The sequence below is a fragment of the Dromiciops gliroides genome, chromosome 1 (genome assembly GCF_019393635.1).
Source record: "Dromiciops gliroides isolate mDroGli1 chromosome 1, mDroGli1.pri, whole genome shotgun sequence".
NCBI lineage: Eukaryota > Metazoa > Chordata > Mammalia > Microbiotheria > Microbiotheriidae > Dromiciops > Dromiciops gliroides.
In genome coordinates, this window is record NC_057861.1 from 259125244 (window position 1) to 260278676 (window position 1153433).

The window sequence follows — 1153433 nt, forward strand, 5'->3', positions numbered from 1 at the left end:
TCTCTTCTCTAGACTTTCCTATCTTTCAGAGCCATGTGCACTCTCTTTACTAATATTTAATATACTTTAATAAATCCTTAATGCCCCAAATTGGTTCAGTAGCCTCTAATTTCTAAGTAACAAATATATGATAAACCCTAGCTAATTTTCCCTACACTTGGGACAGTAATAGGCTACCATACATTTAATTTTAAAATATCACAGCTTGGAAAAAGAATACAGTTGCTTAAAAAGTAGAATTGGTCAAATAAAAAAGTAGTTACAAAAATCCACTGATGAAAACAACTTCTTAAAAAGTATTATTAGCTAAAATGAAAAGGAAGTACAAAAGTTAACCGAAGAAAGTAACTCCTTAAAAATTAGAATTGGACAAGTGGAAGATAATAAATATAAAACATAAAGAATCAATCAAACAAATTCAAAATAATGAAAAAAATAGAAGAATATGTAAAATACCTCATTGGAAAAACAGCTGACCAGGAAAGTAGATGAAGGAAATACAATGTGAGAATCACTGGACTACCTGAAAGCCATAATCAAAGGGAGGACCTAGACAACATCTTTCAAGAAATTATCAAGGAAAACTACCCTGATATTCTGGAACCAGAGGGCAAAATAAGCATTGAAAGAACCCACCAATCACCTCCGGAAAGGTATCCCGAAATAAAAACTCCAAGGAACATCATAGCCAAATTACAAAATTTACAGATCAGGACAAGGAAAAAATACTGAAAGTAGTCAGAAATAAACAATTCACAGGGAGCCACAATCAGAGTTACAGATGACTTAGCAATAATAAAGGAAAGGCGGTCATGAAACATGATATTACATAAGGCAAAGGAGCTAGGACTACAAACAAGAATCACCTGCCTGGTAAAATGAAACATTATTTCAAGGGTTGAAAATGGTGATTCAATGAAATACAAGCATTTCAAGTTTTCATAAGAAGACCAGAATTGAACAAAATATTTTTATCTCAAATATCAAGAGCCAAGAGAAATTTTAAAATGGAAAAAGGGGAAAGAAGACATAAGGGATTTAATGGAGCTGAACTCTTCACATATGAAGATGATACTTGTAATTCTTAAAAATTGTACCACTATTAGTACAGCTAGAAGGAATATACATAGGCACAGCATATAGGTATAAGGTGGATTTGAGGGAATGTAATAAAAATAATTAAGGGATGAGAAAGAGGAGAACTGTGGTTGTAGAAGGGAGAGGTAGAATAAGTTGTTATTTCACATGGAATTGAAAAAAACAGTGGAGAGAAAGATGAGAAAGTCGTCAACAGGTATCACTTGACACTCTCATTAATATTGGTGCAAAGAAGGAATAATATATATATACTCAGTTGAATATAGAAAATGATCTTACCTGATAGGAAAGTAGGAGGGTAGGAAATTAAGTAAATCTTATGGGGGGGGGGGAGTCTGACTGAAGAAAGGATGAACCAGGGGAAGCAGTACATGGATGGAAGATGGAAAGGTTAAAGGAAGAAGAGGACAAATTGGAGGAAAAATAAGATGGAGGGAGATACATAGTAATCATAACTGTAAATGGGAATGTGATGAACTCTCCCATAAAACAAAAGTTTATAGCAGAATGGATAAAAAATAACCAGAATCCAGCAATATTGTGTTTACAAGAAACACACTTGAATCAGAGAGACATAAAGACAGTAAAGGTAAGGTGCTGGAGCAGAATCTCTTATGCTTCAGCTGAAGTCAAAAAAGCAAGGGTAGCAATCCTGATCTCAGACAAAGTAAAAGCAAAAATAGAACTAATTTAAAAATGTAAGGAAGGAAACTACATCTTGCTAAAAGTTACCATAGACAATGAAATAAAATTAATATTAAACACATATACACCAAGTGGTATAGCAGGTATCAGATTGGCAAATAAGACAAAAAAAGGAAAATGATAAATGCACTATTGGCAGTTTTGTGAGCAGAACCAATCATTCTGGAGAGCAATTTGGTACTATTCCCAAAGGGAAACCAAATTCTGCATATTCTTTGATCCAGCAATACCACTATTAGGTCTGTAGCCCACAGAGAACATAAAAAAGGGGAAAGGAACTACATGTGCAAATATATTTATGGCAAAATATTGGAAACTGAGGGGATGCCCATCAATTGGGGAATGGCTGAATAAACTGGGGTATATGAATGTAATGGAATACTATTGTGCAATAAGAAATGATGTGCATATAGATTTTAGAAAAACCTAGAAAGACTTGTAGAAACTGATGCAAAGTGAAATGAGAAGAACCAGGAAAACATTGTATATGCTATCAACGACATTGTGTGATGATTAACTATGAATGACTCAGCTTTTCTCAGCAACACAATGATCCAAGACAAGTAAAAAAGACTCACAAAGGAAAATGCTAGTCACATCCAGATAAAGAACTAATGAACCCTGAATGCAGATTGAAGTATACTTTTTTCACTTATTTATTCTTTTTTTGTTTTTTCTCCTTTTGCTCTATTTCTTCTTTCACAAATGTGACTAGTATGGACATATGTTTTACATGATAGTACATGTATAACTTATGTCAAATTGCCTACCATTTTAGGAAGAGGGAAGGAGGGAAAGGAGGGAGAAAAAATTGGAACTAAAATCTTGTAAAAATGAGTGCTAAAGGGGCAGCTAGGTGGCACAATGGATAGAACACTGGCCCTGGAGTCAGGAGTACCTGGGTTTGGGTCCGGCGTCAGACACTTAATGCTTACTGGCTGTGTGACCCTGGGCAAGTCACTTAACCCCAATTGCCTCATATACACACACAAAAAAAGAATGCTAAAAATTATCTTGATATATAATTGGGGAAAAATCAAATAATAATTTTTAAAAATGATATTGCTAGAGCCAAGGAGAATATTAGAATCAATCACTCAATAAGCATTTATTAAGCACTGACTATATGCCTGGCACTGTGCTAAGCATTGGGGAAACAAAGAAAGGCAAAAAAGACTATCTGCTCTCAAAGAGCTCACAATCTAATGGAGGAGACAATATGTAAACAATTATGTACAAACAGGCTGTTGTTCATTTTTCATTTTTGAAGAGTACCAATGATATCACAGTATGATTTCTTGCCTTGAACATTAACTGGATTTAAGTGAGGCAGAGTTGAACAAAATTGTTGGTCTTTGTCTAATCAAGCTCTAAGTGCTCCACAGCAACTGGTTCTGCCTCCTGCATGGCAGTTGGACAAATGGTTCTCATCTGCCCATTCTTCTAAGGGAAGTCTTCATCTACTTGGAAAATCTACCTAACTCAATGATGGGTTTAAAGTCTATTGTTCCACTCAACTTGGTTTAGCCTGGGGTATATGGGGTGTTCAGGGAAGGCTAGCACCTCTGGTGTGAGAACTTGCCAAGCCCTTTTTCTTTTTCTTTCTTTCTTTCTTTTTTTGTGGGGCAATGAGGGTTAAGTGACTTGCCCAGGGTCACACAGCTAGTAAGTGTGAAATGTCTGAGACAAGATTTTAACTTAGATCCTCCTAAATCCAGGGCCGTTGCTTTATTTACTGTACCACCTAGCTGCCCCCATTGACAAGCCCTTTTTCAAAGCTGCTTATCACCATTGGTGTCCACCTGTCACCCAACTCTCATCTGTAGCACCAAGATGCTGAATTATGTGTAGAGCCACAATGTGGTAAAATGTCTCATCAGACAAACAGGTTATGCACAAGACAAATAGAAAATAATTACCAGAAGGAAGGCACTAGTATTAAGAATACTTAGGAAAGTCTTCTTATAGAATAGAGATGTTGAAAAGAAAGAAAATACAGCTAGAAAATCAAATTAAGTCCTTTGGAGGGAAAGGCTTCATATCTCCAAAGTCCCTATTGGGAAAGATGTGGACCCAGAGATGGCAGTGGGCAAATAAAATGGTATGGCAAAGGAGTTATTTAACAAGGGAATGAAGTCTTGGAAATGAACATACTAGGCATGGAGGAGGAGTTGCTGGACAATATTCCTCAGCGAAAAACATACTTCTTCTTACAAGTATAATATATTGAACAAGCTAAAAAGAATTATTTCTTAAATGTTCTAAAATGGAACCCAGTCCATATAACATCAGAGCTTCTGTTCTAGGCAAATAATTCTAATAGAGTTTAAAAAACAACTGATCATACATTGTTTAAGAAACAACTCTCTATGCAGAGTATTTTGACATCCAGGAAATAAACACTGGCTAATTTCACTAGGTTCTAAAACAAATTAACCCATCTTTAACTAAAATAATGCATTAGGTCTAAAAGAAATGTAGTCATCATTTAAATGGGCATTCTATTCAAGGTAAACCCAGATCAAAGACTGTGCCTTGATTTATAGCCAATGGTATTATCTCCCCAAATATGAGAAATTGAGAATTCAAAGAATAAATAAATATTCCAGTATTCTAATTTCCAACAATACAATGTTTTAAAATGCATGGTAATAGCCCTTCATCATGATTCTATTTGAAATTACATTTCTTTGTTCATACTTTCCCCCTGGCTGCTAGTGCCATTAGTATAATCATTTAAAAAGTAAAATCTTTAGTCAACATGTATATATTTATCTCCATAAAGTCTAAAAACAGTTTGATTTCCCTACTGCAATGGGTTTGATATCATCCAAACATAGTCTGCCTGTACCACACCTCCTCTCTGTCTTCTTGTACTTCACACAATTCTATGTTCTGGCATGATTTTTATATTGTTATAAAAATACCCTTTTTGGGAACAATTTCCCTTTTGTTTTATTGATGGTAAAGCAGGAAATCTGTAATATTTTAAATAGTCTCCTAATAAAGTAACATATTGAAGTAGTATTTTTTTTTAATTTTAGGGATGGAAATACTCATCAGATTTAATTATCAATCAGTTCCACAAAATGGGAAATCTACAAACCAGGTTCATTTTATAATTAGCCAGTATTGTTTTATGACTCTAATTAATATATTTTTTTTGCTTGCCTCCCTCTGCTAAACTAGTGAAATTACAAGTTGGTTGCAGAGAAGGAAAAATGTTAAAATGTTTCTCCTGCTGAGGCCAAGCAATTTTTGTGACTGAAGGGTATGTAACCTGCAGAGGAAGCATAAGTTGCTGGGCTTCTGGAAAAGCATTTGGTTCCAGTAACAATCCATATCACCAGTTTGCAGCATGTAAAAATTACTCATATTTAGCTCCAGTGAATAAGGAAGCAATTTTTAAATCTCAGAAGTTTGGTTAAAGAAGTTGAAACATCTGGATTCTCTGTGTCTATTATCAGTGACAGATATATTTATGTTTCTACTGAAAATTTTAAAACACCATATTACAATCAGCAATCATTTGTATCTTATTTGAAGAATACAGAAGGGCCAAAGCATTGAAAACACAATCTCAAGAACAAATTAAAAATACTATCCTTGTTTTTTTAGAACTTTTTCACTTAGACTTCCCAAATGTCGGTAAGATCATATGAAAGGCATTTCAAAGCCTTATATTACATATAGTTCACGAGTTATTTCATTATCACATATTCATGTACTAACTATAAAAAGTAGTGTTCATTTGTTATGCAAAACAGTTTTTATTACTGAAGATCTGCATTCTGATATTATGAATGTACCAATTGCTTTATGGACTATTTTTACTTCCATTGGCAAAATTAAAAAATGTCATTTAAATAAATTATTGTGAGTAGTACTGAGATATGACTTTTGCATTTCTCAAAAACAGTTGGCAGACTTGGTACTGACTTGTTATAGTCCATTCCAGATTGATTATGAATATGCAATCAATTACATGGCCCACCAAAAAAGAATATTCAGAAAAAAATATCATTATGAAAACACCTTCAATTTAGATATCAACACTAATTGCTAAGGGTGAAGTAAAAGAGCAATGCTATAAACAAAATAATAAGAACATACAAATTAAACCTGCATATAGTTTTAATATTTTTTTACTTCATTATAAAAATGTGAAGAAATATATGAAGAATTCAATAACAAAAATCACATTGACACTGACTATAATAACTGTATCCAGAAGTTTAACCATTGAAATTAGTTAACATAATAAGAAAACCAAAAGAACCAAGAAAATCGCTTAGTCAGCAACACCTGCCTTATTAGTTAGAGAGAGATGGCTGCCAAAGGCAACATCTGTTTAGAATATAAACTCATTTGTAAAGTCTGGTTTGTAAAAATAATTCATGGTCATGAGCAATATTGACTTATAAAATAAAGAAAAAGCATTAGATGATAAATTCCATCTAAAGAACCCTGGTATTATATTTAACTAAATGAGTACATACCTAAGGCATAAAAAGATGAAACTAGAAGAATGAAAATATTACAAAAATTAACAATATTTGCAAAATAATTAAAACCTACGTTTTTCTCCAACAAGAACATGGGAACCACTATACTTAGATGATAACATCATAGTATCAAATTTTATTTTATAGGAGGAAGAAATGGTAATTAAGAGAACAAATAGAGGAAAAACATCTATATTGGACTAAGTTATGTCTTGAATCTCATAAAATTGTGAGAGCACTGAAGGATCAATATACAAAGATCTCTGAAAGGAAAAGTTAACAAAAACATGATCAAATTATTCTGAGACCCAAAAAAGGTAAGATAAAAGAGAAAATTAGTAATTATCAACACTATATGCCTATTTTTATCTGAACACAATCTCTATGAGTCACCTCTCCACAATTCAAGGACATCTTCAATTAAATTCAACAAACATCTCTTAAGTGCCTACTATGTGTCTGGTAAACAGAAAGATGACTGAGTGGAAAAAATGCTGGGCATGGATTCAGGAAGACCTCAGTTCAAATTTGGCCTCAGACACTGACTAGCTGTGTGAACCTGGCAAGTTATTTAGCCTCTGATGTCCTTAATCCACCAGAGAATAAAATGGCAAAACTCTTCAGTACCCTTGCCAAGAAAATACTATGGACATTATGGTCCACAGGGTCATGAAGAGTTGAACATGACTCAATAACAACAAAAAAATAGGCAACAACAAGAACAAGAACAACAACTACTGGAGATACAAAAAGAGGCAAGAGATAGTTCCTCAAGGAACTTACAATATAATAGGGGAAACAACATGAAAACAAATATGTACATAGCAAGCTATGATCAGAATAAACAGGATCAGTATGAACTTATATTAATAGGAAATAAGTAATTGTTCACAAATCATATTCAATAATGTACCTTATTTCTGTCATTTCACAGTTAATTAAAAGATATAAAGAATAAGATCCCATTGTGATTATTGTTTATTATAATTTTTGAAGCTTTTCATTTGGTTCAACAAAATAGCACATTGCAATTCTTTTACATCCAGGTATCTCTTTCTATACATTAAAATAATTTTGTTTACCACTTTGATGAAGGAGATTCATCAGCATCAAGATTGGAAGTTAGATCCTTATGAAAGGCAAGGTCCTTCAGATTCTCCTATATTTAGATGACATTTTAATGGTTGCATCAAACCCTGGATGTTTACCAAGCCTCTAGGAAGTGATTTGTAATCACCTAAAGGAATTTGCCCTAATGATGCAGAAAATCCAAGAAAGAGTGAGCAAGCTTATGAATTACCTTATATATAATTTGTTTGTAATTATTTGTTAGTGGGGGAAAGCCTTCACCAAAGCTGAGGCATTTACTTCCCTTCAAATCAGTTCTTCCTCAAGACAGTGCTAGAATTTTGGGGTTTTTTTCCTCCAACTTCTGAAATGGATCCTTTCTTTGATGTATAAGTGGTCAAATTAAAAATCTTATGAAGAAGTTATTCCATTTTGAAGGCTTTATCACACTTAAATAAGATTCCTGAATGTAATGATTAATTAGGTATCTTACCACTTGTATCAATGGAGATGGTACTGATTAAGTCATACCTTTGCAAGTCTTTTGAAATGGATAGTACACTTTAGCTAGGTTTCACCTGCTAATTTTGCTCCAGCATATGAAGCAACAGAGAGCATCCTTAAAAAGTCAAATGCCATCCTGACTTCCTTCATGTAAAGTAACTAGGTGGCACAGTAAACAGTGCACTGGCCTTGAATTTGGGAGGATCTGAATTTAAATATCACCTCAGTCACTTACTAATTGTATGACCCTGGGCAAATCACTTAACCCCATTGTCTTAAACATCCAGGGACCTCTTCAATCAGCATGAAGCACATTTTGCCACTGGACCCAAATGGCTCAGGAGGAGAGAATGAGGTTGGTAGCCTTGCACAGCCCTCCCTCACTTAAATCAAATTCACTGCCAGTTAAGGCATTATCCTGATGTCATGGTCCTCTTCAAGAATGAAGGGAGGGGGGGAGCCAAGATGGTGGAGAGGAAGCAGCAAACTGCCTGAGCTCTCCTTCTGTTCCCTCAAAAAGAACATTAAATCAAGCCTCTGGATGGATTCTGAAACTACAGAACCTACAAAGGGACAGAGAGACACAGTCCTCCAACCAGAGATAATTTAGAAGACTTCAGGAAAAGGTCGGTCTGACTCAGGCAAAAGGGAGACCCAGTGCAGGGCAGCAACCCAGCGCCAAGGGGGTCGGGGCAAGTCAGCAGGAGCTGTGGGCCACAGCTGAACAACTGAGGCTCCTGGAACCTGGTTCAAAAATCTGGTGGCCAAGAAGGACAGTGGAAAAACCTACCTGCACCAGCCGGGAGGGTGACGAACAGGTCAGGCGGAACGGACACCAGGAGCGGGCTCCTGGCTGGCCGAGCGCACCCAGACAGGAAGTGCAGGGCGGGGGATCTCCACACACCATAAAGGCCCCAGAGTAAAAAGCCAGTCACACAGCACCTATACCCTTGCACAAGAAGCCCAAAAACAGGGATTCTGGTGCCCCGAGAGCAGACCTCAACTTAAAAAATAAATAAATAAGCTGCAATAATGAGTAAGAAGCAAAAAAGAGCACTCTCCATTGAGAGCTTCTGTATCAATAGGGAAGAAGCCAACGCAAACTCAGATGAGGACAATAACGTCAAATTGCCTATATGTGAAGTCTCACGAGGGAAGGAGAATTGGTCTCAGGAACAAAAAGCCTTCCTGGAAGAGTTCAAAAAGGATTTTAAAAATCAATTGAGAGAGGTAGAAGAAAAAATGGGGAGAGAAATGAAAGCAAAACAAGAAAACTATGAAAAAAGAATCAGCAGCTTGGAAAAGGAAGCACAAAGATTGACTAGCCAAATGGGAAAAAAAAGTGCATAATTTCACTGAAGAAAACAATGCCTTAAAAAATTCAGTTGGCCAAATAGAAAAAAAGGTGCATAATCTCATTGAAGAAAACAATGCCTTAAAAAATTCATCTGGCCAAATGGAAAAAAAGTGCATAATCTCATTGAAAAAAAACAGTGCCTTAAAAAATTCACTTGGCCAAATGGAAAAAAGGTACATAATCTTACTGAAGAAAACAATGCTTTAAAAATTAAAATTGGACAGTTGGAAGATAAGGAATCTATGAGACACCAGGAATCAGTCAAGCAGAATCAAAAGAATGAAAAAATAGAAGAAAATGTGAAATACCTCATTGGAAAGACAACTGATCTGGAAAACAGGTCCAGGAGGGACAATTTGAGAATCATTGGACTACCTGAAAGCCATGATCAGAAAAAGAGTCTAGACACCATATTCCAGGAAATTATTAAGGAGAACTGCCCTGATATCATAGAATCAGAGGATAAAATCATCATTGAAAGAATCCACTGATCACCTCCTGAAAGAGACCCCAAAAGGAAAACTCCAAGGAATATTGTAGCCAAATTCCAGAATTATCAGGTGAAGGAGAAAATACTCCAAGCAGCCAGAAAGAAGCAATTTAAATATCATGGAGCCACAGTCAGGATTGCTCAGGACCTGGCAGCTTCAACATTAAAGGACCACAAGTCTTGGAATATGATATTCCGGAAGGCAAAGGAGCTTGGATTGCAGCCGAGAATCTATTACCCAGCAAAAATGTGCATTTTCTTTCAGGGGAAAAGATGGACATTTAATGACATTGGGGACTTTCAATCTTTCCTGGTGAAAAGACCAGAACTGAATAGAAAATTTGATCTCAACATACAAGACTCAAGAGAAGTTTAAAAAGGTAAACAGAGGGGGAGAAGAAAAAAAAAAGGTTACCCTATTAGGTTAAACTGTTTATATCCCTACATGGGAAGATAATACTCATAACTCTTAAGAACTGTAAATGTATTTGGGCAGAGAAAAGGACTTTACATAGAGGGTATAAATATAAATTGTCTTTGATGTGATGATACAAAAAAAAATTTAAGGGGTTAAAAAGGGACTCTCTGGGAGGAGTGGAAAGGGGAGGTGGAAGGGGATGAATTATATCATATCAAGAGGTGGAAAAAAAACCTATTACAATAGAGGGAAAGAAAGTAGGGGTGAACATTGTTTCAACCCTTTTCTCATTAGATTTGATTCAAAGAGGGAATAACATATACGTTCATTGGGATAAAGAAACTTAACTCATTCTTTAGGGAAGCAAAAAGGGAAGGGAAAGGGGGGGACTGATAGAAGGGAGGACAAAAGCAAGGGAGAAAAGGGTAAAGAAAAGAGAGGGGGGTTATAAAAAGGGAAGGCAGATTGGGGGAGGCAGGGGTAAGAAGTAAAATGTTGGTGAGGAGGAATAGGGTGAAAGAAGGGGGGGAAAGTACAAAGGGGGGTAAATAGAATGGAGGCGAATAGACAGTCAGTAATAATAACTGTGAATGTGAATGGGATGAACTCTGCTATAAAACGGAAGTGAATTGCAGAGTGGATTAAAAACCAGAACCCTACAATATGCTGTTTACAAGAAATACATTTGAAGCAGAGAGATACACACAGAGTAAAGGTAAAAGGCTGGAGTAGAATATATTATGTTTCAGCTAAAGTAAAAAAAGCAGGGGTAGCAATCCTTATCTCAGACAAAGTGCAGGCAAAAATAGATCTCATTAAAAAAGATAAGGAAGGAAATTACTTCTTGCTTAAAGGTACTATAGATAATGAAGTAATATCAATATTGAATATGTATGCGCCAAGTGGTATAGCATCCAAGTTCTTAGAGGAGAAGTTAAATGAGTTACAAGAGGAATTAGACAGTAATACTATACTAGTGGGAGATCTGAATCTCCCCCTCTCAGAATTAGATAAATCTAGCCAAAAAATAAATAAGAAAGAAGTGAAAGAGGTGAATAGATTACTAGAAAAGTTAGACATGATAGATATCTGGAGAAAATTGAATGGGGATAGAAAGGAATATACCTTTTTCTCAGCAGTACATGGCACATTTTCAAAAATTGACCATGTAATAGGGCACAAAAACATCATAGTTAAATGTAGAAAGGTAGAAATAGTAAATGCATCCTTTTCAGATCATGATGTAATAAAAATTACATGTAAGAAACAGCCAGGGAAAAGTAGAATGAAAATCTATTGGAAACTAAATAATTTCATTCTAAAGAATGAATGGGCCAAACAAGAAATCATAGAAATAATCAATAACTATATCCAAGAAAATGACAATAATGAGACAACATACCAAAATCTATGGGATGCAACCAAAGCAGTGCTTAGGGGAAAATTTATAGCTCTAAATGCTTATATGAATAAAAAAGAGAAAGAGGAGATTAATGAATTGGGCATGCAACTTAAAAAGCTAGAAAAAGAACAAATTAGAAATCCCCAATTAGATACTAAATTAGAGATCCTGAAAAACAAAGGAGAAATTAATAAGATTGAAAGCAAAAAACTATAGAATTAATCAATAAAACTAAGAGCTGGTTTTATGAAAAAACCAATAAAATAGATAAAATACTGGGTTAATTTGATTAAAAAAAAGAAAGAAGAAAACAAAATTACCCGTATCAAAAAAGAAAAAGGGGAAGTTACCACCAATGAAATGGAAATTAAATCACTAATTAGGAATTATTTTGCCCAACTGTATGCCAATAAATTTGACAATCTAAGTGAAATGGATGAATATTTAGAAAAATACAAACTGCCCAGGTTAATTGAAGAAGAAATAAAATCCTTAAATAAACCCATATCAGAAAAAGAAATTGAACAAGCCATTAATGAACTCCCTAAGAAAAAATCCCCAGGGCCAGATGGGTTTAGGGGTGAATTTTACCAAAGATTTAAAGAACAATTAATTCCAATATTAAACAAATTATTTGGAAAAAAGTTGAAGAAGGAGTTCTACCAAATTCATTTTATGACACAAATATGGTGGTGATAGCAAAAACAGAGAAAGAAAATTATAGACCAATTTCCCTAATGAATATTGATGCTAAAATCTTAAATAAGATATTAGCAAGGAGATTACAGCAAATGATCACCAGGATAATACACTATGACCAGGTGGGATTTATACCAGGAATGCAGGGCTGGTTTAACATTAGGAAAACTATTAACACAACCAACCACATCAATAAGAAAACCAACCCAAATCATATGATTATCTCAATAGATGCAGAGAAAGCTTTTGACAATATACAACACCCATTCCTAATAAAAACACTGGAGAGTTTAGGAATAGGGGGAGCTTTCCTTAAAATAATAAACAGTATCTACCTAAAGCCATCAGCAAGTATTATATGCAGTGGAGATAAATTAGAGGCCTTCCCAATAAGATCAGGGGTGAAACAGGGATGTCCATTATCACCCCTATTTTTTAATATTGTACTAGAAATGTTAGCTTTAGCAATCAGAGAAGAGAAAGGAATTAAAGGAATTAGAATAGGCAAGGAGGAAACAAAACTATCACTCTTTGCAGATGATATGATGGTATACATAAGGAATCCTCGAGAATCAAGTCAAAAATTACTTGAAACAATTAACAACTTTAGCAAAGTAGCAGGATATAAAATAAATCCACATAAATCATCAGCATTTCTATACATGACCAACAAAGTCCAGCAGCAAGAGATAGAAAGAGAAATTCCATTTAAAGTAACAGTAGATAATATAAAATACTTGGGAGTCTACTTGCCAAGACAAACCCAGGAACTCTATGAACACAACTACCAAATACTCTTCACACAAATCAAATCAGATCTAAATAATTGGAAAGATATCAATTGCTCATGGATAGGCAGAACTAATATAGTAAAAATGACAGTACTGCCTAAATTAATTTACTTATTCAGTGCCATACCAATCAGACTACCTAAAAATTATTTTATAGAACTAGAAAGAATAATAACAAAATTCATCTGGTAAAACAAAAAATCAAGAATATCGAGGGAAATAATGAAAAAAAAATTCACAGGAAGGTGGGTTAGCGGTACCAAACCTGGAGCTCTACTATAAAGCGGCAGTCATCAAAACTATCTGGTACTGGCTAAAAAATAGAGTGGTAGATCAATGGAATAGGCTAGGCTCAGGAAATGCAGTAGTAAATGACACTAGTAATGTAGTGTTTGATAAACCCAGAGACTCCAGCTTCTGGGATAGGAACTCAGTATTTGACAAAAACTGCTGGGAAAACTGGAAGATAGTATGGCAGAAATTAGGCATAGACCAACATCTTACACCTTATACTAAAATAAGGTCAAAATGGATACACAATTTAGACATAAGAGGTAATACCATAGGTAAATTAGGAGAGAAAGGAATAGTCTACCTATCAGATCTTTGGAAAGGAAAACAGTTTTTGACCAAACAAGAGATAGAGTATATTATAAAATGCAAAGTGGATGATTTTGATTACATTAAATTAAAAAATTCCTGTACAAACAGAAGCAATGCATCCAAAATTAGAAGGGAGGCAGAAAGCTGGGAAACAATTTTTGAGGCCAGTACTTCTGATAAAGGCCTCATTTCTGATGAAGAAACCAAAGCTATGTATTCCCATATGAAAAAATGCTCAAAATCTCTAATGATTAGAGAGATGCAAATAAAAACAACTCTGAGGTACCACCTGACACCTATCAGATTGGCTAAAATGACAAAAAAGGAAAATAATAAATGTTGGAGAAGCTGTGGGAAAATTGGAACACTAATGCACTGTTGGTGGAGCTGTGAACTGATCCAACCATTTTGGAGAGCAATTTGGAATTATGCCCAAAGGGCGATAAAGCTGTCTATACCCTTTGACCCAGCAATACCACTTTTGGGTCTTTTTCCCAAAGAGATCATGGAAGGGGGAAAGGGACCCACATGTACAAAAATATTTATAGCTGCTCTTTAGGTGGTGGCAAAGAATTGGAAGTTGAGGGGGTGCCCATCAATTGGGGAATGGCTGGACAAGTTGTGGTATATGAATACAATGGAATACTATTGTGCTGTACTAAACGATGAGCAGGAGGAGTTCAGAGAAACCTGGAGGGTCTTGCGTGGGCTGATGATGAGTGAGATGAGCAGAACTAGAAGAACATTGTACACAGTAACATCAACATTGAGTGTTGATCTACTGTGATGTACTATATTCTTCTCACCAATGCAATAGCACAGAAGAGTTCCAGGGAACTCGCAATGGAAGAGGATCTCCAAATCCAGGAAAAAAAAAAAAAAAAAAGAACTGCAGAGTATAGATGCTAAATGAACCATACTATTTCTTTTGTTTTTGATGCTGTTGTTTTTTTTTTTCTATTTTGAGGTTTTCCATCATTGCTCTGATTTTTTTTCTTATAACATGACTAATGCAGAAATAGGATTAATGTTATTATGTGTATATATATATATGTATATATGTATATATATATATATATAAAACCTATATTAGATTACCTGCTGTCTAGGGGAGTGGGGAGGGAGGGGAGGGAGGGAGAAAAATCTGAAATTGTAAAGCTTGTATAAACAAAGGTTGAGAACTATCTTTACATGTAACGGAAAAAAAATAAAATACTTTATTAATTAAAAAAAAAAGAATGAAGGACGAACAACAATGAAATGCCATATACACAAGATCTCAAATCATAATGATTCCCTCAAACTATGCCTAGAAGCATAAAGGAATATTTCCTATAATTTTTGCTTATTGGAATATTTTTTCATCTTCATAAAATCTACATAAAGAATATGTGAAAATAATAAGCTTAATTTTAACTGGGATAATAGGAAATAAAATGTATACACAGGACTAAAGGAGAACCCGTGGGCATGCTGTTCCTTAGTTTTTTTACATGCAACCACATTACCAAAAGAGAGCATTTAGTAATTAAAGTAGTTCAGAAGCTTGCCAGGAAAGTAACTAATCTGATGAGGCTCCAGATGGTGATAGAGAAATAATCCACACCAGTACTTTGCTTCTGGGTCACAGAGCCATCAGACAGTTTCATGGCAGTCAGGTCCCAGATGAGTGGAAATCAAAGAAAAGGGTCAAGAGCAATACACAAAGCACTCCAAGTATGATTTCTTCCTAATGAGATCATTACACAAGAAGATGTGGCTTTGTCTGTAATCACATGCCCTCTCTACTTGCTTCCCATATGGTAGGATCACAGCTGTCACTAGGTGAACATTTCAAAGTTGACCTCAAAGGGTCAAAGAGTAAAGACATACTTCCCGCACTTGCTTCCCACAAATTAAAGCCCCAAATTACCTGATAATTTAGACACTAAACTACATGTTTTCTCTATTGTACTCATAATTTAGATATATGTTGATATAAAGTTACAAGTATCTATGAAGTAGAATTTAGGCAGACTAGATATTCTGGAGAGAAAAAATAGAAAGAGCTGATAAATTTTCACTAGCAGCCTAGAGTAGGAAAAAGAGTCTTTCCTCAGGAGGCCTAGGTGTGAATTTCAGCTCTTCTGCTTATTAGTCATGTGACTCTGGAACAGTCATGCCTTCTCTGAGTCTTAGTTCCCTCTTGTATAAAAAGGAAAAAAAATCATATTTATACTACCAAATTCACAAGGTTGATATCAAAACAAGACATTATAGACCATAAAGTGCTATACAAATGAGTGGCATTATTAGTAGTAGTAGTAGTAGTATCATTAAAGCAATGGTAAAGGACTGATAAAAATGAGAAATCAACTGATTAGATTCTTATCACTGAAAAAATATCTGCAGTGTTTTTGTCATTTTCATACTATTTGCTTATGCTTAGGAACACAATTAACCACATATTTGAGGGAAAGCTTCCATTGGGCCCTATGTTACCATCTGAGAAATGTGTTTTGTCACATTTTAATCACTTTTTAATGAAATCATATAAATTAGCCCATACTTCAGTTATCTAGGATAAAAAATATATTGGAGTCCTTATAAATCAATGCTACTTAGTGCCTTTGAAAAACAAATAATTTGAAAGCATTTGACAACTCAGTAAAATACAAGAAGACCCTTCCATTTTCCACTTTTTACTCAGAAATTAATTCAGACAATATTTCCTAACTCAAACTGGCAAAACTGGGAACAAATATATACCTGAACTACTATGTAATCCTTATTTGTTCTATAAGCCAAAATCTGTATAATTCAAGAAGAAAGAACAAGTTACAAGAGACTACAAACAGGCACAATTTTCTTTATTTCAAGGAAAAGCAGCATTCTGAAATATAACACAAAGGCATTAAACAATTGCTAAGTAAAATTCAGATCTAATTTAATATTTTATACTTACCTATAGATTAATTCAAGATAATCTCATCTGTCACTAAACTCTTACTTATTGGTCATTCATTCCACAAGCATTCATTAAGTGCCTACTTAGCCAGGTACTGTGCTAATTGAGCATTGGTGATATAAATAAGAAAATGAGAGTCCTTTCCCTCAAGGAGTTTACAATCTAATGGAAGAGAACAAAAAGAAAGCCAAATTGGGAGGATGGAAGGTAGGAGGTGAACCAGGGGGCAACATATTTCATATAGTCAAAACCAAGCAGAATAGAAAGTAGAGAGCTATTTGGAAAGTTCAGATCCAAGCAAAAAAGAAAGCTTCAGGAGGAGGTTAGTTCTCTACCTGCTAGCCCTTCAATCAGAGGGGAGAGGAGGTAGAAGAAATAGAGAAAGTGCTGTGTATGAAAATCTGTTCATCTGCATGATGATGAGATTTCATGGGAACAATTTGTCCTCGAAGAGCTCGATTTCTACTAGAGCATGTCTAGGCAAGCTCCACAGCTTTTGTCACAGAATCAAAAATCTAGAGCTTGAAGGAAACTTAAAGGGCAGCTCAGACAAATCCTTTCATTGTACAGATGAGAGAATTGAGGTCCAGGTAACTTTAGTGACTTGACCAGGGTCACATAGTTATAAATATCTGAGGTGGGATTAAATGCTGTTCTTCCTGATTCCAAATCCAGGATTTATTTACCCTACCACTCTCCTCATGCTGTCCTTTCCTAGGGTCTTCATTGTAAAACAGCCTAGGAAGAGAAGTCACAAATAACAGAATTCAGACTAAATCACATTAATAGTACATCTCCTGTTGCTATATTTACTACAGGGGAGGAGGGAGGGGTGGGAAGATTCTACCAGAACTGCAAACAGTTCCCATTCAGATTAGGGCTCAATGCACATCTGGGTCTCACCATCTCTGCCCTTTCCCTAGGAATCATTGTCTAGTAACATGCACTGATTCCTTGCCTTATTTGTTAACTCTCTAATCTCTCTTTCTGAGCCTCCAGGATAAGTCTTTCCTCCCTGCTAAACACCAACTCATTTTTTTTTTTGCAGGGATATGAAGCAATCTTTCTATCCCACACCAATTTCTGAATCAAGCTAACTCAAATTATGTTGTAGTTCTTTATCTGCAGGATGAAATACCATAGGAAGAGTTGTATGAAGTGAAAGAAGGAGCAGTGAAAGCAAAACCAAGAGGATATTACTCTATTATCCTCTAGTTATTAGTTCTCTCTCCATCTCCTCCTTCTCTCCTTTCATTTCTCCCTTTCTCTCCCCCTTTCCCTTCTCTCTCTTTCCTCCTGGGCTCTCTTTCTCCCCTCTATCTTGAATCCCCTCCACAAACATACAAAATGCTTACTTAACAAACATTTAGTCTTCCTGTTCTCATTACAGGGGTAGGAAACTATAGTAGTGGAATATTATATATGCTATAAGATTTACCTGGATAGGTTGTTTTACTTAACAGTTTTTCTTGGCTAAGAGAAAGGGTTCTCTCTCTGTGGTAGGCAATATTTGGATAAAAAAATTATGACGTAGAAAAAAGATGAATAAATTTCTTTAACCAAAAATAAAACATATGGAGGATAGGGTTTGACCAAAAGACAGAGTGCATTTGATAGTAGCTATTTTTTTAAGTGTCTGGTGAGAGATAATGGTGAATATCTGTAGTTCCTAATACTAGAGAGGTTGAAGATGATGGATTTCTCAAATTTAGTTTTGAACTCTACAGCCAATCAGGGATGTACACTTAATTTGGCACCATTATGGTAAGTCCCCAAAAGCAGAGGAGTCAAATGGCTACCCTTGGAGGGACAAACTGTTCTTGGTTAAGAATAGAGGTCAAAACTTCCATGACAATTAGTGGACAGATCAGGCAATGAAAGGCCAATGCACTAGCAGTTTGGTCAAAAAAGAAATGCCTTAGAGTTTTCAAAATCTAGTCAAAAGAAAAAAATGCTTTAAATTAATATTAATGGGGAAGGAATAAAGTGGCCCACATGTAACTATAAGACTAGATATAATCTGTACTGGATTTTTGTAAGGCACTAAAAGTAGTAGTTATAAAATAGCAAGTTATGTAGGAAGAGTAGTTATAATGTAGGAAGAATATCAATAGAAACACTTAGAAATTCATGAGAGAAAAAAATCAAAGAGAGGAATCATCCATATAATTCATTCCTTCAGATACCTAAACACAAATGCATGCAGTATACATAAAAAGGAAGATGCAGTAGATATCCTATAAAAGGAGTAAAATTTGAATTGAGACTCTTAAACTTGACCAATGAACATGCCAAATAAGTTACTGCCTGTGGGAGGAGGGGAAGGAGGGAAAGAGAGATAAAAATGGAACCCAAAACTATAAATAACAATGTTTATTACTGAGAGGGAGGGAGGGAGGGAGGGAGAGAGAGAGAGAGAGAGAGAGAGAGAGAGAGAGAGAGAGAGAGAGAGAGAGAGAGAGAGAGAGATTGACTGGGGCAGAGCCAAGATGGCAGAGGAAAGGCTGTAACTTTTCAGGGCTCCCCACGATCTGTCAAGATACCTTTAAATAATATCATAAGAGCATTCCTGGAGCATCAGAACACACAAAAGAACAGAGTGAGACCATTTTCCAGCCAAAGATAGCTTAAAAGGGCGGCAGGGAAGGTCTGTTGTACCAGGGTGAGAGAACAGTGGAGCCACACCACACAGATCCAGCCCCAGGCCGGCTGTGCTTCCAGAGCCTCAAAAACATCAGCATCAGCAGCTACTTCTGGAACTGAGCTCACAGACATGTGAGGGGGTTCACTGGTTGGCCAGTGGTAATTAGAAGGGGTCTGTGCTAGAGCTGAGGTGGAGCACTGTTGTGTTGCCCAGGAAGCAGACTTGGTTGGCAGCTGCAGTGGGGGAGGCAGAGGCACACCAAGCTTGCAACCACAGTGAATCAGATTTATGCTTTCAGGTTAAAGACTAAGTAGGCCTATGGTTACATACAGACCAGAGCACAGGCCAAGAAAGTTGAGAACATGCCTCTCCTTATTTCCTACCAGCTAGGACCCCCTGAAGCTTGGGATAATGTGTCCTGGAAGCAGTGCCCTACTTTAAGAAGGAGTTAAAAGCCAAGAAATATGTTAGGATAATGGAGCAGGCAGAAAAAGATCCAGATCATTGAAAGTTACTTTGGTAGCAAGGTAGATCAAAACATACCCTTATAAGAAGATAACAAAGTCAAAGCTACTATATGCAAAGGTTCCAACAAAAATATGTATTGGTCTCAGGCCGTGGAAGTGTTCAAAAAGGACTTTGAAAATAAATTAAGAGAGGTAGAGGAAAAAGTAAGAGAGGTAAAGGAAAAAATGGAAAGAGAAATGAGAGTGATGCAGGATGGTCATGAAAAAAGTAAATAGCTTGAAAAGCCAAATTGGCCAAATTCAAAAAGAGGCACAATACCTCTCTGAAGAAAATCATTGCTTAAAAATTCAGATTGAACAATTTGAAGCTAATGACTTTATGAGAAATCAAGAGAAAATAAAGCAAATCCAAATGAAAAAAATAGAGGGCAATGTGAAATATCTCCTTTGTAAAACAGCTGACCAAGAAAATAGATCCAGGAGAGATAATTTGAAATTTATTGGCCTACCTGAAATTCATGATCAAAAAGGGAGCCTAGACATTGTCTTCAAGAAATTGTCAGGGAAAATTTCCCTGATATTCTAGAACCAGAAGGTAAAATGGAAATTTAAAGAATCCACCAATCACCTCTTGAAAGGGATCCCAAAAGGAAAACTTCCAGGAATATTATAGCCAAAACCCACAGCTCCTAGGTCAAGGAGAAAATATTGTAAGCATCCAGAAAGAAACAATCTAAGTACTGTGGAAAAATGATCTTGATAACACAAGGTCTAGCAACTTCTACATTAAAGGATCAGAGTTCATGGAGTATGAGATTCTGGAGGGTAAATGAAATGGGATTGCAACCAAGAATCACATACCCAACAAAACTGAGTATAATCTTTCAGGGGGAAAAATGGACTTCAATGAAAAAAGAGGACTTTCGGGCATTTGTGATGAAAAGACCTGAAGTGAATAGAAAATTTGACTTTTCAACACAAGACACTAGAGAAGCATAAAAAGGTAAACAGGAAAAAGAAATCATGAGGAATGTTAAAAGGTTAAACTCTTTACATACCTACATGGGAAGATGATACTTCTAACTCATAAGAACATTCTCAATATTAGGGCAGCTGAAAGGAATATACTTAGAGTACACAGGTGTGAATTGAATATGAAGGGACGGTATCTGTAATGCATTTATTTTTTGTGTAGCCTTTTTGGGGGGGCAGGCATGGTGGGGTGACTTATGTCTGGTGCCATATTTGGGCTTGGAGCCTCCTGGGTCCAGGGTTGGTGCTTTGTATACTGTGTCACCAAGCTGCCCCATGATAACATCCTTAAAATAAAATTAAAGAGTGAAAGGAATGCACTGGAAGAATGGGAAAGGGAGAGGTGGAATTGGGTAAAATAGCTCACATAAAATTATAAAACAAGGAAAAGCTTATGGAGTGGAAGGGAAGATTGGGAAGGAGCAGAGGAGTGAGCCTTACTCTGATCAGAATTCGCTCAAAGAGGGAATAACACACAGTCTCCAATGGGAATAGTAATGTGTCTTGCCCTGAGGGAAATTGGCAGTAGAAGGGGATAAGGGGAAAGAGGTGAAGGAATGAAAGGTAGATTGGGAGAGGGGACAGTAAAAAGAAAAACACTTTTGAGTAAAGATAGTGTGAAAGAACATAGAAAATAGATTAAATATAAAAGGTAGAGAATAGGATGGATGGTAATATAGTTAGCAATAGTAACAGTGAAAGAAATGATGAGCAGGATGCTATCAGAAAAACTTATGAAAAATGCAATCCATCTACAGAGAAAGAACTGATGGTATCTGAATACAGATTGAAGTACAATTTTTTTGTTAGTTTCTCTTTCTAAAGATATTTTGTCTGTTTTCTTTCACAGCTTCACTAATATGGAGATGTTTTGCATGGCTGCACATGTATAACTTTTATTGAATTGCTTCATTTCTTTTTGTTGTTGTTGTTGTTGAGGCAATTGGGGTTAAGTGACTTGCCCAGGGTCACACAGCTAGTAAGTGTTAAGTGTCTGAGGCTGGATTTGAACTCAGGTCCTACTGAATCCAAGGCTGGTGGTCTATCTACTGCACCACCTTCATTTCTTAGGGAGGGGTGGGGAGGAAAGGAGGAAGGGAATTTGAAACCCCATTTTTTAAAAAATTCATGTTAAAATTTGTTTTTATATGTTACTTGGAGAAAATTCTAAATAAATAAAATTTTTATTATTAAAAAAACAAAGGGAATTCCAGCCTAGATAAGGTTCCTGAACCAGGTGTCTACCACCTGAGCCCCAAATAACTAACATAGCAACAATAAAATTTGTCCCTGCCTCAATAATGATGAAGAAATATAATGAGAAACCACAAAAAATAACTTCTTCTACTCTGGAACTGCAAGAGTTCAGCAAGAAGCCTGATAACTATAGGAAATGGGACCATCAGCAAAGAAAAGACTACCCTAGAGGAATCTTCCTATGTAACCACAGGAATTTGTAGTCTACATGTCTGTACAGGGATAGAGGGTTCACCTAAAGGTTGTCAGAGGATCCCTGAGTGGAGCTCTTCAATGCCTTAAATGGGATAGCAGAGCTAAGAAGAATTTAAACTAGCAAAAGCCAAGCTATGGAGCTCTGAGGTAACTAGCATTCTTTTGTGAGATGCCAGAGAAAGTCTTGAATATCTAATAATATCAATCTCAAAGTTTGGGGTGAAACAAGTCAAGAAGCTAGAGGGCAATGCAAGAATCCTAGTTATCAAGGGCATGAACAAGCAAGCAGGTAGAGCATAGACATGAAACATAGTCCTATTTCATGAACTAAAAGTAAAAGAGATGTGGAAACCAAAGAAACCCCCAACAAATACAAAAAAAATAAAATAAATAAAAAACCTGTTGTAGACCTAGAGATGTTCCCAATATGAAGAGAAAGTAATTCTATAATACATACAAGCAGAGACTGAAAGAAAAGTAATGTATGTTCCCTAAGGATTTTATAAGTAACTAGAAGAAAAGAAGCAATATATAGACAATGAAATAAAAGCTCTTAGGAAAAGATTTAAAAAGAGAACAAAAAGCTTAGAAGAAAAAGAAGTAAACCATGAACTAATCTAGAAAATAACAAATAAAAAAATTACTAAATGAGAATGACAAATATTAAGAAGTTCAAAAGGCTTATAAAAAACCCCAAAAGAATATATATTTGATATAAAAAACATCTGGAAAAGAGATTAATGAGAAAAATCTAAGGGTCATTGATTCCCTGAAGACTGGGATATAAAAAGAAAACTTGACACTATAAATAAAAACTGCTCAGATCTATTTGAAACAGAGGGCAAAGGGAAACTAGAAAGAAATGACTAGTCACTTGCCCAAGGAAACGTTTGTCAAAATCCAAAAAAAAATATTTCCTCTGTCAAAGAAAAAATACTCTAAATGTCCATTAAAAAGTAGTTCAAGTACTAAAAGTCCAGAGTCAGAACTCTAAACCCTCATAACTTCAACAATAAATGAGAGGAGATCTTGAATTACTCTATGCAAAAAGGCAAAAGATATAGACTGACATAGAAGAATAACTTAATCTGAAGTGATGAGTATAATACTAAAGGAAGTAAAAGATGAACATTTAATGCAATAGGAAACTTTTAACCATTTCTGATGAAATTACCATAACTGACTAAGAACCATGAAATAAAAACATGAGTCAAGAGAAACAGGTGTGTGTGTGTGTGTATCATCTGAAAAACTAAATTGATGTACTGCTAATATTCTATTAATGGAAGGGCAAACAAGAATCCCTTTAGAACTGTGAGGTCTTCAAAAGGTTAATAAGAGCACTGAATATGAAAAAAGAAGTCTTTGTAGAAGGGAATTTGAATGGAAAAAAGGAAGATTGATCACACACTTAGAGCTATATACCTAGAATTTACATTAGAAGTATATCAAACTCTATAGGAGAAAAAAAGCAGAAAGTTAAGATTAAAAGGGATGATAGTTCCAAAGAGAAAATAGCTACAAGAAAAAAACAAAATTCCTGATCCTAAAGGGGGAAGTAAAAAAAAGGAAGATAAAACCAAATTTTAAAAAATATATATAAACTTAAAGGACACTTTAGGTTTTCTCTTAAAGAATTAGGATAAATCAAGGTAAAGAAATATTATTGGCATGTAAGAAATAGTGAAAAAAGAAATTTCAGGGAATCTTGGGTAGTATGAACTGGCACAAGGTGAATGGCGAACCAGACACATGCTCTATACATGTAGACCAAGTACACCTGTAAGAAGGAGAAAAAAAAAGAAAAGAACTCTGATCAATTCAATGATTAACCATATTCCCAGGAATCACATGATGAAGCATGTTATCTTTAGGAGAGGGGATGCTTCAGAAAGAGAAATATATTTTGGGGCATGCCCACTATGTACAGTTGTTTTGTTTTTAATAATTTGTCATTTTTTTCTTGGTTAATGGGACTGGTTCAGAGGTAGAATGGTTATCAGTAATAGACACACACACACACACACACACACAAATCCACTGAAATATTTTTAAATGCATGAAAGGAACAGAAGGAAGTTTGGAAATAAGAAAGGCAAGCAGTTTTAGTATACTGTAGAATTTATTATTTGCATATGAATATATTTAAAAGCAAATGTTATAATGGAAATGCATGTTTTCTTAGAGAATCATTTTTGAGGTTCTGTTTTATGTATGGGAAGACTATTTTGTGATGTTTAAGTTTAGAAGAAAAAGCAAAAGTTTACAAAAAATTAAAGAATCACAAAAGGTAAAGTGTGGTAGTGGGGAATAGTTACATTAAGCTACTGTAATGTAAAAAAAATCTAAGGATCAATAAATAGGAAGACTGTGGTAGAGAACAGTTATATGGAGATGAATGAAGACAGCAAGTAAGCAAATTTTATTAATAGTTTAGAACAACTGGACATAAAAAGGAAATAGACAATGACCTCAAAATGTATATAATAAACCTGGCAAAAAGGCAAGATAATAATGATGTAGGAATTCAATTATTCAGACATTTATTTTAAAAGCAATATGGCAGAAACTGGGCATAAGCCAATATTTCCATCCATAAAACTAAAATGGGTACATGATTTAGATATAAGGGATGATATAAGCAAATTAGTAGAGTATGAAAAAATGCCTGTTAAATTCATAGAAAAGGGAAAATTCACAATGAAAAAATGAGGTAGAGAAGTTCAGGAGACGTAAAATGGGTTAGTGAATGGTTAAACAATTTATGGCTTATAAAAATGGTAGAATGTAATTGTGGTATAAGAAATCATGAAGAACATAGTTTCAGAAAAACCTGGACAGATGCATATGCACTGATGCAAAGTAAAGGGAGTTTAAGGAAAACATGGTATTCAGTAACAATATCATGAAGATAATTAACTGTGAAAGACTTAATAACTCTGATCAACAAAATGACCTATTGTAGTTCCAAAATAAGTCATAATGAGATATGCTATTGCCTTTCAGATAGAAAACTTAGGGTCTTAGACTTGTCATTGAAGCCTGCTTTGTTCTCTATTTATTTTCTTTTTTTCTTCCAGAACATGGCTATTGTGGGCATTTGTTTGCATTACTTTATATTTTGATGGATGTTGTATTTCTTGCCTTCATGATGACTGGGTGAAAACTTAGGCGAAGAGACAGAACCTGAAAGAGAAAATAAAATGAAAGTGAATTTTAAACATTAAAAATGATTTTTTTCAAAAGCACTAGACTGCCTCTATTTGGTCCCAGGGTTCTATGTGAAGAATAGTTTGTATGATTTTCAGAAAATTTGTGCATGAATCTATTTGTCTGTCTATGCGTCTGTGTGTGTGTGCATGTGTGTGTATTTAATATATGTGTGCATTTGCTATATATATATATATATATATATATACTAAATAGAAAGAGTAAACATAGTATATATATATATATATATATATATATATTTGCTGAAAATCATATATACATATATACACATATACACATGCTAAAACTAAAGAAAGATATTACCAACAGATCTATTCCAAAATGGAACTGGCTGCCTTTGGACATAGTGTGTTTATTGCTTAAAAGCAATTCTTGAAGCAAAAGCTGATTAACCAGGAGGTACCTAATTGTATATGGAATTTCTGTTCAGGCATTGATTATAAAAATGTCATTTGACATTTCTTCCAACTCTGAAATGTTATGTTTCCACATTATCTTGGCTTGGAGGATCTGATCTAGTTCTTCAGAGAATTTCTTTACTTTTCCATATGTATGAAAATGGGTATGATCATCTATATAGTACATAGAAGATGCAGTCATCCTCATGATAATCCTTTTTACTTATGTGTATCTTGAATTTTGCGAACCAAGTATTCCATACAATAGTGTTTCTTGTTACCTTTGAGCATCAAGGGAAGTTAATTCTACCATCATCTTTATCTTCCTCTTCAGGGAAAATCTGTGAGCTATACTTATATTACACTTAAACTGCTTTCTAGTTTTTGTCTTCACTACCAGTGATAATAATAGTATTTGTTGAAACAGTTCTTCCAGTCATGTCATTGCAAAAGTAAATATTGTAGAGTACTAATGGCTAAATTAATGCTTAATAGTAGTCTAAGCATCATGCAATTTTGAGGATAATCTGCCTCTTTTTCTGATTCTGCTGTTGTTTCCTCATAAGTGGGAGCAGAAACTAAAGGCCATTTTCTATTTTTCTTAGAATTATGGGTCATTTTGTCTAAAGCATTCATCACTAAGTGACGCAAAAACTGCCAGGGGGCATGGCACCAACTTTGTGCATTAGGCATAAATGGGGCTTTTGTAGACAGTGATGTCAGTTATCTATGGATATTTTGGTATAAATTTATAGCCTGAACACCTTTCTGAAGTGTTTTTTTCCCCTAGGATAATTTAATTATTCATTAAACAAATGAAAATCTTAGTTTTTATATGAGAATGTTCCATTTTGAGGGTACTCATAGCAATATCTATCATCTTCTCAACCTGTGTATCTAAATGTGTTTTCACAGTTATGCTACAGTATAAGAACAAGATGTGTTCCTGAAATATTACTTTGGAAATAAATGTCTTCATTTCCAATAGAACTATCCCATTATTTCCATCAGAACAGTACAAATGTATCTCTTTAGGAAAGTTGGTCCCAAGACATAAGAAAATATAATTGAAGAATATAGTAATGTTCATGATGAAATTATATTATCCAAAGTATGTCACTAAAAGTACTGGAAATAAAATTATTATAACAGAGATTGTAATGGGAAAAGGAGAAAGAGGAACAACTTATTTAGTTAAGTAGGTACTATGAACAGAGAAGCTGCCCTGTAGATGGGAGGGAGCTTTAGCTAGAACTAAGTAGTTACTGATGTCCCTATCATGTCTTCAGTTATTTAGTTGAGTCTTTAAGTCAGGTTTAATAAAGCCACTTGAAGATGAAAAAAAGAAAAAGAAAACAAAATCTGATGTTAGTTAATGGATATTTGAAAAATATCCAATATAATTCAATATCCAAAAATGCCCAATAAAACTCAAATATTTGAATATTTGAAAAGTCATGAAAAGTAATAAGCTAACATTGCCAAACCCATAATCTCCACCACTTTTATTCTAAGACATGGAAGAATCAGTAACATGAAGGCAATCAATAATTTTACCATTTCCTCCTTTCTCCTTCAATTACTACATGCATAACAGTGGAAATAGTACTTTCTTTCTTTCTTTCTTTCTTTCTTTCTTTCTTTCTTTCTTTCTTTCTGTCAGTAGTAAGCTAAAACTTGGATGCTTTGTACTGAAGTTTTCCAATCAATATATTATACAACAGAGAATATTAGAGTTAGAAGACAAACAGGGGGCAGCCAGGTGGTGCAGTGGATAAAGCACCGGCCCTGGACTCAGGATGACCTGAGTTCAAATCTGGATTCAGACACTTGACACTTACTAGCTGTGTGATCCTGAGCAAGTCACTTAACTATCTGGAAAAAAATTAATAATTCCATCAGTTTAACCTATCATGTAATGAATGAAAAAATTCTACAATATTTTTGACATGTCATTGTCAAATGTCTGCATCAACATTTTCAGATGTAGGAATCTAATTTCTTCACAAGGGAACACATACATTTTTGAGCTACTACTAAGTGGTAGAAAATTTTACTTTATATTAATCATATTTCTGTGTCTTCCAACTTTTGGTCCAAGGTCCACACTTTGAAACAACAGAATATTTTAAGTATCCTTCAAGAGATTGTTTTGAGATATTTAAAGACAATTATAATGTTTCCCAAGATGTCTCTTTTCAGACTAACGATTTCTAGTTCTTCATTTGAAATGGTTTGTTAAGAATCACATAGTTTTCAGGGGGCAGCTAGGTAGCACAGTGGATAGAGCACCAGCCCTGGAGTCAGGAGTACCTGAGTTCAAATCCGGCCTCAGACACTTAACACTTACTAGCTGTGTGACCCTGGGCAAGTCACTTAACCCCAATTGCCTCACTAAAAAAAAATCACATAGTTTTCAGTCCTTTTATAAATTTTAACTTAAGAGTTGGCATTCTAAATATGTGATCAATGTCTATGGAGTAACAATACTATAAGAGGAACTCAATTGTATCAGTCTTAATATTCTCACTATAAATTACTCCAGGAGATAAAAGGAAGTTACAGATGAATGGAGAGATGGATCATGGCTTCTTCTTGGAGTGGCAAATAAAGGAATTGGTTTTATTGTGCATCCAAAGGTAGCAAGAAATATCATTTCACAGGTCATTTCATATTGCAATGTTCATGATAAGTCTATGGAAAAGATCACCATGAAAGCAATTGTAACTTATGCACTTTTTTTTTCTTTGCAGAAGGTAAAGAGGCAGATAAATTCTATGAATAACTTGATAAGACCTTAATAATTAAAGCAGCATACACATTAATACTGTGATTTAAATGCAAAGGTTGGCAAAAAAAAAGATGTTAGATAAAATGGAAAACAAAGTTTAGAAGTATAAAGCATCCATGTTCAAAGGCTAGTAGACTACAAACACACACACACACACACACACACACACACACACACACATCTTGAGAAGAGAGTCAGGAAATACTGGACATGGCAAACACCAAACTACATTAGCAAGATGATGATGATGGTTTAACAAACAGGAAATAACAGGAAACTAGTGTAGATTTTTTTCTGAATCAACTATGTAAATCATAATATTGACTTCATAGGGTTAGTGTCTAAATAAATACCAAGCTTTAAAGAAGAGGAAAAATAAAAAGATATGGCAGGTACTTGAAGCAACTCCAATCTGACATATTTGAATATGTCAATAGTCATTAATGACTATTGAATCAACATTAAATGGATAGAACAGAGAGACAATCACTATTTCATTAGTGAGCTTAACTCCACATCCACAATAAGTAAATCAGATGAGCCTAAAATTTACCTGCTATCTGCTTTGTGGTACAGTGGACAGAGCACTGGACATAGAATCAAGAAGTCCTGAGTTCAAATTCAGCCTCAGACACTTAGTATCTGTGTAACACTGGAGAAGTCATTTAATCTATATTTGCCTCAGTTTTTCATCTGTAAAAGAGTTCAATAATAATAGCTGTCTCACAAGGTGGTTGTGAGGATTAAAGGAGATAACAAGTATAGAAGACTTAAGAGTGTCTGGCACATATGAGGCACTATGTAAATATGAATTATGATTATTATTCTTTATTTGAAATTTTTTCCCTTCTGATTTCATCTTTTACACACCTTCCAAGATAAATTCTTCTAAAGCACATATCTGTTCATGTCATGTTTTTGTTAAAAAACTTCAGTAGTTCCCCAGATATAATACAAACTCCAGCTATGCCTTTAAAGTCTATTACAATTTGGCTCCAAATGAAGATTTGTTTCACCTTACTCTCTTTAATGAACTCTTTACAGTGGTCAGACTTGGAGGGGAGGGCTCTCCCTCTTATCTCTAGCAAATAAGTTGGGAAATTTCAGATGACAAAATCTTGACAGTGGAAGCCTTTCAAGCGCTAGGGAAGTGACTTAAATAAGGTGGTAATAAAAGTCATGGAGGTGAAAGGTAAGTTGCTTGTGTCTTTATCTCCATCATTTGTTAACTATCAACATTAAGATGTGACTGTCAGTGTGGTTGTTCAGTCTTAGCCTGAAATTTGTAAAGTAACCTACTTGGTACCTTAACTGTGGACCCAAAATCCAATTTTGTAGTGACAAAATCTTAATTTATAAATTTAGTCAGTGAATAGTTGGTCAAAATATCCTTATTAGGAATTTCTGATATGCCAGACACTTGTGATAGCACTAAGGATACAAAGAAAGGGGTGGAAAAACTGTTTATACTCCCAGGAATTGCTCATTTTAACCAGTAAGACAGCATATATAACTAAATACATATAAGATGTGTACAGAGGTCATTAAAAGTAAGTCAATCAAAAACAATAATGCTGACTGACAGTTGGGGAATATGCCTTTCTATTGACCATAATCTTCCTGCATGGCATCTAATGCAAACTTTTCTTGGTTATGAAAAACTGCATTGATAATAAGTAGGTTGCTTGTATGTGGAACCACAGCACTACTAGATATGGAATAGAATAAGTATGGAATAGCCTTTGTGTCTCTCTTTCATAGGGTTGAGTCTCATGTATATGTGAAATTAGATATAATTCTTTGAAAGATGTAATAGCAGAGATAATTTTTGATAACCATATGATTATTAATATCAAATATGGCATGAAACAAGGAGATATTTGGTAGCTAAAGTTGGTTATAGTCATCAGGTCTTCACTTAGTATTTTGTGTTCACCAAACTGTTTTCACAAATACTTTCATTATGTGTTCATAGTTAGCAATCAAGGTCAGCAACCACACTGATGGTAAATCATTTAATTTGAAAAGGCTACAAGATAAAACTAAAGTGCAGGAAAAGTTGATGCATGATAGATGATTATGCGTCAATGCAGGCTCTGAAGCTTAGAGCAATAAAGTATTGGACTGATTTTCTGCTGTTTTTGACCTAGTTTTGTTAATTGTGCCCTAATAACTATTATTTATAAAAGACAGGTTCTCCATCAGCCAGCACCATGCCATCCATATATGAAACCATGGGTTAAACAAATAAAAAAATTAATATTGTGATTAGGTTCACTTACCTTGGCAATATACTTTCCAGGGATATACACATAGATTATGAGGTGGATAACACACATTACCAGAGATAGCATTTGGGAGTCTCTGAAAGAAAGTGTGGTAGAGGGGCACCTATCTGGCACAGTGAATAAAGCACTGGCCCTGGATTCAGCAGGTCCTGAATTCAAATCCAGCCTCAGACACTTGACACTTACTAGGTGTGTGACCCTGGACAAGTCGCTTAACCCCAATTGGCTCACCAAAAAAAAAAAAAGAAAGAAAGAAAGAAAGTGTGGGAGAGAAGAGGAAGTAGATTGCCAATCAAACTGAAAGTCCATGGAGCCTTTATGCTTGCCTCATTGTTGTATGATTGTGAAACCTGGAGAGTATCCAATGCTATGCCAGGCAACTAAGTCACTTTCATTTGAATTGCCTTAGGAAGATTCTGAAGATCACCTGGCAAGATTAGGTACAGGGCACTGAAGTTGTTTCTAGACCTAAATTGCAAAGCATTCAAACTCTACTACATAGAGCACAACTCTGATGGGTTGGACACTTTGTTTGAATAACAAATGTATATTTGCCTAAAAGACAGAGAACTCAAGCAAGGCATGCACTTACATGGTGGTCAGAAGAAACAATAGAACAATACTCTCAAGATCTCTCTGAAGAACTTTGGAATCAATTGGGAAACATGGGAGACACTGGCAATGGACCACCCAGCATGACATGCCATCATCAAAGAAGGCAGAGTGCTCTATGAGCAACTCAGAATTGCAGTAGCTCAAAAGAAACATGAGATGTGCAAATTTACAAATATCTCTACTTCAAATGTTCATATGGGCTATTAGTGCCCAACTTGTGGTAGAGCCTTCCAAGTTCATGTTTGTCTGATAAACCACAGTTAAACACATTAGACTTTGACCCCAGTGTAGTCATGTCATTTTGTTCCTCTTCCAGAATGAAGGATAACTACCAGCCAATCATAATTACTAAGTGATATCGACAAGGTAGGCAGTGTGATCATGATATTTTCCCTAAGGAAACTGCAGTTCAGAGAAGAAAAATGACCTTCCCAAGATCATACAGCTCATGAGTGTTATAGCCACTCTAGACATTTCTCTAAATCTACTACTTTCTATCTACATCAAGCTGCACCAGATATTAACATAAGACCTAAACCTGACAAAGTTTGTGGGCTGCATTTTCCTAAGCTTTGAAAAATTTGATAATCCCCAAAGTTTCCCTCACCACTGACCACTTTATTATGTATTTTTAAATCAAAGTTCAGTGTTTTTGGAAGGAAATTTCTAATTCATACTTTATTACTATCTAATTTTGGAATCCTCAACACTCCCTAAATATTATCCCCTTAATCAAAAATTTAAATAATATCTTCTGACTAAAATTTGACTGAATTATGTTAAACATATCTGAGATATGAGGGATTTTAATTTTTTTTAATGTCTTGAAACGCTTTTAATAGCTTTAAAAAAATTTCCAATCTAATGGACATAGAATATTTGATGGGAATAGCCAGAAGATAAGCAATTCCAATGCTATGAATGCTCAACTTCAATTTGCTTTTTTGACTTTCAAAATTATATCATTTAAAGCTGGGCTTCTAAAAGTATGCTCATTGCCTAAGGAAACTGCCTCTAGGCAAAAGCTAAAATGGTGCAATGATCCATCACAATCATGGTACAAGAGCACAAAAAGCATTTATTAAGGGTTCACTACATGAAAGCTTAGAGGAAGTGACAGAATTCCAGTTGAGCTATTTAAAATCCTAAAAGATGATGCTGTTAAAGTGCTACACTTAATATGGCAGCAAATTTGGAAAACACAAGAGTGGCTACTGGCTTGGAAAAGATCAGTTTACATCCAAATCCTTAAAAAGGAAATTACTAAAGAATGTTCAGATTACTGAGCACTGTGTTCATTTCACATGCCAGCAAGGTTATGTTTAGGATTCTGTAAGGTAGCCTTTATCAATATATGAATTGATAATTACCAGAAATGTTGTCTGACTGTTAAAGAGGCAGATGAACTAGAGACCAAATTGGCAAAATTAGCTGGGTTATAGATATAAAGGGAGTTCAATAAAAAACATCTAATTTTGCTTTATTGACTAGACTAAAACCTTTGATTATGTGGATCACAATAACATGTGGCAAGTCCTCAAAGATATGGGAATATCAGATTATATTTCTTGTCGCCTAAGGAACCTGTTTGAAAGCCAAGAAGCAAGAGTTAGAAACAAACATTGAACAACTGATCTGCTTGAAGATTGGGAAAGGAGAAAGATTTTTATTTGACTTATATCAAGAGTAGATCAAGCAAAATACCAAACTGGATGAATCAAAAACAGGAATTGATGTTACCAAGAGAAATAGCAACAATTTCAGATATGCAGATGATACCACTCTGTTGGCAGAAGGTAAAGCCTCTTGATGAGGTTGAAAAAGAAAAGTATAAAAGCTGGCTTGAAGCTTAACATAAAAAACCCAGCAAAACTAAGTTCATGGGAACTGATGACATCACTTCCTGGAAAATAGAAGCACTATCATATTTTATATTCTTGGGTTCAAAAATCACTGCGACAGTGATTGCAGACATGAAATTAAAAGATACTTGCTCTTGAAAGGAAATCTAGACAACATGCTAAAAGCCAGAGGCTTCATCTTGCCAACAAGAGTTTGCACAGTCAAAGCTTTCATTTTTCCAGTACGAATTTATGGATGTGAGAATTGGAGTATAAGGAAATTGAACTATAAGCTGAAAACTGCAGATTTGATGCTTTTCAATTGTGGTGCAGGAGAAGACTTTTCGGAGGCCCTTGAAGAGCAAGGAGATCAAGTTAGTCAATCCTTAAAGCAATCAATTTAGAATACTTACTAGAAGGACAAATACTAAAGTTATAACTTAAATAATTTTACCACATAATGAGAAGACAGTACACATTGGAAAAATACATTGATAATGGGAAAGATTGAAGGCCAAAGTAGAAGCTGACAACAGAGGAGATGCATAGATTGTGTCATGGAAGCAACAAACATGGGCTTACAGAGATTTCAGGAGATGGCCAATTTGTTTTACAAATGAGGAAACTGAGATGAGTGGTTAAATGACTTGCCTAGGGTCACATATCTAATAAGTATCTACAGATTTGCATGCAGGTCTTCCTGACTCCAGGCCCAACACTCTAACTACAATGCCACCTATTTCAGAGATATAAGCATAGATGTGCTGGAGCCATCTCTAACCTCCTTGATAAAATGATTGTTAAATTTTCAATGTGAACAATTAAACCTCAGAAATAGGAAATTGCCACAAATCAGGGCTCGGTGTATTATTTTCTTCACTATTTAGACTTAAAAAACATTAATAATGCAAATTAAACTTAAAACTATGTTTATATACTTTTTTCCCCCGGATATACCCATTGTAAAATATTTACTAGCTCATTCATGGTTTGTTCTTCATAGTTCTTAAGCTCAGAAGGCGTTCAATACAGGGCTTATGGAATGAAGTCATCATTAGAAGTAATGGGCTGCTGACTGGAGGTTAATAATAATAATAACTGACATTTATATTTCACTTGAATGTAGAGATTCTTAACCTTTTCTTTACATCATGGACCCCTTTGGCAGTCTAATGAGGCCGAAGGACTTTCCAGAATAATATTTTTAAATTCAAAAAAATACAATATGTAGGAATACAAAAATAAATAGCTATATTAAATAAATTTAGTATATAACAGCAGCAATAATAACAAATCTTCAAACCTCAGTTTAAGTAACTTCTAATCCTGCCATCCTCAGAGAAGAAGAAACTAAATATCTCTTCATCCCTGAGCTAATTTACAAACTAAAGGTGACAATGGGTTAATTATTTACTATATCCAGATAACATGGGAATTTTAACCAGAACCTTGGATGCATAAATCAAAAAGAAAATTAGTATTTCCAGTCAATGGCAATGCTACTTTTATGACTTTCAGGGGGGAGATAGTATTGTGCAAGGAGTTTTTTCAGAGCCCTTCAAATTACCTAAAAAAGAAGCTGCCCCTGCTGGTTTTAGAAAAGCATACAGATGTTGAAGAAATGTGAGTACTCATGTAATTTATTCAACAAACATCTGTTCATTGACTATCATCTTAGTGTGTGTGTGTGTGTGTGAGAGAGAGAGAGAGAAAGAGAGAGATGTAGTGCTTATTTTATTCCTAAAGCTTTATGGATTTTATGTTTTCCCTTGTTTAATGGGAAATAGTTTTGTGTTCAATAATCAAGTATTTCTATTGTACTGGACTGTGTTTGCAAGTGGAATCTTAGAAAATCCTTCTATATAAATCAAGCAAAATAATCAAAATGCCAAATGTTGCTCTTGAACCATAAGAGATATTAAAATGGACTGTGAAATAAAGATGAACTTTAATGAATTAAATAAGCCAATGAATTAATTATATTCCTCAAGTGTAAGACATTCTGAAAAAAATTAGAATTCTTGTAGCTGTGTCTTCTGGGATAATTTCATTTGTGTAGGTCAAAAGGTTCAATCATAAATTCACTAATACTTTTAATGCAAGAATTGCAAAACTCCATGGAAAGATTCCGATTAGTACCCAATGCATGCTTAATGAATAAATAATATTCCTTTAACTAATTTATTCACTATGCTAAATCTATGGGTACTGAGAATTTTTAATATTTACAAATGTTTTCTGATCTAAATAAATATAATAACATGGAGCATTAATTTTATATATAGAAGAAAACTCTTGAAGGATAATTTACTTTTGCCTGTACCTAAATCAAATCAGAATTTTACCTAGAAAGCAACCTTACTAGAGTTTCCTAGGGGCTTTGAATTGAGAAAAATCTGTTCTGAAATTAATACTCCATATGTATTTATTAAATTTTCCAGAGCTCAGAACATTGGCAAAACAATCCATATATATGAAAATTTATGTTCCAAAAGATCTGTGATAATATATGCCAAATCAAAAATAATTACTATTCATTTAGGTTTCTCACTAATAGAATCCATGATGACAATGCATTATTACAATGATTTGACTAAAACCTGAGTAAATTGACTATTCCAAAAATAGACCTTCATACAGTACAAAGTTGGATAGTTTATAATTAGCCCATAACATTGGATATAAGTCCTGTCATTCAATGTCAATGACATGAAGGGATACTAGAGTTAATTTTTTTTGCAGAATATGATACAATATATGTGTTTATTAAATCCCCTATCATTCCTCATAAATAATAGTTTTATATATGTTTTTGGACTATCTAATTAATCCAAGCTTTGCTTTTCCTGAATCTATCCATTAATAGGCCCAGGGTGCATCATCATTCAACTGAAACTGCTCTATAGTAAGTTAATTTAATGGCCTTTTCTTTGTCCTCATCCTTCTCAGCAGCATTTGATCTTGTGATCATCTTCTTCTGGAAACTCTTCTCTATAGAGTTCTGTCAGTAACCTCTCTCGGTTTTCCTCTTATTTATCTGATCTCTTCGCAATCTCCTTTGCTGGCTCTTCTTCCAGATCAGGCCCATTAAGCCTGAGAGACTCCCAAAGTTCTATTTTGGTTCATTTTCTCTTGTCTCTATATAGTCTCTCACTTGGAAAATTTATCATTGCCTATTTGGTCAAGTATTATTTTTATGCAGTTGTAGTCAGTCACACATTATTAACTTCCTGTTGAACATCTAAGACTGAAAGTACACTAGTCATCTTAAACTCAACTTGTTCAAAGCAAAGCTTTTTTTCCTCAGTCCTTCCATCTTACTAATTTTGCTATTACTCTTGAGAATACCACCACCCTCCAAGTGACCTATATTCACAATTTCTATGTCATTTTAGACTCCTAATTCCAACTTAAGCCACATGTCTAATATTCCACCAAATCTTGTCATTTAAACCTTCAAAACATTCATTCAAATATCTACCCTTCTCTCTTTTCATGCAGTTGTCAGCTGTTTCAGCAGCATCCAAGATGATGATGGTGATATTTATATAACACTTTAGAGTTTGCAAAGTATTTTACAAATACCTCATTTGATCCCTGAAGGTAGTGGCTATTAACATTCCCATTTCACAGATGAGAAAACTGTGTCAGAGAAAGGATAAGTGATTTGCTGAGGATCACATATCTAATAAGTGTCTGAGACTGAATTTGAATTCTAGTCTTTCTGGCTATTGCAATAGACTCCCTAAACGATCTCTTTGACTCTTAGAAACTCTTCTCTGGACTTTTAGCAGCACATCCTTCGTAGCATTTGAGAAAACGTTTACTGACTATGATGTATTATAAATAATGTTTGAATTGGAATCAGGAAGCTATGGGTTTTAATACTGCTTTCAATAATTACTGGTATTGTGACTGTGAACATGCTACTTAGCTGTGAGATTTGTTTTTCTCATTTAAAATGAGAAGACAATGACCTATAGTTCCCAACTTATAGGTATAAATAAGATAAGTAAATCACACTGCAAACTTCAGCGTGTTAAATATTATGTCAATACTCATTGTTATTGTTTCATATTGCAGGTATGAGAATGGGACTGTGATATATCAGTGCAGAGAACACTCAGATAATTGACGTCACTTGACCAATGCAAGTTGGCACTTTCTATTCTAAATACACTGTTTAAGAGTTTCCTAGAACACTGGAGGGATTTATTACTTGTCCAGGTTACCTATCCCTATGTTTCAGAGGTGGGCCTTAAATCCCACCATATTTTGGAGGGTTTGAGGCTAGTTTTCTTTCCACTGTGTTACACTGCTCTTGTTATCATAATTGTTGTTGTTGTTATCATCATATCTTTAAAGTATGGCACACATGACAAGTTAATAAACAACGCTATCTACATGGGGAAATTTATCATAGCAATTTATATGAACATACAAGATTAATAATGACATGAGAAATGCAATGCTTTAAAAGAAATTGTGTGAAGATGCAGTCATAATACTCTCTTGTCATATTTTCATTTTCACTTACATCTTAATAATTTTACAGTTATAACCTTTACCTGCAACTCCTCTTATTGAATAATAAAAACAAATAAGTAAATAAAAAGTAAACCCTTGTAAAAAGTATTTATAGACCAGCAAAAGAAATTGCCAAATTGGTCATGTATAAAAACATATGTCCCATTCTAACCTTAAGTTTATCATTCCTTTGGCAGAACTCAAGTATTATGCTTCATGTTTAATCCTCTGGCAATGCTATGTATCCTAGCTTTGACCTGAGTTCTAAAGGTTTTCATGGTTATTGTTGTTGTTTCTTTTCCATATTATAATTTTATTCATTGTTCTCCTGAATTTGCTCACACTCTGCATCAGTGGAGAGAAGTCTTTCTAGTTTTCACTGAAATTGCCCGTTTTACCATTACTAATGGTGCTATATCATTACAGTAATATACCATGATTTATTTAAACATTTCCTAAGAGAGCGACATACATTTAGTTTCCAATTTGGGGCTACTGTGAAAAGAGTTTCTACAAGTATTTTCGTCAACATGGGTTCTTTGCCACTTTGTGGAATGCTTTTGGAATATACACCTAAGAGTGCTATTGCTGGGTCAAATAATATGGACATTTTAGTTACATTTTTGGCATAGTACCAAATTACTTCCCCGAATGGCTTAATTATCTATTGTTTTAACAAAAGTGCTTTAGTGTGATTTATTTTCCCCAATAGACCCTCCAAAATTTGACATTTTTTTTTGTGGGGCCATGGGGGTTAAGTGACTTGCCCAGGGTCACACAGCTAGTAAGTGTCAAGTGTCTGAGGCCGGATTTGAACCTGGGTACTCCTGAATCCAAGGCTGGTGCTTTATCCACTGTGCCACCTAGCTGCCCCCCGACATTTTCCTTCTTACCAATCTGTGAGATGAGATGTAAACCCTCAAAATTGCTTTAATTTACATTTCACTACATATAGTTTATGTAAAGAACTTATTTTCTTTTCAAATGGACAGTTTGGATGTTTTTCCTTTGAAAACTGCCAGTTCACATCTTATGACCATTTATCTATTGGGGAATAGCTCAGTCTTATTCTTTTTTTTTTTTTTTTTTTTTTTTTTTTTTTGCAGGGCAATGGGGGTTAAGTGACTTGCCCAGAGTCACACAGCCAGTAAGTGTCAAGTGTTTGAGGCTGGATTTGAACTCAGGAACTTCTGAATCCAGGGCCAGTGCTTTATCCACTGCGCCACCTAGCCGCCCCCAGTCTTATTCTTTTGAAGCATATCTTGGATATGAGACATCTTTACTAGAAATTTACTATACTTTTTTCTCTTTTTGAAATTTAATTTTTAATTTATGGAATTTAATTTATGGAATAAGACAAGCAAACAAATTTTAACAATTTTTTAAAAATTGTATTCCAAATTCTCTTGCTCCCTCCCTTGCCACTCCCCCCAAGAACTCTGACAAAGAATTTTCTTCACAGTTTTGTCATCATCATCAATCAATCCTCATCTTCATCCAATCATCATCAATCTATCCTTCAATCAATGATTCAATCTATCAATGATTCAATCAATCAATCATCATCATCATTGCTCTTTCCTCTGCTTCAAAAATTTTTTCACAGTTACTATTGCTGTTTCCCCACATCCTATTCCTTCCCCATGATATTTACTCTATTTTTATCTCCTTTCACCCTTTCCCTTCTCAAAAGTGTTTTACTTCTGACTGCCCCCTTTCCCAATCTGCCCTCCTTTCTCCCCTCCACCCATCCCTTTCCTACTTTTCTGTATGGGTAGATAGATTACTCTCCCCAATTGAGTATGTATGTTATTCCCTCTTTAATCCAATTCTGATGAGAGTAAGATTCACTCACTCCCCAGCACACCCCCTATCTTCTCCTCCACTGTATATGCTTTTCTTTCTTATTTTATAATACTTTACCCCATTCAAAGGCTCCCCTTCCCTTTCTCCCAGTGCATTCTTCTCTCACCCCTTCATTTTATTTTTTAAACATATTATTCCTTCACATTCAACTCACACCTGTGCGTGCTGTCTACATATACTCCATCCACCTGCCCTAATAATGGGAAAGATCTTATGAGTTACAAGTATCATCTTCTCATGTAGGAATGTAAACAGTTTAACCTTTTAATATCCCTTATGATTTCTTTTTCCTTTTTACCTTTTACCTTTTTATTCTTCGCTAAGGTCTTACTTATATTTGAAAGTCAAATTTTCTATTTATCTCAGGTCTTTTAATCACAAGTGCCTGAAAGTCCTCTATTTCATTGAATTCCCATTTTTCCCCTGAAAGATTATATATAGTTTTGCTAGATGGGTGATTCATGGTTGTAATCCCAATTTTTTTGCCCTCTGGAATATCATATTCCATGCCCTCTAGTCCTTTATTGTAGATGTTGCTAGATCTTATTTTATCCTTCTTGTAGCTCCACAGTATTTGTATTTTTTTCTAGCTGCTTACAATATTTTCTCCTTGACCTGGGAGTTCTGGAATTTGGCTATAATATTCCTGGAGGTTTTGCTTTTGGGATATCTTTCAGGAGGTGATTGGTGTATTCTTTCAATTTCTATTTTACCTTCTGCTGCTAGAATATCAGGGCGGTTTCCCCTGATAATTTCTAGAAATATGATGTCTAGGTTCTTTTTTAAGATGGCTATCAGGTAATCCAATAATTTTCAGATTATCTCTCCTGGATCTATTTTCCAGGTTTTCTATTTTTCCAAAGAGATATTTCTCATTGTCCTCTATTTCTTTCATTTTATTGGTTTTGTTTTATTGTGTCTTGATTTCTCATAAAGTCATTAGTTTACATTTGCTCAATCTTAATTCTTAAGAAATTTTTTTTCTTCAGAGAGCTTTTGTATCTATCTCCTTTTCCATTTGGTTTTTCAAGCTGTTGACTTTTTTCATGACCCTCCTCCAGCACTCTCATTTCTCTTTCCATTTTTTCCTCTATCTCTCTTAATTTATCTTCAAAGTCCTTTTTGAGCACTTCCATGGCCTGAGACCAAATCATATATTTTTGGAAGCTTTGGATGTAGAAGCTTTGACTTTATTATCTTCTTCTGAGGGTGTTTTTTGATCTTCCTTGTCACCAAAACTCCAGTTTCTCCATTTTTTATGTCTGCTCATTTTGTCAGACTATTTCTTGACTTTTAACTCCTTCTTAAAGTGGCACACTGCTTCCAGGGCACACTGTCCCAAGCTTCAGGGGGTGCCAGGTAGTACAATTTAAGAAGAGGCAGGATCTATGCTCTGGTCTGTAAGTAACCACAGGCCTGCTTGCTCTTTAACCCAAGAACAGAATTCTGTTTCACTGTGGTTGCAAGCTCTGGCATGCCTGCACCCCTCCAACACCTGGGCTCCTACTCAAGATTGTTTCCTGGTTGTGAGCACAGGCAACACAACAGAGTTCTGCATTAGTACCAGCTGAGACCCCTGAAATCTCTCTCCAGCCAAACCCTTCATCCCTTCACTACTCCATGAACTGAATTCCAGAAGTAGTCACTGCCTCAACTTATTCCAAGGTTATGGAGGCCTGATTCTCTGAGGCTGGGACTGGGTCTGTGTGGTGCAGCCCAGATCTGCACTCCACTCTCACCCCAGTATACCAGACATTTCCTGTTGTCCTTCTAAGCTGTCTTTGGCTGGAAAATGATCTCACACCATCCTTTTTGTTTGTTCTTTTGCTCAAGGAATTGTCTTGTGGCATTATTTGAAGAAATTTTGAGGGATTTGGGGAGAGGTCCAAGGAGTCACTGCCTGTCCTCCACCATCTTGGCTCCTCTATCTCTTCTTTAGACTCAAACTCTTCCCCTACCCATAGATCTAAAAGGTAATTTTTTGCTTCTATAATTTCTTTACAATGTCACCTTTTACTTCTAAGTCAATAAACAAATATTTAATAAATTACTTCGATTTTATAGACACTGGAGCAGTTTCTGTGGATACAAATAAATGCAAATAAAATTATTCCTTATGTCAAGGAATTCTCAGGCTAAGTGATGGCCCCATTTGGAGTTTATCATGGTATATAATATGAGGTACTAGTTTATAGGTAATTTCTACAAAATTAGATTTCCAAAAGTTTTTGAAGGTGGGTAGGTAGGAAGGAAAGAAGGAAGTTAGTTCTTGCCCTTGAAGAGTTAATAACCTAGTTGAAGTGTGATAACGAAATGAAAAATATGTGATATTCAATTAAATTTAAATTGTTAGTCTAGAGTACTAGGCTTCTCAGAAAATATGATTACCAGCACTGGAGAATCTTGTATTTTTTTTTTGCAGGGCAATGAGGGTTAAGTGACTTGCCCAGGATCACTCAGCTAGTAAGTCTGATGTGTCTGAGGCTGGAATGAACTCATTTACTCCTGAATCCAGGGCCAGTGCTCTATCCACTGTGACATGTAGCTGTCCCAGAATCTTGTATTTTTATCTAAAGCAAGGACTAAAAAATTACAAAGCCATGCACCACCTGGCCAATAGATTTGGACCTAGTGAATTATTTTAGTAATGCATATCTGCTTCATGACCCTAGAAAATTGCTTTTCCCTATCAGAAAAGTAGGAATGTGGTAAGTTACTATTTTCCTTATATATTACTATGGAAATGAGTCATTTTAGCCCTAATTAAATGAATTAAGTGACTTTATCCACTCAGTTTGTGAACTCTCACAAGAGGTACTGAGCCATTATGACTGAATCAGTCAGTGAAACTTCATATAGCTCCCTGCATCTAATGAACATTTGGCTATATGGCCATGTTTCTTTCTATGCACTCTAGTCATTTTCTTACCATCTGCCATGCCATTGTACCCTCTGCACTCCCTGACCTCCAGAGTCCATAGTTGTCTCAAGTTAGGGCTCCCCACACTGGACTTGAACTGCCTAGATTGGTGAGTCAATGAGTACAAAGTCATGCAGACCACAATATTTAGTCAACTTCAGGCTATTGTGCTTCTAGCTAACCAACATAGTTGTCTTCTAGTTAACAAGCCTGCCTCCTTTTCCATAAAGAATTATAATAAATCAATATTACTATTGTTTCTGCAAAGAGGATGTCAATCAACAAATTCATCTATAGTGATAATGAAATAGTACTTTTGAGAGAATGAGAAAATAATATCCAGCATAAGATAAGCACTTAAATGATCTCTTCCTCCATGCTTCTACTCGCTATCATTGTGAATTTACAGACCAAAATACTTTTCCTTTTTTATCACTCTCTTATATCTGTTATCTCTTTCTAGTAGAAATCTCATTGAAGGCAGTGACTATCTCATTTTTTTGGTTAGCATTCCCAGGGGTTAGTGTAGAAATTGTACTTATTGTCTTATAATTAATGTTTTCCATTCATTCCATTAAAAAAAAGTCACTTAATCTCTCTAAGCCACAATTTCCTCAACTGGAAAATGAGGATTGGATTAGAAGAACTCTGAGATCCTTTTCAAATCGTAATCTGTAATCTCATGATATAATCTGATGAGTGGGAATAAGTAGGTTCTAGTGCATTAATGATGATGACTTGTACAGCAGTGTTATAAAAATAATTGCTAATAGCAGATATAGGATAAGAAATAGAAGTGGCCTGACAACAGACGTAAAGAGATTAATCTGAGTGTTCAAGTATTGTGAAAAGATCTAGAGAAGAAGGCCTGTAGCACACTGGACATATAGAGAATTTATGAAACAACATAGACAAAAGAGGAGAAATGGATAAAGAAATGGATGTCTGTTGAAATGAACAAACACATCATTGAGACTAAAGTTCTACTGAAAAGGGAAAGGGGAAAAGAACAAGCATTTTAAATTATCAAGTATGCGTCCAGCATTGCACTAATACATTACAAATACTACTTTAATTTATTTTCACAAAATAAAGCTATTATCATCCCTATTTTGCAGAAGGGGAAACTGAAACAAACTGAGATTAGGCGACTTCCACAGTATCACACAGCTAGTGTCTGGTACAGGATTTGAACTCAGGCCTTCTTGACTCCTAGTCAAGGACCTTATCCACTGTGTGAGCTAGATGCCTGTATTATACATGTGAAACAATATGTAATTGATTTAAGCACAATAATTATTCAGTATCAAATTGTGACATTATTTGGAATAATTGGATTAGGCACAATTGTACTCACATTTAGTAGTCCTCCTTTCTAAATAGATTCACATTCATTTTAAGCAAGCTATGTCACCAAGTATAAATATGTAACTGGTTATTAGACTGAAGAGCTCTCTGCGAATATGAACAAAATGATAATGCAATTACCATGGAGCTTTGTTGAAGATTTCATTCTCTGTAAGATAATTAAATGTATACACTTAAGTGTTGTAACAATTCCGATAGTATTAATAAATAATTACATTACCATATAAAATGATGGAATAATGCATATGTATTCCATATTTTTTTGCTTGTTGAAATACAAATGAAGAACTTTCATAACTTACTTAATCTTGACAGAACAGAGCATTCTGAGCAATGGATGTGTGGCATTTAAAAATGGAACAATGACCCATTTATCATACTTCCATAACATTAACTGCTAAGGTTAATATAAAGTCTAATGTAACTACAAACTAGGTATGACTTTTTTTGCTAATAGCTCATTAACTAACAGAAATGACTGTAAACTCCTGACTTCAAAGTCTATATATTTTTATTAAATGCTCAAAAACTTACTTACATAGTCCTACACAAATGATCACATCTTTAAGACAGTTCCCTTCTTAAGGGCAGCCTGGTTCTTGTGTTTTCCCAGGATACTACAGTCCTGTTTTGTAAGAAAAAGCATTTCCCTCATTTTTGTGTTTAGATTTCTTGCCACTCATTCATTCCATGCTAAAGCATCACTACAATCTCTGGTAATGGGTTACCTTTATGAGAAGCATGTTTCCTATACATTGCTTATTTTTTTCCTTTTATTTTAAAAAATATTCTAAGGGAAGTTACCATAGGTAGATTATCATTTTCTTCATATGAACAAAAAGCAGATAAAAGATAATGCCAAAAGAAGAGGTAAGAAAATGGAAGCAAAAGCTATAATAATGAGACAGTATTAGAGTCATCTAAGATGCTAATGGCATGTGACAGTTTTCACAATTCAAAGACAGGTTTACCTAAACTTCTCACTCATAAGTATATCATCACTTACTGAGCAAGCCTTGTCAGTGCTGGCAGTTTAGAATCAATCTGCAAAGGGCAGCTGCAGGCAAATGTGCCTATATTGGCAGATGCCAAATTGTGAAGAAATGAAGGGAAATTGTTTTTATCTTAACCCTGACAAGCAATTGTTTCCAATAGAACTAAATTATAAAACTATGACTTATCAATAACTCTTTGAAAAATATTTAATAACTAACACATAAGTCAGCTATAACTAGTGGTGAGCTGATAAATGTTTAATGATCAGATCCTAGTGAGAGGTAAGAGGGTAGGGAAAGGCGGGTGGGGGGTATTGGGGGGTGTGTGAGGGATGTTCATAGGACACACTTTCAAATTTAATCTAAATTATTAACATTTTCTCTGTCCCTTTTTAAAGTTTAAGTAATCAACATAATAAATCAAGGCATGATTTGTAATATTTGCCAATCTCTAAGATATAAATGTTCACATTGAAAATTTAATAATCAGCTGTCCTGAGGTAGTAGAAGTGGCTCTAGCAAACCCTGGAACAATTCTTTTTTTAAGATTTTTAATGGCAAAATTTTATAAATTATTTGCCAGAGATCATGTCTAATTTAGAATGTACAATGAGGCCACAGTTGAATTTGAACAACCATAAAATATGAATAAAATGAAACATGCTAATTCTTTTTCACGTGAATTATTAAAATGACCTTAAATTGTGACTCAAAGTGACTACATGAACTGTCTGCATTGAACTGCATTGAACCATCTTCATTGTAGCCAAGAGTTCAGGTTAGATTTTATCAATTTATCCATATGAACCTCTAATCATGTGGACATGAATTGTAATTTCTTCAAGAGGATGAAATGACATAACCTTGAACCATTTCTCACTTTGCCCTTCACAGTTTCAGTTTTTAGCTATTAGATATATTCCTCATTTCCCCCCATCTTTTTAGCTTATATTAAATATTTTCTTCCTTTATTACTTTTTTAAAGAACTGATATTTATGGAACAGACTGAAGCATGCTCTTTTTTACTTTCATTTTTTCTATTAATCAAGTTTTCTTGTACAAAATGACAAATATGGTAATGTTTTACAAAATCATATATATATATATATATATATATATATATATATATATATATATAAAACCAATATGTGATTGTTTGATGCCTCAGGGAGAGGAAAGGGGAGGGAAGGAAAGAGGGATAAATATTGGAACCCAAAACTATAAATAAAATCTTTATTATTAAAAATAATAATTTTTAAATACATGTTCCAGATGTTAAAGAGAATGTCTACTGAAAATGTATCTATTGTATCATAAATAAAAACAAAACAACATTAAAATTATATAAAGCTTAGGAGTTGTGATGGTCTACATGATACAATTATATCAACTGTGTTTTCAAATTAAAATGACTGACTTTGTTTGAATATAATTCATTACTAAATCGTTAAATAACATGACAACAATAAACCCTCATTTCTAGAAAGGATTAAGCTTGATATAGACAGTAATACTGTTTTCCCTATAGCAGTGATTAGTAAACTATACCCACTCATCAAGTTCCTTCTCCCAACTCCCAATAAATGGCATATACTTGGTCTTCCCCAAAATAGGAATTGATGCTATTGATGTTATTGTTAAAGACCACAACCTTGCTTTCATTAGCAAGTTGATGTAATCTTTTTACACCATCATCACATCCTCTCTGCCCACCCCCCCACCCCCTGCAATTTTTAAAAATACCTATCTATATTCAACCTTTCCTCGTCTACCGTAGACGAGTATATGATCATAAATTTAGGATCAGAAGATTCCTTAAATACCATTAAGTACAAAATTCTCATTTTACAAGTGAAGAAACTGAGAAGCCTAGTGGCTAAAGAGTTTGTTTATAGTCACACAAATACTGAAATATCTGGGGCTGGATTTGAACTCAGATCTTCCTGACTCTGTACCCAGCAAACCTCTTAAGAAATCAGGTAGTAGATGGCATTTTATTAAGGTAATATTTCTGTCACATACATATGGGGAACATACTAGATGGAATAGGGAAGGTAAAGGTAGGTTTCAAGCAATGAAGGAATGAATGAATGAATGATCAAATGAATGATTGATTGAATGAATGAATGAATGAATGAATGAATGAATGAATGAATGAATGAATGAATGAAAAGCATTTGTTAAGCACAGAGTGCTATATGAACTGCTTGGAACAAGTAATAATATCGAATGGGTTTCAGTTGTCATGTGTGCGTATATCTAGACACTAGGCTGACTCTAAATGACTGTGACCAGAAGAAACCAAATCACACTGATTCCCCCACATTTATTGTGTTCTCTGTCAGTCTAGTGCTGCATTTAATGCCATACACATGTGGCTCATTGCTCTTATTTGTTGTGTTTTTAATTCTGTGACTATGAAGATTGGATATTACTGTAAAGAAACATATACTAGTTATAGCTTTTAAAAAACACTAAAATGATGCTTAAGGGATGTAGCAATGACGTGGAATGGAGTAGTCAAGTGCTTCAAGGATCCTTTAAGCCCATAATGAAACAGAATCAATTATACCAAAGCACAAAGGAAAGTATGGTTAAAAAAATGCCAAGAATTGATAATTGCAACCGTGAAACAGCTTAATTAATCATCAGAATACAAGCAAAGGCATTGAGAGAGACCTACCAAGTAGAAGGTTGTTATTGATCCCTGTGCAGATTGATATAAATATCTTAGAGCTGAAACAACATGAAGATGAGTGAAAAAAATAGCTTCTAAATATTTCTATGAAGAAAAAATACTTATCATGGGCATAAAAATACAAAGACTGAAATACGAATAATTGGAAATAGATAATTTCTACTGAGGAAACTTACTTTTACATTCAACACTATACCAAAACTGTTGGTGAAAGAGGTTCAAGTGAGGGGCAAAAGGAAAGGGAATAAACATTTTTTTAATAACACCTACTATGTACCAGGCACTTTGCTAAGTGCTTTGCTCTAGTAGTATCACATTTGATCTTCACAACAACCCAAAAAGATATTATTATTATCCCCATTTTACATTTGAGGAAATTGAAGAAAATAGAGATCAAATGACTTGCATAGCATCACACAGTTATTAAGTGTCTGGGACCAGATTTGAACTCAGGCTATCTTCTATGCATGGAACATTCTCCTTCTACCTGAAAACTGATATCCGTGGCTTCAGTCCCAACTAAAATCCCATCTTCTACAGGAAGTCTTCCACAATCCTTAATTTTAGTGCTTTCCCTCTATTAATTATTTACTATTTGTCATTTATATATCTTGCTCTGCAAATATCTGTTTGCATGGGGTTTTTTTGTTTGTTTTTTGTGGGGCAATGAGGGATAAGTGACTTGCCCAAGGTCACACATCTAGTAAGTATCATTACATGTTTTCTTTAGCCCTGTATTATAAACTCCTTGAAGACAGTGTCTGTCTTTTGCCTCTTTTTGTATCCCCAGTATTTAGTGCAGTGCCTGGCACACAGTTGGGGCTTAATAAATGGTTACTGACTGATTCTTGATTCTAGGCACAGTACTCCATTACCAGTACCACAATCTGGGTATCTTCATTGAACTGTAAAACATCCACTCTAAAGAATGTTTTGGAGATTTTTTTTTTTATTTCCAGTGAGCTTAGAAGTCTTCTCCTCATTAAGGCAATGGTGAAATCTAATAAATGTGCAGGGGACAGAGTGCTGGTTTTAGAGTCAGGAAGATCTGAATTCAAATTTGACCTCAGACACTAACTGTGTAAACCTGGGCAAGTCACCTCTTGTTTCCCTTCTTTCCCTAATCTAAAAAAAATAGAGTTAATAATAACACTTACTCATCAGTCTTGTTGTGAAGATAAAAATGAAATGATTGTGAAGCATTTAGCATCCTGCTTGGCACATAATAAGTGCTATATAAATGTTAACTAGTAGTAGTAGTTATGGTGGTGATAATAGTAGTAAGTAGAAGTAGTGATAGCTATAGTAGTACGAGCAGCAGTGTTGCTGCTGCTGCTGCTGAAAGCTGAGTAGAATTGTTACAGAATAATATGGAAATGGGATATTGTAAGACTGTCTTCTAGCATGGTATATGCCATGAAAGGTTAAAAAATTTAACTAAGCAATGGAAATAAACATATTCCAGTGGTCTGGGAATTGACCTAATTTAAACTCCACTGAAAATCTAGGGGATATAATCATGGCTAGCTTTGGAATACAATTGTTCTTCAAAGGTATTCTAAAAATCTAATGTGATAAAAGTATAGTTTCATGATGAAGAATTAATGAATATGTATGAAAATCTTGTGAACTCAATGTCATGTAAAATAAGTAACTGCAGCAAAATAAATCATTAAATATTAATAGTATTTTAAGAATATAAAAAGCTATAAAGATTATTGCATGTCACTAATTTTGGTAATTTTACTTTAGCATTTCTGTTAACTTAAACATTAATTTATACACTTGGCCTGATGCTCAGCTCTGGGGATATAAATACCAGACCAAAGACTACCCCTTGCCCTCAAGAAACTTCTGTCCCAAAGAAGAAACCATATGCACAAGGTGTTAAAGGGAAGGGAAGGGTAATTTGGCCTGGAAAGTTACTAAGATGAAAAGTAGGAAGTAGATTGGGGATGGAAAAGGAGGAAATCAAAAATGAAAGAAGTAGGAAGAAACACAATGTGTGTGCGTATAGCCCTGGAATAGGAGAGAATAGATCCCAAAACACATTTTCCCGGCATTCCTACAACTATCAATTTTGTCCTCCTCACTACCCCAGGAAAAAAAAAAACAACCTACCTCTAGAACAAAGTTCATAAAATATGCCTGGGGCAACCAGTAAAACATGCCTTAAAATCATCTGTTAAATCTTCATTCAAATGAGGAGTAAAAGACATCAGGATACTTTTCTATGAGAGAACTGAGAAACAGAGAACCAGTATTTTTGTTTTCATGACTCTAAAAAAACTGCTACAGGGAGAAGAACCCTATTAGAAGAAGGCATAGAATAAGCCTGGGCCCAAACAAGAAGTAGTTCACCAAGGGTGAAATCTGGTATTCTCCCATTTTAATTAATTATTCTTGCTAACTAGATGCTAAGCTCAATGGCTTTTATCCTTTTGAAGAAGCTGAGAGTGCTATCAGCATTCCAAACATCTTAATTCTCTGAGGCAAAACCTCAATTATGATTTTGTTTCCCAAGAAACACTGTGAGGTAATGTGGCTTGCAAGTACAGGTTTATATTTTTTTCAGCTCATTCCATATCCCACCCCTTTTCTACCCTGTACTTTTACATGTTGAATACTTGTTGGGTATGTCATAAAAATAAAAATCATGTGGCCCTACTCAATTCATCTTAAAAAGCAACAAATAAATCAATTGAAATAAAATCCTGCTTTTTAAAATACTAATGTGACAGGAAGATAAAGCATGTAAAAGGAAGACAGTATTTTCTAGCAACTCAATTTTTAAATTGGTTTACTTAGGTAAGAATTAGTTGCAGGTGGTACCAATTAAGAAGAGCTATATGATAGCCATACAGATGACCCACTAATAGTATATGACATTTCGAAACAGTTATTTTGTAAATGAAAAATTAGAATAATTGTTCCAGGTAAAAGAATGATGAAGTCTAAAGAGCATCTGCTTAGCCTACCAAGTACTTGGCCAAAAACCATCATAGAAATAATATTTTATCATTCCTGAAATCATTGAGGTACTTCTTTCTATAACAAATCAAAACTCCTAGTTGTGTATATTATACCATGTTTTCCTGTTCTTATGCACTGACAGTTTATCTCAATGCTGATAGTTAATTTGTTTAAATGTAGGAGGGTTTCAGATAACATGTGATCAGGAAAAAGCAAGAAAAATCAGTAACTCACAAGTAGATGATAATAGTAAGGTCAAAAGATAAAAGAGTAAGAATTTTTTTTTATCCAGAGGACTCACAGATATATACAAATTATTTAGCAGCTAGACACATGTCGGAAACACTAGATTTTTTTCAGTTAGTTAATATTCAGTTTCTATTTAGTACATGAAAATCATTTTACATCAACCAAAATAAATTCTACTGAAAATGTAAGCTATTTGAAAGATTCAAATCACATTGGATATTTTTATTTTAAAAATTCTGCATTCCTATATTACAGATATTTTTGAACTATGAGACATTAAAGATTAACTAGCCTAATGTCACTTTAACAAACAACAAAATAATGTAAATTAGTAGTGATAGAATCAGGACTATAACACAAATCTGTTTCATTCCAATACTTTCCCCACTTCTTTAGGATGAATCCATCAACCAGCATTTATTAAGCACCTACTATATGCCAAGCACGATGCTCGGTGCTAGGTGTACAAAAACCAATGGGAGGAAAAACATCCCTATATGTAATGACCTTTCATTGTTTCCTGTAGATTAACTAGAGTCATTCTATACTGTAAGGTGATATTTGAGAGCAGGGATTATAACTCTGGAGTCCATGGATTCTCAACGTATCCTTGGGTAAATTTCATGGGATCTGTGATCTTGGACAAGAAGAAATCACATAATTATTTCTTTTCACTAATCTTAGTAAGTATTAGGCTTCACTAGACTGCCAAATGATTCTATGACACAAAAAAAAGACAAGAATTTTGTGAGTTGGCCCTTGAGCATCCATCGAGTAGAGACTTGAATAAATATCAGGTATACCAAGAACCATTAATAATATGGGAGTATATGGAGGCAGCTAGGTGGCACAGTGGTTAAAGCACCGGCCCTTGATTCAGGAGGACCTGAGCTCAAATCCAGCATCAGACACTTGACACTTACTAGCTGTGTGACCCTGGGCAAGACACTTACCCTTATTGCCCTACCCCCCCGCCAAAATAATAATATTATGGGAGTATATTTCAGGCCTAGATGATCATAAGTATTAAGGTATGCAGATGAGAGATAGCATGTAATGTATTGTATGAGGACGTTTTCACTGGAATACAGAGTACATGAAGGGATGTAATATATAATAAAGATGAAAAGAAGAAAATGGGTCTAGGTAATAAGGCAATATAAAGAAATACCATATGGAAGAATTTATATTTGATTCTAGAGATTGTACAGAACCATTAGTGTTTACTGAATACAAGGTACAATTCCACACCTATACTTCAAGAAAATAAGGTTATGTATTGAAGACACCTTCAATTGAATAGAGCTCTTATGATTGACCTGTACATTGTGGTTAACCAGCCAAGCATGAGTAACCCTGGGGAGCTCTTCGTGGCAACTTTTTTAAAAAGTTTGGAAAACCAAAAAGTAATGTCAAAAACCGGAGTCTTCAGTATCCTGAGCCATTCAAATTCTGAATATAGTTTCAATACACTTAAAGAAAAACCTAGCCTGACTTGTATTATATTACCAGACAAGAATTTTACTCCCAAAATATAGGGTGAAAGAAATGAGGTGATTATAGCAAGGTTGCAATCTAGATGACTGAAAAGTTGAGAGTACCCCTGATAGAAATAAGAACCTTATAAGAGAGGTAAGTTTGGGTAGAAATATAATGAGTTCTGTTTTGGATATATTGATTTTTCAGAAATATCAAGTTTAAAATGTCTAATAGGTGATTGGTCATGCAGAAATAAAGCTCAGGAAAAAGAGTAGGGATGGATATATAAGCTTGGGAGTTATATGTGCAGATATAATAATTGAACCCATGGGAGTGGTTAAGATTAGAAAGATAAGGTAGAAAGAAAAGAAAAAGCCCAGAAAAAGCCCACCCTAATGTCTCCTTTAACTCTAACTTCCTCATTGTTATCAAAGTTGCATCCTCCCAGTCACATCCGTGACTCCACTCTCCCTCACACACTTCCAATCTGTTGATAAGGCCTGTTGATTTTACCTCCATAACATGTCTTACATACACTCTCTTCTCTCTTCTGACACTTTCATTACCCTGATTTGGGCCTTCATCATCTCATACCTAGACAAATAAAACACTGTGCTGCTAAAACTGCCTGCCTAAAGTCTCTCTCCACTCCAATGCATCCTCCTTTCAGGAGTCAAAATTACCTTCCTAAACCTAAACCTCTTTGACATTATCACCATCTTCCTCATTAAACTCCAATAGCTTCCTATCACCTGCAGGACCAAATATAATATCTTCCATTTGTAATTCAAAGCCCTTTATTACACACAAATACAAACATATTACAGACATTTATTCCAACTTTTTTAAACCTTGTTGTTCCCACCACTGTATACTCTGTAATCCATTGACACTGGCCTACTTGCTATTCCTTAAACAAGACACTAAGTCTCCTGACTGGATATTTTCATTGACTATGGCCCAGACCTAGAAGGTTCTCGCTCTTGAATGCTGTATTCTGCCTTTCTTCAAGTTTCAAATAAAATCCCATATATTAGTAAGCTGTTCCTGATTAAGTGCCTACCATATGTCAGACACTGTGCTAAGATGCTTTACAGAAATTATATCATTTATTTCATTATTATAGGTAGACACCTGAGACACTATCCACCAATGAAAAATCAGAACCTGACATTTCTCTCAGACAAAGATTAAATGATTTGCCCATGGTCAAAATCAGAGTCAAAATGTAAATTCCATTTTAAGTTTCATAAAGAAATCATGTACAGAGTGAAAGAAGAAATTGGCTTTGTTTCTTCTGCATTATTCAGATGACATCTGGAGTTATGTGTTAAGTCTTCACATTACATTAGGAAGAATGTCGAGAAGCTAAAATGTGTCCACCAGAATGACAACAAGAATAAGCGAACTCAAGATCTTGTCATAGGAAGATAAATTATAAAGTGAAAAGGGGACTAAACTTCTAGCTAGTCTGTCTAAAATATCTAATGAGTGGTCACCAATAAATTATAAGCTTTAGCAAGAGTTTAGACTTTTAAGCATTTATTAAGGAGAATAAGAATTTGGTGAAGAGAGAGAGAAAGGCCTAAATTCATCTATCTATCAAAGGGAGAGCATATCTTTAGCTCCACTCTCAAGCAGAGTCCTGACGAAAGAGAGCGAGAGCACCAGCTTCACCCCCTCTTCCTCCCACAAGCAAATGTTACTTCCTGATGCCAAAGAAAAGCCACATGGCCTTGCCCTTAGAGGCCTTCTCCTCATGGTGGAGCTTTCCTACAGTAAGTCTCTAGCAGAGGTGGCATCATTCCAATCATTACAAAAGGAAATCTGCATTATTCACAAATCTTATTCATTAGATCTTTTTTAGTTATAGCATAATTAATAGATGAAAAAGCAAAGAAAAATTTCATCTCTATGGGAATAAAAATTTCAAACCATGGGAGCTATACAAAAGTGAAATCAGCTACTTTAGGGGTAGTATATTCTTTCTCACATGAGGTTTTCATGGAGAGATTGGATGCCCTGATGTTCTGCAGAGGGGATTTGATGACCAGAAAGGTTTGTACTAGATGTCCTCTGATAAGTTACCCAACTCTAAGATTTGTAAATTCTGTGAAAGAAGTTCACAAATGGTTCCAGGTACATATAGGGGTATTACCATTTTCCCGTTTAATTTTCCTAAAGTGATGAGTTGTGAAAAACTGAAATATCTTAATTTAAGTGACCACATCTTGGACTCTTCAAAATGGCTTTCCACAGTTAATTCTTATAAGCTCCAATATTTAAGAACATTTCTTTTATATGAATAACTCTGCATGTCTTTTGCTAAGATTTATTCCATGTATTTCTATTCCATTCAAGTGGAACTCATTAAAATATTACTATATTTATGATAATGCAGATAGTCTCCCTTGTGCCTAAGTCATTCCATGTAAGTAAATTTTATTTCTTAATCAGCATGAAAATATTGGCTATATTTCCTCCAAAAAGACATAATCCCCCTCCTTAGGAATATTTCATAGAAAAGAGAAAGATTAGCTTGATATACTTTAAAAAAAATAATTTTCCTTCTTTTTATATCTATTCCCAATAAATAAGAAACTTATAAGTAATCAGTAAATATGTCTTATAATCCCAAAGGACTCAAGTCAAAATTTTCTCTCCCAACTATATTTGAAACTTGTTATGTAATTTTCCCCCTAGAATCACTCATCACCTTAATTGTCACATTTTCATTTCTGCACCTGTATGTGTTTGGAAGAGATAAAATGCCTCCCTGCTTTAATTGTACTTTTAAGAAACATTGTACTATAATACATGGTATTCTTCAGGAAGATGGTAATTCAACATTGTTTAAATAGACAAATACTATCTCTTTCTAACAATAATAGTATATATTTGCATATGCTATAGGCCATTTCTCAAAATCCATTGAGAGAAAGCATAATTATCATGATGCCCATTTTACACTGGAGAAATCTGAGGTTTAGAGAGAGTAAGTGATTATACTCACATAGCCAATGAGCAGTAGAGTTGGATTTGAATCAACTTTCCTGATTGCAAAGTCTGTGCTCTCTACATCATGATCATCCTTCACAAGTGTCATAAACAAAATTAATGATGTATAAATCATAATAATCAATTTCCCTATGCAAAGAAATAAATCTTCAGCATGGTTTTCAGAATACAGAAATAAGAAGAATTCAAATTACAATAAAAAGTACATTACCATTAAAAATTTAGCACTGGCTTTCCATCTGTCAAAATGAGAAATGATGAATATCAATTTCTCAAGCCATACAGAACAGTTAAAAAGTGTGCTATATACGTGCTGTCACTAGTTATACCTGAAGTATCCCCTCTTTTTTGGATAACAATTCTCTCTCCACCAAACCAATGGTACCCTGGAAATTACAAAATATTCTTCCTTGGTATCTCATGCTAAGCCCCTAAAAATAATCTAGGCTTTCAAAACTGTCATTGAATAGCACTTGAAATTCTTGACTTGTTCAATTGCTGATTTCAAAAGCTCATCTTGCTGACCCTATTCTGAGAACTTTCATTTTTTTGTTGTCGTTGTTTTGTTCATTTTAAGAACTATGCCATAAATCATGTCAGTAGCTCAATTCCCTCTCTTTGCAGCTGACACTTCTAAACTTTCATGAGCTTTTATTTGTGCAGGTATGATATCAAGGATCTTTTTGGACTATATTATTTCATACCTGACATGTCCACCCACCATTCTTAAAACTGTTAAAAAATATACCTGTTTTCAGTAAAAAATAATTTTATTATTTTTTGAAATAAGTTTCTACTTAGAAAATATTATCCATTTTTTGCCTTATTGGTCTATAGCATTTCACAAAAATACCACTGTTGATCATCTATGACAGGTGAATTCTAGTAATAGATACATATATACACATATACTTATTGATCCAATAATACTGATGAGTAAAAATAATTTACTCACCACTAGGAAATGTCTTCCTTTTTTTTCAGATCAATAAACCATAGGCAATACAAATTTATACTGGTTGTTCTCATTTTTTGTCATCTCAGAGGTCTTAAAGCTCACATATCATTTCTTTATCTCAAAGTAACTTCTGTCAGGAAATCCATAGTATAGGAAAGGAAACAAACAAAAAAATAATATCTTTCATTTACATCATTCATTTTAGAAATAATTAGGCTCTTACCTGAAAAATATTCAGCTGGACACAAGAAAGGAAATGACAGTAAATAGAAGATTGAAAGGTAAATTACCTCCTTGTAGCCTCTATATAATATTGATTACTAAATGTCTAAAATCTACAGTTTGAAAGATATTCTCAAAATTTCCAGTATACAAAATGGCTCCTGACTTTCTTATGAGTAATGTTTCTACATTGTTATCTCAATTCCTTGAAACTGGATTTCTAACCAAACAAATTTAGGAAAAAAAAACACCAAAAAACAGTCCTTGTTTAGATGACCAATGACCTCCTAATTGTCAAAATCAACAAGTTTTTTTCAATCCTCTTTAGCTTTTAATACTATTTACTACCCCTCATGAAGAAAACACTCTTCTTTCTCAGCTTCAAGGACAGCACAGTCCCTTGTTCTTCTCTCCCTCTACTCCTTTATCTATTTGTTCTGATGATTCTTTGGTTCTCTGCAAAATGCATGTTTTACAAATTATTTTATTGATTTCATTAAACATGTAGCAATTATATGTAAGAAAAATTAACAGTTTTTTTTTAACTTTGATTTCTAAATTCTCTCCCTCCTGCCTCACCCCTGTCCTTGAAGGGGAAGGCAATTATATTTCAGTTATATATGGAAAATCATATAAAATATATGTCCATTTTAGGTACATAGTGAAAGAAAACACAAAATAAAACAATAAAAAAAAGAAATTTGAAAAATTATACTTTATTCTGGATTTAGAGTTCATCAGTGCTTGTTGTTTATGCTCTCTCCCTCTCCCTCTCCTTCTCCCTCTCTCTGGAGGTGGATAGCATTTCTCATCATGTGTCTTGGATCATTGCTTTGATCAGAGTAACTAAGTCTTTCAAAGTTGATAGTCAAATTTTTACTGTTATAACTGTATGATCTTCTCCTGGTTTTGCTCACTCAATTTTTTTTTTTGGTGGGGCAATGAGGGTGGTGGCTTGCTCAGTTAGTGTCAAGTGTCTGAGGCTGGATTTGAACTCAGGTCCTCCTGAATCCAGAGCCGGTGCTTTATCCACTGATCCACCTAGTTGCCCCCCTTTAATTTTTTTTTAATTAAAAATTTTTTTTAATTTAATTAAAATTTTTTTCCTTTGTTTTTTTTTTTTCTGGTGAGGCAATTGGGGTTAAGTGACTTGCTCAGGGTCACATAGCTAGTAAATATCAAGTGTCTGAGAATGAATTTGAGTTCAGGTCCTCCTGAATCCAGCCCAGTGCCTTATCCATTGTGCCAACTCGCTGCCCCTTTACTCACTTGATTTTATATCAGTTAATATGTCTTTCCAGGTTTTTCTGAAAACATTCTGCTCCTCATTTCTAATAGCACAATAGCATTCCATCAAAATCACATACCACAACTTGTTTATCCATTCCCCAATTGATAGACATCCTATCACTTTCTAATTCTTTGCTACTACAAAAATATATGCTATATTTTCATACAAACATCTCCTCTTCACATGAAAAACAAACAAAAAAAAACCAAAAGAACAAAACAAAACAAAAAACTCTTTTGGGTAGAGACCTGGTAGTGGTATTGCTGGGTCAAAATGTATGCAAGCTCTTGTGGACCTGTGGATGCAATACCAAATTGTTCTCCAGAATGGTTGAACTAGTTCACAACTCTATCAACAGCTCATTGATGTCCCTATTTTTCTACATTCCCTCCAACACCTTTTTTCCCCTTTTCTCTAATGTTAGCCAATCCAATATATATGAGGTGGTATCTCAGAGTTGTTTTCATGTTTATTTCTTTAATCAGTAGTGATTTAGAGTATTTTTATATGGGTATTGATAGCTTTGATTTGATCTGAAAATCGCCTTTTCAAATCCTTTAACCATTTGTCAACAGAGAGATGGTTCTTATTTTTTTTAGAAATTTCACTTAACTCCCTATATACTTGAAAAATACTGACTTTATCTAAGAAACTTGCTGTAAATCTCCACCCCACCCCCTGCAATTTTCTGTTTGCCTTCTAAATTTGGTTACATTAGTTTTGTTTGTGCAAAAGTCTTTTAATTTCATTTAATCAAAATGATCTATTTTACTTCCCATATTCCCCTACATCTCTTATTTGGTCATAAACTGTTCTTTTAACCATAGATTATTCCCTAGTTTACTTATCTCATCCTTTATGTTTAAGTCATTTATCTGTTTTGAATTTATCTTGGTATGGAGTATGAAATGTTGATCTATGCCAAGTTTCTGCCAAACTTCTTTCCAGTTTTCCCAGAAATTTCTTTCAAATATTGAGTCATTACCCCAAACATTTGGATCTTTGATCTTATCAAATATGAGATTGCTTAAAATTTTTTCTATAATATATGTACACCTAGGTGGCAGAGTGGATAGAGTGTCAGGCATGAAGTCAGAAAGTCTTATCTTCATGTGTCCAAATCTGGCCTCAGATACTTACTAGCTATGTGAATCTGAACATTACTTGACTTAGTTTGCATCAGTTTCCTTATCGGTAAAATGATCTGGAGAAGGAATTGGTGAAGCATTCTAGTATCTTTGCTGAGCACACTCCAAATTAAAGCAATAAAAGTTGGACACATTGGGGGCGGCTAGGTGGCGCAGTGGATAAAGCACCAGCCCTGGATTCAGGAGTATCTGAGTTCAAGTCTGGTCTCAGACACTTGACACTTACTAGCTGTGTGACCCTGGGCAAGTCACTTAACTCCCATTGCCCCGCAAAAAAAAAAAAGAAAAAAGAAAAGTTGGACAGAACTGAAAAATGACTCCTCCTCCTCCTAATCATCATCATATACTTAATTTATACCAGAGATCCATCACTGTATTTTTTAGCCAATACCATATCATTTTCATGATCAACCCTTTCAAATATAGTTTGAAATCGGGAACTGTTAGGCCATCTTCCTTAACATATTTTAATTGAGTCCCTTGACATTCTTTACCTTTTGTTCTTCCAGATGAATTTTTTTTTTTTACTATTTCAACTAGCGTCATATTCTAATTCTTGTGTATTTCAATTGCTATAGTATTGAATAAGTAAATCAAATTAGATAGACTTGTCATTTTTATTATATTGGCTTATCCTCTCCATGAGCAATTAATATTTTCCCAATTGTTTAAAGCTGTCCATGTAAACATTTTAGTTTTAATTTTTTTCTTTTTCTTACTTATTGGCCCAATTTATTGATCCATTCTCTCTCTTTTATTGATTTTATGTTTTTAAAGATACAAATTTTCTCCTAAGGTTTTACTGGATCTCACAAATTTTTGTATGATGTCTCATTGTTCTCATCCACTTTAATGAAATTATTGTTCCTATGATTTGTTTTCTGACTCCTTAATTATATAGGATTAGCCTATTTAGTTTCCAATTATCTTTTGTTGGGGGGGGGGCATAAGGGTTAAGTGACTTAACCAAGGTCACAAAGTTAGTAAGTGTCAAGGATCTGAGGCCAGATTTGAACTCAGGTCCTCCTGAATACAGGGCTAGTGCTTTATCCACTACACCACCTAGCTACCCCCATTATCTGTTTTATCTATGCTTCAATGGTCCTTTACTAAATGTAATATTTATTCCATTATTATTTTTAAATGGTGCATTTAATATTTCTACTTTTCTGCATTTTGTTGTGAGGATCTTTTGAACTAATATATCATCAGTTTTTATGAAGGTGCCATGCACAATTGAGAAAAGATATTATCCTTTCTATTTTCATTTTGTTTTCTCCAGATTTCTATCATATCTAACATTTCTAAGATTCTATTTATCTTCTTGACTTCTTTCTTATTTATTTTATGGGTAGATTTATCTAGCTCTAAAAGGAGAAAGTTGGGGTCCCCCAGTATCATAGTTTTACTGTCTATTTCATCCTATAATTTATTTAACATTTCCTTTAATAATATGGATTATATATCTTTTGGTGCATTTATATTTAGTATTAATATTACTTCATTGTCAATGCTTCCTTTAGCAAAATGTAGTTCCTCTGCTTATCCCTTTAGATTAGGTACATTTTTGCTTTTGCTTTGTCTGAGATTGTGATTGTTACCCCTGCTTTTTTTTTTTATTTTGACTAAAGCATAAGAGATTCTGCTCTAGCATCTTATTTTAACTCTGTGTGTCTCTATTTCAAATGTGTTTCTTGTGAACAACATATTGTTGTAGTTTGGTTTCTAATCCATTCTGCTATTGACTTCCATTTTATGGGTGAGTTTATTACATTCACATTCACAGTTATGATCACTGTCTGTATATTGCTGTCCATCTTTCTGTTTATTCTCTCCACCCCTCTGTCTCTGTATCCCTTGCTAATTTTTTATCTTGTCACTCCTTTAAAGTCTGCTTTGCATATAATGACTGCCTTCTTTTATCTGCCCTCTCCTTAATTATATCCTTTTCTTTTATCCCCTTCTCCTCCTCACTGTTGTGTAAGATAGATTTATATTACCAAATGACTATATAGATGTAGAAATATAGACATATATCTATGGATATGTAATCTATATAGACATAGATATAGACATTTTACCTGTTTTGAAACAATTTAGATGTGTGAGGTTGAAGCATTTACTGCCCCCTACCCACCATTTTCCCTTCTGCTCCCTATAAGAGATCCTTAGATGCTTCTTTTATGTGATATAATTTTCCCCAGACTTCCTCTTTTTTTCCCACTTCTGCTAGGGCATCCTTCTTTCTCACTTGGCCATTTTTTATATCATCAACATAATCAGTTCACTCCTGCACCCTCCTTCTATATAGAATCCTTCTACCTGCCTTAATAATAATAAATTGCTTAGAAATATATACATACATATATATATACATATATATACATATATAAACTATCTTCCCAAATAGAAAGGTAAACAAAATTAACTTTATTGAGTATTTTATGAATTATTATTCATGTTTACCTTTTAATTTTTCTTTTGAGTCTTTTTTTGTTTTGTTTTGTTTTGTTTTGTTTTTAGTGAGGCAATTGGGGTTAAGTGACTTGCCCAGGGTCACACAGCTAGTAAGTATTAAGTGTCTGAGGCCGGATTTGAACTTAGGTACTCCTGAATCCAGGGCCGGTGCTCTATCCACTGCGCCACCTAGCTGCCCCTTGAGTCTTTTTTTAAAGTTAGATTTTCTATTTAGCTTGAGTTTTCTCATCATGAATGCTTGAAAGTCCTCTATTTCATTTAATTTCCACTTTTCCCTGGAAAGATTATGCTCAATTTTGCTATATAGGTTATTCTTGGTTCTAATCCCAGTCCATTTGTTTTCTAGAATATTATATCCAAAGTCTTCTGCTCCTTTAACCTGATATCTGATCAATTTTGTGTGATCCTGATTATGGCTCCATGTTATTTAAATAGTTTCCTTCTGTCTGCTTGAAGTATTTTTCTCTTTCATCTAGAATTTCACTATAATAGTCCTGGAAGTTTTTATTTTGGGGGTCTCTTTCAGCTGGTGATTGATTGATTCTTTCAATTCTTATTTTACTCTCTGATTTAAGGATAGAGAGGCAGTTTTCCTTGACATTTTCTTGAAATATGATGCTTGGGCTTTATTTGATCATGGGTTTCAGACAATCCAATAATTCTTAAATTGTCTCCCTCCAGTCAATTTTCTAGATCAGTTGTTTTTCCAATGAGATATTTCATATTTTCTTCTATTTTCTTATTCTTTACACTTGTTCTTTTTTCTTGATGTCTTATCAAGTTATTAGCTTCAGTTTATCCAAGTCTAATTTTTAAGGAATTTTAAAAAATTAATGACCTTTTGTACCTCTTTTTTTCCATTGGGCAAATTCTGGTTTGGGTTTTTATTTTTATTTTTTTATTTTTTGTGCTTCTTTTTACTAATTTCTTAATTATCCTTTCATATTTTTCCTTTGCTTTCTTTTGTTTTGCCTAATTTTGCTTCTACTATTCTTATTTGATTTTGAAAATCATATTTTAATGCTTCCACATATTCTTGTTGAGCTTATATCTAAGTCTCATTTTTATTTGGGGCCTTGCTTATAGATGTTTTGACTTCATTGTCATCTTCTGAATTTGTATATTATTATTCCTTATCACCGAAGTAGCTTTTTATAGTGTTTTTTGTTGTTGTTGTTTGCTCATTTTTCCACCCTATTTATTGATTTGGGACTCTGTTCCCAGAATTTGATGGTATTGGGGAACACTCTCTCAAGATTCAGGTTTTTTTTTTTGCCCTGCTGCTTTCAGACTCAGTTCCAGGGGCCTGGGAATTTTTAGTGCTTCCAAGTTGGTATGTTCTGAGGATATGTGTGGCTATCACTCTCTTGGGCTGTACTGTGGTCCTTACCCAGGATGGCCCCTAATCCCTTGGGATTACAATTGATACTGCTCCTCATGGGCCCATCTCCCTTGGGACTAGAAATGATACTGCTCCTCAAGGACCCTGATCCTTTGGAACTAGAAGTGATATTGTCCCTCAAGGCTTCCATTCCCTCTTGCACTTTAACTATAACCCAGAATTGGGTATAGGTTGCCAAATATTGCATCTAGTCCTTTGTCCAGTGCTAGCACAAGCATACCATGTAATTTCTTTCTGACAAGTTGCTGGGTCCCTTTAGCATCTCTGACTTGAGAGCTCCCAATGTTGCTGCTACTTCTGTATAATTATGTGGGCTCTCGACTATCCTCCATGCCTGTGTCACAGATCTCATTCATAACCTAATAAGTTTTCTTGGACTGGAATTATGTCTCTCTCTGTTGGTTCTGCCATTCCAGAATTCAGTTTGAGGAGTTTGTTTAAAGTTGTCACCCACAGTGAATGGGCCACCAACCCTGTAGTCATGATGACCTGTGTTCAAATATGACCTCAGATACTTACTTGGTATGTGATCCTGGGCAAGTCACTTAACACTGATTGCCACAATTTTTTTTTTTAAAAAAGCACAGCCAATAACAGAATTCAAGGTTAACCCAAAGGAAATTTCCTGAGAGGTTGATATTGAACCATTAAAGACTGTTCTTTGATTTCAGCCATTCAACCAGTTTAAAAACCATCCAGATATCATTTAGTTAAACATCTCTTCATCTTCTCCAGAAGACTGTAAATAATACTTGATCAAATACTTTACTCCATATATTTGCTGTACCCCAGCTAAATCAATCCTCATGTCTACTTTAGTAACTTCAATTAAAAAGTAAATATGGTTAGTCTAGCATGACTACAGGAAGACTGATTTTTTTTTTTAGGAATAAAAAGACACTGCATTTCTGAAGCATTCTCCTATCTCTTTCTCTCAGTCTTAGCTATGAGGACTCTCATTTTCCCAATGGGTTTTTCCTATCCTCCACTACCAAGCTCTCAAAAACAAAGGACAGTCTCCACAGGTTTCCTCTCCCTCTCCATCTCCTTCTGTCCTATTTTTGGCTTAAGGGCTTGAGTCCATCTGTCAGAAACTTCATAGAAATAAATGTATTTGTTCTTGTTTTTCAGTCATGTCTGACTCTTCATGACAGCATTTGGGTTTTTGAGGGTGTGTTTTTGTTTTTTGTTTTTTGTTTTTTTGGCAAAGATAACAAAATGTTTTGCCATGTTTTTCAATTCATTTTTACAGGTGATGAAATTGAGGTAAACTGGACTAAATGATTTGCCTAGGATCACATAGCTAGTAAGTGTCTGAGGCTGAATTTGAACTCTGGTCTTTCTAACTTAAGGCACATCACTCTATCCACTGTACCACTTAGCTGTCCCCATAGGAATTTATGCTGACTATGCCTAATAACTACCAAACAATTTTGGTGTTCTGGAGTTCAACAGTTTTCAAACTAGGTTTCTTCATTTCTCACACAAAGATGTGGTATAAGAAAAAAAGGAAAAGATACTAGATAAGCCTAAGGGACAAGATCATTGTCTTTGCTAACAAAGACAATGCCTTCTTTTCATATCCTACCATCTGGAATGTACTCATTTCTTACTGCCACCTCTTAGAATACTTAGCGTCTTTCAAATGCCACATCTTTATAGGAAAGCTATCTTCCTAAAACCATTTGCTAATGCCTACCTCCAGATAACATTGTGTCAAAGGGAAATTTGTGGTGGGGGGTCCTTAGGTATTCCTCTTTTTTTTTTTCTTGTGGTGCAATGAGGGTTAAGTGACTTGCCCAGGATCCCACAGCCAGCAAAGTGTCAAGTGTCTGAGGCCAGACCTGAACTCAGGTCCTCCTTAATCCAGGGCCAGTGCCCCATCCACTGCACCACCTAGCTGCCCCTTGGTATTCCTCTTTAAAGAAATACACCCTCCCACATACAAATCCAATTAGAGTAAAATAATCTTTTATTTTGGGGATAGAGAAAGGAGACCAAGGGATAAGTTAAGGACTTCTCTCAAAGGGAGATGATTCAGAGACATGATTCTCTGAGATATCTATCTCCTCAAACAGGGGAAAGGCAAAAGCTTTTATAGATGGTAAGTGGGGTGACTGGATGGGGTCACCCCCTGACAATGGAAAGTTCCCCTTGGTGGTGTTGGGGTGGTTGTGACTCTTGGATTTATCTCTATCCCTTGGTGCCAATCAGGCAGCAGCCACACCTAAAGGGTTTATCTCCCTTACTTTTCAAGGCGTGCTAGTCCTTCAGTTTCACTGGCCAGTTTAAATATTAATAGTCTCAAATTCCTTGATATGTCCCAACCATATAACACTTTGCATTAATTTTATATTTAATTTGTGTTTGTGTGTGTGTGTGTGTGTCTATGGGAAGGGAGGGAAGTGGGGGGGTGGGGACAGAGATTCTTCCTAAAAAATTCAAAGTACTTATTGGCAGATATTCCTTAATGTTTGTTTTTGTATCCCCTAGCATAATGCCTGAGACTTGACACTTAACATCTTAACATGATTTGTGGAAGTGAATGAATGAATTGTGCCTCACAGTTATCTATAAAGGCACCTCATCTCTTTAAGTTAAGGTCAAGGGGAATATCTTCTACAAATTTTGTATCTTCCTTGACACCTACCATAATGCTAAATACAGAAAAGGTACTTAATAAATGTTTGTTTCTGAAAAATTAACATTTGAATCATTTTTTTAATGAAAATTACTTACTAGCAAACTATTACAATTGGCTACAGAAGCCTGCCAAGCTTCAGATTTATATGCCCTTAGCCTTCAACCCAAAATTCAGCATGACATTGTAGAACCTTGGTTCTCCTCTCAGAGCTCAGATCTGGAATGTGAAAATGGATGCCCTGATTTGCTTGAGTTCCCCAATTATCCAGGTAATCAGAACAACTGTATGAAGGTTGGTTGCATTGGCTAGCACACCAATAATCCTTTGGAGTAACCAGAGTAAACCTAGCTGGAAAATAAGTAACTCTGAAGCTAACTAAACTTGTACCAACATTGAAGCAGATCCTGAACTATTTGGTGATGGTGGTTTATGGACCTTCAAGAGACATCCTTATTTTCAGATTTACCTGACTGCAAGTTATGAGACTATGAATATATTCTGTTCATGGTCTATTGTCTTTAGTCTTATGGAACTCTCGAAATGATCCTGTTTTTCAGAGATTTCCTTATCAAGACATCTCCTAATCAAGCAAAGATCTGTGAACTGCTTAACACCAAGGATGCTTTCTGATTTGTATATCAAAGGCCAAATCCTTGACCCCTAGAAGGCCTCACTTTCCCCTCCCTTTGGGAATGGAATCCATGGACATTCCTTTCAAAGGCCACATTTCCCTCCAAAATTCCTTAACTGCCTTTGTTTAAAATGCATATAAACCCACACAATTTACTACCTGGTATCCTATTCAGCATAGGCTGGATAGTACCTGTGCAGCATGTTCATTTTTTCTTTTCTTTCCTGCTTAATAAAAACCTTTCTTTATTTTTACAGGCATTGTGTTCCTCTGGTTTCCTGCCCTTTTAGGAAGAAGGGGATTTAAATCTCAAGAACTGGCCTTAGTGTTCTCCATCTTCCCCTTTGGGGAAATAGATTCTAAAGTTCATCAGTAGAGTATTTGCCTTGGTTTACAGGACCAAATCAAGATCCTGTAACAATGCAGTGTTTCTAGGTTTGCTTTTTAGTCACACATGTGTATAGTATACAATTTCCTATATATGACTGGAAATTACCTTGATATTTCATGTTATTTAAAAGAATAGAAGATTCTATATACTTAGAGTTTACTTTATCTATGCTTTAGAAATAAGAGTATCTCACCAATAAAGATTCTTTTTCAATGTGTCAACCTGATATGAAAAAGATTCCAAAGGAATCCCAAGTTATGTCAGTGTTTAGACCTTTTCTAATCTTTTAACACCTCTTATTTTTCTCCACTTCTTATAGGAGTGATTTGAATGGCACCAGAAAAGAGTCTTTTGCAACTAGCAGGAAAAAATGATTTCATTTCTGGAATTCATGACACATTTCATATTTTGCAGCCAAATAAACATAAAGTATGTCAAAAGGCCAGGCCCCACTAATAGGATTGAAGGCAGAGCAGAATAAGCACCAGCAATGTGTGCCAGAAAGCAAGATATGAAAATATTAGCCACAGCCAGACTCATAGAAATATTCATTAAAACAAATAGCAAAGGATGTATAATTTCTATTGCCTGATAACTGACATATGCCTCCCTTACAGATCAAAATCAAAACTAACAGACGTTCTGTCATTGAGAAGAGTCAGCAAATAAGTCACACTTTTGTAACAATAAGGGTTAATAATCTATTACATTTTCTTTCCAACCAGTTCCAATATCCTATTCCTTTTTACTTTCCCTTTAAAACCAATTGAACTGACAAACTAAGGCCAGAATGAGCTTTCAGCATAATTTTTAAAGGAACTAACATACAGCAAAATGCAAAAATCAATGTGTTGGCAATAGAGAAAATTTAATTGAACTACTAAGAACAGAGTAGACATAGCCTAAGAAATAAGTGTAGATATTATTAAATTTGTGACTTTCAGTCTGAAAGATATCTTTTTTTGTAATTGAATTTTATGTAGTTTATTCTTTCCTCTCCTACATAGATCTAAAAACACGAAAATAAGGAATATCCCATAATGACAGAAACATCCTCTAAGCATGATATCTCTACTAGTCAGATTCAACATTTTATGATCAGAGACAAAGTCCCTGATTACTAGTTGATTTAACTATTAAATGTCACATGAAGCACATGGTATCATTTATTCATACAGAGATGGTACAAAGAGGTATGAATATTTTGATCCATGTCATAGTCATCACCTAAGTCATTTCTTTGGCTCAGGGAAATGAGGATATATGTTAGTGATCTCAGAAGGCAGAAAAGTAGGTTGGTATGGTACATAGAGAGATAGTTTTCAAGTCTGGAAGACCTAGGATTAAGCTGTATTTCTGGAAAATACTGTCTGTATAATCCTAGGCAAGTCATTTAACCTTTCGTTGCTTTAGACAATAGATGCTAAACCCATAGTCTGCAAGCTGCATGCAGCTCATAGCACTCAAGTAGAGCCCAAACCAGATTTAAAAAGTAATTGCTATCTGATTTAAATATGTTAGTGTATTTTTTAAAAAAAGAAACAAATATACATGGTTTTCTAAATTAATATGGGATCCTTATTTTAATTAAATGGCCCCTATTTTTATTTGAGTTTGACACCACTGTTTTAGGCAACTTTCTAAAGTTGTCAGTTGCCAAAAAAAAAAAAAGAGGTGAAATACATTGATAAAGGGAAGCTATTTCCCTGAGAGTTCCCTATAAAAAAAGAAAGAAAGAAATCGCATATCTAGTTATCTCTCCAAAAGTCATTTCAATCCTTATAATAAATAATAGTCCAATCAATGGGTTGTCTTCAAATCTTTGGAGCTGGAATTTATCATAAAAAAGGATTAATCTCAAGTGGATCAAATAAAGCTAGAATGGGACTTAGCAGAATTTCTTTGGAGTCAAGGGATATCCATTAATTATTTCAGTTGTTTCTAACTGTGTCACTTTCTGTTTGAAAGAAGTCCTGTTCACCTGGGCTTTATCAACATTGTATCATTCCCTTCAGTTATTGAAACATTCTTACAATTTGGAAAGCTAAAACCTCAAACCTCTACTGTAGATCCCATCTCTTATCTTACTGCCTCCTAGGAGCCTCCCTCATAGACACAGTACCCCCCCCCTTTTTCCAAGTACTATCAGTTACAATCCTCCTACTTTTGAATCTCTCTGTTATCTTTAGCAGTAAATTCAAATTTCTCAGCCTACCATTTCAGGCCTACAATATATGTCTCCAGTTTTTTTCCCCCATTACAGACATCTTTTCATTCTCTCTCTCTCTCTCTCTCTCTCTCTCTCTCTCTCTCTCTCTCTCTCTCTCTCTCTCTCTCTTTCTCTCTCTCTCTCTTCCACCTCCCTTCTCCCTCCCCCTCTCATTTTCCCTTTCTTCTTTCCACCCTCTATTTATATATAGTTATGTCATCTCTATCTTATTTTTCTCTCCATCATCTACATCAAACTATAGGTAATAATAATATCACCCAATGTCAGTACAGATACAAATAAATTGGAGAGTAAACTAGAAATCTCTTTTAACTTAAATGTTAGGTATCACTTAGACTTGGTGGGAAGTGACCCATGATGAGGATATGGCAGAAAAAAAGATATAACTTTGAAAAGGAATGAACTATTTGAAAGCAGTGATGAGAAAATTGCATATCAAAAAGTATATTCTTGAGTGTGAAGTCATGAGCAAAAATGTGTGAATATTTGGGGATTTGGGTGAATATCGATGGAGAACAAGAAGAGATATTTTGTTGGGAGTATAAAATCCAATGCTGAATGAAACAATGGGAGATCAGATTCAGAAATATCACAAAGCTGACACTGAGGCAGGATACTGTCATGTTGGAAGACTTTACCTGTCTTGATGCTTGATCAGGCTGCTAAAAGTGGAGCAAATGCAAACATTCTTGACTTGTCTTGCTGATAATTTCTTCCTTTAGAAAATGAAAAAGACATAAAGGTCAACTGACATTTAAGACCTAATTTTAAATTTAAAAAATGAAAACTCATTGCCAAGGTAGAAATGAAGTATAGAACAAAAATGCTTAATGTGGAATTTTAAAAGATGTGGTAAGAGTTTGGAGAATCTAAAAATTAAAATGGATATCAGAGAACAACTAATTCAACTGATCCCTGACTAGAGTCAGGAATGTGATTTGTGAATCCAAAAAGTTAATATGAACTTAGGCTGTGTTATGAGGATAGTCTTTAAAACAAGGGAGCTGATATTTCCATATTACTCTTCCCTTGTCTAAATACGTGGTAAGTATTTAATTTAGTTTATGTTTTAGGAATAGAAGTGAGAAATTGAAATGTATCCAGAACCTGGTTACAAGCAAAATGATGGGTTTTAAGATCAAGAAACATGCATCATTTAAAAGAACTGATCAATGGTTCAAAATTATTGTATATTTTAGTGAAATACATATATAAATAAAACAGTTTTTTGATGTGTTCTGTCAAGGAAATATTTTGTTTCTTGAGGAACAAAAGGGGGGAATGTGGTAAAAAGTTTTAATAGTCGGTTAGATAATGGAGAGATGCCAGTTTTTTTTAGGACCACCTTTTTGGGGAGGAGACCAACAGCATGAGATACGCACACCAGTCTGCCTGCGACGCAGGCCAGATTGCCTTCTGAGCACTCGACTTCTGGGGTGCGAGCTTAAAAGGCAAGGAGAGAACAGAAGTGGGGCCTTTTTTCCTGCTCCACTGGTCTCCTGGCTGCGCTGCACAGACAGACACTGACTGGAGTTCGACTCAGCCCGGCTCTCGGTTAACAGAATGCGCTTGACTCGGTCTCTCTCTCTCTCCCCAAAGGTGGCCTTGGGTTTTGGTGAGTTTTATACAGAATATAGACTAAGCCTAGACTTAAGACAATTTGTATTGTATTTCTACTTTCCTATCCTTCTAATCAACATCACCTTGTGACTACCATACAATAAAAGCTCTAACTAGAAAACGAGAAGCTTCTTCCATTTACTAGTCTGGGCGATAAATTAAGGGAAAGGTTAAGTAGGGGAGATTTATGATCTAATATCCAATTTTAAATCTCACAGATGAAAACAAAGTTCAAGTCAACATCAGCAAAGTAAGGCTAACAACAACAACAAAACCCCAAAATAGTCCCAGAAACAACAAATGAAGCTTAGCAACTATTTATTATAGTATGTACAAATACAATCAAAATTAAATAGACAGTCATCAAAGTTCCCTATGGGCATGATTGAGCTCATCAGTCAGCATAGCCTCATAGATGAGTTTTGTCATAGTATTATTCATCCTTGCATTTGAACATAGTCTGTAAATTCATAGCAAGATGATCTTTTATGAAAGTTAAATGTACTGTAATATCTGACTTATTTCCAACTATCATTGATTTTGGTAAGGTTTCCCTAGTGAAAACTATCAATTTTCAAAAGCTGTAATAATTTGCCAATGGTTCTACATAAAAATTTAACAATTTAATTTAAATTTAATTATTATTTTTATTGTATTTGTTTTATACAAATGAAATGATGGAAGAATACAATCACAAATTGAAGAGAAAAATTTGCTAAAACCCCCAAACTAATATGATCTTCCACAATTTGAATACATCAAGCTTCACAGAATATCACATTTATTAAGATTCATAAATGAAGTATGACAGAGTTTTTCAAATCAATATACAAAAATAAGTACAATTATAAAAGTAGTCTTTTAAAAGAAGGGTGGTTTATAAAATTTTGCATTGATATGAGGCATAGTATAGGGCACTTCTGTATTATTGTGAAAAGTGATGGCTTCATTATGGCAAATTCTTTTAATAGTTGTTATGGGGCAGCTAGATGGCACAGTGGATAGAGCACCAGCCCTGGACTCAGGAGGACCTGAGTTCAAATCCAGCCTCAGACACTTAATACTTAACTAGCTGTGTGACCCTGGGCAAGTCACTTAACCCCAATTGCCTCACTAAAAAAAAAAAAATTGTTGAGCTTTAGGAACTTACTTCTCTTAGTGTTAATAATAAAAATGAAAGAAATTAATTTTATTAAAACATCTCCAAAACTCATATATTTGGTGAATTAATTTTTAAGTGAACACTCAAAATAAATTAATACTAGGTATTCTAATTCATACTTTTCACAAAGTTTAACTGCATTTATAAAAGTTAAAACTTCAGATAATATATTTTGAAGTAATATTTTATATGATCTTCAACTTTAAAAATATTTTACCTGAAAGTGAAGTGGAAGGTAATAAAGGCTTGAATATTAATAATTTGATTAACTTACAGAAATGTTTTCATTTTAATAATTGAGTTATTTATATAAATAAATAAGGATATTCATTTGCTCTGGAAAAATATATATATTTTCTATTTGAATAAAAATGGCTAAATGACTTGTAATATTATGCTGAAACAACCTTTTGAAACAAAAATTATTTTATATTTTGGCTAATGGTAAATAAAGGATTCTTTGCTTTCTCAAAGAGATGCAAATTTTACTATCATATTAACTACTTTGTGTAAAATGAGGTTTTCTGCTGTACCTATTATAACAAAATATGAGTTTTGAGAAATTGTTAAAAAACAATAGAGTCAGACATAATGTTTGGTAAATTGAATTCAGTCTAATAATAGTAAGGAAAATAAAAATATGAACATTTAAATTATGTTCATATGATTATAAAATATTTAATACTTCTTTATATTCAATGACTTTACTATATGTTTAAAATTAGGTTACTATGAAATTTATACTAAATTCTTAATTTTATAAAACACAATTATCAGCTAAGAAAAGCACTTGCTTGCACTGTTTTATAAAAGAAGTGAGACAATGAGTTTTTTTGTTTAAAATAATGGATATAACTATGTAAAGTTTGGAAATCAGTAGTTGAGAGAGAACACTTTCAAGTACAAAGTTGATAATGTACTTTTTCTTTCTTTTAGAAACCTTAGAGAAAATAGAATGTATTGAATACCAATTATTTCATGATGAAAGGTCACCCACTTGAACATATTCATCCCCCTCCCATCTAAGAACCGCTGCATTATAATTAACAGATGACCCAGTTAATTTGATTTTGAAGGTAATTATATTTTCATTCTTGCTAAGATGATAAACTATTTCAAATTTAATGAAACGATCTTTATTATATAAACAAAATAATCACTAGATAAAGCATGCATGTTTTACATAAAGCTAAAATTATGACATTGCATCATGAAGAAAAAACTTTTTTCCCCAATTATCTAGAGGTAAAAGAGATTTCAGAGGTCATACAGTTCAACCCTCCTCATTTTACTAACCAGGGAAACAAAAGCTCAAATAAGTTAAGTGACTTGCCCTGTGTCCCATAGGTAGTAAGCAGTACAACCAGGATCTGAACCCAGGTCCTTTAACTTGAAATTCATGTACATCTGAGGAATAACACGCTCAAATGATTTCAGTTATGTCATCCCAGGAACTAGGCTGGGTCAGGAGCTGCAGGTTAAAGAGCAAGCCAGAAGAAGCATATACAAGGAAAATTATGATAGAGTGAGAAAATAGACCTAGCTAAGTTTGCTATCAAAAAGACTGGTACTATAGCTGAAGGAACAACAGTGGGAAGGTTATTGAAAAGGGGGGAGAGGGCATGGAAGAGAAGGCAAAATGTCCTCTAGGTTAATGTTCCCTGCCTTCCTCTTCCACTTTTGCCCTGTGATGTACACACGTACAGAGGTGCTACACCATGAATGTCAGGGATAGGTGAGAACGGCACAGCATTAGGAGACTATTCCTTCAGAGTTCTTAGTATGTTTTGGCTTTATTGCCTTCATTTATTTTATACACATACACACACATACATTTGTGTGTGTATGTGTATATTTAAGTAGATAAAGAAATAGATATCTTGTATATACATAGATTTTTGGATGTTGTCTTTCCTCATTAGATTGTGGCCTATGTATTTGCTTTTCTTTGTACTGTGACATATAGTAAGCACTTAATAAGTGCTAGTTGATGATACTGACTTGTAGTATTTTCATTAAGCATATAATTTAGACATATAGTATCTCCACTGTATGATATATGGAGCTATTAATCATTATATCATTACCAAAACTACCACCAAAATCACTATCAATATTTGCTTTTTTAGGTCACTGAGTGCTGAGTACAGCTAAAGGGTCACAAGGGGGAGGGGGGGAGAAAGGGGAGGTAGGGTTGAAGCCATTTTCTGGATAATTTATCTGTTTTTACTGGACTTGGTGAATCCTATAGCTGAGCATGAAAACTCTTGAGAGCTCACACACATTCAAATCACAGGAGCAAAGCTTTCCCATATAAAAGAAATTGCTTCAATGTGATTGGCCTCAGGATAAACTTTGCTAATATTGCTATAACCTTTGTAATAGATGTAAACCCCTAGTTTCCCCACTGCACCTCTTTCCAGCTCCCTTGATTGACCAGGTAATGGACCATCTATATGTCCCAATTGTCTACCTCCACTCTAGCTTTCTCCTATCTACTCATAACACAAATGATAGCAGTGCTGGGAGGAATGAGGAACTATAGTGGCCTTTCCCAACAACTCTTAATTCCAATGCCTTTCTTCCCTTATTTACTTTATGTTTATCCAATAGAGAACTGTTTGTGTTTATATATATGTGTGTGTATATATATATATGTGTGTATGTGTGTCTGTATGTATGTGTGTTCATGTGTTTGCTCACTTTTTGTTTCCTCCATTTTATTGTTTTGTTTTGTTTTGTTGTAGGGCAATCAGGGTTAAGTGACTTGCCCAGGGTCACACAGCTAGTAAATGTCAAGTGCCTGAGGCTGCATTTGAACTCAGGTCCTCCTGAATCCAGGGCCAGTGCTTTATCCACTGTGCCACCTAGTTGCCCCACCTCCATTTTATTGTGAGAAAAAGGGTTTTACCACTTTTTGTTTCCCCTGCACTTAGTAAAAGTTCCTGGCACATAGTAAATGCTTAATAATATTTATTACTTGAGTTCATCCCCAAATTGAATCTACATTGGAACAATTCCACCCTTTTAACTATTTCTCAATCTGGACTTCAGCTACCTGAGATACTGAAACACGGGTCTTGTAGTACAGACAACAAAAACAAGGAAAATCTAAGTTGGGTTTTTCAGTACATTTCCTAAAAAGGCAATGCAACCCTTTCATCAGTAGGTTATTTGGTTCAGGTTTTTACAGGAGTTGATCAAGATCCCAACAATATTATAATAGTCTCTAAGCCACGCTAGATACCAATACCTGTATGATTCTAGGAACATAGAACTTAGATTTTTGTTTGCTTTTGCCAGATACCTAGTGTCTAATCTGCTTGTCATGTCCGGAAAATGTATTTGGAAATGGATGAGGACTAGAAATATGCATCTGTAAAGTTCCAATACCCTCAAAAGTTTGTGATATAAAGACATTGTTTCTAATTTTATCTTACTGTTTAAAGGCACAGTGGAATTGCTGCATTATAGGATGCTTAATGTAGCATTAAGTAGTCATTATATCTGCAATTCTCCCTCTCCCTCTCTCCCTTTCCTCCCTCCTTCTCCCTCCTCTCTCTCTCCCTCTTCCTGTTTCCCCCCAAAGCTGTGTGATCTGATGCCTGATGCTACAAATGGCCTCTTTTTTCTATACGTGCCCTGGACTCTAAAATGTTAGCAAATTCACTTGGCCTTGTGTCATTTGAAAATTTATGGGGTACCCTATCTCTGTTCCAAGTTTTAGGGAAACAACTGGGGTTTCTAATATACTGCTACTTTGAAATAAGAGGCTATAGCACCAGTTTGGGGGCATTAAGCATTTATTAAAGCATATTAAATATTAGTAAAGCGAGAGCACATGATTCTGAAAGATCAGAAGGCCTATCTAGGATGGAGAGGGTGAGAATGGGCTGCATGGCTGCTCCTTCCCTGTTCCCAGGCCAAGAGAGAGACTGCAAGCATAAGCTCGCTGCAGTCAGGAGGAGAGGTGGCCCTTCCACACTTCTCAAACCTAACTGGCTAGCATCATTCAAATCTATTGGTTTACTGGACTTGAGGGTGGTCCAGAGAAGTACATGCTGATGTCAGAGTATAGAAGACAAACCCTCTGAGGGGAAGACTTTCAGGTAGGTGTGGTTTCAATCTCCAATTGTCTCTATTCATAGTGCAAGGTCCAACCACATTTCCCCGAATTCTCCTGGCTCTGGGCTAGCACCAAGAAAGATCAGGCAAAGCTCTCTGTTTATCATAGAACCCCATTATTTTCTCACAGCCTCCTTCCCTATGAATATGCTTTTCTTCTGTACAATGGGAATGATACCAGCTTCACAGAATTAACTTTTTGTTTTGTGAGGCAATTGGGGTTGTGACTTGCCTAGGGTCACACAGCTAGGAAGTGTCAAGTATCTGGGGTGCGGATTTGAACTCATGGACTCCTGATTCCAGGGCTAGTGCTCTATCCACTGTGCTACTTAGCAGCCCCGGGAATTAACTTTTTGTACTCTAAAGTTCTTTTAAAATTCCATTTACCTTTGTTATGGTAGAAATATGAGAGATGGAGTGAAGAGACATAACCAACAATGAATGGGCTTAAAAAAATTCTCAGAGATGTTCTTTTCCTTCTTTTTTTTTTTTGACTTTTTTTCTCACAGTCATATTACAGAAGGTTCCCAAAGTCCCCACAAAGACAAACAGAAATGAAACCGTGAGGACAAACTGGAAACATCACACACACTGAGGAACAAACTGAGTTGCAAATTGGTTTCCTTTTTATATTATTGTTTGGCCCTGACTTTTATTGGCATAAGGGAAAAGCCAGAAAATTGTCATCTCTGGGATACAAATTGGCGATGCTTGCACCTTGGAGGCTTTGCTGTGCTCAGTAAAGTACTTGTATTATGTGGAAATCTGACAAAATGCCATTACCCATTGTGGCACACTCCAAAGTTTCAATATAGCCTAGAATAACGATATTACAGAAATTACTTCACCAGAGTTGCATATGTAAATCCAGAACTGAAGACTTTCCTATTCCTCATAAAATGTAAATAAAAAGGTTTGATATTGCCAATCCTAATTCTAATGATTAAACAGCTACTTTTCTTTTTCTTTCTTTTTCTTTTCTTTTTTTTCAGGGTAATGAGGGTTAAGTGACTTGCCCAGGGTCACACAATTATTAAGTGTCAAGTGTCTGAAACTGGATATGAACTCAGGTCCTCCTGAATCCACTGCACCACCTAGCTGCCCCTAAACAGCCAATATTCAAAATTCAGTCACTGAAAGTAAAAGCCAACAGTGAGAGATATTTTATATGCCAGGATTTCCTAACCTTTTTTGTTCATGTACCCCTTTGGCAATCCAGTAAAGCTTTGGGACTCTTCTGAATGATGTTTTTAAATACAATAAAATATAACACACAGCATGACAAAAGAAACCAACAATATTTTGATATATGTTAAGCCTTAATTTTTGTCTTTGGCTCCTTTGGGGTATACTAGTGGGATCACTAGGTCAAACTATATGGACAGTTAAGTCATTTATTTTGATTAATCTCAAATTGAAAACCAGGGATAGAGGAATTTACAGAAAATAAATATGATTATAATTGCATTAAATTTAACAAAAATATTCTGTATGAATAAAATACATGAAATATATTTCATTGAAATCTATGAAATAAAAGATATGAGAAAGCACTTATTAAGCTTTTGTTGTATGTAAATTACTATGTTAATTGCTGGAGATTCTAATAGAAAAATAAGACCTCAGGGAGATAACATTGTAATGCTGAGCCAGGGGAGAGTAACATATCCTAATGGTTTCAGTTTCAAGTGAGCTTCAAAGGTCCCATGGTCTTAGAGTACAGAGGCAAAGCAGTTCATATTCTTTATTGTAATTTCTGTGGATAATCATAGCTATTTCTGACATGGAATGATTTGACAGCACCAAGAAATTTGGTGGAAGTTCAAGTCTTTGGTATTAAGATTTAGAATTGAAAATACTCTATTTTCCTGCTCCACCAATAGTGAACCAATGTGTTTATCTTCTGACAACTCCTTCAGTATTGACAATTTCCCCTTTCTTCCTTTCTCCATCCCCAGTGGAATAGCAGCATATGCTTTAAAAGCCCTGTTGCCAGGGCTCTGCTTGGTTTCTGAACCTCTGGTGAGACCTAGGTTTCAACCGTGACAAGCAGGCCCATAGATCAGGGACCCTTCGAAGACCTAACCTTTAGTGGGCTGAATGAGATGTGCTCCCCATAAATAATTCACCACCCTCTAGAGAGTGAGTAGGGACACTACAGCAGCAAAAGTGAAAGCAAGAAACAGCTAGAAAGAGGCAAGAGGAGATTGCAGCTTTTGGTGCTGCTGCTCTAGTGAGGATTTAAGCAACTAAACAAAAAATCTCTCTTCTTCACAACCCTGCTCTCAAGATTCATCCAAATCCACTGGCCAATGTGAAAATAAATTAAAAGGGTCATTACCACCAAGAAGCCAAGGCCTGTCTGGACATCATTCCATTTACCTTTCTATTGTCCCTTTGTTCCCATGTGAAAAGCTGCCCTATAGACTCAAGAGATAGTAAGAGCTGTCCCCTTCACCCTGACCTCCACCAAACACACACACACACACACACACACACACACACACACACACACACACACATAAACATATGAAAGAAAATGGAAATTCACTAAATGAATTTAAATAAAAATCTTTATATCATTGTTTCATGAGATTTTTTAAAAAGGAGTATCATGATATAGTAAAAGCAATCAGAGTTTTCCATTCAGATCTATAAATCTTTCTGAGGTATCTTTCTTATCTGTGACAACATTAAAACCAAATATTGAAATAAACAATGTAAAACTAGACCTTTGAATATGTCTATAAGAGTGTATTAAATATATATTGTTAAAAGTGATGAAGTATGTTCAATTTCATTACTCTCTTTAAAATAATTACATGTATTTTAATGAAAGCAAAGAAGTATTTTGCATCAACAAAATTTAAAATACTTAAAAATACTGTTTCTTCATGTTCATTTTATCTTTTTTCAATATATATTTCTGATTTTATAATATATATAACATGATCCATGTAGAGCATTTATATTTTTATAAATAAATAGGTACATGCATATTTTGGGTAAGTGTTTTTTAACCTTATGAATAATCAAAAAAGTTTGGAGAAAACTTATCTAGACATTAGGAAAGTAATGACAGTGATTTTTAGGAAGGCCAAGTCTGTACACTGGGAATTTTATTTTAGCTACTGTTTTAATAATGAAGTAGAATGGAGAGATTCCATAATTCTAATGTTTCATATGAGATTTATTCTCTGAATCTATTTTGTGGTTTTTAAATTAATGAACTAGAATTTGCATTCTTTATTCTTCAATTATCTGTTGTGCTATTTGAATCTTTTCCAATTAGGACAAAGAAAAAATTTCTAGAGAATATAATATACAACAAATTATGTTAAAGTGTTTCTGTAAGGTATGATGAAAATAATTGTCACCTCCAGCCCTATGTCTATGTCTTAATTATAGGGAGTATTATCTAAATTTGGGACATTCCCTTTCTATTTTTTTTTTGCAGGGCAATGAGGGTTAAGTGACTTGTCCAGGGTCACACAGCTAGTAATTGTCAAGGGTCTGAGGCCAGATTTGAACTCAGGTCCTCCTGAATCCAGGGCTGTTGCTTTTCCATTGCACCACCTCGCTGTTCCCCCCCTTCTATTTTTTAAGCCTCACTCTTTCTTTGAAGCTGACTTCTCACCTCCTCCATTAATCTTCCTCTGACCAACCCCTTCAGCAATCAAACTCTTAGAGTACTTATTATCCATATTGTTCCTTGGGAGCTTAGAACTAATAACTTTATAAATAACAATTGTTTTTATATGTAGACCCTCTATACCCAAATCAATTTCAATGAGGAGTTGTCTTTGTCTCTGCATGCCCATTATGTACAGATATTCAATAATGATTCTCACTTCTCTGATTTCCTTCTACATAGTTGCCAAAATAATCTGTCATTACCCTGCTCAAAAATCATCAGTAGCTTCCTATCAACTCTAGAACAAAAGATAACCTCTTCATTGGCATCTAAAAGCCTTCAACATCTGACTCTATCCTTCCAGACATTTTTCATTATATTTTATGTTTCTGACAACTGATCTACTTGAAGTTCCCCAAATTAAGCATTCCATCTCCTCGCTCCCTGTCTTTTCACGGTGTTTTACCCATACCTGGGATGTACTTTATACCATCCTCTGCCTCTTAGAATCCTTAGGTTTCATCCAGATTAGGCTCTTTGTGATACTTTTTATGGCTTATCTTACTTGATCTCCAAAATGTGAGGCCCTCTCTATTCCTCCTCAAATTATCTTGTATTTTCTTTCCATTAGAAGCTGTGCTTGACTTCCAAGGAGAAACATGACCCTGTGCCAAGTACACACTGGTGGCTCCTTTCAACCATCCTTTTTAGATTCCTTTTGTGGGTTGCCTTCTCCTTTGAGTGCAGAGATTGTCTCGTTTTCTTGTTTGTATCCCCAGTGCTTAGCATAGTGCCTGGCACATAGTAGATACTTAATAAATGTTTATTGAATTGAATTGTTTACATGTTGTATCCCAGAATATATTACACAGCTGCACAGCAGACTTGTTGCATTCCACACAGTTTTGGAAGGGGAAGAGGGACTGTGTATTATTTTTAATTGCCAAAATACCCCTATATTTAACTTAGTGTTCTGCAGAAGACAAGTGTGAATAAGTATTTGCTGATTTTTGAAAAATGCTGGAAAATAGATATTTTGATTAGTGTAATGTAAAAGAGAGAGAAACAAGAAAGATAAGAGAGCTAAGATATAGTTCTAGTTCTGCTACTAATAGCAAATTTTGATGCAATCATTAGACCCTTTTGTATTTCAGTTTCTTCACCTTTGCAATAAAGACTTGGGGGAAAATCCTTTCATATATAAAAATTATATAACTGATAGAATATATAATTGTTAGAATAAGATATGGACCTATCATCTCAACAAATTTCATTATTTATATTGTGTCCTTTTTGCCCCAGAAAATCAATCCTATCTATCAATAAATATTAAACCAATAATTTAACAAACTTAGCACCTACTATACCACGTAATTGGATTTTTGTAAGTGTATCTTCTTCAGTCTGATTTAAAGGATAACAGGAGTATGATAATTGTCCATTAAAAGGAAGTAAGGAGTTTTTGCTTGGAACTAAGTAAAGATAGTTAAAATGGTTTTAAGCTGAAAATGAATAAAATGGGGAAAGAACTATTCACAAAGAGTAGCAAGTACAACACAAGAAGATAATATAAGGAGAGCAGGTAATTTAAATGAGATGGTATATGTTTAATGTGCAATGCCTGGAACATAGTAGGAACTTTATGAATGTATTTTCCTTTCCCTTTCCATTATTCATAAAGAAGCAATTCTTTTATCATTTTATCCCTACTAGGACATTTAGAGTTGAAGTTCAGAAAGATAAGTGACTTGTCCATGGATTTGCCTTTGAGTCTCCCCTACCTCTTAAGTCCATGCTGCTTTGGATCACTTGATAAAGAATTGGAAGTAGACAAGAATTTTAGAAAACAGATCTTATCTGGCACAGATGGTTAAGGATTTAATTATGTAGATATATGTAGGAGCTTTCTCTCAGTTAATAGTACAGAGTATGATAAATTTGTAGGTTCCTTTAATGAAAATTATGTTCTTCAAAAAGTGGAAGAAGTTACTTTCTGGATGAAAATTTGACTATCTAGGAGTAAGTGATTGAAATGGTGGAAATAATGGGAATTAGCAATAAGAAATGTCCAGTTCATTACAGAGAAGAAGAGGAAATCTGGCCATAATCAGTTATAGACATTAGATTTTGAGAGATCAGATCTCTATGGGTTTAGAGAAAGTATTATAAGGATCTCATGGTCAAATAATGTGTAAGGAACGTCAGTCCAAGATGGACAGTAAGCTCTCAAGAAAGAAAAGTTCAGGAATGGAACCAAAATAGCAGAGTAGAGAAAAGGTTATAGCTGAGCTCTCCCAATATTCCCTTCCAAAAAGAAAAAGGGAATAATGGAAATTGAATTCTGTAGTGGTACAGCTAAAAAAAAGGTCATGGTAAGACATCTTTGTTACCCAAAACAACTAAAGAGAATAGAAAGACAAGTCTGTTTCACTGGAATGGGAGCAGGCCCAGAGTTCACAGGGTGGCAACACCTGTTGTGGGATTTAGCAGTGGCTACAGCAGCAGTTTCAGGAGCAATTATCCCAGAAACAGTAAGGGGTCAGACATTATAAGGCACCTCTATACTAGCACTGGGTTTAGGACCAAGTAAGAAATGACAATTCTATCTGTAAATAATTTATTTTTTTATCATTTTTTTGGTATGGGGCAGTTAGGGTTGAGTGGCATGCCTGGGTTCATGCAGTGGGTTAGTGTCTTGTATCTGAAGCTGAATTCAGGCTCAGATACTCCTGGGTCCAGGGTGAGTGCTTTGTCCATTGGGTCACCTACTAGCCCAATGATGACATCTTTAGGGTAAAATTGAGGGGTGAGAGGATTGCACTGGGGAAGGGGACAGGGAGGAGGGGAAGGATAGAATGGGATGACAAGAACTCAACATTTGACAAAAAATTTTAGGAAAACTAGAAAAGAATATGTTAAAATCTAGATTAATGTTTCATATCATGTATCAGGGTTAAAGTAAATATGGATAGATGATTTAGGCCTAACAGGTGACTTCAGTAAAGTAGCAGAGCATGTAAAAATTTGCCTGTTATGTGTATGGATAATGGAATAGTTTATGATTAGATCAGATATGAGACCATCACAAGAAGGAAAATTATAAAGCTATCACACGAACAAAACCAATGCATTGAAATTAGACAGAAAGCAGGAAACTGCCAGCGGTGGAAGGACTTTATAGCCAGTCCTTTTTTGTTTTGTTTTGTTTTTTCTAATATAGGCCTCATTTCTCAAACATATAAGTAAGTGAGGTAAATTTATAAACAAATAAGAACTATTTCCCAGTTGATAAATGATGAAGGGATATGAACAGGCAGTTTTCAGAAGAATAAACCAAAGCTACCTATAGTCGTATGAAAAAATATTTTACCTTCTTTCCTTTCAAACAACACATGAAAAAATATTTTAAATCAATATTAATTAGGGAAACACAAATTACAACAACTCTGTAATACTACCTTATACCTAACATGACAGAAAAGGAAAAGGAAAATTCTGGTGGAAATATGGAAATATATGTACACTAATCCACCATTGATGGAGTTGTGAACTGAACCAACCAATCTCTGGGAATATTCAGAACTTTGTCCAAGGGGCTAAAAAACTGTGCATATTCTTTGACTCAGCAAAACCACCATAAGGTCTAAATTACCAAAAATGTCAAAGAAAAAGGAAAAGGAACTATATGCCCAAAAATATTTATAGCAACTTTTTGTGGTGAAAAATGATTAGAAACTGAGAGGATGCCCATCAATTGGGGAATGGCTTAACAAATTGTGGTGTATGGTTGTGATGGAATACTGTTGAGCTATAAGAAATGACAAGGGGAATGATTTCAGAAAAAAACATGGGAAGACAGATTAACATGCAAAGTAAAGGGAGCAGAATAATAACATTGTGCATAGTGACAGCAATATTATTAACTATGAAAAACAGATACCTTAATCAATACAGTGATCCAACATAATTCCAAAGGACCCATGATAAAAAATGTTATCCATCTCCAGAGAGAACAGATGAACTTTGAGTCTAGATTGAAACATACTTTTTTGACTTTCTTTTTCTTGCTTGTTTGGCAACATGGCTAATATGGAAATATATTTTACATTACTTTACCTGTATAATTCATAGCATATTGTTTGTCTTCTCGATGGGTGGGGTAGGGGCTAGAGAACAGGGGATGATCTGGAATTCAAAATGTTCAAAATGTTGTAAATAAATAAATAAGTAGATAAGTATTAGAAAAAAGGGTAAATTATTGAGAAAAGGGAATTATTCAAATATAGAGGAAAAGTGAGAACTTACTATAAAGAATGAATTAGATGGACTGGGAATAGATTAAGGAATGTACCTTTTTAAAGGCTATATATAAAAGAAAGGAGGATGGAAGACCAAGTAGCTGAGGATGGATTCAAAAGCTATAGTTATTCCATAAAAATATTGTCAGTAGCATATTTCTTCATGTACATGTCATTAATTACTGTATATGTTTTCTATATTATATTGACCTATTTGAAATTGTCCTGATATTTCATTTTCTACATGATTTATCAAAACGCAGCAGATGACAAAGCCAAAGCAACTATAGAATTAAAGCCACTAAGACTTAACTTGGAATCCAGCCTCAGACACTAACCAGCTATGTGACCCTAGTTAAGTCATTTAAAATCCTTAAGCTTCAGTTTCCTCATCTATAAAATGAGGTTAATAAGAGAACTTAACTCCCAGGGTTGTTATGAGGATAAAATGATATAATACTGTGAAGTGTTTTGCAACCTATAAAGCACTATGTAAGCATGAGTTATTGTTATATTAGCATAAAGATAATAACAAAATACTATTTTTTCATAAGAGTGAAGTAACTTGGGTTTGGTAGATTCTCAAACTTCATTTACAAAATTACAGGCTTGGTTCTATCATCCTATGGTTCTAGATAGCTCTAGTTCCACCTTTACCCTCCATAGTTTTAAATATAAGTTATAGTTAGATTACTCATCACCTATTCTGCTATCCGATATAATTTATTGAAGAATGGAAAATATTAACATTGTAAATGGCCAGTTTATCACTGAAAGAAGTATAAAATCCTTATCCCATTATTTACTTACACATATACATCTATACATGTTCTAGTAATATGAACTGGTTTACAACTGTGTAGTTCTTTCCTATTGCATACAAACATTGTTCAGCCTCTGAAACCATAATTAAGCACTAAATTTACTTTTCAAAATATTGTACCTTAAAATAATATCAATCACCTACATTCAAATAGTGTTTTCTATCTTTTTAGAAGTTTGTCAGCCAAAAGAATATATAGAATGTGTCTTTGAAAAGAGCATCTCTTCACATAAAAAAACAAACAGAATTAGCTGATTTGCACTCACTATACTCACTGTAGGTAATCTAGGAAGTTGTGCTAACTGCAGCATGCACCACTCCCCAATTTCCACATGCATTTTTTTTTGCAGGGCAATGGGTGTTAAGTGACTTGCCCAGGGTCACACAGCTTTTAAGTGTCAAGTGTCTGAGGCCGGATTTGAACTCAGGTACTCCTGAATCCAGGGCCAGTGCTTTATCCACTGTGCCACCTAGCCACATCCATACACATGCATTTATTTATTTGTTCATTTATATTTAAATTGCGATTTTGTGAGTGTAGGGATCTTCTGGTGAAGAACTCCCTTGACCATTGCAGATTGGAACCTTTTCTACGACTTCATCTTAGAAAGTTGTTTAAGGCCACTAAAAGACTAGATGATTTCTTAGGACTCTATGGCTTTATGGTGTCAGCTTTCTAACTGCTACTCCAAGCTTCCTCTCTAGGTTACGTCTGGCATTTTAAAAATGGAAAACAATCATGTGCGTACAATATTTCCATAAGTTTATCACAACTCAGCTTAAATTTTCCCCCCACTTGGGACTTACTATAAGACAATATCTAAATATGAACCAAGTGTACCTCATATTTCATTTGCCACTAAATCTCATAATCTCCACTTTTAGTGACTCAAGAGAATATCACAGTCATAGTGAGGTTTAAAATACATTTACTAAATAAAGTAGAAATATAATGAAACACAATATTGAGAGTCCTCAAGCACATGCTCGTCAAGTTGATAAAAGGTATCTCCATGCCTAGTGGCAGCTCAGTCTCTGTAAATGGCTGAATTCACACATTTTCTCTTCCCAAAGGACACTATATTTTGGGTCTGGCCTCCTCCCCGACTTGCATTTCATCATTAAAGTGCCAGAGAGAAAGGAAAGGAATTTTTTTACTATGATCCATTTTAGCTCCCAGGCTTGGGAACTTATGGACAAGAATTATCTGACAGGCAAAGCAAACCCCAGCCCTGAGGTTTATATTTCTTGCTGATACCAAAAGTTAGTCTGCTATGTCTGTGGTTGGTGGAGACTCTAACAAGTAGTCTAGTATTTCTTTTAACATGTGAAAAATTGTAGTATTTCTGTCACTTCTCTGTTTCAAGTCCTTACTCTCTTCCCTCTCATTCTATTTTGTGGAATGTACAGGTCAAGAAGAAAACTTGAAGGATCCAGAGCAAAGAATATGACAGAATTAGTACAAATTTAATAATGAATACAGTTTTACTGTATGAAAAGTAAGTGACTTGGGGCTTAGGATAAAATCAGAAGAAGTTTCTCCTGTGAGAAGCAAAATCAAAGATGGCCAGATAACAGGACAGACATATCGAGGAATAAAAGGACTATTAAAGTTTATTTTGACCAATTAGATATCAGGACTAACACACCTAAGAAGTAAAGGGAGATAAAATTCTATACCAGGAAAGTCAATTAAACATGGCTACTATCTGACCCAGAGCTAGGAGACAGAAGTAATCCCAAAGGTGAGGATGATCATTTCAAAAACAATTCCCCTCCACTCTTAGGAATATGACAAGCATCCAGGCTTTCCCTGCCTCCCAAAAAGGAACTTTTTCTTTCAGGTGGATACCCCAAATATCATCTATAAAAGCTTTTGCCTTCCTTCTGTACTGTGAGCAAAATGTTTATAAGCTCTACTCCCCTTGAGGTAAAGTCTTAGACTTCCCTCTTGGTAACCTACCATATTGCCAAAGGAAAAAAAAAAAGTCTAATTGGACTGTATGTGAGAATGTAATTCTTTACTGAGGAATACCTAAGGATTCCCAATAGCCTATAGAACTAACAAAAACATAAAATAAGTATTATTCTATGAAACAGAAATGATAGAAATACGAGAATCAAATTTTCATATTCCAGACACATAAAGTTAGCATGGATTGTGGACATTTCTAACTCAATATAAGCTAGTTTCTTCAAATAGTTATTTAATCTTCTCTTTTTAAAAACCAAAAAATAGTTACTGTCTTTTAAGAAAATTGTATTAACTAATTCTTTTTTTTCACCATAAAGAACTGCTTACTAGTGTAAAATATTTTGTTAACTAGGGCTAATTTTGGGGGGCTAAACTATGGATGACTAGAGGAGGACTAATCTGGGGACTTTTGACTATTTGGCTATCTGACTGCGTTTAATTTAATACGGGCCGTTTATAAAGTTCCACCACACTGCTCCACTCCCAAATTGATAAACTAAAGATTAAAAAGCCTCTTAACCAAATAATCAAAGCAGAGTTTATTTATGAGATACTGTTGAAAATTAAGAATACAGGGAAATAAAATGTACAACCTGACTGCTTTCCCGTGGTCTCTTTCCACTGTGTCTCTTTCCTACCTGCTGCACTTCGAACTTCTTGAATACCATAAGGGCCTTAGCCACCTCCGGCCTCAGGGCACGTTACACTTTCCCTGGTTTGTATTAAGGCCTGTAACCTTGTCAGCCCAGTCTCTCCTTTTCCCAATGGAACTCTCCTCCGTCCTTGTCCATGCTCCCCTCTAGTCACGTCTATCTAGTCTGTCCTCTCCTCTAGTCAGCCCCTCCTTGCTCCTCCTCCTGCTGTCTAACTCCCAGGTCTATATATACCTTTTCTTTTCTCCACTCAAATCTCTGGGCTTCCTTTGCCCCCACAGACCAAGCTAATCCGCCAGCCAGTGCTGCAGCTGGTTGGGGGGCGGGGTACACTTCCACTTCACGTGCCTCAGCACAGGCTATCTTTCAGATAGCTCCGCTCAGGTCGGAGGGAGCTGGGGGCTTTTTCCCCCCCAGCTGTCTGACCTGGGGTCTTGTATAGTCCATGGGGCTTTTTCCGCTCAGCTGAAGCTGAGGAGGAGGGGGAGAGACCCTGAGGGCCTAAGGCTTTCTAATCTCAGTCTAAAGGTAGAGTCCCCAAATCAAAATAAATTTCCACACTAGAAATCAAGTTTAACCTCTTGAAACTGCTTTATTATTTCTTTTTTTCTTCCACAAGAATGTTGATTAATGTGGAAATTTAGATTCTTATATCTTTCAGGTTTTATAGTAGTTTTATAATGTGCAAGTACCTGATTTTTTCTATTCACTGTTTTTTTTTTCTTTAGCACCAAACTTTTCTAAGAACTTTATCACTTCTTTCTTTCTCTTCCCAAGAGTCTTGCCAACCCCCACTATCCAATTCCTCTCTCGCATTAACCCTCCCTTCCAGTAATCCTTTGGGCCATTCACATTGACAACATGACTTTATCTGACCTACTGAGGCATAACAATAACTCACCAACTTCAAAAAAAGCAAAGTAGAAAAATCGATCACTAGATAATGTATTGTTTCCTTACTCAGCATTTATAAATTTAACCATTTCATACCATGATTTCTTATAAGCATACTTTTATAAGATAAATGTATTCTTGATTCTTTTTATTAAGGATTTTACCCTTCCATTTTCCCCTCATGCTAAATACCCCTCTAAGGAATTCAGTTTACTTAAGCAGGTGATGGATGGAAAAGCGAGTAGTGTGTGTGTCTGTGTGTGTAAATATAAAAGTTTCCTCTTCCCTTAGGTATGTTTTCTAGAAAACATTTTCATTTTCCTAAATTATAGCAACTTTTTCTGAAGCATTTCTACTGAAATCATAGGGAAAGAACTGTAAGAAGTGAATTATAAAAGTGAGGCATAATGGCAGAGGTTGCTAAGAATTTAAAAACAAAATTGACCACAATTTAATTGTCGTTGCTATAAATGTAAAATCATTGTACAAGGATCTATAAACTGATATGTGGTTAGAAGTTCTGAATAGTAGTAATATTGACATTCTTATGACAAGGCTAGAAAAGGAATTTAAATAAAATGGAAAAGTCTCAGGTTCTCCTAAAAAAAGGCAAGGAAATTAATAGAGTTGTTTTCATTATTGGCTAAAATAATAATAGCTAAGTCCAATATGGTTTACAATTCAATTTACATGAGTTATCTAATTTTTTCCTCACACCAATCCTGTGAGATAGGAGCTTTTATTATCTGTATATTACAGATGCGGAAATTGAGGCTGAGAGAGGTTATATGATTTGCCCAGGCTCTCTGAGCTAGAAAGTACAATAGGTGGAATTTGAACTTACATCTTCCTGACTCCAAGTCCAACAGTCTATCTTTTTTTACTAACTAGCTGCTTCTTTTGTCATGCCTTTCTAAAAGCTAATGAAAAAAATTATTTCATGTCACTATCATTCGATATTGGACTCTAAAGCGAATGAACATATGCAAAAATATGACCATTAACATGATGTTAAATTATATACCAAGACCCATTTTAGAGCATGAAAAGTTAGAAAAGTTTTAAAGAGTATGTGAAAAGTTCCCTAAGAAGTCAATGTATTCAGTAACTCTCCTGGTTTTATAACAAGAAGACAGGGAGAAGTTGGCAAAAAATATCTTTGAGAACATGGTTTAGAATTAAGGAAAGAGGAAACATCATGGCTATATAAAGCAATGATAGGTAGATACAGATATAAAGATCAAATACTTTCTTCAAGTTGGCAGAAAGAAAGTACTGAAAAATACAATAAAACTGAAATTTACTATGTCCAAATAAACAGAAAGTCACTTGTTACTGATATGGGAATTCATGTTAAAATCAGCCATCTGTGTGTAGTTACACAGCTGAATAATTAGAACAAATTTTAAAATCATCACAAGAGAGAAGAGAAAGATGAAAACATGGAATATAAGAGCAACTTCTTCCTGACCTATTCATACAAATTACTGATGCCAAAGAAAACAGGCAACAATATGCATAATTTGATTACCTGTTTGGTTCAGAACATTAATACAATGTAAAGTTAGTATAATAGGGAGGTTTAAAGAGCCCAGAAAATGCCTTAGTCAGAAAATATATGGTATTCTTGCCACGTAGAATCATGGCAACCAAGGTCATCTCCAGATTAGAATTAAGCTCATTTGCAAAATATTATTAAAGTGTGTTATTAAATATCATTCATATCATTTTATAAAACAATGAAATGCAGAAAGAACGAAATTTTGCTTAGAAAGCATGACAGGAAATGCCACTCTACCTTCTGATCCAAAGAGCACTGATAAATAAAACTGGCACAAATACAACAAATAGAAAATGGGATGGATCTGAAAGCATTTTTGTAATGTTGTTTGCAGCAGCATTACGAACTGGAACTATACTGCAGAAGTCTATGTGTTGGGCTTTAGGAAGAATTTTTTTTTTAAATTACAATGAAAAAGAGAAAGTTTGGACTAATGGCTTAGCTAGACAAAGTATACACTAAAGAAATCTTTAGTTGAAGCTGCACAATCTTAAAAGCATCACAGGGCCATTTTATAATTTTCTTTGTTACTGTTATGAGTTTTATAGGATCTGGGATTTCTGTGGCATAGGAAACTTCTATTATTGATATAGATTAGTACCTTCACTCCATCTTATTGTATAAGGCAATGACTTGACCAACAAGAGGGTGACTTTACCAGTATTCACAAAAGCAAATAAGATCAGGGGCAGCTTGGTGGTGCAGTGAATAAAGCACTAGCCCTGGATTCAGGAGTACCTGAGTTCAAATCCGGCCTCAGACACTTGACACTTACTAGCTGTATGACCCTGGGCAAGTCACTTAACCCTCATTGTCCCACCAAAAAAAAAGCAAATGAGATCATTTTACAAGATGTCACAAAGATGAAACATACCCCAAAATAATAAGGAAAAATCACTGATTACCCCTCAAAAAGGTGGTCAGAGATATTAATAACAACTAACATACATTTTCATATCTTTATAAAAATGTACTATATGTAAAATTATGAATATATGAGAAGAGAACACACATTTTGTGGAACAAAAATTTTATAAACCACATGGATGACTCTAAATATAGTCAGACTGTACATGCAAGATCCTACAATGTATGCTGTTTGTTGATAAGAAAAAAAAATATCTTACCATGTATACCAAAAACTTTAAGAATTCTCCTCCAATAAAGGAATATTTCATGGATATTTTTAATGCATACAAGATTCCTTGATAACTTCAATTTTAGAGATAATTGTGTATGGTTTGACTGATCATCATCAAGCAAGGTACAAAAGAGAGACATATTCTGACCAAAGATTTCTATCACTATCATGAAACATATCTCATATAGAATATAAAGTAAAAGGAATTACCTATGAATTCTTCCTATGAAGAATTTTTCAACTAAGAAGAGTTGGTTAGATTCATTGGCTGGATCCCAAATTGCTCCATAACATCAAAAATATTTTTAAAATATTTTTTCTTTCAGTAAAAATATATTTATTGGGTGGCTAGATAGCACAGTGGATAAAGCACCAGCCCTGGATTCAGGAGTACCTGAGTTCAAATCTGGCCTCAGACACTTGGCACTTACTAGCTGTGTGACCCTGGGCAAGTCACTTAACCCTCATTGTCCTGCAAAACAAACAAACAAAATATATATATATATATATATATATTTATTACACTTTGAACACTACAATGTTTGGGAAGAAAACTGAAAATGGTGAGCTGGCAAATGGGAAAGGTTGCTTCAGTATACTTCCAATTATGGCCTATATTGAAGAAGTGGCATTCAAAAATTACCAATAAGTAATGTATCAAAAGAGGTATTCTGATCATTCAGTTAGTGTGAGGGATAACAGTAGCATAGTCATATTGCTGAATGAGAACCCTTGAAATATAAACCTAGAAAAAGGCCTCTATAGATCAAATTGCTCATTTATGGAGGAAATATTGGTGAACATGGGTAAGAATCAGCTGGGCATGAGGGACTTGTTATATGAACTTTTAGAAGAAAAACCTACACATATGAAATTCCAGATTTGCTGAAATATTTAAGCATAACTGAGAAATCATTTGAACATTTTCCTATAACAACCTTGATTAGAATTGAAATAATTGGCAATCTTTATTTTTTTAAATATTTTTGTGGGGCAGGTAGGTGACACAGTGGATAAAGCACTGGCCCTGGATTCAGGAAGACCTGAGTTCAAATCCAGCCTCAGACACTTGACACTTACTAGCTGTGTGACCCTGGGCAAGTCACTTAACCCTCATTGCCCCAACAAAAAATATATTTTTGTAAGGATGGAAAACAGAGGAAAACAGACAGAGTGACAGATTGGGAATCCAAGGACCAAGGTACAAATTTTAATTAGTAGATGGTCTTTTATAGTTATTGTGGCTAAAAAATTCATAAGCATATACCTGAAGTGGTCTTAATCCTATAATAACTAAGCTATTCTAAGCCCTGGACAACAGATTTATAATCCACCAGTATGTCATCAGTAGAACAGCATATATACACACATATATACATATACATGCATATGATGATAATGATTTTCATTTTACATGTCCACTATGTGCAAGGCCTTGATACAAATCTTTAAAACACACACTTTTTGACATATGCCATATCAAAATGCAAGATTGAACTTTTGAATACAGGTCTTCTGACTTCTTCCTTCTTACTATATGACACTTCTTGCCATGCTTTCCTCACAACCCTGTTCTAACTTGACACAATATTTAATAGACCAGGGATGATGGAGGTAGAGAAAATGTTACAACATGGGAGAAGGCCACCTGAACCAGAATAGGAGGAAGAAAAATAGGATCCTATGGCAACAATACAGTAACATTTCTGCTAAGCAATAAAAACACTTGGCACTAAACCTACTTAGGGAACTCAAAAGGTTTCACAGATATCGTCTATGAAGCTAGACAATATAACAGCTGAGAAGTATTATCATTTATATTTTCCAGGTGTGGGAACAGAAGCCAAGAATATGAATAAGTCACTCTGAATTATACAGCATATTTATGGCAGGTATGGAAAAGTAAGGCCAAATCCTGCCACAGTTCATTATTCTACCAGATTTCAATTTCTTAATGATCCTCTATATTAAGACAACTAGGTTAAGAGGCAGGGCAGATCCTAATGTGAGTGACAGTATTCATCCCCCAGGAGCAGGATAGTTTCAGACACAATTTGGACTTAGATACAAACTTTTTTATCTAAAGAGGAAAATATGAACAGTGATAGAGTAGATTTGGAGTAAATCTATTGGCTGTCTAAACCATAACCATAACACAGAATTTCCAGCTATATTAAAAAAAAAACCTAAAAGAAAACAACCACAAAGTATCCCTATTTTGATTCATAATCAGAAAAATATTCTGAAAATACATTTCATAAGAAGTGACATCTTTAAAGGGAATAGGATAAATAGTATGAAATAATTGGTATAAAGTTTGAGGAATATATAGAGTTATCTATCTCCATCTCTATATGTATTTTTGTTTCTATCAATAGATTTGTATCTACCTATATAGATATTTCATATATGCCTATATATTAAATAGATATATAGGTAAGAATATATCATATAGATCTATATCTATATATCAGGGTCAAGCGACTTGCCAGGGCAACACAGCTTGTATATCTCTGAGGCCAGTTTTGAACTTATGAAGATGAATCTTCCTTACTCCAGGCCTGATACTCTACCCACTTCACCACCTAGGCTGTGCAGTGGATAGAGCATTAGGCCTGGGATCAGAAAGAACTAAATCTAAATCCAGTCTTAGACACTGATTAGCTATGTGATCTTGGTCAAGTTACTTAACCCTATTTGCCTCAATTTCCTATTCTATAAAACGAGCTGGAAAAAAATTGCAAAGCATTCCAGGATCTTTGCCAAGAAAACACAAAATGGGTTCATCAAGAGTTGGACACAGGGGCAGTAAGAGGCACAGTGGAAAGAGTACAGGCCCTGGAGTCAGGAGTACCTGAGTTCAAATCTGGCCTCAGACACTTAACACTTACTAACTGTGTGACCCTGGGCAAGTCACTTAACCCCAAATGCCTCAATAAAAAAAAGAGTTGGACACAATTGAAATGACCAAAAAACAGCAAGAAATAGAATATTACTGGGTTATAAAAATTGTTAATATAGGGAACCATTGGAGACTAACATGATCTGATGAAATGTAAAGTAGAGCTAAGTAACCAATACAGAAAATTACTACAACAATGTAAATGAAAAGGACAAATACAAAAAAAAATCAGAAGTGAATACTATAAAATTAAGAAGAAAAAATATGGCCCCAAAAATTAGTAAGGCATTTAAATTCAACTTCTTTGCAGAGGTGGGAGGACAACAGATGTAAAACACCATACAGATTTTCTGACATTTTGATGTGATGATGGTTTTGGCTTATTATTTTTTCTTCCTTCTTTTCTTTCCTTTTTTTTTTTAATATAGTATGGTTTGTTTTGAAGAGAAAGGGAAAAATTATGAGGAGACATTTTGGTTACATAAAAACTAAATATATAGGGGCAGCTAGGTGGCGCAGTAGATAGAGCACCGGCCCTGGAATCAGGAAGACCTGAGTTCAAATCTAGCCTCAAACACTTGACATGTACTAGCTGTGTGACCCTGGGAAAGTCACTTAAACCCAATTCCCTCACAAAAAAAACCCTAAATATACAACAAAAATTTGTTTTAAATAGCAAAAAATTGTTTCATTGACTTCAAGTACAACAATAAATATTTCTAAATAATAACTATGTGCTAGGCATTGCGCTGAATGTTGGGGAAACAATTAAAAGCAAATTATATTCCTTGCTCTGAAGGAGCATGAAGGTTGCATCCAAACAATTATGTATATATAAAAAAGCTATATACAGGAAATACTGTAAATAATCCAAAGAAGGAAGGCACCAGAATTGATGAGGAATGTGATGGCTTCTTGTAGAAAGGAGAATTTTAACTGATACTTGAAGGAAGTCAAGGAACCCAGGAAAAAATGAGGAAGAGGAAGAAAGCTGTAGCCATGTGGTATATAGGCAGTGAAAATGCATGGAATTGGAAGAGAAAATTTCTTTAAGAAACATTTTTGTTTTGTTTCAGAAGAAAAAGATTACTGAGAGCAGAGTATTTGGAGAAGGAGACTGTGAGGTGCACAAACTTTGGAAAAGTAGAAGGGTGATAGGTTATGAAGGGCTCAGAATAACAGAGAATATTATATTTGATCCTAGAGGTGACAGGGAACCACAAGCATTTTAGTAGGGGGACTGGCATGGTGAGATTTGAGCTTTAGGAAGATCACTTTGGCAGCTGAGTAGAAGATTGACTGTAGTGGAGAGAGACCCAAGGTAAGGAGACCAATCAACATACTATCATAATACTCCATGTGTAAACTGATAAGAGCCTGTGCCAAGTTGACAGCAGTGCCATGGAAGATAAAGGTGCAAACTAAAACAACTCTGTAATACCACTTCACAGCTATTAGACTGGCCAATATGACAGAAAAAGAAAATGATAAATGTTAGGAGAGATGTGTACAAATTTCAATATTAATCCACTGTTGGTGGACTTGTGAATTGATCCAAACATTCTGGAGAGTAATTTGGAACTATGCACAATGGACTATAAAACTGGGTATATATTTTGACACAGCAACACCACTATATCCCAAAGAGATCAAAGAAGAGGGAAAAGAGCCTGTTTGTACAAAACTATTTATAGCAGCTCTTTTTGTGGTGGCAAAGCTTTGAAAACTGAGGGGATGCCCATCAATTGGTGAATGGCTATACATACTGTGGTAAGTGACTGGGATGCAATGTTTTTGTTTAGTTGTTTCTTAGTCATGTCTGACTCTTAATGACCCCTTTTGATGTGATACTGGAGCAATTTGCCATTTGCTTTTTCAGCTCATTTTATAGATGAGGAAACTGAGGCAAACAAGGTTAGGTGATATGCTCAGGGTTACACAGCTAGTAAGGGTCTGAAGCTGGATTTGAACTCAGGAAGAGGAGTCTGCCTGACTTCAAGTCCAGCATGCTATCCACTGTACCAGCTAGGCACTATAAGAAATGATGAGCAGGATGGTTTGAGAAAAACCTGGGAAGACATATGAAATCATGCAAAGTGAAATGAGCCAAATCAGGAGAACATTGTACACAGTTATTGAAATAATATAATGATGATCAACTCTTCTTGACTTAGCTATTCTCATCAATATAATGACCCAAGTCAATTCTGAAGTACTTATTATAAAAAATACTATCCACCTCCAGAAAAAGGAGTGATGGAGTCTGAGTGCATAATTTTTCACATTATTTTTCTTGCTTGTTTTGCATCATGGCTATTATTGAAATATATTCTGCATGATTTCACATGTATAATTGCTACCCTATTTTTAGGGGGGGGGACTTCTCAGTGGGTTGGGGGAGGAGGGTGGGTTGGGAGGACCAGACAGAATTTGGAATTCAAATAAAATTAATGAATGTTTAAAATAAATAAATAAAAGTTGGAAAACAAAACCTTGCCCAAGATGGTTATTGGAAGAAAAAACCCACAATTGCCGGGAGGGAAGCAATAAGAAAGGGCAACAAAGAACTCTACAGCCTTAAGGCTTACTGCTCAAATCCTAGAGCTGATTTTATACATTCCTTGCACAAAAGGACCTTCAGGTGGGTCCCAGATCAATCCATTCAAGGATAGATTAAGTTAAACTGCTCCAAAGCTTGTTTTACAGTTTTGGCTAGTATTGGGGAAGGCTCAGGGGTTAACTCAAGCCTCTCCAATTTCACCAACATCCTAGCATACAACACTATCTACCTCAAGCAACTTCCTAGGCATTATCTACTAATCATGGATGAACTACACATCTGTGTTGGTGGATGGAGATGGTAATATGTTGAAGTTGTAGATCCCACATATACCAAAAGAAAGCAAAAAAGCATTTCAGTGGGTAAAATGATTTTGAGCTATGGTTTCTATCATGCCTAATTTGTTTAGATGAAACCTATGTATGTCTTCCAGTTTCAAAAAGCAAGCTAAATTATGATGCATTCTTCAAACATTAAAAATACTTCAGTGTTACTTATGAGTTCTGTGCACAATGGGATCACTGTATCTTTTTTATTTTGTCAAATGTATAACTGCTAGTGATCTTTTCAATAATTTAAGTAAAAAGCAAAATGTAATGCCCTGTAAAATTTCTTAATGGTACATGTTTAAAACTGTCATGATAATTTCTACAATATAACTAATGAGTAAGCACTTAAAGACTAAAATAATGAAGAGAATGAGTTAAAATGGGTCATGTCTGCCTTATTGGGCCTATAGTGTTATTCTTATTTTTTCTAATGAATTCAGCCTTGTCTCTTTGTGATGGTACTTCCTGTGACTATCTTTTAGAGAACTTATCCTGCTGATGTTCACCATAAAAGACAGTAATATATCCTAGCAATGCCTATTTGTAGCAATAAGATAGAAGCAGCAAAAGATTAAACACACAATAGGAGGTCCCTCCCCCAAATTTTAAACAAACAAAAAAAAGGAAAGTTTATAAAATTTGGAATATAGACCATCTATCTTAAATATCTGTATATGTTATGTGTGTGTGTGTGTGTGTGTGTGTGTGTGTGTGTGTGTGTGTGTACCTCACAGGAATATTTGAAAAGCAGTTACTAGGGGCAGTTAGATGGTACAGTGGATAGAGCACCGGCCCTGGATTCAGGAGTACCCGAGTTCAAATTTGGCCTCAGACACTTAACACTTACTAGCTATGTGACCCTGGGCAAGTCACTTAACCCCAATTGCCTCACTAAAAAAAACAAAAACAAAAACAAAAAAGCAGTTACTAACTTATTCATTAATCAACCTCTACTGCTTCAGCTAAAACCAATAGTGGATGATGTCTAGTGACAATGGGAATTTACCTTAGATATTAGGATTTTTTAAAAGGCCAACAATAGTAGATCAGGAGAAATGTCAAAGGGAAATTATGAAACTAAATTACAGTCCTAGAAAATCCTTGTCAGCCTCTGACATTTGTATATTAAAAACATGTTACACATGACAAATCTACTTTATGATGAAAATGTACAAAATCTCCTCTGAAATGTAGCCGACTTTATTGGCTCAAACAGAACTTAAGCCCATATGATTGATTCTAACATTACACAGCTGTGTCAACCTTCTGGAAATAAATCAACTTCCACCAATATCCCCCAAAATATACACATTCTGAGGGTGTCATCCTGAAATTAAGCTTGATCATGGATCATTTTATTATTTCTACATTCAAGTATATTTAACAAAAAGTTTATGTCTCTACCTTTCTATCCTTACCCCCTACCCTACCATTTCTTCAGAGGAATTTTGATTAATTTAAAATGTCTTGCCTTTTAATGGAGGCTGCTGGCTCTTGAAAAGTGAGGAAACTCCTGTGAGGATCATCCCTGCATTTTTTCTCTCTTTGAGCTGCAAAAGGCACTAAAAATGAAGCAGGTGAAGACCCAATTTATTTAGATCCATAGGGAAGCTTTGGTCTCTGAAATCTACTGACACCCAGTAGGAAGTCTTTGCCTGGAAATACCCTTCAGGTGTAAAAAAGAAAATTCTTCAATAGTCGATTTTGACCAGAACCTGAAATCAAGAGGTGGTTTTGATTGTTAAGATACTCAAAAGCTGGAAATTTAGAACCCACAATCAAAAATTGTAGAAAATTATTTATTTTTGGCCACATAAGTAAACATTTGGCACAACAATAGTCCTTGAAACCAAAAACCATTTGGCTTATAATAGTTACCCTTTGATGATTTTCACAGTCCCCATTCAAATCAGAACCACATGAATGCTTAGCCATCTTAAGCATGAAAAACTGACTTGACCTTCTGCATATGGAGCTGTAATGAAAATTAATGTATTTGAGAAATGAACTGAGTCAGGTTAAATTTTCTAATTTTTGAGTAATCTTTACTAGTGTCTTTTCTTTGTCTCTCTCCCTCATTTGGAGGTATTCAAATTAATACATTTTTATTAAGTTCCTATACTATATAAGATGCTGTCTTACATGTTAAGAATATGAAGATAAAAAGCAAAACATCTTTGACCCTAAAGTAACTTATATTCTAATTTAATAGTCCAAAACAGGATTGATTAACTTTCTTCCCCAACCCACTGAACTTCTCAATTTCTGCTGAGAGCTCTGTAATTCATTCCAGTCTCACTGGTTTATAACCTCAATGTTATCCTCAACTCCACTGTTATTCACTACTATCCTCCCCCTGCCCTCGCTATATGAAATAAGTTTCCAAATCTTGCCACTTCTTCTTTTAATAGACCCTCTCCAAAAGCCACTACTATACATCAGGCCATCACTGCTATTACTGCTTCTTGACTTGTCTCCTTGCCTCAAGCCTCAACCCACCTCAGTCGATCCTCCACACATCTGCCCAAGAGATATTTCTCAAGTACAGATCTATGTGACTCTTTTACTAAAACTCCAGTGGCTCTCTGTTACCTCTAAAGATAAGTAAACTCCTCAGTATGGCTTTTAAAGAAAATCACAAACATTCACTAAACCATATAATCTATTCTTTTAAGTTTCATTATGCATTACTTGCCTTCCTACGTGGTAATCTAATCTTCTCTCTTTTTCTTATACATATTACTTTAGCTCTGAGTCTTTGTAGTGAATATCCCCTATGCTTTAAATATACTCTATTCCTCATTTATGCCTAATAAAAATAATAACTAGCATTTTATAGCACTTCATAGTTTGCAAATTACTTGACAAATGTTATCTTATTTTATACTAACACCCTATTGTTAGCTTCATCTTAAGGATGAGAAAACTGTGGCAGACAGAAGTTAAATGAGGTCAATTTTGCACTCAGGTCTTCTTGACTCCAGGTCCAGCATTTTATCGACTAAACTGGGATTAAATTGTGGAGGAAAATCAAGAAAATGAGTAATGTAGGATTTGTATTTTATCCTAGGGGCATTAGGGAAACTGAAAATTTTTAAGCAGGCTAATGGTAATAAACATTAGAGAGCCAATGATTAAGTAGGAACACTTAGTAGGGATGAGAAGTCTTCAGCAGACACACACACACAGACACACACAGAAAGAGAGAGACAGAGAGACAGAGACAGAGAGAGACAAGAGAGGGAGAGACAGATTGAGAACACCTCGGATTATATAACAAGAGAATGTGTTCAAACTGGAAGGCCCAGGAAAGTGATCTTAAATCACCTTTGGAGTATTCTAATATGAAAGATTCCAGTGTCAGGGAGGGTGAAAGACAACATACCACATCATCATCCCCAGGCCTAAATGGTCATAAAAACCATTAAGCTTGGGGAATTTCAGTTAAATTTAAAATTCAAAGTCTTAGGTAGCAGTTTACTGGTATAAGGTAATGTTCATTCCTCTATACTTCTAATTATCTTACCCTGGTGGATTATTTATGAATTGGTCTATTTCCTTTGTGCTTGTGAATAAACCCTAGAAATTGTATCTCTATGATCTGGAATATGTGGAAGACAAGTGCATGACTCAGGCATTCAGATAAAGTGGCTTAAACAAAAGTGACAGGTCAGGTCTCTTATTTCAGGAACCCAAGCAAGTTCATGTACCAAGAGAATCACAGAGCTTGGAATTTCAAGTAATGAGTATAAAATCAAATGAAGTTTAGAGAGTAGTAAAGGTGATTCATTCTACAGCCAATGGGTAATCATTAGCTATCACTCTTACTCCCATATTCTACAATCCATCCACATTGCCCTTTCTGCTCCTCACTCAACACTCCATCTCCTGTCTTTGTGCCTTTGAACCAGAAATTGTTAGAATGAAATTCCTTCTTCCCTCTATATCCTAGAATCCCTTTAAGATGTATTTCAAAAACCATCTTCTGAAAAAGCCTTCCCTGATGTCCCCTAACTGACCATACTCTTCCTCCCAAAATATCTTTGATTTGACTACTATATATGCATATATGTTTTTATTCACTTTATATTTATATTGAAAATCTATCAATAAACCTTTATTAAACTCCTACTATGTAACAGGCACAGAGGGAACATAAAATAATTAAGAGGGGTTGGGAAAAACATCCAGTAAAAGATGAAATTTCAGTTTGTACTTAAAGAAATCTAGGGAAGTCACAAGTGGGAGTGGAAGTAAGGGGAATTACAAACAAAGGGGCCGGTCAGAGAAAATACCTAAAGCCAAAAGATATAGTATCTTGTTTATGAAATGGCCAGGAGGCCAGTCACTGGATAGAAGATTGCATATTAGGGGAAAAAGGTGCAAACTAGAAATGGGGTAGGGTATGATAGGTTATGAAGGGCTTTAAATGACAAACAGCATTTTCTATATGGAAGTATTAAGGAGAACAGGAGTTTATTGAGTGTGTGGGGGGGTAATGTTATTGGACCCATACTTTAGGAAAATCCCTTTTTTGGCTGAATGGAATGTGGATTGAAGTTGTAAGAGATTGAGGCAGAATATATATTTTTTACATAATTGCTATCTCCCCCCCCCTTATAATGTAAACACCTTGCAATTAAGGGCAGCTGGTGATACAGTGGTTAGAACACTGGGTTTGTAGTCAGGAAGACCTAGTTTTGGAATGAGGATCAGACACTGTGCAGCTCTTGCCAAGTCACTTAACCTCTATTTGTTTCAGTTTCCTCACTCATAAAATGGGGATAATAATACCTACCTCACAAAAATTGTTTTGAGGCTCAAGAGATATTTGTAAAAAGGGCTTAGTGCAGTGCCTGGGACATAGTAATAGGTTATTCCTTTCTCTTTCTCATCCCTTTTCATTATTTGTACTTATATCCCCAACACCTACCACCTTGCCTGGCACATAGTAGGTACTTTAAAAATATGGATTGTTGTTAGGAGAATGGATTGAAGGAACTCAGAATTTTATTTTCCCTAGAGAGATTTGGATGGGACATGGTAGCTGTCTTCAAGTACTGCAAAGATCAGAACTAGGAAAGTTGCAAAGAAAAAGTTTCGAGTTAATTTAATGAAAAAATTGCAAACTACCAAAACATGCAATAGTTTACCTCAGGAAATAGGTCACTGTGCTTCAATAGAGTTCTTCAAGGATGAAGTAGACTAGATGGCCACTGGTGTCCCTTCTAGCTCAGGGATTCTGTGTTTCTGCGTGGAAAAATCATTGACACAGTCATGGATCACCCCTAGGGACTAAAGAGTTTACCAATCCCTTGTTCCCTAATGTGAGTCTCTCACATTGTGTATTTCAAAAATAATATTTTAGAAATTAATATGCTATATTCTGAGGCTGAGACCTCCAGACAGGATGAAAATCCAAACTAGAAACTTACAGCACTGCTGTTAAAGGGATTACACAATGTGACGCATGAAATTTGAAGATAACACTAGCACTTCAATGTAGGGCATGATGCAGGCTCTACTTTACTTGTATCCACATCTGAGCCCTACCATCTGTCACCTGGAAGCAGCAGGGTAATGTCACCTCAGGCTCGGTTTATCAAACTTTCACATATTGGGCCAACCATTAATACAGCATAAAACATGATTTACTTCTTCGCATCCTTTGTTGTTGTTGTTGTTGTTGTTGTCAGTTGATCATCCTTAAGCCCATCACAGTCACGCCAGACTTTCCATCTTCAATGTTCCAGAGGAAGGATGTAATACTGGCTCCAAGTCTCTGTCATCACTTCCCCAGGGCCCACACGATCGAGTGAATTTCTACCACAGGTGTCAGTGAGGTCAGTTTCCATAATATGAAGCTAAATACAGGGAGAGGACCAGCAGGATCAGTCAAAGAAAACAATCTACACCACTGAAATATAAGTGGGCCCAAGAAAGTGTTTTAGCACTTAGGCTATAGCTGAAAACAAGCTTCTAACAGATCCTGGTCTAGGGCTAGGTTGATGTGTTCTGTTAATGTGAAACCCTCATTCTGTTAACCTTACACTGTTAAATGATAGAGCTTGTCTTATTCACTGCACTGCAGCTGTTTCCCATCTGTTGTTTAATTTTACCATAATTCTTTATTTCACTTTTCCTGGCAAAAGCATGAAGGGTAGATGCAGTAGGGGCAACATTGTACATTCAAAAATGTGTTTTTGGTTTTTTTTCCATAAAAGAACTTGTGTATACTCAATTCTATGAAGGAGATTGAGGGAATCTGTTTGCAAAAGGTAAAAATATATCAGTTAGGAAACAAGGATTTGTAAAAAAAAAAAAGTATTTATTGTGCTCCAGGCACTGCGTTAAGCACAGAAGGTTCAAAGAAAGACCAAAGAACTCCCATTTTAGTTGGGGGGAGTGTGTGGTGGAGAAAATATGCAAATAACTATGTACATATAAGATATATAGAGTGTAAATGAGGTATAGTATCAAAGGAGAGAGACTAGCAACAGTTGGCAAGGGTAGGGGGAGGTAATTTGGAAAGGCATTCTTTAGATGGTAGGCTTTGACAAGAGCTTTTTTTTTTCAGGGCAATGAGGATTAAGTGACTTGCCCAGAGTCACACAGCTAGTAAGTGTCAAGTGTCTGAGGCCAGATTTAAACTCAGGTCCTTCTGAATCCAAGACCGGTGCTTTATCTATTACACCACCTAGTTGCCCCTTGACATGAACTTTAATGGAAATCTAGGAATCAGAGATAAAAAAGAGGGACAGCATTCTGGCCACAGGGGAATGTGATGTTTAAAATCTAATGGGTAGTCACCTTGTTTCCACCCCCAGGATGGGGGGAGAACTAGCTAAGGTTTACTTATAAGCTAGAAATGTCAGCACCAGTTTTTGGCATTGAGCATTTTATAAAGAGTAAAGAGAGGGGGCAGCTAGGTGGCACAGTGGATAAGCATGGGCCCTGGATTCACTTAACCCTCATTTCCCTGCCAAAAAAAAAAAAAAAAAGGAAAGGGTGAAAATGTGCAGTACAGAAAGAAAATCCTATCTCCCTTAGAGTTCAGACTGGCCTCCTTCTTCTCCTTTCCTTTCTGCCACCAACCTGAGGTTTTGGAACCAAAAAGATCAGAGCCAAGAAGCCAGCCTCACTTCCTACTTCCTGCCCCCCTCACCTCAGAAGGGGAGGTCCTTCAAGCTGATTGGTTGAGGGTGGTCTCATGTTGATGTTGTAGTCCACAGTCTCTGAGAACATCAGCCCACTCAACCTTAAGTACGTTCTCAGTCAATTTCTCAGTCATTCTCACCCAATCCAATCAATTCCTAATCAATCTTCAGGTGGGGCCCCTGGGCATCTGCCAAATCCCATTATTTTCTCACAGGGACAACCATGGAGCTGAAAGATAGAGTGTTCTATGTGAGGAAGAGTAAGAAGGCCAATCTAGCTGGATCTTACATTGTGTAGAGTCTAGTAAAGTGCAAGAATACTAAAAGTAGCAAAAGGCCAGATTTTCATTGTATTATATATAATCCTGGAAGTATTATGGAGCCACTGGTGTTTATTGAGTACACACATACATATACTTATATACATGCATGTATATATATATACACACATATATATGTATGTATGTATAGCCTACTGAGTCAGGATGGTTTCCAGCACCAATAAGCAATAACAATAAATTTAATAAAATTTCCCCTTCTCTAGTGAAAATAAGTTATGAGGAAATCTTTGAAAAATCAACCAAACATGCAATGTTGCACAAACATCACACAGAGAGAATTCAGATATCGACATCAGTATCAAATATGAAAAAGGTCATCACATTATCTATATTTCTATGGCTATTTATTACAGCTCAGATAATTACAAAATCATGGAATATCAGAGTAGGAAAGGACCTTAGAGTTCAAACATAGCAGATACAGAGCTGGAATTGGAGTAAAGTAGACATAGGTTCACATCTCACCTTCAGTTAAACTCATTTTGAGTCTCAGTTTTCTTCAGCTGAAAAATAAGGGTAATACTACCTGTGATAACTGCCTTACAAGGTTGTTTTGAGTTCTTATCAGATAATGTATATAAAGTGCTCTGCAAACCTTAAAGTGTTATATACATGCCAATTTATTATTTTTCTTGTTATTATTATACCTATGCCTGAATTCTCTCTACAAGGTCTTTCTGACCTTTCTTGAAAAACCTCATTAAGAAGAAATTTCTACTCTTCAGGGCAACTCATTCTACTTTTGCAATAGCCTTATCTTTTTAGTAGCTAAATTAAATAGAGCACTTTAAAATTTGCAAAGCATGTAAGATGTGCTGTCTCATTTGATCCTCATAAAAACTCCATGAAATAGATGTGCTAATATCCCTATTTTATAGATGAAGAAACAATCTAAAACAGATTCAGTGATTTCCCCAGGATCAGGCAACAGGTATCTGAGTCAGGAGTCAAACTCAGTGTGTTAAACTTAAGAGTCAGGAAGATCAATCTTTTACACCACCTGGAATCATTTTTTTTTTTTTGGTGATGCAATTGGGGTTAAGTGACTTGCCCAGGGTCACACAGCTAGTAAGTGTTAAGTGTCTGAGGCTGGATTTGAACTCAGGTACTCCTGACTCCAGGGCCGGTGCTCTATCCACTGCGCCATCTAGCTGCCCCTGGAATCATTTTTAAATTTAATTTTAATTTACTTTGTTAAACATTTCCATTTCCATTCTAATCCATTTGGCAACATTTAGGAGCTTCGCAGAGAAAGGTCCCAAACTTAAGCTTATGTTTGCATTATATATAATGGCCTGTAGTCTGTAGACCTCAATCTTGAGTTTGTGGATAGCTATATGTGAGTGTATGCAAGGGTGTGTCACATACACATACACACACACACATACATATATATATATATATATATATAAACATATAAAATAAACTTTGCAAATCTTACAAAAATTTTGTTATCTATCTTTGGTAATTGATTTACCCATGTTTATTAAATCAGAACTAGATATGGCCTAAATATCAATTTAAATGGTAAAAATTTTACTCATTAATATTACTTATTAATGCTACCTGAATAAGTGCTTCTGCTCCAGTTCATTACCTTTTAAATTCATCCTAAAGTATTCCAGTGTGAGAAAATTCAATGAGTCACAAGGTTACAGGTATGAACATAAACATTTTCCATTTGGAATCTGTACAAAACCTTCTCTTAATATTCTATTATCTTAATACTATTTTCTGAGTTAAAAAACATAAAAGAATTAATTCTCTCTTCTGAATCCTACTGGTAAAAATCAAGAAACACTGAGATGCAAAATATATACCTTCAATTAAGCAGCTCTTGATATTCTTTACATGGTATCTGGGGAAAGCAGAATAGCCAAATAGTAAGAGGAGTTAAGAAATTAATAATAAGTTAAAAAAGTACAAGATCCCTGTTTGTAATACAAGAGGCATTGCTAGTTAAGCCTTCCTATTATTGTTGTTACCTCAGATAATCTTTAATGACCACAAGTAAAAACAACTTGAGCTTGTCCTATAGTCTCCCTATTAAACAAGAAAACAACCCTACATGTAAGTTCCCCTTTTCTGGGTGCTTTCAACCCTCAATATTCCAATTCAATCAGAAATCAAAACATGACCTCTCAGAAAGTATCAACCAGACTACAAGGCATCTGTTTTCCCTTAGAATGTGCCAGCCATGGGAATTTCCAGAGGATGTTGGTCCAGATGTTAGGCCTCCTGTTGACTGTCTGATGTAACTTTTGGTTAGTGACCTCAGCACTAACCAACCAGAATTGAGCTACGCCTATATTGCCAAAGATTGTGTAGGGGGATCAGTTCCTCTTTACTAAGCACAAGGTGGGCCAAGATTCATGAAGGGGTTTGATGTTTTAATAACTTTTTGAAAATTATTTTTCTTTATATTTTACTTTTAATAGGATTTGATTTTTCACACATAATGTAATTTCATTTCCTATATATACTGCATATAATGCTATTGTTTTGTAAATTAAAAACAAAAAAATAAAGGAGTGTGAGAAAATAATGGGGGTTTGGGACTCCCCAGAGGCCCTGCTGAGCCTGGCATGACCTTTCTTAAGGTCAGCTCAGAGTCAGGAAGTTACCTCATTTAAAACCACACCTACCTGAAAGCTTTGTTCTTGCCAGGGGGTGTATTCTCTGAACTCTGGCCTCAGCACTTTCTACTCATGGACTACCCTCAAATCCAGTGAACTAATAGATTTGCTTGACATTAGCCAATTAGTTTTGAACAATGTTTTTGGGTGGGCTCTACTCCTGCCTTCAGCAAGCTTGGACAGACTCGTTCTTTTTGGCATGAGAACTGGATGAGAGCAGATGCAAGCTACTAGGGTCCACCATTTTCTCTCTTCTTTCTCTTCTATTTCCTAGCTAGGCTTTCCTATCTTTCAGAGCCATGTACGCTCTCTTTACGAATACTTAATATACTTTAATAAATGCTTAACGCCCCCAAACTGGTGCAGTAATCTCTAATTTCTAAGTAACAAATATATGATAAACCCCAGATAAAATTCCCTACACTTGGGACAGAAATAGGATGACCACATATAGTTTTACTCACCACAGGAGTTATTAAATATTCATGACTTTTGGCCCACTCTGTACAAAAGTGCTGTCTTGACTGTCAGATGCATCCTTGACTACTAAGAACCCTTGGATCCCTTTTTTTGGGGCATGCCTTGGTAATATATTGATTATTGCCTCAATTTCTCTCAATCACAAATCAAATTTTCAACACAACATTCCCTGAAAGATATAACAAAGATTATTTTATTCAATGACCTGCTGCTGATTAATATTAAGCTAGACTTAATACAGGAAAACATTCTCAACAAATGTTTTTGTCACTCATATAGAAGATGTCCAGTATAAAGTACAAATAAAAGAGGGGTTTTCTTTGGATGATGAGGACCATCAAAGTGTGAGAAATGACTCCCTCTTGTATTAATAACTAATTATTAAATAAGAATCAAAGTTTTCCCCCTCTTCTACTTCTTCATCCAGTAATCAACCAGTGTAGGAAATCTCTCTCAAGATTTAAAAAGGCCAACATCTAATCAGACAATAAAGAAATTATAAGTTTAGGCTAATGGGTGCATCCTGCTCATTGTGTTTAGTCAAACGTGTATAGGAAAGTATTGATTCTCCCTTTGGTCAGACAGGTGACATGGGATTGATTAAGTCTCCATGACCAAGATTTGGGTGATCTAAATCACATACCACAAGACTCTTGTAATATAGCATAGACTTATTGTAATATTAATTTTCTCATTCATTGTAACCAATCAGAGTTGATTGTCTCCCTCAGGAATACCTATTATTCCAAGAGTATAAAAATTGTGAGCCCACCACTATGAGGGGTCTTTGGTCTAGGAGAGCAATAGTCAAATGACCATGCTTTTATTAACATGTTGGCATTGTTAATAAAATGATTAAATTACCTAGAAATTGTCTTTCAAACTTTTTTAAATGCCAGAAAATATTCCTAATTGTTGATGACATTATGATATCTGTTTTAAGCCCTAGAATGTTGCAGGCTCATAAAAAGACCCTTAATCACTCAAAAAGTTTTGCCTTAACCATCCTAAAAGAAAACATTAAATGGACAAAGTATCCCTAATGTCTGGACCATAATATATTATTGGATGTACAGCCCACAGAGAAATTCCTTCAGTTTATAACTTAAACAGAATGTACAAGTGGACAATTAGGTGGAGATTGAACAGGTGGAGGAAAATAGACTGGGTTGCCTTTGAAAAACTTCAGAGATTTTGATGACCCAAGTATCTTCCTGAACCAAAGGCTTACCTTTTCTACAATTAAGTTCCTTCAAGACCCAACTCAAGGGGGCAGCTAGGTGGCATAGTAGGTAAAGCACCAGCCCTGGAGTCAGGAGGACCTGAGTTCAAATCTGCCCTCAGACACTTGATACTTACTAGCTGTATGACCCTGGGCAAGTCACGTAATGCTCATTGTGCCCCACCCCCCAAAAAAGACTAAACTCAAATCCCACCTTATATAGAAGCCTTTCCCTAGCCCCCTCAATTCTGGTGCTTTACCTCTGATCTTACCTCCAGTTTACCCTATGTGTGTGTATATTTTGTATGTTTTTCTTGTTTTCACATGGTCTCCAACATTAGAAAGTGAGCTCCCTGAGAGCATTGACTATCTTTTGTCTCTCTTTGAATACCCTACATTTACTACAATGATTTTCGTAAAGTATGTACTTAACAAATGGTTGTTGACTGACTGTATTCTTCTGGTCATTCTGTGTCTACAAAAAAAATTCCAAGTAAATGGTTGCTATAATTTGGTTGCAACTCATTACTAAGAAACTTACACAATGGAAACATTGTAAAGGAAGTGAATGAAGTGGCTGCTTGCTGCTGAAAATGATAGAGCTCAATATTCCAAGGAGGAAATAAATGCTTGTCTGCAAGAAATGATAAAGTAAATTCACATAGACTGTCAAATATCAGATCACTTTGTGGAGGACAGAGAAAGTAAAGTATTGATAGATAGTCACTCTATTGAAGGATACTAAGGCAGGTATTTACTGCCCTGGTAACAAAAATAGAGTTATGTTGTTTTCCCAGAACATGTATCCAAAGATACAACAGAGAACCTTTCAAAACTAGTAAAAATGAATGACTACTATCCAATTCTGGTGATTCATATGGACATGAATGAAGAAGAAATAGAGAGCATTGCCAAAGATTATAAAGCCTTGAGAAATGAAAGGAAATCAAAGGAGCACAAGAAGTTTTTGCTTATGACTGTGAAGAAGAAAAAGAAAGAGGAAGAGAAGGAAGAAGAGGAAGAGGAGGAAAAGGAAGAAAAAAGAGGAAGAAAAGGAAGAGAAAGAGGAAGAAATTTTGAAGGTGAACATAAGTTAAAGAAATCCATGAGAATGAAATTTATATTTCTAGACCATGGCTTAAAATAGAAGAATAAGAGACTCCTGCTATTAGATGAATGGATTGTACTTATCCTTGAGGTATTGCAAATCTTGTCAAAAGGGTTTCAAATGGCAAAGGAAGGGAGAGATACACAGTTTCCTCTGTATGACTACTAAATATTTGGCTACACCAGAGTGTGTTAGATACCATAGAATGCAGAGATAATGTAAAAAGAATAGCAGTTTGCTGAGGTTTATAGAAGAAAAAATCCAAAAAAGAGTCAACACTAGTAAAACTCAACAGCTAAAGAAGGTAACAAGCACGATGTTTTACTCCCTCTCTGTCTAAAGCAAAGCAGTTAATAATTTCAAGACCTGCCTTCCTTAACATTACAACCTCAAAAAGATGAAAGAACCAACTATAGGAAATTTTATTCTTCAGCTAATTCTCACCAAGGGGGAAGAACAAATTGCTGGGTTAGAAATGAGAGTAACCTTGGTGGGAAGTGCCAACTGCAGTTTGGTGTTTGTGATAGAGAAGTAGGGGATGGTTAGCCAGAGTATGACATGAACCCTAGCTTTTGAGCAAGAATATTTTAAAATATTCAGAGGATAGGTAGCAACTCATCCATTAAAATTTCATTGTCAAAATCATGCAGGAAGGATGGAATGCTCTCAAGAGTAAAATTTTCCAGGCAATTAATGAGTTAATTAATGCATTATATAAATGATATTAATCACTATAATTATTTGTATTTTAAATTAGGGAAGCCTGTCCCTCACAACATATTTGTGTATACATATACAAATAGAGAGAAATATACATACTTATATGTATGGGGGTGGAGAGTGGATAGGTATACAAGAATGGGCCTAGAGAGGATAAAAACAGAGCTCTCTAGGTTTACAGTTTCCTATGATTTTCTCCTTATTTGTGTAAATGGGAAGCCAAAATAATTTTCAGGTTGAAAACCTGGTTAGTCTATAATACAGTGAGCTTTTGGCAGCTTGTTGGACAGGTAGCCTTTAAATAGAAATTAATTGGAAACAATTTAGCAGTCATTAAGAGGGGAGCCTCACATAATTTCTAACCCTAAATCAGAAGCCTTGTCTTTGATGAAAAAAATTAATTTATGGTAAAAATATGATACTTATTTTTTAATCCAAGAATTATGGGAAAAGTTTGTCAAAAATCAGCCAGTAGCCAAGAAAACAATTCACACAACAACCTAATTATAATATGAAGGGAAACAACTGTGAAAGACCTCAACACACTGATGAAAGGAACAAGGAATCATGAGTTCAAAAGACTAATGATGAAAACCTTTTCTTCTACCTCTTGTCAAAGAAGTGAGTGGTTAGAAATCCCAAACAAGACACATTCTCAAACATGCCAAACCTGTTTGTTTGTTTTGCTTAACTATCTATATTTACTATAAGTTAAGTTTCAAATTAAATGAAGGTGGAAGGAAGAGGTGGGCAGGTGGGCAGTAATATAAATATTTTAAAAAATGGATTTTAAAAAGTACAAATACAAAAGAAAAGGATTATGCAGAAGGGGAAAAAAGAAAAATGAATTTAGCTAATGCATTACCATCTTCCCTGATGCCAGCCAGTTGTTCTTACAAATTAATTTGGAGGTATTGCATTTTTAAACCAATTACTTTAAAATCTATTAAAATCACCTGAAAACAATTTAAAACAGGTTAAAGAAAACATTTGCAGAGTTTTTAAATTGTGAAAATATTTGTTTTAAAAGCTGATTTATATAAGTTTCATTATATAATATAATCATATAATAATTTATGATGGGAAGCATTTTGAAATATCCTTTCTCAAAATTTGCTCTACACAGGATAAATTTCTTCCAAAAAGCAGTGACTTTTTTTTTACTCATCTTACTTAATCTTAAAGAGATATATACTGTGTGAGGTTTTTTAAGTGTATACAGGTAGAAAAGGGATCTCAAAATATCTGCTAGCATACTATGGAATTTTTGTGAAGGCTAAGGTCAGCAAGTTTAAAACACTACTTATCATTTTGCAAATGAAAAACGTGTAATTTATTTTTTGGTTTTTTTGTTTGTTTGTTTTTTGGCGGGGCAATGGGGGTTAAGTGACTTGCCCAGGGTCACACAGCTAGTAATTGTCAAGTGTCTGAGGCCAGATTTGAACTCAGGTACTCCTGAATCCAGGGCCGGTGCTTATCCACTGCGCCACCTAGCCGCCCCCCTTTTTTTATTTGTTTTGGGGTTTTTTGAGTGTAATTTATTTTTAAATTCAACAACCCCTAAGCACTTTGTCAGGAGTTAAACATTGTACCTTTATTTGAAACAGAAATATTTTCATGGTTATGCCCTATCTCATTACATGGAAAACCTATTGCTTCTACCCCTTACAAAAAACTAGAGTGAATTACTAAGTAGGATTATATTACTTCTTAAAAATATTTGTGGAAGTCCTGGGGCAAAGAGGAGACTTGGAAACAGCAATGTTTATTAGCAATTAATTATTGTTTTTTTGTTTGTTTCTTTTTCAATGCAGCAAACAGAGGTGAATTTCAATACCAAAAAATCTTCCCTCCCCCTGATAATAGAACCCAAGCTGTAGAAGAATTTACACACCTAGATGAATGCAGAGTTGACCCAAAGGTGCTAGGCACCTCAGCAAAGTATCTTGGGGCAGATTTGGATTTCTTTGACTTCTCTGGAAGCATTCATTTAGAACTTCTTTGGCTTCTCCAATATGCTCTTGATACCTTTCCATATAACCTACCTGCCCCTTTCTTTCCTTCTTTTCAGATTTCTTTTAGGTATTGTCTTTCCCAAATAAATTGTAACCTTTTAGGTGGTGCAGTAGATAAAGCCCTGGCCTTGGATTCAGGAGGACCTGAGTTCAAATCTGACCTCAGACACTTGAAATTACTAGCTGTGTGACCCTGGGCAAGTAACTTAACCCTCATTGCCCTGCCCCCCAAAAATGAAAAAAAAGAAAGAAAAATTTGATCTCATACACTTACTTGCTGTGTGGCTCTAGTCAAGTCATTTAACTCTGTTTTACCTCAATTCCTCATCTGTAAACTGAGCTCGAGAAGGAAATGGAAAACCACTCCAGTCTCTTTACAAAGAACAGGCAAAACAGGTCACAAAGAACAAGCTGAAAAACAACAACAAAGGGCACCTGGGGGTCCTTAAGAAGCTAATCAAATGGTTCAGATAAACTACATCTTCATATACTAGAACTAGCAAATGTGTCACTGGGGCTGAGAGAAACTAGAAAAGGTAAATGTTTTCCATTTTTTTTAAAGAAAACAGAATATTTCTATATACAAAGAACAAAAAAAGAGGATTCTATGTGAAAATGTGATGCACAACTTGTACATTTTTTAAAAAGTAAATCACAACTTTGGTGGTCTTATTTCCAGGTCTGCAAGATAAATTGGTTGGTATAGATGAGCTCTCAGGCTTTTAGCTCCCAGTAGTAAGTGAAAGTAGTTGTGGTCACACCCTGATCCTTAGAAGATCTACCAAGTTAGGCTGTGATACCAAGGGCTCCATAAAATGCAGTCATTATCTTCTGGATTTCCAGTACTGACACAGGTCCAGAGTGAATCTAGACAAGAAAATCAATAGCAGTCCTAACCCTCAGTTTCCAGAATGATGGATGCAGAGACCTTGCAAACTCTGAATTCTCTAAGGTTTCAAGTCCCATTGCCTGACATTCTTTGCCAGGAAATAAAAATGAGTGTAACTGGGTTGGGGTAGGGGAAATGACAAAATTTGGGAGCACACCTTTGCTTTTTCACCAATCTTGTTTCTTCTTGTGAAGGTAGTTTCATTTTCCCTCCTTCGTGGATGTATTTCTGTTGAATGTAGTCCTGTGACTTAATAGTGCAAATTGCCTGGAAATGAAAAGCACTACCATGAAATTGGTGTCATTGGAAATCTTGTGTGAATTAAAGAACTTAATCTCATCAGTTTATGATTTTTGCTTTTGGACTTCCCTGAAAAATACAAATGGGGCCTTCACCCATTGTATTATGTTATACATTTAAATTTAACAGATGGAGAAGTGGGCTCCTGGGCATTGTCTATGAAACCAGATACAACATCATTCTGAAACCAGGAACTAATTTCACTAAACAAAATGACTCCCTGCTGAGAGAGATTTTTCCCCCCATGGTTATCTGAAAATGGTACTCTCAAAACAACTGTGTAAACAACTTGTAATTATATCTGTAAGTTAAGCAAGGCTATGGAATTTAAGTACCTAATATGCTGAAATGGTAATTAGTGATAGACACTAAGTATGAAAATGTGGCTATGTTTCTAATATTCTGCTCCAGCCCCCTTTTCAATTTACCTAGGACTAATCATTTTGCAACTTATTTCTGTGAATACTTGAACACATCTTCCTTAGCCATTAAGACATTGTTATGGCACCTCATCAATGTGGATTCAATTGCATCATGAATTATGGGACTATGTGCAGTAGTTATTTCCAATTTTTTTCCAAGTCATTTTTTCATGATCTGAGAGCATAAATAACTTCAAGAGATGAATAATACATCAAATGAAGCTAAGCTCAGTAGCACTAATCCACTTTTATATAAAAATCAATCAGTGCATTTTTGGCATGCAACCTAATCTTATTGCCTGTTGACAATGATATTTGCCCATTAGACATTCCTTTTAAAAAAATCCTAAAATATGACTATTTCTTTAGTCCTGCTGAAATTTACAATTCAGGACCATAGCACAAAAATCAAACCAGAGTAAATCTGTCAAGTAATACCTTCCCCATGTATTTGAATATTTCTAATAGTCAGAATAATTATTATTTTAAATCCGATACATAATCCATCTCTGGTAGGCAATTTACAATTTCACTCAAAGTAATTTCTTCCCAACCTATTATGATCATTCAATCACACAAGGAAATGGTGTAAACCAACAATTCTGCCATCAAGTGAAATGGTTTTTCTAGAAGGGATGACTTCCTATTGATTTTTCTTCAAAATGTCTCAGATGGATTTGTCTTCCTTTTTATTTCATCTTCGGCCACTCCATCTCACCACCACCCACCACCCACAACTCTCACATTGCTTCTCGGTATGGAAGAATGTTCTGTTGCATTTGATTGATTAGGGCTACAAATGCAAGTTTGCTGACACTGGCTAGGTATTGGTTTTCCCCATATGTCCCAGGACCCAAAACACAGGCCACATGATACTGAGATTTAAATCTATGGAGCAAGATAAAAGGCAAGCAGTTAAGGATGTGATGTATAAAAAATTTGAGAGACATAATTACTAAGCAATTAATAATTTTCTTAATAATGATAGCAATAATTAATTAAAGGATCAGTGGCAATCTCAAATGCCAAAGACCTCTCATGGTACCCACTCAATACTTATATGCCCTTGGAAGTGTGTTGGTCCTAAGGTGGCAATCAACTTTGATTGGTTAATAATTAATGAAAACACGTATTATAATGAAAGGTGGGCTTATTTTAATGAGGGCTTGGGGGACATTACTCTGATCACTCGGTCTTAGTCAAAGAGACTTATATCCATATCACCCCACTTAGGGTAATCTAGACAAAAGGGAGAATCCAATTTTTCCTAGACCTGTCTAAGTAAAACACAATGGGCCAGAACCCATCAATTTACATAAACTACAATGTCTTTACATTTTGAACAGATCTGAGTTTTCCCTCTCATTATCAGCCCTCTACTTCAAAGGCTGCCTGCATAACCTACAAGGGCTTATTTCTGAAAGAGGAAGTAGAAAAGGGGAAAAACCTTAGTCCTAATTCAATAATTGGTTATTAATATGAGAGAGAAACAATCATTTTTCTCAAGGCACTTTTGCCTGAAGCTGTCATTCTGAGAAAAGATAACCTTGGACCAGTCTGATTTCTCTGCCTCAAGTCTCTTCTCTTTCTGATTATATAACCCAACTGACTTATTCCTTCTATGATTATACTCTGTACTTACCCTCTTCCCTCCACACATAGAGTGGCCTCTGCCCACTTCTCTGCCTAGAGAAAATCTCAGGGTTTTCTGTAGCCCAGTTTACATCTGACCTTCTTGATGAGATCTCTGTCACTTTGGCAGAAAATGGTTCTTCCCTCTTTCCCCAGAACAAACTTTAGTACCTGTCATGTAGGGGTGGTGGGGAAGGGGAATTGGTAGTGGAGGGTCTTTAGGTATTCCTCTTTAAAGAATTACACCCTCTTGCACACAAATCCAATTAGAATAAAATAATATTTTATTTAAGCACTAGAGAAAATGACCAAGAGAGAAGTCAGACTTCTCTCAAGGGAAGATGGTTCAGAGACATGATTCTCTGCAATATCTATCTCCTGGAACAGAAGAAAGGTAAAAGCTTTTATAGATGGTAGATGGGGTGACTGGATGGGGTGAACGCCTGACAATGGAAAGTTCCCTTTGGGGTGTGGATAGGCTTGAATGAGAAGTGGTGGTCCAGGACTCCTGGAGTTATCTCTGTTCCCTGGTGCCAATCAGACAGCAGCCATGCCTAATGGGCTTATCTCCCTTAATTCTCAAGGTGTGTCTGTCCCTTAGTTTAGCCACCCAGTTGTTGTTTTTTTGTTTTTGTTTTTGTTTTTGCTTTTGGCCGGGCAATGGGGCTTAAGTGACTTGCCCAAGGTCACATAGCTAGTAAGTGTCAAGTGTCTGAGGCAGGATTTGAATTCAGGAACTCCTGAATCCAGGGCCGGTGCTTTATCCACTGTGCCACCTAGCCGCCCCCAGTTTTAACTTTAATAATGCCAAATTCCTTGATATATCCCAACCCCATATCAATACCTATTTCCTCTACCAATCATTTTGCAAATTACTTCTGCATTGACATTTGAATATAGCTTTTCCCCCTTAAGAACAAGTTCCTTGATGGAAAGTCCAGTTTCTGAACCTCATTGTCCTTTCTTTCTATCTTCTCCACTATGTTCCTAGCGCAGGCTCATGATATATATTTATCTAAGGATGTTTTCTCCTCAGTGACTTCGCTCCTAACAATCAACTTAAAACGTACATCAGTGACTCTGTCTTGCATTGTCTGATCATAAGATCAAGGGACCACAGAGGCCAACTAGTCCAACTCCCCGTTTTATTGATCAAGGAATCTAGGTCCAGAGAGGTTGTGGCAATCCCAAGGCTACATAGTTAGGAACAGGAGATTATGACCTTTGAATCAAAACATGCATATCTAATTACATATTGTATCCCACTCAATCCCTTTGCCAGCAACAATATTAACAGTAATAACAGCTAGCATTTCTATAGCATATATTTTATGCCAGGCCCTGTACTAAAATGCTTTACAAATATTAGCTCATTTGATCTTCACCACAACCCTTGGAAGGTGATTATCCCCACTTTACAGTTCAAAATACCAATGCAAACAGAAATTAAATGACTTACCCAGAGGAATATGGTTACTAAACATCTGAGACTGAATTTGAACTCAGGCCTTCCTGACTACGAGCCCAGAACTCTATCCACTGCACTACCTAGCTGCCCTCAGTAGAATGTAAATTTCTTAAGGTTGGGCCTGTTTTTCATTTTGTCTTTGCATCCCCAGTGTCTAGCAAGGTGCCTTGAAGATCATAATAAATGTTTATTGACCTGGATGAGTGTATTTTCTTTGATGCCCTAGCTGTGTGCTAATTTATATTAGCCCAGCTGGCTTAGCCCATTATGTGCTTCATTCAATAATAAGCTCCCCTCCTTTAGCTATAACTCTGATGTAACTACTGTGTGTGCTCATTTATTCCTGTCTGTCAGCTTGACTTTCCTTTAAAAACCACATTCCAAAACTCTTGGCTGATTAGAATGGTATTTGATTTATGACAACAGTGGTTAATTTATTTTTGAAGTGTTTTATGGCTATATCATTTAGTAGGAACATATTTTGGTTTATGGTAGGAAAATAAGCATGATATTTCATTGAAAAAATATAAAAATTTCCATTTAAAATACAACTTGAACATGCAAACTGTCTGGTTATCAGAAATTCTTAGCACTAGTGATTTCCTTATCATGTTTTAAGATAAACAAGAATATTCTCATAAATACTTTCTCATAAGTATCATGACTTTTCAACATTGCTCTCACTGAGGTGTTCTTGAAGGGTGTACTGAGGTTAAATCTGACCTTTATACTTTATACTTGGTTTAATATAGAATAGACAGCCTGTAAAGAAGGCTGTCTCTACTTTATATATATGAGTTGGTAAGACTGTGTATGAAACATCTAATTCAAAACTTCTTGTTAGAATGAACACATTTCTATGACATACATCCAAATAATCCCTCCTGCCAGATATACACAACACTAAAGATTTCAAGAAACAAATAAGTAGTCAACCCTGAGGCCAATACCTGCCTTAGTTTGAGTACCACATCTAAATGCCCACAGTAATCCTCCACCACTATAAATTGTAGAGTAGGTGTTTATTTGCATTAGAAGAGTTTCCTGGATTAAAGTTCCCTGTACATAAAGTCTTCATTTTTGGGAAAAAATATTTTGTTAAATATTTCACAATTACATGTAAAATTATTTTCACAATCATTTTTTTTAAATTTTGAGTTCCAAATTGCCTTCCTCCCCATCCTTGAAAAGGCAAGCATTTTTATTATATATGTCAGTTGTACAAAATATATTTCCATAGTAGTCATACTATAAAAGAAAGCAAAAAAATAGAAACAATAAAAATTTCAATAAAAAAAAAACAGTATGCTTTGATCTGAATTCAGGGTTCATCAGTTCATTCTTTGGAGGTGAATAGCGTTTTTCATCATGGGCTCACTGGAATTGTCCTGGATCATTGTCTTGCTCAGAGTAGCTAAGTCTTTCACAGTTGATCCCCCTTACACCATTGCTGTTACTGTGTGGAGACCTTGGAAAGACCTTAACTTAAAAAGGTCTAAGTTTTCCACTGCATTCAGGACCATCTCCAGTCATCCTGATATATTTCTTGCCACTGAAACCATGTGGCTCTGGAGGAGAAAGTGAGGCTGTTGATTTTGCATAGCCCTCCCTCACTTAAATCCAATTCACTGCAAATCATAATGTCATGTCCTGATGTCTTGGTCCTCTTCAAAAACAAAAGACAAAAATAATTGCTATTACAGTGCACAATGTTCTACTGATTCTGCTTACTTCACTTTGAATCAGTTCTTATAAATCTTTTCAGGTTTTTCTGAAACCATCCTGCTCACCATTTGTTATAGCATAATAGTATTCCATCACTATCATAAATCACAATTTCTTTAGCCATTCCCAATTGATGAACATCCCCTCAATTTCTGATTCTTTGACACCAAAAAAGAGCTAATGTAAATATGAAAAATATAAATATCTTAGAAAATATTTCATATAAAATAGAAATAATTTTACAAAAATATAAATATTTTGATAAAAATATAATTTTTTGTAGAAACAAGTTATTTTCCCCTTTCTTTGATCTCATTGGGATACAGACCTAGTAGAGGCATTGTTTGGTCAAAACTTTGCACAGTTACCCTTTGGGTCTACTTTCAAATTATTCTCCAGAATGGTTGGAGTAACTCACAACTCTACCAACATCATTTCCATCATTTGCCATTTCCCTTTTCTGTGATATTATCCAATCTGATAGTTGTGTTGTAATAGCTCAAAGTTGTTTGAATTTGCATTTCTCTAATCAGTGGTGATTGAGAGAAAATTTTCATATAACTACATATAGCTTTTAATTCTTCTCCTGGAAACTTCCTATTCATATCATTTTACTGTGCATCAATTAAGGAATGATTCATATTATTTTAAATTTATCCCAATTCTTGATACATTTGAGAAATGAGTCCTTTATCAGAGAAGCCTCCAGTTAATTTTTCTTAGCTTCCTGTTTTTCTTCTAATTTTGGCTGCATTGGTTTCATTTGTACAAAAGCTTTTTAATTTCATGTCATCAAAATTATGTATTTTGTATCCCATAATCCCTTCTATGTGTTGTTTGGACATAACCTCTGACAGGTACAAGATTACTAAGGTCATTTACTACTCTGTATTGTATATAAAATCTGTTCTGCTGATCCACCAACTCTATATCTTAGCCCATACCAAATTGTTCTGAAAATTACTGATTTGTAATATAGTTTGTAATTTAGACTGCTAGGGGACTGTTTCATCCCTAGAAGTCATTCCCTCTTCATTTTTTTTTTGGTGGGGCAATGGGGGTTGTGACTTGCTCAGAGTCACACAGCTAGTAAGTGTCAAGTGTCTGAGGCTGAATTTGAACTCAGGTCCTCCTGAATCCAGGGCCGGTGCTTTATCCACTGCACCACCTAGCTTGCCCTCCTTCTTCATTTTTTAAGAATGGAAAATAAAAGACTACAAACATTGAGTTGAATACTTTTTACTTTTACTCATGATGTTATTTGGTGAACAATCATCAAATGAAACTATAAACCAGACAGTAAGGAAACAAAGCCAAACATAAAGTTGTCTTCACCTCAAGGAGCTTATATACTATTGGGAATGTAAGGTTATTGGAAGTGTTTTTCTTCTTATGGCCTCTAAATATACCATCAAGTCTTCTTTTTCAGTCTTAATCTGATTTTTGCATTAGTAGCAAGCGTCAGGCTTATTAACTGTCTTTTCTCTCTTTTTTTTCCCTTTTACATGAAGAGAAACTGGTTCATATAGCTATGATAGTTCATTGGATTATATTCCCACTAAATTGGCTATGAAATGTGATCTCTCACCACTTAACAGACTTTTATTTTCTGTAGGCCTGGATGCTAGAAGTCTCCTAATACCTTCATATCAGAGCATTATAATCTCTGAACACTAACTACTGTCTGGCTATCAGTAGGTTTAACCCATCTCTTGCTTTTAAAATTCCCATAACCTCACACATTTCTGTTTGGTAACTGTGGCCAGATTAGCATCAGTTCTCTTGAAAATAAGTACAGATCCAGTAAGGGACAAATAATTTTGGTGAGCTTTCAAACTTAAGAGTTGTTACTAAAACTACCAACGTAGTTGCTGCCTGTTGAGCTACTGCTTAGAGGTTGGAGGGTTGCCTCAGGGCCATCCTAGTGCACTGGCCAGCTGGAGTCTGGTTGAAACAGATCTGGCTCCATCTCTGATTGCATCAGGAAATACTAGGACCAACATGGGGGGGTTTGTTCACTGCTGTTACTATAATGAAAAATTGCTTCAAACTGTGTTTCTGTAAATTGTTCCTTCTCCCAATTCTTTCCCAAGCCCAGAACTTTTCTACTTATCTCACTTTCAGTTTTAAAACAATAAATCCACCTTTATAGCTTTTGAGCTTATTTGTGTAAAATTAATGTTCCCCTTTTTTATTATTTGAAGGCATCAATTTGCATCTCATCTGAATTTCTTCCATTTATATCAATCTTGATAACAGATTAGTTCATCTAAAATTGAGAAGTTTTTACAATCTAATAAACTCCTTAATGAAAGTAACATGAATATTGATAATAGATGCAAGTTCTCTTTTTGGAACATGTTATATTAATTAAACAATAATCATTAATTTATTGTTGATTGGTCATTTTACAGAAATGTCCAACTCTTTGTGACCTCATTTGAGATTTTTTGGCAAAGATATTGTAGTGGTTTGCTGTTTCCTTCTTCAGCTCATTTTACAGATGAAGTTACTGAGGCAAACAGGGTTAAGTGACTTGCCTAAGGTCATACAGATAATTAATGCGTGAAGCCAGATTTGAATACATGAAGATGAGTCTTCCTGACCTCAGGCCTAGCACTCTATTCACTGTACCACTTTGGTGCCCCTAAGCATAGAAAAAGAGACTCATAAGTAAGAGCTAGGGAAAGCCCACTTGAGGTGAGAGGTAGGGGATTGGCTCTGGGCTGTTGGAGTACCAGTTTTAGCCTGAGGATATCATAACTGCTTGAATTGTTGAATTGAGCCAACTAACTTCAAGGCTGCTGCTGGCCTAGCCTTCTAGCCCTAAACACAGAACTCATGAACCACAGCAAAATGTTTACACATCCCAACTCCAGCTTTGTTTAAGCCATGGGTATTCCCTTTAATTCCTGGTTCAGTACAGTAGGGTATATCTACACACAGGTGGTGACTGACAGATTGAATCATTCTGATTTCCTGTAATATGCTTAGTAACTTATAGCTTCCCATCATGTCATTCACAAATCAACTCTGTAGACAGGCTCCAAGTTACAGGATTGGCACCTGTTTCCACAGTGCATGACAAGGGTAGTATTTCCAAGTGACTTTATGACAAATAAGTCACCCTCAGTCTAATTGACACATGAAATACTATGACTAGAGCCCATTATGCCTCCTCTTGGATAACTTTTCACTCTCTCTACTTAGGAGAATCAATGGGAAAAGAAAAAACAATTCTCAAAAGACTTCTGATCCCTTGGTATTCCTTACTTTCACCCTACATTTCTTTCTTTCTTTCTTTCTTTCTTTCTTTCTTTCTTTCTTTCTTTCTTTCTTTCTTTCTTTCTTTCTTTCTTTCTTTCTTTCTTTCTTTCTTTCTCTCTCTCTTCCTTCCTTCCTTTCTTCATTCATTCATTCAATACCCTTCTTTTTATGACAAGGAGATAGTCTGACTAGGCAAGTTACATGATATGATTGAACTTACAGACCTACTTAGTGGTAGAGTTTGGAGTAAACACAATGCTCCACACACAGTGGACTTTATTTTGTTATTTCACCAACTTTAGCCATAGAATCAGAAAAGTTTAGAATGATTCTTAGAAAAACATGAAGCAAGGTGTGGACAGAGAAACTAGTGTATTTCATGACATGGATTCCTATTCCAGCTCAACTGCCTTTGGTATTTGGGGCAAATCATTAGCATATCTGGGTTAGAATTTCTTCATATGCAAAATGAAGGATTAAACCAACTGATCAAAGTTCTCAGATCAGGGGTCCAAACCTTGCTTTTGAGGCTTAAACCTGATCTTTAACATGCTCTCTATAAATATGTTTCTGTATTTGGAGAAGAAACTGTCTTCAAATTCTATTACATTCCTACTTTCTTTTGTATTTCTAGTGTGCTGATTAACTAATCTCTTCTTGTTTGAAGAGTTTCTGTTTCATAGAGTCTCCCTTTTTTTTTGTAAGGCAATTGGGGTTAAGTGACTTGCCCAGGGCCACACAGCTAGTAAGTGTCAAGTGTCTGAGGCAAGATTTGAACTCAAGTCCACCTGAATATAGGGATGGTGCTTTACCCACTGTGCCACTTAGCTGCCCCAAGAGTCTCACTTTCAAACTCATAATGTCTTTTACACTTTTCAAATTCCTTCAGAGATCTATTCTGCTACACTCCACTCCCACTTTCCATCAACAATGTATCTAGATGGCAGACAACTCACACCTTCCAGACATATTCAAATATGAAAACTCCATTAAAAACTAAACATGCCATCTTACTTTTCTCACTTTTCCTTAACATTCCTTAACATTAAGATTATATTTTTCATTTATTTAGAATTGTATTTCTCTAATTACATGTAAGAAAAAATTTTAATGTCCATTTTTAAAAATTTGTGTTACAATTTCTTCATCCCTACCTCTCCATGCCCCCTTAAGAATGCAAGTAATTCAAAATAAGTATTGCATGTGTAGTCATGCAAAACATTTCCATATGAGACAGCTTGTGAAAAAAAAAACAGACAAAAAAATAAGAAAAAGAAACTAAAAAAATATGCTCCAATCTCTATTCAGACACTATTAGTTCTTTCCCTTTTCCATGATCTCTTTGGGAAAAAGACACAAAAGTGGTATTGCTGGGTCAAAGGGTATGCACAACTTTATCACCTTTGGGGCATAATTCCAAATTGCTCTCCAGAATGGTTGGATCAGTTCACAGCTCCACCAACAATGCATTAGTGTTCCAATTTTTCCACAGCTTCTCCAACATTTATTATTTTCCATTTTTGTCATTTTAGCCAATCTGATAGGTGTCAGCTGGTACCTTAGAGTTGTTTTAATTTGTATCTCTCTAATCATTAAAGATTTAGAGCATTTTTTCATATGGGAATAGATAGCTTTGGTTTCTTCATCAGAAAACTGCCTGTTCATATTCTTTGACCATTTCTCAATTGGGGGATGACTTGGATTCTTATAAATTTGCTTTAGTTCCCTATATATTTTAGAAATGAGGCCTTTATCAGAAGTACTGGCTATCAAAATTTGTTTCTGAGATTTTTGCCTCCCCTCGAATTTTGGATGCATTGCTTCTGTTTGTACAAAAATTTTTTAATATAATGTAATCAAAATCATCCATTATGCATTTTATAATATTCTCTATCTCTTGTTTGGTCATAAACTATTTTCCTTTCCAAAGATCTGAAAGGTAGACTATTCCTTTCTCTCCTAATTTACCTATGGTATCACCTCTTATGTCTAAATCATGTATCCATTTAGACCTTAGTTTAGTATAAGGTGTAAGATGTTGGTCTGTGCCTAATTTCTGCCATACTATCTTCCAGTTTTCCCAGCAGTTTTTGTCAAATACTGAGTTCCTACCCCAGAAGTTGGAGTCTTTGAGTTTATCAAACACTACATTACTAGTGTCATTTACTACTGTGTTTCCTATGCCTAGCCTATTCCATTGATCCTCCACTCTATTGCTTAGCCAGTACCAGATAGTTTTGATGACTGATGCTTTATAGTAAAGCTCCAGGTTTGGTACCACTAACCCACCTTCCTGTGCATTTTTTTTTCATCCTGAATATTCTTGATTTTTTGTTTTTCTGGATGAATGTTGTTATAATTTTTTCTACCTCTATAAAATAATTTTTAGGTAGTCTGATTAGTATGGCACTGAATAAGTAAATTAATTTAGGTAGTATTGTCATTTTACTATATTAGCTCTGCCTATCCATGAGCAATTGATATCTTTCCAATTATTTAGATCTGATTTGATTTGTGTGAAGAGTGTTTGGTAATTGTGTTCATAGAGTTCCTGGGTTTGTCTTGGCAAGTAGACTCCCAAGTATTTTATATTATCTACCATTACTTTAAATGGAATTTCCTTTTCTATCTCTTGCTGCTGGACTTTGTTGGTCATGTATAGGAACCCTGATGATTTATGTGGATTTATTTTATATCCTGCTACTTTGCTAAAGTGGTTAATTGTTTCAAGTAATTTTTGAGTTGATTCTCTAGGATTCTTTAAGTATACCATCATATCATCTGCAAAGAGTGATAGTTCTGTTTCCTCCTTGCCTATTATAATTGCTTTAATTCCATTTTCTTCTCTGATTGCTAAAGCTAACATTTCTAGTACAATATTAAATAATAGGGGTGATAATGGACATCCCTGTTTCACCCCTGATCTTATTGGGAAGGCCTCTAACTTATCTCCATTGCATATAATCCTTGCTGATGGTTTTAGGTAGATACTGTTTATTATTTTAAGGAAAGCTCCACCTATTCCTAAGCTCTCTAATGTTTTTATTAGGAACGGGTGCTGTATTTTCTCAAAAGCTTTCTCTGTATCTATTGAGATAATCACATGATTTTGGTTAGTTTTCTTATTGATGTGGTTGATTATGTTAATAGTTTTCCTAATGTTGAACCAGCCCTGCATTCCTGGTATAAATCTCACCTGGTCATAGTGCATTATCCTGGTGATCACTTGCTGTAATCTCCTTGCTAATATCTTATTTAAGATTTTAGCATCAATACTCATTAGGGAAATTGGTCTATTATTTTCTTTCTCTGTTTTTGCTTTGCATGGTTTTGGTATCACCACCATATTTGTGTCATAAGACGAATTTGGTAGAACTCCTTCTTCACCTATTTTTCCAAATAATTTGTATAATGTTGGGATTAATTTTTCTTTAAATGTTTGGCAAAATTCACCTGTAAACCCATCTGGTCCTGGGGATTTTTTCTTAGGGAGTTCATTAATGGCTTGTTCAATTTCTTTTTCTAATATGGGCTTATTTAAGGATTTTATTTCCTCTTCAGTTAACCTGGGCAGTTTGTATTTTTGTAAATATTCATCCATTTCATTTAGATTGTCAAATTTATTGGCATACAATTGGGCAAAATAATTCCTAATTATTGATTTTACTTCCACTTCATTGATGGTAACATCACCCTTTTTATTTTTGATACTGGTAATTTGGTTTTCTTCTTTCTTGTTTTTATCAAATTAAACAATATTTTATCTATATTATTGTTTTTTTATAAAACCAGCTCTTAGTTTTATTGATTAATTCTATAGTTTTCTTGCTTTCAATCTTTTTAATTTTTCCTTTAATTTTTAGGATCTCTAGTTTAGTATCTAATTGGGGATTTCTAATTTGTTCTTTTTCTAGCTTTTAAAGTTGCATGCGCAATTCATTAATCTCCTCTTTCTCTTTTTTATTCATGTAAGCATTTAGAGCTATAAATTTTCCCTAAACACTGCTTTGGTTGAATCCCATAGATTTTGGTATGTTGTCTCATTTTTGTCATTCTCTTGGATATAGTTATTGATTGTTTCTATGATTTGTTGTTTGACCCATTCATTCTTTAGAATGAAATTATTTAGTTTCCAATTGATTTTCATTCTACTTTTCCATGACTCTTTCTTACATGTAGTTTTTATTGCATCATGATCTGAGAAGGATGCATTTACTATTTCTGCCTTTATACATTTAACTATGATGTTTTTGTGCCCTAATACATGGTCAGTTTTTGAAAATGTGCCATGTACAGCTGAGAAAATGGTATAATCCTTTCTATCCCCATTCAATTTTCTCCAGACATGTATCATGTCTAACTTTTCTAGTAATCTATTCACCTCTTTCACTTCTTTCTTATTTATTTTTTCACTAGATTTATCCACTTCTGAGAGGTGGAGATTCAGATCCCCCACTATTATAGTTTTAATGTCTAATTCCTCTTGTAACTCACTTAACTTCTCCTCTAAGAATCTGGATGCTATACCACTTGGCACATACATATTTAATATTAATATTACTGCATTATCTATAGTTCCTTTTAGCAAGATGTAGTCTCCTTCCTTATCTCTTTCAATGAGATCTATTTTTGACTTTGATTTGTCTGAGATAAGGATTGTTACCCTTGCTTTTTTTTTACTTTAGCTGAAGCATGATATATTCTGCTCCAGCCTTTTACCTTTACTCTGTCTGTATCTTTCTGCTTCTAATGTGTTTTTTATAAACAGCATATTTTAGCATTCTGGTTTTTAATCCACTCTACAATTTGTGGAGCCAAGATGGTAGAGAGAAATCAGCTGGCTGCCTGAGTTCTCCTTCTGTTTCCTCAAAAAGAATATTAAATCAAGCCTCTGGACAGAGTCTGAAACTACCGAACCTACAAAGAGACAGAGAGACACAGACTTCCAACCAGAGATAATTTAGAAGACTTCAGGAAAAGGTCAGTCTGACTCGGGCAAAAGGGAGGCACAGAGCAGGGCAGTAGCCCAGCTCTGAGGGGGTCAGGGCAAGTCAGCAGGAAGTTGTGGGCCACTGCTGAAAAACTGAGGGCCCTGGAACCTGGCTCAAAAATCTGGTGGCCCAGAAGGAGAGTGGAAAAACCTACCTGCACCAGCTGAGAGGGCAAGTTGCCAGCTGGAGGGCCACAAACAGGATAGGTGTGACTAGGCCCACGGAAACTCTTGGGCTCAGACAGGAAGTTCAAGGGTGGGGGCAGGGAACTGCACACACTTAAAGTCCTCAGTGTAAAAAGCTGGTGACACAGCACCTATACCCCTGCACAAGAAACCCAAAACAGGGACCCTGGTGCCCCCAAAGCAGACCTCAACTTAAAAAATAAATAAGCTGCAATAATGAGTAAGAAGCAGAAAAGAGCCCTCTCCATTGAGAGCTTCTGTATCAATAGGGAAGAAGCAAACACAAACTCAGATGAGGACAATACCCTCAAATTGCCTACATGTGAATCCTCAAGCAGGAAGATGAATTTGTCTCAAGAACAAAAAGCCTTCCTGGAAGAGCTCAAAAAGGATTTTAAAAATCAATTGAGAGAGGTAGAAGAAAAAATGGGGAGAGAAATGAAAACAAAACAAGAAAACTATGAAAAAATAATCAGCAGCTTGGAAAAGGAAGCACAAAGATTGACTGCAGAAAACAATTCCTTAAAAAATTCATCTGAACAAATGGGGAAAAAAAGGTGCATAATCTCTCTGAAGAAAACAATGCCTTAAAAAATTCACTGGGCCAAATGGAAAAAAAGGTACATAATCTCACTGAAGAAAATAATGCCTTAAAAATTAAAATTGGACAGTTGGAAGATAAGGAATACATAAGACACCAGGAATCAGTCAAGCAGAATCAAAAGAATGAAAAAATAGAAGAAAATGTGAAATACCTCATTGGAAAGACAACTGATCTGGAAAACAGATCCAGGAGAGACAATTTGAGAATCATTGGACTGCCTGAAAGCCATCATCAGAAAAAGAATCTAGACAACATATTCTAGGAAATTATTAAGGAGAACTGCCCTGATATTATAGAATCAGAGGATAAAATCATGATTGAAAGAATCCACTGAACACCTCCTGAAAGAGACCCCAAAAGGAAAACTCCAAGGAATATTGTAGCCAAATTCCAGAATTATCAGGTAAATGATGAAAATACTCCAAGCAGCCAGAAAGAAGCAATTTAAATATGATGGAGCCACAGTCAGGATTGCTCAGGACCTGGCAGCTTCAACATTAAAGGACCGCAGGGCTTGGAATATGATATACTCTGGAAGGCAAAGGAGCTTGGATTGCAACCAAGAATCCATTACCCAGCAAAACTGAACATTCTTTTTCAGGGGAAAAGATGGACATTCAATGACATTGGAGACTTTCAATGTTCCCTGATGAAAATATCAATGTCATTTTTGAGTCCTTCTATGGCCTCAGACCAATTCATATTTTTCTTGGAAGCTTCGGATGTAGGAGCTTTCACTTTGTTATCTTCTTCTGAGAATGTATTTTGATCTTCCTTGTTACCATAGAAACTTTCTATGGTCAGCATTTTTTTTTATGTTTGCTCATCTTCCCAGACTATTTCTTGAATTTAACTCTTTATTAAAGTGGGGCACTCTTTCCAGGGTGGAGGGTGCACTGTACCAAGCTTCAAGAGGTTTGTACAACTCTTTTCAGAGAAACTTCTAGGAATTTCTAAATTTTTAATTCTTCCAAATTGTTATGATTTAAGGAGAGGTGTGTTTACTACTCTACTGTCCTCTGCTCTTGCCTGCAAGCAACCAGAGGCCTGCTTTTCTGCTCTGGAACTATGAACAGAATCCTGCTCCATTGTGCCTGCAAGCTCTTTTGTGCTTGTGCTTCTCCCCTGCCTGGCACTGCCACCCCAGTCTGTGATTTGCATCCTAGTAGGGGCAAAACAAGAGTCCTGCCTCAGTGCTAGCAAAGTGATCCTTATAATATCCTTATGGCCAATTGTTCAACACTCTTACCATCTGTGGGCTGAGTAGCAGAAGAAGTTGCTGCCCCTGCTGATTCAGAGGCTCCAAAGGCCTTCTCCTGGTTTACTGGGGCTGGGGTTAGGGGTGTGCTGGCAAAGCCTGCAATAGACTGCATTCTACACTCACCCTGTTGCAACAGAAATTTCCTGCTGATGTTCTAAGTTTGGCTTGAAAATGATTTCACCCTGTATTTTTGTGGTTTCTGCTTCTACAGGAATTGTCTTATGCCATTATTTGAAGGTATTTGGAGGGGTCTTGGGGCAAGTCACTGCCTTTACTTGGCCATCTTGGCTCTGCCTTTTGCAACATTACATTCTTAACACCTAGAATTGTCTTTTATCACATCCATACTACAAGCCTGTCATTCCTGATTCATTCTTGATGACTTTGGAGGGACAGCCTCTGAATCAGACAATTCTAGACTCCCCACTGACACATACTGGCTTTGTGACCCTGGGTAAATTGCTTAATTTCTCAGTGTCCCAGATAATTCTTTCAGCTGGGAAATTGCAGAAGAGTTGCAAGAGGAAGTTCTACCAATGAAATCAAAGTTTGTTGTTCAGTAATTTTTGAGTCATATTGAACTCTGTGATTCCCATTTGGAATTTTCTTGGAAAAGATACTGAAGTGGTTTGTCATTTTGTTCCCCTGCTCATTTTACACATGAGGAATTGAGCCAAACAAGGTTAAGTGACTTGCCCAAGGTCACAGAGCTAGGAAGTATCTGAGGATGGGTTTGAACACATCAAAATGAGTCCTTCTGACTCCAGGCCAGCACTCTATCCACTGTACCTCCTAGCTGCACCATGAAATCACAAATCACCCGACAAAAAGGAGTAGGAGACTCAATATGGAAGAGAATTCTTATAAATAAAAAAATTAAAATACTTATTATCAATGTAAAATGGCCTAAAATTAGTTTTTACTATATTATACTGAATTGCTACATATTTTGCCATAAATTATTTTATTTATTTCATTGTACCATATATGCTAAAATATCAGCTAAATTCCTTTAAAATTTTGATAGACCTATACTTCAGAAAATAAAAGTAGCCAAATTTTCAAAGAATCTGACCAAAATATAATCATCCACTCATCCCTATTCCTCCCACCTTATCCTAGCCTCATTTTTAAACATAATGCATTTTGAATGAGAGATTTCTCCCCTCCTCATATCCAACTGCATACCATTGTTTAGATAAATTCTCTCAAGTGAGATGCTAAATACCTTGTCTTGTTATTTTCATTGCTTATTGGAGATTTACAGGGACCACCATTTCTTATAAGCTTTTCATTTGAATCTTTTTGGTTTGCCAATCAAATGTAGTGTGTGTGTGTGTGTGTGTGTGTGTGTTTGTGTAAACACATATATAATTCTGTTACAGCATTGCAGTCTCAGTACTTTCTATTTGTATTTGAAATGCACATTGAAACATTAATTCATGACTAACAATTGAAACAAAATTCAACAAATCATATTCCACAAAGAAAGAAACATATTACATGAAGTTGTATTTCAGGTACAACTTTTAGCACCACTTATATTTACCACATTTTCTCTAACTTTGTATAGGCAAAATATAGAAATTCCTTTGAAATTTACTGCAAAGGCTCTTTACTGAAATTGTCTTTAAGGAACCAGAACTAAATATGTTTTTTCCCACAATATCTAAGCTGATTTCTGTATAAACCAAACAAGAAATTGGTGTAATATACTAAAGAGTAAAATATATTTTTATTAAAAAAAGGTTTAATAAAACATAACATGAATCTTTAGTTATTTGTAATAACTTTAGGTCATTCAAGCATAACAGTAAACTTTTAAAATTAAAAAACTGACAACTTCACAATTGAATTTTCAAAATGGCCACATCACAAAAATAATTTCCCCTATACCCTTATCCCCAGAAACACTGGAGTAGTTAAAAAAAAAAGGGAAAATCAGTATAAAGAATGCCTTCCAGGCACAATGAAGGACCTTATGTGTATAAGCAAGTTTTTTTTTTCCAGAATAAACATTGTATGAGAATATATTATATTCTCCATGCAAATTACAAATCACATGGCACTTTAGGTTTATGTTGCACTTGAGAATCACTTGCCTGCAGTTGGCAGATTCTGCACAGCCTCAACCTCTGATTTTCCTATGTTCCTTTAAACAACATTCTATCAGTGTCCTAGTGGGTTTATAGGGGTTAAGGCCGTTCATCCCAAAAGAATTGCCAGTAGTATGCACCTCTATCCAGGCCCTTGACCTCTATGCACCTTGGAAAAGATCCCAAGAGGATATGAAGAAAACACAGAAGATTCATCATAATGGCATAAAAGGATTATTAAATTGGAGAAAAGCGGGAGCCTTACCTGCTATTAAAGAGAATTTAGTCTATGCTTAGGTTAATCCTTTTACTGGAGATCAGTAGACACCCACAGAGAAGAAGCACAAAATTCCCTTTCAAATAACCATTACTTAACACAACATGCTAATTCCATATGTTGATATCATATTAGACTAATCTGCTTTGCAGTATTTAAGGTCTTTAAACCATTAAAATATCAATTTTATAGCATTTCAATGCACAAAATCATAAAAACACAAAATAATCAATGTATTCATACTATGACTTTGTCTACATACTTCAACTAAATGAACCAAAATACAATTGATTAGGTCTTTCAAGCAGTTATGATATATAATTGCCAAACAATCAATGGATTTCACAAAGAAGCAACAAGTTGTTATTAATGTGGTCATGTTATAAGCCACTCATTTTAACAGCCTAATGCAGTTAACAAGGAGGTGATCAAATTATCATGTGGTAATGAACTTGGAGACTTAGTTAATTTTGATGGTCGTATGTGAAGTTTAGAATTCATGGAAATAACATGATTACAAAAAAAAAATAGCTGTGTGTCTAAGTGCACACAGTTTGAAATGTTGAGAAAGGCAGTCCCAGTTCCTCCATTGATCCACTGTATGATACAACAGAAAAGCACTTTTCTCTGACTCTAAGTTTTCTTGTAAGTAAAATGAATGTTTCCAAATAGATGTTCTAGAAAGTCCCTTCTAACTCATATGTTCTCTGTATTTTTAGTAATTATGAAAATTATGTTTTATAATTAGCTTGCAGAGAGCTGGTTTGGAGACTTTCTTTCAGCAACAGAACAATACCTTAACAATATAGCCAGAATATATTTAGATTATTTTTTTCTATATTTCAGTTCTATTATTTGAAAGTTACCACCAAACCTTAGCTTTTTGGTAGGCAGGATGTATCTCACTCATATGAGTGAGATAATTTTCATTTTTAAGTAAGCCAAGTTTCTATAGATAACATTTGGATGACCTTAATATATGAAGGACTTTCCAAGCAAAATGTGGATCACTTATTATTTTAGTTGGGAGCATGCTGGGAAAGGATTAAACATTTTAGGAATGAAGAGATGTTTTCCTGACACTCCACATACCATTTCATCTATTTATAATCTTACTAAATCTTTGAGAACAAGTTTTGCCTAAAATACAGTCTCATATTTATTTTTATATAGTTATGAATAATAATAATGATACAATTTTGAAGGCATGTCCTGGATTTTATTCATTTAGAAGTGAAAAGAAGTTGAGCTATTTCCCTGAGTGTTCTTTTGTGCCTGATGCAGAACTACAACATGGAAAGTTTATATATTCGATGATCTGTCCAAAATAATTTATTTTAAAGTTTTCCTTCTGCACACAAGAAATACTATTCCTCTACATTAATGGCTCTAGTCTCATGCTTCGCACTATTTACAACACACAAGGATTTGTGGTTCTTTACATATCAATGTGTTTCAGAAAAAAGTTGAGTGAAATTCAAGTTTTGTAAATCAATAAACATACTAATAGAGCTCCCTATTTAAAAGAAGGCTCTCATGACTCCCTTTGTAAAATGAAGAATTATTTTTAATGCAAATAATAACCTCTATATTAATTGCTGGAATGTCAAATTAAAAAAAAATAATATCCAGGCACATGTGTATTTGAAAACTTTGAATTCCTCAGAAATATCTATATGGCTTTGCAAATGAAATGAGGGAAGCTCTTTAAGAACTCTCATTTCTTGGATCTATTCAGTTTTACTTTTCCTGAGAAATATATAATTATCTAGCCCCCTGAGAGCTGTTAACAGAATATTCCCTTTCCTTTCTGTACCTTTGCTCAAGATTGTTCCTTCTGCCTCACTATTCTTGCCTTTTGAAATTATATCCTGCTATTAAAGGTCCAGCTTAAATGCTATGTCTCCATAAATTTTCTTTTTCTTTTTTTCATTTCCTCCGGCTGGTAGAAAACTTTCCCTTCTCTGTGTTCACATAATAATTTTTTTTTGAGAAACAGCATGGCATAGTGCATAGAAAGATGGCCTTGTATCCAGGAAGACTTTAGTTCAAGTCCAGATTTTAACACCTACTGACTATATGACCTTGGGTGAGTCACTGAGTTTCTCAATACTATAGGTAACTCTAAGACCCTTAATTACAGTGAAGGCACCAACCTTCATTTGTTGAGGATATTTCCTCAACTGGAAATTCCATATATTGGTAAAATTACACATCAGTCCTCATCCCACATAGCACTTTTGACATTCTAATTTCAACTGCATATTCACTTAGGGATAAGGAGACATGTACAGGAGAAAGGACACTGGCCTGGAGACAGAGGACCTGGGTTTATATCTTAGCTATGGTCATCACTATCATTGTAACTATGGACAAGTCACTTGACTTCCCTCAACCTCAATGACCAAATCTGTAAAATAAAGGGGTTGACTCAAGGGTCACTGTGATTATTCAGTTTTCCATCATTCATGTTTTATTCATCTTTATAGCCACACTCCATAGCATTTACAACAGTGCCTTTCACACAGTAGGCGCTCAATAAATCCTGTGTTTTCCTAGCACTCACTGTATTATTTTGAAGCAATCTAATTCTTTCATGGAGTTATCAATATCCAAAGATTTACAAACTAAAGAAGTAGTAGAATAGATCTCTCCAAAAGAGGGGTTCTTAACCATTTTTTGCAATAGAATCTTGTGGCAGTCTGGTGAAGTGAATGAACCTCTTCTCTAAATAATGGTTTATTGTTTGCATTCATAATTGAACTATTATTATATACTATTCTTATAAATGAAGGAAATGCAATATTTTAGTTAGAAGTAATTGAAAATAAAGATCTAATTTTTTCCCACCCAAATATAAAGAACCCTTGAAATATAACAACAGACTCCTTAGGATTCCATGGACCCCAAATTAAAAACCTTTCAGATTTATTTTAAAAGGCTCTTGAATTATGGGAACTGTTGTATGCTGGGGAATTCAGAACTTAGAGGAAAATCCTAATCATATTGTAGGTCATGTCCAATTGATCACAAGTCTGATCCCGAACAAGTAGGGAGCTCATCTGATTAGGCTTTCAAGCTCACCAAGACAGCAGTGTATCTGAACTTTAAAATAAAAGATATTCACCCATTCCTGTTTACATAAGTTAAATTTAAGAAAACACAATTGTTTTGACTTTATATCTGATTAGTGAAAAGTGTAAAGGGTTATCTAACTTTCTGAGAATAGTAACTTGTAGGAATATTTAATGGTATTATGAAGATTTTTAAATACGATTTTATGACCTTATTTACTTTTTCATTTTTCAGATGAGAAAATTGTAGAATATATTCAATGTGGTTTAAGGCTTAAACTAGTCTGATTTTTTAAAAAATCAGCATGCATTCATATCAAAATGTGAATGTAAGTTTTTAATCCCAATAGTGTGAACTGAATGAGAAGAGTCTTAACTTCCTATTATGAGCTCCAGTAAAAGGAAACATTTGTTAAAGTTCCTCTGGGAAATCATCCAATTTTTCATTGTCCATGCAGAGGGGACAGCATACTCCTTTCACCGTTTGTGGGTTGAGGCACTCTGCTGGTTGGCAGGTCTCCACGGTACATGTCACCTGACCACTCTGAAAGGTAATATTTAAATATTACTTCTATGCTTCGTGATATGAAAAAACCTAGAGAAATGTAGACCAATTCCTCTTTTTATATAAATAAGCATTTTATAGCATTATATCGTCTCCACATTTCCCCACTCATCCACTACAGCTACAATCAAAATAAACCAGGGCATAATATTATAGGTGAAACAGTAACTATGTTCACTGTAACTTTGTCAAGTCTTTGGAACCCTTTGAATGAACTACATATTATAAATTATTAAATGGAAAACTGGCACCTCTCATCAAAAAGCAAGACTACATTTTCCAGAAGGAAAATCAATCAACAATTAATTGGTTACATGCTTTGAAAAATTTCTAATGACCGCAAATTTTTCATATAAACATAGATGTGGATACTATTGCTTCAACTACCTCCCCATGCAATACTAAATGGGGATAATAATAATAATTATTATTATTATTATCATCATTAATTTATTTATTTATTATAGAAAACACATATAGTGCTTTAAGGTTTACAAAGTGCTTTGTGTATATTATCTCACTTGAACCTCATCTTACTTTTATTCCCATTTTATAGATGTAGAAACTGAAGGTGAAAGTTTTGACTGACTTTCCCTAGGTGACACAGATATTAAATATTTGAAGTCAGGTCTTCCTGCCTCAAAATGCAACCTGACTGCCTACGGTAGGGAGGGAACAGAACAATGGAGGTACAGAATGTAAAACATTTTTGGAACACTTTTAGCATCCTGCAATATCTTGAAGGAGGTGTATGGATGTATGGACAGGCAGGAAAATTGTTCTTCATTAAACATATGGGCAGAATGACTTTCTTTGTAGTCTCTCTGGTATGAGGTTCCTCCTCAAAATAAGTTCTGGTTATGAGGTAACTAAGTCACAGATCCAGCAGCTAGACAGTAATGCGAGGCAAGTATGTCATTTCCCTAGTGCTCATCACTAGGGGAATTACAACAGTGTTTTGCTTTATTTACTTTAAAGCAATTTAACAAAATGTCTTTGAAGACTGACAAGTAGAGATGTCATTTGAAGGCAGGGTTCTCTAATGTCAAAAAGAATCATGCAAGATATAGTCCCTGCAAGTGCATAGTTTTAAGAAAATCAAACTCATTATAAAAGCAAAATATTTGCATAGTATTGTATTTGCTTGTATCTTGATCATTTCTCTTCTTGTATTAGGGAAGCCTGTTATAACAAATTTTGCGAATGTATTTTTCTGCAGAATATTCTTTTTTTTTTCTTTGGTGAGGCAATGAGGGTTAAGTGACTTCCCCAGGATCACACAGCTAGTAAGTAAGTGTCAAGTGCCTGAGGCCAGATTTGAGCTCAGGTCTTTCTGAATCCAGGGCCGGTGCTTTATCCACTGTGCCACCTAGCTGCCCCTCTGCAGAATATTCTTGCTATCATTTTGAGTAGTTGCTTATCCCTAGATATCTTTCCCCTCAATCAGGGCCTATGACAAAATGCAATCATAAATTATTAATAATTGGATCATTTTGTAAATTGATTTAATCAAATAAATACTGTGATATAAATTCACTTTAAAAGCAATTTGTCTAGTAACCTCAAATTCATTTGAGTGGACTCCATTAATTCTGCTTTCCATATGTTTACTGAATAAGGAGATTTAAAATTTAACTGTAGGCAGTCTGTAATTTTTTTTTCAAAGTGTAAAATTAAAACTACTAGTACAACAAGAAAGCGAATTAAGGTGGTTTATGGGAACAGGAAGAAAGCGGTTCCACTAATAGATATAAGGAATACATTGATTTCTCTCACATGATGGAGCTTAAACTATCCCTCATAACACATTGCAAGTGTTCAGAATGTAGCATGAAATGGGAAACGGGAAGATGAATGGGAAGAAGGAGGCAATGGGAGACAGAGAGGGAGAAAAAGAAGGGGGAAAGGAAGAGGTATCTACAATAAGTTTGTGTCATCAGACACAATATTACAATCAAAGTTTCCAGGAACCTAACATTAATTCTCTCATCTTCCAAAACCAGAGTCTACATGCATTAAAGAGAAAAAAAAAATCACTGGACACTAGACAGAATTATGCAAAGAGTAATCTTGTCTTCAAGCAATAAGCACTTACCCTTTTGGTTCACTACAATAATAGGAAAGTCATTGATCACCACAAACTTAGGCTGACCCTCAAGAGTATCCATGAAATCTGCTTCACAAAGGAACAGAGTTTCAAGAAATTCTTCATAGTGCTTCAACAAGCAGGAAACCCAAAGGAAAATACAGGGAGGGTGATGAAAGAACTTAGAGTCCAAAGTACCTTACAAATACAGCTAATGCAGTCTTCTTTCATCCAGTGTTCATTGTCCCTCCTATGGATTCTATTATCATCCATGCATCCTTCTTGCCTCAGGCGAGCCTCCAGCTTGTTTATCTGAATAAGGAAGTGGAAGCAAAGGAGGCAAAAATTGGAATTGAGAGAAAATAAGGCAATGAATAACATGGTTTAATAAAATACTACACTCTGTAAGCACAAGCCTAGGAGGCATAAGAAATTTCAAAGCTACATCTCATTTTTCTTTAACACTTTCATTCCAAAGTTAATGAACCAGAATCTCCACATATCTATATTCCTAAACAGAAGCTCAATTTTCCCATATATCTCTGTAAGGAGAAAGAGTTACTGTAAATTCTAAAGGTGCCAGATTTACAACAAAGCAGCAATGAAAGCAAAGGTCCCATTCCTATTCTATAGTGGTGGTAGTAGCAGCAGGAGACCAACTACAACAACAAACACTAGACAAAAAAACAAAGAAATGTTACTGAAATGCATACAATAATACATTTGAGGGGTTGTTCACAAGATATTGTCCCACCATATGGGAAATACCTATTGCCCTACAGACCACTTGCTTCCTTGGAAAGTCAAAAATGTTCACAGATGTAGCTGCATTTAATAGTAAAAAACAAATTTAACTGCATCTTTTACAAATAGTTTAGACTTAAAAGCCTCACAGCATCAAGCTGGCATCTAGAACTTATGAAAAATTAATATGTCGTCCCTTGGGGAAAAGCCACCTTTCTGTCAATAAATTTTTTTCATACTTTTACAAGGCGATGAATGGATCTGATGATATTTTTAAAATATGAAAAATATTTATTTTAATGAAATGATTTAGTCTATCAACTATTAAAAATCTAAGAGTTCAGAACCTTTTTATGGAGACAGATATGCTTAGAATGGCTGCGAAATTTGCTCCAACCCCTCTCCAAGTTTCTAAAACCTCCTAGAGGTATGTTTGAGAATGAAGGTAATTTTCATATCCTGGGGCCAGTGAGGGGAAAAGATGATGGTGGAAATTGGAAAAGTGGGTAAAAGAATGAAAGGGTGGTCAGTCTTTCCCCTCTGCCCTAAGGACAAAGGGAGATGCTGGCTATGTGTGTGTGTGTGAGAGGGAGAGAGAGAGCAGACAGAAGGATTATGCACAGAGGGCATAAATATAAATTGTCTTTGATGTGATGAGAAAGAAAATTAAGGTATTGAAAAGTAGTGTATGGGGAGAAGAGGAAAGGGGAGGTGGAATGGGGTCAATTACATCATATGAAGAGGTGAAAAAACCTATTACAATAGAGGGAAATTAGGGAGGGGAGAACATTGTCTCAAACTTACTCTCACTAGATTTGATTCAAAGAGGGAAGAACATATACATTCATTTAGATAAAGAAATTTACCATGTTCTTTAGGGAAGTAAAAGGGAAAGGGGAAAAGGGAGTGCTAATAGAAGGTAGGACAGAAGCAGGAAAGAAAAGGGTAAAGAAAAGGGAGGGGGCTGATAAAAAGGAGGGCACATTGTGGGAGGCAGGCTTAAGATGCAAAACGTTTGTGAGGAGGAATAGGGTGCAAGAAGAGGGGGAAAGTACAAAGGGGGTAAATAGAAATAAGGGAAATAGATAGTAATAATAACTGTGAATGTGAATGGGATGACCTCTGCCATAAAATGGAAGCAAATTGCAGATTGGATTAAAAACTAGAATCCTATAATATGCTGTTTACAGGAAACACATTTGAAGCAGAGAGATACATACAGAGTAAAGGTAAAAGGCTGGAGCAGAATATATTATGCTTCAGCTAAAGGAAAAAAAGCAGGGGTAGAAATCCTTATCTCAGACAAAGCAAAGGCAAAAATAGATCTAATTAAAAGAGATAAGGAAGGAATCTACTTCTTGCTAAAAGGTACTATAGAAAATGAAGAAATATTAATACTAAACATGTATGCACCAAGTGGTATAGCATCCAAATTCTTTGAGGAGAAGTTCAATGAGTTAAAAGAGGAAATAGACAGCAAAACTATACTAGTGGGAGATCTGAATATTCCCCCCTCAGAATAAGATAAATCTAGCCACAAAATAAATAAGAAAGAAGTTAAAGAAGTGAATAGAATGTTAGAAGAGTTAGATATGATAGATGTCTGGAGAAAATTGGGGCAATAGAAAGGAAGAGATAGAGTATATCATGAAATGCAAAATGGATGATTTTGAATACATTAAATTTAAAAGTTTTTGTACAAATAGAAGCAATGTATCCAAAATTAGAGGGGAGGCAAAAAGCTCAGAAACAAATTTTTATAGCTAGTACTTCTGATAAAGGCCTCATTTCTAAAATATATAGGGAACTAAGTCAAATTTATAAGAACCCAAGTCATTCTCCAATTGAGAAATGGTCAAAGGATATGAACAGGCAATTTTCTGATCAAGAAATCAGGGGCAGCTAGGTGGCACAGTGGATAGAGCACCGGCCCCGGAGTCAGGAGTACCTGAGTTCAAATCCGGCCTCAGACTCTTAACACTTAACTAGCTGTGTGACCCTGGGCAAGTCACTTAACCCCAATTGCCTCACTAAAACAAAACAAACAAAAACAAAAAAAAAAAGAAATCAAAGCTATCTGTTGCCATATGAAAATTTCTCTATATCACTATTGATGAGAGAAATGCAAATTAAAACAACTCTGAGGTACCACCTGACACCTATCAGATTGGCTAAAATGAGAAAAAAGGAAAATAATAAATGTTGGAGAAGCTGTGGAAAAATTGGAACACTAATGCATTGTTGGTGGAGATGTGAACTGATCCAATCATTCTGGAGAGCAATTTGGAACTATGACCAAAGGGCTATAAAGCTGTGAATATCCTTTGACCCAGCAATACCACTATTGGGTCTTTTTCCCAAAGAGATCATAGAAAAGGGAAAATGACCCACATGTACAAAAATATTTATAGCCACTCTTTTTCTGGTGCCAAGGAATTGGAAAGTGAGTTGCTGCCCATCAACTGGGGAATGGCTAAACAATTTGTGGTATATGAATGTAATGGAATTCTATTGTGCTGTAAGATATGATGAGCAGGTGGATTTCTGAGAAACCTGAAAAGACTAGCATGAACTGATGATGAGTGAGATGAGCAGAACCAGGAGACCATTATACACAGTATCATCAACATTATGTGTTTATTGCCTGTGATAGACTTGATTCTTCCCATCAATACAAGATAGCTCCAAAGGACTCATGATGGAAAATGCTCTCCAAATCTAGAAAAAAAAAGTGAACTGTGCAATATTGGATGAAGATTGAACCATACTATTTCTTTTGTTTTTGGTGCTGTTGTTTTTCTTTTTTGAGGTTTTTCCTTTTTGCTCTGATTCTTCTCTTATAACATGACTAATGCAGAAATATGTTTAATGTTATCATACATATATAAGTTATATCAGATTAATTGATGTCTTGTGGAGGGGTGAAGGGGGAGGGAGGGGAGGGAGGGAAAATATGAAACTAGAAATCTCATAAAAACAAATTTTGAAAACTATCTCTACATGTAACTAGAAAATTATAAAATACTTTTATAATTAAAAAAATAAAATCATTGCTTAAAAATTAGGATAGAGGGGGCAGCTACGTGGTGCAGTGGATAAAGCACCATCCCTGAATTCAGGAGGACCTGAGTTCAAATCCAGCCTCAGACACTTGACAATTACTAGCTTTGTGACCCTGGGCAAGTCACTTAAGCCTCATTGCCCGGCAAAAAAAAAAAAATAATTAGGATAGAGCAAATAGATGCTAATGACTTTATGAGAACTCAAGACACAATAAAACAAATCCAAATGGATAAAAAAAGAGGGCAATATAAAATATCCCCTTGGAAAAACAGCTGACATAGAAAATAGATGCAGGAGAAATAATCCGAAAATCATTGTACTACCTGAAAATGATAATTAAAAAAATAGCTTAGACATCATATTCTAAGAAATTGTCAGGGAAATTATTTTGCCCTGATATTCTAGAAGCAGAAGGTAAAATAGAAATTTAAGGAATCCATCAATCACTTCCTGAAAGAAATCCTAAAATGAAAACTTTTAGGAATATTATAGTCAAATTCCAGAGATCCCATGTCAAGGAAAAAATATTGCAAGCTGCTAAAACAAACAATTCAAATACTGTGGATCTACAGTCAGCATAACCCAAGATCTAGCAGCTTCGACATTAAAGGATCAGTGGGTATTGAATATGATATCCCAGAAGGCAAAGGAACTGTGATTACAAGCAAGATTCACCTACCCAGAAAAACTGACAATAATCTTTCAGGTGAAAAATGGGACTTCAATGAAAAAGAGGACTTTCAGGTACTTGTGATGTAAAGACCTGAACTGAATAGAAAAAATTACTTTAAAATCAAGTCCCTAGAGAAGCATAAAAAGGTAAACAGGAAAAAGAAACCATGAGAGATATTAAAAGATTATACTGTTTACATTCCTAGATGGGAAGATGCTACTTCTCACTCATAAGAACTTTCTCAGTATTAGGGCAGCTGAAAGGAATATACATAGACAGAGGGCACAGGTGTGAATTGCATATTAAGGGATGATATCTGCAAAGCATTTTTTTTGTTTATCCTTTTTTGTGGAGTAGGCAGGGTGGAATGGCTTATGTCTATGGCTGGATTTGGGCTCAGTGTCTCCTGGGTACAGGGCTGATTCTTTGTCCACTGTATTACCTAGCTGCCCCATGATGACATTTTTAAAATAAAATTCATCAGTGAGAGGAATGCACTGGAAGAAAGAGAAAGGGAGAGATTAAAGTAGCTCGCATAAAAGAAACAAGAAAAAGCTTATAGAGTGGAGGGGAAGATGGGGAAGGAGTGGAGGAGTGAGTGAGCCTTACTCTCATCAGAATTGTCTCAAAGGGGGAATAACATACACACTTAAATTGGGTTTATTTATATATCTTGACCTGTGGGAAAATGGGAGGGGAAGGAGATAAGGTGGGAAAGGTGAAGGAAGGGAGGACAGATTGGAGGATAGGGCAGTAAAAAGCTAAACACTTTTGAGGAGGGATAGGTTGAAAGAAGATAGAAAATAGAGTAAATATCAGGGGAGGGTATAGAATAGAAGGCAATACAGTTAGCAATAGTAACTGTGAAAGAAATAATGATGGGCAGCTAGGTAGCACAGTGGATAGAGCACTGGCCCTGGATTCAAATCTGGCCTGAGACACTTGACACTTAACTACCTGTGTGACCTTGGGCAAGTCACTTAACCCCAATTGCCTCACCCCCCAAAAAGAAAAAAAATGATGAGTAGGATGCTATTAGAAGGACTTATGAAAAATGAAATCCATCTACAGAGAAAGAACTGATAGTATCTGAATAAAGATTGAAGTATAATTTTGTTTCTTAGTTCCTCTTTCTAAAGTTATTTTGTCTGTTTTCTTTCACAACCTGCCTAATGTGGACATGTTTTGCATGAGTGTTCAGGTATAACTTATATTGAATTGTTTAATTTCTTAGGGTACGTAGGAAGGAAAAAAATTTGGAACACATAGATTTAAAAAGCAATGTGAAAAAAATTTATTTTTACATGTAATGGGAAAATTCTAAATAAAAGAGATGCAGAGAAAAAAAAAAGAAATGAGGGGTGGAGCAAAGCTGGTGCCATTTTAAACATTTCTGACTCCATGGCAAAGGTTCTTTACTCTCAGGTTTTTAAACTATTTGCATGTTATAAAAAGTTGATAAACTAAATCATTCCATTACATTTTTTCAAATTTAAAAAATATTACTTGATGCATTTGTTGTTCAGTTGTTTAGTCATATCTGGCTGGGACATCTAAGTGACACAGTGGATAGGGCACTGGTCCAAAAGTTGGGAGGACCTGAGCTCAAATCTGACCTCAGACATTTACTAGCTGTGTGAGCCTGGGCAAGTCACTTAACCTCAAATGCCTTAAACATCCTGGGCAATCTCCAGTCATCCAGATATGTATCTTGCCACTGGACCCAGATGGCTGTGGAGGTAAAAGTGAAGTTGGTGATCTTGTACAGCCCTCCTTCACTTAAATTCACTGCAAGTCATGACATCATCCTGATAGCATACTAATAACTGTCCATGGGTATTTCTTGACAAAGATACTGAAGTGGTTTGTCATTTCCTTCTCCAGTGGATTAGGGCAAACAGAGGTTAAGTGACTTACTCAGAGTCACACAGCTAGTAAGTATAGGAGACCAAATATGAACTCAGTTCTTCCTGTCTTCAGGCTCAGCATTCTATCCACTCACTAAGTCACCTAGCTGCTTCTAGATCCTTTTACCACCTTGAAAGAATATGAAATAATTTTATGGAAAGGTGAGTATTTTCAGTGTCCCTTCTATTAAATTCACTGCCAAAAAATTTAGAAATGTGTCAACAAGGCCTGAGGCCTATTGATCCAGGTGGCCTAAAAACTAACACTTCTCAAAAAGGTAGCAGCAGCATGCATGATGGTGAACGGAAATGGATAGCAACTAAGGAAATGTAGGCCAGTAGCAGCTTCCACAAGTGCCTTGTGGGGCACAGAAACAGTAGAATAACAATAAGGAAACTACTTGACTAAATATGAGTTCCTGGACCATGCTCAAGAGCTGGAGTAGAAGGAGCCATAATATAGAGGAATAACGTGAACTTTGTTTTTCACTGGTGTTCTGAGTACCATGGCCTGTGGAGATCTTAAATGGAGCCTACAGAAGGGTGAGGTTGTTGTGATCCCTAGGAACCTAAGTTCTTTAACCAATTGAAATGTCTGGGGAGGGTGCTCAACCAAATAGTCTCTCTCCTCATTTCAGCCTCCTGGCTTCATTCGACTCCCAAGCAAAATCCCACTTTCTGTTAGTATGTGACAGATGCAGATTTGACCCCAGGCCCTCCAACTCCAAAGACAGCATACAAGCCATGCTTACAACATAAAGTAATTGGAGATATCAAAGTGCAGCAGCAAGATCTTTGGTATCTGAGGTCAGAGGACTTGGATTCATACTCCACCAATGTTATATACTACCGGTTTGACTTGGATCAAGCCACTTAAGCTCCAAGGTAAAATGAGGGTATTGGGATGAGATGAACTCCAAGGGACCTTCCACTTCTAATTCCATGATTCTTTGATCCTAAATCTCCCAATTTGTCTTCCACTAACATATGGCTTACAAAAGAATTACTTGTTCAATATTTCAAAAGATCCATGATTTCATTCTCTCCTTGCCCTAACACAGATTGTAATCACTCTTTTCTTTATGCTTCTGTTCAAATAACATTTTATCACCTGGCCCATCTCCTTTTTTATAATCCTTTCCAGACATAATGAGGCTGGTCCTCACAAGATCATCATCCATCCCTTGGCCTGTACTTACTAGAAGACATTCCAGCTTGGTAGGTCTTTCCAAGTTTACATAGCTTTTTTTTTTTAGTGAGGCAATTGGGGTTAAGTGACTTGCCCAGGGTCACACAGCTAGTAAGTGTTAAGGATCTGAGGCCGGCTTTGAACTCAGGTACTCCTGACTCCAGGGCCAGTGCTCTATCCACTGCACCACCTAGCCGCCCCGTTTATATAGCTTTTGATCCAGGTTTCTATGACAGGTTGAGGAATCAAAATAAGACTTTCATTGAGAAGTAATGTAATGGAAAAACTCTTAAAACAACACCAATAACAAAAAATATCCATATGTACTGCCTGGACCAGGTGTGCATAGAGATCAGTACATTTGTAAAAGATATTGGTGTTTGGTTAGACTGTAAGCTCAATATACATCAAAATCGTATCATATGATAGCCCAAAATGTTAATGCAGTCTTAGGGTATATAGAGAGATTCCTATTGTACACAACTAAAAAGCTGGGTTCCACTGTACTATGCCCTGGTCATTAAAAAAAGAAAGAAAAAGAAAAGATAGACTCAGTCCCAATTGTCACATTTTAGAAAGTGTAATGATTGGAATGATGCTACCTACTAGAGACTTACTATAGGAAAGCTCCACCATGAGGAGAATGCCTCAGAGGGCAAGGCCATGTGGCTTTTCCTTGGCGTCAGGAAGTGACATTTGCTCATGGGTTCTGTCTATCAAGGCTACCAGCCAATCAATTTGAGGAGCCTCCTATTTTCTGGGAGGGGACAGGAAGGAGGAAAGAGGGCCTACACGGAGAGCTCCGTCTCTTTTTGGTTCCTGACTTGATGGTGGTGGTGGCGGCAGAGGACTTCACAGGAAATTTGAGGAAAGATAGGAATGCCAGGCTGTTGGAATTCCGTTCTCAATCTTTCTCTTTCTATCTTTCAATAAACCCTTAAAAACCTAAACTCGTTTTATCAGTGATTTTAGTCAGTTTCCCCCCAAACTGGGGGAACAGATTAGAACCCACATTTAGAATCTTAAATTACACAAAAGGATACTGAAAACCAAGAAAGCACCTTTAGAAAACCATCCAGGACAATGAAAGACCTCGAAGAGGAAATCATATAAGGAATAGTTGAAATAAACTGGGACATATAGCCTAGAGAAGAGAAGAATGTTGGGAAGGAAGTATGGAACAGAGGTGCATGATAGATGTCTTTTTAACTATCTTAACAACTTCCATGTGGGAGAAGGATAAACTCAAGAGAAGAAAGAAATAGAAGCAATAGATAGAAGATTTAAAAAGCCTTGATGTAAGAAAAAAAAGTCTAAACAATAAGAACAACCCAAAAGAGGGATTGGTTGCCTCAGTACATTTCTCTTCACTATAAGCCTTTGGGGAGATGCAAGAAAATAATTTGTTGGGTAAATTATGGAAGGAATTTTTTTAAGGTGCAGGAGAGACTAGATATTCTCTCAGAATAATGTTTTACAGGTTACCAAGTAAATTAATTATATTAAGATATAATTATAATTTTTTTTTCAGGGCAATGAGGGTTAAGTGACTTGGTCAGGGTCACATAGCTAGTAAGTGTCAAGTGTCTGAGGTCAGATTTGAACTCAGGTTCTCCTGAATCCAGGGCCAGTGCTTTACCCACTGTGCCATCTAGCTGCCCTAAAACAAATTTTAATTAAAAAACAACTTTCTCAGACATCAAATTAAGAAACCCTATTTCCAACTTGCAGATTCTGTGATTTTGTAAATCAAAATAATATCCCCACTAACCACTTTGGCCTTCAGTACTTTGAACATCTATTTCTGTTGGTGGAGATGATAATCACTCCCCAATGCAAACTGTGACCCTGCTCCATCTTAGTGAACAGTTGTCTTGAAATATAATAGAGTTCTTAGCAAGTCCAGCAGTAGTGGGATGATATATTCATTACTCTGCAGCCAATTTAGTAATAAGTCTAAACTTAGATGTTTTGTTTTGTTTTGTTTTCCTCAGAGGAAACCTATTCTGTCTTTCACAGGTTCAAAGCATTTCCAGCCCTACAACGTATATCAGAGTCTTCATTCTAATGGTATACCATACCATTCCAGAAATTGGCATCCACTTCATGTCATGATATATCACAAGAGGAGGTTTTAGTGAGATTTTTATTCCCTCAAAAAACTTTCCCAGGACAAGGCAACTTTCTCTATAAATACGTTACCAGGAATACTCTAAACAAATGGCAGTTTAAACCTACTGTAAGCATAATTTCACGTTGAAAAGAGTAGGTACTTGTTAGAGTATCACTAATGGCATAATAAGCAAGGTCAAGACTAACACAGTGGGGTTTATTTTTTTTGGAGGGGTAGTCAGGGGTAAATGACTTATCCAGTGTCTCACAACTTTCAACGGTCTGAGGTCAAATTTGAACTCAGGTCCTCCCTGACTCTAGAGCCAGTGCTGTGTCCACTGTGCCACCTAGCTTCCTCCACAGTGAAGTTTAGAAAAAAAAATAGAAGAGTGGTCACAGAAGCAGGTGAGAATGTACAGTTAAGTAACCACACTCTAATAAAGATCCCAGATTTTTCCATGTTTCTACTAGATTACACTCAGAGAGGCATTATATTATAAACTCTTAGGGGGTAAATGCAACATTGGGAAAACTGAAATTGAGAAATATAATGAACGGAAAAATCTTGAAGGTGTTGAGCTAAGTAATTATACAGGCAACTTTGTCCGTGAATTTTGACATTCTATTTAATTGATAATCCTTCACTTATTTTTTCTTCCTAAACATCTCATTATAGATTCATCAATGTGTGTGTGTTTTTTCCAACCTGCAACTTATAATTAATCCAAACACTAAGATGGTATGATTCATTTTTTTTCCTAATTTTCCACTACTCAGTTTTTCTTACTCATTGAACATATTTTCAATGCCAGGGTTATTCATAATGGAGTCTAATAAAACCCAGTTTCAAATGGTCTAAATATTTGTGACCATCACCGTGATTCTACAATAAACATTACATCAACAAGTGTTCCGTTGTTCCCACAGCCGGTTTAAAACTTCACAGAAAATTCAATTGGTTCATCTGATTCTACAATGATGACATAGTTAGAGGCCACAGAGAACTAACATTCAAATTAGTAAGAATGCTTATTTTTCATACTCTTACTCATAAAGTATGAATAAACACAATATAAACATGAAGTGAATCATTTTAGAAAATCCAATATGAAAAGTACTGTACACCCAAATATGGATTCAGGAGTCAGCATGCAATGTTGGAATGAATAATGGACAATTGCAAGTTAACTGTGAGTCATTTAATCTTGTTGGGACTTTTTTTTTTTGCCTGATAATTGAAGACGTAAAATTAGGTGATTTCTAAGTTCCCTCACAGTGCTTACCATGGTGTCTTGAATAAAGTAAGTATTTAATAAATATTTGCCAAATTCATGGAATCATAGAAACCCAGAGTTGTAAAGGAATTCATTCATCATCTATCCTGGACAGCCAACAAATATATGAGGAAATCTATGACATCTCTTACCTCAGTCTTGTGCAGAATGAACATTCTTGATTCTTTGATCCTTATGGCATAAGGTCCATTATTATTATGTTTACCTGTCTCAATTCAGCAAATATATACTAGTTATCTACTATATTCATAAAACTACTAGGAACGTAAAGGCAAAATGAAAAGCAAACAACAAGAAACTCAGTATTTGCAATTAAAGAGCAATGTCCAGAATAATGATGTTCAGAATTTAATACAATGCTAAATATATGGTCTATCCAAGGTAGAGTCCAGGAAGTATTACTCTCTTCAAATTGAGCACTTGAAGAACAAGACCACATTAGCTTTTTAAAAATTATCATGCCATATTATTGGTGAACATCAAAATTATTTTTGTTGTTTTTAATAGAAAAGGATAGATTTAGGGATAAGGAGAGGAACTGTGACTTGATTTGTATAGGGAACTTTCAGGGGAGGAAATACTATCTAACAAAATAGATGGGACCCATCTCCACAATGTAAGATTTTGAGGGAATTGCCTAGAGCTCTGAGAGATTAAGTGACTAGCCCAGGATCATAGAGCCAGAATATGTCACCCAGTCAGAGGCAGATTTGAACCCAAGTCTACATAGCTTTAAAGACAATTCTCTATCTGTTAGGATGGGTATCAGCAAACTCTGTCTTGAGGGACAAATCCAGTATGCAGCTTGTTTTTGCACCCTTAGAAATGGTTCCTAAATTTTCAAATTAGGCATTATTGCATTTTAAAATATAAAGAAGTATTCTTAGGTCACCAACCATACAAAAATGGTTGGAGTCTGATGGAATATTTGAAACCATTCTTTAGTCTATTCTGCTTTTTTTTTTAAATAGACAAAAAGGCACTTTTGAAAAGTAAGATTCAATAGATAGAACTGATGTTAAAGCAAGACAATTTAGTTTTTATTACTATTCAAATGCTACTGAATTTGGTCTTTCAAGTAACCTTTGACTTGAATAAGTAATCTGGGAGAAAATTTTAAAAAACTCTTGCATTTTTATTCCAGAAAGAATATCTAGCCTTGGAAGACTGACAAAAATCTGACAAAACATCAGAAATCATCATTTGAAAATGTTTTTCCTATTAATTGTTGATCTCACCCTATTTCTATTTTCAAACTAATTTCATCATAGGAAGGAAAATGTCTTTAAGGGCTTGGATAATGGTTACTTGTTGGGGGGTGAGGAGAGTTCTGAAATAGTTTCCCTATTAAAATCAAACATTATGACAGTGTTACATGCAAAGCATCAATCCTGAGATGACATCACTAAATAAAGAAATCATAAAAACTATTCATCAGAACCCTTGAATTTCATATCTGCTATGCTTGACAATAAATTGCAAATGAGTTGAGTCATATTGGCTGGCTATCCCTCTTGAAGTAGAAAGCTACAATGTGCCCAAATTTCCATTCTGGTGTCATTCTTCAAATATTCAAAGATTTTATTGCCACTTTATTAAGGGCATTTTTTCCTTGTGCCAGGGAATTTTTGTCATGTTCCTCTGGATATCAACCACTGAGAAACATGTTGACTTCATGAGTTAGACTATAATTATTGAGCCTTGTAAATTCAAAATCCCTTTGGTTGCATTTGTAAACAAGGTTTCCATGAAGATTTTTGAGCCCAATAACATTTTTAAATTCAGCATAAAAAACTGTTTCTTTCTTCTTCAATGCACCAGACAAAAATTAATAATTTCTCCAATTATCACTAGACCTAAGTCATGAAGACCTGAGTTTAAATAAATACTAGTTGTCTGGGCATGGGCAAATTGCTTAATCTCTTCTTGCCTTGGTTTCCCTATCTAGAAAATGGAGATAATAATAGCACCTACCTCCCAGGGTTGTTGGAAGCATCACACTTGTAAAGAGCCCTTTGCAAAATGCAAAGTGCTACATAGATACTAGCTATCTTCCTTAGGTATAATGATTGGACAGATTTACTGATTTACCCAGAAAAAAAATAGATGGCCTGATATATATTTTGCTATCATAATTTCATTGTGTTTATTTAAATACTTAGATCCATTTAATCTACTAGGTGTGTGAACACCATATTTGGGTAGATAATAGCACAATTATGCCTTCTCTTCCCTTGGGATTCTCACCTATATTCTTTGATGAAATCTTTATATAGTCTGGAAACCTTTCTCATATAATTGTAATATCTTAGTGACATCAGTGTAGGAGAGCCAATAGAGAGCATGCATCATATCCATCTGCGAACCTGAGATAACCCATTAGCAATCATAAAGAGAACCTAAGGTAGTAGAGGATTTGAATATTGGGAGCTTTACATGCAGGCTTTCTTCTTGAGGGAGCTACCTGAGGTTTCCTGAACATAGCATTCTATATCCCATTTAAATGTTTATAGGGATTGTCCCTTATGCCTTGAACATTTTTCTTCTTTACATTGGCTTTGCATAGAATATAAGCTTCCTTCACAGCTTGATTCAAGTGCTACCTCCTATCTACAGCCTTTCTAGACCTTCCCAGTTGTTACTGATAATTCTCTGCTTAAATGATCTTATATTAATTCATCTTTATGTGCAATATTCCCTCAGGAATGTATACAACTAGCTGGTATAGTAGATAAAACATGGATTTAAGAATCTTGAGTTGAAATCAACTTCAAAAATTTACTAGCTATGTGACCCTTGGAAAGTCTTTTAACCTCTCACAGTCTGTTTCTTCATCTGTAAATGGGGATATTAAGAGCACCTACCTGCCATGATTGTTGTGAGGATAAAATGATATAGTAAAGAACTTGGCAAACCTCAAAGTACTATATAAATGTAAGATATTTTTATTATTAAGATAAGGACTATTATATTTTTGTCTTTGAATTTCTATTGCCTACTATGGTGAATTTCAGACATAATAAATTAAAATGAATAAAATCTGTGTCTTGAGTATTTTTGTTGTCATCCTTCTAGAATTGGTTTTTGGATGAATAATGATGAATCGATGATGTCATTCTAAACTCTCTTTGGGCTTCTTTTCTCCAGAAATTATTTTCTCTTATTAAGTGACACTGCTTGCAATCTTCAATAATTCTCTCCAATAAGTTTGGTAAATGCTAAAGTATTGCCATGAGGAAGAGGCCAAAAAGAACCCCCTAACTGCCTAACATCACAAAAACTGGATCCCTTTGCTAAATAGAGATGTAGGAGCCAAGGACAACATCAGTTTATAACATGAGTTCACTTGTAAAATGCAGGATGACAGCAAATTATGAGCTCTATGGCCTCAAAAAATAATGAAAAGCAATTGAGGTAAAAAAAAAAAGCCAACAGTACATTTGCTGTGAGATCCTACTAAATTATATAGTCCCAAGAACATTTGAGTATGAAAATGGAAGGGAATCAATAAATAGATATGAAATAGAATAAATTATCTGATGTTTCTATAGTACCCCATCCTCATCAGCAATGGTTGAAACTACTACATTTACATCGTTCCACCACACTATGTCAGGAAGGGGCAACAACATTTAAAAACAAAAAATTGAGAAATAATGGTTTAAAATGAGCAAGCACACACAGATGAAATAATGTTAAAGTAATTTTATAGACTTCTAGAGACTTGTTTCCATGGTATTACAGAAAGGAAGATTCTCTCAAAATAGGAAAAGCATATTTTAAACTATTTCCAATCATAGGTGAGTGAGATAACAGCATACTACTCACCTATATGACTGCTCTAACACCTAAATGGATCTAGGGCCTCATTAATGTGGATATTCCTCCAGATATTCCTCCAGATCACAATCATTCATGCCTGCCCAAGTCAAGCACTTCTAATTTATGTTCTCCCATTGGTGTACCACAGGTGTTCAATCCAATGTGTATGGTGGAGGAGGGAGAGAAAAGGGAAGGGCATAAGAAGACTTTCCCAAATTCTCTTAAGATTATAGGGGTGCTGGGGGCAGCTAAGTGGTCCAGTGGATAAAGCACTGGCCCTGGATTCAGGAGGACCTGATTTCAAATCCAGCCTCAGACAATTGACAGTTACTAAATGTGACCCTGAGCTAGTCACTTAACCCTCATTGTCCTGAAAAATAGATAGATAGATAGATAGATAGATAGATAGATAGATAGATAGACAGACAGACAGACAGACAGACAGACAGACAGACAGACAGACAGACAGATAGATAGATAGATAGATAGATAGATAGATAGATAGATAGATAGATAGATAGATAGATGCCAATGGAGAATAGCGGCTATCCTCAGTCATCATTCACTTTTATCACATGACCAGCTTATCTTCCTTTTTATCAAACATTTCTTTGATACATTCTTTGTCTTCTTTTTTCATTATTTCTTTTGTTTTTGTTTTATTGTTTCTTGATTTCTCATAAAGTCATTAGTTTGCATTGGCTTAATTCTAATTTTTATGGAATTATTTTCTTCTCTGAACTTTTGTACTTCCTTTTGCGCTTTGCCAATTCTACTTTTTAGGGAGTTTTTTTTTCAGTGAATGTTTGTGCCTCTTTGGCCATTTGGCCAATTCTACTTTTTAAGGACTTTGTTTTTCTTCAGTGAATTTCTGTCTTATTTACCAAACTATTGACTCTTTTTTCATTATTTTCTTGTATCACTCTAATTTTACCATTTTTTCTTCTACCTTTCTTACTTGATTTTCAAAATCATTTTTTGAGCTTTTCCATTGCCTGAGACCAATTTATCTTTTTCTTCAAGGCTTTGGATGTAGGAGCTTTGAATTTGTTATCTTCTTTTAAGTGAGTGTTTTGGTCTTCCTTGTCACAATAGTAGCCTTCTGTGGTCAGAATTTTTTCTGTTGCTTACTCATTTTCCTAGCCTACTTCTCGATTTTTAAGTCTTTCTTAAAGTAGACCTTTCTTCCAGGGTGAAGGGCATACTGTCCCAAGCTTCAGGTGTTTTGTGCAGCTGTTTTCAGAGATAGCGCTATGGACCTGTAAGTTTTCAGTTCTTCCAGGTTCATACAATCTAAGGAGAGATGGGTTTACTACACTTCTGGCCTGTGCTTTAGTCTGTAAAAGACCACACACCCACTCTTTTCTGCCCTGGAACTATGATGAGGGTCCCTGCTCTACTCAGGCCCCAAGCTGTGGTATGCTAGTGCTTCTCCTCTCCCTGGGACTCTCCCCACCCAGGACTGTAACCCAGATCCAAGTACAGGCAAAGCAATAGTGCTTCAGTGCTAACAAAGAGACCCCTGTAATCTGTCTGCAGGCTGAGAGTTCCAGAAGCTGCAGCAGCAGTTGCTGCTTCTGCTGATGATGATTCAGTGACTCCCAAGACCTATTTCTGGTTTGCTGGGGCCCAGTTTGTGCTAGCCCTGCTTACTCTGGACTGCACTACATTCTCATCTGGGTAGAACAGACCTTTCCTGCTGAATGTCTAAGTTGTCTTTGGCTGGAAAATTATTTTACCCTATCTTTTTGTGAATTCTGTTTCTCCAGGAATTCTCTTATGGCATTATTTAATAATCTTTGGAGGGGTTTGGGAGAGAGCTCAGGAGAGTCCTGTCCTCCACCAACTTCTCAGAACCTAAAATATTCTTTCTGCTATTTATTCATAACCACTTGTGCGTAACATGTTGCAACCTGCTTATGCCCACCATGTGCCTCTACATTGAATTTTGTTTTATTTTTAAACTTCAGTTTATTGAAAATAATTGTTGGTTCATAGCTTATTATCAATAATTTTCAAATTATCTCACCTAGACCTATTTTCCAGGTCAGCAGTTTTTCCCAGAAGATATTACACATTGCCCTCTATTTTTTTATTCATTTGGATTTGCTTTGTTGTGTCTTGGTTTCTCATGAAGTCACTGGCTTCCATTTTTTCAATCCTAATTCTTTGGCAATTATTTTCATCAGAGAACTTTTGCATTTGGCTTTTCAAGCTGTTGACATTTTTCTCATGTCTTTCCTGTATCACCCTCATTTCTCTTTCCAGTTTTTCCTCTACCTCTCTAACTTTATCTTCAAAGTCCTTTTTGAGTACCTCTATGGCCTGACACCAATTCATATTTTTCTTAGAAGCTTTAGATATAGGGCCCCTGACATTGACATCTCCTCTGAGGGTGCACCCCAGTCTTCCTTGTCACTGAAGAAACTTTCTATGGTCCTCACCTTTCTTTGCTCATCTTGCCCTTCTTTTACTTGACTTTTAGCTCCTTAACGTGGGGCACTGTTTCCAGGCTGCAATATCCCAAGATTCAGAAGTCCCAGGTGGTATGTTTAAAGAGGGATCAGGTTCTTCACTCACCTGGCCTGTTCCCTGGACTATAGATGACCCCAGACCAACTTGCTAATCAACCAGCTTTGTGTATTGTGGTTGTCAGCTTTGACAAACCTGTGCCCCTCCCCAACCTGGGCCACTGCTACTCAAGCCTACCTCCTGGTTCCCAGCAGGGGTGAAAAACCCAAGTTCTGCCTCAGCACCAGCATAGACCCCTGTAGTCTCCCCCCTGTCAAGGACTCAGCCCTCTCACCAGACTGTGAGGTTAGTTCCAGATGACACTGAAGCTTCAGCTGATTCAGAGGCTCTGGGGGTCTCCTTCTCTGGTGAGGCCTTCCTGGGACTGGATCTGTGTCAGGGAGACTGGTGGGGTTGGCTCCACTCCTGTATCAGCACAGAAGCTCCCTCCTTCTGACCTTCCAAGTCATTCTTGGTTAGAAGATGATTTCAGCACATTCTTCTGCGAGTTTTGCTGCGCCCAGCATTTTCCTATGGCATTATTTGGATGTTTTTTGGAGTGATCATGTCATGAGTTTGAGAGCTCACTGCCTTGCCTCCGCCATCTTCAATAGCTTATTATCATACAATATTCCTGGAGAAACTACATGGTTCAGGAAAAGGTAAAGCCATTTAAAGAACATTATAATCCCAGAAAGCAATTCAGGATGCTATTCCCCTATTTAATTCTGGGTCCAATGAATTATCCATTTGAAGTGTCTAACTCAAATAAATGTGTTGCTGAATGAACTCTAGAAGCTATCCATTTTATATATAATAGTTTAGACAATAAGTTGTTGGAGTTGTCAAACATGTATGGCTATCCTAAATCAGATTAAAATACAATTTTAATTCAACTTAATTATATATATATATATATATATATATACATGTGTGTATGTAGATATATATAATTGTACTTTAAGAATTTTAATTAATCTTACAAACAATAACAATTATAATCCTTAACAATATAAATAAAAATGTAATAGAACATAGTGTTAATATATGGCTTTCTATGGAAATATATGGCCCTTATGTAAGATTCAGTGACCCTCGTTTCTATTTCAATTTGACACCACTGCTCTGGGTAATATGCATTCTTCATCTACTTTCTTTTTTCCCTCTATGGATAGTTAAGTTAAACTCTTTTGAATGAATATGAATCTTAGTTAGAAAACTCTAAGGTTCTGGAGTTTGATTGTTATTACACTTAAAATAAAAAAGGTGGGGCTTCTAGGTGGCACAGTGGATAAAGCACCAGCTCTGGATTTAGGAGTATCTGAGTTCAAATCTGGCCTCAGACACTTGACACTTACTAGCTATGTGACCCTGGGTAAGTCCCTTAACTCTCAATGCTACCAGCCACCCCCCCAAAAAAAAAGAAAAAAGAAGAAAAAAGGAAAATAGAAATAGTTACTGGTTCATATTCCTCCTTTTTGATAATTACAATTTTTATTATTTCCTCATGAAAATAATCTATAGATACATTAAGGTTACTCATGATGACAGAATTAGATAGGAAGAATGAATCTTTTGCAAGCAATATCCCACAAACAACATTCTGCAACACACAAATTATTTACCATAATACAACTGACTGAAAGGTATCGAGAATGCAATATCACACTATTCTTATCATTCGGTGATTCCTGGAAAACATTTTATTTATTAAAGCAAAACATTATCCTAAAGGCAGGCTTTCCTCCAGCAAGGAATGGTTCTTATGTGTATGTCAAAAATATGTCAAGATTCTTTGAAAGTTATAATCACACAGGCAATTGTATGAGAACTCCCTGGTCATTAATATACATCAAGGCATAAAACAAGGAAATATATGCTCCTACTAACCAAAGGTGTTTGCACTTTTGTGGAGGAAACACAGAACATATAGCAAGTTTCAAAAGATTTCCCCATAGATTGTGAGGTTGTTCAGATGTTTCTGTCTACAAATGGCATAGTGTGAATTTTAGGTCCTATATCATGGAAGGACATTCTTTCTCAGATGGATAAAATATTTGAGAATGACCTATGTGTATGGAACTTTTAAAAACACAGGCCCTCAAAGACTCTTTTCTACAGCAGAAGACATCTTTAGAGTCACACAATTGTCTGAGAGGTATTCAAATTATCACATTCATTTTGTGTCTTTGGCTTGTTTATTCCACAAAATAGGGAAGCATCAATATAGGTATATGCTTACCAAAGGTGTACACCATGAAGTATGCATGTGACAAAGTTTAAAGGGAAGAAGGGATCGCCTGTTGATAAATATGGCATGACACTGGGTGTGAGAGGTAGTATGAATGGAGAGCCAGCCTTAAAGCCAAGAAGGCCAGGGTTTACGTTCTATATCTGACACTATCTGTGTGGCCCTGGGCAAACCATGTAATCTCTCAGTTCAATTTCCACAGATTAGAAATTGCAGCAAAGATGCTGTTCTGCCTTGAAAGGGGAAGTTTACTCACCTGGGAGTTCCCTCTCAATGAATTCAGTAGCCCAAGTCCCTATCCCCTATCATGCTTAGGAATTAAGACCTAGGACATTATTAGGTCTTCTCAATGAGATCCACAGTCACTCAGTAGACACCTAGCTTTCAGTCAAAATTTTAAAAAAAGTCAAGTGAATAATGAACATATGTTGCTCAGATTATGACATTCAGTTCAATGGAAAAGATGCTCTCTGGATTTATAAATCCTCTCTTCCTTTCCAAACAATTCCCCCCCACACACACACACACACCTTGTTTAAAGCTTTTTTATGTCTTCTCCAATTAAATGTAAGCTCCTTGAGGCCAGGGACTATTTTCTTTTATTGTATTTTTCCCCTGTGCTTAACACAGTACGTACTACATTGTAAGTGCTTAATAAATACTCCATCTAGCTATCTACAGATGATAATGAGCTACATCACGATGGAAAAATTGCAGAAAATTTGGCAGGATCATATTGAGAAACTGATCAGGGCTTTCATTGTTTTGAAGCTCTTTGCTGCCATGCTAAGCCATTTTTAAAGACTTGTATTTTTGTAATGATTTGATATGGCTACAAATCATGGAACACAATGAGCTGAGAATTATCAACAATGTAGGTGATTGAAAAGGCTATGAAAAGAAACACTGTGGATCATAACAGTATATTACCAATAATGACTTGCACTTAAGAAAAGATGTGAAAGACATCATCAAGGACAGGTATGAAGAGAAAGGAAAGAATAAGAGACAGCCTGTGCACTGTACTGGAGGCCTTGAAACATGAAAAGAAACAAAGGAGGCTTCTTCTAGTGTGTTAGATATTTTATGGAGAATAAATGCACAGGATGAGAAGGTGTGTATGGGTTATAATGCTCCCTGCTCTCTCATCCCACCACCTCTAGTCTTTTCTCTCTAAGACAGAAAATTTCATTCTTTTTTGTGTCATGGTCCCCTTTGGAAGTCTGGCAAATCCTGAGGACACCCTCTCAAAATAATATTTCTAAATGCATAAAATAAACTACTTAAGATTACCAAAAAACTCAATTATTTTGAAATATGGTTATCAAAATATAAGTTTTTTAAAAGTTCATGGAGCCTACATACTACTCTTTGATTCCATTCTCCATTTACACAACAGACACACAGAGAAAGATATAGATATATAGATATAATTGATATAGATGTAGATATATATAGATACATAGATATAGATATACACATATAAATGTGTGTATGTATATATGTATACATAGAGATATATATTTATGTATAAGATACTACATATTCACTATATATGTGTTTGTGTGTATATATATACACATCCATATATACATATATTCATACACACATATAATTGTTGTTCAATCATGTCTGACTCTTTGTGACCCTGTTTAAGGTTTTCTTTGGCAGAGATACTGGAGTAGTTTGCCATTTCCTTCTCCAAATCATTTTATAGATGAGGAACTGAGGCAAACAGGGTTAAGTAACTTGCCCAGGGTCACACAGCTAGTTAGTGTCTGAGGCCCAATCTGAACTTGAACTTAGATCTTCCTAACTTCAGGCCTGGCAATCTTTCCATTGTACCACCTAGCTACCTATAAATGTATACACATAAACATACATACACACATTTGCATATGGGTGTATATACATATGTATACATACACATATGGATGTGCATGCATATGTATATGCAAATATGCATGTTCATATGTGTACACACACACACACACACACATATATATATATACACATACAAACAGAGGCAGACAGTAATTCACCTATTGCCTTCCCCAAAGGAATATGAGTTCCTAAAGAACAGGGACAGTGTTACAGCCTGGCACATATTAAGTAGTTTTTGAATGGCTGACTGCATTAGCAGAAAGAGTAGCTACATCTAAGAGAGCATGGTTCCACTGAAATACCCATGGATCTGGATGTGTCAATAGCTAGACAAATAAATAGATGTATAGATGCCTATATGTTTTTGTATATATACATATTTATGTATATATGTGTATATATAGACAAATAGACAAAAAATAAAATAAAAATAAATTAACTTCATGCTCTGTATGTGAATGATTAAATATACCCATTATAAGAAATATTGTCAAGGAACGAAAGCTCGTAAAACCTTAAAATTTATGTTTCTTTTTTTACTTTTTTTTTTTTTTTGCGGGGCAATGGGGTTCAAGTGACCTGCCTAGGGTCACACAGCTAGTAATTGTCAAGTGTCTGAGGCCGGATTTGAACTCAGGTACTCCTGAATCCAGGGCCGGTGTTTCATCCACTGCACCACCTAGCTGCCCCTTATGTTTCTTTTTTATTGCTCAAATGAATGTTAAAACATGTTTTAATGCACACATACTGAACCACCCTCCCATGCAAACAGATATGTGTTCAATCCTGACCTCTTAAATAGAAGATTGTTTGTTTTATATAAATTTTCTAGTCCTGATCTTGTACTGAGTGGGTTCACATAAAAAAAAATGTTGGTTAGATGTTTCAATCTTAAATTTATAGATGCTCAAAATTATTATTTTAAAGGAAGTGTAAAATTCTGGAGGGGGAGAAGGATATTCTCTCGTACAAACATACAGAAGTACTACAAAGTGGGTTTGGGTTGTGTTACTTTTTTCCTTGATATTCTTGCCTATCTCATTTCTCTAAGCTCAAAATAAGTCTAATTATTCTGGCTATGCTACCTTAATCAGTTACCATTGTACATACATTGGCAGCCACCAGAGAGAAGGTGTAATACTGGGGAAAGACTAAAATACCTCTTCACACTTTGCCCTTATTCTTTTATTTCCTTTGAAGTTGCACAAAAGTCACACTGTGCAAGACTGACTCAAAACCTCCAGAAGTATAAATGTTTTATCCATAATTCTTCCCTGTGCCATTTGGGACAATGTCTAAGCAGCACTTCCCCAACCTAGAAACATTATCATCAGGAACGTGTCTTCCTCCATTTGGATCTTCATGCTGCCTCTCAGGTTCATAGTACTTTTCATTGCTAAGATCCTCAATTTTCCTTTAAAATTTGCCTCTCCCATGTGGCATCCCCTTATTTTTCTCTTTATCTTCTAAGGGGATAATTAGCCACTCTTGTAGATGGATTTATGATAATTGGAAAAGGCTAAAGGAGATTCCCTAGATTGTAATCTTTTTCCATAAGTAACAGGTCTCCATAAAAACTTTCAGGAGATAATATTCCCACCTATCATTTTAGGTTTATTATCAAGGCAGAGTGATAGGTACAATGGAAGGATGATGTGAGAAGAATTTGAATACAGTCCAAGCCTTGTGTTGAAACCCCATGCATTCCATCATAACACCCTAAATTTATGCTTGCATCACTCTTAGGAGATCCAGCCATTATTTATCCCCTATGACAGAGGATTAACTATTTTAAGTATAGAGTTTCTCTGATATTAAAATGGAAAAACAAGACTCACAGTGACAAAAATGTCTGTGAAAACAGACAGTCTGACACTGTGCCCTTAAGCTAGCAGACTTTTATTACAGAACAGGTATCTCCATTTTCCCTATCCTTGTAGATGAAATTCCCTTTTCATTGCCTCTTTTTTCAATTTGAGAGAAGAATGCATAAATCAGAAGCCACCAAAAACTGAGAAGATAAGCACAAAAACAGGAAAGTGCAGAATTTTAGTTTTTAATTAGAACATTTCCAGGCCAGTAAAAGACAGGAAGAAAAAATTGCGGTTTCTGTTGAGCCTTTTGAGTTTATTCAGAGAAATGTACTTTTTCCACATATGAGCTATAGAACACATTATCCCAAGTCCTTCAGAAATTTGTCAACCTATATGAGCCAGTACACAAATAAGAAATTCCGTGAGCATCATAAACCAAGCAATCTGACCTAAATATAACAAATACATTCTAGATTATGTACTATTCAATGATATAATTACTTTAAAGAGATTGACTTTTTCCAACCTTCCTCATATCTTCTCTCCCCTCATCTGATAACTGTTTACATAATCTATTTTTAGGTTTGGTATTTATCAAATTTAGTATTATTAAACTATAATAGTCTATGATTATACCTGATTGATATATGCCTCTCATTCAGGCTTTGCATTATAGCTACAGTAAATTCCCACCCATGCAAAAAAACATTTGGAGACATTAGTTGGCCTCATGGTATTCACCATAAAAACAGTGGCAGCTACTAAAGAAAACAAACCTGCTTCCTGAGAGCTATGATGGTTTCTTGAACTTCTGCAGCAAAATGGCTGAAATCCTGAGGAAAACTGGAGCTGGACAGATGGGTCATATTTTCTGTATTTCTATCCATTGATAATTTTTCATTATGTCTACAATGTAGGAAGCAAAATAAGATTCAGGTTAGAAGGGGAAAGAATCAAAGTCAAACAAAATCAACAAAATATGTGAGTGCCTACTATGTGCAGGTCAATAAGTTAGGTGCTATAAAGGAGAAAAAAATTAAAGTCAGAACTAGGGATTTAAAATTAAAATGAGAATAAAGAATAAACCATAGTATTGTTCTACTGATAGTTCCTTTCAAATGTATTGAAATTACTTTTTCTCCCCTGAAAACTATAAGGAATGGCATGTTGTATTCCAAGTACATTTTGTATACTATTTAGATCTCAGAGGTATGTCTTTTCCTAATGACATTTTTTTTCACCTTACACAGTGACAAAGCTGTGACAAATTAAATATCACACATTATGTAGCACTCAGGTGGGGAAATTTCTGACTGCATTACATATTCATGGAAATAGCAATGCTAAGACAATGATGTCTGGCTGTCAAAAATCAAACCTTCTTAAAAAGCCAATTGCAAAATAGCCCAACCCTGCTGAACATGAAGGAAAAGAAGCCCTGTCAGCTTTTGATGCTTTTGAAAAGTTTGATGAAAGTTCTTAACAGATAGAGGCAAATAGCCAGACAATTATGCAAAGTTCAGGAACTGGGAACAAAAAGTAAGGATCCATTTTGGAACAGAATATTCTGAAGAGAATAATTTCACAAAATAGAACAGAAATCAAAACCTCATCCCAGGCATACTGGACTACCAGATGTTCCCTGAACTCAATGTGCCATTTCAAAGCTCTGTGCATGTGTTCATACCATACCCTATTTTTTGAAATGCATTCTCTTCACATCACAGCCTTTCAGAATCCTTATCTTCTAGGCTCAAATCTACTACTACATCCTCAATAAATATTTCCCTAATCCCCCACCACTTAACTGAAAGCATTCCTTTCCTCCTGAAATTATCCTAGGGCATTTTGGGTTCTTATCCTACCTTTTATGTCACCTATCTGCATATATGTAGATTTTTCACCTGGTTAGATATAAGCTCTTTAAGGCAGGGGGTATAGAATTGTCCATCTCTGCATCTCTAGTGAGAGGTATCATGTAAATAGAACGCAAGCCTCAGAATCAATAGGCCTAGATTCAAATCCAACTTGTGACATACTGGCTGTGGGATACTGGTCCAGGCACTTATTTTCTCAGTGCAACGGGCAACTCTTTTAAAAATGAAGTTGTAAAGTAGCTGTCTGCCTTGGTAGGAGTTTGGTACCCAGGAGTTCTCTACCACAGATCTGGGGAAAAACAAAAAATACACACAAAAAAACATATCCCTAGTGCTTAGGAGAATGCTTTGAATTTAGCGGATGTTTAATAAATATTTGTTGATATTCTTTGTCCTTTGTTTTTGAAAAGGATCAATCACATTATAAGGGTGATGTCTTCACGTGTTAAACTTGTATTTAAGTGAGGCAGAGTTATGCAAAGTTGATAGCCTCATGCTCTCTTTCAGAGTCCCATAAGAAGAGAAAACTACAATAGTGATCTAGTGGATGATAAAGCCAAAGACCCAACTTCTAGGATAAAAACTCACTATTTGACACAAAGTGCTAGGAAAATTGAAAAACAGTGTTGCAGAAACTAGGTATAGACCAACATCTTAAACCATTTACCAAGATAAGGTCAAAATGGTTACATGGTTTAAACATAAAGGGTGATACCAGAAGAAAATTGGGAGATCAATAAATAGTTTACCTGTCAGATCAATGTAAAAGGGAAGAATTTTTGACCAAGTAAGTGTATTCTAAATGTGGCTTCTAATCTGTTCCCCCAGTTTTGGGGGAAACTGCCTAAAATCACTGATAAATTCACCAAGAGTTTAGGCTTTTAAGGTTTTATTAAAGCTTGGATCTATTCAGTGTAGTCAGAGAGACAGAAACCCTTCCTTTCCTAACAGCCCACATAAAATTCTGCCACCACGTTGATGTCTCAAACCAAATGAGGAAGATCCCCTCTGCCAGCCTTCCCTTTCTACTTCCTGCTCTCCTACCAGAAATGGGAGGTTCTTCAATTTGATTGGCTGAGAGCAGTCTCTGCAGTTCATAGCCTCTGACAGCACACTCTCCTCAAGGTTGGATAGTGGCTAAAATCTAATCACCTTTAAGTAGGTACTTAGTAGTTCCTCATCCACGCCCAACTCAAACACTGCTAAGTCAATCAAGTGGGACCCCTGGGCATCTACCACATAAGAGGTAGCATTAAAGGATAAAAATCAATAATTTTGAACATATTAAATTAAAAAGCATTTATACCAACAAAACCAATGTGTCCAAAATTAGTAGGAAAGCAGAAAGTTGGGATATATTTTTATAACAAGTGCCTCTAATAAAAGCCTTATTTCTCAAATACAGAGAACTGAGTCAAAATTATAATAATACAATCCATTCCCTAATTGATCAATGGTCAGATGAAGAAATAAAAAATAGCTATAGTCATGTAAAAATGCTCCAAATCATTTTTTTTTGGTGAGGCAATTGGGGTTAAGTGATGTGCCCAGGGTCACACAGCTAGTAAGTGTTACGTGTCTGAAGTCTGATTTGAACTCAGGTCCTCCTGAATCCAGGGCCGGTGCTCTATCCACTGTGCCACCTAGCTGCTCCTCTAAATCACTTTTGATTGCAAATTTTAAAAATAAAATGCAAATTAAAACCAGTCATACCTATCAGAAAAAGAAAACAATAAATTTTGGAGATTTGGGAAAACTGAGACACTAATGCATTGTTGGTAGAGTTGTGAACTAATCCAACCATTCTGGAGAACAATTTGGAACTGTGTCCAAAGGGCATCAAAACTGAGCATACCCTTCTATCCATCAATACCACTACTAGGTCCATATCTCAAAGACATCATTAAAAAAGTGAAAAGGACTACAGGTACAAAAACATTTATATCAACTTTTTGTGTTGGCAAAGATTGGAAATTGTGGGGATGCTCATCAATGGCAGAATCCCTGAATAGGTTGTAGTATATGAATGTAATGGAATACTATTGTGCTATGATAAATGATGAGCAGGTAGATTTCAGTAAAGCCTGGAAAGATTTATATGAACTGATGTAAAGTGAAGTAGAGCAGAACCAGGAAAACATTGTATACAGTAATAGCAACATTATGCAATGATCAATTACAAATGACTTAGCTCTTCTCTGCAATACAATCCAAGACAATTCCAAAGTATTCATGATGGAAAGTTCTATCCAAATCAAGAGAATGAAATGATGGAGTCTGAATGCAGATCAAAGCAATGTATTTTCACTTCTTTATTTTTTGTGTTTTTTTCCCTTTTGGTCTGTTTCTTCTTTCACAACATGACTAATATGGAAATATACTTTACATGTTTCCACATATATAACCTATATCAAATTGCTTGCTGTTTTGGGGGGGAAGAGAGGGAAGGAGAAAGTTTGGAACTCAAATTTTAAAAAAATTAATGTGTTTTTTTTAAAAGGAAAAGGACCTATTTATAGTAGCTCTTTTTGTGGCAGCCAAGAATTGGAAATCAAAGGGATGTCCATCAATTAGAGAATGCCTAAAGATGTTGAGGCATATGATTGTAATGGAATATATTGTGCTATAAGAAATGACAAGCAAGTTGATTTCAGAGCAACTTTGAAATACTGACATGGGCATCACAGTTGTTTTCCATCAGCGAAGTGAAATGAGCAGAACCAGGAGAACATTTTACAGTGTCAACAATATTGTTAAATGAAGAACTGTGAATGACTTAACTATTATGTGCAATACAATGAGATCCAGGATAATCTCAAAGGGCTATCCACATCCAGAGAAAGAACTGACACTGTCCGAATATAGATTGAAGCATGCTATTTTTCATTTTCTTTATTTCTCTCATTCTTTTTTTAATTCAACTCTTCTTTTACAAAATGATTAATATGGAAATGTTTCACATGAATGCACATGTGTAACTTATATCCAATTGATTACCATTTCAGGAAAGAGAGAGAAGATGGAGGGAAAGATGAAATTTGGAACTCAAATTTTTCAATGTTTTTTAATTATTTTAATGTAATTGGGGAAAAATAAAATATTATACAATGAATGTTAAAATGACAACATATAATTGGAAAAAATAAAATACTATTTTAAAAAAGGAAATTTTCTTTTCTTTTTTAAAAAAAGTAGATGGGAAAGAAAATAGATTTCTGTTAAGTTTTTAAATAGAGAGGTGGGAGGTACTACAGAAGTCAAATATTTCATGCATTTTTAGTTAATGTCACATCACTATTAGCTGCACTTCACTGTTTTACTTTGTTCCACAAGATCTTTTACAAAGTGGGAGTAACTTACAAATGGATATAATATATAAACAACCACATCCAACATAACTGAACATGATCCAGAGAGAGAGAGAGAGAGAGAGAGAGAGAGAGAGAGAAAGAGAGAGAGAGAAAGATATTATTTGGCCAAAATACACATCACTCTGCAACCAACCTGGTGATTAGCATCTCTCAACTTATTTCGGTTGACCATCAGACAACAGACACAGTCCATCTCCATCATCCAGGTTCTCTTGAACTTGCTAGAGCTTGTGCTCTTAGGGAGCAGTTTTTAGAAATCCAGGGTCATGTCAGGATGAGGTATCAGAGACTCCCTTTCTTTTCTGATCAAGAGCCTTCAGCTCCTATGTTGCAGGCACTCTTATTTTACAAGATCTGGCTTATTAGCCATTACTATTTTGTGGGGGGAGGTGCACAATGGAATACAGGAACTTTGAGATAGGGTACATACTACAACTGTTTAAGTTCTAATTTCCTACATCTGTCTGTCTCTTTCTGCATGTCTCTTACTGAGGTAACTGGTGAATCAAAACAATGTGGAACTCACTAAATTCTGTCATGAGTAAAATAGCTGTCCTAGAAAGCATATTATTTGTTCCACAAAACAATAGAAAATTCCTGAAATGGCAGAAATACTAAACCTTTAATTAATTAATGCAGCAGCATTATTTTATGAACAGTTGTGGAAAGGGCAAGTTTAGGAAAAATGAAATACAGCAAAAGCAATTATGAGTTGACTGACTTGACTGAAAGTATCTGAGGGTTCTAGTTCACAGTGTACTTCAAGTCTTGGTGACTTACTTCACCCTTAGACTTCAATATTTGTATAAATGGTAGGGTCCATAAAGTATCTTTATCTCTTTCAAATGAGCACTGTTTGATTATATAGTCAGGCTTTCTTTTTCTAATCAAAAAGTAAACATTTAGCCTTTCAATGTTTTGGTGCAAACCCTAGGGCTAGAAGCAATCACACCAACTCCCATTTTTACGGTGTCAGGTAATTGGGGAATCTGCTCACTACTCCATGTAATCAAGCTGCTTTATTGACATGAATAACTTTGATACTTCAGGTCAAAATAAGGATCAGTTTCTCCTTAAGAAGCTTTTAGCTGCTTCAACAAAGATGAAAAGTGGAAGCTTCTCTGTGGACTCATACTGAACATTTATAACATAGCTTCCTGCAGTAACAACCAGGTGATTAATGTAATAGTAAAGACTGCATGTTGGTTTCAACAGCTTTAGCAAAAATTCCGAGAAACTTATTGGGAAAAAGTTTTTGAAGAAAGCCTCAATGATTACTGATATACAACAACCAGGGGTGACTTCCACCTTTTCCTCACAGATATTTGTAAGTACCATTGTAAACATCACAATATTTTGGAGCATCTTAAACAGCCCTAGGGTTTTTGTTTTGTTTGTTTGTAAAAAAAAAATAAAAATATTCTCATTTCAAGTAATGTGAATTCCATGATTTGTTCTGGGTGCAATTTTGATAAAATTTGTATATGAACACTGTCTTCCTCTGTCTCTTTCTCTTTGTATCTTTTTTTCTGTCTCTGTCTATCTCTCTCTCATACTATTTGGAATTGAAACTCTACAGTCTTAAATTTACAAGTATAGCATTGGTATCCACCTCCTCAATCTGGGCAGGGTTTATTTGATAGTTAATTACTTATCAAACATTCAGATCAAACCAAACTGGGAGGAATAGCTAACAGGCCATATGACAGTCAGAATCTAGAAAGATCTTAATAGGATAGGTGATTAAACTGAATCTAAAAAGATGAAATTCATAAGGAACTCAGTGTAAAATGTTATACTAAGATTTTTAAAAATCAGCTTTACAAGAAATAATTAAGATAGGAGTTTATCTGAAAAATCTGGTGATTCTATGGAATACTAACATTAATATAAATGTGTGATAGCCAAAAAACTAATATAATCATGGAATACATTGAGAGAGGATTTGCTTCAAGAAAAAGGAGGTAACAGGGACTGTGTTCTATCCTTAACTGGCCACATCTGTACTGAGAAGAGTAAGAAGGATAGTGAAAAACCTTAATTACACATCATATGAGGATCTATATAAGAAACTGGGGGGTGGGGGAAGCTAGGTGGCTCAGTGGATAAAGCACCAGCCCTGGATTCAGGAGGACTTGAGTTAAAATCCAGCCTCAGACACTTTATACTTACTACCTGTGTGACCTTGGGCAAGTCACTTAACCCTCATAGCCCTACCAAAAAAAAGAAAGAAAGAAAAAAAGAAACTGGGGATGAATAGCCTTGACAATAAAGGATTCAGAGGGGAAATGATGATTGCCTTCCATGATTGAAGGGCTGTCATGTAGAGGAGGAGACTTATTATATTTATTCTCTTTGACCATAGAGGGAAGAACCAGGAGCAATGGGCAAAACCTTCAATTAGGCAAATTTAGGCTTGATGTCAGAAGGAAGGGGCTATTTTAAACAATTTTTTGGAAAAAGCTAATTGAGATAGTTATAGATTATATCAAATTGGAGTTCTTTCAGAAGAGATTGTATGACCATATGTTGGGTATATTCTAATGAGAATTCCTTTTTTATTTATATGTTGTATTGTTGTTTTGTCCTTCATTCTTGAAGAGGGCCAGAACATCAGGGTGATGTCTTGACTTGAACTGAATTGGGTTTAAGTAAGGGAAGACAGTGCAAGGTCACCAACCACACTCTCTCCTCCAGAGCCATCTGGGTCCAGTGGCAAGATATATATCAGGATAACTGGAGATGGCCCTGGATATTTAAGGCAATTGGGGTTAAGTTACTTGCCCTGACTCACACAGCTAGCAAATGTCTGAGGTAAGATTTAAACTCAGGTCCTCTTGATTCCAGGGCCAGTGCTCTATCCACTGTGTCAGCTATTTGCCCCAATGTTGGACCACAGAGCCATCAAGGTCCCTTCCAACTGTAAAATTCTAAGATTCTATGAATCTGGATTGCTGTTTCTGAGCTGATTTGAAAATGCTATAGAATACAAACTCCTGACCCTCTTGGAAAATATCTAACTTCATGTATGTTGTAGACAGCAAAGACATTAGAAGTAAATCCTTTAATTCCTATGACGTAAAGTATAATGATCTTAATGGGCTAGAGCTTTGGTTTGGGATATTAGTACCATAACTTTAGAGATGGAAGAATCCTTAAGTCTGGGGTGACTAGGTGGTGCAGTGGATAAAGCACTGGACCTGGATTCAGGAATATCTGAGTTCAAATTCGGCCTCAGACACTTGACACTTACTAGCTGTGTGACCCTGGGCAAGTCACTTAACCCCCATTGCTCTGCAAAAAAAAAAAAATCCTTAGGTCAAGTAATCTAATTCTATCATTTTCCCATTGAAGAAATTGAGGTTCAGAGAGGCTGTGACAAGTGGTAAATGGTAGAGCTTGGACTCAAACTGAGGTGTTCTTTTTTTTCTCTATTTCTGCATTAGTCATGTTATAAGAGAAAGATCAGAGCAATGATGGAAAACCTCAAAATAGAAAAAACAACAGCACCAAAAACAAAAGAAATAGTATGGTTCATTCAGCATCTATACTCCACAGTTTATTTTTTCTTGGATTTGGAGATCCTCTTCTATCATGAGTTCCCTGGAACGCTTCTGTACCATTGCATTGGTGAGAAGAATATAGTCCATCACAGTAGATCAACACTCAATGTTAATGATACTGTGTACAATGTTTTTCTGGTTCTGCTCATCTCACTCATCATCAGTCCATGCAAGACCCTCCAGGTTTCTCTGAACTCCTCCTGCTCATCGTTTCTTACAGCACAATACTATTCCATTGTATTCATATACCACAACTTGTCCAGCCATTCCCCAATTGATGGGCATCTCCTCAACTTCCAATTCCTTGCCACCACATAAAGAGCAGCTATAAATACTTTTTCACCTGTTGGTCCCTTTCCCCTTTCCATGATTTCTTTGGGAAAAAGACCCAAAATTGGTATTACTGGGTGAAAGGGTATGGACAGCTTTATCGCCCTTTGGGCATAATTCCAAATTGCTCTCCAGAATGGTTGGATCAGTTCACAGCTCCACCAACAATGCTTTAGTGTTCCAATTTTCCCACACCTTCTCCAACATTTATTATTTTCCTTTTTTGTCATTTTAGCCAATCTGATAGGTGTCAGGTGGTACCAAACTGAGGTGTTCTTATTCCAATGATCTTCTCACTACAAATATATTTTCTTTCCTACCAAAAGGTACCTTTGGGTGGCTTTGATTTGCCCTCTATATGCATTATGATTCCTGTAGTTTTCTAAGAAATCCCCAAAATTGTAGAATTGCTGTATTGTGACATAGAGCTGAATAAAAATTAGCATTGTCTTGATCTGGGTATAAAATTTAAATTTTTAAGAATGATTGATAGGCTAGGCACAGGAAACACAGTAGTAAATGACACTAGTAATGTAGTGTTTGATAAACACAAAGACTCCAGCTACTGTCATAGGAACTCAGTATTTGACAAAAACTGCTGGGAAAACTGGAAGATAGTATGGCAGAAATTAGACATAGACCAACATCTTACACCTTATACTAAAATAAGGTCAAAATGGATACATGATTTAGACATAAGAGGTGATACCATTGGAAAATTAGAAGAGAAAGGAATAATCTGCCTTTCAGATCATTAGAAAGGAAAACAGCTTATGACCAAACAAGAGATAGAGAATATTATAAAATGCAAAATGGATGATTTTTATTACATTAAATTAAAAAGGTTTTGTACAAACAGAAGCAATGCATCCAAAATTAGAAGGGAGGCAGAAAGCTAGGAAACAATTTTTATGGCTTGTACTTCTGATAAAGGCTTCGTTTCTAAAATATATAGGGAACTAAATCAAATTTGTAAGAATCCAAGTCATTCCCCAATTGAGAAATGGTCAAAGGATATGAACAGGCAGTTTTCTGATGAAGAAACCAAAGCTATCTATTCCCATATGAAAAAATGCTCTAAATCCCTAATGATTAGAGAGATGCAAATAAAAACAACTCTGAGGTACCACCTGACACCTATCAGATTCGCTAAAATGACAAAAAAGGAAAATAATAAATGTTAGAGAAGCTGTGGAAAAATTGGAACCCTAATGTTTTGTTGGTGGAGCTGTGAACTGATCCAACCATTCTGGAGAGCAATTTGGAATTTTTGCCCAAAGGGCTGTGAAGCTGTGCATACCCTTTGACCCAGCAATACCATTTTTGGGTCTTTTTCCCAAAGAGATCATGGAAAGGGGAGAAGGACCCACATGAACAAAGATATTTATAGCTCCTCTTTATGTTGTGGCAAGGAATTGGAAGTTGAGGGGATGCCCATCAATTGGGGAATGGCTGGACAAGTTGTGGTATATGAATGTAATGGAATACTATTGTGCTATAAGAAACGATGAACAGCAGGAGTTCAGAGAAACCTGGAGGGTCTTGCATGGACTGATGATGAGTGAGATGAGCAGAACCAGAAGAACATTGTACACAGTATCATCAATATTGTGTGTTGACCTACTGTGATGGACTATATTCTTCTCACCAATGCAATAGTACAGAAGGCTTCTAGGGAACTCATGATGGAGGAGGCTCTCCAAATCCAGGAAAAAAAAAAAAACTGTGGAGTATAGATGTTGAATGCACCATACTATTTCTTCTGGTTTTGGTGCTGTTGTTTTGTTTTGCTTTGTTTGTTTTTTGGTTGGGTTTTTTTTTTTTGGTGAGGCAATTGGGGTTAAGTGACTTGCCCAGGGTCACACAGCTAGTAAATGTCAAGTGTCTGAGGCCGGATTTGAACTCAGGTCCTCCTGATTCCAGAGCCAGTGCTCTATCCACTGTGTTACCTAGCTGCCCCAGGTGCTGTTGTTTTTCTATTTTGAGGCTTTTCCTCATTGCTCTGATTTTTCTCTTATAACATGACTAATGCAGAAATATGTTTAATGTTATTTTATATATACACACACACACACACACACACACATAAAACCTATATCAGATTACCTTCTGTCTAGTGGAGGCAGAGGGAGTGGAGGGAGGGAGAAAAATCTGAAATTGGAAAGCCTGTATAAACAAAAGTTGAGAACCATCTTTACATGTAATGGGGAAAAAAATAAAATGCTTTATTTAAAAAAAAAGAATGATTGATAGAATTGATTAGAAGTATGTTTTCCATAACCCACTTGTTCATCAAATGAACATCTTTGATAAATTCATCAGTTATAAATAAGGTATTTTCAGTCGAAATTATATGACACTCTTTTTAATCCCCCAGACTATGTTGTTCAATGTGTCCTTCTTTTAAAGTTATTTTATTGCATTTAATTTAAGATTGAAAAAAACATCCTTTTCCATCCATATCTCAGGGTGGTAGTTGACATCAATTTCTTCAATACCCAGAGCAGCCATTGAAGTACAAGGTTGGCTCAGTTTCCACAGCAAAGGAAGAATTCAATTGCTTTCCTGGAGTCCTTGAAAGTAGAGTTATATTTCCTGCTGTTTTCTGAGTTTAACAGGAGCCCAGCCTCACTGTCAGAATATATACTGTCTCTCTAGTATCAATAAACATACCAGATAGAGGAAAGCTATTACTACAAAATGTCCCTAACAAAAAGCCCATTTTAGATAGCACTGGAACACACAATTATATGAAGTCAAGAGGACCAAAACACAAATGAAATCAAAGTGAATACAAATACTATACTATAGAGGCCCGTGGCATAATATACAACAGACAAATGAAAGGATTTTCCAAAAGAGTCACAATAAGCCAGAATAACTGTCACTTTGTGCCAAAACCATCCCTCAAACCTCAAGTTCCTAAGAGAAGGCAAAGAGGAAATGTGCAACCAGAGATTAAGGAAAGTAGGAATGAATATCATTTTTGTGAGCCAGTGGAATGCAACGTAGTATCAAAGGAATCATGAAATGAAATGTAGCATATAGAACAAGGTAGTCAATTTCCCTACTGTACTCTGCCCAAGCTATATCTGGAGTATTGAGTTCAGCTCTTGGTGAAGAAATTGATGAAGGTAATTTGTCAGTAGAATTCCTTAGTCAGTCAGTGAATATACATTTAATAAGCACCCACTATGTTTCAGACAATATGTTAAGCACTGAAGATACAAAGAAATACAAAAAATAGTCTTTGACCCCTCACAAACTATTAGGGGAGATAATATGCAAATAACTATTTACTAACCAACCAAATGAAGGATAAATTGGAACTGAGCAACAGAGGGAAGGCACTAAAATTAAGTGGAATTGGCAAAGGCTTCCTGCAGAAAATAGGATTTTAACTGGAACTTGAAGGAAGCCTAGGTGGCAGAGATAAAGCGGTACATTTAAAGCTTGAGAAACAGCTAGAGAAAATGCTTGTAGCCAAAACATAGAGTGCCTTATTAGAGGAACAGCAAGGAAGCCAGTGTCACTCAATCACAGTCTATGGGGAAGGAGGCAAAATGTGTTCTAATGTGGCAAAGAGGGAGTAGAATATAAAGTGATTAGAACACCAAAAAGAAGAATTTATATTTGATCCTGGAGATTATAGGAACCATTGGAGCTTATTGAGTAGGAGGGTGACATGGTCTGACACGTAATTTAGGAAAATTACTTTAGCAGCTGAGTAAAGGATGGACTAAAGTGGGATAGACTAGTGACTAGCAACAGATAGGCTAAAGGAGTGAGAGATAGGGAAAAGCTGAAGATGATACCTGGATTGCTGGCCTGGAGGACTGGAAGAATCGGGAAGTTTGGAAGTTAGGAGAGTTTGCAAAGGAAATGAGATCAGCTTTGGACATATAGGGTTTAGGATTTCTATGTGACATTCATTCAAGATGTCTAGCAGTCAGTTGAGAGATGCAATAGTAGAGATTAGGAGTGAGGTTTCAGCTGTAAAAATAGATGTGAAGATCTTTAGCATAGGCATCATAATTGAATTCATGGATTGGATAAAGTTATGAAGTAAAACAGTTTAGAAGGAGAAAAGAAGCATCTTAGGGCAGGGCTTTATGGGACACTCAAAATTAGCAGTGATGATGAGTAAGAAGATCCAGAAAAGGAGACCGAGGAGTACTCAAGTACATAAGAGGAGAAACAAGAGAAAATAGTGTCATGAAAGAGAGAAAGAGAGTGTCAGGGAGAAGATGGTGATTGACAATATCAAAGACTGTAGAGAGATCAAGAAAAATGGAAATTGAAAAAACTCTATTGGATCTAGTAAGTTTGAGATCACTGGTAATTTTGGAGAGAACATTTTTGATTCAATATATGGTCAGAAGCCATATTTTAAGAGTTAAGAGGAAAATGAGAAGAAATGAAGTGGAAGCACCTGTTGTAGATAGTTTTCTCCAGCAAGTTAGCCACTAAAGCCTGGAGTTATATGGAACAATAGTTAGGAGGCATGGAAATATCAAGTGAGATTTTTTTGAGGATGGAGAAGACATATATGTTACTGTATATAATAAGGAAGCAGCCATAGACAAGAAGAAACTGAAAGTAGCAAGAGAGTGGAGAATACTAGAGAAAGCAATCTGATGGAGGAGATGGGATGGAAGATCACTTCTATAAGGAGAAGGGTTTACTTACAAAAGGAAAAGGGAGATGGGTGAGATGGGGGTGAAGGAGAAGATAGTGACAAAAGCTCTCTGAGTGATATGAGATGCAGAAGAAGGAAGAAGAAACTCTTGGCAAATGGCATTATTTGTTTTCTGTGAAATATGGGAGAAGGTTCTCAGTTGAAAGGGTGAGGAGAGGAAAAGACATGGGAGATATAAGGAGAGGTGAAAAAGTTTGGAAGAGCTGCTACAGTGAGTAGGATAATAATGTTTAGGTAAGGGTAATAGAGAGGGATTAGGAAGGTGTAAAAGAATGGCCTAAGAGCAGTGAGGGTCCAGTGGAGAGTACAAAACAGAAACTTTTAGTGGACCATGTCAGAACAGTTGCATGATATTCTGTACTTTTATTCAGCAACATATGTGTAAGAGTGAAAGCAGCAGATGATGAAAGTGATCTAAGGATAAGGATTAGCAGGGCACAATAGGTGATTTGCTAAGAGGGCAAAGGTCTCAAGAAAAAAGGAATGTTTAGAGTTGAACTGGTTCTCCAAAGGGTCAAGATGAGTAAAGGAAGGGACTGTGGCTTTTATAAGGGTGATGGTCTAGTATCGAACTAAGGAGTGAAAGGATTGAATATCATGGTATAAATGAAAATCAGGTTTTTATATTGGGCGACAAGAGAGGTAGAAAGGCAAAAGAGATAGTAGACAATGTCTCTGGAAAGAACAGACATATTCTTTTTGCTTCTAATGGGAGTATTGGGTAGCAAAGTTAGGTTTAATAGTCTACAAGAAAAGATTTCCCAGGAAATAATATCTCTCCCAAAAGAGAAAGGGCTGTTTTGGAAATGAATGTTTCCTTCTTCATTTAAGTTCTTTAAGGAGCAGCTTGACAACCATATTTCAGTCATGTAATAGAGGGATTTTTAAGAAAGATCTTTTCTGCATGAAATAGTAAATAAGAATAAAAGTCTGGCATGTGCCATGAACAATGGGTATATGTTAAAATTTCATTTGTCTTAAATTTTGATACCTAGTCCTCAAAGTGAAAGCAAATTTATAGAAATTAGATCCTTATATATACCTATTATTCACATCAGCTGAGTCTTCATTTATCTCTTCTGAATAGCTATACTGAAGAGAACGTTTTCTTCTAAATTCCTGGGAGAATGCTCTGAACTGTCCTCTTGTTCCACAGTCTGTGAAAAAGAAGAGCCTATGTTAATGCCAGGGAAGAACTAATAATTAGCACACTGACCAAATTCTCAAATGCTATCTCTTTGTCTGAAATAGAGATCTTTTAAGAAAACAGAAAGGGGGAATTTATACAATCCTTGTTCCCTGATGTCAATACCCAACAAAGCGCAGGATACCTTTTCCATGCACAGATTCAAGATGTCAAATATTTGTCCTGTACTGTGCCAACTCAAGCCTGATCCCTGACAGTTTTATTCCAAATTCAAAGTAAAAGTACCTTCATTTTCATCCATTCCTCAGGAGAGATTTTTCACTCATAACATCCACTCATGAGTTTATTTTATTTTCCCTTGGACTGAAAATTGGCTGTATATGTAACCCTTTAGTTTTTAAGATTATGACAATAGATCTTAATTGTACCGATGAGAAAAGTTTGTTTTTAGAAGAAATCTTTGTCTAAAAAAATCCATTTTCCTACCCCAAGCAGCATAATGAGGATTTAACAATTAAATGTTCAATTGTCATTTTAAAAGTTTTTTTTTATTTCTTTAGAGATGGCAGATGGACTGTAAATAATCAAATTTTGCCTCTGGGAGGATAATTCAATACTTTGGAAACTCATGTGGGAAGTATCTCCAGAGAAATATTTTATTCTATAACTAAACTCAATTGTATCAGTCTTATTTTGATGTATTGACTATATCACATTTTGAGTGCAAGTCATGGTTCATACTTTCCATTATCTTTAAAGGGTTACTTAGAGTCTTTTCTATTGGTGTTATATATTTATCTTCACCTTGATTTGCACAAGATTTCCAAGAAAGGCATTCTGTAATAGCAGTACAGAAGAGAGGAAGAGCTCCTTATGGCATGATATTAAATATAGTAACTAGATTCAAAGGCAGGACTGAAAACCGTTATGGTTTAATTGTCATGTTAAGGATTTCTTGGGGCTGTTACAATCTGAGTTTTTCAGAAATACTTTGAAGGGAATTTCTAAGTCAGAATGGAACAGCAGCAACATCATGAAATATTATGGTAATAAGATTAGTCACTTATGGAAGAAATTAAATTTTCATTAGCCTACAAACAGAAGCACAATTTACTTGAACAAAAGTCATGAGTAAACATAAATATATTTACATATGATATAAAATACACTGTATTTAAAATGACTTGAAGCTTTAAAAAGAGAAGTTAATGTGAAATATACAGCTGGAAATTACAAAACCAGATGGTTGCATAAATCCCAGAGGAAAATATACATCTGTTTGTGGTTTGTGAAACTCTTTTTATTTGAAGGAGGATTTATCTGATTAAGTGGCATGGGGGTTTAGCATGGGACTTGTTTTATTTTAGCACATGGGCTTACATTATATATGAGGAGTCATTTTTCACTTCTGATAAAAAATGAATTGGTACATGATTTGCCAAGCAGATATACCAATTGTGAGATTTTGACAGAACCAAAGGAAGAAGTGATGAGGAATAATGGCTATACTTAAGAAGAGTATTAAATTAAATGTGTTTGTATTGTCTTAGTAGTGTATGCAAAGACTCCATTGATTAGATGTTGGGGAAAATGATTTTGGAATTAAACAATAACCTGCAGGGATTGTTGCTTCTTAGCTTTCTCCTCGAGGGTGGTAATTCTATGATTAAAGGATGTCCAAATAGAACAATGGATCTGTTTATTATCAAGAAAGAGATGATCATTAGGAAGGTGTATGAAATAAAAATGGCTATGGGGAAGAAAGCAGTTACTGGTTATAAAACCAGTTGTGGAGAGAGAGAACGAAGGAAAATGCTTACAAAACAAATGTATTTTGGCCAAAATAAACCAACATTTTAGAATCTGAATCATCCATGCTAATTTTTTAAAAATGTGAAATCATTTTAATGAGAAATGAAAAATAAAAGACAAACCAGTAAATCCCAGTGAAGATGTGAGGACTACAGTTTCTTGAATAAATTCAATAATATCCTCTTATCTTACCTTCTTTGACACTAACAAATTTTGGTTCTGCTGCTCCTTTTACTAATCTTTCAGCATTCCATTTATTAGTTGCCACCATCCCATAATTCCTTTGTTCAGAAATCATACAAATGCATTTTTTGAACATTTTCTTTCTGAAAGAAACCTTTGAATCCTCAGTGTTCCATGCTAGACCTTATAGGCTTCTTATTCTACCCAATTCATTTTGTTTTCATGCAGAACCCAGACTTTCCTACTCAGTACTTTAATGTACCTGCATGTTCACCAGTGTGGCTGTTTCCTCCAATGATGGGTATTGCAATAAGTTTTTGCCTTCTCAACCAGTGTAACTCTTGTCCACATGCTCCCACACAAATCCTCAATAATATATAAATAGTATTCCCTCAGCAATTTACATCTTTATAGTCATTCCAATTGATTGGAATGGAAATCATAGTATCCTGATGCGCTATTTGTTAACTGCTTAAAAGCACAGTTGAATCAGTAGAGCAAGACTTCAGATTCTCCTCCAATAAAATGTCTTCCACAATTATGTTAAGGTCACAGAAGTTTCCTTAAAAACTGAAACAACTGAGATAACTTTGCTTATTGATCCTCCATCATCAAAGTGGACACAGAATACTTAAGACAGATGCTTGTCAAAATTGGTTGATGCTGTCAAGAAAGAAGTCTGGTGTAAAGCTCAAGTCAAAGAAAGATTCCTGATAGTGAGGACTTTCTCTTGTTCTCTTGACATTACATAAGCATATAGCTTATTCATCTGTTTTCCCTTTATTTAAATATGTGACTGACTTACTTTTTATGGCTCTACAGTACTTTTAGGCAGCTAGTTGTTGCAAAGCATAGAAAGCAGGACCAGGAATTCCTAAGACTTTTGTTCAAGTCTAGCCTCAGTCATTTATCAGCTATGTGACCATGGGCAAGTCACTTAATCTCTCTCTGCCTCAGTTTCATCATTTGATAAACTGGAATAATAAAAAGAGCACATGGATTCCAGGTTGAGAGGATAAAATGAGATGAATTTTTGCAAACCTCAAAGCATTCTATAAATGCTGTCTATTATGATCACTATTATTATCTATTTAACAACATTTTTTCTACCACTTCTGTTATTCCATTCATTGCTAATATGCCATAACCTACTTTGATATAGTAGAAATACAGGTCAATAGGTTTTAATGTATTTTGAACAAATTTTTTGTTGTGATAACGTCCATACATTTTTTTAAATGTTAGACATTTCCAGCTATTGCCCTTGCCTCACACATCCATAGAGGTAGGGAGAACCTGACTGGAATTCTCAATGGTAAAAACTTAAGAAATGAGAATATCTGTGATAATGTGTTTTCTGAGGCTAAAATTTTCCACTTTTATAATGCATACACTCACATATGTATATTAAAATAACATGAGAAATGCACATATATAGATAGATAATGATAAGAAGTACAGTACATATAATGAGAAATATATAGTATGTAATAATAAGGATTGCACTATATTCATGACAATATTTGGTAATGATATATATTTCTTGTTGTCATTTTCTTACCATACTTTCCTGTTTGTGGTGGAAATTAGAAAAACCTAGAATTTTCTGACCCCCTGCGCCATCTTGCTAGAATCTCAGTCTCACTTGTCATATTTTCAGTAATAATTTAAAACGGATGTTTATAACCTTGGGTCCATGAACTTTTTGAAAAAACAATATTTTTGGTAACTTCATTCCAATATAATTTCAATATAATCTTATGTATTTTGTTTTATATATTTAAAATCAATATCACAAGGAAGACTCCCTAGGCTTTGCTAGACTGTCAAAAGGGTCCATGACACATAAAAAAAAAATTGAGAATCACTATCCTTTGTAATATCCTTGATTTTAATGAGGGAAATCTATTGATAGAGATTATAGCCCCCTCCACACCGTAGTAGTCTTCCTGCATTGCTATGGCAAAACAAAAATGAAAACAGAGATCACTCAGTGACCACATCAATAAGGACATGTTTTTTTCTTTCTTTGTTTCCCCAATGCTTTGTACTATATCTGACAAAATAAGTACTTAAAAATGTTTACTGAGTATCTTTCTAGTCTCCTCCTATGCATGCTATAGTTCAGCTACACTGGCCTATTTGTTCCTCATACATGACAGTCAATTTTTCATCTCCATGCCTTTGCACTGGCTACACATACCCTAGGCCTGGAATGCCCTCCTTCTCTTCTTAGATTCCTTGGCTTCCTTCTAGACTCGGAGAACTCCCTCTCCTACCTGAGTGATTGCTGTCTTCAGCTTCTAAAGTTATTTTTTATGTACTCTCAGTATTTTTTCTATGCTTATCTGTGTACATAGTGCTACCTCTCCTATTCATATGCAAGTTTCCTGATGACAGGTGCTGAGGGCAACTTTACAAAATTTTGTTGATTAAATGTTAGTCATGAAGCTTTAATGAGCACTATTTCTAGACAATACTGAACTGGAAATATTATTTTAATGAAAAGACATGCTAAAGAAAATGTACCATAATGAATTGAAGTTCATCTGAATGAAATATTAATTTTTAGTCATAAAGGACACTCCTTTTTTGTGAGGCTATTGGGGTTAAGTGACTTGCCGAGGGTCACACAGCTAGTAAGTGTCAAGTGTCTGAGGCTGGATTTGAACTCAGGTCCTCCTGAATCCAGAGCCCATGCTTTATCCACTGTGCCACCTAGCTGCCCCATAAAGGACACTACTTGAAATCGATGAAGTTCAGTTTAATTTCCAGAACTCTATCTTTAGTCTTCTAGAGAAAGATGACAACTCAAATAATTAAACCCTTTAAATATTATTATCGGTTCCTATGTAAGTAAAGGCAAGATCAGAAGGGGAAAGTATAGATTTTTTCAAAATGAGTGGCAAAGTTCATAATAGTATCTCAACTACTTTAAATTATCAACTAGTAGGGCTTTCAATAACAGACCTATAATTTACGGTTTAGTAAATAGAGATAACATGGCACCATGAGTATGACCTTAGAGTAAAACCTGGGTTCAAGAGTCTCCTCTAACATACATTGACTTTGTGATCCTGGATGAGTCACTTGGCCTCTAGGTGATGAAAGGAAATGCCAAAACTGGAAGTTGCAGAATAAGCTAGCTGCTTATCTGCCTTACCAGAGAGCTTCCTGATCAAGTATTTTTTAAACCAATAAAATCACAGTTCTAATCCCATTGCCCCCATCTCTCCAAAAAAAAATTAATAATGAGTCCATTTTATCACCAAAAGAGAAAGTAACTATGTAATTTGAGGTTAAGAAGTGAACCCAATTGAGCAGAATAATTGGGAAAACAGATCTCTTTGGGAGAATATTAGGATTTTTGGGACTGTATGAGACTATTAAGATACACAAACTACTTGATTCATTAAAGCAGCAATTTACAGTAAAATATCCAAGGGACACAGCCTCAATATATTGTATTTACATGCAGAAAAATGCAATAAGATATTTTCATAATATTGAAAACATTATATTATATTATCTATTATATGATAATAATATTAATAATATAATTTGTAATATATTACCATAGCATGACAATATTATACAAAATAATATACAATGATGGTAATATTATAAGATGCTATTTAAATATTACATGATACCAATATGTAATATAATTTCATTCTAAATGACTCCCTATTGGAGAAAGCCATACTTAAACCAGTTGCTATTGTTGATCAGTAAATAATGCAAAATTAGACTCATTTTATTTCTGATTATTAGTATATAGATCAATTATTTATCATATAAATTATTTACCATAGAGATAGTTTAGGGGTCCTTAAATTAGGGTTTGGTTTATGTGTATTTTAAGGTGACTCTACAGGTAAATTGAATTTTTTGAAGATAACCATAGGGATCTCCAATGTGGGTATTCCCTCAACTGATGCTGAGCTCAACCCAACTAAAACTTTGTTTTTTGACATTCTTGTCCATGTTCTCCAACATAGCTCCAGTTTAGAGAATACCCATGTAAGAGGTCTACCTCTGGGTCTTTTCACATTTTGTGGTTTCTGTCTTGAACAGCCATAATGTTATTTATCTGTTATTCTTCACTCCTGCTAGGTGATTAGCTTTTCTCCTTTTCTAATAATAAATTTCCTCAATAATATTCCTTATATTACTTCTTGCATATTCTTCATCTTTGAAATATACTTCAGTATAACTGGTAGCTCTTCATTTCCTACATTGCTGATTCTTAATCGTGGTGTTTCATCATTTGTAACTATACAAAATCCCCAGGCAAACAGTTGTAGTAAATTTTTTTTTTTAATTTCCTCTTTCTTCCATCATCCATTGCCTTCATTTCTATTCATGTACTGCTAAACAGAGCCAAAGAATGTCACAAAAAATGCTGATTGGGTCCACTACATATTTATGTCACATAATCTTAACTGTGCCATCCCTGGTATGAGATAGATCTTTGATACCTTCCAAATTGATTCACTATACCCCTACCCCTCTCAGCTGAGAACCTTCCCTTATATTGTTGACTGCTCTCTTTTCTTGCTCCTGCTCATCTCTCACCACTCAAATGTCTTTCCCCACAATCTCCTCCTTCAGTAATCTCCAACACAATGAGGTGGCCCTTCCCATTGCCAAGGCAAACACCTTAACATTCACAATTGATCCCATTACATCTAGTATTCTCCAAAAGATAAACCCCTCTCTTTATCATCCCTACACTCACTTTAGTTCCTATCTACTGGCTGTTTCCCTGCTCTTTCTAAACATTTACATGTATCCCCTATCATAAAAAAATGAAACAACCACAGCCTGATCCAACTAACCCTGTCAGTTACTGTCCTATATCTCTCCTCTACTTTGTGGCTAAATTCCTTGAGAAAGTCATTATTATGTACCAACACTTTTTTCTTCTCTGGCTCTATTCTAAATCCTCAGAAATCTGGCTTCCAATCTCATCATTCAACTGAAATTACTCTGTTGAAAGTTACCAATGAGAGAAATTAATATTATAATATGTTAATAACTAATTATTAATTTCTTGTCCACCCTTTTACTTTTATTTCTGTTTAGGCCCAACTCCTGAAAAGATCTATCAGTCTCTGAAAGGCAACACAAAGTGATAAGATTGCTCCTTGCCCCCAAAATACATGCTTTAATTAGGTTGGGCAGGACCCCACCCAATTGGGAAATTTCTGTTTAAAGTATAAATAGAATCCAGTATAGGCAAACCTTTGCCTGGTGGAGGAACCCCCAGTCCTAGATACTCTCCATTTGAATTTAGGGCAACCCAGCTCATGGAGAAAACTAGCTAAAGAAATCTGAATGGAAATGGCCTTCTCTGCCCAGATGCCTTGAGCTTGCTCTCATGATCAAGCTTCATTTTCAGCAAAAAGAGCTGAAGACTTTTAGTCTGCCACCTCATTAAATATCCACTTGTCAAGGGAATTTCCTCTCAGAAGAGAGTTAGGATATTTCAGAACCTCCTTTTGCATTTTTGATTACTGTGAGAAACCACTGACCATGAATTTATTGATTACAGACTAGACTAATTAATAAATGATCAATTACCCAGAAATCCTTTCTCTTGGGGTTTTCATTGGTCATGCCAGTGATTTGTTAATTGCCAAATCTAATGGCCTGTTCTGAATACTCATTCTGTTTGACCTCTCTGGAGTGTTTGACACTGCTGAAACCCCTCTTGTCCTTAACCTCTTCTCTATAAATTTTGATGATACAGTTCTCTCTTGGTTTACCCACTATGGCTAACCATACCTTCCTTGCAGCATCTTATGTATGTTCACTATGACTATCCTTCAAAGATCTGGCCCTTTCCTCTGTACTAACTCTTTTAATGATATCATCTATTCCATGGGCTTTATTATCTTCTCTTTGCAGACTATCCTATGATCTATTTATCTAACCCTTATTTATCTTGATTTCTAGTCTCACATTATCAAATCCCTACTGAATATTTCTTTTTTTAATCATAAAAGTATTTTATTATTTTCTAGTTACATGTAGAGATAGTTTTCAACATTTATTCTTATAAGATTTCTAGTTTCAAATTTCCCCCCTCCCTTGCCCCTCCACAAGACAGCAAGCAATCTGATATAGGTTTTATATATATATATATATACACACACACACACACACACACACACACACATATATACATATATATGTATATATATACACACAATCACATTAAACATGATTCTGCATTAGTCTTGCTGTGAAAGAAGAATCAGAGCAAAAGGGAAAAACCTCAAAAAAGAAAAAAGTAGAAATAATATGGATCAATCTACATCTATATTCCACAGCTCTTTTTTTCTGGATTTGGAGAGCATTTTCTATTGAGTCCTTTGGAACTATCTTGGAACATTGTATAGCTGAGAAAATTCAAGTCTATCACAGTTGATCAACACACAATGTTGATGATACTGTGCACAATGTTCTCCTGGTTCTGCTCATCTCACTAAGCATCAGTTCATATAAGTCCGTCCTGGTTTCTCTGAAATCTGCCTGCTAATTGTTCCTTACAGCACAATAGTATTCCATTACATGCAAATACCACAACTATTTCAGTCATTCCCTAATTGATGGGCATCCCCTCAATTTCCAATTCCTTGCCACCACAAAAAGAACAGCTATAAATATTTTTGTACACGTGGGTCATTTTCACTTTCTTATGACCTCTTTGGGAAAAAGACCCAATAGTGGTATTTCTGGGTCAAAGGGTATCAACAGCTTTATAGCCCTTTGGTCAAAGTTCCAAATTGCTCTCCAGAATGGTTGGATGAGTTCACAGCTCCAACAACAACGCATTAGTGTTCCAATTTTTCCACAGCTTCTCCAACATTTATTATTTTCCTTTTTGTCACATTAGCCAATCTGATAGGCATCAGGTGGTACCTCGGAGTTGTTTTAATTTTCATTTCTCTAATTAATAGTGATTTAGAGAATTTTTTAATATGGCAATAGATACCTTTGATTTCTTCATCAGAAAACTGCCTGTTCATATCCTTTGACCATTTCTCAATTGGAGAATGACTTGGGTTCTTATAAATTTGATTTAGTTTCCTATATATTTTAGAAATGAGGCCTTTATCAGAAGTACTGGCTATAAAAATTGTTTCCCAGCTTTCTGCCTCCCTTCTAATTTTGGATGTATTGCTTCTGTTTGTACAAAAATGTTTTAACTTAATGTAATCAAAATCATCCATTTTGTATTTCATAATATTCTCTATCTCTTCTTTGGTCATAAACTGTTCTCCTTTCCATAAATCTAAAAGGTAAACCATTCCTTCCTCTCCTAATTTACCTATGGTATCTATCACTTTTTATGTCTAAATCATGTACCCATTTTGACCTTATTTTAGTATAAGGTGAAAGACGTTGGTCTATGCCTAGTTTCTGCCATGCTATCTTCCAGTTTTCCCAGAAGTTTTTCTCAAATACTGAGTTCCTATCCCAGAAGCTGGAATCTTTGGTTTTATCAAACAGTATATTACGAAAGTCATTTACTACTGTGTCTCCTATGCGTAGCCTATTTCATTGATCCTCCACACTATTTCTTAGCCAGTCCCAAATAGTTTTGATGACTGCTGCTTTATAGTAAAGCTTCAGATTGAGTACAGCTAGCCCACCTTTCTGTGCATTTTTATTAGTTTCATTGATATTCTTGACCTGTTGTTCTTCCAGATGAATTTTGTTATTTTTCTAGCTCTATAAAATAATTTTAGGTAGTCTGATTGGCATGGCAGTGAATAAGTAAATTAATTTAAGTAGAATTGTCATTTTTTATTATATTAACTCTGCCTACCTATGAGCAATTGATATTTTTCTAATTATTTAGATCTGAGATGATTTGTGTGAAAAGTGTTTTGTAATTGTATTGATATAGTACCTGGGTTTTTCTTGGCAAGTAAACTCCCAAGTCTACCATTACTTTAAATGGAATCTCTCTTTCTATCTCTTGCTGCTGGACTTTTTTGGTCCTGTATAGAAATGCTGATGATTTATGTGGATTTATTTTATATCCTGCTACTTTGCTAAAGTTAATTCTTTCAAGTAGTTTTTTGGTTGATTCTCTACGTTTCTTTAAGTATACCATCATATCATCTGCAAAGTGATAGTTTTGTTTAATCCTTGCCTATTCCCCTGATCTTATTGAGAATGCCTCTAATTTATCCCCATTACACATAATATTTGCTGATGATTTTAGGTAGATAATGCTTTTTTTTTTTTAGTGAGGCAATTGGGGTTAAGTGACTTGCCTAGGGTCACACAGCTAGTAAGAGTTAAGTGCCTGAGGCCAGATTTGAACTCAGGTGCTCCTGACTCCAGGGCCAGTGCTCTATTCACTGTGCCATCTATCTGCCCCAATAATGCTTATTATTTTAAGGAAAGTTCCACCTATTCCTATGCTCTCTAGTATTTTTTTATTATGAATGAGTGCTGAATTTTTTGAAAAGCTTTCTGTGCATCTATTGAAACAATTATATGATTTTGATTAGTTTTATTATTGATGTGGTTGATTATGTTGATGGTTTTCCTAATGTTGAACCAGCCTGCATTCCTGGCATAAATCCTACCTGGTCACAGTGTATTATCCTGGTGATCACTTGCTATAATCTCATTGCTTATATCTTATTTAAGATTTTTGCATCAATATTCATTAGGGAAATTGGTCTTTAATTTTCTTTCTCTGTTTTGGCTCTGCCTGGTTTTTGTATCAACACCATATTTGTGTCATAAAATGAATTTGGTAGAACTCCTTCATTTATTTTCCCAAATAATGTGTATAGCATTGGAATTAATTGTTCTTTAAATGTTTGATACAATTCACTTGTAAACCCATCTGACCCTGTAGATTTTTTCATAGGGAGTTCATTGCTTGCTCAATTTCTTTTTCTAAAATGGGCTTATTTAAGTATTTTATTTCCTCTTCAGTCAACCTGGGCATTTTGTATTTTTTTTCAATCCAATTCATTTAGATTGTCAAATTTATTGACATAGGGGTGGCTAGGTGGCGCAGTGGATAAAGTACCGGCCCTGGAGTCAGGAGTACCTGAGTTCAAATCCGGCCTCAGACACTTAACACTTACTAGCTGTGTGACCCTGGGCAAGTCACTTAACCCCAATTGCCTCACTAAAAAAAAAAAAAATATTTGCATACAGTTGGGCAAAATAGTTCATAATTATTGCTTTAGTTTCTATTTCATTGGTGGTAAAATCATCTGTTTCATTTTTTATAGTGGTAATTTAGTTTTCTTCTTTCTTTCTTTTTTTTTCAGGGCAGTGAGGGTTAAGTGAGTTGCCCAGGGTCACACAACTAGTATCAAGTGTCTGAGTCTGGATTTGAACTCAGGTCCTCCTGAATCCTAAACCAGTGCTTTATCCACTGCGCCACCTAGCTGCCCCTTTCTTTTTTTAAATTAAATTAACCAAAGGTTTATCTATTTTATTCTTTTTTCCATAAAACCAGTTCTTAGTTTTATTGATTAATTCTATAGTTTTCTTGCTTTCAATTTTATTAATTTCTCCTTTGGTTTTCAGCCTACTAAATATTTCTAATTGGCTGTTCTGTAGACAATTTAAATTCAAAATGTCTAAAACTGAATGCATTATTGTTTCTCCCAAGCTCTCCCCTTTTCTCAATTTCCCTTTTACTGTTGAGGGCACCAAGTTCCTCCAAATCACCCCTACTCATGACCTAAATGTCATACTCACCTCTTTACTCCCACTTACTATTTATTTCTGGAAACTATAGTTTAGAAGGGCATTGACAAGCTGGAGAACATCCAGAGGCAGGCACACAGATTGGAGGAAGGCCTTGAGTCCATTTCCTTTAAGGATTAGTCCCTTTGGACTCTAAAATTCTGTAATTCTCCTCAATCCCCACTAAGTTCAGATGTTCATATGACAAATACATTAAAGATTTTCCAGTACTGAAACCTTATTGGAAACTGTTGTATGTCATTGTTTTCCAAACTTTTGAACACTATATAATTATCAGGTATAAATTTTAATGTTTTTATTTGGTTGCTTTTATTCCATTCTTTTCATTTTTTCAATACCATTTAGCTATATGGGCAATCATTGTTTTGTTACTATCTGTTTATATTTAATGTTCTGCATTCTATTGGGCAGTTGGATAAAATGTCTGCTTTTTTTAAGTGACAAAAAGTATTGGAATGTAAACTCAAATTTGATAGGCCAATGAAAACTATTTTTGGGACAAGCTGAGTAAAGGATAGGACTATTAGATGTTGATCATCCAACAGTGATGGTTAATTATGATAATTTTATGGCATGTTTAAAATAATTATTGAATCCAGAGTTATTGTGATTTTATCATCATTCAGTAGATATGCTCAAGGTATCTCTACTAAGTAGCAAGAGAAATCGCACTATGAATATACAGGATATTATAATGGCCAAAACATTCTTTCTTCTCATTAAGAAAAGTCTTAATTTGAGGTAGAAACACCATGGGCATAATGTCTTGTATGGGTCCTCTCCCCACCACCTGAAATCCATAATGTGTATAAATATTATAATTCATTAGTACATAGTTAACACAAAAATTATATCAGATAACAATAAAAAGGATAGTGGTTTTCCTTTCAAATCTCCGTCATATACTGGGAGCATGCCAAGGTTCATGGACACTGACATCATGATGAATAATTTTGTCCACAGTAATTCATGCAGCCATCAACGAGGTTGTACAAGGGTTATAATCAGTAGAAGAAATTGATGTGCCAATAGGATATCACATTTTCTCAAGTACTATGCACACATACACATATGATAAGCAATAATAACTAGTACATATATAACATGATAAGTTTTGCAAAGTGATTTACATGTTATTGCATTTTATCCTCACAACCACCCTGAGAAGTAGGTGTTACTATTTTGCCCATTTTACAGATAAGGAAACTAAGGAAGACAGAGGGTAGGTGACTTGCCCAGGATCACACAGCTAGTTTCTGAGGTAAGATTTGTACTTGGAGATTTTATATATGCATATATATATATATATATATAATATATATGTGTGTGTGTGTGTGTGTGTGTGTGTGTGTGTGTGTCTGTTTTGTCTTACTTTTAAAGTCAAGGAGGCCTTGCCACTGCACATACAATGAAGGAAACAGTTAAATTCAAAACAAGCTTATCTAATTAAAGTTGCCTGATGAGTTTTCAAAGAAGGATTTGTTTTTTACTTCTTTCTATTCAACTTATTACTGACCTTCACAACAGTCTTGCCATACTCTCAAATCAATCTTTGGTATCTCATTGCAGTTCATGTATCCCTGGGGGTATTCTGCTTTTAGGAAGACATCAGCCTGGACCTGCTGTATATTGTCACCATTTTCACAAAGTACACGTGCCAGTGAAGCCTGTTTCAGCTGAGTGACCTGTGCTGGCGTGAATACTCCAGGGTTTTCATACCAAAACCTAGTTGGCAAGCAAGAAAGACATAGTATCATGGATCAGCTGCCTGAGAATTAAACTGCATGTCAAACAGTGATAATGAGGCAAAGATAAGAGCAGGAAGAGAAAGCACCATATGGAAGGGATCACATTTGTTCTCCAATTAAATGTACTTTAATTGCCTTCAGTGTTTTATATTAAGTTCTTAAATTGCATATCCTTGAACGATTACTTTCTACCAGAAACTTTTTTAGAAATAGCTTACAAATGAAATTCCTTTAACAAAATGTATTTTTCAATCCAAAGAAAATCAGTAATTTGAAGGTCATGTATATTTCTCAAAGACTATTTTGGTAACTTTGCATAGCCTTAAAGATGTATGAAGCAATATTTAAAAGGGGAAAGTCCACTTTCCTCTACTGGAACATGAATATTTATTATCAATGAATAATTTAAATAAATGGACTCACTATTAAAGAACAAGTCATGACAAGGTATCTGTTTATTGGAAAAAAAATATCCCAGCATTGCTACAAACTAAAGTTCTACTAGAAACTTTTAGAGCTTGTCATTCTAATGTTAATGTGAGGATATCACTAATTTCTAAAATCTGAAGAGAACAAATATAAAATTCTTCCAATATGTTCTATAATTTATTTTGATTAAAGGAGTCTTTATCAGTTTCAGGAGCAGTCAACAACCCCTGAAGATAAAGACAGGTGTATAATTCAGACTGCCAATTATCAATTAAACATAGAGAGTATAAGCTTTTCATCACCCTGAAACCAATGGGGTAAATGATGTATAAAACTAGACAACAGACAACTGGAAGAAATGAGGAACTCCATAGGTCATAGGATATAGATGTTCTAGAAGCATGCTATCTTATGAAAAACTACTAAGAAAGTCATTTTCCAGCATGGTAAACAATAAATGGACCATGCAACCTATGCTGAGTCTCATGGGACCATGGATGGTTGACCCAAGGACTCAAAATTTATGAGAATGAGTATATTATACTTCTATTTAAAAAGAGATGAAAAGATCTGTGGGATCACTTATTCTGGTACTTGGAGCTGGTGTTTATTATGGTAAACCTCTGAAGATCCAAATGTGAGTATCAATTTATCTTCCTTGAACCCTTTTCAATATGTAATGAAAAAAAGAACAAAATCTCTTTCCATTCTTATTCATTAAACTCCTTGATGGAAGATATAAAAAATGTCGAAAGCAAAGAAATTTCCTCAGGAGAAGTCTTCCTATCATGGGATAATTTCCTTAAAAATGAATGTGAATGAATATTATTAATGGTCAGAAAAATTGTATCCAGCTTCATTTGATATAGAGTATGATTTTAGAATACAGAATTTTAAGGGACAGAAATCATACAAATCTAATTTTATAAGCTTCCTTTCAGATTGTTAGACTAACAAATTTTATGTGGAGGTGAGTTTTGGTTAGTAAAACAAAAAGGTATGCAAACATTTTTTTTCACCTGTCTCCATCTCTTAGTCGTTGAAACTGGGTAACAAAAAGGCACATCAGGGTTGGTCCTACTCTTGTACCAGGGATTAGGTCTTCTACCATTAAGGCAGGCCAAAGGTCAATATTGACTGGAGTACCATAGAGCCTAGAAAACATCAGCAACAGAGGTTATATAAGTATAAACATTTTTAAATGTCATCAAAATTGTGCCCCATAGCAATACAAAGATATGATCTCTAGATATCAGTAAATCAAGGGGATACTATGGCTAGCATTTAATAATAGCTAACATTTATATAGTGCAAAGTTCTTTATATGTGTGTGTACATATATGCAAATACACATACCCATAAAGGTAGATATAAATATAGTTAGAGATAAAGAGAAACATAGATATATAACATCTATAATATATAATCCTGTGAGGTTGGTACTCTTATACCTATTTTTACAGATGAGGAAACTGAAGCTATGTGAAATTAAGTAAGTTGCACAAAGTCATATAGCTGGTAATTGTCTTGTTTCATACAGGATTTGAATTTATGTCTTTCAGACTCTGAGTCCTACATTCTATCCATACATTACACCACCAACGCACTACAAAAAAGAGGAAATAATATTATATTTTCAGTTAATATTTTACAAGTATAATTCTATGTTACAAAGTCCCAGAGAGTCTCAGGGAGAACATGGCTTAAAAGACCAGAAATCTTACTTTGGGATCTTATTTCCCCACAAATACTTACCTTAAAACTCAAATTCATACAACTTTTACTTTCCAACCAAAGAGTAAGATAAGACTACTTATTCAAATATATTCACTAACCAATTTCCCTGCTTGAATGTCCCAGTACCATAATACTCTCAATTAGATAAAGGTGTGTTCTTGTAAAATCATTAAAACCTCCTTTGGGGAGTGTGTGGTTGTGACAACGGCTTTATATTTAATGTATAATAAATAAAGGATTTGACAAAAAAAGAAGAAATTTTAGCAACTACCTATGTGAACAGTGGATCAATAATATAACAGGAACAAGGAATACTACATAGGCAGCTTATGCTATACTGATGTCTATGAAATGCTAGGAGATTAAATAGGTTTTTATTAATCTTCTATGAAGTATTGTGGAGCATATAGACAAATATAAGACAGAAGGAAAAAACATGCATGAGTAACTGATACAATCAATCATATGTCCAGTAAAATACTCTTAATCTCCACCACACCCACCCCAGTTTTTATTGCTTTTTCCCTCATAAAAGTACCTAGAAGTTTCTTAATTCTGTATTCCCACAGTAGAACATAAGCTCTTTGAAGGCAGGGATGGTTATTTCTTTGTCTTTTTATTAACCCAAACCTATGAAGAGACCTTGTACTTTCTGTGGCAGTAGGGGAGTGCTGGTGATGGGGAAGATTTTTAATTGAATTGATTTGAAGATCTTGGTAATATGCTATTTCAGAATCAAATAAGTTAAAAGTCAAAGGGGGCTGCAGAGCCATCCAGTCTAACCCATATACCAAAGGATTAATTGTCCAGACTATACTTAAGCTTTCTGAGGAGGAAGAAATCACCATGTCTAGACGTTAGCCCTTCCACATCAGGGCAGCCTTAATTGTTAGAAAGTTTTTCTTAATGCCCAGCCAAAATAATATTTCTTTTCAACATCCAGTAATTGTTCCTGTTCCTCTGGGGCAAAAAAGAACCCATGTAATTGCTCCTCCACATAACAGCCCTTCATTTACTTGAAGACAGCTACCATGTCTCACTGAATCTTCTTTAATTAAAGTTAACCATGCTCAATTTATTCAACTAATATCATGGACTCCAGGCCTTGGTTGCCTTCTTATGAACCCTTTTCAACTTATCAATGTCCTGTCCTTCTTTCACCATTGTACCCAGAACCAAGTCCAAATTTCAAGAGCCCTCATGAGGGCAGAATAAAGTGGAACTATCATCTCCCTGTGAAGCAATTCATACTAAACACACATGATTTTATTTTAGCTCCTTTATCATACCGTTCGCCCATGTTGATCTTGTAGTTCATTAACTCTACCATAAGATGTTTATACAAATTCCATGCAATCTTTTTCCTTATCTTATATTTGTGAAGTTGATATTTTTGTACCCAAGGTCAAGATGATAGGTAGATAGGTGATAGATAGATGAGAGAGAGAGAGAGAGAGAGAGAGAGAGAGAGAGAGAGAGAGAATCTCAGTACTAAATTTCTTATTAAATTAACTCCAGTGCTAGCCTACTGTGAGAAAATAATGGAATTTTGGCAAATACTCAAAGGCTCACCTGAAGATTCATCTAAACTGATCTAATTAAGTGATAGTGATTGACTTTGCTGATTAGCTTACTTCAAGTTAATTAGATTGTAACCACACCTGGCTTGCCCTTAAGAAGGTATTGTTCTCAGAAGCTAAGGACTTTGAACTCAACTTGAGACCACCTTCAAGTCCAGTGAACCAATGGATTTGGATGACACCTACCAATCAACTTGAAGCAGTATAAGGACCGCCTATGCTCCAGACCTATAAAAAGCATCCACACTCAGTTTGAGGGAGTTCATGGTTGAAGCAGCCTCGTTGAAGAGGACTTGAGGAAGAACCAGAACAGGCTGCAACTCTATGCTACATAGGCCTTTTCTTAACTCCACCTGTTCTCTTTTTTCTAATACCTAGTTTGCTTTAATAAATGCTTAATGCCCAAATACTGGTGTTAAAGCTTCTAATTTAAGGCAACTACACATTATATTTTTTATACAACACATTTAGATTTTAAACATCACACTATCAAAATCATTTTGGACCCCTATTCACACCTACTATTATCTATAATTCACAGCTTTGTGTTATTTGAAAATGTAATAGGCACATTATATATACTTTTCTTTTAGGTGATTGATACAATGCCTATTCTTTTTAATAGGGAGTATTAGCTGTTATTCACACTGAAAAATTGAATGGGGAACCTCACAGCTTGAAAGAACTTGAGACAATTACAGCCCAACACATAAGAGGAATCTCCAGCTGCCTGCTGCCTACCTTTCCCCTGCTCCTCCACCAATGGTTATCTTCCATGGGTACAAAATATTTTTTTTATCTGTATAAAAATGTAAATTACTTTCTGACCCACTGTCATTTAGAATAGATAATTCTCATTTTTTTCTGCTCAGGCAGATCACATATTGGAGACAGGATCCTCCCTAGATTCGAGATTTGATGCACTGTTCTCTTTTTTAATTTTTCTATGGGATTTGCCTAGTAACTTGAAATTTAAAATATAGTTTTAAATAAAGTTTGGACTTGTTTGTAAAAAAAAGAACAACAACACAGTATAAATCCCTTAAAACTTCCTGCTACAATGACTGTTATTAACAAAATTCTCTTTATATCTGGCCATCTATTCCATTCTGAAGCGATCTGATGACATCATCTAATTTATTCTTCTCTACCTCCTCTGCAAGAATAATATGAAATACTTCACCAAAGCATGCATATTATCTAGATAAGGTATACCCATAAAATTTTTCTTGTCTATTAGTTAAGTATGTCACAAAAAGAAAAAAGAAATGAATCTTTTCTTGATGAAGTCATTCTAGAACATTTTCCTTTCTAGTTCTTCACCAAGTATCTTTTTAATGATCTACTTTAGAATTGTCTAAGGAATCAAAGTCAAGCTCATTGACTCATGTTTAATTGACTCTGTTCTATTTTCATTTTAGAAAACTAGGACACCATTAGTCTTTTTTCAATATAATGCTATTTTTGCCACAGTCAACCATCATACAAAGATCACTGATAATGGCTCAGCAATCCTATCTGCTATTTCTTTCTAGACTTGATGTAGTTTATTTGGTCAAGGTGATAAACTTATCAAAGACAGCTAGATTATCTCTTACTATCTTCTTTTCTAAAGAATCAATCCTATTAGTCATAGTCCTTTAAAGAGAAAAAGAAAGAAAGAAAACAGGAATTGAATGGCCATGGATTCTTTCTATTGTCAGTTATCATTATCACATTCACATCAATGAAAGGATCTATTTTTGAACATCCATTTTTCCCAATATAATTGAAACTCCAAATCAAACAAAACAACAATAAGTCCTCCTTTTTGTTTTCCTTAGCCTCTCTCATAAAATTCAGCTTTTGCATTCCTGACACTATATTTTTTATAGTAGAATTACCTTTCTTCCATTTTCTGTACATTTTTTAAGAAATCTAAATTGGTTGGTTAATTCCCTCTTTACCTACATCAATTTCTTCAGGAAAAAACTCACTTTTGCTCCTCATTGTAAAAAGTTTTCCTTTTCAATCTTAAAATTTCATTCTTAAATATTGCCCATCATTCCTATTATTACTTTCTTGAGGCATTTTAGTCCATAAAATCTTACCTAGCTTCCCTTTGAAACATTTGAAATTTGCTGTGTCAGATATGCTTTCCTTCATGTCTGAATGTCTTTCCTATGATGCCTGGAAGATTTATTTGATATTTAAATTCATAAGTTTTACCACCAATTGTTAAAATGGATTGTAAACATTTTCTCTCTCTTTTTTCTTCTTCTGATGATTATCTCTTCATTCTCATGCTGAGTGCTTTTGTTGTCTATACACCAAACTACTAGACAGTTTTTCTCTATTATTTACTGCATTGAGGTACCTTTTTTCTTGATTTGTCATGTTATTCTGTGAGATCTATGATTCTTTGGTTATCTCTGAAATTAGTATTCAAGGTCAGTTGCTTTGGGTTGTAAGGAGATCACATGTTCTTTTATTATTTTTTTTGAGGCAATTTGGTTTAAGTGACTTGCCCAGGGTCACACAGATAGTAAGTGTCAAGGGTCTGAAGCTGGTTGTGAACTCAGGTCCTCCTGAATCCAGGGCCGGTGCTCTATCCACTGCACCACCTAGCTGCCCCTCACATGTTCTTTGCATGTTGCTACCTGTTGTTCATATTTTGCCAAACTTCACTCCAAGATGTATAACTTTTACTACTATCAAAGAATAAGTTAATTTAATTTCTAAGAAATCATCTCTATGTTTTAAGCCAAAATGTAAACATAGACATTTTATTTCTTTCTTTTATGATCATGATGCACTTTGATATACCTTAATTCTGAGCAACCTTCCTCATTGTTTGTGGGAGTTTTGTTATTTCCCCTCTTGAGTATTTGGCAGGTTCAATTTTAACTAGCGTCTTCCTTGAAATCCCAAGATTCAACAAACCTTGGTTCCAGGTATGTGCAGAAAACCAAATTGAAAAAAAAAGACTTTCACTGTGAGAACACCAAATTTAACCTTAATAATTCAATAATATAATTGATTTCTTATTGTCACTAGTACTATAACCATTAATTTATAGTACTTTAGATAAAAGGAAAATCTATGCCTTAAAAAGGATCTTTATTCAAACAATTTGAATCTCAGTGTAAATAATGGTAATTTACACCAACTAGTGAGCAGGCCTTAGTAGGAAGCATCAACCAATCAAATGAACAAATATTTATTAAGGCCTAAAAGTAAAGAGGAAACAAGAAGCCTCTTGATGAAGGTGAAAGAGGAGAATGTAAAATCTGGCTTGAAGTTTAGCATCAAAAAACTAAGACCTTGGCAACTTGTTCCATCACTTCCTGACAAATAGAGGGAGAAGAAATGGAAGCATTTCAGATTTCATATTATTGGGCTCAAAGATCACTGCAGATGACAACTGCAGTCATGGAATTAAAAGACACTTACTCCTTTGAAGGAAAGCTATGACAAAACCTGAACAATGTACTAAAAAGCAGAGACATCACCTTGCTGACAAATGTCACTTTACTCAAAGCTATAATTTTTTCAGTAGCAATATATGGCAGTGAGAACTGAACTATGAGGAAAGCTGAGCACTGCAGAATCAACATTTTTGAATTGTGGTGCTGGAAAAGACTTTTGAAAGTCCCTCGGATAAAAAAGAGGTCAAATGCATCAATACTTAAGAAAATTATTTCAGGCTATTCACTGAAAGGTCAAATACTGAAGCTGAAGCTTAAATGCTTTGTACACATAGTGAAAAGACAGGACTCATAATAAAAGACCCTGATGTTGGGAAAGAATGAAGGCAAAAGGAAAAAGGGTCAGCAGAGGATGAGATAAATAGATACTGTCATAGAAGCAAAGTACATGAGCTTGGACAGACTTGGGGGATAGTGGAGGATAGAAGGTCCTACTATGCTATAGGTTATGGTGTCATGAGTAGTTGGACATGATGGATTTACTGGACAACAACAACAAGACTAAATAATAAGTACTTTGCCAGAGATTGAAATACAAATGGATTGTTACCTTCCAACTTACATTATAATGTAGTCAGGAGAAGAGGGTATTAATTATAGAGATAATAAATTACACAAATAAATAATCATTACAGATGAATAAAAGACAATATAATTTAAGGAAACAGCTATATAGATATTTACTTTGTCTTTAGTAGCATGTCCAGCACTACAGATAAAGCGGGGCACAAAAAAAAACCCTTTATTAAAAACTACCTGATTTTAAAAAATTCCTTTGTTCATCATCATTTTACCCTAGCTGCTAACCTCATCTTCTACCTTGAAGAAAGGCTAAAAATATACATGAATAAATAAGATCAAACAAGATCTTTGCACATTACAACTTGGTATTTTTGTTGCCATTTTGATGTACAAGTGGCTGAAAGAAATGATTTGTGGACCTTGAAATGAGCTATTTCATGCTGCAAAGACTACGATGTCTTTTATTCCTAATTCCATAATGACAGTCTGACTTAAATTCTACTTCACCAGGAAAGATCATAATAAGAGCTTTCATTCAGCTGGATCCCATCAAGAGACATGAGGTCAAGAGGTTGTGCTTGAAATGTTTTCAGGGCCACACAATCAAGTCCAATGCATAAAGTGAAAGACAGATAATTCAAATATTTTATAATTTTGATGAAATAAATAAAACCCTTTTCCACAAACAATAATGAAGATTATACTGTGTTAAAGTATTTATTCTGAAATGCCTTCTGAGGCATTTTGAATTTTCAGACAGATCATAATTATTTAGTGTTTTTTAAAAACAAAAATGTACATGCAAAAATGTCCTTGAAAGATATGAAACACCCTCTGTGGTATTGTATAAAAAAATGTGTGGTAGTGTGTGTTTTTTTTGTTTTTGTTTTTCTTTTCTTTGTCTCAACATGAGATGACTTCTTCTTGGTACAAGAAAATGGTGTGGACATCAGAGAATTTTAAATCATCAAAGCATCACTGGAATGACCTGCTTATTGGAAATAAGCCATACATCCTCATAATTTATGTAAATGTATGAAAAAATGCTATTTTGCCTCAGGTGAAATATTCAACAATAGCTTCTACTACAGGCAGAGAGAATGTCATTATTCTATTTTTTTTTCTTGAAAGGTTTTAAAGCCACTATATTTCCCTTTAAAAACCCTGGTTAAACTTTTATGCAGTGTTAATAGCTGTAAAGTTCAATCTTTAAAAAGCATTAGTTCTACAACTTGCTTAAATTGTACAGAAAATTAAATAAGTAGGAGAGATGAGTCCAATTATAGTATTCTCTTTTACTAGATAATATTATTACATTTTCCTACATATTAGGAATGGGAAAACCTTTTTTCCTCCTCTTTTAGTTGACTAAAAATTTAGATTATAAGCCATGTAAGGAAGAAATGATGTATTTCAATTTTCTTTTCTGAGGAGAGAAAAAAAGAAAGGATTTTACTCATATACTAAAACTGGTGGAGGTGGGGAACTATTTAACAATTATATTAAATTCAAAATAGAGTTACATTTGCCAGAACTTCCATTACAATGTAAGCCCCTTATGAGTAGGAATTTGTTTGATTCTTTGTATTAGTATCCCCAACATCTAGAAGAACACCTGGCATGCCTACATGGGTAGGCATTTAGTAAATACTTGGTTTTTTGTTTCTCTATTTAAATACAGTGCAGGTAAAAAACTGGAAAAAATGAAGAGAGGAGAGAAAATTTGATGAAAAAAAATAATCAAAGGGAAAGTTGCAGAAAAAAGGGGGAAATGAGCCCCGCACATATACACATACCTACACATATACAGTCTTAGAGAGAAAAATAGTAGCAGAGAAAGACAGGTGTTGCATGTTGTCTCCATGCAACTTCATGTAAGACTACAAACTGCTTGAGATCAGGAGCTGGTTTTTGCCTTTCTTTGTAACCGTAGAGCTTAAGCAGATATTCATAAATGAAAGTTGACTGACTGACTGACTGATTGACTGACTGATTCTTGTGAGGTTTCAGTTTATAAGTTTTAAGGCCCTTATGAAATTTTAAAAATTGGGGATTTAAATGAAGCTTTCATCTCTAAGTTATGGGATCCAGATTAAAAATGTTCCACCTTCTAAGTAACTGGTTCATAAGGCAGTATGACAGCTGAGGCTACTTCAAAATGTCCCAATGTGATGATAGCCCTTTCTGCTATCGAAAATCTAGTTTTCCAGATGTCTAGAGCTTTAACCACCCCTGACATGTAGTATATAAAGACATCACTAGGGCCTAAATTAAGTGTTGAGGAAGGAGGAATAAGTCTTTTCCACCTGGGTTGAAAAAGACCTGAAAATATTTTACCTGTTTATCCTTCATTTGATTTATGTTTTTTAAAATGTGCCTGTGTGGCGTGGCTAGGTGGCACAGTGGATAAAGCACCAGCCCTGGATTCAGGAGGACCTGAGTTCAAATCTAGCCTCAGACACTTGACACTTACTAGCTGTGTGACCCTGGGAAAGTCACTTAACCCCAATTGCCTCACCAAAAAAAAAAATGTGCCTGTGAACATGTTATTCCATTTTTCTTTCTCCAAGAGAAAAGCTCTGTTTGGCTTTTCTAATTTCAACCATCAAGGTACATTAGTAGCAACCAAGCGTTACCCTAGGGAAAAATGCTCACCAGGGGAATATTTTCTTTAGAAACCTAGCTCACCATTCACTGGAGAGTTATTGCCTTTTATTATGTTTGTCCTAAGTGTGCCAAGAACCCAAAGCCCATACATTTCTTAATATCCCTTCCTCTCTTAATCCACGTAGACTTCTCCTTATGCAAAACTCTCCATTCCTGTGCCATGTTTTATACACCTTCTACTTTCCCATTTGGGAAATTGTCTGACAAACTAAGGTAGAGCTCATATTATTTTGTAAGATCTTGGCTGGCATTTTCATAGGTATTCAGAGTCACAGAATATCAGTTGGATAGCACCTCAGTGACCATATAGTATAACCCATACTTGAAAGAGAATGACCTTTACATCATATATCCAAGTGGTCATCGAACCCTTACTTGAAGGTATCCAATTAGGGGGAACCACTGACCTTCCAAGGCAACACCATTATTCACTTTTATACAGCTTTGTTAAAGAGGTTTTTTTTTTCTTTTTACATAAAGCCTAGGTCTGCTTCCCATTAACTTCTCTCCATTGAAACTAGAAGGATTCCGGGGCAGCTAGGTGGCGCAGTGGATAGAGCACTGGCCCTGGATTCAGAAGGACTTGAGTTCAAATCCGGCCTCAGACCCTTGACACTTACTAGCTGTGTAACCCTGGGCAAGTCACTTAACCCCAATTGCCTCACCAAACCCCCCCCCAAAAAAAAAGAAACTAGAAGGATTCCATAGACACAGACTATAACTCCTACACATTATAGTATAATACTCAGTTGTTATGAGTTGTCATGTCCATCATATGGTGGCCAACCTCCTTATAATAAGTCATTCCACACAGTGCTGGGGTATTCTGTTCTAGGAAAATATATACTCCATCTCTAAGATGATATTCAAATTATTTGCAGATAAAAAGAACTTGCAGATACTAAGACCTGGTATAGTCTTAGGGGGAAAAAAACAACAACAACAAGATAAGCTACACCAAGTTGAAGCATGAAAAGGGGAGATGCCAGTTGAGGCTGTAACTTCCAGGTCACCTAACCAGCAAGATAGCAGACTTGATATTTTCTACAGTTCTCACTAACTCTCAAAAACTGCACAAATGTGAAATTACACACTAGAGTAATTACAGCTATCTCCATAGGCTCAGAAACTAAGAAGCTTAATAAGACAACAATTGCCTTACAGATTAACAGTGAACACTGATGCTAACAGGCATAAGCAACCTCCATCTCCCAAGCCTCCCTGCTGGCAGCAAGATCCACTATCAGCAGGAAAGGATTATACTCTGGGATACATACACCCAGAACTTTTCCTGCTGCTTATTCAGTTTCTACATGTATAGTGTACCTCTGACCTCACTCCATCATTCTGTGGTAACAAATAGTGGACCTCAGTTCTGGTTGGCTACGTGCAGAGGAGCAGGAAACATAAGACAGTAGGACCATGCTTTGCTCAGACAGACTGAGCAAGAAAAAAAATGCTAAAGAACTGAAGGAACTGAGACATGGTACCAGTTATCAGCTTATGGAGCAGTACCAAGCCCAAAGGAAAGTGATTAGCATCCAGTTTGGGCCAGGCCTGGTTTCCAAACGTTACTTGGGGGCAGGGACTGGGGATGATGAAAAGCGAATTCCCAAATGTGAAAGAAGGCTGAGAATTTTGTGGTCTAACCACCAAGGGTATATTAAACATCAGAGGGATAAGAGTCAAAAAGTGAGCAAAAGGAGAATATAAGGGAAAAAGACTAAAACCCCCAAGGAAATGAGGAGAAAGAAAACTCTGCTAAAAACCTGAAGGATAAGCAAAGGGAATATAAAATAACCAAGACATCTAAACGGCTCCAAATATTTGTAAATAAATATTGAAAGAAAAAAGGAACCTAAACATTAACAAAAGAGCACTGAAGAGTGGCAGAATGAAAAGAAGTTAAAATAAAACAAATGGCAGATTATTTTTTCTACACAGCAAATATAATTAGCAGAAAAGAGAACTTAAATCTGTGGTCCTAAATCTATCCAGAGAAAAAAAAGGGAGAACAATTGATTGGGAATACAAATATACATAAGTATTCTCAAGTGAAGAACAATGTGGTAGAAGAACAAAAGCCAAAACCATTAAAAGAACACATGATCTCTATATTGTCACCTTATTTATTTAATGTATATGCAGAATACATCTTGTGAAATGCTGGATTGGATGAATCAAAAGCCAAAATTAAGCTTTCGAGAATAAATATCAAAAATTTCAGATATACAGGTCACACCATTCTAATGGCAGAAAGTGAAGAGGAATTAAGAAGTTTCTTGATGAAGGTAAAAGAGGAGAATATAAAAGTTGGCTTGAAGCTTAACATAAAAAATAAGATCTTGGCAGCAGGCCCCATTACTTCACAGCAAACAGAAAAAGAAGAAATGGAAACAATGTCAGATTTTATATTCTTGGGCTCAAAGATTGCTGCAGACAGTGACAGTGGCCATGAAATTAAAAGACACTTGTTCCTTAGAAGGAAAGCTATGACAAATCTAGGTAGCATACTAAAAAAATGCAGAGAAATCACCTTGCTCGCAAAGGTCACTTTACTCAAAGCTATGGGTTGTTTTTTTTTAATTTATTTTTTTTATTTTTTTAGTGAGACAATTGGGGTTAAGTGACTTGCCCAGGGTCACACAGCTAGTAAGTGTTCAGTGTCTGAGGCCCGATTTGAACTCAGGTACTCCTGACTCCAGGGCCGGTGCTTTATCCACTGCGCCCCCTAGTCGCCCCTATGGTTTTTCCAGTAGCAATGAAAATGGCAGTGAGAACCGAACTATAAGGAAAACTGAGCACTACAGAATCAACGCTTTTAAATTGTGGTGCTAGAGAAGACTTTTGAGAGTACCTTTTGAGAATACAGCAAGGAGATTAAGCCAGTTAGTAGTTAAATAAATTAATTCAGACTATTCACTGAAAGGTTGAATAATGAAACTTAAACATTTTGGCCACATAATGAATAGATAGGACTCTTTGGAAAAGACCCTGATGTTGAGAAAGATTAAAGCCAAAAGGAAAAGGGATGGTAGAGAATGAGATGGACAGATAGTGTCATTGAGACAACAAACATGAACTTGGACAGATTTTGAGAAATAATGGAGGATAGAAGGGCCTGCTGTGCTATGGTCCATGGTATCACAAAGAGTCAGACATGACTGAATGACTGAACAACAACAATATATTGATCACAAAGACAGAGGCAACTTAAGAATCTTAAATCTCTCAGAGGAGCATGACATGGGGGGGGGAAAACTGAATACCATAATATAAGAATTAATACAAGAAAACTGCCAGGAATTTTGAATACAGAAAACAAATCATAAGTCAAAAGGATCCTTAGATTGCCCAAGAAACAACACACACACACACAAACTACAAAAACAAAACCTCTATGCTGCTGTGCTTCTAGTCTGAGTGAATTAGGGAGACAGAATCTAATTTTTTAAAGCAACCAGATAACAACAATAAGAAACTAAAGTACACAAGGAGACAATGGTAAAAGCAGAACTTAAATAGAAGTGGTGATGTAGGAAAGGGCCTGAAACACCATGGATAAACCCCACAATCTTCCACCTAATACTGAATTAATGCATTTTGCTGGACTAAACGGCAGATTTGAAGGGTGCATAAAGGGGGAGAGGGTAGATAGAAAGTAGAGAGGAGGGTGTAATGTACCCTATTCAAGTCAATCATGAACAATGAAGGTAAAATAACTTTTATGGTCTCAGCTATAAGGGCTACAAGAGAATGGCTGAAGGAGAAAATGAAATGAGGAAAGGGGAAAGTGTCATTGCAGTGGTGGAGAAGGTTCCACTGCAAAACACTCCCAAAAGAGGATAAATAAATGCTGCCATGCAAGATAAGGACCTTAAAATATGTACCATCTAATTTTGATCACATTGATTTTTATTTAATTGCACAAACAAAACTAATTGAGCTAAGATTAGAAGGAAAGCAGAAAAATGGGGGGAAAATTTTTACAGCAAGTTTCTGATAAAGGCCTCCTTTATCACTTATGTAGGAAACTGAGTCAAATTAATGAAAATTTAAGTCATTCCCCAACTGACCAAAAGATATGAACAGTAAGTTTTCAGAAGAATTCAGAGCTATCTATAGTCACATGACAGATTACTATAAATCCCTAATGGTTAGAGAAATGCAAATTAAAAATGAAACTCTGAGCTACAACCTCACACCTAAGAGATTGGCTAATATGACAGAAAAGGAAACTGACACATGTTAGAGGAAGTGTGGAAAAATTAGGACACTAGTGCCCTGCTAATGGAATTGTGAACTGGATCAACAATACTGAGAGTAATGTGGAACTATGCACAAAGGCTATAAAAGTCTATATTCCCCTTTTTCCAGAAATACCACTACTAGGTTTGTATCCCCATGAGATCAAAGAAAAAGGAAAAGAATCTATTTGTACAAAAATATTTAGAGCAGGTTTTTGTGGTGGCAAGGAATTAGATATTGAGGCGATGTCCATCAATTGGGGAATAGATGAATAAGTTGTGGTATATTATTGTGATTGAATGCTACTATGCTATATAAAAAAATGATAAGCGTACCGATGAATTCTGATAGTATGTTGATGTATAGTTGTTGGTTTTGTTTTGTTTTGACCTTATTTTTCCTGCTTTTTTTTTTTTTTACAAAATGTTTTCCACAATTTCCATGTGTAATCAATATTACATTCCTTACTTTCTTAATGGGTGGGGGAGAGGTGAGAGAGATAATTCAGAACTGAATTAAAAAAAAAAATGAATGCTAAAATAAATAAATAAATAATTTAAAAATGTGTATAATACACAGGGATTTGTGGTAATGGTGACCACTTCATCTGAGAAAGTATTACCCATGGATAACTTTCTGCTTCAGTAAAATGGAAATCAAAACTCCTGGAGACAACCAGGCTCTATAAGGGGAGAAGGGAATTGGATAGTATAATCAGGAACAATGAACTTTGTACCATGGAACAATGTTTCTATACTAACTATTTCAAATGAAAATTCATACCTCTAAGGGTAGGGTGCAACAGAAAAAGAAACGAGAGGCAAGATCTACAAGACAATAAGAAAGACATTATTCAGAAGAGGGAAATAAAACTTAGTCAAACTTGAGACAGCTAGATGGTGCAGTGAATAGTGCAGGAATCAGGAAGATCATAGTCCAAATCTGACCTCAGATACTTACTAGCTATGTGACCTTCAGCAAGTCACTTAACCTCTGTTTACCTCAATTCCTCAACAATAAAATGGGGATAATAATAGTACTTACCTCCCTAGGTTTTTGTGAGAATCAAATGAAATATTTGTAAAGTGCCAAGCCCACTTCCATATATATATATATATGTGTGTGTGTGTGTGTATGTGTATATATATATATGTGTGTGTGTGTATATATGTATGTATGTCTATATGTATATATACATATATGTATATATGTATAGGTATGTGTGTGTATATGTATGTATATATATGTGTGTGTATGTATATATGTATATATAGTAGGTACTATGTAAATACTAGCTATAATAATAACCTTTATTTTAAATATTATTATTACTTTAGAAACTTTCATTTCATAAGGAGCCCAAAGAGGTTAAAGAAAAAATAAATAAGTTTAAACACCATCAATCTAATTTAAAAAAATGGAATAGATTAAAAGGCAAAAGAAGCTAATGAAGAGAACAGGGTTAAGGAATAATTATAGAGATAGATGTTAAAAAATGAAAAGACAAGGACATTTTGATGTAGGATATGGGTTAGAAAGCTCACATTTTTGACCCATATATTTCTACTAACATATAGATCCAAATTGAATTTTTTTGGATTTGATTTTAAAATTCCATTATTTAGAATATGGAAACACAATATTTCAATCAAAGCAATAACCCAAGCTTTGTTATTATTTTCAGCAAATGTCCTTTAAACAATCCCACTATGGAGTTTTCATATAGAATTGTTCTCTTTTCATTCTCATCAATAGCAGGAAAGACATCATTGTGTAAACCATATTAACAACAACATTATACAAAAAGTTTATGTTATGACTATTGAGCCCAACACTGAGGTGAGCACATATAAGATGAAATGAAGTTAGGGCCATATTTCTATAGTCTTTAAATCCTTATACAGAAATACAAGCCATGATTTTGGAGGCAGGATTAATCAATCACAGGGGAGGGGAAAAAGAATAATATTTGGGAAAAGAAGCTGAAAATTCAAAAAATATATACTCTTTTGCCCATTCTGGCATCCTTTTTATAAGCTAATGCATAAAATAGTGCCTCATATACTGAGTGCTTTACAATTTTGTCTTATTCCATAAATTAAAAATGAAAGAATTCAAAAATATTTATATAGCTATATATGCTTGCTGTATCCATTTCTATTTTTTGAACTTTTACCACTGACTTCTGCTATCATTATCAATAGATACTACTCTCTTACCTGTAATCTCTTAATTGTCAAATCTGATGGCCCATTTTCAGTCCTTATTATTCTCAATATATCTGCTGCCTTTGAAAATATAAGCAATAGTTTCAAGGCTCTGTGCTAGGCCCCCAACTCTTCTCTCCATATAATCTAACTCAGTGAACTGAACTTTTTCTAGCAAACTAATTCTATTCTCTCTGCCACTGACTTCAGAACTATATATGTAGTTCCAGGCTTTCCCCTGAGTTTGGGCCCCATCTACCTCCTGGGCATTTCAAACTAGATACCTCAAAGATATCTCAAACTCATTGTACTCCAAACATCACTTTCAAACCCATGTCCGTTGAAGATATCACCCAACATCTAGTTCCCATGGCTCAAAATCTCAGCATTATCCTGCACTTTGTATTCTCCCCTACCCCATATATCCAACCATTTGCCAAATCTTACCATTTCTAGCTTTAATATCTTGTATCTGATTCTTTCTACTCACATAGATACTACCACAATACAGGTCCTCCATCACCTCTTGCGTAAATTATTGCAACAGCATCCAAATTGTTTTCCTGTTTCAAGTCTCTCCTCAATTTGGTTCCCACTGCTGCCAAAGTGATTTTCTTTAGACTAAGATGTGAACATATCACTTTTAAATCAATAAACTCGAGTGATTCCTTTCCCTCTGGGATAAAAAAAATTAAAAATAATAAAAAATAAAAACTTCTTTGTTTAGCTTTTAAAGCTCTTTACAACCTAGTCACTGCTTACTTTTCAGATTCTTTGTGCACTGCTCTTCTTCCCTTACTCTGTAAGCTAGCCAGATTTCTATCCCTCATACACACTGTTCCCTCTCTATCTTCTTCTTTTAATTGTTTGGAATAAACTCCCTCTTCATCTCTGCCTCAAAGCATTCCTCTCTCCTTTCAAAACACATGTTGAGCACCACCATCTCCATGAAACCTTTCTTGATTCCCCTCTCCCAAGTGCCACCGTTTTCCCTGCCATACTGTAAACCATTTTGCTCTTATTTAACTTTATTCTTTTCCCATTAATGACTTATGAATGTCTTTATTATCTCCTTAGATTGCATGATTCTTGTGAATTTTGATTGTTTTATTCATTGTAATTTTATTTTCAGAACGTAGAATGGCATATGAGCTACATCTTTTAAGAGAAGGTAAAAATACATGAAATCACATCAGTTTAAAAGAGAAAACTGCACCACCAATGACATCATGGAGTTCTATGGCTTTTTCTTTGGTAGATAAACCCTTTTATTATTCAGTAACATCCCTGGGATGACAAGGCATTGGATATTCATAATTCACTCTCTCTCAGGGTTCTATAGTAAAGTTACATTGGAAAGTTAAAAAGCACCATCTCATAGAGCATATTTGCTTTCTAACCATAGGGTGGCAAAAAGTTCATTTATATTTTTCATATTCTTCTTCAATTACTTAAGAACATCAATTTTTAAGAAAGAGAAATAAAAATTTAATCCTGGACTTAATACGGTTTTTTAAAAATCTTTTAAGAATAATTTTTATTTTAAAAAAAAGTAAACTCACAAATAAGAAGACTGAGAAATTGTAGGCAAAATATGTAAGAACACAAAGGGTATGGAGGAGGTGAACATGAAGTTCTTCAAAAAATCCTAGAGTCCTAAAACCTGGAAGCATAGCAAAGGTTGTGAATTATTTTAGTAGAAATAAAAGCAGCAGTATTTTACACAGCTGGTAGTACACTTGAGATGCTAATTACATCAAGAGGTGGTAAAGGGTGAAGATATAAATAGATCCAAGGAGAGTTTAACTGAATTCTTGCATAATAGATACATAATTTATTAGTGAGGGAAATTAGGTACATTCAGAGGTATGCCAATCCTTTTGAAATTGACATGATAGAGAACAACTGAACCCTTCTTTATGTCATGATGCCCAAGTCAGAGTCAAAAATGTCCTACCAGATAGATGAATCCAGGAGCTAGGTCAAATCCAGTAAGACAATTATTATGCTATGTTAAATTAATCAGTATTGATGGATCCTGAAGTAGTAGGACGTTTTACATCATATTTTATATTTAGAACTCACTGTTTCATTATTTTGAGAGATGGCATCAATCTTAAAGCAAGAGTTTTATCAAACTAATTTTGTATTTACACTAAGTAGATCATAATCACTTCACAAAGAAGTTGGGATATACAAGTTTAGATCTCACTTATTTTCACTGTAGAGCCCATCAAATCATAAAGAAAAATCTTGCTTGCTGAAATAAATAAAGCCCCAAACAAAGAACTTTCTTGAGACTGAGAACAGTTATTACAGATACCTATCATTTTCTTTACAGATGAATTTATGAATTTAATGTGTCATCAGACACTCATTGAATTTCATTGTGGTGTGTACATTTAATACAAACACTAAATCTAATTATTTAATGTAAACTTTATTATTAATGATCATTTGCTTCTGTATTTAGTTTCCCTTGAAAAATAAATGAAGACTTCATAACATAGCTATTTTACAACCCTCTCATACGCCATATAAATATGCCATTTCTCATATTGAGATTTTGATAAGTTTCATGCCATTATCTATTATTTGTGGTACTCTTTGGGTCACAAGTGGTAGTTCTGAAGTGTCATCAAAGGGAAGCTTCTCTTATGTCTGACTGCCCAAGTGCCTAATAAAACCTAGACTTCTAAGACTTCTTTTTTTTTCCTGCTGAATTGCTTGAATGCCATGGATACCCAAAAAAGAACTAATGGAAATAAAAAATCTTTAAAAAGGTGTTATATTTTATTTTTAACTTAATGCTTAAATCATCTGAAATGCATAGAAAATAGGTGCATTTGTTGTGATTTGCTGAACTATAAACTCATGATAATTTTCTAAAAATGTGAACCAATCATTTCTATCCCTAATAATTTCTGTTCTAATTTAATGTAGTATATGAAATTATGACTTCAGCCAAGGAGAAAATTATAACACTTGTAAATAAGAAGCACTAAAACAATTGGTTGAGAAAGTAGACCAAAGTAGTCATACTAACTATTTGGCATCATTTTGAAAAAGATAAGCTTTTTGGAAAAAATCATTTTTTTCAGAGGAAATAAAGACTGAACTCAGTCAAGCCAATAGCCAATATATTAAATAAAGCCATACTAAGTTTATTTTATAAAATGAAGTCTCTGTATATTTTCAAAAGAAGAAAAAGTTCAAAAGTACTAAAAAGACATTACAAAATCCCCAGGAAACATGAAGGAATTTTGCTGGAAGAAACTGAGGCCTAGGAAGGTTGTTTAATCTGCTGTCAAATAACCAGTGAGGCAAAGAGCATAAGACTAGTGTGAAGATCTTTACTTCTTAGTGCATTGCTGTTCTATTATTCTCCATCATCTTAATACTGTCAGTAGATCAAGAAATAAAAATGCATTAAGAACATGAACTGTGCCAGGCCCTGTGCTAGAAAAAGAATAGCAAGCTATAGTGGACACTATTATTACCTTAATAATTGTATGTAGCATTTTATTATACATGTCTTTTATGTTTATGTGCACATATTATTTATGAACAACTTATCAACAAAGAACTTAAATTCTCTAGAATTTAGTTTTCTCATCTTTTTTTTTTTTTTTTTTTTTTTAGTGAGGCAATTGGGGTTAAGTGACTTGCCCAGGGTCACACAGCTAGTAAGTGTTAAGTGTCTAAGGCCGGATTTGAACTCAGGTACTCCTGACTCCAGGGCCGGTGCTCTATCCACTGCGCCACCTAGCCGCCCCTAGTTTTCTCATCTTTAACACAAGGCCTTTGAAGTAGATAATCTCAAAGGTCCTTTACAGCTCGAAATCCTGTGATTCATATGGGCAAATTAAAGAGAAAGACACAGAACTTCTGGTTCCAAGGCAGCAAAATAAGGAAGGAATGCACTGAAGACTTACAAGTTTCCTTTCCAAACAACTAGAAAACCACCTCTGAAATATTGCAGGAATAGGCAAACAGCCTACCAGCCCAGCAGTAAGGGTCTGTCTTACCTGGATAGGAGGGAAATAAGGTCCAAGGGAAGCAGGGGGCAGCAGCAGCAGCAGTTACCCTCACAGCAGGGGAACTGCAGCAAGATATTAAGCCTGAGGCAACCCCCTAGGCAAATGAGCAGTCTGAAATCTAGAGCAAGGTCCCACCCCAAGACTTCACCCCCCCAACACAAGCTACCAGGGAGGACTTGACTTACTGCTGACCAGTAGTGAAGTCCTGCACCCAGACTGACCAACAGAGAGATCCTGCCTCTCTGTTTCCATAACAACCCATCAGCAAAGGCCCCAAAACCTTCAGAAACTTTGCAACAAAATTACTTTTCCTGGTCCTACTCAAATGAGACCCTGTTGCCAAAGAAACTGAGCTGCAGAGCCCCACCTCTTGGGCAGATTTGCAACAAAATTGCTCCTCCAGGCCCTACTAACAGAAAGGGAAGCCCATCCTACAGAGAAAACAAGCAGACAAACCTTGAAGCCCAGTGAAAGCAACCAGTAAGATCCAGAGTTTCAACACAAAAACTTGGGACAGTGTAGGATTATAGCCATACTCTCACACAAAAATACCAAGTCATTTTTTTTAAAAAAATGAGCAAAAAGGGGGCAGCTAGGTGGCGCAGTGGATAAAGCACAGGCCCTGGGTTCAGGAGTACCTGAGTTCAAATCTGACCTCAGGCACTTGACACTTACTAGCTGTGTGACCCTGGGCAAGTCACTTAACCCCCATTGCCCCGCAAAAAAAAAAAAATGAGCAAAAAACAAACAAACAAAAAAAGCTTGACTATAGAAATTTACTATGGTGATAGGGATGATCAAGATATAAACTTAGAGGAGGACAATAGTACCAAAATGGCTACAGGTGAAGCTTCAAAAAAAAAAAAAATGTAATTTTGTCTCAAGCTGAAAAAGAGTTCCTGGAAGATCTTAAAAAGGAATTTAAAAAGCAAATTAGAGAGGGTACCTAGGTAGTGCAGTGTATAAAGCACTGGTCCTGGATTCAGGAGGACCTGAGTTCAAATATGGCCTCAGACACTTGACACTTACTGGCTGTGTGACCCTGGGCAAATCACTTAACCCCAATTACCTCACCAAAAAAAAATAATAATAATAGAATTACCCAATGGAAAAGGAAGTACAAAAGGTCAGTGAAAAAAATGATTACTTAAAATTTAGAATTGAAGAAATGGAAACCAATGACTCTATGAGACATCAAGATAGACTGTGGGGACCAATTTTTAATTGGGGAGTGTTAGCCAAGCGGCTCGCCGCAATATTTGGACAAGGAAGGAGACTGGCAGCCTCCCTCAAAACAGAACAGTATTTATTTTAACAAAAATGAACTTAAAAAAACAAACACAAAAAGGATCAGTAGGATCAAGGGAAAGGAAATAAAATGGGGAAAGGGAAATTATACAACCTGAAAAATACCACCGCCCAGGAATCAGCTGAGAATACACAGCAGAGCTCCTGTCACCTTCCAGCTTCCAGCTAGAATGGTGACTTCTCCCCGTTCCCAGAAACCCCACACAGCCCCCAACCAATTGTCTGACTACTCTGACAGTCACGTGACTGCCCTCACTAGGCTTCAATCAATATAATTTTGCCAGTCCCATTTAGGCATCTGAGAGTGGTGATGACCTGAGGTGTCAGCACCGTGGCAGTGGCTACAACTGGGGGGGGGGGGGCACCATGTGGTTTGAGGAGCCGCAGGCCAGTGCACACCAAGGCATAAAAACCTCAAATAACAATTAATTCTTTACAATACTAAAACAAAATCAAAAGAAGAAAATGTGAAATTTCTCACTGGAAAAAAAAAAGTGACCTAGAATAGAGATCAAGGAGAGAAATAATGTAGGAATTATTGGACTACTGAAATCCATGATAAAAAAAAGCCTGGGCCAGCTAGGTGGCACAATGGATAAAACACCAGCCCTGGATTCAGGAGTACCTGAGTTCAAATTCGGCCTCAGACACTTGACACTTACTAGCTGTGTGACCCTGGGCTAGTCACTTAACCTCCATTTCCCTGGGGGGGGGGGGGAAGCCTGGACAATATCTTTCAAGAAATTATCAAGGAAAACTGCCCTGATATATTAGAACCAGAGGTCAAAATAGAAATTAAAAGAATCCACCCATCACCACCTGAATGAGATTCCAAAATGAAAACTTCCAGGAACAACCTAACCACATTTCAGACCTCACAGATCAAGGAGAACATATTGCAAGCAGCCAAAAAACAAAAACAAAACAATACAAAACCCCCCAAAAAATAACAACAACAATTCTACTATCATAGAGCTACAATCATAGAGCTACAATCAGTATTACACAGAATTTGTCAGCTTCCATATTAAAGAACTGAGGGGCTTGGAATATGATATACCAAAAGTTAGGTTTACAACAAAGAATCATCTATCCAGAAAAATTGAATAAAATCTTTCAGGGGAAAAATGGATATTTAATAAAATAGAGAACTTTCAAGTATTTCTGATTAAAAGGCTATAGCTGCATAAAATTTTTGATTTACAAATGCAAGACTCAAGGAAAATATAAAAAGTTTAAAAAGTAACAAGAAAAAAATTTTAATTCAATAATATTTATATTTCTATATAATATTTGTATTAACACCATTGTTACTTATAAAAGCAATTAGAAGGAATATTTGTAGACAGAGAGTGTGATTATAAGGTGACACTGATGGTATGAGACACCAAAAAACAATCAAAAAGGTGTGAGAAAGGAATTGCACTGGAAGAAGAAGAAGGGGGAGATTGAATGGTGTAAATTATCTCACATAAAAGAGGCATGAAAGAACTATTATAATGTATGGAAGAGTGGGGGAAGGGGTGGCAAGCAAAGCTTAAAACTTACCCTCAACAAAATTGGCTCACGAGGCGGGGAGGGGGGGTAACATACACTCTCAGTTGAATACAGAAATCTATTTTGCCCTATAAGGAAGTTAAAAAGGGATGAGAAGGGGCAGCTAGGTGGCACAGTGGATAAAGCACCGGCCCTGGATTCAGGAGTTCCTGAGTTCAAATCCGGCCTCAGACACTTGACACTTACTAGCTGTGTGACCCTGGGCAAGTCACTTAACCCCCATTGCCCCGCAAAAAAAAAAAAAAAAAGGGATGAGAGTAAAAGGGGGGGGGCTGAAAAAAGGGAATGTATTTTGAGGAAGGTGGTAATCAGAAGTAAAATACTTGTGAGAAGGGAAAAGGCTGGGATTAAGGGGAGGGAAATAAAGAAGCAAAAAAATAGCATGGAGGGAAATAGAGTTATCATAACTATAAATATGAATGGGATGAACTCATCCATGAAAGAGAAATTTACAGCAAATGGATTAAAATCCATTGTTTACAAGAAACAAATATGAAGCAGAGAGATACACACAGGGTAAATGTAAAGGGCTAGAACAGAATCTATTATGCTTCAGATAAAGCAAAGAAAGCAGTAAAAACAATTATGACTTCAAAAAAAGAAAAGGAAATTATACCTTGCTGAAATATACCATAGACAATGAAGTCATATCAATACTTAACATATATGCACCAAATGGTACAGCATCTAAAGTTTTGAAGTTGAATGAGTTCTAAGAAAAAATAGACATTAAAACTATACTAATGGGACAGCTAGGTGGCGCAGTGGATAGAGCACCGGCCCTAGATTCAGGAGTACCTGAGTTCAAATGTGACCTCAGACAATTAACACTTACTAGCTGTGTGACCCTGGGCAAGTCACTTAATCCCAATTGCCTCACTAAAAAAAACAAAAACAAAAAAAAAACCAACTATACTAATGCCAGGGCAGGGGCTAAGCTTTAACCTTCCCCTCTGGATAAACTGGACTGAAAATAAATGAAAAAGAAATTAAGGAAGTGAACAAAATTTTGAAAAAGTTAGGTATGATAGATCTCTGGGGAAAAATGAATGAGAATAGAAAAATACACATTTTTCTCAGGAGTACATGGCATATATAATAAAACTAACCATGTATTAGGAAATAAAAACTTTACAACCAGATGCAGAAAAGCAAAAATAGTTAACACATCCTTTTCAGATCATAATGCAATGAAAATTATATGTAATAATGGACAATAGTGAGATTGAAAATTTACTGGAAATTAAATGATCTAATCCTAAAAAACAAGTGGGCCAAAGAACAAATCATATAAACAATTGATAATTTCATTAAAAACAATGGCAATGAGACAACATATCAAAATTTATGGGATGTAGCCAAAGCGATACTTAGGGGAAAATTATATCTTTAACTGCTTACATCAATAAAATAGAGAAAAAGCAGATCAATTAATTGGTCATGCAACTAAAAACTAGAAAGTGAACAAATTAAAAACCCACAATTAAATCCAAAACCACATTTGAAATCCTGAAAATCAAAGGAAAGGTGAATAAAATTAAAATTAAGAGAACCATTGAACTAACTGTAGAAAATTATATATATATTATTATAAAAAATTATATATATTATATATGATATAATAAAATTATATATATATATATTTTATATATATATATATCTTAAGTTGCCTGTCTCCCACAAACAGAATTAATAAAGAGATCAGAGAAATTATAATATCTTATAACTTGCCTATAATTTGTTTCCATACCTGTCATCCTACAAATATAATAGCCAGATCAGAGAACATGGCTAAGAACCAGATCAGAGAACTTAATATCTCCTAAAAGATAAACTAGATTAGAGACAGATAGAAAAAACATAATACCAATTTAATTTGTCCCAAGAAGAAATATAAACATGATCATGCTGGAGACCTCCCTCCTCAGAAGGGAGCTCAGAGCTTCCCAGGGTTTTTTAAGATGCTTGGCTCATAGTTTACAGAATAACTCCATGGGCATGATACAAATCAAGCCAAAGCAAATATTACAAATGTAAATCAGAAAACAATACAAATCAGTTTAACAGCTCAACTTAAAGTAGATGCTATGGTTAGAATATGTAGAGATGGGAAGAGTATTATCAAAGACAAGGAGGTCTAGATAGTTGATCAGGAGAACAAGATTGATTCACTATCTTGGGAAAGAAGACAGTGCATAAGAATTTCAAAGGGGCATTTAAATTTGTTTATTCTCTTGGGCAAAATAAATCGGGGCTGTCTGATTTCAGTTTGAGATCTTTGAGCAAAGGACATTTTGCTCCTATTAATCCAGGGTCTCATAAAATCTATTTGGATAATAAGGCAGCTCCATCAAATCTAGGTATACATTCATATTAACATAACAAATAAAACTAGAAGCTGGTTTTATGAAAGAAACTAACAAAATAGATAAACCATTGGTTAATTTGATTTATGAAAAGAAAAAATACCAAATTACTAGTATCAGAAATTAAATGGGTGTACTTACTACCAAGGAAGAGGAAATTAAGATAACTGTTAGGAGCTATGTTGCCAATTATATGTCAATAAAGTTGACAATCTAAATAAATGGATGAACATCTACAAAATATAAATCACCCAGAATAACAGAAGAAATAAAATACCTAAGTAACCGAATTTTAGAAAAAAGAAATTGAACAAGCCATCAATGAGCTTCCTACAAATAATCCCCAGGACAAGAATTCACAAGAGAATTCTATGAAACATTTAAAGAACAATTAGTCCCAATTCTTTTTAAACTAGTTAAGAAAATAGGTGAAGAAGGAGTTCTACCAAAAACCTTTCTGAGACAAATATGTTGTGGATACCAAAAGCAGAAGAGCCAAAACAGAAAAAAAGAAAATTACAGACCAATTTCCCTAATGAATGATGCAAAATTTTAAAATAAAACACTAGCAAAGAGATTACAGCAATAAATCATAAGGATCATACATTATGACCAGGTAGATTTTATAACAGAAATGCAGGGCTGGTTCAATATTAGGAAAACTATCAGTATAATTGACCATATCAATAACAAAACAAAAAGAAATCATTTGATTAGCTCAATATATCCAGAAAAAGCCTTTGACAAAATACAGCACCCCTTCCTATTAAAAAATACTCTAGAGTATAGGAATAAATGGAGTTTACCTTAAAATGATAATTACTGTTTATCTAAAATCATCAGCAAGCATTATCTATAATGGGGATAAGATAGAAACCTTCTAAATACAATTAGGGGACACAAAAGTAATAAAAGAAGAAAATGAAATTAAAGGAATTTGAATAGCAATGAGGAAATAAAGCTATCACACCTTGCAGATGATGTGATGTTATACATAGGAAATTCTAGAGAAGCAACTAAAAAAATACTTGAAATTATTAACAATTAGCAAAACAAACCCACATAAATCATCAGCATGTTTATGTGTTACCAACAAAGTCAAGCAACAACAGATAGAAAGAGAAATTGAATTTGAAATAATTGTATATAATATACATTGGGAGTCTACCTGCCAAGACAAACCCAAGAACTATTTGAACATGATTATAAAACACTTGTCATGTGAATAATGTAAGATCTAAACAATTAGAAAAAATCAATTGCTTGTCGATAGGCTGAGTCAATATAATAAAATGATAATCCTACATAAATTAATCTATTTATTTAGTATCATACCAATGAAAATATCAACAAATTTTCTTTTTAACCTAGAAAAATATAACAAAATTCATCTAAAAGAAAACTCAAATATATCAAAGGAATCAATGAAAAAATGTTAAAGAAGCTGGTCTAGCAGTGCCAGATCTCAAATGGCATTATAAAGCAGTAATTATCAAAACAATCTGGTAGTGATTAAGAAATAGAGTAGCGGATAGGTTGAATAGAAGAGGTATGAATTACATTATAATAAATGACTATAATAATTTAGTACAGGATAAACACAAAAATCCAAACTTTTGAAACAAAAAATCATTATTTGACAAAAACTCCCGGGAAAACTGGAAAAAAATATGGCAGAAACTTGGTATAGTCTGTCATCTCAGACTGTATACTGAAATAAGGTCAAAATGGGTACATGATTTACACATAAAATTTGATACCATAAGCAAATTAAGAGATCCTGGAATAATTTATCTGTCAGATTTGTGGAGAGGGGAAAAATTAGGACCAAAATAAATATATAGGGCATTAAAATACAAAAGAGATAATTTTCATTATATAATATTAAAAAAGCTTTTGTACCAACAAAACCAATGCAACCAAAATTATTAGGAAAGCAGAAAACTAGGAAGGAATTTTTGAAACACATATCTCTGATAAAGTACTCATTCCCGAAATATATAGAGAACTGAGTCAAATTTGTAAAAATGTAAGTCATTCTCCAATTGAAAAATGGTCAAAGGATAGGGACATACAGTTTTCAAACAAAGAAATAAAAACTATCCATAGTAATATATAAAAAATGTTCTAAATCACTATTGATCAGAGAAACGCAAATTAAAACAATTCTGAGGCAACACCTCACACCTATCAGAATGGCAAATATGACAACAAAAGGGAAAATGTTGTATTTTGGATGGTATGTGGGAAAAGTGGGGCATTAATCCATTGTTGGGGGCATTGTAAATGGATCCAACCATTCTAGAGAGCAATTTGGAACCAGACCCAAATGGCTATAAAAATGTGCAAATGCTTTGATGCAGCAATACTACTGTTTAGTTTATATCCCAAATATATCCAAAAAAGAGAAAAAGACCTATTTATACAAAAATATTTATAACAACTCCTTTTGTGGTGACTAAGAATTGGAAGTCAAAGGAATGTCCTTCAATTGGGGAATGGCTAAACAAGCTATGGTATATGACTATAATGAAATATTATTTTGCTATAAGAAATGATAAGCAAGATGATTTCAGAAAGGCCTGGAAACACTTGTATGAACTGGTGCATAGTGAAATGAACAGAACCAAGAGAACATTGTGCATAGAGACAACAACATTGTTTGATGAACAACTTTGAATAACTTAACTATTCTCAGCAATGCAATGATCCAAGACAATCCCAAAGGACTACTTATGAAGCATACTATACACCTCCAAAGAAAGAACTGATATTGATTAAACACAGATTGAAGCATGCTATTTTACACTTTTGTTCTTAAATTTTTTCTTTCATTTGAGTTTTCTTATAAAAATGATTAATATGGTAATGTTGTACATAATTGCACATGTATAACCTACATCAGATTGCCACCTCAGGGATGGTGGGAGGGATAAAATTGGGAACCCCAAACTTTAAATAACAATGCCTATTTTTTTAAAAAGAGAAAGAGAGAAAGACACCTTATTGCTGAACTTCACCTAATATATCAAAATTTGACATCACTGTCTCCTGAGATCTCTAATTATTACTTAGTAAATGATAGTAAGCAATAGCAGCACATTAGTTTGCTAAAGAACCAGACAGAAGCTGGGATTCTTTCTAGTTCTTAATCAAGAATATTTTCTTCAATCTATAACACTATGTAGACAAGTCTCTTATCTAATTGTACTGTTTACACTAAATTATTAAGCAATAGGAATAGTCTTGATAATATGTCACTAGATAAAGAAACAATTAGTTTATTATTATACCAGATGCCATAACATCTATTATGAGCATACAAAACTTGTATTTTTACTTTTTCTGTATGAAGTTTCTGTGAGAAATAACCTGTTATTAAATTGCTGCTTTTCAAAACCATCAGGTACTAGAGAAGATGCATGTCAAAAAACAATCTTTCTACTGTCACTAAAGCCCAACCAGCTATATTGAAGAGTTATGGAAACTGACCTAAATCCATCATTTCTTTAAAGACTAAGAGATAAAATATGTCTGCTACTTTAAGCAGATTTTGCTCTCTGAGGGTATTTTGAAATGTTAAGTCCTGTAATAAAGAGGTGACTAAAAGTGCTATGCCTAGGAACTGGAACAAATTAGAATAGATCATGAAAGAATGTTACATTTAGATTATATTTCAAATCTATTAAAGTTATACCAAGGAGGAGGAGGCAGTCAAAATTAGACTCCAAAGTTCCAACATTTATATCATAGTTCTAGAATATTTAAGTGAAGAGATGAACCTGTATAATCATATGACATGGTATATCTTTGAAAAATGTACTCTTTATAGACTCTGTTTAAAGACAATGTTATTTAAACCATGATCCAAGGCAATGATTATTGAATCAGTAACAATATTTTGCCATTCTTATTATTCACTCTTCCTTTTCTTCATTCAATACTGTTGATGAATGAGTTTTTTTTAGTGGGCAACATGAAAACTCAAGGATAATAACTAAAATAAAAAATGATATTTTTATCAAAAAATGAAAAACTAAAGAAAACAAATGGGAAATGATAAAATTACAATTTAAAAATCACCTAAGGTTATACTACAGTGTATTTAAATAGACATAGAGAATATGGTGATTTACATATGTTCTTCCTAACTATTCCATATACATTTTTGGTACCTATTCAGATTCAAATTCTGCCTCTACTACATATGAGCCTTGTGATCATGAGAAAGTCACATAAACTCTCAGTGACCTAGAAAACTCTCAAACTATAAATTACATATGAATTGTTGACTTGCACAAGGCAGATAATGGTAATCTCAACTAATGAAGTTGAAGGTCCTGATGCTTCCTCACATACATCAACAAATCTGGGAAAGAATAGGATAACTCTATGGCTTAAAGGGAGTGTGTGTGTGTGTGTGTGTGTGTGTGTGTGTGTGTATGTGTGTGTGTGTGTGTATGTGTGTATGTATGTATGTATCAAGTAAAGCCAACAAGCATTTATTAAGTGCTTACTGTGTGCCGAGCACTTCTCCAAAAAATGGGAATAGAAAAACAAACAGAAAGAAATATGGTTTCTGTCCTCAAGAAGCTTGCATTCTAGAGGGAGAAGATATCTCTTTCAGTGTGGTATAGAAGATAAGTGCTCCTAATGCCAAAGCATGAAAAGGAAACAATAAAAATAAAATTAGTGTGTCATATCTGCAATAAGGCAAGATTTTACCTCAAAGAAGGCTAAATATTCAAAAGCTACAATCAGTTACAAGGTAGCTTCATATTTCAATATGAAAAGAGGATGAATTCTAAGAGGTCAGGTCTATCAGAGCTATTGTTCATACATGTGAACTGTTGGAATCCAACTAAAGGAAACTGGCTGGGGAAGTAGTTGAGTTGGAGTTTGGTCCTGAGTAGGTGGGGAATATCAAACACAAATCATAACAGCAATGAGAGATTTGTCTATGAGTTTGTCCTGAAATACATCTACTGTGATATTTCCTTATTATTTAGTATACAATTACTACACCCAGTTATCCTAAAATGTCCAAAAAAGTCTGATTTTGATATTGTACTTAAGCAAAATTCTTCATTTAAAGAGAATTGATGGAGTAGATTGTGTATATAGAGGCCTCCAAAGTATAAAATGCTCATAACATGATAGAAATTAATTATAATATTGAGTAAAGGGATGAGATAAACCTTTAGGATAGATGATTCTTTCATATAACAATGAATTAAATATACCACTCCTTTTATGGAAAACGTATTTGACACTAAAATAAAACCAAAATAATTGATTATGAAGGTAATTAATAAGAAGAGATGAGTTTGTGGAAATTTATTTTGATTTGGCAACCCTACCTTTGGGCTGAGATTGGAAAGCCTTAGGCCCTCAGGGTCAGCTGAGCCAGAAAGCCCTGTGGGCTGTGCAAGACACCGGGTCAGACAGCTGGGAGGAATAAGCCCCCAGCTCCCTCTGACCTGAGCAGAGGTATCTGAGAGATGCTGGACTCTGACATAGCCTGTGCTGAGGCACATGAAGCTGCTCGAAGCATGCACCGCCACCCCCCCCCACCAGCCACAGCCCTGGCTGGCGGATTAGCTTGGTCTATGGGGGTGCAGGAAGCCCCGAGATTTGAGTGGAGAGAAGAAAAGGTATATATATAGATCTGGGAGTTAGACTCAGGAGTGGGGACTAGAGACAGGGCTACAAGGACGCAGGAGAAGATGAGAAGGACTAGGAGCAGGGGAAAAGAGAGGCCGAAGGACAGTCTGATGGAGCAGACAGACAGAAGGTCGGTGAGAGAGAAACACAGGGGTTCAGCGGTGGCAGTAAGGAGGAGAGGAAAGTTAGAAGCAGGGGGATTTACAAAGTGAAAGTGTCCCAGCAGAATTAGAAGAAAGTAGCTGAGCAGGGAAAGTGTAACATGCCCTGAGGCCAGAGGCAGCTAAGGCCCTGATTGTATTTAAAAAGTTCCAGGCACAGCAGGTGGGAAAGAGACACAGCAGAAAGAGACATACCACAATGCAGTCAGGTTGTACATTTTATTTCCCTGTATTCTTAATTTGAAATAGTATCTCATAAATAAACGCTGCTTTGATTATTTGGTAAAGAGGCTTCTTAATATTTTGCTTATCAATTTGGGAGTGGAGCAGTGTGGTGGAACTTTATAAACGGCCCACAGTAAATTAATATCAGTCAAATAGCCAGTTATTCAACAGTCCCAAAATTAGTACCCCAATCAAATTAGTCCCCCCCAAAAAAAATATTCCACAAGTTATATAGATAATATAAGATGGAGAAACCACTGTATCACAAAAGGAAATGTATGTGAGGTATCGGAATTGGGGCCATTAGAGAAAGGCTGAATTGAGAGAAGATGGGACACAATGTTGGCATATTCCATACGCTTAAGAAATGCTCATTGATTAATTGAAAATTAAAGCAAAAGATGGAAGATAGATGAATAGAAAATGAAATGTAAATGTAGGAGATGAAAATTATGAAGGAAAAAGTAGTAGTTATGCCCAAAGGGCTATAAAACTGCATGTACCCTTTGATCCAGCAATAGCACTGTTAGGTTTATATTCCAAAGACATCCCAAAAAGGGGAAAGGACCTATTTGTACAAAAATATTTATAGTAGCTCTTTTTGTGGCACCTAAGAATTGGAAATCAAAGTAATTCCCATGATTTGAGGAATGCCTAAACAAGCTATGGTATATGATTGTGATGAAATATTTTGTGCTAACCATCTACACATGAAAAAGCAAATATATGAAAAATGCCTAGACTTGCGACTGACAGGTGAGTAACCAATTGAGTTATTCCTTCAATACATATCTATGGGATAGGCATTACAACTGGACAATGAACTTAGCCCACAACTAAGTGGAAGAGAACATATACATCTAATCTGGAGCTAAACTATATGTTCTATTTTGGAGATCATTATTTCATACTATCTTGGAATCTATTTACAGAAATTTGCATTGCATTTGGGAAATTGTATAGTATTTTCAAAAGTCTTTGGTTGCTTTGTAATTCAATTCCCAATTGTTTTGACACTGATATTCTCCTGGTAATGCTATATGACTGGGTATTATGAATCACTATGATTTCTGAAGAATAAAAATGGCAAGTGACATAAAGGGTAATGGATATATACATAGTGGCTAAATATAAGCTAACATTTTATCCATGATGACTTATATGGAATAATATTAACAAAAATTTGTCTTTAGAAACAGTATGCAAAGCATTTTACATTTCAGGTTCTTTTTTGTGCCTCATAACAACTTTTTGAGGTACGTTCTAAAGGCATTCTTCTCGTTTTACATGTGAGGAAACCAAGAACAAGAAGGGCTAAGTGAATTGCCTATGGTCGTACAGCTGGTTGGAAATATGTGACTGATAAAGTAAGTGGGCTGATCATTTAGCAAGGATGCATGAAGCCTAAGTGATACACTGTATCCCAAGAGGTATTAGAATATTGAAGAAATCCTACAGCTCGTTGCATAGTCCCTCTATGGAAATTTAGGGATGGATACCAATAGATCAGAGTTACAAAGGATGAACAGGCATGTATTGGTTGCTATTTGTACAATTAGAGGAAAAGTTAGTCAGTCTTGAAGAATTTTAAAGTGCTTATTATTATCACACACACTAAGAAGTCAAATATAAATGAAACAACAACAACAACAATAACAACAACAACCAAAAACAGTCCTTGCTCTCAAGGGGAGAGAAAAATGTATATTAAGGAAGTTAAGGGAAGATGCAGCATAAGTTAGCTGAGCAGGGGCATGGTTGAAAAAGCCTAAGAATCATGAGTAGAGCCTGGAGGGAACTGAAGACATAGTTGCCTTGCTTAAATAGAGATTCTGCAAGGAACCATCCAAGCAGAGGGAGAGGCCAGTGGATCTGAGTCACTCTCAATGTGTTGAGTCTAGCATTGGAGTACTCATATTAATGAGATTATGGATCCACTAAAATATATCTTAGGCATACCTGAGCTGTCCATCTGTTAGCTCTCATTCGCACTCCACACCTGCCCCATCTCTTTACCTCATTAATATCTTTTTCATAACTTAGTGAACAATTCTAAATAAGCTTGGTCTCATTCACTTTATTTCAAAATGGACCTATCGATTTTCTATGAAACTAAAGAGTGCAGGGTTATCATGAATAGGCAATACTCATTAATATCACTAATGTTTTGATGCTACATATATATATATATATATATATATATATATATATGTACTATATCTATCTATCTATAATAGCAGAATTTCAATTCCAAAGTAGGAAGGGTGATTTCCTGCCAAGGAACAAAAGTATCCAACATTTAAATCTCCAAATAGCCCTGCCCTTTTCAGCTGCATATTCCAAAGAAGAATAATGAGAGAATTTTTAAAAAGCATCTTTATCACTTTCACACTCAGGTTCTATTCTATTTGAGGAAGGAAAGTTTTAAGGATACTTTTCTTGGTTAGGGATATGATTAAGACAAAGAACTAAAATGAATTGATGACTATAAGTCCAATGAGAGTAGAATTGAGCAACTGAGAGGAGACAGTGGTGGAGAGATATTTCAAAGGGCAGATGTGAGGTCTTGACACCATGGCTATTAGCTGAAAGACCTGTGTAGTCCTCCTATGCAAGGGAGAATCCTATTAAATGCAGCAGCTCCCAGTGGATGGGCCAGTGTCTAGCACCTCAGCTAAAGACACTATCTGAGACACAGTATGAGGGAGGAAGGAAGGAGAAATAGTTGTGTACCTGCCCCCTGCAAAGGAAAATATTTCTAATTACAGAATCTTTTAGTGGATGATGGAGGTGCCTGACAAAATTATACTCTTACCCCACTCCAGCACCTCTCCCATAGCAGAGACTAGTCATATTATCTCTGGTGAGTGTTGGACAGGGTAACAAATTTCCATGAAGATAGATGAAGATCAGCTTGTGCAGAGTAGTGGTACCTATATGAAAAAAAATTAAGTTTTCTGTGTTCTCCATCCCTAAGTAATTAACTACATGTGATCTCTATGCAGGTCCATTCTTCTACTAAGGGTAAGTAAATTTATGGGAAAGCTAGCCAAAACTTGAAGAAGGAGCTATCCTATAATTTTTATTCTTATGCTATTTAATTGAATACCTTTTCCTTGAACTGAACATATTTTGCATTGGTTGTTCCACATGACTGGAATATTCTCCCTTATCACCCTCACCTCCTGGATTTCCTGGCTTCATTCAAGACTCAGTTCATATCCCATGATCTTCATGAGGTTTTTCCCTGCCCCCCACCCCAATGCTAGTGCATTGCCTCCAAGGTTAATTTTAATTTACTCTACATAGATTTTGAAGAGCATAGTTATTTGCATGTTGTTTCCCTCTGGACTCTGAGATCCTTTTTTGGTATCCTTGATACTTAGCACAGTACCAGGCACATAACAAGTACTAATGTTTGGTGACTGACTGATGGCTTGGGTTAAAAGTAAAAATAAATTATATAGTAAATTTTCCCAAGAGCTATGGTTTACAGAGAATTCTGATCTATAAAGTATCTAAAACCTGTGACAGATTTTCAGGAACCCATGGATGAGGGCACCCCTAGGTACAACACCTGTATTATTTCTGCCTAAAAATATTCTTTGTGAGAAAAGTAAAACACAATCATCTTTCACTTATTAAAATGGGTAAATATTTATAAGCATACAAGTCATTCCTCAATTGATAAATGGCCAAAGGATGTGAACAAGCAGTTTTCAGAAGGAGAAATCAAAGCTACCTATAGTCACATAAAAAAAAATCTGTAAAGAATTAGTGATTAGAGAAATGCAAATTAAAACAACTTTGAGGTACCACCTCACCCCTATCAGATTGGCTAAAAGACAAAAAAAGGAAATGAACAAATAAAGTGTATGTGGAAAAATTGGCACAATAAGGAACTGTTGGTAAAATTGTGAACTGGTCAGACCATTCTGTAGAACAATTTGGAACTATGGACAAAGAGCTATAAAAATGTGTATATCCTTTGACCCAACAATAGCACTATTAGGTCTGTATCCCAAAGATATTTTCTTATTAAAATGGTTATAACAGCTCTTTTTATGGTGGCAAAGAATTATAAATTGAAGAGATGCCCATCAACTGAGTAATGGCCGAAGAAGTTGTGGGATATAATTGTTATGAAATACTCTTTTACTGTAAGAAATGGCAAGCAGGATAGATTCAGAAAAAAACTGGGAAGATTTACATGAACTGATGCAAAATGAAATATCTTGTAATTATCAACGGTGAATGACAGTTATTCTCTGCAATACAAAATAATCCACAATAATTCCAAAGGATTTAGGATGAAAAAAGTGCTATCCATCTGCAGAGAAGTAACTGATTAAGCCTGAATGCAGATTGAGGCATAATTTTTTACTGTATTATTTACTCTAATTTTAAAAAATAAATGTTAAAGATTTTTGTTTAAATGTAATTTATGGGGAAGTCTAAAATAATTCTATACAACTGCTCCAAGCTAATTTTGGGGAAACATTAGAAGTTACCAGTCGTAAGGTATACATATTATAAATGAGGAATGGCTAAAACAAAGTGACTTCAAAATGCTCTGTTTTTAGTGAATTTATGCATACCAATCTATGAGTAATTGGTCTCTAATCTGCTCAGTATATGTTGAAAAAGGGAAAAAAGGGGGGAAATCCCAGCAGGATATGAGAAGCAACATATCAAATCTATGGAAAATAAAGTAATTGCTTTTAAAAATTATTTTATATATATTTGATAGTAATATAATTTTACAGTTACAAGAAACTTTATACAGTGTATGTCATTTAAACCTCAAAGCAATTCTTTTAGGGAATTTGCTATGAGGATATGAGGATTTTACTCCTAAGAAGAGATGTGAAAGCAGTATTTAGTATCTGTTATTTTTTCAAAAAGGAAAGGTGAAGATTTTTTGGAACCTATAGCATCTTGTCATTGCCAGAATATCTTTTGGCGGGGATGGACTGTGACTTCTCTAGACACATGTATGCTTCTCTTTCCTGGCACTTCTTCCCTTTTCTGGAATCTTCTATGATCAGAAACATCTAGATAGCCATTAGGGAGATGTTACCTCTCTCTATAAAATCCCTAGTCATTCTCATCTCTGAACTGCTCTATGGCAATGAATGACAAGGTATCAAAGGTGTCCATCCCAACCAATGAGGAGAGTGGCAATATCTTCCTGTAATAAGCCAAAGACAAGAAATATCCTCTTAAAGAACTATGCTATGGCCTCCTTATTGAGGTTCTTATATCTGTAGATGAGTTCCATTCTTTTCCTTCTCCATCTAGTTATGGAGGTATCAACTACTGCATGAGTTTGGGGACAGGAGGAGTAATTACTCCAATATCCCTTCCTCAGTTGTTCTTCCCTTCCACTGTGTTCCCTACTTGAGATGTTGCCATTTAAACCATATAACCTTCCATTAAGCAGGCCATACAAAGTCCTCTAGTCTTGTATTAAATTCCTTTCTAATTAACTCTTCAAAATATTACATCAGACTATGATGCATTTTAAAATTAGGTATCTATTGATAGAAAAGAGAATTCTACTGCTCACATATTACACAAAATGAAAACTTCCTTCTATTACAAATTTTAGCAAGTTTTAGTTTTTTATCTCTCTTGCCTCTACCTCTTTCACTGTAAACTGAATATAAGATCATAACCTTTTGGAAATAGGCCTGAAAGATCATCTAGATTAAGAGTCTTTGACCTGGGGTATGATAACTTTTTTTTTTCTTTTGCGGTGCAATGAGAGTTAAGTGACTTGCTCAGGGTCACACAGCTAGTGTCAAGTGTCTGAGGCCAGATTTGAACTCAGGTCCTCCTGAATCCAGGGCTGGTGCTTTATCCATTGTACCACTTAGATGCCCTCCAAGAACTTTTTTATAAATATTTTGAGACCAGTATTTAATATAATTAATGCATTTTATTATATGTATATGCATGTCTATACATATAGAAACAGACAGAGAGAGAGTTATTCTGGGAAGGGGTCTATAGTCTTGACCAGACTACAAAAGGGGTCCATGACACAAAAAATAGGTAAAAACCCCCTGATGTAGATCAACACCCTTCTATTACCAATGAGGAAACTGAGGCCTGTAGTTAAATGACTCTTTTTAGGTCAAAAAGCCAGTTAATAGAAGATCTGGGATTAGGATCTAGAACTTCTGACAGTGTTTTCCTAATAAAATTAAGTCAGTAATGGAGATGTAAAAACATTTATTTTTTTAAATTCATATTTAGTTTTGAAATATATTTTATTTATATAAACTATACCTTTGGGTAATATCCCAAGAATCCACTTCAAACAATATAAGAAAGCCTTTCTTTCAAGCCTTGAGATAGGATGATATGAGAAGCTTTCCAGTTTCTACATTTTGACCCTTATAATATTTTCTCCTGTAAACTGCTCCATGCTATGTATAAACATCTCTTCTCTCAGAATGATGCAAAGCATCAGACTAAGCAGGAAAATGAATAAGTACTTGTATTTCAAAAGCATTCACTGCTGTGATGCAAAATAAATAAAAAAGTGAAATAGAAAAGCCCTAGTGTTGGTTGGGCAGTTATAAAGGAACTATAGGTACCATCCAACTTGAAAGTGAGATTTACTCTAAGTGCCAATGAGGCACTACCTGGAGGTGAGTGGGCTATACTTACAGTCCATAAAAAAAGACTGCCTTTTATAAATCAAAAGTCTGAATGGAAATTACATAAGGAAGATTAGTAGTTTAAAATGTTGATTATTCTTATATAACAAGGGAAGTTCATGGGGAACTTTTTCTGTTTTCAATGGCTTTAAATTTGGCATCAATTTTAAACTTACTTGCTAAATGAGTGACTGAATAAACTTTCAAGGAAGATTGCCGCACATGTACTACAATGAGAATAATCTGTCTGCAAAGCATCCAAAGTGGATTGCAAGCTAATCAACCCCCAGATACTTTAAATCTCAATCCAGAATGGACATGTTTTTTTCTTAAATGCATTGTACATTTCTTTAGTTTACTGTATGTAATAAACATTTTCTGACATAAGTTATTAAACCACATTAAAACAATGCCAACAAACCCATCAGAAAAAACAGAGTTGGTTAAGCCCCTAGTACAAGGCATTCTTCACTAAGCATACAAAATTTAAGATTATAGTCTCTGCCTTCAAAAAACTTACATTTTATTAAGAGAAAACATGCACAAATATATGAATATACCAAATAGATACAAAATAAATGCAGGGCAATTTCAGGAACTCATTAGAAGCTGGGAAAACAAGAAGTGGCTCAAAGAGAAGATGGCATTTCAGCTGAGCTTTGAAGGAAGCTCTATTTTCTTATTTGTCTTCATTGTATAACACAAAATAATGAGCTGATTTCTCAGTCCTCTCATTGGTATTGATAAGTTGGGTCCCCAGAGGTTGTCATATCTCACTGCAGGGGTCTAAGGGGTTGGCAGAGTCTTTCTAATGAATAGCCAACAAATCCCCATTGAAGTGCTTCCTTTTATGATTATCAAGAGACATAAATTAGTCAGCCAGACTTAATTAGCTTCTAGAAATACACTTTTACTAAAGTAGTATAATTGGTAGAGGGCAGCTAGGTGGCACAGTGGACAAAGCACTGGGCCTGGAGTCAAGAATACTCCATCCTCATTTATTCAAATCTGGCCTCAGAAAATCAATAGCTCTGAGACCTTGGACAATTCACTTTACTCATTTTGTCTCAGTTTTCTCATCTGTAAAAATGTGCTGGAGAAAGAAATGGCAAGCCACTCTTGTATCTTTACCAAGAAAATCCCCAATTGGGTCACAGAGAATCAGATACAACTGAAATGACTGAATAACAACAAAAAGTTGGTAGAAATCTCTGTCCATGAAAGTCTGACAGACTTTCCTACAAGTACATACAGAGTCCAGGGGGAAAGTGTGCTCAATTTTAGAGGCCATATATAGGAAAGGGCTAATGCAGCCTTTGGAAGTCTTGTCTGTAGCTTTCAAAGGTGTTACTCCTAGGTGTGGTATCATTTTCCCCTTGAATATGCCTTTCCTCAATACATTAGTCTATCCTTGGATCCTGAAGCAGACCCTAACACCAACGAACATTATTCTGAGTGATATTGCTAAAACAATGAAGAAAAAATATATCTTCTGGTCCTCTGAAATATATGTCTTCCTCTGGTCAACGGTAGCAGAAGAGATTAAGACCAAGGCCAAGGCCTACCTTAAGCAATTCCTTCTCAATCCTTGACTGGAATAGTTCTGTCCTAATCCACCACTTGCTCCAATGCCCAATTCCAAACGGGGACACTGGTTTTATACAAGTCTCATAGGGTGAGGCCAAGTCCTTAAACCAGTATCAATAAACTTCTAGTTGTACTTAGTGGACATGTCCAGGCCTTGATCATATCCAGCTCACACATGATTTATTAATTTGATTGAGATATATTTTCAGCTGATACAGATAACAGAACCAAATGAGATGGAATTATTTAAACTCTCACTTCTACAATCATGGATTTTCCTGCCAAATCTATTATACATTGAGAATCTAATAAAATAAGCTATTAAAACTGAGTGATGAAAATTAGGTTGTACTTTTAAAGGGTAAGTTTAGAAAGGGAAAAATAGTATTTTCTAAAGAATTACTTAATTCAACAATTATTCATTAATATTCTATTATGTCTGATGCACTGGAAGAGATGTGAAGATAAACAAGGCATAGTATTTACCCTCAAAAAGCTTAAAATCTTGTAGGGGGTGATAGGACTAGCAAACAAAATTATGGTAGTCCTTAAAACAAATAGAACAGGCTTTATAATCATATGAGACAGTGCAAAGAAGGCAACATGTACAAAGTAACATTTAAGTTGGTCCTCGAAGAATGGGTAGAATATCAGCAAGGAGAGAGAAAAATAGCTAACATTTATATGGCACATTAAGATTTACATAGGGGCAGCTAGGTGGCACAGTGGATAGAGCACCGGCCTTGGAGTCAGGAGTACCTGAGTTCAAATCCAGCCTCAGACACTTAACACTTACTAGCTGTGTGACCCTGGGCAAGTCACTTAACCCCAATTGCCTCACTAAAATAAAAAAAAAAAAAGATTTACATAGCACCTTGTATACTAATATATCTCAGCTAAATTTCATAATAGCCTTATCAGGTGGCTAATTTTATCATTATACCCATTCTACATAGGAGAAATCTAAGGCTCAGGAATATTCATTTGTCCATGGTTACAAAGCTAGTAAGAAGCAGGATTCACAACTCCATATTTTTATTAAGCACAGTTGCCACTAAATATCCCTAGGGATGAAAGGAAGATTCCAGGAATAGGGAGATGAATGAAAAAAGCTCAGAAGTAGGAAAACTGAGAGAATGTTTAGAGAATTGTTCAGGATTGATAGAACATAAAGTACATGATGATGTATAGTATAAATCACAGAAGAAGGCAGACTATGGAGGTCTTGAATACTTGCTTAAAGATTTTGGTTTTTACTTAGTGTTATATTAGGAGGCCACTGAAGGATTATTTGAGGAGTAGAGAAGGATAAGTATATCTGTGTATTACGAAGATTAATCTGGCATATGTGTATAGGAAAGATTGAAGAGGGGAGAATTTGGAGAGAGAAGCCTTTTAGGAAGTTATTGTTTCATACTTATACCATCAAAAAAAAAATAAATCTTGACCAGGGGTGGAAGGGAAATCAAACTGATATTTCTAAATAGATACCTTATGGATCTATTAATGTCATTTTTATGAACAGTATTATTTTGATTTTATAACTCAAAGAACTTTGAGTTCTTCTTGGTGGTCCTGTCTACCCTTAATATGGGACTTGATGAACTACATCATTTAAATTTTCATGGCAGAATTGGTACCCTGGTAGTCTTCTTTCAAAGAGGTCATAAATTTATTGTTATGGGGAAAGTAAAATATCCTTCCCTATTGCAGCCAAAATATTATGCCTTTGAAAGAAGATTACCATGGCACTGACTTTCCTATCAATTTTTAAATGAATTATCCCTATTGGTTAAAAATGAGCAGATATAAAGTAATGTAGTGATAGCTACACAAGTATTTATAAAGATGTTCAGAGATTTACAGCTGAAAGGAAGCTCATTGTTCATCTATAACAACCTCCCCATTTCTTAAATGCCAAAACTGAGGCCCAAGAAGATTAAGTGGTTTGCCAAATTTCACACAAGTAGTAATTCCCAGGGGTAGGATTTTCATTCAGGTCCCTGAACTATAAAGATAATACTCTTTTCACTTTACCATTAGTATTTCAATTTCTAAAGAATAGAATAATAACTAGCATTTACTTAAGTAAATTTTGAAGTTTGCAAAGTATATTACAAATATTATCTCTTTTGATCTTTAGAACCACCCTGTCATGTAGATGTTGCTATTATCACTATATTTTGCAGATGAGAAACCTGAATCAGAAAGAGGTTAAGAAACTTGCTTATGGCTGCACAACTAATAAGTGTCTGGGGTTGTTTTTGCCTCATCTTCCTAACTCCCACCACAGTTCCACCCAGATACCTCCAAGCTTAAACTGGAAGGGAACTTAAAAGGCATCAAGTTCAACTCTATCATTTTATAGATGAGGAAACTGAGGCTCAGAGAGGTTAAATGATTTCTCAAAGTCAGCCCTAGTAAGAATCTGAGGTAGAATTTGAAACTAGACCTTGCTAATTCCAAGTATAGTGCCTTATCTAATCCAACAGGCTTCTTAACACACATCTTTTCACTAAGATGAAAATATTCCTCCACCCCCCAACCTCTAGTAGTCTAATTTTTTTTAACAAAATTAGGACAGTGAAAGACATCTCCAAGAAACAGATCTCTATATAAAAATATTTCCTTCAGTCATCAACTAACATCTAAATTCTGCAGTGTATATTTACTTACTTTTTCAGTTTCTCTCGAATGTTTGGATCTTTAATTTCATTATGAAGATCCTCAAAGTTCTCAACAGAAGTTAAGTTACAGAAAACCCTGAAGTCAGTATATGGTGGGATTCCATGGTCACGCCCCCTTTGGATGTTGGTGGCAGCTAAATCCAAAGCCACAGAATGCGCCATGGAAAACAGCTTCTCTGTCAGTTCCAGATTCAGAAGCTGAGAAGGTACCCGTAATTTCCCAGCAACACCAAAGAGCCCACGGAGGAGTGGATCAATACCACCTTCCTGAAGTATCCTGAAGGGTGAGAAGAAGGCCTTGTGGAGAGGAAGATGGCCTTCAGGGATTTCACCAAAGGTGTCATTCAAACGATAAAGAATGGGATTGATCAATGTGTGGCCAAATCTCAATGCTGCAGTAGCAAAAGAATTAATAATTCCTGAATTCACATTAGGGTTATATCCCTTGTAATTACCTAGCATCTTCATCCCATGATCCCCAAGGATCTTGGGCAGCCAGTGACTGTATGTGATATGTTGCATCTGTGCACCAACAATTTTTCTGGCTTCATTATAAATTGTATCTCCATCCCAGTGTGGGTTCAGTGTAAACAATTCTGTGGCTATCCGATTGTGTTCTCGGAACCACAATGTGTGCATGGCTGTCAGAGCAAGCTGCTCATTGGCTCTGTGGTCCCCAGCAAGGAAGCATGGGATCATACTTTCATTTTCGTCCCGTGTACATTCAGTTGGTGGGCCTGTGGAAAATGGCAGTAAGTGCTTTTCAGAAGAGGGGATAAGTAGCCCTTTCTTAAGCAGACCTCTCTGACCTACATGATCCCTAAGCTCTTCTGATTCCCGGTCAGAACTTCCATAAACATTAGAAGCATCAATGTAGGCTGTTAATTGGTTAATTTGTTCTCTTGCATAAACTGAGCTCATCATCAAGGAGGTCATACCACTGCCACACACAGGGCTGGAACGGACAAAGAACATACATCGTGCATTTGCCACCCGAGCATCATTCTGGGGGACAAAGATGGGGAAACAAGGAGGGTCATTAGTACACACAGAGCTACATGACCGACCATCAGAAAAACGAGACATACTCAGTGCAGGCACTGTTTGATCTAAGTCATGGTCTAAAAATTGGCCCCATTGCATCAACATATGAGTGTATCGATCATCTGGGGTAATGGTTGCTGTTGCAACCATTTTTGTAGAGACAATCCTGGGTAGTGGTAGTGGATACTTATTGGTAAAAGAATTTGGGGTGACACCCCGGGGCAAATTGAAGCCATTTTCATATACAGGTTTTAGGATACGTTCAAAAGCAGTCATAGAAGCCCCCCACATTGGGTTCTGTAAGTTGTTACATGTGCCATCATGGGTTCTATACTTTTGATGGAAACAAATATCAGAGCAATTTGGAGAGCGTCTGTGGGCTGTGCATCCAGAGAGGTTGGCAATGAGGCTGAGGTAGTGTGGAGACACCAAGTCATTGTAACGAAATTCTGAAATATAGAACAGTGGAAAAATATTAAAGTAGCTCAAAAAACCAACTGGAAAGATAATTTATCAAATGTTGAAAACCTATCACACTGTAGGAATACTGAGAATGCAGAGTCAAGTGTGCTTTGACTGAGGATTCTACACAAAGCCACCTCATGATGTCTGTGGTTATTTTTAAATTAAAAAAAACTGTAAAGACATATCATTGTGGGGTGTGAGGGGGGAGAGGACCAGGCTTATCCCTTGCTCCTATGCCTTTAATAAAGGACTTGTATTTACTAACAGATTGTCTCACCTCTAGATTTCTGAAAACATTTCAATGAAAGTTCTAAGAGTAAAATCAAAGGATATTTCAAATTTCATAAGGGCAACAGAATAATACAAAGGAAATTAAACAGCTAAATAAAACAGGTTAGAAATTGAATGACGCACTCAAAAATCGTAAGTTAATTAATCTAGTAAAACAATTGTAAAGTGACATACAAAAAATTGTTGGTATATAAAAGTAGAACTGTCAAATAATAAAGTAATGAAAGTGAAGTTTATATAGAGAACACATATATGTGTGTGTGTGTGTGTATACATATACATGCAAACACAAAAATATGTGAAAAACCTATTTATTAGTGAGTAGATAAGTAGAATTCATCATGACTTCAATATTCAATTCAGGAGCTATTTCTTCCAAGAGGCTTTTCCTTATTAACCCAATTGTATGAATTCCTCTAAAACAGCTTCATTTATTTTGCACATAGCCTATATTTTCATATCTATATATATTCTGCTTTTAATGTTAATGACTGTCTCTTTTTTTGTTTGTTTCTGAATTGTTGGTTCCCAGCAGTCTCTGCCATCTACTAAACTTCAGGAATGTTGATTCATTTATTTGGCTGATTGATTAATTGATCTCCATAAAAATGATGAAAATACAATGTGAAAAATATATATTCATGTTTATATATATGCATGCATAGCCACATATCATTATAAGAACCCCAAAGAAACTGGCAAAATATCAGGAAGCTCTAGGGCATAATTCCAAAGAAAAGATTTATTGGAAATGACTTAAATAAGTCAAAATTAGAAGATAAATATCTAGGGATACAGGCAGGTAGGTGGTATAGTAGATAGAATCCTGTGCCTGGGGTCAGGGAAGAGTCATCTTCCTGAATATGACTCTGGCCTTAGCTTTGTGACCCTGGGAAAGTCACTTAAACCTGGTTGCATCAATTTCCTCACCTATAGAACGAGATAAAAAAGGAAATGGCAAAACACTCTAGTATATTTGCAAAGAACACCCCAAATGGGATCATGAAGAGTTGGACATGACTGAAAAATGACAGAACAATAACAATGCAGGGCTATGTAAGGAGCTAAAATACCAAGTCAAAACTAAAAGCTAAGGATATAGATAAAACAGAAGATACTCCTTTGAAATAAAAATTCAACTCATTTGTAATCACAAAGTTAAGCTATTGACTCATTTTAAGGGCTATTAAGCACCCCCCCCAAACATGTCTTTTTGAGTTGCCATATTTTCCAGAACACTAGACCCAGAACATGTATGAGGCCCTGAATATTCCAAGGATGAAGCACTCCCTGAACTGACAAAATTTAGTGTTGCACCCCAAGCTGGACTCCCTGTGTGTCCTTGGGAGACAAGACAGGTGCCAGTCACTCTGTGGAGGGCTGGGATAATGCTTGTGTAGCTGGGGTCTTTTGCAGATAAGTGAACCTTGATATATTCTTCATAGTCAAGCACTTCCCAAGGGAAAACAATGTGACTTTTGCCATCACCTTGTTCCTCCCTCTGAAGAGTGAATTTGTCTTTTTTCCCGCCTCTCTTCTGCACTGTCCCCCTCACATGTCATGGGCCTCCCTGATTTCCTCCTCCCTTTCTTCTGCTATTATAAAAAAAGCAAATGTCTGTAAGGACTATGAACTCTGATCCAGTTTTCATTTCAACTTGTTTGATCATTTCTCTTGTAATAAACCTAGTTATCATGTAAGTTTTGAGAAGATGTGATTTCCCATTGACACATAGAACAGAAAACTTGTACTTATGAATCCATGTTGTTGTTTTTACATAATTTTCAAAGAGGAGCAAAGATATAAGCCATAATGTCTTGACTTACATGTGAATTGGGTTTAAGGGAGGCAGAGTCACAAAATATTATTTGCCTCACTCTCTCTTCCAAAATCACTGAAGTCCAGTGGAACAAAAACCAAGATGAGAGTCAATAGCTTCAGGATGCAGTGGATGACCTTTTCAACGTCTGACCAAACTCTAAGCACTCCACAGAACCTGCTTCATTCCATTTCATGACTATTGGTACTAATTGTTCTCATCTGCCCATTCTGCTGGGAGAAGTCTCTACATGCTTGGGGTAGACATCACCCTAACATGCTAACTGATTTGAGGCCTGTCAGTTACCCTAAACCTGGTTTAACCTGTCTGCTAACACGGTTTTACTGGGGTATGGCCACTATGCATGGTACAGCTTCTTATAGTCACAGGTGAGAGTTGGGGTGTAGAGAGTATTCAGGGAGATTAGTGCCCCTGGGGTGCAGCTAGGTGGTGCAGTGGATAAAGCACCAGCCTTGGATTCAGGAGGACCTGGATTCAAATCTGGCCTTAGACACTTGACACTTACTAGCTGTCACTTAACCCTCACTTCCCCGCCAAAAACAAGAACAAAAACAAAAAAATCCGGCCTCAGACACTTGACACTTACTAGCTGTGTGACCCTGGGCAAGTCGCTTAACCCTCATTGCCCCAAAACACACACACACACACACACACACACACACACACACACACACACACACACACACACACGAGAATGTTGCCTCTGATTTGAGGACTTGCCAAGCCCTTTTCATGGCTGCTTTTCCACCTTTGGTGTCCAACTCTCATCTGATGTTCAACCATAGTTCCAATAAATCCATTTATCATCAATATGAGTGGTTGCTCCAGTGCTGGAGATCTGTACTTTCTTATCCCCATTTACATACATACATACACAAACACACACACACCCTATATATCTATGTCTATGTGGGTATACATATATACATATATGTAAATATATTTCCCTTTTCACATAAATATTCATATAGTCCAATATAGGCATATATACCTATATGTATGTATATATGTAAATTGGGGAAGAGTCACACAGGACAATGAGGCATGAATTTCTACCACTCAGTGAGTATATGTGTATACATATATATATATATATATATATATATATATATATATATATGCACATATCCATTTTATCCATTTGTATATGTGTATAGACATGAAATCCTTCAATGGACTCAAGGTTCTGGGTCTTCTATTCCATCTCTTGCCATTGGCTACCTCTCATTGTCACTCTATAACTAATTCACTTTTTGCCATTATACTTATCTTTAATGATTTCCTTTATGCCACTGGCTCTTAAGTAATTTGTCATCAGGAATCTGCACAGTCTACTCCTGCCTTTCATGTCTTTCTTCATTTATGTCCTGCATGACTCAAAATTTTTACTATTTTCAGAAGCCATGGTACTCAGTGACTCACAAGCACATTGAATCAAAGGAGGAATGCTGACACTATTAAGAAGGATTTTTGTTTTATGGAGAAGCACAAGGTCATTAGAAGCATAACACAATATCCTGTGACAATCCAGGATGTTCTCCTGTGGAAGTCTGAGCCCATCTCATGAAGGGTCAGCCCTTTGTTTCACTTTTGTTCTTGATTCCTAGCACCTAAAGCGTGGGAGACACTTAATATTTGTGGATTGTTATAGTTATTGATAAGCCTGCTTTGCAGGTTTCCCACTCGACTTCATATCATAAACTGGATAATCTGCATAATGGGCATTCTTCAGTTATATGACTTTTCTGAGGGGATGATGAGGCTGAATTCAGGTCAGTAAGGCGGATAAGTGTGCATCATCATCTTCTGAAGACAAATTGAAGCCACAAGGACTTTATTTCAAGAAAATTATAGGACACATAAAATATATGCAATTAGTTTAGGATAGATGTAAAGTACATGTAATCATGCTAGAAAGATATAGGTGAACAGAACATGTATACTTGTGTGTATACACATACATTTGTATGGATATACACTTATAAATTATGTGTGTATATGCACACATATACACGTACCCCTACAGAAGTAGTATGAAATAATAGAAAGAGTTGAGTATGATAAGTGAGGGAGGTGATGGAACAAGCATTAATTAGGTACCCACTAAACACTAGGCACTAGTAACTCATTTGATCCTCACAACAACCCTGGGAGGTAGGTGGAATTATTATCGCTATTTTAAAGTTGAGGAAATAGAAATACAGGTTAAGTGATTTAGCCAGGGTCAGACAGCTAAGAAGTATCTGAGGATGAACTTGAACTCGGTCTTCCTGACTCCAGGTCCAGTGCTCTATGTACTGAATAACTCAGCTGTCCCTAATGGGTGAGAATTCAGGTTTAAATATTGGTTTTCACATATATTAACTCTATGATTATAGACAGATCACTTAAGTTTTCTGAGTTTGTAAAACCTGTCCCAGGTATCTGTTCCAAACAAGGACTCTGACAATGCAGTCAGACTCTCATGGGTACATTTCATTGAGCCAAGGAAAAGGAAGCTTATACTAGTTTATAGGAGAATCATACAGTAGATGTGCATAGATTCATATTCATTGACAACTGAATTCATCATTAAAAGAAAAAGGTTGGGTTCAGGTTCAATTTAGCAAATATTTATTTTAGCCCCTACTCTGTACAAGGCTCAGGATGAAAAGATAGATCCTCATAGAGCTGACATTCTATTGACTGCTATAACATATGTACCAAGAAGTAAGGATAATGTAATTTCCTGAAGGAAGAGCAGAAACCATTAGGAATATCAGGAAATGCTATTCTTTGGAGATGTTATGTGACCTAAGCCTTTCATGAAGAAGGGTACAGTTTCTAACATACAAAACTGAGGAAGAAGTGTATCCTGGGCATAATGAGTAACCTATGCAAAGACAAAGACATAGAAGGTAGGATGCCAATGTGGTCAACTTGTTATAACAGAGGTTACAAGAAACAGGTTAGGGGATAGTAATATAAAGTGTCTTATAAGATACATAGGAGCCAGGTTGTGGAAGACTTGGAATGCCTGGTTGACCAGTTTGCATTTTACCTTAATGCAATGTTTCTCCAACTTCTTGGTCTCATAACACCCTTTACACAATTAAAAATTATTGAGGCCTCCCCAAAGATCTTTTGTTTATGTGGATTACATCTCTTGATATTTACAATATTAGAAATGAAAAGTTCTTAGTATTATTGTGACAATAATTTTGACTTCAAAGACACGGCCTTTCCCTGCCAACCCCTTTGTCATGGTCTTATTTCTGGAATACACTTTGAAAACTTCTTCCCTAGAGAAAATGAGAAGCTGCCAAAGATTTTTGAATAGGGAAGGGACATATTCAGATCTATCCTTTAGAAAGACTACCTTGATAATTGCAGAGAGGACTACTAAGAGAGGGGAAAGACATGAAACAGGGAATCCTGGTAGCAGGCTATTACAATAGCACAGGATAGAGAAGATGAGGGCCAGAGTTATGATTATGGGTATGTGGACAAAAAGACTCAACACTGCTTTACAGGGAAAGTTATTGAGATTTGACAATGGATGGGATGTGGGGTGTAGGGGAGGGAAAAATAGATGCTTTAAACATGACTGTCCATTTTAGTATCTGGGCAACCAGAAAGATAGTAAGATGCTCTGCAGAAATCAGGAATTTTGCAGAATGGCTGGTTTGGGAAAGACATATAATGAGTTCCAAAAGAACAATAAAATGAAATTAGTATATTTAGTCAGTTAATATGCATTTGAGACCATACTATGTGCCAGGCCCTTAGCTAAGCCTCAGGAATACAGTTCCTATGTTTTTTGTTCAGGGCAATGAGCGTTAAGTGACTTGCCCAGGCTCACACAGCTAGTAAGTGTCAAGTGTCTGACACTGCCAGTTGAATCCAGGGCCGGTGTTTTATCCACTGGGCCACCTAGCTGCCCCATATATTTCCTATCCTTAAAGAACATTCATTCTACAGGGGAGACAACATGTAAATAATAACTAAGTATATGCAAAGTATAGAGAAAGTAGATAGAAGGACCCAGAGGAAAAGGCACTAGCAGCTGGAGTGAATGCAGAAGTGCTGTAGTGGGTGAAATTTAAAGAAGCCAGAAAAACTAATTGGTGGGGAGAAAAAGGAAAATATTCCAGACAAGGAAGTCCCATGCAAAGACATTCTTTGGTAAAGGTAAAAGCATTCTCTGAATGTCAGTAGGTCAATAAACATTTATTAAGTACCTATTATGTGCCAAGCATTGTACTAATTACCAAAGATACACAGCAAGTCAAAGGACAGCCCCTGCTCTTGAACTCACAGCTAAATGAGGAAGACAAAGCAAAAACAAATAAACAAAACAAAAATACAAATAATCAAAAAAAACCTATGTATAAAAAAAGCTATATACAGGAGAAATAGGAAATATTCAAAGGAGGGAAGGAATAAAATTAAGATGGATTATAGAAGGCTTCTTGTAGGAGGTGAGAATTTAGCTAGAACTTGAAGGAAGCCAAGAGGCAGAAATGACAAAGAAGAGTGTTGCAGGCAAGGGGTCACCCAGTCAGGACATGAAGTGTCTTATTGGAGGAAAAGCAAGAGACCAATGTCTGTGGAGACTGTGGGGTGGAAGAGACTATAAGGTATAAAAAGACTTGGGGGGGGTGATATTGGGTCACAAAGAAATTTGAGTGTTAAGTAGAGGATTTTGTATTTGATCCTGTAATTAATACGAAGCAACTGCATGTTGTTGAGTAGAAGGGTGACATGGTACAACCTGTATTTGGGGCAATTGAATGGAGGAAGGGGCAGATGAATAGAAGATGGATTACATTGGAGAAAGACTTGAGGTAGTGAGATGAGCTAGGAAGCTACTTCAACAGCCCAGAGAAGAGGTGAAGGGTTCAGTTAGAGAGGTGGCTATGTGAGTAAAGTGAAAGGAGTGTATATCAGAGATGTTACAAAGGCAGAAACAACAAGATTTGGAGATAGATTTGATATGTGGGTAAGTGAGAGTGATGAATTAAGAATGACACAGGCTATTGTTTTTTGTTGCTGTTTTTCTTTTTTGAGGTTTTTCCTTTTTGCTCTCAATCTTCTTTCACAGTAAGACTAATGCAGAAATATGTTTAATGTGATTGTACATATATAACCTATATCAGATTACTTGCTGTCTGGGGGAGGGGGTAGGGAGGGTAGGGAGGGAGAAAAATTTGAAACTAGAAATTTTATAAAGACAAATGTTGAAAACTATCTCTAAATGTAACTGGAAATTAATAAAATATTTATATGAGAAAAAAAGAATGACACAGAAATTGCAGGCCCAAGTAATGGTCAAGATGGTAATGCCCTTGACAGTATAATAAAGTAGAAAAGTTTCCCAAAAGCTAGGGAAAGGGATCACCCTTATTAATGACACTCATGTGGTTTAGAAAATTGAAATACTATTTTCATATTACATGTATTTATCACCTAGTGATACACAACATGATTATTTGTACTTATCTACTTCTCAATTTCCACAAAAATAAACACAAAATACTCCAAAATGTTTTATTTCTCTCCCAAGAACGTAAGGACCTACTAGAGAGAAAGATGATAAGGAATTACACATGCAAAAATAAATCAAAAAAAGTTAAATGCTATTTCAGTATTCTGCTGTTGGAAGGTAATCTAATAAGCTTCATGTGTTCCATTGTAATTCATTAATAACTGTATCTCCTCTCATATTGGACTGGAGTCTTTATTGTGATTCAGGTTGTTTCTATTACACAATCATTCCTGGGGACTGGAGCTGAAAATATTTTTCTTTGTTTCTGAATCAGTGAACATTCACAGAGATGGAAATATGCACTCTGAATGTAGTACTGCAGAGTCAATAAATGCCATATTTGGGGGAGGAACGGAGCAAGTACTAAAAGTAAACAATTTGCCTATGGTTATGCCTCATAACTATAAGGCTTCTCCTTTCCAGAGCTGTTGGGCTATCATAATCAAGGAAAGAACAGATATCTGAATATAAAAAAGCAAGTTTAGAAACTAGCAGAAATAGCATCAGCTATTTTAAAAAGTAAGAGGTCATTGTCAGTCTTCCTTAATCTTTGTGCCTTCCTTTTGAGACTACCTTCAGTTTTTACTATAATAACTTATTTTAACAAAGATTAACAATGACAATAATGATAATAGTTAGCATTTATATAATGCTTTAATTTGTGAAACATGTTGAACGTTTTCCCATTTTATCCTTCCAACAAACAAACCTTTGAGCTTTATTACGAAATCTTTCACTCTTCAATTTCTCTGGCTCCTTTTATGAAAAGATTGATGATTATTATCAGGACTCAGATGTAGAGTCAAGGTTAAGGATCAACTTAGGAAAACCAAGACTTATGCTTGGTCCCACAACGAAACAAGGAGTATGAAGACAAGGGACAAGTCAAAACCTCATATAATCATTATACTTTGTTAATTATATTCTTAATATATGTCAAAACCTCAATTACTCCTATTCCTTTGTTCATGTGTCCTCCTATAATTAGGTGTTGAGGATTTCTATCCACACTGGGATTACTCAATATAAATCACTTGAAGTCAGGGATTTTTATATTTAATTTTTTTGAAGCTGGTCTTAACAAAGAATCCCATGTTCAAACACCTAAATTACTTTTCATGATGATTGTCTCACATTTTCAAATTATGCCATACCAGGATTCAAATCCATGCAACCATCCTCGGCATCTTGGAATATCTTGCCATCCACCCAAATGCCATTATGTACAATCCTCCTTGCAAAGTGCCTGAATTGCTACAATCCATTCCATTTCTAAATCACATGACCCTTATTTTCTCTGTAACTACACCTCTTCAAGGCTTTAAAAAGTTCACAATTCAATAAAGATTAGTACCCCCTCAACCAAACTACACTAAAGCTCCTCCATACCTTAGTAGATTGTTTTATCACTTGCCATATTCATCAATTATTAGCTGACTTTATGGTGAGGAACTTTGCCAAACTTAGGACAATCTACACAGTATCTATTGGTAGGCCTGCCTATACTCAAAGTTTTTCCAGTTGGATGCACTCTGCTGGCATAGCCTTCTACAATTCAGGGTCATTTCTATATTAGGAGAAGGCCTCAAAGACTTCTTAAATGTAGGTTATTGTAATTATTGTTCCTTAAAACTATTCCAAAATAACTTAAACTTAATAAATTTTAAGGAGACAACCATTCAAAAACAGAGGAGTCACTTTTAATCCTGGGGACATGTTGCATTATTTTTGTTTTGTTTTGTTTTGTTTTAAGTTCACATATTGGAACACATGAGAAAAAAATGTTTTTGTCTACCTTCCAGTATATTCCCCAAAGGAAGTAACTCAAGAAAGTGGGGGAAAGAGGGCATGGAATTGATTGTTACAGCAATATCAAAAGTGGTATTGTTGATAAAAACAAGAGGTAACCTTCACAAATACACTGTTTTCTTTCAAAGAAAAAAGGTAAAATGCCAGAGAAACTTTAGTGATGTTTTCACATAGAATTTACTAAGTAGACTTCTGAAGTTTTATAAAAAAGTATTAATGAGAAAAAAAATAAAGAAAAGAAACAGATAATGTACATGTCATATATACACATATGTGTGTATGTGTGTGTGTGTGTGTGTGTGTGTGTGTGTGTGTACAAAACAAGGGAGGGAGGGAGGAAGGGAGGGAGAGAGAGAGAGAGAGAGAGAGAAAAAGAGAGAGAGAGAGAGAGAGCGCATACGTCTCATTCAAACTTAGCCAAGACCTAGCTAATATTAGAAACAGCAGAAACCATCCTCCTTTAATTAAATATTCTGCCATGTAATCTCTCTTAACTTCCATAAATACCTGTACTTCAGCAGTTGGTTTTTAAAAAATTGTTTGAAAACATGCTGGTATTAAAGTGGGAAAATTCATACTTCATAGCAACAATCCATAATACATTTCAAAGTGAACACTTATAGATCCTAACCTTGGTCCTCTAAATCAACAGTGAGCCCTTGCTTCACATTCTCCTGGATCAGCTGAAGTGTTTGCTCAAAAATCTCCCCTGCTCTTGCAGTCTCAACAGTGAAGGGGTCCCGTGGATAACGGAACTGAGCCAGCAGGTCACTAGGAGTTCGAGGTCTTCTGCAGATGACAAAAACAATGGTATTTATGAAGTAAATTAAACAAACACCCCAGATGATGCTTCAGGGATCTGAAAAAAAAAACACATTAATAAACTCCCATCAAGTTGTGAGTTTACTTAGTGAACATAATTCCTTTTGTATTTTGTCAGTGCATTAGCTTGAGGAAACAATTATAAGGAATGGAGTTAGTAGAATAGTGAACAGTCTCCTAAGAAATCCTATACATTGTACAAAACATAAAGGAATAAATATGGTCTCTAATGCAGGGACAATTCACATTTTTTCCCTTTGTTAATACTATACCATTAATAACAGAGCATTGCATGTACCTTCAGAAAGACAATCTTTTGGAAATAATTTATTGCAATTAGTCATTGAATATCGATCTATCTATTATTATATATGTATTACCAATTAAACATATAGGGATATGTATGTATATATACATACATGTACACATACATATATGTATATGTGTGTGTCTATATGTATATATTATAAGTCACTGGAATGAGAGGCTCTGGAGATTTTCTGTTAGGAAAGAAATATTTGTTTTTAGAGAAGATGGAAAACTTCATTGAAATGCAATTCAACTCAGTAAGCCTATATGCATTCCTTACACTGATGACATTCAAAACTCATTCACACTTCACTAGATGGTTTAATGAGTTCATGTAGATGATATCTATGTGTGTGTATACATACACACATATATACACACAAACATATAAGTATATATTTGTATACATATATGTATATACACAGGTGTATTTGTACATATAGATAAATGTATATAGGAATATATGTGTGTGTGTTTACTAGGGACCTGTCGTTAATCCTATATTATTCAATCAATCAATCAACTTTTATTAAGTACTTAGTATGGGCCAGACACTGTGCTAGGGATACAAAAAGAAGCCAAAGACAATTACTGTCCTCAAGGAGCTTACAATGCAATGAGAGAAACAACATACAAATAAATATATACAAAACAAACTGTTTACAAGAGTATATAGGGATTAATTAACATAGAAAAACCACTGGTATTAAAAGAGAGTAGGGAGGCCTTCCTATAGAAGGCAGGGTTTCAGTTGATACTTAAAGGGAACTAGCAAGTTCAGTAGTTTGAGCATAGGAGAGTGTTCCAGGCATAGGGGACAGTCAGAGAGACTGCCTGAAGCTGAGAGATAACCTTGTTTATGGACCAGCCACTAGATCAGTGTCACTGGGTCAAAGAGTGTGTGTTACTAATGACTTCATGGAAGAAAAAGAACTAGGGAAATATCCCTGAAGGTGGAGCTAAGATGGCAGAGAAAAGGCAGTAACTTCCCTGAGCTCTCCCCACAACCCCTCCATATACCTTCAAATAATGCTATAAGACAAGTCCTTGAATAACAGAACCCATAGAAGGATGGAGAGAGATCATTTTCCAGCCAAAGACAACTTAGAATGTCAGCAGGAAAGGTCTATTGTACTGAGGTGGGAGTGGAATACAGCACTGTAGAGGCAACACCAGCACAGACAGAGCCCCAGGCAAGCTGCCCCAGATAAACAGGCCTTGGGAAACGTGGAATCAGCTGCAGCATAGGCTGATTCTGGGATTCAGCCCACAGACAGTGAGGGGGTCGGGGCCAATGGGAGATTACAGGGGTCTCTGCAGGTGTTGAGGTGGGACTCTGTTTTTTTGCCTGTGCTCAGATCCAGGTCACAGTCTTGGCTCGTGGTCCAGGTGGGAGAGGGGTACAGGCATATCAGAGCTTGCAGCCACAGTGAAATAGGACTCTGTTCCAGGTTAGAGGGCAGAGAAGCCAGCCTGTTGTTGCTGGAACACTAGAGCACAGGCTAAGGGAGTGGGGAAACATGCCTCTCCTTAGATCATACCACCTCAGACCTCCTGAAGCTTGGGACAGTGCAGCCTGGAAGCAGTGTAACACTTTAAGAAGGTGTTAAAAGTCAAGAAATAGGCTGGGAAAATGAGCAAACAGAAAAAAAAATGCTGAGCTAAGAAAGTTTCTTTGGTGACACAGAAGATCAAAATACACCCTCAGAAGACGAGAACAAAGTCAAAGTTCCCACATCCAAAGCTTCCAGTAAAAATATAAATTGGTCTCAGGCTATAGAATCACTCAAAAAGAACTTTGAAAATAAAGTAAGAGAGGTAGAGGAAAATATTGAAAGAGAAATGAGAGTGCTGTAGAAAAATCATGAAAAAAGTCAACATCTTGAAAAGCCAAATTGGCCAAAGGGAAAAGGAGATACAAAAGCTCTCTGAAGAAAATAATTGCTTCACAATTAGGATTGAGCTAATAGAAGCTAATGCATTTATGAGAAATAAAGTCACAATAAGGAAAAACCAAAAGAATGAAAAAATAGAAAGCAATGTGAAATATCTCATTGGAAAAACAACTGACCTGGCTAATAGATCCAGGAGAGATAATTTGAAAATTATTGGACTACCTGAAAACTATGATAAATAAAGCCTAGAAATCATCTTCCAAGAAATTATCAGAGAAAATTGCTCTGATATTCTAGAAGAAGAAAGTAAAATAGAAATTGAAAGAATCCACCAATAACCTCCTGAAAGAGATCCTAAAATAAAAACTTCCAGGAATATTATAGCCAAATTCTAGAGCTCCCAGGTCAGGAGAAAATATTGTAAGCAGCCAGAAAGAAACAATTCAAGTATTTTGGAGCCACAGTCAGGATAACCCAAGATCTAACAGCTTCTACATTAAAGGATCAGAGGGCTTGGAATATGGTATTCCAGAGGGTAAAGAACTGGGATTACAACCAAGAATCACCTAGCCAGCAAAAGTGAGTATAATCTTTCAGGGGGAAAATGGGAATTCAATGAAAGAGAGGACTTTCAGGCATTCTTGATGAAAAGACCTGATCTGAATAGAAAATTCTACTTTCAAATACAAGACCCTAGAGAAGCATAAAAAAGGTAAACAGGAAAAAGAAATAAGAAGGAATATTAAAAGTTCAAACTGTTTATATTCCTACATGAGAAGATGTTACTTGTAACTCAAAAGAACTTTCTCATTATTAGGGCAGCTGAATGGAGTATATTTAGACAGAGGGCACAGGTGTGAGTGGAATATGAAGGGATGATATATTTAAAAAAAAATTAAGGGGTGAGAGGAATGCACTGAGAGAAAGGGAAAGATAGAGGTGGAATGAGGTAAAATATCTCCCATAAAAGAAGCAAGAAAAAGCTTATACAGTGGAGGGGGAAATGGGGGAGGTACTGAAGAGTGAGTGAGCCTTACTCCTATCAGAATTGGCTCAAAGAAGGAATAACAAACACACTCAATTGGGTATACTAATCTATCTTACCCTGCAACAAAAAAGGAGGGGAAGGGAATAAGGGAGGAGGGGTAAAAGAAGGGAGGGCAGAATGGGGGAGGGGCAGTCAGAAGCAAAACACTTTTGAGGAGGTATAGGGTGCAAAAAGATAGAAAATAGAGTAAATATCAAGGGGAGGGAAAAGGATCAAGAGAAATACAGTTAGCAATAGTAACTGTGAAAAAATTTGAAGGAAATTTTCTGATAGGTTTTGATTCTCAAACACATGGAGAACTGAGTCAAATTCGTTAAAATAACAAGCATTCATTAATTGATAGATGACCAAAAGACATGAAGTTTTCAGATGAAGTAATCAAAGCCACCTACCGCCCTATGGAAAAAAATGTTCTAACTCACTATTGATTGGGGAGATTCAGTTCAAAACAATTCTGGGTACCATTCATACCTGTTCAATTGGACAATAGGACAGCAGAAGAAAATGACAAATATTGTAGGGGATATGGTTAAAATGAAACATTAATACACACTTGGTAAAGTTGTAAACTGATTCAAACATTCTGTAGAGCAATTTGGAACTATGCCCAAATGGTGATAAAATCATGCATACTCTTCAAACTTATAATACCACTACTAGGTTGGTATCCTAAAAGAGATTTCTTTTTGTTTTTTTTAATAATTTTTATTTATTTATTTTTTTGGTGGGGCAATGGGGTTTAAGTGACTTGCCCAGGGTCACACAGCTAGTAAGTGTCAAGTGTCTGAGGCCGGATTTGAACTCAGGTACTCCTGAATCCAGGGCCAGTGCTTTATCCACTTCACCACCTAGCCGCCCCCCTAAAAGAGATTTCTAAAAAGTTGAAATTAAAATTAGGGGAGATGCCCATCAATTGGGAAATGACTGAACAAATTGTGGGATGAGACTATGATGGAACACTATTGTGCTATAAGAAATGATTAGTAGGATGCTATCAGAAAAACCGGGGAAAAAGGTATATGAACTGATGCAACATGAAATGTACTATATATAAAATAACAGCAATATTGTATGATGATCTGCTGTAAATGAATCAGTCATTTTCAACAATACAATGATCCAAGCCAAGTCTGACAGACTTAACAAAAAATGCAATCCATCTACAGAAAAAGAACTGATGGTATCTGAATACAGATCTAAGAATAAGTTTTTGGTTTAGTTATTTTTCTAAAGGTTATTTGTCTGTTTTCTTTCACAACCTCACTAATATGGAAATGTTTTACATGAGTATACATGTATAACTTATATTGAATTGCTTTAGTTCTTAAGGGGAGTGTGGGGAGGGAGAGGGGAAGACAATTTGGAACACAAAGTTTTAAAATTAATGTTAAAATTTGTTTTTACAAGTAATTTTGGGAAAAATAAAATTCTAAATAAAAATATTTTTAAAAAAGAGTATGTGTTAAGGAGTAATGGATAAGAAGACCAGAAATTAGGTGGGGGCTTTTGATAATCTAAATAAGGGGATATGTGGCATGTTTATGAAATTTAAAAATGATACGAAGTTGGATATGGTAAATAAACTGATTAAAAGAACTGGGATCTGGAGCAGCTAGGTGGCACAGTGGATAGAGCACCGGTCCTGGATTCAGGAGGACCTGAGTTCAAATCCAGCCTCAGACACTTAACACTTACTAGCTGTGTGACCTCAGGCAAGTCACTTAACCTCAATTTCCTCACCAAAAAAAAAAAAAAAAAAGAACTGGGATCTAAACAAATATTGACAGGCCTGAAAAAAGGAGCAAATGTAAGGACATTGAAAAGTTAGAGCCCATTGCAAGGAATCCTAGCAAGACATGTATCTATGTCTATGTATACAAACATATGCATATTAACATATATCTATACGTCTAATTAGCTACATAAACTCATTCCAACATTTAGGCAAGTAAATGAAACTTTAGACTGAATTAATAGAAGGAAAGGTAGGAAGAATGACTGGCCCTGTGGTTTAATTAGAGTAGAGGGAATTTAAATCTAGAAGGTAGAGGTAGGGGTCATAAGAAGGATGGTTCAGAAGGGTATATTTAAGTATAATGGAAGAGGGAACTTTCCAGCATTTATATGTGTTTACAGAGCAAAGAAAACTTGTTCACAAGGCATTGAGTTCTACAACAAAGAATCAAAATCTTGTAATTGAAATAGCCAGCAGAGACAATCCAAATCAATGTTCTCTACAATGTCTTCAATACATAACCATCTAGTCTTTATTAAAGCCTTTTATTCTCTATTAAAGGCTTCTGGTCTTATTAAAGCCTTCTAGTCTTTTTTAAAGACTTCTAGTCAGAGAAGACAATTCCAATTTGGGATAACTCTAAATGTTGTGGAGTTTTCCCTTACATCAGTCCTAAAGCTACTTCTTTGCCATTTTTAACCACTGCCCCTCATTCTTTCTTGAGAGCAAACAGAAGAAATGTAATCATGTTTCCACATGATAGCCCTTCCATCATTTGTGGATAATTATCATGGCTCCTTCTCCCAAAGACATTTAATATCCCCAGCTCCTTTAAATGGTTCTCACATAGTATGATTCTGAGGCCTCTCACCATCTTGGTATTGTATTCATTCCAAAGCTCTTTAGCTTGTCAACATCCTTCTATTTGACCCATTTCAAGATCTGTTTGGATCTTGACTCTTTTAGTAAGCATATTTATCCCCCCCCCCAACTTTGTGTCATCTTCACATTTGGTAAGTATGCCATATATTATCTAAGTTATCAATAAAAATTCTGAACAGTACAAGATCAAAGACAGAACCCTAGAACATTCCATTTTATAAATTTCTCCAAGCTGACACAAATCCATTAATGAAAAATCTTAATAGAAATTTTCCCACTGCATCTGGATGAAGTTTAAATGGTACTGTAGATGTACTCTTAGGGCAGTTAGGTGGCACAGTGAATAGAGCATCAGGAATAGAGTCAAGAAGACTCATTGACATGAGTTCAAATCTGGCCTTAGATACTTACTAGCTGCATGACTCTGGGCAAGTCACTTTACCATGTTTGTCTCAGTTTCCTCATCCATAAAATGACCTGGATAAGGAAATGGCAAATCACTCCAATATCTCTAGCAAGAAAACCTCAAATGGGATCATGAAGAGCCAGATACAACTGAAAGCACTGAAAAACAAAGAATTACTCTTACTGAGACATTGGTTGGTTTAAATGACCTTTGAGGTACCTTCTAACTTTAAAACTTGGTGATTTTCTTTTGTTCAAAATATTTTTAAGTGAGTGGAGCCAGAATTTGAACACAGGTCTTCTTTTTTCTTTTTTTTCTTCTTTCTTTCTTTCTTTGCAAGGCAATGATGATTAAGTGACTTGCCCAAGGTGACACAACCAGTAAGTATCAAGTGTTGTTCAAAATACAAAATATTGTGCAAAATTTTAAGAACATACCTTGAAGAAGCCCATAATATAACTGTGGAAATAAGGTATACCACACATACATACACACACACACACACACACACACACGAACACACACATTATAGGGCAGTGATACAAAAGTGATTGAGATTAGTGCAGAAGAAAGTTACAAATGAAATGCTAAGTTCCATGGAAGGTGATATTTAAAGCTTAGGTAAGGAGAGGGGGTTATGAAAGAAGACAGTTAACCTGTTCCAAACGAAGACTGATTTAAAATTTAGCACAAAATACAACATTTAGATATTTCCAAATAGAAATGTAGAAGCTGATTTTAAACGAGGCATACACATTCTTTGTTTGGGACCAGGTATCATCACTAAATTTAGCAAAGAGATTGAGAAAAGATACTTTCTTTTTCTTTGCCCTGTTTTTTTATGCAAATAAATACTCTGTGCCTTGTGGGTTATAATAAAAAGGATATTTAGATCCTTGTAAGAAAGTGACCATTAAAAACAGTATTATTGGCTCAAACTGAAATAGCAACTATTCTCATGTATTTATCATTAGCATCCTATTTCATAACCAAAAAAATCTTTAAAGAAAATGCTTGGTTGCCAAAGAACATAGCTTGAGACAAAGCACTCAGGGTCTATTCTGTAATATTAATATTCTTGATCCTGAATTATTTCTATTACAGTGTGTTTTTCCCATTATTCACAAAAGATGACTATAAAAGTCCCTCATTTATTCTAAAATAGTGGGACAATGGGCAAGAGAAGGAAAAAATATTGGCTTAAGTAGATAATCCTTTACACTTCAATATTATCAGGTTAGCAACAAACATTGTTAGGTTCTGTGCATACTAACCCCTAACATAATTAATAATAGAGAAAAGTTTGTTCAATGGCTATAAACATGATGAAGCCCATTGCATAGGTATCTATCATTCTTCCTACTTTTACCAAGGTAGTTCTGATTCATAGAAAATTCTTTGGGAATGAACACTGGCTAGTAATGCAGTGATCAACTTAACTTTTATTTCAATAGCTGAACTGACAATGACTGCTTTTCCCAGATGATGGCCTGGCTTGCCAAGCTTAAAGAAAACATATTTTGACAATCTCATAACAGTATCCCTGTTTGTGATTTATGAAGCTCGCAATAGCTAAACAGAACTGAAATGAAAACAATTTTCATAAGCAAAATAAAATAAAGCCTTACTGTGAAAATAGATTTCTTCTTGTGGAGTTAATTGCACTGTCAACCCTCTGGATGGCATCAAGAATGGATGATTCAACAAAGTTATCACCGGCTTGTCTACCCTGTATTGCTGTAACAACAATCCCATGATTTAAAAAAAATTAAAGTTAGGAATTACATGATGTAAATGACATTTAACACCTTTTATATTTTAGAAGGGACAACTTTTAACAAAATGAAAACACCATAAAACCTCCAGGTGATATTTTCTATTATATAGCAAGAGCAATATTCCCCAACAAAGCTCCCAATGAAAAGTCTATCAGTTTAATTCAGAGATTTAAATTTCTCCAAAAACTGATAAATGCATATGGACTATTTTATTTTATAGTAATCATTCAGAGAAACCAATTGTGTAAGGATGTAGAATTCTTGTGCTATTGAGGTCTAGCTCATGTGCAGAGCTCCTCATATGATGCCTATCTTTATGGAGAGGTGAGGGAGCTTGCTTCTGGGAGAACAGTTTTGCTATGTAAGGGAAGTGCCTTTGGGACACTGTAGAGCAAGTATAGCCATAGTTTTCAGATGGCTAACCCTGTGGTTAGGAGGAATCTTTTCTGATGAGCTATGTAGCTAGAACTGTTAGTATTCAATAAGGCTTCTCAGAATCTTACCTGCTCTTTGTGGTAAGGGAAAAGACCTTTTGGCCTTTTGCCTTCAGTGCCTGTGCAGACCCAAGAAAAGGGCTTTAGCCCTTAACCTTTTGTTCCTTCCATTCTATATGAAGGAAGTAGAGTCTTTCACCTTAGGAATTTTGAATGGTCTGGAAAGGGAGTAATAGGAATCTAAAAGCCAGAGTCTAGATTGGGTCTTTGTAGCCAGTATAAAATTGATATGCTAAGAAGCAAGGAGTGACCTTTGGAAGAAATTTTGGAACTCTAGCCTAGAGAATGGCTCAAAAACAGATATTTCAAGGGAACAAGACTTTACATACTGTATCCCACCAGCAAGTTTAAAAAATAGAAGAACCCTATGCCTTTCATTCCTGGCACTTAAATTGAAGAAACTCCTAGACTTACAGACACAAGCCTCAGAATATGCTATCAGTGCCTGGGTCCTATACCAGTTAAGGGTTAGGTAGGAAAGTTTATAGTTCTGAATATCATGAGAAATACATCCCATGTAGTAGTGTAAGTTTAAGGGAAGATTTGGAATACATTAATTGAGAGGGGAAATAATCAAAGAACTTGTGGATCTAAAATCTGTGGTCCTGGATATGATTTTGGCCTTATTATATATTCCCTTTATGATCTTAGGAGAGCCACTTTAATCTCTCTAGGCCTAAGTTTCCCCATCTGTGAAATGAGAGGTTTGGCCTAGATCAGAAATCAGCAAACTTTGAGCTAAGAATGATTTTCTTTTACATTTTTTAAATACAATAAAATTTTATTTTAAAATGTTTTAAAAACCTTTCAAAAACTTTACTTAAAAATGTAAAAAATATTCTTAGCTCCAGGGACTATAGGATTTACTGCTTGGGCCTTAGTTTGCAGACCCCTCTCTAAGGTCTCTACCAACTCTAAATCTCTTATCTAATGATGGGCCTAAGAAGATTGTATCATGCTATACCTTGTAAGCTACTTGAGGGCAGGGACTTTTCCTTTTTATTTCTATGTGTATAGCCAGCTCTTAGCATAGTGCCTGGTACATAGCAGGTAATGAAAGAATCCTTCTTGACTGCCAGCTAACATGACTTGCAAGTAAGATATGGAATAAAGAATCTAATCAGGGTGCAGCTAGGTGGTGCAGTAGATAGGGCACCAGCCCTGGAGTCAGGAGAACCTGAGTTCAAATCTGGCCTCAGACACTTGACATTTCTTACCTGTGTGACCCTGAGCAAGTTACTTAACCTCAATTGCCTTACCAAAAAACAAACAAACAAACAAACAAACAAAAACAGAATCTAATCGCAGCTATTATTTGAAGATAAAGAAAAAGGAAAATGATGTGGATTAGGAGTGTACTGAAGATGTGATATCTGATAGATAATAAGAAATATTTATTATTTCCAAGAGCAAGCTTTCTAGCCCCTAAAGCAGATTATTTATGGAGGATGTATGTGAAAACATAGATAAGAATTATTCAAGTGATGAGGTGCAGAGGGACAGTGGTTTATATCAGTGAAAAATGTACTTATATGATGAAATCTATATATTTATTCATATATCCATCAGTGCATCAGAGTCAGAAACATGAAATTCTGTTAAGTCATCATTTACATATGGTATCGGGAAAGTTGTTAAAAATCATAGTGAAACAAATACTAATTCGTACAGAAATTTATTGATGCAACAGGGATTTATTGAGGACATAAGTCTTCAAATCAGATTTTGGTTTTAAAACAAAATCTCATACGTTTTCTATTTACACTGGGTTCCAAAAAGAATGAGGTAGTCAGAAACTGACAAGATACCTGAAGGTAGGGACCATATCTTTTCTATACCTGACATCTTCCATAGCTTAGGATAGTGCCCTGCAAAGTATATTTACTTAATTTCTGTTTTGATTAATTGAATGTCAACTATAAATTAAAAGAGCTATTACCTCCTTAGTTCCCCCTTTCCTGGGTTCCTCTCTCCTTCTATTTGGAGAGGGTGGAAGATAGACCCTGAATAATTTCTTCTGGATCTTCTATTTAAGGAGGATTCCCAGGGCAGTCACTTCTTCATTCCTCACCCAGTTGCATTTCTATGAACTTCATCATGTCTTCACTCCAGGTACCTTTCCCAACCTCTATTTTTGAATGTTGTCTTTTCCTCTTAGACTGCAAGCTCCTTAAAAGTAAGGATTGTCTTTTACCTATATCTTTGAATACCCAGTGTTTAGCTCAGTGCCAGGCACATAGTAAGATGTTTACTAAATGATTATTGACTATGTAGGCAAAAGTAAAGTCACAATTTCAAGTTCTATTCTCTAGAGATTAACCAATGGTATCTGTGATCTCATCAGTATAGGTATTCTCTCTTAACAGTGAAGAGTTAAACTCATTCATCCTCTGGAGATGAAGGTTTAAAAAGGTACTCATAAAAATAAAAAACAAACATCTAACCACAATGATCATTTAAAGTATCAGATGGAAAAGGCAACAAAAAGGATTGTTTTCAAACAATGAAATCAAAGGAAATAATGATAATTTACTTTTGTGTAGCTTTTCCAGTTTTGACAGTCTATATTAATTTTCTCTCTCATTATATTCTCACATCTCAGACAGTAGAATCCTTTTATGTCTATTATATAAATGTAGACACTGAGGCTCAAAGAAATAAACTAATTGGATATATTCACCCAGTTACTAAGTAACGGAACCATTTTTTACTCCAAATGTAAGGCATTTTCTAATACCTGCCTTTCATGTAACTCTCAATGTCCAGTTTGGGATGATAACTGATATTTAAAAGAAGAAGCACATCAAGCAAGAAAAATAACTATATCATAGCATTTGGCTAGGTCCTGATTAGTGTGAATAATGAATCCCGTGAAGTGAACCCATTATTCAAATTTGCACTATAATTCCCATTGGTTTGGTGCTAATTATCATAATTTTACAAAAAGTATAACTTCAAGTAGTGTGAATTCAAATACATATTACAACTTCTGAGGATTCATTATCTGCACTAATCAGGACCTACCTGAACTCAGAAATGGAAATGAATTTACTTTCAAAAATTGATCTTAGAGTTAAAGGTCATCAGATGAAATGGAACAGTTTAGAAACTCACAGCAAATAACTGTAATACAATATTCCTTCTAATTATAAGTAGAAATTAAAAAAAAAAACAAGATAATGAATGGGAACCCGTATAAAATCTGCCCTCCAGAGCATCATAAAAAATTTAAAGCATTATAAAATCCAGGCTGACACATACTTCACCACTAAAAAGTATAGGAAAAAATGTGACACAGTTGGGTGAAATATATGTATTTTAATTCATATTCAAATTTATATATTTACATTCTACTATTTTGTCTTATAAAATGGGCAACTAAATAGAATAAGATTCATAGAGAATAATGTAGGAGTTTTGTGGAGAAATAAGATGAAGAAAATTTGTGTCTGGTTTGACCTTGCCAACTGAATACTTGGGTGAGTTGATCACAATTTCTAAGACTGATATACTGTCAATTATATTTGACCTTCAAAACGACTGAAATGATAAGCTCATATAACTGTAACTGAATTGGGTAGTTCAATTGGAACAATCAAAAGATGCTGAAATCAAATTTTGGACAACTCAAGTTAGTTGGCCAGGATAGGTAACTTCCCTTAGATTGTCGCCTTTATTTTTAAGTATTACCAAAGATATCTGGGAATTGATCTTAAGGGAATCATTCAGGCTAAATTATTTTAAATAAACCCACTATACCTCTCCTACATTCCCCTCCCCTATAACACACATATCTACATGTATTTAACTGTACTCAATTTGTTCAACAGTCTTAAGAATCTCCATTTCATAAAGGACAGGCATGTGGTGTAATGGCAAATTATCTGGATTAAGACAATTGGGGTTCATGTTTCATAAACTACAAATCTCCATAGAAAGGCAAGGTGGGGTTATTAGAAAACATAAAGAAGCTCCTTAACCTGTCTCAGTGTATGGAGAAAGTGACTGCCTCCACCTCACCTGCCCCTGTGAATTTATAAAATAGAATAGTTGAGTGATATTTAGCAAAATGTGGTCAGCAGGGAAAATGAGGAACATAGTCAAAATTAATCCAAAGTTATTAGTTGTACATGCAACTTGGGTGTGGAGAAGGCATGCATAGAACTACCCTTCCTGATCATAGCCATGTGTGTTACCTTAGTGCTCAGATCATTTGGAATTAAGAAGCCTCTCTATACATGGAACTCAGTGCTAAAGCTCTTAAGCTTTGAAAGAACAAAGCATCCAAATATTGGCCACAGATTAAAAAGAACCAGGACTCCCTCCTTGCCTCGCTTCTTTTCTTTGCACAGGGCACCTGTCTAGATGAACTATATGCTTGAATCCTGAAAGAACTGGCTGATATATAATGGCTGAATGACAAACAGTAATGTGAAAGATTGGAAACCAAAGGAATATCACTAGGTGAGAGAAGGGGAAACACTATTCTAATTTTTGAGGGGGATAAAGGGAGGGAGACTTGCGGGGAAGAGAACAGATTCTCCAAACAGTGGATCAAGTAGTTTGACTTGGATTCCCAGAAAATTTCCAGAATGCATCATTAAAGCAATGATTGGTCAACATCTAGAAAAGGAACTAGGAATTACAAAGAATCAGCATGGCCTAAACAAAAACAGGTTGTGCAAAGGTCCCATTTCTTTGTGTTTTGGGGTTTTGGTTTTTGTTTGTTTTTTACAATGGTTGGTTGTTGTCCTTCATTTTGGGGTCAAGGTACAGTGTGTTTAACTATGGCTGATCAGACCAATATGAACTCAGAAGGCTCTACCACAGGTCGGGTACAAATAGTCCATATGAACATTTAGAGTAGAGATGTTTCTAAATTTGCACATCTCACATTACATTTCTTTTGAGCTAATGCAATTCTGCTTTGCTCATAGATCACAGCACTTTCTTTAACATTAGCATGCCATGTCACACTGGGTAGTATGTGTCAGTGTCGCTTATGTCACAAAATTGATTCCAAAATCTTCAGATAAAACTTGAAAGTGTCTTTATATTGCTTCCTCTGACATCCATGTGAACACTTGCCTTCTGTGAATTCTCCAAAATATATTTGTCTTTCAGGCAAATATACTTTTGGCATTCAAACAATGTGGCCAGCCCATTGGAACAGCACTCTCTGCAGTAGAGTTGGAATGCTTGGCAGTTCAGTTCAAGGAAGGACCGCAGTATCCTGTAACTTATCTTGCCGAGTGATCTTCAGAATCTTCCTAAGACGATTCAAAGAGAAGTGATTCAATTTCCTGGCATGGCACTGGTTAACTGTCCAGGTTTCACAGGCATACAACAATGAGGTCAGCACAATAGCTTTGTAGAACTTCAGTTTGGTAGTGTAACGATTAGAATGATGCCACCTGCTGCAGACTTACTGTAGAAAAGCTGCGCCATGAGGTGAAGAACTCTGAAGGCAAGATCATGCGTCTTTTCTTTGGTGTCAGGAAGTGATGTTGGCTGGTGGGAAGAAGAAGGGGGAGGCTGGCGCTCTGACTTGCTCTCTTTCCTGAGGACTCTAGTGGAGAAGGGAGCTAGAAATGTGTTTGCCCTTTAATAGATAGATGAATCTAGGCTTTTCTCTCTCTTTACCAAATTCTTATTCTCCTTAATAAATGCTTAAAAGTCTAACTCTTGCTAAAGCTTATATTTTATTGGTGACTACTCATTAGATATTTTAGACAGTATAGCTAGAATTTTAGCCCCTTACAGATGGCTGACCACAAGAGGAAAGCTGAACCTCGGTCTTCTGATCTTCCAGTTGCATAAGAAATTTCCCCCACCCTGTCCCTTTAAACTGCTAAGTACTGGCTGTTTTCCCTTTAAATTCTTTCAAATGGACCTTTTAAACTCCCTAATTACCCTATTTCTGATTTTACTCTGTTTAACCAGACAAATGGGGGATAGGATCATGTTAATGCTTTGTTTTTTGTGGATTTTCTATTTCTATTTTTATTTTTGTTAGAAGAGCCAGCAAGGTGCTCACGCAAGGGAATATAAATATCCCTCTGTCTCTCAACCATGCTTTTTCAAAGAAACCTCTGATTCTTGCAGCTTTTCCTAGTTCTAAGAATAATTGTTGCTCTAATTTTGCATGCCTGGAGGTGATGACCCAACCTCTAGAAGCTGTTAATCCCCTAGCAGTGGGGGAAGGGGAAACCAGGCCTGAGTTCAAAATCAAGTCTGATTCAAATTGCCCTGGTCCCTCCCCTCCTCTCCAGACCCCACCTTTTACCCCTCCCTTGGCCAAGGCCCTTGATTCGCCTGCCAGGGAAGTCCAGAGATCTAATGCACATGCGCAGCTTTCTCTACCTGCATTTTCAGCCCTACCCCAGCTGAAATGTAATTCTGAGGCAACCTTAGAAAACCCTTTAAATTCCAGATATGCTGCTTTGTTCATAATTTTGCTAATCTGCTTTTGTCTTTAATTAGTAACCTTCTAAAGCATTTGTATTATGAAAGGACAGACAGACAATATAGAGGGGTTAAAGAAGAAAAACTTAAGCTGAATAAAAATGACAATCATCATCATAGTTCAAGACTGCTTCTTTTTTTTTTGTTTTGTTTTGTTTTTGTTTTTTTTGTTTTTGTTTTTTTTAAGTGAGACAATTGGGGTTAAGTGATTTGCCCAGGGTCACACAGCTAGTAAGTGTTAAGTGTCTGAGGCCGGATTTGAACTCAGATCCTCCTGACTCCAGGGCTGGTGCTCTATCCACTGCGCCACCTAGCTGCCCCAAGACTCTGCTTCTTTTGCCATGGAAGGATACATATTTTACAGAAATGTAGAAGTAAGCAGCAAGGTATTGATATGAATGAGTGCTAGGGATTTTAGATATCGGAATCAAAAATGTTCTAAATTCACTCAGAGTAATAATGTCAGTTCAGAAGTTACATAGGATTTCTATGCTATTACATCTACATTTTGAAATTAATGGTATGGGTCTATTTTCATAGAGATTTTCTTGGTTTTGAGATTGTGTTTTATACTTAGTTTTTTTTTAAAAGAGAATATTTGTAAAAGCTTTTTATAGTCATGTGATCAAGTTTATATTTTATAATACTCTATTAATATTAAGTTCATATTCATTTAGATTTCCCTAGTTTGAATTTCATTGTCTTTTACTGTTCCATGTGTTTTTTCTTCTATTCATTCATCTATGTAATTTTGAAACATTGCAAGATGGTTTTGATTTCATAATACAATGTTAATTCTAGGAGTATTGTGCTCCCATATTCTGAGTTGTTTGTTTTTGGTATTTTGTTCTCTCAAATGATTATTTGATCGAACTCTTTAAAGCATTTCCCTGGCAAATTGGTTGCCATGGCAAGTGTAAATTGATTCTAGAAGTATTATTTTTGATATGCATATTCCAAAAAAAAAAAGAGAGGAACATTTGTAAAAGTTTTCTTTTTTCAAAAAGAATTTTTCTTTGAGATTGTGTTGTGCTTTAACTTTCATTTAAATATGTGCCAATTTTTCACAAATGTAATTGTATAGTTAGTAAAAAAGGGTATTATTTGAAATTATTGCATAATTATATATTATATTCTGGGTCAAGATGTATTCACATTTTTTGTGATCATTTATTTTCCTCAATTTTTAAATCCATATGAGACTTGGAATATGGGAATTTATCATTTAAGATATTAATTGCCTTCATTCTGAGTTATCAGATAATAGTTGGCCAAAATGCTATCCAATCATAAGAGGAATACATGCAAAAGCAGATACTGAACTGTCACATGAGGGGAGACATGCATGAAGTTAAGGTATGGCTGAGGGAATGGCTTTTGACAAATGTTGAGGCTGGATTCTCTTGGTTTAATTTTTTTTTCTTTTCCCCCACAATATTGTACAGATGGCTGGAAGTTTTGATCCCACCCATCTCATTTTACACCTGGCTTCTATGCCCCCTCTTATATGCCTGATGCAATGGACATCTCAATCCCATGCATCTGATTAAGTCTGACTCAGTTTCTTCCAATATGTTCGGTGGCATGGAGATATATTCCATCCACCTATTTTAAGCCTGGCATACTTCATTAGCTTGAGCAATTGCTGAAGTGTGGGAATGCTCATATCCTATCATTTCTCTGTTCTTTTATGGTAACCCCCATAATTATCTCAGGTGCCATGATAAATACAGTGTTGAATTTGGTCTTGACATCTGTTACCAATTATATTAGATTTTTAAATTTCTCATAATGGCATGAGGATAATTAGGCAGGTGATGCAAAAAGTGATGAAACAAAAATAAAAATTATTTTAAAAAATTAATATTGCACCTATTGTCTTCTCAATTAACCCTCCATATGGGGGGACTATAGTAATATTAAGTTTTAGAGAATGTTTCAATTTTTGTTTTATTATATGTTTCATGTGTAACAACTAAGATTCTGAATTCCTTTAGACATGTTTTTGAGAACTTTCATTGTTTGATTTGATTATTGACAAAGTTATTTTAAAGTTGTGTTAAGCTCAATTTTGTAGGAAAGATTCCTGGCTTATTACCCCTGAAAACACTTCCATTCCATGACTACACCTAGAGGACATCTGAGAAAAGACTTTCAGAGGCTTTAAATGAACAGTTTTGTTTTGTTGGGTTTTTTTCTTTGCTCTTTCTGTTATAATGTACACCATCTGTAACATGTACCCTCTGCAGAGGCCCTCCCTTTGCAAGACCAATGTCAAAGCACCGGTTCATGAGGACAAAAAAAACCTACCCTCTGGACAAAACTTTCTTCTCTCCCTTTTCTAGATTGTTATTAACATATTGTTAGTTAGCATAGGATATTATATTCTGTTATTTTTGACAGTTTCATCAAGGAAACACCCCATTTCTTGAAGAAACAAAGGAGGGACTGTAACAATTGTAATGATGCCACCTGCTGGAGACTTACTGTAGAAAAGCTCCACCATGAGGTGAAGGTCTCTGAGGGCAAGACCATGCGTCTTTTTTTGGCATCAGGAAATGATGTTGGCTTGTGGGAGGAAGAAGGGGGAGGTTGGCCCTCTGACTCGCTCTCTTTCATGTGGACTGGTGGAGAGTGGAGCTAGGAATGCTCCCTCCCTTTAATAGATAGATGAATCTAGGCCTTTCTCTTTCTCTTCACCAAATTCTTATTCTTCTCAATAAATACTTAAAAATCTAACTCTTGATAAACCTTATAATTTATTGGCAACCACTCATTAGATTTTAGACAGACTAGCTAGAATTTTAGCACTTACAGTAGGCAAACTAATACTTCTTCTCTCTCACACTTTTCTTTGGTTCCTTCCAAATATTGAGCTAACTCTAGCAATGCAGAGAGATGAGATGGATAGAGGGCTGGCCTTGCAGTCAGGAAGACACAGATTCAGTTTCTCTCCTTGAAACATATTAGCAAGTCACTGAGCCTATATTCATACATAGCATACTTCATTACAGTTCATACCCTAAGCATTTTATTTTACTTTAAGGAGTGAATACTGATTAAACATTATATCATAAAGGATGATATTTTTAATCAAAAAAATTACCAAAACTAAAACCAAATTCATTTTAATTAAAAACTAAACTTCAATTAAAAAACAGACTTTAAAAAGGATAAGCAAAAATACGTACTTTTTTCAGGCATTAGTTGTGCTAGACCATTCTAAGCACAAACTACATGCATACCTAGGATTAAATATTTTATTGTCACAGGCATTTGTCAAAGACTCTAAGCTAAATATGAGTTGTTGATCTGAAATTACATTTTTTAGGTGTGGGGGGAAAAGAACTCTAGTTGTTTCTTGTTCTTGCTGTTGTTGTTGATGACAATGATGATGTTACTGCTGTTTTAATCACATTTCTGGGCCCCTTTCCTGCCAAATGTGAGAACTACCCAGGAATAGGACAAAGTCAAGTCACCTATCTCACTATCAGGGTATTTGTTAGATTCAAGTAATATATTTTAAAAGCTCATCTAGAGCACATAATAACTAGATATTATTGTAGCCATAGCAAAATGACTAGATAACAATCATTCATTCATCTTCCAACTTTATATCTTTGATAACTGGTTGGCTATTAATAATCCTAATTAGATTATTATGTTTTTATAAAACTGCTATATCAAAAAGGGAATAATTCTCAGACTTTATCTAGTAGAAGACTACCTAGAATGCAAGCACTGGTGACTCATTTTTGTGTCAGTAGCTAAAGAGTTATTTGTTTTGTTTTGTGGTGTTCTCCTAGAAGAAAACTGGACAAATGATGCAACTCAAAGTATCCTATCAAATTTAAATCTCTTTAAATGAGTGACATTGAAAAGGGCTGACATTTCTGATGACTGTGCTGTGGCACCAAAGGAACTTCTTGCATACAAATTGGCATTAATGACAGTTTTTGTTACATAATTTTCTTTGAACTTCAATAAATCTTCCTTGCTCATCACTTTGCATCATTAAGCATGTAAATGGAGTTCATTTGCCTAGGAGGTCACAACTCATCTCTTTAGAGATTATATGAAGAATGGCATTATCTACCCTTCCCTCCCCCACTGCATTCCAACCATCGCATTGTGCTAACAAGTTTTATTTTGATGATACTTCTACCATTGACCAATTCTAAATGACAATTCCAAACAATGTAAATAGAATAATGCTTGCAATAGCTTAAAAGTATTCTGTTCATAGAATTTCGTCTTTAAAATGTATCAAATCATATATGTTCCCTTAGGACAGAAGAGTGCTTACTGTACCAGGCTCTTATGTGCATTTTAATGAGGACTGTGCTAAGCTTAATTGGAGGTCTGGATTTTTCAACAACAAAGCTTCATTATTAACATTGCTGCTAGCACTTGACAAAGGTGAAATTAAGTATTACTTACCTATTCTGTTTAATGTATGACCTCCCTAATTTGCGCTAACTAGAAGATCTATTGTGAATTTATAAATTTTGTAGGTAAGCAGACATGTACAATAAAATCATTGTTACTACACCACAAACTTCAATTATTTAATGTCATTATATGACTATAATTTACCATTTCTTATAACAATTCATAATATAATTCCAAAATTTTAGCATATTCTATTGCTTAGAAATACAGGTTAGAGCTATATTACATTAAATACTTGGATGAAACAGTGAAAAATTAATTTCTTTATTCAGATGTTTCTATATATCTAAATATTTGAGTCTTGGTTGGGTGATTATTTCCCCCTTTCTAAATGCTTTTTTGCATGGCATGCTAAATAGAAGTTCAATAAGTACTAGTCTGGGAATCAAGAGATCTGAGTTCAATTCATTATTCTGCCACTCACTTGTCATTTGGCTTTGGTAAAGTCACCTGCCTGTTCTTAGCTTCATTTCCCTAGTCATTAAAATGAGATGTTGAGTAAAAATATCTTAAAGACGCTAAGTATAAAAGTCTATGTTACTATAGTCTTTCTCCAAAAAAAAGACTACTAAAAAGAAACAAAAATTAGTAACAGCCATTTGAACAATAAAATATCATTCTAATAATAAAAAAATGAAAATGAAACTAATTCTGGTATTCTCTTTTGTACCCGTTAATTTGGCAAATTAAATCAATCAATCAATAAGTATGTATTAAATGGGAGACTACTACCGGAAACTATGATAATTAGTGGGGATATACATACAATTAGAAAAACACACAATTCCTATTCGTAAGGAGCTTACACTTTGATGGAGGGAAATGAGTACATAAGGAAATTTTATATATATATATATATATATGAAGAGAATGAATGCAAAGCAATTTGAGAGGGAGAGAACTAAGTGTGAGGAGATGAGTACAGGATCCATACAGAAGGTGGTACCTGAGCTGTGTCTTAGATGAAGAGAGGAATTCTATGAAACAGAGATGAGGAGAGTATATGTTCTAGACACTGAGGGCAGTTAGATCAAAGGCAGAGGTAGGAAAGACAAAATATTCTATATAAGGAACAGAAAGGTTAGTTTCACTGGATTGCAGAATACAAGAGGGAGAATAGTATCCAATGAGGTTAACAAAATAGGTTGCTGCCAGATTGTGAAGGGATTTAAAAGATAAATAGAATTTATATTTGATCCTAGAGGCAATAGGGTGCCACTGAAGTTTATTGAATAAGTGACATATATAGATGTTTCCTTAAAGAAAATCATTTTGGCAGCATAGTGGAGAATGGAATGTTATGGTAAGAGAATTGAGACAGGGAGGCTAATCAGGAGATGAGGAATGATCTAAACAAATATTGATAAGAGCCTGAACTTTTGTAAAGAGCGTGAATAAAGAGTAGGGGTCAGGTACAACAACAACAACAACAAAAACTTATGGAGATAGAAATTGCAAATTTTGTCACCTGATTAGATTTGTGAGGCAAACAATTGTGACAAATAAAAGATAATGTCAAATACAAATATGGGAGACTAGAAGAATAGTAGTCTCTTTGACAGAAATAAGGAAGCATGGAAGAGGGATAGGTTGGGAGGAAATAAAATGAATTCCATTTTGGATATGTTTAGTTTGAGTTGCCTCTGGGACATCAAATTTTAAAAGTCTAACAGTTGAAGAAGGATTGAAGCTCAGTGGAGAGATTAGTGTGGAGGATAGATACAAAGATATATATGTATATGTGTATGGCAGACACTAAACCATAGGCGCTGTCTAATCCCATGGTAATGAAGAAAAGGAATATAGAGTAAGAAGAGTGGGAATACTAGGATAGAACCTTGGAGAACACCCAAATATTGGGAATAGGGGCTAATCTGGATGATGAACCAAACTGGGGTAAGTAAAATTAAATGTGGCCACCTTATTTCTGTCCCAAGTTTGGGGAAAATTATCTGGGGTTTATTATATATTTCTTACTTAGAAATTAGAGGCTACTGTACCAGTTTGGGGCATTAAGCATTTATTAAAGTTTATTACATATTAGTAAAGAGAATATGCATGGTTCTGAAAGATAGGAAAGCCTAGTTAGGATCTATGGGAGAGAAGAGAAAAAGAGGCTGCTTCACCTATGAGTCTCAGGTCAAAAAAGAGGAAGTTCCTGTGCCTGTGAGAGCAGAAGTTATCTGCTAATTTTCCCTACACTAGGGATAGTAATAGAGCCACCACATTTAATTTTACTCATCACAAGACAAAAAGACTAAGAAGTAGTCAAATAGGTGGGAAGAGGATTAGAAGAGAGTTTTGTCATGAAAATCCAGAGAGGAAAGAATTTCTAGGAGATATTGATCAATGATGTCAAATGCAGCAATGAGTTTGAGAAAGATGAAGACTGAAAAAAAAGAAAAAGTATGCGATTTTGGATTTAGAAATCATTGGTGACTGTAGAGATAACAATTTCAGAAGAGTATTGAAGTCAGACACAAGATTGCAGTTAAGGAGGGAGAAGAGAGGAGGTAGAAGTCATTAGTGTAAAGTATATTTCTAGGAGTTTGGCTAAGAAAGGGTAGAGACATAAAGTATGACCAAGTTTGAAGTGACAGTAGGATACAGTAGTTTGATTTTTAAAGGATTGGAAGAGACAGAGATGTTTGAGGTAGAAGGGAAAGTTTGAAATAGCAGGGAAGGAATCAGAAAGAAGTTGAATATGGGGTGAGGAGACTATGATGACTGAATTTGCCCAAAAAAGAGAGGAGGGGAAGGCATTGAGGGCATACGTATGATTAAAAATATTAACATTCAATGCCAGTGTATTTTTGGATATATACTACCAGTGAAATTTTTGATAGTGGCAATTTTTTGTGCAGCAATATGACAACATAGAATAAGACCTACAAAACCATTTATACCATTTGAGACAGTGATTTCCCCAACTTGGGCTATATTCAGAGGTTGATATTTAAATGTGAAAAAACAGGGGCAGCTAGGTGGTGCAATGGATAAATCATCAGCCCTGGATTCAGAAGGACCTGAGTTCAAATTCAGCCTCAGACACTTGAGACTTACTAGCTGTGTGACCCTGGGAAAGTCACTTAACCCTTATTTCCCCGCCAAAAAATAAAAATATAAAGGAAAATATGCTTGTGTTCAAAGGTATTCATAACAGTATTGTTTATAATAGCAAAAATCTATAAACAATATATTTGTCCAGTGATTGGATAACAGCTAGACAAAGTATGATAAATAAATGTAATCAAATATTATTGCAAAATAAGAAATTACAAGTATGATGAAAATAGAAATTAGGAAATACAGATCAAAGAAAACAAAATGAAGATAATAATACATATGTTTACTATGATAATGATAACAAAATATCAAAGCAAGAAAATACATAAAAGGAAAAGAGTTTGGAATTGTATACAAAAACAAAGACTATATTATTATTATTATTTTGATAAAGTAAATAAACATATACATTTTAAATAAACTTACAATAATTTTATATATGATCATTTCAAATTTGTGGTTATATATTTAAATGATTGGCTTTGTTGGCAGTTTCTAAATTTTGAATGATGATTTTTTTAAAAGGCACCTTATGGCATATTGATAAAACCCCTGACATAACTCCACCCTGAGGCAAACTCAATGAGTCCCTGCTTGGAATCTCCATGTCATGAGAAGTCTCAGTCATACTGTTCACTATCTACTACTTCTGGTTCACCTCCACATGGCCTGCCTGGCCTCCACATGGCTCCCAACCATCCCCCTCCATGCTGATTTCCTAGCTCCACTTTATGTTTTTGTCTTCCCTTATTGGAATGTAAGGTACTGAGAGTAGGTACCATTATGTTCATTGGTTTTGTATCATCAGTGCTTAGCACAGAGCCTAGCACATTGTACTTGAGAAGTGCTCCATCTCAGTGACAGCTCTTGATTTACTTTCTAAAATGCCTTTTTGTTCCTAAACCACAAATTTTTTTTCACAATAATTTTTATATTTTTGTGTAGAGAGGAACAGAAAGTGAATTATTTCTTTCTTTATTTTTTTAGATAATCGGTTTTCAGCACCACTGTTGCAGGTTAATGGATGTTAGGCCAGAGAAAGATGGGATGCTATGGCACAAGAAAAAAAGAATAATAGAGTTTTACCACCCTGGAAAATATTGTTTGGCAAAGAATTTCAACTACAGTACCAAATTTTCTAGTTATTATAATTCTACAGATATTTTCAACTCTATCTTTAAACATTAGCATTACTTTCAAAGGGAGATGATTGAACAGACACATTACAAATGATTAAAAATATATGTACCTTGGCATAAAAGTAATGAAAATAAATGGCTTAAATAAACTTGGAAGATATATGCCTGAATCATAGGGAATTTAAACCACCTATATATCTGTTGATTTCTGGTTCATTCATGACATGTTAGGAATGTAGATTTTTTTTTTAAAGGAAGATATTTCAAATCTACTTTTTATGTAGCACAGAGTTATAATGATGAAAACACTTGATAGCCTTTCTGGTCCTATAAAAAGTATTTGGAGTACTAAAGAGGAAAAAGTAGACCATTTCAAATCTTTTATTTAAAAATCTTTCCATTTTTATGGAAACTAAAGATAGGAAAAATAAAAGAATTCTTCAACTGCTTTTTGGGGAGATGTTCATTTCAGCTGATGATTGTAAGCTAGAAGAAAAAAAAAATACTCCCCGAGCCCATTTGAAAAAATCAGCCTGTGCCAGTTAGCCCATATAGACTTTATATGCTCTTGATGAGTGCTCACTGTAAAATCTTTGATAAGAAATCAACACTCGGGGGAAGCTAGGTGGCACAGTGGAAAGAGCACCAGTCCTGGAATCAGGAGGACCTGAGTTCAAATCTGGACTCAGACACTTAATACTTACTAGCTGTGTGACCCTAGGTAAGTCACTTAACCCCAATTGCCTCACCAAAAAAAAAAAAAGAAAAGAAAAGAAAAGGAATCAACACCCCCTCTTATAATGCCTACATCCAGAATGTCACCTCTCAATATTCTCCCCAATCTGTCTACACATTGATTCTTCGGATGTGTAGCAACTCTCCACATAGTAGAAGGGTATTCAGTGTGCATAGACCAGAAGGAAGCTGACATTTAGTCCATTTAGACAAGCATGATCATTAAATGACACTTTTCCTCAAACTATCCTGGGAAATAACAAAAATAGAGTCTAAGTGTACAAAACTCCAAAGCATGTGGATAAGAGGCATCTGGTAGAGTAAAACTAATGCTATGTTTGGAATTAGAAAAGCTAGTTTTGAATATTGGTTCTGGCATTTATGATCAGTTTTACCATAGTCCAACTCACTTAACTTTCCTGAACTTCAGCTTCCTTATCCATCAAATGAAGGTAATAATTGACCTCCCTACCCCATGAGATTGTTATAAGAAAAGTAATATGCTATTGTTGTGTGAACTAATAATAATAACTAACATTTATATAGAATTTACTATACGTCAAGGCATATAGGGCAAACATTGGGCAGCAAGATGGGACAGTAGATAGATCACTGGATCTGCAGTCAGGAAGACTCATCTTCTTGAGTTCAGATCGGGCCTCAGACACTAGCTATGTGAACCTGGGCAAATTATTTAACCCTGTGTACCTCAGTTTCCTCATCTGTTGTTGTTATTATTTGTCTTTCGTTCTCAAAGAGGATTATGAAGTTGGGGATGAATTGGATTTAATTGAGGCAAAGCTGTGCAAAATCACCAGACTCACTTTCTCCCCCAGAGCCATCTGGGTCCAGTGACAAGATATATATCAGGATGACTAGAGATGGCCCTGGATGCAGTTTCCTCCTCTATAAAATGAGCTGAAGAAGGAAATGGCAAAACACTCCTATATCTTTGCCAAGAAAACCCCAAATGGGGTCACAGAGAGTAGAGCACTACTGAAAATGACTAAACTGAACATATGCCAGGCACTGTATTAAGCTTTTTTACAATTATTTTATCCTTACAACAACAATAACAACAATAATGGGGAAAAACGAAAATAAATTCTTACCCAGGAATTTGTTGCCCTGTAGGAAAATCACTTAAATCAACTGTTCATTTTTCATCTATATATCTAAGGTTGTATAGACATAGTCTTTTTTTAGCAAGAAATACTGAATATTTTGTAATAATGATAATTGTTTGGGGGGCAATTGGGGCTAAGCGACTTGTCCAGGGTCACAAAGCTGGTAAATATCTGAGGCCAGATTTGAACTCAGGTCCTCCTGATTCAGCGACCAGTGTGATCTATCCCATTGTACTACCGAGGTGCCCATAATAATGGTGGTGGTGGTGGTGATGGTTATGATGATGATAGCAGCTACTATGTTCCAGACACCATGCTTTATAAATATCATCTCATTTGATCTTCACAAAAATCCTGGGAAGTGGGTACTTTTTATCCCCATTTACAGTTGAGGAAACTAAGGCAAACAGAGGTTGTAACTTGTCCAGGATTACACAAGTAGTAAGTTTGGGGGGCTAAATTTGAACTTCAGTCTTCCTGATCCCGGGCTCAAGTTTTGTTTACTGCACCAATCAACTGCCTTCATTTTTCTTGTCTGTTGTTTCATATCAATTTCATATTATATCAACTCTTCTATTTTCTTCAGTTAGCAAGAAAAAGCAATATGGTTCAGAAAAAAGGAAAGTGGATCCAGAATATTGGCTTTGATATTTTCTACTTGTGTAACTTTAGACCAATCATAACATCTCTGAGTCTCAGTTTTGTTGTCTGTAATACAAGGTAGTTGGAGTGAATGGCCTCTAAGTGCCCTTTCAGTTTTAAGGTATGAGATGGCATGGCAAAAGGCACTGAGTGTAGACTTAGAATTTGGAAGACATCTGTTCAAATCCTGATGCTGACACATGCTGACTTCCAATCTCTCATTTCCAATTGCTTCTGACACTTCAAAGTAAATATCTGGCAGACATCTTAAACTAGACATATCCCAAACTGAATTATTACCTCTTCTCTTAAACCCTCCCCTTTGGACCTATGGACAACACCATACTCCTAGTCCTTCAAGCTTGTGAGCTGGATATCATCCTCAACCCCTCCACAAACATATTCAGACTGTTGCCAAAACCTGTTCATTTTACCTTTGCAACATCTCTAATATAAACTATCTCTCCTGACATCACCATTACTCTGGTAAAGGCACTCATCTCACACCTGAACCTCAATAGGCAACTGATGGGTCAGCCTGCCTCAAGCCCCACTCCAAACCATCCTCCATTCAGTCGCCAATGTAATTTTCATAAAATTCAGGTCTAACTATGTTACCTGTCTATTAGATAAGCTCCACCAGCCTCATTGCTGTTCCACGAACAACAAACTTCATCTCTTGACTCTGAGCGTTTTCTCTGGCTGCTTCTCATTCCTTGAATATACTCCCTTGTCTCTACCTACTGACTTTTCTGGCTTCATTTAAGTCCCAATTAGAATCCCATCTTCTATAGGAAGTCTTTCACAACCTCTCTCTTTTTTGTTAATTTTTTTTTTTTTAGTGAGACAATTGGGGCTAAGTGACTTGCCCAGGGTCACACAGCTAGTAAGTGTCAAGTGTCTGAGGCCAGATTTTTACTCAGGTCCTCCTGACTCCAGGGCCAGCGCTCTATCCACTGTGCCACCTAGCTGCCCCCACAACCTCTCTTAATTCTAATGCCTTCCCTTTGTTAATCATTTCCAATTTTCCTGTATACAGATTGTTTGTACATGTTGTTTGATGCCTGTAGTCTCCCCCATTAGATTATGAGCTCCTTGAGAGCAGGGACCGTCCTTTGCCTCATTTTGTATACCCAGTGCTTAGCAAAATGCCTAGAACATAGTAGGTACTTAAGAAATGTGTATTAACTGATGGACTGTCCTGCTAGCCAGGAGACCATGGAGACAACCTCTCTGTTGCTTCAGGCAGCTCTCCAGAATAACAGGTTAGAGATCAACTGTGCTGATCTGTCTCGGCCAGAGGAGGTCACTACACTGATCAAATGGCTCCAGATCAACAATTAAAAATACTCTCTCCCCTTAACTTGGGAAATGATTATTTCCCCCCCAAATATTTCACAATTACTAGTTTTCCAAGTTTAATACACATTAAATGAAAGACTTATAGAAGGCTGTTCAAAATATCAAATGGTAACTCTTGAATTGTGTGTGGTGGCGGACTTAGAAGGGGATCAGCAGAAGGGGTGTGTATGAATGAATTTAAGGGATTTTGACATAAATGGAAATAAGTGTTAAACAGTATGAATTAAGGGTGTGGAGGGACTATAGATAGTGAAATGAGGATAGGTAATATTAGGGTGAAATTGAACGTGTTCTTTCCATGGAAAGAAATTCAAAAACGTCTGTTCTGATGGTTCTACAGCTCACTATCCATTTTCACCCTTAAAGAAATTTATTGTAAAAATGATGAGCAGGATACTATCAGAAAAACCTTGAAAGACTTACATGAGGTGATACAAAATTAAATGTACTGTATACAAAAAAACAGTAATATTGTAAGATGATCTGTTGTGAATGACTTAGTTGTTTTCAGCAATAAAATGATACAAGACAACTCTGAAGGACTTATGAAAAATGCAGTCCCCCTACAGAGAAAGAACTGATGCTATCTGAATACAGATTGAAGTATAATTTTTGTTAAGTTTTTTTTGCCTATTTTCTTTCATAATCTGACTAATGTGGAAATGTTTTGCATGACTACTCATGTATAACATATTGAATTGCTTGACTTCATAAGGGGTTGTGGAGAGGGAGGGAGGAAGAGAATTTGGAAAACAAAGTATTAAAATCAATGTTGAATTTTGATTTTACATTTAATTTAGGAAAATAAAATTCTAAATAAATTAAAACAGAAATTTCTTGTGATATACTCCATTGAGATAAAATAAATAAGAACTTACCAATGGTTGTAAGAAGCATGCTAGCAACAGTAAATCCAAAGTGATTCCTTGCCACACACTCATATCTTCCCTGGTCTGCTTGCCCAACATCCTTGATAGTAAGAGTACCTTCACTATTTACATGGAATTTGCCACTCTCAGTAATTTGAACACCTGCCTAATTAAAAAAAAAACAACACAATATTAAAAATGAATAAAAGGAAAGTAAAGTGCTTGAAATCCATGGCTCAAAAAAACAAACTTAAGCTAAACACCTTTTTTTATCAGATATGCACAGATTGTTTTTAATAGAAAAAACAAAAACAAAAACAAAAACAAAAAAGGATCATTTATCAACTTGTCAAACTCTATTATGTGTGTAGCTTCTTTTAATGGACACACACCTGAGTGTTCCAAAAGTCTTAGTGAAGCTCTAGGCTTTCTAATAACAGAAAATGGAATTAAGACTTTTGAGACACCTGTACAAATGGACAGATATAAACACACCACACACAAACATAACAACATGGTATTATGAATACCTATGCTTACTAAACACCTTTAATAAAAAAAAATCTTCATTTTTAGTTGTGATTTTTTTTTCATATCTGTAGTAAATGTCCCCACTTTCCTATAGGAGAGTTCTAGAAATCTCACCCTTACCTAAAAAAAGCCAAGGTGTTTCATGCTCTTAGGAAAATATTTGTCATGAAGCCCACACCCTTTACTACTTCAAAAATTCAAAAAACTATGATTAAGTGGTTAGTACATTCATGGCACTTTGTTTGATGCTGGGGATAAAAAGATGGAATGAATCCTAGTCTTCACCCTCAGGGAGATTGACTGCACTCTAATAGTTAAGATAAAACATGTATTCAAAGAGTTATAATACAAAACTTTGATAAGTGCAGAAGGGAAGGCTACGGAAAAGGTGGCACTGGAGTTTAGCAAAGGAAGAAGGGAATTAATTCAGAGGTAGAGATGAGGACACTTCTATTTTGGGCATAAAAAATTATGATGGTGGCAGCTAGGTGGCATAGTGGATAAAGCACTGGCCTTGGATTCAGGAGTACCTGAGTTCAAATCCAGTCTCAGACACTTGACACTTACTAGCTGTGTGACTCTGGGCAAGTCACTTAACCCTCATTGCCCCACCAAAAGAAAAAAAAAATTATGATGAGCAAAGGCTGAGCAATAACCATGAATTTAGGTCAAATTGAGTTGATCAGAGAGGTTAGGCAGCTATAGGAAAAGTTCTCAAACTTCCTTTGGAGTCTCAGTTTGTTTTTTTCTTTTTTAGATTAGTTTTGTTTTATTTTAGTTTGTTTTGGTTTTGTTTACAAAATAAGACAGTTGGACTGAATGACAGAAAGAGATCCTGCTATATATGCAACCCTGAGGAGAGTAATCAGATCCCAGAACAGTCTTGTGGGCAAGTAGTCAGGGACAATACTGCTGGGGAAGCCACCATGCAGGGAGGGAAAAGAGGTCAGGTCACATAAAACTTGCAATGTGTGCAGAAAAACTTTGAAATCCCACATCAGCGGTCACGCACTAGTTTTAATTTTTGTTTCTATATGGGTAGCTTTTTTGAGAACCAGATGTGTCCAGGGAGAAAGTGTGACATCTATCAATGAATCCATTCCATGACTCTGAAAGACATCTATAGATACTATACCATCACATCCCCAAGAGTGACTGGGGAAGACTGGAGTGGGAACTTCTGCTCCAATGTTCCTGGGTGTTAATAGGAAGGTTAGAGAAAAGGAGTAAATATGATGGAATAGGTATGGCCCAGTCACTCAACATGGATAAAATGCCCAACTAAAATATTTATTATTCCTATAAATTTATACAAAAGAGATAGTAACCTCGAGAATGATTAGTTAAAGCTAATACAATGAAATATGAAAAGTGACATGAAAGGAAACAGGAAAATCATACAGCAGTAAGGGTCAAACAACTTCTCTTTCATATGCATAAAGAAATATGACCTAATTTAGAATATGGTGTTATGTCATCAGTTGTAAAGAAAGATAAAGAGCTAAGGATGAATTTAATTCTGTGTCCATATTTTAGAATCATGGATTGTCTCTGAAATGAATATTTGAGATAAAAATGGGATAGCTATGTGGCCTAGTGGATAGAGCTGGGTACTTGGAGTCAGAAGAGACAGGTTAGATTCATGCCCCAGATACTTACTAGGTGTGTAATTATATGCTAGTCACTTAACCTCTATGTGCCTTAGTTTACTCATCTGTAAAAGGGAGATAACAGCATCTACCTGACAGGATTGTTGTGAGGATCAAATGAATTAAAATGCATAAAGTACTGTCACAAATGATAGCCAGTATTATAAAAAGAACTTGTAACACGTTTAAGCCAATGTCTAAAAATAGGAATCTTGTTGCTTCAAATCTTTGCATTATGCAAAAAAAAAAGTTTGGTCATTGATTAATTGAACAAAGAAGTAAAAATAAGCTAAAGAGAATGGTTTTAAGCCTTTAATCCTTCCATGTCCTAGAGGTATGAAATAGAAATTCCCTAAATAGCATTTGCAAAAATAAATCTAGCCTTGAGAAACTCCCCAAGATTATAACAGAGGATCCTGTTTCCTGATACAAGATATCTAACCTCATGCATTTATTGCCTGGGAATAGAGGGGCAGCTTTTTTTTTTTGCCCTTGTACCCACAGTTCTCAGTAGTATGCACAGCTCAAGATAGGTATTTAATAAATTTTTGCTCAGCTGAATTAAGAACATTTATGGGGATTGACTCCCTTAACCTCTAAAACATCATTGGTTGTGATTTTAATATTCTCCTTTAAGAAAAATTACATGTGCAGTATAAGCAGTACTGTTCAAAAAGTGATATGTGATGATACACATACCTACTTAGCAAAGAGTCCTGGAACATTCAGTTTAGTAATCATAAATAACTAGTACCTCAAGACATGTTCTTCTGGAAATAACTACTAATCCTGCTGTTCCAATATTTTCTTGTTATTCTTGTTGCTATTTGTTTTTTCTTCTGCTTTGTTGTGTGTGTTTGTGTATGTGTGTGTCCTTAAAGACCAGATTCAAGAGATAATTGTCTGATTGTTCAAATGAAGTTAAAAGGAAATAAGCAAATGAATTGCAATCAGCATGGTCCAGTGATCCAACAAGAGTGAGTCATCCAATTTAAATATTTCTTAATTATTATTTCCATACATAATGAAATGGGGAGGATCTCATAAATGCAGGACTTCTCCAAGGATGTAGACTGCATCCTATCCATGCTTGCCCATCTTCTGACACTCTCATCCATGTACTCACAAAAGGTCACCACAAGGGATCCATCCAATGTGCTAGAGGCCTTCCTTGATTTCTTTAAGGATTTCTATAAATTTACATAAACAAGCAATGTGAAAGTGACTAGAGAATCTGTCTTGGAGTCAGGAAGACAGTTTAATATCTAGCTTTTGATAACTACTAGCTTTGTAACCATGGACTGATCAATTAACTTCTCACTGCTCAGGGTAACTTTCATACTGTGTTAACAAGAGAGAGGCTGACCTGCATAGGTGGAGGGAGATTCCACAACAGTAAGTTGTTTTGGGGGGTTTTCTGGTTTTTTGTTTGGTTTTGTTTTTACGGAGCAATGTGGGTTATGTGACTTGCCCAGGGTCACACAGCTAGTAAAAGTCAAGTGTCTGATGCCAGATTTGAACTCAGGTCCTCTCAAATCCAGGGCCAGTGCTTTATCTACTACGTCACCTAACTGTCTCCAGTAGTTCTTTATATCACTGAAATCACAAGTCCAAAAAGCGACTGCAACTAAGGTTTTGTATCTTATAGACATGCTTTCGTCACATTGATTGGATTTGGTTTTCCACGTTTCTTATTGTGGTTAGCAAGGTGACACAGAGGACAGAGTGCCAAGTCTGACATCAGGAGGATCCATCTTACTGAATTCAAATTTGGCCTCAGACACTTACTAGCTATGTTACCCTGAGAAAGTCACTTAACCCTGTTTGTTTCAGTTTCTTCATCTATAAAATGAGCTTGAGAAGAAAATGGAAAACCACTCTACTATCTTTGCCAAGAAAATTCCGAATGGGGTCAAAAAGAGTCAGAAGTGACCAAAATGACAGAACAACAATAACAAAATCTTATATGATGTTTTATTCTATGATTTATAGTGATGCATTTTTGAGGAATTGGAAACAAATGGAAACTTTAAGAAAGAGTGGGCCTGCATCACTGTGTTGTTGCATTGTAGCAAGGGTTTAATATAGTGTAAATAACTGTTTCTTAGCAAAATTGAACTATACTTATTCGACCAATTATTTCTGTCAGCTAAATAATGAAAGGACATCATTTGTGAGGAGTTGTGAAACAAAATCAGATACCAAATGAAAAATCTTTTTAAAAAAAAGGGGTAGAGGAAAACGTTTGCTTCCATATGATAAGAAGCTGCCACTTTTGTGGGAGAAAAGCATAGCTGTAATAAATCAATCTGAAAATGACTACTTCTGTAGCTTTAGCACAATTCTTACCTTTTTTAAACATTATCTTTCAAAAGTTACTTTACCTTATTCCAAGTAATTATGGGTTGAGGTTCTCCTTGAGCACTACATGAAATGTTTATATTCTTCCCAACCTCTACACTTGTATCTTGAGGTAGCTGAGTAAACACAGGAAGCACTGCCAAAATTACAAAGAAACAAATGAAAATAACCTCACATCAATCGTCTCTCTCCATAATGGATAGCCAAATCACACTACAATTTACTGGATACTGTATTGGTTAATATTGACTTTAGTGTTTGAGAAATTAATTACTTGGCAGGAAACACAGGTCTGCTTCCATTGCAAGAGGAAAATGGGCATCCTACTAAACCATAATAAATTTGCCATGTAAACAAATTTAATTTGGCTTTCTTGACTCTAGCTTATAGGACCAAAGAGAAGGGATCCTTGAAAGGAATGTGTCTTGCATACTTGCTTCTTGTAACAATTAGGGGAAATGCTGTTTGGCAGGCCGACTCAATTTGAAATTTGTAAAACGGTGAAAAATGTCCTGGAAAAAACCTATGATATTGGCAATTATGGAGGGAAATGAATGAGGCATAGAATAAAAATATCATGGAAAAGATAGAATGAGTATTGCCTAGTCCAAGAAGTGGAATAAGTAATTCTTAGGTGAATACAATAGAGAAGAAGATGAAGGATTTTTAACAAAAATAGCAAAGACTGAAAATCCAAGTGAAATAAAACTTGATGCAATCAGCACAGTATCTTTAGAAAATCAGATCATCTTGAGGACCCAACCAGTGAAACATATGGATGATTCCAAGGGCAATGGAGAAAAACATGATGGGTGTCTTATGATATAGCATAGCATCAACAATGCTTCCATGTGCACAAAATATCATAAAATATGGCATCTGGGAAACGTATGATTGAAAAAGATGTGGGCTATTCAAAGGAGATAATGTGCATGAAATACTCTACAAAGTTTAAAACACCATATAAATATAATCTAGAATAGTGATGGTAAAGATAACTGCATAGTAAGAATTAAGCATAACAGAGAGTTTAGGAAATATTATAATACCCATACAATGTTAAAAGACCTAGAGAAAGAATCTAACATGTTGGACAAATCTATGTAGAATTTAGGAAAGGACATGAATAAGATGAGAAAACATCCATCAGTTGTGATAGATACCACTGGAGGGAGCACCAACATCAGTCATATCACAAATACACTGAACTATGTTTGCATAAATATTTAATCACTAAAAAAGACCTAAAATGTAAGTCTAATCATATCACTTCACCACTCAATAAAGTACAGTGGCTCTCTATTGCCTCCAGGAGCAAATACAAAATGCTCTGTTTGTCATTTAAAGCCTCTCCAGTCTTCTTCATGTTACTCTCTGAAACATACTCTTTGATCCAGTGACACTGGATCTTTTGCCTCATTTGTAACCCCAGCACTTAGCACAGTGCCTGGAACATGGTAGGCATTTAATAAATCTTATTAAATTAAATTGAATTGTCTAATAATTAGTAAATTCAGCCAAAATGACTAAACCAGCTTTACATTTGGAAATAGCCTCAATGGACCTGCCCTTACTCATATCATTATCTCTCAATTTAATAAATACTGAAAGTGATTTCTAAATATACATTTTAGTTCTTTCTGATACGCCTTGCCTATTGGAAAGATGGCACCCATACCAAGGATTTTCAAATTTTTGAAAATCTGACAACCTTCATTTTTTTTGAGATCAAAGAACTCTGTTTTGTAGTATAGTTTAAATATAAAGGTTTATGATAAGAAAGTGGAATGTATGCTTTCTTATAGGCCATGGTGGAGGTTAACAAGAAGGTCACAATATAACCCTAATAGTAAATATCAAGTTGATAAGAGTGGAGACGATGGCTGTAAGAATTTTAATAAGATATCCTCCTATCAAATGTTACTCACCATCTAACTGACATTGAACCTCATGTAATAAATGTACTACCTAGGAGTGGAAACATCGTTCCTGTTTGCTTTTTAGTATATCATTTGTTATTTCAGGGCAAAAATGAGTGTAATTTAGAAACTGAAAAATTGATATCACCTGGATTCAAAATGAATATCATCAGAGAAACTTAAAAGATGTAAAAAAAATTCAATAATCTCACTGAAGAACTGAAAGCTGCACTACATCTATAGATGGATCTGTATAATAGCACATAACAAATAAAAGCCAAAAAAGCCTAACTCCATCTAGAGACATATCTCTGTGAAAATAGATACTAGTTCATCAGTCTTGAGTGACTGTTTCTTGCTATGCAGTATCCTGTGTAGAGATTCATCAAGCATCTATACTTTACCTGTCATATTTTAGTAGAAAAACACCCCCAGGCTGTGCTGTTCTTAGTCCTTTGTGTACTGAAAACTGATTGTATAACCTTTTTTCTCCACTGAGCCAAATGAAGTTGAGAACTTCCAATCACTTGAGTAATTTCATCCTCATAGGTAGATTTCAGGCTAATAAATTCACCACAGATTGATCCAACAGCAACAGAACTGCCTCATCACGATCCCTTTATTTTTGTTCATCTTCCTTTGCTTTCTTTTTTTTCCATAGTTTCTATTTTCTTCCTCTTTTGGTACTTCTAGACGCTTTTAAAATTCTTTTCGTCCCCTTTTATGTTGCCCCAACAAGAGACAAGAAACTCTAGGGACTAACTAATTAGTATGAAGCATTTAGCTATTTCTACACAGATTTTTGTGTGTGTGTATATGCATGTGTGTGTATATATGTATATTTACACATACACACATACACACACATATATATTATCTATACATATATTACACATATACATATATGTATAGACATACATATATTTATATATAATACTTAGATACATATAGGCATTTTTCTTAATCATATTAATATTTGTCATTTTTTTTTGTAGGGCAATGAGGGTTAAGTGACTTGCCCAGGGTCACACAGCTAGTAAGTGTCAAGTGTCTGAGGCCAGATTTTTACTCAGGTCCTCCTGAATCCAGGGCCGATGCTTTATCCACTGAGACACCTAGCCCCTATATTTGTCTTTTTTACAACACTATATCCTGTTTTTCTGTGGCTTGCAGTTTGCTCTTGACTACTTGCTTCCCTCATTTTCAAATAGAAATACACAGTACCATATTTGACCATGGAAAAGTGAAACAAATTTAAGAACATGTGAGAGGAATTAAGACATTTTGTTGACATGTTTAAAAGTTATATGAATGCAATTTATTTAATATTTATAAACATCTCTATTTCTACATAAGCCATAAAAGCACAGATTTTAGTGTTTAATGACAATTTTTATGTTTAAGATTGAAGAAGATTTAATGGATTTAGTGGAGATTTTAGTGGTTTAGTGGATACGGTGTTGGCCTTGGAGCCAGCATGACCTGGATTCAAGTCTTACCTCTGACATATACAGGATGTTTGCAAGTAGGTAAGGTACTTAACCTCTTCATATTCTAGGCAAAAATCTGAGACTCAGTTATAGAACAGGTTACTATTTTCCCTGGTAGAGAAAGTTTTCTCTCTGAGATCTACCCTATTAATGAAATCATGGGTCTAGCACCTATTCCTAAATACAAATTATCTTATATTAAAAGGGGGGCAACTAGGTGGCACAGTAGATAGAGCATGGCCCTGAAGTTGGGAGGCCTTGAATTCAGATCTCACCTCAGACATTTACTACCTGTGTGACCCTGAGTAAGTCACTTAATCCCAATCGCCTTAAAAACAAAACAAAACACATCCAGAGGCATCTTCAGTTGTCCTGCTATATATTTGGCCACTGGACCCAGATGACTCTGAAGAAGAGAGTAAGATTGGTAATTTTGCATAGCCCTCCCTCACTTAAATCCAATTCATTGCAAGTCATGACATCACCCCAATGTCAACGATTCTTTTCGAGAATGAAGGATAAACAACAACAAACATATTAAAAAAAAAAAAGATTCCTAAAGGGTTCTTTTCTCCTTCATACTTCTCATTGTACTATAAAATCTAGATAAATACTATTGCCTCATTCCTCTTGCTCTCTCCCTTGGGACACTGGCCTCTTTAAAATTTTCATCTTAGTTTGATCTAAATCAGGACAACAGGTGCAATGGATAGAGCACTGGCCTTGGAGTCAGGAGTACCTGAGTTCAAATCTGGCCTGAGACACTTAACACTTACTAGCTGTGTGACCCTGGGCAAGTCACTTAATCCCAGTTGCCTCACTAAAAAACAAAAACAAAAACAAAACTATGTTAAACCAACCACTATCTTATTCTCAACTTCCAATTCTAACTCATCTGATTGAAAGTTCCTTGAGGACAGGGACAGCTTTACTTCTGTATCAGAATATTCAGTGGCTGGCATGAGGCTTGGCACATAGTAATTGTTTAATAATTGCTTTTTAATTCATTCATTTATTTTAGTATAATGGGATAAGTTGGAATAATAGGGAGAATTACCTTTGCGCTGTACAGTCAACTGGACAATCACTCTCTTCACCCCCAAAGAACTGACAGCCTGACATTCATACTGGCCTTGATCATGCTCTGCTACATGGGCAATCCGAAGTGTGCCTGAAGACAGAAGGATGTGCTGGCCTTCCTGAGGGAGCTGGCCTCCTGCAGGTAATAAAAAAAAAAGAGATATACGTAAGCATTTCATTGCCTAGATCCTTAAACATCACAAATACGGTTTTCTTACTTGTTTTTATTTTTTGTTTTCATTTTCCTGACTCTACTTTTTTTTTTAATTAGACGGTATTTCATGACCGGTTTGGTTCCCTGCCCCTGAACTTCTCTCACCTTCATAGGCAGAACCATTAATATCAACAACAACCATCATAACCAACAACCTTCTTGTTCTGCACTGCTTGAAGCTCTGGTTCCAGTATTGGTCCCTGCACAAGTAGAGTGTAAGGAGCCCTAAGTTATTAGTTCACCACCCACATTGACATTGATTCCATTTTAGTTTGCTCCTTCCCTAATAAGTCAGTACCCAACTTGTTCTCAAGTCAGTGAGACTTTACCATGTGACAAAGTTCCTGAAAAACTGGGTTCTCTGTCCTGTATTTCCATAAGTATGATAATGCTTTTTCCCCCTGATCTGAGTCCTTTCAGTGGTTAAATTTCTTCTTGATCTTTCAAATATTATTATCCATTGTGTCTTATGACTAGATTCCCTCCCTACTGTTGAATATTCTATATTTTGAAAATCTGTCTAACTGAACAACCATCTATCTATCTGTCATGTGGACTTCTACTAATATTTTCCCCTACCCATATGTATGAAGAGCCAGATTTAGGAATAAGTATTGATTTTTTAAAATAAGTACTCCCATTTCACCTGTCCTTCCCCGCAACACAGATTGACCCATTTTCAACCCACTTTCATATTAATGTCCCTATGCTGCCTTTGCCCAATCTTGCTCTGCCTTGATTTCCAGATATAAATTCCTGTTGGGTGGACTATCCTATCCCTATCTAAGCTGTCTTATGGCACTTAGTACTGACTATATGTCTACTCTATCTAACTTGAAAGTAAGATGAAAATAATCTTTGTGTTTAAAAAGATTTTTAAAAAAAGAAGAAATAGCATTGCATATTTATAATGACTAAACTCAAAAATAAAGATTTAAGAAAATGTGGGAAGGAGGGAAACAGTGATACATTTCTAGAAAGAGTAGTCTTCAAATGCTTCATCCATTTACTTATCAATATCCTCATTGATCCCATACAATTTGGCTTTCATCCCAGTACTCTACACAAACTACTCTCTCCAAAGTAACCTAATTGACCCCTTAATTGCCAAATTCACAATAACTTTTCTCTATCTTCATCTTCTTTAAACTTTCTGCAATATTTGACAGTATTGATTGCCTTATTGATATCCTCCTTCCTCAGATTCTTCTCAGTCTCCTTGCCTAGTTCATTGCCTTCATCCTGACCTGTTAAGCAATATCCATTCTCCTGTTTTTTTACATTCTCCTTTGAAAATTCTTACATTCTCTGGCCTAAATGAGCCAATTAATTAGCAACAAAATGTAAGTGCTTACCATGCCCAAGGCAATGTTCTTAGCCCTGAGGATATAAAAGACAGTCCTTGTCCTCAAGGAGTTTAAATGTCAAAAGGGGAAAACAACATATATATACATGAGACTAGTAGTCAGTGAATGGACACACACATATGTTACATATATATGGTTCAGGGAGAATAATACTGTGGAGGGAATAGTTATAAGCAAAACAAACTTTCTGATCCTGGAGGGAAAGAGTAAAAGGAATGTTAAAAAGTAAAGAAAGAAAAGCAACTATAGTCTAATGGGGAGAAGGGGGTTAGATTGCCCCTTAGTCAAATGGAAATAAGCTGAACAAATTGCAGCACATGAATGTAATAGAATATTATTGCACTATGGAAAATGACGAAAGAGCCATTTTCAAAGATTATTGAGTGCTGTGAACTGATGAAGAGTGAACAAAAAAGGAGAACAATTCCTATAAGGGCAACATTGTAAAGGGAAAAATACTCTGAAAGAACTGATAAAAATAATGATCAACCAAGCCTCCAAAGGAACTAGGAAGAAACAAGTTGCCCAACTCCTGAGAGAAAACAAGATGGATTCAAGATGCAGAAAGATTCATTTCTGGATATGGCCATTGTGTGTTTTGTTTTTTGTTATTGTTGAGTTGCTGTTGTTGCTGTTGTTGTTGTTGTTTTGTTGTTGAGTTCTTTCAGTCCTGTCCAACTCTTCATTTGGGGTTTTCTTGTCAGAGTCTGTAGGGGTTTGCTATTTCCTTCTCCATCTTGAGGCAAACAGCATTAAATAAGTTGCCCTGGATCACACAGCCAAGTGTCCATTGTGTGCATGTGCTTTGCTTGACTGTGTTTATTTGTTACAAGGTTATTGTTGCTTTTCTTTCATTTGGTTTTTGATTGGGGAGATTTGAGGGACAGAGAGGGAGAGTTATCAATAATGAAGCCAAGAAAAGGAAAGTCATCAAAACATTATTTTTAAATACACAAAAGATAACAGAAGGAAGTTAAGCAGGTGGCTTAGAAAAGCAGGATAATTTTTAAATTAATGTGTGGAATTTATTATATCCTTTTTCTTAAATTAGTACTATAAAATAGAGATTTACAGTTTCAAATTCAATATTCTTTTGCATTTTGCTGTGAAAGACTTTTTATGTTGTTTAAGTATATAATTAAAATATAGAGTAATAATAATGAATATATTTACACATATAAATTTAAAGTTTGCAACATACTTTACAAGTTATTTCATTTTATCCTGACAACATTGGGAGTTAGGTACTATTATCCCTACTTTGTTGATGAGGAAAAGAAAAATTAATAGATTTGTCCAGTTTTACACAGTTTCTAAGGAAAGATTAGGACTTAGTTCTTCCTGATGCTAAGCCTGGCCTTCTGTTCTAGAACTTTATGAATATACTAAATGGCAGCCTAAAAATAGAAGGAAAGTAATCACTTAGCGAAGGTACTAGCAGTTGGGTGGGCCAGGAAAGGCCTCCTATAAAAATGGTATTCATTGAATCTTGAATGAACCCAGGTAATTTGATAAGTAGAGCATTCCACTCATGGGAGATAGATAGTACAAAGCCAAGGAGATGGGGAGTTGAATGTTATTTATAAGAACAGCAAGCTGGACAATGTAGTATAAAAGTACAGTGAGTGGAGGGTTATAAACTTAGAAATGTTTTAAAGATCTTTAAATAACAGAAAAGATTACATTTGATCTTAAAGGTAATAGGGAGTTTTATGGTATTAGACTGACATGGTCAGATTTACATGTTGAGGATGCCACTTTGGCAACTGAGGGGAGGATGGCTTGGAGTGGGGAAAAACATGAGGAAGTAAGATGATTTTAGGGTTATTATAATACTCTAGGCAAAAGTAAATGATGGTTTGTGCTAAGGTGGAAGTTGTATGAGTGGAGACATATACAAGAGAGGTTTTAGAGACACAGATGACCCTCAAATACGAATATTTGTACCTAAATCATCTGCTGGCCTCCACTTTCATATTTGCAGCTGCTTATTGGTCGTTTCTAGCTACAGATCATGTTACACTACTGCTGTTCTTTTGTATATAAGACATTTCACTCTGCTTCAGTTCATGTAGGTCTTTCCAGGTTTTTCTGATAGTATGCTGTTCATTATAACCTTTATATAGTACCTTAAATTTGACAAAAAAATTTTCTTCACAATAGCCCAGAGAAGTATATACCATACATTTTGCCATTATAATCGAACATCATAACTATTTTCCTCCATCCTTTTCCCTTCCCATGATATTTACTCTATTTTCTATCTTCTTTTACCCTATTCCTCCTCAAAAGTGTTTTGTTTCTGACTGCCCCCTCCCCTGATTTACCCTCCCTTCTTTTACCCCTCCCTCCTTATCCTCTTCCCCTCCTACTTTCCTATAAGGTTAGATAGATTACTCCTCCCAATTAGGTGTGTATGTTATTGCTTCCTTGAGCCAACTCTGATGAGATTAAGGTCTTTGAGCTAATTCTGTGTTCTAAATTTTCTTCCACCCTACGAAATCTAGGAATTCAATATAATTCATACATGTGCAGTTATGCATACCATCTTCACCTTCCTCAAGTGTTTTGCTTTTTACTGCTCCTTCCCCCAATCTGCCCTTCCTTCCTTCACCTCTTCTTCCCCCCCCCCATGCCCTTATCTCCTTTCCCTCCCACTTTCCCTCAGGGCAAAATATATTACTATATTACCACTTGAATATGTATGTTATTCCCTCTTTGAGCCAATTCTGATGATAGTAAGATTCACTCACTCCCCTACTTTATATATTTTATATAGTATTTGGGATTAATTGTACTTTAAAGGTTTTATAGAATTTGCTTATGAATCCATCTGGTTCTGGGGATTTTTTCATAGGAATTTCACTGATGGCTTGTTCAATTTCTTTTTCTAAGATAGGATTTTTAAATATTCTATTTCTTCAGTTAATCTGAGTAATTTATATTTATGTAAATATTCATCAATTTATTTAGATAGTCAAATTTATTTGCATATAATTGGCCAGATAGCTCCTAACAACTGTCTTAATTTCCTGTTCATTGGCTGAGTTCAACTCTTTCATTTTTGATACTAGCAATTTGGTTTTCTTCCTTCCTTTTGTGATCAAATCCACCCACCAATGGTTTATCTAATTTATTAGTATGTTTTCATAAAACCAGCTTCTATTTTTATTTGTTAGTTCAGTGGTTTTCTACTTTCAATTTCATTTATCTCCCCTTTGATTTTGAGGATTTCCAATTTGGTGTTTAATTGGGGATTTTAAATTTGATCATTTTTTTGTTTTCATAGTTCCATGCACATTTCATTAATCTGCAAATTCTGTATTTAATTGAAGTAAGCAATTAGAGGTATAAATTTCCCCCTACATATCACTTTGGTTGCATCCCATAAATTTGAATATGTTGTCTCATTGTTGTCATTTTCTTTAATGAAATTACTGATTGTTTCTATAACTTATTCTTTGACCCACTTATTTTTAGGATTAAATTATTTAATTTCCATTTAACTTTTAATCTCTTTTTCCATTTTCCACTATTGAATGTAATTTTTATAGCATTATGATCTGAAGAGAATGTGTTTACCATTTCTATATTTCTGCATTTGGTTTTAAGGATTTTAGGTCATAATACATGGTGAATTTTTGTGTAGGTGCCATGTATTACTGAGAAAAAGATATATTCCTTTCTGTCCCCATTCAGTTTTCTACAGAGATCTATCATAGCTGTCTTTCCAAGAATTTTATTCACTTTCTCAACTTCTTTCTTGTTTATTTTTGGTTAGATTTATCCAGTTCTGAGAAGGGAATATCAAAGTCCCCTACTAGTATATTTTTATTATCTATTTCCTCCTGTATTTCATTCAACTTCTCCTTCAAAAATTTAGATGCATATATGTTAAGTATGAATATGACTTCATTGTCTATGGTACCTTTCAGCAAGATATAGTTTCCTTCTTTATCTCTTTTAATTCGATCTATTTTTGTTTTTGCTTTGTTTAAAATCATGATAGCTACCCCTGCTTTCTTTTCTTCAGCTAAAGCAAAATATATTCTGTTCCAGCCCCTTACATTTAGCCTGTGTGTATCTCTCTGATTCAAATGCATTTCTTATAAATAACATATTGCAGGATTTTGGTTTTTAATCCATTCTCCTATCTGTTTCCATTTAATGGGCAAATTCATTCCATTCATGTTTATAGTCATGATAACTATTTTCCTCCATGCTATTTTTCATTTTTTTTATTCCCCTCTCTCTTTTATCCCTCCTACCCATTCCTTCTTGCTAGTATTTTACTTCTGATCAATACCTTTCCCAATATCTCCTCCTTTTTATCAGTCTCCCTTTCACCCTTCTATTATCCGTGTCCCCTTTTTTATTTCCTTATATGGTAAGACATATTTCTGTATCCAACTGAGTGTGTATGTTATTCCCTCTATGAGCCAATTTTGATGAAAGTAAGGTTTAAGCTTTACCCACCAACAACCCCCATCTTCCCCTCCATTATAATAGCTTTTTAGCAGCTCTTTTATGTGGGATAATTTACCCCAATCTATCTCACCTTTTCTTCCAGTGCAATTTCTTTCTCACCCCTTTATTTTGTTTCTTTGGGTATTAATTCATCAATGTCATGTTATATACACACCCTCTCTCTACATAAACTCTTTCCAATTACTCTTATAAGTAATAAAGTTGTTGATTTACAAATATCATCTTCCCATATAGAAATATAAACAATCTAACTTTATTAAATTTACCTTTTTATGTTTCCCTTGAGTCTTAGATTTGGAGGTCAATTTTTTTTTTTATTCAGCTCTGGTGTTTTAATAAGAAATGCTGGAAAATCTTCTATTTCATTAAATATCCATTATTCCTCTGAAAGATTATATTCAGTTTTGCTGGGTAAGTAGTTCTTGGTTGTAAACCTAACTCTTTTGCTCTAGTCCTTTAATGTAGAAGCTGCCAAATCTTGTGTAATCCTGATTGTAGCTCCAGGATATTTGAATTGCTTCTTTCTGACTGTTCCATCAATATTTTCTCCTTGATCTATGAGTTCTGGGATCTGAATTATATTCCTGGGATTTTTCATTTTCAGATATCTTTCAGGTGGTGATTGGTGGATTCTTTCCATTTCTTTTTTTTGTTTGTTTGGTTTTTTTGGGGTTTTTTTTTTTTTTTTTTGCAGGGCAATGAGGGTTAAGTGACTTGCCCAGGGTCACACAGCTAGTAAGTGTCAAGTGTCTGAGGCCGGATTTGAACTCAGGTACTCCTGAATCCAGGGCCAGTGCTCTATCCACTGCTCCATCTAGCTGCCCTGATTCTTTCCATTTCTATTTTACACTCTGGTTCTAACATATATGGGTAGTTTTCTTTGATAATTCCTTGAAAGATATTTTCCAGACTTTTTAAAGTAATGGCTTTCAGCTAGTCCAATAATTCTTATATTATCTCTCCTGGATCTATTTTCTAGGTCACTTTTTTTTTTCCAGTTCTTAGTTTGTTGATTTTCTAGCTTTTTAAAAAAGTTAGTTACAAGTGTAATTAATTGACATGTTTTACTCTCTTTTTGATGAAAGTATTTAAAGACATACATTTTCTTTTAAGGATTGCTTTAACTGTATCTGAAAAAAAAGTTGGTATGTTGTCTCATTGTAGTAGTTCTCTTTAATGAAATAATTGTTTTTATGATTTGTTCTTTAAACTATACTATTAATTACTTGGCTAATTTACAAAAATTCTGATTTTATTTTAAAGATATAAAAATGTCTAAGAAAAATTGATAAGGAACCTATATGCAATGAAAAAAATTAGCTACCTTTGTTAATATATTAATAAAAAATGTTAACAAACTCATTTCATTGTATCAAATAGAGAAAAGATTGAACCCCAAAATCCTATTAAGTTGGAGGTATGGATATATTTTTTAAAAGTATTCTCTAGTTTCACAAAATGAGATGGAACCTTATTCCTGTCATAAGATCTTATTTATTTAAACTTAGTTTTCTGCTATAGCTGATATATACATACATACATACACAAAAATAATGATTGAAATTAGTAGTTTAAAAAGCATTACAAATAGCAATAAGTTACTCTGAGGAAATTTGACCTGACTAAACAAACCAAGTAGTTTAATTAATACCATTACTATTTATGGCTTATATGCTCTATAAAAGTGATTCTCAGACTCTTTGATCTTAGGACCCTGTTATACTTTTTTTTGTTTTTTGGTGGAGAAATGAGGGTTAAGTGACTTGCCCAAGGTCACACAGCTAGTAAGTGTCAAGTGTATGAGGCAGGATTGGAATTCAGGTCCTCCTGAATATAGGGCCCATGATTTATCCACTGTGCCACCTAGCTGCTCCTCCCTGTTATACTTTTAAAAATTATTGAGAATTTCCTTCTAAGATCTTTTATTTATGTTGGTTATATCTATCAATATTTATCATATTAAAACTATAACATCAAGGGGAGTTAGGTGGCACAGTGGATAAAGCACTGGCCCCAGACTCAGGAGGACACACACAGACACTTGACACTTAATAGCTGTGTGACCTTGGGCAAGTCACTTAACCCCCATTGCTCCGGAAGAAGAAAAAAAAAGAAAGAAAAGAAAGGATACATACCTGCTTTGGTCCAGGCAATTATAGGAGATGGGTTACCATCAGCTTCACAAGGAAATTCTACAGTATGTCCTTCTAGCACTGTTTCATCTGTGGGAATTACTGTAAACTGTGGAGGAGCTGAACAAGAAAGGAGAAATAATATACAAGAGAGCTTCAATGAGCCATCTCATCTCCAGGTTATCATCTGTTATTGTTGCGTGTTTTTTTAAATTACTAAGTGGAAAAAATTTCCAGTCATGCTAGACAATAATTCAAAATAAACAGTTGAAAAAAAATGAATGCATGGCTGTGCTGATATAGATTCAAATAGAAATAACAACAACTACATACAAACATACATATGTATCTTTGCAAAGAACTTTTCTGCATGATCTAATTTGTACTTCATTACACGATTATCATCCCGAGTAATCACGTGCTATTTAGTTCAAATTGCTATGCCCACATACTCATAATTTTTGTTCATTACAACCTACTGAAAACCCTATTTAAACATGCAACATACATTTTCAAAAATTAAACAGTATGGGGGCAGCTGGGTGGCGCAGTGGTTAAAGCACTGGCCCTGGATTGAAGAGGGCCTGAGTTCAAATCTGGCCTCAGACACTTGACACTTACTAGCTTTGTGACCCTGGGCATGTCACTTAACCCCCGTTGCCCAGCAAAAAATAATAATAATAATTAAACAGTACTTTGTGTTTTTTTTTCTTCTTTAACAAAGAGCAAAAAAGGATGCAGCAATAACTAGGCCCAGGATCCATTTAAAATAAGACATTTCATACTATCAGGCAAATAATAGCCACTTCAAAAGGACACCAAAATAACTATTTGAAAGATGGATATAATAGTAGCCAATAATCTAGATGTTTCCAAATATCCAAGTATCAGGGATTCTGTTACTAAGTTAGACAACCAACAGAATTTCCATTTTTTACCTTGTTTGCTTGACAGTGTCTACATGTAGATGGTGAACTGAGGGGAATATGCTACAGAAACAATGCTAAAAACAACTGAGATAGTCATCAGTTCAATAACAATCTTTACATTTAATATTATGGGAGAAATTATAATAGCAGTTAACATGTATTTATTACAGTTTACAGAGTTGTAAATGAAATATATATGTATATGCTCACATACACATATATTTATACAAACTTGTGTTTATACAGATATTTATATACATATTTATATATGCAAAATGTATGCATGTGTGCATATGTGTGCATGTGTGTGTGTGTATATATATATGTGTATATAACAATATACATATTGTATATACAATAACCCTGTGAGGGGGTGCTTTTTATACTTGTATTTTACAGATGTGTAAACTGAGGATAAACATTATAGAGTGACTTGCCTAGAATCAAACAGCTAATATGTCTGAAATTAGATTTGAACATCAGTCTTCATTACTCCACCTCCAGTACTCTATCCACTCTGCCAAACAGTTGTGGTTCATGTCTCTATTTTAAATTGGGAATATGACTGCAGAATTGAAAACATCGAATGGGGCTGATAATGCTATCCAGGAAATTTTGTTCTCTGAATTTCTAGTTTAATAGTTTAATTGAAATGACAAGATGAATTTCCTCTCAGTCTTGTTAGATATCAGGTCTTCTTTCCCCTAAGACTAAAATCACATCATGACAGGTTATATTCTAATTGATATGTATATTCTGTGGTATAATGAAGAGTAGATTTGAAGTCAGAAGACCTGGGTTCACATTCCAGCTCTGTTACATAAGACTTCTACAACCCTGCGTATATCACTTTAAGCTTTCTAAGCCTGGGTTAGGAAGTTAGGAAGCTGGAAAAAAAATAAGTCATCCCTAAGGTCCCATCCAGTGCTAATTCCTGTGTAAAGGTTGAAGTCTTTTAATATCTTCGTTAAATCAAAATTTCATTACTCATGGTGTACACAGAACTCCTTTCCTGCAAATTCTACAAAATGACATGGATTATTAAAAGCCTTTTGGATTATTTGCCAGATATTTGTGATAATAATTAGAATATTTTACATCTGAAAGGAGCTTCTGAGAGTTTTTTTTAAAGTTCCTCATTTTGCAAATGAGGAAAAGTAAGGTCAAGAGAAGTTAAATAACTTTGTCAAAATCACATAGCTAGTTAGTAACGGTCTAGGCCATTCTTCCCCTAGTTCAATGTTATCTTTCCTCAAAAAAAAAGTTTCCCAACAATTCTTTCTTATTTGAAGGTCTATCTATAAAAAGGGTACCTTGTTGCACTAAAAAAGATTAATAAGCAGTTATAGTAAATATAGTAATACACATAGTAAATTAAAATAGTAATACAAAGACAGTTCATGTCCACAAAATATATAAATAAAATGCAATAACAGCCCATGTTATTTGTAGTTATCTAGACTTATATTACCCAGAGACTAAAACCCTTGAAAAGAACCTTGGAGTCAAAAGACCTGGGTCATTAGCTCATTAGCTGCATGGCCATGGGCTCAATCTTGATGAACTTCAGTTTTCTTTTCTGTAAAATGGGGATATCTGCCCCATCTACCTCAGAAAGTTGATTTACATATCAGAGAATAGGATCTATGTGAATATATTTTGTAAATTGCTAAGAGCTCTACAAGTGACAGCCAGGAAAAAAAAAATTAAAACCATGTGTTCAAATAAGCAAATGAAAACAAAAATTCAGGATTAAAACCATGGCATCTGAACGACCTTTAAAAATAGCACAATGCTTTTAAAAATAGAAAACAGGCTTACTGTTACACTGTTTTACTCATATTTTTATCATTTAAATTCAATTTTCTTCCATTATTTTATTATACATGACTGTAAGAAGGATGATAGCAAGGACCACGTCTTGCCTAACTTTTAATCTCAACATACAATACTCTGTAGAGAACCACTTAATAAATGGCTATTGACTGATTCAGTTAATGACTAAGTTGTAGTTCATAACCAAGTCATTAACAGCAGATCATCTTACACTATTGCTGTTATTTTGTATACAGTACATTTCACTCTGTATCAGCTCATGTAAGTCTTTCCAGGTTTTACTGATAGCTCATCATTTTTTTTTTGTTTCTGATAAAGTAACTAAAAAAAATATGTTTCAATCTGTATTCAAATAGCATCAGTTCTCTCTCTGTAGATGGATTGCATTTTTCATAAGACCTTCAGAGTTGTCTTTGGTCATTGCATCGCTGAAAATAACTGAGTCATTCACAGCAGTTCATCTCATATATATTTCATATATTTTGTATACAGTAGATTTCACTTTGTGTCAGCTCATGCAGGTCCCTCCAGATCTTTCTGATAGTCTCAAATTTTCCTTCACAATAGTCCAGCAAAATAAGTGTCATGTGTTTTGCCATCATCATCATCAATCATCATTCATTAATTCTTATTATCATTCTCAGTCAATCCTTATCATTGTCAATCAATCATCAGCTTCTTCATTCAATCTTCCTCCTCATCAATCAGTCCTCACCATCAATTAATCCTCATTGATCAATACTCATTTTCTTCCAATCATCAATCCATCAATCCATCAATCCATCATCATCACCATCAGTCACCATCACCATCTTACATTACTCTTGCCTCTGCTTCAAAATTTTTTCACAATTACTATTGTTAACCGTTTCCTTACCTCCTATTTCCTTCCCATTATATTTATTTCTATCTTCTTTTACTCTATTCCTCCTCAAAAGTGTTTTGCTTCTGGCTGCCCCTTCCCCTGCTACCTCCCTCACTAAATGTGAGTTCCTTGTCCAATAACCAAAAAATGTGCATACTCCTATAGAAATTTTATTATTTTCATCACTATGCATGTACCCAGATGACAGAAAGACATTGCAACTAAATGATGATAAATTTTTAGTTTAAGAAGCAAATAAGGAATTTGAAAGGTTAGGTTTTATTATGTATCCAAAGACAACAACAAACATTATGGCATGCCACCATTATAATGGACTGATATTTCTTACTATTAACATTTGACCAGATATTTAGAAGTAAATCAAGGTAGTTACCTCGAATATTTAAAATATGGATGAACTGCTCTAAAGGAAAATAGTAGGTATATGTTCTTATAATAAAGATGATTCCCCAAAAAAGGACAATCCAGTGAAGAATCATTTTAGATTATGTCTAACATACATACTATATTGTTAGAATGCTGGAGGATTGGTATTTTAATAATGAAAATACTGAAAAGACACAGACATAAAATTTGTTTGCTAGTAGGCCACACAAATTAGAATTTAGAAATTAGGTTAATTCATTGGACCAGATATCAAAGAACTACAGAAACTGATCACACTAGGAATGCTGAAAGCACAGTCATTATTTTATGAAGTTGCCTAAAATGAGCTATTTTCACTGGGGAGTCAAAGTTATTATGTGCTTATATCTACTGCATAAAGTGTTTTGTTATTTTACTAAAATCAATCAAGAGTGGGCCCTTCCAGCTATTCATTCCTGGGATGCCTAGTAAAAAAAAGAGTTTTGATTTACAGCATTAATTACTGTATGCCTTATAAACTAAGTGCCTGCCTTGCACGTTGATTTACGTTGCTCACTGGGGGACTTGTTTTCCATTTTTATTTATCATTTCCCTCTGCCAATTGAGAGGGGAGTCTGTGTGCCTTTAATTGTGATCTCGGAATAAATGGACATTAAAGATCTAGAACAAATTGAAATAACACTGGTTAATAGGGCAATAAAGAGTACCATCTTTAAAAATACAGTCTACCTCAATATACAAATGATAGAAATCCCCTTTTTGTAAATTGGTTGGATGGTTTAACAAGCCCATTTAAGTAGAATTAAAAAAAAAACACAATACCTCAAATACAATACAAGAATTCTACAAGAATAAGCAGATGGTGATTTCCATTGCAAATCATATAGCTCAAAGGAAAACACTTTTGTATTGTCATGTAACAATAATAATAATAACAACAACAATATATATCTAATATATGATCTCACTTGAAATTCACAACAGCTTTTTTGAAGTAGGCAGGGAGGGTAGTATTATCTCATTTACTTCTGTCTATATTATAAGATTCATATGATTTCAATTGCCTTGTCCCTTCACTCGGGATTTGTAGGAATGGATTGTATAATCCCTATAATATAATATAATCAAGGATTATTCTCTAGAACAGATACATAAACCATTTCAGAACTGATTATAACGACAGAGCACATAAGGCCAACCAAATAGAAAGGCTATGAGCCAAGCTCATATGGCTACTTGCCAAAATAAAAAAGTTGGTTGTTGTGAAATAAAGAGAATGCTAGGGAAAAAGGGGGGGAAGAGGGGTTGTAATACAGGTAATACATTTCCAATCAAACAAATTACACAGAGTCATAAATAAAGGTGTCAATAAAATGTAAATTTGTGCAACTCAGTAAAATCATTTCAAGAAAGAAGGCCCAACACAGTTTGAAAGTTCAAAAAATACCCCTGCCTCTTTACCATTATTTCTATTTAGAAGCTTTTTTGTTTGAGAGGTAGCACGGTATAGTGAAAAGTTTATCAGACTTGTAGTCAGACAACCTAAATATGCCATGTCCTCACTTTGGGGACTTGGGTAAGATACTTGGCTTCTCTGATCTTCAGTTCCTCATCTGTACAATAGAGATAAAACTTGGTGTATCTTCCTCACTGGACTCTTGTAAGGATCAAATGTGCTTTTGAAGTGTTTGTCCAGGTTGAGGGGCACGGAGGAGGAACAGAATATGCTTAGAGTTACATTCCTATTTATAGTGACCATGTGACTTGCTCCTGGCTATGTGGTGGGCTCTGAATTTGAGAATGAGGTGGTAAAACCTGAATAGTCATGCCACTCCCCCTTCCCTTTACAACTGCAGTAGGGTAGGGTACTGAACCTAAGGGTAACTGGAATTGTTAAGGATGACTCTGAATATCCTCCACAAGGGGGATGGAGAGTGAGAAGGGTAGTGTTACATAAAAATGCTATAAAAATATGTGTTATTATTATTGTCCACTTTATTTTCTTCCACAATTCAAAACAATAGTCATTATTTGGAAATGTTCATGTTTTGTGATATTTTAATTATTTTAGGTCTCAATAATTGTTTTTCCCCTAATACTGTACTTTGAGAGACTGCATGGTATAATTGATTTTAATAATATTTTATTTTGGACCAGTTACATGTAAAAACAATTGTTAAAATTATTATTTTTTTATTTTTAGCTCCAAATTTTCTACCTCTCTCCATCCCTCCCTCCCTCCCTCCCCACTCCCTTCCCTAAGATGGTAAGCAATTTGAGATGGGTTATGCATGTGTAATCATGCAGAACATATTTTTGTTTAGTCATGTTGTGAACGATAACACAAAAGAAAAGAAAAAAATATATATATGTATAACTGAGAAAAAGTACTGGGTTTGGTATTAGTATTATCTGAATTCAGATCCTGCTTCAGACACTTATTACTGAGGGCATAGCCTCTTCTATAGGCAGGAACATCTCTCTGTTTCATTTCTATCCTCTGTGAAATAGGGATAATAAATAATACCTGTGATCTTGCCTATTATAAGATTCAAATGAGATGATGAATAAAAAACACTCTGTAGACTTAATAATTATTAGTGTCTGGCACATAGTAGGTGTGCTTGATATTTATTAATAGCTTCATTATCACCCATAAAATGAAACTACATATCTCTTTACATTAAAGGATTTTTCTTCATTCAAAAGAGAAAAGAGACAGTCTGCAATAGAAGAAACAATGCTGGAATTGGAGTCAGGAAAGACCTGTACTCAAATCCCACTGGAAAGAGGTCACTTGCTTTCTTTGGTAGCGTCTTTTCATCATAAAGCACACTAAAACATCTTGTGGGGGCAGCTAGGTGGCACGTGGATAAAGCACTAACTCTGGATTCAGGAGGAACTGAGTTCAAAGCCAGCCTTAGACATTTGACACTTACTAGCTGTAAGGGCAAGTCACTTAACCCTCCATGTCCCACAAAACAAACAAACAAAAAAATATTGTGCAAATGTCAGTTATGCAAAAGTCAAAAGGCAATAATGAAAAATAAAGCAAAATTTCTAATACTTTACTTCCATCATATGTGATAGTCATTTCAAAGAAGCAAACAAACCCTAAATACAGTTCTGCAACTCCCCCACTATTCCTAGAAATCTAGAGGGGACAGGGCAGTTGAAATCATATATAGCTTATCAATGGGCATAAATAAATAAGATAAAAGTACCTTTCTGCTTACTTTAAACAACTGTGAAATTCAAATGAGATTTTATATACATATACATATACATATAAATATGCATACACATACACACACACATATATATAGTAACGATTGGAATGACGCCACCTGCTGGAGACTTACTGTAGGAAAGCTCCAACATGAGGATAGGGCCTCTGAGGGCAGGACCATGCAGTTTTTCTCAGGTGTCAGGAAGTGACCTTGGCTTGTGGGAGGAAGAAGGGGGAGGCTGGTGCTCTGACTTGCTCTCTTTCGTGTGGACTCTGGCAGAGAGCAGAGCTAGGAATGCTCTCTCCCTTTAATAGATAGATGAATCTAGGCCTTTCTCTTTCTCTTCACCAAATTCTTATTCTCCTTAATAAACGCTTGAAAGTCTAACTCTTGCTAAAGCTTATAATTTATTGGTGACCACTCATTAGATTTTAGACAGACTAGCTAGAATTTTAGCCCCTTACAATATATACACACATATGTGTGTGTGCACGTGTGTGTGTAGATATGTGAGTATATATGTGCCTGTGAGTGTGTGTATATACATATACATACATACATACATACATACATACACACACACACACACACACACACACATATATATATATGGACTAGGCAAATTGTAAAGTGCCAGATATGTGTTTATTATTATTATTATTATTGTAACAGCTGTATCAGTTATAAGCACTGATGAATGTTTTAACATGATAAAGATTATGTCAATATGCCAAGGGACTGAGATTTCATTAGAGTGAGAACTCCCAGATCATGAGCTATCTATAACTGATAATCTGAGGCTCCAAATAAAACAAGTAATTTGCTTGTAGTTATGATGAACTAATACATGCCTGAAGCAAGATTTGTGCCCAGGTCTTCCTAAATCTATTGCTCTAATCATTATGCTATGATTTCTTACATACAATATAGATTATGTATGGAAAAATCTACTGTATCAAAGTAATCTAGAAAATAAAACTATTTCCTTCAACCCCTATTCATTTTAAATTAATTCTATTTTCACTCAAACTGGATTCTGGGATTTAGTGAATAACACTTAATAGTAATAACAATATAAATGTAAATAGTAATAATAATAGTAACACATCAGAGGTAGAAGTGACCCCAGAGACTGTCTAGTGCAAATAAGGATCTGAATGTCTAAATAAAATTCTTGTCTACTTCTTACTCAAGAACTGACCATCCAGCCAATGCTTAAATACCTCTAATGATATGGAGTCTCCTATCTCCTCCAAAAGCTCTAATTGTTAGATTTTCCTTAATATTGAGTTTAGGGGCAGCTAGGTGGTGCAGTGGATAAAGCACTGGCCTTGGATTCAGGAGGACCTGAGTTCAAATCCAGCCTCAGACACTTGACACTTACTAGCTCTGTGACCTTGGCCAAGTCACTTTACCCTCATTGCCCCACAAAAATTAAAAAAAAAAAAGAACATTGAGTTCACATCTGATTGTCCAATTTCCACTCCTTCCTCTAATTCTTGCTTTCCATATGCAAGGGGAAGCAGAATAGGTAAAGCAGTATGACTTAGTATAAAGAATTCTGAATTTGGAGTCATATGGCCTGAATCTACAACTTACCACCTGTATGACCATGGAGGAATCACTTAACCTTCTTTAGGCCTGAGTTTCTTCATCTATAAAATAAGGGGATTTGACTTGTCCTTTCAACCTTTAGAGTAATGATTCTCTGTTAAACATTTTTATTTTGAGAATCACATCCAGGCTATTTTTTAAAACCTTCTGCTCTACATACCTTGCACAATAATAGCTGCTGTTGACTGAATAGATCCTTGTTGATTACTGGCATGGCAGGTAAACTGACCATGGTCTTGCAATGTGATGTTCTGAATAAACAATCCTCCAGAAGTGATGATATATCTGGATTCATCAAGAGCCTCTGCTTTGCCCCTGGTCCAAACAATATGAGGCTGGGGATGGCCTGTAGCCATGCATTCCAAAGTTGCACTGGTGCCAATGAGAACCTCTGTGTCATGAGGCTGGATTACAAAACTGGGTTTAGCTGTGGGCAAAAGAGAGAAAGAAGATAACATCAGTAAGCACATGGTAAGAAGGTAGTTTCATGCATTCATTCTGTAGTTTTGAACCATTTAAGTATATCAAATTCAAAATTCATTTAAACTCATTAGTGCTAATCAGGATAAATATCCCGAGTACCAAAATAATTGTCAATCAACAAGCATGAGTTTAAAGAAGAGATCTTCTTTTAGCTGAATGTCCCCACAATCCTTGGACAACATTTTTTTTCTTTCTGAGGAGCTCCAAACACTTCAAAAATATCTGTGATGGTAGCTACATTTTTATAATACCACCTACTCAAGATGAGATTCATGCTTTGGGTAAAGATTGGACTCAGTAACCTCTGTGTTCTCTTCCAACTCTTAAATTGTATAATTCAAAGATCTTACAACTGGATAAAGCTTATCTAGGAATGGATTCTTAAGGCAAGAATTTCCAATATAGTGAATAATTGGCATTATATCACCAGGAGCTACAAATTGTATAGAGAGATCTCTGTCTCTATGAGATAGGTATCTGGTGTAGCACCTACATAATCTTCTTCCTCCTTTACCAATCCCATGAACAAGCATAGGATTTCTCATATATAAATTATTTTTGTAATACTATTTTATTTTATGCATTTAAAATATTATTCTAAGAATGGCTTCATAGTTTTCACCAGACACTCAAAATCCCCATGATTCCAAAAAAAATGTTAACAATGCTTGTCCTAAAATGATCTTTTTTTTTAAGTATTGCACTAGAAAACTGAAGTATATTTCTACATTTAATCAAGTACCCTTCTATAAAGGACAAATTTTGACCCATCAAGCAATATTACATATATATATATATATATTTGCAGGGCAATGGGGGTTAAGTGACTTGCCTAGGGTCACACAGCTAGCAAGTGTTAAGTGTCAGAGGCCGGATTTGAACTCAGGTCCTCCTGAATAAAGGGCCAGTGCTTTATCCACTGTGCCAAACAGCTGCTCCAAGCAATATAATATTACTACAAATTATGTGGGAACAATCCATTGGTATTGTGGTAAAGCTTATCCATTAACATGCTTTACATTATTGCAGATATTTTATTACTTTCAATCAATCAAGAAGCACTTATTAATAATTGCCTACTATGAGGGGGCAGCTAGGTGGCGCAGTGGATAAAGCACTGGCTCTGGATTCAGGAGGACCTGAGTTCAAATCTGGCCTCAGACACTTGACACTTACTAGCTGTGTGACCCTGAGCAAGTCACTTAACCCCCTTTGCCCCGCAAAAAAATAAAATAAAATAATTTCCTACTATGTTCTAAGCACTGTGATAGGCATCAGAGATCTAAATACAAAGAATGAAACAGTCCCTTCTTGGAAGAAGTGAGAACATTTTAAGGGTCAAATAATATGTACATAAAATATATACAGCACAAATATAAACTTTATAAATACAAAGTAATTATATACATGGTAGTTTGGAGGAGATAGGACTAGCAGTTTGGGAGACCACAAAAAGGCTTCATGGAGAAGATGGTACCTGAGCCAGAGCAGAAAGGGAATTCTATCTGGCACCTTTTTATTTGAGAACTTTTTTTTTACTTTAATCAACACTATTACAATATATATTATATATAAATAAATTGATGCTAGTTTGTGATCAAACATAAATACTTCTTTTCCCCAGTCATAATGAAACATGATGACACCAAGGAATTGTTCTTAATATTTTAAAGATGAACTAAAAATCAATTAATAACAAAATGGCAATAATGTAAACAGCCAATTTGACAAAAGTTTAGATCTCCTACTAAAACAAGAATTGACAGATATGGCAAGCCTTCTTGTAGTTGTCTAATCAGAAGCCTTCTCCAACCAAAGTTTTTATTTCTTTTAAATTAATGAAGGAAATAAAAGACAAATGTCAAGAGGAAAAAAGAAATATTTGGCAGGACCTTTAATGCAGCAATAAAGAACATTAAAATTGTAACAAATAATAATAGTACTATAATCATACATTGCAAATTAGTAATAAATAACCCACTTCTGTTTTACGTAACAACAGAATCACTTGATATATTTATGCTAAAACACAAGCAGAAGAAAAAAAAACTTTACTTGGAGGACTTGTATATCTGAGGATGGCATTCTGTGTCTTGACTTCCCCAGCAGAATTCTTGGCCATACACTGGTATACACCTTGGTCTGACTCTCTGGTGTTCAGGATCATGAGCGTTCCATCATCAAGTAAATTCAGTCGAGCATTATCTTTCATGTCCAATGAGTGACTGGAAATACATTTTACTCAAAAATGAATTTTTAAAACACTTATCCACAGGAGAAGCCTAGAACTTCTTAGGTATATAATTATTTTAGTCAATTATTCATTCTGGATTAATATTTAGATTTATTGAAGAATGTGAAAGTCCAAGACTTAATTTCAGCTTTTCATTACCTTAGGGACACAAAATGCTTTGCTTTCAAAATCTGGTTATTTTCTCTTATATATTTATAATGAATGTAGTCTGCAAGTCAGCAAAAGCTGGAAAGGAAGGCCATTTCAGCTCTGCATTCCAGAGTAGCATCCATTTAGAAAATGAAGCAGCATCACAGCCTTTGCTCACTTAACTAGCTCACCATCTCTCATTCCAAATTCATCTAAAGGCTTCTGCTGAGTAAAAAGGAATGTTGATTGAGAGCCAGATGACTTGGGTTTGATGATACAAATAACTAAAGTGGTCTAGAAACAAGAGAGAGTTGTGATGGAGGAAAATAATCCAGACATAGATATTTGAAGAATGACATGAGCAGGTAAGAGGAGGCAGCATTATTATAACCACTGATGTAGTCTCTTTGGAGGAGTGGTGCCAATCCAAATGACCAATGGGCAGACAAGAGAAAACCAAGAAATCAAATATTTCCTTAATTGTTATATCACAAAACCACATTAGGACAAAGCACTGTATATGCTCAAGATCATTTGGCTTCTCCAAAGTGAAGGCTAATTATGCCCTTAGGGAATTCATCATTCATTGTTGCCTTTGGGCATACCCGCTTACCTCTGATGGATTTTAAAGCCACAGAAACTATTCCAGATCACAAAAGTGAACTGTTTAAGGAAATAATATATAGCATCTCACCTCAGCTGGGTCGTTCCTTATGTTTGCCAAGGCTTCTACTCAATTCTCATAGATGCTTTACAAAACTATTCCAGACCTGTTCTCAGACCACTAATTGTACCTCTGGGACTCACTTATCACAGAATGCATAGTTTAGAGTTGAACTAGCAGTTCTGGCACATGAGGCAAGCAACTAAAAATATGCTCTGAGACAAGAAGAATGAAAGGTAAATTCAAATTAAATTTTTAAAGAGAGCTTTAGTTGAGTGAGCTCCCAAACTCGTGACACAATCGCTCCAAAAAACATCCAAATAATGCCATAGGAAAATGCCCGGAGCAGCAAAACTCACAGAAGAATGTGCTGAAATCATCTTCTAACCAAGAACGGCTTGGAAGGTCAGAAGGAGGGAGCTGCTGTGCTGATGCAGGAGTGTAGCCCAATCCCACAGTCACCCTGACACAGATCCAGGCCCAGGAAGGCCTCACCAGAGAGGGAAATCCCCAGAACCTCTGAATCATCTGAAGCACCAGTGTTATCTGGAACTAAGCTCACAGTCTGGTGAGTGGGCTGAGCCCTGGGCAGGGGGGAGACTACAGGGATCTATGCTGGTGCTAAGGCAGAACTTGGATTTTACACCCCTGTTGAGAACCAAGTGGTAGACTCAAGTAGCAGTGGCCCAGGTTGGGGAAGGACACAGGCTCGTCAGAGCTAACAACCATAACACACAAAGCTGGTTGATTAGCAAGTTGGTCTGGGGTCATCTAAGGACCAGGGAACAGGCCGGGTGAGGGAAGAACCTGATTCTCTTTAAATCATACCACCTGGGACTTCTTAAGCTTCAGTTGCTACAGCCTGGAAACAGTGCCCCACTTTAAGGAGCTAAAAGTCTAGTAAAAGAAAGGCAAGATGAGCTGACTAAGAAAGGTGAGGACCATAGAAAGTTTCTTCAGTAACAAGGAAGACCAAGGGGCACCCTCAGAGGAAGATGTCAACATCAGAGCCCCTATATCTAAAGCTTCCAAGAAAAATACGAATTGGTCTCAGGCCATAGAAGTGCTCAAAAAGAACTTTGAAAATAAAGTTAGAGAGGTAGAGGAAAAAATTGAAAGAGAAATGAGGGTGATGCAGGAAAGACATGAGAAAAAAGTCAATAGTTTGAAGTCAAATTGGCCAAATGGAAATGGAGGTACAAAAGCTCTCTGATGAAAATAATTGCCTAAGAATGAGGATTGAACAAATGGAAGCCAGTGAGTAACTTTATGAGAAACCAAGACACAATAAAGCAAATCCAAATGAATAAAAATATAATAGGCAATGTGAAATATCTTCTGGAAAAAACTGCTGACCTGGAAAATAGGTCCAGGAGAGATAATTTGAAAATTATTGGTCTACCTGAAAACCATGATCAAAGAAATAGTTTAGACACCATCTTCCAAGTTATTCTCAGGGAAAATTGCCCTGAAATTCTAGAAGAAGAAACTAAAATAGAAATTGAAAGAATCCACTGATCACCTCCAAAAAGAGATTTCAAAAAGAAAACTCCTAGGAATATTATAGTCAAATTCCAGAGCTCTAAGGTCAAGGAGAAAATATAGCAAGCTGCCAAAAAGAAAGAATTCAAGTACTGTGGAGCCCCACTCAGGACAGCACAAGATCTAGCAGCTTCTACATTAAATGACCAGAGGGCATGAAATATGATATTCCAGAGGGCAAAGGAAATGGGATTACAACCAAGAATCACCTACCCAGCAAAACTCAGTGTTATCTTTCAGTGGAAAAAAATGGGACTTTAATGAAAAAGAAGACTTTCAGATATTTGTGATTAAAAGACCTGAGCTAATGGCAAATTTGACTTTCAAATACAAGACCCTAGAGAAACATAAGAAATATTGGAGCTGGGGGACATACCTGGGGTCGTACAGTGGGCAATTGTCTTATGTCTGAGGCCAGGTTTTGGCTGGGATACCCCTGGGTCCAGGGGTGATGCTTTGTCCATTGTGTCACTTAGCTAGGTCATGACATCTTTAGGGTTAAATTGAGGGATGAATGGCATGTACTGGGGGAGGGGGAAGGGCAGAGGTGAAATCCTACATGAAAGAAACAGGAAAAGGCTTATGGAATGGGGGAAGAGATGGGAGAGGAACAGAGCAGTAAATAAATTTTACACTCATCAGAAAAGGCTCAAAGACCTTAAACTCATCAGAGCTGCCTCAAGGAGGGACTAACAGACACACCCAACTGGGTGTAGTAATTTGTTTAATCTGGGCAGTAAATGAGATGAATACTCAGCAGAATTGGCTCAAAGACCTCAATCTCATTAGAATTGGCTCAGGGAGAGAATAATGTACACACTCAATTGGGTGGAGTAATCTCTCTAACCCTGCAGGAAAATAGAAGGGGAAGGGGATATAGAGAGAGGGGCAAAAGAAGGAAGGGCAGAGTGGGGGAGGGGACAGACAGAAGCAAATCCCTTTTTTTGTTTGTTTGTTTTTTTGTTTTGTTTTGTTTTGTTTTTTAGTGAGGAAATTGGGGCTAAGTGACTTATGAAAATGAATGTTGAAAACTACCCTTACATGTAACTGGAAAATAAAATAAATGTTTGTTGCTAAAATAAAAACGAAATAATAATAATATTAAATGCTTTGTTTGAATACAATAAAAAAGAGAGTTTTAGTTGACTTTGGTACTTAAGGAGTTTTAGGAGGTAAAGAACCTAGAGCCCTTTTCTGAGCAAGAGAGAAAACAGAAATCCAAGAATACCCAGGAAGACATAACTTGGAGGTAGAGGGAGGGTGTGATTAGGTCAGTGAGCAGCTTATCATGATAGGACATGGGGAAAAGGAAGGGGAAAGTGAACCATCTGGTAGCTTACTAGTTTATCTAATTATTCTTGTTAATTAGGTGCTCAACTCGATTGTTTTTACTTGCTGAAAAAGTAAAAATACTTTCAGTGTCCTTTAAATTTCTGCACACTAAAGAAAATTCCCAAGCACATTATTCTAGTTACTGTTCCGCTTAGCCTCATATTTGACTGAAAATAATTGAGGTCACTTATAGGTAAATCCCTCATCTCCCTTCTACCAGTTATCAGGACATTTTGGCATCATCAGCTCTCTCCTCCCTCCATTTTTTGCTTACACAGCAGAAGAGATTTTCATATACCTCACTAAGGCTAATCCCTCTACCATCATCTTCAATCCCACTTCCTGCTGATTCCTCCAGAACATTGTTTCTTCAGTTATTTCCTCTTTCATGCATCTTAGCTCTACCTTTCCAAACTTATAAGCAGTCTGCATTCCTAAAGAAAATAATTGCCAAATTCATATCTACTGCCCAGATCTCAATGAACTCTAGAACCACATGTCTCTGCCTTATAGGACCTCTCCTTATACTGTTTCTATTACCATCCCAAATTTAACAAGTCTAAATTCTGCTTTATATACCTTCATCTCCACTCAATCTCACACACAAACCTGGTCTTTCTCCTGACTTCATTATGCTATGTTCCATAGCAGTTTATTTTACTTATCTTTAAGACATTTATGTGTTATTAGTCAATCAACAAACATTTACTAAGTGCTTACTACATATATGCTAGGTGCTGTGCTAAACACTAGGGACTCAGAGGCTCTCAAGGAGCATACATTTTAATGTGTATAATAGCTATGGGTGTATATGTCTTCATCTGCTATTAGACTGTAAACACATGAAGAATGAGACTCTTTCTTGTCAAAACTGCAGCTCTCCCAGTGCCTAGCATAGTCCACTGTATATAGGAGGTACTTAATAGTTATCCATTGAATTAAATGAAATCTGCAGGGAGTGTCTTTCTGATAAAACTGGAACAATCCATTAATCACGTTCTTTAGATCACCTTCTGGAGGGCAGAGGAAATAGTAAGCAGAATATCAGTCCTGAATGATTCTCAGTAATGAAGAAGAAAGAGCAAGCAACATGATAAACAATAGACACTCGGGGAGAAAAATGATCCTGTGATTTTAGAGTTTGTGAAAGGTAAGAAGGTAACCCTAGTCAAGTCTAACGAGCTTTGTAAACTTTCAAGAATATTCAGTGGGAAAATAGATATAATTCTATAACATGGGATTTTATCATGGAAGAAGCTTCCTGTGATCTTGGAGGCTCTTAAGAATAAAAATTCATGATAAAAAGTTCTAGGCAAGGAAGAAGATAGAAAGACAATCAAGGTGTGCAGTTGGGAGAGCAAAGGACTTGGAATCTAGAAAATCTGAGTTCAAATGCAGCCTCAGACATATACTAGTGGAGTGAGTCTGGAAAAGCTACTAAATCTCTCTCAGCCTCAGTTTCTTTATCTGTAAAATAGAAGTCATAATATTACCTACCACACACCCACATGGTTGTTGTGAGGATCAAATGAAATAATACTTATGAAGTGTTTTAAAGTTATATAAATGCAAGCTATGGTTATTGTTGTTGCTCTCCAGTGAGCTCTAATTTTTAAAGACAGATTTAGTTGACCTCCGTACAAAAGGAGTTGTAAGGAGGAAAGAACCTAGAGCCCTTCCCTATGGAAAGGGGTAAACAGAAATCTAAAAAATACCTGGAAGGGCATAAAGTGGAAGAAGAGGGAGGGTTTTGCCCTCCAATGCATTCAAATTTTAAAAGAAAAAGTGACAAAGATGAAATCAAGGGAACTTAACCAAGGATCAGTACAAACTAGAACACTGTCAGAAAGGTAAAACACAGAAGTGTTTTCTTTAAAAGTCAATGACCGGGGTGGCTAGGTGGCGCAGTGGATAAAGCACCGGCCCTGGATTCAGGAGTTCCTGAGTTCAAATCCAGCCTCAGACACTTGATACTTACTAGCTGTGTGACCTTGGACAAGTCACTTAACCCCCATTGCCCCACCAAAAAATAAAACAAAAACAAAAACAAAAAAAGTCAATGACCACGCAAAAAATCAAGAAGCAAGAAGAAAATAAAGGAATAGGTTCATTGCTGAGGATGGCTTGGAAAATATTAGTAGATTGCAGAGGGAAAGAAAGGCTATCCAATTCCTATTTTGCTTGTTTTCTCATGGAGAATAATCTTTCAAATTAAAGGGCTATAATAAAATAGTTACATGGGAACTAAAATGCAGAATAAGAGAAATAATAAATATAAGAAGGGAAACAAGAATAACAAAGTCAGAATAAAACAGTACTACTTTCTCTAAATGAAGTAAAATTTTCTAATTTGAGAAAATCACATCAAAAGATATTGAAAATATTTTACAGGTATAGCCTTTGTGCCATTATTTGTGATTTCTGATCACTAGAAGCTAACACATTTTAACATAGAATGTCATACTCAACTAACCATATTTTGTTTCTTGAGTGGTTACTAGATCAGTAGTACACTAATGCTACAGTATGCCTAAATTTCAGCAAGACACTTAAAAAAGTCTCTCAGAATAGATGTATAGACAAGGAAGAGAAACAATAACTAGATGATGATTATTGTTCAGTCATTTTCAGTCATGTCTTATTCTTCATGACTCCATTTGGGCTTCTCTTTGCAAAGATATGAGAGCGGTTTGCCATTTCTTTCTCCATTTCATTTCACAGATGAGAAAACTGAGACAAACAGGGTTAAGTGACTTACCCAGGGACATTAATAAGTGTCTGAGGCCAGATTTGAACTCAGAGAGATGTCTTCCTGATTCTAATTTTGGCTCTCTATCCACTGAGACACCTAGCTGCCAGATGATGGTATAGTTAAGTGTATACAGAATTATTTCATTGCCTAGGTACAAAGACAGTTGACCAATGAATCAGTCACTCAAACAGAGGTTTCCAGTGAAATCCCACACATCACTGCCCACAGACCTTATCTGGTTATCAATTTTACTATTGATGTTGATGAAAATTTTATAAATATATACTGACTAAACCTACAAGTGAAAAAAATTAGAAGTAACCAATATAATCATTAGCTGACAGAGTCAAGATATAATCATGTCTAAATATTGGGAACAAGATGAAGTTTAATAGAACTTTCTAAACCTAAGAGTTCAAAAACTGTATAAGTAGAGGACAGGGAGATTGTAGGGATAATGGTCTTTATTTTTTATATCCTCAGAGGTTTATTGAAATATTAGCTCAAAATGAGCTTACATTATGACATGGATGCGGAAAAAAACCAAACATTATATTTTGCTGAATTAAAAGAGAAGTATTGATTGTATGATGGGAGAGAAGATCATCTCACTGTATACTACCATGATCAGGACTCATATAGTGAAATATTTTTTTCTGAGTATCCCATTTTCGGAGGGACAATGGCAAGCTTGAGTATGTCAGAAGGAAAGAGAAGAGAATGAAGAAGAGTCTCAAAATTATGACATGAAATGGACAATTAAAGGGATTCGAGATGTTTAGTCTACAGAAAAGAATTCTTAGGGGGCACAAGATCAGTGTCTTCATGTGACAGCTCCAGCTTGGCCTGAAAGATGGAGATAGAACTTATGGATGGAATTTATGGGAAAGATTTCACTGCAATGTGGGAAAGAACCTTGCAAACAACGAGAGCAATCTGAAACTGTAATGATCTCCTTTCTGTTATATTAAGATGCCCCTTGGTGGAAGCATTACTGTAGAAGCTAGATTAACACACTAAGGATATTATGGAAGGAGTACATGAGTCACCTGGAGTTAGACTAAATCACAGAATCACAGAGTTAGAAAAGTTGTCAATTCTTTTTTCTACAAAATAAGGAAATTGGATGAGATGACCTCCAAAGGTAAAATGCTAGAAATTGAATCATGAAGACCTGATTTCAAAACCTGTCCCAGACACTTGCTAGCTGTGTGACCTTGGGCAAGTGTCTCAGCCTCATTTTCCTCATCTATAACATAATAGAACCAATCTTATATGGCTGTTAAGAGTATCATTTGCAACAATCCAAAGCACAATTGATCTTTTTTTTGTTTTGGCGGGGCAATGGGGGTTAAGTGACTTGCCCAGGGTCACACAGCTAGTAAGTATCAAGTGTCTGAGGCCAGATTTGAACTCAGGTACTCCTGAATCCAGGGCTGGTGCTTTATCCACTGTGCCACCTAGCCGCCCCCAAGTGCTTTGCAAAATTAAAAGTGCAATATTAATGTTAGCGATTGTTTTTATATTTCTAGGTCTAAATTTATAAGCCTATGAATCAAGTGTTATCAAGTCCAATTTATACCTAAACTGTAGTCCTTCTACGGTATCCCAAACAATTAGTCATTTGCCATTGCTAAATGTTATGTCCTGAGGAAACCTAATTAACTTTTGAAAATTTCTAAGTATTGGTACATTTTTTCCTAATATCAAACTGAATTGTGCTTTTGTTGAATACTTATACCCATAGGTTCTGGTCCTAGTTCTGTCCTCTGCCATGTAACATTTAAGGACAGTTAACACAATCACCTAAATTTTCTTCATCTCATCTCCAGGCTAAATCCCCTAGCTCCTTCAACTTAGCATTATAAGCCATGATCTCTGGTACCCTAAACATCCTGGTTCTACTCTTTTGTATTCACTCCAGCAAAACATTATTAAAATATGATATCCAGAATTAAACAAAATGTTCAAGAAGTGATCTGACCAAGACATTAGAATCACCACCTCCCTTGTCCTACATAATATGCCTGTCAATGAAACCTAATGTTTCATATATTCACATATAATGTATATAGTGACATATGTGTTAAATATAGATATATTTAAATCATGACAGCACTATTTGCTCATTTTGAGCTTTCAGTTTACTTAATACTTTAGATCTAACTACAACTCTCACACTGTATTTGTCTCACAAATATTTGAAACTAAGGATAGAAATGTATATTTATCCCTATTACATTTCATTTTATTACATGTAGGTCACTGTAATAGCTTACTGAGACTTTGTTATCAGACATATATAAGTTGTCCCTCTTACTATAATTTTATATCATCTGTAAATTTGATGACCTGGCCATCTATGCATTTATCTATGCAGTTTGCAGAATTTGATAATCTGTGGCCATGGATAGATTATCGGGATACTCACCTCCTCTAAGATGAGAACAGTCTTTTAAAAACTACTCTCTGGATACAGTCATTAAACCCTATCTAATCCAAATAACTGTATGATCATTGATCCCACAGCTCTACATCTTATCTAAATAGATAATATGACAAACTCAGACAAAATCTTTGCTGGAATGAATGTATATTATGTTTATAGCATTCACCTTACCTACTAATATAGTAACCCCCTCAAAAATCAATTTTGTTTAGTCTACTTTTTCTGTCTTTGATGAAGCCATTTTCTGGCTTTTAGTGATTGTCTCATCCTTGTCTGAATGCTCACAGATCATAAGTTTAATAAAAAAAAACTTCAGAATTTTGCCAGAAATTGAAGTTATGGTCTGCTATTGTCTTTTTGTAAAAGCCAGGACATTTGTCCATCTCCATTGCTGTAGAACTTCTCTTGTCTACAACTTTTCAAATATCATTAACATCATATCAGACATTCTTTTGGTACATGGGAAAGGTGTTCTTTACGACCTGATAACTCAAACTAATTGGTAAGTGGTAGGTAGCTGCTCCCTTAGAATTATTTCATTTATCTTTTGTTATAGCTACCTGTTATTCCTTATTTTCTAATCTTTCCAAGTCTGAAAATCTTTCTCCCTTGTATAGAAGCCAGAGACAAAAATATGAGTTGGGCTTCTCTCCAACACTTAAAGAAAATGATTTCTATCATTATCTTCCCTGAAAGTGTGATTCAATGATCTACTGAACTACATCCCCCCAAAATATTTTCTATTTTCACTAAATATACCACTACAGCTATCCAGGCTTGAAATGTTGAAATCATCCTTGACCTCTCCTTCTATCTTGCCTCCATAACCCATCAGTTCCTAAGTCTTACTTACTTTATTCTCACCACATCTCTCACATTTGTCTCTTCTACATTCATATGGTCATGAGTCTAGCTTGAGCTATCATTCTTGTCTGAACTACTGTAATAACCTCCCAATTGGTCTCACAACTTCCTAGATCACCCATCTCTAATCTATCTTGCATATAGTACAGTTACCAAAATAATCTTCTTAAGGTCCACCCATAGTCATATCATCCCCTTAATCAAAAATTTTCACTGTCTATAGGACAAAAAATCAATCAATCAATCAATCAATCAATAAAAAACAAAAACCTTAGTTTAAGATTTGTCAGCCTCTCCTTCCCCTAGCCAATAATCTGGCTCCTATTTTCCTTTCTAGACTTATTTCATTTTACTCTCACTTGCAAATTCTGTATTCCAGCCACACTGGAAAATTATCTGTTCCTAAAATTCCATACCCCACCTTTGTGCAAATGCATAGTCTACCCCTCCATGACTGTGACTCATTCTTGCCTCATTCCTGCCTCTCAGAATTCCTGTCTTCCTTCAAGACTCAGTTCAGATATCATCTGTGAAGCCTTACCTGATCTCCACTCCCTTCACAGTTTTACTGCTTACTCCTTTCCCAATTCTCCTTACACTATTGTACACACACACACACACACACACACACACACACATATATATATATATATATATATATATATATATATATATATATATATATATATATGTTCTATCACTTAGTAGGATGTCAACTCACCACATCCTCCCACAGGAAGTCTAGTGACAGTGAGAACTACTTGCCAGATGAATTAAGATTAGGATGAATTATTTTACTTAATTATTTCTCCCTCTAAGGATGACACAAACATATTTTCACCAATTTCCTAATAATATATATTCATCTTTCTTGTCCCAAAATATGTCCTTATTAAAAGAGTCTATGTATAACTTAGTCCATTAAGGTAGAGGCAAAGCTAAAGACCATGCCTATTAGCAAGTCCCTCAGATTTTTTTTTTTGTATTATGCTATCTTTACTTCTCCAAGTCAAAGATGACATTAAAGATTCTCAGACCACTGACATCTGAAATCAGGTAACTGCATACACATAAGAGTATTCATATGATATTTACTTGTTATGTAGCCAAATAATCTTGGGTTTGGGGTTTCCTTCTGCTCGGCAAGTAAAGTAGACAGTGTTCCCTGAAGTGACATCCGCATCTTGGGGCTCAAAGGTAATTCGAGGTCTCTCTGTAACAAAAGAATTAAGCTGACTTAGGAGAAGTCTTAAAAGATTAATATTTTACCATATGCTACAGAGGCTGTTGAAAAGGAGTTGGAGGAAAAATTCAGAGCTCTTTTGGTAAGGCAGGCTTATGTAAAAGCAGTTTACATAAGGTTTCAACAGCTAACAAGAAATTCATGAAATATCACCCAATCCTTTCATCACCATTTTTGCATCCTTAAAGGCCTTTAGACACCTCAGTTGTATTTTCTGTTGGGTAATTAGAAACATTTTTGCTTGCAACTCACACCATGGCAAAATCTGCAGTGCAGTGTCTTAAGTCAAGCTTTCCGAGTGCTCTAATTTCTAAAAGTTCAAAGCAAAAGTATTTATGGGAAGGTTTGGATTTTATGGGTCAATTTTTCAAATCAAGGAGCTAAATTAAACTTGCAGTTTTACATGCACTATTCCTGGACAATTAGCTTTCTAACCATCCAGTTTATGGATTTTACTTGGGGTTTCATAGGCTAATCCTTAAACGTGGATGAACAAAAATGCTTACCAATGCAAGCTAATGTTCCTTTTCCATAGACTGAAGTTTGAGTGCTAGAAGCATGAAAGCATTTTAAATTTAATTGTAATAAAGCATGTTTAAGATTCTGCTGAAAAGGCTCATATCCTACTCAATTAAATTTGGAAGAACATTGTTCAGATAGGTGTTTCAATTTTCAGGGTAAATCCCATACTTTCTCTTCATACTTTACAGTGTCTCAAAATTCAAGTTACTACTAGAGCCTCCCCATCATGAAGTCATCCTCTGTCACTTGGCAACATCTAGTAAGAAGTCAAGGAGAAAAATATGGAAAAAGTATTTAGCATTCATTTGAGTTGATTATTTTGCTTAGAAAAAAAAACAGAGCAAAACAGTCAGTTACCTAGTATTTATATAGCTCCTACTATTTGTTAGGCACCATGCTAAGCAGTAAAGATACAAAGAAAGGCAAAAAACAAACCAAAAAAAAAAAAACACTCCCTACTTTCAAAGAGTTCACAGTGTAATGGGGGAAACAACATGCAACAAACTACAACATACACATAGGGTATAAAAAGAGATTGGAGATAACTTTAGAAAAAGGGCACTAAGACTAAGAAGGACTGAAGAAGATTTCTTGTAGAAGGTAGGACGTTAGCTGAGATTTGAAGGAAGCCAGGAAAACCAGAAGTGGGGAATGAGGAGAGACAGTTCCAGGCAGAGAGGACAAACAGAAAATACTAAAAGTTGAGAGAAGGAGATGTGAGAGGGACAGGAAAAAGTCCAGTGTCACTGGATCAAAGCATGCATGATGGTGGGTGAGGGTGTAAAGTATAAAAGATTGGGAAATTAGGTATAGGCTAGTTTATGGGGGACCTTCAAAGCCAAAGAGAGGATTTAATTCTGATCCCAGAGGCAATAGGGAGCCATTGGAGTTTATTGAATGGGAGTAGGGTGGTAACATGGTCAGACATTTGCTTTCAAAACATCAATCTGACAGCTGAGAGGCAGATGGGCTATAATGGAGAGAAATTTGTGGCCAAGTGAACAACCAGCCGGCAGTAAGTGATGAGCTCCTACACCAGAGTGGAGTGTTAGTGGAAAGAATAGGGCATATGAGGAATGCCATGAAGGCAGAAATGACATGTTTGGGCACCTCATAGGATTCGAGACCTAGCACTAAATGAACCATCTTTTCCCAGCCCCTTATTTCAGATCTGAGAAAACTGAGGACCAGGGAAATAAAGTGACTTGCCTAAGGTGACAAAGATAGTAAGCAACAAAAGCAAGATTTGAACTCATGTTCTCTAACTCTACTGATTGTGTTCTACTGTACTAAAAGATAAACCCTGTCTATGAGTATTATAAAATTGGCACTACGTATTTTTTTTTCTTCTGGGCAGTTGGGTGGTACAGTGGAGAGAGTTCCAGGCCTAGAGTCAGAAAGACTCATCTTCCTTATTTGAAATCTGGTCTTAGATATTCACAAGCTGTATAACCCTGGGCAAGTCACTTCATCCTATTTGCCTCAGTGCTGTAAAATGAGCTGGGAGCAGCTAAGTGGTATAGTGGATAAAGCACTGGCCCTGGAGTCATGAGGGCCTGAGTTCAAATCTCACCTTAAGCCAGCATGTGAATCCAAGTGCTCTGACTACAAAGCCACTACTTTTTTCAACTCACCACATTTAAAAGAAATACACAGTACATTCTCACAAAGTTCTAAATGTATCAAAAGTATAAATATTCTTTCATTTATACATATACATATACATATACATATACATATACATATATATATATATATTCCTTTTTATCTATTTTCACGTTTAGGTTTTCATTATCTTTAAGATTAAAGGAAAAAAGATAAAGCAAATGTCCATAACAGGAAATGAATCCCCATTCTCCTCAAGCTTCTATCATAAGGCTAATCAGTTGTAAATATAATGGCTTGATTCAAGTTGTCAAAACAAACATATTATGGTGCATTGTCTTCTTAGTGCAAATGTAGCACTTGTAAAATTAAAAGAAATAGTTAGTGAAAAGCAGTTGCATTCCTATTTACTAAATAGTAATGATAAATTTATTTATGCAAGATTAGTTTTTAAAGTAATCCACAAAAATTAGCTTTGGAAACAGAATTTTATGTTTAAGTACAATTAATGAATTTCTAAATGTTTTTTTATTAAAGTTACTACTTGATAACAAGCAGCAATAACTATATGCTTCAATACTTTAAGGAGTTGTGATTTCTCGAGAATGGCTACTTCCTTCATCAATGCAAATCATAATCCCTCTGTGACTTAGTAAATGGTCTTCAAGAGTTGTAGAAGTATTATGACCAAAAATATTTATCATTTCATGGCCAAACTGGCCTCTCTAACCTTAGCTTGCTTGGTCCTCCGACATCAGATATACAGGCTGTGCCTGGAACCAAATGTCAAACCTTTTCATTTTATTAAGTGTAACGATTGGAATGACGCCACCTGCTGGATACTTACTGTAGAAGAGTTCTGCCCATGAAGCGAAGGTCTTTGAGGGCAAGACCAGGAGTCTTTTCTTTGGCGGGAGGAAGTGACGCGGACTAGTGGGAGGAGGAAGGAAGAGACTGGCGCTGACTCTGGGGCTCTTTCCTTTGGACTCTGGTGGAGAGCGGAGCTAGAAATGTGCTCTCCCTTTAATAGATAAGAATCTAGGCCTTTCTCTCTCTCTTTACCAAATTCTTATTCTCTTTAATAAATGCTTAAAAGTCTAACTCTTGCTAAAGCTTATAATTTATTGGCGACCACTCATTAGATATTTTAGACAGACTAGCTAGAATTTTAACCCTTAACAGATGGCTGACCATGAAGAGGAAAGCTAAACCTCAGTCTTCTTCTGATCTTCTGGTTGGGTAAGAAATTTCCCCTCCCTCTCCCTTTAACTGCTAAGTACTGGTGTACTGGCTGTGTTTCCCTTTAAATTTTTTCGAATGGACCTTTTAAACTCCCTAATTACCCTATTTTTGATTTTAGTCTGTTTAACCAGACAAATGGGAGATAAGATCATGTTAATGCTTTGTTTTTGTGGATTTTCTATTTTTCTTTTTATTTTTGTTAAAAGAGCCAGCAACTTACTCACACAAGGAAATATCTCTCCCTCTCCCAACCATGCTTTTTCAGAGAAACCTGAAGAGATTCCCCGCAGCTTTTCCCAGTTCTAACAGTAATTGTTGCTTTAACTTTGCATGCCTGGAGGCAATGACCCACCCTCTAGAAGCTTTTAATCCCCTAGCACCTGGAGGCAAAGTGGGGGAAGAGGAATCCAGGCCTGAGTTCAAAATCAAGTCTGATTCAAATTGCTCTGGTCCCTCCCCTCCTCTCCAGACCCCACCCTCTACTCTTCCTATGGCCAAGTCCATAGCTTTCCCTGCCTGGGAAGTCCAGAGATCTGGTGCGCATGCTCAACTTTTTCTACCTGCATTTGCAGCTTCAGGCTCTGCCCTTCCCCGGCCTGGCTGTGCTTTTGAGACAATCTTAGAAAACTCTTTAAATTCCAGATATGCTCGTTTTGTTCATAATTTTGCTAACCTGCTTTTGTCTTTAATTAGTAATCTTATAAAGCATTTGTATGGTGAAAAGCCCGACAGACAATATAGAGGGGTTAAAGAAGAAAAACTTAAGCTGAATAAGAATGACAATCAACATAGTTCAAGACTCTGCTTCTTTTGCCATGGAAGGGTATATATTTTACAGAAATGTAGAAGTAAGCAGCAAGGTATTGATATGAGTATTGGGGATTTTAGATATCGGAATCAAGAGTGTCCTGAATTCACTCAGATTATTAATGTCAGTTCAGAGGTTACATAGGATTTCTATGCTATTATATATACATTTTGAAATTAATGGTATGGGTTTATTTTCATAGAGATTTTCATGCATTTGAGATTGTGTCTTATACTTAGTTTCTAAAACAAGGAGAATATTTGTAAAAGTTTTTTATAGTCATGTGATCAAGTTTATATTTTATAATACTCATTAATATTAAGTTCATGCTCATTTAGATTTCCTTAGTTTGAATTTCACTGTCTTTTATTGTTCCATGTGTATTTTCTTCTATACATTTATCTAATTTTAAAAAATTGCAAGATGGTTTTGATTTCATAATACAATGTTAATTCTAGGAGTATTGTGCTCCCATATTCTGAGTTATTTGTTTTTGCTATTTTTTCTCAACTGATTATTTGATCAAACTCTTTAAAGCATTTCCCTGGCAAATTGTTTGCCATGGCAAGTGTAAATTGATTCTAGAAGTATTATTTTTGATAAGCATATTCCAAAAAAAAAAAAAAGAGAGGAACATTTGTAAAAGTTGTCTTTGAGATTGTGTTGTGCTTTAACTTCTATTCAAATATGTTCTGATTTTTCACAAAAGTAATTGTATACTAAGTAAAAAAAAAAGGGGGTATTATTTGAAATTGTTGCATAATTATATATTGTGTTCTGAGTCAAGATGTATTCACATTTTTTGCAATCATTTATTATCCTCAATTTTTAAAATCCATATGAGACTTGGATTATGGGAACTTATCATTAAGACATTAATTGCCTTTATTCTGAGTTATCAGATGCCAGTTGGCCAAGATGCCATCCAATCACAAGAGGAATACATGCAAGAGCAGACACTGAACTGTCACATGAGGGGAGACATGCATGAAGTCAAGGTATAGCCGAGGGAACGGCTTTTGACTAATGTTGAGGTTGGATTCTCTTGGTTTAATATTTTATTTTATTTTTCCCCACAATATTGTACAGATGGCTGGAAGTATTCATCCCACCCATCTCACTCCTACACCTGGCTTCTATGCTCCCTCCTATATGCCTGATGCCATGGACATCTCAATCCCATGCATCTGATTAAGTCTGACTCAGTTTCCTCCAATATGTTTGGTGGCATGGACATATATTCCATCCACCTATTTTAAGCCTGGCATACTGTATGGAGAGTACATATTGCTCAAGTGTGGGAATGCTCATATCCCAGCATTTCTCTGTTCTTTTATGGTAACCCCCATAATTATCTCAGGTGTCATGATAAATACAGTGTTGAATTTGGCCTTGACACCTGTTACCAATTATATTAGATTTTTTAATTTCTCATAATGGCATGAGGATAATTAGGCAGATGATGCAAAAAGTGATGAAACAAAGATAAAAAATTATTTTTAATAATTAATATCGCAGCAATTGTCTTCTCAATTACCCTCCATAAGGGGGGACTATAGTAATATTATAATTTTAAAGAATGGTTCAATTTTTGTTTTATTATATGTTTCTTGTGTAACAACTAAGATTCTGAATTCCCTTAGACATGTTTTTGAGAACTTTCATTGTTTGATTTGATTATTGACAAAGCTATTTTAAAGTTGTGTTAAGCTCAATTTTGTAGGAAATTTTCCTGACTGATTACCAGCATCCACACATCAACCCCTGAAAAGACTTCCATTCCAGGACTACACCTAGAGGACATCTGAGAAAAGACTTTCAGAGACTTTAAATGAACAGTTTTGATTTGTTGTTTTTGTTGTTTTTTTTTTTCTCTTTCTGTTATAATATACACCATCTGTAACGTGTATTCTCTGCAGAGGCCCTCCCTTTGCAAGACTAATGTCAAAGCGTCAGTTCATGAGGACAAAAAAAAAATCGCCCCTCTGGACAAAACTTTCCTCTCTTCCTTTTCTATATTGTTGTTCACATATTATTAGTTAGCAATAGTTATTATATTGTTTTTACTGTTCCGTCAAGGAAACATTTTGTTTCTTGAGGAACAACAGGGGGGACTGTAACGATTGGAATGACGCCACCTGCTGTATACTTACTGTAGAAGAGTTCTGCCCATGAAGCGAAGGTCTTTGAGGGCAAGACCAGGAGTCTTTTCTTTGGTGGGAGGAAGTGATGCGGACTAGTGGGAGGAGGAAGGAAGAGACTGGCGCTGACTCTGGGGCTCTTTCCTTTGGACTCTGGTGGAGAGCGGAGCTAGAAATGTGCTCTCCCTTTAATAGATAAGAATCTAGGCCTTTCTCTCTCTCTTTACCAAATTCTTATTCTCCTTAATAAATGCTTAAAAGTCTAACTCTTGCTAAAGCTTATAATTTATTGGCGACCACTCATTAGATATTTTAGACAGACTAGCTAGAATTTTAACCCTTAACATAAGATATGCAAAAATCTGCTCAGTTGACCTTCAAGATCGCAGGATCACCTTATATACTACTATTAGCCACTAGAGTAGAAATTTAGTAAAAGAAATCTCTAGCGTACATGTAACTTTGCTTTCTATTGTGTGGCTGCTTTTTTTAATTGACTTATGATTCTTCATTATTATCATTCCCAAAACAAAATGTACAATGTTGATTGATCAGTGATCAATCATTTTTATGGCCCAAAAAGAGGAATGATCAGAAAATTCATTCATTCTCTGTTAATTACTTCCCTCTGTTGGTTATTTGCAATTTATCCTGCATATAGTCTGTTTGAACACAGTCATTTGCATGTTGTTGCCATTATGGACTGTGTGTTCCTTGAGAACAGGAAGTGTCATTTGAATTTCTTGTAACCCCTGAACTTAGAACAGTGCCTGGAACAATTGGTGCTTAATAAAAGTTTAGACTCATTATTAAGTCCCTACTGCACACATAGCTATATCCTAGATACTGTTAAACAAAAGAAACAACAACAAAAACCACAATTCTTGTCCTTGTAGAGCTTACAATGTAGAAAGAGTAAGAAAACAAATTTAGAAAAGCCATCTGGAGAATAAGAATATAAGATGATGATATTATAAAACGAACTATACAGAAGAGCTGACGAAATTGGAGTTAGGTGATCAAGCAATGTTGTAATTAATCAATGAATGTTTCTTGAAGGAAAGGAGCCATGAACCATGATTTGAAGGAAGTGATAGATATGGATTGGTAGAAAAGAGGTAAGAGAGTGTGTCAGGGAAGGAAAAAGACATGGAAACAGGAAAATGTAAATTAGGGAGTAAAAGAATATACTGTTAGCAGAAATAAAAGGGATATAGAAGGAGATATTCAATGAGGTTGGAAACACAGGGTGTATAGCATGGCGGGTAATGGAATGTACTGAATGCTACCTGGAGGAGTTTAGATGTGATCCAATAGGTAAAAAATATTGTAAGTTTTGAAGGAAGATGATGATATTATATAAATCATATCTGACAAAGAAAATGATCAAGCATTGTACATAAAATTTCTTCTTCATTCATATGTTGCTTCTAACAAAAAAAGAAAAACACCTTTCTCTTGACTCATGGGAAAATCTTAAATTTTTCTTGATAAATATGTTCAAAACCATCAATTCACAAGGTCAACATCCTGAGCATTTAAGGGTTTCCATCGTCACTGCAATATTTGATACTATATAATTATTTACATAATTTCATTTTTCACATTAACTGTGAACTTTCCAGACTTTAAAGCTAGTGCAATGGTAATAGAAAACAGAGTATGATGGTATAAAATGTTTGGGATTCAGATGTTTTCTTAGTGCAGTAAAGACTTAATGCAGTCTCAAATAAAATTTTATACTTTATAGTTTAAAATTCCTATTAATTTATTGATTATTCTAATTGACAACGTGGTGAGGTGGATAGAACACTGGGCTGGGAGTTACAAGACCTCAGGTCTGAGCTCACCTCTTCTGCCTTACCTACATCATATTATCTTTTTTTTTTTTGAGGGGCAACAGGGGCTAAGTGACTTGCTCAGGGTCACACAGCTAGTAAATGTCAAGTGTCTGAGGATGGATTTGGACTCAGGTCCTTCTGAATCCAGGGCTGGTTCTCTATCGACTGCACCACCTAGCTGCCCCCTTTTTTCTGGGATGTGATTTCCTTATTTGTAAAATGAGGATGTTGGAAAAGATGTCTCTAAAGCTTTTTTTTTTTTTTGCTTGAAAATTTCATGATTTTAAAGATTTCCTTCAAAGGAAAGAAAACATATGATGCAAAGAACTATAATTATTCTTTTTAAAAGAACAGTCTAATAGTATTTCTGTGAGCAGATATTCCAGTATATATCTATTAAAAGGTACATTTAAAGAAAGAGGATACAAGAAAGCTATGAGTCATCATAAAAAAGGACTTACCACAGTTGAATTCGTCAGCTGTTAAGGAGGCAACTGATCTCCCTTGAAGGCTTCTGGGATATTCACAGGTTGCAGCTGCCTGAGTATGGCCATTTTGAGCATAACCTTTTAAAAGCTGTCCCAGCCATGTTAGATCACAATCACATACCAAAGCATTGGAATCCAGGCGCCTACACATGGAGACAATTAAAACCACATTGTTGAAATTGTTCTGAATGAATATATCTTATTGCATATCATCAAGCTTCCATGTGATTCATTTTACTCCAAGGACAAATACATGCATTTAAATACCACGTGATAGGCAGCTGGGTAGTCAGGTGGATGGAATGGAGTCAGAAAGTCCTCAGTTCAAATGCTGTCTCAGAAGTTAACTAGCTGTGTGACCCTAGATAAAGTACTTAATCTCTGCCTGCCTGAGTATTGTCATCTATAAAATGGTTATGCTAATAGCACATATATCTTACAGTTGCTTTGATGATCACATAAAATGACCACATAAAAATTTCATATAAAATACTTTGCAAACATTAAAACACCCCAGTATAAATACATACACACATACACGTATTATATATTAATATTCACATATATGTTTGGTTTATGTTTATATAAATACATTGGAGAAGGAACTGGCAAATCACTCCAGTATCATTGCCCAAAAATGGGGTCACAAAGAGTCAGACATGACTGAAAAATAACTGAACAACAACATATAAATACATATGTACATATGTATTTTGATATCTTTACTTTTATTATCAGTAGTCATGATTTTTAAAGCCTTTCACAAAAATTTCATGATTAAAGTATAGCAAGCCTGGGAGTGAAACAAACAAATCCATTCTTCTTAATATTATTTGATATAGTTCTGAAAATGCTATTAATCGCAACAAGACAAAAAAAGAATTAAAGGACCAATGATAGATAAAGAGGAGCAGAACTATTCCTGTTGCTGATGATATGATGATTTATGTGGAAAACCCTGGGGAATCAACAAAGATACTGAGACAATTAACAACTTCTGCAAAGTTGAAGACTATAAAATGAATCCCCCCAAATCAACAGCATCTCTATATAATAATAACAAAACATGTGAAGCAATAATAGAAAGAAAATTTCATTCCAAATAATTACAAAGTGCATGAAATATCTGGAGATCACACTTCCAGTGTACACAAAAGATTTGTAGTGATTCAATTACAAAGTAATCCTTAAAGAAATAAGAACAAGCTAAATAACAAAAGAAATAGAGCCCATAGCTAGACCACAACAATATATTAAAAATGATAGTACTACCAAAATTAATTTACATTTTTAATGCTATGCCAATCAAATTAACGAAGGGAAATTTAAAAAGCTTAATAAATCAATAACAAAATCCATTTGGAAAAACAAAAGACATGGCATATCAAGGGAAATGATAAAAAAGAAGTAGGAATGAAGGGGTAATAACATTTCTAGACCTCAAACAATATTACAAAATAGCAGTTATCAAAACCATCTGGTATTTGTTAAATAATAGAGAGATCAATAGAACAGATTAGAAAAGGGAGATTCAGAAACAATAGAACTCAATTACCCAGTGCTTGATAAAGTGTAAAACATGTTACCTAGGGGAACACTCCCTATTTATTTATTTTTTAAAGAAAAAAATAACCTGCTAGGAAAACTGGAAAGCAATCTAGAAATTAGACTCAGACCAAAATCTTGCACTACTTTTCACAACACATTTATGTGGATATGTAACTTTAATATTTAAAAAATCATATTATAAAAATTAGTAGAAAAAACAGATTACATATCTCATAGCTATGTGTAAGAGATATATTATTCTTTTTTTTTGTAAGGCAATTGGGGTTAAGTGACTTGCGGAGGGTCACACAGCTAGTAAGTGTCATGTGTCTGAAGCCGGATTTGAACTCAGGTACTCCTGAATCCAGGGCTGGTGCTCTATCCACTGCATCACCTAGCTTCCCCAAGTGATTATTTCTCAAGGATTCAATGACTGTTAATGATTTACTTGGCTTGGGCTATTTGGGAGCCACTTCTTTTTAGCAGGTCCATAAAAGAAGCTTCATTGAAGAGGAACCTTGGGGCAGCTAGATGGCACAGTGGATAGAGCACCGGCCCTGGAGTCAGGAGTACCTGAGTTCAAATCTGGCCTCAGACACTTAATACTTACTAGCTGTGCGACCCTGGGCAAGTCACTTAACCCCAATTGCCTCACTAAAAAAAAAAAAAAAAGAGGAACCTTTTCCCTTGTTTTCTGGAAAGGTCTAGGAAAAGTTGAGATCAAAGAATAGTTCTTGGTACCTGAGAGGATGAGAGGGATCATGTTTTAGAGATTAGCATAGCCCTCCCCATAGCCAGAGCAACCTCTTGACCCATAAGTTGATGGGGACAATGTCAGAATAGCAATATTTCCTGAACCTTCAACTAGAGGGATCGACTAAGGTACATTGCTACTGCACATAAGCATCCCAGAGATGATGGAGCCATATAAATGGGTTCCTAGGGGGTGAGGGTGGGGGTGGGCATGAGGATGTTGCTGATGGTTTTTGCACAATGTTGAGTTTCTAAAAAGTTTGGGCATCAAGCCCTCAAAAAAGAAAAAGAGTTTCTAGGCAGCACTACAAATATTTGCCTACTATAGAAAGGTAGGACTGTGTAGTGCCATTTCTCTGTGATTTCTGATGTATCATGCATATGTCTTGTTTGTAAGTAGTTATGTTACTTCAGACTATGAACTCCTTGGAAGCAGGGGCAGGGGCTTTTTTGCCCTCCTTTGTATTCCTAGTGCTTACCAAAATGGCTAGCACATAGTAGGTACTTAATAAATATTTGCTGAAGGTAGAGCCAAGATAACAGAAGAAAGGCTATGACTCTCCCTGCTCCCAACAAACCTGTCCACACACTCCAAAAAATAATGCCATAAGACAACTCCTAGAGCAGCACAACCCACATAAGAACAGAGCAAGACTATTTTCCAGTAAAAAAAAAAAAATGGCTTAATTAGGCAACTGGAATCACCTGCTGTTTGGGCTGAGAGAAGTACACAGCATACAGAGCAGGACCAGCCTCAGGCAGACAGCACCTCCAGAGCCTCAGAATCTTCAGCTGCTTCTTTTGAAGACCAGCTAACAGACTGGTGAGGGGTCTAGCGGTTAGGGGGAATAGCTGTGGTTTCTGTGGGAACTGGGGTGGGGCACCCATGTTCTGAACCACCAAAGCAACCTCGAGTAGCGGCCACCCAGTGGGGGAGTGGCACAGGCATGCCAAGCTTCCAACCATAGAAAATCAGATTTCATTCAGACTTCTGTTTCCAGGTCAAAGATAAAGCAGGCTGTTGTTACTCTCAGGGCAGGCAGGCTGAGAACAAGCTTAATCACCCCCTGGGCCACACTGTAGCTTGGGACAGTCCGTCCAGAAAGCAGTGCTACACATTAAGAAGGAGTTAAAAGGCAAGAAATAAATTGTCAAGATGAGTAGGCAAAGAAAACAGCCGACCATCATAAGCTTCTTTGGGGCCAAGATAGACCAGAATACACCCTCTGAAGAAGACAAAAACAAAGTTAAAGCTCCTGCATCCAAAGCTTCCAAGAAAAATATGAATTGGTCTCAGGCCTTGGAACCACTCAAAAAGAACTTTGAAGAGAAAGTAAGAGGGATAGAGGGAAGATTTAGAGAGGTAGAAGAAAAAATGGAAAGAAAAGTGAGAGTGATGCAGGAAAGTCAGGAGAAAAAAGTCAACAGCTTGAAAACCCACATGGAAAAAAAAAGATAACAAAGCTCTCTGAAGAAAATCATTGCTTAAAAATTAGGATTGAGCAAATAGAAGCTAGTGACTTTATAAGAAACCAAGAAACAATAAAGCAAATCCAAATGAATTTTTTTAAAAAGGGAAATATGAAATATCTCCTTGGAAAAATAGCTGATCTGGAAGAGTTCTAGGAGATATAATTTGAAAATCATTGGACTACCTGAAAACCATGATAAAAATAAGAATTTAGATATCATCTTCCAAGAAATTGTCAGAGGAAATTGCCCTGATATTCTAGAAGCAGAAGGTAAAATATAAATTGAAAGAGTCTACCAATCACCTCCAGAAAGAGATCCCAAAAGGAAAACTTCCAGGAATATTATAGCCAAATTCCAGAGATCCCAGGTCAAGGAGAAAATATTTCAAACAGCTAGAAAAAAGAAATTTGAATACTGTGGAGCTACAGTTCAGGATGACACAAGATCTAGCAGTTTCTATATTAAAGGACCACAGGGCATGGAATATGATATTCCAGAGGTTAAAGGAACTGGGGCTACAATCAAAAATCATCTGCCCAGCAAAACTGATTATAATCTTTCAAAGGAAAAAATGGGATTCTAATAAAAAGAGGACTTCCAGGCATTTGTGATGAAAAGACCTGAACTGAATTAAAAATTTGACGTTCAAATACAGGACCATAGAGAAGCACAAAAAAGTAAACAGGAAAAGGAAATCATGAGGGACATTAAAAGGTTAAACTGTTTACATTCCTACATGGGAAGATAATATTTCTAACTCTTAAGAACTTTCTCAGTATTAGGGCCACTTTAAGGAATATACTTAGAGAGTACAGGTGTGAATTGAATATGAAGGGATGGTATCTATAAAACATTTATTTTTTGTTTATCCTTGTTTTTTTTATGGGGCAGGTAGGGTGGGGTGGCTTATGTGTGGGGCCGGATTTGGGCTCAGGGCATCCTAGGTCCAGGGCTGGTGCTTTGTCCACTGTGTCACCTAGCTGACCCATGATGACATATTCAAAATAAAGTTAAGGGGTAAGAGTAATGCACCGGAAGAAAGGGAAAGGGAGAGGTGGAAGGGAGTAAAGTAGCTCACATAAAAGAAACAAGAAAAAGCTTATGGAGGGCAGGGGAAGATGGGGAAGGAGAGGAAGAGTGTGTGAGCCTTACTTTCAACAGAATTGGCTCAAAAAGGGAATAACATACACATTAAAGTGGGTATAGTAATATATTTTGCCCTGAGGGAAATTGGGAGTGGATGGGGAAAAGGGAGGGAGAGTCAAAGGAAGGGAGGGCAGTTTGGGGGAGGGGGCAATAAAGAGCAAAACACTTTTGAGGATGGATAGGGTGAAATAAGAAAGAAAATAGAGTAAATATCAAGGGGAGAGAATAGGATGGAGAATAATACAGGTAGCAATAGTAACTGAAAGAAATGAGTAGGATGCTATCAGAAGGATGTATGACAAATGCAAAACATCAGAGGAAGAACTGATGGTACTTGAATACAGATTGAAGTATAATTTTATTTGTTAGTTCCTCTTTCTAAAGTTATTTTGTCTATTTTCTTTCACAACTTGACAAATGTGAAGATGCTTTGCATAACTACACATGTATGACTTATATGAATTACTTGATTACATAGGGAGGGTTGAGGAGGGAGGAAGAAAATTTAGAACACAAAGTTTTAAAAAATAAATATGGAAAAATTTTGGTTTTTTACTTAAATGTAACTTGGGGGAAATTCTAAATAAAAATTTAAATGAAAAAAGTGTAAGATAATAAATGCTTGCTGACTTGACACAGTGGCTAGAGAATCACAAAGACTTGCGTTTGAGTTCTCTTTCCAATTCATACTAGTTGTATAACCCTAGGCAAATCACTTAACCTCCTAGTGTTCTAGACAACTGTAGAAAACTAATTTGCAGTGAAAGAACCAACTAGCATTGGGCCAAATGTATTCTCTAATCTAGAAGTTAGTATACCAATAAAAGCACAGGACTGGTCCCTATTTCTAAGAATGCCTTCAATAACATATACAATAAATATCTACTAAATGAACAAGTTATTTCCTTTGTAGAACTTCTGAGAATTAAAGACAAGAAGCCAATAAAATAACAGTACCTTACAATTTTTGAAAACAGATATTTTAGGTGTTCTTATTTTCAAGTTTTTCATGGGAATTCTCTAAAATATTTTATGCTTTAAGTAAATGCTTTATTGGGCTAAAAAACCAAACAAACAAACATCAATATTCTTGGGCATGACTGATGCATCTGTAATTGAATAACAATGTATTTCCTAATACAATTCTTCAATGAATGTGCATGTATTTCTTAGGTTTTTCAAGTTGTCCTCAAGTACGATAACTTGGAAGTTTCTATCAGGCCAAAATGCTAGACCAGGCATGAATAACTAGCTTTTTAAAAGAGCCTCACCCTTTGAATAATCACTAGTCAGTAATATGAATCCCATCAGGACACAGGAGGAACTTAGCATTTGGGTGATTTATTTTTTGTCAATGTTGTAATATTTCCTTCACATTTGGCATTGTACATATTTGAATGGCAGCAAATCAGAGGAACTCATGGTAAGGAAAGCCCCTGCTCTCCCAGCAAAGTTTCAAGTAGAAAAGAATGAATAAAAGCTATTATATATTCCCCCTCTAATATTCACAAGCCTAGCCCCATAAAAGGGGCTTGGTTAAGCAAAAAAAAAAAATTATATATATATATATATATATATATATATATATATATATGTATATATACACACACACATATACATATATATGTATAGATATAGATATACACCCACACACATGTGTGTACATATACATATGAACATATGTGTGTATGTATGTATGTATTTACCAGATCATCTTACTTATCTCTTGAAGAACCTGTAAGAAGCATCAGTTAGAACTGAACATGGAACAAATTATTTGTTTAGGACTGGAAAAGAAGTATGACAAGATTGTACACTGTAGCCCCATTTATTTAACATATTTAGAGGACATCATCATGTGAAATGCCAGGGTGAATGAATCAAAAGCCAGGATTGAGGTTACCAGGAGAAATATCAACAACTTCAGATATGTAGATAACACTACTCTGATGGTAGAGAGTGAAGAAGAATTAAGAAGTCTCTTGTTGAAGGTAAAAGAGGAGAGTTTAAAACGTGGTTTGAAACTGAACATCAAACAACAACAACTAAGAGTACAGCAATTGGCCTCATCATTTTCTGGCAAACAGAGAGAGGAGAAATGGAAGCAGAGTCAGATTTTATATTTTGGGGTTGAAAGATCACTGCCAACAACTGCAGCCATTAGATTAAAAGATGCTTTTTCTTTGGAAGGAAAGTTATGGCAAATCTGACAGCACACTAAAAAGCAGAGATATCACCTTGCTAACAAAGGTCCATATAATCAAAGTTATGGTTTTTCCAATAGCACTGTACAGCTATGAGAATCCGGCTACAAGGAAACCTGAGCACTGCAGGAGCAACACTTTCAAATTGTGGTTATGAAAAATAATTTTGCGAGTCCTTTGAACAGCTAAAACATCAAATTAGTCAATATTATTTTAAAAAAATATATTCAGATTATTCATTGGAAGATCAAATACTGAAGCTGAAGCTTAAATATTTTGGCCACATATTGAGAAGACAAGACTCATTGGAAAAGCCCCTGATGTTGGGAAAGATTGAAGGTAGAAGGAAAAGAGGACAGAAAAGGATAAGGTGGATAGATAGTGTCATGGAAGCAGGGAACATGAACTTGGACAGACTTGAGAGAGTGGAGGATAGAAGGTCCAAGAGGTCAGGAAGAGTCAGACATTGCTGTGTGACCCTGGGCAAGTCACTTAACCCCTATTGCCCCACCAAAAAAAAGAAGAAGAAGAGTCAGATTTGACTGATTGATTAACAACAACAACAATGACAACAACAAATTATATGTTTGTATAGATATAGATATATCTGATATATATGTACATATATAAGTTAGTGGCCATTTGCTCTTCAAGTTTATGAGAAACAGATTGTTGTTTTGTTTTGTTTTGTTTTTTACTGTTTCTAATATCTGACCACAATATGCAGAAACATTATTTGAGTTTCACAAATTCCTACTTGGTAAAAGCAACAGAGCCTTTGAGGACTCAAATGTAGATGAAAATAAGCCAGAACCTAAAAAAGACTCACTAAAAACATTGTCTGAAAAGAATAACATAGCACTTAATGAAAAGAAAGGTAACAAATCTGAATATATAATAGAATAATATCCATCTGAACTTCCAAAAGCATTTTTCAATTTCAAATTGTTGAGAATCCAATGAGAAAGTTAAGGAAACATGAAACCATTCCAGACCCAAGAACTAGAGACAGTTACCAAGGAAAGCATGGTAAATCTCATGAGACATCATTAGCAGTTCCCACAATATCCTTATCGTGGTAGAATCTCATATAGAAAATGAGAATGGCTGACTAGTCATTTCAGAGACTCTTGGAATTTTAGAGCCTTAAAAATCATCCAATGAAAAAGTGAGTTTTCTGAGGTCATGCAGAAAATTGTAGAAATGGGACTATGACCCAGGTCTCCTGACTCTCTCATTCTGAATAGCTGATATTACATCCCACTAAGGAATAATATGTATCTGCACTACTTCCAAATAATTTAAATTTAGAAATGAAAAATTAGCATCCATCTTTTTTTTAATGGAACTTTCACTTATGAAATTAGATGTATTAGGAGAAAAATGCCCACAATGAGAAGGTTTTTAAGTGCTGTGCGCAATGGTATTTTAGTCCAGGAGACGCCCATCATTTGGGGAATAGCTAAAGAGATTGTGGTGCATGAATTTAATTGGCTATTACTGTAGTGTGACAAATAATGACTATGAAAAAGCAGGGAAGCTTAGGGAGGCTTATATGAACTGATACAGAGTAAACAAAACCAGAAAAATGCATTTGTACAATAACCATTACAATATAAATAGAAATAACATTTTTTTTTGCAGGGCAATGAGGGTTAAGTAACTTGCCCAGGGTCACACATCTAGTAAGTGTCAAGTGTTTAAGAATAGATTTGAACTCCCGTCCTCCTGAATCCAGGGCTGGTGCTTTGTCCACTGCACCACCTAGCTGCCCCCTAGAAATAACTTTTTTTTTTTTTAGTGAGGCAATTGGGGTTAAGTGACTTGCCCAGGGTCACACAGCTAGTAAGTGTTAAGTGTCCGAGCCCGGATTTGAACTCAGGTACTCCTGACTCCACGTCTGGTGCTCTATCCACTGTGCCACCTAGCTGCCCCCTGACATAATTTTTAAAGAAGAAACTGAATGCTTGTGAAATTATAATGCTCAATCTTGACCCTAGATAATAGAAGAGAAAATCTGCCAGCCCCTCTTCTTTGCAGGTGCAGGGGAATTTGTGTGTAGAACACTGTATATAAAGTAAAACTCAGTTGATACCTACTCAGTTTTTCTCAAATTATTTTTCCCTCTTTTATTCTTTTTAAAAATTTTTACTACTAAGGAACAGCTTGCTGCCTAGGTGTGAAAGGGAATCATTGAAAGTAATTGAAATATAAATACAAATGATGTCAATAAACAACAATTTTAAAGTGGAAATGAATTGTATTTTAGATATAAAATGCACAGATTGCTTGCTCATGCAGTTTATTATTGAGTTCTGATTGTCCTGGATTATTCCTTGTCATTGATCACTTTGTTGTGTCAGCAGCATGATTGAAAAATAGAGCAAATTCAGCATTACTGAGTCCAAAAGTTCATTAATCTGATTAGCACTCTTAGTTCAATGTCTGGTAGTCTCATCAAAAGGAGTTTGCAGTTGCTAAATATGAAAGAATCAGTTTTCACTTCAATGCCCATGTGAGATTCTTATCTACATGAATGGGAGCTAAATGCAAGAAGTGATGGCACTAAAGATCCCTTGGGATACATTAGAAATGGCAAGCTCTAACAGGCTGTAATGTCTCACTTTCCTTAATTACAACATCATTTACCCACTGGGTCTTCATGGGCCTTATGACACTTTCTTTTTCTCTGTGTGTTCTTTTAGTCCTAGGTTTTTTCATTTAAAAAAAATCCAGCCAAAAGGTCAGGTCTTTTATTATTATTATTAAAATGACCTGAAATTAAGGTGTCCAGAGTAACTGAAGAAAAATAGGAAGGGTGAAAATTTTTTTACCCTAAAAATGGTAAAAGGTCTGAGCCAGAGGAATCCCAGTCCTCTACTTCTATTGAAAACGCTCTCTTTTGCAATGTATGCTATGCAATAGCAGTGTGAAACTCAAAAAGAAACTGGGGCTATGAAACTGTGCATAAGGATCCCAGAAGACTGCATGTTGTTGACTCAGTTTTAAAATGTAATAATATCTATGCTTTATTGGATTTTGTTAAATATTTCCCCAAAATATTTTCATCTAGTTCAGGCAGCATTTCAGGTTTGTTGTGGGCTATGTCTGACACCTCTGCTGTACAGCGAGATTATTTACAAAATTTGCCTGACAAAGCAACAATGGAAGTTTGTTTTTTGAAATGCTGGATGACTTGGAAAGAAAGGAGAAGCTTTATTGAACATTTCTTAAGTTTATCAAAAATTAATCATAATAGCTAACATTTCTCTAGCAGTTGAAGTTTTCCAAAGTGCTTTATGTGCATTATCTCATTTGATCCTGACAATGACCCTTTCAGGTAGCAGCAGATATTATCATCCATCCTGCTCTTGCAGCTGTAGCAATTGTAGATGAGAGAGATATTAAGTGTCTTCTCCATGAGCATGCAGTTAGCTGGTATAAGCGGCAGGATTCCGAGATCAGCATTCAGCATTCTTTCTGTCACTCTAAGCTACTTCTCTTGTGCTAATTTTGAAATCACTGGCATCTCTGCGTATACTTAACCTGCAGGTGCTGTCATGCAAGGTAATATAGGAAGCGAGCAGATATAGCCTCTGCCTTCTGATAACTTCCACTCTAAGACAACAATACAGAAGCAGTTACTCATTCCCACCTATGTCACATGTTTTGCTTAAAGGATAATTTTGGAAGAAAAACTGAAACATGAAGAATATGATTTTTATGTCTGAAAAAAAGAAGTCATTTATGCTTTCATAATGCCTTTCACCCAAGGATCTGAAAGCACTTTCTAAAAATCATTTCATTAATCTTCACAATACATTGGATGTTCCCCATCCTGACAAAATCCTAGATCCTTCCAGAATTTTGATATGATGGCATGTAAGTAGGGTAAAAGAATGAACACAGGAACAACTAGGTACATTAGAGTACTCATTCTGTCACTGACTGACAACAGAGTTCAAAGCAAGCTCTTTACATTGGTTTCCCATCTGTAAAGCAGAGAACACACTTTCTATCTCACTGACATTAATGAGACTACATAAAACACTTTGAAATCTTTGGAATAATAGCAGATTTTGCTTACAACATACATGGCCAGATCTTCTATGACCCAGTTTCATGACCCCTTGGTGTCTTAGTTTATTATTCTTAGTATTTATATTTTGCAGTCTAGTGGCACACAATGAAAAACAATTTTAATCATTTGAATCAGTGAAAAAAAATTAAGATATAGAAAATTCAAGGTGTGAGGTGGGGGAACCTTTGGAAAAAAGCTTAGAAGTTACATTGTCGACAAGTTACGTTTTCAATAAGATATGTGAGAGGTTAAATCATCAGATCCAAGAGATGTCATTAAATAATAGATTCTCTCCTAGGATATAAGCCTCAAGGGTATGCAGAACTATCCCTTCCAACACCCGGTTGGCAGGATACACTGAACATAATAGCCGCCTTCATTTGTATGTGGCTGGCACATAGTAGGTGCATAATAAATGTTTATTGACTAATGAATATTTGCTGAATTTAAGTGAACTGAATTGAAAACATATCTGAAATTACTAAGACAGGTAAGTAAAGATAATATGAAACCCTAAAGAGAGGGAAAACATCCCACTAGTAATTGAAAAATCAAATCCAGTGAAGGAGAAGAAATTTAACAGATTGTATGAAAATATTACAAGTATCAGAAGATCCTATAAAAAAGGTCCTTGAGTATCAGTTGAAAAACCATCATTGACATTTCAAAAGAAATCCCATTCACATTTTTCACTGAATTCTGTAATTCTTTATCTCACAGTTTTGATGAAGCAAGCAAACAGGAAGAAAAAAAAAATTTTGACTGCTTTGTTAAGAGTAGTGGTAAATGTAGATTTAGACAAATAGATCAAAGGTAGAGGCATATGTAAAATTTATTTGTGTACAGGATATAAGCCCAACGTTCACTGCATCCCACCAAAATCAGGATAGATTACCCCAGTTGTGTTTGCCTTGAGAATTTACATGCTAAAAGAAAAAGAAAGAAATGATGAGAACTGGAATTATTAAGAAAGGTGAGAATAAAGCAGATCCTTTCACCCATAATTGGTCTCCTGTCTCCTCTCACTAATTCACCAAAACCATTAGTATTTTAGTGTTATTGGCTTTTGCTTAGCCTTCACACTCTCTTGCCCATAAGCATTCATTCGAGCAACAGACACACTCAGATAGCTGGCAAGACTTAGGTTGCAAGCTAAGGCCACCAACAGATGTTTTTTTGTCTGCTTTCTACAATATTCTCAATTACCTAGAACTATGGAATGGAAAATCCACATCTTTGCCATTCATCTAATGGCTGAAGCTTAGATTGGGGCATATTAGGAAAAAATTCAAGGACACATAGAGAAAAAAGATGGGTAAATAAAAAGAATTGAGAGGATATGGAGGAACCCCAAAGAAGAGGATCTAAAAGAAGAACATTTAATGGAGAGACAAATGGAATAATGAGGAAAGGGGGGATTGAAATAAGGGCCATAATAGAAAATTAACTGAATTTCATAGTCATACAAACCCTTTGGAACTCTAGAGCATTGTAGAACTTTTTATTTTAAGAAAAGTTTAAGGAAAGAAAGATTTGAAGTCTTTAGATTTAATAAGGAACCACTGGAGAAGTCATATGATAACAAGCATATAATTTAGCTAGATTTCTGAGAAATATCAGATTGATCATGGCTCCATCTGTGACAAACTATTTTCACACAACTAAAATAATCTGAAACACTTATCGACCCAATACTACAAAGTTGCCATCATCTTTCAAGGTACAAAACATTGAGGAAAAATCTTTTTTTTAATTCTATTTTATTCCAATTTTAATTTGGAGGAAATGTCTTAAAAACTTACAGTCTCTTGGAGCAGCTAGATGGTGCAGTGGATAGAGCACTGGCCCTGGAGTCAGGAGTACCTGAGTTCAAATGTGGCCTCAGACACTTAACACTTATTAGCTGTGTGACCCTGGGCAAGTCACTTAACCCCAACTGCCTCACTTAAAAAAAAAAACAACAACAACAAAAAAAAACTTACAGTCTCTTCAGTGAATCCAGATTAGAAAAGCTCCCAGCTGGAATTTTAGACAATTTATTGTTGTGCAAAAATCTGAAAAAAGAAAATAATATTTAATTGAAATGCAATAATCATAAGTGTTTTAAAACAGACATTATTCCCAAAAGAATTATACATTTTAAAAATATAATTATTCCCCAGAACAGTTTAAGAAATATTTATGATCAGGAAGCTAGGTGGCACAGTGGATAGAGCACCAGCCCTGGAGTCAGGAGGACCTGAGTTCAAATTCGGCCTCAGACACTTAACACTTACTAGCTTTGTGACCCTAGGCAAGTCACTTAACCCCAATTACCTCACCAAAAAAAAAAGTATTGATGATCACCAATACTATTCAATACTACATTAGAAATGCTAGTAATAAGAGAAGAAAAAGAAATTAAAAGAATCAAAATGGGCAATGAGGTAATAAAACTATCTCTTTTTGCAGATTCCATGATGACATACTTGGAAAATTCTAGAAATTCAACTAAAAAGCTGGGGGCGGCTAGGTGGTGCAGTGGATAAAGCACCGGCCCTGGACTCAGGAGTTCCTGAGTTCAAATCCGGCCTCAGACACTTGACACTTACCAGCTGTGTGACCTTGGGCAAGTCACTTAACCCCAATTGCCCTGCCCCCCCCCAAAAAAAAGCTACTTGAAAAAAATTATAATTTTAGCAAAGTAGCAGGATATGAAACAAATAAATCATCAGCATTTCTATATGTACCAACCAAATCCTGAAAGAGGAGATAGAAAGAAAGAGATACCCCTTTTAAAATAATATGTAGGCAGCACAAAATACATGCCAAGACAAAGTAGTAACTACTTGAATCGAAGTACAGAACAATTTTTATATAAAGTCATATTTAAGTAATTGGAGAAATATTAATTGTTCTTGAGTGTCCAGAGTCAATGTAATATAAATGACAATTCTACCTAATCTACTTCTTCAATGCCATCTAAATTAAATCACACACATATTATTGAGTTCGAAAAAATAGCAAAATTCATTTAGAAGAACAAACGGTCAAAAATATCAAATGAATTAATGGGAAAAAATAAAAGAAGGATTTTTAGCAGTACCAGATACTAAAATATATTATAAGGCAGTAATTATCAAAACTATCTCTTACTGGCTAAGAAATAGAAAGGTGGATCAGTAGAACCTAGTAGACATCCAATACACAGTAGTGAAGGATTATGGTAACCTTTTGTTTGACAAATATAAAGATTTAAGCTCTTGGGATAAAAATTCACTATTTCATTTTAAAAAATGATGGGAAAACTATAAACAGTTTGGCAGAAATTGAGGGTTGACCAATATCTTACACCATTTACCAAGATAATGTCAAAATGTATACATAACCTAGATATATAAAGGGAGATATCATAAGGAAATTAGAACATGGAACATATTACCTATCAGACTTATGGAAGGTAAAAAGAATTTATTAATAAACAAGATATAGAAATCATGAGATATAAAATGTATAATTTTGATTATTTAAATTAAAAAGGCTTTATACAAATAAGCACAATAGAGTGAAGATTAGAAGGAAAGCAGAAAATAAGGGAAAAAATTTATAAATATTTTCTTGAATAATGGTCTGATATCTCAGATATATAGGGAACTTTGTCAAATTTATAAAAATATGAGTCATTTCTTAATTGATAAAGGATCAAAGGATATGAAAAGGCAGTTTTTCAATGAAGAAATCAAGGCTACATATGGTCACATGAGAAAATGTCTAAATCATTAATTTAAAGAAATACAAATAAAAACAACTTAGTGATATCATTTCACACTGATCGGATTGGCTAAAATGATAGGTGGAGAATGACAAATGTTGGAAGAGTTGTGAAAAAAATGGTACATTAATAAAGCTTTGGTGGAATTGTGAACTAATCCAATCATTTTGACAAGTAATTTGGAATTATCCCCAGAGTTATAAAATTGTGTATACTCTTTGACCAAGAAATACCAGTATTGGGTCAGTTTCAAAGGTGATCAGGGGAAAAGGAAAAGAACTTATATTGCCTAAAATATTTATAGCAGCTCTGTGGTGGCAAATAACTGGACATTGAAGAGATGCACTTCAGTTGAGGAATGGCTAAACAAATTGTGGTATATGGTTGTGATGGAATACTGTTGTGTTGTAAGAAATGATGGGCGGGTTAATTTTAGAAAAATATGAAAATACCTATCTGAAATAATGAAGAGTAAAATGATCAGAACAATTGTATAATGTAACAGCAATATTGTTCAAGGAATAACTGTAAATAAGTAAGTTATTCTGAGTATTATATATACTGAAATCAACTACAAAGGACCCATGAAGGAAGATGCTATCCACCTCCAGAAAAATATGTGATAAGTAAATGTATGTATAGTATATTTTTATAATAGGTAGACAGATAGATAGAGCTATATACATATATGTGTGTATCTATAGGTATATCTGTGTTAAATGGTGACCTTCTCATGCAGGGAAGGAGGGAGGAAGACAGTTCAGAATATAAAATGTAATAATTTTTTTAAAAAAAGAATTATTTATTAAAGGCCTATTATGAATGGTATAGAAGATAAGACTGTTGCACTTGAAATCAAGAAGACCCAAGCATGAAAGCCACCAGAGACACTTAATAGCTGTGTAATCCTGGGCAAATAACTTAATCTCTCTGTGCCTCAGCTTCTCCATCTATAATACAAGGGAGTATGACGTGGTTGACCTCTAAGGTCCCTTCAAATTCTAAATCTATCATCATATGATTATGTATTGGGTTGAATCTTAGAGTTAGTTGTTAGCCTCCACAATGTTGAGCACACACTACTAAAGAGCCAAATTCAGCATACCACTTTCAGTTTCAATATCTGTCCAAATATTTGGACTATTGTCTCACCACTCTGAGTTTTATTGTCTTTTACTTGGTGAAAGATATTTCCCAGTAAGCAGTGATCCATAAAAATGAGATTTTGACCATATCCCAATAGGACATCATGGGAAATAGACAATGCTTTTGCTAAACAATATGCAACAATTGAAAACTAATGAGGTGTTAGAGGTTTACAGCTTTAGAGTCATTAGTGAATCCTGTTGGGCTAGTAGGTGATGATCTTTTAAGAAACCTCCCACTTTATTTTCAGTTGATTGAGCACTCTCAGCAGGGTTATTGAACTCACTGGCTGTGGCACAACTGATTCTGACTGTTTGTAGTTATTAAAAACCCTATGCTACTTTGCAATAGAATAAGGTTTTAAGTTCAGGGTATAATAGTTTCCGCTGGTTTAGTATTAGTAGTTGCAGAATGTTTTTTATATGTTGACTGTTTAATGTATGTTATCTTCACTATAACAAAAATATCTAAGAATTATTAGCTACCTTGTAGAATCTGAGACATGTAAATGAAATATTCAGAAATTAATGCATATGTGCATCAAAAGTATTGACTCTTTCAAAGAAAGAAACAATGAAGATAGCAAATAGCTATTTATTTTAACAGACATGTCAAAGGAATAATTTTCCTTTAGTCTACCAAAAATAATAGAAATCACATCATAAAACAACTTTACAATTTTTAGGATATGTATATATCTCACTTTCCTTCAAATCCTGGGCTTGAGTTAGCAGTCCGATATAAAGACAAATCTATGTTAATCAAATATATGTATATACATACACACATGTATATTATCATTTCTTACTATTCATGATGTCAATACCTTTTTCCTCTTTATTTATGAAGAAATTCATAAGGCTAAAAAAGGACTATTCTGGAATGTAATGGAATTACTTGACTTATACCCCAGGGTCAGTAAGGTATTTTCTAAAAATGTCAGGGGAGAAAGGTCCAGGCCCTTCCTCCTGAACTGCTATGGCAGGGAAAATAAAAATCCAGAAAGACTAATTGGAATTCTCAGGCATCCAGGTCATACCAGCAGGCTAGGTATAAATATATGGTCACTGAGACCTGAAGTGAGGTTAAAAGGTAACAACATGGGCCCAGAAAGTCCGGCCAATAGGCCAATGGCAATCCTACCTGAGCTAGGGAAAAATTATAGAGAAAGCTTCTTTATGCCTTCAGATGGTGTACAACTAAAGAGACAGGTGGAAGGAAGGTCTGAGGTGTCCATGGCTGTACAAGAGCATATCTACAGGAACAAAAATTAACACTTAAAAATACAATGAGTTGGGGCAAGCTACGTGGTACAGTGGATAGAGCATCAGCCCTGGATTCAGGAGGACCTGAGTTCAAACCCAGCCTCAGAGACTTAACACTTACTAGCTGTGTGACCCTGGGCAAGTCACTTAACCCCAATTGCCTCACCAAAAAGAAAAAATACAATGAGTCAAATCCCCAAGTGAGATTATAAAAAATCCACAATGAAGTAGATGCAGATTATACTTTTTTAGAATTAAGACATGAAAAGAAAGAGGATAATATAGTGAACTGATGGCAAGATAAAGGTAAATTTTTAAGAATAGATGATTTGATAATGGTTGCAGCAAGAAATAAACTGACATACAGGGAAATAATAAAGATAGGTGAGATTTAGGAAATGATTTTCTGGGAGAATTCCCAGAAGGAATGGGATAGAATGTGCTCAAGAACACAAGTGGAAGAATTGTTGACAAGGAGAAAGGTTACTTTATCTTCTGAGATTTGATGGAAACAAAAGCAGATGCATAATAATGTGGAGAAGTATTCTCAGGAAAGTCATAGGGAAAGTGTTACTTTGAGGAAGAGGAATGTGATGTTGTTAAACAATTAGGGAGACAGGAGTGAGAAATGTATAGAGATTCAACAGGATAAAAGGAGGAAGGAGGATATTCTAGATACAGGAAACAAACTAATCCATCTCTTTTTATGAATCTAGTCTTCATATACCTGTTCCTAGTATGCAAATCATTGTAAGAAGGTGAAACCAATTTACACCCACTCACTATTTCTCCATTGCCTTTTGGGGTCTTTCTCAGTTATGACTTTTTAGAGCCTGGTATAGAGTACTGGTCTTTCAGGCAAAACATGATGAAATTGAAGTGATAATCACAAAGATTCTGCAAAGCTTCATTAATAACAAGGTATGCAGTCTAACTTCATTTGACGTTTTGACAGGTGTGAAACTGGTAGATCAGAGGTATATTATGGATCTAGTTTATTCTAGATTTTAGGGGTATATTTGTCAAAGTTACTAATTTTATTCCTATATTAAGATGTAGAATTGCAGCCTGGATGACAGTAGAATCTAGTGGATTTAGAAATGAAAAGACACATAGCCATAGATGATTTGATGTTATCTTAAAAGAATGGCTCCAATAGAGTCCCAAGAATTTGGACTTGGCTCTGTGCTGATTAACATGTTTAATCAATAAATTAGATGAAGGCATAAATGGTCTCCTTATCAAATTTTCAGGTGACAGGTGGTAACTATAGCTAATATATCAGAAGATAAGAGTTAGGGTCCAAAAGGATATTAACTGAATGGAGCATTTGGGTACATTATAGTACTTTATAATACAATACTATACAAACATGCAATACATTACAGTGCAGTACAATGCGATGCAATGCAATGTGATGCAATACAATACACATTTATTTAGAACTTGCTATGCACCCAGAATTGTGCTAAACTCTGGGGATACAAATAATATTTTGCAAGTCTCTTCCATAAAGGAATTTATCATCTAATAGAGGAAAACAATACACAAAAGAGAGCTGAAAACTGGGGGCACTAGAGGGTACCTGAGGCTGGGGTATAATGATGGTGGAGTCAAAACTAAGCAGAGCAACTGGTGGAAAATAAAGTGTTAACTCTAACTATGAGCCCTCCATAAAAGGAGTCATTGGGAGTTTTTGTTTGTTTTTAACTCTACCCTCCTCATTATATAATATGAAAATCAATAAGGATAAATGCATATTTTCACATTTGGATACAAAACATTAATTTTGCAAGTATATGACAATGTAATTGCTAGATGGTAGTTCTGAAAATCTCTTCAGGACTTAATAGTGGAGTACAAGTTCTATGTGAGTAAAACGTATGATAGGGCAGTCCACAAAACCAATATGATCTAAGGTGCATTAAAATGAGCATAGTATACTGAACAAGAAAGGTGATGCACTACATGTAGCAGATGCTACATGACACAACAGATAGAATACTGGACCTAGAGTCAGGAAGAACTGAGTTAAAACCCAGCTTCATCTTACTTATGTGAACCTTGGCAAGTCTGTCTCAATTTCTTCACTGCAAAATGGAGATCATAATAGCACCAAACTTGGGAGAGAGGTGAGGGGGTGTTGAAAGGATAATGTTAAATATTTGTAAAGTGTTTTGCAAACTTTGAAGCACTGTACAAATGCTAGCTACTGATATTATCATTATCGTTATGTTGCTTTGAGAACTGTTTGCAGCTTTGGAAACCCATACTGAGGAATATATTTATAATACAAAGATCATCTCTCTGCAGGCAGTGTCAAAGCACCAGTTCATGAGGAACCGCCCCTCTGGACAAACTTTCCCCTTTCTCCCTTTTCTATATTGTTATTAACATATTGTTTGTTTGCATAGGGTATTATATTCTGTTATTTTTGACTGTTTCATCAAGGAAACAAAGGGGCAAATGCAGTAAAAATTATTAGAATTTGGCTGACTTATTTGGGAGTGACCACACCTAGCCCGCCCTGAAGTTACGTATGCTACTGAGGTAAAAAAGAGAAACCTCTCTCCATAGGCAGTTTTTGAAGAACCTCCCCTTTTGGGAGAGGCAAATTAGAGGGGAGTCTGAATCTCTTCCTGAGCTCGATCTCTTCCTCCTTCTTCTGCCTACCCGGTGGCGCGAGCAAGAGCAGCAGCCGAGTCATTCAAGCCTGGTTGTAAGTTGTGATTTCCATTGAAGCTACAAGCTCCAGGTGGTAAGTTACTTTGCTTTTTTGAACAGACTTAGGTTAGAGCTAGGAGAATTATCCATATTTCTTCTCTCCTATTTCCTTGTCTTTGATTTTATTAATTTCACCTTTGTTGTTTACCTTATTCTCCCTAATAAAACCTGATTCATCTGTAGAACAGAGGCTATAAGGCACCTTTCTTATTGGCCTGGGACAAATATCTAAAAAGGAAGTTTGGGAGGGGAGGGAGCTTTAAACCTAGAAGTCCCTCACTATCTCTGGGACCCCAATATTTAGGTGAGCCACCCAATTAACTCTTCATATATTAAATTTGGCCCCCACAAAGGGCAACCCAGATGGTAAAGGACATTGTGTCCATTTCACAAAAGGATTAACAAAAGCAATTAGGGATGTTGAAGCTACAATGAGAGAACACTTAGGGTAAAAATGAGAACCATCTTCAAGGATCTGAAGAGCCATCATGTGGATGAGTGATTAGTCATTCCTTTTGGCTCCAGAGAACAGAAATAAGAGAAATAGGTAGAAGCTGCAGAGAGGAAAATTTAGGCTTTATATGAAGAAAAGCTTCCTAATATTGAAAGCTATCCAACAGTAGAACTAGGTGCCTGAGTAGACATTGGACCTTATATATGTCTGTGTTACGTGAGATATCAATGGATATAGAGATAGAGATATACACATAAACATATGTATGTATAACACACAATGTGAAATACGCATTTACTATTGATAGACAAATACTCAGGAATACCATGCTTTCACAGATAGATAGGTGATAGATACATAGATAAATACATACATACATATATACATAGTTACATAGATACATGGGTACATAGATATATAAGATAGCCAGCTGCTTCAAGTTAGTGTAAACTGCATACAAAAGGGGGAGATTGATAACATGAGCCCATTTTGCATATCAATAGACTTATGGCTAAAATAACATCCATGTGTCCTTGCTGAAAGCCACTTAGGTTCTGAATGTAGAAATTAGTCCTCACATAGACACCTTCAGAAGTCAGTTGTCTGAAGTAAATGCATTGTTTTCTACCTATATAGCTCAACTACTGCTTTAAGGGTGAAAAATATTTAGCTGAGAGGTTACACATAATATGAATGTTGCAATCAGGCTGTAGTTCAGCTCAAATTTCAAAGCATCTTTTAAAAGGTGAAATTAAAATATGGGGCTTTTTCCATCCTGGGAAGAACTAGGGAAAGAAGTTTTTGGTTAATCAGAGAGAAATGAGTCTCCAAAGGCCCTCTGGTTTTTCATATACGTTGCCTGATTACAATTCTTTGTTTCCCTCACCCTAGACAATAAGTGAAATCTGTAACTCAGACTTCCTGGAGAATACTCTGCAGTGGGCCAAAAGGTCAGTCAGTGTCTCTGGATCATCAAGGCAGTTTAAATAAAGGAAAAGAAAACAAGGTGCCAGAGAAGACACTACTCACAGTCGCTCCAATTTCTGAAGGTCTCCAAAGGTGTCTGGCTGAAGTGTTTCTATTTGGTTGAAGTGAATATACCTGGAAGGAACAAAATAAAGTTAGGAGAAGTTTGTTTTGCTGGGAGCAGCAATTATCAGCTTGTGAGGAATTGACACTGAAGAGGTTTTGCTGACCCAAAGCACCAGAAATAATTGGAAATAGTTAACTATGTAGTATCCTTGGTCACTTTTTTTTTCCTCCTGCTGTCAAACTCAGTTTAGGACTCTGCTGAGAAAGGTGAGGCTGATACCTGGATGCAGAGAATAGCTTGGGACTTATCACTCCAATGGAGCTATAGTTGGCAGGAATTTGACAATTGGCTGGTAGAGTCATTATCTGATTTAATGATTCAATAGAAATAAAATCAACTTGTATGATAATTAGAATTAGGTCAGTGTAGCTAGGTTGCTGGCACTTAGGATGACTTGGCAGAAGAATCAGATGGGCCATGCACTGCTAAAAGCAACAGTCCCTTTTATTTAATATGTTTGGGGAGATGAGGGAGGATTAGGGGATGTGTTATAGGACTTAACTAGAGATACTTTAGCAAAAACAGAAAGGAAAGGAAGATAAAGGAAGCATAAAAGGACAGCCCACAGATACATGGGCATGCACGGGCACACACACACACACACACACACACACACACACACACACACACACACACACGGTGTATTATCTTGTAATCAGCTCAGTACAACAAAAGACACTTTCCAATCAGAATTAGGGGGATGTAAGTAAAGAATACAATCGGGGCATCACTAGGAAGTCTTCTGGCATGATCTTGAGACCATGTCAAAAAGGAGAAATCCACAATGGTCTCACAAGAAGCTACTCCCAGGACTTGGAGCATAGCTTAATCAGGTTCTCGATGAGATTCTTATCAGCCCATCTTTTCTATTGGTAAGGACTGCTCCAGGGGCAAGATAGCTTAGACATCTTTTGAGGAAGTGTAGGGACCCTCACAGTCAAGTCTGATTGGTTTACTACCTTTGAGTTCACAGGCCAGAGACATCATTCAGTTGGACCAATAGTCTCCCAAGTAGGGACCAGTGCACCTTTGAAGGCTGTGGCCTTACTCAGGGGAGCTAATGACTGACCAGAAGGGATGTGTAATTGGTCAATTGGAGGGAGGAAGGTAGGTCACATTCCAAACTCTGTTATATCTTGTGAGGATTGTTTCAATACAACCACACTTACCCTGATTCCTCTACCTTCCCCAGTTGATCTTCATGCTCTGCTGTATAAGCCCCTCTTCTGAATTGAGCATGGGCCCCAACCCTCTGTCCCCAATTACCTTTAGACTGTGACAGGTATCATTAAGAGGATGGCCTATGTGCCTGTAAGTGACTATAAGAAAGAGCCCCACCTCTCTTTTTTCATTTTGGCTGAGACAGAATGAGGCACACCGGATGAGCAGTTGTGCATCGTTTGATTGTTATCTGCAACCAAGATATTAATACACTAACTTTCCACGAAAAAATCCTTCTTCCAACCCCCCCCCATTACTGTCTAGAGTTACACCATTCTAGTCACTCAGACTTTCATTTACTTGGTGCCATCTTCAACTCCTGTCTTTCCCTCTTTCAACCAGTTGGCAAATCCTGTCAGTCTAGCTTCACATCTATTTGCATGTATCCTATTTTCTACACACTCACAGCTACCACCCACATTCAGGCCCTCACCACTTGTGGCTAGACTGTCACTAGGTTATTTCCCTGTCTCATGTCTCCCACTCCAATCTCTTCTCCATACTTTTGTCAAAGTGACTTTACTAATATGCAAGGTGGATCATGCCACTCCCCTACTTAATAAACCCCCTATTGCCTCCACAATTAAATCATCTTAATCTCATCTGTTTTTAATTTATCTATATGTAGAAACTATAGTATGCACCTAATTATTGGTATAGAAGTATATATTTTACAAATAAGTAAATATACACATAGGCCGGTACTCAAAAGTTTGTTTGTTGGTTTTTTTAATGATAAGGGTACATAATAAGTGGAGACCACTGAGCTAGGAAATTGAAATTTTCCAGACAGGAATAGAAGTTTATGACTATGGGAGTTAACAGATAGAGAGTAGAAACAGAAAAGAACCAGTAGGAAGAAGAGTATGAGTAGACCACAAACAACTTGTATGGGACAGATTAGACCAGAAAAATATGAAGTTTTTTCAGACATAAAATAACATTTCAATTAAAAGGCATTTTGGCTTTTTTTTCCCTTTCAGAAAAAAGCACACAATAACATTTTAAAATGCAATCTAAAAAGGAGCACAGCACATATATTTATGCAGGTTATTTTCTCCCTTTTTTTTTTTTTGGGGGGGGGGTGAAGGAAAATATACTAAAGCCTAAGTAAGGAAATGCTTTCAGAATTCAGTGTTCACTTAGTATAGGCATTTTTCTATTCACATACTTACAACATCATTTTAAGAAAGAGTTTGCTGAAGTAACCAGTAGCAATATTCAAGGTAGAAAGGTTTCCAAATGATCAATTGATTGAATGAACATGCATGCTTTCAAAGGGAGAGTAGGGAAAAGGGTATGCATAGTGAATCCCATTAATATACAATAAGATCTCTAGTGTTTGTACCAAACCCTGAGAAAATGTAAATACCCACACTTTCTAATCATTTCTTATTATAGCTACTTCAAAACATTGAAATGAAAACTGTGACACATTGCAAGTTACAATAAATTGTCTCTAAAAAGTACCCAAAACACAAAAGTCACAAATAAATGGTAAACAAATTGTTCCTCAAAAGTTATAAATTAAATCATAAGAAAGAAAAAGTGTTTATGTGTATAAGAATCACTATAAAATTTTGAAGTTTAAAAAGTTACTAATTCAAGGTAAATGTGCCAAAACCAGAAAAACTGCACATATTTTTAGGATCGAAAACCTGAAAAAAACCATCCTAAAATTCTACCAGTCACGATGAGCATTTGATCTGAAGGAAATATTTTGAAAGAGAGATGGACTGTCTAGAAATATTTTTTCCCTCATGAGCTCAGTTATTTTAGGAAAAAACCATGGAAAGACTTACACAAAATAATAAAAAGCAAAATGAGCAGAACCAAGAGAACACTGTATACAGCAACAGCAATATTGTTTTGAGAATGTGAGAATCAGAGTACCACCCCCCTGCTGAGAAAGACATTGTGAGAACCAGGACAATGACCCCACTGAGTAGAAAGCATGTGACTAGTGTCAGGAAGCTGCCTGGTTTCTAGAAGTTACATTTATTCATAGAACCGCCTATAAGTCATGTCAATCAATGCTACCAGCCAATTAGCTTGGGGTTGTGTGTGGGGACTGCCCCTCTTCCGGTCCCATAGGGAGCTTCTACTCTAGGAGACTGAGGATCTGTCTTTCATTTGGAGATCCTGGTGGAGTCACCAGGGTAGCTAGGTTTCCTTCTGGACTACGTATGTTCTTCTCTCTTTTGCTAACTTCTAAATAGTTTAATAAATGCTTAATGACCCAAAGACTGGTGCTATGAGCTTCTAATTTAAGGCAACCACACATTATATTTTTAGACATAGCAATTAGTTTTTATACATCACAAGAATGACTTTGAGCAAATAAGTTATTTTGTCTATTGTAAATACCCAAATAAACTATAAAGGACATATGAAGAAAGATGCTAGCTATCAGCACCAAGTGAAAGAATTGATAATTAGAAGTATATTATAGAATAATTTTACATTTATATGTACACGCATGTATATATATGTATACATATATGTATACCTATTTATATCTATATCTATATCATCTATCCACACATACATATCCCTATTTACCTAATGTGTCTAATGGTAGCCATCTCTAGGGCTGGGAGTGGGGTGAAGAGGGGAAGAAAAAAATAAATTATCCATGATAATGTTGCTGTATATTTGAAAGAAATGGCAAATTTTGCATAGATTTACAGTTTGGGGTACAAATATCTTTTTTTATTTACTGTTATGGAAATCCTTATTTTATTCCATAAATTAAAAATAAAATTTAGAAAGAGTGGATGCCACAAGGAAAAAATAGAGAGATAATCTGATTCATGTAAATCTTGTTTTCCCCTATGAAATTAACATTTTAAAGACACCTAATCAGCTATATTATTAATAAGAAAATGAAATGAAATTGATATAACTGGAAACAGAAAGAAACACTCTTTTGCTATGTTGTGAAAGTCATTTCCTACTTTTGCTTCCCTCTGTTCTTTAGTATCCTGCCCTTCAGTCACATGGGTTCCTCTACCAGTAATGGCATGCTTTAGCCAATGGCCAAAATATTCTTCATTGATAAATGCTTTCACTATTTTTACATCAGAAAACTGAGGTAGTTCATTGAGAGTACATGATTTACTGCATATAATGGAACAATGCAAGGGCCAATAAGGACCAGAACTCATAGACCAGAATCTACAGTTTAGCAAAGTACATTTTATTTAGTCATTTTATTTAGAAATGTGATTTAATTTATTTATATACCACCTGCTTCCAAAAAGCAGTTGACACATTACAAAAATGAATGCTAAAAATTGTTATTGCATGTAATTGGAAAAAATAAAATATAATAATTTCCACTTAAAAGATACATTACAAAATTAAGACACATAAATATAGGATAATTAGAAACAAAAACAACCAGGGCAAGGGTGGGAGGAGGTTACTGAAAGAAGAGAAATTGATGTATGAAGCACCTGGAGATAAGTTACTTACTACAGCTGAATCTATACTTAGCACTGAATTTAGCTCTGACTGTCCTAGGAGCTAATATAACACTGGGTTATATAGTTCTCACTGTCTAATAAAAGACAGTGCTTAAGGCCATATGAAGGAATAAATATTTTCCTGACACTAAATTTTAGGAGAAATTAATCACATGGGTCTTCCAGTAAGAGTTGCATGGTACCAATATGGACACTGTCTTCATCTATAATTTTAACAAAGATACAGACATTCTTCAAATGGGTATTTCTTATATCAAGACTGTATAAAAGCTGAAGGCACAACATTAAATCTGAGTGAGAGTTTTGTTTTGTTTTGTTTTCTTTATTTTCTGGAAGCTACCTTTCTGATGAACTAACTTAATGTAGGTATAGATCTTAGACAACCTGGGGCAGTAGATGGTTAAGATATAGATTTGAAGTTGTCTCTCAAATGTCAGCTATCTCAAGCAAGCTTGTAGCAAGTCCTAGATCTGAGTTAATTCATGGTTGAGTTAAGTGTTCAGATTGCGGATTATTTATGTTATGTGCTTTGGTGATTTCCAAGAGGTAGACTTAACATTCTATAGGAAAAAGTACACTCTGTTTCTCATCCAGAGAGAATAATATCTCATTTTCACATGGTATGACATGTAGTGACAGACAACATAGCATAGGGGATAGAAGACCTGTTCTGGAGTCAGACAGACCTGGGTTCAAGTCTTGCCGCTGGAAAAACTAGTACTGGGACCATAAGCAAGTTACTCCCAAAGGTGCCCAGGCAATTCTTAAAAACTGTTACAGTCACCCAACTGCACAGCAGGAAATAGTTCCCTATGGCAAAAAAAAAAAAGCATAGATCTTCTTCATCCCTCCCTACCCCACTATACATTAAAATGAAAACAAAGTAAGGATGCCAGTCTTAATGAACAAGGTCACATTTTCTCTCAAGAAATAACTTGTTTTAATCTACTAATGAATTTAAAGAAATGCTGATTCAGATCCCAGAGTTCTTTGCCATAAAGCATACAAAGGACAGTTTTAGCCTGAACAAATTGAAGGGCAGGTGTTACAAATCAGTTGCTTGGACCATAACTGTACATCATATGGTCCCTGTAGAATGTTTTATTTTGAATAAGACTGCATCATAGTGGGTCCTCCAGGATAAGGTATACCCCTAAGTAGATGAATTCTTGAAGAATGACTGCCAAATATAATAATGTTTTAATATAATAGATGTTAAGCTGTTCCCTCCTGCTATAATTAGCCCACAAGTTTAGCTGCTTAGGGCTGTGCTTGGTTTCAAATAATAAAACTATGCCACCAGTGCAAAAGAGGTCCTTTTTTGTCAGAGAGAGATCTTCTCCTGGGACCACTTTCACCTGTACCTGATTGATCAAGTGATTTAAAGTAGACAGAGCCCAACTAAGACAGCTAAAGAGAATGTGGAAAGATAGGGCTAAATGACTCATGCAGTCATCAGTAGAGAGTTTTGCTTTTTGTAAGCTCCCTGATGGCAGTGTCATCTTTCCTCTTTGTATTCTCCCAGACTAACAGAGTATCTATTACTTAATACTTAATAACTGGTTTTGGAACTGAATTGAAGCCATGCCATGGCCAGAAATATCCCTGTATTAGACTTCATTCCTGATACCGACGAAGAATCCTAAGACCTCACATTGGTTTTCCAGTTTTGAATCTTTGTGTGTTTAAAAGATAGATGAAATATTTAGAAGTAGTTTTTTTCACTTTTCAAGAGGGAGAATTTCAAGAATTTCCCGTGTGTGGATTAGTTACATACCTTAGTTTGCTTTCTCTCTCCTCTGAGATACTTTAGTCTTTCATTAGCACTTTGATCATAAAGGAAAGAAGGGAACTTAAACCAATTGATTTTTACAATGGAGACCTTGCCAGCATTAGTCATAAACAGCCCGAATTGTCTGCATATTTTTCTTAATTATCTAGAACATAAAGACAACGAAGCCATTCTGTCTGCAAATCTATAATGAGATGGCAAGCCAACTAAATTCAGGGAATAAAAAATGCATAAAGTTCAAAATAATTCCCATTACCTGATTTTTTTTTATTTTTCTAAGTTGCCATAGCTACAAGCAATGTTTAAATGTTGATCATACAATTGTTTCTACACTATGTTACAGTGAGTTCTACTTTCTTGATTTGAAAAATGTTTCTTTATATATTTTTTAAAACTATTAATATACTTTAACATTTCCATAAATAGTATGCATATGTACTTACATTGCATATTCCTTTTTTAAGAAGCAACATTACTCTTTAAGTTCACTATAGACTGAAAGTCCCTATTGCTACTTGTTTGTACAATGCTTTCCTTTGAACGCATTTTGCCAATTCCAACATCACCCAAGGAAATGCAACCACTCTCACCTTTTCTGTGGGTTCCAATTTAATACCCTGTGGGGAAAATAGTTAGTATTTGAGTGCCCTCTGATGAATGTGGAAAAAGGTACAAAAGCAGACATTGCCTCTATAAGAGGAGCAAAGTAAATCACTTGCCTTTGTGAGTGCCTGGGATCAGCAGACTCAGAGGCTGTGATTATTTTATTATTATTACACCTGTGCATTCACTGATTTAGTGACTGAGTTCCTAGTGATAAACTCCCTTTGCCAGTCCAAATCTGCATGTGTTCTTTTATCTTTGGCTTTCTTTTTTTTTGGGGGGGGGGAGCTAATGAGGGTTAAGTGACTTGCCCAAGGTCACACAGCTAGTAGGTGTCAAGTATCTGAGGAAGGATTTGAACTTATTTCCTCCTGAATCCAGGGCTGGTGTTTCATCCACTGTGCCACCTAGCTGCCCCTGCAAGTGTTCTACATTTTATAAGTCCTATTAGTGAGTTGACTCAGGCACCGAATAACTAGGCCAAAGAATCAGTGTATGTCAGAATTGGGACAAGAACCCAGGTCAAGATGACTCTGGGATGTTCCCTTTTTCCACCAAGTTAGCTGCTACTCCAGGTCTTTTTCAGACTTTAAAATAAATTCCTAAAATATTTTTTATCTTTTAATTTTCTTTGAAAAATCTTAAGAGTTTATACTTTCTTCTTTTACTTTTTCCATCTTGCCTCTACACTCCTTTTTTATTCTAAATCAGGAGCCCATAACCTGGTATCCAAATACATCCAAAAAACGAATGGACAGATTTCAAGGGATCCATGAACTTGGATGAGAAAAAAAATTTAACATTTTCAAGTATAATTTGTTTCCTTTATAATGATATCTTTTATTTTATGCATTTAAAAATATTATTCTGAGAAGGGGTTCATAGACTTTACCAGACTGCCAAAGGAATCCTATTAAATTCTGCCACTTACTACTGCATGATCTTAAGCCAGCTAATCTTCTGGTTCTCATTCCTGTCCAAGGGACCCATGATAGGAAAAAAAAGAGGGGGTAGTAAGAATTCCTGGTCTAGACATTATAGCCTTCTAACTGCTAAATGGAATCTTAATGTATGTTTTGTAAGGATAATTGATAAGTCCCAGCTGAGATTTTTCCGATTTTTTTTCTTCTTTTCCTTTCTTCTTTTGGTTGGGGTGGGGGATGGAGAATTATCTTACTTTTACATAAATTAGTAGCAAGAACTCCATATACAAACAACTGAATATTGTTATTTTCAATTTTACATGCTTCTTCCAGGTTGTTATATGAAACTAATTAGCATCTTCTTGGACTAGGTTATATATTCTGATTGCTATAGCTGAAGTATTCCACAAACCTCCAAGTCTATGAATTGTTAATCCTGTGCACATGGTCTACAGTATAAACCAGAAAATGAACCTTAATAAAAAGTTTTCTGAACTTGTCATGGCTCAATATCCAGAAAGGATATTTGATTTCCTTGGGAAAATACCTCAAACTTTGAGACATGGTTGAGTTGCATTATCTCTGCAATTGCATCCATTTAATTACATTTCTCATGACAATATCATAGAATTGTCAGCCATAAAGACACTTAGGGGTCATTTGACAAGTTCATCTTCCTCAGCCTGAATGAAAATGTCAGTTTCACTTTCACACAGAATATTTTGTGAGAGCACACCATTTTGGGAGCATTAATAATGGGATTGCTACTGTCTAGTGAGTGAATGTTCACCTACAACACTACCACCAAGGGCTAGAGACTTTCAGGAGGTATAAGCTAATGGTATTCATTTAACTTTCAGTATGCACTTGCTGAGCCAAATGAAAACAAATGCACTGTGTCTAGGAATTGCCTTGGCAACCCTGATTTAACTTAACAGTGGAATACAAAAGAAAGTGAACTGTATTTGTCTTTATCTAACAGTAAAGCTGGGTGGGGGAAATAGTTCAATAATAGTTGAAAGTCTTTAAAGGAGCTACTTTCCATTTTCCTAAAGCCCTAGTATCTCTTTTGGGGTGATAGGGGCCAACAAATGAAGACTGAACCAAGAGCTGTATGTGCATGGATAATAACTCTAAAAGGAAAGGCCACCCTGTGTGTGTGTTCATCTGTTTGACAATGAAACCCTAAGCTGAGAGAAGAATATCCTACCATGGCAGCAACCACCTTAAAAATTTGCCAGTCAATGTTTCAAGTCAGCAGTAATCTGCTAAGGAAAGTTGTCAGATTTTGAGGCAAAGGTCATGGATTTAGATCCTGACTCTGCCCCTTACCATCTATGTGATCTAGGGCAAGTTACTTCTCTGGGTCTTAGTTTGCTTGACTGTAAAAAGAAGGAGTTGGACTTAGATGACCTTAAACTTCCCTTCTACCTCTGTCTGTGATTAACCAGTAGGCTAATAACTAACAGTGACCTCTACTATTACTATGACTTGAAGATTCATTATGACTCACATGGGACTAAAACGTTCCTCTCTTTTTTTTAGCAGGTCTAGGATTAGAAAGAGATGCCATGGCTTAGACTCAGAATAGTTTTTAGGAATGCTCTATTAGAGTAACAAATAATTTGTGCAGTTGAAGAATTAAGAATCTGAATAGGAGGTATTTATTTAGGAAAATAGATATTTTGACACAAGGGGAACGAAGAAAAAATTACACAATAATTCTCTTGTATATTTGAAAGGAGTAGCAAGTAATGCATAGTAGATTTGTAATTTCAAATATGATCATATTTTTTAATTGTACTGTGTTATGGAAATTTAAAGGAAAAGAAAAGAAAAATTTGATTAAATTGCCATAATCAGTGAGTTACTAAAATTATCAGTAAGTGTCAAAGAAAAGTCTTTATTGTATTTAAATACATGTGATGCTTAGGTCAATAAATGATCTAGATTTAATTTATTTTTAATATAACAATTATTTTGTTCATTTTTTTGTTGTTATTCTTGAACAATGACCTTAGGTGTGGATAGAGTTTAGGACTTGTAATCAGGAAGACCTGAGTTTGAATCCTGCCTTAGGTACTCACTACCTGTGTGATCTTGGGCAAGTCACTTAATTGTTCTGGGCTCAGTTTCCTCACCTATCAAACGGGGATAATAATTGCCTCTACTTCACAGGTCTGTTGTGAGAAGCAAATCAGTTGACACATGAAAAGCTCTTTGGAAACCTTAAAATACTATATAAATTACACCAATGTTTACAAATCACCACATAGATACACTATGAGACAATAGGACTGGAGTTTTGATTGCTTGTTTCTATTCGACACCAAAAAATTACCTTTACTAAACAGACATGTATATATATACATGCATACGTACATAATTCTACAATTCTACTAAAGTTCTCATCTGATGCCTCCTCATAGCATTGTAGTAATCTTAGGTTCTTGAAGCCTCATCCAGCAAACTACAGTCTCTAATAGCTCTTCCTAAAGTGAAAAAAGCTTCAGATGCAATACTGGCAATCAACTATGTGCCTGTTGTTAGAGGTTCTATCCCGGATCATTTCTTCACACTCTGCTCTTTGTCTCTTGGTGTCCTCTTGTGATGTTTAAAATCTATATTGTGTGATCGCCTTAAATTAGAAGATTCAGCACCAGTTTTGGGGTGTTAAACATTTATTAAAGCATACAGATATTCACAAGGAGTTCAGAAAGTTAAGAAAAAGCCTATCTAACCTAGAGTTCCAGCCTGATTGGATTCTTCCTCAAGTCCTCCTCCATAAGCCTGCTTTAATCAGGAACTCTCTAGCCAGCTGATTGTGGAAGCTTTTTATAGGTCTGGAACAGAGGCGGTCCTTACACACTGCTTCAAGCTGATTGGTTGGCATCATCCAAATCCATTGGTTTTGAAGGTGTTCTCAAGTTGAGTTCACAGTCTAGCTTCTAAGAAGAATACCTTCTTAAGGGATAGCTAGGTGTGATTACAATCCAATTAACTTGAAGTAGGCTTAATCAGCAGTCAATCACTCTCACTTGATTCAATCAGTATAGATTACTCTCCAGGTGGGTCTTTGAGTATCTGCTAAATCCCATTATTTCATCACACTCTTCAGTTATCAAGGGTTCAATGATTGTCTCTATGCATATGATCCTAGACTTGTATTTCCAGCCCTGGTCTCTCCCCTGACAACCAGTGTCATATTACCATCTGCATATTAAAAATGGATGGCCAAATGGAAATTTCCTAAGCACCTCAAATTCAATATGTCCAAAACAACTCATTATCATTCCCCCTAAACTTACCCTTCATGTAACTTCCTTGTATCAGGCAAGAGCAGCAGCATCTTCCCAATAACCCAGATTTTCAACCTCAGTCAACACTGAAGTCCCACTTTCCCTCCACCACCATCTCCATCTCCTTTTAGTTGCCAAATCGTATTGATTCTGCCACCATATCTCTCATATTTGTCCCCTTTTTCCCTACTCACATGGCCACCATACTAATTCAGAACCTCATGACATCTTGCCTGGACTATTGCAACAAGTTAATTTCCTCCTCCTCCTCCATACAATCTTCACACAATTGCCAAAATGATATCTTTTTTTAAGAATCCAACAGTTTCTAATTAAGAAATTTTTCTCATCAAGATGAAATGGATCAGGGGGGTGGCTAGGTGGCGCAGTGGATAGAGCACCGGCCCGGGATTCAGGAGTACCTGAGTTCAAATCCAGCCTCAGACACTTAACACTTACTAGCTGTGTGACCCTGGGCAAGTCACTTAACCCCAATTGCCTCACTTTAAAAAAAAAAGATGAAATGGATCAATTATCTGGTAACACCAATAATATCAATTTCATTTGAAAGCAAAAATTTGTAAAGTTCAAATCCCTTTTAGCATTAAAGAACACAAATTCCATGCAAAATAAATTTCATACAAAATGCTTCTCTGGGTCTATCTAAAAGTCATTTGCCAAAATGAGATACCATAAATAAATTTTTTTAAATATTGTGGCAAAAACATTTTTTTAGAAAACTGATTACTAGGAATAAACAAATATGAACTCTGAGAAAGTCAGCTTGCAAATAATGTAGAGCTAACGTTTTGCACAGGGCAAAGTATGTCACTGTCCTGCTTAATAGGTTCTAGTGGCTCTCTGTTGCTTCTGGGATAAATGCAATTTTCCCTGTTTGGCATTTTATCACTTTCCCAACATTTTTTTCCTTTCCAGCTAACTTTTGAAAGCCTCTTCATCATGTTAATTGCAGTTGACAATTTTTTTTTTTTGCCACATCAACTATTTAATCCCATCTATAAAGCATAGATTGGTGTCAATCTGAATCACTGAAGGGAAGACAGTCAATGACAAAATCACAGAGCCTCATAATATTAAGACAAAAATATGTATATGGTGCTGGACAAAATCCTAAAATCACTGGTCCTCTCCTTACTCTTATTCTCTTACAAGTTAGCCTAGCTTTTATTTAAAAGGTTTTGAAAATCATCTGAGACTTGATTTTCTCAGAGAACTGAAAACTCAAGCAGTTTACATCATTTCCTGATCCCCTTAGTACAAAACAGTCCGTGAATCTCCAGATTTTCTCTCCAGGTGTGCTCAAAGACCATCCTTGTTGAAAATCTTCTTGTTATAGCTAAGTAAATCTCCTTTTGTAAGTTGTTGAATGACAAATACCTCATTCAATTTCCATATTGAAAACAAATTACCAGGGGACTGGCCTAAGACAAGGCTAGCCCAGACCATATACTAAACTCCCTCTCCCCAACTCCCATCATTAGGGAACCAAAGAGCAAATGCTGATACTCTTTATATTTCTTTTGAGGACTGAGTAGAAATTTCAGCAAGTACAAATACTCTCTGCCTGCTTCTAGCCCTGTATGGATCATTGCTGGGTTGAGTGTTCCCAGTTAGTTGCTGAGCCAGAAAAACTGATGATATGGAGTTATACACGTGTTAGAAGAGTTGACTTCTAACTTGAATGTTTCTTGGAGACAACTTTTGAGAAGAAAATATGGGGAAGCTAGGTGGTGCAGTGGATAGAGCAATGGTCCTGGAGTCAGGAGGACCTGAGTTCAAATTTGGCCCCAGACACTTGACGCTTACTAGCTATATGACCCTGGGCAAGTCATTTAACCCCAATTGCCTCACCAAAAAAAGGTCCTTCACTATCCCATCATAAGAGTAAGAGCAAGCTGGGGCATCTGCTCCCCCTGTGGAGTATAGACTCAACTAACCATGTGTATACCTGAGGTCCCTGCCTGCCTTGTCTCTCCTACTGTGTTTATTTTCCTCAACAAACAACCCTATGAACATCAAAAGGTCCTTAGAGGTTTTCAAGTTACAGCAACAAGGGCAGCATTAACCAGAGGTTTGAAGTTGCAGCTTTAGTAGAAGAAGTGGTTTTCAAAAAAGAAAAAGATCAGCACTCAAAAGCAAAGTGCCTAGGGAAATGATTCCATCTGATATCTGACTGGACTGTACTTACCAGGGGTCAAATGTAAACTGTCTAATTAGTAGCCTTCTATGAATTGTTTATGTCCCAGCTAGGTCCGAATATTAGCATTCCAACTGAATATGCTGGTAGAGATAAGTCATTGGCTTATGTTCTAATCATTCTATGATTCTCTATTATTTAGATTTTTTTCCTGTGGGGGGACAAATTACCTATTTTATACCGAATTTATATTTATATAAGTGGCAGCTAGGTGGCACAGTGGATAGAGCACCGGCCCTGGAGTCAGGAGTACCTGAGTTCAAATCCAGCCTCAGACACTTAACATTTACTAGCTGTGTGACCCTGGGCAAGTCACTTAACCGCAATTGCCTCACTAAAAATAAATAAATAAATAAATAGATAGATAGATAGATAGATAAATAAATAAATAAATAAATAAATAAATAAATAAATAAATATGTATATGTATATGTATATGTATATGTATGTATGTATGTTTATATAATATGTACCTTAAAAAAAAAACTTTTCCCTTTCTGGAGAGAGCTCTTAGACTGTGAGTCCATAAGCAGTTCTATAATTAGAACTCTTTTTAGTAACAGCTTTCTTTAGAGTAACTGGGGTGATAGTGAAGAGCCAATGAATGTGAGAACCAGGTACCTTACTTCTCCTTTGAGAAGTTAGACAATCCCAGAGCAATTAATCAGATCAAACACAGATGGCTGGTAAAGAGCAGGGGTGGCACAGGTTGCTAGCCCCTGTGGCCTCAGCTGGGTAGTGCCTAGATAGCCATTGTGCTAGATTACTAAATATACTGAGTTGTGTCTAATAGTAGCTATCTCTAGGGCAGGAGAGAAAAACAAAAGGAAAAAAAGAAATTTACATGATAATTGTATTGTATATTTGAAAGGAATAGCAAGTTGTGCATTATAGATTTGCAGTCTCATGTGCAATCATCTTTTTTGTTGTACTGTGTTATGAAAATTCTTATTTTATTCCATAAATTAAAATTTAAAATAATTTTAAATATATTTTTTAAAATATCACTTAAATAGAGTACTTATAAAGACAAATACCTAACCATTCTAGAGGATATACTCCTGAAAAAAGCAAACTGATAGAGTAATGCATGTATCTGGAAATGCTTAGATAAAAATGCTTTTTAAAAATGGGGGAGGGGGGCAGCTAGATGGTGAAGTGGATAAAGCACTGGGCTGAATTCAAATCCAGCCTCAGACACTTGACACTTACTAGATGTGTGACCATGGGCAAGTCACTTAACCCTCATTGCCAGGAAGGGAAGGAAGGGAAGGGAAGGGAAGGGAAGGGAAGGGAAGGGAAGGGAAGGGAAGGGAAGGGAAGGGAAGGGAAGGGAAGGGAAGGGAAGGGAAGGGAAGGGAAGGGAAGGGAAGGGAAGGGAAGGGAAGGGAAGGGAAGGGAAGGGAAGGGAAGGGAAGGGAAGGGAAGGGAAGGGAAGGGAAGGGAAGGGAAGGGAAGGGAAGGGAAGGGAAGGGAAGGGAAGGGAAGGGAAGGGAAGGGAAGGGAAGGGAAGGGAAGGGAAGGGAAGGGAAGGGAAGGGAAGGGAAGGGAAGGGAAGGGAAGGGAAGGGAAGGGAAGGGAAGGGAAGGGAAGGGAAGGGAAGGGAAGGGAAGGGAAGGGAAGGGAAGGGAAGGGAAGGGAAGGGAAGGGAAGGGAAGGGAAGGGAAGGGAAGGGAAGGGAAGGGAAGGGAAGGGGAAAAGAAAATGGGAAATTTCTGATTTTCTTTCTGCTTTATGATCCCATGATATATATATCTATATAAATATACATTTAAATGCAATAAAAGGTAAAGCAATATGTTCTGAGTTATATAACATATATACAATATGTATTTATATATGCATGTATATATTTGTGGGGGGTATATCTATATCTATATCTATATCTATATCTATATCTATATCTATATCTATATCTATATCTATATCTATATCTATATCTATATCTAACAGAAGACTACTTATCAGTACTACAATTTCATGTAACTAGGGAAAGGAAAATTTGAGCTTCCTTAATTTTTTTTCTAACAATGAAGAGTAAGAAAAAAAATTTCCTAAGAATTAGAATTTTCCCCAAATAGAATGGTTGAGTCCTCTACACAAGATCAATTCAAGCAGAGTCTGCAGGATATGGGAGATGATGTAGAGGGGATTCTTGTTTCAGATGTAGGGTGGAACGAAGGACTTTGGGGCATCCTTTGACCAACACTGAGATTTAATGAGTGTGTCTAGAAGAGCTATACAGTTCCAGGAGTACAGCAGAAAAGTTCAGTGAGAAGAGGAGAAAAGCAGTCAGGAGAAGGCATGCAGCTGAAGGAGGGGGGGGAGTAATGCAGAAATGTAAGAAAAGCAGAGAAATGGGGAGTGAATTCATCTTGAGACCAAGAATGAGGAGCACAGCTTTGATGATACAACCCCTACAACTTCTAAGAAGGAAGATAATGTTGGGAAAGGAGCAAGCATGAAAGGCCTCTAGTAGAGGTGTTTTCTAAAGACTACTAGGGAATTCAGTGAAGAAAAGACTAAAATAATCCAAAATGAATATGGCTATGTTTGGGACTTTGATTTTACTTACAGAGATCAAAATTAAAGGGAGAATATACAGCATTGCACCTAATGGCTAAGGGTGAGTGTGCGTGGAGTGAATAGAGATGTAATCATTATAATTCACATTTATACAGTGCTTTAAGGTTTGCAGAGTATTTTCCTCACCATACTGTGAGATGCACTGTGCACATTATGGATGAGAAAACTAAGGCTTAAGAAGGCTGTGTCTTGTCTATGGCCCCACAGTGTTGAAGCCAGGATTCAAAGTCAAGCTTTCTATGCACAACTTTTTGCACTTTCCCCACCCCTGCCCCCATACACTATGCTGCCACAATATAGGAAAGATTATATTTAAGGCAGATTAAACTGTACAAATCCATGCCCGGTATTTCTGAAATGAAATTCAAGGACATTTGGAATGGGGAGGGGAGTGTAAAAGCAAAAAAAAGTGATTCTTCTTTCTTGCCTCGGTAACAATGAGAGTGGCAGTTATGGGATAATTATGTGTACAAGAAATCTGGGTCTTCTTTAGGACAAGCTGAACCAGGCTATTTCCTTTTCCACAGCTGAGATGCCAACCTGAATCACTACCCAGTTGCCAGGAGGACAGGAGGGTTAGGGCAATTGCTTCCAGTCTCCATAGACAATGACTCACAGGATATGAGGAACTGATACAACAGTAGTACGACAAGATAAGACTATTTCCTGAAGAGAAGGGAAAGAATGAGGCATCTGTCAATGACTCTTAAATTAAGCTGTATGACTTTAGGTAAAGATACATTGTTTTGTCTTCTCCAACTGCACCCTAAAAGACTGACAAGATAACCTATTTGAAATACCCTGCATAAGAGACTGTAATGATTGGAATGACGCCACCTGCTGGAGACTTACTGTAGAAGAGTTCCGCCCATGAAGCGAAGGTCTTTGAGGGCAAGACTAGGAGTCTTTGGCATCAGGAAGTGACGTCTGCTTGTGGGAGGAAGAAGGAAGAGACTGGCACTTGGTCTCACGCTCTTTCCTTTGGACTCTGGTGGAGAGCAGAGCTAGAAATGTGCTCTCCCTTTAATAGATAGGAATCTAGGCCTTTCTCTCCCTTTACCAAATTCTTATTCTCCTTAATAAATGCTTAAAAGTCTAACTCTTGCTAAAGCTTATAATTTACTGGCGACCACTCATTAGATATTTTAGACAGACTAGCTAGAATTTTAGCCCTTAACAAGACAAAATGCTAGTTGCAATGAGGTGTAGTGGATTGCAAGCTGTCATCACATACAGGAAGACCTAAGTTCAAGATGCTTCTGGCACTGTGGCCCTGGACAAGTCAATCTCTCAGTGCCCCTTTTGTTGTCATTTTGTTGATTAGTCATATCTGACTCTTAGTGACCCCATTTGGGTTTATTTTTGGCAAAGATACTGGAATCATTTGCCATTTCCTTCTACAACTCATTTAACACATGAGAAAATGGAGGCAAACAGGGTTAAGTGACTTGTCCAGGGTCACACAGCTAGTAAATGTATCTGTAGTCAGATTGTAACTCAGGGTCTCCTGATTCCAGGGCTGCCACTCGACTGCATCACCCAGCTTCCCCCCTAAGTGTTTCTTCCTCCCTCCCCTTCCCCCAGTGATTCTCAAAAATTATAAGTTTTAAATTATAGAATAGCATCCAATTTGCATTGTACTTTTTTTGGCAAGGCAATGAGGGTTAAGTGACTTGCCCAGGGTCTCACAGCTAGTAAGTGTCAAGTGTTTGAGGCTGGATTTGAATTCAGGTCCTCCTAAATCCAGGAACAGTGCTTTATCCACTGTGCCACCTAGCCCCTACACTTACTTTTCACATCAGAAATTATCTACACCATTGAAATCACAAATTCAGAGGAGAAAGATTATAAGAGGAGAGAACAGAATAGAAAAGAGGAGGGAAGGGAGGAAGAGAAAGAAACAGTGAGAGGGAAGGAGAGAGAGATAGGGGAAAAGAATGGGAGGAAGAGGCAGAGACATCTTAAAAACTAATACAATCTCAACAATCTGGTCTAATCCATGCTTGGGTGACAAGACACTCTACTACATCCCTGCAAAGTTGTCTAGCCTTTGCTTAAACACTGATGAGAAGGAACTGTCCCAAGAAATTTCCTTCTTCCATCTTCCAAAACATCACATTCCACTTGGGGACAATTCTAAATTCCTTACATCAAGCTGAAGTCTTCCCTCTCCCAAACAGAATGTACTTTAAAGCTATCATTTCTCCACTTAATATAATTTTTCAGTTTTTTTCTAGTATGGTATGATCTCAGTTACTTCACCATACAAATTATCTCTTCATATGCTCTAAATTATTTATACCCCAAACATGGCATTCCAGATGTCGTCTGACCAAGTCAGGGAGCAATGGAATTATAATTTCTCCTTTTTCAAATCACAATAAGAACAGCCAAGCCTTTTTGTGATACCATGTCACATTTTTTGACTCATATTGAACTTGTTCTTTACTAAAATTTCTCTATCTTTATCAGATTAAAACTAAGCTAGCGATTCTCCTCCCATTTTATGCTTTTAGAGTGAATCTAAATGAAAGACTTTACACTTGCTCCTATTAAATTCCAGCTCAATGGATTCAATCTAACATTTTATCTTATCAAGAACTTTTTAAATCCTGACTGTCATTCAGTGTGTCAGTTATCCATCCTACCTGTGTGGTATCTACAAATTAGGTAAATATGCCAACTGTAGCTATAAAACATTCCTTAATAAAAATGCTGAACAATAGAGAGGGGCACACCACTAGGGACTTTCTTCCAAGTTGCCATAAAATAAAACATTCATGACTACTTTTAGGGTTTAGATCTTTACCTAATTATATTATGTTGTAGTTGGTAAAGGGGAAAAAGTAATGCTATACTTTATGAAAATATTTCAAAAATGTTAGTGAAATTAGAGGTACAATCACATAGGGACTCTACAAGGGAAAATAGCACAAGAAATGGGAGACTAAAAAAGCCATTTTATTTTATTTATTAATTTATCATTAATTTTCCAAATAAGGAAGAAAAAGTGACATATAAAGAAACACTGGGAATTCTTTGATAAGCTCAGATTTTTAAAAGATGTATACCAAAGAAAACTGGAAAGAGGGGAGACATAATCAAGAAGGAATACAAAGGGACAGCTAGGTGGTGCAGTAGATAAAGCACTGGCCCTGGATTCAGGAGGACCTGATCCAGCCTCAGACACTTGACACTTACTAGCTGTGTGACCCTGGGCAAGTCACTTAATCTTCATTGCCCCACACAAAAAAAATGAATGAATACAAAGAGATAAATTTGAATCCTATCTCACACACTAACTTGTGCATGACATTAGGCAAGATATTTAATTGCCTTCACCCTCAGTCTTTAAAATCAATATCACACCTGTAGTATATGCTTCATAGGGTTGTTCTGGGATCAAATGACATGAAATATTCAAAGTACTCACAATAGAAATGCCTGTTATTATTCCATTATTATTATTATTCAATAAGTTTCAACTGCCAAATAGGAACTTAAATAAATGCAAAAATGGAAGGTTTATCAAATTATCAGCTAGCATCAATTCATGAGGGATAATTAATATATCATTATATGATAGAGTCAGAATAAAAAAGAATGAGGCATCTTTTTAGGCTGGAACACTGGCTTGGATTTAATAAGCCTCCTCTCAGTAAGTTCTTTGAAGGAAGATATGGTTTGGGTTTTTGTCTCTGTATTCCCAGAACCTAAGCACAGCTTCTTGGAACTTAGAAGACATCTAATAAATGCCTTGTGTTATTGCTGTTAAGATGAAATTTAATAGGGATAAGTGTAAAGACTTACAATTGGGTTCAAAAAATTGATATAGCAAGTACAATATTGGAGAGGCACAGTTAGTTGGTTGTTTGTGTGAAAAAGATCTGAAGGTTTTGGTGAACTGAAGCAACTATTGTGATATTGCAACAAAATAGAAATGCCAAAAGAAACAGAATAAAAAAATCCTAGACAAGACATTTACAGGGAGATTCTAGCAAACATTAAGAAACCAAATAATACCTCGTGGGACACAAATTAATCTCAAAAACTGAAAACATTCATACAAACTTATTTTGGGGGGCAGCAAGGTGACACAGTAGATAGTGTGGCATCTGAAGTCTGGAGGACCTGAGACACATGCTAGCTGTGTGACCCTAGGCAAGTCACTTAACCTTGTTTGCCTCAGTTCCTCATCTTTAAATGAGCTGGAGAAGGAAATGGGAAACCACCCAGTATCTTTGCCATGAAAACTTGAAATAGGTTTACAAAGAGTCAGATACAACAGAAAACTATTGAAAACAATACCTAAACTAAGGAAAGCTAAAGCAATAACAACAACAAAAAAGGCAATAAGATCTGATACTTTTCACAACTATCATGAGGAGAAGAATCCTTAACCAAATAAGGGAGAGAATTTACAAAGACAAAATAGATCATTTTGACTGAGAAAAAATGAAAAGCACAAGGATAAGAAGCAAAGCTGTTGATAGGGTAAAAAAGTTTTTGCATCGAATATTTCTGATTAGGGTCTCTATTGGCCAAGATATATAAGGAATATCAGCACAGATATATATTTATTTATATCCAGAAATATATAAAACTAATGAACAAGTAGCCAAAGCATATTAACATACAGTTCACAAAAAGAATTACAAATTATTAACAACACTAAGCCAGGTAGCTTTAAATCACTACTAATTAAAGAAATAATTTTTTTTTAAAAATAAGGATTCACTCACATATTAAATTGGCAAATCATGGCCTCAGTTACCTCTTTTTATGGAAGCAAAGGACTAGAAACACAGTAGGGGCCCATCATTGGTGTATAGTTAAAAAAAACTGAGGTGTATGAATATAATGGAATCTTATTCTAAGAAATTATGAATATGAAATTCTAAGAAGTTATAAATATGAAGACTATAGAGATGCATAGGGAAATTTCTATGAACTGATATAGAACAAAAAAATCAGGAGTGACAGGAAATCAGAAAAACAATATACACACTGATTAAAATGTGAAGGAAAGAACAAAAAATGAAACTGAATACTACATAATTATATGACAAAACTTAATTCTGGAGAAGAATTGAGAAAATACACCTCTCTCTCTTGTATTGCAGAGGTGGGGAAGTGTAGAAATGGTATGTTGAATTACTATCAGATACAGCTGGTTTTAGATAGTTTTGCTGAACTATTCTTTTTCTCTTTTTAAATATTGGTCCCCAAGGATGACTTACAGGGTACAAAGTGGGAAGTAATATACATTCAGGCCTTGAATGCTTCCTCAATGGTGGTTTTCAGAGAAATTGAATGACTACTTAGGAATTCAGTATGGAGGATTCTTGTGCAAATGTGGTTAAGATTATCATCTTTGAGTTCCTTTCTAATTCTGTGAATCCAGAATTTGGGGAAGTATAAGCAAGGTATATATAATGGGAGACTTTTAAACATAAAAGAAGCAGGGGAGTGGAAGCAGTTTAGAAAATAATTCAGAAAAAAGAGTGTTTGATCCATTACAATTATATAAAATCTTCATGGCAGCAAAAAGAGTGAAAACTCAACTATATGAAATTCTATTAAAATCCATTTATACAACCTTATTTCCCTTCTTTTAAATCAGTACTTATATAAGGAAAATCTCATATTCTGATATATAAGGAAAATCTCATATTCTGATACTACCAATAGCAACCTTACTTCTTCATAAAAAGTAATTAAGTGTGAGTACTTTTATCAAGTGATTAAAGAGATCTTTGAAACCATTGGTCAAAATCCATATTTTATCATGACATATATGTATAATTTAATAATTTTTTTATTGACTAGTCATTTGAAACTGACGAAATTCAAAGTGACAAGTGTACATGATTCAGAAGCATGATTTAAATACTCTCAAGTACAATGTACTGATCATGGTATATATTAATTCAGGAGAAAGGAGGGAAGGCTTTTTACCAATAAAAGAATCTCAAGGTTTGAAGTGCCCTGAGAAGATAACTGTACCAGAATTTTGCATTTGAAAGATCACTGGGTTTGAAATCAGAATATCAGGATCTGAATTCTGTCATTTAATAATATTATGACCATGGACAAGTTGCTTTAGCTACATAGAGCTCAGGTTTCTCAAGTCTAAAGTAAGATATTCTCTAAGTCCCCTCCCTAGCCCAGGAAATCTAATGATTCTCTGATCTCTAAAACCTCAACCTAATTAGAAAATCCTTCAACAATATCTAGAAGTGGTCATTCAGTCTTTGCTTAAAAGAGTGTTGGTTGGGGGCAGCTAGGTGGCACAGTGGATAAAGCACCGGCACTGGATTCAGAAGGTCCTGAGTAATTGATCCTTGGACACTTGACACTAGGTGTGTGACCCTGGGCAAGTCACTTAACCCTCATTGCCACCCCCCCCCAAAAAAAAAGAGCTGGTGAGAGAAACTCATTGCCTCTTGACACAGACAAGCCCCTCTACTTTTGAATAGATCTAATTGTTATAAAGCTTTTCTTTATGTTGCAACTAAAATTTCCTCTATGTTTCCAATGTATATCAACTCAGGTTGATTTCTTTCAAGAGATTTCATCCTAACATAGAACTCCAAGGGAACCTTTGCCTGTATGATTTTTCCTTTACCTACATACAAGAAAGCTGACTGAGTCTCTAAGAGGAAAGGAGATCTAGATCTTGTGTGGTTATACAGAATAACTACCTTTTAAACCACAAGAATTTCTGTATTTTCCGAAATAGCCCTCCCTCCACACTCCTCTGATGTTTTTGTTTAGTTGTATCTGACTCTTCATGAACCCATTTGGAGTATTCTTGGCAAATATACTGGAGTGGTTTGCCATTTCCTTCTCCAGCTCATTTTATAAATGAGGAAACTAGGGCAAACAGGATTAAGTAACTTGCCCAGGGTCACACAATTAGTACATATCTGAGGTCAGATTTGAACTCAGGGGAATGAGTCTTCCTGTCTCCTCCAGACCTGGCACTCTCTCAACTGTACCACCTAGCTGCCTTAGTGACTTGCCACTCTCCGGGAGCCAAAATAGCCTTAAAAAATCCCCAAAACAAACAAACAAACAAACAAACAAGGGATTTGACCATGTTGTGGTGCACTCAGTTTGAGATTTATTGATCTTAAATCTTTCAAACACAATCATAAGCATGAAAAAAAACACTAATCATACAAATGATAAAAAGTTTGCTTCTAAAAATCATATGCTAGATTGCTATTACCAAAACTTAATTGTACATGCTCAGCTTCACCAGATTTCCTTCATATTATTAGGTTCTATTCCTGGAATATTTATAGTATTTAGGTAATCATATTTTTAAAAGTTACATAATAGCTTTCAAATTTCTGAAGGAGTCTTTCAATTACTTGGCTTTAAAGCTGGAATTTTAGCATTACAATTTAAGTGCTTCATTCCACCTTCATTTCTTTCAATTATAAAACAAGGGGAAAATGTGTGGCTTCAGTTTTAGATGGGATTTCTTATCTTTGTTTCTGACTGTAAAATAATGTATTCCAAGTTTTGGGAGGAGAATGAATTATGTAGCTTTTTAAAGTAAATTCTAGATTTGCGAGAATCCCCCTGAGAGGAACTTGAAATATAGAGTGCATAACCAGCTTCCCATAATCTAAGCAGAAGAGTCATGTTATATTCTTGTTTAATTCAATTTATGCAAAATATCTGATATTCAAGGTACAAAGTAGACCTGTGATTTTTTTTAAAGGCTGAAGAACTTCTTTTGATTAGAAATGTAAGTTCAAATCATTTGTTCTAATAAGGTTAATTTTTATTTGGTTATAAAGTAGATAAACTGGCATTTAACTAAGATTTTACTTTTTATATTGGCATTGACAAACATAAATTGAGTTCTTTCTAGAGTATGCTTTCATTTCTATTTCTCCTACAAAGTTAAAGTCTTGATACTCAAAAAGCCTACCTGAAAAGTAATTTTACTTTTTCCCAATACTGTTACTAATATTTTCTTTTGATAATGTATGATCCTGGGGTCATGAAGAGTCGGAAACAACTGAAAACTGAAAACTAAAAACAGTAATTACTTAATAAATGCTTGGTGACTTATTGAATAACTGAACACTAAACTGGCTTCCCAATAACCCAAAATCTTGAATCGCATAGCTTTATTTTAGGGGCATATTCTACTTATTTGGGTTTTTTTGTTTGTTTGTTTGGGTTTTCAAGGCAGTTGAAAGAGGTTGAGATCAATGAATAAATTGGTTTCATTTTGTTCTAATATGGAAACTCTCTCTACCAATACAGATTGGTGAGTAGTCCCTAAGTATAACCTTAGAGAATTCATCCTGGATGAATAGAGAGTATGTGTCAGGGGGAAGACTTGAAACCAAGCTATCCTGAACCTAAAGCTAGTCTATCCACTATTCCATGCTGCCCCTTTAATCAATAAACCAACAAGGATTCATTAGGATTCTGCTATATGCTAGGCACTGTGATAGATGTTGGGGATACAAGAACAAAAAATAAATTGAATCCAATTTAGGAAAACTGAAAATTAAGAATTTTTTAAAAAATAACCAAATAAGAGTCTATTCTCTCTATCCACTATGTTGCTCAACTAAGAAATACACACACACAAATTCATTAATTATGACACTAAAATACTAAAGGGTCTTCTTTCTCAATCATCAAAGAAAGATATACAAACTGAACTTTACTCTATTCTAATTCTTTATAAATTAGTAAGCAATATAGACTATCAAATGTGTTTTGAATAAAATAATGCTCAATTAATCAGATTATGTAATAAAACCAGGATTTTCTCATTCCTAACCATCACAGATAAATATGAGCTTAATACATATTATTTTCAAGATGTGCAGTGCCTTGAATATAGAAGGCCCTTGAAAAATGTTTGTTGAATTAAATGAGTCCAGTCAACAGGGGTATTATGTGGAAGATTCAGATCCCTTACTTCAGAAAAAAAGTAGCTTCTGAAGTTCTAGGACATAAGACGTGTTAGTCTTGAAATTCTAGATAGGAAAGCAAGCTAGACTAGGAATTAGGAGACCTAAATCCTAATTCTAGCTCTGTAATTGATTAGTTAAGTGACCTTGGGTCAAATTTCATCCCCACTTTGGGCTATAATTTCCTCAACAGAGAACTGAGGGTAATGGGTTAAATGACTTCTAAGGTCCTTTCCAGCTCTAAGATTCTACAGTAGCACTAAACAATTATTATGCAAACATGCAATGGAACAGAGATGAGGGATAACCCAATTACTTATAGAATTGCATACTATATATTTCACTGATGAGTGGTTTTGCATAGACTTGTGATTTTCCCTAAATATTCACAGGCAGTATATATCTGAGTTAGCTATAGTGAAGAGTTTAGATTAATTACAGTCTCATTTATTATAGCTCTTTTCCAGATCAGTGGAGATCAAGGGCTTGTCAATAATATAGTAATGGTTGCATTTTCAAGTCTTTTTGAATTAACAGTTAATTGGGAAGAATTGTTGTCTTTTCCTCTTTTTTTATAGTTTGGTCCAGATGGATGAAAAATCAAAGGAAATGTAATTTGGGCTTTGATTAATGTTGACTTTAACAGATTGTTTCTGGTTACTGTAATTGTATTCTTAATTTATTACCTTATAATGGCATGGCAATATCTTCAATTAAACTCTTAAAGTTACAGAAGTGTTTCTCAATGGTATCGTTCCATAATTTTGCATTTGCAACATCTTTCTGAAACTAAGCTGTCCTATATTCAAAGCTGGCTCTCTAACAACTATGTCATGCTGTCCTTTTAATCAATCAAGTGATCAATAAATCAATATGTGTTTATTAATTGCCTACTATGTGCCACTGTCTTAGGTTCTAGGGATACAAGGGCAAAAAACGAATCAATCTCCTTTTAAGTGGGATAACAATAAGAATATTTTTCTTTTTTAAAATTTATTTTATTTTCAATTCAGGGCCTACAACACAGCACAATAAAAAAGATGACTGCATATGAAACTGCAAATCTATCATGTACAATGTACTTTTCCCTCCAATCATAAAAAGTTATCATGTAAATTTATTTTTTTCCTTTTTTTAATCCCTCTCCCCCCAGAGATGGCTACCATTAGACACAAATAGGTATGTTTGTGTGTGTGTATATGTATATGTACACATATACATATATACACACAAGCATATATCTGTATATACATATATACATATGTATGTTAAATTATTCTATATATACTTCTATTTATCAGTTCTTTCTCTGAATACAGGTAGTGTCTCTTTTCATATGTCCTTTATTTTTAATTTGTGTATTTACAATAGTCAAAATGACTTAGTCACTCCAAATCATTCTTAAAAGAATACTGCAAAACTAGGATTTTAATTGGTGGAGTTGTGACCAAATCTAACCATTCTGGAGAGTAATTTGGAACTATGCACAAAGGTCTAGCAAACTGTGCATACCCCATGATCCAGCAATTCCACTGCTAAGTTTATATGCCAAAGATATCCCCCAAAAGAGAAAAAGACCTATTTGTGCAAAAATATAGCAGCTCTTTTTGTGGATCGCTAAGAACTGGAAATCAAAGGCATGCCCATGAATTGGGGAATGGCTACTGTGGCTTATGATTGTGATGGAATATTATTGTGCTATAAGAAACGACAAACAGGATGATTTCAGAAAGGCCTGGACTGACTTATATGAATTGATGTACAGTGAAGTGAGCAAAACCAGGAGAACGTTGTGCAGAGTGACAGCAATAGTGTTTGATGAAGAATTGTAAATGACTTAACTATTCTCAGCAATACAATGATCCAATACAATCCCAAAAGACTAATAATAAAGCATACTATCCATCTCCAATGAAAGAACTGATATCTGGGACAGCTAGGTGGCACAGTGGATAAAGCACTGGCCTTGGATTCAAGAGGACCTGAGTTCAAGTATGAGCGTAGACACTTGACACTTACTAGCTGTGTCACCCTGGGCAAGTCACTCAACCCTCATTGCCCTGCTCCCCTGCCCAAACAAGCAAAAACAAACCAAAAACAAAAATAAAGAAAAGAACTGATATTGATTGAACAAAGACTGAAGTATGCAATGTTTCACTATCATTTTTATTCTATTTTCTTATATAAAATGACTGTTTTTTTAATTATTGTGGCTACTGTATTTTATAAATTAATAGCTATTTATATATTAATGTCTATTGTACCCATTTTGTCAGTAAGCATTTATTATTAATGTATATATATACATATATATAATGTGTATATATATGTATATATATATATATATATATGTATGTGTGTGTGTGTGTGTGTGTGTGTGTGTGTATAAGCAAAGTATTGACCGTGAGTCTCCCTAACTTCTCATAGTCTCAGGTCTTCATACCTACACCTACATAGTCCTAAGAGGAAGAGTGAGCATTCCAAGCCACGGGAGTAGGTCAAGGGAGCCAAGAGAGAGAGCAAGTCTTGTGTGGTCAAGGGTTTTATCCTCTTTTGATAGAGGTGGGTTACTATACACTGATCAAAGCTAATTGGCTAGTATCATTCAATTCCATTGGTTGGTGTGACTTGAAGGTCATTCAAATTAAAATGAGCTCTAGGGAAGAGACCCTTGCTGAAGGGCAAAGGTACAGTTCAGTGTCTAGGTGTAGTTTAATCAGCTGACTGAGCTAGAAAAAAGAATCAATCTCCATTTCTTTTGTTCCCTTGGGCTTGTCCCAGACAAGATTTGCTGAAATTCCTGCACTTTCTGGAGTGGGGGGAGTGGAGGGAAAGGGACTGAAACTGATCTCTGGGTCCCCCCAAGAAATTCATTATTAATAATTATTTTCTCACAAGTAATATGGTAATGCTTTGCATAACTGCACAAATATAATCTATATCTGATTACTTACTCAGGGAAAGGGGAGGAGAGGGAAGGAAGAAGGGATAGAATTTGGAACTTAAAACTTTAAATAAAAATGTTTAATATTATTATTGAAAATAAATAAAATATTTTAAATGAGTAATAAAGTTTTTAAAAATCTAAAAAAAACCATATTGTTATTACGGTATACAGTGTTCTCTTGATTCTGCTCACATCACTCCATCAGTTTGTGCAAGTCTTTCTGTACATTTCTAAGACCAATGAGTTCATCATTTGTTATAGCTCAGTAGTGTTCCATCACAACCATACACCACAGCTTATTCGGCCATGCACCAATTGATGGAGATCCCTGCAATTTCCAGTTCTTTGGAACAAAGAAAGCGACTATAAACATCCACCTTATATTCAAAGTTATAATTGCTATTTAAAAAACCAATGAAACAAACAAAAAAATCTCCCACTGGCAGTTAAGATTATGACCAATCCCCTATACCCTCTCATATAATCTGATGACAATAAGAACAAAGCTCTGATATGGAATACTGCCTTACTGTGTTTAATCTAATTGTAAAATAGAAATGACCCATTACCTTTTAATGTCAGCAAAAGATAAAGAAATTTCTTTTCTTGTACCCCAGCAGGACTCTAAGACTAAGAGCTCATTAGAAAGTATCTTTTGAATGACTGTCATGTATATATTATGCTTCTGTTAGACAAAAGAAGAAAAATGTATAATCCTAGCCCTCAAAGAGATTATAATCTCTTGGGGAGAAAAAACATGTATAATACAATTGGAGGACAAGACTTTATGTGATAAATGTTAAGCACTATAGGAAATAAGACATGGGGAAGATCATGTGGACTACAGCTATCAGGAAAAGAAATGGGATTGTCAGCAAACATGAGATTTGACCTAGGTCTCAAAGGACTTGGATAAATCAAGAGGATAGGAAAGAGCACTTAAGGTAGAATAAATACAAGGAACATGATAGTTAGGAAGCAGAAATGAGCATGTTGTTTCTGCTGGAGAAATAGAGTAGCACAACCAGAATAGAACACATAAGTCAGGAAGAAGCTAAGAGGAAATAGCAAGGTTAGGAGAGAAGGAATATCCTAGGTGCCAAGTTATTGAATTTAGATTTGTTTTCAAAAATGAGATGCTATTCTTGGTGTTTAGGCACTAGAAAAAGAAGATTGTCCTGGCTATTATGTGAGGGAGAATTTGGAGTGGTAGTAACAGAATAGGAAGGTAAGTATCTAAAATATGATACATGGGATAGGTTAGAAGAAGCATAAATATGTGGAGTGATTGATAACTGTACTTGAAATGAAGTTTGTTCATCATTGGACATGCTAGATGCAAGAATACCAGAATACCAGAATTGTAATGGATCTCAGTGGTATTCTAATCCAAAGTGTATTTGAATACCTGTCTACAATGACAAGTTCAGCAGAATGAATCTGTGTTTGAGGGTGTAGGGTGGGGACTTTGTTTATATATAGTCTTCTCCCAGGAACCATTCATAGTTTATTTGGGATAGAAGCACATGCATGTGTTGACCCACAGATTTAGATCCACATGACCAAGAAGGAGTTTCCTGCCAATTGACTTTCTCCACCCAATGGATGGCAGCAGCTGTAAAGCAAATGGCAGAAACAGAAATGGTCTTACTAACTCAGCCCAAGAGGAGACTTCATGGACAATAACTTGCCCAGTATCTGAGTGATAATAAATGTCAGAGGGAACACTTAGAATAATGATCTGATTGCAAGCAGAACATGGAACTTAAGGATGAGGAGTAAGGATGAAGGATGACTTTAGTTTTGCATATGATAAATTTGAGGGAAAAGCTGAATGCTCAAATGAAAATGCCCTGTAAGAAACTGGAAATTCAGTACTGGAGAAAGATTGAACAAATCGTAAGAGGATTGGCCATGGAGAAGCAAATTTGGAAGCCATTAACCCAAAAGTGGTTCCTGAAAATATGAGAGAAAATTATTTCTTTGAGGGAATTCATATAAAAAGAATAGAAACATTTCAAGATCTGAGGTCTAGGAATAATCTAGAAGGAAAGAACTTAAATCAATACTTCTTGAGAACAAAGAAGTATTTGCCAAGTGTCATTTTATACAAAAAGACATAATTAGGCATAAAGAAAGATAGATTTAGCAAGTGTATAAGAAACTGTTAATGTTTACAAATATTAAATGTCATATAACTACCAATCCTTCTATTTTAACCATTTCTTCCTCTAAATTTCAGACCTTGATCATACCACACATTCTTGGGGTAAGAGTTTACAGATTCCCTTCTCTTTTCTAAATATACTTAATCTAAAATTAAAGTCATTAAGCCTTTGAGCTAAATAAATACATATATATGCATGCATGTGTTTGTATACACATGTATGTATGTATGTATGTATGTATGTATGTATGTATGTATGTATGTATGTATGTATGAACACACATCTATTTCCTCATGGAGATAAAATTAGCTGTGCTCCCCTATCTAAAAGCAAACTCACAGGAATTACTACAAAATGGAGGGAATAGGAATATGCCACTTTATTTGTTCATTTGTTATAAAACTATATTGATTTTCTTAAAATGGAGTTGGAAGTATATAAGATGGAAAAGGAGAGGTTTCTTCTTGTTTATGAAAACAATCCTTTGTGGCAAAAGTATTTATTCTTGTTAAGTGTATCTAATAATATCCTCAAAATATGGGGAGACTCTAGCTGAAAAGATTTGGCTTTTCATGAGAGTGCAACCTTCTGATGAGACAGAATTACCATAGGAAAAATATAAATACTACTTGAATACTCACACATGATTATGGATATTAGCAGAAAGTCAAAACATTAGCATTTAGGCTTAGGTGGAAAATGGGTAGCGAATAGTATAATTAAATATTTATGAAGTGTCGATTACAATGAATTTATAAATTCAAATAATTATGGGTAAAAGTATTCATTATTTATGAATCCCACTTTTAAAATATAGTCTGCCACAGGAAGGGAGGAAAACCTACAACACTGAAAAGATTTCTTAATTTAATTGTTTTAATATGTTTTTAAAATATTATAATTGTTATTATATTTATTATTTAAAATTAATTTAACTTTATATTCATCCTGTTCATTATTCACATTGACCTACAATTGAGAAAATTTTATATAATGAAAAGAATAATGAATTCAGATTTAAGAATTGTGTTTGCAGGACTATGCTGGAGTCAGTTTATACTGTAAGAAAGAGTTGGTTGTTAAATTTTCAGTGTGAGCATTCACACCTCAGAAATCAGCAACCATAGAGGCAACTAGGTGGCACAGTGGATAAAGCACCAGCCCTGAATTCAGGAGGACCTGAGTTTAAATCCGGCCTCAGACACTTTACACTTACTAGCTGTGTGACCCTGGGCAAGTCAACCCTCATTGCTCCAACAAAAAAAAGAAAGAAAGAAAGAAAGAAAGAAAGAAAGAAAGAAAGAAAGAAAGAAAGAAAGAAAGAAAGAAAGAAAGAAAGAAAGAAAGAAAGAAAGAAAGAAAGAAAGAAAGAAAGAAAGAAAGAAAGGAAGGAAGGAAGGAAGGAAGGAAGGAAGGAAGGAAGGAAGAAAGAAAGAAAGAAAGAAAGAAAGAAAGAAAGAAAGAAAGAAAGAAAGAAAGAAAGAAAGAAAGAAAGAAAGAAAGAAAGAAAGAAAGAAAGAAAGAAAGAAAGAAAGAAAGAAAGAAAGGAAGGAAGAAAGAAAGAAGGAAAGAAAGAAAGAAAGAAAGAAAGAAAGAAAGAAAGAAAGAAAGAAAGAAAGAAAGAAAGAAAGAAAGAAAGAAAGAAAGAAAGAAAGAAAGAAAGAAAACAAAAGAAAAAGAAAACAGCAACCACTGCTACTGTTTTGTTAATTGTCTAGACTAAAAAAAGTGATGGATAAAATGTTTAAAAGGCAGATTCAACATAATTATATCAAACATCCTTTTTTCCACAGAGAACCACTTGTTAGCCATTTATCAGCACACTATTTCATGGATGGCATACAACAAATTACTGAAGAAAGTTTCTAGGAATAAAATTCAAGAGGGTAAGCTTCTATCTACTGACAACATTGTAAGTGACCTTCCTATAGCAAGAGGAGGCAGAGGTGACACTCAGAAGCTCACTGATTACTTCCTTAGCTCTGCAAAGATAGAAACTACATAAGTACCTACCACACAAAAGTCCATATATTCTACAAGATAGTTCAATGAAAAGAGCAATGTGCTGTAGGGGAAAGTGGACTGGATTTTAATTGAGAAGACCTATATTTAAGTCCTGTTTCTGTCATCTACCAGGTGAGCAGTCTGTTCTTGGGGACTTCATCTCTGAAATAAGAAGGCTCTACCATCTAGCCTCAAAGAGCTTTTCCAGCTCTGTGATTCTATGATATGCTAAGCCAGTGAGTCTCATGTTCAAAGAGCATCAGCAGAGCTCAAATAGACTCCCTATTGCCTCTCATATAAAACCCGAATGTTTCTCTCTGGCATTTAAAGCCTTTCACATGCTGATTACAACCTTTATTTTCAGACTGATCTCACATCACCACATCTTGTACATTTCATGTTCCAGCCAAACTGGTTTATTTATGTTTTCCTACACACAAAATAATCCATCTCCTGCTTCTATAATTTTGCACAAATTTGTCCCCCATGCCTGAAATAGTCATTAAACATTTATTAAGTGCCTACTGTGTGTCAGGCACTGTATTAAGATCTGGGAATTCATGGAAAAAAGATAGTCTTTGTTCTTTAGGAGTTTAGAATCTAACACATATAGAAAGGTGAACAGTGGCAGGGAAAGGAAAGTATTATGGTGGAGAAGTCAAAGAAGTGCAAAATAAGTACAGCTGGGCAGGAAATGAGATGTTTGAGTCTACATCCTTTTTCATGTTCTAGATTCTCCAAGTTCTATGCAAGTCTTGGTTCAAGGGACACATTCTTTATGAAGTCTCTTTTATGATGAGCCCCACAGTTGTTGGCACACAAAAGCCTGCACACATTCTATTCTGTATCTATTTTGCTTATATTTTTCATTCACTTATCCCAAATAAAATGTATCAATCAAACAATCAATAAGCATTTAGGAAACACCTATTATTTGCTGGATAATGTACTTAGGCACTAAAGATACAAAGAATAGAAAGCAAAAAATGTGTCTTCCCTTAAAGAACTTACATTCTAATAAGGGAAATGATGTGCCAGTTAGGTGGTCCAGTGGATAGAATGCTGGGCCTGGAGTCTGGATAGACCTAAGTTGAAATCCATCCTCAGACACTTACTAGCTGTGTGACCCTGGGTGAGGCACTTAAGCTCTAAGTTTGTTTTCTTATCTGTAAAATAGGGATAATAATAGCATTTATCTCCCATGATTGTTGTGAGGATCAGATGAGTTAATAATTGTAAAACACATAGCAGAGTACCTTTCACACAGTAGGTACTATAAAAATGCTAGGTGTTTACTATTATTGTTATTATTATTATGTACATAAATGGGTTTATTCAAAAGTGACTGAAAGTAACTTTCAAAGAACAGAGAAGTTTGTATTTGATGCTACAGATGCAGGAGTCATTGGAGTTTATTAAATAAGAGAGTGATATGATCCAACTTTGGCATTAAGAAAATCACTTTGGCAGCTATGTGAAGACTAGATTGGATTGGAGAGAGACTTAAGGCAGAGAATTCAATTTGGGTGATAGCTAGATGAGTGGAGAGAGGCAATGTACATAAGAAGAACAGTTGGGAGAGAAATTAAAAGATTTGGCAACTGAGTAGGCACATGGGCTGGGTGACACATCATGGATGAAATGGAGGATGTAAAGGTTTAAGGTTAAGGGTTATTGGAAGGATGGTGCCCTTGACACTACTATAGAAATTCAGACAATGAGTGGATTTGGGGGATATGAGGGAAAGAAATAATGAGAGTTCTGTTTTAGATAAATTGAATTTGCTATACAAAAAATATTGAGATACATTTTGAGATAAAAGACATCTTTTTTTCAAAAGTCCAATAGGCAGCTGTTGATAGAAAACTGAAGCTCAAAAAGGAAACCAAAGTAAGAGATAGATAGATAGATAGATAGATAGATAGATAGATAGATAGATAGATAGATAGATAGATAGATAGATTATGGATGGATTATCTGAAGAGAGGTGATTTGATGAGATCAAGTGAAAAACCTCAGAAAATAAAATAGAGCCCAGGACAAAGATTTGTGGGGCATAATTAGTGAGAGCAATACAGATGCAGACAAAGTGCTAGCAAAGGAAACTGAGAAGGATCAGTGAGCCAAAACAGGTAGAAAGAGAACAAAGAGACAGCAGCATCACAAAAATCCAGAGAAGAGAGAGAGAGTATATAGAAAGAAGTGGACAGGTCAAGAAGAATGAGGAATGGAGGAAAGGCCATTAGATTTGGCAATTAAGATATCTTTGGTAATTTTGGAAGAGCAGTTTCAATTGAATGTTGAGGTCATATTCCAGGCTCAGAAATGTTCTGTACCTGATCCTGGGTCTAAGCTTATATTATGGATTTTGTGGCACAAAAAATGGCAAGAGAAATTCAGGCCAATAGAGATATATTTACTGCTTGAACTATAGATTTTCCTTGTTTTAACCTTTTCCTTCTCCCCCCATCCAAATAAGATATAAAGTTCTCAACAGCAAGAACTGTTTTATTCTCCTCTTTGTACCTTTAGAACTTAGCACAATGTCTTGCATATAGTAGGCAAGTAATATGTTTAACTGAATTCAATTGAACCGTGGGAGGTAGACTAGAATTGAGGAATAATTCAATTAGGCCTAAGGATTAATGGGGCAGTCGTGTTTGCGCTTTGGTTTCTTTGCCAAGACTTAGCTGTTTTTATGATCACAACACAACTAATTTCAAACCTGTCTTAAATCTCATACATTATATGTTATGAGAGGTCATTACATCTCTCATCTTTTAGGTTGATAGATGAATATTCTTTACACCGAATAGCTTACAATTCAGCTCATAACTCTTAGGGAGTTTGCATGACAGTGAACTGCCTTCATAAGTGATTTGGAATTTCATCATTTACTTTTATTTTAATTAATCAATTAAGCATAAAATTAGACTAAAAAACTTTCCACTTTTGTACAGTTCTCTTAAAGGAAAGTTTTTGAAAAGTGTGGATGCTTCAGTCACATGTTTCTTCTACTTGAACTTTATGGATAGTCACATTGTGGGTAATGATCAAGTTTGATATTATCTGCAGTGTTTTTCTCTGGAAATAGAAACAGAACATATTTCATAGGGCATGGGCTCCTGGGAGCTCTATGACCCAGTGTTGTAACCTTGAGATTTCTAGAATGTTTGCACAAGATTTAGGATAGAAATTCAGAAGTTGTAAGGCAACACGTGAAAAAGTGTTCAGCCTCATTATCCTACATATAGGTCAATCCAGAAGGGCTGAAACTAGGGTAAGGACAATAAAAAGGGTTGGTTTTTTTTTTTCCCTTAAAAACCTGTTTTATTCCATATTATTATAAATCAATGTTTATGTTGATAACAACCCATCTTAAGAATTTTAAAAAATCATCAATATTATCTCCTGCTGGCACTATTTGCTACCTTCTACTTGAAGCATTATGGTAATTAGATGGTTCAGCAGATAGTGTACTGGCTGGGCCTGGAGTCAGGAAGACTCATCTCTCTAAGTTCAAATCTGTTCTTAGACAGTAACTAGCTGTGTGACGCTGTGTAAACTTAACTTTCTTTGTCTTAGTTTACTCATCTGTGAAATGAACTAGAAAAGGAAATGGCAAAACATTCTGGTATCTTTACCAAGAAAACCCCAAGTGGGGTTACAAAGAGTCAGACATGAGTGAAATGACCAAACAACAACAAAATTTAAAGTCTTTCCTGATTCCTACCCACAGCTGGAAATGCCTAAATCACCCTGTATCTTTCTTATATATAATTTGTATACACGTGTTGTCTCTTCTTATAGATTATAAACTTCTTGAGGGCAGGGACTGCCTCATATTTTTGTCTTTGTACTCCTAGCACTTGGCACAATGACCAGTACACAGAAGGCACTTAAATGTTTTTTGACTAATTGATTTGTGGTAAAATATGAAAGTTTTTAACAGTCGGTTAGGATAACTGAAAGACGCCAGTTTTTCAAGGACCACCCTTTTGGGGAGGAGATGAACAGTCCGCCTGCTGCGCATGTCAGACTGCCTGCCGGGTACAGTCCGCCTGCTGCGCAGCAGGCGGACTGTACCCGGCAGGCAGTCTGACATGCGCAGCAGGCGGACTGTAAAAGCCAGCCCAGTTTAAAGGGCAAGATGCTTGAATATTCTACCATCCCTTTGATTTTTCTCATCGGAATGTATTGGGACAGCATAACATCCCGACTTAGAGGAATAGTTTACTCAATGGTCCTTCATAACATTATTGGTTTTTTCCTCATTCAGGCAGCAAAAAGTTTTTTGTATAATAGTATACGTGAGAATCTTTGGGAAAATACGTTTAATATAAGTAGAAATTTTATGCCTGCAATTGAAATACCTTTTAATACCACATCCATAGTTCATACGACTAAGGATTTTATTCTTTTTTGTTGTTTTTTTTTTGTTTTTGTTATTATCATTGTTTTTGTTATTATCATTGTTATGATGTGGGGGAAACTCTCACATATGGAGAGAGACCTCAAAATGGCTGTTTCTACTAGAGATGATCCAAGTTCAGAATCAGATCAGCAGAAACTACTCCCTCTGCAGGAAGCTATAGAACATAGTAAGAAGGGAGTGCCAATTCAAGTCAGAAAATATAGCCCCTTTAGACCAAGTGACTTGAGCGCATGGAAATCAATCATCCCTAGTTTTGAGAAAAATCCAAACACTGTAATTTCACAGTTAAGGACTATATTTAATGCATATCAACCCAGTTGGGCTGATGTTACTTGCCTTTTGGAAACTTTACTGTCCCCAACTGAGATTACAGATATTATCTCAGCAGGAAATGCCCTTGTTGCGAAAGGTAAGGCCGATGTGGAATGGCCTCTAAAGGATCCAGAGTGGAATTATAATGATGATAGGGATTTCCAAAGATTAAAAGATGCTAGAGAAACACTTCTGAAGGGAATGGAATCTTGCTCTAGAAAACCGGAAAACTGGCAGAAATTTTTAAGCCTACCTCAGGAGGCTAATGAAAGACCAAACAGATTTTATGATAGACTTTGTGAGGCCGCTAGACAGTACACCAGATTGGATCCAGTAGATTTAAGAGATTCCTGTATCATTCTCAACACATTTGTTTATAATTCACTGCCAGAAATACGCAGATACTTTCTGAAACAATGTCCAGACTGGAGAAATCTCTCAGTAGATAGAATTAAGGAACTTGCAAATTATGTCTTTGACTCACGTGAGGAAGATCCAGATCACCCTAAACAGAGCATTCTGGCACCAGCGATTCCTAGTCAGCCATGTGGACACTGGAACAAGGACACTAAGGTGTGTTGTTACTGTCGTAAGGAGGGGCATGAATTGAGAGAATGTAGGACTTGGAGAAGAAATTCTAATTCTAATTACAGGCGAAATCAAAATAGAAATAGATCCTTTTGGAGGAATACAGAAAGGCAGTACCAGAATAATGGTAACCAAGACCCCCCTCAGAAGAGGACACAGGAATGATGGTGTCTTGGGGAGGAATGGAACATAGATAATGAAAGCCATATATTCCCAGATCCGGATTTTTTGAATGCACTTGTGCCAGTCCATTCACCTCCCCAGAGTAATGAACCACATGTCACCTTAAAAGTGGGGGAGACTTATTATGATTGTCTGCTAGACACAGGAGCCTCTAAATCAGTATTAGTAAGCAAACCAGATGCTGGGTGTAGACCTGTAGGATTTTTGAATGTAGTGGGAGTCTCAGGAAAGAGCCAGAGAGTGGCAAAATTGAATCCTCGCATGGTATCTATGGGGCCCTTAACAGTGGAACATTCATTTTTACTCATGCCTGATGCCCCTGTAAATTTATTAGGTCGTGATCTCCTTTGCAAGCTTAGAGCAACCATATCTTGTGCTCCAGATGGGGCTGTCTCCTTACAATTGCCAGAGGATACTGTTCATTTATTACCAATTTTACTTACAGAAGCTCAAGGAACAGCAGGGGAGGTATCCAAAATCCCCTCTGACATTCCTGAGTCTTTATGGGCCTCATCCCCTAATGAGGTGGGGCTCCTTAAGTCTGCCATGCCTGTTACCTTTAAAGTTAAGGGGGGACCACCCCCCTCCATTCCACAGTATCCATTGTCTAGGGAAGCAATAGAAGGGATCACCCCTATAATTGAGGCTTTGAAAAGCCAGGGTATTATTATTCCATGTCATCACTCTCCATGCAATACTCCCATTTTGCCAGTTAAAAAACCCAAGCCTGGGCCAGATGGTAAACCTGTTTATCGTTTTGTGCAAGATCTTAGAGCGATTAATAATTATGTTATTCCTAGACATTCCATAGTTCCAAACCCGGCTACGATAATTTCCTCGATTCCCTATGAATCTACATGTTTCACAGTGGTAGACCTTTGCTCTGCCTTTTTCTCCATACCAGTACATGAGGACTTCCAATATTTATTTGCTTTTACCTGGAAAAATAGACAGTGGACCTGGACTAGACTCCCACAGGGATTTGTAGACAGTCCCACATTATTTTCCCAAATTTTACAGCAGGATCTGGCCTCTATTACCTTTAAGGGCTCCATACTAGTACAATATGTAGATGACTTACTTTTGGCCTCTCCTAATGCTGAAATTTGTCAGGAAGATAGCCGTCACTTACTGCTGGAGCTGCACAAGAGAGGACACAAGGTTTCCAAGACAAAGGTACAATGGTGTTTGCCCCAGGTAGAATATTTAGGATTTATTTTGGCTGCTGGAACTCGCTCTGTCTCTTCTAAGAGAGTCCAGGCCATTCAACAACTCTCTGCCCCCACTACTAAGAGGCAGTTGAGAGCCATTCTGGGAGCAGCTGGGTACTGTAGACAATGGATACCCTCTTTTGGTGAAATTACTAAACCCCTCATAGCTCTTACAAAAAGTTCTGTTCCAGACAGTTTACAGTTGGATCCCCAGCATCTCTCAGCCATAAAAGAATTAAAACGGGCCTTGTTATCAGCACCTGCCCTAGGACTGCCAGATTATAGTAAGCCTTTCACTCTCTTTGTGCATGAACAAAGGGGGGTGGCTTCTGGAGTCCTGACTCAGTCACTGGGGCCTAACCAACGTCCTATAGCCTACTATTCAATTCAGCTGGACCCTGTAGCGGCTGGAGCGCCACCTTGCCTTAGAGCAGTGGCGGCCACAGCGCTTTTGGTAGAAAAAGCCTCTGATTTGGTCCTAGGTAACCCTCTAACTGTGCAATGCCCTCACGAAGTGGAGGCTCTCTTACTACGTCACAGGACACAAGCCTTTTCAGATCAAAGGCTGGCTAAGTATGAAATAACCCTGTTAGGTAATGAGAATATCACTTTAAAACGCTGCACAGTTCTTAATCCAGCAACACTACTCCCTAACTTACCATTCTCGGGGGAACCATTGCATGACTGTGCTTCTTTAGTTGATATGGCTGAAAAACCCCGTGACGATCTTTTTGATACACCTTTAGAAAATCCTGATCTTGTCCTCTATACAGATGGTTCCTCATTTATGAGAGAGGGAACCCGTTTTACTGGAGCTGCTGTAGTTTCTGATTATGACACCCTCTGGGCAGCTTCTCTGCCTTCCCATTTTAGTGCACAGGCTGCTGAACTTGTGGCTCTTACACAGGCCTGTAATATAGCTAAAGATAAGAGTGCCACCATTTTTACTGACTCGAAATATGGCTTTGGCATATGCCACTTTATTGGTATGATTTGGCATCAACGAGGCTTTCTAACATCCTCGGGCAAGGCTATTGCCAATGGGGACCTTATCAAGGACCTCTTAGATGCCCTAAAACTGCCTTCTTCCCTAGCCGTTGTACATTGCCCTGCCCACACAGGGAATAGTGATCCTGTTTCAAAGGGAAATGCACGAGCCGATTCTGCAGCCAAGCTTGCTGCATTAGAAGCTCCTGAACATGTATTTAACCTTTCACCTTCTGAGGATATTCCTTCCAACCTAACCTATGACGATTCTGAAGTAGAAAAGTGGAAAAAGAAATTTAAGGCGAAACAGATCAATGGCATCTGGGTGTCTCCGGAAGGTAAGCCATTTCTTCCCCGGAAATTCTACCACCAGGTATGCCTCTCTGTTCACAGAAAAGGCCATTTTGGTACACAAGGCATTGTAGACTCTATTAAGAGAACCTGGATAGCACCAGGTGTGACTAATACAGCATCTCGAATCTGCTCGGGCTGCTCCACATGTCAGTCTTATAATCAGTATGCTTTTAAGGCCAAAGCTTATGGAGGGCGTCCTCTAGCATATACACCTTTTGAGCACTTACAAATTGATTATATTACTATGCCAAAAGCAGGACATTATAAATTTTGCCTTGTTATAGTTGATCAGCTCACTCGGTGGGTGGAGGCCTTTCCCAGCCCCCGAGCCACAGCTGCCTTTGTTGCCAAAATTCTTCTTAAAGAGATAGTACCTCGTTTTGGCCCACCAGCCCGCATCGATTCTGACAAAGGCACACATTTCACTGATTCGATTTTATCCCAAATCTACTCTTTCTTGGGAGTGACTCCAAAATTCCACACGCCCTACCATCCACAAAGTTCAGGCCAAGTCGAACGTATGAATAAAGAGCTTAAGAGTATGATTGGCAAATTATGTACTGAAACCCATTTGAAATGGCCTGATGTTCTACCATTGGCATTATTCTATCTACGAAGTAGACCAAGAGGAGAACTTCATATATCTCCTTATGAAATGCTTTTTGGTCACCCTCCTATCCAAGCTAAAACTTTTTCCCCAGTTTATACATCACTGGTGGGAGGTGATACTTCTGTTGCTTCCTATATACAGGAATTACAGACCAGGCTACGTGAACTCCATGAGGCAGGAGCTGTGGTCCAGGCAGGACCATTAGACTTTTCATTGCATAAGTTCAACCCAGGAGATAAAATATATGTAAAGAATTTTCAGAAAACCAGTGGAACTCAACCTGCCTGGGAAGGACCTTTTCAGGTATTATTGACAACTCCTACTGCCATTAAAATTGGTGAAAAAGACTCATGGATTCATTGCTCTCATATAAAGCCTGCACCATTCATAGGTGAAGAGATTTCAGATAGACCTGAGGTAGACGCTAAAGAGGTAAAAACCCTAAAGATAGCAACTGTTAAAGAGCAAAGAGAGTTCAGAGGAAAAAGGCAGTTCCCATTTAATAATCCCACTGATCAGTTAAATGCTTTGGGACTCAGTCTTCGTAAAGTATCAGGAGACGGAAATTGCCTTTTTAGGGCTTTAGCAGACCAGCTAGAAGGTCACTGTAGAAATCATTTCAGACACAGACAAGAAGCTGCTTCTTATATGATTAACCATAGACAAGAGTTTGAGTCTTTTATAGTAAATGACTCCCCTTTTGAAGAATATGTTGATGAATTAAAGAAATTTGGAAAGTGGGGAGGAAATGATACAATTGTAGCATTTGCTAAGCAGCATCAGCTGAATGTTGTGGTTCATCAATTAAATCAGCCTTTATTGAAAATCAGTGGCACAGACAAAACTGATGCTAGAGAACTCCACATTTTCTACCATAAAGAACATTATGACAGCATTAGAAAGATCAATGACAATTCAGAAACCCCTGCCACTTTGGCATGCAGAGAATTGGGGAACCAGTTAAAACAATGTGGCATACCCCAAACTCTAGCAGCTTAAATACCTTAAAATTTAACAAGCATTTCCTTCCACAGGCAAAAGCACTGAAGCACATGGCCTAGTTTTCTGGCCCACCTCAATTTCTCCCACCCTTTTCCCTACCCTATACCTATTTTTTTTTTTTAATCCTTTTTGCTTTTTGTTTTGTTTTGACTTTTGAAAGGCACTGAAAAGACCTGGAATTCACCACACCTTTAAATTCTTTAAGAGCACAAAAGGGTGCTTAGCGAATCTTTTGCCTTTTATTTTTGGTTTTTGGTTTTGCTTTGGTTTTTTTTTGTTTTTTTTTTTTACTTTTGTTTCTTTTGCTTTTCTTTAAAAACCCGATTTTGTGAACTAAGTGACTTTTCAAAGGCATTTTAAGTATATGCTATTGAATATTGAATCTTGCTTATTGAAGTCTTATTTCTTTTTGATGAATTAATCACCACTTTAAGTATCTGCTACTGTTATACTAGAGAATTCATGTATAAGATGATGTGGTCTACTTGCTAAAAGAAGATTATGTAATAATGTCTAAAAGAAGATTATGTAACAATGTCTAATATAATCAGCTATTTACATTCGTTTATTATTTATATGTCATTATACTCTGGGTATGGTTTGGAATTATTGTATATATCACTAATATATTCTCAGTTATGCAGCATAGCACACATTTTTACCATCATATTGTCTTTGGTGAAATTAATGAGATTTCAGAAATATGGAAACTTATCATTTCAGAGACTAACTTGCTGTGAACTCTGATGCAGGCCCTGGAGAGAATATATGTGCAACAAAAGGAGAGACAGGTATACATAAGTCCATGGTTTGCTTATGATGGTGACCATGTAGAGCACAATTACTAGGCACAGTCCAGTATTCATCCTCTCTCCCTCCTAATTTAACCTAATTTAACTGAACTTACTTATCTTTTTATCTCACTCAGTTGAATTCACCTGTGGCCTAGCACAATCACTGGCTGTCTCGGAACCATGAGATATGGTATGATAACCTTTCCATAACATTTTCAGGTGTCATGAACACATACTAAATTTGACTTTGATCCAGACACATGGTGGTAAAAAGTGTTACTGATTGCAAAATGCTATGCTAAGGTTTAGTAAAAAAAAAAAAAAAATACAGCAATTCAAACAGTTAAAGAAGAAATCCAGCTTTCCAGACCAGAGTCCAGAGTCCAGAATCCAGTTTTCCAGACCAGAATCCAGTTTCCTCCTGATGACATCTTACCACTTCAAGAAGACAAGAGAACTCAGAGACTTTATATGAACTGTTTTGCTTTATTAGCTTTTACTATCTCCTTTCTGTTATATACTATCTGTAACATGTACTCTCTGCAGAGGCTCTCCCTTTGCAAGACTAATGTCAAAGCGTTGGTTCATGAGGAAAGAAAAAAAATCGCCCCTCTGGACAAAACTTTCCTCTCTTCCTTTTCTGTATTGTTGTTCGCATATTATTAGTCAGCAGAAGTTATTATATTCTTTTTACTGTTCCATCAAGGAAACATTCCATTTCTTGAGGAAGCAAAGGGGGGAAATGTGGTAAAATATGAAAGTTTTTAACAGTCGGTTAGGATAACTGAAAGACGCCAGTTTTTCAAGGACCACCCTTTTGGGGAGGAGATGAACAGTCCGCCTGCTGCGCATGTCAGACTGCCTGCCGGGTACAGTCCGCCTGCTGCGCATGTCAGACTGCCTGCTGGGTACAGTCCGCCTGCTGCGCATGTCAGACTGCCTGCCGGGGTTTTTTTGACTTCCGGGGTGGAGAGAAGGGGAGTAGCCTTTTTTTGCCGGCTTGGCGGGACTCCTGGCGGCGCGGGACTGACGGTCTGACTCACTCCAAAGGTGGCCTAAATCGGTTTGGTGAGTTTTTATAAGGAATATAGACTAAGCCTAGATTTAAGACGATTTGTACTGTATTTCTATTTTCCTATCCTTCTAATCAACAACACCTTATATACAATAAAGGCTCTATCTAGAAAACCAGAAGCTTCTTCCATTTACTAGTCTGGGAGATAAATTAAGGGAAGGGTTAAGTAGGGGAGATTTATGATCTAATATCCAATTTTAAATCTCACAGTTTGCTGGAATGCCTCCAGGTATTATTTTCACCATATAGATAGAGAAACATATATTTATGTCTTCTGAGACCATACTCTCAGGAAGGAAGGCAGAGCTGTAGTGTAATCTACATTTGGTCCAGTATTCTTTCCAACAACCCACACTTCCTAGTAGATATGAATTAAAGTTGAGAATAGCCATATTGGCATCATTGAAAGAATGAGCATTAATTCAATCTGAAACAGTGATAAACTCAGCCCTATAGTTCACCTTGGATGATATACAAACTTGACCCTGGGGCTGGGGTCCTATTGAACAACAACAAAAAAAAAAAAACAGAAAATGATATTGAGCATTAACCAAAGAGTATATTTGCCATTATAAGATAAGCATAGTTCTAGAAGTAGTTAATTGATTAACACTGGTGAGCTATGCTATCTCTATGACTTTGAATCAATCCTATATCAGATTGGACTTTATTTTTGGAATTTTTATATACATTTGTAAACTGGTTTTGCCTCCTCCAAATCAAAAATTTTCTGTTAATTTACTTGTCACCTCAATCTTGGCTGTATCAGTGATCTGAGGCTAGTTATGGAAAGGGAATGACATACACAAGTGTTCTCAGCTTCGTGTACTAGTTTGCTTGATGTTACATCGTCTTGTGAGGTAACAATGACACCTACAGGGACTTCCAGGCATAACTGAATGGTCAGCAATACGTGATTTTATTTAAGAAAAAGCACTTGGGTAGATGACTCCATAGCTAGATCCCCATTTTTTTTTATTTCAGTATTTGGGACCCTGCCAATTTCACAATTTGATAATATGCAGAGTGGGAATTGAAAAATCTTTTTTAACCCATGGGCTTTTTTTGCAAGTTGATGTTTTCTAAAGGTCATTTTTGGAGGATGTGTATGTGTATGGATGGGTGTGTGTGTGTGTGTGTGTGTGTGTGTGTGTGTGTATTTTCCTGACAAATAAGATCCTAGATTTAAAGCTAAAATAAACCACATACAACATAGAGTCTGACTCCTTCATTTTTTAAAGGAGGAACCTGAGGCCCAAAGAAGACAAAAAACTTTTACAACATCATAATATAGGTAGTTAGCAACAGAGGCAGAATCAAACTGAGTTTATAAAAATGAGGTCCTGGATACATTCGAAAAAGGAGTCTATAAAGGAAAAAGAAAGGCTGGGAAGAAAAAAGAGTTGAAAGGGTTAGTCTGGGCTAGAAGGGACTTTAATGGGAGCTAGGCGACACAGTGAATAGAGCCATGGTCTTGGGATCAGGGAGACCTAAGATCAAATCCAGTCTCGGACACTTAGAAATTATGTGACACTGATGAGCAAGTCACTTAACCTGTTTGCTTCAGTTTCCTCATCTGTAACATGGGAATAAAAATCACGTCTACATCCAGGATTGCTGTGAGGATGAAATGAGATAATATTTGTAAAGTGCTTAGCACTATGGCCCATAGTAGGTACTCAATAAATGTTTGTTAATTGTTTTCATTCAAATAATACCTCTCATTTTATCAAAGAGGAAGCTAAGAGAGTGAGGGCATTGAAGGAGGAAGTGAGAGAGTGAGTTTGTATGACTTTTCCAAAATCACATAGCTAATCAATAGTAGAAATAAGAATGGAATCTGGATCTCCTCATTCAAAGGGCACAAAAGTACCTAATGTACCATACTTCTTCATACACTCTCAAGTCATTGTTGTTGTCATCATTGTCATCATCATCATCACTGACTCATCTTCCTCACTTCTGTATTTCTATTAAAAGTCTTACCATTCTGTCACTTAAGTTTGGATACTTGGAGATATCTTTAATGCTCCCCTGTCCCTCACTGCCCACCTAACCACCCCTGTCACTTGCATGAATACTAGGTACTTAATAGAAGCTTATTGCTACCAGTCACCAAGTCCAATAGATTATCCACTTGAAATATATTCAACAAAAAATTTTAACAAACGTGAATTACATGCAAAGTACCAAGAACATTAAAATTAAAGCCTGGGCTATAATATTTAAGTTGCATAAGGAAAAGGCTTTTCTCTAGCACTAGCCCTTAGCACAGTACCTGGCACATACTAAGCACTTGATTAAATTATTGTTGATTAAGTGATACTTCAGAGAGGGCTTACTCCATGCATGGGAACATGAAAGAGTCAAAAACCAACTTGTTAGAGAAAAAATCAAAATATATACAAAACCAGAAGAAAAAATGAGAAAAAGATACAGTATACAATTAAAATAGCTTCATTCTGACCTACTTAAAAAGTTACTGACATTAAAGAATGAGATAGATGGAGGAAAGGATATCAACACCAACAATAATTTCATATAAAATATGAGATTTCATATAAAATATGCAAATCAATTTCCATAATGAAAAGATCACAAGACCCTAAAACTCTCTTTAGTCAGAATACTTGATCATTTGCCAAAAAGAGAGATGTGGCAGCCAAGGGCAATACCAGTTTGGAATATAAACTAATTTATAAAATGTTAAAGGATAATAGAAACATATGAGCAGTACTGAAGAACAATCAATGAACAAATATTTATTGAGCCTACTATATAAAAGTCAATGTACTAGGTATTATAGGATACTTAAAGCAGATTTGGCCTCTTCCACAACTGTACTAGATGAATATGAGTCAAGTAAATACTAAAGGATAACGTATAATATGTATATTGTACATCTTAAATGAACAATACCAAAAATAAATGTTAAAATTAAAGGGAAGAAGAGATCAACACGGTCTAGAAGTAACAGGAAAGACTTCATGATATAGACAAGATTTTGGCTGGGCCCTGAATGATAAGTAGAATATTTATAGGCAGAAAGGAGTATAAAAGACATCCCAAATGAGGATATGATACATGCTGAGACAAGGAAGCAGGGATTAAAAAGGTATTTAAAGTGAATAATTGTGTAAATCAGACAAGATGACATGGAAGGCTTATGCAGGTATATACTAAACATATATGTATATGAATATATTTTGTCATAAAATATTATCTTATAAAGTATATTATACTTTAGAAATATTTAATAATTTTCATAATTTTATAGGATATTTAAGTGATAGTAATTAATATAATAAAATATATTTTATCAAAATTAATTCACATAAATATAGTCCATATTACAATTGGTTAATATATTAAAGCTTTCTAAGAAATTTGCATTCATTATTTTTTTTATTTGTTTAGTTGCATTCATTATTGTTATTAAGAGGTACTATTTCCTAACTCACAGAGTAAGTTACCCAGCTGATAGCTACCCCAGGTTGAAAGTATTCTATGTGTCCATAAAGCCATAGCTCAAGAAGCACCACCAATTTATTTACCTTTAATAAGTTACTGTACATGAGGACACAATTCAATGAATTTAATGAAGTAGGATAGTAAGAAAAAGTAACCACAACTCTCCCTCCCACCCCCCCACAAAAAAAAAAAAACACTGGACATTTTTTTCAGAATGTCTTTTACTCATAAAAACATTGCTCCTACTGATGATAGTCTCCTATTATCTCCCGGATGTGCCTATTCTCCATTACTCATGTTGTCTTCACTGGACACTGTCAGAAACTATTCTGATGCTACTGGACCTCTAGTCTCCACAGGATGCTATTCTGCTGTACTTTTAGTCTTTGTCATATATTTCTCCACTGTCATCTCTACCACCCCCAGTTTTGGCCTAAGCTGAAATGCTTGCTTATCTCTTTCTTTTTGGTGAAGTCTAGTTGCTGTGCTGATCTTTTAACTTAAAACCTAAATACAGACATTTCCCATATCTTTTAGAAAAAAGCAGAAAAACCTACATGGAATCCAGTAGAAAGCTTTCCTCATCTTATTTCCTTAAAGTCTTAGTTACAAAGGACTTCTACCTTTTTACTCAGCTCTAGATACCAAGTTCTTTAGAATATACAAGAGAGTCGTCCCCAATACCTAGTATTTTTCTAGATAGGCAAATTTTGAATGAAGAGGAAGAAAAAATCTTCCAATTAGTTTCCCTAAATTAGAATGGGTTCTGTCCTGAGCCCTCTTTTTCCTCTATACTATATCACTCTGTGATTGCATCAGCTTCCATGAATTTAATTACAATCTCTATGCTGATAATTCTTAAATCTTTCTCTTCTGCCCTAACTTCTCTGCTGACCTCTAATCACATATCTCCAACTGCCTTTCAGATATCTCAAACTGGATGTCCAATAGACATCTTTAATTCAACATGTCTAAAACAGAATTCATTATATTTCCCCATAAACCCCTGCCACTCTCTACCTTCCCTATTACTTTTGTCGCAAGTGAAATTCAATAAAGGAAAACTGAGGCACATATTTGCCAAGGAAGATAACATTTGATTAATAGGGCATGCACCTGATAAAAGAAGGAGTCAATAGTTGCCTCAGTTTGAGTCAAAGATACCCTAGATCAAGATGAAGCTACTTTTTTATAAGCACAGAATGAAGAAAAGAACAAAATAGGTGAGGAAATAATACAATTGGTTGCAGGTATGGCAGCATCATGGGGATGAGAACAACATGATTGTTCACATAGTTGAGGCATGGGGGAAAATATGAATGTTTGGAGGTTAGGAATAAGGAACTAGCAACAACCACTCCATCACTCCTGTGACTAAGAAAAGTTCACTGTTCCCACCTATAAGGTTGAAGATAGTGGGCCATACTTTTTTAGATAGCAAAACAGACATCCTTGAAGGATAAGTCATTGCTGTAAAGATAACAGACAAGATTCCCTGCTGTCCAGTGGCATCCCTCAAAGATAGTAGATTTGCTTGAGGCAAGAATAGAACAGTAATTAACGAGAGTACTAGATTTCTAAACTTGACTCATTACAGGTCAACTGAATTTCTGAACTAAGTAAGCTCAGAGACAAAGAACCATGATGTAGGCAGTCACAGGACAAAATCAATTAATGGTACATAGGATCAATACAAATGATACAGAATCAATTTCATTTTCTCACTGTAAAGGACAATATCATCCTCCCAATCCATCAGGCTCACAACCTAGGAGTTGGGTTACTCACTATCTCTCATACCCTGTATCCAAATTGTGGCCAAAGTCTGTCACCTTTCAATTTTGTGACATTATGTGAATGTTCTCCCTTCTCTCCTCTGACACTGCTCCCATCCTCATCACCACACACCTAGCGTACGGCAGTAGCCTGTTGATGGGTATGCTTTCTTCAAGTCTTTCCCTACTCCAATCCATAGTCTGTTCAGCCGCCAAAGTGATTTTCCTAAAATACATCTGATCATGTAACTCCCTTTCTCAATAAATTCCAATGGCTTCCTATTTTCTCCAGGATCAAATACAAAATCTACTTAGTGTTCACAGACCTTCATAACCTAGTCCCCTCCAACCACTGCAGTCTTTTTACACCTTATTCTCCACCACAAAACATTTGATCCAATGATACTGGTCTCCTCACTGTTCCCCCAACAACCCTCCATCTCTCTGGCTCTGGGCATTTTCTTTGACTGTCTTCCATGCTTGGGGTGATCTCATTCTTTATCTCTGCCTACTGGCTTCCTTGGCTTGAAGTTCAAACTAAAATCTCATCTTCCACAGGAAATCTTTCCCAAACTCTCTTCATTCTAGTGCCCTTGCTCTGTTAATTACTTCTAGTTTATCCTGTATGTAGCTTTTTTTGTACATAGTTGTTTGCTTATTGTCTCTACCATTGCACTGTGAGATTCTTGAGGGAAGAGATTGTCTTTTGCCTCTTTTTGTATTGCAAGTATTTAGCACAGTGCCTGACACATAGAAGGCGCTTAATAAATATTTATTGGCCACTAACTATTGGTTTACTTCAGGAGATACCAAGTGATCCATCATTTGAGATCTTCCAGGAAAGGTTAGATGACCATTGTCACATATCTTATAGAAGGAATTCTTATTTAAGCACTGGTTAGATTTCAGTCAGTCATTTTGCATTTGTGTCTGACTCTTCATGACCCATTTCAGGCTTTCCTGGCAACGATACTAGAATGGTTTGCCATTCTTTTCCTTCTATAGCTCATTTTGCAGATGAGGAAACTGAGGCAAACAGGGTTAAGTAACTTTTCTGGGGTCACACATGTAATAAGTGTCTGAGGATGAATTTGAGCTCAAAAAGATGAATCTTCATGAGTCTAGGCCTGGCCCTCTATCAACTGAAGAGATTAGATGGCATGTAAGTCTTCTTCCAACTCTGAGATTTTTTTATTATTATTTTATTTATTATTGTTTATTCTTTTGAAATACGATTCTGGTCGCTATTGACAGGATGAACTGGAACATCAAGAACCTAAGTGAGGGAAACTGATGGTGAAGTTGTCACAGTGATACAGGTGTGATTGTAAAAAAGCAAATTAAAACAAACGAGATTTTTTCTCATACTAGGGAAAATGACAAAAGCCGGGAATAATCAACACTGGAAAGTTTTGGGAAAAACAGATACTAATGTGCTATTGGTGGAACTATGAAATTGTCTATTCATTCCAGGTATCAATTTGAATGTATTCAAGACAAGTGATTAAATTGTCTAACTCTTTCACTCAGCAACGTTACTGATCTCATTCACCACCCCAATAAAATCAAAGACAGAAGGTCCAATATATACCAAAATACTCATAGCAACACTCTTTGACAGCAAAGAACAGGTATTCATTAACTGGAGAAGAGCTGAAAAATACTGATGAAGGATGAAGGTAATGGAATATTGGTTGTGCAACTAGAAATGATAATATCAGCAATTCAGAGAAACATGGAAAGATAGGCATGAACTGATATAAGATGAAATAAGCAAAAGTAAAAGAAAAATAAACATAGCTTCAATAATGAAACTGGAAAAAAACACTAAAAGGAAATCAAACTCTTGAGTTACTAAAAAAAAAAAATTAAAGGTTCCAGAGGACAAAAAAATGAAATTCTTCCCCCCTCCATGGTATAAAGGCACAGGATTGCTGTACAGAACATTTTATTGAACCAGTCACTGTATTTTTGCTTAATTATTTTTCTTTCTCACAAGGGATAGTTCAGTATATGGGGGAAGGGATCAAAATGACTGAAGTAGAGATGAAGGCATCAATCAAACATATTAAAAATAATAATATAGGCAAGAAGTAATAAAGGATTGCATGACGGTTGTAACGGACTGTCCCTAAAGAATAGCACCATCATTTTGAACTCTGACATTCGGTGTTCTGATCAAAATAAACTACTCTTCTTCTCCTACACCCTTGTTTCTCTCAAACCTGCTATTCAATCATGATCTAAATCCTTGAGGAAAGAGGCTATTTTATTTTGGCTTTGTTTCCAGAACCTAAGGTGTACCTGGTGTATAGCAGCAACTTAATAAATGATTCTTGAATTTAATTGAATCCTTACTTGCTCTGTAAGACCATTAGGTCAGTTCTAGCCTCCCCTTCCATCTTTTACCATCATGAATTTCAACAATACTGCCTCTTTTCTCCTAGAATTCTTTGATCCATTGACCTACTACTAATCTCTCTGTCTCTCTGTCTCTCTCTCTCTGTCTCTCTCTCTCTCTGTCTCTCTGTCTCTCTGTCTCTCTCTCTCTGTCTCTCTCTCTCTGTCTCTGTCTCTCTCTCTCTCTGTCTCTCTCTCTCTCTGTCTGTCTCTCTCTCTCTCTTTGCAATGAGGGTTAAGTGATTTGCCAAGGGTCACATGGGTCCTCCTGAATCCAGGGCTAGTGCTTTATCCACTGCACCCCTAGTTGCCCTTCCTAATCCCTAACTCTTGAAAATAACCACCATCTATCTGCCTACATTACTTCTGACTGGAGAACTGATAGGGAAAGCCATAAAACTATAATGACCATATCTACTATAAATTCAAGTCATTTAAACCTAATCGACCCTTCATCGATGCATGGAAATATTTTTATTCCTCTCATAATATCTTTCTGGAATATTCTCCACAATAACTATTCTAAATCTTCTGTCCTCTTTTTAGGACACCTTTAGGACCCATATGATTTTTTTTCCTAATTTACCAAAAAAAAAAAAAACACAAACAAGAAAAACATATTTTAGATGAAACCACTCATTTTAGCTTCTTTGATTCCCTTCCCTCCCCCAAATAAAAATCTCTTTATGTCTTCTCTCATAAGTCTTGCCTTTGGTTACCAAGGATAGCATGCCTCCTCTTTGATGCTGAGACTAGTTATAGCACGTATTTCATGCTCAAGACTATTGAAGCTATTGTCTCCATAGTCACCAATTATTTCCTTTATTACCATATCCAATGTTGTCTTTTCAGTTCTCCTTCTCCTTGCTCTTTATATACCATGAATCAGTCTAAGTTAAAGGAGGAAACAGTCTATTATTACTGTACGTAGGAGGACTTTTTTCCGGTTGTGAACCAGGGTTCTAGTATCTACCCAAGGAAGGAAGGCACAAGCTATGACTCAAAATCAATCAATCAATGAACAAAAATTATTTGGTACAGCTGTATTGTAAGTGTCTGGGAATACAAAGAAAATCATTTTTTTAATTCCTGAAGGTCTTATTTTTGAATAAAGGTGTGGTTGAATGTTGCAGATAGGCTGTATTCTAGGGTCTGTTGCTTCAGTTCTGCCTATAAAGTTGGAGCTAAAAGTGTTTTATTTGGAAATGCAAGGTCAGAAAAAGAAAACTTAATGAGCTATTGTGGGGATGGTTTGAGGTGGGAGTGGGAAACAATAACTAGGAGAAGGAATCATGGATGCCTAACCTCATGGTGCCTTTCCAGGGTGGAAAGGAGATATTATCCCAGTGATATACCAGTGAAAAATTCTAACTGGACAAAGATATTTCACCACAGAGAGGCAGAGCCAGATGCAATCATCTAGCTAGATAACAAATGAGTTACACAGAGGATGAGTTAAAAATAGCGTCTTTGTAGGTCCTTGATCAAGCTGTATAAGCCAAGTGAGCCAAAAATATATCTTCTGTGCTTGATTCTGAGAGGAAGGAATTTTGTGAGAAAATAAGAGACTTTTATTAAAACATCTATGGAAAAAATAAAAAATAAAAAACATCTACAGCATACTCCTGTCCTCAAGGAACTTATGTTCTATCAAGGAATATTTATCTATATCTATATAGACATATATAGATATAGATATACATACATGCATATATGTATATACATGTGTGCATGTGTATGTATATGTGTGTAAAAATATGTATGTGTATACACATATTGTATAGAGGGTATATATTATATGTATACATATTTATCAAGAGTCTATGAACTTGTTCTTTAAAATATTTTGATAACTACATTTCAATACAATGAATTTCCTCTGAATATTATTTTATTTTATAATTTAAAAACATTAATCTGAGAAGGTACCCATAGGTTTCACCAGACAGCCAAAAAGGTCCATTACACAAAGAAGTTTAAAAACTTTCATATATATTTATATATACAATATATATATATATATATAAATACAAAATAAGTTGGGGTGGAGCTTGGGGGGAACACAAGTATCTATGAAATTAGGAAAGCCTTCATGTAAAGGATTACATTTAAACTGAGTTTTAAAGGAATTAAGTGATGCTGAGAGAGTAGGGGTGCATTCCACAAATGGAAGACAGCAATTACAAAAGAGGAAAGAGAAGAATCTATGAAAAAATGAAGTCTATTTGTGGATACATTGTATATACATATAGGAATATTGGGGCAGCTAGGTTACACAGTGGATAAATCACTGGTCTTGGATTCAGGAGGACCTGAGATCAAATCCAGCCTCAGACACTTTACATTTACTAGCTGTGTGACCCTGGCCAAGTCACTCAACCCTCATTGCCCCACCCGCCAAAAAAAGAATATCGAGGAATTTGTTAAAATATACATTATTTTTGCATCATGTTATGCTTATATATTCTATTCTCCAGAGAAATCATATTCCAATATATTATCATAGCATGAAAGTGACTCTAGGTTTTCAAAGGCTATGCCAGTGGAGCACAAGCACAATCTTCATGAACTGAGTCCTACAAAGCTGGAAAGGCTTTTGTTCCTTCTCAAAGATGATCCAAACCAAACTAAGTATAGAAACTCTCATCACCAGAAGATTGGCAGTCAGTGATAGATTCTTTTAGCCATAACAACTAATTAAGATATGGACAGAATTGAGATAATCTTAGTAAACAAAGTACTGACACTTTTAAGATAAAATAAAATTTTGAAATATGGAAGTATGTTTTCCACAGGATTTAATACTAAAACCTTTTTTTTTTTTAATGTCCAAAGAAGGCATGTAGGCATGCATACTATCCTTAGGGAATAGAACAAGAAGGAAAAAGTCTATGCCCTTTCCCAAAGGCAGGGGGGGTGGGTAGGGAAGAGGCAATCATCTATGCCTAAGAAGTCAGAGAAGGGAAGGGAATAAGTATTTATATGGCACCTACCACATGCCAAGCACTGTGCTAAACACTTTTCACAAACATTGCATCAGTTTATCCTCATAACCCAGTGAAGTAGGTGCCACTATTATCATCATTTTATAGTTGAGGGAACTGAGGCAAATAGAGGTTTAGTGACTTGCCCAGGGTCACAAATCTAGTAAATGTCTGAAAGTAGATCTGAATTTGAATCTTCCTGAATCTAGCACCAGGGCTAGATCCCCTGCACTACTATGCTGAAGAAAATATCAACATAACAAGTCCTGAGGTCAAATGACAAGGCAGAGAGCCTATGACATCAGAGTGTCAGTATCTTTGATTAGAATAAAGTTAAGGTGAATGTTCTTTGCAAGTTAATTACACACAATAAAGACTGCACTGTAATTTAGAAAATTCTAAAAATGAAGACTCTGGCCAGGATTGAGGCAGTGTGATGCAGTGGAAAGAGGCTTAGATTGAAAGAGGAAATTATAGCCACTTGCTACGCATATGATATGGAGAAGGGGAGTGGAGGGTAGAAGGCTACTCCATATCTCTGAGCCACAGATCTAAAAAAAGAAGAGGTTGGATCAAATTACTTCTCTGGTCCCTGTCAGCTCTAAATCTATGATCCTATGATTTGTTGTTTATAAAACTATATTCATTATCACCATCTAATCAGTAGTGGGTTTTTTTAAAGGCAGTATGTATGTGTGTGTATATATACACACATATATATGTATATATACATATATATGTATATATACACACACATGTATATATGTGTGTATATATACATATACACATACACATGGACTTTTTAAAAAGCCATATATAGCTACATATATGCATATATATTATATATATATATTAAATATAGATATAGATAGATAGATATACAGACTCTTCCTTTTTTCCATAAGCTCTCAAAAACAATGTTATTCTTTCAATGTCTACCAATTCCAAACCATGAATTAGTATCCGAACATGATATGGCATTTCCACAGTGTCACACAATTATATTGTGAATTGAATATTTATATATTAAGTAAATTACTTTGGGAGCACAGGTGGTTGGAGATATGGGGATGTCTAGAAGATAAGGAGATAGCATTTCTATTATATCCATTCCTTTATATGCATACCAGAACCCAGATGTTTATAATGATTCACTTGATATCCTAATTTGCTTATTTGGCTTTGGCAGCTGGCATAGCTTTCATTCCAGAAGAGAATAAACCATTGATGATGAGAACTGTGCTCAAAAAATTTATGGAATGGTGGTAAATAATGAGGAAAAGGGGGAGGAGTTATTTCCAGGAAGGCATCATATTATTTTCTTATAGGATCATACATCATGGTATTAGGCAAAGCATTGAAGGCATGGGGCTGCTAGGGGGCATAGGGGACAGAATACTGGACCTAGAGTCAGGAAGATACATCTTCCTGAGTTCAAACCTGGTCTTAGACACTAGCTGTGTACCCTGAGCAAGTCACTTAACCTTGTTTACGTCAGCTTCCTCATCTGTAAGTTGGAGAAGGAAATGCCAAACCACTTTACCAAGAAAACCCCAAATAGGGTCACAAAGTCAGACATGACTGAAAAACAACTGAACAATAACAAAATTGAAGGTATGAAAGAAGACATCCTGTCAAATTGAGGGCAAATAGTAAATTTAAATCATCACAATTCTAAGTAATAATCTTTCCCCAGTGATTTTAAAATGTCGTTTGGCCTCTATGAATGTAAATTCTTAATTTCAGCTAAGGAAAAACTGAGCGAACTTGAATGTGCAGATCAAATTGAACCAAAATATGAAGGTGACAACTACAAGCAACTTGATCTCTTCCAGGCAAAATAAATGAAGAGTAAAGCTAAAAAGGAGAAAGCTTTGGCTAAATACATTAAGAAACATATTGTCGTCCTGAAATTAAAGCTGGATGGGAAAAACACTATTAAGGAAATTAATGTCTACAAAATTTCAGTCTTTAATGTATACTTTCAGAATTGGGAAAGAGAACATCTAAAAAATATCTAAAAAAGTCTTTTAAAAATCTAAAAAAAATCTAAGATCTAAAAAATATCCTCGCAAAAATCCATAAAATAATTGCATTAATATAGGACCTGTCACATTAAGTCAGTTACAGAAAGATTAACATTCTCTCACCAAAGAGAAGAAAGAGTACTGATAAACATTCTTAAAATATATGATAAACAAGTCAAACTCCTATAAAAACACTTTGTAGCTTGGTGAAAGGAAGATGTTTTTCCCAGTCAAGGCTGACAACAAGCACATGCGATTGGATTTGTTGAATGTAATTAAAAGTGGTTTACATCCAGATGTATCCCAATTCTGGAATGAGACTATTGTCACAGACTAAAATGTTGTCTACAATCACGTGGCCACTACATTTATGAATAAAATCTTATGAATGTTTTTGATAGTTGTCACTATAGCAAATACTCATAGTTTCCAAGCTACATGGAATAATCCACTTTCAAATTATAAAGATCTAACAGTTCAAAATCATGTTGGAATATAATGAGATGTTTTCCTGTCTGCTACTAGAATTATGCTAGTGATACTTTCAGTGAGCCTAGAACAAAGATTCTTGATCTGGGATCCAATCCACAGACCCCCAAAAGGGATCTATGAAGTTGGGTGGGAAAAATACATGTTTATTGTCACTAACATTGAACCTAAATTTAAGATTTCCTTCAATTAATATTTTTTAAAAAAAACATTAGGATGAGAAGACCATAGGGTTCACCAGACTGCCAGACAGAAGAGATATGGGTGACTATGTCACAGACTGGCACACTTTCTCTGCGTCCCTTATTTTAGTTTTTAAAAATTAAACATGGGCAAAACTGAATATATTATTTATCCCTTGAAGTCTACCTCATTTATGAACTTCCTTATTTCTGTGAATGGTACCAATATTCTTCTAATCTCCCAATGAGAACTTGGGATGATCCTTGTCTCTTACTCTCCATCCCACATAACCAATAATAAGTTGCCAAATATTTTCAGTTCAACCTCCAAAGTATCTATCAAACTCTTAAACTCCTTTCTATTCACATGGACACCACCTTAATTTAGACCCACCTTTCCTCTATCCTAGACTCCTGTAATAGCCTCCAACTGGTCACCTTAACTCAAGTCTCTCCCTTCTCCAATCCATCTCACTAGGATCAAGGATGTAAAGGTAACCAGGATGTATCAGGAGTCTCCCTCTAGCCAACCCAAACTCTGCTCAGATTCCACAGGGATATTTCCTTTCCAATGGCCATGGATCTGGCTTTAGGATCAATTTAGCCACTCATACTCCCTTGACAGGGAGTCACCAAGGACAGTTCTTTTAGTAAGACAATAGGTCAACTGACCTTACTATTTGCCTAGCCACTATTTCCTAAGGACCTGGGCTTTACCTTATATCTTGTCACTGTACCTTCTATACTTCTAGGCCTTGCCATCTGCCCTGCAATTAAATACTGGCTTTTCTGAACTCTCTTCCATTTGAAGTATGGGCTCTTTGAATATAGGGCCTGTCTCAAACTTTTGAATTTGAATACCCAATACTTGGTCCATTTTTAGGGACTGAATAAATTCCTTCATTCATTCACCCATTTCCATATAGCTGCCAAAATTTTCATGAAATATAAATCTGGCCATGTCACTCCCCTAATCAATAAACTCTAGTGGCTCTCAGATCAAATATAACCCAGCTTTCCAGAATCATAATAGATTTTTTCCTCCATTAGACATTTCTCCTTTTTTATACTCTACATTCCAGCCAAATTTTCCTTAAAAGAACTTAGAGATTAAATCTGTAAATCCTGCTTCTTAAAGGGAATCCTGTGAGGAGCCTTCTTCTCCCATGTCTACAATTTATCACTCCCTGTTGCCCATGTCTGGAATGTTTTTCCTTCTTTCCCTCCATCTCTTAGGCTCCCTTCTTTCCTTCAAAACAACGTTCAAATGTACTAAAGTTATAAAGGGTTTTAACTCTTAATTAAGCAGTAAACTTCATTTTGTGGAAGAAGCAGATGGCCTCAGGAACCCAAAATGTTATTTTGAGCTAAAAAGACTCGTTGTTCTAGCTCTGTAAGACCTTGCTGATAATAAGAATGCAAAATAGTTCCAGGAAGTAAAGACAGCTGTACCTACTTTGATGTTCATCTCCTTAGAAGACATCCTGTGCCTGGCTCCTCTCTAGGCTGGAAATAATTTTCACTGATAACACTTAGCCATTTTTATGAATGTATAAAAATTATACTGTCTGAAAATTACTCTTTGGGGGGATAATTTTAAATTTTGGTCTTCTAGTCTCTCTTGCAACTGCAATAAACTGGTTTGTTCCTAAGTATAATTCTCTATTACTGGATTATATTTTCATCAAGTAACAGTTTCTGTATGAAGCCTCTCCTTATCCTTCCAAATACTAGTGTTCCCTCCACTAAAATGTATATATGTATATGCATATATGTATGCACACACACATATATTTATACTTGTATATATTTGAATATACTTATTTATGTACATATTGTTTCCCCTTATTGAATGTAGGCTCCTTGTTTCATTTTTGTCTTTGTATTCCTAGACCAATCCTAGCACATAGTACCTGTTTATTGTTATCATTATCACCACCACCACCACCACAATTATTATTAATGATAGCTAGCATTTATGTAATATTTTAAAATTTGCCTAGCACTTTACAAATATTATCTCATCTGATCCTCACAACAACCATGGAAAGTAGTGTCTTATTTCCATTTTACAAGTGAGGAAACTGAGGTGTTATTTGTCCTTTGTTTTGAAGAAGACCAGTGACATCACAGAATAGGATTTAAATGAGGCAGAGCTGCAAAAAGTCATCAGCCTCACTCTCTCAGTCATCAAAGTCCAATGGCAAGACAAAAGTGAGGACAACTGGTGAGGGCCCAGGATGCTGTGGATAACCTTGGCATCTTTTATGTCTCACCAAGCTCTAAGCGCTCCACAGTGCCTGCTTCAGATGCCTCCATGGCCACTGGAGCAAATAGTTCTTGTCTGACCATTTCACCAGGCTAAGTCTTCACATGTTTGGTGTAGAAATCCCCCTAACTCACTGACAGGTTTTAGCCCATCTGCTGAGACAGTTTTACCAGAGTGTAGCCACTGTGTAAACTATAGCTTCTTGGAGTCACAGGTGAGAGCTGGGTGAAAGTGGACATCAAAGATGGATAAGCAGCCCTGAAAAGGGCACACCTTCATATCAGAGGTTCTAGTTTTCCCAGAACATCCCATATACCCCATGATTACACTGCTAGTAAGTGTCTGAGGATGGATTTGAACTCAGGTCTGACTTACTTTAGGCCCAGCATTCCATCCATTGTGCTACCTAGATGCTATAATAAATGCTTTGTTAACATCCATAAGTTATATCTCAGTAAGTTTCCTGTGAGCATGGGCTTTGGTTCTTTTTTATACATCAAAAATTGACCATTACAGTTCTCACCCGCTGATCTTCCCACTAACTCATGTGGTAGTCGGTTGTTTCAAAAATTTAATGGAGCTCTAATTTCCACACATAGTTACTCTCTGCAGCTATGTAGTTGCCAATGCTCTGAGCCTTAAAATTATAGTTTTAGTGAGCTGCTAAACCTGAACACTGCATCACCCCATGGTCAACCTGGGGATGAACTGACCTTGGTTTCTCCTTAGATGACAGTCATATGTGATCATACGGATGCTCAAAGCTTCCCCAGCTTAGTAGAATCAGCAAGAACTTGCTGACTTGCAGACACTAACATAGTCTTCTAGAACCCAGTGTCCCTTCCACAACACACTGAAGAAACAGTCAGACTTCAACAGAAGAACTAGTCCCAGCCAAAGAAATACTGGGTAATTCAAATAAAAGACCAGAAGAAAGTCCAAATTCTAATAAAAGTACTGCCTGTCACTAATTAATATGCACCTTTCAGCAGACTGAAACTATATCAACTAAATTCCAGTTTAGGGTATGACTGTTTGGGCTAAATTCATTTATTTCTTTGGCTTTTAATTTTGATTTTCAGTTAAAAAAACAACAACAATATGGGTTTTAGTTATGTTTCCTTTAAAAAAATTAATGTTTCTCCATAGTCATTTATATTTATATTTTAAAATAAAATTAATGATTTTTTACATAAAATGATTTCTAGATATTAACCCACTACAGGCAGAACCAAACCTTCTTTGAAAGAATTAAGCAAAAACAGCCTTAAGAATTGCAGTTCTTGGGGGCAGCTAGGTGGCGCAGTGGATAAAGCACTGGCCCTGGATTCAGGAGTACCTGAGTTCAAATCCGGCCTCAGACAATTGACAGTTGCTAGCTGTGTGACCCTGGGCAAGTCACTTAACCCCCATTGCCCCACCAAAAAAAAAAAAAAAAGAATTGCAGTTCTTGGGGTCAGCTAGGTGGTACAGTGGATAAAGCACTGGCCTTGGATTCAGGAGGACCTGAGTTCAAATCCAGCCTCAGACACTTGACACTAGCTGTGTGACTCTGGGCAAGTCACTTAACCCTCATTGCCCAGCAAAAAAAAAAAAAAAAAAAAAAAAAAAAAAAGAATAGCAGTTCTTAACCTTGTTTTATGAACTACTCTGGCATTCTGGTGAGGTCCATGAAAACCTCAGAAGAATGGTTTGGGTTTTTTGTTGTTTTGTTTTGTTTTAAAAGCATAGGATTATGAAGGAAATCAATTGCATTTTAAAAACAAAAGCAAGTTCACAGATCACAGGTTAAGACAAGGTATGCAACATTCTGCCCCCCACACTCTTCCACTGGCAATATAGTACATAATGTGTTCTATATGATCAACAATTTGAACTATTTAGCAATTTAAAAAGACTCAGCCTCCTCTTTTGTATAGGATAACTGAAAGCTACTGATACTTGCAGAACTATTTGAAAACATTCCTGGCTCTTGCCCTGGAAAATACTCTTATGTTGATGCTAATCCCCCTCTCAAATCACTATCACTTTCAGCACTGATTCAAATCAGATTAGCAGGTTTGTGTTCACTCAGCGTCCTTATCCTGATCCAGTGAATAGCTCTCTAAAAGCAGAAAGAGCAGCAGAGGAGATAAAACAGATCTCCTTTATTTTCTCAGAGACCTGTTTCTCATATTTGAGTGTTTGGGCATTTACACTCAAACCCTTGGGGATGATACAAAGATAAGGAAAGATCTGTGTAACTGTTTCTAATATCCAAACACTAGAAATGTAAATGGATTTCCAAAGACCAGGTTCTCCCCAATTTAATCTAGCATAGAAATTTTATCTTGAAAAGCAGCACTTGATAACCTTGCTTAGGGAGCCCATGAAGTGCCCCTAAGCAGACCAGGGTGAATAACAAATAAAGCTAGTGTACATCACTGCAGGTAAAGATTCCATTGGTGAAATGTTCCAGGGAAGCAGAAGTATTGGGAGGCCCGTGGTTCTCCAATGCCATCTCATTTGCTGCCAAAACTGCTTTCAGTATTTTGAGGCACTTACTTCTGCCAACACAATCCCTCTTTCCTGACAATGGAGATAACCAGACAGTACTTGGAATGAATATTTTTTTTCAGAATATAAGAACTGAATTAAAGCTTCTCTCCTAACACAATTAATTCTCTGAAATATGCTTTATTTCATTAAAGACAAATGAGAAAATGTGCAAAGAGAACTGACCAGAGCATTATGTAGACCTAGGCTCATGTTGTATCTCTTACATTACTGACTGAACAAACAATCTAACCCAGCAGTTCTCCAAGTGAGGATGGGCACTCTATGGGTGCCAGAAACCCTTTAAATGGGTCTGAACTATATTCATAATAATACTAAGATTTTATTTGTATATTAAAATATTCTTCCTTTTTCCAACTACATATTTTTGTGAGACCGGATTTTCTTCATGTACTTCAACTAAAGCAATATATCACAAATGATTAAATGTGGAAGCATATATAAGGGAATTCAGTTGTCTTTAAGGCAAATATTAAAGAAATTTGCAAAAATATGCAAAAGAGTGGTACTTTTAACACTAAATTTTTGCATTGAATGAAAGTTCATTCTCACAAAAGTATGACCTTTAATATTCAATGGGTTTATTATAGTTATTTTAAATAACTTCATAAATACATATTTAAATTTTATCAGTTTTAATTTCTAAAATTGTAAATATCAATAGATATACTCTACATAAACAAAAGCTCTTGGGGTGCCTAATAGTTTTTAATAGTGTAAAGAGGTCTTGAGAAGAAAAAAATTTAAGAATCACTGATTGGAAGTTAACAGAGCCTCTAGTAACTAACACTTTAGATTGCAGAAAAGGTACTGATCTTCATGGATAAAAGGAATTTCCTTATAGGGAGTTCCCTAAGCCAATGTAATAGCAGGAACTGTAAAAAAAAAAGAGGCAATTTTGTTGTGGTTCAGTCACTTTCATTTGTCATTGTGACACCATTTGAGGTTTGCTTGATACTGGATACTAGAGTGGTTTGCCATTTCCTTCTCCAACTCATTTTTACAGATGAGGAAACTGAGGCAAACAGGGTTAAGTGACTTGCCCAGGGTTACATAGCTAGTAAGTGTCTGAAGCCAGATTTGAATTCAGAGAAATGATTCTTCCTGATTCTAGGCCCAACAATCTATCCACTGTGCCACCTAGTTAGCCTAAAACTTAAAAAAGATGATATCCATAAAATGTTGAAAAGCAAGATTATATCAATTTTTAAAAATTCATCATTGTGCACAGTGACAGCAATATTGTTTAATGAAGAACTGTGAATGACTTAACTATTCTCAGCAATACAATGATCCAAGACAATCCCAAAGGACTAATGATAAAGCATACTATCTACCTCCAAAAAAAGGACTGATATTGATTGACCACAGACTGAAGCATGCTATTTTTCCTTTTATTTCTTTCATTTTGTTCTTTTATTTGAGTTTTCTTTTATAAAATTACTTATATGGTAATGTTTTACATAATTGTACATGATTGTTTACCACCTCAGCAAGGGGGCAGGAGAGGGAGGGATGGAGGAATAGAATTTGGAACTCAAAACTTTATTTATATTTTTTAGTGAGGCAATTGGGGTTAAGTGACTTGCCGAGGGTCACACAGCTAGTAAGTGTTAAGTGTCTGAGGCCGGATTTGAACTCAGGTACTCCTGACTCCAGGGCCTGAACTCAAAACTTTAAATAAAAATGTTTATTATTATTTTTAAACGGTTCACCCATTTTCTCTCTACCTTATTTGCACTGCTTCCCAATTCCTCATTCCAAAATCTGAAGTAGACTCACAAGCAATATTAGAAGATTACAAACAATAAGAAATATTTGAAATAATTTCCTCCCTCTTTTTACTTATGAGGAAACAGAACCAGAACATATAAGTAACTTACCCAGTATAAAAGAAAAAAATAAATGCCAGGGACAGGATTCAAATTCAGGTTCTCTGGTTCACCTCCATGGTTCCTATTACTCCACTGTTACATTTATCATACCTAACTTCTATGTATTTTACCTTACTAGAGGACCAATAAATGTTTGTTGAATGATTATGGAATTTCTCTAGCCAGTACCACATAATAATAATGATAGCTATAATAATTCAATAAAAGCAGGATCCCTTGTGAGAGCTCTTTTTTTGTGAGATTATTACACTAATTGATCAAAAGATATTAAGTTCCTTCAAAGGGTCAATTGACAATTGACAAGAGTCAATGAATACAATAAATAACAAAAAATTTTATTGTTTCATGTTATAATAATAATAGTTAATATTTATGGTGTATTTTAAGGTTTGAAAAGCACTTCATATATATATATATATATATATATATATATGCACACACACATACACACACACATATACATACATATAGAGGATGGGCCAAAAGTCACAATGTTTTAATAACTTTTTGAAAATTTTTTTTGCCCTTCACGAAATTTGCTTTTTCACACATAATGTAAATTCATTTCATACACACACACACACACACACACACACACACACACACACACACAGTATAATGCTATGGCATCATCAATGAAAAACAAAAAATAAAGGAATTATTAAATATTGAAACTCCTTTGTGACTTCTGGCCCACCCTGTACATACATGCATACATGCATACATACATATACGTTTGATTCACAAAACAAATATGTGATGTGGGTACTATTATTAAAACCATTTTATGGATAAATAAACTGAAGCACAGCAAGGTAAAGTGATTTGTCCAGGTTCATACAGCTAATAAGTGTCTGAAGCAGAATTTGAACTCTGATCTCCCTTATTCAAAGTAATATTCTCTATCCAATGTGCCACCAGGATACCTTAAAAGCTTTGGGGAAAGAAGATAATAGAATGAATAGAACTGCCTCTCAGGCTGAAAGGGAGGATAACAGATAAAAGTAAGAAGGATGATCTACTCCATTTTTATTTTGTCCTGACATTTTTTTTTCAAGGACAATGAACTTTATTCAGGGAAGAAGAGAATGAAAATGACTTACAAAAGGTTAAATATAGTAAGGAAGGCATAAAAATTTCTTTGCTACCTCAGTAAATTCAAGTTACCAGAGCTAGACAAGCTTCATCTCAAGCTACTGTAGTGACTAATAATTGTGATTTCTAAGCCAGTCAGTGGCCTTCCAAAGACTATGGACAATAGCTGAACTGCAAAAAATTGTGCAAGGCTAAACACTAGTTTAATTCTACAAATTAAGAGACTAGAACTTAATTTTAAGGTCTTGGAAGATGAACGAGTTCTCCTGTCTGTTTTCCAATATTTAGCAGCAAATGCCCTCTAAAAGCATAGTCAAGAGGAACTATTACTTCCGTGCCACCAAAAAGTGAGACTTAAACCTAACACATAACTCAAATATGTTCCAGCAGGATTATTAAATATGAGTTATTGTAGGAAATTACTTAGAGCCAGCTGGATGCTTGATTAATAGTGCCTAGAGAGATCAGAAAAACTACCAAGATCTCCTTGTGGATAAGTCCAGAAAAGTATCCTGATCATTTGTACCTACAACATCCTTCTTCCTCTACCATTCTGTGTTCTCATACAAAAACTTGAATTGACACGAGGGTGGGAGGACAAGATTACAGCAACAATGCATTTAGAGGCTCGATTGCTCTTGCATATATATATATATATATATATATATATATATATATATATATATATATATATATATATATATAAAGGGGAAAAGGATCCTGCTTCTGACATTACTGTTCCAAAAAAAAAAAAGCTCATTTTTCAAGTGTTTTTGAATATTAAAAATCTTCCACTGATAAGGCTGTCAGTACTTGAGATCATGGGAATTTCCCCACCCTCACCCCTGGGCTAAGGCGTCAGTACCTAGTTTTGGGATTATCTTTAGCACTGTGTTTCAAGACTATTTGAACTCAACACACATTCAAGACTTTCAGCATCCACAAATGTAAGCACCTCTTGCCAAATGGAGACTATTGATTGGCTGGTTCTCTTAAATAATTCAAGGATGATAAAGTCATTGGTGTTGAGAGGTTATAATTATCTCAATATATGGACAGTCTGTTCAGTTTGCATACTAATAAATATTCTGAAAAAAGATTTTGACAGCTTGATAAAAGCTACATAGAGTGGGGAAAAGAAGAGGGCAACAGTCTTTCTGTAAAAGAAACCAGACACCAAACTGTTTAACTTTTGACATGGAAATGTATTAGGCTACAAGTGACTCTGCTTCAAATTGCTCATTCAACATGTAAAGGAAAAGGACCATAACAAAATATATTTAATACGAATATTTCTTTTGTTTAACAAAAGAGTCCCCTGCACTTGCGGTTTTAATTTATAAGTTGCAATAAAGAGGAAAGGGAAGAGGACAGAGATACTCTCAAAATATACAGACTTAGCAAAAGAAATCAAAACCATGCTGGAACAGAATTAAGTACATATTATCATCAGTCTGTATGTTACTACAGTTTTCTTAGAGATGCTTTGCAGAAGGTTATAGAATATGAATTTTCTATTTTATTACACCTCTTCAGTTACAAAAAGCTATCATTTTATCCAGCTGTGCAAGAATACATTGAATATTAAATTAAAGTGAATGTTGTTGTTCAGTCCCCATTTGGGGTTTTCTTGGCAAAGATACTAGAGTTTTCCTTCTCCAGATCATTTTACATATGGGCAAACTGAGGCAAACAGGATTAAGTGACTTGTCCAGGGTCACACAGCTAGTAAGTGCCTGATGCTGAAGATGTCTTCCTGATTCCAAACCTGGCACTCTATCTACTGTGCCACCTATACTGTGCCCTATAAAAGTAAATAGATAGGGTATAGATTTGGCTTCCTTCCAGTCCCAGATAAAATCTCACCCTCTATAAGAAGCCTTTCCTGATCCCCTTAATACAAGTCCCTTCCCTCTGATGACCATGTCCAACTTTTATCCTGTTTATCTATTTTGTACATAGTTATTTGTATGTTGCTCCCCCATTACTGTGAGTGGCTTGCTTTTGCCTTTCTTTGTATCCTTAAGCACCTAGCACAGTTCTTGAAATACTGTAGGTGCTTGATAAATGCTTATTGACTGACTATTCTTAGATGATCATGGTCAAAAAAGGATGAAAATATAGTTAAAATAATTATGAGAATATTATGGTTATTGTGAGAATCAAAAAGTCATACAGGCTTGATGCATCACTGAGTCTCACCTCTAAATATGGAAATACATAAACTGGTCATACATTGATCCATAAGATGGGTTACAGCAATCAAAATAAGGCACTTTCTCATTGAAAAAGTTAGTTAGGACTAGACATCTCCACTCAGAGTGATACTCAAAAGAATATCTCAGAAAACAAAAGTCATTTTTCTCCCCAAACCTGGTTTCTTGTTGACTTCTCTGTTTCTTTCAATAGTAGTGCCACCCTTCCTTAAAACCTTGATATTATCTTTAAATATTGTTTTGCTCACCTTCCACATCCAATTATTTGCTAGATATTGTAAAGTCATATGAACATCTCCAAATTATCTACTCTGTGTTCTTTCTATTACATTAAAATAATCATTACCCTTTACTGGAATAAATACAAAAACATTCTGACTGATCTTCTTACTTCTAGTCTCTCTTCCATTCTAATCCATGTGTCCTGATTAATCTTTCTCATATCCAAATCTGATCATTTCATACCTCCAATCAAAATCCTTGAATGGCTACTTATTGACTATTGAATAAACTCCAAATTACTGAGTCTGGAATTCCAAGACTTCCACAATCTGGAGTCATGTTACCTTTCCAGCCATTTCTCACACAATTTCTCTTCCCATTGCTCAACTCCAAAAAAACTGAATTTGCCCCTGGTTCACATGTTATGCTTTTCTGAATCCATGTACTTTTCTCAAACCATTCTTTTACCCTTAAATGCCCCCTCAATTATAGCCACTTGGTGAAATCTTTCCCTTTCTTCTAGATCCAGGATAAATTCAACCTCCTCCATAAAGTTATTTTCCCAGAAAGAAATTATGTTTCTCTCCTTAGATCTCACATTATATTTTCCTTTGCACTTATCATATTCAATTTTATAATATGACTACTTGATTATGTGTGACTGCTTAATACTAAACTATTCTATGAAGGGAAATTTATGTTTTCTCTATCTTTGCATTTCTCATAGTATTCCACACGCAAAAAGTGCTTAACATTTTTTTAAATTTTTAAATTTTTTTCAGGGTAATGAGGGTTAAGTGGCTTGCCCAGGGTCACACAGCTAGTAAGTGTCAAGTGTCTGAGGTCGGATTTGAACTCAGGTCCTCCTGAATCCAAGGCCAGTGCTTTATCCACTGCACCACCTAGCTGCCCCCAATATTAAAAAAAAAAACTAATTGGACTTATCTTTGTGTACTTAAAACACACATTGACATACAAAGAGAGACTTTCATTAGCTCTCATATTAAAGTTCTATGGCTTTTCCCTTAACTTAAAAAGACCTAGGCAGAAAGAAAATGTAGGCATGCTTTCACAGTACTCTATGAAGTGTGAAATAATCATCAAACATGGCAGTTCATCACATTTTAGCATATAATCATTATACAATCCTTTAAGATGGGCGTTTACCATTGCTCCATAGAAACAGCACAGATGGAAAGTGGAAAGAACAGTGAACTAAAAGACAAAATTAATCAAGTCCTAATATTGGCTCTGATACCAACTAATTCTATGGCTAAATAACATTCTAATCCTTAGTTTTCTCTTCTTTAAAATGAGCAGATTAGACTAGGTATTCTCTATCTTTAACATCCTAGGAGTTTTAAGTTCTTTTAAGAAAGAACTAAAAATGTGGATAGAGAGCAATTGATGAATCCTTTCCACTTACAGCATAGGAGAATATTTTTGGAAAAGCCAGACATCAGTCAGTAAGAAATAGAATATCATTCATAGTAGAAGTGTTGATTACAAAGTAGGGCTAAGTAATGAGGCTAATAATTCCTTTCTCTATATAATCATGTAAAGATAATGATTACTGTAGAAAATCATTCATAAATAAGAATTATGGTGATTGACAAAGAGAAGAGGGGTGGCTATCTCAATGATTAAGTTAACAGATGATCAGAGGGAGGAAACATCACTTGTATATAAAGATTGGATTTATGGAAGAGTCAAAGAAATGACGAGTGTCATCTACATGGAGAAGCAATTCATTTAATTAATTTCAAGTATTTGCTAAATGCCTACTCTGTGTAGTAGTATGGTGCTAGGCAGTAGAGATGGAGCATCAGAATTAAATTCTCCAAAGGAAATTTATATTTTGCAATGCTGATCTCTCACCTTGCCTTTTCTATCTAACCCTACATGAAGTAGTACAGATAACAGTACTCATCCATACATACATATATGCATACACACATATCTATCCCTACTAATTTTCTAGTTTCTTCAATTCCATGGATGACTAAATTAGCCAATCATTTCCAGAAATATAAGTGAATAGCAAAAGTGTGCATAGCAGAAGGATTGGTATCATAAGTGATTTGCCAAGATCCCTTAAGATACCAGCCTCCTGCATGAGAACTTTATTTTCATACATGTTTCAAAGACTCAGAAATAATATTGTAATCCATGGCCATCATATGACACAGAGCACTTGACACTTAATACATGTGTGACCCTGGCCAAGTCACTTAACCCTCATTGCCCCACAAATAAAATTTAAAAATAAAAAATAAATTTTTAAAAATGTATGACTGAGAGGAAATTTATAACCAAACATAGGATAAAGACTTCAAAATAGAAAACAGATCATATTTATTATATAAAATTAAAAAGAATTTACACAAAATCAATTTAGCTAGAATAGAAGAGAAGTAGTTTAGTAGAGAAAATTATTATATTAAATATAAAAAAAATCTGATACCCAATTTATATAGAGAATTGATGCAAATATATACAACCAATAGCCATATCATAATAGATTAATAGCAAAAGGATATGAAGTTTCCAAATGAAGATTTGAAAACTATCAGCATTCATATGATACAATATTAAAAATCACTAATAACAACAGTAAAAACAAATTACAATACTTCTGCAGTTTTACCTCACACCCCCAAAGTGACAAAAAGGAGAAAAAGGCTAAATATTTAATGTCACAAGGGATGTGGGAAAACAAGTATACTAATACACTCTTGAGGGAGCTGTGAATTGCTCTAACCTTTCTCAAAAACAATACGGAATGTTACAAAAAGAGTGACTCACACCATACCTTTTTGCCTAGTGTGATTTCACTGCTTGACTTCTCACAAAATAAGGTCAAAGACAAAAGAAAAAAATTCATTATACATCAAGATATTTATACTAGATTTTGGGAAGTAGCAAAGAATGGGATAAAATGAACACCAATGGATTGGAAGATGGCCAACTAATGTGGCAAATAAACATAATAAAATATAAGCAATAATAAAAATAATTATAAATAACTTGTACATACATCAAAATGAAGGTTTCTTTGTTTGGTAGATCATTCAAAGCTTACTATACAATATTTCTCATTTTAATATGGAGCCAAGAGCTCTTTATTATTTTGTTAATTTATGAATTTTATATTTTTCTACATGATCATTCATCTCTTTTGAGTTCTCTGGTTTGCAGACATTTAATTGTGCATCATAGCTTCTGATAATGATTTGCATTTCCTTTCTATGAGGATTTCACTTTATTCTTTTTAAAATTTTGTTGATTTATCTTTTTTTCTCATCTCCCCTCTCTTCACCCCCTTAATGTTACTCTTCCTTCTTCCTCTCTCTCCTTTCACTTTCCCTCTCCTTTTTACTCCATTATCTGCTTCCTCTCTTAAATATGAAAAATTCATATATTTGGTAAGATTTATATGAACTAAACTGAACCAGGAAACAACATGTATAGGGATGATAATAATGTTAGTTAAAAACAACACTAAAAGGTAATGAACCAGATAAATTACAATGAGCAATCTTGATCCTACAAAATTTATGAGGAAACGCACCTCTTGGTTCTCAGTAAAGAAATGGAAGACTATGCTTGTAGAATTAGGTACACATTGCTAGAACTTGTTCTATGTCAATCAGTTTTGCTTTAATCTGTTTTCTTTGTTACAAAGGAAAATCCATTTCTGGATCATGGGAAAGTATGGTCTAAAAACAAAAGACAATAATGAATTTTTTAATTAATCGTAATTTCCTTTTTCATGACCAACATAAGGAAAACAGTCCTATTGAACAATATAACTAACACATGCCATTGAAACAGGCTCCAGTTATAGAACTTTTACTGTTAAAAATAAATCAAACATCTGAGACATTGAACTAAAAATGCCATCTTCAAAAGATGCCTTAAGTTATCATCAAAGGCTGATTTTGGATTAGTCAGGCAGAATCAGGGCAGTTTGACATAGCATCTTTAACAATCCTGCTAGTGACAAGAATGTTCTTTCTAGGCCTTGCCACCTGGGGCCCTGTGGAGGGTTCAAAGTAAATTGAACTATCCAAATTTTTGTGTTGCCTATATCTATTGTGTAGACATAGTTCAAAACAAACTTGACTTGCAGAGTGAGGATTAACATAACTTATTATATTCTAAATAGAAGACTAAATATGAAATTTTTAGCTAACAAGAACCCTCTTTCTTTACAGGCCAACATAAGAAAGTAGGAGTGTTAGTGTGCTTTAAAAATAGAAATTAGAACTGCATGTTTCCACAGCATCTAAAAAATGAGGATAGCATTACTCATTGACAATAAAAAAGAGCTAATTATTTTTAGAATTTAAAATATTTAATGATGGGAATTATGTGCATCTTAAATATAAATTAGGCCTTTTACTATACTAAATGTTTATAAAACATTTGTAAACACATTTAAATGATGAACATCAGCATAACTTTAGTGAAAAAGGCACTAGATAGGGAATACAAAGACCTGGCTTTCTAAACCCAACACAGGTGAAACCTTGAGTTGTCGACCTCTCTGAGCCTCAGTTTTATTTAATCTGCAAAATGGGAGAAAAAATAACTATGTTGTTACCTCCCCTGGATTTTTGTGAAAAGTCTTTCTTAACTGTAGAGTATAGAACAAAAGATATCAACAGTTTTTAGATGAAATAATCAAAGCTACCTATAGCCATATTAAAAAAATGTTCTAACTCATTGATTAGAAAGAGGCAAGTCAATACAATTCTGGAGTACTCTTTCATACCCATTGCATTGGATTGCAGAGGAAAATGACAGATGTTGTAGGGGATATGGGGAAAATGAGACATTAATGCACTGTTAGTGGAGAGGTAAACTGATTCAAACATTCTATAGAGCAAGTTGGAACTATGGCCAAAGGGCTATAAAAGTATCCATACTCTTTGACCTAGTAATACCACTCCTAGGTCAGTACCCCAAAAGAGATAAAAAAGAAAAAGTTAAAGGACCTATATGTGCAAAAAATATTTATGGCAGCTCTTTTCTGGTGCAAAGAATTAGAAATTGAGGGGATGCTTATCAATTGGGGAATGGCTGAACAAATTTTGGGATGTGATTATGATAGAATGCTATTGTGCTATAAGAAATGAGCAGCATGCTCTCAAAAAAACCTGGAAAGACTTCTATGAGCTGATGCAAAGTGAAATGTACTGTATACAAAGTAACAGCAATATTGTAAGATGATCAGTTGAGAATGAATTTTCTATTCTCAGCAATACAATGATCCAAGACAACTCTGAAGGAGTTATGATTAAACATATCATCCATCTCCAGAGAAATGATGATGTCTAAATACAAATTGAAGCATAAATTTTTTTAGTTTACTTTTTTGAGGTTCTTTTGTCTTTTTTTCACAACTTGAATAGGGAAATTCTCTGCATGACTACACATGTATAACTTACTGAATAGCTTGCCCTCTTCGGCAGGGTGGAGGTGGGGTGGAGAATTTGGAACACAATGTTTTAAAAATGAACATTAAAATTGTTTTTACATGTAATTAAGGAAAAATAAAATTCTAAATAAATTCTTAAAAAGAAAAAAAATTACTTAGGCAGCTGAGTGGAGGATGGATTAGCATGAGGAGGGACTTGCCGCAGGTAGACCCACCAGCAAGCTATAGTAGTAATCTAGGCATGAGGAGACTGGGGCCTGCATCAGGGAGATGGCAGTTATAGAGAAAAGGAGAAGTATTCAAAGGTGAAATCAATAGGCCTTAGCAACAGATTAGATGTGAGTGGGGCAGGGTTCAAGAAAATGAAGAGCCAAGGATAACAACTAAATTTCAACCCTATGGGACAGAGCAGATGGTGTTGCCTTTGACAGTGATAGAGAATTTGGAAGGGAGACATTCATCCCCTTTATTCTGCAGATGAGGAAAGTGAAGCTCTGAGGGTGTTAAGTGAATTGCCCAAAGTCAAATAGGTAGTACCAGAGATGGGGTTTGAACTTAAATCCTCTCACTCCAAAGCCAGTGTTCTTTCCACTATACAATACTTCTCATCTGAGTATTAGCACAGTCTAAAGTGGCATGAATAGTAATTATTATTAATTACTTAATAGTTAATTAATAAATAATATAAATAAATTATTGGATAATAACATTATTATGACTAACATTTATATAGTGCTTACTGTGTCCCAAGCACCATGCTAAGCACTTTGCAATTATTATCTCTTTGCTTCTCACAACAACCCTAGGAAGTAGAGGTTATTTTTATCTCCATTTTACAGATGAGAAAAAAAAGATTAGCTTTTTGCACTGCTACCACAGTGTTGACATATTAAACTTTCAGTCCACTAAAATCTCTAGGTCTTTTCTTTATCTACTGTTATTAAATCAGGTTTCCCTCAAGCCAGCAATCATAGATTTCTGCTATTAAAGTCTTATTAAGAACTGTACATAAATAACAAATGATATCTTAAAGCTTTTCTTATATAAACACCATAAACAAGGATATTTGCCACTCAACTGAAGCGCGTCTCTAAAGCTGTGGTCAGCGTGGACAATGCTTTCAAATACAAGCAGCAGGATTTGTCTCACAAAGACTCAGGCATTATGAAAAATCTGGAATATAGTATCCAATTTTAGTTGGGTGGCCTTATTCACTTAATTTGTCTTTTTCTTATAGTGAGATTTATATTTCAACCTGCAGTTCTGATAGTGATGTGCCAGTTTGCAGGGGCATCATGCATAGTTTTCACATTATCAGTTTTATGTAGCAAAAAGAAAATTGGACTGGGAATTTAGCTAGGAGGCCTTACTGGCAGTGCCACAGTGTGACTTATCTCTCCTCCTCAGCTTCCTTCTTGGTAAAATTAAGGAGACCAGCAAGCTATAGTGGGAAGAGAGGGGTGACTGGCATTGAAGAACCTGAATTAGAATTCTGGATCATAAATATACTATCTATGATGACACTGGGCAAGTGATATGACCTCTCTACCCCTATCTCCTTATGTGTAAAATAAGTAGTTTGGTATAGATGATTTCCAAGCTTCCTATCAGCTCTAAATGCTATTGGGAGTTGGACTAGAGGTTCTCTAAGGTCCATTTTAACTTTCAATATCTACAACTTTTATTTAAAAAAAAAACAAAACACTGGGGAGCAGCTAGGTGGCTCAGTGGATAAAGCACCGGCCCTGGATTCAGGAGGACCTGAGTTCAAATTTGGCCTCAGACACTTGACACTTACTAGCTGTGTGACCCTGGGCAAGTCACTTAACCCACACTGCCCTGCCAAAACAAAAACAAAAACAAAACACTGAAGCTGTTAAATGTAAAAGAATTGTTACAGTTATTTAGAATATAACATAATTTTAACATAAAGCATAAAAGGCATGTGCGTATATATGTATATGTGCATGTAAGTATATAGTATCACTTTTGAACTTTGTAGGAAAAGAAAAACATTAGGTTGTTTGGCTTCTTAAAGGATTCAATCAGTGTTTCAATATATTAGATTAGCATTACTTACAGCTGTTCCAAGGATATAAGCCCCTTAAATGCTTGGGCATCTATTGTATCAATTTCATTCTTGTACAAGTACCTGAAAAATATATAATATTCCTATTAGAATAGTATGGTAGTAAAAACACTCTAAGTAAGTATAGTATGGAATAATGCTGTTCTAGGTCTGGATTCTAGAAGGCCTGAGTTCAAATGCTTTCTCTAGCACTTGCAAATTAACAACAACAACAATACATTATATCTATCATGTATATATTACCTTTAGGTTTGCAAAGTACTTTCTATATCTTAATTCATTTTATCTTCACAACAAAGCTTTGAGTTAGGTGCTATTATTATCCCCATTTTATATATAATGAAACTGAGGCACAGAGAGGTTAAATGGCCTGTCCAAAATCACATAGCTAGAAAGTATTTTGACAGAGAAATCAAAACTCAGGTCCTCCTGAATCCAAGTCCTTAGTTTAACCTCTATATATCTCAAGAAACTTCCTGGGATTCATTTCATGGGGGTGGTTATGGTTGTTGTTGTTGTTGTTGTTGTCAATGTCATCATCGTTAAGTCATTCAGTCATGTTTGATTCTTCTTGACCCCATGGACCATAGCACTCCAGGCCCTTCTTTCTTCCACCATCTCTCAAAGTCTGTCCAAGCTCAAGTTTGCTTTTTCATGATACTACCCATCTCATTGTCTTCTTCTTTTTTTCCTTTGGCTTTCAATCTTTTCCAACATCAGGGTCTTTATGAAAGAGGCCTTCTTGTTATGCAAGTAAACGCTTTCAGCTTCATCTTCAGTATTTAGCCTTCCGGTGAATAACCTAAATTAATTTCAGTATTGACTGATTTGATCATCTACTGAGTCATAGATGGGCTGTGATCTGCATTTGTGAGGGAAATTCTCACACTAGCATAACCACACATTGGCTGAAGCTTAACTAGAGTGAAAATAACGTGAAAATTAAGATTTTGTTTCCTCCTCCAGGTTCACTGACCCCCTAAAGTATAACATGAATGTCTGAGGGGACCAAGGACCTCAGGTTCAGAACCCCTGACCTAGAAGGTTATTGAATTCTCCATTCTGTTTCATGAAAACCCAAATCTTTTTGATGCCACTCTTACATGCAGTCTATCTTAAATCAATTACATAAGTGGACCTTATTGAACCTTCTCTAATGCCATTGGGAATGTGATTTTTAAAAAAGTTTAACATGCCAACTGTAACTAATGTTTTAAAAGCTGTCAAGGAATTAATGACTTACATATACACCCTACTAATATTAAATAAAGGTGACCTTTTTTTCACAAAAAAAATATATTCATATGAGGGAAGCTGACCTTTCCCCATGTTTTGAGTGCTCTCTTTAATTAGTGCTTCACAAACTATTTTGGCTAGAGAATACTTCTGGCTTAAAACATATTAAAGAATCAATAAATGCTGTTTCCAGGCTATCTGGATGTGGAGAATACCCTTAGGATAAAGAGGGGAGGGAAGGGTAAAAATATTTTGGAGCAAAATAAAGGAAATTAAGCCTTCTTTAATTCTCTCCAAATGGTTGCATATATGTACACATGCACTTTTTGGTTTTGTTTGGTTTGGTTTTGTAGGGAGGAGATCTGGAACTGTCATTTCATTGTTATGGAGAACTTCTAACAAGGAAATACTGATCTACCAATGCAGTTCAGCAAAGGTTGTACAATTATAATGTTAAGAAAAGTATTTGGGGGCACTCAGAGGTTAAATGACTTGCCCAGGATCACACAGTGAATATAGATGAGAGGCCCAACTTTACTATACTCAGGATTACTATAGAGGACTTACTGCTCAAGTTATCATCTTTGATTGCAAACTCAGCATGTCCAAAACAGAACACAACTTAATTCCCAAAATGTAATCCTTAACCTCAATTTTTCCACTTCTATTAATGATAACATCATCTTTCTAGTGACCCAGTTTCACAAGCTTTTCCATTTTTGGGCTGCCTATTCCACTTTTAGATACCTTTAATCGTTAGGATATTATTATTTCTATCAAGCCTAAATTCTCTTGTTGGTAATTTCCATTTATTTTTCTTGGTTCTTTCTTCTGGGGTGAAAGAGGACAAACTGAATCCTTCTTGCATGTGACAACCTTTTGAATAGCTATAATGTCCCTTATGAGCTTTGTCTTCTCTAGCCTAAACATCTCCACTTCCTTCAACTGATCTTTATATGGCACTGATGAAAGGACCTGCACTAGCCTTGTTGTCTTCCTCTGGATGCCTTCCAACTTAACAATGACTTTCCTAAATTGTGGTGCCACAAATACTCCCATAATCCTTCAGATGTTCGCATCCTAGGGCAGAGCAGGACTGTTAGATAAAACATAAAATCTGCAGTCAGGCATTTTAGGTATGCAATAATATGGTTCCTACTTCACTTTCCAGTGCTATGTTGTATCATTCTGCTTAAAATACTCTTTATTTTAGTCAAACTAACATCACTAACTGTAGGCTGGACCCTCTTCTCTTCTCCCTCTATAATATCTCACTTGGTGATCATCGTCAGTTCCCATGGATTCAAATATCCCTGTACAGATGATTCCCAGATCTATATATCCAGCCCTAACCTCTCCATTCTCACTGTATCAACTGCCTTTTGGGCATCTCAAAACATATATCCTATTGGCATTTCAAACGCAATATGTCCATAACAGAACTCATTGTCTTTCTTCCCAAACTCTCCCCTCTTCTGAATTTCCCTATTGTTGAAGGCAACAATTAACTCCCAGTAAAAGAGACTTTCAAACTAGGCATCATTTTCAGCAACTCACTCACATTCACCCTCCATACACAATCTGTTGCCAATTTATCACTTCTACCTTGACAACATCTCTTGTATACCTTCTATTTTCTCTACTCACAACAACCACCCTGGTGCAGGATCTCATTTCCTCATGCATTGTCTATTGCCATATCATTTTGGTTGACCTCAATCTCTCTCCACTTCAATCCATCCTTCAAATAGTGGCCAAAGTGATTTTTCTAAAAGACAGGATTCATCATGTCATACACATGTGATCATGAATGTGTGTACACACACACACACACACACACACACACACACATACACCTTACTCAATAAGCTTCATATTATCAATAAGCTTCCATTATCTCCAAAAATCAAATATAAAATCCTCAGTTTGGCATTTAAAACACTTCACAACCTGCTCTCTTCTTATCTTAAAAAGATAAGTCTTTTTACACTTTAATTTCCTCTATGTCCTCTATGATCCAGATATACTGGACTACTTGTAATTCCCCCAACATAAAGCTCCAACTCCCACCTTGAAACTTTGCACTGACTGTAGCCCACAGCCATAATGCTCTCCCCTGTCACCTTTACCTCCTGCAAGACTCATATTAAATCTCATTATTTATAGAAGACTTTCCTTTCCTTCTTCCACCAACAATTGGTCCTTCTCTTTGAGATTTCTTTCCATTTATGGTGTGTGTGTGTGTGTGTGTGTGTGTGTGTGTGTGTGTGTGTGTGTATGCATGACTTTTTATGTTTTCTACTCCATCAGAATATGAACTCTTTGAGGGCAGGGACTCTTGGCCTTTTTTGTAACCCCAACAGTAAGTATGGTGTCTGTCACATGGTAAGTGCTTAATCAATATCTTCTTGACTGTTGAATGACAAAACTCCATCTCCCAATGTATCTTTACACAAGTACATCCTTATGCCCAGAACACATGCCTTTGTAGTCTCTACTTAATAGACTCCCTATCTTCATTTAAAGGTTAGGTACCAAATGAATAATGAGGGATTTGACAAAATGAGTTCCAAAATCCTTTCCAGTCCTAGATTTATGATCCTATAAAGATACATACAGATCCTGTTCCAAAAGACCTTAAAAGGGCAACTAGGTGGTGTAGTGGATAAAGCATTGACCCTGGATTCAGGAGGACCTGAGTTCAAATCTGACCTCAGACATTTGACACTTACTAGCCATGTGACCTTGAGCAAGTCACAACCCTCATTGCCCTGAAAAAGAAAGCAAGCAAGAAAGAAAGAAAGAAAGAAAGAAAGAAAGAAAGAAAGAAAGAAAGAAAGAAAGAAAGAAAGAAAGAAGGAAGGAAGGAAGGAAAACAGTCAATGTTAATATTTCTAGCAGGAATCAGTTTAGCCTATCTACATTTGTCCAATTTCTTTATTTATATAACAGTTTAAAAAATTAAGATAGATAGAGGCATCAAATCCCAAGCATTAATAATTTATTAGTAACATATAAACTTAACAATAAAACATCTCAGCTTTCCCAGGAAAGCAAAGACCCCAAATGAGGGGGACAGCTCTCATTCATAATTTGGGGGAGTAAAGAAAATACAAAGGCCTAGCATCATAGATGGAAGAAAATATGAGTGGAAGGAAATTGGGAATGAGGACTAGCAACCACCCCTTCCTTCTCTCCTGTGACAAAGTATTGTTCATTGTTTGAGTCCAGCTGCATCTGCAAGGACAAAAATAGAGAATCAGACTTCTTTAGATAATAAACCAAACATCCTTAAAGGATAGGTTCGGGGTAGAAAGATACTAGACCAGACTCCCTGGTGTACACCTACATCCTTCAAGGGTAACAGATTTCCTTGACAGAAGAATAGAAGAGTGATTAGCAAAATAACTAGATTTCTAAACTTAACTAATTACAGGCCAACTAAATTTCTGAATTAAGTTCAGAAACAAAGAATCATGACTTAGGCAATTATGGGACAAAATCAATTAACTGTAAATAGGATCATTTAAAAAAGACACAAAACCAATCTGATTATTCCACTTATTAGTAATCCTCAATTGTAGTCCTTGTGTTGTTGTTGTTGTTGTCGTTGTTGTTGTTTTAATGTCTGAATTCATTTTAGTTTGACCCTCATCTACTTTCAACAATTACCAAATGGGATATTCCCCTTGTTTTCTTAATTTAGAAAACTAACCTCATTTGAATTCTCTTAAATGTACATAATATAGTTATGGTGATGATGTTTCTCAACCAAATATACTTCCTCTTTTAAGTTTCTTCCATCTATTAGTATGTACTAATACGATTAATTTCTCCTCCCCCCCAAATCCATTACGTGTGGGTCCTCAGGCCACCTAATAAACAGAGGAAGCTGACTTTACCATTCTGTCAACTCAAAATTCAATTAGAACTAAGGGTATCTACACTTCAGTTAAGGAATATAAACCTTTCCAGCAGGCAAAAATGTTACAGAAGCTCATTTCTCTCTTTACAAAAAAATCAGTTGGTATCAGGCTAAACTAAAGTCCTCCTAAATCCAAGAATGTCTTTGCAAAGCAGTTCCCAGCATTAATCACCTCCCTCCACCCCTACCTTCAACAATGACTTTTAAAAGTATTCACAAAATATTGGTTAGAAGTTAGGTTTTATCAGTAGCATCTCTATTCCTATCTGGAAAAGGCTCCACATGACTTAACCCAATAGAAGTTTGATGTTACATATGAACAAATATTGAATGTTCTCTAATCTATTTTCATTAGAAATTATCTTCTAACCTTCCTACTTTATAGTTATTTCAGCTATACAGTACTAGGAGCCATGAACCTGACTCATGTTTTCCTTTCATTCTTTATTCATCTTGGACATAAGGTGAAAAGTGATTGCCAGAGATGTCAACTACAAGAATACAACAACCATGGCAGATATTTCCTCAAAACAGCCAAGAAGTATCTTTTCCATTACAAATATTTATGCAATTTTGATGAAGATTAAATTTATTTTAATTCAATCAAATCTCTTTAGTGCATTAAGTATTGAGACATCACCCAAGCTATGCTGCAGTAATGTTCCATAGAAATGCTTTTCCATTGCAGAAAGAAGGGCCAATCCTCAAAAGATTTTAAATAATCTTAAAATACAAAATCTTGGAGTTAGAAGGAAAATGAGATGTGATATTATAAGAGGGAAACAAGTACTCATATTTTCCTAGAAAGATTTATTAAATTATAGCTTCAAGATTCTTTCCCTGGTGAATTGAATTTTGAAAGTATATGTTGCTTGTGCCAAGGACAATTCTTATTTTAGTTCTTTTTGATAAGGCCTTGAGAAAAGGACTTTCAGTATGTCAAACATGCAGCATCTGTTTTCCCTCATGTGTCTTCATCATTACTCATCAACTGTGAAGATTAACAGCATAAACATTAGGAGGAACATGACCATCAATTTGTTGTCTTTCATTGGCATATGCAGGTGAGCCATCCCTTAGAGAATTTTTATAAAGCCTCTGGATTTTCCAGTCAAATGTAATATCTCACATAGTAGAAAATGGAATCGTCTTTAAAAAATCATAGAGCCACAGAAATGAAAATTTTACACAAAAGGGGAGAAAAACAAAGAAAAGTCACCCACCAAGTATTTTTATAAGATGCAGATGCACTTTGCTTTGTTTGTTTGTTGTTTTTATTTTTCTTGCAGTACTATTTTGTGGTGACCAGGACTAAAGCCAGTGTTAGGACTCACTTGCTGGCTCCTAATATCACTGGCTTAAGTACCATGCTTGTGGGCCTCCAAGGAAATAGAGGTTGAGTGGCCATTCAGGTCCAGATCATGATTTCTTCTATTGGCAACATTGGCCTATGTCTTGTTTCTATTTACATAACCTCTGATCATTCCTACTTTGACCTCTTCTGATCTCACTTGAGGACCTAAACTCTTGTTTTGTAGGCCAGTATCCTTTTCTCAAGCTCTTCAAGTACCTTTACTTAAACCAAGTACCAGTGTTATTAATGTACTTAGCTATTTCCTCTACCAGCATGTAAGCACTTGGGAGGCAGGGACATTGTCTGAAATATCCTTGTATCCCTCAAAGGGCCTACAATACTGTCATTCACACAAGATGTTTTTCAATCTGTAAAGTTAATTGGGTTTCTTTAATTCTCATATTAGCACCCTCCATCCAATCACTCTGATTATTTTTATATCTTTATATAAAACTAACTCAGACCAAGATTTGGGGCTTCTACAGCCACAATGTCCTACTGCTAGAAAAGGGATCAGGAGGTACCAAGAATAGCACAGTTTCCGGATCATCTAAAAACATTAGCTTAGCTGCCGATATTCTGAATTTGATGTTCTTGTTCAATGCTTAATGACAGGACATGTGCCTTAAAGGCTACAATGGTTATCGATCTTAACGGTATTAACACAAACAAAGCCAGAAGGAAAAAGAAATTGTGGTTCAGGGAACCATGTCTTACAGGTTCTACCAGTGATAGAGGCAAAAAAAAATAGTTATTGAGATTATTGGATCACAGATTTCAAGCTAGAAAAAACCTTAAAGGTCATTTAATTCCGTCATTTCAGCCATGTCTAATTCTCCATGAACCCATTTGGCATTTTCTTAGCAAAGATATAGAGTGCTTTGCCATTTCCTTCTCCAGTTCATTTTATAGATGAGGAAACTGAGGCAAACAGGGTGAAGTAACTTGCCCAGGGTCACACAGCTAGTAAGTGTCTGAGGTCAGATTTGAACACAGGAAGATGAGTCTTCTTGACAATAGCCCTGGTGCTCTGTCCACTGCACGACCTAGCTGCCCCTCTGTAGCTTACCACAGATGAGAAATTTGAGACACAGAGAGAGGAAGTGCCTTAACCAAAGCCACACAGGTCATATGGTAGAGCAGGGATTTGAAACTAGGTCCTATGTCCTCAAATTCAGATCATTCTCTACTACTATGTACAGCCTCTTAAAATTGGTGGAATTGGTTTTAACATTCACCAAAAGACAAAAAGAAATGTAATTTAATGGGCTATTTTGTCATCTTATGCTGCAGTGCTCACAATAAGTACTTGCAAAAAAGACCATAATAAAAGCTTATTTACCAGTATATGTTGTAGAAGATAAAGAAGTAAATAAATCTTTTAAATAACTCAATTACACTTTTCAAAATTAAACATAAATTGGACACTTGGTGATTTCAATATAAAGACGGGAATAAATGAAGATGATGAAATGTTGAAAGACATGGTTCAGGAGCCAAGAATGAGGAAGCTAGGTAGCTCAGGTCACTGGGCTTGGATTTAGGAAGATTTCACTTAAAGTCTGCCTCAGATAGAAACATACTTTTTTACCTTCTTTTATCTTGCCTTTGGTTTTTCAATATGGCTAATATGGAAATGTTTTTCATGACTTCACATGTATAATTGATGTCAAATTAGCCTTCTCAATAGGAGAGGGAAGGGCTTGAGGGAAGGAGAGAATGTGCAACTCAATATGTGAAAAAATTATTTAAAAAATGAATTGTTTTATATTAAAATAAAAATATTAGTTAATCCTGCCTCAGACACTAGTTTTATGACCCTGGGCAAAAAATTTAGCTTCTGCCTCTGTTCCCTCACCTATAAAATGGAGGAATGTGCTGAACCAGAAACTCCTGGTTGATCCTGTGGTCATATAATAGAGACCCTTCCTGGCTTAGTTGCTGATCAGTATTTATCTTTCCCTGACTTCCCTCCCATCACAAAAGCAAAAGGAACAACCAAGAGCTTCTTACCACACATTTCATTCAGTAAGTCCAAAACACATGCACCTCCCCATGGAGTCAATAAACATATGCTTAGTCCAAGTGAACTGCTTCAAACCAACCCCCAGCTACACAAATGTATATTTTAAATTGTTCACGAGAAAATCTCCTCTTGTGATTTAATCTTCCAAAGAAGCACTGGAGTGTAATGGATAGAACGTTGGATTCTGTTGGAATCAAGAGACCTGGTTTTGAGTCCCAGGCTCTGCCATTTACAGCTATGTGACCTTAAAAACATCATTTCTCCTTCTGGGCCTCTGTTTCCTTACCTATAAAATGAAAAGTTTGGATCAGATGATCTCTATGACCCCTTCCATATATAAAGTTCTATACTTTGTTGCTGCACTTTAAATACCTATCAAATTTTAAAAATTCTTTCAATATTAAATGTCTTCTCCATTTAGATCTCAAGGGATAACATATGGATACCTATGAAATAGTAAATGAAGAAGAGTCCTCTTGTCCTCCCCACCCCAACCAAGACCTAAAAAATTAAACAAAGAAAAATATCTTTCTTCATTTGGGGGGATTATTTTTCATTTGTCCTAGAAAAAGAGTCAGAAGTCTTCCCAAGGAGTAGGAACTTCACAGCTCTGAAAGCTCAAACTGAAATAGCTTCACACCACATGTTCTTCATTTTTCTAACACTGAAAGCTAAAAAAGCCAATAAAGCGAAACACAAGGAGTATTACACCTTCACTAACAACACAATTCATCTGTATCAGTGAAATAATAGCCATAAGGAAATTTTATTCCAGGAGGTACATAAGTAGAACAGTATTTAAATAAGCAAAATTTTTAAAATGAAATAAAAAAGGGAAGAAAAAGTACCCAAATGTTAACATTTGCCAACCCAAATAACATATTGTATATGTTCTACGTGCTGTTGTTTCTTGCTGGATGGTATTCACGGAATAGAATATTAGCTGCAAATGTTTCCTTCTTGTTCTCTTTGCCCTTCCCCTATTTCTGGGCTTGATGCCAAACATGTGTACCACTCATAAGTTATTTAGTATAGGTAGTGATTAGAATGAATTTTCCTTTTTTTCAAAAAAAGATCATGAAGACAGAAGGGGAAAAATACCAGTAGAATAATGATAGTCCACTCAAACTCATATAAACCAAAAAAAAAAAAAATCTGAGCGTTGTTAAGAACCTCTAAGGGTTACCTAATCCTAGCCATCCTTCCAGGCAGAACTGTGCAAAAACACTTCAGGACCACAAACTAACTGCTATCACCTTCTATTCTTAATATAAAGGCCTCTTCATAGTCCCATCATTACTGCAAGTTTTTGTCTGCCTCCCTACCTTGACTCTGCTGGAATGCCCTTATATGTCTCTTCTACCTCTCCAAAGCCTAGGATCATCATATCTGAATGGGTTCTTCTTGCACAAAGCTTTCCTCAAGTACTCCCAATCTCAAGTTTTCTCTTGACTATGAAAGCTCATGAGCACATACCCTGTATTTATTATACAATCCTGTCCTTAAATTTTCTGAGACTTACTATCTGGGTGCCCCTAGTAAAGTCAACAAGCATTTATGGTCAAGTCACTCTCAGTATGTTTTATGATCTGTCAAATTGGGTTCATAATAACACTAATCATATAGGGTTTTCATAAGTAGTAAATTAGATAATATGTAAAGCACTTTAAAAACTTTATATAAATGTTATATATAACATGATATGTAAATGTTATCTATTATTATTATTGTTGTTGTTGTTGCTATAATTAATCTTAGTAGTAATTTGCCTCATCCCCTCTGCTGCTTCATGTGTTTTTTCCCCAAACAGATTAAAATTTCTTTGAGGGCAGGGGCCATATCTTTCATTTCTGAATCCCAATGATGCTTACCTAGCACAAGCTTAGCCTTCAAAGCCAAAAGTAGGAATGTCTGCACCTAGGACAGGGTATATAAATTGTGTGCCACACAAACAGCACAAAGAATGTTCACAAATGAGTCTGGCACTCAGCAAAGATCAAGACCCTGGAACCCTGGCATAAGGTCACTGGTACTAAGGTATAGGGAACTTCCCCCCAGCCCAACATTTAGTAACTTATAATTTTAACTAATTATTCTCAAACCATGACTCAAAGGTGACATGACCTATGGCTTGTGTGAAACATATGCACCCCCTGCACAGCATTTACTGGGCACAAAGCCTAGTTGTCATCTCTATAATGCTGAAGGACTGCAAATGCCATCTATATGCTGTTAGTCCAGTGCCCCTCTGATTCAGAGCATTGGGACAAAGCCCTAAGCATTCTACCCTATATTTAGCTCCTCTAGGACTGGAACTGTTGTATGGAACTCTCAGATGAGTAAACTCTCTCTACCAATGCAGATTTCCACTTTCTCTTTAATTTATAGTCTTAGAGAATTGCCTAGAGTACAAAAAGATTAAGAGACTTACCATGGATTACATAAACCAGTATGTCAGATGTGGGCATTGAACCCTGGCCTTCCTGGATTAAAGGAATCTTGTAATAGGATCAAGATAAGACAGATAGATAGATGTTGATTTCTATCTATTTCTATATTCATCTCTATATCCAGATAGATAGATAGATAGATAGATAGATAGATAGATAGATAGATAGATAGATGATAGATAGATAGATAGATAGATAGATAGATAGATAGATAGATAGATAGATAGATAGATAGATAGACAGACAGACAGATATGAGAATCACCTCACCTCTACCATCACCTGAGTAAGGAAAAGGCTACAAAGCCAAGACCTAAATGGTGTGGGAATGGGAAAAGGCTCAAGCTGTGACACCCTTGACAGCAGCTTCTTGGTGACTTCAGGCTGTGTTGATATAGCTTCCTGGTCACCTAAGGTCATAACAGGTCTCACTTGACTACTGAAGTCACTATGTCGGGCCCTATTAACCAAATGCTTTTCCATCTGGGGATGGGAGCTAGGGATGAGAGGGGCACATCTATATAAACTAAGTACCTCTGCATCCTTGCTGCATATCCTCGTTTTATTATGACTCATTAAACTTCCTTTTATTAAATGTTCAATTTCTTGTAAGTGCTTCCTTTCATTCCTGCATCAAATCTGAACTAACCGGGCACAACATTGGGTCTGCCTCAACTGCTCTCTATTCACTATACCAGAGCTGCTCACTAAATGTGCAATAAACAATTGATTAATGCTCTCTTACTTATGTAGAACCAATTTTTTATAGTACAGAGGTACGAAAGACTATTAAATGCCTCTGAGTTTTCCATGCCTTGCACATTTTAATTATAGGATATGCATCTTCCTGAGGCTAATTTTCACTGGACCAAATACACCACTGAATTCTAGTTACATGTTGCCAAGTATACAACAAAGAACATCTTTTCTTAACACAAATGCATTTCTTCACACCCCTCCACTGCCCCCACCAAATACTTAATATCTTCTGATCCAAAACATATAATTTATTTTCCCTTAGGCAAAAACAAATGAAAAAATAATCTTACAACAAATTGTGCTTTCAGCTCTACAAGGAAAAGTACAATTGTTGGGAGGGTGCACTCTGGAATATTGGTTCACTTAAGGTTAGCTGAATTTTAGAACTGAAATAAGATTGAAGGACTAAAAGCAGAATTTTTCCTTTCGTGTGTTCAATAGGCCAGAGACTAACTATAAAAGTACTTCTGCCAGTATACATTTTGATTTCTGCCCAAGGTTTTATTGACTTTTGTCAAATGTTGTGAAATGCATTTTAATTCCACAATCAACCATGTTCTTTCAGAAACTATGTCATTTTTCCTATGATTTTTATATTGGCACTCATGAACTACTGCCATTTTTAAGAAAGTAAAGTTGAAGAGCTTCCTAGCAGATAAAATGAACAACAGTGGATAAAACTATGTAAGCTAACTTCCCAATTGATAAACAGCTCACAACAATCAAGGATGTTCTGTAATTTGAGAAATAGCACAGAAAGAGCATCTCAGTAGCCTCCCCTCCCCACCTATCTAAGAAGCAACTGCAGAAGTTCAGATCCCTTGATTCACCTCAACAGGGGAAGGACAGAAGCAACAGCTTTATGCCCCCTTTCCTGTGTTAAAAGAATGTGAATATCAGTGAGCCCCAGATCCCCAGGTGTCCCACTGGAGCCCCCAGTATGAATAAATACCAGTTCCCAAACCTTGATCTCCACCATAGGTCCAGACTCTCTATTATCTCTCTACTGATTTTGGAGCCCCTTCCACCAGGTCTCCAGTGTACTGGAGCTGTTTCCATCATCCCTGGCTCCCCTTCTTATTGTATTTCCTTCCAATAGAGAAGATATTTTACTTTGTCTCTGATGACTCCTATCTTGTACTGCTGTGTTCTCTTGTGGTGTTCTGTCCTTCTTTGGACAACACTATGGCATTCCAAACCCTACTTCAAACTGCTTTAAGACACTTGGTTAACCATCTACAGTTCAATTGCTAAGAAATCAACAGAATTTGTCACAAGGTTGATCCAATTTGCTTCTTGACAGAAATACCCAGACCTCAAAAGTCCCCATCCTATTATCTATTCCATCTTGATAATCAAATAAAACTGTTCTACTTGAGCAATTTGCCTTTATTGACAAATAAAACTTCTTTGGCTGAGTCTGATAGAATCATGGAGGCATAACCCAAATATCTCTAACCAACAAATACTTCAATTTGATAGAATGTGAACATCATAATGAGATGAATAAAACAAGAGAGGGAGAGCAAAGGGAACTGGTAAAAAAAAAAAACCACAAGGGAAAAGAAAACAAAAGGAGAAAAATCAGGGGGATAGTGGAAAGAGAAAAAAGAAAGGGAGGATGGGAAGGCAAAATGAATGGAAAATAATGAGTACCTAATAAAACTTCAGTCATTGAAATATTTGTTAAAATAATGACAAGGGTAGAAATAAGGGAAACAGAAGATCTTTGATAGGGTTAAAGTGACAAGGGATTAGAGAGAAGACAGTGCAGAGTTGAATTGGTTCACCAAGGGATCACTATGTAGAAGGGAAAAGAATTTAACCAGAACAGGGGGGATAGCCTGGGAAAAATGAAGGGTAAAGAGAATGAAAGTTATGATAATGAATAATAGGTTTGGGGAGTACAAGGCAGAGGAAAAGATTGAATGACAAATTTTGTTCAAATAAAGAATTCTCAGAATTAATGAACATGGAAATGGTGCATTTGTGTGTGATGTTGAGGTCAAGGGTATAACTATTTTTGGATGTGGCTGAGTAGGTTGAGAGGTAGGTAAGAGGAAATGAGTAACTTTAGGAATTGTGTGGTTAGGGTGTTTTGAGAGATGATCAATATGATATTGAAGTACATTCCTATGGGAGCACAATTTGGAGGGGGAGAAAAATAGTGTAAGTTACTGAACTAATTGAGGAAGAAAAAAGAATGTTTTGCAGGTAGGTAAACAACAGCCACCACAATCATAATTGGGTGATAAATATAGTTGAATGAACCTTGAAGGAAGAAAGGTTAATGAGTATTCAACCTTGGATCATGGTATTTGTATGTAAACCACATTGACTCCATCAGACTGTAAATACCTGGAGGGAAAAAACTATGTATTTTTCGTATGGTCCTAGAATTAAGCCTTGCAATCCTATACCAGTTAAATTCTCCTCCCTTCCGCACATTGACTCAGTAAACCAGTTCAACTCTGCACTGCCCTCCTCTCTAATTCCTTGACATTTTATCCCTATCAAAGATCTTATCCTAACAAGTCAATTGCTCCCACCAACTCCTGCCTTCATTCCTGCGCATGACCTACTGAATGAAGGAGGAGGAAATCATGAAATTATACTGACGGTTTTATGAATTTATGGTACATAATCTCAACTTGGTCTGCATAAAGACAAGGCAATCCTTTTACACCCCCCCCCCAATTTACTTATCATGCTACTCACCACAATGCCTCTTTTAAATCTTTTTATCCCTCCTTAAATCATCCATGGTTTCTACTCCCCTCATCTTCCAAGCTGAAAACCTTACTTCATATTTCACTGGGAAAAAAAAAAGATGAGTATATTTGCCAAGAGCTCACTCTTATTCAAGATAATACGGTGAGAAGGTGTTTCCTTCCATTTTCTTCTCCTTCACACATTTCATATGAAGAGGTAGCCCTTCTGCTTACGATGTCATATCCCTCTACATGCACAAATGATCCCATTCTATTCTGTCTTTGAAGAATGTTGTCCCCCCATGATCTCTATTTTTCACTTATCTTGATATTTTCATTGACTATTGGCTGCTTTCCTACTGCCTACAAACATATTCATGTCTTCCCAGTCCTCAAAAACCATTCCTTGATTCATCCATCCCTGTTAAACATCTTATGTCTCTCCTCCCTATTGTGACTAAACTCCTTGGGAAAGCCATCCATAAGAGGATCCTCCACTTCCTTTCTTCTCAATCTTTTCTCAACTCTCTGAAATCTGGAGTCTGGCATCATCTTCCAACCAAAACTGCTTTATCTAAAGTGACTAGTGACTTCTCAATTGCCAAATCTAATGGCCTTTTCTTACTCCTGTAACGATTGGAATGACGCCACCTGTTTTAGCACCTTACACTCCTCATCTTTCCTGAATTCTCTGTAGTCTTTGATATTGTCAATAGACTTCTTATCATTGGTACGCTCTTTTCTCTAGGTTTTCATGGCACTGACCTCTACAGGTTCTCTTTCTACCTGTCTGATCATTTCTTTTCAGTCTCCTTTATTGGATCTTCATGGAAGTCATGCCATTTACCATAGGTGTTCCAAGGCTCTCAATCTTGGGTCTTCTACTCATCTCCTTCTATGCTATTTCACTTGGCATTCTCATCAGCTACCATGGATTCAATTAGTATCTGTATGCTGATGTTTCTAAGATTTATATGTCTAAGTTCTAAGCTCTCTCCTGACCTAACATCTTAAACTGGATATCCCACAGACATCTTAAAATCCATATGTCCAAAACTGAACTCTGAGATCATCTCCCATCTATCTACCCTGTATATATCTTTTTTAAGTATATAGTTGTCTGAATGTTTTTCCCACATAACACACACACACACACATACACACACATTAGAATATGAGTCCCTTCAGGGCAAGGAGTGTGTTTATGCCTTTCTTTGTATTCCCAGCACTTACCATAGAGTCTGTCACAAAGTAAATGCTTAATAAATGCTTGTTGACTCACTCATAGAACATATACCACACTATTTATAGCTCTCCTCTTTGCCTTAGCCAAAGAATTGGAAACAAAGTAAATGTCCATTAATTGGCTAATTGCTAAATAAATGGTGGTGCATGAATGATAAATTGCTTCCCCATAAGAAATAACAAATGTGAAGAATATGAAGAAACATGGGAAGATTTACATGAACTGATTAAAAGAAGAAAGCAGAAGAAAGAAAACAACAAAATGACTAAAAAAATGTAAAGGGAAACAACAACAAAATGAAACTGAATGCTATGTAATTATAATAAGAAACTATACATTCTTCTCTTTTTTTAAGCTCAGGGAGGAGGATGATATATTTGTGTGGGATATTTAATATACTCTCAGATTCTGTTAACATCTTAATGGTTTTACTGAACTGCTTTTTAAATTTTCTGTCGATTTTATTTTTTATCACAAAGGATAGCCTTCCAAATAGGTGCAAGAAAAGTTATCTATTAAAAAAAAGAAAGTAATATAAAAACAAAAGATCAATTATTTTTAATCAAACCAATGCTTGTCTCTTTTGGAATACAGAGATCACTGGAGTGTTGGTGGTGCTCATTGTATTGTTTGTCAACAGTTGGAAATTCTTGATTTAAGAAAAATAAAAACAAGAAATTAAAGAGAAGGCAATCTATGGTGCTTTGGGCCCAGATTTTAGATCTGTATGTATGCTTTGGCTCTGTTGTTTTTGTTTGCTGGTGGTTTTTTAAATTATTTATGAAATAGATAACTGAGGCAGAAAAAAATAATGAAATACATAAAGCACTGGACCTGGAGTCAGGAAGACCTGAGTTCAAATCCAGTATCAGTTACTCACTGTGTAACACTGGACAAATCACCTAGCTTTTCTCAGTCCCAATTTCCCCATCTATAAAATGGAGGTAATAATTATGAAGATCAAATAAGACGTTTGTAAAGTGCTTTACAAACCTTAATAATCTATATAAAGAATTATTTCTATTATTGTTAAATTACTAGCACCTTTTGGTCTAGCTTATTTACTTTCCAAAGCTTTTAATACTATACCTATGTATTTTTTAAGTTAAGGAAAACATGTTTATAGAGATGCCTCTGGAGGCTGAAGAGGGGTTGTTTCAGTTTCAACCAAACTATAGTTAGGTATTTTCATTATTTTCTTTGACAAATTTTATACACAGTTATGATCAATTTTTCTCTTTCTGATCCCATGTTCTTACAATCTAATAACCCCTTAGGAAATACTATTGCTAGATGCTTACTACTTGTTTACCTCTGTTTTAGCAGTCCTCAGGCTAATTTTCCTCTTCACACTGCCATTAACTTTCCTCTTTTTAAAGCAGGGCTTTTTAAATGGGACAATAAAAGATATAAAAAATGAGACAGTCTATATTTCAGATACTATTAATACTAATGCTGAAATTAATGGCAAAGGTGTTTTATTTAATGGAAGATATAACTTAATTTCCTTAAGATCACCTGGAGAAAATGAGGTGAGATAAAAATTAAGCAAACATTACAAAAGAGGTGATGAATCTGTTTTTCTTGCAATTGACAGAAAATATCAAGAGAAACGATTAATGTGTTAGGGCCAAATTTAGTATGGGAGAGTTAATTGGGTGGCTCACCATAATATTGGGTTTAGAAAATAATGAGAGACCTCTAGATCCAAAGTTTCCTCTTCTCCAAACTGCCTCTTTTACACTTATTCCTCCCAGACTGATAAGAAAGGAGATTAACAGCCTCTTTTCCACAAACAAATCAGGTTTTATTAATGGGAACAAAATTTACAACACAAGTGGAATTAATAAAGCCAGGGACAATGAGAAAGGAGATAGAGAAAAGGAAAAATATGACCCACTTCACAGATGGTTAGAATCTAAATCTCTAGAGTAAAAAGGCCCCCAGGTACCTCCAATAAGCTCTGCTTCAGCTACTCAGAAAAGCTTGGGTCTGGCAAAAACTAACTAAAAAACCTAAACTTATTTCCAGCTCAGCTGGCCTACTAAGATAGGTTCACCTCAATAACTCAAACTCACCACCACCTAGAATCTGTAGTTCAATTAGAATCAGCTTTGCAATCTCTCCTGATTATGCCTGAAGATCAAAACACCCAACAGCTCCTCTCTCTGTCTCTCTACTTTCCTCTTTCCCCCATCCCTCTCTCAGTTATCTCTCCTCCTTCCTGACTCTCTCACGGGTGGTTCTATAGCTATGCTGAGTCTCCAATTGGTTCAACATACCCCCTGGGCTGTCCACATTATAATTTGGCCAGGGGAAGCTAGGTGGTGCGGTAGATAGAGCACCAGCCCTGGATTCAGGAGGACCTGAGTTCAAATCCAGCCTCAGACACTTGACACTTACTAGCTGTGTGACCCTGGGCAAGTCACTTAACCCCAATTGCCTCACCAAAAATAATAATAATAATAATTAATAAATAAATAAATAAATTGGCCAGACCCATGTGGGTGTGCCAGAACTCCCAGGTGGGGGTTAGGTACTTTAGTTTAATACTTTGACTCAATAAATGTTCTTTGTGTTGTTTGTTCTTTAATCTATTAAAGTACCCACCCATCTTCTGTTAGACTTTTAAAGCTTACATCTTTTCATTCTGACCATGATGAAGCAAAGATGGGTTTATGAAAACCCCAGATCACAATTAATTCCTTACAAATGGAAAAACAAGTCAGGAGATTTGGGGTCTAGTACTGGCTATATCATTAATTACTCTATTAATTAGGTGAGTACATGCCTTGAAGATCAACTTTTGGCCCTCTTCTCTTTTGTCTAGATTCTTAGCTTTGTTAATTTCATTCATTCTTTCACCAGTTCCAACAACATGGAGATGACTCCCAAACGTCTATATCTAGACTGACCTTCCCTCATGCCTTTCAATCCCCTGCTTCAGAATCTCCAGAATGAGGAAGTAGCTGAGGAGGGGTTACCAAGGCAGAGCCAGAGAAAAAATGAAGAACGGCCAGAAGGAACACCTCTCCATCATGCAGGACCTCTTCTCATATTGGCGATTCCCTCCAGGGGCTGGCATTTTGGTAAAAGGTCTAGGCCATCCTTTGTTTCCCTTCTCTTCTCTGCTTCTGACTAAATTTTAATAACAATCCCATTCCTTTCACCTTTCTTTTGTGTGTTTTCTTCCTCCTTTGGATTGTAAACTCCTTGATGGCAGGGCCTCTTTGTCTCTTTCTGTATCTTCAGTACTTAGAAGAATGCCTGGCACATAGCAAATGCTTATTTAATTCTTATTGTTTGCATCTCTTCTGAGCTCCAGACCCAGATCTCCATCTGCCTAAGGGAAACTCCACTGAGATGACCTTTGAACTCTAGATATCTTTGCCATCTCAATCAGTTCCTCTCTCTGATTTTACCATTTCAGTTTGTAGCATAGCTATTGGCTCAGTTTTCCATATTGAAATCTTGTAGTTATTTTTGGCTCTTTACTTTCTTTGATCTTTCATTTAATCAGATACCATGTGTTACAAATTCTCCTCCTAAAACCTTTCACACATTCTTTCTCTCCTCTCTGTCCCCTCTACTGCCACACTAACACAAGCTTACATCACTAGCCACTTGAACAGTTTCAACAACTTCTTGACAAGTCTCTCACTTCCATTCTCTTTCTTCCAATACATCTTTCATACTGGAATATCAGCTGGAATAATCTTTATCGTGCTTATATCTGGTCATATAGGGCCTCTCCTTAAAAATCTTCCAGGTCCCCCTGTTGCTAAATTAGTAATGCTGAAATTCCTTTGCCTGGCATCAAGGATCATGCTCCATCTGGAGTCACTCTACCACTGCAGCCTTATCTCACACAATTCCCCTCTACGCACACCACACTCCAGGATATGTTTCTCCTTCCAAACCTGTTCTTCATTCTCCCACCTGTGGGCCTTCATTCTTACTGTTTGCTATGCCACAAATGTCCTCTCTTTTGCTTTTCATCTGGTGAATTCCAGCCCCAAATGGGAAACCTACCAAAAATATCTCCACCAAGAAACCTCCTCTGATGATCCCTCAGAGACTTCACATAGAGCTTTGTTTTGTATTATGCTAAATACCTGCAGTAACAACATAAAGAAATGTCTCCCATGATATTGTTCTTATGGAACATATACTCTACTGAGAAAGATAAAACACCAATACAAATGACTACTCTCAAATAACCATAGTTTCTGGTATATTCTGAAATTAAGATGAGAAAAAATTTATTAGTTTCTCTGTGACTTCAGAGTATGAAAAAATTATTTCTAGTTTTGGGGAGAAGGAAATTAGAAAATAAGTCAAGAAAGGTTTCATGGAAACTAGGTTGTGAGTAGATAGCAAGCTGGATTTGAAGTCAGAAGGCCTGAGTTTGAATCCTGTTTCAAACACTTGTTAGCTGTATGACCCTGGGCAAGTCACTTAGCTTCTGTTTATCTCAGTTTCCTCATCTATAAAGTGGACATAACACCTAGCTCCAAGAGCTGTTGAGAAGATCAAATGAGATATTTTATGCAAAGTGCTTTGCAAATCTAAACACAATGTATATACTGTGGGGACCAATTTTTAATTGGGGAGTGTTAGCTAAGCAGCTTGCCGCAATATTGGGGCAAGGAAGGAGACTGGCAGCCTTCCTCAAAAAAGAACAGGATTTATTTTAACAAGAACGAACTTAAAAAAAAAAAAACCACAAACAGGATCAGTAGGATCAAGGGAAAGGAAATAAAATGGGGAAAGGGAAATTATACGACCTGCAAAGATACCACCGCCTAGGAATCAGCTGAGAATATGCAGCAGAACTCCTGTCCTTCCAGCGTCCAGCTAGAATGCCCAATTCTCCTCCCCCAATCCCCAAAATACCCCACACAGCCCCAGCCAATGGGATGGCCGCTCTGACAGTCACATGACTGCCCTCACTAGGCTTCCAATCATTATAATTTTGCCAGGCCCATGTAGGCGTTGGCGAGTGGTGAAGATGTGAGGTGCCAGCGCCATGGCAAGGGCTACAACCAGTGGGTAGAGCACTGTGCGTTTGCGGAGCCCCAAGCCAGTGCGCACCGAGACATAAAAACCTCAAATAACAATTAATTCTTTACAACATGTTAAATACGATGATGGTTATGTTATTGATGACATAGGAGGAGATATTTAAATTGGGCCTTGAATTCATCTCCATTCAACTGATCAAACATTTGTCAAGTACAAGCATTTATTAAGTAATATAAAACACATAGGGCTAGGCACTTGAGATAGAAAAATGAAAACAAAGTCTGTCCTTGAGCTCAAGGAGCTTACATTCTAGTGTAATTTTATTTTAGGTGTGTTCATAAGTAGGTGGAAATATACAGAAGATAGATGGAAATGCTGATTTACAGCTCAGGACACACTAGCTATAAATAGCTTGGAAAGTATGAAAATAGAAATCATAGAGTATAGATCCCATCCATCCACCCATGAAAGTGGATATTCTCACCTAGAAAAGGAAACTATAGAGAAAAATGAAAAGAGGGCTAAAAACAAAATGCTGAGGAACATCAACATTTGGGGAAAGAAGAAGAAAGAGGGTAAGTGAAAGAAATGAAAAAGCTAAACTAAAAGAGATTCATGCTCCCCCCACAAAACCCCCAAGGGGGAGTTTAATTGCAAAATCACAAAAAATAATCATGACTCAAAAAAGAATTATGAAAGAACTCTAACCCCTTTGTTGAGGTGAGAGGTTCACAGGTGTTGCACATTGCATATGTTTTTGGAAATTTTTAATGTGTGATCAGTTATATTGGGTTTTTTCACTTCTTTTTTATTTGTTGTTGTTGCTTTTATCTTTAAAAAACAGTACTTATTATATGGGGTGCCTTTCTGGGAGGAAGAATGGAAAGAATACTGGGGAAAATTATGAAGACATAATAAACAAAACACATCAATAAAAAGTTATTTTTAAAAATTAAGTGTCAAATTTTGTAGTTAGAACACAGAACATTAGTACTGAAAAGAAGCCTTTGAGTTTACAGATCACAGATTTATGAATGACCTTATTTATCTGTGTTGAAGGGCTGGAGACAGAAATAAGACCTCAGTAGACTGAGAAGCAAGTAAGCAATGAGTATTACAAGATGGCAATGCGGATTACTCTTTCTAGATGTTTGTAGGCTAAGCAAAGGAGAAACACAAATTGGTAGTTTGAGGTTGCAACAAGTTTAAGGGAAAGGTTGTTGGGTTGTTTTTGTTTGTTTGTTTTGGTTTTGTTTCTTTTTTTGCAGGAGATGGGGGAGTTGGTGAGACCTGTGCATGTTTGTAAGAAGAAAAGAAAGACCTCTCTCTTCCAGCAATGTCCAGGAATGAAAGACTAGTTCACTCACTGAATGTCATCATGCAACAATTGAGGAGAGGTCTAAAAACACCTTCCTCCCTCCTTAGGCCCTATGAACCCAAGAAATGGGCTTGGAATATTGGTCTGCTTTTGCTCATCCATTTCAGTTCTAGGTTCAGGTTATGAAGTCCAGGAATCAGGAGCTATCAAACCATGGAGCCTTCAGAATCCATGCTGGGTGTTACCAGCAGTCCATCAGGGAAGTCCTAAGAAAGCCAGGATCCCAGGAGGCAAGAGGTAAGGGGAGTAGATGGAGACCTGCTTTGGACCTGGAATTTGATGGAGCTAATTCTATAAAGTAACTTAATTAAACTGTGCACCTAATCCCCCTCCCCTGTTCAGAAACTAAAGGATATAGTCGGGGAGTATGCTACAGGTGTTGAGGAAATACATGTATGTTTGTTCTTGCTGTACTTTTTTTGTTTGTTTTGTTTTTTTGGTGGGGCAATGAGGGTTAAGTGACTTGCCCAGGGTCACACAGCAAATGTCAAGTGTCTGAGGCTAGACTTGAACTCAGGTCCTCCTGAATCCAGGGCCAGTGCTTTATCCACTGTGCCACCCAGCTGCCCCTCTTGCTGTAGTCTTGAAGAAAATATTCCTTTATATAAAAGATTTTTTTTAAAAAAAAGAAGAATGAAAAGAAGGAAGAGAAAAGGAAGCCAATGTAGTGTAAAAGATTGAAAAGACAAGAAAAGAGGATAAGTGATGGAGGAAGGCCATTAGAGGAAATGGGGAGAACATTTAAAATTATACACACATTGTTAATAGTGTCAATAGAAACAGTTTTGAATAAAAGGTAGAAAACATCATATAATCAAAATGAAAGTTTTAAACTTCCTGTGTATTTTAGAGTATCTAATAAAATTCTGTATCTTTTTACTGGGAAATGCTCATATATCTTTGTGAATATGAGAAAGAAAGAAAAAAATCGGTGAGAAGAACAAAATGCAAAGATAATGTAGTAAGTCGGGAAGTGTGGAGTCAAACCAGGGGGTTTTAGTCACATTAAAATTTGAAACTATTAAATTAACTTTGCTGTGATTCCAAACACTTAAAGGGAGAAATATGATTAAATGAATGTTGAGCTGTTGTAATGGTGCTTAGCAATAAGGATGTTTTCAGATCAGATGTTCAGTTGTAACAGAGCGACTGGTACATGCACGCGCACACACACACACACACACACACACACACACACACACAGAGAGAAAAATGCCTCAGCATGCTCAGCTGATGCTAATTCCCAGTGTAAAGAGGCTGGAGAGCCGGCTTCCAGGAGAATCATGATGATTTATAATAAGTGTCTTGGAGAGACTGAGGAGCATGCACATGCATTCTGTAATTGGTTCTTATTGGCTAACCATATGATTAAGGAAAGCCATTTATATTGACTGTGTAGCGGGAATTGGGAACATCTTCAGAAAAGGTCTTAGCCTCAAGCCATTTGCTTAGCTGCTGGTTTGCATTGATGGTATCTGAAGAGAAACAATGCATTAAGCAGAAAGACCCTGGAGCCTCCATCAAGGCCAGCATATGGCCTTACATAAAAGACCATGGCCTTTACTCTGTATTCCTTTTTTGTCAGTTAGTCACTAAAGAAGCATTTATTAAGGACCAACTATGTGGCAGGCATTGGGGATACAAAAAAAGTAAAAGACAGTTCCTACTCTCAAGGAATCCACAATGTAATGGGAGAGAAAAGATGAGAATAACTTCTTGTTTGTCCTTCATTCTTGAAGAGGACCATGACATTGGGATGATGTCATGACTTTCAGTGAATTGGATGTAAGTGAGGGAGGGCTGTTCAAAGTCACCAACCTCACTCTCTCCTCCAGAGCCATCTGGGTCCAGTGGCAAGATATAAATAAGGACAACAGCAGATGGCCCTGGATGTTCGAGACAATTGGGTTTAAGTGATTTGCCCAAAGTCAAACAGCTACTAATTGTCTGAGGTTGGATTTGGACTCAGGTCTTCTCAATTTCAGAGCCAGCGCTCCATCCACTGCACCACCTAGCTATGCCATGAGAATAACTATGTACAAACAAACTAAATACAGGATAAATTTGAAATAATCAAGAGAGGGAAGACACTAATTTGAAACAATCAACAGAAGGAGGACACTAGGGAATCATTAAAGGCTTCCTGTACAAGATGAGATTTTAGCTGGGACTTGAAGGAAGCCAGAGAAATAAGGAGGTAAACATGAGGAAAGAAAGCATTCCAGGTTTCTCAGTTGTGTATATATATATATATATATATATATATATATATATATATATATATAAAGATGACCATGCCCCCTTCATCTTGCCATTGTCCACCAATGTACCACTTCCATGTTTAAGAATTTCCAAATCCCCCATCTGACCATAATCTATTTGCTCTCTACCTCTGCCTCTGCCTTCCTTTACCAAACCCAGCTCTTCATCCATTGAACAATGGTGTAAGAAATCACACAACCATATGGGTGGGTCCACTAAAAATTTATCCTATACAATTTCAACCTATAGGTATAGCAGACAAGCCTGCTATACCTCTCTCCTTATCTCAATATTCCACCTTCCATAGTGGCTCTTCTGAACTTTTTCATCTTTCCTTAAAACTCTCATAGTTCCTCATGCCCCCTACCCTCTAAGCTGAGAACGTCACATCATATTTTCCAGGAAAAAAAAAAATTAAGCCATTTGTCATGAGACTTCTCTTCCTCATCTGGTCTTGTCAGATGTCTGGTGCCATTATCTTTTCCTTCATGCTGTCTCACATGATGAAGTGCCCTTACTCCTTACAAAGGCCATTTACTCTTTACCAAGGCCTTCTAGTGATCCCATCATATCTCATCTCCTCCAACAGATTGCCCCCTCTGCCATCTCCACCCTTTCACTATTTTCAGTCTCTCCCTATCTACTTTCTCATTACCTATTGACCACCAACACACCCACCTCCCTCATCCTCAAAAAATCTTCACTTGATCCTTCCATCCCTGCTAATTATCATCCTATACCTCTCCTTTCCTTTGTAGCTAAAATCCTTGAAAAGGTCATCTACAATAGGTGTCTCCACTTTTTCTTCTTTCTCTTTTTAAGCCCTTACAATCCTGTTTGCAACCTCATCATTTTGCCAAAACTGCTCTCTTCAAAGTCAACACTAATCTTTTAATTGTCAAATTGATTGGCCTTTTCTGAATCCTCATTCTACAAAACTTGGCTGCAGTCGTTAGCACTGTTAATCACCTTCTTCTTCTTGATGTTCCCTTCTCTCTAGATTTTTGGGACACCAATCTCTCCCAGTTACCCTACCTATCAGACTTCTTTCTCAGTTTCCTCATCCAGATTATACCCTCTAACTATAGGTGTCCAACAGTGTTCTGTCCTGGAGCCACTTCTCTTCTACCTCTATTGTACTTCGCTTTGTTTTTTTATGAGTTCCCATGGACTTAATTATCATCTCTGTGGTAATGATTCTCAAATCTCTCCTGCCCTGACTTCTTGGCTGACATTCCAACTGCTTTTCAGACATCTCAAACTAAATGTGCAGTTCAATTCATTTGTTTTGGAGTTGTGTCCAACTCTTTATGACACTTTTTGGGGCTTTCTTGGCAAGGATACTGGAGTGATTTGCCATTTCCTTTTCCAGATCATTTTACAAATAAAGAAACTGAAGCAAACAAGGTTGAGTGACTTTCCCAGGGTCACACAACTAATAAGTATCTGAGGCAGGATCTCAACTCAGGAAGATGACTCTTCTGGACTCCAAGCCCATCACTCTACCCCCTGTGCTACCTACCTGCCCAAAGTATTGTTCCCCATGTGAGGAAGTGCAGTAAACATCTTAAACTCAATATGACCAAAACAAAACTCATTCTCCTTCCCCCTGAATCCTCCTGTTCTCTTACCTTCCCTATAACTATAGGGAATAATACCATCCTTGAATCCCTCAGGCTTCCAACCTAGGTATCATTCTCAACTCTTCACTATCTCTCACCTCCTATAACCTATAAGCCTTCAAATTCTGTTTTTCACCTTTGCAATATCTCTTGAAAAACCCACTTCGTTCCTCTGACACTGCTACCACTGTAGAGCAGGCTTTCATTATTTCACATCTGAAATATAGTAATGGGCTGGTGAGTCTGCTTGATTCAAATCTCTCCTTACTCTAATCTATCTTGCATCCAGCCACCAAAGTGACAGGTCTGATCATGGCCTCCACTCCTATACCACTCCACTCAATAAACTTTAGTGGTTCCCTATCACCTCAAGGAGCTAATACAAAATGCTTTGATATTCAAAGGCCTTCATAACCTAGTCCCTGCCTACCTTTCCATTCTTCTTTATGCCATACTCCCTGCCATATACACAGTTCATCCTCCACTCAGCTGTCAATGTGATCTTCCACATACTCTGAAATCCGGTGACATTATCCTTTTGCTGTTTTAAAAGATTGCCATCTCTCAGCCCTGGGAGTATCCTCTGGCTGTACCCCATTCCTGGAAGAATCTCTCCACTCAACTCCACCCACTGGATTCCTTGAATTCCTTTAAGTCCCAACTAAAATCCAGTTGTGACAGGAAGCCTTTTCCAACACCTCTTAATTCTAGTGCCTTCCCTCCTTTAAGTATTTTCTATTTATCATGTATGAAGCTCATCTGAATATTTTTGTCTTCTTGTCTCCCCCATTAGACTTGAAGCTTCTTCAAAGTAAGAACTGCCTTTGGCCCTTTTTTGTAACCCCAGTATTCATCTCCTTGCCTGATACATAACAGGTCCTTAGTAAATGGTTACTGACTAACATATTAAGTCAAAGATGTCTACAGGATATCCAGTTCTAGATGTACAATATGCAGTTGGTGGGAGACTGACATCATGCACTGCAGTGAACTTTGTAATCCAGCAAAAGAATGGGCACTGAGACCCTGCTGTTCCAGAGTTGTTCATTGCCTTGGTCATATCATGTGCTTTATCACTACTGTACTTTAAGTTCCTGGCCACTCTCTGCCACCTCCACTCTACACTCAATATGTCCTTGTGGGAGTTGTGCTCCTTATTTGGGGGCAGAAGGGGAAGCTTTGTAACTTCTGTTCTTGATATGCCAGTTGAGTAAAAGCCTTTTCTAAAAGTTAATTGGATCTGCTGGCTGCCTGGTAAGGAAATGCATATCAGTTGAGGTTTGTAAACTATGGTGTTTTAGACCAGTCAACCATAAGGTTGTTCCCCAGAACCTCAGATAATCAACTACCCACTGTGTAATCCATAAGAGAGAGTGAATCCAGAGTGGGTATTATACCCTAGCTGGACAATTTCAACCTATTGATATCTGTCTTTTCCTGAAGGACCCATTTAAGGGACAACTTTTTCCACGAGGAACTCGCTGATAGCAACTGATTCATCCCTCCCTCAAAACTTCCAAAGCTATCTAGCTGACCACTCCTATAATAGATTATAATATAAATCTTATATCATTTTAACTTTTTATTTTATTTTCATACAGGCTCACTTCCCTTATTAGATCATAAATTCCTCAAAAGCAATAGTTGTATCTTTGTTCATCTTTTAGTCCCAAGTGCCTACCAGAGGCCCCATCCTTGGTACATGCCCCTCAAATATGTGCTGAATTGAATTGAAATGGAATATTGTACAAAGGGAATATATTTAAGTACTGAAGCATCCTAAATATGAATTGAGGAAAGAATAGAGCATTCTGGACTGCACAGTTGTGAAAGGCTTTCTGGAGATTAGTTTTGAGTTAGGTTTGTGAAAGAGATAAAGGACATGGTTTAGTAAAGAGAGGAGATACATGAAATGCAGGATAAAAAGCCTTTGGGCTGAACATGAGTAAAGATGCATGTAGGGTGCAGCAAACATCACTTCAAACTGTATCAGTGTCTGGGGGCGGGATAAGGAATAAGGTTAGTGAGGTACTTGTGTGAGGTCTTGTATTGCAGCCTGAGGAATTTGTATTTGACACAACAGGCTGGAGAATGATATAAATGCAAAATGTTTAAGGAAAATTCTAACATATGATGAAATGGAGCAAGGGGAAAATAGAGGAGGAAACACCTTTTAGTTTTTAAAAAACTAAATTGCCATTGGCATTTAAATAACATTACTATAATAATGAAAAACAATAATATTTATCCCTCCAACAAAATTACATCATTTCCATTTTCTTTTGATACTCTTCCTTTTTCACCCTAGCCCTTCCATGTAACAATATTCCATCACAACTTCCTAAGAAGCAATTAGTGATAAGAAAACAAAACTGGAATTTGACTCTACCTTATAATAAACATGATTACTATCCACTATCATAAGCATATGAGACTACACTGGTAATAATATTGAGCTCCTTTTTATTTTTTTTTTCCTTTTTCAAGAAAATCACAGATGGGCAATATGGTTGTCTACAGTCATATTCCTAAGCTAATTGATCCCAAACTTGGTTCACATCCAGGCTCATCAAAGTTGTCTCTTCTATTATGATCCCCAGCTTTAGAAGGAAAGGCTTACAAGGTTGGCTGTGTTTTTAACACAACTCTTTCTTTTTGATCTGTGTGATTTTGAAGTATGCTTGCCTAGTGAGGTATGAATGTGAAATATCTGACAATTTCTCTTCTGGTGTCTTTCCTTCAATTTACGGTTTGGGGAACCAAGATAAGGATCAACAGAAATGTGATCAAATATTTTCAGATATGGTTCTGGGGACCATAATTCTACCTAAGTAAGGGTGTTTGGGACATTTTAAAGGAAGAGGAGTGTAAGTTGACAATTTATTTTCCCAAATATATTAATCATTACTTTTCAAAGTAGGAAAAAGAAGAAGAGGAGGAGGAAGAGGAGGAGAAGGAGAAGGCAATCAATCAGCACTACATGTAGTATTATTGATTTTTCCTGTGACTTACAGATAGAGCAAGTTTTCAAGCCCTTCAAAAGCATTTCTGGAAATCTTCCTGATTTGGTTGTTGTTCAGAAGCCTGTGGAAAACAGAACATGTTTGAGTGAGAACCATATTCCATCAACATAATGGTAGCTTTATTCAACAGACCAGATGGTAATCAAACATATAAACTTAATCATGCTGCTGGGGAATGTGATCCAAAGGCATTCTCTTAGTTCCCTTTGGTATCTACAGAAAGTGTTTCATTGAAAAAGTTAATTATGCTTAGAAATTCCCTATTTCTGTGTTCTATGCAACCACACCAATATGTTAAACACAAAGGACCCAACACAAAGAGCTTTAGAAAAGCATCTTCCTCATCTAGTAATCTAGTAATAGTTCCAATTGATAAGGTACTTGATTCTTACCAAGCATTTTACATACATCGTTGAATCTGAAACTCACAATAATTTTTTGAGGTAATTAGTCCACGTATCATTGTCCCAATTTTGCAGATGAGAAAATTGTAACTGTGACTAATGAAAATCTCAGAGAGGCTAAGGGATACTCAAGTTCACGTTAATTTTCCAATCCTAAGTCTAATGTTCTTTCTTAATTATCATTCTGCCTTCTCAAAATATTAATTAAGCATCCGACTGACAAAGCATCTATGAACACAAATATGATCATTGTACTTATAGAAATTTTCAAGAGAAAATGGATATCATCTAAGCATATAGAATTGGAATAGATTACAGAGTTCAAAGGGATCTTAGAGGCCAGCTAGTGTCTAACTGAATCATTTTAACAGACGAGAAAATTAAGGCCTAGGGAGACAAAATGACTTCCACAAGGGCAAAATTGGGATTCAAAACCAAATCTAAAGCTTTTTCTATTGTGGCCAGCTAATAGAGACATAGATTGGCAAAAAAGAAAACATCTAGAATACCTATAAGCATAGGTATCTAGATAGGTGTCTAGATAGACAAATTAATACAACAGGACAGAACAGACCAAAAATGGACATTGGAAAAAACAAAGTTGGCTGACAATGGGTCTCACCAGAGATAAAGAAACATTGGTTCTTTGATTGTACCCAATAATTATAAAACAATTAGCAGTCCAGGAAGCAAAAGGAAGATTGGCAGAGATAAGTGAAATATGAACAGAACAATTCATAGTCAAATCATCCTATAGCTATGACCATGCAAACTCTGCTAATGCTTAACAAATTAAAATTATAATCATCTATCTGATAATTATTTATTTTAAAATCATGTACTGTGTTTCTGAGAAAGAAGGTACCAAGCTGAAAAATCACAGTAAGAGTTAGCTTAGTTGTAAAAATCATTTAGCAGAAGATCTTGGGGAAAAAAAAAAAGATCCCTCATCTTGTTTATATTATTCAATCATGAAGGGTATATATGAACAACTTTCAAATTCATTTGGTTGAGGTATGTGCTTGTAGACATGTAGGGTCCACTAATTGTACTGGCACACATATTTCTGATGTCCTGGACTTCTCTAATATCCAAAAGACTCTTGCCAGACTCAAATGCTTGCAGGTTTATTTTTAATTCAATGTAAAGTGTTTATTTTGTTTTTGTTGTATGACTGATTAGGAAAACAGAAGAAATGTTTTGGCTGATGAAGCATGTGATTACTTTAGTCATTATATGTAATTATATAAGACAGCCTAGAGATCTACAATAGCATCTTTTCCTAAACTACCAAGCTCATGGCTCACTGATAATGGCTAAATAGTGTATTTCCCTAAGCAGCATTCGAAACTGCTATCTAACACCTCAAGCTGTATTGCCAAGTTCATTTCTCATCATTTATGGTTTTATTTTGTGTTTTGGGTCATAACAAATCCCTCATGTATGCTATGATTAAAATTCCAACCACAGCCAATATCCATTTTAACAGATAATTATCAGCATCAGCCAATGTCTCAACAATGTTAGGTATGTGTTATACATTCAGAAAATCAAAACTCCGATGTTTAGCTGACTCATGTCAATCTCAGTCACTTGGCTAAAATGAAAAATGGTCCAGTTAATTCCAGGAATATTAATTTCCCACACATAATTTGTCACTTTATTTAGTTAGTAACTTATGAATTAGTAACCTAATCTCAACATTCAAAAATTATATGATTCTGTTAATATATTATTTGAGGGCAGCTAGATGGCGCAGTGGTTAAAGCACCGGCCCTGGATTCAGGAGTACCTGAGTTCAAATGTGGCCTCAGACACTTAACACTTACTAGCTGTGTGACCCTGGGCAAGTCACTTAACCCCCATTGCCCCCACACACACACACTATATATATATATATATATATATATATATATATATATATATATATATATATATATATACATATATATATATATTATTTGAATTGAATTATTCACCTATATTGTAAGAGAACATAATACTTAAGGAAATTTGTGATCAATTAAAATCATGTATAGTTTTATTTGTTTTTTATCACAAAAGTTAATAAGACAACTATTCTTACCATCTCCAACTTTGGAAAAGTACTTCCTGAGAATGAAGAGATTAATTTCTCTGATCATATCTTGAAAGTGAGAATGTGTTTTAAACCTTTAGGAACTCAAAAGGAAGGATTTGCTGTTGGGATTAACATTATAAATGCTGAATGTTTTGAAGAAAGTATGTGAGACAAGTTGTATCACCTTGGAGAACTGATGTTTTAAAGACTAATAGAGGCTAATAAGTTTTTAGACTTCAAGTAGAGATTTATTCAAGCACTCAGTAAACATTTTTAAAGGCCAGTTGTGTGTAGAGCCCAGTGCTGGGTACCAAGGAGAGACACTACATTGAATGAGACATAGTTCCTGCCCTCACAGAGCTTACATGAATGAGGGGAAAAAAAGATATAAATATAAAGAATTATCATACAATATATTATTATAAAGAAGTAATACAAAACACTCTGTGAGGCTCAGTGAAAAGGATTTCCAACAGGAGGAAAGCAAGAAAGTTTTTGTGTAGAACATTGGCTTTTGAGTTAGGCTTTAAAGAACTAGTAAGAATTTAGTAGAGGGAGGCAGCTAGGTGGCACAGTGGATAAAGAATTGGCCTGGAAAGAAAGAAGGAAGGAAGGAAAGAAGGAAGGAAGGAAGGAAGAGAAAGAAATAAAGAAACAAAGAAAAGCACTTAGTAGAGAAAAGGGAGAAGGTGGGGAATAAGAAGCAGCATGAATAAAGGCAGAAAAGTAGGAAAGTGTAAGGAACATTAAAGAAACAGAAAAACTGAAATTGTCCAGTGTACAGAAATATGTTGACAAGAAAAATATGTCTGAAAAAGTAGGTTAAAATCTCTACCACAATGCAAAGAACCTTGAATACCAGGCAAAGTCTAAATGTTGTTCATTGGACAATAGTGATCAACTAAAGCCTTCAGGGAAAAGGAGTAGTATGACCACATTTATTCATAACAAAGGCCAATTGAGAAAAAGTATGGAGGACTAATGGGAGGGAAGAAATGCAGATAAGTAAGAGGCAACATTTCCACAATGTTTTAAGGTTTGCAAAGCCTTCCACATTCATTTTCTTATCTGAGCCTCATAATTTCTCTGTGATGTAGGTATTAGAGAAATTATCCCCATCCTGCAAATGAGGAAATTGATGGACTAGGAAGCTTAAGTGACTTGATCATGGCAACATAACTGGCTAGTTTCAAAGGCAGGATATGAACCCAGTACTTCCTGAATTCAAGATCAGTACTTCAGCCATGTTAAGCTTCCTCTTAAAAGAAATAAGGCATTGTATATCTTCCAGGAAGATTGTAAACTTAAAGGCAGGGATCTTGACTCATTCCTCTCTGTACACTCATACTTACATTTTTAACATTGCATCTAGGTACATGATAGTCTTCAGTTAAACACTGATGAAAGAATGAATTAATGCATATCTTATAAGCATATAGGGAAGAAAATTCAGTAGAATTAAAAGTTCCTTCCCAGGTTGTTAAATGAGTGAATTGACACATATCTTATTTTTGTGTAAGGGAGAAGATTCACTAAAATTAGAAATCCCTTCCTAGGTTGAGGTTATGATAGATGATATTCCCAAAAAGAGAAAAATACCTATTTGTACAAAAATATTTATAGTAGCTCTTTTTGTGGTAGCTAAGAATTGGAAATCACAGGAATGCCCATCAATTGGGGAATGGCTAAACAAGCTGTGGTATATGATGGTAATGGAATGTTATATTACTGTAAGAAATGACAAGCAGGATGATTTCAGAAAGATCTGGAAAGACCTGTATGAACTGATTTATAGTGAAGTGAGAAGAATCAAGAGAATGATGTGCACAGAGATAGCAATATGGTTTGATGAAGAACTGCGAATGACAACTATTCTCAACTATTGAAGACAATCCCAAAGGACTATTGATTAAACATGCTATCCACTTCCAAATAAAGAACTGATATTGGTGGAACACAGATTGAAGCATGCTATTTTTCACTTTCCTTTTTTTCCCTTTTTTCAAGTTTTCTTGTACAAAATGACTAATATGATGTTTTATATAATCATACACATAGAACCCATATCTCGTTGCTTACCACCTCAGGAAGTGGAGAGGGGCGGAGGGGAAGAAGGGATAAAAAATTGGAACTCAAAACTATAAACAAAAATGTTTATTAGTTTAAAAATGATATATGATTCAATGCCAGTGCTGTTATACAGCCAGACTTATCCCCAAACCCAAGTCCTAACCCTTACTAGGGATGGAATTGAATGCCTCCTCCCCATGTGGTCCTTCCATTCATCAGTATGATCTTTGGAAACAACAACTGAAAAAGTACAGCACAAAAAAAAATAATAATTGGGTGAGCAAGAGCTTCTACTGTCACTATCCTGTTCATGACCACAGCCTAATGCCCTCATTTGGGATTGTGGTGAAGAATAATCAAATGACCTACTCCTATATAGGTTTTAATGGGCTTGACTATAGCCCTTCCCAACAATCAGCAGCAACAAGCTTCTGGTCACCAGATCCAATTTATAGAACATACTTATCCATCAACTAGTATTTATTAAGCACTTAGTATATACCCTAAGTCACTGTGCTTGGCTCTAGGGATAAAAAGTACAAAGAAAGAAATAAACCCTACTCTCAACTAGTTTATCTTCTAACAAGAGAGACATTCATATAAAAAATACTGCATACATATAGCCAAATACAAATGTATTTATGTATTCATACATTTATAAAGTAGTTAAGTGCAAGGTATCTTGGGAGCAAGGGCACCATTAGATGGGTTTAGGAGGGTGGGACCCAGAAAGGTTTCACAAAGAAGATGGTGCCTGAACTCCCTCTTAAAAGAAAAGTGAGGGGGCAGCTAGGTGGTGCAGTGGATAAAACACTGGCCCTGGATTCAGAAGGACCTGAGTTCAAATCCGGCCTCAGACACATAACACTTACTAGCTGTGTGACCCTGGGCAAGTCACTTAACCCTCATTGCCCCACTCCCCCCCCAAAAGAAAAACAACAACAAAAAAAAAAGAAAAAAGAAAAGGGGCTTTCACCTATAAGTGGAGGAAAGGAGCAAGTGAATTCCAGGCATGACGGATTGCTAGTGTAAGGTACAAAAAGAAGAAATAGTGTCATAGGTGAGGCCTGAGAGAAGGCTAATCTGACTGGACCACAAGGTGCGGGAAGGGGAGCACTGTTCAATGAAGTTACAAAGAGAAGTGAGGGCTACATTATGAAGGGCTTCAATTGCTTAACAGAGTTTATTTTATCCTAGAAGCAACAGGAAGCCACTGGAATTGGTATTTTCATGTAGAATTTTTCCTAGCCTGTGGCTAGCCACCTCTCATTCTTATTTCTTTAATCCCAGAAATTCAATCACTATCGGCTCAGGGGGGGTAAAAAGAAATCTCTTCTCTCCTGACACTTTTCCCAACCCTTTAATGTTGATCTAGCTCAATGCCACTCCTTTCCATTTCCTACCCTCCTCTGCCCTTCAAAACATCTTATTCAATTCTCTACAAATTCTACTTCATCCTAGATCTCTTCCTCTCATTTTCTCCATCTTTGGGGCACTCACAGAAACCTGACTTTCTCTAGAATACATGCCATCCTTTTTAACCCTTTCCAAACTGGCTGCTCCTTTTTTTCCAAGGTTTATGGATAGAATTGGAGGGATACCAGCATATTTCTTGCCCTCCCATATCAATGTCAGACCCTCCCTCTACTGCCATGAGTAGATTCTTTTGAAGCTCTTTCCATCAACTTATTGCACCCTCTCTAGAACTTTTTATCATTATCATGAACTGTCCTTTAAGTCATACTCTAACTCCTTCTTCATGGAGTTCAGTACCTGGGTCACAGTCTCTTTACCTCAATACCTGCATTCATCTTTGAGGATTAAATATCCAGAATGTAACTGCATCAAATACCCCAGTCGCAGAGTTTAACAACACTTCTCAATACCCCTAACCTACAATTCCACTCTACCTGAGAAATCCATGGGGTATCGTAACTTACACTTCACCATTACACCCCATGCAGCCATCTTGCTCTCTACCCTGCCAACTATTGCTCCACTTCTGCCCACTTTAGCCAGAAACTTTAATCTAAAACCTCTAGAATTCTTGCACCCATTCCTCTAGGGAGTCAATCCACTTAGCTTTGATACTTCCAAGCTGCAGCATCCATCTTGATGGGTAACTGGGCAAACTTACTTAGTCCACAATATCTGGCCAACCACAGATCAAATCAACTTCACATCCCAGAATAACAGTCACCTAGGCCATCTTGTCATTTGTCATACTGCTGTACCTTTAACTCTCTCTTCCTTCCTCATCCTACACATAATCATTCCTGCTTTCTACTTTTTTGGTCTGAACTCAATAATCAAATCAAAACTACTATAGGTCCTGGAAAGGGCATGTCATATGGACCAATTCAATATCCCTATAACTCCCCAGACTACTTCTGTGAGAACCGAGAAAGCATGAGGTGACCTTTCTGAGATTTCAAAGGTCAGATTGGCGTCTGGAAGTTACCTCTATTCATAGATTGCCTTTAGGTCATGTCAATCAATGGACTTGAATGTGACCAGCCAATTAACTTGGAGATGTGTGTGGGGACTGCCCCTCTTCCTGTCCGGCAGAGAGCTTCTGCAAGAGGAGACTCAGGATCTGGGCTCTTTCGTTCGGGAACAAGCTCATTATGGCAGAAGAAGCAGGCCAGGCTAGACAGGTTTCCTAACTTTTGGAACTTCACATGTTCTCTATTGGATAGCTAGGTGAAGGTAGCTTTCTCTCTCTCTCTTTGCTAACCCCTAATATACTTTAATAAATTCTTAAAAGCCTAAACTGTTGCTGAATTTATCAGTAAATTTTAACTAGCTCTCCCCCAAAAACTGGATGGGGCAGGTAAGGACACACATTAGATTTTAAACATCACACTTCTTTGTCCACTCCTCCCCCATTTGTGTTGTCTTATGAGCTCCTTGAAGCCAAGGATTATCTCACTTTTTGTATTTGTATCCCCTGCACTTAGCACAATGTCTGGAACAAATACCTGTGACTAAGAAATGATGGGCCATGCATGCATTCATCATTCAAAACTATTTCACTTCCATAATCATGAACTCTGAAATTTCTCTCTCTGATTACAATTTCCTATATTTCCATCTCTCCCTCTGCCTTCCTCCTCCCAAGGCTTCTTCTCATTCACAATGTCCTATGAATCAATCCAATCCTGTTTTCACAGTTCTACAGACCCTAAAAGGTAGCTCATGTTGTGGTTTAAAGTTACCACCTGGACAATCTTGAGTCTAGATTTAACCACTGCAACTACACTCAACCATTGTCCTTGTGCTTTTCACCATTTATGCCTAGATGATCCACAACAATGGGCCACCACTACCATCTATTACCTTATTCCCACTAAGCCATCACTACTGGAGGCTAATACTTTTATTCTCTATTGACCTGCTAGTATACTCCCCATAACAGCTGTTTCCAAATGTTTTACTCTCACTTCAAGCTGTCAAGACTACTACTATCCACACAATCCCTCCCCAGCAAAAGACCTATTATTTTACTCTTCTAAGAAAAAAGGAGGCCATCTCTCAGTAGTTCAATTACTTCTTCTACCCCCAGACCTTAAAAACTCTCCATATTTATACCCGTCTTTTTCTTTGGGCTAGTCTCAGAAGATGAGATGGCCCTTCGCCTTTCTAGGCTAAATTCTTTATTTTTGCCCTTGATACATTCTTTCTGATCTATTTTGGAAGCTTATCTCACAAATTAATTATTCCTTTTCTCTCTTATTTAGAATTTCTCCTTACCTAATGACTCCAGGCAAGTTGACTACAAATATACTAAAGAATCCCCATCCTTTAAAAACAACACAAAAACAAGCAAAAACCAAAAACCACTCTTACTTTCCCCTGTCTCATCCCTTTCACATTACATTCTGTATCTTTCCCCTTTGCTGCCAAACAGCAGTTCTTAAGCTTCAATTGTGTCATAGACACCTTTGGCATTCTGATGAAGCCTATGGACCCTTTTGCAGAATATTCTTTTGAAATTCATGTAATAAAATACATGAAATTACAAAGCAAACCAAGTATAGTGAAATGGTTTTACATATATATGTATATTTTAAGATATACATATATGTATGTATGTGTATATATATACACACATATACACATAATATATATACATATACATACATATATATATATACATATATACATATATATATACACACATACATATTTTTTTTTAAGTTGATGAACTCCCAGTTAAGAACCTCTGGCCTACACTGAGTTGTTTACAATGGCTGACTCTACTACCTTACCAATCGCTCAGTTTTTCATCCCTTCCAATGTCACATCTAATCCCAAAGCCCAGAAATTGCTCTCTGCATGGCTGTCAACAATCTGCTTAAGTGCTAAATTCCATGGCCTTTTCTCACTCTTCAACCTATATTGCCTTTCTAGAGTTGTTCCATTGTCATTTTCAATGGGAGCTTGTAAAATTTTTTCCGATTTCTTCCCCTTCCTCAGTGAATTTCCTTCAGCATGAAATAGTTGTCTGTTTTGGCTTTCCCCCCCCTAAAGATTATTCATTTCTCCTCAGTCAGTTTTTGTCTGTCCTACTTAACCTTTCTACATCTTTTGTTAGTATTCACTATCTCTTCCTTCTGGAACAGGATAAAGAGAACTGGAAATCACAAGATTTCTCCAAAGTTTGAATTCCTATCACCTGACTACACAAACTCTAATTGTTGAGAAATGTTGGGGGGGGGGGATTTTCCCAAATCATACTATTATTTTGAGTTTTCACCTATGATCAAAATTACAGGCTTTTATTTTAAGGCACCGTGTTTTAGGGGATGGAATGCTACACTTGGAGTCGAGAAGATTTGAATTCAAAACCTTCTTCAGTCACTGAATAGCTATGTGACCCTGAGCAAGTCATTAACTTCTCTGTGCTTTAGCTTCCTTAGCTATTAAATGAAGGGGATGAACTCAGTGACATACAAGGTCCCTTACAGCTCTAAATCTATGATTCTATACCAGCTAGTCTCTAATAAATATTCATTTAATTAAATGAATCTAGTACAGTACCAATCCAACCCAATCCAAAAAACATTTATTTAGGCACTGTGCTAAGCACTGGGGATACAAATAATTTTTTAAAGACAGTCCTTGCCTTTGAAGAGTTTACAACCTAATTGGGGGAGGGGGGAGAGACATCATACAAAGGAAGGCCCCAAAAGAAATAAAGCCTCTTCAACTGGCAGGGATTTTTTTAATGCCTATTATTTTTCCTAAAACTCTCCTACACATTGATACTGCCACCATTCTCCTACATACTCAAGCTAAAAACCTGCAATCATCTTTGACTCCTTCAGCTTTGTTTTTCTCTGTCTAATCAATCAACAATTCTCATTGAATTGATCTCTCTGGTATCTTTCAAAGCCATCTTCTTTCCATTCCTACAACCACTTCCCAGATTCAGACCCTCACCTTTGATGAAAATAGGATTGGATTAGGCAGGGTAGGGTTTCTCTGCATGATCCATAATAGGTAAGGCTAGGCCGCATCTTGAACAGGAGTATATGAAATATTACCAAACTCATTCTGTTTATCTAAGGCAATATGGCAATTATCCTAAGGGATTGAACAGATGCAATGTCTCGAAAAAAGACAAGATGAGATATACTATTGAGTCATGGTGTGAATTTATAGAATAACAACTTCCATTAGCCCAGGTTATCTAAGTTCACTAGTAATTTCAAAACGTAAAAGTACAAAACTGGTCAAGAACAGAGAAAGTCAAGGTGCCAGGGATTAGATAAGGCAGAAAACAAATTCAATTACATCTGAGATCTGCAAAAGAGAAAATGTACTCTGCTAGGTCCTGTTCCATAGAGTTGAAACCAGGTAGGGCAGGAGATGCAAAGTGGAATACCACTGTTTTATTAATGAGGATACTGAGACAGAGTGGTTAAAAGATTTAGCAAAAGCTTACATAGTGATCTGGTAGCAAAGCCAGTATAAAACCTTGGGTTTCAAGATATCCAGCCTAGCATTCTTTCGATATACTACTTTGTAGCACCTGATAAAAGGAACAGGCTTGACTGTGAAGAAAAAGTAGATGAACCTGAGAATTGTCATTTTGGGGAAATATGTTCTTCTTTCTGAGACCAAGGAAATGGAGATACAGACTTTGTATTTTATTTTTCTCTCTCTACTGGTGACAACAGAATGAACAAAAATGATTCTATTTTAAAAGGGGCCTCCAACATCTTAGGAATTTCCTGGCAATATAGGGAATTCTGATAAGACTAACTACCAAGAAATGTATTTTCCCACAGAACGAACCTAACCTTTAGCAACTCCTGTGTCTCCAAGGCATGCACATCTCATCTTTGGTTTTTTTGTTTGTTTGTTTGTTTGTTTGTTTGTTTTTGGCTAAATAAGGCCAGTGACTGGCTTGGTACTCTAAGCACCCTAAAAACCTATTAAAAAAACCTAATCTGTACCCTAAGAAGCTGAAACTGCAACTCGTCCAAGCATTAACACACTAATAAATTTCTATGTTAGTCTGTCTACTCACTTTGTGATTCTTCAGTCTTGAAAACATGATGGAACCCAGGCTAGAAAATCATAGCTGTTTCACCATATAAGGAGGCTCTCATCCATTTGAAATGCAATGGCTAAAGAGGTATGTGTATGTAAAGAGAGAAGGGGAGACATATAGAGAGAGTTTATAGAAGTAGAGTGGTAGGGGCAGCTACGTGGCACAGTGGATAGAGCACCAGCCCTGGATTCAGGAGGACTTGAGTTCAAATCCAGGCTCAGACACTTGACACTTACTAGCCATGTGACCCTGAGCAAGTCACTTAACCCCAATTGCCTCGCCCAAAAAAAAAGAAGGAGAATGGTAGAATCAATAGAGCAATGGATTTGGAGGCAGAAGGTCAGGGTTCAAATCCTACCTGAGACATTTATAAGCTGTGTGATCATAGGCTCATTATGTAACTGCCCAGACTCATTTTTCTTTTTAAATTGGAGGTCATAACACCTCCCTCCCAGCATTATTATTATGAAAGTGCTTTGCAAAACTATAAAACACCATATGAATGAGTTCTTATTATAACTCCCAATTTCGTGGATTTCAATTTTGAATACTTACATAATTCTTTTATCTGGAGTATACTTATGCAATGATAATGATGCTTCTCATTCATATGTCACTTGTAGATATGCTTTGCATATATTTATTTGCTTATATACATAGACATTTAACTTTTCTTTAGCTTGCCAAATGTCATGATTTGGGTCAGTACATTCTTGCAAAGAGTGATATAATATTTAACCCATTAAATTTAGGCTTGGAAAGTTTTAATTTCTTCACCATTGTTTTTCATTTTATACAGAATCAACCCAAAGATATGAGAGCAAACAACTTAATTTTACAAGGATTTTTGGAAATGCTTTCGTTGCTGTCAAGAAAAAATATCCATTAAAGTGGTTCATAGCTGAATGTCTTTTTCAATCACACACATATTACTTGTCAGGACTTTTTTAAAAAATCACAATATGCTTTCAATCAAAAACATCATTGATGTAATATGAATGGATGGAATCTAGTACTGGTAATGTGTTGGTTAAACATTCTAAAAGCTGTCATTCACTTATACACACACATACATATACATATATACATACACACACAAATACACACACACACACACACACACATATCCCTTTGTTGAGTTTTTCATAAAGAGGCCACACTTTTAATTTCCAAGTTATTCTCCTAAGGAGAAAGTTGGAAAACTAGAAAGAAGAGTTGTTGTCCTATGAATTATCCTTATCTTGAACCTGACAGTCTTGGGGAAAAGTCATAAATATGTACTTAAAGTGAGAAGCACTTAAATCTAGAGAGACCCAACAAAAGATTCAAGGCTGGGTTGGGGTGCAGGGAAGGTTCAAGTCGATTATACTGGCAGAGCAAATAAGAGTCTGATTGTTGATGTCAGAATTGATTTTTAGTTTTGGAATCACTGCCTGGTGCCAAACTCTGGAGCAGAAGAGTAAGAATGTGATGGGTAGTTTAATCTAATATGTAATGTTAAATTGCAAAATCATTCTAATATACAAAGAAAGCCTCTGCATTTATTTAGTGAGTTTGAATTTTATTTAATTATTTAATGAGATACTTAATGAATTTTTCAATATTTTTTCCCAACGATCAATAGTTTATTTTCAAATTTGCATAAGGGGGAATTAATGTCTCCTTCCCCAAAATGTGAAATAATAGCCATTCAGACTTCACAGGTCTCACAAAGCAGTTTATCTGTTTCATGTGTCTGCTTGAAACATGAAAGAAAATTCAATAAAGAGTGTCCATATTTCTGAAAGAATAATCTAAAACTAGCTGACATATTTGAAGGAATCCCACAAGAAAGAGGCAAATCAGTTTGCCAGGGTTAGATACCTATGTAGTCCACTAGAAGGATTAATGGGAAACTAGACGATAAGAGTAAAATGAGAAAACAAGATCAAAAGAGGTACAGAAATAAATGACCAAGAAAATCTATTCTTGCCAAGTTATAAGCCTGCTAGAGAGAAAGGAAATGTAACAGAAGGCTGAGGGTGATTTCTGTGGATGCAAAAGAGAAAAGTACAGGTCTTTGTACCAAGGCTGAACTGATAACAAAAAGGAAAAGGGCTCAGGGCAAAGAATCCTTTGTTGCTGTCAATTAGCACTTTTTTTTTTACTCTCTTTCTTTCTTACTTTTTTTGTAAATGGGAAAGGAGATGGTGGGAGCAGGAAGAGGGGTCAGTGCAAGGGAGAGAGATAGAAGGAGAGGAGATGGGCATATGTGTGCATAAGTCTTTAAGCACCTTCCTCGTGTCAATTAGCACTTGGGGGGGGGGGATGGGATGGGAAGCAGAGGGAGAAATGATAGCTACATCTATAAGACACTTGTTTATCACCTTTCCCTCTTCATGGGATTGGTTTCGAGAGCTACATCTTTTTTAAGCTTTTTTTGAAGTTAGACCAAAGTTGATCAGATCAGTTTAGCCCATTTAAAACCAGAACCTATGATTCAAATCAGTTAGAAAAGTATTTATTAAGCACCTATTATGTGCCAGATGCTGTGTACATGCCAAGAACGCAAAGACAAAAAAAAAAAAAAAAAACTAAATAGCCCATATGCTCAAGGAGCTGACATTCCATAAAAGGGTTGTGGGGGTAAGGGAAGTAAGATAACATGTGGACAGAAAATCAAATAAAAATACTCAACATAAATATAAAGTGATTGGGGTGTTTCAAGGGGGAAGGGACAAATAAACATTCATTAAGTACCTACTATATTGCAGGCACTGTACTAGGTGCTTTACAAATATTATCGCATTTGATCCTCCTAACAATCCTGTGAGGTAGGTACTGTTATCTCTATTTTACATTTGAAGAACTGAGGAAGTGATTTGCCCAAGGTTACACAGCCAATATCTGAGGACATATTTGACTTGAGGTCTTCTGACTCCTGGCTGAGATCACTATCCACTGTGGCACCTAGCTGGGATGGTAAGTAACAGGCTCCTAACGGGCTGAACCTCATTAGGGAAGTTAGGGGTATGGAGCAGGTTTCAACTTTCTAAGCACTTATCCTTTACTACACTTCCTCATTGTGAAAACAACCAATCAACAAGCATTTCTTAAAGCTAGACTCTTTGCCAAGGGTTCTGACAGGCTCTGTGGGCTACAGAGACAAAGAATTAAATAGTTCCTGCTCCCAGAGAGCTCTTATTCTAATGGAAGAGCCAACAAATACATATGTAAATTTTACATAAATATATTCAGAATACATACAAAGTAAACACAAAACTGACTAGGAAGCCTTTGAAATAGTTCAGAAGATAGGTAATGAGAGTCTGAAAGAAGGTGATGCCTGTGTGAATCTTGGGAGTCAAAAAAAAATACCATGGGAGTAAAAATGACAAGATTTGACAACTGATTGACTGGGTGTGTAGGGTAAGGGTTGAGGATAACAAGATTTCATCAAAATGTGAAGAGTGTCTTTGTTTTAATCGGGACAGGTTTGCTCTTTATCCAATAGCTTGGTGGAAGCAGCTATGGGTTCAATTGCTAATTTTGACACTTCTTGACAATTAACTACAGCCTAAGTGAAAGTCTGACTGAAATGATCATTTCCAAGCCAACTACTCTTTCCATATGAATTACATAGAATTTTGTATCCAATTAGTCTTTGCAAACGTCATCCTTGGTGTCTGTTGAGAACTCAGCCTCTTCTTTCCTATAGCCACAACGGGATAGATCTATCTTCCAGACAACCAACAGGTACAAAGATCTTCTTTTCATAGGATGAAGAACCAGACCTTGGAGATCATCTAATCCAGGAGTTTTTAAGATGGGATCCATGGACTCCCAAGAGGTTTATAGAGATATTTCAGGGGACCAGTAAATGAAGAAATGAATGAAGAAAAGGAATGAAGAAAAAAATACATCTTTATTTCAATCTAATTAGTTTCCTTTGTAATCCCATGTAGCTTATAAATTTAAAAACATTTCTTTGAGAAGGGGTCAAGAGGCTTCAAAAAGTGGCCAAAGGTCCATGACTCAAAAAAAGTTAAGAATCTCTAACCTAATATAACTTTCTTATTTATTCAGATGAAAAACTGTGGCCCAAAGGGTAAATGGGTTTGCCCTGGGTCATACAAGGACTGAGTAACAAAGCTGGAGGTCTTCGAAGTAGAACTTCAGCACTACATCATGTCCTTAATAAATTCTTCATGAAATTCAGTTTCACAAGAAATGAACTTAACAAGAACAGCTTGGCAACAAAAATTTAATGTGACTTGGATTCTTCCAGACCAAAGGTGTCAAACTAACCACAAAACTCCCAAGTGCAGCTGAACTAGATTAAAACCCAATTGAGAAATGTTGAAAAACATATGTAAAGCTACAGTAAAGCATAGATAATGCTAATATGTGGTTTCCTAAGTCAGTATGCAGCCTTCAGGGATCTGTTTCTATTTGAGTTAGGCACCACTTTTCCAAACTACTGAAACATTTTACCATCAATTGAGCTTTATAAAGTATTTGGGGCATAGCAAAAAAAAAAAAAGTGCAATGGAAGAGGGGGCATGGGGTTTTAAGAATAAGAGTGGGGCATAAAACAGAGCACTCATTACATAAGGTCTTTGTAAACTGTGGAGCATTTTTAGAAAATGGAAATATAGGTTAGTAGAGATGATAGAACTGCCAAGAATAATTTAGGCAACATAATAGAGGTGAGAAATCACTTTCTCTCTTATTTCAAATTGCCTTTAGGGCTATAAAAGAATAATAACAATAGTTCACCTTTACTTAGCACTTGACAATTTGCAAGGGTTTTCTGCTACTCTAGCCTTACTTCAATGCCTAGCCATGATGTAGAGGTGACCCTGAGCTCTCCCAAGATAAAACAGCTGAGCAAAGGCTGTGATAGGTCCTACCCAACTGTAGAGGCTTCAGACATGACTCCATCCCCCCAGGGATCCACAGCAAAGTTTGTACACCATCAGATGGTAGGATCATAGATTTAGAGCTGAAAGAGGCCTTAAATATCAAGTCCAATGCCCTTATTTTAGAGAGGAGGAAATGAAGGTTCAGTGACATTAAGTGATTTGCCCAAGGTCACATAACTAGTTAGAATTTGAGGTAGGATTCAAATCCAATCCCAACACTCTCCCCACTATATCACACCACTGGAGCACCAGTTGGTGATCCTTTCTGGCCATAGCAGATCAAACCACCTATTGAGGTAAGCTTCATTAATAGAAGGAATAGTGTGTAACCATAGGTCCTTGAACTAGTTCCATGAAAAATTCTGTAAGGTAGCTAGTTCAAGAAGGTTCAAAGAAGTTAAATTATTTACCCAAGGTCACATGGATAGTAAGTGGCTATCAGGACTCACTTCTTCTCCTCTGCCTTTTGCAATAGTCTCTCTCACAGTCTTCCTGACTATAGTCCATCACCTCTCTGAGCTCTATCCTTCACAATGTGGGCAAAGAAATTTTCCTACTATACTACTTTGCTAATTGCATGTATTCATTTAAAAACCCCCAAGAGACTCTGGTATAAAAAACAAATAAGCATTAATAAAATGCATTTTTAAAATCTCAGAAGTTTCTATGTGTGGGAAATAAATTCAAGTATATTAATGGACATTAAGAGATTTCAAGAGGATTTAAAAATAAATCTCATTTACATTCCACATAGGTATCACGGTCAATTGTGAATAAAAGGCTTTCAAAAAAATAAATAAATTTATAAGTGAGTTCTAAAAGCAATAGGCCCTTTGATTGACAGATTTCATCTCTAGAATTCTCTCCCTCTTCATTTCCTTCTCCTTGCTTCCCTGACTTCCCACAGGTTTCACCTAAAATCTTACCTTCTGCAAAAAGCTTTTTCCAATCTCCCTTAAGGCTAATGTCTTTCCATTGAGATATCTCCAGTTTATCAGAGAGAAAGAGAGACAGAGAAAGAGAAAGAGAGACAGAGACAGAGACAGACAGAGATAGAGATAGAGATAGAAATAGAGATATATCTTATTTGTATATAGTTTGATACTGTCTTTCCAATTAGGCTGTGAGTTCTCTGAGAGCAGAGATTGGGAGTTTTGGTCTTCTTGTTTTGTTTTGCTTATCTTTTTATCCCCCAGCAACTTAATACAGGGCCTGGCACATAGTTGATGCTTACTAAATGCTTACTGAAATGACTTGTTTAAGAGAAAGACACATGATTTGACAGGAAATGCTCAATTGAGAACCAAAGGGGAGAAAGGGACCTCAAAGGAAAGTCATTAGGGCAGCCCACTCACTCCCTCACCAGAGACTGGACTCATTCAACATTAGATCTGTGAAGAGCAAGGAAAAAATAAAAGTAAGTATGTCAGCAAAGAGCCTTCAGTACAATAGTCTCAAAGCCATGCCTAAAGGAGATCATCCACTATGGTCTTAAAGAAGGCTCTCACTGGGGCTCCCAGGCACACCCTCATTCCACAAGGTAGCTCAGATGGGGATAGAGAAAGGAAAGATCACTCCTCAGGTGAGCCTGGTTGTCTTCCCATCCCTGAAGTCATAAGTGAGAAGGCATCAGTTATCTAGGAAACTAAAAGTTTTTCATTTGAAAGCTTCCCGACACAGATGATTTAGTTACAAGGGTTAGAGGAAAGAAGGCTGGCAGAAAGAGTGGCAGTATCTGGCAAGAAGAGGAAGTCTGTCAGTTTGTTGGACAGAAAAAGACTAATCACAAATCACAGAGGTTTTCCAGACTAAAATAGCATGTAACTATGTGTATATAGATGATGATGGTGGTGGTGGTGGTGGTGGTGGTGGTGATGATGACATGCCCCAGAGACTCCTCATTTCCTAAGGGAGAGTTTGCTTCTTTTTCAACTGGCAAAAATACAGCCCTAAGGAGGTGGGTAGGAAGGAAAGAAACAAGCTCTTAGTAAGTGCCTAGTCTGTGCCAGGTACTATGCTAAGCAGTTTACTAATATTATCTCATCTTATCTTCATAACAAGCTTGGGATGTAGATGCTATTACTATACCCATGTTACTGTTGGGGAAAGTCACACAAATAATAACTACCTTTGGCTGAATTTGAGCACTGGACTTGGAATTAGAAGAACCTGCATTCAAATCTTACCTCAGACACTTACTGGTTATATCACTTAAGTACTCTCAGCCTAAGTTTCTTCACATGAAAAATGAGAGGGGAATGGACTCAGTGGTCTCCAAGGTCCCATTTCAGGTCTACATCTACATCCCTGTGATGCCTAGCAGACTAGAGCTGACATGGCTTCAGCAACCCTAAAGAGACGAGCCCAGAAGATAGTATCAAGGAGTAACCCTCACTGGGGTGACTCACCCAGGGACTACCAGAACATTCAGCATAACATAACCATAAGCTATGACATAACCAAGATGACATCAGGGCAATGAGACCAGCAGAGCAACATGTCAGAAGAGATAACATGCAGAAAAGTTGCTCTTGGGTCAGTCCAACTGAGACTACAAGATCAATCATCAACATAAGACCGACATGAACCAGTGAAGCCCCCAACAAGGAGTGGGTCCAATCTGAGCTCCACGATGGCATCACCAGAAGGTATCTGTGATATGAGGGTGACCTGATCTTCCACATAGAATCCCCATATAGGCATCATATATTGTATTCTTGTATGTTCTCACTTTCCCCGGTCAAATATGTGTGTGAGAGAGAATATGCCCTAGAGAAGAATATCCTATTGCAAATATTTTTCATTGTCAATAAACATTTATCAACACCCACTATTCACAAGGTACTATGATAATCACTAGAGATACAAAAAAGGTAAAACAGTCCCTTTTCTCAAGTAGCTCACAGTCTAATGTGGGAAATAACATATAAGCAACTATGTACAGACAGGATAAATAGGAAATAGTCAAGAGGGAAGGGACTGGGGACAGCTAGGTGGCACAGTGGATAGAGCACCAGCCCTGGAGTCAGGAGTACCTGGGTTCGAATCCGGCCTCAGACACTTAACACTTACTACCTGTGTGACCCTGGGCAAGTCACTTAACCCCAATTGCCTCACTAAAAAAAAAAAAGAGGGAAGGGACTAACATTAAGGGAAAGGGCTTGCATAGAAAAGGCTTCATATAAAAGGTGGGGTTTTAGCTAGGACTTTGAGGAGGTCAGGGAAGGCAGGAGTCAGGGATGAAAGAAAGCATTCCAGGCATTAGAGAACAGAAAGTAAAAAATGCCCAAGTTGTCTTGTTCAAGGAAGAACAAGGAGGCCATTGTCATTTGATTTCAGAGTGGGTGAAAGATCACATTGACAGCTGAGTGGAGGATAGACTAGAGCAAGGAAAGCCGGGCAGACCAACAAGCAGGCTATTACAATACACCAGATGAGGTGATGAGGGCCCAAACTGGGGTGGTAGAAGGGTCAGAGGAGAGAAGGGAGTGTGTGTGAGAGACATCATGAAGGTAAAATTGACAGACCTCGGCAACAGATTTGATATGGAGTGGAGAAAGTATGAAGAGTCAAAAAAGAAATTTAAGGAAGGGTGGTACCCACCACAAGAATAGGCACATTAGAAAGAAGGGAAATTTGGGGGGAAAGATAATGACTTCAATTTTGAGCATGTTGAATTTAAAATATCTATAGAAAATCTAGTTCAAGATATCCAGCAAGCAGTTGGTGATATGAGAGTGGAGGCCAACAGACAGATTAGGGCTGAATAAGTAAATTTAAGGATCATCAGCATAGAGATGGCCATTGAATTCATGGGACCTGAGTCAGCAACACCTCTCTATATGGTAAAATACTAGAGAGAGGAAAAGGAAGTGGACCCAGGGAAGAACCCTGTGGGACACCTACCTTTAAGAAAGCATGACCTTGATGAAGATCCATTGAAGAAGACTGAAAAGGACCAGTCAGATAGATAGAATGGGAAATGCACGAGAGTAGTACCCAAAAAACCTAGAGAGAAGAGAATTATCAAGGCAAAAAAACGGTTATCAACAGTATCAAAAGCTACAGAGAGGTCAAATAGGATGAGGATTGAGGAAAGGACATTAGATCTGACTGTTCATAAACCATTGGAGAGGACAATTTCTATTGAATAATGAGGTCAGAAGCCAGACTAAAGAGAATTAAGATGAGAACAAGAGGAAAGGAAGTGGTGGTACCAATTGCAGATAGCCTTTTCACGGAGTTTAGACATAAAAAAAGAGGAGAGATATAGCATGACAGCAAGTAGATAAAGATGGATCAAGTGAGGGCTTTTTAAGGAGGGGAGAAACAAAGATATATCTGTAAGCAATGGGGAAGGAGAGAGTTACCAATGAGAAAATTAAGACAATTGAGAGAGAAGGGATAATAGAGGGTCAATTGACTGAAAGTGAGATGGAATGGGATTAGTTATCCATGGAGAAGAGTTTGCCTTGGCAAAGAGAAGGGACTTCATTATGTGAGAAAGGTGAGGGGGAAGATAATGACAGAAAACATCTGGGTAAGGTGAGATATGAAAGGGGTGAGGACAGCTCCCAGGGAATGGCTTCAATTTTTTTCAGTAAAATATGGGGTAAGGTTCTCAGCTGAGAGGGTGGAGGGAAGGAGAGCCATGGGAGGTGTGAGAAAGGATGAAAAGATTTGGAAGAGCTGCTGTGGAGAGTGGGATAGTGAGTTAATTAGGGAGGCATAAAGGGATTTCTTTGTAATAGTGAATACTCAATCGAGGTTATATGACATAAATTTGTAGTTTATCTAATCAGCATGGTTTCATGATTTTCTGTAGCTTTGTTCAACAGCAAAGTCTGTAGGAACTAAGGTAATGAAATGCTTGGAGTGATCCAAGGCTAAGGCTTGGCAATCCGAGATTGTTGATATGATAAAGAGGCAAGAAATTCAAGATAAAATAATATTGAGTAGAACTCATTCATCAAAGGGTCAATTTGGAAAAGGGGAGAGTATAACAAGTGAAGGGGTGATGTCCTGGGAAAGAATTTCATGGATGAAGAACAGGTTTGGGATTGCAAGGCAAAAGAAGTGGAATGACAATAGATTGTGATCAGATCCACAAAGTCAGAGTTCACAAACACAGAAGTAGTCCATTTGTGGATGATGGTAAGATCAAAAGTATAACCATCTTTCTTTGTGACTCAGGTGGAGCAGAAGGACAATTCAAATGACATGAGCAAAGTGAGGAACTGGGAACTTAGTATGTTCGAGGGAGTATCAATATTTACACTGAATTACCCTAGTATGAGGGGAGGAGTTGGGAAAGTAAGAAAGTCTGTGAACCAGACACTGAGCTCTCATTGAGGAAAGAATGGGAGTGTCTTGGCGGTCAAGAGACAGCAGCTACCAGACTGTTGATTGAGTAAACCTTGAAGGAGGAAAGGTTACTGAGTGATGGTAGTAGAAGGAAAACTTGGAAGTGGCAGCGATGAGCAAAGAGTATTCAACACCCCCACCTTCTTCAGTGAGTCAGAAGAAATGAGTGAAAGCATAGTGAGTGCCGAGAAGAGAGGGCAGGGAGTCTTGTTATCAGGAGAGAGCCAAATATCATTGAGAGCCAGAAGAAAGAAGTAGGAAAGGAAAAAAAATAAAATGAAGGCAAGTTTCTTGCCTATGGAGCAGACATTCAAGTACAGTAGAAGGTGGATAGTTTTAGAGAAGTTGGGTGTGTTGGGTTGAAGGAAATAACAATAAGAGATTGGGCCGTGAATAATGAGAAATGGGGTTTGTATGATAACCCTTGGGGATTCAGAATCACTGGGAAGGTAGGATGAGGAGGGAGTTTGTTAATTGTTGAAAAATTAATTTAAGCAACAATATTGTAAGACTTAGGAGCTCTGATCAACACAATGCCCACCAAAGGATTCATGATGAAATATGCTGAACACCTACAGATAGAAAGCTGACGAACTTAGAGTGCAAATTGAAGAATATGTTCCCTCTCTTTCTTTTTGTGAGAGGAGCATCCTAAAGAGAATCCTAAAGGAGCTAACATAAAAACTTGTTGTTTTTTTATAACAATACACATTTGCAATGTTTTTCCCCCTCTCAATGGGTGGGAGGGGGGAGAAAAGAGGGAGATAATTCACAACTGAAAATAAAATTCATTTTTTTAAAATGAGGTTAGGTAGATTTTCATTGTCCATTGGGATTTGACCTCAGAGTAGAGTTCTCTTCGTGTCTTAAGCAGTTCATACAGAGGAAAAATACTTAGGATTAAAAGATTGATTTTATTCCCCTTCACCCAAGGGTAGAGACCAATTTGGAGACTAATGGAATGGCTCTTCTTCCCTAGAAGGGAGAAGTCTGGTATTCCATGGAATACTGTTTCTCCATTTCTGGAGGGAGGCTAGACACCAGGGAGGAAATCCTGTGATAGAATGGTGATGCTATATTATTAAACTACTTTGATTTGAACTAATTATGTCTTTTGGTTGGCTTCATATAAGTAGCAGCTCGCAAGTCATTATTTTGAGCAGATGTGGACTTAAAGAGTAACCTGAATCTTGGGTAGATCTTCTGGGGTCCCCAAATGTGACAGAAGGATTCCCCAATATATAAACAGATTGTGAATTCATGGGTCTTCCAACAAAGGTGACTCCAACCTAGCTTTCTAGGCTTATCCACATCTTACTTCAATCCACATACTCTATATTTCATCCAAAACTGAATCAGTCCCTGATCTCATCCTTTCCTCTGCCATTCCTGTGCCTTTATTCATGATACCTCCATACCTTTAATGTTTTCTACCATGGTCAATTATTAAAGTCCTTTTTCCTTGTTTTCAAATGCCAACTTATAAACTGCTTCCTCTAAGCAGCCTTCCCTACCCACTAACACCCCTTCCCCAGCTCCAATAATCTTTTCCTCCTAAATGTTCTCATTGCATCTTTCTTGGACCTTTTGCACTGATCACACTCATCCTCTTATCAGGTATTTGTGTTCATACCTTTCTACCCCATTAGATTGTACAATCCTTAAAAGCAAAGCCTTTGTTATCGATATCATTGTTTCCCTGACATCTAGCAACCAACAGGTGCTAAATAAATGAACAAATAAACAAATGAACTAGGGCTTTTGACTCTTTGTCCAATATTCTTTCCACTATACCATGCTGCTTCTCCATATAATATTCTTCGTGATATCACATGGATTATGAATCATTCTTTTATGTAACTATGCAGCTTCCTATATACCATGGGCAGTTAATACTAAGCAAAAGTCCAGAAGGCTGTGTGTCATTTATTTTACCACTAATAGTGACTCATCAATTTTCACAGGCTACAAGATACCAGAGTTGGTATTTAAACCCAGGATTTCTAAAATCAAGTCCAGGGCTCTTTTCATTAAACTACTATTCCCTGTTAATTAAATCATGATTTCAAGAGAAAAGCAGGTTTAATGTGGAACATGAGGTAAAAACTATGCAGAAATATAATAATAGCTACAATGCATATAGTGCTTTAATGAGTTGTTTTATATATGCTATAGTAAGTTCAAATCTTGCCTCAGACATGTCCTAGCTGTGTACCCTTGGGTAAGTCACTTAACCTTGTTTGTCTGAGTTTCCTTATCCATAAAATGAGTTGGAGAAGGAAATGGCAAATCACTCCAGTATCTTTGCCAAAAAGATTCCAAATGGATCACAAAGAGTTTGAAACAGCTGGAAAACGACTCAACAATGACTGAAATATAGCACAAAGCACTTTACTAAAATTATCTTATTTTAGCCTCACAAGAATTCTGGGAGATAGGTGCTATGATTACCCCCATTTTACAGATTTAAAAAAAAAGAGGCACAGAGGCTGTGACTTGCCCAGAGTCATACAACTAGTAACTGTCTAAGATTATTAGACTTGAACTCCTCTTCCTAGGTCCAGGCTCTATGGTCTATCCAGGGTGCCATCTATGCAGGGATATACTCTGCATTTATTCACCATGCGTTCGATTACAATCTTACTCCCTGTTGCTTGATGAAATTATAGGTGAGGGTATAGAAGCTAGACCATAGAGGAAAAATATGGAGAACACTTTCATTCTGCTCCAGACTATAGTTCCAAATAGAATTGTTCTATAATACTGCAATAACCAATTATACAAAATGAACCCAAAACGATCCATTGCTAGTATGTATATGTCATAGACCTATAGCTTTAGAGCTAGAAAGGGCTTTAGAAAGTCTTCTATCCAAAGCCCCTTATTTTACAGGTAAAGAACCTGAAGCCAAGAAAGAATATGTGATTCCCACAAGACTACACAGATGGTGAATGGCAGAAGCGGGTTTTAATCTGCTTTCTTAATCTCCAAATCTGGAGAAGGTTCTTTCACTGAGAAGGCACTCAGTAAATGTTCTTTGATTTGATATCCATGTTGCTCAGTTTTGTACATTTTTGTTAAAAGTATTTGGAAGGAAAGGCAGATGACTTCACATTTTTTCTGTCTTCATTAAAGGGAGACCGGCCAGAATACAGTATTCTCATTTGCCACATGAAATCTACATTGGGGTTAATGATGTGAGGTCAAGATGTGACTTCTACGTGAATCATTTCATGGCCTTTACACTTAAATACAAATAAGTTATTTGTTCTCTCTTCCACAAACATCACTAGAAATACTGTGGGTCTGGTTCGGCTTACTTCAGTTCTGTTTACTTTCAGTCTGGACACTTTCCAGAAATGTGGCTGATGCATCTCTTTTCATGAAGGTCTGTGTACTTCATTCCCATGCTGACAGAAGTAAACAGAGTTTAAAGCTTTTTATAAACATAAACCAGGGTAGTTTGGCTATTTCTATAGTTACTGAGGGAAGCATTCACAAGGGGAGTAAGGAAGGATTATCTCTTGATAATTTCCCATAGCTAGACCTCTAAAAAAACCATTAAAATTTTAAAACATCTTATGAATCATTTTCAGCTGACAAAAGGACAAGTAACAAACTGATTTATATGAAAATATACTCATTATCAGGTTGGGGTGCCAGATTTTTCTTCAATGTCTGCTTCTCAGAGGGCAAAAAAAAATAGATTTTGTCAGGCAGAGAATTCTTTCCAGTAAAGAATTTGATAAATCCTTTAATAAGTTCAGCAGACTCTCCAAAAGACTTCTCTAAGGTACCTTCTACCTCTAAAGTACTAAGGTTTTTAAACTTTGATTTTTCTGAGATGGTGATTGGTAGGGGGTAAAAAAAAACAAGCACAGAAGGAAGGTGCTTTAAGAAGAAGAAAGGAGACTGGGCCCCCAGATCTTCTGGCTCTTGTCTTTTACTACTTTTGCCCTAGTTCAGGCTATATAGCTCACATGCCTACAATTTCCCCCCTTTGAATGTGCCCTTGTTTTCTCTTGTTCTTTCATTTACACTCTCATGTACATGCACATACACTCAAAGAGGATGTGGAGAAAGGTGAGTTTTCACTCCTCAGGTTTCTCATGCCATTTTATTTTATTATATTTGTATACTGTTTCTCTTCATGGGAAATTCATTGTGCTCCTCAGCTGACTCTAAGCTAAATGAGGACAGGGGCTTGTATCCGATTTCTTCTTTGTGTTTGCAGCAGCTAACACATTTCCTTGTACATGAAACTGCTGTTCAGTTATTTCATTATATCCAACTTCATGACCCCATTTGAGGTTTCTTGGCAAAGATCCTGGAGTGGTTTGCCATTTCCTTCTCCAGCTCATTTTATAGATGAGGAACTGAGCCAAAAATAACAGGAGTTTGTTTGTTTGTTTATTTATTTGCTTATCTATTTGTTTATTTGTTTGTTTGTTTGTTTGTTTGTTTGTTTATTTGCCAGGCAATGAGGGTTAAGTGTCTTTCTTTCTTTCTTTCTTTCTTTCTTTCTTTCTTTCTTTCTTTCTTTCTTTCTTTCTTTCTTTCTTTCTTTCTTTCTTTCCTTCCTTCCTTCCTTCCTTCCTTCCTTCCTTCCTTCCTTCCTTCCTTCCTTCCTTCCTTCCTTCCTTCCTTCCTTCTTTCTTTCTTTCTTTCTTTCTTTCTTTCTTTCTTTCTTTCTTTCTTTCTTTCTTTCTTTCTTTCTTTCTTTCTTTGCCAGGCAACAAGGGTTAAGTGACTTGCCCAGGATCACAAAACTAGTAAGTGTCAAGTGTCTGAGACCAGATTTGAACTCAGGTCCTCCTGAATCCAGGGCCTGTGCCGTATCCACTGTGCCACCTAGCTGCTCCTGGTGTTTATTATTTATTTCGGGGGGTTGTTTTGGCTTTTTGGGGGGGGATTGGGTTTTTTTTGCGGGGCAATGAGGGTTAAGTGACTTGCCCAGGGTCACACAGCTAGTAAGTGTCAAGTGTCTGAGGCTGGATTTGAACTCAGATCCTCCTGAATCCAAGGCCAGTGCTTTAACCACTGTGCCACCTAACTGCCCCCTGTTTATTTTTATAATTGCATTCTATTCAGATATTGATTAAGACTTTAAATTATTTCCTAGGAAAGACAAACTGGGAGTTACTTTAATTAGTGTACAGCTATGTATTTTCAACCTGTACAGAACAAGTTTGTTCTTAATTTAAATATTTCTTCATCATTATTAGCTAATATATAAAGCTTCCCATGTGCCAGATACTATGCTAAGCACTTTACAATTATCTCAGTTGACCCTCACAACAGCCCTTGTAGGTGGTTCTGTTATCTCTATTTCACAGATGAAGAAACTAAGGCAAACAGAGCTTAAGTGCCTTGCTCACAGTCACACAGCTAGTAAATGTTTGAGGCAGGAATTTAACTCAGGTCTTCGGCCTAGCATTCTCTCTACTATACCATGTAGCTTATTTAAATCTTAAATAAGATATAAATCTTACTTATAGCCTCACTTTATTTAGCAAAACATCTTCCCCCCTCCTTTAATAGTACAATAGTAGACTCAAGCCTAGCCCCAATAATAACTGCAATTACAATTGTAATTTCTAAAGTCCCAAATTAGTGTGTTCCGAATCTTCAATGAAGTCCCCTTCGTAAAATCAAACCTGTTAAACTGGTATAATTACTGAAATAGGAGGGAAGAGCTGAGAGGGAATAGAGGACAAGAAAAAAGTCAGCCTAGGCCTGAATTAAGACCTAGTAGCATAGGCCAGTGGAGATGAAGGATGCCTTTCTAGGTGATGGGGAAAGAATTTAATCCGTGGAATGATGGAGTCTTTCAAGTCCTTTAGTCCAACATTCTATACAATGAAGGAATTCCCTTTACTATACAATAATTTTTGCATTCCTTACAATGTATGCCTTTCCCCTGTTTAAACATTTCCAGTGATCAGGGACTCCCTTGCTTCCTGAAGCAACTCATCCCACTTTTGAACAGATCTATTGTTAGGAAACTCTTCCTTAAAGTAAATTAAAATCTGTCTGTAACTTGTCCTAATTCTGCCACTTGGAGCTAACACAGACTAGGTTTAATCTCTCCTCTGCATGACAGAAATATGAGGTAATGGGAACAAGCACTGGTCTGGCATTTGGGCTCTGTTACTTTCAATTTATGTGCCCCCTTGACCTTATGCGAGTCACAACTTCTCTGGCGAAGTCTCCTCAGCTGTCCAATGGGAATAATGCTTACTATGCCAACCTCACAGAGTTGTTATAAAGCTCAAAAGAGAATTGTGAGGAACAGTTTTGTAAATTCAAAAATGCTATAAAATCAAAGGTATTATTTTCACAGCTCGTGAAATATTCAGCCATTTTTTCGTCCCCAAGTCTTCCCTTTTCCAGGCTAAATACCCTCAACTCCTTCCACTATTGCTTTTGTGGAATGCTTTTCAGATGCCTCACTATCCCAGTTCCTTAGTTGCCCTCCCAATATATTACAATCGTCAATATCCTTTATCAAATATTACACCCCAAAGCCAACATGATACTCAAGATATGTTTTCTGTTTTATTTTTATTCTGAACTTTGTTGTTCTTGTTCAATCATTTCAGTCATTTCTGATTCTTTATAACCTGACTTGGGGTTTTCTTAGCAAAGATAGGGGACTGGTTTGCCATTTCCTTCTACAGATCATGAGGAAATTGAAGAAGAGACAATTAAGTGATTTTTCCCAGGGTCACACAGCCACTAAGTGTCTGAGGCCAGCTTTATACTCTGGAAGAATATTCCTGACTCCAGGCCCAGCACTCTATCCCACTGCACCACCTAGCTGCACTTACTCCAAACTTAAAAACACCAAATTAAACATGCATTTCCATATATATTGTGAAAGTATTGTACATGTAACTGCAAATCCTTCTTCTGAAGAGTTTACTTTCCTGTTTCAACATATAATAATAATGCAACACAACTTTTAACACTGTAAAGAAGACTGGAATGATGACTATCCTTTTCTTAGATTTTAAATTAAATTCAAAAAACATTATTAAGCACTTGCCATATGGAAGACACTCTAGAAAGTGGAAAAAGGAAGTAGAGAAAGGCCTCAGGGGTTACAAAGACAAATATCAAACAGTCCCTTCCTTTAAAGGGCTTACATTCTACTGGCACTTGTACGTATACATGGACCATTGTAGTTTGAGGCAAAATAATTCAAGAATGGTTTGAGAGGGGGGCAGCTAGGTGGCACAGTAGATAGAGCACCACCCTTGGAGTCAGGAGGACCTGAGTTCAAATCCAGCCTCAGACACTTAACACTTACTAGCTGTGTGACCCTGGACAAGTCACTTAACCCTAATTGCCTCACAAAAAAAAAAATGGTTTGAGAGAACTACAAGTGGAAAAAGAAATTTGAGGAGGAGAGAGGCCATGAGGCTACCCACATCATGGAGAACTTGAGAACTGAACTCTGAATAGAGAGAGGAACTGGATCCATGATTTTATTCCCATAGTGAATTTCTGGTAAAGAAACTCCCTCTACCAATGCAGACTGGCGCCTTCTCTACCAAAACACCGGAGAGGTTTAGTCCTCCAGAACACACAGCTAGCATGTGTCTGAGGAGGGATTTGAATCTGGCTCTGAAGCCAGCTTTCTGCCTACCACATGGATGAAGCAGGTTCCAGGCACAGGGAACAATGCCATCAGTGCTCTATGAAGACACGGATATCAGAGGATCAGGAATTTAGAACTGAAAGGTGTCTGAGAAGTCACCTAGATCAACCCTCTCATTTTAAAGGAAAGGAAACTGAGAGCCAGGGAGGCTAAGTGAACACAGAGAGCAGAGGTGTGATTTAGCTCTTCTAATCCCAGATCTAACCCTTTTTGCCCCCTACGTGGGAGAGGGGATGTCAAGTTTGGGGAAGAGTCCTGTTTGGCTGCAAAACAGAGAATGTGAAATAGCATAATAATAATTAATCCTGGAAAGGTAAATTGGAGCCAGACTGCAGAGTGCTTTGCATGCCAGATGGAGAAGATTTTAATTTTATCCTGGAGTCAGTAAGAATCTACTGAAGGTATCTGAGCAAGGTGAAACCTGTGCCTTAGGAAAGTGAGTTTGGCATGTGTGCAGAGAATTGGTTGGAAAGCAGAAAAAGAAAAAACAGCTCATATCAGACAAAGGAAAAAGCACCGAATGCAGAGTCAGAGGACTGAAGTTCAAAAACAACCTCTGATGCTAGTCTTTTTAGGCCTCAGTTTCCTTATCTGTAAAATGAAGAGGATGGATTAGATGACCGCTACAATCTCCTCTAGCTCTTAGAATTATAATCCTGTGGTCTGAAAGAAACATATTAGGAGGCTATTACAATAGTCCAAGTAAAAGATGATATGAGCCTAAATAAGGATAGTTTTGTTGTTTGGCCATTTTTCAATTGTTTCTGATTCTTTATAATCCCTTTTGGGTTTTCTTGGCAAAGGAACTTGAGTGGTTTGCCATTTCCTTCTCCAGCTCATTTTACAGATGAGGAAACTGAGGCAAATAGAGTTGCCTGACTTGCTCAGGGTCACAGAGCTAGTAAGTGTCTGAGACTGGATTTGAATTCAGGCCTTCCAAACTCCAGACCTGGTACTACCTACCTGCCCATGATGAGGGTAGTAGCTATATAAATAAAGAATAAATGGGGGCAGCTAGCTGGCACAGTGGATAAAGCACTGGCCCTGGATTCAGAAGGACCTGAGTTCAGGTCCAGCCTTGGACACTTGACACTTGCTGGCTGTGTGACCCTGGGCAGGTCACTTAACCTTCATTGCCCCGCAAAAAAAAAAAAAAGAATTAAAAAAAAAAAGAATAAATGAATGGAACGCCCTTATCAATGCTTACAATGTTTCAAGCACTATACAAAGTACAAGGAATACAAATACAAAAATAGGACAATTCCTGACCTCAAGAAGCTTTCATTCTAACGCAAGAAGGCAACAGAGGTTGCTGCTGTTGTTGATGATGATGATGATGATGACGACGACTACGACGGCGATGATAATCCTTGCTTTTCAAAGAGGACCAATGAGATTACAGGGAGATGCCTTGACTTGTGCATGAATTGGATTTAGGCAAGGCAGAGTTGCACAGTTATCAGTCTCACTCTCTCTTTCAGAGTCATCGAGTCCAGTGGCAAGACAAAAGTCAGGATGACTTTGACCTTGGTGCCTTAGATGCCTGAACAAGCTCTAAGCACTCCATATAAACTGCTTTAACTGCCTTCATGGCCATTGGAACAAATTATTCTCATCTGTCCATTCTACCAGAGGAAGTTTTCACATGCTTGGGGTAGACACCCCCTCGAACTCACCAACAGATCCGAGATTTGTCAGTTACCCTCAACCTGGATTAGCTTGTTTGCCAAGAGGTTTTTACCAGCATGTGACTGCTGTCCATGCTACAGATTCTTAGAGCCACAGACTGAGGTACCAAGGAAGGGAATTTTGGTCTGAGGAATAATAGTGCTGGTAAGTTGATTTATAAGGAAAGTAAATCAGCATATCTTTTTTAGAAAAGGGAGGATTACAGATTTAATTTCTACAACCACAAGCAAGATGTGGAATGTGGCCTGGAACTCATGCATAGGGAAAGAGCAGATAGTATGATAGGAGGTATGGGCTGCTAGGGGGACAGCTAGATATACTATGAAAGTGAATTTGCAATCACTCATTAATCAAGACAACTAAGCCCCAGGAGGGAGTTCCAAAGTTGAGTAGAGAGAAAGGGAGGAATGTAATAAAGGATAATCAATAACTAACAATAATAATGATAAATACCAACAGCAACTAACATTTATATAGTGCTTACTCTGTGCCAGGCATTTTTATAAGCACTTTACAATTATTATCTCATTTGATTCTCACAACAACCCTGGGACACCTGAACAAGTTACACCTGAACAGAGGTGTAACTTGCTTAAGGTCACACAGCTAATAAGTGTCTGATCTGAACCCAGGTCTTCCTGACTTTAGGCCCAGGTCTCTATCCACTGAGCCATCTAGTTTGGATATGGGAACTAAAGGAGAAGAAAGATTCAAAGATGACTAACTATAAGGCTACGTATCTAAGGGATGGCAATGATAGCAATGATGATCTCATCAAAAATAAGAAACTATATGTGTAATGAGAGTTGAAGTAAAAAAGGCAATAAATTTTGTTTTAGATATGTTGAGCTTAAGAAGTTAACTGGCATGATAACAATAGCCAGCATTTATATACTCCTTACATGCATTAACTCATTTGAGCTATAATTATGCCTATTTTTACAGAAAAAAATGAGTTTAAGAAAGGTTATAACTTGCCCGGGGTCCCCGTGCTAGTGGGGTGTCTGAGGCAGGATTCGATGTATCAGGATGCTAAGAACAAGATTCTATCCACTACACCTCTCTATCCACTTCGACATTCCCAACAGATGGCTGGTGATAAGTGATGGACTAGGGCTAAAGAGAGAAATTTTAGATGGATGTTTATACTTTGATAGATCCATACATTTATCCTTCCACCATTGAAGATTACAAGATCTTTATTCCTTCACATTCAATACAATGTACTTATTCTTTGTGCTGTTTATTTGTTGTCTCCCATTTTCCCTCTGGTGTGTGTCACACCTTTTTATTATTATTACAAGGTAAGATTACAATCAGCTTTATTTTTTTGGCAGACACGTCATACTAACATGTAGTTTGTGGTCAAGTGAAATCCCTGGGTCTTTTACAACAGAACTACTTGGAAGCTAGTTTTCCCCAGGCAGCCCACATGCAATTGATTTTTTTTTTCAATCTAAGTATAGGATTTAACATTTATCCCTATTAAATTTCATTTAGCTAGTTTCAGCCCATCATTCTAGCATATTGAGATCTTTTGGAATCCTGACTTTATTATCCAATTTAACTAACTAGCCTTTCCAGCTTTGTGTCATATACAGATTTTAATAAGCAACCTTCCTATGTCTTCATCCAAACCATTGATAAAAACATTGCATAGGAAAAGGGCCAAGTTCTGTCTGGATTAGTATAATTCAGCCTGTGCTTAAATAAATTGACTGGGTGCTTAGAGTCTAAGATAAAACATAACAAATAAACCTCTGTTATTCAGCCTATAGGAAATATTTTGTGGTTAGTAACCTAGATAAAAATATTATTGTGTTCTGTTCCCTAGCAATGCCACAAGTGAAAGGCTTAGAAGTGAAAGGATCTAGAAGGCTAAAAAACATTCCAATATTCATATAAGAAGCATAGCTATGTTTATTGAAATCTTCATTATTATTTAACACCTTGCTATATTTCAAATCTGGGCTCAGACACTAACCAGCTGTGTAAACGTGGTCAAGTCACTTAACCCTGTTTGCCTCAGTTTCCCCATCTGTAAAATGGCAAACCATTCCAATATCTTTGCCAAGGAAAAAAAACCCCAAATGGGCTAATGAAGAGTCAGGACTGAAAAACAATTCAACATTTTCAGCTGCTTGGAATGGGTTAGGAAACTTGTTCTCGTTGACTCAGCTACAATCAAACCCAATTAGTGGCAGCTAGGTGATACAGTGGATAAACGGCCAAACCTGGTGTCAGGATTGATTTGAGTTCAGATATGGCCTCAGATTCTTACCAGCTGTATGACTCTAGGCAAGTTACTTAACCTCTCTTTGCCTCAGTTTCCTCATCTCTAAGATGGAAATAAAATAGTGCCTCCTTCCTAAGGTAGCTGTGAAATTCAAACAAAATAATCATAAAGCACCTGGCACATAGTAAGTGCTATATAAACTGTTGTTGTTTGTTGTTGTGGTTGTTGTTTGTTGTTGTTGTGGTGGTGGTAGTGGTTGTTGTGGTGGTTGTAGTTGTTGTTGTGGTGGTGGTTGTGGTTGTTGTTGTTGCTATTATTAGTCTTGGGGGGAAAGTGTGAAGACGGTCATCAGACTCGATGATGGAGGTAGATCTCTGGTCTCAATATGGTTAGAACTTCTTGGCTCAAAATTGACTTTTCCCTGGAGATAAGGTGGCCCTCAGACAACTCACAGAGCATGAAGTGAAGAAGGTGTGCTATTTACCTCCAATCTTCAGGGTTTCAGAGGAGCAGACCATTAATAAATTCTTTCAGGAAAGAAGATAATTGCACATGCCCTTAGTAAAACGGAAATGGTGATCAAGGCTTAAAAACACAGTGGCATTATAAAACTTTGCTTATAGGCAGAAGAGGAGAACACAGCTCATTTCGTCTCTCTCCCTTCATTTCCCACAGAACTTTCCTGTCAGCTGACAGTACCTGCTTTTTTTTCCTTTGTCTGTCTCTCCCCAGTGGCATGATCACCTGCATCCAGGAGAAGTAATCTAATTCTGTCTAATTTATGGAAATCCTTATATAGTTTCCATCTTTAGGGGTTACTATTAAGCATTATATTCTCAATTTACAGAAATCTTTTTTGATGGATGGATCTGCATTTTGACACTGAGCTAGATATTTTCTTAAAAGCCCATATGCTTTCTAGTCATCATTAAATATCTCCAGTTCTTAAGGAAAATTACCTGATTTTTATTCAACGGATATCAGCTAGACACATATCCTATTAGTCAAACAGGGGTTCTTAAGCTGAAGTCCATGAACTTGATATATTTTAAAATATAGTTTGATAATTGTATTTCAGTATCATTGACTTCCTTTGTAATCCTATGGATTTTGTTTCATACATTTATAACCACTATTCTGAAAATGAGTCTACAGGCTTCTGGACAAATCACTTCCCCTCTGTTTGCCCCAGTTTCCTCATCTGAAAAAAAAGGGGGATGATAATGGCTCTTACTTCTCAAGGTTGTTGAGAAGATCAAATTAAATAAAAATTGGGGTGGCTAGGTGGCGAAGTGGATAGAGCATCAGTCCTGGATTCAGGAGTACCTGAGTTCAAATCAGGCCTCAGACACTTGACAGTTATTAGCTGTGTGACCCTGGGCAAGTCACTTAACCCCAATTGCCCCACAAAAGAAAAAAAATTTAAATAAAAATTGTAAAACACTTAATACAGTGCCTGACACAGTTGTTATATACATGTAGCTATTATTATACAGTGTTTAGCACAGTGCCTGGTACTTAATGTGCCAGCGTCATAGTAGGTGCTTAATAAATGCTGACTGGTTGATTGATTCACCAGATAGCCATAACATCAAACAGATCAAGGACTCTGACTTAAAAGATCTAAAATAATTACCTAGGAAGAGTAGAGAGGTCATTTGTAAATGGGGATAATAATAGCACCTACCTAATAGGGCTGTTGTGATGATGAAATGTCATAACATATATAAAGCATTTGTAAACCATAAAGTGCTATTATAAATACAAGTCCTTATATTACTAATTATAATAATACCCCATTATTACCAATATTAACATTCCATTGGGGTTAATCCATTCTGTCCAAAGGAGTCCTTTAGAATATTGAAGAGTAACATAAGACACAAATAATCATAAGCCCTTTAGCACATTTGTTTATCATATAATTATCTTAACCCTGGAAAGCAAATATCAGAACACTGGGGCAAGATGAGGTGATCCATTAGGAGGCTCCAAGTGAGAGGGAGCAGGGTCTAGTGAAAAAAATCCAAAGTAAAACACATTCTAAAACCTATTTCAAGCACATGCATATTTGGTTCCTAAGTAAATCTAGCCAAAACAACAAAAAGCAAAATAAACCCATGAGCCATCTCACTTGGGGGAAACACTGAAATGATGAGATGTTAACTTGTTTTTTTTTTAGAATAATGCTTTTAAAGGCATAAAACAAAATAAATAGAATTATAGAGTAACTAAATTATATTTAAATATAGTTTACAAAAAATTAAACAAATTCATAGACCTCAAGTTAAGAAACCCTGCTCAAGGGTTCAAACTGTGCTGTTTTCCTAGCCCTATTCATCAAAGGACACTAGTATACCACTCCAATAGCAGAGTCCCTTGAAATGTCTTGATGAGGAGACGGATGGTTCAAACAATCTTCCAAACCTGCCACTTGTTCCTGGCAAGTGATATTCATAATTTTTCAAAACATGTAAAAAAAACCACTGGAATCTAAAAATGACTTAATAACTTGGCTTCAGTCTGACTGATCTTATCATTATCATGTAATATTTATTGAGTGTTTGGCATATACTGGGTACTCAAGAAAACTATTCAGTTCTTCTAAACAGTGAGAAATTCATAGCAATTCAACTAACATTTATTAAGAGCAAGGCACTATGTTAGGAACCAAAAATACAGAGACAAAAACAAAACAGCCCTTGACCTCAAGGAGCTTACATACTATTGGGGTGGAATGGGGAGACACAAAATGTAACCAGATAAATAAATGTAAACTATATAGAAAATAATATGAAGCAATTTAAGGGGAGACAGTATTAGGAGCGTGGCAGATCAGGAAAGGTCTCATGTAACAGGAAGACCATATACTAGTTCCTGAAAGAGAGAGAGATTCCTATAACTTGAATAAAATAGTATAGATTTTTCCTCAGGTTACTAAGTCAGTTATAATAATAACAAACATTGATATAACACTTTGACATTTGCAAAGAGATATATATGTGTGTGTACATATATAAATTCTCTGTGTATATATACATATATTTATATATACACAGAGAATTTATCTATAAATTCATCTATAGATAATACTTATATATTAGTAATATATAATTTATATGTAGTGGCTTGGTCATGTGCACCGCATGCAAGATGGGTGCATTCCTAAAGACCTACTTTATGGCGAGTTAGCCTCAGGCCAAAGACCTGCTGGATGCCCCCAGCTTCACTACAGAGATGTATGCAAGCTAGACTTGAGGGCTCTGGGAATAGACATCAGCAGCTGGGAGGAGATGGCCAAGGATGGTCAAGCACCTGATGGAGTTCAGTACTCAGGAGCAGCTACTACTACTACTACTACTACTACTACTACTACTACTACTACTACTACTACTACTACTACTACTACTACTACTATATATACATACATGTGAATCTAGGTGGAAGAGAGGATAAAGAACTAGGCCTGGAATCAGGAAGACCTGAGTTCAAATGCAGCCTCAGACACTTACTATCTGTGTGACCCTGGGCAAGTCCCTTAACCCTGTTTGCCTCAGTTTCCTCATCTGTAAAATGAGCTAGAAATGAAAATGGCAAACCACTCCAGTATCTTTGCCAAGAAAACCACAAATGGAGTCACAAAGAGCTGGACACAATTGAAAAACAACTAAACAAAACACACAAAAACACACACATATAGTGTCATTTGATCTTTACAATAATACTAAGGAATAGAGGTAAGTATAGCTATTATACAAATATGGATACTATGTCAGAAAAAGGTTAAATGACTTTACCAGGAACACACAACTAATAAGTGTCTGAGGCAGGATTCAAACTCAGGTATTCCTGACTTCAAGTCTACCACTCTATCCACTGTACCATCTAACTGCCTCATGACTCTACCTATTAAATCAATTGAACTGAATCAAGTTCTTAATTTTTAAAAAATCATTGTCAGGCTCTACTTTTTTAATGTTAGAAGTTGGCACATTAGCAACTTGTCTACAATTTATAACCTTAGAAAATTACCTGGAGGTGACTAAAAGATTAAGTGACTTGCCCTGGGTCACAAAACCCAGTATGAATCAAAGGTAAAACTTTCACCAGTTCTTAAGGTTGGTTCTTTATCCACTGTGCCTGGATAATTCACATAAACTCTTAGGCATCCTTACCCCAGTTCCTACTCTCACAGATTAGTTGACTGCCCAGCGATTGACTAGCTATGACTCTCCCTCAGGGTTTTAGACCTACCCCTGAGGCTCATGGGTAATTCTCTGAAGCAATTGACTTATGTCCCTAACAGTTGTACTTGCCCCATACCATTGGTTGAGAATCATTGTGATCCAGTCTTAAATAGCTTTTAGAAAGGTCTATTTACTAAGCTGCTACAGGGATAACAGCTGGAATAAAACATCTCCCAAGAGCCTATTGACACACTCTCCCACAAGCACATACAGATTCTAAGGGAAAATCCTAATGTACTATGACTTACAACTACCCAGTTATGAACCAGCAATAACAGTTTACAAATGAAAATTTTAACTATTTAACAGCACTAATGGGGAATGAAAGGGAGGGGGAAGGGAATAAGCATTATTAAGCACCTACCATATGCTAGGCACTCATTTGATCCTCACATCTATGTGAAAATAGGTGCTATTATTATCCCTATTTTTTACAGTTGAGAAAACTGACAGAGATTAAGAGACTTGCCCAGAGTCACATAGCTAGGAAGTGTCTGAGATTAGATTTGAATTCAAGATTTGCTAACTCCAGAACCAGCATTCTATACATTGTTCCTTCTAGCAGCTTCTAATGAGATGTGTTTTGACAATTCTTAACGATTTATTTCTGATGCAATTGACTATGACTAAAAGCAGACACACGTTGTTCATTTTAAAATTCTATAAAAAGTCAAATAAAATCTAGATGATCTCGATAAAGTATCTTCCAGCTCTAAAATTTTACGATGTCAGGAAGGCTGCTGGACTGTTTCTTATGACTTTTTTCTTGGCAGTACAAAGCTAACACAGAGACACTAATTTGGCAACTAGAGGTTCCCTTTTGGCTAGGACATCTCTCCAATTTATAATTTGAATCGCTAAAAGTATGGTTCTCTGTGTCTATCTCTCTGTCTCTGTCTCTGTCTCTGTCTCCCTGTCTCTTTGTCTCTCTTTCTCTCTCTCTCTCTCTGTCTCTGTGTCTCTCTGTGTGTCTCTGTGTCTTTGTCTCTGTCTCTGTCTCTCTCTGTGTCTGTCTGTCTCTCTCTCCTGGATCTCTGATTATGTGAGAGGTATAATATGGAAAGAGTCAGCCTTAAAATCAAGAACTGGCTTCATACCCTGCCTCTAACACATCAGCTATATGGCCCTGGCCAAGTCCCTTAACCTCTCAATGCCCCAGGCAACTTTTATGTTTATAAGTTACAGAAGAGTTATTGATCTGTATTAGTAGAGGGAATTTTTCACCACTGTTTTCCTAGATCAAGAAAATCACAGGTAGGAAAAGGGGAAGTGGGAACAGCTAAAGTTTATGCGGTATTTTATGCTTACAAATTGCTGTCTTGAGGCAATTACACCAGTGGTGTAATTGGTCAGAGCCTCAGAATCCATGTCATAGCAAAGCATTAGCTTGGACTTTATAAGAATAGCTTTATTATCCCACACTTGGCCTTTCTCAGAAAAAAAAAATGACTCCTGTCTTCTCAGGGAAGTACATCAGAGGAGACACCTGGGGAAAGGAATCCAGACATGAAGGGCTCTTCCCTAGTTTAATGGAGAGGACACTGTGCAGGCACTTGTCTGACCTTATTCAGCAATAAAAGGTCAAGCACTTGTTTGCCCAGGAGGTTACGTTATACCCAGTACTGCAGGGGATTCTCAAGAAATGCTGAGATCCCTGAGGTTCTTAGAAAGCTGACTTTTTATTCCTTAATTCCACTCCCTTTCACTGTGACAATGTTTAAATTTTTAATCTAGGGCTGTTATCAGTATAGACTAATTCCTTTAGTCTCCTGGCTTAATCCAGACCTGCTGAGATATTCTTCCCTCTGCCTTCACATGCTTCAGTTTTCGTTGTCATTGTTATTATTGTTGTTGTTTTATCATTTCCTTCTCCAGCCTTGTAGAGGATTTATGGGAGGTTCTGGGAGTTACACAAGATGAACAAAGCTTCAGGAGAAATTGCTATCAGAAGATGTTGGCTCTAAAGCTAGAAGGAACCTCAGATGTCATCTAGTCTCATTTGTAGAATCACACCCTTGCCCATGAAACCACCTCACTATTCAACCACTACTTATTTCACGAGACTGTTGGGAGAAAAGTAAGTTACAAGTCATAAAGCACTATAGAAATCACTGTTGCAGTTGTTTTTGTTACTGGATTGTTTAAGTATGGCAAAAAAAAAAATCTTCCCACAGGTAAAAAGGTAACAGACATCTAATTATCTACCCATAACAGGTAATCCTCCTCCCCCCCAACCCCCACCCCCCATTCCACATGTGGCTTAGCATAGAGCAACACAGAATAAATGGGTTTTGATCCATTATTCAATGGAGCCATTCCTGGATCCATTTAATCCAGGTTGCAGCCTCTGCAAATCATAATGTTTTTCCTGCTTCCCCTTCTCCACAGAGGTCCTCTAGTTAATATGATAACACAGTTTTACCTGCAATTTTTTTTCCTTTTATTTCATTAATCTCATCCATTCTGAAATCCCAACTCCTTTCCCAATTGGATCATATGAGCCTTTACGATTAAATTAATCTATCATTAATTAAATTACTGACTTACTGACAATACTCATTTTCCAGCTATCCAATATTATTTCTTGACCTTTGAAACAACTCTAAAATGGAATCTGTTGGAGTATTATTAGTCAATGAGTAGTTATTAAGCACTTACTGTGTACTAGGCAATGTGCTAAACACATGGGGATACAAAAAGAGGCAAAAGACAATCAATTGCAGCCCTCAAGGAGCTGCAATCTAAGGACTACAACATGCAAATAACTACTTACTGGATAAAAAGGAAATAATTAACAGAGGGAGGGAGCTAGAATTAAGAGGGATTGGGAAAGGTTTCCTGTAGAAGATGGGATTTTAGTCAGTTTGCCAATGAGGAAACTGGAGCACAAATAAATTAATAACTCATTTGGGATCACACAGCTAATCAAAGGGAAGACCTTCAGGTCTTCTCAAGCCATTGCTCTTTCTACTATGCCATACTGTCACACAAAATATGAGTAAACACTGGGGTAGCAGGTTTTGTGTGCACATGTGTATATCTGTGTACAATCATGAATGAATGTAGAAGGGGACTTTAAAGAGTCCCTAAAAATCACACTGTGTAGACAGCTGACTATTCCTCCTAACCTTTTCAGCCTTGTGATCCTATACCACATTGTCAGCTGTAGTAGCTGCAACTTACCTTAAATTATTTGGGGGAAATAAAGATCAACTCTTTAACTTCACATTCTGGACCAGTGTTATGACTTATCTCCAAGGCTGACATCTGCTAGCACCAGCACCAGAGGCACAGAAGCTGACAGTTGCTGACATACTCTCCCCGTAAAGAGTATTAGCTAGAACAAGAAGTTGGCAGCTACTAAACTTTGTCCAAAGCAGTTCAGCCATCAACAAGTCCTTCTCACTTAGAAAGTTCAGACTTCAAAAAGCATAGCAAAATGGATTCTGAAATTAAGGATAGCTATTTGCATTGAGATAGCTTACATGCATCAGTAGCACTGTACTCCCTGGTGTCTTTTTGAGGATAATGCTTTTGGGCAAGAAGCCAGTGACTCTTTAAAGACAAAGAAAGGGAGGAGGAAGAGGCATAGACTTCAGTGATGAAGCTGCTAATGTAGGAGAGAAAATAAGGTTTCCTCTCTGTTTGACAATCTTTTTATTTGTCTCAAATACAAACAGAATGTTGAAACACAACGGGCTGTTCCAGAGAATAATTTGATTCCTTTAAAACTATTCCTTTTTTTAACCTGTTTTTCCAGAGCTATATTTCAAGAAATCATGAATGGAAACTGCACAGGACATGAGTAAATTGTCCCAGCTTTTAGAAAAAATAAAAATCTAGACCCCAAACCATCACCCTCATGAAGTTGAAAATGATAGTGTAAGGGCAGCTAGGTGGTGCAGTGGATAAAGTACTGGCCCTGGATTCAGGAGTACCTGAGTTCAAATCTGGCCTCAGACATTTGACACTTACTAGCTGTGTGACCTTGGGCAAGTCACTTAGTCCCCATTGCCCCCCCCAAAAAAATAGAAGATGATAGTGTATCCCATTAAATCATTTAACCCCCTTCATCAGGAAGCTTCCCAAATTCCACCAGGATTCTTGTGAAGGCTCAAGTGCAATGATATTGATATCTACATAACTGGTGTGGAATCCATCCCATTATTTCTAATCATATAACAAATGAAATTTGCAAACTACTCATGGTAATGAGTAGTTGAATGGATGTGTATTGACTCCTCTGGACACTGAAGCAAATATTAGAAATGGCTTCTGACCTACAAGTACTTAAATGTTAGGAGAAAAGTTTGACAGACATCAATCAACTACTGTCTTCCTACCTTTTTCCCTTCCCTCACTGAAATACCAAATCATCATACCAACCAAATCAATTGACAAGCATTACTTCAGATTATTTTTTAAATAAATTTAGTGTGGAGAATGTTTCTTTTTTTTTCTGCTTTTCATTTTGTGGAGTTTTCATGGTAATAAAGGCTGTTTGATTGTTCCAAGAAAATAGTCATGCACTGCAAATATTTAAAGAAAAACCAACCTTTTCCCTGGAAAATATGAAATATGATGTTTTAAAGGAGTGAAGAAGAAAGCCAGGAAGATTTAAAGATGTAGTCAAAAGAGTACTGAATTTGTACCCATAGGACCCAAGCTAGAATCCTGGCTCTGGTTACTACCTATGTGAATTTCAGCAAGTGGCATAACTTTTATAAGCATCAATTCTATGAAAAAATATTTATTAAAATCCTACTCAATTGCAAGGCAACTAGGAAATAGACAGGGGCAAAATAGCCTCTGCGTCTTAAGGGATTTAGATTTTATTGGGGAATATAACATTTTCTTAAGTGCGTTGATGAATCTCACAGTTCATCAAAATGGGCACTACTTCCAAGGGTGCAGATTGCAACCCAATTTCTCATCAAATTCATCAAGTTGCCCAAAGTCTGTTGCATGGTAGATATGGATAGAATGAACTTCAAAGGAACAGAGGTTACTAAATGATGATTTTAGACAAAGATCTTAGAAGTGGCACTAGGGAGCAAGGAACATTTCAACTGCTCCATCTCAAGAGGTGAGTTGAGGAATGAGTGAAAATACAACTATGCAGGAAAGTGAGGCCAAGAATCTGTCCTCAGGAGGGAGCAAGGTCTCAGTAAAAGCCAGAAGATTGAAGAAATGAGAAAAAAAAGTTTTAAGATGAAAACAAGTTTGTTACCTAAAGAGGAGGCATTCCTGAGAACACAGTGGAAGGGGTGGGTAGCCTTGTTGTGGGACATCTGTGTGGGGGAATGGAGGGAGGGTTTGGGTGGAATGGTAATGAGGAATGGGGTAGTGGTAGACAAAACAGGCAAGAAAGAGATGAAATGTGCGACCTGAGGAGATGGAATAGCATTTTCCCCAAAAGTTTTCTGAAGTCTTATGTAGCTATAGTGTAAATAGGATGGCTATTCTGTATTAAAAATAATAAGAAAAATGTAATCAAGAACAGCTTCTATAAAGAAACATAGCCAAATAAAACCTAAGCCAAATATAAAAGTATAATTTGCTGCTCTAAAAATTGAACCATACTTTACACAACCTATAGTTCCAATTATAGTTGCAACACTGGCCGTTTTCTTTCTTTCTTGTCCTAGAAAACTACAAAGCTCTGTTAGTTCCTCAAATAGTTTTACTAATCTATTCCATTCTCTCAGATCTGTCTTGGTGACAAATGTCTTAAAAAATAAAATCACTGAATTCAAAACTTAAGATATAAATATAAGATTACCTGCATCAGTAATAATAGGAAGAAGTTAATGTCTCACACACTTTAAATGATGTGTCATTTTAAAGAATTCATATATAGATATTGGTAATTAAGGCGAAGAATAGTTACATCTGTGTTGTCAACAGAATAAGGAAAGAAAATCTTTGAGTTTTTAAAACAGCAATAGAACTTTTGGAAGGAATTTTTTGAAGATCAGTAAGGGGGAAAACACTATGCTTATACATTTTTTGTTGTTTTCCTTTTGTTTTTCTTTTGTTTTTACTAATGGAAATTTCCTGTGGTTTGGCAATCTAATTTGAAAGATTTCCATTTAAAACCACTGAGCATGTCTGATTGGCAGTCAAGGAAGAAGATATAAAAATATGAATGTGATTCACTACAAATACAATTTTTGAGAAATGTATTTCTTAAAACTATATTTGAAAAGCTTACCATTTGCTAGGGGTATAAAATGCACAAGGTAGTGTGGGGACTAATTTTTAATTGGAGAGTGCTAGCTAAGTGGCTCACCACAATATTGGGGCAAGGAAGGAGATTGGCAGCCTCCCTCAAAACAGAACAAGATTTATTTTAACAAGAACGAACTTAAAAAAAAAAAAAAAACACAAACAGGATCAGTAGGATCAAGGGAAAGGAAATAAAATGGGGAAAGGGAAATTATAATACCTGAAAAAATACCACCGTCCAGGAATCAGCTGAAAATACACAGCAGAATGCCTATCGATTTCCAGCTTCCACCTAGAATGCCCAATTCTCCTCCCCCAAACCTAGAAACACCCCACACAGCCCCAGCCAATGGAATGGCCACTCTGACAGTCACATGACTGCCCTCACTAGGCTTCCAATCTTTATAATTTTGCCAGGCCCATGTAGGCATCAGCGAGTGGTGATGAGGTGAGGTGCCAGAACCCTGGCAACAGCTACAACCAGTGCGGTTTGCGGAGCCCCAGGACAGTGCGCTCCAAGGCATAAAAACCTCAAATAATAATTAATTCTTTACAGTAGCATATTAAAATGGACTTTGTAATTTCAGATTTCTGATACTGCCTCTCCCCTCTAACTCTTCTGCTTTAGAAAAAGAGCAACTTTTATTTCTTCTGCTCAGTCATTTGATCTTATCTTATATTTTCCTGAGGTAGATTTTCCAGATGTAAGGGACCTTAAAGATCTTCAAGAATAGCTCTTAGTAGACATCATGGAACAGAGGAAAGGACGCTGATCTTAAGTTAAAGGATCTAGGTTTAAATCCTGCCTGTAATGTTTAATACCCATGAGATGGTCAATCATTTAGCCTCCCTACGCCTCAGTTTCTTTATCTGTAAAATGAGGTGGTTTGGAATAGATAGTCACTGAAAACTCTTCTAGATATAGATCAATGATACCTCATTTTATACATGGAGAAACTGAATCTCAGTAAAGTTAAGTAACTCACCTAAGTTCATACAAGTACTAGAAGTATATGTGGAATTTGAACACAAATCCTCTGACCATAAATACAGTGATATCTCCTCTAGTATTATTATTACCCAATTCTTTTTCTTTTTTGATGAGGCTCAGAAATAAATGTTCTAAAGACAAATTGTTATCCTGATATTCTTTTATATTTGATGTTATGGGAGATAAAGTAGCAAGTTCCTGCCTGTAATTCTAGCCACCTGATTGTGACTCTCTAGCTAGTCAGTAAATGCTCCTCATTTTAACCTGAATAATATTTTGCATGTTTTTTACCACTTTGTTACATAATCTCAAGTCCATTCTCATTAAGGATAAATATGTATGTTATTTCTGGTGTTAATTATCTGATCCTGAATTATTAAAACTTGTTCATTGAGCCAAAATGGTAGAGAAAAAGTAGGGACTTGCCTGAGCTCTCTCAAATTTCCCTCCAAATAACTTAAAATAGTGCCTTGAAACAAATTCTGGAGTGGCAGGAGCATCAAAAGTTCAGGGTGAAACAATTTTCCAGCCTAAGAAAACTTAGAAGGTCAGCAATAAAGGTCCATCTCACTGTGGTAAGAGTGTAGAAAACCTCAGTGCAGGTGGCACCTGGCACACCAGCATCATGCCTTGGAAGTAACTCAATCAATAGGAGCAGCTTCTGGAGCTCTCAGATCACATGCAATAAGGGGGTTGGACTACTGTTCAGAAGACTAGGGGGCAGCTAGGTGGCTCAGTGGATAAAGCACCAGCCCTGGATTCAGGAGGACCTGTGTTCAAATCTGGCCTCAGACACTTGACACTTACTAGCTGTGTGAACCTGGGAAAGTCACTTAACCCTCATTGCCCCACCAAAAACCAAAAACCAAAAAATCCACAAACAGAAGAGTATAGGGGACCCTTTCCTGGCACTGGGTATAGGACTCTGTTTGCCTATACTCAGTTGCAGGTAGAGATCCCACGGTGAGGAAGAGCACTATCACACTAGTGCATGTGGCTGCAGGGCATCATGGAGCCTACTCACAATTGTAGGGTGGAAAAAGTCCTTGTGGTCGCTAATAGACCAGAGCACAGGCCAGGAGAGTAATAGCTATACCTCTCCCTACATCAGACCACCTCAGAAGAACTGAATAGTTATAGACCCCAGAACTAGCTCTGAAAACATCAGCACCAAAAAAGCTTGGGACAGTTCTCCCTCCAGCCCAAGAGCAAAGCCCAACTTCAACATAAAGTTACAACTCAAGAAATATGCTAGAAAAATAAGCAAACAAAATAACTGACAATAAAAAGTTACTATGGTGACAGGGAAGATCAAAACACAAACTCAAAAGAGGAAAACAAAGTCCAAGCTTCCCCATCCAAAGCCTCAAAGAAAAATGTGAATTGGTCTTAGACCCAAAAGCAACTCCTGGAAGAAGTCAAAAAGGATTTTAAAATTCAAACAAGAGAGTGAGAAGAAAAATTGGGAGGGAGGGGGAATGAGAGTGATGCAAGATGAAAATAACACCTTAAGAATAAGAATAGGCCAAATCATAAAAGAGGTACAAAAATTCACTGAAAAGAAGAACTCTTTAAAGATCAAAATTGGCCAAATAAAAAAAATAATAACAAATTCACTAAAGAAAACAATTCCTTAAAAGGTAGAATTGTCCAGATAGAAAAGGAGGAACAAAAGCTAAGTGGAGAAAATAATTCTTAAAAATTCAAATTGGGTAACTAGAAGCTAATGAGACATGAAGAAACAATAAAACAAAAGAATTTTTAAAATGAAAGAAAATTTGAAATATATCATTGGAAAAACAACTGACCTAGAAAATAGACCAAGGAGAAATAATTTAAGAATTATTGGATTGCCTGAAAGCCATAATCAAAAAAAGAACATAGACATCATATTTCAAGAAACAATTAAGGAAGACTTCTTTGATATCCTGGAAGTTGTGGGTAAAATAAAAATTGGAAAAAAAATCTACCTCACACTTCATAAGAGATCCCAAAATGAAAACTCCTAAGAATATTATTATGAGTCAAATTACAGTGCTCCCAGGTCAAGAAAAAATGATGCAAGCCACCAGAAATAAACAATGCAGGGCAGCCAGGTGGCACAGTGCATAAAGCACTGGCCCTGGAGTCAGGAGGACCTGAGTTCAAATCTGGCCTCAGATGACACTTGACACTTACTAGCTGTGTGACCCTGGGCAAGTCAGTTAACCCTCACTGCCCCACCAAAATAAGTAAATAAGAACAAACAATGCAAATATCATGGAGCCATAGTCAAGATTACACAAGATTTGGCACTTTCAAATTTGAAGGATGAGTGATCTTGGTATATGATGTTCCAGAAGGCAAAGGAGCTAGGATTCCAACCAAGAACCACCTACCCAACAAAACTAAGTATAATCCTTAGGAGGAAAATGGATGTTTATTAAAAGAGTAGACTTCCAATCATTCTTGATGAAAAGACCATAGCTGAATAGAATATTTGATTGTCAGATATAAAATTCAAGAAAAGCAAAAAAAAAAAATAAATAGGAAAAAGAAATCACATGGGATTCAATAATCTGAAAATGTTTATATTCCTACATGGGAAGATGATATGTGTAATTCCTAACAATTTTATCAATATTATGATAGTTAGGAGTATACATAGACAGAAAGCATGGGTTGAGTTAAATTTGATAGGATGGTATTTTTAAAATGGGATGAGAAAAAGGAATACACTGGGAGAAAGGGGAAGAGAGAGGTGGAATGGAGTAAAATGGGTAGAAGGAAGGGCTGATTGGGGGAGGTGGTCATCAGAAGCAAAACAGTTTAGAGAAGGGACGATGTGAAAGGGGAGGGAAAAGGAGAAGGAGAGACAAAAAGAGAGAGGAAATGGATCATAGACAGGAGAGCAAAAAGTAGATGTAGAGAAATACACAATCATCCTAACTGTAAATATGAAAAAGATGGTAGTAGAGTAATTAAAAACCAGAATCCAACAATATGTTATTTACAAGAAATATACTTGAAGCAGAGAAACACAGAGTAAAGATAAGGGGATAAAGCAAAATCTTCAGCTGAAGTTAAAAAAAAAAAAACAGGGGTAGCAATCATGATTTCAGACAGCAAAAATAGATCTAATTAAAAGAGATAAGGAAACTACATCTTGATAAAAGCTATTATAGACAATGAAATAATATAAATACTAAACATCTATATACCAAGTGACATAGCATCCAATTTCCTAAAGGAAAAGTTAATGAGTTACAGGAGAAAATAGATAGCAAAAGTATACTAAATGAGGTACTTCAATTTCCCCCTCTTAGAACTAGATAAATCTAACCACAAAGGAAGTTAAGGAGGTGAATAGAATTTTAGAAAAGTTAGATATGATGGACTTCTGGAGAAAACTGAATGGAAATAGAAAGAGTAGTCACTTAACAAGTCACTTAACCCCAATTGCCTCACAAAAAAGAAAGAAAGAAAGAAAGGAAGAAAGGAAGAAAGGAAGAAAGAAAGAAAGAAAGGAAGAAAGAAAGAAAGAAAGAAAGAAAGAAAGAAAGAAAGAAAGAAAGAAAGAAAGAAAGAAAGAAAGAAAGAAAGAAAGAAAGAAAGAAAGAAAGAAAGGAAGGAAGGAAGGAAGGAAGGAAGGAAGGAAGAAAGAAAGAAAGAAAGAAAGAAAGAAAGAAAGAAAGAAAGAAAGAAAGAAAGAAAGGAAGGAAGGAAGGAAGGAAGGAAGGAAGGAAGGAAGGAAGGAAGGAAGGAAGGAAGGAAGGAAGGAAGGAAGGAAGGAAGGAAGAAAGAAAGAAAGAAAGAAAGAAAGAAAGAAAGAAAGAAAGAAAGAAAGAAAGAAAGAAAGAAAGAAAGAAGGAAAGAAAGGAATATACCTTTTTCTCAGTGGTATATGATACCTCCACAAATGTCAGTATTAGGACATTAAAATCTCAGAACTAAATGACCAAGATACTATAATAGAAAATATAATTCTATCTAAAATAATATACTTATTCAGTGCCATACCAATAAAACTACCTGGAAAAAAGTATTTTATGGAGCTAGAAAAAGTAATTAACAAAATTCATCTATAAGAACAAAATGTCAAGATTATCAAGGGAATTAATGAGAAAAATGTGAAGTTAGCCTAGCAGATCTTAAACTATATTACAAAGCAGTAATCATCAAAATAGTCTGCTATTGGTTAAGAAATAGAGTGGTGATTAGTGGAATATATTAGGTACACAATATACACTACATGATAGGAAATGGCCACAGTAATCTTGACTTTGATAAACACAAAGATCCAGACTTTTATGACAAGAACCTTATTATTTACCAAAAACTTCTGGGAAAACAGGAAAGCAGTTTGGCAGAAACTAGGTATGGACTAACACTTTATACTGCATACTAAGATAAGGTCAAAATGGGCAGGTGATTTAGACATAAAGTGTGATACCATAAGCAAATTAAGGGAGCATGGAATAGTCTGTCAGATCTATAGCAAAGGGAAGAACGGATTACAAGAGACAGAGAATGTTACAGGATGTAAAATGGATAATGTTGATTACACTAAATTTAAAGGGTTTGGCACAAATAAGTCCAATGAAGCCAAGATTAGAAGGAAAATTTAAAACTGGACAATTTTTTATAGCAAGTTTCACTTATAAAGGCCTCATCTCTCAAATAAACAGAGAAGTAAGTCAAGTTTATAAAAATGCGAGTTATTCCCCAACTGACAAATATGAACAGGAAGTTTTCAAATGAAGAAATCAAAGCTATATAAAGCTATGTAATCATATGAAAAAATGCTCTAAATCACTATTAATTAGAGAAATGTAAGGTAAAGCAACTCTGAGGCATCACTTCACACCTATCAGATTGGCTAATATGACAGAAAAAGAAAATGATACATGTTGGAGGGGATGTGGGAAAATTGGGACACTAATTTACTGTTGGTGGAGCTGTGAACTAATCCAACCATTCTGAAGAGCAATTGAGAACTATGCCCAAAGGGATATAAAACCATGCATACTTTTTGACCCAGCAATATCACTACTAGGTCTATAACCCAAAGAGATTTTTTTAAAAGGGAAGGTGAGAGGAAAGGACCTATACATACAAAAATATTTATAGTAGTTCTTTCAGTGGTGGCAAAGAATTAGATATTGAGGGGATGGCCATAAATCACAGAATTGTTAAACAAGTTGTAGTATATGATTGTAATGGAATACTATTTTGTTATAAGATTCTTGACTAACAGTATGCTTTCAGAAAAATCCAGAAAGACTTAAACAAACTGATGCAGATGAAGTTAGCAGAACCAAGAGAACATTGTAAACATTAACAGCAATACTGCACAATGATCAACTATGAATAACTTAGCTATTCTCAGCAAAACAATTATCCAAGACAATACCAAAGGACTTATAATGAAAAATTCTCTTCACCTCTAGAGAAAGAACTGACAGAGTCTGAATACATATTGAAGCAGCTTTTTTTTTAAAACTCTATTTATCTTGGGTTTGTGTTTGTGGTCTGTCTTTTCTTTCACAAAATGGTTAAAATGGAAATATATTTTACATGACTGTACGCATATAACCTATATCAAATTCTTGCCTTCTCAATGAGGAAGGAGTGGAGGGGAGGAGGGAGAGAATTTGGAAATCAACTTTTTTAAAAAAATGTTAAAAATTGTTTTTACATGTAATTAGAAAAAAGAAACCATTAAAAGAGCTCAAAACTTCTTCATTATGGTGTATAAAGCCATCTCATTCCACCACTTTTCTTTTAATTTAATTCAATAAAAATTTATTAATCACCTACTATTCACCAGGCATTGGACCATAAATTGGAACCCGCTAGGTGGTACCCTGATTGGAACAGTGAAGTGAGTCACAATGTCCTGAATTCAAATTTGACTACTTAAGATCATTTTCCAGAAATCCCTTGTTTTAGGGGCCCAGAGAAGTGAAACAAATCACACAGCTAAAAACTGACAGAACTAGGAGCAAAACTCAAATTTTCTGAGTCTCAATTATAGGAACATGAAATATAGGGGTGGAAGAAAATTTGTATAATACTAAGTCCAACTTCTTCACTTTATAAAAGATGGTATTACAATGATTAGTACCAGGTGATTCAACTAATGAGTACCAGGGCTGAGACTATGTGAGGAAACAGGGAATGGCCACCTCTTAATAAGGATATAATTGTCACCATTCAAATTACACTTAGGACCTGTTTGAGGACAAAAAGTCTCAGTCCCCCTCCTTCCCCTCCAGCAAACAGGATCATATGGTCCAAGGAGCCATGAGCTGGTCTAAACTTGGTCCTCTCCTGGGCTGTGTCCATATAATGAAAGATTGAAGAAATGTCCCTGTGTCACCTCCCCCATTGACTAAGAACCCAAAGAATAATTATGAAAATTAGGGTTAGGAATACTGTGTTCTGTTTAGCTAGTTTTTGTGGGTAGTTGTAACCCTTGAGTAATCGACCAGTGATGAAAAAGGGGAGGTTCCATTTGAGTTAGGGACTAAGGATTAAAATGGGGCCTTCGGGTCCCCATTTTTTTCACCTACCAGCTGCAACACTAGGTGACCATTCTTTCCAGAATAAGAATAAATGAGCCTCTGACACGTCACTGCCGCTGAGTTCCAGAGAATTGTTGAGCAGGAGTTGTTTTCCTCTCAGACTAGAATCTAGATTTTTCTAATTCCTCATTCAATACCCTTATAATACATGAGTGGTCTGATACTTTTCCTACTCCAGTATACTGCCTCCTGTGAAAGTATCATGTTAAAATATGTGTATTTTATTGGATGGTGTCATCCAGCCCTTTCTCTCTATTCACCCTGACACAACCTTAGTTCAGGGTTATGCAATCTTGAAATGTCCTCCTAATTGGTCTCCCTGCCTCAAGCAGCTCCCCTCCACTACAGCCACCAAAGTGATTTTCCTTGAGCTCAGAACTGTTCCAATGGCTCCTTATTAAATATAAATTCCTCTGTTTAATTTGTAAAGACCTTCACAACCTGGGCCCAATCTCTCTTTTCAATTCCATTATACCTTATTCCCATTCTTGGCCTCAGAGGTCCCACCAAATTAACTTTTTCTCCATTCCTCACACGAATGACTACATCCCCTATCTCTGGGCCTCTGAACTGACCATTCCCCATGCCATGGAATGCACTCCTTACTTCCCTCTGCCTCAAAGAATCCCTTTCTTCCTTTAAGTTAGAGCCTAAGTACTTCTTTTGACTTGAAGCCTTTCCTAATACCTAGGGCCCTCCTTCCATAGTCACCTTTTATTTAATAATCTTGTATTTATTTGTATTTATTCTGTATAACTAATATATGCCCTTGTTGTCTTGCTCATCAGAATGTGAGCTTCTTGAGAGTAGGGATTGTTTTGTTCTTTTTATTTGTATCCCCAGATTAGTCACAATGCCTGGTATATAGTAGGTGCTTAACAAATGGTTAAATAAGTGATTCAAAGTAGGTAAGGTCAAGGAGGATGTAGAACAAATAAAGAGCAAGGGGTACCAGAGAGAGTTAACCTTGAGAAACTGGAAATTTTGAAGCTAAAAGGAATGACCTATAAGCAAATATCACGGGCTTTTTGGAAAGAGAGTGGTGTCATTGAATGGACAATAGAATTAGTAGACCTAGGTTCTACTTTGCTGTTAGAGTGTGAATTCCTTGAGGGCAGGGACAATGTTTTTGCTTTTATTTGTATCCTTAGTGCATAGCACAGTGCCTGATACCTGGTAAATGTTTAATAATTTGCTTGCTAAACTGACTGATTCTGGTTCTGCTCATGCATGTTGTTTTCTGTCTTGGAGGCTCCATTATCTCATCTGTACAAATAAGATAATGACACCTATCTTAACTTGGTTATTATAAAAATGTTTTCTAAATCTTAAGATATTCTAGAAAAGTCTCTTTATTGGTCAGGCTCCACCAATGCAAAACGGCAACTCTTCTATCATTATAGTCTTACTGAGGTGCCTAGACCAGTGAGAAGTAAAGTGACTTGCCCAGGGTCATTCAACTACTGTTCCTCAGAGCAAAATTCAAGCCTAGTTCTTTCAGACTGAAAGATTGACTTGCCATATATCCACTACTCCATGCTGCCTCTTTCTAAGCTATTTTGTTGTTCCTAGAGCCAGCCCTGCCTCCAGGCCCTCTTTAAATGAGCATTCACCTTGCAAATTAACCAAAATCTCAGTATGAGTAGTTGGATCTACTTAAGTCGCATAGCACTAAGTTACACAACTGTTGGAACTAAGTATTTGGACTTTTCAATTGGCAAAAAGAGGAAGAATACTGACCCCAAGAGTGTCAAAGCAGATGAAACACAAATAAATTGTCTATGCCAGTCATTTCTAATTAACTTACAAGCCAGAAACATGTTCATCTACATTTTTGATGTCCTATTTCTGATTGCCACAAATTTTTTGCACTATAATCCTCTTTTTAAAATGGCAAGACTCAGCAGAACACATGTTTTTGTTTTGCTTTTGGCAAGTTTCAAACACAAATCACTGAACTGAAAGAAATGCTATTTTAAATAATGCCTTTTTAAATGGACTACCTTGCATTATCCCTTGAGAGAACAAGAAATACAGGAGGAAAAAAATCTGACCTCCTCAATCTCCTTCTCCCCCTCCCTTTCTGATCCAAATCCCAATTGTTCTTAAGAAAAGCTACAGGGGAATCTTCTATTCAAAGAACTGAACAAACTATGTCAATGAAAAGTCATTATCCAATGGCCTTTAAAAAGAAATTACTTCACTTTGGCGTCACTTTCTATAGTCTCCTTTTTTTTTTTTTTTTTTTTTTTTAGGCAATGGGGGCTAAGTGACTTGCCCAAGGTGACACAGTTAGTAAGTGTCAAGTGTCTGAGGCCAGATTTGAACTCAGGAACTCCCGAATCCAGGGCCGGTGCTTTATCCACTGTGCCACCTAGCCGCCCCTATAGTCTCCTTATCAGGTACAGGTATTCCCACTGAGGTATTGTGAGAAATGCCCTAATGCTCACCCAGGTGCTGACTGTGAGAAGGCTATCTGAATGTCAGCTAGGTTTTCCATAGGCCAGCAGAAGGACTGAACCTAACAAGCCAGCAAAGGCAACAGCAACAACCAAAGGTGTTCTATAGGGGTAAGAGTGGGGAAAGATACCAAAATAGAATAGAACAACAAAGCATAGGAGAAAACTACTTAAAACCTGACAGCAGGTGCTGGGAGTCCAAAAAGAAGCCAGTTTCCATGGAGTTAAATAACAAAAACCAACAAATAAAGGCAGTAGTGAGTAAACCTTTTTGAAGCACAAGCCAGAAAGACAGAAAGAATGGAAATGCAATCTGAAAAAAGGAAGTTAAAATACCTTTAGTCTCCAGTCCAAAGATTCTGTAAATCTGAAAATCCCATTTGCTTTCAAAGGGAAAGGGGAGATAGACCACATCTGTTGATTGACTTAACACATTCAATTTCCTGCTTCACATTTTCTAATCCCCTGAGGGAACTGGCAAATTTGGAATTCCCTGTGTGTTTTAGGGAATTGAGGGGAAATCAGAGAGTATGATCTTTGTGGACATCAGGTTTTTTGTGACAAGACTACTTTTCGGTGCAGATGACCATCATTAGCATTGACTTAAAAGGTCAAAATAGCCGATGAGAAAGACCTCATAAAAGCTACAAATTCAGCATTCCTGGTCATCTGTCATCCAGGTGAGTGCATGAGTAAATTTTGTCAGCATTTCAGGCAGTCTATTTTTCTACACTTGCAGATCAATTTTGTGGAATGCTTACCTTTACAAGCAATACCAACACTGACAGAGACTTTTCAGATACTCATTGTGAGATCATCTTAAGTCACATAAAAGGAAGTGTTGACTTCCAGGGGTCACTGGATGCAGAGAAGTGAGATGGGACAAAGAAATGTTTTGAAAGTATGACTCTGTGAACTGAAAGTAATAGCTATAAATTACAAAGTTCAATTTCTCTCTGAGATAGCGTGTGTGTGTGTGTGTGTGTGTGTTTGTATGTATGTATGCACGCATATTCCATTAAGTGTCAATGTTATAATGTAGAATTTAGAGTCACCATTTCCAGTATTCTATAAAATCTCACTAAAATAAGAGAAATTGAAAAGAAAACAGTTCCTCAATCAATTATAAAGAAAAAGCAACAGTCTAGTTCAATCTGTTCCAGAAGTCATTTTAAGCAACACATTATGAACACGCTATTGGACTTTCTTCCCTGTCATTGATTTACTTTCCTGAGAAGTCAAATGATTATAAGAATGGCATTCACTGGGTAATTGTGACAGCTGTATATCTAAAAAGCCTCTGCGTTTGCAGTATTAAAGATAGTTTCTTCTGACAAGCAGCTAAAATAAATCGCTTTACCACCCCTATTGAGGGCAATATCTTGTTCACTTCGGGAAACCGCTGAACAAATAAAAATGAGATTGCTAAATAGCCACATGGTTTGCCCTTCAGGAGTCTAGTAACAGATAATTTCATGAGTGATCCTTTTTCTGATGATACTAATATAGTGTGAAATGAAGAAAGTAATACTTTTCTATCTAGCTGAGTTTCAATGCAAACATATTTTAGAAGGGAAAGTCTACCAAATAGACATGCAATCCCTCTAACGGGATGAATGTTGGGTGTTTCCCTGCCCCTACATGTGACTTTATGCATTAACCTTCTACAACTACACAGTCTGTGCTCCAAAAAGGATATAAGTTCTTTCTGATTTTGTAGGATTCCACTCTTTCAAATTAACTTGATCATAGGTACCACGCATTTTAAATAGGCTAATCCCAGAAGTCAGGATTTCAATTTTACGTACAATAAATTGATATTGATTGCGTCTATGTGCTAGATGATGGGGATATGTAGAAATGTGATGAAATCCCTGTCCTAAAGGAGCTTAAAGTCTAATCTGGGGACATAAGAATACATACACACATGAAAAGGTTACTGTGAAATGAAAGTTTCCACATCATTACTGAAAACCATAAGTCCTGCTATGTGAATGTGAACAATGATCCTTTCCTCTTACATTCATTTTGTGCTTTGTACTTGCAAAACTCTTTTATGTTCATTCTTGTTTCATCTTCACAACAAGCTTACAAGGCAAGTAGGAAAAGTACAGATGAGAAATTTAAAAATCAGAGTGATTAAGAGACTCATCCAAGGTCACACAACCAGTTAGTAGCAGAACCAAGCTTCAAACCCAGGTTTCCTTCTCACTCCCGGGCCAACATCAAGACAATATATATATAGGATATTATTCTATGAAAATTACCATAGGCATCAATGGTAGAATAAAAAGAAGGAAATAAGGTGTATAAACTGACTCCTACTCATCTAAACACACGTGCACGCACGCGCGCGTGCGCGTGCACGCGCGCGCACACACACACACACACATACCCCAAGTGCAAGTTGGCTTGAATCCTGAAGGAGGAGTCTGACAGACCACATCCCTATACACTCTAAGTTATCAGTGAGCGTAGAAAATTAGAAGAATAAAAGAAAAGCTTCAAAGTGGAAACAATGTAGTTTCTTACAATCTGGCTTCAAACCTTACAACTAAACAAACTACTCAAATACTCAAAAATCCCCAAAAGCTCTTGGAAGTTTTCAATGAGCTTTTAAGTACCATATCAAAAGGTCTCTTCTTAGTCCTTATCCTATTTGACCTGAGGACACTAGTCCTTGATTCTAGAGACCCTTGTGGTAATGGAAGGATCTGAGAGTCTTGAATTGCCCTTAACCACCTAGCTCCAACCTGCCTTTCCACATTTATTATATATGACTCCCCTTCACATACTGTGCAATCCAGACCCACAAAATTGAGGGGCAAAGACTTGGATGCTGGGGAGAAGAGCTATACTGTCAGTGGAGGACACATGAGCAAGAGCTGAAGAATACAGGCTGGGACACTGGAGTCAGTAACAGGAGCAAAATCAAGATGAGCAAAAGGTTTCAAGGAGCAAACCAGCTCCTCCCACTTGAGTGGATTTGTTTCTGCCAGCCATCTTTCTTAAAGAGACCATACTGTTAGATAACAAGTTCTACATAGCCTATAGGAGAAGGGCTCAATAGAGAAATCCTTGGTAAAATGGAACTTTCCCTATACTACCTCTTATGCTACTGTATAATGTATTGGAATATGAGGTAGCTATAGGGAGAGCACCAGACCTGGAGTTAAGAAGACCAAAGTTCACCTGAGGCCTCAGTTACTTACTAGCTTCATCAATTTCCTCAACCATAAGATGGGGATAATAATGACACCTATTTCTCTCAGGGTTGTTGTGAGGATCCAAAGTCATAATATTTTAAAGCATTTAGCATAGTGCTTGGCACACAATAGGTACAATATAAACACTATTATTATTATAATAAATTAATAGCTCCCTTTATAAAATACTTAAAAGCTTCCAAAGTTCTTTGCTTACAAAGGTTCCCTGTGAAATAGGTCATGTAAATATCCTTATGGCCACTTTACACATGAGGAAACTGAGGTTTGGATAGGTTAAGTAGTTTGTTACTGATTACAAACAGTAAAAGACTAAGCAAGGATTTTACTCTCTTTTATTTCTCCAAGTTCATTTCTCTATTACATAATGCTGCCTCTTTAAGTTAATAATAATTCATATTTATATAGTACTTTCCTCTCAACCACTCTGTGATTTAAGCAGTAAAATTACTATCAACTATTTTTTATAGATCAATAAACTATGTCTCAAAAAGTTAAATGACTTAGCCAAGTCATTAAGAGCTAGTAAGTGTCAGAAGTGAGACTGAAGTTTAAATCAAAGAATGGCAGGGTTGGGAAGGGCCTTAGAGATTATCTAGCCCAGCCTGTTCTTGGCAGAAAGTTCCCACTACAATGTCTCCAACAACTGGTTATCATCAGAAGACAATTAGTGAGAGAGAAAGAGAGAGAGAGAGAGAGAGAGAGAGAGAGAGCGCATATTTCACTTTTAGATAGCCATAACTATTATAAGTATTTACTTGTTATTGGTCCTTCTTTCTCAAAAAGGACCAGGACAACAGGGTAGTGTCATGACTTCAAGTGAGGAAGGACTGTGCAAGGTCAGCAACCTCATTCTTTCCTGCAGAAGCATGTGGGTCCAGTGACAAAATATATATCAAGCCTAAAAAACGGTCCAAAATTTAAGCTGCCTAGCTGCCCATTTACTTGTATAAGACTCTGGGTGAGGCCTGATCAGGACGGACTACAACTTAGTTAGAACCTCTCTAAATTTTCCTCTTCTCGAGGTGCAGCAACTGCTCCTAGAGCTGTCTTCTTCTTTGACATGACAACCCTTCAAGTCTTTCTTCCCATGTCTTTACTTCTCCAGACCAAATATCCCAAATTCCTTAAACCAATCCTCATATGTCTGTGTGGTTTGTTTGTTTGTTTGTTGTTGTTGTCGGTTTTGGTTTTGTTTTTTTTTGCAGGGCAATGAGGGTTAAGTGACTTGCCCAGGGTCACACAGCTATTAAGTGTCAAGTGTCTGAGGCCGCATTTGAACTCAAGTCCTCCTGAATCCAGAACTAGTGCTTTATCCACTGTGCCACCTAGCTGCCCCCACCCCAATCCTCATGTCATGACCTCAAAGGCCTTTGTCATCCTTTCTGTCTTTCTGTGAACATTATCCACCTGATTAATGTCCTTCCTAAAATGCAACACTTAGAACTGAATGCAATATGATGTTACAGCTATCTCCCTGGGCTTTATTTTCTTCCAAGTCAATGATAAAATTTTTGAATAGCACAAGGTCAAGAAGAGATCAAAAAGGTCATAAGATCATCTAAGTAGAGGTGAAGTCCTTAAAAGTAATCCAGTTCAACCTCCCCATTTTATAGATGAGAAAACTGAAGCCCAGAGAGGTTAAGAGGATTGCCCAGGGTGACACAGAAAAAGCAAAGACAGTATTTGAACTCCAATTTCAGCATTCTTTCCACTGGTCTTTTCTTTTTTTGACTTTAAGTCAATGGACTTTACACTTCACCATTAGGTCGTAATAGAAAGGAAAAGCTTTTGCTGTAGACAGTACATGGTAATTTGACATTGAGAATATTTCACATAACCAATCATATTTTCCCTTGTCCTTTCTCCCTCTTTTGCCTCCAGTTCTGACTCTGCCCGAGACAGTCATCCCATAGTGATTCATCCAGATCTAGATTGTCCACAGGTAACTTCTTGTTAACTATTGGACCATCCCCTGCACAAGGAAATACTGAAGCACAAAACCCGCCCATTGGTATCCTCTAGGCCAGGGGTAAGAGGCTGTTTTAATATAACTGGGCTAAATGAAGTTCCAGGTCTTGCTCAGGTTTATAAAGAAACAGAACAAACCTCCAGTAGTAGAGGAACAGACTCAGCTTTGAGCTAGTTGAAGATGATCTCAATTGTAGACATCAGAGATAGATCCAGGGGAGAAAAAGATGGTTTCCCTCACATCACCTTGTGGCCTTTTAGCACTTCCAAGACATTCACAAGGGCTTCAGAGTTAACACTGTGATAATTAATGGGGCACCACAGGAAGTTGCTGCCTTTTTTTTTTACATCTTGTTGTGGTTCAGATCTCTATAAAGAGAGATCTACAAACAAGAGAACCACATGATTGAACAAGAACATGAAAACAAACACACAGCACAGCTAAAATCAGGTATGTGGCACCCTATTCACCCTTAATGTTTGATCATTTCAGATACCTATTGTTTGGAACAAGACCTTCATTATTAGAATCACCCCCTACCTTGGAAAAATCAAAGAGAGTTTAAATTAGCCCAGTGAGTATAGTGTGATAGCCAGAGCTAAAGAATCATTTCAAACCCCACTAAAAGAAGATATCAGTTAATCGAATTAAAGAATCAGTTATGCACATTAACAACAAATACCTTTTTCTCCCTCCCTTTCTCTCTCCTTGTCCACTTTCCTCATGTCATTCCCTAAACAAATGTTTGCTGAGCACCTACAATGTTAGATCCAGCTAAATTGACCTTCTTGCTGATCCTCACAAACATCCCTCTGTCTCCTCTCTCTATGATTTTGCACCCCCTGAATACTCCAAGCTCTGGATAGGTTCCTTTCCCTCTACTTCTTAGAAGCTTCCATTTCCTTGAAAGTTCAGTTAAATCTTCACCTTCTGCATTAAGCCTCTCCTGATCCTTTCATCTGCTCATGCCTTTACCTCCTAAAATTGCCTTGTATTTATTTGGGATATATTTTATTCATACTTATACAGTAGGTCCCAGAAGTCTCAGGGCAGCTTTATGCTATTAAGGCATAAAACTGCACTGAGACTTCAGGGCACTCTGTGGATAAGCTCAAAGGAGATAAATCACATAATGTGCTTTGCAAACCTTAAAGCACCATTTAATGTTAGTTCTTCTGTTTGTTATTGGTACATTGTTACTTCACTCTGCTTTTCCTGCCCTGCTTAATTTCAACTCCAAGGAACAGAATTCCCCACTGTACCCCATAAAGATAAGTTCATCATTTCTAAACTCACCACTATGCTGCTAACTCAAGCCATGATGGACACCACACCTCTCAGCTTCTCTCCCCTCTGACTGGAGGGTTAAGGGTGGAATACAAAATTTCCAGTGCCCTCCTTCATAGATGGCACAAATTAGACTCTCAAGGTCACTCTGCTTTGCAACTGCTGCCTGGTCTAGTTTCAACTCACTGGGTACCACCTGGTATCCCATTCCCCATCCCAACCCACTTTCCTGTCCCCCTTTATGTGCTGTCTCCCCTTTAAATTGCAAGCAATTTCCTAAAAAAGCAAGAACTGTTCTATTTTTGTCTTTGTATCCCCAATGCCTAGTACTGTGCTTGGAATATATCAGATGCTTTTAAAAAATGCTTATTTATTATAGGCACAGTAGTGAATTTATGATATCATCAATGTGGATACTTTCTAAAAAAAATCAAATAACCCGCAATTAGTGATCACAAACCATCCATGCTCTCTCACCTTGCACTTTTCTTGACCATGTCCTTTCCATAAATCCTCTGCAAAGGACTAACCCAACATCCTGGAGGCTTCCTTTGGTTCTTTTAATAAGTTAGCTAACAAGTACTGTATGTATCAAGTGCTTACTGTCTACCAGGTACCATGAAAAGTACTTGGGGGTACAAAACAAGACCAAAAGGTTGTGGACCTGAACTCCTGGGAGGATGATGGAGCCTTCAATAGTAGTAGTAGGGGCAGAAGAACTTGGAAAGAAAGACAGTTTCTTTTGATATGTTGAGTTTCAAATGAGACATCTGGTTCCATATGTCTCAACGTCCATTAGAGATCTGTGACTAGAGCTCAACATAGAGACTAGGGCTAGATATACAGATCTGGGAATCATCAGCATAGAGAATGATAATAGAACCCTTGGAAGTTGATAAGCTTGCCAAGATTGATGATGATCATGCTCAGTCATATCCAACTCTTCATGACCCCATGTGGGGTTTTCTTGGCAAAGATACTGGAGGGGTTTGTCAACCTTCTCCAGCTCATTTTACAGATAAGGAACTGAGGCAAATAGGGCTAAGTGACTTGCCCAGGGTTCCACAGCTACTTTATGAAGCCATATTTGAACTCAGAAAGAAGAGTTTTCCTGATTCCAGGGCCAGCACTCCATTTACTATGCCACCTTGCTGCTCAAATCACCAAGATATATTAGAATAAAAAAGAAGAGGGGCTCAGGAAAGAGCCTTAGGATACACCCCTAGTGAATGGGCTGCATAGGGTAAAAAATCAACAAAGGAGATCAAAAAGGAATAGTTGGTTAATGTTTCCTGTACACTGATGTGAAGGTTAAGCTTTCTTAATCTTATCTCTATTAGGGATAAAAGACCACCGCCCTCCTTTTCATGTCATCTATGATGTGCTGAGTGTTTTGAGTGATGCTACCATAAAAAAGTCATGGCACAGTGGATAACGCACCGGCCCTGGATTCAGGAGGACCTGAGTTCAAATCTGGCCTCAGACACTTGACTTACTAGCTGTGGGACCCTGGGCAAGTCACTTAACCCTCATTGCCCTGCAAAAAAATAAGTCATGGTCCTTCCTGATTAGAATATTTGAACATGAATATGTCAAAAAGGGAGTCTGAAAGAACCCCAAGCTTAACTGAATGTGAGATTAAGAGAACATTAGAAAATCTTATTCCTGGTTACTGACTTTAGACAAGTCATGTCATCTCCTACTTTTGGTTCTGTTTTGTTTAATTAATCTATAAAGTAAGAATAAATTCCAAATTAATAAACTCTGGGGATGGGCCAGCTTTGGGGTTTCCCACAACTTCCCTTCCCCCTTTCTGTCTTCCTTTCTGGGTTTGCTATTACTATTATAGCCATGTTTCCTTACTCAGTGTCCATCATCTGCAACCACCAATATCACAGCAGGCCTGATAATAAACTTGTGTTTATCAGGAGCTCAGGTCATTTCACATCTGTACTTCCTCTTCCAAAGTGTGATTCTGTTTGTTTGGAAAGGCCTTCACAGCCTGTAAGTGTGAAGAAGAGCTGATGGTATCCATTGTATCTGCAAAGAAAATATTCTACTGGGGCCAGTTTCTTCATCTGCAGATGACACATGTATGAGTTTACATTTTATGCTTAGTCCATAAGCAACATCTGCCCATTGGTCTCTTGCCCTTTACATAAGGTCTTACCATATGGTTTCACTTAATACAAACAGAATTGAACTGTTTTTCTGTTATTTTTTGTTATTGTTGCTTAGTCTGTTCTTTGAACCAGATTTTGTATTTCATAACATTATAATTATAATTGTTATATAATATATTATAATTACATTATAATTATAATCTTTCAATCAATTTCATTGGAATGACAAGGGATCCAGAATGGTGATTCCCCCCTCCCAATTTGGGAAAGTATCTTCACTGATGCAGATATGCAACTTGTCTATAACACACAGTCTTAGAGGCGGGGGGGGGGGGGGGTTGGGGGGAGGCAGGGAGGGACACTGTGGAGTTATGGTTTGTTCTTTGTAATCAAGAGAACTAGTATGTGTTTGAGGCTAAACTGGAACACAACTTTTCCTAATTCCAAGGCCAGCCCTTGATGCAGATCTGACTCTCTTTTTACACAGAATAAGAATGGTGATAACTCCTTTATAACTGATCATAGATTGATAGCAGTAGGTATTTAGAGACTCTCTAATCCAATCCCTCATTTTGAAAATGTATTCAGTGAAACCCAAGGAAAGTTAAGTGACCACCCAAAGTTCATACGGATAGTAAATAGAAACAGCAACATTTGAACTCAGGTCTTCTAACTCCAGAGAAAATGCCTTTTTTCCACTGTATTGATGTGATAGGATCACTATCTTTCAGGGTTCTCTCCCTGCCCTGTGGATTAGATGATGGTTTTTTTGTATTTTTATTCTTGTCTTTCCCTTAAATGTCCTTAGGATATGATTGACCCAAGACTATAGTCTTACATCCTTTGATGCAGTTTCCAGCTGGCCTCTGGCCAGATTTGCATGGGTTCCTGGACACATAGTGGCATAGAAAAACATGGAGTCAAGGTTCTTCAGACTTGGCTAATAGCCTGAGATAGTTCACCACACCCTGTGTGGAGTTTAAAATTCTCCAACCTACAATAAAATATACTAAGGCAAAGCTCTGAGCTAATGGCACTTTATTAAAGGGTCCATGGTCCTCTCTAATGAAGTGGATCTCAGATCTTCCTCATGATCTGAGATGTCCCTAGTCCCCAGGACCTTATTTTTATAGAATTTGATACCCAAATAATGCCACAGATGCATGGTAAAACACAAAATCTCATTGGTTGATAGACCTTGCCCTTTAGGGCCAAAAATGATATATTAGCAGGGGGTCTCAAGTTGAGTGAAACATGAAACACATCCACTGACTAAGTGGTCATAAGATGACCCACAAATAAGTTGGGGGAACTTTCCAAAGCATCAAGGCATCCTTCCCATGCTGGATTTGGACGTGGAATTTGAGTAAAACAGGACAGAAATAATTTGTCAGCATTCTTCTTGTTGTACAAGTGAGCTTCATAATTGGTAAACAAGTAGTGAACATTACATTAAAGTTTGAGGCCCATTATAAAGGTCTACTAGAAGACCCTATCTTACCTAATTATCTCTATATGATTTATATAAAATACACTTATTGATATTGATTGAAATAGAGATCCAAATAAATCATTTCTCATACCTGCCCTGCCAAATAAACTTGTTTCCAAAAGGTGGTGTGGGGTACCTCATTTAGTAAAGATAAGTGCTATATGGAGCATCCTATGTTAGGGCTAAGTACAGTGGATAGATTGCTGGGCTTAGAATCAGAATGATGTGAGTTTGAATGAGGTCTCAGCCTTACTAGCTGTGTAACCCTGAACAAATAATTTAACTTCTCTTTGCCGTGGTTTTTCAACTGTTAAACAAGGATAATAATAGTACCTACCTCCCAGGGTAGTTGTGAGGATCAAATGAGATAATATTTATAAAGTGCTTAGCACAATGCCTGGAACATAGTAGGCACTTAATAAATGTTTATTCCCTGCTCCTTCCTCCCCAACCCACCCCCAATTCCCTGGGACACAGTAAGAACTTGAACCTCTAATTCCAAGTACAATTCTCTTTTAAATATACTATACTGCCTCACATCAAATAAAAATATGCTCCCAATGAACAGGTAGACAATTATTTCCATTTCTATCATTATACAGTATTTGTATTTCTATCATTATACAGTATTTGTATTTGAAAAATCCAATTTAACGGCTTCATTAAAATTTGAAAACTTAGAAGACTGAATGTGTCTCAAATCTGTTTTAGATAGTGCAAATACATTGCAAATAGGTGAGAATTTCACATTTTAATAAGTGAGACTTCACCTAGTAGGGGCAAAACCTCTTCCACACAGTCTTTATTTTCTGACTTTGTTTTCTTTTTTTTTTCCAGAAATTAAGCCAGAAAAAGAGAAAGTGAGTAAATACGCATTTATGTGCTCACTCCATGCTAGCCACTGTGCTAAATACTGAGAGATAAGAAAGAAAAACAAAAACAATCCCTGACCTCAAGGAGCTCACATTCGAATGAGGGAAGCAACAAGCAAACAGCTAAATTCATTCAAGTGTGCATAGAAGAAAGAAGGGAATATCAGAAGGGAAGGCCCTAGAAATGATTCGATAGGGGAAAACGGAAAACCAGGAAAGGTCTTTTATAAAAGGTGGGATTTGAGTTAAGCATTGAAGGAAGCTAGTGAAGTTAGGAATAGAAAACAAAAATAAGCATAGGTTCAACTATAACATCATCTTTAAAGAAATTATTGAAGAAAGATAAGCAGAGAGAAGAAAAGAGAGAAGAGAGGGAAAGGAAAGGGAAGAGAGAGAGAAGAGGGGGAAAAACAGAAAAAGGTAAGGAGTCTAAATCCCCAAAAGATCTTTTTTAAAGGAAAAGAACTCATAGGAAACTCAATTCTTTCGAACAAGGCAGGCTGAAGAACATGCAACAGCAGAGGGAGCACCAGGTGGCAGACCAGTGTTGTCTTCACAACACACCTGGAATCTGGCACAGAAACCCTCCTACTCAGCTCCAGTATTTCAGATGCAATGTTAGTTCTTTGGTTCCTAACTGAGGCAATTGAGGAGATGAGGACAACAAGTGGTTAGTTATGGGAATTGAGGGAACCACACTGACTCAATTCTGAAGGTAACTCAGTTAGCTTTCTAGTCAATTATAAGTCTAGTCCAATTTCTTCCTTGTGAAAAAAAACATTATTTAATTGTGGTAATTTGTAGAAAATTCTATTGTATTGTTTGAACCTAGCCCTATGTGGCTAAAAAGCTAGACCATCTCAACCTGCTGTTTAGAGACCTTTATAAGGACCTAGGTTATGGTGACCAGAAACTCAATCAGATCCAGAGATTGATGGAAGGAGTTTTCTCACAATTGTACATCTCAAGCGACTTATCTGAAAACTGGCCCCATACTGATTAATCAGTTATTTCCATGTTCCTTTGATTGTTTACAGACATTTTGAGGAGTGGAAAGTCCATAATTCAATTAGAAATCAGATTACATTATATTGTATTGCTTCCTATTAATTAATTGGCCTTATTTGACTAATTGTTTTTAATGTATAAAGGTCGGTCTCCCACTGTATGACATTCTTCAGAATTATCTATTTACATATGAATTATGCATGGTAATAAGAAAAACTGTCCTCATACATATAGCTACTTATGATATATATTCTTGGTAGATAGATAGATAGATAGATAGATAGATAGATAGATAGATAGATAGATAGATAGATAGATAGATAGATAGATAGATAGAGATAGGCTTAGGTCCAGGCCTAAGCCGAGAAAGGGCCCACTTTGTTAGGCAACTGGCACACATTGCTTAATAAATACACATACTCAGTAGATCAAAACTTTGTTTCCTCAGTCATTTCATCTTTCACCTACTTCACAAGAAAAGCAAGAAAGAAGTTGGCCTTATTTTCTGTAGCAACATATCTTTAATGTCTTGACATAAGGTTTGATATGGACAGTCATAGCATTTTGGACCTAGAAGAAAGAGATGATATAATCCAATCCCCACCCCCATTTTATAGATGAGAAAACAGGCGATGTGAAGTGATTGGCCCAAGACCATAGCGGTCAGCTAGGTGGTACAGTAGACAAATGACCAAACCTGGAGTCAGGAAGACTCATCTTTCTGAGTTCATATCTGGCCTCAGCCATTTACTAGCTGTGTGACCCTTGGCAAGTCATTTAACCTTATTTGCCTCAGTATCCTTATCTCAAAAATGAGCTAGAGGGAGCAACTAGGTGGCACAGTGGATAAAGCACCAGCCCTGGATTCAGGAGGACCTGAGTTCAAATCCGGCCTCAGAACTTGACACTTACTAGCTGTGTGACCCTGGGGAAGCCACTTAACCCTCATTGCCCCACCAAAAAAAAAAAAAATGAGCTAGAGAAGGAAAGGGCAAAGCACTCCAGTATCTGTGCCAAGAAAACCCTAAAAGGGATCACAAAGAGTAGGACATGACTGAAAAATGACTAAACAACAAGACAACATAGCACGTACCTTATAGGGTTGTCAGGATCACATGAGATAACAAAGGTGAAGTCCTTTGCAAACCTCAAAATGCTTTGTAAACATTATTAATTGTCATCATCATCATCATCATTTCACTGGTAGTATTTAGGTATTTAGGTGTACTAATTCACTACACTAAGATGCCTTGTTTTGGGGCCATATTTTTTTTAAATTAAATTTTTAAAAACCTATCCTGCCAATGATGACTTTTGCACAGAAAAAGCATAGAACTTTTAGAATTTGAAGAGGCATCAGAAGTCACATAGTTGAAAGTGTTACATAGTGAATAAAGCTGGGTTTATACTGCCTGAATGACCCTCTGGATAAATCATTCTACTTCTCAATGCCTTAGGCAACTCTGTAAGACAAGAAATTTCAGAGCAAAATAGATCTGCTCTAATGGAATGGATTTTCTCTCTAGGAAAGGTTTCTAGAGAGGAGAGGGTTTCTCTCTAGGTTCCTACACCTGTGAGATAAAGGGTCAATTACCTTCCCCTCCCCAAAATAGTCATGTAGTCTAACTTCAATGGGCTACATTTAAAATTCAATTTCAGAGATACCAAATTTAGATGATTCATGGTCTCTACCTTCCCAGAGGTTTCTTTTTTTAAAATTTATTTAATTCTGAACTTAAGAAATAAAACAAGCATTTCCATAACATGGTAGAATAGAAAAAATTATGATTGCACATGAAACTGGAAATGTATTAGTTTACAATCTAGCGTAGGTTATGATAGGAAGAGAGATATTATACATATAAGTAATGGGAAAAGGTCAAGTATGAGTCAATAGATGCCAAGTTAGAAATGTTTCATTGGGTTCAACTGATGAAAGGATTAATCAAGAGATGGCTTTTTGAAGTGGCAGGAAAGGTAGCCTGGCCTAAGTGTTGCAATTGGTGTCATATCTAACCTATAAAGCTTATTGGCTATGGGATTTTAGGGAAGTTGCTTAATCTCTCTGAGCCTTAGGCAATTATCTCAGTTTCACTTACTAAGTCATCTTACAGTAGAACTTTGTTCATGGATAATGTTATTGTGTTCCTAGAAGAGTTCCTAAAGTTCCTAAGAAATTACAGATCCTTCATTAATTCAGTGCCTTATTGTGAATACAGAAGCAAATATTATTAGTAGTCAGAGTATTTTTTAAATTTTTCAACAAAAAAGTTATGTTTTCTTTTGGATTTGTTGTTATTCAGTCATTTTTCAGTTGTGTCTGACTCTATGTGACCCCATTTGAGTCTTTCTTGGTACAGAGTGCTTTGTCATTTCCTTGTCCAGCTCATATTATTGATGAGGAAACTGAGGCAAGCAGAGTTAAGTAACTTGCCCAGGGTCATACAGCTAGTAAGTGCCTGATGCCTGATTTGAACTCAGGCCTTCCTGACTTGAAGCCCTGCACTCTATTCACTGTGCCCTTCCTTTAGATATGTAATTTCAAAGGGTTTACTGAATTAACTGTGATTTTATGATATCCTAGGTCTTTTATCTTATCAAAACATATCATTTCTTCTATAATGAAAAATCAGCAGGAAAAAAAAATGTATTTACTTAACAAAAATTTGTTTTCCTGCAAACTTTTAGAGAATGCATTTTTAAAAATCAGTGTTGCCTGAATGCCTAATACCCAAATATTGAAGAAATAAAATAAAAAGAGAAAAGTCCACATATTCTATGCAGTGATTCTTACCTAATTTTTAAAAATTGTGCCCTAGTACTAAGATACATAATATAAAGGAGAAAGAGAGAGAGAGAGAGAGAGAGAGAGAGAGAGAGAGAGAAACTTTAGATTTCATATTCTTTCCTTGGAAAAAGGTAGCCTTTGATATTCACCAAGCATATAGCAAGAATATATATCATAAGTAGCTGTATGTATGAGGACAGTTTTTCTTATTACCATGCATAATTCATATGTAAATAGATAATTCTCAAGAACATCATTCACAAGTCTCCCCTTATTTCTTGTGTCATAAACTCAGAAAACCCAGATTCTGACCTCCAAAAAGTATATTACTTTTCAGCAATAACCATTATTTTCAATTCCATCAACAGAAGGTTCCACTCTCACTATGCCCTGGCAATGTGCCCAAATGTTCACCTCCATGCCACAAAGAGACATCAGAATAGAGTTTTAGTGGAAATAGAAATTACTTAATCTTTGAAATAGTCATAGGAATTTAGGACCTGAAAGGATAAGAATTTATCATGTTTTGGTTCAAGTAGACCTGCTTTAGAAGCTCCCCTATCTACCTTTAGCTCAAGGGCCCCTTTTTTCCTGAATGAATGACATCAAAACATTCTAATATCATCCCAAAAAAGTGAAAATAAGAAAATATTTGTAGTAGCTCTTTTTGTGGCAACTAAAAATTGGAAATTGAAGGGATGTTCATCAGTTGGGGAATGGCTAAACAAGCTGTGGTATATGATTGTAATGGAATATTATTGTGCTATAAGAAATGACAAGCAGGATAATTTCAGAAAAACCTGGAAGGACTTACGTGAAATGATGCATAGTGAAGTGAACAGAACCAGAAGAACATTGTACAAAATAACAGCAATATTGTTCAAGGACAACTATGAATGATTTAACTATTCGCAGCAATAAATTATCCAAGACAATCCTAAAGGACTAATGATGAAACATATAATCTGCCTCCAGAGAAAGAACTGATTATTTGAATACAAGCTGAAGCATGTTTTTTTTCATTTTCTTTCATTTTTTCCTTTTATTTAAGTCTTCACATATAAAATGACTAAAATAAAAATGTTATGCATAACTGCACATATAACCTATATCTGATTGCTTACTGTCTCAGGGAGGGGAAAAAGGAGGGAGGGAGAGAGGTGCAGAATTTGGAACTCAAAATTTTCAATAAAAATGTTTTTAAAAAGAATATCTCCCAAAGGTCCATGTGTTGGTAAGTATTAATTAAATGCCTCTTTATCTCACACTAAAGGAGAGTTAGCTTTGTTTATTGACTGGAGTCAAACCCATTAAAGTGTTCTTAGGGCCACTCCTTAAAGAGGCCAAACATTGCTAGCCTGGAAGAGAAAACATTTGCAGGGCACTCCCCCTCCATAACCACCCTTCCAAAACTTCCTGGAGCAGGGTGGCTAACAGACATCCAAGTAAGGGAAAAAGGATTTTCCTGGGATTTACCCCAAGAATTAGAGAAAAGTTTCTAATGGTTTGTAAACAAACCAACCACTAATTATTAAAGGAATAAGCTTCAGGAATTTACCAGTTAATCTTTGTGCTCTGTATTTTCCATTTAAGGGTACTAGGTATCTGAGAGACAAAGAAGATTAAGTGAAGTAGTAGACTGAATCAGTCAGTAGTTCAGAAGGGCAACTCAATGAATCTCCTCATTACCCATAAGCTAGAGCAAATACTGGCTTTCAGAGTCCAGTGCTCCAGACCTTTGCCACATGCTATTTATTTTACTATCCCCCAATTTGCAGCCAGGGTATAATATAACATAATGTAATAGAAACTTCAAACTCCCAAATCAGGAGGAGGGACAAGATCAGGAGACATAAACGATGTGGCTTCCTTATTCCTCTACTTCCTGCTCCTTTGGGTTTCATGGAATTTCTGTTTTCCAATCTGAAATGTCTAGAGCCCTAAATGTAGTGATAGGGAGATCAACTCTCCGGTGAATGGAAAAGAAAAAAAAAGAGGTTTCTTCTTATGCTTGCTTTCTGATGACTCAGAAGTGCTTCCTGAGAAAACTGGACTCGATTCTAGGTATTCCACATCCAGATACAAGAAAGAGGCTGGAGAAAATGGGTAGGAAGCAAAGGGCAGAACTTTGCTATCACCCTGCTGCAAATGTCTCCCTCCATCTCTCCCATTAGCCTGTATGTTCTTTGTTTCTCACTACTGCCAAGATTAATTTCCATGCAAAGCTGAACCCTAGAACTGAAATGGCCCTTTTTAACCTCAAATGAGGTTTTCCTTTCTCACCAAATATAGTCTCCTTGTCTAGAGAATTAAGGATCTCTTATAGGAAATAGTAGCAAATCCTACATAATGTACAAATATGTAATCAGATAAACTGATATCAATAATATATATGTCTAATAAACACTGTCCACACATAAAATTCTACTGATAAGCCATCAATACTTACAGGGTGTTCAAATTCTTGAGTTTCTTAAAGGAGCCAGATGGAATTTCTCTTATTCTGTTAAACCGCAAATCCCTAAAGGCAAGGGGGAGGGCGGAGAGAGAAAGAGGATCACATATTAATTCTAGTTTCATCATAATTTAAAATGTTTTAAGATCTTCAGTCTTTTAAAATGAAAACTGTCACCCTTTTTCTTATTTTACCAATTTCCAAGGTTCACCCAAAGCTTCCATGTTCAACAAAAATCATCAGCCAGAAAACCCCCTTTTATCTAATACACAAGGTTAAGCCTTTGCCAGTGCTATTATACAAATATACCTTAGCTCTTGTCATGCTTCCCGTCTTTTTTTTTTTGGCGTGGGGGGCATTGCAAATCATACACCTAACCCCATTCTCTTAACACTATACTCACACTAATACCTAGATACTGTGTCATTATGCAAATACAAATTAATGTGGCAAAGACCTGCTGTTCTCTTAATAACTACAACACAATAATAATTGGTGCAATTTATCACAAGGTTTTTCATCAATTAGCATATTCTGTGTAGGTCAGATAGCCACTGCTAAAGTGAATAATTAAGCCAATTATTGACATAAGATATTTTGTTTGTATTAATTTTCTTAAAACCATGTTTGATTAATGGTCCTCTACACAGGAACTAATTCAAGGAAAGTAATATGAGGAAAACTTTATTAATTAACAGATTCACTACAAAAGTAGCATAGCTCCATCAAGAGTAGATCATATCACACTAATCTCCTTTCTTTTTTTAATAGTGTTACAAGACAAATGGGTTAGAGACATGCAATAGGCAGGGCTATAACTAGAATGGGGCAATTGGATTTTGTCCTATGGTGCAAAATTTACAAGGTTTTGACCGAGTTCTTTAGCACCATAGAAACAAAAGAACTTTAGCAGCTACTTTATAGGGATAATTAGTTAAAATAGGAAGCTACCAAATGGTAGGCAAGGATAAGCTCCTCCTCTACTCCATCCTTCTCCCCTCACCCTTACCTCTCAACTCTGTCTTCCATGGGCACATTCTCATTATAGCTATTGCCTCAGACATAGTGTAGCTAGATTTCAGCAATTTTTGACTGTTTCTAACACTAACCTTGTGAGCAAGATGTAGGCATGTGAACTAAATTATAGAACAGAGAAGTAAGTTCAGGACCGATTGAATGACTGGACCCATAGAGTAGTCATGAACAATTCAATATTAAATTGGAGGAATTTATTTAGAGGAATATTCCAGAATCGATGTTTGGCCCTGTTCTGTTGAATACACTTATTAATGACTTGGATGAAAAATAAATGGAATATTTATCAAATTTGAAAAGGAAACAATGTGAGGAGAGGTAGCTGACAACTTGGATGATGAAGCAAAATCCAAAAAGATTTCAAAAGTCTAAAATGTTGTACCAAATATCAAATTATGCAATGTAAGTGGGATAAATATAAATTCTTACACTTAGGTTCAAAAAGTCATGCTCAGAAATGCAATATGGAGGAGATGTATCTAGAAGAGTATTCTTGTGAATGATATTTGTGCATTTTAATGTCTGTCAACCTCAATATGAAACAACAGGGTAACATGGCATCCTCAAAAAAGATGAATGCTACATTAATAGAGGCATAGTGTCCAAAAGAAGGGTGATAACATAAGCCTCTTGAGGTCAAGGGGTGTTTTTTTTTTCTTTGTATCTTTTTGTATCTAGCACTTAGCACAGCCAGTGTTTGGTACATAGTGCTTACCCAATGTTTACTTTACTATCCCACTGACCCCTGTTCAGAACACTTTTGGAGGATGATATTCAGTTTGGAGGATCACATTTCAGGAATAATGCTTTTGAAAATTCCCTATGCAGGGAGCTGCCACATGAGGAGAAGTTGAAAGAGATTCAAGCTTGATACAAGGAAAATGTCCCAATCGCAGAAGCTGTCCAAAAGTATCGAATGTTATAATGGATGTACACTTTGAAAACTTTAAGACCTATATAAATGTCTGCTATTACTATTAAGATTGCTTGGGAGATACTAGGTTCCCCCTCACTGATGATACACAAGCAGAGACTCTGTGGCAATTTGTTAAGGATGGTATAGAGGTTCCTGTTGAGGTAGAGGTTGATCCCTGAGGTCCCTTCCCACTGTGAAATTCTGCGATTCTATAAAAATAAATCCCCTCTTGTCCTGTTCCATCAATTATGCCTATTCTGTCTTTCATTATCAATCTTGTGTGCTCCACTGGTTTCTTCCCTTATTCCTCTGAGCCTGTTTAATTATCTCTAACTTTCCTCACCTGGAGGAGAGGGAGTCTCGTACTCCCTCAAGTGACTACACTATTTGATTTCTCTACTTTATTACACTCACTGCTTTCATTTCCTCACCACCCACTCACTTCTAATCTCTCACAGTCTGATTTTTGCCTGTGAAAGCCCCTGAAGTAGCTTTCTTCAAGGTGATTGACATCCCTATTGTCAAATCCAATGACCTTTTCTCAATTGTCATATCCCTTGCAACATTTCATGCACTCATTCATTCTTGACATTATATTCTTCTGGCACTCCCCTTAGGCTAGCTATTCTGCCTTTATTAGATTCAATGGCTCCACTTTTTCCTCCTATTCCCTAAATAAAGGCATAACTCAAGTTACTATCCTCATCCTTCCCTCCTCTCTATACAAATCCCCCACTTGACAATCTTATATGCCACCACCACCCCTACAATTTAAATGATCATTTCTATCTGGACATTTCTCCCAAATACACTTCCAGTCATGACCCCTATTCTAAACTTTAATCTTGAATTTCCAATTACCTGTTAACCTTTTCCACCTACCTATCTTACCAGCATCTTAGCCTCCAAAAGTCTACAACTTAATACATTATATCAGCTATCACTACTCCCACCCTATTCCCAAAAACCCTACTTTTATTTCTGGTTTCCCTGTTTCTATAAATGGTACCATCCTTCTCCTAATCACCCTAATGACCCTGGTTCAAAACTTCAATGTCATCTGCTCTCTCCAAATTTACCAATCTGTTAACTGCCCAATTGGATAGCCTTTTTCTCAATTCTCATCCATCTTTATATTTATATACATATCCTTTATGTTATTCATATTATGAACATTTGATTGATTACTCTGCCTTTCATGAAAGACCTCTTGTAACAAAGTGAAATAGTTAAATAAAGCTAATAATAAATACAGTAACCTTACCTGAAAGTATATGGAATATTTCACATCTGTAGCATTCACAACTCTTTGTTTTTTTGTGATACAACTCTATTTTATTTATCTTCCTACCTAGCTGACTACTCCTCCTTAGTCTCCTTTATGAGATTATTGTCTATATGCGGGGGCAGCTAGGTGGTGCAGTGGATAAAGCACCAGCCCTGGATTAAGGAGGACTTGAGTTCAAATTCAGCCTCAGACACTTGACACTTACTAGCTGTGTGACCCTGGGCAAGTCACTTAACTCTCATTGCCCTTCAAAAAAAATATTATTGTCCATATGATAAGCCCAAGACACTGTCTTACAGCCACTACGATTTTCTTTACTTACTCTTTCACTTGATGTACTCATCAGTTTCATTATGAAATTCATAAGTTTAATTATCATCTTCATGTAGATGATTTCCAGATGTCTATTATCAAGTCTTTGTCTTCTCCCTTGATCAAAACCTTCATTGATTCCCCTTTGTCTACACAGACTTAAGTCAAAATTCTTTACTCAACTAGGTGGAAGAATGGATAGAACATTGGGCCTGGAATCAAGAAGTTCAAATCCAGCTTCAGACGCTTACTGTGTGACACTGGCAAATCATTTAGTCTCTGTCTGCCTCTATTTTCTGAATTATTAAATAAGGATAATAAAAGTACCTGCCTCTCAACTTTGTTTTTAGGGGGCAAACAAGATATTTGTGAAGTGCTTAGCATACTGCTTGCCACATAGTAGGCCTTTAATAAATGGCTTATTCCTTCCTTCCTTTAGTCTAGCATTTAAGATCCTCCTTTGTATGTAACTGACTTTTCTAATCTTATTACATACACACACACACACATCAAAGTGAATTATTTTCTTTCTCAAATACAAAACTAACTTTTCCACCCCTTTCCCTTTGCTCATGTTATTCTTTAACCTGGAACACCAATCCCAGTTAATTTCTCCAGTGTTTATATATCAAAATTTTAACTTGTGCTTTTAAGCTAGGCTTAAAGCTCAATTTCAATTCTTTCACCAAAGCTTTCCCAACCTCCAGCCAAATTTGTTCTTTGCTCCTCCAAACACCCAAAACAACAATATATTGACATTTCCCCCTTTGGGTTCTGAGTACATGTGACTTTATATTTTAGCTCTTTTGAATTTATCATACTCCTATTACCTTTTGAAGATGGGGATGCATAATTGTGTGATAGTTGTTTAAAACTCAGGATTCATTATTTTATCCTCTTCAGTCCCTACCATAATACCCTGTATGGAGAAAACTCTTAATAAATGATGTTGAATTAAGTTGAATAGGAAAATTCAATTCAACACACATTTGTTAAGCACCTACTGTTTGCCAAGTACTATGCTAGATGTTAAGAATATTAAAAAATACAATCCCTGCTCCCAAAGAGCTTACATTCAAATGAAAAATTCATAAATATGTTAACATTGTTATTATTTGAGTATTTTCAAACTTGCAGTTACAGCTTTAAAAAAGAAAAAATGTATTTGGAGAAATGTAGAAGATATTCAATAAAAGTAGGAAATTTTGCCACACTCTAAAAACTCAGTCCAGTTTCTTTTAAACCCAGTGCATCTCATTATCTTTTCCCCAGAGCCCAGTTTTCCAGAAGAGCCACAATTTCATAGTAGCTAATTTTCAATTAAAATAGCTAAATGATTTGCTGTGACTGAGCCTCATGGTTAAAGCAGAAACCCTGAAGTATGCCTAAATGCCACGTGTCATCGTTTGGTTTACTAAACTGGATTTCAAAATGAAAATATCCAAATTATGTTCTGTCTCACACACACACACACACACACACACACACACATACTTCTCTTTTAAATGACAAGCTTGTAATGGCTAGTTATGAATGAAACTTTTTTCCTGTTTTATTTGTTCATTGAACAAATATTTACTAAGGAACTACTTACTCTGTGCAGAAAACTGCTCAGTGCTGGAAGGGGAGGGGAAAAAGTTAAAAAGATCACCTATTTAACAGAACTTGTCTCAAAAACCTACAAGTGTTTATATGCTCAGCAACCCATCAACAAAATGTTTCCATAACTTGCTTCTTCAACAACTGACTCTCAACACATCACTAATGTTAGCAACATGAAATACTTATTTAACCACCAGGTGGCATTGCTAACCATTGCAATGATCTAATTTACCGAAAGGGGCCCTGAGAAGTGCTATATTCACCCTAGTGATTATGCATTCTACCCTACTCTAGGGGAAACCTGAGGTGGTGATAAGTTCTATATGGTTCTGGGAGAACAGAAGGCACTAGGTTCCATTCTTTTGCTTCCCTCTGTCTCACTAGTCTATGGGATTTGGTGAGTGCATATTTACCCAATCAATAATAGCTCTTGGGCACTCACCTGTTGTAAAACTCTACCCCCTTCCTAAATCTGCTATAATTGACTGAACCCTATTTCATGTGACCATAAAATAATAAAATCAGCCAAATATGGAAATGTAGACTTAACTAAAGTGTCTTTGCTCTTTGCATAGAATTGACAAAGGAAATAAAATAGTAACATAACAGAACATCTGTCTTGCAGCTGTACACCCACATCTTTTAGACCTCAACTGGCCCCAGTGCAATATTTTGGCACACTCCAAACCCAAGAATTGCAAGGCAAAGATTTCTGTTGTTTTAGTCCTACCATAGCCATTTCTCATAGAAGTAATCAGAAAACTATAAGAAAGAAAAACAACACAATTCCCAAATGCTATTCAACTCAGGGCTTGAGGGTCCATTGAGGACAGGGGGAAGAAAAATGTGTAGATGGGAAAAGTGAAACTCAAGAGCTGGAGCCAAATCTCAGTGTCATTTATCTTCTTGCTTATCATAGTTCAGTTGCCCATAGCAACCTCCAATCCTTTTTGACGTTTCCTACATTTGTGTATCATTAGTTCAAGAGAGGGGCATAGGCAAGGGAAGGTCGGATGGAGTATGTGTCACTTCCTATCAATTGTCATTTTACCTTGTGGGTCTTTATTTTTCAATTTCCTCTCTCTTTTGTCTGAAAAATACATCATATCCTTCTCTGTCTCCATGTCTCTTTAGATTTTTGACTTTGTGGGTAATAATAACCAAGCATTAATTAAACACCAACTACATGCTGGGCCCTGTGTTTGACTCTGAGAATAGAAGCACAAATTAAAACTACTCTGAGGTGTCACCACACACCTATTCAATTGGCTAATATGACAAATAAGGAAAGTGATACATGTTGGAAAAGATGTGGGAAAATTGGAACACTAATGCACTGTTGGTGGAGCTGTGAACTGATCCAACCATTCTGGAGAACAATTTGAAACCACATCCAAAAGGCTATTGACTCAGCAATATCACTACTAGGTTTATTTCCCAAAGAAATCATAAAAAGGGGAAAGGACCCACAGGTACAAAATATCAATATATCTGATAAGCAGATGAATTTTAGAAAAATTTGGAAAGACATGAATTGATGTTGAGTGAAATGAGCAGAACTAGGAAAAAAAGAAAAGAAATGAGCAGAACCAAGAGAACATTGTACACAGTATTAACAACATTTTGTGATGAGCAACTGTAATAGACTTAATTCTTCTCAGCAACACAATGATCCAAGACAATGCCAAAAGATTTATGGTGGTAAATGCTCTCCCCATTCAGTAAAAGAACTATGGAATCTGAATGCGTATTGGAGCATACCATTTCCACTTCTGTTGTTGCTGTTTTTGTTATTTGTTCTTGTTTATTCTTTCTTGCATCTTTTTTCCTTTTGTTCTGATTCTTCTCTCACAACATGACTAATGTGGAAATATGTTTTTAAAAAAAGACAATAGAAGTACAAAGAACTATGTAAAGACCTATTCACAAAGTGCCTACATTCTAATGGAGAAGACAATGAAAGAGAGAGAGAGAGAGAGAGAGAGAGAGAGAGAGAGAGAGAGAGAGAGAGAGAGAGAGAGAGAGAGAGAGAGAGAGAGAAAGAGAGAATCAGCAATGGATAGAGCACCAGGCCTGAAGTGAGGAAAACTTGAGTTCAAGTCTGGCCTCAGACACTTACTAGCTGTGTGACCTTGGGAAAGTCACTTAGTCCTATTTGCCTCAGTTTCCTTATCTATAAAATGAGCTGGAGAAAGAAACGGCAAAGTGCTCCAGTGTTTTTGCCTAGAAAATCTCTAATGGGGTAATGAAGATTCAGACATGACCAAGAGAACAGAACTATATGTGTGTGTGTGTGTGTGTAGGTGTGTGTATGTGTGTGAGCATGTATATATATACACACATATATTTAATATATGCATTTAAATATTCAAAGGATAAGTATGAAGATAATATGGCTAATAGCTAACATTTATATAGCATCTACTATGTGTTATTCATTATACTAATCACTTTACAAATAATATCTCATTAGAGAAATACAATAAATAAATAAATACAAAGTAATTAAATATAAGAAGATTTGGAAGAAAGACATTAGCAGTTGGGAAGATAAAGAAAGATTTCATTTAGAAGGTCAAAAGGAGACCTTTACACTTGAAAACAGACTTGAACTGAACACCATGAAAAAGAGACATTATTAGACCACCTACCCAGAGTCCTCTCTGATGCTTCACTGTGGTGAGGAGGAGCTTTTTCTTAGACTATGCCAGGGATGGGCAACCTCTGATACATCCTCCCCTGTTATAAAGGCCTAAGATACACGTCTGGTGAGAATTTCTATGTTTGCTTCTAAAAACCAGCATAAGTTGAGAGTAGCTCATCACCAGGTGGAACATAGGGATATGCATTTTTTCCCTAAGACCTACTCCCTGAGACCTATTGTTGAGTTTATAGAAAACTTTCATATGCAACAGTGAAGAAAGTACCAAAAAATAGATCCCTAGAGTACTTATATGCTACTATGATAACTCCAAAAATTAGGTGGTGTATATATTCTTCATCTGTCTCTCCCTTGTCTCTTTCATTGCTAAATTCCAACCATCTTGTCACATCCCAAGGATACTTTCAACACAAAGGATTAATTTGAGTCAATAGAAAGGCAGTGGAGTATAGTAGAGAAATAGATGGTCTTAATGACAAGACAGCCTGGGTTCTGACACATATCAACCCTGGGCAAGTCACTTAAACACTATGGCCAGAGACTATACTCTGACTATAAGTTGAAGAGAAATTGCCAACATGCAGTGGTAGAGGGAGTTTTTTCACCCAAGAGTTGCTTGTACTAATGAAATCACAGATCTAGTCTCTATCTCTGTCTTAACCTAAGTAATAAGAAACTGACAGGGGAAAATGAGCATATTTGGGGTCCAGTCAGGAGCAGTCAATAATCAAACAACAGTATATCTTGCTCATGCTGGAAGATTGCTCTCTCTCTTCCTCCCTACAACCTCCTGTTGTTCTACAATGGACTAATTATCTGCAGATATTCAGAGACTAGATAAGATTGTGAGCTACTCAAAAGTAAGAAATGTTAATTGCCTTTTTTTGTATCCCCAGAGCTTAGCACAGTTTTTGGCACACAGTAACCCCTTGCTAACTGCTTACTGACTAAGTGAGCAGAGCTTGCCAGATGACCTATCTTTGGGAAAGGAAGAGATGAGGCATTTAAAGGCATGAAAAGATTGGTTCAGAGTACACAAAGCTAAGAGACGAGTTCAGAATCCAAAAATTAGCATATCAGGATGGTTTGAAGGTGAGTGGTAGATTCCAAAATGTGAAGTGGTCAAAGGTGATTGGGATTGATGGTGTCTTTGTAAACTTGGAAAGCCTTAGGTTTCTCTTATAGCCCCACTCCCTCCTGGTACTTAAAGGGGTTCAATCAAAATAAGATGAAATGGTCTTGAAATGTAATGAAATGGTCTTGGCCATAAAATATATTTTCAGAAGGACAAACTCCTTTATTCTTGTTTGATTGCAAAGTGATTGACATGCAAATTGAGTTTCTGTTCTCACTCAGTATCCCTCCTAAGGAGCTACAAATATAAGTAGTTGCAGAAGCATTTTTCAAAGGTCAGTAATAAAAAATAAAAAAACACTGAGAATACCTATTCAAATGAACCAAAATCAGAATAATTTCACTCGTTAATGTAGTCACCCTTGATTGCTGCCTGACCAGTGTTCTCACAGATCATCTATTGTACATTAAGTGAACTAAAGAAGTAGAAAATATCCTCTTCTCTTTATCATTGATCTGAAATGAGGGAATTGTTCAATTCTGCACTTAAGGGGAAAAAATTAATCCCACTGAACACACACATACTTCATCTTTCCAGGAACACTAAATTTGTATCTTGCTGTTTTCTAAGTAATTTTACCCCTAAAAGCAATTTCTCTTTCCAAGCTGCCTCTAATCTATTCAAAGAACTCCAAATAGCTATTTAGGCTGGCTAGTGTATTATTGATTTTTATGTCTGTGCTGTCGAACATGCCCTTGAAGGGATGGGGTGGAGTCTTGAAATAAATACCACAGTATGAAATGTAGCTGGAGTTATCACTAAAGACCGAGGATGTGGTTGCTGCTGGAATACCGAACCCCTGCCACCCTGAGGATGGTACACCCAGAATTACCACAAGACATCCTACACCCTAGGATGGGACACAGACACATTTTCCCCTTAGGCTGTCTACATTCACTGGGAAAAGGACAGATTCACATCCACAGCAGCAAAATGTCTCCCTATGAAATCCTTAAACTTCCTCACCAATGACACATTCACAAGCTGCCACAAAAAACTATTCTGCCACTTCCCTCATCCTTAGCACTGACCAGGCTAACCCTTACCTGTAGCCATGGTTCTAAATGTTTCTTTAATAACAACAACAATAGTAACCTGTCTTACAAGTCCTCTCTTTTTCCCTTCTCTTTATGAAGTGCGGTATTTTTTTTTCTTTTTGATAAGGCAATTGGGGTTAAGTGACTTTTCCAGGGTCACACACCTAGTAAGTGTCAAGTGTCTGAGGCCGGATTTGAACTCAGGTCCTCCTGACTCCAGGGCCAGTGCTCTATCCACTGTGCCATCTAGCTGCCCCTAGTGTGGTATGATTTAACTTTCTACATAGTGGAAATGAGCTCCCAAAGCAAGGTCAGGTACATCCTTCCTCCATTCTTTGGGATATTTTACAGTTGTCAACATCTTTATCATCACCTGTTTTTGACTGGTGACTCTCTAATGGCAATTATTCCATGCCATTAAGTCTATTTTTCACATCTTAGGGCTCCCACTGGTCATATTTCTTTTCATGGAACTTATTTCAGCTGTTACTACCCTCTATAAGATGGTCTTCTGGAGTGTAAGCCCACTTCATGACTAAGCTATATACCAGCAGTATCAAACTTAAATAAAAATGATGCCTCCTAAACTATACATAAGGATCTCTGTAGACAGCATATTGACTTAGAAAACAAAACATGTTTATATATATGCATGTGTGTATATAATATTAATATGTCAACACATTAAATCAGATTGGAGCTACAATTTATTCTGGTTCAGGACACACTTGGGAATTTTGTAGGCCTTATAAAGCTCACTGGTTACAAATTTGTCACTTCTGCTATATACTGCATAATTTCCCAAAGGTACAGAATACATAAGGGCTTATGCCTATGCAATTATCTTGCCCCCACACACATACCCCCATCCGGGTCACAAGCAAACAATCCTAAGAACATAAGCTAAGTGAAAATTTCCCATACTCAACAACTTCTTTCTCTGTCAAAGGACAGACAGGTTGTTACCTGTACCACTGGTGAAGATGACAAGATCCTATTAAGCAGACATGGCCCTTTTCTAGGGAATAGGTCTCTGGTTAGCATCTTCTTGACCACTTTTTGGGCTCCCTTGCCTTCCTGAGGGCCCTCTGCTCTATTCCTTATCCTGGATATAGTGGCATTGCTGGGCTAGACAAAAGGGTGGGGGTGACACATTAGGAGCACATACTCTGTACTTCTATATGTTAGGTAACTGCAATCTCTGACACCATGGCTTTAATCACTCAGAATCTCTAGCCATCTTAATGGTCCCAAATTTTGGGACATTAAGTGCCATCTTTCTTAAGTGGCTATTTAATTGAACAGTTTTATCCACCAAGACTATCAAATTTTCTTAAGTATAGGATTTCTGATAGGCAGTTCTTTAGGTCCTCACTTTGTCCCTTATGAACAATTCTCTATCTCCCTGGCCCAAGAAGGCTCTCATTTGGCAAAATTTGTGGATAGAGGATAACAATGAGCATCCCTCCTACATCATAATCACTCTTTGTTTTCATGTGTATTAGATAAATTCCCCCAAATAGAAACCCCTCCTGAAACTGCCAATAACTTCCTAGAAGGGAAATAGTTTTTCTTTATCAGCCCATTCTAGAGTGATCTCTACTAATTTCCTCATCACAAAAGCCACCTGCAGCTGATCTGTCACAAAACTAAAAGGATGCATTTTAAATGCTAGTTCCCACTGACCAAGAAGAGATGGTGTCTGACAAAGGCATATAGAGACAGGTGGTGATACTATTGTGTCCTCAGGTGGGGATGGAGTAAGGCAGACATCAATAGCATGGACAGGCTTTGCTGAAATATAGGCCTGTCAGTGTAAGCCTGAAAATTCTGCACTTGCTCACTCCACCTGTGAACCAACTGCTCTGGGCCCTTCACAATGACAGGAGAAAGAGAGTAGGTGTCCATCTTATGCCAGTGGTAGTGTTCTATTTAGTCTGTCAAACATACCCTGAGGGGAAGGGATAGAACAGACAGAATATAAGAAAAGCAGCCAGAGCTGCCATCTTCATTACAGACTAGGCCTTATTGGAAAACCAATTGCTTGCCACCCAGGGATACCTTCAAGTATAGTCACAGAACACCTGACACCCAAGGAAAGAGCACATAGATGCATGGCTGGCTGCCTCCCTACTTATCAGTAGCTCACCAGGGAAGAGCACAGAAATGGATTCACATCAAGGCAATTTCTCTACAGGAAATTCAGATGTAATATGGATAATCTTCTTAAGCCCATCTGAGGCCCACCTGAGTCCAACTCTGTCAATGACCCAAATTGCCTAAAGGCCCAAAAGGCATCCAATATGCTTGATCTACTGGGAAGTGGCAACAACCTTATTCTTCCTTAAATATGTTGGCTAATGCTGCCCTTAACCACAATGTCCAGACCCAATGAAATACACTGTGGCCACTCCTCTGCTTTCCCCAGCCTTAGTGCTAACCAAGTCATTTGTTATCTCTTAAAAACAGTGCAGGCTGGGGCCATCTAGGTGGCACAGTGGATAGAGCACTGGCCCTGGATTCAAGAGAACCTGAGTTCAAATCTGCCCTCAGACACTTGACACTTGGGCAAGTGACTTAACCCTCATTGCCCCGAAAAAAACAAAACAAAAAAAGTGCAGGCTCTCTCTCTACTCATAGTGTTAATGTTGATGTACGACATTCATTAGTATGAAAATGTGATATTCCATTTTTTCCACTTTTACAACCTGTGGAAAAAATTATATATGCATATATATATACATATATACACATATATAAATAACATATGCAAAGCGATAAATAAAGATGTGTATATCAATATTGATATCATTAGACACCTGACTAATAGCTACTATAGTAACATCTGAGAATATGAAAAGGATATAAGGAAATCCTTTTTGAAAATTTCTATATGGGATGTGTTGCTCATTCTGTCCTATCACCACCTTTCCTCCAGAAAAAAAAATGCTTCTCCATTACCTAATATAAACCATACCCCCAACCTTCAACATCTACCTCAAGGCCTACAGCTGCCCAATCATCTTCTCCTTCTTTGCAATCCTACAGGACCTATTGTATCTTCCACTGATTCAGTATCTAGTAACATATTAACATGTTTTCTCAACTGCTTGGTTTGTGTGTTTGTCTTGTCTCTTAATCTACAATCTATTGTCTTGGAGCCAAGTGACTATAATTTATCCTTAAGTATGGCTTTCTTAGTGACTAGCTTAAAGCTATGTACAAAGTTCAATGTTTATTAAACAAACCTGTTTTATAACTTCTGGACCAGAGGAGACTTTTTGAAGTGAGTTGAACCTAAATAGAAGAATGTTAACTCATTTACTGATGAAGGGAGGATAGAGATGCAGAAAAACTAAAAACCATTTATCTGAGGCTATAAAAATGCTTTTATGTTTATATTTAAGTATGGACCATAGGTTTGAGAATTGATAATACTTTAAAGAAGGTAATGCAATCACACTCTAAAAATTATCCTGTCCAATTATTCCTTTTTTTTGGACATTCTATTTAAATCACTTAAGCCCTCACTCTATATTCTTTGCACAAAATGGAAAGAATCAGCTCTAAAAGTAATGCAAAGAAGCAGTGAAGAGCAGCCCTTGGGCTACATGGTTATTAATATTGATTAAATAATCAGTTCCTCAGGGTGCCAGGGCATCAATGAATTTAACCAGAAAGTATTTCTTAAGCACCTACATTTCACAAGGTACTGAGGACACAGAGACAGAGAGAAAAACAGCCAATGCCCTCAAGGAGTTACATTTGTCTGGAGGGGGTACAATGTATAAGCATGTAAGTACATATATGATAATTTGAGGAAGGAAAGAGCAGTAAAAAATAGGGAAATGTGGAAAGGATTCTAATAGGACTGTTACATTCAGCAAAGGAGCTACACCTTGAAGGTAGTTGAGTAGTACTAAGGAGAAAGGGCATTCTTAGAAAGGCACAGAGTCAGAGGGTGCCAAATTTAGGGAAGAACAAGTAGGGTATCTAAAGTAGGATTTTTAAATTGAAGGATAACAGGGGCAGCTAGGTGGCGCAGTGGATAGAGCACCAGCCCTGGAGTCAGGAGGACCTGAGTTCAAATTCAGCCTCAGACACTTTACACTTACTACCTGTGTGACCCTGGGCAAGTCACTTAACCCCAATTGCCTCACTAAAAAATAAATAAATAAATAGATAGATAGATAGATAGATAGATAGATAGATAAATAAATTGAAGGATAACAGAAGAATGATAGAACTTTGAAGCAGAAAGAGACTTTAGAAACTATCTAACTCTAGCTCAACACCATCATTTACAGGTGAGGAAATTGAGACCCAGATAAATAAAATGACTTATTTACATAGGTAATTAGTTAAAGAGCCAAGACTAGAATCCCTGGAACAGATCAAAAACAAATTAAGAGCCAGTCTCCATCCTGTTTAGGGTTTGGGTCACAGAGCTACAGACAGAAGACAACAAAGCCAAGTAGGAAAAAGGTTCACATTCCTTTGCACAAACTGGTGTTAGTTATCAAGACCAGAAATTTCCCTTGCTCCTGTTTTCCTTGGTTTCTGCATTCAACACTTCCAGCAGATGTCACTGAAGAGTTAGCTTCTCTTCAGAGTCCAAGACTTGCCATCTCAAAAACAAAAAGTGGTTTAACTTGATGTAATTACTGGACAGCTAGGGAACACCTGTGAGTCAGATGGATTTTTCACTCGAGTCACTCTCACATGTAGCTAATATAACTTTTTAATTGTATCAAAGCCACTTATGGATAATGATACTTAATAAAGCCTGATTTATCTGCCTCACTGAGGGAAGAATGAGGTTTGTTTGGGTCTTGTTTTTGTTTGACAATAACTGAAGCTTACTATTCAAGTGCAAAAACTTCACTGACTTTAATCATTCTTGAATCTGCATACTGTCCTGGCAAGAAAGCAAGGGATGAAATCATAAGACCTTGGTTTAAATCCCAGCCTTGCCACCTGACCTCCTGTGTGAGCTTGGACAAGTCAGTAACTCCTCTGAGTCTCAAATTGAGGAAACTATCTTGTCCCTTCCAACTTTAAACAGGTGAGTCTATGGAAATTTTTCCAAATGGTATCATATTTTTGTTTCCTTTGTAAACAGACTTACTGAATGTGATCAAACTTTATTTGGGGGCAAATAAGTATTTATTAAGTATGTACACACCAGGCATTGTGTTTAACACTATAAATATTGTCCCATTTGATCCTCACAGTTGTTGTTCAGTCATTTGCATTTATATCTGACTTTGTGAACCTATTTGGGGTTTTCTTGGTGAAGACAATGGAGTGGTTTACCATTTCCTTCTCCAGCTCATTTTAAAGATAAGGAAACTGAGGTAAACAGGATTAAGCAACTTGCCCAGGGTCACACAGCAAGTAAGTGTTTGGGGCCAGATTTGAATTCAGGAAGATGAGTCTTCCTGACTCCAGAGCAAGCACTGTATCCCCTGGACCACCTAGAAGCCCTTGATCCTCACAACAACCCTGTAAAACAGATACCATTATTATCTCCATTTTACAGCTGAGAAAACCAAGACAGAAGTTAAGTGATTTGCCCATTTGTCACAAAGCCATTGTCTGAGGCCAAATTTAAACTCCAGTCTTCTTGGCTCCAGGCCCAGCATTCTTCGAGCCATGGCGTCAGCTAGCAGACTAGGTACCTTTTCACTTCAAGACCTCTTACTGTTCTTTTTGCCTGTCTGTAAGTCAGCAAGCATTTATCCTATGTGTGCCAGGCACTGTACTAAATTCTGGGGAAACCAAGAAAGGTAAAACGCATGCCTGTCCTCAAAGAGTTTACAGTTTAATGGGCAGCTGTTCTACCCACTCTTTCCTAATATAATACTTCTCATCTTTGGGGACCTAGAAAACCAAATAACCAAATCTCTTAGAGGATCAAAGAATCTCAGTGGGAAAACTGCACCTTAGTATGGTTATACAGCCAGTAAAGGTCAACACTCTTATTTACAGCTTGCCTCCATTTAAACTCGGTGATCTATATCAGGAAATTATGACATACTATAGCTTACATGTTCCTGACTAAATGGATTTATTTATTCATCATATTTCATACTGTCTACATTTAACTAAACCAATCTTTACAAAACAAACAAGGGGGTATGGGGGCAGCTAGGTAGCACAGTGGATAAAGCATCAGCCCTGGATTCAGGAGGACCTGAGTTCAAATCCAACATCAGAAACTTGACACTAATTAGCTGTGTGACCTTGGGCAAGTCACCTAACCCTCACTGCTGAAGACGATGGAGAGAAGCCAGGAAGTTGCTTGAGCTTTCCCATGTTTCACTCAAAAATAACATTAAATCAAGCCTCCAAACAGATTCTGGAACTACAGAACCTATAAAAAGACAGAGACATAATCCTCCTACTTCAGATAATTTAGAATACTTCAGGAAAGTTCTGTCTTACCTGGGTGAAAGGGGAGGGTGGCTCAGCACAGGTCAGCTCAGCACAGCTCAGCGGGCAACTCATTACTGCTACAACTCAACACAGCTGAGAGTGGGGCAGCTGAGAGGAGTAAGAAGCTTGCAACAGTGACCCCTGTGCCCCAGGAGCCAACTTCAACTTTATAAATCTAAAAATAGGCCACAACATGAGCAAGAAACAAAAAAGGACCCTTACCACTGACAGCTTCTAAGGTGAAATGGAAGACCAAAACTCAAACTCAGATGAGTATGTCAAAATGCCTATAAGTGAAGACTCAAGTGGAAGATGATCTTGTCTCAAGACCAAAAAGCCTTCTTTGAAGAGCTCAAAAAGACTTTTAAAAATCAGATGAGAGAGGTAGAAGAAAAAATGGAAAAAGAAATGAGAGTTATACTGGGAAAAGAAGCACAAAAAATGAATGAAGAAAAGAATTCCTTAAAAAAAATACAGTTGGGGACAGCTAGGTGGTGCAGTGGATAAAGCACCGGCCCTGGAGTCAGGAGTACCTGGGTTCAAATCCAGCCTCAGACACTTAACACTTACTAGCTGTGTGACCCTGGGCAAGTCACTTGACCCCAATTGCCTCACTAAAAAAAAAAAAAAAAAACTAAAAAAAAATGCAATTTGCCAAATGAGAGAAAAAAATTGGCCAAATGGAAAAAGGGGTACAAAAACTTACTGAGGAAAATGATGCCTTAAAAATTAAAATTGTGCAGATGGAAACTAATAAATTCATGAGACACCAAGAATATGTCAGGCAGAATCAAAAGCCTGAAAAAATAGAAGAAAATGTGAAATACCTCATTGGAAAAACAACTGACCTGGAAAATAGATCTAGGAGAGATAATCTGAGAATTATTGGTCTACCTGAAAGCCATGAACAAGAAAAGAGTCTAGACACCATGTTCCAGGAAATTATCAAGAAGAACTGCCCTGAAATTGTAGAATCAGAGGATAAAATCATCACTGAAAGAATCCACTAATTACCTGAAAGAGACCCCAAAAGAAACACTTCAAGGAATATTGTAGCCACACTCCAGAATTATCAGGTGAAGGAGAAAATACTCCAGGCAGACAGAAAGAAATCATTTAAATATCATGTAGCCATAGTCAGGATTGCACAGGACCTGGCAGCTTCAATGTTAAAGGATCACAGGTCTTGGAATATGATATTCAGGAAGGCGAAGGAGTTTAGATTACAACCTATGATCAACTACCCAACAAAATGGATCATTCTCTTTCAGAGAAAAAGATGGATATTCAATGAATTAGGGGACTTCCAAGGCTTCCTGAGAAAAAGACCAGAACCTAACAGAAAATGTGATCTCCAAATGCAAGACTCTAGAGAAATATAAAGAGGTAAACAAGGTCGGGGGGAGAAAGGTTGTTCAAACTGCTTACATCCCTATGAGGGAGGATAATACTTTTAAGTCTTGGGATTTGTATCTCTGTTAAGGTATTGTTATTAAATTAACTTTGATGTGATGATATAAAGAAAGTTAAGGAGTAGAATAAAAGAAGACTAGAGGGTGGAATGGGTTAATTACATCATATGAAGAGGCACAAAAAGAACCCATTACAATAGAGGGAAAGAAGGAAGGGGTGAACATTGTTGCAACCTTACTCTCATCAGATTTGGTTCAGGGAGGGAATAAAATATACTCCCATTTGTATAAAGGAACTTAGCTTACTCTTTAAGGAAACAAAAGGAGAAGGGGGGAAAGGGTGGTATTGATAGAAGTGAGGGAAGAAGTGGGGTAAAAAGAGACAAGAAAAACAAGGGCAGCTGATAAAAGGAAGGGCAGATTTAGGGAGGCAGTGGTCAGAAGGAAAACACTGGTCAAGAGGAATAGAGTCGGGGGCAGCTAGGTGGCGCAGTGGATAAAGCACCAGCCCTGGATTCAGGAGGAACCGAGTTCAAACCTGGTCTCAGACACTTGACACTTACTAGCTGTGTGACCTTGGGCAAGTCACTTAACCCTCATTGTCAAGCAAAAAAATAAAAACAAAAACGAAAAAGAGGAATAGGGTGAAAGAAGGGAAAAAAGAGTACAAACAAACGGGAAAAGAGGATGAAGGGAAATAAACAGCTAATCTTAACTGTGAATGTGAATGGGATGAACTCTCCAATAAAACAAGCAGAATAGCAGAGTGGATTAAAAATCAGAATGCTATAATATGTTGTTTACAAGAAAGACATTTGAAGCAGAGAGCTACACACAGAGTAAAGGTAAAAGGTTGGAGGAGAATATATTATGCTTCAGCTGACATCGGAAAAGGAGGAGTAGCAATTCTTATATCAGACAAAGCAAAAGCATAAATAGATCTAATTAAATGATAAGGAAGGAAACTACATCTTGCTAAATGGTATGATAGATAATGAAGTAATATTCAGCAGGACCCGAGTTCAAAGTTCATACATAAACATGTATGAACCAAGTGGAATAGCATCCAAATTCTTAGGGGAGAAGTTAAATGAGCTACAAGAGGAAATAGACAGCAGAACTATACTAGTGGGAGATCTGAACCTACCCCTCTCAGAATTAGATAAATTGAACCACAAAATAAATGAGAAAGAAGTTAAAGAGGTGAATAGAATATTATAAAAGTTAGATATGATAGATTTCTGGATAAAACTGAATGGGGATAGGAAGGAATATACCTTTTTCTCAGTGGTACATGGCACATACTCAAAAACTGACCATGTATTAGGGCACAAAATCCTCATAGTCAAATGTAGAAAGGGAGAAATAGTAAATGCATCCTTTTCAGATCATGATGCAATAAAAATTACATGTAATAAAGAGCCATGGAAAGGTAGACTGAAAATTAATTGGAAACTAAATAATTGAATCCTAAAGCATGAGTGGGTCAAACAACAAATCATAGAAACAATCAATAACTTCATACAAGAGAATGACAATAATGAGACAACATATCAAAATCTTTCAAATGCAGCCAAAGCAGTTCTTAGGGGAAATGTTATATCTCTAAATGCTTACATGAAAAATAAGATCAAAATGGGTTCAAGATTTAGACATAAAGGATGATACCATAGATAAATTAGGAGAGGAAAGAATAGTTTACCTCTCAGATCTATGTAGAGGAAAATAATTTTTTATGTACAAACAAGAGATAGAGAATATTATGAATTGAAAAATGGAAGACTTTGTACAAAAACTTTTTAATTTAATGTAATCAAACAGAAGTGATGCAGCCAAAATTAGAAGGGAGGCAGAAAACTGGGAAACAATTTTTATAGCCAGTATTTCTGATAAAGGCCTCATTTCTAAAATATATAGGGAACTAAATCAAATTTGTAAGAATCCAAGTCATTCCCCATTTGAGAAATGGTCAAAGGATATGAACAGGCAGTTTTCTGATGAAGTCAAAGCTATCTATTGTCATATGAAAAAATGCTCTCAATCACTATTGATCAGAGAAATGCAAATTAAAACAACTCTGAGGTACCACCTCACAACTATCAGATTGACTAATATGACAAAAAAGGAAAATAATAAATGTTGGAGAAGCTGTGGAAAAAATGGAACACTAATGCATTGTTGGTGGAGCTGTGAACTGATCCAGCCATTCTGAAGAGCAATTTGGATCTATGCCCAAAGGCCTATGGGACTGTTCATAACCTTTGACCTAGTGGTACCACTGCTAGGTCTGTATCCCAAAAAGACCATAGAAAAGGGAAAAAGACACACGTACAAAAAATATCTATAGCAGCTCTCTTTGTAGTGACAAAGAATTGGAAATTGGGGGAATTCCCATTAATAGGGGAATGGCTAAACAAGTTGTGGTATATGAATGTTTTGTTTTGGGTTTTTGTGCCCAGGGTCACACAACCAATAAGTGTTAAGTGTCTTAGGCCGGCTTTGAACTCGGGTCCTGCTGAATCCAGGGCTGGTGCCTTATCCACTGTGCCACCTGGCTGCCCCGGTCATATATGAATGTAATGGAATACTATTGTGCTATAAGAAATGATGAGCAGGAAGAGGTAAGAGAAACCTGGAAGAACTTACAGGAACTGATGCTGACTGAGAGAAGCAGAACCAGGAGAACATTGTATATAGTAACAGCAACATTGTGTGATGAACAATGGCAATAGACTTGGCTCTTCTCAGCAGTGCAGTGATCCAAAACAGTTTCAAAGAACTCATGATAGAAAATGTTCTCAACATCCAGAAAAAAAAGAACTGTGAATTATGAATACAGATTAAACCACACTATTTCTACTTTTGGACTGTTTTTTTCCCTTCTTTTGGGGGATTTTTCCCTTGTGCTCTAATTCTTCTTTCACAAGTTGACTAATGTAGAAATATGTTTAATGCGATTGTACATATACAACCTTTATCAGACTGCTTTCTGTCTTGGAGAGGAGGGAGGAAAAGGAGAGTGGGAGAAAAATTTGGAACTAAAAATCCCGTGAAAACAAATGTTGAAAACTATCCTTATATGTAACTGAAAAATAATGAAATACTTAAAAAATTAAGTTAAATTAAAAATAAAATAAAAATAACTAAACATTTAAAAACCCTCATTGCCCTGAAAAAAAAAACAACAAAAAGAACAACAAAACCCAAGGAGTTTACAAAGATTCTTTTAAAGGAATTATGGATTCAAGAGAAAACTAATAATGTGAACACATGTGAATAACTTGCAAAAAGCAGAGCAGACAATTCTGACTCATAGTAGAGCTTACTGTCAGCAACATTACTCAGCAAAAGCAATGGTGATCTAATCAGATATGATGAGAAGTCAGCTCCCAGAAACAAAATTACCAAAAAGGTTTTCTGGAACATGATTTACACTAACATCAATGATTAGCTTTGCCCTAAGTGTATATTGTTCCTTGAGATATTAATAAATGAGAGTATACCCTTTGAATTAGTGGTACCACTGCTAGGTCTGTATCCCAAAGAGACCATAACTTAAATAAACTTAAATTTTGTTGTCAAAAATGATGCATCTACAAAAACTCCTGTCTGAATGTTGGGGAAAAAACTTGTATAAATTGTCTGTTAAGAATTTTCCAAATAAAGCTTAAGTGGGTTTTGAGTCAATATTTGTGAATATGCATATTATAAATATACAAAATGTAGTACTGACTAGTTTTCAAGACCAACCAATTGCATCAGTGAAGATGAAATTTAGCTAAATTTCAACAAAAATCTTTGCATACTTGGTGAGGAGGTTTGAAAAATGAGTATCTGTATTTAGTAAGAACTGCCAAATATTAATTTCTTCCATTTAGATAGATAGACATAGTTGTTGTTGGTGTTGTTGTTGTTTTTCTGAGTTTTTGTGGGGCAATGAAAGTTAAGTGACTTGCCCAGGGTCACACAGCTAGTAAATGTCAAATGTCTGAGGTCAGATTTGAACTCAGGTCCTCCTAAATCCAGGGCTGGTGCTTTATTCACTGAGCCACCTAGCTGGCCCATATATATATATATATATATATATATATATATATATATATATATATATATATATTTGTAAGAGAAGTTTTTCAGCTATTACATACATTAAAACCAAATATCAGAATAAATGAACTTAGATCCAGACCTCCAAATCAATGCATATAAGTGTGAAATTAAGATTTTCACAAGTAGTAAAATATATTCAATCATATTATTGTCAACAAAATATTATTAGTGAAATGTTTTAATGAAAAAAGGTTCTTTGTACTGTTAATTAACTTAATTTCTATTTTGTTTTATAACACAGTACATGTTCATAACATAATGAAATAAATATATCAGAGAAATGGGCTCATTTTTTTTTTTTTTTACTAATAGGATTTCAAGACTGAAAAAGTTTGGACACTACTGTTCTACAGTATTTGCAAGAAACCCAGGAATTTCCCAAGTTCCAGAAATCTGAGTATAAAGACCTACACACATTAGCAGAGTCCACTGGTATTGACACCAGGCTTTGAGGAAATGAAAATTTTCTTTTGTATTTGCTGGTATTTCTCATTGCTTAGACAGTCATGCATTTCCATTCATTCATTCATTTATTTATTTATTTGTTTATTTATTTATTTTTGTGGGCCATTGGGGGTTAAGTGACTTGTCCAGGTTAACACAGCTAGTACTTATCAAGTGTCTGAAGCCCCAACAATCAAACATTTAAGCAGCGAAGAGGCCCTCAGCTCTTCCTAGAAGCTTTATGCAAGCAGGGATGGGGGAAAGGAGGGGGATGGGGCAGGGAGACACACAAAAGCCCAGTGTCTGGTACTTTGTAAATAATGTGGTCAAAATATTTGATTAATGTTTCCCTAAAATAAAACTTAAACTCATATATTACTTTGTTCATGATGTCATTATTTTAGAATTCCATTTCACCCACTAAATTATCATTTCCTTGAAAGCAGGAACAGAGGTCAAAGGTCAGAGATTTAGCACTGAAAGAGATATCATAGATCACATAATCCAATCCATTTTTACAAGTGAAGAAACTGAAGCTCCTAGGGTTCAAGTGACTTACCTAAGAATTGTGCATAAGAGTATCGGTTGAAGAAACTAAGGATGTTTAATTACATAAGAAATGTGGGCTTGATTTAAGGGGGTAAAAAAACTACCTAATAATTAGATCTTTCTACAAGTGGTAGGAGCTCCCTCTGGGGATAGTGGGTTTTTCCTTATTGGAAATTTTCAAAAAGAGACCACTTTCCAGGTATGTTGTAAAGGAGCTTCTTCTTCACTTGGAGATTGGATTTGATGACCTGCTAGGCCCCTTCAACCTCTGATAGTCTATCCATAGTCCTTTATCTTTGACTTCAACTTTCCCATTTGCCAGATGAAGGAAAACAGTCTGATATTACGCTCTTATTTACCACACAAGTTTCTTTTATCTTTGCTGATCTCAGTTCCATTTCAATGGTATAAGGGTGATTCAGTCCATTTTAGTGCCATATACAATGTAAGCTCTCAATAGTAGAGGAATGGAAGAGAAAAAAAGAGACAGAGAGAAAGAGAAAGTAAAAAATAATTGATTTGGTATGAGAGAAATAAAACTGATGAGGGAAATAGGGTAGTACTTTATATTAAGAAATATTATTTTTGGCAATCATAATTTGTGATTTTCCCCCCGAATCATTTGGGGTTTTTCCCCCTTTCTTTTTTTTTGTTTTTTGTTTTTTGTTTTTTGTTTTTTGTTTTTTGTTTTTTTAGTGAGGCAATTGGGATTAAGTGACTTGCCCAGGGTCACACAGCTAGTAAGTGTTAAGTGTCTGAGGCTGGATTTGAACTCAGGTACTCCTGAATCCAGGGCCGGTGCTCTATCCAGTGCCCCACCTAGCCGCCCCCCCCCTTTCTTAAATAACTATCAAATTGCAGGCCAGATATGAATGTAAAGCCCTAATCATGGGTTTAAAAAAAATCCTATCCAAGATAAAAGATTGGATAAACATGATTAAACAAATAATAAATGCACAGCATTTTTAGTTGATACAATGTGAGTTATCAGAATAATGTGGATGCCCAAAAAGCTAATAGCAATGAAAGTTTATGATGTCTAGGTAAAAAATATAGATAACAGTTACACTGTACTTGACCCTGATCTGACCATAAATGGAGTATAATACTTCAAGTCTTATATTTTAGTAGAGACATTGACAAGCTAGAGTCAGGCCAAGGAATTGTGACCACAAGGATGAGCAATCTTGGAACTTGGCCATAGGAATAGTTACAGGACATTGGCATGGCATAGATGCTTCAGATCTATAAGTTTCAGACTCGGTGGCATGTGGGGCTTGCTTCCAAATTTAAATATATCTGATTTTATGGCTTCCAAGCTGTTAATTGGTATTTTGAGTGCCCAGAGCAACTCAAGCCTCTCTTGATCTATCTGGGCCTTGCACTTAAAGAATCAGTCAATCATCTAAAATGGGCAATAGTTGAAAGCAGGCAATAGCTTGTTTTCCTGAGCAATCTAAGGACAAGACAATAGAGGTTATGCCAGCCAGCAGCACTGGTTAGATATTATCAGCCTCTACAACCTATACAAGTTATTTCTCTTTCTGAAAGAAATTACTTTGGTTTCTATCCGGTTCACTCCTTAAATGGGTCAGTGCCATCACTTACTAACAGTTGAACTCCAATTCAGCCATCAGCTTAGCTACAGAAACACTAAAAACTGATTACTCTGCAACAGGAAAGTAATGCCTATAGGAAGTCTATAGAGAGAGACATATTATATATTATATATATATATATATATATATATATATATATACACTATATAGAGAGAGACATATACATGGACTATATATATATATAGACTTATGTATATAAAATATGTGTATAAGAAAATTAGCCTTGAACAATGTTATTTTTAGAATCAAAATGCAAAGTAATCAGAAATTTTAAAATAAGATGTATTAAATTAAGAAAATTCTGATTACTAATCCCCCTCAGTTTATAAACAAAACTTTAGAGGAGGAAAAATAGGCAATGTACAAGATAATAATGAATCCATCAATTAACACAGTAACTTTCCAACATCTGGACACTGTAACCTTGCAGTTCTCTACATAGAAGTCATATATCTGGGTTAGTTTGAGTGTTGGGAAATATGTACTGTATGTCAGGGGTAATGAATGTGAATTAGGGATCTCTATTTATCAGCCACATTTATTACTCTAACTGTTCAGTATAACCATACGCAGACTGGGCTTTCACAAGTGACAAAGATTTATTAAATATATCATGGTGAGGGAGGCAGGGGGAAGACCTTTCAGACATTTTCTATAGCTTCATATATATACCTATGCACTTTTTTGAAGGTTTGGACAATTTTTTCCTTTCATCAAAATTTAGTTTTTAATGATGAAAATAGAAACACACCCTAGGAGCCTTTCAGTTACATTTAAACAGAAAAAAAAAAAAACAGTACACACAATACACTAAATCTATATGCTTTTAAAATGGGGTGGAGGGGGTTGGCCTAGAGGACTCTAAGGTCCCTTTTTTCTCTAAACCTAAGACTTTATAAAAATGCTCTTTAAAAAAAATCCACATTTTAGTGAAGGCAATCACTGAATGCCAAACTTTGAAATATGAAGTATAAGAGGTGTAGTAACAGTAATAACTACACTCTGCATTTATATAATGTGTTAAAGTTTACAAAAGACTTTACATTAATTATCTCTTTTCAGCTTGACAACAACCATGTGAGGTTGGTAGTGCAATTGTTATTAGTCCTGAGACTTAGAGGGATCAATTGATTTATCTAAGAACACAAATGTGTAATCATTAAAGATGGCATTTGAATTCAGGTCTCACGAACTCCAAGTCAACACTTGATCCGTTAGCCATAACTCACATGTATATAATGCTCAATGGTTAGTAAATCACTTTCTTCATAGCAATCTTATAAAGAAAATAATGCAAGTGTGTGGGGAGGGTTGTTGTTTTTTCTCAGTAGGGAAAGGTTTTGGACCAGACCTGTTATTTCAAGGATAAAAGGAATTTTGAATAAGGAAATTCCCTCTACCAATGCAGATCAGTACCCATTCTTAAACTTATAAAGAGTTTTCTGGGTCACTGACATATTAAGTGACTTACCTAAGGTCACACAGTCACTGTATAACAGAAACAGGATTTGAAGGTACATCTTTCTGTCTGTAAGAGTAGCTCTAAATCTCTTTTGTTGTTGTTCATCCTTCATTCTCTCTCTCTTTTTTTTTTTTTAGTGAGGCAATTGGGGTTAAGTGACTTGCCCAGGGTCACACAGCTAGTAAGTGTTAAGTGTCTGAGGCCGGATTTGAACTCAGGTACTCCTGATTCCAGGGCCGGTGCTCTATCCACTGAGCCACCTAGCTGCCCCCATCCTTCATTCTCAAGGAGGGCCAATGACATTATGAGGGTAATATCTTGACTTGCTTGTGAATTGGATTTAAGTGAGACAGATATTTGTAAAGTTGTCAGACTCATTCTCCTTTCCAGATTCATTGAAATCCTTCTATCTATTAGAGAGCCATAACTACCTATTATGCTCTGAAGCACAAGTATTATTATCTCCATTTTAGAGATGAAGAAACTGAGGATCTGAAAGCTGAAGCAACTTGCTCAATGGCTGGAGTCAAACTAGGTCTCATAATTCCAAGTCCATTGCCTTATTCATTATACCAAGCTTTATCTAGATTACATAACCATATTGGTTACTACATATAATAAAGTTATTCCTTCTTAAATTTTCTTTATGAAAACATATTTTAATTCATCAAAGGTCTATGATTTCCCAATAAGACTGTTCCCTCTACCAATATAAGTGGCTTTTAAAACTGCTAGGACAAACAACAAGAATATTTGCCTAAGGAGTCTGAACTTTATTTGGTAGGTAACAGAAAATCATTAAAAGCTTTTAAAGAGAGAAGTAACATGTTCAGATCTAGTCATAAGAAAGTGGTACAACAACAACTAACATTTACATAGCACTCTAAGATGTATGAAGTGCTTTCCATACCTTATTTCATTAGAGGGTTGATGAAGGGATTTGAAGACAATAGATAAAATAGCTAATAATAAGATTCCAGAAATATGGAATGTAAGCTTATTGAGGCAATGGCTTGCTTTGTTAATTTTGTCTTTATATCCTCTGATCTTATCCATTTTTTTCTGCCCTCCATTGATGCAGACAAGTAACTCTTGTCAATGTCTAATAATCAAAGAAAGTTATCTACGGCAGTGAGAAGTTAAATGACTTGCCAATGGTCACAAAGTTAATCTATGTCTGAGGTTAGACTCGAACCCAAATCATCTGACTCCAAGGCCAGCCTTCTATCCAGTCTGCCATGCTTTATCTCCTCTTGCAAATTGTAGGCCCTTAATAAATTTTATTCTATATACCACAAAACAGGGTCTTGGTTTTGTCCACTGAGAAGAGAAAAGTAAATCCACAACTCTGGCCTCTCACTCTTCTATCAAAAATAATCACCATAACCTCAGGAAAACTGCTTTCACCCTTCCTCAGCCTTGTTTCCTCCATTGATAAAATGAGAACCTGTAAAGAGTTACACGTAGCACAAGTTCCCAATGACTTTCTTATGGGACATAGGAGGATTCTAAAGATTTCGACTAGAACATATATATATATATATATATATATATGTATATATATGTATGTGTATATATATATATATATACATATGTATGTACATTTATGTGTGTGTGTATAGATAGATAGATATAACAGTAGCTAGACTTGAATCCTTCTTCTATGTGAGGACTATTCTCTGACCACTAAGAATAATGGGATTGGTATCAAACACTTATACATAGTAGGAAAGATGACTATTTGCTGAATTAAATGGAATTGAACTTAACTAAAAGGAACTCAACTAAACTGAAGAAAGTGTTAGGAAGTGACTGTGCTATCCCATAGTAGGTAAACCAACTTTATGAAGAATGGTCTCTATTTCAATGTCAGAGCCAAACCTCCATCCCAATCTCTCCATATGTTTGAGGGATATAAAGGGTACTCAATTAGTGACTCTGAACCTTATACATCGGCTTGCTAAGAAGCCATACAACAAAGGGCTATTTAACAACTATTATGGAGAGGAGGAGAGTTTGGGATTTTTCCCCCTAACTACTAACATCTTTCAGTGCTTCTGCAAAGCCATTATGTTGTATACACTCCACTGCCAAGAAATCACATTGCAACTTCATGAATCTGCTCAATGACGCATGAAACTCAGTCTGACCGCTGCTGAGATGGATTCAGTGACTAAAGTTGAACAGCAATGGGAGTTGAATTCCCTTAGCATTCGTTAACTGAAATGTAAAGGAAATAATGGCAAATTGGTTGCCTCCAATTGAAAATCAAAAAGGATCCCTGAAATAATTGTATGTCAAGAGTTTGGAAAGGGAAATTTATTCAATAATATTTCCTAATTAATTGTACACTCAAATACTTCAATTTCAAGTATTTCAATATTTTACAAAATCGCTAAATATTTCAACTTACAAACAACCTCTCTTATACCCACACTTTATTTCTGGCCATTCTTTACACTTTCATGATCTGATCATTTGTCAATAGACTATTCTGAAATCTCCTTAATATCTTTCTTTGTCCAAAATATACTAAGGCTAGTCCATATATACAACCTCCACAAAAGTCATCCTTCCTATTCTTAATTCATTACTTCCATCAACACTGGATGTAGTGAAATATAGTAAAAAATATGCTGGAATTGGAATCAGAAGGCCTACTTTCAAATGTTGGCTGTGTTCCACACTACATGTATCTTGGGCAAGTCACTCAGTGTTTGTTGGCTCCAATTTACTCATCTGTAAAATAAAGGAATTGGACTCAATAATCATTCAAGTTCTTTCCAGTTCTAAATCCTATGTGTCTCTTTTCTACATTACTTTTTGCATTAGGCTAAAATGTTTCATGAATCTCAATCTGTTCCATCTTACCTTGTTGAACCCTTTAATATTTAACTCTTCTCTTTGACCTATTTCCATACCCATGCCAGGAACATCCCTCTGCTATTATCCTGTACCATTTCCATTCTCGAAATACAGCTCAAACCCCTGTTCTTCCAAGTGATGACAAAGCTCACATCCAAATCCCACTCTACTTTTCTACTTCAACCCTGAAAAAAATGTATTTTATATAAATTTTCCACTTTCTCTATTTTATATGTATTTCATACTTACTTGTGGAAAGTTAACCAATAAGAGGTACAAACTAGGTGTTATATAGGTTCAGACATCTCTATAAAATCAACAAACAAAAGCTTTAGACTAGGTACAAACAAAAGTACTTGATTGATTTTGAAGTCCTTGAAAGCCATTGGATAAAACATTAGTAACACTGCACAGGAAGCATATTCATATTGGTTGAAGAAACTTGGTCATGCCCTTTAAGTCCTGTATAAGAGAGAGAGCCAACTCAAGACATGAGAAAAGAGTGGCAGCAGAGAAGAGAGTAGAAAAAGAGCCATTTGCTCTAAATTCCTGAAATGCTTGGTGAGGAAAGAGAAAAGTCCTGGCCTCAACCTTGGTCTTGGTTTCCTTCTTCTCCACTACCTCACCTTGGCTAAAAATAGACCTTAGGAATTTCTGAGGACCAAAGCATTTGCAATCTTACATCAGCATCCTATTATCATCCCTGCAACAGCTGACAACACTATTTACATTGGGAACAAAGGAACAAATGTCACAATGTACAAAGTTAGATTCAGGACCCTATAAGGAGACCAGCAGAAAAGCTACAACATGCCTAACGGAAACTTCTTGAGCATCCCACAAAGAGGAGACAATGATTTCCAGGAACCAGAACCTATGATTTCCCACTTGGCCACATGTGACTCTAAGCACAAGCCCATTTTCCCCTATCCTCTGTCTCGCCTTGTAGAACAATGTATGACAGACTTTGGGGGGATGTTTTGTATCTACTATTCTTATTATACTACTTAATGCATTTTTCTCAAAGCTAATTAAGGATACCTAGCTAATTGATATGAATGGATAATCACTGGGGTAAGCACATGTTTTGGGGCTTAGGCATTCTAGCGCTAGAGAAACCACCTCCAATCCCTAAGGGCTGCCCTTAGAGTCCTAGATGGAAATATAGTAGCCCCCCTCTCAAACCCTCTCAAAACCTGTGTCTTTAAATTCACAAAATAAAATACATAGCCAGGCTACAAAAAAAGCCAATTATTTTGAATATATAGTTACCTAAATATTTCTTAAAATCAAGTTCACAGTCCCCATGTAAAAACTCCTTACTTCAGCTATTGGCAAAATTCCTGAAGTAGGGCAATTACTCTTTCTTTCCATGGAAGAACTGAAGTTTAATTGTTCTCTTAAAGATTTTATTTAGAAGAAATTTTTGTTACCAATATGTTTGCTTTGTTTCTAATGTTTTTCTCTTATTTGTTTTGGTGATGAATTGAAATAAAATGGTTGGTAAGCATTTCTAGTGCCAAGGGTCTGAGTTATTTGTCATTATTTATGGCCATGCATCAGATTCCTTTAGCATTATTGCAAAATTTCCAGATTGTATTCATGGGAAATAGTTACTCTATCATATAATTATTGTTTTCTTAGATGCTTCCAATGGCCATATACATGTATGTATGTTGTTTGTCATATCATGTTGCCCAATCATGATAATGTTCTGATGTTTAAATTTTTATATTGTATTCTCTATCATTATTACTTAATTAATCTAGTCATGAGAAAATTCAAACTGATCACTTTGGGAGATATCTGGGATAGGAACCCAAGACCACCATTATCATAGAACATCCCCTGGATCCATGAGGCTGTTCTGTTCTACTAAGCCATAAATCCAGTCATGTATCCCTTGAATAATTTTCTTAGATAGCTTTGTACATGAAAATTTGTGACTTAAAGACTACTGCCTAGTAATTACAGTAAGCATACTTCTCTCTGTCACTCTTTGGAAAATGACCTGCAATTATAATTATTTAGAGATCATGGTATTCAATGCTTCACAGCCATATAGAAATGCCAGAAGAAAATTGTTATAAAGATGAGTCTTTAGAGTACTGGACAATTTCCCAAAAGCAATAGAACACACTTGCTCACATTCAGTTCCAGGCCCAGATTATTGTGTCTGCAAGCATCTGTCCAAGATAAACAAACTAAAAAAACAATCCAATGGGCTACCCATCCAATTGAATATCATAGGTTGGATAAAAAAAAATAATAGCCATTCTTTAGTCACTTCCTGTGTAGACAATTAAACCAAATTATTCTGAGAGTTTATTGCTCTCATTTCAGAAATGCTTCAATTTAGTTGGGGTTAATCTAATCAGCACAATTTTAACCACAAATAGAAGCATGTGGAGAACTTGCAATATATCCTTCTTCGATGTGTTTTCTGCATTGGACATTCTTCACAATAATGTAAGGATCACTCAACAAAGTTGTTTTTTTTTTTCTTATTGCCTCTATCAAGAAATCCTAATATCAACTATATCTTAACATATCAGTCATGATGGCTCCAATTTTGAAGTGGATGTCCTATAAATGTCAAATTAAATATTTCCAAGACAAAGCTTATTGTTTTTCCCAAATCCATTCTCCTTCTGAACTTCTTTATCTTTGTTGAGAACTCCACCATCTTTCCAGTCATTCAGGTTTAACACCTAGAAGTCATTATCAACTCTTTCTTCTCCCCAGACACATATCTACTTAATTAACAAATCTTGTCAATTATACTCCCACAATATCTCTCACATTCTTTCCCTTCTCTCCACTTACATGACCCCTCCCTAATTCAATACCTTGTTGCCTCTTGACTAAATTATTGCAATAGGCATCTGACTGGGCTTCTTGCCTCAAGCTTCTCTCCCCTCTCCCACCCATCCTCCACATAACTGTCAAAGTGAAACTCCTAAAGCAGAGGTCTGATGACATCACTGACCCACTCAATGAACTCCAGACCCTCTATACAACTTCTCTTTTTGACTTTTAAAATTGTTCACATGGGAGCAGCTAGGTGGCACAGTGGATAGAGCACTGGCCCTGGAGTCAGGAGGACCTGAGTTCAAATTTAGCCTCAGACATTTGACACTTACTAGCTGTGTGACCTTGGGCAAGTCCCTTAACCCCAGTTACCTTACCAAAAAACAAAAACAACAACAACAACAACAACAACAAACTGTTCACAACCTGGCTCCAGCCTCTCTTTCTTTTCATCCCCTCCAGTTCAGTTAAACTCGCCATACTGCTTTTTCTCACACGAATATTCTCTCATTTCTACACTGTTGTATAGTGTACTCCATTCCTAGAATGTATACCCTCCTCATTTTCACATTTAGAATACAAGAATTCCTTCAAAATTCAGATCTAATGCCCTCTCTTCTTGTATGTAGCTTTTTCTGATCCCCCAGCCACTAGTGCCCCTCTCTTAAAAAAATTACCTTTCAATCATTTTGTATATACTTCAGTGTGTATGTGTTCTCTCTCCTGATAGATTGGAAATTCTTTGGAGACAAGGACTAATTAGTTTTTGTCTTTGAATCTCCAATATCTAGCATAGCACCTGGCAAATAAGAGGAATTTAATAAATGCTTATAAAATTACTGGTTAAAATATTCATGAGAGGTACCTTGTTAGCAAAGAGCCTATAAAACTACATTGTGAAATCAAGTGCATATAGATATAAAGAGTTAAATAATAAACACATTAAGTTCATTTCTTTGTGTACCTATAATTATGTTTTAGAATAATATAAAATATCAGTTGTGAAAATCTATCTATTCTCTTCTCAAATTTTTATCAAACATCATTCTCAGAAACATTTTAGAGGGTGAGAATATAGACATGTCAGTAATGACTTAGAACCTCTTAATTATCTTTTTTCTTTTCCCCATTAAGATTATTTTTCATCTACTCTGTACCATCTTGGATGTGCTTATTTATATACTGGGCAGCTAGGTGGTGAGGTGGATAGAACACTGGCCCTGAATTTGGGAGGACCTGAGTTCAAATCTCACCTCAAACATTTACTAGCTATGTGACCCTTAGCAAGTCACAACCCCAATTCCCTTAAACATTCAGGGGCATCTCCAGTCACCCTGATGTATATCTTGCCTCTGGACCCAGATGGCTCTGGAGGAGAGAGTGAGGTTGGTGACCTTGCATAGACCTCCCTCACTTAAATTCAATTCACTGCAAGTCATAACATCACCACTGGATGCCATGATCCTCTTCAAGAACGAAAGACAAACAATTTATATACTTGTCTTGCCTGTTAGAATGCCTCTTGGGGAAAGGAACTATTTGTACCTTTCCTTTAATATCCAGGGCTTAGAACAATGCCTGGAACATAATGAGTGTTTAATAAATGTTTGGCTTTATTCTTCAACTGTAGGGTCCACATAGGAAATCTTCTTTCATCTTCTTCCTGGTTTTTCCTCCAAAATTTGATACCTGTATTCTTGAGTTTGGCAACTACCTAACTTGGGTTCACCAACAAGGCAAACCTCAAGGCTGGAGATACTCAGGAAATTTTCCTAATGGTAGAGAGGCCTGTACCTATGCATAGTTTCACTCCCCAAGAACTGTTGTGAAGCAGAAACAAATAGGTGTTTTAAGTACATGGCTTCTTGGCACAAGAAATTCTAAGAATGAGCTTTCACAGGCCAAGAAACAATAATACAAAGAGCACTGACATATTACTTGAAAGAAGCAGATGTTGCCTATGGGGGTAGATCATAAACAGTGTTCCTGAATCCCATCCTGTTGAACTGAGAAAGGGAGTAGTTGTTTTTTTTTTTAATTTCCTAGACAGTATGATTCCAGAATCTAGTCTTATAACCAGAGAAGGGAAATTTCTTGGGCATCTCCAGCCTTGGGGTTTACCTTCTGGGTAAACTTAAATTAAATAGTTGCCAAAGTCAAGAATTCAGGCATCATTGTTGGTATAATTGTGAACTAATCCAGCCACTCTGGAAAGCAATCTGGAATTATGTCCAAAGTGTTATTAAATTGCCTATACCCTTTGACCCAGCAATATCACTACTAAGTCTATTTCCATAGATGATTAGGAAAAAAAGAAAAAGAACCTATATTTTCTAAAAAAAAAAATTTATAACAGCTCTTTGTGGTGGCAGAGAACTGGAAATTACAGGGATGCCCATCAATTGGGGAATGGGTGAGCAAGTTGTGGTATATAATTGTGATAGAATACTACTGTGCTCTAAGAAATTATGAAATCAATGATCTTAGAAAAACATAGAAAGAGTTGCATGAAATAATGAAGAATGAAATTAGGAGAACCAAAAGAACATTTTAGACAGTAACAGCAATCTTATTTTAAGAATGACATTGAACAAATAAGTCTTTTTAACTATTATATAAATCCAAATTAACTATAATTAACACATGAAGAAATATACTATCTGCATAGAAAGAACTGATAAATAGAAGTTTGTATAGAATAATTATATATATATATATATACATATATATATATATATATACCTATTTGTGTCTAATGGAAGCCATCTGGAGTGTTAAGGGAAAAATTACATAATAACTTTATTATATATTTTAAAAGAATAGCAAATTGTTCCTACTAGATTTTCAGTTTTGTTTACAATCATATTTTTATTATACTATGTTATGGAAATGCTTGTTTTATTCCACAAACTAAAAATAAAATAAGCAAATATGAAAAAATTTAAATAAAGTAACTCGAAAAACTTTAAAAATAATAATAATAATTCAGGCATCAAATCTTCTGGGGAAAGAATAGGAGGGGATGAAAGAATTTTTCCCATGGGCACCCTATAACTGAAGAACAAAGCCACATGAATTCATCAAGGATGTGAGGTAAGGAGTTTATTTCTTGTTGACCCATGTGTTTAATTACATTATGGGAGCCCCACTATCTTGAGGATTCTTGAGTGCTTTGGGGATTGATTATTTTCCCCATCAGGTAATAAGCAGCTAGTTTCCCATTAAACCCAAATCATTTAGATCTCCATTTTTCATTGTATTACCCTCTGTACTACAAGAATCCAATGTAGAAATGCTTGTCTGAATCTGCTTAATTTTTTGAGCAGACCTGGACTTCTTGTACTATTGAGCCACAGCATTTCAGAAGAAAACTCTCAAGTTCTACACAAATATATCATTGAGGTGTGATATGGTACTTTCCCCCCAGAGGAGAAAAACTTGCGTTTTTCTTTTATCTATTTCGAAAGCTATTATTAGATTTTTTGTCTTACTTTTTTGGAGAAGGGAGAGAATGGTTCTGAATTTTCTATTTTTTTTAAATTTTGTTTGTATTGGGATATGAATTCACAAGCACCAAAGTAGGTATGAATTTATAGGAAATGTTAAATTTTGGTTATTTGAATTTATAAAATTATGGATCTGGGAGTGAGCACATGCTCTAGGCCTGCCCCAAGCTGGCTTTTCACAAAAGATTATTAATTTTGATTTGAAGATGGTCATAAACATTACAAGGCACCGGAAGAGGAAACAGGGAAGAAGACAATCATTTTAAACTCCCCAGGTACCAGAAAATCCCCAAGGATCAGGAATCCACAAAAATGAGCTCAAAGGCAAATGTTAGGCTGAGTATAGAGGATAAAGAGGATTTGGAAAAGGTTCTCTTGTCCTGATTAATTTAATAAGTTCTCCCAAATGATTTAATGAGATTACAATGCATAAATGTTTGGAGGCATTTGAGAATGGGGACATGAGAACTGGAACCTTGCTGAGAACGCAAAGAATTCCTAACTAATTTTTCATTGACATAGTCTACCTCCGAGGTCACTGGTTGTCTAAGGACCTAGAAGAACAGACTCTTTTGAGAATAAATGCCTCTCTCTGTGGTCTCTAAAATCAAAATGACAAACCAGCTTAGCCTTTTTTCTTTCAAACTCCACTTTCCTATTTCAGAAGACAGAGTAGAGCACTGGCCTTTGCTATATGGTAAGACAAAAAATCAGGGGGCAGATAGGTGGTGCAGTGGATAAAGCACTGGACCTGAATTCAGGAGGACCTGAGTTCAAATCCGGCCTCAGACACTTGACACTTACTAACTGTGTCCCTGGACAAGTCACTTAACTCTCATTGCTCTGCCAAAATTTTTTTTTTCTTTTTTTTTAGGCAATGGGGGTTAAGTGACTTGCCCACAGTCACACAGCTAGCAAGTGTCAAGTGTCTGAGGCCGGATTTGAACTCAGGTACTCCTGAATCCAGGGCTGGCACTTTAGCCACTGTGCCATCTAGCTGCCCCCCCAAATTTTTTTAAAAGACATAAGAATCAGAACTAGAAGAAACTGCAAAAGACTATCTAATCCACTTTTATACCTTCATATATATAAAGTAGTATTATTCCTACATAGAATAGGAAACTGAGGATAAAATTAATCAAATGTAACACAGGTCATGTGTGAGAAAGGTGAGATTAGAATCCAGATCACCTACTTCCTAGGATATTCCTAATCCATACCACCATACTGCCTCTTCCTATCACTGCTTTAAACATTATTACGGCTCTATATAAAAGATGAAGATAAAATGAAATGTCCACAAGGATCTTTCTCATTTGATCCGCAAAAGCTAAGGTTATTCAAGAGAAAATCTTCCAGTGACCTTTTTTTTTTTTTAGACTTTTCTAAAAGAACAGATAAAAATAAATTCCTTACAAAATTTTAAATGATTAATTAAATCAAGGTATATGACATTTCTCACACTAAATGCAATATCTCCTAGAGGGTTACAACAGAAACTTAACTCATTCCTCTCTACTAAAACTGACTCTCCATCCCTTCCCGCCTGACCTTATCCCTTATTCCAAGATATATGACCTTATTAAATTCAGAAGGGAAACAGCAGAATTGTATTTGGTGAGCTATGTAGGGAGGATGGAGAGGGTGGGTCATGCGAGTCCTCAAGGCAAGGATATGGAATGAAAGTGGCCAAGTACAATGATTACACAATGTAGGAGTTTCTTTTCAAGACTTTGTCAAAGGATTTTGATTTGACACTATTTTACTAAGAATGTTCGTTATTATAAGATTATCATTCTTCCCACCTTCCATGCCTCCCTACCTCCTCTGAAAAACAAGGGGCTACAAGACCATCTGGCCTCATTTCATCTCCCCTACACTCACTCTGCACAACACTTTATAGCCATTTCAAATTTCAGTTAGGCACTCAACCAAAAAAGAGCTCACCAAAGGGCAAAGGAGAACATTTGTTAAAGATGCTCCTGAGGCTAGTTGCCTTTAGGCAGACAGGGTAAATTGGATTGGGGACTTGGCTCTTGAGAAGAGGTCAGCTGGAAAATACCTAAGTCAGAGACAGAATATACTGCTACAACAGATATGCCAGGAAGCTGCTCCTCTGGCCATAGTAAACAAGCCACTGTGTTCATCAGCTTTCCACTAATGACCTGTGAAATCCCAGCAGTAAGATCTTTTCCTAGTTTTTGGAAAAAGGAAATAAGCCTACTCTGAGAAACATAATAAACAATTCCATGTCCTGTTTTACATTAGTTTTATCCCTTATAAGTCAGTCTCATTATTTACTATATTAAAAGTAGCAATAAGGACTAGACCTATGATTTCATTGGAATTGGGGATTCCTGTGTGAGGCAACTGACTCTACTATTCCAGGTTGACATTTTATTTGCAACTTGTCACATTAGAGATTTACCATGGGCACTAAGAATTTAAATGGCTTGACCAAGGTCATATATCCTTGCATCAAAGGCAGGACTTGAATTCAAGTCTTCCCGGCTCCAAGACTAGCATTCTATCTACTCACTATATCATGCTGCCTTTCAAAAGAGTAAATAAGGAACTGAAAAAGCCAATAGCCAAGCATACAGAAGCAATGTAAGATGTTCAATTGCTTAATGTTGTCCAAAGTCAGATTGGAATTCTTGTTGGATTCAACTGTCAGCCCATGTCAGTTTCATCCATTTTAAGTAATTGGTCCTTTGAGGGCAAGGGATCATGGCTTTCTGCTTTGGCTAACACCTCACCCAGAGTTCATGTGGTGGTCATTTAGCAAGGCTTTTGATAGTGATGTTAATGCTATATGGAGCTTCCATGATGTCTGAGCTTTGAGAGGGCTTCAAAAGCTCAGGGTTGAATTCCCTTTTATTGAACAGACTGAACATCCCAATAAGTGCCAGTTTCATGAATATACATTACATCTTTCTGAGTATAACAAAACCAGTAGCAAAGGCATCCTGTCAGATGAATTTAGGAAAAGTAGGAAGGACTGATGAAAGAGAGGGAGATGTGCCTTTGGAATGAGATAAAACTTTATCTTGGGAAGCCTGATCTGAAGAAAGAACGGTTCATTTTAATTTTTTTACCTTCCCCTGAAATTCAGAGATAAATAATACACTATGTAATTCAAAGAACACTTGGCATTCTGTTATTTGCTTAGAATCATACTTGAAAACATTCACCTCTTCACTTAGAATAAGTTGGGTGATTCCTGATCCTAGGTGGCTGGGTAGTGCTTCAAACTCACTAGGGGGTATTTACTTGAGAACAACACTATACTTTATGATTATTATTTTCCACCAGGATGGAATTTAATACTTAATGGAAAGACTTCATCTAAGTCCAGATGTCTATGTGACATGTTGGCTTGAATCCTGGGGGTATGGAGCAGGATAAGAGACATTTTGTTTGTTTGTTTTTTTAATGGGTTTAGCCAGGGATTTCATGACTAACTTGCATAATAAGAGTGAAACTTTTGGCCCACAGAAATCCTTCACTTATAACAGCAATATCAGCAGGAGGCTGGTTCCAGGGATTGCTATTTATTGTCTTTGATGCAGCAAAGCCGAACTAGTTAGAGAAAATATTTAGAAGACTACATACTAAAAACGGTCTCATATGTAAATGTATGCTCTCCCCTCCCTTCTCCCCACCAAACAATAACAACAACACAAAACAAAACAAAACAAAATTTAGAAATGAAACAAATTAACATAGACTTCATTTCAAATTTTTAAAAAATCTTTGAAATCTATGGAACCAAAAGAAAGAAATGAACATCAAGAAGACATCTACAAAATATGAAGGGAATAGAATGAAGTTCAGAAACACAGACAAGTTAGACAACACTGGAATTACTATAATCATTATAAACTTTTAAAAAAAGTTACACAGAGGGGACAGCTAGGTGATGCAGTATATAGAGCACTGGCCCTGGATTCAGGAGAACCTGAGTTCAAATCCAACTTCAGACACTTGACACATACTAGCTGTGTGACCCTAGTCAAGTCACTTAACCCTCATTGCCCCGCAAAAAAAAAAAAAAAGTTACACAGAACAAAAATTCAGTTTCATAAGCAAATGCTTTTTCTGTTCTTTTTATATGAAAATTATCATTCTGTCAAGTTCATAAAACAGAATTATATCTATCTATATAAAACCATTATGTTATTATCAAAAATGACTAGTAGTTTTTAGGAAATATTCACAGTAAATCTGGAACAAATCACCTAAAATTACAGTTTTAGGTAAGAACAATGAAATTTACGAGCCTATTACATGAAGTAACTAAAATACAGCTTTCAATGCTATTTTGGTTTTGTGGAAGACCAGAGAACCTCATTAGCATAGAGCATGAATATCAGTTCAATTTATTTCACTAAACTCTCATTATTTCAAAGGCACTGGATTATTGTATACTTTATCCCTGGGATTGCTTACATAAGGTTGATGTAATAGTGCCCAATATCCACAGAGCAACTGGTTGCGCCTCTATGATGGTTACCTCTGCTCTATGTAATGCTTGATTCTTACTGGGCCATTCCTCAGTGCTGTGATTAGTCACTTTGTATGACCTGGCTAATCATGTTTACCCTATAAAAAGTTAATAGCAGTTATCACTCTATTGATTTTCAGATCTCAGCTGTGGGTCTGACACAGTATCTAGGCATTTCCCAAGTGGTTATGGTGGAATGGAAGTTTCCTTCCTATATAATAATAGCTAACACATATAGTGCCTACTATGTGCCAGGCACTGTGCTAAGAACTTTGCAAATTAATAATTCAACCCTGACAACAACTCTTGAGAGATAGGTGCTATAGTTATCACAATTTTACATATAAGGAAATTGAAGCAAACAGAGATTAAATGACTTTCCCAGAGACACACAGGTGTTTCAGTCCCAAATGTGAACTTGGTTCTTCATGACTCTACTTCTCCATCTAGCTGTCATAAGATGGAAGTTATGGTCAGAAATAGGTAGAAGAGCTATATGAAAACATCTGGACTGCTGTATAGTCCAAGTTGAGAAACTCAAGGGTAAAAATAGCACATTGTTCCCATATGTAGCCCTAGTTCAGTAAATAATCAGTTTTATCCATTAACAATGGTTCCCTGTTGGCATGTTCCTTTGCCCATCACAATAACTAAAAGAGGCTTATTGGATCAACTCCTGCTGACACCATCAGACTACTATAACCATAGATATTTATTGAGCAGCTGCAGACTGTCTTCAGGAGACCATCTAATGAATCTAGTGAACTATCAGAGGAAGAAATGGATATAAACCTCAATTAAGGAAGTCAAGAAGTAAGGACAGCTAGGTGATACAGTGGATAGAGCACCAGAGTCAAGAGGACCTGAGTTCAAATCTGGCCTCAGAAATTTAACACTTAATAGCTGTGTGACCCTGAGCAAGTCACTTAACCCCAACTGCCTCACCAAAAAAAAAAAAAAAAAGAAGAAGTAAGGAAGAATGTCTTCCTTGTTAGGGTAAAAATACAAAAGAGTTTGCTGAATTTTTGTACCCAGAAACTTTTGGGAATAAAAAGGCTGAGACATTTGTCTGAAGTCTGCCTGATTTTTCAAAAGCCTTTAAAACTGATCATTTGGACTCTGCGACACTGGAAAGGCAATATACAGACACTCATATTTGTAAAAACTCTTGATCATTGTGCCTTAAATGCTAAAAGATGATTCAACCTTCAGACTTTTCATCACTACAAGAAAAAAGGTTTTGCTTTAATAATTAAGCAATTGTGATAATAATGGTGGCAATAAAAACTGTAGCACAAGAAAAAAGATTCAGACTTCAAATTTAGAAAACATTTATTGGCTGGCAGACTTCTCATAAGAAATATTTCATTCGAAAACCGTATTTAAAAGAAGATAAATTCTAAGGTCATCTTGGAAGTAGTTTTAACAATTAACAGATAATTATTCAATTTAATATGTTTTAGGAGTGCAAAGTCTAATAACTTTTAAATAGGGGCTTTAGAGATGGAAGAGCCCTTCAATGTCATCTAGTCCAATCTCTTTCAAGTATAGGAAATTTCTTAGATGATAGCTCTTTACCTATGGCTATTGCAGACACTTGATATTTACTAGCTGTATGACCCTGGGCAAGTCACTTAACCCTCATTGCCCCACCAAAAAAATGTATAGCTGAGATGTGGACCAAGGTACTAAAATACCAAATCCTTAAAGCCTTTCCATTATAGCATAATGTCCACGGAGAGAAGAGTAGATATGAAAAGTAAGAGTAACATAGTTTTGAGCAAGAGAGAAAAAAAAAATGATGAAAGAATACTGGGCTTGCTTTCAAAATGGCATGTACGTACAAGTTTTCTCACCATAAAGGGCACAAGCATGTGTAGTAAGAGATAAAACTGTGTTAGGGAGAGTCTCAAATACAAAGTTAATGAATCCATATTTTATTTTGTGGTGAAGAATTTTCCAAAGTTTTGAACTAAGAAGTGATAAGATAAGAGCTTACTTTATTTTTTAGCATTTGATTTTTTTTAAGTTTTGAGTTCCAAAATCTTTCCCTCCTGCCCTCCCCCTCGCTGAGACAGTAAGCAATCAGACATAGGTTATACATGTGCAATCATGTAAAACATTTCCATATTAGTCATTTTATGCAGAAAATTCAAATAAAAGAGAGGGAGGGAGGGAGACAGAGAGACAGAGAGACAGAGAGGGAGGGAGAGAGAGAGAGAGAGAGAGAGAGAGAGAGAGAGAGAGAGAGAGAGAGAGAGAGAGAGAATTATAGAATGTTCCAGTCTGTATTCAGACAATATAAATTCTTTCTCTGGAGGCAGATAGCATGTTTCATCATGAGTCTTTTGGGACTATCTGGGATCATTGTATTGCTGAGAAAAGCTAAGTCATTCACAGTCATTAATCATGCAATATTGCTGTTATTGTGTACAATGTTCTCCTGCTTCTTCTCACTTCATTTTGTATCAGTTCATCTAAGTCATTCCAGTTTTTTTATGAAATCATGCTGCTTGTCATTTCTTATAGCACAATAATATTCCATTATAATCATATGCCACAATTTTTCAGCCATTCCCCAATAAATGTGCATCCCCTCAATTTTCAATTCTTAGCCACCACAAATGGAGTTACAAATATTTTTGTTCAAATAAGTTATTTTCCCTTTCTTTAAAATCTCTTTGGAATATATACAGTACTGGTATTGCTGGATGAAAGAGTATACACAGCTTAATAGCCCTTCAAGCATAGTTACAAATTACAGAGCTTACTTTAGAGAGATAATTTTTGTAGTAGTGTGTAGGTTAAATCAGCAAATAAATCACCAAGTATTTATTAAGCACCTACTATGTATTGAGGACTGTTCTCAGTACTGATGTTACAAAATATGAAACAACTCCTAGGATGAACTGAATAAGGAAGCAGTGGGCAGGGAAGATCTTAGCAGGTCAAAACAATGAGCCAGAACTATTAAGAGGAAATTTAATAGAGATGGATGTAAAGGTATCCACACTTCTGTTTAAAGCACTAACTGCAAATATGTAAGATAACTAAATAAATGTAAGCATAACTAAACAATTCATGCTCATGCAAAAAGAACTGGATGTTTAGTGGGATTTAAGCTCCACACAAATCAACAGCAAGATATGGCAACCAACAAATTTGATGAGATCTTGGCTGCATTGATGACTTCATATCTAGTATGAAAGAGTTGGTAGCTTCCACTGCACTCTGCCTGGTGAGACCACATTTCTAATAATATTGTGTTTGGTTTTGGGTACCACATTTTGCAGAGCAATTGGCAAACTAAAGCATATACAAAAGAGGGTGACCAGAATTGGAGGAGGCCTACCGACCATGCTACATAGGGAATGGCTGAAGGAAGTGAGAATATATAACCTGGATAAAAGAAGTGTTTTGTTGGTTTTATCTAGGCAGAAGGAAAGTAGTAGAGAATGATGGCTCTATTCAAGTATTTGAAGAACTATCATATGGAAAGAAGGTTATATTTGTTCTACTCGATTTGATAGAGCAGAACTAGGAATAATGAGTGAAAATCTAAGGGAGATAAATTTAGTCAGTCACTAAGTATTTATCACATACCTACTATGTGCCAGGAACTCTGCTAAGAACGGGGTACACAGAAAGGCAAAAAATAGTGCCTGCCCTCAAGGAGCTCACAGTCTAACTGGGAAGAAAGTATGCAAACACCTCTGTACAAACAACACATTTAGAAATAGATTAAATAAAAATACAACTAGATTATATATATATATATATATATATATATATATATATATATATATATATATATATATATATAACATTCAATTATATGGTTAATTGTAGATAATCAAAAAGGGAAAGAACTAGTGGTATCAAGGGTTAGATTTAGACTCAATATAAGGAAAAACTTCCTAACAATTACAGCTGTCCAACAAAAAAGTAGACTGCCTCGTGAGGTAGTAGATTCTTCAAGCAGAAGATGGCTGATCACTTGGTGCAGATAAGATAACACTGGGTGCGGATTCAGGAAGTGGTGGATAGAAATTCTACCACAGACACTTACTATGCATGTGACCTTTCTTAAATTCTGTAAATTCTCTAAGCCACAATTTTCTCATCTATAAAATAGTGATAGCACCCACTTCAGAGGGTTGTTGTAAGGAATAAATGAGATAATGTATGCAATGGCTTTTACAAAGTATTAAGCATTACATCATTGTGAATTATTATCATCATCATTATTTTATTATAGAATATGATTCAGGCTCAAGTTGGTATACATGACGTCTAGGGCCACTTCTAACTCATGTAGTTTATGTCTCTGTGAGATCAGTTAGGATGTTTTTCTAGTGGTTTAGATGAGAGATCAAAAGGACAAAACCTCAACAGTGGCAATAGGCATATCAAAGTAATGAATGGATCCTGCAAAGACAGGATCAAAAAGGATTCTAACCTTAACTTAGGATGTAGAGGTAAAAGACAAAGGCAGCTTTAAACCTTGACCGGGATTGGTGGTGACATTAAAATAAATAAGAAAATCGGAAAGATGCAGGATTTCCGACAAGAAATAGACGAGTTTGCCTTCAGACATAATGAATTTGAAGTGCCATGGTACAGATAACTGATGGTAGAAAATAGTTCATCTCATTATAATTAGATAATGGAGGGCTTAATAACTTTTAGAATTATAAAACATTCTTTATGAATTAGTGTCACTTAAATCTTTATTACTAAGACTGACAATTCTGGAAAATTTTATTGGTTTTGTAATAAAATCATAACTGCAACTCATGTGCTCAGTGCAGTGTCAAATAATAAAATTACCAATGATCTTATGATTTATTTGAAATCCAGATAAGACAACTTAATTCAATAAAAATATTTAATAAGTCCCAGATTTCTAACAATAGGCTAGTTGAATATGCTGTACAACAGCTGTATTCCTTTGATGCCTAGATCTTCATCTTTCTTTTCTAGACTCATAAGAAAATGCTACACTTTTAAATACCATAAATTCAGCTGCAATGTGCTTTTTATTCTTAATGGATAATTTCGCTCATAATGAAGAAAAAGTCACTCTGATTAATTAAATTTCAAAAGTGATTTTTAAATAATACTTAATAATTTATTCCAAATGATTCCATGTTTTTCAAGGAAGAATTGAGGTACCCTTAACAGTAGGAAGTCCAAGAGAAGTGGATTTGAGTCAAAGCATTACTGCTTTGACTATGTTGAGTTTGATATGCCATGGAGATATACATTAGAATATGCAATAGGCACTTGATGAACAATGGGCTCATAGGAAAAATCCAAGATGGATAAATAGATATAGAGTCATATATATAGAGATGATAACTGGACCTATGGAAGCTAATAATACTACCAAGTGAGAAAGTTCCAAGAAAACAGAAAATAAGGCCTAGGACAGAATCTTGGGGGCATTCACAGTTAGCAGAGAAGACATGGATGAAGATCTAGCAAAAGAGACTGAGGAGAAGCAGTCATACAGGAAGAGAATCAAGAGAGGATGGCATCATGAAATCCCAAAGAGGGGTTGGAGATGTTGCAGAGAAGTCAAGATGGAAAAGGATCAAGATGAGATTATTCGATTTGGCAACTAAGATATCATAATAGTAGTGAAAACTAGGATCAAGGGTATAAGTAAAGTGGGTTGTTTTGACAAAGAGAAGGGCTACCTCTTCATCAGACACAAGTCAAGGAAGAGATGGCTAGGGATAATGTCAGAGAGGTGTGAAAAGAGGAGGAAAGGAGAAGGCAGCTCTTGAAAATGATCTAATTTTTTTCAGTAAAGTATGAGGCAAGATCCTTAGCTGAGAGGTTGAAGAGAAAAGTGATATGGGAGGCTTGAGGAGTGAAAGTTTTGGATAACCACTATGGTGAGCAGAATTTTAAATATCATCCAGTTCTTCTAGTAGTATGTCAACTTGGTCTCTGGATAAGGTTCTTACATTAGCAGGTAGGTGATGCATCAGATAGAATGGGGGTCCTGGAGTCAAGAATACCTGAATTCAAATCCAGCCTCAGACATTTACCAGCTTCATGACAAGTCAATTGACTAGGCAAATCATTTAACCCTTGACTTCCCCCATTTCCTTATCTCTAAAATAAGGATAATAGCAACTACATCTCAGAGTTCTTGTGAGGATAAAATTATAACTTTAAGTCACTCTGCAAACCTCAGAGCACTATATAAATCCTAATTAGTATTAAATACTAGCTATTTAGAATAGCAATAATTATTTCTATGTAATTATGAACAACTTAAAATTAAATGATATCATCATTCAAAGCATCCATTGGGTTATGGTGCTATTAAAGAGTGGACTCTTTTAGTCTATCAAAATCTAACACGATCATGAAGGTAATTCAAAATACTATAGAGTTGTCCAGGTTCCAAGGATGTGTCCTGATACCCCATAATTCAATAATGTGAAATACAAAAATGGTATTTAGATATTTAGGTCTCTTCTAGCCCACAGCTTCCTCAGTATGTGGTAGTTTTCAGTACTCAAGCAAATGAGAGCCACCCAATCACAAACAATACTGTTTTCACAATGTTATGAACACTGAAAAGGCATAAAGCACAGTCAACCCAACTACCCATCACATATTCATTGTATGTGAACTGCCCTCTTAGAGTACTTTTCTCACAGCTGTTGAATGTTTAATGAAATATTTTTCCAATATATCCAGCCAACTGAAACACTAATTATATCGGCGACTTGTTTCCATTGGACAGAAGAATGGCATCTGTTGCTTTGAAAAAAACCGATGTAAGTTTTCTATGGTAAAATGTATTTTAAAATCTTTTTTTGAAAAAAAAAACCCTAAAAAGATATTAGACATTTCCACAAATAGAAATGTATGACAACATTTAGGTTTTAATGCTAGCACAGGACCACACTGTTGAAAAGTGAAGGACACCTCAAAGATCCTCTATTTCAATTCTCTTATTTTATAGATGAAGAAATTGAGAAGTAGAGAAGTTAATACATATGTTTAATACATTTCTTCAGAAAGTATTGTGGATAAAATATACCTCTGAGGCACCTAGGTCTTACACCTGAAATGCTATATGGGCTATAAAAATTATTCATATCAAATTTTAAAACAAAGCAATAGAATTATAATTACATTGTAAGAAACAGCCTCTTCTGAGACAAACTAAGCAAGATATACAAAAAAGTTCACAATGAAAGCAGAACTGCAAAAACTTTCTGAATTTGCCTTTATTTTCCAACACAGTACCTTACTTCATTTTCAGTACTACAATATTGGGGGGTTTTTACTACAATGTTTTAAGATCACCAATAGGCCTATGGTATAAGATCAGTTCAAGATCAGAGCCAAGTCTCATGGGACTAGGCAAGATAGGTACAGCAGCCTAGGATAGAACATGCAATGAAATAAATAAAGAAATATTTTCAATATAAATTAGCTTAGATTATAAGCTCCTTAAGGGCAGGGTCTGTCTTTCTTTTTATTTGTATTTTTATCCTCCACACATATCCCTGGCACACAATAGGCAATTAATAAATGTTCCATGCCTATTGAATATATTTTTTATAAATGTATCTTTTTTTAATCCTATAAAACTCTACTCTTTTTACATAAAAGTAATTTTAATAAGCCAAATAACATGAATTATAGTGGAAAGCTTAGGGACAGTAAACTACAAGTGAGATCAGTTTTTAAATGCAGAGTAATGAAAAATAGAAGGAGAGTCAAGGAGGGAGGGTATCCAAACTTTTCCTATGGTACAAAGAAAGAAGAATGTTTTCCAGTTCTTAAAGTTAACCCTCAAAGGAGATGAAAATGAGAAGAAAATCTTATAACTAAAGAGAATCACTTGCTAAATTGCCTTTATTGCCATGTTTGAGACTTTCTAATTGTTTATGCAATGTACATTACAAATACATCTATCTGTAACTGGCACATATTATAGATTTATAGAAGCTCTATACATACTGAAAATTTTTGTTGACAAAACATTGTTATATCTAGTGATAGTTTCACGACAACTAGAGTCCATCAATCCATCTCTGTCAGTGAACTTCTATGTCATTACCATCATATTCCCATTTAAAACATAAATTGTTTAGAGGCCACATATTATAATTTACCTGACCTAATTTCTTCATCCATAAAATGGGATTACTACAACTTATCTCACAGGGTTGTTGTGAAGATTAAATGAAATAATGTCTATAACACTGCTCTCTAAACAATAAAGCACTATTGAGCAGAAGGCTATTATTAAAATTACAAGGCCATGGGAATTTGAGGTCAAAGAATAGGCAGATGCTATGACTAATAGTTATTCTATATGGAAAATTCATAAGTGGTATAAACAGCTTCCAGACAATAAAGCAACAGATATTTATCTAAGCACCTCCAATGGACATGAGATAGGCACTTAATAAGTTCATGAAATCCAAAGTAAATCAAGATATGACAAAAGAACAATTATCTTGGACCAACCAACCAATTAATCAATCAATAAACATTTATTAAGGGCCTACTTTGTGCTGGGTCCTGTGCTAAGCACTGGGAATACAAAAAGAGACAAAATACAGTACTGTTCCTTAAGGAGCTTACAATCTAATAAAGACAAATCAATCAACAATTATTTATTAAGCAAGACAAGACAATAAGAATTTATTAAGTGCTTACTATGTACCAGCACAATATGAAGCATGGAGGATACAAAAACAAGCAAAGAGAAAGATGATCTTTGCCCTCAAGAACATTACATTCTAATGGAAGAAGGTAGCCCAAAAAAGGGAGCTTTAAAGCAAAGAGGAAGGAAGGATAACCATGTGGAGGGATGGTATTAAGTCCAGGAAGTCAGAAATACAATGGGGATGGGAATTAAGGTTGACCTCACCAATTCATTTGGAGGAGTTTCAGTTAAATAGTATCACTAGTTTAACCAAGTAGTGTATCATATTTCTTGATGACTTGGAGAAGTAAAGAAACAAAAATGGACTAATGTCCACAAACATTATATATTCTAAATCTACAACAACCACCAATGTTTCCAAAATGGAAATAAATCTCTATAGATAATCAGGGGTATGACAGTTTCTTCTAAAGAATGTCCCAGATTGAGGGACAGTACCACCTACCTGTCCTTAATTTAGTATTCTTACCAATTACATGACCACCACTAGTGCTAAAATTTTCCATTCTCCCTTATTTTTTTCCTAAGGCAGGAATAAATCATGTAATCTCTATTTCCTATCACTCTTTCTATCTTGTTGGAAAATCCAGCACTGAAGAATTGGAACCTTGAGAATTCTGGCAATGAGAATTCCCTAAAACACTCCTTTACAAGTTACTAGTGGTATTCCCTAACCTAATATTCCTGGGTGGATAAGATGTTGTCCACAACTGATAGTCTGTTGTAGCTATCATTTTTTTGGAGAAAAATGTGACCATGACAATATATATTGTTCCCTGCCCAAAATGATTCATGGTTGTGGGTGGAGTGGATAAAATGCTTAAGATAAAATAATAAATATGGATTTGACTTCTACCTCAGATAATGAACAGTCATGTAGCCATAAGCATGACATTTAACCTCTGCCTCAGTTTGCATACCTGTGAATTTAGGAAGATGAGTCTTCCTGACTCCAGGCCCCCTCTCCACTTCACCACCTAACTGCCCCAACATATAAATATATAAACAAGAGCAAATTGATCAGTTTGGCTAGATCATCAAGTGCATAAAAGTGCGGAGTATCTGATAATCCTAGGAAGGTAAGCTAGAACCAACCTATGAAAGATTTTAAATGCCACAAAAGAGTTTCTATTTGATCCAAGAGTAGATAGGGAGAGACTGGAGCTTTTGAAGGAAGAGAGTATCACAGTCACATAACTGCTTTAATAATATCACTTGGGCAACCATGTGGAGAAAAGATTAAAAAGGGGAAACACAGGACCATAGATAGAAAGTAGGAAGGGACTTCGGAGACTACCTATTCCAACCTCCTTCTTTTTAAAATAAAAAAACCCTCCAAAATCTATTAAACTGTGCCTACCCAGTGATAACCACTGCTAGGTCTATTCCTCAAAGAGATAAAATAAAGAGGGAAAACACTCATATATGCAAAAATGTTTATAGCAGCTTTTGTGATGGCAAAGAATTTAATGCTGAGGGAGGAAGTGCTGAATAGAGGAATGGCTGAACAAGTTATGGTATATGCATGCTCATAGAAATTATAAAGGAGAAGAGATATATGAACTGATGCAAAGTGAAATGAACAGTACTAGGAAAACTATTTACATGCTAATTATATTATATTAAAAATAAACAACCTTGAAAAACTTAGGAACTCTGATCAAACACAATGACCAATTACAATAACAAAGGACTATTGATAAAACATATTATCCACCTCCAGATAGAGCTGATGGACTTAAAATGAAGATTGAACTACTTTTCTTTCTTTCCCTCTTCCTTCCTTCCTTTCTTTTTCTCTTTTTTTTTTTGACATAACTAGTGCAAGAACTTATTTTACTTTACTATACATATTTTAACAAGTTTTATTTTTCTTGAATTCCCAATTGTTGAGGGAGGTGAAATGGGTCGAAGAGAATTCAGAACCAAAAATAAAATTTAATTTTAAAAAATAAAATAGGAAAAATAATAATCATAGAGATTAATAGATTGCTCAAAGATCACACAAAAAGCCAGTGGCAATGCTGGTATTTGAACCAAAATCCTGAGACTCCAAATATAGTGTTCTTTTCACCACCTAGGTGGGGAATCCAATCAGGCTACTGTCCAAGCAAGAGGTGATAAGGGCATGGAAGAAACTGGTGGCCAAGGATGTAGGGGAGGGATACAAATGGATGAAATAGTTTACAGGTAAAACCTACACAATCTCCCTATAATAAATTTAGATAAAGGGGGAAAGGAAAGGAAGAGTGAGGAGTCAAGGATAACTTTTAAGAAGTAAATCTGAATAACTGAATGAATAGCAATTTTCATGACAGAAAAAGAAAAGAGGCATGGGTTTCAGGGGAAAGGTAGTACTTGCAATGTCATGAGAAAAGAAGGCCTCCATCATGTTGGGTGGACTTCCATGGCAATCTTTTGAAAGAAATCTGGACAAAAATTGTACAGGATCGGCAGGCATGGTTGGGTTGTAATCTGTTTTGTTAGAGGGAATTTCTGAAATGATGAGATGACATATTCATGTGAGTGTTTGAGCATAGATTATAAGAGGCAATGACGTTAATATTAGTACCTTTCTGCATATCACCTTCCTTTCTCCACAATTAAAACCATCTTATATTTTCTTCTTTCTTCACCATTATAAACCTTTGAATATCACTAGTATCCTCTCACTCAAATCTCTTAACCCCAACTTTTACCTATTCTTTGTAATTTCCATTTTATCTGAGTCTATTGTCTTCATATCAGGGGAAAACAAATGTGAATGGTCTCCAGTGACTACTTAGAAAGTCTTTGAAATTAGTCTCTCATTTTCCCATCCTGCTCAACTCTCAGTTGGTTTAACATCCAACACCAAAGAGAAAGTATAGGCCAATTTCTCTGATCCTGACCCTGATGATCTTTTTGCCAAAAGAGGTAAAGTTTCATTCATTTCAAGCCCATACTTTTGCTATCAAAGGAAGAAAGGAAGAAAGTATTTACATTTAGTATTATCATGTTGAATTATAAATGTTTCTAGGTGAAGGAAGGATTCTTCTGTACTTTAAAAGTGAAACTCTATGCTATTTCTGTTATATTAGAAAGAATTTTAATTTCAAAGCACTGAAGAGTCAACCTGCCACCACCCCCTCCTTGGCAATGAAAGCCACACATTTATATTTCAACAGCCCCAGTCTCCTCAACTGGCTGAGTGGTGAAGAAAGAAGAAATTCCTTCCCAAACACTCTGCTCTCTGCTCCCTTCTTCCATACAGCAGACACAACAGCAGAATTGTGGAGGGACCACAGGACTTCTCAGCTATTTATTGAAATAGACATATAAGTAGGTAGAAGGTAGACAGGAAGGAAGGAAGGAAAGGAAGGAAGGAAGGAAGAAGGGAGGGGGAGAGAGAAAGAGAAAGAAAGAAAGAAAGAAAGAAAGAAAGAAAGAAAGGAAGGAAGGAAGGAAGGAAGGAAGGAAGGAAGGAAGGAAGGAAGGAAGGAAGGAAGGAAGGAAGGAAGGAAGGAAGGAAGGAAGGAAGGAAGGAAGGAAGGAAGGAAGGAAGGAAGGAGGAGAGAGAAAGAGAAAGAAAGAAAGAAAGAAAGAAAGAAAGAAAGAAAGAAAGAAAGAAAGAAAGAAAGAAAGAAAGGAAGGAAGGAAGGAAGGAAGGAAGGAAGGAAGGAAGGAAGGAAGGAAGGAAGGAAGGAAGGAAGGAAGGAAGGAAGGAAGGAAGGAAGGAAGGAAGGAAGGAAGGAAGGAAGGAAGGAAGAGGGGCAGCTAGGTGGCGCAGTGGATAAAACACTTGGCCCTGAATTCAGGATGACCTGAATTAAAATTTGACATCAGACACTTACTAGCTGTGTAACCTTGGGCAAGTCATTTAACCCTCACTGCCCCACCAAAACAAACAACAAACAAACAAACAAACAGAAAGAGACATATGCATATATATATGTACACACACACACACACACACACACACACACATATATATATATATATGTTTTCTGAGAGACAGAGACAAAAGTAAAACTTTCTTTTTTTCAAAATACATAGAAAAGAAATATGCCAATATGGAAAGAATGCTTGGAGTCAAGGCATCTAGTCTCTCTTCCACCTGGAATATAGTGCTTTCTCCTCTGAACTGGTGTTACAGAGGATGAAAGAGGAGAGGAGTAAGAGCACTTGATTTTTCATCAAAGAATATGGCCTAAGTTTATCTATCTGTAAAATGGAAGGTTGAATTAGCAAACCTCTAAAGTTCTTTCCAGATCTAAATCTTATAGCCTATCTGTACCACAGAGACTATGATACTTAAAGCAGCTACAACACAAGTCTAAGGTAAGTATTAAATGAGATAAGGCACTTGAGTCTCTACAAATATGACTTACTACATGAATTTAAGCTCTTCCCATCATAAACTTGGAGAGTCATCAGACTCTGCCATTTAGCATGAGGGTCATGATGCCTGATCTCCGTATTTGATCAGTCCCTTGTTGCCTGCTTCTGTGGAGGGAAGATGGACAGTGGCCACATATATACCACACAACAAAGCCCCTGCACAGGGGGCCTGGTTCTGAGGCAGAGGCAAAGGCACAATTGGATGCAATGACTCATTAATTAGCTCTTTAAAAAGCAGCTGCAGTCACTTAACAAGGAATTAAATGTGCACATGATGTGGAAAACTCTATGTGTTCCACATTGGTCTTTAAAAGCATTTACAAATATTCTTCTGAGGAGTCTATAGGCTTCACTGAGTCCCCAAAGGGGACCATCACACGCAAAAAGGTTAAAGACTATTTTAAAGCACAAAGTGATTTGCCCAGAGTTATAATCAGTGTGTTTCAGGGTCAGGACGTAAATTCAGAATTTTCTGACTTTAAGGCCATCCCTCTATAGAAAACAGCACACTGCCTCTCATGATACTATCTCATGACATATCTAGCTCATGTCTATATTAAATTCAACTCAGCAAATATGTCTCAGTATGTACAAGTCTTTTTGTACTAGGAGCTTGTAATTTAAAAAAAAAAAGAGAAGCTCTTATCCTATTGGATAGCTATATCTATTTTATACGCATCCAAGTATCTACTGCTTCTGCTTCTTCTGTACTTAAGTCTCTCAATGGAATACACATCAAGCCATGAAAATTGCTGTTTCATGAAAATATTTGTGTCGGCTGCCATTACTAGTACCTAAGGAATACCAGAGAAATCCCTCGGGACAAATTACCCTACATGAAAGTAACTGGGAGATAAACACTTTGCGAACCTTGAAATACCTCATAAATATGAACCAATCTCATTATTGTTATTGGTGACACCAATCTTCTAAATGCAGATGTTAACAGTGTCAGAAAGGAAGTTACTAGATGCAATCAACTTCTTCCAGATAAACCACAAGAGCCTATTTTATTCCACTTGATAAAAATCTAGGAGGAATTACACACAATATTCTTCTGTACTCTTGGTTGGCTTTCCACACAATTAACAAAGCTTCCAAATATTTTCTTAAAAAGTGATAGATACTTTTTTTTAAATCAGGAAGTTAAAACAGCTCACAGCTGGATCTGCTGCAACATATCTCCCTAACCACAAGATTAGGAAAGACAGCCTTTTAGACACCCCTGCCTGGGAATAATACCAGCAAAGAAGCTTAATGTACAGTCCCAATCTCTTGGCTCCCTACACTTCAGCCCATCTGTTCAAACAGCAGGCTGCCAACCAGCTCACAAGTTGGTTGGACCCCAGCCCTGGGTCAAACATGGCAGGCAACAATGAGTTTATATTGGCATCAAATAAAAGACTAGAACTGCCATCTCCCCAGCAGGAGGTCTCTCCTCTGTGGCAACAACAAGACATTGGCACGGCATGCCCCTTTGTGCCTCATCACAACTGTTTGCTCTCAGCGATGTTAGCAGCTCATCTCGTGGAATCCTCAGGGTTCCCAGTTATTTCCCCCATCATAGACGTGGGGTGGGGAAAGGGGAGAAGGTAGCATACACACATTATTTATTTTGAATTCTGTAACCCTACATATCCTTAAAAGGGCCCTGGAAATTGCTTTTGTGTGCAGGGCAATGGGAGGAGGCACTAGATCTAGGCTAAGGTTTGGGTTTGAAGCACAGCTTAGCTATTCAAAACCTGTATGATCTCAGGTAAATCACTTAACCTTGGAGCCTCAGGGTCCTCATTTGTAAAATGAATAGGTAAAATGAAATCCTATTATCTCTGTTGTCATAAAATGTAAGGACAAATCATGTTCCCTCAGAAAATATTTTAGCAGTTTAAAAATTCTTCCTAAAATTAAAAAGTTGCTTGAAGCTTCTACAAAGTATTTATTTACTAAGTAGCCAAATATGAACAATACAAAGGTTCTATTCTGCCTGCTAAAATACACCCTCCCCTTTTTTCCAGGCTTAGATCAGTCATAACCTCCTCCATGAAGCCACATGTGAATTCAGATCCTTCTGACTCCAGGGCAGGTACTCTATCCACTGAGTCACCTAGCTGCACCTAAAATAATAATTGTAAAGAGTTTAACACTATGTAAATATTAGTTACTAGGTTTAAGCCTTCTCCTTCACCCAAACTATTCTCAACTATATCCTGGTTATCGATGTACATATCTAATTACTTCTCCTCTTAATTTTAAATTAATTAAATTCTGTCTTTAAGGACAGAACTCATATCCTACTCCATCTTTGTAACCCTCTAAGGCCAGTGTATTGCATTGCACATGGTACACACTTAAGAAAAATGTTCCTGAATTGTTTTATTTTTCTAAAAAGATTATGCACTACTCAGTGTTATGAATCAAAAGTTCTAAGGATATAATGTAGAAAATAAGAATTCCCAGGAAATGGATACATAAATAGTAAATCATTTACTTATGTCTTCTAATCTATCTACCATTTATAGGAAATACATAACAAATTCAAGAGAGCTGTTATCACTTACAGAAAGGATGCCCCAAATATGTTCTGTGCCTCAGAATCACTGAGGCTGTGATCAATCCTCTCTCCCTAATTGTTTCCAGAACTGGTAGAAGGTGTCAAGGTCTATTATTTTCCTGGAACCCAAGAATGGAGCAAAAGAATTGGTAACAATCAACACCATCCAAAAATGCACTGGCATAAAATTGGGCCTCCCTCCACAACATAGATCATTTATTCTATTTACATCTTCAAAAATTGTTATCAAGTAAAGAAAGTCAGCAATGAAGGATTATACAGACACAATCAATAACAGAAAAATCTATATAATCCCAGTTTATTCTTTTTTTTTTTTTAGTGAGGCAATTGGGGTTAAGTGACTTGCCCAGGGTCACACAGCTAGTAAGTGTTAAGTGTCTGAGGCTGGATTTGAACTCAGGTATTCCTGACTCTGGGGCCGATGCTCTATCCACTGTGCCACCTAGCTGCCCCCCAGTTCATTCTAATCATAAAAGCCAAGTATCAATTTTTTTTCTAAAAGGTTATGTAAGGTCTACATGAGCAGAATCACATCTGAAAATCAACCCAATAAACACTTCTTGTGATAGCATAGAACTGAAAACAAAGTGAGTGCCCATTAATTGGGAGTGGCAGAACAAACTGTGGTATATTAATGTAAAGATAGTTTTTTTTTCCTATGGTAAAAAATGACAATAGGAGGAATCCAGAAATGTGAACTATGATTAAAAACAAAAGTCAACAATTGGGTGAAGTAAGAAAGAAAGGAAGGAGGTGAGTAAAAGGGAAGAAAAGTAGACACGTAAAGAAGAGAGAGAAGGAGCCAAGGAAAAAAGGAAGGAGGGAAAGAAAGAGAGAGCAAAAGAAAAAAGGAAGGAAAGAATTAGGAAAGGAAGGAGGGTAGGAAGGAAGAAGGGAAAAGAGGAAAGGGAAGAGAGGGAAAGAAGAAGGGAAGGAAGAAGCAAAGGAAGGAAGGAGAGGGAAGGAAAGAAGGAAGGAAGGAAGGTAGGAAGGAAGGAAGGAAGGAAGGAAGGAAGGAAGGAAGGAAGGAAGGAAGGAAGGAAGGAAGGAAGGAAGGAAGGAAGGAAGGAAGGAAGGAAAAAAGGAAGGAGGGAAAGAAAGAGAGAGCAAAAGAAAAAAGGAAGGAAAGAATTAGGAAAGGAAGGAGGGTAGGAAGGAAGAAGGGAAAAGAGGAAAGGGAAGAGAGGGAAAGAAGAAGGGAAGGAAGAAGCAAAGGAAGGAAGGAGAGGGAAGGAAAGAAGGAAGGAAGGAAGGAAGGAAGGAAGGAAGGAAGGAAGGAAGGAAGGAAGGAAGGAAGGAAGGAAGGAAGGAAGGAAGGAAGGAAGGAAGGAAGGAAGGAAGGAAGGAAGGGAGAGAGGGAGGCAGGGAGGAAACACTTGAAATGGCATGGACATACCTCTTATAAAATACTCACATATGTGTATATGCAAGTATGTTTTTCTCCTGTATAAAACTACTCTTCCATGAGTTACAAACAGAGACACATTTGAACTGAGGATATGAGTGAATTGACCTGGTAAAATACAATAGTAAATATTTTTTAATAAAATTGAGGCAATCCAGTTTCCCCATCTATCAAATGTGGATAACATAATTATATCATATGACTGTTAGGAAGAAACTGCTTTGAAAAAGTTGAAATTCCAAATAAATGTGAGTTATTATCATCTTTAAAAAATAAAATTATCATGAATATATCTGAGGAAAATGTCAAAGGTGGAAAGCAAAGCTATCTTAGAGTAATGGGATGACTACCCAGACCCATCCCAGTAGAGCTATGTATTTGAACACAGAGCATGTCACTAAAGAAGACTGCCTTTGGTGGAGAAAGTACATGAGATAAACTCCTTCTTGTAAAAGCTTTTTTCTTGCTCTATAATGCTTTTCTGACTTTACTCCATGCAGACCTCCCTTTCCACTTTGGACCTTTCCCTTCAGGTTCAATATAGAAGAATTAGTTTAGTGCTAAGGAGTGAGCACCTACCCTATCCCCCTCAAAAAAACTCACAATATGGATGCCCCAAAGAACAACTACCCTCTATTCATGGTATTCTGTCTATTTCCTAAATCAATAGTTATTAGTCCCCAGTAGTGTGTTTACCTTTAATAGTCAAAGGACCAATTAGTTCAAAGCAAAGATATTTAATGAAATGTCAGAATATGAAAAGGAGTAACAAAACACATCCCTATAAGCCTGGGATACATTATTTCATGAATACACAGATCAATGGGAAGGGTGAATAGAAATATGGAACACATATGAAGGAGTACATAATCAACGAATCAATCAATAAGTATTTGTTAAGCATCTATTCTGTGAGGGCACTGTGATAAATGTTGGGAATGCAAAGAAAAAACAAAAAATGCCCTGGCCTCAAAAAATGTAAAAGTATAATGGTAAAGCAACATGATAGATAGATAGATAGATAGATAGATAGATAGATAGATAGATAGATAGATAGATAGATAGATAGATAGATAGATAGATGATACATAGATAGAGGTAGAGGTAGATACACACACATATATATGTATGTGTATGTGTATGTATGTTAATCAGTACATATAAAATAAATATTAATAATGATAATAAATAGCATTTATGTAGCACTTCAAAGATTGCAGAGGACATTACCTTTGTTATTTCAACAACCCTGTGAGATAAATCCTATTACTTTCTCCACTTGATAGATGAGGAAACTGAGGCTTAATAGAATGCCATGCAGCTAATAATTATCTAAGGAATGTTTGAATCCAGGTCTTCCTGATTCCAAGTAAACTATATACTCACTGTGCCACCTAGCTGCAGAATTGAAGGAAGGTAACTTTAGATGAGAATGCACTAGCAGTTAAACAATTGAGGAAACAGGGAAAATCCTCCTGTAGGAAATGGCAGATGTGTCTTAAAGAAAGCCAGTGATTCTGAATCAGAGCTCAGAATGGAAGGCATTGTAGGCATAGAGAATAACCAGTGCAAAGGTAAAACATGGGAGATAAAGTATGGAACAGTAAGAAGATGATGTACCACAACATTGGGGAGGCAGGGGGAGAAAATAATGTGTTAAAAGGAAAGATAACAATGTATCCAGTAGGGAAGAGCTTTCAATACTAAGCAGAGTTTATACTTATAAGCATAATAGCAATAAGGAGTCACTAGAGTTAAGTATAGGATGTGACCTGGTCATACCATTTTAGGAAAATTATTTTGGCAACTTTGTGGTAGATGGATGGGAATGGATAGAGATTTGAGACAGGAAGTCTAATTAGAGGGCTGATATAATAGTCTAAGTGAAAGATGAGAAGAAGCTGAACTATAACAGTAACTAAGGGGAAAGAAAGAGATATATGTGAGAGATCTTATATATGTACAAATGGCAAGATTTGGCAAATGATTGTAAGTATGGAGTCATTACTGTGAAGAGAGGATAACACTGAGGTCAAAGAATCTGGGTAACTGAGAAGATAGTGGTACCCTCAACAGCAATAGGGAATTTTAAAAGAGGAGTGAGTTGGGGAGCAGAGCCAACATGGTGGAGGAAAGGCACTGACATCCCTGAGCTCTCTCTAAGACTCTTCCAAATACCTTCTAATAATGTCATAAGACAATTCCTGAAGCAGCAGAATCCACAAAATGACAGGGTGAAAACATTTTCTAGCCAAAGACAACTGAGGTCTGCAAGAAAGGTCTGTTGTACCTGGAGGACAGTGGAGCACAGCCCCGTGCAGGTCTGCTGGCAGAGACCCAACCCTAGCATAGGCCACACCAGCAACCAGGCCTCAGGAGCTTCTGAATTGGCTGTGGCAGCAACTGCTTCTGGAACTCAGCCCACAGACAGTGAGGAGGTTTAACAGTTAGCCAGGGGGAGATCACAGGGGCCTCTTTGCTGGAGCTGAGGCAGTACTCTCTTCTTTTGCCCATGCTCAGGCCCAGGTCACAGTCTTGGGCAACAGCCCAGGTGGGAAAGGGGCACAGGCACACCAGAGCTTGCAGCCACAGTGCAGCAGGATTCTGTTCCAGGTTTGAGGGCAGAGAAGCTGGCCTGTGGCTGCTTCCCAGACCAGAGCACAGGCCGGGGGAGTGATGAATGTGCCTCTCCTTGAATTGTACCACCTTGGAGGAACTAAGGACTTACAAATTCCTAGAAGTATCACAAAGAACAGCTGCTCAAAGCCCCTGAAGCTTGGGAAAGTGCTCCCCCCACCCTGGAAGCAGTGTCCCACTTTAAGAAGGAGTTAAAAGCCAAGAATTAGACTGGAAAATGAACAAACAGAAAAAAAAATGTTGACCCTAGAAAGTTTCTATGGTGACAAGGAAGATCAAAATACACCCTCAGAAGAAGAGAACAAAGTCAAAGCTCCTACATCCAAAGCTTCCAAGAAAAATATGAATTGGTCTCAAGCCATAGAAACACTCAAAAAGGACTTTGAAAAATAAGAGAGGGGCAGCTAGGTGGTGCAGTGGATAGAGCACCGGCCCTGGATTCAGGAGGACCTGAGTTCAAATCCAGCCTCAGACACTTGACACTTACTAGCTGTGTGAACCTGGGTAAGTCACTTAACCCCAGCTGCCTCACTAAAAAAAAAAAATTAAAAAAAAATAAGAGAGGTTGAGGTTTCCCTCAATGGAAAGAGAAATGAGAGTGATGCAAGGCAATCATGGAGAAAAAAGTCAACAGCTTGCAAAGTCAAATTGGCCAAATGGAAAAGGTGGTACAAAAGCTCTCTGAAGAAATTAATTGCTTAAAAATTAGGATTGAGAAATTGGAAGCTAATGACTTTATGAGAAATCAAAACACAATAAAGCAAAACCAAAAGAATGAAAAAATAGAAGGCAATGTTAAATATCTCCTTGGAAAAACAACTGACCTGGAAAATAGATATAGGAGAGATAATTAAAAAATTAGTGGACAACCTGAAAGCCATGACCAAAAAAAGAGCCTGGACATAATCTTCTAAGAAATTGTCAGGGGAAAATTTCCCTGATATTATAGAACCATAAAGGAAAATTGGAAATTGAAAGAATACACCAATCACCTCCTGAAAGAGATCCCAAAAGGAAAACTTCCAGGAATAATATAGACAAATTCCAGAGTTCCTAGGTCAAGGACAAAATATTGCAAGCTGCCAGAAAGACACAATTCAAGTATTGTGGAGCCACAGTCAGGATAACATAAGACCTAGCAGCTTCTAGATTAAATGATTGGAGGACTTGGAACAAGATATTCTGGAGGGCAAAAGAACTGGGATTCCAACCAAGAATCACCTACACAACAAAACTGATTATAATCTTTCAGGGGGAAAAATGGGAATTCAATGACAGAGAAGACTTTCAGGCATTCTTGATGAAAAGACCTGAGCTGAATAGAAAATTTGACTTTCAAATGCAAGATCCTAGAGAAGCATAAAAAGGTAAACAGGAAAAAAAGATTCATAAGGAATATTAAAAGGTTGTGGGAAGATGATAATTGTAAATCATAAGAACTTTTTCATTATTAAGGCAGCCGAATGGAGTATATTTAGACAGAGAGCATAGGGGTGAGTTGAATATTAAGGGATGATATCTTTTGGGGGGGGGTGATATCTTTAAAAAATAAAATTATGGCATGAGAGGAATGCACTGGGAGAAAGGGAAAGGGAGAGGTGGAATGAGGTAAAGTATCTCACATAAAAGAAGCAAGAAAAGGCTTATGGAGTGGAGGGGGAAATGGGGAAGATATGGGGGAGTGAGTGAGCCTTGCTCTAATCAGAATTGGCTCAAAGAAGGAATAACATACACATTCAATTAGGTATAGTAATCAAAGTAGGAGAGGAAAGGAATAAGGGGAGGGGGCAGATTGGGGAAGGGGTAGTCAGAAGCAAAACACTTTTGAGGAGGGATAGGGTGAAAGAAGATAGAAAGTAGAGTAAATGTCATGGGAAGGGAATAGGATGGAGGGAAATACAGTTAGCAATAGTAACTGTGAAAAAATTTGAAACAAGTTTGTTTGATAGGCCTCAGTTCTCAAACACATAGAGAACTAAGTCAAATTTGTTAAATTAAGAGCCATTCCCCAATTGATAGATGATCAAAAGACATGAAGTTTTCAGAAGAAATAATCAAAGCTACCAATAGCCATATGAAAAATGTATAGCTTTTTCTAGCTTCTCTTATGTGAGATACTTTACCCCATTCCACCTCTCCCTTTCCCTTTCTCCCAGTGCATTCCTCTCACCCCAAAATTGGTGACTAAGAGATAAAGATAAGAGAATCTTCTCATAAAGATAAAAATCAAACCCATGGAAGCTGTATAGACCAAATGAAAGAGTAGAGAAAGAAAATAAATAAGGGCCAAGACAGAGCCTTTGGGTTACTCCCATAATTAGAAAATGTGACATGCATATAGATAAAAATATATGTAAAGCACTTCACACAACTTAAAAGTACTAGAAGAATGTTAACTACTATTATTGTTATTGTTGCTATTGTTATCCAGCAAAGGATACTGTGTAGTAGCCAGACAGGGAGGAGATAATCCAAGAGAGGTCCATATCATGAAAATCCAAAAAGAGAGTATTTAGGAGAAAGAAAGAACGAAAGAAAGAATGAAAGAAAGAAAGAAAAAGAAAGGAAGGAAGGAAGGAAGGAAGGAAGGAAGGAAGGAAGGAAGGAAGGAAGGAAGGAAGGAAGGAAGGAAGGAAGGAAGGAAGGAAGGAAGGAAGGAAGGGAAAGAAAGGAAGGAAGGATGAAAGAAAGAAAGAAAGAAAGAAAGAAAGAAAGAAAGAAAGAAAGAAAGAAAGAAAGAAAGAAAGAAAGAAAGAAAGAAAGAAAGAAAGAAAGAAAGAAAGAAAGAATCAACAGTAAAATAAGGACTGAGGAAAGGATGCTACATTTAGCAAATAACAGACAATCTTGACCTTGGAGATAGCAGTTTCAGTTGAGTGGGAAAATTAGAAGGCAGATTAGAGGGTTGAGAAGAGAGTAAGAGAAAAGTGAGTTGAGGCAGTTTTTTGTGGATTTTAGCCTAGAAGGGAAGAAGAGATATAAGATAGCTAAAAGTCAAGATAGGATATACCTAAGGTTTTGTTTTGTTTTGCTTTGTTTTGTTTTTAAGGATGGGGTGAGATAATAATGTTGAGATGGCTGTGTTTGTAGGAAGCAGGGAAGGATTCAGTAGCTGCAGAGGGGTGAAATATTGAATGAATGAATGGTTTTTATAAAGTGCTATTATGTGACAAGTGTTAAAGGTACAAATTCAAAATCAAGACAGTCCTTGCACTCAAAGAGTTTAATGAGTGCTGGTCAAGGAAGAAGTGATTCTCTGGAAAGTCTCAAAGATGGTTAGTGAGACAATAGGGCAGTTCACAAAAACACTTGTTCTAGATGTGATGGTAATGTTTATTTTATTACATTCTTAGAGCAAGGTAGAATAGGTGAGAGAGAGAGAGAGAGAGAGAGAGATGAGAGATTAGCCAGCTTGAAGATAAGACTGCATGGTCCCAAGGAGAACAGGGTCCAGTGTCTTAGCTCTTTCAGATTTTTTTTTAATAAACATAACAAGGAGGTGGTTGTTGTTGTTGCTTTACAAATGATATAAGTAATTTTTCAAAGACAATTCTCACACAATTTCTCTAGTTTCAAAAACAAACATTCCTTCCAGAGGCAGAGGGTTCTTGATATTCATTGAAAAAATGTCACTGGGCAGCTAGGTGATGCAGTGGATAAAGCACTAGCCCTGGATTCAGGAGGACCTGAGTTCAAATGAGGCCTCAGACAATTGACACTTACTAGCTGTGTGACCCTGGGCAAGTCACTTAACTCTCATTGCCTCACAAAAAAATTTTTTTAAAAAAGAATTTCTCTGGATCTTTACATATACCAAAACTAAAGAGCTAATTTATGTCCACTCTAACAAGAAAATAAATGCCAGATTAATTGCAAACAATAAAGAATAATAAACCTAGAAACTCTTCCTGTCAATGACAATGCCACAGATAGAGGTAAATTATCCCAATTAGTTAAAATTCTTTGTGCTAAACAATTAGGAAAGGATATGCCACAGCTCTATGTATTCTAGAGCCAGAAAACCAATCTGCTGATGTTGAAGATCAGCTTCTCTCTTCAGCCAACAAAATTCATTATTGTATAAAATTTTCTTTGAGAAAAAGATAGATCCTTTCACCATTAGATCATCACAATGTGGCCATTATTCTGGGGCACTTGCTCCAAAGACTAGTGCTTTTGTCAAAACGGGTACTCCTTCCATCAACATGAACTAGCATTCTTTTAGAATTTAATAGACTACCTTCCAAGATTTACTCTTGCTGAAAAATTCAGCCAGTCTAGTGAATATCTCCAATAATAGAAACACTCCAGAGCCTGTGCTTGTCCAGCAGAGTTTTCAAGTTCACATGGCATGTCCACATCACAATGAGGTATCAGAGTGGGATTCTTGTGGAAATTCTGGCGTACAAAATGTAGGTGCTAATGTCCTCTCCTGACTAGAGACCTTACACAATCAGAATTTTCCTGATTTTTTTTGTGGAATAGTCCAAAATGCCTTTCTGACCAACAAGGACTAATTAGGGGAAAGTATAAGAACTTTGAGAAAAGGTTACCATTTCACTTTAGTTTGTGATGTTAGTCAACTAGCATTTATTAATATATACACTGTCCCACACACTGTGCTAAGCTCTGGAAAGCTTAGGATACAGTTGGACATGTACTTGGATTTTAGAGAAGTGGATTTAAGTAGCTCAGAGAAAATATAACTTATGATTCTATTGGCTTAAGATGATAAAAAATAAAACAGCTTAAAATGAATGGGAGGTACTCAATGTATACAGAGATGATGCAATCATGAAGGACTCCCTTGAGAAAGAAGGGTGGAGGTATCTAAAGAGATTGAGGTAGTTGCATACTGAGTACTCTGATTAGCTGAGATTTTAAAGGGAAATGGAGAAAAATAAAAGATGGTGGTTAAAAACAGTCCACCATCAATTTGCTCAGCATGGTTTCATCTCTCTCCCTATGTCTATCTCTAACAAACTGGTTCCTGAAATTGATAGTCAAAAGGAAGGAGAGCTTTTTGAACAAATTTTAGGAAAAAAATTCAGAACAGACTAATGCCAAATAACTACAAGGGACTCTGATAACTGGGAGACTGATTTCTGTCTGGATGTTCTCCTAACCCTCACAGTACATATCCTCCATAAGCTAGCAGCTTGGATAGCAACCTTTCTCTATCTTGCCAATAAACTGCTGACGTGATGACACACCTACAGGTGAATCAAATTTTTGGCTCAACTTCCTTAAAACACTTCATGGTGATTTTTTGAAAATTAAATTGATTGGGAGCAACTAGATGGCACTGTGGATAAAAGCACTGACCCTGGGTTCAGGAGGACCTGAGTTCAAATCCAGTCTCAGATACTTGACACTTACTAGCTGTGTGACCCCTGGGCAAGTCATATAACCCTCATAGCCCCAGAAAAATGAACAAAAAGAAAAAACAAAACAAAAACAAATTGACTGGGGAAAAGACATTAGAAGAAAATGGATTATTTCCATTTTTTAAAATTTTATTTATTTATTTTTCACAGGGCAATGAGGGTTAAGTGACTTGCCCAGGGTCACACAGCTAGCAAGTGTCTGAGCTGAGATTTGAACTCAGGTCCTCCTGAATCCAGGGCCGGTGTTTTATCCACTGAGCCACCTAGCTGCCCGATTATTTCCATTTTTGATAGATGTTTATCTTTTGATGACCAAATTTGATGGCTTAATCTCAATCTTCATCCTTTTTTATCTTCCTTAAGGATTTTGACCCTTACCTTTCTGCAGCAATTACATGTTTTCCAACTGTTTCCTCACAGATACAATGCTCTCTAGGTTTTCATAACACTGTTCTCTGCCTACCTTTGTGATAGCTCTTTCTTAATCTCTGTTGCATCATCCACAACCAGCCCCTAAATTTTGGCATACTATAAGGCTCTGTCCTGGCCCTTTTCTTTCTCTATAGTCACACCTGGTGATCTCTTCAGCTTATATATCATCTCTATGCAAATAATTGCCAGAATTAGCCCTAGTCTCACTCCTGAGCTTCAGGCCTCATAATCAATGTCTTGTACATTGTACTGGTTGTCCAGTAAAACTTAACCTCAACCTGTCCACAACTAGACTCATTATCTTTCCCTCCCTAAACTTACTCCTTTTCTATATTTCCCTACTTCTGTCTAAGGTACCACCATCCTTCCATTCATCCGAGTTCAAAACCTTGGAGTTTTCTTCAGCTCCTCCCTCTCACTGACCCCACATATCCAATCATTTGCAAAATCTTGCTAATTCTGGTCTGTAACATCTTTTGTATAGGCCATCTTCTCTTGGTCACACAACTACCATCTTGGTTCAAATCCTTATCACCTCTTCCTATTGCAACAGGCTCCCAATCATTTTCCCTGCCTCCTTTCTCCTCTTTCCAATCTATTCTCCACAGTCACCAAAGAGATTTTTCTAAAATGCAGATTTGGCCAAGTCCTACACATTATGTACTCAATAAATTCCAATAACTTGCTGTTGTTTCTAGGATCAAATATCTCTTTGGCATTTGACGCCATTCATATCCCAGTGTCATTTTACTTTCCCAGCCTCCCTACACATGACTTCCCTCCACATACCCTACAGTCTAGATAAATTGACCTTCTTGCTCTCCCTTCCACATGACCTTCTATCTCCTCTGTGCTTTGCCTTCTTTCCAATGGCTATCCCCCAGGCCTGAAATGCACCTTCTCTTGGTGCCTGCTTCTTGCGTCTTGTGGTTCCTTTCCAGATTCAGCTCCAGTACTATCATCTGCAAAGGGTTTTCCTATTCCTGTCCCATACCCCAAAGAGCAACTAGTTCTTTCCTCCCAAGGTTGCCTTGTATCTATACATGCATTTTTGTATTAATTAGAATGTAAGCATTTTAGGAGCTGAGAGTGTTTTGCTTATCAGCAGTTTACTACCTGTGAAACCTCAGGCAAGTCACTCTACCTCTCTGAGACTCAGTTTCTTCAGGTATAAAATAATAGGATTGCACAAATGACCCTCAGGTACCCTTTCAGTTCTAAATCTATGATCTTGGATTAAAAGCTATATATTAAAAGAAGTAAAGATTTTTTTAAAAAAACACAGAAAAGCAGATAAATCTCAACTATTCAAAGTTCTAACAAATGTTATATTACATACTCCACTTGCAAATCAATAAGCCCTTAGACACTGCTTTAAATAACATGGGAGGACGATCATTCTGAATGTACTATAAAATGCAGATTCAATTGTATTGTAATCAATTTATTTTCTAATTTCAAGCAGAGAAATCAAATCAAAATCATTTGAATGTGGCTTTCATACTGGAACATTGCATAAACGATGTCCTTTTTCACTATTGACTTTTCCCACAGTGAATTACTTTAATAATTAACTAAAGCAATTAGATATTATCACCTCCCCATCACTCCATGCTACACTCACTTTTATTATAATTAAATAAGTCACTGAGATCCTCAGTTTATTTTACTGAAGATCCTTGCTCAGCTATGCAGTTCTTTACTTCTAACAACACTGTGCTTCCAAGTCTGCATAGGTGTCTATTCAGAGAAGATCTGATTGTTGTCATTGTCAAAGAACAGTTAAGGATACAGTCAATTGTATCTTGATTCAAGCTGAGAATAAATCTTGCCAAAAGAGAAGAGAAAGAAAAAGCAGCTCCTTTAAAGAAAGAATACATGTGAGTCATATGGCTCCCACATGGGAAAATTCTAAGGAAAGGCTTTGCCCTTGAAATAATGCTGATGGCCAACCCCTAGCTTGCATTTTCCCGTTAAGGATGAACTAATTGCAAGAGAACTAAAATTGTTCTGTGTCATTCCCCTTCAAATAGAAATAGAGGGAGGAAGGGAGGGAGGAAGAGAGAGGAAGAGAGAGAGAGAGAGAAAGAGAGAGAGAGAGAGAGAGAGAGAGAGAGAGAGAGATGAAAAAAATTGTATGCATAATTTTTAGACCAATTCCGGACTCAGTCTTGTTATAATCTCAGTGGGATTATATTAGGATTCCTTTTCTTTGTTTTTCTCTGAATTTTTTTAAACTATGATTATTATCTTGTGAAGAGTTTCAGTACTCCTTTAAGTCTGTCTTTGGGTTTCCTCTAGCCACAGGATGAATGAGTGCTTTTTAAAGACTAAAATTTCTCATTTACTAATTGGCGGTTGATCCCATGGCTCATATATCCTCAGAGAAAGAATGTCTTTATTCAAGGCAGAAATTTGAATCTTTTGTGCCACAGAAGCACATGAAATGTACTGTGGAAATTCAAATGGGAACAGTAGCAAAGGGAAGAGAGCATTCCCACAGTGAGGCTACGGGTAAAAAGAAAGAAAGGAGAAGCAAAGTCATTCTGTGACCTAATACACCAGGTTACCCAGACAACATTCATCAGCCAAGTTCCCTGCTTCCTGTAGAATCTGAAGGTCAAATTGGACATCACTACATGTAACAAAAATAGCAGCCCTTTGGTTGTGTAATTGTCCAGTTCATCCAAGGAGACCCTCTCACATATCCACAATCTAAAAGTACATTAAAATGGGCTATTCCTTATATTTTGATAGTCTTAAGACCAAAGGATGGGGAAGAAAAGAAAGAAGGAGGTAAGGAGCTAGAGATACAGAGATATAAAGAGACACAAAGAGATACATATATAGAGATAGAGATAGAGATACATATATAGAGATAGAGATAGAGAATTTTAGAACTCTGAATTCTTGGAGCATATTCTAAAATCATCAGAATCATCTCTAATTCTTTTTTCCAATATCATGCTTTATCAAGATTCAGAATAATTTAAGTTCTTCAAGCTTTATATGGGCCTTAATTCAAGATGCAACTTCAGAAGTGAAATTCTTGATCTGGTGTTTTTTATACACACACATATACATCTACACATCTACATATATACACATATATATATATACATACATATGCTTCCAAATTCAACATAAAAATGTCATTGATTTTTCTGATTGGACAATTCTTTGACAAAAGATTATATTTATAAAGATGTCTAACAGTGTTATAGATTCACCTTAGAGATACAGGGTGAACCAAAAGTCAGACTTTTTAAATAACTCTTTGAAAATTATTTTTCTTTATTTTTTATAATTTATGAGATTTGATTTTTCTTACATAATGTAAATTCATTTCCTATATATACTGTATATGATGATATGGTATTATAAATTTAAAACAAAAAATGAAGAAGTTTACTAAAAATGAAAACCCTTCATGGCTTTTGGCCCACCCTTTGGTAGTGGTCATAGTTTAGAGCATCGATTGGCAAACTGTGGCAATAACTTTATTTAAAAATGTAAAAAACATTAAAAAAGAAAAAATAGATGGTGGCCCTCTGGTTTCAGTTTGTTGAACCTTTTTTTAGAATATAAAAGTTGGGAATATCCAATTTAATGGCCTAACCTTTACATGAATAATTGATGTCAACATGGGGTCACCTCCAGATGTAAGGAAACTCAACCAATGCAGATGATAATTTGTCTTTGCCTCTGGGAATACTTTGAGAAAATAGGAGCAAAAGAGGTATCTACTAAGTCAAAGTAATTAGTCAAGATCACATATATAAAAAATTTCACTGGTAGATCTGAACCCAAAAGTTCCTGATTCAAAAATCAGCACTTAAACCATTATCTCATGTGCTTTCAACCTTTATTACTTTCTTATGCACTGTTGTGTGTGGTTTTTTCCAGATGTGATATTGAAAAAAATTACAAATTGTTTTAAAAGGGGCTCTGAAATATATTGCTACCAGGGCAGTTGGGTGGCACAATGGATAAAGCACCACCCCTGAAGTCAAGAGAACCTGAGTTTAAATCCAACCTTAGATATTTACTGTCTGTGTGACCCTGTGAAAGTCACTTAACTCCAATTATCTCTAGAAAAAAAAAGAGTGTGTGTGTGTGTGTGTGTGCGTGTGTGTGTGCGTGTGAGTGTGTGCATTGCTCTAAGTAATACATAGCATGAAGTCAGACAACTTGGGTTCAAGCTCTACCTTAGGGTTTTTACTATCATATCACTTAACCCTCTGTAGCTCAGTTTCCTCCTCTGGTTAATGAGAAGACAGGACATGATTAGCCTCTGAGGTCCCTTCTAGTTCTAAATCTATGAACTACAATTAACCTTTCTAGGTCTCACTTTCCTCATCTTTAAAACAAAGGGGCTGGTTCAAATGGCTTCTGACCCTTTCAGCTCCATATATACAATTTTTAAAATATGTTTGACTTGATGAGTTTTGATTCCCAGTTAGCTTTATAAAGCCTAGAAAATTTCCACTATATCTTATAAAAATGATGTCATTTTAACCCTAATTAATCAATTAATTCAGCAGTTAAATTTACACACAGAACCAGATGTAATGTATTAAAAACTTGCTATCCTTTAGCATCACGTCATTAAACATTTTAGTTTTCAGGAAACTATTTTAACTATGGATTCAAGTTTATCAAGTTGAATGAAATTAACTTACTGGTAACTTATTCCAAGAAAGGATAATTTAATAGTAGGATTTAATTTACTGAATTGTTTATTGGATTGTCTTTTTTTCCTTGAACAAGAAAATGTTCCCTGTCGCATGCTCTCCACCAAACACAACTGTGGGAAACATTCATATGTGTTTCCTCTACAATTTTGAGTCTGTTTTTAATTCTGGTAAAGATGAGAAATTTATTTGGAAAGAATACTAGAAGTCAAAAGACTAGGTTTCTAATACCATCTCCATTTCCAGTCAACAGTGTGGTCTTGGGTAAGTGACAACTTCTGCCTCCCATGTGCAACTTGTATCCACCTTAAATCTGTTTCCTTAGTGCTGTAATTAGTAGGGTTTTTGGGGGTTTTTTTCTGCCCAGGCAATGGATGGGATATAGAAGGGGTGACTAATTAAGGGGGCAGCTCTGAGCAGCAGAAGTTAGAAGCTGAATGCTAAGGATGGCTATTGTCACCTTCTAAATTGTTTACCTAGGACAAAACATATGCCCTACATAAAGGTCTCAATGTGTTGTTGTTGTTGTTGTTGTTGTTGTTGTTGTTGTTGTTGTTGTTGTTGTTTTCCCTAATCTACAAAATAAAGGGGTTGGACTAAATTATCTTGAAAGTCCCTTCAGGCTTTAACATGTTAAAATTCCTAAGGGCCTTAAAAGACTTAGTTTAAGCAGAAACCTCTACAATATCTCAGATTCAAGAGTTGAGGGTTTTTTTGTTTTGTTTTGTTTTGTGGTGGTGTTTTTGTTTTAGTTTTTGTTTTACTATTCTTACATGCTGACACTTAAATGTCATCAAACCAAACCAGCGGTTCAAGGGAAAAGAAAAAAATTCCATTTCTCCTATTTCCATTCCCATCAGACAGTGGCACATTTCAGAGTTTGCCACAGAAGGTTCTCTTTAGACAAAAAAAAAAATATATTCCAAGGAACTCAAACTCAGCCTTAATACATCCCTGATCTAAAGGATTATCAAGGGATCAAATTGGATTCTGAGACAATCTGAAAACTCTAGGGCCCAAAATCTGATCCAGTCTTTCTAGGTTTCTCTATGTTAGGGATGACTGGGACAAATGCTTCTAGAAAGATGATTATCTGTTCAAATGAGTAACCCTAGATTACTTCCAATTCCCGTTTTGATTAGTGGCAAACAGAGATTGGTTAGGATGTCAGTATGTTTTGGAACAGCCCTTAAAGCAAGAGTAAGTTATCTCAAACAAAGTGGGACTTTCAGCCACATCTGTAGAACAGCCTAAATACAGCTTATCTATGGGATCCTTAAAGGAATTTATTCAGTCAGTAACCTAATCAGTACAGTGTGTGTGTGTATGTGTGTGTGTGTGTGTGTGTGTGTTTTAAGTATTATTGTTAACTGGCCTTATGATTTTAATCAGTGTAAGTTGCTTCTGGTAAGAATTTTTTTCTGCCAATGTGGATCAGCATCTGCTCTGCAATTACAGTCTGGTGCATTGAGAGGTTAAATGACTTCTCAGGATCACATGGCAAGCATATGATCTTGGCACAGCTCCTGACACCTAACAGGTCCTTTAATAAAGTTTTGTTGATGGACTGATTCCTGACTTCAAGGTCAACTTTCCATCCACTTCACAATGGTAGTGAGCCTTAGAAGTGACGCTGCAGAAAGAGCCCTTCTTTCCTACATTCAGAGGACCTGTCTAAATCCCACTTCTAATGATTACATTTGTGTGACTTTGGGCAAATCACTTAACCTCTCTGGGCCTCAGTTTCTCATCCGTAAGATGAGGAAATTGGACAAGTTACCTCCAAGGACCCTTCTAGCTACAGATCTATGATATTGAAGGATTATTGCTTCAGTAAACACATTTTATATACATTTAACAGTCATTGAATTTTAGCCACATAATTTTTTTCCATACCAAAGCATTCTTTAACAGGTATCATTTAAGTCACCTCACCACTTAGAATCTTAGTTTCCTCATCTGTAAAATGATGGAGCTGGATTAACTGGTACCCCTTCTAGCTCTCATATGCTTTTATGATATTATTTCCTGCCCTAATTTGTTTTCTAGAGGAGTCTAGGACAGAATTGTATTAGCACATGCCTTTTTTCTGAGAAAGGCAAATAAATCTGTCGGCAGAAAACTTCCCCCTTGTAGAAAGATATAACACCTCCCTCCTCCCCCACCCCCACCTCTGCAACACATACACACGTATGTTCTCTTTTTTGGTTGATTACTAAAAATCACAAGCAATGAAATACATTCTCAACAGTATGATAGAAATAATGTGACTCACTGCAACAATGTTCCTCATGGATAAAAGACTGGGGGAAGAGTCTTCTCAAAAAAAATATTTTAAAGACCAATTGTCTTAGACCAACTACCAAAAAGGGGGGAAAAAACCCACCACAAAACCTAAGGTCTAAATTCAAATCCTTTATGTCTTATAACAGTTGGTGGCACAATAGATAGAGTGCTAGACCTGGAGTCAAGGAGACTGACTCATTTTTGTGAGTTCAAATCTAGCCTCAGACACCTACTAGCTGTGTGACCCTGGACAAGTCACTTAACCCTTTTTGCCTCAGTTTTCTTATGTGTAAAATGAGATGGAGAAGGAAATGGCAAACCATTCCAGTATCTTTGTCAAAAAACAAACAAACAAAACCAAAAATAAATGGGGTCATAAAGTGTCGGACACTACTGAATAACAACTCCAGACTCATGTGGCTTTCTGAGAACTAGTACACAAAGAGAGAAGAGAAGGCTGCCTATTACAACCATATGTTATTTCTCTGAACTGATTTATAAGAAAGGTAAGTGAAACTGTGATTATTCACTTGACAAAAGGACTCTCATATTTACTAAAAGAATTAAAACACTGAGCTCCTTGGCAACTTTAATGTGTGTTCTGATTTAACTAAAAATAAATAATCTTTATAAAAGCAACACAGCATAGAGTCGTCAAAGGTGCTGGACCTGGAATCAAAAAGTCTTGTATTCAAATCCTGCCTCGGACACTTATTAGCAGTGTAACCCTGGGAAAGTCACTTACTGAGCTTCAGTTTCCTCATCTGTAAAACCAGGGGGTTAGACTCAGTGGGCTCAATAGTCCCTTCTGGCTCTATGTCAATAGACCTATGATTTTTCAAGTACATACTTTTTTGTAAAGGAAGCAAAACATGCCCTTTAATCCCAATCTTGGTTGTGTTAGAGGAACACAGAAAGAAGCAAGCAGTCACATCTTTATCTCCTTTATGTATGTGCCAGTATTTCTCTCAGAAAAGGGAAAAAACTAAATTTGTCAGGAATCAGAAGGCCCATATGCCAGATGATAAATCAAAATTTCTCAAGGTGGTGTATAGTCATTGCTTGGAATTCTTTTTACTGTGACCATTTCTAGTAGTAAAGTATCATCTGAAAGCCCTCCTCAGAGACTCCTGGCAGACCAAGTATGGGTAGCCAGTCTAAAGGCTAGTCCTTCTCAGGGCAATTGCACAGCCTCTCCTATGTCATTCAGAGGTCCTTGTGCCCTTCTTGAAATAACATGAATGACCTTCTAGCTTAAGGTAACCTAGAATGTAGAATGCCCACTTATAAATAAAGAAGTAGTCCCCTTACCTGGTCCATTACAGTAAGTAACTACAAACTGGTGCCACTTCAAGCAGGACAAAGCTTCCCTGGAATTTCCTAAGGTGGTTTTTTTTTTTTTTGCCTGTTAAGTTTCATTTATTGAGAAAAATGAAATCAGACAGGAAGGTGGTAAAGCAAGGAGTAGTGGGAAGAACACTGGCCTGGAAATCAGGACAACTGGGTTATATAGTCTCAATGCTCCCATTTCTTGGCTGTGTGGCTATGCTCAGGCAATTCAGTATAACAGAGTCAGAGTTCTAGTGATGCCTTTGAGTATGGCATCCTGTCTGGCTCTTTTCAGGATAAAAAGAAGCCTAAGACATGATTCTCACCCTACTGAAGTTTGAAGTCAAGTAAAGGACAAAAGACGTGATACAGAATCAAAATACAATTTTAGAGAATGTCATCCAACCTTCTCAGGGTGCCAGTTAAATGAAGATGATTGGCCCAGATGATTTCTAAAGGCCCTTACAACTCTGACATTTAAATATTCAATGATTCTAGGCCCCAAAATTGAGAAATTCTACATTTCAAAAGGCCTCATGCCAAGATAAATAATGAATTGTACAATGGATATTGGTGAATAAGCTAACATCTGCCTATGTTGCCCCATGTGGTGTGAAAGCAACCTTGGGTTCTCAAAGGCTATGACAGAGTAGCCTAAGTCCTATGTTTCTACCAAATTTCCCAAGAAGGATTTGAGTATGCCCTAGAAAAATGGACTGTAGGTCTATTATCTAAGGAAGAGCCATGCAAATTTTGAGGAGCTCATAACTAGAGGTCCTTTACCAGGGGGGTGTCAGGATAGAACCCAAACTAGAACAAGCAGTTAAGGCCTTGTCCCCAGGCAGAAAATTGCTCATGGGTGAGAAATGTAGAAGGCCAGCACATAAGCATTTCTTTTTTCTTTTCTTTTCTTTTTTCTTTTCTTTTCTTTTCTTTTCTTTTTCTTTCTTTTTTTTTGTGAGGCAATTGGGGTTAAGTGACTTGGCCAGGGTCACACAGTTATTAAGTGTCAAGTGTCTGAGGCCGGATCTAAACTCAGGCCCTCCTGACTCCAGGGCCAGTGCTTTTATCCACTGTGACACCTAGCTGTGCCCCCCCCCCAAAGGAAACTAGAAAAAAAGCTTATGGAGGGGAGGAGAAGAGGGGGAAGGAGTTGGGGAGTGAACGAACCTTAATATCATCAGAACTGGCTCAAAGGACTAACATACATACTCAAGTAGGTATAGTAATATATTTTTGCCCTGAGGGAGGGGAGGGAGATAAGGGTTGGGGGGAGAAGGGAAGGAGGGAAGGGCAGATTGGGGGAGAGAGCAGTAAAAAGCAAAACACTTTCAAGGGAGATGAAGATGTTCTGCATTACTGCACAATTATGACATATTGAATTGCTTGATCTCACAGGGAGGGTTCAGGAGAGAGGGAGGAAGAAAAATTTAGAACAGAGAATTAGCTCAGGGATCTTGATCTCATCAGAGTGGGCTCATGGAGGGAATAGCATTCATACCTAATTGGGAGGAATAATCTATTTAACCCTGAAGGAAAGTAGGAGGGGAGGAAGATAAGGAAGGAAGGGTGAATAAAGGGAGTGCAGAGCTGGGGAGAGGATAGTCAGAAGTAAAACACTTCTGAGGAGGAATAGGGAAAAAGGAGATAGAAGATAGAGTAAATGTCATGGGAAGGGAGTGGGATGGAGGGAAATAGTTATGATGATTGATTATAATGGCAAAAGGTATGGTACCTACTTTGCTGGGCTATTATGAAGAAAATTCTCTCTCAAGCTTAAGGTACTATATACAGGTTATGATGAACAGGATACTATTAGAAAAACCTGGAAAGACCTACATGAACTGAAGCAGAGTGAAATGTACTGTATACAAAATAACAGCAATAGTGTGGGATGATCTGCTGGGAAGCTTGTGGTTGTTTTCAGCAAGGCAATGATCCAATGTAACCCTGAAGGACTTATGAAGATTGCAGCCCATCTGCAGAGAAAGAACTGACAGTATCTGAAAACAGATGAAAACACATTTTAAAAAATTTTTTTTCTTTGTCCTCTTTGACAATTCCTTAATCTGAAGTCTTGGGGTTTTTTACTGTTTTCTCTCACAACCTAGCTAATATGGAAATGTTTTCCATGATTACTCATGTATAACTTATTTTGAATTGCTTGAGTTCTTGTGGGTGGGGGGGTGGGAATGGAAAGAGGAAGAGAAGTTGGAACACAAAGTTTTAAAAAAATTGATGTCAAAATTTGTTTTTATATGTATTTTGGAAAATAAAATTCTATTTTAAAAAATAAGCATTTCTATGGAAGAAGGCAGGTTGTTGGGTCAGCTATGACTGAGTGAAACTTGGTGACCATGTGGTGAGAATCATGGGGAGAGCTTACTCCTGCTGAGAAGCAGATTTATTCTCTCACTCAGGGTTCCTCAGACAGAGGCAAATGTTGAAAGGATGCAGTACTGGCTTGACCTAGTCTACTGGGTAGGAGAAAGACCTGGCTCTAGGTCAGTGATCTCATTCCCTTCCCAAGAGTCAGGACCCTGGAAGAATAGGTTGGTGTTTGAGAAACCAACTCCTAGAACACCTTGAGAGAAGACAGTTCAAAGACTGGGGGGTGGGGGTGGGGCAGGATATCTAAGAACTTCAACCCAAAGTTTGTCTGTGGAATGTATGGCATCATGAAGAAGTTGTGAGGGAACATGGGAGTGGGGGAGGGGGGAAGAAGAGAAGGATGCTGGAGGAAGAAAGGGAGAACTCCCACCTACCTGGATAAAGGACAGGGAGTTCCTGGAATACCTCTACCTCCCAGATCTTCTAACCTTTTTTTTTTTTTCTGAATTATCCTGAGGCAAGGACTTTGGAACTCAAGTAGGAAGGCCAAGTTAAAAAAATAAAAGGGAATATCTAGTGAAGAGGGCTGAGTGAAGTACTTCAAGGGTAAGAGGCCTCCACAGGGCCAGACTAGAAGCAAAAATTGATCATCTGAGCTAAGCATTCTTTGCCCAGTCTACCCCTGGAGGGAAGCAGTGGAGGGATATGGGCATTTCACCTGGGGAAAGGCAAAGAATCGATTCAGTTTCTCATCTTCTGCTTGAGGGCTCACCTTCCTGAGAATACCTCTGCCTCCCCTCAGTCTCCAGGATTGCTCTTTTTTTTCCCAATCTCTATCTAAATAAATGTTGCTTGGTGTGGAGAACTGAGCTTTGGGCTAGGGGCCAGGTGGAAGATCAATTTCTCCCCCACTCCCTTTAGCTGCTTATCTGAGCCATGAGATCAGGACTACCACTCTGTAAAGCCAAATTTCAACAACCTGGATGGAAAAGTACATGACCAGGAGTCCACAGGACAGGTTTTAGTGTTCTCTTGCTAACTATAGGTCTCTGTTTCTTCCTCTAAAAACAAAAGAGTTTGCCAAAATATTTAAAGTTCCTTTCAGATCTAAAAGATTCTAAGTCTGTGAGAGTCTAAATTCACCTCCATCTTGGCTCAACTTCAATTTTAGTCACAGTTGAATGAAGCTTCTCAGGCATCAGTAGTTTTCACTTTAAAAGAAGGTCTTATACTAATTGATCTCTAAGGTATCTTCCAGCTCTGCCATGATATTTTGAGGATTTGAAGGGTGAGATGTCACCAAGCCCCCTTTTAGCTCTCTCCCCACCAAGTATCAACGAGTTTACAGTAAATATGACCATTCTATTCCCAACATGTAGTAATGAAGTTTCATGGATGCTATGGGTGAATAAATACAATAACTACTTGTTAATATTGGTTTAAATTGGACACTGTCAATTGGCCTTGTCCTAGGATAGGATTGTGGGTGGGTGGGCAGCCTCCCCAGCACTGGATTTATGGTGTCCTGTGGTCTTTGTCTCCCCAATGAGGTAGTCTAACCACTGCAACTGAAGGCTTCTTTTGTGCCACTTGCCCCATTCTCAGTTTGTGGAGTTGCCCTGGGTGCAACATTTTCTAGTTGTAGCTCTGCCTTAATTTTTAAGCCACAACATCTTTTAGAGATCAATATGGTTGAGTCTTAGAAGGGTTAATAGCTACATCAATTAAAAAGTACCCTCTGAAAAAATAATAGATTCAGGAAATATTATATATCTGATCCAGAAACATAACTTGCCTTAAGTTTGACTGTACATATATAGCAGTTAAACATACCTTAATATATAGTAATTTATGGAGGAGGAGGACAAGGAGAAGGAGAAGAAGAGCTGATATTTACAAAGTCCTTGCAGGTATGCAAAGCACTCTTGAGATGTAATTTCATTTGATCCTGACAACCACCCCAGGAAATAGATGATAATATTACCCCCATTTTACAGATGAGGAAACTGATACTGAGTGAAGCGTCACACATCTAGTAAGCATCTGAGGTAAATAAATATGAATTCAGGTTTCCCTGACTCCAAATCCAAGACCCTATTCACTGTGCCACATAAAATTGAAAGACTTCATGATTTGTTCTACCTCTTTGAGACTTTCTCAGATGCTCATACTTGCTCCCTACAGATGGATTCTTTAGATATCAAATAGTCATAGAATTTTAGAGGTGGAAGAAACCTTAATGGCCACCTAATCTATCCATACACAAAAGGAATCATCACCTTCTCTTAAAGTAGCCCATTTTACTTTTGGACTGGTCTAATTCTTAGAAAGATTTTTTCCTGATATCAAGCCTAAATTGACTCTTTTTTTCAATTTGAACCTGTTGTTCCTGGCTCTGTCCCCTGGGATCAAACAAAACAAGCCTATTCCATCTTCTATATGTTATCATTTCAAATAGTTGAAGGTGCATATAATTTGCCCCAAGAGTCTTCTCTTCCTTGGGGTTAACAAAGAAAGCTTTGAAAGACCTTCAAGAGGCTTAGACTTAAAGTTCTTGGCTCTTTTGGTTGAGCTCTACTAGATCTCCAGCTTATCAGCATCTTTCCTTCTTGAATTGTGATTCCCAGAACTGAACAAAATATTCCAGATGAAGTCCGACAGGGGCAGATTATGGCAGACTATCACTGCCTTGTTCCTGGAAGGTATTCTCTCAATTCAGCCCAAGATTCCATTCACTTTTTTGACTAGCACATCATACTGCTGATGCATGTTCCACTTTCTTTTGTGTTTTTGTGGTTGTTGTTGTTGTTTATTGTTTTCTTTTTTGTTTTTGTGGGGCAATGGGGGTTAAGTGACTTGCCCAAGGTCACACAGCTTGTAAGTGTCAAGTGTCTGAGGCCAGATTTGAACTCAGGTACTCCTGAATTCAGAGCCGGTGCTTTATCCACTGCGCCATCTAGCTGCCCCTGCAACTTCCACTTTCAATCCACTACAGCCCTCAGATGTATTTTAGAACTGGTGTGCAACCATTCCCCTGACTATCTTATATTTTTACAACTTGAACTTATTACAACTAGATATAATACTTGACATTGATCCCTATTGAATTTCATCTTATTAGACTCTGCTCAGTGCTCTAGCTTGTCAAGATCTTTTGGAAACCTCACTGTCTTCTACTAAGTTAGCGCTCTCTCTTTCTCTCTCTCTCTCTCTCTCTCTCTCTCTCTCTCTCTCTCTCTCTCTCTCTCCTTTGGGCCATATACAAATTTGAACAATGTGACATCTATGCCTTTATACAAGACCTTGATAAAAAATATTAAATATCACAGGACCAGGCATCAGTCCACTGAAGGCTTCTTGCCAAGTTGAGACAACCATTAATTACTATTAGTTGAATCCAGACATTCAAACACTTCCAAATATATCTAATTTTCCATGTTATTATCCATATTTATTAGTCCACATGTGTTTATCTTTTTCATAAGAATAATGGTAGATACTTTATCAAAAGCACCAATTCACTAGTTTAGTAATCTTGTCAAAAAAAAATAAGGTGAGTTTGGTGGGGCCTACTTTTTTGTGAAGCTCTTTTTATTCCCCATTTCCCTTCTAAATTTTCACTAGTTACCACCTTAATGATATTTTAAAACTTTCCTAGGAACTGAAGTCAAGCTCTCCAACCTATTGAGTTGAGATTCTACTTTCTTCCCTTTTTGTTTGATAATCAGGACATTTGCCCTTCTCCAGGCCTGAAGCACTTTTTCTATTCTCCAGTCTTTGGAAAATTGTCAGCTGCGGCTTAGCAACCACCCCCAACAGTACTTTCAGTGTCAAATAATAGAGGGCATTTGGGTCAAATAGCTGGAGTTCACCAAGGGCATGTAGGTGCTCCCTCATTCTCCTCTTTCTTAAATTTTGTACCAATTCCCTATTAGCCATTTTTCCTCTGTAACTTCATAGTGCAAATGTAACATTTGTTAGCAGAGAAAACACAAAGGCTCTGCCTTATCACTATTGTCAGTAATCATCATAGCATCAACCCAAAGCAGAGGTTTCATTCCTTCCTAAAATCATCCTAATATATGCTCGTTGAGGGCAGGGTCTGTTTCACCATTGTTCTCAAATCACCAGTACTTAGCACAGTGCTTGGCACATAGTTAATGCTCAATAAATGTTTAGTGATCCATTGATTTTGTATAGTTTTTTTGAAAATCATGTCATTTAGAGGGACTCAAAGGTAGAAAGAAATATATGAACATCTCATCTAAAACTTTTTACTCATCATAATTTTAAAATTCCTAATAAATCATTTGTAATTCACCTAGATTTTTGGAAAAAAAGGCTTTATTCTCATTTTCTCATTTTCTCCCCCAAACCTTCTCCTCCTAATCTCTACATCTTCTGACAATGTTAACTTGCCACATGATACTAATCTCAAAAGTGTAGAGGGAACCTATCACTGATCCATCATTCACTGAGAGGGGACTTGATGAAATAATTTGGTAAAATCTTGGATAATCCCAAGAAAACATGCACTGATACTTCGCAAGTATAGCACATTATGGATTCACAATTAACGTTCTAGGTCAATCAATCATCAAGCATTTATTAAGCATCCACTCTGTCAGAAGGTAACTTGTAATTAACTCACCTCATCTAGAAGGCTTTCTCCAATTACCTTTCCCATACTTTGAATTCCTCAGTACTTACATTGTTTTTAATTTGCCCATTTTATACAATTTTGCTTATGTTGTCTAGTTTCTTATATAATTGTTTTCATCTAACTAGATTATATCTCTCCTTAAGATCTAGATTATGTTTTGTTTTGGTTTTTTAGTATATTTTGTATCTTCTACAATGCTATGTGCAGTGCTAGGCATAAAAATGTCAATGAATGTTTGTTGATTGGCTTAATGAAGATTTAAAACTGAAAAAAAAACATATTTCACAAAAGCTAACCTTAAGGAAAGGTCTATAACCCAACATTTCTGAGCTAGAAAATGTAAGGCTTTACTGTGATGTCTTACATTGACACTATGTTACTCATTTCAATTGCCGAAGTTATTTCTAGAAATGTTTTAATTCAAAAGCCTTGTATTAGCTTCATAAACACTATTTTTATCTCAAATGTTGACTTTAAAAAGTGTTAAGGTTCCCATAAAAATACCAATTGTTAAAAAAATACCAATTGTTGGGGGCAGCTAGGTGGCTCAGTGGATAAAGCACAGCCTTGGATTCAGGAGAACTTGAGTTCAAATTCAGCCTCAGACACTAGACACTTACTAGCTGTGTGACCCTGGGCAAGTCACTTAACCCTCATTGCCCTCTCCCTTCCCCCCCCCAAAAAAAATTGTTGTTATGGCATATTGGGAATGCAGCCTGGGATTCTATGAACATGCCTAACAGAGTCTGCTGCATCTCTTCCCATGGTAGTCTCCTTTGATTGGCTATCTATCTCTTTAGAACTGGCAAGAATGGGGGCGGCTAGGTGGCGCAGTGGATAAAGCACCAGCCCTGGATTCAGGAATACCTGAGTTCAAATCCGGCCTCAGACACTTGACACTTACTAGCTGTGTGACCCTGGGCAAGTCACTTAACCCCCATTGCTCTGCCAAAAAAAAAAAAGAACTGGCAAGAACAAGCCATTCCTCCTTTTTTAGCTGTGCCTCTTTTCCACCTTCTTTTCATATTCCCTTTTTTCAGGAACTCCTATCATGCCCAGCATAGAGGCCATTAACTCAACTGGTGGGAGGAAAGGGATTTGCTTTCCCCTGCTCTCCTTTTACTCTGGTTCCTAGAAATGGGCCTGGGAAGTATTTGTTTCTGTTTTGTGCTGTTTGTCCTCAATTTCAGGTACCGTAACAGTTTCCCCATTGGACCAATGACAAGGAGTTGCAGCAATGGTGACCTTGAAGCCGGTATTACAGGCAAAGTGGTGCAGGGAGCCTGGCATGAAAATGCTGAGAAACCAGGGTACCTGGTACTCAAGCCTAAGGCAGGTTTTAGACCTAGAACTGAGATTGGGGTCTATGGGAAATGAGTTAAATTAATCCCTTTCCCCTCCCCAGAGACCAATAAGGTACAAAAGAGGAAAGGAGATTGTTTCTCACAGGTAGTAAGGGGAGTAAGTTTGTATATTTCTGATTTGTAATCAAAAGATTACAGATTTTGAAGTAAATATATTCATTTGTAAGAGATTGACTATGTTACATGGGGGGAGCTCAAGGGATACAATGGGTGCCCATGTTATACAGCATTTGTTCAAAAAACCCAGACTATGGAAGATAAGGTGAAACCTTATCAACAGTAGTGCATCAAAACCTAGATTTTGCCATTGCTAGGGACATGACTGGACAATGAAAGGCTGATAAGCTGTATCACTGATGCATGAGACTGCCCCTCTAGAAGCTCCAACTGCTTTTTAAACATTCAAAAGTGCTTCCGTTTTTAATTGGTTGCTTAAAATATCTGGCCATTTAAAAACTAATAAGTGTCATGCACCATAACTATACCTCTAATTTAGACTTAACAGGTTCCTCTTGTATATTTAATGAGATCTAATTAATTAGGAAAATATTTGAGGTACAACTACTCATTAAGAGAATACTGTTCACAGTGTTAGAGTTAATGAAACAATAAATGACTTTTGTGGTTGAAGCTGCCCCATTCAGTAGATATAAAAATCATTTGTTCTAACTATAATATTCTAGTGCCATAATCAGAACTGCTTTGCATTTGGCATGTAAAAATGAAAAATAAAACAATCAAAATAGTTGCCAGTTGAATATTACTGAAGTGCCCACAAACATGGAGGTTTACAAAAATGGTGTACAATAATAATTCACTCTCTTCAACTTAGGAACACCAAATGGTGTGCAGGCATAAGATAGAAAATGTGAAAATAGTGTACATTTTGACTGTAGATGTTTTAGTTTTGTTACAAACAAGCATTAACTTTTTGCTTATTTTACATAAAATATACCTCAATTTTATGTTATTGTTCCACTTTTAGGTACTTTTTACCTTTGTACTAAGAATAGCATAAAACCTCATTTGTTACATCTAAGTTAATGCAAAACTCCATCAGGAAATTCAGGCAGATGCTGCAAGTGTGATAACTTATGGGTGGGAAATAATATATGTATATATTTTAACATCAGTTTTTTATTCTACCAAGGGCTTGAAATGATGCTAACCGTGTTCAGTTTTTTTCTCCTAAAAAGTATTGCTAATTTTGGGTTCTCAAGGAAGTGTGTGTGTGACTTATTCTGGGATTTGGGAGTGGTATGAAGAAATGAAACTTTACATAGATAAGCTGTATAAATGTGACCTTAAACTATGGGGGAATCACAACGCATTTATTTTTCGGAGGCTTAAATTCCCCTCCTCCCCTTCCCCAATCCTGAGCCTTGATTATGTCTTCCTTACACATTCATTACTATAGGAAATTTTGGGGGAGGTTGGGAGGGGAGTACAAAGATTAAAAGGACTACATCTCTGGAAGATACATTTTTTTTGAATTTTTAAACTTAAAAGGTTTTTCCCCTATAGAAATTGGGAAAACTTAAAATTTAAAGTAGATATTTAGCTAGTCTTGTGCTCCTGCTGAATTGGAGTTACAACTATTTGAAAACAGTTGCCTTTCATAATTTCATAAGACAAGTCGTGTTTGGTTAAAAATAAATCTAGGGTTATCTGCTGGTAATGTGTTGTTTTTTTTTGATAAGATCACTTACTGTTGTTTCTTATATGAAATTACCTGAGGGCAAAGGTTCCCTGCCTTTCACAGTTTAAACTGTATTTAAGAAATGGAGTAGATACAGTGGAGATTTGGTTTTCCTTAAAACTATCTCTATACAAGCTGTCTTCCTGGTGAGTACCATTTTACACTTTTATCTCAAGTTTTACATTTTTTAAAAAATGAACTAACTTAAGGCACCACCTGCTTATAGTTTTAAGCAGAATTCCTATGTGGATTTCTAGGAGTTATCTTAAACCAGGAGCATTAAGAAGGTGAATATTGCATGGCTTAACATTTTCCCCACTATTCTTTTGAAAGTATTAGGTTAAGAGGAAATCCAAAATACTTCATTTTGGAAAATAATAAGCATTTTCTGCACAAGGCTTTAAAATATTGAGTCAATTAAGCTTTGTCAGTCAGATGTAGAACTACGATAATCTGGTGATTGGATCCTACTTTGTTCAGGTAATGGAGAAATAACTTCGTTGACAATTCATTTTTAAGTGAATGTTCAGGAATTACAAAAACATTTAAATTTAGATAGGGTTTTGAAAAGGCATACTTGAATATAAAGTCACTGAGTTTACCTATTTTTGGAGTTCTCTTAGGTATGAACATTTCACATGTATTATTTCTTTGTAGTACTAATTCTGCAAAAAAGTAGATATTTTTAGTTAAGGAATGATTCTTGCTGTAACTAACCTGAGTATCAATGTAATTGTGCTACCTTCTGCTCCTTGTTTCTACACAGTGTAGCAAAATCGAATTTTTTTTTTAAGCTTACAGCCTGGTTAATTACCAGCTTTTGCTAAAGGTCCTTTCCTCTCATGAATTCCTGCTATGATTTTGTGAACCCTTGACAGAAATGACACTTTGGAATTTTTGGTACCCAGAAATGATAGTTGTACACAAAAACAAAAACTATAAGAAAATGAGTATTTTCTGAATGTGTTGGAATTGTGATGTCTCCTAGAACTGGCACTAAATGAACAAAGCCTGATTTTTTTTGGGTGGTGTCTGTAAGATTTTACAATGAAATAAAACTTGAAAACACTGTCCTTTCCTAGATAAGTATTACAGAAAGTGCAAATTTGGTAAGTATGTGTCTTTAAATGCATGTAATGGTTGCCATGGCCAGCAACCAAATTACATAATTAACAAAAATTTAGAATTCCTAATTTGGGACTCAAATCTTTGTATATGTATCTAACATTTACAGAAGCGTGTGTACAATGATTAAATGAGATGGATTTACTAAAAAAAAATACATATATATATATATATATATATATATATATATATATATATATATATATATATATATATATATATATATATTATAGGGACTTAACCAACCAGGCACAGCCAGCAGTGGAGCATCAGGTTATGAATTAAATTGAGGACAAAAGGTATCTTAAATACTGATTTCTCTCTGACTCCAAAAGCTGCCCCAACCCACACACCAAGACTAGGGGACTACAGACCAACGAAGAGTGGTAGAAGGTCCAGAATCAGGGAATCACAAATCTGGTGGAATATCTTCTAAATACTAAGACCAATAGAATACTCCTAAGTATTGGTTGCTGCAGTAGTGGTCATTTTGTCTGTTCTCTATCTTGGAACTAATGAAATGCATCTAGCAGGTGATGCTGAAGTAAAGTTTAAAAACCATTTCTTCAAAGACAAACATTACACTGCTGAAGTAGTTGTGATCATACATATTTTAAATATGGCTATATTTGACATTTAGTTGGGTATCAAATTCAAAACACTTCATGTACAGCTGAAAGAATTATTTTCCATTGATTAAGCATCTATTATATGCCAGACTCTGAGTACTGTGGATACAAAGAAAGGCAAAAGACAGTCTTGTTCTCAAGGAGCCCCTGGTTTAATGAGGGAGACAATATGTAAATATTCCAAACAAGATATATATATAGAATAGGGGCAGCTAGGTGGCACAGTGATTAAAGCACCGGCCCTGGATTCAGGAGGACCTGAGTTCAAATCTGGCCTCAGACACTTGACACTTACTAGCTGTGTGACCCTGGGCAAGTCACTTAACCCCCATTGCCCTGCCAGAAAAAAAGAAAAGAAATATATATATATATATATATATATATATATATATATATATATATATATATATATATAATAAATTGGAGTTAATCAGCAGTTAAGCCACTAGCATCAAGGAAGATCAGGAAAGGTGGAGTTTTGGTTTTTTGGGGGTTTTTTTGCTCTTTTTGTGGAAGATAGCATTTTAGTTGGGACTTGAAAGAAGCCAGAAAATCCAGGAGGGAGAGATAAGGAGGGAGAGAATGAGAAAAGGAGAGGGAGATGAGGAGGGAGAGAATTCCACAATGAGGGGATGATCAGTGAAAATTCAAAAAGATCAGAGGAGCAATATCCAGTACAGTTATTTATACAGAACAGCAATACTGTGTTTCCTATTTAATCCCAATCTCTCAATTTTGTCTTATCATTGAGGCAACAAGATGGTAATCTGATCATTGTAAAACAGAAGATTTTCTATCAAAAGATAGCTATTCTGAAATATCTACTGTTAAAAACTGAATATATACACTTCCTGGTACATGTAGCAAAAACTTTATTAATCAGAATGCTCGGGGAATTAAGTGGGTTAATTCAGTTTTCTTGTTATCTCAGAGCTAAGCACTTTCCTGTCTTTGACAACGTAAATGAGTTTGACAACTAATTCCTGAACCCGTACTGTGGTTAAAATAAATTTAATCTATTTTATATCGAGTTTATACTGTCTCTGATCATTCAGACTCTTGTGATACCCAAGGACCTGTATTATTAACCTCCATCTCAATTCTATATGCTCAACTATAGATTTTTTTAAAAGGCTTATAAGATTATAGGATCAAAATTCTGGAGCCAGAAACAACCCAAGAGGCCAGTATTTGCTGTGTTTTTTGTTGTCTTTTTTTTTATTGTAAAATCCATTCTAGGTCAACTTCCCCAACTACCCCTTACATTGTTGGTCCAGGTCCAGAAAAAGTAGCTGACTACTTTACCTCTCACAATTCTAGAAGTAACCTTGAAATGCTGAGATTTCTAGTACTATTACTTTTTTTGAGTAATGGGGGAGTGGGGAGGGAGGGAGGAAGAGAATGTGGAACACAAAGTTCTAAAAATTGACATTAAAATTGTTTTTATATGTAATCTGGGAAAATAATATTCTAAATAAAAGAAATAAATTTTAAACTCTAAAAAGTAATAGTACTAGAAATCTCAGCATTTCAAGGTTACTTCTAGAATTGCCCTGATATTCTAGAAGTAGAAGTTAAAATAGAAATTGAAAGTTTCTACCAATCAACACCTGAAAGAGATCCCCAAATGAAAACTCCCAGGAAGATTATAGTCAAATCACAGAGCTCCAAGGTGAAAGAGGAAAATACTTTAAGCAGCCAGAAGGAAGCAATTCAAATATCATCAAGCCATAGTTGGGATCACAAAAGATTTAGTGGCCTCCACATTAAAGAAAGGGAGGGCTTGGAATATAACATTCCAAAAGGCAAAGGAGATAGTTTTTCAACCAAGAATTACCTAGCCAGCAAAACTTTGTACAATCCTTTAGGGGATAAAATGGATATTTAATGAAATAGAGGATTTTCAAGCATTTGTGGTGAAAAGACCAGAGCTGGATAGAAAATCTGACATTTAAACACAAGACTCAAGAGAACCAAAACAAGGTAAACATGATAGAGTAATCATAAGGAACTAAAAAATCTTAAATTGTTTACATTCCTATATGGGAAGATAATACATATAACTCTTAAGAATGTTATGATTAAGGCAGTTAAAAGGAGTTTTCATAGAGGGCATAAGTGTGAGTTGATTATGTTGGAATAATCTCCCCCCAAAAGAAAGAAAGAAAGAAAGGGTAAGAAAGAGGGGTCTACTTCAAGAAGTGGGAAGAGAGAAATAGAATAGGAAAAATTTTCTCACATAAAAGAGGTACACAAGGAAGAACTTTTAAAGTGGGGGGAAAAATAGAGGGGGGGGAATGTTTGACCCTTACTCTCATCAAAAGAGTTTTAGGGGCAGCTAGGTGGCGCGGTGGATAGAGCACTGGCCCTGGAGTCGGGAGGACCTGAGTTCAAATCCGGCCTCAGACAGTTAACACTTACTAGCTGTGTGACCCTGGGCAAGTCACTTAACCCCAATTGCCTCACTAAGAAAAAAAAAAGATTTAAAGGGGGGGGAGAATATATATATATATATATATATATATATATATATATATATATATATATATATATATATATATATATGTATGTGTATATGTGTATGTGTATGTGTATGTATGTACACATATGTTGTGATGGGTAAAACTAGCATCTGGTAATAATATTCTCACAATGTGTATATGCATATGCATATGTATATGTATACAAATATATATGTGTATATAAGGATAATAATGGTACATATCTGAGTTTCTGTGAGAATAAAATGAGATAATGTTTGCAAAGGTCTTAGTACAATGTCTGGAACATGGGAGGCACTTAATAAATGCTCATTTCTTTCTTTCCTAACTTCCTTCAACAGTGGATGCTGGTAGGACATGATAGGACCTCTCGACCTTTCAAACTCCCCAAGTGGGTGATTATAAGGAGCAAAAGAAATAATATATGAAAACTGCTTTGCAAACCTCAAAGCACTACAGAAATGCGCTGAGGTCTTTTTTTTTCCTCCTGACAGTTAAGTATGTGCTTGCATGTGTATGCACATACACACACACACACACATACATGCTCCAAAACAAGTGATTTCTCTTGGAAAATCTTGTCAGACAGGCTATTACTTGAACTTTATAAAATATCTATTATCTACTTACAGTTATGCACCCTCAGGGATAAGGCTAAAGAACATTTCATCTGGGAAAGAGATCCTGCTCAACTCCCCTACTTCATCTCAGACTTGTAATAACTGTCTTCTAAAAAATGCCAAAAAAGATTTCACAGAAAGTGACAATGGTGGTTAAATTAAATGACAGGGACTGACCATTATCACCTCTCTGTTTTCAGTCTAGGTGCCAAACCTGAAGACAGCATTGCAGAGAAATCAGTTGGAGGTCAAACTGATTAATTGTAGAAAATGCATTAAGTATAAACTGAGAAGACACTAGAAAAATCAATTAGTACCGGTGGCCTCCATTCTATTGAAATGTAGACTGGAAAAAGTTCACTCAAAGAGTGTATGATGCTGTATATATTTTATGAATGAATGAACTTTTATGAGAAATGAACTTTTATGAAAAATAATTTTATAGTCCTAGAAAAGTTAATTTACAGAGTGCTAATTTGTAAAATTTAGTCCATTAATCTTTTTAGGACAGAAATTTATTTTCTAAATGTATCTTATTCTACTTTGTAAGAAAAGTCATTCAATTTATAACAATGAATATGGATAGTAAGATCATGTCTTAGCTTCTACATTGAAATTGCTCCAAGTCTAAGCAGTGATCACTTTTGCATTATTCCTCCTAAATATAGGTTTCCCTAACTCTATCAAAGTCAATCAAAATACATTGTTGTAGAGGGAATGAGACATAAACACAGATAACTCAAAATAACACAGGAAGGGGACTAGATTTTATTGCTAGAGAACAATTTGTTTTTTAAAACTCATGTATTGTAACCTTGCTTTATCTTTCACAGGTAAAAAATGACCCCTCATTCTGTACATTTGAATAGGAAATGTTTTTGTCCTCAAAGGGCTTTGTTTACATGTAGATTCCATAGCCATTACTGAGTACTAACATAGCATTTTCAATCTAGAAGGGATCTTAATGGTCATCTAATCCAAGCTTTTAATTTTTTCCTTAGTTACAGAAAGATTACAAGGTTTCTTTTTGTTCCATAAGAAGTTAGACTGGAAACACAGACTGACTTTCAGGGTCTGAACCAAATTCATTAGCAAATTGAATAAACTATATGAAAATTTGTAAGTCAGCTCTATATGTTACCATGCCACCACCATCATCATACCCTCATTCAATAAACTTCAGCAGTTCCCTATTATTTCAGTGATTTAATATGAATTGTTTGGCATTTAAAACTCTTTAAAACCTGGCCCCATACAACCATATTACATATTAATCGCCTCTCTACTCTACGGCCCAGGCAAAATGGACTGTTCACTCCTTCTCATATATGATGCATCATTTCCCATCTATGTTTCCTTTGCACTGGCTGTCCTCTCATGCCTAGAACACACTCCCTCAGCACTTCTGCCACTTGGAATTTTTGGTTTCCTTCAAGACTCAGTTCGAGAGCTACTTTCTATGTGAGGTATTTCCTGCTTCCCCCAGTTTCCTCAGACATAAAATGAAGATAATAGCACCCAGCTCAATGGGCTACTGAGACGATCAAATAAAATAATGCATTAAAGAACTTTTCCAAATTTAAAGGCATATGTATAAATTATTATTATAACTCTTTCTAGGGGAAGATAACAGATGACTAGTATTGTACTTGAGTCACCATTCTGCAAAATTATATAGGGTATATTACCCTACAGAACAACTTGGCTTCCTTCTAAGAACCCTCTTCAATATCTGTATTTATCTCCTTAAGTATAGAGACTAAAACTGGAATCTCATCTAATAAAAGTCTGACCACCATTTAGTGGAGCAGAAGCATGGCTTCCTGGACTATGCATGTCATACATAACAATGCTGTCAATATATTCAGTGCAATGTCATAATTAAGAATTAAATCAACAAATACAGTAAGCCAATACCATATTATTCACTCCTATTGAACTTGCCTTCAGAAACAACCATCTCTCTCTCTCTCTCTCTCTCTCTCTCACACACACACACACACACACACACACACACACACACACACACACACACACACCCTCCCCAGTATGTTTTGTACATGGTATCTGACCTGCACTCTATCTGGTATCTGTAAAATGTATTTGATTCTCCCCAGGGAGATACATAAGATAACATAATTGTGTTTTTGATAGAATTGTTTTAAGATTTGTCACTCTATATTCTACTAAATTGGAGGGGGGTAATAATTCTACCTGTATTAAGTATTAAATTGACACAGTCCTAATATCATTTAAGTCATTGAAAAAAATTTTAAGAATGCCACCCTATCCAAATTATCTTTCTTTCAGGTTTTTAAAAATAATAATAAACATTTTTATTTAAAGTTTTGAATTCCAAATTTTATCCCTTCTTCCCTCCCTCCACTCTCCTCTCCCTGAAGAATTAAACAATCAGATATAGGTTATACATGTGCAATTATATAAAACATTACCATATAAGCCATTTTGTATGAGAAAACTTGAATAAAAGAAAAAACGAAAGAAAGTGAAAAATACCATGCTTCAGTCTGTGTCCAGTCAATATCAGTTCTTTCTTTGGAGGTGGATAGTATGCTTCAATAAAAATGTCTCAGGATCAATCTTAATCTTCTCAATAGAACTAAATCAGTATGAGCCCAACCTGATTGGCCATCATTAGTTTCTCCTCATCCTGATTATTTCTTCATCTGCTCAGTCAATAATTTCTAAAACCATCATTTCCCCCTTTTAAAGTATAGCCATTCTGGAACTTCAACAAACACAGCAGCTCCTAAAAGCATCCTTTCCTTAATGACTTTGCCCTTGATCTCACAGATCTATTTACTTAACACAATGCAGATTTTATTAAACAAATATCCTCATTACTTGTAGAATAACGGTGATACAATTGCCAAAGTTCACAGTTACATCTTCAATTACTCTATAAAGGTCTCAGTCTGTGATCTATTTATGAAACATTCCGATTAACTTCAGCAGAATGCAGCTCTACTTCTCTGGAAAGAAACGTTACAAACATTTCATAAAAGTCAAAGAAATAACAGAGTACTCAATAATGATTTTCCTGACATATGTGCTGTCTTTTATCTAGAAGTTGTAAAGGTCCTCCCTCCCACCCCCAACCCAACCTCTTTCTCCAACCTCACCTTCATTCTGCTACCCATGAACTCACACCTCTTCATTTTCAATTACTAGTGAGTAGATTTTATTTATATAAATAACAGTTGGCATAGTCTGACCAACTCTGAATTTGTTCCAAATTTCTTACTTTTTCTCTCTTGGAAAACTATCCAAGATATGCATTCGTGGGTGTGTGAATATACATATACATACACAGACCCAGACCCGAGCTAAGTCCATCATCACTTCTCACCTGCCTACTGTATCAGCCTCCTAATTGTTTTCTGCTTTCTGCAAACCATTCTCCACATGGCTGCTAAACTGATTTTACCAAAGCACAGGTCTGAACATGTCATCCTTCTACTTAATTAAGGCCATGCATTGATATTTTATGTTACTACATGCTGTCCACAACATAGTGTCTTCCCCAACAGAATGTACCTTCCTTGAATGGAAAAAAGTTTTATTTCTGCCTTTGTATCCCCAATTCCTGACATATATTAGGTGCTTAATAAATGTTGATTAAATGAAAGTACTGGGTATAACCTAGAGTACAAAACTGGAAGGTAGATAACATTGTTTCTTCATCCTCAAAAGAACCTTATAAGATATGTAGGGGGCAGGTATCAATACTTAACACTTCATAGAGGCTAATATTTACAGTTTTCAAGGAATTACTGAGGTCACTAAGGGTGAAACAGTTGGGCCTAAAACCAGATCCACTAACTCTCAGAGTTCACATTGCCTTTCCATTTGTACTCAGGAAAGAGAGGAAAGTATTTGAATATTAAAAGGAATTTTTCCATTAAAAAATCATGCATTTCACAACAGCTTATAATTCAAGAATTTGAAACTTGGACTTTTTTTGGCCAGACAGCTTAAAAGATACTCTACCCTGGTCACTCAACCAAAATATGGCTTTCTACATTTTGACTGTCCACATTATCAAGTGTGAAAGTTATGACCTGAACTGATATACATTGAAAAGCTAGAGTGAAAGTTCCATCTCAGTATTCAGATAGTCATTCATCAATGTCATGAACAAAATTCCACGTGGAGGCCTGCCTTCAAAACATGAAATTCCCATCTGGCAAGATCTTAATGAACAAAGGAAAGCTTCAAGTGTAATGAAGCAAGTCCCTTTTGGCAGACATTTCTTGACAGCTGCATCTTGGGGCCATTGCTGTTCTGGGTACATTGCCTCACCTTCCAGAAATAAAAATACCATCCCCCATATACATTTTTAAATGCTGAAATGTACACAAGATAAATGGTCTTTATCCTTACAAAGACTTAATGGAATGAAATTAGCCTTTCATCAGTCACACTACTTAAACTATATTCTAACCTTCTCATTGTTCCTATATGCCACTTTTTTTCAATTAATATTATTTTAATCTCTATGTAGAACCAAGCTATATCAGGGGGAGCTAGGTGGCACAATGGATAAAGTGCTGGCCCTGGATTCAGGAGGACCTGAGTTCAAATCCAGCCTCAGACACTTGACACTTATTAGCTGTGTGACCTTGGGTGAGTCACTTAACCCTCATTGCTCTGCAAAAAGAAAAAAGAAAAAGAAACAAGTTACATCAATAAGAGACAAAACTAAATTTATCTAGGAAGAGGCAGGGTGATCATGAAAAATACATTTCAGAATCTTTTATGACAATAGTATAATTGCACTAAATGTATGCTTTCATTGTAGCTATATACTTCTAATTGATATCACAAGTAAAGAGGTGAGAGCAAGGGCTAGACTAAGGAAGTGATGGATGACCTTAGCCATCCCACAGGCCTTTGTCTTTTTTTTGGGGGGGGGGCAGGGCAATGAGGGTTAAGCCCAAGGTCACACAGCTAGTGTCAAGTGTCTAAAGCCAAATTTGAACTCAGATCATTCTGAATCCAGAACCGGTGCTTTAATTCAGGGCCGGTGTTTTCCATGAGCCCTTGTCTTGATGAGATGATAGTGGAGTAACATGTTCAAATCCCATTTTAAGAAGGATACTGATAAGCTTGAGAGTATCCAGAAGAGGTCAACCAAGACAAGAGGGAGCTTTGAGATCATGACTTTATGAGTATGGATTGAAAGAACTGTCAGTGTTCACCTTGATAAAGAGAAACAAGGGAAGCTCATTCAGTTTAATTCCAGAAATACTTGCAAAAGTACTTTACTAGGCACTGGTACTGAAGAAACATCAGTTCTTTAAGAAATTTCATTCTGTCTTCAACATGCACACAGATAAAGAGGAAAAGGATAATTTGAGGAGAGAAAGACCACTAGGTAGGAGGGGATCAGTAGAGACTGTATAGCTGTCTTTAAGGATTTGAAGAGCTATCACATGGAAGAAGTATGCACTTTATTTTGCTGATCCAGAGAGGAAAAAACCAGAATGAATGGGTGGAATGTGCAGAGAGTCAAATTTAGGCTTCATGTAAAGAAAAGCTTGCTCGAAATTAGAGCTATACAAAAGTAGAATGGATTGCCTCAAGAGGGAATAGGTTCCCCTTCACTGGAGTTCATCAAACAAAGGCTGCATAACCACTTGTCAGGTATACTGTACTAAGATTTCTTTTGGGGAAAGGATTGGACTAGATGCCTGCCTATGGACCTTATAGCTCAGATTTATGACCTTAGGGTTGGTGTTACCTGATACTTTAAAGGTCAGATTGTCCAGCCCCCCTTACCTTATAGATGAGGAAGCTAAGATTCAGAGAGTTTAAATGCCAATAGTCACACAGGTACTGAGCAAGAGTAGTGGCAATACAGGTGCAATAATTTCATATCAAGTGCTCTATTACACCACACTGCCTCCTTGATTTTTATTCTATTCATCATGTAGAAATCATTTTTAGTAATAAGTTCCAGCCCCATGCTCTTCATGTGTCTTCTATTGTACTTTGGATGACCTATAATTCTGATGTTTCTGAGATCATGGAATTCCATTATTTGCTATCATATAGCACCACTGGGAGAATCATAAAGTTTTGTTTTGTTTTAACAAGGTGCTCTTTGGCAGAAGAAAGCTGGGGATCATCAAAAAGGCTGAAGTTTGCCATATGTGTTTCAAACTGAGCTCCCCCATTCACTTCTTTGTCCAACTTGTTGGGCTTCTGCCCTAAGTTTCAGAAGACTGATAGATCTGTCCAGTGGCTGCTCATCCAACCATATGCCATAATATGAGCAATTTTATTTTTCATTCCCCTTTTCCAGATTGGATTTCTATACTGATGTCTTTCTATTTACCATCTCACCAAGGAGGCCCTGTAATGTTCTATAATGTTTCATAACTTAATGTAATTAGCATAGTGACATCTACAAGAGGAGCATCTGGAGAACCATTAGTCACTAGAGAATCTCTCTACTACTTATATTCCATGTAGAACAACCTCTATGTCACCGTTGAAGACTTTTAATGATCATATATCTTCCTTGCTTTAGGCTCACTAAATACTCAGTCAATTACTGAACAGAATTATTTCTGAACAAGCACTTGCTCAGAAGTCTTATGTGATTTGAATACTTGTTGGAGAGTAGTTTTAAGGCAAAAGTTCTTAACATGGGATCCATAAATGAGAGGGGGGGTTATATTTCATTATTATTGGTTTTCCTTACATTCCTAATTATTTTATACATTAAAAAACATTCTGAGAAGGCATTCATTTTTTTTCACCAGATTTCCAAAGGAATCCATTAGACAGACAAAACAGGTTAAGAACACCTAACCTGACTGCATTTTGTTCTAAGGTTTTTTCAAATTAATAAATAGGAACATAGCATGTTCTTAGGTCTACATCTCTCAGTTATTGGGTGACAATAAAAATCTGCCACTGTAGAAAAGCATATGTGAAAGTTTCCCACCTCCCTTTCAAGTTTTTGCCAAGTATATACTTTGCTCATAAACAAACTGTTCTCACAAACTTTGTAGAAATGAGAAAGCCTTCTCATTCACCTTATTTTTTTCTTCAGTAAATGCATCATCCATGAATTTTTTTTCTTCTTTTGCAATCTTCTCCTCTGAGATGTCTTGAAAATCAAGGTGCCTTCAAACTTGTGATGCCTCCAGTACAAATTTCTTGTAGTCAAGAAAAGCCATTCTTACTGATTTCATCCCCTTGAGCAGCATTGCCATTCCTTGCTTTACCTAGTATTTTGAGATCTGTCTCACTATTGCATGTGACTATAGGGGCAAAAGTAGTGAATGGATAAGTGATTTCATTAATATAGGAAAGTCTTTGGTGAAGAAATTCTCTTTTCCAGTGTATAGTCTTAAAGAATTGACTAGAGTACTAAGAGATTAAGTGACTTGCCCAGGATCACAAAGACAATGTTTCAGAAGCTGAACTTGAACTCAAATCTTTCTGGTTCCAAGGATAGTTCTCTACCCACTATACCAAACTGCCTTTTGTGAGACTACAATTTTCATAATCTTCCATCATTCTCCTTGATAAAATTTTGCAAGTATGCTCTTTCTCTAAACTAATATTGTCCTTGATTGTTACTTAACTCCACCTGGAAAAGAGAGCCTGAATTTGTTAGATGAAGTGATTTTTAATTTTTTTATTTTATTTGTGATATATAATTATATTTTATACATATATCAAACATAGATGTAATATACACAAAGACACATACATGGCATATATAGTGTAAATTATATAGTGATTTCTAGGGTCATTTTTTCCACTTTGTGGTGGTAATTATTTTGAAACAGTTAATGTTCATTAAGAAATTATAACAGGGTCAATGGCTTCACTTTTTTATTTCTTACATTACAGTCTATAATTTATTTAAACTGGCCATTTTGAAACTTCTGCCATTGCAAATAGTGTTTTTTTTTCCTTATCTTTAGTCTTTGTGCCTGAATCTAGTGTTGATTTTAACCTTTGATCTCAACAGTCAATGAGCTACTTGCACCTAACAAATTCCAAAACTTTTCTTGAAGAAAGTAACAAATAGGCTCTGGAAAGAAAGACAAAAAATACATATTTTCCATATTATGACATGCAACTGAATGAGCTCATGGTCATTCAGTTTATACTGTATGTTCCAATACTCTTAGTGTAGCTTTTACAAATTATTTTTATTTATTCCATTAACTGTTTCCCAATTAGATGTAAAACATTTGTAACAATCGTAAATTCTCTCTCTCCATCCTGCCTCCTTGAGAAGGCAAGAAATTTGATATTCATTATACATGTAGGGATATGCAAAACATTTCCATATTAGTAATGTTGCAAAAGAACAAAAAAATAAAGATAAAGAAATTTTTTACAAAATATCCTTTGATCTCCATTCAGAGTTAATCAATTTGTTCTCTCTCTGGAGGTGGATAGCATTTTTCATCAAGGGTCCTTTGGAATTGTCTTAAATCATTGTCTTGATCAGAGTACCTAAGTCTTTCACAGCTGATCAACCTTCCATAACTGCTTTTACTATGTATGATGTTGTCCCAGTTCTGCTCACTTTGTTTTACAACAGTTCATCATTTCTTATGGTACAATAGTATTCCATCACAATCACCCTACAACAAAGTTCAGCCATTCCCCAATTGACAGGTGTGCTCTCAATTTCTAATTCTTTGGCACTACACACAAAAAAGAGCTGCTATAATTACTTTAATTACTATAATTACTTTTATACATAGAAGTTCTTTTCTTTTTTTAATCCCTTTGCCTTTTGGACATAATTACAAATTGTTCTCCAGAATAGTTGGATAAGTTCACAACTCCACTAACAGTACATTAGTGCCCCAATTTTTCCACATTCCCTCAAGCTTTTGTCATTTTCCTATCTTCCATGTTAGAGAATATGTTAAGTGTGAGGCAGTATCTCAGATTTATTTTAGTTTGCATTTTTCTAATCAGTAATGATTTAGAGCATTTTTTTCACGTGGCTATTGAGATTGTTCTCCTGAAAACTGCCTATTCATGTCCTTTGACCATTTATCAACTGGGGAATGACTTATTTTTATAAATGTAGCTCACTCCCTATGTATTTGGGGAATCAAGCCTTTATCAGAAAACTGTGCTGCAAATTTTTTTCCTGATTTTCTGTTTTCCTTCTCATTTTGGCTGTATTAGTTTTGTTTGTGCAAAAGCTTTTTAATTTCATGTAGTCAAAATTATCTATTTTATTTCCCATAATCACCTCTATCTCTTATCTGGTCATAAAAACTTTCCTCATCCATAGATCTGACAGGTGCATTTTTCCATGCTCCCTTAATTTACTTATGATATCACCCTTTATGTCTAAATCATTCATCTACTTTGACTTTATCTTGGTATATGGTGTGAGATGTTGGTCTATGCCTAGTTTCTGCCAAACCACTTTCCAGTTTCCCTAGCAATTTTTGTCAGATGTTGAGTTCTTATCCCAAAAGCTTGGATATTTGGGTTTATCAAACACTAGATTTCTATGGCCATTTACATCTGTGTCTTCATGTACCACTCTATTTTTTAAAGTAGATGCTATGGCTAGATTATGTGAAGACAGGAGGGATGTTAGCAAAGACAAGGAGGTCTAGATAGTTGATCAGGAGAACAATGAGATCAATTCACTTTCTTGGGAAAGAAGATAGTGAATAAGAATTTCAATGGGGCATTTAAATTGGTTTATTCTCTTGGGAAAGTAAATTGGGACTGTCTGGTTTCAGTTTCAAATCTCTGAGCAAAGGGCATTTTGCTCCTATTAATCCAGGGTCTCATAAAATCCATTTGGATAATAAGGCAGCTCCATCAAATCCAGGTGAACTATACATTCATATTGACAATAGATAAGAAAACTGAGGCAAAAAGGGTTAAATGACTTGCTTAAGGTCACATAGCTTATAAGTGTCTAAGGCCAGACTCTTCCTGACACCAAGCCCCATATTCTATCCAGTGTGCCAGCTAACTGACCATATCTATACTGTATTCTATTTTTATTTTATGTATTTTATTAAACCTTTTCCCAATTACATTTTAATCTGGTTCTGAAGGCTATACTCATCTCTTGTGTAGGACATAACAGGAGAATAGAAAAGGAGAGGAGGAAATTAGTAGGAAAAATTACCTTGAATATTTCACCTAGTCCTTTTGTTTTGGCTCCCAGATTCATTTGCATGATGGTGAGGAAGTCTCTGGAACTATATTGCTCGATTCCAGAAGCAGCTCCCAGCTGTTTGTGCAGAGGCAAAGAGGATGGGTTGTGGGGATTTGTTGGGGAAAGTCCCAAAAATATATTTAGGGAACTCAGGCTGATAACCAAGGCTTTCATAGGACTTAAAAAGAATTTTCTAGTCCCCAAATAAGAAAAATTTTAAAAAAACACAAAAAGAAAACCAGATTTACTTCTAGCCTAGGACTTCTGCTGGCTTTTGTTGATAGCCTGGCTGGGTATGAAAGCTCATATCCTTCAGCTATGCAATAAAAGACCTTTAGCCTTCCCTTGCTAGGAAAAAGCTTACTAGCTACTACATTGAGCACACAGTAATAGCAAGAAGTAGAAGATGGCTCTGAAGAAACTTTAGATTTTCAGATGGTAATACCAAGACTAAGAGAAATGCCTAGTAGAGAGGAGAGACTCTATCCTGCAGTGAGACAATGGTGTCTGAAAGAAAATAGCAAAGAACAGCACAATGGCATCAAAAGAAGTCACAGGTTACCACAGCCCTTTATGTATACTGTATGGTCATGTATGCATTTTATGTATATGCTTGCCCCCAATGGGTAGTGGTAGTTTGTGAGAAAGTGTACCCCTGTGGACAAGGGGGAATTGTCACTAGTCCATCCAAATGTCTTTTCCTTTTAACTGTATCCTCCTTGGCTATGTGGTAAAAATAAACACATCAGTGGGAGTTTATGATCTATAGAAGTAGATTTCCATAAAAATATCTGTCAGACACTAAAAAAAATACAAAGCATGTATGCAATGTTGTATAAGTCAAGAAACAATTCCTTTATAAAAAACATCCACATTAATTTAAGTTCTGCCTAAATTAGAGTCTTGAACTAAGGAATGAAAAATACCTTCATTCCAGCATTGGATACTAGAAACACAAAAAGCTATTTTATACACATTATGTGTGTGTGTACGTATGTATATGTGTATGTAAATGTATATATGTGTGTGTATGTATATGTATATTTATATATATGAATTATGTATGGATATATACAGACACACATATATATCCTTTCTGTTTTGTTATATACAATAAATAGGAATAATTATTTTTAAATCATAATTCTAAGAAGAGAATGTGTTATCTGTTTCATTGCTTTCCAACAGGATAAAACATATGCATGAGTGTTTCAAGAATTCTTAAAACCTCCATGAAAGATTTTTAAAATTTGTTTGTTAAGCATCCTCATATTTTAGTTACTTTATCACAGAATTTTAGTACCAGAAGGAATCTTAGAGATCATCTCTTCTCATAGAATGGCATCCCCTCATTTGCAGTTTTTAATAATTTCTAGAAAGTATTATATAAAACCTGAATCCTATATACAGGAGGGTAAGCTCCTATTTCTAATTCTGAAAAAAAAAAATTTTTTAAACCCACAGGTAAACATCCACTCAATAATATAATTTTCTATACTGTAATTCATTAGAAAACCAATCCAAAGAGTAAAATGAATTCTAGTAACTGTGCCTACTCATAAGAATATTATTCACTGTTTTTAGATTACTGTACTCTCTGCAAAAGAAGGAAATGGCATCTTTATACTCACATGTACTCCATGGCTGATATTTTCAATATTTTATATTATTCAAATTTTTACTTAGAAAATAAATTTCAGATTCAGTTATTTCAACTAAAATGGTAGTTTCCAATCAAATAATTGTTTTGTTTATGAGTGGATCTTTTTTCTTTGACATTTTATAGCAACTTATCTTCTTACAATCCTTCCTTCCTTCATTGCTGTTTCTTTTTAATGTCCTGACAATAAAAGTAAGAGGTAAGTATATAATCTGCACCCCTGTGCGCAGTATATAGACTACTTTGTGTCTGTTTTAAACAACACCACATTGTTAACTAATTTACAAGCAATTACCAATTGCTTGTCTAAATACCAATAGATAAAATAACAAACACTGATTACCAAGTAAGTGGAGAACAAAGAATAGTATTATAGAAATCACAAGACAATTCCCTGACTTACTTACTAGCTCTGTGATCTTGAATAAGTCAGGTACATTATTTGGGATTCAGTTTCCTTATCTTTAAAATAAATATAATAACACCTTCACAATCTCATAGGGTTTTTCCTGAATATTAAATGAGATGATATATGGAAAGTGTTTTATACTGTAAAGGACTACATAAATATAAACTATTTTTATCATTTTGTTCCTTTTGTTCCACCAGAATATCACCCTGATGCTTCATTCTGGTGTGAAAGTGACTATCTCTTCTAACAGAGAACAAACTCCATCAGATATTACTAAGGTGGAAGGTCATTAAGTTGTTGTTTGTCCTTTATTCTTGTTTGTTTTTCTGTTTTTTGGTGTTTTTTTTTTAGTGAGGCAATTGGGGTTAAGTGACTTGCCCAGGGTCACACAGCTAGTAAGTGTTAAGTGTCTGAGGCCGGATTTGAACTCAGGTACTCCTGACTCCAGGGCCGGTGCTCTATCCACTGCGCCACCTAGCCGCCCCTGTCCTTTATTCTTGAAGAGGATCATGACATTGGGAGGTGAAGTCATGACTTGCAGTGAATTGAGTTTAAGCTTCACTCTCTCCTCCAGAGCCATCTGCATGCAGTGGCAAGATATATGCTGTCAGGGCCACTGCTCTACCTACTGTGCCAACTAGCCACATATATCTAAGAAGGAAGGAAAGAAGGGAGGGAGAGAGGGAGAAAGGGAGTGAGAGAATAAGGAAGGAAGGAAGGAGGGAGGGAGAGAGAAAAGCAAGTAAGAAGGAAAGGAGGGAGGGAGTAAGGACGAAAAGGAATGAGGAAAGAAGGGAAGAAATGAGATTAAAGAAGAGGCATTAACATATGCTCTGTCACTGCACCCTAAGGACTATGGAGTCTTCCCATCTAATTTAGCATTAAAACCTTCCATACATTTCTATCTTTCCAATTAGAATATGAGCTCCTTCACAGTAACAACTGTCTTACTTTTCTATTGCATCTCCAGAGATTAATACCAGTGCTTTGAACATAAGAAGCACTTAATATCATCTTCACTCATTTGTTCAATTTATCGTGGATCTAAATTTAACATGTTTGTAAATCATGTTGTCTCCCCCATAAAACTGTTACGTCCTTGACAGGAGGGACTTTTCACCTTACTTTTTATCCCCAGTGCTTAGCATAGTACTTGACATGTAGTAAGTAGGCACTTAATAAATGCTTGTTGACTTAAATAGTAGTTATTTATATTTAAATAGAGATAGATCAAAACTCTTAGTCTCCTAGGATTCACTCAATATTAAAATTACTGGCTGCATAATTTAATAACAACACAATCAATAACATAAAGGCTCGCACAGCTAGATTTGAATTCAGGGCTTCACGACTCCAGGTCCAACACTAGTCACAGTGCCACCTAATTTCCACTTAACATATATAAAGAATATGAAGGCTACCTGTTGCTATCTTTATTCTGAAATACTGGAAGGCTACTATTTGATCCAGGGGCAGCAAGATGACACAGTGGATAGAATGATGGACCTGAAATCAGGAAAACTCATCTTGCTGAGTTCAAATCTGGCCTCGGACACTAGCTTTGAGACCCTGGAGAAGTCACTTAACCCTGTTTGCTAATACAATGATCCAAAACTATTCCAAAAGACTCATGATAAAAAATGCTATCCACATCCAGAGAAAGAACTAATGGAGTCTAAATGTAGATCCAAACATACTATTTTTACTTTCTTTATCTTTTTTGTGTTTTTTTTCTTTCTGGTCTGGTCTTTTACAACATGAATAATATGGAAATATGTTTCACATGATTGCACATATATAATATATTTTAAATTCTTACCATTTAGGGAGGCAGAGGGGAAGGAGGGAGGAGAATTTTTTTAATTAATGTTAAAATTGTCTTCACATGTAATTGGAAAAAATACAATAAAAGCTGGCTTGAAGCTTAACATTTAAAGAAAAACCCTGTCTGCCTCAGTTTCCTCATCTGTAAAATAAGCTGGAGTAGGAAATGGCAAAACACTCCAGTATCTTTGCCAGGAAAACCACAAATGGGGTCACAAAAAGTAAGACAACTGAAAAAAAACTAAACAATAACATGTTCCCCTAGTTCTTCTCTTTTCTAAACTAAATATGATGCTTCTATTAATGAACTCCCCCTAAATTAGTTCTTTTGGATGCCATATTGTACTCCTGAGAGTCAGTGTGGCCTGTCAGATAGAGAGTTAGCCTTGGGTAAGGAAGACAAGTTCAGATACTTCCTCTGGCACAAACAATATATGGCCCTTCTCTTTCCCCCTTCCCAAATAGGTTTACAATTTTCTTTCTTTTCTCTTTCTCCCTCCCTTTCTCTCTCTTTTTGGAGGCAATTGGAATTAAATGACTTGCCCAGGATCACATGTCTAGTAAGTGTCTGAGGCTGAATTTGAACTCAGATCCTTCTGATTCCGGGGCCAGTGCTCTATCCATTGTGCCAACTGGCTGCTTATGTCTATGGTTTTTGAGGTTTACAAAGCACATTCTAAATACATTCTCTCCCAAATACCTTATGAGGTAGCAACTACAATTATTATATTATTATGCAGATGAAGCCAATCTAAGCAAACTTTCTATGGTCACACTGCTAGTTAATATCAGAGATGAGATTTGTACCTGGATCTTCCTGACTCTCAAGCCAGTATTCTTTGCTCTGTTACAAGTCTTAACTCATAGGGAAATTTAGCTTTGATGAAACTTACTCTAACAGGGACCTATTGTTCTTTTCTATTGTCTCTGATATATCTTCAGTTCCATTACACACACACACACACACACATACATTTATATGTATATATGCGTGTGTATATATATGTTCTTTTGAATCTGTTTGTTGATGAGCTTCCTATTCAATCATATCCATCTCTTTAGATACCTCACCTTTTTTTCTGTATCAGAATCAACTGTGCTGATATTACTAGAATTTCTTTCTTTTTTGGCGGGGGGTGGACAAGCCATTCCTCTTAAGCTGACTCCCCTCATAGCATAGAGAACCAAAGCAGATGCCCAGATTACTGAAATTCACCATCACAACTTGGTCCTCCTTCTGTGCTAGATTTGTGATCTGGGTCATAAATGCATTATCTAATCCCCCCAGCTGGCTTGATGACTTGTAGTTTATGTTCACTACTATATCACCTCTGCATCTCTTTCCTTTGGTCTTGACTCAAATGTTTTCTGCCATGTCTTCCTATTTCTCATGATGGATGTTTCCCCATCACCTAACCTGTACCTCTTAAACAAGGCACAACCTTCCAATGTATATTTTGCCAGATTTTAGTGATATCTATTAAGTCACACATCTCCCTTCACTAAAATCTCTTTTGTTCTTTTGTTGTTCAGTCGTATCTAACTCTTTGTGACCTCATTTGGGGTTTTCTTGGCAGAGATACTGGAATGGTTTGCCCTTTCCTTCTGCAGTTCATTTTACAGATGAGCAAACTGAGGCAAACCACATTAAGTTGCTTGCTTAGGGTCAGGCAGCTACTGCCTGTGGTCACATTTGAACTCAGGAAGAGGAGTCTTCCTGACTTCAGGGCTGGCACCCTACCCACTGTGCCACCTAGCTGCCCACTAAAGATCTCTAGTTTATCTTTTAGCAGTAATCCACACAAAAGTCCTCAATGTAGTTGAGGCTCAATGTAGACACAATGTAGTTATTGGGAACATGCCCTAACTTCTAAATTAATTTCCCATACCTGAGTGGGAGGGTTTATTAGCCATATCTATGGATGTGCCACACAGTCTTTTTCTTCTGTTTACAATCAGCAACTAGCAGACAATGGAAAAAGATTCCTTTTTTTTTTTTTTTTGCTGTCATGTATTTTAATTATCAAATTCTTGTCTTTAAAGTCTTATAAGTCTGATTCAGAACAGCTTCTTGATTAACATAATAGCAAAGAAAACGAAATATTATTAAATGAATGGAAACATGACAATATATGACTTTTCAATTTCCCTTGATCTGACAATAAAAATGAGGTAGGTTCTGGCATTTCCCAGAGAGTACCCAAGTCTTATAATAAATAATTCACTCTTATGGAAACACATCATGCTTTTCTCAAGTTTTGTCTGTTTTACTATCATGCTTAGAGAATTAGAAAGCACCTCAGAGATCATTTCCCCCAAACTCATATTAATTGGATCCCTCTACAATATTCCCAATAAGTTGTCAACAGACCTTTTCTTAAATACCTCCAGGTGCTAAAAGCTTTTTACCCCCTCCCCCCCCAGATTAAACAAGGTTTTTGCAAAGCATTTAGCCCAGGGCCTGGCACTTAATAAAGGCTTGTTCTCTTCCTTTCATCCTATCCTGACCCTGACCCCCCCCCCAGTCCTTTCCATTTGTAGACTGATCAAAACTAGGTACTTCATCTTTACATTGGGTCAAAATCTGCCTTCCTATAACTGGTCCTAATTCTTCCTTCTGGACCCATTCAGAATAAATCTAAATCTCTTCCAAGTAACAATCCCTCAGATGTCTGAAAATAGCAACTATATCCTTCCTAAGACTTCTTCAGGCTAAACATTTCCAATTCCATAAACTGCTCACCCACCTATGCATATAATCCAGTTAGTCAATGACCCTTCTAATATACAGTGCCCCCATGTGGTGCCAAATTAAACACAATACTCTTGTTTGGGTCTAACCAGAGCCAAGTGAGATCATAACCTCCACTCTTTTGGACACAATACCTTTCCAACTCCTCATGGTACAGTAGAGTCAAGAACAGGAATTGATCTTTTGAACAAAGTCATTTGCTGTAAAAAAATACTGCTTTTTCAGAATTGTTTTAGTTCTTTTAAAGTGGTCAAGATACTGATGTGGAAATATGTTTAACATGATTGTACATATATAACCTATAGCAGATTGGTTGTTGTCTTGTGGAGGGGGGAGGGAAGAGAGGGAGAGAGAAAAATGTGGAGCTCAAAATCTTATAAAAACAAATATTAAAAACTATCTTTACATGTAACTGGGGAAAAAAATAAAATACTATTAAGATTGAATGAAAAAAGGGGCAGCTAGGTGGTGCAGTGGATAAAGCACAGGCCCTGGATTCAGGAGAACCTGAGTTCAAATCCAGCCTCAGACACTTGACATTCACTAGCTATGTGACCCTGGGCAAGTCACTTAACCCTCATTGCCCTGCAACCCCCCCCAAAAAAAAAATATTGAATGAATAAATAAATAAATAAATAAATAAATAAATAAATAAATAAAAAGTGGTCAAGATAGAAACAATTTTGATAGGGACTCACTGGCAAGTATGTGGCAAGGAGCCACTTTGGATTTTGGGGATTTTTCTTCCACTTTGGATTTCAGAAACATTAAAATGAATCTTTAAGAAAACACAAAGAAAAATTTATAATAAATAAATTGACTGAAACATCTGAATCTCCCATCACTTGTTTTCTAATGTGTTTTGGCTACAGGGTAAAGCTACTCTTCAACCAGCATATAATAATTCTCAGAAACTTTTCAAGGGCAGAGTGTTCTCTCCTCTCCTTGAGGAACATCTTTGCTGTACTTTATCAGTAAAAGAGCTGAATGTTTTCTACCTCAGGCTCCTTTATGAGCCTCATCCCATTTGCTGTGGAGTTACCAGGATATCATCATTATCCAAAGCTCCTAGATGTGGACAATATGCCTGAGGAGAGAGGGAGCAATGGAATCATATTTGGCTTTTAAGATAGAGTCTAGCAATTTCTATTTAATATACTGTTTAAACCGATTGCATGCTTTTACTTCTGTGCCTATATTCAATTGAATATATACTCAGTTGTCGGGCACAAACAGGAATCTACTAAAAAAAAAAACACCAGCCCATTATAATGAAAAGATGATTTTAATAAGTTATAATAAGGCGACACTTAAACCTAACATATTTATGCCTGTATTTTAAAAAGAAGTCATCCTGGGGCAGCTAGATGACTCAGTGGATAGAACACTGGCCCTGGAGTCAGGAGTACCTTAGTTCAAATACAGCCTCAGACACTTAACACTTACTAGCTGTGTGACCCTGGGCAAGTCACTTAACCCCAATTGCCTCACTAAAAAAAAAACAAAGTCATCCTTTGGCCTAATATTACCCCTGTGCTCCTCCTCTTCCTTCCTACTACCTAGCAATTATTTTTCTTTTTTTCTTAATCTGCTTATTCCAGAGAAAACAACAATGTCGTCATCGCACCATCATCATCTGATTTCTCCAAGACATAATTTAAAAAGTAAAATTAAAGATCTGGAAGTAGAATGAATATACTTTGCTCAGGTTAACCTACTTACTGACAAATTATCATAAAACGGTCGTCTACATGCACAGTTTCAATGTTTTATTCAGTGTTGGATTCCAGAAAACAATGTAAAACTATTACATTGACAAATTTTTCAACATAACTCATTGCTAGACAGAATCAAAATAATCTATGCCTCTCACTTGTATGTCTTTCCAAATTATAATCCTGGATTGCTTACTCTCTATTTTTCAGGGCTTGCTCAACTGCCAGGGCAACCAAGCTAAATGTACTAGTTATCAGATCTTCCCATCAGCCTCACTACTAGGCCAATTCCTCTGCAAGAAGACACAGTATCTTAGTCCAGGTGAAAAATGAAGGTGAGCCTGACTGGAAGGATAGAGGTTTGTTGGACAGGGGGAGGCAGAGAATCATATGTTTACCTATAGTGTGAAAATGGCTACCTATAGAGGGAAGTTAGATGGCAAAAAGCATAGAGTGCTGGGGCTGGAGTCAGCAAGACCCATGTTCAAATATGACTTCAAACACTTCCTAGCTGTGTGACCCTGGATAAATACCTAATCTTTGCCTGCCTCAGTTTCCTCAACTATAACATGAATATAATTATAGCACCTATCTCACAAGGTTGTTGTGAGGATCAAATGAGATATTTTTCAAGTGTTTAGCACAGTGCCTGGCATAGAGTAGGCATTCAATAAATGCTTATTTCTATCCTTTCTTCTTATTGCACCTTGAAATCAGAGACATAGGATTGACTTCCTCACCTGCCCTACCCTCTTCCTTGATTTCCAATGACTCTCTATTACTTTCAGAGTAAAATATTAAGTATTCTAATATTTAAAGACCCTTATAACTTGGGCTCCTCCTCCCTTCCAGTCTTCTTACATCTTACTTCCCCCTACACACTCCACAATCAAGCTACAGTGGCCTAATTCTGTGCCTCGAACACAGCATTTCATCTCTCATTTCCACAAACAGGTTCTCCCAGAAGCCTGGAATAGTCTTCTCCCATCACCTCTTACTCTCCTGGCTTCTTTCAAGATAGCTCAAGTCCCACCTTCAGTAGGATGCCTCTCAAAGTGCCCCCAGCTGCTAGTGTCTTCCCCTTCATATCATTTGTCTGTACTCTATTTAGATCTTTCATGTACTTAGCTATTTACATATTTTCTCCCTCACAAGAATGAATGCCCCTATAGGGCAGGGACTATTTTTTGTCTTTCTATCCCTGGCAATTAGCACTGAACCGTGGACCACAGTAGGCATTTAATAAATACTTATTGATTGATTGCCTATTGTATTTCCACAAGAAAAACTCTTGACATTCATCTATCTAAAACATCATATCATTTATCCTCTGCTAATATCCATCATAAGCAGTTTTTATTTCAAAATAAGATTTATGTTCTTACTGGCATATTGCCTGGCACAAGGCAGAAATTTTATAAATGCTAATTGATTGACTGGGTAATTATTCTTGTAGCATGAAATAACATTTTAAAAACATAATAAACTAAAGGAAGTGGTCAATAAATCATAATCTCTCAATCAAATGTCCAAAATGATTTAAAAAGCTGATGAATATGGTATCACTTGTAACATGTTCTTTACACAGGTAAGTTTCTTTAATTGGCATTCTAAAACGTAATCAATCTTAAAATGAAAGGACATTCTTTCATTTTTTTCATCCCTTGTAGTACTACAAATTGGTATTGGTTTTCTTTATTTTAGCTTTTCATGCTCAGCAAATGCATAACAATCTTCTGAAATTTTTCACAGGTGTTCTCAACTACTTGTCAGGATAGTAGAGGAGAGAGAGGCAGCACAATCTTTTTTCCCAGAATCCAACCCAGCCTGAGAACAGATTGAAATGGTGTGGTTTTTTTTGAATGATGACTAGAATACTTACATGGTGACACTAAGCTTTTATTTATTTGAAGAAACTTTGCTTTTAACCAGTAAATTGTTAAGGGCTAAAATTCTAGCTAAACTGTCTAAAATATCTAATGAGTGGTCACCAATAAATTATAAGCTTTAGCAAGAGTTGGACTTTTAAGCATTTATTAAGGAGAATAAGAATTTGGTAAAGAGAGAGAAAGGCCTAGATTCCTATCTATTAAAGGGAGAGCACATTTCTAGCTCCGCTCTCCACCAGAGTCCAAAGGAAAGAGAGTGAGACCGAGCCACCAGTCTCTTCCTTCCTCCTCCCACTAGCCCGCGTCACTTCCTGACGCCAAAGAAAAGACTCCTGGTCTTGCCTTCGAAGACCTTTGCTTCATGGGCGGAACTCTTCTACAGTAAGTCTCCAGCAGGTGGCGTCATTCCAATCATTACAAAATATAGTAATAAATGATATATGTACAAGGTGTTTTGAGGTTGCGTGGCACATTTTAGCCCATCTCACTTGATTTTGACCCTACCCTGTGAGATGAATGTATATTCCCCTCATTTTACAGATGAGGAAAATGAAGCAGAGGGAGGTTTGATGACCTGGCCAGAGCCACAGCTCATAACTGTATGAGGTAAGATTTGAACCTATATCTTACTGACTTCAAGTAATGTGTCCTTACTGGGCATCATGGTACTATGAAATACATGTGTCTAAAGTTTAGTTTGCCCTAAACAAATCCTACATGATGTTCCCAAATACCTTAAAATGTTATTTTCTCTTCTAGATTAACCTCTTCTAAAGTCCTTTTCACATGCCTAGGTTCTCAAAGATTACCTGAGTGAAGCACAAGTTCTGACACGCCCTGCCAAGCCACTAAGGCTTCCAGAATGTGTGGAAAGACAAAGCAAGTGTCTGTCTCCTTAAGTTTGAAGAGGCTTATTGCCAAAAAAACATCCACCAGATTGAGCTTTATTGGTAGGGTTTTGTTTTTTGGGTTGTTTTTTTTTAGGTCACAACAATGCAAAAAGACTGCCTACTAAGACACAGCAGGATTACAATTGGCCTGGGTTATATGAAATAACCTCCCTGGACCACAGTGTATTCAATCTCCTCTTTTATCTTTATGCTACTTCAATTTGTGATCTCATCAAAAATCACAGGTTCAATTTTCTCACTGCAGACAATCCTCAGAGATACGTATATTCATCTCTAGTCTCCTGAGCTTCAGTCCCTATCTCTTAGACCTCTTGAATTCAATGTTCCAAAGGGATCTCAAATTCAACATTTCCAAAAACAAAACAACAAAAACGTGATTTACTCTTCTCCCAAAATCATCCTCTCTTCCAAACCTCCCTATTACTGTCAGGGACACCTCTATCCTCACAGACACCTGAGCTCACAACTTCATTGTCCTCTTTGGCTCCTCAATCTCATTCAGCCCAGAAATCTAAATGAGTGCTAAATTTTGTCATTTCTCCCTTCACAATATCTCTCTTATAGGCAGCCTTTTCTCTACTTAAATAGCCACCAGCCCTGTCCAAACTCTCATCCCATCACTCCTGGACTACCAAAGTACCCCGGGCCCCATTGGTGAATTGGTCTCCATTCCTCAAGTCTCTCCCCATTGCCATGCATCCTCCATTCAGCTGCCAAAGTGATTTTCCTAAAGTATAAATCTGAGCAGATCACCCTGCTCAAACTCCAGTGGCTACTGTTACGAACTCTGTTAGGGTGCTCTGAACTTGTCTTTTTGAGTTGCCATGTTTTCCAGATACACTAGACCCAGAACATGCAGGAGGCTCTGAATATGTCAAGAATGAATACCTTCCCCCACCCTTTCAGCCCACCCCTCTCTCCCTGCAACTGACATAATTTGTTGTCTGCATCCCAAACTGGACTCCTGTGTATCCTTGGGACTCAAGATAGGCACCAGCCAATCTGTACCAGGCTAGAAAATTGCTTGTGTAGCTGGATCCCAATAGACATGCAGACTATCCTATCTTTATAATCTGTTTCCAAGGGAAAAGAATGAAACTTTTGCCATCGTCCTTTGAGAAGGGGTTTTGTCATTTTCCCACCTTTACTGCCCCTTCCCCCCTTCCCATGCCAGGCCGCTTCCTGGTATCTCCTCCTTCCTTCATCCTACTGTTATAAAAATGCAAACTTCTGTATGGATTGTGAAGTCTTTGCTCTGGCTTTTACATGTTAGTTCCACATGTTAATCTCTCTCTCTCTCTCTCTCTCTCTCTCTCTCTCTCTCTCTCTCTCTCTTTGGGTGGGGCAATGAGGGTTAAATGACTTGCCCAGGGTCACACAGCTAGTGTCAACTGTCTAAGGCTGGATTTGAACTCAGGTCCTCCTAAATCCAGGGCCTGTGCTTTAACCATTGTGCCACCTAGCTGCCCCCAGTTTCTCTTGTAATAAACCTAGTTTTTCATGTCAGTCGAAGTGATTTCCTGTTAACATTCCCTATTACTTCCAGGATCAAATAGAAAATCCTCTTTGGCACATTAATCCCTTTATAACCTGGCCCCTTCTTATATTTCTAGTCTTCTTACATTTTATTCCCAGTGCTGCCTGCCCTCTGTGATCTAGCTACACTAGCCTACTTGCTATCCCTTGAACCTGAGCCTTCATCTCCTGTCTTCATGCCTTTGCACTGGTCGATCCTTTAGCTGCAATGTTCTGCCTCCTTCATTTCACTGGCATTTTTTAAGACTCAGTTAAGGGGCAGCTAGGTGGCACAGTGGCCCTGGAGTCAAGAAAACCTGAGTTCAAATCTGGCCTCAGGCACTTGACACAAGCTGTGTGACCTGGGGCAAGTCACTTATCCCCATTGGCTCCCAGCTTCTTAACTTTAAAAATTTTCATGGACATTCACATGATTTAATTGTCATTTATTGAAAATACATGATATTAAAATGCCTAGTAAACATATAGGTTTCACAGTCCCTTTGCAATAAATCCATGACCTCTCTGGCAACTATTAGGCAACAAACTGAGAATCAATAGGAAAGGAACTACAAGATCTCATGGCATTTGTTTCTTGATTATATAAAAAAAATCAGGCAGCTAGATGGCACAGTGGATAGAGCACCGGCCCTGGAGTCAGGAGTTCCTGAGTTCAAAATCTGGCCTCAGACACTTAACACTTACTAGCTGTGTGACCCTGGGCAAGTCACTTAACCCCAATTGCCTCACTAAAAAAAGAAAAAAAAAGAAAGAAAGAAAAAATCTTTGTATTTGGTACAGCTATATTTATAGCCCTGGAGTTATCTTCCAACAAAATGCCTCTCAAGTTTATTTTAAAATCATACCAGATTCCAGGTTGATAGATGTCACCTTAGAGAAAAACTGTTCAATTATCATCAGATCATCAATATTATGTAATGTGCAAAACAAGGAGTTCTATTATCACCAAAAGTGTATGTCTCTGTCAAGTAAAATGCCTTTTGCAAAGTCCACATGGAAGACAGATTCCCTGTGGATAGAGAGGTCATTCATATACTCCTATCTGAAGATGACATTGTGCTGACTACATAAAGTCTCAGAATATTACAAAAATATTCCAGCTACTACAGAATATTATAATACTAAAGTAGAGAGACAATGAGTTGGGACCAGAATTGAAAATGAGGAAGAAAACAGTCTGAATTATAGTTGAGAAATTGGTTAGTGTTTTCAATGGAAAGGCAATAAGTATTTATTAAGTGGCAGGCAATGTGCTAAGTGTTGAGGATACAAGCACAAACTCCCCAAAAGCCAATTTTTGCCCTCAAAAGAGTTTAGTTTCTAATGGAGGAAGAGAACACACAATAGGGAAGTAAAAGGGGGACAGAAGAAGTAATCACAATGGTGGTAAGGTGTTAAATTCTAAAAAGTCAGGAACACAGCTGGGAGAGAAATGAGGATTGGCCTGTGTGGCCCCCTCCCCAAAATGGAGGCCCTCAGCAAGAATTCACCAGTGACAGAATGGGACTGTGATGTGCCAGACTGAGAAGGCCCCAAGTGCTGCAGGAAGTTCTTGGGGAGTTTGTCACTGAGGCATGGTGCTGAAAGCCAGAAAGTCAGAAGTACAGCCAGAAGGGAAATGATAGTTAGTTGCTACCCTGACACAAAACCCTTTGTTTTTAATACAATTGTTAAGGATACAAATCATGGAAGAGCACTATCTCAAATCAAAATTACAGGCGTACCATAAGAGTATTGGTGAGACAAAGCTAAGCAGAAACAGGCCGCTTTATTCTTTGTATCCCAAGTAGTAGATGGGCCACTGGACCTTGAGTCAGGAAGATCTGAGTTCAAATCCAGCCTTGGCCACTTATTTGTTGTGCTACCTGTTAAGGGCTAAAATTCTAGCTAAACTGTCTAAAATATCTAATGAGTGGTCGCCAATAAATTATAAGCTTTAGCAAGAGTTAGACTTTTAAGCATTTATTAAGGAGAATAAGAGTTTGGTAAAGAGAGAAGAAAAGGCCTAGATTCCTATCTATTAAAGGGAGAGCACATTTCTAGCTCCCCTCTCCACCAGCGTCCTCAGGAAAAGAGCGTCAGAGCGAGCGCCAGTCTCTTCCTTCCTCCTCCCACTAGCCCGCGTCACTTCCTGACACCAAAGAAAAGACTCCTGGTCTTGCCCTCAAAGACCTTCGCTTCATGGGTGGAACTCTTCTACAGTAAGTCTCCAGCAGGTGGCGTTATTCCAATCGTTACATACCTTAGACAAGTCACATAACCTACTTGCCTCATTTTCTTCAACTGTAAAATGGGAATAATAATGGCACCTACCTCCCAGGGCTGTTATGAGGGTCAAATGTGATAATATTTGTAAAGCCCTTAGGATAGTGCCTGGCACTTAGTAGATGCCATAGAAAGGCTAGTTGCTGGGGGCAGTTAGGTAGTACAATGGATAGAGCATGGGCCCTGAGGTTTGGAGGACCTGAGAAATGCTAGCTAGCTCTTGCAGTTGTTGTTGTTTTATTAAGTACCTAACCCAGTGCCTGGTACATATTAGGAACTTAATAAATGCTGGTTGCAGAAACATTAACAATGATGACTTGCATGCTAAAACCAAATCAGAATCAGAATCAGAAAACAAGACAAGCCAGTCACTACCGAAAACAAAGGTTAGAGAGAGAGCCCAAGTGTTGCATTGGTACAAAATGCTTAAATTCCAGAAGAAGCTGCAGTGAATATTGAGTATATCTCCTGCCAAAGATTACTGGGAGACCAAATACAAGTCACACACACTGGGAAGGTATAGATGGAATATAAACTTCACTACTCCAAGAAGTAGGCACATTGGTGAGATCACGTAGCTAATGTAATATAGACATATTCCTCTAAAGTGTTTTTGAACATTTAAAAAAATTGGGGGGATTTATAAGTCTATAAAAATCTTAGGCAGATGGGTTATTAGCAGAGCTTTTCAAATAGTAACTCAATAAGAATAAAAAACAAAGACATCAAAACACCCTTCCATTTTGCCCAGCTTTTCAATCATAGCAAGCTTCTCATTTGCTCTCCATATCTGCAAACTGCTGATAAGTGCACAGTTTGGAAAAAAAGAAGCACCTTAGATTGGTTTTATGTTTTCAGACTGATGTCTTGAACTATGATAGAATTGATTCACTGAATATCAAGGAGTCAAATGATAGATTAGGAGAGGAATAAAACACATCAGTACTAAATGCCAAATTTTACTTTGTCTTTTACCTCCATCTGTTCTCTTTAAAAGTCTAAATATTATCCAGGATACTCACTTCGCATTTAACAAAATAAATAACAACTACAAAGAAAACCAAATCCTTCCCATCCTAAGCCAAATATACAAGGTATTCTATAGTCAATGCAGTTTTGTTCTATTAAAGCTTTAAATTGCACCAACACTTTGGAGATGCCCCATACAATTCAACCTTTTTAAGCACACATCACTATGACAAATATCAGGAAAAATAAGACTTGTGATTATCCACAGATCTTTTGTATCATTTGTTCCAAATGACCCATTCCTCTGTAAAGACTTGATGGAGGGGGCAGCTAGGTGGTGCAGTGGATAAAGCACCGGCCCTGGATTCAGGAGGACCTGAGTTCAAATATGGCCTCAGACACTTGACACGTACTAGCTGTGTGATTCTGGGCAAGTCACTTAACTCTCATTGCCTCACAAAAAAAAGATTTGATGCATACACCACCACATTTACAATACATGAAATAGGATTCAGCATCTCCCCAGTGGTTTACTATCACTAATTCATCTATACAAGATCCATTCACACTGACATAACCACTCCACTAGTACAAATAAAATGAGTTGCCTAGCTTACTGCTAATTCAATTGCTCATTGCAATTTTATTTTTACTATATTTCTAAAATTACATTTAATGCAGAAAAAAGCAGTGACCTAATTTTAAAAATATGATACACAGTATTGAAGAGTCCAAAAAATCCTGAGCACAGTATAGTAAAAAACAAAGAAGATTTAGGGTCTAAGGATTCCCAAATCATGCACATTATAATCCCCCTTTGAGAAAGAAGGGACGAGTTTAAGACTTCTAAAAGTTGCCATGGTCCTTTATCATGCCAGAGAGCTACTTCTTCAAAAGCTGATCTTGATAAGAAGTTTTACCAAAAGAAGTCATGGAAATAAGTATGAAAAAAGAGACAGAGACATAAAAGAGTAAAAGACCCCACGTGCAAATATCCACCTTGAACTTGGAAGCCTGAAATAACTAGAAACTTAGTAACTCATGAGATCATCTCATTTTCAATCTAATAGTTAGGAACTACTCTCTTATGGTGAAACAAAATCTGCCTCCCTACATTACATTCACTAGTCCTATACTTTGTGTAACTGTACATAAGTATGAAATTTCTTTACTATCATAGTCTTTCATATATTAGAAGATAGTCTTTTTATTTTTTTCAAACTAAATAAACATCCCCAGTTCCTTCAACTGATGATCCTATAGCCCCTAGAAGTTAGTTCTTCTTCCCTAAATACTCTTAAGACCTCTTTCAAAATGGGACACCCAGAACTGAACATGATACCCTAAGGTAGTATGAATAACAGAGAGAGTAATGCAGATCATTTCTACTACAATTTTTACAGTATAATCTTTGTGACTTTCTATTGAAGAGTTTTTTTTAAAGAATATAAGCAATAAGAGGCCCAGAATATACTGGAGAGTAACCCAGTAATCTTGAGTCTATCAAAATGGCAGCCCACAACCCTTCTACAGTTAAAGCCAGTTGCTATGGGTTTCTTTAACACCTTTAGATGAAACTGGAAGAAAACAAGGAGAAAACCAAAGTTCTTGAAGTTAAAAAAATTGTGTCTCTGAAATATATGTAACAAGGTTGGCCACCTGGAAGCAGGCTCTCCAAAATGTTCCCATGGTACTCTTAATGGCCAACTCCTATTACATATTCATATTCATATTAAAAACTTCCAAGCTATAGTGAATCCTCATGGTGGGGGGGCGGTGTTTTAGTTTTGTTTTTTGGTCAGTTGAGTTTTAATGAAACGAAATGCTTATAAATGCAACTTATTAGCAAATTTACCCCTGTCCCCAGTAGAGGTGCAAAGGATGTCTATATCAGTGGATTATGCATTCTCTTTATCTGAATGGTTCAAGCAATGGCAATAACATTGTAGCTTTACTTAAACTCTTTGGTGAAGCAACCTCAGTTTGCTTTTTATGAAATGGGAGAACTAAACATGTGACTATAGAATTGGAATTGAAAGGGACCTTAGAAACAAACTCCTTCATTTTGTATATAAGAAAACACCACAGAGAAGGTAACAGACCCACCCAAGCTCAGAGAGGTAATAAATGAGAGAGCTCAATTTGAATCCAAGTCTTAACTGTTTGCCTCATCTGTAAAATGAAAAGGAAATGGCAAACTACTCCAGCTTCTTTGCCAAGAAATGGGGTCATGATGAAACTGAAAGGACTGAACAATAGCTATTTATCTAGAAGAGGATTTTTATAGAAGCACTCTGCCCTGCCCCAAACTTTTGAGATTAATAAACACTGAGTTGAAAGGCAGTGATGAAAAGTGATTAGACAATTGGCCTCCATTCAGAAAGATCGAGCTTCAAGTCCCACTTCTGACAAATACCAGTTCTATGAACCTCTCCCTTCCATGTATCCTGCATATCAAATGACACTGGCCTCTTTGCTATTCTCATACACAACACTCCAGCTCCCAAATCTGGAAATTTTCATTGAATGTTCCCCATGCCTAGAATACTCTCCTACTATATCTCTGACCCTTGGCATCCTTGAATTCTCAGATAGGGTCCCACTATCTACAAGAATCCTTTCCCAATTCTCCTTAACCTACCCTTCAGGATTATCTCCAATTTATTCTGTACAAATCTTCCTACATAGTTGTTTACATGTCCCCCGTTAAACTGTGAGCTCCTTGATGGCAGGGATTGTGTTTTTTTTTCTGTTTTCCTTTCTTTGTATCCCTAGCATAGTATCTGGCACCCAATAGGTGCTCAATAAATACTTCTAGACCTAAGAGTTTAATAAATGCTCTATGTCCTTGATTCAGTTAGAAAGATGGATAGAAATGCACATGATTTTTCTTTAAGTTTTCTATTAATGCAGAAACTATTAAAGAATCTATAATTATTTATTTGGAAAATAAGTTCTAAATACACCTCTCACTGGTATAAGGTTTTACACTTTTTACTTCATTTCCACCTACAGGATCTCACTTGACTCCCATAACAACTCTCAGAGGGAAATAACAAAGCTATTCATTATCATCCCTCTTTGGTGGCCTCTGAAGTAGAAGAAAAAGAGAAACAAGAAACTCACTGAGACTAGAAACTTACAAAACATGATTTAAAATATACTCAAAAGAAAAAGTTTCCCCAGGTCTCCTTTATAGTGCCAAATGATTATCTGAGAGATATAATATTGCAGCACTGACTTATTTATTATCTAAGTGAACATCTTTATAGCACAAAGGTAATTCTTTAGGAGAAGGAAAAGTGTATTCCATCAAAACAAAAAGTTTAGTTGTACAAAGCAGCATTGGGAGACCCATATCAACTAAGGGAAAAAGAAATTGTTCCCTTGTTTAGACTGTGTCTCCACATTTATCATCCCAATGCTCATGGCCTCTACATCAACATCTGCAGCCCTGACTTCTCACTGGAACTCTCTACCTACATACTTCTAACCATGTGCAGCACAACTTCCCTTACTTCAAATCCACTATGTCCAGAACTAAGATCTCTCCCTTGAAAAAAACCAACTACCCTTCTAAGTCTGTCCCCATCAATTCTCTCCTTATGAAATGGGAGAACTAAACATGTGACTATAGAATTAGAATTGAAAGGGACCTTAGAAACAAACTCCTTCATTTTGTATATGAGAAAACACCACAGAGAAGGTAACAGACCCACCCAAGCTCAGAGAGGTAATAAATGAGAGAGCTCAATTTGAATCCAAGTCTTAACTGTTTGCCTCATCTGTAAAATGAAAAGGAAATGGCAAACTACTCCAGCTTCTTTGCCAAGAAATGGGGTCACGATGAAACTGAAAGGACTGAACAAGGAAGGACCAAACAATTAAACACTTAATCATACTTCATTTTGCTATGTTCAGTTTTGTTTCTTGTGTGTTACTCTTGTTTCCTCAAACTAGGCTGAAAACTGTGCTGGGAGATAGTTTTAATTTGTTCACTATATCCACTACAGCATCTAATATGGTGCTGAGAATGTGGTGACCATTCCAAAGTATTTGTCAATTTATTATTTCAGTCTCCTCTGCTTGAAGCCTTCGAGTCATCTTTGATTCTGTCCTCTCTTTCTTGTTTTATATCCCATCTGTCACAAGTCCTATTCTTTCTTCTTTCAAAATGCCTCCTATTTGCCTCTCCCATAGGCATGTCACAAACAATCAGTGCTCTAGGCAACTCTTTTAGACTGTAAGTGGCATTGGTGGAGGGAATTTTCCCATCTGGGAATTGCTACATAGGCCAATGGAATCACAAGTACCAGTCCATAAAGCGACCTCCATGTTCATTGTCTCCACTCTAGCTGAGTCTTAAATTACCCAGCTGATTTAAGTATTTAAGATAACTTAAATAACGAAAAGTTCTCTGAGATCCCTTCCAACTTGAATTCTAAGATTCTGTGAGTTCTCTAGTCTACATTATTCTCTCCTTTCTCTGACCTTCTCCTGCATTTAATTAGTAATATATTACTATTATAGGGTTAAATAAGTCTGTATTTTTTCTTCCCTGGCTTCTTCCAAGCCCTGAAGACAGCCCTGCCCTAGCACAAATATATCTACTGGCAGAGTCCCTCTTACATCTCTACTCATCATCCATTTGCCTCTGCATACCTTCACTTCTTGAGGATAGATGAGCCCCCACTCATTTCTCCTAACTTTAAGCCAACCTTCATACTCTCCCACTTTAGCCCCAAGATGCTCAGATTTCTATTTTCTGACACATTTGACTTTCAGGTAGTATTTATTTTTCTTGGCATAACCTTGCTTGTCTAATGTCCTGTTTTATTTCAATTCTGATTATTATGTTTCTGAAAAAGCAAAATTCTTAAATGGAATGCTTCCTCTGGGGATATGGGAATTCATGTGTTCAATAAATGTTTTATTTGTTTGATTGATATTTCAACACTTTGGAGCACAATATGCAGTTTTCCTATGACTCCCTTCAACAATGCAAGTTGCAACCATTCCACATGTCTCCTCATATCTTTCTAATCATCTCAATATGTTCCCATAAATACTCTCTACATGGTCAACCCATTGCACTTAGAGGTCCTCCTCCCAATGTTCTGCTATCTCAGAAGTAAAACTCTACCATCTGCATGTATCTATATAGATATATATGGATGGATGGATGTGTGTGTGTTTTGATTCTCACTCTCCTTTTCAATTGATACATAGAAGCTTCTGATTTTCTCAATTATAGGACTTAGCAGTAGACATGACCAATATAGCCTATGCTTTAGCATAGTTCCTTAGTTTATAGATGAAGAAACAGGGACCTGGACCTAAGATTAAAATTGTCTTCATACCACTTTTGATAACAAACATTCTAAAAGATGCACAAACCTACATATATCTACCACATAGCTTTCCATTGACCTTTGGCTTTTTAAAAAATTTGAATTCTTTTTTCTGAAATGAAGTGTTCTATGACATAGCCATAAGGCACAGAGGTAGTAAAAAACATGAGATTTTTGCAGCAGTGAGAATTTTTTGGATCCCTGAAAACACTAAACAATTTAGCAGATAATTGGGATTTCCTCTTATTTTATACTCTGAATCTCAGCTCATTGTCCACATGCATTGTCTGATATCTGTTAACATATTAACATAGGGCTACCTCCAAAGATCAGTAATAATCTGTATTATTTTTCTTAACACTTTTTGTAGTACATCAGTTATTTCCCAATATATGTCTATCCATGCAATCATCCCTTTTAACAAAGAAGCCAGTTAAGAGAAACCTTCAAAATCAACATTTGACAATGTGAACAATATTCCATATTCACAATCCCCCACATTGCTACAAAGAACAATGATAAGCAATTTATTGTCTGTTTTCTAGAAGCAAAATTATTCATTGCCATTAATCTGTGTTCAACTGCCTTTTCGAGTGACTTTTATTTATATTATTGTGTAGTCACTGTAGATATGTGGATGTGTATATTCTCTTGTTCTATTTTCTTCACATCATTTCATACAGGTCTTTCCATATTTCTCCAAATTTCTCATATTTGTCACTTTGATTCAATAATATTCTATTACATTCCTATGTGATAATTTGTTAATTTTTCTAGTACTCAATGGATGCTCACATAAATGCCAACTTTTTGCTACCACAAAGAATGCTGCTATGAATATTTTTGATATGGATGGAACTTTTATCTCCATCATCACCTTCCTTGGGGTATAATTGGTATATGCATTTTAACGCACTTTATTTTTTTAAGTATAAATGGACGGACAATTTTTTTTTTGCATTACTGTCAGTTTCACTAAGAAGGATATCATCTGAGAACAAAAGCATGTAGAAAACTCCGTCATCAACAGAAAATTCTTTTTTTTATGACTGGGGCTTCCAACTAACCATAAAGAACATCAAGCAAAATGTTCAATAGTTAAATATCAATCAAATTAAAAAATAAAATTGTCTCTACTAATTCCACACTAGAACCTTTAATAGGTTATCAATCAGGATAAGTCCAATGGTTGTAACCTTGTTCAACTCTGCTTAAAATGAAAAAAATGTTATGTTTGTAATGAACTGTTAAACAGCCTTTTTTCCTTTCTCCTAGTGCTTGGAAAATTAAAAAAATATTCAAGATTTTCAAACCTTTATGAAAGAAAAGAAAGATTTCATTCCGGGTAGAAAGAAGCCATAATGACTTGTTCAAAGTATGTTATTTGATAATCTATATTTTGTTTTGCTCGTCCCTATGCCTGTTATTTCATTGGTATAGGGAACTCTCCAGGTAGAAAATTTGTCCACAAATACAGATGCAAAGGCAACTGATTCATAGACTCTTTGACAGGCCTGTAATTTCATAGACATCGCAATCATATGGTGAGTCACTCCCTTGACCTGTACAGAATAGTGCCTTCTTTGCAGCTTAAGTGTCAGAGAATTGTATAAAACACTGAGAAATGATTGGCCCATGATCACACTGCTTGTATGTATTAAAAACAGGATTTAAACCGAAGTCTCCTTGACTCTAGGTGCCTCTATTGATTATATAATACTTCTCTGATTTTATAATTCACACATGTACACAGATTATAAGGAATATCAAACATTTTTGTTTTGATTTCTTATATAATAGGAAAATGTAAGTACAAGTTATGTGAGGCATGTTGTTGTTCATTCATTTTTCAGTCATGTCTGACTCTTCATGACTCTATTTGGGGTTTTCTTTGAAAAAATACTGGAGTGGTTTGTCATTTCCTTGTCCAGCTCATTTTATAAATGAGAAAACTGAGGCAAACAGTGTTAAGTGACCTGCCCAGGGTCATGCAACTAGTAAGTGTCTGAGGCAAGATTTTAACTCAGGGGGATGAGTCTTCCTGACTCTAGGCCCCAGCACTCCATCCACTGCACCATCTATATGCTCTTATATGAGGGATGGTATTAGATTAAAATGTATTTTCTATTTTATATTAGGTAGTGAGAAATATATATCTGGCAGTGTCTTACACACAGTAGGCCTTCTAAAATGTTTGTTGCTGAACGAACTCTGAAAGGGCTTTTCATCATCAGTTAACCTTTTAGCTCTCAATCAACCTCAAAGACTATTGGGAGAAGCAATCAAATAGGTAGAGGAAACTAATCCAATCAACAGCACTCTTGATTGTTCACAAAGCATTCTTTACTGACTTTCATTTAACATCCTGATATTGTCTCTTGACTTCAGTGAAAAAAAAGAAATAATGTTCAGGTCGTCTTTCCCACACAAAATTTGATTCAAAAAAAGCAGGTAAATGCTCAAGCAGCAGCTTTTTTCCCCCTTATCTCCAAACCATATGATACAAAGCAAATGGCAAGATGCCATGTTGGACCCAGAACTGTAAATCAGCATCTATATAGATTCCCTCATGACCTCTACTATCAAAACCCAAAATTATCAACAGCATGGCATGATAATTTTTTAAAATGAGGATAGTGATGTAGCTCATATGATATAGTATAAATTTACATGCAGATTACCAAAATATTGTTCTTATATTATTATTGGCATTTTATTGATGTATAAACTGAAGGTCAGAAAGGTTTTGCGACTTGTGCACTTATTGGGCATAGCCAATAAGTATCTAAACCAAACTTTGAACCCAAATGTCCATTGTTCTTTCCACTATACTACAGTGTCTTTCACCTTGTTACACTAGAACATGAATTTCATGGGAAATCAACAATGCTCAAACAAACATCACTCCATCTTTTATCTCAATTAAAATTCACAAAGTAGATATAAATGCATATATGTGTGTGTATATTCCTAATTTATTAAATATCTGTAGTAACTTTGAGAATGAAAAAAAAGTTAATGACAAAATATTGTATTGACAAGCTAGAAAACTCATAATATCTTTAATCACATTAAGGGCATTGGGCTCCTAAAATTCAATGGTTTGGGGGCAGCTAGGTGATGCAGTGGATAGAGCACCGGCCCTGGATTCAGGAGGACCTGAGTTCAAATGTGGACTCAGACCCATGATACTTACTAGTTATGTGACCTTGGGCAAGTCACTTAACCCTCATTGCAAAGAAGAAGAAGAAGAAGAAGAAGAGGAGGAGGAAGAGGAAAAGGAACAGGAACAGGAACAGGAAGGAGGAGGGGGAGGGGGAGGGGAAGGGGAAGGGGAAAGAGGAGAAGGAGGAGGAGGGGGGGGAGGGGAAGAGGAAGGGGAAGAGGAAGAGGAAGAAGAGGAAGAAGGAGAAGGAGAAGAAGCAGAAAGAAAAAGAAAGAAAGAAAAAGAAAGAAAGAAAGAAAGAAAGAAAGAAAGAAAGAAAGAAAGAAAGAAAGAAAGAAAGAAAGAAAGAAAGAAGGACAAATGGTTTATCTGTACTAGTCTTAATTTCATGTTTTGATGCCATGTGATTCTAACCATTTCAAATACTTTCTGATTCTTTTTTGGAATAGATATTCATGATTATGGGGCAGCTAGCTGGCACAATGGATAGAGCACTATCCTTGGAATCAGGAAGCTATAACTTCATGACTTCAAATTCAGCCTCAGACCCTTATTGTGTGACCCTAGACAAGTCACTTAACCCGGTTTGTTTCAGTTTCCTCATATATAAAGTGAGCTGGAAAAGGACATTGCAAACCACTCCAGTATCTTTGCCAGGAAAACCCCCAAATGAGGTCTTAAAGAGTTGGTCATGACCAAAAACAACTGAAATTCATGATATACAAAAAATAAGCTGCAGAACAGCTTACAAGTATTTGGCTTCTATTGTTTCTCCATCTTGAACTATATTTTCCAACATATTTTTAATCATCCCACAATTTCTCCCACTAGCACTTTTGCACTGATATAACTTAATATCAAAATACATAATAATTTGTTTTGGACAATTTTATGGAATTCTTCATAGAATGTTTCTACCCCTTCAACCTATATTATAGCTCTTCATGATTAATCTGCAATCATCATCATGGATTCTTCACTTATGCTCATCATAATCAGTACACAGTGAAAGATAAAGAACATCCAACGAAGTGAAGTTTCTTGTTGTCTTTGAAACCAATTCTAGCCAATATTTCATTCACCAATACCTAAAGAACCTGTGAGGTACCCTTCCATTTAACTGTGTGCCCTCCCTTTGTCTTCTGGCTTCCTTTATAGCAAGACAGCAATATTAGGGTGGCTCTATTTCTCAGATTACATATGGGTTTGTTGGACATGGAACACAGGTGGTAAATAATGTATATCTAGAAGGCCAACAGTTAATGTTTATAGACAGGCCAAAGACCATTTTTTTTCTTAGTACCCTCTGTCCCCATTTTCTACTTTTCTGCCATAGTAACTACAAAAGTGTGGAGGGACTACATAGAACCAAAAGCTATTTGGTGGTTTTCTTTGTTTCTTGGGTTCTCCTGAAAAAGGATTTCATTATCTAACCCACCATCCTAATAGCAATAAGTTTGTCTGCACTTGACCAGGATGGTCCTCAGGAAGTAGACAGTCTGTTGATGAGACTATATTCCTTCCAGCATAGAAGAATCTGTAGCTATACCAGCATGACTTTTGAGAACCCAGGGCCCCCTCAATACATGATAGGCATTGTAAAAAGATTTTTGTGGAGGAATAAACTCTACAATCCATAAAATAAGATTAATTCAACATTTAGGTTGTTAAAGTTCATATCTTCCAAATTCTGAAGCCAACACTGAACAAAAGAGGGAAGAAGGAATTAGGATACGGAAAGAGGTGGTGTCATTAAATTAAATAGTCCTATAGGCGTTGAAATAATGATTTTTCTTTCTGTCCGCATTTTGATATGGAGTAAAGAAAAACTGGCTGGTGTCAGGCTGACTTTCTCCTTTGGCAACATGTAATTAAATCTGGTTCAGTTCACAAACAAGACAGATTTGGTGAACTTAGGCTGGACTTTCAAAAAATGAAAAATTAGTCCATCTCTGCTTAGCAAGGATCCAAAATTTTTCATTCGGCAGGAGTGTTTACATAGAAAAACTGAGTTATTTGGATCAACAAAACCTAAATAGCACAATCCTGCAACTATCCTTGGCTTTGGTTAGCATAGTCTCAATTTCATAAACTATCCCATTTACACATGTTTCTCATAATGAATCTAAAGACAGGTAATGTAATTAGCATTATGGTGAGAATATCTGTCCTATCCTCTTCTTAAATATTTCAAGTCTATGGCCTTATATCTTTCTAATCGAAGAAAGAATACGAGAACACATACACGCATGCACGCACGCACGCACACACACGCACACACACACACACACACACACACAATTTTAAATGGTTTGTCAAGGAAACAGAAATTATTTATTATTTATTCACACAGATTTAACCTAATAATTTCAAATGGACAAACATGAACTATAGTGTTGCATATTATAGTCCAAAGACTGAAATGAATACAAGTGCTTTCATCATACAAAAAGAATGAGAAATTGACAAGTGAATTAACATTGATTTGTAGAACACTAACCAAAAAATTAGCATAAACTTCTAGCCAAAAATATGACATTTTCTTTTTTGAAAAAAGCATTTCTGGGGGGCGGTGTCAAGGTGGCAGAGGAAAGACATTAAACCCTCAGGGCTTCTGATACAATCACCCCAAAAATAGCAACAAAAGAACCCTTGGGGCAGAAAAACACGCAAAAATGCGGGCTGAGAGTTTTCTCCAGCTATAGATAGATTTCAGGGGGCCGTGCTGGGCCAGGAATAAAGCCTAATCCCGCAGTCAAGCTGGCACACCAGACACCCACCAGAGAAATTTGCCCCAGTGCCTCTGAATCGGCTGCAGCACTGGCATCTTCTGGAACCAAGCGCAGTCTCGCTGAATGGCTGGCTCAGGGGGGTAAGTGCAGGGGTACCAGTGGACTGGGGGGAAGGATTCGACTGCCCCACTCCAGCGGACAACCAGGAAGAAATCCTGAGCAGTGAGAGACCCAGGTGGGGGAGGGGAGCAAGGGAACAGTCTCATCAGAAGCTGAGAACCACACCACAGAAAGCTTTGCTGGTTGGTTCCTTAGTAAGTAGGCCTGAGGTTATCTCTGGACCTGAGAACAGACCAGGTGAGATTAAACCGCCCCCCCCCAACCCAAAATACCTGGGACCCTCTGAAGCTGAGAACAGGAGCAGAGACGAGAAGCAGTCCCACCCTCCCCACCCCCCAGTGGAGAGTTTAAAATCAAATGAATGTGAGGCCAGGCAGGCTAAGAAGAAGCCCAACCATCTCCTAGGGCACACTGTAGCTTGAACAGTGTGTCCTGGAAGCAGCGCCACACTTTAAGAAGGAGTTAAAAGCCAAGAAATAGTAAGCCAGGATGAGTAGGCAGAGAAAGCAGAAGACCACTGAAAACTTCTTTGGGGGGTAAGGTAGACCACAATACAACCTCAGAAGAAGAAGATAATAACAGGGTCAAAGCTCCAACATCCAAAGCTTCCAAGAAAAATATGAACTGGTCTCAGGCCATGGAAACTCTCAAAAGGGACTTTGAAGAGAAAGTAGGAGAAATAGAAAGAAGATGTAGAGAAAAGGAGGAAAGAATGGAAAGGGAAATGAGAGCAATGCAGGAAAGTCATGAGAAAAAAGTCAACAGTTTGAAAAGCCAAATGGAAAAGGAGATTAAAAAACTGTCTGCTGAAAATAACTGCCTAAGAATTAGCATTCAACAAATGGAAGCTAGTGACCTTATGAGAAACCAAGACACAGTAAAGCAAATCCAACTGAATGAAAAAATAGAGGGCAATGTGAAATATCTCCTTGAAAAACAGCTGACCTAGAAAATTAATCTAGGAGAGATAATTTGAAAATCATAGACTACCTGAAAACCATGACCAAAACAAATGCCTAGACACCATCCCCCAAGAGATTGTGAGGGAAAATTTTCCTGATATTCTAGAAGCAGAAGCTAAAATAGAAATTGAGAGAATCCACCAATCACCTCCTGAAAGAGATCCCAAAAGGAAAACCTCCAGGAATATTATAGCCAAATTCCAGAACTCCCAGGTGAAGGAGAAAATACTGCAAGCAGCTAGAAAAAGGGAATTCAAATACTGTGGAGCTCCAATAAGGATAAAGCAAGATCTAGCAGCTTCTACATTAAAGGAACAAAGGGCATGGAATATGATATTCCAGAGGGCAAAGGAACTGGGACTACAGCCAAAAATCGCATACCCAGAAAAACTGAGTATAATCTTTCAGAGGCAAAAATGGGATTTCAATGAGAAAGAGGTCTTTCAAGCATTTGTGATAAAAAGCCCTGAACTGAATAGAAAATTTGACTTTCAAATATAAGACCCTGGAGAAGCATAAAAAGGTAAACAGGAGAAAGACTTCATGAGGGATATTAAAAGATCAAACTGTTTACGTTCCTACATGGGAAGATAATACTTTGAAATCACAAGAACTATCTCAGTAAGAAAGTCACAGAAGACAGGGCTGAATTGAATATGAAAGTATGATATCTGTAAAGCATTTATGTTTTGTTCTTTGTAGGGCAGACAGGGTGGGGTGTCTTATGTCTGGGGCTGGGTTTGGGCTTGGGGCCTCCTGGGTCCAGGGCTGGTGCTTTGTCCACTGTGCCACCTAACTAATCCATGATGACATCATTAAAATAGGGTTGAGGTGTAGGAGGAATAAACTGGGGGAGGGAAAAGGGGAGAGATGGTCTGGGGAGAGGTAGTTCACATAAAGGAAACAAGAAAAAAGCTTATGGAGGAGAGTAGAAAAGGGGGAAGGAGTTGGGGAGTGAGTGAACCTTAATATCATCAGATTTGGCTCAAAGAAGGACTAACATACATACTCAAGTAGGTATAGTAATATATTTTTGCCCTGGGGGAGGGAGAAAAGGGGAGGGGGGAAGAAGGGAAGGAGGAAAGGGAAGATTGGGGTAGAGAGCAGTAAAAAGCAAAACATTTTCAAGGAAGATGAAGATGTTCTGCATTACTGCACCAGTATGACATATTGAATTGCTTGATCTCATAGGGAGGGTTGAGGAGGGAGGGAGGAAGAAAGTTTAGAACACAGAATTAGCTTAGGGACCTTGATCTCATCAGAGTGGGCTCATGGAGGGAATAGCTTTCATACCCAATTGGGAGGAGCAATCTATTTAACCCTGCAGGAAAATAGGAGAGGAAGAGGATAAGGAAGGAAGGGTGAAAAAAAGGAGGGCAGAGCAAGGGAGAGGATAGTCAGAAGTAAAACACTTCTGAGGAAGAATAGGGAAAAAGAAGATAGAGTAAATGTCATGGGAAGGGAGTGGGATGGAGGGAAATAGTTATGATGATTGATTATAATGTCAAAACATATGGTACCTACTTTTCTGGGCTTTTATGAAGAAAATTCTCTGTCAAGCTTAAGGTACTATATACAGGTTATGATGAACAGGATGCTATCAGAAAAACCTGGAAAGACCTACATGAACTGAAGCAGAGTGAAATGTACTGTATACAAAATAACAGCAATAGTGTAGGATGATCTGCTGGGAAGCATGTGGTTATTTTCAGCAAGGCAATGATCCAATATAATCCTGAAAGACTTATGAAGATTGACTGATAGCATCTGAAAACAGATGGAAACACATTAAATTTTTTTTTCTTTTCCTCTTTGACAATTCCTTAATCTGAAGTTTTGGGTTTTTTTTTTACTGTTTTCTCTCACGACTAGCTAATATGTGAATTTTTCCATGACTACTCATGTATAACTTATTTTGAATTGCTTGAATTCTTGTGGGTGGGGGGTGAAAATGGAGGGGGGAAGCGAAGTTGGAACACAAAATGTTAAAATTTTGTTTTTATATATATTTTGGAAAATAAAATTCTATTCAAAAAAAAAGAAAAAGGCATTTCTCCCATACCTAGAATGTCCTCTCCAGATCTACCCACTCAATTCAAGCTAACAAAAACCTTCACTCACTAAATGTAAAGTCCAGTGTGAGGTGCTGGTGTACAATGACAAAAATTAAACATTTCTTTATCCTCAAGTAGTTCATTAGAGAGCAACAAAATAAAGTGATGGGTGAGGAAAGTCCAGTTGTTGGGTCCAGGGGAGACTTCCTAGAAAAAATAAATGCTATTTGATTCTAGGCCCAGGGAACAGTTTAAGTAAGCAATGACACAGAAGAAGCAAGAGAGAACATGCTTCAGGGTAGAAAACGGAGCAGCTTGGCTGAATTGTAGAGCACGTGAAATAAAGAATAAGCTGGAAAGGCTCAATGGCAGCATATTTTGTGTGACCCTAGGCCATCACTTAATTTCTCTCTGGACCTCTTTCTCCTCATCTACAAAATGAAGGGGGGAATGGACAGTGTTTTAGATGACTTCTAAGGCCACTAAGTACACACACACACTTCTAAATTGTGATTCTATGATCCACTTGATATTGTAGCAGACCTAATTTCATAAACTTTTTTTGGCTATATTTATTTATAGGTCATGATAAGATAGTGTCTTAAGAAAATGACTGAGAATCAATGAAAAAACTATTTGAGGCAATCAATTGATTCAATAAAGTAGAATGAAAATAAATTCACAAATGCATTAATATTTCTATATTTTAAAAAGAAGAGTTTTTATAAAGCTAAGAAAAATCATGAAGAAATAAAAGAAATCACATTCAAAATAACTACAAAATACAATAAATAATAATGCCATGGGGGGCACAGTGAATAAAGCACCGGCCCTGGATTCAGGAGGACTTGAGTTCAAATCTGGCCTCAAACACTTGACACTTACTAGCTGTGTGACCCTGGGCAAGTCACTTAACCCTCATTGCCCCATAATAATGATGATGATAATGATGCCATAGCCCAACAATGAGCACTGAATATTGCCTTTTTTATTTCTATAAAGAATATGACATAGTTATGTAATCTGTGAGTTTACCTAGACATTCATAAGATTCATACAAACACAACTATAAAACACAATTTATAGAAATAAAGGAAGAGAAATACCTCATGCTCATAGTTGGGCTTTAGTGGTATAAGAAAAGTTATAATACTATCTAAACTCATTTTAAAATTTATAAATCACCAAGAGAATATTGATAGAAGACTAGACCTCTATAACTTGCTACAGAAAAGGGTTTCTTAAACTTTTTCCACTCATGGCCCCTTTTTACCCAAAAATTTTTACACAACTCCAGGTATATAGGTATATAAAATAGGTACACATAACCTTTTACTGGTAACAACTTTTTTTTTCGACCTCCACATTAAGTAATGTGACCCCATATGTGGTTGTGACCCACATTTTAAGAAGCTTTGGGACAGAGAACTTCTGGGTGAAGCAATTCCTTTTGCCAATGCAAGTCAGCGCCATCTCTGAAATCTGGAGGAGATTTGCCTAGAACATTAAGAAATTAAGTAACTTGCCCCAGATCACACAACCAGTATGTGACAGAGACAATAATTGGACCCATATCTTCCTGGTTCCAAGGCTGACTCTCTATTCTCTAGGCCATACTGTAGGAACAAGAGGTATAGAATCTCAAGAGAAATAATGAAAAAGAAAAGAAAAAAAATAAAAATGAAAAAGAAAGTAAACAGTGAACAGCATACCAGACCTCAGACTATATCATAAAGCTGTGATAATTAAAGATTGTCAGTGATAATCAAAGCTATTGGTACTGACTTAAAAATAGAAAAGACAGAAGACTACATTAGATTCTCAAGAACCACAAATAGTGTTTTTAAATATAGTATCCTAGGATTTGATAAACACAGTAATATACACTTCAAGGGAAACTGATTACCTTTCAAATAGGAACTGTTAGGAAAAGTGGGCTTAGTTCTGTATCTTATATATCTCACATTCCACAATAAATTCTGAATTAATATGTGGCATAATATGCATAATAAAAATATGTAGAAAAATTAAAGGAGCTACTTTTTGCAACTATAGTGAAGGATATAGGGGATATAGGAATAAATATAAGAATAGAGGAGAATTCTTAATAAAACAGGGGGTTGGAGAGGAACTCTACGTCCTGGACTCTCTGGTTTCCTTGAAGTCTCAGCTAAAGTCCTTCCTTCTGCATGAAACCTTTCCCAGTCCTTAATCTTAGTGCCTTCTCTCTAAGACTACCTCCAATTTATCCTGAATATATTTTCTTGAACATAATTTTTGTATATTTCCTTCCCTATTAGACTGTGAGCTCCTTAAGAGAATATTTTTTACCTTCCTTTGTATTCCTAACACACTATTTACAATTCAAGCAAGAATACTTTCCATGACATATGAATGTAAATGATAGATACTAATTACACTTGATCTTTTAAAAACACTCATGAAAACATTTTCTTAGTTTTACCTCATTTGATGAACTTTCTAATCATGTCACTGTAAAAAAAGGCATATAGAACCTCAAGAGAATATGCCCAGTGAAGTCATCTACTATCAGATGCCTGTAAAAATAGTCCATTTTATTGTTGTTGTTTTCTCTTTTTACCTCACATTAATTCGTGGATGGCTTTTCATTTGTTATATTTCAATCTTCTTAACAGAACAGGATATGTGTGTGTGTATTCCAGAGTATACAATGGATGATGAGCAAATGTCTTCATTTCTACTATGAGTTTGGTTGGTTTTCCACTCCCAATAGCTAGATGATGATTGGAGCAACAAGGCCTCTCTCTGGGTCATTTCAGGTATAAAAGGTGCTAACCAAGGCTATACCCTAGTCCCTATACTTTTACATCTTCCGTAGAACAGGCTTAAGTTTGTAATTCCAGCACTTCCACCAATACGTCTGCTATGATAACTATCCTGTGCTTACAGTGTTGACCTTTGGTTTCTCTGGCACTTCCAAATGCAGTAGTCAGTATTTTGTTTTTTGGCCAAACATCTATGCATCTATGTTGCCCGATTTTTAGTCATTTATGACTTTATATATACATATATGTGTGTGTGTGTATTCATATATATATATATATATATATGTGAATATATATATATATATATGGCTTGTTCTTGGTTTTATTCTATGATTTATTATTTTCTAATTCATCAACCTGTTTCCCTCATATTTCAGTCTTCCAAATTGTTTGCAACCCATTCATGTTATTCCATCAAAAGAAAGTACATAAGCTCTCTGTGGCTTCATTTGGGTCTTTAATGAAGAGAATAAAGAATGTATGATCCTCATAGAACACCACTGGACATATTTCCCTAGATAACATTCATGCTCCTGGTTCAATTAAATTAAATACAATTTTATTAATCACTTACTATATGCAAGACACCATTATAAACAGAGGAAATTTAAAAGAGTCCTTCATCTCAAGGAGTTTAGTATCAATAAAGCACTATTAAGCACCTACTGTGTGCTAGGGACTGGTGATACAAAGATAAAAATGAAGCCATTTCTGCCCTCAAGGAAATTAGATCAGGAGAGACAAGTATATAAATAAATATATGCAAAATATATTAATGATAAATATAAGGTAAAATGGGAGAGCACTAATAATAACTGAAGAGATCAGGAAATCTAATAAGGGAAGTCACACAAATAGCTATAATATAAAAGAGACTTATAAATGCAAAGGAGAAAGAAATCCAGGTAGAATGTTATGAAAAATTACAAAGAGAGAGATCTCTTTCATAAATCAGTGAGAAGGAACCTTAGGGAAGGTTATCCTTGAAGGGAAGAAGGGACTTCATAGGTAGAGATTTGCAGTAATGATGAGATGGCATTTCTAGCCATGTATTTAATAGAACAAAATTCCAATATGACAAAAAAGACTAGGTAACACCTGTAATAATGAGAATGTACACATATACTATAGCTATTTTTAAAAACTACTAGAGTCCCTGAGGTGTGTAAGGAATTAATTGTGATTTGGGGTTTCCATGACCACATCTTTGCTTCATTATGGTCAGAATGAAAAGATGTAATCTTGAAAAGCCATGCCATGTTAATGTCTGGAAGCTGGTTGGCTTGCAGCTGTAGAATCTCCTGTTAATTCTGTCAATCAAACTACCAGCCAATTAGTTTGGGGCTGTGTGTGTGTGTGTGTGTGTGTGTGTGTGTGTGTGTGTGTGTGTGTGTGTGTGTGTGGATAGCCCAGTTTTCCAGTTTCATGGGAGACTTCAGGAGGAAGCCCAGGGGTGGAGAGGGAGAAACACTGGTGTGGTGGACCTTCGGACCAAGCCAGGGGGTACTGTGCAGTTGATTCTCCTTGGAACTGTGGATTCTGGGTGGTAGTGAATTTGTGTTGTTGAAGCTAGGCTAGCTCTTTGGGCTAGCTGGGCTGGAGGTAGGTTTGGAGTGCCTGGAGCCTTTTTACCCTAGAGATTTAGATTCTAACTATCTAGGAAGTGGGGCATATTTTTCCCTTTCTCATTGTCCCTGGCTCTATTAACCTCACTTGTGTTTTAAATTTGTTCCCACTAATAAACCCTGTTTTGTTTATTGAAAAGAGGCTGTTAATCTCCTTTCTTACCCCAATATTACAGTGAGCTGCCCAATTAACTCTCCCCATACTAAATTTGGCTCTTACAGATAGCGAGCCAGCATCTCAGCTCCAATCAAACCTAGGTTCCGGGCGAAAGAGAGCCTGCTCGTTTTTTCCTCCCCCCAGAAGCCTCTCGTGAAACAGGAAACAGAGCCGTTCACGCACACACAGCTCCAAGCTAATTGGCTGGTAGCTCTGATTGACAGGACCCACAAGCAAACATCATTTCCAGACATTAAAGCCACATGGCTTGTAAATCACATGCCTTCTCCTCATGGCAGAACTTCCCTGCAGTATCTCTCCAGTGGGGGGGGGGGGGAAGGGGATGCAATACCAATTCTCACAACTAACATACATTAAAAACTGAAAAGAGATTTTTTTTCCCATGTGGAATGTACTCTCTTTTCACCATTTAATAGTAAGTGCTCAAGAACAGTTGTATCTACTGATAAATAGACTCTTCCCCTTTCCTTCAAATGATGAAGATAAAATTCTTGTGAGGGAGAGAGAAAGGGAGCATGAAAGAGGATTGGCCTTAGAACAACCATAGCTAAAACTTATGTGGGCAGGCAATATCATGTGCCCATTGCAGTAATCCAAACAAGACACATAAGCTCAACTACTAAAGTTCTTCAGGCTGCATAAAAAGCCATCCATTTTTTTCCTCTTCTGAAATGAATGAGGCAACCAGATGTTTCAGATTCCTCAAGGAAGTCCCCAGATGACCCATGATCCCACAATCTTTCCAGGATTTAATCTTCCAGTACCAGCCAGAAAGATGTCAAACACAGGAAGGAGATTCCAGAAGAACTGCACATACATAAATGCTACTAAAGTAGGCCCTTTAACCTACTTTCTACAGCCCTTTGCAGGATGTAAAACGGAAAACAGAGCTGAGGATACTAGAACAGAAGACCACCCCAGGAATGCCATGAAAAGGGTATTTTCTTCTGGTGCTCTAAAAATAACCAAAATTAAAGCCCATACCAAACACCAAAATTGCAGTTGGTATTTAAGTTGGTATATACCAGTATAATATGCCAATATATACATTGGGCCCTAAGGCTCAAAGCTCTGGATCAAGGTCTCACCAAATTTATGATTAGTGGAGAGGGGATTGGCTCAGGGTGCTCAACGTGATTCGAGGAGGGACAGCTGAGTGGGATCAAATGGAATCTTTGGCACAACTTTCAAAGGCCATAAGCTTTGGAAAAAGGAATAGAAATGAGGGGCAGGGAGATGTGAATGGAGAGGCCCAGCAGCACCATAACTAGACTCCTGCTTAGACTACTAAATAAAGTTGTTGGCTGAACTCACCAAGCTTTTAACAGATCCATAGATCAAGGAAGTGAGTAGAATACCAAGAGGCTCCTCAGCAGTTAGTTGAGCTGTCTATGGCAGCAGCTCACTAATTAATTGTTCATGGTCTATCAGGACCTGCCACTCAAAAGACAAGAACCTAGATTTGAGGTAAGTCAAGGTCAAAACTGTCCTCATGAATTTATTGCTGAGCAATTCCCCAGGAATGCTGACATTTAGAGACCTTCATGATCTGATTCCCACAATTTTTCCCCCAGCCTGATTACACATTACTCTTCATAGCACATGCTGTACACCATCCAAATTGGCCTCCTTATTCTTCTCTGTACATGTCATTTTATCTTCTATCTTTCTTCCTCTTCACTGACTTGTTCTCCATGCCAAAAATGTTCTCTCTCCTCATCTCTCACTCTTGGAATCCCAAGTTCTTTTCAAAATTTGAGTCCTTTCTTGATTTCCCAAATTAACTTTGACATCCCCAATAACCTTGTATATATTTTACAAGTTTTAAAAAATGCCCTTAGTCTATCACCTGCTGTGCCTACCTAACAAATAGAATGTTATCTCCTTGAAGGAAAGGGACTGGATTATTTTGCCTTTGTAACTCTGGTATCCAGCACAGTGCCTGACACTAAAAAAATCCTTGCTTAATTAGCAGTTTGGGGAAGAAAAGTGGTTTGAGAGATGTCCATGTACAGCGTGAACTGTTGTGTTGCCATGGGTGATGGTCTCTGAGCCTCAGAGGTGGTGAAAAGCCAGACCTCCCTTAGAGTAGTGCCCACCTCCAGCCCCTGAGCATAATGTTTTTGCCTGGCCCATCTAGGACATCTGTTCCTACACTAGTAGCAGCTGCTACAAAGCCAGTATGAATCAGGAGTCAGGTGTCAAGTCATCTTGGGACCAAAAGTTATTATTGGCAGCCAGAGCAATAGCAACAGTTGGCATAGCAGCCAGGGATGAGGGCCACAAAACATCAAGGCTCAGACCAAAGAGCTTAAAAAGCATCTTGCTCCCTCGATATCCTTCTCCTCGCTCACTCTTTTTATTCTCTAGCTCTATCCGTGGTAATTTCAGTAAAAGAGTGTTATTTTTTTTTAATTCTCCAGTCTGAAATGAATACTCTAAAGAATAAGATTCAATTGGGAAAGGGCAATAACTCAAATCCAGTTTAAGCTACCAGCGTACTAAACGAGAGGCACAAAGCCGCTTACAAAAAAGAATTCATTTGGCATTACCTATTATCTATTTTATGTTCATTCTTGTGTCATTTTAAGTTTTAGGTTTGAGATAAAACATAATAGGATGTACATAGATCAAGGGAAGGAAAGCAAACAATTTAAGTGAAAAGTAACATAAGCCCTTTCAGAATTGTTTTAAGCAAGTAGGTACTGACACTAATTACAATGGTCTATGTGCATTAGATCCTCAATGACATCAATTAAATGGCAAAAAGAAGTGAATCAAAACCACAGATTACTGAATTACACGTAAAGTATTCTATTAATTTCAAATTCTACGGCATTTCAGGAGGGTGTGAGATGTATTTGGAATAATGAACAATCCAGTAGTCATTTTTTTTTTAAATTTAATCCTTAGACTGAGGTGGTTGCAGGCTCCTTCTGGACCCCACCCACCCTCTGAAAGATTTGAAGTTGCAATTAGGACCAAGAATTCTCTTACCAGTTCCACTCAACAGAATCGTTGGTTGCTTAGTTGGATAAAAAAGCATTTATTAAATGCTTGCTCTGTGCCAGGCAAGGTGCTAAGCACTGGAAATATGACAAAAGGAAAAAATAAACAATTCCTGCCTTCAAGGAACTCAAATTCTAATTGGATAGACAAGCAAACATAGAAAGGGAGCAGGAAGGGCCTCTTTTAGGAGGCAGGATTTGAGCTGAGACTTTGCCTCATCCAAAAAACGGTCAGAATACAGGCAGAATAAATATGACATTCCACCTTATCATAAAGCTCCTTAAGGGATGCGGGATGGTGTTATTACTGTTTTCCCTCAAATTGGGTTGACTAAAAGGTTGGCACAAAGGTAGTTAGCACAGAAGTAGATCATGAGAAAGCCAGGGAATCCAATTATGGGCTGATTTAGCTTCCATTTCTTTACCCAAGCCACTGAAAGAATGAAAGATGGGTTGAATTAGAAATCTATTACCAAGTGATGGAACTGTGACTCAAACTTCAGCTGAAGAATGAATGCTGTATTACATCACATCACATCTCACACACACACACACACACAGATTTTTCTTGAAAACCATCTCCTTTCTCTACCAGCAGTAAAGGAATACATGGAACTGGTAAATAGCTTTCCAAACTGTTTTAAATCTTTCAACTCCCCTCCCCCATTTTGTTTTGGCCGGACCTATGATTTAATTGGAATTCCTTTGGCCATTTGTCTGTATCTTGTAGTCACAGAGAGCTGTCTGGGTCTTTGAGAAGCAGTGCCTTGCTCCTAGTCATATACCCAAAGGTAGGCCTTGGACCCAAGCCTTCCTACCTCCATGGTTGCCTGTTTGAGATTTACTGGGTCCTGCTTTCTCTCATTTTCCAATTTAACTTAAAACATATATAGCCCACGGGGCCTATCTCTGGTCCTCATGATATACATGTTGCCGCTGGACCTAGGTGGCTCTGGAGGAGTGAAACTGATGGCTTAATACAGCCCTACCTCATTTAAATCCAGTTCACCATAAGTCATGACATTACCTCCTGATCTCATGGTCCTCTTCGAGAACAAAGAACAAACAAAAACATAAAGCTCATGAGCCCCCACCTCTTTGTTATGTGTTGTCATTTACTAACAAATTTCTATTTATTTTATCAGTTAAATCCTCTCTAAATTCTAGCTCACAAGCCCCCATAAATGCAATTTCTTTCTTACAAGTCATTTAGATAATACACTTAATTCATAACAAAGGTATTTTAATTAAGCAGTAGAGTGATAATATGATATATGCAATTGTGCTTTATATGTTATAATCATGTTATATTGTTGAAAGGAAAATTCTTCATTTGGGCTTTCACCCTGACTAAAAAGGCAAAACTCAGGACATAGAAAATTAAAAATAGCAACACGTGTCTAAGGGTTGATCATGGAAACTCAGCAATGGTTTCAAAGTGGGACCGGTTTTTATTGGGAACTTTCATAATGAGATAACAGATAAGTCAATGTCAGCAAAAGAGTTAAGACCTTGCACCTCAGTTCCTCCACAAGGTAGCAAGAATGTGACAATTTGCAGGTAGGTGTACAAACATCACAGGCAGGGGGTGAGTGATTTGGGTATGTGATATATATGTAAGGCGACTGGACTGGGTGATGTCTTCCCCAACACTGATTGAGAAGCAGGACTGGGCACAATGGGTCACTGAATCAATATAACTCACTAACATCTTAATGTTACATATTATGTTATAATATGTAATTTTTCTCCATCAACCTTGAGCAAACTTTTTCCACAAATACATACACACTAAGTGAGAAGCATGTACCTTTTTAGGAATTATGTGTGGAATATCCACACATGGGGAACACATGAAGCCAGAGCACCTGCATTAAAGAAATACACACATAGGGAACACATAAGACAAGGATACATGCAGAGAAGATCGATTCATGACTGTGAGACTGCAAGTAGCCAATGTCTTCTACTGATTTCATTGAGCTACTCTCATGGGGACCCAATCTCCACCACACCAGGCCTTGCTCTCTGTTCCCTATTCTCCAAATGCCCTAATATCCTATACACTATCGATCATGTCTCCTGTGGTTACAGCTATTTCATTAGCTGTTTTAGCAACCTTTTCTTCTACTAAGTGTTCTGGTGATTAGTAATTCTCTCTCAAGCAGAGAAGACCAGATTTCTTCTCATCTAGCATTCTTAGCGAATGACTGAAGCTGATTTCAACAGTCTCAAAGGCTCTAACTGACCTAATTAGCTTTGTTGTTCGGTTGTTTTCAGTTGTGTCCAACTCTTTGTGACCCCATTTGGGGTTTTCTTGGTAAAGATACTGGAATGGTTTGCCATTTTTTCTCTAGATCATTTTAAAGATGAGGAAACTGAGGCAGAGAAGGTTAAGTGACTTGCCTATGGTCATACAATTAGTAAGTGTCTGAGGCTGGATCTGAATCCAGGTCTCTCCTAACTCTACACCTGGAACTCTATCCACTATGCCACCCAGCTACCCCAACTTATTCTATACAAATAATGATTGTGTTGACCATAGAATGTTAACAGATGCTGTGAACTTTCTTCCATTTCCTCCATCAGCATTATCATTGCCTTCTTAACATCTCTCCAACAACTCTACACAGAGTAATCGTGATACTACCACAAATAAGTAAATGAGAAAAATTCTAAACAAATTCAATTCAACAAACATTTATGAAGTACATAACAATGTGCAAGGGCACTATGGTTGACTGCTGTGAGTACCAAAAGTAAAAATTAAAAATTAAAAAAAAACAGTTGTAATCCTAACGCTGATACTTATGGGCAAATTACTTCTTTGGGTCTCAGGGTTGTTTTTTGTTTTTTTTCTGTAAAAGGAGAAGGTTGTATTCAATGTCCTTTCTTGTTCTCAATATAAGCTCCTATTTGTAAATTCAAGATTATTACAAAGCATTCATGAATATAAAATACATTAATATTTCTATTCATCATTTACTTAAGATTTTCCATCTGAATTTACTCCATGAATCAATGTAATTCCCTAGCCCATATCTGAACACCCAACACTGTTTTAATTAAGTCAAAGCAACCCCAAAAGCATCTTTTTGCTTTCCTGTAAATGCAAGGCTTTGTCTATGCAAACTTCTATAAAGGATAGATCTTGGAGAGTGAAATCTATCTTTGCTTAATAAGAGAAACAGTAGAAGAGGCAAAGGAACTTTCCTCTGACTTGGTAGGAAAGATGCAAAAGCTCTGGCAGTTTTAACTTTCCACTTATGACAGGAAAGAAATGCAAAGTCTATCCAGAGAAAATGCCAGAGTACTTTTTTTTTAATTTACAAAGGAAAAGTGCTTTTAGAAAGATGCCATGCTTTTTCAAACAGAAAGAGCTTTGCTATTCTTTTGCCAAAATAAATAAATAAATGGATTGAGACCTGTCCTTTATGACTTACATATGCAACCAAAGAAACAGCTTTCAGGGCACAAATGCCTCAGCCTTTAACAGCTAGTCTATTTTTCAGTCACTTGTGGTTATAAAATCACTAACAAAATGTTATTTACTATGAAACGAAAGCTAATGGTAATGATCCACCTTCCTTGCAGATAGTGTGTATGTGTATATTTAAATCAAGATATGTTAAAGGATTGTAAAAGTATTCAATGGCAGCTTTAATCCTGTAAACTTTCTGAATTATTCTTTAAAGCGGGAGATTCCATCATAGAAAATTATGTTAAAATATTTAGTTTTCTTTTTTGAATCTTTATATATTATTTTTACAAAGTTTTACACTGATTGATAAGCAGGGCCAGGAACAATGGGTCAGTGAGTCAACATAACTCACATTTTTCCATTGGGCCAATTGTTTACCTTAGTAGACCTTTTTTCCTTTTTGAAGTTGTCTTGGTTTCTGAGAGCTGTCTTCTCTAGAAGCCATCCCCACCCACAGATGATCCCCCTTGACCAAAAGCAACTAATTTTTTGAATGCCATTTATAAAGAGACACAGAGAAATAGAGGAACTCATGTTGTATTGGAACTTTAAGTTCAAAAGAAAAACTCTGCTTGAACCTGGGATAAGACAAAAATGAAACAGAGAGAAAGGGAAGGCAGGAGAAGAGAGAAAAAGTTTGTTTCTGTGCCATCAATTTTTGGATTTCCTCATATCACCATCTTGAGCAAAAAAAGAAAAGAAAAGAAAAATATTTAGAAAAATTGCATAGATTTCTTCTGCATTGGCTATATTTCCTCCCCTGGTTGCCCCTTTTGCCATTCAAGACAAGCACTTTTGCTCATCTATAATTGCTAGACAAACATATAATAAGCCATTTAAATGGAGAACATGTGTTCCAGTATGACAAGACCAGAAAAAAATGCATCTGCCACCACACATGCAGAACTGTACAATGGATTCCATGCATATTTGGGAGATGGGTTCCAAGCCCCATACTGTTTCCCCAGTTTGTGTCCTCACATGACATCTTTCATGCCATCCTTAATGGGAGATTTTGTTTGGGGGGAGGGGTGTTTGTTTTGGGGATGGGGTGGATTGGTTTTGTTTTTTTTTGGGGGGGGGGTTTGGTATTTTAAAAGACTTAGTTGAGTGAAGACTAATCGCAAGAGATAAACTGGCCTTGGAGCCTGACAAACTTTGACTCTGTTGATACAAGTTAACTTGGTGGGCACATCTCAGTTCTCCATGAATATTTTCCATGTTACAAGGACTGCTGGATCCTATCAAAGAATAGACAAACAATTTCTCACAGGGTGTCTAGAAATCGGGTAGTGGAGGTGATTCTGATCAGGAATGAATTGTCTTGCCAGAACTCTGTGGGAAAGATTGCCTGCCAACATACTGATTGGCTCAAGCTACTGCTGGTTTTTCACATCAATGAGCATTCAATCCATTTATCATTTAGTAGTAAATAACAGTAGGCTTAACCTTTAATAAGAAGACACTTGACTTTTAAGACATTTCAGCAGATGATCTAAATAATTTGATAGAAGGTAACAGTCCTATAGAAGTCTCTACTTCTGTGTTAGCATAGGGGCAAACAGAGGCATCAAATACCAGCTCTAAAACATAGATATTTTTGAAAACTGAATATTCATTTTCCCCTCTAAGCTATTCTTTTTTTATGCTTCTCCAGATTGGAGTCACTGAAAAGCAGACATCAATCTTTAACAAAGAAAATGGCTTTAGGGGAGAGTTGGAATAACCCCTTTGTTATGTCTTCTTTTTAAAAGATGGAAAATAAGAATATATTTCCAATGTTTATAAATTGATAATAGTTATTTGGAATTGCCTTAACTTAAGAAGTTTAAGTTCTATAAAATTCTTCTCAAACTCATCTGTTCCTTTTATTTTCTCCATTATCATTTTTTCTCCTGACCTTCTTTTATCTCTTGCATGAAAAATTGCCATAACTTCTTTTTTATTCTTTTATTTTTATTTGTGTATTTTTGGTGGGTTACATTTTGAGTTTCTATTTGTCTCTTCCCTTTCAACCCCACATTAGAGAAGGCCAACATTTGATATAGATATATCTGTGGGACCATACAATACATACTTCAACATATCAGTTCTTTCTCTAGAGGTAGAAAGCATTTTCCCTTCTAAAGTCCTTCATAATTAACATGAATGAACATATTGTACAGAATAACTTAGTCATTTGCAATTACTTTTTGAACAATATTACTCTAACTATATATAACATTCTCTTGGTTCTGCTTTTCATTATTTCATGCAAGTCTTTCCATATTTTTCGAAAACTGCTCATTGTTTCTTACAGCATGGTGGTATTCAATCACAATTATATAATTTTTTTGTTGTTATTGTTCTTATTGTTGAGTAGTTTCAGTCATGTCCTACTCTTCATGATCTGATTTGGAATTTTCTTGGCAAGGACACTAGAGTGGTTTGCCATTTCCTTCTCCAGCTCATTTTACAGATGAGGAAACTGAGACAAACAGGGTTAAGTGACTTGTCCAGGTTTACAAGCTAATAAATAACCAAGGAAAGATTTGAACTCAGGAAAATGAGTCTTCCTAACTTCAAGTCCAGCACTCTATCCATTGTGCCACCTAGCTGCCTACCACAATTATATACTATGACTTGTTCACCCATTCAACAAGTAATGAGCATCCCCTCAGTTTCCAATTCTTTACCATCACAAATAAAGCTATTATAAATATATTAGATGACAAAAAATGTAAATGATAAATGTTGGAGAAGATGTGGGAAAATTGGAACATTAATGCATTGTTGGTGGAGTTGTGAACTGATCCAATCATTCTGGACAATAATTGGGAACTATTTCCAAAGGGCTATAAAACTGTGTGTACCCTTTGACCCAGTAATACCACTTCTAGGCCTGTATCCCAAAGAGATCATAAAAAGGGAAAAGTACCCATATGTACAAAAAATATTTATAGCAGTTTTTTTGTAGTAGGAAAGAATTGGAAATTGAAGGGATGCCCATCAATTGCGGAATGGCTAAACAAGTGGAAGTATATGAATGTAATGGAATACTATTGGGCTATAAGAAATAATGAGCAGGAAGATTTCAGAAAAACCTGGAAAGACTTAAATGAAGTGACGCTGAGTGAAGTGAGCAGAACCAGGAAAACATTGTACACAGTAACAGCAACATTGTGCAATTATCAGCTGAGATAGACTTAGCTCTTCTCAGCAATGCAATGATCCAAAAGAATTTCAAAGTACTTCTGATGGAAAATGTTCTCCACATCTAGAAAAAGATTTGTGAAATCTGAATGTAGATTGAACCATACTACTTTCACTTTTCTGTTGGTTTTCTTCCCTTTCTTGAGGTTTTTCCTTTTTGTTTTGATTCTTCTTTTACAACATGACTAATGTGTTGTACATTTAATGTGATTGTACATATATCAGATTGGTTGTTTTCTTGTAAAGGGGGGAGGGAAGGAGAAAAATATGGAACTCAAAATTTTATAAAAATGAATGTTGAAAACTATCCATTTAACTGGAAAAAATAAAATACCATTAAGATTTTTTAAATAAATAAATATATTAGAACATATAAATTATTTTCCTTTTTTCCCTGGTCACCTTGGGAAACAGACTTAACAGTGGTATTTCTGGGACAAAGGGTATACAGTCTTATAACTCTTTGAACATAATTATAAATTGTTCTCCAAAATTGGTGGATCAACCATTCTGGACAGCAATTTGGAACTATGGCCAAAGGGAAATCAGTCTGTGCATACCCTTTGATTCAGCAATACTACTGCTGTCTTTATCCCAAAGAAATTTTTTTTAAAGGAAAAGGACATTTTTCTACAAAATTTTTATAGCAACTGGGGAATGGCTGAACAAGTAATGAAATACTATTGTGCCAGAAGAAATTATGATTGGAATGATTTCAGAAAAACCTTGAAAGACTTACATGAACTGATGCAAAGTGAAGTAAACAGAACCAACAAAATATTGTACAAGTAACAGCGACATTGTACAATGATCAACTATGAATGAATTAGCTATTCTCAGCTATTATAATATAATGATCCAAGATAATACCAAAGGATTCATGGTGAAAAATACTAACCATGTGCAGAGAAAGAGCTGATGGAATCTGAATGCAAATCAAAGCATACTATTTTCACTTTATTTTTTACATTTTTTTTTCCCCGTTGGTCTGTTTCTTCTTTCACAACATAACCCATATGGGAACATATTTTATAAGGTTTCCTATAAATATATAATGCATATTAAATTGCTTAATATCTTGGGGAGAGAAGGGTAAGAAAGAAGGAAGAATTTGAAGCTCAATTAAAAAATAATATTAACATTTGTCTCAAAAATGACTGTGTCAGTTCACTATTCCACCTACTACATATCAGTGTCTCAGTTTTATACATCTCCTCCAGCATTTATCATTTTCTCTTTCTATCATTTTAGCCAATCTGAAAGATATGAAATGCTATCTCAGAGTTCTCTAATCAATAATGATTTAGAGCATTTTTCATATGACTACATAAAGCTTTAATCCCTTCTTCCAAAAACCTCTTCATATCCTTTGAACAATTTATGTTGAAGAATGATTCATATTCTTATAAATTTGACTAACTTTTCTATATATTTGAGACATGATGCCTTTATCCAAGAAACTTGCTATAAGCATTTCCCTCCAATTTTCTGCCTTGCTTCTAATCTTGGTTACACTGATTTTATTTGTCCAAAATCTTTTTAATTTAATGTAATAATGTAAAATGTAAAAATTATCCATTTTCTGTCCCATGATACTTTCTACCTCTTCCTTATTCATAAATTCTTCTCTCATCCACAAATCTGATAGGTAATTTGTTCCATGCTTCTCTAATTTATTTATATTTCCCTTTATGTCTAGATCATGTATCCATTTTGACCTTATCTTCATAAATGGTCTAAGATACCGGTCTATACTGCATATGTATGACCTATATCAATTGCTTCTTTTCTCAACGACAAAGAAAGTCAAGGAGGGAATTTTTTTAAATGTTAAAAATGTTTACATGTAATTTGAAAAAAATAATTTTTTTAATTAAAGGTATTCGCCTATACCTCATTTCTTCCAGACTGCTTTCTTGTTTTCCCGGCAATTTTTACCAGTTATCTCCAAAGCTTATATCTTTGTGTTTATCAAACACAAGGTGTAATCATTTACTTTTGGCTATAGCCTCTTAACAGATCTTTCTGCTTCTAGCTTTTTCTCCTACTCAATCCCTCCCACCAGATATAGATTAAAACAGAATTCCATTACTGTTAGTCCTCTATTCACTCACCATTGCCAATAGAATAAAACAAACAAGTACACCCCAAACTGAACCAGACCCATCACTCTCTGAACATAAATTGTGTTTCCTGTTTCTGCAGTTTGTTCATTTTAGTTTCTGCCTGGAATGTCCTCCCATGGCATTTCAACCAGGTGAAATACAATCCATGCTTCAAGACCCTGAACTCCAAGACTCCACTAAAGCCTCCCCCAGATCGACCGCTACATGAAAGGATCTTGGGATATGTAACCTGGAGAAGAGAGGGCTTAAAAGGATTTTAATTACAGAACTGGAGGAAACAACATGTACAAAATTAAATAAAGCTGCTGCCTGAAGTATTGAGGAACTTTTTATTGTTATTATTCAATCATTTCAGTTATGTACAACTCTTCATGACCCCATTTGGGGCTTTCTTGGCAAAGATACTGGAGCAGCTTGCCATTTCCTTCCTTCTTCAGCTCATTTTATAGATGAGGAAGTGAGGCAAATAGGATTAAGTGACTTTCCCAGAACACACAGCTAGAAAGTGTCTGAGTCCAGATTTGAACTCATAAAGATGAGCATTCCAGATTCCAGGCTTAGTGCTCTACTCACTGTGCCATCTAGTGGCTCTTGAGGTACTTTACAATGTGTGAAATACCCACAGAGAGAAAGAAAAGAGGCATCTAGGACTCTCAAAACTCTACCATCAGCAAATTAGAATATTAAAAAGTAGGATCCAAAAAAAAAAAGTAGTATCCAAGCTCCCAAAAAGCTGAGCATAAGGAAGAACTTCCTGCAAAAAGCTCTTCAAACTACCTCAGGAGGGATATTTTAAAGAAGTAGCTCTGTGAACAGTAGCATCCAAAGGTATCTCAGCCATCCCTGCCATGAAGTTTGTGATAAAATAATGGTATTTAGCAGATACTCAAAGGCCCTGGAGATTAATCTAAACTGATTGAATTAAGTGAGAGTGATTGACTGCTGATTAGCCTACTTCAAGTTAACTAGATTGTAAGCACATCTGGCTAGCCCTTAAGAAGGTATTGTTCTCAGAAGCTAAAAACTTTGAACTTAACTCGAGACCACCTTCAAGTCCAGTGAACTCGAGACCACCTTCAAGTCCAGTGAACCAATGGATTTGGATGATGCTAGCCAGTCAGCTTGAAGCAGTGTGTAAGTATCTCCTATGCTCTGGACCTATAAAAAAGCTTCCACACTCAGTTTGGGGGTGTTCGTGATTAAAGCAGGCTCGTGGTGGAGGACTTGAAAAAGAACCAAACTAGGTTGGAACTCTAGGCTAGATAGGCCTTTTCTTAACTTTCTGAACTCCACGTGAATACCTAGTATGCTTTAATAAATGCTTAATGCCCAAAGACTGGTGCTAAAGCTTCTAATTTAAGGCAGCCACACAATTTAGATTTCAAACCTCACAAGTTCTAGTCCTAAATGACAAAAGGCGCTTATCACAAATCAAAATGGACTTTACCAACTGGAATCAGTGGAGTAGCATTTATAATATGATTCATTAGATAACACAGACAAATACAGGAAGTTACTTGGAGTGTGATCGGAATCCAAACCTGCCATATTAGCCATCTTTCCAAACCTTCCCATTATCCACAACTTTTATAAGTATATCAACTATGTTACCAACCAAAGCACTAATAAAAGTGGTTAAGAGGACAGCACTGAGGTGTGCGACCAAGACCTCAATGAATCTCTGAAATGAGGATTTTAGGCACATTTGAGAAATATTAGCAGTTATATTGAACAACTCAAAAATGGTTGCCCTATATCCTGAGCCCCAATGTCTTCACCTTGAATTTGATCTCCTCTTCATAGTAATTCCTGTTTTCTAATTTAAAACTTTAAGGCTGAATCTAGTCAGATGAAATTCAATCAGGATAAATATACATGAGTTCAAAAACAACTTCACAAGTAAAAGATAGGGGAGACATAGTTAGACTGCAATTTATCTGAAAACAATTTGGGTTATTTAGTGGAATACAAGTTCAGTATGAGGCAGTGGTATGATGTGGCACTAAAAAAAAACAAAAACAAAAACAAAAACAAAAACTTAATACAATCCTGGGCTACATTAAAAGGGATGTATCTTCCAAGTATAAGGAAGTGATAATCATTCTGTATTTTGCCACAATGAAACCACATTTGGAGTACTGCATTCAGTACTGGCAACCACATTCAGAATGGACATTACTAAGTTGGAGAGTATTCAGAATGGAACTTCTACCATGGTGAATGGTATTGAGAACAGATCAGATGAGGGTCAACTGAAAGAACTACTAATGTTTACCCTGCTGATATAACCACTATTAACCCAGGTCCTTACATTTATGATCTTGGAACCCTAGCTGTCTCTTACTCCTCCTTCACTCCATATGGACTTCCCAAGAACTGTTGATTCTGCTGCTACAAGCACTCTCAAAGCATTCCCCTTCTTTCCATTCTAAATACAACCACCCTGTGTCAGACCCTCATCTCTTCTCACCCAGATTGTTATAATGGCCTCCTTGCCAATTTTCCTGGCTCTAGTCTCTCTGTTCTTCAATATCTCTTTTATGCCACTGCCCAAGCTTCCCATTATGCCACTCTCATCACATAATTCCTCTCCTAAAAACAAAAACAAAAGCAAAAAGAATCTTTCCCTGTCTGTAAAACTTTTCCCTGTTCTGCACTGGGCCTGGAGTTAGGAAAACTTGAGTTCAAATCAAGCTTCAGATACTTCATAATTATGTAACTCTAGGCAAGTCAGTTCCTATATTTCTTCAACTATACAATGAGAATAATAATATAATGACAGGTGTTGGGAGTATAGAATGAGATAATATTTATAAAGCACTTAGTCTGGCACATAGCAGGTACCTAATAAATGCTTGTTTCTTTCCCCCTCTCTTCTTTCCCATCCCCAAATGAAAGTGATCTTGAAATTTCTCAGAGAATTATGTATGGACCTTCTCTTTATATTTGTCTTGTGTGTATATGTCATAAATATTCACACCCTGCCAATAGGTCTTGAAATCCTTTAGGGCAGAGACTGTGTTATATTCTTATTTGGTCCAGGCCAGATCCCAACATAGTTCTTGGAGTATAGTAAGTGGTCAATAAATTACTTTTGGTTAAAAAAAACTCAATATTTCTTAAACTGCCTTCCTAGACTTAGACCAGCATATCTGTGTCAAGCTGAAATGCAGCATCTATCAGCAGAACAGCTAGACACCCACTGACATATAACTTTCCATTACAGAGTCATTCTAGAAAAAAGCGGATGAAACCAAAAGGGGTAAGAGCTCTCAAAAAAGCAGGTGGCCCTTGATCTTTATGGAGATGATACAGCAGGTGAAGAGGAAGTGACACCAACAGAGACCAGAGCCGTGGGGCCCAACCAAGTGAGTTCTTCATGGGTGAAAAATAGCATCCACTTGTTTTTCTAGACCCATGGATAACAACAGTGACAACACATTGGAATATCAAGGATAATGACACATTCATAACAGTATGCTTTTATCAGGTTTCTCTCCCAAAGCCAAGAAAAACATGAAAAGCAAAAGATTATCCTTTAAAACCACAGGCTTACAGTTTGGTTTTCAAATAAGAACTCTAGTCAAAATTTGTCAGGATACACTCTGTCCCTGATAAGAAGTCAAAATCACTCCAGGAAATTAGAAGGGAAAGCTAAGACAAACTGGGATATCCACAGGAATACAATAAGACCAATCAAAAAAATCTTTCTTTAAAAGTATCAGGTTTTCAAGTGTACAAGATGGGTTACTTGCTTTGCTCAATAAGGAGGTCTATGAACACTCTAGAGCCAATAATTCACTGCAGGGAAATAATTTAGGCATGAGGGAGAAGAGATCCCACTAATAGTGCTTTCTGTTGGGCCCCTGAATCTTGCTGTGAAGTGGCACTGTTCTGTGATAGAAATGGGAAGGAAGTGTTTTGTTTTGTTGTGTGTGGTTTTGGGTTTTTTTTTGGGGGGGGCGTTAACCAAAGAAATGGACTTATTAAATGAACTATAGTCAAAAAAATGAGGGCAACAGTCAAGGTTCTTCTCCTTTCTGAAACAAGCCACAGGTTCCAATTATAAGATGTATTTCAAGTGACATGTTTAAGCTTCTTTTTCTCCTTTGGATTTTGTTCTATGGGTCAGCTACATCTACAGATTACTTTGTTGGGATTTAACCAAAAGTTCTTACACACACAGTTATCATTTGTCAAGCACCACATTTTCCTAGGGAACAGAGTGTCTTGTCATTTTCCCACTAAAAATCTCTTTCCTTCTGTCTATGATTTAGGTCAACCTCAATGTTTGGCACATGTTTTTATGTTGGTTTTCAAGAACTCTATGCATGAGTCATTCTAAGATTTTTCACTGTACTGAGTGAGCCTTTATATCTAACTTGTTAAAAAGTTGTAAGCCAACATATTGGTAAGTTCCTCCCAGGGCCACCATTTTGGAGCCTAGGCCTGATCAGTCATGCTTCTTTCCCTTCCTACTTGTGTATCTGATTTGATGGACTTTGCTGCTATTCCCCTACTTTCTTTTCTATTTTTCTTTTTTTTTTTTGGTAAGGCAAGTGGGGTTAAGTGACTTGCCCAGGGTCACACAGCTAGTAAGTGTGTAAAGTATCTGATGCCAGATTTGAACTCAGGTCTTCCTGAATCCAGGGCCGGTGCTCTATCCACTGCACCACCTAGCTGCCCCTATTCCCCTACTTTCTAAACTGAATACTATGTAATTATAATGATCAACACCAAGTCTTGCCTGGAAGGAGAAATGAAAAAAAATCAGTTCATTCCCTTCATGTGAGAGTTTAGGGACTTATAGGAGATGTGGAGTATTGTACTACTGTCAGACTTGGTTGAAGTATTGATTAGTTTTATGGATATGCTTTTTTATTCTTTCTTTTCTATTCTTTATTACAAGGGATGGTTCCTTGAGTAGGGAAGGGGAGTAACTTATTTTGAAATAAAGGTGATATGCAAACACAAATTGTCAATAAATTTTTTAATTAAATTAAACCAAGAGAGGCTATATTAAAAAAAAACAGCATTGCTCTTTAATTTGGTCAGCTCCATTGAACAAATATTTATCAATTACCTACTACAAGTGAGATACTGTAATATGCTCAAGACATATAAAGATTCTTTAAAATGGAATTGTTTTTTCCCTCAAGGGTCAGGTGCATCAAAATCTAATAAGAGAAGTATGGGGGCAGCTAGGTGGCACAGTGGATAGAGCACCAGCTCTGGAGTCAGGAGTACCTGAGTTCAAATCTGGCCTTAGACATTTGACGCTTATTAGCCATGTGACCTTGGGCAAGTCACTTAACCCCAATTGCCGCGCCCCCAAAAAAAACTTTTAAAAAAAGAGAAGTATGGCACAAATGAGAATGATACATGATAGGATGTGATAGGGACAAAGAAGAGAACTAGATCAAATATTCTGAGCAACTCCAAAGAGAAAGAGAAATCATTTTTACCTGAAGAGATTCAAGAAGAATTTATGAAAGAAGTAGCACTTGATATGAACAGCAAAGTTTCAAGATACAAAAGTCATGTTTCCATCCCAAGAATGGAAACAACCTGGGCAAAAGCCCAGAATTGGAACATAGAATGTCATGTCTGGGGAGAAGCAAATAGGTTAACCCACCAGATTGTGAATAGCAATCAAATGGCAAAGGAGAAGGAGGTTTTACTTTATCCCATAGGCATGGGGAGTCACCAAAACTTCTTGAATGGTGGAATAAAATGGTATTACCTGCCCTTAAGAAATATCACTTTGGTAGTTATGGTAGAGAACAGATAATAGAGAAAGGATGAATATAGGAGGGACAAATTATGAGGATATCCTAATAGTCCAAGTGAGAGATTATGAGAACCTCAACTAGGGTGGTTGTGGTCCAAGAAGAGAGAAGGTATCAGATATGAGAAATGTTGATGAGGTACAATTAATAAGACTTTATAATATATTGGATATCAGAGCAAGAGAAAGTGAGACTGCCAGATATTTAATAACTATGTGACCTTAAGTGACTTATTCAACTTCTTTTGACCTCAGGTTGAATTAGATGGTGTCTGAGGTCTCTTCTAGCACTTAATCTAGGTTTATATGATCCTAACTGGTAAAGCTGGTACAGAAAAATGGTAAAGCACTGGAAAGAAACTTAAATTAGAAGGAAGGATAGGTTTAAGGGGAAATATAATGGATTGTTTTGGATGTATTGAGTTTGAAATGCCATTGGTAGTTTGAGGTGTATGGAAAATATTCTGATAACCTTTTAAAGTATCTTTTCACCAAATGAGAAACCAAATTTCCCATATTATTTTCTTTCAGATTCCAAAGTTTATTTAAATTATTCTATTTCCATTATTTCAAGGATATCCATGATTTAAAAGATCCATGATTTTCTTAGTGTGGGTACATCCTTCACTTGCACTGATCACAAGACTTTGGTTTACTAGGAAGTCTTAGAAAAATGCAGCAGCCTTCAGACAACCTCACCATAGCCAGGCTGGTCCCAAGAAAGCAAACAGCATGTATAGGACAATGCTAAGTGCTGGAGACATGGGGTTATGATAGATGGTATTCACCAGGACAGACCCAAAACTTGGTCAAAAGCAAAAGAGATCTGATGTTCTGGGAGGACGGTAGCAGAAACCAACATCACACAGAGCAGAAAGGCAAAAGGGAAACAAAAGCTTAAAGGAGTAACAAAGGAAAGGGTAGAATTTGTTTGCAGAGGTGAGATGTGGTCAGGTAGGTAGGCAGCAGGGAAGAGATCAATAGAAAGGAAAAGGATAAAGAGAAAAGGAATGCAATTCCGCAACCATTTAATTAAGCAGCTACTCTATGTAATACGGTTTGCTAAGTGCTGGAAACTGCTAAGAAATCATGAGAGCACATTGATTTACACATAAAAAGATAAACTATGCCAGGGAAAAAATTCGAGAATCAAGTCACACCTAACTTGAGGAATTTCAGTACCATAATTTTAAAGGAATGTCTTCTTTAATTGACTAGTTAAATTGTTTCCTGAGAAATGATTAGTGCACTTCACCTTTTTAATTGTTTCAGACAATAGACTTGCAATTCTATACTCTTCAGAACTTCAAGTAACCCTGCATCATGTAACAGGGTAATACAACAGTTCTTAATCATTGCTTTGTTCCTGAGGAAGCATAGAATTTTTTTTCCTGCATACTTAAAATGCTGAGATTGAGATTCATAAAGTTAGGAGAGACTTAACCACTGAGATCAGATCATTCACTACTTGTTGAGAAAAACATTACTGTCACTTTAAAAGGTACATATTTTACATTATTGTCCATGGAAATGAGATGTATATTACTTTTGCTAAATAATCTGGAGCCAGGAGAGTCAAAACACTAACATCACTGTATACTGATCAGACATTTTAAAGGGTACTATGTAAACCCTCTGGCTGCCTGATCTGGTTCACTAAAAAGGGTGAAAACATAAATTAAAGGAATGTGAATAGTATGGCTCCTGTCCAGGACAGGATGAAAAGAGCAAGACTTTGTTCATTCTTGTTAGGGAACCAGTTTGCCTTTGCCCCTTTGTCCATAATAGCAACCCACATTTTTGAAAAATAGAAAGAAAAGTTCTTCACACTGAAAATTGAAAACCTTTACAAAATAATCTCTCCTGTATTGTTTTTAGAAGATTATACTAATTGAAGAACAAATGTGGAAAACATTCTGACATTGCAACAGTTTTCCACATTTGAAATAAAATGCAGGATTTTTAAAGCTTTCAGTGATGAAATCTTTGTTTACATTGGAATTATTTACCTGATGAAGAAATTGTTTGGGTTTAAAGTACCTGGTTTCCTCTCAAAATTATATACATTTTAAGTGTGCAGATGGTGAAGTGCCATTGTTTTTTTTTTTCATAAAATGTTTGGTCTTATATTGATTCAATGATTAATGTGCTTTTAAAGAAAAAAGGCCAATTTTTTAGAATTTCTATAGCAAGCAGAGCCAAGATGGTGGAGGAAAGGCAGTGAGCTCCCAAACTCATGACATGATCACTCCAAAAAACATCCAAATAATGCCATAGGAAAATGCCCAGAGCAGTAAAACTCACAGAAGAATGTGCTGAAATCATCTTCTAATCAAGAATGGCTTGGAAGGTCAGAAGGAGGGAGCTGCTGTGCTGATACAGGAGTTAAGCCCAACCCCACAGTCACCCTGACACAGATCCAGTCCCAGGAAGGCCTCACCAGAGAAGCAGACCCCCAGAGCCTCTGAATCAGCTGAAGCACCAGTGTTGTCTGGAACTAAGCTCAAAGTCTGGTGAGTGGGCTGAGCCCTGGGTAGGGGGGAGACTACAGGGGTCTATGCTGGTGCTAAGGCAGAACTTGGATTTTACATCCCTGCTGAGAACCAGGAGGTAGGCTCTAGTAGCAGTGGCCTTATACAAAAAAAATGTTTATAGCAACTCTTGGTGGAGGCTAAGAATTGAGAATCAAGGGAATGTCCATCAATTGAGGAATGATGGAAAAAGCTGTGTTATATGATTGTAGTGGAATGGTCATATGCTACAGGAAATGACAAACAGGATGATCCCTGAAAAACCTTGAAAGACTAATGAACATCGATGTATAGTGAAGTGAGCAGAGCTGAGAGGACATTGTGCGTAGTGACAGCAGTATTGTTCAATGAGCAATTGTGAATGACTTAACTACTCTCAGCAGTGCAATGATCCAAAACAATCCCAAGGAATTAATGAGGAAGCTTACTATGCACCCCTATAGAAAGAACTGATAAAAAGAACACTTGTGGATTGTACATATATAAGCTGGTTTTGATCTTGTGGAGGGGGGAGGAAAGGGAGGGGGGAGGGAGAAAAATTTGGAACTCTAAATCTTATGGAAATGAATGTTGAAAACTACCCTTACATGTAACTAGAAAATAAAATAAATGTTTGTTGCTAAAAAAAAAAAGGTCATTAAATAAATTACCTACTAATTAACATCTGCTCTTCCACAATAGTATAAATCAATAGGCAACTCTGAGATTTTTTTAAAGTGTGGCTCCCCAGTCAAATATAGTTAAAGTCCTATAAAGAATAGGTAGGGGGCAGCTAGATGGCACAGTGGATAGAGAACCGGCCCTGGATTCAGTAGGACCTGAGTTTAAATCCGGCCTCAGACACTTAACACTTACTAGCTGTGTGACCCTGGGCAAGTCACCTAACCCTAATTGCCTCACCAAAAGAAAAAAAAAGAATAGGTAGGAAGATCTGTGATACTAATAATAATCAACTTCACTGTCATCTGGTATAGTTGATAGAAGGCTGGTTCTGGAATCAGGAAGACCTGAGTTCAAATTCGATCTTGCTCTATGAGCCTGAGAGAGTCACTTAACCTCTGTTTGTCTCAGTTTCCTTAACTGTGAAATAGAGATGATAATAATAGCACCTACCTAACAGGGTTGTTGTGAGGATAAAATGAGATATTTGTAAAGCACTTGACACAGTGCCTACCACAGAGTAGGCACCATATGAATGCATATTCCTTTCCATTCTCCACATAATGAACTGATGTATGAACATTCAGATGGCTAATACAGCACTGTTTCCAAGGTTATTTCTGATAAATAGGGTGAAGTCTGAGTCTCTCACTGGGAAACAATGGCATTGCCCACTTGTTTCTTGCAGATGTCTGTACTCAAAAGTTTTTCACATGTCTTTGAGTGACTCCAAGAAACTGCAATCAATTGAACAGTATTATGAGCCTAGCTACTAGATGTCTTGGCAGAAGAAATCTGCAACTAAAGGAAAAACAACTGGGAAGATAATTAGAGTTCCTGGCAAAGTACTTTGAAATGGAAAGTATGTTTGTACTCTTTTGTTTTTTTCCTTTCTAATACAAATAAGTATATCATTTTCCAGTGGTTTTAATTCAGTCAAGACTTTAACTATAATTTTCCAGTTACAGTCTCATTGTATAAGTATTACAGGTTTATATAAATATTGCATTTAGATTTTTGCAATAAAAGTTTTAATTATGGTTAGTGCTAATGGTTCTTAAACACCCAGAATGTCAATTCTCATACAAAATGTAAAGGGTAATACTTTAAATAACAGCAACCACCCAATTAACACGTCCTATGTAGGCAATAAATATAAAAGGCAAGTCTTCATGCTAATTGACAACCTGTCTTAGAAAAAATTTCTCACTTGGGAACCATTTGTCTATTATAGCCCCTATTTCTAAATCTGGACTCCTGCAGGGTATTCATTTTTATGTAGAACTCTGCTGATCATGTCATTAAAGCCTTAAGTGACAAAAAATTGGAATAATCTTCAAGACTTTCAAATTTCAATAACAAGGTATTTATCAGCACCACCTGTTTTGTGCAAGATGCTAAGTTAGATTCAGTCCTCTGTATACAACCTTCCTATATATGCACATTCAACACCATACAAAGAAACCTAAAAACTCGTGTTCACTATTTATGTATGAAGAACTTTGAACTGAGAAAGAAGGAAGATCTTAATTTTTCAACTTATTTTCCCAAATGGTTTAATGCAGTTCAAAATCATCCAACTTGGGGGGTAGCTAGGTGGCAGAGTGGATAAAGCACCACCCACGATTTCAGGAGGAGCTGAGTTCAGTGAGTTCAAATCCAGCTTCAGACACTGGACACTTACTAGCTGTGTGACCCTGGGCAAGTTACATCATTGCCCCACACACAAAAAAGGCAAAATCATCCAACTTGGTTTGTAGGGAGAACAATGCCTGTATCTCTGATTAATTATTCTAGTGGGTAGAAATCTTGCTTTCTATCTTTCAAAAGTTAGAGTCACCAGTAATGGGGAATTCTTTTCTGGATAGGATTCTAACAAATAGGGAAAAACTGGTTCCCTGGGTAGAATTGATGGAAATCTTGAAATGACCACTCTATCCCAGAGGGTGTGATGGGAAAAAAGAGGAAAGTTGGCCATAGTCTGATGAGCATCCTAGATTTGAAGACCCTAGTTTTTGAAGAGTTCAGAAGACTAGAGGGGACACTGTGAACTAAAATTACATGGGTAAAGTTAGCCCAGAAGAGATCAAAAACTCTTAAGATGTTTGTTCTGAAGACACAAAGGAAAACAACTCTAATGAGAAGGGAAAACAGGAGATGTCTGAAGAAATCTATATATGTAGATACAGAGGTAAGTCAACAACCAAATTAGATTCTTTTTGTCTTTTTGGGGGGTGGGGCAGGGCAATGAGGGTTAAGTGACTTGCCCAGGGTCACACAACTAGTAAGTGTCAAGTGTCTGAGGCCTGATTTGAACTCAGGTCCTCCTGAATCCAGGACTGGTGCTCTATCCACTGCACCACCTAGCTGCCCCCCAAATTAGATTTTTAAAAGAGATGTACAGAAGATGTAAACAACAGGTAGCAAAAGATGAATACAAAATCATGGCATGATCCTATTTTAAAAAGTATCTCAGGAAAGCTTAATCCCAGAATTAGCTGAAAATAACCAAGAAAACTATAAAAGGTAAAGATCAATCAACAAGTGTTTATTAAATGCCTACTATGTGTCTGACACAGAGGTTATACAGAGAAAAATGAAATAGTCCATATCCTAAAATATATGTGTTTACATAATATGAATTATGTTTATGTGTGTATGTGTGTGGAGGGAAACAGAAAAAGGGAGAGAGGGAGAATGGAGGAAACAGAGACAGAGACAGAGAGAAACACTGAATACTATACTCTAGATATGTTAACTCTATCTACCTATTCCTACCTCTCTACTCACTGATCACTAGTGAACTTTCAGTCCACTAAAAACCACAGATCTCTTTCAGACAAACTGCTATCTAACCTTGCTTCCCCCATCTTCTTTTTTTTTTTTTTTTGCGGGGCAATGGGGGTTGTGACTTGCCCAGGGTCACACAGACAGTATGTGTCAAGTGTCTGAGGCTGGACCTGAACCCAGGTACTCCTGAATCCAGGGCCGGTGCCCTATTCACTGCGCCATCTAGCTGCCCCCTCCCCTATCTTCTTTTGAAATTGATTTTTTGAACTTTTTGTTCACAGATAACTGTGCATACAATGCAGCCTCTGAGGCTGACATGCAACAGAGTATGGATCAATTCTCTGCCATTTGTGCTCATTTTGGCCTAACAATTAACACCCAGAAAACACAGGCTCTCCACCACCCAGCATTTCATCCTCCCATACATGGAAGCCATCAGTTACAGCAAATGGAGACATTTTGAATGCTGTGGGTAAGTTCACTTATTTTGATAGTTTACTTTCCAGGGATGTACACAGAGATGCTGAGGTTGATGCAGGCATTGCCAGAGGTAGCTCTGTGTTTAGGAAGCTCTGAAAGAAAATGTTGGAGAGAACAGGCATTAGTCTGCCTACCAAACTGAAGGTCTACAGAGCCTTTATGCTGACCTCATTGTCGTGTGTCTGTGAAACCTGAGCAGTCTACTAGCACCATGCCAGGAAACTGAATCTTTTCCACTTAAATTGTCTTAGGAATATTCAGATCACCTGGCAAAATGAGGTACCAGACACTGACCTTTCTTGAGCTGAACTGCCAAGGATTCAAGCTCTACTTCAGAAAGCACAACTCCTGTGGACTGGCCATATTGCTCAAATGCCAAATGTATGTTGACCTAAAAGACTATTTTATGGACAACTCACACGAGGCAAATGCTCACATGGAGGTAATAAGCACCAATACAAGAACACTTTAAAGGTCTCTCTGAAAAACTTTGGAATCCATCGTGAGATGTAGGAGACACTGGCACAGCGCCTCCTAGTATCAAAGAAAGCACCGTGGTCTATAAGAAAGGAAAACTGAAGTGACTCAAAAGAAACATGAGATGTACAAATTTAGACATCACTCCAAATGTGGATTATTTGTGCCTAGCTTGTGGGTAGTGCCTTCTGCACTCACATTGGTCCAACGAGCAACTGTTGGATACACTGTAACTTGACTACAACAAAGTAATGTCATTTTGGTCCTCTTCAAGCACAAATGCCAACAACCAGCCATGATTTTTTGAACCCAAATGTAAAACTGCATTTATCCTTCTTGAATGTCATCTTTTTAAATTCAACCATCTAAAGTAGTATCGTATTCAGTTTTTGTTACCACACTTACAAAGGATAACAATAAAATGAAGGATATCCAGGAGAATAACTATAATGGTGAAGTTGTATGCATACATAAATCACTTAGTATATTTTTATAGTTACTAAGAGGTGTACACGTTTCTGCTGCCCCCTCCTTTCCCTATCACATAGAATGTAAGTCTCCTGAGGGCAAGAACTGTTTCACTTCTGTGTCTGTTTACAGTATGTAACCCAAAGCCAATGCTTAATCAATATTTACTGAATGAATAAAGAGATTTGCAATAAGAATTAATGATGTTTAACCTGAAGGTGAGCAGACTCAAGTAGGTTATGATAGCCATTTTCAAAGTATGTGAAGGTCTATCACATGAAAAAGGGACTGGACTGGGTTTGCTTGACTCTAGAGGATATTGCTAGGAGGAAGCAATGGAAGTTATTGAGAGAGATTTAGGTTTTCTCCGACGGCTCCAAACTTTTCACTATCTCAGCAAAGACAATGGATGTCTTTATGTGTGCAAAGGCAAGGAAACTATAGCAAACAGTTTGGGGAACAAGCCATTTGTGAACAAGAGATTTCTTTAATTCTTGCTTTATTTTAGGAAAATTATTGAGGAAAACTTCCTATCAATTAAAGCCTTTGCAAAAACAGATTGGGATGCCTTGGGAAATAATAGGCTCCTTCCTCACCAAAAGACCTGAAGCAAAGGCTGTGGAGCCACTTGTCAAGAGCCCCTCTGAAATCCCTTCAAACTCCATGTCTGATAATTCAGTAATTCCATCTCTAAACTTAAAGGAGAGAGAGCACAACCTCACCAGGTCCTTGGCATGGTTGCTCCATTCTGGTTGCTCTCCCATGGACATACTCAAGTTTGTTGAATTCTTTCCTAAAATGTGGCATCCGGAACATAGGTGGACTGATGGCGGCAGAGTTCAATTATACTCTTACTTCCACTTTTTTTATTATGGCCATCTTAATGCAACCTAATATCATATTTGTGTTTTTGACTGCCATGTCATTTTTGTTGGCTCATATTGAGCATGCTATCCACTAAAATCCTGTATAATTTCACACCATTTATTGTCTGGCCAGTTTCCCCATACTTTATTTATGATATTAATTTTTAAAAATTAAGCAGAAGTTAAGACCTGGATAAGAGATCTGGCTCTGCCATTATTCACCACGTGACTTTCAACAAGCTATCACATCTTTCTGGGGCTCAGTTTCCTCATTTGTTTCCAACATTAGGGAGTTGGACTAGATCATATGATATATTTAAGTTCTAAACTCTGGTAATGCACTTTCCACTTTCCTAGACACAAGGGCCAGCCCCAGGTAAATAGTTTTTAAAGGCAAAAGTTTTTCTTTGGCATCATGACACCTCCCTTTCTACCTGTCTCATCTGCTAGTCCCACCTCGCTCTCGCTCTCTCTCTCTCTCTCTCTCTCTCTCTCTCTCACACACACACACACACACACACACACACACACACACAGGAGAGAAGTCCCCTGCTTTCATGCTAACCCAGAGTAACTCTATCAAGGCCTGCCCTAACCTCATTTCTTCTAAGATTTAGAATTAGAAGAGTCTTAGAGGTCATCTAGTTAAAATCTTTCATTTTACAGAAAACGAAATGCCATAATAAATCCCCTACCTATCCCATACTTCTCTCCAATCAATATTCACCTATCTTTAGTGCAACTACATCTCATCTTGGTGTTAGAAGGAAAGTAATTTAATTCAGATAATTCTCCCTAATCCTTCATAGTAGGACACTTGCTAACCCAAATGAATAGCTAGTTGTTAGGATTTCGATCAGTATAATAAAATGAACTTTCTTTAAAATGCAGAATGTGTGTGAATAGATAGGAGGCATTAGTAGACAGCTCCAAGAAGGAACAATTCCACCCAACCAGCTAAGGTTTTCACATTCTTCCCTTCTTCTACTTCTAAACTCATAGTTTCTCTAAAAGCTCCAAAATTTTCAAAGCGAGGTATATTTAATACCTCAGCAAAGGTATTAAATATACTGATGCTTGAAAAGGCAAGAAAATTACAGCAATGGTTGGTCTTGTCAAATAAAATGTTCTAAGATTCTTGATAGTTTGTATCCTCTCGCAGTCTATATGCCTTGAATTTTTCAGTTTAGCAGTTTATAGAAAACGTCATCATTATCTCCTTTTTATAATGTTTGGTAATATAAAAATGCAAGCATAGTTAAATATAAGGATTTCAAAATTACTTGTCAAAAGTTAAAAACATGCATGTACTGTCTTATTTAAGAAGACCATACCTAGCAGTAAAAACCAATATTGAATTTGATCTGATTGTCCAATAAAATAATAGCGGAGTTCATGACAGTAACATACATAGTCCTTTTCCAAATACAAAATAACTAAGTTTAAAACTGGACCTGAAAAGAATTAGGAATGGTACAGTAATATCAATAACCATGCAGGGCAGGACAACTTGATTCAGAGAAATTGGACTTAATCCAGGGTAATTTTCTTTCATTAAACCTAAAATCTTCTATAGCATTTAATTTGTTTCTTTTGAAGGATGTCATGCACCAAATTCAATACTAACTTACAATTTAAGAAGGTACAAAAATGAATTTTATTTTAAAGCCTACATATTAAATATTAAGATATCTAAATAAAAGTACATGTTCTTTATTAGAAGGGGAGGGTGGGGACAAATTTGGGAGGGTCTTCAATTTCTAGCAGAGCAGCTTCTAGGGGGAAGGAGAGAAGGGGTTTATTTCCAGGCATGATTGTGATACAAAAAACATAAAGCATTAATAAAACCTATTTTAAATCCCAGTGAATGAGATTAATTTAATGTGGTGGTAGGTAATAGAAGGCCCTTAAAGGTTCTTGGGCAGACCACAAAGGCAATGATTTAGTTAAGTTTCATAGTGAGTTTTATATAGTGAAGAGATAAGGATACCAGTTAGAAGGTTGCTACAGCAATTTCAGGAGTGAGGTGATATGGCCCATTACTAAAGTAGGAGCAAGACTATCTATCTTATCCACTTCCCTAAGGGAGGAATCAAGGATAACTTTAAATTTCAGAATTGAGCAATTAGAAGAATCGGTGGTACTCCTGACAGAAATGGGAAAGTTCCAAAGTAAAGGAAATAGAGGGAGGGAAGGGAGACAGTTTGGCAAACAAAAAAAGAAGGAGGTTTTCAGCTTTTAGCACAGAATCATAGAGCATTAAAGACAGAAGCAGTCAGTGTTTGAAGTGATGATAGAATGTGCGGCTATAGCTCAGAATGAGACAATTCTTTGTGCATCATAATAGCTACATAAAGACTAAGGAGCTGTTAGATATGCAAAACCCCACAATATTCATAAAAATAGTTATAGGTAAATTTAGTATTTATGCTGATTGAGTGTAGATTTCCCCATCTCTGCTATTGAACTGCTTTGTTCCTGGAGGGCATCAGTCAAATGTCAAATCTTTCATGATATTCTCTGAATTATCCAATTATACACACAGTTGTGTATTTTAATAATAAAAAAAAATGTGCTCTACTAGCACACATCAGGCTCCAAAGAGATAATTATTCTTTAGTTTGGAGGAAACTAATGATATCTAAGCTTTCCAATGAGGGTTCTCTCAGTCAGAGATAAGAAAGCTGATGTGATGAAAGCTTGTTAAGGGTTACAGAACAAACAGTGGAGCATAGCACTCGTGGCTCCTTAGAGTTCAAGCTCTTGATGCTTGAGTTACTGCACCAGAACAGGCTCTGAGGGATAATTATGGATACGGTCCCCTATTCTTGCTTTGTTCCAGGTGGCAGGATTATCCAATGGGCTCACCAAGCATGGTTTTAGGGTCCTCCAGGGACTAATAACTCAGGAATTTATCTTGGTTTCCTCTCAGGTGAAAAGTATTACTTGATGGGCTGGACTTGGAATCCACTAATGTGGTGGGCTTTAGGGGTGGATAAAGCAAGGGAGGAAAACAAGAACTAACCAATGAGGCATATGGGGTGGGGTTGGGACAAGGTATCTATACCTTTCACAACATGACTAAGATCCAGAAATAATAGGAAGGAGTAAAGCAAGGAGAAGTTCATAAAAGAAAATCGCATTTCCTAGTGCCCAGTGAGACAATTCTGACACTATTCCTGAACTCACTAATACTGAGAATATAAAACAGACCTTTCCAGGTCTTACAGTAATAATAATCATTTGCATTGCTCTTTATGGTTTACAAAGTACTTTACCAATATTCTCTCATTTTAACCTCATAACAATCCCTGGGAGTTAGGTACTGTTATTATCTCCTTTTTACCGCTGAGGAAACTGAGGGAGACACGGGTTAAATGACTTGCCCAGGATCACACATCTAAGTATCCGAGACTGGATTTGAATCCAGTTCTTCCTTACTCCAGGTCCATCACTCTCTCCAACTACCTGGCTCTATATGAGTACCTAGAGGTTCAAAGAAATGTAATTTAGAACCCCAGGCACAATGAGCACTAGGGAAAGGGATAGCAACTTCAGCCTCTCCCACAATGAGATAACCAATCACTGAAAAAATTAGAGGTTACCAACAACACTTGAAGGTGCAGCAAGGTGGCACAGTGGATAGAGTGCCAGGCCTGGAATCAGGAAGATTCATCTTCGAGAGTTCAAATCCACCTCAGACACTTAGCAGCTATGTGTCCTTGGGCAAGTCACTTACCAACCACCCCCCCACTTGCCTCAATCTCCTCACCTGTAAAATGAGCTGGAAAAGGAAATGACAAATTGCTCTGGTATCTTTGCCAAAGAAACCCCAAATGGGGTCAATAAAAGTCAGACACAACTGAACAACAATAAAAGGCAACACTTACAACAGGTAGGAAGAACTGAACTGAGCAAATTAGCAAGAACAGTTAGTCAAAATAGGAAGCGATTAGATTGTAGGCTGCAAGTAGGCTCTTTCCCATACCCTAACAGCTCAATATTGCAGCCTCATTTTTGGGGGGGGTATTAACCTATGATTTCATTGATGCAGGGAGTGCTAAATTACAGAAAGAGTGAGCAGAAAAGGAAAAAAAAAAGCAATCCCAGGGAAGAATTCTTCTACCCATGCTTATCAGCAACTATTTTGCAATTTACTATCTTTGACAGTTGCCTAAAACAAAGGTGTCAAACACCAAGTCAGCAACACTGTCAAATGGGCCAGAACCAAATTAAAATGTAATTGGGAACCATTTAACAAAATAAATAAAAATACAATATGAAATGGATAATGTTAATTTGTGATTTTCTAAATCAATACGGGCCCCTCAGAGATTTGTTTCTATCTGAGTTTGACACAATGTTTTGGGGGATTCATGTTGGAAAAACTGAATTCCATTCAACAGACATTCATTAAGCTCCCGTGATGTATAAGGCCAAAACTTTAAAAAAAAAAAAAAGACTATGGACAATGAAGAAATTTAGATTAAAAAATCCAATGAGAAGCTCAGGTTTATTCAATCTAATGTTGCTGAACTCAGAGGCTCTGCTAACATAAATATTGGTGTTGAGAGAGGCCTGTCAACATATTTTAAGGCATTGTCAAATAGTGAAATACCAAAAAACGTTATTCCCCTGCACCATCACTAGATATCCATATCTCATTAGTAACTGTCAGATCTTCAAGAAACTCACATTTCTCTCACTTTAATTTTTAAATTAAATACAATGCAGTCATTGATTATATGTCTTAATGTTGCGTGTAATTTTTTTACATTCCAGTGACTATGCCAGAAGCAATATTTTATTTATGATTCTAGCTTTACAAGTTCTCTTTTTGACAGTATGCTCCAAAACATGTCTCTTAGTCTTTCCAAAGAGCACACAAAACTTGTGGCAACAATTCTGAAATGAAAACATGCAAAATCCAGCTACTTAGTAAAGTGTGCTTTTATCTTGCCAGATAAATGATTTCAGTTGGGCTGATGCTTTATTCCCATCTTTCCTGGAAGTTACCCAAACCTGGCTTTGATGTGATCACTGAAGGATCACATCCATCAAAGCCTTCTTTCTACTCATAATTACTTGGAAACAATTTCTGATAAAGAAAAAGCCAATTTAAGGGCTTGTAGCAAATCCTATTATGCAAATAGCCATGGATAGGTAGTATTATTTTGTTTATAGTGTACACCATGTTGCGTAAACACACACCTCTGCGTAATTTTAAAAGCCCAGCTTGAAAGGGTTTTGTGACTGAAGGTCATGAATAAGGAAGGCCAAAAGTAAATAGGTATGAATGGGAACTGGAAGTCAGACCTAGCATTCACATGTGAGATTATGGGCTTTAGAGGACTTTGAAGGCTTATGAAGAACAGAAACATAGAGCTTTTTGCCTCTAAGAGATTAACAGGGGATTCCAAGAGCAAGCAGGTGAGCTAACAGGACTACTGAGGGGAAGGAATTAGGAAAGACCAAATGGATAAAGTGAAAGGTAGAGTAAAACAAAGAGAAAGAAGGTTATCGGGGAAAGCAGAATCATAAAGCTCTTTGTCAGCAGGAAGCAGAAATTTGAAGAATAATATCATATTAATGATATCTTTTTCTTTGGGTTTTTAATTTATCATCTCTCTCTGTAGCTGCCATGCAATTTTCACTTCCCACCCGACCCACATCCCCTCCCCACAAAAGCATAGTATATTTAGTAATCTAATTTAAAAGATCCTTTTTTTGTTTCTTTTCCAAAAACCGCTTACTATACTTACTGGAATCCACTTTGACCAATTTGAAATGCATTTTTCTGAGAACTAATTCTGAGAGTATCTTTACTTAAATTTGATGCTAATTCTTGTGCTTTTTATTCATGAAATTCATCCATGGATACAAGAGAATTACTTACCCTTGGTTTACTTAAATCATTTCATTATGTCTGAGGCCTAGGGTATGATTATAGCGGTGCTCAGCTGTTAGGACAATTCTCAAAAGCATAGCTCTAGACCTGAGATTGTGTATGGTTCAGAATACCTAAGTGATTTAGGCTTAAAATGAAATTCTCATTTGCCTGTGTTAAAGTTATTTGCACAAAATACTGATATCTTCCTTTATATTTTATCAAACACAGCAATACCTGGGAGAATAAAAAAAAGTGTCTTTAAAAAGATCTAAAATGGCCACATGGATAAAATCAAACTAACCTTAAAATAAAAGGGATGTTTGTTCTTTAAAAAAAAAAATTGGGAGCAGTTAGGTGGCACAGTGGATAGACTACCTGCCCTGGATTCAGGAGGACCTGAGTTCAAATTTGGCTTCAGACACTTAAAACTTACTAGCTGTGTGACCCTGGGCAAGTCACTTAACCCCAATTGCCTCACTAAAATATATATATATTGGACTAAGGTGTCAGTTAAAGGCTAACAGAGGACAACAGATCATGGAATTTTCAAAGAAAAATTTGAAACAGACATATGACAACATAGCAATATGCAAAGTGGTGATTGATGAACCAGTACCCATCTATTCCAACAGTGTCTTCTCCATCTGGTTACTATTATTGTCTCACTATAAGGTAAAGGACAATTAAGTTTTCAACATGACAAGACCCTGTCTTTCAGTTCAAAGACATAATGTTAATAATTCTTATTATTATATTTTCATTGATATTTCATGATCTTAATAAATAACTAGTTATCATTTGTTGTTTGCCCTTCATTCTTGAAGAGGGCAGTGACCTCAGGTGATGTCATGATTTGCACTGAATTGGATTTAAGTGATGGAGAGATGTGCAAAGTCACCAACCTCACTCTCTCCTCCAGAACCATCTGGATCCAGGGGCAAGATATACATCAGGACAACTGGAGATGGCCCAGATGTTTAAGACAATTGGGATTAGTTACTTGCCCAGGGTTAAACAATCAGTTCACTCACTCTAACCACTGAACCATGTAGCCGATTCATATAAATATTAGCTATTATTATTAAGATGTTCTAGGATTTTGTTAGAATAGGATTCAGATTCTCTATTAGATGGGTTATGGATTCTACTTCTTCCCTTTATTGAAAATTAGGACATTTGATTTTCTCCAGTCCTGTAGCATTTCACCTGTTCTTCTCTGATATGTGTTCCACAATGATATCTGAAGCTCTTTAAAGACCTTGGGATGGGGTTTATCTGGGTCCCCTGTTCTGACTATGAAACAGTGGAAATAACACTAGATTTAAAGTCTGTGTTCAAATCCTGCCTCCCACACTAATCTAATTGCATGACTCTGAAGGAGGCCTCTAACTTTTCTAAAACTCATTTCTTCCTCTACTTAACTCAAAAAGCTATTTATTTGGAGAAAGAAACCATCACATAACATAACAGATAAAGCAGTATATAAATATCAACTATTTTTGCTATTATCCAGGAAACCCAGGCATTCTATTATTATTGCAATACTTATCCTGGGTTAAAATTCTTTATTGAACATTTTAGTTCAGTCCTTTCTATTTGAAGGATAATCCTCTTTTGCAGAGAACCAAAGCTCTCATGGGGATTTCGACTTCCTTTCTATCATAAACTATCATGTCTCTATCCACCCTTACAATGTGGTCCTGCTCCTTTATGATCCTCTTCTTTTTTGCCTCTTGCAAACTGTCAGCTCCTCTGTAACATACATTCTTTAAAAAAAAAAATTATGTATTTGTGGAATAAAACAAGCATTTCCATAACAGAGCATAATTTTTTAAAAAAGATGATTGCACATGAAACTGCAAATCTGTTATATACAAATTACTATTCCTTTTAAATACATAATAAAGTTATCACATAACTTTCTTTTTGTCCCCTTTTCTTCCCTGCCTCCTCCCTCTGTCCTACAGATAGCTGCCATTAGACACAAATATGTGTGTGGAGGTATGTATGTATATATACATATATATGTAAAATATTCTATACATACTTATATTTATCAATTCCTTCTCTGGATTCAGATAGTGTCTTCCTTCATATACTCTTTGTAGTTAATTTGGACATTTATAATAGTCAAAATGACTTATTTGCTCGTGGTTTTTCTTAAAACAATATTGCTCTTACTGTATTCAGCATTCTCTTGGTTCGGCTCATTGCACTCTTCATTATTTTGTGCAAGTCTACCCATATTTTTCTAAGATCATCAAGCTCATCATTTCTTAAGAGTTGCACAGTGCACTGAGATGTTCAATGACTGGTAATACAGATAGGTCAGTACTTGAACTTGTTTGCTCCCTGACCCTGATATCTCTAAAAACAGTCATGATGCCTATAAAAGCATTTTGTACTTATAGGGTTAAATAAGATTGTCTATATCTTTCCTATTAACTATAATAACTATAAGTTGTAATAGCATAAAACTGAATTAAGCCTTTTGGGACACCTTGTCTAAGCCTTAAAAGTCTGTTTGTTAGGGGATGTCTCGTGTTGGTACCTCTACAAAGGGCACTGAATGACCATAAACTTGGCCTTTTAACCTATGACTAAAACAACAAAACCTCTCACTGGACACTCAAAACATCTTATAAATATTGAATATGTAGATTAAATATTTATATTACAGAAGAGAATCAAGGTTATATAATACCATTGTACATAATGTTTTGTTTTCCAAAGAACTTTTGTACACATGATCACTTTTGAGTCTTATAACAGCACTGAAAGTCAGGTATTATTCCTATTTGATAGGGGATTTGAGGCCCAGTCTCTTTACTGAGGAAACAGAGCTCTAATGTGGCAGACCCTGGACTCAAGTCCAGCTCTCAGGACTCTGGGTCAAGAGTTCTTTTCATAACCCTGGACTGACTGTCAAAGAATACCATAAAGAAAGAGGTTATTGGGCAGCTAGGTGGCGCAGTGGATAAAGCACTGGCTTTGGATTCAGGAGTACCTGAGTTCGAATCCAGCCTCAGACACTTGACAGTTACTAGCTGTGTGACACTGAGCAAGTCACTTAACCCTCATTGCCCCTCCAAAAACAAAAACAAAAACAAACAAACAAAAAAAAAAAAGAAAGAGGTTATTGGGGCAGCTAGGTGGTGCAGTGGATAGAGCTCCGGCCCTGGATTCAGGAGGACCTGAGTTCAAATCGGACCTCAGATACTTGACACTTACTAGCTGTGTGACCCTGGGCAAGTCACTTAACCCCAATTTCCTGAAAAAAAGAAAAAAAGAAAAGAAAGAGGTTATTTAGGGCAGATTTGGGAGAAGAGGGAGGACGAGGGAAAGAAAGTATGAGGAAAAAAATGTTTAAACTATCCCAACACTTTTACTTACTTTCCTTTTGTGAAAGATGGCAAGCTGTCCAGACATAACTTGGCCCTGCTTTGCTGGGTTTGACCATGCACTCTGCTTTCTAAGGCAAATGGAAATATTTCTCTTAAAAAGCTTGTTCTATTGACTTAAATAGGCCAAATAGGCTAATGTAAAACACAGCAGAGTTACTGGAAATAAGAGAAAGAGCACTACTGCTAGAAAGGTTTTAGAACAAGTTTCTTTGGGTCAGCTCAATAAGTACATAGCAAGATGATATATTCAAATGATTTTTAGAAATACATCCCAATCTGTTAGCCTCCACTAGAGTCCTTTATGCCTTACTGTGGCCAGAGAGGTGTTCTGAGTCCTTGAAGGCCATTCCAACAGGGTCCAATCTCTAGAAAGTTCAATCATACTATAAACCTTTACCTATAGATTGAGAAATTGACTGTTTCTGTTGTGTAAGGAGGTACCTGAGTTCAAATCTGGCCTCTAGCTGTGTAACCCCAGGCAAGCCACTTAACCTGTTTGCCTCAGTTTCCTTATCTGTAAAGTGGGAATAATAATAGCACTTGCTTCCCAGGGTTGTTATGAAGATCAAATGAGAAAATATTTGCAAAGCACTTAGCATAGTGCCCAACATATTGTAAGTGCTACATAAAAGTTAGCTGCTATTATTATTATTATTATTATCATTATTATCATTACTATCATTATTATTATTATTATCTCAGTTATATTTGGAAAGGCTCATTACCAAAAGGTAAACTACTAGGTGATGAAATAGCTAGTTTGGGGTAGGGGTGTTTTTTGGGCAGTGGGTTGGAATTTGGTCACAACAGCTCATTAAACTGTCTACCACGAGGTAGAAGGGTAGTGATCTATTTAGATAGGAAAAGTGTTTAAACAGAAAAATACCATGGGTTCTTTAATTACATTTAAGGTTTGCTCTTTTTATTGATTTCATTTTCAATTTCATTCTCCTAATTCTCTCCTATTTTTCTGAACACAATATTTGTAAAAATTAAAGTCTACAATTTCAGTTCAACACCATACATTTGTCTTCATATATGCTATCATACACATTGTCTCTCATAATAGAGTTGTGTATGTAACCCAGGGTTTACTGGGAATGAATAATTCACTAATATGAAGGCATCCTCGAGGGGCCATTGGGGTATGTCCAGATTACTTGAAATGTAGGCTTATGCATCCCTAACCACGTGGGAGAGGTTAGTTTCCTTTGATTGGTTACCTATATCTTAAACATTGGCATGAAAGAGGCAGTTTCAGGACAGCTAGGTGATACAGTGTATAGAACACCAACTCTAGAATCAAGAGGACCTGAGTTCAAATAAGATTTCAGCTTTGTGACCCTGGGCAAGTCACAACCCCCAATGCCTAAAAAAAAAAAAAAAAGAACGGGGCAGTTTCTTTCTTTCTGGTACTCTTTTTGACCACTTTTATCTGCTGTGTCCAGAAGGTGAAGATCACAGTTCACTCATAGCATGGGTGCCATGAACTGAACTGGTGAGAAGGGAAAGACTTCCCTCCACTGTTCCCTCTTTTACTCCAGCTCTGAGAAATGGGGGTTAGAGGGTGGAGGGCAGGAAGTGGAGGTTTGTTACTGATCTATATTATTAGTCCTTCTCAGTTTCAAATGCAGAGGTGTGATATCCACAGGACTGAGAATGGAAGTCATGGCAACTTTGTAGCCAGGATCATAGGCAAGACAGTGCAGCCAGCCAACTCAGCAAAACTTGGTACCGGGACTAAGAACATAATCTCTTCTACCCCTTGTAGACTGAAGTGGGGCAGAGGGGGAGAGGAATTAAAAATCACCTGTTGGAAATAAATTTTTATTTTTGTGCTTTTTAAATGAATATTCCTTTGTGAAAGTGATTTCAATTGTTAGTGGCTACACGGAACTAAGATACAAGAGGATCAACCCCTACAAGTGATGAAACATCAGTGGAGGCTGGAGCCATTAGCAGACAGCCTAGACAACCCCCAATCCCCTTGAGGGTACTGAAGAATACTGGGAGAGGGGTGAAATGTAACCTACCTACACTTCAGACATGTGACATATGAAATAGAAACACAGGCACCTAAATGTTCAACAATAGGGATTTGCAAGTACTGTCATTATTCTCTAAATCTGGCATTCTGGATCAAAGCCCTTATAGAATCTCATTTGCAAGACTCTTAGGTCTCTGAGGTCCCCTTCAGATCTGGATCTATGACCATATGAAGCTCTGCTCAAACATCACCTTAGCTTGAACATGCATCCACGTGTTTGTTCATTGTTTCAGGTTATCATTTTTTTCTATCAGTTCCTAAAACAACAGAAGTTTCACGAAGCAGTTTTATTAGTGTTTTTAAATTCAAGAAAAATTTGAAGAATGAGATTAATTATTGAACACAAAGATAGTTTTTGGAGGGTCGAGGGAGTGTCAGTTTAATTGTATGAGGAAGGTAAATTTCAAGAGGAAAAATACATACACATTCCTTTGGGAAGTATCAGCAATGTTTAAAATATGTGCCAGTTTGATTTTGGGGGAGATGAAGTTGCACGTTTTTTTTTTTAAACAGATATGATTTATCACACACACATGATTTAATGAAGTAGTTATTTCTCGAGTTCATGCAAGCTGAATCATGATTATGTTTCTGCCACACTAGAAAAACAATACTCATTTAATTATACCTTAGTTCCCCTTGCAGTTAAATTCAATTCTTTCAGGGTCTAGGGGATAAACCTAAGTGGGAGAAATATACTCTCTAGTCCCCAGCAATGTGCATCAATTTACTCACTTTGAGATCTTAAACATAGACAATTACTTTGCAATAGGCTAAAAGAAATAATAACATCATAGGTATTCATATATTAATAGTAATGTAGGAATATTAAATGTCACAATCCACACCAAAACCTGGGTCACCCTTCTCTCAGTTCAGCCAAATTAGCCTTTCTGCTCTTCCTCACAAATGACATTCCTCTCTTTTCTGTTCCTTCACATCAGCTGCCTCCGCCCATGCTTGGAATGCTCTGCCACCTCACCTCTGCCACTCATTTCCTTCAAGACTCAACCCAAATACATGAATTTCTAGATGAAGCCTTCCCTGATTCCTCCTTCCCTCAAATAACTTATTTATTTGTTATTTGTTCTGTATACGCACATATTACTCATGTTATGCACAAAAATTGCCTTCCTTTATAAGATGTAAAGTCTTCAAGAGGGACGACTGTTTCAATTTTATCTTTATAACCCCAGCACATAAGAGGAGCTTAATAAATACATGTTAATCGATTTTATTTTTTTTGCAGGGCAAGGAGAGTTAAGTGACTTTCCCAGGGTCACACAGCTAGCAAGTGTCAAGTGTCTGAGGATGGATTTGAACTCAGGTCCTCCTTAATCCAGGGCCGGTGCTCTATCCACTGTGTCACCTAGCTGCCCCTAATCAATTGCAAATTCTCTAACTTCCATAGGCATGATTTCCTAACTAGTAAAACCAAAGGTTTTCTATAGCTATGGCATTTCTAAAGGCCCTTTCCACTTCAGCCTAATGTAATTATACTCTACAAATAAGTTACTGTTCTCACAAATCAGTAACAGATTTTTTTTTAATTCAATTATTTGTATAACTTATTTCAAAAATCAATCTTGGGGGAAAAAAACTTTATCCTCATTTTTAAAATGCAAGACAAGCTGAAGAAAGTAAATGGAGAAAATAAAAAATGTTTCTTTCTAAGCTCTTTCAGTATACCAAAATATGGGATTTGATAAAGATTCTTTGGGGATAGATTTAGATGTCATCATAAAAAGGGGGAAAAAAACACATGAAAAAGAAATCTCTTTGTACATTTTTCCTGAGTGGCTAAAACAACTTCTATCCATCAGTTACAGAATAAATGAAAAAGAAATACCATAATTCCACACCAGTCACTTTCTGGCTTTCATCAAACAAACCACTGTATTGTGTCAGTGAAATGATGATCCATGGGGAAAAGGTGTGGCCATCCACGCAGGGGGGAAAAAACATATCCAACCCAGAGGGAAAAACACACAAACACAAAAGAACTAATCATCATTCAAGATTTACCCTGAATTCCTATCTAGTTAAAATTCGATTTTAAAAAGCCTTTTTCCTAGTTAAGGGCTCACACTAAATCCCAACCTTTTCTTACTTTATCTTTTGTTCCATCTGTTCTCAGTCCCCTCATCTATCCACTTCAGGCCTGCATACAGGCAGGTCTGATGCACAATCTATTGTAGCAGTAAGGATGCCAGAAATGGAATATTCAAAGGGAACAAATTCAGATAATGTTGGCTAAAGTCTTCCATCAACTAGGCTCTTGTGGCTACTTACAACTAGTTATAATCATCCCTAGGTACTGAAGAATTTTTGTAGAATCACAGAATTTAAAAACTGGAAGTTCAGCAATAATTTGGTCTAACCTAAACATGAAAAGAATCCCCACTCATAGAACTATAACAAGTTGTCATCCAGCCTCTACTTGAAGACCTCCAAAGACAGGGACCTCATCACCTCACTAGGCATTCAAGGCCACTTTTTTGCTTTAAATATTTAGGAGGTTTTTCCTTACAATAAGTCTGAATTGGCCTCTTTGCAACTTTAACTTTGCGACTCACTGATTTTGGTCTGGTATTCTAAGGCCCAACAAAACCAGTTTAATTTCTCCTCCCATATAAGAGATTCTCAGATGTTTAAAGACAGCTAACTATCTTGTTGCCCCTGAATCTTCTCTTCTTCAGCCTTCATTCAAAGTACTTCTTTTGGGGGGGGGGGGCAATAAGGGTTAAGTGACTTGCTCAGGTTCACACAGCTAGTGTCAAGTGTCTGAGTCCAGATTTGAACTCAGTTGCTCCTGAATCCAGGACTGGTGCTTTTATCCACATTCACAGTACTTTCAGACAGTCTTTATGTGACTATGACTCTTCACTATTCTGATGGTTCTCCTTTGCACTCTCTAGTTTATCAATGTCCTTCTTAAACTATGGCACCCAGAATGGAATAAGACTCTAGAAGTGGTTTGACAAGGACTGAGTACAGTGGTACTGTTGCCATCCTATTCCTGAAGTTATGACTTTCTTAATACAGCCCATGGTCTAAGATTTTATTGGCTACATCACATTACTGACTCACATACTGATGTTGCAGTCCACTGACATCCCCCGATCTTTTCAGGACAACTACTGCCTAGCTATGCCTACCCCTTCTTATATTTGTTAAATTTATTTTTTTTGTACCAAAGAGTGAGACTTGATTCTTATGCTTAGTGAATTTTATTTGATTTGATTCAATCCAAGACTCTATTAAAATCTTCTAGGATCCTGACACTGCCATGCACTGTGCTAGCTACATCTCTCATCTCTGTGTCAGCTCCCAATTTGAGGAGCCTTATACAAGTCATTGATAAAGATGCTATTTAGCACAGGGCCAAGGTCAGATCTCTGAAGCACTCCACTGGAGACCACCTACCACATGGACATTAAAACATAAATCTGAATTCATCTAATTTCATTATCATCTAGCTCATATTTCTCCATCCTCCCCATAAGAATAGTATGAAACACATTTTCAAAAGTGCTGCAAAAAGCTGGGTAAACTATATTCACAGCATCCTCTCATGTACTACTTTAGTCATCCTGTTGAAATAGGAAGTATTTTTATTCTTCCATGATCTGTTCTTGTTCTTTGAAATCACTGATTCCCTTTATAGATGTGCATCTAGCATCTCTTTTAATTATCCATTCCAGAAATCAAAGTCAAGCTTACTAACTTATAGCTTATAGATTATTTTCTCACATTTTTCAAAAATAAGACATTTGCTCTTCTCTAATAAAGTGATTCTTAGATAACTTAAACTCATCCCCTAAACACACGTATATATTCTTTGGAGCAAAGAAAACATTCTCTTATAGTACCTGCAAACCTCAAAATCCTGAGAAATAATTTATCATGTCTAAAGAGTTAATCTTCCTTTTCATAGAAAAATTCTTTCAAATTTTCCAAGAACAAATAATTCCTCTTGACAAAGATTATTCATAAATACACAGAAAGAATATAACCCAATACCTTTTATGGGACATATTTGGTACTGCTTTAAAACAAGTAAAAATAATATTAGAAAGGAAAATTATAGATTATGGATAAATATATATTAAATAATATAATATAAAATATCAGCCAATATAATAGAAATATACAGCAAGAAAATTATTCAAAATTATTCATCGTGCCCATACAAGAGTTTATAACACATAAATATGGCCAGCTGGCTATTTAAAAGGACTATGAACATAGTAAAACAATAAACCAAAAGAAAATTAAAAAGAAAATCATATAGTTAGCAAATGCAGGAAAAAGCTTTCATAAAATGTAATACACAAAAAGTAATATGTATTACTGACAAAATAGTAAAAATAATAAAAGGTTTAGAACAGAGGTTCTTAATTTGGAGTCTGTAAACATATGTGTATATATATGTGTGTGTGTATAGTAACTATTTCAATAAAATTGGTTACTCTTCTGATCCCTTTTTTTTTGCAGGGCAATGAGGGTTAAGTGACTTGCCCAGGGTCAAACAGCTAGTAAGTGTCAAGTGTCTGAGGCCACATTTGAACTCAGGTTCTCCTGAATCCAGGGCCGGTGCTTTATCCACTGCAGCACCTAACTGCCCCTGATCCTATTTATTTTATACAGGGTATCAAAGATGTCCATGACATTAAAAAAAATTAAGAACCCTAAACTAAATATGGTTTAGCAGAGGTTTTTTTTAACACAATAAAAAGTATCTCTCTAATTTAAGACAAGAGACAACATAATAGACTACAAAGAAACATTGTGTTTACACAAAAACAAAAAAAGATGCCTCGTCTCATTGCTTTTATTTGACATAGTACTGGAATTTCTAGCAATTATCCATAATCCAGGGGAAAGATAGTAGAGGAACTAGCAATGGAAATGATGAGGAGATTGAAATATCATTATTTACAGATGACTTGTTACAGTGTCTAGAAAATTCATTTGCCTAAACTAAAAAATTAATGGAGACAATAAGTGAGTTTGAAATCAAAAGATATGAGATTAAACCATAAAAATCACTTCCACTCTTAGTTACTAGTATTAAAAATCATTCAGTAAACATTTATCAGACATCTACTATGTGCCACAATTTGAGCTAGACACCAAGGTTACAAATTAAAATAATAATAATAATAATAACAACAACAACAACAAATAAAACTTCATTTCTCTTCAGGAGTTTACATTCCATTACAGGAAATGTGATCAAAACATCTAGTAAGGGAAGTGCTTTAAGAAACCTCAACAATTGCACTCTGGGACAAAACCCTGCTCACCTTCCTTTTTACAACTAATAGACTCCTTTTTAAGTGTCCATTACCTGGGTTTCTGGTCATCTGTGATTGAATAAGAGTTTAAAACATGGCAAATGTTAGAGCAGTTTAGACCCACCCAGAAAAAGCATTTGCTTCATCTTTTTTGCCCAAGAATTCTTTCGTTGTTGTGGTAGGTTGGTTTGTCTCATGGAGAATGTTCTTAAAAGAAAAAAAAATGGTTACAACTGTCAAGGTGGCTAATTGTAAAGTATAAAACACCCAAAACTGAGAAAACAGGTGACAATTTGGAAAATGCTACTTAAGACTTTAATCTTTTACCTTAACTGGGAACTCTTATTATGATCTATAACAAATACAGAATTTTGTCAAATTCATAATAATTTACTCTATTGTCAGGAAGTAGTTACTGTGTAAAGCCTTCATGGATTTCCATCTGGTTTGAGTTATAACAACACTTAGTGACCATTTTTTGGCTGACCTGGAGCATTTTTGAAGAAAATTCCCAATGTTGCAACAGCTTTTACCTAAACTTCTCTTAGGGGTGGCCAAAATGTGGCTGGCCAAAAGGCAGAAACTGGCCTTTCCCTCAGAGGGTGGAGTAAATCAGAAATATCAGTCCAAGATTAGAGAACTATCCTATGCAGGTGGCTGTGAGATAGAGATGGGAAAAAATGCTAACTCAGAAGTAGCTTCACTACATACAAAGTGTGGTTTAGAATAATGTAAAACTAGCCTTTAAGTAATACAGTCTAAATTTTCTTAAGCAGAAAACTATCAACCTTTCATTTTAAAATGTACCTTCTTAGGTTTTCCATTCTCCACATTTTTTTCAGTCACCTACAGTATTTTACCAATCATATCCTCAAATCTTTTCAGTTCCCTAGGACAGAGTTCATCTGGTAGCTAATCGTTCTTTGATTTAAAAAAAAAAAAAGGAAAAGTTAAGGAGTTTCACTGTTTCTGTAGTACATCATCTTCCAATTTACTTAAATCCTTTCTTTGATCTCTTGACCCAAAGAAAATTTAAAAAACAACAAGCACACACACACACACACACACACACACGCATACACACAGACAAACCCCAACAACAAAGAGCACTCTTTTTCACTTTGGCATTTATTAAAAAGTTGTAGTTCATGCCGATTTTAGCCTTCCTGAAACTATTCTTCTAAAAATGTACCATGTTACTCTTTTGCATTCACCCTCAATTGCCTGCCCCCTCACTTCCATAATATTTTAAAATCTGAATTCCTCATTGAACTCCTACAATCAAAATGGCTTCCTGAGACATTCTTTTTCTTTCTACTAGGAAGAATTTCATTCTTGAGAGCCCCTCTGCCCTTTTAGGTGAACTTTTAGAATCTTAGGTCCCAAAACCCTAACTGGTCTCTGAAACTGTGAAATCCTAAAGTTTGGGGTACATGTTACTCTATGACTAGGATCCTCTAGTCATGGACAACCACTAGGTCTATACTCAAGGAGATCAAAGAAAAAGTAAAATGACCTATATGTACCAAAATATTGTAGCAACTCTTTTTGTGATAGCAAGGAACTTGAAATAGTGTTTTTAAATAGCTGAAGGAATGCTAAATTTCAATTAGGGGTTAATGAAAATAAAGGTGTATTTTTTCCATTCAAATTCATAAATCTCCTGATGGCTCTGATATCTTACCACAGGTTAAGAACTCCTGTTTTAAAGGATCTGTAAGATTAGAGGGAGAGAAAAATATCTATGAAAAGCAGGGACAACCTTTAAGGAAAATGGATCTAAGGGCACTGATGTAATTATGTTGCCCCCATTTGAAAATATTGCTTTAATGGTACTATAGGCCACACCCCTCTTTAAAATAGATAGATGTATACATCTATCTATTTTATTGATGCCTTTTATTGGTGATCTCCTTCCCCTTCTCTACCTCCCACCTTTCTTATCTTCCTTCAATTCTCATCTAAAGTTTCACCTTCTTCAAAAAGCCTTTCCCAGTCCTCTTTAATCTTACTACCTTCATGTTGTCTATCCCCCCCACCCCATTCATTAGACTGTGAGCTCCTTGAGAGCAGGTATTTATTTTTGTTGGGGTGGGGTGGTTGTTTGTTAAAGGTGAGGTTTTTTGTTCTGTTTGGGGTTTTGGTTTTTTGGGGGGTTGCCTTCTTTTTGTATCCTCAGTGTTTAGCATAATGTCTGGCATGTAGTAGGTACTTAACAAATGTTTGTTGACTTGGCAGTTCTTTCCATATCACAGCCACTTGGTAAGGGGCGGGAGACTTATCTATGCCCATCTGAACCCTCCTAGGTAATAAAGAAAAGCATTTTTAAAAAAAGAAAAACAGTTAAACACAAACATCTCATACATTGATGACATCTGACGATGTAAACATCATTCTGCCCTAGTAGTTCCCTAGCTCTGCTATGAGGAAAAAGCATTCTTCATTATTGGTTCTCAGGGACCTTTGTTGTTTGTTTGTTTTATCAACACCCTATTTTGAAAGGAAAACTATATACATGTGCAACCTAAAATGTAATGCAAATTTTAGACTACATTCAGATTTTTCAATTTGAGGAAAAGCATAGCCTATGTTCAAACAAATAATCGCATACCCTGTGTATCATATGAACATAAACAGGGAAACCCTGAAAGTCTCCCAATTGAAAATGATTTGAATTAATATGCATCCCTTTGTTGAAATATGTGAATACAGACAATCCTCAGCTTTCCTGGGAAGTAATATACATTCCTAGAAAATGCCATGAAAGTAAAAAAATATGAATGCTGATATATTGAACCTATGGGAAATAGAGGTTAGGTTCCTACAAGCAACAAAAATTGTAATCTTTCACTAGAGATTGATGAAAATATACTTTTCAGCATATAATTCTTTATAAAAAACATTAATTCTGATAATATTCACTTCTCCTAACACAGTAACTATGAAATAACCCATAAAATGCAGTACACAAACTAAAATTTGTAACATGAAAAACATTTTTCTTGCTACTAATTCCTTAGAATGCTGTGACCTTTTGTACTAACATCTCAATTTTTAAAAATTTATTTCATACAATATTCACTTTTCATAACACCCAAATTCTTCAGTACCATAAATGCTATACAGCAAATAAAATTTACAAAACTAAAACATTTTTAACCTTACTATTACATTCCACTATGTCAGATGACAATGTGAGAGCACTGTACTGTATAGTAAAGTAACTCCTGCAAATGCTGCCCTCTGAAAAACAAGAAAGAGGTTGCTGGGACTTTCATTACTGCTGTCAGACAACACCAAGACTAACAAGGTCTTGACATCACTTCAGACACTCCTTCACAGCTGGTCAATGGTATTGGAGATAGTGAAGGATGCACCAACTTGAAATAATCGTTCCACTATATCTGCTTCATGTGCCATTTGAGATCCTTAATGGTCTTGGAGTAAGGAAGCATAGCAGAGGTTGAGTTGACATTTAACCTTGAAGCAATGATAGATAATGGGATCAGCAAATGATGAAAATATGCAACAAATGCCCCAGGAACTCTGAACTCTACAACAGTAGGGTGAATAAGACCAGTAAAGCCACAGTTGGATGCCTTCTGCTTCACAACCTTAAACACATGGAGCTTCTCATTAATTTTATCATAGCTATGAATGTGTGGAGTTGCCAACAGGAAAGTGAAAATGAGTTTAATAAAATCATAAATAAAACATAAATCATAAATAAAATCATAACTACCAAAATAATGAGAATGCTTGAAGTCCCAAAAGTTAAACCAGGAATGTTGACTATACCTCCAGTAAGGTTAAGGGCTATTGGTCATTTGTAACTTAGTTTAATCAGTTTGTTTTCTCCATAGAGGAAATGCAATCTTCACAGAACCTCCCAAAACAATGCATGCTCAAAAATGACTTGACTGATGACTCTGGGAGGTCATGTATAGATATATTTTCTTATACTCCCTAACCCCTAAAAGCAAAGGAGGAATTGACTACTAGAAGCAATATTAAGACAAAAGGGTATCATCTCAAATTATACTAAGTAATAATCATCAAAAAGGGTTGGTACTGGATAAGAAATAGAGTTGGAATGGAGTAGATACACAATATACAGAAGGAAATGAACCCAGTAACCTAGTGTTTGATAAATCCAAAGATCTAAGTTACCGGGGCAAGAACTTATAATCCGATAAAGACTGTTGGGAAGATAGTCTTACATAAACCATACATAAACCAACAACTTATACCAAGATAAGCCAAAAATGGATGCGTGATTTACACATAATGGGTGATATCATAAGTAAATTAGGGGAGCATGGAAATAATTATCTGTCAGATATAAAGATAAGAGTTTATGGCTAACAAGAGATAGAGTGGTTTGCAAATGGCATAATAAATAATTTTGATTACATTAAATTTCAAAGGTTTTGCACAAACAAAACCAATGTAGTCAAAATTAGAAGGAAAGGAGTAAACTGGGTGAAAAAATTATAGCAAGGTTTTTTTTTTTCTGGTAAAAGCCTCCTTTCTCAAATATATAGGGAACTGAGCAAAATTTATCAAAATAAAAATCATTCTCTCAATTGATAAATGGTCAAAGATATGAACAGGCAGTTTTTAGAAGAAATCAAAGCTATCAACAATCATATGAAAAATACTTTGAATCACTAATAATTAGAGAATGCAAGTTAAAACAATTCTAAGGTACTACCTCATATCCATTACATTGACTAAGATGACAACAAAGGAAAAAGACAAAAACTGGAGGAGATGAGGAAAAGTAGGTACACTGATACACTAATGAATCAAGTAACATACTACTAATGGAGTTGAGAAATGGTCCAACTATTCTGGAGAACAATTTGAAATTATGCCCAAAGGCTATAAACCTGGGCATACCCTTGAAACAGCAATATTGTTACTAAATCTATACTCCCAAAGAGATCAAGAAAAAAGGAAAAAACAAATATAAACAAAATATTTATAGCAGCTCTTTTTGTAGTGGCAAAGAATTGGAAACTGCACAGATGCCCACCAATTGGAGAACAGCTAAAGGAGTTGTGGTGTGATTGTGATGGAATACTATTGTGCTATAAGAATGATAAATGGAGTGGTTTCAGAAAAACTAGAGAAGAGTTACATAAGCTGATGCAATATGAAGTGAGCAGAACCATGAGAATATTGTGCACAGTAACAGCAATATTTTAACAATCAACTATGAAAGATTTAGTTCCTCTGATCAATACAATGATCCAAGGCAATTCTAAAAGACTCATAATGAAAAATGCTATCCATTTACAAAGAGAGAACTGATGAACTCTGAGTGCAGATTAAAAATAAATTTTTCCTCTTTTAAATTTTTTTTCTTAACATTGCTAATGTGGACATATTTTTTGAATGATTTCAGAAAAAAAAATATTGTATTATACTTTGGTGATTGGCATGTAGAATCATAGATTTGGGGGACCCCACAGGTTATTGGTCCCACTTCTAAAAGATATATAAATTCTACCATAACATTCACAGTCAACAAACCTTTGCTTGGGGAGATCTCTAGAAGTATACTGCATTTTCTTATTAGGTGACCAATTATATTTTTGAATGGATCTAATTCTTTCATTTTCCTACTTGCCCTCTCAATTTGAGCAAAAATCTGTATTCCTGACTCACTGTTCTTAATACTGCCTTTTACTGCAGACCAAGAAAAAAAATCCTCCTTTGATATAAAAACTAAAGTGGTCTGATTATCTATCATGGTTTTCTCTTTAAACTAATTCATCATGGTACCAATTACAGGATGCAATCAAAAGGTTTGTGTGTTAATCTTGATATGAATCCCTACTGTTGCGTTTATTTTTTTAAATTCCGTTTTAGTAAGTTTTCCCACAACACAGTGACACTATTTTTATCCTTATCAAGTCCATTTCCATTATTTAAAACTCCCTTTCATATTATCAGCATATAATGTCTTCCAAACCCACATAATTTTGAGTTAGGTGCTATACCGAATGTTGTCCTGAATACAACTTAACCTATCTTCTTGAGTTGCCATATTTTCCAGAAGCACTGGACCCAGAGTATGCAAGAGGCTCTGAATGTGCCAAGGACGTAGCTCCCTTTGAGATAACATAATTTGTTATTACACCCCAAGTTGTTGTTTTACCCCAAGCTGGACACCTGGGCACCAGCCAGTCTAAGCTAGGCTGGGATAATGCTTGTGCTGCTGGGGTCCTTTGCAGATAACTGGACTCTCCTATCATCATAGCCTAGCAGTTCCCAAGGGAAAAGAATGTGGCTTTTGTTATCACCTTGCTCCTCCCTGTGGGGAATGATCCTGGTTTTTTTACCATCTTTGCTGCACTAGCCCCCTCACATGTCACTCCCCTTCCTGATATCCCCTCCTCCCTTTGTCCTGCTATTATAAAAATGTAAACTTCTGTAAGGACTGGGAACCCTTTGCTCAGGCTTTGATTTCCACCTGCCTGTTCATTCCTCTTGTAATAAACCCATATTTCATGTACGTTTCGTGAAAGCTGGATTTTCTATGGACAAGAACAACAGAAAAAGCTATATTCCTAATCATTTGGGAGAGTGAATTCTAGTGAGTCATTTTTTTAAAATATAGTATATTATTTATAGTTATTGAGCAAAGGGAAGGAAGGTTGTACTTAAAAGTTAATATCATATTTTTATTTTAGGGAGAAAGCACATATCGCACTGCTATAATAAAACACACTGAACTTAGAGACAGATGTTTTGTGTTCAGGTCATGGCTCTGACACTTTGTTGAATGGTCTTAAAAATAACCTCTGCAGGCCTCAGGTTTTTTTTTTCTCCATCAAATAGGAATAATAATAGTTGTACTATCTTCCTCATAGAGTTGTTGTGAAGATCAAATGAAATAATGTATGTTAAAGCAGTTTGGAAGGGCAAAAACCTTCATAATATCACTATATGTTTCAGGGAACATTATTTGATCTGTTTATAAACCAAATATTTAATAAAGGACCTTCTTGGATGAGAGGGAGGTGCTGAGGGAAAGGGGGTACTGGGGAATAAAAGAAACATGGGAATGTTCCAAAGACATCTTACTATTCTTAAAAGTTTGCATAAGGCCAGACTTTCACTAGAAAAGAAGGGGGGTAGGGGGAAGACTTTTCTCTTTTCTCTTGTATCATATGGTTCCCAAGATGGAGACCTCAAACCAGTACTATTATTGCCATTATTTGGTTATATTATGGGCTAAAGAGGCTTTGATAGACTGACCTGAAAAGTTTATCAACATTTATGACATTGTTTCCATTGAAAAATGTTTCAAGTGCCACCCTCCCCAATGTATTTACAAATGAACTTTTAGGCCATAATATATTTGCAATAGTAAAACACAGAAACACATTTAATAACCTAAAGATTACAAAGCACGTTGAACATAACTCAATGAAACATAACCCTGTGGTGGTAAGCAATCAGATATAGGTACAATTATGTAAATCAGATATGTACAATTATGGAAAATATTATCATCTTAGCTTGTACAAGAAAAGTTGAATAAAAGAAAAAAATGAAAGAAAGTGAAAAAGAGCATGCTTCAGTCTGTGTTCAATATCTGTTCTTTCTTTGGAGTTGGATAATATGCTTTATTGTTGGTCCTTTGGGATTGTCTAAGATCATTGTATTGCTGAGAATAGTCAAGTCATTCACAGTTCTTCATGAAACAATATTGCTGTCTCTGTGTACAATGTTCTCTTGGTTCTGCTCCCTTCACTATACATCAGTTTATATAATCCTTTCCAGCCTTTCTAAAACTGTCATGTTTGTCATTTCTTATAGCACAATAATATTCCATCACAATCGTAGACAGTGGCTTGGTTAGCCATTCCCCAATTGATGGGAATATCTTTGATTCTTAGCTACCACAAAAAGAGCTGCTATAAATCTTCTTGTACAAATTGGTCTTTTTCTCCTTTAAGGGGGATGTCTTTTGGATACAAAGCTAGCAGTGGTATTGCTGGATGAAAGGGTATAAACAGTTTTATAGCCCTTTGGGCATAGTTCCAAATTGCTCTCCAGAATGGTTGGATCACTTCACAAGTCCACCAAGAGTGACACAATCTCACCTTTAAAAATTTTAGCACTGATATTCTTATGGTAATGATATAAGATCATGAATCATGGAACCCTACAATCTCCAGAAAATCAAAATTGTGGGTGACTCAAAGAGCAAAAGATATGTGTCGTACACATAAATAAACAGGCTAACACATATTACTAACAGTGATGTAAGAAATGTTCTTAAAGATGTTATTCAGAAAATGTATTTTTGTAAAGGAGATCATATGATTTGATCATATGACAACAGAAAAATAGCTTAAGCACTAAACTGTTACCCATAGAATATCCAGCATAGGACCCATGTCCTTTTTCTTTGATCTCTTTAGGGGTACAGTCCTAGTAGTAATATTGCTGGATCAAAGGCTAAGCATAGATTTAGAGTACTCTGGGCATAGTTTCAATTTGTTCTCCAGAATGGTTGGATCAGTTCACAACTGCACAAACAGTGAATTAGTGTACCTATTTTCCACATCCTCTCTAACATGTAATTTTTATATACCTCTGAGTTGTATTAATTTGCATTCCCTGTCCATGAAAGGGTGTCAAATCCTCTCTGGAGGATTTATGGCATAGTATGGAGCACAGCACAGAATGAGAAAGTATTTGATGTAAACTCTACCAATAAATGGAGTGAATCACAGATCAAAGTATTAGAAGCACCCATATAAACCACACTATATGAATGAGAAGCTAATTCTATAGGGTTAAGAATGTAGTGTGGTCAGGACCAACCAGGACTGGCCAGGAATTGAGTCAGTCACCACAAAAAGTGTCTACTTGCCCCAAAATGCATCCCCAATGGCCAGTGGAACACTACTCTTCACTCCCACTCAATAATATGATAAAATAATGGGATTTGGCAGACACCCAGGGGCCCCACCTGAAGATTGATTTAGAATTGTTTGAATTGGGTGAGATTGAGAAACTGACTGAGTACCTACTTAAGGTGACTGGATGGAGACCACACCTGGCTGACCCTGAGTGACACATTGTTCTCAGAGGCTGTGGACTACTGATGTCACCAGGAGACCACCCTTAACCAATTAGCTTGAAGGACCTCCCCTTTTGGGGAGGGAGATAGATCTAGGAATCAGAGTTTAGCTCATTGGATTTTCTCTCTTTTCATTGAGGAACTGGCATGGCGAGAGACAGAGAACAGGATGGCCCCCCTTTTCATCCAGGACTTTGGGATGGTGAGGGACTTCACATGGGCTGCTAGGAAGGAATTTTTTTTTTCCTCTCTGGCTATACCAAATAGATCTAAACTAGGATTTTCCATGCTATAAGGAATCTGTTCTCAATCTCTCTCTCTTCACTAATTTCTAATACACTTTAATAAATACCTAAAAGCCTAAACTCTTGCTGAATTTATCAGTGACTTTAGCCAGCTTCCCCCCAAAACTGGGGGGGGGCAGATTAGAACATACATTTTTATTTTAAACATCACAATAACCACTCCTATGCTAGATTACTCTAGGTACCTAGAAAACTGTAGTTACTCCTCTGATGGTAAGGTAAAAGTACCCTATAAGGTGTGTTTTTTTTTTCCATTACCGCAGTGGAAAAGGATTAGTTTAATTTGTCAATTATTTCTACTGACACAAGACCCTGAACATGTTCCCCTTGATGGGGAGCTCTGGTAGAGAGGGGATTTAGGCAGCCTGTAAGCATCATGAGACCACCTGGGAAAGGAAAAGGAGGAAAGAAGGAGATAAGGGCAAGAAAGAATGCTAGAGACAAATTTGACCTATTTGACAGCTTTGCCTGTGGGCAGCCCATAGTAAGGCAGAACAAAGAGAAGATAACTGGCCCACAAGGGAATTAAATCATGACCTGTCCTCATTAGCACTCTGGCCTAACCTACCAAGCTAGGTTAAGGACCTATCCGCAGTATAAGTGCAAAATGTCATTAGGAAACACTGATAAACTGGCATATAACACAGTAGGAACTGGTATCTCCAGATTTCTTTCCCATGGCCTACAAGTGCTTAATTAATATTTCATGTCCCCACAAATAAGTATCAAAATACATGTATGGAATTCTGAAAATTCTAAGGATAGCACTGTTTCAGGTCTCACATTTTCCCACAGTCACACAGTATGTTAAGAAATAAACATATCAAGGCTTCTTCCCCTCCAATTCAAATAAGCATAATTTTTATCCATATATACAATACATGCATGTATGGGTATTTGTACATATATGTACATGTATACATATGCACATAAGGAGAGAGAAAGAGTAATTCTAGGATGGGAGACATTTGGACCACACTATATAGAAAGTGTGTGTGTGTGTGTGCATATATGTATATATATATATATATATATATATATATATATATATATATATATATATATATATATGCGTGTGTGTGTATATATGTGTGTATATGTATAAAAAGATGGGAGGTCCTTAAAGACCTTCTAGTCCCAATTCCTCATTTTACAGATTAAGAATCCCTAGGAGTGATGAGTAATCATTGTTACCTCAGTAATAATGTTGAGCCAAGGCATTGTGTCAGTGCTCTTGAAAAAAAATCTGTTTCAGAGGTCAAAGTAAGAGGTCAAAGTAACCTCTGGGGGTTGAATGAAAATTTTTAAAAAGTTAAAGATGGAATGGAAATTGGAAAATGCTGAAAAAATCCTATTTTATTCTCAAACAAGTTGAAGTTTTTATCAACTGAGCAAGTCTTTTCCTTACTGAGCTCAATCCAATTTTTTTTCATTCGATTTTGCGCTATCTGGAGTGCAAAGTAAGCTTTCTACACAGGGGAAAAGTCTTTAAATGAGTAACACAACTTACTTATTCCTGTAAATGAACACTTATCTAAGACTTCTGGGGAAATCCTGACTCAATAAAACATTCTGAGCTTAAAATTTTTTTCAAATGTAATCAAACAATGTATAAGTGGAAGTTGGTCACTAAAATGAAACCTGAATCTTCTCCACCCCGCCCCCCCCCCCCATCATGCATACAAAATCCTTTCACATTTCTTACTCACTTAATGACCTTGGAATAAAAAGAAGCTGAAGAAACCAGGTGATGTACTGCTTTTGATTAGTGATCAGAAGAAATTATTTTTATTGCCAGAAATTTTTTTATCTGCAGCTTCCAACTCCTGAAGACTTACCCTGCTCTAAAGGCTACAAAGTAAAGAAATCACACTTTCTAAAACTTTATCCTTAATGCTGACTGATGGAATCTTTTCTGTTGGTTTGATGGTATTTGCCTTAAAAACAATGGATATACTATCAGTTCTATTTCCCATGAAATGACATTTTTATTCTGAGGTTTTGTATTCTTTTCCTATTCTAAAATCATGATTAAACTTTAAACACAGCAAATTTCCACAGTGCCTGTGGTGGGGAAAAGAAGATTATTTGTATTCAGTATAAGGTAGGTTTTCGAAGCAAGGAGGAAATACATCAGGGAAAAAATTATCTGTTGCCACAATATTGTAAGAAAATAGATTCCCTGATTATTTAGTTGCAGTTAAAATACTACCACTATCTCCATCACCTAGCAATTCTATCCTTGAGAAGAAACTCTATACCCTTTTAGTCTTAGCTTATAAAGATATGCTTTTTTCCTCCTTTAGAGAACCCCCACATTAATGAGTTTTGTCATGGGACTTAATGATATTGTTAAATAACAATATAATCATCCTGCATTAATTAAATGGTTTAGGAATAGACCAATTCATGTAGGCCTTAAATGTATCACTAGCTTTCTTCATGATGTCCCACACACAAGATTTTTTTTAATTAAATCCTTTTTTAAGATATTATTTTTCCCTAGCTATCTAAACTCAGTCAGCATGTTTCAATCACAGGCTTTGGATTTGCAGAAAGACAAAAGCTCATTTTCAATTACTTGGAGCAAACCTCTATGGGTAATAGAATGCCAAAAAGCCCTCGAAATAAAATGAATGAAAATGACTACTGTTTTTTTTCTTTGAGCCCTATTAGTCTCTTACCTCTTTAAAATATAGTTCAGTCCCCTAAATTCTCACTAACATTATATTATTATTTTTTTTTTAGTGAGGCAATTGGGGTTAAGTGACTTGCCCAGGGTCACACAGCCAGTAAGTGTTAAGTGTCTGAGGCCAGATTTGAACTCAGGTCCTCCTGACTCCAGGGCCGGTGCTCTATCCACTGTGCCACCTAGCTGCCCCAATTAACATTATATTATATAGCCAATTTGAAGTATCTTTCTGAAGGATAAGCACATCCCCGTCAGGCCAATTTTTTCTACAGAGGACAGATAGGTCCTGATTGTACATTTTCTCATACTGATGGATTTGAGGGAAGATGTTAAACATAACTAGTTGTAAAGTCTTAAGATTTTAAAGCCTTAGACTTTCTGAAAGGCAGCAATAGAGAAGAAGGAACACAGATTTCATTTTTTAAAATAATCATTGACAATTACTATGTTCCTCAAGACTTTCTGAAATTTCCCAATTCATTTTCAACTTAATGGCAATGACCTATTCCTATATTAGCAAGCTCTTCCTCAGAAAAAGTTGCAGTAGGGAAAACCATGAGCTTCTCAGAGTTAATATTTGCCACCTTAAAATCAAAGTTGCAAATGCAACATCCATGCTTCTCTCCATACTTCTACCTTTTCAATGAATGTTACTTTATTTCTTGAGATCACAGAATAGAAAATACTTCTGGTACATTGCTAACTGACTCTCTCTCTCTCTCTCTCTCTCTCTCTCTCTCTCTCTCTCTCTCTCTCTCTCTCTCTCTCTTTCCTTTAGAATCTTTGACATAATACAGGACAGATGTTTGGCCAATAAGAAGGAAGAAGCAAGTAAGGGAGAGGGAGGGAGGGAGATAAAGGGACAGGGACAGGGGGAGGTAGGAAGGAAGGAAGGAAGGAAGGAAGGAAGGAAGGAAGGAAGGAAGGAAGGAAGGAAGGAAGGAAGGAAGGAAGGAAGGAAGGAAGGAAGGAAGGAAGGAAGGAAGGAAGGAAGGAAGGAAGGAAGGAAGGAAGGAAGGAAGGAAGGAAGGAAGGAAGGAAGGAAAAAAGCCTAGAATTCATAACTTGTGCCTGCTAGGATAGTTCTTTTTCCTTATGATTTGATTGTAAGGACTCTGTTCCCCCTACTCCTGGTCCATTAGAGTTTTTTTAGATTTCCCTTTTCTCGGGGATCTCTAGGATATATTTTCTACAAAAGGAAAAGGGTCTCTTGTAAGGTCTGCTTTAGCAACTTTAAAAAATCAAATAATATGCATTATATTTTGTATAGTGCTTTCTCTCCTAGACTATCTTCCACCTGTTCTGTGGGTATGTGTGTACATACACACACGCGTACACGCATGCGCACACACACTGTTTGCATTTTGTTGTCCCCATTTGAGTTCTGAACTGGTATTTGCCTTTCACAGGCTGCTAGGTAATATAGTAGCTAAAGCACTGGAACTGCAAATCAGGTAAGACCTAAGTTCAAATTCAGCTTCAAACACATATTAACTGTGCCCTCTAGAGAAGTCACTTAACCTGTGTCTACTCAATTTCCCTATCTATTAAATGGGAATGATAATAGCACCTTCTTCCCAGGGTTGATGTGCAGATATTTGGAAAATGCTTTTTAATTCTTAAAACACTGTCTAAATGCTAATTATCATCATCATTATTATCAATGGGATCCCCAGTCCTTAACACAGGGCCAGACACAACTAAGTGCTTCACAAATATTTGACTAACCACCATAATCCAAAGTGAATAGCAGTAGGAATTTCAAATATATTTTCCCATACAGATTTATAGGGAGTAGAGTATATTCCTCTGATTTTAAATCTAGTGTGATAGCTAATTATTGACAAAAACTTCACTTTGGGTTCATGTCATTAAAAAGTAATTATTGGGGGGCAGCTAGATGGCGCAGTGGTTAAAGCACTGGCCCTGGATTCAGGAGTACCTGAGTTCAAATCCAGCATCAGACACTTAACACTTATTAGCTGTGTGACCCTGGGCAAGTCACTTAACCCCCATTGCCCCGCCAAAAAAAAAAAAAGCAATTATTGGGGGCAGCTAGGTGGCACAGTGGATAAAGCACCGGCCCTGGATTCAGGAGGACCTGAGTTCAAATGCAGACTCAGACACTTGATACTTACTAGCTGTGTGACCCTGGGCAAGTCACTTAACCCTCATTGACCTGCAAATAAATCAATTAAAATGAAAAAGTAATTATTATCCTGCTAACGATTTCATCTTCAGATGCCAAACATTTGAATGCAGAAAATTTAAATGTCTGTAAGGGAAGGTCTTTTCTAAGAGATGTTGTGTCTTTAAAAACTAGGAAAGAAACAAGAGATGAACTGCATTATTAACAGCAATTTTATAGTTAACAGGCCATACAATTGTGGCTCAGATAAAATTGGTCAGTGTTGTTCTTTGCTCTACTGGGAAATTCATCAAATACTCAAGAGTAACTATGAACGAATGGGTGAAACTATTTCCCAGCTCCCCCCTCCATCCAATCATTTTAATTGAATGATTATGCCTACTAGCTTTGCACTTTTCAAGAACATGATTTTTTTCCTACAATGGATTTATGCTGAATTCTAACAGCTAGTTCTATCAATGTTAAATTTTCAGGCACCTGATAATAGTTAAATAGCTACCTCCATTTGAAATAAAAATCTGTATCTACCACCACCTTGTGTTAAAAACTTTGAATCTCCTTTTATGCCCTGCTTACTTGACATTCTCCCAAAGGATCTGTATTCCTGGTCATCTTATTTTTGTTCCTGGTTGAGAATAAACAGTTGTTACAAAATATATACATGCAGGTCAATTACCACATCTTTGTATTGTGTTATCACACCTAGATTTTTCTTTGGACTATCAGGGAGCTCCCACTCCCCAGCTGCTTGTCTCACCCTATTTTCTCCCAAATAAGCTGTTAGAAGTGATTTTTCAGGCTTAAAGATCTTAAATGTCCAAAGAGTCTCATGTCCACTGATGAATGGATGGAGTGAAATGACTGAAAGAATTTCTCTAGGAGCACTACTTTAAACTTTTAGGTTAGCATAAGCTTACCCCTTTATTCTTTTGACAATCCCCCCACCCCCACCCCCACCCCCACCTTTTTTCTTTTTGGTCAGCTAACTTGAAAGGTGATCCGTAGATGCTCAACTTAATAGCAGCTCTAGTGTAGGGGCTTTAATAAACTGAGAACTCTCTTCCAACACTCCTTAGTCTCTCTTCCAACGAAGAAGGAGTGCTTCTAATGGAGAAAGTAGTCCTAAATTTATGCAATGGAAAAAGGTAATTAAGTAAGGAGTCATGATACCTAAGGTTGAAGTAGCAGTCCGGCCCGAAACTATGTGACCTAAGCTAGTGACTTAACCTCTCTTGACTTTTTTGCTCATCTATAAAAAGAGAAGGATGGGTTGCATGATTGTAAAGTTTCCTTTTAAATGTAAGATCTCAAAGCTCAATTTGGCAAAATAATCTGGAACTACAAATGGGACAATCACACTGCTCCAATTAGAGTTCCAAAGATATAGGGGAAGCAGGGAAAGAAGAACGAAAAAAAAGTCAAAGTACAGAGAGTGTGAAGATAGTTTGATTTTTCTTTTTTGAGAGAGGGGGAGGAAGAGGGAGAAGGAGCATTTCCTAGGCGAATTGTAGTTATTTTAATCAAAGCTACTTCTAGAAATTCAAATTTAAGTATCCGAATCAAATATAATGCGTTGTTTTTAATAGTCTCATAGTGCATATTCCCACAGTTGTCCAGAGACGCGAAAAGACTCGGAATACACAAGCAAGGAGGGTATCGAGCCCCCACCAAAAATTAACAAGAGAATGACGTTTATCCCCAGCCATCAGAGGTTCCATGGAGTGGGAGTTGGGGCAGGAGAAGGGGGTTGTCACTGCGCAAGTTTGCGAGGGCTTGTGTAAACTTACAGGACCGTGGTCTGCTGTGGCACCTTAGGAATGTGATCCAGCATCAAGTGCATGCAGCGGATGGTGCTCTTAAAGCAAAGACAACGGCTAGGGCAGGACAGAGCCGGAAGGACCCACACAGCCAGGAGAAAGCCGGCGGTCCAGCAGCCTCGTTTGGGCTCCATCACTCCATTCGCAGCTGCGGCAGCAAAGGCGGTGAGGGCTGGTGGGGCTTGGAGCAGCCACGCTTTAGAGCTGCTCTCAAGGAAAGCACAATTCCTGTCCAATCAGCGAGGGGGGAGATCACATTACAGAGGCTGCAGGCACAGGGCAGCACTGCGCTCAGAAGGGCAGATTATTAGTCTTGTCAATGTAAAAGTCCTCTTTTCCCAACAAATCTGTCTTTTAGACAGACTCATGTAAACATTAACTTTTTCAAAGGTGCATTCCATCGTACATTTATGTGGGACCCATCCTCATTGCTCCTAGCTTTTCTTTTGAAGTTCAGCTTGATTAAAATTTTATAGGATCAATGCAGAGCTGATTTTCTTTTTTGTCTTTTAACGTTATCAAATCCTAAAGGGTAGAGTTCTAATTAGATGATCTAAGTACAAATACTTCTTCACTACTCCAAAGTTTGATCATTTAATATGCAGTGAAGACAGGATAGAACTTATTTTTTATAGTAGACTATATGCTTAACTTGAAATAAGTTCAATTTTCAAGTAGTCAAATTAGTTGTAATATTTAAATGTTAAATCCATGGGCGCAGTGGATAAAGCACCCGTCCTGGATTCAGGAGGACCTAAATTCAAATCCGACCTCAGACACTTGACACTTTACTGTGTGAACCTGGGCAAGTCACTTAACCCTCATTGCCCTGCCCCCCCCCAAAAAAAACCAATTTAAATGTTAAATTCATGAATCTACAAAACTATGAAAGCCACTATTTTCTGTGGAAAACATTGTCTGACTTACAACATGTGATAAGTCTGCAAGAATAAAATATTGAGAGGATAATTTTATTATTTAAAAAATTGTTTCACTTAGTCAGTCTCTCATTTTCTATTAGTAAGGAACTTTTGATCTAATGCTTACACTGTTGTTGTTCTGATGCATACCTCAGTCAATCAAGCATTTAGTAAAGACTTACTCCATAACAGGCTCAGTGAAAGGACAGGGGGTTACAAAGACCAAGGAGGAAACTCTTGCCTTCAGAGTTTCCATTCTTGGGCATACTTTATGAATAAACACTAGGTTTATAGCCACTTGGCAAAATACTATAATGAGCAGAATCCTAGATGTAGAAATGATTACAAATACCACCTCAGACACTAATCATTTGTATGATCTTCATGGAAAAAATCACTTATATTCTCCATTAGCATCAATTTCCTCATCTTTAAAATGAGGGAAGTAATACTTGATTACCTACAAACCAGTATTATAGTTAGTGCTTTTCAAACTTTAAACCTTAAATGTGAGTTAATACAAGATAAACTTGAGAAAGCAAATATCTATTTAGGAATCTATTAAAGAACACATTTTTTTAATGTTTTAATCTGAAGAATATTAATTCAAATACACCCCTTCTCTACAATAGTATATTTTTAAAAACATAAAAACATTATTAAAAAAACCCCTAAACTTATATATTCAAATTGAGGTAATAACACAAGATAAATAAACACATGTCAGGTTAAAAAAAAACAAGTAGAATACTGACTATTGGCAATAATCTTTATAAATTCAAATGATATGCTTTTCCAGCCTTTATAGTCTGCTGTTTGCCAACACTGCCCTCTTTTGGCAAAAAGTTTAAATAAGTGATTTTAATCCTTAAAATAAAATTTGGTTCTGGGGGCAGAATATTTTGCTTGACTAACAAGAGAAGAAAAAACAAAAATAGAATTTTAAAGTTTAAATATTTTATGGTTTATTATCAAAATTTATTTTATTACATAAGTTTACAAATTAGTGAGGGGAATAGACAGATGTGGGGAGCCAACTTCTTGTTTACCATCACACAAACAGGAGCCGATGTCACAGACTTGCACGGGATTTCTGTGCATGGAAAAGATATGTACCTTATGAATGTTAAAATCATGATTAATAAACCAACCAATATTATTTTGCATTAACATCCCAACTATCTCTGAGGGGAGAAAAGCCATCCATTTAAGGAATCTCTTTTGTCAATTAAGTTTACACATATAAAGCATCTAATCATGTGCTAGCACAGAGTTGACAGAATTGGGTAGAGTATGCAAAAGAAACAGATACATGTAACCTGTGAGGCACACTGAGAGAAGGCAGGCAAAAAAAAAATGCTAACACAATATTAACCTTCACTGAGAGGCATAATATTCAGGACTAGGAAACGGATAAGCCCACTGTACTCTGCCCTGCCCAAACCACATCTGGAGCACAGTATTCAACACAGATGCCCTATTTTAGGAAACATTTTGATTTTATAAAGCATCAAGAGAAGGAAAGGTAACCAGGGTTTCAAGTTCATTTCATATGATGATCAGTTGAAAGAACTAGGGATCTTTAAGGTAGGGGAGGCAAGATTTTAGGGGCAGAAATTGGTACATGATGGTAAAAGAGGAATTGTTCTACTTAGCATTAAAAAAACACACAAAAACCCTCACTTGAAGTGCAAGTGTTAGTTCTGTACTCATGTCAAGCAGAAGTAAATTTCAACATATAGCAATATTAGCTAAAAGTACTTAAGTCATCTTTTTACTTAATCGCCTAGGTTCATTTTTTTCCATTTATATAAGATTTTTGTCTTAGTCTAAAGAGAAATGTTTATTGTTCAGTCCTGTCTGACTCTTCATGACCCAATTCTTGTCAAAGATACTAGAGTTGTTCACCATTTCCTTCTTCAGCTCATTTTACAGATAAGGAAACTGAGGCAAACAGGCTAAGTGACTTGCCCAAGATCACACAACTAGTAATCATCTGAGGCCAGATTTGAACAGATTTTGAAAGACGAATCTTCCTGACTCCAGGTCTGGCACTCTATCCACTCTGCTACCTAGCGGCCTTAAAGAAAATGTACATAAATAAAATAGGTTTAAGTTAAACTGATTTGGGGTGGCTAGGTGGCGCAGTGGATAAAGCACCAGCCCTGGATTCAGGAGGACCTGAGTTAAAATCTGACATCAGGGGGCGGCTAGGTGGCGCAGTGATAGAGCACTGGCCCTGGAGTCAGGAGGACCTGAGTTCAAATCCGACCTCAGACACTTAACACTTACTAGCTGTGTGACCCTGGGGAAGTCACTTCACCCCAATTGCCTCACTAAAAAAAAAAAAAAATCTGACATCAGACACTTGACACATACTTAGCTGTGTGACCCTGAACAAGTCACTTGACCCTCACTGCCTTGAAAAAAAAAAAGTTAAACTGATTTGATGTTATAATCTTTGTGGGTCCTCATGGCAGCATACCAATTCTTTCCCGATTGACTATGTCACTCCCGTGTTCATTCCAAATTCATCTCTCCTTTTTCTCAGCAAAGGACCTCTTCACATATTTAATGTTGGAAAAATGGAGGCAATCCTAGGGGAGCTCCCTCTATTCCCCATCTCCACATTTTAAATCATCTCAGTGTCATCCCCTCTTCTCCTCCTTTGCTGCACCCTCAAAGGATAAGGTAGGCACCTTATCTTTTTGCAAACACCAACTTCTCTACTTGTGCCATTGATCCCATCTCATCAGAAAGATTTTCCCTATGAACACTCCCTGTTTCCTAATTGTCAGCCTCTTCTTCATTGGCTCCTTCTCTACTGCCTACCATTCCATCCCCTCAAAGTTTCTTCCACATTCAAACTTGCAGAAAGTCATCTACATCAGCTACCTACGCTTTCTCACTTCCAACTCACTTCCCAATCCCTTGCAATGTTAGCTTTCCTTCCCATTACTCTAAGAGGAGCAAGACCTTCCTCTGACTGCATCTTCTGTCTCTTACTATAAATGAGTGTCCTTTTTAGGAAGGCCGTTAGGGGCCTGGCAATTTTCATCTGAGCCAATGCAACTTGCATCTCCCCTCTCTGAGACTTCCACCCTTTATTGCACTTGCCTGACCTCCAGCATCAGGTAAGAAGAGTGGAGTAAAACCTTCCTCTGATTTGAGTCATCTATCTTCTGCTGCTTTGGTCCTGTGAGAATATTATTATTACCAGAGGCCCCCTGCTGTGAGAATCTTTCTAAGGTTCAGTGTCCAGAAGTTACCTCACATCAACATGAGACCACTCTCAACCAATCAGCTTGAAGCAGTATGTGAGGCAGTTGGTTTGGTCAGTGGGTTTTGTCAGTTGGTGGTTGGAACCTCGTGGGGTTGGCAACTTGACTAGGAGTGGTTGAGGTAGTTAAGAGTTTTCCTAATCTTTCAGACACGTCCTCTCTTTTTTAAACCTCTAATTTATTTTAATAAATGTTTAATACCTAAACTATTAAACTGTTGTCCTAGCTAGGTTTTCCCAGAAGGGGACAGATCGGGTAACGACTCACATTCAGTTTTACCTGTCACAGTCCCCAAAAGAAGGCTATTAGAGACCTGACACAACTTCTATCTGTGCCAGATACTTCCACCCCAAAGTCCATCCCTACCACTGTGACCTCTGGAATATCCTATTTTTGTTCCTCTCCAACTCCTTCATCTTTGAACAGTCACCAAGACCTGCCTAACCACTGATGAAACAGCCTCTGGGACAGCCTTCCAAGGCTGGATGTACCTTTGCTCGTTCCCCTCGACTCACTGGTAGAGCTAAGAGTTGGAATATTCCTTGCTCCCCATTACTACTTTAAGGTTCTCCTGCTACCTCTATCACTTTGTAACCTCTCTTCTTTTGAGGTTCACGCAATCCACATCTACCACTCAATGTCCTAGTAGCTGTTGTCTAGATTTCCAAAGCACCATCCTTAATTTAGTGAGTAAATGGATATTTTTTTCCCTCTCCTCCCCAATTCCCGATTTCATACAAGAGGACTTCAACACATACTGACTCTTGCTCAGTCTAACGACTCAGTTCCTCAACATACTCACTTTTTACAACCTTCTCCTCCACTCTATATTAGCCACATACAAAGATGGTTATGCCCTTGATCTTGCATTCACTTGCAGAAGCAGCACCTTCATGTTAAAGAGGTCTGAAATTTTTTTTAAGTGATGGAAAATGGAGCCAAGATAGCAGATATGGGCAGTGTCCCAGCTGAACTCTTCCAACATTCCCCTCCGGACAATTTAAAAATGATGCTTCAAATCTAATTTTGAAGTGGCAGAGCCAACAAAACGTTAGGGGGAGGTTTTTCCGGCCTGAGAAAAATTAGGAGGTTGGCAGAAGTCTGTGATACAAAGGTAGAGGCCTGTCCTGAGCCCATAAACATGGTGGCAGCAACAGGGACAGTAGCAGCAGCTTACAGAGCTCTCAGCACAGACAGTAAGGGGGTCAGACAACTTTACAGAAAGATTACAGGGGACCCTTTGCTGGTACTGGGTATAGTTGACATTGACTGGCAACCAAATTGCCCTGTATGAAGTTCTGGATCACAGTTCCAGGTCAGAGGAGCACTCAGTAACTGCTAGTTGTAAGGGAGCAGAGGCCCTGGTCACAGCTTGCAAGGCACTTTTAACCTAGGCTGTCTTGTCTATACCAACTTCACTTGGTAATCTCATCAGTTTCCATGGATTTAATCATCTTCTCCATGTGATTTTTCCGCTTTATCTTAAGCTCTATGCTGACCTTGTCTCACACCTCTATGCCATTCAGACATCCTGAACTCAATGTCCAGTACACATCTGAAATGTCAGACTCACTTACTTAAACCGCACATTGTCCATTACTGGTGAGGGCAACACATCCTCAAACCTCTCAATGTAACAATCAAGTATCATGCTCTAATAATCCTCAATCTCACCCCCCCCCCATATGAAATCTGTTACTAAGGTCTTCCCCTTCCTTTTTAACACTGCCACCCCTCTGTTTCAGGCACTCATTATGTCATGCTTGGAAAATTGCAACATCCTCCGGGTGAGTCTACCTGCCTCAGTTCTTTCCTTACTCCAGTAGAACATTCCATTCAGTCACCAGTCATTTTCCTAAAACACAGACCCATATAAAACAAACCTCAGTGGCTTCCTGTGGCCTTCAGGACCAAAGTCAAAACCCTCTAGGGTTCAAATCCCTTCATGACTTACCCCATCCAGTCTTTTTACATCTTATTCTCCTCCACATACTGACAGACATCCTTGCTGCAAGGTTCAGGGCATTTTCTCTATCCCATGGGCCTGAAATGTTCTTCCCCATCTCCACCTCCTTACTTCCCTGGCTTCCAATTCCCAATTAAAAATCCTTTTCTAGAAACTTTTTCTCAAACTCAACTCTAATGCCTTCCCTCTTGTTTCCCATCTTTTCTAATTTTTTTGTACATATTTTCTCATCTCCCCCATTAGAGTGAGCTCACTGAGGGCAGGACCTTTTTGCTTGTTTGTAACCCTGTTACTGTGTTCCGATCAATGATCTCTTTATTAGTAAATCCAAAGTTCATTTCCCAATCCTGATCCTTGTTGCCATTTCTGCTTTTGCCTCTTTGATGTACTTCTGGTTACTTTCTCTAACCCTGGGTTTTACTGACATTTACTAAGTTCCTTGAGGGCTGGGGCTGTCTTTGACCTCTTTTTGTATCCCCAAGTTAGCAGTGCCTACTATGTAGCAGGCATTTAATGTATATTAACCTTCCTAACAATCCCATGTACCCTGACCCCTACATACCATGACTCTCTGCTAGGTCTTTTCTCAACTACAAATGATGTCTTTAGTACCCATGGATTCTGCTCCCATCTCTATGCAGATCTCTTTTATCAGAAAGTTCAGCCCTCTTATCTCTCCTGAACTACATTCTGAGATTCACACCAAATTTCCACTTATACATGCAAACCCATCCCTCCTCTTTTGAGGGCATGATCATATTTCTAGTCGCCCAGATTCATAACAAACTACCAACTCTTCACTGACCTACCTTGACATTCTTATAACTTTTCCCACTCATATAAGTGACGCTAATTCAGGTCCTCACCATCTCACCTGGATTATTAATTATATAATTATAATATATAATTATATATTATTAATAGCCTCCTAACCTGTCTCTAGATATCCATTCTCTCCCCCTTGTCCAATACACCTATTTCAAAATTAGTTTTTAAAAGTCTAACCATGTCATTCCCTACCCCCTGCTTCAGAAGATTCAGGGATAGGATAAAGCCCTTCCCTTGCTAAAATGATTACATTTTGCTTCTTACACTAATGTTCAGCCAAACTGGCCTCCTTGCTGTTCCCTGTACAAAACATTCCCCGTCTCCCATTTCCTATAAACAGGTTGGCTATGTCACCAACTAGGTGTATATTACTAGAGCATCACACTATGTCACTGAGCTTAGTTTACTCTTATGTAAAATGAAGTTGACAAGAATTTTATCTTTTATCCAGCTCTAAAATTATAAGATTCAATTACATGATCCACCTCTTCATTGAAGATCATCGTGAGGGGCAGCTAGGTGGCACAATGGGTAAAGCACTGGCCCTGGATTCAGGAGAACCCGAGTTCAAATCTGGCCTCAGACACTTGACACTTACTAGCTGTGTGACCCTGGGAAAGTCACTTAATCCTCATTACCCCCCCCAAAAAAATATCATTTTGATCACAGATTTAGAGTGGATGGAGGACCTTGGAGGTCACCAAGTCCCAACCTGTCATTTTACAGATTAAACAAACTAAGAGGTCATATAATTTGCCCAAAATTATACAGTGGCTGTGTGGTGAGGCTAGCACTTTTAACTAAATCAAAATGTCTCTTCTAAAATTCCAATGAACTATCATTTGTACCCCACTGCCTCCTACAATCATAAATTACTATTCCATTGTAAACATGAAAAGAATGTTAAGCACAAACCACAAAAAATTTTTATTACAATTCAGTCTATTAACAAATGCAAAAGATCATTTAAATTTTAATATTTTATTTCTAAGTCTTTATTTAAAGGCAATAATAAATTCGCAAATGTAAAATGAATGCACCTTTAAAAACAAAAAAAACACCATTTCAATGACAAACATGAAATACTGATCTTGCTTATCTATTGTCCATCTTATCAAGTATACAACAGAATGAAATGCAATGAAAGAAAGTCAGTCTTCACATGCATCTTAAAAGAAAGCTTGCTTTCTTCTTAAAGAGGTGAATCATTAAAATGAACATCTTTGTACTTTTACATATTGGCTTCAGGCTCCAAAAGAAAGATAAGTAACAAAATGTAAATTTCCCCACAAATCTAGAGAATAGGTGGGTAACTGGAAGTTAAGATTAAACTTTATCAGAAACAAAATACCCAAATCAAAAGACAAATGCTCCTGGTAACTAATATTTCAAAATTTACCCTAATACTTCTACTTATAAAAACTAGATGCAACTGCCTTTTAAAAAAAACTACAATTGTAATTCCAGTAAATAAAATTTACTAGATTATTTTTCAATAGCAGTTATGTAGTTTATTCATTTTTGTTGAAAGACCATGAAGATCTATATTCCCTCAGAGATACAAAATACAGACCTTTTGGGAAATTACCTTTAAGTATCGCTAAGACACTCTTATTTATAGCATGTGAAACTAGTGAATTAGGCAAGTGAAACTTAAAATACTCTACATACTTAATTTTAGATTATGTACAGTAGAGCTATATTTGTATATTTATCTGTTACTACTAATGTTTGAATCTTCACAGACAGATAATAAACCTGTTATATCATGACTAGTTTCCTTGAGCAAATGCAATCAGTACATATTTTAATTGTGATTTCTGCTGGTGGTAATAACAGGGCAATGTACTGTTTCATTATTTAAAAATATAATTGATGTAATACTATTATTTCAGTAGTAATTATTTTACATGCAAGTTTTCTTGCTAAGGAATGACTTCCATTGGGCCCAATATACAAAATACTTCTTTTCATAGTGGCTTTTACAACATATTTTACTAAATTTTCTAACTAATTTTTCTCTGATATGCTACAACTAAGATTCAAACATTAGGCAGGCTTTAAAAAAAAGAGCAATCCATAAAGCTAAGGTGAAAATTCCAATAACTGTCCCAAACAAATGAGAATAAAAGGAAAGGGGTCCAATGAGCACACTGTAGGTCCCAAGTTATCCTATGACAAACTAAATTTGCACTCAGGAACATACACACAAAAGTCAAAAAAAGGAAAAAAACAAAACGTATTAAGATCTTGGTGAAAATGGTTTTATACTTGAAAATTGTGTCCAGAAGCATATATACGCCCACATACCCACATAGCCCTACCTTGTAAAAGAAAAAAACTCAGAAGTTTAATTTCCATTTACTAAAGTGCATCTGCTTAATAAACCTAATAGACCCTGCTATTACAACGATCCAACAAAGAATACCTAATGTTTCTTCATTTCCTAGTCTAATAAAATATTAAGTTTATAACAATGACCTTTTTGCCAAATGTAATAACTAAATGAAAAAGAACAATATAATCTATTAAAATTTCCCAAGAATTGGATCTCCTCATTTAGACTGAAACTGTAGCATATTCATGCAAATTAAGAGCTGTATTAACTCTATATTTGCTTTAATATTAGCATGATGTTCCCTTAAGTTGTCTCTATGAGAGAAACAGTAATTTACCACCCCCTACATCTTTTGGCAGTAGCTACAAATGCAGAAGTAGCAGGGCTCTCTGATTACCAGAGACGTTGAATTTTATTAAAGCCAACTTATTCAGTATCTGTACTGTTATTGCACATATGTATTACCCAGAATACATCTATAATAACCCAGCAATGATTGCAACAAAAGTTTAGTAAATAAGTCTACAAAGAGTTTGCTGTCACTATTAGAAGTAGTTCTTCATGTTTTAAAATCTTTCCTAGAAAAAAATGTCAATAGCCATTCAAACCAGAATACATAAACAAATTATTACATAACCACATAAAAAAATTTCATCTGCCCTTCACCCAATACAAATCTGTTAGGTTTCTTTTTTTGTTGTTCTGTTTTGTTGTTGTTTTTTTTAAATCATGCACAAAATCTTGATTAGTTTGGAATCTTTCTGGGTTAAAAGAGCATTTTTCAAAATTTAAAGAAAAATAGATTTTTATAAAAGGGACTTTTACTGTTAAATCTAAGTCTTCTTATAAGACAGAAATTGGCTTTGCTTTTTCACTGTAAATCTGTCTTACTGAAAGACATAATTGTATCTGTTGATTTCTTTTTAACAAATGCTACATTTTCAAGAATAAAGGAATTATCAGTAGGCATCCTTTCTACTTCACAGGAGTTATTTATCCCTAAAGTATGTCAAGTATGCTTTTAAAGATTCAGGGAGGGGTAGTCTCATGATTTTCTCTCTCAATAGATTTTGAGGGGGTTCCTCTGGCTTCAAGGCTTCACTGTGGTCTTTTTCTTCCTCTTCTTTATGGTCTTCTTCCATTTTTTCCTCATCATCACTGTCTATAGGCTGAGGGATAAGTTGATTGCCCACAAATACATATGTGTTAATTCTCTGTTTAACTCTCTTCCTTTTTCTTTTGGGAGGAGCCTTCTGAGAAATACCCTTGGCTTGCATTTCATCATTTATGAAGTTTCTAAGTGTACGTCGAATGTAAATCCTAGCCAAGTCTTGTAGATTCCTGACAGCACATGGAGCTAAAGAAGAAGATAAAATGTTAAAATAATTACAGAAAAATATTTTATAAGTTTCTTTCTTGAAAAAAATACTTCAAAAAGTTAATTTCATACTTTAGTAAATTCCAAACATGATTTTAAAAAATTTTAAGGAACTGAAAAGATAGAAGAAAATAAAATGAGGTGATTTATCAATTGTGGAGGAGAGGTAATTTTTTAAAACAAATAGAAGAAATTCTATTGCTTGATATAAAAATACAATTTCACAAAATATAATCAACACTTATATAGCACTTTAAAATTTGGAAAGAGCTTTATAGTACATTATCTCATTTGAGACTTACAACATCCCTGTGAGGTGGGTATTGCAGTCATTTCTATTTCATAGTTATATCAGAGAAATGATTTGAGCATAGGTCTCCAATTCCAGCATTCTATTCACTTTGTGATGTTGTCTCTTTTTACCAAATGTTTTTTGAAAATTAATGACTGATGGAAAATGTTTCTGGTATGAGATGGGTGTTGAGGATTTACAAAAGGCTCACAATGGGATAGATATGAACAATTTTTGCAAAAAGACCCAAAATGCTCAACCTCAAGGATAATGCTAATTAAAACTTTCAAGGTACTACCTAATGACCATCAATTTGGTAAAAATAAAAACTCAATGCTGGGGGGTAGAGAGTTAGAAAAATAGCCACACCAATCCTTTCAATTGATTATGAAAAGAATTATATAAATTGATGGAATCTTTTTGGAAGATAATCTGGTAGTAAGTAATAAAAGCTTTTGAAAACTAATAAGTTTTGGGCAGCTTTTGAAGTAAAGCAATGATTGAGTGACCCATTGTATCTCACCTACCCAATGTTCTAATGCCACTATGGCTAAAATATTTTATTCTTCTGCAACCTATATCAGGGCCAGCAAGGGCTGGAAGCAAGAGAAATCAGGAAGTTTTCTCTTTTCAAGTACTATTGTATATATGTTATGAATGTTTTTTTTATTTTACCCTTATATCTCCCTGAATCTAGTATAGTGCCTTGCACATGAAAGATGCTTAATTGGAATGCTTATTGAAAATAACACTATGGGGGGGCAGCTAGATGGCGCAGTGCATAGAGCACTGGCCTTGGATTCAGGAGGACCTGAGTTCAAATCTGGCCTCAGCCACTTGACACTTACTAGCTGTGTGACCCTGGGCAAGTCACTTTACCCTCATTGCCTCAGCAAAAAAAGAAAAGAAAATAACACTATGCCATCTATCTCCATTTTTCATTCTTCTAAAGCTTTCTATCTCATCACCAATGAATTACTCCTTCCTCACTCTTCTTTGGCCCAGGTTATCAAACCGGTCTCAAATAATACTGAGTATGGCTGAAGGTTAAAATGTAAATGGGAAATATTTTTAACAAATAAATAAAAATATGGCAAAATCACAGGTGTTGATTAAAGTCAAAATTTTCCTACAGGGAATGTTATGTATGTTTTGATGCCCCCAGCACAAAACCAGAGTTGAGAGTCAACTTTTAAGAGCAGTAGCCCCTCAAATCCACAGACTCCCAGGAATACAAACAAGAGGGAGAAAGTACCTTTGCAGAAGCACCAAAGCCCTTTGTTATTTCCTATGTTCCCCTTGCTAATCTTTTAACAAACCAGATACATATTCTCTAAAGCACATGGAAAGATTTCTGCAGCCAAATCAAAGCGTTATTCTGAAAGGAGTAGCTTAGATCTGCAGCCTTCTCTCACCTATCTGCCCCATACCCCATGATGCCCTATACCCATCTTTCTTTGTGGGATTCCCACAAAGCTGCTCAACGGATGCCAGTCCATAAAATCCTCAGCAGCCAACAAACCTTACAAAATCACTGAGTAAGTTTTGGGCAGAGGAAGGATTATAACTATACTTTGGCAAAAAGGTTCCAGTTGCTGCAAAATTTGGAATTTCACAGCACTAAATCTACTGTCTAATATGTTTTTATTCTACTTTAAGATGGGAGCTTGTTTATAATAGATGAAATAACACCAGTCTAGGTTGTTAAAAGCTGACTTGTAATTCAATTTCGCATATCAAAATACAGTCAAAATTACACCTTCCAAACATAACACACTTCACTGAAGCAAGGTATAAAGTTTTAAAGATATAAACAGGATGATACAACATATTTGTGAAATAAGGTTCTGCTTATATTTACTAAATTGCTTGTTCGACCTCTATTAAAGTAGACTTAAAAATTCTTTGCAAATAAATTACTTTTTTTAAAAACACCTATGGATACCACTATGAAAACTGACATTTTCTGTGAATACATGTAAATGCTTTGAGATATATATATAAACCTAAATTTTTAAAAAGATTGTATTGATACAGAGAAATTGGATAAGAAAAATTTAAGACAAAGATTAGGTTTTTAAAAAGCTGTAAAATGGCACATTACTCCATTTATTAAAGATCATATCAATAATAAAAAATGCTTTGCTAATTACATTTACCTAAAGAATTCTTATTTTCATAATGCATTCTACTAAAAGCAGTACTGAAGCACAACTAAAGTTTGTGACAAACCCAAAGGGGGGAAGTTTTAAAACAGTATGACCAGGACAATATTTTCATGTTATTTTTAGCTTTTGATACTTTCTATTATAGTCTAATTACTGTAATGTTCTCTGGTAAGAAAGCTATTTTAGTTTTAGGAAAAGGAGACTTATTTGTATACTGTTCATTCTACTCAGTCTTTAATTCTAAATTTCAGGCTTTTGTTATGTTGCTATAAGACTGTATACAGATTGATTATTAAGTATTTACTATTAATTGATGATATATTAGTATATAATATGGAACATAATCATTATGTTTCTATAAAATGGTATACAGATTAATTGGATAGTCATTAGTTTAATGATTTTTTTAAAAAAATCAGCTCTTTCAGTGAAAACTGTGAAAAGTTCGTTTTTTTCTGATTAAATTGTTTTGCCATGCAAAATTGCTCTAGTTCATAACTGTCATAATACTGCTTGTTTTAAAACACAATAGTATATAAAAGGTAATAACAACAGCATCACAAATTTATGGTAGATAAATGTGTTGATATGATCAAAAACTTATACTTAATACTCATGCTTATAACAGTAGTTGTAATATTTATAGGGAATAATATCTAAATGATTACATTAATTACATTTTTAAAAAAATACAAAGCTAAAATGAGCAGGTAAAATAGGAAAAGATATTGAGTGCTGATGGATTATCTGTGATTTTGTTTTTACATAGTGCTATGGGTATAATAAGCACTCAAATGTTTTCTTAACTGATATTTACTGTGGATTCCAAAAATTCACCTACACTTGATCTGCATAAGGCTTACAGTTAGACAATTATAAAGTCAAATTTTTAATGCTGTGCCAATGAGGTTATCATTTGTTGAGTTCTCTTTCTCATTCCTTTTCATCCATCTACTTTAACTGACATGGCTCCCAATATCAGAAATGTACAGCTGTTTAATGCTAGGAAAAAGACAGACAAAAGCAACATTTAAAATTCTCTTTAATAGCCAAAAGTTGTACTGTTATATATCCAATAAATATAGAAACAACCAAAGCTACAAAAAAGGTGGGGGGGAGATAATGTTGTTATATAGAGTATACAGAAAAAAATTAATTCTACTAATTTGGTATTAATATAGCAGTTCCCTAAAAGCCAAAACAGGATCTCAACTAATTTGGGTACATATATAGAATTTTATAAAATTTTAAAGGTTCAAGCATTCTTGGATTACAGCCCTACAGAAGTTTCTATTTGCAGTAAAATAACATCATTATCATACATTTAGCAAAATAATCAATGAGTTTCATATGTAAATAATAAATACAATTTATATATGAAGGCTGATACTTAGGACAAAAATATAGAAAAAAATCATTTAAGGCAGAAGGTAAACTCTAAAGGAATTTTTAGTATAAACCACATTATAGTAGTCTTACCTAAAAATATAGAACATAAGATTCAATACATAGAAATATTTTGAAAATACAATTAATCTAGCCACACTACTTAATTACACATCATCATATAGTTGTTGGTTTACTTCGAAGTACACTAATTTATTATAGAAATTCTTTGGTCATAAAGAACAAATATACTTACGTAATCCCACTGAATCTGGTTTGCTATTATCATTCCTATTTGGTTGTATTAATGGAGCAAACGAAACAGCAAGGATGTTTTTACTTTCCCAGGTATTTTGCCCAGTTCGCATAATCTGAGTTAACTAAATGGGAAAAAAAAAAGTTTAATATAGAAAAGCAAGCTGCACCATGAGTGTAATAATCTAATCCACTTTACTTGATCATTTAGGGGAGGTGAACAGAAACTGACTTGCCCTAAAAAAGAGAAATCAGATGTAGAATAAATAGTAAAAATGTACTTTTATTTTTAGTATTTATCATTACTATGCATTGTATATAAGTAGGGCTTAAAATATTAGCTTGAAATTAAAATTATATAAATAAATAAATGAATAAATGAATGAATGAATAAATAAATTAATTAATTAATTAAATAGTGAAGGCTTAAAGCGGCTCAATTTAAGGAAACATTGCTATGTAAGAGTTAGACTCTCAGCCCCTGTCAAAACGTTTGTCTCTGGTAAGTTCAGCAGGTTTAAAAGCAAAGTATTAATGAAGCTGTCATTGCTTTGATTATTGTTGTTAATTAACTTCATCACATTCCACTTGTATCAACAATAAATTCTGCTACTCAAAAGACAAGCCAGTAAATAATGTGAAAAGATAAGCAGAAACCTAATGCTAGTGCTGAAAAATCACTAGGTGTCTCCACATTCACATCAGGCAATAGTGCCACCAAATAAATGTTTATTAATGCATTGGGTAATAATACAACTAGCTGAATCCTTGTTAAATGTCCTAAGGATTATGATTAAAATTAGAATACAATATCACTGAACATGAGAATACTTTCAACAAAAGATGGTTTTCCTATTTATACTGAAAATTGCTAATATTTAATTTCACCAAAACAGTTTTGAATCAATTCCTCATGATTATGCTGACAACTTTTTTAGAGAATTAATACTTATCATATTCACCATACAAGTTTATATAACCATAGTTTTACTGATGTAGACAACCAGTTGATCAGAATTCAACAAAAATATACAGAATCTTGGTACTAGAAAGGATCTTATAAATTACCATATGAGCTAAGCTCTTGTTTTGCAGATGAAAAGTTAAGTGTTTACTTAAAATCATAGTTAGATCTAGAACCAGGTATGACTTAATTTAGTGAGTTTTCTCTACCACAAAAATGCATATTTGCAACAAAATCTTACTGATAATTATTCTAAGAATAGGGTACCTTTCACCAAAATATGCCTAACCTTTTATCTAGACAAAGCAAAAAGCAAATTTCTTCACTAACATTTTGAAGTAATCCAAATACACCATCCCTAAAGTATACCTGGAATTTCTTGTTGTAGAGTAAGTAGGGGTATTTATTAAATATTTTTAATTATTTTGAAAAATAAGACTGTTATTGCATTATTATATTGTCTTTTTTATTTCTGCCTGGCCAAATGTAAGACTTTTTTTCTCTTTAATACACTTTGGGTGAACTTAGCATTAACAGTTTTAATTACAGCATCCAAAATAGGGATTTTTGAGTCACATGTTTTGTAGAATAAGCTACTGTTTTCAAAACTTCATATGAATTCTAGTAATTCTTATTTTCTTCCTTTTCAGTTTCTCATTTCTTTATCAAATTCATCTTTATTATAGGTGAGCATAAGGAGAATATTGATCTATAAGTAGTTAAAAATATTTTATATATAACTTATGAAGAACTTATTACAATAACATAAAAAAATTCACATGTATACTTCTGACACCATTAAGAGAAAAAAATTAGGGAAAGTCACCTGATCTTCTATAGGCATGACTAGAATACCTCCCACTTTCAATAATATTTTCATGTAGTTTTCATGGTCTTTCTGGACACCAGCTCCACAATAAATCCGGTCATACTGATGACTATCAGATGCTATCTCGAGGCAGTTACCAACCACAAATGCTGGTTCACAGAATTCAAATCTGTATGGAAAATAATATGCATGTGTACATATGCATTTCAGGACAATTCTCTTTCAAAAAAGATTTAAATTTTTTTTCAAAAATCTCATGTGTTATTAACTTTAAAGTCTGGGATACAATTAGATTATTCTATCAAAATTAAATGAAAAATTTTGAACACCAAATTTAATCTATTTCATTATCAAGGGAAAAGAAAATTTGCTTTGATGCTCAGATATATCTAAAAACTATTATTAGAGTCGATAGCTCTATCTGATGAAATCCTACAACTTTGGTCTCATGATTCTGCCAAAATAATTTGCAACTCTAGCTAGAATTCAGGGCAACAAAGACTTGGACAAATTCCTCCCCAATGGAAAGGAAAATGTTCATGGGTAAATGAAGTTAGGAAGGCTCTAGAGAGTAGTTATTCTCATTATTGTGAACAGCAATATCTTTTAACCACATAGGAATTTGCTTACTATAATCACTGAATACAAGCAAAACATTACAAGCCCCTAGGACTGGGAATATCCCTGCTAACTTCAGGCTATGGAACATTTTAAAACTAGGATACTATACTAAAGAGGAATTAATTAGCTACTCTGGGTCATCATATGGCTTGTTGATCTCTTCCCAGACACAAACAGGAAAGGAATTGGATCATAAATCAGGTAAGTTTTAACTTTGCCACTCATTTCTGACTACACCATGGTTTTAAATAACAAGGCTCAAATGAATTGCCTGTATTCTACTGAATATACAAAAACAGCCTCTAGGGGGAAACAAATACCTTTTTTTTAAAGTATCCATAAAGAAAAGCACTTTAAGCTATAACTATTTTCTTTGTGGTTGAATTACTTTATAAAAGACTATATATATATATATATATATATATATATATATATATATATATATATATATATATATATATATATATAAGTAAAACCTTGGTAAAACATTTTACCTTTAAAGAAAAACAAAACCAGTGGTATAATACGGAATTCAGTTTTTATATAAAATTCTTCAGCTTTTAAGAGTGATAAAGACAGTATTACAAAGCCAAGACATCACTTGTGATAAAATAACTTATAGCAAAAACTTTGGTATGCAGTAGAAAAAAATACAATTCCAATAACTTTTCAATTGTAGTTTGTGTTCAAAATAAGGAGGTAACAGTTCTATGTACTGTTCTATACATTCATCAGACCACAACTAGAATACTGTGTGTGTTCAGTTCTGAGTGTTATATTTTAAGAAAGATAAACTAAAGTGTACCCAGGAGAATGTGACCGTGACAAGTGAAAGGAACTAAAACTATGTGATGTAGCAGAATGAACTGTGAATATATTTATTCTAAAAATTAGGACTTACATACAATATATTACAACAAATTTCAAAATACTTTAAGGACTGTCATTCTAGAGGACAGCAGTGGGACCAACAGATGAGGAGATACAAAGAGAAGCAGATTTCTTGTACTTAAAAACTAGCGCTAACAATTTTAAGCATTCAAGCAAAGAACCCATTAATAACATCTCTTCGATTGGTAACATATTAGCCTACAACATCTCTAACACTCCTTTCAATACTTAACACACCTGTCTAAGAAAACCTACTCTATCAGAAGAAAACCCTCCTATTGCCACAGTCAAAATACTACATAACATGGGACCATTTTAGAAACTTCAAGAAAATAATTACTTGAAAACTAACTCTTTAAATGAAAAACATGGACCAAGAATAAGTTATGTCTTCTTGGTTTCTGAATATACTCTACCTCCAAAATGATTAAGTATCATGTTCATTGAAAAATTTCAACTAAAAATAAATAGTAACTGTGATTTATATTAAGAAGCAACATGGCAGAATGGAAAGAACTGGCCAGATTGACATGAATTCAAGTACAGCCGAAGACACAGGCTGGCTTTGTGACTCTGGACAATTCAAATAACTTCTCAGGACTCTAGACAAGGTGTCAAACTTACAGGCTGCCCACAAAATTCCTGAACGAGATTAAACCATAACTGGAAAACGTTTATCGAAATAAAAGCATACTGCAACAAGAGATGTTAATTTGTGATATTCTAAAGTCAATATTTACAATCCACATTTCTGAATGACACTACTGACAACTCTATAATAATGTGAATTGCAGAGAAAATACCAACCTTTTCTTGTAGGAATTTTCTCAGTTGATATCCTCTAAACCAATGAAATTTCATGAAATCACAAATCCAGTCCCTACCCCCAATGTTTTATCACATTTGAACCTTACAATAAATAACCAGAAGTAAAATACTACAGGTAACATACTAACAAGTAATAAAATTTAAGTCTTACAGAGCAAGTAACTTGCCCACAGTGAACCCTGGTCTTTCTGATTCAAAATCCAGAACTCTATCCACTAGAGTGCATTGCCTATCTTCTTGTGCTAGTGTAAATATCTGTAGAGTAAGAATACTTTGAGAAAAAGTGAAGTAAGCTTCCACTCAGTTCTGCAAAGTCCAGGTTTTGCTCTTCTCCATCTTTACTGTGCTCCATTTGCCACATGCTACATCCTTGCTTCAGAAATTCAAAACTCCAAAAGGCATCCATGGCCAAAAAGATGTCATCAAATTTCCTTCTCCTCAGACACTGCCACTGCTAAACCTGAGGGAACTCTCTCAGTGGTATAGGTAAGCAGGGAACCAGGGAATCAGGTCAGCTCTTAGTCTAGGTATCTCTCCTCTACTAATCAAGTTTATAAACTTTCTTTTATACAGCAATGAGCAATACACCCTGTGTGAATCACAATCACAAACTAAGATAATCACTCCATAGGGCTATTCATACCTCTCATAAGTATACTTCATGCCTACTGAAAATCGCAAACTATAGAAGTCATCAAGTCTATGAACAACCTTCTAACATAAAAATAATCTCACCCATAAACACAAACCTACAATAAGATCTAGTAATCAGTGTATTTGATCAGAAAAACTTAATTGAGAATAGGTATTGTTTCATTTTTGTATCGATATGCCTAGCATAAAGCAGGTGCTTAACATGCAATTTTGTTGCATACTACTTTGTATGAGACTTTAGATATGGTGACCAGGAACATAAATCTATTGTTTCCCTCAGTCTAGAAAGATGATAGTGTGAAGCAGGTGAATTCAATCTTTAGCTCAGTCAGTAAAGTGGTTGTTCCAAACCTTCTTCATTGAGAACAATCACCAAGAGTTCACTCTTCTTCCCTTTTAGCCAAACTTCCTATCCCATTTTCTAATAATTCCACTTTATTCCAATATCTGATACTGGAGGTACCATCTTATTAAGGCCAGTTTCTCCACATGTACCTCTGATTCCCTCCTTCCTTCTCAACCTTCTCCATCAGATTGCTTCCACTACCATCACTTCTCTCTCCCTAATCTTTAATCTCTTCCCGTTTACTGGGTTCCAAGTTTTCTCCTGCTCATCCTATATCTCTTCTTTCCTTCTTAGCTGAACTCCTTGAAAAAGCTGTCTCCTCTTCATGCCTCTGCTTCATAACTCAATTGAAACTGGTCTCTCCAAAATTACCAGCAATCTTTTAATTACCACATACGAGGGTCCTTTTCTCACAATCCTTCTTGACATCTGCAGTATTTGTTGTTTTCAGTCATACCACTTGGGGTGCCCAGGGTCACACAGGTAATAAGTGTCTGAGGCCAGAACTGAACTCAGGAAGATGAATCTTCCTGACTCCAAGACAACTGCACTGTGCCACCTAGCTGCCCACTATATGACATGACTAAATTCTGCATCTGGATGCACTTCTCTCTGGGTTTACATAACACTGCTTCTCTTACTTTTTCTGTAACCTGTTACTAATTCTTCTCAAGTGTGCCTAGGATCTACAGACTCTTAAGTGACCTTATCAGTACCCATGAGTTTTAGTGTAGATAAGACCCACATCTTTTCATCTACCAGTCTCTCTCCTGAGCTCCAGGTCCCACATCACCAACTGCCTACTTATCATTGTAAACTTGATGTCTCCTGTTCAAAAAAGAACTCATTCCCACAAAACAATATCCCCTTTTAGAATTTGATGTTTTGGAATTTTAATATTTCTCATATTTAGCTTCCAATCTACTAAACACCCCAGTTTTTTTTCCTCCTAAAACAAATTGTACTATTATATTCCAACTAATCCTCTTACATCCCTTCAAGATTTTACCCATCATTGAAGCTAAGATTTTTTTAGATCTTGTCTTCCAACATTTTTGCTAGTCCCTTGAGCTACTTACTATTTAATAAGCATCCCACTTATTACTTTATTCAAGCACATAAATGGGTTATGACTTTTTTTTTGCACCCTTAGGACCTTTTATAGTCTCTTAAAGGGCTTGCACTGGGGGTGATTAGGAAAGAGTAGATGTATGTCCTCATTACTATAGGGAACTCTTGAAAAAGGAACTTCCCCTACCACTTCTAATCAAGGAGTTGAAATGGCTGAGTATGTATCAGGTTTGGAACTTGAACTTGGTTTTCTATTTACTACTTTTGTCTTGTCTTGTATCTAGTAAATACACTTGAGAGATATTTGCTGAAGTTTGAATTTATAAAATCGTTGAACAGCAAGTACAGGCCCCAGGATTAATCCTTACAGCAGTCTACTAAGAACACTCTGACTACTCCATATTATTTTGATATGTTTAAAATCTATTTTGCCTTACATCAAAATAAAAATCCTTACTTAAAATAATTCACAAGCGATTGTCAACTGAATATATATTTTATGTGGTTATATGAAATTTAGCTCAAAACAGAATGCAATTCATACCTTTACTTGCTAGGCCAAAAGATTACATTAAGTACAAAATCACAGATAAGTTTTTAGTGGATAGTTTCAAGTAGCTTTGTTACAAATTTGGTAGTATGTATTTTTTAATCTCTGGCCATTTAAAACATAACTAAAGATTTCAACACACTCAGGGCAACTAAGTTTCTATTTAGTTAAAAAAATAACATTTTTTGAGAAGTATCATGGCACTGTGAATGGAGGGTACACACCTAGGTTTATATTGTAATTCTGATAAATAATAGCTCTGTTACCACAAGCAAATCACTCAACCTGTCTGTGCCCCAGGAGACTTTCTATATCTATAAATGGTATATTAAATGTGATGACTAAATTTTTCCAAAACCCTTAGACCAAAATGTGATCTAAGAATTGAAGTACTAGCATGATTTTAAAAGTAAAAGGCAAAATGCAAAAGAAATCTCCAATTCTTCAGTATTCTTTACACAATAAACCTAATGGTTAGTTTGAACTTGTCAGACCTGACATCAGGATTAAGTTGGGGACAAAGTGAAATTCTTATATATGTCATTACTAAAGTAAACAAAAGGTCTGTTCCAACTAAGCAAAGAAAGGCAACAAGAATACAGTGGCTTTTTTAGATATTGACCTTCTTGTCTACAGAAACCTGGCTTATCAGTGGTACAGAGTGTGTTGATTTCAGATAGCTTTAAGTAAGACTGGCTTTGACTCCACATAGGTGATACTTTTATTTACACTTTGTGTTTTGAATTTTGTATAAATAACTCCACTCACAGGCTCACAAATCCAGCTGGAAGAGACTTCAAAGACTGCTCTAGTCTACTATCCAACTTTGTACACTTAAGAAAACTGAGGTTGAAGTAAAAAGCACTGTCCTGAATTCATTCCATTAGAATGTAAATTCCCTGAAACTTTGCACTCCCAGCCCGTCTTCGCACTTTATACCTGAAGCCCACTGTTGTGAACACAAAAGATCTTTAAAAAATGTTTGCTGAAAGGAAGGGAAATGAGTTTACTTCTGATTCTGACCATATTAGATGATTCAAAGTAAGACTAAGTTCTTTCATTAAACTTAAAACACTTTATTTTCTGAGTCATAATGGAAGGAAGCATTATTTTTTCTAAACACCAATTACTATTTTCCTCAGAATGGCATTAATTTGTCCATTTGACACTGAAGGATTAAAACATGGCATATATTATTCCTGTCATTGAAAATAGAAATTCTTCACAATGAAATTCACATTCAAAATTTCTCATTTATCTAAGTTTAAATTTAAAAAATTAAACAGCTAACATTCCCAACACAGTATTTTCATTGGTCCTATGGATATATTTCTGTATCACCATGGACATCTGCCATCTTATTTAAATATTTTCTGCCAAATTCTGCTGCTTTTGATATTCCTCTTTCCTCAGAGGCTGAGATTAATCCTGGCAAGAAGTTCTTAAAGTCAAACTGAAAAATGTCCTGCTGTAATTTAAGCTTCTCTGTTTAATTCTTCAGGAACATGAACAAGTCCTGTAATATAGCTCTAAATAAAATCCTTAACATACTTCAAGTCTTTCTTTAGACTTCCCTTCCATAAGCAACCCTAAATATTAATCGAATCATCTGTAAAAAGAATATAATGTCTGCTTTCATACATAAAAATAAATCCAAAGATATTTTGGACTCTTACACATAACTGTTATATTAAAACAAAGTATCAGTGTATCATGTTTTCACATAACAGTACTACACTATCGACTCATACCACTTTTTATCTACCACCATTTTTCCCCCTTTATTGCCAGTCAGATCTAGAAATTTCATTATGCATGAAATGTACTGGTCACACCAGTTTGTTCAAGGTTCTTTTCAGTCCTATAATTATTTCAGAAAATGTCTCAACATGCCATTAAGTAAAACTGCAAAAAGTGGTTTGTCTTTTGCTTTTTGAGTATCTACCAGGTGCATGAAATTGTACACACACTATTCTATCCTTCAGTAATTGACTGCTATATTCTCTAAGCTTTATGTGTATACTTGTAAAATAGTGTAGCAACAGGCTAGCAAAAAGGCTTTCATTTTAACAGCTTAGAAATAGAAAAAAATTAAATAACATTGTATCTTTCACAGTATATTTATTCATATCTTCATCCAACAATGAATTATTGTCTAGAATTAAAAGGTACTTTTTCCTTTCAAAGGCCCCTGAAAACACAATAGTAACAGCTACTGGGTAGTACTTGAGCACTCAAATATCTTCACTCTCTGAGTAAGAGCTGGTGCTAGCTGTATTTAGTATTCTCTAGGCAATGTTAAATTATTTTGGTAGCTAGAGCCTACTTACGGGGCTCACCAAAGCTAATTTAATCAGCCATAATGTTTGTGGACATGACAGGGCATTTTCCATCAATGAAAATGCTGAAATCATTCTATCATGATAATCAGAAAAACAGAGAAGCACTAGTACTAGTATCAGATCAGTGGTATTAGCTTTGCCAATGGGACATCAACTGTTTAAATCAAAGAACTTCTAGGCATCTGCAGTTATACAGTTAAAACACAAACAATTAAAACTGAAAATCTAGGTGATTTGGGTAGGGAAATTTCTAGAGAAAATCACTGACCAGTTTTCATGAGTTAATAAGCATGAGCATATGGCTTGAGAAATCTTTTTGATAATTTACAATCTGAAAACAAGTGATAAAAATTAGACTGAGGGTGATTTTTTAGAAGTTTGTGAAACACTCATATAAAACATACATACTATATGTTATATTAACTTTATGTGTGCATGTCTGTGTATAAATATTACTAGAAAGCCTTGACAAAACATTTCAAGTAGGCAATAAATATGACCTAGGAAATTACACCTCTCAAAAAAAAAAAATGATTGGGGGTAACTCAGTGGCATTGTGGATAAAGCGCTGGGCTTCGAATCAGGAAAATTCATGTTCACGAGTTCAAATCCAGCCTCAGATATTTACTAAGCTGTATGACCCTGGGCAAGTCATCTAACCCCTGCTTGCCTCAATTTCTTCAACTGTAAAATAACCTGGAGAAGGTAATAGCAAACCACTCTAATATCTTTGCCAAGAAAATACCAAATGAGGTCATGAAGAGTTGGACATGACTAGAACAACACAATTAAAGTGATATTACTCCAAATGGTTCTAATTTTGCTTATGACAGCTTTTTCAGAAGGGGGGGGGTTATAGTCTCTAAATGTCATTTGAAATAATTCCTATCATATATATAATTTTATATATATAAATATTTTAAATATAAGTGAAATGAAAAGAAATGACAACTTCTAGCCTTAGAAGGAAAAAAATGGGCAAATAACCTTTTTTTCCTACAATGGTAACATCCCCCTGAATACCTTTAAAATCAGAGGGCTATGGTAAGCCATTCTATAGGAAAAGCTAAGCAATATTTTGCATTAACTGCACGTTTCATTATATATTCTATGTTGATCTACTGACAATATAGTTCTGAAAAAAATTAATGACTACTTTCAAGATCCAGTCTCAATATATTCCCATTGGTCTTTCTTCCCTTAACTTGAATGCATGCTCCCTAGCTTCTCCATGTAGTATTTCCCGATATCCCCCAGTTAATGTTCTCTCCCTCCTGAAACCACTTGTTATTTATTTCTCTAGGTAAATTTTTTTTAATCTCACAGTAGAATGCAAGCTCCCTAAAGGCAGGAAGGATTCTTTTGGGCTTTTATGAATATGCATGGTGCCTTACATAGACTAGGCATTCAATAAATGTTTGAAATTGATGGTTAACCTTTAGCATTATTTTTTTTAGTGAAAATGGAAAATGATTATATAACTTAGTTAAGAATTTCAGGAAAAACATTTTCCTAAGAATAACACTAGGATCTTGATCACTTACCTTTGCTGTGGTTTTCATTGGGAGGTGAATGTTGTAATATCTTGATCTTGAGATGGAGAGGTGATTTCTTTCACAGCTGGGAACCTTGCCAACTTTCCCATAAAATTCTTTTGATAAGCTGCTAGGAGATCAGGGTGACCTAGCCTTGCCCTGCAGCTTCCCTCTTAGATGGACATTCTAGGTCTAGGAGCTGACCAAGAGTAGAAAAAACAACATTCCCCTTCAATATACTGTTGAAGTGGGGTCTGGCATTTTGCACATTTATTTTTCAATGTGCCACAGAAATACGTCATTACATTTGGGAGACTTCGTTTATTTTTTAAAAGCCCATCAACTAATTTATTTTCTCTTAAAACATTTTATCAAAATTAATATACTTGGAGAAAAAACTCCTTGGCACTTCTGATAAATGTTCAAAATTTCAAAAATTGAGGGTGGAAAGAGAAATAGATAAAACAGTGTCCAAAAACATTTCAACATCCCAAAATACTACTGCACCTTCAGAGAAACTTGCAACCAACAGATAAAATTTATTTTCCTCTAACCCTGGCCCCACACAGTACAAAACTGCTCACTTTCCCCTAGAGATTATATGTATTTTAAAAAATTTATAAGCAAGCTTTTCAGAAAAGTCCTCCCAGAATCTGACTCTCCTCTAATCTCCCTCCACTAACCCCATCATTCAGACACTACATTCACAATTAGTTTTTTGGAGGTTTCTGAATATACTGAACTATTTCCAACTAAAGCTAAAGGTTTTGTTTCAAAGACTAGACTCAAATATTGAGCACTTTTTAAAACCAAGTTTTTAATATTTTATTTTATATTTCACACAAATATAAGGAATAAAAGAATACATTGCTCACTCTAGCATTTGATAGAAATTACTGATAAGCAACTGGGTTTATATTTTTTCAACATTTATTCCATTTTAAAAATAAAATCTATACTCATGGTCATATGGATTTACTAGGTCAAAGACCCAGTATATTTTAGGTAATTCTAGAACAAACGGAATAACAAATATACTTTAATATATTAAGGCAATAAGAAGAGCAACTATAACTTAGTAGAGGAAAAGCAGTGGAGCGCCAAGGAAGACCTAAAATGGAGTCTTGCCTCTGTCCTCTACCACCTAGTTGTGTGAACACAGGCAAGTTGATTAACCTGTCAATGGTCAAGTAAATTCCTTGAGACTATTTAAGGAGTTCAATTGTGATTTACATTGGAAAAAATATGCAATCATACATACATCAGAATAAAGACAAAGAAATGTCAATGACACAAGATGAGGACTTTAACCCAAAAAGGAAATGATAAATCCAGTTTTTCATTAAACTCATTTAGGCAAAAAATAAATAAGAACTATAAAGGAAAGGTGAAATTCAAGAAGCTAAAAAAATCAACAAAAAACCTTTGCATATTTTTTGCATAAATCTGGTCTATAAGGGAAAGGTTAAATGAAATAGAAGCTAATACATCTTGGTTTCCATCCACATCTACTCTCCTTTTTCCCCCACCTGCAAGATATTTGTCCCCCTAAGTTCACAGGATCTAAGATTTAGAGCCAGAACTGTAATCCTGTACAAAGTAGTATAAACTGGTTTTTAGCTGTAATGATCTTAGTGGTAAGACCTAGACCCAGGTTTCCTGACTCCTAGAATTTTACCATAGTCTACTATGTTTTATACAATAGTAACTCTTCTGAATCTATGGGATGAATTTTACCTATGAGCAACTGTACTTTTTAAAAAATTACCCTTTAAAACTTGTATTCAATCAACACATTAAAAGTCTCCCATATACAACAAACTCTGAGACAGAAGTATATACTAGCATAGCACATGCCCTCCAGTCAAATGAGCTCAACTCATTTATGAAATGACAACTACATATAGGGCACTGTTCTAGAAATGGGTTGCAAAGACAAACTAAAGAAGCCCTGCCCTTAGGAACTTAACATTCTACTGTGAGGATACTGCATATACATATACATATACAAAGTACATACAAAAGACTAATTTTAAGGAGAGCACATTAACACTAGTATGGATCAGGGAAAGTATATTGTTGAAAACAGCACCTCAAATGTGCTTTGAAGTTAGAGATTCTGAGAGGCACAGGAAGACTAAGTACATCCCAGACAGGAAGAACCATCTAACTACTAAAAGGCATAGTTGGGGATGAGGGCAGAAAGGCATAGTGGAAGGATAGAATGTATTCCAAGCATAACAAAGGACAGGTCAGTCTAACTGAAAATAGTAAATGGGGAATAATATGAACTAAGATTTGAAAAGTAGGAAGGAATGATGTTGTGGTAGATTTTAAATGCTAGGCAGAGGATTTGTATTTTACCCTAAGGGTAACACAAATTCTATCTGGTTAGGAAAACAAAATGTTCAAATAAGTTATGTGTACATAAATATTGTACCTCATTTCATATTATAAATGCCTAATAGAAGAGGTAATTCTTAACAGCTGCTTCTACCACTGTATCATCGCCTTAGTCTTCTCTTCAAGCCCTAGTTGTTTCAATTCACGGCACACACAAAAAAATGATAATCCAGTCCTCCAATCAGGAATTGGCTCTAGTTTCTCCACATTCTTCCTAAAATTTGGTGACCAAAACCAGGCCTAGATGTGGTTTGGCCAGGAGAGATTACAGTGGGATTATCACTGCCTTCTTCACTACAGACCACAAAAGGACTTTTTTGCAACAGACACCTAGATACTTTTGGGAGAATGGTGAAACCCAAAGACTCCTTTCTCAGAATATTTTTTACATCCATAAAACACACAGAATTAAAAAGGAAATCAATTATAAATGTTACATATATTTGTATGTATTATGTGTGTGTGTGTATTAATTAAACCAAGTTTACAGAACCTCTTTATCTAGACTTTCCAAACATTATAGTCTAAAATATTGCTCGTTTTTCTGGCTTCCAAATTGCTCTGACTCTGACTGAACTTGCAGCCCACTAAAACTCCCATATACTTTCCCACAAGAGATGTTGACTAGCCATACTTCCCCTCCCACATTCAGTATCTGTACAGTTAGTTTCTATTTTAACTCATGTGTAAAGTTTTATTTAAACTAAAATTTGGGAGTACCGTTCAGTGAACAATCACATGTTAAGCATCTAGTATATGTTAGGCACTGGGTTAACAAAGCTAAAAATGAAAAAAGTCTCTAACCGGGGGCAGCTAGATGGCGCAGTGGATAAAGCACCGGCCCTGGATTCAGGAGTACCTGAGTTCAAATCCGGCCTCAGACACTTTACACTTACTAGCTGTGTGACCCTGGGCAAGTCACTTAACCCTCATTGCCCCACAAAAACAAAATGAAAAAAGTCTCTAACCTCAAGAAGCTTACTATTAAGGAAATATATATATGCATAAAATGTACACAAATTAAATAGCTGGTGGGATCAAAAGGAGCTTCATCTGATGTTCAACTGTCCATTCTCTTCCTGCTTCTCATTAACAAAGAATATCAGGTGTTGGGCATTTTTTCATTCTTGAGTTCCTTTATCTTCAATCAAGTAAAATATACATGCTAGTGTCTATAGTCTCAATATGTAACATACAGCTTCAGGGTAGTTTGGTTTATAGGAATGGAAGTGCAGAGTATTTATGTAAAGATTATCTCCTCCCTAAGAATATCAGAAAACCAGAATATGAAATGAATTACACATTTCTGTAGCTTGTTCCTGTGAAACAGAACATGCAAATATTATTATCATCTCTATTATTCTCTATTTTATAGATTATGAACCTGGTTTTTGTCAAAGGTATTACGTGCTTTGCTTAAAGTTACATAATAACAGGCAGGATTAGGACTCCGGCTTCTTTACCTAAGTCCAGTGTACTTTTCCACTACAGCATGAGTGGAGTATACAGTATTACCTAGATACCTTTCATCCATCCACAGTTTATGAAGAAGAGATGGACATATTTACCTTGGCCTATCCTCCCCTCAGCACCCCCTGCAAAAAAAGTCAAAAAATAAAATTCTATCCCAAAATGTCCTTGAAAACATCCCAATATAATTAGTCAACTACACTTAAATGGGATCAATCAACGCCTTACTTTACCATCAAGCTTACAGATATCATCACTATTATTGTTATTAACAAAAAATGGAACATAATCCTATACCTACGAACTGATTTTAAAAGTAACTTTATGAAAGGTGAATATTTTTGGTAAACTTCAAGAACACTATGTAAATTTATATTTTAGGATAATACTGTGAATTCTAAGTTAACAAATTTCAAAAATATTATACAAACTCTTCCCACAGTTTATTCAAAAGACTGAATTCAAAATGAGTTACACTTCAGAATTATACTAAAGTTTGTGATGTTTAACCAAAAAACAAAACGAAAATCTTTTAAGACAAAATATTCAAACAAAAATTCCCAGACATGTTAAAACTCCTAACCAAATAAATATTTTATATTTACTCCATTTGAACTAATTTATAAAAACACATAAAACTCAAAAGTGGAGAAAAGCTGATGATTTTCATTTGAGTCAAATATGCATTGCTAATTTCAAGTTTGAAAATCAAAGGAAAAATAGAGCATTTTTTTAAAAAGCAACAAATTAAAAGGTAATATAACCTAATATTTATTTTTGCATTGTTAGACCTTTTTTTTACTTTAGTGATCAATACAGAGTTATTGTCATTTGACAGAATGAAGTCTAAGTTCCCTAAAAACTTGTAAGGGATAACACTGTACTGTTCAAGTTACATCCCAGCTCTTGTTCTGCTTTGCATTAAAGTGGATTGTGAAGCCCTCTTACCAATTAGGAAAGTTATCTCATGTGATACAATTTTTTAAAAGGTCTTAAAAATGGTATTGTCATTGGGATATATAAAACAGGGCCTTGTATGTATGAACTCCCCATATTGCAAACAGAAGAGATACATTATTTTTGTTAAAGCATTTTATTTTTATAGAAACTGTTTTTTAAAAAAATTTCAAATGGAAAATATTGAGATATTATTTTTATACCAAAATTATCAACTTACCTTAGTTAATCACACCTACCAGAGGGAGATAGAAAGATTCAAAGCATAGGGAAGGGATTTTTTTTTTAAAGAAACTCATTAAGAAAGCTCAGTTGTCTGCACCCTTGCACCAAATATTATCTAACAATTCCTTAGGGTATTATTATGTAGACCAACTCAGTGTACATTTGGCAAAATAATTCAAAATATGAATTAAATTTCAAATATTTCTTCTAATATATATAAATGTCACTTTAAGTTTAGCAAATTGTGGCTCAGAATTGATATAATAATAAAACAATAGACCTGGCATCAATAAACTGATATGCATATAGTCATCCCAGCTCAGTAGCTAAAAGAATGCCCCCTTTCCTCCTTGGAGATCTCCCTCCTTAGGTACTAAACACTGCCACTACCGGAACAGAAGAGGCCAGGGGAAAGGATGAAAGAGAAGAAAAGCTCCCTCTTACATACATTCTTTTTCTTCCCGCCTTTCACTCCCTTTGTCCCAATATAGTAAGTCATTTCGTGTTAGCAATGTAAAAGGAATATGGGGTAAATGTTAAATCTCATCATGCTTACACTGTAGTACTTCTACAGATGCTGCCTCATCTAATCTAATGTAGAAAAGGGAAGGGAAGTGGTGATCAAACCCCTCTTTACTACCTATCCCTAAAACTTTTTTTTTTTTAAACTTTTTTCACCCTTAAGTCTAGCTCCTGTTCTGATGGAGGGCTACCCCCAGTAACTAAGCCAGAAATTAATTCTGAATGCATTTTCTCACAAAAACATTATTATATATGGTAATTAAATTTTGAACTATCATTTGCACTATTTTTACATATGATAGTTAAACAATATTGCATAATACTTTCCATGGGAAAATATGCTGTATTCCCAAAAGGTAACAAATTATAGGATTTTTTAATAATAACTTGCTCATAAGTTAGGAAGACCTATAATAATGCTTATAATGATGGGGATGGAGGAGAAGCAACACAATTTCTACATCAACTATTCTTTGAAAACATTAAACAAATTAATTATGTCACGTATTTTCCAAAAGTAAGCAGCTAATGCACAGGTAATAGCCTCATATTACAAATTTTTTTTTTAATTAAGTTATCGAGTAAGATTATAGATCCTGGGCTCCCAGCTCCAATTTCAGTCACATATCCACCTAAGATAACTGAGTGATCCTCAGTAGTGAACATGACACAAGATACACCTTATTGCTTTGATGGAGGTATTATTTATGTGAAATGGAAAACTAAGTTTTAAATATATTTTTATTAAAATATGGTAAATTTACAACATTGAGCTTTTACAACTGAGAAAATGGTTTTACCAATTAACTCAAAAGCATTTTCTCTCATTGTTAGTGCACTGTGTGTTTGGGCTTATTTTCAAAGCACCTCAAAAAGTTTCAATAACAGTTAAAACTTTATAAGTGTGGAGCAATACCAATATTGTTTTTAATAGATAAATCACCGTAAAGAAATAATTCACAGTTTGTGGCCTCCAAACAAATACTGCAGATTTCAATACTTACTTATCAAAGCTATCACTATTTTTGATGAAGCTCTCAAGTTTTTCCTTGGCATATTCCACCACATCTGAGTGAAGCTCAATTCCGTGATTTATTCCAAAAGGACCTGCAATCGTAGCAGCAGCATTTTTATGAAAATAATAATGATGCTGATATGCCCTTTTATAGCCCCTTTTTATAATACACACTAATTTACATATCTCAAGAGCCCCTTGAACAAGACATTATGTTGGCATCTAGTTCCAAAATGAATAATACTTTCTATCTTAAATAAGCTTTTCCTAAAAGAGCTGGGCCATATCATATCTTTGTATTCCCAGGACCTAATAGTGACTTGCACACGTTATGATCTTAATAAATGTTAGTAAAATGAATCACTCTTAAGAACAGAAGAGGGGAAAAGGTATATAATCTTCCATCAACATGGACTGAGGTATAAAGTGGTCATCTATTCCCTTAATTCTTAGTTAAAATCTAACAGGAACGTTATTCCTAAAGCTACAAATCTTACACTTTTAGCACCTTTTGGCTTATTTTTAATATCTATGGACTCAAGTCCTGCACTGACAATACAAAGAGGTCTTAAAAAATTTTGCCGTAATTTCCCAAAGTACAAGTACATGAGATCAACATTGTAGTTTCAAGCTATAATCAGAAAAATACTATGTATGCATGAAATTTTACATCTTTCCTCTGTAAACTGTTCTCCCTGACCATCCCAGCTTAGTGACAATTTCCAACATCTGAATTCTCATTTCACTTTGTACCATTTATGAGGCACTGACATATTGCCTTATATTACTGACTATAAACTCCTACTGAATAAAAAACAGTACTATCAATTTAAAAATTTTATAAAACTTTTTTCCTGACAGAGTTGGTATCATATATGCAGAGTAGCTGTATGTTAATCTTTTCACTGCCCTTCAAGTATGCATATGTAAGTACAGTTCAAATTATTAAAAAGAATGTTGGAAAGCACCTTCTCATCCCAGGACACAGCCTGATTAGGCTTCTTCCCATCCCTTGAGTTGTTTCCCAAGGATACTCATATGGTCTCATGTTTAAGTTTAAACAACCTCATTTCATTATTATTTTAATGCTCTACTAATTCCTTCTTTCTTTGCACCAAGTCATTTCTGGTCGTTGTTTTTTAAAATACTAATTTCTCCTTCTAGATTGAAGCTTTTCCTTGAGATAAAGAATTTATTTTTACTCCTAGATTTATAGCTGTAAGAATTCCTCATTTGTGAATCTCTGAAATGCCATGTCCTTCAATAATAATTATTTTTTTAAAGGAGAAAAACTTACTCATCTCACATACCCCTCAAAAAATGTTTTAGGTACCTAAAAGACCCCCATCCCTTAATGTTTTTTAACCTAGGAACACACATAACTGTGTTTCCTTTCCTTTCATTTAGAAGTCTCTTTAGAATGCAACGCAATAAAGAAAAGCAGACACTAATTTTTTTTAAGTTGGAACCCAGATGTTATCTTTAAAAAATCTTGCACCTTTTAAAGCAGGCAGGATTCTCTACAAAAACTTTCTCCTTTATTTTTCTATCAATTGTGACCTTGATCAGTTCCTGAAAACAGGCTCTCTTTTGTGGTTCTGACTAAAGAGAAGTAGGTAAAATTTTTCTTATATTTGTATCTAGCCATAAGAATGGGCAGCTAGGTGCATCTATAAGTGAATATATAGAGAGAGAATGCTAGGCTCCCAAGCAAGAAGACCCAAGTTCAAATACAGTCTCAGACACTAGCTCTGTGATCCTTAACCTCTGTTTGCCATAATCCACTGGAGAAGGAAATAGCAAACCACTCTAGTATTTTTGCCAAGAAAACTCCATGGACAGTATTGCCATATTATGGTCCACAGTGGTCACAGTTAAACTTGACTGAACTGACTGAACAATAACAGAAGCCATGAGAATATATGATCAAAAGGATTAAAAATAACATCTGATTGCCAAAAAACAAAAAAAACCTCGTTACAAACTATTATTAGTAAACTAAGAAGTTTTCCTCATTAAAAAAAGTTTAACATGGTTCTGTAGCATGATATATGTATGGTTAAAACAAATGAACATTTCATTCAATGAAGCCATTTAATAGCTTATTAAAATTCCACAGAATTAAAATTGTTATTTTGTAATGATCAGTATACTATATTGAAAATCTAAATTCATAAAATATATAAACTAGATAACAAATGTATATTAATATATACTTTATACATAAATATTGCCAGCATACTAAGGTTTCTTCTAAAATGGAATTTGCTAAATAGTTAAGGTAAATCATAAGAGCTGGAAAAGTTAAGAGGCCAACTAGTTCAATTCCTTCGCTTTACTCTTGGAAATGAACATCTCCATTCAAAAATTTAAGTCACCTATTAAACATTGCTTTCATTATGGGCATATTGAGGCGCATCATCTTCTTCCATGGGGTACATAAATCAGAGATTATTAATCAGAGTTTAGATTTTACAGTAGAGAAATCTGAAACCCTGAGAGGGTGGGACTTGTCCAAGATCACGCCAGAGGCACTCTGCTAAATTCTGGGAATACAAAGAAAGGCAAGGGATCAATTGGGAGGGTGTGGGGGAAAGGAGGGAACAGACACAGAAAAGGCCTTTAACAGAAGGTGGGACTGAACTGAGCCTCCAAAGAAACCAGAGAAGCCTTGGTAGAGAGAAAGCATTTGTTTTGAGACATGAGGGACAGCAAGTAAAAGGACACATTAGTAGGGACCCTTAAGTGTCATGTGTGATAAATAGCAAGTAGCCTAGATTGTATAATATGTGGAAGACAATGAAAAGAACACTATAGAAAGTAAAGAAGGGACCAAGCTGTGGAAAAGTTTATCTTTCATCTTGGAGGTAATGAAGACTCACTGGAGTTTAATAAGTATTGGGGTGACATTGTCAGACCTGTGCTATTTAGAAAAATCATTTGAGCAGCTCAGCTGACTATGGACTGAAATAGGCAAAGACTTGAGAAAAGGAGACCAAGCAGAAGACAAAAAAATATATATATACACAGATAAATGTATAGAATAAATGCAAACATACACACACAGTCATAGAGAAGGGTTTGGGGAGATGTGAAAACAAAAACTATAAAATGACATTAGATTGATAAAAGGAATGAGATTGTGATCTACAGCAATAGGAAAGAAGTTAAGAGAAGATACTAAGTTCAGTTACAGAAAAGTTGAGTTTGTGATGCATCTAATAAGTCCAAAAGGTAGTTAGAATGTAACTACCAAAAGGTACTAGAATATAACTCAGGAGAGAGGTTGGGTTTACGTATTATAGATTTGGGAAAATCTTCTGCATGGAGGTAATAACTGAATCCCTGGGAGTTGATAAGTAACCAAGTAGGATATTAGTAAAGGAGAAGAAAAAGGGCCCAAGATAGAGTATGGGACACTCAGAGTTAGTGGGTAAAACCTGAATATATAATTCTTTTTTGTACTTTGGCTGGCATGGACCAATTATCTAGAGCCTTTATGATTCTTGAGTAATAATAGCTAGCATTTATAAAGCACTTTGAAATTTACAAAGAGCTTTACAAATATTCTCATTTTAGCTACAAAATCACCCTGAGAGGTACCATTATTATTTCCATTTTACAGTTGAGGAAACTGAAGCAGAGGTCAAGTGACTTGCCCAAGGTCACACACAAGTAATAAATGGGATTTATGCCAGGAATGTAAGGCTGGTTCTGAGGCCACAGCTGAATATAGGTTTCCTAACTCGAAGCCCAGCTCCACTGTGCCACCTGGCTGCAGATTAGGAAACAAAGAAGTGAAGAAACCAGTCCAGTGTTACACAGTGTTACAGTCTTCCTGACCCCAAGTCTAATGTGCTATGCACTACACCATGCTGCCTCTTAGATCTTGTGAATTATTTGTGTTTTTACAAAGTCTTGTTTAAAAAAAATAAATAAAACCCTTTCTTTTGCTGAAATAGGAACTGGCTCTTGGGAAGATAATCTCAGAATTTCAGAGGCATTAGGGAACTCAGGAACAAGAAATAACCACCTAAACCAGAATGACCATGTCATGTGAGTAAAGAAGTGGAGGGATGCAAGAGATGTTGTGAAAACAAAAATATCGAGTCTGGTCCCACTTCCACCTGACAGCCTTTCAAGTACCTGAAGATGGTCATCATGTGCCTGTTATGTCTCCCTTCCTTCCTGCTGAACATCTCCAATTCTTTCAAGGAATCTGAATATCTCCAATTCTCTCACCAGGCTATATTCTAATCTGTCTGTGCCCTAATGACAACACGGCATTTGTTTTGGATTTTGACTGATCAAGAAAGAGTACAGGGAGCTATCACTTCCCTCATATCTCTGTTAAGGCGTCTTAAAATTATATTACCTTATTTGGACACCATGTCATGTATACAGTTGTCTCAACCCTAGATCTTTTTCATGATATTGTAGATTTTTCACTGGATTTTATGTCAAAACAGAAACAGTATATCATTGAGTCAAAGACCTGTAGGTTAAATCAACCCTGGTTGGGTTATTTCTCAGGCAGAAACAAGGTAGTCTTTTGTCTTATGAACAAAAAGGGTAACATCTACTGTCTTTTGATTCAGGGACCATTTGTGTGAATGTGTTCTGATGGTTCAGGCAGTCCCTTATCCATTCTAAATGTCACTCTGATCCACTGAACAATGGTTCAGTGAACAATGGTTTAGTGCCCAGTGACAAGTCTCAATAAGCTCCATATATAAAATAAATTAGTGTTAGGCTATTTGATAGGATAACCTCTTGCTTGCTAATGTCCTTCTAAATCATGACTGCCCTTAATAATGACTTGAAAAGTCATATCTTGAAGAGTAAAGGTGATCTCAGTCCAAAGGCGTTTGCTACTTATTACATCTCAACCCAAAGACTGACAAGAATTGTTGCATTTGGAGATCACAGGACTTGGTTAAGAATATTTTTATTAGCTTTGTGAGAACTAGATCTACAGTAGATGCCATGAAGCAGTGTCATACTGAAATTAGTGCTGCTGACCTCATCTGGCTAGTTAACTAAGCCTGCTTGACTGAGAAAATAACTTGCATCATCCTAAGTCAAAATGGTTCCAATAAATTAAGCTGATTTATAGTCACAGGACCAAGGTTTGAACCCTTACCTAATATTTACTTATCTGTAAGACTTTGGAGAAAGTCATTAAACCTCAGTGGAACTCAGTTTTCTCATCTATAAAAAGGTTTGCACTATATCAAGTAACAAACAAAATGGCCTGTCAATGCTCTGGAATGCATCCCTAACTAAATTAAATTGTTACTGGGACACAAAATAAATTAAAATATAAAACATATTCTGTTAATATGTGGCTTTAATTATGTACATTTTGGTGAATCCTTGTTTCTATTTGAGTTTGAAACCACTTAAGTTCTTTCTAGTTCTAACTTTATTTTCCTAAATCTAGATGGTGCAGTAGATAGAGCACTGTACCTGGAGTAAGGAAGACTGGTTCAAATCTAGCCTTAGACACTAGGTGTATGGACTCCAGCCAAATCACTTAACTTATGCCTCAGTTCTATCATCTTTTCCCCACTTTATGTGAAAATCGACTGAGACTTTTGAAGTGCTTTGCAAACCTTAAATCACTATAAAATAGTACGTACCATCATTATTAAAACTTTCCCCACAGCAAACCCTTGACATGTATTTAATGTGCCACGCAAATGAAAGGAAGCTTTTTGTAAGTTACAAAACTATGGGACTTAGAGGGAAAAAAAGTTAAGAATCTCAGTGGTATAAAGAAAATCTGTATGGACATGGAAAAACCTCTTCAACACCAATTCTCAACTGCAAAGGAAAACAAACACCCACTTGCCCCAAGATTCAAATGGCCCAGTTGCTATTTATAGATGATTCCCACTAGATACTAGCATCACATCTATCCTTACACTGACCTTCACTGAGCTAGCTTTTTTTTAAATTGTTTTAAATCAGCAAAACAGATAAGATTGACAGTGTGAAAAATGAAAAGTTACAATTCAGAGCTACATTCAAATGTTACTAAGATACACACACACACATATACACTTATCTAGACAGATTATCAAGAATATTGGTAACACCTATAGAGCAATGTAAGGGTTACAAAGTGCTCATTCTACATACCCTATCTGATTTGACAGTAGGTAACTTTATACCCAAGTTTTTCTCAAAGCTAGAAAAGTCACCAAAAGAGAGAGAGAGAGAATACCTAATAAAAGTGGATTGTTTATAAATACATTATTAAGAAATTATTGCAATAACCACAAAGAGTCAAGTCTTACCTTGTAGATTATGGTTGGAAGCCATTTCTTACATTTTTATGTCCTTATACCATAAACTGATTTTCCATAACCTTAATTATATCCCATAACCCTAATTTTCCTTCCATCTCTCTAAAATCCTAATTTCCAACTTCTATCTCCATTTTACTCATGTCTCTTCAATAACAAAAAAGGGAATATCCCCATGACAATGAGAAAAGGTCAGGAAAAACACTTTCTCCATTTTACTCTTCAAATTTCTCCAATCAGCACCAAGAATTTTTCCTTAAAAAAAGTGTAATCCTGATTTGCCTGGGTTCCAGTTCCTAGCTTTTAACATAAATTTCATATTGGAGGCAAGAGGTTTAGAAGTACAGTTTGTAGTTAGTAAGTGATGTGTCCTTGGTACAAGTAGTCTTTTGGCTGGAAGCAAGAGAGATGGAAGGTTATTTTATATTTCACCTTCAAAAAGTTATCCTATGTGCATAGCTTTGAATGACTATATAATGTACATATAATACAATACAAAACAATATTCACAATACATGCTTTAATACAAACCAAGCTTTTATGGGAAATTGTTTCTATTTAAAATTTCTCAAAAATCAAATTACCTAAAATTAAGCCCACCATTGTACTCAAATATCCGGTTCCACTTCCCAGGTTAAGAAAAGACAATCCTGGTTGAAGTTTCAATGCTTCCATTACTTCAGAATAAATGCAAGGTGCTGATAAATGAATGTTTCCATGCTTCCAAGCTAAGTCTTTATAAGCACTGTCCCTGTAACCTTCCAAATAGTAATCCCCTCGATCGATAGCTCTGAATGCTTGCTCCACTCTTTCAGTACGAATATAGTGAGCTTCTTTTAAGTTGTCAATTAAATCATCATTGTCTTCCCCAGCACTCACAGCTCCTCCCATGATGATATTCAAGTTAAATTAATACTTTGAAAACATTAGCAGAGTATGTCCAAAGAGCCAAAGTAAAGGGATTTGATTGTTTTTCTTTCAACAAAGCACTGAGTCTCAAAAAACAGTTAATCCTGGAAAAAGAAAAAATAAACAGGTTTAATTTTACAGGAAAAAGCTATCATGGAAAATGTTTTTCATATGTTTTCAGTCTAATATAAACTAAAACTAAGTTGCAAAATTCATTACAATGTTATAAAATCATCTTAATAATGACTAGGGTTGGGTTTTTCCCCCCCAATTTAGCCCTGTTCAGGATGATTAAACCTGGTTGTGACAAAACTCAAATTTAATTAACTCTAATATATGGCACAATGAGGGGAAAAATCCATTAATCATACATGTAATAACATTCACTTACACAAAAAAAGTTAGCAACTTTAGATGGGGGGAAAAGCCCAACTGTCATCCAAAGAATAACTACTGTATATTCCACACATATAATTCCCAACTGTAGTATCTACAAAGGGGAGAAGAAATAAAACAACCAAAATTAAAAACTTTTAAAACTTAGAACAAAACATTAAAAAAATCAAAACATCTGAAACATATTCCAGTCTCTTTTTATTTTAGTCATTCCTGCTTCCAGTATAATTCTTTCCAATATATCATTTGCATCATCTCAATCTCAAGGCTAGTTTTCCTCTAATATTAATTTACTCTAATCAGCACAAGTCCATACCCCCATTCCTTCTCTTCCATTATCTATTATGCAATCCTATTTTTTTCTTTGTGCTGCCATTGACAAAAGAGGGTAATTCCCATCCCTACATTTTTCTCAATTCAAGACTCTCCAAAAAGCATACCGTAATTTAAAACCTACTTACTTCATTGTTTGAATTACTTAATACTTGAGCATTACTTACACTAAATTTATTTTCTTACAGTATTTTTAACTAGAACATTAACTGTTCTTGGAAAAGAGGGGAAAAGTCTACTTGCTTTAAGACCCCACAGCATTTATTACATCTCTGCATGTATAATCTGCATTTTAAAATGCTCATTAAATGAAAGAGGTTAAATGAAATAGAAACAGAAACGACCAGTAAAACTAAAATAGCAAGAGGGTTATTTCTAAATGTCTTTTAAATTAAAAGGCTATAGTCTCCATTTGGGGAAGCTAAGTGGCCTAGTGGATGGGAATGCCAGGCCTGGAATCAGGAAGACTTATCTTCCTGAGTTTAAAATCTGGCCTGAAGACACTTTGTACTTTACCTTTTTACTACTCAGAATGTCAAAGGATGTTATTTATCATTTATGGTCAGTGTGAGTTCAACATTTAACATCTCACTTACCAAATAGTCTCAACTATGCTAGGAATAACAGAAATTTGTTTTTATAAACTGCCTGTGCTAGAATACCAATCTGTCCAGCCAGAGCCATCTGTGCCAAGGCTGGTCAACTCTCCATGTTGCTGGAATCTGCTCTAAATCTGGCTAGTAAGCACCCCACCCATAGGCCTCCATGGTACAAACTGTTTACAGTATTATCATACTTTAAAGTTCAGGCCCTGTAAACTTCCTCTACCTCAGTGTTAGGTGAGTTTATGGGTTTTATTCTATCTACCACACCCCTAACACCCTCAATTTCAACTATTTGTTTTTTTTTGTTTTTATCAACACTTCCTCTCAGGAGAGAGTAAGATGCCATTTACTGATGTCTCATTACAGGAGGATTTCTGGCAGTGGTAGAATAACCACCTGGTCAGAGATATTTTGAAGAGGATTCCTCCCATTCAGGATCAGGCAAGCAGATTTCTTCAAACACTGAAATTCTATGATTCTGTAACTCTAAAAGTTTGATTTTATCCTTAATTCACATTCAATTAATCAACCAAGTCCTACTGATTCCACCTATGACACTTTTCCCACAGACATTACCTTCTCTCTACTACTGCTATCACTCTAATATAAGGTTTCCTTACCATGATAGTTGCACTCCATTCTCACCTCATTCAATCACAATAATCTGATGGAGCTTTCATTCTTTCATTCCCTTACTTAAAAAACAACAACAACAACAATCTAGTGGTTCACTAATTACCAAGTACATTCCAAATTCCTCTATATGCTCCACTAATTTTGTTAAGGTGTCTGACACATAGAAATGAAGGACAATATGCCAAAGAGTTTACTTCCCTAAGAAAAAATCCCCAGGACCAGATGGATTCACAAGAGAATTCTACCAAACATGAGGAACAATTAATCCCAACGCAATATAAAGAAATGGCAAACCATTCGGTATTTTTTTTGGGGGGGGGGGCCGGGGTTAAGCTACTTGCCCAGGGTCACACAGCTAGTAAGTGTCAAGTGTCTGAAGCAGGATTTGAACTCAGGTTCTCCTGAATCCAGGGCTGGTGCTTTATCCACTGCGCCACCTAGCTGCCCTCACCATTCAGTATTCTTGACAGGAAAACCCAATGGATAGCATTGGCATTCTATGGTTCAGGAAGTCAAGAATAGGTCATGAATGCTGATGCAGAAATATGTTTAATGTTATTTTATATATATATATATATATATATATATATATATATATATATATATATATATATATAAAAAACCTATATCAGATTACCTGCTGTCTAGGGGAGGGGGGAGGGAGAAAAATCTGAAATTGGAAAGCTTGTATAAACAAAAGTTGAGAACTATCTTTACATGTAACGGGGAAAAAAATACTTTATTAATTAAAAAAAAAGAATAGGCCATGAATGAATGAATGAACAATGGACATACAGGTTCTAAGAGGCAAATTCAGAATCTGAACCCGAATTTCAGGTCTAACTCTAAAATCCAGCACTTTTTCCAAGTATATCATTTTATACTTATTGAAATTCTTGTGAATTTGATTCCATGTATCATCTTTCCATAGGACATATACATTTTAAAACACATCTAACTGTAAAATAAAAAAAAATTACCTTTCACAGGGTTTCTAGCTGGACATAATTCAAATGGGTAATTTCAAGAATACATGGTGGAAAAAAAAAGAATACATGGTGAAAAGTATGGGGGGGGACAAAATGTCCCTTTTTTCCCCTGTGCCCTAAAATCATGCTGAGATAAAAATTTGTTATTTAAACTCGCAGGTCAACCTTCTACCAATTGTTAAGCCTTCATTCCAAGTTTAATATCCCACTCTTCAGAAGTACCATTTCAAAACTTCTCCTTAATCCCTCAACACTACTCACTCTTTTATGCAAGCAAATAACTCCATCTCCTATTATACTCAGAAAAATTGTCGCGTACATCTATTCCCTCTACCCCCTTACTCAAATTCCAGTGACTCCCCATTATCTGCAGAATATCACAGAAATATAACATCAAAGCCCTTCATAATTCACCCTACCTTCCCAGTCTTACACATGCCTTACACACCTCCATATATATTCTTCAATCCAGTGACACTGACCTGCCTGCAGTTCTTTGAGAATTCCATTTCCCTGCTCCTAGTATTTTCACTAACTGACCCAATGCCTGAAATAACTTCTTCCCCATCTAACTTTCAGGTTTCCCTAGCTTTTTTCTGAAAATCTTTCTCAATCCTCCTTAATTTTAGTGCCTTCTCTTTGCTGATTATTTCCAATTTATCTTGCGAATAGCTTGTTAAATATAGCTGCTGGCATTAACGTTTCTACCATTAGACTATGAGCAACTTGAGGAAAAAGGGGCTGTCTGCCTTTCTTTTCATCCCCAGTACTTAGCACAATTTCTGGCACAAAAAAGGTACTAAATGTTTTCAGTTGTTCTTCAGTTGTTTGTCAGTCATGTCCGACTCTTCTTAACTCAGCTGGGGTTTTTCTGGCAAAGATTCTGGAGTGGTTTGCCATTTCCTTCACCAGCACATTTTACAGATGAGGAACTGAGGCAATCACAGTTAAGTGATTTATCCAGGGTCACACAGCTAGAGGCTGGATAAAATTCATTTAATGTTTACTGACAGAAATGGGAGATAGAATACAAATGTGTGAGGAAGAGTTGGACCAGAGAGCATTTGAAGGGGATGATAATAAACATCGTGTTAGCACCTCATGGGAACTATAAAGCAAAAGCCTTCACTGTCTTTGGAAATGAAGATAATATAAAAACAAAAGTACTGGGGATCAAGTAGTGGCACTGCTTTATTAGCTCAAAGGCCATGGGCAAGTAATTTAACTGAGTTCAGGAGTGTAATCGAACCACAAAGAATAAAGTTCTAGTCATTTAAATCAAAGAAAATAAACACTGAATTAAGGTCTCTTTGCTTAATTTAAAATTCTATGATTCTATGACCTGTCTTTACAAATTTCAAAATATTCTCTAGGAGTGCTTTATTATTCTCAATAAATCATTCTCATGTTTTCAAAAAGGATTATTTTTTTATTTAAGATTTATAACTTAAATAGGCAGGGAGACAGGAGCAATGCATATTCAGAACATTCAATATACCTATATGGATCATTTATCAGACAATTGAAAAGTCTAGTTTAAAACTAACATTTAAAGTAGTCAATAAGCAGTTATACGGTCAACCAGTATGAGATCACATAACTCAAATTTTCAGTTCACTAAAGACTTTATCCTTTAGTCAAAGTTTAATCATGTTAATTTTCACAAAGGACAATCCAAATGACGAATCACAGCTAGGGACAAAAACAGAATCCAAAGTTTAGCCAACATCATCAAGCATGAAATAAACATGTCATTGTTCAGTTGTTTCAGTCACGTCTGACTCTTTGTGACCCCATTTGGGGTTTTCTTGGCAAAGACACAGAGTCGTTTGCCATTTCCTTCTTTAGCTCATTTTACAGATGAGATGGAGGCAAACAGGGCTAAGTGACTTGCACAGAGTCACACAGCTACTAAGTGTCCAAGACTGCCCTTCCAGGTTTGCAAAATGCCCAACATATTTTGAAGATGTGCATTTAAATGTTTCTAGACAATTTTTTTTAAATGTTAAATAATTTAAGTACTTGAAGCCCTACATCTGAATTTAAGATTATTTTAATCAGGGGCAGCTAGGTGGCGCAGTGGGATAAAGCACTGGCCCTGGAGTCAGGAGAACCTGAGTTCAAATCCAGCCTCAAACACTTGACACCTAGTAGCTGTGTGACTCTGGGCAAGTCACTTAACCCTCATTGCTCCACCAAAAAAAAAAAAAAAAAAACCACACACACACACAAAAAGATTATTTTAATCACAACTTCAATGCAAAATAGAAAAGTCTAAAAATACTTTATGCCGACATTTGAAACCTCATCCTAGAGCTACAAATTCAAACTAGATTTACAGAGTCACAGCACAGCATTATTACTAACACCTTCTTGAAGGGACCTGTCTTTTCTGCCAATCTTTATAGATCCTCCTTGGCACTTTCCAAGGGGGAAAAAACTGCAAAATTCAGAGACCAGAAAAACACTTGCTGGGCATCACTAGTGAATCACTAGGAGAACATATGAAGGGATAAGTGCCTAACCCTCACTTGCCAGAGTCTGCCTTTTTCTTTCTTTTTTTTTTTTGGGGGGGGGGGTGTAGGAGTGTGGGGGTGGGCAATGAGGGTTAAGTATCTTGCCCAGGGTCACACAGCTAGTAAGTGTCAAGTGTCTGAGGCCAGATTTAAATTCTGGTCCTCCTGAATCCAGGGCCAGTGCTTTATCCACTGCATCACCTAGCTACCCCAACGTCCGCTCTTTTCCAAAAACCTAGTAAATAGCACATAAGTCTGGATAGGAAAGAGAAAGCTAGTTGCTGCTGCCTATTTGTAGCCACAAAATCTGGGTTCAAATCTTGGCTCTGCCACTTACCATGTGACCATAAAAAAGTCAAAATGAGGAATGGAAGGGAATGGAAGAGTAATTCTAAGGTCCTTGGCTATGATTTGATGTTCATAGACTAAATTAGAAAGGGAATTCAAGAATACTGTGAATTGGATAGCTTAGGATGGCCAAGAATAAATGAGGATGTAGGAATAATAAAGTTTAAAAAAATGGTGGGCATATGATGAGACTTTGGGGAACTAAAGTACTTATGTACATGAGCACATTCAGGAAATCATATGTTAGGGCAGCTCATATCAACAAAAAAGTGCAAGAATATTTGGGAAGGGAAGAAGTGTTCAGGGGTAAAAGGATATCTATTATCATTAAAGATTTTTTTTAGTCTTCCATCCATGACTTTAGAATGTTTCTCAGTTACAGAATATTCAGAATGGCAAAATGACTTCAATCATCCAGCATGTATTTATGGATGAAGCACCTAATAGGAACTGCTGAAAATCTTCTGTATGGGGAAATCTGTGAGACGAAGAAGCAGCACGACATAACAGGAGATCAATCAAATTTATTGAGTAAGGGAATGCTTCAGGTAAGGGGTACTGGCAGCTATGTGAAAGGTGGATTACAATGGAGAGACTGACTAATTAGGCTACCACAATAATCCCAGGAAGAGGTAAAGAAGCTCTCAATTTGAGTCAAATCTCTGGGATAGAAACAAAAGATGAGCAAATGGAAAAGGACAAAATCTGGCAAATGATTAAGGGATTTAGATAACACTTTAAGAATGTGCAGATAGGAGGAGTTCAAAGAAACCTGGAAGGACTTGCATGAACTGATGATGAGTGAAATGAGCAGAACCAGAAGAACATTGTACACAGTTATCATCAACATTGTGTGTTGATCAACTGTGACAGACTTGACTCTTCTCACCAATACAACAGTACAAGAAAGTTCCAAAGGACTCATGATGGAAAAGGCTCTCCAAATCCAGAAAAAAAAAAAAGAACTGTGAAATATGGATGCTGATTGAACCATACTATTTTTTTTTGTTTGTGGTGCTGTCGTTTTTTGAGGTTTTTCCTTTTTGCTCTGATTCTTCTCTTATAACATGACTAATGCAGAAATATGTTTAATGTTATTGTACATATATAAACTATACCAGATTACCTGCTGTCTTGGGGGGGAGGGAGGGGAGAGAGGGAGAAAAATTTGAAATTGGAAATCTTATAAAAACAAATGTTGAAAACTAACTCTACATGAAACTGGAAAATAAGAAAATACTTTTATTTTAAAAAAAGAATTTGCAGATATACAAAATTTAAATAAGGACAGTCCCTGCTTTCACTGGAGGGAGCTTTATCATCTAGTAAAAGTAACATTCAAATTCATGAAGTAGTTCAGAAGCAAATTAAAAATACTCAAAAGGGAAAGGATACATGTTAACCTTTATGCCAGCAATCAATTTACATTTCAAAACTAGGCAGCTAGGTGGCACAGTGGATTAAGAGTGCCAGCCCTGGACTCAAGAAAACATTAATTCAAATCTGGCCTCAGACTCTTAGTAACTGGGCAGGTCACTTTGCCTCACTCACTCAGTATACACTAAGCACTTATTTTCCTCATCTAAAATGGGAATAACAGCACCCATCTCCCAATGTTGTTATGAGGATCAAATGAAATAATTGTTAAAGCATTCTGCACAGTGCCTGGCATACGGTCAACACTATGTATTTATTGCTATTATTAAACTTATTACATCCCAAAAAAAATTCAGACAGGTCACTCCTGACTTCAACTCCAGCAACTTTTGCAATTACATAACATCGCCTGAAAATAATGTTAATTCAATTGAAACCAAATATATGGTGACCAAGATTCTAGGTTTTCTCCATAATATGGCCAACTGAATTACAACTGATTAACAAAGCCATCTGATAGCAATAGAGATTAATATCTAATTTTATTCAAAATACATACGACGATGCTTGGGTTACACAATATAAATATTTTAGTCATTAAAAAGCTTTGAGTCTTCTAATTCAGCAGAATGCTAACATCAAGTTCTTGAAACACTCATCTTAGAAATCGACTCAGATGTACATCTAGAGGCAAACAGGCAAGTTTGTCTTTTCCTTGTAGCATTATGATCTGACAATGGGCCTGAAAAATCCCAAGATGCTCTGCATCCTGAGCAAGAGGGAAATCCTTCAGTCACACATGGGCCAAAATATATTATTTCTTGTGAAAGAACATACTCACCTGCTTGTCTTCATTTATAAATTGGTTGTCTAAAACTTGGACATAACATATTTTGGTTTTTTCCCCAAAGAAATAATGTTACAAGAGGATTTAAACTGGAAGGGATCTTAGACAAAACACTGAGCTAGGCAGAATTGCAAGGGATGTCTAATCCAACATCCTCATTTTAAAGCCCAGGGAACAATTTATGTCAAAATGCACACAAGCAGTGTCATAGGCAGGATTTGAACCAAAATGCTGATTCCATTGGAGTCTTTCCTTTGTAGCCAGCTCCTTAATTTTACAGATGAAGAAATTTAGGCCCTGGGAAGTTAAATGACTCCTCAATGGTCATACAAGTATAAAGAGGCAAAGCCAAGATATTAGTTCAGATCTGCCTCCAACTAAGAATCTGGGGTCCTGAAGGAATGAGGAAGGACACCTCCTGTACTCTCCTAGCAGCTTTTCCCCACCTTTGTCCTTTCTCCATTTTTGCCATGCTTTAGAATTTCCAAGTTATTGTGATAGACTTGACTCTTCTAAGCAATATAATGGTCCAGGATGGTTCCAGGGGACTCATAATGGAAAATGCTCTCCAAATCCAGGAAAAAAAAAAAAAAAAGCAAAAACCTGTGGAATCTGGATGCAGATTGAACCACACTATCTCTATTTTTTTTCTTTTTTGAGGTTCTTGCACAGCATGACTAATGCATAAATATGTTTGATGTAATTGTACAAATATAACCTATATCGAATTGCTTGCTGTCTTGGGGAGGGAAGAGGAAGGGAAGGGAGGGAGAAAAAATTGAAACTAGAAATCTTATAAAAACAAATGTTCCAAACTATCTCTACATATAACTGGAAAATAAAATACTTTTATGGAAAAAAAGAATTTCCAAGTTATTTCTAAATAGCAAAGAAGGGCATTTATTTCTATGTATTATAAGCCTGCTATCTATAAAGTCAGCAATATATTTCCTTTGCCTTCACCAAACACCATTTAAGTGTTAATGATGGGGAATTACCCACTGGTTACTTTCATTCACACATTTATTGAAGGGATAATAAAGTTCCAAGTTAAAGCCCATACACAAACAACCACAATAAAAGATGAGAATTCTTAGGCCTAAAGAGTTAACGTGTATAGTTGGAAGGAATAGGAAAAGCATTATGGAAAATGGAGCATTCAAGCTGAGCCTTAAAGACTTACAACTGCAAGAAATAGGGCGAAAGGGCATTCTAGATAGAAGGATATGAGCAAGGCAACTGGCAGTTTAAAAAAAAAATTACTCTCCTGGAATATTCCAGGGGAAAGAGAATGTGTGCTTAGACTAAGGTGGTCGTAACAGAAATAGAAAAGGGGCAAAGAGTGACACTAAGATGGAGTGCTAGGAAGCAAACTCCCTCCATAAAACTCCTCACAACAGTTGTATAAAAATGCTCCAGCCTAAATTCAGAAAAAAGTCACAGTGAACTGTTTGTCCTGCCCAGTTTTGCATAGGGAAACATACATGGAGATCTGTAGACAGTCAAACCAGGAGTGTTCCAGACCAGCACTCCAGGGGGCCTAGAGTAGGCTGTGCACTGGGGTGTGGAGGGAAGGGGCAGTCCCAGATCCCTACCAGGGCATCTGAAGATTCATTATCAAGGCATTCCATTCAGGACAGGTGCAGGCTGGAAATGTCACCTATTACTGAGTTTCAGGTCACAGATCTGGGAAGAATGACAAAGCAGATCTTCACATGGGTGTGGGTTCCCCAGGTAGGGAGGCCCTGGGTGCTGGTAGAGAAAGGATGAAATTCAGACACCAGCAGCAGCAATGGTATTGTGGTTCAAACTTCAGGTAAAGAGCTAGTCTCATTTCTAGCATCTAGCCCAACATTCAGAAGAATAACCGGGACAGTGACCCAAACGAAAGAAGTGCCTAGAATTCTGTCACTCCAAATCAGCGAGCTGACAGGGATCCAGCAGCAATCTAATCAAACTGCAAATGGGGTGAGTTCATGGGCTTGTTATACAGACCAAAACCCACCTCAGGAACTGGAAGAGCAGAAACTAGAAGTACAGCAATCAGACTTGCCCTGGAACACTGCACACATTTTTAGTTCCCTGGCCTTTCCCTAAGATTCTGGAATAACACAACCGTCAATACTCCAAGGAAGCAGCTCCAGAAGTGAGGAGAGACCAACTAACATCAACTCTGAAGTAGGGAAGAAGACTAGAAGTATAAGCAAACAAAAAGAATTTCACTGTAAAGAGCTATTATTGGGGGCAGGGAAGTTCAAGACACACACTCAGAAGAGAATGACTCCAAAATATGTAAAAAGTGTCAGAGAAAAACATAGCTTGGGCACAAAGTCAACTAGAATGCCTAGAAGAAATGAAGCAAGATTAAAAAGATAGAGAATTAAAACTTTTTTTTATAAATGGAGTACCTGAGTAAAAAAAATGTAAAAGAATGAAAGCAGTGTTTAGAAACAATTGCAAAGGGAATTAATTAATGACAAGACACAAGGTATGAAACCCTGCCCAAGCAAAATAACTCCCTAAAAACTAGAATGAGAAATTAATGATTCCATGAGAAAACAAGAATACCAAAAAAGTCAAAAGACTGCCTATGTGCATGGGGGGCGGGGGGGGGGGGGGGAGACAGAAGTAACCAAGTATACAGCAGCAAAAAATCAAAAACAAAAACTTGGAAAACAGAAGAAAAAACCTCAGAACCACTGAACTATCTCAATCTTTTTTTTTTTTTTTTGGTGAGGCTATTGGGATTAAGTGACTTGCCCAGGGTCACACAGCTAGTAAGTGTCAAGTGTCTGAGGCAAGATTTGAACTCAGGTACTCCTGACTCCAGAGCCAGTGCTCTATCCACTGTGCCACCTAGCTGCCCCTATCTCAATCTTTAACAAAAAGCAGAGCCTACAAATTATACTACAAGAAATATTAAATAACTACTACACAGATCTTAGAACTAGAAATCAAAAAAATCCATGTCACTACTTGAAGCAAACCCCAAAATGAAAACTCACAGGAATATTGCAGTTAAAATCCAGAATGTCTAGAATAAAAATAATGAAAACAGTCAAAAGGAATTCCAAACACCGAGGAACCACAGGCAGGATCACACATGAATTAGCACCACTATAAGGTGCTCTAAGATGCTCTAATTTAGTAAATGATATTCCAAAAGGCAAAAGATAGGAGCTTATTGAAAATAAAACAGGGCTTGCAAGTATTACTGATAAAAGAAATGTGGTGGGGGCAGCTAGGTGGCGCAGTGGATAAAGCACTGGCCCTGGATTCAGAAGTACCTGAGTTCAAATACAGCCTCAGACACTTGACACTTACTAGCTGTGTGACCCTAGGCAAGTCACTTAACCCCCATTGCCTGCAAAAAAACAAAAACAAGAAATGTGGTGGGGGCAGCTAGGTGGCGCAGTGGATAAAGCACTGGCCCTGGAGTCAGGAGTACCAGAGTTCAAATCTGGCCTCAGATACTTGATACTTACTAGCTGTTTGACCCTGGGCAAGTCACTCAACCCTTATTCCCCCCCCCCCAAAAGAAATGTGGAGACACTCTGAAGTTCAATCATTAAATTAAAACATAAAAAGGTAAACATGAATGAACAATGATAAAGAACTAAACAAAGAAAAAACTGCTTACACAATCAAATATAGGGAGATGATACATGTCCTCTCTGATCCCTATCATCTTCAGGGTTCACAGAGAAAATACAATGACAGGGACAAGAGTGACTGAAATTTGAACCTCTCTCATCTGAATTGGTCAAAGTGGGAAGAATACACACAGAAACAGCTGAGAAGTACATTTTACTGACATAAAAATAGAGTAAAAAATGGAGGGGGGAGAATAATATGTATTTATTATATACACAAATATTTATGACTCTTTATGAATGGCAAGGAATTGGAATTTATGGGGGTGAACTGATGAACAAGTTATGGTATATGAATGTGAGAGAGTACTATTGTGCTGTAGTCTTACCAACAAAAACCTCAATTCCAGAGGATAAACGATGAAATGAGGAATTGGGATGACAACCAAGAATCACCTACCCAGCAAAACTCTGCATGATCTTTCAGAGGAAAAAATAGGACTTTAATGAAAAAGAGGACTTTCAGATATTTGTGATGAAAAGACCTGAACTGAAGGGCAAATTTGACTTTCAAATACAAGACCCTAGAGAACTATAAAAAATTGGAGTTGGGAGACATGCCTGGGGTCGTACAGTGGGTGACTGTCTTGTGTCTGAGGCAGGGTTTTGGCTGGGATCCCCCTGGGTCCAAGGTCCAAGGGTGATGCTTTGTCCACTGTGTCACCTAGCTGCCCCATGATGACATCTTTAGGGTTAAATTGAGGGGTGAGGGGAAGGCAGTGGGGGAGGGGGAAGGGCAGAGGTGAAATCCTACATGAAAGAAACAGGAAAAGGCTTATGGAGTGGGGGAAGAGATGGGAGAGGGGCAGGACAGTAAATGAATTTTACACTCATAAGAAAAGGCTCAAAGTATGTAAACTCATCAGAGCTGCCTCAAGGAGGGACTAACACACACACACCCAAATGGGTGGAGTAATCTATTTAATCTGGGCAGTAAATGAGCCTAACACTCATCAAAATTGGCTCAAAGACCTCAATCTCATTAGAATTGGCTCAAGGAGGGAATAATGTACACACTCAATTGGATGGAGTAAGTCCTGCAGGAAAATAGGAGGGGAAGGGGATAAAGAAGGAAGGGCAGATTGGGGGAGGGGAAAGACAGAAGCAAATCCCTTTTGAAGAGTGATAGGATGAAAGAGGGACAATAGAATATTATGGGGAAGGGAATAGGATGGAAGGGAAACAGTTAACAATAATAGGAAAAAGAGAAAAGGGGGAAAAATTGTACAAAAAATATTTATAGCAACTTTGTGGCGGCTAAGAATTGAGAACCAAGGGAATGTCCATCAATTGATGAAAGATGGAAGAAGCTATGCTATATGATTGTGGTGTAATGGTCTTGTGCTATAGGAAATAAACAGGATGATCCTAGAAAAATCTGTAAAGACCAATGAACATCGATGTATAGTGAAGTGAGCAGAGCTGGGAGGACATTGTGCATAGTGACAGCAGTATTGTTCAATGAGCAATTGTGAATGACTTATCTACTCTCAGCAATGCAATGATCCAAGACAATCCCAAGGAACTAACGAGGAAGCTTACTATCCACCCCCACAGAAAGAACTGATAAAAAGAACACTTGTGGATTGTACATATATAACCTGGTTGTGATCTTGTGGAGGGGGGAGGAAAGGGAGGGAGGAAGGGAGAAAAATTTGGAACTCTAAATCTTATGAAAAAGAATGTTGAAAACTACCCTTACATGTAACTGGAAAAAATAAATGTTTGTTGCTTAAAAAAAACAACTGAGGCAAACAGGGTTAAGTGATTTGCCCAAGGTCACACAGCTAGTAAGTGTCTTGAGGCCAAATTTGAACTCAGGAAGGAGTCTTATTTGGAAACCCAATGCTCTATGCACTGGGCCACAAGCTGCCCCCTTCTTAAACTGTCCAAGGTGCTAAGGACACAAATAAAAAAATGAAACAATTCTTGTCCCTAGAAAGATTATTACTGGCAGAGACATGTGCACAAATGAGCACATACAAAATAAATAGGTGTCTTAAAAGGGATAGGAATAGAAGTTAGGGGATGATACTTGAACTGAAATCAGAAACAGAAAATGGAGGGGGGGAGGGGGAGTCAATTCAAGACATAAAACTGGAAGATTAAGTGTCATTTGTGAGGAACAGCACCAAATACAGTATGGTAGGAACATAAGAGTTTGGGGTAAGGACTGAAATAAAATAAGTCTGAAAAGATATGTTAGGGCCAGGTTATTAAGACTTAGAAATACAAGAGTTTTTTCTTTTTTTATTTTTTCATAAAGGAACAACTGGAATTTAGGGAGTAGCCCAGTTATATGGTCAAACCTGAAGTTTAAGAAAATCATTTACAGGCAGGTCTGGGAAGGAAATAAGATGAACCTACTTATGAAATACGCTGACATCTCAAAGGCAAATGTGTTTTGTAAGTAGTTGGAATCATTAGGTCTGTAACTCAGGAATGAAAGCAGAACTATACCAACCGCATAGTATTTGATAGCTGCAGCCACGGGAAAGAGTAAGAGTATAAGAGAACATATACAGACTAGGGCTAGACTTGAAAGAACACCTCCAGTTTAAGCAGGCAGGAAGGGGAGCTAGTATAGGAAATATTGAGAGTTATTAAGAAAGGTAAGAGAAAAATTAGGCGAGTACTATGTTACAGAAGCTAAGGGAAAAAGAAAATTTCAACCATCATAAAGCTGCTTAGGCTGTGGAGCTCTTTAAATATGTACCTAACATTCTGAGTCAAAATAAAAAAATTAGTCTGCTGTATGTGCATGTAGACTAATCACATTTAACAGGCAAAAGGCAAAATATATTACTACTGCAAACAATGGATTCCAATATTTTAGAAGACCAGCAGCTTTTCTCATGCTGTCTGGCAGTCCTTTTTTTACTTTTTTTTGGGGGGGGGGTGAGGGGGGGACGCAGGGCAATGAGGGTTAAGTGACTTGCCCAGGGTCACACAGCTAGTGTCAAGTATCTGAGGCTGGATTTGAACTCAGGTCCTCCTGAATCCAGGGCAAGTGCTGGCAGTCTTAAGATTTGCCCTATGTCCCTCTCTCTGCTCTATGATTTCCATAACAAAGTTCTGAGATCCTAGTGTGGGCACCCCAGTTAGACTTCATCTTGTCACTGTCCATCCCCTCTGGTTTCCCTCCTTCCACTTTTGGTCTCTCTTGTTCTATACCTCATTCTCTCAGAACAAGAATTCCTGGTGTATTCTTGTCTTCCAAGGTGACAAACAGCTAATGTTCGAACTTATTTGACTAATAGGAAGTCTCCCTCAGTGTTCTTCCAGTTTCTAGTCTTGAAATATTTTTCTATTGTATTAGCTTTTATAAATTATAATTAAAATGTATAGAACATGAGGCTCCATGACTTCAACTGAAAATTATACATGTAAAATTTATGTGCACACATGTGCAATATACAAAACAGAACTGAGATTCTTCCCCCTTTATACCCCCACAGTCCCTCTTTTAAATTTCCCTATTTCTGTCAAAAGCATGGAGTATATGAGCCAGATTTGCAACACAGTTGTTATCCTCACCCCCCCCCCAATTCTTCCTAATCCCACATATCCCATCAGGACCTTTTACCTGAATATTTAAAGTGCTTCCTCTAATGAAGTCACTTTCTCCCCTTCCCAATACCTCCCTCCACACTGTAGTCAGTGTTATGAAAGCAGAGTACTATGTTATTCATTAAACTTCAGGGACTCCCTATTAAATCTGAATCAAATACAAACTTTTGCGTTTTAAAGACCTTCACAATATCCCCCTCTTTGCAGACTTTACAATCTACTCAAACTGGTCTAGATCAAAGCTTCTTAAACTGTAGCTTGAGATACCATATGAATGTAGTGATTGTGAAAAAAATTGCCAACAGTAAAAGGTTATGTATACCTATTTTACACACCTATATACCCAGTGTCAAGTAAAAATTTCTCAGGCAAAAAGGGATCACAACTGGAAAAAGTTTAAGCAGCCCTGTTCTAGATATTCCTCTCACGCAAAATGGCATGCATTAACTGTCTTTGTAAAGGCTATCTATCCCAAATGCATGGAATATACTCCTTCACCTCAGACTTCCCAGTTTCCTTCAAAGTAGGACCTCTAAATTTTTCTTTCCTGGTACTCTCTAGATGCTAATAATGTATGCCTCCTTCAAAATTACCTTGTATTTTGTACATATAATATACAAGTTGTCAACTCCATAATGAGTAAGCTCCTGGAGGGCAGGAATTTGTTTTTATTTTTTTAACTTTGCAGAACAGTACTTAGCTGGCACTTGATGAATACTTAGATAACTTGATTTATTAATCATTATTTTCACACTAGAGAAGCAAGCAGCCTTAGAATTACAAAGACTTGCATTCAAATCCTACTTTAAATGCACACTTTGTTACCAAGAGCAAGTCACAGAACTTCTTAGTTCCCCCAAGGCAATTCTATAAGACTATAAATTATAGATAAATTGCTAATCAGAAAAGGGAGTTTCTATACTGGAAGTTCCCCAGCTGGATGAAATCACCGAAGTCTGGAACAACAAAAACACTCCTGTAAAATTTTCAAGTAATGCCAGAGATTTCACAGCTGTTAACTTCATGAGATAAGAAAAACAAAAACAAAAACGAAACAACCATTTATAGCCTGCATGAAATTTGATGAAATCACAGATCCCTAAGCATATTTTTACCTATATAATACTATTTATAAAGTTATACTCACAATGTCACAAAATGTATTAATTTTCTCTTAAAAAGCTACTAATCCTTGGGAAAAAGACTCAGTTCTGCTACCTTGATTAAATCAAAACCTTTTAGACTTTAGTTTCTTAATTTCTAGAATGAAAAAGTTGTGAATTGGATTATCCCGAACTTCTTTCACTAATGTTTCAATTCAAATTTTTAAAATAACCAAAAGCAAGACATTGCACTTACTATATGATTCTATGTCTAAAACTGAAATAATTTCTATACTGAAATCAGCTCTTTCCAACTATGTCTTTTCTTCAAGTCTCCATTCTTTCATTCTCCTGGACATAGTTCCTGTTCTATGTTACATCCAATTCCCATGGCTTTTCCTTCTAATTTCTAATTTGCCTTCATCTTTATTTCCACAGCTACCACTTCCATTAAAACCTAGCTCGCCTCCATAATAGGATTATTAGAAGTTTCCTACCTAGTCAGTCTTCTTTCCCTATTTTCAAATCATGTTGACATACAAAGGAATAAAGATAAAATCAAAGCTCCAGAGTACATGAACGATTAAGTCTACTGGAATAATTTCTTTATTTTGCAAGTTTTGAAGCATTTCAAAAGAATACCAAAACAAGTCATTATTAAATCAGTCTATCACAATTGTATTAATAAGAGTGGCCACTAAAATTCCACCCTCTGTCCTAAACACTTACAGTTCCCTTTAATTATTCAAATTTTTCAGACTATATGCTGCCGGCATTGTTCTGAGCTTGAGTAAAGGTCATATTAACATGCCCTCCAAGCATAAAATTGTACTCAGCACATAGTATAAAATGTTCAACAATACTAGGCAAATGCAATCAACGCAATTTCGAAAAGCATTTCTTCTGAAAAATGTCCAATGCAATATTAATCAGCTAAATTTCTAAAGTTTACTATACAGAAGTCAACTTCCATTTCTCCAAACACAAATCCCCCTCTGTGGTTTACTCAAACATGTTTAAACCTTTGCTTATTTTTCCTTGAAATACAGTCTATTTCTAAGGTTACCGTTCTTTCTCATCTTTCCCTAATTACCAAATCTGAGTTTAAGGAACGCAAATTCATTTTAACATGAATAGAAATAAAACATAAATTAAAGCTACTTAAAAATGCGTAACATATATGGATATTGATACAAATGGGGTTCTTTACGATCATAGACCGAGTTCTAGAGCCGGCTCTGCCAAGTACTTCTAAAATTTCTGTTCTGTTTCCTTAATATCAAAAGTTTGTTTTAGTTTCGCATTCGACAGGCTTTACAAGGCAATTTGAAAATGTTTATATTTTGGTAAAGGTTGTAGCTAATACAAAGGTGTATTTACTTCCTCACAACACAAGTGCTTCAGATAGTATTATTGGACCTATTTTTTACCTACTGTAAATGCATGGGGGAGGGGAGGATGTCCGAAAGTACCCCCCAGCTAAGTACCTTTCACTGTACTCTATTCTTTTAGCAAGCCCTTCTTTATTCCCTGGCTCAACCTTTACCTCTTTTCCTCCTCTTTTCGTCAGTCACCCCCGACCCCAACCCCGCCTCGTTCAGCACTCAGGTTTTCTTCTTTTTCACTTTCAGAAATGTTGCATGACCCCCTAACAGCCTTTGTATATAGCCATGGGGGCGGGGGAAGAGGGGTCACAGTCTACTGAGCTACTGCCCTCAAGCCCCCCCGGCCAGGTTTGCACATCACGGTCCCACCTCCCAGGGGATGCCTGGGTGCAGGGTTCGCAGGCATTTCCAGCTGCTTGTTTACTTGCAGCAAAAGCAGCAGCAGCTGTAGTAGCAGCACCAGGAGCATGGGCAGGTCGGGATCTCCCAGTCAGTGGCGCACCAAAATTGCAGCCGTGGTGGGGGGCGGGGGAGGACGGAGAGCCAGCCCCGTCCCCCTCCTGCATCCCTAACACGCCCCCCCTCCTCCACCCTGACACATCCCCCCAAAACCCCCCCCCCGCCAGTTTCCTTCCCCACCACTCACTCCCGGTCACACTCGGAAGGGGCCCCTCGTCCTCACACCGCTGCTGCGGGCAAACTCGCCATGGCTGCTTATTTTGAAAAGGGTGTGAGGGGGAAGCGGGGATTTCCGAGCCTTACCTGCCCCTGCCTTCTTCAGCTCGCCCCAAACGGGTAGTGCAGCAGCTCCAAAACATCGGCCCAACCCACCACGTCGGCTGCAGGGCCCCTCGTGACGTCGACACCACAACAACAACAACGACTGCCGCCGTCGCCGCCTCAGGCGGCCTCCGAGGAGGGGGGAGGGGGAGGAGGAGGTCGGCCCAGGGCCCGGCTGGCTCGCCTCCTCACTGCCGACCCGGGGCGCGGAGCATGCGCACGAGAGCCGGGAGCCCCGGGGCACCGGCCGGGCGGTGACGCCGGAGATCAACAAGTCCCTGAAACGCCCCCCTCGCTTCCCTCCCCTCCTCCCTCGAACAGCCTCTGCCTGCCAGTCCCAAATAACGCGAGGTCTGTGTTGGGGCTTGGGGGGGAGGGGGGGGCTGTCTTTAGCAGATCCCGCGAGAGCAGGACCCCGCCCCCATTCCCCCTACCCTTACCCTTACCCCGGCTGGAGAAGCTACAACTGAGGCGATGGGTGGGGGAAAGGACGGGGTAAGAAAGGTCCTTGATCTTCATAGAGCCGCAATCCAGGAGCCCCGGAGCGAAAGGACTGAAGGATGGGGAGGCTCTGCTCAGGCCGGGCTGGAGCGCGGGGATGGAAGTCGGCGCTGATTCCCGGCGGTGCCGCGCGCCCCCGTCCAAAGTTGGTGCTTTGCCCTCCCTGCTCCCAAAGCCTCGAGGTCCTGAGTCTTAGATGCATGCCAATGGCAAGCTCGAGCGCCTGCTGTCTGCCCCAAGATGCCCGTGCTCGCCTCTTCCCCTGTGGTGGATGCTGGACGAAACCAACCGGCACCCGCAAAACTGCAATTTTGCCATCCGCGTTTTGGTGAAGTTTCATGTCAGTTTTGGAAAGTCCTCACTTAGCTCTCTCTAAAGTGATGGAAACGCTTCCAGCTGCGGCTGAAGTTCTCTTAGGAGTCATAATAAATAAATAGATTAGATAATAGAGGAAGGCGGTTGGGCTGGGTCATCTCTTAACAGTTGTTTCTTGACCTTGTCTTGTGTCATGCACCCCTTTGGCATTCCGGTGAAGCCATCCCAGAATGTATAAAATACATCGGATTACAACGAAAACCAGTCTAATAGGTCAGGGGCAGCTGGGAGGTGGCTCGACTGTGGCTGGAGTCAGAAGAACGACATGACTTCAAATTTATTAACTGACCCTTGGGAAGCCGCTTAACCTTTTGTCTGTCTAAACTTTCCTCATCTGTAAAATAAGTATAAAAATATCACCTACCTCCTGGAGTTGTGAGAACTAAATGAGCTATTTGTAAAACACTTTGCAAACCTTAAAGGGCTATGTGAATGCTAACTATGAAGAATTATAGTTATCTACGTGTACTTAGACATAGCTCATGAGCTGGCCCTGAGTTAAGATAACTGTTAAAGATTCTTAATGATCTATTCTCAATCATTACCCTTCTTGATCTTCTCTGCAGCTTGTTTTTTTACATTCTAGGTTTTCCTAGAAACTCCCGTTTCCTAGGTCCTGAGGCTATTTCTGGATCTTTTCCAGGTGTCCCCCAAAGCTCCATTTTATGTCCCCTTTTACTTCCATATTATCTCCTTTTATGATCTTATCAGCTCTCCTCAGTACAACTCCTCTCCATTTAGAGAATTCCAAGGAATATCCATCCCTAGCATCTCAAAATCAACATGTCCAAAACTGAACCCATTATATTCACACACATACAAACTCTCCCCTCTTTTCAACATCCCTATTAAATAAGGCACCTAGTCACCCAAATTCATCTTGGACTACTCATCGATGTTGTCTGTCCTGTCTTGTTTTGTTTTTTGAAGAGGACCAATGACAACAAAGAGAAACAACTCAACTCTATTGTAAATTGTATTTAAATGAGGCAAACTTTCAGAAAAATCACTTTGTCTTCCAGAGTCATTAAAATCCAGTGGGAAGACAGAAGTAAACTGGCAATGACCCAGGATATAGTAGTGCTTTGGCCATCTTCGTGGCCATTGGAAAAAATTGTTCTGTTCCGCCCAAGGAAGTCTTTACCCACAGGTTTGAGGCTTGTCAGTTACTCTCAACGTGGTAGCCCATCTGTCTTGACAGTTTTACAGGGGTGAGAATTAGGTGAAAGGCAGTCATCAAAGGTGGATGGGCAGCCCTGAAAAGGGCTCAGCAAGCCCTCACACTGGAGGTGCTAGTCCTCCATGAACACCCCATCACACTCCTTATTAGCATAAATCCCATATATCGAATCTGTTGTCAAATCTTGTGTGGTTTTTCTCCCATATTTCTCCTTTGCATTCTTCCCCTACACTATTGAAATAATTTTTTAATTTGGAATCTCTGCTGCAACTCTCTCCTCCACCCACTTATCTTCTTAAAGCACAGGTCTGACCATATCAACCACCTAAGATCAAATGTACACTTCTCTATTTGGCATTTAAAACTCGTTACAACCCAAACCCTATAAACTTTTCCAGTCTTATTATACTTTACTCCCCTCTACATACACTACAACCCAGTTACTCTGAATCTCTCCAAGCCTTTTTTACTGACTCTCCACTTAACTCTGCCTTCTAACTTCCCTGGCTCCCTTCCCTCTGAGATTCCCTTCCAATGCCTAAAAGTGCAGTAAGACACCTTGTATATATCTTATATACATAGTTATTTGCATGTTTTCTCAATGCAGGCCTGTGCTGGAGCCAGCTCAGACCAAAGCCAACAGTTAAATTTAAGTGTGAACATTTTATGCCTCAGTTGTTGGCAAAGGTTATAAAATGGGACTTGATTTGTTATTTTGTTAATTGGCCAGACTTAAGAAAGTGTTAGAGAAAATGTTAATAATGGAGATTAAACTTACAAGGTTATTACAGGTATACTTTTGGGGGTGTGGGGTAGAAGGAAGAACCAGTTGTCAGGTGTTTATCAGCATACTGATAGTGAGCTCCTTTCAAGCTAGAACCATGTTTTTGCCTTTCTTTATACCCCAGAATGTGGCACAGCTCCTGGCACATTGTAAGTACGTAAGGAATGCTTATCTACTTCCTTGAGGTTTTGGTTCCAATCCTGCTGGACAAATATTAGCTGTGTGTCTCTAAGTAAATCACTTTCCCTCCACTTATATGTAAAATGTGGATAATGACATCTGGGCAATTTTTCTTAGAGGTTTGTTGTGAGGAAAGTACTGTGTAAAGCTTAAATGACTTTGGAAATGAACTATTGCTATTGTCATAGAAAGCCTGGACCAATTAATTTAAAGTCTTTGTAAGCGTGTGTCAATATTGTTGATTTGGGGGGGAATGGCCCTGTGATTGATTTCAATGGTGTAGCTACCTCCTTGTAAATAATTTCCCCACACATGCAGATTTATACCTTCTCTACAACTTAATTAATAGTCTGAGCATTAGCTCCTTGGACCAATTAAGTCTCAGAATGGTGTCTCAGGATGGTTTCAATAAATTAAGGAAAAATTAGTCTAGTGTGAATGGAGAAGAGTCTTAGGAAAAACTGACTTAACCTTTGGGGTAGGAACCCTAGTATTTATTGTTCCTACTACATCAACCAATCAATACGAATTCATTAAGTACTTATGATGTAACAGACTGGGAATAAGAAGACCAAAAAACAGTGCCTACTCTTAAGGACCTTACTTTTTTTTGAGAGAAATTTGCACATAAGTATATACAAAATAAATACAAAGTAATTGGATTTTGGTCATTTAGAGTCAACAGGGTGGAACGGTGGATGGAATATAGGACCTTAAGACCTAAGTTCAAATCCTGCTTCAGATATTTTCTAGCCATGTAGCTCTGGGCAAGTCACTTAACTTCTGTCTGTCTACCATAGCTTCTTCATTTACAAAATAGGGATAATAATGGCAGCTATCTTCCAAGGTTGCAAAGATAAAACGAAGTAATATAATATTTGTAAAATAATTAACCCTTGAAGCACTACATAGACATTCATACACATCCACATCCATATACATATGCATACATACATATATAAAAGCTATCATTGTGTTGAGTATGAATGAGAAGGCATTAGCATCTGGGGTATCTGAAAAGGTTTTATGTAGACAATGGAACTTGAGCTGAGTTTGAAAACTGGGCAATATAAGAGATGGTCCTAAGGAGGGAAAGCATTCCAGGCACGGGGGACAGCCACAGCAAAGATGGGATATTGAGTGTTGTGAGGGAAAAATATTATCAACCAAGTTAAGCTGAACCATAAGAGTATAGAAAGGAGAGCAATATGTAAGAAGTCTGGAAAGGTAGTTTTTTTGGTTTTGTTTTTTTTGGGGGGGGGGCAGTGAGGAGTAAGTTACTTGTCCGGGGTCACACAGTTAGTAAGCATCAAGTGACTCAGGATTTGAATTCAGGTCCTCCTGAATCCAGGGCCGGTGCTTTATCCACTGTATCAGTTAGCTGCCCCTGGGAAAGGTAGTTTGGGAACAAATTGTAAATGGCCTTAAATGTCAGGGGAGTTTATATTTTACTCTAGAGATAATAGGGAACTGGTGGCATTTATTGAGAAAGAAGTGATGTAGTCAGAACTGTGCTTTAGAGTGTTACTTTGGCAGCAAAGTAGAGGATGCATTGGTAAGTGAAGAGGCTTAGGGCAGGGACATCAATTCAGAGGCTATTACACAGGTTCAGGTGTGGTGGCTGTGTGAGTGGAAAGAAAGGGATGGATAAGAATTGTGGAAATAAAATCAACTAGACTTGGAAGTTAAATTGATTAGATAAGGGCGATTAAGTGACAGTAAAGACTCCAGGATGATAGGTGACTAGAAAGATGTCCTTGTGAGAAATAAGGAAGTTTGGAAGAGAGGTAGTAGAGTGACTAGTGCTCGCTCTCTCTCTCTCTCTCTCTCTCTCTCTCTCTCTCTCTCTCTCTATATATATATATATATATATATATATATATATATATATATATATATATCTGAGATTCATATACATAGAAATTTTAATTAAGCCCAGAGAATTGAAATATAATCAATGCCATGTAGTTTGTAGTACAGGTACATTTGTATTGATTGGTACTACCGATTCTTTCACACCATTTTATAAATGAAGATGTTATGATCTTAAGCAATTTGACCCAATGGCATACAACTAGCAAGTGTTCAGACTTGGGATTCAAATGCAGATCTGCTTCCTCGATTAGTACTTTTCCCACTGAATCTTCTCCTCTGACTCCTAGCCTAGGTAATCCACTCTTTCCCTTCTCCTCCCTCAAAGGCCTACAGCATGATTCAGGAAATCTCCCCACTACCAGGAGAGGCCTCCTCCCTTTTCCTCCTCTCTCCCCATCCTTTCAGGTTGTCTCAAAACCCATTCAGTCATACAAGCCATTTGTCATACAAGGGGGAGCCCTGACTGACCATCCAGTGGGACTACTTGAATCATTGGATGACATGGGAGTCATGAACTCTGTTCCTTCCCCTGAGATAGAGGACACCAGATTTTACATTTGACTTGCCTCTGCCTCCTAAGGTGTTGTAGGCCTTACCTTCTGCCCTGACTCTATACCCTGACATCTCCCAGAACTGTCAGCTGACCTACATATGTAACCCTAAGGACCCCACATACACATGCCTTTAGGGCTTCTAGACCTTTCCATCTGGTCTACAGCTGAACTTTCTTTAAGTGTGATCTCCCCCAATTAGAGCAAGAGCTCCTTCAGAGTAAGACTTCCTCATCTTTCCCTGTTTGCCTCCCCAGAGTTTTGCACAGTACTTGGCACATATCTCTCTTTTTTTTTTTTTTGCAGGGCAATGGGGGTTAAGTGACTTGCCCAGGGTCACACAGCTAGTGTCAAGTGTCTGAGGCCGGATTTGAACTCAGGTACTCCTGAATCCAGGGCTGGTGCTTTATCCACTGCGCCACCTAGCCACCCCCTTTTGTTTTGTTTTGTTTTTTTAGTGAGGCAATTGGGGTTAAGTGACTTGCCAAGGGTCACACAGCTAGTTAAGTATTAAGTGTCTGAGACTGGATTTGAACTCAGGTACTCCTGACTCCAGGGCCAGTGCTCTATCCACTGTGCTATCTAGCTGCCCCGGCACATATCTCTTAATAAATGATTTTTCATTCATTCAGTATAATTTGTAAGATATATCACTTGTTCATCATGGAATTGATTTGGGGCAGCAGTTTATAAACTAAACACATTTATGTTGAAATCATGAATTAGATACATGGAAGCAAAATCAAGATGACTGCTACCAAGTTGATTTAGAGTCAAAATCAGCAGATCCTTATCTTGTGTTAAACAGAGGATGGACATCCATCCACACAAAGTCTGCCTCCTTAAAAAAGTCTTTGAACTTTTTGAATTCCAACTCCATCTCATTGGTCCCCCATGGAATTGAGGCTTTTGCTCCTGGTTCACTGGATACAGCACTGGCTTTCTGCCTAGTCTGAGCCTCACCTGTTAGTAGTATCCTATTACAGTACAGTCTCATGGAGTCAGTTGCTTGTTTCCCAAAGCCTGTGATAAACTCATGAAAATCTCTCATTAGGTAAAAAATTAATAGAATTTGCTGACCAAAGTTAATAAAAAAGCTTATATGGGTCCCAACCCCATATAGGGTCATGTAACTGAGTATAGAGGTCACACAAAATTTGGCAACAGTTAAAGGTTATATATACATATAGATACCTCGGGTCATATCAAAATTTCTCAGGCAAAAAGGCATTGTGAGTGGAAAAAGTTTAAGAAGCCCTGGTTTAGTAGAGCTGAAATGAGGCAAACAACAATCTCAATTTCCCCTCTTTGCTACATTCTTGATGTTCTTTGTATGAGTTGTGTACTTCTTGACCATGTAATAATATGGTTCTCAAAATTCTAGATTCTTATTTTTGTCTAAACAGCAAATTTGGTGCCTGGCAGAATGAATAATTTAATTTCCCATTACAACCTAACACTTCAAACCAAAATGCTACTAGTATATTTACTAATGAGAAAAAGCCAAAGTGTAGTTAGTCCCCATACTGGTGGTGCCATTCAACAAATAGCAAGCTACAGCTATTGCCTCAGCATTCTCCCATTTTCCAGGAGTATATGGTTGGTGTTACTTTCATTTGGCTGGGATTACTGATAGCTCTGTGCTGAAAAATTATGTAGTCACTACTTTTAGTAGTAACTAGAATTTGGATATATTTAATTTCCTTCAATAGTGTGGCTCCCTACCATTACTGGTACACCTATCTGCCCTAGCATGAAGCACGGTGATCTACATTCAGTAGCAGCTTAATAAACATTTTCTGAAATTTCTTCAAATTGTTAAGAAGCTCTGTGGGATTAGAGAATACAAGAGCAAAAGAAAATGAGCACATATGTATAGTTTCTTAAAAGACTCTAGATATATCCTTTTCAATTCTGCAGTTCTTAGTAGTTCCCTACACTTTTGACAAGCTGTTGGAACAAATCTAATGGTCCCTCCAACAGCAGTTCTACTTCCTGCAATAACCTAACTCATGAAAGTAGTCTGTTAGCAAATTATTGTAAAGCAATAAAGAGCCTAAATATAGCTGTTTGTTTGGGTGTTTGTAGGGCAGATTACCATCTGTGCCTACACCTTCCTGCACTCTATTCATGTTACTTATACAGGGTCTCCACTAAAAATATAACCTTTTCTCAAAACCAGAGCACTTTATTCCAATATACATGTGTGAAATTATCGGTAATCTGATAGTCCCTTGCCACTATCTTAATAACAACTGAGGTTTCACAGGTTTTATTCAACTTTGAAAAGTGAAATTTTTTTTAAAAATCAGGTTTCCAGGTCAACATTAGTTTGGTCCAGTAATTCACCAAAAGCTGCATTTGGCTCATGACTTAGTTGTGGCCTCTAGCCAGAGCAGCACATGCTAGAGTTGGGAGAGAAAATAAAGAATCTTAGATTTTACTATTTCATCTAACTCTCACGGAATTTCCAATTGCTAAAGGGTAGAAATCCTATGTATAAAATGAAGTAGTGCCTTTAAAAAAATATACCCTACAGTAATTTGAGCATGATTGCCTAACCATAGGCCACACCAAAAAGACATCTCATTGTTTTCCATTTCTAGGAAATTTTGCCCCTACAACTTTTTTTTCCTGTGAATTTTTTTTTAACATTAAATTTCCCCATGGCTTTTAAGAAACAACCATGCAGGTGATGTTATAGGACAGCCTTGTCAGTCTCTGGAATGAGACCAGCCTTTGGAAGTATTACTTAGAAAAGAAAAACCTCATGGCCTTAGATGTTGAAAGAAACATTATCAAAAACCATACATTTTTCTTTTCTTTTTTTCTTTTTTTTAACCATACATTTTTCATAGTGGTGCTATAACAGTATTTGGTGAAATTTGAGGCCAATTTAGTTTTGACAGAGATATGTTGTCATTGATGACTTGTGTGTAGAACTATCCTATTGCCTGTGAGTTCTGTAACTAGGAATATTTCTACCTGGGGCAAAAATAATTGGATAGAAATGAGACAGTGTATCCCAACCCTTTCCACAGTAGTTAGAAGAAAGGTGATTCTATTAGAGGGGTATCACAATGAAAGATCTCAAAGGATAAGCTTATACTGGGGGTATCAAAGTAGAATATAAACTAACAGTGGTCACCATGGCAGGAAGTATATTGCACCAAGCCTCCCCACCAAAATACGTAATAAAGTAGGTGTTAGCACATGGAGGCAAAGGCCTATTGTACTGTGCTAATTACAAATCTATTGCCTTATATTACTTAAGTTTCCTTGTATTAATATTTTAATATCAATACAAAACATTTATATTCAATACCTAATATTTATTTTAATACCTAATATTTATTATATTACTTAACATTCTTCTAGAGTTGTTGTAGAAAAAAAAAATATCCTGTGATGCACTCCAACATTGCAGGACAGTGGAAAGAGCACTGGTACTGATATCAGAGGAATCGAGTTAAAAATCTATTTCTGTGATGATGGGCAAACCTCTTAACCACCGGGGGCTTTAGTTTTCTGTCTGTAAAGTGAGAGATTAGACTAAAAGGCCTCTGAACTTCTTCCATCTCTGGATTTATGATCCTATCATCCTTTTTCCAGAAGGGGATCCAATAAATAGAAACAATAACTGATAAGGCTATCAAGCACAGGTCCTAATACTAAGAGTTTTTACTTGTGATGATGTATCTCACCTATTCTTCATTGATGTATTTAAATTGAAGTCAGTTTACTTTTACTGTGGATTTGTAAAGTGCTCCCTTTGTCTCATTATAATAATCTTCAGCTTTCTAGCTAGGATTTTCCTAGCAGTCTGTAATTACTGTTCCACCCTCCAAATAGAACCTCCAGTGACCAAGTCCAGGAGAAGATAAACCACCCTCTTAATTATTGGATACTCAGTGTCCATTTCCTCACTCGGGAAGTTTTCTGCCCCAACTGGCATAATGGGTTTAATACCTAACCATCCTTCTCCCTTTTGCTAGATAACAGTAATCAGATCAATAGTAATCAAATCAATTCATGTCACATAGGGTTCTATCATTCCATTCACCCATCCTGGGAAGTATACATCATTCCTTACACCTGTGGTCTAGTTTAGACTCTTCATGACCCTGTGGACCATAGCATGCCAGTGCTGTCCATGGGATTTTTCTTGGCAAAGATACTGGAGTGGTTCACCATTTCCTTCTCCAGTGGATTAAGACAAATAGAGGTTAAGTGACTTGCCTAGGGTCACACTGCTAGTAAGTCACTTCTTCTGACTCCAGGCCTAACACTCTATACACTGAGCCGCCTAGCTGCCTCTTTTTACCAGTAGTCTTCCCCTATTAAAATATAAACTCCTGAGGGTAATCAGTTTATCAACCAGTTTATTATTAAGCTGCCACTACATCAGGCACTATGCTAGGTGTGGGGATATAAGTATATGAAAAATGGAACAACCCCTACCTACAATGAGCTTACATTTTAATGGGAGGAGGCAAATATACATACAAATATATACAGCACAGACATGAGGTTAATAAATACAAATATATTCAAAATAGTTAAATACAAGGCAGTTTGGAAGGGAAGGCTAAGACTGCCTCACTTTTGTAGTTATATTCCTTTAGTGCTTAGGATAGTGTATGGCACATAACTAAATGTTTTCATTTCATTCCAGAATGAACCAGCAAAGTTGAGTCAGGTCAACTGGGTGGTGCAATGGATAGAGTGTTGAGCTTGGAGTCAGGAAGACCTGAGTTCAAATTTGACCTCAGACATGTCCTAGCTATGTGACCCTGGATAAATCACTTAACCCTGTTTGCCTCAGTTTCCTCATATATAAAATGAGCTGGAAATGGCAAACCACTCCAGTATCTTTGCCAAGAAAACCCTAAATGGGCTCATGAACAGCAATAACATCATTAGTGCTCTCACAACTAGAACCCATATTTAAGATCCCTTGTGACAGTAACCAACAGGCAGGAACATCCTCATTAGCACACTTTTGTCTATTGAATGTTTTGTACACTAGCAATAAAATCTACACATCCGGCCCTGTCCTCGCATTGTTGTTCCTGGCAGGAAGCCTTATCCCTGTATTAATTCTGGTGCCTTCCCTCTACTGATTATTTCCTATTTATCCTGTGTAGTGCTTGTTTATACAATGTAATTGTTTGCGGGTTGTCTCAGCCATTAGAGTGTGAGCTCCTCCAGGGTACAGACTCTTTTGTCTTTCTTTATATTTTATCCCCAACCCTTAGCTCAATGCTTGGCACATAGTAGGCACATAACAGATATTTATTGACTGACTGAACTTCTATTTAAGGAAGTGCCTGGGCCAACCTCAGCTCAATTCTCTTCAGGATCCACCCCTTACTCTGGACTTTTCCACTTCTGCCCCAGCTGCTTCTTCACTCTGTAGCAGGCAGTTTGCTAGGTACAGGTGGACAGATCACTGGGCCTAGAGCCATGAAGACCTAAGTTAGCCCACTGAGCTCATCTTTACCCAATGTCTTTTTCCATGCTTCTGTTGGAATACCATCTTCTGAGTTAAGCTGTTCCCTCTTGCAGTCATGCTGACAGTTTGTAGCCAGTGCCCTTGATACCTTTCTTAGCCTTTGTACAATTCAGCTCCAGACTCTAGCTGTCTGACTCTGGGCAAGTCACTTAATTTCTGTCTGCCTCGGTTTCTCCAACTGTAAAATGAGGATAATAATAGTACCTAACTCCTAGAGTTGCTTTAAGGATCAAATTTGTAAAGAACTTAGTGCATTTCCTGGCACATAGAGGACACTTGTTTCCTATCTCCTGGCAGCTCCTCCTTCACTCACCAGTGAATTCTTGACCTGAACTTCCCTTTGAGGAAATACAGCCTCAGCTCACTCCTCTTCCCACTCTGCCCCTGAGTATCCAAACTTTTCCTTCTCTGTCCCCATGAAGACAATTTTCCCCTTTTCTGCTCCCTTTTAGTGTTATCTCCTCCCATTAGAATGTAAGCTCCTTGAGGGTAGAGCCTTATACTTTAAAAATTGTATTCCATTCCCAATGCTTGGCACATAAGCTTTTAATCTCTCCCCCCACACACACTTCTCCCCCTTCTCTCTCCTACTATCCCACATAAATAAACTGAGTGTGTGATGCTTTGTCTCTATACCCTCTGTACCTTTAAATCTGGGATTAGACTGGGGAACAATATGAAGAACCTAGCAATAAGCATGGCTAAAATGGCTAAACTCCAAGATCTGTCATTGTGTAATTACAAAAACAAAAACAAAACGGTCCCTGTACATTTAAGGGGCTTACATTCTATCAAGAAAGACAGTAGGAGGGGCAGCTAGATGGCTAAGTGGATAGAGCACTGGCCTTGGAGTCAGGAGTACCTGAGTTCAAATCCGGCCTCAGACACTTAACACTTACTTAGCTGTGTGACCCTGGGCAAGTCACTTAACCCCCATTGCCTCACAAAAAAAAAAAAAAAAAAGAAAGACAGTAGGGGCATCTAGGTGGTGCAGTGGATAGAGTACTAGCCCTGGAGTCAAGAGGACCTGAGTTCAAATTCGACCTCAGAGACTTGACACTTACTAGCTGTGTGCCCCTGGGCAAGTCACTTAACCCCAATTGCCTCACAAAAAAAGAAAGAAAGAAAAGAAGGAAGGAAGGAAGGAAGGAAGGAAGGAAGGAAGGAAGGAAGGAAGGAAGGAAGGAAGAAAGAAAGAAAGAAAGAAAGAAAGAAAGAAAGAAAGAAAGAAAGAAAGAAAGAAAGAAAGAAAGAAAGAAAGAAAGAAAGAAAGAAAGAAAGAAAGAAAGAAAGGACAGTATATGCTTATAGTAGTATATACAAATAAATAAAAAGTTATTAGTGGGGAGACAAGTCCCTAGCAACTGGGACAGCATCAAGAGAGGTTTCATGTAGCTATGCTTTAAAGGAACTCGGGATTCTAGGGAAAGGAGGGAGTCAGGCAAGTACTTTTGAAAGAGGGTCTTTTTTAAAGTCTATAAAATTCTTGAAGAATTAATGGAAACAAGTCTTAAGAGGTCTTCTTAAGAAAGGACTATGAGATCTGCCAGATAATTGATTTAGAGCTGAAAAGGATCTGAGAATCATAGATTCAGAGTTACATCACATCCATCTCCTTCATTTTCTATATGAGAAAACTGAGATCCAGAGAATTAAAAAGTGATTTTTCACATTGATAATAAATGGCAGAACTGGGTCCTCTGATTCCAAAGCCAATAGATTTCCATCCTCTCCCCCATGCCTTCCGGCTTTACTCCAATACCCAAGGCTGGAAAGTTATTGTAAAAGTATGGTTTAGCCAGTTTCTCGAACTCAGTAGTCAACAAAGTGACCTGAATATTTAATTGATTCAGTGTGTAATTGACATTAAATGGATAATTTCCCCCAGATCAAATAAAGAACTTCAATGATCTATATTTCTACTAATATCAGAGTAAACCCTAGGTTGGGTTAGAGCCAGCAAAATGAATAAAATTAGCAGAGAATTAAAATATGATGACCTTTAATAATGCTTAAACTATCAAGTAAAATATACCTCTAGAGCTTCCACTTATTTCACATGAAAATATATATTAATATATATGATGTGACAAGGCCATTAGCCCCCATTTTCTCACTTTCCCAGGGCTGATATATTTCAAAAGGAAGCTTGTGTAATGATTCTTAAGTACCACTCTTTCTCACCCCTTTGCAGAGCTGCCTCATGGGCTTTGAAGGCATTTTACACAAAGGAAGCTAAACAGAGTTTCCTCACTTAAAGTGAGAAGTTACAAAGTGTTTATCTTGTACCATTTGCTTTTATTATTAATTGCATATTCATGAAATAGTAAATGGCCAAATGGTTGATGGCATGAGTAATAAATAGCACTCATTCTATTTGTTAGTGCTTTTTACTATGGGCTCAGTTCCCAAGCTTAGAATCATAAATTTTGTTTTACAAAGTACCTAGGAGCTATTGTTTTATTTAACCTGCTTGTATTTATTTTTAGAAAAATTATGTACCAGTCCTCATAAAATAGAATTTATTTGCCAGAAATATAGTAAGGTCTATGAAATGAACCTGTTTTTTCTATAAATCTAATAACTGATTTGTTTTAAATTTAATCTCATGATAAAACTATTAGATCATCATTATGCTTAAACTGTAATGACTCAAGTACTCAATTACTTTATTCTAAGAATCTTTTTTAAACAGTATTATTATTGGCATAGTCCAAAATAATAATAATACTCTACTGTAGCATACCTACACTATTTCCAGTTCCTGAAATTTGGCCCTTCATCTGTATTTCAAATTTAGTCCCAAACCCCAAAGTTTGCATGTACAATGAAACAAAACCCCTTCACTAAATATTTGCATTTGTCTCCATTTAAAAATTTATAAATCTTGCTGCTTTCTGGAATGCAAATAGTTTCAATTTTAGCTCAGTTAAAAAAAAAACACAAAAATGAAAGAGGGCTCTCTGACCACCTGCCTTTCTACCCCACAAATTATCTAGCAGACTGCCAGGTGTAAGGTATAATGGTTAAAACACAAATTAAAAAGCAAAATCTTACTAATAAAATTTTAATGATTGTAAAAAGAATCTTCATAGTGAACTTGAGGATATCCTATTGCCATCATGGGAATTCTCAGTGTTTCCCCTTCCACTTCAATTTCTAATGATCTCTGCTATATTAGAGGTTTTCTGGCACCAAAAAAACAAAAAAAGTAGGACAGTCAACTTTGACAAAGTTCATTAATATTGAGAGAAAGGGAAATCTGACCATCATTTGTTGGACCTGAATTCGGATTCATGTTTAGAGTAGTTTCTGGTGCTAAGCTTCCTTCAAACGGAATGTAAAACTTAAGCCACCCTCTTAATGTGCTTTACAAAGCTGCAAACTTTTATTTTCTTATGTTATTCACTTGTCAATACTTTGCTCTGCTTATAGCTGCATTTGTTTTTATTCTGTCTTTAGTTTGAAATGACTAAGCCAATTTTCTTTTCAAACATTAATTTGCTTCCTCTTTCCTTTTGGCCTTTTTTTTGGTCTCTCTTTTTAATACTTTCCACTCTTTGTCCATATGGTTCAAATTATATTATTTTATGTGAAGATACTTGGCAAAAACGTAAGTTATACATATCACAGGACTGCAGAGTTAGATAGGACTTCAGAGTATTATTATGGTGTATTTTATTTTGTTCCCCTTTGCATTGCATATTTGTAATTCTTTTCCTTAGTCCCTTATTTCAATAGTTTTCCTTATCTATCCCACTTTACTTTATAAAAGGATTATATAGTATAGTGGAATTGAAAATTAACAAATGCCTTTCAAAACAAAGATACTACAATTCAATTCTAGCCTCAGGTTTCTAAGAATTTGTCATAACCATGTGTAAGGGAGGGTTTGTGATATAGAGTCACCATTATTTTAAAAGTAGATTTAAAGAATATTTCAGGTCTTCATTTTTTTATAGAATGAGAGGACACCATAGGCATGTACTTCATTTATAAAATAGGTGGGAGCAAAGAGAAAAGAATCAGAATTTTCAGAGTTGAAGAGGACTTTTTAATCCTATCATTTCATTTGATTATGAGGCCCAGTATAACCCAATACAAATACGACCTGGTTTAAATGTGTTCAGCTAATTTAGTGGGTAGGACTAGGAGTCAGGCCTCTGTGTTTCTAGTTCTGTTTTTTATACTAGGCCTGACAGCTGCCAATATTATCATTATCAGTTAGTATCATAGGATAATTCTAGAGCCGGAGGGGACCTCAAAGGCCATCTAATCCAACTCTTTAATTTTGTATACAAGGAACTGAGGCCCAGAGAAATTAAATGATTTGCTAGAGGTCACAAAACTACTAAATGCCTGACAAGGGATTTGAACTTGTCTTCCTAACTCTAGGTCCAGCACTCTATCCAATTTGCCATGCCCTTCAAATATTTGTTTAGTGTCCATGTGTTGCTCTTGGCTTTATGTCTCTAACCCATGCTTGGAAACGGATCCATTTGAAATTATACTAGGTTATCTGAAAATTTGAGAATGAAACCAACCAAAAGTACAAAAAAAATAACACTTGGGTTTATGCCTTTTTAAAGACAATGAAAGTAATTAAACACACTTTAATTTATCCAAAATAATGAGTTTAAAAGTATGCCCTATGGTGTTGGAAGGGGAAATTTCAGATTACTGTCACTATTACTTTTCACCTAGCAATAACTGATACAATATTGATAAGACATGGTAGCTGCCTCAGAGCCAAGATGGTGGAGAGAAGCCAGGAAGTTGCTTGAGCTCTCCCCAGATTCCCTCAAAAACAATGTTAAATGAAGCCTCTAAATGGATTCTGAAGTGACAGAACCCACAAAAAAACAGAAAAAATTGTCCAGCTCAAGATAACTCAGAGGGACTTCAGGAAAGTTCTGTCTCACTTGGGTGGAAGGGGAGCGCAGCCCAGCATAGGTGTCCAGGCTAGCTATCCACAGGCGCTTAGCCATGACTAGGGCAGGCCAAGCCAGCACAGTGGGAAAGCTGTAAGCACAGAAGGCTAGCATCAGAGAAAGACAGTTGAAAAGGCCCCTGGCCTCCAATGCAAGAAGCTTGGGACAGTACACCCTGTACCCCAGGAACAGAGCTCAACTTTAATAATCACAAAATAGGCTTAAAAAGAAAAAAGAGCAAAAAAACAGAAAAAAACCCAACTCTGACTATTGAAAGTTACTATGGGGACAGGTAAGATCAAAATATAAACTCAGAAGAGGACAATGTCAGAATGACATGTGAAGCCTCAAAGTGGAACATGAATTGGTCTCAAGCCCAAATAGTCTTCTTGGAAGAGCGCAAAAAGTATTTTAAAAATCAAATGAGAGAGGTAGAAGAAAAAATTAGTAAAAAAATGAGAGGCATGCAAGAGAGAGTCAACAACTTGGAAGAGGAAAACAGTTGGCCAAATGGAAAAAAAATTCCGTTGAAGAAAACTATTCCTTTAAAAGTAGAACTGGCCAAATGGAAAAGGAGGTACAAAAGCTAACTGAAGAAAATACTTTCTTCAAAATTAGAATTGGGCAAGTGGAAACTATTGACTATATGAGATCAAGAATCAGTCAAACAAAATCAAAAGAATGAAAAAATAGAAAATGTAAAATACTTCATGGAAAGTAAAATTACACATTCTTGCTGTTAGGTCATAGAAAGGAGACTGGCATTTAGGCTAGGGCTCATCACTTTGGCAGATTAATGTCACCATAGGTCCTCCGACTTTTTATGTTCTGAAATTTGATTTATCATGTGTTGGGGATTTGGGGAAGTGTTTCACACTAAGGAAATTGATGAGAGTGATCTAGAAATTATATTACCATTTTATGAAAACCTTTAGGAAATAGATGCTATTATTATCCCCATTTTACAGATGAGGAAACTGAAGCAAACAGGTTGGTTAAATGACTTGCCCAAGGTCATAATAAGTGTCTGAGTCAAGATTTAAAGTCAGGTCTTCCTGAATGAAGGCCATGGTCTCTATCCACTACTCTGCCTACCTTCCAGTAAAGCACTCAGACAGACAAAGGTGACTTCCCCTTGACCACATGGCTAATAAATAGAAGTGCCATGATTAGGATCTAGGCAGCCTAAGTTTATTTCCTGTGCTTTTTCAACTACAATTGTGCTTCTTCTTTAAGATTTTTTTTTTGTAGACTCTGTGAAGATCATTATTCTTTTGTTTGTATTTGTAAATGACTTTTTAAATTTTATTTCATATTGTTTAATTTTGGATTTGAAAGATTTGGAAGAGCTGATCTATTCACTTGATATTTGGGAGACCTGTCTAATCCTGCAATGTATTTGCCATCACTTAGGGTACCTCATTTCTGGAGCTAGCTAATCATACTTATTTTTCTCTTTTTCTTTTTAACTTCTGTCACTAATAGTGACATTTTTCTTGCCTTCTCCCCCCACCCCCATTCTGAGTACATATACTATTTTGAACCTTCGTTCAGTTTTATAACTGAATACACTATGTTAAAAGGAAGATTTCCAATTTATGATTTAACAAAGAAACCTTTTTGTTGTTGTTATTCATTGTTTTCAGACTATTCATGACCATATTGAGGTTTTCTTGGTAAAGAGATTGGAGTAGTTTGCTATTTCCTCCTCCAGATCATTTTACAGATGAGGAAACTGAGGCAAACAGGTTTAAGTGACTTACCCAGAGTCACACAGCTAGTAAGTATCTGAGTCAGGATTTGAAGTCAGGTCTTCCCAACTCTAAGCCTGGCACTCTATACACTGTGCCATTTAGTTGCCTCCAAGCTTTTAATAACTATAAAATTAAGAACCTGATAATATACCAGCTATTGAAACAGCTAGTTTCTTTCATAAATTCCTAAATACCAACTGTGAATTAGAAGCATGAAGCTTGTTTTAAAAAATTTCCTATTTATATTAGGCACCAAGTCAAATGTTGCTCATTATAAAAGCTATCTTGAAATAAGTCTTAATATTTATAAATGTGATATATATTAACTCCATCACATGCATTGTAAGGTCAATCAAAATTATACTGTATGTCATTCTTATGCTGAAGTCAACTTTTGAGTCTTAATGATTAATTCATCTTATAAATGAAACTAATGTGTTTTACAAATCAAATAGATATGGCATTTAAATTTTGAAATAAAGAATATAAAGCATGGGGTTAGTCAATATGCCTGTCTTTCTGGATTAGATACTAAGTGCCAATAATGACTTCATGCAGTGAAGTGAAAAGTAGTATTTGAGGATTCTTCCTGCTCTAAATAGGTTGAATACTCTCAAACACAGTAATTATCAAGTACTGGCTAGAGCCAACTGGCTTAAAGGGAGAGTTAGAATAAAAAAAAACAACTGCCAAATGGAATAGAGTTGCTAAAAATAACATTTTAATAGGGGTTGTGACAACAAATTGGTTATTAGCCCAAAGGACTTTTCATTTCCTAAAATGAAGCTTTGGCTTAAATAGTCAGTTGTTATTCTGGTACACAATGCTAACATTAAAAAAAAAACAAAAACAAGAACATGATTTACATCAGTAGGTCATTCCAAGTAGAGGTTTCCAGAGGGTGAAAGGTATTTTGAATGTATTCAAGATTAGTAACATAACTCTACTATGGCATTTGGAACACTTAAAAAAACAAACAAACCCAAACATTCAACTATCACTAACAATTATTCCAAACAGAAATTTCCTTATGAATAACTATGTAATTTAAAAATGTATGTACATTATAAATAATATAGACTATCCTGGGAAAGGACTGATGCTGCCCAACTTTGAAAAGGTGGAGCAAAAATCATAAAGGGCTGAAGTACTCTACTTTGATGATATCAAGATTAGCCCTTAGGAAATTGTGAAGTAGTCTCAGAAGACAAACAGCTCATTTCTCCCCTCCTGCCCTTCCCTTCCTCCTGCCTCAATCAGTCAATAAAAAAATAAAAGTATTCTTTTATCCCTCTGTCTTTGGAAGTTTCTTATGCTCCAACCATCTCTTTCACTCCTTCCCTTTAAGCAAAACTTATTCACATGTTATTTTTGCCCCAGTGTTTAGCTGTCATCCTGAAAAGCTTGTTTGAGCAACTAATTTATGTAAAGACATTTAATAGCTGAAGATGGCTGAGTCTACATAGTGTCTTAAGGGATATTTAAATTTTAAACGAAGCAATCCTAATTAAGTTCTAAATAGTGACGTTTTCACCATGAAGAACAGCTTCCCAGCAATTCTTAAATCATGCCCCATATGTGGTGACCACTTCCAATTATATAAAACTTTGGCCTGAGATATGTTTTTTAATATGAATTACCCACTCTGCTTGGATCAGAAATAAGACTAGTAGTCTTCAGCTCACCAATTTCATCACACACATCACACCAATGTAACCTTCCTAATATACAATGCTACTCAGCCCCCTCCTTAACCTAATCCCTTTATCTAGATGTCTTCGGCCAATGCAAATAAGGACAACCAGATCTCTTGAAGTCAATAAGCATTTATTAAGCACTTACTAAGTATCAGGCTTTGTACTAAGCATAGTCAAACTCTGTAACGATTGGAATAACGCCACCTGCTGGATACTTACTGTAGAAGAGTTCTGCCCATGAAGGGAAGGTCTTTGAGGGTAAGACCAGGAGTCAGGAAGTGACCGGGCTAGTGGGAGGAGGAAGGAAGAGACTGGCGCTCAGTCTTGCTCTCTTTCCTGAGGACGCTGGCGGAGAAGGGAGCTAGAAATGTGTTCTCCCTTTAATAGATAGGAATCTAGGCCTTTCTCTCTCTCTTTACCAAATTCTTATTCTCCTTAATAAATGCTTAAAAGTCTAACTCTTGCTAAAGCTTGTAATTGATTGGCGACCACTCATTAGATATTTTAGACAGTTTAGCTAGAATTTTAGCCCTTAACAACTCCCAGACTGAAGATGATCTAATCCCAGTTCTCAAATCTATGAATTGCCTGAGACTGATCAGACTTTATCACTCCCATCCTCTGATTATTCTGTAAGGGCCCCAGGAGTTCAAGAGCTCACCTGGAGCCATAGGACAATTCCTAAAGCAGCAAAATCCACGGAAGAATGTGCAAAGATCATCTTCCAACAAAGGACGGCTTGGAAGGTCGAAAGAACGGAGTGGCTTTGCTGAGACAGGAGTGGAACCCAACCCCATGGTCATGCTGACACAGTTCCAGTCCCAGGAATCAGCTGCAGCGCCACTGTCATCTGGAACTAGGCTCACGGTCTGGTGAGAGGGATGAGCCCTTGGCAGGGGGGAGATTACAGGGGTCTCTGCTGGTGTTGAGGCAGAACTTGGGTTTTTCACCCCTGCTGGGAACCAGGAGGTAGGCTTGAATAGCAGTGGCCCAGGTTGGGGGAGGGCATGGGCTCATCAAAGGTGACAACCACAACACACAAAGTTTTAATGTCTGGTTGATTAGCAAGTTGGCCTGGGGTTATCTACAGAGCAGGGAACAGGCCAGGTGAGTGAAGAACCTGCCCCTCCTTAAATCATACCACCTGGGACCCCCTGAAGCTTGGGACAGTGCAGCCTGGAAACAGTACCCTACTTTAAGGAGTTAAAAGTCAAATAAAATACTGTCAAGATGAGCAGACAGAGAAGGGTGAGAACCATAGAAAATTTCTTTAGTGACAAGGAAGATCGAGGTGCACCCTCAGAGGAGGATGGCCCCTATATCTAAAGCTTCCAAGAAAAATACGAATTGGTCTCAGACCATAGAGGCATTCAAAAAGGACTTTGAAGATATTCTGTAAAGGTTCCAAATTCTCCCCTCCCTCATTAATTCCCAAGCTTTCTCTAGGGACTTTCAGTAGTTCTGCAAAACAACTTACCTGGAGAAACCATGAAATATCCCAACCCCCTTGCATCACCTGTCCCTCTCCCCTCTCTCAAATACTTCATAAGAACCCGCATCCAACCCCATCTTTGGATAACCCAGCACTTCCTGAGTGGCAACCTGAGCTGCAACACACTTGCCCTGACTAAAAACCTTAATTTTGTCATATTAGCTACCTTTTCTTTAATTCAGATTGACAGCATTGGGGATACAGAGGCAAAAAGTTGCCCCTGCTTTCTAGGAGCACATAGTATAATGAGGGAGACATGTATCTATCTATCTATATCTATATCTACATTGATATCTATATCGATACATATATATGAAATTTAATAAATGCTTGTTAGTTGACTCATTTGATCTTCACATCAGTACTGTGAGATAGGTCTTATTATCCCCATTTTGCTTATTATTTCTTTAATTTTATTATTACTAGTTATATTTTTTATCTATTATGATGTATGTTATCCCATAGGCTTGCACATCTAGTGATACATAGTAAGTCCCAGATTGGACTTGGACTCAGTTCCTTTGACTACAAGTCTAACATCTTATCCACGATATCTCACTGCCTTTACTTAGTCTGTCATTTATGGTCCTCCATAATAATAATAGGTCCTCCAGCCTACCTTAATAGCCTGATTTTTAGTACTACTTTTTATGTACTTCATGCTCCAACTGAACTTTACTATTTGTTCTTTCCCATCTCATCTTCTGCTTCCACATAGTTTAACATGTCATTCTCTTACATGGAATAGTCTTACCATCTCTATGTATTAACATTCTTCTACTTCAAGGTGACCTTAGCTGCTACCTACTCTAAAATGCTTTCTTTCAAGATCTTTCTTCCCTGAACACTTAATGCCTCGCTGGTTTACCTGTTATGTATGCAATCACATTCAAACCGTATGAGAATCTAGATCTAGAACTGGAAGGAAACTTAGTTTTTATATCATCCAACTCCTATATTTACAGAGAAGAAACTCAGGCTCACCAAGTTTAAGTGAGTAATGTTACTGAGATTTTTCTGAATGGAAGTCAGGGAGCTCCTGTTCAATAACCTCAGGTTTCTCATAAGATAGGAAGGTAAATCATTGGCTATAAGTGTAAGAAAGTGGGTAAAATTGAGGTGTGAGGACATAGGAAGAGGTTTTTTTAACAGTCACTGTGAGAAAATCAATGACAAAATCAATAAGAAGAGTGGAAGGATTGCTTAGCAGTAGTGACAGCTCAACTGGTGTCTTTCAGGGACCTTCACTTTTAACACCCAATGAAATATACGGAAATATTTATTTGACAAGGCATGTCTTCTAAAAATTGACCACTTTCCCCACCAAAGTCAGTTGATCTGTACTAATTTTAATAGATGGATAGATCTATTCCATTATCAACATTTAAAAAAAATAATAGTTTCAAATGAAGTTACAGAAAAGCTGATACTAAACTGCAGTTGATTGTTTTATTTTTCTAAATTGCTCAAGCCACAAGAAAGGGCGCATATATAACAAAATGATCCTTTGCTGGATGCTCTCAAGTCCTTTTCTTTGCATCTTCACTACCCCTTAGTGCTTCTACTAAATTTTGAAACCTGTTCTATGTAGTTGTTTAGAAGATTTTTTTTTTGAAAATGACAGCAGTCTTAGATTTCTATTTGCGGATGAACTCTTTTTCATGTCCATTTGAAATGCAAAGAGACACAAGTTTAAATGCCCAAGAATTCTTCTTACTCTCAGAAACTATGAAAGGTGTTAGATATAAAGTCATTTTAATCACTGCATCTAAATCTGGCTTTAATGTATCCATGACCCATTTCCAAGTTTCAGCATTTGTAAAAGTAAATTTTAGCATCTATAGATTATCCTGTTGGAAAATATTGTTCCTTCTTTGGATGTACAACTCAGGGCTTCAGATCCCTCTGACTTTATTGTATTGCTACCTGAGGGGCTGCTAGGTGGCACAGTGGCCCTGAAGCTGGGAGGACCTGAGTTCAAATATCACGTCAGACACTTACTAGCTGTGTGATCCTGGGCAAGTCATTTAACACCAACTGTCTTAAACATTCAGTCATTCTGATGTATATCTTGCTATAACTGTGATAATTTTGTTCAGAAACTCTGATTATTAGCATCAAGTGAGGCACAAATCAGGAGGATATGTACCTAACAAAGCTGTTTGCCCCAATATAGGATATGTACGTTGTAGAGTCTAAGTGGAAGAAGTCTCTAGATTGAGGTCCTCCAAATGTATCTACATATATCGTGGACAGACACTGTAGATGAACTATGAATTGGACTTAGATTTGAATGGAAGGAAGTCAGGTGGCTTTATTTCATTTGGGAAACTGTGTAGTGTTTCTGATGATCCCAAACTTCTTCCTGAAACAAATGCTCATCTTTTTAATATCAGTATTCTTCTAGTGAAGTTAGGTAACCACAAAACATAGAATATCACAATCTTTGGATTCTTTAGAGGCATCTGGGTGGCACAGTGGATAGTATTGAACTTGGAGTCAGAAAGCCCTAAGTTCAAATTCTGCCTCAGACATATACTAGTTATGTGACTCTGGCAAGTCATTTGCTCCCTCTGCACCTTTTTTCAATCATTTTTCAATCATGTCCAACTCTTTGTGACCCCATCTAGGATTTTTGTGGCAAAGATACTGGAGTGGTTTGCCATTTCCTTTTCCAGCTCATTTTTTCCAGATGAGGAAACTGAGGCAAACAGGGTTAAGTGATTTGCCTGAGGTCACACAGCTAGTAAGTGTCTGAGGCCAGATTTGAGCTCAGAAGATGAGTCTTCCTGACTTCAGGCCTGGTACTCTATCCACTTCACTACCTACCTGCCCCTATGTACCTTAGTTTCTTCATTTGTAAAATGGAAGATAATAATAACACTTCCTCACAGGATTGTTGTATCAAATTGGATAACACATGTGAGATGCTTTGCAAAACCTCAAAGTGTTATATAAATACTATTATTTTCTGCAGAATTCAATTTATAGTTCAACCAAAGGACAATGAGAGTAGAGGCAAAGATAGGACTTTAACAGGATGTAACATATTAGTAACAAAGAATTGTTTATGGGAATTGGATGTAAAAGATACTATCAAATGAATTATGTATGGAAAAGGAGTTGGACTGGTCATGTAGAGAGAATAAGAAATAACCAATGATCACTTTTGTGTTCCATTCCTAGCTATCACTGTCAAGATTGCTAAATAAAGGAAGGCAACCAGTTTGTTGAGTTGAGCCTGTATGTAAGATTTCTAAGAGTACAAGGATAACATATACACAAGATGAAAATATGTAGATAGATTTCAGTCTGTTCTATTGGAGGAAGTACTTGCATTAATGAGATTATAAATCCATCATATATTGAAGTAATATATGTGTCATGTTTCCTGCTATCCTGTAGATACATCTATCATGTGTCTTTTCCTTGCATTTTGGATCACTTCTAATTTTCACTCTTTTAAGTTCATAGTCTTTGGTGATTTTTAGTCATATGGCAGCACTAAAATATTGACCTAAAAAAGATAGTCTTTTTAGCAACAAATAGCTAAGGAATCAATGAAATCACAATTTCAGAAACTCCTCAATTTTGAATCCCTCCCTTTTCCATCTGTAGTGCCTATTCAAAACACATATTGATGGACTAACATAGTTTTCTTGTCCAAATACATGTCATAATCTGGGTAATAAGCATTTTTATCTACTTTGTTTTACTGTATAGATGCCTAGAGCAATTTTCCCTTTATTTCTAAATTCTATGATCCTATGAAGAAACTTCATATCACTTTGAGAAGGATCTAGAGTGTTCTGGGGCTTAATTCAATCAGTACAATGTCATCCTTTTTTTTTTTTTTTTAAAGGATAGCTGTAGAACTCTCTTCTGTTTGGACTTTCTAGAACACCCTCCTACACGATATAAATGAATATTTTTATTGTTCATAAATGAAAACATATGAAAGAACAACATGCTTGTCTCTAATTGTCTCAGTTTGATTTTTATAAATGTGAGAATACTTTCAGATGACATGTGAATAACTCCTATTATGACCAGTTTTGTCATTTAATCCATAGATAAGCAGTATAGCATTACTTAAAAACTAGAGTTGTAAACTTCCCATTTTCATTAAAACTATATTATATTTGAAGTATAAGAATTGTAGATTTAAGATCTTTAAACGAACACACAGGAGTCAACTATAGGAAAATATATTTGTTTACAAAGTTTTTGGTACATAATAACTAAGATTAAGAAGATACCTTTGTTTGTAAAGGACCAATAAGTAAAAGGTACAGAGATATAGAAAGAATGACTAGAAAGAGTGACAGAAATAGAGTTAGAAGAGCCAAGTTCAAATCCTGACTATCACTTATCATCTATGTCACTATGGATATTTGTGAAAATACAGCCTTTCATATCTTAAAGTACTATATAAATTTTGTTTGTTTGTTTGTTTGTTTTTAGTGAGGCAATTGGGGTTAAGTGACTTGCCCAGGGTCACACAGCTAGTAAGTGTCAAGTGTCTGAAGCCAGATTTGAACTCAGGTCCTCCTGAATTCAGGGCTGGTGCTTTATCAACTGTGCCATCTAGCTGCCCCCTGTTACTAATATCTTAAGGTTTCATCTGACTAAGGTTTATACTGGGAAGTGAAATGCAGAGTTAGTTCATTAAGTAGTGAGTTTTGTATCATAATCAAACTTTGATATATTGATGTCTGTGGAGATTTTGATCATGTACTTTGTCTAAATTAACTCTAATTCTGGATATATAGAAATGGCCTTAGTTGAAAATATATAGGCATATTAGTTATGAGTCAATATTCTTTATATTAAAGTACACATTGGATGTAGTTTTTAATGTTCCTTTGCACTAACAAAATCAAATCATCATTATTCCCTAACTGCAATGATTATTTAAAAACAGCAACACACAACAATTAGAAAAGCATCTCTTAACTGATAGACACTTCCTTGGATATGTTGTATCATACTAAGTGGGAAAGAATAGGAAGTTCTATTTCACATGTTAAAATGCTTTGTAAACCTTAAAGTTCTGTATAAATAATTTCATCAACTAAATATTTCAAATAAATTGAAATTAAGAGAAACCCCAAAGCATATATAACAGAAGAAAATTGACAATTGTACAAACTGATGAGGTCAAATAAAGGTACATAGATAACTATCGTAGATTTTAAAATGAAACTTTAGGCTACTAATGATCTTTTTAGGGTATTTTCAGTAAGGCATGGTGAAAAATGTGGTTCTCAAAGTTCATCCTGAAATTTTCCCTATAGGTAACATAACTCCCCCCACACACTCACACACACCATTAAAAAGCCTACAATTAGTCATATAGGAATTCCCATAACCTAACAGTTAGGCAGAATTATGGGGTTTCTATGACAAGAAGTCTTAAAACAGAGGTACTTAAACTTTTTGTTTGTTTCATGTATACATTTGGAATCTAATGAAATCTTTCTCAGAACAATATTGTTTGTTTATTTGTTTCAAATTCATTATTTAAGGAAATGCTAAATTTAAGTAAGAGGTCATTGAAAATAAACATGTATTTTTCCTTCCTTAAGTTCACAGACCTATTTGTTGGGGGACTTGGAACTCAGGTTACAAACCCTTATCTTTAAGTCTCTCTGAAAAATACTTCCCAGTAACATCTCCTAAGATAATATTTTAAAAGTATTTAGCATAGTGCCTAGAACATAGTAGGTGCTTAATAAATACTTATCCCCTCCTTCCCCTTCCCCTAATCCCTCTCCCTTGGCTACATTAGTGGTCATTATAGAGTTAAAGCTCAATAGCCAACCACGATTATTCTCTATCTGCCTCTAGAAAAGGGCAAAAATTTCTCTTTTATTTCCATTCATTTGTTCAACAAATATTTGTTGAGGAAATATTATGTGTGGAACATTCTATTGGGTGCTGTGGAAAATGCAGAAATTATCTATAGTCTAAATATATTTGTCTTTCCATAGATTCTTCATTGTTCATTATTTACATCCCTTGTCATCTTTGCCAATTTGTAGAATATAAAGTAAAATCTCACACTTGTTTTGATTTGCATTTCCCTTATTATTTGTGATTTGGGGTACTCTTTCATATAGTTGTTAATAGTTTGTAATTCTGACAAATTGATTGGGACTTAACATTACAGTTAGGGAGACCTAGGTTTAAGTTACACCCTGTCAACTAAAGACTGTGACTTTGGGTGAAATATTTAACCTCTCAATGCTCCCAGATAACTTGATAAGACAGTAAATACCAAAACAATCAATGCTGTTTATTATTAGATGGATGGGTGTTCACATTAATGAAATAAGATGTAGACAAAAAGGAAATAATATGGCAGGGTTCCTGCCCCCAAAAGAGATTGAAATCAGCTAGGGGAGATCAAACATATATGAATGAAACCAGGGGCTAAAACTCCATTTGCACAAGCCTCTCTTCACTGAGGGACAGAGTTGTCTATAGGAGAGATCTTGGTCTTCTGGCTTCCAATTTTGACAGCTGACACATGGTCCAATTATTTTGCTCTTTTATATATAAAAATTAATTTTTTTATATTTGGCATGTATGATAAATATCTTAGCTTTAATGACCTTAACTTTGGCAACTCCTAGCTTTTCAAAAAAATTTAATATATGAAAATTTAACAATGGATTTCAATGATATAATGACAAAGTAATTTACTAGGGGCAACTAGGTGGTGAAGTGGATAAAGCACTGGCTCTGGATGCAGGAGTACCTGAATTCAATTCCGGTTTCAGACACTTGACACTTACTAGCTGTGTGACCCTGGGCAAGTCACTTAACCCTCATTGCCCTGCAAAAAAAAAATTTAAATAGATAGATAAATGGATGGATGGATGAATGGATGAATGAATGAATCAGAGGAACAGACAAAATAAGCAAGAATCATAAGCAAACTCAATAACTCAGTGTGCAATCAACTCAAGAACTGCAAGACAAATTGGAAAGCAATCTGAAAGAAATTGGATCTAGACAAGGGGTTCTAAACCTGTGTGTGATCTTGTTTTGTTTTTAAAATTTAAAATATTTTCAGTATATTGGTTTCCTTTGTAATTCTATGCATTATAAAATTATTCTAAAAGGAGTCCATAGGCTTCACCAGACTTCAAAAAGGTGAAGAACTCATGGTCTAGTGTTCAAATTTTGCTTTACTTATTGATTGCATGACTGTGGACAAGTCACTTAACTTTTCTGTGCCTCAGTTTTCTTATTTGTGAAATGAGGGAGTTGGACTTGATGGCCTTTAAGATCCCATTAGCTCTAAATCTATTTTCCTATGATTTTATACCATATGTCACAATAATCTCAGCATGTGTACATGACCTGGATAGAAAAGGTCATACCATTAGGAAAAGGAGAGTAGAGATCAAACACCTTTTCAATACCAAATAGTTTCGATGATTAGCAGCTCTTCGCACAAACAAAAAAATCAACACAGCTAGGATAAGAAAGGAAACTTTCTTATAATAATTGCATGAAATTATAATAAAATGATTGCATAAAATATCTCTGATAAGTATCTGCTAATCAAGATGTAAATTAAGACAAATAATCAAAGAATGTGAACAAACTTCTCAAAGGAAGAATCGTAAACTATTAACAACCATATGAGAAATTTCTCTAAAATCAATGGTATCAAACTCAAATAGAAACAGATACCTACAGGCTGCATAATGTGAATGTGTGGTTTTCTAAATCAGTATGGGCAGGAAGAATTCATTTCTATTTGAGTTTGACACCACTGCTGTAGAAGATGGGATTTTAGCTGATATTTGAAGGAAGCCAGGGGAAGCAGGAAGTAGAAATTAGGTGGGAGAGTATTCCAGGCATGGGGGAATACCAATGAAAATATGGACTATCTTGTTGGAGGCTAGTGCCAGGATTTAACTACATGATCATGACCAGATTCCATTCAAAATTCCAAATGGAAAGCACTAACCCTAGAAAATGATTTGTCTATATTTTAACTATTGTTTCCTTCACTGCACATTATCTGATATAGGTAGGTATCTTGTCTACATGCTTATTATGAAATAGTCATTCCCATTACCTGAAACTGAAACCATTAACTCCCATTGACTGAAAATATAAGACTTTTAGTAGTCTTTTTGGCAATGGAAATGTTTTCTTATTGTTTGTTTTTACATAGGGAGGCCCTCCTCTCCCATAAGTATTTATATAGTCCCTATTATATGCCAGGCACTGTGCTTAACACTTTAAAATTATTATCTTACTTGATCTTCACAATAACCCTGCAAGATACTGTTATTATTCCCATTTTATAATTGAGGAAGTTGAGGCAAACAGAGGTTAAATGACTTGCCCAGAATCACACAGCTAGTATATGAGGCTGAATTTGAACTCAGGTCTTCTTAACTCTAGAGGCCCAGTGTTCCATCCACTGAGCATCTAGCTCCCTTAGTACTTGTAATTTTATTGTTTCTGTTGTTTTTGTCTTTTGGGTGGGGCAATGAGGGTTAAGTGGCTTGCCCAGGGTCACAGAGCTAGTAAGTGTCAAGTAGCTGAGCTAGAATTTGAACTGTGGTCCTCCTGAATCCAGGGCCTGTGTTTTATCCACTGTGCCACCTAGCTACCTTCTGTAATTTTAGTAGATACAGAAAATGGATTTTCTGAAGGAATTAACAATATCAAAATTCGTAATTTATCCAAAGAATTTTATCTCATTTTAAAAGTTTCATTTGAATAACAGGAAATAAAGTTGTAATGAATTAGGATCCCTAAGCATAACAAACATTACACAAAATACTTCATGTATTCACATCTTTGTAGAGAGCATGTCTGCTGAAATAATATTAATGAATAAAATTTTTTTACTGTGGACTGGCACCTGTGTGTGTGTCTTTCTGTCTTTCTGTCTCTTTGTTTCTCTCTCATAGTAATGCATCTTCATTGTTTTATTCATAATGATATTAAAATCAGTCAAAATAGGGGCAGCTAGGTGGCGCAGTGGATAGAGCACCAGCCCTGGATTCAGGAGGACCTGAGTTCAAATCCGGCCTCAGACCCTTGACACTTACTAGCTGTGTGACCCTGGGCAAGTCACTTAACCCCAATTGCCTCACTAAAAAAAAAAAAAAAATCAGGCAAAATATATGCCCTTTGTGGACATTGTGCATATTGCTGTGTCTCTCTTTGCAGAGGATATATTGCCCTTTGCAATTGTCATAATAAATAATCCTTCAAAATTGATAATATACAAATAACATAAGCATTAACTGTACTAGTGAAAGTATATGAAAAAGACATTCATTCATTCATTCATTGTACTGAGGAGATAATCTTGTATTAATACTTAAGTACTATGGGGTAGTGCCCCAAGTATCTTGCCATGTGATACAAGGAGTGCACCCTCCCAAATGAACCATCCCTGAAATACAGTGCAAGTAAAGAAGCAGCTATGTATTCCCCTTCTTGCTAGGGAATAAGGACAAAGAAAAACCAGGTCACTTTGCTTCTACTTTGTTCCCCTGTGCCTCGAGAAAGCACCCATAAATCAGAGCATTAGTTGTTTTGAAGCTCATGGTTGGTGGGGAGAAAGACTGTAGAAAGAGTTCATTGATTGGGCTAGCTCTTTCATGATTTATGTGCAGTATTGTTTGTAGTAATTTCTAAAGTCGAATTTTAAAGAGTAGAGAATGAATGGGATTCTGCTTTGCCCCTCCGCCTTTAAAAAACAAATGTGCAAAGCTTACGCCAAAGGAACAGAATAAATGGATCTGTTCTGATTCATCAACTTAGGACCAAAGAAGCATTCTGTAACATAGCAAGGCCACATGATTTTTCTTTCATTAAAAATGAACATTTGGGTTAAATCACAGTAGTCCATTTTAAACAGCCCTGATTAAGTGACTATTAGTAAATGACTTTGAACTTTAGTTTCCTCATCTGAAAATGAAGGCATCAGATTAGTTGTCTCTTCTAGCTCCCAAACTCTGGTTGTGATACTGTGTGGCATTAATGAAAGCCTTTTTCTCCATAAACTTTGAGATTTTATGTTTTAGTATAAGAATTCAAACAATAAGACTCTCAAGTACAATAATGAGTCTGTGGAGAAATCATCAATAGGGGTGTTCCTTCCAATCATGTAAATAATCATATCCATTCCTGCCTATCCAGTGCAAACCATTATGTGAACATTTACAAATCTGTCACAGGGGATCCACTCTACATGTTATTCTCTTGACATTGCAAGGATACCAGTGTAACATGTAGGCTGTTCTTCAATATTCCCTCACTTTTATGTGACTGACCTATCTTTGAACTTTACTATAATTATAATAAAAAGAAAATATAAATTCACTATTACAATTCAGTTGCTAGGCAGTCTGCTTGGATAAAACAATACGCTTTATGACCTCTGTTGATATATTATGACGGATTTGAAAAAAACAGTAGTAGAAATGTAGCACTGTAACCAACTATGGGATACCAAAGTCATGACTAATAAGATGGAGAAAACTAGCCGATTATAATATTTTCCATGGCAGTACCTAATACTACTAATTGTTTAAAGGAGCTAGTATAGTTATGTCATTGCCTCCCATACTGTTCTGTTCATACATAAACTACAGGCTTGATTTACAAGGGCAAAGCTTATCACAATTATTTTTACCCTTTGCCAGTATGAGCTGGGTATATATTTAGCTAGGAACAGAAGCCAGTTTGCATGATTTTTTACAAGTACATCCTTAGCATAGACATAACTTGAACTTCTTTGGGGAAGAAAAAGTTTAACTTTAGCACAATCTCTTTGTTTTCTTATTCTGAGTTTGTTTCTGTATAAGACCTTAGGGTAAAATGTGAACCATCCACCCACTGTTAGTTCAATTTACCATTAAAAGGGGGATTAAAAAAAAAGTAAAACTCAGACATTTTATTTGTTATTTTAGAAATGAAAAATACTCAATTAGATTAACATATTAATCTATTAAATCCAGCAAAGAATAGCTCCATTTGGGAAATTAACACATACTAATTATTCTGTTTAATTATGAAATGGCTATAGTTTATTATTATAATTGTTATAGAATCACAGAATGACTGAATGTCAGAATCGAAAAGGGACCTTGGTGGTCAATTTAATCCAATTCACACATCAAAGGAATCCCTAATATAGCAAAACCTATAACTTTAATTACTAGAAAAGTTTCCTTATTTAATATGATTAAAATCTGCCTCTGTATCTTTCAATATACTTCTTCACTCTAAATAGAATCGATATTTGTTTTGCAAACAAATATATGGAGGCAACCTAGATACAGGATAAATAGGAAATATTTAATAGAGGGGAAGACACTACAATTAAGAGGGGTTGGGAAAGGCATCTTGTAAAAGGTTACGATTTTAGGGGTCTTAAGGAGGGCAGAGAAGCCAGCAGGTAGGGTTGAGGAGGGAGAGCATTGCGGGCATGGGAGCAGTACAGAGAGAAAATGCACAGAGATAAAGTGTCTTGTTTTTGGTACAGCCAGCAGGCCAGTTTCACCGAGTGGAAGACTATGTGGCAGGGAGTGAGGTGTAAGAGGACTGAAAAAGTCTGACGGGGTTATGGTACAAAGGGCTTCATAGTCAAACAGAGCAATTTGTATTTGATCCTGGAGGCCCCTGGCAGACCCTAGAGTTGATTGAATAGAATGTGACATGGTCAGACCTGTGCTTTAGGAAAAAGACTTGCGTGGCTGAATAGAGGATGAATTCAGTGGGGAAGAGACCTGTGGTGAGGGAGATATATCAGCAGGCCTATTGGAGTAGTCAAAGCCTGAGGTTCTGAGGGTCTGCACTAGACTGATTGAGGAGAGAAGGGATAACACTTCCAATCCCTCATGACAATCTTTCAAATACTTGAAGACCGATGTTTTGTCTCCCTCACCCTAAAATCTTCTTCAGATTAAATATCCTATGTTCCTTCAACCGATCTCTGTTCCTCTCTGATCACCTCACCATTTTAATTGCTCTTATTTGATATTTTTTACAGCTTGTCATGTCTTTCTAAATGTAGGAGCTAGGCTAGTGCAGTGGTTGGAGCTCTTGAACTTGGAATCAAGAAGACATGAGTTGCGGAGCCAAGATGGCGGAGGAGAGGCTGTGACTCCCACAGCTCCAGATAAAACCGTCCATTCACGCCCAAATAATGTGGTAAAAATCAAAACCCAGAACAAGCCTAATGCACATAAGACAGAGTGAGACTATTTCTCTGCAAAAGAGGGCAATTCTGATCACCTACTGATCAGGACTGAACAGCTCAGGCGCGGTCGGACCCAGCCAGGGACCACTGCTTCCAGCACATGTCAGAGTCTTCAGCCACCCACAGCTTCTGAGGCTCCGATCACCGGACTGGTGAGGGGGTTCAGAGGTAGGCCGGGGTGAAGTGGAGGCAGTATCTACTGGAGTTGGGGCAAAGAGCCCTGGGTCTGAAACCAGTGGGCTGAATCGAGTGGTAGTGGCCCAGTGGGGCGAGGTGTAACAAGCACGCCAAGCTTCCCACGCATAGAGACTCAGAGCTCAATCAGACTTCTGTTTCGGGGTCAAAGAGAAAGCAGCTGTGATTACTCACAAGTCAGGCAGGCTTGAGAAGAAGCCCAATCACCCCCTGGGCCCCGCTGTAGCACAAACGGTGTGTCGGGAAGCAGCACTACACTTTACGGAGTAAAAAGCCAAGAAACAGTAAGCCAGGATGAGTAGGCAGAGAAAGCCAGAAGACCATCGAAAACTTCTTTGGGGAAAAGGTAGACCACAATACATCCTCAGAAGAAGAAGAAAATATAGGGTCAAAGCTCCAAACATCCAAAGCTTCCAAGAAAAATATGAACTGGTCTCAGGCCATGGAAGCTCTCAAAAGGGACTTTGAAAGAGAAAGTAGAGAGAGATAAACGAGAGATGTAGAGAAAGAGAGGAAGGAATGGAAAGAGAAATGAGAGCAATGCAGGAGAGTCATGAGAAAAAAAGTCAACAGTTTTGAAAAGCCAAATGGAAAAGGAGATTAAAAACTGTCTGATGAATATAATTGCCTAAGAATTAGGATTGAACAAATGGAAACTAGTGAGCTTATGAGAAACCAAGACACAGTAAAGCAAATCCAATTGAATGAAAAAATAGAGGGCCATGTGAAATATCTCCTTGGAAAAACAGCTGACCTAGAAAATAAATCTAGGGAGATTAATTGAAAATCATTGGACTACCTGAAAAACATGACCAAAACGAGAGTTTAGACACCATCCTCCAAGAGATTGTGATGGGAAAATTGCCCTTGATATTCTAGAAGCAGAAGCTAAAATAGAATTGAAAGAATCCACCGATCACCTCCTGAAAGAGATCCCCAAAAGAAAACCTCAGGAATATTATAGCCAAATTCCAGAACTCCCAGGTCAAGGAGAAAATATTGCAAGCAGCTAGAAAAAAGGAATTTAAATACTGCTGGAGCTCAATAAGGATAACGCAAGATCTAGCAGCTTCTACATTAAAGGACCGGAGGGATGGAATACGATATTCCAGAGGGCAAGGAACTGGACTACAGCCAAAAATCACGTCCCAGCAAAACTAAGCTCATCTTTTCAGAGGCAAACATGGAACTTCAACGGAGAAAGAAGACTTTCAGGCATTTAGTTATGAAAGACCTGAAACTGAATAGAAAATTTGGACCTTCAAAATACACACCCTGGAGAAGCATAACAAGATAACAGGAAGAAAGACTTCATGAGGGATATTAAAAGATCAAACTGTTTAACATTCCTATATGGGAAGATAATACAGAGGACACAGGTATGAACTGAATATGAAGGGAAGTTATGTTTTGTTCATTTGTGGGGTGTCATATGTATGGGGCCGGATTTGGGCTTGGGGCCTCCTGGGTCCAGGGCTGGTGCATTGTCCACTGTGCCACCTAACTAACCCATAATGACATCCTTAAAATAGGGTTGAGGTGTAGAAGAAATAGACTGGGGGAGGGGGGAAGGGGAGAGATGGTCTGGGGAGAGGTTGTTCATAGAAGGAACCCAAGAAAATAAGCATATGGAGGGGGAGGGAAGAGGGGGAACGACTTGGAGGAGTGATTGAAACCTTAATATCATCAGAATTGACTCCAAAGAAGGACTAACATACATACTCACGTGGGTATAGTAATATATTTTGCTCTGGGGGGGAGGGGAAAGGAGGGAAGGGCAGATTCTGGGAGAGTAGTAAAAAGCAAAATACTTTCAAGGAAGGTGAAGATGTTCTGCATAACGGCACAAGTATGAAATATTGAATTGCTTGATTTCATAGGGAGGGTTGAGGAGAGAGGGAGGAAGAAAATTTGGAACATAGAATTAGCTCAAAGACCTTAAACTCATCAGAGTTGGCTCATGGAGGGAATAACATTCACACCCAGTTGGGAGGAGTAATCTATTTAACCTTACAGGAAAGTATGAGGGGAAGAGGATAAGGAAGGAAGGGTGAAAAAAAAGGGAGTGCAGAGTAGGGGAGGGGACAGCCAGAAGTAAAATACTTTTGAGGAGGAATAGTTTAAAAGAAGATGGAAAATAGAGTAAATATCATGGGAAGGGAATAGGATGGAGGGAAATAGTTATGATGACATTGCTGGGCTAATACGAAGAAAATTCTTTGTCAAGTTTAAGGTACATTATTTAGGGTATGATGAACAGGATACTATTAGAAAAACCTGGAAAGACCTACATGAACTGAAGCAGAGTGAAATGCACTGTATACGAAATAACAGCAATAGTGTAAAATGATCTGCTGGGAAGCATGTGGTTATTTTCAGCAAGGCAATGGTCCAATATACCCTGAAGGACCATGAAAATGGCAACCCCATCTACAGAGAAAGAAGTGATAGTATCTGAAATAGATGAAACCACATTTTTTTTTTCTTTTCTTTTTTTTTTCTTTTTTGGTGAGGCAATTGGGGTTGGGTGGCTTGCCCGGGGTCATTTGGCTGGTGGGTGTTGGGCGTGTGGGGCCCGGATTTGGGCTTGGGTGGCTCCTGGTTCCAGGGCCGGTGCTCTGTTCCGCTGCGCCACCCTAGCTGCCCCCTGAGGAAACACATTTTTTAAAAAAAATGTTTTTTCTCTTTGACCAATTCCACAGTCTGAGTTTTGGGAGTTTTTTTGACTGTTTTTTTTCACACCTAGCTAATGTGGGAATGTTTTCCATGACCTACTCATGTATAATTTATTTGAAATGCTTGAGTTCTAGAGGGTGGGGTGGGGAATAGAGGAGGAAGATAGTTTGGAACAATTGTTTTTTAAAAATTGATGTTTAAAATTTGTTTTACATATATTTTGGAAAATAAAATTCTATTCTAAGAGTGAAAAAAAAATGTAAATACGGGGGGCAGTTAGGTGGCGCAGTGGATAAAGCGCTGGCCCTGGATTCAGGAGGACCTGAGTTCAAAGCTGACCTCAGGACACTTGACACTAGCGTGTGTGACCCTGGGCAAGTCAATTAACCCCTCATTGCCCTACAAACAACAACAACAAGAACAAAAAATGTAATTGGAATATTTGATACAAATAAACAAAAATGCAAATAAAAAACAACAAAAGAAGACATGAGTTGAGATCCCCCCTTAGAGACTTATGCAGCTATGTGACCCTTGAGCAAGGTCAGTTAACTCATCTTGCCTCCATCTGTAAATCGAAATAGTAACTAGAACTTACCTCTACAAAGGTTGTTATGAGGAACAAATCTGATAATATTTTGTAAACCGTAGAACACCATATAAATGCTAGCTATTAGTGCCCAGAACTGGTCGCTGGCCTGATCAAAATGGACATATTGGCACTATCATTTTGCTCCTATTCTTAATATAGCTTGGAGATTCTAGCAGTTTTTGGCTTCTAAATACTGATGTTCACTTATTCTAAGCTTTCAATCTACAGACCTTCAGATCTTTTTTTGTATTGTGTTCTAGCCCAACTTTCTCCGGCCATTATTCATAGTGGATTTTTTTAACCAAGTGACAGCTGTCCGGCAAATCACCTTTCAGATGTTGATTGACATCATTTGCATATAAAGGTCCAGAAAAAGGCTGAATCTCTAGGACCTGGCTTTTTTGGTCTTCTAGATCCCATTTGGGGTTTTCTTGGCCAAGATGGTGGCAGTGGCTTGCCATTCCCTTCTCCAGCTCATTTTATAAATGAGGAAACTGAGACAACAATGATTAAGTGAGCTTGCCCAGGTCACACAGCTAGTAAGTGCCAGAGGCCAGATTGCACTCAAAAAGAGCGTATTTCTGACTCCAGGCTCAGCACTCTATCCCACTGTCACTTTGCTGCCTTGTGAACTGGTTCCCTGGACTTAATTTATGCTTATTCCTTTAAACTCCATACATTTGCCTGGGAGAATGGAAGAAATTTAGGTTTGAAAATCCAGAAGACCTTGAATACTGCAGGCTGTTTGGTAGTTATTGAACAGATAACTTGGTTTATGGTCCATCTTTCAAAGATAAAAATTTAATAAACTATACTAGTAACCTTTGTAAGATAAGTTCTCAGACTAAGGGTTCCAGCCTGAGAAGGGCTCCTATCTCCCCCATGTCCACCACACTCCTCCAAAACACAAACAACTAAGCCTGAGGGCACTAGCTAAACTCATTTGCTTTGAGCTGTCCATTCAAGGTAAACATATCAGTAGGGGCTCAAGAGTTGTAGGTGGGTTTTTTTTGTTTGTTTTTTGTTTTTGCGAGGCAATGGGGGTTAAGTGACTTGCTCAGGGTCACACAGCTAGTAAGTGTCAAGTGTCTGAGGTAGGATTTGAACTCAGGTACTCCTGAATCCAGGACCAGTGCTCTATCCACTGTGCCACCTAGCTGCCCCCCAAGTTGTAGTTTTTGATGCTAGAGACCTATAACACACCTTCAACAGTCATCTGTCAAGAGATAAATCCTTTGGATTGAGGGAAAGGGGAAATGTCCCCAGGTGCTATGGCAGTATACACACCTATATATTTTTCTATTAAATTTCATCTGGGGCAGCTAGGTGGCACAGTGGATAAAGCACTGGTCTGGATTCAGGAGGACCCTGAGTTCCTAATTAGGCCTCAGACACTTGACCCGTACTAGCTGTATGACCCTGGACAAGTCGCTTAGCCCTCATTGTCCTGCAAAAACAAACAAACAAACCACACTCACATAAATTTCATCTTATTACAATAAGACTGTTGATATCTTTTTGGATTCTGACTGTTATAAAACGTACTATCCAGCCCTCCCCGATTTTTGCCATCTGCAAATTGGATACTATTACTTCTATCCAAGTCACTGATAAAAAAAATTCTAAACATGGGCCCAGAACAAATCCCTAGGCCCTCAGTGCTATAAGGCAATCTTTTATATACCTTCCTGATTAACTTACTATCCATTCATCACAAAGCCTCTACAAACCTTTCATAACACCCTCAAACCTCCCATGGTTCCCCTTTCCCAACCCCTTTCAGCTGAAAACCTTGTCTCATATTTTACTGGAAAATTGAGGCCATTTGCTGAGAGCATCTTCTCCCCCTTCTTCCTCATCTCACACCACCCACATACCTTCTGCCACTATCACCTCCTTCTGTCTCTTATGAAGAAGTAGCCCTTCTCCTTGTCAAGGCTAGCACCTCTACATGTACAAGTGAACCAGTTCTCCCATCTTCTCCAGCAGATTAACCTTCTATCCATCCCTTACTCTCTCACTAATGTTCAATTTCTCCCTGTCTATTGGTTTCCTTCTCTTGCTACAAACCTGTCTCCTCCATCTTTGAAAAACCTCTTCCCTTGCTAACTTTCGCCCCATATCTTTCCAGCCTTTTTGTGACTAAACTCCTTGAGAAGGCATATACAATAGATGTGTTCACTTCCTTTCGGCTCACTGTCTTAATTCTGTAAAGTCTGACTTATGATCTTATTCATCCAAAATTGCTCTCTCTAAAATTACTAATTGTGGGAAAACATGGGCCCCCCCTCAAAAGCTGATTGAAGTTGTCCCAGGAACAATTAATGTCTGGGAGGTGAATTTCAGCTGGGAGAAGGGTGCTTTACTAATGGCTCTTTCCTCCCCCCCTCCCCAGCAATCAGGATCACATGATGAGAGAGGACCCAAGGCCTGGTCATGTAGGGAGGGAGTTTAGAGGGCTGCCCCTTTGACTATACTGCATTCCAATTGGCTAGTGTTTGGCGCTAATGTCTTGGTTTGAAGATTGTAACTGAGGAAGAAGGGAGGGGCCAGCTGGCTCCTGAGTCCCACACTTGATGCCATTTCCATTAGAGAGCTGGCCCATTCTCGAGAGAATGTATAAATAAAGACCTTTGATACTTCTCCAAAACTGAGTCCCAGAAATTTTTAAATGGGGTTTCTCACACTAATGATCTCTTAATTACCAAATTTATTGGCCTGTTTCAGTTCTCATTCTTCTTGACCTTTTTGTAGGCTTTGACACTGTCACCCTCTTTTCCTTGATATTTTCTTCTCTCTCGGTTTTTGTGACACTACTCTCTCCTGGTTCTCTTCCTACCTACCTGACTTCTCAGACTTCTCTTCCTGGATCTTCATTCAAGTCATGACCACTTTGTCATAGGCATTCTCTTTTCTCTTCTCTTCTCTTCTCTTCTCTTCTCTTCTCTTCTCTTCTCTTCTCTTCTCTTCTCTTCTCTTCTCTTCTCTTCTCTTCTCTCTCTCTTCTCTCTTCTCTTCTCTTCTCTTCTCTTCTTTCTCCTTCTCTTCTCTTTCGTCTTCTCTTCTCTTCTCTCACACTATTTCACTTGGTGATTTCATCAACTTCCATGTCTTATGTGAGAGGAATGATTAAGTAACTAATTGTTAATATTGGGAAGACACAAGATTTACCCATTTCTGAAACCTTAGCTTCTACTAAACCAAGCCAGCATCAGAAAAAGTAGCTGATAATGAGATTGGATTAACTTTCTCCTCAATCTTGTTTCAGACCCCACCCAGGTAGGAAAGCAAGTCTTGTTTTACTCAGGTTTGAGTAGGGATAAATTCTTTGATTAGATTGTCCTGGCTGGGGGTGATTAAGAAGTAAATGATGTGATCCGAGTCTATTTCCAGCTCCTCCATTTATAAAAGGTTCCACCTCAGGCAAGGGCCTCGGATCCTTTGCATAGAACTTGGGAAGGGAGAGTGGGAAGAATAAATCTCCCAGCTCTTTGGCTCAACTCAGGGAAAAGGAAGAAAGAGAGCAAAGCAAGAGGCTGCTTCCTTTGAGAAGAAAGTAGCAAGGAAAGAATAAAAGCTAGACAAGTAACTCAAAAATTATTTAGTAAAATAAAGAAATGGGGGAAGTGATTTGTCGTCCAAGGGTAGACAGATATTTTAAAAGATATTCACTGAACACAAGTCCAGTGGAAGATAACATATGTATGTGATGAATTAAGGTTTTCCAAACCTTTAGAGTTAGTTACAGTGGTGTGCTAAAGGTAGTTTGTTGGTATAAGAATTGATTGTTAAATTTTCATTGTGGGAATTTAGACCAAATCAGCAAATGCTACAAATCAGGGCTTGATCTATTTTTTTTTGTTTGTTTGTTATTGCTTAGATTTAAAAGAAATAATGAAAATATGTTAATAATGTAGATTAAACTTAAAAAACATTAATTTTCTCTAATTACTTGTTTACCAGAGTCGATTACCACCCTCAGGAATACCCCACTCTTCCAAGGGCATGTAAGCATTGAGAGAGTTCCATGAGGGGTCCTTGCATTCAAGAGTGTCACTTCAGGGCAGGCGCTAGGTGGCACAGTGGATCAAGCACCAGCCCTGGATTCAGGAGGACCTGAATTCAAATACAGCCTCAGACCCTTGACACTTGCTAGCAGTGTGGGACCCTGGGCAAGTCACTTAACCTCCCATTGCCTTGCCAAAAAAAAAAAAGAGTGTTTACTGGCCCCTTTTATTAATTATATACTAACATGATAAATTACTCAGAAATTTTCCTCTTAAAACTTTTTATATATCACACTTAGATTCAAGAATCTACCTTTTAGCAATGATTCTCAAATCTTAGCCAGGTCTTCATTTCTGACCTCAAACTGGATGTTACCCCTAGGTAGCACAGTGGATAGAAAATTGGCCCTAGAATCAAGAAAAATTGAGTTCAAATCTAGCCTTACACTTAATAGCTGTGTGACTTTGGGCAAATAATTCAACCTCTATTTGCTATGGTTTCCCCTTCTATAAAAGGGGGGGATAATAATAGCATCTATCTCCATGGTTATTGTGAGGATCAAATTAGATAAAAATTGTAAAGTGCTTAGCAGAGTGCCTCACACACAGTAACTACTAGATAAATGGATGAATGTTAGCTATGACGATGATGCCTCCTAGACATCCTAAACCCAATGCATCCAAATAACCAAACTCATTATCTTTTCTTCAAAATCTCCCCAATTTCCAAAAATTCCGTATTACTGTCAAGGGCACTATTATCTTCCAGTCGCCTTCTCCCTCACAACTTTGGTGTCATCCTCAATTCTGCACTTCTCTTACCTTTTCAAAATCAGTTGCCCAGACCTATTGATTTTACCTTATTAACATCTTCTTGCATAAGCCCCCTTCTCTCTTCTGACACTACCAACCACCAGGGAAAGACCTCATCACCTCAAACCTAGACTATTAAATAATGTGCTAGTTGGTCTGCCTGCCTCAATTCTCTCCCATGCCAGTTCATACTCCATTCAGTTGTTAAAAAGCACAAGTGTAATCAGGTCATATTCCTTCTTTCTTTCTTTCTTTCTTCTTTTTTTTGCTGGGCAATGGGGTTAAGTGACTTGCCCAGGGCACCACAGCTAGTAAGTGTCAAGTGTCCTGAGGCGGATTTGAACTCAGGAACTCTGAAATCCAGGCCAGTGACTTTATCCACTGCGCCACCCTAGCTGCCCCCATATTCCTTCTTAATAAACTCCAATATCTCTCTGTCACTTCTAAGATAAAAAATAATATCCTCTATTTGGTGTTCAAAACCCTTCATAACCTAACCTCCTACTACCTTTCCAGTTTTCTTATATTTTATACCATTTCACATACTCGTTGGTCCAATGACACTGATCTCCTTTCTGCTTTTCAAATAAGACATCCCATTTCCTGACTCTGGTCTTTTTCATTGTCTGTCCACTGTACATGTCTCCCTCCTGGCTTCCTTCAATTCCCATTTTAAAATCCTACCTTCCATAGGAAACTTTTCCCAATCTCCCTTAATTCTAGTGCCTTCTTTCCAAGATGATCTCCATTTTATCCTGTATACTCTTCTTTATATACAGTTATTTGTTTATTGTTTTCCCTTGATTAGATTGTCAGCTCCTTGAGAGCAAGGATTGGGTTTATCTCTAGAGTTTAGCATAGGGGCAGCTAGGTGGCACAGTGCCTTGAAGTAGGGAGGACCTGAGTTCAACTCTCACCTCAGACACTTATACCTGTGTGACCCTGGAGAAGTCATTTAATCCCAATTATCTTAAATATCTGGGCAATCTCCAGTTGTCCCTCATGTATATCTTGCCACTGGACCCGGATGACTTGGAGGAGAGAGTGAAGTTGGTGCCATTGCACGCCCCTTTTCACTTAAATCCTTTTCACTGCAAGTCTGATATCACCCTAATGTCATGATCCTCTTTGAAAAATGAAAACAAACAAGAACTTTAGCATGGTGCCTGGCATGTAGTAGGCACTTAATAAATGCTTACTGACTGATTCTGACCAGTCACCATTTACCCATTAATGATTTTGAGTTGATCATTCAGTAAATTTAGAATGCACCTTAACTATACTATCATCTAGTACATAGCTCTATCTTTTTCACAAGATAGCAAGGCTAAGAAGACTTGTAAATTTTTTGCTGAAATCTAAATATTGTAAAGGCTAAAACATATTCCCTGATATACCTACAAAACAATGGTTAGAACTACAGTGAAAACTCATAGCCCAGTTATTAGGATGCAGAATTATATTTCAACAGATTTTAATATAGCATGGATCAATTTATTTTTGTCAGAAAGCACCACACAAGCAAAACATCAGACATCATATAGTTTATAACATGATTCTTAGTCTTATCTTCTAATTCAGTTGTATTTAAAAGCAAAAAACCAACAAATAGTGATTGAGCTAAATTTATTCACTGCCCTTCATTACTTTTTTGTGTGTGTGTGGGCATGGGACTTCAATTAAATTAAACAAATTGAATGCCTCTGGTGTGATCAGAGTCTTGTGTTAGGCACTGAAGAGATTACACATTAGAGAGACGAGTGGTCTCTGCCCTCATTACCCCAGGCCCTATAGTCTAATACAGGGTTTCTTAAACTTTGTCCACTTGGCCACCCCTTTTTGCAGAGAAAATTTTTACATGACTCCGGGTACATAGGTATATAAAGTATGTATACATAGCCTTTTTACTGTTGCCAAATTTTTCATGGCCTCCACATTCAGTTACTCAACACCATCCCAAAGTTTAAGAAGCTTTGGTCTAGATATGAAACTGTACAATAATAATAATAATGTTAAATAAATACATAATAAGTACATTCACTGTTGCAAATGAAGTAATATGTGAGTTCTAAGGGGAGGAAGACCTTAGTCATTTAGTTAGATTGGCAGCATTTAGTTGTGGGAAAAAATGACATACCAATTTATTTTTCTTCATGTATTGATACCCTACTAAGATATGGACTCCAAAATGTGAAAGCCAAAATCCTATTGGAGAGAGGCAAGTATAAGTCAGATTGAATTGTAATCTCCCTTTACTTTAAGCAAGGGACATACACATACACACACATATGTGTATATGTATATATGCATATATATGCATATTCTTCCAATGGAAGAATAAGAAAAATAACATTTCAATAAAATGCCCCATACAATAGGCAATTTCAACAACATAAAGGATACAGAAATCTAACTGTTCCACATTAGTATAAACACTGAGAAAACTTATATATACAAATAAATGTATATGTTGCTCCTGGCAGAGGAGTCAAGGAAATATGAAAAATGAGATACATCACAGCCAAATAATAGTTGACATTTATATGTGTTTTAAGACTTATAAAGCACTTTACATGCAGTATTTTTTTTTACACTATGAGATTAATACTAAAGTTATTATCCTTATTTACAGATGAACAAATGGAGGCTTACTGAAGTTAAAGGATTTGCCATGATCACATAATTCAGATATCTCTTGTGGGAACCAGACTTGAACCCAACTTGTTCTTGACTTCAGTTCCAGAACTCTCTCTCCCATACTACGCTGAATTTCAGAGTTGCTACCTTAACATCTGAGGCTTCATGCATACAATTTGGGACTGTAGGGACCCCTGGTCTCCAGTGCAGAAGACAATATTGTAGATAACATTCGCTATCATCAAGAGAGTCCGGTCTCATCAGTAGATAGATATGATTGCAGTAGTACTAATGTGTATAATGTAATGAAGAATTAACAAAGTATGTGTATGTGTGGTGTATACTTCATATTTTGATGGTTTCTATGGATATTTGTTTCGTGGCAGAGATCACAAATATAATTCTTACCTATGTCTTTTTCAGGGGATTGAGGAGAGAAAGCAATCAGGGTTTATGTGACTTGCCCAGGGTCAGAGTGCTAGTGTGTCTAAAGTCATATTTGAACTCAGGTCTCCTGAGTCTCTGGGCCTCTATATACTGTGCCACTAAGATGCTCCTTTATCTATGTCTTTCAATAGCTCTTCTATAGAAGATCCACTTAACCATTGCAAAAGTCTTTTTCTGGTTCCCTTAAAGGACCATGATACCCAGTTTACTACTTTTTCTTCCCTGTCACCATTGTTGCTCCAGCCTCCAAACCAGAACTTCAGAGGACATGCCCAGGAGGAGCTAATTCTATTCAGTTTTGATCTTCTGGTACCATTCAGGCTCATCTTCACACCTACCCTTCTCTGCCTTATTTCCTATGTGAATATATATCTCCTTTTTCTCCATTTTTTCCTCTTGTTCTGATAAACAAAATCAAATGATTATTGCTTCTGGAAAGGACTTGTTAGGATTTTCTGAATGCTACCTGAATAGAAGCAGACAACCTGGATCCAATACTAGACCAAATAATTATCAAGAAATCCAGTGAAAGGGGGCAGCTAGGTGGTGCAGTGGATACAGTACTGGCCCTGGATTCAGGAGGACCCGAGTTCAAATTCGGCTTCAGACAGTTTGACACTTAATAGCTGGGCAAGGTCACTTAGCCCTCATTGCTCTGCTAAAACCAAAATAAAGCAAAACAAAGAAATCCAGTGAAAGAAACTACAGGAAAAATGACTTTTTCAAACTTGGAACTGCATAAAAAGGCAGCCAGAACCCTATAGGGGGAATAAGAAAGGGGACCACTGATGTAGGAGGCAAAAAAAGTTTAACAGAAAAACCTAAGACTTGAGCTCTAAATTCAGACCCTCGTTAATGGATAACTTGACACTGAGTCTTCATTAATACAAACTCAGGGTCTAGGCTCTTGTTACCCACATTAATCAGCACTCATAACAAGAACATAAAGAGGCAGTCATAGAGACCTTAACTATAACAAAGACATAGAGACAGTTTATAGAAATTTTCATTGATAACCAAAAAATTAAGCCTGGGAATGAAACACAGGGAAAATTCTGACCTTGGCAAGTTGAGGTAACAAGCACAGAAAAGGCTAAATTTGTCCCCCAGATTCACCTCATGACCTGTAAAACACAAAAACACACCTCGGAGGAAAAAGGTACCTGCTCTGGGGTTGGTTTAAGCACCCAGGAAGTCCGATTAGGATAAACTTCCCCTGTACCTCCCTAAGGTAGAGATTATTATAATGAGATCGTGATAATCAATTTATCCATAGCTATAAATATAACGTCTCTTTTCTTTCCTTATTCAAGAGATACCTTTCCACTTTTCTGGTTCTTTCCCTATGTTCACTCCAGTATTGCAATAAAACTTGGGAAACTGAGGTCACTGAAATCTTGTAATTCTTTTGGGACGACTCATGATCAATTTGACCCTAAATTCCCATCCCACCATCATCACTAACAAGGTCAGCAGCAACCACTCAGGGAACAAAATAGCAATCTTGTATATGATTTGAGATGGGTTACAGACATCTATAGACTTCAAAAGCTCTGTTACAGAGGCACGAAATAGTATAGGCTCTTCAAAGAAAAGGTGCAGGAGACTAAGAAACCTCAGGGACCTTGTAATCTCCAGGAGCAATAGTAGTGACCCAGTCTCAAACCTAGCACTGGGTCCTGAGAAGCTAGAGAGATCCTAAGAGATCCAAGCCTTCAAATCTCAAAAATCCTAGATTTGTGTGTGTGTTGGGGGAAGGGGGAGGGGGAGGGGGAAGGAGTCCAGGGAAGGGACTAAATCCATGAGGTGAGAAGTCAGCATCGGTACCCATCTGACCCAGTTCTACACCAAGCAAAGTCAACCACCCCATGAATACCACAACAGGGGAAAGACCTTGGCTCTGGCACAAAGCGTCAATCCAGAACTAAGGACAAGAGATGATATAAGAATCTAAGAGATTCTAGGATGCCCAGAACTCCAGTATGGAAAGAAAGAGTAACTCCCTGATAACTTCAAGCAGAGACACAAAGAAATAAATGGATTTTCTAAAAGTACTCTACATGAATATCTAGAAAAAAAATAAAGCAAGAGATAAAAAAATTAAGTAAAAGGTTTGGAGGAAAGAAGTGGACAGAGAATCATAGTTTAGGAATATAAAGTGATAAACCTTACCCCATAACAAACTCCCTCAAAATTAGGATATTGTGATAAAATAATGGAATTTAGCAGACGCCCAGGGGTCCCACCTGTTTGATTTAGTATTGTTTGAATTGGGGTGAGAATGAGAAACTAAGTACCTACTTGGGGATGATTAGATTGTAGCTACCAACCTGGCCATCCCTGAGTAACCTGTTAGTGTACTACTGACATCAGCAGGGACCACTCTCAGCCCAATCCAACTTGAAGGACCTCTCCTTTGGGGGAGGGAGAGAGGAAAGTAGAAAGGAGAATGCTGAGTCTGAGAAGCGCTCTTTCCTTTTGGTGAGCTTTGGAGTGTACTGGAGGTGGACTGCACAGCTGACTCCCATTGAAACTACAGACCCCAGGTGGCGAGTTATTAGAAGCAAGGCCACCTCTTCAAGCTAGTTGAACTGTAAGAAAGTTTTGGGTTTGAGTCAGTCCTTTGCTAGAGCCAGGAACTTATCTGTTTTTCTCTTTCCCCTATTTCCTTGTCCCTGGCTTTATTTAACTTCACCTTTTGTTGTAAATTTTATTCCCATTAATAAAACCTGGTTTTGTTTGTGGAGAAGAGGCTGTTAATCTCCTTTCTTATTAGGCTGGGAGAAAATAACTGAAAAAGGCAGTTTGGAAGAGAGGGAAACTTTGGGACTTAGAGGTCTCATTATTTTCTGAATCCCAATATTATGGTGAGTCACCCAATTAACTCTCCCCATAATAAATTTGGCCCCTACAATATGACTAGCAGAAATCAATAACCATGAGACAATAAAAAAATAGATGAAAATAAAAGATTGAAAAAATAGAATAAAACAACATATCTGATATAAAAAACAACTGACCTGGAAACAGGCCTAAGAAGAGATAATTTAAAAATCATTCATATTCGGAGCAGCTAGGTGGCACAGTGGATAGAGCATTGGCCCTGGATTCAGGAGACCTGAGTTCAAATCAGGCCTCAGACACTTAACACTTACTAGCTATGTGACCCTGGGCCAGTCCCTAACCCCAATTGCCCAGCAAGAAAAAACAACAACAAAAAAACCTAATGATTCATATTCCGTGGATACCATGTTGAAAACAAAACAAAAAACCTACACACTATATTTCGATAAATCATAAAAAGAAAACTACCTATATCTATTAGAACCAGAGGACAAAGTACAAACTCAAAGACTCCACTGATCACCTCCTGAAACGAACCTGAAAAGAAAAAGTTCCAGGAATGTCATAGCCAATTTCCAGAGCTTTCATGTTAATGAAAAAATTCTGGAAGCAATCGGAAGGAAAGAGTTCAACAGCCATGGAAATCATAGCCAATATCACAAAAAACTTAACAGCTTCTGCTTTAAATGAGAAAAGATCTTAGAACATGATGTTCCTAAAGGCAAAAGATAAAGGGTTACAACCAAGGATAAATTGCCCAGTAAAGTTGAGTACAATTCTAAAGAGAAAAGAATCAATTCTTTAATGGAATAGAGGATTTTTAAGCATTCCTGATAAAAAAGACAGAACTTTGAAATGCAAATACATTGACTCAAGAGAAATACAGGCAGATAATATTTGAACAATTGGAAGGGGCTCTATGATGATGAAGGGCTATCACTCCAATAGGGGAGTATAAAAAAAAGAATCCTTTAGAATTTTAATATTTTCAAAAGGTATTGACACAGTTAAATGAGAAAAATGGATGACCTGGGCATGGATTGGTTCTATTGTTTTAAGAGAGAAAAAAGGAGGGCGAAAGGATACATACACTCATTCAAAGGAAGAAGGGGATAGAACTTATTTTTTTCTCATAATTGGGGTACATTAGATTATACAAACATAGAGGTGAGGTACATTATAATATACAAGCAAAGAAGAAGGGGTGAGGTGAATTAACATCAGATTAACCCCACTTTTATCTAAACTGGACGAAGAAAGGTTGGATAAACATACAAACTATATATACAAAAAGTTTGGCGTAGAAATATCTCAAACAAAAAGGGAAACAGAAAGGGATGGGTAGGGGTGATAAGTGGGAGTTTAATAAGTGGAGAGGGAATAGTCATCAACAAAAACAATCTTCCTGTATACAACTGAGATATTAAAAGGAGAAGAAGAGGGGTGGCTAGGTGGCACAGTGGATAAAGCACCGGCCCTGGATTCAGGAGTACCTGAGTTCAAATCCAGCCTCAGACACTTGACACTTACTAGCTGTGTGACCCTGGGCAAGTCACTTAACCCCCATTGCCTCACCAAAACAAACAAGCAAACAATCAAACAAAAGGAGAAGAAAAAGCTAAGAATGGGAAGCTAAGAGGATTGCCAATTAATTGGAAAATGGTTAAACAAATTGTGGTATATCAATTAATGGAATATTATTGAGTTGGAAGATTTTGCAGAAGAGGCAATTTCAGAGAATCCTGGGATGTATGAACTTGCACAAAGTGAAATGAATAAAACCAGTAGAACAATTTATATAAGGTCAACAGCAATGTTTTTTAAAAAATACTTTGAAAGCTTGAGAACTCCTATCAAAACAATAACCAACCATGTTTCTCTAGAGGATCTATAATGAGTTATATTACCCACTTTCTGAAAGACAGTCAAGGTGCTGAATTTTTGGACATTACCACCATGTGAATTTTTTTTTTTGCTTGATCTGTTTTTAACTGGGAGGAGAGGGATGTAGGGGGTGGGGGCTGTTGTTATGATGAGACCCCACCCCTCAACCCCCCAAAAGCAGGGAGCAATTGAAATAAGAGGAGATGGGGCAGTTAGGTGGTGCAGTGGATAGAGCACTGGCCCTGGATTCAGGAGGACCTGAGTTCAAATGTGACCTCAGACACTTAACACTTATTAGCTGTGTGACCCTGGGCAAGTCACTTAACCCCAATTGCCCCACAAAGAAAGAAAGAAAGAAAGAAAGAAAGAAAGAAAGAAAGAAAGAAAGAAAGAAAGAAAAAAACGAGGAGAGCCACTGAAAATTTGTAAAAGTTCACAGAGTACAGAAGGAAGTTCAGATGGAAATATGGAGAAGCAGGCCATTTTGAAAGTAACATGTTTAAGATTTAATGTTTCATAGACAATCTACTTTTTGTGATCATATATAGAAATATTCTTTGGTGTTAAGCTCAAAATTATATGTATCTATGCATTTATGTGTACATCACATATGTAGGCATACCTATATGTATGTTGTGCAGTCATTACAATGTATATATGCATACATGGGATATGGAAAGAAAAAGAAAGAAAGCATGTATTAATAGTTCTGTTCTATTTACCACTCCCCACTCCTGTGACCTCCCAGACCATAACAATGTCATTTGCATAAGTGACCATGTTTGAGGAAATCCGTTGAGATTGTATTTCCTCTTACCAAGTCAAATACTTAAAAAAAAAGCCAATAAACAAAATAGGATTTTAAATTCTACATATTTCTCAGCCAGTTGTGTGATTCTGTAGAGATAGTCTGCTGTAGAACAAAACCCTTCTTGTTTACCCAGATACCCTGAAGATATGGCTATACTGTCTTGTCTAAAATCCCAATTTTAGGAACAAGGGTAAATGTTGAGCTAAGGACCTGTGTATTTCAGCACCCCTTTTCACTCCCTCCATAAGTTGGAATGCCCCAAACCTCAAAGCAACAGATAACAGATCTTCACCAATTAAAATGCTGGAAAATCCAAAGTGTGATTCAGAGATAGCATGCCCAAAAAAAGGAGTATAAAATAATAGAAACAGATAATTAATCTTGTGCTGCTACTGCACCCTATAAACCTCACACGGATGGTGGTGCTTGTATCACTATGTCAGAAATTAGCATCAGACCAGAAACTTTATAGGCTCTGATGAAATGTGACCTTTTCCTGGAGGCACCCAAAGATGCCCTTAAGTAGCCTTGTTCCTTGCACTCATCATATGACTGAGTTCTGCTTGTCTGTAACATATTGTGTGTACCAAATTCTACAGGGTATGTTAAGTTGTGTGTCCTTTTACTACTCTAGCAGGGCAACAAGCTTAACTGTAGAGCAATCTGAACAGTGAAGGATAAATGGGAAAGATTTATCTCAAATCACTAGCCCCAAACTCCTATATCCCTCACATAGTACAGTGGGAACTGAGCCAATAGTCTAAATGTTATGGTACTAACACTATGATCACCCAAGAGAAGACATTATTATAAAACCATTAATATTTATTTCATTTCACATCTTTGTGTTATTCTGGTATCATTTACAAATGTTTGTGATTGTGATTTGAATCAGCTGGGTTTCATTTAAACCTTGACAGAATAATTTTCTCAGCTGCTTTTCTCTCCATTTGGTTAGAAAATTCTCAATTAAGATTCATCTATTCAACAAATATTTATTATGTATTGAATGTATATAGAGCACTACTGGTATAGACATGAAGTTTATATCTCTCCCATTGTCCTCCTTAATGGTTTTTGGGAAGAAATTTCTATATTTGAGTGTTGTCCTTGGCTGCCATGTAGAGTTTCTCTATTTATCAAGGCGATAATATTTTTTTGCTTGTTTGTTTTTGGTGAGGCAACTGGCGTTAAGTGACTTGCCCAGGGTCACACAACTAGTAAGGATACTATTTTTTTTTAATGACAGAGATGGTTTCTGGGCTCTTTTGCCTCCTTGTTGTGGTGACTATTTTGCCTCTATTAAACTTTTCTAAGAAATGGTGATGTGTCTTTTTGCTCCCCCCCCCATTTTAAAAAAAATCAACATATTTAAATAAGTTAGGTTGGAGTTGCTTTAAGCACATTAAGTGTTTTATCTTTTTTAGCCTTCCTTCTAATTTAGTATTTCCTCTTCTCTTCTTTTTTCTCCTCTCATTTTCCCTTTCCTTTCTTCCCCCTTACTTCCCTCCCCTCCCCTCTACTTCTCTTCCCTTCCTTTCCCTTTCTTCTTTCCTTCCTACCTGCCTTTTTCTTGATTTCCTACCTATCTGAGAATACTTGTAATATATTATAGTCTATGAGCAATCAGAGATCTGGGAAGGGGCAGAAAAAAGGAAGGGAGAGAATTTTGAGAGGCCCTCTTCTTAGATAAGGACAATGGCTTAGAGATATAAGAACCTGACCAAGGGCTATAATTGGAGGGGAACCTTAGTAGTAGTAGAAAATGCCCTTCATTTCATTATTCAATTTCTGGAAATTCTTTGTTAACTAATTCCTAGTTTTCACAGGGAATTCATTGTACTTTTTTCTGGAGTCACTTTGCCTTGTCCTTCTCAGACACAATATTTACTATCTCCCTCACCTTCTCCTGGAATTAGTCAATGCTTTCTGCCAAGTTTGATGATGTCTGGGCTGGATTGGAGCCTCCTGCCAAGAAGTACAGAAGGATAGCCAGCACAGTGAAAGACAGATATTGTTACATGATGGGGCTGGCAAGTGGTAGAACAGAACAGGAGCCAGGCATGTGGGTTTGGGTGTGTTGGGTATTTATTTGCTTCTTTACTCTAACCAGTCAATGATGTGACTGAACATAGACAACAGATTCTGACATAACTGTTCCTTCTGCGGTCAATCATTTTCTATTGATAGTTTCATTTGTCATATCATTTGGTATTTTTACATCTAGCACCTTGTAACTCGCTTTTTTGAAGAAAGTATTATCAATGTACAGGCATGAGTCAGGTTTTTAATTGGTGTACAAACTTCTGGCTTTTTAAATTTCTTAATCCTAAAAAATATTATCCAATATAATTTTTGCCATTCCCATTTTTGATCATTTTCACATTGAAATCACAGACTCACACATTTTAGAGCCGCAAAGGACCTTTGCGGTCAACTCTGCCACACCCAGAAAGAAACCCTACTGTATTCATGTCATTTTAAGATCATATTTATATCTCAAAGGGACATCAGAGGTCATCTAGTGAAACGTCCTCATTTTATTATAGATGAGGAAACTAAACAGAGGTTAAGTCACTTGTGCAAGGTCACACAGATAAGTGACAGAGAACTGGGATATGAAATCAAATCCTCTGACTCTAAATCCATCACTTTCACTTATGCCAAATGGTGACTTGTTTCCCTGTGCTCACTGCTGGACTACAGTTCAAGATAATGGAGTGCCACGGAATGGTGTTTCTTGTTGCCTTTGCACATTCAATGAAACCAATGCTGGCCTTTTGTCATTTCTCTTTCCCAGGCCTGTAAAGTACCTTTACATTTATTTGCAACTTTGTTCTCTTCTGATTTGATTTATTAATAATATCAAAAAGGCTTAGTTCCTCCTGTACTGTGTGAACATACTGGTAACAGGACAAAGCTCTCTGACAGTCAAATGAATGTAGATGGTCTAAAAACAGTGTGTCTTAGCATCTACTGTTCTGTTTTCCACCTTTCTACCACTGACACAGTGCAAGTAAAAGTGAACAAATTTTTGGTGATGATTCCCTATGTATTTAGACTAGTGAGGTTTATGCAGACCAGAAGTCAGCAAGAATTTAATAATAAATGTACATATGTATAATAAAAGGAAGAGGAGGAAGCAGGTAGTCCTGTAGGTTCTACCCAGCCCTTTTGCTTTTGCTCCTAGATATATCTGCCAGTCAGGGAACATTATGTGAACTGAGAAGAGCCTCTGCATCCACACATTTACTATGGGGTTTTGTTGGGTGAGAAAGACATTGAAATATGGTTTGGGGATATAGGCAGATAATCAAGAGAATTTTGTAACTCCAAATACGATAATTAACTGGTGTTAAGGAACCAGAATCAGCAGGCATCAGGAGTAAATGGGTTAAATGAATAAATGTATCTTTCTTCTCATCCTTTTGTTGGCTCTTTTTCTTTTTTCTTATGTGCTTCCTAGCTTGGGGTAGGAGCTCTGGGCTTTTGACTATGCACTAAAGGAATACTAATCCTCCCTTTCCAGAAAGAGGATTATCAGCCACTTTATCCCAACCAATAGTGGTAGAGAGCACTTAATATGAAACTAGGGCAGATGACCAGTAGAGAGTGGAATCACCATGCCCAGCAAAGACAATGTAACAAAAAGTGGCTATCTGATTCCTAACAAAGATGATGTCTCAGTAAAGGACATTAATAGTTTAGGATTGTCAAAGGTCTGAACTGCCTCTATCATATTTATTATTAAGCTCACTGGAGACATATATTCTTATGTGTGTATCTTCCATGTGTGCACTTTAACCACATGTATGCATTTATATAAATGTTCTCAAGCCACATGTACTCTTTCACACATTCATTTCTCCTGTCTTTCCCCTGATCACATAGGTCCTCTCCTGCAGGAAGAAACATACATGCTTGGGGTAGGTTAGAGCTTTCTTTTTACTTTTCTCTATTATTTATTTAGTTTTTTCTTTTCACTGGATTCATTGGTTTTTAAAAAATAGTATTTTTTCCCAGTTACATATAAAGATAGTTTTCAACAATCATTTTTGTATGATTTTGAGTTCCAAAATTTTCTCCCTCCCTCCTTTCCCTTCCCTGCTCAAGACAGAAAGCAACCCGATATAGGTTATATAGTACAATCATGTTGAATATATTTCCACATTAGTCATGTTGTTCATTTTTCTATATAATTTAATTAAATATATTTTGCTCGGTACTTGTGTGTCCTTCATGATTAGCTGGTAAAACTAACACATCTGTGAATTCTCGTGAACAATGGTTTTGAACAGATACTGGCCACAGAATACTTTAAACCTGGGATGGCTTCTAAAGGCCCACATGTGAAGGGAGCCCTGGGTGCTACATTCACTAGGTTGGACTTTAGTCAGTAGAAGCATATTAAGTGACTGAAATAGTACTTAAAGTCCTTCCAGTTTGGCAGGAACTGCCTGAGCTTTTGTTATATTAAAATAGACTTTAAGACCCTGGGGTAAACTCCATGTCATGAGGACTCAGTGAAGTAAGACTTTTGACTATCATGTATACACACATATTGGTATATCTGAGCATATACATACATATTTATGTGTGTATATATGTGTATGTGTATATATGTGATTCTTCAAGTACAAATATGTAGTTCTTGATAGGCAAACTCAATGAAATGTCCATCCAACTGTCTGTCTTAATATGAGTAATAAACATTTTTTATCCTTTTAATTTTTTCCACAAGTAGGACAACCTTTTTGGGCGATAGTACATCTCATTGAGGAAGCCCTATAGAATTCAAAGGCTCAGTGTAACCAGGATAATGCATCATGAAAAGACGCCTCTCTAGAAACTGCCTGTTGAGAGGGAAACCCTTATCTCTTTGGACTTTGAGTAAGAGTCTCTATGATATTGGCCACATTTCTGGAAAGCATAGGTACCCCTATTTTATGCCTTGTTTGCTGTTTATATTGAGTAGATCATAGAGCAAAGTTGTTTCATGGTTACCTCTATCAGATAATTTGGACATATGTTAGAATTAAGCAATGATTTATTCATAGAATTGAATTAGGAGACTGGACTACATTGCATCTGGGAAATTTTACATTTTCAATGTGGTCCCAGGCTTTTCATTGCTGGGCCACAAAAACCCATCATTCTGGGGAGACTTCCAAAAGACAGACCCCTTTAAAAAATAATTTCCATTGATATCTTTTGTCAAAATTGCCAAAATTTCTCCTGGTATCCCCTTTTACCCCCTTTCCTAAGAGCTATTCTGTATAACAAAAATACTTTCTTTTATTTTTCAGGGCAATGGGGGTTAAGTGACTTGCCCAGGGTCACACAGCTAGTGTCAAGTGTCTGAGGCTGGATTTGAACTCCGGTCCTCTTGAATCCAGAGTCAGTGCTTTATCCACTCCACCACCTAGCTGTCCCACAAATAATACTTTCTAAAGGATTAAAAGAGGAAGAAAAAAAATTAGCAAAACTTATCAATACATTGAAAAAGTTTGAAAATATGTGTAGTATTCCATGCCCATATATCTCTCATCTCTGCAAAGGAGAGAAGTGGGAGTGTCTTCTCATATTCCTTCTTTGGAGCTATGTTTGTTACTACCACTGCCACTACTGCCACCACTGCCACCACCGCCACCACTGCCACCACCACCACTACTACTTCTAAACTAGCTTTTATATGTTACTGTAAGGTTTGAAAAGTGCTTTACATATGTTATCTCATTTGTTCTTCATAACCATGGGAGGTAGGTACAGTTATTTTTCCCATCTTATATATGAGGAAACAAGAAAGGTTGGGAGACTTGCACAAGGTCATGTAGCCACTGGGTATGTAAGGCAGGATATGAATGAAAGCCTTCCTAACTCAACACCCAGTACTCTATCCACAATGCCACCTATCACATTTTGCCACATTCACTTTTGTCCTTTTGTGGTTGTTCTTTTCATTTACATTGTAAATGTAGTCATGTGTACATTGTTTTACTGCTTCTGCTTCACTTTGCATCAGTTCATGTAAGTCTTTCCATGGTTCTCTTAATTCACAACATTTGTCATTTCTTACAGCACAGTAAAATTACATTACTTCCCTGTACTGCAATTTGTTAAGCCATTCCTTAATCAATAGTCATCTACTTTATTTCAATTTTTTTGCTACTACAAAAAGTGTACATAAATATTTTGGTGTATATAAGGGCTTTCTTTGTTTCAATGTCCTCCTTGGCAAATATACCTACTAGTAGAATCTCTGGGTAAAAGGGTATGGGCATTTTAGTCATTTCGAATAATTCCAAATTGCTTTCCAAAGTGGTTGTACTGATTCACAGCTCCACCAACAATGCACTAGTGTGTCTATCCTACCAGCACCCTCCCAACTTTTCCCAATTTTTATTATCATTCCCAATTTGCAAGATGTGAGTTAAAACCTTGATATTGTTTTGATTTATATTTCTATTATTATTAATAATTTGGAACATTCTTTCTTGTGGTAATTAATAGTTTACAATTCTTTTGAAAACTGTTCATATCTTTTGACCATTGTTAACTCTCACTTTTGACCACTGCCACTCTCACTGCCAACTAGTAGTTGGAGTATCTCCTGCTTTATGAGGTGTTGCCTCCTACATTTTTAATTTGATTCAGTTTGATATGTATCATTATAAATCATGAAATACCACAATTTCGAAAGAATAAAAAATGCATATGAGCTAAAAAGCAATTGAAAGATATGTGGTGAGTGTAAGTTAGTTAAAACATATTAGCAATAATGACTTGAAGCCTGACTCAGGCTGGTCTAGTAATTCAGACTTAGGATCAGGCCAAAATGAGACACTAGTAGATCATATAACATTTAACAAAAGAAGCTTACTCAACAAAGGCCAAAATCAAAGATACAGTGTTGATTTAGTTGGGTACAGCATCCTTTACTGCTAGATTTGCCATGATGGGGCACTTGGTCAGAAGCATGGCTTGAGGGGCAGCTAGGTGGCACAGTGGATAAAGCACCAGCCCTGGAGTCAGGAGGACCTGAGTTCAAATCTGGCCTCAGGCACTTAACACTTAGTAGCTGTGTGACCTTAGGCAAGTCACTTAACTCCAATTGCCTCACTAAAAAAACAAAAAAGAAGCATGGGTTGACTTACATAGCAGCAGGGTATCTGTCAAGCTTAAGTCACACTGATTTCTCATGAACCGTGTTATGTGTTTTAGGAAAACTGATAAGCTACATCTATGATTTGAATCTTAGTTGTCTAAACCAATTCAGACTCCAGGGTCATTTCCTTGCTTTTTTATAGGAATATTAGCCTATGTAGCTGGGACTTTCTTAACTTTTTTCCATTAATCTCAAACAGATCAACAGTAGATGTTGCTTCTACCACAACTTGTGAGTGAGAATTGAATAATAATTATAATGATAATATTAGCTAATACTTGTAGAGGACTATGTGCCAACACTGTGCTGAATGCTTTACAATTATCATATTGTATGATCCTTAAAACAACCCTAGGAGGTAACTGTTGTTATCTCCATTTTACAAATGAGGTAACTGAGGCAAACAGGTTAAATGACTTGCTTAGAGTAACACAGCTAATGAGTGTCTGGGGTCGTATTTGAATCCAGCTCTTCCTGACTCCAGGCCTGGCACTATATCTACTGCACCACCTGGCTGTCTCTAGTGTGGAATAAAATATATTACTAAAGATATATGTGACAGGAAAAGGAGAAAAGCAAGAATGAGGACAAGAAGTGGAAAAGAACTCAGGGAAGGTCTTCAATATGTTGATTAAAACCTCTATGGAAGATTTGCAAAAAAGATATGAATGAGGTATAGATGAGAAGGTGTGGATGGGTTGCAATCTGTATCATTGGAGAGAATATTCATGCCAATTAAATCATAGGATCATTAAAATACTGGACCATACACACTATTATTTGTGTATGAGTTTGGTGTATTTATATGGAGTATATTTTATCTATATCTATATCATCTATAGTTACATCTATATCACTACTGTCTTTCGCCCAATGAACTTAAAGTATTATGAGATACATTAGTGGTATTTTATAATAAACTATTTCACTTTGAATTACCTTAGTATCTTTATGTAAGGTCACTTGCAATATATTAACTGTATTAGCAAATTAGTTTAATTCAGTATTAATATTGTACAAGTTGTTAACATTTTATTGCTAATAATTTTCAAAGACAGTTTTAATTAATAAGCACTTAATATAAGATCCAAATTATGAAGCCCATATTTGAATTGTAATGTTTCCATGTTTAAATTAGTTTTGGATGAACATTGATGGGTTTTAGAAAAGAGTATAAAATTGATTTAAGATGACATATGTAATGATGGATTTAGAGAATATCTTTAAACTTAACTTCTTTTAATTTAATGCTTTATTCATCCCTGCCCCAATTATAGGTAAACACAATTTTAACATTCTTTTTAAATATATTTTTGAGTTCCAAATTTTCTCCCTTCCTCCCTCCCCACTCCCCTTATTGAGAAGTTAAGCAATTTCATGTGCAGTCTGCAAAACATTCCAAGTTGTGACTTACTTCTTTATAAATTGTGGTAGAGGCCCAAAAGTCACAGCCAGTTGGGGTTTAAAGGGTCCTTGTTCTGCAGTCACGTGTCTCAGAGTGTTAATTTCATCTGCCCTTTGTATTTTCAGTATATAAGCACTATCAAAAGATAGAATATCTATTTGTCTAAAAGAAACTGGTGGTGTGTTATGGGTTATATCCCATCTAAGTACATTATTTTCATATTGAATAAAGCATTAACTAATAATATTAAAGACAGCGATGTTTGCTATTTATATAACAAAGGAATAATGGCTTATGTAATCATATTCCAAAGCCTTGAATATGATAGTAATCTTGCCCTAAAAGGTGCCTTAATGTTCTTAGAATTAATTTTACTCTTTTCTGCTCCTTTAGTTACTAGGGAGTGACTTAGAGAAGAATCTGGTATAGTCACAAAACTGTTCATAAGAATGAAATAATGGATATGTAATTATAACGATGATGGTTTTCTATTTCTTGAGTGCAAATGACAAATAAGTAAATTTATGGGTATATGAGAGAATGAGAGTTTCAAGGAGCAGAAGCACTGTATATTCATTGAATAGCACTTGATATTTCTGTGAGAAAACAAAACACTCCTAAATACTGAGAAAAGCAAACTGTGGAATTCAGTGGCAAATTCCTTCATAGCAGTTTCTAGCACCAGACTGATGTGTGAAAGGAATTAAGGGGTTGAAGCATGGAGGAAGGGAAATGATAACACTTGGGAAAATACAAATTTCTCTGTTTTCTGTCTATTCTGAGATGAAAGTCTGATACTAAGTTTTTAGATGTCAGCTTGCTAGATAAATCCTTAAGTAGGCTGAAAATGTAAAGAAATTTTAGATTTGATTCAGTACCTAGATAGAGCAATGGCCTATTCCATGATCAAAACTTTCTCAGTTTGGAACAAACTGATCTCCTAAGGCTCAAAGTACTGAAAAATCATTCCCAGATAAATGTTGGCCTTTCAATCATTAAGCAATTGTTTATTAAGTAATTACTATGTGCCTACTCTGTGCCATGCCCTGTGCTTGGGGATACAAAGGTATTTCAAGGGGTACAAAGATAGAAGGGAAATTGTCAGACGTCAAGGAGCTTGCATTCCATTAGGGGAAACAACTTGTACATAGGTAGGCATATATGAAATAAATACAAGGTAATTTTGAGGAGAGGATGCCAACAGCTGTGGGTATCAGGAAAGGTCTCGTGTAGAAGGTGGAACATTAAGAGGGATGGTGAAAGTCTTCATGTAGAAGTACTATTTTAGCTGAGATTTGAAGGAAGCCAGAGATGAGGAAGAAGGGTATCCCACTCATGGGAGAGAACCAATAAGAATATTTGGTGTCTGGAGATGGAGTGTTGTGGTTGAGAAACAGAAAAAAGGCTAGTGTCACTGGATGACAAAATATATGACGTCACAGAGGCAGCTGGCAGTGAAGTGGAGAGAATGTTGGATCTGGAATCAGGACAGATCTGAGTTTAAATATGGACTAGGAAATTTACTAGCTATGTGATTACCTGTATGATCGTGGGCATCTCACTTAACCTCTTTCTGCCTCAGGTTTTTTTTTTTTTTTTTTGTAAAATGGGGATAATAATGGCATCTACTTTTCAGGGTTGTTGCAAGAGTAAAATGAGAATATTTGTAAAGCTCTTAGCATAATGCCTGGCACAGTAGATACTTACTCAATACATTCTTGTTGTGTGTTTTTTCCCCTTCATTTACAGGGTAAATGTAAGAAAACTGCAAAGGCAGAAAGGGGCTTTGAAGATTATGAAGGACCTTGAAAGTCAAACAGAGGATTTGATATTTGATTTTGGAGGTAATAAGGAGCCAGTGGATTTATTGAAAAGGGGATGACATGGTTAGTCTGATGCTTTAGGAAGATTAATTTGACAGGTGTGATGGGGAGACCAAGAAAAAGGCTATGGTAATAGTCCTGGAATGAAGTAACGAGGGCCTGTACTAGGGTGGTGACATTGTAAGAGGTGATAATGGGGGGCATATATGAGATGTTAGAAAGCCAAAATTGATAATACTTGGCAACAAATTGTATATGACATTGAAGAAAAAGTGAGGAATTGAGGATAATATGAGAATTGGAATACCACCCCTGCTGGAGAGATCCTGTGGGAAAGCCCCGTCATGAGGAGAAGCCTGGTGAGGGCAAGTCAGGTGGTTTTCAACATCCGGAAGCTAGCAGGTTTGCATTTGTAGAGCAGCCTGTTAGTTCTGTTAGTCAGGGCTGCCAGCCAATTAGCTTAGGGCTGTGTGTGTGAATGGCCCTGTTTCCTGTGGGAGAGGGGGCTTTGGGGAGAAAGCTGGGGAGAAGATAGCTCACTTTGGCATGTGTGAGAGAGGGAGAGGGATGCTGCGCAGCTGGTTCTCTTTGGAAACTGCTGATTCTGGGTGGTGGTGAGTTTGCGGGCCATATATTTTTTCTTTCCCCATTCCCTTTTTCATTATCCCTAGCTTTATTAACCTCACTTGTGTTTTAAATTTGTTCTCATTAATAAATCCTGTTTGTTTATTGAAAAGAGGCTGTTAATCTCCTTTCTTACCCCAATATTACGGTGAAACTGCCCAATTAACTCTCCCCATTACTAAATTTGGCCCTTACAATAACATCTTTGTTGTCAGCCCATATCACTGGGAGGATGGTGGCACCCTCTAAGATAATAGAGAAGTTCAGAAGAAGTGAGGGTTTGGGGGGGGGGTGATAAATGAGTTCAGTTTTTCTCATGTTGTGTTTAAGATGCATATGGGACATCCAGTTCAAGATGGCCAATAGGCAGTTGCGGATGTGAGTCTTGTGGTTAAAAGATAGGTTAGGGCTAGATGATTAGATTAGAAAATCATGAGGGTAAAGTTGATAATTGAATCCTTGGGAGCTGATGAAATCACCAAATGAAATGCTTGAAGCTGGAAGGCAAAAAACCTTCCCTTCTTCCCAACAGACCCCAGGCTGACCACACACAGCCACCAGCCAATTGGATGGCCACTCTGACAGTCACATGACTGCCCTCACTGGACTTCCAAACATTATAATTTTGCCAGGCCCATGTAGGTGTTGGCAAGTGGTGATGACATGGGGTGCCAGCACTATGGTGACGGCTACAACCAGTGGGTGGAGCACCGCGCCGTCTGAGGAGCCCCAGAGGCCAGTGCACGCACTGAGGTTTTTAAAAAATATTCTAGTCAAAAGATAGGGTCATAAAAACCTCAAATAACAATTAATTCTTTTTGTGTTTTTTTTTTTTTGCAGGCAACGGGGGTTAATTGACTTGCCCAGGGTCACACAGCTAGTAAGTGTCAAGTGTCTGAGGCCGGATTTGAACTCAGGTACTCCTGAATCCAGGGCCGGTGCTTAACCACTGTGCCATCTAGCTGCCCCAACAATTAATTCTTTACGCTCTATATAGAGGAAGAAAAGGGCTAAGGACAGAATTCTGGGGGATACTCACAGTTAGCAGGTGTGACTTGGATTAAGACTCAGTAAAGGAGACTGATCAGGAGTGGTCAGAAAGGGAGGAGGAGAACCAGGATAGGATAGTGTTATAAACCTAAAGAGAAGACAGTATCAAGTACTAAAAGGTGATCATTAGTGTCAAAAGCTGCAGAAAGATGAAGAAGAATGAGGGTTAAGAAAAAGCCATTGGATTTGGCAATTAAGACATTATTATCTTTATTGGAGAGAGCAATTTTTATCCAAAGATGAAGTCAGAAACAAGACCATAGAAAATTAACAGGAGAATGAGAAGAAAGGAAGTTGAGGAACATATTATAGTTGGACTTCTCAAGAGTTTAGCCAGAAACGGTTGGCAAATATGGAGCAATAATTAGTAAGGATGGCTAGATTGAGGGTTTTTTGAAAATTAGGGAGACATTGGCATGTTTGTAGGCAAATGTACAGAAGCAGCCAGTTGAAAAGGAGAGACTGAAGATAAGTGAGAGGGGATAAGAATTTAAAGGGACTCTTGAGAGAAGACAGTATGGAGTTGAACTGTTTTACCAGGAAGTCAAGATGGGGAAAGGAGAAGAGAGAAGAATGTAGTCATTGGGGATAGGGGGTGGTGGCCCAAATTTAGCCTAGGAAAGAACTGAGGGGTTGAGGGATTGGAAAGGGCAAAGAACAGGGTTTGAGATGGCAAGACAGCAGGAGAGGTGGAATGACCACAGATTGTGATTAGATAAAGGAATTTCAGAATTTATGAAAATGAAAGTAGAGCATTTGTGTTTGATGGCATTAAAAAGGGAAGGACCATCTCTATATGTAGCTGAGGTAGTGTGGAAAAGTAAGTCATAGGATATGAGTAAGTAGAGAAACTATGAGGTTGGAAATTAGTAAGTTGAGAAAGTAGGAGGTTAAGGGTGCTTGAGGGAGTATTAATATTTATTTTAAAGTCCCTAGTATGAGGGCAGGAGTTGGAAAAACTGAGCCAGGCACTGAACTCAGTGATCAGCAGCATCAGCTGCAGTAAGGTCAAGAAGAAATGATGACTGAGATAAAACCTTCAAATTTGTTGATTTAGTGATGACTACTAACTTTGGAGAGGGCTGTTTCAATTGAATAATGAGGTCAAAAGCCAAATAGCAGATGGTTTAAAAGACAGTGAAGGTAACTAGTATAGTTGCCTTTTAAGAGGAATTGTATTATATTGTATGAGATCTAATAATAAGATAATAAGGATAAAATGGTTTGATTATTTAAGGAGGGATTTTAAATTGCAAAAATTATAATTAAATGGTTAGAAAAATGTTAGTCTCAAATGATGTTATTATTATTATTACTATTACTATTATTATTATTCCATTCCTCATCGGCAAAATGAGGTTAAGGGCCCTTCCATCTTAGTATTTTAGGATTCTATAACTTATTTTCTTTCCTAGTTCCTTAAGCTTTGAACTCAGAGTTTGATATTAAAATACTAAATGATTACTAGCACTTCCTTCTGATTTCTGAACTAAATTCCTCCATCAAGGGGTCAGCATTTTTTTTTCTAGAATATATTTTTTAAAATAAAAGATACTGTGGCTCAGGAGTTAGAACATCGGGCTGGTTAAGTCACTTATCACTCGATGCCTCAAGGAACTATGTAAGATGAAAATTTCCACACCAGGATTTCATTGCTACAATATATTTTTTTTAAAATTGTTTTGAACATAATATGATTAGATTTTCACACAGAGAAATAAAGTGGTTTCTCCATATATGGATATAAGAAACTAAGGAAACCAGTTGAGTCTCTGATGACCATCCTGCAGTGCTGTTATTAGTATGATGTACTCTGCTAACCTCGCATATATATATATATCTGTGTGTGTGTGCATGTGTGTGTCTGTGTGTGTGTGTGTGTGTGTGTGTATTTCATGATAACCAAAATTATAGCTCTACAGGGGCCCTTGGAAGAGGCAAATTATACACTTCTTTTTAGAAATGAGGAAACTGAGGCCCAGGGAGTTAAGTGACTTACCCAAGGTCACGTAGGTAAAGTCTTTAAGATGGGATATAAATCCAGCTGTTCTGACTCTTAGTCAATATTCTTTCTACTCTACCAATTACTAGTAGAAATATATTAATTTCCATATTTCCAAACTAATGCTAAACCTTCTTCCATTATAGAATTAGTAGTCTTCACTCATAGGGGATTCAATTAGTAGTGTTTCTTTCAAGGTTGAATATTTTTTTACTGACTTTGAAAAATAAAACATTAAAGAAGTCTTAGCTGTAATAGAGAAATACAGAGAAAGCTTTGTGTAAGTTATATATACTTTTACTTTGTGATAATTGCAAAATCAACTAAAACCAAGGCTGCAATTATGAATTAATGATGAATGTGAGAGCTCCCTTAAAATGGGCAAGTAAGTGAAAGAGCAAGCTGAAATCAGATATAGTTATACTGAAGTATGCAGAAATATGGGTATTGTGTGAATGTGTTATTTATGTTTGTTGGTCTGTGTGAAAGTTGTCAGTGAAAAGTTATAGGGTTGCCAAGAAATACATTGCTGAAGAGCTACCCTAAACAGATGAACATCTGAGATAATAAGGAAAAGGGCATCAGGGCTAATCAATGTTCCCTCCTTATTGCAGCTTAAATTTGAAAACAGCTGAATGTTTGAGATGATAAAGAAAAAGGACATCATACTGAAGGAAAAGGGAAAAAAAGACTTCAAATAGAAAATCTATGATCTTTTGACTAACTTAAATTTCCTGAAGTCTTTGCCAATATTTAGTTAACTACTTTGGAATCTTTCAATGAAAGAGTTTTGGAATCTGGCTGGTATTTTCCATGGTTTAAGGAATGCTCAATTAGGAAATTCTTTCTATCAATTCAAATCAGCAGCTCCTCTGCAACTTAAAATCTTAGGTATAATGTCTTTCTCAGTCCCTAAAAAATGTTAAATGTTTTGCCCAGAGTTACATAGTCAGTATGTATCAAAGGTAGGACTTAAACCCAAGTCTTCCTGACCCCGAGGCCAGCTCTCTGGTTACTTTACCAGATCTCTACAATGAATAATTTTTTTAGAAAAGTTAAATAACCAATGTAGCATAATAGATAGGATTTTGGAGTCAAAGACCTTGGTTGAGATCCTATCTTATTACTTTTAAGTTGTGGTACCATGGATAAGTCCTTTAACCTCTCCGAGTTATTTCTTCATTTGTGAAGTAAGGATGTGTGTGTGACCAGACAATGTCAGGTCTAAGTCTATGGTTCCACATATAGGGGGTAAACATTATCATTTAGGGAGAAAGAGGAATTGAAAAAACAAAGTACCTTTACATATAGTCCTGTGAATTCTCTTGGACAAGAGATAGAAAATAAGGTCCCCTACATTTTTATAAACACCAAAATGGGACTTTTTATGGAGCCAAGTATCATATTAAGACATAATATATTCCTTTATCACAAGATTATAATATAAGTTTATTCCAAATAAATACACCTAGCTGCCAATGCACTCAGATGCAATAACCCAAATAGCATTGGCATTGCAAACCAAGTGAATGTTTCGAGTGAAATAAGATACTATTTCAGGCAGATACCTCCCCTGCATATGGTGTCTACATGGGTTTGTGGGTCTCTTTCCAAGTGTTTCATAGTTCCAACTATATTTGGAAATAGAGAAGGATTCAGGGGGGTAAAATTTTTGTTAAAAATGTCCTTATTGTATCACCCCTTAAAGGTGATGGCCACTTATAAGATAATACTTCACACTTATTTGCTACATTGTTGATATAATAATACTGTAGCAATCTTGCCTGGCCAACATCCCAAAGAAGAAATTGCTTGCACTAATAATGCAGCACCCACAAAATGTTTATTGAATTCCTGATTGACTTGTTTTATACCCAATAATTGGAAAAGAGAGGCAAAATGGTGGTATAATAGAAGCAATCCCTGGCTAGTTTTCAAAAAGATCTGGTCCTAACCTTGGTACCACTACCTACTAGTACTAGCTGTGTGACCATTCTTAATTTCATTGTGCCTTGTGTCTAATCTACAAAAAAGAAGATACTAATAGCTGTTCTCTTTTAACTCAGAATGTTGTTATAAGTATTTTGGGGGGGATGAGGCAATTGGGGTTAAGTGACTTGCCCAGGGTCACATAGCTAGTAAGTGTTAAGTGTCTGAGGTCAGATTTGAACTCAGGTCCTCCTGAATCCAGGGCCAGTGCTCCTAGCTGCCCCTGTTATAAGTATTAAAGTAATGACATATTACATATGTGAATACATTTTGTGAACTGTAATGTACTGTATATTAAATGTGTATGTATATATATATGCATATATATGTACATATATATGTACCTTTATGTATCTTTTTTTTTGTGAGGCAATTGGGGTTAAGTGACTTGCCTAGGGTCACACAGCTAGTAAGTGTTAAGTGTCTGAGATCGGATTTGAACTCAGGTCCTCCTGACTCCAGGGCCAGTGTTCACCTAGCTGCCCCCCTTTATATATCTTTATGGAGAGAGGCAGTGCTGTATAGTACATACAGCCTTTGAGTCAAGAAAACTGACCTGAGTTCCACATGTTGTTTCTGATATACTAGCTATGGGAAGAACCCAGGTTCTTCACATTTCCTGGGTGGTCCAGTAAACTCTATAAAACCATAAATTAGGAATGAGCTATCAATCTGTTCTGGTGGAAGGAGTGTTCCCACTAGAACTTCCAGTGTGAGGGCTTACTGAACCCTTTTCAGCACTGCTCATCCACCTTTCCTATCCACCTCTCACCCATCTCTTACCTGTGGCTTCATGAAGCTGCAGCATATGCACCAGCAGATGAGCTAAACCAGATGGAGGGTAACTGACAGGCCTCAAACCCATTAGTGAGTTAGGGATGTCTATTCCAAATATGTGGAATGGGTGGATGAGAACAATTTGTTCCAATGTCCATGAAAGCACCTGGAGTAGGCACTGTGGAAAGCTTAGGGCTTAGTTATACATAGACAATACCAACATCATCTACTGAAAACCAGATCAGTTGTCTTGATTTTTGTCTTGCTACTGGACTTCAATGACTCTGGAAGAAAGAGTGAAGGTGATGGCTTTGCCTCACTTAAATCCAATTTATGCACAAGTCAAGACCTTACCTGTGATGTCATTAGTCTTCTTCAAAAATGAAGGACAAAATCTGGCTTCAGACACTTGACACTTACTAGCTGTCTGACCCTGGGAAAGTCACTTAACCCTCATTGCCTTGCAAAAAAAAAGAAAGAAAGAACAACCAACATTTGTTCAAACTATCTCCCTCACTAAAAAGAAAGGCCTCATGATACAGTGAAAAAAGCTGGTATCTGAGAATTTGAGGTCAAATTCTATCTCTGCTGCTTACTACTTGTATGACTCTGGGAAAATCACTTAATCTCCCTAGGCCTCAGTTTTCTTTTTCTTTTTGTGGGGAAATTGGGGTTAAGTGACTTGCCCAGGGTCACACAGCTAGTAAGTGTTAAGTGTCTGAGGCCGGATTTGAACTCAGGTACTCCTGACTCCAGGGCCGGTGCTCTATCCACTGTGCCATCTAGCTGCCCCCCCTAGGCCTCAGTTTTCTTAACTGTAAAATGGAAGAGATGCTCTAGCAGGTCCCTTCCCTCTCTAATCTGTGTTCCTATGAATCTGACTTCACTTGCTACCCTTCCTAGTCTTGACCCTATAATTAACCTGTTCAGCTATGTATTGTCCTCTACACACAAGTCCTTTGCTTCATTTTCCTATCCTCACTAAGGTCCTACCAAGCCCTAACTCTGAATTGCTCTCACTATACATTTCCTCCCCTCCAGCTCTCATGCTGTTGGATGGATCTAAAGGAAGTCATATAACTAAGCTGACTGGATCAAATCCAAATTTATGTTATCTCATCTCAGCTGGGTCCTTATTGCAGCAAGGCAATCTTTTGGGTCTCTTTCTTAATCAATTCTATAATTTGCCAAGCAGCTGTTCCACACCTCTAACTCAAGCTCTTCTCCACCTCTCAACTTAATACCTAGCTTCACATTTGACTGAGAAAATAGAGAACAATCTCTATGAACTCCTTTCCCCCTTTGCTACATCTCATATTATCCCTCATTCTCTCCTTCTTTACTCCAGTTTCTAATGAATAGGTGGCCCTTTTATTCACCAAGGCCAACCTCTCTATATGAATCCTTCATTTGATCCCCTCCAATGTTCTCAGCAGATTGCTCCTACAATCATACCCCATCTCTCTCTAACCTTTAACCTCTCCCTGTCTACTAGTTCAATCTCAACTGCCTGCAAACACATAAACAAAAAGTCTGACTCCTTGTCCTTTAAAAAATAAATCTTCCTATATTCTAGCATCTTCTTAAGCTCTTGTCCTACATCATAGCCAAACTTCTAGAAAAAGCAGTCTATACTCATGGCTTTCTTTTTCTCTCCTCTCATTAATCAACCCTTGGTGATCTGGTTTCTGTCCTAATCACTCAACTGAAACTATTTGTCATAACCAATGATATTTTAACTGCCATATGTAATTGCCTTTTAAAAATCCTTATTTTTCTTGACCTCTGCAACATTCATTACTATAATCCACTCTTTTCTTTCTTTCTTTCTTCCTTTTTTTCTTTCTTTCTTTCTTTCTTTCTTTCTTTCTTTCTTTCTTTCTTTCTTTCTTTCTTTCTTTCTTTCTTTCTTTCTTTCTTCCTTCCTTCCTTCCTTCCTTCCTTCCTTCCTTCCTTCCTTCCTTCCTTCCTTCCTTCCTTCCTTCCTTCCTTCCTTCCTTCCTTCCTTCCTTTCTTTCTTTCTTTCTTTCTTTCTTTCTTTCTTTCTTTCTTTCTTTTTTCTGCGGGGCAATGGGGATTAAGTGACTTGCCCAAGGTCACACAGCTAGTGAGTGTCAAGTGTCTGATTCAGATTTGAACTCAGGTCCTCCTGAATCGAGGGCCGGTGTCCCCCACTCTTTTCTCTTGTCCACTCTTTGACTAGGTTTTTGTGATACTGCTATGGCTTTATGCTCCTCCTATCTGATTCACAATTCCTTCTCAGACTTATTTGCTAGATTATCATCCATATCACACCACTAACTTTGGGTATATTTCTCAGGCTCTATTCTGGGTCCTCTTCTTTTCTCACTCTACACTCTCTTACTAGGTGACCTCACCTAATATAGATTTACCAGATTCAACTAAAGAGGAATAAATTGGATAACCAAAAAGGTTTATGTAGCAAACATTAGAAAGTGTTTGAAGCTACTAAACATTTCGTTTTGTTTCTTTGATTACCAAGGCCTGATGTAGTATATTCATTTAAAATTGAAGTGCTCTCGAGTCTAAGAAAGAAAATGGAAGATGATGAAATTTATTCACTGGCATTCTCCAACCAAATATTTTACACACGGGAAGCAAATTAATTTTATCAACTCAAAAAGGAACATTAACTCTTTTAGCCTCCTTAGGACCTTCTAGAACAAACATGAAAGGGTTTTTGCCCTGCAGCTGCCTAATTTATCAGCAGAGGTTAATTATACAATGAGAAAAATCTGTTAATAATGGTGTATTATCCCCAATAAACAATTCTTGAATTAATCGCGTTCAGCCTAGATGCAAAATCCATAATTTTGCACTACTATAATTGTATAAAGATATAAAGCAAATATTTCACATGACGAGGGTTCAGAATATGTACCAACCTTGCAAACATTTTTACAAGCCTGACACTTTTTCCTTGGTATATGCAAAGGATACATTTGATGGCACAGTGTGATTTGTCAATCAGTCAGGCAACAAATATTTACTAAACATCTCTTATTGCTAGTGTAAGCAAGTACCAGCAGACCTAAGTATGGCAGCAGTCCTAGAAAGTGGACAGTGGCACATAGAAGGAGATGTTGCTCATCTCCTTTAGCCCTTCCTTTCGGGCTGTCCATTCAGGCCAATTGAAAGAGAACTTACCAAGCACCCCTCCCAAAGCTGGCAAGAGCTCGTTGGGATCGGCACAAGATGACTGCAATTAGTTCTTGGGTCATTATGGAACCAAAATGAAAAAAAAAAATGTAGAAGAGAGGTACCACTCAAGCCAGAGACAGGATAGTTGGGGAAATTTAACAAGAAGGGGAGGGGGAGGGAATTGGATGTTTCAGGCTTGGTTTGTGTGCAGAAAATAATAGCATATCGACATAAAGAGAGGTGGCGTGGCACAGTGCAAAGAGCAGCAGATTCATTTAGAGGAGAGCCACATTTCCTAGCTGTGTAACTGTAGGCGAATCACTTAACCTTCTGAGTTTAGGTTTCCTCACTTGTAATGGGGAAGTAATATTTGTACTACATTCCCACAAGGTTGTTTTGAGTTATGGATTGCTCCTTTTCCCCTATGACATTCTATCTTAGATTTTAAGCTCCTTGAGGATAGGGTTCTATATGGTGTTTTTTGGGGGGAGGGAGGGGACAATGAAGGTTAAGTGACTTGCCCAGGGTCACACAACTATATATGATCTTTTATTTTATAACCTGAGTACCCAGCAGAGTGCCTTATACATATTTGGAATTTAATAAATGTTTATGGAATATGAAGTACTTTGTAAACTTTAAAGCAGTATATAAATGTCAATCAGCCAACAAACATTTATAAGGCACCTGCTATATACATTGGTACTGTGCTAAGCCCTGAGGATAAATAGAAAGCCAAAAAAGTATCACCTTCAAGGAGTTTATGTTTTAATGGGGAAGAAACATGCAAACAACTATGTACAAATAAAATATATATGGGGTAAAATGGAGATAATCTCAGAGGGAAGGCATTAAGGTTGACTGGGAGAGGATTTTGAAGAATGTGCAATTTTAGCTAAGACTTGAAGGAAGTCAGAGAAGTGATAAGGCAGAAATGAAGCGGGAAAGAATTCCAGGGATGTGGAAAAGTGAGTGAAATGCCTGGAGTTGGGACATAGTTTGTCTTATGTGAGCAACGACAACGAGGGCAGTGTCAGTGGATCAAAGAGAACCTGGGGTTGCAGAGTAGGTATAAGAAGATTGGAAAGGTGGGAGGAGGTAGGTAGCATGGTTTCATCATTAGTCCTATGGAATCATGGTGGGTCATTAAACTCATGAGAAATCAGCACAACAGTATTCCATCACGTTTGTATACCATAAATTGTTCATCCATTCTTCAATTAATGGGCACCCCCTTAGATTCCCATTCTTTGCCACTTCAAAAAGAGCTATATTTTTGGATATCCTTAGAAACTGTTTTGCGTATGACTAATCCCTCCCTTTATCTATCCTCCCTCAAATTTCCCTTTCTACTTCTCCCCTTTCCTTCTTATTCCCCTTTTGAGTGAAATATATTTCTATATCCAACTCTATGTGTATTCTTCCTTCTTTTGACCAGTTCAGATGAGAGTGAAGTTCAAGTGTCAGCCACTCCCCCCAAAACCTTCCTCCTTGTTTGTATAGATATCTACTTGTGCTATAGAGAAATATAATTATCATCAATAATTTTTTTTCTAGCTGTTTGAGTTGTTTCTGACTCTTTGTGATCCCATTTGGGGTTTTCTTGCAAATATACTATAGTGGTTTGCCATTTCCTTCTCTAGCTCATTTTACAGATGAGGAACTAAGGCAAACAGATTTAAGTGACTTGCCCAATGTCACATTAGCTGCATCTGAGTAAGTTTCTGAGGCCAGATTTGAACTCAGGAAGATGAGTCTGCGTGACTCCAGGTCTGGTGTTCTATCTTCTGAGCCACCTAGCTGCCCCAGTAGATAATTATACAGGGGAATTATGTGAGATAATTTTCCCTAATCTTTTTTCCCCTTCCTACCCATTATCTAGTATATTCTTCTTCCTCACTTTTTTTTCATTCTTTTCTTAAGATCATCTTGATGTGATTGTACATATATAACCTGTTATCAGATTGCTTGCTATCTTAGGGAGGGGGAAGGAGAAGGAGGAAGGGAGAAAAATTTGGAACACAAAATCTTGCAGAAATGAATGTTGAAAACTATCTTTACATGTAATTGGAAAAACATAGTATTAAGTAGGAAAAAAAGATCATCATAATGTAACAGAAACACTCTCAGATCTTTTCTAATTGAACTCCTTTTATCATCCCTAAAGACAATAAGAATCAGAAGGGACTTGTGTATCACATACCTATATTTAAATATAAGCATTTTATCTTTGTTTAGTTCTTTATCATTGTTCATTCATCTTTTCTTTTTTATTTCTCTTCGCTCTTGTGGTTGAACTTTGAAGTTTCTCCACAGCTCTAATCTTTATATCAGGAATGTTTGAAAGTCCTCTTTTTCATTGAAGATCCATTCTCCCCACCCCCCAACCCCCACATAGTTTTTCTGGGTAAGTTATTCTTGGCTGTAAGGTCATATCTTTTGCCTTCTGGAATAATGCATGCCAAATTCTACACTCCTTTATAGTGGTGGCTGCTAAATCATGTGTGATCCTGACTGTGGTTCGTTGGTGCTTGAATTCTTTCTTACTGGCTGCTTGCAGTATTTTTTCTTTGACCTGGAAACTCTGGATTTTGGCTAGGATCTTCCTAGGGGTTTTCATTTAGTGGTTTCTTTCAGGAACTGACCATGGGATTGTATTTCCATTTTGCCTCCTAGTTCTAATACATCTTCATAGTTTTCTTTTAAGACTTATTGAAATATGATGTTTAGACTCTTCATGGTTATGGTGTCCAAATCGTCCAATCACTATCTGATAGACAATGACAATGATAAATTTCCCCCTTCAGTCTGTTTTTCCATGTCACATCTTTATGTTATGAGATAGCTTACATTTTCTTTTTCCTTTTTTCAGTGTTTTGACTTTATTTTGCTATTTCTTGTTACCTCATGGAGTCATTAGCTTCTATTTGGTCCACTCTAATTTTCAGGGTGTTAGTTACTTGGTCAAGATTTTGTAACTCTTATGCCAAGCTGTTCATTCCTATTCTTTCTTCCATAGATCCCATTTCTTTTTCATTTTTCCTCCTCCAGTGTCCTTATTTCATTTATTTAAAAATATTTTAAACTTTATTTTTTTAACTCTTGTTTAATCTCTTTCAGGAATTATAGTTGGATTTTTGTGCAGGCTGTATTTTAATCTGAGGCTTTGCTTATAGATGTTTTGGAGTTATTCTTTTCTCTTGGGTTTGTGGCATGAGCTTCCTTGCAGTCATAAAGGTTCTTTATGATGGAGTTCTTTTTCTTGTTTTTTTTTTTTTTTTTGCTTTGTTCATTCTTCCAGACTGACTTCAAGCTAGATATTAGGGCCGGACTCTGTGGCACTTCTGAAAGAAAAGTCTAGGCTGGTCCTGTTGCTGCTTTCTTGGGATATTGAATGTCATGTTATTCTAGAATCTCAGGGTCAGGCTGGGGACCTGGCAGTTTTCACTGCTCCCAGAGTAGTATGATCCAAGGCAAAGACTAAATCCAACCCTTCCCTGCCCTGAGATTCACAATATCCTGACCTAGGTTTGGGTCTGAGAAAGAGTAGACTACCACTGGATTCAGTCCCTATCAGCCAGCTGGAAAACTTTGTTGGTTCAGAGTGGCAGAAATGTACTTCCTACTTTCTGTTATCTTGGTTCTTCCTTTCCCTTCTCTCCCTCTTTCTCCCTCCCCATTCCCACTTTATGAAAGACTTTGAATACCAAACAGAAGTTTTTATACATAATCCTGGAAGTAATAGGGAACCACTGGAGTTTATTGACGGGGCAAGGGGAGGGATAAGATGATCAGACCCAAACTTTAGGAAAAATTAGTTTGATAGCTAATAGAGAATGGTCTGGAGTAGGGAGAGACTTGAGGCAGGGAGACTAACTAGGCTATTGTAGTAGTCTAGGCATGAGGTGGTAAGGACCATATTAGGGTGGTAACAGTGTCAAAGTGGAGGAGGGGGTATATATAAGCAATGTTGCAAAGGTAGAATCAACAGGACTTAGTAACAGCTAGATATATGAGGGAGTGGGAGAGAATGAAGAATCATAGATGACCCCTAGGTTATGAATCTGTATGGCTAGGAATATAATTGTGCCCTCAGAAGTTATTAGAAAATTACAAAATGGGGAGAGTTTTGAGGGGGAGCTAATGAATTCAGTTTTATACATTTTGAGTGTAACATGTCTATAAGACATCCAATTAGAAATGTACAAAAAAATTGGAGATGTGATATTGGAAGGCAGGATAATGGTAATATTTGCTGGACAAGTAGATCTGGGAATCAATTGCATAGGGATGATAACTGGATAATGGGAGCTGATGAGATCAAGCAAAATACTATGTTCTTGTTTGTCCTTTGTTTTCCAAGAGGACCAGTGACATCATGGGATGATGTCTTGATTTGTGCATGAATTAGATTTAAGTGAGGAAGAGTTGCAAAAAGTCATCAACCTCACTTTTTCTTTTAGAGTCATCAAATTCCAGTGGCAAGACAAAAGTCAAGATGACTGGCTATGGCCTGGGATGCAGTGGCTGACCTTTTCCTCTCCTGCATCTAACCAAGCTCTGAGCACTCCACAGCTCCTTCTTCAGCTGTCTTTGTGGCCATTGGAACAAATTATTGTTATCCATTCATTCCACCAAGAAAAGCCTTCACAGGCTTTGGGTAGAAATCCCTTTAACTCCCCAATTGGTTTGAGGCCTGTTGGTTACCTTCAATGTGGTTTAACTTGTCTTTAACCTAGGTTAAAAACCCAGTTTTACTGGGGTGTGGCCATTGCATATGCTACAGCTTCTTGGAGTCATAGGTGAGAGCTGGGTAAGAGGTGGACACCAAAGGTGGACAAACAGATCTGAAAAGGGCTTGGCAACCTCTCATACTAGAGGTGCTAGTCCTCCTTGAACTCTGCCCCCCCCTCCCCCGCATATACCCAAAGTGAAGTATTATAGAGGGAGAAGAGAAGAGAACTCAGGATAGAGCTCTAGAGACCTGGTTGAAGATGAAGCAAATGAGAATAAGAAGGAACAGTCAGACAGGGAGAAGGCAAACCAGGAAAAAGCAGCATCTTGAAAACTTAAAGAGAATCTTAAGAGGAAAAGAGAGTTATCAACAGTGTTGAAATCCAGCAGAGAGGTCAAGAAGGATGAGGACTGAGAAAAGGTCATTACATTTGGAAATTAGATCATTGGTAACTTTAAAAAGATCAGTTTTGCTTGAATGATCAGAGTGAAGCCAGACTATAGAGAGCTATGAAGAGAATGAGGGGAAAGAAAGTGAAGGAACTGATTTTAGACCTCTTTCTGGAAGAGTTTAGCCATGAAAGGGAGCAAAGATATAGAATAATAGCTGTGCTGTTGGCTAGATGGATCATGTGCTGGTATTGATTTTCTGTTTGTTTTGGGAGGTTTTATTTTGAGGAAATGAGAGACATGGGCATGTTTGTAGGCAGCAGAGAAGCAGCTAGTAAGGAAAGACTTGAAGATAAGTGAGAGAATGGGGGAATGATAGAGGAGGCAATCTGCTGGAGAAAACTGGATGAAATGAGGTTGCTTATGGAGATAGAGGAATTCATCATGGCAAAGACTAGAACCAACTCTTTATTTGAGAAAGGGATAAATGAGGAGATAGTGGCAGAAGGTATTTGAGTGAGGTGAGATGAGGACGAGGAGGAGGAGGGGAGTAGAAGGAACTCTCATTAAAAAGCCTGAAATTATTTTTTAGTGAAATTTGAGGGAAGGTTCTCAGCTAAAATGGTAGGGTGAAGGGGAGCCATGGCATGTTTGAGGAGGGATGAAAAAATTTGGAAAAGTCATTGTGGTGAGTGGGATAGTGAGTCAGTTAGGGAGGTGTAAAAAGATTGCCTTGCTTCAGGAGACCCAGTTGATGTTATATAACTTAAATTGGCATTGAGGAACTGCAAGTAGGCCAGTGTAGGTGGACTATAGAGTGTTGAGGACACTGAAGTATAAGAACACAAAGGTGAGAAGGGGGAAATTTTTAGAGAGCTTCTGTGTTAAAATTGTATTTTGTTCTGGTCCCCCTGACCAACTCCCCCCTTCTAATCAATACAGCAACATAAGTTTTATAGGTAGCCAGTATAAAGCAGTAATGGCAAGAAATAAGATTACAAAGAGAAACCTGGAAGACATATACAAATCATCCCAAAGATCAAAGGAACATAATTTATAAATTTCATCATATTTTAACTAAAATTCATAACCTGGTAATATATGCTAAATCAGGAGAAACCATTTAGGAGCTGTTTAGCAACGCTCTAAATATGTGATATATAAATTCTAGACAAAATTCAGACCTACACAGCTCTAGACCAGTAGAACATCAACAAGGTCCCAATAACTTTGAGATGATGACTTTGGAGTTTTACCAATAACTTTGAGATGATTTGGCTATGTTAATGAGCTAACCCCAAAGTGGCACAGATCAGAAAACCCTATAAAAATGAAACCTCAACCTTTTGCTCCTGAGCAAACTTCAATCTCCATTGGGTTCATGCCACCAAGTGCTTCCAACTCTAATTCATGATGATGTGAGTGGTACTCTCTGCCTTTCCTCCATTCTCTTCCCTGTGTTGTCTGCCTTTGCCATCCCATTCCCCTGTCCCCAGGTCACTCTGTCTGCCTCTGCATCCCTCTTTACTTTTTGCTGCTTGTCTCTGTGCCTTATTAAAGTGTGATTGCTGCTCCATTTCTCGCTGCCAAACATGGTCTTTTCCGGTGAATACCTGAAGTACCAGCCTGCCCCCATTTCATAATTTCATAAATTAATTTTCAATTCTGCTTCAAATGTCAAACAGATAAGTTTATATTTGTTCCTGATAATAGGAAGGCACTAGAATTCATTGAGCAGAAGGTTAATGTGGTAAGACCTATACTTTAGAAAAGATAACTTTGGCAGTCAAGTAATAGATAGGTTGGAAGGCGGGGGGGGGGGTAGGAAGACTTGAGGCAGAGAGAAGGCTTTCATAGTAGTCTAGGTGAGACTATGAATTTCTGAACCTCAGTAGTGGCTATGTATGTAGAGAAGAGGGGATATATAAGAGAGATGTTGTGGAGAAAGAAATGATAAGATGACAACTGATTGGATATGTAGAGGTAAAATTGAAAAGTCAAGGATTATACTGAAGTTGTGAGGTCCTCCATGGAGAAGGTATGGGAAAGGGGGGAGGGTCTTGAGGCTTGAAAAGAGACAAGCAGGTTTGGAATAGCCCCTGTGGTGAGAGGGATAGTGAATCTATTATAGAGAAGTAAAATAATTGCTTTACTGCAATGAGGTCCTAAGATTACATGATATAATAACAAATTAGCAGTGGACTCAATCTGCACTTCAAGATTTTTTTCAAGATTATAAATTAAAACTGCAAATGCCCTAAGGAAACAGCTTATGTTTATACTCCTCCATGTACTTTTCCTCATGTTATATGAAACTGGAACACCTAAATATTAGTCAGTTCAGTTCTTTCTCATCTCCCATCATTTTTTTGTGTGTGTTTGTGGGTTTTTTTTGCAGGGCAATGAGGGTTAAGTGACTTGCCCAAGGTCACACAGCTAGTGTAAAGTGTCTGAAACCTGATTTGAACTCAGGTCCTTCTGAATCCAAGGGCAGTGCTTTATCCACTATGCCACCTAGCTGCCCCTCATCATTTTTATTAACGTAATTTCTCTCATTTATTTTGTCTTATTTTTGTATATCATTAACCCACTTTATTTCTGATTCTGAAAATAAGTACAATAGGATGATTAAACTCAATTTATTTTATCTGAAGCAATTTTCTTTTCCTGAGATATAATATAAAATTTGCAATTGCAAAGCATATAGCAAGATGGAGATCCCAAGGGACATAATTGTTAATTAATTTCTGTTTGCTAAAATAAGATTTAAGACATTAAATAAATACCCTACTCCCAATGGTTGATAAGCATGATAAAATGAACTTGAATACAACTCTATTTCTTTTAGCATCTACTGCATCTTTAGTAGCCTGATCCTCTCACTTGATAATAGTCATGCATTTCTCCATGTAAGAATAATAAATAAAATATTGAGTCTCTCCAGCGTTTTGTCACAGTTTAGTTTACCAAAAACCAATGGTTATATGTATTGGTTTTCAGGTATGTTCAGAGGTGATGGAGGCCTTATTTATGAAGAGATATTTCTTAATAATCAAATTAAGGCTGTTGAGGGAAACAAAAAGATAATGAATGGTTAATCACATTTTAACTGATTCAAAATGGTTTCCTTCTTCAGTCAGGACAAAGAAGAACATGATTCAAACATAATCAGTGGCTCTCTATAGGATAAAATGGAAACTCCTTAGCTTGGCATTTAAAACAATCAATCACCTGAGTCCATCCTACCTTTCCACCCTTATTTCACACTATTCCTTGTCACATACTATATATTTTAGCCAAAGTAGATGAGCTGTTTTCAGATGTCATCCTACATTCCCAATCCTGGGTATTGCCCCTTGTCTGGAATGTAATTTCTCCACATCTTCACTTATGGAAATCTTTTTATTTATTTATTTGATTTGGTTTTTTGGGGGGTTCTTTTGTGTGTGTGTGTGTGTTTTGTGATGAATACCTTGTTTATGTGGTACCCTCTTTTGTGAAGCTTTCCCAAATTAGTCCAGCTGAATATGGACTATATTTTTTTATATTCTTATACCATTTTATTTACATCCATCCTTTGTCTCTACCACATTTTACCCTATTTTCATATCTATTTGTGTCCATGCCTTATCTCAGAAATTTAAGTGACTTATCTAGGTCACACCACTAATTAGTGGCATATCAAGAACTTGATCTTCTGACTTTAAGTCTGGAGCTCTTTCATTTGTACTGTTCATATTTCACTTTTTGTACAAGGCTTTGCATTATAATTCTAGATAGGTATCTTATCTCTTCACCAGATTGCAAGCTTCAAGAAGGTAGAAACTGGATCTTACAGGTACTTCTGTCCCTATACATCCTAATATGGTATACTTTACACAATTGGGGCATGGTGGCAACATGATGGAGCATAATGATAGGTAGATGTGAAGTTTGGAGATGCCTGGGTTTAATCTTACCTCTGATACTAGCTGTATGCTTTTGGGCAAGTCAGTCACACTTTGTAAGCTATTTTCCTCATTTATAAATATGGATAATATCTAGACACCTACCTCATAATATTATGTATAAGGTCAATAAGCAACATGAAAAAAAGTTTGAATAAGCCTCTTCCATGTACAAGGCAATATTACAGGCTAAAGATAACATGTATAAGTGCTATGTAAACCTGAAAGCACAACATACATATTAGGGACTGTATTATTCTTTAGCACTTACTTCGGTTGAACCTTTGGGAAATGTTCTACTGGTAAGATTTAGGGGACCAGCTTATATAGCTTCCAACTTCCCCTTTCCCCTCTAGGGCACATGAGTAGCATTTATATTTGCCAAAGAACACCCTACCTTCTGTGGAAATATGGGCTTCTGGGCTGGGTGGTAATCAAAGGACTATAGGATTGCGGATTGGAATGAACCATAGTAGGGTTTCCTCCAAAGTCCTTATTTTAGAGGCAATGGGGTGTAGCAGAAAGAGGGCTGTATTTGGAATAAGGAAATGTGTGTGTGTGTGTGTGTGTGTGTGTGTGTGTGTGTGTGTGTGTGTGTGTGTCTGTATGTGTTGGGGGGGAGGGAGGAATATTAGTGTCAGTGTCAAATCCTGGCTCTCCCACCTATAACCTGTGCCTCCTATTATTAAGTTCATTTGCCTCTCTGGGCTTTAGTTTCTTCACACGGAAACTTGACAGGATTGAAATAAATGACCTCTAAATTCTCTTTCAGCTCTAAATGTATTCACCCTTTCATTTATCCATACAGATAAGGAAGCAGAGACCCAGAGCAGTTTGACTTTCTCAAGATCACCCAACTAATAAATGGAAGAGCCAGGGACTAAGCTCAGGTCTTCTAATTCCAAACTGCAATGACAGTACTCTTAGTGGGATCTATTGGTTCTCACTCTGAAGATGAAAATTTCCCTCAGTAGACTCTATTCTTTGTTTTTGTTTTTGTTTTTTGCAGGGGCAATGAGGGTTAAGTGACTTGCCAGGGTCACACAGCTAGTAAGTGTCAAGTGTCTGAGGCTGGATTTCAACTCAGGTCCTCCTGAATCCAAGGCTAGTGCTTTATCCACTGCGCCACCTAGCTGCCCCTATCTTTGCTAATATATTACAGGTTGCTGTGGGACCAGTTTCTAGAGTAACTCCCTGCCTTAGTAGCAACTGTCTCTTTTGGAATTCTCTGGGAGAGTTAGCTTACTCAGGGCATTGCTATTCACTACTGACCTGGAAGGTGGGGTAGGGGATAGCTAGTGATTTCTCCCCTTGCAGAATTTTCTCTTTCCATTTGAGTAGCTCCTGTTTTTGTTCAGTGCTACATATGTATCTCTTGAAATTGGTAGCATGCTTTATTAATAGAATCATCCCCATCGTTTTACTAGTGAGTTAAGTGACTGGGAAAGTGACTGGCCCAAGGTAACTGACGTTATCTATGATTTGAATCTAGTGCCTCTGACTCCAGATTCATGCTCTTTCTGCCACAACTTGCCTTTCATTAGGTAGCCTGGTGGCACAATGGATAGAACACTGGGCCTGGACTGAGGTTCAAATCCAGATTTAGGCACTTACCAGCTGTGTAACCCTGGATAAGTCACTTAACCTCTGTCTCAGCGACCTCAATTATAAAATGAGGAAAAACCGCACTTACTTCCCAGGGTTCTTGTGAGAAACAAAATGAAATAATATTTGTAAAGCACTTAACACAGTGTCTGGCACATAATAGGTCTACTACTACTACTACTACCTCTTTATTAGGTTCTTCCCCCGGACCTTCACCTCCCAGCAAAGCAGGCATGGTCTTTGAATATAATTTATATTCTTTTCTTACATTTAGAAGCCATCACATGTGGTATACCATCATACAACTTAACATTAGAAACATTTAGTTAGCAATATTATTATTCATGGAGCTCCTATTAGCATCTGGTTGATGATCCAAAGGGAAGGAGTACTGACTCTGGAGTCCAGAGGATCTGGGTTCCAATCCCTTCTCTCATGCTTCCTTTCTGTGTGACTGGGCAAACTGCTTAATGTGATTGAGCTTCTCCTTAACTCATATGTAAAATGAAGGGGTTGGAGAAGGACATTTGGACTTCCTTTCAACTTTAGCTGTGTAAAGAGGCTAAAATTCTAGCTAGTCCTGTCTAAAATATCTAATGAGTGGTCGCCAATAAATTATAAGCTTTAGCAAGAATTAAACTTTTAAGCATTTATTAAGGAGAATAAGAATTTGGTAAAGAGAGAAAGGCCTAGATTCTTCTGTCTATTAAAGGGAGAGAGCATTCCTAGCTCCGCTCTCTGCTAGAGTCCGCAGGAAAGAGAGCAAGTCAGAGCTCCAGGCTTCCCCTTCTTCCTCCCACTTCCTGACACCAAAGAAAAGACTCATGGTCTTGCCCTCAGAGACATTCACCTCATGGCGCGCTTTTCTACAGTAAGTCTCCAGCAGGTGGCCTCATTCCAATCGTTACAGCTGTATGATTTTATGATGAGATACAGAATAAAAAAGATGGACAATTTCTTCTGTATTACTAAATGCCATTCTGATAGGCAAAAATATACTTATTATTACAATATCAAAAGGGTTTAATTCACTCTTCATTTTCCATAAGGCTGCACACTTCTGATCTCTTCCATCATGCACCAGAAACTCCTTATCCTAGAGATTATGCAACTCTGGAACAACACCTTGAAAGTGTTCTGCCCTGTAGCCCTTCCCTTGATTGGAGGGAGGAGGGCTCCTTCCAGAACTTCCATTTAAGGAAGCTGCATTCCTCAGGACTTCTCCATCATGGTTCTTTCTTCTCCCACCACCTCAGTCTCCCAATCCCTTTCTCAGCTTCTTTTTTATGTGGGGTCTTTCCCATTAGGATGTAAGCTCTTGAGGGAAAGAACTGTCCTTTTGCTATTATTTGTATTCCTAGCATTTAGCAGAGTGCCTGGCAAACCATAAACATTTAATGAATGCTCGTTGAGTGACTTATCCCCTCTGCCCTCTTTACTCCAGACATCCAATCTTAGTATAATTTCTATAAATACCTTAGCTTGGAACCGTCAATTTTTCCTTATCTTTATACAAGTCTTTATTATCTCAACTTGATCTTGTTGCCCAATATCTGTATTTGAAGTGAGTGCCTCTGATATGTCCATTTTCATATGTGCTTTATAATCTGGTCTCAGGGTCATTGAACAATTTATCATTAGCAGACCTCTAGATGAGCCTCTTATTTTAGCATGCTGAGTTAGACCCTCACAGTTTTTTAATAAATTATCGAATGATGCAATTAATTCATTAAAATAAAAAGGAGTTGAAAAAAATAATAAAACTATTGTTCAATTGTCTTGATACTCATTGTTACTATTCTATTTCTAAGGTTCAAATTATGGGATTGCTTTATAGGAAAGACTACCTAACAATCAATCAATAAATCAATCAATCAATTATTAAATAGACATTTGGTAAGTATCTTCTATGTGTTAGGCACTGGCTGGCTTCTGGAATACTAGTACAAAAAATGAAAAAAAATTATTTTTCACAAGGAGCTTACAATAAAATCCTTTAATATTTCAAGAAAAATTCTTTGGGATGGTGTCCAAGATAGACTGGACTTTTATAAAATTAAATTCCATAAAAAATTGTGTGATGTGTCCCAGAATGGTAGGAAATCTTTTTTCATATGCTTCTAGCAATAATGTACATTAAAAACATTATCTGTTTTCCTGATGCACTAAGCTTTTAAAAATATGTTGCTGGTATGAATTGCGAGCTAAAAGGGTAATTATTCTAGGAACGAAATCACTTTCTTTTTATTTAAATAAAAAAGACTATAATCCTAAGGTGGACAGATACTGATGAGGAGGAGTAGAATACAATTCGCAGAAATACAGAAATGCTTTTAATTTCCTTGCTCTCATTGAAAGGAGAGATTGATAGATTGTCAAGCAAACTGAGAGGAAGAAAAAGGAGGCAGCTTGGTCCATAGGAAAGAATGCTGGATTTACTATCAGAGCATATGGTTCAAATACCAGCTTTGCCACTTATTACCTATGTAACCATGAGCACGTTATTTAAATTTCTGTGCTTTAATTCCTTCATCTGTAAAATTAGGGGGCTAGAATAGATCAGGGCTTCTTAAACTTTTTCCACTTATGACCTCTTTTCACTGGAGAAATTTTTATGTGACCCCGGGTATATAGGTATATAAAGTAGGTATACATATCCTGTTACAAATTTTTCACAACCCCCACATTCAGTTACGTGGTCCCATATGGGGCTGCAAGCCACAGTTTAAGAAGCTTTGGACTAGAAGAATTTAAGGGCCCTTTCTAATTCTAATCCAAAATTTGTTAGATTCTGTGAACACAAAAATCCTTTCTATCCATTAAATATAATTTATCCAGGGGGCGGCTAGGTGGTGCAGTAGATAGAGCACCAGCCCTGGATTCAGGAGGACCTGAGTTCAAATCTGGTCTCAGACACTTGACACTTACTAGCTGTGTGACCATGGGCAAGTCACTTAACCCCAAATGCCTCATCTAATATATATACATATATATACACACATATACACATGCATACATATATACATATACATACATACATATGCATACATGCATATATATATAATTTATCCAAGGCTTAAAGTAATAATCTTGGTCAAACTTGATTTTGGAAAATATTACTCAAAGTGTCATAAGACACATTGTAACCAGAATAGAAGATACCAAGTTATATATGTGATGCTTAAAATCTAAATTTTGGTCACCTTAAAATCTAAAATGTGGTCACCAGTCCTTGGGCATTAAAACATTTATTAAAGCATACAGATATTCCCATGGAGTTCAGAAAGTTAAGATAAAAGCCTATTTAGCCTAGAGTTCCAGCCTGGTATGGTTCTTCCTCAAGTCCTCTGCCACAAGCCTGCTTCAACCATGAACTCCCTTCAGCAAACTGTTTGTGGTAGCTTTTTATAGGTCTGGAACAGAGGTGGTCCTTACACACTGCTTCAAGCTGATTGGTTGGCATCATCGAAATCCATTGGTTCTGAAGGTGTTCTCAAGGTGTGATTACAATCCAGTTGACTTGAAGTAGGCTAATCAGCAGTCAATCACTCTCACTTGATTCAATCAGTCTAGATTAATCTCCAGGTGGGTCTTTCAGTATCTGCTAAATCTCATTATTTCATCACATATAAAATATGTCATTGAAAGGAATGGTGTAGATCTAAATAATAAATCAGAGAATCACAGATCTTGGAGCTGGATGAGACTTCAGAAGCATCAATGAAATAATTACCTTTAAGTGATATGCTTCCATGATCAAGAATTCTGGAAATTTTCACTTCTCCTAAACTTCTTTTTCATTCTCATAGTAAATTCCAATCATTTCCACCCCTTAATGATTTTTGAAGTCATCACTCATGCACTTTCCTCTCTTTCCAATCTTGACCCCATTAGTAAGCATTTCAACTTTACACTATCTTCTACTCTAGGAATCTATGCCCTTTGACCTATTATACTATGCATATCCAAAATGAAGCTCTGGATTGTTGTTCAGTCTTTTGGTTGTCCCCTATTCTTCGTGATCCCATTTGGGGTTTTCTTGGAAAAGATGCTGAAGTGGTTGCTATTTTCTCTGCTCATTTTACAGATGAGCAAACTGAAGCAAGCAAGGTTAAGTTACTTGCCCAGCTGGTAAACATTAGAGGCCCAATTTGAACTCAGGAAAACAAATCTTCCTAACTACAGGCCCAACACTCCATCGACTGTCCTAAACCCTGGATACTCCCCCCATCTGTGTGATTTCCTCCTATTCATGTGCTGCTGAAGAGTGCTGGATGAAGTCATACAAATGTGCTGACTACATCTACTAAATTTTATGTTATCTAATCTCACTGTCATGAGGCAACATTTTACTCTTCTTTTATTAATCATCCACAATGTGTTCCAAACTTTCTCTTCTCTCCTCAAGTCTCTCAACCAGCCCTCTCATCCCTTTGCAGAAGACTTGACCGATATTTTACCAAGAAAATGGAGAGCCCATTTGTAGGAGCACCCTACTATCTTTACATCCTTTGAAATCATCAACCATTCTCTTCTCCTTTGAATCTCTGATGTACAGATGACCCATCTGGCCAATGCCATCCTGCTTGTTTCCTTGATCCTATCCCTTCCCATCTTCTGCCTGTACCCTTGATCCATCTCTTCCCTTACCCCCTACAATTATCCCTCCTTTTTCTCTAATCTTCAGTCTTTCTTTATCTATTAGCTCCCATTGGCTCTATTCGTATAGCCCTTCCTTTCACAGCCAAACTTCTTGAAAATCTATTTATAGACTGCTTCCTCTTCTCACTTCTCAACCCTTTGCAACACTGGCTTTTGTTCTTGCACTTCCTGGCTCTTGCCTTACCATGGCTCTACTCTCTGGACTGATAATTTCACCCCACAGCAACCTTGGACTCAGTGGTTCCTTGGCCCTGATAGAGGAGTTTTACCCTTATTTTTCCAGGACCAGGCTCTCACCTCACCTTGGCCCCATTCAAGCACTTTCCTCCTTCCTTCCTTCCTAGCATCCTTTTATTTGTTGTCTTTCTTCACTAGAATATAAGCTTCTTGAAGTCAGAAATAATCTTGTTGCTTGTATTTGTATTCCCAGCATAGTGCCTGGCACATAGTAATTACTGAATAAATGCTCTATCTGTCCATCTGTCTGTCTGTCTGTCTAGCTATCACACTCAATTGAAACTTCTTTTTCTAAAGTTACTAAATAATCTTTTGCTGTTTTTTCTGTCTTCATCCCTCTTGATTCCTTGAGAGTTGACCACTCTCTCCTTCTGGGTACTATCTCCTCTTGGGGTTTTCCTAACATAATGTTGTTGGTTTTTGTTTTTTGGGTTTTTTTGGTGAGGCAATTGGGGTTAAGTGACTTGCCTGAGGTCACACAGCTAGTAAGTGTTAAGTGTCTGAGGCCCAATTTGAACTCAGGTACTCCTGAATCCAGGGCCAGTGCTCTATACACTGTGCCACCTAGCTGCCCCTGTGCCACTTAGCTGCCCCCATAATGTTTTTAAAAGCATAAAAAGCATAGAGTTACAATGAAAGGGGAAGGCAATAAAGATTTATTAAGCACCTACTATGTTCTGAGCATTGCTAAGTGCTTTACAAATTTTATCTCACGTGATCCTTATAACAACTCTTCCAAGTAGGTAGGTTATCTCCCCATTTTATAATTGAGGAATTTGAAGATGAGAGAGGTTAAGAGACTTACCCAGAATCACACATCTTATAAGTGTCTGAAGCTCGATTTGAACTAAGGTATTACTGACTCCAGGCCTAGTGGTCTATCCACTGCACCACTTAATTGCCAAGGGAAAACAATTATATTGAAATACAGTTGTCAAAAAAAAATAATTCCCAGTTGAGATATGAACAAGCAGTTTTCAGATGAAGAAATTAAAGCTATCTACAGCCCTTTGAAAAAATGTTCTCAGTCACTACTGATTAGAGACATGCAAATTACTATTCTGAGGTACCACTTCTCACCTATCCAGTTGGCTAATGTGAAAAAAGGGAAATGAGAAATGTTGGAGAATATGTGGGAAAATTGAAACACTAATGCACTGTTGGTGGAATTGTGAACTTATCCAACCATTCTGGAGAGCAATTTGGAACCGTGCTCAAAAAGCTATAAAACTGTGCATATCCTTTGATTCAGCAATGCTACTACTAGTACTATATCCCAAAGAGATTTTTTAAAAAAGGAAAAGGAACTACGTGTACAAAAACATTTATAGCAGTTCTTTTTGTGGTGGCAAAAAAATGGAAATTAAAGGAATGCCTGTCAATTGGGGAATGGCTAAACAAGTTGTGGTACATGAATGTAATGGAATACTATTGTGCTGTAAGAAATGATGAGCAGGTAGATTTCAGAAAAACATAGAAACACATGAATTGATGCTGAATGAAATGAGCAAAATCAAAAGAACATTGTATATGGTATCAGCAACATCTTGTAATGATCAACTGTTATAGAATTAACTCTTCTCAGTAATACAATGATCCAAGACAATGCCAAAAGACTCATGATGGAAAATGCTTTCCATCTCCAGAAAACAACAACAACAAAAAAAAAAACAACAAAAACAACTATAGAGTTTGAATGCAGATCGAAGCATACTATTTTTACTTTTGTTGTTTCTTCTTTCTTGTGTTTTTCTTTTGTTCTGATTCTTCTCTTACAATATGACTAATGTGGAAACATGCTTAATATGATTGTAATGTACAACAAATATGATATTACCTGCTGGCTTTGGGATGGGGGAAGGAAGGGTAAGAAAAAAATTGGAACTCAAAAATCTTACGAAAATAAATGTTGAAAATTATCTTTGTATGTGATTGGAAAAAAATAAAATACTATTAAAATGAAAACAAAACAAAACAAAAATTTAAAAACAAATTCGGGACAGCTAGGTGGCTCAGTGGATAGAGCACCGGCCCTGGATTCAGGAGGACCTGAGTTCAAATCCAACCTCAAACACTTAACACTTACTAGTCCTGTGACCCTTGGCAAGTCACTTAACCCCAAATTGCCCCACAAAAAAAAAAAAAAACAAAAAACAAAAAACAAATCCACAAACTCCAGTTTAAGAAATCCTCATCTTTAAAAAATAAACAAAACAAAACTAATGAATATGAGTAGCTGAAGGGCAGAAGAAGAAGGGGGAAATCTACCTGACTGAGAGAAAAAAAAAGAGAGAGAAGAAATATATAATCAGATAAAAACAGAAAAGAAAAAGGAACTAATAAGCAAACCCCTAAAGGAAAAAGGGTAACAAAAGAGAAGAGGAGATCAGGGACAGAAGAGAACCAGTGGGAACAGGATCACCTTTAAAAAAAAAAGAAGTTTAAAGTAATGCAAGTACACCAAAGTAAAAGCAGGGAATCACAGGAGAAGAGAATCATTTACCCCTCTGTCCCACCTACTAAAAAGAATTTCAGTAGCTTCCAGTTTCTGCCATTCCAGACCTGCCCCTGCTGCACTGATCTCTGCTCTTTGGATCTCTGGCTGCTACAGATTTAGGGAGTCTGGACATTTTGCTCCTCCATCTCTGGGCTGGCCCACTAATGTACAGTTTTGGAAATGGCAGATAAAGTCTCAGATCAAGACAGGCTGTGGTCACTAAACACTTGGCAGTCCCAATCTCCAAAGTTAGCTGCAGACACATGACTCCAATGCCCCAATTCCCCACGTGGTGAGCAGGAAATCTCTCTCATGGAAACTAGCAAGGGAAATAGAGAAATCCTGACCTGTGTATCCACAGACACATGTTGTACTCCCAGGTCTCTTGTGTGGGGGGAAGAAAAGGGAGATGGGAAGGGAAGGATAAGGAAATAAATAAAAGTTATTACATTTGTATAGCACCTATGATGTCCCAGGCACTGTTCTAAGGGCTTTTAACAAATATCTCATTTGATCCTCACAACAATCTGATGAGATAAGTGCTATTCTTATCCCCATCTTACAGTTGAGGAAACTGAGGCAGACCGAGGTTAAGTGATTTTGTCAGGATCACAGAGCTAATAAGTATCTGGAACAAGATTTGAATTCAGGGTTTCTTGATTCCAGACCTAGAACTCCATCCAATAGCTGCTTCTTCTTCTTCTTTTTCCCCAATAGCTTCTTAATTGTGATTAGGGCAATCCTTAGTGAAGAGGAAAAGGCTATGGTGATCAATGGAAATGTTTTGCCAGTTTCCCTTTCTCAGAATCATTAGCACAATTACCCTAGATCCAGAGGTAGAAGTAGTAATAATGTGATAAGAAATCATGGTGTGGGGAAAGGTTAGAATACAGTGTGGGCATGAGTATATATCAGTGAATATAATTATATACTCCAATAGAATGTAACTCACTGAGGGTGGGGACTGTTGTTTGGTTTTTTTTTTTTTTGTATCACCAAAGGGAAACAAAGTACTTTGAAAAAAGTAGGTAATAAATGTTTTTTTTTTATTTGTTTGTTTTTTTGGTTTTGTTTTTGTAGGCAATGGGGGTTAAGTGACTTGCCCAGGGTCACACAGCTAGTAAGTGTCAAGTGTCTGAGGCTGGATTTGAACTCAGGTACTCCTGAATTCAGGGCCGGTACCTTAACCACTGCACCATCTAGCTGCCCCCAGTAATAAATGTTAAACTAAGTTTAATAAATTCTGAATTGAATTGTTCTAGTAAGAACACTAAGCTGTTGCGGATGATCTCAAGTCACCAGGACTACAGGTGAATTATAACCTAGGGTACTATATAAACCAGAAATTATATTTTCTGAGCCACTGTCAGTGATCATTGGAAAATCATAAAGAATGGAAGACATGTCTTAGGATTGGAGAAGGGCAAATGTTGTTCCAATTTTTTTAAAGGGAAGAGGGTGGAGTCTGCAAATTATAGACTTGTAAGTTTAACTTCTGTTCTTGGCAAAATTTTAGAACATATTATTAAAAGGATAATTTGTGGGAACTTAGAAAATGGTGTACTGATTACTAAAAGCCAGCACAGCTTCATCAAGGTCAAGCCATGACAAGATAACCCCATTTCCATTTTTGACAGGGTAACTAGACTGGTAGAACCAGGGAATGCTATAGATAATGGATTCTTAGATTTCAACAAAGCTTTTCCCAGAATCATAAAATCTCAAAGATGAAAGGCACTTCAGAGGATATCTAGCCCAATCCATACCCAATAAAGAATTTTTTTTTTAACAAGATACTTTAGAAGTGATTATTCTGTCTCTGCAGTAAGACCTCCATTCTTACCAAAGTCATATATAAAAGTCTCTCATGCTGCCTCTGTGGACATGATGGAGAGATGTCAGATCATAGTGTTGTTAGGTCAATTTGGAGCTGGTCGAATGACCAGATCCAAAGAATAGTCTTTAATGGGTCATTGTCAAGTTGGACAATGAAGTGAAGGGTGCTAGGAATATGCCTTTGACCCTTTGCTGTTCAACATTTTTACCAATGACTGGAACAAAGTCATAGGTGAGTTTCAAAATATCTTGAAATTTGGATGACAAAATCATGATCCAAAAAAATTTTGGCATGCCAGTGTGAAGCTGTAAAGCATATTCCACAAATACTGAATGGAGAAGACACAACTAAACAATATCTCTTGTGAAAGACCTAGAAGTTTTAGTATACCTTAACCTCATTGAGTCAACGGACCATCATGGAAGCAACAACTGATGCTTTCTTAAGTTGCATTAAGAAGCATGATGTCCTGGGGAAGCTAGGTGGCACAGTGGATAGAGCACCAGCCCTGGAGTCAAGAGTACCTGAGTTCAAATCCAGCCTTAGACACTTAACACTTACTAGCTGTGTGACCCTGGGCAAGTCACTTAACCCCAATTGCCTCACTAAAAAAAACAAAAAGAAGCATGATGTTCTGAGAAAGGAAATAAGACTTCTGCCTTACTCTGCCTTAGTGAGGCTATATGTGGATCATTGTCTTTAGTTTGGAGTATCACATTTTTAGAAAGACAAAGGCAAGCTGGAACAGGTCCAGAACAACATAGTGAAATAACTGGAGAATATGCCTTATAAGGACTTGTTGAAGGAAATGGAGTAGTTTAGCTTGGAGAAGAGAAGGGGGAAGATACTATATATGCCTGGACATATTTGAAAGGCTGTCACATAGAGGAGGTATTTGACTTCTGCTTGATTTCAGAAAACCGAAATAGGAACAATGGGTAGAAGTTGTAGAGACATAATATTAGGTTTGATGTTAGGAGAAACTTCCTAATAATTGGAGCTATCCAAAAAAGTCTAATTAGTTGCCTTGGGAGGTAGGGGTTTCTACCTCCTTAGAAAATTTTAAGCAGAGACCAGATGACCATTTGCTAGGCATGCCATTGAAGAGATATAAGTTATAAGATAGGCCTGAGGGTCAGTGAAGTCCTTTCAAGCTCTGGGGTTTTTGTTTCTGTTATTTCCACTTCAAAATTTTAATATGATTCACGTGAGCATGGGGTAGAGTTTAATACTTTTCCTATGTTTGATGTGAGAAAACTTTCATTCCACTCTTGCTGTTTCTAATTTCTGATATCTAGCTATCACCAGAGGGTGATATGGACCCTCCTGGCTACATGGTAATGAAGAAAAGCTCCTTTTGCATGTTGAAAATCAGCCCCTCAGAATAGAGCTTAGGTAAGGTTTTTATATACAGCACTAGGGAAAACTGAGATAAGGTCATTATATGCATATTTTCCTTACTCTGCACCTTTCCTCTCATTCTCATATCTAGCCATCCCCTCTTTAGGATATGTCCCTTACTAAGGCAATATATAGGCAATATACAAGTACGTAGTCAAAGGTAGTTCTTCAGCAAGTCTTGGCTGGGATGGGGGATATTTGCATTCACCTCTCTAGTCAGCCTAGTCTCCTTATATTTAGACCAATACTTCATACTTATTCATGTTCTGTGTTTTCCCTCTGGTTGGTTCTTTTCCCTCAAATAGTCTCCTCTCTTTCCATCACGTATTCTAATTCTACCTATTTTTTAAAGACTCACAACCTTCATAAAGCCTCCTCATGTACTCCAGCACACATTTGTCTGTAAAGTTTTACAAAATGTATAGTATTATCTACTGGAACCATGTTTTCTTAGGCAAAAATTAGTTTGATAACCCATAGAATCATTGAGTTCAAACTGGAAGTGACAATAGGTGATTATCAATCCAAATCCTTTTATTTTACGGATAACAATAATAATAACTGACATTTATAAAGTTCTTTAAAGTTTACAAAATGTTTTCCTCATATTATATTTTGTCTTCACAACAATCATGAAAGCTAGCTGCTATTATTACCTTCCTTTTACAGATGAAGAAACTGAGGCAAAGAGAAATTAAGTGACTTGCCCAGGTAACAGAGAAACTAAGATCTTCACTCCCTAGTGACCTATGCACTGTACCATGCTTTCATAAAGTATATGGGTTTTTACAGTTTTGTTTCAAAGAAACCCAACCCCTTCTTTTGTTGAGATCCAAATCATTTGTCATGAGATCACAGAATCACAGAGTCATTAGGGAATTCAGGAACAAGAAATAAGAATGGCTTGTACTAGGATGATTGCTATGTAAATGGAGAGAAGTGGAAGAATACAGAGGTGTAGAAATAGAAATGTCATCAATATGATGCCATCATACTATGATAGCATCAGTAAAACATTTAAGCATTTTAAAAATAACACAAAATGTTCAAAATAAGCTCTGATATGGAATGTTAGGACTGGAAACAAACTTAGAGACTCTTTCCCTCAATGAATAGGGCACATAACACCCTTCTCCTCCTAAAAAGTAGAGCTAGCTTTATGTCAGAGGACATTTTCTCTAATTGTACAGATTCTGTAATCACAAGATAAAATGGAGAAGTATATGCTTTACCAAGAAGGTTCTAAATAACCATATGTTTTAACTGTTAGACTAATGGATCTTTTCTCAAAAGTGTTTATTTTTGTCTAAGAAGCAACTCCTAAATTGAACTTTCTTGAAACCATCTACGTCACACTCAACAGAAATTGTTTACAGCTGTTTTTCTCAGTTTTGTTATATAGCCCCCAATCAACCACTTTTGTTAACAAAATGATCCGAAGTGGGATAAACGTTCCTGTTATTTACTGCTTCATTTCTGCATATAGAATTAAAATCTTTTTCTAGAAAGAGAAAACATAACACTATATCTTTTTAGAAGGGTGGAGACAATTAAGTTGTTATTCTAAACATCAGAAACAATTCATTTCTTCTCCTAATTTGACTGTTAAATCTCCACCCCACCCCTGGATGAGTCACCCATCCACATAGTAGGGAATATACTGAAGAAGCACTTTCTCAGTCTTCTGTTAACAAGTAAATTCAGTGCCACCCCTCTCCCTCTATACTTTCCCTTCCCTTTTCCCCTTAAATTGCATAGAGTTGAGAAATACCTAACAACTAATCCCTGAGTAAGGAACTGCAGACAGAGGATGCTATAACTGCAAAGTTAAGATCAGGTCCTTAGCCCCTAGTTACTAGATTATATTGTTTATAATCTAGGAAGGGAATGGGACCAGTGAAGGGAGCCATAATAGTTATTATTTTACATATTCATTAGAGAGTTACAAGATAAAATGCTACCTGATGTGGAATCAAGATTCTAGGTCTGTCTTGTTTTGTTGAGTTTCTAGGAAGTTTGGCTTTACTTCAAAAGTCTGTGGGTACAATTTTCTTTTCCATGCGAAAATATGCTGCCCCTAGACAGAACAATGGAAAACCCTCATTCAACTTTCAGTGCTTGTTTTTAGTGTCTCCATCACAATTTATTTGGTCATTGTGTCCCATTAGCTATACCTTCCTCAGTCTCCTAACTCTATACTTCTTTCTTTGTTGTTGTTCAGTCATTTCAGTTGTGTCTGACTCTTGGTGACTTCATTTGAGGTTTTCTTGGCAAAGCTACTGGAATGGTTTTGACATTTCCTTCTCTAGCTAATTTTACAGATGAGGAAACTGAGGCAAATAGGGTTAAGTGACTTGCTTAGGTTCACACAACTACTAAGTGCCTGAGGCTAGGATTTGAACTCAGGTCTTCCTGACTCTAGACTTGCCACTCTATCCACTGCTCCACTTAGCCATTTTTTTTTTTAAAGCTTTGTATTACACTGCCTCCCAAGTCTCTCTTTTTTAACCTTACATCGCCCTCAGTTTGTCTTTTCAATTCAGTTGTAAAATCATAAATTGTTTAATTATACTCAGTTTAAATGAAGAACACATGTATGACATTTTCTTGTCCATGATTAGAATCTTCCCTTGTGGCCCCAATTTATATATATATATACACACACACATATACATATACATATATATATATATATATACATATACATACACACACACACACACATATATATATATATATATATATATATATATATATTTTTTTTTTTTTAGTGAGGCAATTGGGGTTAAGTGACTTGCCCAGGTTCACACAGACAGTAAGTGTTAAGTGTCTGAGGCCGGATTTTAACTCAAGTCCTCCTGACTCCAGGGCTGGTGCTCTATCCATTGCGCCACCTAACTGCTCCCCCCAATTGATTTTTTTAAAAAATGCCTTAGGTAAGCCCCCCACCCCCCCAATGCAGATTATTGAGTCAGTTCTTCAACAGTGGAATCTGAGGGAGAAGGTAATTAACAAATCACCAGACTTCCCATAAACAAATAGATATAAACTGCAATTCAGAGGAGGAGTTCAGTGACTTCCCCAAGTTCATACAATCAGTAAGTGGCAATATGGAAATTAGAATCCAGGTCTTCTGACTTCAGGGTCAGGGCTCCTTTCATAGAATCTTAGTTTTTAAGGCTGGGTAAGACCTTCTACTTTTTCTTTCCACTCTTCTCCAGATTTTGTTTGGGGAATCAACAAAAATGATAATGTTTATTCCAATTTCAGTTCCTTTGGCATTGGAAATGACAGAAATAATCCAGCCCCAAAACAAAGGAAAAAGTGAAATGGAGAAGACAATTAATTGAAAAATCTCCATGTAATTAGAATAGAATTAATAGTAATGACAGTTCTCACATACTCAAAATCTCTTTTGATGGTGACAATAATAGCAGGATATTGAATATATATTACCATACATCTTCACCAGTCTGATGTTACTTATCTATAATGTTACTCATTAATTAAGCCTCTCATTATGAAATAAAATTCAGATAGATTCTTAATTCTAATATCTCACACGTTTTTTTTTTAATGCTTTCCCCCTCTCCACCTTATTTATGGACCTTTCAGGAAGAAAATGTTTTTCTTACATACTTTTCTCCTCTCCAACTACCCCAGTTCCTCATTTAAAAATAGTATTTGTAAGTACTTCTATAAATAGGTAGTACATTGTTATAAAAGTATCTTTTTTATAGTAGAAAGAGCAATGGATTGGAATTCCCATTTGGGCCTGCTATTTACCAGTTGTTTGGCCCTAACTCATATCACCTTTTTGAGCCTCAGTTTCATCATCTGTAAAATGGGAATTATAATACTTGAACTACTACCTTTAAAGAGTTATTGTACACATCAAATGAGATAATGTATATAAAGTGATTTGTAAGTCATAAAGTTCAAAAATAAATGCAAATTGTAATTAGTGTAATGTTCCTGGCAGGAAAGGTACATTTTAATCACCATTATCATCCTTGGCAGGAAAGATAAAAGAATAAATTGCCATTTGCTAGGGTTGTAGGCTTCAGACTGTCAGGGCCTAGGCTAAGTTGTGAAAGTAGTTGTTTGCCTTTTGGTATTCTACCACATACCATATCTGTGACCCTATCCCCTTTTCCTGGTGTGGTCTCCTTTAAGTTATCTCTTTTGCAACTCACATGAATCTGACACTGACTAGGGCTTCTGAAGACCTCAGGGAGGATGTGGTCCTCTGCCAAAAAAAATTTGATATATATATATATATAGTGTGTGTGTGTGTGTTTGTGTGTATTTATTTATTTTTTTAGTTCACTCTTTTACCTCAGTCTGGTTTGGCCCTAATTCATATCACCTTTGGGACTTTGGGATCTTCATCATACTTCCAGCAACCACATCATTGGAAAATCTCATTATTCTGCAAGATCAAATGAACCTTGATACTAAGACCTCCTCTGCATTCTCTGCCCCTTTTATTGGAAGGTAGAACCATGAGCTCTAAAATTTCTATTTAAGGAGGGGCCAAGGCCAGTCATTTCTTCATTTTCCATCTGGCTGGACTCTTAGACTTCCTTTTTTTTTTTTTTTTTTAGTGAGGCAATTGGGGTTAAGTGACTTGCCCAGGGTCACACAGCTAGTAAGTGTTAAGTGTCTGAGGCCGGATTTAAACTCAGATACTCCTGACTCCAGGGCTGGTGCTCTATCCACTGCACCACCTAGCTGCCCCTAGACTTCCTTTTCATCTTTTTGTGTGTTGTCTTCTCTTATTAGATTGTAAGCTCCTTGAGGTCAGGGACTGTCTTTCTGTTTTTGTTGTTGTTTTCAACAATTAGCACAGTGCCTGGCATAAAGAAGGTGCTTAACAAATATTGATTGATTGTTCCTGTGTGAGTAAATGGCAAAGTCAGAGTGGAAACTCAGGTCTTCTCTTTCCAAATCTTAATGATCAACACCATATTCTCTGAATCTCAGTTTCCTCATCTGTAAGATGAAGAACTACACCTACGCCTACACATACACCTACCTACAGTTGCTGTGAGAAGAATGCTATATAAGCACAAGCTATTATTTTACTTCCAAATAATCTTCTCAAAGTGACACTTTAACTATGTCATTGAATATATTCTTAGCCTTAGAGGCAGCCTTGCAAAACCCCAAACTCTGCAAAGAGCAGGGTAATGGCAAACTAAAGACTATTTTTCAATATGTACAGTGTAAAAAGGAAAGCAGGTCACACATTAGTACTCTCAGTGCCATAAGCTAATAAAATACTAATGACTCTTGGTACCATGCCTTTGAACAAAAAATAGGAATTCACTAGCATTTGTATGTGTATAGCTCAGTATGGTATATATAATGTGGATTCTGTTTGTTGCTAGAAAGTAAAAGTATCTTTTGTCTGATATTTTTATGTTTCAGGTGACTGTATATGAGGTATACATTTAGATCTATGGGCAATAGAGTGTATTTCATTTTTGTAACTCTTGAACAAGAAATATTGAATTTAAAATCAGTCCTACTGTTGGTTTTCCTTGGTCATATTGAAACGAAGATTCCATATTGAGACCTCACATTTTATGTTTGTGAGTCTTCCCAATGAGAAGTCAAATACTCTTTAAAATAAATGTTCATAAACCAATCATTGCCTTTAATCATTTTTCTTGTAGCTTCCAAGGCACCATGAATTCTCCTTCACAGAGGACTTTTTCTGGTTGCAAATGCTGTTTCTGATAGGTATGTGTTAGTCAGGTTTAGGATTTTAAAGGTTAAACCCTACATGAAGTTGAGAACAACATTTGCTGATAGTATGCAAACTGATTTTGTGGTCATTCTCATTTGTTTTTTTAAAAGAGTGACCATTTTCTACCTCATTGCTGTACTTGAACCCTATTTGGCCTATGGTATGGATGCAAAGTTACATATGTAGGTGGCTAAATCCCAGAAAACTAGTCTGATCCAGACACGTGCTTGGTTCAGTATAGCCCACAGATGTTAGAGGCCTAGAAGGTTTTATTCTCTGATAGACAAATAGATTAGAAGATTGAGGCAATGAGTGTTAAGTAGGTCAGATAAGGTGAAGCACGTGGTTGGTAGAATTCCTTTGGGGTCTGGGCCTATGTATATTCATCAGCCATCCTAGCTATCTTTATCTTCATATCTCTCCTCCTCTGGGTGAAGGGGATTGATGTAACTGTACTGGATCAATGTAAATTACCTGCTCATATGACACAATTCATTATTTGACTAATGATGACGTTGTATCTGAAAAGTAAACTCAGGGGAGTTTTAATTTATACATTTTACTTTATAAAGTTGGATTTATGGGTGTAGACTTCTAAAGTTACTTGTTAAAGAAACCATTCATTATTGTGCCTTACTATGTTAGGGATCATAACTGTGCATTATTATGTTAGGGAAATTCAGATGGATACAATTAATAGACTTGAAGGGACCTCAGGAATCAGCTCAACTAACCCTTTACTTTGTAGATGAGGTAACAAAGGGGCAGGAAGGAGACTTGTCCAACAAGTTTGGCTCAGTAATAGTCTGTGTTGTTATTCTTCTGCAGCTATTATAAGAAGATATTCAAGTTACATAACTAACTCATCTAGACATTGCATAAAGGAAGGCTTGCCTTTGGCTAGACTGTTAATGACAGTACTGAAGATTGCAAAGAGTGCTATGTGAAATCAAGCGAACAGTAACTCAAAAAGTTAATTTTAAACTGACTGATGTGACTAGGGGTGTGCTATAAATATTAGTGTCATGTAGAAAAGAGGACAGTGTGGTTCATACCATAGCATTTATAAACGGTTGGTTGGTTACCTACAAAATATGTGCAAAAAACCAGCAATCGCTAGACAGAGGAGACACTAAGAAAATATGGATGGATTAAACAGATGATGACAGGAGACCTCTGTTCTATTCCTGGTTCTACCACTACCTAAATATACTTTGTGCACTAACATTTGGTAGAAATAAATCATAGAGTATTGTGCTTATATTTTTGGCCATAGCTTAAACACACACACACACACACACACACACACACACAAAGAGGTACCTATGCATATAGTTCATTCATCTAGAGATGGTATGGTATAGAGAACAGGCCTTCATACCTGGAGTCAAGAAAAATTGGGTTTGAAGCTTTACTCAGACACTAACTACATGACTCTGGGCAAATTGCTTAACCTCTCTGAACCTACATTTCTAGGCCTCATGTATAAAATGAAAAATTGTACTCAATGGCCTCTAGGGTTCCTTCTAACTCTAAAAACCAAGGAACCTATGATGTATCAATTCTATTGCCCAATTATATATTGGCTGTTGGAACATTATTAGAAAAGGAAGAGACCTTTCAGATCAGCTACTCTAAATTTACGGTTGAGGAAACTGGGGTCCAGAGAGCTTAAGTTTCAGTTCAACATGACCAATAGATGGAAATGCTCATCTGAAATTTAGGAGTGAGATTAGAGCTGGCCACTTAAGATCTGAGAGTCATCAGCATAGAGATGATAATCGAATCCACAGATCTCATGAGCTCATGAAATGGAATAAAAAAGAGGGAGAAGAAGAGAGGAAGAGGGACAGAGTTTTGTGGGGCACCCACCATTAGCAGGTGTGACTTGGATGATGATTCAGCAAAGGAGACTAAGATGAAACACTTAGACAGGTAAAAAGAGAACCAGGAGAGTATGTTAAAAAATTCCTAGAAAGAAGAAAATATCAAGAAGAAGAGGGTTATTGACAGTGACAAAGGCTGATGAGAGGTCAAGAAGGATGAGGAAAGAGAATGGGCCATTAGATCTGGCACTCAAGAGATTAGCGGTAACTTTGGAGAGAACAGTTTCAATTGAATGATAGGGTTGGAAGTCAGATTTTGAGAGAGTTAAGAAGAGAGTGAGAGGAAAGAAAGTGGAAGCATCTATTGTAGGTAGCCTTTTCAAGCAATTTAGCCATAAAAGTGAGGAGAGATATGAGATAGCTAGTGGGGACGGATAGATAAAGTAAGGGTTTTTTGAAGAAGGGGGAGGCAAAGGCATGTCTGTGGGCATTAGAGAAGCAACCGGGAGACAGGGAGAGATGGATAAGTGAGAGAGTGGATATGATGAAAAGAGCAATCTGCTGAACGGGATGGATTGGAATCACTAGTTCATGTAGAGGGTGTTGCCTCATCATATGAGACAGAGGTGAAGGGGGGTTAATGGCAGCAGTAATATGGGTGATGTGAGATGAGGAGGAGGGGAGAAGAGGGAGCTCTCAGCAAATGACCCCATTTTTTTCAGTAAAATATAAGACAAAGTTCTCAGCTAACAGAAGGGAGTGGGGGGAAGGGTGTCATGGAAGATTTGGGGATTAAAAGTTTTGGAAAAACCACTGTGGTAATAGTAAGTCAATTAGGGAAGTGTAAAAGGATTACTCTACTTCAGTGAGGCCCATTTGAGATTATGTAATATTAATGGGTAGTAAATCCAGTCAACATGGCTGTGTGCTTTTCTGCAATTTCATTCAGTAGAAGTGAAGGTGGGTAAGTAGCAGTGATGGCAGGAGTAATCCAAGATTAGTATTTGGATAACAGGCTAAGGGACTCAAGAGACAGGGCAATATAGAGTTGAACTGTTGCACCAAAAGGTAAAGATGGGGAAAGGAAATTGTAGCTATTACAGGCTGATTGCCTGGGAAAGAACTGAAGGGTGGAAAGAACAGAAATCTGGTGAGGGTGAGGAACAGGGTTTGGGGTTGCACGGCAGAAGGAGTGATGGGATAACCACAGATTGGGATCAGATAAGGGAATTTCAGAATTCATGAACATGGAAGTGGTACATGTGTGATCAATGGCAAGATTAAGAGTGTGGTCCTCTCAGTGTGTAGCTGAGGTGGCATGTCTTACTAGGGCATGGGGAAAGAATAGGGAGGTAGGACTGTTTGAGAGAGTGTTCATATGTGTATTGAAGTCCTCTAGTAGAGTTGGGAAGGAGAAAAAGACAGCTTTTCAGATACAAACTCACTGAGGAAGTAAGGAAAGTATCCTGGGGGGCGGGGGGGGGGTAGCCACCAGAATCTTGATTGGGCAATAAATCTGGATTGAGAGAACTGCAGGGGAGGAGAGGCTACTGAGTGATGCTAGTAGAGAGAGTACATGGAAGTAAAAATGGGAAGCAGAGAGTGATCACACTCCCCCATTTTGAATAATGATTTGGGAAAGTGAAAGTGAAAGTGTAGCCAGTTCTGGAAAGGACCACTGGGGGAAGATGGTGCTAACAGGAGAGAGCCAGGTTTCAGGGAGAGCCAGAAAATGAAGGCAGTAGGTAAGGGAAAGGTTTAAGACAAAATCAAGTTTGTTAGCTATGGAGAAGTTATTCCAGACTACACAGCTGGAAAGTGTGGTAGCTTTAGAGTGGGACATTCTGTGTGTGGGGGGGTGGGAGGGTTATATTGTGGAAGAGGATGAGAATAAGGGAGTGAGCAGTGAGAAGGAGAAGAGGGTTTCAATTGTACCAGGGGTTCAGAATCACTGAGCTGGAGAGGTATCACCAGAGGGCAGTTAATTAATCATTGAGGAATAAGTTCAGGTAAATTATCAACAGCTCTGAGTGTTCAGTGAATAACTAGAAGTGCGGCAGCTACATGGGGCAGGCTCAGGTGAGGAGATCAGTGGGGAAAAGTAATGACAGAGGACCTTTATTCATCCCTGGCAGGCAGGCTCAGGCAGGTCACCCACAGAGGTAATGCGGTGGAATGGTTTTTCTCTCCTCTGGCAGGTGGACCAGACCAAATCAAGCCTAGAGACCTGTGCAGGCAGTACAATGGAAGAGCAATTCAATAGTTTTTCTCTCCTTCTGGGGCATGGAGGGGAGTTCAGTTTAGTTCAGGCCGGTTTATCAAATATTTATGGAGAAACATAAGCTGTCCACAAACTTTTACGATAAGGATGTGCTGGACCTTGAAGATAAAAATATGAAAAAAGTCCCTGGCCTCAAGGAATTTTTAATAAAATAAAGGGGATATGACATAAACCTAAAGACATACAATATAGGATAGGAAGTGATAGGAAACAAGAAATTCAAAGAAAGTGATTTAGGAAAATTGGTAAAGGCAGACAGCATTCTGACCTGGACTGGTGAAGAAAGAGGAGGAAAATACTTTATAGATGTCAAGGATGGATTATAAATCCTATTTGCCTTTTAAAGGCCTTCATAACCTGGACCCTTCCTCCCTTTCTTACATTGTAACTCTTGATCCTTCCTACCTTCCCCATCCCCCAACTCCTTACACACTTTATTTTGAGATTTAGTGATGCTGATCTACTCACTGTTCCTTGAACAATACCCCACATCTCCCAGCTCCAGGTATTTACATTGGCTGTCCCCCTTGCCTGGAATTTTCTCCCTCATCATTTTTTGCCTTTTGGCTTCCTTGGCTTCCTTCATATCTCAGCTAAAGCCCCATCTTCTGCAAGAAGCCTTTCTCAGTCCTCCTTAACTTTAGTGCCTTTCCTCAGAGATGATTTCCATTTTACCTAATATATATCTTATAAACAATTGTTTTTGTATTATATCTCCAATTAGTCTGGGAACTCTCTTAAAGCAGAACCTGCTTTTTGGCTTTTATTTTTTTTTGTAGCCCCAGACCTTAGTACAGTGCCTGACTCATAGGAGTCACTTAATAAATTACTGGTTGACTTGACTTGACTCATTAGAGTAGGCAAAGGCCACTTTTCAACTTCAGGGCTTATTGGCAACCCTAAGCCTTGACCATCTCCTCTCCCACTAAAACAAATGAACAGGATCCACTTAGAAGATGAAGCTACAGATGCTACTTTGAACAAAATCTATCTTCTCCCAGTTCCTCTAGATTCTGAGCCTATCCCTTGGGTCAGAGCTCTTCTAGGTTTTCAACCTATTCATCTTATGACTGACCATACTAGAAATATGAGTAAAGTTAATAGCCCTTCATTAGATGCTTTATTATAATTTTTGGGGGGAGGGGCAGGGCAATGAGGGTTAAGTGACTTGCCCAGGGTCTCACAGCCAGTAAGTGTCAAGTGTTTGAGGCTGGATTTGAACTCAGGTCCTCCTGCATCTAGGGCCTGTGCTTTATCCACTGCACCACCTAGCTGTCCCCTATAAATTTTCTCATTATTATGTTCGGTTTACTTGCTGATCAATTCAATGCTTAAACCCTGCATACAGCATCCAAGCACATGTTTTGCTTCTGTTACATCCGTTATGCCTTGATTACATAACCAGGAGTCTGAAATATAGCAAGTCTGGAAGGAGTTTCATTACTGAGGGGTGGCTCAAGAAGTGGTTTCTGATTGGTTAAATACACAATCCCTAATGCTCTTTATAAGGGATTTGTGCTGTTCCACAGGGAGAAGAGGGATTGAGGGATGGAAGGTCATTGACAGAGCACTTGCCTAGCACTTCTGCCCCACTGGGGTCTGTACAAACTACCAGTGTGTGTCCCTCTACGACCCTTGATTCTCAGAAATAGAGAGGATTGAGGGAATATCTGTTATGGATACCTGCTGGTTAAATTTAGAATCACCTTCTGCTTTAGCAAAAATCTTTCCTTCATGCACCCTCAGCATTTATCAGCTCAGCCCTACTCCTCCTTTTCCTCTCATACTCCCTTTCCAAGGAGCTAACAAATTGCTCTTTACCCTTGGTTTCTTCCTCTCACAGCCTTCCATCTCCTGGTGATAACTATGACCTCTTCCCCCCCTTGAATATTCCTCACCCTTGGCCACCTACCTAATCTCTCTGGTGTTGAGCATTCCTGATATCACACCTACCTCCCCCCATTCTTAGGGTACAGAAAGAGAACTTTACACATTCCTTTTTTTCTCCAGCACTCCACCCAGATTGTCTTTTTGTAAGCCATTAGATATTTCACTGCATGTAATCTTGTACAGATCTTTGTTGAGGGCAGCCACCAACCTCTCTGCCTCTCTCCCTCCCTCCTCAGGGGTTCATAATTTGGCTCATAGTCTTCCCTGTACCCTCATCCTTGGTGACTTCAGCATCCACATCCCAATTATCTAACTCTTTAACTTCCATGACATCTGTTTTTTGATCTGACTCAGGCATTTACAGGGGTGGATCATTGCTCCTCAGACCTCATTATTGCCCCAATTGTTTTAGTAGGTTTTTTCCCCCTTTTTTTCCCCTTGTGGCAAAGAGGGTTAAGTGATTTGCCCAAGGTCACACAGCTATTAAGTGTCAAGTGTTTGAGGTCAGATTTGAACTCAGGTCCTGCTGAATCCAGGGTCCGTGCTTTATCTACTGTGCCACCTAGCTTCTCCTCCCCCAATTGTTTTACTTCCAAAATTCTTTCATTCCAAAATTACCTTTTTAAAAACTATAATTTCTTCTCCTTCCACTTGATTATTTTTCATCCTCATTTTGACCCCTAGTTCCTCTCTTCCTATCCGTTCTGATAAGCGTGGTTCTGGCCTCACTTCCTTATCTTCAGAAACTTGACCTTATAGTTACCCAATTCAATAAATTAATAAATCACTCAATAAACATTTATTGGCCTCTATCTGCCAGGCTGTGTGCTTGTTGTACAGTTTAACAGGGAACTTTTTGCCACTCTTGAATACCTTGCCCTCTTGTCCTTTGCATTGCTCACATCTCAACCCTGGCTTCTCCTTCCCTACCCCCTTTCCTATTCCTGCTTTGAGGTTCATGCGGGCTTTCTCTTATGCTTAGAAATGCTTTTATTTGTCTTTGGTTGACTTAATATTACATTATCTACAGAAACTTAGCCTTCTCCTCCCTTCTTAAGCCCTAAACTTTCTTATCAGACTATCCTTACTCTTATTTTACTGAAAAAATTGGGTCATCTTAATGTAGGAGGCAAAAAGGGGTTAATAGAAAAACCTAAGGCCCAAGCTCTAATTCAGATATGAGCTCTAAAAGGGATTCAGACCCCAGTTAATGGATAATTTACAAGTCAAGATGCTAAGTTCTCTTACATACAGTAATCAGTACCCATAATAGGAACATAAAGGGGCAGGTCATATAACAATGATACATTGACAGGCTATAGAAGCTCAAACTAGGAATAAATGATAAATGAAGATGTTTTGAAACTAAGTATGGGAATCAGAAAGAGACATTCGCAGAAAAGGCCAAATTTATCCCCAGATTCACCTTATGATGTGTAAACCCCCAAAACACACTTCCACAGAAAAAGGTACCCGCCTTAGGGGTTGGCTTAGGACCCCAGGAACTCCAAATTAGGACCTCCCTAAGGTGGAGATTATTATAATGAGACTGATAATCAATTTATCCATATTATAACTGTAACTGTCTTTTCTTTCACTATTTGTGAGATACCTTTCCACTTTTCTGGTTCTCTCCCTGAGGTCACTCACAGTATTGCAATAAAACTTGGGAAACTGTAATTCTTTTGAGATGACTCACGATCAATTTGACCCCAAATTCCAGCCTATATCATTCCAGCCCACATCAATTTTTCATAGACTTATTTTCTCCAGGCCCCCAAATTTCTCTACATGTTCACTTTTATTTTCCTACTTTGCTAGTCTTAGAAGATAAGGTAGCCATTCATCTTGTCAAGGCTAACCCTTCTGCTTGTGCCTTTTATCTCATCCCATCCTCAGAAGCTTGCACCATCCTTCTTTTGCTCTCATCTTCAATTTCTTCTTATTTACCACCTTGATAAATTAGAAAATCTACTAGGCCTCAATGCATTTCTTTTTAGTCTTTCCTAATTGATTCTTCAAGCAGCTAGCTGTCACAGTGGATAGAGTGCCAGAGCTGGAGTCAAGAAGATTCATCTTCCTGAGTTCAAATCTGTTCTCAAACCCTTATTAGCTGGAGAAAGAAATTGAAAACCACTCCAGTATCTTTGCCAGGAAAACCCCAAATGGAGCCATGAATCGTCAGGCATCTCTGAAACAACTGAATGACAACAACATATTGATTCTTCATCCCATGACCCTCGGTGGCTATTCCAAGCCATCTGTTCTTTCCTCAAGCTTCCCACACTACTATTACCGCCCCCCCCACACACACACCCCATAGATGAAGATATTACCCCAAGGGAGCAGAGTACTGAATGGAGAGTCAGGAAGACCTGAGTATGATCCTTCCTCAGGCACTGCTAGGTATGTGAACCTGGACAATGCACTTAACCACTCTGGACTCAGTTTCTTTATCTGTAAAATAAGGAATGAACTCAATGGCCCCTAAAGTCTAAATCTATGATCCTATGAATCATAATTAAGTACCACAAAGATAATAGTTATACAGTCCCTGGCTCATTGGGCAAGTTATTCAGCATCAATTTCTTCATCTGTGAAATGGGATAATAGCATCAACTTTACAGGGTTGTTGAGAGGAGCAAATGCAACAAGATATGTGAAGTTCCTTACAAATCTTTTTTTTTTCTTTGTTTGCGGGACAATGAGGGTTAAGTGACTTGCCCAGGGTCACACAGCTAGTAAGTGTCTAGTGTCTGAGTTCAAATTTGAACTCAGTTCCTCCTGAATCCAGGGCTGGTGCTTTATCCACTGCGCCACCTAGTTGCCCCCTCCTTAAAAATCTTAAAGTACTTTATAAATGCTGGATATTATTATTCTTTTTCTTAGGAAAATAGAAGCCTTTCACCATTAGCTCCTCTTTTTTCCTTTTAGACATCTCAGAACTCTTTGATATCATTCCCCATTAAATCTTCTTTTACTCCAATCTTTCTTTAGGCACCTATGATCCTCTTCCCTCCTTTCTGCTCTCCCAGATAATCTCCATACTCTTATTCCAGCATCCACTTTCAATCTCGCCTTATCTTCCTACATCTAGGTCCTGATTAATGCAAATAATGAATCCTGTCAAGTGATCACATCTATTCAAATTTGCTCTATTTGAAATTATAATTATGTAAAATATGGGGTTTGGTTCCATTCTACTGGAAATATGCAGTGTGCACTAATTGAGATCTGCCTAGTTGTACTGGTTCCTGCCCTGCTGCTTCCAAATACATTTCCCTCATTCTAGAAAAAAAGCCCCAAAGCAAAAACCCCACAATCCACTCTGGTCCTTACCATCCATCAAGCTATCATCCTATCTTTTCTACTTTTTCCTGGCCAACGATACTGGTGGAAATAGGGAGGCTTGAGTTAATCCTCCAGTATCTCCAACACATCCTCTCCCTTACCCTGCCTGTATCCACTACAGCAGCTGGGAATGTTTCAGCAGGAAATTTGCATAGACCTAGGATAGTTTGGGTTAACTTTGTCCCCAAATGGATCGGTGAAAGATGCAATAATGGGTCCTTTGGACCAGAAGAGTTTTGCATTTAGGGTTTTAGAGAGAAGCTCTTGAGACCCCAGGGAGCTTTGTTGTCAACTGTCTTTAACCTTTTTGTTGTTGGCTTTTATCTGTTTTTAATCTACCTGAACTGTTTCTAACCACATTAGGAAATACTTCTATCAGTTGGTGTTACTTTTTTTTTTAAGTTTTTTTTTAGTTGAGGCAATTGGGGTTAAGTGACTTGCCCAGGGTCACACAGCTAGTAAGTGTTAAGTGTCTGAGGCCGGATTTGAACTCAGGGACTCCAGGGCCCGTGCTCTATCCACTGCACCACCTAGCTGCCCCCTGGTGTTACTTTTTAATAAAAGGATTGTTTGTTTGAATCCTCAAGTACTGTGTGATCCATTGCAAACTGGATTTGAAAACCGGGTAGCCAAACTTCTAGAAAAAGCTTTTCATACATGGTGCCTCCATTTCATCTCCTTTCAGTTATTTCTCAACCCTTTGTAATCTGGCTTTTCAGCTTTATCAGTCAACTGAAATTGTTTTCTCCAATGCTATCAATAATCTCTTAAGGGACAAAAATGATGGCCTTTCTCAATCCTTCTCTCCTTGATCTTTTTCAGCATCTGACACTATTGACCATCTTCTCCCGTATACTTTCTCCTTTCTGGGTTTTTATGACATTTGGCTCTCTTCCTATGTGTAGAACTGTTTCTTCTCAGTCTCCTTTGCTGGACTAACTTGAGTGGCATGTTCCCAAATCATTGGAGAATCACAAGGTTCATCCTGGGCTACTTTCTCTCTGTCAACTTTCACTCTCTAAATTCATTAACTAAAATTGGTTAAAGTATAATCTTAATGCCAATGATTCCCAGAGCTCTATATCCTGACCTCCAGAACTGCACACTGACTTGCCTACTGGACCTTTTGAACTGGATTTCCTACAGGAAATGTCAAACTTAACATGTCCAGAATAGAATTCTTCTCCCCCCCCTCCCCCCAACCTACTACTCTTCCAAAATTCTCTATTTCTGTTTAGGAAAACACTACACTTTAAGTCATCCAGATTTGCAACATCAATTTCATTCTCAATTCTTTCCCCTCCCCCCATATTTTCAGTCAGTTGCCAAATCCCATAGTTTTGACCTCTATAAGCATCTCTCACTTCTATTCCTTTTGCTCCACTCACATAGCTACCTAGCCACTGCCTTAGTTCAAGTTCTCATCACCATCTCTTAACTGGATTATTGTAACAGCCTCTCAATTGGTATCCTTGCCTCAAATCTCTCCCTACTTCAACTCTTATTTGTACAATTAAATGCAAACTCCTCTACTATCCCTTTTATGTGACACTCCCTCTCTCTCTCACTCTCTTTCTCTCTCAGAGGCAATTGGGGTTAAGTGACTTGTACAGCGTCACACACCTAGTAAGTGTATAAGGCCAGATTTGAACTCGGGTAGATGAGTCTTCTTGACTCCAGCCCCAGCACTTTATCTACTGTGCCATTTAGCTGCCCAACATAGTAGACTTTCAATAAATTCATGTCCATTGATTGATTTCCTCATGTAAGGAAAGGGGGCATGAGGGGATTATGTAATTTTATTTGCCTGAAAAATCATAGTTTCTTTTCGGCCATGTTAAAAATGGATAGTAGTACATCAGTTCCTGTGGCTTTAATTCAGAAAGCTATTCAAATTAGATCTTTTTTTTTTTTGGTTTTGTTTTGTTTTTGACAATCTGGGGGGTTTATTCCATAAGCGAGTGTCCGATTTAGGGCTATGTCCAGGTCAGGGTTTATTTGCTCTTTCGGGCCTTGATCTTTCTCAGGTAGAACTCCAGCTCTTTGCCCTCCAGCCCGTAGCCATCTGGTCGGCCACAATGGCCTGGCCTCGAGGCAATAAAAGCAAGGAGCTTGCCCTGCTGAAACTGCTCCTCCAGAAGCGAGCTGATTTTGGCATTCTCCTTCCGCTCCTCATATTTCTTCTGGATCTTTTTCGACCGCTTCTTATTTAAAATTTCTTCCTCCTCAGGAGTCAGCTTTGCTCCCTTCTTCCCGCCCAGGGGCAGGGCATAGTGGGACTCATACCACTGGCAGTATGGATGGGGTGCTGTCGATGAGTACAATGCAATTCTTCACCAGCGTCTTGGTCCAGACCAGCTCATTGTTGGATGCGTTGTAGACCACATCAATAATCCTTGTTTTGCCGGTGCAGCACTAGGAGCCCCAGGAGAAGTTGCCCACGTCCAGGCTCGGCGCCCGGCACTATTTGTTGCCTCCTCGGAGGTGCACGGTGTGGATGCGGCAGAGGCCGATCTTGGTGTTGGTGGGCGGGCGGCCCAGCCCATACTTGTGCTTCTTGTGGTAGGCCTTGCGCTTGCCCCTGGTCTTGTGGCGCTTGTGCCAGTTATCCCCGGAGATTCCCATGGTCGGCGCCAAATCAGATCATTATTTAGGACAGCAAAATAACTTCGCAAGTCTTCATAAACAATACCAAGTACATTTGTGACCTCGATGGTTGACAAAATGGTCCTGTATGGTGAAAAAAGGAATGGGATTATATCATACACAGAAAAGCTCATGATAGTGGGTTTTTTAAAAGTCTCTTGAAATGATCTCTTTCAAGCATGCACTTTCACTTTAAATAGCTCCTAGGACCTAGTATTTCTGTACCATCAATTAATTACTCCCTTTTTATCTATCTAGAAACTTGTGGTAGTGGGATATCAGGAGAGACTTAGGATTTCTATAACCTTTGTGTCTTTTGATTGTTTGACACATGGATTTACTTTGAATATATATGTTTTTACTATTAATATTAAACATTCCATTAGCAATGTTGTTATTTAGTTTATTTACATAATAGGTTGGCTGGCACACAGAGACAAACGTTCAATAGGCTTGAACATAACTTCTCTAATTTTTTCTAACTTCAACTCTTCAATGGAACTGTGATCTCATCAGGGTGGGTATTCCCTCCAATAGTACAGTATTGTATAGTATCATATATGTGTATGTATGTATGTATAGATGCATATCTTCCTATATTATATGATTCTGTTCCATGCTCTCTCCCAGAAATCCAACACTGGGGGTCCACTTAATACCCCAGGAGTCTACCTTATTTGCATAACATCGCCTAGACAAGGCATCATGGTGAGATGAAAAGAATGCTAGATGGGGAATCAGAACCCTAGGGTTCAAATCAACATAGTAACTTACTTCTTGTGTGACCTGAGAAAGCATTTATTAAGCATTTACATTATGCCAATTTTTATTAAATGCACACTTTTAATGCCCCTAGACATTATATAAATATCACATAAATCATATACCTCAATCCCTCATTTTATAGATAAAGAAACTGAGACCCAGAAAGGTTTAATGACTTGCCCAAGGCCTCAAAGGCAATAAGTAACAGAATGGATTTGGACCTATGTCCTTTGAATTCAGAAACTGTGCTACAATGGCTCCCTTAGACACTTCCGGATGAGGACCAAGCTCCTTTAGGGCTGTAAGTTTTTGTTTTTCTACAAGTCAATACAAGCACCAGTATCCATGTGAGAGTTACAAGATCTGTCTTCCAAAGCAATGCGAGTTGAGGCTGGATTGCTCTTGCAATCCAGAAAAAGAACTATGCCTCTTGATATAATTCCTTGTTGTTTAGGCTCCTGGGCTCTTCAAATGTCCTAGAAAATTTATGATCTCTAGTTTGTCAAACTATACATGCCTGAGCTTGTGGAAAATCTTGACTCACAACACGGTTCTTAGAAGCAACTGGGATTTTGCACACATTCAAGAGTTTCAGAAGTCTTAGATGTAGGTTCCTGTTATCTGAGAGGAACCCATGATGGACTGGTTCTAATAATTAATAGAAAGATGGGGGGGGGCAGGTAGGTGGCACAGTAGATAAAGCACTAACCCTGGATTCAAGAGGACCTGAGTTCAAATCTAGCCTCAGACACTTGATACTAGCTGTGCGACCATGAGCAAGTCACTTAACCTCATTGCCCAGCAAAAATAAATAAAGAGGGGCAGCCAGGTGGCGTAGTGGATAGAGCCCCGGCCCTGGATTCAGGAGGACCTGAGTTCAAATCTGGCCTCAGACACTTAACACTTACTAGCTGTGTGACCCTGGGCAAGTCACTTAACCCCAATTGCCCCACAAAACAAACAAACAAAAGAAATAAAGAAACAAACAAATAAATTAGTAAATAAATAAGTAAATGAATAAATACATTTATAAAAAAATTTAAAAAAAGAAAGATGAGAAGTGGTAATTATTCCAGGATGGAATAAACATCTTGAGGATGACCTTGAAAGAAATTACTATTGACTTGAATTAGAGGCAGAGGGCCAATGGGTAAAAATCTTTTGCAAAGTAATAAAAAATGTTGTTGACTTTGTGTGTGTGTGTGTGTGTGTGTGTGTTTTGGTGAGGCAATTAGGGTTAAGTGACTTGCCCAGGGTCACACAGCTAGTAAGTGTCAAGCGTCTGAGGTCAGATTTGAACTCAGGTACTCCTGATTCCAGGGCCAGTGCTCTATCCACTGCTCCACCTAGCTGCCCCTTGTTGTTGACTTTTAGCATGGAAATTTATGAAGCTATAAATAGCTACAGTCCAAAGAAAACACATACTACTTAATGTTTTCTCAACTTAATTTTTATACAAATTCTTAATTCTTATATTTAATACAGATGTTTCTTCTACTTAGGACAAGAATGTTCCCAAACCTGTCCTGTTCTTGAAGGTTTCAATAGATAATAAGTAATAATGGTAATAGCAATAACAACACAATAGTAATACTGGCCTGCTCCATCACTTAACCTTACCTCTACAGATAGAATTCCATATATTAATAATACTTCAAACTGTGAGAGGGATCACAGTATGTCACTGAGCTTATGTACAGTCTCCTTGAGCTCCAAGACTGGTCTTAGAAACAGCTGGGCCTTGGCACAGCAATCAGACTAATACTCTAGTTAATGCTAAAAGAACCCAAAAGAACAATTTAGAGAACTGACCTTGGAGTCAGGAAGGATAGCACCAACCTCCCAGAGTTGTTGTGATGATCGAATGAGATAATATCTGTAAGGTACTTTGAAAACTATAAAGTGCTACATAAATATTAGCTAGTATTATTAACATTAATATAACAATGACAATATCAACAATATCCCAGTGCTCCAGGAAATTCCCTAAAATGAAGGGTAAGTGTCCATTTGCATTGTCATAGAGAATGTCCTCACTCAAGAGTTCCTCATACCAGTGAAATCATAAATCAAGCCTAAAAACAAATAACACCTACCTTACAGGGTTGTTGTGAGGATCAAATGAGATTATGTATATAAAACACTTTGCAGTTAGGTGGCAAGTCTTGGGCCTGGAGTCAGGAAGACTCATTTTCTTTTCTTTTTTTTTTTTTTCTGGGCAATTGGGGTTAAGTGACTTGTCCAGGGTCACACAGCTAGTAAGTGTCAAGTGCCTGAGGCTGGATTTGAACTCAGATGCTCCTGATTCTAAGGCTGGTGCTTTATCCACTGCGCCACCTAGCTGTCCCAGGAAGACTCATTTTCATGAGTTCAAATCTAGTCTCAGACATATATTAGCTGTGTGACCCCAGGCAATTTAACCCTGTTTGGCTTAGTTTCCTTACCTATAAATTCGAGAAGGAAATGGCAAATCACTCCAGTATTTTTGCTAAGAAAACCTCAAATGGAGTCATGACACAACTGAAATGAGTGAACAATAACCTTAAAGTCCTATAGAAATGTATTATTGTTATATAAATAACTTTGTAAATTTTAAAGCTCTATTGTTACTAGCATGTCAGTAGTTGGTGTTATACTTGTTATTGGTCAGCTGAGAGGCAAAAGGTATTTAAGGACATCATTATGGACATGGAAATCACCAAGAATGATAGTTCAAGTTGTTTGGAAGATTAAGCTAATTTCCTACCCACTGAGGATGATGGGAGGGCGAACCAGAGATATGACAATTAGAAGGCTTTGGAAAGAATAATATAATGGAATAGTTCTGAGAGACATGAATTCAGGAACATTTACAATAAAATCTTTGGTATTTAAGTAGCATTTAAAAAACCAAAAACATTTCCTTGTTGCTCTAGCCCAGAATTTCTGAGAAAGCTGTCAACATTCAATGCTTAGACGTCTGGATTTGGAGTCAAAAGATATTGGGTTCAGATCCTGGCTACTTACTATATATGTGTGACTTTGGGCAAGTCATTTAACCTCTATGTTCCTCAGTTTCTTTATGTATAAAACTAGGGATTTGGACTAGATGATCTCTAAAGTCCCTTTCAGCTTTAGATTTATGATTCCATGATGTTGTCTTGCTCTCTCATTTTCTATCTTCCCTTTTCCATTCCCCTAGCTTTCCTTATTTAAGTTAAATTTGTCCTCTCCTTTCCTTCTCCCAAATATTTGTTTCTTTTTATTTAAAACTAATTATTTTGTATAGCAATCGAGTTATCCAACTTCTTAGGCCCAATCACTAGAAAACTTGGCATTGCAGCCTCAAATACCATAAGTACCATTGGGACCCACCCTTCTTTCTCTAAGAGAACCATTCCAATAAGTCTTTAGTGCATTTTATTTAAATGAATATAGTCTTTGTTTCTCAACCTTTTGAGGCCTGCCCCACCTATCTGTCTTGCAACATTGCTGCTCTATTCAGCACTTCCATCCAGATCATTCCATAGTGAAAAACAAATATATTGAGGTTATAGTTTGTGGGAATTCAAACAAGGTGCCAGAAGTTGTTCAGATTACACAACAGACATCATCATGTTAAATAAAATTGAAATTAGAAAAACAATTCACTTCATGTAGGCTTTCTTTCTACACTCTTCACAACAGTGTTTTGTATCTTTCTTTTGTTCTTGCTATATAGTAGATATGAGTTATCTTCATCTGTGTCTTATCCTCCTTACAGGACAAATGTTTTGTATCTCCCTAGCCCCAACCCAGTAAGTGACACAATAGTCAATGCTCAATGACCGAATGAAGCACCTTTTTTAGGTATTGATTAATTGAGTGTGCTCTCTACCTCCTATACATTATTTAATATCAAAGAATCACCAAGGAGCTAAAGAAAGTGTTGTTAAAAAAAAAAAAACAACCTATGAGGGGACAGCTAGGTTGCACAATGAATAAAGCACCAGCCCTGGATTCAGAAGTACCTGAGTTCAAATCCAGCTTCAGACACTTGACACTAGCTGTGTGATTCTGGGCAAGTCACTTAACCCTCATTGTCCCCAAAAAACAAAACAAAACAAAAATCAACCTATGAGATCTAGGAAATTGGTGGCATGCAAGATTCTCTGTTGTTGTTTTTTAAAGTGATTTAAATCCTTAGTTACTTTTTAATAATTTAACATTTGAAAACCTTAGAATCTTACATTATCAAATTATGTTATATGAAACTTGCTTATTCTTTCTTTTCTTACTGTATCCCATTTACTGGTAACCTGTTCTTTCAGCATCCCCAAATGTCATTTTTGAGACAAATGAATTTGTCATACAAATATACAATACTAGTATTTGTTGCACAAATACTGGGTAAAAGCTAATGGACAAGGGGCAGTCACACCACTTCTCTTCTTCCCTACTAATTGTGGCTGAATGTTGTAGGTTTCTGTTAAATAAAGTGCTTTTCTGTGTACTTTGCATCTATCCATGAAATAGTAATAATATCACATTAGTTTGAAAAATGCCATCTTTTAGAATGCTATAGCCAGAATATGGCTAGGGAGTTTACCAGAAAGAAATGATCAGGAGTAGTACTTGCTGATAATCATCCTTATTGGAGCAGAGACAGAAAGAGAATTGGTTATGTATAAGTGAAAATCAAACTGTAATTTCAAGGCATTAATTTAGTTAACCAAATAGATGCATGCAATTAAAATGCAATATTGCTGTGATTATAATGCAATCAGCAAATTATTAAATTGCAATCAAAATGTAAACAAGTCCTATGTGTCTGCCAGAAGTCTTCTCATCTCATTATTTTAGCTAAACCTATAAGCTAGTATTTGGTAAACAGAATCTTCCACATTTCTCAGCTGTCTCATTCAAAATTTGGTCTGCCTTTTCAACACTGGCCACAATCAATATTTTTAGTTGAATGAAAATATTAAAAAAGGCTATAATTTCTCTTTACAAATGAAATTAAAATCATACAAATAGGAAGCTTGATGGTAACTGAATATACAAAGCTTTGATTTAGAAAATGAAAATTCATTTTAAATTTAAATATCTCATTCCCATTCATTCAGAGATCTGAAAGAAAAATGACATATTACTAAGGGATTACTATTTTCACTGTCTGTATTGTATGATCAAAAATGAAGAATGTAATACCGTATATGTTATATATAAGTAAATTAATTATTCTAAAATTATTTTTTAAAAAGTCATAACTTCTTACAAATAGCACATTCTTTCAAATGGGGAAAAGATTATTATCTTATATAATAAATTCATGGCATACTGAAAAATAAATCCAAGTATTTTCCTAGTATTTTCAGAAGTCAGAGTCAGCAGACCTGGCTTTCATCCTTGGCTGTATAGATTGCCATTCACTACTGTTTGTTGAATTGAATGAATGAATGAATGAATGAATGAATGAATGAATGAAGTGAGTGAATAAATATATGAATGAATGACATAATATGTGTATGTACTTTTTTGGGGTGGAGCTGGGAGTGGACAGATTGATTTTACTGGTATAGGAGAATTCCTAGGGAGGGAACTTCCTTGAACAATAATACATAATGGTTCTTCTTTAGAATCTTCAAGTCTTAAAGATTTGACTGAAGCCATGAGACATCAAGTGATTTGCTGCTAGTTCCACCTTGAGTAGGTCAGAGATAGTACTTGTGTGCCTCTACTAATTATATGCTCATTAGTGCTGGATTACCACCTTTAGAAGCTTCTCACTTAGCACACTCAACACATTCAACACATTCTGTCATTCAACGCACACAGAATATGCAAAATATATATCACTTCCACAGTATATTAATCCATTCACTAATCTGTCTCCCACCCCTCCTGACTATGATATTCTAAAGAAGTGGCTTTGACTCCTATTTAGGAATATAAGGATAGATTGGCAGATACTCTGGTCAGGCATCAGTCCTTCCTACTAGTTGGTTAAACTGGTTCTGGTAAAACAACACAGATCCCTCAGTGGTGTGTTGAGTACATGGGCTCCTTACTAGGACCCAAGAAAGGAGTGGTCTGCACACAGCCCAGGAGAGTTGCTACAATGGGTGTAGTTCAAAGAATTGCTGATGAAATGGATGTGATATTGGACCTGGAAGTTGGGTATTCCATTTGATTTGAAGACTACAGTTGTGCAAAAACTATTGTCAAATATATGACAAATGGAATGTTACTTCCAGAAGTTATGAATGGATGGGGCTGCTAGGTGGCGTAGTGGATAGAGCACCAGCCCTGGAGTCAGGAGTACCTGAGTTCAAATCAGGCCTCAGACACTTAACACTTACTAGCTGTGTGACCCTGGGCAAGTCACTTAACCCCAATTGCCTCACTAAAAAAAAATAAATAAATAAAAATAAAAAGTTGCTGTATCAGAAGTTATGAATGACCCCTTTCTAGAGTACTATATAATATAATATATTATAGGTGTTTTAATGGTCATAGATATTCTCATGGGAGCTCTGAAGGAAGTTTCAAGGCAAAGATTAGATTTAAAGGTTATCATTATGAGTGCTACTTCAGATGTGGGGAAATTTCAGATTTACTTCAGTAATTGTCCCCTTTTAGCTACCCCTGATCGTACACACTCTGTTGAGATTTTTTTATACTTCAGAATCAGAGAGAGATTACCTTGAAGCAGCAATTCGAACTGTGATACAAATTCACATGTATGAAGAGGAAGAAGGAGATCTTCTTTTCCTTACTCGACATGAGGAAATTGATGAGGCCTGTAGGAAAAAAAAGTGTGAAATTGATGATTTAGGTCCAGAAATTGATGACATTAAAATCATTCCTCAACTTCCACCTCAACAACAACAGAATTTTTGAACCTCCTCCTCCAAAAAAACAATATGGAAAAATAGGGTGAAAGGTAGTTGTGTTATGTTGTCATGACTTGTACTGTATTGGATTTAAGTGAGGGAGCACTATGCCAACTGGAGATGACCCTAGTAAAGTAAATGGGATTAAGTGACTTTCTCAGGGTCACACAGGTAGGAAGTGCCTGAGGTCATATTTGAACTCAGGTCCTCTTGACTCCAAGGTCAATTTTCTATCCACTGTGCCACCTAGCTGCCCAACAAGAGACATTACTAAAAATAGATGGTGTTGTGTTTGTCATTGACCCTGGATTTGCAAAACAAAAGGTATATAATCATCAAATCTGAGTGGAGTCTCTTTTGGTGACAGTAATCAGCAAAGCTTCTGCCCCACAAAGAGCTGGTCCAGCTGGTTATACCAGGCCTGAAAATTGTTTCAGATTTTATATTGAGAAAGCCTATAAAACGGAAATTCAAGACAATACTTACCCTGAAATTTTGAGGTCTAATTTGGATTTAGTGTTGTTACAGTTGAGGAAATTCCATATAGATGACTTGGTACATGTTGATTTTATGGATCTTCCAGCTCCTGAAACTCCGATGAGAGCCCTGGAGCTCTTGAATTTTCTAGCTGCTTCAAATGATTATGGAGACTTGACTGAATTGGGATCCATGATGGCTTGTTATTGCAAGTTGTGACTACAACTGTTCTAACGAGGTCTTTTCTATCACTGCTATGTTGTCAGGTAATAAAGGGAAAAAGCCATCCCCTTCATCCCCTCCATTTCTTACCTCCTTCACAAAAAGCCCAGTTTGGGTGGATATTACTTAGTTTTTTCTAACATGAGAGTCTGAAGTATATTCTCAAAAAGAACAAACACACCTTCTATATGAAAATATTTACTTAAAAAATAAAATCTTCACACAATTTATAAAAAGCAAAATAATTTATTGTGAGAAGCATAACAACAATAATCAACTCTGAAATGCTGGTAAAATTTAGGCCAAATTGTAAAGAACAGAATATGGTACCTCACTATAATAGTAACTGCTACAATTCCATAATTCAGAATTTTGAACAAGGTGGGTCATTTACATAAGGTTCGTCATTAGCATCAGAAGGATCTTGTTTGGAACACTATTATAGGGATCCTCTTGGTTGTGTACAAATATGCCAGTGAAAAGAACATCAATTAAAAACTGTTACTGCGAAAAAATGAAAATAGCAATGATTTTTTAAAAACCCAACAACAACAACCAATACCTCATTCCAAGGCCAACTCTTTGCCATGCTACCTCTGAGTTATTGTTTAGAAATTTGAAATGCTTAACAAAAATTCCTGGAAGTCTGAAATTTCTGAGTAGTATGTGAGTAAGGGAAGGAATTAACCATTTCTTTTTTTTAACTGCCTTTTTTGAATAATGTATTAATTAAACTTATTTCATAGAGAGCACGGACTAATAAGAACCACTTCTCATGAACCATTAAGCAGATGTTGGGTAACAAAGGGAGCCTGAACCAGGACTGACGAGCTGAATTCTTCACCATTTCTAGTAGAAGCACTAGCCTCTTGTTTTTGGCGAACTTGTCCTTATGGAAATATCATACATAATTACCTATTTCTTGAAACTAGCAGGAAACAATTTGTAGCCATATCAGTCTTGTTGAACCAGTTCTTCTCCAAACCCTCCTTCCTCCCCCTTTCTTCCTTAATGTCCAAACACTGTGGGGTAACATTGTGTGTCAATTGTCTAGCTTGCTTTGCAATTATATAGCATAAAATGGATATGAATTGTTGAAAAGGTGATTCATATATAAATATTTCTTCAAGATTTGAGTTGTGCACAAGGTAGGTAACCTTGTCTTAATCAATGCCACTTATTGGCTTTGACAATATTTAATTTTATATTCCAAGACATAGTAGTATGTCTTACATGGGTATATTTTGATGTTCTCAATGTATATGTCCCCCATTTTAGAAAATGAAACACTTTGGGAAAGAACTGTGTTTAATTTTCTTTTTAAAAGCACATAGCACACTGCACAGAACGGTATTAAACAGTTTGTTGAAAAAGTATGGGAGGCCTTATGAAGTGCTTTATAATTCAATAGATATAAAATACACACAATATGCAACACACTGATATAATTTTGACATCTTGGAAGCACTACTGGTTCTGCATGGATATTTATAAGAATATAGAATGTGTAAAAGGAAGTAATTTGAATCAAGGCTGGAAAAATAGGTTGAGTAAGATTGGGCAAGAACAAGGGAGGGGGAATTTAAAAAGCAGGCTTTTGAGTATGTTGTCTATCCTAGAAACAATAGGGAAATACTGATAAGTTTTGAGCAAGAAAGTTATGCAGTTCGAATTGTAATTTAGGAAGATTATTTTGGTAGCTGTGTGAAGGACAAATTAAAGTAGGGCAAGGAAACAAATTAGAAAGAGGTTTTCTTTCTATAATAGTACAGGTGAAAGGTGATCAGTACCTGAACTAGGATAGTGGTTATTTGAATGGAAAGGAGACAGATGGAAGAGTACTGGAGAAATAGGATAGATAAGGCTTAGTAACCAATTTATTATAAAGGGTAAGGGAGACTAAAAATTAAGCAATATTTTGAGATTGGAAATGCGATAATCTGGGAGGATGTTGACTCCCTCAACATAAAAAGGAAAGTTTGGTGGAAGAGCAGGTTTAGGGCAAAAGATGATCAATTCTGTTTTGGAGTTATTGAGTTTGAGATGCCAATGGCATATCCAAGTAGAGGTGCAGAACTGAAGACACAGTATATCCAATGGTGTTCTGGTAAATGTTTAATAATTGGGTCTCTGAAAAAAATGTACACAAAGATATACCTTTAAGTTTAATGTTCATTAACAAAAATGTTTCCATCACTTTCTTAAAACTCTACAATTAATAAAACAATAAATCAAACTTTGATATATAGTTTTTGCTGATTTCTGAGATATAAATGCTCATATTGAAAATTTAACAATTGGCTGTGGGATCCTGGACAAGCTGACTTTAGCATACTTGCGTGTGTGTATTATACACATTCAGCATATTTATCTTTGCTGATGCTTAGGGAGGTTTCACTGGAATTCTTTGAATTTTTTCTTAACAATTGTATATAATATCTCCACTTTGGATCTGCTGCTTGGCTTGGTTTCAGCTCTAAGGAGCAAGATGTCCCTCCCAGGTTAAACTTATCACCTCTAATTTCATCACCTTGCTCCTAATTGAAGACTTGCTGGACACCACCTCCTCTGGAGGACTTTAGGGTGAAATACTGAATTCCTCTAGATGATTTCCTTTATGGAGGGCAGAAACTGGACTTTTATTCAATCCATTCAGCTTCTCTTCCTGTTTTCAACTCCTCTGAACAAGATGCCCCTGCCCTTCCCTACCTCCCTACCCCAGGTGTCCCATGATCTCCCAGCCTTCCCTTCCCTCCCACCTCTTTCCTGCCTCCCTTTGTGTGTTGCTTCCCCTCCCCCCCCCTCCCGCCCCCCACTGCCATTGGACTGTGGACTCCTTGGTGGCAGGGATAATCTTTTTGATCATTGTATCCTCTTATAAGATTAGGCCTGGTGGTTTTGTTTTTGTTTTTGTTTTTTTTTGCGGGGCAGTGGGGGTTAAGTGACTTGCCCAGGGTCACACAGCTAGTAAGTGTCAAGTGTCTGAGGCTGGATTTGAACTCAGGTACTCCTGAATCCAGGGCCAGTGCTTTATCCACTGTGCCACCTAGCCGCCCCCAGGCCTGGTGGTTTTGAAATGATTTTGACAATTTCTCCTTAAGGAAGGCTGTAAGCTTATAGAATATACTCATAGAACAATGCTGACAATAGTATTTTTTTAAAGATTGGTATAGCCAAGCCCCCCCTAAATAATATTTCATCTACCACCATATTGTTTTTTCCCTTGATAACACCCCTCCCCCCAATAATTTTGCCCTGACTATAATACTTAATTTGGTCAGTTCTGTGGAGCCCATCCAAAACCATAGCATAAGAACCTCACTCTCAGAAGAGCACTTTGGAGTGTACCTTCCCCCGCTTGCAAAAGCATACCTCTATGCTAGAGCACCCCCTTTCTGAAAATGGACCGGTGTGTCTGTGCTTTCCATCACAGCACTGTTCTTACATGAGCTATACTGTTACCGTGTATGTCTGAGTTAAATATGGGGTTCCCTTTTCCTTCTTTCCCCTTCCCCCTCTTCGCCATTGCTTGCAATAAAGCTTTGTACTGAACTGATTCCCATTGTTTTACATGTTATTCTCAGCACCTAAACTCAAGGGGTTGTTTCTCTTATAAAAACAAATGTTGAAAACTATCTCTACATGTAACTAGAAAATAATACAATACTTCTATGATTTAAAAAAAAAAGTAGTGTATGTGGGGGGAGTGAGGACAGATCAATAAAAAATACTTGTCATGTGAAAATTTGGAAATAAAATTTAAAAGTGAGTATATTTAAGGGAAACACATAATTAGCAATAATTATTATAAATGAAAAATGGATGAATTTATCCATAAAAATGGAAGAGGCTAGTAAAATGAATTAAAAAGCAGAATTTAGGAGATAGAGCCAAGATGGTGGAGTGAAAGGAAGCAATACAGTCGGGCTCATCTTCACAAACTTCTCCAAACACATCTAGACTGGATCATTGGAAGTAGTAGACTGAATCCTGATGGAGAAATTAACAAAAAAAAGTCAGTGAGTCATTTGTCTAGCCCAGTTCAGGATAGGGAGACAAAGAGGTCTCTGTGGACAATGGGGACAGGTCATGTGAGGAGCACTCTTATTGTGGGAGGAGTTCCATGTTCTACAAGTAGCTCCATCCTGGTTTGGGAGGGCTAACTCACCCAAATAATTGGAGGTTAACAGCAAATCTTATTTTTAAAAGAGATATTTATTAGGAGAGAGGAAAACATGGTTGAGAGACAGAATCATGATGGATGACCTTATATACAGTTTTCAGACAAAGGATATTGCAATTAAGGAGATTACAAAATAACTGGGGTGGGGAGGGCTGGAGATTGAGTAATGGGCTATCAGTAAGATATACAATACACATCCTGATGATGTGCAAGGAATCCATATCTTGAACATATAGAACTTGCATATGGTCCTTGTTCCTTGCAGACCTTGGTATACTTATCGGTTGTCATGCACTAGCTACACCACATTCCTGGGGTGGGAGACAGAGTTCACTTCTGGAATCTTGGGTTTCAGTGTCTAAAGTTTAAGGATTTTTTAGGAGTTAAGGTATCTAAGTTTCTTGGGGTTCCATGTCCTACTATACATACCCATGGACTCATAATGAAATACGTTGTTCACTTCCTAATAAAGAGGTGATGGACTAAAAATGCAGATTGGGATGTATTTTTTCTAGACATGACCAGGGTTTTTTTTGTTTTACTTGATTATATATGTTCGTAATGGGGGCTTTGTTGTTTAAAAGTTTTCTTATTTAAGGGATACAGAGAACTGGGAAAGGATTTTTGACAAAAGCATCCCTGATAAAAGCCTCATTTCTCAAATATACAGGGAACTGAGTCAAATTTATAAACATATACGTCATTCCCCAATTGATAAAGGGTGAAAGGATCTGGACAGGCAGTTTTCAGATAAAGAAATCAAAGCTAACTATAGTCATATAAAAAAATGCTCTAGATCACTATTGATCAGAGAAATGTAAATTAAAACAACTCTGAGGTATCACCTCATACCTATCAGAGTGTCAAATAGAATGTCAAAAAAAGAAAATATTGGATGTTGGAGGGGATGTGGGAAAACTGGGATGCTAATTCACTGTTGGTGGAGTTGTGAATGGACCCAGCCATTCTGGAGAGCAATTTGGAACTATGCCTAAAGAGCTATCAAACTGTGAAAATCCTTTGATCCAGCAATACCACTGCTAGGTTTATATCTCAAAGACATCACTCCAAAAGAAAAAAAAAAGACCTATTTGTACAAAAATATTTATAGCAGATCTTTTTGTGGTGGCTAAGAATTAGAAATCAAAGGAATGCCTATCAATTGGGGAATGGCTAAACAGTCCATGCTATATGATGGTGATGGAATATTATTGTGCCATAAAAAATGACAAGCAGGATGATTTCAAAAAGGCCTGGAAAGACTTGCGTGAACTGATGTATGGTGAAGTGAGCAGAACCAGGAGGACGTTGTGCACAGTGACAACAATATTGTTCAATGAAGAACTGTGAATGACTTAACTATTTTCAGCAATACAATGATCCAAAACAATCCCAAAGGACTAATGATGAGACATACTATCCACCTCCAAAGAAAGAACAGATACTGATTGAACACAGACTGAAGGAGGCTATTTTTCATTTTAATTTATTCTTTTATTCAAGTTTTTTATAGAAAATGACAAACATGATAATGTTTTATATAATTGCACATTTATAACCCACATCTGATTGCTTACCACCTGAAGGAAGAGGGGAGGAGGGAAGGAGGGACAAAATTTGTAATTCAAAACTTTAAATAAAAATGTTTATTATTTTTAAAAAAAATTTTCTTATTTAGCCATAAAAGAACCTTATGACTTCATATCCTTTAATCAATATGCAGATCAACACATAGGAGGCTTGTGATTCTAAAGGCAATGAACATGAATAGGGTTCTCATTTCTCCAAATGTTTCCTTACTTCTTATCCTAATTCTGACTCTGAGCTTGGATACAAATACGGACCATGTCAGGGAGAAGGCAGGAGAACAAATAGAGAGAACAGTATAGACACACTTACTAAGTTCTAGTAACAGCTTAATTAAACATTCATTATCTTTATGTTCTATAAAGGACACATATGGCTATAACCTAGTAGCATGGTATTCCATAATCCTTCATTCTGGTATTAAACTCTCCTATCAGAAAATCACATAATTTTTGAGTTGGAAAGGAACTTTTTAATATCTAATCTATTCCCCCACTTACATTCCAGAAAGGGAAAACTATAGCCTAGAAAAAAATGTTATTTGCTTAAGGCCACAAATCAATAGCAAGATATAGGATAAAAAGATTCTAGTTAGGGGTCCAAAGACATGGATGTGAATTTTGGTTCTGTTACTTATTGGTGTATGACTTTGGGCATGTTCCTTATATCCTTCCTCATCCTCAGTTGTTATGAGCAGGATATGATTAGAATGAGGGAAAACAGGCATAAGTAAAACAGGAGTTCCTCCTTGCACCCCAAGCAGCAGTCTGAAGTCTTCCTTGTTCCTTCTCTTACGGCCAACATTGGTCATAAATAAAATCAAAACTTTTAACCCTTTTTGTTGTTCTCCTTTGCATTTATTAAAAGCTTGTGTGCCCTGAACTTTAGCCTTCCTGACATTAAAGAACCATGCTACTCTTTTGCATTTCTCCTCAGTTACCTGTCCCTGTTTCTGTCTTTTATAAATACTCAAATACATCTGTGAGCTCCTTGATGTAGTTGTTTCTTCCATTTACAACTCATCCATGTCTTCCTATACTATGTGAATCTTTTCTGGGTCCTCCCACAAGTTTGCTACATAGGTTTGACTCAACATGTTGGGTCAAAACATACCTTTCTTGTATCTTCTATTATTTGAGTATACCATTGGAATGAATAGGATATACATGGGTGTCCCACACTCTCACAATATTACCAGCCTTTCTTCTTTTTTTGTGTGTCTTTGATAATATACTTTACTCCAGTTTTTCCTTGTTATATCTTATTTATCATATGTTGCAGCCTACTCACACATACCATGTGCCTCTCCATTGCCCTCTGAGTAATACTCATTTATAATTCTTTGGAGACTGTAGTATTATATGATTTGTAGCCATACAACAGTAGCAATAGAATATCAGATGAATCTTTGTTTGTAGAAGTTTGGGCTATTTAGGTAGCTTTGTAATTTACCAAAGACATTAAAATCCATTTTTTCTACATATCTGGACCCAACTCATAGACTATTTGCACTGTTACCCCAGGATACATATGTATACATGTATGTGTGTCTATAAGAAAGGGGGGATTCTCATTTAATAATCTAGATAGTATGAATTATTCATCCATTTGATATTGTCTGTTTGAATGTTTCAGCCAAATTCTTCTTAGTGATAATGAATCTCTTCATGAGTCTCCATGATGTGCTAGGACTTGGTATTTGTCTTTTAAAAATCAGAGTTCTTCAGTAAATTCCCTGTGAAACTGGTTTAGATTCTTAAGGCACTTCTATTTTTTCTTCCTCATTTAAATAATTTGCATTTGTACTGATCAGGATTTCATTCCTATGCCAGCTTTCTTTATGTAATTTCAGACTGTGGCATCCTGCCTGTCCTTTCTCTGAACTCTTTGCAATCAAATCTTCCAAATTTTACACAATGTCTGTTGCCCTGCCTCATCTATCACAATATATAAAATTGTATATCTAATTTCTCTCCAAATTCTTGCCATCTCCATTTTACCTACCACCTTTTCCTTACTGGTCAGAATCAGGCCTAGTATAGCAATCCCTCCAGTCCCCCTACCTTTTGGCCCCCTGACTTTTCATCTCATTTACCTTTTGGAAGATGAAAGAAGAGTTGGAGAAATTCTTAGCTTTCTGTGTCTTCGGTATTGAAGACCTTCCAGCAGATTTTTAGATACTTAAAGTCCTTTGTTAGGACTCTATCTTTCTTTCTGCGATAGCTTTGTCATATGTCATTTCCCTCTTCTGACTATAGTATGTTCCTGCTATGATTTTATTTATTTTTTCCCTTCTTTTATCCTTGCCCATATGCTCAGGTTTGTGGATTTCCACATCTGTATATGTCTTCTTGCTCATCTGACATTTCCCATGTTCACCCACAAGTCACTGAGTTATGTAGGGGTATTATTGTTATTAGAACCCAGTTCTCCTAAATTCTGGCTCACTATTATTATCTCTTATACAATCTGTTTTGTAAGAGATGGTCCTGTTCTGAGACACTGTGATCATTTTCAGTCTCTTGCTTGTGTCACCAACTCAGACAAGGACCAGGGAAGTAAGTTAACAACATTATCCATATTTGGGAGGCATCATGTTACTGGATAGTGAATAAAGGCCTCCAGTGGAGTCTCTGGGGACCACCCTTCTTATCTATTGCACTGGCTTATAGGTGATCACACAAATATCACCCAAGGTGCATACTTTGGTTTGTGAAAAAAATAATCATGTCATCTCTTTCAAAAGGAGGAAATAAATAGCTTCATGTCAGTTAACCTTGTAACTCCCAAACTAATAATGTGATGTCAGACGTCACAGATGTCAAGGAGATTAATTAGATGATAAAAATAAAGTGCATTGAGCTACCTGGCAAAAGGTCATCTAAAAATATCAAGTGATAGATGATGAAAATAAAGGGCAGCATGTACCATTAGTGACCTTCCAGCCCTGAAGCTCCAAATATCTCACCCATTTTCTGGAAATCTTCTGTTGTAGTATTCCCTGTACCTAGCTGACTTTATATGTTTAACGGAAACCAACACAGCTTTCAGGAATAGAACATTTCTGATCGAAAATCCTTCTTGGGACCATTCTGGAAGGTGCAATGGGATTCTATTTTATGTTCTCTTCAATAGCCTCAAGGGGCTCAAAAAACCAAGACAAAAACAAAACAATTCTGACCAATAGTGTCAATAGGAGCCAAGATCTTCCAATTGAAGCAGACAAAAATATAATAAACTGTATGAGGTCATGGTAAAGCAAATGGTCCCATGCACTATTGTAAAAACTATATGTTGTCCTTGGATAGAAGACACTTGGAGGTTTGTCTAAATGTTACATCAACCCAGCTATCTTAGATCAAATGCACTTCTTTAACAATTGTAAAAGTATTTGATCACCTCCTTTCTTGTTCTGGAATAGGGAATGTTTTCTCATTCTCATAACAAATCTTGCCAGATGTTTGGCAAATACTCCCACAGAAACCCTTCCCTTTTCCTGACTGATTCTTTCTCTACCCTTTCCTTTCCTGTGAAAGGTATTATCTATCATAATTGCTGCAGAATGCTGCTTGGTGGTATTGTTGTATGCTCTAAGAGGATCTGAAAAGTTATTGAAACAAACACATGAATCTGTCCCCTAGGAAGTGAAAGCTGCTACCAGAAAGGATTCTTTTTTCCCATGATCATAAATCCTTTTCTTTTCCACTTGGCCACTCAAGTTATTTGACCCCTATTCAACAAATCCATCTGGTGGGTGAGATTCTCCCTGGGCTGAGAAATTCTCCCACAGAATTATGACTTCATTGTTATCTATTCATAGGTAAATTCATTCTGTAACTTTCTTCATGTCTAAAATTCACCATCTTCATGACCTTTGGCACCCAGAAGACTCTAGGGACTCATGTCAGCATCATTGCAAAAGCCACTAACTTCCTTTTTGTTCTAATTTAGTATCAAAGCTTACTGACTGCACTTTAACAGCACTTCTAACTATATCTCTGAAATAAGTCTCATCAGTGCCTAAGAATTCTCTTACAGGCTCTGATTAAGCTCATGACAGGATCGAGTAGCAGGAATCATTAGGTACTGAGGCGAGAAGCCAATGACATGTTTGCAAATTTTGTTGCATCATTTACAGGGAAGGACAGACAAAATTCCTGTTGGGGGAGCTGTGTGACTGCATCTTTCTGCCTTCACAGATACTGGCAACTTTAAAAATTCCACATTCATATATGAAATGCTGTAGAACTGAGGATCTCACTCATAATGATCTTGGATATAATATATTCTGGGTGAGAGAGAAGAAAAAAGGAGCAGAGTCCCCTTCTTTATGTTTGCTGCTAGAAACAGGGTAATGCCAACCATTTTTTACTTATTGGCAGTGACAAATAATCCATTAAGATCTTTGTCTTTATAATTCTAACCAAAGAAGTTAATGATATGGTTGTGGACAAATATACTCTAAGAAAAATACAAAATGTAGAGAGAAAAGTAACTTGTTATATGTATTCTGGGGTGCATTCACTTTCATTTAATTATTTTTTTTCTTTTAGCCATTTTCTGAATTTATTACTGTAACTTTCCTCCTCATACCCCATAACTTTAATATAGCACTTAATTTCAAATTCTGTGGTACCTAGATACTTAGAATCCTTAGATTTAGAGCTGGGGAGTATATTTAAAATCATCTACGCCAACTCCCCAATTTTCTTTCATTTTTATCATGTATTCCCAGTACCCAACATAGTACTTTGTACAGATGTTTGACTAAATGCTTTTTTATTAAGTAACAAACATTTTTATTTATAGTTTTGAGTTCTAATTTTTAATCTTCCTTCTCTCCCTCCCTTCCCCCATTCCTGAGGTAGTAAGCAATCAGATAAATGCTTGTTTTTAAAAATTATTAATTTTTTTCATTTATCAACCATTTTTCTCCTTTCTCTTTCCCCCTATTCAAGAAAAAGAAAGGCATGGGGCAGCTAGGTGGCACAATGGATAGAGCACCGGCCCTGGAGTCAGGAGGACCTGAGTTCAAATGTAGAATCAGATACTTGATATTTACTAGCTGTGTGACCCTGGGCAAGTCACTTAATCACAATTGCTTCACAAAAAAGAAAGAAAAGAAAGAAAAAAGAAAGGCAAAACCCTTGTAACAAATTGTGAAATGCTTGTTGAATGAATATTTGAGTAAACTGAGGTTCATTGAAGCTAAAGGATTTGCTTCAAGGTCACAAAGGTAGTAAATAGCAAAGTAGGAATTCAAAAACAGGTCCCACATATTTTTACTCTGAATTCCAAACCTTGTATTCATTCCACTAAACCATATTCCTTTCCTTCTTCAATTGTTTTCAGTTGTATCCCACTCTTTCTGACCCCATTTGGGATTTCCTTAGCAAAGATATTGGAGTGGTTTGCCATTAATTTCTCCAGCTCATTTTATAGATGAAGACCCGAGGTAGACAAGGTTAAGTGATTTGCGCAAGTGTCTGAGGCCAGATTTGAACTCATGAAGATGAGTCTTTCTGACTCCAAGCCCAGTACTCTACCCACTGCACCAGTTAGCTGCCCAGGTTCTTGGTTAGTGGGGGTGGAGAGGTAGAGATCTTGTTCCAAACCAGGCAGAGCAGCAGATTCAAAGTAGAGTTTCATTCATTAAATGAAACATTCCAATTAGCAACTTTCAAATATATGTACTCTCTTCAAATTCAGCCTCCATCACTTACAATTTGTGTGATGGACAAATCACTTAGACTCCCTGGAGTTTTAATTTTCTTATCTGTAAAATGAGGGGGTTGAACTAGATAGATTTTAAGAATCTTTACTACCTAGTCCCCTGCCCCATCAAAACTTGTACTATGGGGCAGCTAGGTGGCACAGTGGATAGAGCACTGGCCCTGGATTCAGGAGGACCTAAATTCAAATCTGGCCTCAGACTCTTGACACTTACTAGCTGTGTGACCCTGGGCAAGTCACTTAACCCTCATTGCCCTGCAAAAACAAAACAAAACAAAACTTGTACTGTAACCTTCTATTAAGGTAAGTATTCATATCTTAGTTTTTAGGACCTGGAACATTTTCTGTCCTACCAGGTTGACATCAAGTGAAATCATGATGGGCAACATTGTACAGTAGAAGAGAACTGGAGCTGAAGTCAGAAGACCTGGATTGAAATTTAACTTCTGACAATTATTACCTATATAACCTTGGGCAAATCATTTTACCTCCTTCAGTATCAGTTTCCTCAGATGTAAAATGAAGGGGTTGGACTGTGGCTTCCGAAGTTCCTTCTAGCTCTGATTCTATAAGCTTATGATTCATTAACAATGCTGTGCTGTAAATAGATCTGTGCTTCTGACTCCCATAATAAGGTAAGTGATTTACCTAAGGTGTTAGAGCTAGCAAAGCTGACAATAAAGCCCAGAACTTTTTTTTTTTCAGGGCAACGAGGGTTAAGTGACTTGCCCAGGGTCACACAGCTAGTAAGTGTCAAATGTCTGAGATTGAATTTGAACTCAGTTCCTCCTGAATCCAGGGCCGGTGCTTTATTCACTGTGTCACTTAAAGCCCGGAACTTTAAAAACAAAACAAAACAACAATATACAGTTTTCCCTCTTTACCCAGGTGAATCTCAACCAGTATGAACTAAGGAGCTCTTCTCGGGTCCAGAATCCAAATCATTCAAATAATATTTATAGCTAGCACTTATAAGGCTTGCAAAGTGCTTTCCCCTCCCCTGCCCAGTGATCCTGAATGATTGGCTGTCATCTTTCAAACCCTGCTCTCCTCACTGCCAGATCTTTACTCCTATTCCCCTCCCCACAAGATCTCATTCTAAAGCTATTCATATTTTTACCCTTTGCCCTTAGGTAACAATTTGCTTTCATTTTATGTCTTTCCTTTCTGACTCCTTCAATCTTTTGGCTCTCACAAAGACCTAGCTTTTTCTGGATGACACAGCCTACTTGGTCTCTATAGCACTGGCTGTACTTTCACTTATTCCCCCACAACTCACTGGTTGAGGTGGGGGGATTTGAACTATTCCTTGCTCTCCATTTTGCCACTTATATGTCTTCCCTTTACAAACATTATCACTTGGTAACCCTTACTTGTTTGACAAGGTTCACTTAATAGATTTCATCCATGCAATCAAGATTCTGGTAGCTGTTGTCTACTGACCTCCAGGAATTCACCTTTTTTCCTCAGTAGGTTCAGTGAATAGCTTACAGTCTTTCTTCCTCAACTCCTATGTTCATATTAGGGATCTTTAACATATATATTGATACTCCCACAAACACTTTAACCTCCCAGTTCTTTGGCTTAATCATTTCACATGGTCTACTAACCACATCAGTCACACACAAAAGTGGTCATACCCTTGATCTTGTCATCACCTCAAAATGCACCACTTCCATGTTAGTGAATTCTGAAATTTCCTTATCTGACCAAAATCAGTTGTTATTAAACCTCTCTCTCTGCCTTGCAACCCAAAACTCTTCTTTATCCTAACTGTGACCTGCAATCTCTCAATCCCTCATTTCTCCCCCAGGCTACCATACTTGCACTAGCTTTAACTCTTTTCTCTTCACCATCTTGACCCTTTGGTTAAGCCAGTTCAACTCTATACTTTCCTCTTCTCTTGAGTCCATTGTCCCCTTGTTGTAGTGGTAATCTTGCCTTATAAGCTTCAGCCTTAGATCATTCACATCATCCCCTTCATTTGCTCCTACTTACATGCTTCTGGATGAAAGGAGAGAAAATCATGACATCGTATTGATTGGGTTCGCTACAAATTTGTGTTACATATTATCGGCTGGACCTCATCATTATAAGGCAATTATTTTACACTTCTCTAATTAGCTCTCTATCCCACTCACCATAATGGCTCTTCCAAACAACTTTAACATCCCTCCTTCCCCACTCTCTCAGATAAGAACCTTGCCTCATATTTTCCTGAAAAAAACTGAGATCATTAGCCAAGTGCTCCTTCTCAAGGACCCCAGCTTAAATTCAGCCTCAGACATTTGACACTACAAGGTGTGTGACCCTGGGCAAGTCACTTAACCCCTATTGCCTTAAAACATCTGGGGGCCATTTCAAGTTGTCCTGCTGTATACCTTTCCACTGGACTCAGATGGCTCTGTAGGAGAGAGTAAAGCTGGTGACTTTGCACAGCCCTCCTTCGCTTAAATACAATTCACTGCAAGTCATAACATCACTTTCTGATGTCATGGCCTTTTTTGAGAATGAAGGACAACAACAACAATTCCTTTTCTCAAATGCCCAGATACCTTTGTGTGGGATGTGGGACCCCCAAAACACTTAGAGACATTAACCCCCTCATCCTTAAACTTTAGACATTAAAACCAAAAGAATCCAGAAGTGAAAACAGCTCTGTCTCCTGCCTCAAGAATGCAGTGTACTCAGGGTATGCAGACCCTGGAATATTTAGAGACAGTTCCAACTATGATGTAAGCACTGATAATCGTACCAAGGTCTGCAAGGAACAGAGATAATATGCCAGTTCATATGTACAAGATATGGATTCCTTGCACATCAGCAGGATGTGAGCTTACTGATAACCCATTACTCAATGTCTAAGCACCCCCTCTCCAGTAGTTTTTGCAGTCCCCTCACTTAGCAGATAGCCTTCTTTGCCTGTCAGCCGAATATAAGGTCAACTCTTCTTCCATTTGGGGAGGCACTCTCCATTTTAACTCTGCCTCCCAGCAGTGTATTCCTCTCTCCTAACAAATCTCTCTATTTTATAAGATTTGCTGTGAACCTCCAATTCTTTGGGTGAGTTAGCCCTCCCAAACCAGGTTGGAGATGATCCTGTAACACTAAATTCCTCCGACAATACCTTTTGCTACTATCTCTGCTTTTACCCCTGTCTCACATGAAGAGATGCTCTTATTCTTTGCTAAGGCAAATCCCTTTACATGCACAGGTAATTCAACTCCAATTTGTCTTCTCCAACAAGTTGTCCCTTCTACTATCCCCATTCTCTCATTTATCTTCAGTCTCTCCTTACTGGTTGCTTCCTTATTCCCAACAAACATGCCCATATTTCCTCCATCTTCAAAAAATCCTCACTTGATCTATTGATCCCTGTTCCCTATCAACCCATATTTCTCCTCCATTTTGCAGCTAAATTCCTTGAAGAAGTCTGATTGTAATGTGTTTCTACTTCCTTTCCTCTCATTTGCTTCTTATTTTTTTTTTGGTGGGGGGGAGCAGGGCAAGGAGAGTTAAGCGTCTTGCCCAAGGTTACACAGCTAGTAAGTGTCTGAGGCCGAATTTGAACTGAGGTTTTCCTGAATCCAGGACTGGTGCTTTATCGACTGCACCACCTAGCTGCCCCCTCTCATTTGCTTCTTTTTTTTTTTCTTTTCTTTGTGAGGCAATTGGGGTTAAGTGACTTGCCCAGGGTCACACAGCTAGTAAGTGTTAAGTGTCTGAGGTCAGATTTGAACTCAGGTCCTCCTGAATCCAGGGCCAGTGCTCTATCCACTGTGCCACCAAGCTGCCCCTCATTTGCTTCTTAAACTCACTACAGTTTCTTCTGACTTCATCATTCAACTGAAACTGCTCTCTCCAAAAGTATTAATGCTCTCTTAATTGCCAATTTTATTGGCCTTTTCTCCATCTTCATTCTTTTTGACCTCTTTGAAGCTTTTAAGACTGTCAATCACTCTCTTCTTGATCCTCTTTTCCCTCTAGGTTGTTATGACCCTACTCTTTCCTGGTTCTCTTTCCACCTATCTTATAGTTTGTTATCATTCTCCCTTGCTGAATCTTCATTTAGGTCACACTTGCTAGCCAGAGGTATCCCACAGGTTCCTCTCCTGGGCCCTCTTCTCTTCACCCCTACCCCATACTATTTTACTTGGTGATCTCAACAATCCTCAAGGATTTAATTATTATCTCTATGCTGATGATTCTCAAATCCACTTATTCAGCCCTAACTTCTCTCCTGACCTCCAGTTCACTTTCTCCAACTGCCTATTGGACATCTCAATCTGGACACCCTATAAACATCTTAAGCTCAACAGTGGATAGAATGCTAGGCCTGATATCAGGAAGACTTGTTTTCCTGAGTTCAAATCCAGCCTTAGACACTTAAGTAGCCGTGTGGCCCTGGCAAATCATTTAACCCTGCTTGCCTCAGTTCCTTATCTGTAAAATGAGCTGGAGAAGGAAAAGGCAAAAAACTCCCAATATGTTTGCAAAGAAAACACCAAATGGAATAAAAAAAAAAGTCAGACATGGCTGAAAATGATTCAACAGCAACAACAAGAACAACAAAAATCTGTTTAAGGACTTTGCTTAAAAAGGTCTTAAAGTCCCAAAGGAAGGGTGGGAAGGAAGAGATAGTCATACTCAAAGAAATAATACTGACATTAAAAAAAACACAAACCTAAAACATAGCACTGGTGTGTTTGCCATTTCCTTCCCCAGCTCATTTTTCTCCCTAAACTCTCCTCTTTCTATCTTCATTGTTATAGTCAAGGGTACTACCACCTTTCCTGTAACCCAGGCTCTCAATCTAGGTGTCATCTTCCACTTCTCACTCTCTTGAACCCTCTACATCAAACCTGTTGCCATGTCCTATCTCTTGTACCCTTTCCTTCTCTCCTTTGACATTGCTACTCCATCTTCTGACTCCCGGTGTTCTCACTGGTTGTCCCTTCTCTTTTCCATCTCTTGGCCTCCCTGACTTCCTTCAAATCCCAGTTAAAATCCTACCTTCTACAAGAAGCCTTTCCTTACCCGCCTTAATGCTAGTGCCTTTCCTTGGCTGATTATTTCCAATTTGTCCTTTGTATATTTTATTTGTACATAATTGTTTGCATGCTATCTCCTCCATTAAACTGTGAGATCTTTGAGAGATGGGATAGTTTTTTGCCTTTCTTCATAAACCCAGAATTTAGCAGAGTACCTGGCACATAGTAGGTGCTTAATAAATGTTTATTGATTGATTATCAGTCACAGAACTAAAGCATTTTCCATGCAAAGATATAGAAAAGAATAAATTGATAGCCACAGAGAATGGAACATGTAAAAATGAGGTAAATTGGCAAATTTGGAAGATCAGACTGATAGAGGATTGTTTGTTATTTTGAAGAGAAAGTGGATTGAGGATAGGTTGGTTATTTCCCCCCCAAAAGTTTTCAATCTCAATAAAACAAACTCTCCTGGAGCTGAGCCCGTTTGATTAATGAGTCAGCACAAATTTACCTATCTCACTATATCTAGCTAGTCCCACTCTAGACTGGGTGTCACATTCCATCTAGTCATCTGCCTTTTTTGCCATCTGCACTGTTACCTTATGTTTTACCTCTTAATTCCTTTCTTGCTTTGATGCCATTGTTTTCCTGCTGGGGTCAAATTCCATTTTTGCTTTTGGGCAAAACAGTTAAGCTTTCTGGGTATTTGTTTCCTTATTTGTAAAATAGGGGAATAGTTTTTTGGTTTTTTTTTTAAGGTACATTTCCATTCTAATCTCTTTGATATGAAAACTCAAAACACCCTCTGTCAATCACATTAGAAATATTTTGTATGCTCACAACACAGTGGTAAATACCTCGCCATACTCCCTCTGCTGGTCACTTTTTGTAATGATAACCCTTAATGCAGTAAATCTCACACCTTCTTGTATTTCTTTCTTTAAAACTTCATTAAAAAAAAAAAACTTTATTTACACTGTCTGTATCAGTTTGTCTTTTAAATAAAATTAAAATCTAACAGGTTCAAAAAATATGGTGTAAGAGGTTTTTTTAAATTTTAGTTTGAATTTGTCTAACTTTAACTTTTGAATATCAGTTCCATTTGAAAAGAATTTTATTGTTGTTCAGTTCTGTCTGACACTTTTTAACCCCATTTGGGGTTTTCTTGGCAATAATCCTGAAGTGGTTTGCCATTTCCTTCTCCAGCTCATTTTTACAGGTGAGGAAATTGAGGCAAATAAGGATAAGTGACTTGCACAGAATCAGTAAGCATTTGAGGCAGGTTTTGAACTCAGGTCTTCCTGATTCCAAGCCTGGCACTCTATCCACAGTACCACTTAGTTGTCCAACAAGAGAATGCCAAAATAATTTATCATTTTTACTTTATTTATATTGCTGTCACTTTCCCAAAACATTTAATATAACCTTCCCTTGCAACAAATAAGTAAAGATAAGCAAAACAAGATTGTTGTTGTTCAGTTATTTCAGTCTTGTCTGACTCTTCATGACCCCATTTAGGGTTTTCTTGGCAAAGATACTGGAGTGGTTCGCCATTTCCTTCGCCAGCTCATTTTACAGATGAGAAAACTGAGGCAAAGGGAATTAAGTGACTTTCCCAGGGTCACACAGCTAGTAAGTGTCTGAGGCTGGATTTGAACCTATGAAAATGGATCTTCCTGACTTCAGGCTGGGCACTTTATCCATTGCATCACCTGAGGTCTGAAATCAGGAAGACTTATGTTTATGAGTTCAGATCCTGCCTCAGGCACTTATTAGCCACTTGGACAAGTCACTCAATCTGGTTTAATTTCCTTATCTGTACAATGAGCTGGACAAGGAAATGGCAAACCACTCCAGATCTTTGCCAAGAAAATGCCAAATGGGGTCACGAAGAGTTGGACATGACTGAAAACAACTGAACAACAAGCAAAACAAACAGCTACATTGTCTTATAGATGCATTCTGCACCTACAGTATACCACTCTTCAACCAAGACTATTTTCATCATCAGTTCTCAAGAGTCAAGATTAACAATTGCTTTTACCCTGAACTTGAAAACAACAAACCTGGCACTCTACTTTGCTGACAAATTAAAATAACTACTGCACAATTCCCAATTCTCCAAAGCAAATGTCAAATATAAATAAGTAGAAACAGAAACTTCAAGAATTAGGGTTCCAAGAATAAATAGACAATCTCTTTACTTTAGACAGGTTCCTGCAAGAACAAAGTTGAAGCTGATTTTAGAGAAAGGCGCAATATTCTTGTGTTGTTATTTTTTTTGTCCAATATCGCATATTTTTAGAACAAAACAATAATAATGATTATAAATGTATACACACATGCACTTGCTTTGAGGTTTGCAAAGTGCTTAACAAAGTACTCATTTGCATTTGATCCTCACAAAAAACCATGGGAAATAGGTGCTATTATTATCCCCATTTTACAGATGAGGAAACTAAGGCAGACAGAGGTGAAGTGACTTGCTCAGGGTCACTCAGATCATTAAAATCTGAAGTCATATTTGAACTCAGGTCTGTTTGACTATAGGTCTGGTGCCACCTAGCGACAACACAGAGGCTAAGCAAGGTGTTTAGTTAAAAAAAGGGTTTTTTTTTCTAATTGCATAATATTTACACCTTTCCTAAGCTGCAAATACATTATGATTATGACCCTTAGCTTGAACTAAGACATCTAATACTTTCTTATGTAAAGCTACGATTTATTAATATCTCCTTGCAGCTTATTGAATTCTTAGTGGTAATTTTCTCAGTTGGAAACAAACTAGGGGGAAGAAGCAAATAGTGCCAGTTGAGTAGTATGTGTAGATAGAAATTGAGTATGTTTTGGTATGGTATTTATACATTTCTTCCGTAATGTTGCAATCCCAACTGTGTAATTTTAAGTTTCTTATTTGCATTTTCAGGCTGGCAGTCAGACTGTGATATGCTATGAGGGATTTAGGATAAGGCCAGAATATGAATGATTTTACTGAATGGATTCCAGGAAGACAAAACACAGTGGGAACATATCTGAAAGGGGAAGAAAAAACGACAAGATGCAGAAATTACATACTAGGCAATGCCTGGTAATGGTTATGTTTTTTTAATACCATTTTACCAGATTCAAAAACAAGGTTAGCACACACATTACCACTATGTGTAGAGCAACATTATGTTAGCAGTGTCATAGGCTTTTAGAGTTGGAAGGGATTTTAAGGATAGAGTCTAATTCTCTCAGTTTACGGATGAAGAAATCCTGAGTCTACTTCTTTGTCCAAGGTCATCAATGTAGGAAGTGACAAAGTTGGGATTCTAACTCAACCTCTGACTCCAAGACCAGTGCTTTTCCTCTTCCCACACCAAGATGGTTCTTCTAAGGCCCAACTACCCTTGTGTCTCTTGGCTTTTGTTTGCTCTGGTAGCCAAAAAGTTAAATTGGCTGAGAGTCTGAGATAACGAGTAGGCTTGGACAAGAAAATTGGCTTGAGGCCTGGGGAAGAACTACTGACCCCGGCCCTTACCTTGAGATAACACCACCTGAATGTGATGAAGGAAGGAAAGTTTGGGCTACTGCCAGGGGTGTTCCCTGAAGAAAAGGAAAATCTCTCAATAAAAGTTGCCTCAAGGTTTATAGTGCTTGCTCATTTAGAAGGGAAACAGTTCACACAAACTCCCTAGTGGCCCTAACTCTTCACAGACTTTAAGAGATGACAGAGGAGCTCAGTCTAAAAGTGAGATATGCTCACATATTATAATCAATGTTAATGCACCTGAGCAGGATTGTAGTAGAGAAGGGAGCTTTGCTAGAGCACGAACCTGTGACTGAAGACTCTATTTTCACTAACGTGAACGACTAAATCATTTTGACTATTATAAAAACCCCAATTAACTACAAAGGACCTATGAAGATAGGTGGGATTATCTGCATCCAGAGAAAGAATTGATCAATTTTGTTGTTGTTGTTTGTCCTTCATTCTAGAAGAAGACCATGACATCAGGGTAATATCATGACTTGCACTAAATTGTATTTGAATGAGGGAGGGCTGCGCAAGGTCACCAACCTCGTTCTTTCCTCCAGAGCCATCTGGCTGTAGTGGCAGGATATATTATCAGGATGACTGGAGATGGCCCTGGCTGTTTAAGCCAATTGGGGTTAAGTGACTTGACCAGGGTCACACAGCTAGTGTCTGAGGTCACATTTGAACTCAGATCCTCCCAGTTTCGGGGCCAGTACTCAATGCACTGTGTCACCTAGATGCCCAGAATGATTTTACATATATATGAATGTATGTGTGTGTGTGTTTATATATATATATATATAGAGAGAGAGAGAGACACACACACACACACACACACACATATATATATACACACACACACACACACACACACATACACACATACAAATTTGTGTCTCTTGGTAGCCATCTCTGAGGAGGGAAGAAAAAAGTTACATGATAAGTTTATTATATATTTAAAAGGAATAGGAAGTTATACATAATAGATTTGCACTTTTATATGCAATCATATCTTCCCCTCTTCTCCTATTCTTCTGTTATGAAAATGCTTGTTTTATTTCTTAAGTTCAGAATAAAAATTTTTTTAAAAGAGAGAAAAATCCCTATAACCAAAAAAGAAAAAGTAGACTCTACCTGCGCTAGTTGGGAATACTTTCAAATGGAAAGCCAGTTTTAGAAAAGACTCTCAGCTGGACAATGGATCTTCAGTATGCTCTAAAGTTTAGGCCATGGACAATGGTTGTAACACTTCTTTTTTCTCTGCCCTCAAGCACTTCTGGGAGAATCTTGGGGTCCAGACAGGACTAATCTTAGGTCTGCATGCCGTAATCCTATTGTTCTAGAAAAAGCTATGCAGGAGATCCCTAAAACACACATCAAAACAAATCATTCCACAAACATGACACATTTTTATCAGAAATATAGAGTTTTACTTGAATGTACAATTTCTTTTGCATGGTCCAAACCACACTTTTTCTGAGTGCTACTTTCTAAAAAAGGCTATCAATAAAAAAGTATCTACTTTGAGTGATATCTAGCTAGAAAAGGGCACCAGATGGTGAGAGGGTTTGAACGCATCACATATGAGAGTTGATTAAAGATAAGCAGGTAATAAACTTTTTTTTTTTTTTTTTGGGCAGGGCAATGGGGTTTAAGTGACTTGCTCAGGGTCACACAGGTAGTAAGTGTCAAGTGTCTGAGGCCGGATCTGAACTCAGGTCCTCCTGAATCCAGGGCCAGTGCTTTTATCCACTGTGCCACCTAGCTGCCCCCCAGTAATAAACTTTTGTTAATTACTTACTTGGGCACTGAGACGGTGAAGTGAATAGCAGGCCCACCCTGGAGTCAGGAAGACCTGAGTTCAAATATGGCCTCTAGTATTTACTAGCTATGTAACCCTGGGCAAATCACTTAACCCAATCTCCTCATTTTCCTCATCTGTTAAATGAGCTAGAGAGGAAATAGTAAACCACTCCAGTATCTTTGCCAAAAAAATCCCAAATAGGGTCACAAAGGGTTGGACAAGACTAATAGACTACACAACAAAAAAGCATTTACTATGGACCAGGTCCTGTGCAAAGAACAAATAGCAGAAGGGGAAGATCTCTACAACTAAAATAGTAAACTAGTCAGTAAACACCAGGGTTATAGCTGGAATTCGCAAACTAAGGATTAATTCTAGAGCTACAATTTGACGTCTCAGCTTGATTCTGCATACTTTAGCTAGATGCTCATTTTAAGTACAATTCTCACTTTAGGTAAGTGGACTCTTCCATAGACCTCTACTTAAACCGATTTTTATATAATACTCCCAGAAGAAGGGAAGGGAGGAAGGAAGGGAGGCAGGAAAGGGGCTGCTGTGGTGGAGGGAGGGGGTGGGCCAGTTCAGGGTCAGGGTCAGGACAGAGAAGTGAGGGCAGGACAAGGAACACACAGTAGCCACATGAAAGTATGGCCAGAACTGTGAGGAAGAAAGTGGGGAAGATATGTGAGGGCAGGACAATGACACAGACAGGAGAGAAGGATGATATGCGGAGGTGAGGACAGCTGCATTACCTGGAAAACAGACAAACAGGCTGGACATATGGGTGGAGTTTTCCTCTCTTGGCTCCCAAGCCAAGCCCTCATTGCTCAGCACTCCTTTGTAAAGCTTCCATTTAAAGGATTTTTTTTTTTTTTTTTGGTCTGGGAGAGCTGGGAGTTAAGGAGCAGGAACTGGAGAGAGCACAGTACTGTACAGTAAAGTTAACATAAGTTTGTTTGTTTTTGAAAACAGATTTTTTTCAGAATTTTTACATAAAGCCAAAGTTATATAACACAAATTTATGTAAAGTGAGAAATGTGTGTAAATGGTGATAAGAAAGTTAAGCCAAAAATCCTCTTATCACACCAACATGGTTGATCCTCTTTTTTTTTTTTTTTTGGTGTGGGGCAATGAGGGTTAAGTGACTTGCCCAAGGTCACACAGTTAGTAAGTGTAAAGTGTCTGAGGCTGGATTTGAACTTAGGTCCTCCTGAATCCAGAGACGTTCTCTATCCACCGTGCCACCTAGCTGCCCCTTGATCTTCTATTTATACATAGTTTTAGAATTTCAAAGACTTAGGGGGTCATTGAGTTCAACATGATCACTTCACAGAACAGGAAGTTATTTTCATGATTCATTTTGCTGCTAACTTCCTCCTAGTTAACATCAGCTCAATAACTTGTCTCAGCTGAAAAGAGTAAGAACCTCAGTTTTTCTTCTGCCTCTTTTAATATTCTTGAGATAATATGCTTACAATAATATATTCTTGAAATAAAACTAGCAAGTTTATTTTCACAAGTCAGCCTGATTTTATGGTTAGAAAATCAGTAAAATTTAGGTCTGAGTCCTGCTTGTTGCACAGATTGGCTGAGTGACTCCAGATAATTATCTTAACCTTTCAGTTGTTTCCAAGCCACCCTTTCTTTTCAGAGAAAGTGCTGAGTCCCTTAGCTTTCTACACCAATGAATGATATCACAGGTTTGCACCAACTCCCCAAAAAATTATTGCTAATACCATTGAGGAGTCTTATCCTTTACATTAATTACCTAAACCAGACGTTGGTCAGATGTCTCTCTCACCATAGGCTTTAAGTATTTTAACCCTTTGGCTACTTCTACTGTTATAAGAGTGGAAGAAGGAGTAGAATTATGCTGTGACTTCAGAAAGTACGGGGTCTCTGAGTAGTGGGATCAATGAGTGGGGTTAACAAAATATAGACTTCATCTTTTAAAAAAGTATAGGGGCAGCTAGGTGGCACAGTGGATAGAGCACCAGCCCTGGATTCAGGAGGACCTGAGTTCAAATCCGGCCTCAGATACTTGACACTTACTAGCTGTGTGACCCTGGGCAAGTCACTTAACCCCCACTGCCCTGCAAAAAAAAAAAAAAGGTAAGTATATTGTAACCAATTCTTTTTGAAGACTGAACAAAAGGGCTTGGACCTCAAGCAAATGGGGGAGAGGAGTGCACAGGTAGGTATGTTTTGCTTTTGCAGAGCTCTTTAAAATAGGACGGGTGTCAAATTTTTCTGTAGGGCAAACTACCCATGGGGCTTTTTTGTTTGTTTGTTTGAACCTGACCTTTGAGGAGATTGGGGAGAAAATAGAGAAAAAGCTCAGTTAAATAAAAGCTAGGGAAAGGAGAAACAAGGAGAGAGTGGGAAAAGGGGCTTATCTGCCTCTTAACCTTCTTCTGTGTGTGTGTGTGTGTGTGTGTGTGTGTGTGTGTGTGTCTGATGGACTGTTTTGGCAATCTGCTGAAACCTATAGACCCCCTTCTCAGAAGAATGTTTTTAAATGCATAAAATAAATGCATAAATAAAATACATAGGATGCAAAAGAAACAAATTATATTGAAGTATGGTAATCAAAATATTAAAAAAACACACAACCCAAACCCACAAGTTCACAGATGCCTGGTTAAGATATTCTGGGGGCAGCTAGGTGGCGCAGTGGATAGAGCACTGGCCCTGGATTCAGGAGGACCTGAGTTCAAATTCAGTCTCAGACACTTAACACTTACTAGCTGTGTGACCCTGGACAAGTCACTTAACCCCAATTACCTCACCAAAAAAAAAAAAAAAGATATTCTGGACAGGCAGTTTTATCCCATTGCTCCAGTTTATCAGTTAGACAGTTAACAAGGATTTATTAAGCTCTTACTATGTTTCAAACACTGCACTCTATGACCAACACCTTTTGAGGAGCTCTCAAATGATTTCATTACAACAGAGTTGCCTATCCCTATCTTAAAATAAAGACAACAACCACAATTAATGTTTGTTTGTTTTTTAGTGAGGCAATTGGGGTTAAGTGACTTGCCCAGGGTCACACAGCTAGTGTTAAGTATCTGAGGCCAAATTTGAACTCAGGTACTCCTGACTCCAGGGCCGGTGCTTTATCCACTGCACCACCTAGCTGCCCCTGTGTTTGTTTTTTTTTAATAGCACTTTCCATTTTACAGAGCACTTCACAACTCTGATAGAAGTACCACATGCTATGTGAATGAGGAAGGGAGGGAACTTGTCCAATGATCATAGTGCTACTTGAAGAGTCAGAGCTGGAATCCAGGTCTTCTGATTTCAACTCCAGTGCTTTGTCAACTGTACAACTGTACCTTAAAAGGTACTTTTAGTCAAGATCTTATGTTACTTTCAGGGTGTGGTTGGGGCTGGGGTGGTGGGAGGGCAGCCAGGTGGTAAAGTGGATACTGGGTTTGGAATCAGGAAGACTCATCTTCATAAGTTCAAATCTGGCCTTAGACACATTAGCCGTGTGACCCTGGGCACCGCTCATCCTTGTTTACCTAAGTTCCTCATCTGTAAAATGAGCTGGAGAAGGAAATGGCAAGTCATTCCCGTATCCTTGCCAAGAAAACCCCAAATAGGGTCACGAAGAGTAGGACATGACTGAACAACAACATATTTTCCTACATGGAAATGAGTATGATCATTTACAAGAGCACAAATAGTAGTTTGGGAAACCTGGTTATATCTTAGGGACTGCTTTCTTTTCCCTACCTCTGAGAATATATGCTTTCTTTAGATTGTATTTTGTAATTATCACCCATGTTGTTAATATATTTGTTATTTTCCTGGTTGGCAATATCCATTTCTCAAATGTTGGTACTTTGAATATAGTCTGTTGAATTTATTATCTAAAAGGACATTAGTTATGCAATATTTATAATACTCATATGGAAACTCCCTTCTCTTTTACATGAGTTGTTTGTTAAGATGAAGTACATTAGCAGTTTGCTTGTTTGTTTTTTTGGGGTTTTTTTTTGCGGGGCAATGGGGGTTAAGTGACTTGCCCAGGGTCACAGAGCTAGTAAGTGTCAAGTGTCTGAGGTCGGATTTGAACTCAGGTATTCCTGAATCCAGGGCTTGTGCTTTATCCACTGCACCACCTAGCTGCCCCCTACATTAGCAGTTTATGGTGACATTGTTAAAGAAATACAAGAAAATATTAGAAGTTGTGTTCATATTTAGCTAAGAAGGCATTCGGACTAAAGAGAAGAAAAATTGTATTCCAGAGTTCGGTGCCAAAGTGTTATACACAGGACATTCCTAGATGTATAAACTACTAGAATTTACTGCAGGCCAGTGATAGTGGCTGAAGGAATTTTGTCAGCTATCTCCTCCTCCTCCTCCTCCCTTGTCCCTATGATGATTTAACATAAAGTATGTTGGAGGAGTAGCCTGGGGAGGCTGAGTCTGCTTCAGATCTAGAAATGCAGGAGTGATGATAGGTACTACTGAATCTTAAGAATGAAATTAAGTATTTCTTTTAATACAAGGGGTGAAGGGACTGAGAATGGGGGCTCCAGGCTCTAAGTTGCACCTAAGTTGCACCTTTCTTCTAAATTTTGCCATCTGAGGCAATGATCCCAAATAACCCTGTGAGCCTGTGGCTCCAGAGAGAAGAAACCAAAAGTAACAAACTTGTGCTTCTCCTTAACAAGCCTGGACTATTATAGTAGCCTTCTGGCTGGTCTCCCAGCATCAAATCTCTCTCCATTCCCACTCTATCTTCCACTCAACAGCCAAAGTGAACTTAATAAAGTACAAATCTGACCATAGCACCTCCCCGAGAACACCCCATCCCCAACCCATAATAAATAAACCACAGTAGCCCCTTATTTCCTCTAGAATCAAATATGAAACCCTCCTATCAATGAAAGAACATGAATACCAATAATATGCTCTGTGATTTAGGCTCATCTGACAGAAACGATTTTATTGAACTTAACATTGACCTATATCTAAGCCTTTTTTAGCTTGGAAAGACAGGTGTACAAACAACAAATTCTCCTAGCAACCAGGAGAAGGACCTTCAAATATAAAGGATATAATCCCCCATATCTTCCTACATGACTATCCCAAAAAGATTCCATGTAACATTTATAGGAATCTTTATAAATATGTCTTCATATACATATATCTACATATGTACTCTCTCTCTCTCTCTTTAAATTATAGTAATCAGAACAAGGTAAAAATCATAATATGTAAAAAACAAGACAAAACGAAACAGAAAGCAGTTTTTCAGCTTAACACTTCAAAAGAGCCACTGCTCAGTTCCTTTCTGGACCACTTCCTCTTAAGAGTTCCTTCCTTTGATCAATATCTTAACCTTGAATTTCAAGAGATAACTTGGTCCCCAAGTGGTGTGAGGCATAAATTTGATTATCAGCCTTACCTCAATTTCAAAGGAAAGCCTTAGATTTTGTTCATTTCATCTCACTTTTCCAAAGGGAAAAGCTAGAAAAAGGTTTTAGGTTGAAGAAATACTATTTCTTAATATTTCTAGAAAAAACAAAAAGAGGTGTTTTTTTTTTCCTTAACATGCTTTCATACTACCTTTTTAGTCTTTTCATACTTTACTTCCTTCTACATACTTTGCAATCCAGTGACATTGGCCTCCTTGCTGCTTCTTGCACGAGATACTCCATCTCTCAATTCCTCTATCCCTGGAATTTTCTTCCTCCTCATCTCCATCGCCTGGCTTCCGTACTTTTACTTCACTTCCTTTGAGTTTCAGCTAAAATCTTAGCTTCTATAAGAAGCCTGCTCTAGTGCCTTAATGTTAGTTCTTTTCTATGAGATTACCTTCCATCTATGATCTATATATCTTGAATATCCACAATTGTCGAATATGATTTCTTTCATTAGAATGTAAGCTCCTTGAAGGCAAGGATGGTTTTTTTTTAGCCTATCTTTGTATCATTTAGCACAGTGTCTGGCACAAATACTGACTTACAATAAAAATAAACATCAGAGATGACTAGGAATATGAGGTGTGTGTATGGACAAAATAATTATTAATGCTCAGTGAAAAAAAAATGACCTAGGGTGCTTCTTGTGAGAGGTATGGATAGATATGGGAGCTGTTACTCTAAAACAATGCTACTGATCTCCAAATATCCTTCCTTTGTATTTGCAGGTCCCTTTCCTGGTTGCTAGTAGAATTTGTTATTTGTCATTGGAATTATTAAATGTAACCACTATGTGTCTTGGAGTCTATAGAAAAGGGGTTTTTCCCCTGCTGCAGGTGGTATGTGAATAATTTCTATTGGCACTTTATTTTCTGTATTTAAGAATTTGGGACAGTTTTCTTGTGTTTCTTGCATTATTAGGTTTTCTGGCTTATTGTATTCTCTGGCAGACCTATATAATCCCAAAGCTATCTCTATACATCATATGTTTGAGATCAGTATTTTTTGCTTCAATGGATATTATATTTGTTTTTAAATTTTATTGCTTTTTGCTTTTCCTCTTTCCAGATTGCCCTTCATTTTTGTATACATTTTCATTTCCAGTTATTTTCTTTTTTGTTTCTTTGGTGAGACTTGCCACCATGTATTCCAACTTTTGTATTCTACCAATCATTTCTGCTATGCAGGTCATAAACTCTGCTTTTATAATTTTATTTCTTTGCAATTGTTTGTTAATGATACAATTTGTTAATATTCAGGAATATTCTGCTATGGTTTCATAATCTCTTGGAAATCCACAGATTTCTCTGCATCATTGGGTGCTTAATTTTTCTTTATCTTACAATATTTATTCATAGATTCCTCTACTCTTTTAACTGAACTGGAGCCCTTATTCTTTTCTTCTGATTTATTTTCTTACATTCAAGATCTTTACATGAATGTTCTTCCTCCTGAGATCTTTAGTAATTTCAATATTTTTTCCTTATTTTTCCCCTATTGCTAACTTTCAGTTTCTTTACTCTTTGATTAATGTTTCCTTGGAGGCTGAAGCACCTAGTAGTCTCAGGCTCCTCCCAGGCTGGGCAATTCAGGTTTTATTGGCTTCACAGGTGACTTCTGGAGAGACAGAACTGACCTTAGTTGGATGCTTGCCTCTTTCCTTCAGATTAGTGGAGTACCACATAGTCACACACATACATCCTGCCCTGGGTACCCTCTTTCCCTTAGTTTTCTGACTGGACTCAGTTGTAAGTGCTACTGATTTTCAAATGTGGCTTGTTTGTGCAGCTTTCCCCTACTCTTTTTATGAATGATAATATTCAGAGAATCACTGAATTTCAGAGTTAGGAGGAATCTTTTGTTGTTCAGTTTCAGCTGTATCGGACTCTTCATGAGGTAGTAGTCAGAAGCAAAATACTTTTGAGGAAGGACAGGGTGAAAGGAGAGAGAAAATAGAATAAATGGGAGAAATAGGATAGAGGGAAATATTGCTAGTAATCATGAGTGTGAAAACATTTTGGAAGCAAGTTTCTCTAATAAAGGCTTCATATCTCAAATATGTAGAAAAAATGAGTCAAATTAGTAAAAAGAAGAGCTATTCCCCAATTGACAAATGACAAAAAAGTGAAGTCAATTTTCAGATGAAGTAATCTGAGCTGTCTATAGCCATATGAAAAATTGCTCTAAATCACTATTGATTGAAGAAATGCAAATTAAAATAATACTGAGCTACCACCTCACATCTATTAGATTAGCTACTAGGACAGAAAAGGAGAATGACAAATGCTGGAGTGGATGTCAAAAAATTGAAACACTGTTGGTGGAGTTGTGAACTGATCCAATAATTATGTAGATCAATTTGGAACTATGTCCAAATATTTATAGCAACTCTTTTCTGGTGGCAAAGAATTGGAAAATGAGGGGATGTCCATTAATTGATGAATGACTGAAGAATTTGCGGTATATGATTGTGATGAAATACTATTTTCTGAGCTAGATGCACTAAAAAAAAACACAGGAAAGATTTACATGAACTGATGTAAAGTGAAATGACTAGAACCAGGAGAACATTGTACACAGTAACAGCAATATTGTAAGATGATTAACTGTGAATGATTTAGCTATCCTTAGCAATACAATGATACTACCATTGCTCTCCTAGACACCCAAGCTGAAAATTTGCAATCATCTTTGCTCTCCTATGTCTAATCAGTTAGCAGTTTTACTAGAATTGACCTCTCTGGTATTTTTTAATGCCATCTTCTCTTTTCCATTCCTACAACCACCTCCCAGATCCAGGCCCTCATCATCTCCCAACTGGACGGAACAATTTCAATTGCCATTTAACTGGTCTCCTTGCTTCCAGCCTATATTCTCTCTAATTCAAACCATCCTTTATCAACCATTCTCAAGAAGAGATTTGATTATGTCAATATCTAGATAAAAAAATTCAGTGCTTCCAACAACATGAATACAAATTATGTTTTCAGTTTTATTTCCCACAGCACCTGGATGTGCATTTTAAGTTCTAATGTTTGCTATAATTATGTGCTCCACATCTAGGACTATATTAAAACTCTTATTGTTTCCTGAAAATCCTCAGAGTTTTCCTAAACTCTGCCTTTGTTCTTTTTGGTATCTTTATTTAGAAAATCTCTATACCTATTAAAATTCTATCCATTTCTCTAAATGCCACTTAGTCTATAAAGCTTTCCTTGATCTCCCCATCTGGATGTGATCTCTTTCCCTGAATCTATAGCACTTCATACTTTACATATGCCACTTATATTCTGTTTTTAAGTGCAGTTATGTCTTCTCATATGTCTATTAGTAGATTATAAGCTCTCTGAGGACAGAATAACAATTATATTTTACTGATATGTGTATTTGCAGAAGTATATAGTACAGTGCCTTTGATGAGAGTAGGCTTGTATTAGGCCAGGTAGGGATTCTCTGCAGCTCTGTGATAGGCATAGGCTGGGCAGCATGTTGACCAGGAGCTTATGGAATATTACCAAAATCATTCTGTTGAGTTAAGACAATGCAACAGTTAAGCTAAGGGATTGGACAGAAGCTATGTCTCAAAAAAAGCAGGAAGAGACATATCATTAAGTCATGATGTGAATAGGAATTCTTAAATGACATAATAGAAGAAAACACTTGGTAATCCATGGTAGCTAAGATTATTTTGTTACATTAGCTCCTCATTTTGAGGGACTTAAACAGAACAAAAGCTCCCATTAGCCCAGGTTTGCTAAGTTTACTAGTAATTTCAAAATGTAAGAGTACAAAGAGGGCAAGAACAGAGAGATTCATGTTATTAGGAAGTAGATAAGGCATAAAACAAACTCAATTATGTAAGAGAAATGTGAGGAAGTGTTCTCTGTTAGATCCAGGAGGAGCCAGACTCTTAAGGTGAAAAAATCCTTTCTAGGCAATGCAGGTACTCAATAGGATGGCTGGGTGTGGTCTATTACTAATGTATTGATCTTCCCTTTTACCAACCTTCAGCTCTACTCTGGTAGCATCCTCACTACATATTTAGAGTTGCAAAGATGGGTGGCATCCTCACCAAAAACATATTTGGAATTTCAAAGCAAAATGGACACCAATCAGTCAGTTAATACACATTTATTAGGCACCTACTATGTGCCAGACACTATGCTAAGTACTGGAGAGATAAAGAAAGATAAAATACAATACCACTTTTCAAGGAGCTCATAGTCTAATAGGTGACAACATATACACCACCATGTACATACAAGGTATATATAGGATAAATTGGAAATAATCAACAGAGAGAAGGAACTAGTATTAAGGGAAATTGGGTTGGACCTGAAAGAAACTCGGGAAGTAAGAAGGCAGAGATGAAAGCAGAGAGCATTATAGGAATGGGAGAGAGCTGGTAAAAATGCCTAGAGTCAGGAGATAGAGTGTCTTATTCAAGGAACAGCAAGAAAACTATAGATAGAATAGACAAGTATGTGATGAAGATATAAGGTATAAGAAAACTGGAAGGGTGGAGGTGGTGAGAATGATCAGTACATGAAGACCTTTGAATGCCAGAGGATTTTATATTCGATACTGGAAGTGGTAGGTAGCATCTGGAATTGAGTAGAGGAGGAACATGGTCAAATTTGTGCTTTAGGAAGATTACTATGATAGTTGAGTAGAGGATACATTAGAAGGGGGTTGAGTCTCTAATGGCAGGGAGACTAGCTAGCAGGCTATTTTAGTAGTCCAGGTGTGAGGTGATGAAAGGTCAGAGAAGAGAAAGGGGAATGTGTATTGGAGAAAAATCACAAAGATAAAATTGACAGGCCTTGGCAACAGATAGATGGGGGGGGTGCTGAGAAAATGGGAAATAGAGGATGACAGATGGCTTGTGAATTTGAGGGAATGGGAAGATAATGGTACCCTCAATAGTAATAGGAAAGTCTGGAAGAAGGGAAAGTTTTGGGGGAAAGATGATGAGTTCAGTTTTGGTTATGTTGAGTTTGAGATGTCTATAGGTTATTCAGTTGGAGATGTATAATAGGCAATTGGAAATGGGAGAATGGAAGTCAGCTGAAAAGTTAGGGTTGCATATGTCATTTGGACAATCATTAGCATATAGATTATAATTGAATCCATAGAAGCTGATGAGATCATCAAGTGAAATATGACTCTGTGTGTGCATATAATGGTTTCCATAGTCTGCAGATAGTGAGGGGGTGCTAGTAAATCCTGGAACTTAACAAACACCAAATAAAATTAGCATTTTAATATATAAAGTAAAGCAGATAATGAGAATTGTACATAAAAAGTACAGATCTCTGTTATGTACAAATTGCTTTTAAGTATATAATAAATTCAAAGTTTACTTTCAAAGCTGTCCTAGTCCTTTGTGTTTTATTCTGAACTTTCTTCTGTTTTCTTTTATTTTGAAAATATTACCTCAATGACCCACTTTCTTCTTCTTCTTCTTCTTCTTCTTCTTCTTCTTCTTCTTTTCCTCCTCCTCCTCCTTCTTCTCCTTCTGACAATGCTATTGTTAACCCCCTTCTCATTGTTTTTCAGTCATATAGTTGTGACTGTGATCCAGTGGACTACAGCACAACTGGCCTTTTTATCCTCCACTATTTCTTAAAGTCTGTCCAAGTTCATGTTCATTGTTTCCATGACACTATCTATCCATCTCATCCTCTACCATCCCCTCTTCCTTTTGCCCTCAATCTTTCCCAACATCAGGGTCTCTTCCAATGAGTTCTGTCTTCTCATTATGTAACCAAAGTATTTAAGCTTCAGTATTTGTCCATGAATAGTCAGAGTTAATTTCTTTAAGTAGTGACTGATTTGATATTCTTGCTGTCCAGGGGGCTCTCAAAAGTCTTCTTCAGCACCCCAATTCAAAAGCATCTATTCTCAGTTTTCCTTATAGTTCACCACTCACAGCCATATATTACCATTGAAAAACCATAGCTTGACTATATAGACCTTTGTTGGCAGGGTGATATCTCTGCTTTTTAGTATGCGGTCCAGATTTATCATAGTTTTCCTTCCAAGGAATAAGCATCTTTTAATTTTATGATTGTAGTCACTGTCTACAGTAATCCTTAATCCCAGAAATATAAATTCTGATCCTGCTTCCATTTCTTCTCTTCTAATCCCCTTCTACTCATCCTTAACTCCTCCACCATCAATTTGGAAAAATAAAAGAAAAAACAAAATCAAAAACCTTGTGACAAATATGTAGAACAAAGTAAAACACATTTACAAAGCAGCCACATCTGAAAGCTTAAATCCAGCTTTAGACACTCATTAGCTGCATGATCCTAGACAAGTCATTTGCCTTAGTTTCCTTAACTATAAAATGGGGATAATAATATCATCTACTTGCCAGGTGGGGTTGTTGGGGATAATGTTTGTTCTAAATTAGTCGTTCTGATTCTGTTTACTGTGGATTAGTTTATACAAGTCATCTTAGATTTGTCTAAAGCCATTCATCTCATCATTTCTTATAATACAATAAAATTCCATTATGTTTATATACAATAATAAGTTGTCATTCCTTAATTAACAAACACCTCCTAATTTTCCAGTTTTTTTCTGCAACAAATAAGGCCGCTACAAATACTTCTGTATATATTGATATTTTCTTTTTTCCTTTGCTCTCTTTGGGGTACAGGCCTACTACTGGTACTGCTGGTTCAAAAAGCATGTTTTAGTGTCTTTTACATATAGTTACAACTGCTTTCCAGAAAGGCTAGAGCTCCAATTCAGAGCTCTGTGAACAATAGATTAGTCTTTAGGTAGGTAAGCTCCTTCACTATCTTTGCCAGTCTGATGGGTGTTAGGTAGATCTTCAGAGTTGTTTTAAATTGCATTTTACTAATTATTAGTAATTTGGGTCATTAAAAATATGTCTTGGGGACAGCTAGGTGGTGCAGTGGATAGAGCACCAGCCCTGGATTCAAGAGGACCTGAGTTCAAATCCGGCCTCAGACACTTAACACTAGCTGTGTGACCCTGGGCAAGTCATTTAACCCCAATTGCTTCACCAAAAAAAAAAAAATATGGTTTGTTGATAGCTTTTCCTTTAGGAACTGTTCATGACCTTTAACAATTTATCTTTTGGGGAATGTCTTTGAGCATTTAGTGTCTTGCCTTCTGTGTTCTAGCTCCATCCCCTCCTTAATGCCTATAGGCTTCTGGGTGTCCCCTTTTGCTAATCTAGGATAGATGATGATACTTTGTTTCTGTCTTTATTTTTTAATCATTATTTAAATTTGGTGGGTTTTTTTTTTTTTTTTGCTTTCTCCTTCTTACATGTAGGATAATCGGGCTATTCTTTTCCTTTCCACTGTGTTGACTGACGTCTTGTTAAATGCTTAATATTAGTAGAATGAGTTGAACTTAGAAGATAATACTTGTGATTGCTATGGAATTCAAATCAATTCAATTAAGGAAAAATTTATTAAGTGCCTGTTATTTCCAAGGCATTATGCCAAGTCCAAGAATTAAAAAAAAAAATTAAATAGTTCCTGCCCTCAAGGAGTTTACATTCTACTGAGTACTACAACATGCACAGTGGCAAATAAATAGGATTAAATACAAATTAATACAAAGTAATTTTGGTGGGGAAGAACACAAATAATTGTAGAGAAGAAGAAAGGTCTGATAAAGGAAGTGTTACCTGTAGAATTCATATAGAAAATTTAAGGGAATCATTGTATGTGTCATTATGAGTGTGGATAATGTACAAAAGAACATCTGGATTATCTTAAGAACACAATATATTTTGAATTGCTATTATATTTGTACACAGTTAATACTGTTGCAATTGAGTTTTATTTTGTAGAGTTTTTATAACATCTTAAGATTAAAAGGTAAAAAGAAATTTAGAGACCATTTAGTATGATTTCCATCATTTTTATAAATTTTATTTCATTTTAAAGCTAAATAAATGTTTAAAGTACAGAAATGTTAACTAAATCATCATGTTTATCCTCAACACATATTTTATTCCCTTCTGTATATAAAATATGCATTGTATATGGAAGGGCAACATGTGAAAAGTTTCTAATGCCTAGCAAAGAGCATTCTACACAACATCTAATAGATGTTTATTGGTTTGAAGTTTATAGAGAAGTAGGAAGATAATCAGTCAAAATACCTTTATACCTGACAAATTTATCATTAAAAAAACACATTCTACTTACCTTCTAGACCCCAAACATATTGTTTCTTGGACTGCTGACTATTTCTTATTTCAATAATTCTCTCTTCAGCCAACATTTATCAAATGCTTATAGCATGCCAGGTACTCTCCTAAGGGCCAAGGAAAATACAAAGATAAATAAAACAAAGCCAAAGCAGCAAGCACAATATCTAGCAGGGAAGATAAACCATGTACACAAGCCAATCTAGTACAAAATAGAATATAAATTCATAAGATAGTGATCAGAGCTGTGCAGTAGAAAAATTAATATGGCCTAGGCATAAGATTAGGGATTCAAGGAAAGGTGTATTGTCTAAGTTCTCACTCTACTTGACAGAGCTTCCAAAGGAGAAAGTGAAGATTCAGGTTTTCCTCTTTCCTTTTCCAGATGCTCTTGATTCTGGTAACCATTTAGGTCTATGGTCCATGCTGACTATGCCTCTCATATAGTTAATATCTCATTAAGAACTCTAATTTTTATATTAGGTTACTGTATTATGCTAACCTTTATCAAAGTGCTGATAGTTGTCTGACCTTTCTAGCTAGTGATGATCTCAAATGTGGCTCAGGACTCACTGAGTAGCACCGATTTGAGAGGGTCAGTAAATGCAGATGGCAAAGTTTCAGGAACAGGTGGAATTTCAAGTACTGTGTTTTTCATTTTACTTGCAAGAAGTGAATGTGAAGTATCAAAGTTTTTTGTTGTTGTTGTTGTTGTTGTTTTTGTTTTTGTTTTTGTTTTTGTTTTTGTTTTTTAGTGAGGCAATTGGGGTTAAGTGATTTGCTGAGGGTCACGCATCTAGTAAGTGTCAAGTGTCTGAGGTCAGATTTGAACTCAGGTACTACTGATTCCAGGGCCGGAGCTCTATCCACTGCGCCACCTAGCTGCCCCGAAGTATCAAAGTTTTAAGATCATTTATTTAGCTTTTATTTTTGCCTTTAGTCAAAATGAAATGGATTTTGTGATTTTATTTGGAATTCCATTCTTCATTTTGTTGGATTCTTCCTATTTGTCGAGATGGTTAATTTAAAAATTCAAAAAACGTAAAAGATAAAGTTAAAGGAACACCTATCTTCTCTATGTGATCAGGCTCTTAATTTTAATTTTTTTTCTACCTCTACCCAGTCAGGTTGTGAACAATCCCTAGGGTAAATTTTCAGTACAGTATGGGGGCATCTGGCTATATGTCACTCAGCAAGGTTAATGGGAACTATGTAGCTAAATCCGGATGCTGCACATTGAAAAGTTCTCTCCAAATGTCTAAATGCTTAGGGCTTCAGGGAATCTTCAGCTGAGGAAATGGCAATGCTATTCATATCCAGACATTAAAACAAAAGTTTTATTTAATATGACTGTCAGGTTTTGGCTCCTCTTTCTGACAGACCAACAGAGCCTTTGTAACGCTCTCAGCCAAACTATTTGTACATTATGACTTGCCTAGGGATAGCTTCCTCTGTTGGGATTTTTTTTTCCTGTAGTCTCAAAAAGGGGTTGTATGCAAAGTAGAAATCTAAAACATAAAAGGAAAAAGAATTGTTAGGTAACCAGCAAGGCTATTAAAACAGAAGAGACAGCAAAAGTCTCCAAGTGCATCACACCAGATTCTGGTATTTTGTTATTTTGTTATTTAGTTCAGTTGAACTGGAGACAATATTCATAGGCTTTCATATGTTAAAAGAATTTTCTTTTCTTCCTGAAGAAAGAAGACAGAGACAGTCTCTACTGGAAAGAAAACCTTTGTTAAGGAAGAAGTGATTATATTTCAGGAGAATGTAAGCTCTTTGAGGGCAGTGACTGTGTCCTTCCCCAACCCCTTTTCTTGGTCTTTGTTTCCTAATACACTGTCTGGAACAATAAAGATGCATAAAATGTAGGTGCTTTAAAAATTGCATATTGAGGGGCAGCTGGGTGGCACAGTGGATAGAGCACTGGCCCTGGATTCAGGAGGACCTGAGTTCAAATCCAGCCTCAGACATTTGACACTTACTAGCTGTGTGACCCTGGGCAAGTCGTTTAACCCTCATTGCCCCACAAAACAAAACGAAACAAAACAAAACAAAACAAAACAAAAACCCCAAACAAACAAAAAAAATTTTTCAATTGCATATTGGATTGAATCAAAACACCCATACTTCTCTCTATAGTTGTGACTGTTCAAATAAGGGACTAATATTTTGGTTAAGGTCTATTCATTTGGCTTAGAGGAATAGGATAGAGTGCTGGATCTGGAGTCAGGAACAATAGAGTTCAAATTCTGTCTTAAATACTTAGCTGTATGACCCTGGGAAAATCTCTTCACTTCAGTCTGTTTCAGATTCCTTATTTGAAAAATGGGGATAATAATAGCACCTACCTCTCCGGTTTTTGGGAGGACAAAATTACATCATTATGAAGTGTTTTGCAACCTAAAAGCTAGTTATTACAACCACCACCATCATCACCATCTCCACCACCACCAACACCACCACTACTACTACAGTAGCTAGGTGGCATAGTAGAGTCAGGAAGACATCTTCCTGAATTCAAATTTGGCCCCAGACACTTACTAGGTGTGTGACCCTGGGCAAGTAACTTAACTCTGTTTGCCTTAGTTTCCTCATCTGTAAAATGAGCTGGAGAAGGAAATGGCAAACCACTCTAGTATCTTTCCCAAGAAAACCCCAAATGGGATCATGAAGAGTCTGATAAAACTGAAAATGACCAAAGAAAAACAAATACTACTACTGCTGCTGTGGCTACTACTACATGGAAAGGATTAGGTTGTTGTAATGAAAGAAACAACAACATTGTATTTAGAGTGAAGTAACCAGGATGAGCCCCAGTTCTGTAACATACAAGCTGTTTGACTGCCACTAAATCTGAAACTCAGTCTAGAAGAGTTTCATTACAACATGTTGCTTTTCCCTTGTGCCCCATATGAAATCAAGATCTCAATTCCCATATATTCAGTAACTGCTACTATATTTTTCCTTCCTTCCTGCCTTCCTTCCTGCCTGTCTCCCTCCCTCCCTCTTTTTCTCCCTTCCTCCTTTCCTCCCTTCCTCCCTCTCTTCCTCCCTTCCTTCTCCTCCTTTCCTCCCTCCATTCCTTCCTTCCTTCCTTTCTTCCTTCATTCCCTCCCTCCCTCAATCCCTCCCTTTTCCTCCCTCTCTCCTTCCTTCCTTCCTTCCTTCCTTCCTTCCTTCCTTCCTTCCTTCCTTCCTTCCTTCCTTCCTTCCTTCCTTCCTTCCTTCCTTCCTTCTTTCCCCCAATCTGTGCCTCTATACTTTGACTCAACACTCTTGTCTTTTTCCTTTACTTGGTGGTGACACCTAACCCTTTCATCCTGGTTTATCTTTTGCATTAATGGAACCCACATGGTTTCTTTTTTTTTTTTCTACTAAGCGACTCTGGTTGTAGCTGTTGGTCTGTATTCCTTGTAACCTGTTATGTTCTGGAAACCTGGCTCAGCTTCTAGCCATGGCCCCTTATATGCTACTAATATCCCTAATCTGGCACTAACATCAACAAGATAATTGATGGTTATACCTGTTTTATTGAAAAAAAAAAGTAAGATTATGCTTGTCATTTAATTCACTCTCAAATCCTGAGAACTCTTCTCTAAGCTCTATTGGCACTATGACAGAAGCCTCTTGAATTTCCAAAGCTTTTGCATATACCAATACTGTCATTTAAACTTTTGTTCCACTATTATTCAGTTTAGTACATTGCCAAATATGCTACCTTTCATGTGTTCAAAGATTTCACCCCTGGCTTACAATCAGAATGACCTGAACTTTCAATGAATTAGTCCACATGTAGTGATACTTATGGAAAACATGTCTCATACCCTTATGCATGGTTCGCCTTGTGAGCAATATTTGAGGTAGCTTCCTGGGGGTAGAAATTCAATCTAAGGCCACAGAACAAAATGAAGGGGAATGCCCTCTAATATTAATAATGATAGCTAGCATTTATATAGTACCCACTATGTGTCAGGCACTGTGCTAAGTACTTTTTTGGGGGGGCGGGGCAGGGCAATGAGGGTTAAGTGACTTGCCCAGGGTCACACAGCTAGTAAGTGTCAAGTGTTTGAGGGCAGATTTGAATTCAGGTACTCCTGCATCCAGAGCCAGTGCTTTATCCACTGCACCACCTAGTTGCCCCAGTATTTTTCAATGATAGTTTCATTTGATCCTCACAACAATCCTGGGAGCTAGGGATATTATTATTCCCATTTTATAGTTGAGGAGACTGAGCTGGACAGAGGTTAAGTGACTTGCCCAAGGTCACATTTTTAGTAATTATCTGAGGTCAGATTTGAACTCAGGTCTTACTGACTCTAGGCCTAGTGCTCTGCCTACTTCACCATCTAGCTGCTCCCTCAGATCTCATCCATTTGACTTGCAGCTGAAACCTCCTATTATGTGCTATCTTCTCCCATTAGAGTATGCACTCATGTGTCTTATCTCTACTATTTAATATCATGCTTTGCATATAGTAAGTGTTCAATAAAAGCTCATTCATTCATTCATTCTTTCTGACAAGGAAGTACCCAAGCTCCAAGAGACCTCATACTTACCACAAAATGTGTTAGGCTTCCTATAATCCTTCTTTACCAATGACATTTCTTTTTAAGCCTAAAGCCAGGACTTATATGGAATCACTCTAAAGCAATAGGTAGACTAATGTCATATTATCTAAAATTTCAGTTCATACATATATAACTTGTAGATGTCACACAATATCAAGGGCTTTTTCCTTTACTTGGTGGTGACACCTAACCCTTTCATCCTGGTTTATCTTTTGCATTAATGGAACCCACATGGTTTCTTTTTTTTTTTTTCTACTAAGCGACTCTGGTTGTAGCCTGATAGTATAGTACCAACTCTTTGAACGCTCATTTGGAGCTGTTGCATAGTTCTTTCTTTCGTGTGTCAGTAATCGCTGTTAACAGGAACAAAGAAGCTGAATCAATGACTGAATATATACAGAGATGGTAGTCCTAGTTTTTCAGAATAAGATCCTTTCTATACATACATTCCCACAGGTTACCACATTACCAATGTGGGAAGGAACACACATATGTAGGAAATACATTTGAATGGACACACACACGGGGAACATGTGTGGCCAGGATACCTTGTGCCTCTGACACCACAGAGCCACCAATATCCTCTGGTGATGTTATTGTACTGCTTTCTTTTGGGCATCTCTGCTGAGATGATTTCTGCTACCATCTGCTGGTCTTCAGCTGCAGTCTGCTTTATATGCTGAGCTACCTTGACAGTTGCTAGGATTCCATTTCTGAATAGGTAATAGTCAAATAGCTATAGAGCCTAGGATGAGTCTATGTTTTTCAGATGAAAATCTCAATTCAGAAACCCAGTCTTCAGGTATTTAAATCTGGGTTTTTTTGTTTGTTTGTTTTTGCATGTCATCTCAGCTACTTGGTAAACTCTAAGTCTTACCTGAATTATGGTGGAAAACAAAACCTTTTCATTCTTATAATGACAAAATTCTTATAAATGGTTCAAACAAATCATGTCTAAGAGCTATGCTTAAGCCAATCCATAAAAGACTGGGGAAAAGCTGTAGTAAGTTTACTCATTTCAATAGAAGCCTCCTAGGCCTTCTCCCTCCCCTCCCCCCATACTTTTTGTATAGCATGAAAATCACAGATCATGGGGACTAGGCTAGATGAAAAGTTCTGGTGACCTGTTCCCTCCACATAAAATAGATTTGTTCAGGTTGTTCAGTCATTTCAGTCATATCTGACACTTCATCACCCTCTTTGAAGTTTTCTTGGCAAAGATACTAGAGTGGTTTGCCATTTCCTTCTCTAGTTCATTTTACAGAGAGAAAACTGAGGCAAACAGGGTAAAGTGACTTGCTGAGGGTCACACAGCTAGTAAGTGTCTGAACTCAGGTCTCCTGAGTCCGGGGGCTGTACTCTATCTACTTTACCACCTAGCAGTCTACCCCTTCTTAATACCTGCCACCAAAACAGCTATCAAGATACTACTCTAACCATAATTTGATTGTTAGAATCAAATGGTTGTCAACAATTTCAAGAGATTTCAAATCATTCATGTTCCTTATATTTTTCAGAACAGATATAAAGTATCTGGGTCCAAACTCTTCATTATTAATTTAAGTATTACATGTTCTTTATCCATAAAGGCAATCTTACCAGTTAGTTTAAGGTATCCTGTAAAAGATCATTTTGTCTTTACTGTTTCTAAGAACATCTTGGAGATACATGCTAAGAGTCTTGGAGTTCTGGAACCTTTCTGCATGCTTGAAGTTTGAACAGCTGCGAATGGAGAATTGTACTTCCTTCTGGGGTGCAAAAAAATGCCCAACAGGATCTGACCTCTTAATCCTATTATCAAACTGTATTAGCAAAAGAATTTAATTTAAATAATACCAGTTTAGACTCTAAAGATTTGAATGATGAATGTATAATGCTCTCAGTATCTCTGGCTCTCAGCAGAATATCAAGTTGTCTTAAACTTCCTATTACACTTGCTAGGGACTTTATGCCAGAATGATTTTTTTGCAGCCTGCATTAAAAATCTCTGCCAGTTGAAGAGCTTTTATTTTTTTCAGGCCAGTTAAAATGCAAATCCTATTTCAATGACTTTCAGTCTTCTCTGTTGATTAATGGGCATTTAAACATTTACCTGAAATCAGTTAGCAAGAAAACACAGAATTCATATATTTGTAGATTTGGGGGGATTGATTCTATACAACATATTTCTAATATGGTTTTTATCTACTCATGCTCTAAAAATGTCATAGATAATAAATGTTTCTTGAAATCACTGCAAAAGAAAGTACCATGTATATGTAAAAGAAAGTTCTAATTACAAAAAGAAATGGAACAGGGTAAATATTAGTCAAATTTATGGGGAAAGATGATTATTTGAACAGTTAAACAGAAGAGAATGATAGGATCACAGGGATCTGGAAAAATTCAGAATCATAGAGGCAGCTAATAAATTTGATATAGGTTAGCAACATCAGAATGTGGAAATTAGATTCATAGGGGAAAATAAAGGTAAAATAAAAAGTTAATACTATTGATAATACTTTATAGGAATATCTCTTTTCAGAACAGAAAAAAATCAATGAGATTTCAACATATCATAATATCAACTCTTTTTTAAAAAACATTATTATTATTATTTTTTGAGGAGCAAATGAGGGTTAAGTGACTTGCCCAGGGTCACACAGCTAGTAAGTGTCAAGTGTCTGAGGCCAGATTTCAACTCAGGTCCTCCTGAATCCAGGGCTGGTGTTTTATCCACTGCACCACCTAGCTGCCTCCTCATAATATCAACTCTTAATGGAACTTGTGGATAACTGAGGCTAAGTGCCAACTCCTTGAACAATATACTGACTCTGTTATGGTTGTAGCCTCAAGGTACGTGCCCTTGTTTTATTTTGTTTTGTAAAATTTTAAATGTAACCAACAGCAAATAAGATAAACATTTCCATTTATAAAGCAGAACAACTAAAAGAGGATTGAGCATGTAGTTGTAAATATGCACCGTGAACATGTAGCTTGCTTCTCTAAGAATATAAGAAATTCAACTTTATATTAAAGCTCTTCCTTATCTGTGTTTTCTAATATATTTCCTTCTGATCTCTTCTGGTTGTTAAAAAAAAAAAACCTTCAATGACCCTCTTTTCTTGCTTGTTTTTTCTTCTGGTAACCCTATTACTAGTCCTCCTCCCCAAACCAAACCTCCCCTCTCCAAAGTGAAAGAAAGAAAACCGAAACCCTTGTATGAAAAGTGCATAGCCAAACAAAACAAATCTCTGTATCGACCATGTCCAAAAATACACGTCTCATTCTGCAGCTTAAATTCATGACCTCACTGACAGGAGCTATATAGTATGGTTTATTACCAGTTCTCTAAAATTCTGGTTTATCATTATATTGATTGGCAATCTTAAATATTTTTATTCCCTCCCTCCGTCCCTCCCTCCCTCCTTCCTTCCTCCCATCCTTCCTTTCCCTTGCTCTTTAACAATTACTTTACACATTCTACAAATCAACCATGGGATCTTCTTCAATCATTATCATAACTGGGTATCATAATGAAACCTTTTCATTTCCTCTTTGAAAAACCTATTCTTTAAGCTGTGTCTACATAGTTGATTAGGAGACTTTTTCAATAGTACAATGGGGATGAGGGCCTGAAGTAGGGTGGTGGTTATATGAATAGAGAGTGTCAAGGAGATGGTAATGACAAGATTTGGCAAATAATCAAATACATAGGATGAAAGAGAAGTCAAAGATGACAGAGATAGGGCAGTAATGGTTTCATTTTTATCTTTGTATCTCTAGCACCTACCACTATGCTAGCCATATAGTGGGTACTTGATAAATGCTTGTTGATTGATTCTAATAGTGGGGCAGCATCCAGGGAAGGAAGTTTGATCTGGGGAGTCACAGAGAGCACGGGTGGAACCCTAGGTCAGCTTGTTGTCATGCCTGCTCTTTTCTAGTAGCATTGATTTAATTTCTATTCCAATAAAAGAATGTGAAAGTGGCAAGAATGAAGGCCAAAGTAGGATACATGCCAGCAGCACAAATTGCAAGATGTAAGAGTGGATTCTGGTCTCCTCATTTCAAGTTCCATTTAAAAATAGTATTTTATTTCTTCAAATTATATGTAAAGATAATTTTTAGCATTCATTTTTACAAAGCTATGAGTTCCAAATTTTTCTGTCCCTCCTCCCTCCCCTCTCCTCTTCCTAAAAGGTTGAGCAATTTGATATAGGTGATATGTGTGAAAACATATTTCCATATTAGTTATAGTTTTTAAGGAAGAGACAGACAAAAAGAAAAAGAAAACTATGAAAAAAATTAAAAAGTGAATACAGTATCTTCTGATCTGCACTCAGACTCCATCAGTTCTTTCTCTGGGTGTAGATAACATTTTCTATCATGAATACTTTGCAATTGTCTTGCATCATTGTATTACTCAGAAGAGCTTAGTTATGTATGGTTGATAATCATATGTTGCTGCTATTACTGTGTACAACATTTTCCTGGTTTTGCTCACTTCACTCAGCATCAGTTCATGTAAGTCTTTCCAGGTTTTTCTGAAATCCACCTGCTCATCATATCTTATAACACAATAATATTCCATTACACTCATATACCACAGCTTGTTCAGCCATTCTCCAATTGATGGGCATCTTCTCAATTTCCATTTTTTTTTGCCATCACAAAAAGAGCTGCTATAAATATTTTTGTACATGTAGTTCCTTTTCCATTTTTTGTGATTTCTTTGGGATACAGAACTAGTAGTGTTATTGCTAGATCAAAGGGTATGCATAGTTTGGTCACCTTTTAGGCATAGTTTCAAATTGCTCTTCAGAATGATTGCATCAGTTCACAACTCTACCAACAGTGCATTAGTATGTCAGTTTTCCCACACAAGTTCCATTATTTCTATTTATTAGCTATATGACTTTGAACAAGCTTTTTGAGCTTCATTTGCCTCATTTGTAAAATGGAGATGATAATACATGTACTCCTAACCACATTTATTCCTTTTCTCTTTTTCATGATTACTATTGTTAACTGTTTCCCTTCCATCCTATTCCCTTCCCCACGATATTTATTCTATTATCCATCTTCTTTCATCCTATCACTCTTCAAAAGGGATTTGCTTCTGTCTGTCCCCTCCCCCACTCTACCCTTCCTTCTTTTGCCCCTCTCTCTTTATCCCCTTCCCTTCCTATTTTCCTGCAGGGATAGAGAGATTACTCCACCCAATTGAGTGTGTACCTCCTTGAGCCAATTCTAATGAGATTGAGGTCTTTGAGCCAATTCTGATGAGTGTTAAATTTATTTACTGCCAAGATTAAATAGATTACTCCACCCATTTGGGTGTGTGTGTTAGTCCCTCTTTGAAGCAGCACTGATGAGTGGTCTTTGAGCCTTTTCTGATGAGTGTAAAATTCATTTACTGCCCTACTCCTATCCCATCTCTTTCCCCACTCCATAAGCCTTTTCCTGTTTCTTTCATGTAGGATTTCACCTCTGCCCTCCCCCCTCCCCCAGTGCATTCTCTTCCCCCCTCAACTTAACCCTAAAGATGTCATCACCTAGCTAGGTGACATAGTCGACAAAGCATCTTCCCTGGACCCAGGGGGATCCCAGCCAAAACCTGGCCTCAGACACAAGATAGTTGCACACTGTACGACCCCAGGTATGTCCCCGAACTCCAATTTTTTTATGGTTCTCTAGGGTCTTGTATTTGAAAGTAAAATTTGCCATTCAGTTCAGGTCTTTTCATCATAAATATCTGAAAGTCTTCTTTTTCATTAAAGTTTCATTTTATCTGCTGAAAGATTATGCTGAGTTTTGCTGAGTAGGTGATTCTTGGCTGTAGTCCCAGGTCCTTTGCCCTCTGGAATATCATATTTCATGCCCTCTGGCCCTTTAATATAGATGCTGCTAGATCTTATTTTAGCCTTATTGGATCTCCACAGTATTTGAACTCCTTTTTTCTAGTTGCTTGCAAAATTTTCTCCTTGACCTGGGAGTTCTGGAATTTGGCTATAATATTCCTGGAGGTTTTCCATTTGGGATCTCTTTCAGGAGGTAATTGGTGGATTCTTTCAATTTCTATTTTGCCTTCTGCTCCCAGAATATCAGGGCAATTTTCTCTGACAATCTCTTGGAGGATGGTTTTTAAGTTCTTATTTTGGTCATGGTTTCCAGGTAGTCCAATGATTTTCAAATTATCTCTACTGGATCTGTTTTCCAGGTCAACTGTTTTTCCAAGGAGATATATCATATTGCCCTCTATTTTTTTATTCAGTTGGATTTGCTTTACTGTGTCTCGATTTCTCATAAGGTCACTAGCTTCCATTTGTTCAATCCTAATTCTTAGGCTATTATTTTCTTGAGAGAGCTTTTCTATTTCTTTTCCCATTTGGCTTTTCAAACTGTTGACTTTTTTCTCATAACTTTCCTTCATTGCTCTCATTTCTCTTTCCATTCTTTCCTCCATCTCTCTAAATCTTCCTTCTATCTCTCCTACTTTCTCTTCAAAGTCTCTTTTGAGTGCTTCCATGGCCTGAGACCAATTCATATTTTTCTTTGAAGCTTTGAATGTTGGAGCTTTGACCCTGTTATTATCTTCTGAGGGTGTATTGTGGTCTACCTTTCCCCCAAAGAAGTTTTCAATGGTCTGCTGCTTTCTCTGCCTACTCATCCTGGCTATTTCTTGGGTTTTAACTCCTTCTTAAAGTGTAACGCTGCTTCCAACACACACTGTTTGAGCTACAGCATGGTCCAGGGAGTAATTGGGCTCCTTCTCAGGCTACCTGGCCTGTGAGTAACCACGGCCGCTTTCTCTTTGACCCGGAAAGAGAAGTCTTTTTTTTTTTTTTTTGGTGAGGCAATTGGGGTTAAGTGACTTGCCCAGGGTCACACAGCTAGTAAGTGTTAAGTGTCTGAGGCCAGATTTGAACTCAGGTCCTCCCGACTCCAGGACCAGCCACCTAGCTGCCCCTAACAGAAGTCTTATTGAACTTTGATTCTCTATGGTCAGAAGCTTGGTGTGCCTGTGCCCCTCCCCAACTGGGCCACCACCCCTTGATGCAGCCCACTGGTTCAGACCCAGGGCGCTTTACCCCAATTCTAGCAGTGACTGCCTCCACTTCACCCCAGCCTACCACTGAACCCTCTCACCAATCCGTGATTGGAGTCTCGGAAGCTGCTGGTGCTGAAGACTGATGGGAGCTGGAAGCACTGTCCATGGCTGGGTCCAGACTGTGGGCTGAGATGTTCAGCCTGATCAGTAGGTGATCAGAGTTGCCCTCTTTTGCTGAGAAATAGTCTCACTCTGTTCTTATGTGCATTAGGCTGCTCTGGTTTTGTTTTTGTTTTTACCACCTCCCCTTAATACTTCTAATCTTTCTTCCTGTAACATGCAGATTTCATTGTGGAATATAAGGTTAGCTAGCTGCCAGAATAGTACTTTTATATTACTATCTCAGCCCCCTACTTTCTCTCAGTAGGATGAATCAAGTCTTCCCCATCTACACCTGTCCCCAAACATGGGCTATCTCAGAGCTAAGACTTTCCTTCTTGTAGTTGCACTCTCTCTCCCCCACTCCATCTTTGGTTAAGGGTAGAGATTTTGCCTAAGGAGTCTATATTATTTTCTCTACTTTTCCTCCTCTCTCTCACTATAGTAGGGGTTGTTGTTTTTTTTAGGCAATATCTTGGTACAACAAAAGGTTCACTACATTAGAGTTGAAAGGGAAAGTTCAGAATCAGTTTTAAGTGCTTCCAATGGGATGCTTCTAGAATTATTAATAAAACAAGAAGTTGACGTTCTCAGAAGGCATCTAGACACTAAGCTGGAAAGAAAACTCCCAAGCCAGTTAAATTCTGTGTAGCCAACAGTATCATCAACATTGAGTGTTGACCTACTGTGACGGACTATATTCTTCTCACCAATGCAATGGTACAGAAGAGTTCCAGGGAACTCATGATAGAAGAGGATCTCCAAATCCAAGGAAAAAAAAAGAAAGAAAGAACTGTGGAGTATAGATGCTGATTGAACCATATTATTTCTTTTGTTTTGGGTGCTGTTGTTTTTTTTCTTCTATTTTGAGGTTTTGCATCACTGCTCTGATTCTTTCTCTTGTAACAGGATTAATGCAGAAATAGGATTAATGTTATTATGTGTATATATATATATGTGTGTGTATATATATATATATATGTATATGTATAGAGATATATAGATATAACCTATATCAGATTACCTGCTGTCTAGGGGAGGGGGGAGGGAGGGGAGGGAGGGAGAAAAATCTGAAATTGTAAAGCATGTATAAACAAAAGTTGAGAACTATCTTTACATGTAACGGAAAAAATAAAATACCTCATACATTAAAAAATAAATAAATAAATTCTGTGTAGCCAAATAGCCTAAGGCCTTTTGTACTCTCCAGATGCAATAAAGGAATTACACATTTCTTGGTCAACCAAAATTTGTGTGGAGAAAGAGTAAGAACAATACAAAGGAACAGCACAGAACATAACAAGGAGATAAATCATAAATGGATGATTAATAAAGAAACAAGCATACAAAGAGAAAGCAGAGTTGGAGAGAGGTGAAATTTCCTTTTAGTTTTCATAGAGGGATGGGCTCATAATGACATAGACTTTTTGTTTCTTCTCTCCATTCTGTGTTTGTTCTTTCCTGATCTTTAGTGAAGTATTAGAGATGGAATAAATCTGTGTGCTTTCAAAACTTAAAATAACCAACAGAAGTCCAGTGACAGGACATAGAACAGACTGCATAGCCACTACAGCTGAACAGGGGGAGGAGCAGATAACAATGTGATCCAGCCCAGCTGTGAATCAACCTGGCAGTCAGGTCTTTAAAGCAAGGAATGGGTTCATGTAACAGCTGTACTACATTTGGGAGTCAGCTTGATGGAAGAATGGTTTCTCAGTTTTCTTTGCTGGATCCTTATCCAGGTCACTTCTACTAATTATAGGTGTCTCACAGGGTTATGTCATAGGCCTTCTTCTTTGCTTGGTGATCTCATCAGCTGCCACGGATTTAATTATCATTTCTATGATTCTCGGATCTACTATTCAGCCCTAACCTCTCTGCTGACGTCTCATCTCCCATACCCAACTGCATTTCAGATATCTGAAACTGGATGCCCAGTAGATGTCTTAATCTGCATGTGTCCAAAATTGAACTCTTTATCTTTTCCCCTTGAGTACCTTCCCAGGCAACCTAGTTTATTACTCTTGAGGGTACCACCATCTTCCCAGTCTCTTAGGCTTGTATCATCCTCAGTTCCTCACATCCTCCCACTCCCCAGATCTATCTGTTGCCAAGGCCTGTCAATTTCACCTTTGTGATATCTTTTGGATATAACCCTTTATATCCTCTGATACTGCCACTACTCTGTGGCAAGATCTCATTGCCTCATGCTCAGACAACTGCAAGAGCCTGTTGGTGAGTTGGCCAGTCACAAGTCACTCCCAACTTCAAAACCTCCTCCATTCAGCCACAAAATGATTTTTTGAATGTTCAAATACAGCCATATTTCTCCCTTACTTTAAAACAAAACAAAACAAAAAAGTGGCTCCTTATCACCTCCAGGTTCAAATACAAAATACTCTTTTTAGCACTGAAAGTTCTCATAATATAACTCCAACACCACCTTTCCAATCTTCTGCTTACTGTTCCATGAACAAGACAGTCTATTTCTTCGTTCTGGGCATTTTTTTCTAGCTGTCCCCCGAATTTGAAATGCTCTCCTTCCTCATTTCTACCTCCTAACTTCCTTGGCTTCCTTTAAGCCTCAACTAAAATCCCACCTTTTACAGGAAACCTTTTCCAACTCCTCTTGATTCTAGTCCCTTCTCTCTTATTTCCTATTTGTCCCGTATTTAGCATGTTTGTACCATTTTGTTTCCTTGTTGTATCCTCCTTTAGATTGTGAACTCCTTGAGGTCAGGGACTACCTTTTCCCTCTCTTTGTATCCCTAGAGCTTAGCACAATGCCTGCCACATAATAGACACTTAATAAATGCTTACTGACTGACAGAAGTTTTACTCTTCCCCTGGACTATGATAATGGAGGGGTTGGGGGTTTGGGTGGGAGGAGAGAGATATGAGAGAGAGAGAGAGAGAGAGAGAGAGAGAGAGAGAGAGAGAGAGAGAGAGAGAGAGAGAGAGAGAGAGAGAGAGGGAGAGAGAAACAGAGAGACACAGAGAGACAGAGATAGAGACACAGAGAGACTCAGACAGACAGACAGAGACAGAGAGACAGACAGGGAGACAGAGAGAGACACACAGTGAAAGGGACAGAGAGACACACAGTGAGAGACTGAGAAACACAGACACACACAGAAACAGAAAGAGACAAAGAGACAAAAACACAGAGACACAGGCAGACAGAGGCAGAGAAAGAGACAGAGACTTGAAGCAGAGATACAGACAGATACACAGAGAGACAAAGCCACAGAGATAGCAACAGAAGGACAGAGGCAGGCAGGCAGAGAGACACATAGAGACAGAGACAGCCTCTGAACTTAGTCTTCAATCTCTGTCACCAAAACAATTGCATTTTTTCTGCCACAATTCCAGTCCTCAATTTAGTCCCTCTGTCCAGTTGTTGCTCATTTTTCTGTCTCCTGTTCCAAATTAGTTCAGGATTACATGGGGAGAGCTAAAAACTTCACCCCCATCCAGCTAGAATCATGCAATGACTGTGCTGAGGGGATGACTCTTTAAGACACCGGATTCTAACTTCCAGGGATCCATGTGTCTAGCTTCTGAAGATTCTATAGATGTCTCCAAAAGGTACTAAATTCCTTAGGAACTATTTCCCCTATTGTTTTAAATATCATTGTTGAAATCAATATTCTTTCTCAAGGAGAGGGCCTGATTCATTCCTGTAAATTACTCCACTACCTTTTCATGGTTAAGGACAGTTCAAAATTAGTCTTTACTTTTCAGGCTCCCCTACTTTTGTCTCCTTGCCTTGCTGACTTCCTTGGATCTAGGAACTTTCTGTGCTTTTCTAAGAGGTTTCTTCAGGTAGGGAATAATTAATAATTGCTGATATTTCTCTTCAATTTTTTCCCTTTCTTTGTTTCACACTGATGGTGTTTCCTATTCTTGGGAATGCTTTCTCCCTTTCCCCCCACGATATTGACTTTTGAAATGATTGCATGAATAATGTCCTTCATTATTTCTTGTTTCTTAACTTCTAGTTCAGTGTATTTTCATATGATCCATGTGGGCCTATGACCCATGAAGCTCAGAATTTTGTCCTTTGATAATTATGTATTTATCAGCAAGTATTTCTGGAGTACCATGTGCAAAGCACTGTATCAGGTGCTATTGGGGGTGGGGGGAGAGACAAAAGGAGTAAAAGACATAATCCCTGTTCTGAAAGAGCTTTTTGCCTAGTAATAAATAATAATACAAGTCATTTTGAATTCATATTTTTCCTTTATTTCACTATTTCTATAATCCTCTCATATCCAGATTTTTCCTCCTTTAAAACGTATCTTCTTTCCCCCTCTGGTTAAGGTTTAGTCAAAGATCCTGGTGGGGATTATCTTGGCCTTTGGATTCCTTTAGGGTCATATTTAGGACTTGGCTAAAGCACAGATTTGGCTCTGGGCACCCCTCCCTAACAAGCATTCTGCTTGGCAAAGCCTGCCAGGTGCCTGATTGTGCAGAGAAATGGGATGGGATTACTCAGTGTGACAGTCATGAGAGATTTCACAGATCACGAGACTTTGGAGAGACAAGTCAAAAGCAAGCCATGGAAATGTGGTCTGCCATCTTCCCATTTAATGAGAGTCCTATGCCATGGCAGATAGTCCATCAGGGGTACAAGGTCAGGCACTCTCCTTGCTTTCTTGGTCCCTCCCTCCACAAGGAGAAATGCAGTCAGGGTGGGCAACTGTGTCTTCTCATTTTCATTTTTGGAAAATTCAAGCTTTGCTTTGTACCTGGTCAGCCACAGGGAAATTGGAATTCAAAATGACTTGGTAGATAATAAGCCTTTAAGTAATGGCACTTTTACGGTCCACTCTCAAAGGACTACAATGCCAACTTTGTTGTGAGGCAGATGGTAGGGAAAAAGGTGGATGTGAATCTGATCATTTAGCAGGCAAATTAATTTATGTGACAATAACCAGCCTCCAAATTGGGTTTATTGACTCATTACATTTTCTCCCTATGAAATTTTGTAAAATGCCAAACTCTTCATTTTAAAGGAGCTGAAGGTTATTTTCTCGTTTAAATAAGGAACAGACTCAAACTACCAGAAATCTATAGTAAACTGTATTACTCCAACTTCAAGTAAGCCAGTAGTTACTATGTTGTTCAAAGGGTAATAAATTTGTAATAAAATTAGGATCCCTTTGGGAACCTTTAACTCATCTTAAAACCCTTGAACAACTATCTAATTTTCAGAGCACTTTCTTTTTTAGACACTTGCTTCTTTGCAGAAAATTCTGTGAATCCCAAGGACGAATGTTGAATGAAGTAGACAAAGAATTAAAAAAAAATATATAAAAGGGGAAAATACTATTTTATCCCTATCAGCCTCTTCTGGAGATCAAATGTATTTATCTGCTATTGGATAAATCCCTCAGCTGACCTTCTAGAATCTAGTTGATAAGAAATGAGTAGAAAATCAGAACATAAGAAATAAATCAGGAAATTTTAAAAAATACACCCTCTGCAAATCATTCAGGAAATTATTTAATCAATTCACCAAGAGTTAGAATCACTGCAATAGCAGTCTCCAGTTTAACCATGGTACTGTGGAAGGACATGACCTCTGAAATCAGAGGATCAGAGTTCAAGACCTGTTGCTGATGCTTACTTCTTGTATGACCTCAAGCAAGACATCCAAACATCCTGGGTTTCATTCTTCTCAACTATAGAATGGGTGTCTTCTGAAGTTGGGGAAGCTAGGTGGCACAGTGGATAAAGCATTGGGCCTGGAGTCAGGATGAGCCGAATTAAAATCTAACATCAGACACTGACAAACTGTGTGATCCTGGGTGAGTCATTAACCCTGTCTACCTTAGTTTCTTCATCTGTCAAATGAGCTGAAGAAGGAAAAGGGAAACCACTCTAATATATTTGCCAAGGTGATCTCAAATGGGGTCACAAAGAATCAGACATGACTGAAACAACCAAATGACAACAACTTCTGAAGTTCCTTCTAGGACTAAATCTGTAATTTTATAAATCTTTCATCTTTAGGTATTCTTATACACCCTGTAGTGTTATTGTATCATAGGGACAGAAACAGAACCTGTGAATGCATTGTTATAGGTGGTTCCTTGGTGAGAGAGTTTCTTCCACCAATCCAGGTTGGCACCTTCTCTACAATTTACAGTCTCTGAGAGTTGCCAAGAACACCAGGAGCTTAATTGACTTGCACAGGGTCACAATGTATGTATATGTAAAAGGCAGGGCTTAAGTTTCAAGTCTTAAAAGCTCTGAGGCCAGCTCTGTACTCACTATTTCAAGGCTGATAATGACTTAGTCCAAGTTTCTGCACGTGTATCCATCCACATCTAAACCATTAGGATCAAGGGAATTCATACCCTTCCCCTGTGATCTGTTCCAATAATTATTATCCTTCATAGATTCATTACAATGTTACTAATCCATCTCTAGTCATTATCTTTATGAATCAATCCTAGACAATATTGTCAAAGTAATTTATAAAGTACAGTTTTTTTATCATGACCCTCCCCTGCTCAACAACCATTGATTACTCCCTATTATCTATTGAATGAAGTTCAAACTTCTTAGCTTGCCATTTAAATATGGGATTTAGAATCAGAGGGCCTGGGTTTGAAACCTAGCTCTGATACTGTCACTTAACTGATATCACTTTATTTCTCTGGACCTCTGTTTCTTCATTTGTAAAATGAGGGAATTGGACTAGATAACTAATTCCTAAGGTCTCTTCCAGCTCTAAATCTATGGTTATATGTTGCCAACTTCATCTCCCACTATTATTCTTCATAAACCCCATTACCCAATCAAATTAGATTACTTATCATTTCCTGATTAGATACCATTTTCTCCTGACTCCATGTCTTTGCTCAAACTGTTTTGTGTGCCTGACATGGCCTTCTGTCCCACCCACTCCTGATTTCTTTGTCAAAATTCTACTCACCTGTCAAAGGGCTCAAATATTACCTTTTGCATGAAATTTTAAAAGTAACATCGTCCTTTAAATTCTAACAGTACTACACATTTATATCCTAAATTTGCCCCCCTTTTTTATAGTACCTATTAGATCCAGCCTTGTAATATAATTCCAATATCTCATCCCATTCTCATCTTTTGTCCCCTCCTCCCCTTGATTGAAAGCTAGTTGAGGAATTTTTTGTTCACCCATCTTCCTATTCCTCAAAGTGCTTTGCATTTAGTATGAGCTCAATAAATGTTTAATGAATCAATGTATCATTTATACAACAGCTAACATTTCAAAGAGCTTAACATTATAGCTATGTATATTAATCTTTGGGGGAATCATTCTATACCATACAGAAAATGTAGATTGTATTTCAGATGACAGATTTTGATTAAAATAGGTCTTGTTGGCAAAAAACACACAATTTTACTACACATAAGTGGTGCTAGGATGAGAGCCAGTTTCCATTCTGTTTTAGTGTTGGAATAAACATTAGGACTTCTATAGTTTAAAGTGAAGAAAAATACTTCAAATAACCTTAAGCCATTTTGAATTAAGGATCAAAACTGTTGCTACTGTGGCAGTTGATGCCGGCAACACTGTTTGCTAATTCATTAACCATTAATAGGAAAGAAGTTCAGAGAACATTTTAGAGATCATAGTATATAATTCCTTTATTTTAAGTGAGGAAATTGAAGGACAATTAGGTTGAATGCCACACAAATGGTTCTAGTGATGATGAATCTAGAAGAGAGAGACTTTAGGGATAGGGAGAAATATTTGAAAGGCTATTATATATAAACACAGTTAGACTTGCTCTGTTTGACTTCAGTGGGAAGAACTAAAAGCATTTAGTGGAAGCAATGGATTTCAACTCAATATAAGGCATATGTGTATGTGTTTGGGGGTGGGGGCTTCCTAGGAATTAGAGATGTCCAGAAATAGAATGGACTGTCATGAGAGGTGGTGGCTTTCCTATGACTGGAGGGCTTCAAGTAAAAACTGGATGACTTGTCAAATATGGCATAGAAAGGATTTCTATTTAGAGATAATTTGGCCTCTGGGGTATCTACCTATTCTAATATTCTATAATTCTGTGAAACAAAATGCTGTAGGAATTTGGAGAAGGAAGAAAAAACTTTCCATTTGTAGTAATTGGGCAGGTTTCCTGAAATTGTTACTTGAGTTAGATTTCTCCCTCTAGTTTGAAGATATACTTCATATTGCATTAGCAATTATTCTAACGGTGAAACTAGGAAAGGATAGGAAGTGAAGCTCAAATCTGTGCTTTTCATTCAACAAACATTTATTGTTCATCTACAATGTTCAAAACATTGTGGTAGGTAGTAAGGATGGGGTTATGGATATGGTCTAATCCTGACCATTCCAGGCTGACAATTATCTTCCCTTTCTTCATCCTCTTCAACTATCTTTTCTGTGTTGTTTTCTCCCATTAGGAATGTAAGCTCCTTGAGGGCAGGGATTGTCTTTCTTCTTGTTTTTGTATTTCCAGTGCTAAGCATAGTGCTTGGTACACAGGTAGGTGTTTATTAAATGCTAGTTAATTGCCTTTTCTGAAATTTATAATCTTATAGAGGTGCTTAGAATACTGAATGGAAGATTAAATAACTTGCCCAGGTTTATACAACCAGTATGTATCAAAACTGGGACTTGAATCCATCCCTCCCCAGCTTCAAAGTTGTCTCTCTATTCACTGACATTCTACATTGGAGATACAAAGTCAAAAAAGAAATAGTCCCTGTCCTTAAGGTGCTTATATTCTTATTGTTGTTTGTCCTTCATTCTCAAAGAGGACCATCAGGGTGATGGCATGACTTGCAGTGAATTGGATTTAAGTGAGGGAGGGCTGTGCAAGATCATCAACCTCACTCTCTCCTTCAGAGCCATCTAGATCCAGTGGCAAAATACATCAGGGTGACTGGAGATGGCCCGGCATGTTTAAGGCAATTGTTGTTAAGTGACTTACCCAGGGTCTACTCATCTGAGGTGAGATTTGAACTCAGGTCCTCCCAACTTCAGGGCTAGTGCTCTATCCACTTCCTCACCTAGCTGTCTCCTTTGACTATAAGTTGGCTGATGAGTTCCCTGTGTATCCATATCATTCTTTTTAGACATCTTCCTCCTTTCTTCAGGATCACTTATTTCATTCCTGAGAGCTTCCAAGCCACCTTGTCTGATTTTACTTAGAGAATATGACATTAGGAGATTGTACCTGGCATAGGGCTTGGAATCAATTTGTTTCAGCAATTTCCTTCTGAGAGACTAGGCTTTGATTATGATTTTGATAGAGTCCCTATGGTTTCTGTTATTTTGACAACTAAAAGGTCATAAAGGAACCCAATATCAAGAAAGAAATATTTTTTAATATTTTAAAATTTGTATTTGAATTTGAAATTTAGGTTAAAAAATAGAAACTGTACTCATATAGCTCTGGGTTACAATATTACAGATTTTTTAAAAAGTACAACTACTTGGTGATCATTTATCTGTTAAGACTATTATATACTAATGATTATAATCAATGCATATACTCATATACTACCCTCTCAATGCTTTCTTTCTCATCCTCCACCATTGTATGCATTGCCCTATCTTTCCTACTCCCTTACCCTCATATTTCCCCTCTTGTTTCCTTTTTCACTTTCTCCTCTCTCCTATTGTGCTGTTATAGTAAAATGTGAGACCATTATTCTCATTTCACAGGAAAAAGCCATTATTTTGTCAAAGTATTTTTTTTTGGAATTCATTTAATGATTGTCAGCTTCTCTCAAGTTAATTCTCTCTGATTTTATATTTGTTATAATTTCACTTAATTTATAACAGATATAATCTTATTTTCTGAATTCAGTTGCTGCTTTTCATAACAAGTTCTTGTTGCACCCTAAGAATAAAAGTAGGCTTAATTGTTAATAATTGAATTATTTTTATATTTCAACCTTAAATATAAATTGCTTTTTAAAAGCCTTATAAGTAAATATATATCTATTTTCCACTTTTCCCAAGAGAATGCCATAATTTTAAAATTCTTTTTTGTTACACTATGATTTTAAAAAGACATCCCAAACCACAAAGAAAGCTTCCTCCAAGTTTTGGTACTTAGGGAATTCAGAGGGTCTTAGTTTGCCATAAATGTCCTGTCTACATTGTTGTTGTTGTAGTTGTTTTAGTCTATTGAGGAGCTGAGAAAAATAAAAGTGGTTAAAATTGGGGGGGGGAATGTATATAGATTTCATTTATCTCCTAAATAAGAATAATTGATAGGTGACTATTTTATAGATTACATGCAGATGGGGGCTTTAACAGTTTCAGCCTTTTGACATGTAAATGTGGGCCATGTCAATGGGCTTCTTGATAGTTTTGAAGAAATATGGCAGCTGATTTCCTTAGGATACAACCCTTCTAGCCATAGGAGTCTCAATTGTTACCAGAGGGACTGAGATGGGCAGGAAACTTTGTATAGAAAATCCTAGGAAGGAAAAGAAAGGAGAAGGATTTTGTTCATTAGAATCCTGTGGGGAAGCAGGTGGGCTGAACATTGAGGAGTGAGCCTCCAAGCCAGGCTCAGATGGAGTGGGAGACCCCACCTGGTGCAGCAAGGCACCTCTCTGCCTCTCTCTCTATTGAGTCCCAGCCTGTCCTATAGTGCTTCTCTTGGCCCACCTGCGTTTGACCTCCAGAGCTCTTGAACTTGGCTTAGTAACCTCATTTTGCTGTCATGTGTCCTGAACTTGATTCCTGTTTATTGCATCTGCTCTTCCTCTGCCCCATCTCCAAGATCCTGATATCATCATAATAGCTCAATTTGCATAGTGATTTATGATTTACAAAGAATCTTCCTCATCACAAGTCTGTGAGGTAGATAGATTCTCTCTTTGTTTCCAACCCCTGGCTAGTAACCTTATAATTTGACTCGGAATTATTCTCTTTGATTTGATTTAATATTTCTTATCCCACTGGTCCTGAGATTCTAACCCCACCATAGCAGCTTAGCAGGAACAGGAATTGTTCAAAATTGGTGCATTAGAGCCACACAGTCTTATGTATAATTCAGAATTTTAGAAATCCCAACTGTTTTCCTGGAAAATGTTACATTTTCCACTACCTCAGAAAATTCACTTGGACACTGTAACTATAATGGTCTCAGATAATTTTTTTCCTGCTATTCAAATAAAGAATATGTTTAAATAAATATCTCCAAAATTATAGCCCCAGATGTTTCAAAAGTACATTTGAACAACACACACATTTATTTAAAGTTGAGTGATACCTTTTGTTTTGACATCATCTCTATTTTCTCCTCTATTCAATGAACCAACCCTTGGTTTTTGTTTTGTTTTGATAAAAGAAGAAACAATAAAGTACAAAGAAAAGCAGTTTAGCAAAACTAAACAACCCATAGGAGTACTGATCTAGAAATGAAAGGGACCTTAGAAAACATTTTACAGAGTAGCAAACTGAGATGTAGAGAGTTTGGTAACTTGCCCAAGGTCACAAAGGTAGTAGGCAGCAAAGCCAGGATCAATTGATCAAATGTGACAAGATAGAATAGCCCCAAAAGTCTTAGTAGTGATATTTAAAGCTAATAAAACCCTATTCTTTCTCTTGGATTCTAGTCACACATCACCAACTACCTCTCAATATCTTTTCCTGGGTTTCCTGTAGTCATCTCAAATCCAACATTTCCAAAACCTAACTCTTTTCTAACTACATATATTTATGTTTCAGGCACTACTCTCCCACACTCACCCATGTTCATAATCTCAGAGTCATCATTGACTCTTCACTTTCCCTATTTACTCCCCATTCTTATTAAATCAATTGTTGTATCTTATTGGTTCTACCTCCATAATATCTCTTGCATCCTCCCTCTTGTCTCCCCTCTCACAGACACTAGCTTTGTCTCAAGCCCCTTTTTTGGAGGGAGGTATCCTAGTCTTTGTTCATAAAGCTATTTATGCCCTAGTATCCTCCTGCCTCCCTTTGCCTTGGTCTTTTTCTTTAACATCACATTATCTCTTATTATCTCAATTCTTCTATACACGGAACCTTTTAAGCTTGGCATTTCCAGTTTCCTAGCTAACTAGCACCTAGCTGGCAGTAACCTCAGGGGTGGAAACCCAATCACCTCTTTCTATAAAATACCTCCTGAGTCACTCTGATGCATGAAGTGAAGATGAATACAGAAGACTCAGGGAGCTTGGTATAAAATTTTTCCAAGTCCTTGGAGTGGCATTTGGCAGCACCTTTGTGGACTCTCTCCTCTTTCCATGGCCTGAAGATCATTATGACTGAAGCTCCCTAGAAGCATCCCTGGTTGTATCCCTTCTCACTTTGGTTTTGGATTTTAGTTCTGGACCTATATGGAAGGCTGGTAGGTTTCTCTTGCCATGGTGTCTCTACCTTTCTCTTTACATTCCTTTGTGTGTTTCTAGTTAAAGCCATTTCCTTTAAGTGAGCCAAATGAAAGGATCTATTGCTGTGTCAGCATTTATGGGCTCATTTAATTCTTCTGTAAAACCCCCTTAGTTCCAGCAACAGATCTCAACAACCTTATCAGCTTTCACCTGGATTATTCTAATAGCTTCCCAATTGATCTCCCTGCTTTCACTGTCTCCAATCTCTAATTTATGACCCACAGAGTTGTCAAAATAATTTTCCTAAGGCATAGGTCTCACCCTGTTACTCCATTGATCTAGAATCTTCAGCAGCTCCTTAATGGCTGTAGAATAAAATACAATTTCTAGAGCTTGGTATTTAAAGCCCTTACCAAAGTGGTTCCAACCTACTTTTTTTTTAAAGCAAAGAAACTCATTTATCCAAGTTGGTAGCAAAACAGAAATCAGAGAAAGTATACTAGAATATATACCAGACAATACAGAGTGAAGGAGCTCTCCCATTGGCAGTGAGGTAACTTAATTCAACCAAAAAAGAGAATTCTAGATGTCATCCAAGGGGAAATTCCACAAAGTCTCTACTTTAGCAATGTAGAGATAGGTACATGATGGAGGATGCCAGCTCCTCTCATGTTGCCTTTTTCCTTATCTTACTTTCCCTTCATCAAGATGGGGTGGGGTTGGCATTGTCTATTTTCTCTCTCAAAGGTAGCAGAAGTGCAACTTGAGTAGTTGAAGAGACCAAGGAGCTTGAAGAAATTCTGAAGAGACTGAAGGAACTTTGGAGACCTGAAGATTTGAAGAGACTGATTTTTTTTTTCTCTAACTCCATCCCGCAACCCACACAGGCACAGGACTTTAGGTCTCAGGTTACATTCCTCCCCTGGGCCTAAACTCTGAAGTTGCTTGTAAAGATCAACTGCTACAATACAGTATAAATACAAGCAGACGTGCTTTAAAACAATAAGGGTGATTTTTCCTGGCATCCCAGGTAATAAACCTTCAGTACCATTGAAACAAAAATGAAACAAATGCACTTCAAAAGTACATGCAGTAGACATGGCACTATCCAGAAAATCACCTGGGAAGATACTACAATGACAACATTTCTAACTACATAAAGGATAAAACACATGTACATTTCAATTAAATTCATTTTGATAAACATTTACTAAGTGCCCACTATGTGCCAGGCACTGTGGTAACTGTCGGGAATACAAAAATAGGCAAAAGATAGTCCCTGCCCTCAAGGAGCTTACAATCAAATGGGGAAAAAAGCATATGAACAAATATATACAAAGTGAGCAATATAGAAGTTAAATAGGAATTAATTAAGAGAGGGAAAACATTGGAAGCAAGAAGTGTTAGGAAAGGCTTCCTGTAGAAGATGGGATTTTAGTTGGAACTTAACAGAAGCCAGGGAGGACATAGTCAAAGTGTAGGAGGGAGAACCCAATGGACTGAAATTCACCTAAAATAAATTCTTTTTACTCCTTATTCAGAACTAATTTTCCCCTGTTGGGTGAGTTCAGAACAAGATTGAGGAGAATGTTAAAATCCGATCTCATCATCAGCCCTATTCTTCTGAAGCCAAATTAACCTAGTAGAGAATGAGGAAATAGGAAGGGAAAATTTCTGTATCTCTCCAATATTAAAAAATTGGTTATTTAATAATAATTTCTTTTACCTCCACAAATACTTTCAGCCAAAATAGATTGCAATCTACTCCCTGAATCTGACACTTTATCTCTCACCAATGTGTGTCATGTAAAGTTATTCCTAGTGCCTGGAATTCTCTTTCTTCTCATTGGTCTCTTGCTGTAGAACCCTTGTCATCCTTCAAGGCTCAGTCCAAATGCTACCTCCATACTCAAGCCTTTCCTGATTTTCAGTTTGTGGTGTCTCCTCCCTCCATAAATTTCCTAGTACTTTACTAAGCTTTGTGTCCCTGCAGCAAAGTGTAAACTCTTTGATGTGAGTTGCTTTTTCTTTTGTGCTTGTCCCTAGCACTGAGCCCAATGCTTTGCATATGCATACAGCAGATGCATAAAACATGTTTGCAGAATGGAATAGAATGGTAGTAGAGATGATACAAATATTTTAGGGTTAAAGCAGAGTAAATATGCAGACTGGGAGCCTGATACAGTATGATTTAAGTGTAAATTTGGTGGAGAGAGCAGAGAATGAATGCAGGTGATGGAAGTGGATAGGGATTGTGAGGTCACATTACTTTGGCACTTGTCTAAAATCTTCCCCTATATAGTCGCCCTGGGGTGTGGTGTGTGTGTGTGTGTGTGTGTGTGTGTGTGTAGAAGCATAAATATGTGTAGGATGTGGGGCTTTATTGCTGTTTCCACCCATCCCCCTACTCTCAATACACAAAAGGTATATACTAGTGTTCAGTAAGCAATGATAGTGATTGTACAATCAAATCCTGTCTAGAGCAGGGTATCTCAATCATGACTTTTCATTTCCAAAGGAGAGTGCCTGAATGAGGTAACCTAACATAAGGGAAGAGTCACAGAAAATGCCTTGCAAGACAGGGTCTTGAGAATTTTTATAAAAGTACTAGTTCTGCATTAGTTTGTTGCTCCTGGTGAAGCTCCTTGTAGATACCTGTGGAATTGCATAGATGGGAACACTTCTACCTCCCAGAATTCAATCCATGTTTATCAAGTATCTACTATGGACAGGGCACTATGTCAGTACCTAGGAAACAAAATAAAATGAAAACACCAGTCCCTATACTCAAGGAGCTTACATTGAACTTAGGGATACAATAAATAGTAAATAGATCAGTGAAGACAAGATAATTTGAGAAGGGAGAGAGCATCAATAACTTGGGGGATCAGTCAAAGCTTCTTTTAGGAAGCTGAATTGCCTGAATTTTGATAAAAAAGCTAGGTATTCTAAGAAGCTCTATAGACCTGAGGGGTAGGGGCAAGTGAGTACAGCTTGAGTAAACAAAACAGTGGGAGACAAAATGCCATGTTGGAGTAATAACAAGGACAGGTTGGATGTGGAGTAATGTGCAATAAATCTTGAAAGGTAGAATGAGGCTAGGTTCCCTCACTAAAACAAAATAATTGATTTGTTTATTACTTCCCTTTGTCCTTGGTCTTGTGTCTAAATCAGTAATATACACCAAATGCTGTTAAATAACGAATATTCAATTGATCATATTTTTAAACCATAGAATCTTCTTGTATACTTCAATACATACATGACCTTATCAGTGCCAGAACCCCTTCTGCCCGTACAGATTGCAACCCTTTTTTTTTTTTTTTTTTGCGGGGCAATGAGGGTTAAGTGACTTGCCCAGGGTCACACAGCTAGTTAGTGTCAAGTGTCTGAGGCCGGATTTGAACTCAGGTCCTCCTGAATCCAGGGCCGGTGCATTATCCATTGCGCCACCTAGCTGCCCCGACTTTTCTTCTTGTATGATTGTTATCCAGTGTCTTCCATAATTCCTCCATCAAGGAGCTACCCAGTGCTTTGCAGGCTTTTCTCTATTTCTTTTAAGACCTCATGGATACTAAAGCATCACTTGGTTGTTTCACTGTACTTCGTAGACACTATGTAACAGAGTCAAAAGTTATGTACATCTTGTTGTTGTTGTTTGCCCTTTGTTCTCAAAGAGAATCAGGCCATCAGAATGATGTCATGAATTTCAGTGAATTGGATTTAAGTGGCTGTGCAAGGTTACCAAACTTACTCTCTCCTCCAGAGCCATCTAGGACCAGTGGCAAGATATGGTTTAGGATGGCTAAAGATGACCCTGGATGTTTAAGGCAATTGGGGTTAAGTGACTTGCCTAGGGTCACATAGCTAGTAAGTGTCTGGGGTGAGATTTCAACTCAGGTCCTCTTGACTCTAGGTCCATTGCTCTATCCACTGCCCCACCTAGCTGTACCAATGGTCATTCAATAAATGGTACGGAATAGCTCTAGAGTAAGAGAACTTGGGTTCAAATCTCACCCTTACTAGTTTCTCCCTGTATGTCCTGGAGCCTCCTCAGGCCTAAATTCCCTCATTCATCTAATGAAGGGTTCATATTCTGATAACCTCTGAAGTTCCTTCAAGCTCTAAATCTATGAACCTATATTATCTTATTTGAATATCCTTTGCATATACTACAGAAAACTATATCTTCTTATGTGAGATGGTAGGAATAAATACAATAATTGCTGACATTTCATGCTTTATAATTTTAGAATATACTCTCTTCATAATAACCTGGGGGTAGGAAATATAAATATGAGTCTTCCATTTTACAGAAAAAGAAATTGAGGCCCAGAGTTAGTTATTACTTTATAGTCCCATGTTCAGCAAATGATATAATGCATCCTCCCATCTCTGGATTACTAGTTCACAGAGTTTTTTCATTATACCACAAAGAGGCTTTTAAAAGAATTGATTTTCAAATAAAGTTAAAAAGTGGAAGAATGGTAGTTGGAACTTAGTAACACATAATAAATGGGTTTTTTTGTTTGTTTTTGCTGGGCAGTGAAGGTTAAGTGACTTGCCCAGGGTCACACAGCTAGTAAGTGTCAAGTGTCTGAGTTCAGATTTGAACTCAGGTCCTCTTGAATCCAGGGTCAGTGCTTTATCCACTGCTCCACCTAGCTGCCCCTAATAAATGTTTTTGATTTGAAAGAACACTGCACTTGAAGTCCCAGGACCTCATTTCAAATTTTAGTAAGTAAATTCTATGAGTTTCAGTTTTTGCATATTCAAAATAAAGGTATTGAACAAGATGACCTTAAAAGTCCCTTCTAGCTCTACTAAAATAGCGGTGTTAGGCCAACTTAAAAGACAAGGGTGACCTCTTTGCAGACAAGTGTTTTTGGAAAATGGTCATTTTGCATTTCTTATTTGGTTGTTTTCTGCTATGCCTAAATACTCTCTCTTTTATAAATACCAGAAATGTCACTGTAAATGTTTGCTAATAAAAGTCTTTGCTTTGAAGATTCACATTGTGTGGAGAGATTTTTAGAAATGCCAGAAGGCTCATGTTGAAATCTAGAACTTGCCAGTGTTATAAAGTGAACATAATTCTTATTTCCAATGGGTGTAACTAGGAAACTATTTTCCTTCTCTATAAATACTTTATGGATTTTAAACTAAGCTGTAGCATTTTACAGATCAAGTGATTTGCATATGAAGATAAAAATATTTTTTTCTGGGCAAAAATAAAAAGGCTTTATTCAGAAAGAAGGAAGAATCCCCCCCAACAGATAAGTAGTCATTAGATATGAACAGTTTTCAAAAGGAGATTTACAAATTATAAATGACCATATGAAAATATGCTCTAAGTCATCAATAATAAAGGCATATAAATTCAAACAATATTGTGATTTCATTTCACTCAATGCAAACTTTCAAAGATGAAAAGAGAACATTTAATATTGGAGAGGCTTTGAGAAGATAGGAACATGGATGCATTGTTGGTAAAGCTTTGACATGGCCTAATAAGTCTGGATCAGAATTTGGAAAATAACTCAATCATCCATACCTTTAGACCTCCCAATGTTAGTACTGGGCTAGGAAGTTCAAGGCAGAAACAAAGATCCAATATAAACAAAAATATTCACAGCATCAGTCCTTGTGATAGCAAAGAACATGAAACAAATTGCGTGCCTATTGATTAGATGTTTGTATCTAATTCAAGGCTTAAATAAGATTTTTTTTTTCATATAACTCATCTAGTTTCTTTAAAAATCACCATTTAATAAATTTGGCATAAATTAATTAAGTGCTTACAGTACAACCCATGTACCCAGTACAACCATTCACAATGCCTAGGGTATACAAAGACTAAAACCAAACCAAACTTTCCCTCTCCACCAAAATCCCCCAACTCCAACAACAACAATAATTCCTTCACTCAATTTGCTTACATTTTAGGTAATTTGACATATGGCAGATTCTTTTAAGTTGTTTAAACAAAACAGTTTTCTAAAGGGAGTAAATTTCATAACTCTAGTTTTCTAAATGAAAGAAAAATGTTTAAACAATAATAGCTAGTATATATATACATATATATATTGCTTTAAGATTCACAAAACATTTACAAATATGAACTCATTTAATCTTCATAACAACTCTGGGAGGTAGACACTATTATTATTTCCATTTTACAGATGAGGAAACTAAGAATGGCAGAACCTGTGATTTGCCTGGGATCACACAGCTAGTATGTATCTGAAGCTGAATTTGAACTCAGGTGTCCCTGACTCCAGGTCCAAAGCTCTAACTATTGGACTACTTACCTACCTCTTCATATTAATTAAAAAACAACCACTTTTGGTGGCAGCTAGCTGGTGTAGTGGATAAAGCATCAGCCCGGGATTCAGGAGAACCTGAGTTAACATCCAGACTCAGATACTTGACACTTACTAGCTGTGTAACCCGGACAAGTCACTTAACCCTCATTGCCTCACAAAAAAACCAACAACAACCACATTTCCCAACCTGGAATATCCAAACTTGTCACAGCCTCTGACAGGATTCATAATTTTTTTTAGTCTAACTTTGCTTCATGTTTTAAAAATTCTAAACATTTATTTTCATATTTTGTTTTCTATCACCTTCCTGTCTATATCTATATGTTTGTGCATATGTGCCTATATCTCTATCTATCTATCTATCTATCTATCTATCTATCTATCTATCTATCTATCTATCTATCTATCTATCTATCTATCTATATGTGTGTGTGTGTGTGTGTGTACATATATCCAGTTAGTTGTAGTTCTTCATTCTTGAAGAGGAACAAAATGAAATCACTATGTTTGGATAAAGACACAGTGTGTCTGACTGTAACTGATCAGACCAATAGGCATTCAGAAGCCTCTATCAGAGGGCAGGCACTAACAGTTCATATGAACTTATATCTGTATCTATGTATGTACCTACATCAATACCTACACTTACATATATATTTATTTCTTTTTTTGTTGTTGTTTTGTTTTGTTTTGTTTTTTTGGCAGGGCAATGGGGGTTAAGTGACTTGCCCAGGGTCACACAGCTAGTACGTATCTGAGGCTGGATTTGAATTCGGGTACTCCTGAAACCAGGGCTGGTGCTTTATCCACTGCGCCACATAGCTGCCCCCATATATATCTATTTCTAAGTCTACATAATCTATATCCACATTTGTGACTGTGTCTCTAGCTCTATCCCTATCTATTTCCTGAGGATACATGGGCTTCAAGTGTTGCTGCTTCCTGGAGTCTTTAAGCCCAAACCATATGGGTGTTCATAGAAGTCTATGTTATTATATTAGAATGTATAAAAAAGAATGTATAATGATATGCACAAATAATATTATATATTATCCATGTAACCCCACACCTGTATACATACATGTCATAAATGCATACACACATGTAATGTTCATGTGTATAAATCTCTCCCCAAAGAGCCATTCCTTATAAAATGAGATCTTAAAAAGAAAGAGAAAAAGCAGTTTCAACAAAATCAATCAACACATCAACCAAATCTGTCAGTTTATGCAGTGTTCTATATCTAAGTCCTTCACCTCTGCAAAGAAGGGACAGAGATTCATTTTCTCTTCTATTCTTCAGGAATCAAAGTTGGTATTTATAATTAAACAATGTTAAGGATTTTAAAAAATATTGTTGTAGTCACTGTAAATATTGTTTGCTTCAGTTAGTACAAGTCTTCCTATGCTTTTCTGTGCTCCTCATATTCATCCTTTCTTATTATAGCACAGCAATAGTTTACTACACCCATGTACCACACTTTGTTGAACTATTCCCAAATTGATGGACATATAGATTGTTTTTAGTTCTTTGGTGCCTTCAGAATTGCTGCTACAAATATTTTCTGTATAATTTTATTATTTCATTTAAGCATTATTTTTTGAAAAATGAGTTTTGAATTCTCTGTCTCCCTTCCATTTCTCTATTAGCCATTGAGAAGACAAGAAATGTGATATAAATTATACATGTGAAGTCATGTAAAACATATTTCCACATTAATCATGTTGCAAAAAAGCAAGAAAAACAAAGTGGGAAGATTATACTTCAATCTTCAGTCAGACTCCATGAATTATGTTTCTCGAGATGGTTGGCATTTCTATCACAAGTCCTTTGGAATTCTCTTGGATCATTGTATTGATCAGAATAGCTAAGTCATCCACAGTTAACAATTGTATAGTATTTCATACATGACCTTTATATCTTGGGTTATATGCTTAGCAGTGGAATCCCTGGATCAAAAATATAAGGAAAATTTAAAATATTTGGATGTAATCATTTAATACCCAATGCAACCTTCAATGGCTGCTAACTTAATTCAATCTCATTCTTTCTCTTGGGAAGTAGGCATAATCCTAGAATAATAAAATGATCATAGAGTTACTTTACTATTCTTGGATGCTAGGTCAGGGATTCTGCATCTGATTAGATAAAGTAATTCTTCCACAATATTTCAACAAAGAAAACTTGAAAATTACCAAAGAAGTTTCCCAAACTCATGTAATATGCAGTATTAGAAGTTAGCCAGATGGTATATTCATTAATAGTCCTGGTATTTCTGGTGCATAATGGCAAGTAAAGTTGTATGAACATGAAAAGAATGGAGACTATTATTTCATGGAGATGCCTTACCATTTTCTAATTTTTATCAAAATTTCAAAGAGATTAAAAACTCCCCCCATACTCTAGATTATAAAGAAATATTTTTAAAAGTTTAAAAAATATCTATATGAGTAGCATGGAGGGTTTTTTGTAAGTAGAAAACAAAAATCATTCAGTAGCTAACAAAAATTAGACACAAAAGATACAGGTCCAGGAAAGGGAAATGAAGGCAACATCTGTTTATAGTCTTTTAAAATCACTATTCAAACCATCAAGTATGGACAATGATAAGATCTTCTAATTTCCTAATTTACTACTCCTTCATATTTATCATAACCATAATACAATTTATTTTAGGATCAAATGGAGCAAGATAAGGGAAAGTGTTCTGAAAAATATAAAGTGCAAGATGGATACGAGGTTTCTTATTATTCATGATAAAATGATAAAAATATTTTGTTTCATATATACTTTGTATATAACAAAAGATATTCAAATTATTTTCCCCAATGGAATTTAAGCTCCTTGAGGACAGGCACTGTTTCACTTTTTTTTTTACCCTAATATTTCATCCAGTCCCTTTTACATAGTAGGTACCTACTAAACATTTATTGATTGACTGATTGAAAAACATAATGGACAAATTCAATTGCAAAGCAAATTCAAGGAATAGAATTCTCAAAATGTGAACTTCCAATTTCAAAAGTATTAATAAAATTTAAATCCAACATAACTGTTTTCCACAAAATTATACTAAGTTTTATCTATACTTCAAGTTCTGGCTCAAGTCCTAAGTTTTCCCCAGTCTCCCCAATTCACTCCTCAGTGATCTTTCTTTTTGATCTCTTACTGCACTTATTTTTTCTTTGTCATGAGGAAAAGCTCAATTTGGAGACTGTGGATGGAAAAAGAGTGGGATGCAAAAACAAAAAGCACAAAATAGTATCAAACACTTTAAAAATGTCTAATAATTATTAGGAATAGAAAATTGATGCCCAAAAATAATACCCAGAGGATCTAGCACTAAATGAATGGCTGGACATTCTGAAGGCATTCTATAATATGTTCAGTGTGCATGATGGGGGGTGGCACTGTGACTCTTTGAGATGGTGTCCCCTCAATTGCTGGTATGACTTTAATTGCAAGCAATTTCTCTTCCCTGATTGTAGACCTTTAAGTTTTGGTTAACATAAAGGAGAGCAGAAGATGGCAATGTGGACTCTGAGAGGACAGTCCCTAGTGATGCTGAATAAATCTTAATGATGAACCTTTTCTGTGACTCTAGTTATAGAAGCATAGGTCCAACCATGTCACTCCCATACTCAATAAACTCTGATGGCTCTCTATTGCCTTCATGAGATCATGATGAAATTTTATAGACTGAAATGTAATGACTTAGACTTGTTAGGAAGCTTTTTCCTTACATAAAGAAAAAAAATATCATTGCTGGTTCTAAGTTAAAAGTATTTTCAAATGCCATGTTTACTTGTGTTGAGCCAACTTTTTTTTTTTTTTGGCGGGGCAATGGGGGTTTAAGTGACTTGCCAGTAAGTGTCAAGTGTCCGAGGCCGGATTTGAACTCAGGTACTCCTGAATCCAGGGCTGGTGCTTTATCCACTGTGCTATCTAGGCACCCCCTGAGCCAACTTTTTGAAGCGGTTTTGTCAGTTCCCCAAATTGGACTGTGACTATTATGGAAGAAAGGACAACACAGTTTGCAAAATAATGGAATGTTAACTGTATTGGCCTAAATTTATTTCAATACCAGATTTTACAGATTGTTATGCACAATTGGAGATTAATTGCAACTAAGAACTAAGGTCTTATAAACAGACAGCATTTCCAAAGCATTTAGTAAACACCTGCTTTTAGGTATGAGTGCTAGATATTGTGTTAATACATAGGGATAAGAAGGATAGCTAGGTGGTGCAGTGGATAAAACACTGGCCCTGGATTCAGGAGGACCTGAGTTCAAATTTTACTTCAGACACTTGACACCCACTAGCTGTGTGACCTGACCCTGGGCAAATCACTTAACCCTCGCTGCCCACCAAAAAAACCTCACTTAGGGATACAAATATATGCAAGCAAGATAGCAACCAACCTATATTCTAATGAAGGAAGAGGGAGGAAATAAGCTTTTATATAGTGCCTACTATATGCTAGGCACTATGCTAAGCACTCTACGAACTCCTCTTTTGATCCTCACAACAAATTTGGGAAGTAAGTGCTGTTATTATCCCAATTTTACAGTTCAGAAGATTGAGGCAAAAAGAGGCTAAGTTACTTACCCAGCATCACACAGCTAGTAAGTTTGTGAAGGTGGATTTGAACTCCTCTTCTTGACTCCAGGCCCAGAACTTTGTTCACTGTGTCACCTTGTTTGGAAGACAATACCCAGAGGTGCTGGAAAGGAAGTGGGAGAGGTAGAGGACTACAGCTGGGACAGAGTGAAGAGATAACCTGGACATGGAATAGAGACCTGGCCCTCAACCATAAAAAGTAAAACCTTACCTGTCAGGGCCAGGAGACCCAGGGTGGACTCTAAGGTTCTAGCAGGAGGGATGAGGATGATAGCTAGAGATGGATAACTATTGTTAATTTTAAATAATATTAAAATGCTTAAAATTGTTAGTAAAATTATAGGAAATAAAAAAGGTCAAAGACACAGGAGTTATTTATTATCTGGATTTAATTACCATCTCTCTACGAATGATTATCAAATGTACCTCACCTGCCCCAAGCTTCTCTGCTGACCTCCAATATTTCCTCTCCAACTGTCTTTCAGACATCTAGAAATGGATTTCTAGTATACAACTTAAACTCAGGATGTCAAACCAGAACTCATTACCTTTCCCCTAAATCCTCCCTGCCTCCTCTTATCTTACCTATTTCTGTAAAGGGAAACATCTTCCTCCTGGGCCCTCAGGTTCTAAACCTAGGGTTCATCCCAGAGTTCTCACTATCTCTCACCTTCTGTATTCAATCTGTTGCTAAGGCCTGTAGATTTCACCTTTGTAACATCTCTTGAATATACCACTTTCTATCCCCTGACATGTCTCCACTCTAGTGAAAGCCCTCATCACTTCATGTCTATAACCTGCGGGTAGGTCTTTCTGCCTCAAGTCTCTCCTACTTCAGTCCATCCTTCATTCAACCACCAAAATGATTTTCTTAAGATGCAGGTTCAACCAGGTCACTCCCATACTCAATAAACTCCGATGGCTCTCTGTTGCTTTCAGGATCAAATACAAAGTACTCTGCTTAGCCTTCAGAGCTCTTCATTACCTAGCCCCTTCCTACCTTTCCAGGTTTTTTTTGTTTGTTTTTTTGTGGGGCAATGGGGGTGAAGTGACTTGCCCAGGGTCACACAGCTAGTAAGTGTCAAGTGTCTGAGGCTGGATTTGAACTCAGGTCCTCCTGAATCCAGGGCCGGTGCTCTATCCACTGTGCCACCTAGCTGCCCCCCTTTCTAGTTTTTTTACACCGTCCTCCCCAACATGTATTTTTTGATCCAGTGATACTGGCCTTCTGGCTGTTCCATTATGAAGATAATCTGTCTCTTGGTTCTGGACATTTTCTTTGGTTGTGTCTTATACATGAAAAGCTCTCCCTCTTTGATTCTACCTGCTATCTTTCCTGGGTTCCTTTAAGTGCCTAAATTAAAATCTCATCTTTTATAGCAAGCCTTTCCTTCCCCTCATATTTCTAATATCTGTCCTCTGTTGATTATTTTCTATTGATTCTCTGTATAGCTTGCTTTGTACATATTTGAATGTTGTCTCCCACATTAGAATGTAAACTCCTTGAAGGCTTGGAATGTCTTTTGCCTCCTTTTTTTTTTTTTTCAGGGCAATGAGAGTTAAGTGACTTGCCCAGGGTCACACAGCTAGTAAGTGTCAAATGTCTGAGGCTGGATTTGAACTCAGGTCCTCCTGAATCCAAGGCCAGTGCTTTATCCACTGCACCACCTACCTGCCCCCTTTTGCTTCTTTTTGTATCTCTAGTGTTTAGCAGAGTGCCTGTGTAGGTGCACTTGTAGGTGATTAAAGATATTTACAATAAATTGATCTGTATTAGATAAATATGTATTAACAACATTAAAATAATTTAAAATCATTAGTCAGGATTAATAATTTTTAACATGTAAAACATTTTTTTTTGTTAAACTTAATTTAAGCCTTCAAAATATAAAATCTCAGCAGCTTGTTAACATCATGGAAAGATAAAACAGCTTTTTGGAAAATGACATAAAATAGTCTAACACCATTATTGCTTCTGCCAAGACACTCTCTATAAGCAGATTGTCCTTCTATTATTAGATTGGTGTTAATAATCAGACAATAGGCATATGGCAACTTTAATGTTTTCTGAGGGCAGGATTTTATACCAATACTTAAATTTGAAATAATCTAGGTCTGTGGCATTCATATGAGTCCAGTGAATCTATGTCAGGGGCCAGACTCACCTTTGGTCTCTCTTTCCCTCTCTCAATAGCATTTTTTGTTATCTTATTGTAATTTTGATAATTAGCCTCACAATTCTGCCATAGGGATGATAGATTTAACTCTGAAAGGGACCCAAGAGGGCATCTAGTCAAACATCTTTGTTTTATAATTAAGAAAACAGTTCCAGGGGCAGCTAGGTGGTATAGTGGATAGAGTACCAGCCCTGGAGTCAGGAGGACCTGAGTTCAAATCTGGCCTCAGACACTTAACACTTACTAGCTGTGTGACCCTAGGCAAGTCACTTAACCCCAATTGCCTCACTCCCCCCCCCAAAAGTCAGTCTGTAAGAAAACAATTCCAGAAAGAGGTCACACAATACTACGTTCCAGAGTCAGAATTCTTTCTATCCCACAGTACTATCTCTGATTCTCACATATTTATCTGGAGTTTTCTCTGAGAATAGCAAAATTGTTTTGTTTCCCCCTCCTCTTGGGTTTCTCCTGGTAACATCCGCGTTTGATTTGAAGTTCTCCAAAGCCCCTTAGCACCCCTGGCAGCCTCTAGGCTAACAAAACATAAGCTATAGGATGAACCCTTTCCAGTAAGGACAACTCTCCTATTCTTTTCTTTTCTTTTCTTTTCTTTTCTTTTCTTTTCTTTTCTTTTCTTTTCTTTTCTTTTCTTTTCTTTTCTTTTCTTTTCTTTTCTTTTCTTTTCTTTTCTTTTCTTTTCCTCTCTCCTTTTCTTAAAGGCAAAAAGTAATCCTCTCTTCTCTTGGATCCCATTTTCTTTCTGGAGCAACATAGCACTCTATCTTCTCCAGTAATCTTCAGCAAATCATCTCCACCATCATCCTAACTCATTCTGATCTTCCATCTCTCCTCTCCTAGGGATTTCTTCCCGGAACCTTACAAACAGGTAAAAGTTCTCTTCCCACCTCTTCCCATATCCTTAAAAAAAAATCTCACTAGATCTATCATGTTTGCTAGCTATTGTCCTATATCCCTTCTCCTTTTGTAAGCTAAACTCCTTGAAAAAGACATCACCACATAATTCTGCCCTTCTCAGTCTCTTCTAAACCCTCCCTCATCTTTCTTCCTCCCTCAACACTCAACTGAAACTGTCTTCTCCAAAGCTACCAATGATCTCTTAATTAACAAAGTGATTGGTCTTTTCTTAATCTTCAACCTTCTTTAACTCTCTGCAACATTGGATACTACTGTGGTGATTATTTTCTGTTCGATATTGCTTCCTCTTTTTTTGTCGTTGTTATTGCTTTACTCTCTCTTGGTTTTCCTCTCATCAATCTTGCTGTTCCTTCTCAATTGTATTTGTTAGTTCTATGTCATACCCAATAACTTTGGGTGTTGGACCCTCTTCTCTTTTTTCTATATGCTCACATTTGGTAATCTTTTTTTTTTAGGTTATACATGTATATACAGGCATGTTAAAAATATTTCCACATTAGTCAGATAATATCTTCTGATGTTTTCACTTTGACAATCCAACTAGCAAGGAAAAACATGTGCAAAGGTTCCCTAAGCTAAATGTTAGTAATAGTATTTTTTATACATAACCTTTTTCTTTACATGACCTTGTCCATTAGAAACTCACAGGGAATAGGAGGAGGTATCTCTTTCAGCCTACTCTATTTCCTCCTATTCATAATACAATGCTTAATTCAAAGTCCCACTGTAGCCCTAGTACTTTTTTTTTTGGAGGCAATTAGAGTTGAGTGACTTGCTGAAGGTCACACAGCTAATAAGTGTCTGAAGCTGGATTTTGAACTCAGGTCTTCCTGACTCCAGAGCCAATTCTCTATGCATTGTACCACCTAGCTGCTCCTAGCCTTAGTACTTTTATTACAGAACTTGGTGGCTAAATTCAGAAATGGAAAACTACTCAGCTTGTGAAGAATATAATGGTCTGAATTGTACATGTGCAGAATATTCCACAGAAAAATTTCATTACATTGAAATTTATTTTGCTTTAAACATTAAAAGAAACACGCAAGAAAAAATACTTCACTCAAAAATTTTAAAATATCTCTCAGTAATTTCCTTTAATGTGTATTCTTTATATTCTAATGCAATCTGCTTTTTTCCTAATAATTACTTTACCTTAGAATATACCAGATCTGTGGTTAATAATCTAGGAAGACGCTGATTTGAACTGTTCATACATAAACAAGCTTTCACATGGCTTAATCTTAAATTGAAAATAATAATATTAATGTGAAGGCATTGGATAGAATGAAGCTTTATATTTCCATGAGAGTTTTCTTGATGAGGATAGGTTTTCTTTAGTTCCTTGATTATCTCCTTAGTCAAAATATAACCCTACTTAATTTTTCTTGCTCTGATTCATCCATATTAGATCCTAGTGCTCACTAGATGACTACTTTGATAATACTGTTTGCTTATGTGAAGTAGGTCTGGAACTGAAGACTCCCCAAGGCTGAGCCTCCAAGAAGCAATTAAGGTGACAACAATAAAATGACTTGGCAATCAAAAGGCAGCCAAGGCAGGGAATCATTTGACGAGGAGGCCCTAAATTAAAATTAACTCTGTCAAAGAGGAAAAGGGATTTTAGAAAGGAGGGAAATGAAAAAAAAAAAACAACAAAAACCAGAACCATTGTTTCAGGGAGCCAGAGTTGATTAGCAAAGCTTTGCCTGGCACACCTCCTTGGGCATTTTCCCTCTAAGGTGATGAAAGCTGGGCCTAAATTCACTTGCATTTTAAAAGAATATATTTTATTTGCTTTAATCCTCCAGTATCCACCCTCTTATCCTCCTTCCCCCATTGAGAACACAAGAAAAACAAAATCCATTATAAACATGTATAATAAATCAAAACAAATTTCTACATGTCATGTCCAAGAAAAATAATTTGTCTCATTCTTCACTGAGTCCTTCACTTCCCATCAGGAGGTGGGTTGCAGGCTTTATATGCTGGTTGGTCATTACTCTGAGAAGAGTTCCACATAGTAGTGTTTCATATTTTTTATACCATAACTTATTCACCTACACTCTAATTTATGGGCACCCATTAAGATTCCTATCATTTCCTACCCCAAAGAGAGCTATAAATAATTGCGTCTATTTTTAGAGATTATTTTGATTAGGACTCATCTGTACCATAATCTAATTCTAATTCCCAACCTCTACCTTTATCTGCTTCCCTTATTATTTCCCTGTGGAGTGAAATGTATTTCTGTACCCAACTCAGTGTGTGTGTGTGTGTGTGTGTGTGTGTAGTCTTCCTTATTTTGAGCAGTTCAGATGAGAGTGAGGTTCAATTCTCAGTTTCATCCAATCCCTCCCTCCTTGTTTGCATAGATGTCCACTTGTGCACCCTGATTATGTGAGATCATTATTCCTAACCTTCCTTTCCCTCTCTGCTTAATGTATTGTAAAATACCTTCCTTTCTATCATTTTTGTACTTCATTTCAATATTTTCACTTCATTTTAATATTTCTTGCTTCCTCATAGAGTCACTGTTTTCTATTTGGTTCATTCTGATTTTCAGAGTTTGTTGCTTGAACATAGTTTTGTATCACTTGTGGCAACCTGATAATTCTGTTTCTAATTCTTTCTTCCATAGTTCTCATATATTTTCCAATTTTGTCCACAAGAACTATCATTTTTATAATTTTTTTATGAAAAAAACTTGGTTTATCTCTTCCAGGAATTCTAGTTGAGTTTGTATTTTTCTCTGAGGTTTTGCTTATATTTTGTAGTCATTCTCTTCTGTTTGTGTCTTAATTTTACTTGCCATAATATATGTCATTAAGGTATAATTCTTTTTTCCCCCTAGTCTTCCAGTCTACTTCTTGACTTCAGAGTTGATCTTAAAGATGAAATCTGCCACACTTCTAAGGGAAGCTCTGGGCTAGTTTAGTGTGTTCTTGGGGGTATTGAGTGTTATGTTATTCCAGGATCTCAGGATGAGTTTGGGGATGTGTAAGCTTTCTGTGTTCCCAAAGTAATTTAGATAGGACAAATTCTGATTCCACAAGTCCCTGGCCTGGGTTTGGGTCTATGCAAGACTCTGCTGTATTCCTCCCCTATCATCTAGCTAGAAAGCTCTGTTGGTTCTGAGTGGCAGAATTTCAGGCTCCACATTGGTGTGGAATTTTTGCCTTTGAGCCAAATACTTCAAATGAAACAGCTCTAGGTCAGGTGTTTGGACCACAATGCTGCTGCTGACTTCTGAACTTTCTCCTTTCTCCACACACAGCCCAAGCCCTTCCTTCCTAGAATATCATTTCTCTCCTTCAATGGTCCCTACTTCTTAAGCTGCCCTGGATCTGTGACTTTGGAACTGGTTAGTGGATGATGAAGTTGCCAATTCACATTTAATCTGGTCACAGTGAAGTTCATAGCATTAGAAGGATCATCAACATTTGGGAAAGGAGTGAAGGATGGCTGGCCTGGGCACTTTGTCAAAAAGTAGGTTCTGGGAGGAACTCACCAATGGGAAGACTCTTCTGGAGTGATAGAGTAATAAAGCAGCTGAGGCATAATGACAAAATCTGGAGCATCAGGAAATGTTGAAAAAGTAAGAAGTAAAGGACATGGGCTGAAATCACAGCCTTGAATCTGCCTATGTGACTTTAGAAACGCAGTCAATAATCAATAGCATTTTTCTAAGTGCCTATAATTTACCAAGGATGGTGCTAGGTGCTATGGCTACAAAGACAAAGATGAAACAAATTCTTTCAGCATTTGTATCAAAGGAGGCATAAATCTGAGAGAAATATACTCTCTAAGGGTGTTTACCACTGTTATGGAATATGTTCAGTGCAATGTCTGAATAAGATGGGGATTTCCCAAACATGGTGCATTACTCCAAGTGTTCTTATTTAAGGAGAACATTATGTTGATTGCATCAAGTCCCAGAACATTGCAGAGCCTTTTAATTTAGATCCATAATCACTCAAGAGTTTGCTCTCATCCACACTGGGAAGAATCAAATGGATGAGGAATGTCTATCTTCCAAAATATGATTGACAGTTGGATGAATGACTTATAGAGCTTGTCTTTCAGCACTCACACGTAGGGCAGATACTGCAAATGGACAATGACCTGGGCCCAGAATTGACCAAAAGGAGGAGAGCAGGCCAGATTACTTTGTTTTAATGATACCGAACTATTCTGGGAAACAAAACCCCATCTTCTTAATGCTAGGAGTTATTGTACTTCATGTCTGTCAATCATAAAATACAATAGTTTCCAAAGAATTGAATTTGGGATGGGAAAGACACATGGCGGCTATGACCAAATTGTAGTGCATTTTCACTTAGTATAAAGAATTTCTTTTGAGGAAATTCCTTCTACAAATTGTATTCTGCAACTTAGTGGTTTACAGTTGCCTAGATCACTGAGAAGTAAAGTGATTTGCTTGGTGAGACAGTGGATATGGTCAAAGACAGGACCAGAACTCAAGTCTTCCTGGCTCTGAGGCTGACATTCTATTATCCTGAATACCATACTGACTCCTACTAAATAAGCTATCTATATTCTTGCCTTTGAACTTCATCCTGGAGTGTTCTGATCTCTCCTTTCTACCTGTCAAAATCCTATCTATTCTTCAAGACCAAACTCCAATTCTACCATTTCCATGAAATCTTTTCTGTCATTCCAGGTCACAGTGATCGATTTTATCTGATCCTACTACTTGAATCATTCATTTGATAAATAATCACATACTAATTTTTTTATTTTGTTCTTTTTTATATATTGTGGCATTTACATTTTTTCCTATATGTATTTAGCATCTACCCAACTAGGATTGTAAAGTCTATGAGGATAGGAGTCATGTATTATACTTCTTTGTATCCCCCAACATGCCTAGCACAGTGCTTTGATTATGGTGGGTGATCAGCAGATATTGGATGGATGAACACATCAGGGATAGAACACAACTTGAAAAGTTATTGGTGACTAGTGTGATTTCATTTATTCATTGGTTTAATAATGCATGTTCCTTTCAAAATTTGTTATCCATTTGAAGATAAGATTAATTTTATTTCAAAATTATTGTAGTAAAATCCTTAAAACTTCCATTTGTCTATCTCCTTTTTGGAAAAAAAATCCTTCCCTTAAAGCCTTCTCTGTTGAGGAACAGGTAAGTTTTCAAGCAATTCATTTTTTTAGCTACAAAAACTCTCAACCTAAAACTATATGATTAAAAGGCCTTCCTTCCGGGGCAGCTAGGTGGTATAGTGGATAGAGCACCAGCCCTGGAGTCAGGAGTACCAGAGTTCAAACCCAGCCTCAGGCACTTAACACTTACTAGCTGTGTGATCCTGGGCAAGTCACTTAACCCCAATTGCCTCACTAAAAAAAAAAATAAAAAACCCAACCAAAAAAAAACCCCCTTCCTTCTGTGAAAATTGCTTACTACACATACTTGCTACTCTAAAGCCTTCTTTGAAAAGCAGAAGAATTTAGGGGTGAGATTTAGAGTAGGGATAGGTTTTAAGATGTGATTTTATATCAATAAGTTGTGATTATGATCAGCAATTCTTTTTAAAATGAACTGAGAGGGGCAGTTAGGTGGTGCAGTGGTTAGAGCAATGGTCCTATAGTCAAGAGGACCTGAGTTCAAATTTGACCTCACACACTTACCAGCTGCTTGACCTTGGACAAGTCTCTTAATTCCAGTTGTTTAACAAAAAAAGACAAAAACAAATGGATTGAGAAAATGTGACTAGGTTAGAGGACATCACCTTTACTTATCTGGAATCTCCAAATAAAAAAAGTGCTAACTAAATCCATTATTCTTGCAATTAAAAGAGACTGCAATGAGATTTGATAGAATTAAGCTATTAAAATTTTACTCAAATTTATAGCATGGCGAAAAACAAATGAGGAAACTGTAAATCCCCAAGCGATAGACAACTGTTGCCCATTTTCAGGTAATTCTAGAATTTGTGAGGCCAGGATGGCACTTTGAAGGGCTTAATTATTCCCCCATTGACTTTCATTAAGGCTGTTGAATTTGAACTTCCTCCCTAAAAGTTGTCTTTCAAATCAGGCTAGTTTCCCAAACTTACTCAGATCTGATTAAATGTACTTTTCCCCTGGCTGAGATGCACATTTTATGTATATTAGACCTAGATCTGGCATGCTAGACTCGCTCTAGAGAAAATAAAAAGCATATGCTGATTGCATGCTTTTGTGATTGTGCCTCCTTTGCAACGCACACTGTAATTATCACCATGTAGGGAATGTTTTGCCTGTGCTTTCCACAGCTGCTTGTGGGTGAAACAGCAACTATGTGTGAGTGGTACACAGATGTTCAACTATTAACCACTTCTTTGCAGTTCAGGACTAAGATAATAATTTGTTTTACAGTTAGCATCAGACATCTGATTTCACGTTAACTTTGGTTGAATGCCAAACAGCTTGGCCTATGGCTATGTAAAAAAAAAAATCATAATACATTGTAATAGAGAAGGATTTCTATCTTAAAATAGTAAATAACTTGCATTTTAAACAATATATGATACCTACTTTAAAGGGTATTTAGTTAATCCAGAGCAGAGATTCTTAACTTTTTGTGTGTCTGGAGAATGTTGGCACTTTGGTGGACCCTATAGCCCTCTTTACAGAATAATGTTCTTAAATGAACAAAATAAAATTCATAAGATTTCAAAGGACACCAATTATTTGGAATATAGTTACCAAAATTAAAAAAATGTTCCTAGTCCCAAGATTAAGAATCCTTCACCTAGAGCAAACTCAAAAAGAAAATGAAGTCATAACATTGAACATCAGGATCCTTGATGGTCACATATTTACTTAGAAAACCACATATTAACATTAACTGTGTCCTGTTGTATTTTTTATTTATTTAATTAGTTATTTAGTTTGTTTTTGCAGGGCAATGAGGGTTAAGTGACTTGCCCAGGGTCACACAGCTAGTAAGTGTCAAGTGTCTGAGACCAGATTTGAACTCAGGAACTCCTGAATTCAGGGCCGATGCTGTATCCACTGCGCCACCTAGCTGCCCCCTTTTTATTTATTTTTTAAAAATATTTCTCAATTATATTTAAAAATGTTTTTATTGAGATATTCTGTTTCTTATCTATCCCAAATATCTCTCCTCTACTCTTCCCAAAGGGAGATATTTTTTGGAGAGTTTGGTGACCTTGCACAGCCCTCCCTCACTTAAATACAATTCAGTACAAGCTCTCTTCAAGAAGGAAGGACATTTAACAACAACAGTATAGTATGTATGCACATATGTATTTATGTAGGTATGTAAGTATATAGTATATGTTTTTATGTATTTATATAGTCTCTCTCTCTCTCTCTCTCTCTCTCTCTCTCTCTCTCTCTCTCTCTCTCTCTCTCTTTCTCTGACTCATTTCTATATCTTGGATACCAAACTCTTATCAGAGAAATTTGATACAAATTTTTTTTTCTCATTTGACCACTTCCCATTTTAACCTAGGTCCCTTAATTTTGTCTGTGCAGAAGCTTTTCTGTTTCAAGCAAAGGTGTTTTTTTTTTAATCTTTTGTCATTGCTTCTGTCTTGTGTCTAGTTAAGAATACATGTACTCAAAGCTGTGAGAGGTATATGTACCATTTTTCCTCTGGTTTTTAATAGTATGATCTTTAATATTAAAGTTGTATATCCATTTAGAATGTATTGTGTGAGATGTTAGTCTAAGTGTAATTTCTGCCTGTCTACTTTCCAATTTTCATGGAAGTTTTGTTGTTGTTGTTGTTGTTTGGCCCAGCACCAGAAATTTAGAGCATGTTCTTCCTGGCACTGGTAGTTGAGAGCTTTGCTTTGTGGTTGCATTTACCCTCTCCCCCCATTCTGCCTCAAGCAGGCTTTTGCTTCTGAAAGGCTGTGGTCAAGCTGACCATTGAGGCCCCCACAAATTTCTGGAGCCTAGAGTCAGGGTCTACACATCACTGGAAAGAGGAAGGAGTGACCAGGCTATAGAGATGGGTTTTCATGAAAACCTATGTTGTGTCCCTGGGTCTCGCAGTGCAGCCTTGTTGCATGTAGCATGTGAGGTGGAGAAAGAGTGCTGAGTGATCTCAGGGTGAGAGTGTTAGTTCATGGGTCTGGAGGGTTTTTTAAATCTTCATTTGGATTCTGGGTGTACTAGACCATGGAGAGAGCCAAAATTCTTTCCTCTTTGGCTCATAATTTCTATTTTGGAGAGATTTGAGAAGTCGTGGGGATTGGAAAAAATGTCTACTCTACCATTTTGTTGTTCACATGATCCAAAAGTCTGCCCCTAATTCTTTTCATTATTTCCTTTTTATATTCTAGATCTTTTGTTTTTCCAAATTAATTTTCATATTATTTTATCAAGTTCTTAAAGTAATTTGATTGGTATAGCTTTAAAAGTATTGATTAATTGGGGCAGCTAGGTGGCACAGTGGATAGAGCACCAGCCCTGGAGTCAGGAGTACCTGAGTTCAAATCCAGATTCAGACACTTAACACTTACTAGCTGTGTGACCCTGGACAAGTCACTTAACCCCAATTGTCTCACTAAAAAAAATTTTTTTTTAAAGTATTTATTAATTTTTGTAGGCTTGTCATTTTCATTTTATTTGTATGGCCTAGTCACGAGCACTGAGCTCCAGGTATTTAATTTGGTTTTTATTTCTTTCCCCCTACCCCCTTTTTTTTGCAGGGCAATGAGGGTTAAGTGATTTGCCCAGGGTCACACAGTTAGTAAGTGTCAGATGTCTGAGGCCAGATTTGAACTTAGGTCCTCCTGAATCCAGGGCCGGTGTTTTATCCACTGTGCCACCTAGCTGTCCCCTGTTTTTTATTTCTTTATGGAGCACCTTGTAATTGAAACTAAAGAGTCTTTTGTGTGCTTTGGGAAATTGATCCCCAGATATTTTGTCTTTTGTAGTTATTTGGAATGAAATTTCCCTTTCTATTATTGCTTCTTATATTTTGTTGTTATTGTTATATAGAAATGCTGTTGTTTTGTTTTTCAGGATGTATTTTGTAGTCTAACTTTGCTGAAGCTATTAATTATTTTAGTATCTTTGTTGTCACCCCAGGATTTTCCAAATAAATCATCATATCAGCAGAGATAGTTTTATCTCCTCTTTACATAGCTTTATGGCTTTAGTTTCTTTCTCTTGTCTAATTACTATTGCTAGCTTTTCCAGAGCTATATCAAATAATAGTGAGGAAAGTAGACATACTTTCTTCACTCCTGTATTTAATGGAAAAGGTTCTTGTATATGCCCATTACATATTATACTTTTTATGATTTTAGATACTTGTTTATATTATGACAAAAGTCCGACTATGACTATATTTCTAAGGATTTTTAGCATAAAGGAGTGCTATACTTTGTCAAAGGCTTTTTCTAAATACATTGAGGTATATGTAATTTTGCATGTTTTGTTTTCTAGTGTGATTAATTCTATTAATTGTTTTCCTAATGTTGAGCCACCTCGCATCCTTGGTATCAATGCTACTTGGTCATAATGAATGATTTCTCAGATGAATCACTGTAGTCTGACAGAATTTTGTTTAAATTTTTGATTCAAAGTTTGTTAATGATATTGGTTTATGGTTTTCTTTCTGTGTTTTATCACATTTCATTTGTTACTCCTTTTCCCTTAGGGTTTTGCATATTAGTTCCTTTTTCTCTCTTGATTTTATCTGATTATATGATTCTCTATCAATTAAATTCCCCCTTCCTCTCTTCCCCTTCAACAACTAGTCCTTTTTTTTTGGGGGGGGGAGGCAATGAGGGTAAGTGACTTGCCCAGGGTCACACAGCTAGTAAGTGTCGAATGTCTGAGGCCAAATTTGAACTCAGGTCCTCCTGAATCCTGGGCCAGTGCTCTATCCACTGTGTCACCTAGCTGCCCCAATTAGTCCTATTCTTTAGGGTTTGTTTTGTTTTGTTTGTTTGTTTTTAATAAAAAGAGATTTATTAGGAGAGGAATATATGTCCAGGGAAGAGATCACCTTGGTGACTGTCCTCTTTAGGTTTTTAAATTTCAGTTTTGTGCCCCTTTCCAAAAAGGATTTTTCTCACTCTCACCATTATCTATCCTTTCTTTCCCTCATTCTCTGATTCATAACTCCAATAATTATCTGGTCTCTCTCTTTTCTCTATATTCCATATGCAATCAGAACTTTCAAGGTTTTCATTCTAGGATTCCCCTTCTAGGCAGTTTCTACCACTGCCTTGTATTGTTTATCTCATAGATTCCCCACTTGCATTGTGCCTCATTCCCAGAATGATGTCAGTTATTGAAGGTGTAGGAGAAGACACTGCCCCATGGCAGTGCCCCACCTCTACCATATTCCTGATTATGCAGTACATTACTGATTTATACTCTCTTCTGGTTACCTTTCCTTCCACATTTGCCTCAAAATCTCCTTGCAGGGTTCATGCTCTCCCACTCCCTCAGGTACCAGTTGCCCCAAGAAGTTTGAATCTCCTTATCCCATGGTAGAATGAGTAGACTTTTCAAATGTCAAGTGCCCCAGGTCATACCGATAACAATTCACCAATCTTTCTTCACAGACTATCTCTTTTCACCTGTAAGAATATTTATTAGTAGAACTTCATTCCACCATCAATGTTAAGGGCTAAAATTCTAGCTATACTGTATAATGAGTGGTTGCCAATAAATTATAAGCTTTAGCAAGAGTTAGACTTTTAAGCATTTATTAAGGAGAATAAGAATTTGGTAAAGAGAGAGAGAAAGGCCTAGATTCATCTATCTATTAAAGGGAGAGCACATTTCTAGCTCCCTTCTCCACCAGAGTCTTCAGGAAAGAGAGTGAGCCAGTGCGCCAGCCTCCCCCTTCCTCCTCCCACAAGCCAATGTCCCTTCCTGACACCAAAGAAAGCGGCATGGTCCTGCCCTCAGAGGCCTCATGGTGGAGATTTTCTACAGTAAGTCTCCAGCAGGTGGCACATTCCAATTGTTACAAATGCAAGGCCCACCTTACAAATTCTCTCAAATCAACTTGTCCTCCTCTTCATCCATTCCCCTGTAGGCTCTTCTCCTTTTGAGACTACAGAAATCATATTTCCCTCATTGACATCTTTAGCTTTGACCCTAGCACATTATACATTCCTCTCTATACTTCTGCCCTCCTCTCCCTTTAATGTACACTTCCATGTTGCGATGTAGTTCCCCTCCCAGCAACCCCCCCCCCCCCCGCCCAAAACGACAAATCAATGATCCACCTGTAGACAGGGGATCACCAGGTTCTGTCCATAATGTTCCAGGCCCTCCTCTTCATTGTTACCTTTATAGGATTTCTGCCCTTATCCATGTCTCCTTGTGTACATTACAGTTCTCTGTGCTGTCACTCTGTTGCTATCTTTGTTTGCTGCAATATTCACTTCTCCTGCATTTCTATAATTTGGGAGTGTTCAAGTAGCAAATAATGTTTTCAGTTCTAGTTTTCTTTCTGAAAATGTTTCAAACACACTTTGGATATTGAACATCCATATTTTACATTAATGGTTAAACTCATATTTTCAAGGTAGGTCACCCTTTGCTGCATCCTGAGCTCCACTGCTCTTCAGAACACATTATTTATTCCCTCTTATGTTTTCTGGTGGGTGCAAAATAGTCTTGAGTTATTTGAATTTCCTTTGCTTTGTATTTGAAGGTGTGGGGACCAATTTTTAATTGGGGAGTGGTAGCTAAGTGGCTCGCCGCAATCTTGGGGCAAGGAAAGAGACTGGCAGCTTGCTTCAAAACAGAACAGGATTTATTTTAACAAGAATGAACTTAAAACACACACACACACACACACACACACACACACACACACACACACACACACACACACAAACAGGATCAGTAGGATCAAGGGAAAGGAAATAAAATGGGGAAAGGGAAATTATACAACCTTAAAAGATACCACCGCCCAGGAATCAGCTGAGAATATGCAGCCGACCTCCTGTTGTTCCAGCATCCTGCTAGAATGCCCAATTCTCCTCCCCTAATCCCAGAAAAGCCCCACACAGCCCCAGCCAATGGGATGGCCGCTCTGACAGTCACATGACTTCCTTCACTAGGCTTCCAATCATTATAATTTTGCCAGGCCCATGTAGGCTTTGGTGAGTGGTGATGATGTGAGGTGCCAGCGCCATGGCAACAGCTACAACCAGTGGGTGGAGTACCTTAAGGTTTGCAGAGCCCCAGGCCAGTGCGCAGAAGCATAAAAACCTCAAATAACATTTAATTCTTTACAAAGGTCTTCCTCCTGATGGTTTGCAGAACTCGTTTCTGAACTGAATTGTTGAATTTAACCACCATATGTCTGGATACTATTTGTAAATTCTTTTAATAAGTATTTCAAACCTGTCAGTGAGTTAAGGGGTTGCTTTCCCCAAACATGTAAAGACTTTCCCTGGTGAAATAGGCATATGAGAACAATTTGTTCCAAAGACAGCTGAAGCAGGCACTAAGGAGTGCTTAGAGCTTGGTCAGATATTAAAGACACCAAAGTTATTCAGTCTATCCCAGGCCATCACCAGTCAGCTTGACTTTTGTCTTGCTACTGGACTTCAATGACTCAGGAAGAGAGAGTGAATCTGATGACTTTGGTCCTCTTTTTAAACAAAGAATGAACAATAACAATAATTGATGTTTCATTTTCTATGTTCAGAGGGTCTGCAGAGCTCTCATATTATTTCCTGAATTATGATATTAAAAATGTTTTTTGTCTTGTTGTGTTCTTGGAGACCTATGATCCTTAGTTTTTCTCTAGGCATCTTGACTTCAAGATCAGTATGTGTTGCTTGCATAGTGAGAATATTTTCTTTTAATGTTATAATTTTTTGCTTCTTTTTTCTCCCGTAAAATGTCCTTCGCCTCTGTGTATTTGCAGTTCCAATCTATTATTCTCTCTTTCATTTTTTAGTGAGACTTACCATTGCAGATTCCAATTTTTCTGTTATGTCAAATTATTTTGCTTTGCAGGCCATAAATTCTGATCTCATAATTCTCATTTCTCTTTTGAACCACTCAGGAACAGTGTATTATCACTCCATGTTATCCTCACATTCCACAGGGTACTCTGTCTCATTGAATATTGGATCATTTTCCTTTGTTTTACAGTATTTATTTATTTATAGATGCCTGAACTCATTTACTATATATGAAGGTTATATTTCCTTCTCTTATTAATGTTTTACCTTTTGATTAATTTTTAAGGAATTTGAATTTTCTTCTTCCTGAGAGCTTTCATAATTTCAGTCTTTTCCTCCCCTTGCCCCTAATTTTCCCCTTTTTATTTTCTTATTTTGTCTCCTTCAATGTTTGTTTTCTTAGGGTCTGGATCTCAAAGTATCTCAGTCTCTCACCACACTGGGCAATTCTTGCTTCACTACCCAAGGTCATTTTATAATTTGGACTTTTTTTTTTTTTTTTTTTGGTGAGGCAATTGGAGTTAAGCCCAGGGTCACACAGCTAGTTAAGTGTCAAGTGTCTGAGGCTGGATTTGAACTCAGGTACTCCTGACTCCAGGGCCAGTGCTCTATCCACTGCACCACCTAGCTGCCCCTAATTTGGACTGTTGAGTGGTCAAAACTGGTTCCAAGTTGGATGTTGTGTTTTTTCCTTCAGGCTAAATGGAGTGTATATCTATTGTATATAAACTATACTATACTATACCATCATACATAATACTTTTATACTATAAAATAATATTCCTGTAAAGGAGATTTCAAGTAAAGCTAAGGGATGCCTATATATTAGACATTATAACCTCCCTACTTGTTTCAAACTTTTTTTTGGCCAACTCCATTATAACCTTATAAACATTTTTCTTGTTTGTGTGTTTATGTGTGTGTGTGTGCATGTGCACATGCATGCATGTAAGATTCCTGAGTTCTAACAATGCATGCTTACAACTCAAGATAAAGTCTCTAGTTTAAGGCCATTCTCAAAGATAATAATAGTGAGAGACACTGGGCAAGCTGCCAACTTTGAAACACCAATCACCTCGCTGAGATTGTTTAATATATACTGAAAGCCCAGAATTCCAAAATGCCAATGATATGCCTGGCCGCCTACAACCTGGCCAATTCAGAACTGTCCAAACCCCCAAGTCTTCTCTAGCAGATCACCCCACAGTTATCTATCATCCATCTATCTATCTCTCTATCTTCCTCCTTTCCTTTCTCCCTCCTGCCCTCCCTCCTTTCTTCCCTCCTTCCTTTCTTTCTTCCTTATTTCTTTCCTTCCTTCATTTTTCCTTCTTTCTCTGTTTCTCCATCCTCTTCTTTCTTCATCTCCATCTCTTCCTTCCTCCTTTCTTCTCCCTTCTCCCCAGTCCTTCCCTACTATCTACAGATAGGGCCAAATCTTTCTTGTACTTTCAAAAAAAAAAAACCTCACTAGTCCCCACATCTCTCCTCTCTTCATTAGTTATGCTCCTATAAAAAGTCGCCTATACTTTCTTCCATTTTCTTTCCCTTTCACATATTTCTTAGCCCTTTGCTGTTTATCTTCTAACCTCATCATTAAATTGAAATTGCTATCTCTAAAGTCACCAGTGGTTTCTTATGGACAAATCTAATGGTCTTTTCTCAATCATCATCCTTTTTGACGGATATTCCTCTCTGCAACATCTGACATTGTTATCTACCCTCTCCTGAATACAACCTCTTCTGTGGGTTTACTTGACTTTCCTTTCTTGGTTCTCCCACCAATTTGATCATTTCTCAGTGAGGAAATTGAGGAGACTGGGGGGATTAGAATCTTTCTTAGGAGAAAACTTTATTCAATTGTGGGAATTGTGATAGGACTTTGTTGCACTGTATGAACCTAGCTGGACCGTCTCTACCCACTGCTTAGAGACCCTTAATGAAGGACCTAGATATGCTGACCAGAAAACTGGTCAGATCTGAAAATTGATGTAAGGTATTTATTTTTCTCACAATTATACATCTTAAGCAACCCATGTGTCTTTTTTGAAAACTAGGCCCATAACGAATCAATAAATTCTTTGTTTCCTTGTAACTTTGATTGTATACAGTCACTTGGAGGGGAGTGGTATACATTTTTTCTGATTTCAGGGTATTATACCTGTTCTCTCTTCCCTTTCCAACCTGGAAAGTCTCTTTTTCCCCTCCAATTAGAAATTGGATTACTTAATTTTGTATCCAGGTTAATTGTTTTCTCTTTTAATTAATTGGTCTTTTTCCATTAATTGCTTTTAATGTATAAGAATCTGTCTCCCTCTGTATTTGGGGTTTAATGCCAAAGCTGAGGAAGGTAATTGATTCTGTTGTGTTGGGCAATTGGCATACATTGCTTAATAAATCATTATGTTCAGAAATTCAAACCTTTGTTTCCTTAGTCATTTCGTCTTTCACCTACCACATCCATAACCTTTACTAGATCATCTTTCATTCCCTACCCCTGTGTAAAATGTGTCAAGGACATTTGTTACTAGTCCAATATTGTTCATGTACAAGACAGTACCTACCTACATTTCTAACCTTTATATGTTACTCCCATTCACTCACACTGTGATCCGGTCCTACTGGCTTTCTTGCTGTTCCCTATGTCCTGTTCTTTATATCCTTTCTCCATGTAATTTTATGGACTGTCCCACATGCCTGAAATGCATGATCTCCTGTCCTCTGCCTTTCTGAATCCCTAGATTTGTTTTTTAAATACTTATTTCAGGGGCACCTAGATGGCAGTGGATAGAGCACCGGCCCTGGAATCATGAGTACCTGAGTTCAACTCCGGCCTCAGACCCTTGACACTAGCTGTGTGATCCTGGGCAAGTCACTTAACCCCAAATGCCTCACAAAAAACCAAAAAACAAAAAGAATTATTTCAAGCACCACATTCTATATGAGGACTTTCCTGATTTCTTAGTTCATTCCCTCTCAAAAAGTCTTGCGTCCATTTTGTATATGCCTTTTTATGTAGAATTTTATTTTTCCTGGGAAGGCTGTATGCTCCTTGAGGGCAGTTTTGCTTTTGTCTTTGTATCTCCAGTGCAGAAGGTAATACTCCCTAGGATGTATGATGTTGTAACCCTCCCTACCCTATCTTACTCCATCCCTTACCTCAAAGCATGTGCTTCCTATTAGCCCTGATGACACTTTTAATTGACTTCTGAGCCAGAGTTCCATAGAAATACAATGTGGTTAATCCTAACTTCCCAGGTCTCTTTTTCCTGCCACCACTGAAGTGTAAGGATACCTGTCTGAATTCCAGAGAGCAGTTGTGGAGATACCTTTCTAACTAGGCCACAAATCATGGGCTCATGGCCTCCTGGGAAAGCCTGTGTCAGGTATTAAGTTTGTGTCTCCTTTACTTTGGTACAAGGCCTTGTAAGATCTCAAAAGGCAACTGGCATCTCCATGTACATGGGCATTGGCTAATATAGCAGTAATAGGGGCAGAGGCAGACTAACCAAGAGAGAGAGTTATCTATATCTATATCTATCTATCTATCTATCTATCTATCTATCTATCTATCTATCTATATATATATATAGAGAGAGAGAGAGAAAACAATGAAAAAAGAGCCCACTTAGGCAGTGAGGGTTAACTATAAAATATTTCAAAAGTGGTTTTTTCAAAGAAAACGTTTGCAAATATTCCAAAAAGGCTTTAAGAATATTAGCTTCTCAACTGATTGTAAACATTCTATAGTTCTTTATTACTTAACATATTACTTATTCACACTTGTACCTTTTAAATTCTTCTCCCACTATTGGGAGGAACCTCTTAGACTGGAGGAAAATATAGAAATGTTCCTCAGGAATCTGAAGCACTGGGAAGCTAGTTTGGCAATCCCAAAGCAATGAACCCAGGGCAAACAGTGAGGGCAAGTAGATGAAAGAAATTAGGCAAGGTCATGAAGGGATGAGAAACCAAGGGAAGTTAAGGTTCAACAGAATCAGAAACCAAACTAGCACCAGGATCATAAGCATATATCCATGCTCTGTGTTTCTCAGACACATCCTTCCCAGGTGTGGTTGCACATGTCTGTAATACCTGCTATCAAGGAGGCTGAGGCTGGTGGATCATGTGAGCATGAGTTCTGAGCTGCATCATGATAGGCTAATAGGGTGTCTGTATTAAGTATAGTACAAATATGGTTGACTCCCAGGGTGCCTGGGAGTCACCAGACTTCCTACAGGGGAGTGAACCGGTGCAGGTTGGAAACAGCCAGCATGAGATAGTTAAGATACAAAGACCAAATCTCAAAAACAAACACACTAAATGTATCTTTACAATTTAAGTAAACTTTCTTTTATATTGCTTGCTTGTGCTGGATCAAGACAGGAACAAGCATTTTTCTGAAGCACCTACACTAAGCTTTTCCCTCCAAAGTACATCTACCTATGGAAACCCAAACCAAAAAGTTTGAAATTTTTTTTTTCATTTTTGTCTTTGTATTTCTAGAGCACAGAACAGTACCTGGAACATAGAAGCTACTTAATAAATACTTCTTGTTGGATTGATGGATTGATGTTCCATTTCATTAGCTCCATTGATCAATTTACTTCAGAGTTACTTTTTGATCAGATGGCATGTAGATTTATTTCTATGACTATATATTCAGAGCTAACAGAAGACTAAATAGCACCCCCACAATACTTCTAGTACAATCAATAATTTCTGGGGGGCCAGAAGTAGAGAGATGGGCACTGTACCATATAAAACCTGAAAGGAAATGTGCCACAGAAAAATTGATCAAGAGTCAGGAGATTTGGATTTTGAGTGACAACAATGAGCAGTACAACTTGGGCAACTCATTTGCATATTTCTCTATCTGTAAAATAAGGAAATTGAACTTAATAATACTTGAAGTTTCTCCCAGTTTGTCTACCTGTGAACTCATTGTTCATAAAGTAGGAATTATAGACCAGTCTGGAATTCAAATCTATGCAAAGGGGACTTGGTATTTTTTAAAACCTATGCATGAGTAGTGCTCTGCATTGCCTGGGGACCTTTCCCTCATCACCTGTCCCTTAGCCCACCTGGCCTTCTCAGCTCTGCCAGCTTGCCCACCAGGGTCCTGGAGATATGGAACCATGCCTTCAATTAAGTTGCAGAACTCCTATGGAGAGATATTTGAAGTTGATGTTGAAATTGCAAAACAATTTGTAACTATCTAGACCATGTTGGAAGATCTAGGAATGGATGATGAAGGGGATGATGATCCAGTTCCTCTACCAAATGTTAATGCAACAATTTAAAAAAAGATAATTCAGTGGTGTACCCAGCACAAGGATGATATTCCTCCTCCTGAAGATGATGAGAACAAAGAGAAGCAAACAGATGATATTCCTGTTTGGGACCAAGAATTTCTGAAAGTTGACCAAGGAACCCCTTTTGAGCTTATTCTGGCTGCAAACTACTTAGACATTAAAGGTTTGCCTGATGTCACATTCAAGACTGTTGCAAATATGATCAAGGGAAAAACTCCAGAAGAGATTAGCAAAACATTCAATATCAAGAATGACTTAACAGGGGGCAGATAGGTGGCACAGTGGATAAAGCACCTGGATTCAGGAGGACCTGAGTTCAAATCCAACCTCAGACACTTGACAGTTACTACCTGTGTGACCCTGGACAAGTCACTTAACCCTCATTGCCCCACAAAAAAAAAAAAAAAAAAAGAATGACTTAACTGAAGAGGAAGAAGCCCAGGTACGCAAAGTGAACAAGTGGTCTGAAGAAAAATGAAGTTTTGTGCCTGTTAACACTGTAACACTATAAGGATCATTCCAGATAACTAGTTGCATTTCTGTTTATAATTGTTAATATTAGACAAAGGCAGCAGCAAATCTGTTGTATTAGTGGGATATCAATCGTTCCTATTGCAAGTGTAGTGTTTTTTGAGTCCAGAGTCTAATCCTATGGCTGTTTTAATGAGTATAACCAAAAGTCTTTTTACTTTGGTCTGAATAAAACTAAAACTGTGTGGGTTCTGAATGGAAAGTGGCACCTTTGGCTTTCCTTTTCTTATTTTGTAAAGCAGTTTGTCCAGTTATTGTCCAGCTTTAAACTCTAGTTTTCTTGCTATCTGACTTGCCCTTTAAGGAACTTAGCATTGTAAATAAAACCACTTACAAAAGTTTTCCACAATAGAATTAAAAAACAAAACCAAACCAATGCATGTGTGTGTGTTGGGGTGGGGGGGGGGCGAGTATGTTTCAAAACACTGACTTACTGACATATTAGTCTCTTGTTAACGTGCTTTTGTCTGAAAAAACAAGTAATTTCCAAGATAAATAATACTCTGGCTTAAAAGATAAATTCATTTTTATTGCCACTAGAGGTCAGACAACATAAATACATAGGATGGGATTTTTCTCTTACACCTTTCATTAAATACAATAAACAACAGCCATCACATATAAACACAAAGCTGTATTCTCATCCTTTGTAATTCTACCAGCTTTGCTATAGCCACAGAATAATAAAATTAGCAACATAAATTGTGCCATTGAAGTGTAGTGATATAACACCCTTGATTTTCTTAAGCAGTGCCAAGGAAACCATCCTTGCAAGTCAGAAAACAAATCATAAGTACAGACGTCATTATCCAATTGTCACTAAATACCTCATCCATATCGATTATCTCCAGTCTTGTATAGTAAATACAAACAAAATGATCTGCTTTTGAGTAGTAGCAAAGAAAAGGGCATGAGGAGTATTCTCATATTGAAGATTATCTTGACCTCCCCCACTTAACACATACATTTAATTAGTTTTGGGTGACTATCAAAATATAAAAGATGCTTTAATGTAGCATTTAAAAAATGTGCTTACCATTAAGATCTCATTCATAGGTGAGCTTTCTTGATGAAAGATATAATTTCAGGAATTGCAATTTAATTTGTTTGGATGGTACCTGTACTGTCATTATACCTCACAACCTTGGACTTGGAACTGGGAGACTTGGGTTTGAGTTTTGTCCATCAATCACACTTATTAGTTTTGTGTCCATAGGCAAGAAGCCAGGTCACATCACCTCCCTCTGTCTCTTTCTTCTTCTAAAAAATAGAAATAAAAAACATTTACTACCAAACTCGTGGGTTGAATGAGAATGATTTGTTAACTGTAATGCACTTTTATGGAAATATAGGCTAAATAATTGGAGAAATATTAATTGCTTTTTGGTAGGCTGGGCTAATATAGTAAAAATTATAACATCGAAATTTATTTACTTTTTCAGTTATACCAACCAAACTACAAAAGGATTCCTTTATGGAAATAGAAATGTTTATAATGAAATTCAGCTAGGAGAATAAAATGTCAAAAATCTCAAGGGAAAGAATGAAAAAAAGGGGAAAGCAAAGAGCCCCAGCATTACCAGATCTTAACAATACTGCAAAGTAGTCATCATTGAAATGATTTGGTATTGGTTAAAAACCAGAGAAGTTGAATCCAAAGAAACAAATAAACTTTGGAACCTAAGTTTGATAAGTTTAAAGACCTCAGCTCCTGGGCTAACTATTTGACAAAAACTGATGGGAAAGTGGATAGCAGGTTAGCAGTTATTAGGTGTAGGCTTTACACCATATACCAAGATAAGCTCAAAACTGATACATGACTTAGCCATACAAAAACACATCACATACAAATTAGTGGAACAGGGAAGAAATTATATTTCAGATCCATAGATATGGGAAAAGTTCATTACCAAACAGAAGAGAAAGAGAATCTCCTAAGATAAAATGAAGAATTTTGATTGCAGAAAATTAAAAAAAAATTTACAGACAAATCCAATGCAGTTGACTAAAAAGGAAAGTTACTGGGGAAAAATCTTTCAGCAAGTTTCTTTAAGTTGATTATTGATTGATTGATTGATTGATTGATTGATTGATTTTTGTGGGGCAATGAGGGTTAAGTGACTTGCCCGGGATCCCACAGCTAGTAAGTGTCAAGTGTCTGAGGCCAGATTTGAACTCAGGTCCTCCTGAATCCAGGGCCTGTGCTTTATCTGCTGTGCCACCTAACTGCCCCAGTAAGTTTCTTGATAAAATTCTCATTTCTAAGTAATTCAACTTGGAACTGATTCAAAGTTTAAAAAATAAGATCCAGAGGCAGCTAGGTGGTACAGCAGATAAAGCACCGGCCCTGGATTCAGGAGTACCTGAGTTCAAATCTGGCCTCAGACACTTGACACTTACTAGCTGTGTGACCCTGGGCAAGTCACTTAACCCTCATTGCCCTGCAAAAATTATTTTTTTAAAAAGATCCAGTCTTCAATTAATAAATGGCTAAAGGATAGGAATGGACAGTTATTAAGGGAAGAAATCCAAGCTATAACCATGTAAAAACCACTCATAATTAGAGACATGAAAATCGATACAACAGTTTGTTGACATCTCACACCAATCAGATTGACAAAGTTGAGTAAAAAGAAAAATGACAAATGCTTAAGGGAGAAGGGGAAAAGGATTATTAGTATATTGTTAGTGGGGCTGTGAATTGGTCTATCCATTTTGGAAAGAAATTTGGAACTATGTCTTAAAACTTACTAAACGTTATATACCCTTTGATATAACGATATCACTATTAGGTGAAAGAGGTCAAATAAAGAGGAAAAACTTCTATGTGTACAAAAATTGTTTGTAACATCCCTTTTGGTAGTGACAAAACACTGGAGATTTTAAGAGGTTATTTTAAGGTGGGGCAGCTGGATAAATTTTGATATATGCATACCATTTTGCTTTATGCAATGATTAAAGAGATGGTTTCAGAGAAATCTGGGAAAAGTTATATGAACTAATGTAGAGTAAGATACACAGAAATAGTAGAACAATTGATACTCTAATGACATTTTAAAAAAGAACAATTATGAAAGTCTTAACTCTACAACACAATCAAAAATTATTCCAGATGTCTGCTCATGAATAAATCTACTCACCTCTTGAGTAGACAGATAATGGACTAAATACACAGAATATGTCTAAATGTGGCTTATATGGGAATTTGTTTTGCTCGACTTTGTTACAAAGGTTTTGTTTTTCTCTTTTTTCATTGGGGGGAGATGAGGAAAAGAAAAAATGCTTGATAATTGAAAAATTTAAAAATGAATACATTATATAAATAATTTTAATTTTTCAATTTAATTTTTTAAAATTTGAACTTAAAAACCAAAAAAGAGCATTTCCACACACATACATAACAGAAAACAAAAAGGATTCTGAAATTGTGCATCTCCATTTCATGTTGTTTGCTTTAAAAATAAGAATAAAATAAATTCTATGCATTGCTTTCAAAATTGTCCTGATTTTGTATACTTGTCTTCTATGTATTAACAAAAAATGTTTCGATCATTCTCCTATATTTGGCATCACTATTGCTAATTCCTTCTATCCATCACTATCTTTTGAAGTTTGTTCAGGCTCGTGTCTGTTACTTACATGACACTATCTATCCATCTCATCTTCTTCTGTTCCCTTCTCCTTTTGCCTTCAATCTTTCTCAGAATCAGTCTTTTCCAATGAGTCCTGTCTTCTCATTATTAAGTATTTAATCTTCAGCTTCACTATTTGACCTTCCAGTTAATAGTCTGAGTTAATTTCTTTTAGTATTGACTGATTTGATGACCTTGCTGTCCAAGGGAATCTCAAAAGTTTTCTCCAGTGAAAATTTGGAACGATGCCCTAAGGGCAATCAAACTATGCATACCTTTTGATACAGCAGTATCATTACTAGGCCTTCAATCCAAAAAAGAGAAAAGGACCTACATGTACAAAACAATTTATAGCAGCTGTTTTTGTGGTGGCAAAGCATTGGAAATTGAGGGGATGCCCATCAATTGGGGAATGGTTAAACAAGTTGTGGTATATGAATGTAATGGAATATTATTGTGCTCTAAGAAATTATGAGCAGGTAGATTTCAGAAAAAAAAACCTGGAAAGATTTACATGTACTGATGCAAAGGGAAGTGACCAGAACCAGGAGAAAATTGTATTAGCTACATTTTGCCATGATCAATTATGATTTGTCTAGCACTTCTTAGCAATACAATGATACAAGACAACCCAAAGGACTCATGATGGAAAATGCTATACACACCCAGAGAAAGAAATAGAGTTTGAATACAGAACACAACATACTGCTTTCACTTTATTTTTTGTGTGTTTTTTCTTTTGTGTTTCTTCTTTCACAATATGACCAATATGGATATGTGTTTTACATGATTGTGCATATATAACCTATATCAAATAGCTTACTGTCTTAGGGAAGGAGGGAGGAGGAAACGGAGAAAATTTTTGACTAAAAATAATTTTTTTAATTGTCTTTTATGTAATTGGAAAAATTACTATTTAAAAGAGGGAAAAAGTCTTCTCCAGTACCATAATACAAAACTGTCAATTCTGTAGTACTCAGCCTTCTTTATAGTCTGACTTTCACAGCCATACATTATTACTGGAAAAATAGATTTGACTATACGGACCTTTGGCAGCAATGTTTCTTCTTTTTAGTGTGCTGTACTGATATGCCATAGATTTCCTTCCAAGGAGCAAGTGTCTTTTACTTTCATGGCTACAGTGGCTGTCTGAAGTGATTTTTGAGCCTAAGAATATTAAGTTGGATCCTGCTTTTATTTCTTCTCCCTCTATTTGGCAGGAAATGATAAGGCCCATTGCCATAATGTTAATTTTTGTTTTTTTAATGTTAAACTTAAAGCCAATTTTTACACTTTTCTCTTTCACTCTTCTCTTTCACTCTTATCAAGGCTTCTTAATTCCTCTTCACTTTCTGGCATCAGAGTGCTATAATCTGCATATCTGAGATTGTTGATATTTCTCTCAGGAACCTTAATTCTGACATTTGATTCATCTAGCTTGGCATTTTGTATGAATGTACTATGCATATAAGTTAAAATAAGGTGACAATATACAATCTTGTCATACTCTTTCCAATCTTAAACCAATTTAGTTGTTCCATGTTTGGTTCTAACTGTTACTTGTTAACCCACATACAGGATCCTCAGGAGACAAGTAAGTGATCTGATATTCCCATCTCTTTGAGGACTTGCCACATTTTGTTTTGATCCACACAGAGTTTAGTGTAAGTCAATGAAGTAAGTAGATGTTTTTCTGGAATTCCCTTGTTTTCTCCACAATTCAGCAAATGTTGGCAATTTGGTCTCTAGTTCCTCTTCCTCTTCAAAAACCAGCCTGCTCTTCTGGTAATTTTTGGTGCCCATATTGCTGAAGTCTACCTTGCAAAATCTTAAGCAAAACCTTGCTGGAATATGAAATGAGTGCAATTGTTTGGTAATTTGAACATTCCTTGGCATTGATCTTTAGCACTGGAACATAAACTGATCTTTTTGAATCCATTGTCCACTGTTGCGTCTTCCAAATTTGCTGACATATCAAGTGCAGCACTTTAACACTATTATCTTTTAGGGTTTAAATAGCTCAGCTGGAATTCATCACCTCCACTAGCCTTATTGTTAGCAAAGCTTCCTAAGACCCATGACTTCATTCTCCAGGATGTCTGGCTCTAGATCAGTAACCACATTATTGTGATTATTGGTGATTTTAAGATCTTTCCTGTATGGTTCTGCATATTCTTGCCACCTCTCCTTAATCCCTTCTACTTCTATTAGTCCCTACCATTTTTGTCTTTTAACATGCTCATTTTTACATGAAAAATTCCCTTGATAGCTCTATTTTTTATGAAATCTCTTGTCCTTTTCCATTCTATTATTTTCTTCTATTATTTTTTACATTGTTCATTTAAGAAAACTTAATCTCTTCTTGCTATTCTCTAGGATTCTGCATTCAGTTGGGTATATCTTTCCTTTTCTCTTTTCCCTCTCCCTTTCATTCTTTCCTCAGTAAAGCCTTATAAGACACCCATTTTGCTTTCTTGTTCTTTTTATGTTTTTTGTTGTTGCCTCCTGTACAATATTGTGAACCTCTGTCCATAGTTCTTCAGGCATTCCATGCACAAAATCTAATCCCTTAAATCTATTAATCACTTCTACTTCACATTCAAAAAGGGTGTTATTTTTCCTATTTTCTTCAATTTAGATATGAATTTTGCAGTAAGAAGCTTGTGATCTGAGACACAGTCAACTACATATTGTGTTTTAAATGACTATATAGAGCTTCTCCACCTTTGGCTGCAAAGTATATAATCAATCTCATTTCAATATTGACCATGTGATGATGTCCATGTGTACAGTTGTCTTTCGGGTTGTTGAAAAACAATGTTTTCTATAACTAGTGTATTATCCTGACCAAACTCTCTTAGTCTCTGCCTTGCTTCATTTTGTACTCTATGTCCAAATGTTCTGGTTATTCTGATGATCTTTTTATTTCCTACTTTAGGATTCCAATCCTCCATGATGATTGTGTCGTTTTGGAGGTATTATTTCTATAAGATGTAGAACTGCTCAACTTTGGTCTCTTCAGCATTAGTAGTTGGGGCCTAGATTTGTATTATTGTGATGATGAATGGTTTGCCCTGGATTTTAACAGATATCATTCTGTCATTTTTGAGATTTTACCCCAGCACTGCTTTTCCCACTGTTTTATTGACTGCTAAGGCTACTCCATTTCTTTTAAGGGATTCTTGATCACAGCAGTATATGTAATGATTAACTCAATTAAATTCACCCATTCTCATCCATTTGAATTCATTGACACCTGAGATGGCAATACTTAATCTCTTCATCTACTATTTGTCCATATCCAGCTTATTTTAGTTCCTATGCAATATTGATCTTTACAGAATTTAACATTACATCGTTAGCCACATCCACAGCTGAGCTTCCTTTCAGCTTTGGCCCAGCCACTTCTTTCTTTCTGGAGCTACTTCTGATTGTCTTCCGCTCTTTTGCAGTTCCATTTTGGACAACTTCTAACCTGAGGAGCTCATCTCCAGTGTCATATCTTTTATCATCTTGATACTGCCCATGGAGTTTTCTTGGCAAATATATTGGAGTGGTTTGCCATTTCCTCCTCCAGTGGATTACCTTCCCCCTCCCCGGGGGCAATAAGGGTTAAGTGACTTGCCCAAGGTCGCACAGCTAGTAAATGTCAAGTGTCTGAGACCGGACTTGAATTCAGGTCCTCCTGAATCCAGGGCTGGTGCTTCATCCACTGCACCACCTAGCTGCCCCCCAGTAGATCACCTTTTGTCAGGACTCTCCTGTCATGTGTAACCCTGCATGGCATAGCTCACAGTTCCATTGAGATACACAAGCCCCTCTGTCATGACAAGGCAGTGACCCAGTAGGGGGATATATAAATAAGAGACTTTAAGTCAATATTTTGCTATATGGTATCATTAAATGCTTTTTAAATAATCAACTAACAACGAGTACTTTTATCTCTACATATTTCTGTCAGTTGTAAGATGGCATAGATGGAACCTACTGCAGACTATCACTTATGTAAGCTGCTTGTTCTCTATTAACACCTTTATGGAGAATGCCTTCTGCATGTGTAGGTGAGTCATAAAATTTTTCTATAAATGGGAAAAATGTACACAAATGTTGGTAGTTATAGATGTTCACTTGTTTGCATTTTTTAGTACTTATAAAATTTAAGATTTTCCCTCCCCCCACACACAGCTTTGGTATTTTCCTCTTATTTGTATAATTAATCCCTAAATAATCTAAAATTGAATCACTTTTAGCACAGATGTCTTTTGTATACCTCTGGTCCAATCTGGCTGTTTTCTCAGCCAGTACAAAAAAGTTGGCTTAATTTTTGGGGATCCCTGGGAATCTTCTTTGATGCTGACATTTCTTTTTATTTCTCTATCTATAAGCTGATCCTTGGGAAAATGACTAAGAGAGCCATGTATAGTGGTGGTTATAGCTTAACCCCCATCAAAAGTCTAGCATGTTGTGGTCAGTTTTGTCTGTGCCACTGATTTTCAATAAAGGTTGATTTAAGTGATGAACTACCACAAATGGAGGGGGGTAGTCCCCCCTTAACTTTAAAGGTAACAGGCATGGCAGACTTAAGGAGCCCCACCTCATTAGGGGATGAGGCCCATAAAGACTCAGGAATGTCAGAGGGAATTTTGGATACCTCCCCTACTGTTCCTTGAGCTTCTGTAAGTAAAATTGGTAATAAATGAACAGTATCCTCTGGCAATTGTAGGGAGACAGCCCCATCTGGAGCACAAGATATGGTTGCTCTAAGCTTGCAAAGGAGATCACGACCTAATAAATTTACAGGGGCATCAGGCATGAGTAAGAACGAATGTTCTACTGTTAAGGGCCCCATAGATACCATGCGAGGATTCAATTTTGCCACTCTCTGGCTCTTTCCTGAGACTCCTACTACATTCAAAAATCCTACAGGTCTACGCCCAGCATCTGGTTTGCTTACTAATACTGATTTAGAGGCTCCTGTGTCTAGCAGACAATCGTAATAAGTCTCCCCCACTTTTAGGGTTACATGTGATTCTTTACTCTGGGGAAGTGAATGGACTGGTACAAGGGCATTCAAAAAATCTGGATCTGGGAATATATGGCTTTCATTATCTATGTTCCATTCCTCCCCAAGACCCCGTCATTCCTGTGCCCTCCTCTGAGAGGGACCTTGGTTACCATTATTCTGGTACTGCCTTTCTGTATTCCTCCAAAAAGATCTATTTCTATTTTGATTTCGCCTGTAATTAGAATTAGAATTTCTTCCCCAAGTCCTACATTCCCTCAATTCATGCCCCTCCTTACAAGAGTAACAACACACCTTAGTGTCCTTGTTCCGGTGTTCACATGGCTGACAGGAACAACACACCTTAGTGCCCTTGTTCTGGTGTTCACAGGGCTGACTAGGAATCACCGGTGCCAGAATGCTCTGTTTAGGGTGATCTGGACCTTCCTCACATGAGTCAAAGACATAATTTGAAAGTTCCTTAAGTCTATCAGCTGTTAAGCTCCTCCAATCTGGACACTGGGTCAGAAAATATTTGCGTACTTCTGGCAGTGAATTACAAATAAACATGTTGAAAATAATATAAGAATCTTTTAAATCAATTGGATCCAATCTGGTGTATTGCCTGGCGGTCTCACAAAGCCTATCGTAAAATCTGCTTGGTCTTTCATTAGCCTCCTGAAATGTGCTCATAAATTTTGTCCAGTTTTCGGGTTTTCTAGAGCATAATTCCATTCCCTTCAGAAGTGTTTCTCTAGCGTCTTTTAATCTTTGGAAATCCCTGTCTTTATTATAATTCCACTCTGGATCCTTTAGAGGTCATTCCACATCGGCCTTACCCTTCGCAACAAGGGCATTTCCTGCTGAGATAATACCTGTAATCTCAGTTGGGGATAGTAAAGTTTCCATAAGGCAAGTAACATCAGCCCAAGTGGGTTGATATATATTAAATATAGTCCTTAACTGTGAAACTACACTGTTTGGATGTTTCTCAAAACTAGGGAAGATTGCTTTCCATGAGCTCAAGTCAGTTGCTGTAAAGGGGTGATATTTTCTAACCTGAAGTGACACTCCCTTTTTATTAAGTTCTATAGCTTCCTGCAAGGGAAGTAGTTTCAGCTGATTTGATTCTAAAGACTGGCCAATATCTGTTTCTGTAACTGGGTTACCTCCAGTAGGGGGAGCTATCTTAATGTCTCCCTCGCCACATGGTGAGGCTGGGTTACCTTCAGCAGAGGGAGCCATCTTGGCTTCTCTTTCACCACGTGGTTCCTTCCACTTCACAAATATGAAAATAGCCATAATAAGAGTCATGCTAACTATCGTGAGTATGGTAGTACAATTTATTTCAACTGCAGGCATAAAATTCCTACTAATATTAAACCCATTTTCAGTGGAGACAGTTACACTCATACCATTACACCAAAAAGATTTTGCTGTGTGAGTGAGGAGGAGACTGATAACACAATGAAGGAATACTGAGTAAACTAGATGTCTAAGTTTGGACAGTATGGTACCCCAACACGCTCCAATGCAAAAAAATGAAAAAACCAAAGGGAGAATGATATATTCAATCATATTTTGGCTTTTTCCTTTAAAACAAGGCTTTTAGAGGCTTAAAGTCTTTAAGGGAGATTAGGCAAAGGGAAAGTCTGTGGCGGGGGTATTTGGAAAATCCACCAAATTAGCTGGCTTGTGGCCAAAGTAGGGAGGGTGGGAGGGTCCTCAAGATCCCTTCAGGGGTCGCCAAACTGTGAGATTTAAAATTGGATATTAGATCATAAATCTCCCCTCTTTAACCTTTCCCTTAATTTATCTCCCAGAGTAGTAAATGGAAGAAGCTTCTGGTTTTCTAGTTAGAGCTTTTATTGTATGGTAGTTATCAGGTGATGTTGATTAGAGGGATAGGAAAGTAGAAATACAATACAAATCGTCTTAAGTCTAAACTTAGTCTATATTCCATATAAAACTCACCAAAAGCCCAAGGCCACCTTTGGGGAGAGAGAGAGAGACCGAGTCAAGCGCATGATGCTGCTAACCGCGAGCCGGGCCAAGTCGAACTCCCGTCAGCATCTGTCTGTGCAGCCCAGTCAGGAGACTAGCAGAGCAGGAAAAAGCTCCCACTTCCGTTCTCTCCTTGCCTTTTAAGCTCACACCCTGGAAGTCCAGTGCGTAGCAGGCAGTCTGACGTGTGCAGCAGGCGGACTGGCGTGCATAACTCATGCCATTGGTCTCCTCCCCAAAAGGGTGGTCCTTAAAAAAAACTGGCGTCTCTCCATTATCACTAACCGACTGTTAAAACACTGCTTTCTGAAAAGCATTGTCTATCTTTTAAATGAGAACTTTCTGGAAGTTGGGAAAGTATTCATGAAAAAGGTATATACCATATTAGGGAATACACTTTCTTTTTTTTTTTTTTTTTTAGTGAGGCAACTGGGGTTAAGTGACTTGCCCAGGGTCACACAGCCAATAAGTGTTAAGTGTCTGAGGTCAGATCTGAACTCAGGTACTCCTGACTCCAGGGCCGGTGCTCTATCCACTGCGCCACCTAGCCGCCCCTCTAAGCTCCTTTCTTGATCATGGTTTTCAAGTATTCCAATACTTTTAAAATTATCTCTCCTGGATCTATTTTCCAGGTCAACTGTTTTCCCAAGGAGATATTTCACATTGCCCTCTATTTTTTTTATTTATTTGGATTTGTTTTATTGTGTCTTGATTTCTCAAAAAGTCATAGCTTCCATTTGCTCAATCCTAATTTTAAGCAATGGTTTTCTTCAGAGAGCTTTTGTACCTCCTTTTCCATTTGGCCAATTTGGCTTTTCAAGCTGTCAATTTTTTTCATGACCCTCCTGCATCACTCTCATTTCTCTTTCCATTTTGTCCTCTACCTCTCTGACTTTATCTTCAAAGTCCTCTTTGGGGCACCTCTATGGCCTGAGACCAATTCATATTTTTCTTGGAAGCTTTGGATGTATGATCCCTGATGTTGCTATATTCTTCTAAGGGTGCATCTCAATCTTCCTTGTCACTAAAGAAACATTCTATGGTCCTCACCTTTGTCTGCTCATCTTGAGAGTCTTTTACTTGACTTTTAACTCCTTGAAGTGGGACACTGTTTCCAGGCTGCACTGTCCCAAGATTCAGGGAGACCCAGGCGATATGATTTAAGGAGGGGCAGGTTATTCACTTGACTGGCCTGTTCCCTGGTCCATAGATAACCCCAGGTCAACTTGCTAATTAACCAGACAGCAAAACTTTGTGTGCTATGGTTGTTAGCTCCAACGAGCCTGAGCCCTTCCCTTACCTGGGCCACTGCTACTCAAGCCAATTTACTGGTTCCCAGCAGGGGTAAAAAAATCCAAGTTCCACCTCAGCAGCAGCAGAAATCACTGTATTCTCCCCCCTGGCCAACTGTCAGCCCTCTCACCAGACTGAGCTTAGTTCCAGACAACACTGGTGCTGCAGCTGATTCAGAAGCTCTGGGGGTCTCCTTCCCAGGCTACATGCCTGCGACTGGATCTGTGTCAGTGTGACTGTGGGGTTGAGTTGCACTCCTGTCTCGGCACAGCAGCCCCCACCTTCTTACCTTTTAAGCTGTCTTTGGTTGGAAAATGATCTCAGCATGTTCTTCTGTGGGTTTTGCTGCTCCAGGAATTGTCCTATGGCATTATTTGGAGGGTTGTTTTTTTTTTTTTTGAGTGATTGTGTCCTGAATTCAGAGAGTGCCTTTCCTCCACAATCTTGGCTCTATCCCCTCAACCTGAGCTCAGATTTTTCAAAGGAAGGTGCAAAACATGAGGTGAAGGGCCATAACTAAAGAAGACTAAAGAGTAAAGAGGCACAGCTGAAGTTTTTTTTTTTTTTAACTGCCCTCCTTTTGACTTCACCTACTAGTGATACTTTGGCTTGAGTTAGAGTTTTCACTCTTCCATAGAGTTGACTATTGAGAGTGGATGGGTAAGTCACTTAGCATATGTTAGCTTCAGTTTCCACATTTTTAAAATGGGAGAAGTAGATTCAATGGTCTCTAAGGTCCTTTTCAGTTTTAAATCTATGATCATATCACTCAAAGATTCACTTACAAACCACAGGGATAACTTTTACTTGTGAGGCTGGTAGAATGAAGTTTTCTGAGAAAAAGTTCCTTTTTTGTTCTGATAATAGCATCCTTCACTGCCATCCCCAGCTGAGCCTGAGGATTCCATGGGGAGAGAAAACCAGTATCTTGTTTCTGAACCTCTCTTCCCTCAGCAAGATAGAATGGGCAGAGGAGAAGGAGAGGAGATCACTTGTTGCCCCACACCATATTCATGCCCATCCACTGTTCCTGGTTGGGGGAGAAAAACTGAAGATATTCATGACATAATCTATTAAACCACTAAAAACAACTTGCCCAAAGTAAATTTGTGCTAGGATTAAAAGTATACTCTTTAAAGGGTTATGGGGAAGCACCTGGCATTCTGGCTGGCAAAATTTAAGCAGCTTTTTATAGGGAAAAATCTTTCTTAAAATAGAAAGCTAATCAAAGAGAAGAGAGTAGGGAAACCCAGAGAAATCATTATATATGAACTAGAAATTAAACTCTCTAAGAATATGAGGAGCACTTTGTAAGGGAACTTAAAAACAATGAAGAAGCTCTTTAAATACATCAAAAGGTGGAAGTTAGCCAATGAATCTGTTGGAGCATGGGGCTTGGAAGTTGCTTCCTTCATCTAGGGAGTGGTTACTTACTTCAACTACCTTTATTTTAGCTCATTAAGACCTTTTTTTGGATATAAATCAGTTATTTAGTGTCTTAGCTAACCCAATCAACCTCATGTCATTTGTTGATCTGACAAGTATATGTTTTGTTAAATTATTGCTTCATCAAAGTTATTGACAAAAATAACATTGCATAGCAATGACCAAAGCACAAAATGTTCTGAACCACTCCACTAGAGATTTCCTTCCAAGTTAATATTATTAATAATAATTCTTTTGTTCTAGTCCCTGAAGCAATTCTTCATCACCTTATCTATATGATCACCTAGCCCACTGGCCTCCAAAATAGAATCCCTGACTCCCTGAACAGCTGTAGCATAGCCAGAAGGGATGTCATCGACCAACTAGAGTATGAGAAGATCGATTGTATCTTACCCTTTCCATGATCATGATAGCCAATTATTGGACTTGTATCTAACACATCCACCTCAATGCCATTCACCTATTACTTGCAAAATTCTACTCCTACCTGCCACTGGTGTATAGTTGTATAAATCCTCAACTTCTCAACTTCTTTTTTGAGGATAGGACCCTCAGAGAAGTTATAATTTAATCAAGTGTAGGGTATCCACACCACCTCCATGTAGGCAAAACTCCACTTTTTCCTACAGTGTATTTATATCTTGTCCCATTTCTCCAGATCACATTTTGGCTGTGGCAGGTGTCCCTTGTGGGGAGGGGATCTTTGAACTCTAGAAAAGTGGCTGGTAAGAGTCCTATTCTTTTTCCCCTTTTCATATTTGGTGGGTCAGAATGTGTTGCCCAAGGATGTATTGTGATCTTCACTGAAGATCTCAGTGGATTATCTTTGCCTGTTTTCTAAACTTCTTGCTGATGTTGAAAGCATCGCCATCCTTGCAGTCACCTAGGTTTGAAACCTTGGTGTCATCCTTAACATCTCACCCTCTAACAATGTATCCAGTCAGTTATTCTCCTGCCCTGCCTCTATTTCTCACTTTCCAGACTTTGCTATCATGCCTCACCTTGGAACTTCCCTCATAACCCGGGGGGTGGTGGTGGTGGTGGTGGTGCTCCTTACCCTGGAACAACCTCTCACCATGTTGACCTATTTCTTCCATTGAAGAGGCACCCTAGGACTCCATTTTTTGGGGGGGTTGCAGGCTGGCCAACTCTCATTCTTGTTTAGACTCTGCTTCTGACTTTCTTCATGTTCCCATCATGCTTGCATGCCTTCAGGCATCCAGCTCCACTTGATTTTTAGCTCCCTTTTTGTATGTATGTAGCCTTCTCCCATTAAAATGTAAACTACTTAAGACTTATATGAACTGATGTATAGTGATCAGCAGAACCAGGAGAACATTGTGCACAGTGACAGCAAAGAAGAATTGTGAATGACTTAACTATTCTCAACAACACAATGATCTAAGACAATCCCAAAGAACTAATGATGATGCATACTATCCACCTCTAAAGAAAGAACTGATTTTGATTGAACACAGACTGAAGAATGCTACTTTATGCTTTCTTTCTTTCATTTTTTTCTTTTATCCAGGTTTTCTTTTACAAAATGACTCATATAGTGTGGAGGCTAAAATTCTAACTGTGATGTCCAAAAAATCTAATGTGTGGTTGCCTTAAATTAGAAGCTTTAGCACCAGTCTTTGGGAATTAAGCATTTATTAAAGTATATTAGGGATTAGCAAAGAGAAACATGTGGAGAAAGAAAGAAAAGAAACCTCACTCCCTGCACCTGAAGCTGCTCCTCTCACCATCTCAAACGGAAAAGGAGAAAAAGCCCTTTTCACAAGCAGAAGCCCTCTGTGGGCCCACCCAGGAGTGGTACCTACACACACAGCTCCAAGCTAATTGGCTGATAGCTTGATAGACAAGACCCACAGGTGTCACACATAACTTCCAGACACCAATCTGATGTTTGAAACCCCAGAAAGGTCACAATGTCTTTCTCAGCAGCTTGGTGGCACTCTGATTCTCACAATGGTAATGTTTTACCTAATTGCACCTCTTGGAGGAAGGAGGGGATGGAGGGAGGAAAAGAGGGATAGAATTTGTAACTCAAAACTTTAAATAAAAAATTTTATTTAAAAAAAAAAGAATGCAAGTTCCTTAAGGGCAGGGATTGTCATTCATTTTGCTTGCATTTGTGTTTGTATTCCCATACATTTGTATTTGTACAATGTCTGGCACACAGTCATGGCTTTAAATATTTGGCTGAAATTTAAATATACTATTTCTATAACATTCCTTCATCTACTAGCTTAGCAATCTTGTTTTTTTTTTTTTTTAAAAGAAAATGAGCTTAGTCTGGCATAATAAGGATGTTTACCCATCTCCAGTTCTGTGTCACCTCTTCTCTTTTCTACTGCTCCTTTTAATTTTATGTTACTTTTGGAAAAGTTATATTCCCTTCCAAAGCCATATTCTAATCAAGAGCCCCAAACTCCTTTATGAAGTCAAATTTGCCTCCTTGCATTAAGATCTCTAGTTTACCCCACTTATTTTTTTATTTTTTAGTGAGGTAATTGGGGTTAAGTGACTTGCCCAGGGTAACACAGCTAGTAAGTGTTGTGTCTGAGGTCAGATTTGAACTCAGGTACTCCTGACTCCAGGGCCGGTGCTCTATCCACTGTGCCACCTAGCTGCCCCTACCCCACTTATTTTTTAAATTTTTTTGGTAAGGCAATTGGGGTTAAGTGACTTGCCCAGGGTCAAACAGCTAGTACGTGTCAAGTGTCAAGTGTCTGAGGCTGGATTTGAACTCAGGTACTCCTGAATCTAGGGCCGGTGTTCTATCCACTGTACCACCTAGCTGCCCCTGTTTACCCCCTTTATTACCATTATTTTATTCTTTTACATGTAGAATTTACACAGAGGGATCTGAAGCCTTGTTTATTGCTGGCTAATTTTAGAGGGGGAAAGGAGTTCAGGACCATCACATCTAGTTCATGCATGAAAAAATTCTTACCATAACATGCCAAAGAAGTGACCATCTAGGCTCTTCTTGAAGACCTCCAAGGAAGAGGCACCCTTTACATCTTATACATTTGGGGACATCTCTCACTGTCTGGAATTTTCCCTGACTTTCTACCTAATTTAGTCTCTTTATGGTTTTTACCAATGTTCCTGTTCCTGCCCTCTGGAGTCAGACAAAACAAGTCTTATCCTCACTGTACATGGAGGCACTTCAAATACTTGAATGTAGCGACCCCATGTATCCTCCCCATCCTTCAGTTCTTCCCAGAGTCTTATTATCTTCAGGCTAAATATGTCCAGTTTCTACAAATTATCCTCATATGTTATGGACTCAAAGCCCTTTACTATCCTGGCTGGACACATCTGGGCATTACAACGTATCCATATCCTTTTAAAATTGTGGTAGCCATAACTGAACACAATACTAAATACGAGGTCTACAAGGGCAGATTACAGAGGGATTACTATCCCCTCGCTCCTCTGAGGCATGTATGTGCCTCCTAATACCAGCCCAAGGTTGCTTTACCTTATTTGTCTGCCATGTGGAAATTTGTTTTGATTTAGGGACCCTGCCTTTGGGCTGAGATTAAAAAGCCTTAGACTCTCGGGGGCTTTTTCCGTGTGAGGGGCTGGTGCCCCTCCCCCTCCACTTCAGAAGAGCCAAAAAAGCCCTGAGGGCTTTTCAGCATGCCAAGTCAGATGGCTGGGGAAAAAAAAAAGCCCCAGCTCCCTATGCCCTGAGGGGAGCTGCTCCAGAGATCCCAGGCCTGTTCTGCCAGGCCCTAGCATAGTCTGTGTGGAGGTCCCAGGTGCACAGCAGGGGGCACGGCCCCTCGAGCCCTGCTGGGCACAGCCCTAGTTTGGACGATGGATTAGCTTGGCGTGTTCAGGGGGCACAGAGAGCCTGAGGTTTGAGGGGAGAGAAGGAACATATATACAGGGGAGCTAGCAAGACAGTGAAGGGTGTGGGGGACGCAGGAAGACTAGGAGGACGCAAGGAGGAAGGAAGATTAAGAGAACAGAAGGACACTGGAGGATAGAGAAAGCAAGAGGAGACTAGAGACGCTAAGAGGTCAGTGAAAAAGGGATGCTAGAGAAGCTGAGGGGGAGAAGGAGAAAAAGTTAAGAGCAAGGAAGGAGAACAAAATAATAAGAGGCTTTTCAGGGAGGTCGACAAAGTGAAAGGGGCTTGGAGTTAGAAGAAAGGAGCAGAGCAGTGAAAGCAGAGTTGGAGTGAAGGAGTGAAAGTTGGAGAAAGCTGGAGCATACCCTAAGGCAAGAGGTGGCAAAGGCCCTTATTATATTAAAAGCAGACAGGTTGTATAATTTGCATTTCTTAACCCTTATCGTTTACATTGATTTTTATAATAAATTCTGCTTTGATTATTTAATTAAGAGGCTTCTTAATCTTTTGCTTATCAATTTGTTTTACTTCTAACCTCTCCCTCGCTCTGCACTTCCTTTTTTCACCCTTCCTTCCTTATCCTCTTCCCCTCCTACTTTCCTGCAGGGTTAAATTGCTTATCAATTTGGGAGCAGAGTAGTGGGGGAAATTTTATAAATGACCCATAGGAAATTAATAGCAGTCAGATAGCCAGCCAGTCAAACATCCACAGATTAGTCAAAAGTCCCCAGATTAGTCCCCCAGTAAGATTAGGGTCCAGATGGTCAGTAAAATATTTCCACATTTGAATGGCAACTGCAGCAGGACTTATGGCCCAATTATAATTTTTCTAAACTTAGAATTTTTCATATAGCCCACACATAACATTTTTCAGATTAAGATTAGCTACTTGATAATTTTTTTTACAGCTATATAACACTGTTGACTCATATAGAGTTTGTAGTTTTCTAAAATTCCCATATATTTTTCAGAACAACTGCATCTATCCCTGCCTCCTCCATCCTAAACTTATGAAGTCTTTTTTTTTTTGTATCTAAGAACTTAATATTTATCTCTTTTGAATTTCATCTTATTAAATTCAGTCCAATGCTATAGGCAAGAGGTGTCAAATTCATGGCCAGATTTCAAAACTCCCCAGTTAGACCTGAACCAGACTAAAATATAATTGGGAAATGTTTAACAAATAAAAATACAATATGGCATAGATAATGTTGATCTGTGGCTTTCTTAGTCAATATGTGGCCTGAAGGGATCCCTTTCTATTTGAGTTTAACATCACTGCTCTAGTCTGTTTTGGATCCTTACTTTGTTATCCTGTGTGTCAGTTATTTGTTTCACATTGGTCTAATCTGCAAACTTGATGAATATAACAGCTTTGCATTTATCTAAGTCATTGGCAGAAATGTTAAACTGCACAGATCCAAGTATAGATCCATGGAGTATTACAGTGAAATCTTCCTGCCATATTGATATGGAACCATTAATGTGTACTTTTTGACTCTAGCCATGTGGCCAATTATGAATGCATTGTATTTTTACTATTTTATAGTCCATGTCTCTCCATCTTCTCCACCAGAAGACTCTCTCAAAACTTTGCTAAAACCTAGGTAACTCTTGCTACATCATTGCCCTCAATCTACTAGTTTACTAATTTTGTCCAAAAAAGAAATAAGGTTATTCTGCCTTGACTTGCTCTTGATGGAGCCATCCTCTTTTTGAGTATCATCTCCTGTGAATGAACCTTATCTTCTATGATTTTACTTCATTTTTTGTAACAGGTTTGACAGATTTCTGTGAGAAATTTTTTTTCTTCCTTCCTTCTCAATATTTATGGACTTTGTTAGTAGAGTAGTGGTGGTGGAGTAGGGAGGCATGTACCCAGAAGAGGTGGCTTAGAAGAGAGATATGATTGGCACAGGGAAGTCTCTGTTGTGGAAACTTCTCTATTGCTGTAAATTGGTGACTCATCATTAACTTACAATGTTAGAAGTTGTTGGGGTCACTGAGAAGTTAGATGTGGTCAAAGAACAATTATGTGGAAGAAGCAGAACTTGAATACATGACTTCTTGGCTTGAATGGGTTGCCCTCCATCTATTGAGACAATTCCATGGCTCAATAATTTCTATTATTGTTATTTCCCTCCACTGTCTTTCTTCTTTTTCTTTCTACTTCCTTAATCATATTTTCAATTTAAAAACTTAGTTTGTTTTCATCAGCCAAAATCCATCTTCTCTGTTCTCTCCTTCATTCCCCTTAACACATTGTAGATGTGTATAGGCAATCAAAACAACTTTTCACATTGGCCATTTCTGAAAAATATTTGTCACAGTCTTCATTCTGCCCTATAACTCCTCTGTCCTAAGGTGGGTAGCATGTTTTATCATTAGTCCTCTGAAATCAAGGTGGTTCATTATGCTAATAAGAGTTCAGAATAATAGTATTACATCACATTTCTATACCTGCTTTGTTCCTTCACTCTTTAATTTATTGTAATTCTCTTAGATTACCTTTGACACCTCAAAAAGAGCTATGAATATTTTTGTACATACATAGAGATTGTTGTTTAGGATTAATCCTTCCTTTAATCTTCTCTCCTAATTACCCCCTCCTTCTTTTTCCTCTTTCCCTCCTATTTTCTTGTTGAGTATGCAGAAATGCATTTCTGTACCCAACTGTGTGGGTATATTATAAATATTGTGCTTTTTTTTTTTGGTGTGGTTATTTTTTGCGGGTCAATGAGGGTTAAGTGACTTGCCCAGGGTCACACATCTAGTAAGTGTCAAGTGTCTGAGGCCAGATTTAAACTCAGGTCCTCCTGAATCCAGGGCTAGTGCTTTATCCACTGTGCCACCTAGCTGCCCCTGTGTGGGTATATTTTCTTCCATATTTTGACCAGTTAAGATGTGAATTCAAGTGCCAGACATTTTCCCCAAAATTCCTTTCCATTTCCATCTCCCTCTTCCCCTTCACAATTCTTCTTCCTTCCCCTCTCTTTCCATTCTTTTCTTTAGATCAATACATAATAGAACCATTCCCAGGCCTTCTCTGATTGGACTCCTTCTGTAACCTGATTATGTTAGGGGTGTAGAGGGGACACATATTATCTTATATTTGAATGATAGCAGTTTATACTTGTTAGTCCTTTATCCTTTATCCTTGATTCATCTTTACCTTTTTATATGTTTCCTTTCATTCCTGTGTTTGAGCTCCAAGTTTCTACATAGGTCTTTTCTTCTCATGAGTAATGCTTGGAAGCCCTGTTTCATTAAATATTATTTTTTTTACTCAGTAGTATAATATTTAAATTTACTGCATAAGTTATTTTTGGCTATGAGATCATATCTTTTGCTTTTTGGAATATTATATTTCAATTTCTACGTTCTTTATAGTTGTGGCTGCTAAATCATGTGTGATCCTGACTATGGCTCCTTGGTACTTGAATTCTTTCTTTCTTATTGCTTACAGTATTTTTTCTTTGACCTGGAGATTCTATAGTAGTAAATAGTAGTAGTAATAGTAATAGTAATAGTAATAGTAGTAGTAGAAGTAGTTGAACAAGTAGTAGCACAAGTAGTAGAACAGATAATACAAGTAGAAGAACAAGTAGAAGTAGAACAAGTAGAAGAAGTAGAAGAACAAATAAAAGCACAAGTATAAGTAGTAGTTGTAGTAGTAGTTACAAGCCATTACAACCTTAAATCCTTACAACCATATTGGGAAATGCTATTATTATTCCCATTTTATAGTTGAGGATACCATGGTAAACAGGTGATTTGCCCAAGGTCACAAAGCTAGTAAGTGTGGCTGGAATTGAACTCAAGTTTTCTTAACTCAAGACCCAATGTGTCATCTGACTGGCTCCCTCTTCCCCCATAATATTCTGGTATATTTTCAATTTGGGGTTTCTTTCATGAGGCGATCCATAGATTCTTTCTTTTAATTTTTTTTCATAAATTCTTTGCATTGCCCTCTGGCTGTGAGGGATCTCAGCAGTTTTCTTTTTTTGTTTTTTGTTTATTTTTTGCCCGGGCAATGGGGATAAGTGACTCGCCCAAGGTCACACAGCTAGTAAGCGCCAAGTGTCTGAGGCTGGCTTTGAACTCAGGTCCTTTTCAATCCAGGGCCAGTGCTTTGTCCACTGCACCACCTAGCTGCCCCAGCAGTTTTCTTTCAAGATTTCTTGAAAAGGCTCTCTAAGCTATTTTATTTTATTTAACTTTTGGTCAAGGCCTTCAGATATTCCAATGATTATTAATTTTTCCTCTTCAATCCTTTTCTTTCAGGTTTTTTTTTGTTTTTGCTATGTGATACCTTACATTATCTGCTATATTTTTAGAGTTTTGATTTTATTTTAATATTTTTTGTTGTCTCATGGAGGCATTTGTTTTTATTTGGTCAATTCTAATTTTCAAGGAGTTTGTTGCTTGGACAAGGTTTTGTACCTCCTGTGCTAAGCTGTTAATTCCCTCTCCATTTCTTTCTTCAGTAGTTTTCATTTCTTTTTTATTTTTCCCTAAAGCATTCTTATTTCATCTATAGGAAACTTTTTTTTTTTTTTTTTAGTGAGGCAATTGGGGTTAAGTGACTTGCCCAGGGTCACACAGCTAGTAAGTGTTAAGTGTCTGAGGCCAAATTTGAACTCAGGTCCTCCTGAATCAAGGGCCGGTGCTCTATGCACTGCGCCACCTAGCTGCCCCTATAGGAAACATTTTAAAACTGTTTTTTGAACTCTTCACCTCTTTTAAGAAATCTAGTTGAGTTTGTGCCCAGGCTGTTTTTCTCTGAAGTTTTGCTTGTAGATGTTTTGGAGTCATCCTCTTCTTCTAGGTTTATGTTTTGACCTTCCCTGACACTGTAATAGCTCCTTATGGTGGGATTTATTTCTTGTTTATTTGTTCATTCTTCCAGCCAACTTCCTAACTGTAGGACTGATGTTAGGGCTATGTTCTGACATACTTCTGGAAAGAAGGCCTGGTCTGGTCCTGTTACTGTTTCCTTGGGGCATTGAGTGTTGTGTGATTCCAGGATCTCAGAAAAAGACTGGGAACTTTTCAGTTTTTAAAGGGGTATGATCCAGGACAAAGATTTATTACTGCCCCACTGTTCTGAGCTCTTTAAGTTCATGCATGACCTGTGTTCCAGTCTGAGGAAGATCAGAATCTGCTGTAGTCAGGCTCTATTAGCCATTTGAAAAGCTTTGTTGATTTAGAGAGGCAGAATTGTAGGTTATACTTTGGTCTAGAATTTCTGGTCTGGCTATTTCTTTGAAGACAGGGTTAGATGCTGGAACTAATACTCTGCTCTGCTCCTGGGGTCTGAGCCATACTACTGCTACTGTTGCTGGCTTCTGAACTTCCTTTCTTGGTGCAGAGACCAAGGCCTTCCCACCCAAGTTAGGTGGTGAATCTGATAAATCACTGGGCTGAGAGTCAGGAAGACCTGAGTTCAAACCTAGCCCCAGTCACTGACTAGCTGTGTGACCACTGGGCTAGTCACTAAACTTTTGCTTGCCTTAGTTTCCTCATCTGCAAAATGGAAATAATAATAATACCTATGCCCTAGGGTTGTTGTGAGGGTTGGATGGGATATTGTGTGAAAAATACTTAGCAAAGTGTCCGGCACATAGTAGTACAATATAAATGTTCACTTTCTTCCCTTCTCCTACCCAGGAAGGCCACTTTTGTGAGTAGATCCTCTTCTCAGTCTGCCTTGGGTATGTGACCTGGAACTGAGTAGTAGGTAAGAAAGCTGCCAGTTTCCACCTGTCCCCATTGTAGTGCCCCTGTATGGGTCTGTTAAGAAAATCACTACCTAATGCATATTCATTAATTATATAACATTATTGGGCTATATACAGTCAAATAAAACTTTGAATAAATTGCAGCATATTTCATTATCAATTTTTATTTCCTACCATACACCAAATGTACAGCACAGAACACAATTTTGTTGCTTTGATGTAAGAAATATTAATTGTATGAAGAAACAGTATACAAACTACTCCAAATTAAAAAATGCATACATTGTTGCTTTTTTTTTTTTTTACAAAAGGCCTAATTTACAGTATAGCTCATCAATGGAGTTGAACAGAAAAAAAATCAGTGCACGTTACAAAACACATCAAGTACAAAGGAAGCAAATAAATACAAACATACTTCACAAAACATCCTGAGCAAACAATCCAAACACAGATAAATTAACCTGAAGCCAGAGAAATCATAGTAATAAATACATAGGTTGGTAAGAGATTTCTTTTAAATTAAATAAAATATATAAGAAATTTGTTAAAATATTTAGTAAATTAAATTTCAGTCTCTGTCATGAGTGAACTCATTTTGTATGCATTCAACAAGTACTGTGGAGCAAATATGTTTGCAAGGACAATAATGTTCAAAGCAGATTCTGTTTGGTGTCCCGTGTATATTAGACAGCACATATGGTAGCTTCTTTTTCAAACTGATTTCAAAATAAACACAGCTCCTACCTAAGAACATACATCTTATTTTCACTAAACTTAGATTCGAGGCTTCCAATAAGCCCCCACCCAAAAGTAAAGCCCCACTTAATGCAGAACAATAACCACAGTGCATGAGAGTGGAATTACCTTTGAATATTACTTTCATTTTGTGCAGTTAACAGTAATAATAGTGGCATATATCAAGCCTGTGAATGCCATCACATTCAGTCTAAATAGAAATGAGGCTAATAAAAAATAAACACTTTTGTTGTAGCACAGAAAATTAAGCACACGCCAAGTCCATGTATACATTTACACTGAGGCACATCTGCACATGAGGTGTGTGTGCATACCAAAAAGGCAGTTTAGCTGGTTGTCTATACCTTTTTCTTAAAAAAAATAAATATAAAAAAACTTTTGAAACAATGTTTAATTACTTACAATCCCTGAAATAGACATTGCCTTTGTTATAGCAACTACTAAACTCTGATCCATTCAGAAATTCATAATCCAGGCTAACTAACACACACACACATCCTGGGGTGCTTGGGCATGTGTATGAAAACACTTGCTGCCCCATGGAAAGACTGGCAACAGGTTCATAGTTGTCTCATTTCCTAAGGATGGGTGAAACCTCTCATTGCGTTGCTATGGTTTGGATCATAAACAGAAAAAAAAATAAAACAAACAAACAAAAACACCCAACCTGCAACTAGATTGGAATCAGATTTTTGCCTCTGTTGCTGCATTTTCTGTCTCCTTTGAGTCAAACCAGTATGCTAAAGGCTATTTCAGGGGAAATCTACAAATCTTTCATTTGGATGCTTTTGTATTTTTAAATACAAATCTTCATCGGTCTTGTCCCTTGAATAACTATTGCACCAACATGTGGTACTAACACGTGCCTGGTCAGTAAGCTTTCTTGCCTACGGATAAGAGTTGTCAACTATCTGAGATGACTTCAAAAACAAAACAAAATGAAGAACCAAAAACAGCTATATCATTAAAATAATTCTTTGAATTTCTTTAAAATATTTCAAATCATAAGAGTACATGTAGACTAAAAACCACACAGCCACGTCAAATGCTTTGCTGATTGCTATATTTCATTATTGCTAACATGCTGGTTTCCAGCGTACTGTGCTTTTAGGAGTGCGAGTTTCCCCACTAGTGGGCAGCATTTTTCTTTTCACTCTTCCCTCCTCCCATCTCATAATGACCTCAAACTCTTTCCCAATACAAAGTCATTAGAAAAGAAAGCAGTATGGTATGAAAATTAAACTAGACCACAGACCACTCCTTTAGGTAACTGGTTCTTTCACACTTTTTTTTTGTTATGTTTATTTTTTTTTCCGTACAAACCCAGCAAGTTATTAAGTTTACAGAGTAACTTTTCAGTCTATTTAAAATCCCATTGGAAAATAAATTAATAAACACATTTGTAAAAATATGGCAGGCTGTAAAATGCTGTTAAAAGATAAAAAAATCTTTGATTAGAAATAAATAAAAATATAAAAAATAGTCACACACTTTTTACATATGCTTTACATAAAAAAGTGCAAAGAAAGGAACAAAAGACACACATAGTAAAATAAATAAAGAATACTAATTGAGTGCATCGCTGTTAACCCAAATAGTCGATCATGTTTTTCTTTCCTTTTTATGTCAGCTGGGAAAAAAAAAATAAAATAGTGCAATGTTGCAATTGTAAATGCAGCACGGCAACCTATACGCCTTAGCAGTACACGAACCCCTAACAGATCCATCTGGAGTTGACTGCTGTTAGTAATTTCTGTTGCCCGGCAGCTCTCACATCCTACACATGGATACCCTTCACTGCCTGTTTGATACTTTCCAGCAGAGCTTTGCATTCCGGGGAATAGTCCCGCTCCAGATTGCTGTACATGTCTGTGAGTGTATTTACATATGCTTCGAAATTCTGCTCACTGATTGGTCCCTAAATGAAGACAAAACATATTATACCAATCACAGAAGCTCAGACTCATTCACAAGGTATGTTAAATAAGGGTAACAGTGAAGCTATAATCTCGGCTAGTGAGTGGGAAACCTAAGGTCACCAGAACTGGCCGAGACCCAAATTACCGTTTGGAATTTAGGGGAGAGGAAGAATGATTGGGTGTGTGGTGGGACTCATCTGCTCATTTTATACTGGGAGGGGGGCTTAATTGGATTAATGTAACTTGATTGTATGGTAAAGTACATTGTTGCCCAATTTAGAGTTGCAAGATGTGGCTGGCTACTGGACTGATTTTTCAAAACAGAAAATAGGCATGATAAGCATCCTTGAAATAAGCTGCAAAATGACAGGGGAGTTCCTTCCAACAAAACAGGAAAAATTTTGATCTCAGACTTACTATTTTAGAAGCCAAAAATGAGGGCTTATCTTAGACCAGCCAGCTTCTTCAACAGTACATGGCTGGGGGCCAAGAGAATTAGGTGTCCTTCCATCTTTTCTACTAACTAGCTTGGTGACAGTTGACAGAGTATTTAACCTATCTTACTTCAGTTTCCCCACATGTTAAATGGGGACATACACTCTATCTATTTTCCACAGTTTAAGGATCAAATGAGATAACAGATGTGGAAGTAATTGTGAAAGGCAAAATACCAAATACCACAATATAGAAAGGTTTTATTGTCATGTTCCAGAGAAGTAAAGCTTTCTTAACTTTCAAGATAGTGATGATTATGTGCCTAAATAAAGGAGATGAATATATTTAGTGTTTTGTATTCACAGTTCTCCAATTTCTGCTTCATCCAGTCTTTGGTTTTAGTGTAATTGGTTATTCTAAGAAAATCATTGAATCTCCCTATGCCTGCTTGTTTTCCTCACTTAGAAAATGGAGATAGTGATGCTTACTTGTAGAGTATTTAAAAAGTCAGAGATGGGGGGGGGGGGCGGGGAGCAGCTAGGTGACGCAGTGGATAAAGCACCAGCCCTGGATTCAGGAGTACCTGAGTTCAAATCCGACCTCGGACACTTAACACTTACTAGCTGTGTGACCCTGGGCAAGTCACTTAACCCCCATTGCCCGGGGAAAAAAAAAGTCAGAGATCAAATAAACTATGTAGGATTCTTACTACTTTAAGCAAATTGCATTGATTATAGAGTATGTATAAAAAGAAAGGAATGAATAAAAATCTGAAATTAGATTTGTGGTATAGTTGATAAGTGATGATGCAAAAAAAAAAGAAAAATCAGGACCTATTTTAAAGATAGTGAGAAATGAAATGTTTCTTTCCTTTATAGTAACACTTCTTGACTTTAAATCAAGGGACATCAGGGGGCAACTAGGTGGTGCAGTGGATAAGCAGCGGTCCTGGATTCAGGAGGACCTGAGTTCAAATCCAGCCTCAGACACTTGACACTAACTAGCTGTGTGACCCTGGGCAAGTCACTTAACCCTCACTGCCCAGCAAAAACAAAAATTAAATCAAGGGACATCTTTACTATAGCTTATAAGGATTTTTATATAGAGAGTCTCATCCTAGAATTGGTCAGTGAGAGGGTTACCTTCTAGATGGGAGTAAATTTGAAGTTGATTTTTTTTCCTTTTAAAATGGGGGAAAATACAAAATCCTTTGATTCCCTACTTAGGTTGTTCTTTTCTATCCTAGAACATTTTTATTTTACTTTTATTTTTGAGGCAACTGGGGTTGTCATATCCTAGACCTTTTTTAAAGGAGATGTGAAAAATGGTTTCAGGGAAGGTACCTGATAGGTAAATACTAGCATATAGGAGTTTATTATATACACACTCACATATGCTGTTTTATATGTGTATATACTGTTTCATCCCCCTCCCTGACTTTTTTTAACCTCATTATATTTGCATACTGCCCCAGAATTTTGCAATGATGAAGATTCACAGGTTAATTACTTTTCTTCAGACCTTCAGAGTTGTTTTATCTTAAATGTTTACTATAGATAACAGGCTTGATTTGGGATGTCAGGAAGTCCAATAACTAAATACTTTGTAGGTTGAAAAGCTTAAGTACCTAAGGTACTTTTATGTGTAAGTTTTATAAACAGAAGAAAAGGAATCATTTTCTTTTTCCTTTAGCTGTTTTCTTAAACTCCTTTAGGTTAGTATGTAAACTCTTCTATTTCTGTTTGGGGTAGTTAAAAAGGACAAGTCTTAGATCACCTTTGTGTTTGGTGCTTGAAGCAAAGGGATACTATGTTACAAGAAAATTTTCTTAGGAAATTGTTACTTCTTGGCTGCTCGCCAAATGCATTAGCTGTGCCTTAGAGAAGTAAGTAGCGGCAGATTGTTTTAAAGTATCCAATTTGAATACAACAGTCATAGAATTTTGACTTCCTGTTGTGATTTTTCAGGTAGAATCTGGGTTAGAGAATCATTTCTCCTGGATTGGAGTAGTAGAGACTTCTATGCTGAAGGGACAGCTACTACCAGTACTGTATTGTGTCCCTGTTATTTAATTAAAATGCAATAAACTCAAACTTCCCTACCACTCCCTGGAATTCACTTTACATTCAATTTCCTTTCCAGCCTTGTACATTATATTTTAAAAAATAACTTTACATGATCTCCTTCACTGAAGAGGTATTTTCCCCCTGGTGTCAGAAAACTTTAACCTTGATAATATTTAGAACAATAGGTATTTATCAAGTTCACACTGAGAGGGATTAATGGAGGGTGAGAAAACGAAAAATGTGTCAAGTAGCTTTCTGATTATTGAACTGGATTCCTGAAAACTGAAATATTACTCAGAGGCAGCCTGTCCTTGATTGTGAAATAATTTTGTCGACACCACTACAAAGCAAAGTAAAAGTTTTGGGACTTATACTTACCATCTGTGGAAGCTGAATGTCGGCTAGACTTGAGATGAGTGCTTGGCTCAGGCCAGCCAGCTCCTTCAGCAGGCTCTCATTGTTCTGTTCAATAAGTTTGTTTTCCTCTTCTATTGTTTTTAAATTGCTCTCCATAGATGTGATCTAAAATGGAAAAACAAAATACAACACCCATCTTAGAGTAAGTAATAAGTTGGAGCTGGAAAGGAACACACAAAGTTTTTCTCCAATGAGAAAATGCATTAGACTCTAAGAGATGCCAAGGTGTATATATAAATCTTAGTTATAGATTTTAAAAGACATTTTCCCACCTGAATCATACTCCTGTAGAAACTCAAGATAGGGCAAGGCAGACATTTTATTTCTAAGCCAAGCTGCTGCTGTTGCACACAAAATCAGTTAACAAATCCAAGACTATGCCCTGCTGTTTAGGTGAGTATAATCTTGATTTCAGTTGCATGAAACTCCCAATTTTCAAAATGTGGGATAGGAGGGATTATGGGAAAATATGAGATGAGAGGAGGGAGAAAAGCAACCAACCAATTATATATTCTTCCTTATTGCTTTTCCCAGTGACCCTTCTGATTTTCTGTAGCCAATGGTGCTAAAAATTCTGGGTGAAGCTTTTATTTCTAAGTTGGAAGAAGGTAGTTACAGGGTACTTAGTAATGAATAATAATTAATAATAATATGTAGCATTTATTTGGTATGTTAAGGTTACAAATAGTTTCCCTACCTCAAGAGGTATCTAGGTGGCACCTGGAGTTAAAAACAACAACAACAACAACAACAACAACAAAACCCTGAGTTCAAATTTGGCTTCAGATACTTATTAACTGTTGTCCTTGGGCAAGTCACTTAATCTGTTTCTGCGTCACTTTCCTTAATCGCAAATTGGGGATAATAATAGCATCCACCTCCCTGGGTTGTTGAGAGGATAAAATGAGATAATATTTGTAAAGTGCTTAGACAGTGCCTGATACATAATAGTTATTTAATAAAAACTTATGTTCCCCTTATTTTATCCTCATAATAACTGTAGGAAGTAGGTTCCCTTATTCCCATTGAGAAAATGAGGCAGTTAAGTTAAATGCCTTGCCCAGGGTAACAGAGCTAACAAGCATAGGAGGATGAATTCAACACCGAATCTTCCCTACTCCATGTCAAATGCTCTATCCAATGTACAACCTAATTGCCTTTGGACAATGGATAAGAAACATATGGGACTGGCAACATGGAATGGTATGGGCAGGAAATCTAAGTTTGAGAGTCTGAACTGAGTTATTTGAATTCAATTCAAGTGAAGTCAATATTTATTAAACAACTACTGTTGACATATTGTGTGATGTAATAGAAAATAAACTTGGAGTCTGTTTACTTAAGTTAAAAATCTGGGGGGCAGCTAGGTGGTGCAGTAGATAAAGCACCAGCCCTGGATTTAGGAGGATCTGAGTTCAAATGTGACCTCAGATACTTGACACTTACTACCTGTGTGACCTTGGGCAAGTCACTTACCCTCATTGCCTATCCCCCCCCCCCCAAATAAAATCTGTTGTGAATATGTGCAGGTCATTTATTTCTATTGGGTTTAAGTGTCCTCATCTGGGAAATGTACTGTTTAATAACACTTTTACTCTCTGCCTATAAGGATTTTTGCAAATAATGAAAAGCTCCTTCAGGAGAGGGAATGTTTTCTATGCATCAGCCTTGTCTCCAATAATTCCTGGCACACAGTTGTTGCTTGCTGAATTGAATTTCTTTGCAGTGATTTTGTAAACTTTAAAACATAACTTTTATTATTATTGCTCTGAAAAAGAATTGTTCAGAGGACCTGAGTTCACATCTGGCCTCAGACACTTGACACTAGCTGTGTGATCCTGGGCAAGTCACTTAACCCTCATTGTCCCGCAAAGAAAAAAAAAAGAATTGTTCAAGGGACTGAGAAAAAAAGTTTGGATAAGATACTATTCCTGCTTTCATGGAGCACAGAGACTTAGGTTTACTCTTATTTTTTTACCCTATGAAATCATTTTATAGTCACAGAAAGGGTATTTTGTTTGGTTTTTGTTTTGGGGGGGTTTTTGTGAGGCAATGAGGGTTAAGTGACTTGCCCAGGGTCACACAGCTAGTAAGTATCAAGTGACTGAGGCCAGCTTTTAATTCAGGTCCTCCTGAATCCAGAGCTGGCACCTTATCCACTGAGTCACCTAGCTGTCCCCAGAAAGTTTATTTTGGAAAGGAAATTATTTAATAGGAGGAGAGGTATAAAAAACATCGAAGGATCTAGCAACATCAACTGATACAGTACATTTGTACATACTAGAGATAATAGGATGAAAACTTTTATTTCAAAGCAAAATGATAATATGTTTGCGACCATTTGTACTTAAACTACATTTGCACAGATGGGAGAAATTGTAATAAATCATGATAAATTTATAAAAAAAATTATCTCAGTTGACACCCTTGACAAGCCTAGTTTTTCTGGTATTAAAAAGTCGATTTATGCTAATTAGATCATTAAGTTAGGGATGCAATTTTTTAATCATGCTTTCTCTTAGACTATGTAGACCCCATCTCTTCCAGAAGTTGGACTGCCAGTCTTATTATTATTTTGCAAAATATCTTCCACATGACCGTTATTATATAATTATTACATATTTATTGTTATACATTACAGATATGTTCCTGTGTCATATTTATTCTACTGGGTTATAGGATCTAAGAAGGCAAGAATCTTTGTTATCTTTAAAATGACTTGGTACAGTGGGGTCAATTAAATATGCCATTTAATCAATGGTTGATTAAGAGAAGAATGAATGAGTGAAGAAGCCTCCAGGATATCAGATCGATAATAAGAGTTCACCTGGATACAGCATTTCCCAGTTTAATAATAACCACAGACATTTATATAGTGCTTTGTGGTTTACAAAAGCACAAAACTTTGCTCACAACATTCCTTAAAGCAAATAGTGCAAATATTATCCAATTAGAAAAGAAGACTCAAAATGATTAAATGATGTGCATGTAGTCAAACAGCTACTGAGTTTTAGTACCAGGTTGCAAACCCAGGTCTCTCAAACAAAGTCCAGTGATATGTCCATTATACCATTATGACAGGGTTCCTTCCAACAACCCCATGTGTTGAGTAGGGCAAGGATCATTACCCACTGCTTAAAGATTGTTAGGAGGAAAAATGAAGTGATTTGTTCTTCATCACAAGGCAGAATTAGGATTTGAATCCAGGTCTTTTGACTTCAAGTTCCATGCTCTTTCTTGTTTTCATGCTATCTCTCATAATCAAAGATCAAAGCAGAAAATAAATGCTTTCCATTTTTCAAAACATTTGCCTAAAATGTGAAATTTTAAATGTAGTAGTCAAAACCTTACTTTACTAATATGTTTATTTAAGTGTTCAGATATTTGTACTCTGATTCCTTTGGAAAGTATACTGGACTTTTATTAAAAGATTATTTTTTTATCATTTTACCTGGGTCTGGAGTTTCATCATGTCTGCTTCAATTTTAAGGTTGGATTCATTCAGTTCCTTTATTTCCTCATCCAAATGCCTAATTTCCTCATCACTCTCTAAACCTGTGAAGAGGCAGACAGTTTAAGGTGAGAGCAGAAATATGCACACATGAAACTATCTGACCAATATAAATATAGGTAAACCTAAAACACAGACATTCCCAGAGCAACTTAGTGTCTTAATGGGAACTGATAAATTTTGATAGGAAAAACAATGACATATCCATATATCTGGGAAGTGGGTAGTAGTGGGCAATAGGAGTTGGATGATTTTTCTTTGTAAGAAGTTTAACATACTCTCAGGCATGTAAAATTATTGGGGAAAGGGTATTCTGGCTAATAGAATTTTGTAGTTAGCTTAATGGTTCCATTTATATCTTATACATATGACTAATCATTAAATACATATAACTAAGGATTGTGCTGGACATAACTTGATATTCAAATATTCCAAAGGCATATCAGGACCTCATAGGACCTCAGAGATGTCCTTGCTAACCTCATTTGCTCCTGTATACAGCCACAGATATTGGAGACTGTGCTGAATCTGCTCAGACCACAGTACCTACCTTTTAACTTCAATTAGCAATATTTATTTAATACAATCTAATTCTTCTAGGTTACAACTTTTGCTCATCTACAAAGATTTGGGGCATTGATTTAAGGCTCAACTTCTTCAAAAATTGCTTTTTTAAAGTATGTAAATTTGGCGTTTTTATCATTTGTTTGATCTTGGTTCCCTCTCCCCACCCCTAAGGAGACAGAGGAATTTTGCTTCTCAAAGAAATCTGGTTAATTGAGCTTCTTGGTTTTCTGGAATCTGGATAAATCTAGTTTCCTGCATCCTTAATCTTAACTTCAGGAAGACTGAGATAGTTTAAAATAATCCAAATTCTTTAGCCTGATGTTCAGTCTACCTGATCCCAAATTCCCTTTACAATTTGATCCACACTACTTATGATGAAACTAGGGTTCTTTGTACTCATTTTATATATTCTGTATGTCTAAGTTATGTTTAAAAGCATCATTAAGAAGCAATAGAACAAAGTCCCTTGAAAATGTTTTTCCTGAAATAGTATAACAAAGAAACAAAATCACAACTGTTGGTTAGTAAAGAATCATAGAGCAGATTAATTAATACTTTATTAGGAGGGAAGTAGAAGTAGAAGTAGAAGGGAGGCAAATAGCAGAATGACTATGACTTGCCTAGTGAAAGAGCTTGCCACTTGGGCAGTTACAATGATTAAAGATTGAGGTTCATAAGATTTAAGGGAGATCCCTAGGAGCATGAGTATTTCTTTCATTTTTTTGTAATTGAGAATAGCAGTGAGATGGGAAGCAGAGAGAACAAGACTGAAAGGGTGTTTTTAAGAACTCAGGCTGAACGTAGCAGAAAGATATCATTTGAGAGATGTATCCTTCACCAAAGTGCCTTTGCACAGCATGGAGCTTCATTGACTCACCATTGTCTTTAGGTGAAAATAGAAATGCCTTTGTTTGGTGTTTCACGCCCTTCCCAATCTGGCATCAGTTTATTTTTGCAGGCGAATGACAGATTACTCCCTTCCTGAACTCTCTGCTCCAATCAAATTATCTTATTTGTTTTCTCCCATTCAATCGTATCCCTTCTGTTGGAGTGTTCTTTTCCCTCTACTCCACTTCTTGGAAACATTTTCCACCCTCCCCCCAATCTAGGTACCATTAAGATTCAGTTTGTATCAGTTACTTCAAGAAGCTTTTCCTGATTGTTAGTACCCACTCCCCTTCACTGTATATTATTTTGTATATATCTTATATTTATTTATCTGTGGACACACTGTATTCCTCCAGTAGACTATAAACTCCTTGAGGGAAAGGGCTGTCTCCTGTGGTGGTACTATGGATATGGGCCTGGAGTCTAGAAGACCTGAGTTCAAATTTGACTCTAGATATGTACTTTCTGTGTAATCTTAGCAAGTCACTTAACCTTTGTTTGCTTCAGTTTCCTTATTTGTAATATGAGGATAATAATAACAACTACTTCTTAAGGATGTGTCAAGAATAAAATGAGATAGTAATTCTAAAGTGCTTAGTACAGTACCAGACACATAGTAAGTACTATGTACTATAATAGGTTTATAACATTTATATGTTAGCTGCTATTATTATTACATTATTATCCCCAGCTCCAGAACAGGGCCAGGCACATGGGAAATACTTAAGAAATGCTTGGGACAGCTAGGTGGCACAGTGGATAAAGCATCTGCCCTAGATTCAGCAGGACCTGAGTTCAAATCCAGCCTTGGACACTTGACACTTACTAGCTGTGTGACCCTGGGCAAGTCACTTAACCCTCATTGCCCTGAAAAAAAAGCTTGTTGATGGCTGGCTGGATGATCCTGGGTTCTTGAAAGTCTTGCTAGTGGAACACAACCTACAGTAAATCCTTCTATGATGGCCAGACTTTGCATAAGGGTCTAGTGATGGATTTCTTACCTGAATTCAAAGAGGCTCTTACCTAGAAACTGTGGACCAGGTGATTAATTCTTTTGGTCACTGCACTCATGAAATTATCTATGAGATCAAGAGGGATTTGAAATCTGCTCTAGTGGAAGGAGTGCTTGCAATGAAGGAAATCTTTTGAAATATTGAAGGAAAAGAGAGGATGAGAATAGGTTTAGACTTGAAGAACTATGGGCCAATTTTCCTTTTACAGGTAACATATGGTTGAGTGAGACTTTGCAGCAAGAGACAATTACCCAGTGCCTCTCCCCAAAATCGGAGAGACATGATGGCTGTGATGCTTAGTTTTGGTGCAATAGGGTAGCCTGCTAGACACTGTCCCTTTGAAGCATATGGACTTTGGACAAATTAGGTTGCTTTTCAATATCTGTAGATGAGCAAAAATTATAAACCCAGAGGATTAGAATAAATTAAATCACAGCTGATAACTGACATTAATGTGGAAAATGGCATCCTCAACTGATTCTACTTAAAATTTACTTCTTTATAAATTGGTATCTTATAAAGATATCATTTACACTGATATTTTAATTGAGTTCTATCTCCAAATATACCCTGGTACACAGATTGGACCAAGTCACTCTCCTGCTTTCCACTGAGTGGAGACCAAAATACAAACGTCAGGAGGGCTTGGCATTGAAGCCACTCTAGAATGTGGCACCGAGCTACCTTTCTAATCTTTCTTAATATCACTCACTTTCCCATAATCATGATAATAATAAGAATAATGAGAGGCAAGGTGGCACCGTGGTTAGAGAGCTGGCCTGGGAGGCAAAAAGACCTGGGTCCAAACCCTTCCTTTGACATCTGACAGTATGCCTTTGGGTGAGTAACTTAATTTCTCAGTGCCTTAAGGAACTCCAAGACTACAACTTTTACAAGGTGGGTCAAAAGTCATGATGTTTTAGTAACTTTTTGAAAATTATTTTTCTTTCTTTTTTGTCATTTATGAGATTTGATTTTTCACATGTAAATTCATTTCCTACATATACTGTGTATGATGCTATGGTATTGTAAATTATAAACAAAAATAAAGGAATTACTAAATATTGAAACCCCTTTGTGATTCTGGATCACCCTGTAGAAAGCTGCTTTATAGATTAATGGAGGGAGATTCTTTGGTGGGAATTCTATTGAAATCACAGATCTTCCCTCTGCAAATATTACTAATAGCTCTCACACATATATAATAGAATATATACATATATACATATATAGCATTCCCTGTTTTAATATAACATCTGATTTGATCCTCACCCCAGCTCTGTGAGGTAGATCCAATTATTACCTACTATATATAGTCTAGGCCAGTTGGACTTCTTCCTCTTTCCTGATTTCCTGTACTTTCCAGCTTCTATGCATATGTATAGACTTCCCCCCACACAAGTACTTCCTACACACTAGCAAAGTCTTACATTCCTATTTTAGAAAGTCCAGGGAGGGACATTAGTTGAAGGCAGGAAATATGACAAAAGACCTGATGGTATTAGTTGGTAATAAATTCAACATGAGTCATCAATGTAGAATAGATGCTTGTTAGGAAAAGTACAATGTCAGATTGCACTCATGGTAGGATAGTGTGCAGAAGAGTACTTCAATCATTACTTTGATGAATCAATCCATGATCTCATGGGTGTGGGTGCTCCCTCCACTGGTGCACATAAAAATCTGCTTTCTCTTTCCCTGTGATTTTTGTCTTTGCACTTTCACAAAATCTTCATAGAATTTACACAATACACTAGACACTTTATTGTTACCAATGTAACATTAGAGCTGTCTATTTGTTTCTCCTCACCTTTGTTACATGACTAGCCCCTTTCCTTTTCTGCTTACATTTTAGAATTGCATTATGATACAACTGAAAGAGCACTGGACTTGTGATTCAGAGGACCTTGGTTTAAATCCTGTCTCTGTCATTTACTATCTCTGTGACCAAATCACAGTCACTTTCATCCTCAGTGTCCTCATCTGTATAACGACGGGTTTGGACTAATCAATCTTAAAGGTCTTTTATGGGGCAGTTAGGTGCATAGTGGATAGAGTGCCGGTGCTGGAGTCAGAAGGACTTGATTTCAAATCTAGCCTCAGACACTTATTAGCTATGTGACCCTGGGCAAGTCTCAGTTTCCTCATCTTTAAAATGAGCTAGAGAGGGGGCGGCTAGGTGGCACAGTGGATAAAGCACCGGCCCTGGATTCAGGAATACCTGAGTTCAAATCCGGCCTCAGACACTTGACACTTACTAGCTGCGTGACCTTGGGCAAGTCACTTAACCCCCATTGCCCCGCAAAAAAAAAAAATGAGCTAGAGAAGGAAATGGCAAATAACTCCAGTATCTTTGTTAAGAACATACCAAATGAAGCAGCTAGGTAGTGCAGTGGATAGAGCACCAGCCCTGGATTCAGAAGGACCTAAATTCAAATCCGGCCTTAGATACTTGACACTTACTAGCTGTGTGACCCTGGGCAAGTCACTTAACTCCAATTGCATCACCCCCCCCCCAAAAAAAAGAATACACCAAATGGGGTCATGAACAATCAGATATGACTAAATAATATTTTGGGGGGGGGTCTAAGCTAATGATCCTACACCATTTGTGCCTCTTCTAAAGTACAAATCATAGTGACAATATGTTGAAATCATTAATTTTTCCTTTATCCTGTGTGTCATCTGAAATTCTAATATTTTTGATAATATGGTTCCATGATTCATAGTCATATAATATACAAATCAAGACTGGCAATAATTTTACAGGGCAACTAGGTGATGCAGTGCATAGAATGTAAATCCCAGAGCCAGGAGGAACTGATTTCAAATTCAGCTTCAGACACTTACTAGATGCATGACCCTGGGCAAGTCACTTGACTTCTGTTTGCCTCAGCTTCCTGTAAGATGGGAACCCTAGAGATGGAAATGGCAAACCATTCCTGTATCTTTGCCAAGAAAACCACATAAATGGCATTATGAAGAATCAGACACAACCAAATAACTTAACAACAATAATTTTATTGTATCTCTACTGTTTGGGCTATATTTGGAGTATTATCTTTAGTTCTGAAGATGGGGTGGAGATGACTATTTTTCTAGCAGAGGGTACCTGGCTCCAATATTACCAGCCCACCATTTCCATCCAGGCCTGGAGAAACAAGTAGGGAAATTTAGACTCATGCCCTGTTTCTTCTATTAGTCCAAGATGTAACACTATATACCCTTCCCTCTGCTCACTAAGAAAGGAAGAGCGAGCAGGATGACCAACGATGTGAACTTCTGGTCTCATCTTGTAACATCCCTTTGAGATGGGGGAATTATCTTTTGTGTGTTACCCATCCTATGGCTAACAAACTCTCAGCACCTGTTACTTTCTTTGTCTCTGCATTATTCAGTTATTGCCTGCCTACAAGCAAACTCTTCTCAACCTCTACCTCCTGTTCTCTAATTTGTATCCTCTTCATCCCTACCATAATCATATCCCACTCCAACCAAGTACACTCCTCCTACTCTGCCCTCTGAAATTCCTGTTCCATAGTGAATAATTTCTCAATTCTGGATTTCTTTCTATTGCACTCTTTATTTGCTCCCACTGAGACCAGGTTCCCATAAGATGATACTGAATCCCTGGCCATCCTCTCTAGCACTATCTCTAACATCAAAGTACTGGACTGTGTCTAGAAGCTTGCAACAAAGAAGGTGAGGGAAAACTTCATCTCAGGAGGGACCACTGAAGAAGTTGGGAAAGTTTAGCCTGTTTAAAGAAAACACTAAGAGGAAAATCTATAGCTGGTTCCAGATATTTCAAGAGCTTCAGGAGGGCAGAGGTAGGACCAGTTGATGAAAGTTAGAGTTCTTCAGTTCAGTCTGAGAGAATTTCACAATGGTTAGATCTGTTACCAAGAAGCTCACCAGAAATATTTGAGCAATTTGAGCATGGTTAGGATCTTATGTTAGTGAGGCTTCATTGTCACCATGCATGGGGTGACAGATTGGATTAGATGACCTCAAAGGTCCTATTCAACTCTATGTTTTTATGATTTTCTGCTGAAGTCTACTTACGAATGCTTTGCTTGTTAAATTGCTAGAAAATCCTTCCAGATCACTGAGAACTTGAGAACTTAATGGGGGGGGTCTAACATTTTTTGGGGGGACATAAAGTCCTAAGTGAAGAAAACATATCATAAGAAAACTTCCCTTTCTATGATCCAAGATTTCTTTTGACTGTGTGTTTTAAAATTCTTTGTGCTAAATAATCTCTTCTTCTTTCCTTATTTGATCTCAGTTGCTTGTATTTAGTTGTCACATTCTTTCATTCTGTCTCTGCAAAGTAATGATGTTCTACATCACAGAAAGCTATTTTCTCTATTCCTTTTCATTGTAATATCATATTGCTTATTGAGCTTCTTTTATTTCATTACATAATTTTTTGTCTTTCCCTTGGAAATTATACCTCATCAATAACTTTTGTTTACTCCCAGAATAAAACTGTCCTAAAACTCTCACTCCTAACCAGCCATTAAGGAACCAATGTAATATTAGAGTAACTCTATCCCTTCCCTTAGAAATTTTTGTCTCTTTTATATTTTGTATAAAAATTTAACTCAGGTATTTTTATTTTCTCTGATTCTACCAGACCATTATATTTTACAAGTTAACAGGCAGAATGCTGTTTGTTTAACACATGTGACACTTTCTTGAAGGACTGGTAAAAAATAGTGTGGCAACTACATGGCTCAGTGGATAGAATGCCAGGCCTAGAGTCAGAAGACTCATTTTCAAGAATTCAAATTTAGCCTCAGATACTTACTAGTTGTGTGACCCTGGGCAAGACACTTAACCCTGTTTGCCTCAGTCTCCTCTACTGTAAAATGAGCTGGAAAAGGAAATGGCAAATTATTCCAGTACCTTTGCCAAGAAAATACGAAAAATAAAATCAAAGAGTTGGAAACAACTGAAATGACTGGACAATAAGATCTAATAGATTTTGGGGGAGTAGTTAGGTGGCTCAGTGGATAGAGCACTGGACTAGGAATCAGGAAGATTCATCATCATGAGTTCAAATCTGGCCTCAGACACTTACTAGCTGTGTTATCCTGAACAATTCAGTTAACCCTGTTTGCCTCAGTTCCTCATCTGTAAAATAAGTTGTGGAAATGGCAAACCACTCCAGTACCTTTTCTAAGAAAATCCCATATGGGACTGAAAAATGTCTGAACAACAACAACAATAATTGTAGAGGTTTAGGAAACCCAAGATTCTCTCTCATGATAAAACTCATAAAGATCCAAAAGAACTGCCTAGGTGACCTTTCGCAATTTACTTAAACTCTCAGTTTTCTCATCTGTAAAATGAAGGGTTTGGACAAGATGATTTCCAAGAATTCTTTAGCTCTAAGTCCTATGATTTTGTGAAAATGATTGTCAATCTTTTTTCAATGTCAAATTGTAGTTTGGAGCACAGTATAGACATAGTTATCACAAATTATCAAGGTCAAAATAAGCTTCCCTAATTTCTCTTATCAATCCATTATAAATGTGAACTTCATGAATATAGTCAAGGAGGCATATTGGTGCTTTAGACAGCTGGATTCTGGAAGACTGGACTTCAAGTCCAACCTTAGACACTTACCATCTGTGTGACACTGGGCAAATCATTTAAGCTAGTTTTCTCATTTGTAAAACTTGGATAATAATAGCACTTACTTCCCAGGGTTGTTATGAGGATAAAATTATATCATATTGTAAAAGTGCTTTGCAAAAGCTAGCTGCTGTTTTGTTGTTGTTTGTTATATCTTTTAACGAGTGCATATTTTCAATATTTTTTAACTCTTGGTAATGAGATATGTAATTTTCCTCTTAAATTTATTATTTTCAAGATTCATTCCTCATAGTTCTCATATACTGGGATTCAGTTCATAACTATTTTCTATCCATCTGTATTTAACATGATTTATAGAATTTTACTTCAGCTTCCATGTTTTCAAAGTAATGTTACATCTTTTCATTTATCCTCATGTGTTAGCCCTCTATATTCTTCACAATTTTAGTTGCCATTCTCTGGATTCCTTAACTCAGGTAAGACCAGATTTTCATTGATGTGGCTGAAAGTTATTATAAGACTTACATTGCTTTATATGAAGATAGTATACTCTTGGAAATATTTAGTAAAGCTTAAAACACAGTGAGTTTTTGAATGTAAGAAAAGGAAACACCTTGAAGTTGCTTTTCTAAAAGATACTAATCAAAAATCACCATGAAGTAATAACTGTACTGCATAAAGTAGCATTAACCCTGATTTAGCAAGTAGCTAGTGTAGTGGAGATCATTGGACCTAGAGTCAGGAGATATGGATTTGGATCCTGATTTACACACCTTTCAATGGGCTTCCAACCTTATCACTAAACTGAAACTGGCTTGCTTGAAATTAACTAATTATGTGATCCTGAGTGAGTTATTTTATGACTCTGAGCCTCAGTTTCACTCTCTGTAAAATGGATTCAACAATTCTTGTACTACTATCTACTGGCCCTGGAGTCAGGAGGACCTGAGTTCAAATCCAGCCTCATACACTTGACAACTTATTAGCTGTGTGATCCTGGGCAAGTCACTTAACCCCAATTGCCTCACCAAATAAATAAAACAAAACACTAAAATTCTTTTCAAATGTGAGTTAATATTATTAATAACAGGTAGGGGGAACCTAATAGTTACATATGGCAGATAGCCATTTACCTTCTAGATATAATGAATTAATATCACACCAAGAACCTAATGACAAGGGTATTAAGAAATGTCAGATTATAAATTAACAAGGTTCTCTGACTTAGGACTTCCATCAAGTCAGGTTTACCAGTCTAACAGTCTGCCTTTTATCATGGGCAATGGGCATTGTTTTGAAACAAATTACTGTAATAATATGTGATAAGTGATAAATGGCTTGTAAGTCCATAGGGAAGGAATAGAGCCAGAGAAGTTCATGATCTTTATTAAGCTAGCCCTTGGGGTTCTGTAGTTGAGTATAACGCTATTTTGCCAGATGGCTCATGTGTAAAACTTCCTATTTCGTTGGACATTTGATTATGGTCATGTGAATATATGTTTTGATTGATACAAGTACTTCACATTAGAATGACTAGAATGCTGGAGCATAGATTTGCCTTTTTTTTTTTTAAAGGAAACTGTCTTAAATTTTATAGGTTTGTAATTTATGGGTGATCATGGTCCATGCTTTTTTTTTTCTTTAATTAGAAGATTTTTCAGTGTAACTTAAATTAAGTAACTATCTTTGGTATGGTTTAATTTTGTTATGATCCTTTGTTATTGGTGATTGTGATCTTTGCTTTGTGATTTTCGGGATTGCATTTTGTTATAATAAATTCATAGCTATGAAACAGTTGGCTTATTGTTTATTGCCCACTGAAAGTTGCTGCTTTCACTTCTTCCTCCCTTATTCCCTGAAAAATCTTCTTATTTAGAAAATAATTAATATTTAAAGATTAATTTCTAGAATAACTATAGATTTTTACCTATTTGGGAAAGAGTATATTATCAATGTCAAGAAGGATTTTTCAGGAGTAATTATGGAAGAATGAATATGGGGGTAGATAGTCTTTTTATTATGTACTAATTAAAGGCAAAGTTGGAATAGGTTTGGGAATAAGATAGAAACTTGTTGCAACTTTTGCAGCATATTCCTGACTCCTATTGAAAATTGGAACTCTCTTCTTGGATTCTGACTATTGTGCTACTAGGAAACTGCTGAAGCAGAAATAGATGCATGTCAATGTTTTTGCCAGCTCATTTGTTCTGGAAACAGTTCAGTTGATGAATTCAGAGGCTACAAAGTCATTAGATATCCACCTGCTTAGGACAGTGCTTTGTAAATTCCTGAATCCTTTGTTAACACCAATTAGTAGAGAGTTCTACAATGTGGCATCCCAATTTTGTTCTTTGTTAATTTGGGCAAGTAAATTATCCTCTCTGGCTTTAGTTTATTTATTATAAGATAAAGAGTTAGACTAATAAATTTCTAACATGATTTTTGGTTCAAAATTTAAGTCTTTCCAAAAAATGGACAACTTGGTATTTCTTCATTCTCTTGTTGAATAATAGAGTGGTACTCATTTAAGTTGGAGGCTATATGCAGATGACTTACTGGGTACTATTTGTACCTTACCACTTTTTCCAAATACTAAGAAAATATACTAAGAAAATTTCTTTAAAGTTCAGCAGCCAGCTTTGGAGTGAACAAAAAAGGACATGGTAGGAATTTGTATAATAGTAAGATATTTTCAGTTTCGTGTCCAATATTCTTCTTGATAAGGTGCAAAGTTTTGTTGAACTCGTGGGTTACAGTGTTACTGTACAGGGTTACTGGACCATTGTCTTTAGTATTACTTTTCCTTAAATACCTTAATTTTATTAAATAACCTTAACAATCACCTTGAATTTCACCTGCCAATTTTGTGCCCCATCTCAAGGGTTCTGGAGATTGTTTCATAGATTTTCCCTATCATTTTAGCTTGTAAATTAATTAGACATGTTTTGGATCATCTATATTACTCTGTGCTCCTTCCAACAAAACAGTCATGTTATCAATGCTTGGGTGGTTCAATGTTTATATTTCTCTATGAAGAAATCTACCTTTTGCTATCCCTTGTAAATGGGAATTGTATTGAAAATCCATCAGTATATAACCCATCTTCCTACTCTATGATCATTTAAAATAACAAGTCACATATGTAGGGTGACAGTTTCACAAGTTTACTCTTGAATTTCTTCTTCTCTGATTCATTTGCATGTAATTGGTGCTAAGGATCAGGAAATCATCAGCTAGACCCCTCTCTGAATGTGAATACATTTTTATCTTATACTATAAACAGTGACCAAGGGGTCAGTAAAATAGCCTGTGATTCAGATTTGCTAAGAATAGGCTTGTGACTGTTGACAAAAATTCAAAACACAGTTCTGCGGGACAATGAAAAGAATTTAGTCCTTTACAATTTATGGATGCAATGTCAGGGAAGACAAAAAGGTGGTGGGAATTGTCCAATTTGCACTGTGTACATTTTTAAAAATATTTTACTCTCTTATGTCTATAGTGTTGTTACATTCTCTGTATATCAACTATTGGCCAGTCCTCAATATAAATCTCTGTCTGATGCTAATCTTAACCTCATCTTCGGTTAGCTTTTAAAATTTAAAGCAATAAACATGTATAAATGCCTATTTGTGCAAGGCACTGTGTTAAGTAATGGGCATATAAATAGTGGCAAAAGGGGGCAGCTAGGTGGCGCAGTGAATAAAACACCAGGCCTGTATTCAGGAGTATCTGAGTTCAAATCCAGCCTCAAACAATTGACACTAGCTGTGTGACCCTGGGCAAGTCACTTAATCCTCATTGTCTCCCCCCCCCCAAAAAAAAATAGTGGCAAAAGATGGTTCTTGTCCTTAAGGAGCTCACAATCTAATGGAATGTCAAATTCTAATGGAATATTTAATACACATTAAAAGAAAAGCAACTAAGATTTAAAAATAAATTTTCACTTTTTGTGAAGTGGGAGATTATATATTTCAAGATAATTTCCTTGAAGAGGAAAGATCAGGATAGGCCTTACATAGGAGGTAACACTTAAACTTGCCCTTGAGAGAAGATAGGGATGCTAAGATTTGCAAGTGAAGAAATGGGAGAACAGCTTAGGCAAAGTTATGTAATATTGAACAGAGAAGAGTCAATAAGTCACTTGGGTCATAGAGTGTTTGAAAGAAAGTAATATGTAATAAGCCTTGAAATGTAGTATAGAATCACATTGTGAAGTACTTTTATTACCAAGAGGTACTTTTACTTCTATTTGTTGCCAAATAGAAGAGTTTGTAGTTTATCCTAGAGGGAATAGGAATACCCTATAGGTTCTTGTGCATCAGAATGACTGTTTATTAATTTAGTTTTTTGAGGCATTTATGGAGGTGCTGTTGGACATTTTTTTCATTCAATCTAGGCTTAATAATGTACTTAATGTAACATATATCTTTACATTTTGATCCAAGTCATTTATGTGTTTAGCTGATAGTTTTTTGTTTGTTTGTTTTTTGTGGGGCAATGGGGGCTAAGTGACTTGCCCAGGGTCACACAGCTAGTAAGTGTCAAGTGTCCGAGGCCGGATTTGAACTCAGGTACTCCTGAATCCAGGGCCAGTGCTTTATCCACTGCGCCACCTAGCTGCCTCTAGCTGACAGTTTAAAATTTATATAACTTTTTTGATTTGGGGAAAACATATTAATGAATATTGACTAGTGGTTCACTTGAAGGGGAAAAACTCTAACACTTAACAAAAAAGTATTCCCTAACAGGCTGACTCAGAAGTTAATATTCTCCTATTATTAAACAAGAGAAACTCCACAAAAACAAATAATATACATAGATCAACTACCATGAAGTACACATTTGATAAATAATTTAAAATGCGAATATTAGGTACTCAGAAAAAAGAGAATGTAAGGGTCAGATGTGAAGAGTAGATAGCTTTATTGAGTACAAACTAGCTATATCCCTTAGTGTTATTTATTTAGTTTTTTAAAGCATCCTAACATTAGAGAGAACAGCCTACACTAAGCTTCAAAAGCATCTATTCTTTGCTCTACATGGGTAATACAAACTCTTTCAATGAGACTATCATAAGCACATATCAAGTGGCAAATAAGTCTCCCAAGATAGTACTTTCACTGTGCTTTTGTGAAAGTCTCAAATAGGCTGAATTAAAGCCTTTATAGGGGAACCATAGGACATAAGCACTTTATTCCCCTCAAGTGGTGTTTTTTTTTCTTAGATACTCTATATCTCTCCACTTTTTTTTTAAAGCCACATGCCCAGATTAGTAAGATTGAGCTATGCTTCCTAGGGAAATAAAGTAACAGAGCTTTTAAAAGAGTAAGTTCCTGCTTTATGCCATTCACAGATCAATAAAATAATCAAAGTCTCCAAAGGAAAATAAATACTTTGCCATTGTTTCTAAAATATTTCAGGAAAATGATCTCCCAGGGAAATAGAACATGCCCGAGATAACATTAAATAGTGGCCTTTTGCCTTAAAAATACTCAGGAATCAGTGACAGATAAAAATTCACCAGAAATTAATCCATAAATATGATAGGAAACCAACAGTGGGGTAGTAGACATATGGTTTAGTTAACCTGAAACTCATCTAGAATTACCATGGAAAAATGGTCAACTTGAGCCTGATGGGTAAAAATACTGTGGATTTTCTTACTTCTGTCCATTTCCTTTAATCCACTGTGTCAAGTGGCCCCCTAGGGATGAATAAGCAAAGAGAGAAGCTGCTTTTTGTTTAGTTATCATTTTGAGCTGAAATTATGGAAAATTTGCTTTGTGGAGGCAATCCAAAACTGGAACCCATTTGGACAAAAGATACCAAAAAAAGATGCCAATATTCTCTTACCACCACTTGCTTTAAGCTTGATAGTCATTAGTTCTTCTGAGACCTTGCCCTTTTTTATGGCTTGTGCATTTAGAGGACATCCAGACAAGCTGTGAAAAATAGAAGATAAAGCCAGTGTTTGAAAATGCAGTTACTTTAGTTGGTTATCTTATAATTTCTTATGTATATCTCAGTATGTAAAGCTGTGCCGTTCTGCCACTGTTGCTGTGCTCATTTTTTGCCATCATAATTCAATTTCTACAAAAAGTAGGGAGGAAAAAACTCCTTAAAATTTCAAAACATTTTTCCATATTTTAAAACATATGAATGCCATACAAATAGAGCTGACATTGATACATGCTCATGGTTTCATTTCTTTTGTTAGGAATCAAAAAGTTGTACATGTACATGTAATCCAGTTAAAGATACCAAATTTATTATGAATAAATCCTGTGAGCATGATTGTGTCTGACAGCTTCAGATGCAAACACTAGTTTCACTTTTCCTCATAACCATTCAAATGCAAACATTATCACATTGGGGGTTTGATTTAACATTTAATTTCATGAAAATAGAGAACCCCTTTAGAACTTCATGGATGTTGTCATCATTATCTTGTTATCCTGCTTGTTATATATCAGAAAACATCTGTGTTTATGAATCTTCCAATTTCATTGTCATAGCTTGCAAAATTATAATTAACCATTTTCAACTTCCAGTGAATTTTATCAGTTTTGTTGAAAAAGTGCTAATCAGATAACTAAAAAACTTGGTTTCTTATGAGTTTGATGTCCCATAATTATTTGGTTACAAATATCCATCAATTTTAGAATTTATAATTCATGACATTTTAATAACTTATAATGCTTTATAATTTAGTTACAGTTACACAAAGGAATAATTAAAAAGCTAAATTATAAACTTGAATATGTTAGGAAGAATTTGAAATTCACATTTTGATAGGACTTCAATTAGAATTTAACCTATTGAAGTCTGAAAACTGACACAAAATGCAAAACATTGGGAAATTTATATTTTAAGAAAACTCTAGGATAATCTAAATTAATATGGAAGTGACATTTCCCTCAGTTTTAAATACCATAAAAAATTCAACTGATTTTGATCTTTTTGGGATACATCTGTAGTAATACAAATAGAAGCTATGGTACAAGATGATCCCTGATTATTCAGGCAATTTTAATTGGAAAACCTATTTATCTTTATTTTGGATACTTCATAGTATCAGAAAACTGTAAAAAAAAATAAAGTGGACTTTTGAACAATATTCTCCTTCTTCTCAAGTTTTCTCCCATAAGTATGCTGAGTAACCTTTAGTACATGTTAACTTTCCTCTGCATCTTTAGTAGTTTATCTTGCTTTATATAAAAGAAATGCTTCTGAAAAGATAGTTATAAGTTTTACTTTTAAGTGGAATTATATTTAATTGGATTAAGGACATGGGTTATTTAAATATATTAAATAATACAAACAATCTTTTGGTAGAGGTAATCACCTTCCTCAAATCAATGTGTTTTCTTTAAATGTTTGTATACTTGGGTTTATTTTTGTTGTAACGTGCAGTCCATATTTATTGCTACTTATTGGATGTATAATAGTGAAGTAATAGGGTCACTTAACCCTCATTACCCCATAAAAAACAGAAACAAAACCAAACAAAAAAGAAAAACAAAGCCTTTATAAATGCATTATAAGAATGCCATGATTTTAGAATTGAGTTCATTGCTCTAATGAAGGGAAGTTTCAGCTTTACCTGTCATGTTGTGTCTTTTACCCAGACTAACTTCTAAAATAGTAACTAATTTGCACAGAATATTTTATACTTCTAAAGGAAGGCCTTTACAGTTGAAGTAAAGAGGATCTGTTTGTTAGGAAGTTTCAAGGAAATTTGTTTAATAGAGGGTAGGAGATATGGGAGAAATCTACAACTCATAGCTCTATTAGTTCTGAATTGATGTGATTATTAACATCCTTGCAGGATATGTTTTAAAAATACCATTTGTCTAGACAAATTATTAATTTTATTAGTTTAATAAATCCTCTAGAATTTGTCACTCTGAAGATTAATTTTAATGTTTTAAAGGCTCATGTTAAACTAATACAATATTAACATCAGGTACAGTATATTTTGTTACCTGTATTTTTTTAAAAGATGGCATTGAATAGAAGTGGTATTCACATTCATATTGTAATGCCTCAAGATATAAATATACAACTCTATCAGGAAAAGTTCATTTTTAGGACTGTAGAATTTCTAACTATTTTCCCCCTCTGGAATCAATCAATGTAAGACTTCCCTTTTCCATGAATGTATCTGTTTTTGTCTTTGTAATATGTGTGTATGTAAACATGGTTATAAATCCAAACCTTGGTAAATCAAGGTTTCATGACTATATTATCAAGCACACTTGATTATCAAATGTTGCCTCTGCATATAGAATGTCAATTCAGATTCAACATAAAACAATATGTGGTATGAAGGATTTAATAAGCATTTGAAGATCAACTGCCAAAAGACAGTTTAAAAACCACAACAAAAACAACATAAGTCGTAATATAAACCTCCATAAGTAGGTTTCAGTGTTTTCAGCTTGAATCAAAAAGGATTCATTTTAGCTTTTGAGTTGAACTAAATGTCTGAACGGCAGAGCTTTGCCAGGTATCTTTAGTGCTACTAAGTATGATATCTTACCTGAATTTTTCACTGAAGTTTCTTTTTTTTTTGGATTTCAGCTAACATCTGTACACAATGACCCATTCTAGTATTACTAGAAGTAGCAATACTAGACAATTGGATTGATAATAGCGATAGCAAAATGATAACTAATAACAACAGCTAACATTTGCGTAGTGCTTTAATGTGTGCAGAACAGTTTATTTATACTATGTCATTTTGATCCTCACAGTAACCTTGTAAGGCAGGTGCTATGTTATCCTCATTTTACAGATGAGGAAATGAAGGAACAGAGAGGCTAACTGATTTACCAGGGCCATACAGTTAATGTCTGAGGTCTTCTTGATTTCATGTCCAGTGCTCATTATATCCATTATGTCACCTAGTCTGTCTTGTGTTTCTGACCTTTGAGCAAAATCATGAGATCACATGCTCATCAGAACTGCATTTCCCTGACACCACCGAATTAGAAAAACAACAGAAAGCCTTCCCCAACTCCTCTTAACTTCCCTCTGTCAATTATTTCCTATTTATCCTGTACAAAGCTTTCTTTGTATATATTTACTTGTTTGTTGTCTCCTCTATTAGACTGTAAGCTAATTGAGGGCTGGAACTGTCTTTTGCCTCTTCTTATATCCCCAGCATTTATCACAGTGCCTGTCACATGTTAGGTGCATAATAAATGTTTATTGATTGATTACCAAAATGTGCAAATAGAATTCAGGAGAGGACAGAAACAATTCATGAAAAATTATAATTAACAAAGGGTTTTTTGTTTTTTTTTTGTTTTTTGTGTGTTTTTGCTTTTATCTCATCCTGATAATGATCTGGATCACTTATGCCATTTTCTATCAGGAGTAGATGGTTGAGCCTCATCATATTCACAATGGCAAAAGAAATAATAGTGTTTGCCTGTGATCTGGCCAGATCACAGTGTTGATGGAGTAAGAAAAATATGGAAAGTGAAATTTTGAAGTTACACAGACATTCTCAAGAAGTTGTCTAAATCCTTTCACTTGATTAATGCAAATAAAGACACACATATAAAACAACAACATAATTTTAAAACAGGAAAGACAAAATATAGATGGCTTATAATGGAAAGTATGTGGTAAATAGTAAGGTATGAAAAACCCCTACAAAAATAGCAACAATGCATTTCATAATTTGAGATCATCTACCCGACAAGATTAAAATTCCTGACTAGCTAAGCCAGGAAGCATTTATTAAGCACCTACTATGTCCCAGCTACTAGATAGCAAATTGGTACTATGCCAAACACTGGATCACAAATTAGTCACTGTTTTGTCTCTACCTTTCAATTCCATTTTAAGAACATACTGTGCTTATTCTGCACAGTATGTGTGCAGTTCAATAACAACAAAAACAACAATGACAAAAGACAAAATGTTAGATACCTTCTATGGGTGACAAAAACATTATTTACATGGCCCAGTCCGTTGCAGCCCGGTAGGGGACAATGCGGTAGCTCTTGTTTGTTCAATTTCCAGGATAACGAGGACCCATTGAGAGGATTCTCCTTCTGTCTTTTGGCAGCCAGAGGACAACCAGAAGCAGTACGATGGGAAGTGTATTTACCTGATATGTGACCTTGACCATCACATCCCAATACAGGACATCTAGAAAAATGCAACAAAGATAATCTTCACTAAGGGACTAGTAGCAATTTTTTTTTTAGGATGAATATAATTTACTGGGAAAGGATTAAGGGGCAATAGTAAGACTACACCATCCAATAGATTTATAGAGTATCAGAATAGAAAGGGACATTTTATAGCCTCATTTTACAGAAGAGGAAACTGATCTGGAAAGGTGAAAGGACTTGCTTGCAGTCACTTTGGCAGAACTGTAGCTAGCACAGGTAGCACTCTGCTCTCCTTTGCTTTTGAGTGACATCTTAAATTCTTTTTTTCTAGCTGAGGGAAAAAGATTTTTCATTGATATTTATAGGAAAATATTTATTTTTTAAAAAGAGTGAAGAGAAGGAGAATTTATTTTCCAGAAGTCAGAGAATATTGAGTCTCAAGCCAAAGCCTATCAGTGTTTGACTGTGTGTCAGTACATAATCTGTACTTTTCCTTTTTTGTTTTTATTTTTTTTTTGCAGGGCAATGAGGGTTAAGTGACTTGCCCAGGGTCACACAGCTAGTAAGTGCCAAGTGTCTGAGGCTGGATTTGAATTCAAGTCCTCCTGAATCCAGGGTTGGTGCTTTATCCACTGCACCACCTAGCTGCCCCCTGTACTTTTCCATTTTAGTTTAATTTTCTGTAAAATGATGACTGATTTACATCAGTGGATTGTTGGGGGGAATAAGTTCCTGGGTAACTACTGGGTAAAACTATGTAGAAAATCTTAATATTTCCTTTCTTTTGTAAACTCAACTTTTTCCATGAATGCACTCACAATTTTATTATGGTCTATACTTTAATTTGTCCTTGGCAGATGACTTATACAGTAGGTTGCTGGGTGGTGCCATGGAGAGAGCACAGGACCTGGAGACAAGAAGACCTGTGTTCAAATCCAGCATCACATATTTATCAAGTTTGTGTCCCAAGGTAAGCCACTTAAACTCTGCCTTTATCAGTTTCCTTATATATAAAATGGGGATAATAATAGCACCCATTTTCTGGAGTTGTTATGAAGATCATATAATTTTATATCTCTTAACTCTATGTACACATATATACACATGTGTGTATATACATACATACACACACACATATATATATATATATACACGACTTTGTAAACCTTAAAGTGCCATATGAATACTACTATTATCATTGTCCTAATATACACTAAAAACATTAGAGATTTCCAAACCTATTTGTTGTTTTAACCAAATAATAATTACTCATATGTTAAGATTTGAAAAATAGTTTGTGAACAAAGACAATAGGAAGTAGATAATGGAATTATTCATATTTTATGGACAAGGAAACTGTAGCCCAGAGAAGTTGAATCACTTGCTTAAGTTTATAAAACTGGTTAGGATCATACCCAGGTCTTCTGCCTTCATGTGCAGCACCCTTTCCACTACAGTATGCTTCCTCTTCATATGTCTCAACAATTTCAAATGGTGGAGAGAACCTTGGACTCTTCAGTTGATTTGGGGCTTTTGTCTCACCTTTTCACACTATTGGATCCTAGAATTTGATTCTTTATTTTTTATTCTATTGCCCTTTGATTCAAAGGAATTATACGAGTCCAGGGAACATGGATAATGGCATTTTCTCCCAGTATTCAGAATTATAAAATGCCATAAGAACTGAGAAAGCATTACAGAGCCCTAGGTTAGCCTGTTTCTGCCATAGCCCATTTACTCCAAGCTCAAGAAAATGGTAGATAAAGGGAATCTTGATTTTAGGAACAATAAGGCAGTTGTAAATGAATAGAATAAAGAAGAAAGTGAAATTGAGAAACCTAAATTCAGGATGTGAATGAGAAGAGAAGAAAATGAAATGTGGGTGACAGTACAGAATGGGTAACAAAGAATAGGCAAAGAATATATTTCAAGGGAAAATGCTTCTGCACAAGCCTCTGTCCTTTGATGGCAGCTCGGTGACCCTTTTTCTACTTACTCTCCCTTTGGAAGTCTCTTCTGTTTTGATGACATGGTGTTACTGAAAATGATGCAATCAGGGAATTGGACTTAATGCAATGTTGTGAAGGAAACAATTTAAATTCAAACATAAATGCCACTTTTAAAGTCCATCATTTTGGGGCCTTTTAAGAAGATGGAATTAGATTTAGAATTTCCCTTTTGGCAAAATCCAAATTCCAGGGTAAAGTGTGGTGGTACTTATGGTGAAATGACAATTCTACAAAGTTACCTTATTTGAAAATAAACAAAAAAAATACAATCCCAAATCCATTATTTTCTTTGTTGTCAATTGTAAATGTTGTTGGCATGACATAATTTTTCTCAAAACTCCAAGCAAAAAACCAGATGAATCTAACATTACATTAATTTTAAGTATTCTTATTAGATGTTTCAACATATCTTGATTAAAAAATTTTCCCCCCATACCACTCCGCAAGATTTTCATGGTCTTCAACTATATCCTTCCTAAAGGTATATGTACTTTTCTTGTCACTTTCCCATAAAGATTGCCTCTTTAAGAGAACTAATTGTAAGGAAGACCACTCATAAAAGTACCACTTTTGGGGTAGCTAGGTGGCTCAATAGATAAAGCACCTGCCTTGGATTCAGGAGGATCTGAGTTCAATTCCTGCCTCAGACACTTGACACTAGCCAAGTGGCCTTGGGCAAGTCACTTGACCCTCATTGCACTACCCCCCAAAAAAGCCATTTTACCCTAACTACTGTACTTACTTAAGTTCAGGATCTTCTTTATCTTCCTTGGTAGGAGTTACTTTGACACCACCTTTTCTGGCACGAGGGCAACCAGACAAACTGAAAGATATACCCAGGAGGGAAAAAAAACCAACAACAACAAAAAAATCATTTTACTGCTTTTGTTTTTGGACACTGTGATTTTCCAAGTCTCTCCCAAACAGTATCAATCATACCTTCTATGGGAAGCATAATTTCCAGTCACATGTCCTGAGCCATCACAACCAGGGGTTGGGCACCTGGAATATATATGTAAGGGGAAAATTACTTTGTTAAAGTGGAACTAGACCAGATAAGTAGGTCTTTGGGTAAAGGAGAAATGAAACTCTTATTGTTTAAATGAAATTAATTCCTGATTGATTTCAACTCTTCATAATATAAATTTCAAAATAACAAACTGCTGTTAGTTAACAGACAAGTTAGTAGCAGTTATTAAATACTTTTCATAATAGCTATTTTTATTAAAAAAACATAAATCTCAGAGAAAAGGTATATGTAGTACAAAGTACACTGACACTGAAGTATCAAGATTTTCATCAGAGTCCTGCCTATGCTTTAGCTATTAACTGTGTGACCAATAGTAAATTCCTTTACCGCTTCAACCCTCAGTTTCCTGATCTGTAAAATAGATATGGATAATTATACTTGTACTTTCTACCTCACAGGGGAGCTCTGAGTAACAAATAAGGTAAAGTCATATAGAACTTTAGCTGCTATCATGCTAGCTGTGCTTTTGAATAACATCTATACATAGGAGTTCTGTATTCTTGAAACAACAAACCTTTCAAAATTTGTTTTGTATATCATTCATTTTCTGAGGACATGCTACAGACATAGTACATTAATTATTTCAAAGGCCCTAGTTATAGCATCTCATGAAAATCTGCACACTAATTTGATTAAAAATAAACCTGGGTAAGTACACCTCTTGGCTCAAGTTAAGTGGCAATTTTGGAATACTCAACAATAACTACTGAAGGGATTCAACCATTTACATGTGTTTGAGGAAGATCAATGAAGGAGGAAAAGCCTCTGACTTATATAGGATAATATAGGCCCCTGCCACCCTGATCAAAAAAAATGTACCCAAATCCAGAAGTTAGTGAAGATATTTCCTCTCTCTCTCTCTCTCTCTCTCTCTCTCTCTCTCTCTCTCTCTCTCTCTCTCTCACTCTCTCTCACTCTCTCCCTCCTGTATTCCCTTTACCTGCCTAATCTTTCCTATATGAACTCTAATCCTAATATTGTCCCCTTTCCAATCTCTTCAGTGAATAGGAATGCTCCTGCTATTTTTGCTTCACCCCTCCCTGACAATGTATTATCTTTTTCCTTTGATTATTTCAAATATGGTGATGCACATAAGGGCTATGGCAAGGCTCTAATATAGCAAAAAGGGCAATAAGTAGTTCACCCTCTTTTTTTTCTTTCTTTCTTACTTTCTTTCTTTCTTTCTTTTTTTGGTGAGGCAATTGGGGTTAAGTTACTTGCCCAGGGTCACACAGCTAGTAAGTGTCAAGTGTCTGAGGCCAGATTTGAACTCTGGTCCTCTTGAATCCAGGGCTGGTGCTTTATCCACTGTGCCACCTAGCTGCCCCTCTTCCTTTCTATTAATAGCTACTATTTTACATTTTCACAGGAGTGCCTATAAAATCTGATGCCAATATCAAACCTTTTCCAAAGCAGAATTTGACTATTTCCATTTCTAGAAGAAGAAGAGGATGATTTTTGTTTTGTTTTTGTTCTTGTTTTTTGTTTGTTTGTTTTTGTTTTATTTTATTTTTTGCAGGGCAATGAGGGTTAAGTGACTTGCCCAGGGTCACACAGCTATTGTGTCAAGTGTCTGAGACCAGACTTGAACTCAGGGCCTCTTGAATCCAGAGCCAGTGCTTTATCCACTGTGCCACCTAGCTGTCCCTAGGATGATTTTATAAAATATTAAAGCAATATAGAATATCAAAGTGATAGACAATCAAAGCACAATTGTCCTATACTAGGAAACCTGCAACTGTTCTAATGCAACTATATTTATTCATTTTTATTCTATTTTAAAGAAAAGGCTACCAACGCTAGTGTTCTCTTATTATGATTTTACTAAAATAGTATTTTACTAGCATGTTGTAATTATAGGAACTCCTGTACAAAATTATCTTGCTTTAGGGTCCTCTTGGAAAAACTAAATAACATGGTCAATAGTACACCTGAATTTGTCCTTGTTTTGGGAATATCTGTAGATTACATTGCAGTATAAAGAATGCATGAGTTAAGATTTCTTGATCTATATTCTATAGGTATCTTTATAGATTTAAAAAGTAATGTTTCAGTTTGAAAAAAACAGGTAGCAACAATTGAGTTTTTGTTGTTATGGAGGCTTAGAATAATGGAGTGAGGAGTTGGGGTATTTTTCCCACTTTCTTACCCACCAATGGCCAGATTTCTTTAGATTTGCTATAGACTTCAGTTTAGAAAAATAGCAGTAAGAAAAGTAGTTTTAAGAAACCATTTAGGGGGCAGCTAGGTGGTGCAGTGGTTAAGGCACTGGTCCTGGATTCAGGAGGACCTGAGTTCAAATCTGGCCTCAGACACTTGATACTTACTAACTTGTGACCCTGGGCAAGTCACTTAACCCTCATTGCCCCACCAAAAGAAAGAAACCATTTAACAAAAAATGTCTATGCATTACCATGTAACAGAAATTATAAATATCTTTTAAGTCATATTTCTTTCTGTTTGTTTTTGTTGAGAGTGTTAACTGTCACCAAAATATATCCTTTTAAAGGATTTCTGTTTTATAAAAATTTGTCTATGGAATTAACTTTAGAAAATAAAATTTCAGTGTAAGTAGGTTATCCTATTTTGTCAGTGATGATTTGGGGCAGGAAATGGTCTTAAGGATATTATTAAAGGATTGTATGCCCACACAAAGAATTGGTCAGTCAACTAGTGAAAGTTGGATGGGCAGAAAAAGGTGGACAGCCAGAATGCTACAATAGCATTGTGTATTCTATCTCTCAGCTTTTATGGAAAGACCTGGATGAGATAGTATTGGTGTGTGTGTGTGGGGTGCTGTATGAAAGTAACACATATCCCTTTAAGAATTACAAGGAACTTTACATATACCTCACTTGACTTTCCCAACACTATGGGAAAGACAAGTGGTATTGGACTTTAGAAGATAAAGATTCAAATTCTATGTTTGACACATACTAGTTATGTAAATGTTTTAGTGGGTAAGTCTTTTAATGCCCCAACCAATGCTTTAAGACTTAACCTATGATAAATTCATCATAGTATCACAGATTTAATTTCAAAAAGGACAAAGAGGCCATTCAGTTCCAACCCCTTATTTTAAAGATGAGGAACTAATGCTCAGAGAGGAGAAATGACTTGCCCAGTGTCACATGCCCAATTTTATAGAGTTGGGTCTTAAAACCAGGTCATATTGAGGGCCATTTTTCTATTTTGTATGACACAAAACAGTTGCAGAGTTGGTGTTATATGATAGAGAGAGCATTGGATGTAAGGTCAGGAAGATATGAGTTCAAGTCTTACCCCAGGAACTTATTATGTGAACCTGGGCAAGACACAACTTCTCTTAGTCTCAGGTTCCTGATCTGTAAATTAAGGTTAATAATCGTATTTACCTCCCGGGGTTGTTGTGTGTATAAAATGAGACAATATTTGTAAAGTGCTTTGAAAACCTAAACTATGTCCTATACTAGGAAACCTGCAACTTGTCCTAATGCAACTATAATGCAAAGAGCAACGTAAATATTATTCAAACCCAAGTCTTTGTAATTCTGGCTGCAGTATATTATTCACTATGTCATTTGGATTACATTAAGGATCCATTAACATAGTAGTTCTCAAACTTTTTATCTTAAGACCTCCGTAGACTCTTAAAAATTACTAAGAACCCCAAAGAGTTATATCTAGTGATAATTACAATATTAGAACTTAAAACAAAGAGTTATATGTAGTGATAGTTACCATATTAGAAATTAATAACACTATGAAATTTGTTTTGAAGCCTCAACCACCCTGAAAGGGACTTGGGGACTCCTAGGGATTTCTGGGTCACATTTTGGGAACTGCTGCATTAATGTTTCAAATTCTAACATTATTTTACTTCAATTTAGAGAGTGAGATTAATTTCCTCATACCTATGTTTTATATACATATATTTATACTTATATACACATGTACATGCATACTAGAATAAGCCCAGTTCAGTGTATGAAACTATGAAATTAAAATAGAAAAATTCTTATGTTTTAACATTAAAACTCTGAGATTGTCATCATTACCAAATAAACCCCTCAAAACAAATAAATCAATCAAATAGCTTTGACTTTGTATCACTTGCATTTTTGGTGAAATATTGCTCTAGTTTTTATTTAATTTGAATCCATTTACTTACTTATTACCATGTCAGTGTCTAATAAGGAATAAAGGCATAAAAGAACTATGTAGCAATCAGGTGTTTCCTTTCTATTTTTAATTATTTTTTTTAACTGATAAACTTATATCACTTTCATTTCTCTCTGTCTGTGTATATATATATATGTGTGTGTGTGTGTGTGTGTGTGTGTGTGTGTGTGTGTATAATATAGGGCCATCTCTTATAAGAAGAAAAAGAAGAAAAATGATTAAAAATAATTCAGCAAAAGTAAACAACACATTGACCAAAAAGGTTATCATTAATTGCCATTTTTCACATCTATAATCCCTCACCTCTAAAAGGAAAGGAGTATCTCTTCTTTGGAGACAAGATCAGGTATTATAAATGTACAATATTCAATTTCTTTTTTCCTTTAAAAATGGTTTCTTTCCATTTATATTAAAACTATTCATTTTCAAACTATACTTACTTAAGCTCCTGAGAGTTGGCAGCCATAAGGGATTTTAGTGTCTTATCAGCCAAAGGACATCCAGAAACACTAAAAAAGAAACAAATTTTGTGAATTCACTAAATCTGAAAATGGTAAAAATTTACTCAAATAGTATATTCTTTAAACATGAGTGATATAATATACATTTTTCTCTTACAGAGGCAATGGAAAGTATGCTCGACTGGCAGTTAGGAGACCTGGTTTCCTGTATGCGCTTTGCCATTAACTAGCTATGTGATCTAGGGCAAATCAGTTAATCTCTTTGGACTTCAGATCTTCCTGCTATTAAAAGAGAAGGTTGAAATAAATAATCCCCTCCAGGCTCTAAAAGCCTGTGACTGTGTTCTTCTCTGTCCATCATGATGTATCTCTATCTGGAGGTTTTAATATTTTCCATCTGTCTACCCAAAGATCTATATCTGTATTGAGTTGCAATGGAAAGACAAAACACAGTTCCTAAAGATTAGCTGTGGATTTTTTGGCCTTAATAGATTATTTAATGGATAATGTAGTCTATGTGGTAAATGATTTAGTGAGATGTAAATTCCTTTGTCTTCTATGGTCCTGTTTTAATCCTTTAAAATTAACACAGAAAAGTAAGGTACAAGGAGATACAATATTCAACTAGATTGTAACCTGGTTCATAAAGATAGAAAAAACGTTAAGTTTGGTGGTTTATAAACTATATAACTACAAAATACTTAGGATTAAAAAAAAACATAGCTAACCAAGTTTACTGGCCCTTGCTTCTGTCCCCAATAGTATATTGCTAATAGGAATGAGAATGTATCCTGTAAGGAGAGCAGAAGATAGATGATTGAATTCTATCAACTATCCTGTTATTTCCTGTTAATAAGTACCTTCGGTGTGATGCATAATTTCCTGTTACATGACCGCTTCCATCACATCCAGGAGTTGGACAGCTGGGTGAGAAAAGATAATTAGAGAAGAAGGCATTTCAAAGGTCTATAGAGTTTATTTGCTTTTCTTGCTGAGCAACCAAAACTCTTCCCTTCAAATATAGGTGAGCTCAGCTAATCATTATTTATTTCTCTCACAGTCAGTGACTAAAAAAGAGGAAAGTGCTGTGTATCAGTAAGATCAACTAGTTGATCCAGAGAATACTGGTTATACAATAACCAATGAAAAATTCAATTAATTTATTTTAAATTTCAAGTCACAATCAAATGATTTAGGTTAGCAAAAATCATGACCTATGTTCTGAGCTGGTTGTCAAGATAAAGTAATTTTTAAAATGTATGCTTTAAGAAAATATAAAGTAGTATAAAAGCTACACAATAACAATTATAACACTATACATTTTAATGGGGCAGCTAAGTGGATCAGTGGATACAGTGCCAGTTCTGAAGTCAGAAGACTCATTTTCTTGAGTTCAAATCTGGCTCCAGACACTTACTAGCTGTGTGATCCTGGGAAAGTACCTTAAACCCATTTGCCTCTGTTTTTAATCTGGAAAATAAGCTGGAGAAGGAAACAGCAAACACTCTAGTATCTCTGCCAAGAAATCCTGAAATGGGATCAGAGTCAGACATAACTGAAATGACCCAACAACAACATACATTTTAATGGTTGGTTCCCTAATAATTCTCAATGGACACCAAAGCTATCACTAACAGATTTCCTAATATATTTTCAAGAGAAAAATAGGTAGTGACTACTTTGCACAATCATTTTAGAAACATGTCCCCCCCCCCAAGAAAGCAGTGTGTGTCCCAAAAGCCATAGTGCAAAACTGTATTTGCACTAATGCTGTTTTGGGACACTGCATTTTGAAAGCAATAGTATAGATAATAGAAATGTAACAGGAGATTTTCAAAGTTGGGAAGCCATAGGCTTTTTAGAAATGACATAGCAGCTTATCAAGGAGGGAACGATGGGTATTTTCGTGTATTCTCCTCCTCTATATAAATCTCCATTTGAGTCATTTCAAACTTGAACAAGGCAAAAATAGCTACAGACAAATAATTATTCTATACAATTAGACTTTGCAGCCTGCAGCAGGACAAACATTGACTGAAATCAATTTCCTTTTATTTCTTTCTATTCTATGAAAAACTTAGGCAAGTGGATTTTTTAATTTTTTAAAAACAAAAATAGGACTCAGCATCATAGCAATTCCATTACTCATTACATTATTTTTGATGCTGCATAAAAGTGACACATTTAGGGTAAATAGAATTCTGTCCAGCCTACCCAGAGCTGATAATTAGGGGAGAACAAAAATCAGTGACATCAGTTGTACATCTCACTTCCTTTTGACATGCTGTTTGAAATGAAGGCATCTCTAGATGTTTATAAGTGTATGTATGTAGCATGCCCTATTCAAGGAAATTTCTCTTAGACACCAGGATAGATGAAATGTTCTACAATCTTATATATTCATATCACAATTTATATCATAAATTAGCATCTTACAGGTAAAATTCTTTCCTCAAATTTTCCTCCTATTTTCAAGTAATTCAAGAAAACAGTAGAAATTGGTAGAAATTGTAGGAAAAAACCCTACCATTTAGCAATGGAGAATTACCCAGTATTTTCTTGAATGTTTTGCCAATAGAGTCATCTGATTGTAAACTGACTTTTATTCTCAGCAGATCCCATTTTAAGACACATGTTGCCACCTAGTGTTCTGGGAAATCACTTTGCACAGCTTTCAAAAGTTCTGTACTACTCAAATGAAGGGGAAGGGGAAAAGCACTTATAAGGCACCCGTTATGTGCAAGGCACTGTCCTAGGCACTTTACAAATATTACCTCATTTAATCCTCACAACAATTTTGTGAGATAGGTGCCTTTTATTCCCCTTTTATAGTTGAGGAAACTGAGGCAAACAGGTTAAATGCTTGCCCAATAATCATACTGCTAGTAAGTCTCTGAGTCAGGATTTGAACTTGGACCCATCATTCTATCCATTGTGCCACATAGCTCTCTCTGACATTTAATTCCCTCAAAGAGTCTCCATCCACTCATCCACCCACCCATCCACCCATCCATCCATCCATCCATGCATCCATCCACCCATCCATCCATCCATCCATCCATCCATCCCTTCAAAAAATATTTATCAAGTGCTTATCATGGGCCATCGTGCTAGATATTTGGTGTAGGTGACATACAAAGTATAGAACCAAGATCCCTTTCCTCATAGAGCTTACAGCATAAAAGGTTGAAAGCAAAAATATGTATTATTTCTTTCAAAATGAAAGTTTATGAGTTATATTTAAAGGATTTAGAGGCAGCATTGTGTAGCAGTGGTGTGGTATCTGAGTCTGAAAACCTGGATACTAGCAGCAGTCCCATCAATGATCTGTGATGTAGGGCAATTCCCTTCCCTTTTCTGGGTCTCAGTTTCTTTGTCTTTTTCTTTCTTCTTTTTTTTTTGTGGGGCAATGAGGGTTAAGTGACTTGCCCAGAGTCACATGGCTAGTAAGTGTCAAGCATCCGAGATCAGATTTGAACTCAGGTCCTCCTGAATCCAGGTCTGGTGCTTTATCAATTGCTCCATCTAGCTGCCCCTGGTTCTCAGTTTCTTAACAATACAAAAATGGTTATTGACTACCTATTATGTATAAGCCACTGTGTTATGTATTAGTGATAAAAAGATAATTTGACAGAATCCTATCTTTCCAAGAGTCACATTTTTAATGTTGGAGATGTAGGGACAGTAATAATGCAAATATGTAAATCAATAACACCAGGTTGAGAGTGAGCAATGGAGAGATTTAGAGCAGTGTAAAGGAAGGTGGAGTGACTTTCATAGAGGTAGACCAGAGGAGAAAAGGATTTTAACAGGCAGAGATGAAGAGATAATGTGCTCCAGCTGTGGGAGATAGCCTATGAGAATTCACTTAAGAGGGGAAGGGCAGCATGACACCAGGGAACAGCGAAAAATATCTTTGAAGAGGGAACAGAGTGAAATAAGGCAGGAAAGTTAAGGGGAAGCTTTATATTGGAATAGAAAGAAAATAAATGTGCTTGTTATTTAAATCATAGATCTGTAAATTTGCATGAGAACTACAGTAATGAACTACATAGACCAATTAAGATGATCAAATCTATTGTTCAAAGAAGCATAAAGAAGAAAGAGAAAAAGAAAGGAAGATAGAAAGAAAAAGAAAAAAGGAGACAACAGTATAGAAGAAATAACATTGAGTTAAATTCAAGTCCTGTGTCTGACACTAATTAGATTTGAAGCCTTGGCTATTTCACTTGGCTAAGACCCTCTATGGTTCTCGTTTTTCTCAGTTATGATAATAATAATGTTTAACATTTTATAATACTTCAATGAATGTGGTTTAACTAGATAATATTTTTAGGTCTTTTCTAGCTCTAATGTTTTATGTTTTATAGTAGGAAAAAGAAAAAGAAAGAGAAGGAAAATGGAAGGGTGTAATGATACTAAGGTTATGACAGAATTGAAAATCTTTTATAATATGGCAGGAGTCATGAAAATATCAGGATTAGAGAAAGGAAAGCAGATTAGCTTCCTCCATGAGTCCCCACTCAGCTGTGAACGAAATTCATGGATAACAGGTGATATCATAGAATTCAGTTGTGGTTGAGTCAAACAGGTATAGACTGGTAACAAGACTTTTTATATTTTAAGAACCTAAAAGTTAAACAAATAGGAAGGTGGTGGTAGTGGACTAATATATTTGAAGTATTATACAAAATAATGGACAGTATTCCTTTTAAAAAGGAATGACTATTCTAGAACTCATCTAAATGAACATTGTCTGTTCAAGTCATCCTCTGGGGAAGCCATGTACATATTCTAAAGATAATGCCAAGTCTCTCTTGGGATTGTCTTTAAATCTAATTCATGAGTCACCAACAAAACCAGTTTCATTACCAGTCACAATCAGATTTTCCTCAGTATTGATTACTAACTCAACTAAAGATTGATCTCTGAATAATTTATTAGCCAAAGCCAAATCTGTTCCCAAAATAAAAAGAAATACCATTGAGGTTATTAAAAAGAAAGAACTATAGGCTCAAACAGCAATTCAAAAAATATTTTAGCAATAGGAAGATTATTGTGATAATGTACATAGCCTTAAAAACTTTTAATGAGGATGCCCTTAAAATGATAATACTGAACATAAACAATTACACTTAATTATAAGACACTCATGGGGATATATAAATTTGGTATATTTGTTAAAAATCAGACTTCTAAAAATAGAATATATGTATATATATATGTGTGTGTGTGTGTATATATATATATAATTTCCTTAAAGGACAACTTGAAAAGAAATTTTCATTTAGATGAGTCCTAAAAAAAACATAGAATTTATTATTTTATGGTCATACTTCAATTATATTACTTTCTCCCTTCCTCTACCTAATCATAGTTTCTTAAAATATAAAAACACTTGCTACAGTCTCTACCTTATTGGCTGAGCCACAAATGAATGTGTCACACGTAGGAAAATAGTACACCCAAATAATGTTGTTGAGAACTTACAGGAGAGTATAATATATAAGTTATAGTAAAATAAATTTGCATGAATTGTCTTCACCCATTTCTGTGTACAAACAATTGTTGGATATATGCCATTTTTTACTTTTACCTGCTATGTATCTCTCTATGGGTATTTCCATCAGCCCCAGTTTTGATTCTTTAGTGGCTGTTGTGTTTTGTGTTTTATAGTAATGAAACATCACTGGGAGAATTCGTTGCTGTTCAGTTGTTTCAGTAATGTCTAACTCTTTGTGACCTCATTTGGGGCTCTCTTGGCAAAGATACTAGAGTGGTCTGGCATTTCTTTCTGCAGTTCATTTTATAGATGAGGAAACTGAGGCAAACAGGGTTAAGTGTCTTGCCCAGAGTCACAAAGTTAGTAAGTATCTGAGGCCAGATTTCAACTCTATCTACTTTGCCACCTAGCTGCCCCCATTCCAAACATTGTATAGCTTGAAACTGATCCTTCAATACTTGAGACATCACCTATTGCTTTTGTGTACACTTATTCTACAGCAGAAATAATTTTTCCCAATTTAAAACCATTTCCTTTTGTTCATAAAGTTCATTGGTTGCTGAGATGATAGAATCCAAATATGGTAGTTCAATTGTCATTGATAGTGATAATTTTGGAAATAGTGAAAAATCAATTCTGTTTTCTCTGCTTTGACCTAATTCCAACTTTACATTCTTAGAATCCTTTAGATTTGTTTTGCCTTACACAGACCCCAACAAAACAGAGCTTTTTTTTTGAGGCAATATTTTTTGTAATCTTCCATATTCTTTCTCCATACTGTTTTACAAATCAATTTGTATTCTCGACCCATGCTGCCCTTTGCTGCCATTTCTCTATTCTTGGCAAGGAGATCAAGTGGTTGGAAATATAGGTGGACTGGTCAGATTTTTAGAGGAAGGATAGCAGATGAAAGGCCCAAGTAGTCCCTTGGTACCCACAAAATACTAAAATGCCCAGAGAAAGGCTTTCAGAATATTAGGTAGATTGTCTATGGAGGATTTATGGGAGTAAACAGACAAGAATCTCGCAGGATGAGAAAACATGAATGGGTTATAATTTGTACTGTTGGAAAGATTACTCACTTTAAGGAGATCAGAGATCCATTGAAGTACTAAATTATAAATTTTAACTATTATAATCCTTTGATAATGAAAGATCAAAGGCTTATCAAAAATTAGGTGTGTATCAAAATTAAACATTGTTGCTATTATAGGGATAATCAACACTTTTTAGTGTGCTTTCTATGTACTAGACAATTTATTTTTGTACTGTGGGGACCACAATACTAAATGTGTAATATTAATAATATTCTCAAAATATCCAGTGTCTGCTCTCAGGGAAATTTCAGTCTAGATGGTTTGGTGAAACACATCAATAAGAAAGTCAACTAACAATACAAAACAGTTACTAAAACAAGGGGTAGGGACAGCTAGGTGGCTCAGTGGATAAAGCACTGGCCCTGGATTCAGAAGGACCTGAGTTCAAATCTGGCCTCAGACACTTGACACTAGCTGTGTGACCCTGGGAAAGTCACTTAACCCTCACTGCCCCGCAAAAAACAAACAAACAAACAAACAAACAACAACAACAACAAAACAAGGGGTAACCTGGTTTAGTGGGTAGAGGTTTAGAAGTTAGCCTTAGAGTTAGGAAGGCTTAGTCTCAAAGCCTAAGCCTGACATACATTGGCTATGTGATTCTGAGAAAGTCATTTAATCTTTCAGTACTCTAGACAATCCACTAAGATTATCAATTGCAGAGCAGGTACTATATATGTTTGTAGAAGGAATTTTCTTGTAGGGTGTATCCTATACTAAATAAAATTTCAAGTTGTTACGCCCCTCCCCCTGCCCCCAAACAAAAAAAGCATATGATAGGTGTCAAAAGGATATGGAGAAGATATGTGTGATAGGAGTTTAGAGAAAGAAAAAATCAGTCTGTCCTGGGATTGTCTGGGAAAATTTCACAGGCAAAGAGGGTCTTTCACTTGGCTTTGAAGGTAAGGTAGAAATTAGTTAGATAGGAGAGGGGATGGAAATCCAAGTGAGGAGAATGGCACCAGGAAAGATGCAGGTGCTGTATTGGTGGCAAAACATAATATTAACTTACCGAAAACCCTAAAACTGTCAAGTCAAGATTCCAATCTGATTCTCCTTCAGCTTAGAAACATTTGGATTTCTAATAACTTTCTCTAATTCTAAATAAATAGTGAAATGTGTTCAGCTGAATATGTTCCAGATCTGCAGAAGTCATGCATTTTTGGTTAGTGCGTGGTTTGGATATTGTGGTACAGCTGCTATCATTATACTGTTTTGTTGGGGAACTATCTCTGAGCATTTGTCACTCTCTTTAAAACTATTTGTCTGTTCAGTGTATAAGAAAACACTGTTGTAATAACACAGGTGTTTTTTAAATTCTTTTTGTTTGTGTTTGTTTTTTGCAGGGCAATGGGGGTGAAGTGACTTGCCCAGGGTCACACAGCTAGTAAGTGTCAAGTGTCTGAGGGCCGAATTTGAACTCAGCTCCTCTTGATTCCAGGGCTGGTGCTTTATCCACTGTGCCACCTAGCCTGCCCCAACACAGTGTTAAAGACAAGGTGGGCTGTTACCTGTCCAACCTGTACAGTGCATCTTCAATACCCCAAATAAGCAGGGGACTTTGGACACCAACATTTTATTTTCAAAATCCTGTCTTTAAATGCTCTCATCTTTAAACTATAGTCACAGAAATGTGGTTGCTTTGTCTTCCAATCTATCACATTAGCCATACTTTATATATTCACAACTGATAGCAATCAGCAAGCATTAGGGAGAGTGAAGGGTGAGTTTCAAAGAAACCCAGAAATGCATTTTTAGGGGGAAATCTGTTTCTGCCAAAACTCTTTAAAGTCTGGTGTCCTCTTCCCACAATTCTGCTAAAGCTGCTTTCCTCCTCAATGACGTCTCCTTATTTTCCAAATTAATAGGCCATTTATTCTGTCCTAATCTCTCTTGATCCATTTTCATTTCCTCACTTTCAAGATAAAGTCAGTCAATCAAAAAGCATTTATTGAGTCCTTACCATGTGCCAAAATAGTGCTAAATGCTGGGGATACTAAGAAATACACACAGCACACACACATCACACATCACACTATATGCACATATACACACACATATATACATAACACTCTAATACATATATATGTATATTATGTGTGTATATATATTGTGTGGTATATACATACATAAATGCATGTGCGCACATATATATTCCTTGTCCTCAAGTACTTTCGTAATCTGCGACTTACTTCTTTGACTATTCTTCTCTATATTCATTGATGGCTCCTCATCTTCTTACCTCTCAGATGTGGTTGGCTACAAAGGTATTCTGGTGATTCTTCTCCTTCCCTCCTTTCTTCCTCATACACATTTTTTCTGATCTCATTTCTTTTCTTGATTCTGGTTTATTTATGACCTCATCCCCTGCCACAGCTAAAATAATCACCTAAATGAAAATTACTTCCCAAATCTATATAGCCTATATGTACCCCTAATCTCTCCCCAAAGCTCCAATTTCATATTTCTGAGTGTCTTCTGGATATCACCATCTGGATACCAAATTCAACATTTATGAGACTTAATTGCTAATATTCCACCCTCCCCCAAACTTGTCCTTCCCTACTTTCCCTTTTATATTATTATCTGAACCACAGTTCTTCTATTCTGATTTTGAACTTCATATTCTTTGATTATTTCAGTGTGCTTACCACCACATACAGACAGGTGCAAAGGCCTGATAATTATATCTCTAGCTTACTTTTTGCATCTTTCACTACTTCACTCTTTTACTACAGCTGAGTTCACATTTCAAACTGTTTAGCTACACTTTTTAATAGACTCCTAATAGGTCTTTTAAACTAAAGATTGATACAATTCCTTCGAGTCTATTTTATTTTTCAATCATCCTTCCTATCTTGTTTGAATAATGTACCAATCAGATTCATTCTTTTCTTTAAAAAAAAGGAAAACTATTCAGTGGCATTGGTAGTATAAAGAAAAAAGTATAAATTCTTGAGTATCACATTTAAGTCCTTCACAACTGACTTCCAGCTACTCTTACCACTTTCTTTGATGATTACTGCTTGTTATGTACATATAGTCTATTTACATCCAAACTGAGCTAATCTCTGACTTCTGTTTTCATCCTGCCCTCTTTTTTTCCTCCCACATTTCATTATATTTCTCTTCCCATGCCTGGAGTAGATCATGCTACATCCCTTCCCCCCACCCCAATTCTCTTCTTTCCTTCAAGGACCTAGGGGGCCCAATGAGATTCTGAAAACAACCTTCTCCTTAAAGCCTTCAGTGACCTTTCCCCTGCCTATCTATGAAAATAATCTATTTGCTCAGGTATCTGATAGAACTTTGTTTGCATTTATCCTTTACATTCATCTCACTCTCCTATGCCTTTCCCCTATCATATTGTAAGCTCCTTGAGAGCAGTTAATGTTATCTTTATTTCTGGATCACAAGCATAGAACACACAGTGTCTTCATAAAATAGATAGTATAGTGGAAAGAGTCCTGGAAAAAGTGGAAAGAGAACTGAATTTGAATCCTGGTTAAAGCAGCTAGTAGTTGTGTGACAATGGGCAACTCAATGAAAATCCCTACAGTTCAGTTTTCTCATCTGTAAAATTGGGATAATAATGCTTGAACTACATACATTATAAGCATTGCTTTTTTGTGGGGAATATACTTTGTAAGTTTAAAGCAATATAGAAACGTGAGTTGTTACTGTTATGATTTATAAGGATGTTAGTTGAATTGAATTGAAGTGAAACTAGAACAGTACTAAATACATAGAAAATCTCAGCCCTTTTATTGAAAGGTGGTTGAAATCTTAAATATCCATGAAAAAGTAATATAGCTCATTATATATTATCATTCACATGTTTAGCTTAATCCTCATCTCAGAAAAACAACTGCAAATGTATTATGTATCACTTACGTTATGAGTTTCCTTTTTGAGTTCTCCAGGCATGGAGTTTTGGGTTTAGGGACTTGGTATGGAGACCTCCCTGGATATTTTTTTTCCTCTAAATTTTCTGGAGAGCTCACAGGGTCTTTCTGAAAGAAGAATACAGGTGAACATGTGGAGGGGATTGATATTTTCCCCAATTACATCTTAGATTGATTCAGTAGAGGAGAAATATCTAGAAATTGTCATTCATTTTGCAACATCAGGCAGTGGTATTTCTGGGGGATATAAATGATGCATTCTTTTTTCCCTGCTAGAAGTCACAGGAGTGATAAATTATGTTGACTTATAATTTTTAATAGTTCCTGGAGAATAAAGGAATGTAATGATATACCCTCAAATAGGCATTACTAAATGAAAGTCTTAATTTTGCAAAAATAACACATAGGATTTAAAACAAGATTATGGAGAGGAAAGAGCTCAGTACTTGGAGTCAGGAGAGTTGAACCTTGGCTCTGACACCAACCTGTGTGATTGCGGACCAGTTACTTAAACTTCTGGAACCTGTTTCATTATCTGCAGAATGGATAATACTTTCATAGGTTTAACTCAAGGTCGTTGCAAGGAAAGAAATTATCTTATTATATTACCTAGACCTTGGGTCCTGTGATGGATTCTGCCTGTTGAAATCTACCTATGCTATGACACCTATTTCACATGACATTTCCTCTATGAAGTTTCTCCTGATAGGTCCAGTCAGAAAATACCTTTTCCTTCCTTGGACATACTATAACAACCATTATTCTTATCACACTCTATTTGCTTTAGAATTATGTATAGTTATAAAGTTCTTGTATAGTTGTATGTGCTCATGTAATCTTATTTCCCTGCTATATTTAATCTCATAAGAGACTATGCATTCATTATCTTTGTTTCTCCTGCACTGCTTAGAATATAATAAACACTTAAAAGATGGTTGTTAAATGAACTGTTAAACCCTCTAGAAATTAGTTTTTTTTAAAAATTACAATTATTACTAATTCAGGTCAACTCTATACTTTTTCTAAATCCACATAGATAAGGACCCGTGTTCCTATAGACTCAAAATGTGCTAATGGGCACTGCTGATGTGTTTTGGGCTTGATTTTTGTTTTTACTTTTGCATTACTTAATTTTCTCAATCCTTCACTTCATTTCTCAACCCCTTTCTGTGCTTTTTAAAAGAGACTTGAATTGCCAAATTCTGTATTAAAGAAGGTTACTTTTACTTTCTATTTCAATATTGAATGTTTCATGTTAATATAGTCACAAAACCCCTTCATTATATTCTTGATTGTACAGTCAAATATTAAGTATCTTTAACATGACCCATTCATTTGTAGATAAAAATATAAAGCCTACCATCTGTTGTTTTACTGTAGAATTTCTATATGCATTACAGAAAGGGATTCAAAAGAAACCTATTAATAATACAATTTAAATGATTTTTTGAAATTGAGTATAAAATGATATTAAAAGAGTTGTAGAACATATATACTCTTTTATTTCTTGAAAGAAAAAAAACACCCTAATGTTTCAATGGTCATTTCTACTGGGGCCTGTGTAATCTGTAATAATCCTTTGAACCACTGCGCATTTGTGCGTGAGATTTGTTTGGAAATAATCAAACTTACTCTCAATCTTCTTTGTTCAACACACTGTCCTAGGAAATTTATATATGATTATATAGTTTATGATTAGGTGACCCATGCAGTAGTACAGTTGGGAGAGAAGCAGGGCTGAGTTTTATTCAATAGAGAGCATTTAATATTAGTTTCCCAAAAGACTAAGGTTAAAAGAACTCATATCTCTGTAATAAAATTAAAATATGAAGTATGATTTTTTAAAAAGCCTTTGGATGTGTAAGAAAGAATATATGTGTTTGTATGTGTGTTTTCCAGAGAGAATGTGTATGCAATGAAATTCCATTAATGTACAGATGGAAGTTTATATTGATTTCAGCAAAGACCAGAACATAATGGTAACATGAATAACAGATAATAGCATCTGGCACTTTTAACATTTTTTAAGCCCTGAAATCTTTGGAGAACTGACAGTTGAACTAAACTGACAGCCCTAGTTATTTCTCAGTGCTTTCCTTTCAGAGATATTTTGATTTTTTTCCAGATTCAGGATTTTTTTTAGGGGGCATCTGGACAGGCTATTTCACTGAGAGAGACAGACAATATTTTCTGGAAATTACCACCAAAATTAAGCAACTGTTGTGCATATGAACTAGATAACAATGAATTAGAAATAGATATAATCACTTGGTTTCTTTGCTTGGGCACTGAGGATGGGAGCAGGAAAGAGAACCTTTTAGTCTTCAACTTGCAAAATATAGTCAGCAGTTGTGCCCAACTTGCTGCCAAAACTTCTTGGTCAAAAAGTGAAAAATTCCACCAGTCAGCAGTTTTGTGTGGCAGGAAGACCATTGGTCTGGGTATCAGAAATCTTAGGTTGGAGTTCTGACTAACATTTACCACCTGTGTGACCTTGGCAAATTCACTTAAATGATCTGAGTCTCAGTTTCTCCATCTATAAAGGGGATGATAAAACATGTATTACCTAGCTCATAGACTTGCTGAGATGGAAACCCTATCATAGAAATGTAAACCATTTTTTTTCTGGATATTTTATTTATGTGACATCAATCATCCAATCACAAGCATCCGTTTAAAGCCTATTATGTGCCACGAATGATGCTGTACCCAGAGGATAAAAATACAAAAAACTGAAACACTTTTTGTCCTCAAGGAGCTCATTTGATTGTTTGATGTAATTGAGATCAAGATTAGCCATGCTATGCTCTTAGTGGCTCTTCCTGATGGCACACCCTAACATGAACACCCCACCTACATTTTTCTTGTTTTTCCTTTTCCTTCCCTGTTCTCTTATTCCTTTTTCTCTCCTCGCCATTATCCTTCCCCCCCCCCATTTCTGAACTGTAGGCTTGCACTTCTGAAACCTATAGATATGGCTTAGGTTGCTTAGTGTCAATAAGGGTGTCTGACTCTTTCTGAAAATAAATCACTTGGATAATTGAATTATTTTTCTTTTTCCTCCCAGATGTTTTAGTGTTCTTTGGTGATTTGAAAACCCCCTATTATGTCCCTCTTGTTCAGTAATCAAAGTAATTTGTAGCAGAAAACAAAAGGTATCTATAATCAATTGCATCACCAAGTTATTTTCTAAATCTCTCTATACACTGGCTTATTTTTTTTGCAGGGCATGAGGGTTAAGTGACTTGCCCAGGGTCACACAGCTAGTAAATGTCAAGTGTCTGAATCCAGATTTGAACTCAGGTCCTCCCGAGTCTAGGGCCGGTGCTTTATCCACTGCACCACCTAGCTGCCCCTTATACACTTGCTTATAATCTTCTGTGCCTTATTTTTGTATTTCATATGAAGTGAGAATCAGTTAGCCTAAATGAGTCATTCCAATGAGCCTGAGGTAAAAGATTTCCTGGAAACATTCCGAAGCTTCAAGGACATCATGATCTATCATTTGAGCCTTTTGGAATAACCAACTTCCTGGCAATTTACACCTAGTGAGTACAAGAAAGGGTAAATGAAACCCCTTGTTAGAGACAGAGTCCCTTCAATAATCAATACAATCCAAACTTCATGCCTAGGTACAGAACAGGGAATGGCACAGTACCCTAGCTCCTGTGGGCTAAGCCAAGCAGTCCCTCAGTACTAGGCAGATAAAGGAACACATGACAGAAGACAACAAAAAATAAGTACTCAAGTAGCAACTGGATGACCAGTCATCAGAGATGTGGAGAACTGAGTAGAAGGGGGACGTTTGAACTAGATGGCTTTTAAAGGTCCTTCTAAATAAGGGATTACATTGCTGAACTCCTGGTCATTTTGTAGCTTGAGTTAATATCAAGAAAATGAATGAAGTTCTTCTGTACACCTCATGCAGTAAAGTGGTGCAATGGAGAGAATGCTGAGCCTAAAATCAGGAAGACCTGAGTTGAAATATGGCCTCAGACACTTACCAGTTGTACAAACCTGGGCAAGTCACTTACCTTTGGTTTGCCTCAGTTTTCTCAACTGTAAAATGGGGATAATAATATTACCTATCTCCCAGGGTTGTTGTGAAGATCAAATGAGATAACATTTGTAAAGTATTTAGCAGAGTACCTGGTACACGGTAGGCACTCTATAACTGCTAGTTATCATCATTCCAATAACCTAAGGAAAATCCCACAAGTCACAAATTTTTAGAATTGGAAGGAACAGGGACAGCTAGGTGGCACAGTGGATAAAGCACCGGCCCTGGATTCAGGAGGACCTGAGTTCAAATCCGGCTCAGACACTTGACGCTTACTAGCTGTGTGACCCTGGGAAAGTCACTTAACCCCAATTGCCTCACACACACACACACACACACACACAGAATTGGAAGGGACCTCAATGTCCCTCTAGTCCAAACTGTGCTCAGGAAGGAATCCCCACTAAAATATCCTTGACAAGTACCCTCCTAGGCTCTGCTTGGAGACTTCTAATGATGGGTGGACTCACTACTTTTTTTTTTGTAGTTTTTTTTTTTAAGGGAGGCAATTGGGGTTAAGTGACTTGCCCAGGGTCACACAGCTAGTAATTGTTAAGTGTTTGAAGCTGGATTTGAACTCAGGTCCTCCTGAATCCAAGGCCAGTGCTTTATCCACTGCGCCACCTAGCTGCCCCCGACTCACTACTTTTTAAAGTATCCCATTCCAATCACACATAATTCTAATTCTTAGGAAGTTATCTGTGATGTCAAGCCTGAATTTGATTCTTTGTGACCCTCCATTCATTGATCCTGGTTCTTCCCTCTGAACTCTAAGAGAACATTTAATTCCTCTTTTATGACAGTGCTTCAGGTACTTGTAGACAATTACCATGTGGCCTTGAGTCTTTTCTTCTATAGAATAAACATCCTCACTTCCTTCACATCTTTAAGAGGCATGGACTCCTATGCCAGACTTGTTGCCCTTAGCTGTATACACGTGAGCCAATCAACCTTATTTCTCAAAGCTGTATCTCATTTAATGTATCCCAATTTGTGTTAGGGGTTTTTAGCTGTTACATTATAGTGATGACTCATAGTGTAGTATTTTCAGTCCACTAAAACTCTGTTAGGGAGTGATAGTGTGGAAGGAGAGCTAGATTTGCAGTTAGAGGACCTGACTTCAAATCCTGACTACTATTCACTATCTATGTGACCGTGGGAAATTCACTGGACCTTTTTTGGACCTTGGTTTTCTTGAAATAAGGAGATAGGACTAAGACACTTTCCAGCTCTAACTCTATGATCCTAAGATTTATTTGCCACTTTGTAAATGGACATAACTGAACATAACTCTTAAAAGTCATGCTTTTCAGGCACTGTTTACTCTACAGAACAATATATATCATGTATACTGTATAAGTATAAAACTATAGATGTTTATGGATATATATATATATAATTGTGTGTATATTATATATAAACCTATAATAAAAATGTATATGTAACACATATACCCACTATATAATACCCATTTCTTGGCTAGCATCTTAATACAGATTGTTTTTGTATTCCTAGTGCCCAATGTATGGAAAATCATAGACCCCTAATACATGCTGGTTGAATGAACAGATAAAGAATGGAGTATTCAAGGAAGTAACAAGCTGGCTAAGGTGTCACACTGGGGGAAAGGAATATGTATGGTAACTATTATATATCAAGCAATGTGCTAAATGCTTTATAAATATTATCTTATTCTGATTAAAAAATTGGGGGATTTCCAGGTTACTTTAATGGTATTTTGCTCATCTTGGTCCTTATTAAAAGAGAAAATCATGGAGTTCAGTTAATTTTGGATGCTATAATTAGGATGCACTCCAAACCTCTAAGGTTTCTTCAGGACCAAAGTTTTGATTCTATCACCCAAAATACACATTTAAGAAATCACTGTGCCAAAGTTTTAAAATATCATTATATGTTGTTAGATTACTAAAATCTAAGAACTCTTCCAGAACTTTATGTGCTTTCTTCTGGCAGATGATGCATTCCTTTACATCTTCCAAATATTTTTATACTTTGTATATGCCATATTTGAAAGAAAAACTCAATCTGTGATAGTATGTGTTTGTATATGTATATACAATCATGCATATACATATTTGTGAATATATCATACATGCATATCTATATATATGTAGTTTAAAACATGGAAATTGAGATTATTTAAAATTGAGACTATATATTCATATTCTTAACCACTCATCTAACAAATGTGTGCCATTTGTCGTAAAAGAGAATTGTTTAGCCCAACTGATTGATAGTAGTATAACAATTACTGCTCATTTTATTAAAAGGACAGTGCTTTTTAAAAGTTATATTTACTTGCATTCTGTTTGTTTGTTTGTTTTTTTAGTGAGGCAATTGGGGTTAAGTAACTTGCCCAGGGTCACACAGCTAGTAAGTGTTAAGTGTCTGAGGCCGGATATTGAACTCAGTCCACCTGACTCCAGGGCCGGTGTCATGTCCACTGCACCACCTAGCTGCCCCTACATGCATTCTTTATCATGGCCATAATAGTTATCCAAAGATTTAAAGTTTATAGGTTACCAAACGGTCAGTGGAGAGGTGCATCATGGGCATGTACAGCTCTTTGTCAACAAAGAATTGCCCAGGAGGAGAAGTATATGGGATATAATTAGAAAGATGTATGATTAGTAAAGGAAGAGGACCAGCTATATAGACAGAATAAGAGATTGATGAAGGATAAATGATAGCTAGCATTTATATAGTGTTTACTATGTGTCAGGTGCTTTACAAAAAAAAAAAAATGTCTTTATCTTCCTCACAATAATACTGGGAAGAGAGGTGCTGTTAATATACTCACATTTGCAGTTGAGAAAACTGAGGCAAACTGAGGGCCAAGGTGACTTGCCCAATGTCACATAGGCAAATAAGCTTCTGAGGCTGGATTTGAACTTAGGTTGTCTTGATTGCAGGCCACATACTTTATCCACTGTCCACCTAGAGAACTAATGCATCCCCAGTGCATTCCATCTCCATTCTAAGAGATTGGAGAAAAGGTCCCAGCAAATTGGGTTGAACCAGCATAGGATATTTACAAGCAGATATCAAATGGAGTTGTAGAGAACAAAAAGGCACTGTGGGGTGAATCCATATTGATGGATCATAGTCCATTGATGTATTATAAGGAAATAATACCACAAGCAAAATCTTGATTTTTCCAGTTTTGTCTTGAGGCTGTTAACATCATATAAGGGATTCAACTGATGCTGCGCTGGTTCTTACCACCCTTGGCTTATCTCAGCCCCAGTGAATCACTACAACTAATATTCTGTCTAGTCCAGTGTAGTTATAATCATGTGGGCATATATGTAAAATATAGCAAAGTACACGTTTACATTGATAATTTTCCATTCTTACATAAGAATGTCCAATGGAGAGGAAACATGTTTTTTTTATGGAAAGTGAGACTTGGAAATCACAAGGCCTGCATCTTAATTTAAAATCTTTAACTTATTTTCTGTGTGATTATGGAAAATTCACTTAGTCTGCCTGGGCCTTGATTTTCTCCCTTGCAAAAATGGAAGGATTGAGCTAAAAGTCTTCCAAGGTCCCTTTTAACTCTAGAATCTATTATTTTATAACATTCAGTATTAATATTAAATTTGAGGCTTCCAGATACTTCAACCCCATGGATTTGGAGAATCCTCTTTTCTCTGGAGATCTCAGCCACTGCAGAGCCTGGTTCAACAGTGTTTCTATCTATGATTATATCTTTGTTCTCCTGGATAACTAGGAAAAAATAGTACTTCTTCAGGCTTAATTTCCCCATTTCCTTCATCTTAGACTCATATGGCATCACCTCCAATTCTCTTTGTGAACATTAAAGTGCTATTTTATAAATGTAAGTTATGATTATTATTTTTCCCTCACCATTCTGGTCATTCTATACTGTTCTTTCCAGTTTATCAGTGAGATAAATCCAATAAAAAATATCCACTTGTTCAAATTTGACACCTCACTCTATGGATGACTGTGATGAAGCAATATTGTTTCTCTTTCATGGGGAAATCATCTCGAACCAGAGGAATTAGAACAACTAAAATTTCAGGGTGTACATAATATCTCTATTTAAGGCTTAAAAGGAATAAATTATGATAGAAACTAAATCTACACAAACTAACCTTGCTTAACTCTTTGAAATTCAGCAAAGAAGAAAAGGGAATTCAAAAGATGAGAAATCTTTTGTACTGATGAATTCAGTAGACAGCTATTAGTAAGAATAGTATAAGTAACCTCATGGTAATGCAGAAAGAAAGACATCCCATTTCTAGTAAGTAACCAGATCCTTAGAAATAGAGAGGATCCCAATGATCACTTCTTTGAATTGCACTCGGTGGAAAACAATTCAGGATAGTCATTAACTGCTTATTTAGATTCTGGGTGAATTTCCATGAAATCTGGAAATTGGTCAGAACTTTCAGGGGTGAGACTAGATTGTAGGAGCTAAGTAGATAGCTCTTTCTTAACTGCATAAAGAACAGGCTTTGTCAGTGGTCACCATGATTTCTAAGTGCCTTTTACAGCATGGTTATAGCATATTTAAGATAACCGACATTCATCATTTGACACTTGGAATGATTAGCACTTATTTACTTGTGCGCACTTGCATTTCTGTCATGAGACTGAGGAAATGAATTTGACATGACTTGAGAATTCTTAGTTATTCCTGGTTTTATTTCATCCTTTCTCTTCTGGGTCAGAAAGAATGAGTAGGCTAGCATTTAGATATACAGTGATGCATTAGCCCCATACTGCTTGCTGTATCTTGAAAGGATAGATAATATAATTGCTTGAGCAGTGCATACAATTGCATCCATAATGGGTATAAAATTTGATCTAATGACATATTATTTTAGGCAACTGGCAGGAAAAGGAGGATTTGTTTGCACATTCCTTCTGTAATCTAAGATAATCATTTTCCCCCCAAAATTTGAAACAAGGTCTAAAGGTGAATTATGCCTTATCTAAATTTAAAAATGAGATTTAAAATATATAATTGAGGAAAAAGAACTGAACACTCTTCAATGCTGGACACATCTTGAACTTCTTGATTGACAAGTTGAAAAACTACCTCTTTTTCTTCTTCTTTCTTCCCGTGAGTCTTGCTGTAGTTGATAGGCATGTCCCAGCTTTCCTGCTCGCAGAGGGCCTGGTAGAAGGCAGCATTAACCAAAAGGCTGCTCGTTTTGAATGGGGAAGACGAAGAAGTTGGAATTGAAATGTGAGGAGAAGCTAGAGGTGTGGCCTTGTCCAGTATTCTATTTTTTTTCATGCTTAGGTCCAAAGTGCCATTTTCATCCACTTGTATGTCAGCAACCTGATAGGAAACAGAAAAATGTTTAAGTAACAATTCGTGATTTTAGGCCTCTCATATGAAGCTTTTAACGGATCAATTTAAATGTAAGCTTTTATTTAAATGTATCTGATTTTAAATCCAGATTTTAGGTTTACATTGGCTAATGTTTAATTCTTAGGCAGACCTAAGTGTAGCTATAATCATGGTTTTCATTTTTTCTTAGACATAAACAGAGTTAAGTCCAATTTTGATATTTTATTTGAAAATTTGTTTTATTTATTTGTATATTTTAAAGTATCAATTAATTTAAAATATTATTTTAATATACTTTTATTTTTAATATTTTAAGTTATTTTAAAATGTAAATCAATGGGCTAGATATAAGGTTTTTTCTCATGCTTAGATTAAATCTTATTGACAATTTTCTCTGTGGAAAATCATGACTACTACAGTTTACAGATAAAAGCTTCAGTGTTCTGGTTTTTCAAGATTTGCATTAAATTGTTCAATTCCCCAAATATTACAATATTTGTCTTTGAGGGAAATGTGCAAAGACAAACAACTGTAAGAAAATATTTGAATGGGGTATTAGATGAAAATGAAAGTGTCTTTTTACCACTTTCAATTATATGAATTGGAAAATAATTTTTAAATTGTGAAAGTGAATGGGAACAGAACTTCAATGTATGACATTTAGTTGTATGACGGTGTTTTTCCTTATAGAGGAGGCAAGTCAATGCCTACACTGCTTTGAGGCATAAGCTTTATTATAACAATTTCAGGCTAGAAATGTTTCATGAAACATTTTTCAAGTTTATATGTCACAGTATACTCTCACCTATGTTTGGTGAGCCAAATTATTCAGGTTAAAATTACATTTTGGTTTTGTTTCAGCATCTGGTATATCATTGAAGAAATTAAATTAACACTACTTTGATTCCTAAAGTTACCTTTCTATTTCCTTGAGTTGAGCCCAGGAATTTAGCTTTCCCTTCAAGTTACTTTAAAGTTATAATGGAAAAGAAAAGGTTGTTATCTCTTATACCAGTAGCTCTTCAGATACTTCCAGGACATGTTTGTTATCTTTAAGCCTCACAATTTAACCTGGCACCAGGCTCAAAAGATACATCATCTGTCCTTGTCTATCTTCATTGAATTAAGGGAGTTAATTTTTAAAAAATTTTCTCCAAGGAGACAGCAAGTCTGGTAGTTTTGATCCCCTAGCAAAGAATACAAGATGTGGATGAATTCCATAAAACAATTAACATTTCTTAATTGTTACAAAGGGGTGGTGATTAGCTTCATGTAAATGCCAGCCAATCTCTCTTAGTATGACTAATCATGATATCCTTACCTCAACTGTACAACCTATCTTTTTTTTTCTCTATGCCTACCAAGACCTCTTCTTTGTTGTGTATCAATAGAGAGGGAGCCCTCCTCATTGGAATATGTGACTTTACTGTGATTGCCAGTCTGACCCATTTTGTTAACAATTGCATGCCAATGTTAATAAACTGATTTTTCTCAGAGCTCTGTACCTCAGTTTACCTTTATCAATTGTATTTGCCACACTGTACTCTATACTTTTTAACCAGATAAGTGAAGTATAATTGTCTAAACTAGGGGCTCTTAACCACAGGTTTATGAATTTATTAAAAAAACACATATATGGATAGCAGAATTGCAATACAATTCTTTTCTTTGTAACTGCATTTTATTTCATACATTTACAAACATTATTCTGAGGAGTCCATAAACTTCAACAGATTGCCAAAGGGGTCCATGGCACAAAAAGGTAAGCACTCCTGGTTGTGAACACCACAATACAATAAATTTCACAATGTGTTAAGAACACTCCTGTCACTTTTATAATTGGTCCAAATTAACACCTTTCTGACATCATCCATCAATTCACAATTAGCCTCTTCTCTGAACAATCTTTATACTCTTTTCTTTTGACTGGCAAAGCCAGAGTCTTTCATGAATCTTTTAGCAAGATATTAAAGCATGTGGTAGCCAGTTATATCGCCTGGGGGGTTAATATATTCCCCCACAATTGCTATCCATGGGTGTAAGAGGCGCACTTGCCTAGTTCCATTGGCCAGCTGTTTGTGTGCAATTCTGAATTGAAAGCCCCAACTTATCCTTGCTTCTTGTGCTTGGCAGAGTTTGTGCTTTCAATCTCTCAGCTTAAAAGATAGATATGCTTTATTGTATTTATGGGAAGTAAATACACTTCTAATATGTTTGAACTAAGATGCTTTGGCTATATCTTTCTGCCCCCTTTTAGTAAATAGTTTAATCTCCTGTGATAGTTTTAAGCCCTGAATTTGACAGTACAGCTTATCCCGGATAATAACTTAGTAACCACAACATCTTATGCCATCTGTATAATATCAAATACACTTTTTATACCAGCATTAATAAACCTTAGTTACAAAAATCCAAGATATTAACTATATCAGTGCCAAGTGCCCTCTCCAGGATATGACAATTTCGCCTTGCCATGGCTGCATCAGTGTTTTTTTGGCTCCACAGTTGACATGTAACTATAGCAATGAAACAGAGCTACAGTAATCAAGTTTAATGACCAATGTAAAGTAAAATGCTAAATATTGTAGTTGCTGACATTTTTCATAATAAAAAAACTTGGGTTAAGACTGCACAACCAACATTCACATAAAATTCCAGACCTCTGTGACAGATGGCTTAGGAAAGGAAGCCATGTGACTGGGCTGCAGTAGTTTTATAGTGCAAAACCCATAAATAGTGCAGATTCTCTTTCGCTGAAAAAATATCAACTATTCCAAGGCAACATCAACCAAAAAAATTGCACAAAGCATAAAAAAATGAAAACCCAGAAAAATCAAATTCCACAATTATTAAATCCTAACAGGGTTCATAGACTTCCAGTGGAAGACTTTACATCTTCAATCACCAGAGTAGATTGGAGGGACGGGGAGGGGAAAAACCAGCATCCAAAAACTCATGGGAGGACTAAAAGCCATGTTTCATGTAGTTTCCTAAATTTCATACTGAAGTTGGGCCTTTCATAGAACACCTAATTCTGACTGGGAAAATACATGGGTTGTACATTTGTAAAGCAGTGTACAGATGGGTTTTAAGTGAGCGCACAGATGCATTCAACAATTAAGCATAGTCAGAGAAAAATATCCCTTTTTGCCCATAGAAGGATGGATCACACGTTTACAGCATGGCTTTTTATTCAGGGCAGTATCAATATCCATCACTTTGCTTTGTGTAGTTCAAACTCCAAATGGCAATGCAAAAAAGAAAAGAAAAAAATGGCTTTTTCTTACATTGATTCACTTTGTCCATCCCAAACTCATAGCATCTAAGTTGGGTCATAGATACCATCTAATTTCAACCTTTCCTTAATTAAATCTTTTTATACAAGGCCTTGGGAAGAGAAGAGGTGAATTCACTATGGGTAAAGGTGTGAATTGGTTCAAATGTTTTGGGAAATGGACCTACACAAGAAGTTACTAAAGCAACCAAATCATAACCTTTGCCCCAGAATTTGTACAACTGGCACCATAACCCCAAAAGGTCGCTGAGAGCAAGAAAAACAAACCCACATGGACAAAGATGTTCTTTGTAGTAGTTTCCAAAATCTGGAAACAAATTGTGTACCCAATGATTGAGGAATGGTCAAACAAATTATGGTGTATCAATGAAATGGAATAGTACTATGTTATAAGGAATGGATAATATGATGAATTCAAAGAACCAGCTGTATGTGCTATTTAGTTTCATTTCTTAGACATTTGTTTTGAAGTTCATTATAAATCACATTTTAGGCTCTTTGAGGCTAGAGATCATCCCTTCTACTTTCTGGTTAAATTCCAATATAATGCAACGACTTAAGATCCCCGGGAATATTTGTTGAACAAATGAATGAATTATAAAACTAGGAGCTTAAAAACTCATTTAAAGTTGAATAAAGGGTTTTTTTTAATAAAAAATTTACCTTGACATCTGATCTAATTAGTTATGAAGAATAAAATTTTAAACTGAAAATGTTTTACATTCAGAGCTCTTATACTGACTTGTTGAATAGTCAACAAGTAGTAAGTGCCCATAACATTCACAGCAAAATAAGCTCTGTCTTGAAATTTAGTGTGGCTAAATAGAGGAGGAACAAATGAATAAATCTGAAGTTTAAAATTAAAATGCTGTACATGGCCACCCAGCTTTCCCTGGGAATCTGAATCATACTATATGAAACCTCTTTAAATGATTCTATTTGGTCTCTGAATAACAAATGAGAAACTACTTTGTGCTAATGTCCAGGGGATAAAATGAAAGTCAGTGAACATTTGGTTTTCCTCCATAGTTGTCATTTGTTTTCCTGTGATTCTTGACCCAGTGACCTTTTTCTCTGCTTTCTGATAATATTTTCCTGACAATAAATGGGACCATTCTTCCATTAGGGTAAAACTATGGAGGGAGTGGGTCTTTTGATTCTAATAATTGAGACAGCCACTGGCTTATTTCTCTTAGCAGGGAGGAAAAAGGGATATATGACATCATTTTTGTTTTCAGGTCTTGTTCAAGCACAAAACAGACTTTGAACTTTAAACATTTCATGCAAGTGTCAATTTTTTGTTTTCTTTTAAGGCACACTGTGCATATGCCATTTTGTCTAAACAGGTGGGGAAAACACCAAAACATTAAACAGAATGCTTGGCAAGCAACAGTGATGGGGATAAAGATAGACTGTGAAGCTTGTTCCTACCTCTGTGGATAAGGGTAGGAGGAGGGATGTAAAATGGGGGATATCTTTGACATGTGTTGGCACAAGCTTTCACTGGGAGAGAGGGAGGCTCTCTGCAAACAACTCCACTGAGAGATGGTAATTCAATGACTACTGCCAGTTTGTGCTGAACATTATGACTGTATCATACCCTGAGTTACCTAGGTTAAGGATAAGGCATTCCAAACATTGGTCTCAGAGTAATCCCAAGACCTCTCTCCAGTAAAGATTTATGAGTGACAGAGATGGTTTGATGGAAAATGGAGCACATGCTTGTTCTAGTAACTAATTTGGGAAACATCACACAGATGTTGCAGAATCAATATACGTAGCAGAATCAGAAGAGAGCCTGACACATTAGAAGAAAAGTACAACTAGTGTTAGTATTCAGTCATTATTAACATTATTGTTTGTGTCCACTTCCTTGATTTTCCAAAGTGACATGCAAGCAATACATGTGAACAATTTTGTGACCATGTTATGCTGGAATTTATTTTGTTAGATCCCAGTCATCTTTACCCACTTTTTTTTAATCCTGCACTTCTTGCTATAATGCTGTCTAGTGAGTTTCTGTTCCTCCACTGATGAGGACTTGTAAAAAGGAAAACAAATGTGGATAATCATATTTGTCTTCTAATTTGATATAGGTGTGGTATATGAATAAGATGTTTTAGCATTTTTGTAAATTTAAAATGCTGTCATTTTCTTCATGTCAGAGAGAAGAGGAATTTATTGGGGAATTTCTATGTCTTCCCTCTATGCCTTTCTAGATTAATAAGAGATACAAAGGACTTCCCTCTAATAGCAGGAAGTCATTGTCTATATCCTTTTCCATACTTTCAGTGATTTCTGCCAATCACTGATTGAGATAGAGATAGTGTGTAGATCTGTGTTTTCATTGATTAAAGGGAGCTAATGGATAAGGAAATTTCCTTTACCAATGCAGGTCAGTACCATCTCTGAAACTTATGGTCAGAGAAATGCCAAGGGCACTGAGAAGCTAATTGACTTGTCCAGGTTTACATAACCAGTATGTGTCAGAGACTGGACTTAGATCCAGATATTCCTATGCTACACTGACTAATTGAGCTTCCCTACTAAATTTAGGTTCATTGATTAACTGGCTACTGTGAAAGATAGTAATAAACTCAAACTCAGTGACCTTAGTAAAAGGTTTCAAAATTATACATTCAGATTAGTCACCTCCCTTGGAGATCATAAGTTAACAGTGCCATTAGATGTGGGCAGCTGTCTGGGTCTCCTATTATATCCATTTTTACTAATATATGAAGTCATCTGCATCATTAAAAGGGAGAAGCAAGCAAGAGCATAATAAGAAATCAATAATTTTATTTTGTTCTCTTAGAGACACTCCAAAGTGGAATGGAATTGTCAACCCTGATCCCTACTGGACCAGTTACATTCTCCCCAAAGAATCATGGACTTTACTTCTTGTGTCTACCTCCAAACACACTAAGCTAAAGCTTAGCCATATAATTAAAAAGCCATGTATATGAGGGGCAGCTAGGTGGCGCAGTGAATAAAGCGCCGGCCCTGGATTCAGGAGTACCTGAGTTCAAATCCGGCCTCAGACACTTGACACTTACTAGCTGTGTGACCCTGGGCAAGTCACTTAACCCTCATTGCCCTGCAAAAAACAAACAAACAAAAAAAAAACCCCAAAAAAGCCATGTATTGTCCTTACTCTGTGTAAGACACTGGTGATACAGTGATTGATGTAATAAAATCTCTTGTTTTAAAGAGTTTACAGTCCAGCTGGAGGAATGATAGAATACAAAGACCTTCAATACAGAGAAGAGTGAGATAAGTACACAGGAGAAGTATAGGCAAATTACTATGAAAAAGTAAAAAGAAAGAGATCACTTTCTGTTGGGGCTTTTAAGAAATAGCAAAATGAGGTTCTTTACACTTTAGTTTTTTTCTGTATCCAACTGTAAGCTTCTTTAGAATAAGAATTATAACTAAATTCACCATAGTGTCCTGAGCATCTAGATGCTTAAAATATAATTTAAAACTTCTTTAAAGCAGGGGCTGTTTTCTATTATGCTTTTGCATCCCTACTACTTAGCATTGTACTTCTTATTTAGTAGACACTTAATGAATGCTTGGGATCAAGTCAATATGATAGATTCTTTTTCTCCCTTTAATGCATTGAAAAAGGTTTCCAGAGAAGGCTAGAAAAGAGACACATCTACTTAATCTCAAAATCATAATTTTGAGAAATTAGAACTCAAGGTGCTCAGCTTTTGGTGAAATAACAGAAATGATCACACAACCAACCATATATGTTGGCAGAAAACCAATTGACTTCATAAAGAAGAGTTAGTAAGAAGTAGAAGAGGATACAATGTAATTGGCCTATATTGTGAACTGTCGGATTATGCAAACTCTTGCAAGGTTAATGATATGGATTTTTTCCTCTGCTCTTTTATAGGAAATTTTAAAAGAAGTTATGAATTTCTTTTTCATTGTCAGATAAATGGAATGAAACAAGGACAAAATTTTGCAAGTCATTAAAGTTGTGTGTGTGTTATTGGGCCTCCAGGAAAGCATTCTGTGGAAGTGACATGGTGGGGTGCCATATTTATCCTCTCTTAACAACCACTGGGTCAAATGAGACATTTTCATGGGGAAAAGATAGGTTTTCTAACTGCCAGCATTGCAAACTCATCCTAAAAATCAAGCTGTGCACTTTCTGTCTCTTACATCATCATCATCATCAATTGTCAGGCTTATGCAATTAAAACTTGGTTGACATTGTGTTTGATGAGACAGGACAACATTGTCCCTCACACTCTTTGCATGCTACATTTCCTTTCTAATCCTAAGGTTGCCATGACTGTGTTTCCAGCAATGAAATAAGAAGTGCATAGGAAGCAAACACTTTGACTTTTTAAAAGGTGCCAATTGAAAAGTTACTTTTCTGACCAGAAATGCATTTTGAAAGGAGATCAGTTTACACTGCTAAAGGCAGTTATTCTTACATGACCCACTGCTTGGATTTAGTACCTGATGGAAGAGGAGATTCTAAAGGTCAGAGGAAAAAGATGAAACTTCTCTGGGGAATAAGGAAGTTTGTATCCTACTGTATTGAAAGTATTCATTTTGTAGCATTCTAGTCATTTTTAAAGTATTAACATTTTTAGTGATGATATTAAAGAAGAAGCACATTGATAGTGATTGGTTAAAACATTAAAAAAGCTATAATTATAAAAATAATATAGCAATGCAAAAATGTGAAGCATATCAAAATGGCTTCAGATTTGCTGAATGAGTTGGAATTACTACAGCTTGATATTTTTTGCTACTTTTAAAGATTGTACTTTCCTTTGTTCAAAAGCCTTATTGCTTAAAATTTGGTTTTGTGCAGTTTTTGGCCACTGAGTCTTCATGGGGCTAACTTGGCTCTGCTCTGTCCAGAAACTAATTCTGATTCTTCTGTCAAATGTTACGTGGCACTGAGCTGTCACTATGGTCTCCTGAAAGACTGGCACAGGCATTGGGAAGCAGATGACCAGGTAGAGTTCCCTGTACTTAAAAAAGTCCCGTTTCTAATAATCTTGGTGCCAGAGCTGTCACATAATATTTCCTTTCCACCACATAAATCTTATTCTGTAAGAATTTCATAGAAATGAAATAAATCTTTAAGTCATCCTTCCACTAAAGTCCGATTCTAGTATCTCATCATGGTATCAAGGGAACTCTGAGTTCTCACAGGCTTTCGGAGCAGAGGGTAAGCCCTGGCAGGTTCTTCTTTTTTGATCCCGCCAATGAATATTTTATTCTTTATAAAATAGTAAACATTTTTATTTAAAGTTTTGAGTTCCAAATTCTATCCCTCCTTCCCTCCCTCTCCTCCTCACTCGCTGAGGTGGTAAGCAATCAGATATAGGTTATACATGCCCTGCCAGCTTCTTCTAAGCTGGAAGGGCTTTGAAAATGGTTACAGAAATGAACGTGCATTTTTGTTGTCTGAGAATCAGCACATCGATGTTGGAGAGACCTATTATCAGAAGACAAGTTACTCTGTTTCTTGCTCTGGAAGTTGCTGCCAAATTTGGTTACATGCTGTCTGTCTCCAGACAATGACATTCCAGAATATCTCCCATTTTTCTGCCTTTGTACAGGTAACTGTCTTCCATAAGAGGAATGTACTTCCTCCCTCACCTCAGCCTAATGGAAATTTTCCTGATTTCCTTCAAGATTTACCTCTGATGCTACCTTCTACAGGAAGTCTGTCCTTTAGCTGCCCTGCCTCTTTCTTGCTAATACCCTCCCGTGCTCTCAAAAATCAGTTCATATCTATTTTATATTTACTTGTAGGCTTGTTATTTTCAGTCAATACCATATAAGTTCTTTGAAAGCAGTCATTTTTATATTTATACTCCCAATATCTGATATCTAACGGGCTTTTAATAAATACTTGCTGAATGAATGAATGAATGTATGAATGATGTATGGGCATGAGGGGTGGGGAAGAAGGGTAACTCATGAAGACCATAGATTAAAGTCACAGTCTGTTTCCATAGGAGGGTTTAAACACACATGATGAAGCATCGATCCTTGAAGTATTGTAGTCTTCAAGTTACAAGCATTTCTTTATTTTTTTCTCTAGAATATAATATATTAATTCCTGTCAGTCAATCAATCAGTCGATCAATATTTATTAAGTGCTTTCTATATGCTAGGCACTGTAGTAAGATATGGAAATGAAAAGGAAGTCAAAAGACAAGTGCTATTGCAACTAATGGTGATTCAACCAATAGTGTGACATGTTTCCTTCAATGGAAGAAAATGGCTGGTTTGAAAACTTCTGGTGGGATGGAAGGACACAATTTTATAACTGGGAGTCTGGTCATAGTAGATTATTAATAAATAGCTGGTGTGCTAACTGCAAAATTTGGTTGTGACCAGCTGATCTTTCAGATGATAAACTTGCCACTTGCAAAAAAAAGGTAAAGATAGGTTTTATATTCCCACCAAAGTTATCTAGAGTATGAATCTGTTCTAGATTGCCTAATAATTTGCCTTGTGGTTGGATAAACAACATCATTAGAGAAAATGTGGATTTTCTGGCGGCTACCAAGCTCTGGAGGCACAATAAGTTTCCATGGGCCAGAACTATAGTTTGCTTCTGGTTAAACTATTCATTCATTTACAGAACATAAATTCTAAGGCACATGTAAAATGTTACATAAGCCAGGAAAGCATCTCTGTACTCAAATGCTATAGCTTTCATTTCCCTCTGGTTTTAAAATTGTGTCCTTCCACTTTACCATAACTGTTCAAACTAGCCATTTTATACTATAAAATATCCAAGTAACACACAATAATTAAGTCTCTTGAGTAATATCTGCAAAATCTTTTTAGAAGCCTCATTCTCTTATCTCGGCTATATTTTATAGTCACGTTTTGCAGGGGGAAAAAAAGCAATTGGAAGATTTTAAACATCAACTTTCCCTTCATCTTCCTTTCCCCCCTACCCCCTCCCCTAAACCAATTTTGAAATCTAACTCCTCCCTCTCTCTTTCCACCTCTCCATCCCCTATTCCCTCCCTTTTTCCCCCTTCAGACTCAGTGCTAAAGATCAAAGCAGAACCATACATGTATTATTTCTTTTTAAGTTGAACCATTCAGGTGCCTTATTAATATTTCTCCGAATCTCTGGAAAAGATCATGCAAGAAGAAAAGTCTTTCTTTGAGGGGGAGGAAGGGGATGTTTTGAATGTGGTTGCGAACATGAAAGGCAGTTTATTCTCACAGTTCAGTCGCTAGCACACCCTCCAGGTTCTTGGACTACCCTACCTTGGCAGACAGACTCTGTGGTTTGTTGGAGAGGATCTCTGCTGCTTCCCTGCAGCGGGTGGAAAGGTTCAGGATAGCAGCAGCTGCTGCCGTGTGGGTGTCTTCACTACATTGACCGTAGCTATAAGAGCTGGCACGGCAAGGGCTCTGTGTGTGGGCGCTAGCACTAGGCAGTCGATTGGAAAGTTTCACTGGATTTGAAAAATGCTTTGCTGTTGAAGAGAGATTTGATTAGCCATTGCATGTATGTGTTTTTAGTCATTAAATAGATTTGTTTTTCAGGTGGTAATTTTGTACATTAAAATGTGTGAAGAATAAATTAAAACACGGTCCATTTTTCCATCTCAATGTTAAATACAGGTTACTCAGATTCCCTTTAACAGAGGTCCAGCGATCAAAATATCTGATTGCTGGAAAAGAACTCCTCTTATCTTAATATTTCAGTATTTACCCCCCCCCTTTTTTTTTTTACAAAAAACTCTATACCATTAGTGGGGCAGGTGCATTGGCACTGTTCATTGTGAAATACTTTGAAAAAAACCCACCCCAGCAAAATTCATAAGGAATGATAGAAAGGCTTATAACTTCTATGCCTGGGATTCAAAGAACAGTTAAAGCAAAATATTTAGTTTCTGGACCACATAACTATTCATACTAATTTAAGAGATAAAAATGAAAATTAAGAGATAATTTCAATGTTTGCATTTATCCCTTAAACCAGTAAAATGATTTGGAATTAAAACTGGCTTTCATTCTACTAGGTGGATTTGAAGCATTGAAGGGGTCTTTCAGGAGTTGGCACATTGAAAATTCATATAAAGTAGGGTGAGTTGAGGACAGAGGGAAAGGTTTTCAAGGTGAATAGAAATGTTTTTCAGTTATCAAGACTGAGTTCTGGTTTCATATTTCTGCTCATTGCAAACAACATTTTTTATTTGTAAATAGAAAAGGAGAAGTAAATATATTTTGCCATATTTGGAGGTATTTATAAAAGGTGTAAGGAGGGAAATATAACATTTGTAATGCAGACAAAAGATAAATAGATTTTTCTTTTAGAAAACCTGATAAGTTTATTTTCATTAAAATAAAATATAAAACATTGCCAATTATTAATACAGGCCTAAATCCTAGGAGGAAGAATAGAGCAAAGCAAATCTTACTATTGCATGTCAATTAAAAGAAAAATATGTATTTACAATGTACAACATGGAAAAGCATAATTATATTGTTTACTATAACTTCATCAAATCATGATATGTATAAAACATATTAAACACTTTGTAAACTTTAATATATTACATAAAGTTTTATTAATATCTCACTTGAGATGACATACAAAAAAGTACTTTTGCAAACCTTCAACCACTAGCTATTTGTTGTTATTATTATTAGAATCTGATACCAGGTTATCATTCTATAATATTTACTAATATATATTATTAAATAGAATAAATTCTTTGCCTTAAAAATGAATTTAATAAACCTTCTCCTGGAGGCTACTTACACTGAAGGTGTTTTGCTTTTTTTAACTTCAAATATAATTTTACTGACATTACTAGTATATATTTGTTTATCCAGAATAGTTAAAACAGTGACTTTTTTGCAAGTCAGGATAGCTGAAATATTAGTTAGAATGAAAGTTTCTCTTACAAAGGGTTTCCCAAAAGGGTTAGTACAGTTTTAAGTTTTCATAGCTTAACCTCCTATAAGAATCGTAATACATTCTTATAGAATATTAAATAGTATCCTGGTCCCACATCTCATCAGAAATAGATGCTTTTTCTCAGAAAATAACAGATATTCTTCATCTCTTTGTAGTTTAGGCCAAGATGACCACATAAGTCAAGTATAGCAAATTCAAGTTCTGGTGAACAGTTCTAAAGATATAGCTTGAACTTGTGACTAGCTTACCGGAGGCAAAAATCAGTTTTATGTGTTTGTTTATGGTCTTATCTTTTTTCTAGTAGAGTGTTTTAAAGGGTATGAACAACTTTGGAAGAAAGGTTCAAGGAATCAACTATATATAATTTTTTGTTGTAAGAACTCTCAGTTATTTTAGACTATATGTATTTCTAACCAAATTAAAGGAAACATGAATGTCAGAATGTTTCTATTTTAAATCTTAAGTTTGTTTATAAACATGGAATCATATCATCTCAGAGTTGGAAGGGACCTTAAAAGTTATCCTATTCAACCCATAAGTGAGTCAGCAGGCTCTCTATAGAATCATTTCTGTGGCCTTATGCATACAACATTTTCAAACAAAAAATCTAATTCTTGAAAATTCTTTTCAAATCTTTCCTTTTCACCTTTTAATCACCTGAATGCTTTTTTTTTTGCTGGTTTAAATAGGATTTCAAATAAACAATTTAACATTCCTGTCTCTTTTCTTTGGTTTCAATATAAATAAAAAATGACTGAATCACAATAGCTCTTAACTCCTATAATTTGTCAAATCCAATTCCAGACAGATGCATAATAAATATCCTTTAGAATTTCTTTTATTCACTTCACAATAATAGCATCTTGGCTAAAGCTTTGTACAATATTTATAGAAATATTTATATCCTCCTAACTTAGGCCATCATCCTCTGGATGCAAGACACTCAATAATAAAATTATCAATGTCAGTCCCAGAGGGGACCACAGGAATTATTTAGAATGGCCTTTCTCATTTTATAGCTGAGGGAACTAAGGCTGAGAGAACTTAAATGGACTTTCCTATAGCACATAGAAAAGTGAGAGAAAAAGGCATAGTAGCCCAGGAATCAAGACACCTGGTTCTGGGTCCTAGTTCTACTAACAGAAAGCTTTATGGCCTTAGTCAAGTCACTTGAGCTCTTTCAGCTTCCATTTCCTCATCTGTAAAATAAAAATAATCTCTTGGATTTCTTCTCATTCTACATGTAACACCCTACGATCTTTCATGTCCCTTCTAGCTCTAACATGCCATAAATCCATTAATCTATAAATAAAACCAGGTCTTTATTCCTAATCCCATAATACCTCTCAATTCCTTTTTTAGGAACTCAAGATTCATGTGGATTATACCTAAGTAATTTTTTTTTTCACTTAAAAAATCCAAAATAATTTTTTCTTGTCCTTCCCCCATTCCTCTAAGTAGAAATGTATATACTTTCAATCAGTGTTAGAAATTGAAGCTTACATTCAGGAAGATGAGAGGGGTTTTGTCCTTGGACTGTTGGTATTATTGTGCGTTTTCCGAAAACCTGAGCATCAAAGCTGGCATAATCAAATGGAACTTTTCCAAACTTCTCTTGTTCTTTTGTCATTGTAGCTCTGGGAGATGTGACTGTTTGTGATGATCGGAAACTGAACTGAGATAACTCAAGTTGTTTCACTAGGCTTGTCCTGGAAAGACAGAAGGGGAGGAGTAGAAAAGTCAGAGAAAAGAACTAAAGATGAATATATAAATATCAGCACCTGGAAAGAAAGTGGGCAGACATAGCACAGTCAGAAAGCTCATAGGTATTTACTTCATAGCCACAGAGTGCCTCAAAAGCAACAAAGGGCTATAATAGCAACACATGTCGGTAGAACACTCAGTGCTTAACACATCAGACTTCTATGTCTTATTCACTCAGAGAGCATGGTGAAGACATACTTTGATTCTCTCCCATCTTTACAATGGGAATAATTATGACTTTGTCATTTTAGAGGAGGATAATTGTGATATTCACATAGACAATATTTGCTAATCACTTTGAGCTCCGTTGAGAGAGGTAACATAGTAACTACAAGTTGCCACATTTTCTTACTCTACAGGGAGGTGTATTGGTCCAATCAGGGAAGGATATTAAGACAGCAGGGAATTTTCACCTTAATGCCTGGTGTATAAATGTAATAATCTTTTTTTAAGAGAGAAAAATATGACTTATCATTGTTTGGGCTTGATGAGGTCGTGATAAAAACTAATAGTGACAAAACTAATAGTATCTTTTTAGGAGGTATCTTTCACCTTGCCCTCAACTTTGGTCAGGAAAGGGGGTAGTTACTCTGTGTTTTAGCAGAAAAGTGTAGTTGAAATGCTGAAAGTCTATCAGTGACTGGTAGGCTTCCTAAATTAGTTTGGGTAAGCCTGGAATTCTAGGACTATTGATGAGCTGTCAAAAGTACCTCACTTGGTTAATCTGGAGTAGTATGCTAGGGAGACAAAAACATTCTTCTTTTGGATCAAATGGGAGTAAGATACAAGAGTAAGGGAATATAAGCATCATTGGAGATGAAGATATGAGAAGCAATGGTGTGCAGTGGGAAAATTCTGGCTTTGGAATCAGAAGAGCTGGATTAAAATTCTTGTTTTGTCTTAACTTTATATTATTTCTGACTTTATATACTCTTTTCCTTTATGAATGAATCTTGACAATACTGAGGGAGATGGAAAGGAAAAGGGGGACTAGTGCAAAAAGTAAATGACATTTATAGCAAACTTTCATACATTTTCTCAATTAGTTCTCATGACAACCCTATGAGGTAGGTATTATCCCATTTTACAACTGAGGAAAAAGAGTCTTAGAGAAACCAAGTGACTTGCTAAAGGTGACAAATCTAGCAAATGCCAGAGGTTAGATCCAAATCCAGTTCTTTCCTGGCTCCAACTCCAATTTTCTTTCTTCTATGCTATGTAAATGTACTAAAATCAAGGGACCCAACATCAGTAGTGGCAGCAGAAGAGAAATAATAAATTAATGATTGAGAGCAGTAGATTTTTTCATCTATGGTATGAAATAAACTTAACGATCAAGTCCAATGTCTTAGTAACTTTTGTTAGTGGTTACAAGGTTAGGGTTATGGAAAAAGGAATCCATAGACCAAGAGTTCTGAGAAAAGCTGCTTCTTTAGGAAGTTGAAGTTTACAACAGGGCTTTAGCATAAAGCAGTGGTGTCAAAATAAAATAAAAATGGGGGCCACTAAACCAATCTAGGTTTTAGTCTAGTTCAGGCCATACTCAGGAGTATTGTGGACCATGTTCATCACCTCTGGCCTAGAGCAGTCCCTTATACCTGTGTGCAAAGTAGCTGGGGGTTGAACTCAATTTTTGTACCCTAGGGCTGGAAGAGAGGTTCAAAGTCAAGAAGGGGTAGTACAACAGTCAGTCCAAAGGAAGAGATTGTTCAACTCATTCTCTCTCTCTCTCTCTTTCTCTCTCTCTCTCTCTCTCTCTCTCTCTCTCTCTCTCTCTCTCTCTCTCTCTCTCTCACACACACACACACACACACTTTCTCCAACAATAGAAAATGGGAATTTTTCTTTATTATTTTCCTCCTAAACATGACTACCCATCATGATGTCAAATATAAACTCTTTCTCAAATTTGGGAAAATAGTATTTTTTGCTTGCTATCCAAGAACTTCCAAGTAACATTTCTATTTTATTGCCTTATAAGGACTTTTAAATGGTATTCTATTAGTCACAGAAAATGTTTCATATTAACAACCTTATTTTTTCTTATAGTGATATACAAATATATATGTAAACATATATCTAGTATATGTTATGTATGTATAACATATAATATGTGCATATAAACATATATATTTGTAAATTAGCTACATATATACTGTTTTATTTAACAAAAGGGACAATGAGATCATCAAGATATTCACATAAAAAAGTTATTTGACAAGATCAGAGACTGTATTTGGGATACTGGCCCATTTAATATATCACTAGCATTTAGTAATTTATGATCTATATTGTTAAATGAAAGTGATGCTATGATTATAATGCCTATTTTGACCTACATAGTAAACAGTTATTTATGGCAAAAGGGTCAAAGGAAAATATGTCCTGGATAAAAATAAATTGTGGGGTGATTTTTGTATCTTTATATTCTGCCAAGAGCAGCTAGGTTGGGTAGTCCCAACAAATAGAAAAGTGTTCTGGGAAGATCGAAGTATTGGGTTATTGTTTTGATTCAAATAGGCATAGGATGTTCCAGGGTTATGGGAATCATTGGGTATGAGGTAAATAGCACAGTGCCCCAGCATTTAGAACAGAGACTGGCACATATTAGGTCCTTAAAGGCTTGTTGACTATGAGAAGCTGTGGTATGAGTTGGAGTGCTTATTCTTGGTTTTTACTCTATATGTCATCCTTTAAAGCACTAGGAACTGGCTCATCTGAACCTAATTTTTGTGCACATAAGCATAATGCTTTTGTCATTATGTTAGACCATCAAAACTTCTAAATCCTGTGCTATAATACTTGTTTTCCTATAATACTAAGGTATTTAAACTACCTAACTGAACACATGACAGTCTTTTAATTAGAAGATAATGGTTCAATAAGAGCAGTTTTTATAATGGTTATCATATTAGTGGTATGAAACAGTCTATCCATATGGATGGAGAGAATTTGAAATAAAATTAAAAGCATATGATTGTATGATTTTTGTAGGTGTGGTTGGGTTACTTAAGTCCCTGCACCACATGAAAGATTTCAGAAGGCTAAAATTGATTTCAAACATGGGATACTTCAAAATTAGTGGCATATTACAGAACTATGACAGATATAGGCTAATGTCATACATTCTGTTGCATTTTGATCCATTCATTATGTTAGAGTTATCTGTGAATTAGCTTTGTTACAGTTATGAAGGATCTAGATAATATAATCCATAATATGGTTGAACCTGCCCAGTCTTTCTAATGGCCTCACCATACAGAGATGCTTATTGATAACTGATGGTTGAGGGCAAACCATTTAAGACTGGTATGTGATGGATGAAAGAGACCCTGAAGTATAAGATCAATTACACAAAAAAGAGTGTCAGGAATATCATGTGAGGTTCATACCTGTGAACCTGGTCAGGACACTGCCCGGTTTTGGGAGAGTCAAGCTGATTTTTATCCTGGGACATTGCCAATTTTTCAGCTGCAGCAATTGGACAACCAGAAAGACTGTTTTAAAAAGAAGTGGCAGGGTTTGAGTTAAAATAATAACGGTTCCTTGCACTTACATGTGCCTCTCACATACTTGGCAGACAATAAATGGTTAAGTTATATTAATAGTTCACATAGCACCATTCTCATCCCAAAGGGTCCCAAAGCATTTTGCAAGCTACAATGTCAACTATGTTCACCCATCTCAGAGGTAAACAACAGCTGACAGCTAACAATGTGTTTTAGCATCAAAAAAACTATTTAATTGGGGGAGGGGGTGGAATAACTCAACTGTACACAACTGATACTGTCTGGATTTGGGGGTAAAAAGAATGAAATTACTCAAATTGTAATTTTGTTAGACCACTAAAGGGAACATAGTTACTACCCTGAATTTTTATTTGGGATCTCTAACAGAGTTTCAGGGACTTGGTTTTATGTCTCACCCCAAAAGAGGAGCGTGTAGAATGTGAAGTCTTCTCAGATGTGACTGTAAGAGTTATGAATATGGCACACAGGACCATGGTGAGTTCTGCCTTTTAGAGTATGAATTATATTGAGAGAGAAGTACTAGCATTTCAAAAAAGCATTTATCTGTGTAATTCTATGGAGGTAGACGTATATATTTATCTATGCAAATTGGAGTTTCAAAATAATACTGTCATAGGCATCTGCCATGGATCTGCTTTACAGGCAAAAAGCACCTTATAAGGAGACCCTTTTGGCAATTCTCCTATGGCTTATTGGATGAAGTCCAAGGCTCACCCACCCATTATCTTTCCATAGCAAATAATGTAAGAGTATGGTTCCAGTGCATACATAAAATTCAGTATTTATACAGCCGTCTGTATGTATATATACAACTCCAACACCAATCTCAGAGAGAGAGAGCAAACACATTTTGTTCTGTAATGATTTAGATGGTTGCCAATATGACAATTTATAGGAAAGGGATTTACAGCATGAGTTTCATGATTTATATGAATATTAAGAAACATATTGGTGTACTTCAGATAGAAACCGAAGTTGATTGTAGCACAATGCTGTAATATCATGTTGTTAGTTCACAACTTTGAATTCAATGTATTAGCACTGATTCCCTCTTGCCTGTTTAATTTGAAAAGGAAGAACAACTAATTGGGATTACCTTCTATGTGTGTTGCGATTACTGTTGACATGGCCTCTTCCTGTGCATCCAGGAGTGGGACACTTGAGCACATTTTCATGCATGGCAAGAACTAAGTATAAGACATTAAAAAAATTGGCAATTTATTCTAAAACCTAGATGCACTCACATATTTATTCCTCTGTTGTGTATTAAAAGTGCATACAATCACATTTATACATATATTCTTATTCTTCTCCCAGTTCCATTAAGACAAATATATTTAAATAAAAACAGGTGAACATTTGAGGATTTCAAGTTATCTGGAAATGAAGCATTTGCATTTTCCTGACATCTCAATATTCCTGGACCAGTTTTTGTTGCTGCTGCTCTTAACAGAAAACCTTAAAGGCTCTTCTGGGTTGTCCCCCTTACATATTTAATTTAATTCTTGATGGTCAGAAGTTTGTTTTTCCACATTTGAAATTGTACTTGCTCAAACAGTATTCTTTCCCTTTCTTCCCAGATTGAAATTCTGGATGCAGTCCTCTTCATATCATAAGTGATATTATTTTGATTCTTTTTACAGTTTTCCCTCCTGCTATTTGGTTACTGGCAAAAGAACGTGGTTGAGTGAACAATCAGATAATCATTTTGAGGAACTGCTAATCCAGCAGGACAGTACTGAGCTGATTAGATGTGTGGTGATTTGCAAAATCTTGCTTTTAAGAACATTAATGATGTTGAGGCATTCCAACCACAGCAGCCTGTATAGCTCAACAGGTGTTACCACAAATATGTTCCAGTGGGGGAGAATTCAACCCATAACTGACTACATTATGAATATGAGTAGGTAAGCTAGAAGGGCCCTTTTTGACCCCTATAGGAGGATTGAGTAAGATGTTTGGTTGCTGTAATAAAATTCAGACTCATTTACTGTTGTATTTTGAGCTAATTGTATACCATTGCTTCATGCCATGGGGAAGCCATATGAGAAAACACAAAGCTTTGGGAGGCATTGTAGTGCAGCAGAGTGTTGGATTAGGGGTCCACTTACTACCCATGTGACCATGGGCAAGTTACTCAGCCTTTCTAGGTCTCAGTTTCCTTCTTTGTAAAATGAGGGGGTTAAAGATGATGAACTGTCAGGTCCCTTCCTCCTCTGAATGTTTGATTTTTTACTGGTCCTCACGCTCCAATGGTATGGGAAAGACAGTTTAGCAGGGCAAAACTCTCATGTGTCTGATGCTTCCTGATATTTGCTTTTATTGTCAGCTGAGGTAAAGCAGCAACATTACAGTTACTTTGAATGGAATTAGCAAATGACTTCTATATCAGGTCGCAAGGGTTGGATGGCCACACAACCAAATAAATACTCTTTTGCTCTAGATCAAGAGGGAATTGTACATTGATTGTTCCAAATTGCCTACTGGGAAAATGAAACTGATTCAATTCAGGTACTATCCTGAAGAGGCAGCCACTTTGCACTGAAAGGAAGTACTCACTTTCTAGGGGCACTCTGACTTTATGAGGGCAGCCTGAGAGACTGCGGTGATGTGGATAGAGTCCAGTCACATGCCCTGTGCCATCACATCCAGGAATGGGACATTTAGTCTCTCTCTTTTCGGGTCTGGGTGAATCTGAAGAGAAATGAAATTGATTATTTCATTTGATTATTCTTCCCTCCCTTCCCATTCAATAGAATGGCCTTGCAGTTGTAACATTCTCAATTTATCTACTTTTGTAGTCAAAGACATTTTTTTTCACATTGCCTTGAATAAGACCCTCAACTCAGACATGTGGAAAGATAAAACTGTTTCCATTTTTCTTGGTTTCCTCAGCAAAGGCTGACAGAGGGCAATGGTGTGTTAAAATATAGAGATGGTTTTAGGTTGTAATGTTAACTACTGCATGCAGATAGAACCTCTTCCTGGAAAATGAACCATAAGCTAGAAGGCATGCAGCTTCCTGAAAAGAAAGAGATGAGGTAGGAGATAGAGCACTTTCGTTTTTGTTTTTGGTTTTTTTTTTTTTTTAAGTGAGGGAATTGGGGTTAAGTGACTTGCACAGGGTCACACAGCTAGTAAGTGTTAAGTGTCTGAGGCCGAATTTGAACTCAGGTACTTCTGACTCCAGGGCCGGTGCTCTATCCGCTGCGCCACCTAGCTTCCCCGATAGAGCATTTTCAAACTGAAACCTGTCTTCTTTAGGAAGGAACTGAAGGTTGCTATACTCACAATTGTAAAATAAACCCCAAAAGCCCTCAGCCACTCCTGTATCTGAGACTTCTTTGACATTATCTTCTGCTAAGTAATTGGATGGTGTATGACAATTTGATTTGAAGGAGTGGAGGGAATAAGTAGCTCTTCCTGCCACCCTTGCCAAGACTTCTCTCTATGGAACAGTTGATGAGAAGAGTTGAAACAGGGAATAGTCACAAAGTCCTTTTTGTGTCTTTACTGAAGTCTCATACTTCCAACCAACCTTCACTAGTATAAAGCATGAAGGCTCCAAACCCCCGATGCTTTCCCATTTACTGTCAGTATGTAGTGACTAGGGGAAGGAGGCATGCATTTTAGTTTGTGGACTGAAGCTGAAAACTGGGGTTTTGGGAAGGCAGTTTGGAAAGGAACCATGCTTGCGGTAGATTCACAGAGAATGGAAGACACTTTCAGAGCATTTGACAGAGTACTGCCAAAAACACTGGGGACTGAGGGAAGATAACAGCTGCAGCCAAACTGAGGAAAGAGACACCTTGTAACACATTTTGTCAGGCTGCAATGAGGCACAAGCCTAGAGTGGGGATGGTTGGGGACAAGCTGAGGGGTTAAGTTTTTCTGGCAACAATGTAACATAAGGTTAAATAGAGGTTTAAGCAAATATATAAAAGAAATAAGGGCAGGGACAAATACTAATTGGGTTATTAGTGAATATGAAAGAAGACAAGAGAAAATTGCTGTGATTGTGGTAGAAAGAGAAAAAAGACTTTTTGAAAAGAGTACATTATTATCCCAATGGCCCTCCCAACCCAAGAATTGTTAATGTTTTGGCAAATCATTGACAAAAGCCAGTGTCCCAGGATGAAGTGCATTTGGTGGGGAAACTAGCCTTGGATCTAACTTAAGAACCAAAAAATAAAGGATCATGACATAGAATCCATGCAGGCTGCAGGATTCCCAGAACATTCAGTATCTGGAATAATGAGCCTACCTGATGCTGAGAGTGAAAATAAATAATATGTATGATCCTGCCACAAAAAGCTGTCAGAGATAGAATAAGGGCTAGAGTCCTGCTGAGTAGAGATGTGGAGGGCCCATATGCTCCTCTGAAACGTGTGGCACAGATAGAAAGGCAATGTCGCAAGATGCGACAGACGTCTCTAGGGGCACTGTATTGCGATGAGCAAACGTGGCTGCGTGATATAATGCCATGCCCATTGCTGGATTACAAATGGTCTTTAGCAGATGGAGCCCAGTAGGTTGTGTGTAATACAATTACATGGGGGCATGGTTTCAGTAAAGGGGAAGAACCAAGAGTATCACAAGTTATATTGGATGAGTGTCTCAAGATAGGGTACAGGAAGTTGTAACTTAGAGATGAATGATCTGAAGATAAAGGTGTACCAAGGAGCAGAAGGTTTTAATAAGTGAAATAGAATCTAAAATACTAAAATTTTATCTGTGATTCTGAATAATATTGAGGCCAGGTTTATATAATTTTTGAAGTACTCATTAATTACTGAACTATGGGTGAATCGTAAGTTAATTTAAATATTATCAATTATACATATCAATTATACTATACAAATTCACAGATGAGTGAAGTTGATTTGGGAGGAGGTGTATCTATGGGAGTGAGTAGATGAGACAATATATGTGAAAATCTTGGCAAACTTTAAGAGCTATAATCAAGGCAGCTGTCATTTGTTCCTTTGCTTTTGGGGTCTTATTCAGAGCACATGTTCATTTCTAAACTGCCCTGGATTCTTTGTTGCCAAACATCCTTCCATCTCCTTCCATGTGTCCTCTGGGAATCAAAGAAAAGCCTGAACTTTGACTTAATGTAGCTCTCTCCCTCCCCCCCCTTTTTGGGGGGTAGGGCAATGAGGGTTAAGTGACTTGCCCAGGGTCACACACAGCTGGTAAGTGTCAAGTATCTGAGGCCAAATTTGAACTCAGGTTCTCCTGAATCCAGGGCCGGTGCTTTATCCACTGCAACACCTAGCTGCCCCCTTAATGTAGCTCTCTTACAACCCACCGTGAAGTCCTTATTTAGAGACAATGTTTTAGAGGAAACAAAGTATGGCACAATTCATTCTAATGATCAAAAAACCAGTATTTGGGCTCTGGACAGTGCTCAGCTCAGGTCAATATTCTTATATTACTTATGAGAATGTGTAGTTGGTAACCTGTGGTCAGGAGTGTGATACAATGAATAGAGTGCCAGTCTTTGAGTCAGGAAGGCCTGAGTTCAAATCCAGCCTCATCCACTTACTAGCTATGCGACCCTGGGCAAGTCACCCCTGTTTGCCTCAGTTTCCTCATCTATAAAATGAGGTGGAGAAGGAAATGGCAAACCACTTTAGTATCTTTGCCAAGAAAATTCCCAAATGGGGCCATTGAACATGACTAAAATGCCTGAACGACAGCAGTTGGTACTCAGAAAAGATTTGGTGCTGAAGTTGTGAATATTTTTATTCTGATAATGATTTTCTTTTGGGCCTTGGTACAGTGATTGCATGTTTTATCTAACCTTCTCTAATAAATAAGGAATATCCAGTTTGGGAAAGGTAAATAATTGCTGTGTTTGGAAGGAATACTGACAAGTAGATGGGTCTTAAATTATAGAAACAATTTGGAGAGAGGGAATAGTATCTAGAAAGCCTCTGATACTATTGCCTAGGACATTCAATATTGAGAATACCTGCTTTTGAACCTTAAAGACTTCCAGCAGGGAGGCTTAGATTAGGGTTATGAGTTTGCTATTGAATTCACTCACTAGGGAAAATACCTGTAATAAAATAATGGATCAAAATAATGGGTTAAATAGGGGCTTCTGTTACTGGCTCCCAAAGTGGTCATATGCCTGCCCTATGCTACAGGGTGTATTGTTGACAAGTTGCTCCACCTTTCAGTACTGTGACATCACTAAATTTCTAATAGAATAATGCAGGATAATATATTATCAGCATAGCTAGAGATTTTGCCAGTTCTTCAATTATGGTACTAAAATGGGGTTGAAAAGTGATTTGTAAATAAATAAATATAACAAGTATTGCCCCAACATGATACTTGGAATTTAAATAGGTTACATTAGAAATAGTTGACTTCAGTAGTATGGAGTAAGTGTTAAGTAAGGGGAAAACAGTGTGAAATTACATAAGTCATACATGGCTATGCATGTGAGTCTCAGTGCAGGAACAAAACATAAAGTGCTTCTGACCTCAACCATTAATCCTTAACCTGTCCACATGCTCGGCCCCCTCCCAGTGTGACATAGAAGATGGTGAGGTTAGTGAGGTTAACCTAGGATCATTATCTTGCCCCCCCACCTTATGCTACCAACCCTTTGACTTGGTGGGAGGTGTTGAGGAATGAATTCCCCATTTTGTTATTTAAGATCATTATATCACTCACCTGCAATTCTGCCAAACTCACTTCTTATGGTTCACAGCTTGGAAAATACAAAAGAATGAAATAATGGTTCTAAACTATAATAGCTTGCCATTCTTGTAACCCCTTATAATGGTCCGCAGTTTCACTCTTCAGTGATTCTCCTATGCACATCCTCTAACCACCAACAGATATTTCTTTATTAGACCAGAATGGTGTAGGGCTCAGGGTAGGGGAGGATGGAAGAACTACTTATAGAAGCATAGAAGTGGTTTCTCTAATGCCTGGAGGGGGTGTTAATTCTAGAGGGGGTGAGAAATCACCTTAGGGAACAAGTGCTGGGGCAAATAACCTTGTTCTCTCACTCTCGGTTGGCCCAGAATAGAGCTAATTGTGATTTCTGAAGTGAGACTGAACTTGGGAAATCTACAGTTACGTTAATAGCTGATGTGGTGAGTAAATAGGATTCCACTCTACTCCTTCCCTGCTCCCCCACCCCAAAGATGGCTCTGAAATGGATATCTCTGATAAAAATAGTTATAAAATACATTTTAGGATATTCCACTCAATTCTGGAATCACATGTTACTTAGGTCCAATTTGGGAGAAGAATACATGTTCTCAGAAAGCAAAATATTAATGATACTAAACTATATTATTTTAAGTATTTTAGGTAAACATTTGCCTTCAGAATCTGTGTATGCCTCAAGATATAATGTAAAAATAAATATATTTAGAATGCTACTTGAAATTAGGAAAGTTGGAAATAAAGTTTATTTTTTTCCTGTGAAACATTTATAAATATCCACAATATTTAAATAGCTGGGCTCAAGTAGGGGACAGAGAATAAGAAAAAGGAAATTGTACATTTTGGAGTATGATTTATTTATTTTTTAAATGGGTTAAACTATCATTAGAGTATCTATAATAAATAACCCAACTCCACTTAAGGAAAGTCTCTTCATTTTTACAAAAGCAAAATGAACCAACTCTTAGTCAGATAAGAAACATGAAAATGTGTCTTACGTTTGCTGTTAAAGGCTTGTCTTCCACCCACGTCAATAACTTTGGTGTGCCTCCTTTCACCCGCTAGGTGTTCCAATAGAAACCTGTCCAGTTCTTTATAGGTGCTATGAAAAACATGGCCTTGCTCTGCCTGCAGAGCTATGGCCTGCTCTAGCAAACTCAAGTGCCCTTTTGTTTTATCCAGGTCAACGGACTCTTCTGTTGTTATAGACAAGCACTCAGTGTCATCTTCGTCCCCCTCCGGGAGGGGATTTTGTGCTCTGCTCTCCAAGGATTCCATGGGAGAGTTCTGGGATTCTCTCATCTGCATTTCAGAATCACACACCTTTTCACAAGGGACAAAATTTTCCACTTCAGTTTTAATTTCTGGAGCTTCTAAGGGCTCCTTTTGATTACTACTTACAATGTAAGTTTGAGCCACATGGGATTTTTCCGGAGTTTCTTCGGAGAAATTAGAAGCACTGTCCCAACCATTTTCTGCAATTTCGGAGTGACTTTCATTGTCATCAGATGAGCAGTACTGTGGGTTAGAGTCATTGATTTGGGCCTTGCAATCAGCTGAATGAATCATGAAGCAGTCATCAACTTCCTCACTCTCAGTTTTTAATGACTGGATGCCACTGTCATTTAGGTTTTCAGGTAGTGTTTGTATGGAGGCATCTTGCTCTAATTTTCCCAAGTGCATTAGAGATTTGACAACTAGGTCTTGGTAGCTGGTGTAACTGTCTTTATTTCGGTTGAAGCTTTCTTTTCCACTTGGATGAAGAATCCCTTCAGTAGGCTTCACATGACTTTCATCTGTGAGGAGGGCAAGCCAATAATAACAACAATAAAAAAGACATTTTAAGAAAACAGCACCAGGGGCAGTTAGGTGGCGCAGTGGATAAAACACCAGCCCTGGATTCAGGCGTACCTGAGTTCAAATCCGGCCTCAGACACTTGATACTTACTAGCTGTGTGACCCTGGGCAAGTCACTTAACCCCTATTGCCCCACAAAAAACAAAAAAACAAAAAAACAGCACCAAGAAAATTTATTTTGGCACAGAATACTAATAAAGAATTGTGTTTAACTCAGAGGCACTTGGCAGAGATTTCTCCATTACCCCCTTCAAATATCTTTTACCTTGTCACCTTTTCTCCTCTTTCCCCCTAACCCCAGTTCTTTAAAAAAAAAATATTTATTTATTTATTTTTTCTTTGTGGGGCAATGAGGGTTAAGTGACTCGCCCAGAGTCATGTAACTAGTAAGTGTCAAGTGTCTGAGGCTGGATTTGAACTCAGGTCCTCCTGAATCCAGGGCCAGTGCTTTATCCACTGTGCCACCTAGCTGCACCCCCCCCCAACCCCAGTTCTTGAGAAAGATGCGTCCATTTCTTTTAAAGTCATGGAGATTCTTCTCTTGGTTTGGTTCTAACATTCAATTAAATTCAACAACCACTTATTAAGGTTGTGGATCAAGATAAGAATGTAGCCCCTAGCCCAAGGTAATCTATGCATTTCTCTACTCCAACATCCTACATATTCAAAAAGAGCTCAACAATATATTGTTGTGCTCCATTTTGGGTAATTTGGATAGATGAGCTTGGAATGAGGTAAGCCTTGGTTCAAATCTTACCCCAGATAGTTTCTGGTTATGTCACCTTAGGCAAGCCACTTAAACTTTCTGAGCCTCAGTTTCCTCATTGGAAGAATGGTGATAATGATAACATGTACCTCAAAGAGCTATTGTGAAGACCAAATGAGAGAATGTATCTAATGTACTTTGCAAACTCAAGTGCTATATAAAATGCTACTATTATTATGACAAATGGGAAAATGAATCACTCTGAAGAGATCCTAAAAATAAGTGCCCTGAAAAGAAAGCAATTCTGCCCCTATGAGTAATAACAAAAACAGAGAAGTAGTGGAAGAGCATAGAACCAAAAGTACATTGATATGAGGAGGCTAAGAACTAATTTCTGCATCTAGGTGCATTCCATATCAGGAAAGTTTGGGGTTTAAGAGAACCTCACAGTATGTCTCTGCATCAGAATAAGTCCATAGAGCCTATTTCAGTTCTCATAAGCACCAGTAGGACTGCTTATGAATTCTGCTGCATTGGACTTAAAATGTACCACACAGCCTAGCAATTTTCATTCTGACATTCACTTGCACAAAAAAAAATTAAAGAACCATTTACGTGCTTCCCAAGGCAGGGTTGGGGGTGGGAGACATGAAATATTATGCCCCCTTTAAGGACTGATAAAGACACCAAGTGAAGTACATTCTATGTTAATAAACATCTTTGTGGGGAAGAAAGAAAGAGCCACCCGGTACTGAGGGATATAGAAAGGGCGTCTATGTTGGGAGACAATATGCCTTTTTTGTCTCATTTAATTTTTTATAAACATTGTCTCTGACAAGGACACTCAAAAATACATCTCCATCATCTTCCTTTCTGGTAATTATCTCTCTAAATCAACACTGGACTGCCAGGATCAAGTAAATATTGCCATAGTAACTAAAAGCATTTTTGGATGAAGGGAAGAATTTAGTCACAACACTAGCCCCTTTAATAATGCTGATTATAGGGTGCAGTCTTTTGTTGGGATCTATTCAACATAAACTGAAAAATTTAACATTTTACTTCCTAGAAAAGAGGCTAGATAAACAAGCACATAATATTTGATAAGATGGCCTATCCTCTTCTGAATTCATATCAGAGGAACTCCAGGTTTAAATAATAAATTAAACATAGTCTAAAATGCAAATGAAGTTTTTCTCAATAACACGTTGGCTATTAAGAGAAAGTGTAAAGGGTTATGATAATTTTAAAGTATTATGAACTACAGAAAACAAATAAAAAGCATTTTCAGTGAATATGCTCAATTCATTGAACTATTCTCTCAATCCACTTAACTACCCACATGTGTACAATAATGATTTATAGACATTATACCTAATTATGCATATTTGGGCTATGTTAGAGTGCCTAACAAAAGCTCTAGAAAGCAACAATTACCTCTGTTGCTTAGCTACATAGTTTAAAATATTCCTATTAAGTGCAGATTACCGGGGAGGGAGGGCGACAAAAATGCACATGTGCACCACAATGCATTTCACTCTACTGATGCCAAACTGTTAGCATTTTGGGTCATTTCCAGTTTACATAATTGTTTGGTTCAACTGTTTGTTATATGTTAAAAGAAAATATTTATTAATTATTCTTCAGAAAATAGGACTCATACAGTGAGAGGTGCCTATGTGCATTATATGCTCTGGTTTCTAAACAGGGAGTCTGCAAACCTCAACCTAACTTCGCAGAAACTCCCTACTGGCTTCTACTTCGCTGTAATTGGAATTTTCAAAGTTGAGTTGGCTTTAGAAATACAGCTCATGGTAACAATGAACTTGAGTCCATAAGCTTCCACAATGGTATAAGGCACAGCTCTGGTTTTGTCAAGTTCATTTTTTTCCTGCTTTCACTAGAAATACATCCTACATCATTAGCAACAGGCTACAATAAGTGTATTTGTTTCTGATTAAACACTTTAAAAGATATTAATGTGACATATACACATTCTTTCTTTCTAGGTGAATGACAAGAAAGATTAAAAGAACACCATTTCAAGTTAGATTTTAATGGGAACCTTTCTCATGCTAATGCAAAGAAGGGGTTATTTACAAATGAAGGTTATATGCCAAACTGACAAAAAGGAAGCCTTGTTTTTCTCAAGAACATAGTTATAAGATCACAGTACTACTAAGGTTGACTCTAAAGGGTATTTCAGAAAAGATTCTGACTTGCATTGATATAGGGAGCTTTTGTGTCCTATAATTTTGATCTAGTCCCCATCCCTGTGCTTTTTAAAAATCCTCAATGTCTTACATTTAGTATTTGCTAAATAATTCTTCATTGACATGGAATGGAAAGTGGTGAGTATGGTGGCAAAAGTACTTTTTGTGTGGTGTATGAAAGACTTCCCTCTATTAATGATAACTAGAACTTGGAGCAGTAATTGACTTTGTTGGAGAGCCTTTGTTCTCAAATGTCTAGGAATCAAGTTTTGGGGATCGTTTCCATTATAAGCAGTGTCATTTATGAGACGGTTTTTACAAATATGTCAAGAATTCTATGCCCATTGCTGGGAAGTGCTAAAGAAAGAAGTTAGGAAGGAAGGAAGGAAAAACTTATCAAGTAGAAATAAGAATAATAAAAGATTTTTGTTAAATATCATGTTCCCTGAAAATCTTGATCCATTCCTGAAAATATATATAAAATATATAATGTGCTGAGAGTTGGCAGGCCTAGGTTCAAGTCCTGATGAAACCACTTCCAAGTTGTGTGACCTGGGGCAAATCAGTCTTTTAACCACTTGGACATTTCTTCATCAGTAAAATGAAGGTGTTGGACTAGATATTCTTTAAAGTCTTTTCTATCCTTCACATTAAATAATTTTCCTTTTTGATATCTATTAACTTCCCAGGCCAATGGGGTAGGGAATTATTTTTTAGATTGGAGTTATGATTTCATTGATATATGAACTATATCTACTAATGCAGACTGACACCTGCTAGACAACTTGTAGCTGTACAGAGTTGCTTGGGGGCACTGAGAGATTAAGCGAATTGCCCAGGTTCACAGAACCAATATATGTCAGATGTGAGACTTGAAACAAGGACTGAGAGGTTGGTTTTCTATCCATGCTACCAGAGGGAATTATTTTAGAGTAATAAAAAACAGCCTTAATGACTTACCAGAATCAGCATACTTCTCAAAGTGCTCAACCATCAGATTATGGTCTTGAATCCTATAATTAATAGGATCATAATAGGCAGAGAAACATTTGAGATCACTATGTCCAACTGCCTCCTTTTAAAGATGAGGAAACTGAGGCCTAGACAGGTCAAATAACTTGACTAAGGTCACAAGGGTAGCTGGTGGCTGATCTGGGATTTGAAAATGGGTTCTTGGACTCTAAATTCAATGTTATGTTCACTGTTCCATGCTACTCTTTTTTTTTTTGTTTGTTTTTGTTTTGTTTTTGTTTGTTTGTTTTTGCAGGGCAATGAGGGTTAAGTGACTTGCCCAGGGTCACACAGCTAGCAAGTGTCAAGTGTTTGAGGTTAGATTTGAACTCAGATCCTCCTGAGTCCAGGACTGGTGCTTTATTCACTGCACCACATAGCTGCCTCCCATGCTATTCTTTTACCCACATCCTCATGTGATCAATAACATGTAAAGACAAGATGCACTTTTATAAGTGTGAAGCATGTCGGTGCTAAGACCTCATGAAGTTTAAGGTAATTTTCTTGCCTTCATTAGCATCATGTGCTAATCAACTGAATTATCCAACTAGAGACATAATTAGTAAACATGGTTAGCAAGGAAACTTTTATTCCAGGATGACTTTTATATTTTGCTCTGTTACATAGAAGATGGAGCACCCAAGGCCTGACACTCTGTCCAGTGATTTCACAGCATAAGAATTTGCTCAGCCTAGTTTCTGAAATTAATTTGTCCCCAGTGCAGGGAAGAACACTGAAGTGTGGCAATTACTAGGGGGTTTGAGGAGATTGGGAAAAAACATGTTGGAGGGAAGAAGAAGTCATGGTTAATTAGCTATTCGTCTTTCATGCTTTTCCTATTATTTTATGTATTTTCTCTCTATGACTATTTTAGGTTAAATTCTATAATGTTTTATTTAGAGTGTATCAACAAATGAAATTAGTGAATTAATTTGTCTGAATGAACTTAAACCATATCCATTACAGAGAAGCACAGATTTGAATAGTTGGAAAGGATCTCAAAAACTATTTGGTTAGTTATGTGTCTAGCTTAGCACATCTCTGACAATAGTCATATAATCTCTTAAGCCTCCCCCCCATGCTGGGAATGCTCTCCCTCCTCATCTTCACCTCCAGACTTTCTTCAAGTTTCAGCTAAAGTCCCACCTTTTACAGAAAACTTTCCCTAATCCCTCTTATTTTTTTACTGCCCACCCTCTGTTGATTATTTCCTATTAATCCTGTATAACTTGCACATTGTCTCCCAGGTTAGACTATGAGTTCCTTGGAGACAGAGCCTATCTTCTACTTTTCTCTGTATCTTCAGGGTTTAGCACAGTGCCTAAGACATGGTAGGTGATTAATAAATACTTATTGACTGACTGACCTCCAGTGAAAGAGTAACCCAGTTCACTTCTGAACAGGGCCAATCTTTATAAGTTTTTCTTGATATCAAGGCTAAATTTCATCTATTTCTTTTAGTTCTGCTCTGAAGAGCTAATCAGAACCAAAATGAATTTACATATGAGAACCCTAAAATTCTTGGAGATAGCTGTCTCAGCTATATATCATCAGACAATTCTATAGTTTTACCTCTTATGGCTTTACCCAAGATAAAAATGTGGGACAGCACAGGACCAAGGACAGATCCCTGTCCCCTCTCAACTAGAGAACACCTTCCAAATTGACATCAATCAATTCATGACTACTCTTTGGATCCAGTAATTAAACAACTTTGGAATTCATCTAAGTGTATTGTCATTTAACCTCATCTCTCCATATTGTCAACAAGGATCACATGAGAAAGTTTGTAGAATGCTTTGTTAAGGGGGCAGCTAGGTGGTGAAGTGGATAGAGCACCAGCCCTGGAGTCAGGAGGACCTGAGTTCAAATACAGCCTTAGACACTTGACACTTACTAGCTGTGTGACCCTGGGCAAATCACTTAACCCCAATTGCCTCACAAAAAAATGCTTTGTTAAAATCCAGGCTTATTACACCTATAGCTTTCCCCTGCCTGCTAGTCCTGAAACACTATTAAAAAGGGGGGAAGAAAACCTCAAAAATACTTACTTAGTGTCCACTTAATTGAATGTAAAGCAAATACATTTCTCCCTTTTCCTATTTATTCTCAGATCAGGTGTATATAAAACACAGTGGTGAGCATCAATGGCTAGACCTGAATGTTGTGCTAAACCTATTTTGGGAATCAAGTGCTCATGAAAAAGCATGCTGATCTTTTTTTAAGTTCCAATGGTATTTAGGGAAAGAGTAAGATTTTTGGCAAATTGATGAAGAGCCCATTAAGTCTCATCTCATGCTTCAAGTTAACATAAGTAGACTGACTAAAGCTTACTTGAGCTAGTAGGTAAGGCCCACCCTCTAGTTGCATAGGTGCACTTAGATGGGAAAGACTTCAAGTATCAACTATATTAAGTGCCATGGAAAGGACCTCTTTGGAGACTAGCCTTCTGTCTTAACAGCATAAACACATGTGTGAAAGACATATAAATATGCCTTGAAAATACCAAAGTAGAAGCCAGGCACTTACAGTGTTTGAATTTAAGTAGAGGATTTTAAACTGTTTTCAGACTGAAAGAATCAGGAATAAAAATCTGGCCCCAAACTTGTAAAGTCTTATTCTCTATCTAGTTTATTTTATCACTAGTAACTATTGTGCCTATTAATGATCACCATAATTGTTAGTATTACTTATACTATGAAAGGGCTAGTTATGATCTGGAAATAACAAACTCATTGCTGTTTATTGCGTAACATAAGTTTTTTTAAACTAGAAACTCATTTTAGCACATTATTTTCTTATATAAAATATACTAAATTCAGAAATATCGTTCTGTATTTTTTATATTATATTTACATACAGAGCCTGGAGGCAGGAAAAATTGAGTTAAATCTGACCTCAGACATTAGTTGTGTGACTCTGGGTAAGACACTTAGTTTCCTTCTGCCTCAGTTTCTCAATTATAAAATTAGGACAGTAATAGCACCTATTTCACAGTCTTGTTGCAGAATCAAATGTGATAATATTTGTGTTTTTACAGAAATGTGATCAGATGAGTTGAGTCAGTCAAGTGGTAAGAATGCAAAACAATAAATGGACAGATTAAGTGCTACAGTGATCCTTCCTACATGATTGAAAGGGACTTCCCACTCATCAGAAGGATATTTTATGTAGAGTTGATGGGAAGACACAGATAGAAATCACGTGGGATGAGAAGACATGGAAAAGTTGTGGTCTGTTATTAGTGGAGACAATACCTATTGTGTAATTTAAGATTCTAAATGTGGATTCTAATCTGGTCCCCCAGTTTGGGGGGAAACTGACTAAAATCACTGATAAAACGAGTTTAGGTTTTTAAGGGTTTATTGAAAAATAGAAAGAAAAAGATTGAGAACAGAATTCCAACAGCCTGGCATTCCTATCTTTCCCTAAATTTCCTGTGAAGTCCTCTGCCGCCACCACCACCATCAAGTCAGGAACCCAAAAGAGCGAGAGCTCTCCGCACAGGCTCTCTTTCCTCCTTCCTGTCTCCTCCCAGAAAATAGGAGGCTCCTCAAGTTGATTGGCTGGTAGCCTTGATAGACAGCACCCATGAGCAAACGTCATTTCCTGACACCAAGGAAAAGCCACATGGCCTTGCCCTCTGAGGCATTTTCCTCATGGCGGAGCTTTCCCACAGCAAGTCTCCAGTAGGTGGCATCATTCCAATCATTACACTATCCTGATAGAATCATGGATTCGTTTAAGTACAGGTTTTTATATAGTTGGGTTTTTTTGTTTGTTTTTATTTGATAGTTTCAGCACTGTGGATTTTCCTAATAAGTTCTTGACTATTTCTTTCAGTCATTAAAATGGAATATCGAATTCCATTTATCCATATTTCTTAATTTAATGTTAATACACAAAATAGTAAGTGGTAAAACAAATAGCCTGAATGAATAAATGCACACATTTTCCTAAGAATGTAACTTACTACTGGGAAAAACTTTGGCACTAGAATCAGATGTACTACGCTATAATAAGTGTTGAATAAAATAATAAGTTAAAGAGAGAATTTGGACCCAGGGAAGAGAATGGAATTTGATCCCATAGTCACATTGAATTGGCCCAACCTCTTATTTTATCCAGGCGAATGTAGTCCAAACACTCTTATCTTACAGATGAGGAAACTGAACACATAGAACAAATAACTTGCTCATGGTCACATGTCACATGGTTTTGTTTGTCAGAGCAAGGATTCAAATCCAGATCCTCTGACACCAAATCCAGCATTTTCTTGCCTCATGCAAACTGATCTTAGGTAAATCATCTGTAATAAATAATAAATAATAAATAAATAAATTGATTACTGATAAGAAGACTGTAAGGATCAGAACCATGCTCCTTCATGTGTCCTCAGGTTCCACTCAGATTTTTTGTTTTCACTAAATATTCCAAATAGCAATTTATTGCAAGTTGAAAGGAGGGAAAATATCATTCACTTCTGAGTAATGCCATATGAAAATGCTTTTGAATTTGGCTTTGGTCTTTTGTTTTGATAGCTCCTATCAAGAACCACACATTATTTGGGGGGGGGGGGTAGGGGAGAGAGAGAGAGAGAGAGAGAGAGAGAGAGAGAGAGAGAGAGAGAGAGAGAGAGAGAGAGACCCAGGCATCTTTTATCAGTCTTGGGAAGAAGAAATAAGACAGTCCTTTGCCTTTGGAAATTTTGATTTTGAAATAAATGCCATTCACAAAAAAATATGAAGCATCCATTCCACATTCTTTTGGCTCCCCCCCCCATCCACTAGTGCCTAAGGATATATGTATTCTAAGCCCATCTTCTTTGCTACCTGCCATGGGGTGACCATTTGTCTCCAGGGGACAATCATCTTCTTCTGTCTCACTTTGGTCATCATTTTCCTCTTTGCATTCCACACTGGGGCTGTAGTGACGAGGCTTCATTAATAGAGATTTTCTTTTGTTGACTGGAACACCTAATGTTGGCTCTTCGGTTTTTCTCTTCTTTGCCATGGGGCAGCCATATGCAGCACTGCAGTGAGCAAAGAGGAAAAAGTTAACAAAGTTAAGTCTTTTGAAATGTTTTTGTTGATACCTTGGTTTGAAAGGATATAATGTAAGGCCACTGGAAAGTGAAACTATTTTTTTGGAGATGGTGAATAGAGGTTTAGATTCTGTTGTTGGCACTAACAAAAACAGCAGGGACAAAGCCATTGAACTGTTCTGATTCTCTTTCACTGTTACCAGTACAGTTGAAAAAAAATCATCTTTAATCCTGAGTAAGCATATGTTAATCTGAGCTCTGCTTGGCACTAGACTAAATGCACCCAGGGAGGGATGAGAAAAGATTTATGCTGGTTTCCTAATCCTAAGAAATAGCTAATGTGAAAAATATACCACCAGTTACACCAAATGTGTCCATTATGGATAAATCACAATATGTTACAAACGGATGTTTGATTGATTGGTTAGTGTGTTTGCATACCTGTGTGCTATGAAAACTGCTTATCTCAACCCCAGTTGTGCTTCCAGCTTCAGAGGCACACATGTAAAGTGCTCTGACTTGAAAAGGAAAGGGTGGGGGAGCAAGTATTAAATATTCATTGAACCATTGTCTAGTCACTGAAGGAAAAGTGGAATGAGTCTATACCAAAATCTTCCCTTTGATTTTCACACGTCTGGCACCCAGATCAAACAAAGAAGGGGAGGAGAAATCTGATTTGATCTGCCAAAAATGGTCAGCATTTTATCCCTATCCATGATCTCATATGGATTTATACTAAAGTAGTCTCGTGGCTGCCATTTGTTACATCTTGACTGAGAAATAAAATCCAAATCGACTTCCCAGTTATATCTCTACCAGACATAATGCATACCAGCTTATTGTTTATAGTTAAGTATTTACTCTTTTTTCTAGGATCCATTAGATCCAGAAATCTTAGCCAAAAATCAATCTTTAGCATGTTAGTATTAAGAAAACATCCACTTTATGCAAAGCGTAGGCACTCTGATGAATTTCAGAGGAAAAGACATACATGTTCCTGGCCTTCTAAAAGGTGCTCATATAATAGATGGGAACAAGTGCAGAGCCCAAAAGGAAGAGGAAACCTCAATAGTGTTCAAGATACTCCTGTTTGTGCATGATATTGTGTTCATTGCACAAAGTCCAGAACTTTACAGAAATTTCTTAAGAATCTGTAGTCAATTAAAATTTTTCAGTATAATTATCTCTTTAGGAAAAACCAAATAGTTGAATAATGCTTCTTTTGAGACTATAATATCTAGTGGTTCACGGGGCAGGTTTATTATTGCAGATATTTTGTACAGACACAATGAATGGAGAGTGAGATGGGACCAGAATTAAGTAGAAAGAAAAGAGCAGACTAGATTGCCTTTAGGAAATTGGTGGTGATTTTAATGATCCCTAACTTCACTCTGAAAATAGTTGTGTCTTTCTGAATGTTAGCAAGCTTCTTGCAAGTAGGGATTGTTTCCTTCTTTGTATCCCAGCAACTAGCACAATGCCTGACACATAGAACATATTTAATAAATACTTATTGCTTTATTGATGAGCTTGTATGACTGTTAGTCATGGGACATATTATTCTCCAAAGACTTTTGGTTATATAATGGAAAGACTTATATGAACTGATGCAAAGTAAAGTAAGCAGAACCAGGGGACCATTGTACACAGTAACAGGAAAATTGTATGATGATCAACTATGAATGACTTAGCTCTTTTCAGCAATACACAAAACACTTCCAGAGAATTCTTCATGCAAAATTCTATCCAAATCCAGAACTGATGGATTCTGAATACAGATTAAAGCATACTATTTTAACTTTCTTTTTTTTTTGTATTTTTCCCTTTTGGTCTGTTTCTTCTTTCATGACATGACTAATATGGAAATATGTTTTACATGTTTGCATGTATCTAACCTATATCAGATTGTTTATTGCATTAGGGATGGGGGATGTCGGGGAGAGAGAGGGAAAATTTAGAATTCAAAATTTTAAACTGAATGAATCGCTTTACATGTAATTGTTAAAAATAAAATGCTATTTTAAAAAATTTTTGGTTACAAGGCACCCATTAGGCAGTAGAGAGGCATATGATAAGTCTGGATAGCTCCAACATATTGACAGTGAAGTATTGGACAAGAGAAGAAAGATAAATACCATCAAAGAGATGTATTACTAGAAAAGGAGGTAAGTTGAGCATGTAGAATGATTGATGGCTAATTAATGAATATCCCACATACTCTGCTGGGACCTGCAAATAATTAAGAGAAGCCTCAGTATGCTGAATGTTCTTTATGTGGAGAATTTGTGGGAAGACATAGAAGTCTATGGAGTGAGAAAAACATACTTGGATTATGACCTGTAGCAACATAGGTAATAGTCACATGGATGAATTAAGAGATTCATCAAAATATCAATGGAAGTATTTAAAATTTATTAGAAATATATATATAATCCTATATTATCATATCTTCGTGTAGTTATTTTACTAATGTAGAATTTAAAGCATCCATGTATATTATTTATTAAATGGTACTATTAGAAATTCACAGTTGGAAGGGACCTTTGGGATAATCTAATCCACTTGTTGCTTTATAGGAAAGGAAAATGAGGCCCACAGAGATTAAATGACTTGTCCATAACAGTTACCAACAGAGTTGGGTTATGGATCCAGAGTTCTTGATGGAAATACTTTTTTCACCATACCACCATATTTTACTTGAAGTTCATGTTTCATTTTAAATTTCAAGGTGCTAGACTCAGGAAACATTCTTATAACTTTGATTAAGGCAGACAGCTATGTTTGAAAATTTTTTTCTTGAGAATGGAAGCATAATCAATTTGTGCTTATTAGTTTTTGTTTCATACTGAAGATAGATATACATCTATCTTTGGATATAACACTTATATGTATTACTATGATGGTTTTTTTCAAGTACTTTGAAAGCAATGTGAAATCTAGGAAATTTGAGGTTTATATTGTAGCTTGCAACTTTGCAAAGCTATTGTCTCAATTAGTTTCTTTGATGATTTCCTAGAATTTTCTAAATAAGCCACCTTGCTATTAGCAAACATATAGTTTTGTCTTCTTTGCCTATTTCCATGCCTTCCTTTAATATCTTTCTCTTTTTTGGCATTGATAGAATTTCTATAATTATATTAAATAATAGTAGGAGAGTAGATTTCATAAGGCTTACTCCTATGTTTATGGAGAAAGCTTCTAGAATATCACCACTGCATTTGATGCTTGATTTTAGTTTAGATTGATACTATTTATTACATTTAAAATTTCCTTTTATGTATGTAGCTTTTTTAGCATAAGTGAGCGTCATTTTTGTCAAAGGCATTTTCTGTATCTATTGACATGTTCATATGGTTTGGGATATTTTTGTTTTTTATATAATTATGTTGATTAATTTCATACTGTTGAACTATCCTTTCATTCTTGGTATAAATCCAGTTTGGCCATAACAAGTGATTTCTTGGATAAATCACTGTAATCTGTTTGATAGAATTTTATTTAAAATGTTGTAATTGATATTAATGTTATTGGTTTGCTCTATTCCTTCTTTACTCTATCCTTCCCAGGTTTAGGCATTAGGATTACATTTGTCTCATACAAAGAATTTGACAAAATGCTTTATTTTTTAATATTGAGAATAATTTGGGTAGTATTTGGATTCCTCATTCTTTAAAAGTTTCATAGAATTCTCCTGTAGGTCAATCGTTACCAGGAGATTATTGTTTTGAGAGTTTCTTTACAGCTGGTTGTATTTGCTTTTCTGAGATTTGATTGTAAGATCTGTATTTGTCATTCTTTCAGTGTGAAAATTTTTGTATTTTTCAGGGAAATAGGAGACAGTTTTACAGAGAGAGTGGAAGAAGACTTTGTAGATGTTTGTAGCATTAGCTTGATATCTCTCCTAAGGCATTAAGATTCCTGGTGCATCCTGAGAAGGTCCTCAGGATGGATAATATGTTTTGGGCTTTTTTGTTTGTTTTGTTTTTGCAGGACAATGATGCTTAAGTGACTTGCCCAGGGTCACACAGCTAGTGTCAAGTATCTGAGGCCGGATTTGAAGTCAGGTCCTCCTGAATCCAGGGCCAGTGCTTTATCCACTGTGCCACCTAGCTGCCCCAAAACCATTGAATTTTAGGAGCCCAATGCTCTTAATGTGATTAAAGATATAGATATAGATATATAGATTGAAGAGTCTGTGACATAGTCTTGTATTAGTATATACACAGTCCTGGAGAAAGTGGGCTCAGGCCTATATAGCACATGTCGCAAAAGGCTAACTCACAGCTCCTGGATGTCTTTTTGCTTGAATCCTCAGAACATTCCCCTTAGGTGTGGTGTATCTATTTTTCTGGCCTCTTTGTGGAACCTCCCTCATTGCATCTAGGCTGTCCTTGGCTCTCAATGTAAACATTACCATTAACTGTTTTGGAGATGCTGCTGATGCTGATAGGACACTGATGGGAAGATGGGAAGGACAAAATTCTTTGTATTCTTTGAAGCTCACAAGGTCCTTTTATAAAAAAGAGTGGCAAGTAGGATCAGGCTGAAGCTGAGGAATTCTCTTCCTGAAATCTCCCCCTCAAGCAGTTTCTTTTCAGGGGTTTGGCTGGAACACCCTTGCCTGGCTGATGTTCACTTCAATCTCTGATTCAAACTAGCTTGTTGGCTTTATCTAAACTCCACAGGGTGTTACCAAATCACTAAGCCAATCTGAACAGGCTTATTCTGGCCTCCAATATACTATCTCTTTTAACTTTATGTCATCTTCCCATATGATAAGAATGCCATCTATGTCTTTATTCACATCAATACAGATACTAAGTAGGGGGCAGCTAGGTGGCATAGTGGATAAAGCACCGGCCCTGGGTTCAGGAGGACCTGAGTTCAAATCCAGCCTCAGACACCTGCCACTTACTAGCTGTGTGACCCTGGGCAAGGCATTTAATCCTCATTGCCCTGTGCAAAAAAAAAAATACAGATACTAAGTAAAACAGGGTCCTATTATCACTTCAGTAGAGACATTCCTACATAATATAAATTAATTAATGAACACTCTGAGTAATGGTCATTCAGTTCATTTTCAATCCACCTAAACATGTTATCACATAACCCACATTTCTCTATTTTGCTGACAAGATGAGAATGAGTTGAGTCTTATAGGAACAACAAATGAGATTTGTTAAGTTATATTTGGAGCAAGAAATGGAGTTTGTTTTCCATATCAGTCTCAAATCATTCTAGACCTTTGGCTTTCCTTTCACAAAATGGGCCCATGCTATGCTTTTTAATTTTTTACTTGATTAATTAACATTGTTTATGTTTACTACATGAGCCTTTTGAATCTGAGCTCATTAAAGAGCTCCTACACAGCCACATGGATCCTATTTTCTTCTCCACTGGAATCATTCATGATCATATAATCAGAATGCCATTGTGGAATGATTCCTATCCCACTTCAACCCATTGCTTTTCTGTGAACTTAAAATTCACTCTTCTAAGGTTTAGGATAAATGCTTGACTACACTCAGTATTGCCCATCTTGGTCTACCCCAAACCTAAAATGATGCATTTGCTTCTTCTTTTGGTTCACCATGCTACCATTTTTACTATATAGTTTTTCCTTGTGGGTATGTGATTTCTTTTTTTATTTTTTATTTGCAGGGTATTGAGAGTTAAGTGATTTGCCCAAGGTCACACAGCTAGTAAGTATCAAGTGTCTGAGGCTGCATTTGAACTCTGGTCTTCTTGAATCCTGGGCCTGTGCTTTATACACTTCACCTCCTGGCTGCCCCTGGATGTGTGATTTCTTGCAGTAATGGGCCTAGAACTGGTCACAGGCTGTGACTCCTTGGGGTCCATAATGCTAACTGGACACTTTCTATTTTGGCGAACATGGGGGAGAAAAGAACAACAGTCAAGTTGTTTCTGGACTACTAGGATAAGAATTGCAATGTGAATAGGTCAGATCAAAAAATAAGCACATTAATAATGGTTAATCATGAAAGACTTAGCTATTCAGATAAATATAATGATCCAACACAATTGTGAAGAACTTATGATAAAAAAAATTCTATTCATCTCCAGAGAGAGAACTGATGAACTCTAACTGCAGATGGAAGCATAACTTTTTTCACTTTATTTTTCTTGCTTTTTTGGAACATGGCTATTATGGAAATAAGTTTTGCATGATTTCACATGTATAATTGATATCACAATGCTTATATTCTCATGAGAGGGGAGGAGTATGAGGAGAGAATTTGGAATTCAAGATTTTAAAAAAAGAAGAATATTAATACATTTATTTAAAAAGAAGTAGGGGCAGCTAAGTGGCATAGTGGATAGAGCATCGGCCCTGGAGTCAGGAGGAACCTGAGTTCAAATCTGGCCTCAGACATTTAACACTTAATAGCTGTGTAACCCTGGTAAGTCACTTAACCCCAATTGCCTCACCAAAAAAAAAATTTAAAAATTAAAAAAAAAAGAAGAAATTAAACATGTTATAGTTACCACATATTTGTTTTACTTTTTCTGCATATGCATATATTTTTAAAGATTATACTTTATTCAAATGATTTTAAATCATTTATATTAATCTAATTGAGAATTAGACTTTAGCTTATAGTTTTCATAGTATTTCATCATGAAATATGTCAGTAGTAGATCTCACAATAAAATCTGAAAAAATAAACTTGACATGAGGTCCTCTCTGCTGAGTTTCTAGTGATGATTTCTACCTGTAGGATTATGCTCATGCTGCTTCCTATGCCTGGACTGTTGTTGATCCCCAACCGTGTCTCACCACCAACCCCTGTCTCCTGAAATCTTACTTTAAGATTCATTTCTTTTTTTTTTCTTTTCTCTCTCTCTCTCTCTCTTTTTTTTTTTTTTTTTTTTTTTTTTTGGGGGCAATGAGGCTTAAGTGACTTGCCTAGGGTCACACAGCTAGTAAGTGTCAAGTTTCTAAGGCTGGATTTGAACTCAGGTCCTCCTGAATCCAGGGCCGGTGCTTCATCCACTGCACCATCTACCTGCCCCCAAGTTTCATTTCTAATTCCACCTTCTTTGTGAGGCTTTCTCTGATTTCCCTAAGTAGTAATCATATCTTTATACCCCCATATACAGTGGTGTGTTTAACTTTTGACTCTGCTCCCCCCAAAAAGTATGCGTGAAACACTTTTTAGTAATACCTTTTCCATCACTTTCTTAACATCTAGACAATCAATAAAACAATATACCAAGCCCTATTTATAGCATCTGCTAAATTTCGATGTATAAATGATCATGAAGAAAATTTAACAATAACTCTTGCAAGTTGGTTTCAGCTGGTTCCAGCATACTCCTTTTATCCAATTTGTTCCCAAATTCTATTGATTCTACCTTCTGTAAGGGGCTAAAATTCTAGCTATACTCTTTAAAATCTAATGAGTGGTCACCAATAAATTATAAGATTTAGCAAGAGATTTAAGTGTTTAAGTATTTTTTAAAGAGCATTAAGATCAGAGAGAAAGGTAAAAATCTAACCTATTTCTAGAGACCCCCCATCATCCAACCCATCCTGGCGAGGTCAGGAACCAAAAGAGGAAAAAGCCCTCTGCCAGCATCTACTTCCTACTTCGCTGTCCTCCTCCCAGAAATGGGAGGCTCCTCAAGTTGATTGGCTGGTAGCCTTGATAGACAGTACCCATGAGCAAATGTCCACTTCCTGACACCAAGGACCTTGACCACATGGCTTGCTCATAGATGCCTTCTCCTCATGGTGGAGCTTTCCTACAGTAGTTCTCCAGCAGGTGGCATCATTCCAATCATTACACTTCATAATATTTCTTGTATATGCAACCTTTCTCCTCTGCACTGCCACTACTCTTGTGCAGATCTCATTCCCTAACCTACTACAGAGGCCTGTTGGTTGTCTGCTTGTCTTAAATCTCTATCCATTTCAACCTTCCTCCCTTCAGTTGTCAAATTGATCTTCCTAAAGCACAGGTTCTGATTATATCATCCCCTATTCCAAAAGCTTTGGTGACTCATTATTGCCTCTAGAATTAAATATAAAATTTTCTGTCTGCTTCTTCAAGCCTTTCATAACCAGGCCCACTCCTACCTTTCCATCCTTCATAGGATATTACTCCTCTCCATATACTCACCACCACCCAGTGACATTGGCCTTCTTGTTTATTGAATAGAATGCTCATCTCCTGGACGTGGATTTTCACTGGTTGTTTTCCACTAATGGAATGCTTTCCCTTCCTCATCTGTCTCCTGGATTCCTTCAAGTCCTCAATTATAGTTCTACCCTTCTTCAAGAAGACTTCCTAGTCCTTCTTATCCTTAATGCCTTCTTTCTGAAATGATATCCAATTTATCTTGAATATATTGTATTTGTACATAGTTGTTCATAGGTTATCTCCTCCAATAGGGTATGAAGAACTTGAGAGGAGAGACTTTTTTGCCAGACTTTGTATCCCCACTGTTGATTCTGGGGCCTAGCACATAAATATGGCACTTAATAAATGCTAGTTAACTGACATGTTGAGGAAAAAAATTAAAACCAATATTGTATTCTGCATTTTAGGCTAGCCAGCCAGAAAACAATTGTATTTAATTTAGCATTGATTTATATATTGAAGCATTTCTACCTTGGAGAGACAGATGTACAAATTGGCTTATTTCTCTCCCATACTTGTATCATGACTTTGTGTCAGATACTTTAAGTCAATATTTATAGGAGTTTTGACAAGGAAATCAATACAAGATGCAAAAATACCAATTTGGGTTAATATTCAAGAACTGTTAAAAACCAAGTTGCCATCTCATTCTTCTTGAATCAATTCCCTAAAGCAACCAATGGACTCTTTCCAGAGATCTATAGGGAGAATCAAAAATGAAAAGGAGGCTGAGAAGATGCCTCCCATTCACTGGAAGAGGATGGAGGGTTCTTTCAGCAGGTCCTATTACCAATCCCTTCTAGAATGGGGAGGACAATGAATTTACATAGGCAACAATTAAGTTTGGTTATTACTCTCAATCCACTTCCGTAAGAAAGGATTTAGCTTTTCTTCTACCCATTTTCCTAAAGGGAAATGTCAAAATATTATTTCTTGAGAAAATCAAATTGAGATTTTAAATATGTGTTCACATTTTTGGAAGTAATAGTCACATTGTTCACATGAAGTACTTAGCAAAGTACCTGGCTCATAATAGTTGCTCAATAAAATAAAATAATAAACCAACTATGGACTCTGGTCTCCATGAAATACATTTGTCTGTAGGATTAAGGCATCCTTACAGGAAACATAGTTTGAGTTTTAAAAACCCACCCATTATCCAAACAATATAGTTATTTGGTTTTAAGTTAAATGTAGGAACAAAGGAATAAATGAGTGTCTAATATCATGTGAATGGTTGTATGTGAATTTTCGTAGATTCCCATCTACCTAAATTGTATTTGGGATGTTCCTGTTGCCATTTAAAAATATTCTTTATAATCCTTTCATAGAACAATTATTTATTGGAAAAGATTGTTGCTACCATGGTAACCTAAAAATACTACAGATTATCACAGCTATGTTCAAGGATCCAATGTGAATAAATAAAGAGGGGAACAATTTTCCTGATGAGTAAAACTATGGGGAATGGTGATAAGGACTCATTTGAATCTACAGTTTGCCTATCTAACTTGACTAAGTAAGTTATTGATATGACTGCAAGACCACTCCAGCTTCATACTTCATGTGCCTCCTCATGCCTAGAAGTCTTCCTTCCTATATCTAAGTCTACCTGTCTTTCTTGGCTTCCTTCCAGTACCAACTACAAAACCATCTTCTACAGGAAGATTCTCCCCAACCTTTCTTAATTCTAGAATGCCTTCTCTTCTTAATTATTTCCTACATATTCTGTATAAATCGTATTGGTTACTTGTTGTCTGCCCCATCAGATTTGTGAGTTCTTTGAGTTCAGGGACTGTCTTTCATTCTTTCATCTTGTATCCCCAGCATTTGTCATCATGGCCTGGTTACATAGAAGGTGCTTAATAAATGTTTGTTTACTTAATGAGAGACCTCCCCTGTGCATTCATTTATAGTCCCTGGCCCCCTAGGAGCTTAGACTCTTTTTTTTCTTTTAGTGAGGCAATTGGGGTTAAGGTGACTTGCCAAGGGTCACACAGCTAGTAAGTGTTAAGTGTCTGAGGCCGGATTTGAACTAAGGTACTCCCGACTCCAGGGCCGGTGCTCTACTCCACTGTGCCACCCTAGCTGCCCCCTAGTTTAGACTCTTAACATGAGAGGTGATGGTAAGGGTAAGACATGTACTCAAATAACTATGATATGGACAGAACATGACAGGAGCAAAGGAGAGCTCCAGATGAAACAATATTAGAAATCTGAAGAAGGAAAAATCATTTTTTTCCAGTTGGGAAAATGAAAAAAAAAAGGCTTCCTGGAAAAAGCAGGAAACCCAAGTTGGTTCTTGAAGGAAAAGAGCTATAGGATCATAGATTTGCACCTATAAATTGGACCTGATCCAATTTCCTGGAAAATAAGGGAAGTTAACTTGTCTAAAGTCACAAAAGTAGTAAGAGACTAGAAAGGAACAAGCATGTATTAAGCACCTATAATTGGTGAATAAGGCATTATGCCTAAGTACTTTACAAATACTCTCTCATTTGAATCCACACAATAACCAGTGGTGTATGTGCTCTTATGAACCCTCCAAAGAAGAAAATGAGTCAGACAGATGTTGACAGACTTGCCCAAAGTTACACCGCTAATAAGTGCCTAAATCTGGATTTGAACCCATGTCTTGCAAACTCCAGAATCAAGGTTCTACTCACTGTACCACCTAGTTGTCTTAGTAGTAAGCGTAAGAGATTGAATTTGAACCTATATTCCAGAGAATATTCACAATAGACAGAGATAAAGAAAGAAGGAGTTTTGTTGCAGCTGGAGCTAGGGAATGGAGGTGGACACTTTGGAGAAAGGAGAGGGAAAGTGGATTTCCATTAGGCTGGAACATAAAATATGAAGGGTAGTAATGTGGAGATTAGCAATATGAAGGATAGTTCAACATGGAAAGCAAACGATGGGGGTTGGAGCCAGAATGTGGAATGCTTCAGTGCAAGGATAAATAATTTACATTTTATCTGGTAAGTTGTAGTAGCAACTGAAAGATTTTGCACATAGAAGTATGTGTGAAGTAGTGTGAAGTATGAAATTAGAAAGGAGATGCTGTGATAAGAAAAGATCAGTTTGCTTATTTCAACTCTAAATGCAAAAGGTTGATGAGAGTCTGAACTAAGGTAAGGGGTTGATATAGGAGTGGAAAGAGGGAATGGATGTGAGAGAATAAAAAAGGGTTTAGCAAGTGAATGGATAGACAGCAAAAAGGCGTCAGCAAGAAAATATTTTAAGTCTGGATGACTGAGAAGGAAAAATACGAAGAAAAGGGAATTATCTTAATGTGTTTACTTAGGATGAAATAGAATATGTTTTAATTGTGGTGAAGTAGATCTTGGATATTTGGGATAAAAATTGCTGTTCTTAAAAAGATGTAGAAAATTTAAGTTGAAAATGATTATTTCTTGCTTTAACTATTGATTCATTCCTTACATTTACCAGACTGAGTAGAAATTTTCAGTGACTGATTTCACACATAATACAAACAGCTATAAAATTGTGACCATTCAGTTTGCATGGTTACTTTACATTATTAAATAATACCATATTTTCTTGCAAATTTCCTCCTCCTATGAACACAGTCCTGAAGAAGAGAATAAGAATTTTAACTTTGTACTTCCACTAATGCTTTTTTCCTCCTTCTTTGACATAATAATAATGCTAAAAGTAGTTTTTTTTAATTAGTGATTTTTACAAGCAGAATTAATTTTGTATTTTCCACTTTTCAAGGTTAATTTTAAGAAAAGTGTATTTGTCATCATACTCCTAGGTTGGGTCCCCAGATATAGACTCCTACTCCAGGTTCTAGGGTATTTTTTGTGTCTACACTCCTAAAACCATATCTCACAAGTCCTCACCAATGGGATTCCCATTATTAGTCAGCCAGTAGACACAGATAGCTCAAAGTAAAGGCATTTACAAGATGGCATAATGAGAACAGTAGCTAGAAAACATTACCCCTAGAAACCTTTAATATACTTTCCCACAAATTTACATACATATATATGTATATATGTGTATGTATGTATATGTGTGTGTGTGTGTGTGTGTGTGTGTGGAGAGAGAGAGAGAGAGTTTGTGGGAAGAGTGTGTACAAATTTAGCATGCACTGGTATTGAGAAACATTTGTGGATACCTCTCTGCAGTGTAACTCTTGTCAGGGCTACTTCTCTCTTGAATCCATGGTAGGCTCTCTTTTTTTGCTGCCAGGGATTACACTTAAACATTTTCCTCCCTTGAGTCCTTGTCTTTCTGTGACCGTATCTGGCTGAAGAGTATCTCTACTCTCTCAACCTCAAGCTCTCTCAAATTGACCCTTTGATTGATGTATGAGATGTTTACTACTGGGCTATGGTTTTAACACTAGATGCCATTGTTGAATAGAGGGAGAAATTCCTCTCCTCTACACCTTCGGTACAGTTGTAATGGTCATATTTTGCAAAACTGATTCCAGCCCGTATTCTTCTTGAATTGACTTACTCTTACATTTTTTTTAAGGGCCACCCAGGGAGGAAATGACATCTTTTGCCAATTCAATAGCCAGGTTCCTCTTTTAATTCAATTAAGAGACAATGAAGTTCTGCAACAAGGTGTTATCTGTGTGAATGGAGAGAAGGGGACAATGTCATCAAAGTAGAAAAGTCAATACTTGACAAGAGATTGGATATGTGGTATGAGTGCAAGTGAGCAGTCAAAGATGACACCAAGGTTGTGTGGGAGAGTTTCCTATTTTGCAAAGGGATTGTCATGCATGACACTATGACTTCATAGTGATTTCAATTCTTCATTATCTACCCTTGATATTCTGTGATTATGTTCTGGGTTAGGGGGGCTCGGGACTTGGTTAAAGACTAATTCTCCTATGTAAAAGAAACAGCCAACTTCCAGCCTGGAAGAGAGGTAGAGAACAAGATTTTTCAGCGTTCACACTTCTACTTATGCTCAGCCATGTCTCATTTGTTTCCTTCCTCTGTCCTCCTCTCGTACTGGGGTTCACACATGACATATTACCATATATATGGTATGTACATATATGCATATATACACACACATATGAAAATATAAGCAGTGCGAACTTTACAACAGCTGCATAGTTCTTTTCTGGGTCAAAAATAGTCCACAAACTTAAAAAAAAGAGGAAATTATCAAATGTCAGTGAATACATAATAAATGTTTGTTATGTTGAATTAAATACCACCTCCCAATCATTTGTAAATTATCTCTCCTTCCATGTAAACACAAATTAGTCTCTCCTACTTTGCTCTAAGTAATGAAAACTGCTGAAGGAAAGGAAAATGTAAGCACCTTAGTGGCAGGAACTGTTTCATTTTGTCTTTGTATCCTGAATCGAGAACAGGACCTGGTATATAGTAGGCACTTAATAAATGTGTGCTGATTGAGAAAAATTTACAGTCTAGATAACCTTTCCCTTGTCAGATTACTCTGTGATGTTTGGTGAATCATGTTAGTTAGTAAGCAGAAATGAGAATCTGAGAGTCCATAAGGATTTGGAGGAGTACTGAACTAAAATATGTTGTTGTTCAGTCATTTCAGTCCTGTCTGACTCTTTGTGGTCCCCATTTGGCATTTTCTTTGCAAAAAGGCTAGAGTGGTTTGTCATTTCTTTCTCCAGCTCATTTTACAGAGGAGGAAACTTGAAGCAATCAGATTTAAGTGACTTGCCCAGGATCACACTGTTAATAAATGCCAGATTGGACCTTATGTCTTCTTGATTTCAGTCCTAGTGTGGTGCCACCGAGCTGCCCAAACTAAAATATGGATTCTTGTAAATTTTCACTGCTTTCCTCATTTTAGAAAGAAAATATAAAGGAAAGGTACTGGGAAAATTGTGTAAGTGTATTGATGGAATGACAAGATGTAAGAAGCACCGCAGCATAATGAATAGAGAACTAGACCCGAAGTCAATGAAACCTGGATTCAATTCCAGTCTATAAATACTGTTGGCTGTGTGATCCTGGGCAGGGATTTGACTTTTTTAGTGCTCTAGACACTAGCTTTTAAACTGTGGTCATGACCCCATATGGGGTCACATAATCTGAATGTAGGGGCTGTAAAAAATCTGGCAATAGTAAAAGGTTATCTATATCGATTTTATATACCCATGGCCACATAAAAATTTCTCAAGGCAAAAAGGGGTCTTGAGAGGAAAAAAGTTTAAGAAGACTTGCTATAGGCTCCTCTCTAAACTCTTAAATTTGATAGGCGGTGCCTGACTTAAATTGGTACAGGGAGTTCCTTATACCAATGAAATCAGAGGTCTGTTCCCTGTTCCCCAAAACCTATAACTGAATAAAATTTAATTAGGTTGTTCATAGGCTTACTAATAAAGGCAAAATTATTTGGAAAGTTAAATAGTCACCTAGATTTGTCAGAAGAACAATTACTTATTAACATGGAAAATGGTAAAGTTTTTGTTTTATTTGGGGTAAATTATTGAAATTCTTTGCAATGTTTCATTTTAGCAAACAAAATGGTCCATTTAAAAAAAAATTAGTCCTAATGATAATGTCCTTGTTTATTTGAACAATAAGATAAACTGAATCAAGTAAAGATACTTTTTCTCCATCAAAAGAGTTTGACTTGGAAAAACTCAATAAGGTGACATAGGTTCATGAGTAAAAACCATCTTAATTTAGGATTTTTTTTATAGAAGAAGAATATAAAAATTGCACTCATCTTCTTGTTCATTTAAGAGCATAAAATTCTGAATGCAACAACCATAAAAATGTACTTGAGTTATATAATTCCTAAATAGCTAAGGGAGAGTCAGGGAGAGAAAGGTGACAGGGAGCTGATGAACTATTGTAAGGTCAGAACCACATCAATACTGACATTCTCTCTATAAATTAAACAAGAAGATGTAATGAACTTGAAGCAAAATGAAAAAGATTCCTTTGTTCATAAAATGATATTGTCCTTGCAAAAGCAAATAAAGATGTTGTGGGATTTTGTTCATTCTGCTCTCAAAGGCAATAAGAAATAGATTTTCTGGGAATGCTAAGTCATTTTATTTTTCAGTACTTATGGTGGACCTAAATAGAAGATCTACCATAAAGAGATCACATGAGGATGATGAAGAAAAAGTCTATGATCCTCCAAAATGAAATCAATTAATTTTTTTTTTGTCAGGCAATTGAGGTTAAATGACTTGCCCAGGGTCACACAACTAGTAAGTGTTAAGTGTCTTTGGGCTGCATTTGAACTCAAGTACTCCTGACTTCAGGGCTGGTACTCTATCCACTGCGCCACCTAACTGCCCCAAAATCAATTAAATTTAATAAGATTTATTAAACACCCTACTATGGACAAGGAACTATCTAGGAGCTGAGAATACAAATACTATAATTACTGTAAATGGTCCTTGCCCTTGAGAATTAATATGTAATTATTAGTGAGCCAATATAAAATTATTAGTGACTCCAATATAGAGTGCAGTATTGGGGAATAACAACAAAAACTTCAATAGGTTATGATTTTATGCATGTGGATATTTCTCCATTGCTGTAGATTGCTACTTTGCCATGCCTTCTCATTTTGTGCAATTCTTGTCCATATCCTCTAATAGATAGTCCATAGAGGAGCCAGTTGGACTGCTGGAAGACTCTCCTAAGTCTCTTTGCATTTTGTCATGCCAGTAAATGATAGTGAAGAATTCAAGCTTTTCTGTAATTTCTCAGCCTTTCTTAACAGACCATTCTGCTCACCTTTTCTAGAATGTAAGGGTAGATACTGTCCCAATTTTGGTTTTGTATCCTTAGTACCTAGTATAGTGACAACTCCTGTCACTTAATAGGTACTTAATAAATGCTTGTTGATTGATTACTCAATTTTTCAGTGTTATCCCTTAACAGTAAGTAATATACACAGGCCACCATTAGACTTTACTGATCCTGATTTCTGTCTATCTTGTGTCTTTCAATTGCCCTTTGGGTCATCTATGATATTGATGCTTCAGAACTTGAGTGCTTCCAGATTTTCACACATAAAAACATCATTGGGAAACTATACATGATACACATGCATGTGGTATTGTGTTTCATATATAAACACATGTGTTTATATGTATGTGCAAACATATGAGATGTAATATATGATAGCGGTGTGAGGGACTAGCCTGTCTTTGTTTAAAAATAATGTACAATTTTCCAAATCCAGTCCACTCAACTCTCTTCCTATGACACAGAATCTCTAGCCATCCTTTCAAAATGCTGAGTGGCTGGCTGTTCTTTCATTCATAATACCTTTCCACTCCCTCCCCCCTTCCCCAACTCATTTTCATGGTGGGGGAGTTGGAGATTGGGATATTCCTTGCTTCCCATTAGCCACTTCTAGATCCTCTCTTCCTGTTGAAGTTCATTAAGTACATATTTATCACTCAATTAAGATTATGGTAGCTATTATCTATAAACTTCCATGATACTCTTCTTTTTTGCTTTTTAACTCCTACTTTTTACACTAGGAGATTTCACATACATGTTGATACTCAGGCTAACATTCTAGTTCTTTATTTTACTCATTTCCCATGAGCTACTTCTTTTCCCTATCAGTTATATAGAGAGATTTAATATATTTGGTCTTGCTGTTACCCATACATATGTCCATTACCATGTTCATGAGCTCTGAAATAGCTTTATCTGATGATAATCATTTGTCATTCTATCTTTATCATTTCAATCATTTGTCATTTCAACCCTTTGCTTACAAACTTCAAAACCTCTTCTTCATCATCATCAATACTTCTAATCTCCTTACTTAGGCCATTGCCTTTGCACTGGCTACATTCTTGACCCCTTGGTGAACCGGTTTAACTCTACATTATTTTCTCCTCTCAAGTCCTTTAATCCCTTATCCTGCTTAGCCAAGCCAAAATCCATCCTTGAATTGCTTCCACCATCTTCTGCCTTTACTTCAATTCACATGGTATTGCACAAACCTAGAGAAAATAACAAAACATGCTAACTGGGTCTAGTATAATATGTTACATAATCTCAAATGGGCTCTCATTATGGTAAGGCAATACTTTTACACCTCCCTAATTGATTCATTATTTCACTTGCCACAATGGATTTTTCCAAACCTTTATATTCCTTAAACTTTCCCATCATTTTCCTTTCATTCACACCCTTAGCTGAGAATCTTACTTTATACTTCACTGAAAAAATTGGAATCATTTGCAGAGAGCTTCCTCTTCAATCCTGTTCCTCAATGCGTATTGTTCAGATGCTTTCCCTCCTTATCTCCACCTTCACCCCTATCTCACATGAAGAGGGTCCCTTCTCCTTGCCAAGTCAAGCTCCTCTACACAAACAAATGATTCCCATTTCATCCTGTCTCCTCCAGAAAATTGTTCTTTCATTTCACTTTCTCATAATCTTCAATCTCTCCATGTCAACTGGCTCTATCCTTGCTATTCATATACATTCCTATGTTTGTTTATCCTTTAAAAATTCCATTTGAGCCATGAATTCCTGGGAACCTATTGTACTATATTTCTCCTCCCCTCTATGACTAAATTCCTTGGGAAATCTGTCTATAATTGGTGCCTTCAGTTCTTTCCTTCTCATTCTCTCTTAAACGCTACAGTTTGTCCTCTGACTATGAAATTTCTTTCTCCAAAGTTGCTGGATCTTTTAATTTCCAAATTTTGTGGCCTTTTCTTTATCCTCTTCCTCGTTGGATTTCTTTGTAACTTTTGACACATATTGATCCCTGTCTTTTCTATATATCTCTGTTGTCTCTAGTTTTTGGGACTCTGATCACTCCTGGATTCTACTTTTACCAATTTGACAACTCAATCTGGAGTTGCTGCATCTTCACCTAGGTAGTATCTGCTAATTATGGGTCTTTTCCCCCACACCCCCATCCCTGAGGTTCTGTCTTGGGTCCTTTTCTTTCCTCACTAGATACTACTTCACTTGGTAATCTTATAAACTCCCAGTAATTTGATTATCATTTCTATGCAGACAAATCATTTATTTGTCTAGTCCTTACCTCTTTCCTGAACTCCAAATTCACATCTCCATCTAACCTTTTGGAAATCTCAAACTAGATGACTCATAAACATTTCAATTCAATATATCCAAAACTGAACTCTTTTTTCCCCCTGCAAACCCTTCCTTCCTCCTAACTTTCCTATTACAATTGAGCACACCATAATTCTCCTAGGAACCCAGGATCAAAACCTAGTTATCATTCTTAACTAATTTGCAATCACTCTATATATTAAATCAGTTGCTAAGTCCTGACAGTCACACCTTTGCCATATTTCTGGTATATACTTTTTATTTACCTCTAATGCTATTACCACTCTGTTACAGGCCCTCTACCCACACACCTACTCTATTGTAATAGCATTCTAATTGATCTCCCTGATTCAAATCCCTCCTTCCTCTAGTCCATCCTCTACTGAGGTATAAAGTTGATCATCTTAAAGCACAGGCCAACAATATACCTCCCTTCCTTATTTAATAAATATCAATGGCTCCCTATTACCACTAGAATCAAATATAAAATCTTATACTGTGCTTCCTTCCACATATTTTGTGATACAGCAATACTAGCCTCTACATTTTCTTGCACAAGATACTATATAATATAAGATATGAATATCTCAAGTTCATATATTTTCTCAGTCCCCAATTCTTTACCTCCTCAACTCCATCTTCTGGCTTCTAGCTTAACTCAAGTTTCAACTAAAATCCCACCTTCCTAAAGAAATCTTTCCTACTCCTACATAATGCCAGTACCTTCCCTCTGAGATCACCTCCAACTGACACTATCCATGGTTTATTTGAACATAGTCATTTGCATTTTGTTTGCCCTCTTAAATTGTGATCTCCTTTGAGGTCAGAGACTGTTTCTACTTTTCTTTGTATTCCCAATGCTTAAGATAGTGCCTAGCTTGTAGTAAGTACTTAACAAATGCTTCTTCATTGGCTGACTTAATTAACCCCAATGGCAAATAAAAATTTACTGGAAAATGAGGTTCAGGATTAAACAAAAAGAGGTCAAAGATTCATAGGCTACTCAGAATGCTTCTACCTTTAGAGAATTAATAATTTTACAAGAAGAGACTCAGAAGACACTAGATATAGCAAGCAACATGTTATTCAGTCATTCCCAGGTCATATCAAACTCTTTGTGACCCTATTTGGGGTTTTCTTGGTAAAGATACTGGAATGATTTGCCTTCTCCAGCTCATTTTAGAGATAAAAAAAAAAAAACCTGGAGCAAACATAGTTAAGTGACTTGTCCGAGTGTTTGAGACCAGATTTGAACTCCAGCAGATGAGTTTTCCTGACTTGAGGCCAGTGCTGCATCACCTAGCTGCCTGGCAAGCAACATATAACATAACCAAAAACAATCATAATATATAGGAAATAAGAAATTACCTACCATGGAGGTTTGTTTCCAAAATCAGCTGTCCTCTTTTAGTGAGACTATCAATTAATTAGAGAAAAAGGCAAATTCAACACCAAATTAGAAGAGTAAAGATTAGAAGATAATGCATGCTATTGCAACAGCTCAAACCTGACATATTCAAATAATTAAAGGTAAACATTGATTCTGATTATTACCATTTACAACAACAAAAAAAACCTAAAGTAAAATAGTAACCATAATGAAAAGTCTTTTAAAATGGCAGAAAACAACCTAGCTTGCAAACACTTGATTCTTGCCAAGCACAGAGACATGGCATCTAAAGACAATCAATTTAGAATATAAATTATCTTGTAAAACACTATGTTTGGGGGCGGGTAGGTGGCGCCGTGGATAGAGCACTGGCCCTGGATTCAGGAGTACCTGAGTTCAAATCCAGCCTCAGACACTTGACACTTACTAGCTGTGTGACCCTGGGCAAGTCACTTAACCCCCATTGCCCCACAAAAAAAAACAAAAACAAAAACAAAAAACAAAAAACAAAAACACTATGTTTAAGAGTAGTGCGAGATTATGAGCAATATTACCCCACAAAACAGAAAAAAAAGCATTAGAAAAGGGGAAAAAAGTGTCTTCAGAAAGCTTGGCTTCAGATTTAACTAAGCCAGCTCATCTCAAGAGCATTTAGAGCTGAATGTTAGAACAAGGAAAATAGGGAAGAAATGGGTTTTTCTGCATTTCTATGGTGATTTATTTTCATTAATTAGTGATAATAGAACTACCACTTTTGGATGCTAATGCATCAATGCTATACTCAGAAGCAAAACTGGTCCTCAAAAAGATGAAGTAGGGAAAAGTAAAGGAACAGAAAAAATACACACAGAAAAAATTCATGCTCCAGGCAGCAGAATTCTGAAAACAGATTCAATTTAGAATATATCAAAGAACGGAAGATACCAAATAACTGGGGGTGGGGGAAGGAGAAGCAAGGACAGAATTATTACCCCTACAAAAAATAGTTAAACTACATAGCAACTACTGACCCATATATCTTCTTTTGAATCCATTATATATATATATATATATATATATGTGCGTGTGTGTATATATATATATATATATATATATATATATGTATGTATTGGTGAGATAATTGGGGTTAAATGACTTGCCCAGGGTCACATAACTAGTAAGTGTTAAGTGTCTGAGGTTGGATTTGAACTCAGATCCTCCTGACTCCAGGGCCAGTGCTCTATCCACGGCGCCACCTAGCTGCCCCTATAATATCTTTATAAAAATAATCTGAACATGCATCAGGGATATTCTTGATGAAAATATGTTAAAGGAACAGGTATATTTTTATAAGTGATTTATTACAGCTGGTCACCACTTTCCAGTTGTGTAGACAAGATCTCCCTGAGTTCTGTGTTGATTCTCAAATATTTGACTTGAGGAAGATTTAGCCTTAAATCTTCTTTGACAAAGTAACTCTCATGCATATATCAAAATCATATAAGATTCCTAAATAGATACAACAGAGACAACCTTATTGAATGATTCTTTGAATAAGACTATCAAGAAAGGTATAAAACTTGAGTATGTATACTTACCAAGGTGTTCAGCACTGTCAAGGAGAATGTTCTGTCCAGAGTCCAGATGGTGAGTTGGATGGACAGCCCATTTAGTTAATCCATCAGTGCATGGGTCTTGGACAGACACTGCAGATGGACAGTGAGCTAATACCAGAAAGAGGCTGGATGCCACAATACAAATTGACATCATGATTTCAAGGACCCAAAGTTACTGTTTCCTGACACAAAAGCCTATCTTTTTAATACCAATACTTTCCTAGTGAAGTTGTATAACTAAACATCCCAGAATACTATAAGCTTTGAAGAGTCAAAATTGCGGATGACCCAAAGGGAAATGGAGAGATGCATGATGAGTGTGTAGAGTCAGAATTCTGGTTCTGGCACTTACATGTGTGACTTTGGCTAAGTTACTTCACTTCAATTTCCTGGGCCTCAATTTCCTGATCTGTGAAATGTATGAATTGGATTAAATGACCTTTAATGTCCTTTCTGTCTCTTTTTCTCTCTCTACAGAAAATCCATTCTATTATAATATGGTAGAAGGAATGAAACTTAGAGCTTTTTAATGTTCACATTAAAGTTTTGTGCAGCCAGGTATTGATTTGCCATTCTCCTTTTTTCCTTTTGGCATATGTATAAGTGCATTTTAAATGAAAACCTGTAATCAAAGGCAGAGCATAAAACAGATTAACTTTCTATCTTTAATTATATTCATTTTTTTATTTCCTGGATTCCCTTGAATTACATTTTCTTTATTCTTTTTAGTTTCTTTATTTAGTACACTTTGGTTTCTGACCTTGTGACATCATATAATTTCTATCAATAGACTCTAGTGATTTTGCTAATAATGGTTTATTTTACTTTATAAAATATTTCTGCTTGATTATCTAAAGGTGGAGCTTTCTGTCCTCACCTAATTTAAGGTATGTACAGAAGGCCTACACAAGGGATTGAGCCAATCAATTAATCAAACTAGGTGTGAACAATTTCTTAATAAATTTGGGAGAAGCGAAGAGTTTTGAATATTGGGTGAAAATAGTTAAGCCACACGAGAAATGTCTTATGAGAGACTGAAAGAATCAATCAAATCTCTAAACCTATGTAGAACATAGCAAGCCACTTCAAAATCATGGATTTCAGCAGTAGGCCAGTTGAGTAGTAGTTGAATCTTATGATGAAGGATTCCTGAGTTGGAATTGACATTTTTTGATGGGGCAGGGAGTTGAAAGGATCAAATCTCTTTCCTTGTCTCATCCCATTGTTCATATGACAACCTTGTAAATTACAAAAGTTTGGAACACTTGGAGTCTCCACTGGAGCTGGACATCAGTGTCCCAAGAGCATCAGTGACTGATGGAAGTGTCTGTATAAGGACCTGAGAGACACATAGAGGACAAACTAGGTATGCTGAAGAAAGACTGCTTGAGAACCCTCGAAGATGACCAGAGAGTTATACCTAAAGGAGAACTCAAGAGGACTCATAGCGGGAGAAAAAAACTTTCAGTAAACAGGAACTGTGAGTTTACCCCTTGGACACATGTGCTCTCTAATTTGAGTCTACTTTCCCCAAGACGTTTATGGGAAAAACAGGGTGTGCCCCTTCTCCTCTTTTGGAGGAGAGGATTTTTTTTAATAACAACTACCCATGCAATCCCTTCTCAGCTAATCACCTTCTAAAAGCTAGTCAAATTCTACCTTTTGATTGTAATGGGACACTCACCAGATGGGGGTTCATGAGTAACAGTATTAGAGATCACCAGTGACCCACTGTCTTAAACAGACTGTAACACTGGGGATCCAACATACCACTACAAGTAATAGTTAGGAAAGTAGCATCAGAGGAGTACTACACTTACAACTCTGAATTATATATTGGAAATAAAAATTCTGTTTTTAGGGGGGGAAATTTAGAAGAAGGGACTTCAAAGATCACCTACTATTATCCCAAGTTCTTCCTAAATCATTATATCTCTAAAATAACTCTGAAAAGTGGTCATCCAGCTTCTTTTTTAATACCTGCAGGGATAGGAAACTGTCTATCCATTGTGTGAGCTCATTCCATTTTTGGAGTACTCAAAATATTAAGATATTTTATTTTGAATTAAAATCTAATTCTATTAAAATTCTTTCCATTGGTTATATTTCTTCCTTTTAAGGCCAGGCAGAATAAGTTTTAATTCTTCTTCATGAGAACCACTTAAATATATGAAAATACTTATATTTCCCCTAAATCGACTTTCTACTAGTTTAAATATATTCCCAGGACAGCCCTTCAATTTATCCTCATATGATGCCTCCCTGGTCATCTTCATCTAGACATAATACAGCCTGTTAACTTTAATAGTTCAAAAAGGGATGATTTCATTGATGTGGGTACCCCGTTGATGAGGTAGCATATCAGAGTGCCTCTTTTACACAGGTAGTCTTTAAGAGTCGATAAGGCAAAACCAAATGATGGTCTTTTAGTTAGTCTGGGGTGAGATCACCTGACTTAGAAGGGATGGTTCTTATATAACAAACATACAACACTACCAAGCCCATTCTAAAAATCCTTCCAGTCTAGTAGAACCTCTCAGAATTTACAATCTACAGGCACAGTCTTCAATAATCCATTTCATGGTACAGCATTTAAGTCTAGCTTGTCAATGTTCCCTCTACAATATAGGATCCCAAACCAAACTCTACAGCATATATGGTCTGACTAAAATAGAGTATGTTGGAGTTAACCATTCATCCTTGTTCTGCACACCAGACTTCTATCATGTAGCCTGATTATACTTTATATTTTTTTCCTTTATCATAATACAGACTCATTTTGAGCTTGTACTGTATTATACTAGAATCCCTAAATCATTTTTAAAAATATAAGCTGATTTCTAACAATACCTACCCTATCTTGCACTTATAGAGTTGGTTTTTTTATCTAAGTGCAGAATTTTTTATTTATCCACATTAAATACCTTGATTTACCCTTCCAAACTTTTAGTATCATTTTGGATATTGATTCTGTTATTTAGTGTATTACCTATTCCTTTAGTTTCTTGTAACCCACAAATTTGATAAACTTCCCATCTGTTAGAGTTCAGAGATGCCACAGTTCTTGGGAACTGTGCCAATATATAAACTGCCTACAATGTTGCAGTCGTCCTTTCAAATATGTCTAGGGATGTCTCCTTAATGCTGTTAGATAGTGAGGAAGAACTTAAGTGAGGGAAGTACAAAAAGAAGTTTAGTGTGTATATTGTTGCTAGGAGAGCTAAATTGGGGGGTGCACTGGAGGGAGAAATGAGAGTGTGTAAGAACTGGACAACTTCTGTGAATATGGGTTCAAGAGAAAATAAGAAAGTGGGAAACAATGACTTATTAAGCATGCATCGGATATATTAGAAACTTTGCTAAGTCCTTTGCCAATATTATTCCATTTGATCCCTACAACAACCTTCATTTTATATTTGAAGAAATTGTGGCAAACAGAGGTTAAGTTATTTGGCCAAAGTCACATGAAGAGTAAATGTCTGAGGCCAGATTTGAGGAAGCAGATGTATTCCAGAGCAATGTAGGATGAATTAGAACAATATCACTGTGAGCGATGGGTTTATAAGTCTAACCTCCAATTCCCCATTCCTTTGGGTCACTTGCTGGCCCTCTCCTCTGATGTCGCTGTCCAGTGAGCTGGATGAGCATGTCCATCAGTCCCATCAAGTTGTCTGCAGTACAGTACCCTGGGAGGCAATCTTGGAGTTCATTACTTCAAACCCTATTTAAAAATTTCTATCAATACCACCTGCTCCCAGCCCCAGGTGACTCTCAAATGCCCAAACTCATTCAGGTATTCCATCAGGGGCCTTATTCCCTGCCCAACCTTTGTACTGACATTTCAGCATTCTATGTCCTAAAAAATATTCATATATTTTCCAAAATTCAGCTTCAAAGCACTGATAATTCTCTAACAATGTACTATACAATATAATCCAATCAAGGCTCTGCAAAGGAAGAATGACTTCTGAGGACTGAGAGATGGGGAGGAGAGGAAGGTAACCTAGTATGGAAAGTATGGATGAGAAGAGCATGTCTCCAAGTGACAAGTTCATAATATCATATACTAGTGCTCACCTTCCAGGTTGACATCGATCCACAGATGAATACATTTGGGGTCCTTGTAGTCGATCAGTTCCAAAGCCACCTTATAGTTATATGATTTAGTCCAGGGGTTGGCAAAGTATGACCCACAGGCCAAATCTGGCCCAATTTGTGTTTCTGTATAGCTTTTGTATGGCTTTATATTTTTTAAAATATAAAAACCATTATTAGCTCCTTGGGCCTTAGAAAAACAGGCATTCTGAACTTCAGTGTTATGATGCTTTTCTGAACTTGAAGTCATGGCACTGAAATTTGCATCCCATTTACTATATGCCTGACCCTGGTCAAGTCATTTAGTCTCCATCCTCCATCCTCCATCCTCAAACTATCATCTTATAGCTCTCCTTTTTTTCCTTGGGAAACTCCTTGAAAAAGCTGCTTATACTACTACTTTCTCTCCTCTCTATTTTAAACCTTTTGAAAAGTGACTTTGGATTTCATCTCTTAAATGAAACTGATTTCTCCAAAGCAACCAGTGATCTCCTAGTTGCTAAAACCAATGGTCTTTTCTCAATCTTCATCTTCTTTTGACATTTCTGCAGCATTTAACACGGTTAATCACCCTCTTTTTCTGGTTATTCTATCTTCTTTGGGTTTTCATGATAGTGCTTTCTCTTGGCTTTCCTATATTCCTTCTCAGTCTCCTTTGCTGGATCTATCTTCCCAAACCTGAACCTTGGGTGTACCCCAAGAATCTATCATGAGCCTTCGTGTCTATATACTTTTGGTTACTGAATGAGCTTCCACGGATTTATGGAGATAGATCTATCTTTCCAAGTTTTATTCTGGGATCCAGCTCCATCTCATCACTCACCTATTGGACTTTTCCATCTTGAATTCCCACAGGTATCTCAAACTCATAATGATCAAACTGGAACTCATCTTCCCCTCCTCCCAACATACCCTTTTCCAAACTTCTCTGCTCCTCTTTAGACCACTGTCATATTTCAGATACACAGGTTCATAATCTCTATGTTGTCCATGACTTTTCACTGTCCCTCACTCCAAAAATACTCAACCAATTGCCCAATTTTATTGTTTTTTTCTTCTGCATGATGTCTTTACATCTGCCTCCTTTCCTTTTCTCCCACAACCATTACTCTAGTTCAGATCTAAGTAACCTCTTGATTGGAATATGATAATACTTTCTAAATTGGTCTTCCAGTCTCATGTATTTTTCTACCCCAATCCACTCTCCAGTTAGCTGCCAAAATGAATTCCTCAAGTGCAAGTCAGACTATGTCAGTCTTCTATTCTACATATTATAGTGACTTCCCATTTCTCATAGGATAAAACTCCACTGTTTGGTATTTAAAACCCTTCATAAATTGGTCCCAAACTATCATTTTAAATATTTTATACATTATTCTCTTTCATGCATTCCATGATTGAGCACAATTGGCTTTCTTGCAGTTCTTCACATACAACATACCATCTCTGGTCCATGTGCCTTTACAGTGGCCATTCACCACATTTGGAATGGACTGCTGATCTTCACCTCTTGGAATCCCTAGTTTCCTTAAGGAATTAGATTGAGGGCCACTTTTCCCAAGAGTCCTTTTCTGGTTCCCTTTCTTTCCCCAGCTGCTAGGGCCTTCTACAAAAAGGTTACCTTGAATGTCTTTTGTTTATACTAAATACATACATGTAATCCCCCTTGTGGAAACATGAGCTTCTTGAGGGGAAGTACTAGTACTGTTTCCCTTTCATTTTTGTATCCTCAGCACTTTGCAGAATACTGGGTATGCAGAAGGTGCTTGATTAGATATTAATTAATTAATTAATTATTGATTCATTTCTCTCTGTATCTCTATCTCTTCAGCTATCCTTTTCCTTCTTAAACAATTCTGTTTCTGTCTTCAGAATGTCATTCCTTTAACCTCTTCCAATTATCCCTCTTGGACCAATTTCTCAGGTAAAATTTTAGGCCATAGCATTTCTCCTAGCACTTTGAAATTTGCTCTCCCCAAGTCTAGGGTGCATATCAGATTATACCTAGTTTTTTCTCTAGTATTTGTTCATTTATTGCAGGCAATTTAGGTTAAGTGACTTGCCCAGGGTCACACAGCTAGTGTCTGAGGCCCTATTTGAACTCTGGTCCTCCTGACTCCAGAGCCAGTTCTCTATCCACTATGCCATCTAGCTGTCCCTCAGTAAACATTTATTTTTTAAAATTATTTTATTTTATTTTATTGCGGGGCAATGAGGGTTAAGTGACTTGCCTAGGATCACATAGCTAGTCAAGTGTCTGAGACCAAATTTGAACTCAGGTCCTCCTGAATTCAAGGCTGGTGTTTTATCTACTGCACCACCTAGCTGCCCCCAGTAAGCATTTATTAACCTCTTACTTTGCACCAATCACTGCCCTAAACTCTGAAGATAAAAAGAAAACCCCAAACAGTTTCTGATCTCAAGGAACTGAATGGAAAGTATCATGAATTCTAATACCATTAATTAGGATGTAAGCCTATAGAGGGGAGGAACTGTTTCATTTTTTGCTTAAATTTATATACCCAATGCTTAGCACAATGCCTGGCACAGAGTAAGTGATTAATAACTGTTTATTGCCTCCCCCCATCCCCCTTTCATGTGATTACTCTTCAGGTACTCAGTATCTTAGCCAAATTGACCTGCCTTCTCTTTTTTATCCTTCTCTCCTCTGTCTCCATGTCTTTGTTCTTTCTGCCTCTTCCTCCTTCTCCCTTTTGCCACCTCCCAGTCTCTGTATGTTGAAGTCACTCCCTCCAATTTGTAACTTTGGTGTATTTTTTCTCTGGGACCCTTCTTTATGTATGGCCTTGCCCCATTTGCTCCCACCACTAAACAACAATAACCAAACCAAAACCTGAAAAGTGATCTTTTATTCCTCAGATTTCTCATACCATTTTGCCTAGATCTCTCCTTATCATCTTCCACATTTTCCAGGAAAGGCAGCATTGTGGAGCGAGAAAACCACTAGCTTTGTAGTCAAGCTTTGAATATGGGTTCTACTGCTTACTACCAATATTAATTCACACATCATTTCACTTCTTTAACACCATGTAAGGGTTACCCATAAAAAGGTGTTTTACTAGGTTATCTTTAAGACACCTCTCAGTTCCAAATCTATAGGACCCTGTGATTCCCTGCTTCAGATTTACTGGTGGAAGGGTAAGTTTTCTTTCCTCTAATTAGATAGTGAGTGCCTTGTGGGTCAGATCTATATCATCTCTGTCTGCATTCCCCAGGGCCTAGAACATTGTCCTCTAAGGAGAAGATGTTTAGTAAATGTTTGTTGCATTAAATACATTGAATGTTCTGTTTCATGGAACATTTATTCTCCCTTACTGAATTGTACTCTCAGTAGGTATTAGGATCTGGAGATGGACAAACAATGGTATAATCAGCAGAAACTGTACTCTATGCACTGCCTAACATTGTAGTTTGGTCCAAGTTAATAAAAGAGCTGTTATTGGTGTTAGGTCATTTTCAGTCATTTGTGACTCTCCATGACCCCATTTGGGTTTTCTTGACAAAGATTGCCATTTCTTTCTCCAAAGCATTAAGGCAAATGGAGGGTAAGTGACTTGCCCAAGGTCACATACCTAGAGAGTGTTTGAGACTGGATTTGATCTCAGGTCTTCCTGATCCCAGGCCCTGCACTCTATCCACTGAACCACCTAGATGCCTTTAATAAAAGAGAGAAAGCTATAAACTGCTTCTAGAACACCTATACACCCTTACTGGCTGATCTTGCTGATTATATTAAGGTGGATTTACTATTATCTTTGTATTCCTATGGTCTATAACATAGAAGTATTTTATAAGTGCTTGTCGAATGAACAGGTCACTATAGAATACATTATTTTTGTCTTGGTAGTATATTTGTCTTCTTTCATAAGCATTTTAAGTGAGTTACTCTATTTTAAAACATGCATACTAAAATAAACCATAATATCCAAAAAGTCCAAAATCTATGAAATGATAGCTAGACTACAGGAAGGGACAAAATAAGGAAATTACTTAAAACACAATAATTTTCATATAAAAATGTTGCATAGAACAAAATGGGAAAAAATCTAAAGAAATTGGAGGGCCACCTGAGGCTGCAAGCCATTAAAATCTACTGTCATAATGACTCACATTTCAATGTCTCTTTAAGATTCATAAAGCATTGTCATTTCTATCTCTACACCATCACTCATCATCTCCTCTCCACTCACATGACCACCACCCTAGTTCAAGCCTTAACCTTTTGCTTGGAAAATTGTAATAGATTCCGAATTTGTTTCCCTGCCCAAAATTCCTACCCACCTCAATTCATTCTCTATACAGCTAGAAAGGGATTTTCCTGAAAAATAGGTGTGACCATATCACTTGTGGTTGTTCAGTTGTTTCAGTCATGTCCAACTATTCATGACTCCATTTAGTGGTTTTTTTGGCAAATGATTTGCCATTTCCTTCTCCTGCTCCTGCTTACAGATAAGGAAATGGAAGCAAATAGGGTTGAGTGACTTGCCTGGGGTCACACAACTAATAAGTGTCTGAGGTCAGATTTGAACTCAGGAAGATGAATTTTCCTTGACCCCAGACCCAGAGCTCTGTGTACTATGGCACCACCTAGCCACCTCCTATCATATCACTACAATGCTCAATAAACACTAATGGCCCTCTTTCATCTCTAGGATTAAATACAAACTTCTGTTTGACATTTCCATAACCTGACTCTCATCTACCTTCTCAGCTGTATTATTCTGGTGAACCCTCTACCAAAGAGGTCTGCTTATTTTTAATCACACATGGCATTCTAGCCTTCATTTCTGTGTCTCTGCATAGAAGTAGCTAGGAGATATAGTAGGTAGAGCACTGGACATGGAGTCAGGATGACACTGTTGGGGCAACCCTAGCCAAATTACAACTTTTCAACTTCAATTTTTCCATCTGTAAAATGAAGACAATGATGTTGTGAGGACTAAATGAGGTAATATATGTAAAGCATTTTACAAATGCTTAATGTGCTTTATAAACTACTATTTTAAAAACTTACTATTATTTTGGAAATCTCTGAATTTTATACTCATACAGGTACCTATTGGCTTACCTTATGGAATAGAATCTCTTTAAAGACAGGAGAGTGCTTAATTTCTGTCTTTTTATCTGCAACTGCTAAAATAGTGCTTGCACGTGTAAGGTGCCTAATAAGTGCTTGGGCAGCTAGTTGGCTCAGTGGTTAGAGAGCCAGCCCTGGAGTCAGGAAGACCTGAGTTCAAATCCAGATTCAGGCAATCATTAGCTGTGTAACCCTGGAGAAGTCACTTAATCCTGTTTGTCTCAGTTTCCTCATCTGTAAAATGAGATGGGGAAAGAAATGGCTACTCTAGTAGCTTTGCCAAGAAAACCCCAATGGGATCACGAAGAGTCAGACATGACTGAACAACAACAAATTAATGCTTATTGATTGATATGGTATTTTTCATGCATCATCTCATTTGAACCTCACAGTAAGCCTATGAGGTATGTGGTGTAAGAATTATCAGCATTGTTATGGATTAGGTAAGTGATACTCATAAGAATAGTATGACCTGATCCTGGTAATAAGTGTTGGAACAGAGATCTGAATTCTGGTCCTCTGACAACAAACCAGTAGTACTTTTTCTAATTATGCTGCAGTGCCTCTGTAATATTGAATCATTCACTGCTCTCCCATTTTCCTGTCTTTTCTCTATTCTATACATTTTTGCATACCATCCCCTATGCCCAGAAAATCTATTATTTTGTAGTGCAAGGAACCTTGGATATGGGATTACAATACCTAATTTCAAATCCCAATTTCCCTGTTTAGTAATCATATAATTGTGGCAGTTACTTAAGCTCACTGGGCCTCAGTTTCCATGTTTAAAAAAATAAGGGTCTTGGTGTAGATGATCTCTGAGGAGCCTTCTGACCAAATGCTATATCAGACTCCTTTCACTTATTGAAATCCTTCCCAAACTTGAAGGGCCAGTTTGAGTATCAACCAATTTGCTCGATAAAGCTACCATCATCTCCCCAGCTAACAGTGACCTCTCCCTCCTTAAATCCCTCAAGTATTCTATTGTACCCATTCTATGTATTTATTTAGTCATATCCTATATGATGTTATAGTTATTTGTGTCTATCCCACTTTGTTTCTCTTAACACTAGATCATAAATTCCATGAAAGGCATAACTAGGTTTAATTCTTCCATCTTTGCACCTCTAGCAGTATTTAATAAATGTTTATTGAATTAAATTTAAAATATCTAACCAAATATTTAACCTACTTCCAGTAATATATCTTGTAAAATATTTGACATTCTAAAGTGTCTCACCAAAATGGCAAATTGCAAAGTTAAATGATATAAAAGCATGTATAACATAAGTGAAAAGAAAATAAGACAGAAAGAGAGAAAGTAAGAAAACTTTAAATACCACACTTAGTTCAGCAAATGGGCAAGGCGACAGTGAGGCGAGTAAAGGACACTTGGGTTAGTAGGAGATGTCACTAATATTACTAAGAGCTTGAATTCATTTGTCTTCTAGTAGTCACAAAAGAAACACAGGGTGACATCTCAGTGTCTGGGATCTATTTTCCTAATTGCTGGAAAGGGGCAGGACCAAATGGAAAACACTTTGCCAATGCATGAAGCAATTATCAATATTAATAGTTGCCATGGCACTTGGTTCAGATTAAGGGTAGGAGCAATAAAAGGCAGGAGGGTAGATAATGTAATTCTCATACTTTAGAAAGAAATGGGTTGGGGTGTGGGGGGGGGAAATTCTAGACACCACCTGTAAATCTGATTTGTTTTCCAGGGAAGATTAGAAATACTAATAAAGAGGTAGGATGAAAGGTGGGCCTGTGGTTATAAATTGCTTTTGTAATGGTGATGAAGGAGGCTGGCATATAGTATAATAAGATGACAGGAATGTCAGCATCAATTTTTATTAGTGTCATGAACAACATATAGTATATTTAAATTAGCTTCATTTGTGTTAATATTTTGGTAACCAATGGCTTCAGAAACATTAAAAGCTTACATATTTATGCATATATATGTTTATATGTAAGATATACAGATCTTACCTACCCATGTGTGTGTATATCTATCTACCTATTTAGCTAACTAGCTACATTCTATCTACATATCTCTATCCATTTATCTATCTCTATATAAAGATCCAACTAAATTGTCATTGACCTTTTCATAATGTCTAGAACTGGAAGTATGAAAGAACACAATGGTTTGAAATATATTCAGATTTCAGGACAACTTTAGGACTTTTTTCCTTAACTAATTCTCTAAATTAGTTAATGTGATATAAATAAAAACTTGGATTAGATGAATAAGAAAGATACACCAAAAAGATAGCAGTCTTCTAGGTAACTAGATATATGTGTTTCCCCCCAAAATTATTTATGGTGAGGTTTTAAAATCACTGTCTGGGCCATTTCACTAATCCATATCCCTTCATTTAGAGTAATATTTCTGTTTTCAGTATATCAGGATATCTAATAAGAACCATAATAGCTACTATTTATATAGTTCTTACTATGTTCCAAGCCCTGTGCTAAATGTTTTACAACTATTATCTTGTTTGATCCTCATAGCAACCCTGCGGAGTAGGTGCTATTATTCCCATTTTACAGATGAGGAAGATGAGGCAAACTGAAGTTAAGTGCCCAGGGTTCACAAAGTAAGTATCTAAGCCTATATGTGCACTCAGATCTTTCTGATTCTAGGTTCAACACTCTATCAACTGTGCCACCTATCTCAAGATTATAGAGATGGAAAGGACTTTATTGGTCTTCTAGTTTTGATTATATGAACCCCCTCAATAATATTTCTGACAAGTAGTCATCTATTGATTCTTTACTTGAAGATTCCTAGCAATGGGGAATGTATTAGGAAGCATGATGGGATAGAAATTGCACTGGGAGTAAGACAAGCTAGGTTCCAATTCCAACTTGACTTTTAACTACATGTCATTTCATATCTTTGGGGCTCTGTTTCCTCAACTATAAACTGAGGGGGTTGGGATAGATGACCTCTGAGGTCTCTTTCAGTTCTGAGTCTTTTGATCCTATCTCCCAAGTCAGACCATTCCATCTTTGGACAAATCTGCCTATCAAAAAGGTTTTGTTTAAAAAATTTCCCTTCTATTCAGCCACCAGTAGCTACTTACACCTTTAAGAAGCGGTTCTTAACCTGGACTCCATGAACTTGCTTTTCAAATACTGTATTTCAAATATTGTATTTCAATAGAATTGATTTCATTTGTAATCCTCTGTATTTTATTTTAAGCATTTAGAAGCATTTATTCTGAGAAGGGGTCCATCAGCTTCATCAGGTTGCAAAAGGTGTCCATAGTACAGATACAAAAGCTAAGAACCTCTGGTTTATGGGATGAAACATAAAATCCTAATCTGTTATTTAAGTCCCACCACAATCTGGTTTTACCTTGGCTTTTCAGCCTTATTTTATGTACAATTGTACTCTTCTTTAAACACTCTACATTTCAGGAAAACTGGACTCCTAGGTGTTTTGTAAACCCGACCTTTTAGTTCTCATCTCTACATTCACACAGGGCATCCCTATACCTTTATTAGGCTTCATATCTGCCTTTAGATTCAGCAATAACTCACCAAGCATTTTTTGAGTGCTTAGCATGTGCCGAGCAAATGCTTTGCCAGGTGCTGGGGTACAAAGACAAAATGCAACAATGCCTGCCTCCAAGGAACTCACATTCTACTGGGAAAGAAAAACATGCACAAATAAGGATATGCAGACTAAATACAAAGGCATTTTTGGAGTCAGGGAGAACACCAACAGCAAGGGAATTGGCCTCCTAGATGGCACTTGAGCAGGGCTTTGAAGGAAAATAGGGATTCTGCAAGGCAGTGGTGAGGAGGCAAAGGATTCTGGGCATGGAGGACAGTTTCTGTAAATGTCTAGATGTGGGGAAAAACAGAGTAGAACATATAGAGAGCCACAGGTGGGTTAGTTTGGCCCAGTGGTGTGATGGTCAATTTTTAATAATCATCTCTCTGAAAAAAATACAAAACACATTTTTGCATTTGATAGGTATTATTAACACTTCCTCCATCATTTTCTTAGGCTTAGACAATCAACAAAGCAATTAAGCCTCAATTTGTAGCATTTGCTGATTTCTGAGATATAAGTGTCCACATTGAAATTTTAACAATTGGCTCCTGTGAGCCAGGATAAACTGGCTCCAGCACATCATTGGTTTGGCCACAGTTGAGGCATCACTTTGAAAAGATGGGTTGGACTAAAGCTGTAGGGCTTTAAATGCCAGATAGAGGCAGTTATATTTTATTCTAGAGGCAATAGGGAGCTACAGAAGCTTACTGAGCAGGCCAAATCCACTGGTCTCAAGGGTTTGGATTGTGGTTCTGCCAAGTACTACCTCTGAGTCTCTGTGTCTCAGTAAAATGGTGCAGTAAGAGTAGAGGACCTTCAAATGTTCTCCCAGTTCCAAATCTGTGATCCTACTTGAAGATAGCTCTTATGCACCAATTCCCTCCCCAAACTTTTCTCATCTAGGCTAAACATCCTCAGTTGCCTCAAGCAGCCTTGTATTGACATGCTTTCAAGGGCCCTCACCATTCTAGCTACCTTCCTCTGAACATTCTCCAGATCGTCAATGTCCTCCTTAGAGTATGGTGTCCAGAAATGAGCATAGTACTCCAGATTGAGTCTGACTAGTGGACAATGAGACCCTTAGATAAAAGCATTTCCTCTTTTAATGCAGCCCAAGGTCATGTTGGCTTTATTGGCTGCTACCACAACAGTGATCCTTAGCTTCCATCAACCTATTGTATGTGTTATAAAGCCACTTGCAGAGTTTTATCATGTATTAAGTTCTTCTCTGAAGAACTTTGGAATTTATTGTGAGACATGGGAGATACTGGCACAGGACCTCCCAGCATGGCATTCCCTCATCAAAGAAGGCACTGTGCCCAATAAACAAAGTATAATGGAAGTAGGTCAAAAGAAACATGAGATGCACAAATTTAATAATATCTGCATTCAAAGTGTTCATATGGGCTATTTGCATCCGACCTGTGGTAGAATATTCTGAGCTCATATAACTTGATTCTAACATACTGATGCCATTTTGGTCCACTTCTAGAACAAATGACAACAACCAACCAACCAACTTGAGCAATTCCTTAGCAGTCTTCTGCAAGAGTCAGATGTACAACTGACTGAGAAAGGAAGTAATTTCCATGGATCAAGTTACAGCAACCAAGTTCTTTATATAGAAAAAAGTGGGGTGATATATTAGCCTCTCAAGCAAGCAGATTTTCCTACTACATGATTACTACATGGATTGAATTGAACCACTTACAACACAATTTTTCTGTAAATTATTTCCAATATTAACTTGCAAGACTAAGCATACAAGAAAAAAATCATTGAATACCTAAAATCAATTACAGATTTTTAATGAATAAAAATGTAATGAAAGTTTATAAACTTAAGTCATGGTTTTCCAACAGAGAAGTCCAAAGATGTAATGTTTTGTCATTTTAAAATAAGAAGATAATGCAAGAGTGAGTTGTCAGTTGGTATAAGCCTAAAGGGTGTGGGTGTGTGGGTGGATGTGAAATTAAACAAGGAATCTATATTTCTCAGTTTGGTACAGAGAAGAATTTGCATGTCTCTGTTAAAACAATACTCTCTAAGAGACCTAAACTTATAAAAGAAGATTAAATAAGACAAGTTTTTTTAATAGAAGTACTTTAGTTCATTTAAGAAAGCAATGAGTCCTATCCTGACAAACATAATAATAATAATAATAATAATAATAATAATAGTGATAATAACAGTAATGAAGTATATGTAGCCTACTAAAAGATGCTGGTTCAATTAACAAGCATACTTGATTGCTGACAAAATGAATAAGAGGCAACACAGCATTATGTAGGGTAGCCTGTGTTCACAAAATATGAAGCACAATTATTTTTTAAAAACTGCTTAATCTGGTAAGGAAAATAGTACAGGTTCTCTGATATTTCAGATGCTTATGGGAAACTTAATTTTCCAAACAATTCTCTTGAGGACATGTGTATCATTTCCATTTTGGGAAGGGTATACTTCTTATTAATGTTCCCTTCTAATGCAAGGATATAGACTAATAGAAGAATGAATTAAAAATCCCTGGCAAATGAAAAATAATTACAAAAGAATAAATACTTTAATGACTTTCTCATTAGTGAAGAAGTTTTATAAAAGAATGTTGTTGGGGGCAGCTAGGTGGCACAGTGGATAGATCACCAGTCCTGGAACTCAGGAGGACCTGAGTTCAAATCTGACCTCAGACACTTACTAGCTGTGTGACCCTGGGCAAGTCACTTAACCCTCATTGCCTTGCCAAATATATATATAAATAAAAATAAAAGTATATTGTCATTCACTGCCAAACAATGTCTTCTGCAAACATTTTTCAAAAGCCTATTTATTTTTATCTGCACCTAAACAATTCACCTTCCTAAGTAAATCTGATGTGCTTTTAAATTATTCTAAAAAAACTAAATAAAGAGAACTTTTGGAAAAAAACAATAAAGTATGGGCATGTTTAGGTCACTCTCCCAAATCAATGAATTACAAAGTCTTGAAATTTAGGTTATTTCCACACAAAATATGCAACCAATGCAATTATACACTTAATTAAAGCCAAGAGTGGTATCTTTGGCCCCTAAACTAGCTCAACTGATTGTCTACATTAAGTTCATTCAATAAGATAACTAAATCATCAGTTAAGGATATCTGTGCAGACAATGTTATCTTTATATCTACATCTATGAATTAAAGTAGAAAATCAAAGTATTTCCCCATCAATAAAACTTTGTTTAATAATCTGGATATTATACAAAACTTTTCTAGGTTTGAATCTTCATATAATTACATTAATTCTCAAGTCACTGTATAGACAAAACAAATTTAATTTCCCTATTTTTCATGATTTATCACATTTATAAAGTTGGAATTCTCACTTTGAATGTTGCCATATTTTCCCACAAGTAATTCCTAACAAATTTTTGAGCTCTTTAAATTCATTAGGTTAATGCTGAATTGTAAACAAATGAGAATGTGATAGGATGCAGATACTTAATAAATATTCATTGAATTTAAGTCAATTTTACTGTCTAAAACATATGATGGCTATGTCAGGGGGCATTTTCTCTAGTTCTTATTTTTGCCCCAGAACAGTGATCTTCAGGCTTAGTAGAGATAATTGATTCTTTTGATCTAGAACAATGGAAATTGAGAGAAAGACTTTAGATGAATTCTTACCTGAGCTCTTGTACCACAGAGTCTACCTGCACTGTTAACAAAAAGAGAAAGAAAAACGGAGTCAGGTTTTTGTTGTTGTTGTTTCTCATCCCAGTCCTCTGAAACTCTGCATCTGTCTTGATCAGATGAGCATGGTAAAAGATAAGTAAAATCTTATCCCCATTTTCATTTGGTTAATTTTTCCATGTATGGGTTTGCCCCACCTGGATTGTAACCAAATTAGAAAATTCCTCCTGGTTCTCATCTCTCACTAAAAGAGGGCAGATTCCTGTAGTATGGAGTGTGCTGAGCTTACTATGAATTCTTTGGTGAAGTTGGCACCCCCCAATTGTAGACTCTACCAGCAAGCTACTATACCTTTTTGGAGACTATTTGATATAAGGTGGAGGTCACAATAGGAGTCAGTGGGACTAAGAACTACTGACCATTTTTTGTCTTCACTTGATACAAGAAATTACATTTTATGATTTGCTGGACATCCAAATTTAATAGATCACAGATCCGTTTGAATATTTGAGTTGAAAATGCTGCTTGAAAATATCCTAGTATTTTTTGCTGCTCATGTATATATATGGTTATATGTATACATGTATATAGATATCTGAATACATGTACATATATTTATATATTTGTACATCTAAGTGCATATGAGGGACAGCATAGTATAGTGGGAAAAACTGGACTGGGTGTTATGAAAGAACTGGTATGAATTCTCTTTTCCATACTTGCTAGCTAAGTGCCCTTGGGCAAATCACCTTTCTGAGCCCTATTTTCCTCATATGTACATGGGGATAATTACACTAATAGCAAGTGCCTACTTTGCAGCAATGTTGTGAGGATCAAATGAGCTAAAACTTTATAGACAATAACAAGCTCTATAGATGCCACTTATATAGATAAAGACTTTATTTGTGCTCATACACACAGAAAGATATGTGTGTGGAAAAAGACACACAGAGAGATACACAGAGAAAGAGATCACTTCAGAGAATGTGTGTGCATGCTATAGAGCTCTGATTTCATCAGGGCACGAGAATCCCCAGTGTGGGAATTCCCTTTTGACTTATTCAACTCCTCTGCAATTTATAGTACGTATGAAATAAATCATTTTCATTAATTCTTTGAGAGTTGCCTTGGGATATTGAAAGGTTAAGTGTCTTGCCCATTCTCACTCTATTATATGTCAGAGGAAGGTCTTGAACTACCTACCTACCTACCTATCTATCTATCTGTCTGTCTGTCTGTCATCATCTATCACAATCATCTATCTACAGCATGCAATAAGATATATATACTATAATTTAATAAAGTAGCTAATGATTTACAACTTGAATTGTAGGAATTTCTTGCCATGCATTTTGCCTAGTCCATAGTAACCATTCTGAACAGACTATTACACTAAGAAATTATACTTAATTCGACACTAAACACATGCTTATAATTGTGAATGACAAATTTCATTGCTCAAATAATCCTCAGAACTGTATTAGGTAAACTAAGGATCTGTAAGAGGAAAACCTTCAGCCAAGGCAATAGCAACAGTCTTTGAAAAAGTAGGAAATGTAAAGGAAAATCTTTGACTCTTACGACTGACTCTGAGAAAAGAATGTAGAAAGCTAGTGTTTATCAAAATCTGCCCATACGAAGATAAACAGCAGATTGGCAGATAACAGGTAGTTTCAAAGAGTACTCTTGTAGCATAAGCAATAACAATCTGGGAGATCACTCTTGTTTGAGTGTGTGTGTGTGTGTGTGTGTGTGTGTGTGTATGTGTTTGTGTATATGTAAAATGAAGTCCAAATAAAATTTCAAATGAGAAGATTCATTTTTCAGTACTGCAGTGGATAAGTAGCCTGTAATAACAGCATAACTTTTATAAGTCAAACCAAAAATTTAGCTTATTGAACAACAACCTGAATACCTGGATACCATATCTTTGTTCCCTTAATTTTTAGTATAATATTAAGGTATGATTTTGATGATAAAAAGTTTAATGTTTAGGAACTCTGTGCGACATTTATTGGCCCATAAAGATATTTTCTACTTGTATCATCTATGCAATTCTAAAAGTGCTTGGAACTCAAATTAGTAAAACTTTTGTTTGAACAAAGGAAATTCCAGGTCTCAATTTCTGGTGATCCTACATTTTGGTTGTCATGGCAAACAAAAATTTGTAAATCTGCTTTGAACTTATTTTTTTCTAATTCTGTTGTTTTTGCTTTTACTTAAATAGGAGTTGCTGACTTTTGCTAAATAATAAAATAGCTAGATAATAAAAAGCATTTCATTTGTCTAGCAATTCTAATCTGCTGTTTTAAAAACATTTTCTAAATGTGATTATTTTGTTGCAAGTGCTATTGCCCATTTCCTTAGCCAGGGAAACTGAAATTGAAGAATGATTCTATCTAGAAACAATGTATCCTCTTTGCTTATTCTCTCACATGCTATACTGAGCTTCAAGTTTTCCACTTAGAATTAAGGGTCACAAAAATATTACTAATTATAATAAAAAGTTATTTTCCTTGAGGGGTTATAATGTTAGTCAATCTTGCTTTCCAGATGTTTAGAACATCAAGGGCCTGTTTATATTTCAATATTACATTACCATCTGTTGCTTACAAAAAGAGAGGGCTAACCGGCAAGTTAAACCTTTCAAACATTACTTTGCAGAGCTGCTAAAAAGTCCCAGAGGGGGTAGTCAGAAAACAAACAGTCTCCTTTTACTGGAACTAAGTTTAGACTGGGAGCCACTACACTAGGTAACATAAAATTAAAACCTGTTTTGTCAATGAACTAAAAAAATCTGCACTTTTATTTGACCGCTAAAAGTCACCATAACATTCTGAAGGTCTCACTGAAGCATGCTCCCCTTGCCTAACATTACATTGTTTCACACAATGCCCAACTTCATTCTCTGTGTCATTTCTCCAATTGTCAAACATCATGCATTTCTGTGGACTTTTCTATCCTCTTTAACTCCTAGCTAATAGCATTTTGTCTGTCAGTGCCAGCAGCCTATGTCCTGGCTTGATTAAAAAAAGGAGCCCTGAGGAAGCTATATACACTCTGACTACACGTTAGGGACCTAGCATAAGAACAACCATATTTCATGGTGTTATGGGCATGGTGTCATGGAACCTGCTTGCTAACTCACCCTTGGTTCCTTTTGAGCGAGTATGCAGCCTTTTATCTTCAGCATCTGCATCCATCTGTAACATTAACACAAAATCTTAAATTCATCTTCTTTGCCACTGACCAAAATATCCATCCAGCACACATTTGTGTACCAAGACGTTGTGAAAGTTAGAATGAAAACCAGAATATACATGCTTTCAAAATACATTCTGACTCTGAATACATATATATGTATATATACTCTCTCTATATATATGTATATGTATTTAGATATATATACACATACATATCATAAAATATCTAATACATACATATGTACATACATACATATATATGTTTAGCATAGTCAGGGTATCTTTAGGATAATTAGGATTGTCATATATATGACTTTCCTAATAATCCATAGGTTGTGAAAAAATTACTGATTGAATCTTGAAGCAAGAATGAAATATTAATGGTAGATTCTATTCTATTGTCCACAAGTGTTTGTTGATAATTCAAGCACTTCTGTCATAAAGAGTCAGTTATTATCCGAAGCACGGTGATTCCAATGACCATAGATACCTAAAAAACAAAACTCAAAGTCTTCTTTGTACTTCACCAAACTGTACATCCCTGATCCTTCTTAGCCCTTTCTGGAACATTCTACTATCTCAAATAAATGGGAAACTACCACATCAAACATAACATGAATAGTAAATGGTATGCATTATCACACAAAATTCTAGTGAAATTCAGGAGACAATTGTGATAATTAGCAATAATCCTGATTTTTGAATGATGTGAAATAAGACAATAGAAAGTTTCTTAAAACTTCTTTATAAGAGACTTTAAAACATACCCAAGTGCAATGCAAATGTTCTACACTTGTTTTTGTATTTGGCTTATGAAAGGATGATATCCATCTTGCTGACCAGTGTCAACACTTCAGTGTTTTATTAAGTTAAGGCATAGCTATGTTTTATCAGGTGAAATTCTTAAACATGAGTTAGGGTTTTTTTTTCTGTGTAAAACCAGAGGCAGAAGGTTCACTTCAGTTGCTCCCATCTTTAAAAACTGAGAATAGGCTGTATGCAGTGTGACTGCAATGGTAATGGGAAACATGTCTCTGTTCTCTGATGCTGAGTTGTGATTGAAGGCACTGACCTGCCATAGACTTATAATAGGGGAGCAGGTGTGGCAATGATGGACTTTAATTTCCTTTAATAAACCTTTTATGTGCCACACTTTTACTGCCATTCTACGCTCTCCAAGGTCCTGCACATAATAGGTTCATTACTTTTGATTACTATAGTCTATTGAGACAAACAACTCCAGAACACACTATATATTATGTTCAGTTAAACCAATATAGACTATTTATCCATTGTGCATTATTTCACCTGCAACTCTACAGACAAAATTAACAACAGCTCTTATAAGCTAAAACTATTAAAACCACTGGTACTCTTTTGTCATCATTTCATAATAAATACCACACCAATCACAGTGCTGCTTTTAAAATTATGAAACAAAAAGTGTTCACTGCTTTCACTGAACAGCAGTTACTTTAGTCCAAATAACAGGGTTCATTGTGATGAATATTAAAAGAAAAAACATCCAACAAGGGAAGAACAACAATAAAAGCAACATAGGTGATTTTTTTTCTTATCAATTTCCCCCTTTTTGAAAACCACATAAATTTATGACAGATGTTGAAACAGCCTAGGATTAAAATGGCTGGGCTTACTAAGGATGGTGAGCATTGCATTGTGAAATCATCCTCCTCCCATGAGTATCTCTGTTGCATATAAAGTGGTTCAACTCATGCAACTCCCCCACCCCCCATGTGCTAAATGAATAACTAGATTAAGAGCGATCTGGACCGTGTGAGGGTTAAAATGGTGAAGACCATGAAATATTTTGGAGGAAACTGTTCCCCTGGGTCAAAATCAACACAACATGAGCCTAATACTATACAGCCACACAGGTGCTATTAACTCTCCAAAAGCACTCTCTGACAAATTCCCCAAAAGGCAAGTGAAGATTAAATCAATGAGTTTCTTTTCCAAAATTGAAGCATAGGGTACAAAGAGGGCTAGTACATACAAATAAAAGTTACATAAATACATGTAAATGTAACCTTCCAGCAGTTTTAAATCTAATTCTTTTTTTTTAGTTTAGTTATCAAGAAGCCAGACAATTCTGCCATCATCCCATGCAGCGACCTCCCCATTAAAGTCAATGGAAGTAATGCATAAATATTCATGCCTTTCCATTTGTATTGTGCACAGAATACTGGTTTCATAATTGTATTTTGGTGAGCCATTGTCCTCTAGTCATAGAATATATATTGAAATAAAAATAAAAACTCATTCATGAAATTAAAACCTTTCGGATTTAACTGAGGTGGAGTCTACAGAAAAGGGCAAACTGGTTTGAGTTCACAAAATATGGTCTATTGATTGGGCCTTTCCTCTTTCTACCATGCCATAAAAAGAAGAAAACTGGTAAATCCCATTTCCAACCATGCCATACAACTCTGTAAGAAATAGAAAGGTTCAAAAAATGAAGCAAGTGGTACCTTTTGACAATCATGATCTGAGTCAATCTCTTTTCTAAGCACCAATTTAAAAAAAAACAGCCTCAGGTATCTGAAAAGTCAGTAGACAGAAATGGAAACTCCTGAGAATTCTTTGTAGGTCAGGTATCTGAGAAGTCAGTAGACAAAAATGGAAACTCCTGAAAATTCTTTGTATTTTTCTCATGGACTTTCTTGCTTTCCCATTTGGTAGATTATAGATCTCAGTTTGGGGGGAAAAAATTAAGCCTGTTACACTCTAAGAATAAAACATTTTATAAATGTTCACTAAAATGAGAATTACTTTATTACAGTAGACACATTCACATTACAAACAGTAAAATATTAGTGAGTGTCTTTCTTGTACGTTCTTGTAGACTACAAAAGAAGTATTCAATTATTACATGGCCCAGAAATCATACATAAGGTAGCAAAAAGGAATATAAAAATCTTTACATTGTATTTTCCCTATTTTAAATCCCAATTACTGACAATGATGTAAAAAAATCAGTAAAAAAACTGAGTAACTCATTTCTTCAATCAAAATAGTAGTTTAGTTTTGCAAAAAGCTCTTCTCCAATATTCTTAAAGCTTTTTGTGCACTTATATGCTGTGACTTGAAAATTAGCATATAATATAGCTAGTCAAGATAAAAAAGTAGTTCTCTTTAATTATCGTTGACATAAATTGAATCATTCTAGATTTCTCAAAGTGGCTTTACTTGAGTATTTTTCTCTGTGGAAATAAAAATGACCAAAAAATCTTAATTTTTAGGATTTTCTGTTGTTAGACATTATAAATTTTAAAATAAAAGAAATGTATCTCAAAAGCTCATATCACTACAGCAATTTTGGACTCATGTCTATTTGGTTCACCTTAAGGGTATCTCAAAATAAATATCTTTGACTCCTGCCCTGACCCAAGGTTTTCCCTGGGAACATTAGAATTTGCCTCATGTCTCTTTATGGTCCCTTAACTCTTAAGCAAGCATGCAGGTCAATGAAAAATTGACCACAGGACAGGTTTTATTCAACCTTACAAAAACAGAAAGGACTCTTACATGAACGCGTAAAGACTCAAGGAATCTCCCTTTTAGCCTTCTATGGTCCTCTTGCTTCCCCAATGAACCATATTTAACCTATTTCCAAGGTTCTCTACTCCTTCCCCCTGATCCCCACAAAAGGGAAGGAACTTAAAGGGACCAGGAAGTCCAACAACCCTCTCTTCTGCTGAGTCTACATCACCACAGCCATCTGGACTGTATGTAGAATAGCCTGGGTGAGACTTTCTTGCAAGAGAAAAGAATAGAGGGTTGATAGATAATGAAGTGATCTTACATCCCACAGTCTTAATACTGTAGTAAGTCTGGGTTATCCTTCCACATTGTCTCCCTATAATGCCAATCCTTCCACTTTTTATCTCTGTTTGTTGATGGCTCTTTTCCTTCTGGCAGGTAATCTGTATATGTGATGTATTCCATCCAGGTCTCAGTGTATGTCTCTGTTTTGGACTCTTATCAGTCTGTGGGATGGAATTGGTCTACATCTCCATATGAGACAAGTTCTCTGATGCACATAGCTCTTTGGGGGGGCTGTATGATTCTCAGTGGTTGTAAAGGGGACTGCATTTGTATCTTTATCTATCCTTCTCTCTTTGTCTAACCTCTTTTAAAAATCAAACCCTAGGATAAAGCTCATGTTTGTGAGCTAGCCAAGAACTTGAGCTAACTAGCCATATTTATGAACTAGCCAAGAACTTGGGTCAGTACTAGAGCAAAGGCCTCATCTGTGGGTCAATGAAGACTGGGAGACAGTGGGAATTTATACCTTATCTAGACAAGGAAGCACCAGAAAGAGGACTACTTTACCTCTTCCCTGGCAACCTGAGAACCATTACACAATTTTTTTTAAAATGTAGAGTGGTTCTTGTTTGAGCCTTTTGGCATATTACTACAATAGCTTTATTCCAAAATACATGTCTCCAAGGAAAGATGTTAATGCAAGTTATGAGAAAGGATAAGGAAAAAGAAGGAAAGAAGAATGAAAGAAAAAGAAAACAAAGTTATGGAGGGAGAACATTAAAAAGCGGAGAATTAAAGACAGAAAAAGTGGTACTGTCACTTATTGTGTAACTTCGGACAAGTTACTTAAGCTTTATGGATTTCAGTTTCCTCAGTTGCATAATGAGAGATTTGGATAGATGTTCTGTAATGTTTCTTCCTTAAACTAACTTAGGAAAGGAAGAAAAGATATATTTTAAATTCAGTGATTATAGGGTCAGCTAGGTGGTGAAGTGGATGAAGCACTGGCCCTGGATTCAGTAGTACCTGAGTTCAAATCCAGCCTCAGACACTTGACACTTACTAGCTGTGTGACCCTGGGCAAGTCACGTAACCCTCATTGCCCCACTAAAAAAATAAATAAATTCAGTGATTATATGAAAAACTGGGGAGGAGTGGAGAACTTTAGTAATATCTCTCTCTATATATGTATTTATATCTACATCTACATCTACATCTATAAATATATCTCAATATTCATTGAAGTTTAAAAAAACTATTAATATCTTTAAATATGTATCTATATATGGTAAGTTTTTAAAAGTGTTTAGATCAGTCAACCAACATTTGTGAAGTACTTACTATGCATGCTGGAAGTATGATTAGAGTGAGAAAATAATTAATATGTTATACATAATTTATATAAATAATCTAGGAATTTACATACTTGAGTACAATATTAATTTTCTTTTGTGTTTTGGTTTCATTCACTTATCAAAGGTGAAGGAAACTGGCTAAAACAATTAGAAAGAGTCTTTCTGTTCATCTAATGTTATTTGGTTCCTATCCACTAATGATAATTCTCTTCCAAAAATAATTGTCATTTGTGCAATAAAAGACTTCATTTGTGTTTTAATCATTAAATATTTTTATTATTGAACACAAATTGCTTAGATGAAGTTATCATTTAACTATTTACTATTATACCAAGAAATCCTTTAAAATTTAATATATCATATGAGTGTGTGTACATGTATACACACAATATGGATACATGTCTATCTTCATATGTGCAAGGTACTATGATAGGTCTTAGGGACACAAAAATATAAAGAAGTGCCTGTCCTAAAGGAATTTACTTTCTAGATAATACATATACATATACTTGCATGATAAGCTTTTATAGTCATGATTTTGAGAGACACTTTCTGAAAGTCATATATCTTTATCTATGATCTCTATAATTAACCTAAATGCTATCTGGTGAATGTGTCTATATTCATTTTACAATCCTTCATATATGTCTATATATGACATCTAATTAACTTAAATTCTGTCTAGTAAATGCATACATATGTAGAACAACATTTATTTAATATATATTTATTTTTAATAACTATTCTTCAAAATACAGTGATGGCAATTTACCTGAGTTCTCGCCTACTACCTTCAGTGACAATGTGGTTTTGTACCATTTCATATCATTCTTTGTGGTCTATTATTTTCAATCATGGAGAACTCATGGTAAGTATAAGAATAATGCCTGTTATCACTGGATAGAAAGGATCCTATGCATCCCTCTCCATGAGGAGCCCTTTTGTCCTTGTTACATGTTTCACTTTTTAACAAAACGCCAACATTTTTAACGCCAACATTTTGCAAAAATGACAAAGAGAAACACTGAAAGTTGGAAAAGGCTAAATCCCAGAAAATGAAACAGCCAGGTGATGCCAATACCTTGGCATTAAGTTTGGCTAGATTGAAGAACAAAGCATCCACTACTGATTTGCCTTGTTTTTTGATGATTTTATGATTTTATTTTAAGCATTGATTTTTGGATATGGAAAAAACACGTTTTCCTCTTACACAGGGAGAAGAGCATGAACATAAGTTCTGATTCTGAGTTATAAATAATGGAGAACAATGTAGATTTGGAGTATTACAACAATAAATGATGAAAATATTTTTCTGGGATATTGTGATTAAATGTCTTTTTTCTATTTTCACCCCTTGATTCCCATTTTCCTGCCTTTCTTTTCTATGTGTTTACTAATAGCTCCAGAAGAATAGTAACATTTTAGCAAGGTGGTGATGGAAGATGGCATTAAGGGTGGAGAGGGAAGCTCCTAAGCCATCTATTTCCTAAGCTTGCTACCAAAAGCAGAATTTTAAAATTACTATTTTAGAAGACATTTATAGACTTCTGAACTTTGATTATTACTTTATGATGCACTGTCCTTGATTTTAACTGTCTTTTCTTATTCTGTTCCTTATAGCACTGTCCTTGATACTTCACAAGAAAGTTGAAAGCCCTGGATGTGAATACCCTAACTATATGCCACCTCCACTTCTTTATTCCCTTTTGTCTCTCCAATACAAACACTAAATCTAAAGGGAAAAAAGTATATTCTATTTGAAATCTCATAAATATAATCCATCTCTGATAGAGCTGTTCCTAAGGATCAAGTACTACATATGTTTATAATGAGTAAGATGTTTTTCAGAGGGATTTACTGTAGTCACTTGAAAATATATTTGCAGTGAAAGAAACCTTAGAACAGAGGCAAGCCTGGATAGCTTTGTAATGAGGATGATTTATTGTGAGTCTCACTCCTGATCTGAGTTGTCGCTGCTGTTGTATACCTCATCCATGCAACTTTGCACAACTGGCAGGGCTGAGTATAGACTAAAGCCATATGTTTATGTCCTTTTGCCAAACGACTACAGCAAATAGTTCTATTATTCCCTTAGGTAACTAACGTGTGCCAAGGATTTCTATTAGTCTGCTTTACCAAGGCATTAGAGGGCAGAGTCATAGCATTATGAAACTAAGAAGCGACTGGCAGGTTTTTGCTATAAGGATTCACCAATATCTATGTCTTTGCGTACAATTTTCCACTTTTCAAAAAAAGTGACTCAATTTAAGCAACTCTTTAAAGTATTCCTTTTTATTTCTTAATGACATTTCTGAACTATACCTATTATAAAATATGCAAAACTATTTTCTAACAAACATAAGAGTACTTCATAATGAGTTTTTAAAGGAAGCCTGCCATGCAGTCTTTTGTAAACTGTCCATGGTAATAATCAGCAGAATTATGGAGTCATAATCCTTTGTTTTTTGGCCTTAAAATAAGAATAATCAGTACCAGTATTTGACAAAACTAATTTCCCCAAACTCATTGATTAAAACTTGAATAAGAACACTTGATGAAGATGTAAGGGCAAACATTTGTGAAAAAACAACATGAATCAAAATGTGTAAGTGTAGGTTCAGGGTATGTATCTGTTTAATATTTTAAAATGCATATTCATTTGATTGTCATTAACAACTATCAAATTTCTGAATTCAACATAGTGATATGTTTCTCACAAAGCAAGAGTCTCACAAAGTCAAAAGAGAAAAAGGTAGCATTATAAACAAAATGCTTTCTAAAAAGGTTTTGATTGAGGTTGATTTCTATAAGTGAGATCCATTTTGTAATAAAAAAAATTTTCTCCCTCACCTTTTTCTGCTCACAGGTGCAATGGTATGCCAATTTTGAATGTGTCGGTCCTTCAGATTGACTAAGATTGCTTGTCTGCATTAGTGAGAAATCCTGACATGCATTCTCTTAAGATAAAAAGAAGAAAATAAGGAAATATGTATATCAATATATGTCAGATAAAGCAAGTAAAATTGAAACAGTTGTAATAAACACTGGTGAACTACCCCAATGATATTCTTACCTCCAGAGTTTTACTGGTACATTCTATATAGAATAACAGTTTTAGCATTTTGGATGCCACCTATTCATCTTAATATAATATAAGTCTGTTTCTTTCTTTTCTGTAGAAGTATATTATGTTTACCTTTGGTGAACACATTTGGTAATAAAAAGGATAAAGAAGACCCTTTTCACTTTCTCTTCTTAACTTTAGAACTGTAAGGTTTTGACAAGGATCCAATGGTAAAATAAAGCATAAACCAGTATGTTCACTACTCTGTCTTCAGTAATGTTTTAATAATAAAGGTACTAATTTTTTTTTAAAAAAAAAAAGCAGTATTGAACGTGCTCTCTAAAGAAATAATTTAGCTTTTGTTTACTTTGCATTCAGTCATAATACATCTAACATATCGCTTCTATTTTTGCCCCAGGGATTGAGAATGGAATCAGCTTTCAGTCCATTTGGCACTTGAGAGAAAACTCTGAAATTCAGTGTCTTGCACTCACCATACTGGAAAGGGATCTTTTTACCCATATATCATGTGCATTGCACATCTATCTTATTAGAGTGAGATTAGGGGAGTAGTATTTTCAAGAGATTTAAGGGGTGAGCTGGGTTAAGACATGTTCAAGTATACAATGATATTTTGTGTGTACATCAACTTACTGTACTGACTGGACACTTTTTCTGTGCCATTTACAGAGCATCATTCTACAATAGATATAGGCTTCTCCAACTCATTTTTAGCAACTCTGCTTCCTTGGAGAAAAGAAGAATATGTAACTCTCAAGTGGGAGAGCATATTATTGATCTTGAGGTAAGAATGAAAAAGTAGTATCAAAACTTGGAAATTCCCAGCCTATGATTCATTGCTACTGGAAAAGAATTATGCTTCCCCTAGAAATATCTTTTTCTGAATATTCTACTTCACCCTCAGTTCTAGAAAAGAGTTTTGAAGCTTTCCACCTGCTTATTTCTCTTTGTTTGCCACACACTAATCTAAAACAAAAGATCCTGGAAAATGGTCACACTGGTGAATAAAGCTCTTTTCTAAATTCTGAAAGTAACGGCTTTTTGTCTAATACCCTATCGTGTTATGTATTTATTAGCAATACATTTTCCATTTATTTTCTCAAAGATTGCCAATAAAGAACGGAATCACATAAGGGAGTAGCTGTAAACCCTCTGAGTTCCCTAATGTCAAACTCATTAGCATCCGAATAAGCACACAGCAGCACATCATCTGCACAATTGCAATTTTTTACTACTTTTAATAGCGTTTCTCAAAGGGCTCATTTTCAACTTTCTTCAGTGGTTAGTTGGTTCTCAGGGGAAAAGTAGCTTCCTGACGCTCACAGCTTCCACTCAACAACCAGGCCGTTTGCCGTCAGATGCTTCAGCCCTCTGCCCTAACCCCATCTGCTGTCTCTCTCGTCCCCTGGGATTGAGAGTTAAGACAGCACAGCTGAGATCCACTTGGAAGAGTGCAAGGAGGGCAGAGTCAAAATATAACTTTTAGAAATCTGCTTTTCTATAATAAGTCTTCACAAAAAGTCTTGGTAAAATCCAGGTGAAGGGAATGCATATGTGTCAGAACTCTGTCATTTGAAAGGTGTGTGTGTGTGTGTGTGTGTGTGTGTGTGTGTGTGTGTGTCCTACATCAAATGCTAAATGCTACTTGGGATTCAAATGTGGATTCTAGTGACATTGCAGTGTGCATTTGTTGTGCTATTACAAGAGGGCTGTGCATTTTAGGTTCATTCTATAACAATTATAGCACTTTGAGAGTTAATTTCATTTAAAAGCGCTTTGTAACACTTTTAAGCATCTTAAAATGTCCTTTAAAGGTAATTACTGCTGCAGTTACCTAAAGCTAGGTAACTTGGCCAAGTTCATAAAGTTAGTGGGAAAACTAGGTCTATGCCTTTCCTACCTGGATGAACAAACAGGTTTGTATCTGAACTACCAAATAACTAAGCTCAAGTCTCTTACCCAGGTAAAAACAAGTGATAACTCAAAAGTCTATAGCCTAACAGGTTAACCTTCTTAAATATACTCTGTAAGTATTAAATGACATTTATCAGGGAAACAGACTCATTACTAAACCCTATGTTTGCTTTACAACCTGCTAATAATGAGGTCTTGCTGCCTCTACAGCTGGTTCATGGGTGAATGGCAGCCACTCCTGAAAAAGATGTGGTTGTTCTTAAAATCTGTGACACAATGGAATGCATCTGTCATGTTATAAAAAGAGTCTGTCAAATTATATTGTGTCATGCCGAGCGACACACCCTAATGTAATGTGATATATGTGCCAAATGTATCACCAAACTGTGACCACAGTTTAAATGCAGGCATCTCATGTGCTATATTTCAGACCACTTATGTTGTAGATAGGTTTTGTATTGCAAGCATTCAAACTAAACTCAAAGTGGAGAATTTGCAGACAAAGCAAATCACTTTCATAGCTAATGTTCACAATGCAATTGTAGGTCAGGAATATAGGCAGAAGATAAAGAAGGGCTAGCATGGTACAGGAGAAAGAGTGCTGAATTTGGAGTCAAAGGATCTTTGTTCAAATCCTGACTCTGATGCTTACTACCTGTGTGACTTTGGGAAAGGCCCTTAACCTCTCTGAGCCCCAAGTCCTCATCAATAAAATGAAGGGTAAATGGATTCTTCCATTCCTTCTAGTTCTCTATGCATATGCCAATATATTCAGGCTTTCCTGGTTCAGGCAGGATGGGAGTGATGAAGAGGGGAATTGTTGAAGTTGCAGAACTTTGAATAAGCCTCCAAAAGTTCATATTTCCTAATCTCTCCATGATTATTTGGTATCCTTATTCCTTGGGATCATGTTCCTCTAAGAACAAACCATTCTAACTATAAATGCAATATGGATTTATATCACCAAAGAAATTATTTGTGTGAATTAAATAATTTGCTTAATTAATTTCTCTTCATAGGTCAGGGATTGCTATTAGAATAGACTGTGGGCAAAAGGAATGCATTTGAAGTCATTTATTTTATGTTTTCCATCTGTAGAATAGCATGGCCACATCATCATTTAGACAGACCTTTCTCATTGGCTTTGAACAAACTAATCGTTTAAATCTGAGGCCATTCAAGTTTTGCTTAAGTTGATCAGTTAATTGAATAAACCCATTTGATTCCTTTAACTGTTGCTGGCTTGGTCTGATCTTAAAATTTTCCATTTGCTACAGGTCACCCCACTGAAATTGTCTCTAATGAAATCTACTTCACTGACTCCCAGAAGCACTAAGCAATGAGACATGACTGGCTTCCTTGTCATAATAGAAGTTCGTTTCATCCAAATCTGATGGTTAAAACTTATTAGAGAATGTATTTATGTTTAATGGCTACTTTCAAAATATGTCTTTTCTCCTTTTACTACTTTACATTAATTTGAACTACTTAGCTCATTTGGTTAGTTAGATCATAGTACTGAGACCAAGCTTTGTATGACATCAGTTCTGGGAAAACTTTGTTTCATGTAAGTAGACTGTACCCTTCATTACTAAACTTCAGCTAGCTATCTCGTTGATTATGGGGGACTGGGTGACAGTGTGGCTGGTTTAGCCATTCACTGTGGAGAATAATAATTGAAAATGTATGACTTGGTGGTGGTGCAATGGCATGATTTACTTTTTACTGAAAGCCCATTTCATATTTAAAAATTATTAAACATTCAACAAAGTAATTTCTTCCTTTCCTCCTTTTCTCCCTTCCTTCCTTCTTTCCTCTTTCCCTTCCTTCCTTATTCTCTCTCCTTCTTCTCACTGCATCTCTCCTTCCCTCCTTCTCTTCCTTCCTCCCTGTCTCTGTCTCCCTTCCTCCTTTCTTCCCTTCTTCCTTCCTTGCTTTCTTCCTCCCTTCCTTCATTCCTAACTTTTTTCCTTCATACCTTCCTTCCCATTTCATTCCTTCCTTGCTTTCTTCCTCCTTCCATCCCTCCCTCCTATTCTTTCTCTACATCCTTCTCTCCCTCTCTCCTTCCTTCCATTTCTTCTTCCTTGCCTTCTCCCTTCCTTACTTCCTCTCTCTCTTTTCCTTCCCTTCCTTCCTTCCTTCCTTCCTTCCTTCCTTCCTTCCTTCCTTCCTTCCTTCTTTTCTTCCTTCTTTCCTTCTTTTCCTTCCTCCCTCCCTTTCTTCCTTCCTTCCCATCTTCATTCCTTCCTTGCTTTCTTCCTTCCTCCTTCCATCCCTCCCTCCTATTCTTTCTTTATATCCTTCTCTCCCTCTTACTCCTTCCTTTCATTTCTTCTTCTTTTCATCCCTTCTTTTCTTCCTCTCTCTTTTTTCCTTCCCTTCCTCCTTTCCCCTCTCCTTCCTTCCTTCCTTCCTTCCTTCCTTCCTTCCTTCCTTCCTTCCTTCCTTCCTTCCTTCCTTCCTTCCTTCCTTCCTTCCTTCCTTCCTTCCTTCCTTCCTTCTTTCCCTCTCCTTTCATATTTCCCTTAGTTATTAAGTGTAATTTAAGGAGTACCAACAAAATGAATTGCCATTAGGTACACTTTGTCATTTTTCAAAGGAGAACAAAAATAATATTTTTCAATGAATGCCTGAACTCACCATGTCCATGCTTAATCATAAACAATGGCCTGGCCACCTTTTCCTACTGCAACTGTGTATAACATTTCTAGGAATTTTGAGTGCAAAAGTAGCAACAGAAAACCAAAGTCTCGCTCTCCTCCTCGAGCTTATATTGTTTGATTTGCAGACCACTGAGGTCACACACATAACAAAATAACTTCAATTTTCCATTGTGATGGATATGGAGTAATTGTGCCTGTGCTAGTAGGCATCATAATATCAGTATTTGTCCTCATACCTGTAAAAACACAACACTGGCCTTCTCCCCTTAAACTCTGAAGCAATTCTAATAACATGTGCAGGATCATATTTCTCCTAGCAGAAGGGTTTAACTTTCACCTGATTTAAGCAACAAAATATCCCTCAAAGATGCCTAAGGCCTTTCTGTAATTAACATAACTGCATTTAGATGCTATTCATGACTGATAATTCCAACACCTTGTGCAAAAAAAAAAAAAAGGTTGCATGCTGTAAACATTATAAACATATTCAAATAAGCTTAACACAATCTGCCATGCTTATTTCTGCCTAGATCATGGACCAGCGAAATGGTTAATGCAAATGGATTTATAATTTGCTTTGGGGGGCCAGTTTCTTCTCCTTATTTATTAGCCCAGCTGATGGGGCAGATTTGATGAGGCACTTCTGGAATAATTGAGTCATCACACAAAGAAGGCTGCTAGCATTCAGAGTGGTTTTATCAGCAGCAAGCAGGCCTGATTACTGACAATTACACTCTGATCCGGTGATGGAGGAGAAAGAGCCAACGAGTGGGAAATGTCCGTGTTTCTATCCAGGAATAATTTCTACATTCATTTTACATGCTAAGTGTTTCCTATCTCTGCATAATAAACTGTAAACAGGAATAGATGGCACAATGTCCCTTAATATTTCCTGGTAATGAAGACACAAATGTACAGTGAGTGCTGATAAATATAGATGAAACATAAGCTATTCTCCCAGTCTGTATTGTTACCTTTAAAACAAATGCATTTTTGTGGTAAAAGCATAATCATAGCTAATGCAAAAAAATGACAGAAGATTGAAGCTGTCCTTGTAACTACATAGAAACTTTGTAAAAGTCCTGTTAATCACTGAGGCTTTAAAGACTCACGAGCTGAAGGTGATATACTGGAAAGTACATCATTTGGTTTCTCAACAGTCAACTGTGTAAGAACTCGTTTGGTTAGACACAGCAAAGGAGAGCAGCAACACTGACCTCCATTAACACTTCAGTGAGAACACATCTCAATGCTAAACTGGAAAACAATGAAGCTGGCACTAGAAGACATCTTCACTATGATAGATTTCCATTTCCCTACCATCAGGCCTTTAAAATGAGAATGTTTATAATGAATAATAAAGTTAGACCCAAGATTGCATGAGTTCTTATGTGTAGCAATCTATTATTGCCTTTAGTATGCTATTTTTTAAAACAACTTAGATATGACATAGTTTATTAACAAAATGCCATAAGCAGACTCCATCTCATGCATGTATTATATTAATCCAGTTTCTTTTGAGACTCAGAATATGGTGGAAATGTCCAAAGAAAAGGAAGACATCATGTTATCATCCTTTTAAGCATGTTGGTATAGATTTCATTTCTAAAAATGTTAATATCCTGTTCTATGAAGAATTTTTCTCTTTTAAAGTCAATCAGGTATGAAACTCTATATAATAAACCTGCCTAGGTTTATTTGCTTAATCTTTTCCCTGTTAAGTTCCTTCCTGTCTTCCAAAGAAATAAAAGTTATCTTTTCTGTGGTAACTATGGAAACTCTGTTTCATTAAACTAACCACTTAACTTCAAGGCTTGTGTTGTAACTAAATGTGCTATTTTGAGTAAAACTACATCACACGGTGTTACTATATCAAAACATTTCTAAGAAAGTTCAAAGATCACTTGTTGATTTTTAAAAAGCCCAACTTTTTTTTTTACTTCAAATGGAATTTTCTTTTTAAACTCATACTACTTTGGTGTATTGAAAGAAGAGCATATGCTTGGTATCTTTGGATGGTCTTCCTTTTCTTCTACATGTATAAATCTAACTATCCTTCCAGGTATATAAACCTAATAGACATAAATACATAGAATAGATTTCTATATAGGTGATATATGTAGATATAATTTATATATGTATATTACATATGAATATATGCATTTGGTCTTATTTTTTAGGCAATAGGTTTCCTTTTCATGAGACATATTAGCCATAAAAATAAAGGAATTGTGGATCATAGTCAGTAGGATATTGGTGATTTTAAGTGACTTTTTGACCATGATTTGAAATCTACTACTATTTACCCCCCCCCAAAAAAAAAAGATGAAGAGAAACTCAACTCAACTGCCAAAGCAAAACATTGGGTTCCTGGCAAATCAGCCTTGGTTTCTTCTTCTGGCACATCTAGCAACTGCCTAGTTCTCTCTCTCTCTCTCTCTCTCTCTCTCTCTCTCTCTCTCTCTCTCTCTCTCTCTCTCTCTCTCTCTCTCTCTCTCCCCCTTTCCCTCTCTGTCTCCCTCTCTGTCTGCTATCTCAATCTTTCTCTCTTTCTCTGCCCTTTTATTCTTTATTTCTATACTCTTTTAAAAAGAAAATGCACATTATCATAAAAGTTCTGGAAATAATGAGTATAATTAACTAATTGTCAATAAAATTAATTAAGAGAATACAAAAGGACAAAAGTAGTTAGTCTTGGTTTGATAATGATGAAAGTAATACTTTCAACTATCCATATAACCAAAAAATCCAAATAAGGGTCCCTAGATGATTTAAAAAGATACTAAAATAAAATTTGTCTTGCATATAATTGATAATATAAAAAAGTATTTCGTGGTTTGATTTGCAATTGAAGTCCATAATATTGTAAGGTGTCCTGACAGTAAGATCATTCAAATATCATCCAACAATTATTTCCAGAGGATTGCTTTGTGTATATTTTATATTTACTTATCTCTGTACCTTTTGTTTTCCCCACAAGGAAAAAAAATATAAACTCCTTGAGTTCTGGCACATAGTCATCACTTAATAAATACTTGTTAAATTTCATTGATTTGGTAGGAACATTTTCCACAGTTATTCCCTTTTTTGATGGTATGACTAAAATGACAGATTTGGTTTATGTTCTAGATAAAGTTTACCTAGACTTTAGCAAATCTTTGGACAAAGTTTCTCATTCTTTTCTGGATAACAAGATGTAGAGATAAGGGCTAGGTGGTAATACAGTTAAGTAGAATCATCACTGGATGATTGACAAAACCCAAAGACTGTTTATTTAATGATTCATAGGAAGAAAGTCTCCAGTGGAGTGTCTTAGGGCTCTGTATTTGGCCTTGAACTGTCGAACATTTTTACTACTGACTTGGAGAAAGGCAGAGATGGCATACTTGTTATATTGGCAAATGACACAAGGCTAAGATGGGTAGTTAATTGACTGGAAAACAGAGTCAACATTCAGAAACTGAGAAAAAAAATATTAATTTTTAGTGGAAAATTATATGCCTTTAGGGGAAAAAAGAACAATTATGAGGAAAGAGGGCAAGGTAAGAGTTTTTCAACCTGATACTCCAACTCCTAAAAATGTATCTTTATATTAATATCTTTGATATTATCTTTGATTAAGACATAGATCTAACCCAATTTAAAAGTCAGAGATGGATGTTCTGTCTAGATTTTAACATATTTACTTCTTTCCCCTTCATAATTTCACTTCTTAAATATAAAGAAAGGTAAAAGTTTATAATTAAAGTTTTAATATTTGGAGGAGTTAAGGCCAAAAGTAATATGTATCTTTTCCCCTAGAGCTCTGAGTTCATCAATATCAGGAATTACTGGTGAGGAACAAGGCAGATAGCCATTCTTTACAGTTTTAGAAATGAGCTTAGGGAAACAAAGAACTGATTGACTTGTCAAGAGTCACTCAACCACTTCATGTTAGGGACAGATTTGAACCCAAGTATTCCTAACTCCATAGCTAGCTCTTTATCCATTTTGCCATGCTGCCTTTCTATAAAAATGTAACACCTTATTTTTTCAACTTGTTCCAGAAAAGAAAATATGATATGTATGCAAATATATACATATATGTACAGTTTAATTGTGAGTAAAGTTTTAGTCATTTGGAGATCACTTTAAGTATTTACAGCTTGTCAGAATGGATTTCCTAAGAACTTTGCACATTCTTTTAAATATTTTGTTTGTTTGTTTTTGTTGTTGTTGAGACAATTGGGGTTAAGTGACTTGCCCAGGGTCACACAACTAGTAAGTGTCAAGTGTCTGAGGCCGAATTTGAACTCAGGTCCTCCTAACTCCAGGGCTGGTGTTCCATCATCCACTGTGGAACCTAGCTGCCCCTCTTCTTTTTAATATTAAAGAATGTAACATGACTGCTTCTCCAATGGTCATTTTCTGGAAGGCAGAATAGCATATATTATCACTAAAGGAGGGGAAGCACATTTGTTGGTACAGTTGGTAAAATGAAGTGGCATAATCTAAGATACTAGATTTAGATTGGAAGATTTTACCTTAGTAAAGGGAATATTTTCTGTCACTCCTCTGTTTCCCCCACTTATGACCAAGTAAATATACAGTAGTTTAAACACAAAACACATGGAATTTCCAAAGTTTTTATGTGGAAAACTATTTTTAACTTTGTGCGGAGAGGAGACCATAAGAAGGTAAAGATCTTTGGATTGATCATAGGCTATCTTGGCACTCTACAAAGAACATTTTGTTTCCCGAAGTTCTATTAGAAGTATCTACAAAGGTTTTACTTAGCCTTGAATTCTAAAAACAAACAAAAACCACCCTTTTAATTTCCATTCCATAAGATGAATGGCTGACTTTCTTAAAAGAATCAGTTTTGTTCAGTGTAAAAGTATATCCCCTGGGGCAGCTAGTTGGCTCAGTGGATAGAGCACCGGCCCTGGAGTCAGGGGGACCTGATTTCAAATCCAGCCTCAGACACTTAACACTTACTAGCTGTGTGACCCTGGGCAAGTCACTTAACCCCAATTGCCCTGCAAAAAAAAAAAAAGTATATCTCCTGGGGGCAGCTAGGTGGCCCTGGATTCAGGAAGACCTGAGTTTAAATGCATACTCAGACACTTGGCAGGGATTAGCTATGTGACCTTGGGCAAGTCACTTAACCCTCATTGCCTCAACTCCCCCCCCCAAAAGTATATCTCCTTTTCTTTTATCTCTTCCCCTTTTCTCTCTCTTCTCTCCTATCCTCATCCAGATGTGGCAAGTTTTTTTTAAATGATTAATGTTGCTTAGGTAAGATAGATGCCTCTATTTAATAGGCCAAAGATATTAGGTTCAAATATGTAGCCAAGAATAGTATTTTACTAATTCCATAATACCAGTATGACCCTTCTATGGTCAGATAACACCAATATTAGTCATAAACTCTTCATATTTGTCAGAAGGCAGGGTGGCTGGGGATTATATCCAAAGTTAGGACAGTTTTTCCTTTTAAACAGCCTTTACTTACCTTCCCTTAAATATTGGAGATTTGAGCTTTTAAGTCTGCATTGCTGTGGATGAGAAACATCACCAAAGCAAAAAGGGGGAAAAAAAGAAAAGAAGTTAATCAAATAGTGATCAACGACTTATTTTCTGTTCACAAAAAACCACATGATTTGGACACAATACCTTTAAGGGATTTACACACTGGAGAGTAGCATCGAGTTTGGGAAAGGTCATATATTTCGGTCTAACATATTCATAGTAAAAAGCCCTCCCATAGCAAGGAAAACAGGTGTGTGCTGTTATTCAAATATGTCTTTTAGATTAAAGTTTCTTTGTACTGCAAGTATATCTGAGAACCTTTTTTTTTGTGAACACACCTGAGAGTGAAAGTGAATTATCTATGACGGTTTTTTTTTTTAAAGAATCAGTGGTTTAACACTAATTTCTAATCAGATCCTACAGAAAGGAACAGCTCGCATGGCAGCTGTACTTTTCCCAGGGTTAATTACCTTTCACTGCTCTCTACTAATGAGTCAGCTGTTCCTGTCATCACACAGCTACACTGTGTTCATCTGTAGCTGGAGCTGTGGACAAACATAGTAGCTAGAGCCCTGTTTACATACTGGTGAAAAAAAAAACTTTAAAATTCCTTTTAATTCCACATGGAAGAATATTTTCTGAGTACTCAGAACTGGGGATACCAGTTCTTCTAAGGTCACTGGAATCCCCCTCTCCCCTCTCCCCCCCAAATGCCTGAAAAACCTCAGACCTCAAAGTGAAGTCAACGTCATTTTAACCAAATTCATAGTTTTATGTGCCACCCGATTAGTGATTAAATTAGTATTTAAAAGTTTGCAGATTTCACTGCTGGTAGAATAATTTCCATACACCATTGCATTAGCAAGAATCAAATTTTAAGTTGGAAATGTTGGAAATAAAATACAAAACTAGGCTCTAACTACATATGTAAAGTGAATTGAAGAGTATTTTTAAGGGGTCTTAAATTTTCTTAGATTAAAAAAATGATTTGGATATCATCATGCACATCAATGAGCCTTTGGCTTCAATTCTGAAACTCTAGTTCTAAAATTCATATACATCTTAACTCCCTTTTCTCATTCAGGAAATAAGGTCACAGTTTTACACTCTTTCCAGCTTTGTCTCTGAGGCCTAAGGAAACTGAAGGTACCTACTCTAACTACCTTCAACTTGCTTTTGAGAAAAATAATGATGATCAAATTGACACCATTGCCCCTTTATTAGTTAGAAGGAATCATCATCAGATAATATAAGGTACTCAAGTCCCCAAAGGCTTCAGCCACACAGATCTGGGAAAAAGAGCAGGAATTGAACATCCAAGAGCAGTTTGAAGCTATTTGTTTGCTCTTCTACTGTTAGTGATTCTCTCATAAAGCTCTCTGTTAAAAGAGAACTGAGAGGTGACTGGTTCGGCCTGTAACTGAAGTATGCTCTGAGCATTCTCTATATATCTTATTGGACTTCATCCAATTCTCAGAAAAAGCCATTTATGCCAGGAAAGCAATAGCAATCACCTGCTGCTTCATTACATACACTATTATTTGATATGAGTACACAAAATGCAAAACTGAGTCTTTACAAAAAAATTGTAACTTTATGAAAACAAAAAGCAAAGAGGATGAATTCATTAAACATAGATTATAAAACCAAGCAAATGTCAAGCAACAAAGATTTTCTGAAAACCTCAAATATTATATCGACCACAGCAAACCACTGAGTCCTTTTATAATGGTGTTTTACTGTGTCCTTTTCGAGGCACAGTAAAATGTACAAAGTTCTTATCTGTTGTTGATATCTTTTGGAACAGATTTTACTGAATGATTTTGGGGAAAGACAATGTCTTAAAATAATCACTTCTGAGAGCACATTGTGTGAGAAATAGCATGGTGTGATGGAAAGGTGTGAAACACAGAACCCTTGGGGGCCACAGCACTCCTAAGTGTAGCCTGAACCATATTAAAATGGAATTGGGAAATATTTAACTAAAGAATAAAAATACAATAAGACATAGTTAATGTTATATTTTAAAACTAAGTCAATGGACCCTTATGTATGGTTTAGTGCCCTCCCCAACCCCCCCCCCATTCTCTTTGACTTTGACACTTCTGATGTAATAGAGTTTTGACTCCAATTAAGAAAGAGCTGGGTTCACATGTTAAAATCCCATCTCTGACACTTTTTCTCTGTGTAATGCTGGGCAAGTTTCTTTTTTTTTTTTAAAGTGAGGCAATTGGGGTTAAGTGACTTGCTCAGGGTCACACAGCTAGTAAGTGTTAAGTGTCTGAGGCCAGATTTGAACTCAGGTCCTCCTGACCTCAGGACCAGTGCTCTATCCACCTGGGCAAGTTTCTTAATCTCTCTCTGCCTTTGTTTCTACATCTCTAACATGGTGATGATAATTGCATGTGCCTCAGAGGATTGTTGTTAGCATCAAATGAGATGTGTGTGATGCACTTTCCACACCTTAAAGCACTATACAATGTAAGCTCTAATTATTATTTTATAAATTTTTGAAGAGTTTTTAGTGAGACAGTTGGTTGTTGGGTTTTGGGGGTTTTTTTTGGTTAGAAAAAGGGGCATGTGACTGGTTAGCAGTAGCATAGCCACAGAAACAGATGTCTGCTATAAGCCGCTTTAGAAATGGATAGAAACTGGGGGGCAGCTAGGTGGCGCAGTGGATAAAGCACTGGCCCTGGATTCAGGAGGAACTGAGTTCAAATCTGACCTCAGACACTTGACAGTTACTAGTTGTGTGACCCTGGGCAAGTCACTTAACCCTCATTGACCCGCCAAAAAAAAAAAAAAGGATAGAAACTGATTGAAACCCTTCACATATTGAGTTAGCATTAAGCTCCTCACTCTTTATGAGTTTCTCACTGGGCATGTTTGGGTACTTTTGCAAATCATATGTGTTTCTTGGACTGACAGTCCAAGAAAGTATAACCAAGTGCAAGGAAGCAATAACTTACCAGGGGGATACCCCAGAGGAGTACTGGGAGAATCTGGTTCAATGTGGTAAAGGTGATTATAGTTATCTAAGAGGAAAATGATAATGAAAAGTGAAATAAGACTTGACGCCTGCCTTCAGGGCTTCCAGTCTTGTAAGACAATATGACATGTACACAGAACTATAATATACCCAAAGTACAATGTAGAGCTCCAAGCAAAGTGCTATGTGAGCTCACAGGTAAAGACCCGGAAGGCATCTTAGGGATCCATTAGGGAGCATCCATTCCAACCCTCTCATTCTGCAGATGAGGAGAGTGATTACACAAATGTTAAGGGATGTTCAATAATGGAACACCAATTCCAACCCAGTTCTCATATCTTCAAACCCAGTGCTCTTTCCATAATATCATGTTGCTTTCATTGGAGGGAGAAAACCATTACTTCTAGAAGGAGCTGAAAGATGGTAGGTTCCCCCACCCCACACACACATTGTCACCCACTTGGAAATCTTTAAACAGAAGCTAGATGGCCACTTCTCTGGCATATTATAGTGGGGATTCCTTTTATGTATGCATTGAACAAGATGTCCAGTGATGTCCCATCAAGATTTCAGAATCCGAGATTCTGGAATTCTCCTCCATGGTGGAGATGAAGGAGAGGGAAACAAAATACAATTATAATTCTAAGGTTTCAGGATAAGTGATGATGTCAAGCACTCTGTAGATAATTGGAGAGAAGACCTCCAGAATTCTGGACATCAGTAATAGCATGATCTAGACAGGGCTCAACTAACAAGACCAAATATAGAAGTCACCTATAAATTATCATACTTTACCATGCTATATATTCAAGCCAAATTGGCCCATTGCCTGTGAAACATAACAATATTCCATCTTCCATATTTATGCCTTTGCATTGGTACTCCCTGTTGTCTGGAATGCCCTCTCCCCTTACCACTGACTCTTATAGTCCATAACTCTTTTCAAAGCTCATTTCAAGAGCAACTTCCTATATGAGGCCTTTCTTAATTCCTCCCAACTGCTAGTCCACCATATGTATATATGTATGCATGCATGTATGTACACACATGTGTGTGGATTGTTTCCCCAAATAGAAGTAAGACCCTTAAGATAAGAGATTCTTTTGTCTTTTTATATTCCCAAAGTCTAGCACAGTGCCTGATCCAGGAGATTGGATTGGTACTTTCAGTGGTATAGAGAATTTCTACCAATATAGGTCAGCACCTCTGCTATAACTGATAGTATCGAATTTCTTGGAGGAACAGAGGGTTTAACTGAACTTGCCCAAGGTTGCACAACTGGTATTTATCTGAGGCAGAATTTGAACCTAGCTCCTCCTGGCAAGGAGTCAGGCTCTTTATCCATATGCCTTTCAAATGTAACAGAGTAGGAACTTAATAAAACTTGATTGAGTGATTTAATAAATGAATGTAGTGAGGTAAAGTCTTCATATTAGATATCACATATTGTTCATTTATATAAATAACCAGGAGATTTTCATTGGCAAATATAAAAAATATAAATATATTAAAAAATTTTAAAACAGTGATCATTTTGAGTGCTCTTTAATAATTTTGGGAAATAATGTCATTTCTAAGTAACTTGGAACAATACCAGTCTAACTAACCCTTTCAGTTCAAATGTGTCAAATCACATATAAGGAATTAATATAAATATATTTCATATATACATATACTTATATATATATATGTGTGTGTGTGCATGTGTGTGTGTGTGTGTGTATGTTGGTTGCTTGGGCTAGCATTTGGAAATGGGAGTTGGGGGGGATAACAACCATATTTTGTAGGGAACATGGATATTTTTTTATCTTATGTTCAGTGAGGGAGCCATTCTTTATGTTAT

The 1153433-nt window shown here is 36.5% G+C and overlaps 3 protein-coding genes and 3 pseudogenes across 9 annotated transcripts in view; 2 read left to right on the forward strand and 4 right to left on the reverse strand.

Annotated features, from left to right (window-relative positions):
* Positions 1-134794: 134794 nt before the first annotated feature.
* PXDNL (peroxidasin like) lies at positions 134795-709073 on the reverse strand. The gene is made up of 23 exons (XM_043975169.1): positions 708910-709073; positions 516757-516828; positions 446068-446139; positions 417054-417125; positions 342135-342206; positions 333748-333819; positions 320534-320703; positions 311766-311883; positions 300740-300909; positions 298362-298628; positions 289344-289460; positions 281117-281275; positions 276674-276786; positions 272119-272275; positions 251609-251717; positions 243515-243672; positions 231897-233400; positions 190236-190370; positions 188556-188764; positions 175181-175295; positions 161075-161204; positions 137232-137345; positions 134795-134926 (listed from the first exon to the last, which is right to left on the reverse strand). The coding sequence occupies exons 1-23, from the start codon at positions 709071-709073 to the stop codon at positions 134795-134797; spliced, it is 4401 nt and encodes a 1466-aa protein (XP_043831104.1).
* A 7763-nt stretch (positions 709074-716836) lies between these two features.
* PCMTD1 (protein-L-isoaspartate (D-aspartate) O-methyltransferase domain containing 1) lies at positions 716837-767060 on the reverse strand. Of its 7 annotated transcripts, XR_006352844.1 has the most exons (8): positions 766715-766851; positions 748586-748684; positions 747870-748298; positions 740964-741066; positions 725542-725713; positions 723753-723876; positions 722952-723112; positions 719499-719629 (listed from the first exon to the last, which is right to left on the reverse strand). XR_006352844.1 is itself a non-coding variant. In XM_043964832.1 (7 exons), the coding sequence occupies exons 3-7, from the start codon at positions 748174-748176 to the stop codon at positions 719262-719264; spliced, it is 1074 nt and encodes a 357-aa protein (XP_043820767.1). In that variant the 5' UTR covers positions 748177-748298; positions 748586-748684; positions 766715-766851; the 3' UTR covers positions 716838-719261. The 7 variants fall into 7 exon arrangements, 6 of the variants coding, with proteins under 6 accessions (XP_043820772.1, XP_043820767.1, XP_043820768.1 ...); XM_043964832.1 differs by lacking the exon at positions 722952-723112 and having other exon boundaries at positions 716838-719629; XM_043964833.1 differs by lacking the exons at positions 722952-723112; positions 748586-748684 and having other exon boundaries at positions 716838-719629; positions 766715-766852.
* A 108067-nt stretch (positions 767061-875127) lies between these two features.
* Positions 875128-875758, reverse strand: LOC122735930 (annotated as a pseudogene).
* A 3400-nt stretch (positions 875759-879158) lies between these two features.
* LOC122748136 lies at positions 879159-884227 on the forward strand (annotated as a pseudogene).
* A 91583-nt stretch (positions 884228-975810) lies between these two features.
* LOC122736823 lies at positions 975811-976465 on the forward strand (annotated as a pseudogene).
* A 23219-nt stretch (positions 976466-999684) lies between these two features.
* ST18 (ST18 C2H2C-type zinc finger transcription factor) overlaps positions 999685-1153433 on the reverse strand; it is a 174158-nt gene continuing 20409 nt past the window's right edge. Inside the window, exons 2-24 of the mRNA XM_043975761.1 lie at positions 1151571-1151636; positions 1148585-1148627; positions 1138276-1138382; positions 1130230-1130284; positions 1127076-1127106; positions 1089235-1089434; positions 1079614-1080411; positions 1074482-1074616; positions 1073019-1073109; positions 1071785-1071889; positions 1068132-1068337; positions 1064966-1065177; positions 1054138-1054383; positions 1044975-1045093; positions 1035341-1035403; positions 1034460-1034528; positions 1029768-1029830; positions 1029571-1029651; positions 1026632-1026853; positions 1022543-1022631; positions 1008555-1008658; positions 1005065-1005208; positions 999685-1002184 (exon numbers count right to left, since the gene is read on the reverse strand). Coding sequence (XP_043831696.1) covers positions 1002044-1002184; positions 1005065-1005208; positions 1008555-1008658; positions 1022543-1022631; positions 1026632-1026853; positions 1029571-1029651; positions 1029768-1029830; positions 1034460-1034528; positions 1035341-1035403; positions 1044975-1045093; positions 1054138-1054383; positions 1064966-1065177; positions 1068132-1068337; positions 1071785-1071889; positions 1073019-1073109; positions 1074482-1074616; positions 1079614-1080411; positions 1089235-1089434; positions 1127076-1127106; positions 1130230-1130284; positions 1138276-1138382; positions 1148585-1148627; positions 1151571-1151636 — 3390 coding nt within the window. The 3' untranslated portion in view covers positions 999685-1002043. The remainder of the gene's footprint in view (positions 1002185-1005064; positions 1005209-1008554; positions 1008659-1022542; positions 1022632-1026631; positions 1026854-1029570; positions 1029652-1029767; positions 1029831-1034459; positions 1034529-1035340; positions 1035404-1044974; positions 1045094-1054137; positions 1054384-1064965; positions 1065178-1068131; positions 1068338-1071784; positions 1071890-1073018; positions 1073110-1074481; positions 1074617-1079613; positions 1080412-1089234; positions 1089435-1127075; positions 1127107-1130229; positions 1130285-1138275; positions 1138383-1148584; positions 1148628-1151570; positions 1151637-1153433) is intronic.

Coding starts and splice junctions, on each gene's coding strand:
- PCMTD1 (XM_043964833.1), bottom strand. CDS start 748,176: ATGGGAGGAGCTGTGAGTGCTGGGGAAGACAATGATGATTTAATTGAC. Junction 741,067..747,869: donor AATGGTGGGCTTAATTTTAG/GTAATTTGATTT, acceptor CTACGATTGCAG/GTCCTTTTGGAATAAATCAC. Junction 719,630..723,752: donor ACCAGATTCAGTGGGATTAC/GTAAGTATATTT, acceptor CTTCTTCTTTAG/CTCCATGTGCTGTCAGGAAT.
- PXDNL (XM_043975169.1), bottom strand. CDS start 709,073: ATGGAGCCCAAACGAGGCTGCTGGACCGCCGGCTTTCTCCTGGCTGTG. Junction 311,884..320,533: donor AGCTGACGAATTCAACTGTG/GTAAGTCCTTTT, acceptor CTTTTGTTACAG/AGAGACCTCGAATTACCTTT. Junction 137,346..161,074: donor TCATAGCTCTCAGGAAGCAG/GTTTGTTTTCTT, acceptor TTCCTTATTCAG/ATAAACAAGCTGGAGGCTCG.